The sequence below is a fragment of the Sphaerodactylus townsendi genome, linkage group LG04 (genome assembly GCF_021028975.2).
Source record: "Sphaerodactylus townsendi isolate TG3544 linkage group LG04, MPM_Stown_v2.3, whole genome shotgun sequence".
Lineage (NCBI taxonomy): Eukaryota > Metazoa > Chordata > Lepidosauria > Squamata > Sphaerodactylidae > Sphaerodactylus > Sphaerodactylus townsendi.
In genome coordinates, this window is record NC_059428.1 from 38,672,836 (window position 1) to 39,818,953 (window position 1,146,118).

The 1,146,118-nt window shown below is 42.0% G+C and overlaps 15 protein-coding genes across 28 annotated transcripts; 7 read left to right on the top strand and 8 right to left on the bottom strand.

The window, feature by feature from the left end:
* The first annotated feature begins 10,070 nt into the window (after nucleotides 1–10,070).
* On the top strand, nucleotides 10,071–542,869 carry ZBTB20 (zinc finger and BTB domain containing 20). 2 transcript variants are annotated; one of them, XM_048493332.1, is made up of 10 exons: nucleotides 10,071–10,263; nucleotides 80,459–80,518; nucleotides 130,646–130,767; nucleotides 195,348–195,427; nucleotides 265,802–265,878; nucleotides 465,214–465,344; nucleotides 509,645–509,746; nucleotides 519,501–519,688; nucleotides 535,266–536,858; nucleotides 540,475–542,869. In XM_048493332.1, exons 7-10 carry the CDS (start codon nucleotides 509,682–509,684, stop codon nucleotides 540,891–540,893), a joined length of 2,265 nt encoding a protein of 754 aa, XP_048349289.1. In that variant the 5' UTR covers nucleotides 10,071–10,263; nucleotides 80,459–80,518; nucleotides 130,646–130,767; nucleotides 195,348–195,427; nucleotides 265,802–265,878; nucleotides 465,214–465,344; nucleotides 509,645–509,681; the 3' UTR covers nucleotides 540,894–542,869. The 2 variants fall into 2 exon arrangements, with proteins under 2 accessions (XP_048349289.1, XP_048349290.1); XM_048493333.1 differs by lacking the exons at nucleotides 10,071–10,263; nucleotides 80,459–80,518; nucleotides 130,646–130,767; nucleotides 195,348–195,427; nucleotides 265,802–265,878 and adding an exon at nucleotides 450,440–450,847.
* Nucleotides 542,870–598,093: 55,224 nt separating this feature from the next.
* Nucleotides 598,094–637,335, top strand: DRD3 (dopamine receptor D3). The gene is made up of 7 exons (XM_048492309.1): nucleotides 598,094–598,315; nucleotides 617,680–617,980; nucleotides 627,551–627,663; nucleotides 630,511–630,653; nucleotides 630,925–631,142; nucleotides 632,467–632,701; nucleotides 634,264–637,335. Exons 1-7 carry the CDS (start codon nucleotides 598,281–598,283, stop codon nucleotides 634,458–634,460), a joined length of 1,242 nt encoding a protein of 413 aa, XP_048348266.1. The 5' UTR covers nucleotides 598,094–598,280; the 3' UTR covers nucleotides 634,461–637,335.
* Nucleotides 637,336–657,794: 20,459 nt separating this feature from the next.
* On the bottom strand, nucleotides 657,795–681,684 carry QTRT2 (queuine tRNA-ribosyltransferase accessory subunit 2). Of its 2 annotated transcripts, none has more exons than XM_048495207.1 (9): nucleotides 681,592–681,684; nucleotides 675,381–675,594; nucleotides 672,536–672,591; nucleotides 671,063–671,139; nucleotides 667,100–667,309; nucleotides 664,984–665,183; nucleotides 662,123–662,274; nucleotides 659,902–660,019; nucleotides 657,795–658,848 (listed from the first exon to the last, which is right to left on the bottom strand). In XM_048495207.1, exons 2-9 carry the CDS (start codon nucleotides 675,584–675,586, stop codon nucleotides 658,617–658,619), a joined length of 1,251 nt encoding a protein of 416 aa, XP_048351164.1. In that variant the 5' UTR covers nucleotides 675,587–675,594; nucleotides 681,592–681,684; the 3' UTR covers nucleotides 657,795–658,616. The 2 variants fall into 2 exon arrangements, with proteins under 2 accessions (XP_048351164.1, XP_048351163.1); XM_048495206.1 differs by lacking the exon at nucleotides 681,592–681,684 and adding an exon at nucleotides 681,428–681,574.
* Nucleotides 681,685–681,859: 175 nt separating this feature from the next.
* CCDC191 (coiled-coil domain containing 191) lies at nucleotides 681,860–702,662 on the top strand. Of its 3 annotated transcripts, none has more exons than XM_048493574.1 (17): nucleotides 681,860–682,011; nucleotides 682,879–682,917; nucleotides 683,394–683,535; nucleotides 685,219–685,362; nucleotides 686,173–686,351; nucleotides 687,054–687,277; nucleotides 688,419–688,581; nucleotides 689,228–689,418; nucleotides 691,018–691,258; nucleotides 691,695–692,179; nucleotides 692,833–692,909; nucleotides 696,400–696,482; nucleotides 698,067–698,168; nucleotides 698,797–698,940; nucleotides 699,752–699,904; nucleotides 700,928–701,082; nucleotides 701,807–702,662. In XM_048493574.1, the coding sequence occupies exons 1-17, from the start codon at nucleotides 681,940–681,942 to the stop codon at nucleotides 701,937–701,939; spliced, it is 2,727 nt and encodes a 908-aa protein (XP_048349531.1). In that variant the 5' UTR covers nucleotides 681,860–681,939; the 3' UTR covers nucleotides 701,940–702,662. The 3 variants fall into 3 exon arrangements, with proteins under 3 accessions (XP_048349531.1, XP_048349532.1, XP_048349534.1); XM_048493575.1 differs by having other exon boundaries at nucleotides 683,397–683,535; XM_048493577.1 differs by lacking the exon at nucleotides 698,067–698,168.
* Nucleotides 702,663–710,273: 7,611 nt separating this feature from the next.
* On the bottom strand, nucleotides 710,274–717,279 carry ZDHHC23 (zinc finger DHHC-type palmitoyltransferase 23). The gene is made up of 5 exons (XM_048494503.1): nucleotides 717,142–717,279; nucleotides 716,677–716,858; nucleotides 713,104–713,808; nucleotides 711,625–711,792; nucleotides 710,274–710,821 (listed from the first exon to the last, which is right to left on the bottom strand). The coding sequence occupies exons 2-5, from the start codon at nucleotides 716,817–716,819 to the stop codon at nucleotides 710,554–710,556; spliced, it is 1,284 nt and encodes a 427-aa protein (XP_048350460.1). The 5' UTR covers nucleotides 716,820–716,858; nucleotides 717,142–717,279; the 3' UTR covers nucleotides 710,274–710,553.
* A 4,585-nt stretch (nucleotides 717,280–721,864) lies between these two features.
* GRAMD1C (GRAM domain containing 1C) lies at nucleotides 721,865–780,786 on the bottom strand. 3 transcript variants are annotated; one of them, XM_048495618.1, is made up of 18 exons: nucleotides 780,709–780,786; nucleotides 778,562–778,690; nucleotides 763,645–763,729; nucleotides 758,053–758,156; nucleotides 756,872–756,967; nucleotides 754,665–754,745; nucleotides 743,887–744,005; nucleotides 743,095–743,218; nucleotides 742,163–742,334; nucleotides 738,974–739,117; nucleotides 736,761–736,879; nucleotides 735,614–735,756; nucleotides 734,944–735,047; nucleotides 731,085–731,261; nucleotides 729,086–729,143; nucleotides 725,705–725,815; nucleotides 724,305–724,410; nucleotides 721,865–723,375 (listed from the first exon to the last, which is right to left on the bottom strand). In XM_048495618.1, the coding sequence occupies exons 2-18, from the start codon at nucleotides 778,646–778,648 to the stop codon at nucleotides 723,298–723,300; spliced, it is 1,908 nt and encodes a 635-aa protein (XP_048351575.1). In that variant the 5' UTR covers nucleotides 778,649–778,690; nucleotides 780,709–780,786; the 3' UTR covers nucleotides 721,865–723,297. The 3 variants fall into 3 exon arrangements, with proteins under 3 accessions (XP_048351575.1, XP_048351574.1, XP_048351576.1); XM_048495617.1 differs by lacking the exon at nucleotides 780,709–780,786 and adding an exon at nucleotides 780,170–780,276; XM_048495619.1 differs by lacking the exons at nucleotides 738,974–739,117; nucleotides 780,709–780,786 and adding an exon at nucleotides 780,170–780,276.
* Nucleotides 780,787–791,130: 10,344 nt separating this feature from the next.
* LOC125430438 lies at nucleotides 791,131–803,062 on the top strand. The gene is made up of 4 exons (XM_048492322.1): nucleotides 791,131–791,386; nucleotides 797,094–797,558; nucleotides 801,312–801,452; nucleotides 803,035–803,062. The coding sequence occupies exons 1-4, from the start codon at nucleotides 791,218–791,220 to the stop codon at nucleotides 803,037–803,039; spliced, it is 780 nt and encodes a 259-aa protein (XP_048348279.1). The 5' UTR covers nucleotides 791,131–791,217; the 3' UTR covers nucleotides 803,040–803,062.
* A 132-nt stretch (nucleotides 803,063–803,194) lies between these two features.
* On the bottom strand, nucleotides 803,195–815,254 carry LOC125430439 (phospholipase A2-like). The gene is made up of 4 exons (XM_048492323.1): nucleotides 814,690–815,254; nucleotides 807,311–807,476; nucleotides 806,082–806,188; nucleotides 803,195–805,325 (listed from the first exon to the last, which is right to left on the bottom strand). Exons 1-4 carry the CDS (start codon nucleotides 814,775–814,777, stop codon nucleotides 805,141–805,143), a joined length of 546 nt encoding a protein of 181 aa, XP_048348280.1. The 5' UTR covers nucleotides 814,778–815,254; the 3' UTR covers nucleotides 803,195–805,140.
* A 34,696-nt stretch (nucleotides 815,255–849,950) lies between these two features.
* On the bottom strand, nucleotides 849,951–859,556 carry CLDND1 (claudin domain containing 1). Of its 2 annotated transcripts, none has more exons than XM_048495199.1 (6): nucleotides 859,447–859,556; nucleotides 855,580–855,648; nucleotides 854,247–854,548; nucleotides 851,800–851,904; nucleotides 851,064–851,201; nucleotides 849,951–850,948 (listed from the first exon to the last, which is right to left on the bottom strand). In XM_048495199.1, the coding sequence occupies exons 3-6, from the start codon at nucleotides 854,533–854,535 to the stop codon at nucleotides 850,728–850,730; spliced, it is 753 nt and encodes a 250-aa protein (XP_048351156.1). In that variant the 5' UTR covers nucleotides 854,536–854,548; nucleotides 855,580–855,648; nucleotides 859,447–859,556; the 3' UTR covers nucleotides 849,951–850,727. The 2 variants fall into 2 exon arrangements, with proteins under 2 accessions (XP_048351156.1, XP_048351157.1); XM_048495200.1 differs by having other exon boundaries at nucleotides 859,519–859,555.
* A 2,033-nt stretch (nucleotides 859,557–861,589) lies between these two features.
* Nucleotides 861,590–862,666, top strand: GPR15 (G protein-coupled receptor 15). The gene has a single exon (XM_048495198.1). The coding sequence runs from the start codon at nucleotides 861,590–861,592 to the stop codon at nucleotides 862,664–862,666; it is 1,077 nt and encodes a 358-aa protein (XP_048351155.1).
* A 9,756-nt stretch (nucleotides 862,667–872,422) lies between these two features.
* Nucleotides 872,423–879,913, bottom strand: LOC125431954 (apovitellenin-1-like). The gene is made up of 4 exons (XM_048495202.1): nucleotides 879,903–879,913; nucleotides 877,443–877,552; nucleotides 875,703–875,865; nucleotides 872,423–872,545 (listed from the first exon to the last, which is right to left on the bottom strand). Exons 2-4 carry the CDS (start codon nucleotides 877,501–877,503, stop codon nucleotides 872,440–872,442), a joined length of 330 nt encoding a protein of 109 aa, XP_048351159.1. The 5' UTR covers nucleotides 877,504–877,552; nucleotides 879,903–879,913; the 3' UTR covers nucleotides 872,423–872,439.
* Nucleotides 879,914–886,014: 6,101 nt separating this feature from the next.
* Nucleotides 886,015–907,105, bottom strand: ILDR1 (immunoglobulin like domain containing receptor 1). Its single transcript, XM_048494620.1, has 8 exons — nucleotides 906,762–907,105; nucleotides 898,737–898,907; nucleotides 896,799–896,948; nucleotides 895,973–896,092; nucleotides 894,907–895,053; nucleotides 892,279–892,383; nucleotides 889,436–890,259; nucleotides 886,015–888,527 (listed from the first exon to the last, which is right to left on the bottom strand). The coding sequence occupies exons 1-8, from the start codon at nucleotides 906,838–906,840 to the stop codon at nucleotides 888,486–888,488; spliced, it is 1,638 nt and encodes a 545-aa protein (XP_048350577.1). The 5' UTR covers nucleotides 906,841–907,105; the 3' UTR covers nucleotides 886,015–888,485.
* A 941-nt stretch (nucleotides 907,106–908,046) lies between these two features.
* CFAP44 (cilia and flagella associated protein 44) lies at nucleotides 908,047–970,417 on the top strand. The gene is made up of 35 exons (XM_048492416.1): nucleotides 908,047–908,139; nucleotides 909,685–909,759; nucleotides 910,549–910,620; nucleotides 911,391–911,565; nucleotides 912,466–912,628; nucleotides 913,878–913,980; nucleotides 915,364–915,580; nucleotides 918,723–918,837; nucleotides 919,938–920,102; nucleotides 921,836–921,991; nucleotides 922,575–922,622; nucleotides 923,298–923,397; nucleotides 924,803–924,897; nucleotides 926,532–926,741; nucleotides 927,811–927,921; nucleotides 929,148–929,300; nucleotides 932,781–933,008; nucleotides 935,508–935,653; nucleotides 936,887–937,157; nucleotides 937,932–937,987; nucleotides 939,340–939,502; nucleotides 940,696–940,826; nucleotides 942,897–943,099; nucleotides 943,706–943,898; nucleotides 946,211–946,388; nucleotides 950,270–950,782; nucleotides 952,737–952,940; nucleotides 956,474–956,669; nucleotides 958,417–958,527; nucleotides 960,995–961,125; nucleotides 963,549–963,665; nucleotides 965,686–965,887; nucleotides 966,601–966,761; nucleotides 969,027–969,161; nucleotides 969,991–970,417. Exons 1-35 carry the CDS (start codon nucleotides 908,112–908,114, stop codon nucleotides 970,153–970,155), a joined length of 5,490 nt encoding a protein of 1,829 aa, XP_048348373.1. The 5' UTR covers nucleotides 908,047–908,111; the 3' UTR covers nucleotides 970,156–970,417.
* Nucleotides 970,418–971,795: 1,378 nt separating this feature from the next.
* BOC (BOC cell adhesion associated, oncogene regulated) lies at nucleotides 971,796–1,054,261 on the bottom strand. Of its 7 annotated transcripts, XM_048493924.1 has the most exons (21): nucleotides 1,053,832–1,054,260; nucleotides 1,036,182–1,036,281; nucleotides 1,027,261–1,027,361; nucleotides 1,012,727–1,012,902; nucleotides 1,011,760–1,012,038; nucleotides 996,073–996,219; nucleotides 995,690–995,833; nucleotides 993,464–993,757; nucleotides 990,946–991,218; nucleotides 989,740–990,035; nucleotides 985,978–986,137; nucleotides 985,135–985,290; nucleotides 984,267–984,473; nucleotides 982,531–982,712; nucleotides 980,469–980,574; nucleotides 979,902–980,024; nucleotides 977,995–978,216; nucleotides 976,977–977,203; nucleotides 975,100–975,170; nucleotides 973,394–973,599; nucleotides 971,796–972,474 (listed from the first exon to the last, which is right to left on the bottom strand). In XM_048493924.1, exons 4-21 carry the CDS (start codon nucleotides 1,012,806–1,012,808, stop codon nucleotides 972,293–972,295), a joined length of 3,357 nt encoding a protein of 1,118 aa, XP_048349881.1. In that variant the 5' UTR covers nucleotides 1,012,809–1,012,902; nucleotides 1,027,261–1,027,361; nucleotides 1,036,182–1,036,281; nucleotides 1,053,832–1,054,260; the 3' UTR covers nucleotides 971,796–972,292. The 7 variants fall into 7 exon arrangements, with proteins under 7 accessions (XP_048349881.1, XP_048349883.1, XP_048349879.1 ...); XM_048493926.1 differs by lacking the exon at nucleotides 1,027,261–1,027,361 and having other exon boundaries at nucleotides 975,100–975,167; nucleotides 1,053,832–1,054,261; XM_048493922.1 differs by lacking the exon at nucleotides 1,027,261–1,027,361.
* Nucleotides 1,054,262–1,082,116: 27,855 nt separating this feature from the next.
* On the top strand, nucleotides 1,082,117–1,083,619 carry LOC125430501 (basic proline-rich protein-like; the record flags this gene model as incomplete). The annotated part of the gene is made up of 1 exon (XM_048492435.1): nucleotides 1,082,117–1,083,619. A coding segment is annotated over one exon (1,503 nt), but the record flags the coding sequence as incomplete, so codon positions are not given.
* Between the last annotated feature and the right edge of the window lie 62,499 nt (nucleotides 1,083,620–1,146,118).

The following is a 1,146,118-nucleotide window of genomic DNA, read 5'->3' on the forward strand; positions in this document are numbered from 1 at the left end:
CTGCTTGATTTATGGTGTGATCGCTGGACAACCTGCATTTCGAGATAATGGTGTCAGATTGAATTTCATCCAAACTTCTAAGTTTCACATCTTTGACTTAGGGCTGAATCATTTTCTCCGATCCTGGTAAGTTTAGATCACCAGCAATGACGACGGTGTCAGGAGGATGTTCTTTGCCTGCTTAAAGTATGTATTGATGGAATCGTGACTCAGCTCCTCTACAAGAATGCTTGCCTCTTCTGGCAAGTGGTGGCAAATAAACATTTACTAGTGTGTACTCCTTCAGATTGAGCTGCTAAAATCATAGGGCCTTTTGGGCCAAAGGCGGGCACGAGTGTAGTGCTACTGCATTGATTTCTGCGTTGAGAGAGACTAGGATACAAGTACCTGCTCTGTTGAGACAATATGTCCGATCCATCAGGATTCTTCTAGTGTTCTTAGTAGTGTTCTTTTAGGATGGACATGGTGTTCATTGTTGTGTCCTTAGTGCTGTCCTGCATGGGACTGTGCAGGCACAGGCTGGCCACAGAGAACTGACAAGAAGACTTCCAGAAACTTCAGAACACTTGGGGCATTCTCCCCCTCCAATTGGGAACCAAAAGTGGGCTGGTTTCCTGTCCAAATGGTCATGTGACAAGAGATGGGGACAGTGCTTCTTTACTTCTCTCATCACCAACGTGGAGAGAGGATAGGCTTTAGCTGAACAGATTAGTATTTTATCTCAGTATTTTTCCTCCTCTTCTTCGTTTTAATTGAAATGGCATTCAGAAAGTAGCCCAGGTGCAGGACAATAGTGGCTCAGAGTGATGAGCAGGTGAAATGGGTCTTTTGTATCAGCGAGACCCATGTCTCTGATACTTCCCTGTCCTGCTGCCTTTTTATGCCTAAAACCAGGCATGAAAGGCCACATTGTGGGAAAAGTTTCTCTCTCTCACCCCCACAGGTAAATCTTCGAAGTGAGTTTGCGCAGTTTCAGTCACTTTGGTTCATACAGTTCTTTCTTACTTGACTTTGATGGCCAAATGGGCTACTTTGGAGCCTCCAATTAAGAAGGCCAAAAAGAAGGTGAAAAATATGTGTCAAGCTAGGCTACTATCTCCTCAACACTGAGGTTTGCAACTGACATGTCCAAAATTGGATTCCCTGGTTTGGTCACCAGAGGTCTTCTCTTGATGTTGATTGTGGTCTCCCCAGGATGCTGAGATCTGTTGCCGAAGCATCCCCAACCTGATTCTCTGGTTCGTCTCTTGGAGGCTTCCTTTAACATCAATCACCATCTGTTTCTTGACACTGAGCTTCTACAGTTCCATCTCACACATCTCCTTGATGTCGTCCGTCAAATTCTTCACCAGGTCGGAATCCTTTTGTAGTTGTGGCCAGAGTCCAGGAGTTGCTTGACACTGAAGTTCCCGTTCTCGCTGTTGTTCTTCGTTGTCTCCACTCATGGACTCTGCTGTTCCTACTAATCTGGAGATCCTCCTTCATCCAAAGACTCCTTGACTGATGTTTGGTGAACACTCCTCTCCTTCCTCAGGGGATGATGTCTTAAAGCATAGGTGTCAAACTCGCGGCCCTCCAGATGTTATGGACTACAGTTCCCATCATCCCCTGCCAGCATCATAACATATTGAGGGCTGCGAGTGACACCTGTGTCTTAGAGGTTCTCCTGCCTCCTTCCGTTTGGGGCAAGTCCTCAATGTTGATGCATCATTCCTCCTGTTAGCAGCAGGGTTTCCATTCACATCCTTACCAATCCTCCTATGCATCCTGCTCAAGGATGCATATGCCCCTATGCTTTTATTCATTCATTTATTTACGGTCATCGACCAGAACAGCAATAACAGAAATACACAATTCAGCAATAATGAATCACAAATCAGAGATAGTACATAATACAAAATATATAGTCAGTATTGCTGACTGAGGGGATGTTCGCAAGAACTAAATAATTTATATTAAAAAAATTTCTGTGACTTATGTTTAAAATCCCGTTACACCTAAATTGCGATACAATGGATAAAAATACAAAGATTGGAACAGTGATAAAAATTTAGGTATAAAAGGCCCCTACAGTATGCTTTTATTGGGACATGCCTCCTCCTTGTCGAATCCTTTCGTGTTGTCCTGCTGACAAACCATCTTCGATGTCAAGACGTGAATCTTCGACATTGTCAATTCACTGTGTCTTCATCAGAATTCAGTCATTTTTCTGACTGTGAAGCTGTGACTCTTGATACCCCATGCCTTCTATGGTGGATGATGTCAGCAATACTCCTCCTATCTCTCCGATAGAAAATCTTAAGCTCTTTTCTGAGCAATTGATTTGGATGGGCCAAACAACATGTGACTCTTAGATTTTAGTCTTATAAGTTTGCCTTTCTGGTCTTAATCATTTTTGGGCAGGAGAGTGGGAGAGTTGACAGCTCTCTGGGTTGACTTCCCATTCACCAGGTTCCATCCTGGTAGAGTAGTCCTTCGCCCTAGTCTAGAATCTAGACCTAAATTGTTATCACAGTTCCATAAGTCCCAAGACATTGTGCTGCCTGTATTTGTTCCAAATCCTCAATTCTGGGCGAACAATCACTCCGTATGCTTGATGTCCGGAAGGCACTCCTTTTTTATTTAAGTTGTACAGATTTTTTTAGACAGTACTAAAAAATTATTTGTTTGATTTAAGGGTCCTAAGAAAGACAGAGCTGCTTCTTCTCAAACCATTTCTATCTGTGTAGTTTCTGCCATTAGATTAGCTTATATGAATGGTAAGGTGGATTGTCCACTTCAAATTACAGCTCATTCCAGCACTCAAGCCTCTTCAGCTGGTTTTCTTGCTAGGGTCAACCTCTACAACATCTGTAAAGCAGCAATTTGGTCTGCTCCACTATTACTCAATCTATTGACAGTCAATATTACGCTATTACTCAATATATTAACAGACAATCGTTTCTCCACTATTACTCAATCAATGTGGATTCTAGGAGAGTTGGAGATGCTGGCAGAACAGTTTTAAAGTCATTTTTTCATTGATAAGCCCACATCCATCTTCATGGTAAGTGAGCTTTCTACTCTCCCATTCAGCACTACACTGAAGACATTTGATGAACAACAGTTACAGGTAAATGCAACTTTGATTTCCTGTAACACGAAAGAAGGGCACGTTTGGGAGGCTGATCCCCAAATAACTGCACTAGTTTGACCAGTATTGATTATTCCTTGCAGCTGTGTCTCGAGAACCTAAATAACCGCAGTTGTATTGTTAATAGTGCTAGCAAATCTTGTTTCTACAAACGTATGTGTAGTATTCTCTAAGAGCTTTTTGTATGTGCAGCATTCTTTAAGAGCTTTTTGTGATGTGTAAGAGTATTGTTAGTTAGGAACTGTTTGAATCAGTGGAATTCAAATAGGTTGAAATAAGAATGTACCTTCATATGGAAAATTACTTCCAAAGTACTCTTTAAAATGCACAGTTCATAGATAATTCTTAATATTGATAATTTATATTTCTACTGAAAGTAGAAGCCTTTCGGGAGTAGGGGGGTCTAATACATTGAATTAATAATAATAATAATAATAATAATAATAATAATAATAATAATAATAATAATAATAATGATGATGATGATGATGATGATGATGATGATGATGATGATGATGATGATTATGATGATGATGTTTGGCGGAGTTAACTTGGTTGTATTTTGTGGAGTCTTGTGGCTCTTGTCATTAAGCGGGGACAGGATAGCTGTGTTTAAATATTTGAAGGGATGCAATGTCGAAGAGGGAGCAAGCTTGTTTTCTGCTGGATTCAAGGTACAGGAAAAGAGATTCCACCTAAACATTAGGAAGAACTTCCTGACCGTCAGGGTTGTTCGACAGTGGAATTCGCTTCCTCGGAGAGTGGTAAAGGTTTGGAGGTTTTTAAACAGAGGCTGGATGAACATATGTTGGGAGTGCTTTGATTGTGTGTTCCTGCATTGCAGGGGGTTGGACTTGAAGGCCCTTGGGGTTTATGAGTCTATGCTAGTTATCATTTGACTGCAAAATCACATGATGAACGAACAAATACCAACCAGGCCTATGTTAGTTATGTATTTAAGCAAAATGGGAAAGTATGGGGGCCCTCCTGGTAACCTCAGGCAGGCCATTCAGTAATGTGGGAGCTGCCACCAAGTACCCAGATGAATAGACAGTTTTACCAGATGCGTTCAGCTGTTGCGGTGTGGCATATCATAGCTAGTGAGTTGGTCCTGCAGGGCTATGTAGATGATTTCCATAAGTTTGAATTGAATCTGGTAGCAAGTACTTAGGCCTAGTTTCATCATGTCAGATGGTATCAAGTCACCCAGAAGTTGCTGCTGGGTCTAGGATTGCCAACCTCCAGGTTGAAATTACAGCTGAACTCCAGATAACATAGACCTGTTCCCCTGGAGAAAATGTCTGCTTTGGAGGGTGGACTCTGTGGCATTGAGTCCTGCTGAGCCCTCTTTGCTCCCAATTCCTGCCCTCATCAGACTTCATCACAAAATTTCCAGGAATTTTCCAATCTGGAGCTGGCAGCCCTAGTAAGACCTGACCAACGAGCCCTGTTTCCAAGACTAAAGTTGTCAGGAGGCCTGTTATTATGGGGATTTTGCTATTGCTGCTTTCTGTATGCTGGGGGTGGTGGAATGGGTTAATTGCATTTCTAATTGACTTTTAACTGTCTTCTGAATGATGTTATACTGTACCAGGTGCTGCTCAAGGTCAGTGCCTGGCCATCTCTACTGTTATCTCTTTCACAGTTCCTTTTGGGCACTCTTTCCCAGGAGGGAGGGGGGAGCAAGTTGCTTTAACTACTGGGTTTTGCGCAGGCAAACCTGTTTTGGCATGACCAGAGAAGATCCTCAATACTCAATAAACTGCTGTTCTTATACATGAGTTTGTTTCAGTTTTGGGGATTCTTACAAAAGTAGACCTGGAAAGGGCCCTTCTCTCTGTGTGTGCCTTTTACTCACAGAAACTAAACCCTGATATGCTGTGGTTGGCTAACAACAACCACTGAGGTAATTGGTTGCTTAAAGGTGTAGGTGCTCTTTTTATCATTTTAGCATTTAAAAAAAACCCAATGTATTATTTTGTAGATTTCAGATTTTTCTGCATACCTGGGACAGTTTTCAGGTATGTAGAAAGCTCTGCCTTGTCCATTCACAGCTCCAGTCACTGGATTTAAGTATAAAAAATATTGCCGACTTTATTCTTATTAATATTGCAAGAGGCTGGGTAGGGAATCTTTAATACCAAAGATCAGCTCTTGGAAGGAAATCCACAGAGAGGAATATAATGCAAATTTGACAGTCTTTATTGTAGGGATAAGAGGTTCACAAGCACTTGATTCAATGTAATAAACACACACACACAGAGTTCCTGAGACATAAATAGGTTGGAAAATAGGTTTGGAATAGGAAGGGATGTGGGATAGATGGATAGATAGATAGATAGATAGATAGATAGATAGATAGATAGATAGATAGATAGATAGATAGATAGATAGATAGATAGATAGATAGATAGATAGATTGATTGATTGATTGATTGATTGATTGATTGATTGATTGATTGATAGGCAGTCAGGAGAAGTTAGTTACAGAAGGGAGTATCTGGGTTAAGATAATCAGGAGACGCAATGTCATCAGGGGTTCTCTTGTGGCTGGAAATGAGTATCTGTTCAGCGAGCTATCATGTTGAGGACACATTCTTTTTAGTCTATGGAGCTGAGAGCATGAGAACAGAAAGGAAAAAAAAATCCTGGAAGTTCCTTGTAGGTAGACCTGGCCATTGCCAGAGAATGGGCTCCCCATCTCTGCAACGCCAGCGTCACCCTTTAGGTTGGCACGCAGGTAGGGATACCTGTGAATAAGCACCCCCCCACACACTATGCCAGGGCAGTATGGTAACATCAGGATTCAGTTTTGTCACTCATACAGTTTAATGTATACATGAAAACACTGGCTGATGTCCAGAGATATGGATGTGTGCATAAGGTGCCATCCAGCTAAACTTCCCCTTTTCATCAATGTCAAATAATGCTCTGAAGTTATTTAACCAGTGCCAGGAGGGGATAATGGGTTGGACAAGGATTATTAATTGCAAATCACTCCAAGCAAAATAGAAATGCTATTCTACAGTATTCTTTGGCCCAGAATGGGAGACTTAATGTTGTTTTTTGGCTACAACAGCTCTCTCTCTCTGAAAGAGCAGGTTTACAGCTTGGTGGCTCTTTTTAAAATCTAAACCCATCTTTTTATGCTCGTGTGGCCTCCATTGCGCCATTTGCCAACTATAGAAGGGACACCAGCAACCTTCTTTCCTGGAAAGAAAGTACCTTTCCAGGATACATGAGGGATAGATTACATAATGGTCTTAATGTAAAGTTCCTGAAAACATTCTTAATCTCACTGCATTTGCTCTGTTCTTTAAATGGAATATTTTCTGTTTCAGTATACTGTTTTATATAACTGGGAGAAAACTGTTACTAGCAACAGATTGGTTAAAAATTATGAGAACTGTATGTGAAGCATGTGGAGTTGGAACTGATTCACATGCTAGCCTCTTACTGCAGGAATATGTGGAATCTATCCTACTGCAGCTTGTCTTGCAGAAGGGGGAAGGTGTTTGCTTTTTCCTCAAGGAAATGGAGCTGGAAGTTTGTTTCTTCAGCTGAGGCTGCTACCTTCGTTCCACCCCAAATTTGCTTTGCTCCTTAAGGATTGCACAAAATATTAATTTAAGCTGCCTAGCAGTATTAAACGTGAAAACATAAGCACAGCAGCTCCGTGACTGTGCTTGAGCGATGTCCCAGGTCCATGCCATATCTACATGGTCACAGTAGCTCTCTTCATACTTTTTGCAAAGTACTTTTCACAAATTGCTCTAATGCAATTTTTTACAAATTGCTCCCATCAGCAATTGCTCTAATGCAGCAATTAATTTTAAAGTTGAAATATTTGAAGTGGAATTTAAAATTTGTTGTCCCGTTCTTAAGGCACTTAAGCTACACCAAAATAAGTGGGACGGTTCAGGAAAGCGCTTCAAGAATCAATGTTAACTATTGCCCTTTTCTAACTACTGTTTGCGGTGTAGCTGTGTGCTTCACAGTGGGGGTTCTCCTCAGTTTTCTGTTTGATTACCCTGCTGATTCAATCCGCCATTTTGCCTGCCTGCTGCTGCCTTGCCAGGTTCCTTCCAACTCCCTTTTTGGCACCTTGTTTGTTTCCCATCTTTGATCTAGTGTTTATTTGCTGGTGAAAAAAGGTCCATTACTCCAGAGGTAGATCTACACTGCCACTCTTTTTAAAAAGGCCTTCAGATTGCTGTGCAATGTAAAGGTAAAACTGGTGAAACTATTGCCCGCCCACCATTTCCTTGTTTTCGTTCCCTGATGCCTTTTTTGGTTGGTTTGTTTGCTGATTTTTTCCAGTGTAACTTCACTGGCACAGTCCTTTGCTGCATCAATAAACCCCTATAATTCATATAAAAAATTAAAAAGCCCTCCCTATTGAAGTAAAATTGTAGAATTAAGATGGGGGAAGGCAGGGAGGAGTGAGAAAGTCTGAAGAGAGAGCAGTCTGTGACTACCTCCTCCACAGGCAGGGGAAAAGTTGCATTTTCTCCGCTTTTGGAAAGCACAGGGATTCTCTCACCTGTGATGTTGTGAGTTTGGGAGTGGAGAGAAGGTTTGTACAATTGAGAATATTGCCCCAAAGTAATGTACGCTTGATCTGAATATGCCAAACGTGTTCAAAAGGTCTATGTTATTAGCTATCTGCCAGGTGTTTTCCTGAGCAGTCGATAGACTGGTGGGAGAACATGTATCAGTCCTGTTGTTCACACCAATTCTTTTTACTTAATGAACATTCAGAAGTAAAGCTCTCTGAGGTGCTGCTGCAAATTGAATGGACAGGATAGGATGCAAAGTCTGATGTGTTACGAGGCGTCTTGATGTATTCAAAGTTATGATGTATTCAAAGTTATGATTTCAAAGTTTGGAGGTATTCAAAGTTTGGAGGAATATACTTAAGTGTCTCCTGCAATGAATACTGTAGCCTAGGAAGAACATAGTTAAATCGAGTTTGAGCAATTATGTATCCCACTTGAATTATACATGAAGTATACATACCAATATTGGACATGTATAGATACAATTAAAATTTTTGGTATATGAATGATTTGCAGGTGCCATATCATAAAACTGTAATAATTGCAATAGTTTCCAGGTAAAGCAAAGACTTTCAGTATTAAACAAAATATCTTTAAATTTTTATCTATGCAGTCATCTCATCTCTCCTCTTATTCACTCTTGTGACATCAATTGCAGGAAGTTTGGAAAAGAGAAAAAATGTTGACTGTCTAACCACAATTGATATGAATAGCTAGGCAGCTTCCAAGAGTCAATCTTATCATACTCACCAGTCTGAGAAATTTCCTTATGTGTGTGTAAATGTCTTTTTGAGTAGTCTGCAGAACTTTTTTCAGGTAATGGTACAAGTTCACATGCCTTTATATCTTTAAAAAAGAGGAAGATGCTTATGTTAGTTCCCACTTTCCCTGGGATGCTAACGTGTTTATACCATTACCTATCCGTTTCTATGATTGTGGGTCTCGTACTTCCCAGATGTTAAGAATATTGGGCATATCCATTGTGTTATAAGAGTCTGGTTTTGTCTATAAAAAGTTGCTAGGAAAAGGATAGGATTTTAGAGAAGGAAATCTCACGAGTCTGATTTGTTTGTTTATTTATTTTATTAAATGTATATCCCGTCCTATCCCTGCAAGGCTCAGGATGGGTCACAACATAAAATCAATTATACGTTCATTAAAAGTATTAAAATATAAATATCAGTACAAAATTAAGACTATTAAAGTAATAGAGCAACACGCTCAACACTTCTTTTTTTTTTTTTGGAAAAGTGGAAGGCCAGAATGGCTTACCTTGGGAAGTAACTTAATGGTATGCTTCTGTTGTTGTGATGGATGTGCAGGAGATTTGGTTGTTAGTAATTATTAAGTGTTGGTGATGGTAAGATGGCAACAGTTACAGCAGTGCCATTTGTTTTTGTTTTTCTGCAGAACTTTTTTCAGGTAATGGTACAAGTTTGCATGCCTTTATATCTTTAAAAAAGAGGAAGATGCTTATATTAGTTCAGGGTAGTATGCAAATACAGTGCAACACTTTTTTAGAACTTGCAAATCATTTTTATTTTCTGCCTCCTTCAAATTGAGGATGACCTGAAAATACTCTGAGAACTTTTCATTTAAATAATCATGTCCTGCATGTAATTCAAAAGGCAGTTTATTTCTGTCTGTGTTAATGTATTATGTATTTATATAACATACTGTAGTATACATTGCACCTGTTCAGACATAAGTAGAGGTCACTATTATAGCTGTTGCGGCGATAAGGTTACTGAATATATATATATAAATATGTATTTGAGAGAAAGAAAGGCATGCTGGGCGAATGGCCCTGTGCTAATTTGTTTTCTGGCAACCTCTTCCAGAGCCTTCCTCCTCTGTAAGATCACTTTTCCCTGCTCCACTATTGTCTGGGGGGAAATCTATCTTCAGGAGTTGCTTTCTTTAAAGATCTCCTGGCCGGTTTCTCAGCGGACTTCGTCTAGTCAAAAGAGATATGTTTACACCTTCCCTGCATGTGTTAAAAGCTATCGGGTTACCGAGCGGAGGGGCTGAAGCCTTTCAGTCCTTTATGCTAATATGCACCAAAAAATGTATTTATGGTAATGACTCGGGACTGCCTGGAACAATGCATTCCAACATCCTGTAACATAAATAAGGAAGGTGGGGCCAGCTGACATGAAGCGGTTTGTTTGCAGGCACTGCTGATCTCCTCTCTCTCTATTCTTCCCATTGTACGCTCTCAGCCTGGCAGCGTTGAACCTGTTGCTGCATTAGCCGAGTTGTCTTTTGCTTGATAGGGGAAGGAGGGTTGTCTGCTGTCTGGGAGGAGGGCTTTGTCTGTGTGTGTGTGTGCCTCTCTCTCTCTGTCTCTCACACTCTCGCTTGCTCTTGCTCTCTCTTGCTCTCTCTCTCTCTCGCTCTCCCCCCTTTCCCGTCTCTGTGGTTTGTAAGGTAGGTTGCAGTGTGTGTATATACACAACATCAAGAGCAGGAAAATGGACTCATTAGAGAGGCAGGCAGTCATTACCATTCACACTGCACTTCCAAGGAGACAGCGACTATGAGGAGACAAACTGAGGACTGGGGAGCAAGGTAGGCCAGTCAACTTTTTTAAAAAGAGAGAGAGAGAGAGGGGGAAAAAATCCTGTTTTCTTTTCCCTATAATTAACCCCCTCTCCAACACTTCTCTATTATGTCATCTCCCCTTGCCTCCCCCCCCCCCTTTTTCATTTTAGAGATGTTAAGTTTGCAAGAGCTGTGTGTCAGCTGAAATTCTGGAACATCTCTAGAAGGCCTTCCCTTTTATAAATACATTTGCGCCCTTCTGCTGACTTGAGGCTGGGGTCCTTTCCAGTCATTCACTTCAATCACTTTTTTTTATTTTAAATCAGTGAAGGAAACAAATGTGTTTGTTTTTCCAACACTAATTCCAAGTAAATCAATATCTTTCACTCCTTTAAAAGAATCCTCTCCGTATGTTGGTGGGTCTGTGCTTTTTCCTTTCTGTTTATGCAGTTCCATCTGTCTGTCCATATATCATGTTCTCCTTGTTTACTGCTAAATGTTTTCTCCCCCTTTGGTTAGTATTTGCTAATGAGTTTTAACTGTAATGCCGGTGTCCAGAGCTTACAGTGACTGTTCTTTGTTTGATATCTGTTGCAAGTTTAAAGTCCATATTTACCAGGTATGAAAATATAGCCAAAAAGCAGGCTGCACAGTTCTGAACCGAGGGTTTGTTTGTTTTTGTTTTTATTATATTTTGGGAAAGGATGTTGAATGTGTCCCTGCATATTTATCGGTCCCTCCTGGTTTCTTTGCGAATTATTTTTCTTGCTAGTTTGTTGAAGAAAGATAAAGATTCTATTGTGCTTATTTTAGAGCATTTTATAAGGGCATCTCTTGAGGAATAGGAATTGAAACTTTCCAAGAGGGAGTTAGAATGCCTTGATTTTCCCCCCCCCCCTCTTGTGCTTTGCCCAGTGTTCAGGAAGGGAGATGATACCATTTACAATATACTCAAAATATCTAAGAGAGAATTATGAACCATTCCTTTATTCCTCTCATCAGCCGTATATTATTTCAAGCACCGAAGATTTTTGTTTAATTTTGCACCCGATTGCCATGTACACTGTAGCTCTTTTTATATTCCTTGAAGAGCTTTTTGAACTAGCCCCCCTTCTTTTCTATGGGTCCCAAACCTGACTAAACTGATGCATTTAGTGGGCTTTTTAAACCTGAACTAATGTCAGGCATGTCACAGAATAAAACTTCTTCTGTTAGCTTGTATTAGGCAGAGAGACTGTGAAAGAAAGTAGAAGGCAGTTACATAAAATGTTATGGGAATCAGTGAGTAACTACTATTCTATAGAAAATGGATGCTAATCAGTGAAGATCTTCCAACAATAACAATGCGTTTAAAAACATGATTGCTAAATAACAAAAGGCGGTCCTTATTTTAGATTGTGCTAGGCCTTTTGTTGATAACACAAAGGAGGCCTCAGAGCTGTTTACCTAACCCACCTAGGTCTAAGCAGGAGATACCGACACTCATGTACATTCATAACTTAATCCATTCTTTCAGGACAGTACAAAGTTTTTCAGTTCTATCAGTGTTTCATGCTTTTTTACAAAAGGGGACAAAAATCCTAACTTCCTCCCACCCCCATAAATGAGTCTACTACTGAATGACTGGCCAAGTTAATTTAAACTAGTGTAATAAATGATCCAGCAGACTTGGCACATTTGAGCTGCCTCCCACTCTGCATTGTTACCAACTCCTTACACTTTCATCCTAAAGCATACTAGGAAGAAAGTTCCATTGAAAAGCAGTTTGGTTTGCTCCTGAATCAGTGCTTTACCATTGAAGTTGAAATATAATCTTACGTAATTTCATATAGTAAATTAGCTGTTTTTTCCATTCTCATGTAAAGCAAGATTACTCCTCCCCCACTTACTTGTCAGATGTATTTTTTATAAACATGTAGCAGCTGAGCTCTTGGATCTAACGATTTAAAAATGTGTGTCATTCCCCTCTCATAACTTCCAAATCTTGAAACTTTGATAGAGGTCATGGAGAGCGTGCAAATGTAAAATGTTTTGGAGCAATTCGATGGTCAACTTGGGGAGTTTCAGCAATAGTATTTAGGAGCCATTCACCCCTTGAAAGATGTGTGTATATCTGCAGACAACACAATCTCTTACTAGGTGCTTTTTTTACTGGGTAGAATTTTTGTAGGCCTGATCTTTTATTTAAATAGACGAGTTGTTGAATTGGTGAGCTGGAGTGTACTGTGCCAGGTGTTGTACATCTCTTTTTAAAAGATTAAAATATATTGCCTAATTTTATGAAAGCCCCGAGGCAAGCAGAATGTAACGTTGTAGGAAGCAAAGTTGAACATGAAATAGTTTCTTGTTCCTCGGTCAGAAATGCTGAATTAAAAAAGAAATCATTTGGAATATTTAATTTTCTTTATAATGTTCTTTTTCTTGCAAAACCTCTCTTTTTTAACAGGTAAAAGTTTGATGGTGACTCGTGTTAAGCTATAGAAAATAAACTTAGAGCCCAGAAGGGAATATTTTGGTGTGAGTAGTAATGCAGTGAGTGGCACTGCTTAACCTGGTTGCACCTTGCAGTCTTTTTGAAGCCCTTTTTACCTAGCAGTAGGACATCCTATGGTAGGGTTGGTCTGGTCACAGTACACTTTATTTTAGCATCGGAACAGACAGTTATCTAATACACCCACATGAAGAAGTGTTCCGAAGCAGTTATTTCATGCTTTGCCATGCCCTGTAGCTAAAACAATTTGGACTGGCTGGTGTATGTGTATTCTTCCTTAACTCTCTGACAGCAAATTGCCAGTCTGTTTTTTAAAGGGATGAGCCGTCAGATGCTGTCAACAAACTGTTACTAATCCAAAGATGTTTGGATCAAGATCTTAAACTTGAGTTCTGTAAAGAAAATCCCCCCCCCCCCCAGTTTACTTAACTTGTATAGGATTTATGTAAGATTGGTTGTGGGGGGTCTACTTATTCTGACCAAGTCACTTGTAGCAGTGTTGTAATCTTGGGATAAAATCATTATAAATCTTCTCCTCTCAGTCTTTTAACAAATGAGAGATTTAACAAATGAACAGCTATTTGTAATTTACAAAAATATTTGAGAAGTAACAATCTACAGAGGGGTTTTAAAACTGTGTTTGTGTTCAGCTTTAAGTTTCTTTAAAATAACCATACTATGTGTTTAAATATAGCATTATGTGATTTTTAAAAAACAGATAACATTCTTTTAAAAAAATATAGATAGCATTCTTTATTGAAAAAAGATGAGAAGGTGGTTAGTTTTGTCATTATGTAATTTGATAGGACTTATCTTTGGGAACACGGCAGAGAGAGTTCCCATTATGAAAAATTTGGGGATAACAGCTCATATTTTTTATTCTCAGTTATTTAAGTTTGTTTAAAACATTTAAATAAACAGTGTGAATTTTTTTAAACTAAGAATTTCAGTAGAAACTGTTCTCTTTTAAACAGCAACTCCTCTTTGGACTGAGTTGGCAAGACAAATCCTGCAGCAACAGGCTAGCTGACTGTAAACAAAAGTGAAACTGGTTCATATAAAATGCTTGTCCATCCCCAGTAAACACAAAGTAAATAAATAGCAATAAATTGGGTTTCAATACTCTTTCACCTCTGATAGCCAAAGATTTTAATAGGCAACAATGTTGTTGTAATATGGTGATGAGCCAGATCTTGGGGCTTTTGTGCCACGTTTACTAATTTCATACCGAGGCAAAAGTTTATTTCTTCTCAGTCTTGGGATCAATTCAACTTAATTGCAACATGTTTTGGATATTCCTGCTTCAAGTTTAAAAACAAGCAGCAACATTAGCTCTGTGCAGCGTTCTAGATTGCTGAAGTATAAAAGCTGCCGATTATTCTCCTATGGTAAAAGGGCCTGATCCTTTGGTCCCCAAGTTCTATGGTACTTCAGTCCTGTGAAATAATTAACTGAAGGCTTTATTTCTCCTGGACTCAGACTGAGTGAGAAAAAGCCAAGAATACGGGAAAAGCAGTTTTTAAATCATTTAACTTCTTTAGATACTCAAATTTTACTTGGCGTAGTTAGATGGAATTTTGTAGAAGGGACAAGTATATTTAGGTTCCATCAGTCAGAGGATGAATGATATAAAGCTGGGGGCTTTTGAGAACTCAGGTGAGTAGTAAATTGAAAATATATAATGGGTACAAATTCATGTGGTGTTGAAGTCAGTTGAAGTTCTTATGAATTATATTTTATGTAGCTGCATCACAGGGTGTATGAAATTAATGCAACCATGGCCATCTAACGTTTGTTTGGCTTTGGTTACATGAGCCTAAAGGATATCTCTTCTGTAACTTCGCCCATTCTGTTTTCAGTCTTCTGCCTCTTGCTTATTAGGCAGTTGCCATTTTGGCAATTTCATGGGGAAGAAGCTTTTGTTGCTGTGTCCACTGCTCTTCCTATTCTATAAACACTATGAACGATTAAATTGGCAATCACAATATCAAAATAGGGATCCGATTTAGCAACATTTTACTGCTGCATGTGTGGATGGGAATCCAATGAAATCAGTTCCCACTTGCCCCCTGATTGGTGCCATATTTAGAATTGGGTTATGGTTTTCTAATCTGGGTTTTTATGACGACTACTTTGATTCCCTTTGAATGGTGCAATATGTGCATTTAGTTTAACAGAAAATATAGTGGCTGAATTCTCATGTAGCATTTCATGTTCGTAACTGGGAACTTGTTGCAGACTCCCTCTTTGAATATATCTATCTTTTTCATTGTTGTAAATTAATTCTGCCTCCCGACCTGGCTTGCTGTAATAATTGTTTGTGGCGTTGGGAATAACTTTAGAGGTAACTAGAATTCTCCCCAAATCACAGTTGAAATAATTGCTTCCTCAGTCTGGTTAGCATAATCCTATACTTAAACCCAATGCAGACATGGTTAGCAGAAACCTTAGAAAGGTTGTTGGAATTCGTGTGTGTGAGGGTGGGAGAAAGCCCTTTAGTAGGGTCTAATGAAGCCTGGGAATGCTATAACTAAATTGAGCCAATCTATGAGCCAGTCTATCAGCCAAAGACTTTTAAAAGAATATTGAGATGTCAGTACCCTCTTCCAATCCACAAGCATCATCATGCCATATAACTTTGTTGCAACTTAAGTCATACACAACTCAACAGATCCCAGGCGCCAGGTCACCATGGCACCTAGAAATTTCATTGTAATTCCTAGCATTTTCAGCAATGTTTTTATTATGATGTCTCTAAGCAATCCTCACTAGAAGTTCAAAATTTGTTGTTTCATATCAGAATGTTTTGTTGCGTGACATAAAAATAATGCATGCACATAAAGTTATTGTAATTACTTTTCTATACTTGAACTTTTCACCATTAAGTGGAGGGCATATGAATTCATTTCTTAACTAGTTCCCTTCTGTAGTGGCTCTTATAATCAGTTTTCAATTTAACAGCTTTTTAAAGCAATAATGAAGTGATGAGAAATTGAGCAGAAATTAGGTTACGATTAGATGTTTGTGTTATTTATCATGCTGTATTTATTTATATCCTACAACAATTCTGTCATAGCGTTAATAAAATCAGGAGAAACTGTGAAGCGTTTAGGTTTTGTGATAGCAATAAGTGGAAAATATGTCAATTAAAATACAGAACTCTGAAAGCTGAAATATGGGTCTGGTTCCTACATTTTTTCCCCTGGCTTCTACAGCCCAGTAAAGTTTGTCAGTGTCTGATTGGAGAGTAAGTTGTGTTGAACTTGGTGGGACTTGGTGGAGAGTAAGTTTTGTTGAACTTGGTGGGACTTGGTGGAGGGTAAGTTATGTTGAACTTGGAGGAACATAAAACCAGGTTGTCAAGAAGGAAATGACTTCAGCATGATTTTGTACTTGACCGAAAAGCAAATTTCTACTGATAGGTAATGAATATGATATGATTGAGGAAGACCAGAAAACAGAAGATGATGAATGTAAACAGAAAGTCAATTGGAAAGGCACTTGAGAGGCAACATTTGGAGATGTTGATAACTGGAGAAATAGAAAGATCAGTTTTGTTTCAGTTTAAGATTGTCTTTTCCTGAAGTACACTTGCTAAATAATATTAGTGTGAGATTTGCACACACCCCTTTCCCGATTTGATATACATGAACTAGTTTTGCAAGCACTATTGGAACATAGTTGCCACCTAGAGGGATAGTTAGGAGTAATGGAACGATTATCGGATTCCTTCTCCTCTATCTTGTTCGGCATTTGGTCATTTTGTTCCAGGAAGAGACAGAAAATAGTCTTCCTTAAAATCCTTTTTTCCTTCTCTCTCTCCATTTTTTTGCTGCCAAGTCACGGCTGACTTACGGTGACCCTGTAGGGTTTCCAAGGCAAGAGCCGGTCAGAGGTAGGTTTCCTGTCTCTGAGTAGCAACCCTGGACTTCCTTGGTGGCCTCCCATCTAAATACTAACCAAGGCCTTTTCCACATATGCCATTTATGACATCTTCAGGCTGGAAATAAAATGCTTTCTCCATCAAGTTCTGCATTGTTTTTCATCCCTTTTGGAAACATTTCCATAACACCTTTTTTACGTTCTATCTACACTCTTTTACAGTGTTTTTTCCACTGAAACATTTCCAAGCCAACTTCCCTTACAGTGAGATCATACTGAAACATTGTATTTTTCCCTCCAAAGCCATGGTCTGTGTCCACGCACTTGTGCAGTCACCAAACTTCAGTTTCAGTACTTACTTGGCCAATTTTGTTTTATCTTTCATCACTTAGCTTTGCCCCCTTTTCTTAATTTATTGTTTCTGTTATTTCTCCCCCCACCTCTTTTGGGGTGTCAACAAATCAACAGTGTAAAGTAAAGTCCAGGAGTGACCAGGCTTAGCTTCTGAGATCTGGCAAGATCGGGCTATACAAGTGAGGGTAGATTTTTTCCTTCTAATGTTATATAAAGATTCAGCAAAATCATAATATGTTAGGTGTTTTAAGATTAACTGGGATCATTATGATGACTGTTATTGATTTTTGGGATATATGACCAGAAATATTTGAATCATGGAAAAAACCACCAAGTTTTCTTGCTTAGCTAAACTGCCAGTGTTTTTTTCTGAGAATCCTTGAATAAGAGGTTCATGGAAGTATATGCCAGTGATACTTAACTATGTTTAAGAACTTCTCACGGGGCGAAGGTTTACCAACTGACTTAGCTCAGGATGATTATTTCAGTAACTGGATGAAACTGGTAATAAGAAAAGCTGCCTCAATAGGTCTTTCTTCCTTCTTTTTAGCCCTTTTGGAGTACGACATTGCACTGAAATCTCTAGTGTAGAGATTATGGGATATTGCTACCGCTGATCTCTGGTCTTGTGCCCATACTGTTCGTTCCCCGAGCTGTTTTCATATAAACTATGGGGTCCCTTTCTGTTGTGCTAATTACTTAAAAACACTGACTGTTTTTCATTTTCAATGGCTGTTCACAAAAGCAAATATGTTTTCCAGTGTCCAGAGTCTTTGAAAGATTATTTATTAGAACACTTGTCATTCATGTTCACCCTGATAATAATCTGGGCTGGGTAAGTGGATTTCTCACATTTGATGGCGAAATTTGTGCTAATGGGATTTTTAAACTAGCCATACTTACATAAGTTGCTGCAGAATGAATAACCTTTGCCAAAACGATTGCACATATATACCAATGGTAGTAACACCTATTAGCAGATGACTTGTAGGACTGTATTTGATTTTTTGTAAAAATCAACTACTGATAAAAGAATTGTTATATGTGGGGTATATATATCACCAGTTTCCAATTTTGAATATTATTAGATCAGTATGAAAATAAGTTGCTTTCCTGGTCACAAAACAAGCAGGTATTATACATAGATGAGGAGCAGTCTTAAGGGATTGTTGGCAGCTGGAATATTGAGTAACTGCAACTTCGTAATGTGTTGGCATACTCACACAAGGGTATCACTGATACTTGTTAAAAGTGGTACGACTGAAAAAGTACAGATTTTTTTAAAAAAAGGCGTTGATATGAACTGCCAGAGTTACGAGGAGTGGGAACCTCCCAGGATCTTTTTGTATAGAAATAATAACTTAATATGCTCAAAATTTAGCTAAATTCTTTTATTAATAAAATTAGCAAAAGCATTTAAACAGTCTTCAAAGCTTACAATAACACCCGATTATAAACGTCATAAAACACATCCATTCTTAAAAAAAATTATTCAGCATAATAAAATTTGTTTGTATTAAAATGCCTTCACCATCTGGAGAGTAGGTAGGCCCAAGATGAGGGGAGAGTTCTAGTCTGTTCATTTGCATTTATTCCCCACCCTTTGCCACAATCTCAGGGCAGGTTACAGTAAAAACCATATGACAATAAAATCACAACAGTAAAATTCTACAACTGTAAAACTGCAACAAAACCCCATCCTAAAACCCCAAAAACGATCTAAAATCACCCACTTCACCCACCCTTCCAGCCACAAAAAAGGGAGAGGTGGGGGGGAGTCATCCAAATGCTGAAATGCAAGAGAGTGCCTGGCGAACCTCTGGAGCAGGAGTCTTCAAACTATGGCCCCCCAGATGTTCATGAACTACAATTCCCATCAGCCCTGCCACTTGGCCATGCTGGCAGGGGCAGATGGCAATTGTAGTCCATGAACATCTGGAGGCCCATAGTTTGAAGACCCCTGCTCTGGAAGGAAGGTGTTCCACAGTGTAGAAGCCACTGTAGAGAAGGCCCTCCGGATTGTCCCCATCCCCCTCACCCCTGAAGGGGATGAGACAGCCAGGTGGGCCTCGCCCTCCCATCTCAGCACCCTGGCAGGAATATATGGGCAGATGCTTTCTCTCAGGTATTGACTAAGCTAAAGTGCAGGTCTGTTGATAGTGGTAGAAATCTGAGTCTACATCCCTCTCTGGAAATGATTGGTCTTATGAATTAAAGGAAAAATCGAACCATTGTGACTAACCTGATTTGAACAGTTCTATGGGTTCTGAATAAAATGGTTTGCATAAACCCTGTTCCTTGTTCAGCCCCCTCCTGCTCTTATATATGCCTCTTGCTCCGCTAGCCATGCTTCCCAAGAATGAAGTTTTTTTTCCTGTCACAAGTGTGAGTTCTGCATTGAAGCACAGATGCTCTGCTGTCCCAAACTTTACTTATAGGTTTTTCTCAATCTCTTGACCCTCTAACCTTAATGGATTTCTTTGCATCCTTTGGCCTTTGGGGATAATCCTGCAAGTTGTTGGCATTCCCTCTACTCCCCTGCATCCCACTGAATAGGGTTCAAGTCTTCAATAACATTTTGCTTTCTTCATTTGGAAGATCTGGATTGTGTTTGACTCCTAAAGTCATAAAAGGACATCTTGCCTTTTCCACTTTACTGAATATTTGTTGTTGCAGCCAGACCACGGATAGGAAACCTTTTTGGCTCATTTTCTAAAGTTCCACAGTGTCTACCGATGAAGACACAGCTAAAATGTGTCAAAGGGGAGGCAAGGACTGTAGTCGGCCAGACATAACTAGAGCAAACAGAGCTCAGTGTCATGACCATTGCTACATGGGTTTGCTTTGGTGCCTTGGGTGTAGAATTTGCCCTGTGTGCTGAGCAAAAAGGTCTAGGATTCTGCTGTTTGTCATGTGTGCCGGGAGCTGTGTCCTTCTAAGCTAGGCTTAACAGAAGGATGCTTTGATTTAAATAGTATAGTTTGTTGCTAACATATTATGTCTAGTCGGGCAGTATAATCTTTCTCTTCCCATTTGCAGGTCTGACATCACAGAGATGCCATCTTCTGAGCTAATGATGTATGGAATTCGCCCACCCCTATGGCAGAGTTCCCAAAACAAATGAGCCATTGAGAATGAACCAAACTTCCTGTCTCTTTTGCTTTGGTGTGTCTGCAGGTCACAATTAGAGTTTGGTGTATTTTTGGCCAGCTACTCTTTCTGTCTCAAAGCAGACAATTTGGCATTGGAAGTCCTTAACCTGGCACCTGCACTAACATTAAACTGACAATAAATATTTCTGGAAACCTGATTCAAAAGTCCAGTTGTTGCTGACTCATGGACGAACTGTTTGAAGTCCAAGCAGTTTGTTTTGTAACTTCCAGCATTTCATAAAAACCCTCCCCCTTCCCGCGAATTGCTGCCAAGATTTTAAGGTTTCAAAACGGACTCCAATTGGACAGAAAAAGGTGTGTGTATTTTTTTTTAAAAAGAGAGTGACATTTCCTAAATAAGCCGGTTCTTTCTTCACCATACAGACTTTAAACCGTTTGTCCTGTGAGCCAGTACAGTTTAGGCTGAAATGTTTCACTACTGTAGAAACAGCTCCTCCAGATTGGTTCATTCTCTCTCCCTCTCTCTCTCTCTCTCTCTCTCTCTCTCTCTCTCTCTCCCCCCCCCCCCAATCAATTTCAACTAAACCATTCTTCTTGTTTAATAATGTATACAGGAGAAAAGCTACATGTTCCTCCCTCTGCATAAAGATTTTATTAACATTTTATTTGACCCTTTTCCTTCCATCTGGACATTTTCTTTCTGGATCTGCGTAGTTTAGTTTTATTAGTTGATTTTTCTTTTGGATAGCTTTCCTTGAATGTAAAAAGGGAATATTTGATGCTTGTCTGATACCTTAATCGTTAATGATGTACATACATATAACTTGTTCGTTAACTAAAACTTTTAGCTATTAGGTATGCACAGAGGAGTAAAGTTGTTGCTAATCCCACAGATACGATGGCAGTGTTTGTAAGAAAAGGCTGGACTTGGTTTAAATATAGGATAGTTCACTGCTTTTATGGTATGCAGCTGTGAACACAGAAAAATGTTTGAGGGAAATACAGCAGCCTTTCTCCCACAGACATCTCCTGGCAGGTAAGGAACTTGTAATGGTCTGTGACTGTCCTTGCTAACTGTAGTGTTAATCCAGGCTACCAAGAACAATGTACACCATGCCTTATACAAAGCCTGACCATTGTTTTAATTAATCTGGGTCAGTATCGTCGGACAAGCTGAAGTGCTCTGGAGTTTTAAAGCATTGGGGCAAGATTTTGGAAGCCATGCTGATAACTTTTTCAGCAGGGTTGGTTCTTCTGAATGTTTAACAATTAAGCTTTCGGCATTATTTACCACATTACCTGGAACAGAAATTTCAATACAAAGTCTATAGGTTTTCATCTCTGCTTGAATAGTTTTTGAAATTAGCTTTGATATTTCATACAGTGTTTATAGTAATTAGTTTTTTTTAAAGAAATCTTCTAGTACTCTTGCAAACAGGCAGATTTTCATCTCAGCTTACATATTTTATTTGCATAGTCTTGTAATTAGACAAAGTCTATATAAATTTATTTTAGAGTAGGAATTTTCAACCCCATCCATGGGGGGGGGGGGAATGGTTTAATGGAGCTGGCACAAGTTCATGCTGGCACATTTGCTGACATGGGGTGGGCAACCTGGGAGGCAGGCAGGCATCATGGACCTCAGCAGCACCCAACCCAGAAGGCAAGTTGCGTTGGGAGTTGCGTTGGCATCCAATCAGATGCCAGCTCAGGGGGGGCAAGGTGAGGCGTTTCTGGGGGAGGAGCTGACAATAGTCAGCTCCCATCCAGGCTTTTGCACTGTGGGCACACCGTTTTTCACTTAAGAGGAATGATATTCTTCTCCAATGTATACTGAGGTATTGGTAATATGCAAATATGTTCATTTAACTGAATAATGATCAAGTAAAATCTAGTTTATCTGGATCAAAATCATCTTGATTAAGCCAATGATCAAGTAAAATCTAGTTTACCTTTCATTTTAAAACCTTGATCCTAGTTAGATTCTTTTTGAGCCTTTGGATTTGCAAATTCCATTTTCTCTTCTACCTTATTTGGCTGAGGCCGTTTCTGCACGGCCCAGACGCAGCCCCTTCCACCGGCAGGAGTTCCGTCGGCGTGGGGGCGGGAGCCTGCTCGCACGCAAGCGTGCGAGCAGGCAACGGGGAGGCCGGCAGAAGGCAGGGCGGCTCCGCACGGAGCTGCCTCTGCGCCCTCCCCCTACGCCCCACTTGTTACTGTGTCTTCCTCGACGCTGCCCTCCGACCCCTGGAGGCTCGAGGACAGTGTATGGGCTGGCGCACCGCAGGTGACAAGGAATATACGCGCGGGAGGGATAAAGCTGCGCCGGCGGCGCTGTTCACCGCTACCAAAGAGGGAAGACGATCTCTTCTCAACAAATCCCCAAGTTGTTGTTTGCTGCGGCTTTAATTTCACCCCGGGGAGGGAAGAGGAAAAGAGATCGCTGCATTGCAGCAGCGGCGCGCCAGGTGAACGGGCGGCCTGGGGCTTTTGCTTCCTGTGCTCGCTGCAAACGGGCCGTGCAGATACGGCCTGAGTAAAGGTAAAGGTCAATGGCATTTGAAAACTGAGAGCAGTTATCAATGGAAATCAGCCAGAAAATGGAGTAGGACAGATCATTGGATATGCCATTCTGATGCAACAGGAACAGCTACCAGTTGAAATTGAAGTTGCACTTTTACAGCACCTTTTATCCATCTGTCTCAGAATATTTTTTTGAAATAATAAAGGTTTCAACTCTTTTTTCCATTTCTCTTCTAAATCAAAGGGAAAATTTAGGCACATTGTACAGAAATTATATCCTTACAGGAATTAAAGGATAGATGTTATAGTCCAGAGAATGAGCCATAGAACTTGTTATACATTTTTCCTCTCATGCATGTACATAGTTTAAAAACTTAAAATGCAGTCATTGCCTCTATTATTTGGAAGTAAACTTCATTGACGTCATTAAGATTTACATTCAAATAAGCATGTTTAATATTTCCATCCTGTTCTGCTAGAATGTTCAGTACACTTTGTTTTACGACCATTCTAATTTTCTCCTGGCTATTTTGTTTGTTGTGGGAAAAAAGTGCATTTAGCATAACTTTGAAGTTATTCAGTTGGCTTTTCTGCAGTCATAATGGCCAACTGAACTGTGGATCAGGTTTTGAAACCCAGATGCTAAGAATATTCTACAGAAAGTTTGTCAAAATTGGTGATTGTTTCTCTGTTTTTTAAAAAATAATAAATGGATGGAAAGTCTGACAGTTTTGTAGGGGACCATATTGTGGCTGTACTTGTTCCAGTAAAAGAAAAGCGGCACTGTGCCTTCTCCACGTGCTCAGAGTAATGGATCTTAAAGTGCGGTTCTCCGTTCACTAGGTAGATGTAGCTGTCGTTCATTTCAAAGGGAGTTTCAGAAACGTTAGAGAAAATGAGAACCAAAGGATTTTCCAGACATCGTACTGTGAGGTTTTAAGGCTTGTCTATGTCAAATTATCAGTGGGGAATGAACATATGCAAGTAGTAATAGAGAACAGTGTAGTGGCAAGAGAGGTCTGTCACTTCTGCACTGCAACTCTAGACAGAATGAGACTTGTTCAGGATGCACATTGAAACACTGGATTATTAGACAACCTAATTGCTGATCCAAGGATGGTATACGTGGCGAGGTCATTGCAGAATAAGCACACTGACACCATTCTTGGTACAATAGCTGGCACAATAGCTTGTTTATTACATTCAGGCACAAGGAGGTAAGGCACAGCATAGGGACGGATCCTGGCATCGGGCAGCCCACCCGCCAACCCGATGAAAACCACATCCCCAGCCCAACTGCTGAGTGAAACCAAGCAAGTTCTGGGAGTCCTGTCAGACATTGAGTGGGAATCCCCTTACTACTTGGTAGTTTAGGCCAACCAGCAGGCCCCACCTGGGCATATAGCACTAAGGCCCACCATACCCTCAAAGCTCCTTATCGGATTCCCTCATCGTGGGGAGACAGGTTCAAAGACCCCAAAATGATCTGTTCTAATGCCCAACCCACTAAGCTGTGGCAAATAAAAGCAGAATAACAGTTGCACATAATATACTATCCTATGGCATAGGGAGGGTGCGCAAGTCTAAGGCACAGTTCTGAGGCCAGAGGTCAAGGAAGCTCCCCCTTTTAAGCCTTGTCAGGCTTAAGACTCTGCCTCCTCCTGCTCAAGCAAAGGAAAAACTTAGTGTGCAGGCTGGCTCCAATGGTCCTGTCCTAAGGGGACCCGGCTGCTCCTCTTCTTGCTACCTCCTGGCTGACAACCAACAACCCATCAGGTAAGTTGGGGCCACATTTTTATTTGGTTTTGAATATGAATTTGGCCCTTATGCTATTTGGCTTCTCACTGTGATTGTACTCTTTTCCTCATTTATACTAGTAATAGTGATAAAATTAGGCAAGGTATTGTATATATTTACATTCATAGACTATGAATGTAAGTAGGGGTGGGTAGCGGTGGCCAAGTTTGCAGATGATACCAAATTATGTAGGGTGGTGAGAACCACAAAGGATTGCGAAGAGCTCCAAGCAGACCTTGATAAATTAGGTGAGTGGGCTAGGAAATGGCAAATGCAGTTCAATGTAGCAAAATGTAAAGTGATGCACATAGGGGCAAAAAATCCAAACTTCACATACACACTACAGGGGTCAGTGCTATCAGTCACAGACCAGGAAAGGGATTTGGGCATCTTAGTTGATAGTTGGGAATGTCAACTCAATGCATGGCAGCTGTGAAAAAGGCAAACTCTATGCTGGGGATAATTAGGAAAGGAGTTGATAATAAAACTGCAAGGATTGTCATGCCCTTATATAAAGCAGTGGTGCGACCGCACTTGGACTACTGTGTTCAGTTCTGGTCGCCACATCTCAAAAAGGATATCGAAGAGATAGAAAAAGTGCAGAGAAGGGCAACGAGGATGATTGAAGGATTGGAGCACCTTCCTTATGAGGCGAGGCTGCAGCGTTTGGGACTCTTTAGTTTGGAGAGGAGACGTCTGAGGGGGGATATGATTGAAGTCTATAAAATTATGCATGGGGTAGAAAATGTTGACAGAGAGACATTTTTCTCTCTTTCTCACAATACTAGAACCAGGGGGCATTCATTGAAAATGCTGGGGGGAAGAATTAGGACTAATAAAAGGAAACACTTCTTCACACAACGTGTGATTGGTGTTTGGAATATGCTGCCACAGGAGGTGGTGATGGCCACTAACCTGGATAGCTTTAAAAAGGGCTTGGACAGATTTATGAAGGAGAAGTCGATCTATGGCTACCAATCTTGATCTGCCTTGATCTCAGATTGCAAATGCCTTAGCAGACCAGGTGCTCAAGAGCAGCAGCCGCAGAAGGCCATTGCTTTTACATCCTGCATGTGAGCTCCCAAAGGCACCTGGTGGGCCACTGCGAGTAGCAGAGTGCTGGACTAGATGGACTCTGGTCTGATCCAGCAGGCTAGTTCTTATGTTCTTACCTCCTCTCGAAGGCTAGTGGTAGAATATAGTCCCATGAAGACACAGCTTAAAGCTTTATCCTTTGTCCTGTTTCTACATTTTACTATTCAGTCTTCATACCATTTTTCCAACTTTCACGCTGTTCTACATTTTCCCTGGGATAGATGTCTTCTCCCATGTCAGATTCTTCTCTTTAAAGATGTTTAACTTGCAGCACGCTCAGCAGCAGAAGCCAGACCTGGGACACCTAGGCCCTTTCCGCACATGCAGAATAATGCACTTTCAATCCACTTTCACAATTGTTGGCAAGTGGATTTTCCTACTCTGCACAGTAAAATCTATCTGCAAAGGGCATTGAAAGTGGATTGAAAATTTTTGATTCTGCATGTGCCGAAGGGGCCTTAGAAGTACTGATGGCCCTGGTATCCTGTGAGTCAGTGAATATATATGTAACGTCCTTTGTTTTGTTGTTTTATTTTCAGTTTGGAAAATTTCAGTTTAAGAAGGGTAAGGCAAGGATGCACAACGGTATTTTCCATCTGTTAAGGACATTAAAGTCCTATATTGGTTGGAGCCAGCATACTTGAAGGACAACCTTCTCCCATATGAACCTAACCATCCACACATGTGTTCCTTCCTTAAACAGAAAGTTGTTCGGAATGTCAGGTTGTAACTTTGCTTGTGAACATTTGGGGGGGGGGGGCGGGGTAGATGGCTGGCCTCTTTTCTACATTACCAACTGGTAAGATTTTCATCCTTTACCCGCCTTGTGTGCCTGCAGCTTGTGTTTTTACCCTCCCCGTGTGTGTGCCTGCAGCTTGCGTTTGTGCCAGGTTTCTCTGTCTTTATCAGTTAATCATGGCAGTCATTGGCTGAGTTGCATTATCAAAAAAATTTTTTTTAAGCATACCTCTTTCAGAGTTTAGCGACTTAAACGTGCACTCCTGGAGGAGTCAGGATTTTTTTTAAAAGACACTTTTGCATCAGGAAGCCTTGAGATGCCTTTTTGCGTCTGTTTTTCTGTCCATCTGTCTGCTGGTCTTTATTAAGCTGCGCAGCGAGACAGCAGGTTACTATCTGTGTGTGCGTGAAATTAGCTAATTGGTGTTAGCAGCAATATTTTCCCATGTTTTATAAGCAAAGTGCAGCAAGGTATATAAATGTAGATATGATCCAGACACACACACACACGCACACACGCAAGCCTTTCACTGCTCATGCATAGATGCTCAGAAGTAATTAATGTTAATAAGATTTTAATGTGCTTGTGAGATCATAATGAGGAGAAATGAATGCTCTGATTAGAAAAAGGTAACTGCAAGTGTGTTTTGGATTAGAACAAGATTTCCTTTTTTTTCTTTTTAATAAACTGCAATTTTAGAACTCGTTTGTGATTGCATCAATCGGTTTTTATTTTCAAATTAGAGGTCTGTTTAGCCATTTGAATGATTAGCCAAATAAATGGGTAAACCCTTGATCATAAAGAACCATGCAGATCTGTTCATTTGCAAAGCAGGGCTTGCTTCCATAGGGCTGGGCTCATTTTATTTTTTTTACTCTTTGCCTTTAATGCTGATTCATAAGCTGCTTCCAGGAACAATGCTCATTTTTATAAATGTAGATACAATCTGGGTCCATCACAAGAGCCTGTAATAAGCCGGTGAAACTACTGGGCAAAGTTAGATTCCTTTCCTTCAGTCAAGTGTTCTGCATGTGAAATTTTATTCTTTAATTAGATAACCAAATAGATACCAATTGTTTTCTCACTAATTGGAATATTTCTAAGAGAATTAAGACTGTTTGCAGTAACTGTGTATTGGAAGGTAAAAAAAGTCTTTCATGTCTTTCTGGACTCAGATACTGTCAGTAGACAGAAATCTAGCTAATATCCACCCAAATTCTAGAAGTTCTTTTCCCCAGCCAATCAGATCTGTATACTACCTGCTCAAGACTGCCTTCCAGGGATGTAGGTAAGGGGGGGGGGGTTCTCGGGCTCAAACCCCTCCCATTACATGTCCGGCTTGCTTGAAACAATTCAGGGAATGGACAGCTGGAAAGCCCTCAGTCACAGAGTCCACCCCATAAAAAAATCTATACCTACATCACTCATGCCTTCCATTTTTATGGTAGTTGTTGAAACTTAAATAAGAGTTGCATCATGACAGAAAACAATTTAGTCCCCCCCTCCTCCCCCCAGGATTTCAAATAAAGATATGCTGATGCAACAAAATGCACAGGAGTAAGATGGAGATTAAAACCTAAATTAAAATGTGTTCATTTTTCCTGTATATTGTTGAGGACTCAAAACACAACAGCAGTCACTTTGTGGATGACCATTCATAGACCGTGAGCAATCAGGCTTCTGTCCAGACTTGCTTTTTGAGCATAGTGAACAGTCTTTTTTGGGGAATTGGGTAAGGCTAATACTACCCTATTGATCTTCTGTAACTGTTCAGTGCCTTTTGAAATTATAAATAATTGATTTCAGGTACAAAATCTGTCTGGAGTATGTGACAGCTTGAGCTGAATCCTTCTTGATTAATCATGCTCAAAAGATGGTGCTAGAGGAATGTTCCTGAAGTCTAGAGTGAATATGTTGCGGCTCTCCTACAAAATCTGTCCTTTTACACTGTTTCTTTCCTCCTCCCTCTTAGTTTATCTGCATAAAGTTGTGAATAGAGATTGTCTGCTGGGTTTGCAATGAGATATCATGGATACACCAACAGTATCCAAATATATTTCTTGTTTTCAACTAACAAATACATTGACTGTAGCTCTAAGATGCAGTTGCTGGCCAGAATTGTTAAGTAGATAAGGGTGTCTAAAACAGAAACTTTAAAAAACCATGTTAGATACAATTCTCATCAAGGTATTTATTATTACATTTTTATACCGCCCTCCCCCGGAGGGCTCAGTAGTAGCCTAGGCTCTCATGTTTATAATACATGCCTTCATAGGAGTGAAGATTGGAGCAAACAAATGATAAATGGGAGCCATAGTAAACTTATACCTGTTACATATCATGCCTGTTTCTCTTGTGCTTTGATAAAGGACAAAAAGAATCTACTGTACTCTGTTTCACATAAAGATGTTAGTAGATTGTATATTCTTCCACCACATGCATGCTGGACCTTATTTGTTGTAGTATGCTCCTCCTGGGTCCTAGTTCCTGCCTAGCCCTGCTCCCCCCATCTGTTTAAAGTAAAAATACACTTGGCATAAATGCTCTTGTATCAAAATACCATGTTCAATAATTTACAAAATAATGGTTTTGACAAAGGCAGCGCATAATAATGAATGATAATTCTCATATTGGGTCAGAACTATATCCGAATACAGAAGCATGCAACTTTTTCAACTGCTGCACCTCAACTGTCTGAACTAACATCTTTATGTGGAACAGAGTATATCAAGTGATGAAAGTGTAAACTTGGAGTTTTCATTTGAAAGTGCCCCAAAACATTACAGATACATTATAATCTTTAATGTACATTTGTGCTACAAAAATCACAACAATTTCTGGGTCAGAGATTAACAGGGGGAAATGCTGGTGAATGAGTTGAACCCTTCTCAGTTGAAGGTTGGCATTGTTCACATCCTGGTCACTTAAGGAGACACTGGGTTTGCGATAACAAAAAGTATCATTCATACAATTGACATGTTATGCCACTGGTTTGTCAAGCAAGGCAAAAATAGCAATTTTAAATCATCTTCTCTCGCATCTATTGCTATTGTAACAGGTTGTTGTTGTACCTTGTAAATTGGTTTGTGTCTGTATGGATATCTCCTTAAATGATTTTCATGCAGATATCTGGATTATTCCCTGTGTGTCTTGCTGCATTTTCTGTTTCTGTTTTGGTTGGTGGCACAACAAGGTTTCCAGCAATACTGACTGTTCCTGGCTATCATGAGTCTGAACCCTCTTGCATTGGCATGTTGTCCTGAATTGGCTTGTGATTCTGGCTGAAGGTAACCAGTTTTGCTTCTGTTCTGGTGCAACATTCATTTTGCTCCATCCTCCCCAAAATTTATTTACTCAATCAGGCCTTTTGATGCTGGAATAGACAAATAATTCTCTGGTGCCACCCATAGTCTTTCAATGAGAAGCAAATAAATCTTGGGCTTGATAAAATACATTTGTGTTTGTGTTCATGTCTTACAATCCTTGGAAATTTGAGCAAAAGACACAGTATTCCATCATTTCATGCAGTTTGATGCCGTCCTCCCTTTAACTGGACACAGGTTTATAGGATGCCTGGAAGGTAGGGCAGAAATAAAGTAATGCAAAAACTAATATAGCTGGCTATTGATCTAGAATCTTAAATGGCTAAATGATTCACAGGCATCCTTGTTAATTTCTCTCCCTCCTAGAGATAAACATTTGCTTCGAAGATTCCAAACAAGAGGGCAGTAAAAAAAAATGTTCCCAGAAATCAACAATTTAAATCATGCCAGCACTGAATAAGCTCAGCACTTTTTAATAGGGTAAATTTCCATTGTGCACCATTTGCTGTGAGGAAGCTGTAATCACGTAGCTAGATTTCCAAGTAAATATTCTTAGGATCAGAGTACATCCAAATGATTTGATAAGGCATTTATTCCCATCAATTCTTTTTGGTTATTTTTCATATGCTGGCGGCAGTCTTATGCACACTATAAACTGAATTCAGTAGAATTTAAGCAATTTAACTTCATGCAGAATTAGAGCCTCCCACCATACCTTATCGATCCAGCATGGCGTTTTAAGGAAGATCACAGGTTTAATTTGTTGTCGTCATAAGGAACAGTTCAAGAGATGGTTTCCTTGAAACTATTTTAGTGATGCTGTGAATGAAGGATTATTTCCTGAATGTGAATGCCTGGTCATCTTAAATCGACTCAATAGTCCAGCCATTTTTCTAACAGAAGAGATGATTTTTTAAAGACGCATAATTTGTTTAAATCTACTTTTCAGTACAATTTCTCCTTTTTCAGTCTTCTTGATTAGTGATTATATTTTCTCTTTCATCCCAGTCTTAAAGAGTGTTTTAAAGGCTGAATAAAAGGAACATAAGGATATTTGAAATAACTAGATTTGTTGGCCTAATACAAAGGCACACTCCCCAGATAGTTCAAGGTGTAGATGTTTTTAGGGGATAGGTACTGTGCAGATTTAAAGAAGAAAATTGGCAAACAAGAAGTTTGATTAACTTATTCATGGGAGATCTGAAATACTTTTTATACTGTGGAGTAGTCTTCATGGGGGCAAAGACAGGGTTTCAAGATAGAATAGGGCTCGTTTATTATTTTATTGCAATTTTAATTTTAATACTTTGCTTTTTTTCCTCTTAATAGTTAGAAATTCTGTTAACTCTAAAACTACGTATTTTCCATTATAAAGTATGTTTCAATTGAGTATGTTACCTATCCTGAGTCTTCAAGACTCCTTCCACACATGCACAATAATACACTTTCGGTCCACTTTTACAATGGTTTAAAAGTGGATTTTGCTATTCCTCACAGTAAAATCCAGCTGCAAAGTGCATTGAAAGTGGATAGAAAGTACATTATTCTGCATGTGTGGAAGGGGCCAAGAAAGGTCCGGGGTAAATTATTGGACAAACAGGCTTTAAATAAAAATGGGGAGTTCATCAACATGGCAAATATTATCTGGGTGTATAGATGGAAATACAATAAAAAGTTAATGTTAAGTTAATATTAATGGTATCTGAAGATTGGGGCAAAAGGGACAAAAAGCTGGGCACCCTCTGGGCACCCAATTGGCCATGCTGGCAGGGGCTGATAGGAATTGTAGTCCATGAACATCTGGAGACCCTGCCTTAAAGAAAACCCCAAGAAGACTTGATGCTATCTTGGTGTGCTCTCCCCCCCCCCCCACGGTGTGTATATATGTGTGTATATAGATTTGATAGTATACTATCATGTGTTTTCTACTTGTATGTCAAAGAAATGTATCCTCATCATCTCAAGGTAAAGGGAAGAATGCTGTCTACCAACTGAACATAATGCTTCCTGTATCTGATGATCTGGGCTGTGGCTTTTGATTGCATATGCTTCAATTGTCTTTAAAGTGGTACAAAACCCTATTGTTTTGTTCTGCTGGCACATCGAGGAAAACTGAATTAAACATTCTTTGAGCATTTGGTTTAAGTTGGCATTTCAGTCAATTTCATTGCTGATGTTAACCAGTACAATGCTTCCATCATTCATGGGAAGTGAAAGGTGTGAGAGTCATGAACAAAGAGATGGTTTCACTACCACAGGTTGTCTGGTACATAGTTAAGTGATCTTTGTTTGTGCAGAGTTAGGTTGGCTGTTTCATTTGACAAGTGAGCAACGAGGAATTGTTTGTAGGAAAATACTGATTGTGGCCTGGACTTATCATGTTTGCACTGAGATTGTACAGGAAGTATATCTACCATGTTTAGTTTGTTCTCTGTGTAATGTCTAAGTCTGTGCCCAGATGCCTTCTTTAAGCATGCTTTTCTACATTTGCATTACAGAGACCTAGTTATTCACTTTCTGCTTCAGAAGAATGCTTCTGTTACTAACTAAGGATGTTGGACTGTGTGCATCCGCCAGTCTTTTGAGGAGAATCTTTCCCATTCTTGCTGGCACACCCCCATGGCACGCATGGGCAACTGTAGGCTAAACTCTGCAGAATAAAGAATCTTTTATCCCTTTGTCTGACACATTTCATTTTATGAGTTTGGATAATCCTATTCTGCAGAATCAGGCATTCTTATTTTCAATAAGCAGCCTGTATTCACCGGAGCGAATGTTGTAGGAAGCAATTCATTGTTTTAGGTGTAGTCCTTCTGTCCTCTGTTATTACAGATGTTGTCACCTTGGTGGCTGAACAGTCGAGAAATAAACGGAATAAACAATACAAAAAGAGCCTCCCAGATATGTTGGTCTTGGGTTTCTTTTTTCTTTTTCTTTTGGTTTGTTTCTCTTTATGTTTTACTCTTATCTCCTGAATTTCTTTGAAGAATTAGTCATGTCTGTACTTCTGAACAAGAATAGGATAAGAAGAGTTATTTCAGTTTGAACAAGATGATCATGGTTCTCCGCAGTGTTTGTTCACCTATGAAGGAATACCGTAACTGATTTCCACCCATTTCTCACTGAGACAGAGACTGTTGGATCCTTTGACTCTCACTTTTGCAAATTGAGGAACCATTCTCTAAGGATCCAACCATGTATTTTTACCTAGCTGTGGCCTTTGAGGTAGTTACTCAACTGGACACTTAGAAGTACCTTATATTTGCTGTAGAGCCAGCATGTTGTCAGACTAGGACTGGGAAACCCAGATTCAAATCCCTGCTCATGCCATGGAAACTTACTGGGAGATATTGGGCCAGTCGCACACTCTCAGCCTTGTCTATAGTTAGTAATTGAACGGGAGATGTCTAAAGAATACAAAGGTAGTGACATGAAGCAGGTAGTGGCAATGGCAGACAACCTCCAAACATCTCTTCACTTGAAAACCCTATGGCAGTGGTTCTCACCCTTCTTAATGCCCCAACCCTTTAATACAGTTCCTCATGTTGTGGTGACCCCCAACCAGTGTCTTGGTTCCTAAGACCATCAGAAATATGTGTTTTCTGATGGTCTTAAGCGACCCCTGTGAAAGAGTCGTTCGACCCCCAAAGGGGTCCCGACCCACAGGTTGAGAACCGCTTGACCTATGGGGTTGCCACAGGTCAGCTGTGACTTGATAGCAAAAAAAAGAACTTTAAGGTCTTTTTAAAAACTACTGCCTTGCAGCTCAAACAGGAGATCCAATGTGGTATAATAATTAGAGAGATTCATTATGTGAGAGACCCAGAGAATCCCCCCTCACCATAGAAGGACTGTGAGGTCGGTTAGGCTTAGTATGGGTAACTGTTTCTTATGCTCAGCCTAACCTACCTCACAGGGGTGTTGTGGGAGTAAATATAAATCACTTTGGGTTCTATTGGGGAGAAATACGAAATATAAATGAAGTACATTAATAAACAGAATGAGCAGTGGTAATATACTGTAGGAATTACCGTAGGAAGCTAATTTCTCTATCTTCCACACTATACTTTTCTCCATAGAACTTTATGACAATGTTGAAGCTCCCATAGTAGTTTATAGTGCTTCCGGGGGCAATTTTACTGTGAGATGTATGTAAATGTACTCTGACTAATAATGAAACATAAACAGAAGAATTCGTTGCGGAATCTGACGCTGTGAAGTGACAAACTACCTGTTCAGACCATTATAAGTATTCTTATGCCTTCTGCTGTAATATCCATGTCTGATGCTTTAAGGATCTTGCTGGTAAAATTTACTGAACCTTGATTTCTTTTGTGGCATGAAATTTTTGTTCTGTTTAACAGCATAACAAGAGGACTGCTAGATCAGACTAATAGTTCATCTAGTTTAGCAAAACATGTTTATACAATAGCCAACCACAACCATTTATTCTGGAGGTCCAACAGACAGGGTGTAGAGACTATGACCTTCCCTAATGTTGCCTCCAAGCCCTAGTATTCAGAAATTTGGACCTGTAGTTAGTGAAATGGACAACAGTAACTAAATATTTATTGAATGCTGGTTCAGACTTGTTTCTGCCCATGCAAATTGTTTCTTTATGCATGTACCTTCTCTTTCTGTTTGCAGGGAAGAGGCAGAGGAAGGGAGGCAGTGTGTAAACTCAGGGCTTGTGATTTGGATTTTCATCAGAACCCACTGACAGTTCTTTTGGCTCATATTGCTAGCCTGTGGTGCATGCATAATCCAGTGGTCTTCATTCCACTGTACTATATCAAGTGACTGCACATATTGGTTAGGTGATAAAATTTTAAATTGTAAAACAGTAAATGATATATTGTCGAAAGCTTTTATGGCCGGATTCAACTGAAGATGCCAGCCACAGATGCAGATGAAACGTTAGGAACAAAATCCACCAGACCATGGCCACACAGCCCGGGAAACCCACCAGAACCAGTAAATGATATGTTACCAACAGTATGAATGATGTCCTGAAACAAGCATCAACCCATTAACTTGTCTCTAAGGGCAGAACTCTTCCAACTACCTGTTCCTGTTCCTCAGTACCTAGACATCTCGTACCCCTCCCCTCTAGGTATCCTGCCAACCACACTGCCCCAACCCACTACATCAGGGCAATTTATCACAGTGGAAATAATTTTGTGTACTTTATCTCACTATTTCTCCATACAACTCCAGGTGGCAGACATCATTCTCATTTTAGCCTCAACAGTGCTGTGAGTTATATTAAATTCCTGGCACATAATTTAGTTTTTAAGAAAGCAGTCATGAAAGACTGGGGGATGTTAGGTTGCAACTGATGAAGGACAGAGATTAACTCCCACTCTTTTGTTGCAACTGACATTGCCATTCGCCCAGGTGTGGGGTCTGAGGAATGGGTTGTTATTGTGTAGGGCTAAGGCAAATGGCATAGGGACATTTGAGTGGATCCTTCCCTATTGCCAGTCTCACCTCTGCCACCTCTACCTACATCTACACCATAGGTGTCAAACTCCCAACCCTCCAGATGTTATGGACTGCAGTTCCCATCATTCCCTGCCAGCAATGTGCTGGCAGGGGATGATGGAAACTGTAGTCCATAACATCTGGAAGGCCGGGAGTTTGACACCTGTGACCTACACCATTTAAATCTAAACTGTATAGACAAAATTATAGTTACTCAATTCATATCTGGTTGAAAACAGAGGGTACAGTCAGTCAAGTAGCACTGTGTCATACTTATTTTTGTGTTTTGGTCTGTTTGATAACCACATCACCAAGGAAGGTGCATCACCTAGAAAAATAACCACAGCACCTGTGATGACCTATGCGAATGCTAATGCATGAAGTTTATCATTAATAAGAATGTTTCAACTGTTTTTCTTTAGGCCTTTGATGTGTGCCATGAATAGCGCATTGTGATTAAACTTTGAGACATCTCAAACACTGTGACTTCCTTTAAATTGATGGTGTGGAAAAGAAACTGCAATTCCCATGAAGCTACTCAAGAATGCATATGTACAGATGATATGGATCTATATAGCTTGGCCAAATTGGGGGGTACTGAGTTACATGAATATTTCAGCATGTTAATGCAAAATCTCCATGAATTGAGGATTAAGATGGCAATAGGATTAAGGTACAATGCGGTCTCATCTCTCAAATTAACTGTTCAGAGGACCGACTGATTGTTTTTATTTTGTCAAAGCACTCCTCAAGAAGTTTTAAAACTTTCAGAGAAAAGCTTTTACAGTTTAACATTCCTGTTGGATTTTCTAATCACTGTTTAATGTTCCCTTGAAACTGTGAATGGCAGTGGACAAGTGAGTACTCAAGCTGTGATTACTGGTTAAATAGCAAACTCTATTTTGTCCACTGACAAACAATATATAACCTGAAATCTTCCAGGAAAATTAGAATAGAAGAACATCTTGGAGGGGTAATTGTTAAAGAGGAGGGCAGCTCCACTCTCTCGACCATCAAAATTTGGTTGTAATTGGAAAGAAAAAATGTTGAGGTGGAGTCATACCAGAGAAATTCTCTCGACAGTGCAAACAACCGTGTACTGAGGACCTTCTGAAGAGCTCTTCAACTTCAAAGTTGCCCTTGGAAGGTGAATCATCTTTGGATGGCACAGTAGAAGAAATCAAATCACCTTACCTGAGTCCTCAGAATTTTTGCCAGCTGATGCAGCCCTTCCGAAGCAGAGCTATAGAGTAGGATGAGGATTAAGACTCCACTTGGCCATCGAACTGTGTAAAATCAAACCATTTGACAATCAAGCAGGCTCAGAAGGACAAAACTTTGCCCAACTCTGTGGGAAATCTTAGCTAATCAGAGCTCTCTTATTGGAAAGACTTTTGCAACAGATTCAATTGATTCTAAATAAATTGGGAAATCTAGAGCAGGCATTGCAAATCAAAGATGAGCCAATTCAGAGTGGAGATAGGGAACACGCAATAGGTCTGAATTAGAAATTGCAGCTTCAAACATCCCAAGTAGGTTTTATTATAGTAAATGAACCTTGGAATGACAACAGATGGAATAATAGAGAGCAAGTTAAACTTTCCCTCTCCAAGCTCTTAAGGAAGGAAAGGAACAACATAAATCTGAAAACTTCAGAGCATCTCCCAGAAAAGAGCTATATAAGGAGACTACTATTAAGCATTGATAACCCAATTACTAAGAACATCTGGGAAAGACAATCTTTTCTAAACTGTCTGGAAAAATACTCATTAAGAGTCTTCCATGATTACCAGCGTCACATATTGCTTAGCTAAATACACAATGCAACCAAGAGGAGGATGGCTTGACCCTCAATTGTCCCAATCCATCATAAATTCTCTTGGTCAGGTCCCCATTCGTACAGTCTGCTGAGGATTTAATTAGTTTCTTTGAGGTAACGCATAGTCCAGTTCAGGACTCAAAAGATGATAAACTCTGCCCAGACAACACACACACACACACACACACACACACACACACACACACACACACACACACACACACACACACACACACACACACACACACACACACACACACACACACACACACACAAAACTGATATGACATCTTGCTACAAGACACATTGCCCGGTGGGCCCTTTTGACTACTGCCAGAAATTTCTGAATTCTTATTCAAAATAAAAGATTCTAATGTTTTTAGGCAATTGAAGAACTGCCCCAGCACTATTAATGTCTGACTTCGTAGGTCCCCCAAATAAAAATGGTTCTCCTTCATTGCCATCTTGTCTGAACACAAACTAATATCACGTGACAGGAAACAGCTGTCTTATCAATTCTTATTTCCTTCTTATCAATTCTTATTTCTCACCAATAATTAGAGCAAAGGAGGAACCATCTAATTAGAAGAAACTTACAAATTACGTGGCTTCACTCGGAAATAAGTTTTCTACTGTTAAAATTATACTCCTGGGATATTTTAATGCAAGAATTGAAACAGACAACAATGTCTTGAGAAAAGCATTGGAACTTGACAGTGACACTGAAGTTCTACTACCTTTGACCACCTTAAGACAATCAAAAGATCAGACAGTCAACAATGCGAGCTCCTCATTAATGGATCTCTATGTACTATTTAATTTAATATTACTAAGTGGACAACCTCAGTTCCCCCAGGCTAGTGAATTCACTTACATGTCTTCTAGAGGCAACAATGTAATTTACTCCATTTGTATTTTGTGTGGTCTGTGCAACTTAATTAGAAACTTCTCAGTAGAAGTTCGTATGGAAAGTGATCATATGCCACTCCAGCTTAAATTATCTACTCATATGGCTAATTCATTCCCTCAGACCTTTCACTATACACAAAACTACCTCATGACCTCTAGTAAAATAAAATGGCCATCCTCATTGCAAAAACAAATTTAACTTTTATTAACATCATCACCGCTTCAAAAATTGAAAACTGTCTTCACGTCCACAACACTATGTAAAATAGTAATGCCAACTTATAAGGACTTCATCAGTTCCTTTCAAGCTCTGGCCAAAGCACCTTCATTAATAAAAAATGAGACCTCTACCTCGTTTGACATAAAACTATTCTCTGTAGAGAATTCAAGCAAGCATATCGAAACATGCAGATGAAAGACTGTGAATCTTATTTTAAACTGAAAAAAGAGCACCTAGGACAGAGCAGAAGCAAAAAGATTTTTAAACAACAAACGGATGACCGTTTTCAAAGCATTGAAGTCCTCAGACAGCAGAACCCTCTAGTAAGCAATCCTGACTGTCTTCCACAAGAAAGAAATAACAAATTCACAGGTCACCTCTGCCCAGAAATGGGAGGAGCATTTTATCCAGCTGTTTACCTTTTCAGTTGTCTCAGACATGCAAAAAGAAGCTGCCTCACTAACAACTGTACTTTAGTGGCCTTGGATTGAAGTTGACAAATTGATGTATCTGTTGAGATCTTTGAAAGAAGGGAAGTCACAAGGCCTTGAGGAGATATTTTCAGACTTCTGAACAATGAGATATGGTGGGCTGAACCATTAGCCAACTTCTCTACATTTGTAGGTCAAACAGGCTCACGTCATGGTTGAACACTGTCATAATGCCAATTTACAAAAAAAGGAAATATCAGCCAACCAAATAATTACCATCCAGTAAGTTTGGTCTCTGTAATTGGTGAACTTTATGTCAAACATCTTGCTTCAAGAATACAAATTGGATTCTTTACAAAAACAACCTCAGACCAGACCGGGTAGGATTCTGGCAGGGAGCAACTACAATGGACCATTTTGTTGTTTAGCATTTCTTAGCAAGAAATATACCAGACTGAAAAGGAGAAAACTTTTTGGCCTTTTGGTGACTTAAAAGCTGCTTTTGATTCTGTCTGTCTTGAGCATTTATGGGACAAATTATTAAAACTAGGAATTGACTATTATACCTAATAAAACAACTTCATAATGCTAACACCTGTCAAATAAAATATTCACTTGAGGGTAAATTAACAGCTAAGGTACCAGTAAACAAATACGTTAAGCAGGGATGTATCCTAGCTCCCCATTTGTTTAATTTGTACTTAAATGAACTCTCCTCCACTTTGGATCAAATAGATGGCCATCCTCCAAGATTAGGATCATGTTCAACTTCAATACCGCTCTATGCAGATGACACAGTGATCTTATTGGGAACAAAGATTGGTCTTCAATGCTACCTTCAAGCCTCCTATCAGTATTGTAATTAAAATTGATTAATTTTAAATTTTAACAAAACCAAGGTAGTGTTCACAAAAAGATGACATAAATATAGTTGGAAAATAGGTGGAATTAACAAGTTAAACAATTTAAATAGTTGAGAATAACCTTTAGTTATAACACGAGGTGGGTTGCTCATCGAAACAAGACTGTAAAAGCCTTCAGAGGGCCTCTCGCATTGTTGAAACATTTTTATCACTATAAAGGAAACAAATAAATCCCAGCTGCTCTCAAGATACATAATGCAAAAAAAAAAAAATTCCCCAAAGCACTGGTGAAAAATTTCATTTTCATTTGTATCAAAAGGTCTATTAACATACATGATGAGTGACTCTTTTACATCTTGCTCAAAAGTGATACTACAAAAACTGCTCCACTTAGAAATCAACATTGGAGTGATAGCTGGAACTGACAAAAGATAAAACTGAGATTGATAGAAGAGAGATTAGAAGATCAGGAAAGGCAATTCTTGGAGCCTGCCACTCCTAGAACATACCATAAATATACGGTATGCTATATCTGCCTCTTATAAAACTTTAATGTCGTATTGTACCACTATGAATTCTTTTTCTGCCTACTGAGAGTTTATATTGGCCTGTTTAAATATCTTTCTATCAAATGTAACATATATCAGATATAAACAAGTGCCACCGCAGGAAAGACTTTGCCTATACGTATGTTCCAGACATACTTATCCATAAGTTATCCATTTACAGATTAAGTCACAATCTGTAAATTATCCATTTACGTACAGATTGTAATGAGTTTCAGTACTGAAACAGTACTGTCTCCTAGACATCACCTTTAAAACAAATTGTGCACATTTAAAAGGTGTCAAGATGGCCAAACTCTTGCTGAGTGACAGAAACCAGAGGACAGAAACAGTAACAAACTTCTTAGCTGAAGTTATGAAACAAAATGTTCTTAAACATGAAGAAGCTGCACACATTTTTGCCAGTTCTTCTAGCTTGGAATGAATTACTGAAATGTTCCTATTTAAATGTAAACTTATGAGTTGGGTAATGCTATAAAAGTGTGTTTTATTTTGAAGTTTTATTGCTTATGACATTTTTCTGTTATCGGCCATTAAAGGATCATGACTTGAGTGATGCTAAATATGAAGCATATTTTAAGTTGCAAGTCTCAAAATGTCAAAAAAAAATTATATGAGCAATGGAATATGCAGTAGTTCTAGATGATACAGCTATGGAGCCTGTCCTTAGTGGTTGCAAAGCTTGTGGGGAAACCTTTTGAGCCTGTGGCATCATGTGACCTAGATATGATGTTATAGAAGACATATTGTTAGTTGCAGTCATGAGTAGGTGACATATAAGCCCTTAGGGTTGATCCCCCATTCCTGAAGGTCCATGCAGACAAAGTAGTGCTGAGGCCTAGTTTGGACCATCTGCCTAAAGTGGTCTCACCTTTCCACATGGGTTAGGACGTAGTTCTGCCCACTTTTTTCTCCACACCTGGAATTAGAGGCAGAGAGGGCCCTCCATTCCTTGGATGTTTGTAGGGGTAAACTGCTTTACTTGGAAAGAACCCTACCTTTCAGAAGGGATATAACCTATTTTATTTTATATAACCTTATCAAAGGGCCCAAGAAAGGGCATGGAGCATCCTCACAGTCACTCTTACATTGGGTTTCTCAGATAATTATAAGGGTATATATTCCTTGACACAAGTTGACTGTCTGAGTGACCAGGAGGGGCTGCTAGAATTGGGGTCTGGGATCATTGGGAGCTTGGGAAGAGATGACAAGAGTAACATTTTTGTAAGCCTGCCTTGTCAACTTGCCAATTTCATGCGTGTTAGTTAATGTTCTTGGGACTTGTTGTTTTGTCTGAAATTGTGCCCGATCTGTTTGAGCTCTTGCATTCTACCTAAATAAATCAATCATTTATATATTGTGCTTCTTTGTGGCTTCCATACTATATTCAGGAACCCTTAGTGACCATGCTACTCAGTGATTGACCCTACAGGACTGGCTGTGGGGCTTTGGTTCCCAACTTTGGGTCAGAGCTGGAAACTGGCAACCAAAAAGGGTCACTGACTTAAGGGAACTTCTTCACATCTATCACTGTGTGAATGGGGCAGTGATATAAACTCTCATCAGAAGAACCCTGGCTATACAAATGTCTCTCCTAAATGTTTCTAGGTGGAAAATTTGGAACAGTTCACATCAAGAAATAATAGCATCTCTTACGCCTTAGGTTTCATGGTAACTGTTTTTAATGTAAACTTGAAATATAGCAGCTTACAACTACATATGTAGCTAAGATATAAGTCTTACCAACCTTTGAAAATACCTTTAGCACTTCTTCAGAAATGATACTGTGAACAAAGTTAAATAATCTGAGGTGGTTCTAGGGTTGAACTTGGCAATTGGCATGCGGACTGGGGTTCAGAAAGGAGGGGTGAATGCAATATTACTACATCAGTTGTGGTACATCCTGGAAGTGATGAAAAGTTAGTTCTAGGAATTGGTGCAAACTATATTTTTAATCAGAGCAGTGACAGGCATCAGAGCTTGTCAGCTGGAGACCTGTCAAAGGTAGGTGGCACTCAGGAAAAAAAGTCCAAATCAATCGCTCAAGGATATGCAGCACCTCTTTGTTCCTTACCCATTACAGTAGCTCTTCCTGCTGACTATTTTCTGAGGTTTCTTTTGGGTTGGGCCAGCTATAATTTAATAGTGCTCTCAAGCAGGTCCGTAGCGAGGGGGAACTGCGCCTGGAAGACGCATGTGCCCCGCTCCCCTGCCACGGCCCCGCTCTGGAATGCCCTTGTACATCGCTCAGCCGTCCGCTCCTTTGGCGCTATGCTACTGCTGTCAAGTCAAATTCAAGGCCATGGACCTTCTCCCTCTTGCTGATTATGGGTCTCACTTGAAAGTGAAGAGCTATGTTCTTGTTTAAATGAGATCTTTAAGATGAATTATGGTAAATATCTACACAAACTTGAAAACCCATTTCTTTTATATTATTTCCAGAGAGGGGAATTCTAGTTTGCCCTTCCTTAGGGCCTGTCACATGCCAGAAAATTAGCAATAATCTCAAGTCACATTCTAGGCTGCAAACTTTCTCCCTTCTGCTGTTTACCAGGCTTACTGCCTTTGCAGATGATGATAACGCAGAAACAACTTTGGCAACTACACATGTTTTATGACCTTTTGCTCCCCGGGTATCATCTGTTCGGAGCTATTCCCCCAAACCTCAAACATTTTTTCATTGTAACGTAAAAATTAAAATACGGTGTCTTAAAGGGGAGGTAAGATCGTTACACATTCACAGCTACTTCTGGACCCAGAAGTTATCATTTGATGTTCCAATTGTATTGAAGAACAAGTATGAAATCAAATGCTCTAATTTTTGTAATCCAACACATTCTCTTCCCTAGCTTTCATTTATGTTGTAGAAAAATTGTTTCTGAGAGAACATATTGTGCAAAAGAAAAAATGAAACCTTTTGAGAATATTGAGAACATTACAATATTTCAGAGTTCTTCCTTTATTCATGTTTTGTCTTCACAAAGATCCTGTACAGTAGATAAGGATGAAAGAAAGTTATGGATCCAAATTACTCAGTGGGCTTTGTGGCTGAATGGTGATCAGTCCATGTGTATAAGACATCTATGGAATAAGACATCTATGGAATGTGCCTGTACACAGACCACAGTAGGTGGTTATAAATCTGTACTACTTTCTGAAATGTGGATGGGCTAGGTTATGCCCAAAGGTTAGCTTGTTTAATATATGACATGGTGTGGCTGATCATTGGCAGAGTTATTAAACTGTGGGTGTATTTCATTGTGACTGCATTTCTTATTGGGAGTTCAGATAAAACTATGTTATACTTCTTTTGTGGCGTTATTTATTTATTTCAACTTTTATACCACCCCATCCCCGAAGGGCTCTGGGCGGTGTACAACAGACAGTCACATATAAAGATAAAACGACTAAAACCTTTAAAAGCAGCGATAAAATGAAAACTAATAAGTAAGAATGGCGTCGAGCAGCCCCATTTTTCCAAATCCTCTCTCAAGAGGGAGGAACGGCAAGTCCCAAGATGGCAAGAGGCCCAGATGTAAAGGGCCGGGGGGGGGGGGTGTTATGAAGATACTTTGATAGGTTGGGGTTCTCTTGCTAATATTCTCGCTTTTCTGCCTAAATAAAAAGTTTATAGGACCTAAGCAGGAACAAAAAAGAATTCTCTAGTAAAATTAAAACCATGAGTTTTTAAGTTGGAACAGAAGAAGTCCTGAAGAATAAACAACAACAAAACATGCAGGCTTGCCAGAATAGTAGAAATTTAGTATCGGACACAAGCCAATATCCTGTGTCAGAAAAACCCTCGCTATGTCCTTTTAAGACTATACCAACGGAGTGCAAGTAAAGATCCACATGTTTGAATTCTCTATCCCCCCCCCCCCAAAAAAAATCTCTATTCCCCCCCTGCACATGAATGGCTAGGACATTCCAAAAATAATTAGGCTTGCAGTTCTTCTTGATCTAGGTGAATTTTGTTTTTATTTTTATCTGGAAGGCAAGTCAACCATGCAATTGTGGAAACTCTCAAGGATGTTGTAACATACGAATTTTCTGAACATGCAGGCTTTCTGATCATACAGAAGCATTAGGCTGACCTGTCCTGCGTGGACTGTTTTTTTTTAAACTTTGTTAGGCAAGTAGCCAATTGTATTAGATTTATAATCACTATTTCTGACTTGAAACTCTACATGACTGAGGTACTGTTGGACACCATTTTACCAGAATTGAACCTGATTGAAAATATTGGCACACCATAAAAAATTGTTCCATAGTGAAGGCCTGTGTTTAAATGGTGCTAAACTTTTCAATACTTACTCCAGTTATTTATAAGGCACTTTTTGTTAGCATTGTAACATTTTGTCTGATTGTAACATTATTTTTGATCACTGAAGAAGACTAATGAGCTGAAACTAGTTTGGGTCTAAAAGTGCTGCATAAGACTTCATGTGTTATCATGTTGTGATTTTCATTGCTGTATGTTTGTAAGGCTATTTAGGAAGTCTTTTAATATGATATTTTGATTTTAATTTCAATAAACACATTTTTATTTTTTCTGCATAGCAGTTTCCATTTTAAAAGGCCCAATTTCATCTTAATCTTTTGGTTCTTTTCTTTTTTACACTGTAGCACAGCATCAATTGGCTGATTTTTGTGCTGTCACAAAGTCACAATTCCCTGCCTTTCTGGAGCAGTTTATTTGCTTTTAGTAAATTCGTTATGTTTTTCTTTCCTTTTTTTCCTTGATTAATAAAATGCCAAATGAATATTCAGGTGAACTTTTGTTTTATTAATATTTTTAAAGACAAGACAGCCTGAAGCACAGGGTGGCAAGATAGGCTACTGACAGTGTTCAGTTCTCTGGCTAGTCTGAATCAAATGGATTACTAAGTGCAGGGAAGCAGGGTTTGATTTTGAGATAAAAGAGTAAAAAGCCCTGATTTTAAGGTATCCTTTTACAAAATGGAAATTTTAATTTGCTGATAGGTTCCCAGGACTCTGTTATGTACCATTTATATCCAAGGTATGTAATTAAGAGGTTTCTTGCATATATAGATAGTGTAAAGTTAGATACAGGAAGGAGGGTGAATAAGGAAGTTGAATTGAAGCAGGTGTGTTACATTGTTGAAGTTTGCTTCAGCAACAGCAGAGAAATGAGCATGGTACAGTAAAATAGCTCTGACGGCTGATGCTTACAAATGCAAATCTAGGAAAATAAACCAGCCTTGAGACATGGTGATGCCACTTCGTTGTGAAAAATCCTTATGAGTGGTCTGTGCGGAATCCTTTCCACACTCTCACTTTTAATTCCTTGGTTTAAAAATCTTCTGTCGTCTAAAAAATAGGATATTTTTATTGAAGTGAGTAATGCTGACCAGAGTTCCAGTTTTGTGGGGTATATTTGCTCCATGGTTTAGCTTTGCATCCTGCCTTGATACTTTCTTAAACTGGCAGAGAGACAAGTAATGTGAAAGCTATTTTTTCCAGCGTATCATAGAATTCATCTTAAAAATGCAATAAGTTAAAGTTCTTTCAAAAATGCATGCTTGGTCTTGATGCTTGCAAGAAAGTGCCTTTTTAATGTATTGGAACTTTTATTCCAATCCCATCAGGACAGTTTTGGGACAGGTTTGTTGTAGCTGTGAGACCTTTGGCTCTACATGCCTTCTTCTTCCATTCTTCCACCATCAACCTTGGAATTGGCAGAGTCCATGGCTGGTTGCCACCATTGTGGTTCAAGGTCGGGCCTAGCCCTAGAACATCCTCTCTTACTCCCTGGTGGATCCCTCATCAGTTGGGACATGCCCTGCTGTAAGGCCTAGTACTAGGCATGAAGGATCCAGACAGAGTGAAAGGAAAATATTAATTTGTTATAATGTTTGGTTAATAATTGACTGTTTGGTTAATAATTTTTAATATTTGGTTAATAATAATAATATTTGGTTAATTTTTCATGTTTGGTTAATAATAATATTTGGCTAATTTTTAATGTTTGGTTAATAATAATAATTGACTGTTTGGTTAATAATGTTTGGTTAATAATTGACTGAGCAAGAGAGCAATTATGAAAATGGAGAAATTAACACAGGATATGCTATATCACACAGAGGGAAATTCTCATGGATTGAGGCCATATGGAAAAGAGTTCCCGAATGTGACTGTCTTGCTGGACTCCTAACTAAGGTTGTTTCTGCACGGGGGGATAACAGCACCCCAGGGATGGAAAAAAATAGGTCCCTGGGGCTCTGTTCGCGCAGGGCTGACCTGGCTCCCCCCCAAGTGTTGCAAAGACACCGCTGAGCGAGGTTTTTGAAAAGCGGCGTCTTCTAGCCGGTGCGGTGCGAACCGCACCAGCATGAGGGTGCTGCTTTTCACCCCTCCAGTGCTTGCGAGGGACTTACCTTGCGTTCCTCTGCAGCTCTGGGCAGCTGAAAAGACACGCCCATGCTGCCCTGTGACCCCCAAGGGTTGGAGGTCAGCATGGGCATGTCTTTCCAGTCACCTGGGCAGCAGCGGCATCGGGACTGCCCGCATGGGACCATGTGAACAGTCCTGACGCTCCACCGGCTTCATTAAAGCCGGTGGGAAGCTGCTGCCTCTGGCTGTGCAGAAACAGCCTAAGCTTCGATACCAGATCCCCATTTGATCAGTATGCCCTCTCTTTAGAGTGAGACCAGTTCTGTTTTATTGTAAGTTCACTGCAGCACAACCTCAGTTAGCAAAAAAGCTTTCCTCGTTCAGGGTCTTACATAATTTTCACAAGACTATCCACCCTCAACAGTGATTGGCTTCCGTTTTCCCCTCCATTTTCCACAGTCCTGAGACTTGGAAAGTGCCTGGGAAATGTATGCCTGTAGGAAAATTTGCAGCAAGACCTGAAGTATTTGTGTGAGGGCTGACTTGAGGCTTATAGGCTTCTCTGCACCACAGACTCAGGCCTAGGAAAGGGATCCAGTGTGTAGGAACCGAGATTTATGGCAAGACTTTTAGGTGATGTTTTTTTCTATTTAAATTTGGATTGCTGCTCCCAGACAATGCTTCTGGATCCAATGCTATTTATATTTTCTCAAGATCCAATGCTATTTATATTTTCCAAAAATATGTAAACAACTTGGGATTACCTGGTAACAGGTCTGGAAAAGAATTCTTATCCACTTTAGCTGTCTATATACCCTGTTTCCCCGAAAATAAGACCTATCCCAAAAATAAGCCCTAGCATGATTTTTCGGGATTGTTGGATGTTGCTTGAAATATAAACCCTACTCCAAAAATAAGCCCTAGTTACAGATTCCCCGGCGCAGCTGATCTGGTCACATGGTTTTTTTTTTTTTTGCAAAATCATGGGAAAAAATAAGACATCCCCTGAAAATAAGCCCTAAAGCATCTTTTGGAGCAAAAATTAATATAAGACCCTGTCTTATTTGGGGGGAAACGTGGTAGTGGAGACTGAAACAGGGGTCTTATAACATGTCTTATTTATCTCACAGGGACACCCCATTTCCTTCTTCTTTTGACTTTTTTGTGTTAAAGTAGCCCACTAAAGTGTTAACGATATCTCCACCTCTCTCTTTCCTAGAATATAGGCCACCAGTTTCTGTACAAATATGTCTAATATTGTTGCATCAAAGCTGAGGTTTATTTATGAAGGAATTAATAAAACTGTGCTCCCCTGCTGAATACTTATCATTGGAAAAGGTAATCTACATACAGGTAATATAAAATAATTGGGGAATGAGTTTTGATGGACTATCGCTAGTATTTTGACAGTTTGAGCAGTAGTGCTTGATGTCTTGATAGCTACACCTAAATTGCAACTGTCAACTGAAACTTTTCTTATGTGGTAGATCCTGTTAGACTATTTAGTTTCCCTGTGGTTACTGTGTTTTTATTAAATTGTAATCCAGAATTTTCATTCTGAGAGAATTGTATTTTGTCATACACGAACAGCTACATTGAGTTGCTCAGAAATTTTTTTTAAAATCTTTGTAATTGGATTTGCGTTCTAGTCTATGGTGCACTAATATACTTGAATCACCTGGACAGGATTTAGTTATCTCCCATGTTCCTTACAGCAAGACCCTCCAGTATTATGTGGAGGTTAGGGGAAGATATTGTTGATGCTGGAATGAGGCCCATGCAGCTACCCACCTAGGTTTTAGAGGTTTTAAAAAAAATTTAGAAACATTATCTACGGGGAAGGTATTTGAAATAGAATGTTTTGCTTTCTTACAATATATCTGTATACTTTTTAAATCAAGGGGGCAGGGTGTTTGGCTTTGCTTAGTTACATTTTTCTATCTTATCTTTTCATGTTTCAAGGATTTCATGGTATTGACAATTCCATTAAAGGAATCTGAAGAATGTTCAATTATATACATGCCATGAAACATATTTACTCTTTTCATGCTGTGTCCTGCCAACTTGTTCCTGCTTGCCAAAGTTTACAGAGCTGTTAGAACAAGAAATCCCCCCCCCCCCAAATATTAGAGCATTAAAACAAAACCTTGATTTGATCTGGTAGATTGTTGCTTAATGTATATCATATTTTGTTAATGGTGATATGTATATTAAAATGTTAATGGTGACGCGTATTAAAAAGGTTAAACAGACTAGCATCAATTTAAACAGGAATTCCAGCCGTTTTGAGTATCCCCCCCCCCCCATTATAACAGGTCACACTTTTAACAGATGTCTGAATAACTTTGCTGTTAGTAAGAATTTCTCAGTCCTCTTTGTTACATATTGAAATGACCTATATAGTTAGCAGATGGAGACGAATTTCATTTACCCCAATGCTGGAAGTAAAGCTTTTCTCAGTTGTGAGGTTTTTGTGTTATATTGTAGTCCTTTTTATTAACACTTCTGTTATTTTTGACAGTAAAACTGTTTTCAGCCTATTTTGTGAAAGAAAAGTCTTGAACCTATTCTGTCGGGTTGTAACTTAAGTATAGTCCTGAGAATGTGTATGCATGTGGACACTAATAGACTGTGAGCAGAAGGTAACATGCAGTAATACAGCCTGAGAAAACTCATCTGCTGTCTGAAAAGTCCTCTTATGACTTAAAATTTATACATGTGTCTTTGCATATTTTTTCTGGTTTCTGGTCTGGTGTGAGCGTTTTCTTTCTAGTGCTCTGATGTGGTGGGGCGGGCACAGAATTGGCATTGTGCTATGTGGGTCTTACTTAAACAACTTCCTGACATGGTGTCATTCCAGTTTGTGTTACTATCACTTCTTCCGACTGTCAAAAGGGACCCATTTTTGCTGTGAAGTTCAGCAAAGCCTGGGGCCCTGCTGTGAAATTGCAAAGTATGAAGGAAGATGTAGTTGTAGATTCTGTTTAGTTGCTGCAAAATGACTCCCAGGTGTTCGGTGTACCAGCACAGGTAGAAATTACTGCTTATTACTTTTAATGTAAGTTTGATTGGAATGTAACTAATTACACACATGGTAAAATAACACAGCAACAATGCATAAGCATGGCTATTTAAAAAGCAATACACCACATGTTCATTAATCAAGAGATTATAGAAAAAACACAGTGGTCTTGATTGGAGCGGCCCTAGGGGTGTGTTTGCTACATTTTTTTCACCTGTAAGTAAAGGAGTCCTCCAGAGTGATTCTGAATTCTAGTGCTGACCATTGATGGTCTTTAGTGTCTTAGAGGCATTCACTGTTTCCCGGGATCAAAACCTTTGAGGAAAACAGTGTTTAGTAATATGCTCAATTATATAGTCAACATAATCTTGCTGTTAGAAAATCATGTTTGAAAAGGTTATTACATTTTTTCAGGGTATGGAAAATTATACCTGTTTATAAAAGTGAACCCCTTTGGCCACTGAAGAGACATGGGGGAGCTGTGACGAGGCCAGAGATTTCTCCCTCTCCCTCACAAGGGAAAATAAAGTAGGAAAAATGTGTTGCTGGTGCAGTTTGTTACTTTCCTCCGTCAGTATTCTCTTACTTCCAAGTTGGATTGGAATTTGTATCAGCAGATTATGTAATAGGGGAAAAAATTTAACGCTTAGTGATTCACAACAATTATCTAATTATTTCTTTATTGTAATGTGGACAAATATTCACTAGGGATGATGCTTACATCACCCCCATGTTCTGTATGATTTAACCCAAACTGAATCTTTACCTTCGGCAGAAAAACGGTTGGTTTGCTTTAACTCTTTAGAACTGAACAACTTGTGTTTTTTTTTGTTTTTAGACTCCTAAAGGAAAACAACTTAGTATGATTGTTTTCTCACTTGCACACGTGTGTGCATTATGCGTTGTGCTGTACTATTGAGGGTGTAACTTGGCATATGCTTTCAGGTTTAGGGGTTCTCAGAGAAGAATGTTGGTTGCTGAAGATAAAGCAGTAGCTGGCTTGTTATATCACTGAATAGTTTGCTAGTAGGTCTTAAATCAGTTTTTCTTTTTTATTTACAAGTTTCCATTTGAATAGAATTAACTACTACAGAACCTTCCCAATTGCTCAAATACGTTGTTTAGTAAGTTTAAGTTTGTATAATATGCCCTATTCCAAACATGTGTTGGTTAAATTAATGCCTTGGTTAAAATAATTTGGTTCCCTTCTAAACTGTCCTTGTGGAGTTTATTCTTTTCTTATTCTGTACATTTTTCTTGAGCTAATTGTTTAGACGTTTTTTAAAAAGTGATTAGCAAGGAAAGAGAATTAGGACAATAAGTACATGTTGTGCCTGCAAAAACAGTGTTGGTTAGCATATTATCCCTTGAAATATATATGTGTCTGGCTTTTAGCTGAACAGAAAAATGAAAAGATTGTAATCTATATAGATGTACGAATAAGTCTAACCACCTAGTTTTGTGGCTGTTGTTTTTTCCCTAAAAAGCCCCCTCAAAAAGCTAATGTTTGTGAAAATATTATTAGATGATGGCTGTTTCATCATAGATGAAATGCCCGAAGGACTTATTAATGCTTCAATAGCATGGCCATGAAGACATCAGTGCAGTCCTCTTTAATAGCTTTCTGGCTTGAACCCCAATACATAATGTTCTTGTAATAGTTTATGGGTGACTGCAGTAAATTGGTCGTGAATGTATTCTTTTGTTTTTGTTGTTGTTGTTTGTTTGGCTTTGGCTCTTATCTGATCTCTGGTGTAGAACTTTTTGTCCTAGAATATTTTATTGTAAAGGCAATTGATCTACTTCATGGACGCGTACTTGATAATTTTGTGGTGTTGAATATTTTAATGGCGTTGTAAGATTGTGATCTGTTGTTTTTTTTTCAAAAAAGAAGAGGAGCATCACCAGAACTCTGCAAGAAACCTGAGCAGTTGGTTAGATGTAGTTGAAGCCCACCCACTCATACTAATGTTCTGTAGAGACTGCCAAATAGACACACATTTTCTTTCCCCACTGATTAGCTGTTTCAGTCTGTTCAGACAATGCTTGGGAAATTGTCTGTGTCCATAATTGGGCAGACTTATTTTACATAAGGTCATTTGTACCGTATTGATGTTTTAAATGCCAACACTGCTAAATCGTTTTGTGCTTTGCTTGTACCTTTGCTTAAGAAACTGAATGTTGAATAAAGTGACTTCTGTGAGAAAGGAAAACTTATTATAGATGTGAACTAATTTTTGTCAATGAGCATGGATTTGTTCTTCTGTGAACAGAATAAAGGCCACATTTTTTTCCTCACTAATCACAAAGACAGACTAGATAATAACAGGTGTCTTTCTCTAACTTTAGCATCCATGATTGAAATAAAATACAGTATGAGTCTTGCAACATTAAACACAGGAGAAGGATAGCTCAAAACTTGTGCGGTATAGAAATGAATGCCAATACAATGAATCATTGTCACTTTCCCTAATTATGCAACACCTATTATTTTCTAGTTTGGTGAGCCCACAACTCCGGGAAGAGCTCATATTCGATATATCCTTAATGGCAGTTGCAGGGGAGGGAGATCTGTGAAAAATTGTTGATCCACAAGATGTCCCAGTGTAAGGTGAATTCCGCATGGACCAAAAACAGCAGTGTGAAAACGGTGTGAAAACGGTGTAAAATGGTTTAAAACAGTGTAAAAGGGTTTACACCATTTTCACACCATTGTTTTTGGCCCATGCGGAATCTGCCTAAGTTTCTATAAAATTCCCAGATTTAAGGAGGCTATTTTTAATTTATCTTCTGTTTCCATTTAACAGACCCCCATAATTTCTCAGTATATGTTAAAACCCCATCTTTGTCTGTAGGTAAACTGCTATTGCTGCTTTCCTGTTAGCATGGGATCTTCCCAGATTACTATTAAATAATAATGTACTGTTTACTCTGATGGCAATATTTCTGCACAGCCCTAAAGTGGGATCTTTTCAAGCTTTAAGGTAGAACTTCTTTTCCTCTTAAATGTAGATGCTAGGCATGTGAAATACTGTACTTGAAAAGGTAGCTCTTTACCACTGAGCTATAGTCTCCTGCCAAATAATTATATGGTAAAACTGCATATACTCAAAGGAGTAGGAAACATACATTCATCGCTGGCTCTCCATCCGATTCTCTGTATTCTTTTCTAATACAGTGTCTTGGGAATGATGATTTTAAGAATATCACCCAGCAAGAACTAGGAGATTTGGATGATGGAGGGCAGAAGCTCACCTTTTCTTTATACTGGACATCCTATGCATATTTATTTAATGTGTATTTATGTGTATTTATTTGTATTTATTGTAATGTGTATTTATGTGTATTTATTTAATTCTAAATTAGATGGAATTAAAATGGTGGGGCAACATAGCAACATAATATTGGTTTGAGGTACAGCAGAGTGCAGAATATGAATTGGTGTCCATTCTTCAATGGAGAATTTTAGTAGTCAGCTGTATTTTAGATTGCTTTAGGGTTTACACGAGGAATTAAAGCCATACGAGAACAGCTTCCTAGGACTAAACCCCATTGAATAAAATGGGACTGTTGTGTAGACAGTCTGTTTAGGATTGCTTCCTAAATAGCAGGATGGTAGCTGTTCCTTAATATTGTGAAACAACAATCTCCGAAAGTCATTGTTCAGGAAATAAGAAGATATGCAAATAGTGTCAGACTACTTGCTGTTGAAATCCTGAAGGAAGTACCAATTAAAATGGAGATCTGAAAGGTGGCACAACACACTATAGAAGAATTTTTCACACGAAAATAAAAGACACAAAAACAAAATTAGGTAAAGTTGCTCTCCCTGACTGGCTCAGCAGTGTGGGTAGGCAGGCATTTTATATTCCCACAGTGTTTAATATCTTGGTTTGGATGCAGACTGACATATAGTGAAGTATGCAGAGTAGTAGATTGATTTATGACCCTAACCATGCTGCGAGCAGAGGCATAATAGCTGCAATCAACACAGGCTTAATTTACTGACCAATGTGAATTAAATTTATTTTCATTATTAAAATGCATTAAAAAGATAATGCTAAAAAACACCTTTAAGCCTAGCTCACAGCATAATTTGTTAGAATTTTCATTCACCTTTTGCAAAAGTTTAAGGAAATATATATTGCAGGTATTAGGACACTGCTGCATAAAGAAACCATGGTCTTCGGGTGGGGGAGGGGATTCCCCAATAATAGCAGAAGTCTGGCAACTAGCTGTTGAAGAAGCATCAGTTTTAAAACATATCATTGAAAGAGGAAATGAAAATTCAAGTTCACTCACAGCTGATTTCAACGTGGATAGCAAGTAATTGAAAGAATGTTACCTAGTCTTAATATTGTAGATTTAATAATTAAAAATGGTATTTTGATCATGTACATTCACATACTCCTTTTGGAGTCCCTAATAGGAGACTTGACATATAATGCATAGGTGAAATGCCCCAATAGGCTCATAAATTTGTTTGCTTTTTTATTTAGAATATTTTATTCCTCCTTTTCCCATGAAAGATTGAGGTAATGTACAAGAGATATGCCATGTAAGAATAATTAAAATAACCACATACAGAATTATACCTACCAACCAATACTGAATAAGGGGTGGGGTGGGTATCGTGGTGGCCAAGTTTGCAGATGATACCAAATTATGTAGGGTGGTGAGAACCACAAAAGATTGCGAAGAGCTCCAAGCGGACCTTGATAAATTAGGTGAGTGGGCTAAGAAATGGCAAATGCAGTTCAATGTAGCAAAATGTAAAGTGATGCACATAGGGGCAAAAAATCCAAACTTCACATACACGCTACAGGGGTCAGTGCTATCAGTCACAGACCAGGAAAGTGATTTGGGCATCTTAGTTGATAGTTCCATGGGAATGTCAACTCAATGCATGGCAGCTGTGAAAAAGGCAAACTCTATGCTGGGGATAATTAGGAAAGGAGTTGATAATAAAACTGCAAGGATTGTCATGCCCTTATATAAAGCCGTGGTGCGACCGCACTTGGAGTACTGTGTTCAGTTCTGGTCGCCACATCTCAAAAAGGATATCGAAGAGATAGAAAAAGTGCAGAGAAGGGCAACGAGGATGATTGAAGGATTGGAGCACCTTCCTTATGAGGAGAGGTTGCAGCGTTTGGGACTCTTTAGTTTGGAGAGGAGACAGCTGAGGGGGGATATGATTGAAGTCTATAAAATTATGCATGGGGTAGAAAATGTTGACAGAGAGAAATTTTTCTCTCTTTCTCACAATACTAGAACCAGGGGGCATTCATTGAAAATGCTGGGGGGAAGAATTAGGACTAATAAAAGGAAACACTTCTTCACACAACGTGTGATTGGTGTTTGGAATATGCTGCCACAGGAGGTGGTGATGGCCACTAACCTAGATAGCTTTAAAAGGGGCTTGGACAGATTTATGGAGGAGAAGTCGATTTATGGCTACCAATCTTGATCCTCTTTGATCTGAGATTGCAAATGCCTTAACAGACGAGGTGATCGGGAGCAACAGCCGCAGAAGGCCATTGCTTTCACCTCCTGCATGTGAGCTCCCAAAGGCACCTGGTGGGCCACTGCGAGTAGCAGAGAGCTGGACTAGATGGACTCTGGTCTGATCCAGCTGGCTTGTTCTTATGTTCTCTTATGTTCTTAAGGATTAAAAACCCAACCCTTGGCCCACACTACAACAGTGTGCCAAGCTTCAGTGCTGTTCACCAAATGTTTCATTGAAAAACAGCTTATTCTATTATCCTCCTGCAATCAATTCTAAAGAATTGAATCTGAAAAGGCCCATGACCACGCCGAAAAAGAACAAATATTCTTAGGAGGAAGTACAGAAGTACAGAAAGCCAGGGCTGCTGTAAGGAGTGTAATTGGCATTCAGACTCATATATAGTTTTCAGGTCATTTTTAGTCACGGTGGACCTCGCCAAGGATAATAGGAGTGGGTAACTTTCAACTTATGTTAACACTAGCAGTAAAGCCCATTCTAGAACAATTACACAGACTCTAGAAAACTGTTGGTGGTTCATGGCACCCACTGAAGGAGCCAACCCATCCTTCCTTCCCTCCCCCCTTGGCCCCACATCACTAGCTTCCTCCTTTTCCTCTACTTCCTGGATGCCTGAATTGGCATGCAAGGGTTAATGATACCCATTGAGGGGGGTGACCCCTCCTGCCTTTCCTCCTGCTTTGGCCCCATGTCACCAGCTCCCTCCTCCTGTTCCTGGACATCTCCTCCTCTTTCCAGACGTCTGTAACATCACACAACAGTTAATGGCACAGTTCAGTCACCATCATTTGCGACCCATGGGAAGTGACCAATGCTTGCACTTGTTTTTCCTCAGGCAACTACACAGTGACTAATTATTCAGCAGTGTGGGAGAAGAGCAAATGCACGAGAGAGTGAGTAGCCACCACATTCCTCTGTTTTGTTGGTGTTTTTTACCTAATTTGTGTAAGCCCCACCTCAAGCCTTGCGTGCATACTGATCGGCTGTAAGTGAGTCATGCATGGAGAACATTATTCAGTCTTTACCTAAATGATTTGCCTGCTCTTTTTGAACTGGATGCACATGAACCATCTCTTGGGACTTCTAAAATGCCTATCTTTCTTTTTGCAGACGATGTGGTTCTATTATCACACTCTCAAGTAGGTTTAATGCATCTCCCCAAGCATTGCTAAGATTATTGCAATGACAACAACTTAGTCCTAAATGACATGTAATCTGAGATCAGCGCCATCTGATTATATTATATGTTAAAATTAGTAATTTTGGATTTTAAATGATGGTTTTAAGGTTTTATGTTATTTAACTGTTTATTGTTGGTTTTAAACATGTTGTACACTGCCCAGAGCCCTTTTGGGGGAGGGCGGTCTATATAATTTAAATAATAAATAAATAAATAACTCGAAATCTAAAGTTATACTCTTTTCAAACTCGTGGCACTTCCTTAAATGATGTCTTACCAATCACTATCTGGAGCAAGTGAAGATTTTTAAATACTTAGGCCTTAATTACCATCATAAGGTCAACTGGATACAGCATAGGAATAGAGCGATAGCATTGAGTAAAATCACTAGTGATGCCATCTTTCGCTTTTTTTTTTACAAGGGTACATGGATATATCACGGCAGTTTTAAAGATCTTTAATTCTAAAATCTGTCAACAGCTTTTCTGTAGCATTCCTTTATGGATTCAAGCATGGAACATTGAAATTGAGCAAATTCAATCTAGATTTTTATATAGAACTAGCAGGCCCGGCCACACGTTGCTGTGGCAACTGTCCTTCTCATCACAGTCCGCAACCTGCACAGATGTCCTTACAGGTCCAGTGATCCCCAGCATAGCCTTTTGGGGTGGTCAAATGGAATCCCTCTTTCCCTTTTCAATGCACATCGTTATATGGTGGTGTCTTGTTTTTTTAGTATAAGGTAACCCTTCCCATTCCACAACGGAACTATCCAGAGTATGAATCCCGCTGTCCTTGAAGCCCTCATACCAAGCCCTCAGGCCACAGACAGGCTGCACGAACACTCTAAGGGTGACAGTTAAACAGAGGCAGCTTCATGGCCTGGTGCGCCAGGAAAAAGACGTTTTACCTGGCTCAGGTATGGACTTTCGGTGGTTTGAAGGTCCGATTACCTGCCTGCCACAGGGAGGGACGTCCTTTGAAAATTTGGGGGCGATCCGTCCAGCAGTTTCTGAAGGAGACCATCAGGGACAAACACACGTTTAGATTTTTATATAGAGAGATTTTGGAATCCCTTATTCAGTGCCCAATGGTGTGCCTGGAAGTAGGCCAGCACTTGTTGGAAACCAGGGCCTGGTTCTTACCTTCAGGTTCTGGCTACAAATTTGCTTAAGCTCTCACATTTCTTCATTCAGTGGACTGGTGAGTTCATCTGAATGCTGAATTATAAGACCTGGATCTGCCTCTGGACTCTCTACTTATGCCAACCACCAATGAGACATTCCGTGCAATAAAATTTAGACTTCTTGAACAAGAATCACAGTGACTGATGGTCCAAGCAAATAAATTTTGCTGTCCTATTCATCTGGGCATCCTCCCTCAGGTTACCATGATGGCCCGCTATCTTTATTTACTAATTGCCCCTAAACTGTGACGAGCTGTTACTCTGGCTAGATGTAACGTAATTCCTTCCACCAGAAGATACAGCAGAGAGAATCATCTCACAGGAACTGTAGCACCCTTGGATCGGAGGAAACTGTCCATCACGTCCTTCACCATTGCCCTTTTTATGATTGTGCGAAAAACTTTTTTTTAAAAGCCCCTCTTGACTGGCCTAGTCAGCATTGCATATGCTGCTAAAATCTTGTTTCTGCTAGATAGTTACTCAGTCACAATACTTGAACCTATGGCCAGATTTCTGTGTGTCATCACCGCACATTCTGAATTTTTTTGCCAAACAAAATTTTTAATTTTTTAAATGGCTGTATTCAATTATTTTAATTTTTTATATTTTAGAAACCCATTGTACATTATTTCTTAAAATGCCATTAGATGTTTCATTTCATTTCATATAAGGAAATGAATATTAAGTTGATAACATACAGATAAGACCGGAATCATGGTAAATGAGCCCAAATGCATTTTGGCCCAATGGGTCTTCTTCAGTGATTGCTAATACATAAATGCACGTGTGTAGCTGGAGCAGTTGTTGACATTATAAGCCAAAACATGTTGATTGATTTTCATTTTATTCTGTGTAGCCAAATGCTGACATTAATAGGGTCATGGATCTTGTTCCATGATTTTCATGCTCACACAATAAAAATGTATGCTTGTTATATCTGATTTTGGCAATTCATTTCCTCAAGGTATATATAGTATATATTGTAGTGTATATCAACTAGCAATCTGAAAAAAATATCCTTCCTATAATCTTGTTTATCATGATGGTTGTCTTATTTATGTTCTATCAACTTGAGGATATTAATTTGTATTATTTATTTGAGAACTACACAATTTGGCGATTTCAGTCTAGAGTCTAAATTCACAGCCTTTGTTTTTAATTTGTATTTTAAATGCACTGTACAATAAATTGATTTATCTTGTGTAATTCATTTTCAATATTATTTATTTGATTTTTATATGGCGCCTGGATTCCTTTCCCTCAAAACTTTAAGGGACAGCTGGAGACGTTTTTGTTCATGATGACATTTGATCAGTTCTTTAGCCTACCTGTGTCCATGTCTGGTAGTGCATTATTATAAATGAGAACTTATTTAAGTCTGGTGGACTGTGTATGGGAAAGAAAAGGTCTGCCTTGCAGTGCCTGTGAAAGACAAATATTATCCAGCTTAGACTGTTCATCTCTAAGGTGGTTCAAATTTTGTTCTACTACTACTTCAGACTAACTAGATTCAACACAGTGAATGGATGAGAGTGAGAGCCCCCCCACTGCCCCGGGAATCTCAAGCAGCAAATATTGGCATGCACAAAAGGTGCTGGCAGCAAATATTGGCATGCACAGAAGGTGATTCTTTTTGGCTGCTTGATGAAGAACAAGGATGAAGCAAGGAGGAATTGATCCCAGGAATAATAAAACATTCTTCCATGCTTGAAGGAAATGCTTCTGATTTAGGCTCATATGAACAAGCTAAACCTTCTGGACTGATTCTTTCACTTGAACTGACAATTCATTTATGTTCTCTTAGGGGGTTGCACATTCTTGCTAAACTTGTATCTCTTCTGAGTATGTAACTTCTGTCTTGATCCCAAAAGAAAGTGTTTTGGGGCAAACCTGCTTTCACACTGACTGTTTACTTCCATAAACAAGTTCCATCTGTTACATTAAACATGTTAATATGGGTCTACAAAGTACAATGATATCTAGTGCTCAAAATATCCAAATGAAATGTCAGAGTCCAATTGCATATTCAGAGTTCAAAAGTGGCAGTGTCCTGAATCCACCTCTACTCCTAACAGGCCATTTAATAATCCATGTAAGTATCTTACAGGCATTTTTTAAGTAATTGGCATGTGTGGGGACCAGAAGCAGAGATACAGTTACAGCTTTAAATCCTAGCAAAAGCTTTTTAACCACACTGTCACAACCACATTTCAAATGTTGGTTTCCTCCTATACAGTGGAGTCCTGAGATTTACAGGGGCATAAATCTCAGTGCAAAGATATCTGAGACTGTTGCCTGTAGCTGTTTTAAGTAAGCAGAAAAATGCTCATTGATGAAAGAAGAGATTCTTCTAAATAAGACTTAAGGATTTCAGATTAATACTCGGTTGAGGCTGTGGTAGAAGCTTGAAATAAGAGGCTCTTAACTATCAATAAGACTACCCCCTCAATTGACTTCTCTTGTCCTTGGGGTGAAACCCTGTCCCTTTGTTTACCATGATGCAGGGTGACCTGAAAAGGACAACATTTCTTTGTTACTATTACCACTTTTCATAGGTGTTCCAACGAGATCTGTAGCATGGGCTGGCAGATGCAGCATGTTTTTATTGGTTGCTGTGGCATCAGCTTGTTGACTACCATCCCGACTGTCCTACTCTTTTTGAACCTTTGGATACCTTAGGAACTATGACACAGTGTAATAGGTACAGCCACAAAATGACTGCCACAGCTTACCTTCGGTCATACAATGAAGCTCCTTGTGTTATGGTGACTGCCACCGCCAAGGAAACATTTTTTTTAACAAAAACCACCTGGATCAAGTCTCCAATGACCAGTAGCCACACCTGGCCCTTTCAATTTTCTAAACACACTTGGTGGGCCCCAGGAAAATAGTGCTCCAGGTTTAAAATGCGGGGAACCCCTGGTTTAAGAGATCATGATATCTGCTGACTCTTCAATCTGAGCCTTTGTTGTCTTACAGGCAGGTAATCAGGTGTGGTGCATTTACAAAGCTTGTGCTATAGAATCTTTCAAATACATGCTAATTTGGATGCAAGTTATAAGGTAGCTCAGAAAGAAGGTATGTATGATGTATTGTCTGGTTCTTCAATCCAGATGGGATCTCTGAAGGCCATCACAGTGGCGTAGGAGGTTAAGAGCTTGTGTATCTAATCTGGAGGAACCGGGTTTGATTCCCAGCTCTGCCGCCTGAGCTGTGGAGGCTTATCTGGGGAATTCAGATTAGCCTGTGCACTCCCACACACGCCAGCTGGGTGACCTTGGGCTAGTCACAGCTTCCGAGATGATCTCAGCCCACCACCACCTCACAGGATTATTTGTGTGGGGAAGGGCAGGAGATTGTAAGCCTTTGAGTCTCCTGCAAGAAGGGGATATAAATTCAGACTCCTCCTCCTCCTCCCTCCTCCCTCCTCCTCCTCACCCTCCTCCTCCTCTTCTTCTTCTTCTTCTTCTTCTTCTTCTTCTTCTTCTTCTTCTTCTTCTTCTTCTTCTTCTTCTTCTTCTTCTTCTTCTTCTTCTTCTTCTTCTTCTTCTTCTTCTTCTTCTTCTTCTTCTTCTCCTTCTTCTTCTTCTCCTTCTTCTCCTTCTTCTCCTTCTTCTTTTGTATGGTTATTCTGGTTATTGTAAAGTTATCGTAAAGCACTCTACAAGAGTCTATTCTACACAACAGGGATAATTCTCTTGGTACAAAGTGCCACAGGTTGGTTACTATCAGGAGCTATGTAGAGCATGCATGTTATACCCATTCTGTAGTAAGTCTAGTGGCTGTCCATTAGCTACCACATTAGCTACCAGTTCAAGGTACTGATTATCACATAAAAAGCCTTTTATGGCTTTGGAATGCCGTATTTGTAGGACTTTCTCTCCTTTTGTGTTTTATGCTTCTTTTCCAGTACCATTGCAGGTATGGGGGAAGGGAAGCTCAGAAGCAGATGGACACTCAGCATTCTCAGATCCTTTTGTTTTCGGCATTCTCAGATTCTATGATACTCAACATTCTCAGATTCTTTGTTTTCTTTTCTAGAAACAAGTTGTTAGCCAGTATAACTGTGACAATGGGCATAATAAAGCATGTGTTCTTTAAGACTGGGGGAAGAGGTCAGAGACAGTAGTAGAGTGCCATGCATTTCACATCCATATCACTCAAGATTAATTATGAAATATACATTTTTGTTTTATTTATTCAGACATCAGAATTCTACATTCCTTGATGCAGTTTGGGTTACCTTGACATAGTTTTTTCTTCTTTTTTTAAAATATTCACCTTTGTTTAACAGACACAACCAAGATAGCTAAATAAGGTAATAATGTCTAACATGACGAAAAATGTGTTTTTTTAGTAACATCAGCAACAACATTGGCCTCCAGCCAATAACAAATGAATTTTCACAGAAAATAGAACACGTTTCCTCCCTCCCCATTTCGTAAGTCAAAGCAAATCCAGAAAGTCAGAAAATAACCAGAAATATAGAAATTCAATCTTTACAAATGTGTACGTGCTGACCTACCAGTTATTGAGAGTTTTAGCATAAAATGTGAATTTTAGTTTAGGCGACACAGTGTAATAAGTTTCTACAACCTCCAGTAGTTTTTGGCAGAGCTAGGGAGATTGGGAAGATACTGGTAACCGTCTGAAAACCATCTGGTGGGTGTTTTTCTCTTCTTACAGATACTGTTTCAGCACTAAAGAAAGGGTAGGGAAGAAGGGATGCCTCAGCCTGATATATAGCAAGCCTGATCTGGATTGGGTTTTTGTAGCATTTTCACATCATTTTTAAATGGCAGCAGCATCCCCGTGGCAGACGCGAGATGACCATCATATTTAGATTGGCCCTTAGCCTGAGCACCTTGCAATATGTCTAGAAAGGGAGAAAATAGGGAAGATTGTGGTAGCTTGCTAGAAGCAGCTGAATCGCAACTGAGCTGAATTTGTTTCTGCCCTGCTTTCATGTGCTTAGCAGGGGCATGTATATGACCCAAGCCAAAGCTGTCATTCAGCTCTTAGCATGTCTGTGTTAGGTTGGTAATCAGGACCACCCCAAGATATGTTTGTGTTATTTTACAAATACTTTGTTTATTTAAGTGATAATAATAGTTGTATACTGAATTGTGTTTTGGAATTTTCTGGAGTATCTTTGGGTCCTTTTGGGGAGAAAAGGGGCATAAAAAGTAAATTCTGCATTTTATTTCATTAAATGAGATTTTGCCTATATCACAGGTTGCATGTGCATATGTGGCAGGAATAGCACAATCCAGTTTATGGGACATTCTGCATTACAGGTATGCATAGTGCTTTTTACACTTTTTTAGTTTGTAAAGGGTCATACTTTTTATAGTTGTTCCTTTGAAGGATTAACTGGAGGAAAAGTGGTTTCCCTCATACAGCAGTGAGGACTTTACATCTGCACTGTGGAGACTTTTCTTGCTATATGGAAACGTCTCTGGAGCCCCTGGTGTATAATCCTGAACGCAAAATAAATAGATTTAATAGAGAATCATGTGAGGTGTCTCAAATTGGCCTTCATGCCAGCTTGCTCAACTCCAGTTACTAACAGGCTTGTGACAAGAACATGAAGTTCAAGTTAATGCAGCATGCTCAATGGCTGTTCTGTAATCCTTGACCTGAATGCTTTGAGCGTGTACCTAACCGTTGCTTTTTGCCAACAATTGAGTGGAAGAGAGAGCTTTGCACATGCACTCAGAGTTTGGCACTTCAGCAATAATAGTTTGCTCATGTCTAGAAGGACAAATAGATCCCCTTTAGAAGTGAGAAAATGGCTTATTGTGAGTGAAAGCTGCAGTATACCATTGTGTGTTCTTCAGTGAACTGTTTCCCATGACGTATGTGGCAAGAGTACTAAAATGTATTATCCAGCACTATATTTGTTGAAGTGAAGTTTCAGCAATAGCAAAACCCACTCTAGCTTATAGTGAAAGGGAGTAAGTGCATGAAATATATTCACTAGATTAAATAATTGCTTTAAATTTGTATACAAGTGATTGGCAGAGTCCTTAAAAGCGTACTGTTATGAGATACTCAGTATTCTTAATTTTTATTATGCTATTTATACATATGTTCTTTCCTCCTAACTGCTTGGGTAAGTTGAGTTTTATTTAAATCCCCGTTTCCTTCTAAAATGACATGTATATACAGTCTCATTAAATCTTTCCATTATTTTAAACTTTAAATTAAACTGGGTGATCCTGGCATGTACACATCCACCCACAAAAATCCTTTCAAATCTTAACTGAGACAGAAGTGAATTAAGAAGTGACTCAATTAACGTTTCAGCTGAATCCTGTTGCATATTTATCTGGAAACTAGTGCCACAGATTCCAGTGGGCTTGCTGGCAAATAAGAGGACTTTCAGTTGTAGCCTAAACATTTGACACATGCGCAATCACAATCAAGTAGCTGATTGCTTTACTTTGTTCAGGTTGCTTTACTTTGTTCACATCCCTGCACACCTAGATTAGCCAGAAGCAGGTATCCATTTCATGCAGTTTACATACTGCTTTACAGTAAATCCCCACAGCAATATTTAAGTGAAGTGTTTGATTTTTGATCTGACTTTCATTACAATCTTCATATGCTGACTTAAGTTATAGAAAAATATTATTTAGGTGTAGTTTTGAAGGAACTATGTATCTGGACTGTCTTTTTATTTTTGTTGCTTTATTTTAATTGTGCAAGAATTGCTTTTAAGTCATAAAGATGTTATCACATAGGAGTGGTCTCACAAGAAATACATTTCTACATGAAAATATGGTGAAGAAGTTTGTCTCAATTTTTACTTTTAGTAATCATGTACACTTGCCATGTGATTTGAAATATGTTTTCTTTTTTTCTGAGTTGAATTTTTTATTAAAACTAAAAATATATATAAAGGTCAAACAAACAAAAAAGAAAAAACACAAAAAGTACAAATAATGGGGGGGAAAGGAGAGCTCCCAATTTCATCTGCATCTAAATATAAACACACTTAAAAATTTACTACTTACTCTCTGGTTAACAATTGTAAAATTAATTCTTAATTTTTGGCTAAGTGTAGTATAAGCTTCACATACCAATAAGCTTCACATTTTCCTCAAGCATATTTATTTCTTTGTTCTTCTAGTCCCCAAATCCAGAAATCATCAATTCATTTCTTCCCTGTCTTACGCAAACAGTCTATCAGGGGTTTGAAATTATCCATTAATTTGGATAAGTTAGTTTCTTTAATCAAATAAATAAATTTCGCCATCTTCGCCAACTCCGGCAATTTCACAAGTAATTTTTTCTATAGATGAAGTTTTCCATTTTTGCACATGTAGTATTCTTGCTGCTGATGTCATATATAAAAACAAAATTCCATTTTTTCAAACTATCAGCCCAATCTATATTGGGTTGATGGGCAACAACATGCTCCACCCCCTCCAAAGGCTTTCCCACAGTACGGGAAACCCCCAAAATAAAAACCCCTCTACCTGAAAATCCCCCGTAACGGAAAGCTGAGATATGTCGTGGGAAAAGTGGTGCATCTCTGAGTCTGCGCCCACTGCTGTAAGGGGGCTGACTAAGGTTGGCTTCACCCCAGGAACACTTTCACCACATCCCCACATAGTTTAAAGTAGCCAGGAATTCCTGTATTTCCTCTTTATTTATTCTGTGCTGAATTTCCCCTACTGTATCTTCTGTTCCAATTTTCCCCTGGTTGTTTTCCTTTTGGTAAAAGACTAAAGCAAAGAAGGTGTTGAGTAGTTCTGACTTTTCTCCATCCCCTGGTAGCATTTTGCCATCTTCTCCATGCAGTGACCCTATTTAATAACTGGAGTTTATTCCACCTTGACAAATCTTTTTTAACTTCATTCCTTGTTTTAGCATTATTTGACAACATAATATCACGGTATTTCACCTTTTAAAAATCTTAAAACGTCTTTTAAAGCCAAAGCCACAACGGTGTTTTTCTGATTTGCTAAATAAGCAATTCTTTTGAAAAACAGCAACCGAGCAAACAGCACCGGGTGGACGACGTTGTTTCTCAGCACACCGCTGTTTGTTTAAAAACATACCTCCTCTTCCTGTGCATCTCCATGGAGACGAGAAGACATTTTTTCTAATGGGGTTTTCTTGTAAACAGATTATATTTTGTCTTAATTTTTTCATGTGATAGGAAATATTAATCATACCTTTTTCCACAAAAATATCTCAGGGGATATATGAGTTAATCCACCACATCTTCCTAGACCTTCTTTGTGGTGGAATTCTCCACTGAGGTCTGGTGCCTGCCTTATCTTACTTCCCCCCTTCTGACTCTCTATGACACTTGGCTATCTTCGGGTCCTTGGTTGGACCATTTCAGCCTGCTCTACCTGGTGGATGTAGACAGGACACTGGCAGCTGTACGATCTACCACTTGTCCTTTGGACCTGTGCCCTTCCTGGTTGGTGAAAGCCAGTAGGGAGGAGCTGTGGAGCCACCTGTTGGAAATTATAAATAGTTCCCTTGAGCAAGAGGTTTTCCCGGGTTGGCTTAAAGAGGCAGTGGTCGGCTCGCTCCTGAAAAGACCGCGGTTAGATCCTTTGGATCCTGCCAATTACTGTCCAGTTTCGAATCTGCTATTCTGGGTAAGGCCATTGAGCAAGCAGTGGCGGATCAGCTCCAGAGATTGCTGGATGAAGCAAACACATTGGATCCCTTCCAGTTCAGTTTCTGTGCTGGTCACTGTTGTGGACGAACTCCGGCTATACTTGGATAGAGGTGGCTCGGCGCTGCTGGTGTTGTTAGACCTCACTCCAGTGTTCGATGTGGTAGATCACGACCTTTTGGTCCACTGCCTCACCGATATCGGGGTTCAGAGATCAGCCTTATAGTGGCTGGCCTCGTTCCTCTGAGACTGGGGACAACAGGTGACACTGCGGGGAGAAAACTCCCGGCATCGCCCCATGATTTGTGGGGTGCCAGAGTGGGCGATCCTCTCCCAGATGCTTTTTAATATCTACACGCACTCCCTGGCAAGTCTGGTCCGGAGTTTTAGGCTGCGCTGCCACCAATATACAAATGACACCCAGCTCATGTTCAGGATGGAGGGCAGCCTCAGTCCATGGAGCTCTCCAGCGATGTTTGGAAACCATCGCTGGTTGGTTGAGAGCAAGCTGGCTTGGGGAAGAGAGGGTCTTTTCTAATTAAAGCTCTTTCTGTTCTGATTATGCCATCTTCCTTTTGTGGTTCTTTATGGGAGAGGAATAGTTCTTTTCCCTTGAGAGAGGACAAAAAAAATGTTTCAACCTGTTCCATCTCTTTTTTTGTGGGGGGGTGGGGTGTGTGGATTTACCTTCCTCCTCTGTTAGGAAAAAAAATAGAAAAGGATAACTGGTCCAGTTTGCATGACCTGGAAAAGAAAATTTTAAAATCTTAAAGCATTTTTAATCCTTTTAAAGAATAAAAATGCCCTACTTGACCTATATTGGCATAATTAACACAACATTGTCTTATAACAAGTCTTATCTCTTTAAATCTTTCTTCAACCTGTACCAGATTTCCTCCTACATGGTTTCTCAAAGAAACCACTTCTACAAGCAATGTTTTGCATTCAGGAGAAAACTGATGTAAGGGTGCCTGTACAGAAAAAAGCAATTACAAAGTAAAGAAACTGACTAGTTCTTGAGAACATTTGATTCTGAACAATACTCATTACTGTGCCTCTATTTTCTGCTCCCTACCCTGCCCAATGCTGAAATACAACTTGGACAATGTCAGCATGGGGTTAAGAAAAATCCTGTATTCTTTCTAAAAATGCTTTCTAAAGGAAGTGTTTTGCATTCTTAAAGAAAGCACGTATTTCATGCTCTAAAAGTCTGAGGTTTGTAGTTGAAAAAGATTAAGTAAATAATTCAGGATGCGACGTGTTTACCTGTTAATAATTAAGCAGGTTGGTCGGTGTACTTTTTATAGACTTTAGAATTTTTTTAATTTTATTTTATTTCTTGTAGTGGTTTTTAAGTTAGGAAAGCTTCATTTATAAAGGGAAGTAACAGAATTATAAAGGGGAACATAAAGACTGAACCCCGCTAACTAACAATTGTTTTCTTATGGAAATGTATATATTTTTTCCTTGTTTAGTTTGAACAGAAAGAAGCTGGAATCTCCAATCTTTGGATTAAACTAGTGGAATAAAAGATCTTCCGCATTAATACATTTTACTACATATTAGTTTTTAAAAACGCATGTAAAGAAAATTTCTCTTGATAAGTGCTGTATCCTGAAGAAAATTTTGGAACTTTACAGTTTTTAAACTACAGGGACATGTTCCTATATTTAGTGAAGACTCTTAATATAATTCAAAGCTAAGCAGATCTAGGTCTCCACCAGTATTTGTATAGGAGTCTGATCGAAAATTGATGTATATGCCACATTGGATATATAGAGGAATACAAATGTAGTAAATGTGAAATGCTGTCCAAATGAATGAAATGAAATCTGTTAATAGGTTTAGAGTTGTACATATCCTTTCCAGTATTTAAATACAGGATTAAGAAGGTACTTGGATAAAAGAATATTCTTCTTTTGTCTATTCTTGCTGTACAGAGGTAACCATTGACTGATGTCCTCCCAATGAATGTTAGAGTTTGTGCTTCCCTCGGTGGCAAAGAGGGCAAAACATGCTAAAAGAGTTGTTTGTTTTACATATTCAATTTAATACTTGTTTTTATGTTATATCTGCAAATATAGGGGGTCAACTACATCCTGCTTGGTTTTGCTGTGTAAATTTGTTTTATGGTAACTAGTCATAGATACACTATGAACTAATTTGATATGTGACACCTAATAACTTTCAGCTACAGTTGACATAGGCTAAAGATAAATTAGCAGCATACCAAGTAAAAATATTTGTAGCCCCTTTTTATGAAATCTCTAGCTAAAAAAGGTGGCCTATTTTGCAATACTACTGCAGCACGATGAGTATATTTTATGGAGTGTTTTTACCAAGTAGCGCTTCACAACTTTATGGAATAATAATAGATCAATGACAAAGACTATGGTTAAATTTTGTTATATTTAAATGCTTTTTTGAAGGGGCAAAGAAAAGAGGAAGAAAAAAACTTGTAGGTTCTGATGGTAAATTTTCAAAAAGCACTAGGTAAACAAAGTTTTCTGGCATAGTTTTAAAGAAGAAGCATTAAGAATGGAAACTGATATCTAGGAGGAACATGTCTTCCTTTAAGAGTACCTCACATTCTTTAAAACATTTCACATCCTGAAACAATTGCCTTCTGACTTAATAAGAATTGATTTCCATCCATCACAGTACGTTTTGAGTTAACATATAATTTTTATGCACAAATAAATGCCAAGTCTATAATTATACTTTACTTACTAAATAGTTGTGTTTGTATGGATAGCTTTCAGTTAATACACTTTGAGGGTGGGGTCAGCACATTTGGAGATGTTCCTCCTTCTGATGAGTTTTAAAATTTGCCATGAGAGTTTAATGTAATTGATAGTATCTATTCTGTACAACTTTTTAAGAGAAGGCTATGGTAAGATCATTTCTAAGAAACCATCCTTAGATGGAATTTAAAAGCCTGTATCCAATATATTTGACCCTAAAAAGAGTTCATGAAAAGTGTTTCAAAAAAATTATATGTACTCTTGGATAAGCTTATGTAGATCTTATTCAGTATGGATTCCAGTCTGGTCATGGAGTGGAAAGCACTTTATAGCCCAATCCAGGGAGGGTAAATCCCCATCTGGAGCCAGCGCACCCCTGAACTGGTACTAGTGCCCAATCCACCTGCTCGAGGGGCAAATGCAGAGGGGCAACTTACCTGGGTGGCCAGGTGTCACACTGCTCCACGGCGCCTGACCTGGATGTTTCCTCCATCACTAGGCTTGCTGGAGAAAAATGCTGTGCTGGCATGGCCGGGGAGTGGGTCCAACCTTAATCAGTCTCCAGAGTCCAGTTGGCCCCCGTACACCAGCAGAGCTGGCCTTGGCGATTTCTGCTTTTCCCTATGGGAATTCTTGAAGTTTGCTTGTTAAAAAACATTTTGGGCTTCCCTTTGGAGGGGATGGGGCAGTGCTCGAGTGACACCGTTCTCACCCATCAGTCAGCTGTAGATTGGGTTGTTAGTCTTCTTGATAGATGATCTATGCATGTCAACTGATAAGGAGAGTTTCTGTGGTCTTCCAGGAGTGCCCCGTGGACAATGAACTCCACCCAGACACAGGACTTGCATTCACTAATACTGTTGTTGCTGCAGTGAATGCAAACGCAAATACGAATGTAAATGGACTGAAAACCCCACCTGCAATACGGTACAATGCAGTCAGCCACACTTTGCATAGTAAGTTCCACACACTTACTGATTGGTTCTCCACCCTGGCACATGGACAATATATATCCCACTAAACAGTCCCTTTCTCACTGGACACAGTGTGTAACACACTTCTCTCTGTGATACACCTCTGAAGATGCCAGCCACAGATGCAGGTGAAACGTTAGAAACAAGAACTACCAGACCACGGCCACACAGCCCAGAAAGCCCTCAACAACCAATTGAGTCCAGCCGTGAAAGCCTTCAACAATACATTGAACAATTCAGTTTCTTCATTGCTGATCTTAAAGTTGTATAATTCCCTAGCGTTCATTACTTTTGTGTTCTTGAAGTTGAGCTTTATCAATAGTTGTTTCAGGTCTTCACTGTTTTCTGCCACTAATGTGTCATCAGCATATCGCCAATTGTTAATGTTCCTTTTATCAATTATCATTCCAACTTCATATAAATCTAATCCAGTTTTCCTGATAGTATATTCTGCACACAGATTGGAGAGATAGGGAGATGAAATGCATCATGGTCCGACATCCTTGCCAATTGTAAACCATTCAGTTTCTCCACATTTTATGTTAAAAGTAGTACATGTTGCACATCAAAATAATCAGATGTTGTGGCACATGCATTTCTTTTAAAACGACAAATAGCTTTTTATGAGCCACACACCAGCGAAACGTTTTGCTGTAATCTATGAAATACAATCTGATTTTCCTGGCTCTGGTGGGTTTTCCGGGCTGTGTGGCTGTGGTCTTGTGGATCTTGTTCCTAATGTTTCGCCTGCATCTGTGGCTGGCATCTTCAGAGGTGTATCACAGAGGGAAGTCGGTTACACACTGTGTCCAGAGAGAAGGGAATGTTTGGGGTATATATTGTCCATGTCCCAGGGTGGGGAACCAGTCAGTGAGTGTTTGGGTGGAACTTGTTATGCAAAGATGTGGTTGATAGTATTGTATTGCGGGTGGGGCTTATCAGTCCAGGGAGTGATTCACATTTTCATGCCCAGCAGCAGCAGTATTGGTGAATGCAAATCCTGTGTTTCGGTGGAGTCCATTGTTCATGAACCTGGCATGCCCTTGGGGTTTGCTTTTGGTGTTTTTAAGTACTGGTAGCCGAGGTTTGTTAATTCTCAGAGTCTCTTCTTTCCTGTTGAAGTTGTCTTTGTATTTGTGAATTTCAATGGCACTCCCTGTGCAGTCCTGACAAAGTATTAGCCTTCTAGATTGCTCCAAGGAGATTTCAGTGTTTTCAAATAAAGATGTTAAGAGTCCCAGTTTTGTTTGAGACATGTTCTGCAACTGCAGATTTTTTTCCAGGATGTTTAGAAGCTAACAATTGTCTTTTTGTGCTCCTTAATGTCACTGAAGATCTGAGATGCTTGCATTTTCAGCTGGTTCCTATGTAGACCTTTCCACAGCTGTAGGGTATGCATTAGACTTTTGCAAAAGTGAGGGGGTCTCTCTTGTCCTTTGTGATACACCTCTGAAGATGGCAGCCACAGATGCTGGTGAAATGTTAGGAACAAGATCCACCAGACCATGGCCACACAGCCTGGAAAACCCACCAGAACCAGTTGAATCCAGCTGTGAAAGCCTTCGACAATACAAGCTGATTTTCTTCTGAAATTTTCTTGTATATTCCAGTAACCAACATAAATTTGCAATATGATCTCTAGTTCTTCCTTTTCTACATCCATCTTGAACATCTGATTTTTCATCCGTTTATGGTTATCAGTCTTTGTAAGATTTTGAGCATCATTTTACTTAGGTTACAATTGCTGAAGTAGTCCCCAGTGATGGTTATGCTATAATCTTTGACATCTCTCTGTTTTACAATGGAGTCAGGAACCATACATTGAGGTGTTTTCCATAGATCCTGTTGGCCATTGTTTTGTTTTCCATATTTTTTGGCATATTCTTAAGATTTTGATGGGCTACATTTCTGTGGCTTGGAATAGCTGTGTTGATATCTCACCTACCCTGGTGATTTGTTTCTCTGAGTTGCTCACAGTGCAGCTTTCACTTCACTTTCTAAAAGTGTAGGTTCTTCAAAAGTTTCGTCTTGGAAGGGATCTGTCATCCTTTCATCTCTTCTGTACAATTCTTTGTTCTCATCTGTATAGTGTGCTGTTACCATCTTTTCTTTATTTTGTCCTGTTCAGTTAATGTTTTTCTGTGCAGATCTTTCAGCACACAAAACAGTGTTTTAAATTTCCTTTTGATTTCATGGATCCTCTGAACAGATCTCTTGTTTGTCTTCTTTTGTTATTCTTTTCTAGTTCTTTACACTGGTTTTTATTATTATCGAAAGCTTTCATGGCCAAAATTAACTGGCTGTTGTGGGTTTTCTGGGCTGTGTGACCATGGTTTGGTAGTTTTTACTCCTAATATTTTTTAACCCACATCTATGGCTGACAGTGGAGAGAAACATATGACACTGTGACAAGCCTCTGAAGATGCCAGCCATAGATGTCAGTGAAACGTTAAGAGCAAAAACTACCAGACTACAGCTACCTAGCCGGGAAAACCCACAACAACCAGTTATTATAATAGTTCTCCATGTGTCTATTTGCTCCTCAGTGTAATACAGCATGTAGACTTTTGATTCTATTTCTGTCACCTTTTAACTTTTGTTTCTTGCCTGTCTTTTTAAAGAGTTTCATCAGTCATCCGCTCGGACTTATCATTTATTTTAGCCTCAGGAATAGTCTCTGCAAATTCTTCCTTGATAAGATCCTAATTTTTTTCCTACAGCAGTGGTGGCGAACCTATGGCACTCCAGATGTTAATGGACTACAATTCCCATCAGCCCCTGCCAGCATGGCCAATTGGTCCTACAGGATCGCCCAACTACATTTCTCATTGTCACTGGCATGAATGTTTCACTATCAAATTATATAGGCCATGGGTCCCAGACAGCTTTGAGCTTATGGGCACATTTAGAATGGTATGGTAGGCACAACAACAAAATGGCTGCTGCAGAAGGTACAACCCTACAAAATTATTGCCACAGCTTGACTTCAGTAACACAATGCAGATCTTTGTGCTGTAGTGGAAGCTGCTGCCAAAGCAACATTTTGAAAAAATCAACAAAGCCAGTCAAATCTCCAGTCAATCAGAAGCCTCACTGGGCAAAAGCTTTACCTGGCCCCACCCACTTAAAAAAGAAGACATGCTGGATTATTTGTGTAACTGCATCCATAACATGTTTAAAGTGGAGTACTTTAGGACACAAAGCTTCCTGATGAGGGATGCAAATAGTAAGACACAAAATGTTAGGATTTTTTTTTTTTTGCAGAGGGTAATGAATCCATTGATGCAGCCTCCCTTTTCTGATACTTCATCAGTGGTGATGGATGCTGGTTGGTGAAGAGGCAAATTTATTTCTGTGGTGTAGCTTTTTTAAAAACTTTTGACATATATCTTCACCTCTTGTACATCTTTTCAAAGGTAGTATTTTGTGGAGCATTTCTTGGATAGAAAAATTATTAAACACCATCCTCACAATGATTGCCTGCTGAAAAGTGGTATGTTATGTCTGTGGATTCATCTAGCTGGAGTGAAAGCTACAGACATCTCTGCAAGTCAGTTAGCAACCTATGTTCCAGGTCACTAGAAATGGCTTCAATTTTTCTCGTCACAGTTTCCAGAGAGCTGCAACTTCTGGATTGTAGACATGATTTCACCCTTATTGTGAAAACTTTCAAAAAGCCACTCACCAACGGGGTTCTTCCTTTTCGCACGCAAGTTTTCCAGTATAAAAGATGCAGCAGTGGTGGTTTTGCTTTGTACTTCAGGGTTGAAGTACAGCCACGGTTGCAAGGCCAATTTTGATTCAGTTCAGAGATTTTACGACTCTCAGAACCAAATGGATAGTTCTGTGAAAAGGTGCTATGTCGTGTTTCAAAGTTTCTTTCAGCATTGTGCTTTTTCGGGACTGCAACAGCAGAAGATAAAAGCAGACACTCAGCTTTGTCTTTCATTTCCACAAAACAGAATCTTTCTTCCCAGTCAGATTTTAGCAAGTAGGTCCAGGGTTTTTTTCCCCTAGGTTGCCCACTCACTTTGACAAGTGTGGAAAACAGAAAAATATACCTTTCTTGCACTTTCCCAAAGTAGGAGCCTTCCTACTTTGTGCTGCTGTTCAGAAGGGAAAGAAGACAGCTGACTGGGGAAAGGGCTTTTTTCTCTCTCTCCTTTCAAGCTGCTTAGCGCCGAAGGAACCGCTCAAGCCAGCCAGGCCAGAAGGTGAAAGAAAGAATCCTGTATCATATAGTATGGCGCAGTGGTTAAGAGCAGGTGCATTCTAATCTGGAGGAACCGGGTTTGATTCTCCGCTCTGCCACCTGAGCTGTGGAGGCTTATCTGGAGAATTCAGATTAGCCTATGCACTCCCACACACGCCAGCTGGGTGACCTTGGGCTAGTCACAGCTTTTCGGAGCTCTCTCAGCCCCACCCACCTCACAGGGTGTTTGTTGTGAGGGGTGAAGGGCAAGGAGGTTGTAAGCCCCTTTGAGTCTCCTACAGGAGAGATAGGGGGGTTATAAATCCAAACTCTTCTTTTTTTTCTATTTGGGAGGAAGGAGAAATTTTGGATGTCAACAACTACAGGAGAGACAAAGCCACACACAAAAAAGAGCCAAAAAGGCTGTAGTAGTTCGAAGAAGTTACTTGAGCTAGGTCAACAGGACCGTGGGAAGCTCTTTTTCAATGTGCTAAAACAAACACCCTGCCAAAACCCGTATGGTAAAACAAATAGTGTCACATCTGCCACAGTGTGAAAGAGTGTGGGGGGAGGTATGAATAGGTGTCCATGGGTGTCCTGTGTCAGGAGCTACATGTTGAGGACCCCTAATCTAGAAAGTGTGTGATGTCCTACATGTTGAGAACCCCTAATCTACACAGTGTAACTTTCTTATCAAGCAAACACATCACCCATGCAATCAAAATGCTTGTCACAGCTCTCCCTTTCTATATTCCTAATAACTGGATCACCCAATACCAAAAGCCCACCTCTCCCTGACTTCTTGGTAGGAGAGATCAGTCTGCCATCCTGGAATGGGTTCCCTCCTCCTCAGACTGGCGCCATTTGATTTTAAGACTTACTGCACCTCATCTGATAAGCTGTCACACAGGAGTGGGGCTGTTTAAACATTCAATTTCTTGTGTTATGATTTCAGGCTTACCATGATTCATGCTTGTCACATTCCATGTTCCTATTATTTGCATTGAATAGCTTTGGATTTTCCATTCACATCAACAACTGAATGTTCTTTCAGCTTTAGTTCAGTTGCGTCATTAAGAATTGTGCTACTTGTGGTTGTCCTCAGCTGTGATTGAGTGCAATTCCACCTGCACGTTCCATCTTCCCATACTTTGGTCTTTTCTTCATTTTGGATTGTCTCAGAACACTTGCATACTGGGGAGAACATAAATTAATGAACAGGGTAACATGAGTTATTGTTTTGTAATACCTCCTTCACTTGTTCCTTGAATGCTGTGATTCATTTATTTATTTATATTATAATTATACTTTTTAAATTTTAGATTGAAGGCTGAAAGGCAGTATATAAATGCAATGTCACTTTGATAAGGTTCATTTGTCATTTTCATTTATTTTTTTATAGTTCCTGAAGTTTCAGAAATCCCTGATCATGTGTATCAGTTTGTCTGAAACAGTAGTTCTTGCAACATAAATGAATCAGCTCTACTAAGTGAATACCGGTTGTCCTATTATTTCACATTTTTGAAATCTTGCAGTTTGAGACAAGCCTTAAAATGTCTATATTTTTATTGTGTAAAATATAATACTATTTTATCTTTATAATTTTGTTAGTGAAGAAACTTTTAAGATTATTATAGGTGTCAAACTCGCGGCCCTCCAGATGTTATGGACTGCAGTTCCCATCACCCCCTGCCAGCATGATGGGAACTGTAGTCCATAACATCTGGAGGGCCGCGAGTTTGACACCTGTGCAAATAGTGAAACACTGCTTAAGAAGTACAAACAGAATTATAATGAAATGAGACTTTGCCTACAGTTTTATATACTACCTCTTTCTTCACTGTGTTGGGTACTCAGTTTATTTGTTCTATTCAGGCTTCTTGTATTTCACGGTATGATTTGTGCTAATGGTAGGGGTGGAGAGAAAGCCCAGGTACCGCTGATCACAGCGACATCTCACAGCAGTACTTAAAATGAAAGGCTAAGCTTCTCTCTCTCTCTCTCTCTCTTGGTGAAATTGCCATGCACTGGAAAAACTTTTTATCAGTACTGCAAGCAAAGGTCTTAAATACATACGAAATAATTGTACCATTCAATTTATTTTGGATATATACACACATATGTGTGTGTGCGTGTATGTATATAAGTGTGTGTATATGTGCGGCATAAATATATATATGTATGACATAAATTAGGTTTAAAAATAGGATAGCTTGCTCCATTTGCAAGTTGCTGTGGTTGTGTTCAAGACTTGTGTTTCTTGAATAGTACTAAGCAGCCGTTTGTACTGTAGGCAGAACTGTTTATTCATTTTTAAGTTTTCTATAATATTGTGTCAAACATGGTTCTGATATTATCAGGGGAGCTAATAATATCATTAATCACTGTATAAAAGCAATTCCCTAAGCGGCAATCTGTTGCTGCCTTCCGACGACGAACTCCCCCACCAATCAGCACACAGAACTCAGTCCTGCGCACCCATCAGTGGAATGTCCGTCTCTTGCCTGCCTGTGGCAAACTCACTCTTCCCACCTGCAACAACCTTCCCATGTCCCCCCTGCTCTCCCACTACCCCACAAGCCACCCCGACCTTTGCTGTGTCAATGCAGAACAGCAGCAGAGCATGTGGCCACTGGCACTGATCCAGGCAACCCCCACCCCTCTTCCCCAACCACCAGAAAGATTTGTTCCTGTTTGGCGCAGGGCAAGGGGAAAGGCCGTTGTGGGATAAAAGTCTTCCTTGCCCCCCGCCCTTTTCTAGAGCCCATTTCATTTCCACATGGAATGGGCTTTGCTGCTAGTATTAAAATATTTCAGTAGAGACCATATCATATAAACAGTTATGCAGCTTTGCAGAGTTCAGTTAAGAACCCATTATATATTATATTAATCCATATATATTGTGCCAAATATGATGTGTCTTCTTGTTTACATCTGGTAAGAAAGTCTCAAACTAAGTTCCATATATTGTATTATCTACTCAAATGTCAAAAATATTTTTGGTGTAGACTGTGTGTCAAGAGAGCATCCATCTTGAAGGAATGTTCCAGCCTTACCTAGTTGTTGCCTTTGCAGGTACAGAGTGCCCCCCCCCCCCCCCAATAATCGCCGTTTATCTCAAGGACAAGTTCCCAGACAAGTTTAATTAGTTCATTAATCTCAGCTGAGAATCTCAAGAAACAACCACACTGGGATAGGACTTCAGTATGTAGTTATTAAGTTAGCTTTGTTATTTTATCTGCATCTGTAATTGCTGAAAAATGTATAGTGGCATAGTGGTTAAGAGCAGGTGCACTCTAATCTGGAGAACCAGGTTTAATTTCCTGCTCTGCCACTTCAGCTGTGGAGGCTTATCTGGTGAACCAGATTAGCTTGTGCACTCCAACACATTCCAGCTGGGTGACCTTGGGCTAGTCATATTTCTTCAGAGGTCTCAGCCCCACTCACCTCACAGGGCATTTGTTGTGGGGGGGGGGGAAGGGAAAGGAGATTGTAAGCCACTTTGAGTCTCCTTGCAGGAGAGAAACGGGGGATATAAATCCAAACTCCTCTTCTTCTTAGCTCTATTTTGCTTATAATTAGTGTGAGTTCACTGACCAAGCACAGAAGCACTTGATTGTGATACTGTACAGTGCCTGTCTATACACTAATGGTTATGAAGTCTGGAATTTAGGTGACTTGGTTGTGAACGGCATGTCTGCTGCTAAAAAAAAATGTTAAATGGATGTATGCAAACTCTTGGGTGAGCCTATGGGAAAATTGTAACCTATAATTTCCTCTAGTGATGATAATTGTAACTGCAGAAGGAGAGAAGGTGATTTCAATTAGGAAACCACCTGTGCTTTGATCAAATCTGGAGCTCTCTGCACCTATTTTAAAGTAGATTGTACTCTGACTTTTTTCTTTTCAGATATTTAAAGTGTTCACATCTGTCTGTTTTTATGTACAGAAGGCTGAAAAAGATATGTTAAGCCATCTCAGCTAATCCTCCTGGGGCTTTTTGGTAGCTTTTGGCAGAATCAAGCATGGTATCATTTTGGATTGAATTATGTGACTGTGTGCACATATTTCATTGATATATACTGAGATAGTGAAGTTACGACAAGGTCAACTGTTGAAGAATGCCACTTGTTCTCTTCCCCCCTTCCAATCCAGATGTGGCAAAATACTTTTGAACAAGTATCTGGAGAACTGAATTTGCTAATGAGAGAGAAAAGATACAATGTTTGTTTAGATTGGTAGGAGGGGTTGATGGTTGGAATTGACTTTGACTGAGTTTAACTGATTTAGGTGGGGCCAGACTGTCTCTTATGGATCATAGCTGAATTCAGAGGTGCAGTTCTATTGTCGTAATGGCACTTTCAGGGGTGAGGAAGATTTGCCAAATCCCACATTGTCCCCTGCATGCTGGTTGTGAGGTGTTATCCACTGATCTGCAGTGAGAGAAGGTAGTGAGGAAAGTCCCATTATGAGACCATCTTCTTCATACAGGTATCCCAGTTGAGTTAATGGGAACTACAGTTCAAGCCAGCATGGTGGTGTAGTGGTTAAGAGCAGGTGGCTTGAGGTTTGATTCCCCACTCCTGAGTGAAATGGCAGTGAAATAAAATTGCCACTCTGCCTGAGTGGCAGAGGCTTATCTGGTGAAACAGATGTGTTTCCGCACTCCTACATCCCTGCTGGGTGACCTTGGGCTAGTCAGTTCTCTCGGAACTCTCTCAGCCCCGCCTACCTCATAAGGTGTCTGTTGTGGGGAGAGGAAGGGAAAGGAGTTTGTAGGCCACCTTGAGTCTCCTTACCTTGAGTCTCCTTATAAATCCAAACTCTTCTTCTTCTTCTCTTCCCTAGAAGGCCTGCTGGGTGACCTTCAGAACTCTGTTGCCCATATGGACACAAGCAATGGCAAACCACCTCTGAATGTCTCTTGCGTTGAAAACCTTATGGGGTTGTCATAAGTCATCTGTAACTTGACAGTATGCACACAAATATCAAATACGTAGTTTCTTTGCTACATGCAGATGATTGCTATCTAATCAACCTCTCTTTCCTTAGTAGTCAAATAACAGATTTAACATTTTTTTGAAATTCATGGCTGTACTCCCCAAGTGTACAGCTCAGAATTCTGAACAAGTATATTGAAAATCTTTGGACTCCAATTGTACTATTTTTATTTTAAAAAATGGTAGAAGTATTAGCAGCAAATACTAAATGGTAGCAGCAATAAGGACATCAACTGAATTAAATTTGTTCAGTACAGTAGGGCATTGATAAAGCTGTGACGGTAGTTAAAACTCTTAAAGCTCTTCAGCCTAGAACCAGAGGACTGTGCCTAGGCCCATATGCCTAAGAGAGAGCTAAATATTTAGATTATTTGAACAGCAACCCACATTGCATGGTAAAAAGTTTGGGGAAATAAGACTTTGTGATGTAGGTTCACTGAAGAAAGTGAAACAAAGTTCACTGGGTACATACAAGGATGTGGGCGAATCTAAAGGACCCCTTTTCATCCTGGCTTTTCAGAAATTCTAAGCAGTTCTTCATTTCTGACAGCAAATCCCTTTTATAGAGGTGATGAGACTTACTTAAATTTTCCAACATAAATGGTTTCATTAGGATGATATTGACTTTATCTAGAAATTATGTTCCAAAGTAAGAGCATTTAAAAAAAAACAAAAATAAATGCACCCTTTTACTTTTAGCTGTGTACTTTGAAAATAATTGTACTAACTTAAAAAAAACCTCTAACTTCTTAATATCTCATATGAGATACTCATGACATTTCACTGGCTCATACAAAACCATTTGTAACTTAAAGAAATTCTAAAAGCATTGAAGACCAGTTCTATAGATTTCAAAAATATGCATTTTTTGCTAAATTATTAAAAGTTTTTGTTTATTTATGATATATACCCAATCTCATATTTGTATCTCTAGGCAGCTTTCAACGATTAAAAACTCCAATAAAAACAACAATTAAAACATCATGAATAAAATATAACACTTAAAATTGCAAGAAAATTACATTAAAATTACCCCAACACCCACTCCCTCTACCTCCCCCCAGACCAGAAGCTGTAGAGGGGGTTGCCAGGGAGGCTAACCAAATATCTGGGTGAACAGGAAGATATTTGGGAGGCACCTAAATCCATAAAGGATAGGTGTGTCTGAGGGAAGACTATTCCATAGCCTAGGGACAATCACAGGAAAAGCCCTCCCACATGCCCCTGCTCCTTGGCAGGGGGAGGTACCACCAGGAGCGCGCGCGCGCGCACACACACACACAAACGCACACACACACACACACACACACACACACACACACACACACACACACACACACACACACACACACACACACACGATCTCAGTGCCTAGGCAGGACAGGTAAGGTTTCTCAAACACATCTTTAGATTAAGAAAATGGTCTAATTTCCATTACCATAAGCAATTACTTTTCTTCCTAAAAAAGGAAGAACTATCTCTTTTGCAGAAAATGCATGACAGTTCTACCTGTATGGGTCTATTGATGCTTCCATGGTATAATACCTGAGTCTGTTTTTTTTCTTTTCTAAGATTTGTAGCTGGTAGGATGCTTCATGTCTTCCTGTTTATCACCTGCTCAATGATTATAAATGTGTAGGATTGTATTTTGTCTCATTCAAACAGATGGCTATATGTAGATGTGTATACACAGTAAGGAATCTACTTCCAGCAAAATATTTAGTCATTCAAATATTATGAAAACAAAGATGATGTCTGAGAAGAGCCCTAAACATAAGTATTTTTCTTTACAGCAGCAGAGAAAAGAAGTGTTAGGAGCTGCTTTTAACCCCTTTGGACTTCGACAACAAGAGGTAATGTTTAAATATTAGAAATATTGAAGGGGATAAATATTACAAGTAGGGAACCCTCAAGGACGTGTAGAGGGCATCTCACCCCCCCCCACCCCGTTTCTATTTTCTCTTTCTTGGCAACTTCCATAGCCTCTCCCCTTTTCCTCTCTCCTTTTCATGCATCAGACAGCTTACCTTAATTTGCCCCCCCATCTCCAGTTTTCCCTTGTTCCCTCCCCCTGGCAATCTCTGCCTGGGAAAACTCTGGCCACGTGCAATGCCAAATAAGCCAAGCCAGTCATGTGAGACCTATTGGGGGTACCTTACTTCCCTCTTTGTCCTTCTCTTCATTTTATCTTCAGTCTAGTCCAGTAACATAGGTTAGGCTGAGAGTGTGTGACTGAAGTCACTTAATGAGCTTCTATGCAGAGTGAGGGAATTGAACCTGGGCCTCCCAGATCTACCCAATACGCTACATTAGCTTTTGTTGGTTGCCTGCTGTTGAAAAGAATGAGCCATATAAATTCATGGTAGCAGATTGCCTGGTGGTTGCCCCAATGAATCCTCCTTTAAAGGCCAACACAACTCTGGAAGAGAGTCCTGACCCTTCCACTGCTTTTTACTGACAGAAACGAAGGCTTGAAGGCTGGCAGTACTGTTTTGGTTGCCTAGCAGCAGTCATTGAGGGCATCCATTTCTTAAAACCACAGGGATTCTTCTCATTTTGCGTTTTTTAAACCTTCCCCACAATCTATTTTTCTTAGATTTCAAATATTCTACAAACCTGGGGTGTTTCTCAGGTTTATAAAAAGATCTGGTTTTTTTCCTGTCCATTGCCTTAGTCTCTGAATTTAAATGTCAACAGATGGGGTCACATTGAAAGTTAGGTATATTGATGATGTAGTTGTTATATTGCATTTACATTTTTAAATTATGTGTATGTGTGAAACATTCCAGTATGAAAATGGTGGGTCCAGGGAGCCTAAAACTTCAAGAAGTTTCTAAGAACTTCTATAAAATTCAATTTTAGGAATGAGCATCATTATCTATAAACTGCTAACAATAGCTGTATTGTAGACTGAATTCTTAATATGTATATCAGTATATGACTCAACTAACGTAGGTACTTGGATGCTGATTCTCCAAAGATTTCTCCAAATGAAGTCATCAAAAAAGTTCTGATGCTGTAATTTAAAACACAGTAGTATAGTTGTCTGTATAATGCATATTTCAGCATTAGCCTGGTTAGTGCTGAATCCATTTTATATACCAGAAATATTTACACTGGAAATCTAATGAAAGCTATGATTGGCCAAATATGAAACTGCTAAACTAAATGGCGATCTTGTTTTTTCAATTGATCTCCATTTGTTTTTCTTGAGGGAAAGCCAAATATAACAGGTGTTTATTCTCTTTTCTGTGCTACCTTTAAAGTAGGAAATAATCATTGAATCACAGGGAAAGAAAATAATTTTTAAGCACACATGTCTAAGCTACTCATTTAGTATAGAACTCTTCTTTCTTCAAACAGGGATACTTTAACAAGTATCACGTTGAGCAACTGAAAATAAAGGCAATTGCTCTTACTATTCATTTCCAAAAACATAAATACAAGGTTATAGGCAAAATAATATTGGGTACTAGCAAAATGATGCACAGCCCACTGTGGATTTATGGGAATGAAAGTTGGTGTAATCATAACAATTTCAGACAATCACTTTGTATTTACACCAAATATCTCACTAACCATTTGCTACTGATATATAGTGCCTACCTCTGCCAGTATCTTATAGGTTTACAGTCATCCAAAGTCAAACAACCTGTGAGTGACTTATGGAAAATGTCATAGTTCTACTATTGGTTGCCAGTTGGTATAATAATTGAATGCAGTGGCAACCTATTAGAGCCAGACCAACTATCCATCCATTTCCTTGTCCCCTTTCCTTTACCTTTTACCTGATGTCACCTCAACAATTCCTGTGTTTTATAGTAAAACTTTTAATATTGTATGTTATTTTGATATCTAGGCTCTGTCGATAAGTCTTCTGTCTGGTCTGCAAAGTAGCATGTAGGAATGGCACCTTTGATGAGTCCGTTTGGACTATACTATTGATAAGAGTCTGAACTGCAAACGTTACAAATGGGACTATCACTATGTAGATGTTTGATGTATTTATTTGTTTTTTATGGACAATTGTTTTATTATAATATGGAATGCCAATAAAGGCCTTAATTATTATTATTACACCAAATATCCCCACTTGATAAACTGTAAAGAGAGAAATAAAAGATGGTGGGAATGCAATTTTGGCTGTACCCAGAGGTGGGATCCAACCAGTTCTCACCACTTCTCTAGAAGTGGTTACTAATTTTTTCTGAGTGCCGAGAAGGGGTTACCAATAGGGACTGGAGGTGCGTGTGTGCGGCGGCGCCACTGTTTGAATCCCACCACCATTGAAACCTGTTATTAAAATTTTTGGATCCCACCACTGGCTATACCTATCCTTATTTTTACTCTGTATGGTAGGGAAGGGCACCACTAAAGTATTGGCTAGAACAGTGGTGGTGAACCTATGGCACGGGTGCCAGAGGTGGCACTCAGAGCCCTCTCTGTGGGCACGCGCAAACAGAGTGTCCCCCCACCCAACACATCTAGCTGGCCTGGGCCATTGGGCTCGATTATTAGCATTAAACCTAAGACCCAGTTTGGGGGAAGCAGTGTAGGTAACTCTGTTAAGCGCTGTTAAACCCCACTGATTTTCATGCGAAGAACTAAAGCACGATCCTTTGCCTGGGAGTAAGCTCGGTTGCTGGCAATGGGGCTTGCTTCTGAGTAAACCCTCCTAGGGTCGTGATTCACCCATTGGAATTGTTGCACGGTTGCTTCAAAGCAAAGCCACTGACTACCACTAAGCTTACTCCTGAGTAACGCACGCCTCGGAGCCAATCGTTTTTTCTAAACGAAAACCTCAGTATTCGAGTTAAGTTACCGTGTTGGCACTTTGCGATAAATAAGTGGGTTTTGGGTTGCAATTTGGGCACTCGGTCTCAAAAAGGGCTAGAACATTCTCTGGGCTAGAACATTCTCTGAAACAAAATTATCACACACAGTCTGTTATCAGGATTACATTTAAATCCTGTTTTAAATACGATTTCTAGCGACCAGTACATAGTACATGTCTGGAGTGTTGTTGTTTTTTTAATTTAGTTGCACTGACTATTCTTTGTATTAAGTGTTCTAATTGTTCTAGATTTACCAACAATGCTTTCAAGAACAGTGTGTCAAAATTGTCAACTATCAATTTCTACAGTTGAAGCGATGTGCTTGCCAATTTGGCATCAAGTTGGTTCCAGTTTGTAGATCTATTAACCTGCTTTCACTTTCCCCCCTGTTCTTTCTTTGATTCCTCGTAATTACAGGAGTAGGGCTTTTGTAGTAGGGGCATGAAACAAGAAAATAAGCAAAGAAAGAACACTGCAGGGAATTATAAATTGATGCATAAGACTGAGTGGCAATGCATACTCTGTACCAGGGGAAAGCAGTCATGTGAGTGCCATGGGAAGAAGACCTCTAGTTTTCCAAACTCTTCTAATCAACCCTTCTTCATGGCTTTCAAGATTTTTGTATGCCTGCAGTGATAGAAAATGCAGACTCCTAATTTCCCATGTGTTTTCAGGTTAATTTTTGTATGGCTTACTTTGTATTTAATTTCCTATACAGTTAATTAAAGGAACCTTGATGAGTGCTGTCCGGTAGTCACACCTGAGGCTCCATAGCTTTGGCTTCAAAATGTAGGGTCTTTTTAAAAATCGTCATAGCTAAGTTATGTATTTAATGAGCATTTTTATTTTAAAACCCTCCTCCATACACAAATATGGGTCTTTTCAATTCTGTTTATATTGAGTTTTAAATGTTTAAATTTCTGTAACAATATTTACGATGGCAAACTGGTTGTGTATGATTAGAGAGTGTCGTCTTTAGAGGTCAGATTAAAAAAGCCCTCCTATTAATGAATATGCCTTCATTGAACAGATTGGGTCCTTTCCATGAATGGCAGCAGACCCTGTCTTGGAAGCCAACCTTGAGGGCACCATCCAATCAAAGAAAAAACTTTTAATTTATATGGATTCTTATGGCAGATGTTTAAGTACATTCTTATCAATCCAGTTCAAATAAGTGAGATTTAAAAGTACTTAACTTTAAAAGAATTGTGCCCTGCATTATTGTTGCCATGGTATTATTTTACTTCTTTCTCTTCAACAGGACAGAAAAGTGTAACATTTCTTGGTGTTGAGACTTACTGAAATTACTGTTAACAATTACTGATACTGAAGGAGAAACTTGGGAGAATATCAAAAGAGAACATCAAAAGAGAACTGGGTGAAAATTAACACCTAATCGGGGTAGAGATGAAAGATAGCAGAGAGCAAATAGCTACTTATTTTCCCCATCCTATACAAATGTGCTGGTCACCCACAGAATAATATTTCAGTAAAGAAGTTTTGTTGTCCAGTACTGTTTTGATGTACTGGATAGGCATACCCGACTAAATAGTCATTTTGGCAAAGCAGCTGTTCCCACAATGTGGACCATCATGCAGCTATGCAGAAATCTTCACTCAGAAGAAATGTCTGCAGGGCAGTGCGGTTTTCCTAGGAGTTAGGTAAATTGTTCACTTAGAAGCAGTTGTAATTTTCCCATTACAGTTGAGTAATGGTTTTTGGTGGAAGAAAGTAGGTCATGTAAGGAAGTCAGTGGCATAGTGCCAAGGGGGCAGGGGGTGGGTGATACACGGGGCATGTGCCGATGCGGGGGGCATTCTCGAGGGGGCGGGACAGGGGCACAGGGCGCACATGTGCCCTGGGCGCAGTTCCCCCTTGCTCCGGACCTGGAGGAACTGCAGAGGTAGAATAACAGCAATAGGACTTAACTGCTTGCTAACCCCCTCACCCCCATGGGGGAAGAACCTTTAATAGGGACAGAAAAAAAATCCTTGATCATGTATTTTAGATACATTTAGAGATTTACACTTTTTCAGGGGGATTCAGACCTTGTTAAACCAAGGTAGTTGAATCTGTTTATGTTTGCTTCTTGCTCAGTAATAATAATGTCCAAAAAATCTCCTGTAAGTATGATTAAGTCAAAGTGACTGGAGTTTTGCTCAAACTTCAGTATATATTTCAGGAATAATCATAGGCTGTATCTTCTGTTGATAGATACTGTTACCATCTGTTGAATCAGTGACACCATACGCACATCTATTAGCATCAGTACTTGGTAACTACTATTAAAATAACTGATGCAAATAGAGTAATTCTAGATAGGCTGTGTCAATAATGTTGCTATGTATAGTGAGGACAGTGTGTTATTAGTATGTAAACATCCTGTAAACAGTACATAGGGTAGTCTAAAATGAACTTGGCCACTGCTGAAAATCTTGTTTCTAGTATGACAAAACTTGGAGAGACACTGATCAACCATTTAGTTTTGCTGGGGAAACATCTTTCTGACTTTTATAACTTTTAAAAATAAAAATTGAACTTTCAGTCACTTACAGGGCTGTTTTATGGCAAGAGGCCACCCTTCTGCTCTTGTGACTGAATCAGTGGCTGTTTCCGCACGGGCGGAATACAGTGTCCCAGGGGAGGGGTTTGCAGCGGCGGCCTCGCAACCCCCAAGCAGCACGAAGCCTCTGTTTCCGAACCTTGCTCCCTGAGCGAGGTTTTTCAGAAACAGCGGCTTCCAACCACTGCCGTGCGAACAGCAGCGGCTGGATGATGCCATTTCCCGAATACCTTACGTCCCTCTGACCTTCCGGTGCGTCGCCCAGGCCAGGGGACACGCCCCCCCCCGCCCTGCAACTCCAGAGCTGTCGGAGGGACAATAAGGCGTTCGGGGAACGGCGCAGCCTCTGCCCCTACTGGGACTCTTCGTGGGAACGGTCCCGGGGCGTTCGTCGGCGTCATATAAGCCGACGCACCCCCCCGAGCATGGCTGTGCGGAAACAGCCAGTTCCTTGTGGCTCTTGTGGCTGAATCTGTGCCTATTGCCTTACCTGCCATGAATAGTAGGCTAGTTTATCATTACATTGAAGACATTGGAGATGGGAGAATCTCCTACCCAAGGAATGTGCACAGCTGCTCGCAGGCTGTCATCCTAAAGTGCATCACTATGTGTGTTACTGATATGCATATAGTGGTAAACATTTTCTAGTGTCTGTTCTGGTAACGCTAATAGTGTATGGCCAATTATTTCAGTTCCCACTTTTGATACCCAATGGAAAACTGGCTCTTCATCATCAGGTCTTCAGTGTGGACTCTTATGAATGCTTGGGCACAGGTCATCTGTGAGGATCTGACCAGAAGGCTTCTAGAATTTCAAACACTTGAAGCGCTCTCTAATCTCCTCCAGCACTGAGAATAAACTTGTTGGGAGATGATGTTTTCAAGGTTCTTCTGTGTCCATTCGATTGGGAGAAATGGTCACTGTTGATACAACATTTTGTCAATTGCAAGATTTCTGTCATCCTTTCTTGCCTTCTCACCCTTGCTTTTCTGGGCTGTATGTGTCCTCTTGCACTCATTGGGACATGCCTCCTCTGTATCGAATCTCTTCTTGTCACTTGGGATTGACTGGGATCTTTCAATGTTTAAACATTATTATTGAATTTTGTTTAATATCACAGCTGCCAGTTCTTTATCTGGTTGTTGGCCGTACATTACAATCCGAGCCTCACCCAGACACCTAGGATGTTGTAATACATCGGTGCAGTATTCACCTTGTTTTCTCTGATTTCTTGATTCTTAAAGAGGGGTTTAAATGATACTTTAACTGACTTGTTTAATTGCTGTTTCTTGGAGGATCAATATTATCCAGCATAGACCTTGGTAAACCATCTTAATCTTTCAGGAACATGGTTTTGGTGAATTTGGTATTTTCAGACCTCCTTTATTCCATCTCTTTTATGCAACAGACCAGTTTACCCTAGGTTTCTTTTTCACTTGTATGAAGTTATTTATCATGATTTGGTAATCTTTTCAGCTGTTAACATAAATTACTACTGGAAGATTAGCTAATATGTAATTTATTTTAGATAGAACTATCATCGTGGTCAGAGTCTCATGACCAGTTAATGTCTGAAATGTTTCACTGGCCATCTTCAAGCAGTGGCTGAACAGACACTTGTCAGGGATGCTCTTCTAGGCTGATCCTGTGTTGAGCAGGGGATTGGACTACGTGGCCTGTGTGGCCTCTTCCAACTCTATGATTCCAAAAGAAAGGAAGACAAAACTCAAAGCCTGTGGTATTGTATATTGAAGTCTTATGAAAAAGACCAACAGTCTCCCCAAGCTTATCCCGTGGGATCTATTTCCAGGATTAAATTACGAAAAGGGAATACCCTCCGGTCATGACAAATGTGTCAAAAGAATATTGTGATTAACAGTTTCAAATGTGCTGATAGGTCAGTGAGAATTAATAGGGTTATATTTAGCTTTCCATTTTTCCCAGCATCAGTCATCAACTAGAGCAACCACAGCTATTTTGTTCCTCAGACCTAGAATATACAGGATTCAATGGCTCTTTATTTCTTGTATCCTGTAGTGTACTGGCTGTAATCCAAGCAAAAAGGATACAGTAGCCTCACTGTCTTCAAGCCATTTGATTATCCCTGGCTGCTTGCTATTGAACTCCAGAGGATGCACTGATAGATTCCTTGCAGTTCAAGATCCCTTGCAGCTCCATGTTTACTTGCTGATTGCAGAAGAACACACTATCCAGCCTTGAGTGTGTTTATAAAAATCTATGCTCATGATATGCAGGGACGATATTGTCACAAGGATGTGATGGCAAAGAGGAGTACGTACTAGAGAGTAACCCTGTGGCACATAAGCGACAAGCAGAAGAGTCCACAGAATTATATAAGAAATGGCAGTAGAATTTGCATCTCTTATAAGAGTTAAAGTTAATACATTATTTTTTATGGAGAAAATTTAATATTTTCTCTTCTCCCCAGTCTCCCTTAGAGTATCTTTAACAGCGCGCATAGTTCAGTTGTGCATCCCAGCACCTTCCTGGTGGGCAATTAATTTCTATAGCTTGAACTTGAGAAATGAAGCATGGCAGTGGTGCTTCAAATCTGCGGTGTATAAATTAAATCATGTGCTATATATAATGAGTATCTGTTTGGACAAATCTTGAGCCAAGTATTGGAGAAATGAACTGTCTCCTGAGTGATCAGTGGCATAGAGGAAAGTAGATGGCAGCTATCACTCTGTGTAGTTGCTCCATTGTTTTGGGTGGAAAAACTAGTGATACGATTCAGCAGATCCAAAACTCAGCTGTTATTTTCTCCTGGTTTTGTATTTTGAACTCAGACTCAAGGAAATCATGGTTGTGATCTGTAAATAATGTTTGAATTACTAACAGTATCTGAGGCTAACATACCCAATATTTCATGTGTGTGGTGTTGGTGTTTAGTGACTAAGATATCTGGTATGTTCTTCTTGTGTTTGCCATTCTGCAAATGTTTCTTGATGAAAACTGAAAGGACGTTTTATCTTGATCTACTAATGTTTTTACCGGATGTAAACATATATCAATAATTTTCTGTTTTGTTCACTCATATAAAATTCATTTATAATTGGAGGTGCTAAAATGTAATAATATTCAAAATACAATGACTGTGATTGTATTTCAGAGTTTCAGTTGGGGATGGGGATTCTCATCTAAAGTTTCAAAAGCAAACGACATCTTGCTGCATATCTAGTATCTCAGTGAAAAAGGAATTCAAACATTGTGTCAAGATGACTATTTATTATGGAATGTTCACTGGCTGAACTATAGATTCCTGATCTGTGTTTCATATGTCTGACAAAACGTTGGCTGCATGTGTCACTCACTTCAGATTATAGAGACACGACCATACCATATCACAAATGAACCTAAGAGAACACTTTAGTCCTTCTAAACCTAAACTAAACTAAATTAAAAACCAGACCATATATTTAAAAATTATTTTTGATATGGGTCACAAAAATACTTGTAGAATTAATATGAAGACTCTGGTCAAATACAAGTTTCAAGATAAAAGAAGAGGAAGAAGAAAAAAAGAGTTTGGATATATACCCTGCTGTTCTAGTCCATAAGGCGGCTCAAAGCGGCTTATAAACTCCTTCCCTTCCTCTTTCCACGTATGTTTTAGATATGATTACATCTGCTGTCTTTAATAGTCACTGTTTCTTTTACTTTCTTTAGCAGCTGGAAATATGGAGTATAACTGTTTTTAATAAATGGCTGTACATGGAGAACATTTCTGAGACTAATAACATTTTAACCAAATTCTGATTTCATTATCTATTGTACTTTTTAAAACGCTTTTGAAAAATTCACCCAGCCTTGAAAATGAGTAATAATTTTTGATATCTTAATTTTATCTCTTTGATTGATAAAATAGAATCTGACAGGTCAATACATTGATGAAGCAAAAATTTAAATATTTATTGTTTATAGGAAGTGCTCACAGAAGAAGCAGTTTCATATATATATTTCAAGGAAAAGTACAATACAAAAGGGAAAATGCAAAATATGATTACAGCACTTGTTTTCACAGCATCTAAATCACAAAATGGTTGCTGAGGTCAAGGTTCAGCTGCGACTTGACAGCATTTTACACACACACAAGAAACAAACAATAAAATAATTTGAAATGTCGTCCTCAAATAATGGGAAATGCTTGAATTGTTTTCTGATCTTGGTTTTAATTTGGTCTCCTCTAATCTAAACATAGGAGTTTACCAGTGGGTATTATAATTTGTTACCATTTGCTAGGAGTTCACGTCTGCAGTAGAATTATGCAAAGTACGTGAGAACCAATAACAGTTTGCAAGAGGAATCTCATTTCCACCTCCCCCATTATTTCCTCTTTCCCTTTCCTGGAGGCCCCCATAGACTCCTCCCCTTTCCTCCTCCTTTCTGTCATTAGGGTTACCAGCTCAAGGTTGGGAAATGCCTGGAGAGTTGGGGGTTGGGCCTTGGAAGGCAAGGTTTGGAGAAGAGGTGAGCGACCTCAGCAGGGTATAGTTCCACCCTCCAAAGCAGCCATTTTCTCAAGGGAAATGGATCTGTGTCATCTGTTGATTGGTAGTAATTCAGGGTGATCTCTGGCACCCACCTTGAGGCAAACTCAAGTACCCCTGGAATAAATAGTTTCTTTGGAGGGTAGAGTCTATGGCAGTGGTGGCGAACCTTTGACACTCCAGATGTTATGGACTACAATTCCCATCAGCCCCTGCTAGCATGGCCAATTGACCATGCTGGCAGGGGCTGATGGGAATTGTAGTCCATAACATCTGGAGTGCCAAAGATTCACCACCACGGGTCTATGGCATTCTACCCTACAAGGTCTCTCTGTTCCTCAAACCCCACCCTCAAAAGGCTCCCCCCCAAATCTCCTGATAGTTCCTAATCTGGATTTGGCAACCCTGTCTCTTTTCTACTGAACAGCCAACCTTATTTGCCTCTCTGTCTTAAGCTTCTCTCCCCCTCCCCACAGCAGCTTCTACTTAGGAAACTGATCCAGTTTCATGATGTCAGCTACTGGGCCTGGCTCATTAGCATGGTTGAGAAAACTCAAGGACCTCCCTTTCATCTCTACCCACACCGACACTATTTCCTTTTCCCCTCCCAATAACCACTTCCACATCCTCTTCTCCTTTTTATTCACACAAGAATCCTGTGAGGTAGGTTAGGCTGAAAGTGTGTGACAGGCCCAAAATCACCCAATGAGCTTCAATACAAGATGATGAATTGTACCTGGGTCTTCCAGACCCTACTCTGAAAATCTAACTGTTATATCATACTACTGACATGCAAACAAGTGACTGACATGGAAACAGCCAGGCCTAGTTGAGTCATGCAAGTCAACTAGTATAAAATCACCCAGAAGTTGCGCCCAAGCCTAGGTTTGCCAACCTCCAGGTGGGAGTTGGAGATCTCCCAGCATTTACAACCAAACTCCAGCTGATGGAGAGGTGTCCCTGTGGACAAAAATGACTGCTTTGAAGGGTGGACCTCAGGGCATTTTATTTGCCCTAAGGCGTCTTCTCTTCTCTACTCCAACTCTTCCTTCCTCAGACTCTGCTGCAAAATCTCCAGGAATTTCCTAGCCTGGATCTTAAAATCCTAGCCAGGCCTGGCCCTAATGAGTTCTTCTTCAAAGGCCAAAACAGATCTGGAATGGGCTCTGGCTCCTCATTGTTTTTACTGACAGAATAAGCTTGGTAACTGTGGTTGCCTAGCTACTGCTACTGCGGGAATCCGTTGCTTAGAGCTACATTTTCATTTCTGATCTTTTTTTTTAATCACCAAAATGTATTATGTTAGTTTTTCCACAAATCTAAGGCTCTTTTCAGGTTTTTTAAAAGATCTGTCCTGCCTGTTCATAGTGCCAGTCACCACATTTAAGTATCCAAAAATTTGGCCAGCTTCACTATTAGACTATAAGATTATGGAAATAATACCTTACATACACAGTATTACTTCCAATCAAATACAACACTTCTGTCCAAAGATTTGCAATCTAAGGTGCTCAGTAGTGCTGAGGAAAAAAGCAGGCAATTCATGGAAAGTTGGGGATGTTTGCTCAGGTCTATCAAGGAACTGGGAATCTGCCAAGGCCTTGGGAGGATGAGCTGCTGGGCAAGTGAATAATGACATGCCCTCTGGGTAGTGCTATGCTGCATTGACCCTCCTCAGAATGGTTGGGTTTGCTTGTCCCTATTAGCATGCATACCATCATCTTACATGAAGACCAGATCATCAAAGAGCAAGCAACAGTGACTTACATGCTCACTCCATCAAGTGAATACTGGTGGCTGTTTGGAGTGGCAGGCACTAAGTAGAAGGGGGAAGTAAATGGATGCTGCAGCAGCTCTAGCTGAAGTGACAGCTGGTTTGCCCTGGCAGATGAGTAAGAAACAGTGGTGATTGGGGTAGCAACTACCATTTGAAGAAGTAGAGATTGGATTTATACTCTGCCTTTGTCTCCTGTAAGGAGTCTCAAAGCAACTACCTGGTAGATGGGCTGAGAGAGTGCTGAAAGAACTGTGACAAGCCCAAAGTTATCCAGCAGGCTTCATGGGTAGGAGGGGGGAAACAAATCCAGTTCACTAGATAAGAGTCCACTACTCATGTGGAGGAGTGGGGAATCAAACCCATTTCTCCAGATTACAGTTCACCACCCTTAACCGCTGTACTATGCTCTCTTGCCTGTCCCTTCTGTTTGTGTCATGGCCATTCTTTTGAAAATTAATGCTAAAGCTGGGAACATTCTATCTGTTCCATCAGCGCAGTGCACTAGAACCTGATACTACATCAGTATTCTTTTGATAGGGAGGGGGAGGAATATTACCTGGAAGTATATGATTAAATATTGGTAAATGTAAAATCTGTTTAGGATAGTGCTCAGACAGAGAAGCGGAATAAGAGGCATTGATGTCTGTTGATGGAATTTAATGTACTGAATAGTAGGTGTTATTTTACACAGGAGATTATTTCAGAGAGTATCTATATAGGCTGGAAGGAGAACTTTTTCTTTGTAAAAGCTTCATAGAGGAATGTGCAAGATAAGCGAGTCTCTTCCATACAAGGGTACCATTGTTTATGTGCTGCACTGAGTTTCCTGGCCTCTTAATTGGCTGGGTGCCTCGCTTACTTGCTGCACCTGAAGAAATTTTACAGTACTGCACATGCAGTGCTCTGTGCCACTGTTAAAGTATCAGAACTAGGATGGAAGAGAAACTCATCCACAAGTTGTACTACTAGGCATAGTTTGTAAAGGCAGACAGTAACTCTCACTAAGCATAATTAAACCCAATATTGACTGTAAACTATTACTTACTCTTAACTTCTTCGCGCATAATGTAGGAAAGAGATTAAGCCGGCAGACAGACACGCTAATTACAGTCTCCTTTACATTAAAGGTCTGTATTCATAAATAAAACATACTGTGGGATGAGAGGCTGAGAAATATCTAGATGTAACACAGGGAAGAAAAAGACCAAAGGTTAAAAAAAAAGACTGAAGTGATGCTGGTGGAAGCAAAATGGCACTCTGGCTAATTACCATGAAAAGCGTGATGAATCATGGACATGTATCCTTGACTTCTGACTGACAGAACCTGCTGAGTGCTGTCTCTCCTGTATAGCTGCCTCTCTACCTAATTTAAACCAGCATCGCTATCACTGGGAAAATGGAGCACAAGGAGGGAAGCAAGAGGAGTGCAAAAATATCCTTAAGGTTTTTTTTTAATGTTATACTTCTGCCTTCCAGAAATACATAATAATCAGTATGAAGTAAATCTTTTGGCTTTGTTTTTTTGCGCACTCATGGAGAATAAAGTACTGGTGCTTTATGTAGACTTACACCAAAGTTCTTCTAGTTGGTGGTTTGGGGGGGGGGGTCAGGGTTAGGGTTAGAGACCCCCTTCCCCCTCCCCTCTTTTCCCCAGTCTGTAGTCACTATTGGGATATTTGAGGCCTACTTGGCCTACCTGTTTTCCTCTTAGGGTTGTTCCCTTTGTACTCACTCTGGGTGTCTTTTGCTAAGGTTTGATAGTCTGGAGCTGAAACAAGAAGTAGATTGTATTGACATGTGCAGCCTTTGCAACCCAAATGCCCCATCCAACATCTTTCACTGATTTTTCACAATTTTTAATGCATATATTTTTTTTTTGTGAGTGGGTATCCAGAAGTTACGTGTAATTGTAGTCACCCCATCTCAAACTTGAACAAGTATTTGTTCATCCTTCTTCTCCCAATAGTGTGAAATTTCAGGGGCTTACCCAGGTTTCTTCCCTTTGGAGGAGAAAGGACAGACTTGTGACATTTTTGTAGCATTTGCTTCATTTGTAAATGTGCACAGAGCATTGGGGAAGGCAAAGAGGTACTCCTACAGGGCAATGGATCAACTACTACATCAGATCCCAGGAACAAGTGATCTTGCTTCAGCCAACTCATAACAGTCTCTCTCTCTCTCTCTCTCTCTCTCTCTCTCTCTCTCTCTCTCTCTCTCTCTCTCTGTGTGTGTGTGTGTGTGTGTGTGTGAGAATCATAATCTTAATTTGTTGACATCTACCTCTGTTCCCTTTGTTCTTTAGCCAAGGTGGGGTTCACCTCCCCTAATCACTGGGGGTCTGACAGTAAAACTCATTGAGGGGAAAATATACATTCCCCTAAGAAACACTGCCATCTGTTTTGTCATGGACTGATATTTCTCAATAGAATAGAATAGAATAGAATAGAATCTTTATTGGCCAAGTGTGATTGGACACACAAGGAATTTGTCTCCGGTGCATATGCTCTCAGTGTACATAAAAGAAAAATACATTTGTCAAGAATCATAGGTAGAGCACTTAATGATTGTCATATAGGTCTAGTAAGCAATCAGGAAACAATCAATAGTAATAAAAACATAAAATGTAAAATCATAAAATAAAATAAAATAAAATGTCAGCACAGGCTATAGTCATACAGTCATAAGTGGGAGGAGATGGGTAATAGGAATGATGAAAAAAGTAGTGCAGTAATTATATAATAAGTATATAATAAATAGTTTAACATTATCGAGGGAATTATTTGTTTAACAGAGTGATGGCATTCGGGAAAAAACTGTTCTTATGTCTAGTTGTCTTGGTGTGCAGTGCTCTGTAGCGACGTTTAGAGGGTAAGAGTTGAAACAGTTTATGTCCAGGATGCGAGGGGTCATTAAATATTTTCACAGCCCTTTTTTTGACCCGTGCAGTATACAGGTCCTCAATGGAAGGCAGGTTAGCAGCAATTGTTTTTTCTGCAGTTCTGATTTCTATTCTCTGAAGTCTGTGTCGATCTTGTTGGGTTGCAGAACCAAACCACACAGTTATAGAGGTGCAGAATGACAGACTCAATGATTCCTCTGTAGAACTGTATCAGCAGCTCCTTAGGCAGTTTGAAGCTTCCTGAGTTGCAGAAAGAACATTCTTTGTTGTGCTTTTGATGACATTTTTGATATTAGGTGACCATTTTAGGTCATGAGATATGATGGAGCCTAGAAATTTAAAGGTCTCTACTATTGATACTGTGTTGTCTAGTATTGTGAGAGGAGGTAGGATGGGAGGGTTTCTCCTGAAATCTACCACCATTTCTACAGTTTTAAGTGTGTTCAGTTCTAGATTGTTCCAGTGGCACCACGAGGCTAGTTGTTCAACCTCCCGTCTGTATGCGGTTTCATGGGTTATTGTCTCGAATGAGACCAATCACTGTTGTATCATCTGCAAATTTTAGTATTTTAACAGATGGATCGTTTGAGATGCAGTCATTGGTATACAGAGAGAAGAGAAGTGGTGAAAGTACACAGCCTTGGGGGGCCCCTGTGCTCATTTTACAGGTGTCTGATGTAATTTTTCCTAGCTTCACCTGCTGTTTCCTATCTGTTAGGAAGCTTGTGATCCACTTACAAATATGCTCAGGTACTGCTAGCTGATTTAGTTTGGTTAGAAGAATGTCCGGTCTGATAGTATTGAATGCTGAACTAAAGTCAACAAAGAGGACCCTTGCATAGGTCTTTGGCGATTCAAGATGCTGTAGGATATAGTGCAAAGCCATATTAACAGCATCGTCTGTCGATCTGTTTGCCCGGTATGCAAATTGCAAGGGGTCCAACAGTGGATCCGTGATGGTTTTCAAATGGTACATCACTAGCCTTTCAAAAGTTTTCATAACTACAGATGTTAGAGCAACTGGTCTGTAGTCGTTCAGTTCCTTGATGGAAGGCTTCTTCGGCACTGGGACGATAGTGGAGTGTTTGAAGCAGGAAGGAACATAGCACATCTCTAGTGATTTGTTGAAGATTTGGGTGAAAATGGGGGCCAATTGGACAGCACAGACTTTTAAGCAAGAAGGTGTTATCTTGTCTGGGCCTGGTGCTTTTCCAGGCTTCTGTCTGTGAAATAGATCTTGCACTTCCTTGCACTCCCTCAAGGCATTTGGGTAAGCCTGTACGAGAACCATTCACAAATTCTAAGCTTGTTACACTGTGAAAGATGGTGACTAAATTAACCGAAAGGTTGGAGCCTCTTTCCTAGGGGAACTAAAGACTGAAGAGTTTGGGGCTTTTCAGTGTAGAAAAATGAAAAATGAAGGCTGAATAGTGAACTTCAACTGGATAACCTATTCTACACTTAAACTGATAACCAACCTTAATTCCCTCTTCTGGATTTTCAGTCATTGCATCTTGCTTTCCACAGGTTGTTCTGATTATTATCTTGGTGGTAATTTTTCTGCTCTTGCTGCAGCCTTCTTTGCCTGCTGTTGGTGGCAGGGACGTAGGTAAGGGGTGGGTTCTCGGGTTCAAACCCCTCCCATTACATGTCCGGCTTGCTTGAAACAATGCATGGAATAGAACAGCTGGAAAGCCCTCAGTCACTGAACCCATCCCATTAAAAATCTATACCTATGTCACTGGTTGGTGGACCAGAAGGAACAGTGTAAGGTACCAACAGATAGTCTGCAGAAAGAGCAGGGAATCTTTAAATATCAGCCTCCACTCCTCCACAAACACAGGATCTGTTCCATTGAAGAAGCTGGTGCTGCTGCAATGACGGGAGGGCACCATAAGTTCCATGCGTATATCTTGAATTCATTCCTTAAAGTAATAGCACGAAAATGACATTTCCTGTTTTCAAGCAACAACACATGACTGATTCATGTAGGCCCCTTCTGGACTTTCAATGCACTTTGCAGCTGGAGTTTACTGTGCACAATAACAAAATCCACTTGCTAACAATTGTGAAAGTGGATTGAAAGTGGAATATTCTGCATATGCGGAAGGTGTCATAGAAATCGCGATGCATAAATTTTTTTAGATCCTTCTCATTTGTGGAGGAGTTTAGTCAGTTTTTCTTCTTGAGTTCGTCCTTGAATTTGTGTCTTGAATCTTACTTAAAAGTAAGTCCTTCAGATTTTGAATGTTTAAATCCTAGCTGTAGTTCTGACAATTTCTCCCAGATCTGTATAATCTGCAGATTTGTTTAGAACAGATTTGATTTCTTTCCCAAGACATTTACTAGTATACTGTTACAGCTGAGAGATCCCTGTGGAACACCACATTATGTATCCCACAGAGATTACTAGATAACTATAGAGTTGCAGTTATTTAATAATGGGTTAATTATTGATATTTTGAGTTATTTTTCAGGCAGCTCTATAGTACATAAACTGTGTATAGTGCATCTCCAATGATGCCATCAAAGAAAAGTATACTGTACTCAGTTCCCGTTTTCAACCTAACCAGTGTCTATGTCAAAAGAGAGACATGTCAGGGAAGTTGTACATAGGTCACATTACTTTTCTTTACTTTGTTTCTTGGCTGTTTATACATGTGGCAACAACAGTGTGTATGGAACTGTACTGCCACTATACTAGCACACCAGAAATAAAGCATTCTCAGTTGGTGACTCCTAGCTCTTACTTCGTTAGGAGTTTACTCATTTTGCAAGTTTTTCATTTACCATGAACAAGACAGTTCTTGTTCCCACCGCTCATTCACTGAGCCAAAGTTCAGTTCTATTAGCATGTACAGGGAGGACTAATTATTACCTCTGTTGCTGGACAGGCTCAGAGGTATAGTTGCCTGTTCCTTATGTACTAGACTAGAACATAAAATATACTATTGTTTGGCAATTAGAACTGAAACCACTCTATTTAAATACTACTATTTAAGTATCTCAACCATGCATCTATGACTGGGTTTTATTCTGTGCTAATTTAACAGAGAATATTTAAAGGGGGGGGGGTGGACTTTCCCATGCCATCCACAATCAGAAAACTGGAAGAATCATACTCTTCCTCCCCTTTAAAGCTTTTGATATAACCGGACCAAAAAAATTGGGGGGGGGGGGAATGTTGGTTTGTTCTATTACATTTTGATTTTACCCAAACCCCTGTTGAAGAAGATCAAAGACACATATGAAATGAACAAAAGAACACCAAATAAGAGGTGAGAGCTATTTGACATTATAGAAACTCGTTAGATGTGTTGCATGATTTCCTGCATGGGAGGGATAAGGAATGCTGTCATTCATTATACTGATGCAGACACTGTGTACTTTTTAAAAAAAACACTAATAATTTAACATTCCCCGACAAGAACATCTATCCAAAACAAGAAGCAGTTCAATTACTTTTAAATACCAAGAATCCAGTATAGTTTCTTCTGAGCGTGATAGCAAAATCAAAATATGAATTTCTGTGGTCTCTGTCACATAACAGGTGTATTAGAATTGAGTTTCCTGAGGAGCCTTCTTGTAATTTTCCTGTGGCTCCTGAGGTCTCTCCACCTGAAACCCTGTTATAAGCTCTAAAAACCTTTTACTAGAGGTTACTGTGCAACAGGCCTCATCTGAAGACTTGTCTAATGGCTTTTACTAGAAGTACTTTTTGGTAGATTTCGGCTGGAGAAACAAACAAATTTCTAAATATTAAAAAGAATGGTTGTTTTCCAATAATTCCAATTAAAGTTGTTATTTAGTGTTCTCAGTCTCAAAGGTGCCTACTTCCATGTGGTTTTTCACCCTTCTCATAGGAGATGTGTATGTTTCATGTGTGCTGGGACTGTTTTCAGTATGCTGTGTTACCCTTTGGTTTGGTCATGGTGCTGTTAGTATTCACCAAATGTATTGCCAATTGGTGATTGGCTGGTAAAGCTCTACCACTACATCTCTACAAAGTTTGTACTGTATTTCCCTCTATTATTTTAAGGGAGAGCACGAAAAGGTTATTAGTAGGTCCCTTGGCCCAGGACCTCCAGTCTCACATCCAGCTCATATTAGAGTTACTGTTTATATTGGGATTGGCAGCAAACTATGAAAAATCCAACCTTATCCCATCCCAGTGTGTGCATTTTATTGGTTATATGTTTGACCCCATACAGGGCAAGACTTTCCTTCTCCCTCAGTGAGTCTCTACAATAAAGTCCCTTGTCACCAGGTTTAGGCCAATGGAAGAGCAGACTCTTCCTGATACAACCAAAGTCTGTTTAGGCTTATAGCTTCCACAACAGCTGTGGTTCCCTTTGCATTGCTGCACATGAGACCCTTGTAGAACTGATATCATAGGCGCTATAGACCTCATGCTCAAATACAGATGACACTTTTTACCGAAAGATCCGTAATCAGTACTCTGCATTGGTCGGTCTTGGATGATAATTTATTTAAAGGGTTCCTCTTTGGTGTGCAGTTACCTGCTCATGATTGCTATAGACATCTCTACCCTGGGTTGGGGTGTCTACTGTCTCAATTTCTCTCCTTTTTGGGATATAGACTTATTCTGAATCCAACCTGCATATTAATATGTTAGAATTGAAAGCAGTCTGTTTTGCCCTTACCGTGAGATGAAGTCATTAAAGTGCAGACAGTTAACATCATGGGATAAAAAATCAAGGGAGAACAGCAGAGGCGTAGCTAGGGAAAATGGAGCCCGGTGCAAATTCAGAGTTTCGGGGGCGGCCCTCCATGTTTGTTTGGGTTGTTTGTATTTTTTTGCATTTTTTTTTCAGTTATGACCTGCAGGGGTCAGAGTTTTTAGGCTAGCAGGAACAGCATCTCAGGGTATCTTTAGGAGACTTTCCTGATGATACCATCCAGGTTTGGTAAAGTTTGGTTCAGGGGGTCCAAAGTTATGGACCCTCAAAGGTGTAGCCCCCATATCCTATTAGCTTCCATTGGAAACAATGGAGGATGGGGACACCCCCTTTGGGAGTCCATAACTTTGGAACCAAACTTCACCAAACCTGGGTGGTAGCATCAGGAGAGTCTCCCAAAGATACCCTGAATTTAATGCTGCTGGCCAATTGGCCATGCTGGCAGGGGCTGATGGGATTTGTAGTCCATGCACATCTGGAGAGCCGCAGGTTGCAGACCTTTGTGCTAGCCTACAAACTGCGCCCGCTGCAGGCCCCAAACTGAAAAAACACTAAAAAAATACAAAAACACAAACCTGAATCCCCCCCAGGCACATGCCCAGTGCAACGCGCACCCCCTGGTCCCGTTGTAGCTTCGCCTCTGGACCAGGAAGTTAACAGCTTGTGTATCTAATCTGGAGGAACCGGGTTTGATTCTCCACTCTGCCACCTGAGCTGTGGAGGCTTATCTGGGGAATTCAGATTAGCCTGTACACTCCCACACATGCCAGCTGGGTGACCTTGGGCTAGTCACAGCTTCTCGGAGCTCTCTCAGCCCTACCTACCTCACAGGGTGTTTGTTGTGAGGGGGGAAGGGCAAAGAGATTGTAACCCCCTTTGAGTCTCCTACAGGAGAGAAAGGGGGGGTATAAATAAAAAACTCTTCTATTTCAATGCACAGAGGCCATGGAACTGAGCAGAGCACAATATCCTTGTTTAGGCTATCCATAGTGTTGGTTCCAACAATATAACAGACATGCTCAGCAGGACAGGTTCTCTTCATCACAAGTGGTCTTTGCAAAAAAGGGGATGCCTTTAGATAGACCTTTTCTCCACAAGATGCAATTCAGTGCAAAATCACCTTTGTTTTGCACCAGGGTGGCCCTTCGGACATCAGGTCTTTAAGTGACACCTTTCAGACTCTGTGGGATAAAGCATTTTTTCACCATTTTCCTCCAACATCACTTTTCCTTACAACACTATTGAGGATCAGGGCCAGTGCTCTCACTGCATATTGATTACACCCATTTGGCCTTGGCAAACATGATTTGTCATAGAGGAGGTTTATCCCATTCCCTGTTGATCACAGTTTGTTACATGGGGGTCTGGGTTTTACCACAATGTCTTCAGACTCCAATTAGCTGCCTGGTACCTGAGGCCACCATAGACCTTTCTGATAATGGCGACTGGTGTTATTAAATGCTCATAAACCTTCCATGTAAAAATCTTGTCACCAAATGTGGAGAAAAGTTATGGAATAGAGTTTACAAATGGGTCACTCACCATCCAATTGTCTTCTACCTCTTGGGGTTTTTTGCACTATACTTTTTGGCTTGATCAAGCTTAGTGTTGTCTTTTGTGGAAGTTCTCACTGAGCAGTAGTTTCTGCACCCCCTTAAACTCATGCACGCTTGGTCAGTTTTTTTTACACCATCTATCAAAATAGTTTCTCAAGGGCTTGGGTAACTTTTCCCTGCGACAACCCACTGTGGTCCCTCAATTGGGCATGCGGTCTTAGCCCAACTCATCCTTTATCGTTTTGAACCTTTGCTCACCTGTCTGTATTTCCTACATGTGAAAGCCTGCTTCGTAGTGGTTAGCGAGTTGGTTACACTTTAGCTTAGTTAAGCCATTTATCCACTTGGGGGTGGGGGACAGAAAGGGTTGTCCTAAGACTTAGCATTGATATCATGCCCAAGTTTCATTTATCCCAGACACTTAATTTACCTGTGTTTTTTTCCCAATTCAACTACTGAAGCAGAACCTTATGCATTTTGGGTGGATGCAGAGCTTTATTATATTCCTTACGCAAATCACAACTTTTCTCAAGGATTTGAACCTTTCCACTTGTTAAATTGGTTTACATTGGTTTACAAAAGGGCGGATCAACTTTCTCACAGACTCTGCCATGATGGATTGTGAATCCAATTAAACTGTGTTATCTGCATGCTGGTGTCCCATGTACATTGTCAATCTGGGCACATTCAACCAAGTCACAAGTACCCTCAGTGGCATTTTTCCAAGAAGTCTAATTATAGGCAGCAACGTGGTCCTCCTCGGAGACATTTGTCCATCATTATGCAGTTGATATAAATGCAAGAAAAGATGCTACCGTAGGACAGGTGGTTTTACATGTGTTCTTCTACTAGAGGGCTCCCACCCACCTCCCGGTCAGTATCTGCATGGAATTTGGGCTGTTCAGAACATTGAAGAAGGAAACAGGGTTGCACTTGCTTATAACTATTGTTAATTGAGTATCTTCCATTCAGGCACACATTCCCTCCCTCTTGCCCTGCTGTTAGCCTTTTTCCTTTTTACTCATCTTAGAGATCTCTGGTAGCTCAGAAGGAACTGAGGGAAAATGGCACCTCTCACCTCAGTGCGCTGAATTTGGTGCTAAATGCTACATTGCATGTCTGAGCAGGGAGATGACTTTTCAATCCTTCAAAGCTAGACAGTTCTTTTTCTGCAGCCAGCACATGCATGTGCAATCCCAATGCATGCCTACATAGAAAGTACTCAACAAATGGCAGTTACAGGTAAGCGCAACCCTGCCTTTGACCGAGATGCATTGTTTCAATGAGATTTGTTTCTTTGAGCCCCCCTCCCCTATGTACCTCATAAGCTCCAGTGAAATTTAAGTTCTTGCTGAAAGTCTGCATAAAATGACAAATCCTATTAAATGAGTGTTTGTAGCTGATTTAAACTGCCTCGGGGCTTGGCGCATAGGCAGTGCAACCAAACTAAATTGGTCAGTAAATACACTGAGTTATGTACAGCAGTCACTCCATTATTGTCTATTTCCACAGTTCAGAAAATTTTTAAACTGAATCTGTACTTTATGTAAATAATCCCTACTGCATCAGTGAGACTTCTACAGTGCTGCAGTCTGTATGCTGCTAGTGTCATGTTCGTCAACTTCTTATTTCAACCTTGATTCTCCTCCATGATTTGTAAATTCCGCTTGTGTTAGTTATATCTACTTCAAGGCCACAAAACTGTGCTCTTGGTGCTCTTTTACAGCTGTTTTGGGGAAATGCCACTTCTATTACTGAACTATAAATTCTCAGTGAATTTGCTTTGCCTAAATATTTGCCTGTATGTATACCTCAATACATGTTAGTAAGAAAAAGCAAATTTTGTATTGAGCTCTGTTGGACTTGTATTCAAATAGGTAGCTAATTTTTAACTTGAGGTTTTTCTGTTACAACCCAGGAACAATAGAAGACTTCCTTTATAGTACAGTTAGCTCTTGTAAAATTATATTAACTGGTACATAAGTGAAGTAATGATTTGTAAAGAATTCTTCTTGTATATTAGCAGGGTTACAGAGTTCAACCCTTGATAGAAACTGTTGTAATATATAATGGATACCAGCAGTGAAAGAAATGGCTAATTCTTTTAAATCCCCCTGCCTATGATTTTTGGGTCCTCAGTCCCTACTTTCCCACATCAGGCTGGCAAATTCATAATAGTACAGTGACAACAGAATTCACAGCTGACAGGAATTTTTGATCAAAGCTGTAACCCCAGTAAGTGTTTGGCCCTCAGCTGCCTCACTTGCTTCCCAAATTTGTGTGATTTCTCCTGTCTCTAGGGCTGATTCCACATGGGCCAAAACAGCGGTGTGAAAACGGTGTGAAAACGGTATAAACCCTTTTACACTGTTTTAAACCCTTTTATACCGTTTTCACACTGCTGTTTTTGGCTCGTGTGAAATCAGCCAAGGTCTCTGTGATTTTTTTCTTGATTTATTTTTTCTTCATTTACCTATTACAGCTATGATTGTTCCCCCCACTGTCCAGCTTTTAAAATTATCTTGATCTGCTTACCTGTACTTCTCTGTCTTTCATGTAGCATGTAATTTGTTCATCTCTGGTTACCAACTTTGCTTTAGTTCCTTCCATCTGCTGACTTTTTCCTCAATCTGTTCTTGTTTATCAGTCTATTGCCTCTTCTGCACCTGACCTTCAACTTCTTTCCCCTTCTAGTCTGCCCTTCCATTAATGACTCAGCATCCCTTCCCGGTCCTCAGCCACTGGTGTGAGGTTTTAATCCCAGCCAAATGCATAACTTTCCCTTCCCTCACAGAAATTGGATGATTTTATATGAACTGCTGAATGTTCTGAGCCAGTTTACCATCTTATTCAATCATTGTTAGAAGTGCCAGCCACTAGTATGAAGGGATATAAGGGGTTTTTGTGTGTGTGTGTATAGCTTTCCATTGCGTTGTTTATTAGCAAATGCGCTGGACAAGGCTGAAAGATTCCCAATCCAGTGGTTTTGATTAGAACTAGTATAAAATTTAATCTGAATTTTCTGAAGTATAATTACATTGCATAGTTTCAATACAATAAATAGTTCCTTGGACGCTTGCCTAGCAAAGGCCAGCTTCTGCCAAAATATCAGCTTTGTCCCCAGTGTGGAATTGAAATCATGGCAGGTTAGAATCTACTCATCCTGAAGAACGTTTAAGTCCCAAGTCCTAACAGTGGGTGATTGTACAATCATTGGCGAGATAGAGGGAACAACATTAAGCTTAAATAAACATTGTAGCTAATTTTATAATATTACACATGCACAACCCCAGTAGATAAATCAGAGGCTGGATTAGCATGCAGTACCTGCTTGTACATGAATTCTCCCTGTAGGGTACCTCCTTAAGGTTTCTTGGGGGCATGAGCAGACTGGTTTCCCTTCCCTTTGCACATTAAAGGACACTTCTGTTAATGATTATATATATCTTCTGGAGCCTTTTCAGCCCTCTTCTGGCTGGTTTTAAATGTTCCCTTCACCTTTTGGTAAATTTGCAAAATCATATTTTACGCCTATCTGGGGAGTCTCCTGTCTAGCATCACCTGAGATGCCAACAAGATGTCTGAGGTATGAGCTTTCAAGAGTCAGAGCTCTCTTCATCAGGTACAGTTCAGTCCCCTGAATCGATACACCCCAGCTTTGTCTGTGGGTATTCCTTTTGTGTAGTTTTCATCATCTCCATGGGTATTAGTCAGTTTATTTACAATAGTCAAAACATACTAAATAATAATTAGAAAAGTGTGACAGTAGGTTAATGTTGAAAGCATCCTCCCTAGAAATCTGTATCTCAATTGGGCATATTCTATCCCCCCTACCCCCAGCCATACTTTTATTTTGTATGGGTCTAAGGCCATAGGTGACATTTTATAAATAATAATGATAATAAATCTGAAGATAACATTTTTAAAATGCCAGAAGTTTTGACAGGCAATTTAGTCTTTATCAAACTTTACTATGCGCTGCAGTCATTAATTTGGATTTGTGACTATTCTTTTAGTATTAAGCATTATAATACATTCAAAGATATGGTGACAAGAGGTTGGATGAAACAAAGCATTTTTTTTAAAAAAAATCCTCTATCATATGTTTCATAAAAATGAAGTGGTATTGTCTGTGATTAAGCCACATAGACTCAATCTAGCTTCCATCAATGGAAAATACTCGCATTGACTTCTTGATTTGAAACAGAACAAGAATGCAGTTCTCTCCATACTCTGAAATTCCATAATAATATCACACATTATCCTCACATCACACTTAGAAATATGGTCGGCAGAATAATAATTACTTTTGAAGACAATACATATAATGACTTCAGAGATTTCAGTTATAGCCATAGAGAATACAAATTCTATTAAAAGTACAATAACAACATTGTAGCCCTATTTATCTGTGGTTATCCATATCTTAAAATGAATCATATTATCTGTTCTTTTCAACTATATTAGTTCTATTCAGGATTTTAATACTGTCTCACCCCTGTACTATCTGATTGCTTTAATCAAATAACAAGACTAGTATCCATCATGCATAGTTCATTTTCTTCTTGTCTTTCCTCTTCCAAGCGAGGGGGGGGAGGCGAGTATATTAGTTTTTAAATGGCTTTATCCTCTTGCCATATGTGTATTTATTAACAAAGTCAAGGTCCAAAGAAATGTGCTTTGTTTTTGAAGGGAAAAATGTTGAATTTTGAGGTGGCTCTCCCAGAGCCTCTTGTGATTTCATTCCACAACTTGGTTCCAAGTTGGATGAGCCCCGCACAACCTGTCAACCATGTGCTTCATCTTGGTGCTTCAAGCATTCAAGTAAGATGTCTTGGACTCAGACCATTGAATGCCTTGAAGACAGATAGAGAGAAACAGAGTGTTCTTGAATTGATGTCAATATCTGCAGTGTAATAAGTGAAGGACCAGTCTGATGTAGTCATGGGAGCTTGTGTAGCTGAGCAGATGGGCTCTTCAGGAAAGTTAGAATGCAAGAATCTGGAATAATAAGCTAGTAAAAGGATACAAAAAGAAACAAGTACAATTTTAAGAGGCTGCAAATAGTATATACCTAGGGAGTAGGTATCTGAAAGTGAGCCCTTTTTTTGTTGCTCTAGTTTTATAGTTCATGAGACAATATCTTCACATCAGATTTTAATTGGTATTCTGAATCAAGGGGTTAATTCCCCTGGACCAGTATTAGTTATACCATAATATAAGAGATGGTAGATCTGAATCCTTATAGCAGGAAATGTTTCTTTGGATAACTGAATACATTGCTGCAGTTCTAATAACATAAACAAAAAGTGACAAGAAAACCTTATGAAGGTACAGCAATCACTATTCTGTGAACATGCACATTAAATTACTGTAGGACACTTTAATGATTTATTGTTAGCCACCATCTTTTCTGAATGAAAGAGTTGGATTCAAACCATAATTTTCAGCTAACAAAAGAGACTCCCAGTTTGCATCTCATGCTGTTCCTAAGAGTTCCCTGACCACCAAAAGCAGAATTTTGGGAAGATAAGTTTGCCACAATGGTAGAGGGAGAAGCAGGAACATTCTTTCATGTGACAAAAATACCTTGCATAAGCAGAAAACTTACAGCCCAATCCAGATGTAGGGAGAACTCCACAGTGGCTGGGGACAACACTGTGCCACATCCAATGGCGCACCTAGTGGTACAGCAAGCAGCTGAGGGAAAAGACCCACTGCCGCATGGAAAACCCCACTGAAAAAAGTAACTTATGTCACATGTTTTCATAGAGTAAATTACTGGCCTGTGCCTAAAGCTTTCCCAGGCCAAAAGCCTAGTGGAAGTCAACTACTGTCAACACCACGTCTGGGAATACCCCTTCCCTGCACCCAGCCTACCAGTGGTCTCTTTTACACCAATGCAGTTCTGGGGGTGAAAGCCACTTCAGGGCTGGTCTCTGCAAAGCTCCATGCACCTGCCTACTGCCCTGTTTGCCCTCCCTGCCAGCATAGGTGCCACTTACATAGGTGCCCACACTGCTTCTGCAGCCCATTCCGCTCTGTTCCCCAGTCTGGATTGGGGTGTTAGTCACCATCCCAAGCAAAGTTAGGATAAAAACAAATATATTGGTAGCACTTGCTGCTGTTGAGATTTAGAACAATATTGCTTTGTAGCAGAATGATATCTCGCTCTACTGTAGTATCAATTCAACTGGACTGACTGCAGTGAGAATGAGAATATTTATGGGCGATCTGATATTCTGAACCACAATCCAGCCATCTGCATGTTGGAGAGATCTTTTAATGAAGTATTTTGCTTTGTGTTTCCTGTTTGTGGCATAGCTCATTGAAACAAATGTAGATGCTCCCAAAGTTATTGGCCCAGATTACAAGCAGGGTGGATGACTGATTGCAATCGTGTTTCAGATCTACAGTTTTATTATTTTAGAGTCTTCATAAAAGTACATTTTTAGTTAATCCTAAATTTTAACAAAGTTGCACAGGAATGTTAAATTTAAGTTCTCAGGGTAAAATAACTATGCACAAACTATAGCATTGACTAAAAGGAACATAGTTCCCTTAATGGCTTTATTTAGGAAAGAGTCGGGTCACTTACACGAGCTTTTAGCAATTTTTAAATTGTCATTAGAGTTTATGAAAAAATTGCCCCATTGACTGCATGGGTTACATCAGTGAAAGATTGTTAGTGATAGGCAATTTTTGTGGCAAGTGTTCTGTACATCAAGTATGAGATAACTGCCACTGCACATGGTTTTTCCTTTGCCTATTAAACTTGAGAGTATCGGGATTAGACCAAAAGATTACAATGGTGAATTAGGTTTCAAGGTGGACGTGATTGTTTGCTGTAGCCTGATCACATGGGCTCCTCCTTCAGCTTGTTTTGGTGAGAAATAATTCATATCACCTATGCATGTTGTGGCACGCACATGAAGGAATAATCACCAATAAATTAGGTGGATGATAATGAGATACTGAATCCATACTTCTAAAATACTTTTCACATAATGATGTGATTCATGATTAGTTTCTTAGTATGGAAGACTTTGTATAGTTGTAGCTGAAATAGACCCCAGTTTCACAAATTAGGTGAAATTTTCAAGTGGTATTTGAATTGAATTTAGAAGATACCCCTCAGTCTAAATATCTAAATAATTTTGAAGGAAACCAAAATAATAACAATAAGATGTTCATGAGGATTATGAACATTCTTGAAATGGAACAAGTCCAGGTAACCTGTTTTTTTACGGAGGGCACGACCCCTTCCAAGACAGGGGAGATCATGTCCCTTTCTACTAACCTAGAACACCGCTGTCATGTCAAGATACAGTTTCAGCTTGTCCAGCTTATTTACATATATTCAATCAAGATTTGTTTTTTTTAAAAAAATCCGATTTAAGATGCCTTTAAAAAAGATGTTCCCAAGAAAAAACCTATTCTTATGCTTTCCAACTGGGACCTCAATATCTCTATCAATTACAACTAATCTCTTTATGTTGGTCTTTAATTAAATACAATTGCCGGGGTGGGGGTGGGTGGTCCAAATTACATGCTAGTATTTGGCTTACAAGAATGGTGTTTGAGCCATTCCAAGGGTGAGCTCTTGAACTACATTTGCTGTGATGTAACCTTAAACTTGATCAGGAGTTCTCCCACCTACCACTCCTGGTCTTATTCAACCTTATGTACAATCTGAAGACAAGAGGCACATACAATCTGAATAGCTTTAAGCAGATGGGCTTTCTGGCCTACTGGAGAATAATAAGTTCTTTTGCTTTCTATTTTGATAAGGATCTAAATTCCAAGGTAAATTTGGTATAAATATACAAACAAGCCTTTGTTAAGAATCTGTAGTAGAAAGTACATTGTCTGGATTCCATGTTTCATGTTGTGAAGAGAGCTCAATGAGAGATTTCAATTTCTGTCTCAAAACTGCTATGTCTTCTATAGCCTCATTATATATATTTTATTTAGATATAACCCTTCTTTTGTTGTCAAGCCACATTGTAACCCCATAGGGTTTTCAAGACAAGAGACTTTGGGAAGTGGTTTGCCATTGCCTCACCCTAGAAGTCTGCCATCCAATTACTACCCAGGGTCCGTGCTGAGAGCATGTGATTGGACCAAGCTCACCCAGCAAGCTTGAATACCCTAGGTAGATTTCTCAGTTTAAGTCGGAGTGAGACGAGGGATGTTATGGACAGTGCCAGTTCAAGTAGCCACTGTATCAACGGCCCAATTGGCCATGCGGGCAGGGGCTGATGGGAATTGTAGTCCATAACATCTGGAGTGCCAAAGGTTCGCCACCACGGGTTTGAGTATTCCTTCCTGTAAAATGTTAGATCACTGGTTCACTAGTCTGACATCCTGTTTCACACAGAGACCAACCATTCTAGAGGTCCCCCACGCAAAACATGTTGTCTTTGGGTGCTAGTATTCAGCACTGGTATGGCCATCAGTGATTTTTTGAAGCATCCTGGCTGGTCACCATTAATGGACCTGATTTTAGTGATGTACTTCCTTTTGTCCATCCTGACTCTGAGCCAGTCCTGTCTCCATATATGCATATCACCCTTGTGACTGAGCTGCAACCCCGGGTTGTACAAGCTGTGAAGACACTGCAGAAGCCAATGACTTCTGTGTGGAATCTGTGGGATGGTTATGCAAGATCAGCATCTGAGCTCATCAGAGATTGAAATTAACAAAAGATCATACAGTCAGACAGAAAGAAGTATCTCCAGAGGCTGTGGATATAACTAGTCAGCAGCCTGTGCTCTGCCCTTATCACAAAAAGCAGGTGCTGAAACTCTACTGTGAGACTTGTGACATGTTGACATGTTGGGGATTGCCAATTGCTGAAACACAAAAAGCACAAGCTCTAGTTGGTAGCAGAAGTCTTTCAGAATCACTTGTTAGCTGATGGAGAATGTCAATCCTGACTCTGTTATCCAGGAAGTCATTGGATACCCTTGAATTATGGCAGAAGGTGGGAGGGGAGTTCTCTATCCACTTTCTCTACCCATGTAGAGATGTGCTAAAGCTGAATGAAAAATGAATCCGAAAAAGCTGTCTTGGGTTGATTGGAAAGGGTGGTAACTTAAGGAAGCAGAAGTGTAGCTAGGGAAAATGGAACCCGGTGCAAAATCTGAGTTTTGCCCCCCCCCCCCCCATGGACGGCCTCCCCACGACCAAAGGCCGCCCTCCCCCTCTACGACCAAAGAACAATTTTTTTGCACCATGTCATCTCAAAGTCACAATCACATTATAGAACATGTCCCAACTCACAAATCTGGGCTACCTAGTTGAAAGTGATGCTGTTTGAGGGGGTGGGGAATCCACCCTGAAACAGCATCACTTTTAATGTTGTTTAGACCAAGAGCCCAGATTATTCTTTTAAATCCACCTTAAAGGGAGAATCTGGGCTCTCTAGTTTAAACAGTATTGAAAATGATGCTGTTTCAGGGTAGATTCCCTCCCCCCAACAGCATCACTTTCAATATTGCTTAGATAAGGGAGCCCAGATTCTCCTTTTAAATCCACCTTAAAGGGAAAATCTGGGCTCCCTAGTTTAAACAATATTGAAAATGATGCTTTTTCAGGGTAGATTCCTCCCCCCAAAAAACAGCATCACTTGGGTTGTTGTGTGTTTTTCAGGCTGCGTGACCGTGGTCTGGTAGATCTTGTTGCTAATATTTCACCTGCATCTGTGGCTGGCATCTTCAGAGGTGTATCACAGAGAGAAGTCTGTTATACACTGTATCCAGACTTCTCTTATTACAGACTTCTCTCTGTGATACACCTCTGAAGATGCCAGCCACAGATGCAGGCAAAACGTTAGGAACAAGATCTACCAGACCACGGCCACACCCACAACAACCAGTGGAATCAATCTGTGAAAGCCTTCAACAATACTTTCAATGTTTTTGCATCTAGGGAGCCCAGATTCTCCCTTTAAATCCACTCAGAAGGGACCAGAATCTGGAGACAATTTGAAGGTGCTAGTTAGGGGAGCAATGTTTAAGTTAGAAGTACCAAAATTTCAGGCTACTTTCAGGAAACTATCCTGATGATATCACCCAGATTGAGTGAAGTTTGGTTTAGGGGATCCAAAGTTATGGACCCTCAAAGGGAAGCCCTGTCTACTATTAGCTCCCATTGGAAACAATGGGGGATGGGGAACCCCCTTTGGGGGTCCATAACTTTGGACCCCCTAAACCAAACTTCACCAAACTTGGCTGATATCATCAGGAGTGTCACCTGATGATAACCTGAAATTTTGGTGCCACTAGTCTAAAAAGTGTGCCCTCTGCCAGCTGACAAAGTAAAAACAGTAAAATATTTTTTTAAATACATTTTTGAGTTTTGGTGCCCCCTGCAGGCATGCGCCTGGTGCGACGCGCCCCCTTCCCCTCTCCCTGGTGGCTACGCCACTGTAAGGGAGCCAGAAAAATGCCAAATATTTCTGGCATTTTTTGGCTACTTTGGTCCTGCTGCCATTAAAAAAAATGGGGGTGAACTCCTATCCCCCACTGTCTCCCGGTTTCTCCCCCCACTACCTACTAAACACATCTTCTGAAGTCCACATGTGCTAGTAGCAGGGAGCTGAACATTCATCTCTATGGCTTGAAATTTTTCAGGTACAGGTTTAAAAGACTCCCCCAAATTTCTAAAAGGCTGAAAAAGCGAAGCAAAACACATAGTGGTAGGAGAGTTCAGTGTTTTTTTGGCTTTTTAAAAATGAAATTCTGGGTCTTTTAAACCTGAACTGGAAACCCCCCCCCTCCATAAATAAAATGGTTCACACCCCTAAACCCATACAAATTTTGTAAATCTCTGTTGTGTCTACCCTTAATTTTTTTGTTTTTGGCAGCCCAAATATCTAATGTCGGCTGAATCATCCTTGTCTACATGTTTGTTAAAAGGACTCCAAAAGGTTAGTTAAAAGCCATCCAGGTTCCCCGAGCTTTGTCCCGCTTGTGCTTATTTAACTTTTTTTATATATACTACTTTACCCAGAAAAGGCTTTAAGCTAACTGACCTGTAATTTCCTGAATCTTATCTGATTGCTTTTAAAATATAGTATTATATTTGTTGTTCCCCAGTTCTGTGGTAGGGAGGCAGATTTCAGTAACAAGTTACATATTTGGGTCGGAAGTTCAACAGTTTCACAGTTGACTTTTGTCAGAACCTTTACTATGTGATATCGAGACACAGAAACTCAGTTTTTAATGTGTCCATTAATCCTGGAATGCCTTCTGCTGGGTTGGTAAATTGGTGGCTGCAGACAAGAGGAAAACAGGGGGAAGAGAAAATAAAGAATGGAAATTACTTTTGAAAGTTGAAATTACTTTGTAGTCTCATCTCCGTAGATTTGAAAAAGTCTGTGTTCAGTGGAAACATATTACTGAATCCTAAAAGTATGAGAAGGCATACTGCAGCTATTCAGTTCTGAGGGAAATGCAGTCTAGGTAAGCTCAGAAGTACATATGCTCCTTTAGTGTCACTCACCCCTGCTGCTAAAACATACTGCTGGTATAAATTCTTGCCTCAGATTGTCATTATGTAAGGACAGCATGTCTAAAGGAGAGAGCTTTGGAAAATACAGCTTGTTTTTGCAGAGAAAGAAAAGACATTGGATTTGTGTATGGAAGGGAACAGTCTGCATGTTCTCTTTTTGTAGCGTGCAAAGGCATTTTCTGTTATCATTTACACAGAAGGGATTGTCTCCTCTGAGTAGATGCCTGCTGCAGCTCCTGCACATGACACCTGTAAACAAAGTCTCTTTCTTTTGGAACTCTTGATTTATTCATATGTAAATTTATGTAGATTTAATTGATTTATTAAAACAGCTAGAAGATCTTTAATTTGGTCACAGCCCTAACCCTCTTGCTTAGTTATGGCAGTTCTTTACTATATTCAGGTAAGCAAATGGGTTTACTACAAATGTCCCATTTTAAGAGCAATTGCATTTATATGATTTTTTTGTGCTAGCTGCCTTGGTGTGTGATTCCTGCAGGAATGTAGGTGGAATGTGAGGCCAATCAAGAGTGCTATACAATTTCTGCTTTGAGAGCTGCATGGGAAATGTACGATAAAGTGAAAGACTGTACCTAATCTTCATTTTTGTTGAGTGTAATTAACATAATTTATGTATCCTTTTCAGGGACACGATAGATAATATTGTTTAGATACTGTTACCTCAAATGTGGGAAAAAAGATTTTGCCTTGAAAAATTGTGACACATGCATAGAAATCAGAGGCTTTTAAAAACTGAATGAGTTTGGGTTTTTTGCTTGCCTCATTGTTTTTAGCCCCTCAGTATTTTGTACTGTGATTTTTTTAAAAAAGTCCTGCCTTTGTAAATATGGAGTCCTGAAATCTGCTGGGAACAAAACCTGGGAACCTCAAGAATCCCGCAAACTGAATAAAAGTGTCCACATGTGGCCTGAACCTTTGCCATTATGCGGTAGTGGTTAGAGTGTTGGAGTAGGATTTGGGAGTCCCAGATTTGGAGTAGGATTTGGGAGACCCAGAAGTGCGCTGCTCTGACATGGAGCATACTTGGGCCACTCAGTCCTTCTTATCCTAACCTATTTCACAGGATAAAATGATGTGGGGATGAAAAATGAAGTTACTTTAAATCCCCATTGAAGAGAAATTAAGGGTATAAATATCTTAATCAATAAAAACAATCTGCCCCTCCCATATACAAGAGTTCAGACCTAAACATTCTGCCATCAAAAACAGCATGCGTGTTCATCTAGGAAGACAGTAGCTTCGATGTAGCACTTGGTTATTAATGAGGTCCTGTTTTTAATGAATTATGACTGTTTTCTTAGTAAAAGTGAAAACTTTACACATTTCAGTTCAAGAAGTATTCTGCTAAGCCTCCCACATTTATACCCATCTTCCTGGCAGACTTCCCAAAATATGTTTGGGTTAAGGTATTACACATTACATTTGATGAGGCTTTAGCGTTCCCTCTTGCTCACTTCAATCTTTATTTCTGTTTGCTCTTATAATTTACAGTTAATGAAAGTTCTAAGTTTACCTTTGTTTTTGTTGGCTTCTGTACAAGAGACCTCCAGACCTTACAGTCTTCTATTGAAATGGAAAACAGAATTAGGAAAGGCAAAACCGAACTGAACGGCTCCATTTTTAGGAAGATGTTCATCAGTTTTAATGTAGTTCTTTTGGCGAAACACTACAAGCCTCGTTCTAGGTTTGTTGCATACAGAAAAATTGTTTCTTTTAGCCTATGCATATTATCTAGTAGATCCCATAATTCAAACGCTGTCTCACCCTGGCACCTCAGCTTTTCTGAGTTCTGTGGCACAAATTTTTCCTTCTGGTTCACTTGAGCAATTCAGCTGCTGCAGAACTGATTCATGGGATCCCAACTAGCTTCATAGCTAATCTGGTAGACATAGCACTATTAGCACCATCTATGGAAGAGATCACAGATGCTTCCTTGCATGGGAAATTTTTGCTCTCAGACGTGAACCTGACTTCCTGGAAAGTCTTAGATAAAAATTATGGACCTGCTTCAGACCTTCTTGACTAGGATCACCTAACTCTTGTAGGGTCCAAACGCAAGAGCAACTCCAGAGTTCAAATAAAATAAAAGTCTGCATATCTACTGCCATCCATCAAATATAAATTACAGGCTCCTTCAGGTTCACCTTGTCTCTGGGCTACGTAGGAGAAATGCTGATAGCAGAGCAGGGAAGCCAATTTTGAGTTGCAAAGCTTGATAGAAACTGATGGGTTAAATCCTCTTTCTCTTTTCTGTAGTCCCAAGGAAATTGATCCTGGAGGAGCTTGGTTTGCATTTTATGGATGAAATGTATGACTATCATCTACTGTTCGGATGCTAGGTTTGTTGCCTTATTCAAGTTTGTTGTGCTACCTACTTCTTTCCTTGCTTGGCAAATGCATTGACATGCCTTATTTTTTATTGTACAGAATTTATATCTTCCTTTCTGTTCTCATAAGGGCCACCAAAGTAGTCAATACATTAAAACATACATGGTAAAATCCCGTTTTAATAGGAGACTGCACATCTAGTGGCCAACAAATTAAAACATACAGGATAAAATCCCATTTTAAAACCATTAAAATCAACCCACTGAAACAACACAATTAAAAACAGAGCTAAAGCATGTATAAAGACATAAAACCAGCAATTAAAATAGTGGGGGAGGAAGGAAGGATCACTGAGGGAATGCCAAACAAAACACAACGCACCGGCAGAAGGTGACAACAGGAGGGCACAGATGGATCTCCCTGGAGAGATGTTTGGTACCTAACCAATATCCTTCTAAATCCATCAAAAGATCCATTCTTATTCCTGAATCTACAAAATTTCTTGCTATCAGAAAGGCAAGAGGGGCCTCTGTGTGAATTGTGATTTTTCTTGGCCTACTTATAAGTCTCGAGCAAAAGTGAGAGATTAATGTGTTCTTGAATCATGACATGAAAGTGCATGAGACCTGAATGGGGCAAGAAAGGAAGCATGAACTGCTCTCATTCTCTTGCCATTACTACAGAACATGTGAAATTGTATCAATGAATGAGCACAATGAAAATGCATCCTGCAGTACTAGCATTTACTCTTTTCATATTCATGGAGAAGGCCATTGCTTTGGAGAGAGGATCTAAAAAGTATTCCTTTAGACCTGCAGGGAGGGTTGTGGATCTATATTCTAAACCTTTATGGGCCTTCTTTCGGCTTTTCCTTTTTACCTCGATAGTAGAAACACAGCAAAGTGGTTTCTTTTCTGCTGACTCAAACTTACAAGTCAAGGAGGTGGCCATGATGTTTGAAAAACTGCAAGCTTACTCCTCAGAGTCCAGGAACAAGAACTACGACATGCGTGGTTTTATGGCTTTTGGGCACAACCACCTTGCCTAGGTAAGGGCAGGTATCTGCTGCCTTGTGACTGCCCCTCAAGAGTGATGGACATAAACCTGACAAATGGCAGTTGGCTGGTTCTCCATTCTTCATGTATGATCATAACAGAAAAAGTCAATAAAAATAACAATAATCAAATTCCAGGGATTTGTTGCAGCACTCAGGGACAGTTTGAAATCAGCAGTCTTTTTTTTTTTTGGGGGGGGGGGGAGCAGTTCTATATTTGCCAGCATATTGAGTGAAAAATAAGAAACCTGGAAAAGGGAGGGGGGGAGGCACAATGCAGAATTCTTCTGATGGAAGTCAAGAATTTAATTTATGCATGGCTGTATATTGTTTGTTTTCCAGAACAATCCAGGGAATTTCTCTGATGTATACAGTTATCCAGTCCCTACACTCAGGAAGACTAGAAGCAGGTGTCCCCCGCCCCCCCCCCCCTCCGGCTGCAATTGCTGGATATTCTTTACAGCAAGATATTCTTTACACATCACTGGAGAACTAATACAGCTTTACAGTTTGGTGCCTATGGTTTTGTGGCATCTGTTCAATGCAACAGCTTCAGTAAAGCACCTTTTAAAAGCACATTGTGTGTCTTTACAGTTTGTTATAAATCAGCAGCACTTTCTTTAAAGAGCACAGCATCCAAACACGCTGCTTTCAAGCATTTAAGATGTTAATGGGTTTTGAGGACTGGAACTGATCTTGTATAGCAGCAGCTTTTAATGCCAGGATGAAATGGACTATGTGTAGCAACTTCTGCTGCATTTTCTCTTGCATGAAGATGATCAGAAGTCTCCGTATTGAAAAAAAGTTTTATAAGGAATCAATAGCTTTGGAATTGTTGGAGCTATTAGAGGCTGACGAGGTTTTGTCCCTTAAAGGTACAAGGAAGCCACCCTCCAGCATTCCTTCTGCTTTTTTTTCCAGCGTATTATCTTTCAGCTTCTAGTGTGGCTGGAAATCTCTTTCCTCCTCTGTCTTTTTCATTGTCCCAGTTCACTGAGCATAACAAGCATGAGGAAACATATCACTCCTGCTGCAGGGAAATGGGACATACATTAGAGAAATCAGTACTAAAGGGATATTGGGCCCTAACATTCCTCTTCCTTTCCTTGGCTACATTTTGGGAGCAAATCTGTAAGAAACAACAGGAGCATGTGGTTGGTATAAGGTCTGTTATTTTTCCTTTCTGTATCCATGCACAGATTCTTGAGGGATCCAACCTCCCCCCCCCCCCCCTATGATTCTGATGCCAGTTGTAGTAAAAGAATGTTAGGCTTATTTCCTGTTCTCTTTAAAGAAGATTCTCCCACCACATTTCTTGTTTGAAGTGTAGCAGAAATGCTGGGAAAGAAGTCCAGCAGCTTCCTAATTTACAAATAAATATATATGAATGATCTTTGGTGAGTTATGTGGCAGTCTTTTTGTGACATTTTCCCCGCAGGTGGAAATGGACACTTTGCATTGTCAGGTTGGGGAATTCATACTTATACAACATGTGTATTTAATATACTTCAAATTTGTTTTTTAAAGTCATGATGCCTTTAATTCAGGGACCTTTTTTTGGTGTGTGTGTGTCTAATCTAAAGTGAAGACTCTATGGATGCTTTGCAGCAAGAGATATAAGCACTCTAAGAAACAGGTGTTTTAAATGGAAATGAACTTGACTTGTCGGGGAAGGGTGGGGAAAAACCTGAATAAATGAAATTGAACAAATGAAATGTTATTTCTTCTAGAAATACTAATAACATTTTAAAAGGGTTTGTTTGGAAGCAAAGGATGGAAGATGTGGACAAACCTTGCTTCATTTTATCGACTTTTAGGACCAAACTGAGATATGATATTGGGGGTCTGTGATGGTCCTGGAACTGCTGATTTAGATGCAGGCCTGTTTCAATCATGCATAAAACAGGACACAACAGTCCTGATCTTTAAGATCAATTTTTCCCTCCCTCATTGTTTCCTCAAATGAAACTATGGCTACTATTAGACCTGCTAGGGGAAAGCCAGGCTTCTTCTCTTTTGTCCTTAAACGGTGTCAGCAAACTCATTTGTTTAGACCTGGATCTGCCTCAACTAAGGGAGATATTAAAAGTAAAAGACTTCGGCTAATTCTCCTCTGTTCTTGTAGTTTAACTTCCTCCCTGGTCTAGGATCACGGTAGGAGGGGGGAAAATTGGCTGATAAATATGAGTGGGGCAGGATTGAACACCCTAGTGCCCATGTGCTCTCTTTCTTCTTAAAATGAACTATCCTACCACACTCTTTATAACCTTCTGGGAGTGCAGGATTGATTCATAGAAATGGTTTTTTATTGTTACAAAGAGTGTAAGGCTCAGTTTGCTGATTGATCATGTTCCTTTTCCATTGCAGCACTACCTTTATACCAGCAGCTGTCATGGGAGACTTGCCCCAGCTCTCTGGCATCTGATGAGGATTCTAAACAGGATGGTTGCTAAACGTCGACTTAGAGATTAGAAGCTGGCCCAGTTTAAAGAAAGGATACTGAGCCAATTCATATCCAAACTGTCTGTTCAGTTTACTGCATGCAGTAGTCTGTTCCCCGGTCTTCAATTTATTGCCAGCAAGCTGGGTTTTTTTTCCAAATCTTGACCTGCCTAGCAAAGAAAAGAGGGAATGTTACAGGAATGGAGGGGGGTTTCGGGGGGGGGGGGGGTTTTACAGATGTTTACAGGAATGATTCCATGGTTTTCCAAGCAACCTTTGCAGCAGTACTGGAAGTATTTGTAACAGTCATTGTATTTATCGGTATTCATCAAGATGCTGTTGTACATTACTTCTCTAGACTCAGAAAAGCATTCCAAGAAAGATGCAGAGTGTTAATAATAATTAAAGGAGAAAGAAGTACAATACTGTGGTAGGTATGCTGCAATGGTTGATGTACAAATCAATTCATAGAACTGACAGTCAATCTTCAGGCGTGCAGACAAGCCCTGTTTGAATGTAGCAGGCACATAGGAAGTAATCTTTGTGGCATAGCATGTATTGGACTCTCACCTTTTCATGAGCAATGTTAGTATGCCTGCCCACTTGACTGTTATGCTAGTATAGCACATACAGGAGAAAAGGCCCAGTTTTGAGCAGACATTGGATTTGGGGGGGCATCACATTAGCAAGTTCTTCATTACCTGTCTAGCATCACTTGGAAGCTGAGCCTTAGTGGATGTTGTTCTAACATTATGAGAATGCATAGTTTTGGCAGTTCTCCAGCTTCCTGCACAACTAACCTGGTGCGTCACAGTAATTCAGTTTTGAGTTAAGAGCAGTGTGCGTTGTGTACATCTTACCCTTCAAAATCTCTGCCTTAATGAAGAGCTCCTTTCTCTCTCTCTCTCGCTCTTCGTTTGAAGTTTTAAGGCAGAACTGCTAGTGACCCAGTTTTGCTAACAGTTCTTTAACTAACCCCTGTACTCAATCGTACATTTTTTCCCTCTTCCACCCACTGTCTGTCTAGTCTGGTTTAAAAATTTTATATATGTACTTTTAAAAAATTGATTAGTTGGAGAGCTGCCCGTTCTTCTGTGCCGTATAATAAGGATTTTTAGAAACTGCACACTGAATTCTGTATAGTATAATTAAAACTGACCCAGATTTGGACCTGAGAACACCAGGACTTAGCCAAACTTGCCATGAGCCGAGTTCTGATGGCAGATGGGAACTAATGAGGACACACTAGACTCCAGAATTTCCCAGCTGCTTGGCTCCCTTTTTTTGTACAAACAAGGTTTGGAGTGAAGTCTTGATCCCGAGAGTATGTTCAGCAAATGTGCTGCACCCAGCATTTAGGGAAGCAAGGCAACACTGACAGCCTGTTTCAAAGCATTTTTGAGGCCCAAGTTCCAAAGGGCTTTTCAATATAATCGAACATTAATGCAGGCGCAATGCAGGCTAGTTTCTTCCTTCCTCCCCCCCCCCCCCCCCCCCCCGCGCTCACATCGTAAAACAGCTTCAAGCACGGGTTTGATTTTATGCGTCCCTCTCCTTATTGCCATGCAACAAAGTCATGCCTTAATAAGGTGTGTTAGTATTTGGATGTGTGGGCTCCTTAACCTATACATTTCTTCATCTGGTTCATCGTCCTGGGACTCTTCAGGCAGATGTAATTGAATCAGGCTGAAGCAGCTGTAGCTGGCATGCTGTCTGTCAGATTGTTAGCACCTGCTTAGTTTTTTGGAACTAGCTAGAGCAAAAGTAGTGCCAAAACCAGCAATGGTCTTGGAGCGGATAGAGCACTCCACATCTTATATCCCATTCCCCTTCCAACCCAGCCACGTAATTACTGATGCCTGCGTTAATAACTCGGGTAGCAAGCAGGGATGGTTTATCCAGTTTCTTGTCCAAGGCTCCCTTTAACAAGTGCTCTGCCAGTACTGGCTCTGCTCTTCATAATCAATAAGTGACAGGCTTAATACTGATCAGGTGCACTGGATTGCTCTGTCCTCTTTTGAAAACTGGACAATCCTTGTTGTGTCCAATGTAAAATTACAGGCCCCAAATTTATTTGCTGCTTGAACAATCTTGCTGGCACTTTGTTTATGTGCATGTGTGGGGTTGTACCTGAAATGTGCCGTAGTCCTGTTTTTTTTACAAGATTATAGTTTTTGCTCTAGCTGTGTTCTTCATATGATCAAAGTGTTAATGGGTAAATGTTGAACAGTATATATGAACTTACCTAGCACAGTGCTTGGGAGTCTAAGCTATGAATCCATTAGTTCTTGATCTTTGCTGCCATAAGATCACTTAATGAGCTTTGGGAAGCCAGCCTCAGCTCTCCATCGGCAATATGGCATAACAATACTCATCTAATTTACAGGATTATTGCAAGAATTAAAGACCTATTTTAAATAGCATGAAGCTCTAGGCAACAGCTCCCACTTCCCGAAAAGAGACAGAGGCCCAAAAGGGAGGGAAGCATGTTGATGGGGTGGTGGATGAATTGATAGCTGTTTTTGGCCTGGCCACTCCCCAATTCACGTACATACAAGTCAAAAATTTTCAGTAAAAATTCCTGTCAGGAAACTAATATATAAGCTGCCACCAAAATCTGAGGTAAAAATGGAACTGAAGGCTGATTCCATGTGGGCAAGAACAGCAGCGTGAAAACGGTGTGAAAATGGTGTAAAAGGGTTTTAAATGGTGTGAAAGGGTTTATACTGTTTTCACACCGTTTTCACACCTCTGTTTTTGGCCCATGCAGAATCAGCCTATGAGAGACTTTTGAAAGATAAAACAAAGCTAGATTTTATTTTACAAGCTTTTCCCCCCTCATATTTTTGTTTCAGAGAGGTACTTAAGCATTTCTGGTTTCTTTAGGCAGATATTTCATAGAGGTGACAGAGCAAATGCAGGTTCACTTCAATGGCTGTTTCAGATACAAGAATATAGTTCACTTAAATATGGCTGTTTCACTTTCCAGATTACTTCACATATAGTTTCACCCACGCACAGCTGTCTCTGTTTAGGGTAAACCTTTTCAGCATGGTCCTGAACACTCTCCTAAAACTCCCACCCTTAACTCTAAAGGGAACTCACACTGGTTTGGGACAGATTAAGCTCTGGGGTTTCACTATACCCACTCTTAACTCTGCCAGTTAAAATAACACACCCTCATGGGGTCGATGGCACCAGTATCTAGGTGTGGCCTCCACATGAGACAATAGCCAAGCCCTCCTAAGTGTCACCGTGAGAGAAGCTTCCCTCTTGTTTTCCACCCTCACCAGGCCTACTAGCCTCTAGTGAAAACAAGGCTCTTTCCTCTCAGTCTGAGATCTCTTTGAGGATACTGGCCCCCTAGCCATTCTCCCTCTTTCTCTGACTTTCTCTCCCTTTAGACACAATCTCCCCTGACTGAATCTGAGAACTGACTGAATCTGAGAACTGATATCTTAAACTCCCAAACCTGTCTTTCTAACAGGCTTTTCCTGCTTTTGTATGAGTGAGCACACCCTATCTGTGGCTCCTGGCTACTGCATCTCAGCCAGCCTATCAGGTGCTCTGGTTAACTCTTGGTGCTCCTGCTCTGGCTGAACTGCACTTTTTTAAGACGAACCACATAAAGCCTAATTCGTCACACTCTACATCAGTACAACACAAGAATTACAGACCTGTGTTAAATAGCATGAAGCTCTACATCAGTATGTCAGTCTTTTATATACATTTCTGGGTCCCAAAGAAGTCAGGTTTAATCAGTTAAACTCACTGAGGCTGTAGGGCAAATATTTTGCCCAGAAAATCATGAACATTTGATTGCTATATACTTTAACATATATATTACTGTATCTTATAGTACCTGACCCGGATAGCCCCAGGCTAGCCTGATCCCAGAAGCTAAGCAGGGTTGACCCTGGTTACAACTTGGATGAACAACTTCCAAGGACTGCCAGGGTTGTGATGTGGGGGCAGGCAATGGCAAACCCCCTCCAAATGTCTCTTACCTTAGAATCCCTGTGGGGTCGCCGTAAGTCAGCTGTGACTTGATGATGTGCAAACATACATGTTAAGAATCTTAATTTGAGCTATTCGTTTTCGTACGGACTGTATCCTACTAATCTTCTAATGTTTCTCTGCCACAAGGAGTTTTCCACCAATGCAAAAGGCTCCCTAAGCCAGATGCATTTGTTGCTGTAACTTAAGTAGAATGACAGGATATGATCTAGTATTCCTTTTTTTAAAAGTCCTTGACTGATCTGTTTTGCTTCTTCACAGATATGGATTTTGTTCATCTATGTTAGTTCCAGTTATTCTTTTATTTCTACTTTTGCACAGTTCACAGCACATATTTATTCTTTGTTGGGATTTTTTCTTTTAAATTTATTGTCAGTGCAATTGGACTGTTTTATTAGCTAGGGTTTTCAATAGACTTCAGGCTGTAGGCATTTTCTTGGGGCAGGCTGTTCCTGAGGTTTTATTTTATTATGGAAAGTTTTAATTTGAAATCCTAAGCTACTACAAAGGAAAGATGGGGTGTATATTTTAAATAAATACATAAAAATTATTTTCTAATCCTTCTAGTTCCTGAAATCAACAATAACTGAAAATAAAATGTGCTAAAATGCATTCAACATACAACTGAAAAAGATATGGAATAAGTAATAGAAATAACCACAGCATATGCTGCTTTGTTGTGGAAACGATCCACTTATAATCAGGTTTGGACTTTGCTAGACTTCTTTGTTATTGGAATTCCACAGTTTAGGAGTAACTACAACTTTGGATCAATGTGATTGTCTTTATTTTGCTTTTGTTGCATGAAGCGCAGTGTGAGCCCCGGCATGACATGATAATTAGAGTGCTGGACTAGGATCTGAGCAATCCAGGTTCAAATCCCCATTTTCCCTGGTTAACTTTAGGTCAGTCAGTCCTACATCACAGGTTGTTGTGGGCGTAAAGAATGTTGTAAGTTGAGTCCACTGGTTAGAAAAGAGGGTATAATAACTAACTAAATAAAAATGCCCAGAGGCTACTTGATTGTCTCGCCTGATAGGACCAAACTAGATGTGACGCCACCACCATTTTAAAGCTGAATGAGGATGGTTTAAAAATGCCACAAGGTCCCAATCCAGACTGATCCTGAAGCATGGCAATATCAAGCGCTGTTGTTTCTCCTGCCTTTTCAAGTGCTAAAACAGCTACAGCGTGGTGGTGGTGGTGTATATTTTGGCACTTGAAAAGGTAGCACAAGCGTGAGCACATGGTTCTGCTACAATGTGGACAATTTAAAAATGATCCCAAGTGGCTGAATGTGATTGATCCCAGATTAGGGCTTAAAATAATGGCGGCATCTTCAGGGCTGACTCAGGCACAGCTTTGGGCTCTTAGATTCCAGTGCAGCCTTTTCTGAGATTAGCGAATATAGAGAGTTTTAATATTCACGATCTTTAACATTTAGAAATCCTTATAGGATGGAAAGAAAGTGCATAAATGCCGAAACACTAAAATCAGCACTCGCTTGGAAGTCTATAGGAGGGACAATGCAGCCCCTCATCTTTGATATACAGTGTGCCAAGAGACCTGATTCCGGCAATAGGATATGCTAAGAACCAACTCATGTTCCCTGACTCAGGACGTTTCCCCACTTCAGAATTAAAGTGGAGGCAGACCGGGCTCGTAAGAACCGGGTGTTTTTGAGCGTGGGTTAATGTTCCCCACTGCAGTTTTTCCATTAGGGGAACTCACCTTTCTGCTGCGGTTTTTTAGATGTAGCACTCCCCACGGCCCCACTGTCTGCATAGATCGGCAGGGCGGGTCTCTGCTGCAGAGATCGGCAGGGCAGGTCTCTGCTACGATTGGCTGGAGTCCCGTTTTGGAGGCTGAACCTTTCTTTGTTTTTTTTTATTTCTCCTTCCTGGAATCAATGTTGAACCGTCCCCACATGCACACGTCATCACAAAGCTGCCCAATCCGAGTTCCCTGCTTTTGGTGCTGGCTTTTGATTGGCCAGCACATTGCGGTGCAAAAATTTGCTGAACTTCCTGGTTGTTCACTTGTGGCTTCATGATGACGCTGGGGACAGAAACTGTGGGGATTCATTGTGCTGTGGCCGCTATTTCAAAATCCCGCTGCTTTCAGCCCAAACAGAAAAAAATTGTCCTGGTCAAAAATCAGGCCCCAATTCCTTCATAGATGCTTTTCTTCTTTAAAAAAATAATAAGTCGTCCCTGGCGGGACTAGAACTAGCAACCTTTCACAGTGCATCAACAAGCAGACAGAATGCTGCATTAGCCAGTTAAGCTACAGAAACTAATGGCAGATATGGCTAAATACTCGGCTTTCAGTGAGTGTTCCCTTATATTGCTATGTAATTGACCTACATTGCAGTGTAGGGTCAAATACACGTTGATCTCTGTTCCCCGAAAGAGCAGACACCCCCCTTCGCACACACGCACACCCCACCCTCCCCATGACCGAGGGAAGGGATTTGGGGTGGGCTTGGGGAGGAAGGAGAGCCCCAATAATATTCATCATCATCCAAGGGAAAGGGGAGGGGAGGAGGTGGCAAAGGGGGAGGGGGAGAGAAAGTGCCCGGCAATTTGCCGGAGGAAATTGCCTGTCGCTGAGCCAGGGAGATGGAGCCACGCTCTGACGCCCCTCAGCTTCCAGTGGGACTTTTGTGTGTGAAGCGGGCGGGCGAGGTGCAGGTTTGTATGTGTATGTGTGAAGAGAAAGCTGTGGGGGAGATGGAAACTGTGCAAGAGAGCATGCGCAGGGCTGTGTGTGCACGGCAGAGGGCAAAGGATGCGAGAATCCTGAAAAAAATTGTCCTGGTCAAAAATCAGCCCCCAATTCCTTCATAGACGGTTTTTTTCTTTAAAAAAAATTAGTCGTCCCTGGCAGGACTAGAATTAGCAACCTTTCACAGTGATTCAACAAGCAGACAGAGAGCTGCATTAGCAAGTTAAGCTACAGAAGCTCATGGCAGATACAGCTAAATACTAGGCTTTCAGTGAGTACTCCCATGCATTGCTATGTAAATGACCCTACATTGCAACGTAGGGTCAAATACTCATTGATCTCTGTTCCCAGAAATAAAAAAAGGCTGTGCGCTTGCGCACAGCCCACTGCTTCCTTATTGGGCAAAGGACTACATGTCACTGCCAGGGGTGAGAAACGCAAACGCGGAGGCCCCCCCCCCCCGGGCTTCCCCACTGCCCCGCGCTCTGTGCAGGGTTTTCCAAAAGGCGCTGTTCCATCCAGGAACAGATATGACGCACGCTGAGGGGGTGGGAGAGAGGCGGATTCGTAGCTGCTTCATTGTTGCCGTTGTTGTAGTGGGGAGTGCCGCTGTACCCCGCATTACTTGCCGTGAGTAGCGTGTGTCAAAAGTTGAGTGGGGAAACGACCTCAGTCAGCAACTTTGGAGTAAGGCCTGTATGTCCTGGTACTAGCTGTCAGAAATGGCTGGTTAGCCACTGTCTAAGAAAGGGTGCTGGACTAGATGGACCATTGGTCTGACCAAACAGGGCTCATTTTATGGTTTTATGGATGGTAGTGAATCTCTTATTCTTTGGACTCCTCCCATCCAGTGCTTATATGCATATCCAGGGTGTGTAGTAATGGAGACTGACAGCTGATATCTTTGAAAAATTATATGGGAGTGCAAAACTGCAATAAGAAACTGAGCTGCTGTTTCAGTCAAGTTCATCTTAAACAATTGGCTACCAATCTTGATCCTCTTTGATCTGAGATTGCAAATGCCTTAGCAGACCAGGTGCTCGGGAGCAGCAGCAGCAGAAGGCCATTGCTTTCACATCCTGCATGTGAGCTCCCAAAGGCACCTGTTGGGCCACTGCGAGTAGCCCAGTGCTGGACAGATCATACTCTGGTCTGATCCAGCAGGCTCTTTCTTATGTTCTTAATTTTTGCATAGCAAAACTTGCTATCAGACCTTTTGTTTTGCATAGAGACGGGGCTGATGTTGACCCTTCCTGCTGCTTCCCAGAAGGAGCAGCCCTGCTAGACAATTTAGCTTATTAGGATGATGTTCCCAGGATTCAAGGCTGGCCTGATAACCAAAGAGATGCAGGCTGATGGTGGGTGGAGTAGGACTTTAAATGGCCAGGAGCCTTCACAAGTTATATGAAAATGCAGGATATTCTGTACTCATGCTTAATCAGAAAATGTGTTATATCGAGTTGTTCTCCCAGGGAACCCATTTAGCCTAACAGCTGTCTGAAAAGCAGTGAGTAGCTGAATAATCAGGACAGTGATAGCAGTGCTTTAGCTTTGGATAATGTTACTGGGTTAAGTGTGGTGTTGTCAGATGTTTGATGGGTAAATCTAGTATGTTCAATATAGCGGTGATAAATATTTTTGCAAGAAGCAGGGGACAGTTCTCTTCTCCATCTCTTATATTTATTTGCACGGCCTGACTTTTCCTGATTTGTCATTCCTGCCAATTTGATTTCTCTTGAATAAAGGCAGAACCCTTTAATACACTCATAAATTATAGGGTTATAAATTATGAAGTTATAGATTTCAGTCCCAAACCCTGCCTGCTCCAGGTCTGTTTTTCTTACATGTGAAATGTTGATGAGGAAGTGCTGGCTGCTTGGGTTGCTTTCAATTAGTTATGTTAGTCTAGAAGAAGCTCAACCCTGTGAATGATTTCCTTCTGCTACATGTGGTTGCTAACTGTCCTAGAGTAGTAAATACTGATGGATAGGTTTGCAGATCTGGGGGATCAATTGTCAAGGTCTTTTCATCATCATCTTTCATAAAATGCAGGATTTTTACAGTAGTTTATGCGGGCACTACATATTCTGTGGCTGTTGTTTCGCAGTAATGCTTTCCCAGGGTTTTTGGTTTACACAGAGGCTCTTTCTGCATGATGGAAAGGGCGCCTCTCCACTGGCAGAAATTATGCCGGTGGAGGGGAGGGAGCCATTTGCACAGGAACGTGCAAGCGGCCCCTGCAGGGGCCAACGCAGAAGAGGCGGCTCTGCATGGAGCCGCCTCTTCTGCGTCCCCCCCACTCACCTCATCCTCCAGCGTCAGTCTGGAGCGCTGCAGGGACCCGCCCATGCTGCCCTCTAACCTCCAGGGGTCGGAGGGCAGTGTGGGCGGAGTCTCAACAACCCTTCAAACTGGCTGGCAGGCTGAAATCGGTGGAGAATGAGAAAGCTTGGCGTCTTTTGCGTGATGGTGAACGTTTGGTTGCACCGCCGCCCGATCGCGATGGCGGCGGCTTCCCAAAAACCTCCTTCCCGGGAAGGGAGGTACAGGAAAGCTGGCAGCTTTAAGCCACTTCGAGAGACCTCATAGGATAGGCGCTGCTTTCGCGTTTGCAGCAAGCGGCGCCTCTGCTTCTGGCTGCCCCAGGGGCCGGTGTTTTTCTGTCCCTGGGCCGCTGTTTTTGGCCCCGTGCGGAAAGGGCCAGAGATTCTCTTCCTGCAAAGTGGCAAATCCTGTCTTACAAACTTACTAGAGTTCTTTGAGGGTGTAAACAGGCATGTGGACAGGGGTGAACCGGTGGACATTGTCTACTTGGATTTCCAAAAGGCTTTTGACAAAGTTCCTCACCAGAGACTGTTGAGAAAACTCAGCAATGAAGGAATAAGAGGGGAAGTCCTCCTATGGATTAAAAACTGGTTGAGAAACAGGAAACAAAGAGTGGGTGTAAATGGGAAGTTCTCACAATGGAGAGATGTAAGGGAGTGGAGTGTCCCCAAGGACCAGTGCTCTTTAACCCTGATTCATAAATGACCTGGAAGTAGGGGGTAGGTAGCGTGGTGTGCCAAGCTCTTTGCGAAGATGATACCCAAGAATTATGTAGGGTGGTGAGAACCGCAAAGGAATGCGAAGAGCTCCAAGCGGACCTTGATAAATTAGGTGAGTGGGCGCAGAAATGGCAAATGCAGTTCAATGTAGCAAAATGTAAAGTGATACACATAGGGGCAAAAAATCCAAACTTCACATACATGCTACAGGGGTCAATGCTATCAGTCACAGACCAGGAAAAGGATTTAGGCGTCTTAGTTGATAGTTCCATGGGAATGTGAACTCAATGCATGGCAGCTGTAAAAAAGGCAAACTCTATGCTGGGGATCATTAGGAAAGGAATTGAGAATAAAACTGCAAAGATTGTCATGCCCTTATATAAAGCCGTGTAGATGCTGACCACACTTGGAGTACTGTGTCCAGTTCTGGTCGCCGCATCTCAAAAAGGATATTGAGGAGATAGAAAAAGTGCAGAGAAGGGCAACAAGGATGATTGAGGGACTGGAGCACCTTCCCTAAGAGGAGAGGCTGCAGCGTTTGGGACTCTTTAGTTTGGAGAGGAGACGTCTGAGGGGGGATATGATTGAAGTCTATAAAATTATGCATGGGGTAGAAAATGTTGACAGAGAGACATTTTTCTCTCTCACAATATACTAGAACCAGGGGGCATACATTGAAGATGCTGGGGGGAAGAATTAGAACTAATAAAAGGAAACACTTCTTCACGCAACGTGTGATTGGTGTTTGGAATATGCTGCCACAGGAGGTGGTGATGGCCACTAACCTGGAAAGCTTTAAAAGGGGCTTGGACAGATTTATGGAGGAGAAGTCAATTATGGCTACCAATCTTGATCCTCCTTGATCTGAGATTGCAAATGCCTCAACAGACCAGGTGATCGGGAGCAACAGCCGCAGAAGGCCATTGCTTTCACATCCTGCATGTGAGCTCCCCAAGGCACCTGTTGGGCCACTGCGAGTAGCAGAAAGCTGGACTAGATGGACTTTGGTCTGATCCAGCTGGCTTGTTCTTATGTTCTTATGTTCTTATGTAAAGTGTCCCTAGCTGATCTAATCCACCATTTGGCCTGCCTGCCACTCCCTTGTTGTTTCTGAGCAACCTTCTTTTTTTTTTCTGGACATCTTTGGTCTAGCATTACTTTGCTGGACCATGTCAATTTCACAGTGTTTGACAGAATGCATTGCTTCAATGATAAACCTTAAGCATTAAAAACTTGTCTTCTGATTGTTCTGAAATGGTGGCCCAAAGAGTGGAAGAAACTGCTATGATGTGGGCAGGGAAGGCAGACAAGAACAAGAAAACATGAAGAAAGCTTAATGCATGGAGATCTTCTTTACTTTCCCCGCAAAGGGAGATAAAAAACTGCACTTTAAGAGCTTTCTGAAACGACAGAGATAGCCAAGAATCAAACCTAAAGGGAATGTACGCTCAAAGTGAAAGAGACCACACGTGTGTAAAAGGTATATGTTAGAAGGAAGTTTTCAAAAATACTGTAATAATTGAAGGAATGAGACAAGTTAATTATACATCATGAAACCTTCTCTAAAATTCTGTTTATTTAATTTTTATCCCATCCTTCCGCTGAGGAGCTCAGGGCAGAATACATTGTTCTCCCCTACTCCATTTTACCATCACAAGAACCTTGTGAGGTAGATTAGGCTTAAACTGGCTGACTGGCCTCAGTGAGCTTGATAACAAAGTGGGGTTTTGATCCTTGAATTGGTATTCCATCTTACTATACCACACTGGCTCTCACGGTGCTGTTGCATTCTGGGTTGGTTTGAGTTCTACTTATCAGTGACATCTTTATAATGAAATTATGTGGGGAGTTTAGTAACAATGTTGGTAGTCTCAAACATTTGAAAGTAGAAACTTTGAACAGATCTGAATTAATCTCTTTTCTCTTTTTCTTTCACGCAAATGTTTCATTGATGCACAGCTCTAAGCATATTTCTTCCTCATCTTCTAGGGCACTAGAGAACTTAACAACTCCGCTGTTTCCAGTTTGTACCCTGACAACAGTTCCTCCCTGTTTTTACAAGTAGAGTTCAACTTTTCATCCCATCCTATTGCTTCTCATGGTGCTTCATGGTAAGCTTATGTTTGCTGTATGCATTTCTATAAGGTGAAGTCCTCGTAGGCTTTACCATATTCACAACAATAACATTTCGCATTGAAATCAATATACGTCATGCCCATCCAGAATCGTTCAATCATTCCCCGGTTCTCATGGTAGGAAAAGGGTGGGCGTACTGAATTAGCATTGAAGTTCAGCTTCTGCATAAATTTTTATACGAATGAACTAAAATATGTGACAGAATTAAATCCATCAGATCTAATAAAAGAAATAGAGGAAAGCAAAGAAAGCTTGGCCCTTAAATCCCATTAACCAGGCCAGAGGAAAAATGTGTTAAAAGGGAGCTGCACTGTATCTTTTTGCATTGTCTGCTGGAATAATCTTTTTCACCCTTTAAGTGGAGTGTTTAAAAATCCTGGTATTTCTGAAACAAAAAGAATACACAGCCACTGAGCTAGCTGGTTTTTATACCTTCCTTTTCTGAGTATTGTCCTTCAGTACAATACGGAGCCATTTCTTTGTTCTCAGAAGCAAGCAGTTAAATTGTATGTAAATGTATGCAAATTAGATGCTGTCTAATAAAGAGAGTCATTAGATGGAAAAAATATTTAGTTTGGCAAAAGAAGAGAAAAGAGGAAAAAAGAAAGCAGGTGTATTTTGGAAGAGATAAATGTACGATTGCTAAAAGCCCTCTAACTTTGGATGAGGATTTCTAAAAAAGGCTATTTAATTTCTTATAAGAGATTTATTCCTTTGTTCTTCCATTTGCTGTATATATGCACGTATGTGTATGGAAAATCTTGCACATGCAGTTGTAGTAAATTTGTCATTTTTGTAAAATCTAGTATAAATCTTTGGCATGTTATGTCCTATTTTGTATGTGTATGTGCTTACAGGCATAACAATAAACATGTCAAAATATGTACATATTATGGGCATGCTTTAAACTACAGGTATGAACATAATACCCACTGAGGAAAATCACATACAAGTATTATTATTCATATAAATATTCAGTACTGTGTGCAATTTTGCAACTAGTTATACCCTTATCTTCTCTTACTAGTAGGCTGATGCAGTGTTGCTATTGAAGCTACCCAGAGCCTAGGATTGGGCATACTATTGTTGAAGGCTTTCATGGCCGGATTCAACTGGTTCTGGTGGGTTTTCCAGGCTGTGTGGCCGTGGTCTGGTGGATCTTGTTCTTAACGTTAGGAACAAGATCCACCAGACCACGGCCACACAGCCTGGAAAACCCACCAGAAACAATTGGGCATACTGTTTGCCATTTGGACCTCCATTTGGTGCTGAAATTGGTGACACCCCCCCCCCCCCCGGGCCAAAGTTTCAGCAACCATGAGGGGCTGGTACTTCAGTGGAGAAGTGCAGCCGTTCGTTCTTGGTATGTCAGCCAAAGGCCCACAGTTCTGAGACAAGGACATCCTTACACCTGCTAGGAGCGGTTTCAAATTTCACCTGGCGTTTAGGGAGAGATGCAGCGGCGGTGTCATAATTTATCCTTCCTGCTTTGCCCAGGATGCTGTGATTATAAGGTATGCCTTTCTAAAAATTAAAAAACGGATGTAAGAGGAGAGACGTGTCATGTTTCTAGTTGTAATACTATGAACCTGTGATTAGCATAGAAATTATCTATTTTATAAATCTTTTTTCTTCTGTGGTTCATTGAGATAAAAAGCTAAGGCCCTAAATAGCAACCTAGAACTTTTGTCGGACAGCACTCCTTAGCTGTTTAGATAGGCCCTACAAAAGCAGGACAATTCGGAACACTTGTTGGCTTACTTTGACTTTACATTTCTTTAATATTTTAAAGTAACAGTATTCACACTCTGGATAATTTTACATGTAACCTTTTTTGCTACTTTTAAAATCTCCTCTCTAAGAATCTTTGACTTCATTTTTCTCTGAGGTATTCTAACAAAACTGACCACTGAACTATTAGTTTATAAAATTGATTAAGCTGTTTAACAGAGGCACTTTTTGGTATGAGTGTATGTTGGAGTTATTTTTTAAACAATATTTTCATTTAGTTTTCTGTTAACTGTTAACTTGTTGCCATGGCAGTTCTGCAGCAGTGTACGCATGTAGACATATACGTGTTTAAAATACATGTATATTAAAATAGTGTTTTAAAAATATTTACATATATAGCTAAGGGGTTGGCATAATTCCCAGAATTACTGGAACTACCTTACCCAGGAACATTTGGACTTGAATAATCTCTGTAGCTGCACTTTTTTCTCAAATACAAACAGTTATAAAACTAACGCTTTCTCCCAAGCTTTATTTCTTTTATTATGCTGGTGGAGTCCTTTTGCCCATATTTACTCAAAAGAAAAGCAACCCTAAATGTAAGGTAATCCCCTCTACATGCACAAAGGTTACACACAAAATGTTTTTTTTTATTACTGATCATACTGTAACTTGAGTGCAAATTTAAGACCACTCCCCATTTTTATGGATAGTATTCTTAGTGAAAAAAATCCAGGATTCCTAACAGAGAAACGGTATATTTTGTATACCTTGTGCTCTTAATGCCAAATTACACTGTCCAGAGCACAGGACTTCAGTGTTAATTACTTTAAAGTGCCCTCTTCATAAATAGCTTCCTCTTTAATTGCAAATAGTGTATAAAATTGTTAGATGAGGGGTGCTATGTAATCTGTTTTAATCTCTTCAAAGGTTTATGCTACCTTTTGAATTTTTGGTAGTTGTGGGTTATTTTCTGCCAGTCCAGTTACATTTCTGAACTCTTACAAGTTTGAAGTTTTGCTCAACTTTAAAATGCAGTTTGGAGGGACTATTGAATTTCATGATACTGAAATGGTTTCTTTTGGAATCTTAGAATCCTGATGGTCAAGAATAGTCTGTGGCATTGGCTACTTGTTTTACATGGACATTTTGAACAGGAGCAGGGAATGCAACAATTTCATGCTTCCTTTTAATGCATACTGTTGCAATATATTAATTTTAGTACTTCCTTTAGGTAGAGAGCTATTCAAGGTCTTTACAGGGGGAAATGCAAAAGAGTGCATTCCCACATTGGTTCTGTGACTTATCTGAGTCACGAGTCTGTATTAGTTTGTGTGTAACTATCAGCCCTGAAATTTTCCTTTTTTCTGGGTGATCTCCAAACCACTGAAAATATTTTTTAGTGAGAGAATTCAGAGATGCTTGCCTCCCAAAATAGCTTTAAAGAATAAAATATTACACACTCAACTAATCCCAATACTAGCAAATTGGCGGTCGGACTAGCAGCTTTTGATATTACCTAGTTATTGTTGTTGTTTCTCTTATTTCTTTTTAATTATGCAAAGTGCTAATCAGTTTGATTATGCACAGTGCTAATCAGGTTAATTATGCAAAGTGCTAATCAGTTGTTCTCTAAGCACATGGGGAGTGCAGAGGTGCTGATGGTGAATGGTTCTGCTACATGGGGGTAGTCACGGCAGTTGTTTTCTATTAAGAGAGAAGAGCAAGTAAGATGGCACAGAGAAATTTTACTTCTTAAAATTATAAAAAGAGATTAAGGGAAGTTGTGGAAAAAGATGATGCCTTCTGTTTATAAAGGTATTTTCACCTTAATGATTTGATTTTATTAAACTGACTTGGTTGGAATTGAGTTTACTATTTTTGATTAAGAAACAGAATACAAACATATGTCTAAAGTGTCACAATTTTGCCCAAATACGAATCGTCAAAATCCAAACATGTGGGTGATCATGAAGCCTATTGATTTTGCTAAATTTAAACACGCTTTCGCCCGTTGTGTTGTTGTTTTTTGCGGCCAGTACTCCCGTTTTTCTTACCATTTTGGCAGTTGATATTTCATGGTGAAGAAATGAGTTCTGTGTGTACCAAAAGGTAAAATTATCTCATCCTCTGAGTCAACTAGCTGGCATTCTTTGAGGTTCAGGAAAATCCAGATATTGACAGAAACCAACTGACTTTAAATTCAGAAATCCTGCTAGTAGCATAAATTAAGATGAAGTAGGAAGTTCCTATTTTGAATTTAAAATCTACACCTGGATTTGCTTGTGTACTGTGCTCTGTAGTCATGCTCTAGTAAACATTTGGATTTTAGAACATCTAGTTAAATATTTGGGGTTCTGAAATAGAAGCTTTTGAATGCAGTTATCCTTGGGACAAAGGGTTCTGAGGTACACAGATCTAGAGAAAAAGTCACTTATATTGGCTTCCTTGGAAAACTGCAAGTTGATCAACTGGAATGTTTTTAATAAAGTTTCAAGTAAGCTGAGGAGGTGGGAAGAAATACAGAGACATCCAAACAGAGATAGTGTCTTTAGTTCTGAACCAGTCTGAATGCAGCCATAAACACCCATCTGTAGTTGGATTTGAAGGTAAATTGGAGTTTGAAAGCTTACAGAACCAGGAAGTTTCCAGTTGTTTTATGCATGCAAAGAAAAAGAGCTCAGAATGAATGAGCATAAAAACAAGTATAAAAGCAAGCCAGACTCATACTTCCCGTGAACAAATTTTTGTTCCTTTCATGTATATAGCTGTTCTCAACTAAACTCATAACTCTGTCTTTGGAAGTTATTCTTCAGTCTGAATAACTGATTTGTGTTAAGGAATCTATGTTCACTGAGTGTAAAATGAATTAACCAAACATGTCAGTATGCTGTTGATGCGTGATTGCTGTGATGTGGTGTGATACTAATGATTGTCCCAGGAGACACGGTTCTTGCTTTATCTTCAGTATGTACCCACACTGTCCAGCTCTCATGTAACAAATATTACTTTTTAAAGGTAGAGAACTGTTGTAAAAGTAAACATTTTGCCAGGGTCCTATACTTCCAGTTATCAGTTGGAACTTTGTTTCAGCTGGTTCTGGAGCCTGAAAAATAATGAGTGACTTCTGTAACGTTGAGTGTACAGAGACCTCTTTTCCTAGGTTGTTTCTGTTAACTGGATTTCATAAATACAATTCCTGCCAGGTTTATGTAACATTAAGCACATCAGTGCATAAAAACTGCAAAATCATAGCCATCAAGCTTCAGTATTTGTAATGATATTGATGGCACTTTGTTCAAACTGTTTTGAAAGAGAAGGCGTTAAAGTCTGACATAGGAATAAGGAATTTGTTTCATTATATGAAATATTAAATTGCAATGCTTGCTCTATAAGAAATAGAGAGCCTTACTTTTATTTTTGTTTTGGCATCTACCTAAAGGACAGGAAACAAAATTCACTCCCAGTTTGGAGTTAATTTTCCCATGGTTTTCAGCACTGAATGATCTCTTGATCATACAGGGCAGTTCCTTTCAGAATAGGAACATTCTGACTGGCAATTAACTGAAGATTACTGGTTGACTGAACTGGAGATATGAAGAGCCAAAGACCCTTCCAGGTAAAATCAGACTGGTCCGGAAACGGTAGTCTTGGTTCACTGCTGCCTTTGAACTCCATATTTTGCATGTCAAAAGGTTTAACCTTCCCTTAGATTCGTGTGCCTCTGAGTTCCTTCTAAGTACTACAGATTCCTTATGTCACAAGAAAGAAAACTGAAAAAACTAATTTTGTGTGAAGCCACTAGACTGGTAACATAGCAGCTCTCCCTTAGGGACAAGGACCTAAGTGTACTACCGTGCAACCCTATGAAGAATCTCTTCACTTTTAAGCCCACTGAAATCAATGAGTCTAGACTGAATTAATTCTGTATCGAATTGCGTTGTTGGTTGATCATGAGTACTATAAGGTCAGCAATACTACCTCACTATCTGTGAACCACAGCCATCTCTACCCAGCCTTTGATTTTCCAAATGGGAGGAGGCATTTATAAACCTAACATCCACTTGGAACCAATATCAATTTTTAGCTATACGATGAAATGTCTGTACTTTTAAAAAGCACGAGGAAAACAGCCTTATAGCCCTTTCCTAAATTATTTACTTCAGCTGAATTTGATATGCTGAGGAGTTCTGCCTAGTTGCATCATTAATATATTTAGAACTCCCCAGGTTTTCAAAAAACACAAAGGAAAAATGGGGCTTGAACAACAACTAAATTGGAAATGTAGCTATTTTGAGAGCTGTTTTTGCCTAGGAACCCTAATAACAAATACACCACAAGATTGGCAGCTGGGGAGGAGGAGACCAGGAGCCCCACCTACCATGGAGGGCAGGTGGATTGGTGACTGAACAGAGTGGCAGGGAGGGGTTAGCTGGACAGGTTACTGGGAGAGTAGAACAATTCAGCCAGTGACATTTCCAGGAGTGAGTGATCCCCCAACCCCACCCAGTGCAGTGATTAGGCTGAGAGGGAGCCAGTGCTTCTTTGGTCAGCCCCATGTTCTGTCAGCCTCTTTGCCCATTGCAAATGGATGTTGGGGCAGTTGAGTGAGGACTGGGAAGGGAGCCTGTGGCCCCCTGGAATCCTAACAGCCCGAATACTGCCAGAGTTCCATGTTCACCTCTCCCAGCTGCTCTCTTCTTTCCCTCCTGGAAGCAGCAGGAGAAGTGGAAAAATACAGGCTGAAACCTTACATTGCTCTCACTGGCAACTTCAGACAAACACACATATAATTAAGGAGCAGCAGGGAGGTGAAGAAGGAAGCAGCAATGGGAGGGTTGGGGGAAGCAAGAAAGAAGTAGGATGAAGCAGATGGAGGGTAGGATGGAGAGAATGGGGATGATTATAAGGCACACAATTATGGGTCATCAGAGGCTCCTGCAGTAATGTTTGGTGCATCCCTTGGCACCAATGTTGGCTTAGAGGGGGAAGATTTGGGGGCTGGGTACATGAGTCCTCCCAAGTCTTGCCTTTGTTCCTATCATTGAGGACCACATGCCCACTGTGGCAGTCCCATCAAGCTAGTGGTCAGAGCCACAAGGGTGGCTGAAAAGGGGTAGAGTGGGCTTCCCTTTTTCAACCATCTTTGGGACTGTGGGAGTGCCCCTGCTAGCCTGTTATCAAAGTCCTCCAGTTCCTGGAAAGATGTGGAGAAAGTGACACTGTTGGGGCATTCCAGCAGGCTTCCTTTTGCATCCCTGAGAATTATAGGAGTCCGGTAGGAAATCTTCTCCCCACACATATGCTGTTAAACTACTTTTGCAGCTGCATGAGCTCAACTAATGGGACTGTCCCAGCTGGTGCCATTTTGTTCCTTTATCTGCCTGAGGCCATTGGCTTGCTGTCAGAGAAAGGGAGCATGAGAAATTACTAGATGGGGGGGCGGGTCCCACAAAATTTCCCCATCAAAGATACTGTAAGCTTCCAAATGCTTAAGCGGGTAGATTTTTATCTCCCCCCCCCCCAATTAACTGGTTGCTTGCTTCTCTTGGTGTCTGTTCTCCTTTGGTTTAGTCCACATTGGGCCAATTTTTTAGAAGATGGCTTCTATTTTGTTGGCAACTTTTTCCTGTCATTCATACTTCAATAATGGAAATTGAGAAAATGTGATTGAAACAGTGTACAGTGCTACCAGCACTTTTAAAGTCACTGTGTGGATTGGGTTGTACAAGTGCCATGAGGCTATAATGACTATTTGTTGGAATGCAATGATGTAATATATTTTTTAAAAAAATTACAGCTCAACACTTCATGCATTTTTATTTGTAAAAAAATTTCCCCCACTTAAAAAAAAAATCCTTCCCTCTCTTTGCTACATCTAGAGGCATTGTGCATCCCATCTTTACAGTTCCTGCCAGGACTGCTCACCTAGCGTGAATGTCCATCCTGTGGCAACTGCTCAAACAGAAACACCCTTTTCCTTCACTTTTTCATCAGTGCCTCATTCTTTTGTGAACGGTTTACTTAATGTTACAAATATTATTTTACTGTGCTGATTGTATACACCGCTCCCACTCCCAGGTATCACATCTAACCACATTGTGGTAAAGGTGTTTGATGACAAATCTATTCTACATCTATGAAATATCATACTAAATGTACAGGAGAGAGCCAGGAGCATTACACCAAACCCAAAATGTAGATATGGAATGTTTCAGCTGATAGTGCAGAAGTGCCCTAATAGTAGGTTTTCATGTGAGAATCATCCACACTCTATAATTGAATGTTCTGCTGTGTTGATCTTACAGAAGAACATTTAAAAAGTGTATTTTAAAAACAGGTAATTAGAAAATACCAACCTATAAATAATTTTGTTTCACTGCTCCTATATATCATACATACTTGAAATACATGAAAGAAATATGACGTAACTGAAGCTAATTGAAGGACATAAAATAAGTTTATAATGATTCATAAAACAACTCAACAGCCATTACGTGTAATAGTATCACATGTTAATTCAGAAGCCTAACAGGAGGCCGGTTTGTTAACCCATATAGTTCAGAAAACTAATCATTGCCATACAATATCTTATAATATGGTTAGCGAAAACCCAATGCAATCAAATAGTAAGCGGCCATTATATTAAAGTACTATCTTGGGCTCTGCCTCTGAATGGCAGGATTGTGATGAGGTGTACCAGTGTAGAAATGGGCAATATCCTAAGTTTCCAAAGTCTCGATCATACTGCTGGTGGTGGTAACACTTTAAAAGTCGTTGTGCGTGCAAACAGAAAAAGACAACTTCCTTCACTTATGCCTCCAAAGTTCAGCTCAGCTAATCACTAACCTCCTAAACACTATGTAAGCTTCTGCCAGGACACCTATAGCTCATAAGAAAGAGTGGACTTATATAAAAGGCATTTGGAAATAGGAAGCTGAAAGAAAGAGCACTTTGCACAAATGTGAAATTGCATAAACAGCAAAGGAAGGGAACAAATCTCATGCTATCAGAGCAGAATCTCATGGAGAAAACTCCCACTGAAAGTCAGGTATAGTTTTGATGCAGTCCCTGACAAAAGATGGGTAATTTTTTACAAGCCTCATTGACCTCTGCAGGCAGATCTGCAGCAAGGGGAGAAGCCAGGGTAGACTTGGTTTGCAGCACAACTGCCAGTAATCTAGTGAACTTGCATCACGACCAACAGCTGCACTAACGTGTCACCCAAGCTGCTGTCCTGTGGGATTTCCAACTCATGTGACAAGACAGTTGTTTGACTTCCCAGTTGTGCCCATCATAGGCCTGTGGTGATAGGGACTGCTCTGCTTGTGTTTCTGACGCTTGGAAGTGTGATTCTCAAAGGCCTTGTTTGAACGGAAGTTGGCAAATTTTTTCATCTGCCTCACTTTCAGAACATTATGCCTGATATTAGTCAATAAATGTGTAGATTGTGTCCCTATGGCTTGTTTCATTGAGGTTTGATAGAGATCCATATCATTATGTTCTTATTGTTTGGAATATGCTGCCACAGGAGGTGGTGATGGCCACTAACCTGGATAGCTTTAAAAGGGGCTTGGACAGATTTATGGAGGAGAAGTCGATTTATGGCTACCAATCTTGATCCTCCTTGATCTGAGATTGCAAATGCCTTAACAGACCAGGTGATCGGGAGCAACAGCCGCAGAAGGCCATTGCTTTCACCTCCTGCATGTGAGCTCCCAAAGGCACCTGGTGGGCCACTGCGAGTAGCAGAGAGCTGGACTAGATGGACTCTGGTCTGATCCAGCTGGCTTGTTCTTATGTTCTCCCTCTACCTGATTGCTAATCTCAGCTTGAAATGGGGTAGGGGGTTTCTCTGATGTTCTTGCTGGCAAGCTATAAACCATACGGTCTGCACCATAGAGCCTGCATTACAAGGATGGATGGCATAAATCATAAATAAGCTGCTGTAATAAATAGAAGCAGGTGGCAACAATGAATTCTAGACTGCACCAAGAAGTAACCATTCCACCTCAAATAATTGAGTTCATGGTACTAACCTCATCAGTGGCTTCCAAATCTATCTGGTAACTATCCTGCAAGAGTTAACTGTTGAAGTCACATGACTAGGATCACATAAGACTCTGGAAAGATCTCTCTGCTTCTTCTTCCAGCAAAAGAGGAGAGGCAGACACACTGGCAGTTATAGACTGCACAGTCACTCAGACTAAGCACTTCCTATGTGTAGCTACAAATGAATCTTCACATCCATGTTGATGACTCACAATATGACCATCAATACCTGTGTAGCTATGCAGATGTAAGCCCTGATTTTTTTTTTTAAAAAAAGGAAAACTGAGCCGAATAAAGCGCGTCCTGCCTAGCCATTTGCTCACGAGCAGCTGCAACTCGGGATTTTGAAAAGTCTCACGAATAGCACAATTCTCAAAAAGCCTGGTTTGGGAGGAGGCACATAACACTGGGCAGACTCGTTTTAGGGGTGGGATCTGTGTGAAGTTATCCCCCCAAATGGGTTTTTTACTGTCCTACACCCGTGTTTATTGGCCCGTTGAGAGGGGGCCAGAGAGAAAGAATGAGAGACCTGACTTTCTCTTCTGAGGCCATTTTCCATAACTTTCCTGTGGTTATGTAACTTATGGTTTGACAAAAATGAATAAGAATCTAATTATATTATGAAGATCAGAGAGACAAGAGAATGAATGAAGTCAATAAGGTCTCTTCTAGATTTTTTCATATTGGTTCAGATTTGGTTGGCACATTATGTCTGAATTTTGACCGTACGCATCTACTGTTCTCCTCTAAAGGAGGAGATTCAACCAATTCTGTGAAGTTGTCATAGACCAGGGGTAGGGAACCTGCGGCTCTCCAGATGTTCAGGAACTACAATTCCCATCAGCCCCTGTCAGAATGGCCAATTGGCCATGCTGGTAGGGGCTGATGGGAATTGTAGTTCCTAATTTATCCTAGGCTGCATAAGGAATCTATCATGGGCTGCCACCAATTCATGAGGAAATGAGGAGTACAAAACAATACTTGACTAATTAGTAGATAAATTTTCCTGATAGACAGTCTTTTCTGTGTGGCATTTCAGTAGGACAGGAGGATGCTTCATAATATACCTTGATGAGCTGCTTGTATAAATTAGATATATGGATATGGGTAAGTCATTGTTCTCTTATAAAAGAACTAGTGGTGAAAATGTGTTAATGTACTTTCGTATAATTTTATATCAATTTATGCCTGGGGTTGTTTGCCCTTGCCTTCTCCAGTCATCTACATTTTACCCCCAGCAAGCTGGGTATTCATTTTACCAACCTCAGAAGAGTGGAAGGCTAAGTCACCCTTGAGCTGACTACCTGAAACTGACTTGATATCCAACTTAGGTTGTGAGCAGGGCTTTGACTGCAGTACTGCAGCTTTCCACTCTATGCCATGGGGCTCCTTGTTCTTCAATAGAAGTTGTAAACATTTTGATGACTTGTTGCAAATTTAAATGCTATGAGAAGAAGGAATACTGCAATTGAGAATGGGACTCCTGCACTGAGTTTTCTTCTCCATTTCCAGGAAGTTCAGTACCACGTAGTATAACAATGTCAAGTATTTCTTTGCACCTGCCAGCAGCAATAATGTGAAACAAGAAAATACTCTAGTCAGGACATAGAAAATTTGTAAGAGAGGGTAAGAAGGAACTTAATGCAGGGCTGGCATTTTTGATAGCGTCCCTGTGTTTTTATCTGATTTTATTTAGCCCTCTCATAAATAGTTGGTTTTGACTTCTCTCTCTCTCTCACACACACACATTCAGAATATTTTAGATAGATCCAATCTAGCACTGGGGAACTGCAATGTGATTCTTTAGTGATGCAAGCAAGAATCCTCAACTCCATTAAAGATAGCATAAAGAGAAGAAAGCATCCAAAAACTAGGGCCTAACCATTGGTTAACAAGGTTTAGATTATTTAACAAAAGGTTTGGAAATCTCAAATAAACGTTCCACTTAAATTGCAAAAAAATGAATGCTGTGTTGCTGGGACTGATCTTCGTCTTCATGTCATGACAGACATCTAAAAAAAGAAGAATCTCTAAACACATACCATATCTTATTATGACACACATATTTAGAAGAAGCCCCGCTGGCAAAAAACTAACAGAAAGTGACACTTTGTTTAAAACGTTGTTTTGAATGTCTCTTCTCCTGTTGATCATATGCAACAGGGATAAACAAACACCCAGTGTGTGGTGCAAGTCGACCGAGTATTCCTGTTCCAGCAACTGTTTACATCCTTGGTTGGCTGTGTTGCTGTTTGTTTTCTATAAACATCATACCTGTACATGTTTGTCATATATACATTTTCTGTTGCTGTACAGTTTTGGCTGTATGACTGGGAGGATTTTTTCCCCCTAGATATAAGCAGATGGGTTCTTCCCTCCTCCCCTCCATGTCCATCCGCGAGGTTCTAATGCAGTGAATTAGTCTTTGTACTTCTTGTGAAGCAGAGGGACTGCTTATTCAAGCAGGACATGCTGTGCCCTGCTTAAATTAATGCAGGTGGATACGCAAGAGGAGCCACATAGGATTTGTCGGGTAAGAATGAAGCTAGTTTAGCTTTTTGTCTAATTAAAAAAAAAGTCTATTGGGTCTTAGTTTATTCACTGATGATGGATCTGATACATGCTTCCCCTCAAGGTGAAATGACTAAAATTGTTGCAGTTTCACACTGAAGGACATCCCACTTGGCACATGGTTGGTTTTGATCTCATGTTTTGTTTTGTTTTAAACAGTATCTAATGTTCCTTTCTTACTACTCTAACTTCCCTTTCTTGGCTGAGCTTTTTGTGCAGAATGTCCTCACGATCAGGACTCTGCTTATTAACACTGTTCAGTGGGCCTGTTTAAACACCTCGTAAAACTCTTCACACTGGCATTTTCTAACTGTTCTCACAAGCCTGTATTTCTACCAATCTCTCTTTTCCTTGAGCAGCTTAAATCATTTAATTAGATTGTAAACGTCAAGGAAGGACCCTATTTTATTATTTGTTTGTTTGATTAAATATTTATACTTTCTCAGTAGACTTGAGGCAGCTTACAAATGCAAGCACTTGGTTGCAGGAGAACAATAAAATCAATGCCAGTAGGCCCAGCAACAGACAAGGATAGTCCAAACAGTGTTAAATGTGCCCTATTTTGTTACGTTAAGCTTGCATTGTCTAAAAATAGTCAGTTACCTTGCTAGGCAAGTAGAATTCATGTGTTGGCTGATCATTTTTGTTTAAGGTGAGGGGTAGCTTGATGGTTTTGATAAACACCAAGAAATAGTTTGGCACAGGCTGTTACAGGTTTTTTTGCTTGTTGGTCCCTTTAAAGGCTTGGTTTTGATGTTCCATTATTATTGTTGTTGTTGTTGTTGTTGTTATTGTTATTATTAAGATCCTTGTTAGTACAGTTTAATACTGTGTGTTATTCTGGCCCTGATTCATTACAAGTGTAACTCATTATGAATGAACACATTTCCCCACTCTTTGAACATAAGAAGCTCACCCATTCAGGAAGCAGGAGCAAACACTGCAGCTCCTTCATACAGAGACCCTTTTTTTTCCCCTTTCCCAGGATGCATGTGTAGCTATGGAGACCTTTAGGCACCTGACTATGGAGTGCCCAGGCAAGAAAAGGGAGAAAAAGGTATCTCCCCCTCCTCCGTGATTGGGACTTTGGAATGGTAGGTGGCCAGAGATTCCCCCCTGACAACTGAGAATCTCTTCCCCACAAAAAAAAAACCTAGAATCTCCTCCATCTGAACATGATGGCTTCCATTTGAGTGAATTCTCTAAAGTATCCACTCAAATGGTGGATGGAAGGGGGGGAAATTGGATGCTTCCCACTGCTGTAGTTCAAGAAGGCAAGCAGGAACGTTTGAAACCCAGGTTATAGGGAAAAGATCACTAGTTTAGTGATTTTAACCTGGGTTGGACTCTCTAAAATTTATCTGACCTATTTTGTGGGAGTGTTCTGTGTGAACCTCTGCCCCAAAAATGTTTTTTTAACCTCCTTATCCAATTTTAGATTGGCTGTGCAAAATTTCCCAGAGCTCCAAAGTATGCAGTATGTTTTGTGAAGGGACATGTTGTTTTGGATTATAAATAAATTAAAAATTAAGAGAGCACATCTTCCATCAGTGGGTCTGAAGGTAAAAAATTAAAGAAATATTAAGTACTTGCTCAAATACATCTGATGATTTGTTTAGCGTTAACTCCTTTTTTGTGAACTCATCTCATTAACCTGGTATATCCATGGCTGCCTGCCACAGCCAGTTCTCAGCTGCAGTTTGCATTCTTTTTTTGCTGGGGGGGGGGGGGAGTTTGCCTCGTATATTAATTCCTGTCAAAAGTAGCAGTTTGTTTATTTGTTTACAAAACTTGTATCGTCCTTCCTGCCCTTATCAGGGCACATGCAATAAATGCCAGAAGGTTGAACATGTTCTTGGGTATATCTTATGTTCTCCAGATTATGTCTGGTTACCTTCACATACAGTTTACACGATCAGTTTACAGCAAAAAAATGTTCATAGATTTTTTTTAAACATAAGGAATGGTCTGTGATACTGGTTTCACTTGTCTCTGTAATCAAATAGAGAAACAGCATTGAAATTACTTTGAATTCTCCATAAGATGAAAGAGATTTGGTCCCAGCATGAATTATCAAAAGAGGACTGTTAGAAACAACGAATTGGAATAATTCAGAAAATACCTCAAGGACCAGTCAGAAACCCACAAGAAGATAAGTCCCGCTCATATCTCTGCCTGAGAACATCACCACAAGCTTTTTGTGTAGTCTGGCATTTTACAGTCTTCTCTTGAAAAAGGCTGTTCCCTGTCTGGACATCTTGGTAGACTAAATGTAGAAGAATGTTGTGCTTAATATTCCTAGTAGTGATTGAGGTGAGAAAAAAAATGCCTTGCCTGAATTTTAGATCTATCTTTTTTTTTCCCCAAGCGTGTCACTGTTTATGGTCAAACACAAACAGTTGATACAGCTTTTGAATTTGTTGCTCCCACCTTCTTTCTGCTCAGACAGGAGAACCATAAACATTTTCTTATACAAGATTTTTGTGGGGAAAGTTACCTGTGCCAAAAAGAGACTACTGAATTTGGAGCTGGTAAAGTGCTCAAGAGATGCCTAGGAATATATGGAGATATTGACTTACAAACTGCAAGGTTTTGGGTATGTCTACCAGATAGCTTGTGAGATATTGATAACTTGGCAGCTGCTGCAGAGTACCCCATACTTCTTCTAGAAGTCCCAGGACAAGATTGTGAAAATATCCACTGTAGGTTTTCCACCCCTCTAGGTTTTTCCTCTGTGCTGCTTAGTTTCATTTCTCGTGCACAGACAGCCCAAAAGGGGGTGGGTGGGCAGGGGGATCCACCTCTGGAGCTGGCAAAGCCCTGCACCAGTCCACCATGCCTACTCAAAGGGCAAATGCATCGGCAGTGGGACAACACCCAGGTGGGTAGGTGCTGAGTGGTTCCTAGGTTTGTTCCTAGGTCTGCCAGTGTGGGGGGGGGGGTCAGGGGTGGGCCAAGGAGTGAAATCTATTTTTGATGGCTTCTACTGCTTAACCAGCCCCCTGTTCTGACGAAGCCGTTATCTCCGGGGAATTTTCACCAGCAGTTTCGGGGGTTCCCCCCTATTTTGGAGCTTCCTGCACCATGGGGAAGCCCTTTGGAGAGGGTGGGCCGGCACCAGAGCGGTGGAACCCCCACCCATCTGATTTAGATCGGGCTGTTAGTATCGGGTTAATATTTGTGCTATGTTTCAGTTCTTTCTGGTGGTTCCAGACTTCTAAAATCCTAATCCATTGATTATTAAAAGACCCATTTTATCGATTGTACTGGCTCACTATGTGTAATCTGCTTTGAGTATCTATGTGAAAGGCAGACTATAAATAACATAAATAAAATGAAATAATAAATTAGAGAAAATTGGACATCCAATTTTAAAGCCTCGTGATATGGCAGTCTTACTGAAGCCAAGCAGGTCTGGATTGGGGAAATTATTATTTTTATTTATTGTATTATTTTATTAGATTTTTATTCAGCTCTTTCCAAGTGAGTTGGGCTCAGAGCGGCGGGAATGCCTGGAAGAAGCAGCTTGCGCAAGAGCCTTGTGTAAATTCCCTTGAGTTTCATTGGACAAAGGCGTCATATAAATAAAATGAGTAGGAAATAGGAAAAGTTTACTTTCTCAGGAGAGGCTTTGTATATGCAGAGCCTGTATGATTGATTCTTTTCAGCATATAATCCTGAACTGTCATTTATGTGAGGGCCCTAGGCCCACCACTTTAATTCAGACAAAAGCATTCTCAAGTAACGAAATAATTTGTTTTTTACTGAAATGAACCTGAAGTTATGGTTGTTATTTTAAAATCCCTTGCGAAAGCCCTAAAAGTGAAGACTCTCAAATCACCTCATTCCATTGAAATGTGTCATTTGATATAACCAACCATCTATATCCTTACTTTTTTAAAAACATATTTAAATTTGAGAAGAGTTTGTTATGGTATGATTGACATGATTGCTTCCAAATGCCCTCGCCTTACCTATAGATTCTGTAAAACTCCTTGGTATTTTTTGGAACAGGAAAGTCGATGACTCAAGTGCAGATGGCATAAATCCTGTAGCAAAGGTGACTGAACACAATTTAGAGCACACTATCGTGCCTATCATGATCATGATAGGGGGTGACGGCGACAACACGTTTTTTGTCCACAACCATTGCATCAAGTAGTCATCCAGCAGAACTTTTTTGTGTAGTGAACAGCCTTGTAAGATTAGGCCCAAGGAGACAAGGGCAGTAGCCAGATAATGTCTGCTGTGATGACTTTACAAGACACTTTGAGGGCAAAGTCACTTAGATCTGCAGGGAACTTGGGTGCCACAACTGACAGTGGTCCAGAGGGTTGTCAAGAGAACCATCTGGTCCAAGTTATTTTGGATCTGTTTCAATTAATGAGGTCTGATGATGTGGACAAGTTGTTTGCTGGGGTCTGGCCAGCCATGCCTTTTAGATCCTTGTTCCTCATAAAAGCTAGCCACCTGGATATGACAGAATGGTTATGGCAGAGAGTGAATATTCCTTGAGAGAGGTTGTGGTTCCAGTAGCTCTCAAGGAGGTGGCTGTGCACCCCCTTCTTAAAGGATCTTTTTTTGACACTGAAGATCTAAACACCCATCGCTTGGGAGTGAGGGCACTGCTTTGCAGTGGTTCACTCCTACCTCCAAGGCCAGTACCAGAGCCATGGGAGACTTTTCCACGACACTGTGGGTTCTCACTTGTGGGGTCCCTGATGTCTCGATTTGTTTCCCATGCTTTTTATCATTTACATGAAGCAGCTGGGAGGATGTCAGAATGTTCAAGAATGCAGGAGTTATCAAGTAAATCCACACCTGCCGTGACACTCAGCTCTGTCTCTCCCTACCAGCAGTGGCGTAGTGGTTAAGAGCAGATGCACTCTCATCTGGAGAACCAGGTTTGATTCCCGACTCTTCCACTTGAGCTGTGGAGGCTTTTCTGGGGTACTAGCCTGTGCACTTCAACACATGCCAGCTGGGTAACCTTGGGCTAATCACAGATCTACAGAGCTCTCTCAGCCCAACCCACCTCACAGGGTGTTTATTGTGAAGGGGAAGAGGAAAATGGGTGCCCAGGCCCTTTGAATCTCTAAAAAAAGGAGAGGGATCTCAAATCCAAACTCTTCTTCCTAAATCAGGAGAATTGGTCAACATTCTTGACGGTCACTTTCAGAGGCAATAAACAAGGCTGAATGAGGATCAATTGAAGCTGAAGAGCTGAATCGAACCAGATGGAAGTGCTGTAAATAAATTGGGACTCCGAGGGGTTGTGAAGTGGGAGGAACATCCTGTTTTGATGGGACTGAATTGCCCAGGAAGGGACAGGTGTGAAATCTGGGAGTACTCCTGGACTCTGCCATGACACTTGAAGCTCCCAACTCTAGCTGCTTCACCAGCTCCAACCCTTTCTGGACAAAGAAGATCTGGCTACAGTAATCCAAATTCTGTTAACCTCCAGAATGGACTACTGTAATGCACTTTATGTGGGGCTGCCCTGGAAGACGGTTCAGAAGCTGCAGATGGAGCAGCATGTGACAGCAAGACTATTAACAGATACTGCTGGCCAGATGCACATCACTCCCATCTTAGAAGAGCTGCACAGGCTGCTAATTTGCTACCAAGCTCAGTTCATGGTATTATATCTGATTTTTAAAGCACTAAACTGCTTGGACCCCAAATATCTAAAGCAGGGGTAGGGAACCTGCGGCTCTCCAGATGTTCAAGAACTACAATTCCCATCAGCCCCTACCAGCATGGCCAATTGGCCATGCTGACAGAGGCTGATGGGAATTGTAGTTCCTGAACATCTGGAGAGCCGCAGGTTCCCTACCCCTGATCTAAAGGAATGCCCTCTCCCATATCAGCCTGACTGTGCCCTAAGATCAGCAGAGGAAGGCTTTCTAGTGGTGCCTCCGCCTTCAGTGGTTAAAAAGGTGAAGACCTGTGATAGAGCTTTTTCAGTGGTGGCCTTGAGATTGTGGAACAGTCTCCCTGCAGAGGCTCATCAAGCATTTCCAATATATGCATTTTTTAAAAAAATTGGTAAAGATGTACCTATTTTCCCTGACTTTTGGTTTCCCCCATTGGAAATTTCTGGATTTTAATAGGTTTTTAGGGATTCTAATTGGCTTTTAGAAATTTTAAAGATGCTTTATTATGCACAGTTTATACTTGTTTTTAGGTGATTTTTATGTTTTATATTGTTACTTATCCTGAGACTTGCGTATAGGGCAGCGTAGAAATATAAATAAATAAATGAATAAAGGTGGCTATTGTTGTTGTTGTTACTGCTGCTGTTGTTATAATTATTATTATTACTGTAATTTAATTTATTTATGACTGTGTAAGCCACCTTTCTTCCCAGTCAGGGCTGCCTGCTCTAATATTCTGTTCAGGTCATGAACTTGACAAATACCATATATTCCACACTTTTGATGAGCAAGTACTAATAATTTGACTTTTTTTTCCCACTGGTCCCCCTACCCCTCGTGTTGTCTTACCTCATAATATAATCAGAAAAGTTTTAAACTGAAAAATTTATAGTAGGAAGCTTTACATGAATGTAGTCTCCATTTTAAAACAAAAAGTAGTATAAATTTAATGTGAAATCACAATAGTCCTCTAGTGTAATTAAAGTTATGGGATTTGTGCACTCCAAATGCTATAATCTGTGCTTAATAGTATTTTTCAGACAAGTATTTTGGATACCCCCCAAAAATGCCATTGTGGGCTGCCGTCTATTATTCTACAGACACCACAAAGTGGCAGAAATTGCAATGCACTCTGCTATAATTTGTCTTAAAAATATTCATGACAACAGTGGTTGTCTTTTCTACATTTTAAAGTATGAAAGCTATTACTCTGAGTTTCCTAAGAAAGTCATCAAAACAGAAGCTGAGTTTAGGATCATAGCCCCTTTTGTTACAGACATTCATGTCCATTTAATGACTGGAGGCTATTCCTAAAAATTTTGGCTAAATACATTATAATCCATATTTAGATCACTAGCAGTGCAGTCCTATGCAGAGTCCCACCTTCCACAGGCTTTAGAATGATATAACTCTCCAAAGTCTGCTTTGAGTCAGCTGGCTCCTCCACAGTACAACACTGCCTTACACACTGTCATCCTAAACAGAGAATAGCCCCTCTAATGCCATGCAAGTAGCTTAGAAAGACATAACTTTACTAACAAGGGTTCTATAATCCATTGTACACATCTTTGGGAGTTCATTCTATTAAAAACGAATCTAGTTCCGATTAAATTTGTGAGACCAGCACTGTGGCCTGCACAAGCATTTTTTGTTGGTTTTGGCCCCAAAATTCTTCAACATTTAAAAAACTTTTCTGCACAATTTGCCCCTGAAAAGAAGTAGCTTTGAGTTTTTCTCAGCTTTTCTCTCATTTTTTTGACAAGTATTTTTACTGCAAGGTTTTTTTCTCAAACCAGTTACCTTCACCTAATATGCAGGAATGCTTTGTTCGTTCGTTCGTTCGTTCATTTTTTTGCTTATTGAGGCATACTTACATCCGCATCCAACTTCACCAACTGATTCTTCCCACCCCTCCCACCATGTTCCTCCCCTCCACCTCAGACTTCCTCACTTCTTTTTTTAATGATACTTGCAAGATTAGTGATAGAATGCTGACCAATCCTCCTGCATACAGCAAGGCTCTTCTGATCAGCCTCACCGCAATGAAATTGACCAGAAAGCCATACGATCATGAAACTGACTGGAAGTAGATAGTACACATGGTTTTTCACTATCTCCCATGTGATCTGGTGAGTTTCATGGCTGTATCAATGTAAGGACAGTTTTTAAAAAAAAAAATGGCAATAAAATATATCTAGGTCAAAGGAGCATTAAAGTAGTAGCGATACCCAGCTTTCATTTTTAGTTCCTTTCCTTGCAGAGATATAAGGAAAATGGCACATCTAGAAGGGCTAGAGTCTTACTTCACTTGAATGAAATCACTTATCTTCAAGGTGAGGGGCTGAGGCAGAGAGCCGGAGAATACACTGATTGGTTACATACTATTTAAAATAGTACCAGTTAGCATAGGTTCAGGAGCCATTGTAGTTAGAGTTCTCCTCCCTGATTCTTCCTTATATGTGTTCGCCTTCCCCGTATTCCATTATTAAACTTGACCATTAAAAATAGTGTGTGGGGAGGAGCTTTTTCTGTTAATTGCTACTACTATTGAAAGTATTTTGCTTCAAATTATTTAAAACGGCTTTGGTTAATGCAGGGACAGGAACTATTTTGTTGTGTGTTTTCCAACCCTGCCACATAAGTATTGATCATCTGGTCAGTAGACGGGACTAACCATGTCAACAGTTTGGGTGGAGGAGGAAAAGTCTCTAGATTCCCTGTGACACCACTGGTGATGCCATCGTTGATGCTTAGCACCCTTCCTGTTTATTTGTCCAGGTGTGGAAGAAATATGCTGACTCCGCAGCAGAAGGGATTCAGAGGAAAGGACGTGCACATGGAACAATTTTCCCAAGCTAATTTAAATGCTAGTGGGTTGACTGCCAAGAAAGCCAAGAGTAAGGTTTGCATGCAGAAGAGCCCTGCAAGTAGTGCCTCATTGCTGGCACTTTCACATTGGCCTTACCTGCTAGAATCCTCCCTTTTCCTGAAGCTAGCAAGCCTGATTTGTGAGAACAAACACCATAAATTGGGAAAGCAGCTAGTTGAACATGTTGGCTTGCAGGGAAGCAAAGCAATCCGTGTACTATAAGCACTGCTTTTGTAAAGTAAGTTTCACCACGTTTCACTTAATGATCCAACAAACACTGATCAACTTTTTCACATTGGGCTTTAAATGAGCCATGTAGGCTTTCCAATGTGCAAGTACATCAGATTACATGGAAAAATGCAATTGCAGTGTTGCTGCACTTTAAACTGAGACAGCAGAAACCGCACACATGTTCCTTCCAGCCTTTTGGCCAGTTTGCTTTCCTCTCTTAATGATTAATGATTAGATATACCAAGGCATCTTTCAAATGCTGAGAGGGCATCCATTCCCAGAGAGTTCTTAAAGCAGCAGGGAGCGGGAGCAGGAGCAGGGTAAGTCAACCTGCTGGTTTGTCTTGTAGGCCTCAGTGGGTCCAACAGAAGAACTTTATCAACTCAGCAATGGCCCACGGAACAACGATCACATCGACTTACCTCCTAAGACCATAGATCGGACCCAATCCTGAATGTGTGTTAGCCTTTGCTGTGGTTTTTTTCTATGGGGCTTTTACAGTTTTATAACCATTTACATTTACAATAGAAGTGCACACTGCAAAAAGATTGTTTTGTTTCAATTTTGGGTCTTTTCTGTGGCTTGATTTTTGGTGTGCCAAAATTTCTAGATGGTTGGTTTCATTATTGGGCACAGTTTTTGGGTTCAGGAATTCTGACACCCCAAAATTATGCCTTCAAAGAAACCCGACCCTTTTAAAAATTAATCTCAACTCCAGTGGAAGCGTGAGTAGGGAAAGGAGGGAGGGATAAAAGAAAAGCACATCCCCCTGTCGGCTGTTCTGTGGTGCATTGCCCCTCTAAAGAGCCATTATTTTCTTTGGAAGAACTGACCTCCAAACTCAGGATGCCAGATCTATCCTCATTGAAACTAACAGTTCTTTAAAATGAGCTGTGGAACAGGGCTCCGTTACTTCTAAGGGATATCAATTTCAGTGGTCATAGACCAGGTCTGAGTTTGGCGTGCAGGTGTTCCCAAAGGAAATAGTGGTCCTTTTGACGTTTAAACAGACTATGCAGTATGGAACAACTAACACCCTGGTGCAGTTTGTCTCCCCAGTTTCAAAATACAATCAAAATTCCAGGGGATCAATTATCAGTACTCTTGGAATTTTTGGAGTGTTTAGGATAATTTTGGGTGGGTCATCAAGGTGGCCAGAAAGAGCTGATTTCAAATTTAGTTTTGGTTTGGGTGTAATTAAATATACATTCCTAATTTGCACTCTTGTCCTCCATTTGTTCTATTTCTTCATGGCTCTTTCTCCTTATCCTTGTGTCGTCTTGCTGACCTTTTGCCTGTGTATAGATTTATTTAATGTTTATTTATGTTACTTATAGTCTCCCTTTCTCACTGGGATTCAAGAGGAATTACGTGGAGTGAGTCAATACAGCCAGAAGGATGGGACATTCAATAAACAGTGCAGTAGGATTAGGACTGTAGAAACCTGGAACCAGCCAGAAATCTAAAAACAGAACTGAAGCAAAGTATAAGATGAACATTAAATTATGTGAACTCACCCTCCCTGGCAGTGTTCAAGCAGCAGCTAGAGGATCACTTTTCACGGGTGCTGTAGGATGATCCTGCATTGAGCAGGGGTTGGGCTACATGGCCTGTATGGCCCCTTCCAATTCTATGAACTGATGCCTATATATTTAGTATAAGGGAAGGATTGTCCATAGAATTTAGTATGTCACCTTTTAGAATGTAGGATGAACCTAGTGTGTCTTTGGGAAAGGGAGGGGTGCTGGTGGAAGAAGAAACGACTGCAGCGGCAAGACTGTTCCCATGTTGGCAAGAGGCTTTAAGATTGTGTGCAAGAGAATATGCTGTGCACGAGCAAGTGTCAAGTGAACTGGAATGAAAACAAAGGGATTGGAGATAGACCCGTAATCAATCTAGCCTCCTATCTCAATAAACCAGGGGCATTTTTTCCACAGCAAATTCGGGGCAATCCTCGCAGTGGTGTCACGACAACAAGCCTCTCCCCCTTCCATTAAATCTACATTTGGAAGGTGGATGGTGCTGACTCATAAATTAAATTGGAGCAATGCTACAGTGTATATATATTTCTGTCACTTTGTCTCAAATTAAACATGAACCTTCTCCCCTGACAAGATGATAGAAAGTTAATTGCTCGCCCTGGCTTTAAATTGGAATTTGAATTTGCAAAATGCTAAAGGTTTATGAGATCTAAATCATGAGGAGCTTAAATTACATTCCTGTGATAAAATATTAATAAATCAATTAAAACATAAGCCGAGTATAATATTACTTTTCGTAGGAACCTTGAACACAATAATTCATTAAAATGTGCAGTAGCAATTATTGTATCTTCTTAATATTAGGTTTTAGTAGTTTTTAACGATGGACAAGACAACATCAGAGGATGAGAGGCCATGCCGAGGGTGAACTGGAATTATCCCAGTTTAGAATCTAGCATGTAATTCTTGACTGCAGAGGTTGAACTGATGGGCTATATCCAAACACTTCTCTTTGCATTGCATTTGTAAAGCAGAAGCTTTCCCCGCCACCACCCCATTACAACACAGCCGTCTTTTAGCTGTGGGTGCCTCACAAAATGGGTGAATATTGTTTCCTTTAGGAGATGTCCATTGGCATCAGCAAGAACATTGCCATTGGCTTTGGATCAAGCAGACAGGATCTAGACTTTCTGAAATTGCCCACATCACACTGCAGGGAGAATTACAATGCCCGGGCTGCCAGAAAACCAATTCTACAGCAGATGTCATAGTATTGGTACAGTATCACAAAAATAGTCTCACCAAGGCCATGAAGCACCTTTGGTGAGCATTTTTCCTATTTATGACAGAAAGAAGAATGGATTTAGTGTCTCTCTTTTGTGTACTCTTCTAGCATGCCTTTAGATGGCTGTTTCCTTAACTTTTCTTTCCTGCGGTCATCAAAATTTATTTGGTTCTGCTGTTAATATAAAATTTTGGTTTGGAGCAATCCAATGCTTGCTAAATTTTTATACAGTTTTGTTTTGCGGTGAATATTAATTTCTACACAACCTGTTTTGTCACTGTAAAGAGGTCTTCAAGGCACAGCATGAGGCACAGCTATTACTTGAAGGTGGCGTGGATGCTCAGAATGCGTTTCTTTATGTGTAAACATTATTTTTTAAAAAAATGGTGTTATTCTACATATTTGCACACCTTTGATGCCTGTCAAATTGAAAATGCATGTCAAGTATCAATTAGCTTGTTTGTTACACATGGGTGAGATGTGCCAAAATAACAGTCGGGGAAGCTGAAGGTCCTTCATTTATCCCTATAATGTGTATGTATGGTAAGGTCAGCAATGAAGCAGTAATTCTGTGAGTTTTATTCACAGCTATTTTGCCTGCTGTGCAGAGAGAGAGAGATCAAGAAATATAATGGGAATTTTTTTCATTTTGTGACTAAAAGGCACATGGATTAATCACCAAGGATGCTTGATCAAGCAACCAATGGCCAGATAGTGGATGAGGCGAAGCCCCTCTTCTACTCCAGTTGACATGGTCTTTATTCTGCTTTTTCTCAGAAATTTACTGGCCTCATATGACAGGCGAAGGAAAGCTGATCTTGGCATCTGTGCACTTCTTTGTTAGCTGTTCAAATCAACTGATGGTCCACAGGATGTTGGCCTAGATGGAATGCTTGGTTGATCCAGAAAGGCTTGTCTTACATTCTTAAGATTGGGGCACAGGGAAGAGAAAACATGAAAAAAATTCGTATATTGGCCACAGTTGCATCTCTTAAGTTATTCCATATGAGAACTGTTGAAGTTACCTCATATAGAAAAATGTACAGACTGGAGCAGGACTTCTGAAGAAATTAGTCAAAGGCCTGTAGTAATTTGGGGAGATGGGAATCCTAAGAACACATTAAAATAAAGGAAAAATGTTGCCGCTGAGATTAGAAGAATAACCTGAGGAAAGGTGTTCAGGTTCACTTTGGACTACAGTTCAGCAAGATGTTGAATGGCTGAGCTTAACTTTAAAGAGGCTGACTTTAAAGCAAAGATGTAGGGATGTTTTCTGGCACTGATGGTCAGTATACGTTTGTAGGCTCTGTGTGTGTATAGTTCCCTCAAGTTGCTGTCGACATGGTGACCTTGTAGGGTTTTCAAGGCAAGAGACTTACAGAGGTGGTTTGCTATTGCCTGCCTATCTGTAACGACCCTGCTATTCCTTTGTTGTTTCTCATACAAATACTAATCAGAGCTGACCCTGCTTAGCTTCTGAGATCTGATGAGCTCAACCAAGCCTGGTCCACCCAGGTGAGTAGGCTGTATAAGATCCCATGGCATTTGTACTAAGCCCCTGTTGCTATCTCTGTCAACAACTTGCTCTGAAACCATTAACCCGTATTATTGTTCAGAGTGTTCTCTGTGGTCCTTTATCATCATCAATTTCAGAATGGTGTTTGTGGGGTTTATCACTTTTCCTTCTTCTCCGTTTTTCTAGAATTTCCTCACTATACAAACCAGGAAGTCTTCCTTTCCTTTTCAGCTTTATTGGCCACAGCCCGAAGCCTAACCATACTAATACACCCACACACGCACTAATATTTTTGTGGTTGTATGTAAAGTGCCTCAAGTTGCTACACATAACTCATATGTATACACATTCATAAATACATACACACACATACATACACATATATACATTTACATTCATAATACAAGTATACATACATACATTTTAATCTCCCTTTTCCCTTCTAAGTACATCCTAATTATAAAAGTTTTTAATTTGTAGTTTTTGCTGAATTACTAAAAAAAAGAGACGAAAGCTTTAGTGGCGTTTGTATGCTTATCCCACAGAAGAAAGGAAAAACTTTTATCATTCCTCATAAACTCATCCTTCTCTAACGACGGGGTTATTAATCTCTCTCAATCTTCTCCAAATAAAGGACCTTCAAGGACTAAGTCCGCTACACATGTTCAGATACATTATTAATGGTGGAAAGTGCCATCAAGTCACAGTCGAATCATGGTGACCCCATATTGTTTTCAAGGCAAGAGACATTCTGAGATGGTTTGCCATTGCCTTCTGTGTGGACTGAGATAGTTCTGAGAGAATTCTGAAAGAACTGCAGCTGTCCCAAGGTCACTTACCACAGTCTTCCTGTGGATGAGTGGGGAATCAAACCCTGTTTTTCAGATTAGAGTCCACCACTCTTAACCACTACCCCATGTTGGCTCTTTTATGTATAGAAAAGATGCAAAGCTGCTGTGTAGTTGAAGCCCTGCTGTCTTGTCTTTCCTCTTGTTAGTATCTGGTAATAATAAAATCCCCTAGTTTTTATCTTCACTCTTGTGTTTTAGTGTTCTGAGAGGATTTGTACTTGAGGTAAATTTTAGTGCTACTGATATCTTTATTGGTGTACTATACTTCATTATTTATGTCCTGAAGAGTGGATTAATTTAAAACAGCTCTCATTTAAATAATTGAACATACTGGATTGTCCAAAATGTTTTTCCCGTGGTTTTCTAAGATTAAGGGTCTAGGTGGTATGAGGATGAAACTGTCCTATTGTTTCAGGTTATATATCTGTTCATGCCTTCAATAATCATGCTACAGTGGGTGGATAGTAACTGTCCACACAGCTATAGAAAACTCAAAAGTATTCACCCATACATTACTCTGTTTTCTCCTGAATGTAAAGAGGCATCTTTGCATGGAGGGATTTGTACACATGAAACTGTCTTACATTGTATCTAGCCATTGTCAATGTCAGTATTGTCTGATAAGACTGCAGTGGCTTTCCAGAGTTTCAGGCTAAGGTCTTTCAGATATCTGCTGCTTAATATTTTTTAGCTGGAGTTGATGAAGATTTAACCTGGGACTTCCTGCATGCAAAACGGATGTTCCATCACTGATGAATTTTGAATTTTCACCAGTGAATCAGGTAATTTAACCATTGCTCGACCACAGAGCCATAGCTTCTCCTTTAGCTACTTTAGAAATAGGTAAGAAAAAAAAGAAGAGCTGAGAATAGCCTCCTGATATTACTTAGCTGGACAAGAGGGATCACCATGATAGAGGAAACAGCTTTTTCATTGCCCTCCTGAACTGTTTCTCATCCTGGTTTCACTGGGAAGTACATTTGTTTATTGCCGGCACTTCAGGAAGTTGCCTCTCCTTTTGAACAAGAGCTATTGTAAGAATTTCCCAGTCTGTTGAGGGCACAGAAATTCTTGCAGACTATAGTAAACAGGATTTGGCTTGCATGCTTCCGTAATCAGGCTTACTAGCGCTGAAACAGAGATTGCTCTATTGCGGTTCCAGGCTTCTAGCAATACCAACTGTTAAATAATAAACAGGCCCTGGCTGTTGGCAGCCTCTCTCTTCTCCCCCCCCCCTTGGAAATCCTGACAACATGGAATGCCCATTTTCTGAGTTTACCTGCCTGTATGTATTTGCAACACCAAACTGTCTGTGCGAAGGTAGAAGTGGCACAAAGGCATCAGTCTAAGTCTAATCTGCTTAGTTTATTATTCTCTCAAGACCTCGGGTGATATAGCAAACATGCAGTGCCTTGGCAGCATGAACAATGGCTGTGCTGTCATTGTAGATAATATTACAGACTTTTGCCTAATGCCTGGGATAATTGTTTTTCCTCTCATTTTCCCCCCTTCTACATGTTTGGGAATTTTGTTATGTTTGTTTCTCTTTGTCAGGTTGTGCTTTAATCAGGTCTGGGCTTTTTCTCCCTTCTGTTTTCCCTATGAATTAAAAAAAAAGTAATTTTTAAAGAAGCTTAGCTTCCTTGTTGCCTGTTGGTAGAAATTAGCCTTGCTGTCTTGTTGTATTAGAAAGCTTTATTATGGCTTGATGTGTCATTTCTTCATTGGGGAAACTAATGTAGCATGAATGGGCTGTGAAGGGGGAGAAAAAAGGGGCTGGGGGTAAAACTGTGTTTTTTGCTAGCTCTCCAAGTATCTGGATGCTACAGAGATTGTGTGCTTTTGGTACAAAATAAAGTAACTCAGCCTATGAATATTCTAATTTTTAAACATGTATATTATTTAAAATGTTCAAGAAATTAAAATGCCTTTTAAAGATATCGTTTTATTTATGACTTTAAGGGGTAGATTTCAGTTGAAGTAAAGGATTATGGAGATAGAACAAGTAAATCTATACAACACTGCCAAGTACTGTTGCGTTTATAAGAAATCGTTACTTACACAGAAATTTTCACTGAAATTCCATGGGGATTCTCCCCCACCCTGAAACAGCATTACTTTCAATATTTAATCTGGGGACCTCAGATTCTCCCTTTAAATCCATGCCGAAGGGGGTGGATGTAAAAGGGGAATCTGGGGAAATTTGGAGGGTGCCAGCTGTCAGGCATGCAATTGTTAAGCTAGCAGCACCAAAATTTCAGGGTATCTTTAGAAGACTATCCTGATAATACCACCCAGGTTTGGTGAAGTTTGGTTCAGGGGGTCGAAAGTTATGGACCCTCAAAGGTGTAGCCCCCATCTCCTATTAGCTCCCATTGGAAACAATGGGGGCACCCTCTTTGGGAGTCCATAACTTTGAACTTCCTGAACCAAACCTCACCAAACCTGGGTGGTATCATCAGGAGAGTCTCTCAAAAAATCTCTGAAATGTTGGTGCTGCTAGCCTAAAAACTATACCCCCGCAGACCACAATCTGAAAAAAACACTAAAAAATACCAAAAAACACAAACAAAACTGCAATTTTTGTGCCGCCCACAAAGGTGCGCCCGGTGCAACGCACACCCCCAGTCCCCTGGTAGCTTCGCCTCTGCATTAAAATAATCTATTTTAGAATGGGAAGAACAGAGGTTTACCACTTTTAGAGAATCAATCTAGTATACACCTTATTGTGTCAGAATCCAATACAATAGAAAGCAAGGTTGTAATCTAATCTTTGAGCCAAATATTGTAGCCTTTATGGCTTGAAAAAGCTACATAGTGCAATTATATGATGTAACTGGGGCTTATAGCCCAGGCTATGGGATAAACACTCCTTTCTCCTGTTTGTCTGTCTCTCATGTACACAATCCCTGCTTTGATACCTCAACCCTAATTACAGTTCAAAGAAAAATCTGCATCATCCCTGCTCTGCATTACATCCTTGAGAAGTGGGTGGCCTTTGCAGTGGATATAACAATATAAGTCTCTGTGTTAACCATTATAACCTTGTGAGCTGGCGACCACCATTCACAGAAAGTGTAGATTTGTCTGTGTCTTCTATAGTGTGTTTTCCCTAATGGGATTCTACAACCACGTCTGTTACCGTAGATTAGGAGTCCACAACCTTTTTGCCTGCAAGCACATTTGGAATTCTGACACAGCATGGTGGCCTCAGCAACAAAATGACTGCCACAAAATGGCTGCTGCAGGAGGCGGAGCTAGCTACAAAATTATTGGCACAGCGTAATTTCAGTAACAGAGTGCAGATTCTTCAACTGTGGGGGCATCTGCCACTAAAGCAACATTTACCTGGCCCCACCCACTTTCTAAAAAACACTTGGTGGGCACCACAATATCTGTTGGCAAGTACCATAGTGCCGTGGGCACCACGTTGGAGACCCTTCTGTGGCCTCTCAAAGGAATTAGTAGATGTTCTGTCAATAATAGTATTTTACCTCAAATGCCCAGTTTTTCTTGATAGTCTAACATTTAAACTCAAAGGATTTAATAACTTATTTTCTGCTTTTACTGTTTTCATCTGATTCTATACATTCCCAGATTTCAGAACAATCAAGTTCCAGACTTGTAGTTGGGTTCTCATCTTTTCAACAGCTGTACAATTTAGCTAGCTCACCTTTTTATTTTTATTTTTGTTCTTGCATTGGGATTAATTTGGTGCCAGAAGATAATGCTCAAGAGGTTAGAATAGGACAGCTTCAGGTATTTAAGGAGAGGCAGTGCTCTCAAGAGATTAATGAAGGGCTTTTGTAGCTTCTGTTGCAGAAACGAAAAAAATCTCATTTTATGAGGCTGAAAAGTGAACTGTGGAAACAGAAGACGCCCTCTTCTCTCTATAAACATTTCCTTTCTTAAAATGCATATTTTAATCTAACGGAAAAAGGCTTTTCTAACTGCTGACAAGCTTTTCGATTTGTTTTTGAGAGAGTGGGGAGCCTGTTCAGATGAGTGACATTTGCCTATAACTGTAACTACAATATAGCTTTCCTGACATTAAAAATCTTTTGTACTACTAAACAATTTATTAAAAAAGTACAGATGATATCAGAAGCTAATGTTTCGACCCTGAAGACATTTACTTGGAAGTGAGTCCCATTGATTTTACTAGAATTTTCTCTCAGATGTGCTTAAGATAACATTGCAAAGACCTATCTTGGCAGAGAAAGAAAGCCCTGATTACATTCTTACAACTGTGCTAGGTCAGATCTCGTTCCAGTTGTGCAACATCCTATCCTGATGTAATGCATAGGAATACAGCGTTGTTAGTTTTTGTATGAGTTTATGTTCACAAAGTGGTAGCGTTAACTTTTTTCTTTTTTTTAAATCAGTGGGGAACTGTGCTTCGTTCTTCATGTCAGGAGAAGCAGAATAAAATCCCAACAAATGTATATTTTTTTAAAATCACAGAAGAAGAAAAAAAACAAGAATTAGCATCAAACCCCTCCTTCCATTATCTAATCATAATTGAGTTGCCCATTGTATTTCACATGGAGGCTTCTGGGAGTAATGGTTTAGGGGGTCAAAGTATTTCCCCCCACGCCTCAGTGTGAAATGTAGTTTTACAATGCAAATATTTATATTGCTGCTTTGGTGAGTAAAATATTTGGGAGGGAAAGCATGTCATAAACTAAAATGGTTGAGGAGATAATGGCTAGTGGGGGGAAATAACATAAAATAACATTGCCTTTGAGCTGAGGGAGTTGAGAAACTTTCTAAAGCTTGGTCAAGTGAGTTCAGGGATACACAGCTGATTTCCATACTGGGTACCTGAGATTCCTCAGGCTTGCTCTGGCAACCTTAAGCATCCCTTTTGGGAGTATTTGATGAATCTGTTGAATTTGTCAGCTTTGAGCCAGGACATTCATGGGGATTTAAAGGCACAGTCTGGGGAGGACAGGGTTGATGAGGGGAAGGACATCAGCAGCGTATAATGTTAGCGAATTCACCATCTATAACAGTCATATTCTCTAGGGCAGGGGTAGGGAACCTGCAGCTCTCCAGATGTTCTGGAACTACAATTCCCATCAGCCCCTACCAGCACGGCCAATTGGCCATGCTGATAGAGGCTGATGGGAATTGTAGTTCCTGAACATCTGGAGAGCCGCAGGTTCCCTACCCCTGCTCTAGGGAAATTGATCTTGGTAGTCTGAAGATCAGTTGTGATTCTGGAAGATCTCCAGGCCAGATCTGTGGTTGGCAGTTGCAGTTGGAGTAGCATTTAACATTTGTGTTTTGGGCAATAAGTAATGCCATAGCCTTCATGAACACAGTCTAAGATATGGTGAAGTATTCTCAGTGCTACACACTGTGATCTGTCCAGCTTCTGCTGCTGTTTTCTGGACCAGCTATGTTCTGAACTTTGTGCTAAAGAGGCCATGTGTAAATCGTATTCTTCAATAATTCATTTGTGAAATTTGTATCCTTCTTTTCAGATAACATTTTTCAAGTTGTCATTCACCCATCATAAATTTTACATGACAAATAATTACAAATACAAAACCATAAACTATATGGAGAAACAGAAAGATAGAACCAATAAAAAATGATCAGGAATGTTATATATGTAAAGAAAACAAAGGGCCGACACTTGAATAGTCCACTTCTAGATAGAACATGTGCTTATTGCCAGGATACTGTTGAGACCCTCGAGCATATTATGTTTTCTTGCCCGAGGTACGCGTTACCTAGACTCTCCCTACTTGTCCCGACTCTAGGGAATAAAAAAAATTGTTCAGAGCATACGAAGACTATTCACCTGCTGAATAATAACAGTGGTGGAACAACTGGAAAAATCGCTGAATTTTGATTAGAAGTGCTCAAGTCAAAGTCTTAATGGAAGCTTGATCACCTCTTCCTTACCAACCTTACGTGCTTTGTCTAGTTTTATGTCTTGTTTTAACACCCGCTCTGTCCTGTATTTTGTTTTATTTTTACTGATATGCCTAATAAAGGTCTGTTGAAGTTGAAACAAAGGGATAACTACCGAAAGTTGGCTGAGACATGAAGCTTTTTCCTTTTCTATGGAACTCTTGAAAAATGGGTGCCAGACTGTCAACCAAAGTCAGCTATTTCAGCCGTTTAGGGTTGCAAACGGAGTATACCGTTTCTGACCTTTAAATGGATTGGTTCCTCACGGGAGACCTTTTCAGTTCCACTTCGTCCCTACAGACAAGTGCTTAGACATTGTTACCATGTGTGATCTGAACACCTGTGCCTTATTATGTGTCTGTGTGAATAGACCTAATGTCACCCTAAGGTACCTTAAAGAAAACCTTCCTTCTGCTGCCACCTCACTTTGAAGATCTACTGATTTAGTTTATACCCCTGGTTTAAAATAATGCAACCAGTGTGGGCTACGATCAACCCAAGCAGCAATCAATTAATATTTTACAAAGTGATAAGGCTCCTTGATTAAATTTGGAAAACATTTGTAAGAAATACTGAAACCATGAGACACGTTTATTGAAGAGAATAATTGGCACACTCTAGCAGGCATGATGATACCAGGCATACTATAGCAACAGTATCAAATACTATACTCTGTCTCACAAAAACATCCCTGTGCTGTCGGTAGGTATTAGCATGCTACTTCCGCCATATAAAATATTCCCACTGCACTTAGACCTTTTGTTGGGAAAATATTCCCAGGCCCGGTACCAGCCCTCTACTGGCGTACTTTGGGATTGGAGAAGCGTCATTTGATCCAGGTGCAATTTGCCTGCAGCTTTTCCTCCACACCTGCAGCCTCTGCCACCTTCTCACCTCACCTTCCAACTACCCCCACATTCACTCGTTGCTTTTCCTCCATGTCTACAGATTCTGCGGCCCTCATGCATCACCCCCAATTCCCCCTTACTTACATGCTTTTCCTTCACGCAGGTGGCTTCTGCCACCTGCCTCCCCCAACTCTTCCCTCCCTCACCTGCTGCTTTTCCTCTGAGCCTATGACTTCTGCCATCCACCCGCTCCCTCCCCCCACCAATTCCCGATTGCTCCTTTCTCCGTAACTGGGATTTGAGGGGGATTGGGAGGGCTGGGGGCACTAGGACCCAAGTGGAATGACAGAGAAGGCCCAGGAAGAAGCAGCAGATGACTTCAAAATCACCTGAGAACTTCTGGTGAGACAGAGTATAGAATGATCATGTGAAGGTTCCAGTTTTCTCCTTGTGTATGTTCATGTGCTGTACAATGTCCATCACTCAAGAGGGAAAGGCAAGATTTCAAGAATTAAAGCAAGAGAATAGAGTCAAGGCTTATGGACTTCCTGTTGGTGCACATCCCAGGCAGAGATCCAAATCCACAAGTAGGAGTTCTAGTTTTTGGTCAGATAATAATTTTGAAGTTAAAAGTAATGTATCCAGATTAAATTTTCTGCTAATGGAAGGAGTGTTATAATTTTAACCAGTTTGCTCTGGTTGTGACCAGTTTCCTTGTCCTATTGCAGCTCCCTGATTTTGGCCGGTCCCCAAAGCACAGCATTTCAAGGAGATCAGTAGACTAGTGTGGGGCAGGAAGGCAGGAAGGTTTTGTTTAGTTTATGGAAGAGCTTTCTATAATTTTTTTTTTTAGATTTTCTAACCCAATGTGCTCCATGAGTGAGGAAATGTCTGTAGTTTCACTTATGGGCATGGATGAAAACAGCAAAAGCTCCATATTGCTGGTCAAGAACCTTTTTTGGAGGGAGATACTTGGCCACAGTTATAGGGTTTGGGATTTGAATGAAAACATTTTCCTAAGCATGGAGAAAGGGAATTGGGATCCAGGTGCACTACTCTTGAACTGCCATCTGTGAGAAGCAGGGATTTCACAGTTCCTGGGAACATTTCTGAGTATGGAAAGGTGGTCAGGTCTTGAGGCAGGAAGGAGGCTTGAAAACTGCCCTGGTTACCTTACTGAGCTCCAATTTTTCAGCAAATTCCAACTGGCCACTATTGGATCAATGTGAATGAAGAATCTGTTAACTGAGAATGCTAATGCAGGTATAGATATTTGCTACCAGAGTCGTTTGTGTCTAAATGGACCTTGATTAATTACTGACAGACCTTAATTAATGGCCCGGAGCTATTCATGGGGAGCAGCTTGTTTCTTTCAGGTGGCTTTTCTTTCCATGAGTGTAAGATTGTATGGCACAGCACACGATGCTGCATCTTCTCTGCTCAAGGTAGTTGTTTCAGTGCTTGCATTAGGTGACTCTGCCATTAGGTGACTCTGCCTGCATTAGATGACTCTGCCAGTGCTTGCATTAGGTGACTCTGCCATTGGAGTAGTTATGCTTCGAGGTTACTATTGTGCAATGATTTCCAGCTCTTTTTCCCCCCTTCCAAGAATGCTTGTGGACCAAATGAAACTGGAGAAACAAGAAAGTTGCCCCCAGAGCAGTGGTGGGATTCAGCAGGTTTGCACCACTTTGGCAGAACCGGTTGTTAAAATGGTTGTTACATTATTTGAATCCCACCACTGGAACCGGTTGTTAAATTATTTGAATTCCACCACTGCCCCAGAGCATCTATCAGTGGAAGTATCTCCAAGAATTCTCTAGAAAAATTGTGAACTTTTCAGCAATTCCACCTCTTCCAAAATTGGCTGGCTTGTTTGGAAAAAAACAATAAAAAATAGGGAAAAACAAGCTCCTTCATTCAAAGGCATACTGAAAGATTAGGTTTGAAACTGGCATGATGTTCAGAGCATCTCAACCTAATCCCTATCTCTAAGAAAGGGAACATCCCATCACCAGTTAGCCATTTGAATACTACTTTAGGTTATACTTTATGTCACAAGGAAGGAAAATTTATTGCAGGGATACTATTTTTTTCTGGTTGTGGATATCAGTTTTGTTAACTCTTTGAGCTTTCAACTAATACAATAATCAGCTGTTGTCAGAACTTGATAAATGTGTCCAATTGTTTCCACTGAGTTTGTCAGTGGTAACTAGATTGATCCTGTACGATTTTTTTGAGGTTTTGAGAATTAAACCCTTAATTTTGCAGGATGGTTTTAATACATTGAAATCCACGACACCAGGCCAAATTCAGAATCTGAATGATCATGATCCATGCTCTAGAAAGTGCTATACAAGCTTGCTGGCGTAATTTTATTACAGCTGTAATAATGAAGTTATTTCTGAGTTAAAGAAAGGTCACCAACATTTTGACACTGAATGTCCACTAAAATTTATTCAGTATTGCTAAAAAGATAATGCTCTGAGGGCTGGTGCACAGAGCTAATGTTAAATAGATTTTTCTACCATTTAATCCATGGGAATTTCTGTGGAATCTCAGGGAAGTTATAATTTAATCTGAAAGCAAGTCCACTATCAATGTTTCATTTAATGGTGATTGTTTTGTCTTCAGGCTTTGGTAAACACAGCTGTGAACTTAATTAATCATATTTTTGTGGCATGCTTATGGTTACCAAGTCAGTTCCAAGCATTTCTGAGATGTTCTCAGAACTTTCCCATAATATGTGGATGTGACTTCCCTGAAATACTTTGGAGATTCCTCATACTGGTATCTTTGTCACCTATCCTAAACCAACAAAAATCCATAGCTGATATCATCAACTGAGTTAAAAGAACATTTGGATACATATGTATTATGACACAGTGAGAGCTAAGATACTGAGTTACAACTCTGCCAGCTTCCAAACTCTAACCACCCAATTCCCTCAAAGCATTAACATTCATTTTCTCAGGAACTTGGCTGAGAAGACCAAGGCATTAACATAGAGTGAGATAAGATTAGTGTGAATCCCTCAGAACAGAATGCATGGGTTTACTTAACTAGGAAGTTAGATTGATTGTTAAAAAAAACTCAGAAAAAAATAGAATTTGGGTCAAGGAAATAAACATACCGAAATCTTGGTCCTAGGTATTTGGTTCGTGTTTATTTCTTTATATATTTTGTGGCTGAGGCATAATTAGGTAATTCTAGATTGTACATTAAAGTGTTTTGTGGAGAGTCCCCCTTCCATTACAATATTTGTCTGACCTAAGAGATACCAGTAAAGTTCATAGTCTTCTGGCTCAGGGTACAAGACAAATTTCTCAGTGCTGAATTCCACTCTGTTTCAGATGTTTTTTCTCTCCCCTCCTCTCTTACAATCTCATGTCATGTTTAATACTTACGCGTTTCAGATTTCTCCAATCTTAGTTCTATGACATTGTTTATTAGATGCCTCCTGTACTATTACATTAATTAATCTGTGTTGAGTTTCAGTGAGAAAAGTAGGCTAAAAATAAATACATAAATAAATGGTCAGCTGAGGACTCCAATTGACTCCCAGGAACATATGGCAGATACAGCCCTTTAGATATGTGGGTTATAGGCAGTGAAGGTCTTAAAGATCATAACCAGTTCCTTGAATTGGACGTGGAAACAAGCTGGCAGCTAGTTTAGCTGTTTTGAGAAAGACATGTTCCAATTGTCTGGACCCTGGTAATAGTCACCACATTCACCACATAGTCACCACATTCTGAACCACTTAAAGACTACAAACACTCAAAGCACTTTACTACAGTTCATAACTATTCGAAGGATCACTTTCTCCATAAGCCTATCTGGGGATTAGGGTCTTCATCTGAAGCCTTTCTTAGTGCTCTTATTACTGAAAAAAGGGGTAGTGTCCAAAGTCCTTAGGAACCCTATTAGCCCAGATTGGGCTGATCTCATCAGAGCTCAAAAGCTAAGCAGGGGTAGTTCTCGGATAGGATATCACGAAGGAAAATGGTTTGCTATGTGGAGGAAAGCAATAACTGGTCACCTCTGCTCATATCTTGCCTTGAAACCACCAAAAGGTAGAATTGCATGGTGTCATATTGGTTGGTTGCAACTTGACAGCGCACTTTACTTAAACTTTGAAGCTTTGGAATGTTCTTCTGTTTGTGTAGCACTGTAATTTTTGTCATTCAGGTGCCAGACAAGATCTGGCAGACAAGATCTTTATCTTGCTTACATTTTCATTCTGTACCTGATAATTCTTATTTTTTGATTGATGTTATTCTATCAACGTATGTAATCTGCTTTTGAGATTTAAAAAAACACATGAAATTTGAGGCCTGTTTTGTTCTTTTAATTGCTAACATGTGGCACAAAAGATCAACTACAATTCTGTCTATTTAGAACAAATCAGTGATTTACTCATCGTTCTACCTGTTTCACAATGTGCAGGTACATTTACAGCAACTGTAGCTATGGAAATCTAGGATTTTTGAACCTTCTGCTGAGAGTTCATGAGGTTTCATTAAAAAGGGAAAACTTATCCTAAATCACAGTGGAAATAATCTTCTGCAGGAAATATGTAATATTGGGGATGTGGGATGTATGGTAAGTACAGCAAATACCTGCAGTCCTGCTTCTAACCTTTATGAATTCATCAGCTGCTCTACCTGTCCATAAACTGGAAACAACAATCTGCATCCTCCAGAAAAACCTGGCATTTGAACATATGGAGACAATATGTGTGTAGACTCTGTTCAGAATAACTAATAAATGCATACAACTACAGTATGAGATACTTCTATTTCTGGAAATGTCATGCACTGAAGAATAACATCCAACTAAGAAGCATTAGTACATAGAGGACTGATTCACTCAGTGCAAAATCAGCTTAACCTTTTGCAATAGAAATACCAGTAGTTATGTATTCTTTTCATGAGATTTACTAGGTGTTTTGTACCTGTTGCCTTTTTCAACTTTGAATACCTTTTAAAAAAAACAAAAAAAACCCTCTTCTGAGATTTTGTATATCGCACTTGCATGTTTCTAAGATGCTCTGTCCCCATGAAAGAATCAGTAACTTCTTTCCAGACTGGTTTCCTGCACGTGCAGGGTCAGTTATGAAAGAATCAGTAACTGAAGGAAACAGAAGTGAGGGGAAGAGAGACCTATTTTTGACTAGAGTAATAGTTCTCCAGTTCCCAAGAGTGACAACTCGCAGAATAATTAGAAGGTAATGGCAGTGGTATATGTGGTTTGTTCAAGCTTGATATAATTCACAAATGCTGATCACTGTATGATTTTAAAAAACTTTCTTTTGAAGTGACTCACCAACACAATAAATAATTTGAGAATAGTTACAGCATTCTCGAACCGCATTCAGATAACTTACAGGCAACATCTTTCTCCATCATAATGAGGAGCATGAATGAATACTTCTTGCTTTTGTATGTCTTCAGTATCTCAATATTCAAATGGACAGGCATGAACAAAAACCAGCCTTCTTTCTCTAAACCTACACTTGTAATCAACGGACATATGTCATCTCTCCAAAAACCTGCCCAAGTTGGCTTACAATATCAATACAATTAAAAAAGAAACATAATTAAAAAGTCCGGGTTTGTCATCGAAACGTAGATTGTAAGGACAGACCACAAGCAGTTCAAAACAATGGTTGCTGGACTAAAATCATTTTTAAAAACCAGTCCCTTAATTGAAAGCCTGGGGAAGACACATGTTATGTCCTGACACTTAAAATAAAGCAATGTGGGTGCCTTGCAAGCCTCATGGAGAAGAGTATTCCACAAATGTGGTGCTGCGACTGACAACTCTTCCTCTCTAGTGGCCCCCTGCCTCACCTTAGAAGACAGGGGCACAGAGAGTAGGGTTTGTGAGGCAAATTTTAAAGGCTGGGCTGAACAATAGGTAAGGAGGTGGTCCGTCAAGCTTCAGTTTGCCCAGGTGTCCCATGTTGAACATCAATATTAGTTACAGCATAGGCTTCTATGCATGACAATGGGCATGATCACTCACCAAGTTTCCCCCCCCCCCATTGTAGAGTTCCTTTTGTTCATGTTGAATAGAGCTTCAATTGGCAATTTTAAGGTAACCTATTCATAGGCTCAGTAACACAAAGAAGCACAATTTTAAGGTAACCTGTTCATAGGCTCAGTAACACAAAGAAGCACAATTTTAAGGTAACCTGTTCATAGGCTCAGTAACACAAAGAAGCAGACTGTGGTGAAACCTTGGTAATGTGGACGTGTGTGATTTATATCAGTTTCAGGCAGCTGTATCCTATGAACATAAGAACAAGCCTGCTGGATCAGACCAGAGTCCACCTAGTCCATCACTCTGCTACTTGCAGTGGCCCACCAGGTGCCTTTGGGAGCTCACATGCAGGATGTGAAAGCAATGGCCTTCTGTTGCTCCCCCTGAGCACCTGGTCTGCTAAGGCATTTGCAATCTCAGATCAAGGAGGATCAAGATGGGTAGCCCCAGATTGATTTCTCCTCCATAAATCTATCCAAGTCCCTTTTAAAGCTATAATGTTTAGGGATAGCATTTTTCAAGAATGGACGAACATGACCGGAATCATACATTCTAATATTAATTCCACCACTGTTAGCATGATGCATTCCCTTCTCCTAGGGCAAAGCTATATGCCAGGTATGTGGGGCAGATTAGTATAGCTGTGCCTCAGTTGATATTTATTCTGCCTAATAGTCTCCCCTCCCATCTTATTGTTCCATCAGTGTGTTAAATGAGGAGGCACAACTTAAATGGAAATTTTGTCCAGATATTATAAGTGTGACTCTTTCTCCAGCTCTCCAGAAAGCAGCTAAACTGAACTAGGAATGATGGGGCCTTGGCTCAGCACTACCAGTGGTTGCTGTTGCAGCTTCATCCAACTGGATGTAAAGTACATAGGCATGTTCCACTCACATAGATATATAGGTTCAATCAGATGTTACTGCTTGTTGGAATCAAAATCTCCTCTTTTTGCATGCATTACCATATAGAGGAGGAAGAAAAAATGGGAAGTTTCAAAGAGGATAACTAAGGAAACAGATGCTGCATACCATATACAAACTATATCTGAAACTTTCTGTCTGATAACCAAGTCCTAACAAAGTATATGTAAAGAAACATTCCACACAATAATTTATGATCACTTCTTTCTCACTCTTAGTGATGATTATGCTTAATTATTATCGGTTTATCTCTTGGTACTGTCATAATAACCCTTTTGCCTTAAAAAGTCATTCCAGATTTGACATAGAATTCTTTTCCTCTATGTCTTAAGCTAGAGAGATTCATTAAATCCCCACCCTGTACTTCCTTCCAAAAATGGCAGTGAATAAAATGTGAGAATAATTATGGCTATGCAGTTATAGCATCTCTGAAAGGCAGGGTAATTTTCAGACTCCAGAGGAATTGCTAACAATACCACTAGTGTTTGATAAAAGTATGAGTCGCTGTCAAACCAGAAATTAAAACAAAGAATAAATAAAGAGTTTAATGCCACCCAAGGCCAGTTGAAAAGCAATTACCTGTGTGAACAGCCAAGGAAGATATTTAAATATATTTCACTGCCATCAAATGAAGTATCTTATGTGCTGCTGGAAAATTGGTACTGGGCCTCATGTGTGCAGAAGGCAGAATGTTCCTTCGTGTTCCGTAAAACCAGCAGGACAAAAACTGTAGCAACTAACTGTGAAGGGGCAAGTAAGATCTTCTCTACATAGTAGCACAAATGCCAGATTTATACAAATTATACATATTATACTATTTCTCAGTCAAGTTTATTTGATAGCCTTACTTTAAATAATTCATGGAGAGAACTGATCACTTCATAATGCCACAAACTCACAGCAGGCAAAACTAATTTTACACAATATGAAAACAGATTTTATTTATTTAAGAGTAATATTTAAAAACAACAACTTTTTTGACACCAGCTGCTGGGAAATAAATAGAATATTTTATGACAAAAATCTAAATGTGTTAAAAGCTGTTCTGAGCAGACTGGTAGTTTTCAGTTGATGGATGTCTTTAAAACAAAATTGGCCACTGCTAAAAATTTTAACTCTCATTACCTTTGGGATAATTTTAAAATGGTCTTGATCTAACCAGGAGGAGGAGTTTAAGAGAAATTTGCAGTGTGGTGTCTATGTGGGTGGCAGAAAGACGCATAGGAGGGTATAGAATTTATTTTTCAAATATATTCTCTAATATGTATATTAAAAAAAAACCTTACTAAGCCCACTGTTCCCAAATCAGATCTCAACTATTTAATAGAATAAATCATTATAGAATGCACACTTTCACCACTAAATCCCACAAGTGTCACTGATGTGGTTTTAAAGAGCCTACAAATAATATGTTGAAAAATTATGGCAATACTTGTTTTTTTTTTCCCTAGCTCCCTAAAGCAATAAAGCTGAGAGATGTCCAGAAACTATGCACTTGTTGACAAAGTGAATTGAGACTTCCAGCATGGCACACATATTGCTGCTTTGCTTTACAAGAATTCAGGCATTGGTTCTTGGTTGGCATTTGACCTTGCATTATGATTGTGTCTGAATTCTCACCAAGGACTAAGTTTATAGGCAGAGGAAGAGGCAAATAGAAACACTGTATTGTGAGGTAATGAGAAAGTGGTACATGTCACCAGTAATAGTTTATTTCATTCTGTTGTCGAAGGCTTTCACAGAAGGAATCAGCTGGGTATTGTGGGTTTTCTGGCTGGTAATACACAGCCAGGGGCGTACCGCCCATAGGGACAGGGGGTCAAATGACCCTGGGCGCACTGACAGGACCCCCCAAAATTGTTCCCCACCCACCTCCTCCCTTGAGTCGATCTAGGGGTCATTTAACCCCACCCCTGTCCCCATGGGCGGTACGCAGCACCCGTGAAAGCAGCCTCCAAGTTCCCTCCCCAGACCCTTGGGGGTGAGGCTTGGAGACAGAGGCGGCTCAGATAGGCACCGCAGCAGCAAGCCACCTCCTGGGCTGCCTGCCATGGTGCCCTGCCTACTTGCAGACCAGCTTGGAGGGGCATTGTGGCAGCTGCTGCTATGGTACCCATCTGAGCCGCCCCAAGCCCCGCCCCTGAGTGTGTGGAGTGGGACCAGGGCCCCGGAGCAAGGGTTGTCCCCGGGTGCCATTTCCCCGCAATACGCCTCTGCACACAACCTAGAAAATCCACAACAGCCAGTATTTCATTCACATTTACAAAAGAAATTAATTGACTTGAAAAAACTTGTGGTGACAGAAATTTTAATTTGCATGAAAGAGCCCAAGTCATCAGCAAAAATGTAATCCCATTCTTCTAATTCTATATTTTTCTTGAAGCATACTTAATGGAACCATTTTCTTTCTGTTGTTGGGCCATGTGTACACATACAGTTAAATGTCTGACAATGATTCACTGAAATCTCTGTTTTCCACTTTTGGAAATTTAATCAGCATCAAATACAGCGTCTCTGCTGAAGTCATGCCAAACAGTCGCTTGTGCTACATGGTTCAGTATTCCTATCATTTCTATTGTAAGCAGTTGAGTCTCTAGGCCCGTGGTGGCGAACCTTTGGCACTCCAGATGTTATGGACTACAATTCCCATCACCCCCTGCCAGCATGGCCAATTGGCTAGGCTGGCAGGGGCTGATGGGAATTGTAGTCCATAACATCTGGAGTGCCAAAGGTTTGCCACCACTGCTCTAGGCAGAGTGATCTGTGGAGATAGATAAAGCTTGTCATTTGAAAAATCATATTAATCCACAGTAAACACAAACCATGATTTGCAAATCCTTTTCAAACCAGGGAGTTGCTTTAGCATTCTAATGTTAGGCAGCCCCATTCACAAGTTGGGCACTCTGCCTCTGCCGCCAGGGAAGCTTTTCGGAGGCATGGGAAGGTTGAAAAGCCTTTCCACTGCCGAGAAGCCTTAATGGTCCACACCACAGTAATCCAGCCAAAGAGTTGGCTTAAATGCAGACTGCGACTCCCCGGCACAACACTGGCAAAGGCCTGGACTAATGCTATGCCCGCGGTGGCAGTGCAGAGATGCTGCCTTGGCATCCTGCACCACATTGCACCACTGGGGGAGAGCAGCAGTCACACAACAGTGTTTTCCCCCACCCCATCCTGGGGCAAGTGCCCCAGAGAGGCAAATCCACTGGCACAGCTGCCCTGCTGTACCCATGGATGAATTTGCCCTCCTTTTTGCGTGGGGTTGTTAGTTACTAACTGATTTTCAGCAGCAAGGAACAATGGAGAAACAGTCAAAGAAGTGTGCCAGGACCATGCCACAGTCCAATCTAAGAAGACGGGGATGGATTCATTCCTCTCATGCTCAGAGCCTCACCATACTACTCTTATTGGAAACTGGATTCTCATTCAGGTTTTCCAGTTATCCCCAAAACATTATTTAATAAGTTAGATATGACACTGACACTTTATTCATATGCAGTAGCAAACTATGGCTTGCCACTAGGTGAACATGCCTGGTAGGTCATTGGTATTGTATCCTCCACTCTCCTCATCCATCTTTCATAATTTTTGTTTAAAAATGTTTGTATGGAAGACTAATTAGTTATGTCCAGGTTTATGGCAAACTATGTTTTGCAATGAACATAAAATAAAGGGACATAACTTTATTATAGCCATGTTGGTCTGCAGAACAGCTAGATTTGAGTCTAGTAGCACCATAGAAACTGAAAAGATTTTCAAGGCTTATATTTTTTAGAATCAAAGCTCTCTTTATCAGAATCTCAACTCAAATCTACTAGAAATGGAGAAAGAGAATCTTTTTTCTCTTTCTTTAGAAAAACCCAATTGTCTCTTTGTTTTTCTCATTTTTTTTTCAAATACATTTGAAAATGTATTTTCTCATTTCAAATACATATCTTGCAGATTTCTCTCTCTCACTCACTTTCTCTGTGTATGTGTATGTTATATATATATGCTTGCACTAATTAATGAAAACAGTTTCTACCCAACATTTGGAACATAATCCTCTATGTATGTGATAAGTGCATGGGGATTGTTTCATAACAATACTAATATTCTACAGTCAGTGCATTTCAAGGCCTTGCATGCTTCTTGTTACACTATTTGAATAATGTAATGTAGGCCCTGATCCCTTCTAAGACAGAGTTTCAAAACCGTTCTGTAATCATTGTGAAGAACAGACTTGGTTTGTGGTGGGTTTTGTTTTTTTGGGTTTTGTTTTTTGATAAACCAAAACACAGGAATTAACATTTTTATGAAGGAACGTTTCTATGTAGGCATTTTCACGTACCTCATTTACCATTTGTCGTCTTTGTCTTCAATAAAAGAGTAGCAAAATAAATATATAATGACAACGACGGACATCTTAGCCTCTTCGCAGGCTGTTTTGATTATTAAACAACTATAACCGTTTCCATGTAAATATATCAGACGTTTTTCTAACAGTCCAGGTGGGATGTAAAAAGTCCAGGTGGGATGTAAAAAGCTGGCCAGTTTTGCTTGGCATTAGAAGTGGCTCCAGAAGAAATACAGTCAGTGAGGATCGGAGCTAACAGGAAAAAAGCAGCAATGCATGTGGGGAAAAAAAGTTTCACGGTGTTTTTTTGCATGACTCTCCTTACAGAATTATATACAGTTCTCTGTCTGAATCTCTACAGTAAGTCCCAGTTGTGTCAGTATTTGAAAACTTGACTGATTGGATGATCGTATTTCTTGGAATAAATTAGAATATGCCAGTCGAATTTCACCAGTGTTGGATTATAGTCCATTGTGCTGGAGTTCACATTTTCAAGCAATCCTGTTCAGTGCAGCAGTGGCGTAGGAGGTTAAGAGCTCATGTATCTAATCTGGAGGAACCGGGTTTGATTCCCAGCTCTGCCGCCTGAGCTGTGGAGGCTTATCTGGGGAATTCAGATTAGCCTGTACACTCCCACACATGCCAGCTGGGTGACCTTGGGCTAGTCACAGCTTCTCAGAGCTCTCTCAGCCCCACCTACCTCACAGGGTGTTTGTTGTGAGGGGGGAAGGGCAAGGAGATTGTAAGCCCCTTTGAGTCTCCTGCAGGAGAGAAAGGGGGGATATAAATCCAAACTCTTCTTCTCTTCTTCTTCACGTACCAGTCTTGAGAATTCTTAGTCATTTATCTTTAAAAAGGCAATGCTTCTTGTATCATCATTTTATGCTAACCGGTTTGTTTTAGAAAGTGTAAAAACACTTTCTGAACCTTGCTGAACTAGGAAGATTTTTTTATATCCTTTTGGATCATATAAATAACAGAGTTGATAACTTCCTGCATTTAATTTTTTGCTTCTTCAGCATAACTCAGTCCAGCATTTCTCATTCCTGAAATAATAATTTTCTCCACACACCCCTAATCTTTTTATCCAGCTATTATTAGATTATAAACCGGTGGGCAGGGCTTGTCAGTTTTATCTTTGTTGAATGCTTAGCTTCTTTAGGCATTTAATAAATAATAGTAATGATATTATTTAATGTTGCTGTTATTTTTATATTTAGTTTTTTCTCTCTTGTAAATGTTTGTTCTAATCTTTGTAGCATTTTCAAGTAATCTTGTGTTCGTTAACCGTCTGTAAAACTTAACATTTTCTGAGTGTTGCTTCCCAGGCTTTTGAGAAGAACCTTAAAAAGTGAATGAGTTGTAATTAGAGATGCAATGGAACCACAATTTAAACAGCCACATGTTTCTCAAACATTTGATTGTTTATATCCAGGCTTTTGATGTAAGTATATTATCTAGTTACAGTGGCCTGGAAGTAATTTCTTGCTTGGGCCCCAGACTAGAATTTGCTTTAGCTTCAAGAAATCATGTGCTGAAGTTCCTCCAAGAACGTCTTTAAAGCACAGTACCATAACTATACAGTACATACAGTAACTATAACAACATTCATGTTGCTGGTTCATTCCGCACAGCACAAATAAGACATTCCCAGGACCTTAAAAAAGGCTTCTTGGGAAAGAATTCCACACAGCGTTTTCCCCAAGATGTTCTCAGGATGCCTTATTTAAGCTTCAGACGTCTTTTTTTGAAGACACTACAAAGTGCACCTTTTCCCCTTAAGGTGCCTACAAGACATCCCCTGCCTAGATGTGCAGAATGCAGAACTCAGGAGGGGTTTTATTTTTCCCACCCAACCATTTCACTCTCTGGTCAGTTTCACTGCGCAGAAGACGGTCTGCAAAGGGCAGGTCTACCCAGTGCTTCTCAATGGGAGTCCTCTGAGCGGCTAAGATTCTCTTATGCATTTCTGTGTAGCTATGAAGATAGCTCCTCGAGAAAAAAAGCTATATATTGCCAGAATCAGCAGGACAAACTTAGAGCAAGTATGTATTTTTCGGGCTGAAAAGGCACCCAGGATCGAAGCCTGCAGAGCAAACATCCTGGGTCAACCTTCAGCAAATGGAGGCATAGAGAATCCCTTCAGCAGCACACAAGGCTCAAGCTAAGGGTGAAACTGACCTGAGAGCGAAACAGTCAGGTGGGGAAAAGCCTCTTTCCCCCTCTGATGTCTTTGCTGTCTGTAAGGAGCAGTTATCTCTTTTTAAGATGTCCCCCAGATTTTGGATTTGCAGAGTGGAAGAAGCAGTCGCCTCTTTTTAAGACGCCCAGCAGAAGTCTTTTTTGTGCTGTGTGGAACGGACCGCTGTTTCACTCATTTGTTGGAGATGGTGGCAAAGGATGTAACAGTAGCTGTATATAGGCAGCTGTGCAACTGGTGTCACTGTTCATGAATAGATGCTGAGTCCTTAGTTTAAAAAGCATCGTTAATTCGGTGTTACCTTTTAATTCATTTCTAAAATCTTTCATTCTGGATGAGATGCCCACGTGCAGAATGTAAGAGGCTTACTCTCTTACATAGAAAAAAGGCTGCTAAGCTGCTAAAGAAATCTCAGCAGCTTAATATAAATGTTCAAATAAAAAATTAGTAATTTTAACTGCATAACCTTCAAGTATAATGAACATAATGAATTTTGAAAGCCTAAAGCAGAAGCTTAGAAGAAATGTATTCTTTTCTGAAAGCAGAATGAGTAGGGATTGCTTGTGGGTAGAGGGTAGAATTAGAATAGGAGGATCTGGACATGAGAGAGTGTAAGGATCAATATAATTTTGCACGATGAGTTCCAGCCACAGAAAAAAATTTCTTCACGTTCCTTTGTTTTGTATCACTGACAGCGCTTTTACAAAATAGAGTACCTGTATATACTCATGTATAAGTCGACCCACATATAAGTCGAGACACCTGATTTTACCACAAAAAACTGGGAAAACTTATTGACTCGTGTATAAGTCGAGGGTGGGAAATGCAGCAGCTACTGGTAAATTTCAAAAATAAAAATACCAATAAAATTACATTAATTGAGGCATCAGTAGGTTAAATGTTTTTGAATATTTATTTCAAAGAAAAACAGTAAGTGGAAAAGGGAGTCAACAAGAACAATATGGTCTCAACAATAACTTTAAAAGTACAAAAACCTTAGCACAACCAACAACCAAGCTAAAACACAAATTAAAATCCTTCAAAACTGGATTTGGGGTCAGGGGAGGAATGTTTATGTTAGCAGTACCAAGATTTCAGAGTATCTTTAGGAGACCCTCCTGATGATACCACCCAGGTTTGGTGAAGTTTGGTTCAGGGGGTCCAAAGTTATGGAACCTCGAAATGTAGCCCAATCTACTATTAGCTCCCATTGGAAACAATGGGGGATGGGGCACCCCCTTTGGGGATCCATAACTTTGGACCCCCTAAACCAAACATCACCAAACCTGGATGGTATCAGCAAGAGATTATCCTGATGATACCACGCAGTTTTGGTGAAGTTTGGTTCAAGGGGTCCAAAGTTATGGACCCTCAAAATGTAGTGCCATCTACTATTAGCTCCCATTGGAAACAATGGGGGATGGGGCACCCAAAGTTATGGATCCCCCTGAACCAAACTTTACCAAACTTGGGTGGTATCATCAGAAGAGTCCTTTGAAAAAGCCCCAAAATTTTGGTGTCGCTAACCTAAAAACTGCGCCCCCTGGCGGCCGACAAAGTAAAAACCCTAAAATATTTTTTTAAATACACCTGACTCGTGCATAAGTCGAGGGGGGCTTTTTCAGCACAAAAATGTGCTGAAAAATTCGACTTATATGCGAGTATATACGGTAGTGTTGAACTATAACATTGTCTGGTCAAGATGTGGAGATCTTTCTTGTATCTAAGAGCTATGATGCTTCTTCACACAGAGAGAACACAGGTTGGGTTCAGGTTCCTTATGTCCTGTGTGTGGTGTGTGAATTTGATCATAGCTGTGTCATACATGGAGAAGTGGTTTCAGACTTCTTCCATCCATTCAATTTCCCTGAGTTAAAATGGTCTTTCTAGTAGGCATAATTTGGCATACATGATTGTACGTGTGGGCTTCTCCAACGTACCGTGTAGCATACCCCTGGACCGTTGCTGATTAGGGAAAGGGTGCAGGAGGGAAAGCTGATCACTTTTTATATGTGTGTCACAGTCAGAATCCAAATTGTGGGAGTGTTGCACAGTCTGTTACTCAAGACACAGGATGGCAGCCAGACCAAACTTGTGTATTTTGTAATGTGTGAAGAGTAGTCCAGATGTCTCAGAGAAACAGTATGAGAGGACAAATGAGTTTGTTTCTTCTTCACCATGCTTGTAAGTTTTATCTAAACCTGGAGAATATGTGTATGCATATGTGCTGAAGTTTGTTCTTGTAATGATGGGCCAGAAAGATCTCTCTTTCTCTTCAGAAAATGTGCTTAGTGCTCTCTTTTGGGGGGAAAATCTGCATCTTTGGAATGCGTGAAGCGGCTACAGAAGGGGAGGATTTGCTGGAGGTGGATTCTCCCATCACTGTGGCACTTCATTGGGATGAACTGCACCTGCTTAAATTTTTCCTTATGCATATTTTCAACAACAAAAACAATCCATTACAAATTCTCATTCATATGAAAGACATCAAATATTTTTTGAAGTTGCTTGATACAACTTTTTTGTAGTTATTAAGGATACTAGATATGGATCATTTCTGTTTTTTATCAACAAGGAAGCTGCAAATTATACTAGGATAATTGAGTTTTTAGCTTGTATATATATTTGAAATTTGTGGCTAGAATGTTATTTAAGATCCTTAAATATAATCAGTGACAAAACCCACTGAAGTTATGGAATTGTGGAAGTGGATAGCATGGAAAGAAAACTTTAGAATCTGCACTGTTTAATCTTTTGGGGTTCCAGTTTCCAGATCATATTTACTGATAATCCAGTTTCCAGATTATGTTTACTGATCATGATTTTGCTGCTCATTAGTAACAAACAACAGAATATACTTTTTTAATCAAAAGTTGCCACTGGCTTCAACTTGTCCAACTGGCTTGAGCCCTGCCTATTGATCTGAGATCTCCAGCACTGGAACCTATGCATGAAGCCCCTTCCTGACCTCTCAAACTACTGTGTTACTAACATCAAGCACCTTCCTGTTGATCCTGAATTTTATGTTTCTCTTCTGCATGGTATCTGAGGAGAGAAAACTGAAGATGGGGCAGGTATAGGGGATAGTGAGGACTGAAAAGTTGATTGCTTTAATACTCTAGACCCAGGGTTGGATTTCACTTTGTTTAAATCCGAGAGAGGATACGTGAAACTCCATTCTATACATATTTTGGCCCTAAAACTGTTGGTGTTCTGTTTTGTATTTTTATTCCTTTATTCATTTGTTTTGTCTTGTTCTATATAGCTAATAAAGAGAAGTGCTTTTATCTCAAGTGCTTTTATCTCTGAATTTTTAAGCCTTGTTTTTACTTGAGCAGTTGTAAAACTAACAACTTTAGCTGTATGCAAACTGAAGTCTTTCAAAGAACTAGTAGTATTGTAGCTATCTGTATGTAATCCATACGGTCTCTTTTTCATCTCTGTCCCTTATTTGTCTGTGGTGAATTTGATTTTTGCAGGTTTATGAAAGCTTCAGGAAGTACCAGAGTAGGATGTGGGGTGGGATAGACTCTTAACTTCTAGCAGGATAGCCGACACTACTACAATAACTGTATATACATTTTGGTTTGATGGTTGCTGGCACTTTTTGGATGGTTCTTGCAATAAGTAATATACATTACACTCCTAGAGCTGTTTTGTATCTGTTCTTAAGCTTCTAATTTTTTTGAAGTATATGAAAAAAAATGCATGTCCATTTATGTGCATATGTCACAATGATGACACAATTTCCTACACATTATCTGGAAGCATATACGTTAAACCCCCATGGAATGTTCAAAAGAAGGCAGGCATGCCAGATTTTTTTTGGGAGGGGGGCTGCTTTTGTATTATTTGCACTGGATCAGGGCTGCCTCATTTTGTAAATGTGTAGAAATTCAAGAACATGTGTTTGTTTTCAAAACTTCCTTCAGGAGCCTGCAAGCTGCTTCCAATCTTCTTATTTAAATATCATCTCACTTTCTTTTTTTCTGATTTAGGAATATTTGTATAGATATCAAGATACCAATAAAGGATCACAACTAGTGTCACAATAGCAGTAATAGCAGTTGCTCCTATTCTCATGAATTATCATGTGAACATTGGCTGTCATCTTATTAATTGGCTAAAGTTCCCTCATTTCATATATGTAAGATGATAGTGGTGATGGTAGAAAGTGTCATCAGGTCACTGAAGTTGGCTTGTGGTGTCCTTTGATGCATAGGTAAATAATAACTTGAAGGCCCTCAGATGTTATGGATTAAGCCCCATCATCCCCTGCCAGCATCATGATGGCAGGGGATGATGGGAACTGTAGTCCATAACATCTGGAGGGCCGCGAGTTTGACACCTGTGCATAGAGTTTTCAAGGCAAGTGACGTTGGAGGTGGTTATATTCATTTACTATTCACCACTATCCCAAATTACAAAATGTGGCCTATTTCACCAAATCTGAAATCTGAGTGATAATATCCGGTAATAAAGGAAGAGTATAATCTTATTCATCCATACAGGCTTGCCTGGAGTTCCTCTTTTTCTTCTTCATCAATTCCTGTCAAGAAAAAGAAAGCAACAATAACTTTTATAGAACTCTGTCATGCTGAATGAACTTATGAAAACTGAAAGTAAATGATTAAAAATTGCATTGTTCAAAATTCTTTCCTGTCTAGAAAGGCTGTTGCCTAAAATGATGCATATTTGCAGTAAAACAGGAGTTGTTACAGCTGCATGGAACACTACACTGTGACGAATAATAAGTCCTTTAAAAGCACATCTAAAATACACCTATAGTCAGGAATCCATATTATTAGAAAAAAATAGATTTATATATGATGCTTGGAAAAACAAACAAAAAAAGGTCTCAGAAGTGTTACTTTCCCCTCATATCATCTTGTGAGACTTCTAAAATTCCATAGTTACTTCCCATTATATTCCTATTAACATTTTATGAGAAATTTTTTTGGCATGCATATAACCTTGTTTTGTAGACTGATGGTATGCTTCATACCCACTATGTTCTGGGTATGTTCTCAGATCAGTTTTATTTGAGGGGAGGGGGGATGCTTTTAGCTAGGTCCGAGTAAACTTGCATGCCACCCCTCCCTCCCCTTCCCTTGCATGCCACCCCTCCTCACCCTCCCTCTGCTAGGGAGGGTGGGTCATGTCCAGATGCTGGGCCCCTCCCCCTCCCTTGCATGCCACCCCTCACTCATTCCCCTCACTCCCTCCCTTTGCATGGCACCCCTCCCCCTCCCTCCACTAGGGTGGGTGGGCCATGTCCAGATGCCGGGCCCCCTTCCTTTCCCTCCCCTCCCTTGCATGCCATTCCTCACTCCTTCCCCTCACTCCCTTCCCTTCCTTTTAATGGCACCCCCTCCCTCTGCTAGGGTGGGTGGGCCATGTTCAGATGTCGGGCCCCTCCCCTTCCTTTCCCTTTTGTTGGCCAGTTTGGTAATCTTCCATTAGAGCACCATACCTTAAGAACATAAGAATATAAGAAAGAGCCTGCTGGATCAGACCAGAGTCCATCTAGTCCAGCACTCTGCTACTTGCAGTGGCCCACCAGATGCCTTTGGGAGCTCACATGCAGGATGTGAAAGCAACGGCCTTCTGCTGCTGCTGCTCCCGAGCACCTTCCCCACCAGGACTGATGTTACTATCCCCAACAGTCAGTTGACTTGTTCATTGTAACAGCATTGTTAAAGGTAAATGTGACCAATATGCTGTACGTTGAGTGGGTAAGAGAAGGGAATTAATCTGCAGGAAAAAAGGAAGTATAGCTATCATTGTGATTGCAGTTGTTACTTTTCCTTTGGTGCCTGCACCGTTGAGGGAGGAATAGTAGTTTAAATGCCCTTGCAGATGCCACAATAATCATGCCACCAGTAGGTCCAATCATGAGTCCTACTTTTATTGGCAAAAGCTTCAGTCCTGTTGACAAGCACCTCCCAATTGTTGCTCTCCATCAGGGATGCAAAATAAGAGCGGGGAGAGGGTTTGTTTTAACTCAGGGATAATATTTCATTCAATGTCACATGATAAAGAGATTCAGTCAGTCTATAGAAAGTGGCTGAAATCCAAATCCGTATCGTAATCATGTGTGAAATGGTGAGAAGTGGCTCTCACACCTCAGCTATTTAGTGGTATGTTAGGTACTACGTGAATCCAGTCTGCAAAACTTCCATTAGGTTCGCAGCTGTCAGCCTGCTGGTTCAGTAGCCGAGCAGCTTGTCCAGTGGTTCAGGGAGCTTTTTTTCAAAGTGCTGTCACTTTAAGACAAACATTTTTAGCACATTGCCTTTCTAAAGTATGCTAGTATAAACACTGCACTGGAACATTTCATTAGCATTTGGAGAACAATAAAGAAACAGAGAGTTTAATAGGCTAATATGTTTTAGTGGCCTTAGTTTCTACTTAACACAGTGGGATTTTCTACAGCACACAGAGGTAGGAAACTGTTCTGTATACATTTGCTGTGTGGGACTTCCTCCTTCTGGACGGCATGTGGTTTAGAGCGAAGAAAAATAACTTTTCTCCTGCAGCTCGCCAATGAAAGAAGCATTTCAAAATACAGTATTTTGAGAATGAGATCTAAATTTGTCCCTGGGAGGGTCAGGGGCCAAGTGGCACTGGTGTATTTTGCAAAGAACTATTCCTGTTATCAAAGACAAGAGGTAAGAAAGTTAAGTTCAAAATCTTCCAATGCATGTGATTTAGCCTAGGTGGCCCACTAGGGCAGTCTGTCAATATTTAAATATATAAAGGTCTAAGTCCAGAGCTGTACACTTGTGAATGCCAATCGCTGTGGAGAAGCAGGAGCTGACTTCGTGCTTTTACATGTTTGGTCGAGGCTCTGGGCTGGAAACAGACTTCTGGACTAGACTTCCTGGAAACAGACTTCTGGACTAGATCGACTCTTTGTCTCATCCAGCAGAAATATCAGGAAATATAATGTAGTACATAGTGAGGTAACAAGCAGAAAAAAATGGAACGCAATAAAGTTTCTATGTATTCTGGAATAGGGTGCTGAAATCAGGCAGACATCATGGATTTAGAAAAGGGGTCTGCAACCTGCGGCTCTCCAGATGTTCATGGACTACAAATCCTATTAGCCCCTGCCAGCATGAACATCTGGAGAGCCGCAGGGTGCAGACCCCTGATTTAGAACAAGATTCACCCTTGTTGCTTGGATGTACTTGAATGAGAGTGACACAACGCTCCTTAACATAATATGGGGGAAGTAAGAAACAGAGAGGGATGGAAGTGTTTGGTTAGGACACCATCCATGAACTATCTCCAGTAGATTCCACTTTTAGTATCTTCCAAGAAGCTCTCTTCCTTCGTGTGATTTATTTTCCTATTTGTAAAATGGTGATTTTTCTTTCCAACAAAAGCAATCCATCAGATATATATAAACATGTTTGCACTGCAGAAACTTCATGAAGCACAGGGAGCTTTTCTGCTTTCAAGAAAAATGGATGGAGCTTGTAACTGTACAATCCCAATACAGTACAGTTAATTTAAGTGGGCTTAGAATGGAGTAGCTCTGCACATGGCTGCACTGTTAAACTATCAGTTTTTAAAAGTGTATTCAATAATATTACTTTGCTAGAATCGAAATGTATGGTGTTGCTACCAATCAAAAAACATTTCTAATATATATATATATATATATATATAGTTTAAGAATGTTGTTGTTAAATCATGGAGGTTTTGTAAGTTTTTGAACTGTAGAACCACGACTTCCGTGTCACATTGAATAGTCTCATGCGGGTTATATAAATACTAGATCATGTACTGTTGGGTTATATCTGCATAATGTTCCTAAACATATGTTAAATATGTGGGCCACAGTCCAAGAAAACCAGCATGCCTAACTCGATGTTTTCAGTGAGGCACCACATGGGAAACTCAGGAGTTTCAACAGCAATATTTCATGTGGATTTAAAACTCTCTGTGTTTCTGTCGCCTTCTTAGGCTTAGCAGTTACTCTGTCATCCGTTACGCTAGACTACATAAGTAAAACCCAGGACATCTTTCATTGCTTAGTAAAGCTATAATAAGACTATTAAATTAAGGGTTTGTTGATTGTTTTGTTAATTCCAGAAGAATGTTTTTATTTCATTATTTATGACTTTGGTGGAGGTCCATTCAACTGATTCTTTGTGTTTCCAAGTCATCCTTATGCCACATTATCTAGTTCTTTTGAGATTGTGGGGACTTTCAAAAGCAGTTAGTGGTATGGTTTAGGGATGTCAAACTGTGGCCCTCCAGATGTTCATGAACTACTATTCCCATCAGTCCTTGCCAGCATGGCCAATGCCCATACTGGAAGGGACGGCTGGGAATTGTAGTCCATGAACCTCTGGAGGGCCAGAATTTGACACCTGTGGTAGAGGCTGCTTTCAAGGGAATTCCCCCCCCCCCAATCTTTGGAATATGGGCATTGTATGAACAAACATTAGCAAAATTATCCTAAGTATCTTTAGTAAGAAATTAAGTATTACTTATTATATGCATTACTTAATATTAGCAATGTAAAAATTTACACTAACTATAGGTAAAATCTCCCAAACTCCAGCTATTGAACTAAACGTAGCAGCTCAAGCTGTATTCCTATCCGCTTTAAAATTTTATTTTTTATTATATTTTATTTGGCTTCATCCCGCCTTATCCCCACAAGGCTCAGGACGGATCACAGCACAATTTATAATACAATCATAAAACCGTTAAAATCCAAAAATTACCAATACAACTTTTAAACAATACATTGAAATAATTATTAAACAGATGGTCATAAATAATCCTCTTCCACTGCCTCTTACCCCCTCCCCCCCCCCCACCCCGAGACCAAGAAGATGTTGCTTCACTCCATCCAGCTGGCTAGGTAGAAAAGGCCTGGTGGAACAGCCATGTCTTGTAGGCCCTGTGGAATTGGAACAACTCTCGCAGGGCCCTGAGGTCACTTGGTAGCTTGTTCCACCAGGCTGGAGTCAGGGCCATGAAATCCCTGGCTCTTGTCAAAGGCAGACGAATGTCCCTTGGGACGAGCGGAGGGGCCTTAGAAGGCAATATGGGGAAATGTGGTCTTGAAGATATGTAGGTCCAACACCGCTCAAGGCCTTGAGGGTCAACACCAATACTTTTAAAATGACCCAGAACTCGACTGGCATCCAGTGCAGCTCTTTAAGGACTGTTGTAATATGGTCATGGCTGGCGGCCCAAGTAAGCAGCCTAGCAGCTGCTTTCTGAACAAATTTAAGTTTCTTGATCAGAGACAAAGGTAGTGCACCCACACAGCATGCACCTACACAATATCTTATTTTTCTTGAGTCCAATTCTAAATTTGAACTGTATCCAAACTTCTCCCTCCAAAGTTCTGACCCCCTCCCAAGACAATTTCTTCCTACTCATAAGCTTCTTCCTTTTATTCCAACTTGCCTTATAGTTGTGGGGCAGCTGAAGTAAGAAGCAGTCATTCGAGGCATCTGTGTAAGGTCTGCTTTTCTTCTTCTCTCCTGGGTGTCTAAGCCAGATAAGTGAGAAGATAAGGTGGGTTCAGTGCCAGAAACTGATATTATGGGTGAGCTTTTCATTGCAGCCCGAGTGAAAGATATGAGCCCCTATAAAGAAAATCCCATAACCACAAGCACACCTTCATTGTGCTAAAAAGTATTGGCCATAGCCTTTTATTAAAAACACATTAACAACACATTGACTCAAGGAAACAGAAGCACAAGGCGCAGCATGGAGGGGTCTGATCTGTGTGCTGGGCAGCTTAATTGCTGTCCCCCCGCAACTAAAATTTTCCTCAAGCCCGACTTTGCAGTATGGAAATGCACCACACACTGGAGCAGCAATGGGAAGACCACCTGGGCGGTTGTCACTGCCTGAAGATTCCCTTTTGCTGCTAGGGGCGCAAGCCATGGAGGCCAATGTCTGGGCAACTCCCAGCATTGGCTTGCTCCACCCCAAACCTCTTAAGGAGTTTCCAACAAAAGCGAGTATTTAACCCGCTTACCCACTTATAGATCAGTCCCCCATGCGCAACCCGCAAAGGCTATGACAAAGAAAACAATATAAAAACATGGTATATAAATAAAAAGGGAGAGGAGGGTGGGGAAACGTCTGTGGCTGCTGCGAGAGAGAAGGGGCAGCAGCCAGGCCGAGCCTTTTATAGGCTCCGGCTGGCTCCTCCATGCTGACGTCAGGGGATCCCCTGATGTCAGCACCATGAGCCCACTGCGCGTGCACATAGCGTCTGTCTGGTCTCGCAGGACTGGCGCCCAGCCGCGAGACCAGGAAGGGAAAGATGGGAGGATTGCCGCTCCCCTTTTCCCAGACTGCAATGGCAGCTGCGGTGAATCCCAGCTGCATATCTAACAAGGCTGGATGAGGTGAGATTCAGGGGGTTCTGAAGGTTCTGTTGTTAAAATTTCCTTTTTCACTTTTTTAATACTTAAAATATTTTTATTAAGTATTAATATTTTTAATACTTAAAATAAAAAAGTGATATGAAAAATATAAAAAAAATACTTTTAAACAGTCATTATTTGAATCCCACCACCATCGGCACCTGTTGTTAAAATGTTTGAATCCCACCACTTGCTGGATTGAGTTTCAATACAGGGAAAATGGAGGAATTTGGAATGAACTTTCACCTTTGTTTATTTGACATTCAAAATGAATGTAAAAATAAAGCGATAACTTGCGGGGCGGGGTTGTTGCATGAGTGGTTTTCATTGCATATGGATAGATAAAGGAAACTGTACCATCTTAAAGCCTGGTGTCCTAGATAAGAGCCTAATTCACCTGTGTAATTGGGCTAGCCTTCATTGTAAACCCAACTTGAAAGTCATTCGGGGCTTGGCCTCAGTTTATTGAAAACTCAGGTGGAATTCAAAACTCAGGTGGAATTATGATACTGTTGTTAATGAAAGCCTCTTGAAGGTTTGGAAAATTCCTGGTGATTTCAGAATGGAAGGTAGGGTTTAGGAGAGAAGGAACTTCATTGGGGACAATGTCACACCATCCTCTCTCCAAAGCTGCCATTTAATCCAGGAAAATTTATCTCTGTAGTCTGAAGATAAGTCGTAATTCCAGGAGATCTCCAAACAGAAGGTTGGCAACCCTGCTCTTTTTAGACTCTGTTGCCATCGCTAACTCAACAAAATTTGCAGTACAGAAATGATTTATATCTGTCTACTCATGGAAGTCATGCGCAAGTATGTTAATCCATTCCCAAGGTTCTTGGTTTATTTATGACATAACTTTAAAATAAAAAATAATAAAATAAGTTCCTCACAAATTCGCACTCATTTATAAATATTTTGTTTTGTAATTCTCCATATGCAACATGCGTGTATATCCTGTTTATCATTACTTTTTGCAGTGTGTCATTGCAGAGTTCACAGGAAAACCAAATCAAGAGTTAACACCAAACCTTTCTGTGTGACTTCTTTACTGTCCCCACAAGGGACCCTTTTTGCACTTAGCAGTCTTAGCAGGTTCATTCTTTGGACAAATCAATGTAGAGTTATTGTTGTTGTTGTTGTTTTGCCTATGCTAAGTTTCTTGGCTGTTTCTAGATGCACAATCGTAATGGCAAATAAATTGGGTGATCAAAGGATCCCTCTGGCAACAATTTTAATTATTGTGTTGGGGAGAGTGGGTGCTGTAATAACATACATTTATCTGATTTGTTGATTAAGTTTGTCCAAGTAGGCATGTGCCAAAAGAGGGTCAGAACTGGGCACTTGAATATAAAATGTATTATGTGAACTGACAGTTCATTAGGGTTATTTTTGAGATCGTAACACTTTCCTTTATGAGCAGATCATCAGTTAAGTCTGTATCATCATGTTCTCTTTTGCTTGGCACACGTGCCTTGCTGTTTGCCTAGTGAAAGCTTAAAAAGCAGTTATCCTCATGTTGAATGCAGCTGCTGCTCACAGTGGGATGGGCCCTACTCCTGTCCGCACACTACGTCGAGCAAAGTTTCTTGGAGAAAGGATCACTTAGGTTGGAGAAATGCTCCTTAACCTGGAAGAAGGCTCCTTGGAGGAAGGTTGAAGTCATCCTGGTATCGCTAATGAGTAAATGAACACAAGAGACACTCAGATTGATGAAAACTAGCATTTCAAACAGGGTAGGTTTAAATGATTGAGTTGATTATGAAGTTCTCAGCATCTGTGGTCTGACCCTCCCCCCCCCCCCCCAATTCTTTGTATTTGCCTTCCAGCCTAAATATGAATGACAGGTCATACCTGGTTGTGTATTGTTGGTTTGCTAGCAAACACAAGCAATGTGTGCAACTTTGGAAGCAAGGTGGCATGTGAACTGGCCAGCTATGGTCTAGCAGCCAATTATGGTTTGTGCTGAATGGATTAAAATAAGTAAGGGGGGGGGGGGGGTTGCACAAGTTCATGGTTTTTTTATTAAGTGCCTGACTATGACTGATAATTGCACATGAAACTTCTCATCAGTATATTAGTTTTCTCTGGGTCAATGGCTTGGTTTTGGCAACAGCAGCTCATCAGTTTTCACTAGTGAAAAAAATGAAGTTCTTCTCTTATATGTTTAGTATTAATGATCTATGAACTTTTCTGTGATTTCTAATTAGATATTTTCCTGGGTTTTCACCTAGCACAATTAATTTCCTTCCTGTCGACAATTTGTGTGTACACTATTTTATTATTATCTAGACTGTATTTTTCTGTTCCTTTCCTGTGTTGGGGGCTGTCAAAAGCCTTACTAAAATCCATACAATTTATATTCAGCACATTTCCTTTATCCACCCAGTTTCTGACTTCAGTGCAACCCCGAGCACACCAGAGCATTTATTTATGTCTCGCTGTTAAATCAGAGCAAATGTGAAGGTGCTGCTGCTGTGGTTTTTATGATGGAGTCTGCTTATTAACTGGTATTGTTGTATATATTGGAAGTAAGTTAAGTCCTGGGAGACAATATTGTTCAGTACAAGCAGTGAACTTTTGAAGACCATGACGCTATGGATCTTGAAAATGAAATTGGAGAGCTTTATATGTTGTGGTGATGTGAAAATGTATATGTGTGTGTGTGTGTGTGTGTTTATACATGCACGCACACACACAAACATATATATGAGTATATATATGCAAAACTGGCAAGCTGTATTCAAGAATCTCAGAACGCCAGCCTCAGATCTGCCATAGCAAAGAAATCATATATTTAGCAAAAGAAATTATTTGGGCAAGGCCTCTCAAAAGCTGCATGCTGTCAACTGTTCCTGTTCTTTGGGAACATAAACAGGATCTAGGGACAGCTTGTGCAAGAAAACAGTTGGAATTCAGAATATCATAGTTTTTCTGCAGCCAGCTTAATTATCATCATCACCCTGTGCAGAAGAAGAGTGTCAAGAGGTATTGTGAAGAATGTGCAGTCCTTCTTTAGCAGCAGTCTTAAAATTATTTCCATTCCCAATCTGGGTCTTAAGAACATCAGAATTGTGCTTCGGTGATTGGAACTCTGAAGGACATCTTGCCAAAAATCTTATTGCGAAAGATTTTTTATTATGTTTGTTAATCTGCATGTCTTAATGGCCTCACTTGTGAAAAGTGCCATTGCATGCATGCATGCGTGTGTGTGAGTGTATGTATATATAGCTTGCATTCACTTCTGAAACACTATCTGATAGTAGTAATACTCTGCTTATTTCATTGCTTCTCATACTGTTTATGAATGCTTGCAAAAGAACAATGTATCCGCTTGGGTTTGAAACAAAACCCCTTCAAAAATCACTTCAAAATCAAATGAACCAAGAATGGAATGAGTTCACAGACTGAATTTCCCCCCTTTTCTTCATTTCCCTTGAATCGTCATGTATCACTTGAAAAGTTTTAACAGGATGCAGCAGTTCATCTCAAAGAAAAATTTGCATAACTCACTCCCTTCTCCTCTTATATGAGAACTTCTGCAAATGAAAGAGTAGCTCAGTCAAGAGAGGGATGTATTTTGATTTCCCCTGTCCTACTGCTGCCCTTTATAGCCGCTCCATTTCTTAGGGTCCTTTAACTTTCAACAGCATCTTTTAGGGAGTAAGAAGACTATGGGAGGAAGGGGAAAATATCAATTTTGTAAAGTCATTCTATCTGCATTATGGATTCAACCAATTATTTTTTATTTTATAACTACACTTAGAAACTCTTTCTGCTTTTCATTGGATTCCACAAATTGGTTTTAATTAAAACATTTTGTTAAAATGATTCGATGCTCTCAGTTTATTTTGACTTTCTATGTGGCTGTTTGCATTGTTGCCAGTATAGTTTCCATTGCTTGCTCTTGCTCTTACTTGCACTGGGACCCTAAAAATCAGCTGAACCAAGATGGAAATGTGTTTAATCATATTATTGACATGTCCAGAATTCTGGAAAACATTTGTTACAGCGGGCAGGATCCAAAGGACCACACAACTAGTTCCAAGTGCCCAAGGGAACTCTGAGCTTGTGTTTCGAAACAGCTGCTCTATGTGCCACAAGGTGAAAAGAATCAGCATTTAAAAAGCAATTCACTGTGTGGCACAAGGGTCTGCTATTTAAAGAGAAAAAGTAAAAAACAAAAAAAGCCTACCCAAATCTTTGATTAGCTTTTGGGATTCAATCTCAGCTAAGCAATAAGTAAGGAATGTTCATGAAGCAAATCCTGCTCTGAACATTTAGAATGAAACCAATAGTGAAACTGACAAGACTGTTTCAAAAGTTTATAATTGGCCAGCATAGGATACCTGAGTGGCACTAAAAAAGAAAGCAGAGATTTTTGGTTTCAAGAGTTTCTAATAACTCTGAACAAAATTCTAGAAGTTCCCGAGTGTTTTTTGATAGAACACCATTTTCTGTTTATTTGAAAACTGTGGGCAATTTTCCCAGTCTTCTATAGGAATAATTCTGATTTGCAGTTTGTGATTAAAATATGTGGCAGTGACCAAATAAGAAGGGTTATGTATTACCATGTGATGTTTGCTATTGATAAATTTTAAACATTTGTTGAAAATTTGCTTCTGTGTGATGTTTTTGATGTGATGTTTCAATATGCACTATCAAGAATAAATTTTATTCTTCTGCAGTTGTTGATTACACATACATTTATAGAATTCTATAACTAGGTAGAATGATTATAGATCATGAATTTTATAATTCATTTGGTTGTGTCTTGATTTATCATTTTACATCATTTGTACCTCCACCTTTCTACCCTAATAAGGACCACCAAGGCAGCTATCAAATTAAAAACTTCCATAATAAAATGACATCTTAAATATAACAAAACACATAATGAAATCAAACAAAAACATATTATATATGAATAAGCAAAGCAGATGGTCACAGTGTTTTCCTGAGCTTCTCTACTAGTGCCTTTGGATGTTAAATTATCACTTTTAATTCATAATTGGTAAAGGAATTGAATGAGTGGGCGACTCACTCCTAACCAATCGGTACGCCAGACTCACTTCCAGCTATGGAGTTGAGACCAACATGGAGATTGGTGGCAGTGCCGGGCACAGTGGGCCAGTGGCACATGGCCACCTGCTGCCTTGCTTACCCCGGAACCAATCTCTCAACCTCCAGTCACCCTCTCCCACTTTCAAAGACAAGCCAGGTCTGCAGGCCAGTGGCGAATGCCTGCCTGCTGGCCCACCGAGTCCGCTATTAGCCTCCCCATTCTCTCACTCGCCCTCTCCCACCCTCCAAAGATAAGCCAAGCCAGTGGGGTAGCAACACATGTCTGCTGATTATCCTGTTGATAATCTCCCCATCCTCCCATCCCCCCCCCACTCACACCCCAGAGACAAGCCAGGCAAGTCCAGTTCCTCGCTCGTTCTCACTCCCTCCCCCACTTTGTCTAGGTCCACTGTATTCCTTACCATGCAGCAGACTTTACTCCTAGCATATAACATGTTGTTTGTGGGGGGGGGGGAGACTGCACTGGCTAGGAGGGCAAAAAAAGAACCTTTGGGTATATAAAGTCCCTGCCCGCATTCACCCCCTTCTTGCCCTCTCTAGGCCCACTATATTCCTTACTGTGATAGAAATTTCAGTTGAGACTACAGTTGAGAAATATATGAGTAACAGGATGGGAAATAAGAAACAGTCTGTTGAAATGCTGTGAGTACAATTTTGCAAGAATCATTACACGCATTTGCTTATGTATATGAAAGGTCAATATTGTAAGTGCTGACCTAGTGGTGTTTGACAAACATGTTTACCCCAACTAGCTATTATTTTGCTGATTATGCTCACTTGACATAAATATATATATATAGTTACTTGAGTGACCAATTGGTATGCTGAATGTACTCTTTTAACATTTATAATAAGAATGTGCTGATTTGCAGGAATGGTAGACTGTGAGCCTTCTTGGTCAACTAGGATTGGTCAGGAGGACAGGTCAAAGATGCCTTAAATTGAGGTGTGCTGCGACACAGACCTTCAGAGATTGCGCTCTAGGTGCCATCTCTCCATGACTGCAGACATGCTAAATAAACCTAACTTGCTACTAGCTGCTTTGTGTTGGACTCTGTGATTGGTAAGAGATTCCATAACAGGCTTGTGGCTTTACTGCTAGTATGTAACGTAATATGTGTGTGTAGAGAAAGAGAGAGATTGCATTGGCTGCTGGTATAAGTTGAGCCTCAACTGAAAATCAAGACTGGGGGCAGGGGGCAGAGAGCCTGTGGATATTTAAAGTCAGGATGTAATCCAACTTTAGACCTCATCCTGTATGGCTATTGTAGTCAATGGAACTATGCATGTGACTGCGTGTAACATTTCGGCTTTAAAATTTTGTGTTTGCTTTTTTGTGGTATTGCTCCTACCTGATTTTTATGCACCATCTGAAACCTTATTGAGGAAATTTGTCATTTGGTTCTTAACAGGTATATGCCCCATGCCAGCTCTTCACATGTTCACACAGTCATGTGATCTCATGACCCATTCCCCAGAAATACCAACAGGCCAACCATCATATTCCTGCAAAGCTGTCAGTTTGTGAATGCCTACTGTTGCTCAAATAGAAGGCAACTTTTATTAATAACAAATGAAAGCATAGTTGTGGATCATATTCTTGTTGATAATGATCAAAATCCAGTTAACATGTAGTATATTTTGGAATTTATTTTAGATTTTTAATAATTTTTCCCTTTTTTGTTTATATTTTCATGTATTTGATATGAGTGTGTATATTTAAAGAGTGTGTGTGTATATTTTAACTATCCTCACAATATTTTGTTTTTAAAGAAAATATTTATAGCACAATAACCCCTGGAATTTTAACAGTACTCTGGTTGTATGTATTTTATATATTTAACTTGGTATCCTTCCCTGCGGTACAAACTAAACAGCCTTAAACAGAGGTTACTTTTTCTTTTTCTCTCTTATAGATCTGTTCTGTAATTTTGCATGATAAAAGGTCGTTTTCAACCAGTTCTGAACAAAATTGTAGGTTATCACACCTTACTTACAACAGGTTGAAAGTAAAATGATTCTGTAAAACATATTTTTAAACATTTGGGGATGTGGGAATGACCACCATTACCACTGAGGTCAGTAGGAAATCTATAAAAATTTAAGGTTTCATGCTTGTTGCTTTAGACTGTTTGAAAAAGTCCAGGTCCTTTTTCCTGACAGTTGTCCTAAAGTATTCCTATATTTTATTGCCCATTTTTCCATAATCACTGACATGTAATTTCTTCTGTCTCTTTTAATTGTTCTGCTTGATCCTTTTAGTAAGTTAGATAATTGATAGAAAGGTGCAGAAAGGGTTTTCACCATGCTGCTTGGAATCCTTTAATGCAGGCGTGTATTTTTCTATTCTGAATTGGCTTCTTTATTTCCTTTCTTCATTACAAACTAGACTGGAAAAAGCTTTTCTAACTAAAAAAAAGCTATGCTTGACTGATAATGCATTGCTTTGGATGGTGAAACATTATGAAAGTTTAATTTTTAATTAAATCTGAAATACCAATTATAACTGAAAGAGATTTTAACCTGTTTCTTTTCAGAGTGCCTGAAGTTACATTTTAGATGCTGAAATCACTGCACCTTAAAAACAAAACAAAAGATAGAGCTGCACTGCATTCCTGTAAGTAAAAGCCTTTTTAGTGCCATTTGTCAAATCTTTCTCTAATGCAAAATTGTTAGTATAGTCACTGGACTTGGAAAAAGGTCAGTCTGTCCTTGAATAGGGACTGGAGATCTTTCATATATAAAGCATCATTTCTGTAAACCAAAATAGTGCTTTAACGTGCTTAGGTCAGACATGAAATTATTAAATCTGTCCTGCTGGTGGTTCAGATTTTATTAATTTTATTAGGAATGGCATAGAGCTTGTCTTCATGGGCATACATTTCCTGTCATCAATTCTTACGCTTTATTGCAAGGAAAGGAAATTCCTGATGGCATCAGAAATGGGCTTCTTTCCTCTTTGTGATGTAACCATTGTTCCTTGCTGTAATGAAAATAGAAAAAACAAAGGGCCTCTTGTGTTATCACCACACGACATGGGTGCCTCAAACAATGGAGGCTGCAGAATTCCTTGTGTTATATCGAATATTTTTATGTGCATTGGTGCTCATCTGATTTCTGTGGTGACACGGAACAGTCAAAATGGCATATCTTTTCTGTGTAATTATATAAGAGTTCTAGAACCATATGAAGATACAATAATTTACATCTGTTTGACTGCACTTAATTGGTCAGTGCTGTTCAGGGACGGAGTGAGGGGGGAAAGTGCCCGGTGCACTGGTGCGTCCTCTGCCCTGCCATGCCCCCACCATACCCCTGGAACGCCCTTGCCACACCCCGGTGCGTTGCACCCCTCCGTCCCCTTGGAGCTACGCCTCTGGTGCTGTTATTCTGCCTCTACAGTGTCATCTCACTCAGTGAACTTATTGTGCAATAATGTCCTCTCCTTGTCCTCATTCTAGGAGACATGCCAGTAGTGTGGGTTTATATTCTATACTCTTATAGCTTTAATTCACTTCCATCTCAGCTCCCCCCCCCCCCATGTATTATTTTCCTCCTCATCATAACCTCTCTGATCTGGATGCTTGATCTACCTTTTTCTTTCTGTTTCATTATCCTTGTAGACTTCATTCATTGTGGTCTTACTTTTTAAATTCCTTGTTTAAGCACTGCTAAGTTTCTAACTTCTCTGTCATTGCATGTGGCCTCTCCAGAGATCTCTTGCTTTCACTGCACCTTAACCATTCCAGGACCTCAAGGCCATTTATCATTATCTTATTCTCCCTCTCTCCCTCATGTTTTGCTTAATTCGGAACAGTCTTCCTTTAACACATTCCTTGCTTCTGCATAATTAATATCCTATGCCACAGTTAGAAGACTCACTGACAAAGGTGTGGAAGGTCCAAAAAGGACAGCTGACAACAGTACAGTTGTTAAGGCTACCACTTTCTTTACACACCTGTATCTCCTCTGGATTGACAAGTAGGGCTTAAATCCTAACCATGCTAGGTTATGGAGCAGGCCCTGTTTAACACATTGGGGCTTAATTCTGAATAAACACTGCTGTACACACTCAGTATTGTCTCTACTGACTGCCTTTTTATGGTCTCATGGGAAGAAAGGACTTCCCTGGCACCTGCTGTCTGTGATTCTTTAACTGGCGATGTTGAGTATTAAACCTGGGACCCTTTACATGTGAAACATATGCTGCATGCTACTTAGTAATGACTTCATACCTGAGTAAACAGTCTTAAAGGGGAAAATTACATTCTTAGTGTGACCAGATGTAGCCATGGTGTCTCCAGTTATTGATTCCTGATAACTCAAATTTTGTTTTCTTCCTCAAGATTTCAGCTTTGACTGACCACTAAATTTTCCTTTTCTGTTCTTGCTCATAGATTGTTGAATGTTTTCTAACATGGGACTGGTCACATCCATGCTGTAGTCTTTTCTGTTTTGTTCCAGGACTCAGTTAGCAAATTGGAATGAAAAATATCTTGACAGCCATTTACACACTTACAGAGAACCCTAGTGATGTTGTACATCCAGTGATATTGGCCTGCATGTTTGAAGGTGTATCATAGGGATCAACAGTGATTTCTGAGCCTGGGTTATTGCATCTAAAAATCGCAGGCAACCAAGTTGAGTGCCTGAAGGAATCCATTTTTCCAAATTCAAGTAATTAAATATAAACAGAGTAGTACTTTATGCATGGATCTTTTTACACAGTAGACACTTATGAAACATTACAAACCCAAATCTGTCTGTTTTTAGAACTTAAAGGTCAAAATGTACATCTGGATAATGAAATCCAGAAGACCATGTGTTTTTCCAAATTGCATTTCAAAATGTTATACAAGTTTCTTTTAAACAATAAAGATACTTAGGAGGATAGAGATACAGAATACCAAAGGGCCATAATGGTCCCCTTCAGGATGGAAAGGGAAAATTATACTGTTTTCTGTACAAAAAGTATAACAAGAAAACTCTGCCCATAAAAGCTTCCCATCCCTCAAGAAAGCATTGGTGAAAGACCAGAACGTATAGTACAGGGGAGTGAAACTTCACTTCACATGGTAACAAGCGAACATCAGCCAGTCTAACATCACCCTTTTGGCACAGGCCAATTACCGTGGGATAGCAATGGGATAAAACCCATGTGTTTGGGGGGGGGGGGGACATTGCACAATTCCCACCCCTAATGCGGGTCTGACCCATGTTATCCCTCCCAAATGGGTTTTACCTGAATCGCGGGGCATTTTGGGGCATTTTGAAAAGCCTGCGGGGGAATGGCCCAGGCAGGAGGCGCTCTCCGTGGCTGCACGTTCTGGGTCCCTTCCCACGCTGTTTCTGCATGACCATGCAGTTGCACAAGGCCATCTGGCAAGGCAACATGGCTGTGGAGATCCAGCCTTGCATGCCTGCATGGCCATGCATCAACAGGAAGTGAGTGTTTTTTTAAAAAGTGCCTCTGTGCAAAGGCACGACGACAGCCCGCATTGCCTCCATGGCCTCCAATCGCTGCCTGCATGGAGCCGTGAGAACAGGGCAGGAGGGAGAGTGGGTTCCTTTATCCCGTCTGCAACCTGCTCCCCCTGTGCTGTGCAGAAAGGGCCTCAGTTAACCCTCAGCTGAGGGACCTACCAGGTCCTATTCTTCCAGTAGAGATTCTACTCCTCCCAATCGGTGCATGTTATTTTCTCTTTGAGACATATATATTTGGGGATGTTTGAAAATAATTTAAACTGTATAACCAAATAGCCCCTGTGGCTGCTGGTAGCTTTTTTTTTCCTATCAAGGATTCAATTGTGGATCTCTCACATCAACTAGTAGCTTATTTATAGTTTTGCTTACCATCCACTGCCTAGGTATGACACCACCTGTGGACAAATTGGATAGCCGGCTGTTCATGAAGTGATAACCACAGGTCTTACATCAAAAAGTAGGCACAGTGATATGAAACTTTGATGAAAGAGAAAGAAGAGGTAGCAGTCCTTGTAGTAATTGGGAAGAATAAGGAGATGTTGCAGTTCTTGGAAAGAAAAGGAAGTCATCCCTGAAAGGAATTTAAGGAATTCTGTGACAGTACTGTTCCTTACAAAAACATAATTCCAAGATAGATTGAAACAGTATGGATCAGCACAGAAGTCAAGGAAAGGCCCAAACTGCAGTTCAGGTGCAACATTAGTTAAAGGTCAGCTTAGGCCACCCACTGACCCCACCACACTTGTTAAGGTGCCATCTTGTTAAAACAGAGCAATGCAGTGTAGTTACATATGAATGTACTGTGTCACTTTCAGAGCTGAAGAATAATGCATATGTTTCTTAGCCACAGAATGAGAAAGCTGCTTTGAAGTTTTCCTTTATTTTGAACTGAAATCTATTATGAACAGATGTTAACTTTTTTGTCTTGGCATCTGTGTGATTCCATTACATGGTGGTTCTTGTGTAAGCAGGGAAAAACACTAGTATAAGTTTGGTGTGGGTTTTTTTAACATATAAGTTTTTTGGGGACAAATTTCTTACCACTCATGGGGCGCATCCTCACCTGGGGCAAACCTGTGTAGCTATATAAATGTCTTCATATTATAGTCTAGTGAAGTCTCCTCTTCTTCATCCCCCTAAACATTATTCAGTTGCCAGGATATGCTCAGTAATGATAACTTTGATTTTTGAAGTATTTGAAGGATGGCATATAAGAAAAGAGTATTTCAACCCACCTTGAATATAAACCCTTCATTAGCAGACCACTAGCAAAACTGACATCTGTGCATTATGAAAAGCTACGGCTAATACTGTTTTTGTTATTATCTTGCTCCTGAATTTCAGAGCCCTCTATCTGCATTTGCCTTATAAAATTCAAAGCTTGTGGTTCTTTTCATGTGTGGTATCTTAAGTATGATTTTATATTAATTTGTCATTTTTAAAATATTTTGCTTTAACTTGTATCTTTTTGGAGATGAATTTTGAAATTCAAAGCTTTGGAATTCTACATCTGACTTCAGTCACTACATTTGTCAACCTGTCTGCCTTTTTCTGGGCAAGTTGGTATGCTTAATTTTCTTCCTAGCAATGAGAATATTTAACCAACCCGCATAATTAAGTACTACATAGCTGGTAAAATTAACAGCTGGCAAACTTGAAGAAATTGACATTTAACATTACATTTTAGGGAGATATGTCTTTTATTTAATCTGGGGAACTCTAATCTGGAGAACCGGGGGTTGATTTCCCACTCCTACACAGGAAGCCTGTAGAGTGACCTTGGGCTAGTAGTCACAGTTCTTCAGAATTCTCTCAGCCCCACCTACCTCACAAGGTGTCTGTTGTGTGGGGATAGGAAAGGAACAGTTTTATAAGCTGCTTTGAGACTCATTACAAATGAGAAAAGCAAGGTTTAAATCCAAACTACTTCTTCTCTTCTTCCAGTCTTCAGATTATGAAGAACAAAATACCATTTTGTCTGTTGTGTGTGCAGATGTTGCATGGACAGTCATATTCCGTGGAATTCAAGGGTATTTCAAGCTTGGTAGCATTAGGAGAGGAACTAGCACAAGACAAATAAATAAGGCATAGAGTGCAGGCATCCCAAAGAATATGCTCCTGCTCCATGTCAACCTTCACATTCCTTTCTGTGTGGATGTTAAGTGCTATCAAATCACTTCTGAATCTTTACAGGATTTGCACTCCACCTTTTTGCCTCACGAGGGCCCCCCGGGGTGTGTGTGTGTGTGTGACAGTTTATAATTTACATATCACATTTCAAAGCCAACACAAATGTTATTAAAACAATTAAAAACAAAATTAAAATACAGACAGGAAATAAAAAACGGCAAGTATAATTGGTGAGGAAGAAGAGATTATTGAGAAAATGCCAAACAAAACAAAAAAAGTCTTCACCTGCTGGCAGAAGACAAGAAGGGGACAGACTAATCTCCATGGGGAGAGAGTTCCAAAGCTCCATGAGGAGAGAGATGCATGGTGTACATATTATCATATGCAAAGTTGAAAATGTTCTCTGCTGGGTTAGATTCCCCACTGTGCCGCTTGAGCTGTGGAGGCTTATCTGGGGAATTCAGATTAGCCTGTGCACTCCCACACATGCTAGCTGGGTGACTTTGGGCTAGTCACAGCTTCTCGGAGCTCTCTCAGCCCCACCCACCTCACAGGGTGTTTGTTGTGAGGGGAGAAGGGCAAGGAGATTGTAAGCCCCTTTGAGTCTCCTACAGGAGAGAAAGGGGGGATATAAATCCAAACTCCTCCTCCTCCTCCTCCTCCTCCTCTTCTTCTTCTTCTTCTTCTTCTTCTTCTTCAGTTGTATGACAAATGTAAATTTGCAGTAAGATGTTTCAATTTGTAGGATAGGTACGAAATTTCCTTTAATTTAAAAACATGATTCATTGTCCTTGAGTTTTTCTGTGTAGATGAATGAGAAAATAAATGTCAATAAATGTACTAACTAAATACTTATCGGTTTTCTTTGTGGTTTTTTTTAAGTAAACAGCAAACTTTTTTTCTGTTGCTTCAGGCCAACCTGGCTACCCACCTGAATCCAGCAAACACTTGAGTTGACTTTAATCAACATCTTCTGCTATTTAATTGAATTTAATATAATAATATTCTCTCCTCATGCCAGTATTGAATTTAATATGCTACAATTCAAGTATGGGTGCTAATATCATCATATATTCAAAACTGAAATATAATGTGTGGTGTTTTGTTTGACTTTTGTTTGCTGCTTAAGGAACAGTAATTTTCTTTTGTAAGTCTTTAAAAGCACGTAGTTGCTGAATTTGTATCTATTTAGACTTTCTAATAGTGATATCCTGGTCCAAAAGTGGATAATGAAATTAGTGCCATGAGGACAAAGAAATTCATACACTGCGGACTGCTACAAGAATTAATAATAGTACCAAAAATACCTAATTTTCTAACTCAGTCTTTACATTGGCTATGAAGCAAATGTAGTTTAATAAGGACAGCTATCATTCTGAGCAGTAAGTGTGAAAAGTATGGCAGCAAGCTTCTAGTGAGTGGACTAGTTCCTCTGTTAGCAACTATCCCAGGCCAAGGCCACAAAGGCAGGGCTTGCCTCAGAGCCTCACCTGGCAGAAAGCCAGCCAAGCAGCAGGAACAGCCTTTTCATCCTAGGAGGCAAAGAACAGGGAAAGGGCCAGCAGAGCTTTAAAGGTGGAGTCCTAGGAAGGGCCCGACCAAAGGAGCAAACTCAGAGGTGGGGCCGTAGGTACGAGGGAAGCTATAAAAACCTCAGGGAGCCAGAGGATTAGGAAGGAGAAGGCTAGTTATTGGCTACCTTCTGTAAGGCCAGTCAGCCACAAGCAGCAGCTCAGTGGCGTGCTACCCAGTTTGAGGATATCTAAGACCCAAGGAAGGTTCCTGAGATGACTGGAGCACCGTGGCTGAGGTGACAGGGAGCCCTGGTCACAACAGTACAATGGAAATTTGGGCAAAGTGTCCAAGCAGAAATTCAACAGGTGTATTTTCCCCATATTTAATGAATTTATTTAATAAATTTACGCATGACACATCCATAAAAGTTACTTTGTTTCACTGCTATGGCAGAAATAGTGATGAGTGTCCAAGCAGAAATCTTTCATCCTCAATTGCCAGATTGTTTGTCCCTCTTTGCTAGAGTGTCACCAAGGTTTGGTATGTGTTCATCATTCAACATATTTCATGTCAGAATGATGTAGCCCATAATTCTTATTATGAAAGTTGTTTGTTTCTTGCTGAGGGTCAGCTGCAGGCATTTGAAGATTTTTTTTTTGGCGCAGAGCTCCCATTTATTATATCGTCCCTAGCATAGGGAGAGGATGTAGCAGAGGCATTTTCTCACTCTGTTAAGTCCCACTGGATATATGGTGTGCAAAAGAAGTGTGTTTTCTCTAGTTTTTCTGACTTAGAAATGGGAGGATAGAAAGAACAGAGGTTAGCCAATTCTGTAGGTAATCACCCTATAACACCAAAATAGTTAACACTACAATTACCATTAGCCTCTTGGACTAAGGGGACAGAAGAGAAGCAGTTGCCTAAGGCTTTCTGGCATTCTTCTTCTTTTGCAGGCATGACTTATATGCAAATAGTTGAATAGGACTGACTGCTGAGGGAACAATAAGGATTCCAACTGGGGCATAGTTAACGTGAGCAAGCAGAAGGAAGCTGAGGTGGTGGAATGAACTGTATCACATCAAATGACAGGAGAAATTCCTGATTTGAATGTTTGTTTTCTTTTGAAAATGTTAAATACAGATTGAAATCCAGTACAGTAGGGGGAAGAATATTCTTCCTTCCATGGCTGTGTTGGTTTTCCGTATGCAAGGTGTTCTTAGCACTGGGGAACTTTCCAACATGATCCTCCATTGTCAGTCTAATGCAGTTCGCTTCTATCACCTCAGTATTCTACCAGCTCATTTTGCGAGCTATTTGAACCAAGGCAGTGGTTCTCAACCTTCCTAATGCCACGACCCTTTAATACAGTTCCTCATGTGGTGACCCCCAACCCTAACATTTATCCATTTTACGATGGAGAACACTGATGCAGAGAGTCTTAGGTGACCCCTGTGAAAGCGTCGTTCAACCCACAGGTCACGACCCACAGGTTGAGAACTGCTGAACCAAGGCCTAACCTTTTCTCTTCCCCAACCATATTCTTAATTCTATCAATTTTCCCCTTGGAAATCACACATTCTCATGCTGCAAGGATTTCATTAAGGGTAGCAGCATTATGCCAACATTATTATTTTTTTCTGTTGTAGCATTTTGTTCTACCAGTGCTGTGCGGTTTAGGAGAAATGCTATCTTATACAACTGGATGTAATTCAAAAGGATTATGTTTGAATGTCTTCTAGCATAGCTTGGTAGCATGTTTGCTATAAAAGTCCTTTTGTCATCAGTCCATGGAAGGTAGCAGATATCTTGACCCTTTTACTTTGACCCCACATTCTCAGCTACTTGAGAAACAGTTTCTTAATACATGATGTGACAAATGGTTCTTGAAAACTGATGAGATGTACATATTTTATTGTTTCTAAAGCATAGAGATCACAAGTGTGAAATGAAATATTGCAGGAGGCATAAAAGTGCAGAAATGAAGATGGAATTTGCATTGGCTTCACTTCAGCACAGATGGTACAAAACTTGAAGCTAGTTTTGGGTCCTGAGACCTTGCTCCCTTGGGCTGATAAATAATGGAAGAAATGGTAAAAAAAATTCCGTTGAGACCTAATGATTCATACTCCCTAAAACATGAGCCATGGGATAGCTTCCTGAGTTTCATTGTGTTCTTGTATGCTTTGAGATATTTATTCAATACAGTTGCATTTCTAATCAACAGTTAATCAGTTAATCAAGACTTAATAAAATAAAATGCACTCTAAGTGCAGCATGAGCTTCTTGTTTACAGCATGCTGAAATGCCAGAACCGCTAAACTTTTATAACAGTGTAATGTCCAGAAAGTATCTAAGTCTGAAATGTTTCGACTCAAGATTAGGTCCTGTCTCCTTTATCTTCCTGTCTGAAATCCAGCCTGATACATCTTAACATGATCCTGACTGGTGCCATAATGTCTGGCAAATTTGTCACAAGGGCTGATAATTGGGAATAATAATATTCATGGAGTATATCATATGATATATTCCAAGAGTGTCTGGCCAATAACACTTCCATCCCCGACTGCATTTGTTTACTGGGACACCAATAGCTTTCCAGGTACAAATAGATACCTTTTATTTAGCACTTGAGCCAATAATTTTGCCTACCACTGATCTAAAGGAAGTTGTAGAAATCATTACTCTGAAGGATAATTTGGACAGGCAAATGGCTAGATACTATCCATTCTTTCAGACAGTTTGAAATCAGAACATAGTTGCAAACTGATATTAAACGCCTTGCCTTAGAAGCATAATGATAAAACATTGCAAAATTCTTGAGGTAGTTTCATGAGGTGACAAGCTACCAACTCAACATGAAATGTCTTTTGTAACTCTTGTAAACAAACAAAATTGTCATGCAACAACATAAATCTCCCTTGTGGTTGTTGTATTGCCCATCATAGACTTCAGATGACACACGGGCGCATGCAATGGCTTATTTTTGGAGCAGCAGTTCAGCCAACTAAGTACATGAAATTAGGGGAAGGACGAACAGGTTGCCAGAACATCAGAAAAGTTCATGCTGCCTCAGAATCATTTAAAATGTATGCATGTTTCTGCTTACAGTTTATTTTCCCTAAAAGAAGCTGTAAATGTAATAGAGAAAATATTTCCCTTTTCCTTCTCCTGGCTTATGATCAGTCCCACACAACAGGCCAGGCACTGTGCTGGCCCTCCACTCCCAAGGAGGCAAGAAAGCCTCCCTGCTGCCAGGAAGCACCCATTGAGCTTAATGGACTTAAGCTACTGAAAAAGTGGTGTAAGTCCTAACCCTGGCCACCGGCATTACAGGGGTGACAGCCAGGTGGTCCCCCAGCCACAACCCTGGTCTGTCTCTGCTATGTCAGCAGCAGGGGCATTGGTGCAGCATCCACTCTGGCATAGTATCCAGTTCAAGTGTCCCGGGGAGGGCAAATCCACGACCCCACACCACTCCCAATAGCAGATTCGCTCCCCATTATGATGGAGCCATAAGTATGGAGCCATAAATATAATAAATAAATAAATAAATAAATAAATAAATAAATAAATAAAATAAGTATAAATAGTTATTCCAATATATTTTGAAAGGTGGAGGCAACCTGCTGTACATCAGAAGGTGTAAGCCTGAACACACTCAAACAAAGTCGACTTTTAAGGACAAGGAGCGAACTTTATTGATCTGTGTCGCTACAGGGTGCTGGAACTGAGGGTTCTTGCCCTCAGTTCCAGTATATATGAAGTGCATGGGTGGGCGGTTCTTCATTACGGTGGGAAACCAGAGGATTCGGGGTAATGAAACATAGTCCTGACAGAAGGATGTGATGGGCTTTGATAGGTAAAGGTTTAACCCCCCCCCCAAACACACACACATACATACTTTATTTATTTATTTTTATTTATTATTATTTGGATTTCTATACTGCCCCATTCCCAAGGGGCTCTGGGCGGTGTACAATATAGAATCCCGATACAATCAACAAGGAGCACAGATTTACTACATATAAATAAATTACAAATTGCACTGGCTCAATCAACTTTAAATACAGTTTCTAAAAACCTTTTAAACAGTGATAAAAACCTTTTAAATAGCGATGAAAACAATAAAAGACACCCGATAAAACCCATTTTTAAAATCCTCCCCAGGAGGGAGGGGCAGCGAGTCCCATTAAAACAGGAGGGACTCAGATGTAAAAGGTTACTTGGGTAAAAATATCAGTTGTGTCTATTATTTAAATTGGGGGAAAGCCCATTTGGTGTTGAGGTGATATCAGCGTTGATAGGAGTAGTGAGAAAGATTGCTATTTAATTGGATTTCTTCATGTTTTCTTCAAATATTTTGCTCATGCTTTTGTTGATTCATTTGTATTGTGTTGCCATATCGTATAGCTTTTTATACAATGTGTACATCATTTAAATGAATAATGTAATGCATTATGTATAATGCTGAGTTATGGATGCACAAATAGCAGGAAAAGATACAAAAATTTAAAAAAATCATTGCTTTTATTTGTGTGAGGGAGAATTGAAGCTGGAATGGGGTTTATTGCCTCAAAATAGCAGGGGTGAGAAATTGAAAATCATCTCTAGGGTTGGACAAATTAGTTAAAAGAAAAAGGAAAACAGGTATTGGCTTTTCCTCTAGTTCTGATTGTAAGCTACTCACTTCCTCATTTATTGTGAAGATATGTACACCTGAGGCACTTCTAGCTTTCTTGTGTGAGGTTGAAAGAATCTTTATTCTGACGAATTAAAATTATATTTCAGTCAGTGCTTTTTGCCACATGGTCACTCAAATAGTACCTAAATCAAGTGTCTTTCATAATTACTGGTAGTGGCTAATGCAGCTTTTAGGCTGGGTGTCTTTAAAAATACTTTGGATAGTTAGAAAGAAAGGGGGAAGATTTAAGTACAACTTAAATATTCCTTTTTAAAAAACCACACACATTTGTCAGTAATAAGAAACTTCTCAAAGTCAAATAACTTGGTGAATGCACAATCTAATTTCATTGAGGATTGGTATGATTTACATTGTCCTTGTGCATTTTATTCCTCTAAAAACACTCTACCAATTCAGTCGTCACTGAGGGTTAATAGTGATTGATTTGGGAAATTATTTTTAATCTGGTATGATAATTTCTAAAGATAACCTTTGATAGATTTGCTGTGTTTCATAAAATATGCAGACTAATTATTCTTTGCCAAATTGCAAGATTCACTCGTACAACCTACAGCCATATTTGACCTTTTTGCTGGTGTATTTCTTTCTTGTGTGATTTCTCCGTAGCACAAGCATTTCCTTGCTGATATCAGAACTTGTTTCTATTCAGTCTTATGGACCTTGAATATAAATCTTGCTTCTCCATGGGGTTTTGCTATCCATTAAACTAACAAATTTTAATCCCATATTTTCAGTCATTCTTGATAATCTGACACAGTTGTGACAGCTAATGTGACAGATCCATCCAAATCCTGTGGTGATGGGCCACTTCTCTTCGTTGCTGCTCCACCTCCTCCAGGATGGCTTCTTAGCAGTGTAGGATGGCTAAAAACAAAAAAGCATCCCTTCTGCCAATTAGCCCTCCATTGGACTCTGTGGGCTTATGTCACCCAAAAGGGTGGTGTAAGCTGAAACCCTCAAACGCCAGTGTTCTGATGTGCAAAGGCCAGGAGGAAGCCGACTAAGGTTGGCTTCACTTCCTGGCCCACATCCAGAATACTCCTGGCCACACCAGCACAGCTTTTTGTGCCAGCAGGTCTGGGGATGAGCAGCGCTTCTGGTTGCCTCTCAGCTGGCGCATTTTCCCCTTGTGCCAGATTCAGAGGGGATTCATTTCTCTCTGGATGGGGCTGTAAAACACTTTGTGATATTGAAGTGATGTCATCTGGTTATTCATTCTGTGTTGATTCAGACTGGCCATGGAGAATTGACTAGAAGGCTTCTAGAAACTTCAGAGCACTTGGAATGCTCCCCCACCACATCCAAAGCCAAGAGCAGGCTAATTTCCGGACCAAAAGCTCAAGTGATGGAAGTGAAGAGCACTTGTCCCTCAGTTCTCCACTACTGTGGAGAGCTAACTGTCTTTTCTGGAGAGTTTTCTTTTTGAATAGGAGGAGGAGGAGGAAGAGGAGGAGGAGAAGAAGAAGAGTTTGGATTTATATCCCCCCCTTTCTCTCCTGCAGGAGACTCAAAGGGGCTGACAATCTCCTTTCCCTTCCCCCCTCACAACAAACACCCTGTGAGGTGGGTGGGGCTGAGAGAGCTCCGGAAAGCTGTGACTAGCCCAAGGTCAGCCAGCTGGCGTGTGTGGGAGTTCCCAGGCTAATCTGAATTCCCCAGATAAGCCTCCACAACTCAAGTGGCAGAGCTGGGAATCAAACCCGGTTCCTCTAGATCAGCGTGCACCTGTTTTTAGCCACTACGCCACAGCTGCTACTTAAGATTAATATTGGAGACTGAAGAGCAAGAATAGTATTTAAGGAAACTTGCTAGTGAGATAGATCTGGTAGTAAAAGTGAGGGGGGAGGGAAAGGAAAAAAGAGGAAAAACATTACTTAAAAGTCAGTACAACTGTGCTTTGTTCTTATGAGTGTTTTAATAGAGCAAGTGTAATATAAGGATTGGATGGGCTCATGGGAATGAAACAAAAGGTTTTGTAAAATTAAAGCAAAAATAATTATACCTCGAGGTGCAAATTGAGCACGTTTCTGCCGTTGATGGAAGAGACCCACTCAGTTCATAGAAAAGAGACAAAAATGCAAGTAATACATCTACATATAGCTTTCGTATGGGAACTGGAAGATCTGCCTAAAGACACAATTCAACTTCTAGTAATATTATTCTACCCCTCCTATAGCTGATGAAGTCACTGTGTGTTTAAAGTAAATAGCAAAATTGCTACTGAAATTACCAAACGTTGCAAGATTCAGAAGGAAGTTCCTAAAATATATGCTTTCAGATTCATGTCATGTCGCATTTCAAATTGGTTGATCAAGTCTCTAATTTTGGCGTTAAAAGATCCTCTAAATACAGTAAAATCAACTTACAAATCAGTCTAGAAGTAAGTCCTGATGAGCTGACTTGTACTTATGCCCTGTTAAATTTACATAGGACTGAACCCATAGATTTTCAGGTTAAATCAAAATACACGTTCAAGATAGAAATTCATGAACTGCTGGTTGCCGATTTTGAATGTGAAATCCAATGTAACAGTGATGGATACTTGCTTAGTTAGTGTGCACATTGCATATGTCGATTGCAAGTTATTTATGAAAATAAATATATTAAGATGGACAATGAGACTTTTTGAATTTCAATGAGGCCTGACACACACATCTTCTGTCTACAGAAACAAAGACATTTGCTAAAACATGAATGAATTGTATCTCTACTAAGGAGAGGGGAAAAAGGCATTGAATATTCTTTCCATTGCTGATAAATGTAACCTTTATACCTTAAGACATGTTTTAACCTACCAATGGTATCAATTCACCCAGAGAACTTACATTCAAATAGGAGTCTTTCTTCCTTTCATGTTATGTCACAGAAATTTCCTAAACAAAATGAACCCCACAAAGAAAGGATAACTGAATATAGAGCAATGCAAAGTGCACTTTCTTGCATGAAGAACAGACTGCCGCGTATTCAGCAGGAAGGGTGGAACTGAACAGTGAGAAGGAGTTAGAGATCAGTGCTAATCTGCATATTTTGTTTACATCAATTCACATAATTAATATTACTAGCCTATTTTATGTCCTGTGTTGTACACAAGGTCCATAATTTGGCAGTTCTGGAAGCTTTCCATTTCACCAGCTGAATCTTATAGGTAGCATGGAAGATTAAGCATTTAGGACCACAAAACAAAATGATGAGAGTCTCTCAGAATTAATGAGATAGGCTTTGGGGTAAAGTGATTAATTTGATTAGAAGCACGTGTTTACAGAAGAATTTTTGTCTTCTGGATTTTGATTCAAGTAATTTTTGGTGCAGTTCCCATGTTATCTTTGGGGGGGGGGGGGAGAGACATGAATTGATTTTATTGCAACTTTTTGATGACCTGTGTGTGTGTGTATGTTTTAAGTGCCATTAACTTGCTTCTGATGTCGACTGTATGAATGCCCTCCAAAACACACTATCATTAACAGTCTTGCTCAAGTCTTGCTAACACCTTGCTAACAGTCTTGCTAACACCTGGAAGGTCTGGAAGTTAGGGAATTTCATTCTGACCTGAGCAGATGTGCTCGAAGAATTGTATTGGTGACATCCTTTTGTGAATTAACCCATGGGATTAGTTTTCCTTGTTACCTTTAAGTTTCCCTTTCGCTTGATCTTATCTATCTAGGTATTCTGGAAGATGAAAGGACATGCATGATTTGAAGGAACAGGTGATTTGAAGGAACAGGAGGCTGAGGTTGGTAGGACTGGATAAAGAAAGGCCACAGACAGGTTTAGGATATAACAATAGAGATGTATAAGGGGAAGGCCATGAAACTCTTTGAGGATAAAGAAAAGACGTTTGTACTGGATCTGAGTTTCGACAAGACCTGTATGCAAATATGTGCAGTTTAAGAAGCTAGAAGTGAGACTTAAAAGAAACCTGTGAAGGTAGATGGGTGGCAGTTTGTCCCCTCTCTCCCAGCAGTGCACCAGGACTCCTCCCAACCCCTCCTCCCAACCTTCCTTCCCCTTCAGTGGCATACCAAAGCCTACCCTGCCTCTCAATGGCACACTGAGGCTTCCCCACGCTTTCCCTTTCAAAGGTGTGGTTAGGCTTACCCCACCCTCCCTCTCAATGGCATGCCAAGGTTTCTCCCTCTCTCCCTCCCCCCTTCTCTCTTGGCAGCTCACCCAAAGCAGTCCAAGCAGGCACGGAGCCTTCCCCCCACATCCACCCTCATAGCAGCTTGCTTGGGATTGCTCTGGATGGGTGCACCAAGCCCCCCCCCCCGCCCGAGGTGCCACCACTGCCAGGTCCAGCACAGCTCCCAAACTGCACCACTACCACATTTGTATTTTAGCCATAAGCCTGATGGGACATTTCTGTCTTGCGGGCCCTGAAGAACTATGCTGAGTCCCACAAGCACCTGATCTCGTTGGACAGAAAGTTCCACCAGGCTGGGGTCAAGGCCAAAAAAGCCCTGGCCTTGGTCAAAGATAGCCAGATAAATTAAACCTTCCCGTTTTTTAATATGTCAGATTTCTTCTTCAGACCTAGGTGGTCTCCCAAGTCTTCAAAAACATCTGTTTGGGTAAATGTATCTGCAGATAGGAGGCACACTTGGGAGTTATATATATAGTTGTAGCATGGCCAGAATAATGAGAACAATGTGGTATAGTATGTAGGTTTTTTTGGCCAATTAGAATTGGGCAGTTTATCTAGATGTATCTTTATCATATGTGCTGGCCATTTGGGTGGAGAGTCTCCATGTCAGTCTAGTGGTCATTAGGAAGATTGTTTTTAAAGGCACCTTTAAATAGGTTAAAGTAAGTTCCTTCTAGAATGACTATATTACTAATTAGATATTTTAGAATAAAGATTTATTATTTCTTCCCTACAACCTTTAATATTTTTTCTTTCCTCAGGACCTACTTAAGATTTTTTTAAAAAATCTTATAAGCAAGAGAATTTTGGGCACCCAGAATATGTGAGACTATCTGACTTGGAGGCATTGATATCTTAGGTTTCAGATTCTGCCAGAATCTGGAGGCTGATATCATTCTGAAGCTTTGAGCTCCATTTGGTGTCTTTTACTTCTGTCTTGTTTCTTTCTGTGCAGGGGATGTGAAAACTAGATTTGTCCTTCTTCCACAGCAGGGTTTTGGTTTATTTTGTTTTTCATAGCATTTTATTCCATGGCCCATCTCCAGAGGAGAGCGTATTGCAAAGATGGATTTGAATGTCAAATTTAACAAAATGACTTGTGTATGAGGCACACTTTAATGATATAAATTAATAGCTGATTAATTAAGGGTACAGTGCATTATTATTAGTGGTATTATGTTGGCTAATAATACATTGAAAAGTTATGTTTACTTAGTTAAGGATGAAATACCTAGCCTATTTGTAATCATGTTAGTAACTAAACTCTATTTTATCACTATGCCAGAAAATAATAATAATTGGAAGATTTCTACTTTGAGTTTTACCATACTTTGAAGAAAAACTATTTAAGAAGCATGATAAGAAGCATTCTTCTCCCTCCGCAGTTTTGTAGAATTATGTATTAATGTTGGATAAATATATTGTTACCTTTTCACTCAGGAAAGTATGAAGCCTTAAGGAACCTTCCTTCAGTTTTAGCGGCTCTTCAACTGGAATATGAGGCAGCATTTCAAGAAAAGAGTGATTCCCTTCATACCAGTAGTAAAATTCTGGCCGTTTCCACATGGCCACGCTCAGGGGGGTGTCGGCGTATACGACGCCGACGCACCCACCCGGGACCATTCGCACGAACGCCTTACCTTCCCTCCGACCTTCCGGCATGTCACCCAGGCCAGGGGACACGCCCCCCTGCCCTGTGCGAAAGCTCTGGAGTCGCAGGGCAGGGTGTGTGTGTCCCCAGGCCTGGATGAGGCGCCGGAAAGTCGGAGGGAAGGTAAGGTGTTCTGGAAAGGGGGGGATGGTGCCTTCCAGCTGCTGTTTCTGGAAAACCTCACTCGGGGAGCGAGGTTGGGAAACAGCAGCTTCGCGCCACTGGGGGGAGCAAGGGCGGCGCTGCTGCGATTCAGCAGCGCTCCCCCTGCAAACAGCTCCATAGGGACGGCGTTTTTGCCATCCCTAGAGCGCTATTTTTGGCCCGTGAGGAAAGGGCCTCTGGTTGAGTCTCGATTTCAATTGAATTAGGCTGGAATAATTCTGCTGAGGATTGCACTGTTAACACTGTTAGTTCTTCCAATTGTCTGTGAAGAAATAAGATAAATTAGTAGCCCCATCCACAGCCCTGGAGAGCTTTCTGGTGGCATGGGGAGGCAGAAAATAATAAACTTTCTGCCACAGGAAAGCCCTTCATAGGGCTACATGAACTTACACCTCCCAAGGGGTGGCTTAAGTCGGAGTCCCAGACCCTGATAAAGCTGTGGTGGAAGCCAACTGACTTCAGCTCCTCCCCCAAGAATGCCTTCAGAATGCCCCCACTGAGCCTGAGGCGGCAGCACAGGAGTGCTGGTGCAGGGCCTAGTCTAAATATTCCAGAGGTTCGCCACAGCCATGCACCAATATCTTTGCCCCTCTGCCAGGGTAACTGCCCCAAGGAGGGCAGTTTCACTGGTGCAGCCCTGTACTGCTCTCCCGATATGCTTCACCCACCCACCCCTTTTGGATGGGGCTATAGGTCTTCTGTGTATCAGTAACCTGTGTTGACATAGCTGCCAATAGAACAGAACTTTTTTAAAGGCTCAAAGTTCAAACATATGAAACTTATTGTCCAAAACAATCTGGGGAAAAAAACTGCATAACAGAATGGAACACATAGTCAAGGAAGAGTAATACTGAAACAGAACGTTGCTGTTACATATTTGTTTGTTTTTCAAAGAAACATTTCTCAGTAGTATGTCTAGTGTGCTCATTTAGATTTTCTAAAAGTCAAATTCTACCACTTGGAATTTTATTGAGTTAAAAAAAATTGGCTGCAAAAATTAAACTAAAATGTATGGCTATGAAGAGATGGAACAGCAGTTATTCAACAGTGCATATTTTAGTACAACACATCACTATAATATCGAACAAATATGGTTATAAAATTGTAACAAATACAGATGTGTTACATTTCAGTTTTCATAAATAATATGAAGAACACCATTTTCAATTAAAATGGTCAAGGATTAAAAATTGCTGGTTGAGGAAGTGTGACTAAAATCGAAGCCTTCATTTTTTTTTGCCATGTAGCCTTTTCCCAACAAGATGACCAGATGGAGTACTTTTTAAATCACAGGTGTGCCCCTTTAATTAGCATGTCATGATTTAAGCAGAGGGATGTTGGGTCTTTTTTTCTCATTGGAGTAATATATTCTCTAAGTTCTTAATAACAAAAGAATCCAGGCTTTTCATGCTGTATGATGTTGCTGTCCCTAAAGAGAACAGTGTAGAATAAGCAGATAAATAGTAACAGTACAATTGTGCTACCTACGCTAATGGATATTGATCCATTAACCCTGTCTTAAAATAGGAACCACCACAACATATGGAACAGTCTCCTCTGCACAGCTTTTCCAACATACTGCCTCATTATTGGAAACCATGTGTTGGATTCTGACTATACACAGAAACCATCTGTGGGATATTTTGTAGACATTTTCCATGTGATAAAGTCATATGGATGACAAATAGACCCAGCTTACCCCCTTTCACTGCTTCGTCAAAATTGCTTTCTTGAAGCCTTATTTAAAACTGAGAAATAGATTCCATTGAATGGCCCTAGGATTTGCTCCCAGCCCTAGCCTTTTGGCCCCCAGGACCAAATTCTTGATAATGGATCTAGTCAGATCTACTTGATATCTCTAATTTTCAGCTGTTAAAATTTTAAAAAGTTTATGTCATTAAGACTGCAAACATTGGTAATACTGAAAATCCGAGATAAGAATATGTCATTGTTGGACTAATCTAAAAACCACTGTCCATTGCCTTCAAAAGCCATTCAGTTAGTGGTCTATAATACTACCACTCTGCTCAGCAAAGTTTGAAGCCTTCCTGTAGTTTGAACCTTCTTTCAACTTAAGTGTCTCTTCTGTTAGAGCATAGGTGTCAAACTCGCGGCCCTCCAGATGTTATGGACTACAGTTCCCATCATCCCCTGCCAGCATGATGCTGGCAGGGGATGATGGGGATTGTAGTCCATAACATCTGGAGGGCCGCGAGTTTGACACATGTGTGTTAGAGTAAGAACACTGAGCAAAATGATAGGATACAGATTGAACCGCTATGTTCATAGTTGTTTTAGTTGTTCTTATATACTATTATCAAATGTTAGCCTTCAAACTTTTTAAAGGAATTATTTTTGTGCAGTTTCCATTCTATTTATTTCTTCTTGCGTAAAATTCAAGTTGGTGAGCAGGGGGTTCGCTTCTCTGGAGTCTGACCAGACCAAATCCTGCTCAGCTTTAGCAAGGTTGCTATATTATGTTCCCCTCCAAGTGTGTCCTGAGATTATGTGAACAATAATCAAAGGCATCAGTCCTTTTTTTTAAATGTTAAATACTAAGATGTAGAAAATAGGAAGAGAAAAAAATAAATGGCGTATTGTGCAAAAGAAAAAAAGGAGAGTTAACACAGTGAATTAAAAAGCAAACACTGTACTCAAATTGTAGCAATTTTCTGCATTTCTGCTGTTCTCATAGCATGTGGGTCTCTTGAGTACATAAAATATAAAAGCAGTCTTTGCAGTGATTTGAATTATAGATCCTGAAAGTAAATTTTGTAAGAAATCCATTAAGGGTGCTGAAGGTATTCTTGAATTCTAGTCCATTGAAGTTTTTACAGCAACCTCCTTATTCCATGTCCCAGCTCTCTTTTTGTAGGCAACCAGATTTTTGCCAGATTCAAACTTCTTAGATGTTGTATTGTCAGAGCTATTTAGGTGGATGTGGACTATGCTGTTAAGTCACAGCTAACCTAAGATAACCCCATAGGATTTTCAAGACAACAGGTGCACAGAGGTGGTTTACCATTGGCTTCCTCTGCATAGCCATCCCAGACTTCCCTGGTGGTCCCCCATGCAAGCACAAACTGTAGCTGACCACACTTAGCTTGTGAGATCTGACAAGATCACACTAGAAAGAGCCATCCAGTTCAGGGTGCTTTTAATTACTCGGACATTAAATGGCCTTCTGCTGATTCTAAATACAAACACGATTCAAACTAGAGACTCAGATTAGGAACCAGGAGGGTAGGAGGGGGCAGGCACCATAGGCATGACTTGTGTGGTTCACGTGGGGGCACAGTGAGCCTGCTGCCCCTCCCTCCCAGTGAGGAGTTGGGGCAGCCACCACCTGGCTGCAGCTTGACCCAGTCTGGAAGGCCAAAGCAGTGGAGTGCCCCCAGGCAAGTGGGTGGTCTGCCTCTTCGTGAAGTGGCAAGTTTGATCCTGATGCTGGTCTGCTTCAGAAGATGTGCTGCAGGGCCAGCAAGAAAGCAGGCCTTCCACCCAGGGCGCCCAGCACTGCTCCCAGCACTGCTCCCAGAACTGCCATGCAGGAAGTTGGGCATGCAGATGAGGAAGCAGCCCAGCCAGGCAAGACAAACGTGAGAAGTGGCAAGACCGAGGTGGGACACCTCCAGGCAGCTGCACTGGCAAAACCTCACCTTAATGCCAGCCACTGTGCCTCCTCTTCCTGTGCTTCTCAGCCACCTCCATTCATGCTGCTATATGATGTTGTAAAGAAGCAACAAATGTCCCCCTGTGCAGAGCTCCTACAGAGGTTTGGAAAGTTCACTGAACTAGTGATTGCTAATAGATTCAGAAACTGGGGAGGGATGAATGGTAGGATGATCCAAAAGTTGGGGTGGGAGAGGTAGATTCACAGGTTTGGGGGGAGTTCAATTTGACAACTTGCCCCATCCTTTTCTGTAGATGTCCCCTGTAGAGACTTACCTGTTTCATAGCTCATTTTAGTCACTACACTTATAGGGTCTCTGATCCACGTTTTAATGTATCTATATATATAAAAAGCTAACAGTGACTTTGTTAGTCATGCCCTAACGCTGAAACGGCTGGACGGATCGCCCCCAAATTTTCACATGACGTTCCTCCCTGTTCTGGGCAGGTAATCTGACCTTCAAATCGCCGAAAGTCCATGCCTGAGCCAGGTAAAACGTCTTTTTCCTGGCGCACCAGGCCATGAAGCTGGCTGTGTTTAACTGTCACCCTTAGAATGTCCGTGCAGCATGCCTGAGGGCTTGGTATGAGGGCTTAGAATGTTCGTGCAGATGGGCAGAGATGAGCAGTGAAAACAGAAAAAAGGTAATACTGTTAGGTAATACGAGTGGAAGTGAAACACATACACACTTTGCCGTGTGAGACGTCAGGTAGGGTTCCCCCCCTCACACGCAGGTAACTTTCACCCTCTGTGCCTCACCCACTACTACCACACAATACATATCCAGCTCATCCTCACACACCTCAATCTGCCCTCCCTCACATCCAACCACCACTTACCCACTTCCTCACCCATATTCGCCACAGCTCTCTTTTACTAAAAGCAAGCTGGAGTTTGCCTTTTTCTTCGAAGAAAATCCACAGGGTGGGGGCTTCTTTTGCACATGGCCCTTTAAGAACGCAGAGAGCTGGCCTTGATCTGAGCGCCTCACCACCCTGCCTCTGCTGCCTGACTGGGATAGCCTCATTGCCCTAGTTCTGCCTTACCCAAGCCTGGACTGTGCGTGTCAACCAGCTTCATGGACAGCGGGATTCGCACTCTGGACAGTTCCGTTGTGGAATGGAGAGGGTTACATTATACTAAAAAAACAAGACACCACCATATAACAATGTGAATTGAAAAGGGAAAGAGGGATTCCATTTGACCACCCCAAAAGGCTATGCTGCGGATCATTGGACCTGCATGGACATCTGTGTGGGTTGCGGACTGTGATGAGAAGGACAATTGCCACAGCAATGCGTGGCCGGGCCCCGCTAGTGTCAGAATATATTTAAATGAGATGACAATCACAGCAATGCTGGCAAACACTGTGTTGCACTGACACTTCCAGGCATACAGAAAAAAGGGGGATGATTTTGCATTGCTATCATTCCTAAGTGCTTCAAAGTGTAAGAAACCTGACAAGTGACAGCATTTTTTACTAAAGGAGACTGTGGGAGGTTACCTGAGGACATTGTCTGCTCCACTGTCTGGGTGCTTACAGTATTCAACTAATTATAGATCTAGATGATTTCTAATGGGGACACCTCCTCAGCAAACAAAACAAAAATGTCTTTTGTAGTTTTCTCTTGAGAACCACTTGCAGTGCTCATCCACCAATTTAGATATGTTAATTCAATTTGGCAATATTTATTGCTTTGAAATCTACATACTCCCAGGACCTTAAGTTGTTTTCACTAGGTGGGGCTTCCATATCTCTCAGGGGCTACAAAGAAATAAGTGGGAAGTAAGTTAGTCGTCATAATGAACCAAAACCTCTTAACCTAAGGTCTAAGCAAGCCTTTATTGGCATAAACCAAAACCTCTTAACCTTTTCACCTAGCCTACGTACTTCAGATTTTTTGGAGTTTTAAGTTGTTTTTAAGTTCAGATATTTTTTACTTGGAATTAATATCTGTCTTAATAATTGGGGTACTGTGTGGTTTCCGGGCTGTATGGCCGTGTTCTAGCAGCATTCTCTCTTGACGTTTCGCCTGCATCTGTGGCTGGCATCTTCAGAGGATCTGATAGTAAGAAAGCAAATGGAGTATATATACCTGTTTGAGTGTTCAGGGTGGAGGAAAGAACCATTGTCTGTTAAAAAGTAAAGGGTGCAATTAGCAAGCTAGATTTACATGTGTGTGTGGGATCCACCCATTAGCATGTGTTACTCACATTGTTACTCACAGATGCAGGCGAAACGTCAGAAGAGAATGCTGCTAGAAAACGGCCATACAGCCCGGAAACCACACATCACCCCAGTGATTCCGGCCGTGAAAGCCTTTGACAATGTCTTAATAATTTCAGTGGATTACACTTTATGCTATTTAAGTTGCCTGCCCCACTAATAGTCATAATAGCTAAAGAAAGATTGTTATTCCAGATCACTTAACATCATAAGAGTGATTTAAAAATTGTCTCTGAGCCAGGGAAAGCCTTGAATGGGATTGTGTTTAAAACACTACTGCTTTTTAAGGAGGGATTCTGGGATTTTTTTTAAGTGAACATCTCCAAATTCTGAAAACGAGTTCTCATTTTTTAAATGCAACCTTTAAAAAAAAAAACAGTGGCATGAATCTGTGTTCCAAGTGGTGTGTTGTATCCACTGGCCCCACACTGACTATTCTGTGGTCACATCTGATGTGGTAAAGATTACAGTGAATTTAAAATAATGGTAAATCACAGTAGCCAATCTGTTTTATAAGTAGAAATCCCAATTTAAAACTCATTAACTAGACAACTTTGAAAAGTTAAAAAGTTAAATATCTAATTTGAAGTTTAAAAAAAGAACACAAAAGTGAGCTACTTAAAGCATTTTACAACAAAAATTTACAACTATTATGTAGTCTGTATAAGAAAAATACTTTGATTTAATTTTCAATCTTTGACTTCTTATATTCTAACACTGGACTTCCAAAACAGAAATTCACAGCTGAGCTGGCATAATAAACTGGTGCTTTCCAATTCTGTATGTATTAAACCATCAGCTTTGCTTTTACTTGTGATACAGTTTCATACTTGGTATCCTTAATAATTTCACTAAATAGATGAAGCCTATGGGCGGTGGTGGTGGTGGGGGGCGCGGGGGGTTGAATAAAGAAAACATGCATAGAAATGAGAATAAGTTTCTAAAATATCCCAGAACAGTATAAATAGCTTAAAATTAGATTTATAACCTCAAAACTTTACTAAATGTTCAGTGCAAATAATATGCTGGCCTACTTATATTGATTTCATTTATAGTTAAATTGTTGTTTACAGAGTTTCAGCAATGACTTCCTTCTCATCCAGATGGTCTAGGCCAGGGGTAGGGAACCTGCGGCTCTCCAGATGTTCAGGAACTACAATTCCCATCAGCCCCTACCAGCATGGCTAATTGGCCATGCTGACAGAGGCTGATGGGAATTGCAGTTCCTGAACATCTGGAGAGCCGCAGGTTCCCTACCCCTGGTCTAGGCCAGTGATCCCCAAGGCAGTGCTAATGTTCTTAGTCCCCAAAGTGACTTTTCCCTAAAGCAAAGGCCAACTCTTGGCTGTCCACTATCTCATTGAAGCAGAAGGTGCTGCAGAAGGTCCAAGGAAACATCACCGTTCAGTTTGCCAGCAAAGCCTACTTTGAAATAACTCTCCTCTTCATACGAGGATGCTTTGTCTACTTTGGTAATTGCTGCCATATGATATCGGTTTTGTGATCAGTCACCCTTCCAGGCCAGCCATGTTTGTGGTGGCACCCCCTCCCCTTTCCTCCCCTCCCTTGCATGCCATCCCTCCCTCCCTCTCCTCCCTTGCATGCCACCCCTCCCTCCCCTCCCCCTCCCTCCATTAGGGCATGCCACCCCTCCCTCCCTCTCCTCCCTTGCATGCCACCCCTCCCCTCCCCCTCCCTCCACTAGGGTAGGTGGGCCAGGTCCAGATGCCAGGGCCCCTCCCCTCCTTTGCATGCCTCCTTTCTCAAAATTCAAAAAAAAGGCTGAGCATAGACCCCTGCTCTATGTTTGAGTGGTACCATTTCAGACCAGGAGCAAGATTTATATACTGAAAAACTCTTCCATATAACAGTTCCATGATGATGACAAGCATTCTTTGTTATCCTATCATGACATGGAAAAACTATATACAAATGAAACTAGCATAACAGGTAGAAGGCTCATCTGGAACACTTGTTCCTGGCATCAGGTTTGCTGTGTACAGGGAAATATTTTTATTTGGAGGAGCATTGAGTCATGAGCCCTCACCTACAGTCTGAAGTGATACAGCACGCACCCCATATGTCCCTACACGGCCTCTGCGTTCAGCAGAGGCCAATTTGCTGGTGGTTCCCAGCCCCTCAATGACACGGCTGGCCTCCACCCGGGCCAGGGCTTTTACGGCCCTGGCCCCTGCCTGGTGGAACACTCTTCCTCCAGCTGTCCGGGCCCTGCGGGATCTTGGAGAGTTCCGCAGGGCCTGTAAGACCGAGTTGTTCCACCGGGCTTTTGGGGAGGCCAGCTGTTGAGGGTGAGCGCCCTCTTTGTCTTTCCCTTTTAACATCTTGGGAGCTGTAATTAGATCTACCGCCCCCTCTCTGGGAGGGGTTTTTATTGTTAGTTTTAAATCCTGGACGCCAAGTGGAATGCTGTAGTTTCATGTTTTAAATATGTATATTTATATTGATTATTTATTGTTATTATTGTTTCTGGAATATTATTTTGTTGTTCACCGCCCAGAGCCCTCAGGGGATGGGGCGGTATACAAATGTAATTATAAATAAATAAATAAATAAATAAATGTTTGCTGCCTTAGTACAACTTCTTGGAAATGTGTGAATAGATTGACAGAGTTTAATAGTTTGTCCTTAAGTGATAGAACAACATCTGCCTTAGGGATACTTACTATAGTTCTGCCCTTGTCATGGACAGATCACTACCCTGTGATGTTTCTGCTTAAGATGTCACTCCCCCACTGCAGGGGTAGGGGACCAATTATGATGATCTGCCCCTGGAGGAGGATAGAATCCCAAGGTCTGAGGGATTTTCCTAGTGACTTGGTAGGCAGTCCTGGAGGCCCTAGTCTCTCTTTGGAATGGTGAGATAAGGGGGGGGCATTAACGTAATCATTCCTGAGCACCCTTGCCCCACTGATAGAGCTCTTTGGGCACCATGGTGTCCTGGAGATTTGAGGGCAATGAAGTGTAGGTGGTGGAAATCGTGTGGTGGATCTGACCGAACACAGAGAGCCCATTATCAAGCCTATCAAATGTCAGTGGTGACAGCAAAAAAAGATGTATTTCTATTTCAGGTGGCTAACAGCTTGCTGTCCTCTACCTGGAGGACTGCATCTGGGGTGCCCCCTGGTATCTGCTGTGATGATTTTGCTGCACACTTTCAAAATAAAGTCATACAGATCTGCATGTGATTGGACTCCACCATTGAATAATTTCCTGTGGAGGTGTCCAGAGGACCATTTGGTCTAGTTTTATTGACTCAGTTTCAGTTCTTGAGTTCCATAGATGTGGATTACTACTAGTTCCCTGGACCTTTGGCCACTGAAAAAAAGCTGTTTGGGAGCAGGGGGCTGGCACAGGGGGCTCAGGAGGTGGCCTTTTTTATGGAGAGGGTAGTGCCAGCACTTCTGAAAATGGCAGTGGTCTGTCCCCTTTTGAAGAGACTCTCTTTGGATCCTATGGTATAGGACAATTATCACTCAGCGGCCAATATCCCATTTGGGGTCAAGTTCGTGGAAAGAGTGGTGCAGCTCAACTGCAGGCATAATTGGACAAAACTGATTTTCTGGACCTGTGTCAATCTGGTTTCAGGTGTAATTATGGCATGGAAAATGCCTTGGTTGCTTTAACAGATTATCTTTATTGGGAGCGACATGGGGAAGACTACCTTGTTAATTCTTCTTGATCTTTCAGTGGCTTTTGATACCATACACTATGGTATTTTGCTGTGGGGAATGGGGCTGGGGGGCACTGTGTTATAGTGGTTCTTATACTTTTGAGGTTGGTTCTAGAAGATAGCATCTGGGAATTCAGGCTCGCAGTCCTGGGAACTTCCTTGTGGGGTTCCCAAGGTTTCAGTCCTGTCCCCTATGCTGTTCAATATCTATATTAAGTCGCTGAGTGAGATCATCAGGGGATTTGGAATCAAGTGTCATCAACATGGGGATGACACTCAGCTCTCTCTCCATTACATCAGAGTCAGGAGAGGTGCTGTGTGTGCTAAACTTCTACCTGGAAGCAGTTATGGGCTGAATGCGGAGTAATAAGGTTCTTTGTGTTCTGGCCTCCTGAGTCTGCATGATTTCAGATCACCCATTTTTGGATGGGGTTGTATTGCCCCAGTAGGACTAAGTGCGAGATGTGGGGGTTCTCCTGGATTCATCGCTGTCCTTTGAGCTTCAGGTGACTGCGGTTGCCATGAGAGTTTTCCAGCAGCTCTGTCTGGTTTTCCAGCTCTGCCTGTTTTTGGCCAAAGGGGACCTGGCCAAAATGTTGCACACTTTGGTAATCTCTCAATTGGACTACTGTTATGCTCTGTATGTGGGACTGCCCTTGAAGATGGTCCGGAAGCTGGAGTTGGTGAAGCAAGCGGCAGCTAGGCTGTTAGCCAGTGCATCTGGCCAGACGCACTCATCCCGGTCTTTGAGGAACTGCACTGGCTCCTTATTCGCTCCGGAGCCCAATTCATTGTGTTGATGTTGACATACAAAGTCCTAAACTGCTTGGGGCCTGCCAGTCTGAAGGAGGTCTGTGTCCATACGTACCTGCCAGGGTACTGAGGTCACAGAGGGAGATACCTCCCCCTGCCAAGATATAGGGGACGGGGTCATGCAGGAGAGCTTTCTCTGTGATTGCCCCCAGACTCTCAATAGTCTCCCTTTAGACATTCACAATGTGCCTATCCTGTACGGAATTAGGTGCATGGTGATGACCTTCCTTTTTGCCCAGGCATTTTGCGTACCTCCCTGGAAACTCTGTCTACAGCTGCTGGTCTAGGGTGGTGGTGGGGATGTGAGGGGTTATTTTAGTGTGGCTTTTATTGTTGTTTTAATTGTAATGTTATTGTAATATTTTATTACTGATATTTTTATACTGGTTTTTTAATTGTTTTTAACCTTTGTAAGCCCCCTAAAAATGCTAGAATAAGATGGGGTAAAAATATTATAAATAAATAAATAAATACTATGCTCAGCAAAGGACAAGATGCTACGCCCAGCAAGATGCTACGCTCAGCAAAGGACAAGATGCTACGCTCAGCAAAGGACAAGAGAGACCCTCTCACTTCTGCAGGAGTATATCGCATACCCTGTAGCTGTGGAAAGGTCTACATAGGAACCACAAAACGCAGTATTCAGACCCATATTAAGGAACACGAAAGACACTGTCGGCTTAACCATCCTGAAAAATCTGTGCAGTTGCAGAACATGTGTTAAACAAAACTGGACATAACATTTTATTTGAGAACACTGAAATTTTGGACAATTCAGAAGCCTACTATGTCAGACTGCACAGGGAGGCAATTGAAATTCACAAACACCAGGACAACTTCAATAAGAAAGAAGAGACTTTGAAGATTAGCAGGGCCTGGCTCCCCGTACTTAAAAAATGGACTGATAACCTCACCCGCAATACAATGCACTCAACCACACCTTTGCATAGCAAATTCCACCCAAACAGTTAACGATTGGTTCCCCATTCTGGGACATGGACAATATACCACACTAAACTTTCCCTTCTCACTTTGACATAGTGAGAAACAGACTTTTCTCCGTGATACACCTCTGAAGATGCCAGCCACAGATGCAGGCGAAACGTTAGGAACAAAATCCACCAGACCACCGCCACAGAAGCCCAGAAAACCCTCCAGAACCAGTTAAACAAATACTGTGTACATAAATGAATATTCTACTGTGATTTAGATTTCAAGAGCAAGTTCTGAATTCTAGTATAGCTGTGGTTATAGAAATAGTGGCATGTGATTCAAATTAGTTGAGTGTAGGATGCAAGAGACAGCCAGAGGAGGAGTGCTGGATCCTGCAACTCAGTCCTGAGCTCTAAATCACAGCTCTAGGTTAGGGGTGTAATAACCTTTGAGAGTGTTTGGATGGCAACTAACTTTAATAGTTAATAATTGTATATAAATGCAGCTGAGATGTGTTCATTTCTGCTTTTATGAAACTGACATGGCATGCATATTAGCAGGAAATTAGTTGTGAATTCTCCTGCCCTATGATGTTCTCCATTCATAAAATGATAAGGAAAAAAATGAAGGCTCAAGATAAGATTCTTTACAAGGTAGAAATGAGCTTAAATCTCTAACTTCTTCTGTTAAGTGTAGGATCACATACAAATCTAGACTAATTTTCCATATCATTATTTAGATGTGCTTCTCTGCAAAGATCCAGTTGCTTAGCTACAGCATTAATAAACTATTTTTAATATTTTTAAAGTTTAATTGCAAATAAAACAACATATTTTCTCCCATTATGTAGGCACTCAAATCAGCGGACAACCATAATAGAAACAAGAAAACAAATCGCAATAAAAGCAGTTTCAAACTGAACACCACAGTTTAACATTGATATCAGTACTAACGCAGCCTATTTATAACACAGTCCCAAACATGTTAGAAGTACCAGCTGAAGAAAAAAACAACTTGTGTTCATTAGCCTACAGAATATGCCTTTTGAAATAACCTGTGTTTTGATTAAGCACCAAAAGACTAAAAAAGAAATAGGAAGCATGCCTCTGTTGAGAGGTACTTCTAAGTGTGGACACCACTGTGGAGAAGGCACAGCTCTGATCCTTTACACTTCCGTAAGAAATGGATCATGGAACAGTGCCTCTCCTTCAGGTATGACGGAAGAGAGAAGTCAGTTATGTAGAGTTGCTACTCCAGGGACAGAGCATTATTATTTAAACACTGTTAATGGTTTATGCAGCTCCTTTGGTCCATTCAATAATTAAAGGTTGCTTTTATAAATATATTTCTGAACCCAATGTTGACTGAGAAGGCTAGTACCAGCCTCTGCAGGACTTTTTGGGACATACAGTTTTTACATTCATATGTAAAACTAGTTCCACTCTTCTGGACTTGTGGAGAGCACTTCACTTTTCTCTGTATATCCCTCCTCACTAGGCTTGCCAGCTCTGGATTGGGAAATTCCTGGAGATTTTGGGGGGATGGACCTGAGAAGGGGGATTATTGAGCAAAGGGATTTCAATGGGGTGTAGTGCCATAGAGTCCACCTTCCAAAGTGGCCATTTTCTCCCAATGGACTGATCTCTGTTGCCTGAAGCTTAGTTGTAAAAGCGGGAGATCTCTAGCCACCATCTCGTGGTTGGCAACCCAACTCCTCAGCCTATTCCTTCTCCCCTCCTGTCCTCTCCTCACCTCCTTTCTTCACATGTTCTCTTTCCCTGCTTCTTTCTCTTCTTTCCAATCATGAACCAACATTCCTTTTATCTCACCACATCTCTAGCTGTATTTTTTTTACTTTATTTATTTTCCACCTTTATCCACACTGGGGACCCATAAATCATTTGTTTCATACAACAGCTTCCTTCTGGTTGAGTACTAAAGTCTTCTTATTTGTGTAAAGTGCCATCATGTTGCAGCCAACATTGCAATGTTGACAGGAAAGGGCTGCATATAAACCTAATAAAATAAAATTAAAACCCTGTAGAATTTTCAAGGGCTCATTCCGCACATGCAGAATAATGCACTTTCAAACTGCTTTCAATGCTCTTTGAAGCTGTGCGGAATGGCAAAATCCACTTGCAAACAGTTGTGAAGGTGGTTTGAAAACGCATTATTTTGCGTGTGCAGAAAGGGCCAAGGAGAAAGATAACAGAGGTGGTTGGGACTATTTTCCTCTGCAAAGTAACCTTGGAAGTCCTTGGTGGTCTCCTATCCAAGTACTAACCCACTGTTGCCTCTGCTTAGCCATCCAAGTCTTTTGACAGCTATGTATGTCATTCCAGTTATGTCTGAAAGTCCGTTGCCCCAAACTCTGGAAAGATGATTTAGGTTAGCATGTTTGATTAAGTAAGACCACAACTTTATTAAGAAACTGCAGCATTAAATATCCAAAAAAGCACCATGGTATTATATCTCAGGCAGCTGTTAGGTTGTTCCTCTATATCGGATAATTGCAGATGAAATTGTACTTGGTTAGTGGTTTCCTTCTGCCCTCCAGTTTCTTTTTAACTGGAACTGGATTTCTGTTAAACTTGCATTATGATTCAGTGCCATGGTTAAAGAACTATTTCTGAGATTTTAATGCCTATGTAGGCTGATAATATGCTGCACTATTTTACTGTAAAGGTATAACATCATTCTTATCTAAGAGAAGTATTTTGAATTTTGCTTTCTCTAAATCCAGAAATGCATGTAAATTATTTTGGAGATTTCTTAAGAAATGTTGAGTGTGTAATGAGTCTCTTTTCTTACTCTTGTTATTATTTATAATACATTTAGCAGTTATACACATTTAGAGTGGTCAAGAAAAAAAGACATATTTTTGCGGTGTTCAAAATAAATAAGCAGCAGGCCCATGAAGAGCCATGAAAATTAAAAGTTTGTGGGAACTTTGCTATGCCTCATGGTAAGTCGGACATATTCCATAAAATGGTGATGGCTGGAATTAGTATGAAGTACAGTTTGTTCTGTGGCTTTTGGATCATCTGCAAATGACTTGTAAGAGACACAAGGATACCAAACAAAAGCATAACTGTGATATAATGGAAGTATGAATCACCAATTCGGACACTCCAACTGGAAAAAAACAGGCAAAAGTCTGGAAGAATTTCTAGGGTGGCCTTATAATTTCATTATTGACTTTAAAAGATCTAGATTTCCAATGTGAAAAGCAAAATTCATGATGCTGAGAAGGATCTTGCTGGCTAATTGATATGTGTAATCTAGGTCTTGATTGTAGTGTATATTGGAGGATTGTAGTGTAAATTGCTGGCTTATTCACATGACTGACATAAATGGCAACATTGTAATAAGCGTTGAGAATAGATTTCTGTTCCTATCTTAAGACAGTGGGAAGAAAGGTTTGAAATGACCACAGGTCAGGATGTGGATGAAGGAGGAAGCTGGAACTAAAAAAACTTATATTAGGGATGTGATTTTCAGTTTCATATTCTTGCGTTTTTACTTGTTTTCATTCGTTTTTGTCAGTATAACAGTCCCAAAAGCTAGTTCTTCCAGTTCCTGTTTTCTGTGCAATACATTAAGACTCTTTTTTCCTTCCTTGCACAAAGCATCTCAAGTAATAATTTTTGCATTGCATTTAATTCATTTTATTGGCAGATGACAATTATATACATGGGTATATACACTGATATATAATAGGTGCATTATATACATGGGTATATACACTGATATATAATAGGTGCATAACTACAGTATCTATGGCAATCCATTCCCTTTATGTTTCTGCACCATTGCAAACAAATAGAACTATAGCTTGTAGGTTCCTTTACAAACCAAAGATAAAATATAGAGGGAGGAGATGAGATCTTTCTAAACTACACATAAGAGTAAAATGATTCAGCTGCATAAACTGAAACTCCTGCGTTGCCCTGGGAATTGTTATTTGTCCAACTTCTGGGCCTATAGCACATAACTTGCCACTCACTGTTGCAGAATTGTGTTTGGCAGGGTTATGGGAAGGAGGTTACTTTTTCCACCATACACTTTACTGTATTTTAAAAGTTAAAATGAATTCCTGAACTAATATTTTTCACAAGCTTATCAATGGCAACCTTAGGAAATGTGCAAAGAAGGGACTGTTCATTGAGAAGGAAGCTTGGGAGACAGAATTATTGCACCTCCTTTGAATTAAGAGTCATGTACCACAATATATTGTTTCATCCTCAAAATATGTCCACTGCCTCTTTATTTCCTAGGTTTCATTTCTTCTTTTAAAGTGATTACACACCATAGGATAACATCCTGTCCAGTATGCAAACATTACGCAGTCCAAAGTTCTGCCAAGTAATTTTTCTAGACTTGGAAAGATTAGTTCCTCTCTCAGGGCATGCCAGTGTAATCACTGATATAAAAATCAGTTCGCCTCAAATGGTGAAACATTTAACCTTATGAAGGAAAATAAGCAAAAACGAAAAAGTTCTGAAACAGTCACATGTAGAATGCGTTCCTTTGTTGACCAGGATGAGACACATTGTTTCCAAATAGCACCATATCGAGCACAGACTTGCAGAAGCAGTTTTCAGCAGCCTCTGAGCTATAATGTGTATCTGTAACTGCCATTGAGCAAATGGTGGCTGGAGCATAGTTAATGGTAAGACTCAACATTTCTTATTCTTTCTCTTACTTTCCGTGCACTTTTAGGCACTCTTACTGGGTCTAACACCAGTCTCCAGTTCTAACGATCTGCATATATGTCCCTTATGATTGTTTTATTCACAGCCATTCCCTTTCTATAAGTATTCTGGAATGATGTGGCATTCCTTTGATATTTTCCTGCTCCACACTCATCACCATGGGCACTGATGCATCTTTCCACTAGTGGACATGAGTATCAAGGCACTATGTACTCTTTCATTTATATGTTGGAATTACTTGGGTGCTCTTTGAATGATGTATTGTAGGACAGTGATGGTCCTTTTCATGGACTGAAATTATCCCACAAATCAGAATGGAACAAGTTCTTGCTCTTTCTGTAGATGCCAAACCTTGGGTTGAACCCACAAAATTTTACTCGTAATTGATATATTTTATTAAACACCAGTCCTGCTTGCGTTGTTTGGCAAACTGATGACTTTCTGCACACACAGTTTTTCATAGGGGCTCTGTCCCTTTGCAGGCTAATCCTGAAATCACCGCTTGGCCATAATTTTCTTCTTCATTGACAAGTTTCCAATACATTTTGTTTGACAAAAAATATGGACCTACAAGAGAATTTAATAAGAACACCAGAATTTGGAAACATACAGCATTTGTATTTGAATTAATTTTATTAATAAATTGAAACAACTATTACCCTAACCCTAACCCTAACTACAACTGGTCTCCCAACTACAGTGATCAGTTTCCCCTGGATAAAATGGCAGCTTTGGAGGATGGGTTCTCTGGCATACCCTTCTCCCTCCCCTCTCCAATCCCCATCTTTCACAATCTGCACCACCAAATCTCCAGGAATTTTCCAACCTGTAGTTGGCAATCCCACTAAGGTTCCTGATCTTTACATACTGGAGGGGCCATTAAAGTTGTCACTGATTTATAATAGTACTGGTAATTTAGAAAGAGATTGCATTAAGAGCCTGAGTGGCTGGTTTTCTGGTTGGCAGCCTTGCTGTTTATAATTAAGAGGCATATGGTACCGTTTGTACAGGTGCTGTTTGTAAAAAAAAAAATCAAAGCTGAAGTAGATTTTTGTCTTTTGGTACTGCTTGTTCTACCATTGGGGTGGATTGAGAAGAAAAAAGAACCCTGGAAAATTCCCCCCGTTCCCCTCCCCAAAGGACAGAGAAGGAGCCAGCCTAACTATTCATCTAGATAGTTTCTTTATCATTGTTGTATATTTCATTTATCCTGATTGTCACTGTTATGAACATCTAAAAGTACCCAGTTTGGTGGACAGTGAAGGATATACCTGCTGCTTTAAAAAATCAGCTGTGATTAGAGGGCATTCAAATCTTTATTAATATAGCATGGCTTCTTGCTACTCATTATTTGCAAAAAAACCCAAACAAACTGCTAACCGTTTCGTCCCCCAGCCCTGTGATGGAATCCAGTGCATTACTTTAGGTACATCAACAGACCTGGGAATGCCAAATGGTTTATTTTGCTGCTGTTGCTTGGATCTTTGCTTTTTCTATGAACAGTATACCTGACCCCTCTTCCTGCCATGAAGGCTCCTCGCAGTTTCAAATGCAGCTCACAGCTTAGTGGTTGGGAGACACCTGCACAAATATTATTTGGGTATTTTAATTTAAATAGGAAATTCACAGGTTCTTTCCTAAAAACCCTTTAAGAATGTTCAAATCTGTTGTTCTTTCCCCAAGTTCCTTTCGCCACTTCCTGTGTGTTAGAGGGCAGGAACTTTTCTGAGTGACACCTCAGAATTTTCTGGAAAGAAAAGAGAAGGATCACCGTACTCCTGGCTTCTAAGAAAACATCGCTATGGCAATAAAGATAAGTCAGCAACAATGGGCAAACTACTGCAAATAAGTCCTATGATATTTATTTGGCAGCAATAATACATACAAAAGCAATAGTCCATTCAAGGACGTTCTACAGCATACGTCAGTGAATGCACTCTCCGTTGACTTCAATGCTGCCATCTTGTCCGGTGGAGCTTCTAGAGCACAGAAGCAGATAAAGGCTTTATGTGTATATGTTCTCCAACTAGGGCAGGGGTGTTCAACCTGTGGCTCTCCAAATGTTCATGGACTACAATTCCCACCAGCCCCTGCCAGCACACCCAATTGGCCATGCTGGCAGGGGCTGATGGGATTTGTAGTCCATGAACATCTGGAGAGCCGCAGGTTGCACACCCCTGAACTAGGAGATTCTTGTACTGACTTCCTGGGGAATGTAGCAGCAGAACAAAGAGTCACTCAGAACAACAACAATTCATTCACAAAAATCTAAAACATGCTCCTCGGTAAATGGTCTCATTTTCAACTGCTTATCTTCATCAGTGGAGTTCTGTATGACAGTTACTATTTCAGAAGTCTTGATCCAATCCCAGGATGAAAATAAAATAATATATAATACATAAATTGACTTTCATCCATTTCACCATTGTTTTTGTGTATGTTTTTGTTGCTAAGTATACATTATAGGGATTATTTGCAGTAGTTTGTCCATTGTTGCTGTCTTATGTTTATTGCACTGAATTTTCTGCTTGAACGAACTGACAACCAATTTAATAAAATACTTCATTTTCCCACTTGTCAGTGGTTCCTAACCCTTTTTCACTCACATACCCCTTGGTAACCCATTTCCCTAAAACTGTGCCCCCAGACTACCAAAATGTTTGTAATTAATACAGTTGATGTTATTTCAAATCAAATGCTACCTTGCAGCTTATTTTGAGGCATTTAGTTTTTTGAAATCAGGTTCAACTGAAGTAAAATGCAATATTAAATCTGGAACTGTATTAAAGTACATTGCAAATGAACGTATCACATTTTTACATTTAATGTATTAATAATGGAAAACTTTAATATGTTTTTATATTTATAAAACAACAAATGTTCAGTGCAATCCTTGAGCTTATTTTGAAGCACTTAGTTTTTTTTAAATCAAGTTAAACTGATGTAAGATGCAGTCTTAAATCTGAAACTGCATTCAACTTACTACAGCAGTGGTGGTGAACCTATGGCACGGGTGCCAGAGGTGGCACTTAGAGCCCTCTCTGTGGGCACGCACAAACAGAGTGCCCCCCGCCACACACATCTAGGCTGGCCTGTGCCACTGGGCTCAATTATTAGCATTAAACCTAAGACCTAGGCTCATTCCGCTCATGCAGAATAATGCACTTTCAAACTGCTTTCAGTGCTCTTTAAAGCTGTGCGGAATAGCAAAATTCACTTGCAAAACAGTTGTGAAAGTGGTTTGAAAACATATTATTTTGCGTGTGCGGAAGGGGCCCTAGTTTTGGGGCAGTGTAGATGACCCTGATAAGCCCTGTTAAACCCCACTGATTTTCACACAAAGAACTAAAGCGCAATCCTGGGAGTAAGCTCGGTTGCTGGCAATGGGGCTTGCTTCTGAGTAAACCCTCCTAGGGTCGTGATTCACCCGTTGGAAGAGTTGCACGGTTGCTTCAAAGCAAAGCCACTGACTACCACCAAGCTTACTCCTGAGTAATGCGTGCCTCGGAGCCAACCGTTTTTTCTAAACAAAAACCTCAGTATTCAGGTTAAATTGCCGTGTTGGCACTTTGCGATAAATAAGTGGGTTTGGGGTTGCAATTTGGGCACTCGGTCTCGAAAAGGTTCGCCATCACTGTACTACAGTATTTGTTTTTTATAAAGGTGTACGAAGAGAAAGCCCCCTCCGCCAGCTCCGGATTTGCAAATGGCAGCAGAAACTTAAGTGCCTTGTCAGAAAGGACCCCATACTACCATTTCTATTACTCTATCAAAAATTACGGAGACAAGGGAAAATGGCTTCTGTGACAGAGCTTTGACATACTAGTACTGTTCTCATAAATAAGCAAGTCATAGCATATTTAATTCTCATAGCATTAAAAAAATCTTAAAATAAATTTGTTCTCTGCAGTGATTTCCTGCCATTTACACTGGCCAGTCTTAATTGTTGCTAATTTGCTATGCAAGAGAATAAGTGGGCACAAACCAAACATTGAAAACAGAAATACTAAACCAGTGGAAAACTATTTCAACCTCCCAGAATGCTCAAAAACATACTTTAAACAGACTAGCCCAAACTACTACTGCTAGTTCTCTGGAACGTGAATGGTTTCTCTGATGATGCAAATTTCTGACTCAGGGAATTTCCCTCTCTCATTGTTCCTGTACAGTTTTGTATAGCCAACAAGCCAGCAACATTATGTGTAGAACATTATGGCAGTAGTGAAACCTCTGCTTCCTATTGGCTCAGTTGAGTTGATGTTTTAAAACACTCCTGAACACGCTAAATGCTAATGGAACAGGCTGCCTGGGTCATTTACTGTCTTACTATACCATGACTTGCTCCTCTTCAATGGGAACCCAAAGCAGTATCAATTGTTCTCCTCTTCATTTTATTCACTGTTACAGCACTGTCAGGTGGGTTAGACTGAGGGTGTGTGGCTGGAAGGTCCCCCAGAAAACGTTCATCTGAGTCTAAGGTTTTGAACCCAAACCCTAATCTGATACTCTTAACAACATTTGAGCAGTGAGCAGTCACTTTGTTACTTCACATTGGTTCCAGGGATTAATAGAACTCAGCTTTTCAGCCTATATAGTTTCCCAAGTCAAGATGGATCATAGCCAAAGAAATGACAGTACTAAAAGTGAACTGATGTTATATCCAGATTACATTCAAAAACATGAGTACCTGGGCCCCAACTCTATTTTAAAAAGGAGAGGGAAGAGAGAAACATGGAGAAGGAAAGAGACAAAGGGAGAGGAAGCGGAAAGAGAGAAACAGGGAGAGAGAGAAAGAGATTCTGCCAGCCCCCAGACTCCACCTCACAGTACCTGACAACCTCTCATGCGGCTGGGTGGTGTAGTCAGGTCTTTTCAGGTTATGCCAAAGGAACACACATGCAGCTCATGCATTGCTGAACAGAGATGCCCAATGACAGCACCCAGGGAATCAATCCCTACTCGACAACGTCCCATGTCTCTGAAAGTTTTCTGCCCCTTGCCCCTCTGAAAAGAAAAATTCTGCAAAGCAGACTCCTTCAATATACACGACTGAAGCCATGCCTCACTTTTGCCACTTTCTCTTGGGGGCAGCATCTGATTGATCCCTTGCCCTCCTACGTTTCTCGAGAAGCTGGGGACTGGGAATTTCCTGATGCACTTTAGAGAACTGTGGCAGGGGGCACATGCACTCCCCTCCCCTCCCTTACATAATTTTTGGTGTTCCCCCATACACTGGCAAGTACCCTGGGGAACCAGTATATGTACCCCATGTTGGGAACCACTGGGCTACATTAATAAATAGTGAAAAATGAGAGTAATGAAAGAAGAGAGAAATTAGGTAGAAAATGCCTTATATTTATAAAATCCCAGTGGTAATTATAACATCTTTCAGCTCAGTATTTACTAGAAGTCTCACAGCATTCAGTGGGACTTTCTTCTAAAAAAATATGTAGTTGTACATTCAGTGTAGTTACAGTACACAACTGAAAGTGAAACACAACTCCTCCCTTCTAAGGCCATTGACTTCAGCAAATTGAACCCACTTTGCTAGTCTTTCCCAGAAATGCTTCTTTTAGTAGAAGTCATGTTCACTAGCTGTCAGATTTTGCTTCTTCATCAATCAGGACTCCGCTGCACTTATTTTATATAAAGACTTAACAAAATGACGTCCTATTCTCCAAAACCTTTCTACAAACAAGATGAGAAGATTTTAAAGAGCAAATGCCATTTAGCATGTTAAGAACCCGTTTTGACTCATCTGCTACTTATCTTTTTTTCAAGAGTAAGGAAATTTATTTTCTTCTGTGACAGAAGGATGGCCAAAGTTTCTATAGAATTAAGGATTTTCATGGTATGCAGAAGGTTTCTTTCTGCCAAGGTATGTTACCCAAACTTGTGTATTTCATAATGGAAGAAGAACATTTAGGCCCCTTCCGCACATGCAAAATAATGCATTTTCAAACCACTTTCACAACTGTTTGCAAGTGGAGTTTGCTATTCCGCACAGCTTCAAAGAGCACTGAAAGCAGTTTGAAAGTGCATTATTCTGCATGTGTGGAATGAGCCATAGAGTTGTATGTCAATTCCCTCAAGCAGCAAAAGAGATTTAGTGAAGGGAATTTAATTAAGGGAACCATGCCTCTCTCATGCCTGCCCAAATTATTTCAGAGAGACTAGAAAAGAAAAGAAAATGAAAATTCAGCTGTAATATTGTCATGTCCTAGCTTAGATTCCCCGCTCCCTCAAGTTTAGTCTCAAGAATGTTTTGAGTCGCTAGCAATGGCCTAATATTTGGACCCAAAGTTAGTATCCAAGAATTTTAGAACGTTGCATTGTTTGGGAGGCAGGAAACTTAAACCATTTGTTTAGCTGACAAATATATACCTAACTTAATATCTACCATCTAAACAAATGGTAACAGTGTGAATTGAGGTGCAAACCATTTTACATTCTACAGATGTTCCATTTTGTAGAAGCAAACAAGTGTCTTTTCAGTTGACCAATATTTATTAAATCCATTTAGTGATTACATACCCAGTGCTCCTTTTTCATGCAGTGCATTATATGATGACTATTCTATTCTTTGGATAATGGATACAGTGCAAATTTGCACCATATTCTCTGTGATTTACACAATAAATAATAAATTTTCTGATTTGTTCAGTAAGAATAAAAATACAGTCTTAAGCCAAACTTGATGTAATGTGGGAGAGATGGACAGTGTCTCCTGGGAAACACAAACACACCCACAGACCCACAGATACACATATTTATACATATACACATACACATATCCAGAGGTGGGATCCAACCAGTTCTCACCACTTCTCTTGAAGTGGTTATTAATTTTTTTCTGAGTGCCGAGAAAGGGTTACTAAAGCAACCTCTCTGCCCAATAGGGATTGGAGGTACGTGTGTGTGGCGGCACCACTGTTTGAATCCCACCACCATCGGAACCTGTTATTAAATTTTTTGGATCCCACCACTGCATATATCGCTTCAATGTGCTATGGAGGCTTCTGAACTGCAATGGAGCAATGTCCCATGCCTGGAGGTGGTACTCCAAGAGAAAAGTGCCAATCCCTTTTCCCTTGGTCTTTTAAAAAATCAAAATTATATTCCAGCTGCTTTTTTTCTCTGGGTAAGAAAAGATGTGTGATTTTTTCCCCCCTCATGTATAGAGATACATAGCTTTGGGGAAATGGCCTGTAGGGAACGATTTCCCCTGGGCAGCTGATAAAATTTGCAAGTACAAACAAAGTCTTTTGGGAAATGGTCCCAATATATCTCCTGCATAAGATCTAGTGGCCCTGTAGTCTGTTATAATTGTAATGCTGGGAAAGGCCTATCTTCTAAGAAGCAAATTAAAACTGGAGTACACAGCCTAAATTACATTATAAAACATTCTGGATGTACAGGAATTTGTTTAAGACCCCTTTCTTATGAGCTCTAAACTGCTTTGACTTCAGAAGACAAGCATTTTTTTCAAGATTTTACATACGTTAACAGCAAAACCTATTTTGACTTCTGAGGGAAAATAGATTTTTAAAAACATTTTGCATATCTCAAAAGTTAAAACACACTCCTTCCGTAATTAATGGGCAGCCTCATTCAAAGGAGTCTGGTGGCAAAGGAAGGTGCCGCTACCACTACTGAGGATTTCCAGGTGGCACAAAGAAAACTGTCTACCTGGAAAACCCTCTATAGAGCTCAATGGACCTTATGGGTGGTATAACTCCAAGTCCCTGATTGCAGAATTCTGGCTCCAAAGTCCAGATGGAAGCCAACTAAAGTCAGAACATCCCGATCTCCACCTGCCCCCTGTCCCATGCTGACATCCACTCAAATGCCAGGATAACTCCCTGGCAGCACCCACTTGTGGGTTTCACGGCTGTGGAATGTGGGGCAGCCAGCGCATTTGCTGTCTCCACTGGTGGAGGTGTCCCTTGTGCCAGTGTAGGGGGAAAATATCTCAGTACAAGGGCGTGCTGCACTCGGAAGCTATTTCATACATACCCCCTTTGGATTGGGCCATAAACCTTTATTCAGGTTTCAATAAGGGTGTTGGTGATAGTGGTGGCCTTTAGCTGTGTGAAATCTTATTTTAAAAAAACCATTGGCCTACAGAAGCCAAAGTGGGTTTAAGGAGTCCATATGAAAGAGGCCTTAATCGTTACACTACTGTACATTTCAATAGACTATCCAATAGTTCGGTAGAATTCTCTTTCATGCCTGTAACTGGAGTTATTCTGGGGATTTTTAAAATAATTGGTCACCTAATGATTCACCAGCATAGTGAAAATATCATGAGATTTTACTTCTTGCCTGCTGCTGCTTCATTTTACCTGAAAGAAAACCTAATTTCAGAATTCCATGTATTTGGCATTTACAATACATACTGGAGTTTCATCACTGGAACTTTATTCTTTTGTCCTTATTCTGCTGTTTCTGTATTTGAGATTACTTGAACTGTCTTAGCATAGTTATTTAAATTTAATGACACTGTGGAAAGGTACAGTTATGAAGGCACAGCATTTCTTATCAACATGGACACAAAACATATAAAATAATGTTATATAATATGATTAGAACTGACACACATAAGTTATTGATTTTTTCCTGCTGTTTGCCAAAATGCCTTGTAGGGAATGTTAGCAAGATTTATCAGTATCTTTTCTAGCGCTTTAGTGAACTAAACAAAGATCCTCAGCTAGTGTCAATCGGCAGATTTTCACTGAAGTTAATGGAGCAGTGCCAGTTTATATAAGAAAAAGATCTGAGCCGAGCTCTTTATTATGAATTACTGGGATGGAGTGCACTCTGCACTAGACATTTGTGTGTTGGGAGTTTAAAGTACACTGGAATGCATTAAACATTTTACCTCATTTTCATTGCCTGGCTTCAGAAACTAAAACGTATAGCTTGTGAGTTTCAAGCTACCAATGAGGTTTAGTCTCTTAAAGTTAATGGCAGTCCTTGATGATAACGATCATGTTAGATGACACTGTAGCACTCCTTCTAACAGTAGTGCTTAAGACACCAGGCAAGGCAGAGAGTTGCAGGGGCATTGTAGCAACTGGTCATTTTATTTCTCTCACAGTTTATGTGCAGTGTACGTATATGTGCAGGCGACATAAGTGGATTCATTTTGTGAGCAAAATAGAGTTTGGCACTCTGAGCCTGGCCTGGCAATTTCTGGGTTCCTAAAACCCAGTGAGGAGCAGATTTGAAGGTTGGCTCCAGTTACAGGGAGAATAAAGATACCATGGTGTGGTAAGTCACTTCTAATGAAGTCATAAGGGAACTGTAAGATGATTTAGCCCCTTGAATTTGCTTGTATAATTATGTGGTTTTATTATGCTAGGTATTAATCCTGTGCTTCAGAATATTTTGGAAAGCTAGTGGTAGTTTTTGTGAGATATAGGAAGAATTGTACAGCTCAACAACTTCGTTGTTAAAACAGATGTTCAGAAATAAAAAAATAACTTGCATGTGTGACATTAATACTTAGTTTATCTTGAACAAATTTGTTTACAAATATCTTGAACAAATTTGTTTACAAATATAATGTAATGTAGCTTCTCAGTTAACAGTATTTTATTATGTATCATAAAAGTGTTTGTAATTTATAGAAAATATCAATGACTCAATGGTAAGTACTGAAAGTTATGTCTGCAGTTAAATCCTCGCAGAAATGGGTATAACGGATTACAGTCATGATAAAGGAATCGGTTTTCCTGTTCACATGCATGCCGCAATTGGAGGCAATTGGAGCCCATAGAAACAATCCAGGTTGCTTTTGCAACGCTCCTCTTTTTTTAATCTCTTGCAGCACATGTGTAGCTGCGCAGGCATATAGAAATGAACCCTCATAGTCATGCTGATCATCCCACAATACAGTTGGCTGCACCTGTGTAGCTGCTCATGTGCAACACACAAAATTTAAAAAAGAAAATGGGGCCTTTCTGCAAAGGCAGGGCAGTGGCAAGCAGATTCTCCCTGACTGTGGACAGCGTGGTAGAAGGGAAGGAAGAAAAGTGCCCGGCTGTTAGTGTGGATTTCATGATTTTTGGAAATCCCAGGTTGAGGGAAATAAAACAAGGCAGACTCATTTTGGGGATGGGACCTGTGTGAAGTCCGCCCCCCAATGGTTTGTATTGCGTCCTGCACCTGTTATATTTGCTCTGTGCAGAATCCACTTTTGGCTTTTCCCACACAGAACATTTAAAACGCCTTGCAGGCCTTTTACAATGAACTGTTTTGGCTTTTTTCTCCTGCACAGTGTGAGAACAGTAAGTGTTTCAGGCAAAAACAGTTCTGTTTTCCTGCCTGCTGCCCAACGGTAAAGTTTGTCGGTTTTGTTTTGTTGCGCCTGCCATTTGTGCCACTTGTGATTCTCCATGCTGCCAACCATTTGCAGAGTTCTCCCCAGAGAGTTTTCCCCAGAGTTTCCTCTGCTGGCATCACTGCTGGGCGACATTTCACTGATTTAAGTACATGAATCAACTCAACTTTGCCTGTCGATTTTGGCATCATTTCTGCCTTTTTTAATTGTTGTTGTTTCCAGTGAGGCAGCTTCAAAGTTATGGAGACACGATACAAGAATTGCCACGTATGAAGTCATTTTGAGTCTTTGTAGCTTCGAAGCTTTCTCACTGAAAACAAAAAAAGGGGAGAAAGTGACACGTTGCCGAAATTGACAGGCAAAGCTGAGTTGGTTTGCGTACTTAAATGAACCCTGCTTTGCTTCTGAGATCTGACAAGATCAGGCTAGCCTGGAGCCATCCAGATTCTGGAGCTATACCGCCTAGGCAACCCAAAAACGGCAACTGAGATCTTGTTGCCTCGTGAGATTTTGAAACTTTTAAACTATTTTGTCTTTTATTTAATCCCCTTGGGAGGTAAAATGGTAGAAGCAGTAGTTGAGGCAAAGGAGGGTTGAGTTGCAGGAGCTGTAAAGGAAAAGCCTACAGGGTTGGTGATCTTTACAGGAGAGCCAGGAGGGGATGGAAGGGGAAGACAGTAATTAAACTCTCAAATGCTTGTTAATGCATCCTCATCCTTGTCGATAAACTCTGTTCTTCCCAAAAGTTGGGGCCTCCATTCCCAAATGTTTGCCCTACACTAAAATTGATTGAGTTTGCTGGTTATATCAGCCTGATCTCTTGTGTGGTCTATTTTTATGTATGAATTCGCAAAACATGCTAAAACATGGTAGAGTAATCTGTTGTCAGAATGAACTAGAATGAAAACCACTGAACAGATCTCTCTTCTGCAGCTGTTTTGTCCAAACGTCTCTAATCTAGTCCCATTGTATTTTCACATCATGGTGATCTGAAGAGGCAGTCTTAGGGACAGTCTGTAACATGGAATGCTTACCCACGTCTGTATTATAATAACATGTCTGTATAATAATAACAGCCACAGAAAGCCACTGCTTTCACATCCTGCATGTGAGCTCCCAAAAGCACCTGGTGGGCCACTGCGAGTAGCAGAGAGCTGGACTAGATGGACTCTGATCTGATCCAGCTGGCTTGTTCTTAATAATAATAATAATAATAATAATAATAATAATAATAATAATAATAATAATAATAATAATAATAATAATAATAATATACCTTTAATAGTCATTAAGCGTCTGTTCTCTGATATCATGATATGTGCCTCTGCTACTACTGAAATGTACATGCATTATGATACTGTGTTCTGATGATGCAAAAGGTTATCCACTAATATGCTATAGCTCAAGTGTATGAGTGATTTAAAAAAATGTATTCTTAAAGAAATTGCAGTTTTATTTTTTAAAAACCTTGTATATTACTGTATTGCTTAGCCTGCAGGTTCTGTAATAATCTCTGAAACTGGTAAGCAAAAAGGCAAACGCAATCATGATGTGAGCTCTGCAATCTGTCAGTGTCTCTTACATGTAACGTTTCACAGCTTGGAAGATATTCCTTAATTATACACATGCACATATCCATGGTATAAATTTCGTCTTTTTATATCCTTGTGATTTTGTTGCATTGTTAGCCACCTTGAATCTGAGAAAATAATACTGTATGTGCTTATTTTAAATAAATAAAAATTGGGGGTTTTTTAATGGAAGATTTTTAAGGAAAAAAGTTGTTTTAGACCATTTATGTTGCAGTTTATGTCCAAATATGTCACACCAAGGCTATGTGAAAAAGAAGTGAAACACCTCTTCCTCTGATTTCAAGATTTGTTTAATAGTTTTTTACATTACTTCTGATTTTTATAAACCTGTTATTTTTGTACCCTTATTTTTACACATGATGGTTCTGTTCTCACAAATTTTTCAGTGTTATTTTTTTGTTACTTTGTCATATGAATAATGTATCTTGTATAACATAAATGGTGCATAATATTAAAATTAAATAAAAACAATGTAAACAAAGAAACAAATTGGAATTTCAGGCAGCAAATATGGATGAGGTGAAAAAGGGTCACCATGGCAGCATATGAAAAGAAACAACAAAGGGCATATTCACACATCCCCATTTATATGACTGTAAAAAGTTATATGAGAAAGGCAAAATCTCCAGTTATGCATACACAAATTTACTTTGACTGATTGTTGCTTCTGATCAACAATTTTTTTTCAAGATTTTGAAACTATGGAATCTATTTACTAGAGGTAGTTATGAAATAACTATGCTTGCCAGAAAAGCACTGGGATGTTAAACGCTGTCAAGTTGCTTCCAACCTTTGGCAACCCCATGAATGAATGACTTCCAGAACATTCTGTCATTAACAGTCTTGCTCAGATCTTGCAAGCTGAGATCCCTGCTCAGTCAATCCATCTCTTATTGGTTGTTCTTTTCTTGTCACCTTCTACTTTTCCTAGCATTATTGTTTTTTCCAGTGACTCTTGCCTTCTTATTATGTGACCAAAGTATGATAGCTTCAGTTTAGTCGTTTGAGCTTCTAGCAAGAGCTCAGCCTTGATTTGATCTAGAACTCACTTATCTCTTTGGCAGTCCACAGTATCTATAAAACTCTCCTCTAATGCCACATTTCGATGAATCAACTTTCTTCCTAGCAGCTTTCGTCATTGTTCAAATTTCACACACATGTATAGTAATAGGGAATATGAAGGTATGAATTAATTAGATCTTGGTTGCCAGCAACACATCCTTATACTTACAATCCTTTTCTAGTTTCTCCATGGTTGACCTTGCCAGTTTCAGTCACCTTCTGATTTCTTGGATGCACTGCCCCATTTGGATGGATCCAAGGAATAGAAAATCTTGACAATTTCAGTTTCTTTATTGCCAGTCATGTAAGAAAATGCCATACTTCTTTCAAATAATCATTTATTATCAATAATAATTATCAGTTAATTGATTCATTAATTATCAATCATCTTTTTCTAGTGTTATGGACCCTTAGGACTCACTTTCTTCTCTATCCTAAGAGAAAGTTTGCAGTCAAAAGCAGAGTTTTCTCAACAGTGGCACCCTTAGGGAATTGCCTTCCCTTTGAACCTTGCCTGGCACCTATGTTTCATACTTTTAGGTGCCAAGCCAAAACATTTCTGTTCATTCAGGCTTTAATTTGAAGGGTTTATCTTTTAATGTTGTTTAGTCCAACAGTGGTCTCTTTTATGGTCTATGTTTTTATGGTGGGCTGGGTTTTTAATACTGAATTTTATTTAATATATTTTTTAAAAAAGAAATTGTATACTGCCTGTTATCTCAGCACCTTTGTCGCTGTGCAGACTTCACCCAGCATACTTGTATGTAATTTTGTCATAACAGCTCTTCCCCTCCCATCAGCTACTATTGCACAAACTATTACATGTCTTTTGGCAGAAGTTTTTTACATGAGTATTACACAGATCATTAGTTCTGAGTCTTTAGTAATCTCTGTTTTAAGCATATTATTTTCAATATATGAAATATAAATTTGAATAGTATAATTCACTATAAAATTATGGTTCATTTACTGTTATTTATAATATTTTAATTAAATATAAATTAAATTTATTAAAAATATTTTTAAAATAAAATATTTATTAAATAATAGGAAAAAATAACCCAGAAAACCCACAACATTCTAATATGTGTTTTCTTTTTGGTTAAACTGCCACAAACTGAGTTCATGTGCCTCTGAAGAGGTTAGAAGACAGGTAGACATTCAGATTGGATGTAACTGAAAAGGAATAATTTACACACAAATTGTAAAAAAAAATCACACATTCACCTGTTTCTTCTAACTTGTAGCAACATTTCATACTACTCATTCTTAAAAATGTAGAATTGATAGAGTCCAAAAAAATTCAGATTACTTTCTAAACTACAGTATATTATAGATAGATCCATGGCTTGACCTTTAGTTTATATAGAACCATCCAAGAATCCTGTACCTTTACAGCAGCTGTATTCTCAATTAAGTTACTGAGAATAGAGATGAATAGATGAATAGATCTATGCATTATGAGGAGCAGGAGGATGTGGTGATGGCCACTAACCTGGATAGCTTTAAAAGGGGCTTGGACAGATTTATGGAGGAGAAGTCGATCTATGGCTACCAATCTTGATCCTCCTTCATCTGAGATTTCAAATGCCTTAGCAGACCAGGTGCTCGGGAGCAGCAGCAGCAAAAGGCCATTGCTTTCACATCCTGCATGTGAGCTCCCAAAGGCATCGCAGTGGGCCACTGCGAGTAGCAGAGTGCTGGACTAGATGGACTCTGATCTGATCCAGCGGGCTCTTTCTTATGTTCTTATGGGACATAGAAGTTGAATTTGACACTATGAGGCCTTCAAAAGACATTTTGGTAACATCAACAGCCATTTAAAGACACTGCATGTGTAATTCATTTAAAAATTAAATTCAAGAGTAACATGCTTCAAATACATGTTGATCCAGTGCTATTTTTTTGCAAGCAAGATAGATATGCAACCACCCATCAGCTATTGCTCAACACTTGTTATCGAATTAGGGCTCAATCATTAAATCACAACACTAATCACAATGATAAAGAGCTACTTTTCTATTAATCCTGTCCTAGATTTCCACCAAAAGATAGTGCAGTTTAATTACTTAGTAAAATCTAATGTTTAATCTGCTGGTTTGCTAATTTTGTAATGTAATCAGTAATTGTCTTGAACAAAGCACTAGGAACTGTTTGGCTACAAAAACAAAACAATTTTCAAATGGCTACTAGCCATAGTTTTGTATTTACTGGAACTATGGGTCTGCCTGTCTACAATTGTGTTTCATGACAACAAGAGATATGGGTATTCCTCTTTAAATAACCTCAGGTGGTAAATATGGTGTATCGATCAGTTATGGTTAAAACGGTAGAATGTCTAAGGGTCATGTAGCTGTTTTTAAATTAGTTGGACAGTACCAAACCATGTCCCCTCTACTGCATGTTCATAATCTCTCACTCATACTTCATGTTCTCCTTCTGCAGGATGTATCAAAGCAGGGGATGTCATGTTCATTTCTCCCAAGCAAGTAAAAAGCAGCAAATGATGCATTGTCTCCCTTCTTTCCTTTTATTGGCACAGAGCAGCAGCGGTAGATTCTACTTCAGATGTTCAGTCTCAAGATGAGAAATAAATAGATTGAAAGTTGAAATGAAATTTAAGGCAAAACCCATTAACGCATTAGTTTGTACTTTTATTCCAAGCCATGCAGGTGTGTTCTTCCTCGGGGCCAAAACAAATCTGATGCACGGATTGTGTGTACGGTGCTCCCAAGCAATTTCCCTCCCTCTCCTCCATGTCATTTTCACAGCTCTAAATGGTCCGGTGGTGCTTTCTTTTTCCCTGTTGAGGCAAGCGTGCAAGTGCTGAATACAGGATCTACATGTCTGCCTCAATACAGCAATGAGCGGCTTCCTGGCACCATTTCACATTTGAAAAATGGAACAGGACAAAGGTTTAAACTTCTCTTCCCCCTAATCTGCAATCCCCATCAGTTCTGGTTCTGATATAGCAGCTATTTAAGAAGAAGAAGAACACTTTTGAGCTCTATGGAACTTGCAGCATCACGTCACACAACTATGTTGTGATTGAAGATGGAGAGGAGTGTCTTGCCCTTTTTGGGAAATTGTACCTCATTTTCAGATCAGTTATAGAAGTTAATATTTCAGTAACTTACTTGAAAATACAAAAGCTATATCTGGATCTCTCAAAATTTTAGAATGTTTTTTGGTAAAATCTACCTTGTACAATACTTTCAATGGAATTTGGCATATGTTAATGAGTCCAGGCTGATTATGAACTGTTGACAAGGTTGATTTTTGTATGTGAGGACAGATGCTAGAAGTTTTGAGTGGTAAGAAGTTTTAAAAGCTAGAGCATTTCCATGTTGATGCCCCTTGCAAGAAAAAAGTGCTAGATTCTTAAGGAATTATTATAGGTTACTTACAAAAACACAGGAAGATTACAGGGAGCTGTAAAGGAGCTGTTCTAAAGGGCAGATCATCTGCTACCCTACATCAGATCCCAGAGATACCCTACCCTAAAGGTAATTCAAGCCAACTACATTATTGTCTACTTCTCTGTGTTTCAGCAGAAATCAAACCTGTGTTTTCTTTTTCATGCACGCACCAGATAACTATCCTTCTGCTCGAAGGAGTGGTCATCTCTTCCAGGCTCTAATGAGCACTTGAACAAAATCATTTCCTGATAGTCAGAGCTTATTGAGAAAATGTGTACCATCTTTAAATTACTAGTTTATTTGGCATGTAGTCTGGACTGAGCCACATTGATCAGAGCAAAAGTCCACAATGTTACTATTGCAGTGTTCTCAAACACAGCTCCCAGTGAGGAAAAAAAATACTCTGTAAGACTTGATTTTTGATCACATGACCTGGCACTAACAAACCTTCGCTGGTGAGGCAAAGAAATGGTTTTCTGGTCCTTAACTGGAGGCAGTGGCGGCAGGAGGCAGCCAAAAGCCTGTGCGAGCCCTGAGTGCAGACCAAAACAGAACTTTGAAAAAGGAGCCAGAGTGCCAGAGCCTCTGCCTGCCATTGTAAACTCTGGGAGACACCAGCCAAACTGGGTGGCAGAGCAGCAGCAAACACGGCGTAGCTAGCTAACCTTCCTCCCTTGCCCGCCGAGTGCCCCATCGTCTCCCTGCTGCTCCGGAGCAAGCTGCTCACTTGGGGGTTTGTTTGGTGTGTTCTTTTTTACAAATAGGGACATGGCTGCAGCAACCTGGGCCCAGCTTTGATTTGGGTAGGGGAGGAGTAGCCCCCCGGGGGGTGGGGCTAATGCTTGGGGCAGGGGGAGGGTTGCGAGAGGAGAAAGTGGTGGCAGATGGATTCACAATTCCCCTTATTTCTTTTATGAGATAGAGTTTGTTCAGCTCTCATAGACAACCCATGTTTATTTTCCACTGAGCTATGAACTTGTAGCCTAAGCTAGTTTTCTTAAGTGCTTTTTTTGGGAAGCTAGAGTATGACTGTAAACCTTTTAAATGGCATATGAGATATTAGTGTAATTGTGAGGAGGGGCTGTGGCTTAGTCATAAAGCACCTGCCTGAAAGATTCTACATTCAATCACAGACATTCATTGAAAGATCTGAGGTAGCAGAAATTGAGTAACATCTTTCTGTGCCTGACCCTGCAGAGCTCTTGCTGGTCATAGTTGAGCTATCTAGACCAATGGGCTAATTCAAATAATTCTAATAAAAGAAACCATAAATTTATCTTATGCACAGCAGCAGTACAAGCTGCTTTTTCCAGTTTGTAATATCACTGAATCAGACCTGAAGAGGTCAGTCAGTGAAAACAAGAATGTTAATTCTCTAGGGACTTCAGTCTTTGGCCTCTGTAATAACAGAAAACTGCGGGTGTATGTATTGCCAAGTTGTCAACTGTGATGCAATTGGAATGAGATTACTACTGGACCACTGAAACGTATGAGTCAGTAACAGCTTATGGCTGTCTTTGACTTTCCCAAGATTTAATTGAAAAAAAAATAGAAATCTCTCCAATTTGTAATTCTTTTAACTCAGTCCTGGCATCAGTAATTTGCCTCCATGTAAAGTGCACAACTAACAAAGTCTGGCTGGTATCAGAACAAAATAAGTGTGAACAAGAACTCTGGTTGCTTCCCTTCAGAGACACCACTGTTAAAATCAAGAAGAATTTTTGGCTTTTTAAAATTAGGTCTTTTTAAAAACTGAGACATTTTTGGTTTTTGACAGTTGTTTATAGGTGTATTTAAATAGGTTTTAATATTGACATGATTGTTTTGTTGCACGTTGTTTTGTATACGTTCTTCTAGAAAATTGGCTAATAAAAATGCATTGGAGCACCACTCTCCATTGTCACTATCAGTTTGAAAATAAGGGGTCTTCTGTATTTCTTTCTGTTAACAGTTTCCCTCACAGTATTTCTCTGGCCCCTTCCACACATGCAGAATAATGCACTTTCAATCCACTTTCAATGCCCTCTGCAGCTGGATTTTACTGTACGGAATGGCAAAATCCACTTGCAAACAATTGTGAAAGTGGATTGAAAGTGCATTATTCTGCCTGTGCGGAAGGGTCTCTCTCTCTCTCTCTCTCTCTCTCTCTCTGTGTGTGTGTGTGTGTGTGTGTGTGTGTGTGTGTGTGTGTGTGTGTGTGTGTGTACTGCTGTCAGTTCATTTTCAGTTTACGGCGACCTTATGAGTTAATGTTCTCCAAAATGACCTATTGGTAATAGGCAATAGTTTCTTTTATCCTTCTCATGTTGGGTCTTCTTTTCCTGCTATTTTCAACCTGGCCTACAATTACTGTCTTGTCCAGTACAGATCACGTTCTACAGAGTACTAATAGCAGTGTTACCCGAAGTGTCAGTGAACCAGCATTTTTAAACTTGAATTTTATACTTTGTAAAGGCTGCTATGGGTACACAGATCATTCTTGCTGAAACTTTTCTTTCCCATTTATTTGCATGTTTTTTTTGTTTCCAGAGTAAGTTATGAGTGCAAGCACTGAATTGTGTACAGAAACACCACATAATTTATATTAACATGCTTTTATATGTAGATGGGAAATGTTCTATACAAAAACAAAGATAGGATAAAAAAACCTCTAACATCTTTTGAAAGCCTTGTATGTAGAGTGCAATGCAGCCTTCAAAACCTTGGTAACAGCCAAGAGAGAATGCAAGAGGTAGGTCCATCTGGCTTTGATCAGTTTCATTCTGTCAGTGGCATGCTGCTGGTTTTCCCACTTTCATCCCTTGCCTAATGCCACACAGGTGCCTCCAGATAATAACAAACCCCAGATTTTTTTGTATTTATTGCTAACACTAGATTAGTACTCTGTTCATTCCTAACTGTGTATTGTACAGTGTCATTCCTAATTGTGTATTGTACAGTTTTCATCCAAAGGACATCCAGCGCTGCCACCATTGTTAGTGTTCTTCTAAGGAAAGGCCAGGCTGTCATTTTCTTTAGAAGAGCACATATGTTCACCAAGTTAAGAAACAGGTAACTCGCATAACCCTTTAAATGCACTAACCCAGCCATGCAACATTCAGCTAGTGTCAGTGAGTTGGAGATTTGTTATGCAGGAGAATACAGTAGGCCAGTGTGGAGATTGTAGGTGTTTTGTAACCAATTAGTCTTAAGCTGTTCAGGTGGTCTGGATAATGTAGATGGGCAACCTCTGGCTTCCAATATATTGGCTGGTATGTGTGCAGAATACTTAGGTATTAGGGTAGTTTGTGGAAGGAAGGAAGGAAGGAAGGAAGGAAGGAAGGAAGGAAGGAAGGAAGGAAGGAAGGAAGGAAGGAAGGAAGGAAGGAAGGAAGGAAATGGGTGGCCCAAGGAAACTTACCCTTTCCTTTCATATCTCTGTGTTTGTGTGCATAGACATTTGACAAAGTTGATTCTCATTAACATAAGCTCATACCGCAATAAATGTACTTGTCTTTAAATTACCTCCGGACTCCCGGTTGTCAAGGATCTGGGAAGATTTTTAAAAATCCTAGGCTCTTTCACTGAATGTTTGCACAGGTGTCACAATAATTTGAAACACTCCTCACTATTGCCTGTGTGGAAAAAGAAGACTTTTTTTGGAGGGGGGGGGGGGTTGTGTGTGTGTGTGCTTTAAACTTAAATCCTTTGCTGCCTCCCTCAGTAGCTCTGCAACTGAGACTCATGTAGTCATATTTCCTGTGACAGCAGGAGCTTTGGATGTGTTTGCCTTCGTAATGGCTGCAGAGAAAGATGTAGCACTGGGGAGTATAAAATTGCACTACATGGACATTGAGCTCCACACAGTGCTTCCAGGAGCTGCATCCCAGTAGAGAATTATCACTGGAACATCACTGTTAGAGGATAACAATGTCTTCTTCAACACTTGACATTTGGGCTCCCCACTTCGGGTTTATTTTCTGACAAATACACTGCATTTAAGAAAGGGGTGTAGAATAGAGGGGAACGAGCATTGCTTACAGAGGGCATTGCAGCTGAGAATTATTGTTTCTAAGGCTATTGATTTTTGCAGCAGCTGATATTTCAATCTGGGTGCAGCATGTCTGTGCTTCTGCGCACACTGTCAAGAAGAAATATGATAGTGTCTTAAAAGATTAATAATATCGCTGGTCCTCAGGAGGCCTGTCTTAATTCACTGGCCTGTTCCTTGACATGTACTGTAATTTATCTAGTCTGATTTGAATAGCAAATGGCAATCGGCTGCCATTAGGGAAATAGGCATCATTCTTATTGATCCAGCATGGGCTGGATTTTATTTAAGAGGAACTGCAAAATGTTATTAACTTAGCATGAGAAGCTAAGAACAGCTTCCCTCCAAGTATATGGGATGGAGACAGGGTATAGAATATTAAAACAACAATGAAGGAGATAATAAGATGGAGACATGATTTCCCCCCTCTGTGCAAGCATACACAGGATATTTTGCTTACTGTTATTAGCAAGTAGTTATTCTTCAGCATTTCTTTATAATGAAGTATTGCTTTTAGAAATGCTTCAAGATTGAGGCAGCAAGGAAAAGATGGTACTGTTTTTAGAGGAATGTGCAAAATGCATTCACCTTGCCTTTGGACGTAACTATACATTGCGTTTGACTTCCATCCATGAGTAGTTCAGTTGCCAATTTGCTAAACTTTAGTAAGAGCCAAGTGGGTAAATCACCAAAACATCCTGCTTCGGAATTTCTTATTCATAAATGATATGCCATTGTGGGTAGTGGGAATAGATCTGTGGGGGGTGTCATGCAGATTCGGACTTCTCTTGCAATCTGAGTGATGCTGGCATCCATGAGATCCAAAATGATGTGGGAACAAAACTACATGGGAGATGTGAAATGGACCTCTTGTGGACTGGGGAAGTTTTAATCACAGCAGTGTAACCAACTAAAATGCATAAAATTGTTCCACTTTACATATGACATGTTTCTGTGTCCCTGCTGCTAGGTGTCTTGGCAGCATCCATCCACGTAATCTGTGAGCTGGGTTCAGTTCCTAGGTATGAGGATGCTGCCAGTGGATCACACTACTTAGATTTATGTGATTCTGTCTTTTCTATAGAGAAACCATGGCTGTATTCTAACAGACACAGCGTGTAACAGGCTTCCCTCTGTGATACACCTCTGAAGATGCCAGCCACAGATGCAGGTAAAACGTTAGGAACCAGATCCACCAGACCACGGCCACACAGCCCGGAAAACCCACCAGAACCAGTTGAATCCGGCTGTGAAAGCCTTCGACAATACATTACCCACACAACTCTTCACAAGCCAGCAGTGACACATAATTGGGCATCTTAATTATCAAAGATTTTTGTAATTGTTGAATTTGGACTTGCCAAAGTAGATATTCAAGATATTTTTACTTGCCAAGTATTTTGATTGAAAACTATCTTTGAAATATCTTTTCTGTCTTGCCTTCAGTCTATTTATTTGTAGTTGATAAGTTACCTTTTATAAAAGTTTTATAAATAGTCTTGTTCTCGTAGGAAGAAAATGCAATATCAGTCTGCAGTCTGTGTATATAAAAATTCAGGTTTCAAATGACCCAGAGCTGAAGGTAAATGGCCACCCACATGTAACTCATTGTTCATTTGGTAACAGAGGACCTCCTGAAATTACAACTGATCCCCAAACCATGGAGATAGTTTTCCCTGGAGAGGTATTTGGAAAATAGAATTTGTAGAATCGCATCCCCCACTGAGCTCAAACTCCACCTTTCTTTGGCACCACTTTCAAAACTCCAGGAATTTGCTTGAGTTCGAAACACTACTTTCATCTGTCAAAATAGAATAGATTTCATTCAATTCTAAATTAGAGAGCAAATAAGGTGGATTGGGAGAGCTATAATAAACAAAGGGGAAAAAATGAGATCATACCTCCTCCCCCTTTTTAGGATGTTCCAGGTTCAAATCAGAGCAATGGTCTGGTTGAAGAGGAATATTATCACCTCCTCTGCACAGTTTTGCTCATCTACTCCACAGTGTTATTAGCTTCGAAAATAACAATCCTTGCCTGCACCCCTCGCCCTTACAGGTATAACCACAGTGTAAGAAGATTGGGTTTGTTTGGTAAAACTGTGTAGCAGGAAGGATTAAATTTTTTTAAAAAAAATCTCAGTCCCACTTGCCAGGACTCTGATACAAATGGGTCCCCATTTGGCTGCTAATTCCACTTTTTAAAACTAAGAGAACAGATGTCCCAACATCACATTAATGTATGCAGAGAAGCTTCCGTGCCAGAGCCAGTTCAATTTGATAGAGGAAGTCCTATGGATGCATTGTGGGCAAAGGAACGTGTCCCATTGCAACCATTCACCAGGATTTTGCTGTCAGTGAACTTCAGTCACTGTGTCATTCTATAGAAGTTCCGTGAAGAAGCATATCCCTTGTCTTAGGGACGGTTTCAGGAAGGGGTGCCAGAAGATTGTATTCTTCTGTCTTCATGTGGTACAGAACAGAATGCCACAAAAAGAGCTCTTAGTTGGTGTGTTTCTTTTCTTTTGCTCAGAAAGCTTTGTTGAGTAAGACAATAAAATGCTACCAAAAATGCCCAAGTACAAAGCAATAAAATAGATTGAAAATGACTTTGTTATTTTGAGCGGCAGTAATTGCTATACATTGTGATACTTGCATAATAAATTAGTTAATGTGTAGGAGAATGACACGCGATCCTTTTTATTTGCCTCATGACTTTAGTTTCTGAGTGAATGACTTATTAAGATTAATAAAGAAAAAAAATTGCTTGTGGCTTGCAGTAAGCCAGAATTTAACATACGCACCCTTTATGCACCCTTTCCTAAAGAATGGAAGCATAAACCCCATATAGGTTCCAGTGCTTGGCTGTCTATGATTTTATTTATTTTCTAACAGGGATGCAAGAACAAACAATGTGCTCTAAATTGTTTGTCTGCCTTTTGCCTGCCTGGGCAGGAACGCTATGGCTTTCTTAATTCTCCTGTGTGATTTATCATTCCCAATTCATTGTTTTGCATAACTGTTCAAAATGAAGAAATGTCATTATTTTGCAGTGAAAAAGTTGTCATTTGCATAATGCCTGCCATTAATTATTGTGAGACTAATGCAGCTGTTGATATTTTTAGGGCACAGTGGTACAGCCTGCACCTTGTATAATGTCATTCTGAAAACATTGGTAGTTAATAGGTGCCACAACATTGCTCAAATGCAAGAAAGGAGAAGAAAAAAAAGAAGAGGACATAATAGAATAGGCTGTGATCTTTATTTAGCACCCCTCCCTTCCCCCCGAAATACTGGCTGAGAGACAGTTTTGAAAGGAAATCAAGAGAACAGGAAAGTGCAAAACAGGAAAGAAAAATAAAGATGTAGACGCAGGAATATCTGTATTTTTTTGGTGTATAGGAAAGCATTGGATGTTGTAAGTTTAAAAACCCCATCTGATTAGGTGCTTAAAATAGGAATAGAGACCCACATTCAACTACAGGGTCTTTTGAGTGGTTTTTCTTAACCCCATAGCAACACTGTAGGGAACAATGGGCAACCATTAAGTGGCTGTATTATGCTGTCAGACTAGGGGAGCTTTGTAATAGTTTTTATTTTCTTTCTTTCTTTCTTTCTTTCTTTCTTTCTTTCTTTCTTTCTTTCTTTCTTTCTTTCTTTCTTTCTTTTTCTGAGAATTTGCCCTGCTGCGTCCCTGCCACAAAACTGCCTATAGGGCGGACTAGTACATTTTGTCCAGGTGTAGAGGCAGATGTTTTCTCCAGGAATGTGAAATTTAATTGACTGATTTAAAGTGTGACCCTGATTAACAGGGTAGCCAATCTTAAAAATATATAAATTTTTAATTCAGGTTCTTACAAAAAAGTGCAGGTGGCAAGGGCTACCTTAGAGTTCCCACACAGAGGAACTGCATCTTCTAAGATGGTGCCGACTGTTAAACATGCATGCATCATATAAAAATGGGAAGGGTTTTCACAACAATTGCTTTTCTGCCTGGGCAAATATATGCAGATTTGATCAATTAAATAATTGATTAAAACTGTTCTAATTTTATTTAATCAGGTGACAGCCCTATTTCGTCCCTTAACTTTTTGACACAAAATGTCAGACATATCACTTGCAGCAAAAACAACAAATAGTCTTATATAGCATAAGTGCTTTTATGCCAGTGCCCACTTGGCCAGCTGCACTTCATGATTTTGGAAAAGTGAGCTTTGGTCCACAAAAGCTGAGACCACAATAAATTTTGTTACGCTTCTAATGTACTGTGTTATTTTTGATGCATGTTGCTTATTTTAGATAGGCAGGTGATTGTTTCTTTTCTCTACTATGAGCATTAAAACAATAACATAGGAAATTAAACCACAACCCCAAAATAATCATTGAAAAGTTTGCTTGAATTCTGTAAAGGGCAGGAAGTACAGCTCCAGAGCTGCCAGTCTGTCCTTGGATAACCCAGCAGTCAGCTGAAAACTTGAAAATTTTCTACAGTATATGAACTATCTCAACTATCTGGATGGCTAATTTCAGAAGAAAGTAAGAGGATATAGTTCAAGTTTTAATGTTCTGATCTGCTAAGTTGTATTGCTCTAAACATTGTTGGAAATGAAATTCACAGAAAACTTTACAAAATTAGATTAGATTTGTTCAGAAGCAATAAAAACGCTGGGCAGTTGTGGATGCATACCAGAAATAAAAGTAGAACCCATTATTTGTGCTTAACATAGTTGTCAAGATGGTGTTAACATACCACTTTATGTTATCTCCTATATGGTGAGGAAGAAGTATGCAAAGAATTCAGCAATTAAGACTTGTGAGATTCTGACTTTCAGTGAAGATTGACTTTGTGGGGGTATTTATTTAATGCGCAACATGATGATGAACCCTACCATTTTCTTGTTGTTAGATTGGACCATGAATCCTGTTTTACCAAGCGCAACATATGCTCTGGGAAAAATAAATAGCAGCAATCATTGAAATTCTAATCCAGTGTGTCTCCTGCAGCTATCAGCAATGGAAGGATTTTCTCTAAGTCACAAGCTTTCTGCAGACATTCAGTATGTGTCCACTAAGCATGTGTTAGTGGACATCATAATGTCAGAATACCTTGTGCTGATCAATCCTAAACAGAATGTTACATGCTTGCAGTGATCTTCGCAGGTTCCACATGCACAGAGTTCTCAGTATGGTTGAAAAGTAGGGCTTCTAGTCATACATACAGAACGAAAGCACTTACTGTTGTATTATGTGCTTGTTTGCAAGTTGACGAACACATTAAAAGCAGCAGTGGCGTAGTGGTTAAGAGCAGGTGCACTCTAATCTGGAGAACCAGGTTTGATTCCCCGCTCTGCCACTTGAGCTGTGGAGGCTTATTTGGGGAACTGAATTAGCCTGTGCACTCCAACACACGCCAGGTAGGTGATCTTGGGCTAGTCACAGCTCTATAGAGCTCACTCATTCCCACCCATCTCACAGGGTGTTTGTTGGGGTGGGGGGAAGGGAAAGGAGATTGCAAGCCCCTTAGAGTTTCCTACAGGAGAGGGGGGGTATAAATCCACTCCTCCACCACCACCTTCTCCTCCTCTTCCTCTTCTTCTTCTTCTTCTTCTTCTTCTTCTTCTTCTTCTTCTTCTTCTTCTTCTTCTTCTTCTTCTTCTTCTTCTTCTTCTAAAACATACAAATTGAAATATCTTAAAAGCCATTGAAACCAGCACACAAGTACATCATTAAAACAAGTCCAACCAGAGATAAAATAAGTACAGAAGATAAAAATAAATGCTAGGGTGGGAGGGAGGATTGTTGGAGAATATCAAGTGAAATGAAAAGTCTTCACCCACTGACAAATGACAACAACAAAAGAGGAGAGGCAAATTTCCCTGGGAAAAGAGTGCTAGAGTTTGGTGGTACTACTGAGGCGCTTTCCCAGGTTACTACCTGCGTAGTCTCAAAAGATGAAATTACCCACACTCTTAAATTTACTACAGTAGTTATTAAGGTTCTTAAGGAAAAAGACAGTCCATCAGGTATGATGGTCCTATACTGTATAGGGCTTTAAAGGTCATCACCAGAACTTTGAATTTTGACAGAAACAAATTGGAAGCCACTGTAGATGAGGCGAGATGGGAGTAATGTACTCACTACAATTTACTCCTGTCAATATCCTGGCTGCAGCATTCTGAACCAACTGAAGTTTCCAAACACTTCTCATGTAGAATGAATTGAAGTAATCTAATCTGAATGTAACCACAACACTTTCTACAGTGACCCAGGAAAGGCCAAATCTGGTTAATCAGTCAAAGCTGATAAAATACACTATATCTTACATATTGCTAAACTCTCACAGGAGAAAGGCTTTATTTATCAGTAGCATGAAAAGGTGCAGCGCTAGCCAAATCTAGGCAGTCCAATAGTTAATCTGAAAGTCTGTGGAGGGTATACATTCTGAATGTTCATTGTGTCAGTGTTCCTTCAGCAATGGACCTGAAGTCTATGTTTAAGATGACATTCATGATTTGTTGTCTGATAGAAGCTGAAACTTGTCCTAGCCTGAAATGCCCAAAGATATTCAAAGATCTGTAGATGGATTTGCCTCAACTGCTATGGTTGGAAACAAAGAGATAAATCAATGTAGATGGTCCTGTATTGACATGCAAATAATAAATACACTCTGGGAAACCTTGTATAATTTTTCTTGACCTGCTCATGTAATGAGAACAAGAAGGCAGCATCTATGGAAATGTGGTTCAGATCCTCTTCTGGAATCTGTTAGCATATCCCACCCCATCTCTCTTTCTGGATTCATGTTGGTGAATTAGATTTATGAAAAACCTAAACATGCTTCATGGTTCACTGTACCAAAAGGTTTTCTGTCTTAGTAAGTTTTCTGGATCTAGAGCAAGCAACTTGGTCTGTTTTGTGAAAACTCACAAAGTAATGACTATGTTAATACAGTAAAAACTGGGACTTCACTTAACACCAAAGTCAGGCTTTGAGTCTGATCTTATGTACCTTTATGCACATAATTGCATTCCACAGATTTAATGTGGAACTTTGCAACAGTTGAGATCAGAACTTGTTACATAGGCCCTTTCCACACAGCGGAAAGGGCACCCCTGCACCGGCAGGAATTCTGCTGGTGGAGGGGTGGGGGCCGTTCGCACGGAAGCATGCGAGCGCCCCCTGCAGAGGCCGGTGAGAGTCTGTGGAGAGAGTCTTTTGGAAAACAGCGCATTCCAGGCGGCGCGGTGCGAATGGCACCGCCAGGAACACGCTGTTTTCCCCGTCCCTCTCCCACTCACCTCGTCGCCTTCGTCGCCCTGCTGGCCTCCTAAGACCCGCCCACGCTGCCCTCCGACCTCCAGGGGTCGGAGGACAGCGAGGGAGGGTCTTAGGAGCCAGCAGGGCGACGAGGTGAGTGGGAGGTTTTTGGAGGCGGCCTGACGCCGCCCTGGGGGTGGAGGAGGGGAGCCAGGTCGGCGCTGCTGTGGAATGCAGTAGCGCCGCCTGTGCGAACGGCTCCCTGGGGACGGCGTTTTTGCTGTCCCCAGGGCGCCGTAAATGGCCTGTGCGGAAAGGGCCAAATATTGGATACGCTTTGTGACAGACTTTGTCTCTTTGCTTAGTCCACAAAAGAGGAAATAGCATCCACAAACTTGAGCATACTATCAGTTTCAGAATTTTTGGGTCTGCCCAAGGTGTCATTTAAAGTAGAAAACAAAGTCCCTTTTGGTGGACAAGCCACTGCTAAAACAGAAAGCAGGTTTCATGGATAAATGGAAAAGTAGTTTTGAATACTTACAAGTGACTGACTTTTAACCCCTTATTCAGATGTGCAAATGCTGAACAGCTTCATGCATGTGTGTGTGTATGTGGTACTTTTAAAAGTGTATGTACGTTTTCTTCTCACATATGGACTTGTAATTCCAAACTACCTGTAATTTAGCACAAAGAGAGATCTGATGAAATGCTACTCTTGAGACATTTCTTTACACCTAGGGTTTTCCAGTTGCAAAGGTGTATCTTGATTTGCAGGAGCAAGTTTATTCCTATTCCAGCTATAGCTTTGGGTATGTACATGACTATAATGACCTTAATTACCCAAGCAATGGTATACTTAATCAATTTTCTAATAATCAGTGATGTTTGGAATTACTGTGATGTCCCATTTTTCTTGAGACCTGTCTTTCAAATGATAGGCTTTGCTGCTTGCCCTGTGTTCGATAGAGACCTTGTTATGGGGACTGAATGAGGCCTATTTTGACACTGTGTATGAAACAAATGTATGAACTATCGCTATTCTTATCTAATCTCAGATTCCTGTCCTTGACAAAAAAAATTACTGTACTAACATGGGCAGTATGTGTGCATATTGGTCTGAGTGCTACTATTTTTATTTATTTATTTATTTTATGAGGCTTTTATACCGCCCCATCCCCGAAGGGCTATCAAACCCATATAGAATCTTAAGTCAATATATGTAGCTTCAGAAGCAGCAACAAATCCCCACATTCAGAAAAGATTCAAATGATTATTATTGGGTCTGCAATAGATATTTTTTGCTGATCATTACTTGGTTATTTTCCAACACCTACTTCCTGTCCCTACATACCAATATCAGAGTTGGGTGGGTAGCCATGTCGGTCTGAAGCAGCAGATAAAGGTTTGAGTCCAATGGTGCCTTTTAAGACCAACGAAGTTTTATTTTTGGTTTAAGCTTCTGTGCGCATGCACACAAATTTTCATGTCTAGATGTGAGTAATCGCAACATTTGTGTGTCCATCTTCCCTGTGCACATTTACCATTCTTGAATTAGCACTTCGTGGAAAGTGTCCATTGCTATCTAGTTGGACTTCCCTTTGTTGTTTGCATTTGACAGTAGTTTTCTCTCTTGGTTATCAAAGTGCAGATTCCTCAGTCTGACTACTTTCCTGTCTTACCCCAGCAACAATTTTAAAAGAAAGAAATGTGAGCACCAAGATATTTTTACAGAAAGCCAGATGGATGATCATTTATAGTTTTATAACGGAAAACTCTGGGTAACTCCATGTAGAATGGCCACTTTCACAAAGCCTAACTCATTGTTCTTTTGATGGTGTAACTATAACTGAAATCCCTAGAAGTTTTACGGAACAAGAATTATCTATGTTGCAATAGAAAACTTTACATTAGAATTATACCTAAAGTTGTTATACAGTATTCATAAGACTTTATGCTGCTTCTGAAATTTTGCGTAATACCCCACTGAAGAAGTTTCTGCTTCTGCGGGAAGATGTGCCTGAATCCCAGGATGTGAAAATCTTAAAGCACCACTGGATTCGAGTAGAAAAGTCTCAAGTTTTAGAACTTCTCTCAGAGCATTTTCCAATTGTCTTACAAAGAAAAAGTCTGCATTTATCTATATGATGGTTGTATTCACTGGAGTTTTCAGTAGTGGAGGAAAGCTTGCTATCTACCTACAGTTTAGTGTAGCTCCTCTTTTCTGCATTTCCAGAATTTTAGTCAGATTCTCAGATGATCTAGTCTTGTCAGAGGACAGAATGTATTTGATTAAAAAAATCAGGTTGGTAGGAAAGTAGAATATGCTTCTTTCATGACTTCATGTGGGGTTAAATTTGTGCATAACGTAGCCATATCAAATTGCAGCTGCTCAGTTACAGAATCTTCATTTCTGATGGTTAATATTTCTGCTTTTGGAATCTCAGTGCTCTTTATTCTTGGTATCATTCCATACTATATACAATTGTTCCAATTTAGAATTCATAACTTAATTGAATGAGATCTGTACCCATGGCTATTTGAACTTCTCATGCTACTACTGAGATGGAAAATTTGACTGTCACTTCCTGGATTATCATCATCTCCAATTCAGTCATATTTACATTAAAACTAAATATAGTTCTGAAGACCTCTATGGTATTTTTGTCCGCCAAATGGTACTTTACTAAGAAAAGCAAAGTTTGTGTACAAAAAGAACTAGCTTTTTAAAAATTGAATTGCGTCATCTCTGAAGCCCTGGAAAAAAATATTTGAGCCTCTGTCCTATGTGCACAGCACACAAACAGAAGATGTGAACTTTTACTGTTTTCAGAGCTCTAATTAAAAAAACAGCAGAACTCTTTGGGTGGTTTTCGGCTTGCAACAGTGGACCATGTATTCGCCTGCATGTCTTGCTGGAAGCCATTCAAATAAAAGGATGGTAATAGGACTGAGAGTCATTTGCTTTACTTAAAACTTTTCCCTTACAGTCTTCATCCTCATCTTAGCCTTTTTCTTGTACTATATGTGATACTACAAAGTGCAAAATAGGGAGGTTTTTTTGTATTTTGACAAGTGAGGAAAACCCATTTCTCAAATGTTGTGATATAGTAGATTCCTCTAATTCCAGTTAGTCATAAGAACATAAACTGATTCCCCCCTCCCCACCCCCCACCCCAAAGCTCTCACCAGCATAGTGTTAGTTTCAGAAATCTTGACCAATATAAGAATGTTGATGATTTCAGTGTTATCACAGGAGTGGGGGAATTTTCCTGCTCAAAATGGTGAGGAAACATCTGAAGTAGTCAAAGAACAATCAGATCCTGAAAAGATTTGTAGAATTGAGTGCAAAAACCCGGGAGATGTGCCATTTGGGCATTCCTTTATAGCATTTTGAACTTCATCTGTCGATATTTCTGTTTCAAATAGAAACTTTTTGTTCCGTAATCTGTGGAGTTTTAGTTCCCCCGCAAAAAAAAAAAGGTTAAAACTACAGACTTCTGTTATAAAAGATTCTTGAGGTGCAAAACTTTTTTTTATTGTTGAGGCTGACAAATGTTTCTTTCTTATAATTCATTTCTTGTGTTATAGTTGAGGGTTTAATGGTTGGGGCATTAGTGGGATAGCATATTTTTGAAAGCATACAGTTGGCTTTCTTTCCAAATTAAAAAAAATCATTGGGCACATGAGAGAGCTGCTAGTGCCTAGAGATGTGATAATGTTGCCAAATTGCACATGAATATCTTCAGCTTAAGGTTTTGTTTCTTAGGAAGTACCAATGATCAGTTGTTGTTGAAGAGATTTTAGCATCTTTTCCAGGAGGATCTGCCTGAGAGAGGGCGGCTTGGGGTTTTCATCATCTAGGTAATGGCCTTCCTCTGATATATGCTTTAAATGACCTTGGGGAATAGTATCCTCTTGTCATTTATTTCAAACCTCTGCTGTATATATTCACTGATAAATTAGGAAATAGCTTCTTTTTTTAGCAGTTCAGAGAAGAATCTCCAGATGGATCCCTAACACTGACGTCCTGTGCTCTGTACATAGATAATGTTGGATAGGGCTAAATTGTGGCGTGTAAGGTGACAACAGGTATCATTTTACCTTAGTAGTTAGAAATCTTGATTTCTCCCTGCAGATGAGTTCAATGCTTCTCCTCATCCAGAATTACAAAAAGTATACTTATGTTTACTGAAGCATGCATTTGTTTGCTCTTGACAGAAAAACAGAATTTTTAGATGTGACTTACTGATTAGTGTTTGTTAATGCTTGTTTCATTATATCTTAGTATTGAGCATGTTTATTCAGAGGTAAGTTCTGTTGAGTTCTGTGGGTCTTGTTCTGAAGTATGCAGGCAGAAGATTGCAGCTTGAAATCACTAAGAAATTATTTTTGGGGGGAACAACGATCAGTGAATGACAGGTTCAAAACACCAAGATTCTAGGGGACCTATATTTTCTGGATATCCAAAATAGAGACTGCCACTAAAGTTTGAAAAAGCAAAGAATATTTGTGATTAAAGTAATAACATGCACGTGCTGGAAATTTCCTTAGATTCGTCCTCCCTAGCAAATATTTATTTAGTATTATTTGTATATGGGTTTATATTTGCTTCTTGAGTGCAATATTCACCATCTTTTCTAAAACAGACAAAATTAATGTGTGTTTCTTGTCTTTACATAATGTTTTATGCACAGAGTTTTAAAAGAAGGCAGATAGCTTTAAGTGCATATATTCAGAAAAATACATTTTGGTTGTGGTTTCTTGCATATAATGTTTTGCCATTGCCCATTAATACATTATTGAAAATCATAAATACTGTATCATTTTTGGATGACAATCATATAGTTAATATAGTAATGAAAACAGCATTTCATATTCTCAGTTTAAAGTATGAGTTTTCCAAACAACATGCCCTTCGCTTGCTGTGTAGACTTTATGTAAACCAAAGAAGTGTCATTTAAACATATTTAAATGTGTTTTTAAGTTGTGTCTTCCTTGTAACCCTCTTAGTGGACCCAATCCAAATAAACTTATATGTGGGCTATTGTGATTGAAAGCATTGGCAATTAAGTGAGTTGTGACTTCAAGTTTGCTGGTTTCAAAACAACTAATCAACCTAAAAAATGGAATGGCACAACATTTTTGATAGCAGATGGAATGACTACCAGCCCATCTTATGCATTTTTATTGGGAAGTAAAATTCTCTGACTTAAATGGAACTTATTCCCAAATAAATATGAATAAGATTGCAGTATATATACTTAAGGTAAAATATTACAGGCCTTAAAACTATTTAATGCATTAGGGTTTTAAATAGGTTCTGTCATAAATCAAAAGAAATGATTTTTTTCATGGAGTATATTTTTAATGGTCAGTAACCTCAGCAGTCAGTAGTTCCAAAAGGAAATCTGAAAGAAAAAATGTTTCAAACCAAGTACGTAAAATATGCAATGTGCAAGTTATTACCTGCAATTTATAACAATTATTGTGCACTAATGTAAATACTCTATAATTGAAAAAGACTGTACAAATATATTTTATGCTTCTCTTGACAAACCTTGATATATATATATATTACGTTTATTTTATTGAATTCAGAACCCCAGTCTGACCAACCTAACATCAGGTTCAGAGCGGCTAGCAAAACCTGAACAATGCATCATAACAAAAGAATCAACAAGGTTAAATGAACAACAATAGAACATTAGAAATCCTGCTCCACATGGCGTTTAGTTAATTCTTTAAAACAATTCAGAAGTGCCAGGACGGTATCCCAGCTACAATCAAACTAATACCCTCCTGTCCTGTCCCACTTTATTTTAGACGTATGTCAAATAGGGGAGGGTTGGAGGGGTGCATGAGAGTTGGAAAGCACGAGAGTGGAAAAACGTAATTACTCGTTTCCAATTCATTAGCACTTTTCATGATCTCAGTTCCAGATATTTCCGCATGACAGTAAGGGCTAAAAATCTGCTATTCTGTCTTTGATAAAAATTTTTTGATCCTGGATGGTTTAGTAAAAATATTAAAATAGTGCTTTGTTGAGAACAGGGAGCCTGCAGTATAGGGTCCAGTCATCATTTTACAGAGACAATCCTCATAACTCCTTTGCCCATATTTGTGGTTTGCATTTTCACCTTATGTTTTGCTTGTAATAACGAGGCCACTTGTACAGGTGGAGATGGCACTTCTGAATGCCATAATAAACCTTTGAAAAATGGCACCGCCACTTGCAGCGTGGTTGTGGGAAACATCCTTGAGTGTTGATGCTGCTGTTCTAATGCCACAGTGTGGAAGCAAGAGCACAGGCAGAGAGCCAGCATTTCCAGCATTGTGTGAATGAGACTCATTCATAGTAACCTTACAACATGGCTGTAAAAGAACTAACAGCTGTTGCCGGGCACCAGTGCATAATTGCAACAGAGTGTAAATTTAAGATAAGAACAATTAGCCTGTAGCTCAATAATGAACAACGCTGCCAAATCACACCTTCAGTGATGGCTCATTTACCATCTTATTTATTGCTCAGATAGCTTGGTATAGTTTGGGTGGGTGGGTGTTCATATATATGTGTGTTTGTATTTGTGTATATCTATAAGCATGCATCATACTATTATATAGTTCTATGCAGATTTCTTGTTTTTATTGTGCTCATTTTGGAAGTATGACATGATGTGTATACGTACAAATGGTTAAACTCAGTGGAATGCCTGTTTATGTGTGTGTGTCTGTGTGTGTGTGTGTGTGTGTGTGTGTTTGTAAGGGTGTATACATATATTGTATATGTGTATGAGAAACAGATGCACTGTAGGCAGATGATGCAGATAAATATAGATTCAAATAGAAGCATAAGTGTATAAATATAGACACTATATGGAGTGAAGGCAGGCAGATCAGGACAGTTTCATTATTACTTGAATTCTGTGTAATAAAAGAGTAGCTGACATTAAAATGACTGACTGAATGACACTGTCAGATTGCAGAAGACATAGTGTAAGGTAAGAAAATAACCTTTCTAGCAGTTTGAAGATCAATTAAGCAGGCAGGTTGGCGCCTCTCATTATTTGCTTAACACGTTTTTGCAGGATTTTATTTTGCAGCTGAAGGGTAAAACAAAGTATGAATTCTTATTCTTATTCTATCCTAACGTGACTAAATAAACCCATGACTTGTAACATGGAGTTTAGCTGTCTCAGCTATTTAATGTGATCTGATCTATTTCTTTTATGAACTGTATTGACTTTTCCCTTCTGCTTCAAACCGGACAGGTTTTACTGCTAAATTTTAGATGGCAAACAGTGAAGGAAATTTGAAAATAAGGCTGAAAATTCTTAATTGTTTAAAAAGGAAAAAATTGTTTATATATGTTTCAAAGACTTCATTCAAGTGATCAGTGGTTTGTCTCAATCTTCAAATCTCTTTTAGCCAGAAGAGCTTTTTTCTTTGATAGGCCTCAAATAAAAATGCACTTAGGGTACGTACCTACAACATGACATCAGACTCATTAATATACTTTCCAAACTAATCAGCCTTTGCTATATTGGTAGGTATCATTGCAGAATACCATTTAATTTTACTCTTTATGTTATTTGTTGGTTTGCTTCTTTTTTCCCCCCAGGCTGTGAATATAATGAAAAATTCAGTCTAAATACTGCCATTGTTTTTCCAAATATAAGCAACTTGTTTCTATTGTAAAGTCTCATACATTTAAAAATGGACAGCCCAATCCAGAACCCCAGGAGGCCAGGGACGACACTGCTGCTGTACTGTCCCACCACCTCCAGAGAACTTTCCAGTGGCGTGAGGAGGGAGAAAAAGCAAAAACAAAAAACCCACCACCAGAAAACACTCCTGTGTGCTAAATGACCCCAAAAGGGTGATGTAAGCCCAGGCCCAGGGCTGCAGCATAACTTTCTGCAAACCTGTGCAGGAAGCTGACTAACATTAACTCCATCCCCAGGAACACCCCAACCTGTCCCATCCTCATCAGCATCTGCTTGGATGCCAGCACATCTCTGCACCGGCCTCAACTACTGGGTGTCATGCTTATGGAACTAAGGGGCAGCTGACCACTGGTGTCTTTGCCCTCTCTGCCAACTGGGGTGCAGCTTGTGCTGGTGAAGAGGCAAACTGTGCCAATTCCACAACTCAGTGCCCCATAGATTGGACTGTAAGTGTAAACTGAAAACAAATTCCATTTAACATATTCCATAACAAGTATGGACCTGAATGTGTAACACTTTGCTTCAGCAATGGTTCTTAGGATTGTTTAGACAGTTTCTACCAATATTTTTATACTAATTGGCACATGTGAGACATGAAAGTATAGCTAAAGTAGTGCATTAAATAAGTCGTTCCATTTGAAATACTAGAACCAGGGGGCATTCATTGAAAATGCTGGGGGGAAGAATTAGGACTAATAAAAGGAAACACTTCTTCACGCAATGTGTGATTGGTGTTTGGAATATGCTGCCACAGGAGGTGGTGATGGCCACTAACCTGGATAGCTTTAAAAAGGGCTTGGGCAGATTTATGGAGGAGAAGTCAATCTATGGCTACCAATCTTGATCCTCCTTGATCTCAGATTGCAAATGCCTTAGCAGACCAGGTGCTCAGGAGCAGTAGCAGCAGAAGGCCGTTGCTTTCACATCCTGCATGTGAGCTCCCAAAGGTACCTGGTGGGCCACTGCGAGTAGCAGAATGCTGGACTAGATGGACTCTGGTCTGATCCAGCAGGCTAGTTCTTATGTTCTTATGAAATCTTCTTTTTTGGTTATGAAATTTGCTTTGTATAAATTCTCAAATAATCATCCATTCTAGATTTTCACACATCCCCTGATGCATGCATTTAGTGGTTCCTCATTAATATCATTTCCCCATTAAATTAATGCAGAAGCCATACCTGGTTGGGAAACACTCTCATATCTAGTATAAATCACTAGATCAGTAAGGGTCTTGTTTGTCTGATTTTTTTTTACTGTATATGTAATTTTTTTCCTGATTTTACCATTGATATCATACCATAACATTCTTGGTATGATATCATTGTATATGTGTATAACTCAACCTGAAATTTATTACTGTTTCTTCCGAATTGTCTATTTTAATCCTCTTACAAACTTATTTTGGTCTTTATATTGTTCTGTTTCAGAATATTAATAACAATAATACAGAATAAATTTGATAACAGGAATAGTAAAATTAATATTTATAGCAGGAGCAAACAATATTTATAGCAGGAGCAAACAATATTTATAGCAGGAGCAAACAATATTTATAGCAGGAGTTTTTTCTGTCTCAGGGTTCCCCTCAAGCTTTCAGAGATCTTCCTTCAAATGTTGTTCTAATCATAAACATATTTTTATTGTAATAACGTAATCATGTTATGTGTATGTAATGCTGTAGAATATGGAGCCACACTCTAATCCAGTGTTTGTTTACTGGTAGCTTCCCTTGTGTATGACCTAGTCCAAAATGGCGGCACTTAGGAACTTCAAGTGATTAAAAGAAAGGATACAGCAAAGGTAAGATACAAAACACAGCTGCTCCATCTCTCTTTGCTGTCTCTTTTTAACAATGTATTTCTTCAAATATGGCTTCATCATGTTTTGCCTTTCCCTTCCATTCGCTTCCCTCACCTCACATTATTGTCTGGTATGGTTAGAGTCAGAGTGTCACGCAATGTGATGGTACCAAATCATGTATTGTATGTATTAAACAAGAAAGAAAGCATATACTTGTAATTAAAAGAGTTACTGTTTGTATGCATAAGTCTTTAGTAACCTGAGACCTAACAGAAACAATACTACATATTCATTTCTTTGTTTCCTTTACTGCCTCGTTAATTTTGTCACTACATTACAGGAAATTCCAGAATGCAGGCAACCGTAACTTTTTCCTTTACACATAAACATTATAAAACTGTCTTTGTTTAACAGATCAAAGGCGTTTTTTCCCCATGCAAATACAACATAATGTTTTTTTGGAGCAGTACATGAGGATATTCCCCCCTCCCATTATATACTTTATATACAAACTAAAAGAAAACAAATTATAATATGAAACAAGGCTACCATTGCAACGAGTTATTCAAACAAGCTGTTGCTAACTGGACAAACATCCAACCACTATCTGCAACCTGAAATGGTAGTGTGCAGCAAAATCTTGGCCACTTGTTTATCGTGGTTGTATAGACTCCTCATCTGTCTTTTTACTCCTGAAAGACCTCTGTGAAGAGTTCAGGGAAGGGGTGATGTGAAAATTTGCTTTGTTCCCCTTTTACTTTGCTTAACTTTATTTCATGAAGTTTCTAGTTCTGTTTCCTTTGATGTCAATAGAAAATATCTCTGTTGAGTCAGCAAAAGACAAAAATCCTGGGTACATTTAAAAACCCCACCTTAAATTTTAAATAATTGAAGAGTTTTCTGCTCTGGGGCCTCATAAGTTTTGTCAGTGGGTTAGACCAGGGGTAGGGAACCTGCGGCTCTCCAGATGTTCAGGAACTACAATTCCCATCAGCCTCTGTCAGCATGGCCAATTGGCCATGCTGGTAGGGGCTGATGGGAATTGTAGTTCCTGAACATCTGGAGAGCCGCAGGTTCCCTACCCCTGGGTTAGACAATGGACAGTGAATGAAACAAGACTCTTGCCAGATTTAAATTTGCTCCCTCCCTGACATAGTTAATTTACAACCCCATCCAAGCCTGGAGGTGGTGTGCTGCAGCGCCAATGTGGTACCCACCTCCAAAAGGGCTTTTCAGTGGCGCAGGGAACAGGGAAGAGCCCTGAAACCTGTACTGGCAAAAAGCACCATTGGGGTGAAGTCATACAGTACAGAAAGTGTGGTGTAAGTCCGAGGGCTAGTGTGCTGCGCTAGCAGCCCTCAATCCTGGGAGGGAGCCAACTAAAGTCAGCTTCACCCCCAGGAATGCCCTGGCTCACCCTATCCCAAACTGGCATTTGAATGGGATTCCAGTGCAGCCCTGCCACATTGTGGACTTCCAGGTCCAGCACATCTCCGCCTCTGCTAGGATAAGTGGGAAAACTTGCTGGCATGAAAACCACACCCACAAGCCTTCCTCCCCCCCACACACACACACACTTTGGATGGGACTACGAGTGTTACAAATTTTTAAAGGAAATGGTGTAATTGTGTATTAAATTCAAATTTCAAAAACATTTTAATGTCATAAGAAATATGTATTATATAATGTATTTTTCCCATCCCGTTATAGTCTGATTTAAATTACTGCTTTTATATGTTAAGATTTATCCAAACGCTGCTTGTTAGAATGAGACTTAAATACTTTTTTTCCAGATTTCAAATAACCGTCAGTATCATAATAGGCACTGGGCTAGTGACAGAGGATGTAAACTGGAAATTCATATATATCTTAATCTCTGAGAAAAAGAGTAAAATGGAGTGAAATTCAATTCCAATATGTAATCATTAGCAGTATATTTTATGCTTCACATAACAGAGTGGTTCCAAAGAAAGAAAGCTGTCTAGGTTTTTGAAAATTTCACATGGCTAGAACGTGTACCTGTCAGTAACTATGAAGTTTGCATCAGCCACTGCAAATATCTAAGAATGAGTTAATCTGAAGTAAAACTGTACATTACTGTACTTCATCACCGTTGTTGATTTGTAGCTACTACAATGGTTGTGTATCTTTCATGCACGTATGGGTTTAGTACTCTGTAAAAGGAAAAAATCCAGATTCACAGATCTCCATAAAACTTATGATGGGAGACAGATGGGAGGACAGAATCATCTTGTGGAAGTGGTGCAGGGCTGCATCAGCAGTTTTCCCCTCCCCGGGGCACTTAGCCTGGCAGAAGGGCAAACACGCCGGCAGGGATGTCTGGACACATTGCTGAGCGCCACATCACCATTCTCTTCTGCCACCAACCCCATCAGCATAGTGAGAGCATGTCGGCGGCATACTTGGGGGTAGAGTCGATGTTAGTCGTCTTTTGCCCCAGATTTACAGACATGGCTTAGGGCTTGGACTTTCACTACCCTTTGAGTGACGTACGCCAATTGAGCCCTATGACTGGCTTTCCAGCAGCGGGGAGATTTTTCTGTATTTTCTGTCTCCTGGGCCAACAGAATGCACTCTGGAGAAGGCATTATGATAGTAACACCGTCCCCAACGACTTTAGGTGTGTATTGCGCTGTTAAGTGGAATCAGTTGTATGAATCACAGAAACTAACTTCATTTTAGGCGTCCAAAATTGTTGTTAGAGCCAGTGGTATTTCCATCTGAAGAGAAAAAGATGGAGAGAGGGATGATGGTGAGGTGCGAGATCCTGTTTTTCTCGGCACATTCTGGTCAGCATCCTGTCCAGCTGCTTTCTTTCCAGGGAGTGCTTAACTGAAAAGTGCCATGGTCCAAACCTACCTAGATGAAATAGCTTCTGACTTGCTATTCCTGCTTCCAACAAGAGGCTGCTAGTTGTGATTAGTTGATGGCAGGGAGAAAGTACTGTGCATTTATACCTACAGTTGTCTGCATGTCTTCCAGAGCTAAATCTGACAACTGTTGCTTCTGGAGAAAGGATACATGAGAAGTGGGGGAAATAGAAACTAAGAAAGGAGGGAAGAAAGCAACATGGCGGGTCCTACCATCGCAGCAAATATTGGGGGGGGGAAGGACATTTGCTCCTTAACAACCTAGATTCAAACAAAGTCTTTCTCTCTCTGGTCTTATTTCATACAGACTAAATAGTTCTTAAATAATTATGCTAAATAGAAGTTTTGTAACAGTCTGTAACACTAGTAATATAAATAACTGCCTATTTCTGTTGATTGTCAATATTTAAAAGCAAGCTAGCTGGTTTAAGTAAGACAGGAACTTTTTCAATTATAGTTATGGGTCTTTAATGCCTGACATTAGATTGGATTGGTGAGGCAGGTCAAAGAATTTAAGAATCATATCATTAGTTAATTATTATATAAAAAGAGATCTTGGAACAAGATCTTTCAAAAGAAGGCCAGCCACTAGTATCTGTATTATGCATTTACATCCTTTTCTGCAGAGTGTGGAAAATATTAAAAAATTATTAAACGTTAAGATGTAAAGATCATAGGCTATTGGGGGAAAGTTTTGTGTTGTTTTCCACGATTAAAAACAAAATATACATAATGTATGTGGATTTTTTTAAACAAAATCCATTGTGCAACTGTTGGCTGTCACTTGGCTTTTGTAACTTTGTTTAGCTATAGTTCCAGCATTTTTCCTCCTGACAAGTGCATTCAAATCCAAAAACCATGAAAGAGAAGAGTGCCCACAATACCGCCTTTTAATTCTTAGTCTTTTTTAAAAAGCTTCAGGCCGGAAGACAATGGATCTATTTAAGATCTTTTTTTGGCTGTGGAATTCTCATTGAGTTCTTTTCCTGTCACTGTATTCCCAGGAACATCTGTGTCTTACATAAAGTACATCCTCTTTTCATCTCACTGTTTCTCTCTCCAAAACTGGATGTATGGATGGAAAAAAATACCCTCGTACCCCCTATTAAGTAACTTTCCGCACAACAAATGTAGAACATGGTAAAGTTTTTCCTTCTTTAATAAATTTTATTTTCTGTTAAACTGTTAACGCTTATGAATGTGGGGAAATATTATTTTAAGAAGGTTTATAAAAACAATGCAAAATATTTGACCGTGAATATTTATAATATTTTCATTGCAAAGAATTCGGAGCCAAAAAATGAGGAGAATACCCGGTAATATACAAAAAAAGATTCAAAACGTGTATTTTTTCAAACAATCCCCCCATTTTAAAAAGGGAAGCGTCATTAAGTTTAGCAAGCAGTTAATCCTTTGTTCTGAAACATCTTTAGTTTGCATTCTTTTTAAAATTATGTGTCTTCTGAATGCAAATATTCAGTCAAGTGGATTGTTTCATCATATTTCCGATGTCTTTGCTGTTATATATGGATAGCCATACCTCTGACATATACAAATGGAAGAAATTTTAGAATAAATTAAATGTGTTCATTTGAAGACAATTTTTGAGGTATAATACAGATCACAAGCACTTTTTTTTACTAAGAACTCCCCATAAATATTTACCAGCTCACCTATCATTTATCTGATTTACCTCTTATCTACTCTATTGGCAAAGGGTTAACAAGTTACTGAGACAGAAGAAATTGTTACCTGCCCCAGGCAGGTGACTACCTGAAAAATAGTGAGTATTTTTTGCCATATTCTGCATGAATGATATTCCTAGGAATGTCATTCTGAACACAATAAAATTAGAAATGAGAACTTCTTCCTTGTTTATCGAATATTTTGCAGCAGAGATAACTAATTATCTTGATAATTTGTCTTTTATCACTGGTAATTGCAAAGATAGAATATTTTTCTTGATGCCATTACGAATCTTTTTAATTTTTATTTATTTTTAAATGTTCTTAAATTGTGGTATGGTATTTTGGATTTTTATTTAGTAGTTGAGGTAAATTTATTACTTACATCATGATGTTTTTATTGCATTTTCCAATTTGTAAGCTATTTTGAAATACTGGGGTGCTGTGTGGTTTCCGGGCTGTATGGCTGTGTTCTAGCAGCATTCTGTGGCTGGCATCTGCATCTGTGGCTGGCATCTTCAGAGGACCTGATAGTTGGAAAGGAAAGCAAGTGGAGTATATATTCCTTTCCAACTATCAGATCCTCTGAAGATGCCAGCCACAGATGCAGGTGAAACGTCAGGATAGAATGCTGCTAGAACACTGCCATACAGCCCGGAAACCACACAGCACCCCAGTGATTCCGGCCGTGAAAGCCTTCGACAATATGTATTTTGATATATTTTTAAAGTGGAAAAATCAGTTTTGTTTATTCTAGGATTTGCTATTAGTTTGTGACTTTCTTCAGGAGTTCTGATAAGTAACAGAGACTTGCCAATTTATTCCCTTAGGATAAGACGTGTTTTCGGCTTTTTTTGTACTGTACTATCTATATTTTGTGTTCAACCGCTTACCATAATCTATACTAGAACTTCAGTTACCGCACAGATAGAACTCAGAAGTCATTTATCATGAGATATTAGTTCAGATGAAGGTGCACATTTAAATTTATTTTTTAAATAGACCAAACTTTATAAATAAATAAATCAAACTTTGTTTTAAAGCTCACAAAATCCCATTTAGTTTCTGCTGCATGTAGGGTTACATTCAGAATGGTTAATAATTTTTGACAGGTTAAATCTAGCCAAATTCTGATGGCTAAATGAAGACCAGCTTGAGACGTATATTATTACAGTTCTAAACTGAGTGGCACTGATAGAGAATCAGAACAAGGAGAAAAGTATATGTCGCCTTGGAATCCATTACTGTCCAGTCATTCTAACAAGAGAGCCCCAAATGCTGTCAGTTCATTCAAAGATATTATACAGGTTCTAGAACTTGTTTCTTCACAGCATTCCAGGTCGGCATGGACTGTTTGAGAACAGAGAATGGAAGAAGGCTAGTGTGTATGCTTCATAGAGCTGTGGTATTATATCTTTTATTAGGCTGATTCTAGTTTGTATGTTACAAATATTTGAATCTTATAGACAGCCTTTGATGATATAACTATTTTAAGCAAAAACTTGGTTTATCCAGCATTTGGTTTACAATTTAAGTCCTAAGTGTGCTAAAGTGGTTCAGTCTTACCATAGTTCTAGTTACATATATTTCTGTTAAGTCACAGCTGACTTGAGAACCAGTGTGGTATAGTGATTAACAGCGGTGGACTCCAATCTGATGAACCAGGTTTGATTCCTCATTCTTCCACATGAAGTCTGCTGGGTGACCTTGCGCTTGTAGTTTTCTTAGAACTCTCTCAGCCCCACCTACCTCACAAGGTGTCTGTTATGAGGAGGGGAAGGGAAGATGATTGATTGTAAGCCACTTTGAGACTCCTTAAAAGAAGAGAAAAGTAGGTTTTAAGAACCAACTTTTCTTCTTATGGAGACCCCATGGGGTTTTCAAAACAAGAAATGTTTAGAGGTGATTTGCCTCTGCATTGCAATTTCGGTAATTCTTTGGTGGTCTCCCTTTCAAATACAAGCCAGGGCCAATTCTGGTTAGCTTCCGAGATCTGACAAGATCAGGCCAGCCTGTGGTATTACATATATAGTGCTCTGAACATAAAAAACTACTTAAAGTTTGTGCTGCTGTAGCATGTGCCCGCTCTCACACAGACCCAGCTTTAGATACCATGTTGAGGTATTGCTATAATTTATGCTTTAATTCTTTAGATATGGTATTGCTGTCTATGACAGTTTCCATACAGTGAGTTATTCTGCTGCTGAAAAATCTCTTTTCTACATATCAGAATTAACATATAGATTTCAGACTGCATTTAATATACCACTAGCAATGCCAGTCCCATAGGCAAGATTGCTACTCTGAGATTGCTACTCATAAGTAACTCTCCTTCAATAAAAGTCCTGCTCTCGCTATATACCCTTTTTCTTTTTTCTTAATTAATTATTTCCTGTTCTAAACTGTTTGTCTATCCATCTCTCCGTCTGCAAGTAAATTATTGGATGTGCCACGCCTAACTTTGGATGTACCATTTGATAAAATACATTTGCAGATATTTATTCAGTTTGAAAAACAGTCAAACAATCTTTGCCTTCTTATTTTCAACCTTTTCAATACATTTTCCTATCGCACTTTATGTTTAACTCTGCAGGTCTGGACAGAAACTTATGACATTATAATTGCTTTTATATTTCCAGGCAAAGCGTATTCCCTGAAGGCTTCTATTGATTCTTTCTTCCCCTCCCCAGTGAGCATTCTTGTTGACGTGCCAGCAGTGCACTTGGCAGTTACTGGTAATGTGGGGCCATCCTGCGCTGGGTTCTGTTCCTCTAGAGCAGGGGTCTTCAAACTATGGCCCTCCAGATGTTCATGGACTACAATTCCCATCAGCCCCTGCCAGCATGGGCAAGTGGCAGAGCTGATGGGAATTGTAGTTCATGAACATCTGGGGGGCCATAGTTTGAAGACCCCTGCTCTAGAGGCTTCCAGCCCCTACATGGGTAGGGGAGAGTAATATACCCTTACCTCACAACATTTATTTGGAATCTGTAAAGCCTAACAAAATATTGAAGGACCCTTCCAAACAACCCTTTCTTTTTCATTTTTTGTTTTTAATGTACGTTCTCCTTCCTAATCCTCATTTCATGTATATTCTTTTGTGCATTCAGGGATGTTGTTGTAAAGTTCAAGTGCCAGTGGAGGGAATAGGTCTATTTATCCTTTAATTCATCTTTCTTGAATTTGTGTAAAATATGGCTTGTGAATAATCACATATCATGCTATCTTAGCGTAAGATTAAGAAGGGTAGTTCCTTTGCCAATTGGGTTTTTCTGTGGCCTTTAAATGGATGCTGTGTTAAGACCATCCATAAATAGTTCTTCCTCTTTAAATCACTAAAAATAAACAGAGGTGGGGAGCCTCATCCGATCGCAGTGCCACTACCAAGCCATCCACCGCTTCCCCAAAGGGGCTTCCTAGTAGTGTTAGCAAGGCTTCACCTCCACCAAGAAGTCCCCATTGGCCTTAATGGACTTATGCTGCCCAAAAAGATTGCATAAATCTGATTCCTTGGTCGCCAGCGCAGTGCGCCAAATGGCTAGAACAAAGTCAGCTAACATCAGCTCCTCCCCCCAGCCACACAACTAGCTGCCCCCCACTACCCCGGCAGAGGCACTGAGATGCTGGCACTGCATCTGGTGCTGCATCCCAATGCCGGGGAGGGCAGTGGCCACTGCACAGCAGCAGTTTTGCCCCTTTGTTTGGGTAAGTGCCCCAGAGAAGGCAAATCCATCAGTGTAGCTGCCTCACTGCTCCCATGAGCAAATTCGCCCCCTTTGGATGGGGCTAATAATGTAGTGAGGCATGCCAGTATGGTTGCCATGTATTCCCGTAGAGCAGTGGTTCCCAAACCTTTTGGGGATGCTGCGCCCTTGGCTCCCGGGGCACATCCTTTGTGCCTCCCCACACACATATGAACACACACCTCCTTCTTGGTCTACTGCAAATTCAAAATGACTTTGAACACTGTAAATACACACATACATTTCACAAATCAAACATGACCTAGTTAAAGGAAACCAATTTGCTGATCTGTTTTAGCAGTATGAAAGGGTATGTTTGCATCTCATCTGTTATGTCTTATATAATTTGCATATTCAGCAAAGGCTCATTGGCATGCTGTAAAAAAATTTTTAATTCATTTTTAATTTTAGTTTTATACCTTGCCCATCCCAAAAGGGTTCAGGGCAACAACAACATGTTAAACCTACATTACAGGTTAAAATTATAATTTTAAAAATACTCACCATAACTTCAAAGATAACCCAAAGGCAGGACCTGTCTGCGAAAACCTCACCTTTACTAACATATAGAGCTCTGTGTAGCATGGACTTCTGGAGCACTTGCACTTGTGCTCAGCCTGGCAGGGGTGTGTGGCCTCATGGGGGGAGGGCTGCTGCAGACAGGCCTGGGCACCATTTTGCCCTGGACTCTGGTTCCCCTTCCTCTGCCATGCTTTCCTCTGCCATGGTGGGAAGTGAGGGGGCTGTCAAAGCCTTGTAGAAACCTCGTTCTAGCTGCCATGGCAGGGGGAGTGAGGAGCAGGGTGCAGAGATCCATTGCCCACCTCCATCGGAGACCCTGTGGAGCCTTGGATGGAAGTGGGCAGGGGAAGCTGGCTGCTGCATTTCCCATCTTAGACTTATATTCGAGTCAATAAGTTTTCCCAGTGGCCGTTTCCACATGGGCCAAAAACGGCGGCTTGAGGGCGGTAAAAACGCCGCCCCCAGGCCGCCATTCGCACAGGCGGCGCTGCTGAAACGCAGCAGCGCCGACCTGGCTGCCCTTCCCCTCCCTCAGGGCGGCGTCAGGCCGCCCTAAAAAACAACCCTTTAAAGGGTTGTTTTTGAGGGGACAGCGTCTTCCCGGCGGTGCGGTGCGAACACGCTGTTTCCCCTTCCCTCTCCCACTTCCCTCGTCCCTGTTGTCGTCCTGCTGGCCTCCTAAGCCCCGCCCACGCTGCCCTCCGACCTCCAGGGGTCGGAGGACAGCGAGGGAGGGACTTAGGAGGCCAGCAGGACGACGACAGGGACGAGGTAAGTGGGACAAGGAAGGGGGAAGAGGCGGCTCCGTGGGGGCGCTTAGAGGCCATGCGGAAACGGCCAGTGTTTGGGGGCAAAATTAGGTGCCTCGACTTATATTCAGTTTATACTTAATATACTTAAGTATATAGGGTACTTTCAATTTTGTTAAAAATTGATGTTATTAAAACTGTTAAATAACTAACGTAAGTTGTCATACTGTGTTATTCAGTTTTTGATGTTTTGAATGCTTTAAGATGTTTCTCCAAATTCAAAGGGACTTATTGCCAGTGAGTGCACACAGAATTAACAATCACTCTCTTCGATTATAATAGGTCTGGCTATACGTTTGTTCGCCTTCTGCTGTTCTGCAACATTTCAGTGCATCATTGCATTCTGTTTCACAGAAAACAACAATTGGATTTCTTACCATTTTGATTACCAAGTCCAATGAAATCTAGGAAATTAAATATATTTTCAAATAGAGCTAGATCTTGTTTGGGTCAGAATTTTGCTTCTAGCAACTGTGTTTTTTCTATTAATTGTATCAAATAAGTTTGTTTCCCTTTTGTAGATTGCTTTCTTAGTATATGATATGAAATAATCATGTGACTATATTATCTAATCAGCCTTAACATTTCTTAGTAAAATAAAATAAAAGTCATTTGGGCATTCCGGTTTATCATTAGCTAGGAGAAGGGAAAGTTTAAGGTAAATATTGTCCCCAGTCCAATCACAGTAACAAATTAGAGATTTTCTGATCAATGGGAGTCAGGATTCAAAATTCTGAAAAGTTTGAACAAGGGGCTTCCTCTTAGTATTATTTCCAATTCCTTTGCTCCGAGAACTGGTTTTTTCATTAACCTGTACAACTACAACATTATTAATAAATCTGAACTTTTTCAGAGCAGAGCAAGCCATAATAGTTTCCCTGATGGCGATTTATTTAACTGTCCATAGGGCAAAATGTGGTATATGTTAACATTGGAGTGACCTGCATTTTCTATAACCCCCATATTTTGAGAAAGAGTTTTGCTTTCTTGAGAGGGATAATCTCTTTCTGTCTTGCATCTCATTATATAGGGTCGTCTGTATATGTGTGCTGTCAAGTCGCAGCTGACTTATATAGTGTCCTAGTAATAATCAAAAGCATTATGCCCATGGCAGAGGTTCCCAACCTTTTTGAGCCTGCAGACCCTTGGAAATTCTGATGCAAAGTAGTGGACACAGCTGCAAAATGGCTATTGTAGGAGATGAAACCAACCACAACATTTCAAGGAATGAGGTTATGCATAATTCTAATAGTAAATTTCCTACATCTTTGGGCAGGATCTGTTCTGTTCTGTTTAACAGGATGCCTTTTAAAATGAGCATTTTGTTTTGAATGGAGGTTTTTTTTTTGCTTATGCATAGCTTTCCTTCAGTCACCGTTTTAAAAATCTGCACAGTCAATCAAATCACCAGTGGCCAATAAGAAGTCCTGATGGGCAAAAGCTGAATCTGACCTCACCCCCTTTCTAAAAACACTTGGCAGGCACCAGAAAAAAATGTCAGTGGATCCCATGATGCCCATGGGCAATATTTTGGAGTCATCTGGCCTACAGGAATGGAGTCAAAAAGATTTTCTGTCAAATGTTTCAGATTGTAATTGGGCCCCGGGGTGTGGGGTGGAAGGGCCCATCACATAGTTTTGCTGAAGCTATACTCTGTCTCAGATAACTATGCTAGTACGGTCAGTTGAGATTCAGCGGTGGAGAAAATTGTATGCATTAGAATATAGTCCCAAACAAATATGAGAATTATCATTCATTTTTATGTGCTGCCTTTGTCAAAACTATTGTTTTGTGCATTATTGAACATGGTAATTTGATACAAGAGCATTTATAGTTCATTGAAGAACTATTAGCAATACTTGCTTTTTGCAAACTTGGTAGGCATCCAGGCAGAGCATTCTACAAAATGGTCCAGATTGTTGAATTCTATACAATCCTGCTATCATCTTTTTCTGAGACCACGTATAAGCTATTCTGTCTTTTGTTAGTGCTTGGATGGCAGACCTTCTGTAAGCCAGTGTATGCCATCTTGAGTTCCATGATGGACAAGAGGCCGGATATGCTTGTGTGTGTGCGGGAAGGGGGTGGGGGATAGTTTAGCTTGATGTAAAAACTATGTTCTGTCATTGCAAAATAAAGTTGTGTGCCAGCTTCGTCAATGTCCTGTTCAGTACAGAGCAACTCACGAAGAACTGTTGATTTGCCTGAGCCTCTGAGAAATTTTCTCACAGTTTTGCCTGTGGAGCCTGTCACTAGCAGTCAAATAAGGACAGTTTTACCATTCTCCCCTGCTGCTCTTTTTTTTTTTTGCAGTGCCAGTACATATATTTGTTATTCTTTATAACTCCCTTTGAAGTTGGGAATCCAAGGGAAATCTAAAACCGACCAGATGTTTCTGCTGTGGCAGTCTCAGAAGGCAAGAGGTCCCAGTTAAATGAAACTTGGTGCAGTTACCCATCTGTAGCTGCTAAAATTCTTCCTTTGCCGCGTGTATTTATTATTTATTTATCTGATTTTTGCACTTATCATTCAGAAGAGGTGATACTTCATGTCACTTGCCCAGGAAGAGGGTGATGGGGGAAGAATTATCCAAGTAAACTATGTCAGCAGCTGCTTATGTGGATTTCCCTCATGCGGTTTTCGACAGCACTGCTTGCTTTATACCCACACTGTTTTGTGTTACATTTCTAGCTAGGGAGAATAACTTTTGCACTGTATTTTGTTTGGATATGCTGATTAGTCCAGTTAGGGGGTCAATGCACAGCAACAGCCAAAAAGTGTGAGTACGTGGACGTAACCTAGATAGCCCTGGCTAGCCTAATGTTGTCAGCCATGTTTGCTATCTGGAAAGGAACTCACCAAGGAATTACAGAGGCAGGCAATGGCAAACCACCTCCAAATGTCTCTTGCCTTGAAAATCCATGGGGTAGCCATAGGTCAGGTATGACTTGGTGGCAAAAAAAAAATGCACATATGCCCAAGGTATCATTTAACTGTACACCCAAGGCACACTATATTTTTCTTGAACATCCAACCACATTGCCATGACACAAACTACTGTTGAAAGTCCACTCAATTTCAAAGGGGCCAAGCTGTGCATGTTTTAAAAACATTGTTTTAAACTTACAGGATGTTGCAAATTGTGTAAGATATCGATAAAAAGTCAAAATCCTCCTACTCTCCCCTATCCCCTTAATTTAATATTATGAAACTGCAAATATTGCTGGTCATTTTCCTGTGTTTTCTTGAAACGAAAGATCTTTAGCTCTGCCTGAACAGGAGAAAAAACACACAATAAAAACCTAAAAGCTCCCAAGGGCTATCTACCATGGAAAGCATACATAAAATTTAAGGTTTCCTTTGCTGGATTTATATGAAAAAAATCCAAACCACAGAATTCTGATCCTAAGCCAGACCGCAGTGCTTTTCAGCCATTGGAGAAGTTAGTTCCAGAGATTATTTAATTTAATAAAATCTCTTTGGTTGATAGATGTGTTTTCAGTGCTTTAAAACACCCCACCAATCTTTCTCTCAAATTCAGCTCAGCGACTGGCGTATAAGAAACTTCCCTGTGTTTTCTCTTATAGTTTCCCTGGTAAAAAGTTAGAACTTCTACCCTCAGGTCTTTGGTGTTTTCCATCAGTCTGTCAATACACTGAATAGTGTGCTTGAAACCTGTTTAAGGTTTCTGAGGAATTCAGTATCATGCTTTAGTTGATCTCTTCTGAAAATAATCTGTTGCCTCAGTAGTTTGCTTAATTTGTACTTTTCCCCCCCCCCCCACCCCCCAACTGCTCCTGGATTCACCTGGCAGTCAGCAGGCTGAGATTGGGAAAGACCAGGTCAAGCGTGGGCAAAAATGCAGTTCAGTAAGGCTGTAGAGTAACTTTCTGATGTGCCACTGGCCAGCTGGGTAAATGGCTTTGGAATAGGCTCTAACTCATGGTTACAGCATGAGCAGCTGAGAGAAGAGCCAGGAGCAAAAGGGGTTAACAATGAGAAATAGCCAGGAAAGGTTCCTTCATCACCCTCAACCTACGACATGACTTCCTATCCCACAGTAAATGAGGACTTGCCACTGGGCCTGCAGGACTTGCAGCCCCGGCTTCAAAAGGAGATAGAACACTGTAGTAGGGAGGACTTTCCCCTAGGCTGTGAGGGAGAGAAGCCCTGAGAAGGAAAAGGAAGCAGGTGAAAGCCGTTGCCTTCTCCATTGTGAAACCTAGCTAGTCTTAACAGGGAGACAACAGACAAGGCACCAGGCTTAGTCCCACCTTCACAGTATCTTCCACCATCATGCCTGCCAGTCTTTTGTAGAAGAGAGAAGGGGGGAATCATTCTAAATAATTATATGGAGACTTTGTAAGAAAGCAAAATAGAATCACAGAATAGCATGATTCTATTAGCAGAATAGGATCACAGGATCCAACCTTTTGCATCTAAAATGTACAAACTTTTACAGATATCCTGCCAATGGATATACTTGCTTCCGGAAGCCTCATTGCACATCAATAGGTGACTGTTCATAAACTGAAACACTTTCTTGTGTTTATTCTGGAAAGTTTTAAACTGAAATCGCCTACCTTGTGAAGCTAAAACCCCTACATCTTAACTGAATGGGAGGGGGGAAAAAGGGAAAAAACAAGATGTTGTTACAGGCATTTGTCCTTATCTTTTTAATTTGGTTGGATTATTTCTCGTTTGTCGTAGAGTGTATTATTTTTACTGTTGATGTAGCATGAACCAGTAATCCAGGGTTTAGAACATGGGGGGTTTCAGTAAAGAAAACACTCATTTAGAGAACTTTTATCCCCATTCCGCATGCTGTCAGAAGTTTTTCTTAATTGACATCATCAGAAATTAGTATCCTGCCAAGAGAGAGGTTTTCTTGACCCTCTTACCAGAAAACAACACAAAGTAGGACCTATCCTGAGGTTGAATAATGTAATTGCTTTTAACGTCCTGCCTAAAATCCCTAGACAAATATAGTCTACTTCAAACCTTTCTTGTTGTATAGTAACATTAGATTCAAACATTCAGGGGTCTGAAATATATTGCTGTGTCTTAGAATGTAAAAAATCTCAATGCCCCTTACCATCAAATCAAATGATAAATACAGTGAAAATGAACATTAACATAATCCATAAAATTAGTAGAAGCATTAAAATATTCCTACCCCCTGGGAAAAAAAGACTCAGCTAAGCAGCATACACACAAACACACACACACACACACAAGCTCAAAAGAGATGGGAGAGACTCTGGCTGGGAAACAGACTCAAAATAGCAAGCAAGCATAGACAAGCAGAGTAGTTCTACTGATGGGATATCGTAACAGAAAGGCACTGCCTTTAGTGGCCACCTCTCACCTGAAGGAAGGGTAGAAGAGTATACAAAACAGAGGATTTCTGCTGAAGATTTGAATAGCTCAGCAAGTTCATGTGGAATTAAGCAGACTGAGAGGTATCTTAACTCTAGACCATTTAAAGCTCTAAAAGTGAATTGTGTCTGGAAACTAATTGGAAGCCCATGCAGATCTTTCAGAATTGAAGATGTGTCTTCCACTTAGTCAAACTGCAGAATTCTGAAACAATAAAAGCTTCAAAATAATCTTCAGCAGCTGTTGCATTTAAAGTACTTTGCAATCATTTAATCCGGATATGACCATGTAGGGTAGTAGCTTTTTGGGGGGATAGAAGTAAGTCCTATTCTGCAGCACAGTAATGGTTTATCTGGCCAAGAACAATTTCCTTGGATGGGTGACATGTTTCCACAGTCTTAAGCCTTGCTATGGAGAAATCCCTTTCAGTAGAAATGGACCTTGGAGTTTACACTTGCACAACATACGTTCTAATACAAAACCCGTGACCCATCCCCAAATTTATTTTGGTAGGGAGGAGCAGGGAAATTGAATACAAAATAATATGTTCTATTTGAAAGCACTATATTTATTTGAAAACAAAATTATTTTTTTTAACTTTTCAGAGGCTTTTTAAAGGGGTAGAAGGAAGTTGTACACAAATGTATACATATACAAATTTATGCAAATGCTTAGTGCCCATATAGAAAGAGGAAAAAGATCATGCAGCCTGGTTGCACAAGCTGCAAATGCTAATGGTACATTCTTTCTGTTTTAGCCAGGAAGTGCAGAGGGAGAGAAAGGGCACCTTTCATCAGCTGGGAATGAGGCTGGAAGTTGTCTGTGTGACTGTGTTGTGAGGCATACTTTTGCTCAACCAGAAAGAGTTGCAACAGGAGGGCAGACTCATCATCAGTTACAGAGGGGGCTGGAAGTATAACTGGGTTGCAGGACACACTTTTGCTTGGCCAGAAAGCGTGGAGGAGAAGAAAGGTCTGTCTTTCCATGAGCTAGGAATGGGGCTGGCAGCAGCCTGTGTGACCAAGCTATAGGGGAGGCACTGCTTTCCATTCTGGCTGTGGATTGATAGAGAAGCAATCCTGGAGGCCATGGGTGCTGTAACAACATGTCGCTTGAGAAGATAGAGTTTAGTTTGAGGCAGACACTTCTAGCTGTTTGTCTTGCCTCTTTTTAGGAGGGTGGATTATCTTAAATTCAGAATCATCTGTTTTTATGCATAACCTCTTTCAAGAGGAGATGTCTTATATTCAGGATCATCTTCCTTTTGCATAAATAAGGTACCACACATTTCATCTGGAAGTATTTGACTACTGTTTGCACTTGTGTCATTAGTATTTTATTAGTCTTTACTATTGTATGTTCAAGTAGAGAGTTAAGGCTTTTATTCTTTCCATTAAGAACAAGAATTTCTCAGGTTTTGACGTTTACATTGACCTGTTTTTGTGCATTAAATCTTCAGTAAGCAGAAAATGGTTAAGTTTGTTTCCTACATTCAGAAGTTTCTGGACAGTCAATCAACCAGTGATAGACATGCCATTGCCAGCTACCTGTAGGCATTAGTAATCACCATTTAGCTGTCCAATCATTTTGGTGTGTCTTCCAGATTTGCCCTGCTGGTTTTGAACCTTGGACAACTGAAAATTTGTGCTTTGACCCCTGGATTGTGTTTTGACTACCCTCTTTGCCTCTTACCTCAGTTACCTGCCTGAACCTTCATATGGGGAAGGATGATAATATGGGGTTACAGGAGAAGGGATTTGCAAACTGCATTAGTGTTGTCACAGCCTTTCTTACAACCTGAACTTGATCCTAACAGTAGTCAGTTTCAATTAGCTGCCTCAAGGTTGACTTAGCCTGCCATCCTTCCAAAGTCAGTAAAATAAATACCCAGCTTGCCAGGGGTAATAAATCGAAATTGCTTTACGCGAAGTTTCCCCACCAGGTTTCGTGTGCCTCCACCAGTCACGAACACGGGGCCGGGGGGGGGGGCAGTGTGGCAATGTTCATCCGAGACTCCATCCCCTTTAGGGCCATCCCGGTCCCGGAGATCACCGGCATGGAGTGTGTCGGCCTAGAGTGGTTGGCGACGGAGAGGTTGGCCGTCCTCCTGGTGTACCGGTCGCCTAGCGCACCGGGGGACGGTCTGCTGGTGCTGCTGGAGGTGGTGTCTGACTGGGCATTGAGGTTTCCCAGACTTATTGTCTTGGGGGATTTCAATGTCCATGTCGATGCCGCCTCATGTGCAGTAGCCGCGGACCTGGTGTCATCCATGGCGACGCTGGGCCTCTCCTTGGTAAGTTCTGGCCCCACTCATGAGGCGGGTCACACGTTGGATCTGGTCTTCGGGTCGGGAATTAATATGGTCGTATCCTCTATTGACAGAGTGCCATGGTCCGACCATTATGCCCTGAAGGTTCGGATGGACCTGCCATGCCTCCCCCGTCTAGGCGACGGACTGATTTATGTCCGCCCGCGGAGACTTATGGATCCACTTGGTTTCCTGAATGCTCTGCGGGATCCTGAACCCGCCGGCACCCTCGATGAGCAGGTGGAAGATTGGAATACCCGGCTTTCCGATGCCATTGAGGTTGTTGCCCCCCGGCGTCCTCTGCGTCCCCGTTCACGGCTGGCTCCGTGGTATACCGAGGAGCTACGCCATATGAAACGGGAACTCAGACGACTAGAGCGAGTGTGGAGGAAACTTCGTGACGAAGCTACGCGAACATCCTATAGGACGTTTATGAAGGCCTATGAGATGGCGACGAAAGAGGCGAAGAGAGCCTTCCTCTCCTCTTCTCTCGCATCTGCTAGCTCCCGCCCAGCACAACTGTTTCGTTTAATTCGGACTTTGACCTCATTACCCGCAGGGTCTACAAATTCTCAATTGGCTATTAGCTGTGAGGCATTTATGAGCTTTTTTGCAGATAAAGTCGCGTCGCTCCGCCAGGACCTTCCTACTGTGTTGAATACAATTAGCGAACTAGAGGCTCCCTTGCCATCTTCTGGCCCTTGTTTGGCCCAGTTTTCCCTGCTCTCTGAAGCCAGTGTCGACAGGGTTCTGGCTGCTGTTAGACCTACTACTTGTCCTCTGGATCCGTGCCCCTCCTGGCTTATTAAAGCCTGCCAGGGGGAGCTACGACCCCACCTGTTGAAGATCATCAATGGCTCCCTTGAGCAAGGAGTCTTTCCGGGTGGGTTGAAGGAGGCAGTGGTCCGCCCACTCTTAAAAAGACCATCGTTAGATCCAGGAGATCTGGCCAATTTCCGCCCCGTCTCGAATCTTTCGTTTCTGGGGAAGGTAATTGAAAGAGTGGTGTTGGAGCAGCTTCAGGGCTTCCTGGAGGACGCACAGGCTTTTGATCCCTTCCAGTCCGGCTTCCGTGCTGGGCATGGGATGGAGACTGTTCTCGTCGCCATCACGGACACGCTCCGCATACAACTTGACCAAGGCGGATCGGCGCTGCTGGTACTATTGGATCTTACCGCACCGTTTGATATGGTCGACCACGACCTTTTGGCCCACCGCCTGGCCGCTTCCGGGGTGCGGGGCACTGTCCTTCAGTGGATTGTCTCGTTCCTCCGGGACCGGAGTCAGCAAGTGTGGTGTGGGGACCAAGCCTCCCAGAGGTGCCCGCTTCATTGCGGTGTGCCTCAGGGGGCATTGCTCTCCCCGCTATTGTTTAACATCTATATGCGACCACTTGCTCAGTTGGTGCGGAGCTTTGGGCTGATCTGTCACCAGTATGCTGATGACACTCAGCTCATTCTGCTGATGGAGGGGGGGACAGTTGCTGCCCCTGCAGCTCTACAGCATTGTTTGGAGGCGGTTGCTGGATGGTTGCAACAGAGCAGGTTAAAACTGAATCCATCGAAGACGGAGATCCTTTGGCTGGGCTGCCGGGGGGAGGTGGGGGATTTTCAGCTGCCGGAGTGGGAGGGGGCTTCATTGGCACCAGCCTCCTCCGTCCACAGCCTGGGGGTCCACCTGGATTCGTCTCTTTCAATGGAGACCCAGGTGGCCCATATAACCCGGGTTGCGTTTTTCCATCTTCGACAGGCCCAGTGGTTGGCCCCCTTCCTCTCCCAGGCAGACCTCACCACTGTGATCCATGCAACAGTCACCTCTAGGCTAGACTATTATAACTCGCTCTACGCGGGCCTTCCCTTACGTCTGATCCGGAAGTTGAAACTGGTACAACATGCAGCGGCGCGTGTGCTCACAGGTGGTGCCTTTAGAGAACACATTCAACCTGTGTTGCGTCGCTTGCACTGGCTTCCGGTTGAGTTCCGAATCATTCATAAGGTGTGGGTACTCACCTTTAAGGCCTTACGCAGTCTGGGACCTTCGTACCTTCGGGACCGTCTTACCCCATATGTCCCTCAGCGGCCTCTGCGTTCGGCAGAGGCCAACTTGCTGGTTGTCCCTAGCCCCTCGATGATGCGGTTGGCCTCTACCCGGGCCAGGGCCTTTACAGCCCTGGCCTCTGCCTGGTGGAACACTTTACCACCAGCTATCCGGGCCCTGCGGGATCTTGGAGAGTTCCGCAGGGCCTGTAAGACCGAATTGTTCCACCGGGCGTTTGGAGGGGCCGACCGCTGAAGTGTGCCCTCCCCCCTCCTCCCTTCCTTCTTTACGCTCTGGGCCCTTAATTTCTATGGGGGCCCCCAGCTTTTTGGGTCTGCTTTCAGGGTGGGTGTATTACGTTTTATGATATTTTGTCGGATGCCGCTGTAATTTTATTTAATTCGCTGTTTTAACTGGGATTTTAATGCTATTACTGTTATGATTATGTTGTTCACCGCCCAGAGCCCTTCGGGGGAGGGGCGGTATATAAAATTGATTATAAATAAAATAAATAAATAAATAAATAATATCCTCAGATGATGCAAAATGCAGATTGTGCAAAGAAGCTGATGAAACTGTAGATCATGTCTTCAGCTGCTGCAAAAAGATTGCCCAGACTGAGTACAGAGACACAACTCAGTGGCCAAGATGATCCACTGGAATTTATGCAAGAATTACAACATAAGAACAGCTAAGAACTGGTGGGAACATTGTCCAGAGAAAGTAATGGAAAATTAGAAGGTCAAGATCCTGTGGCACTTTCGAATCCAAACGGACAAAGTGTTGAAACACAATACACCAGACATCACAGTGATTGAGGACAAGAAAGTGAGCATTATCGACATAGTAGTCCCCGGTAACAGCAGGGTCATTGAAAAAGAACACAAGAAGGTCACTAGATACCACGATATGAAAATCGAGCTTCAGCGTCTATGGCACAAACCAGCTGAGGTCGTCCCAGTGGTAATTGGCACACTGGGTGCCATCCCAAAAACACTAGGGCAGCACTTGAAACATCTTCGAATTGACAAAATTAACATCTGTCAATTTCAGAAGGCAGCCCTGCAGGGATCCGCATGAATACTACGCCGATACATTACAACTTCCTAGGCTTCTGGGTGAGGCTTGAATTGTAATGAAAGCCAACAACCAGCTAAAGATCTGGCAGCTGTGAAATCTACAACAACAACAACAACAACAACAACCTGTCAAATTCAGAAGGCAGCTCTGCTGGGATCCGCACGTGTAGTTGACTGGGGAAGGCAATGGCAAACCACGTGTAAGCATAGTCTGCCTAGTAAACATTGTGATGTGATATCACCCCTGGGTCAGAAATGACCTGGTGCTCGCCTAAGGAAGTACCTTTACTTTAGGAGGAAGGAAACAAAAAAAAAATAGTGTTGGAAGGGGGATACAAGAGAAAATGATTCCTTCCCTGTGCCACTTCACCCAGTAGCTGCTACTTTAGAGAAAGGGGGTTTGGGGAGAAAGAGTGACAGAGAAGAGGTACAAGAGAGGGGAAAAAGCAAAGACAGGGGGAATGGGGTGTACCTGCATGCACGTTTCTTTCAGGTCCCCTTTTGTGGAATTAGTCCCTCTGCCAAAAAAAAAAATCAGTTTGCACAGTTGTAATACTATGGTGTAGCATACTAGAAAATGTCAGAAACCACAGAGTAGACAGGCAAATGCAAACTTAAATGTTTGCCTGCTTGACAGCTCAAAATAAATAGGCTGATAAAATGTACAAATTGTCTGTAGTGAATATGCATGTTTGTAAACATGGGATGGAAGGGCCAGAAGAGGAATCTCGAAAATATTCTAGGGTCTGTATAAAGTTGGTTATTTTCACTTTACATAGAAATCACTGAAAACAAATGCATTGCTTATCAACCTTTTGACTAAGATCAGATGTAAAGAAACACAGAAATACAAAATGAGCATATCAAATGCACACTACAAATTACTTTCCATTGCACAAGAAAAGGATCATCTTAAACATATTAAATGTATAGATTTGTAACAATCAACCACATGTCATTCATTGATTTGTCACAAGCATCTAAGTGAATCCATCAACCCTCTAAAAGTCATACTTTAAACAATCAAGGCTCCTGCTGATGTCAAGATTTTTTTTTCTTTAAAGGTTGCTGCCTGTGGGATTGGTTTTTTAAAAAATATTTTACTCTATTGGAGGAAAGTATGATTTCTATAATCTTCACCATCAAATGACTAGTTATTCTTGGTCCACATATCTATTATCTCTTGTTTTAATTGGATCTGAATACCATATATTTGATGAAAGTGAATGTACAAACTATTTCCATTGAAAAGCATTGATTTTGAGGTTATACAAAAATACGTCAGTGATTGTTTCAGTGGTATAATATCAGTGATGGCCCAATCGTACAAGTCCCCACTGAAAGCTGAAGTTACCTGGGCATAAACATCTATGTGTGAATCAATATAAAGATGATATTTAAGATCAAAGAAAAAAAGTTGTTCTCATTTACTTACTTTCTTATTTATTGTCACGAACAAAGATAAATACAGGCTAATATTGTCTGTAAAGAACAGCTGTCAGGAGAAATATGTTCTTTCTGTATATTCGACAGAAGTTCTATTTCTTTTTCTTTCCTCCAATCCTGCTGCCCCATTTAAATCAAAATCTTGCATACCTTTTTCTTACTAGAGAGTTGTTTGATTTAATCCAAAACGTATTCTTGCTTTAAGAGAGAGGCTGTGCCACTTTCATAGATTTCCCACTAGATACTCCACCCTTCCACCACACCTTCATTCCACATTGTTTCCAGTGGTCTCCTGATCCTCAGGATTAGGCTCCTGAGTGATCTGGGAAATGGAAATATCCATTGTAAAGGGAGGTTTCTGGCTTTTAGGACCCATCACATTTTTCCTGAATTGTGGATTGTATTTTACTGCTGTTTCACTGATAGAAAAAAAGAGAGACAATTTTACTCAATTTCCCCGAAGAAGAAGATTTATATTCCCCCTTTCTCTCCTGTAGGAGACTCAAAGGAGCTTACAATCTCCTTTCCTCTCCCCCCTCCCAACAAACACCCTGTGAGGTGGGTGGGGCTGAGAGAGCTCCGAAAAGCTGTGACCAGCCAAGGTCAGCCAGCTGGCGTGTGTGGGAGTGCCCAGGCTAATCTGAATTCCCCAGATAAGCCTCCACAGCTCAGGCGGCAGAGCGGGGAATCAAACCCGGTTTCTCCAGATTAGAATGCAGCTGCTCTTAACCACTGCGCCACTGCTGCTCCTCTCAGCTGCATGATTTCTTGTCTGGAGGTCCCGTATCTCTCAACAGTGCCTTTTTGGAGAGAAATGGCAAGATCTACTTTGCCATTGAAATAGGTTGGAGTGAAGCCAGTATGTTCAGCAAATCTACACATGTAACAATTGAATTTTTTTGCTTCTGGCATACAAGGCATACAAAAAAATTGCTCACAGCATCTTACATTTTTTATTTCTATGTTTGCGTGAGTGTTCATGTTTTATATGCTGGTACTTGTATTGTTTTACTTAGGCAATATATGAAAGACCTATCAGATTTATTATTATAAATCTATTAATTAGTAAGGGGGGGGGTTGTCTTTCATGTTTGAAAGGGAGTGCAGTGTAGTTCAGGTGAATAGCTAAGGAAGACTGTTGTTTCTAAGGTGATAAACTTCTGCTGGATTTATATTGTTTCTGTTTTATGCTAGAAAGCTAGTGACAAACTTTATTACAAGTAACGGAGATCACTCAAAACATAAGAAAGTCGAAGAAGTACATGGCTTAATGGTGGAGCAAATGCTTTGTATACCTGATAATCCCTGTTCAGATCATGGCATCTCCAGTTAAAGAATCTCAGGGCTGGGAAGGGCCCTTCTCCAGAAACCACAAATAGTTCAGCTCAGGAACCACAGTAAGGCTCATTCTGCACATGCAAAATGATGCACTTTCAAACTGCTTTCAGTGCTCTTTGAAGCTGTGCGGAATGGCAAAATCCACTTTCAAACAGCTGTGAAAGTGGTTTAAAATGCATTATTTTGTATGTGCGGAAGGGGCCTATGATTATTAGAACTGAGTTGGAAGCTCAGTTAGTACCTTTATAAGACAACTCTGTTGGTGTACAAGCAGTAAGCCTTTTAGAAACTGGAGATCAGCAAACGTTGCCTTTGCTGCACATATTCATTTCTGTGTCCTGCTGTGGATTCTGGTAAAAGTAATTGAGAAGGCTGTTGTAATTCTTCAGGGTGTATCATACTGAAGACAAAAACAAAGAAGAGAATTTAGAAGACCTGTCCTTCAGCAATAGAGATGTGTACATCTGGATGTGACTACTGTGCAGGAATCTTCGGTGGTATGCACAACACATTTCTCCGTGACCCCACATTCATTCTGCAGACTTATCTAGAATTAGGATGTGTCATTAGAGATCAGAATTAGAATGGGAAATGGTTTAGCTTCTCACCAACATCTCTTTGAACCGTTGAATGTGTGAAGCTGTCTTACACTAATGAAGCTGGCATTAGGCGGGATGAGGGGTGGGGTGATAATCTATGATATCATGATATTACTTTCGAGAGAAACATGCAAGGGGTGTTGGTTCTTTCTATGAATCATATAAAGTATATGGGTTTACCCCAGAGTTTCTGACCATTCATAGAGAGGATAGACATAACTTCCAAGTTTTCCCCAGAAGTGGCATCACCAACAGTGATTTTTTTCCTCCCACCATTTATGAGCAGAGCTCCCATCACCAGAGGGTATATGGCAACCCAGGTGAGACCCATCTGTTGATGTAGCTAGGGTCTGTCTATTTTGATGGGCAGCTGCTTTCTAAGATCTTGGGCAGAAAAAGAATGTTCTCAGCACAGCTACCTGATAACCCTTTCACTGGAGATCCAAAGGACTGAACCTGGCACCTTCTGTATGCACAACCATGCACTCTACCAGTGATCCATGGTTTTTCCTTAGTTATATACTAACAGTGTTTGTCAAAGGCTGTTTCCGCACAGGCGGAATACAGAGACCCAGGGACACTAAAAATGGCGTCCCTGGGGAGGGGTTCACATGGCCGCCACGACCTCACAACCCCTGAGCGGCGCGAAGCTGCTGTTTCTGAATCTCGCTCCCTGGGCGAGGTTTTTCAGAAACAGCGGCTTCCAACCGCTGCCGTACGAACAGCAGCAGCTGGAAGGCGCCATTCCCCCCCCTTTCCCGAATGCCTTACCTTCCCTCTGACCTTCTGGCGCGTCGCCCAGGCCTGGGGACACACAACCACTGCCCTGCGACTCCAGAGCTGTTCTGCAGGGCAGGGGGGTGTGTCCCCTGGCCTGAATGACACGCCAGAAGGTCAGAGGGAAGGGAAGGCGTTCAAGCGACGGTGCAGCCTCCACGTAGGCTGCGCCGTCTTCCCCACCCCTACCAGGACCGTCCTTGCCAACGGTCCCAGGGGGATGCGTCGGCGTCATGTACACTGACGCACCCACCCAATCATGGCCATGCGGAAACGGCCAGAGTTTGAGGAAGCCATTTGTGTCCCTTCTGAAAGAATATGCATATGTGTGAACTCAGGGTTGGTGATCCATGTGCGTTATTTATATGTAGTATAGAGCTATCTGTGTATTTATTTATTAACAGATTCGTTCTTCACCTTCTACACGTTTAACAAACCAGTTTACAAAACAGTGTTAACACCACTATACAAAACATTTAAAATGTACTCTAAAAAATTAAAACACGAGCAACCCAACCTATATTACCACCTCTAAAAAAACCCTCCATCCAGTATACTTTTAAATGCAGGAAGACCAGGCAGATGGAATTCCCTTTTCCCTCTCATGCTGATGGAGTGGCCAGTGAAGTTAGGATGCCGCTCGCTCAGTGGTGCTCCTAGGAGAAAAAAGAGATCCGAACTAGGAAGAACAACACCCAAATTTATCGTAGCCATAAGGTGAGACTACTTCTGAGTTGTTGGAGAGGAACTGATCTCCTCCCAGCCACTTATTGTATTGTAGTGTATTATTCGATTTGTATACCGCCCTCCCCCAAAGGGCTCAGGGCGGTGAACAACAATGGTATAATACCAAACATCATAACATCAAGCAAAAAAAATCAATAAACATAGCGTCAATAAACATAGGACCCCACCTTTTCAATGGGGTGGGTTGGGAAGGACTCTCACTCCTTCCCATGGTGAACAATTGAATAGACCAGGCAAAACCTGCAGAGGTAAACAGACTTCCCGGATGCAAATGGGAAACCCTGTTTCCTCTCACACTGACACGATAAATGAATGGCATAGAGGGGCAGTGCAGATGTATATAATATGAGTTATGTGAATGGTTAAAGCTGCAGCCATGTGCACAAAAAGTGTATTCTCTGCCTCAACGGCATTATATTGATTTATCCTTTAAGCTGAAGAACATATTACTTGTAAAATATTTAAATGTCGATAAAAATCTCAAAATACTGAGCCACTCTTGCATGTGTGTGTTTGTAACCATATATGCTTATTTCTATATTTACTGTTCTTTCTTCTCGGCCCCTTATGTAGTAAAGAATATTAATAACCAAAACAATTATGAATTTTAAAACAGATGCTCAAAATTCTCAAACTAGGCCCCTCCATTGTGATAAGTTACGTCCAGTTCAGTAAGGGAAAATGAGTCCCATCTGTGATTCGGTCTTTAGGACTATGGAAAGGTGCACTATCTTTGTCAGTGAAAAAGAGTATGATAATATTAATTGAAAGAGAAATTACAAGGAGCAATTACTTCCTGCTGTGCCTTTCATACATTGCTGTCAGTTTTTCTACTTTGATAAGAAAAGCTGGGCATGTGGTGCCATTAGCAGGCATTCCCAGTGGTTGGGAGCCTCGTAGATTGGGTGCAGGTCTGTCTTTGAGTAGACACAGCCAGAATTTTTTTTAAAGTAAGAGAGGAAGAAAGAGGAGACATGTTCCAAAAGTAGCACTGTGATTATGTTGCCGAAAAAGATAAGGAATGTTATACCCCTTAAAGAGTGCCACTAGTTACAGAAGAACTTTCATAGGGAAGAATATTCTGTGTCACTTACGAATTTTTCTTTACCAAAATTACACAGGCACAAAGGCACAGGATGTTGCGAAAAGGTGGTGGTGGGATTCACCTGGTTGTTTACAAGCACCATTTTAACAGCCGGTTCTGCCAAAGTGGTGCGAACCTGCTGAATCCCACCACTGCTGTGAAAGGATTGTAAAATAAGCATACCGTACAATACCTTGTATGGTATAGTTGTTAATATACTTGACTAGAACTCTGGTAGAACTTGGCTCAGGGGAATAAGGAATAAGGGCAGGATAAGATAGGCAGGCGGGCAGTGCAATGTATATTCCGGAGAGGGCAAGGAGGTACCATACATCATTCAACCCATTGAGTTTAACAATATTCTATCAATAATTATATTCATCAATAAGTCTAGCCTATTTCACTTGGCCCTTTGCAGATTGTTAAATCTGCATCTATGTAAAATAATTACAGTTGGTAGTGATCTAGCCAATCTCAAACTTGATCAATATGAAAATATACTGGACTGGATCTAATATAAAGTTCAAATGTGTCTTAACTGTTTGTTTGTTTTTAATTCCCCTATTATTACGTCTATAATGCTTGTAATAAAAGTGAAGCCCCAGTGTGGTATAGCGATTAAAATGTCAGACTAGGATCTGGGAATTCCAGGTATGAATCCCTATTCTTAGTATCAGGTCCTTAGTGAAAGTCACAAAATAAATTTAAGCCCTCATCATTGTTTGAAATTTACCAGTTTATACTGGGTGAGGGCAGAAAGCTGAGGTATAAACTTTGCAAACCAACCAACCAACAAATAAATAATCCAAAGGGATGTGTAGTTTAGGAAGAGGCACCTGTGCTGACCGCATTAACACAACCTCCACATTAGGTTCCATGTCAGGTTTTACCATTGCCTTATCCAGCTCTTCCAGCTCTTTGCACCTCATGGAGTCAGCACACTGCTATCTACTTCCTTGCACGTCTCATCACATATTGCTGGAGCTGATGCATTCCTGTCTTCCTCTAGCCCAAGCCTCTTGGACTCTGGCTTAATGCTGGAGAGTATCCACAGTAGAATAAGACCGAGTGTGCAAGAAGAAAAATTAAAAGGTTCATTTTAATGTGGACTGGCTCTGGGTAGAGGAAATAGAGGTATTTTTTTAAATTTGGGAATAGCTTTTAAAAAAATCCATCTGGGTTCTTTTACATAACCTCATAGTTGGGCCCTAATAAATGGTATATCCAAGAAAAACAGGGAATTGGAAAACTATTTTCTAGAATGTTGTGCCTTCTATATGTCGTTCTTTAGCCCTTCATTTCTGTATTTTTTTCTGTATAAGTAAGTTTAATGATTTTGATTTCATTCATACTGTATTTGGACTTTGTGTTATCTATTTAGCAGTTAATGAAATTGAAGCTGAGTCCAGAACACAAGCATGTGTAGAATTACCTTTATGTATCGCCTTCTGAGGTTTTTCTTTCCGTGGTAATGAACAGGCTTTGGAAAAGAAGACAGTTCTCTAGTAGTAGTAAGATTTATTTACGGTCTTTGACCAAAGCATTTACAATACAATTTAAAATAAACCAGCTTAGAACCTTCTTAGCTAATATAAGATAACAATTAAAATAATACTCCTGCATATTTCAGCAGCCAATATGACCAAGACTTATATTGGTGTTTCTCAGTATCTATTTAAAAAGTAACTTCACCCTATTTTTCATTGTTCTTCAAAATTCTTAAATTTACACAAGTAAACACAAAATCTTGCAATTGATGATGTAATATTAGGGTCTGTTCCCTGGAGTAACCTTCTTAATATATATTTATTATTATTACCAGCAAATCTCTTTAATATCGGACCCAACATATCTTTACGAGGCTCTTCCAGCAAAGAACACCTGAAAAACATATGTTCCATCGTATCGATCTATTTTAATGGACAATCACAATTTTTTCAAAGGGAATTTTCCTGTATCTTCCCTCCAAAACCCTAGAGGGTACAGTTCTCTATAAAGGCATGAGTTTGTGATTTTTTCTGGTAATGCGTCTCCAAGTATTCACATGGCTAACATCGATTCATGCCTTACATGCCTTATACAGAATTTCTGTTGGAACAAAACATTCAGTCATGATGTTGTGATTTTTCTCTTGAAGACTATTGTCTACGCTACAATTGTTGGATGGGTAGCAACTGGGCACGGCGCAGCCTCACTACCTCCACAGAGGATTGCAGCACCACACCCAGCACCAAGAGGCAACTTGCCTTAATGGCTTTGAGAAGTTCCTTTGCAGCCCAATGGTCTGTGCCACTCTTTATGGTGGCATAGATGCATGCCAACAAAAGGGGGCATTCCTGGGCTGAAAATAGTTGGGAACCACACCTTTGAGAATGCCCCCATCAATGCCAATGCAGACTCCTGTGCTGGAGGAGTGCTGGTGCCAGGGCTGCCTTGATGCCAGGGTATCACCTAGCTACATGGCTCCCCGGCACTGCATATGTGCCCTTAGATGCCACTTACACCAGTATGAGGTGGCATCTGTACTGGGGTAGGGGTCATGCTGCTTCCAGAGCTCTTTCACCCACATACTCAGACTTGTACCATTAAAATCTTATGTGTGTTTACATCAACGTATTGCCAAAAAGGATGTCTTCTGACCAGTTCATCTAATTACTTTGGCTTTAATATGTTCCTTATCCTTAATGAGCAGAACAAAGCGGCCTGCTGTTATCTCCGGTTTTCAAGACAGCCCTTCAAAGACTTGGCTTTTAATGTTTTATGGTTTCTCCCTCGATGGCTGCAAGGTTCTGAGTAAATCACTAATCAGTTAAATAGTTCATATAATGAACCCCCCCCCAAAATGTAGGTTGTTAATTATTTTTTCAGTACAATGGCAATTTAATGTACCTCACTAGAGCTTCATGGCAATACCTGAAATAGCTTTGGACTTCCTTTAGAACTCTAACAATTATTTTGCTTACCTAGCACTAGGCTTTTGAGGATACTGATGCAGTTCGAAGTCACTAATGGCTAGAACTTTATGTACATCCTGGGGAGGTACTTATGTAGTATTAGTAACACTTGCAGGTAAGGAAACTGGTGCATGGAGAGGACAAGTGACTTTCCAACCTCTTACACTGTATTAGTAGTACTGCTGGGAAATCAAATCTTATTAGGGCGGGTAGGAGAATGAAACAAAATCTGAGATATATGCCTAGTTCTCACAAATAAAATCATAAGCCTCTTTCTCATCTGTACCATTTGAGACAACAATGGTGGGGGGGGTCATATGATGGAATGGTATCCACCCATCCTCCTTTGGGTAGAAAAGTAGTATGTCAGGGGAAAAAACTAGGTTGTAACTCTTCATACCATCATCATTTTTTTCTGTGTGAAGTTTGGGTGAGCATGTAACAACATTCACTTATTATTTATTTGTATTCTTTATAGTCCGCCTTTTTCACTGAGACTCGATGCGTTGCACAACATAAGTCAGTGTGCTCAACAAAATAAGAAGTGAAGGAATGGGATCTTAGAAATCTGAAAACAAACCATATGTATTAGACATGTAAACAATGACAAAAAGTGGAATTACATAGTAGAAAACAGTATAATGAGAACAAGATAATACGTACTGCAGAGATACCTACATTTAAGTTTAATGTAGCCCACAGTCTCATTGCCTTTATTAAACTGCCTTTTTGAATTCTTGCATTAAACTATAACCCTGTTGCCTTTATAATAGTGCTCTCCTGAACAATTCTGTTTTATGTAGCTTGTTGAATAGCAGAAACGTGGGGCTACCTATCCCATCTCAGGCACGCCATTCCACACGGTGGGGGCCACAGCAGAGTATGTAGGTGTTCGGACATCTGTTGATGTTGCCCATTTACAGGGGGAGTCCTCACCAGCAGTATGAAGTGGTGCAGTCCGTAGTTTACCACCACATTTTCTGTTTACAGGAACTGTGTGTGCCCAATCAAAGCATGTGTTTGGCTCATTAATCAGCACGTCTGTGCCGTATTATTTACCTTTCTTTAGCACAAGGGTACGCGGAGCTTTTTTCTTTTCTTTTCGAGTAGCATCCATAATGGCTTTTCTGAAGATATCCCATTGAGTGTTGTCATGCTCAACACGAAAGACAAAGACGTCTGTATTCAGGGCATATCAATGAATCAGGGGCATGGAGCTTTTTCCTTGTTAACAAAGATTTAAAACTGGGGGCTGTTTCACTTGAAAATAAAATAGTGTGCATGGTACTTGTCTGAGGTTTACAGAATTATGAACAGTGCGGAGAAAATTAATGGGGAGAAAACATTCTGTCTCTCTGAACATTTCAGCTGGTTGGCAGGGAGTTCAGAGCAAAGTAAACGTTATGCAACACACAGAAAAGTGATAGAATTCATTGCTATGAGCTCTTGTGATGCCTAATAATATTGTTGTCTTTAGAAAAGAAAGTAGACAGACTGACTGGCATGGGGCCGTGATAGGTAAGACTAGAAACTTCATGTGCCGTGGCAGTGTACTTTGATTACTCAAAAGCATTTGTTGACTAAGACAAATAACAGCATACAAAATAGAAAGTGACTTTCCATCCCATTTTCATGAAGGCAGCAAATAACTAGATGTACACTGGTTCTCTACTTTCCTTATAAGCTTTCATTGGTTTGGGAAATGACACATCAGGTTGATAGATGCGGAGAGGGATGCACAGCTGGGAGCAGGTTTGGATTGGGGAAAACATGTACATTATTTTGGTCAGCCAGGTGTTTGGAAACTTCTCTTAGTGAATAAAACTGGAGACAGGTGATATGTGTGTATGAATGACACATATGGAAATTTTATTTCTTTGGAAGTTGGTCGCACATTCTTGGCAGCTTGTAAGGCTGAACACACTCAAACGAAGTCAGCTCTGTAGAACAGGAATAACTTTATTGATATATGTTGCCCTAGCTACAGGGTGCTGGAACTGAGGGTTCTTGCCCTCAGTTCCAGTATATATGAGGTGTGTTGGTGGGCGGTCCTTAGTTGTGGCGGGAACCAGGGGATTCGGAGAAGTGAAACTTACAAGGGATTACAGGAAATGAAACTCGGTCCTGACACAGCTCAAATATGGCAGTTTGCCTGAGCTCTTCAGGGCTTAGAAGCTAAGGAGGGTCAGCCTAGTCAATACCTGGATGGGAGACCACTGGAGAAGTCTGGGGTTGCTATGAGGAGAGAGGTAATACCCAGCCTCCTCTTTTTATCTCTTGCTTTGAACAACCCATGGTTGAGAGTGCCATGAGTTGGCTGAGACTTGATGGTACATTCTCTCTCACACACATATTCTTGTCTCTAACTGATTGTACGTGCACAGACGATTTTTCAAGTGTATAATGAGAGAGTATCCACAAAGTTATACATGAAATAGCCCTTACTGGCAGTTGCTACGATGCACTATGAGACTATAAAGATCAGGGTTGTACCCCACAACTCCAATTAGCTATTCCAGTGCAAAAGGTTTTTTCTACACTTAGCTGAATTGAGAGGCAGGATACAATCTACTCATCTCTTTTTTTTAAATTAAATAACACCTCAATTAAAAACAGTACGTTAAATCTATGCTATATCAAAAAGCACACCTCAGTGTCCTGCTTGACTGTTCTAAAATGCCTTCATGTACATTAAGGAGCAGCAGTGGCGTAGGAGGTTAAAAGCTCGTGTATCTAATCTGGAGGAACCGGGTTTGATTCCCAGCTCTGCCGCCTGAGCTGTGGAGGCTTATCTGGGAAATTCAGATTAGCCTGTACACTCCCACACACGCCAGCTGGGTGACCTTGGGCTAGTCACAGCTTCTCAGAGCTCTCTCAGCCCCACCTACCTCACAGGGTGTTTGTTGTGAGGGGGGAAGGGCAAGGAGATTGTAAGCCCTTTTGAGTCTCCTGCAGGAGAGAAAGGGGGGATATAAATCCAAACTCCTCCTCCTCTTCCTCTTCTTCTTCCTCTTCTTCCTCTTCTTCTTCTTCTTCTTCTTCTTCTTCTTCCTCTTCTTCCTCTTCTTCTGCAGAAATAACATGAAGCACTGTTACTCCCTTATCACAAACAAAAGTGGAAAATCCAGAACATATATTTTCTTCATCCAGTTGGCATTATGTAATGCCAAGTTTCACCCTTTGGAGATCCCCAAGATAGCTGACAAATATAAAATACAAAACTACACACACAATAACATTTCATTAAAAGACAAAATTAAGTTAAAATACTAAATACAGAAAGCATCAAATGATGCATCAGAACCAGCAGATCTTGACTCTTAAACTTGCTCCAGAAAGCACTTCTTCAACCTCCCAGGAGGAATTCCAGAATAACTTTTGTTCAGATAAACTTGGGTCTCACAGGAAGACCTAGAACACAAGCAGATAGGAATGGGTAAAGATGGTCCTTCATATACTCTGAATCCAAGCTGGGGTGGGAGGTAGCAACAGGCAAACTGAGGAAGGTGAAGAGAGAGACAGAAGAGTGGGGTTAGTGAAGGAGTTGAGAGGGGAAGAGGAAGCAATAAGAGAGCAGGAGAAGGCAGTGGTGGTGGCAGTGGTAGCGACAGTGGCAGCAACATCAGTGGCATCAAAAGGCAGAGTGGGAAGAGAAGGCGATATCATGAAAAGGAAGGAAGCAATATGGAGGGAAATAATTGAAAGCCAACAGGGTGATGGGGTTTTCTACCACTGTGAGTTATTTGTAGGTTCCCTGCTTAAAGTGTCGGCACCTGATGAATTTCTGCAGGGAGGCTTGGAGCCTGCTACCAAAAAAGCCTTCCTGTGTGCCCCCCCCCCCCCACACACACATGCCTGCTCGCTTTTAGCATGAGGAAAGTGGGTATCAGGTGAATCATTCCAATTAACAGTGATATTAGATGCACTATCAACTGTTCTTTCACAAATTCCCATAATGCCCAAGTATCACTCTAATATTTACAGGACAAAATATTTTCTGTTAAAGTAAGAGTCTTCCAGGAAATTGGTTTTAATTAGCTTCCTTTTTGTGTGAATTTGTCCATTTTTAGAGGAGCAGTTCAGTATTTGATGTACAGTTTTTCAATCCTAAGAGAAAACGGAAAATGTCTAAAGGTAAACTACCATCAGCATTTTAATTTTTCTTGAATGTAATATTGGCTTTGTGGCTAATGTGGTGTGGTCTTAATGGATTAGCTCCTAAGAGCTCCAGACAATATGTGGTGTGTTTAGCATATGCAGACAAAGGACGAAGAGATCAATATTTATTCAGTTGCATTGAAATCTGGAGACAAGAAGCAGCCATAGAAGTAGGCCATAGTGCACAAACTATTTCCTCAGCAGTTCTGTGTACTGACTGTAAATGTTATGGCCAGTTTGTGAACTCTTGCTGGATGTGGTGGATATGTCTATAGTCTCGAAAGACTCATGTCAGAAAGAAATTCCACAAAGAAAATTAATTACACATTGCTTTTCAGCAGATGAGTCTATAAGCTGCTACTAAAAATAATCAAGGCTAAATTGTGAATAGCCCGAGAGTAGGTGTTCAGTGAAGAAGAAAGGCCAATAAAGTGTTTCTGCTTTTTCACCCCTTCCTTGGCTTTACTGTCATGCATGATTTCATTTATTTATTTATTTATTTTATACATTTATTAGTTTATTTTCAGCAAGAAAAACAAGGTACTTGCAGAATGAAAGAATGCATTAACATTACTACTTTTTAACAGCCTAGTAGATAAAATGGCTTGTAGGTAGAATAGAATAGAATTGTAGGCTATATAGTCAGGAGGCCCCCATCCTTCATGCTCCTCATGTGTATTGCAGGGAGCCTACTGGAAGCATCAAGTATACACTTGGGGCCATAATCATCAGTTGGCAAACCATGGTAGCTTCTAGTATGGGAGCTTTTAGGGGACAGCATTTTGGTTGCAACCAAATGCACAAAGGGCTGTTTCTGCTTTGTGGTGTGGCAGTACTAGAGACTACAGGTGATCTAATGCCATTGGAAGGTAAGAAAGAGGCAAGAACCAGGATAGACACAGGTGAAGCAGAGATTATTTATTGACCATAAAAGTCTGTCTGGTAAAAAGGGTTTGAAAGGGTACTTATTGGGAGAGAGCATGCTATGGTTGGCTTGTGAAAATTCAGAGGCCATGGCTAAGCATGTTAGAAGTCAACAGCAAAAATGTCTGACAGGTGAACCTACCTTATTATACCACTTCAACAACTCATGAGTTGAGCCTCAGATCAACTTGTCTCACGTTTGATATTCCTTTCCTGACTCAAGTATCATGCTAGGCAGCTTTGCAACTGTTTTTGTTCTGTGTGGTGTGTGTGGTATACAGTGTGGTGTGGCCATCAGTTTTCCCCTGGGGTCAAGATTGAGTCAGATAATTAAAGAGCACAAAGCAGTTTGCACCTGAATTGTAGCAAACGTCATTTAAATGGCCAGCGTTGGATAAATTGCCTGCCTGCTATTGATGTCATCTGTCTTGATCACAAGATTTATTACCTAGAAACATGGACAAGACATGGAATTTGGGGTGGAGAAGGTACCTAAGCAACAATGTAGGGATTGGATTGAAAGTAAACAAACCAATAACTTTAAAACATTTCATTTTATCAATTGAAGTTTCCAACATAGTAGCAGGAGTGTTGGAAGAAAAGAACTCCTTTGATGTCCTAAATATTGTAGAGTTTAGTGGGAGATGGCTGTTCCCAACATATACAAATTGTACGCATTCTGGCCACATGTTAATGAAGTATCATAGTGTGAGCTGAACCAGGGGTTGCTTAGGCTTGCCTAGCCAGGCTCTCTTAAAAGGGCCCAGCGAAGGAGACATGGAGAGCTGTACCCTTTTCCTCCAAAAGAACTCAGGAGATGTGTGAATTAATCCGCCTGGATCTTTTGTGTGGTGGAATGCTCCACTGGATCTTAGTGTCTGCCTTCTTCTCTTCTGACTGTCTTTCATTGTCTTTCAGCATCTAACAATCTTATTTAAGCACCACTTTCGTCAGAATCATTATTCCCTGCACTATTAAACATAGTTCTTCGAAAAATAGCATTTATATTGCCCTGGACATCTATTAGTAAGATGTACCTTTTTCTGTAGTTGTGCCCTCCATTTTCTTTCTTGCAGTGAATAGTGGCACTTAAATAAGATTGTTAGACGCTGAAAGGGGAATCTGCGCTACTTTAAAATGCACAAACACGCTGTTGCAACTTCTGTCGCAGCACACACGACTGAACTTAGTTCTTTTAGTGGAAAAGGGTATAGGTGCAGCAAAGGAGTTCACATTGGCACTCAACAAGATGTAGGCATGGTGAGAATGGTTGGGAGCGCAACCACTGGGAAAGGATATAATCATCTTTGACATTAAGAATCACAGTTTCTCCTACCATATCCAAATTTCTATTGCACCAAATTGCTTGAAACCCACTGTGAAGGGTCCTTGTACAAAATGAAATGCAGAACTAAAGGAAGCTCTGGTCTGGTCTCATTGACTAATATTGAGGTGATTATGGCAGATACAATAAAACTTCTGCTAAATATAAACGAGGGGTTGAAAGCAACATGGGTATGCAGGATAGTGAAACCAGACTATTTCTATGTCTGTGCTTTTCTTTGGCCCTTTCTGCATGGGCCATTTACAGCGGCCCAGGGACAGCAAAAATGCCGTACCTGGGCAGCTGTTCGCACAGGAGGCACTGCTGGATCGCAGCAGCGCCGTCCTGGCCACCTGCCACCTGGGAGCAACGTCAAGCCGCTCCTAATAACCTCGCTTGTTGAGCGAGGTTATTCTAAAACGCCGTCTTCTCATCGGCGTGGTGCGAACCACACCGCTCGGAAGACGGTGCTTTCTCCGTCCCCTCCACTCAACTCATCCTCCAGCGTGCTCTGGAGGCCGTCAGGGACATGCCCACGCTGCCCTCTGACCTGCTGAGTGGGGGGGGGGAACGCAGAAGAGGTGGCTCCGTGCAAAGCCACCTCTTCTGCACCGGCTTCTGCTGGGCCGCTCCCTATGTCTTTTCTAAGGGTTTTGCAGTTTTTGGATCTTCACTGACGGGGGGGTGTATTTATTTAACTTCATTTTAAACCCCATTTTTATCTCCCAAAGACGCTAACATTCTCCATTTTATCCTTTCAATTATCCTGTGGGGCAGGATAGACTGAGTATAACTGGCCTAAAGTCACTAAGCACACTTCCATTGCAAAGTAGAGGTACACATCTGGAACTTCCACATCCCACAGCTTGGATTTTTGGATGGGATAAATCCATTAATCCCAATCCTGACAGCGGGGTGGGGGTTGGTCTTTTTGCCTCTCTACGCTATCGGTAAACCCCAGCCCTGGTCACAGAGAATGTTTCTAAATATTTTTCTAATTCATGAGAAAATCCATGTTTTCTTCTTCTAGTAATTAAACTACTTGTCTCAAGGTACATGTTTAGTGTTGACATATGAAATAATTTGGAATTAAGCATTGACAGTATTTGCTTTGCTATCTCAGATGAGGTAGAATAATGTGTGTGTGTGTGTAGAGGGAGATATTTCTTACATGTGTAACTGGATGCACATAATAAATGTCACTGCAATATTATAACAGGATTATTTTAAGATAACAGTCAACTTGCAGTCCCTGCTTTTTATGTTAAAAGAAATAAGGACACTGGGCAGAAATTGTGTTCAGGCTAATCTTTTTAGCAAAACAGGTTACAGTGAAGTGAGAATCTTCACTGTGTGCTAAGGCTATCCATGAAATAAGGACATCAGACAGAGGATATGTTAAATTCTTTTGTAAACTGGTTCTGATAGCTTTGGATTTTTTCAGTCACTTCTACGAACATGTGATTGCTTGAGCATTACTTCTAAATTATTCACCGCAGGTCTCTTTGCTTTTTGTTCTCCTCCATTTTGTTTGGTAGTGAAGAGATTTATCTTTCAGCATTCCAGCAAAGCCCCCAGATCTAGACAAGTGTGTATACAGTGCAACCTCAGTTTTCATTGCCTTTGGTTTTCATCGGTTTTGGTTTTCATTGATTTTTTCAGTGAAAAATTAGCCTCGGTTTTCATTGATTTGCAGTAAGGTGCAGGGGTTTGTGGAGAAAAATCATCCCGACAAAGCTGTTGCAGGCCATGTCTGCAACTTGTTTAATAACAATGTCTTGCCCCATTTCAGACAAATCTTAAAGAGGCGTCAGAAACAGACCTCTTTGGACAGCTTTCTGGTGTGACATTGGTCCACTGGCTCTGAAGCTGGTCCTCGTGCTATTGTTTGTTACTGTTTTCAGCATTAAACACTATGTTTATTCACCAAAAATATGTTTTTGGTATGTTTTTTGGAGTGCCTAGAATGGATTAATTGGATTTACATTGATTCCTATGGAAAAGTTTGCCTCGGTTTTCATCGGTTTCGGTTTTCATCGATTCTTTTTGGACGGATTACCAATGAAAACTGAGGTTCCACTGTATATGTTGTTGCTCAGTTGACCAGCATTTTGATTCATGGGCAACTCCGTGTCCCCAATTATGCTAACTGACAAAGGTTTTAATGTGCAAACATGAGACTGTGAGAAGAATGTAGGGTTTACCGGATAACATGTTAGAATCCTGTATCAATCCACTCTGCAGGTATATGCTTGCCCCTAGAGGAGGGAGCAGAACAAGGCTCTGATGTTTACTAGAGGAATTTCTGCCCATGTGGGTCTTCCTTCAAAGTATTTTACATTTACTTACTAACTGTGAAAGGAATGAAATAAACAAAATAAAATATCATTGTATTGGGAAACTTAAGGCTTGAAAGAATTTTGATAGGTAGTTTGAGCTTGAATAGTTCCCGCCCATTCCCCTTTTTTAAATATAGAAAACTTCGAAAAATCACATTGTTCTAGCTCAAAATTGTGTTCTGTGATTTGGAATTACATGCTGTATTTTTAAAAAATCCCAACTCAAGAACCCAGTTCTGGTATGTGGGAAACTGCAACAGAACAGATAATGAACAGAAATGGAAACTGACAAACCTATTTTCATTTCCCTAGATGCTTTAAAAATTGCCTAACTACATAAAGTAGTAAATTAGATTTTAAAAATTGTTTCTGCGTAATAACCAAACTGTTATTCATGATACAGGTAAGGAAATTACTTAATAAAAAAACTATGGTTTTAACCTGGCAGTGTCCCTTTTAATTAAGTCATAAGAAGTCCTCAGATGAAAGATATTATAAAAGTGCAGTATGTAACTTCTATTAGTTATAACAGTACTCTAAAGGTCTACCTGAAACCGATTAAACCTAGCAATAGTAGCAGCACCAAAGGCACACACGCATTTGCTTACAGTCTCTCTTTCTTAGTCCTTAGCTTCCTATCACAGTGATGACTTGTGGCACAGCGGCTATTTAGACTTTTTATTTTAGTGGCCACTTTTTTATTGACTACTTTCAAGTCTTTCTAATTCTTTCTCATCCTTTGCCCAGATTTCAAATATAATGAAATACATTTCAAATTCATTTAGGTTTTCAAATTGAACTGATACAATAGTCACATGTCAGCTGCTTTGAGTCCTGTTGGCTAGAAAGGTGGCGTATGAAGGAAGTAAAATAAAATAAATGTAGTTTTACTAGTTATTTTATTCCCTTCTTTGTCCTTTGCAACCTAAGTTTCCTAAGTCAACCTCCAGTGTGGATTCTGATGGTGAAAATGGGGAAGGGGTAATCTTTCTAATTACTAGAAATTTCCGACCTACATGAAAGAATGAGTGACCCTTTCCTACTCTCCCCAAAGCCAAGTAAATCAGGTCTTGCCTATGTATTCCCAACGGGGCAGAAGGAAAGCTACTGTCCGCTGGGGAGAGAAGCAATCACAAGGAAAATGAGGATTACGCTCCAAGGATATATGCCCTTAGTAGGTGTGATGTAGAGCATTGAATTAGGACCAAGGAGGCCCCAGAGCAAATCTTTGCTCAGCCATGGAGCTTAGTGACTGTCTTTGGGCCAGATAGATTCTTTCACTCAGCCTTTCCTGGCCTATATTTTCAAGTTGTCAGGAGAATAAACTGGAGGAAAGAAGAACCATATCCATCATTTTGCACTCATTGGGAAAATGCAGGGTAATAATTTGATAGACACACACAAAGACACTAATATTCTTTGACCACAGATTCTTTAAGTGCAGAAGGGAAGCTGCCCTTTTGCCAACAAAAGAATGATAGGGGTGTGGACTTTTTCCGTGCATTTTCCTGAGGTTTTATATGTATTTAATCCAAATATATAATTTAGAATGATCTGAAGGACAAAAGCTATATTTAGAGTCCATAATCCTGTCCCCCCCCAATCCACTGCAGAAGGCATTAACTTTAACAGCAGCTGCAATAGCACAGTAGTTCCTTACGCTGTGACAGGTGAATGTGGCATGGTTTTGTGCCTCTGTTATCTGTTTTACTACCGATAGAACCTGACAAGATAACGGTGATAATAATAACATCAGCAGAAAAAGTTCTTCAGAAAGTGAACTTTTGGAACAGCTGTATCCTTATCCCTATATTGGGATTTTGAAAACATTTGATTCCTGTCTTAATTTCTAAAATATAAATAAGCCAATGTATAGTAAATGTTTTATTGGAAAACTGCTATTGGTGTCATCAAAATACATTACCTCCTGCTACATTAATTTTATTACAAGTAAAATTAATTAATATATTAATATGTGTCCCTTCAGCTTATTTTATTATGTGGGCCAGCTTGCAGCCCACAGACCAGATACAATATAATCTTATAGTCATTCCTAGCATGGCAAATGCTTTTTCTTGATCTTTTTTCTTGGGGAATAAAATGAGATTGGTTGGTGGGACAGAGTTTAACTCTGTGCTGTCTTCATAATAAAATAAAAAAAAGTTCCATCCTCTAGTTCAGAGATAAACAGGAAGATGCATTTATAAATAATGTGGATCTTCTTTTCCCTCCTCTACCTCCCCCTACCCCCATTAACAGGTCAATCCAGGGAAGACTGAAAGGAGTTGGGGAGGCAGCAGGACCCTATGCTGGTAGACATGCCCGCCCTGGGGCACTTACCCCGGTAGAGGGGCAAATTCGCCATGGGCAGCCACCATAGCTTCCCAGGACTCCCAGTGCCCTTGCGCCCCTGCTCTGACAGCATAGTGGGGGCAATCCAGAGGTGTGGCCTGGTGTGGAGTTGACATTAGTCAGCTTCCACCCCAGAATTGCCTCCATTTATTAATTTGTAGGTAGACTGAGAAGTGGCATCCAAATAAGGGTTGCCTATCAGTATCCATTGTTTCAGTCCTCTGCATCAGCATGTCCAGATTCTTTTGGTTTTGCCCCAATTTTGGTGTTGTAGGTTGGAAGCCCTTGCAAATGTTAGAGTGCTAATATTTGTAAAAAAGGTGGGATAAACTTTGGGCAGCCAGTGTTGGGGCAATCTTCCTTTTACCATACTGGTCTATCTTTCTGGACTAGAACCACAGTCTACACTATGAGGTTGCCAGCTTTAGGCTGAGAAATACCTGGAAATTTTGGAACAGCAGCTTGAGAAGGGCAGGGTTTGGGAAGGGACTTCAGTGGCTTATAATGCCATAGAGTCCCCTTCCAGAGCTTCCACTCTCTCCAGGGGAACTGATCTCTGTGCCTGGAAATCAGTTGTCATCCCAGGAAATTTCCAGCCACCACCTGGAGACTGGCAACCCTACATGAACAAGGTGTGAAATGTGCTTTGCATTACTGCAACTTAGGGCTTTTCCTTCCAAGGGCAACCGACTACATGAATGCTACTATGAAATTTTGTACCAGTTGGAGATGAACTTTACAACAAAAAAGGTCTAACATAATGTGATTATTGTGAATTTCCTGTTGTGCTAGGGGTTGGGCTGCATGACCTTGAGATCCCTGGCATATCCGTGTTTCTATGAACCAGTTTTATGGTTCTATGGACGATTTTAAGACCAAATGGTTGAATATTTTCTCTAGCCCCTAAAAATGATTTACATCTGCAAAATTAAAATATTGGGACAGGGGTGATGCCTGTTGCATATGCAGGGGTTTTTTTGGAAAAAAAATCATGCAGTCTTTCAAAAATTGAACTTTTCATCAAACTCTGGATGTGATGCAGTCCTATGCATGAGTGTAATTATTGGGTTTCAGCTCATAGAGAAGTGATTTTGTTTGAATTTCAAGGCACCAACCTGTTAATGCCTGGTGATGTTATCAGCAGACCCAAAACTCTCAGCAGTTTGCTCATGTTATCACTGCATCTTTTCAATGATTCCTTTGCTCTTAGGCAGGTAACGCTCAAGCAAGCAACCTATGAAAACTGGAGATGTGATAGATGTGATAGATACACAAGTTGGTTTACATGGATATCACCACAGCTACATTCTGATGTTAGGAAATGGTTTCTATTTTGTAGGTATAAGAAGAAGAGGTCGATTTATATCCCCCCTTTCTCTCCTGTAGGAGACTCAAAGGGGCTTACAATCTCCTTGCCCTTCCCCCCTCACAACAAACACCCTGAGAGGTAGGTGGGGCTGAGAGAGCTCTGAGAAGCTGTGACTAGCCCAAGGTCACCCAGCTGGCGTGTGTGGGAGTGCACAGGCTAATCTGAATTCCCCAGATAAGCCTCCACAGCTCAGGCGGCAGAGCGGAGAATCAAACCCGGTTCCTCCAGATCAGAGTACACCTGCTCTTAACTACTACGTAACTGCTGCTTTTCATATGTCTTAGTAAAGAATAGATGATGTTTGCAGGTATGCCAACATTAGTGGGTCCATAGAAATGGAACATGATTTGTCACTGGGATGGCCAGGATTGCACCAATGGCACCAGAGGAACACAAGAGCTGCTTGTTGTTCCTGTAGTGGGGCATAGGTAGTCCTCATATTCCATTGTAAACACTGCTTTGCCGATGCACAAATTGGCTAATACTGAGAAAGGTTTCATCACGCATTGAGAGATGGCACAAACTGGATGAGTGAGCAGCTCACGCTTCTGCCGCTGGGGGGAACTTATACTTCTCTTTGATGGCAAACATGTATATTGCAAATATCTGTGGGTGTTGCACAGCTTGCTGTCGGGAAGATATATAAACACGCCCCTCAGACAAACTACCCAGTGTGAAAACTGAAACTGCAGGCTAGTGGTTCACCCTCCATGTTTTGCTGTTTCTCCAAATGGGCAAAGCAGTCTTGTGCAATGAAGGGATTATTGCTAAACGCTGGTTTTAATCTCATGAAGTACCATCGCGGTTAGTGAAAACTATTCTCAGTTCATAGCCAGCCAGAGGAGGTCAGAATCAGTCCCTGACTCAGGACTTTTAAGATTTAGTCCCAAGATTCTAATCCTTCTGTATTCTTTTTTCAATGTAACCGTAGCCTTTGCCTCAAAGTTCACATAAAAAAGCAAACTAATATGATTTTTCTATAAAATGCCAAAAAAACTAAAAATAAAAGTTATGCTGTGCTCAGCCAGGGTGGGAAATTCCATTGTGGCTTCATGCCCATGGCAGGTAGAGTGGAATTTAATGAAGGAAACTGCTGTGTTTTTGTGTCTTTCTGTATGTTTTTCCTTTAAAACCGAGAGCTGGGCAGGCTTCCCGTTTGACCTGATATGACCCAAACAAATTGCTTCTTATATAAAAACAACTGCAAACTTAGAGAATGTGAAAATGTACACTGTATCCCTTTTCCTCCAACTCTTGGGCGGAAAAAAACTAAAGCCTGAGAAACAGGAGAGCCTTGTCAAGATGTGTTGTGTGTAGCTATCACTCAAGTTTGATAAAGGGGGATTAGAACAACAGGTTTCCTTGTGCCAGAGGGATTCTCTAGAAGTTAGATTTTATTATCCTCGAGTTTGTGTGTGTGTGTGTGTGCATGTTTTTACAAGCGAGGGTTGGATTTTCAGCAGTTTACTATTTTTATGCCTGTTTATTCAGAAAATGGAGGAGCAAATGTGATGCTTAAGGAGGAAAATATTTTGTGCATTATTCCAAAACTAAAAATGACAAAAAGGCACTAAGAAAGAAGGGGGGGGGGAGAGAGAGAGAGAGAGCTCACTGTCTGTGCTTCAGATGTAGATGATTTAGGGTGCGTCCTGTGATATTGTATTCAGATGTGTTGCCTTGGCATACATACTGCCAGATTTATTTAAAAAAGCAAAGCAAAGGGTGCATTGTGTACTCATGAAATGACTTAATAAAACCCTTCCCTTTATGAATTATTTTGATCACAAGTCCTGTTGTTTAAATTTTCTAAAGTGCTGTGCTTTTTATTTTAGAAAAAATGTCCTTCTTAACAGAACTGTCTGTTCTGAAGTTGGCACCTTCCACATAACAGCACACAGATTAAAGGCGGGGGAGTGGAGAGGCTTTAATCAGACCAGAGGGCTAATGTGATGCATACTGAAGCTCAAATCTGGTATGAGAAACAAATGAAATGAATTTCAAGGTCTTGGCAGTACTTGCAGCATATAGATAAATATAAACAGGGGGAGTATGTCTCTTTTCCCACCCACCCAACCATAAACAGTTGATCTTTCATTTCTGTAGAATGTTCACATAAGTGGTGTTTGGGATTACAGCCTGTTTTATTAAAAAGTCATTAGAATAGAAATAGTTTTCAAACTGTGCAAAGGCTGTGGGAAAGAGCTTGGAGCATCTGCATTAATTCACGTATTATGTAGCAAAAAGAATTTCCAAACTATTTGGAACAAATGCACAGATGAAGTGGGGGCTAAGATTCTGACGTCCAATTGGAGCTCTTGGAAAACAGGATGTGTCCCTGAAAATCCTGTCTCTTTACATCCTGGAAAGTGACCGTTCACTCTGTAAGTATCCAGATATCTGGTGTTTTAAATTTCAAGTCCCTTGCTGAGTGGGGTAGTATGTTTATATATCTGGAGACTTCTTTCCAGATGGAGAAGCAATTTTGTAGAATTCAAACCACATTGAATTCACCAAGACCTTTTTGGATGAAATCTTGAGATAAACCTTCAATTCAGGAATGAATCACCCAATGAGAAGAAAGTTGTTGATTAAAATTTAGAAGTACTTGGCTCCTAATTCTTGACTGCTTCCCCTTAAAATAAAACTGGGGTATTCTCTTCTTTCCCATCTTCTTTTCCTTTTATGCTGCAATACCAATGGCAGAACTTCCTTTTTTGCACAAGAACTGTCATCTGCAATTAGATGCTGTCCTTTGGGGAATGTTCCTCTCCTTCTCACTGGTCTTTTCCCTTGTGTCTGAAGTTCCTATAATTTAGAACTTAGCCATTTAATAATACTTCAGCAACAGACTAGATAAATTATTACACTTTATGTAATACCTCATACTCATGCTCTTATTTACCATATAAAAACAAAGAATGAGGCAGTGCTAACACATATATATCTTTTTTTACATTTTGTTTCTCATGTCTTATCCATCTTTAATGTTTGGGGAGGGGTAGGATATAAATCAACAATAACTAATCTGCACTTACTGATGTCATATTTTTATTATTTATTATTAGATTTATATCTCACTCTCTCCACAAGTACGCTCAGAGAGTGGCTAACAGTCATATCAATATAGTCATATATTACAATCTTACAAAACCTAAAACATTTAAAATATCTGTTAAAATGCATTTACAGCATTCCATTAGGATGGGGCCTGGGGCAGAATGAAAGATGCTTGTACTTTTCAACCTATGCATTATGGACAGTTTTTATCAGGAAGGAACTAAAATGATTGTACCAAGTTCGGAGAAGGGTGTTTGTATGTGTGGAGAAACAAGCAGCACTGTCCCTTATAATAAAAAATTCTAAAAACAATTTTCCGCAGAAGCCTCTTATTATTATTCCTAGTAATACCAGTAATAATGATGGGCTTTGGAAGAAAACTATTTTTAAATTAAGAATGAACCTACCCAAAAATGGGATTTTGCCTTCTATTGGTATGCAATAAAACGACTGTGAATAAGTTAAGAGCTTTTGTGGTATCCATGTCTTCTTATATGAATTGATTTAACATTTTACTTGGAGTCTTTAAAATAGGAAAAGGCCCTATATAGAACTATGAAGGAGGGGAAATAGTACATTTAGTGAGAAGGAATTAGGCCCCTTCCGCACATGCAGAATAATGCTCTTTCAAATCATTTTCACAATTGTTTGCAAGTGAATGTTGCCATTCCGCACAGCAAAATTCAGCTGCAAAGTGCACTGAAATGGATTGAAAGGTCATTATTCTGCATGTGCAGTAGGGGCCTTAGAGAACTCAGTCCAGCTGGGAAAGGTCAGCTGATCATTTCTGCCTTCCCTTTCAGGTTCTTTGAAAAGCCCCAGATTTGCCAGGGACATGACCCAAAGGCAGAAATCAGGATACTCTTGTCCTCTGACCTGTTGCCACTGTCATTACATTTCACCTTTTTCCAGATACATTTTCTTAATGTTTTTGTGCTTCCATTGACATGGCGATGTAGTGAATATGTTTGTATACAACTGCTTATGTGTGAGAGAGATTCTACTTCATCCTACTGCTTACAAAAGAAATAGCTGAAGCATAATTTTAAACTGTTTCTTTAAACCATTGAATGTTCCACTGTTTTTGTTGTTCATTGAGTTTTGTTTTAGTAACTGTAATCCCCACTTAGAGTGGACAACGGTGAGTTAACAGGGTATCACATGACAGACATTAATCTTACAAATGAACTGAAAGAGTAAAAGTTACATTTTCTTTTGCTTTTTGTGTTGTGTGTCCTGCCCTGCAGGTCATTTATATTGCATGAATCAAATCCTGAACCACACATCTCCAGGGACCTGGAAATTGACAAAGACTAGTTCTCTTCCATGCAATGTTTAATGGAGGCTTCTTCTCCCCAAGTTCAAAATTTCTGTAAAATGCTGGTCATATATTCATTCCTACTCTGTATAGAGGAAGAAAATAATTATTCTCATTCCTGGTGCAGCTGCATTGCCATTCCAGTCCTCTGGGTGGGCCCAATATTTCCTTACTAGTGTATGAAAATAATTCTAGGCAGTAGAAATAGCTGTTACCTTGTGATACTACCTTTCAGAAGCCAAGTGACTTAACAGAAAGTGATTTTATTGACTGCAGACCAAAAAAAATTGTCTACAGTAAAAGTTTGCCTGTGTTTAGTCATTTGTTTGCTTAAAGGAATCACATTACTTCCCAGTGACTCAGTTCCTCCTTGCAGTCATTGGATAATTTCAGGGGAGAGAAGGCCACAAAAAATTCCTGCAGTATAACAATATCATCCATTGTAAATTTCTGCCAGCTAGGAAGCAATGCATTAGTTCAAATTAGCACATATTTGTCAATTCCCAGAATGTTTCAGATTTTTGAGGGCAGTTCAAATGGAATAGTGATGCTGCTGCTGTGTAGTGTATATAGTGTGGCAGGCATGATGAGAACTTTTATTCAGAGCTTGTGGTGTGTCAACAAAAGCATTACAGGCACTTGAGACTGGGGGCTTGATAATATACTACCTGCTTTTGCTGGACATCAAAAGGCCTGGGAAGCCAGTCAGAGTTGAGGTGAGCACATCCTTGTAGCTTAATTCTTACTTTATTTCTCTCCAGGTGTCTGTCTATCGCTCTATTTTGATCAGATGGTTACAAAAGTGTACAAAGTAGTTGTCAGAAAATCCTTATACCTGAAAACATTTACAGTCCAATACTGTGTGTGTTTACTTAGAAGCAAGTGATACTGAAAGTATAAGTTATTATTTTCCAAAAGTGTGCTTAGGAGTGTGTATCCTGTCATGAGTGTGAAAGTGATTTTGCGTGAAACTAAAATGCTAGACTCACACTACAGTCAAAATCAGCTAACTTTGTTCATCACTTTGTCCATAACTGCTTGGCTTCATTCCATTTCTACGCTAAATGTACCACTAATGCAGTTTCAGCTGCTCTTATGTTGATTGATTTCAAGTACGCAGTCTTTCTGGTTTGTTACCGTATATACTCGCGTATAAGTCGACCCGCATATAAGTCGAGGCACTTAATTTTACCACAAAAAACTGGGAAAACTTATTGACTCGCGTATAAGTCGAGGGTGGGAAATGCAGCAGCTGCTGGTAAATTTCAAAAATAAAAATAGATACCAATAAAATTACATCAATAGAGGCATCAATAGGTTAAATGTTTTTTGAAGATATTTATTTCCAAAGAAAAAAACGATAAACTAGCTCTGGAAAAGAGAGGGTCAACAAGAACAATATAGTCTCCAACAGTAACTTTAAAAGAAGTGCAAAACCTTAGCCAATCAATCAGCAACCAAGCTAAAACACAGGAGTTAAAATCCTTCAAAACTGGATTCCTCATCATCATCTGTATGTCCAAATGTAATCCAACTTAGATTTTAAGAGGGATATTATCAGAAATGGAAAATCTACTATTAGCTTCCATTGTAAACAATGGGGATGGGGACACCCCTTTTGGGGATCAATAACTTTGGGTCCCCTGTTACCCAAGCCTTCCACCAAACCTGGCTGGTATCATAAAGAGAGAATCTCCTGATGAGACCAGCCAGGTTACGATGAGACGGACCCCAGTTCAAGGAGTCCCAAAGGATTATGAACTCTCAAAAGGGTAGCCTCATCTACTAATAGCTCCCCATTGAAAACAATGGGAGATAGAGCACCTCCTTTGGGTGTCCCTTAACCAGACCCCCCCTGAACCAAACATTACCAAACTTGTCTGGTATCATCAGGAGTGTCTTCTAGAAGGTACCCTGAGAGCTGCTGGTGTAAAGCTAGCTACAGGGGTAAGGAGCCTCGAGCTCTCAGATGTTCAGGAACTACAGTTCCCATCAGCCTCTGTCAGCATGGCCAATTGGCCATGCTGGTAGGATGCTGGTAGAAGAGCTGCAATTGGTAATTTATCTGGAGACCTAACATGCTATGAGTCAATAACTAATGCCCTGCTTTGGCCGGCAAAGTAATGCAAGAAACACTGGGGAATTTTTTTTAAATGACCCGCATATAAGTCGAGGGGAGCTTTTTCAGCATTAAAAATGTGCTGAAAAATTCGACTTATACATGAGTATATACGGTACCTTATGTCAATGCCTCCTTCATCTCTGCTTTCCTTTGAAGATACCAGAAGTTCTTACTGCTGAGCTGAGCCCTCTGCACTCGAATGGGGTTTCTGTCCCTGCTGTACTCTGAGCTTTGGTTTGTGTGTCCCTGATAGTTTTATTCTGGGGAATCTACACACCATTTTCTATATAAAACCACCCAAGTGGCTTGAACAAATGTTGCTTTAAACCATAGGTGTCAATTTCGCGGCCCTCCAGATGTTATGGAGTACAATTCCTATCATCCCCTGCCAGCATGACCCGGGGCGAGAGGGATGAGAGTGAGGAACCTTGAAGATCCACATAACATCCTGGAGAACCATGAGTGTTTGACACCTGTGCTTTTAAACTTTGTATGCTTAGGAATCAAAGGGGAGGTGAGAACAAAGTCCCAGCACTTTTCCTCCAGCACTGTTGGCAGCCAGTTCAAACTGCTACTGTATAAGTTGAATAGGCTTCCATTTTGTGTGGTCTGAGCACTTCAGGAAAATGCTGCAGCTTCAACAGGTGTGTGGGGAGAGGATCAGTGAACCTATTTTTTAAATTAAAGTATAGTGCAGTTCCAGAATGGCTTTTGCTGCCCTAAATTGTCTGAACCCGTAGCCAAAAACATTCATGGATTTTGCATTTTCTGTCATACACTTAAATTACCACATTGACTGAGCATACATTGTCTCAAGTTTAAGGAGCTATGGGTATTCACTGATAAATCCTCAGGCCACGATGTCATGTCTATCAATCATGCCCTAGTGTCTTGCATTCTTATAACATCCACTTTTTCATAATTGTTTTCAAGATAAGTTCCAGTGCATGTTGCTGCTCTGATTTGTGTTTCCCTTATCAATATTAAGCCAAAATTCTTCTATTTTTAATGGAAGTGTAGACTATTTCATGGACACTTATATGTACACCGTATCCTATATTTATTACAGCAGACATAATAATTGAAACTAACAGCCAGTGGATGTGCAGTATACATTCTAATTGCTCATATAAATTCAATCTGTTGATCTTATAGTGCAATTCATGTTGACAGAGCAGTTCATAATATTGGAAAGCACTAAAATCCAACCTATCCTAACTGTATGTCTGCTGCAGTAACCACCATCACAAATTGTAGAACGTTGAAGCTCATAAGCTGTGATCATCAGTGCAGTTCTGTATCAGCAACCTTGTGAAAATTAAATGAGGGTGTACTGAAAGTAGAGGTACTATATATGTCAGTCAACAGAACTGAAGTCGCAATGACAAGAGACCAAGTCCTATGAGAAAAGGCTGAAAGACCTGGGAATGTTCAGCCTGGAAAATAGGAGGTTGAGGGGACATGTTTGCTCTTTTTAAGTTGGTCACTTAGAAGAGAGCAGAGAGCTGTTCCTGTTGGCAGCAGTAGATAAGACTCGCAATAATGGGTATAAATTACAGGCAAAAAGATACTGGCTGTACATCTGGCGAAAATATTTACAGAAAGAATAGTTCAGCAGTGAAATTGGTTGCCTAGGGAGGTGTTGAGCTGCCCCTCAGCTGGATGAACACCTGTCAAGGATGCACTAGGCTGATCCTACACTGAGCAAGGTGTTGGACTAAATGGCCAGTATGGCCCCTTCAAACTCTACGATTCTGTGAACAATGATGAGTCTGTGCACACCCTACTATTGAAGGTGGGAGTTTAGACTGCTTGTGTAATTGTTACTATTTGAAACAAGCCCACTACATAATTAAGACCTGATAAAATTGTGTTGGACATACAAATGAACTCCTAGTCAGCAGCCAATGGACATCTTTCATCTGAGTACAGTACAGGTAGGAGTATTTCAATATTTCCGACTGGCAGCAACTTCCTAAGGTCGCAGAGGTCCTGTAATGCATCTAATAACTGATCCTTTTTACTGGAGATGCTCAAGATTGAACCTGGCGCTTTCTGCATGCCAAGAAGATGACCACTCCTCTTCTCCAAGTTAATCAATTCAATCATGTCCATGTGTTCCACCATCATTTTAAACAATCCAGAAGCCAGCACTGAAGAATTACAGAAAAGAACAGAAATAGTTAAGACACATGCATTCTTCATGTTACAAGCAGAAACTAGTTCATGAAGAAGAAACCAGTTAAAAACATATGTTTTCCATGCACTTAAAAGGCATATTTTAATAACTTTGACAATGGAAAGTCTAAAATTAATTTTCCAACGGAAATTTAATTTTCGCAGAACAGAGATCCACAGTAATATTTTTGTTGGTGAAGACATTTCTTTACATTTTAGATATAGAATGAAAGCATTTGTTCTATATAGTGGTTGCTCATGACCTCTTCAAATTTCTCTTGGATTCTGTGTTTTGAAGTCAAGTACGTCTGATCACTCTAATCCACATGGCTTCAGCCCAACAACCACTAGTTTGTTTAAAAGTGGTGTAAGATTCATGTCACTTTTTTGCAAAGCTCATTTTAAAAATTTGTTTGTTGTATATCCTACTCTCTCCCCCACCAAGCGAGGCTCAGAGTAGCTTCCAACATGTTAAAATATACATAGTGCATACAAATAAAAGCAATATGTAATTTAGTATAGATTAATAATGAAACCATATTTAAAATCCAGTATCAGTCTAGCCACTGTAAAAGCAGCTGTGCAACCAATCCAATAGCACAGACCAGAGCAATCTTCAAATAGAAAAACATTCCACCCGCATCATTGAGAAAACAATGATGGGAGAAAAGAAGAACCATAGTTACCCACCAATTTTCTAAGTTTCAAAAGAGGAATGTTGGTCTCTTCCATAAGCCTGGCAGAACACCCCCATTTTTGAACAGCTAACAAATTATAAATTTGCACAAAATCTGGGTTTTCCACATATGCAGGTATTTTGGAGACAGGTCACTGTGTGACATTATTATATTTAATTTAATATATATATATATGGTTCCATTGTCCATCTAGGGTACAAGTATTCTTTAACTAGTAGTACATTGGATCTATGGACTTTTTCTTGCATTTAAATTTTTGTTGCAGATACCATCTTTCTATTAGAAAGCACTTATTACTTTTTTTTGTTTTTCAAGAACCTATATCAACATCTTGACATCCAACTCTTTTTATGTCTTCTGTTCAGTCAAGGTTCCTTAATTAGATTAGGGTATCAGACAATTGTCGGACCATTTCTGCTCAGGACTTCTCTTGTGATCTTGTGCATTCGATCCCAACCAGCAGAGAAATGACAGACTGGGCCTAACAGAAGAGGTAGATTTTTCTCCTGGGGTTCTAGTTGCCTGTTGTTATGTGAACTTCTCCCTGCCGTCAAGTTTCAAATATGCCTTTATTCAATGAGGAGGCAGAATGCTCCTTCTCAGTCAATTGCAATATAAGCAGCTGTGCACCAGCTGCAGATGACTCAGTGCCTCTTCGTGATCCCATTGGCAGTCTGTGACTGTTAAAAAGGAAAGAAGGTTTCTTCCTTCACATCTCCTAGCAGTGGTCACTCAAGAATTGCTGTTGCAATTGTCAAGAGTCAAGGAGGGGTTTTTTTTAATTGTATGACAAAGGTTAGCAAATGTGAGATGTGATAGGAATTCTTAAATACTATGAAACTCTCCACCCTCTTTCTTAGTAAAACAGACAATACCATTCTTCAAATCCTGTATCAATAGTGACATGACAAGCACAATTTGAAAATGGTAAATATCAGAAGCATTTCAATACCATTTGTAAATTGCATGTCCTCTTTATGTATAGTCAGTGTTCTTTAAAACTTTTTTTATATGTTACTGTCCTATCTCACTGAGGCTGAAGGTGGATTACACATTGTAACTCAATGCAATCAATATAGGATTACAACAGTCTGGAACAGGGCATAAAGTATTAAACATGATATGATTAAATAATGTAGAAAATGTATATAAAAACAAAGCAACAAGAGTAGTGTAATATACACAGTTCACAGTGCCGCCCCTTTAAAAAGCCAATTGTCAACATTTTTTGTTACTTTATGGACTTATGACCTTCATAAATATACCCTCTTAAACAATTCTGCTGTACATGGTTTACAGAAAGTTAGAAGCATGGAAGACTCCCTGACCACATAGGAAAGGCCACAACAGAGAATGCATGGGCCACTCCCCACTCACCATAAGCCGTGGGGTCACCTCTTTAAAAGACACGAGGAGGGTGGACGTTCCCCACGTCACCAGCACCCACTGCACAGCTGCCCTTAATTTGCCACTCTCCCACCTCCTTGTTGCGCAGCAAATTAGGTCCTCTGAAAAGAGCAACATTTTCAAAAACCCCGCAGGTGCTGCAGGGGGGTGGGGAACCTCGGCTGTTTACGTGCGGCTGATTTGCTCTGACGCGCAGCTTCCAGCCAATCAGGAAACAGGAACCGCCATTTTGTTTAGGGAGGGTATTCCCGTCAGAAGAGTGCTCGGAGAGTGAGGCGTGTGCACAACAAAGGAGCGTTCAACATTGCTCTTTTTTGCATCTTTTTTTGCTTTCGAGCTCCACTGTTTTGCAGCTTGGCAAAGTGCTGCTACGAGCACAGGGTTGTTGGCGGTGTAAGCGAAACCGATGTTACTTTCATTTTCACTCTGCCCAAAGCTTAAATTTGCAACAGGTAGTGACGTCAGCATGTGCAGACGTCTTAAAACAGTGCTTTCAGCTTATCCAAACGAACTTTTCGGGTCAGCCAATCAAAATGGAGCCCCGCCTTCGGCTGGCTGCAACTCCCACGTGTAAATGATGCACAGCCAATGATGCATGCCAGCCAATCAGAACGCTCGATTGCCTCTTTGACTCTTGATGTGGAACCCCGCGCTATTTCCTGAATGGAAAATGAGTGGGGAACAAATGTCTCCGTTGTCAAAAGCCGCGGAGGCTTTTCTACGAGGGGTCGCTGCGGGGTTGCACTCAGACGAGGTAAGTGGGGAGTGGCCCCATGCAAACATCCAGTTGTTGATCTTGCCCATGTGTGGGGAGTGGTTGTGGCAGGGTCAAGTTTTGTCTTCCAGAAACCTAAACCAATCACTTTCAAATGATGGACTGAAATGTTGAAAAGGAAAAAAAAAGGAGGAATTTGGCAGTTTAACTGCAGGCCAACTGTCAGAGTTGTAAGTTTGTAGGGACTTTAGGTATAGGGTGTGGGTGTTGTTTCTTTCAAAACTTGTAAAAAACAGAAGCCGTTTCTGCGTTATAAAAGTTCGGGTGCAGTTTCTGACAAAAGTGGAAAGTTAAAAGACTTTCTGTTATAAGTCTGAATCAGTCAAAGAAGAAATCTGCTTTTTTATGTTTTGTCAGGCCCCAGCTCTCCACTGATTTTTGTTAGTGTAATACTGAGAAGACTGGAGGAAAGAAAGAATCAACTGAATTACTTCTTTCTTAGTTGAATGTATCAAGCCTACTGTTATTCGAATTAGTCTGGTCTGTTCCTTTTTGGATGGGGAATTAGTGGAGAACAGACCTGCAAGAGGTTTAGTTAATGGGGAGGTCAACTGGGAAAATCTTCCCCTGTGTATACAGAGTTCAAGAAACCAACTGAAAAGCCAGAATTGAAGGAGAAGGGTTACAATTTTTATTGAAGGATTAAACATAATAAAAATACACATGCCAGGTGGCAAACACACAGAGAGACTTTTAGGATCCTGGGAAAATACAGAGATAAGCAATAGCAGGGCTAGATCAGGGTATTGGGAAGGTGATATTTACCATTCCAAAAGTGAAGAGATCCAACGGAGCGGGAGAAGGTGGCCAGCGCTGCTCATGGGCACAAGGAGGACATCCAAGTGCAATTTGCCATTGATCTTTGGGGTCTGTTTATAGGAAAAAATGACTATGGTAAGAGGGGCAATCTTCCTGAAACAAAGCAAAGCTACATTCCCAGGCTATGTGAATGCTATGAGAAATGCTATGGGAAAAGGCTAAATTGGAGTAAGACCTGGGAGCACCCAGCTTTGGATGAAGTTTGTGCTTCATTGATGAAATGAAGACCAGTGGCGTTCCAAATCTGGATGAGCTTGGAATGTTAAAACAAAGACACTTCAGAATGTTGGTGGCTCTCTGATAGTTGGATGGGAGGTTTAAGATTAAATTAACATTTGGAAGGAAGGGTATACATGACCTAACCAGTCTGCTGATGAGATCAAAGTTTGAATGTTAGCAAGTTCTTTGGGAGGTTTGATAGACATTCCTTCTCAGGGCTGTGCTGTTATCCAGATCTGAGTAGCTGAGCCTTTGGGGAAGGCATAATTTGCTGTTGTGCATACTCAAATTGGGAGGGGGAAAGCATACTTCAGGGAAACCCTTTCGGTATTAAAGCCCTAGAATTAAGATTGGCATCCATCTTAGTCTGGGCTGACCATGATGTCAACAAATGACTGGTGGGGCCTCAGAAATGCCACCACCCCCCCCCCATCCACGTACTGAGCCTCAGTTATAAAATTAAAAACTTATTAAAAAGAAGTTTGTAGGGTGTGGAATTCAAGTCAGTCGTTTCTACATATGGAGTGGAGGTGACATCACAGTGGCATGCACAGAAAACCCTGCTTAGATGAGTGGTGCTGTTGTACGGAACATAGGAGAAGAGATGATCTTTTTGATATGAAGGACCAGGCCATTTTAATGTGATGGTACCTTCAATTGAACAAGGTAACTGAAGAAAATCAAGTGGAGTGGCAGCCAGGTGATTGTGATATTTTGGTCCAACTTGCTCCCAATGATAACCATGCTGCAGCATTCTGTACCAACTGGAGTCTTTGCGTTGACTGCAAAGACAGTCCAATATAGAGTGAGCCAGCATAGTGTAGTGGTTAAGATTCTAATTTAGAGAACTGGGTTCAATTCTCCACTCATCCAAAGTTCCACATCCCTCCTGCTGGGTGACTTTGGACACAGTTCTCTCAAAACTCTTTCAGCCCATGCAGAGGCAGGAAATGTCAAACCACCTCTAAATATCTTTTGCCTTGAATACCCTATGGGATTGCCGAAAGTCAGCTGTGACTTGAAGGTACACACACTTCAACTATTAATGTAGTTACATTTGCCTTCAGAAAGGGAAATTTCTCAAAGATGAGGGGGATAGTGCGCAGGAAGCTGAAAGGGAAAATTAAGAGAGTCAAAACTGTCCAAGATGCTTGGAGGTTATTTTAAAACACAGTTATAAAAGCTCAGCTGGAATGTGTTCTGCAGGTTAGGAAAGGCAGCGCCAAGTCCAAAAGAAAGCCACCATGGTTAACAAGGGAGGTTGAGGAAATTATTAGGGAAAAAATATGTCTTTTAGAAAATGGAAGTCCAACTTAACTGATGAAGAATACCAGAGAGAACACAAATGGTGGCAAAGCTGTAAGGGAGGCAAAAAAGGATTATGAGGAACGCATGGCTGCAAACATCAAGACCAGCACAAACAGTTCTTCAAGTACATCAAAAGCAGGAAGCCAGCTAGGGAAGCGGTAGGCCCGTTAGATGATGAAGGAACAAAAGATGTGCTAAAAGATGACAGGGAGATTTCAGAGAAGCTGAATGAATTCTTTGCATCTGTCTTCACCCAAGAGGAGGTGAGGAAAATTCCTGCACCTGAACCAAGCTTCTTAGGAGGTGAATCTGAGGAACTGGCGAAGCTAGTGGTAGACAAGGAAGAAGTTCTGGCAGCCATTGATAAACTAAATGCTACCAAATCCTCTGGCCCAGATTGCATTCACCCAAGAGTTCTTAAAGAGCTCAAGCATGAAACTGCTGCTGTTCTCACTTTAATATGCAACTTATCCCTGAAATCAGGCTCCATCCCTGAAGACTGGAAGATGGCCAATGTCACACCAATCTTTAAGAAAGGGTCTAAGGGGGACCCAGGAAATTACAGGCCAGTCAGTTTGACATCTGTTCCTGGTAAATTAGTAGAATCTATCATTAAAGATAAAATTATTAAACATGTAGAAAAGCAAGACCTGCTGTGGAAGAGTCATCATGGCTTTTGCAGAGGCAAATCCTGTCTTACAAACTTACTAGAGTTCTTTGAGGGTGTAAACAGGAATGTGGATAAGGGGGAACCAGTGGACATTGTCTACTTAGATTTCCAAAAGGCTTTTGACAAAGTTCCTCACCAGAGACTGTTGAGAAAACTCAGCAATCAAGGAATAAGAGGGGAAGTCCTCCTATGGATTAAAAACTGGTTGAGGAATAGGAAACAAAGGGTGGGTATAAATGGGAAGTTCTCACAATGGAGAGATGTAGGGAGTAGTGTCCCCCAAGGATCCATTTTGGGACCAGTGCTCTTTAACCTATTCATAAATGACCTGGAAGTAGGGGTGGGTAGCGTGGTGGCCAAGTTTGCAGATGATACCAAATTATGTAGCGTGGTGAGAACCACAAAGGATTGCGAAGAGCTCCAAGCGGACCTTGATAAATTAGGTGAGTGGGCTAAGAAATGGCAAATGCAGTTCAATGTAGCAAAATGTAAAGTGATGCACATAGGGGCAAAATCCAAATTTCACCATACACACTCACAAGGGTCAATGCTATCCAGTCACAGACCAGGAAGAGGATTTGGGGGGGTCTTAGTTGATAGTTCCATGGGAATGTCAATTCAATGCATGGCAGCTGGGAAAAAGGCAAACTCTATGCTGGGAATAATTAGGAAAGGAGTTGATAATAAAACTGCAAGGATTGTCATGCCCTTATATAAAGCCGTGGAGTGCAAAGTGCGACTCACACTTGGAGTACTGTGTAGTTCAGTTCTGAGTAAAAGCCACATCTCAAAAAAGGATATCGAAGAGATAGAAAAAAAAGTGCAGAAGAAGGAGCAACAAGGATGATTGAAGGATTGGAGCACAACTTCCTTATGAGGGAGAGAAGGCTGCAGCGCTTTAGGGGCTCTTTAGTTTGGAGAGGAGACGTCTGAGGAGGGATACGATTGGAAATCTATAAAATTATGCATGTGGTAGAAAATGTTGACAGAGAAATTTTTCTCTCTTTCTCACAATACTAGAATCAGGGGGCATTCATTGAAAATGCTGGGGGGAAGAATTAGGACTAATAAAAGGAAACACTTCTTCACGCAATGTGTGATTGGTGTTTGGAATATGCTGCCACAGGTGGTGATGGCCACTAACCTGAATAGCTTTAAAAAGGGCTTGGACAGATTTATGGAGGAGAAGTCGATCTATGGCTACCAATCTTGATCCTCCTTGATCTCAGATTGCAAATGCCTTAGCAGACCAGGTGCTGAGGAGCAGCAGCAGCAGCAGAAGACCATTGCTTTCACATCCTGCATGTAAGCTCCCAAAGGCACCTGGTGGGCCACTGCGAGTAGCAGAGTGCTGGACTAGATGGACTCTGGTCTGATCCAGCAGGCTAGTTCTTATGTTCTTATGTTCACTTATATACTACAGCACACATACTAAAACTAAAGACAAAGCAAGGTAGAGCAGCAAGTGTATGCTTCATAAAAACTTTACATCCATCTAAGCAGCAAGCTTCCATTCATTGCTGCAGTGGGGCAGATATTAATTAATACAAGATTAAACTATTTTGCCTATATGGAGCTCCTTTTTTTTACATTCCAGCAGCAACAAAAATGTGCTGAAAGGGATTATAAAAAAGAATAAATCATTGTGTTTTATAAACTATATTATGTGCAAAGAAGAGGAAACTCCCAATGCCTCTCAGCTTGTTTCCACTAGCTTTCGCTTGTTTCCCCCCCGTCCCTAATTTGGTCTCCTGTGCCACCATTTAGGATTTCCTCCTCACTCTTTTTATCTCCTGCTGCTGCTGACTGCCTCCACTAGCGACATATTTTTCATTACTGTTTTTTTCTTAAATATTTTATTTATTTATATATTAAATTTTTAAACCGCCCACCCCCGAAGGGCTCTGTCAACATACGAGCAGTTGACCTTCAGTGCTTTCGTCTATGCCACCTTTTCCCGCTGAATATTTATTTATATACCCTGCTTTTCTCCCTAATGTGGATTTGATGCAGCTTACACTGTCCTCTTCTGTTCCACTTCATCCACACAACCCTGTGAAATAGTTTTTAAGTGACTGGATCAGGATTACCTAGCAACTTTCTAGGGCAGAATGGATCTTCAAGATCATAGTCCAACACACTAAACGCTATTCCATGTTGGCACACTGTGTACTTTTGAATATCCAACAGGTTTTCATAAAAGAGAATAACAGCTTGTAATAGGGCTGTAGATGCTAATCTGTACATAGTTCTGTGGATTATAACCAGCATTTTGAACTTTGATTTATTTGTTAAAAAAAACATGAGTTTCATAAAGTTGCCATAAGGCTAAATTAACATAATAGAAGTAATAATTAACTACACGTTATTGTCATTTACAAGCGAATAGAATAAAAATGTATGTATATCAATAAATGATTAAGTAATAGGTAATAGAACGTTAAAATGATAAAATGTTCAGAAACATTTTTAGGGCTAATACCAGTAAGAAAAAATGTTACAAATAAAAGCATAGGTGATCAAGGTGACTCCCCTGCCAGGTAAGTAGGTGCAGGGGTAGAAAAGCTATACAGAAGTGGGAAGAGATTCAGCAAGAGCCCTGGATGATATGGAAAGCCTTTTCCCTGTCACAAAAAACTGATGCTGTCTGAATAACTCTGGAGAGGAAATGCAAAAGACAAAAGCCATAACAAAAAAACCCCCCCAAAATATGGGGATGGAAGGAGCCAGTAAATTAGTTTAATGATTTGATTAAATGGTTTAATTTCCCAACTTTTGCTTGGATTATCACAAATATTTGAAAAATTGAATTTAGTTCTAGTTGTGCAAAATGGATGAAAGCATTCATAGTGAATGTTGGGAAATAAATAATTACTTGCTGCTTTTGAACTGATGGACGCTGAAATTCTATATGATAATTATTGTAAAAAGATGTGCTGCCAGAAGATTGAAAAGTCCTGTAAATAGGCTAAGGTTGAATGTCACTTAATTTCAGGTATTAGAAACTTTCTGTCAGATTGCTTCAAAGAACTGATTTGGAATCAGACAGGATTTTTTAAAAAGGTAATAAGAGTTTTAAAAAAATGTGTTTAGAGGCATAAGAAAACAAGTGAGTGGTAATGATATAGATGTCCAGGCCATGTAGACTGAGAATCCTAAAAAGAGGTTTGAAATTGTTTTATTTTTAATTCTTTAGATAGCATTCCAATTTTCAAAGCAAATAAAACTCATTTTCTGTAGGTGTGAACTATTTGCTGCAGTCTAAGAGAGAATAATTATCCTATTTTGTGGTACATTGTGATCGTCGCAGTATAGATTGATCACTTGAAATCTGGCAGATGGATGACCTTGTGGTTTTTGTGTGAGGATGTTAGTATTGCTAACCTTCAGGTAGGGACTTGGGTTTTCCCAGAATTACAAAGAAGCTCTAGACTATAGAGATTAGTTCTGGAGAAAATGGTGTCTTCAGCAGGTGGACTGTATGGCATCGCATCCCTGTATGGCATCACATAAGCGACCTCTCTCCCCAGACTCCACCCTCCCTGGATTCTGCCCCGAGATCTTCATGGATTCCCCAGCCCAGACTCAGCAACTCTACAGTATGTGTGTCTTATTGGTCCTCTATGTGTATACTGCAATACTAGGAATAACCGACTGGATCCCAATCATTTATTCAGCTGCAATTACGAGCACTATTGGGCATGTAACTATTGGCTGTCACAGATACAATATGTAACTATTGCCAAATAATACTTGGGGTGGATAATCTTATGGGGGTCAGTGGCATCTTAAAGGCCTTCAGAATGGCCTGGAACTATAAAGCTACATAGGATGCCATTTAAACAGCTGGACCACAAATGACTGTTTCTGCTGCAGCAGATGTAATAGACTTTGAGAATCATGACAGCTGTCTGCGATCCTAATAAGCAGGTTGGTTTGGAACAAAGTGACCTTGACATCATTAAGTGTTAATTTAAACACCTATTATTATTATTATTATTGAGTGTGAAGTTACATTTTTTCCTACATTACTATCAATCATGGCTGCCTAAGGAGTACCAGATGAAAATGGACATGTGAACTTTACACATGACAGTCTGTTCTGTTCTAATTCTACCCACTGACCCACTCCATACGTGTGGGAACAACATCTTTTAGACAACTACAAATCTTCTGCATATCACTATTAGTAGTACTTAAATAATGGTGATTCAAAACACCTTTAAAAAAACAGAGACAGATAATGTCAAACTGGATTCAGATCTTGGCTCTCTAAAGAGAAATCATTTAAATAATGTATATTTTTCAGGGAGTGGGGGTTGCCTGGAGCCTGTTTATTAGTTAATAACCTCCTCCTACCTCCCAGCATTAATCTTGTAAAGAACCTGATTTAATAAATCCAAGAAATTATTAAATAAACTAAGTATTTTATATTACTTGTCCTCTTTGAATCAAAATTGCAATACAACAGAATTACATTTTATAAATAACACCTTTCGTACTAGCACCACAGGGCATGGTACAAAAGAATCTAAATAGAACATGAATGCTGTAATCAAATGCAGACCCCAGGAAGGCAGATTGAAAAGGCTTGTTGCTGGTTAGAGCAACTGAAAGGGTAAGTATAGAGGGACACAGCAGAAAACTTGGTTTCAAATGCAAGGGCACAATAGACTAGAAATTGTTTGGTTGCCTTTTCCAGAATGTGACTGATGTCTCTTGTGTAAATGACTCAGGGCTGATTTTTTTTAACATTGCTAGAATTTGCAGAAGGGATAGCAGAGGCCTGGTAACTCTTGTACTTTGTTTTTCTTCCCTTTTTGTATTTGCCTAGATTTAAATTGGAATCCTGTCCTGCCTATTAGCGTGGATATCAATACTATTTTAGTAAGTCGGTGATGCACTGAGATTTTGTGGGGTTCAGTTTTTGGAGTGAAAGTTGCCATTTTAACAGCATGAAAATATTGGTAGGAATAGAGGCACATTCTTTACATTCAGTCATTTTTTTAACTTTTTCTTTAATTGGCTGTTTTGATGCCATTTTTTATATAAAAAGATTTGTGTGGTCCTAGGAATCATATGGTGAACATAATGACATCCAGATACCACACAGTGAATCAGATTTTGCTTTATGAGGACTTATTTTATCACTGTACTCATCCAGAATTCATCAGTGACCATTAATCCTAGAATTCAGTTGATGATCCTTCCCTGATGGAGCCTATGTTAGGAGACTCTAGTGTTAGAGAATTTATCTGGATGTTTCTGAACCCGATCTTTCAGAAGCATAAGTAAGGACAATAGGGAGGGAAATGATTACTTCAAGGGGTTTTTTTTTGGGGGGTGGGGTGTTTGTTTTTTTGAAGGGGCAAGGTTTCCTCACCTGTTCTTCCTCAATGCAAGCACTGGTGAAAAGGTATGATTAAAGGTAGTAGATGGGACAGGCCTAAATTCCCTTGGGCAAACTCGTTACCAGTCAGTTCTAACTAGCCACCAGTGACTTTGTTGGATTCCTGTGTTGTTGTTTTTTGCTGGAGACACAGGAATTGGTAGCATTGATTAGCATTTAGTTCCACTCGATGAGCAAAGAATCCTTACAGTAATAAAATGTGGCCTGGAATATTAATTAAATCTACAATCTAATAGTTGCATTGTTGCACAGTGAATAAATAGCAAAAGGATAAATTCAAAACGTGGCTGTGACTAGAAAATGTTGTATTCCTTTTTGGAGCTGATTAGGGGCTACTTAATGTGAAATAAGACCTTTATGGATACTGCCTGAAATTGTATTCATGTGGCTGTCCTTGTGACAAACTAACCGTTCATGTGCAACAATTTTCCACATGCACTGGCTGTTACAGCATGCATGTTCATGTAGTACTGTAATCAATAATGGGAATGCTTTGCAGTGATTGGGAAATCACCTCTTGTGTGATGGCAGCTGACCAACACAGCAACATGATGCAGAAATACAGCTCTGGAGTACCGTATATACTCGTGTATAAGTCGACCCGCATATAAGTCGAGGCACCTAATTTTACCACAAAAAGCTGGGAAAATTTATTGACTCGCGTATAAGTCGAGGGTGGGAAATGCAGCAGCTGCTGGTAAATTTCAAAAATAAAAATAGATACCAATAAAATTACATCAATTGAGGCATCAGTAGGCTAAATGTTTTTGAATATTTATTTCAAAGAAAAACAAACTGGCTCTGTAAGTGGAAAAGAGGGTCAACAAGAACAATATGGTCTCAACAATAACTTTATAAGTACAAAAACCTTAGCTCAATCAGCAACCAAGCTAAAATACGAGAGTTAAAATCCTTCAAAACTGGATTTCTCATCATCATCTGTATGTCCAAATGTAACTCAACTTAGATTTTAAGAGGGATATTATCAGAAATGGAAAATCTACTACTAGCTTCCATTGTAAACAATGGGGGATGGGGCACCCTTTTGGGGATCAATAACTTTGGATCCCCTGACCCAAACTTCACCAAACCTGGCTGGTATCATAAAGAGAATCTCCTGATGAGACCAGCCAGGTTCGGTGAAGTTTGGTTTAGAGGGTCCAAAGTTATGGACCCTCAAAAGGGTAGCCTCATCTACTAATAGCTCCCATTGAAAACAATGGGGAATGGGGACACCTCCTTTGGGTGTCCATAACTTTGGATCCCCTGAACCAAACATTACCAAACTTGTCTGGTATAATCAGGAGTGTCTTCTGAGGGTACCCTGAAAATGTGGTGTCGCTAGCATAATAACTGCGCCCCCTGCTGGCCGGCAAAGTAAAAACACAAAAAAAAATTTAATGACCCGTATATAAGTCGAGGGGAGCTTTTTCAGCATTAAAAATGTGCTGAAAAATTCGACTTATACATGAGTATATACGGTAACCACCTCATTGTAAGCAGCAGAGTTAAACAAACAGCTGTGGATTTGTGGTTTTTTAAAAAAAATCTGATTATGAAGAGCGTTTTTTGTTCTGTTCTGAGAAGGGCCGTTAAGTGAAGGACGTCATGTATCAGAACTTGAACAACAGTGCACTTCATATATAGGTCGGTGAACAACAACTGCAAATAACACAACCAATAATCATCACATTAGCAACAAACATAAAAAACATAATATCAATAAACATGAAATAATAAACATAGTATTATAACAAAACATTCTAAATTACAATAAATATAACATTTTAAACCTAGGATAATATAACAGAAGTATCAACATTTCAACATCATAATATCACAAAACAGAGGCATCAATAATCCTAACATAACGTCATAGAAACAGCATCAACATAAGACAAACAATTATCAGTTTCCTATTTAATATGACAGATCTGTTAGGCATCATAAACTTTTAAGAAGAATTGGTTGTGGTGGGTTTTCCAGACTGTGTGGCCGTGGTCTGGTAGATCTTGTTCCTAATGTTTCACCTGCATTTGTGGCTGGCATCTCAGAGGTGTATCACAGAGAAAAGTCTGTTTTACACTGTGTCTAGTGAGAAGGGAAAGTTTAGTGGGGTATATTGTCCATGTCCCAGGGTGGGGAACCAATCAGTAAGTGTTTGGGTGGAACTTGCTATGCAAAGGTGCGGTTGAGTGCATTATATTGTGGGTATACCCCACTAAACTTTCCCTTCTCACTAGACCCAGTGTGAAACAGACTTTTCTCTGTGATACACCTCTGAAGATGCCAGCCAGAGATGCAGGCGAAATGTTAGGAACAAGATCAACCAGACCACGGCCACACAACCCGGAAAACCCACCACAACCAGTTGAATTCAGCCGTGAAAGCCTTCGGCAATCCATTTTAAGAAGAATGTTTTATGCTATTGACCACACAAACATATTAAACTATTAACAGTAGTTTTCAAAAAGATGTGGAGGTCATGAAAAGTACAGTTTCTACCTGGTTACTTACATGTAGCAGAATGGCATGCCTGGAATCTCCATTGTTTCTGACTGTTAATGTATCATAGCTAGTGTATCCTCCTAGCAATCATGTGAGGAAGGAAAATACTTTCCATTTGTAAATGAGGAATTGGAAGACAAAAAACATAAAGCTGTCTCATGAAGCCTGTCTGTCATTTTAAAATATCTGCAATAAACTTATGTTTAAATTGATGGAACTTCCTTCAAAATATGTAGCTTCAGGATATAACCCAGGACACTTATCTCCATGTGGAGGTGCAAGGCAGAACATTTAGCCACAGTCTTCCCAAATGGCAGTCCAGTGTTTTGACAAACAAGAACATTTTTCCTGAGTATAAAAGAGTTGGGATAGATTGATCGAGCATTTATAAAGGATAGCATACATTAAAGTTAAAGGTTGCCTAACTGCAGTCTGAATCGAGAGAATAAAAGGACCCTATATAAATGAACCTTTTTATAATATAGGATTCCTTCTGCGGAATGGACTTGCATACATATATCACATACATTTTTACATTGTCCTCGAAAGGTATCTTGGGGGGTTTATCACAAGAACATAAACTACCTAGCATTAAGCTGTGCAAACAGTGTCAGTGAGGAAAAAAAATATAGGGCCTTCAAAAGCAGCCTGCAGTTTTAAAGGTAGATGAAATATTTAGTGGCACCAGCAGGAGAAAATGAAATATGAGATCTTGCATCCCCAGTTATTTGTATCCTGTTGAAAGACAAGCTGCAAATAACCTTTACCAAATTAAAACTTTGAAGAAAGGTAGAAATAGGAAATGCCAGAAAATGGGAGCAGTAAGATTGCCTTGATTGTTATTGTTTTGTGAATTTAGATCTGTAGAACTCCCAGAAAACCAAGAGTGCAAACCAGCCCCATTTTAAATCTGTATGCCTTCTCAGCATTTTGCACAGGATGCTGACAAGATCAGGTCTTAAGTTCATGTCCCAAGGCATATCTTTCCCCCATTTTTGGATGGATGGATGGATGGATGGATGGATGGATGGATGGATGGATGGATGGATGGATGGATGGATGGATGGATGGATGGATGGATGGATGGATGGATGGATGGATGGATGGATGGATGGATGGATGGATGGATGGATGGATGGATGGATGGATGGATGGATGGATTGTAATATCCAGCCTGATGAAAAATCCTGCTATTTTGGGGTCACTTTTATTGATGCCAGTAAAAAAATAAGCCAGTGTGTTTTAGTGGTTAAGTGTTTTAGTGGTTGGTGAACTGGATTTGTTTTCCTACTGCACATGATGCCTGCTGGGTGACCTTGAGCTAGTCACAGCTCTTCAGAGCTCTCTCTGCCTCATTTACCTCACAAGGTGTCCATTGTAGGGAGAGGGAAGGAAATGAGTTTATAAGATGCTTTGAGACTCCTTATGAGACGGCGGTATAAATCAAAATGATTGTTCTTCTACATAAATTTTATTATTGATTTTGGATTTTCCTTGGACACTCCTACAGTTTTTTCTATTGAGGTAGTTTGTTTATTAACTACCCTTTTGGGGAAGTCCTAAAATTTCTGTAAGGAAAATATTCTTTTCTTTCTTTTCTGTTACATATGCGTCTAGGAACTCCATCTCAAAATCATTCATTTTGAAATGTTCCATTGATTCCTAATTCCAAATGTGGACACTGCTTGTTGAATTTGATTGTTGGATATCATCTCTCTGTATCAGAGCACCAGTTACCTCCAAGCCATGCATTTGTGGAGGAGTTCCCCAGTGTACTTTCTGTAAGCCCAGATGGGCTAGCAAGATTGAACAGTAGGTTGTTATATGAATGCTACAGAAACAACAACTTCTGATTGAGCTTCTTGATTGTCAGCTGCTATAGGTAATTCTGCCAATAACTGAAAATCTACTGAACTTATTTTTAAGATGGCAGTTTTATACTCCTATTAGTTCAACATAATAAGGAAGACAATAATCGTGCTGTGACAACTTGCTTAAATTTTCAACACTTCAAATTATGTGATGTATTTAGGAACAATAGGAAAAAAATGAAATATGTGGGATGCTGGATGCTTATATGGCCATGTGGAGAAAGAAAAGAGTGGAGGTATAGACAATATGTTAATTGAATTACAGATTGTTAGGCATGTAATTTGTGCTCCATTCTTCTAAAGTCTAGTTGACCCAATGATTGCTGCTGTCTCACAACTCAGCCTTCTTCCTTCTGTTTACATAACTGCTATGATAGTAAATAATCAGACTGTCCGTGCATTTAATTTAATGTTGTAGTTTTGTGTATATCATACACAATAGGCCAAATTATACTATATTTGTACCATGTGAATCTTTTATTACAAGCATTGTAGATTTTTAAAAAGCAGTTTATCTTAATGTGAACTTTCACTCCATAGCATCTTTGTTTTCTATCTGAATCTCTTGTTAGTTTGATCAGCTAGCTAGTCTTTTTGAATTTTCTTTCAGTGAAATTAAGATTGACATTTGCTTGTTGTGTATATAAATTGTCTCCAAAAACCACAGCTACATTGTGTAGAGTCCTGCTAAAGTCAGTGGGGCTGATGCTAATTCTAACTCACTCATGTTTCTTTTGATGTGAAATCTGAACTAGATTAGGTCCATAATGTGGTGTTATATAAGGGATGAAGAAGAAAACCTACTGGCTTAATTCTCCAAAGATTTTTGCTGCAAGCAGATTTACAAAGGCTAACAAAACAAATCTAAGAAAGTTTTCCACCTCACCACACTGTGATGTTTCATTCTGAACAAAGTAACTTTGTCCATCCCTAGCAAAAGGTCAAATAGTGTCATCTGTTAATTTCTCTCCATTAACCACTTTGAAGCATGACGATGATAATGACTGTACAGAACGTTATCAGTGGCAGTCTGAGATGGCTCAGTGTCTGAAAACCACCGCACTCAAGGAAAGAAAAGGGAAGTCAGTGTTGAAATCAAGATGGTTGTTTTCTGTACACAGGAGAGTTGGTTGGTGAACTCTGGTTTAGGTACAGGCCTTGCACTGTGTAAGTAAGATAGATCTGGGTATCTTCCCTTGCCCTTCTGAGCCAGTTTTCTCTTTTCCAGAAAACTTGATTTGAAATCCAGTACGTTTGCTTGGTGTGGAGACACAACTGCTGGCAAACGCTTGATGCTACAATATAATGAAGCATATTATTGTTTTGGATTGGCTGAAAATTTAAATTTTAGAATTTAAGTTCTTAATTTGGTCAGACTCCTCAGACTTTACATGTATGGAAAGTGGATTACTTCATTCTGTAGCCTTACCCAATGTAATGTCACCATTAGGGGTTTGGGTGGGCACAGTCATAGTAGTCAGTCGGGACTAGTGGCTTGTTAGCATGCTGGTGATTTTGCAGGTTTAGGCAGCTGCTTTAGAAACTCATGACACATTGACCAAACCCTTGCTAGAGGCAGCAGTTAAATATAAGTGGATAGCATCCTCTTGGCTCTGCCGGTTACTTGGTTCTGTTGCCCCTGAAAGTTGCAGAGGGCATTCTAGGCATCTGCAGAAATGGCAGTTCATACCAGCTATTTCCTTTGTCTTAAAGCTGCTCCAGTAGTGCAGGAAATATCATGCTAGAACCCAATTTTCAGAATTCCCCATTTTAAGCACTTGGTAGCTCTCAGAATTTCTTTGCACTTCCTTCCTTCCTTCCTTCCTTCCTTCCTTCCTTCCTTCCTTCCTTCCTTCCTTCCTTCCTTCCTTCCTTCCTTCCTTCCTTCCTTCCTTCCTTCCTTCCTTCCTTCCTTCCTTCCTTCCTTCCTTCCTTCCTTCCTTCCTTCCCTGGTGTTGTATAAAATGTTCCTTCAGGGGACAATAATGTACATTCCATGGTGGTATAGGATGGAATTTTTTGGTTTCTTTTCTTTCTGGTCATTTATAAGACATTTTCTCTGAGTTGGTGGAAGTTTGCTCCTTAAGATCTTCCTGTGATTTTCCTTCCAACCTCTCTGTTCCCTAATCACTTTGCCTGGGTACTCCCTCTGCATCCCTGAGGCAGGTGTAGCTTCCAAACCTTATCAATGTTAAGAGGCAAAGAGATTCCATCATCATTTGGTACAGGAACCCTTGTGAGCGACAGTGATGATCTAGAAGTTGAAGTGCTGAGGATGCTACTTCTTGGTGCTTCTGAAGCAACTCAGGAAATAAAATTAGTGTCTGCTTATCAAATGGAAGGAGAGTTGGAGAGTTTAGCAGCTTCTATAGACGAAGAAATCTTAATTTAGATTACTTATTACTATTGACAGTCCATCAATACTGTTTAGGTTGACTGTAGCTTGCAGTGGTGGGCTTTCCTGCTGTCACCAGTGGGTGTCGTCCTTGGCAGTAGTTAGCACATTGCTTGTGGGAGACCTGAGAATGCTGCTAGAGGGGGTTGGGTAGAAGAGAAAATGTTAATTCTTCACTTGGATTCTTTGTCTGGCAAGTTTTCATGCCTGTGTTTCTGAGCATTTACATTATGCTCTGAATACCTGATTGACCAGCCAGGCAGAAAAGGAAGTCTCCAGTGAATGCATACTAAAAGAAAATGCTTCCATAAAAGCAGCCTTTGGGAATAGGAAACAGTAGTTTGCTTATAGATCAGAGGTCTTTTTTATTTTAATTTTTTTTTTGCATTGGAAGATTTACAGGGTTTTTTAAAAAAAAACAACCCAACCCTCTCATCCCTCTGATGTTTTCTTCACATGAAATACGAACATTTCATTTATGAAATAAATATGTTTTAAAGGAATATTCTGAATATGCATTCTGGCCCTTGGAATCATTTAAAAAAGTTGAACCGTATGAATCATTGTGTGAATTAAGAGAGCAACTATTGGAAATTACAGATGATTTTGTTTAAATCAGCTTGATTCACAGACCAAGAAATTCTTTTACCAAATATTTATTGTATTGTCGAAGGCTTTCACGGCCGGAATCACTTGGGTGCTGTGTGGTTTCCGGGCTGTATGGCCGTGTTCTAGCAGCATTCTCTCCTGACGTTTCGCCTACATCTGTGGCTGATCCTCTGAAGATGCCAGCCACAGATGCAGGCGAAACGTCAGGAGAGAATGCTGCTAGAACACGGCCATACAGCCCGGAAACCACACAGCACCCAAATATTTATTGTTTTAAAAATTCAAATAACAAATTTAATATATGATCTTGGTAAGAAGAAAAATCAAGCTCTGTTTCAACTGAATCCTTAGGTTATGTTAGAAAGGCAATATAATTTTTAGAAATAAGAGCCAAACTTTGCTAGTTCTTTTTCCAAGGGTTTTTTTTTTAATCCTTCTGACCTTGACATATATATTTTTAAATTATTTTACTCTTGTTTGTGAGAGACCTTTAACAGTTGGAGAAGCAAGTTATAAATGTTTGTAATAACAAGGCTAGAGACAGGAATCCATTGGCAAGAGAAGAGGTGTTGTAATTCAGTGAAAAAAAATACTTGTGCTTGTTCCATCTGTAGCATCTCTGGTTAAGTGGATTGCAGTTAATAAAGCTGAAAAAGGTTCTAGTTGGAGGACTTGAAGAGCGGCTGAGCATCACTACAGATCAGCAGTCTGGTTTTAAATATAAGACAGTGACTTCTATCCTTAAAATGTTTCATAGATGTCATTTCACATCAGAGACATGCCTCCTTGGAAAAGACAGTATCTCGCAATTCAAAAAGCATAGTAATCAACATGACTGGACACAAAGATGATCTGGCGAATGCATATATAAAAGCATTTGGCTATGTAAAAAAATATGTGTATGGGCTGAGTGCAAAATGTTTATAAAACTCTTGATGTGGGTTACATCCTAATTGCCACAAAGGAAATGGTGAAACAATTGTGCATAGTATTCAGTATTTTTTCTTGATGTGAACTTTGAAAAACTGGTATATGAATGCTAATTTTATGGAAATTCCAAGTTGCACAACAAATCAATGTTTTATGAATGATGAGAGAGATTCTGAAAGATTTCAAGGGCCTCTCCTCTGGCATACAGAAGTGCATATATTAGATACTGGAAATGATGAGGTATATAGTTCCTACCAAATTAAACACAAACTTTTTTTTTTATGTGAACTCTTGGGAATCATTGGAAACTTCATAATGATCTGTGCTGCGGTCAATTGGCTAAGGATAACCAGCTGAAACTGAGTCCAGGTGAGAAAGAGGTAATGCTGGTCTGAGACAACGCTATTCTGAGGAAAATGTTGCTGCCTGTTTGCAATATAGTACTAACATTCGCAGATTCTTTGAAAAGCTGGTAGGTAGTGATTCTGCCGAGGGAGGAGCATCAGTCTTGTCGCCAAAAGTGATTTTTATCTCTCATGTTAACTGATTAGGCTCAGCAAATCTGGCCACATTGATCCATGCACTGTCACTTCTGTTCTAAGTTATTGCAGTGTTATATATGGCTGCCTTAGAAGACAACTGGGAAATATCAATTTGTTCCAAAGGCTGCAGCTTGTCTTCTGACTACAACTCGGCATTTTTAGTGTGTAACGACTTGTGCTGGTTACCAGTTTGTTTTCAGGTCCAAATTTAAAGCCTTATTTAAGGCACAGATATGTAAAGGAACATATCTTCCTTCTGGAGACTCTTGACGAGTTCCAGTCATTGGCCTAGCTTCTCCTGTCTGTCCCCCTTCCTTAGTAAGATAGGCCACTCTGTCCCCATGGTTTTGGGAGGGAGGGGGAAATAATTGCACAGTAGCTGCAGAATGGCTGTCAGCAGAGGTTTGAGCTTCACCCTACCTTACGGTCTTCCAGAAGCAGTGTAAATCCATTTGTTTTAGAAGGGTTTTCATTGAAATTAGTTGTTCCTTAAACAATATTGGTTGCTGAGCGAGAACTGGGTTGTTTTACGGCTTTATGGCCTGTATATTATTAGGATGGGCCTTTTTAAGTAAACTACTTTGAGTTGTACTTTTTTGTAGAGGTGTTTTAAATCAGTAATACGTAAAACTTCCATGTTCATTATTATCCGTTAATGAAGACAAATATATTTAAAATGTGTCAGGTTATTTCAAATGTGCCAAGGCTACCATGCCCTCCAGTATTATTTGGATATCAGCTCTCAGGAATACCTCAATTGCTGGAAAGGAAGGGGGAGGGTGCTGCCCCAGCCAACACAGGCCTAAAAGAATTGGAGAAATAGCTGTCTCTTGCTCTGGAAGTTCCAGTGGGTGGGGCTGAAAGATGAGTGCACCTGGCTCTGGGAGCAGCCCAGCAAGTCTATCTGCCCCACTCTCCTGTAGCAGCTAAGGTCTCCCCTCACCATTGGAGGGAAAAGAGCTAACTGGCTGAACAGCTGCTAAGAAGCTGGTAATAGAGTGGCCCAGGACTGACTGGGGACCACTGTGGGTGGCCAGGAATGGGGGAGTCAAGGTCAGCCTCTGCACCGGCCTCATGGTGCCCAGAGGGGCTGGGACATTAGAGGCCAGGTGAGTGAGGTGGCCGGGGGCAGAGCTATGGTGTCCTAGCCATTTAAGGCTGGGCAGGGGCAGGCTCCTGCTCCTATGGATTCATGCTTCACCAGCACTTCCCACCCACCCTCCCTCTTTTTTATGCATATGCATAATATGTGCTTTGATTGTTACTGATTTGCTTGTTTGCCATCTGTTTAATTTTTCACAGTTTGGTTGACTGATCCATTTTGGGAAGGAGGAACCTGCATACTGCCCCCCCCCCCCCAACTAGGATGGCAACAAGGGAAATTTCATTTAGAGGGCCCCTGCAAGGGAAGTTTGATTTAGAGACTCAGATGACTTCCACTATCTTGCTGCTCTTGGTTCCCCTAGCACTGGGGGCCTGGGGGAAGGGTATTGCTGTAGGCAGCAAGGGTGCTGCCCTGTGAATGGAGCCATCACCTGTGCTGCACCTCTGCTTCCTTAGCCAGCAAAATCAATAAACAGGCTATGGCCAATTTGCTTCCACAAAATGGTTGTCATGTGTCTTCCTGTGGGCCCTTGGCCTCTCTCTCCCCTCCTTAGGTGGCAAATGTAGGGACAGAGCTCCTGACTTCAGACAGTGCGGTTTGAAAATTGCATTGGAAATGCAACAAATTGAGGTTCAAGCCACTTCTACACAGGCCTGTCAAGAGTCATCATGATCCCTGGAATAGGTACCCTCTGGCTTCCTGTTCTCATAGTTAAAGAAGAAAAATGGGATAGGCACACATATGATGGTGGGAGGGAAGTCACCAGTCCTTAAAGAAACATAGGAGAGGAAAACATATATAGCAATTCATAATCACTCATTTTGACACGTACCGTAACTAGAAAACATAAGTGCCCTCTTATTACAGAGGGATGCTTGCTATGATTTTAAATTAAGAAAATAGAGATATCATGACAGATTATGGATTCCTAGAGTAGCTTCTAGCTGCTTCTGAAACCCCAAGGTGACAGGCATGCCAAGGGACAGCATAAAATCAAAATGAGGCAGGTGGAATGCCTTGCTTTTGGGACCTTAAGAACTTTGTACCCCATCCCATGACCCGGCTTCTGCCACACATCAAACATAGTTCCTTTCTTCATTGTAAAATATTCTGGTGCATGAAGATTACTGATATTTTATCTGTATCTATATGCAAATGGGCCATTATTGTGGTTTTTTGTTCATTCATCTAAGGATTGCTGCTTCTCTGTGCATGTGTATATAATCAGCTATTCCAGAGACCTAATGTTAGAAATTTTCTATTAGATTTCTTGAAGATCTTTTTCGTCAGAATGGTATTGGAAGCTATAGGCCTCCATTTGTTATTCTGTACTTTGCTAAGTGTTTAAAGTTACAACTTTTAAAGTGTTTCCTGATATGGACACAGTACGGCTCAGAATTGCTGGAGCAATATTTTCAAAATTAATGTAGAATTGCTGGAACAATATTTTCAAAAGTAATGTAGAAGGAAAATGTGCATAACAAGCAAAAATAGTTAAAATTTTACCTAGTGACAGAATTATTTATAAAGTCCCTATATTTGACAGGCTACTTTATATTACATACATTTTATACAGTTAACTTGCCCTATGGTAGGTACTCTATCATGGTCAGCCAGATCTTTGTGGACATGAAATTTATGGAGCAAAATGTGATAACTTCTGCCTTTCTGCACTAATACTTATGTTTCTTTGAGGATTTTTAATTAATATTTTATCAATTGTGTTTCAATCTTCCTTGGGATTTCAAAGTGGTTTACATAACTCCCAAGGTTTCTATGCAGAAACTCATTACATATGCTGAGGTTCATCTGTACTGTTGCATCCAGTCCTCCCAGACTGTTCAAATTAATTTAGGGCAAAATTTAAATATTTTAAGATGATTTGTTTTTCAATAAAGGCATGTGTATGTCTGTGATTTTATTGGAAAATAGTGGTTGAGATCCAGTGGTCCTCTGCTATTCAGTTCCTCCTCCATCAGAAAAAAAAATCTTTCTCCAACAGAAAGATAGCTTCTTTCAATTTTCCTCACTTTACAGATGCCAACAAGTATTCTCCGTGCATGGAAAATGTACAGATGGCACTAAACATGTAACAGTTGGGTTCAGCATTGTCCTAATTTAAGTTTAATTTCCAGTAAAGTAATAGTTTTCATGTTATATAGTCTACATCGTATTATCCACATGATTTTCTGCTTAGAATCTAGTTGGCCACAATCTCATTTCCTCAAAAATGCACAGTTGCTGCTACATGTCCTGCTGAACTTATTTCCCTCTTTTAGCGGGAGCCTTCCATATTGCATCATGAGCTGCTTTTGAAACTTCCCTGACTGTTCAGGAGAGCCTCAAGGGCTTTAATGACCAATGCCATAGATCCTTAAATGCACCCAATAAGGTACCCCCACAGATGTATTGTGTAGTTTTATTTTCTTCTCTGCATGTTCCAAGATTTTCTTTTATGTGTATAAGTTCTTATGCTAGCATTGGTTTCTGTTGCTGGCAAAACAAAGTCAGAGCAAATTACAGAGTGCTTGCATTGCTGAAGGATTGAGGCAGTGGATTGCCCAGTGTTCTTTGGGATACATATATGAGTTCACTAAAATACGGGTATCATGCACACCCTGAGCCATTAAGAAGTGTTATCCAGGGAACAACAAACCTAATCACATAGTAGGGGGAACATTCTGCCTTAGCGAACTGCCATACATACAGCAATTTCTCCTGACCGCGTATATTACATGGTGAAGAAAAGATACCCTGCTGCATATCAGAAGGTTGTAATTTCATTAGGTATTCTATTGACATGGTAAACTGCAAGAGTAGAGCTCAAGTGGCTATTTAAATCATAGGATTTTTATGCTGAAAACACTGCCTGGCAGTAATTGCTCCTCTCCTCAGGCTTGCATGCCTATACGTATGTGCTTAAAGTTTTCATCTCTCGTCTATAAATAATAAATGGCCTTGGTAGCAAGAGTGGTGTGATGTTCCGAAACGTGACAGGCAAATGCCACCAGTACAAGCAGGGTAAAATAGAACATGAGGGGAGAGACACACCCAAAATGTGAGACCACTAGAGCAAATCTTCATGCACAAGTATGTGTCTGAAACTTGGGTAGAAGGAGTTTGGTCTCCAGAAAGGAAATGCATTCCCATTTTTATTAGGAGAACTCTTTCTGTTATAGTCATTTTCTCTGCTTGGGGTCACAGAAGTGCACTCATCCTGGTGAACAGGCATATCTTGTTCAATATGTTGCTAAACTTGTTACCTGAAATCTCAGTAGCAAAAAGGAAAGTAAACAATGACAAGATAAACAGAATTAAAATGGAAATGTATGACTCAAGAGCTCCATCCTGTAAGAAACTGTAATTTCATTTTGATCTGGTCAAAAAGTGTGAGGGGGGACTGCAAAATGTTCAGTCATAGAAACGATGTATAGGATCAAAGTTCAATAAACAAATTAAATCCTGTTACAGGTTAAAAAAACCTTTTCTCAATCTGTGTATGGGCTATAGCTCATTCTTAGTTTGAGCTAGCAGTGAAGGTGTTTGGGTCTCTGAAACCACAGATACAAATATCGGTATTGGCAGATTCTAATGGACAAAATGTGAAAACTTGAACGCTCAGTCGGAGAGGGACATGGGCTGTATGCACTGTGTGGTTTCCTGAATCCTAAATGTGCTCTGAATGAGATTCTCCCTACAACCCCCCCCCCCCCAAAGTGTATGTTTCTGTTGAATCCCAGATGATAGGTTTAATACTATGTGAACTCTGGGGAGGAGGCAGGAAATTGGTAACCCATGAAAATACAGTCTTCTACTGTGATAACTTACTCTTTTCTTGGAGTTTTCTGGTTCTCTTTCAGTATTCTCACATGCTTCATATGCTTCAGAGGGCATAAGAACTGTTTTTGTATATTTTTCTTGTAACTGGATAGTCCACTGATCTTTTTTCTCCATTTTAACATTATTTAGTTTGTAATAATGTTATAGGATAATAAAGTTTTTTTTAAATGAGCAGTGCCTCTGGCTTGCTACAAAGTAAACGAGAAGTTGCTTAATTTTCTTCTCTCTGAAGAGTTGATCATGTAGGTATTATGAATGCTAGTAAGTCAAACAGGAAATAATTACTTAGGCCAAAAACAAACAGGGCAAAGGGAAGCTGCACAGAAAAAGCAGGATCTTTCCTGTTTCCAGAGAGACGTATATTAGGACCTTGCCTTCAGAGGAGCTGATTTTTTAGGGAGGCTTAAGTGTTATGTGGAAATCCTGTTTCAATTCTGCTTGCAGCTGAATGTGGAAAGGAACTATAGAATAGTCCAAAAATGAACCAAGGCACCATCACTCCATCGCCACCCATTTCCTTGGCCTTTGTCCTGGAACATGCACTACAGCAGCAAATACATAAATTAATTCTGCACTGAATTTGTAGTTTCCATACACCTTATTTGTGTGTTGGTAATGCAAGTGGGTCCTGTTTTCTCTGTTTTATGCAAAGCAGTGTGTTGCCCTCTGCACCTCCTTTAAGTTCCTTGGTTGCTTAAGGATTCATGCCTTATACTCATTGCCACTCTGCCAGCGCAGAGTTTCTTAGGCAGAAGACTGGGTTATTTGATTGGTACTTTTCCAACAGTGAGAGATGTGTTCTACTTATACCATGTGGAAAAACGAACGAAATAGCTAAACGTTTAAAAGACAGTTTATAAACACCATATGCACATATACACCGTGCAAAAGAAAACTTTTCACTGAAAATATTGTCGAGACGTTTTTCTACTTACATGGCTGAAAGGTCAAAATGTAGAGCGTGTTTTGAGAGGTAACGATATGGGGCAACAGGTTAAAGCAAAATTGATGGGATCAGCATAACCTGTTCTTAAATGCTAGGTGAGGTTAATTTTAATGTCTCTGTATCTATACAAGCTAAAGAAAAATTACTTTCCTCCAGCCATGTTTCCAGTCTGTACCAATTAGAACTATAAACATACCACTCAGCTACGGGCAGTGATCATAATATTCCATAGTATCAAAGGGGATGTAACTATACAATCAACTTTAAGATATGCTGGATGCCTTACAGCTTGACTAGCAAAATCAATTCCATGAGCACTTTCTTGACTTCTGCTTTTTTTCCTATTATGTCTGAGATGCTGCACATTCCAGGAGAGGGCTGAATTATGTATGCAGAATTAGTCCGTTAGTTAGAAGATTAAATATGTAAACAAGAAGAGGGATATAATAACAACAACAACAACACTATTAACACTAGGTAACTAAGTGTTAGGGTGGCACTTGAAACTAGGGTGGCACTTGAAACATCTTCAAATTGACAAAATCAACATCGGTCAGATTCAGAAGGCAGCCCTGCTGTGATCTGTATGACTACAACACCGATATATTATCTCTTAGGCCTCTGGGTGAGGCTCAAATTGGAATGAAAGGCCAAAAACCAGTTAAAGAACTGGCAGCTGTGATATTAAACAAAATGTAATAAATAAATACATACATAAAGGTTTGTGACAGATTGTTGTGAAATCAATATGGCTTTTAAAGTTGCAGGTAAAACTTTATTGTTAGGAAAGGCAAAATGAAGTTTTGAAGCTTCAAGTGGTGTGACTACTTTGGGGGATGCTACTTTGAAGCAAATATGTTTTTGGCAAGTGAGATACGTACTTCTTATTCAACTATAGAAGACATTCAGAAACTCAGACCTGCCATATGTGCAGAGTTGCTATAAAATAATTTGACAAAAGTACTGTTAGGTCTCAGACCCTTAGGCCAATAAACTGACTTTGAAGTATTGATCAGTAGCGTTTATTGAATAGGCATCAAAGTACCACACAGGTAAAGCCAGTTCTAACAAAGCTGGTATTCACAGTCCCCTTCATCCCCCCTAGAGAGCCCCCTTCTTATTTTCCCAAGAGTTTGTGAAAAACAGCCTTTGGAGCTAAGGCGCCCCAAGGTCGGCGGCAGATTGCAAGAAAAAGTCACCACAAGATAACTAATGCAACATAGTTCCCATGGGACAGGAGGACTGGAGGAAGCCTAGTTGTGTGTGAAGCCATAAAATAAAGATCAAGGAAAGAATACACCAACGGCAGTGGATACATAAAACAGGCTGGTTACATATATCTTTACAGCAGCAGCATTTTGTCATTTTAAGCAGTTGCCTGATTCCGGGAATGTATCTCAGTCACCTAGATAGCATTCCCCTGACAAGTACATTTTTATTATTCTTACTTTTGTTTGGTAATATTGCAGCATCCCCTATCTTCCCCCCTCTGTCTACACAACACAAAAAAACCTTGTCCATTTCTGGCTCTTCAAATATTTAGCTTTCTACATTCAACTGTACATGCTGTATCATCTCGAAATGTCTTCTCCCCCTAATTTTTGTCTGTTGAAAGCCACATGATACCCTATATTTTTCCATATTTAGTCCTCCACAATCATTGCTGTAACTTCATGAGATTAACTGCTGATATCAGGGGCGTAATACCCATTGGGCAAGGTGGGCAGCTGCCCAGGGCATCACCTTGTAAGGGGCATCAAAATGCAGGGTTCGTTTTTGGGTCTTTTTAGTGGTTTTCCATTTTTGGCCTGCAGGGGGCGCAGTTTTTAGGCTAGTGGCACCAAATTTTCAGCGTATCATCAGGATACTGTCCTTCTGCTGCCCCCCAGGTTTGGTGCAGTTTGGTTCAGGGAGGCCAAAGTTATGGATCCTCAAAACTGTAGCCCCCATCTCCTATTAGCTCCCATTGGAAACAGTGGGGGATGGGCACCCCTTTGGGAGTCCATAACTTTGGACTCCTTGAACCAAACCTCACCAAACTTGGGGGGTAGCATAAGGACAGTCTCCTGCTGATATGTCTAAAGATGCACCCCCTGCAGGCACCAATGTCCTGATGCAAAAAAAAATTTGGTCGTGGCGGAGTGGCAGCCCATGGGGGAGGGCATCCAACTCAGGTTTTGCCCAGGGCTCCAGTTTGCCCAGGGCTGCCTCGTTATGCCCCTGGCTGATATTCTTGTGAGACCAAGAAGCACATTCCAACCAAAAGTCCAGGTTCTCCATGTCTTGAAGGTGTCTTGACTAGCCAAGTGGGGATGTTGCAGGCCTGAGTTAAAGACTCTTGTAAAAAATACCTTTCACGGCATGAGAGAATTACAAAAAAATTTAAGCAGGAAAGAGCCAAGGGTTTAGCTGGCCACACACAACCAACAGTACAATACTTATTCCCTTCCAAGTCAAGTGGGAGGGTGTCACTCACCTTAGGATTACATTGCAAAAAATCTGATATTTAGAGCTCCATAGAGGTGCTTGACAACAAAAAATAAAATCATAACCTCAACATTTCATTGAGTTTGATTCTACTGATTCTGCTGAGCCCCTAGGAGAGGGCGGCCTAGAAATTTAATTAATTAATAAAATGAATAAATAAAAAATAAATAAATTCTATGCTGGTGGGCTTTTAGCTCAAACATCCTCCTGTGAAGTGGGCCATTGATATTTCTCCTTCATGTCTGAAAATGCTGAAACTAAGAAGTAATAATGTGGCAAAGCTGATTGCTGAACTAGTATTTGAATTCTCACTTATATCAGCATACCTGATACTTGGCCCACTAAGTAGCAGTGCCAGACTAATCTTAGTAGAGTATCTGAAAAGAAAAAAAAAGCTGAATAAATTACACACGTTTCTCTTTTTGCTACTTCATCATCCCATTTCCTGCAGTAGTCACCCAGGTGTTTCTAGGAATCCCACAAGCAAAGCATGAAAGCAACACTCCCTTTTCCCTCAGCAGTTGGTATTCAGCTTTTGAACGTGGAGATGCTGTTCAATTATCATGGCTCATAGTCATTACTAAAACTGTCCTTCATAGATTGGATCCTGTGCAACTTTTTTTGCTAACAGTGGCCTTTTTTCACCAGGACAGTGGGATTTCTTATGGCATGAAAGGATCTTCCACTACTATAAGGGTCCTTGCGCTAGCCTAGAGAAAAATGCCTCCATTACCAGAAGGTTTTTGCAGGATCTGTTGTCATGAATTTATTTAATCTTCTTTTGAAGCTAGTCATGCCTGTGGCTTCCACCACAATTAGGTAGTTGGGGTACAACTAAATTAATACATTTGAATACAACAGGCAGCCCAGTCTGGGGGGAGGAGGGCGAAGCACAACCTAGAAGCAGTGTGGGTCTATGCTGATGTGTTTGCCCACCCTGCCAGCATAAGTGGCACCTATGCCAGTGAAGAGGGCAAACAGGGTGGTGGGCATCTGCTGCACAGCTCCACAGCACCAGACCAGGAAGAGGCTACCTCCCACAGAGCTGCCCCAGCATAACTGAGGGTGCCAGCACAATTGCAGGGTGGACTGGGAGTGTTTCCGGGGGTGAAGCCAGCTTAGTTGGCTTCCACAGAGCTTTTGACCTGAGAACACTCCTCTCCCCAGCTGCAGAGTCCATTTTGACCCATGGTGCTTAGGCGGCCAAGGTTTTTCATGATTGGTGTGCCTTCCCTTTTCACATTTGCCGTGCCTTCCTGCATTCTGTGATAGTAGTGCAGTACAAACCTGGATAGTAGTGCAGTACAAACCTTTTTGAAGGCAGCCCAGCAGCACAGCAGTGGCATGGTCCCTGGATTGGGCTCTAAAAAAAGCATAATATAGTTGTATACATTTGACAGTATATCCTTTTCCAATAAAACCTAAATAAATATTTGTTACTATATAATCATGAAGGGTGTAACTTTGCTACTCTTCAGTGCCAGCATCATGCTGGCAGGGGATGATGGGAACTGTAGTCCATAACATCTGGAGGGCCGCGAATTTGACACCTATCTAAACAAAATACATCATATATTGAAAATGTACATGTTTCAATGCAGATGAAAGCTATTACTAAATATATATATATATATTAAAAAGTGTGGAGAATAAATAGTTGTGGGTATTTAAACAGAAAACACATATTTAAAGAAGGATGTTATTAAAAATAACCCAAGTTCTGCAACAGCTGGGGCTGGGAGCCAAATTATGTTGCTAAGTCTAAGTTTTTAGATGCAGCTGTCGTTTCATGTGTTCTTTCACAATACAAGTGAGATCCCATTTTCCGTTTTTCCCTCCTCTTTAGCAATGGGCAGCTCTACAAACTTTTGATCCTTCCAGCTCTGTACATTGCCCGACTGAACTCAGTTATTCCAAACATCCTCTTAGGAAATTGACATTTGTGCAGTTTCTCAAAAAGGGGGGGAAAGAATGCATCCCAACTGTTTCCTCTTGCCCTTCTGATTGAAAGAGCAGCAAGTCAGCAGGAGAGGTGCAGCTTTTAACAAGGAGGGGGTGTGTAGAAGCTGATTCCAGCCCATCTACAGGCAAAGCAGAAAAGAAAAAGAGATTGATGTGAAGCAACACTAATCAGAGCTGATTAGGGCGAATGAATGGACTCATTGATGAGGATAGACACAACAAAGAGATTAGGCCGCAGAAGGGAATATCCTGCACTGGGGTGAAGGAAGTGGGTTTTATGACCTAGGTCTCTTTGAAATCCAACTTGTATTATTCTGTTTCTTTTCTTTTTCTTCGCCATGCACATATAATTGGAAGTATCTTGAACGGCAGTATTTCTTGATTTCTACTTTAAACGTAGCACTGTCTGACCTCCCAGTGTTAGGAGACCACAAAAGTCTACCAGTGGAGGCTTTTTTAGCAAGCGTCATGATTCTGGGGGGCGGGGGGGGGCTCCTTTGGCTCTTAGGTTGTATAATGGTTTCATTAATGGGGAGGGGGAAGGGGAGCAGAACCATTAGAGTTACTATAAACTATCCTGCCATTGTCTTGAATGGTGATGTATCATGGCTTCTCCCGGTAAATTTTCTTCTGTAAAATCACAACCTGAGCAACTTCACAATTTTTAGGCAAGCAGATCTGTGTTCCTTTGGTATTTTTCTGTAATGACAGACATCACTGCAGAGGCATTCTGAGATAGTAGGGCAGTACAGATCTGGAAAATGAAGTGTCACATCTGCCTGTAGGCACACTACTGGGCACATTAATAGCATCCCTGAAAAAGCTGGCTTAGTGTTGCACTCACTTGGTTGAATTAAAAAACAACAACGCGGAAGCAGTTAGAGACAAAAAGGAAGGAGATGGAGGCGGAATGATCAGGCAACATAGTACCTGTAGAATATAAATAGTTTTTAAGGGAGAAACATCTCATGTATAGACTTAACTATTTGGAAAACAATCTCCTCTTGGCCACACTTCATGAAATATTAGACACTATGGCAAAACAAGTGACTGCTAACCAGCTGTGATGCACTTCAGGTCCCAGAATTGAGGACTTGTGCAGGGTGCAAGTATACTTTGTAGAGGACATGGTGACCCAAAGTTGTTCAAGATGATACGTTGGCATCACTCTCTACACACAACTGAGGGCTTCAAGACTGTGGTTAACATGGTTCTGCACAATTTTATGCATGTGTATTAGGAAGGAAGTCCCACTAAGTTTAATTGGGCTTACTTCAAGGTAAGAGTGCAGAGGATTTGATCTATTGGACAGCTTGATGTCTGTGTTTGCCATCACCCTGATTTATGGTGTTTAGTGGACAGAGCACAGATCAATTCAAGAGGATACTGTCCTGTGTAAAACGGAACAGACATTTGGATCTTTACCTCTGGGGTGGGAGGTACAGAAGATTAGCTCAAGTGAAAGCAGTTTTAAGTGGATTCCTGAGAGGAGTTCAGTCTGAGTTTGCCATGCCCTATTCACTCTTTTTATGTAGTCAATCCAGTATTTTTCAAGTAATTTCTGTGGCTTGCTGCAAAAGATTTTTTTTTAACTACTGATAATTAATCATTTTTTCATGAGTGTTGTGATAGAAAAGACTGGTTGGAAGAGAATTGCAGTTAATTAGGCTAAAAACAAAGTAATGAAAGGTCAGAGGCAGGAAAAACATGACCTGTACTGAAGGTGATTGATTTTTGAGTAGATCATAGTAGGATCTTGCCCCTGGAGGCAGAGGTGTTGCCAGGTTTTTAAGAGAAATATAGTGCAGACTGAAACCCACATGCTGCTTTAATTCTTAACAAGGGTCTTTTTTTCACTAGTTGTTTACATCTTATCTTGCCACCAAATCCTACTTTTTCCTTTTAATTCTGCATGTTTTTCCTCCGTTTTTTCCCTTAATTTTTTTGTTTTCTCCATTGTTTTCTTGAACACTTTTACTGAATTTTTTGATCAATTTCCAAACCAGCTTCCCTTGAGTTTGCAATCATGTTGAAATAGTTTTTATTTCTCCGCCCCACCAAACACCTGGTCCTTATCCATGCCTCCTTGTAGTTGGCCAACCTCCCCTTCAGCTATTTTCTCCTCTTCCCATTTTTGAAATCATTTTTTAAAAATTCTCTATTGTATTAGCAAAGTACCATAAGGGCACAGACACATGCCAGGTTGATCACTGTGAATGTTTCTAAACAACTCTATTATGCTGCTTAAGTATTGCATCGTGGAGTAGAAATCCAAACTCTTCTTCTCCTGGGTTGCCACATGCCTAATCTCATAAGGTGGGGACTTCCAAAGTGGGGTGACTGTAGTGGTAGTGGCATGATGCTGGCAGGGGATGATGGAAACTGTAGTCCATAACATCTGGAGGGCCGCGAGTTTGACACCTGTGATATAGGGCTTTGAAGATCAAGACTAGCACTGTGAGTTGTGCCTAGAATCAAATTGGGATCCAGTGTTGATGGGCCAAGACTAGAGTGATAGGGTCCCTATGACCCAGTCCAGTCAACACTCTGACTGCAGCATTCTGTACCAGTTGAAATTTCCAAACACTTTTCAAGCACATCTCCACAATGAGTACATTGCAGTATTCTAATTTAGATGTAACTGGTGCATAGACCACAGCGGCCAGATCTTTTTTGCTGGGAAAGATCGCAGCTGACTAACCAGTTGAAGCTTGCAAAAAATACTTCTGGCTATAGCTGCCATACATTTTATCAACAATAGGCCTGAGTCCAAGAGCACCCTCAGACTACAGATTTGATCCTTCAAAGGGAGTACAACCCCATTCAGGGGTGGCAAATCCCTCTAAGGAAGATTAATTACCTCTTCAGCCAGCCGATCCTGGAAGATTTAAGTAACCAGGAAAGGCAAGGGTTCATACAAGTAGGTGGACCTCAAACTTCCAAGGATTCTGTCCACATCTTCAAACTGAAAATGATGACAGAAAAGTGTTGTTTCCGTGCCTCAATCACTGTCACGAGATAGACTTTAAAATTAACATTTGCCCATGTCTTATTGAATTTGTCCCAAGTCTTTCTCTGCTGTCACCGTAGCCATTTCCCTTGTCTTTTCATTGCCCACAGCCCCCCAGTTAACGAAGGAGCTACCTGGGCTCTAACACTTGAGAGAGAGTATCTGGAAGCAATTGTGTCAGTTGCTTGGATCATTTCCTCATTTGAGGCGTCAATCAGAGCATTAAAGCAACACTCCTTGGGCCCCATCTGGTATAGTGAGCTACCCAAAATTAGGGAGAGGTACCCAAAGAGAGGCTGTGAATGATTGAAAAAATTGCTGCCATATTCAGGAAAGCTAAGCTATTGAGTAAAGTAGCAGTAAGGTAATGGGGATGCTAACAGACTTTCAGGAATGTGTATAATCACTTTAACGATGCACTTTGGTATAACATTGGCAAAAGCTGCCATGTAGTTACAGAACTGCAGAATGTAAGCTAGTTTGTGTCCAATGTAACATTTCAGTAAAGTCTAAGATCCCTTCTGTTGGCTCCTAATATTACGTTGAGAGAGAGAGAATGAGAGAGAGAGAGAGATCACAAACTACCTAACAGATAAACTAACCTGAAAATAAAGTCTCTTTCAATCTTACACATTTTGCAATCTGCGGTAGCTGCCAATTGTTACAGTCCCCAAAGGCCACTGAACAAGGTCTCTGTGGCTTCGATGTTTCCATAAGAAAAAGTATTTCAGAATCTTGTTGTTTTTATTACCACTTATTTTGACTTCATACGTGGTAGAAACATTTACAGTACATAGACAGAGAAAACGTCTGTTTCATTCATGCAACAATATAATTGCTGGGTATGAAGTGTTTACAGCTGGCAGAATGTTTAGCTCAACCTGTATCCTCCCACAATGTATATAAGATGCAGTTACTTTTAGTACCAAGGTCAACTGAAATTGTCCTTCACAGATGGATAGATTTCAAGATAGGTTTTAATTTTATTTTGGGCACATATTCTGAACTTTATTAGACCTCTGTTCAGATTCTGGGTCAGCCTGAAGGAAACGGGTCACTCCTAGTGCTTCATGTGACTGTTTCAGAGAGCTGAGAAATGAAGCAGTCATTAGATATCTTGTCTCGCATTCCACTAGGTGTCACCACATTTAGTCAAAGTATAGGAAGAATCACATGATAAGGTGACACTACTGCTTTCCTTCTCTCACAAAGCTCTTTTTAGGAAAACCAGGAAGCTCACATGTAGGTGGGTGAATGCTTGGGAAGTTATCATGGTAATGGTTTACAGACAATGGAAGACTGCAGCCATTTGTACCTACCCATTATTTGAAAATGTGTGATTGTTATATTTGTGTGTGTGTGTGTGCGCGCGCGCCATCAAGTCACAGCCGAATGATAGTTTTCAAGGCAAGAGACTTCAGAGCTGGTTTACTATTGTCCGCTTCTCCATCATGACCTGGTATTCTTTGGAGGTTAGAAGGAAAACAACGTTGCAAACTAAGCTGCTATTGGCTATTTATAAAGAAGAATAACGTGTAAGATTCTCTATAAACCCACAACCATCACCCCTGGTGCTATATGGTTGTGGGTTTATAGAGAATCTTACACGTTATTATTCTTGATAAATAGCCAATAGCAGCTTAATTTGCAATGTTGTTTTCCTTCAAGCCTCTGTGTTTCATATACTTCGTTGCATCCTTGTCTATTCCTTGGAGGTTGCCTGTCCAAACACTAAGAAACACCGACCTTCCTTAGCTTCTGAGCCCTAGCCTGGGCTATCCAGATGAGGGCATGATTGTTATATACAGCAATATATTTGGGGGATTCTTGCATGTTCCTATACTGAAGCATTTTTCATTTAGAAATTGAATAGCATTGGTCTGTAAGTTGGTTCATGTGTTTATATTGTGATAGAATTAAAGGTGTGGAGTTTTGTTTTTGTTTCTTAATTGTTGAAATCTTTGTGTGCTTTATCTTATTTAAACAATGGTTCATTGAAGAATTTTTCAACTAATTCTTTGTTTATATTTATGCTTTATTGTAAAAAAAGTTTGAAACTATCCTACATGTTGAATTGACTGCTAATCAGCAATTTACTTAATTATGTCACATATAGCAATTATAGGAACTTTACTCAGCTGCAGAAGTAAAGTTGAATGCCTGATAGAAAAGGACTCTACCAAGAAGTCTTTCCTTTTAAAATATGAAGGATATTCCCATTAAAGAAGACTTATAGTGTTGTCCTTCCAATCACTGAGACTGTATAGTCAGGTGCTGAATCTATAACTCCTTAACAAAGATCTTGTTGTCAGGTCAAAATGCAGCAAAAAGGATAAGCTGGTCACTGTGGATTCTATGGGAAATGTTGTTTCAAATCGTTCCTGTTCTTTTCTACTAACACACACCCGCACATATCCTCAGTTTCATGAAAATTCATTAATCTGTGACATTTAAAGATTCTGTCTGATAGGTGTCTGGAGCAGAGGCCGGCTGCGTACATCAATAGTTTCTTAGAGTCTGGCACTCTGTCAATATTTGGGGGCCTCAGTAACAGCACTTAAACGCAATGCCTGCTAGCTGTCATGCTCTTAGCATGTCTGTAAGTGTCTGAATGAACAGATATTAGCACGTCAAGTTCTTTTATGACTGGCAACACTTTAGAAACAAAACACTTAGAAGAACGCTTCACCTCACAGCTTTCAGTATCCTCTCTGTATTGGTCTGCTGTTTTTTTTTCCCCCAATGGAAATTTCAACCAAATATCTACCCAGCTGCAAAAAATCTGTTATTAAAAGGATGGGAAAAAATGGTGTCATGCGCCGATTTATTTAATTTTATGGCTGGGCTGTGTTTGAACATAAAACTATATTATATGTTGGGAGAGATTAAAACTGTATTAGATAGCGGGCCAGGTTGTTAAGTTTCCAGGTACTGCCTGAGGATGTGTATGCTGTTGGATTACTTATAGACTTATAGAGAAAGGAAAAAAAGTTTACTCCAGGTCCTCTCCTCAACTGCTTTCTCTCTGAGATGTTCAAAATGTGGACTATTACATTTTGAATTCTGTGGGGTAGGAAAACACTTTGATGAGGCTTGTTAGAATGGGGAAATGGCAGGAACAGGGTGAAATGACATCATTCCCTGTTGGATTTGTGCTCAATATTTCTTCCCTGCAAAGTTGTTTTAAGAAAAGAGGAGGGACTCAAGTGTCAATTAATCCCATGAATTCCCATGATAATAAACCAACATTCAGACATCTCTGGGTAAATGTAACTACAAATAGAATTTTACCAAATAATACAGGCTTTGTGAGGGAAAAAAACTTTTGGGGGAAAGAGGAGGTTCCAATTATACTGTCTTAATGGTACAAGGTGATATTGGTTACGAAATATTATAGGTAAAGCACTGAACACTAAGAATAATAGTAGATCAACAGGTTACATATTCTACTTCAGCTTCAACTTTTTCTTTGAATGTTGTGTTCTTTCATTGTTATCAAACATTTTTATTTCATATTTCCTTTTATAATTCCATGATGATTTTTTTTTGCCCGTGTCAAACAACCCTGATATATCCCTGGAAAGCTTTTTTATGTTTCCTCCCATGTAATGTAAGAAACCTGAGATGTGATATTAGCACAGCATCAGGTAGGCAGCAGAACAACAGACTTGGGAACATTATAGTTACTGGTGCTACTGATGACAGGACAACTGCAACAGGCAATAATAACCTTCAGAAAGAAAGATTGCTGACTACTTTTCTATTATACTTTACCCTTACGATGAGAGGAAAGGTGGGAGTAAATGAACAAAATAATAGCATGAAACAGATGTTCACCATAATTGATATCTACAATTGGGTTGTTTCAAGGGTGGACAGAAAATTTTAATTCAGTTCTGTTGGGTTTTAATTTGATGTTTGCTGTTGCACCCAAGTCCCAAGGCTACCCACTACACAAGTGCCTCATATATATATACATTTATATTCCAAGTTTTCATGAGGTTAGATTTCGACCATTTCCATACAGGTTATTTTCCATATGTTTTGAGAAAGGGGGGCGTGCGTCCTGGCTTCCCCACAGCTTTATGCTGCATTTATGCATTTCCCAGCCTTTCTACAATGTTTCCCAAACCTGATTTGTTGTGTAGTTTTAGGAAAGTTTTAGAATGCAGTGTGCTTTGGAAAGTTCAGATTTTCCCAGCCCCACATACATGGCAGCCATTTTCTCTGCCCTGTCACCATGGCAGCCATTTCCTTCCCCTGCCACCAGGAACTTTGTGTGTGTTTGAATTGACTATTGAATACTGTTATAATATTCTGTGCACAAGGTTCTATGAATTCCCAGCTTTCTTTCTTTTAAAAACCTCTATAACTGGAAAAGTATCTTCACAACTGAAGGGTCTAAAGGATGATTTAAAGAAAAGAAGCAGTGAGTTCCAAGAACATACAGATTATTATAACATTATAATTGTATAATGATATTTAATGGGTGGTTTTAAACATGAACTGAGAAAGCTCTGGTTGTGTGTAGGAAGAATGGTTGGTGCCAAGAGACTGGGGCACTGTGGAGATATCTGCCCCATGGAAGCCCTGTGGCCACAATACTCTGTCTTCAGACAGCAGCAGTAGAAAAACTATATAACAACAACAACAAATACAATACCTTTAATGGCATATAAAAATGGTAAAATACAAATTATGTTAAAACCAATTGACTAAAATTTACACAAAGGTTTCACCCTTGATCCAAGTGCCTTTGTTAAAAACCTGGCAACTGATTCAGTAGTGTGGGGATGATGGTCACTAAGCAAGTATGAAACTATTTCCTTGTCTGATCTCACTGAAAATTTCTTCAAGATGGCCTCGAGAAAAAGCAACCGATAAACTGCCAAATCTTTACAATGAAGGAGCACGTGTTCAGTTGTTTCGGGTAGGCCCAGAAAAACTATATAAGCTGTGTAGAAAACACGTTTTTATGGGAGGGGGGGTTACATTTCAGTTGACTTGTTGGCATTATCATGAATTGTTTCCCATTTTAAGTTGAATAAACTTTGTATGCAGCCCAATGCTAGGCATATCTACTCAGAAGTAAATCCAAATACAGCTATTTTCAATGTGGCTTTTTCCACAGTCAGTAAGAACAGGGCTTGAGCATTAAGTGTTCACGGTTTCCAGCTGGAGGCACAAAAGCACAGAAATGTCTCTTAATGGCGCATTAGTTCACATTTGGAAGTCAGTACACAGATTTTTACTGTTTTTTTATTGCAAAAAAACAACACCACCAAACTCACCCATTGGCTGTTGGTGTAAAAGTTAGGCTTTGCTCATGACAGCTCCTTTTGCAAAATCCTGACGGGCTTGCTATTGAACACAGGACTGGCCCCTTGCTCACTGTGTCCCTTTCCCGTAAAGTACGTCTAAATTGGGCACTAAGGCAGCTCTTTTATGCACATTTTTCTTTTTTGCAAACCTATTGCCCTGGTTACTATCTTGTGCTTTTATAATTTGGTGATCAATTGGGGACTTAATCCAACTCCGAAACAGCCTGTCAATGGAACTATCACAGCATCTCCAATATTGGGAAACTGTATGGCTCACTACTGCAACGATGGTGCGGGAAGGCACGTCGGCAGCAGGAAAGGGGGGAAAAAGGTGTAACCTTTATTCTTTGTCGAAACAGTGTTCTTCTGCCAACTAAAGTGCAGCTTAGCAGGTCCACAGAAGTGTTTCAGGTCCACAGAAGTGTGAAAAAAATTTAAAGCCAGCCAGTAGCATTGGAGATGTTTAAAAACACATGGCCACCTTGGGTTTACGGTTTTTCTTGCTGCAATTTATGTTTCATAGAAAGAGAACCAGCCTAATGATACTGCTGTTGGACTCTGATATGCTAGTTATGAACACTTCTAGCACTTTGCCCATTTCAAAATATTAAACCCGTCGACTGTTGGGGCAATGTTACAATCTGCAGATCTCAACTCCACCTTGCTGTGTTGAATGCTGCCGTCAGCAAGCCCACACTTACACTTAATATCATATTTTTATGCTGATTATCATCTCCTGAGTTCTTAAAACAGTTTCATAAAACCAGCAGGGCTCCCATCTGATAGCAGAACTGCTAAGCTAGTAGCAGACGGCCGCTTTGTTCCAATCCCGTCAACGTTTGTTTCCACTTAAGAGGCATACTTTAGGGTCATATTGGCGACTGAATGGGCAGTGATTTAGCCATGCTGTTCTCATTAGCACTAATGAAGTTTTAATCAAGTTCTTTAAAACAAAGCTTACAATAAAGAAAGAGAAAATATGCTCAAGTCAGAACATAATACTATTATTTATTATTTTTGTGATCGTAGTAGAAATGCTTAAGAAGTATTGTTCTTCTAAATTAAATAGTAGTCTCTTGGTGGGGGAAAGTGCCATCCAGTCGCAGTCAACCAGTCATCTGGAGTGCCATAGGTTTGCCACCACGGCTCTAAGACTTGAAGACATTGGGCTAGCTTGGGTCATTCAGGTCAGGAGTAATCTCTTTTGATAAAGTTGGATCATATTCCTGAACTCTGACTAGCTTGTTTTCAGCCTTCTTAGGCAAAACTTGGTACAGTTACAATTTAGTTTTAGTTTGTCACATAAAATAGTGAGGGAAATCCAAAGTCCCCCAAACTTTCATTCTACAGTAGACAAATGAAACACCTGCATAACCTTCCCACTTATTCAGTTTTGGTATAATTTTTCCTATAATTACTATTAGAACATTTTCACTCAAAGTAAATGTAAATCAAGGGTGGGGGGGAAGAGGAGTAGGAAGGATTCCACTCTCAAAACTACCAAAAAGAAAAGAAATTAAAAATTACGACAGCAGAAATAGACAATGGAATGTCTTGCTCAGAATGATGCAGCCGATTGAGGCATAATGCCTAGCCTATGTCAGGCATATTTTTCTGTAGGTAGTGCCTCTGTTTCGTAGCATTTGCATTGCCTGCGTACAAGTATGTTGTAACAAAAAACAATTAAAAATCTTGTTGCACCTTCAAAGCTAATGCATTTATTGTAGCAGAAACATGTGCACACTTATTTTGTCCGATATTTGACGTGAATGCTGACAGTGAGATTTCTGCACACAAATGTGAAGCCACACCGTAACCCTTAATATGTAATTTCCCTTATTTTTTGCATTACCAACCATAATCACAGCAGAAATAAAACATCCTGCAGACATTTTCAAAAGATCGGTTTTGGCTTTTTCTGTTCCCACAGTACGGAGAGCACAAGCATTGCCAGCAAAAATGGTTCTTTTTTCCCCACCAGCTGGCCAACAAATCTCTGCTCATTTTCAGAGTTGCACCCGCCATTTTGTGGCTGCTGCAGAGATTCCCCTGCCCCCATCATTTGGTGAAGGTTTTCCACCACGGTTTTCTCTGCTTGCAACTCATCTCTGCATGGTTTCCGTGTAAAAAGTAGATGAATAACATTTGTTTTGCCTAGTGATCCCACGCACCTGTTGTTTTTCCTCTTTTTTTGTTTTGAGGGGAATGTCTGCGAAACTACGATGGCATATATATATATATATGCGCATATTGCAGCTTTGTGACGTCACATTGTGATGTCATATTGTGATGTCATAGCTTTGCAGACATTCCCGTCAAAACAAACAAAAAAGGAAAAACAACACGTGTGCGGAATCACTAGGCGAAACAAACTTTATTCATCTACTTTTTACACAGAGGAAACGACCACAGAAACCTTCAGAGAATCTCTGCTACAGCACACAAAATGGCGGCTGTGAACAGAGAAAATGAAAGTGAGAGGGCATGAGAAATAAAGCATTTCCTGCCTGCTTTTGTTTGCTCAGCAGGCAAGAAATGTCTTCAAACCGGGTTGTGAGGAAAAGAGTGCTAGTTTAGTGATTTTTAAAAAACCCGACTTGAGAAAAATAAAACGTTTTGAAGTGTTTTATCCTTGATGTAAAACAAATGTACATTTGACATGAGCAAGGATTTCCTTTCCTCCTGTGTTGTATGAGAATTAAAACCATTGATTAATGCATACAAACTATTCAAAAATTGTTTACAGCAGTATTCTGGTTAAAAAAAAAAAACCTTTCCCACCAGCTGCAGCAATTATTCAGCTCCTTTCCATCTCTTGAGCTTGTTTTTCATGGGTTTTTCCCCCTCTTTTTTCTTTTTTTATTCTACGTCTACCTGTTAGAGGAGCATTAGCTGGAATATTTTCTTCCATGTTGCAAGAGTCCCGGCAAGTTGGTTGGAATGAAACCTTCGTTTCCAGACCATCTGCTTGAAATGTAGCATTGAAAAAGTATTGGATGTCTCTTTTTCTTTTCAAACCAAAAGTGAAAGCCCACAAAGAAGAAGTATGCTAGTTGCCAAACCACCTGTTGATTGAAAACAGAACAGCATTTGGCAACTCACTCCTGAATATATCCATTTGGAAACAGTTGAATAGCTGATACTGGCACACTCTCTCAGTCTCCTAGTGCCCTAAACCTCATGTCCACAGGAAAATTTAATAGATTTGTACTTGAAGAGAAAGATTAGTACAGAATGAGGTTAATTCAGAAGTGAAAAAGTTAACTAGTTATGTTTGAATGCTTCATGTGACATTTGTATGACCCTTATGACATTTGACCCTTATGACATTTGCCATGTCATTTTCTGGGATTCTGCAAGATATCTTGAAATGTGACTGATTTGTATGTAGTACAAAATAAGAACATACTAGTTAAAGTGGTGGGCTCCAGGAGCTTTATAGTACAAGATTAGCAAAAGAATAGGCTCAAATAAAGCTTTACTGTGGCTCTTTCAGCACAAACCTTTTAAAACATTTTGAGGCAGCAAATAAAACATTTCCTCCATGGAATTCTCATTGTTTTTACTCCCTTTGGTTCCCAAAATGTTTTATTTGCATCCACAAAATGTTTTCAGTGAATCCCCTTTAAAAACTATTCTTTATGCTGATTTTTTTTCAAAATGACTTCACTTGCTGTGCAATCTCTTTAAGACATTTTCCACACCTCTCCGCTGTCCCCCAAATTCCTCATTGGTGCCATTTTCTGAACTCACTCTCTGGGCCTTTCCCCACTCTGCACGATCCCCCCTATGCGCGGGGTCATCAAAAGGCCCCGTTTACAAGAGCGCCAGGGATGCCACGTGCTGAGGGGGCGCGACAGCGGCAGCATCGGGGTGGCTGCGCTGCCGTCGCCCCTGTTGTGGGGAGTGACGGGGGACCCCACGCTACTTGAGGAGAGTAGCGCGGGGCTTAAGGTAAGTGGGGAAAGGCCCTTTGTTCCCCCTTGCCTGTTTATTATGTCTTTTGTCTTAAGGTTTTTTTTGTGGTGTATCAAGTATATGAGGCAAAGAGAATTGCAGCACAGGGCTATGAAGCATCGATTCAACATTTCGAGATGATGAGTGCAGACATACATTATGGTAAAGGGGAAGATTGAAAACTTTTTGGTAACATTTTTCGGTGATTTGTATGGAAAGCGCCTCTGTGTTTTGGTAGAAGAGGAAACAGTTGAGTGGGGGAGGGGGCAGGAAGGATAGAAGGATGACAGAAGCATAACATAATGTACATTCAGATTAATATAATGATACATATTTAGGTTATCAATAAGTACTAGCAGTGGTCTGCAACCTGTGACTCTCCAGATGTTCACAGACTACAATTCCCATCAGCCCCTGCCAGCATGGCCAATTGGGCCATGCTGGCAGGGGCTGATGGGAATTGTAGTCCGTGGACATCTGGAGAGCCACAGGTTGCAGATCCCTGCACTAAAGGATTGATTTAAGATGCAGCAGATCAAGACGCAAAAGCATTGGTAGGATTATGTATTTGTATTTCTTGGTTAACTGATGTAATTAGTCTGTTGTATTGTCATAGTCTGTGCCATGGCTGAGGGATGTGATGGACTTGGTTGGTGGCCTGAAATAAAGGTATAAACTTCTTTGCTACATTAAACATGCACACTAGCCAATAGCATTTCAAGCCATTTTCTTCTTCTTTTTGCATTCAATTTGTAATTCATATAAGGCTGTGTGTTGCTTTCAGTTTTGAAATTTCAATATTACTGTGTCCTTGAGAGCAACCAGTATAATTTCCTTCGAGTTGATAAGGCCAGGAAATTTCTCTGTGTGATGATGCTGGCCCCATGGGAAGAGAGGAAGTATTTTGACTGATCTTGTTGATGCTGCTCTGTCTAGAACCTTGTGTTTGTTGCGGCTTTGAAAAGTTTTTGATTTGTTTTCCCCCTGTCTCTGGCCTAATTAATTTTATGAGACTTCCCTATGGACATAATTTATATGACAAATGAATTATAGTAGCAGTCACTGATGTGGTATGAAAATCCTTGTTTATGGTAAACTTAATGTGCTCTTGGATTCTTTTTCTTCCATGAACTCCAATCTACCAGTGATCGTTTCTTTTCTTTCTCTTCCCAAACTCCCCTCCCCCAGAGTAATTGTGATTTTCTAACGGTTTTGTTGTAATAATAAAAATGGGAAATTGGGAATAATTATTCACTGGTTGCTTTCCTTTACCTGAAGGTGTTTTAAATAATTTTATGAATACAAAAAAATCTCCTGCCACATCAAATCCTGTGTCTTCAAACTTCAGTGCTTCAGTGGGCTCCATCACCCAGGCTGGTTAGGTCACACCTTCAGCTATACAGGCAAGGCTATACACATTTTTGCTACTCTCATGGACTGTAAGGGACTAGCTCTTCCAGTTCTAATAGCCCTGCAATTCAAATAGGCCCCTGCTTCTGAGCTCCAGTGCCAGAGATCAATTGAATGACAAACTACTTGGAAAGGGAAACTGCTAGCCTGACCTTTCATGAAGGAAATGAAGAGCAGTTCTTCTTCTGCTCCAATTTCCTTGACTCCTGCAGCAGGGAAAAAGGAGGGGGAGTAAGGAGCTGGATTTTGAGGACTCCCTCTTCTCTAGCTACGAAGATATGTGCTTGAACAGGGAAGAGAAAGAATGGTCTGGAGATGAGGAGTCACATGAAAATTCCACTAGACTGCTTCCTGGGAGCACTGCCAAAGGCTCTTAAAACAAAAAGATTATTGGTACCCACAAGTGCCAATTAAGGGGGGGCGGGGTGGTCCTTCATGGATAAAGCAAGGGGGCTGCAGCATCTGTTCCCAGAGCTTTGTCCATAGAGGAAGGAAGCCCAGAGGATGAAGGCCTCAGAATATGAAGGTGGTGTCAGGACCCTGAAACTAGGCATCCATAATAGGAAAGTGAGGAAGTAGTCCATAGGAACTACAAAAGGGGGCAAATTTCTTCCAGGCTCTTGGGTTGATTATCCCTGCACTCTGCCTTTCTTAAATCTTCATCCTGCTTGTGTCACCTGCCTTCCTCCAGACTCACTGCCATGTGATCACTTTTGTACTTGATGCTGTCTTTCCATTTTAATCATCTAAGCAGGTAAACCAGCCTAGCCTGAAGTTTTTGCAACCTAGATGGTTATTTTAAACTGAGAATATGTTTTGCCAATTCTTATTTAAATACAGGTTTAAATATAGTTTTACAAGAATTAACTCTTGCTTCTTAACTTTTAAAGCTTATGCAATAATTTCATCTCTAGGGGCACCAGCACTTTTCTTGTGTTTAATTTTTTTGTGGCTGTTGATATATTCTATAGCATCTTAGACTTGATCTCCTCTATCCATTACTTTAGTTTTCTTCTAATAACGTTCGACAATTTGAGATTTTGTAAAAGTTCTAAAATAAAATGGATGCATCCAAATTGGGGAGGAGAGACCAATATATTGCAAAGCCACTTGTTTTCATCTGGACTAAGCACGGAAGAGGTTCAGGTGTTTGAGTTTATGGGCGATTTCCCACTTTAAAAAAAATGCTGAGGCAAACCAGTCTCATATGAATCGCAGCTTTTGAGCACGCAGCCGTTCTCCCCACTTCAGCTTGTACCGTAGGAAAGCTTCGCTGTCTGCCGCGGCTGCAGAGAAGCAGCACTCGCCACATCCACGTGTTCGCTGGTGATCAGCAGGGCGGGTCTTTGTTCTGATTGGCTGGAGTGCAGCTCTGGAGGCTGAACTTTCTGGGCTTCCCCATTGCCACATGCGTCATCCAAAAGGCGCTGTTCCGAACAGCGCCAGAAATGACGCGAGTTGTGGGGGCGCGAGAACAGCAGAGTCAGGGCGGCTGCGTTGTCGCTGCCCCTGTAGTGGGGAGGGCCGCTGGACCCCACATTACTTGGGGAAAGTAGCACGCAACAAACGGTAAGTGGGGAAACGGCCAACATGATCAGTGTTTTAACACCTGTCTCTAATTTTAGTTGAACTGCAGTCAGACAATCTCTCACCTTTATAGATATTGCTTTTTGGAAAAATTTTCTCAGTTCCTATTACATCTATTTGTCATTTCATTCTACAGAACCATTGATTCAAACCAAAGGAACTCTTATTATTTAGCAAGACATGTTGGTAAATTTAGTATCATTCTGATAAAGCTATCGTAAAGGCATTCCCTTCTTTCAAATAAAATCTTCATATAACTTTGCAGGCTTTCCTCTCAGGTGCCATTTAAGGTTGATGGTTCTAATATGTACCATAAATACAGGTATTTCTACCACCCTTCCCTACCCAACTTCAGAGACGCAGATGTCCAAAGGTAAAATTGGCATCCTGAATATATTTTTGTTAAGCATGTATTTTTCCTGTTTGGAGAAAAGCTTAAAATATGTGCTATGCCTGGTGAATATCTAGTTGACTGTCTACCAGGGACTTCTGTATTTCAGAAAAATACTCCACATAGCTATCTCTCAGTATTCCATGATTGTTTGTTCCTTGTACCCTGAAATATTATTCATGTTATTGATTGGTCTAGATTTGGCTTTTTCCTAAGATTTGAGAGGATCAGGGTAGTGCACGCTGTCAATTTGAAGGTCAGTAGGCTCCTTTTTGACCCCAAGTTCCAGAAGAATTCAGCATCTAGGTATTGTCAAAGGCTTTCTCAGCCGGAATCAACAGGCTGTTGTGGTTTTTCTGGGCTGTGTAGCTGTAGTCTGGTAGTTTTTGCTCCTAACGTTTCACTCACAATTATGGCTTTCATACTATGGCAGGCCTCTGAAGATGCCAGTCATAGCCCGGGCAAAATTTTAGGAGCAAAAACTATCAGACCACTATCAGCCACCCAGCCTGGAAAACCCACAACAGCCAGTTCAGAATCTATACCAGGGGTCTGCAATCTGCGGCTCCAGAGCCGCATGCGGCTCTTTCAGCCTTATACTGCGGCTCAATGTGGCCTGCAGGTCGGAGGGTAGCGTGGGCGTGTCCCTCCAGCCCTCCAGAGCAATGCTGGAAGGAAAGGTGAGACGAAGGTCCGAACTAGAGGTGGCTCCGTGCGTAAGGGCGCCGCTTTTCACGTCCCCTCCACTCACCTCTCCTTCCAGCGCTTCTCTGGAGGGCTGGAGGGACACGCCCACACTACCCTCCAACCCCAGGAGGTCAAACGGTAATGTGGGTGTGTACCTCCAGAGCAGCCACCACCCCCCCTCTGCTATCCCCGCAGCAGCCATCCCCCCTCTGCCCCACGGAGCAGGCAACTGCCTGCTCCATCGGGCAGAGGGAGTTTCCCTGCCCGGCGTCGCTACCTTCCGCAGCATGAGAGGCGGCAGCGCTGAAGAGGCCGCAGATGCCATCCCCCCTGTGCCCCAGTCAGGCAACTGCAGCGAGAGAGGCGGCGGCACCAGGCAGGCCATGGCCGCCATCCCCCCCCTCTGCCCCACGGAGCAGGCGCCTGCCTGCTCCGTCAGGCAGAAGGGGTTTCCCTGCCCGGCGCTGCTGCCTCCCGCAGCACGAGAGGCAGCGGCACTGGGCAGGCCGCAGACTCCATCCCCCCTGCCTGCTCCATCGGGCAGAGGGGGCTTCTCCGCCCGGTGTTTCCGCCTCCCAGCGCTGGAAGGAAAGGTGAGTGGAGGGGCTGAACCGGAGGCGGCTCCGTAGATCTTCGGGGCTGTGGAAAACAGGTCCAAATGGCTCTTTGGGTGGTAAAGGTTGCTGACCCCTGACCTTTGAAGAAGTTGGTGTGCCAGCAAACAAAGGGGTGCCAAGCAAAATGGGCTGCTGAAATGCATCCTTGCGGCCAGTGCCTCCATACAACTGTGAATGCGTAAAACCCTCTCTGCAATATCTGAAAGTTCCTAATCCTTACACACAGAAAACAAGATCAGCATATGTGATCCTACCTTTCACACCGATTCAGTCAACAGTATTTGAAAAGGGCTCGCATGCCAACTGACGCTAATCAACATTTCTCTGTCTTCTACCTGTTTCTCCTTGGCAGCACTGATTGCCAAAAAATTCTAAATGTTTTGGAAGAATTAGCTGAGGAAGCTGAATGTGAAACAGAACAATAAATATATGAAAGTTTACTTACTTGTAGTTCATTATGCTCATAGGATTTTAGTTTCCCTGGTTGCAAAAGTGGATGCCTTCCCCCCCCCCATCCCCCCCAATACACAGTCAGCATATGCTGCAGTAAAGAAGTAGGCAGTTGTATATCAGTAACCACCAAACTTTTTGGGCTGCAAGAATGAGCACATGCTTAGATAAAGTAATTTTCTGGAACTATCTGAAACTGCCTTAATGAGCAGTGTGCAAAATATTTTAGCCCCGTTCACAAGCCATGAGGATTGCGGAAAACATCCTCACACAAAAAGCAAAATTACAGTGTAGTCCTAAAAAGAACTGCACCTTTCTAAAACTTAGAATGGGCTTAGAAGGGTGTAGCTGACTACATACTTTTGAGACCAAATTTTATCCACTAACAACTTTACAACAGAGCTGTAGTTAGGGTGTTGTGGGTTTTCCGGGTTGTATGGCTATGTTCCAGTAGAATTTTCTCCTGACATTTCGCCTGCATCTGTGGCTGTTATCTTCTGAGGATCCAGTCAAACCTCTGAAGATGCCAGCCCACCAGATGGCATGCAAGCGTCAGGAAGAAAATACTACTGGAACATGCATATACTAATCCGGCAAAAACCCACAACATCCTAAGATTCCCGACCATGAAAGCCAGCTCTCTGACAATACAATACAGAGTTGGTAAAGTTCCTTGTTTGGTGCTCAAAATCCTCTTCAATGAGTACTGGTTAGTCAAAATGCAGATTTTGGGATATGCAGTTACAAACTTTACAATTTGAACTTCTTCCTCAATGCAGGGAAGTTCACTTCAGCTCCATATTTGGCTGCTGACTTCACTTCCCTTGGACTTGAACATGGCCCTGAGAATGGCACTGCTGCTTAGTCATTTCCTCTGTAAAAGGAGGTATTATCACTGTCCTCTCTGTATACTTTTTGAGAGATGTTCAGTGCAATCCAAAAAAAAGTTATTCCAGGCTAAGCTTCTGAAACGAATGGGCTTAGTCTGGAGTAATTTTCCTTAGGATTCCACTGTTAATGAATGTTTGCCAAAAGCTCTTTGAATGAATGTCCCTACATAAGGGCGTAGAATTATTATTATTACTGTTATTAAAAGTATGCCTGAACGTAGACAATGGTGTTTGCACATGTAAGTAATTATGGTGCACTTCAAGGCATTCTGTTTTGTAATGCTTTTCTCTCCATTTCCTGCAAATCAAATTACTGAGGGAGAGATTTGATTTCCGCATCATTTTGAAAATACTTTCTTTTTTGTTTTGTTTTTAATTTCCTTTGTATTAATTTTTTCAAAGTTCATAATGCAAGCAGCCATGACTAAATGCTTGAAACCAAACCAACTCCTTCCACAAGCTTAGCAAAATTAAGATCATCATATGATGATATGCTGTTAACCAGTATAAATCCCACATAATAAACATAGTGGTAATAATATACTTCACTGTGTCGGATTCACTTGTAACAAATGCTTATTCAAGATCTACTAACTTGGTTATTTTTCTTAGAAGGGAGGTGATACAAAAGGTAAAAAAAATGAGCTACTAATTGAAAGTAAACAGTCTTATGGCTCCAGTCTGAGGCCTACCCTGAGAGCAAATAGCAGGACAGTCACAGTTGAAATCTCTTACAACACAAGCAAAGTGAACAGAGTGGTAGCGAAACCTTAGCACAGCAAGGAAATGTGGGTGAAATGGAAGCAAATGTAGAAAAAAACGTAGTTCCCACCGCTACCACCAGTGCTTTGCACTTTGTGGGCATTTCTTTCTGGGCACAATTAAAAGTATTTGTTAGTGTATAAAGCACTGCCTTGACCTGGCTGGCACAGGCTAGCTTGATCTCACGTTTCAGAAGCTAAACAGGGTTGGCATCAGTCGGCCTTGACATGATTTCACCTTACGCACATGAAGCATTAAATGGCCTGGGACCAAGGTTCGTTAAGAACAGCTTCCTGAACTTTCCCTTCCTTGCTCGCTCTAACCCTTGTTTGTGGAATGCCCTCACATTTAGAAACACCAACTGTCTTCTGTTGATATTTTATTAACTAATAACTGTTACCTAATATAGTATTGACTAATTGCGTGAGAATAAACTTGCAGATTTGACAGTTCGGCCTAAAATCTAACATTAAAAATATTCGGATTTGTTTTTCCAAATCACAGGTTGTTTTAAGAGAGTGGAATTACGAGCATCTCATACATAATATTTACAGTTAGCTTGTTTGAGAACCTTAAAGGAATGCTTTCTATTGCTCCTGAGTTATTCCATTTGTTTCTTCTTGTCTAGTTACCGACACCAACAATTAAGTTCTAGAAGTTTATTCAGTTCTGTTGTATTATTATTCTAAGGAAAAGAACTACTCTACCCACACAGATTGGCAGCATAGCCATCTTCCAAAGGTTGATGAGGACTCCAGCCTGGCTTCCTAATCGGTGGAGGCAGGTAAAAGCCAAGTAAAATTCCTCGCTTAAAAGAGGTGGTGGTAAAACAACAATGCTGGCAGAGACAATGGCAGTAAACATAGTCTGCCTAGTTAATGTCATGATATGACCTCACCTCATGGTTCACTCATGACCCTTCACCTGTCAAATAAGCATTACGGTATTTATTTTCTGGTTACAAATGTCAGGTAAATCTTCGTTTTGTTTTTGTCACTTAGCTGGAAATCTGAAGTTTGAGAAAAATAACTTCGATTGTTGTATATACAACCTCGATTGTATATAAAAGAATAACCTTGATTGTTGAACATAATGAGTTCCAAACGTGAGTGGTAATAATAGACAAGACTGTGGTCATGCCCTTCACTCTGCTTAGCTGAGAAGTGAAGAGGTGACATCAGGTTCTCTTAATAAGGAGATGAAGAATGAGACATTCCCCATTTCTCCACTTCTTCTCTCTCCATTTCCAAGTGCATCTGGACCCTCTGAAAGGGATAGTCTGCTTCATCTCAGTATCCTTGGTAGCCAGGTGAAAACCATGTCTGTTTCTCTAGTCCTGGTCTAATATTTTGTTACCAGATAACACAGAAGAAAAGAAACGGATTCCCAGTGGGTGTAAACTAAGGTGAATTATCTATGCATACCTTCCCAATTAATGGGACATATACCCTGAGTTTCATTTCTGCACAGATGATCAGCATACCACAAAAGATTCACAAGAACAACTGTGTTAGCTACAAGTTCTCTCTTTACCTCTTTTCTTAGCAGGACATATTTTTTACTGTGTTTCAGTCAATCTACAGATGTTGCTCAGGTACTTTAAAAAAGGTAGTTTTCAAAACATTTTCTGAATTTAGCCAGGAAGCTTCAGCCTATCAGAGTTTAGGAAGAGTTTTGTATTATTTTATATATATACACACACATTCATATAGATGTTACATAGGGCTGTTTCATATAAAAATAAGTATTTATTAATACAAAAATATTTTTTGTGTACATATTTGCCTAGTGCATATATTGGGAAGCCTGTACCCCACAGCTATTCTTACATTCATTAATACTCTTTTTTGCACAAAATACAAAAAGTAATGGGAGAATCTTCCTTGAATTTCTGATCCAAAAGATTATGGTTCTGGTGCCATAGTGAATCCTGGTATTACTTTCAATTGTATCACTGGGGACAAGACTAAAAGCTGGCATGAAAGTTGAACCTGTGATGTTCTGGCCTAAAGCCAAGTCTTTTGATCGGAGCTGAACTGACACCTGCAGTTTCCCTTCCTAGATCGGGAGAGTAATTTACCTGTCTTTCATGGCCCCATGTGTTTTGTACTACTTCTAGATGCCTCCCAGCTTATTCATATGATAGTTGTTTAAATAGTCTTGGGCTTTAACCTTCCCTTATCTTTCTTGTTTAAGTTGCATACGCTTATTCAGGTTGGATACAGTGCTTCCTATGTTGCCTTATATCATTTGCATGAACATCTGTATTTTTGCTTCCAGGTGGACAGCAACTCAGTACACAGGGATTATTTAAAGAATGATTCGTTTCCTAGTAATATAGTTGAGAACTCCTGGAAGCCAAATGACTAATCATGGCTGAAATGCTTGTGGCAGTAATTTCTGCCACATGTTCTATTATAATGAGCCATTTGGACAACACTGATGTCCTTTGACTTCTGTTGCTCAGTGTTTTGTGGACATATACTTAACCAGCCATTATAAAATTAAGTGACATTAGCTTATAACCATAAATGCTGAAGGATTCAGCCTCCCTCTAATATCTTCACATTTTTATATATTTTCAGTTGGAGTCTACCATTCTTCCGTCTTCCTGCCAGAAAGATACAATCTGATACTAGCTCTTTCCAGCACTGCTTTATGTATTCCAATCTGCATGGAGTTCTTTATAGGAAGCAAAAACAGGCTTTAAAATCAAGTCATGAATTATTTACTTCCAGCCTGGTGCAACGTTCTGGAGAACTCAAAAGCTTGCACATTGTTTTAAGTTATTATAGTTGGTCCAAATAAAAGGCTTTTCCCTGGTATTTTACCCTAGCTTAGCATGGCTACCTGATACCTTTGTTTCATGGTATCAAGATTCCATTTGTGTTTTTATATATAGAATTCATTTTTGCAAGACTTCCTACAATAGTAATAATAGTTGTACAAATTCAGTTTGTACCACATAAGCATATCTTCTACTATTAGTATGGTGAAGGTGCTTATTAAGAGAGCCAGTGTGGGGTAGTGGTCAAGTGTGGTAGACTCTAATCTGGAGAACCGGGTTCAATTCCCCACTCCTCCACAAGAAGCGTGCAGGGTGACCTCTGAACATCTCTTGCCTTGGAAACTCTGTGGGGTTGCCATAAATCAGCTGTGATGGTAATGTACACACACCCATTCTGTGGAATGATGAGAAAATCCATTTTGGGGCAAAGTTTTACTTCTTCCATATGCATGATAGCAACAGTTACAAATGTTGCCTTTCCAAAAGCACAGTAAGTTGATAAATGGATTGAGCTATCTATTAACTGACAGTACAATCCATATTATCATTATTTATTTATTTTTGCTGTCAAGTCACAACCAACTTTGTAACCCTGTAGGATCTTCAGGGCTAGAGACATTCAGTGGCTTGCCATTGCTTGCCTCTGCATAGTGTCTCTGGCATTCCTTGGTTTCTGGTATTCCCAAATACTAACCAGAGCTGACTCAAGATTAGACGAGATCAGGCTAGTCTTGACTATTCAGACCAGGTCTTATTACTAGGCATATGTACAATGCACAGGTTATTGGATGGCTACAGTACTGACCCTGTAAGTGGTCTAACACTTTATTTTCTTCCTTCTTTCTCAGTGCCACTTTTTATACTTTTAATCCAAGCCAGTCTGTTTAAACAAGTATCCCCTGTGCATATCCATCCATAAACAATATTTTTTCCATACCATGAGAGAATACCAGCTCTTAACAAACTTTGAGCATCCAGCTCAGAAGGGAAAATGCTCTCACTTGTTTGTGCAGATATTTCCCACGTTGTGAAAATGTGCACATAAATGATGTATTAAGCACCAGAGGAAAAGAATGAGTACACCCGGTACAGTCATCACACCTTGGAAATTGACATAAAATTTTAAGTCAATATGAATGCAGCACTCCTAAAAGTCTAATAGAATCGATCACACCACAGCCAGGTACATCTGTTCTCGGCACTAACCGTTATCATTAACATAAAACACTTAAAATCACTAAGCTTCAAGTCTGGGGACAGATTATTCCAAGAAGAATCTGCTAAATAGATTTTAGCAGTGCAGCAAGTGGGAACCTTGGCTACATTAGAGTTATACGGTTTTGCATCTCAAAGGCCTGTGAACTGTTTTCAGAGGAACAGTCTGAATGAAGAATAACACTCACACTGTATAGCAATTTCTTTATCACTGTGTAAATGTCGAGTTAAAACCCTTGGAGCTGAACGAATACAGCTCACAAACCAAAAAGAAACCTTTTTTAGAGAGAGGGGATTTGAAGGAAAAACGCATTTCATTAAAAGTTTTCGGATAGCAAAACTGGATGTTTAGATATAAGTCCAAGATCTTAGAAGGCTGCACTTCAGAACTTCTGAATTAATACTGAGACAAAATTATGGTGTTTGTTCTCAGAGCAAAATAGTTAGGAAGGAAAAATGGAGAAATAGGTAGCCTCTTTTCGTTGTGTGATCGAGGCAGACCCGGAGACTGCATTCCAGCACACACCTCTTATGTTACACGGAATAGTGCCAACAATACACTTTAAGACTGGCGTGAAACTGTTTAATACAGGGATAAAGAATAATGTTGTTACTTGCTTACCTTATTTTTAACTGTTTGCATTTATATGTTTGTAATACTAAGACACGGGAAGGGGTTTACCATCAATGCATCAAACTGAGGTATCCAGATATAATTCTGAGGAAAAAATGTAGAAATTAAAATATTTTAATAATCTATGTGTATATTTTAATAAAAGAACAACCATGTTTTATCAGATCACAGTTATTACTTCATAACTGTGATTAAGAGGAATGATTATGAGGTTTTGGTTTGAGATCATGAAGGTAGCAATGACAGAATGAGCATCTTAGAGGTTAATAGGTTTTTGGTGGCCTGAGCGTTTATGCCTCACGGTCTACTCTGGATACAATAAAATTAAAATGACTCAAGTTGATAACATGTTGTTGATAGCCTCTAATAAGTGACCAGCCAATACAGGGTGAAGCTTCCTCCAGATCTGTACTGTTTTAGAGCTGCTGTGTTAAACCTGCTTAACAGCAAGTAAGTCTAATTAAATTCAGCTTGATGTTTGTCTGATTAAACCTACAGGATGAGATTTCAACTGAGAATCTGGAGTCATTCTGTGACTGAGCAAAAAAGAATTGGTGTTCTAACTCTGTATAGAGGAGAATCAGGGTTAGATTTAGCAAGCTATTTTCTCTGCTTTTGTTGAAATGATCTCTGCGATCTAAAAATGTAGAATTGATGGGATAGGATTGTTGCTTTCTTAGTGGAAAGGCTCCTGTTCTAGACTGTTGAATGACTCGAGAACTTTAGGAAGTGGAGTTTTTTTTTCCTGCGCAAGGAGATGAAATTTGATGGAAAGCTTCCTAAGTTTAAACATCCATCTGTTAGGGGATGAAGCTGGTAATCTTGTGAAAAGAGGAGGACTACCACGCTCTACCTCCAACCTGTTTTGCAGGTAAGTTTCTGCTGGGCAAGCTGAGAGTTTACCTTTGATTAGGTTGGCACAAACTGCTTATGTGTACAGACTCTTGCCTTGAAAACCCTACAGGGTTTTCCCATAGTAGCTGACATTAGTACTTTTCTGCCTACGCATTTCCTCTTTTATAGTTTACAGTGTCTTGAGTGACATGGAGCATTTAAACTGGGCCTGTGCATTTTTCTTATCCCCTTCACACATAGGTATAACAACAAAGGTTACCAACATTTTAGTGACCTCGCTCTTCTGTCTGACACACACATTTAGCAAGTGCAATGGCTCCCAGTGCAGAGAAAAAGTGATGCCAAAAGCTTCAGTTGCTTAATCTTGCCATTTCAGGCTACTGTTATAAAAGCTCAGAAATGGGGCCAGTCTAAAAACTTGGCAACCTTAGGTACTTTATTGACTCACCAGCACAGAATTGAGTCTTCTCCCGTCCATCCTTTCATGGTGTGTATGTGTGACAGAGAGAGAAAGAAACTGATCGTCTATTAGCAGATTGGGTCAGGATAAGCCAATCTTATACTTGTTATGATTACAGCAAGCCATAGTATGCCTAGTCCAAGATTTCTGATGATAGAGATAAGAGAAATAAAGTTTTTGCGAGAAAAAAAAATAGCTGATAAAGTTGCCAAGAACAGATATTTTGTAATCTGTACTAAATCTCTGCTGGAAAAACATGAACAGCAATGAAGCTGAGAAGACACTAAAAGAAATTCAGGGCAAAGTGCCAGACGCCCAGACGGAAGCAGAATGTGGACCAAAAAGATTGCGACAATCGGGTAATTATGGTTTATGAATTTCAGCTTTAATCTGTAGTTCAGTGAATCCTGATTAAATATCTGTTAAACACAATTAAAGTTTGTTTTTGTATTTCATCATCTTGATCAGAATAATTAGAGACTGCGTGTTTCATGTCAAAAGTAGCACGAGGAATTTAGTGAATGAACATAGTTTTTAAAAGCCATTTGTAGCACCAGCTGTTGGCATTATTTTATATTTTAGTGTTATCAGCATAAAGATGGGCCTTCTCAGTGCTGCATGCTTTCCAGCAAGACATGCATGGTTCTTACTCATCTGTCAGCCTGTGGTGAAATGTAGTCGAAACGCAGGAACTGTGGGTGGCCACAGAATCATTCTGGCAAAGTTTGTGATAAGACTGCAGTCCTCAGAAGTTACAACAGGACATGCAAATAGTTGTGCGAGAAAGATGATGCAAATGGCTTGCATAGCACCTAGATGTAAGTTTCAGTCAAAGATGCACTGAGATTTTTTTTTTAAGCCCTTCCATATGAAACATAGAGGTGGCTTTTTGGCTAGTAAAAGTCTGCCTTCTTATCACCCCTTAATAGACTGTCTTTGTATCCTTCACAATCACACCATTAATTCTGCTACTGTTTAAAGAAAGACTGCACTCCAAACTGACTTTTTTGGCTGATATATTTAAAATGCACTTTTCTTGAAAACAGTCAGTTTGATACATTTGTACAGAGCTTTGCGATTGCCTACCCCCAGAGCAGCGGTTCTCAACCTGTGGGCTGCGACCCCTTTGGGGGTCGAACGACCCTTTCACAGGGGTCGCCTAAGACCATTGGAAAATGGTCTTTTATATTTGATATATACCAATTTTATGGTTGGGGGTCACCACAACATGAGGAACTGTATTAAAGGGTCGCGGCATTAGGAAGGTTGAGAACCACTGCCCTAGAGCCTATAGTAGCCAACTTCATCCTCTCCTGGTCTCAGATTGGCACTGCAAATGATTGTGTTATAATGCCTCAAATCCTATGCAAGTTTTTTACACCTTTTCTGAGATTTTGCAATCAAAACTGGATAGGATAGTTAGTCCGAGGCCCCGGAAGAGCACCCAAGGCTGCCTGTTTAGCAGCAGATAATTACATTGTTAGGAGCTATTTGCTACTAAAATTACTATCATTAAATACAAACAAACAAACAAAAAACCCTTTCATTTTGTGTTCTGAAGTGAAGTTAGCGCATATGCAGTGTTTTGGAATCATAACTGAAACCACCAAATTCAGTGCACACTCTCATAAGCAGTCAATCTAGACGGAATGTGTTTATTAAAGCTCACACCTACATATTCCTCACAAAAACCCAGTGAGGCCAGTATCACTGGAAATTATTGAACTGTCACATTCATGACTGAAGCCAAATTATATATGATAATGGCAGACCTTGTCTTTTAAATGCAGGTCTGTCCTAGTCAGTGTATAAAGTGTGCATGTTTGTGTTTGTGGAAGACTTGGTTTTAAAAGAAAGGTGATTTTTAAAAATTGATTTTAAAAAAGATTTAAAAAGAAAGATGAGGGATTCTACCTGCTCCCTTCTGTGTCTTTCCTCCCATAGCCTCCCCCCTTTTCAGCTAAACTCCAATCTTCAGATTGGGCCATCTGGACAAAAACTGTTTAGGTTTGGAGGTGTGTACTATGGAGAAGTAAGCTGTTGTGAATGGCCATCTGACTAATATTCTCTTAGGCCGTTTCCGCACGGCCTCCCTGTCGCCTCCACGCCGGCGAGAATTCCGCCGGCGTGGAGGTGAAGGCCGTTCTCATGCGCGCATGCGGGCGGCCGCAGCAGAGGCCGGCAAATGGCAGGCGGCTCTGCATGGAGCCGCCTCTTCTCCCTGGCCCGTCCCACTCACCTTGTCCCCGTCATCACCTGCTGGCCGTCGAAGCCCCGCCCACGCTGCCCTTCGACCTCCAGCGTGGGCAGGGCTTCGACGGCCAGCAGGCGACGACGGGGGACAAGGTGAGTGGGACGGGCCAGGGAGACAGCGTGTTCCCGGTGGCGCGGTTTGCACTGCGCCGCCGGGAAGACGCTTTCCCCCCAACAACAACCCTTTAAAGGGTTGTTGTTTAGGGCGGCCTGACGCCGCCCTGGGGGGGGAAGCGCAGTCAGCCTGTGCGAACGGCGGCCTGGGGGCGGCGTTTTTACCGCCCCCAGGCCATCGTTTTTGGCCCATGCGGAAAGGGCCTTAGTTCCCTAAATGTGTGTCACCAGGTTTATACGTTACTAAGGCAGATTTCCATTTAAAGACATAAATTTGCTACTATCTCATCTAGTGTCAACTAAAGATCTGAACCTTGGACTACCTGTTTTAAATCCATCATTCTGTATACTACTCCAGTTAACCTCCACTTAGCCATCTCGTTGAGCTATAAACTTGGAATGACTACAAGAAATCTTAATCAGCAGCAGCCATCTTTTGCAATATACAAAGGATTTGTGGGCCTGTTGATAGAGAGTGGTGATGAGACTCCCATGTGGCTGATTGACACTCTTCAAGAACTGAGTGCTACAGAACATCTGTTTAGCCCAAAGTCAGATTAAGGTAAACTGCTCTGTGAAGGCACAAATCGTGAGAAGTACCAAAGTAGATAACAAAGTCCTCTACTCAGACCACACACTAGAGAAGAAACCCAAAAGGGATAGAAAAAAGGTGAAGTGGGGTGAGTAGTCAGCAAGCAAGCCAATAGTTCTAGATTGACCTTTCGCGTGAGCCATAGTAATTCTAATTTAGGTTTATTCCAAGGTCAACGGTTGAGAAAGTGTTGAGTACAGCTTTCAGATCAAAGCCTTATTTAAAGATTATATCAAAGGCATATCAAACATGATTATCTTTTTATAAACGACAAGCCCTGCAGATATGGTGCCCCCAACTGAGCAGAGGGAAGAAAGTCTCTGTTTTGATACTATTGTTTCAATCTGTTTAAGTGCGAAATTATATATCCAGAGTCAGCCTATGAGGATGCACATTACATCTGAGACTTTCATAGTAACTAAGATTGTTTACTAAAAATTGTACAAATAGCACAAAGAATCCTGTTTTATTGGAGGGTTATGAGCATATTAGCTTCAGAAAAACAAATTGAAGAGCAGAATTGGTTGGCTAGTACTAGCATAATTCTGATGTTTCCATACAGTAATGACTATTGAAATATTAGAGTTCTATGTGTTACTGGTTTCTATGAAAGTGTGCTTCTAATACTAGATTTCAGAACTCATTTTGCTGGAATTTTCTGACACAATCCAGTCTGTCTGATTACAGATAAGGCTCTGGAGTCTTAACAGATATTCCTAATGTGGCATGCAGCAGATGAATTTAGTATAATTAATGGTTAGAGTATCCCAGTAGGATCTTATGGATCTCAGTTCAAATTCCCACTGCCATTGAAGCTCACTGGGTAACCTTGGAATAGTCATCTGTCTCACCCTAACCTACATTGTAGGACTATTTTGTTAATGGGATAGGGACCCTGTTTGTCACCCTGAGCTCCTTAGAAGAAAGGTGGAGGGAACTGAGAATACAGCACCACGTGTATGTGTGCAAAGTGCCAACTTGTGGCTCCCCAGCAAGGGACTTCCAAGAAACAGAGGTGTCATTTCCTTCCTCTGCTAAGCTCTTCCTTAGAATTCTCCTTTCTGTGTACTGACCCAGCATAGCTTCCTAGATCTAACAAGATCAGGCTATACCATGCTACATTACCTCCTGATACTCCTTATAAATAACTGAACTTTCTTCAAGGGCAAGAATCACATGCATAGATTCCTCTCATGTCATATTCATGTTCAAGATACTTGCTATGGGACTTTCTTACCCTCCAGCTTCCTTTTTGATGCTGGCATCAGTTTTACCCGTGGCCCCTCTCCCTCTAGTGCTCTGGCTCTTCCACCCCAGCCCACCCTCAGATAGCTTTTGAAGGTGGACCAGCCTCAGACTCTGCAAATCCCAACAGTGCTGGGGCTGGGTTTGCAGGCAGGGCAACTCTCAGTGCCAGTGGCTTCTCTCTAAGGGCCTCTGTACCTTCAGCACTGCCTTCACTCCTGTTTGCCTCAAGGGGAAATATTCTTGGCCCATGTGAGCTCTCTTCCACTATGACTGACCTTTTCTGCCATGCTTTTCTTGGGCATGGCTGCCACTGTAGCCTCTGCTTCCTCCTGGGTCTGGGTGGAAGATTCTCCCCTTTGCAAGCTACCTGGTCACTTCCTGCAGCCCCTGAACAACCTGCTGGCTTCCAGGACACTTGTGATACATGTGTGGTGAGTGTAGGGCTTGGGCTGCACGCTCCAGCCAGTACAAAGCATTTTTGTATTCCCACAGAGTTTTAAACTTATGACTCTTTCCCTCCCAAGTATCACATAGCTAATGCCTTCCCTTTCCTTCTCTGCTGTTTCCAGTGGTTGCATGCTTTTAAGGAAAAAATATTTTCACTAAACATCAACCGGTTAAGCTTTTAGCATTCTTCCTCCAACCATTCACTTGGTGAACCAGTTGTTGTCTATTGCCTATTCTGAACTATCCTGAATATAATTTCATTATATAAGATACTTCTGAAGCAGTATGTGGATGTAATTAGCATGGATATAAATGTGGAATTTCTTCTTTTGAAAAGTTATAAGGGTTTTCTTAACAGGCTGAAGCAACGATGTATATGATGAGCAGGAAGTAGAATAACGCCTTATGTACGTGAGAAAGAGATTTGGATTTGTGACGAGAAACAAGTGAGAAAAATAGAGAATACAGACAGTGGTGGCATGTGAAATAGGAGGCAAGCAGATGAGCGCAATCATTCATGGATTTGAAGGTGATGAAAATGGCAAAATGTATGTTGGGGATTGTTAGCAAGGGATTGAAAATAAAATGTCCAATATCATAATTGCTCTTTATAGATCTATTGTGTGCCCCTATCTCACCGTATCTCAAAAAGGACATTCCAGAGCTGGGGAAAGTACATAAGGGGCAACCAAGATGATTAGGGGTTTGAGCATTTTTCCTATCATGAAAGGTTGAAGAGTCTGGGGCCAATTATATACTACTTCTCTGCTGTGCAGTGAGAGAACATTTCCTTCGCAGCAGAGATTTCTGTACAGATAAACTTACACTTATGGTACTTCTGATCCTGGAAGCCTTGCTGTTAGCAAGAATGCAGAAACCCCGATGTTTTGTCTCATGTTGGGATTTTGTTCCTTCTGAGTTGCTCTTCTGTCTTAGCCAAGAATGAAGGTTGCTACTTTTGTGGTTCTTTTAACCCTTTAAAGGTAATATTGGTATTCCACTCCTCGCAGGGATCAATGGCTGGCATTTCTCTAAAAAAAACAAAAAGAATGGTAGCAGCCTACACAGTATTGATATAAGGAATGTAATATCAATATTCCATTCCTCACAGTTATCACTGGCAGGTATTTCCCCCCCGCCCCCAAAAGAGAATGGCAACAACCCATATACTATCGATATATGGAATATTGTTATTACATTTAATGGGATGAAAAAAAACCCCAAACAGCAATATTTATTCTTGCCTTAGATGGAGAAGTGACCCAAAAGTGAGGCAGGCAAACCACATAGTGGGCAGTGGGGTACCTCCTCACATGTAAACAAGGAAACGTGAGGAGACCCCACTGCGAAGGCACTGCGGGGTGAGGAGCGGCATGGGAAGTGCTCCATGCATAATGGGCTTGGGGCTTTTCAGTTTAGAAAAAAACAACTAAGGGGGGGGGGGCGTTATAGAGATTTAGACAAATATGCCACTTTACCCGGGTCTTAGTTTTTCTTTAATGTTGCTGTTTGAAGTCTTTTAAAACTGGAGACGTTTAGGATGGAACCCAAGTTCCCTTGCATATAAAATATGCATTACTACACAACCATGTCCCGCCCCTGAAAATAAATAGAACTAACTTATAATGAGGGGAAGGCTTTTATGCCTTCTTATACCTACCATTTTTTTTCCGATCTGCAAGGGCCAGAATATCACTATTTGCCCTCTTGGGAAAGCTTATTGGTACTGATGCAGATAGCTGTATGTTTCTTCTCTCAAGCAAATATTAACGCCCTGTTCCTGTTTCAGAATCTATACCAACCCTCTAAGAGAGGAGGAATAATTGTGATACTCCCAATACTGGGATTATGGGTTTCCGCAGATACTATGAATTTGTGTTCACATGGCAAAATACACGTGATTCTGCTTGATATATAGTTTGGTTGGAATTTTGTGCATAAAAGTGCAATCCATTTATGGGGATTTTTTTGTTTTTAAGACTGTAAGAGATCAAGTAGTTGTATGTAAAAGTTTGTTGCTGAATTCTCTTAGAAAAAGCATAAATGTTAAAAAAGAGGACGATTTTGACTTCGTTTCAAATTAGTTTCAGTTTCTGACCCCAAAGAATTTTTTCCAACGTGTTTTGAGTTTATTTTAGCATGCGTGTTAGGTTTCCCTTTTTTTTTAAAGTGACGTGGAATTTTCAGAGATATGGTTAAGAATTTTCAGGTGTTCAGCGTGTGCTTTAAGGTCTGTGTACTGAAGTATACAAGAACCACCCCTGTACTTGGTCAGGCCGTTACTCCATATAGCCTAATACCATCTACTCCAACAAGTGGATTTTTTCCATGGTCTCAGTCAAGGGGACTCTCCTAATCCTATCAGCCAAATCTTAATTGCTGGTGACAGAGACTGAACTTGGGAGCATCCGCTTGCATAATATGAGTTCTACATCAGTCCTGTTAGCTAAATAGCCTTATTCTGTCCCCAAAATAAAGTATATATAAATGCATAGTCCTGAACTGGGGTCTGCTTCACAGCAAAGTAATGTGAAGCTAAGCAGGGCTGGTTCCTAGCCTTAATTAGAGGGTGAATATTATTTAGCATTACAAGTTCATGTATCATTTCTCTGTGGTTGTGTGAGGCTCCATTTGGAATGAAAAGAAGGCTTTTTGTAGCTCTTAAGGCTTTATTGATGCTTTTTAGACGCATAGAACCCGGCACTGAATTTCTACTTGGAATAGATTTCTTTGAAACAGACAATCTTTCATTTGACATTTTCTCACTTGGTTACCTTCCTGTAGTCTGTATAGGGTGCATCAGTGTTGCCAATTGTATTTATTCTTTCCAGAATGAACTTTAAATTCATTAGCTGTGTTTATTGTAGTTTCAGATGAGGCTACATTTTCATTCTGACCCCTCTGTCTACAATAGTTTATAATTTCTGAAACAACCTTTTGGGTAAAATTTCTCATGCATGTACTAAGCTCAAAGTGAATATTGTTTTGGAAAATCTAAAAAAAAGAAATCCATTAATCCATTTGTGAGGGCTAGACATTCCAATAAGTGTATGCACATTTGTTTTTGATGACCTACTTTTTCCAATAAAAAGTACACCATTATTCTTTTCCTTCTGCTTAAACTTTGTTTTTTTTAAAAAGATATCAAGGACATTTTCTACTTTAACTGTAAAAGGCTCTAACTCAGTTTTTTGTTTTAATAAAATAGTGCACAAACCACCTTCCTGTATCCCTTTTGGTAAGGAATAAGAAAAAAATGTAGCATGTTTTCAGCACAAGATCCTGTGTGTGAATTTGCAATAGTTTACCTGATGATAGTTTGTTTATTTTAGAAAACACCAGGGCTACCTTTTCATAAAAACGATCCTATCTGAAGTGATTTACAGCAGTAAAACAACTAAAAGTAGTAAAAGTACTAGTACATGGGAAAATGTTTTAAACCAAGGGATAGCATTATTGAGTGGCCTTCCGGAAGAGACATATTTTCATCTGTCATGGGACAGCAAGAGCTCCACAGTCAAAAGGCAGCAGCTGGGAAGCACCTCATAAACCTGTGGTAATGAAGGTTTCTGTGGCAAACTCTTCTCCTCTAGTTTGTTTAAATTATCTATCTGTTTGCCTTTCTCCTGAGCAACTCGGGACACAAGATGGGTGGTAACAAAGTAAAGAATGTATTTTTACTCATTGAAATATTATGAATAACAGATATAAATATATTAAACTCAGGCTCATTCTGCACATGCAGAATAATGCACTTTCAAACTGTTTTCAGTGCTCTTCGAAGCTGTGCGGAATGTCAAAATCCACTTGCAAACAGTTGTGAAAGTGGTTTGAAAACGCATTATTTTGCGTGTGCGGAAGGGGCCTTAATCTAAAATCACTTTATGCCACCCACCCACAGGTGTTCCCCACTCTGCCCTGGCCCAGACTGCTATAAAAGCTGATGCATTCACACAAAGCAAACAGCTTCACCATTCGCTGAAGTGGAGCCTGCATTTCTGCACGCACATCTCATTTCCCAGGTCCATCTGCCTTCTCAGTCAGAGGTCTGGGTGGGTTATTTGGGAGTCATGCTCTTGCAGATACAAGGAATTCTAGGTGAATAAATATTTCCTCAGCTTGTAGTTATTTATTAATTTTTAGTATCTAAAAAAATGTGTGTACTATTTTGAATTGCTGTGAACATGCTTTAAGTGATGGATTTCTTTCACATACACAACTCACAAACTTGATTGGTTCTTTCATTGGCAACAAATACATGTAATTTAGGAGACATCATTTTCATCAGTGCAAAATCGGCGTTGGGCCTATTGTGTAAAGTTTAGCCCCGAATCACCCTGAGCCTCACAACAAAAAACAATAGTTAACATTGCACTGACCTAGCTTTTGGTGTATTTAATTATACATATTGGGCTAAAAGCTCTAAAAGTTGTTAAGTCTTTGGTACTTTTTGCAATTGAAAGATCCCTCCCCCATGATTATTTTCTGCAGTAATCAAAAGGACATTAACATGGACAGGAAATTAATCTAGCACTCTAGAGATTAATATTAATCTGGTAATGTACTGTCCTCGTGATTTTAGGAATCCTTTCTCTTATGGCGCATTATGGCACTGTATTTATCAGCTGTTAAGGAAAAGGTTCCTCATGCTTAAAATATGTCCTCATATATTTTTTTTCTGTCTGGCTTTGCAGAAGAATGATTATTGATTTCTTCCAAGTGATGTTTGCATGTACAATTTTGTATTCAGGTTAACATATTGGAAAGTCTCTCAGTGGTTACAATTTGTGGAAATTAACCATATGCTATATTTTGCTAGAACATGTGCTTTGTTCTTCTACTTCAAATTCTAGTTTCAAAGCTAAGTGTAGACTTGGTGTCATGAGGCTCCCGAGCGACAGTTTACATGAGAATTGTAGCCAAAAGCATTTCTATCCCTGTATAGTTTTGAATAGATTCTTACCATTTATTTGTTTGTTTATATTATTTGAGTCCCATTTTTCTGCTCAGTGGGGATCCAAGATAACTTACAGATAACTTCACACTGGCAAATTACAGAAGATTTAGTTGTGGCATCTAGGGAAGGTGGAGTTTGACAACGGGAGGGACCAAAGTAGATTATAAAGCCACAGAGCAGGGGTCTGCAACCTGTGGCTCTCCAGATGTTCATGGACTACAATTCCCATCAGCCAATTGGCCTTGGTGGCAGGTGCTGATGGGAATTGTAGTCCATGAACATCTGGAGAGCCATAGGTTGCCAACCCCTGCCATAGAGCCTAGCCTCCAAAGTAGCCACTTTATCCAGGCCCATGGATTTCTGCCGCTAGGTTTTGTTGTTCCTTCCTGCCTCCTTCAGCTCACCCAACAGAAGTTTTTCCTGTCCTTCTTGCTACTATTTCCAAAGGATAAGAAAGGCTCTGTGTGTGTGTGTGTTTATGTTAATATGTTAATGTTGCAGGACTAATGTTGGAGTAAAGGACTGATCTATTGAACTATCAAATGCCGGGGGGGAGGGGGGAATGAGCTCTTGGCCACCATTTCTGAAGGTTCAGAGGAACTGTGTGTGTGCGTGCGTGTGTTTTAAACACTGCAGTTCTTCTAACTTTGGAGTAAAGAGCTGAGTTATCACACACCAGGGGGTGGGGATGGGGCAGGGAAAAGGGATCTTGCAGGAAAACAGCAAGGCATGCAGGATTTAAACTTTTGCCCCAGTTGTACTGGCAGGAGGACTGTTGATAAGAAGAAAAGAACCCTTTTAAAATTCAATGATGTAGGCAAAAGGACTCTGCTCCTTTCTATCATCTGTGTGGTTTAGTTTGATCCTACTGGGTGGAACTCTTGGTATCCGTTTCTTGTTCTCTCTGAACTAACCGATGGTTGTAGGATGAAGAAGAGAAGTAGTTTGGATTTATACCCCACCTTTCTCTCCTGTAAGGAGACTCAAGGTGGCTTACAAGCTCCTTTCCCTTCCTCTCCCCACAACAGACATCTTGTGAGGTATGTGGGGCTGAGACAGTTCTTCGAAGAACTGTAACTAGCCCAAGATCACCCAGCAAAAATGTGGAATTGCAGAAAAACATCTGGTTCACCGGATAAACCTCTGCCACTCAGGTGAAAGAGTGGGGTATCAAACCCCAGATTAGAATCCACCTGCTCTTAACCATTACACGACGCTGGTTGTAAGAGGTGCCTTCCTTGCAAATAAAAGCTGCTGTTACGGACCAGCTTTTCTCTACTGAATGGACCTGAGAACTGAGTGAGTACTCTGGCCCAATCTTTTGTGTAAACAGGAAACCACAGGAGAAACCCCCACAATGGAGCAAATAGCCTCAAGGCAAACAGCGAGTGCACAAACAAACACCCAGTGTCAGAATTCAGCAAAGCAGTGTAAAGGATGTTGGACCTAAGCAGTAGAGTAAGGCCATTGCCTTTATGCTTTTGACAAAAAAATCTTGAAGGTTGCTGTTGGAAGTGAGATGCTGGAAATTATGATGTAGTTGCCATTTTATACTTTCCTCTGTGCACAGACAGGAGTTATACAACTAAAAAGCTGTATACAACGAACTATAAAGCTCTCACTAGCTTCAGTCAGATGATACCAAGAGGCTGACTCTTTCCTCCATCCTGTCATGATCACTAAGATCAACAAAATGTGCTGTATTAAAGATGCCATATTTATACTGAAACCAGTTCTCCCCACCCCCACCCCCACCAAAGCTCCCTGCGTTGGAAACTTGCTGAAATTTACTACTGAGTATTTTTCGAAGGGTTGCTGAGATTTAGGTGGCTGGGAAAGAGGGTTAACACACTTGCTATGGCCGTTTCCGCACGGCCCTTTTATGGCGCCCTGGGGAGGGCAAAAACGCTGTTCCCAGAGAGCCATTCGCACAGGTGGCGCTGCCGCAACGCAGCAGCGCCGACCTGGCTTCGCTCCCCCTCCCCCAGGGCGGCATCAGGCCGCCCTAAAAAACAACCCTTTAAAGGGTTGTTTTTGCCCCAACAGCGTGTTCCCGGTGGCGCAGTGCGAACGGCACCGCCGGGAACACGCTGTTTCCCTTCCCTGTCCCACTCACCTTGTCCCCGTCGTCGGCCTGCTGGCCTCCGAAGCCCCTCCCTCACTGCCCCCTGGAGGTCGGAGGGCAGCATGGGCGGGGCTTCGGAGGCCAGCAGGCCGAGTTTTGTTTGCATGACAAAGAAGAGTTTGCTAAAGAAAAAAGTGTTCTGTAATATGAATTGCCAGGGATAATGAAGATGGGACTGAAGAATGTCCACATTAGAGTAGGTTCTGCAGAACCAGGCAGGAGTTCAGATACTAGAAAATGTCATTCTTGTAGCCTTGACATGTGGATACATTACTTTGAAACCATTTATTCATATTTTATACAGGCCACTAAGCATCAGAAGCTATGTCACAGCTTCTGGATATCTTCTGTAAAAAGATTTAGAAGACTAGTTTCCTGGTGATCGTGTGGCTACAATGCAGATATCCATATTCGAAACTTCCTCTGACCAGGGAAAGCAGAGGTTATGAAGTCTATTCTTTCTTGGAGATGTTTTCTCCATGGAAAAGCTAGAATTGGTTTTCTGGAAAAGTTTACGACAGTTTTCCCACCTAATATTGGCCTTTTCTGCATGAGTCATTTACAACGTATCTTGCTGCCAAATGCTACATTTTTTTCTTTGAATTCTGCATGTTTTTTCTTCCATTTGGTTTCAGAAACATTTTCCCTTCATCTTTCCTCCGTTGTTTTCCCAACCACTTTAACTACAATGATTTTTTCAATCTAATGATTTATTTTATCTAATTTATTTTATTTATTATCTAATTTATATCCTTAGAGCCCTGCCCTGCAGGGCTCCAAGCCAACTTCCTTTGAGCATGCAATCATGTTAAAACAGTCTTTATTTCTCTGCCCACCTGGCCCTTATCCCCTTCAACCACCATCTCCTCATCTGTATTCAAAAGGAATTTTATTTTTTCCTCTTTGACATATCGAACTAGCAGTGTAATGTTGGCAGAGAGACAAAGAAGCAGAGTCAATTGGATCAACTTTGTTAATTTCACATAGAACTTGGGATGTTCTCAGGCAGAGATATAAAGAGGCAACATTGATTGAATCAGCTTTGTCAATTTCACATAAAACTTGTGATGTTAATATTCAGGCAGAGATACAAAGCAAGGTCGATTGGATCAGCTTTGTCACTGTCATATCAAACTGGTGATGTAATGTTAGGGCAGATAGCTGTTTTGAAGCATCAGCAATCAGTAAGTGTGACAGTAATACAAAGTCAAAGTCAAATACCTTTATTGGCATGCATATAGCAAAACAAATAAATTTAGAATAAATAGAATAAAAATACATAAATGAGATAAAATATTAAAATAAAGATGAAATGGGGATGTATAAATTTCCAATTACATATAGCCTTGGATCCCATTACCTAATTTAAGTTGGAAATTGTACAGAAATAATTTCATGACTCTGGATCCTATGAGCTATCACATAAAAACTCAGTTACATCATCTTTTACCTGAGGCGTCAGTAATACAATTCTGAGATGCTGGGGTGATAGAATAGAGTACCAGGAGTAATTGCCGAAAGTAATTTGGTACTACTGTAGTAAATTTGGCTAAAAATGTGATACTTTGGGGTTGGCAACATGTTTCTGTTTCTTTAGGTAATTGTATCTGCTCCAGGAATTATGTTGGCTTCTTTTTTGGGGAATTCTCAATAATAGAATTGGAGGCTGAGACATTTTTGAATTGCCACTTCAAAGTGTAACTGTGCAGTAACACTAGAGTGTCTGCGCAAAAGAAAGGGTGTGTGTGACTGTTCTTCTGTGCATGGATGACATTTCACCACTATCAGGAATAATATGTTTTCAGCAGTAGCATGTAGAGTTACTGCAACTGAAGAGACAAGGGGGGGGGGTAAACCCCCAAACATGCCCAAAACAGTGGGGAGAATTGAAGTGTGTGGAATTATTTCATAGGAACGGTTTCCAAAATAAAAGGTCTAAGTACTGGGAAAATCTGTGATAAACTGTGCATGTGGAGAAGGCTGTGGATGAACTGGAGTCATTCATTATCAGAGCTTTCAATTTAGAAACTCACCAGTATTTAAATTATACTAGAAAAAGACATTCTTGTTGAGAATAGTGGTCATGACTTCTTGCCTGTGTACGTCTTTTGGAGTATGCATCCACAGGGTTTGACTTAAAAAATCCATAAACCGGAGTTCTACATTTTTAACTCATTAAATTGTCCTCTACTGTTTGTGAAAGATAAAAAGAGCCTAGGTTTTTGTGTAAGAAGAGGATTGATTGGTGTCATGTACATATTCATTCACTTCTGTTTATGCAAGATAATAAGAGTATTAACATGGAGGTAGAATAATGGTGTTTATAATTCCATCGCCACTGTTTATATAAGATAAAAACAGTGCTTTAAAAAAAAAACAAAATGGTGCGAGAACATTTGCTATTGTGTACATACATTAATTTCTTCTAGTTTTGTTTATAAAGAATGAGGATTAAAAAGTTTAACAAGTCTAAGTGAAGTCAGTGCTGTTTATAGCATGGGTCATGCTGTTTACCTAAGATAAATTAATTTAGCGTATGTAATTTTTGTCTCTTCAGAAAAGGGTATTAGAGTGACAGCCATTAGGGCTGTTTGTACTGTTTTAGCTACTTTAGAATTCTTTTCCTTGTTTGGAAAATGTGCAGGATGTACCATGTTTCCCTGAAAATAAGAAAGGGTCTTATATTAATTTTTGCTCCAAAAGATGCGTTAGGGCTTATTTTCAAGGTATGTCTTATTTTTTTCCAAGATTTTGCACCCCCCATGAGAACAGATCAATTGCGCTGGGGAATCTGTAACTAGGGCTTATTTTTGGAGTAGGGGTTATATTTCAAGCATCCTCCAAAAATCCCAAAAAATCATGCTAGGGCTTATTTTCGGGGTAGGTCTTATTTTTGGGGAAACAGGGTATGTTAAATCATTCTAGAGTGAATATGTTACAGCCTCTTAAGACAGGGGACAACATGGAAATCATTTGCAAGGCAGGAGAGCATACTGTGCCTCAGTTTTCTGAAGAGATAACAGCAAACAAAAAAGATGGTGGTGCTGATGTAGAAAAAAAGGTCTCATGAACAATAAAACTATGTATCATTATTTACGAAGCTGTTTCAATCATTGCTTTCATCCTGTCTGATTGTGTTTGAATCTGGAACACTAAAGACCAGTCCTTGGAATTCAATCATATTGGTCCTTGAACATCTGGACAAGCTTTTGCTTCTGTTCAGCACAATTTTTTGAGCTTGCAGGTCTTTCCTGATTGGCCTCTTTTTTTTTGTCCATTGCCAAAAAATTAACAAATCCCGTTGCTCTGTTTCATTTATCATGCGTAAATACTACTGTTCGTTGAAGAGACCGTAATACGTGGGAGGCAAGGGAATAATGTGAATTGCAAGAGTTTAGTGGAGAAGCTGCCCCTGGGTATGGCAGAGGTCTGAATGATCAGGCAGACAATGACTGTTTCTGCACAAGTCACCTAAAACATTTTAGATCCCCCGGAATAATATGATTTTTGTTCATACTCACCCCCTTAAAATGATGCCTAGCCACCTTTTTCTGTTTTTCCCTGTTTTTTCTCAATGCATTGACAAATTGGTGCTTCTATGCTTCACAGCCTCAAGCTGCAATTCCCTGAGTTTTCTGTAGTTCTCCAAAATGCTCCAGAAACAGGGCAAGGGACTTCTGCAGGCAAGGATTCACCTCACAAAATGATTCCAATGAGGAAGTGCAAGGAAGGCATAGAGTTGTCTAAAAGGAACAGTACTGGCAAATGAAGTCTTTTAAAAAACATTTCATCCTGAGAATCGTTTTGAAAGGGGATTGTTTAAAACATTTTGAGACTTCAAATAAAATGTTTTGGGATAAAAACAATGCAGAACTCCTCAATATCTGGATAGGAAGGAAGCAGTGCATTATTTGTGCATTATTTGCCCCAAGGACTTGTCTCACTGTTTAGAATAAAGTACTTTCACATAACTATCTTAGAAGAATGTAATTAGCATTAGTAAGATACAGTTCAAAAGTAGGTTTAATTTCTGTTCCCAGCATCTGTATCATTCAGTGACTGTAGCTAGACACTGAAGAAAACAGCCCAACCTTTTCTTATCATGTACCAGAGATGACAGACTGCAGAAACCCAATGGCATTTTATAAAACATCTAACAAGTGCTGGGGCATGCCAGCTTCCATTTATCTGGCCAAGAATATATTTCTGTGATTTATCCCATAGAGATTTTCAGCAGAGCCTTACACTTAGCGCCTAAATTAATGATAATTTTTTTTTAGCCATGACAAAAGCCACTCTGCACTTTTATACATTATGTTAAAGTTTTTGTCGTGAACATATTCTGTAAAAGCTTCTTCTGCTTTATCATTCTGACAAGTGAATTCTACTAAATCAACCATGATCATCGTGTTCTTTTTTAAAAAAACTTTTACAATTCCAGAAAACACGGCTGAGTTGTACCACACCAAACAGTCACAAGATTACTTGCTATAAGGTAAGCCATCAGTGTAAATGTCTATAACAGTAAAACGTATTTTCCAGTTATCAACTGTAAACTAATATTTGAAAGTTCTCAGTTATTCATAGAATAGTTTTGCTGATACTTTCTTGGCCTTTTGGCTTGTATATTACAAGTCATGGATGTCGTCCTGTAAAATACATTCAGGGTAACAAAAGCAAAGGGTCTTTCTCTATGCAGGAAGCAGTGTTCGTGAGGTTGCATGCATCCTTTGATGTTTCCAAGTGAAGATGTCTGGCAATAGAAATATTCTGTTTGAAACATACATTTTGATCCATCAGCTCACTCAGCAACTTTCTGGTTAACAAACCAACCATTGCATTTTTTCCAAACATATCATTCCAAAAATGCAATCAGTCTCTTTGACTTAACACACAAATCAATTAATAGTAGTGGAGTTTGCATTTTTGCTAGTAAAAGAGCCTCCAAATGATGGGAACGTGTGCAAAAATGTGCCTAGCCAAGTCTTTCTTCATATGACAAGCAGGTCCTTTTGGATATATTCACTTGCTTCCCCAAATCCTAAATCTTCATTGTTATATTTGCCTGTATCATGCCCAACACTGACTTGACCAGTACTTCCTACAGTTATTTCACAAGCATGTGGGAAACAGGATAATGTGTAGTCTAGCAATTCCCAATCTCCATACATTGATTTCATGGTTGGAATAGAACCTCCCTACATCTATGGCTTTTTGCTGTATGATCAGGATTCTGAATCATAACAGAGAGTGTTTAAACATACTTGTCCACTCTGGTAATCTTCAGAGGTCTGAGGCTAGAGGGGTGGTAACCCAAAGGAGGGCCTTATTGAATGTGGCACCAAAATTTTGGAACTCCCTCCTCATTGAGATTCGTTTGTTTCTCTCTATATTTGTCTTCAACCAATAAGTGAAAACTTTTTTATCTTCTTCCCTCACAAACTCTTCTTAGTCCTCCTCCTTTTTGGGATATTTGTATGTGTTTATATGTGTGTGAGTGTGTAGACGTGAGTGTGTGTTTATATATAATATAAACATATTTAATATCTTAAACAAATTAAACACTTGATCATCTGGATGCAGTCACAAATATGCCAGTTTTAACCAAGTACAGGGCAAGGGTCTTTGCTCACTTTTGAATGATGAACGCTGTGGAGCTAAACCAAATGTCTGCTTTTGAACAGGGAGCCGTATGCCTCTAAATTGTTTTGCTTATTAATTTTACAAAATTTATCTTTAACCAGTTAATGACATTAAAAAGGCAAGTAATCATTCACAAAATCCTACCTGTGAAAATCAAATGTATGTTTTTGTGGGTAAGAATCCAAAACATGTGATTCCACTCTTTGGCTGGGCAGACAAACCCTGAAAAATATTTGGGGAGATTTTCCACATTCCCACCAGCAGGCAACATATAATTTCATATAATTTCATATGCAACATATAATTTCTAATTAATTTTATTGCTTCACAGCTATATTGTTATCACAGTGTAGATTACATTAAGGAAGAGTAGGAAAGGAATGAAAAAGACTGAATGTCATTATGTCGATAAAGAATTTACTTTTCATAGATATTACAGCTTATTGATCAGCAGAATCAAAGACCAAGTTAGTGCCCTTCCCCCTCTCCAGCCCCTGCTTAGTTTATTTCCCTTGTTGAAAACTTTGGAAGCACCGACTGCACACAGACCATTATCTTGGTTGGGTTGTTAAAGTTTTCTTAATGCTGTCTTTCTTTTCGTTGGCACTACAGAAAATATCCTCCCAGCTTCTAATCACTGTAATAACTAACCTCAAGAAGTCATTAATGAGGGCTCACACAATATCCCATAATAAGTCTGCTATGAAGAAATTGGCATAGTTTATCTCCTTGATTCATGTTCTTGTGAAAATAATGGGTTGCACAATAACATCGACATTTTTCTTGTACTGAACAAAACCTTTACGAGTTATGTTGATATTGTACTCTAACAAATATTGGATGGAAACTGCAAAACATTTTAATTTCATCTACAAAATTCATACTTTCTTATAAGTTAGAAACATAAGTTAAAGTCTGGTTGTTTGTAGTTTTGAGAAACTAACACTCATTTGCCAGTCCTCTCATGAAGATAAATTGTTTTATACAGAAGCTGCATAAATTGTCTTATGATGAAATTTACCCTGGGTTCATATGAAGAAGCTTTCTGACTTTGGCATGAAATACATTGTAGAATACTAGCAATAGTTTTTTACCCCCATGGTTTACTGTATATTTCCAGACATTTCAGTGCAGGATCTTTCTGCAGAAAGTGGTTAGCAGAGGCAATGGTTGTGGCCGTGTTCTTACATGGTGTTAATTTTAGTTATCATACTATCCTGGTGGTAAAGATGATGTATAGAGTGCTGCTTTTTTCCAGTATATGGCCCTTTCTGCACTGCGGAAAGGGTGCCCCTGCACCGGCAGGAATTCTGCCGGTGGAGGGGTGGGGGCCGTTCGCACGGGAACGTGCAAGCGGCCCCCGCAGAGGCCAGCACAGCAGAGGCGGCTCCGCATGGAGCCGCCTCTTCCCCGTCCCCCCCCCACTCACCTCGTCGTCCTGCGTCGCCCTGCTGGACTCCTAAGACCCGCCATGCTGCCCTCCAACCTCCAGGGGTCGGAGGACAGCGAGGGAGGGTCTCAGCAGTCCAGTAGAGTGACGCAGGACGACAAGGTGAGGGGGGGGGACGGGGAAAACAGCGTGTTCCCGGCGGTGCCGTTCGCACTGCGCCGGCTGGAACACGCTGTTTTCCAAAAACCTCCCTCCAGGAGGGAGATTTTTGGAGGCGGCCTGACGCCGCTCTGGGGGAGGTGGAGAGGAGCCAGGTCGGCGCTGCTGCGTTTCAGCAGCACCGCCTGTGCGAACGGCTCCCTGGGGACTGTGTTTTTGCTGTCCCCAGGGCGCCATATTTGGCCCGTGCGGAAAGGGCCACTGACACCTTTTCATTCAAACTCTGTAGCAGAAAACAGTTTAGCAAAGTGATTGTGGTGGGTTTTCCAGGCTGTGTGGGCATGGTCTGCTGGATCTTGTTCCTAACGTTTCGCCTGCATCTGAGGATATCATCTTCATAGGTGTATCACAGAGGGAAGTCTGTTACACACTGTGTCCAGTTTAGCAAAGTCTTTTAAGTATCCAGCAGTTGCCTTCTGTGAGAGCGGCACAGCAGAAAAAGTAGCAGAACATCACTGGTTCTCATCTACAGCTCTTCAGATATAACCAGGGCATCATCAAGGATCTATGACCCTCCCTGGAAGAAGACTTTTCCTTCTCATATGCTTTGAATAGTAGGTCTGCAGTTGCTTAAGCCTCCTAAAATCTGAAGTCCAGCAGTAATTGGCCACAGTGTGGATACAGACTCCAGTATTAGTTTTGACTTCAGGGATAACATTATTATAGGACCAAACAATATTAACTGTGCCATCAAAAAAAGGTTCATTTGTGCATCTTCTAACGTAATATAAGCCCATCATCTCTCAACGGTACTCTTCTGCATTTGCTTAAGGCAGACAGGCCAGTTTCTAAACAAGAGGATAAATGGGCACATTTCAGACATGAAAAACGGTAATGCTTGAAGACCAGCAGAGGAACATTTCACTCTTCCAGGATACTTTTGTAGTTGCCATATTCAAACAAAACAAAGATGGCTTCAGCCTCTAAGGATGGCAGCTGCTAGGTGGGACCTGGGGATCCCCCGGAATTACAGCTCATATCTGGACTACAGAGATCTATTTCCCTGGGGGGGGAAACAGATACCCTGATGGGGAGCTCTATGGCATTGTATTATTTTGATAGGCTTCTGTATTTGTTCTCTGCATACACTGAATATACAGAAACTACCCCCTGCAACATCCTTGTCTGGAGTTTCCCCACCTCCCCACTCTCAGTTTTGTTTGAAGAATATTGGCTATAGTGTTTTACCTCCCTATACATTACTTTTTATAGTTATGTCTAGTACCTGGCAGTGGTAGTTTAGATGCTACTGTTTTGAAGTTGCATATGTGTTTTTATTTTATGTGCCCTATTTTTATTGTGTAAAAGATTGTTACTGTATTTTTGTTATGCATTTTGTTGAGGTCTGAAACTTGGTAGGGAGAGGGCAGAATATAAATAAAATATTGTCATTATCATATTGACACAACTTCTGCTCTCGCTTGCCTTGTCCGACAGTGAGGTCTAATCTGGAAGCAACATGCCATTTACTGACAGAAACTAGGCTTGAAGGCTGGCAATATTGTTGTGTTTGCCTAGCAACCTCCACATACCTCACAGAGTGTTCATTTTATAAAGGTGCAGGTGCTGCTTCAATTATGTTGGAGTGGCAAAATGGCAAAAGATGTTGACACATTATGCATACTATGCCATCAGAAATGTCCAGCAGGTGTAGGCGTTTGGCTAAACCAAACAGTACCCCCTCTGAAAAATACCTTAATGGTAATCCCCCCTCCCCCAATGTCCACCTCTTAGGAAGCTTCTATGTTATTTATAGCTGTCTCCAGTCTTTCCAGATGAGGGCAAAATGATTTTAGCAGTGAGAGTCATTATACCTTTTAGTCCTGTTTCCTCACGTCCATATAATAACATGGAGCAAAATGAGCATGAATGTGCTTCATGATGTGTATATTATGATACCATGGTGCGTTAAGATCAAACATTTGTGCTGAAAATATCAAACATTTTGGAAATATAATTTCCTTTTTGCATGATACAAACATTACTACACACTTTACTATTATTACTTCAGCCCATGTCTTTTGTCCCTCAGTACTGTTATAGTGGATGTAATTGAAAAAGGATTCTTATAAGAAAATTATCTGAGCACACTGGATTTACTGGTTCACTCAAGGGAATTTTTACTATCCCAAAGGAGAATATAATTACCAATAAGAACCAATCAACTAATGACTTAATTCATCTTCTAGGGTCATTTTTGCACATTAGTAACCTATTTATATGAATTACTGGACCTTTAAAGTAATTACCTTATTATTAATAATAAATAACAAGCAAAATTTCAATAATTGCTTTTATTAACTATCAGCAAATGCGCTCATTAGTACAATGTGTGCCAAGTTTTCAATATTTAGTGCTTCTATTATTCATATATTCAGTTTGCTTTAAAAGTTCAATACTAAATTTCATTAATTTTAGTGTGTGTTCAAAGATAAATTACGTTTTAAAGTGCTGTCTGAATTAAGGTCTTAAGTTGCTCAAACCATCAGAGTGGTGGATATAATCTAGGGGTATCATCCTCAAGGTGGGCTCTGGAATTTTCCTGGAGGCACAACTGTCTCCAGATGACACACACCAGTTCTCCTGGAGAAAATGGCAGCTTTGGAAGACAGGATCTGTGATAATGACATCTTCTGAGCTCCCTCCTCTTGCCAAAATCCATGCCCCACAGTCTCCACATTTCCAGTGATCTCCCAAGCCTGAGTTGGCAACTGTGTAATAAATTCATATGCTCCCAGATCTTTAACCATCTTAAGACTTGGCCCAGAAGTCTCTTTGGCTCATGCCGCACATGCAGAATAATGCACTTTCAAGCTGCTTTTGGTGCTCTTTGAAGCTGTGCGGAATGGCAAAATCCACTTGCAAACAGTTGGGAAAGTGGTTTGAAAACGCATTATTTTGCATGTGCGGAAGGGGCCTTTAATTCCTATTATTTTAAGAAATGTGGATCTCCTTTTTCAATTTTTCAACGTAATCTCATTTTCTAGACCTATGCATTTGGGCTGGCCTCTGTGATGTGGGATAGGAATGAGTTTTGAATAGTTCTGTAGCATTTTAGGGATTTGTTTTAATATTTACGTTTGTTTTAAGTTTTGCCGTGAAATAAGTGGGTTGATTGATCAGTGGCTTACAGCAACAGCAAAGAGAAAGAAAGAAAGAAAGAAAGAAAGAAAGAAAGAGAGAGAGAGAGAGAGAGAGAGAGAGAGAGAGAGAGAGAGAGAGCTTATTAAAAACTATCAATAGAGAATTACCTGCCAAAGCTATCAGATTTCTTTAGGGAGTTAGCTTGCATGTAGTGCTGTTACAAATTATAATTAACAACACACCATGTCACTGTTGAGTCAAAATATTCTCAGCAGATACAGGTACCTTCCTTCAGTGTAAAGGTAAACTTGATTCTTTGTGCCGGATTCCTCAAACTTTTCTAATTCTCACAGATATTTCAACTTCTCACATGCAGCGGAAACAGTGATGTGATGTTTCTGTGAGAATGCTCTCCAGCTCTTTCTTTGAAGATCCTATTCACAAAGGTTCTTTGCATAGAGACTTTCTCTTGATGGAGGATTCTTTTTTAGACTGCTGGAAATTCCTGGTGGATGTTAATTGGAGTTCAGTTTGAGGATACAAAACTGCTTTTATTGCATCTTCTTTTATTGCATTTTCATTGATTTCAGTGAAAAGTGTGATTTGACTTTTTGCAGAGGGAAAATATCCAAGGAATGTTTCAGCTCAATCACTGAAGGTTATATCATTCAGCCTTACTGATACTGAGAATTCTGTTTTGTGCAGATGTTCTATCTGTATGTGGCACAGTCTATAGATGTAAATATTTCTGCATCCTCCTAAATTTAGGTTCTTGATAACATTAATATTGCATGTATTAAGAAGATTGAGAGACACTCAGGTTCACTTTTGTTTTCTTTTGTTAGAGAGGGAAACTTTAAGATGTGCACATACGTGTGTCAAGATCAAAAATAATTTCTTCTAACTACTGGAGTTCAATTAAAGCAAAACTATTTAGCATGGGGCTATTTTAGCAATTTGAAAACTTCCTTTTATGAAAAGAGAAAACTGGGAAATACCTTGTTTTATAGGAGACTTTTGTTTTCAACATTTTGTTCATCACAAAAAAGCAATATGCATATTCATCGATCTACATGATTTAAAAAAACCACTTAAGCATTTAACATTACGTTAAATTAGAAGGACATCTTCCAAAGCAAAATATTCCTTGCCGTAACAGGGGTTCTACATGATTTTGTTACTTAAAAATGAAATTGAAAAGTCCTGTGTATTGAAGGTGTTATACTGAAAATTACTGGAGAAGTGTGAATTGAGATTGAGCTACTAATAATTTTGTTTGCTAAGGGATGGCCAAATTTATATGGCTGGATTTGTTCAGAAGTAGTGCTGCCAAGAGCTACCATAGGCCCCTGGACTAAGATTCCATCTGCCCCTCCACGTGATCCTGATGCAAACCAAATATCATAACAAAACAAATCACTTTGCTGGCTGTTACCACACGTCTATAATAGTAACAGGAGCTGCATGCCCATCTGTCTGTCCATTCGTGGCAGGTATAATTCATCAGAAAGTAAAACTAGGAATCTCAGTATTGGCCACCACCTTCAGGATTACCTTAGGATTTCCAGGACCAAAAATGAAAGAAATCAGAATATCCTGGCCATGTTAATCTCACTTTGTAACAAATAATGGTTCGCAATACATTTTATTCTGGGAGAGGCTGGAAATCTGATAGCCATCGAAATTTGATTGGATATTGGCAAGGATAATAAGTAACATCAGCTATTGATTATAATGGGCTTAACTCCATCTGGAATCATCATTGCAGGAGTCATTTAAAAGAAAACACCCTTTATATCTTTGCTTGCCCTGATTCTAGCCATTGTAGGTATCTTGTTATGGATGAAAAGAAAACCTTTACAAATAATCAAAGACCTGTCTAAACTTACAAAAAGACAAATCTATGCAAATGAATCCAAGCTTCCTAAAATGTATATTAGGTTATACTTCAATCTCAAGGGAAAAGGAAATGGTGACTCAGATTAAATGCCAGTTCAAATGGTCATTTCAGAATCATGCATTATTATCACTCGTTAGCCTACAAAGGTAACGACTGCATCCACTTAAAAAAATCAATTTCATATTGTTGTAATAATTTCTGGCTGTGTCAGATGTATAATATTCTTTTTCCTTCTTCCTGATCAAAACATATTTGGGCCTTTACTGAATTTCAGTTCAGAAAGATACGATTCTTCTCATTGTTGTTCTCCTCATCCTCTCTACTGCTGACAGGGACGTAGGTATAGATTTTTTATGGGGGGGTTGAGGGTGGGGCCACACCCCCACCCGCCCCTAGGGCATCGCCACGCCTCCCCAAGCCCCGCCCCTGGCCTAGCACTTATAAAAGAAGCTCTCTGAGGTCGGGCATGGCAGACTTCCCTGCCCTGCCCTCCCTTGCCCCCCACCAGCTCGGCTCCCAGCCGCAGTTGGCAATTCCTTCTGCCCTCCCCTCTGAGCAGAGGCATAGAGGGAAAATGGAGCCCGGTGCAAAATCTGAGCCCCCCCCCCCCCGGGCAGCCGGTGTTATGCTGGAATCCACCCCCAAACATCATCACTTTCAATGGTGTTTAAACTAGAGAGCCCAAATTCTCCTTTTAAATCCACCTTAAAGGGAGAATCTGGGGTCCCTAGTTAAACAACATTGAAAGTGATGCTGTTTTGGGGTGGATTATCTCCCACCCTGAAACAGCTTCACTTTCAATGTGGCGTAGTGGTTAAGAGCAGGTGCATTCTAATCTGGAGGAACTGGGTTTGATTCCCTGCTCTGCCACTTGAGCTGTGGAGGCTTATCTGGGGAATTGAGATTAGCCTGTACACTCCCACACACGCCAGCTGGGTGACCTTGGACTAGTCACAACTTTTTGGAGCTCTCTAAGCCCCACCCACCTCACAGGGTGTTTGTTGTGAGGGTGGGAGGGCAAGGAGATTGTAAACTCCTTTGAGTCTCCTACAGGAGAGAAAGGAAGGATATAAATCCAAACTCTTCTTCTTTTTCTAAACTGAGGATCTCAGATTTTCCCTTTAAATCCATGCCGAAGGGGGTGGATTTAAAAGGAGAATCTGGGGAAATTTGGGGGCTGCCTGCTGTCAGGGGTGCAATTGTTAAGCTAGAAGTACCAAACTTTTAGGGTATCTTTAGGAGACTCTCCTAATGATACCACCCAGGTTTGGTGAAGTTTGGTTCAAGGGGTCCAGAGTTATGGACCCTCAAAGATATAGCCCCCATCTTCTATTAGCTCCCATTGGAAACTGGAGGATGGGGGCACCCCCTTTGGGAGTCCATAGCTTTGGACCCCCTGGACCAAACTTCACAAAACCTGGATGGTATCAGTAAGAGACTCTCCTGATGATACCTCCCAGGTTTTGTAAAGTTTGGTTCAGGGTGTCCAAATTTATGGACCCTCAAAGGTGTAGCCCTCATCTTCTATTAGCTCCCATTGAAAACAATGGAGGATGGGGCACTCCCTTTGGGAGTCCATAACTTTGGACCCCCTGAACCAAACCTCACCAAACCCAATTGGCCATGCTGGTAGGGGCTGATGGGAATTGTAGTTCCTGAACATCTGGAGAGCCGCAGGTTCCCTACCCCTGTGCTAGCCCAAACAATGTGCCCCCTGCAGGCCAAAAACAAAAAACCCACTAAAATGTTTTTAAAACCCACAAACGGAGGGGCGGAGCTTCGGACATGAATGGGGAGGTTGAACCCGAGAACCCCCCCCCCTTACCTACGTCCGTCTGCTGAAACTTTCCATTCAGATTTATTCTCCTGTGCCTCTTTGTGGCTGAAATAAAATACCATATCACTTCAGACATATAAGATAGTCTACAGTCTGTTCTAAATCATCTCTCTAACCAGAGGAAAAGATGCTCTGCTCTAGTGGCTTTCAAATCTTTACTTTTAGAGAACATATTCACAGTTGGATCCTTTCCGCACAAGGCAACTATGACATTTCCAGAACGTTTTCAATTCCCACCCCCCTTACTACAAAGTTTATCTGTGCTCACCTTCTCCAAACATTTCATGGCTGCCATGATTCTTTGCTTCGATGCTTTAATAGATGCTTCATAGATTCAACCAAACAACAACCTCCCCTTGCCCCAGATATGATGAAAACAAAGAAACAAGGGGGACTGGAGCACCTTCCCTATGAGGAGAGGCTGCAGCGTTTGGGACTCTTCCCAGCGGTTGGGACTCTTTAGTTTGGAGAGGAGGCGGCTGAGGGGGGATATGATTGAAGTCTACAAAATTATGCAAGGGGTAGAAAATGTTGACATTTTTCTCTCTTTCTCACAATACTAGAACCAGGGGACATTCATTGAAAATGCTGGGGGGAAGAATTAGGACTAATAAAAGGAAACACTTCTTCACGCAACGTGTGATTGGTGTTTGGAATATGCTGCCGCAGGAGGTGGTGATGGCCACTAACCTGGATAGCTTTAAAAGGGGCTTGGACAGATTTATGGAGGAGAAGTTGATTTATAGCTACCAATCTTGATCCTCCTTGATCTGAGATTGCAAATGCCTTAACAGACCAGGTGATCGGGAGCAACAGCCGCAGAAGGCCATTGCGTTCACATCCTACATGTGAGCTCCCAAAGGCACCTGGTGGGCCACTGCGAGTAGCAGAGAGCTGGACTAGATGGACTTTGGTCTGATCCAGCTGGCTTGTTCTTATGTTCTTATGTTCTTAAAGGAGTGAAGTCAGGAACTTGAAAAAATGGTGAAGTTAGGCAACAACCAGAGGTGTGGAAAATGTCAGTGGGAAACATTTCGCACAGCGAAATAATTGTATTGTCGAAGGCTTTCACGGCCGGAATCACTTGGGTGCTGTGTGGTTTCCGGGCTGTATGGCCGTGTTCTAGCAGCATTCTCTCCTGACGTTTCGCCTGCATCTGTGGCTGGCATCTTCAGAGGATCTGAAGGATCATCAGATCCTCTGAAGATGCCAGCCACAGATGCAGGCAAAACGTCAGGAGAGAATGCTGCTAGAACACGGCCATACAGCCCGGAAACCACACAGCACCCAAGCGAAATAATTGTTGAAAAGAGTTTTTTTTTTAAAAAAAAAAGGAGAAAAAGCAGCTTGGAAACGTTTTTGAAGCCAAAGGAGGAAAAACAATGTGGAACTCCATGGAGGAAATGTTTTATTTCCAGCCTGAAAACATTGTTTCCTGTGTGTAAAGGGCCTGATTTATCTTGCCAAAGAAACTTCGTACTCTGCTGTGGGTAGCTGGTACGTTACTGAGGACTGCAGGCAAATACAGAATGAAGAAAGCAGACTCAAGCAGTTACTATGACTAGGAGATATTCTTCATTTACTTTCACCATCAGAATCAATACTGGGCAGAAAAACCCTCCATCAGTGGAAGCTCTGCTCCAGTGTGGATATTGCTCCCCCAGGTGTTGCCAGGTGGGACTCAGGTTGGAAAATACACCTTCTGCAGATACTGCTACTTGTTTGCAGTTCATTCATACATAGGTAAGAAGAGCAGCTATAAAGTTGGATGCCCAGCTTCACCACCACTAAGCATCAACATGATCGGATGTGTCATCCCGACACTTCTCCATGACCCCTTACGAACCCTGCTCTTTTCCTGAGGCTTACAGGGAATGGTGGACAGGGCACCTCAGCACACCCAGTGCTGTATGTCAGTGTCTGTGCAATGCTGATTCAGCCTGAATATTTATTGTTTCTCCTCTCCCCCCACTCCCTGGTTCCTGTCAACGTTCACAACTATTAGTGTCTTCCCTTTTGAAAGGCTGAAGAAAAGTAGGTATCAAGTTCATCAACAGTCTCTCAACATCTGTCACTATGGCTCTCCTTTTAGTATTTCTAGTATTTTTGTTGAATGTAGATGTTGCATTCTTAGCTTTCAGATTTGTCAAACACAGTCAACTAATTTTAGCAACTGGCTTTCCTTCTACTTCCTGTGCTATTCCCTTTCTATTTTCAGAGGCTTCCATGTTGCTCACCTTTGATTTTTTTTTCTGTTTGTTTTCCTCTGTGTTGCTATTTCCAGCTTTTGGCTTTATAGTATATCTTCTTTACAAAACAGTTATGCAAAATTTATTATTTTATTTAGCATCTCTCTGTAGATTTTTGCATCTGTTTGCTATGCCACCCTTGGCCAAGAAATATATTTGCTGGAGATTTTGAATAGGAACTGAAATGTATAGAATTCTAACTCCTACCTTTACAAAACAATGCAAGACACATCACACACAGAAAAAAACACACCCTAAAATGGGCAGAGTGTCTTACAAGGGCACGGGTATCAGAAAATAGACAATCGAACAGTAGGATCATACGTACAGGTCATAGCCTCACTGTGAATATATATACTTTTTTTGTTGCATAGAGAAGAAAAGACAGCAATATCTTAGAAGCCGGTAGAGTTACAATCCTTTTATAAATTAGTATCATAGTACTACTAGTGATCTTCATTGTTCCCATTTTACTACTGAATTGTAGTGTGGAAATTGTGAGTAGTTTAAGGCTAAATACATAGTAGGTAGCTGCAGCGTTCAGTGTACGGGACTATACCAGCTGTTACTAGATTTCACTAATACCTGTGTTCTCTAAATGGAAGAAACTCAGTAAATCCAGCCTCTACTTCAGTACAAAAGCCAAGTTGATATAACAATACTTCTCTTGTTCACTGTGGCGTACTTTTCGAGCTTTTCTAAAACAGGTGTCATTTATTCTAACATATAGATAGGGAACACACTACAGAGAAATTAAAATATTTTGAAATACTTTGACAGGTTTTGAGAAATAAAGTGCTAAGTCAGGAGTTCTATAGCCTGTCATCTTCATGTATGTTAGTGATTGCTTAATTCTGGGCCAGACCTACCATAAGGCAAGAAGGAATTAGCTACCTCCAGAGACTGATCTGGAATGCCACAAAAGGACAGTGAATTCAGACATTTGTATTTCTTTTATAGTACCCACTGTTTGAATTTTTTTTGTCTGGAATGCCAGAGTTGCTTGGGCAGTCCCAGCTTGATTCATTGAGAAAACATTTTGATTTGAAAAACAGTATCCAACGAATATTATAACAATTAAGTATAGCCAGTAACAATAGGTTTGGCAAACCTGCACACAGAAAGTGAGTAACCAACAGGTTACAAATACATTTATCTTGATATCCAAGCCAGCAGCTTGTATGCTAGTGCTAGACCCTTTTGCCACCAAATAGTTGCCCTACAGGAATTACAATTCTTTTGCTCTGCCAGGTGGCTTTTAGGCTGCATTTGATCATTCTCACATCCCCTGTTGATTGCTTTATGGGGAAAATGACTTAAGCTGTTCTGTATTCCAGAAGTTGTGTTCAGTTAACATTCTTTTCTACAAAAATGCTTGGAAAAATAAGTAGCCCTGGCTGATTTCACATGGGCCAAAAACAGCAGTGTGAAAACAGTGTGAAAATTATGTAAAAGGGTTTAAAAGGGTGTAAGAGGGTTTTCACACCGTTTTCACACCATTGTTTTTGGCCCAGAGCCCCCAGGCCACCGCCCAGAGCCCCCAGGGGATGGGGCGGTTTATAAATCGAAACAATAAATAGAATAAATAAATGTGGAATCAGCCTTTGTTAAGTTTAATTGGATCATATTTTTGTCCTCTACAAGCATATTAGTTGTGCATTGTGAACATATGACATAAAAGCAAAGGAAGCCACATGCAAGTCAGGTGATTAATTCTACTCATTGCATGAAGTACTGGAAAGATGTTCAATTTTCATAGATTTTAATTTTTGTACATGTTATACAATAGCAGAGTGTCCCAGAGTTATCTACCATGTTAATGTAATGTAATTAGGTTAAGTGTGTCTCTGGTGGAAACAGTGCTGTATGTTTTTTTTTTTAAGTTACATCGAAGCATTTTAATGGGTCAAATCCTGTTCATTGTTAAAATAAAGCCCACGGTAATATAGAAGTGTGTGAATACAGAGTTTGACCTTTGTGTCTGTTGCATAGTTTTAATATTCAAGCGATGCATCATACTCCCCCCTTCTCCGATTTATAACAAAATGTATTGCTATTTTTTCACTAGAAATACTAAGCTGTACTGCTGGTATAGTTTCTAAATTACAGCATACATTTTCAGTGATATAAAGTAGGAATTTCTCCACAAAAATGTACCTAATGTTGGTTTAAGCTGATATCCTTTTGTGTTTCTTCTTCATCAGAGTTTGCTTCTGTTACTTATAGCAATCACACATTACTTATTTCTGCACAGACCATCTGAAAGGAAAAGCATAACCTTCAATACCATATTTTTAAAAAACTGTAGCAAATTATCTGAACAAGTACTTAGCTTTAATATGACGTGATATACAGTATCTAGCACATTAACTTTCCACAAAAACTTTAATTCATTTAAAGCAAGAAGAGATCACATTTTCAGAACTCATAATTATTCAAATTCTGAACGTTTACAGTGCAATCCACAAGGACTGTGAGCCAAAAAGACTGTGGAGCTGATGTGACATTAGCATCATTGCCAGGTCAGGTAGTGTAAGTTGCACTTCTGTGCTGAGGGGCAATTTTGCCCACTCTGGGAGCCTCACAGCTCCGTGTTGCCCAGGCGCCATTGCAGCTACTATGTCAGTGCTCAAGTACACCAATGCCAATGGGGGCATTTTGGGTGTGGAGCCTACTTTATTCAGCTTCTTGCCTGGGAAGGCCCCTTTTACTGGCACAGACTTATGCCAGCAAAAAGGCAGACATAGCCTATTGTAGGTTTATTTTTCCTTGCCACTCCACCATAAACCTCTATGGAGGCAGCAAGCCTGCGCCATTCCCATTTGCTGCCCAAGTACCCCCACCCCGTGACTTGGGCTGCCAAACAGGTTACTCTCAATGTATTGTCGAAGGCTTTCATGGCCAGAATCACTAGGATGTTGTGGTTTTCTGGGTTGTATGGCTGTGTTCCAGTGTCATTTTCTCCTGACGTTTTGCCTGACGTCTTCAGAGGTTTGGCTGAATCCTCTGAAAATGCCAGTCACAGATGCAGGCAAAACGTCAGGAAAAAATGCTACTGGAACACAGCCATACAACCCGGAAAACCCACAACACCCTAGATTTGTCTCTGTTCAAGTGGTGAATGAGTCTGTGCATAGATCCTGTTTCCCCATTCCCTGCAATCTGTAATGCACCTACAAGACAGTATTTCTTTGCCCTATTCCAATAAAGAATTATTGTCACCAAAATGCATCTCTTAGCATCACAGAATTATAAAATTGGAAGGGGCCAGATAGGCTATCTAGTCCAACCCACTGCTGGTTTGTTAATCCAACTGTAACATTATTTATTGTGCAAGCTGAAAGTTCACTTATTCACAAAGTTCATTAATTTTTCCATTGCTGCATATTTCACTAGTTTATTTTCCCAATTCTCTTGGCTTGGATATTCTTTTGTCTTCCATTTTGTTGCAAGTACTACTCTGGCTGCCGGTATCCAATTTTGAAAAAAAGTTCTTCTGAAATATTTGGAATGTTTTGGCAGTATGCCTAATAACATCGCATTCATTGCAAATTTGATTTTTAATATTTTCTAAATTCTGCATGAACTTCTTTCCAGAATGTTTTAAACTTTTCTACATGTCCATCTCGTTTGATAAAAAGAGCCATTCACCACTTTACATTTCCAGAATTTCTTTTTATAATTCTTGTTCATCTTCTCAATATCCTTTGAAGTGATGCACCACCAATAAAACATCTTGTACCAATTTTCTGTGAATGTTTGACTGGCAGTAAATTTTATACTTTTCATCCATAAAGTTTCCCATTGTTGAAAAGATATTTCTTCCTCAAAGTTTTGCATCCATCTGACCAGACATGTTTTCACTTGTTCTGTTTCTGATTTAGATTAAAGTAATAGTCTGTAAATTCATCCTAATAAATGTTCTTTTTGTTGTGTAATCTTTTCGAATTCTGTCTGGCCTTTTATTACACTTCTTGCTGAATTAATTTCCTTTCTTAGTGTTGAAACTAATTGGAAGTATAGTAATTATACTTGTTTTGCCTCCTCCCCATTTTCTTTTGCCCAGACTTAATTTCACCTTGAATGTCTATCATATCTCTGTATGTTATAAGTCAGTGATTCTCACCTTATTCTTAGTCATAATAAGTCTCTTTAGGTGACATTAGTGGAGATATTGCAGGGCTAATTCTTTTTCACATAATTTCCCAAATTATACAAGCCATCTCTGATTACATGGCTTCTATTATGTACTAAATTTTTGCCCTGGTTGATTTTTTTTTTGTCCATAAGCAGTGGTGTAACCTTACTTGCAAATCTGCTGTTTATAATTTTATTACTGGATTAGAAATCCAGACCACATTCCAAACAAGACCAGCTGCTTGATACTTTAATATCAAGCACTAGTAGTTGTCCTCTCCTAGCCCCATCCAGAGTGTGTGGGTGGGAACAGCGCCATCCCCACGCTCTCTAAAGGGCTTTCCCGAAGCATAGGAAGACTAAAACAACAAAAAGAAAATCCTCCAAGAATCCCCCATAGGGGATAACAGAGTTATGTATGACACTCTCCACTGGCACCCAGGGGCTGGATGGGCAGTGAAAGCTGACTGAGGTGGACTCCATCCCCTGGCATGCCTTTGGAGTGCCCTTGGTCACACCAGTTCAGTTTTTGGTGCCAGCAGGCCTAGGTGTAAGTGGCGACTTCTGTGTTGGGGGCCACGGAGCCACGTGCTGCCCAGCCACCTGGGTAAGTTTCCCCTTTGCAAGCACATTTGCCCCTTGGACCAGTGTGGTGGGCACCCACGCCAGTGCATGGCTGCACAGGCTCCAGATTGGGGTCTACGCCCCCTACTCTGAATTGAGCTGTCTTTTTCTCATCATGTAAAACTTTGAATCTGACTCTTGTTTTTTTTGCCATTCCATGACAACTTGTTTACCTGTTTCTGTCATTCCTTTAGGTTTTTTAAAATTGTATATGAATTGGTAACATTTGAAATTTTTAAAAATTATTTTTGACAATATATTAACTTTTACAGTGGAAATTCTTCCTAGCTATGAAATTTTGGAGCATCTTTGCACATCTTCTTGTATTTTTATCCATGTCATTTTATACTGATTTTTAAATTGTGTTTCATTTTGTCTGGTCAAATTTATTTTCAAATATTTAACTGGATCTAAGGTCACCTCCTAACCTGTAATGTTACTAATATCTTCTTCCTGCTTCGTTAAGAATTGCAAAAAAAATAAATCTTCTTCCTATTATAGTCTGAAGGGGATCCACATTTTTCAATTTTTTTGTAATCATTCTCTTCCTAAAAAGGGGAACAAAAGCAAGTATGTAGAGGTAAGAAACAGGCTGTCTGTGTGTGGAAAATGCAGGCTTGGTAGTTATCAAACTTTTGAATTTGATTTCCAAAATTTGTCTTTAATAGTTTTGTACAGATCACTTTTACAACAAGAAGAAAGCAATAAACATAGATGGCAATGGTATGCATCCATAATTTTTTTCTAGTATGTTCTTTCAACATTTCAAGAATATTTTTGGCACTTGGGTTGCACAAATAGTGCAGTTTGTTGTCATTAATTGTGGTGGTGGAAATATATTGACCACTTCAGATTATGCATTAGATTAGGACCATAAAATGGTAATGTTTACCAACATTTGTAGTCCATATTTTGCTTTATTTACTTTGCTTATAGTCTGCCTTGCTGGATAGGACTCAAGACAGATTATGGGATATAAAAGAATGCAGACATACATCCAATGAACAATGCAACAGAATTAAGAAGTGCAAAATTAGAGAACAACGACCAGCCTATAGAATTCCAGGAACCTCACGGCTCTCAGATGTTCCAGGAATACAATTCCCTATCAGTTTTCACCAGCATGGCCAATTGGCCATGCTGACAGAGGCTGATGGGAATTGTAGTTCCTGAACATCTGGAGAGCCGCAGGTTCCCTACCCCTGGCTAAGGCAAGGTATATTGTCATCCATCCAGAAGGTGAATTAGAATTTAATGCAAGCAAGCGATGCCAGCAATAATCACTGCAGTGGATTACAGTCCTGTTCCATTATAAAGGTACCCTGTTGATAACATGTATATTAGGATAATCCTGGGTCAGTACTCTCAAATGAGCAGACTGTTGTACAATTAAAATTGGTTTTATTAAAGAATTGAAACAGATATATATGTGTGTGTGCGCGCGCACACAAACCACACAAGAATTGACTAAGAGAAAAGTGGTAGTTTCCAGTCTTTAAGGGACTTCCAGGGAGAACAGCACGGAAGTGGAAAATGACCAGCATTTCCAGGAGGAAAGGAAAGAGCCTCCACATAAATAGGGTGAACTCACAGATCCAGAGTACACATACACACTCTGAATGGCGAAAGGATTGATATACTCAAAAATGGGTCCTGAGCTGGTATGAGGTAAGCTGGCAGAAAAACAAGAGACAAAGAATTGATTGCTTTCTGGAGTTTCAATAAAAAGATAGGAGAGACTTGATACTATTCTCTTGAATACTGATTGATGAAATGGGAACAGATAGTGCAGGGCCTTTCCGCACAGCAAATTTAAAGCGGGTTGCATGTGGGATACATGAACCGTCGCCCTGGGCTGTTCACATGGCTGACCATTCCATAAACAGGCAGCACATCAGCCGGGATGCGCACCTTCACATGGATGCACGTCTTTTTTTATTTACCTCCCACTGATGTGCAGCTACGCAGGCAGGGACGCATGAACCCCAGAGCCTTGCTGATGCCTCATGTGCACATGTGACTGCACAGATGGGAACTGGGAGGTAAAAAAAGAGAGGAAAGTTCAGCTACATAACATGCCTCCTGCCTGGCCGTTCACTCAACCGTGACTGTGAGACACATTAAAACAAAAGAATTGCACAAATCGCGATTCTTAAAAAACTTGGCGGGGGGGGGGAGTGGAGCGGATTTGCGTCAGGAGTGGGATCTGTTTAAAGTTCCCCTCCAAACTGGGTTTTGTCGTGCCCTTAATCCATGTTTATTGGCCCTTGCCGAAGGGGCCTAAGTAATGGTCCGCTGAAAGCACTGATTGAATCACCTTAGGGTGACATAGTGGGAGTTAACTGGCCCAATTGTCAAGCCAGGCACACCTAAGGACCTGGGGATAAGTTCCTTTTGCATATTGACAGGTGGGGACTTGTTTGCTGCAAGAGAGCAGGGCTTGATAAAGGTGAATAATTCTTTCTACTAATTATCACTGGTTTTCATGTATCTCTTTGCTGATCTTGCTGATCTGACTCCATGATTTCAATGTTGTAATCCTCCTAGGTGCCTTTGTTTTCCTTTTTAGATTGTCTCTTTCTTTTATCTACTTCCTTATTCTACTGCCCAACCTGGGATACTTGTTGCACAAAGTCAGGAAACTCTGAAACCTCATTTCAGTTTTGAACATCAGTGGTAGCTGAGGTCTCCATAGAATGCAGCATGCTTTACATCTAATGTGACATTTATTTGATGGCGGAAGAAAATTGATTCAAGTCCCACCAGACCTTTGCCATCATGTTTTATGTATTTATCCAGCAGTGGTGGTTCATAATGTCCCTTGACAAATCCTATTATTTCGTCAGCAATAAAGTGGAAGAAAGTGTTAATAATGCTCAGTCGTGAAATGTGCATGTTAACCCTTTATGAGGCGTGCACATGGAAATGGGTCAACATGATTATATCTCTATTTGTGAAGAACTGGATGTTTGAAAAAATTATTCTTATAAATATCTGGAAATCAGTTCTTTTTGAAAAGCTAGATAGAACGTCTTATGCGGATGGCTGATTTTAAGAAAAGAACAATCCTATTTAGTATCAATTTGCTATTCATACCCGTGCTCTGATGTGGCTGCTAAATCAGCCAATGATGACATCTCCTGCCATGTTTTTGAAACATGGAGGCTGTTTTATTGGGACTATTGTATTGGGACTATTATATAGTATTGAATTACTTTTTTTTTTGAGGAGTATTGTGAAATGTCACTAATCTGATTTTTTTTTCTCTTACAGTGTTTATATTTGTTGAAGTTAGATGGAGACTTTCTCTGCTTAGGCTTCATGATGATTTGATTTTTCACTGGAAAAGTTGTTTTTGGGTTGTGAGTGCAAGAATAGTCATGACAAACAAATCTTTGCGCTGTTTCATGCAGTGACAGTCCTGATAAGCTGCTGCTTCAGAGTTGGAGAAAGAGAGGATACCAGAGGTGGGATCCAGCAGGTTCTCACAGGTTCCCGAGAGTAGGTCACTAATTATTTGTGTGTGCCGAGAGGGGGTTACTAATTGGTGATTTTGCCATGTGATTTTTGCCTTAGTTACGCCCCTCCTCTCAGCAGGTAAGCACGCAGGAACTTGAAGCAGTCTAGCAGGAGGTGCACCAGGCACGTCGTGTCAGTCACCTTGCTCGCATGCATTCAAGCTTCCTCAGCCTGCAGGATCGGCACAGTGGCCGCGCCCTTGCCACAGTCTCACCAGGAATGCCTCCTGCTCCCCAGAATGCCTGGCCACGCCTCCATCATGCCCCACCCAGCCCCATTGGCGCTATGCCACAGTTTGAATCCCACCATCATGGGAACCTGTTACTAAAATTTTTGGATCCCACCACTGGAGGATACAATTCCAGTTCACTGGTGATAAGCTATGTTGCTATTCTTCACTTGAAGCTTCATTACCTATCTGTCTTGTGCATTTTATATCATTCTCTTCCACCAAGGAATTCAGAACAGCGTTCTTGGGTCCTCACCCCTGTGAGGTAGGTTGGGCCGAGAGGGAGTACCTGGCCCATGGTCAGCCAGTAAATGTTATACCAGTGTGGGAACTGCATTCTGGCTCTCCCAGGTCTAGTCCAACACTCTATCAATGCCACAGTAGAACTACTGTTGATGCTGGATAAGGAAATTTTTGCCCTGATTCAGCTCTAGTTATGTATGTGGGTGTGAGTAATAAACTGGAGATTTGGCTGTACATTGTGCATCTGCAATGCCTTACGTTTGAGGTGATATGTTGCCTCATTTGTCAAATGCTTAGTTGCAAACAATTTTGTGCCATTTTGTGCAAAGGCCGCCAAAAAGGGAAGCACCTCTTGTCATGGGACAAAATGTTCATGAAACACCCACCAAAGCAAAACATTCCAGAGGCACTTTACAGTAACCCATAGTCTGTATAAAGCACATAGAAACTGCACAAAGACATCTATCCCTTATGATAATCAGTCTCTCTCTGACACACACACACATATTGAACGAAACAATACAAAATCATTTCACAAGCAAGGCATGCCTATGGCAGTTATGAAAGGTAATTTTAATGTTTTCATGGGCTGCAATTCACTTAGGAGTAATGCAATAGGTTTCTATTGTATTTCAATGAGACTGTTCCAGAGTGGCTTATGGATTACATAGTAAAACAAAGCAGTCCTTTCCATGCCCCTTTTTGTATAAATTAATACTGTCCTGTAGTCCAGAAATATAGAGAATGTTGAAATACAAGTCACGTGAGGGAAGCTTAGATGCACATGTATTGTGGTTAGATTTGGCTTTGTATACAAATGCCTAGGAGATATATATGCCAAACCAACCAAGTGTTAGGCATGAATTAATTGAGATCCATCCCAGTAGCCTTGGAATGTTGGTTTCCTTAAAAAGCAAATGCTATCTAGAGTTGATTAACAGAGGCACTTTACCTAAAGCACAGATCATAATAGTGTTGCTATCTTTGGCATTGTTTGAAATAAATGTGCTTCATGTCGGGTACTATATTTTAGTAAGGATGATGAGAAAGTGAAGAGGGTTCACCTTGAAGCAACACGGTGATAATGGCTTTAGTGTGTGACATATGTGAGAAAATATATGTTTAATTTTTAAAAGTTAATAAATGGGACTGGCTGTTGTGGGTTTTCCGGGCTGTGTAGCCATGGTCTAGCTGTTTTTACCTCCAATGTTTCACCTGCTTCTATAACTGGCATCTTCGGCGGTGTCATGATGAAACGTGTTTCTCTCTGTGGCAGCATGTGGAAGAAAAACATGGCATGCCGCTGAAGATGCCAGATGCAGCCACAGATGCAGAAAAACGAAATGAGCAAAAACTGCCCTGCAGTCGCATAACCCAGGAAGTCTACAACAGCCAGTTGATTCCAGCTGAACGTGACATGGATCACTGGGAGCTCATAATTGTTTGTTGGGAAAGTTTTATATTCCCACAGTGAGGATCGCTGTCTGCCAGGTGGGGCTTGGAATGCTTCTGGAACAACATCTGACCTCCAGACTACACAGATCTGTTGGTGGAGAAAATGGCCGCTTCAGAGAGTGTAGATCATAGGTGTCAAACTCACGGCTCTCCAAATGTTATGGACTACAGTTCCCATCATCCCCTGCCAGCATAATGCTGGCAGGGGATGATGGGAACTGTAGTCCATAACATCTGGAGGGCCACAAGTTTGACACCTGTGGTGTAGATTATGCATCTCGTCCAGGCTGAGCTCCCTCCCCTTCCAGTGCTTCACTGTCCTGGCTCCTTGTCCAAATTTCTAGGAATTTCATAAGCCAGTTGTCATCACTACACAATGCATAAACACACACACACACTTCTTGATTTTGAAAGTTAATAAACTGGGGTCTCTACATCAAAATGTGCAGAACAAGATGCTAATATTATGATCCTAGGCAGAGTTACTCCAGCCTAAGTCCAGTGAAATCATTGATCTCACACTGGAGGTGCCAGCATGAGATTGCATATAAGGTTGTACTCATTGGCATGTTTATTTTCCCTTGGCTTCAGTAGGACTTTCACCCTAGGAAGTGTGTTTAGGATTACAACATACATTTTTAGGACTGAATTTATGTTCTCCATAGATAAATTTATGTTCTCCATAGATAAATAGCAGTGCCATGTAATAGCACATTAAGCTACAAAAATATTGACGAAGGCTCAATATGTAGGATTATTGACTATAAAAAACAATGGTGTTTAATTGGATGTAACTGAAAATTGCAACCCCAACCCATATCCAAGAAGTAAATCTAATGGAAACCAAGTAAATTGACTCATTATTATTCTTTGCTCAATGATTTCCAGTTATTTGATGTACTACCATTCTTTGTTCACTCTGCCAAGCACACTGAGTTCAGTGACACAAAGGGCATGTTTGCATGGCAGTTTTTGCTATAGTCCTAAACAGAAAGCCTAGAAAATATTTGGAAACAGTCTTCTGGGAGTGAAGGTAACATTTCTCCACTTTGAAAATGAAAAGCCATTTCTACATAGCAGGTACGGGAGACTGTTGTGGTGCCAGGAACAGAAAGGGATCAATACAATACTAGCATCCATGTGTATGGGACTGCACTCAGAAATACATCCAATGAAAATACCAAAAATACATTTCCAAACTGTAGTCGACCCACGCGGTCAGCGTAAGAACGGTAGACGCAGGACGCCGGAGATAACATCATCTCCTCCACAGGACGCTAGCAAAGCGACCGGAGACAGTCCAGGTGTTCCCTAGCTGCATCTCCTCCGGCCTGTCGGGCGTTCCTGGCACCTTTTATTGTTACTCTATCGGGGCGTGTAGGAGGGAGGGACTGGGGGGAGTTCCGAGAGCGGGAGGCGGCCGGGAGAGATCATCATGTGATGCATGATCTCATCTGGCTACGCGGCGAGAGGAAGGAGGCGTTATCGCCAGTTTGAGCGCCCAATCCTCACCAAGTGCAAGACCATTGTCCTAAGCCCGCTCGATTGAGCCAGACAGTTCGACCAGCCCGTGACTCGGGGGGATGAGGAGTGGGGAGTGCGATGCGACCGGCAAGGCCGCAGGTCCGACATGGCGTCCCAACGTTCTACCACGGGCACTGCTGGCTCGGCAGTGCACTACCACATCTCCTCGCTTTTACATTTTAGAAAACGGGGGGGCCGAAACGCTAAGGGGCGATTTAAAGGGACGCTTGTCTCCTCCGCCCGTTTGGTCAAGGTTGGTCATTGCTGCTTGGTGCAACATTAGAACTGCTAGTTTAGCGGGGTAAGGGAAATGCGAGGGGTTTTCTTTACACACGTTACAGGCACATATATTAGACACGCATTGAACGTAAAACAAGATCCGATAACAAAGGCACACAATTAAACCAATGCAGAGCTGTACAATAGCACTCCACCATCCCTCCCGACAGCCAGCTCCAGAGGGCTGACCACCAATGGGGCAAAACATCATACCTTCAGATTGGGGATACAACTGCTTGCAGCTCCACGCACTTTCATGTGGATCAACTGGGAATTATCAAGAAAGATTAAAACAACACATATGTATGTACATTCTCACAACCTTGTTGATGTAACAACAACAAATAATCAATAGCGGCACACGATTGTCTGGGGTCGCTTGACGAAGTTCTCTGCTGCTCGGAGGCCAGGGCATCCCAGAGCCCGGTGGAGGTAAGAAGTTGATGGACTTCGCAAGAGGCACAGGCCAGCCGGCCAATAAAGGTCTTAGCATTGTAGGAAGCTGTAGTCCGGGGACTCCCACTAGGAAGTTCTGCGCAGGGGAGACGAACTCACGCCCGAGGAGAGGGCGACCGCGTCGCATCCCGACAGGAGGGTCGGTATGCCAGAGAGCGGGTGGCAGCGTTACGTCCGGGCTCCCGAGGTGGAGCCTGGGGTAGGACAATGGTGAGGTACGACTGAGGCAACAAAGAGTTCCGGCAGAGAGTCAGATGAGGATATAATTGAACGTTCTCTCCCCGCAGGTCCAGAACCAGCCCCTTCGGGGAGCAGGATGTTTCCGAACACGGGGAATGTCCCTCCATGTGTGTGCAGTTCCAACTGGCCGAAAGCTGCCAATCTAATGGGCCCGGGTCGGTTCCTTCGTTTGGTCTGCTGCCCGGTGATCGCGAGGCGCCAGGTGCGTTGGATTAGTGGTTAAGCGACCGTCTTGGTGAGACAAGGGAAAGAGCGCCAGCCGGGAGGAGTTTTGGACGAAGCGGGTCCCAGTGAGAGCTCATGAGAGTTACCACCTGATGGATGAGGCATTCATGAGCAGGGGCTCAGCCCAGACTCCCGCTAGGAAGTCTCCGGTGCTTTACAGACGGGGAGCAGGCAGGGAGCTTGGGCAGGCTCCGACTCCTGTAGGTACTGGCCCAGGCAGAAAGATGAAGACGTTGGCGGCAGCGGCAGCAAACTGCTCCCAGATGTTGGTCTGGTGAAAGCTGCCGCCAGGGGGGTGGCCGATCGCCATCGGCAGGAGGGCAGCAAGAGCAGGCAAAAGGATGAGTGGTCGCTGAGTTGGTGGTGATGATACGCCGCAGAGCCGCACACAGAGGTTCTCGAGGTGTCACCGGGGTGGTCTTGCTGGCGCAGTGCAGCCGCTAGAGGCCTGGCTGGCTGGTCGCCTTGACGTCTCCCCAGGTCATCCGGGTCTTTTAAGGCTATTTAGCGACGGCGTTCCCTGTTAGCAGATCGCTGAAGGCGGGATCCTCTAGAGAGACGCGTTCCATCTCCGGGATAGAGGGTTGGTTTCCTCCTGGCGCCATTCCATGGGTTGGCCTATGCGTGGCGTATAATCCGGAGTCCACGAAGGAACCTGTAGCAAGAGGGACTGAAACACACAACCCTTTCCCAGGTTACGGGGGGGGCCGAGGTCCCGCCAAGTTCAGTTCTAGATGCGGATGGCCGAGGAGATTGGGGACTCCGAAGTTAGTGTTAAGATTTAATATGGGAAGGAAGAAGGCTTGTTTTGCAGCCTGTGAAGGTTGCTTTTAATGCAACCCTCCTGGGGGCCGCCTACACTCCTCTTTCTTTAGTTGTTTGACAGGAGGGCAGGAGGTAGGCGGCCCTGGTGGGAATTGGCTTCACAGAAGCGTCATCCAGAATTAGCGTCAAAGGCGAGGTCCGAAAGCCTCGAGGGGAGGGAACAGGCGGTCCTGGGGGGATTGTGGGTATGCATGCTTAATCAGCAACACAAAGGGGGCTTTGGAAGCACCTTTTGGGGGGATGGGTGCATCCGGGGAATGAAGCAATCCGGCAATTAGAGGCAAATTTCTCGCACACACAAAGGAGAAAGGAAAGGGGGGGTTTCTTTGCAAGGGAGTTGCACTTACACGTGACCTTGGTGGCTAATGCAGGCAGCTGGATGGTGCTAAATTTTGTGATCGAAGTGTATCCCGGAGGGTTGTCACCGCCGAGACCCGCTTCCTTGGTAAGAGGCGACCCGACTGAGCGTGGCAAAACACCAACCACCCAAATCATGAGAGGATCTGTGTTTGCAGCAACCTTGGCCTTGTGGGTATTAGGAGGGCATAATGGCGGCAGTTCTCTTTTTAAACTGGGGCCTGTCCCTGACAGTGCTACGGTATCAGAGACGGGCCCAGATTTTTAATCCAGGGAGGGCCAGTCAGCCAATTGGCCCTCCGCCTAACTACTGGTCGAAAAACAGAAGGAAAAGAGGAGGGGAGAGGGAAACAGATTTCCTGTGGAAATTAGAAAATAATTTCGGAGGAGGCAAGATTGGGATCAACGTGCTCGTGACGGCTCTACCCGTCCCAAACCAGAGTCGCTTTTGACCTGACTCATAAGGTCCCTTCCCCAGAAGATTGACATGGATGTCCAAAATGATGGGAAGCGGACTGTGAGCTGTCATTTCGGAGTCCTGGGCTGTTGACCGTGAGCGGGCGGATGCTTCGATCGCGGTTTGTCTCCCCACCCCCCAGATGTGCGGGCAAGCCTACGATTCGGCCACTGGTCGGGCCACTTTCGGCTGCTCTGATAGCCCGGTAACATCAGCGGTGTCCACCAGGCCCTTGAACATCCTTCTATGGCGAGCTCCAGGTATGGTAGGGAGCTCCCGATTAAACGTCTCCACCGCTGCTGACCCGATTGGTGTAGGAAATGCGCCATGTTAGCGCCCGGGGCTGCGTAGCCTTTATTGAATTACGTGGCGGGTAGCGCGCGGTACATGGGGCAAGAAGAGGATCAGCTGAAATGCGCAGCCGGTCTCGCGACAGAGCAACTCCTGTGGGATGTTTGTCCAGACCTGGGAGATGGATGGGTCCTTGGTGTGTGGAATTCGATCACTCCGGGGGCGATGAACAGTCCCTGTTCAGTGGCAGAGGCTCTTTGGCAGCACCAGCCCAATAGTCCCGGTAGGGATGGGCTCGTCGTCACTGGGTTAGGCGTGCGCTAAGAACCCCGCAAATGGGGAAACCTTAAAGCGAGATGGGCTGGGTGCATGCGAGCCGCAGATACGCCACGAGAGGGGTAAGGTGGTTTTGGCAGGGGCCTTGGCGTTTGAGTCTGCTCCTGAAGTACTCTCCTCCTTGGTCCTGGGCTGGGGAGACGCCCGGGCGGGAGTTTCCCGGACGGGCAGACGATGCGTTCTCCAGTGGAAGCCCTTCTGGCAACGTGGGCAAATCGGGTTTTTGGTAGCCTTCTCCTCCTGGGAGACCCTCCTCCATCGGGTTGTAGGCCCCCCGCCCGAGGGCCTGCCTACACTCCCTTCGGAAGTGTCCGGGTCTGCCGCAGTTAAAAGCAGTCATCCTGGGGCTGCCTCCCGCCGGAGGAGAGTGCTGCGGCATGAGGAGGCCAGTTTGGTGGGTTGAGGATCCGGATGTCCTGGCAGCAAGAAGCCTTAAGCATGTCGGCCAGTTCAGGATTTTTGCCTTTGAGACTGCGTGATTGCCCTCCCAGTGGCACTCCGTGGAAGCCGTTCTCTTTGGCGAGGCGCATGAGGAGCCCGCTTTTTTTTTGGGCCTCCCTGCAGCTATCTACCTGCCTCTTGAGCGCTTCCTGGAGCTCTGTTCACAAATTCAGCATAGGGCTCTTGGGGTTTTGCCGGATGGAGGAGAAACTCTGGGTTGGCTGGTCGGGCATTGGGGACTTTGACAAATGCCCTTATAGGCGCACTCAGAAGGCTGCACCGTAAGGGGCGGGCCTCAGAGCGCAGCACAATCTGATCGATTGGGATTGGCAAAAGCATCGGGTCAGCAGTTGAAAGCTGGCTGGCGGTGTAAGCGCCGCCAGAGGTGGCTGCTCTCATTTGAAGCATTGCTGGCGGAACTCACTTTCCCAGACCACACAAATTCGCAGGGCTCAGGAGCATGCGCGCAGGTGGTTTCCAGTCATCTGGAACCATTAGGTGGTTCCTTGCGATGGCTTCCAGCATGCCTCTCACGTAGGGGCTGGTGACTCCTACGTCCCGCATTGCTTTGCATGGAGCTTCGGTAAGGATATATTATAGCTCAGGGGGCGGTACTCGACAACCCGCCGAACTATGCCATCCTCCTCAGTATCTGTGAAGGTGGATGGGGCAACAATGCAAGAATAAGAACTCGGCATCGTCTTCCGTCAGGGTTTCTTTCTTCTGCAGATGCGCGGGCTAATACGTTCTGCGAGGGAAGTTTCGAAACCCGCGCCATTCTACGCGGCGCAGACGGAGGAGTGCAGTGGCTTCGGAAAAGGAAGGCGGAGCAAAGGGGAGGGGCGGCTGAGCCGCTGGAGAGTTTGAAAATGGGTGAAGGAGCGTAGGGGCAGAAGGAGGACGAGGCGTCCACATTTCTATGAAGTGGGGATAGAGAAAATCTCGGGTCGAGAATTGAAGGTGAAAGATCGCGAAGGAGTGGGCTGCCTACAGCAAGGGAGCACGTAGGTCTGCACGGGCTGATGGCAACAAAACATTGTCTCCACGCTGCAGTTAGCAGCGACATCGGCATGCGAGGCTCTGTGCTTGCGAGTGCGCCCGACATGTTTTCCCAGTCCTTAAGATTCCAATGTCCCCCCCTCTGGGTACCATGGACACTGAGCTTCAATCTCCTCAACCAATTTGCGCCAGCTCCCTTCTCTTGCACACGGGGACCCTGCCGCATTTCGTTAATCGCTTTCAGTTAGATCAACGTGCTTGTCATAAGCCCTGCTTTTTTTGCAAGCTCCCCATACTCACCGGGTGTTCACGTCCCGGATCGAGAGAGTGTCCTAGGGTACGCGTGGTTCTCCTGAATGCGCGCCGATCCAGAGGACGAGGCGATACCGAAAGCGGTGAGTCCCTGGATCGCGCCGGTATCCAGCCCGGATCTCTCGGTATCAGCGGCCCTTCCCAGGCGACGTGTGAGCAGGGTGGAGGTTCGAGGATTCCCGGTTTTCGGCACCAGCTTGTAGGCTCCACTCCACGCGGTCAGCGGTAAAGAACCAGACGAGACAGCCGGAGATAACATCTGAGTGGAGATCGCTATGGCTTAGCCCGGGAGACCGAGGTCCGTGTTCCCTAGCGGTCTCCCGCCTGCCGGTTCCTGGCACCTTTATTGTTACTCTATCGGGGGCGTGTAGGAGGGAGGACTGGGGGGAGTTCCGGGAGAGCGGGAGGTCGGGAGATCATCATGTGATGCATGATCTCATCTGGCTACGTCTTGAGAGGGAGCGTGACTGGCTGTCTGAGAGCCTAATCCTCACCTGGGGGCAAGACCATTGTCCCTGCGCCCGGTGATTGAGCCAGACAGTTCACGACCCGTGACTCATGGGGGGATGAGGAGTGGGGGTGCGATGCGACCGGCAAGGCCGCAGGTTCGTTGGCGTCCCAACGTTCTACTACGGCACTGCTGGGTCGGCAGTGCACTACTACATCAAACCCCATGAAACTTTTGTAACGATTCAAAATAGACAAAAGGAAGTATTTCTTCACACCAGCATAGTGTAGTGGTTAAGAGCAGGTGGACTCTAATCTGGAGAACCAAGTCTGATTCCCCCTTCCTTCACACAAGTGGTGGAATCCTATCTGGTGATCCAGTTTTGTTTCCCCACTCCTACATTCCTGCTGGGTGACCTTGGGCAAGTCACAGTTTGTTCAGAACTATCTCTCACATAATGCATAGTAAAATAGTGGGACTCTGTACCACAGAATGTGGTAATGGCTACCAACTTGGAAGGCTTTAAGAGGGAGTGGACATGTTTATGGAGAATATCCATGGCTACTAGTCAAAATGGATACTAATCACGATGCATTCCTGTTATCTCCAATTTCAGATGAACATGCCTATTGGGAACATGCCTATTATATTAGGTGGTGTGGAACACAGACAAAATAGTACTGCTGTAGCCATCTTGTTTGTTGTGTCCTTGAGGCACCTGGTCGGCCACTATGTGAACAGACTGCTAGACTTGATGGCCCTTAGTCTGATCTAGCATGGCTTTTCTGTTCACTTTGAACTGTGGCCCCTTCCGCACACGCAAAATAATGCATTTTCAAACCACTTTCACAACTGTTTGCAAGTGGATTTTGCTATTCCGCACAGCTTCAAAGAGCACTGAAAGTAGTTTGAAAGTGCATTATTCTGCATGTGCGGAATGAGCCCGTGTTAAATCTTGGCTCTTGAGTTTCATATGGTTTGGAGATAAGACTGGTTAAAATCATATGGCATGTAGAAAAGTTGATCCTGCCTCATTGCAAGAGGTTAGTGGGAAAAATCTCATCTAAGTGAGATTTCCAGCCCAAGGTGATCTGCATACTTGGAGAATTCAGAATTCTCAATCGGATCTTGCATTTGCTAGTGGTAGACTGTAGAAACAGATAATGGCTATCATAGAAGTAGATGCTTAAGAACCTATTGTAAAGTCGACACAGTTACAGAAAAAGGAGACCTCTGTTGTCTTTAACTAAAAAGTAAGCCCAGTTACCATTTTCTATTCAGGAATCTAGAGGAGGAACTATATAGTAATGGTGGCTTTCCCATGTGACTGAAATCAACATATGATTGCCTCAGGGTCTACAGTAAGTTTTGAGAAATCTGTGTTGTGGATAAAGATCATTTATTTGAGACCCAGTTTTGCCATTATGAAGCGATAACCTTAACAGTCATGGTTGTTTAGTTTTCAGTTGCATAGTTGTTACTATTTTTGTTAGTGGTGTTCTTGGTGTTCCTCTCAGGAGCTCAGAACAGCTTTTCAGCCTTACACAATCAAGAGAATACTTAGATGCAAAAGAAAATTAATTAAGGTCAGGAAAAAAGTGAAAGCAAGAAAGTCTGAGAGGGAAAAAGCCATATTATTTAAATCAAGAGTAGAACAATTCAAGAGGTAGGTTCAACAAGTGACTGGGAGAATGAGAATTTGAAAAAAAAAAGCCAAAAAGAAGTTAAAGAGGAATCAAAGAGAGGAACGGTTGAGAAGTGGATCAGTTTAAATGAACTGTGTTTATATTAGTCACCAACGGGCATGCAAGAAAGTCCAAGATTATTGATTGCAGCAATGTAAAGTAGAGAGTAAATAAGGAGTAAATAACATGGAATTCAAAAAGGTAAAAGAGTAAGAAGGTGATGGAGAACCCTATTGTGTTCACCCAATCATCCAAGGATTGGTCTGTGGCTAAGTCACCCAAACAACTGCTGGGGGACGGGGGGAGACAATGTTCCACAGGGACTCATAAGCCATCAGTTGTATGGATTGTGCCAGACATTAACCCTTGGACATGTGCCGTCAGCAGCTGGATCCAAGAAAATCCCTGGTTCAACTTGGTTCAACTTAACCTGGACTGGCTGTGGCATTACTTGTATGTGTCCATGGGGGCAGAGAGAATGGGGAAAATAAAAAGCAACCTAAAATGAGAGCGGGTGTCAGTCAGTCTGAAAATGGCAGGTTTTAGTTACAGCAAAATGAATAAAATAATGAGAGAGAAGCTGGGCATAAAGTTGTGAGAGAAATGGGTGGTATGAAAGAGAATGAAAAGAAAAATGAAAGGGACAAAATAGGAAGGAGATCAGAATGAAAAAGGAGTCTAGATTTGCAGGACTATTATCTGCTCGAAAGAAGAGATAAATAAGGCAAAACAATACTCTGAGACAGTGAGACCACTGAAATGAGAAAAGGGGGGAAAACAAAAGGTTATAAACAACAAAAATATTACACACAATGTCTAATGGGTAAATGTAACAGAAATCAAAGAAAACACTAAGAAAGGTAGTCTTGTAAAAGGAGAAGGAGATGAATGAAAAGAGCAAGTTATACATTTTCAGATGCCCTAAAGTCGTCTTCTGACTCACTGAAGAGGTTCCACTTCCCCTTATTGTACCGCTTGCAGATGGTACCAAGAGGGTTTAAAGAACCATCCCTGGTTTTGAGCATTTAATGAATGACTAGTTCTTCCCATCGAGATAAAACTGGTGGAGTAGCTAACCAAGTGGTCAATTTTAAAAAATGTCTTCTACAAGCTACCAACTGTAGTTGTGCGATGAACTTTCCCGTTTTAGAATAGATTGCATATGTTGCTGTTCATTTTTAAGTCTTGAGCGCTAACCCATCAAAAAGTATTATTGACTCTTTTCCTTCTTCAAGCTATCCCTGTAAAAACCAAAAGGACAATTTTCATTCTGCCTCTGTAGAGACACTGATAAGGTAGATGGGGGAGAGATTGCGTTGGGCCGATCACTGGCTGACGTTCAGGAGTGCCACCTATTGTAAGGGGTTAATGTCTTTGTTAACCAGCGGCTTAGAATATCGCCCAGCGTGTTTGCTCCATGTTAGCAAAAAGCTGGCAAGCAAAACCTGTGCCCTGGCTGGTAGATGTCTGTCGTGCTTTTGCAATGCCGAAGCCTGCGTTTCAAGCAGAATCAGAAATATCTACCTGCACATGAGGGCTTTTGAACACATGCGTTTGTAAAACCTTAATGCATGTATCAGTAATGAAAATCTTAATTAAGGAAGCTGAATCATTGTCCGTGAACGCTTTTTCTTTTCCCGTGAAGTCCTTTGTGTATCACAGCTACTACCTGGCCCAGGCAGACAGAGCTCTCCAAGAGCTTGTCTGGCCGATCTTCTCATGATTATTAACAGCTAGCAAATAACAAAGTCTCCCTTTCCTTTTGTCTTGTTGCTGAGGCTGGGAACAACAGAGCACACAATGTTCTGGAGGGTTTGTTTATTTCGGGAGCTTTTAAAAATCTTGCTGCTTTGTTACGGCAGGAGGTTTAAAATAAATCTGTGCTGATCAGAACTAATTTAGGCAGTTCCATGGATGCTGATATTTGGGCAAAGAACAATTCACAGGTAGCATACCTTTACCTTTTAGAAACAATGGATTGGCAATGATTGATCTGGATGTAAGGGGGGGAAAGGGTACTGTTGAGATACGGAGACGTTTTTAACGCATCATCGAAGGCTTTTAAGCCAGAATCAACTGGCTGTTGTGGGTTTTCCAGGCTGCATGGTTTGGTAGTTTTGGCTACTAACATTTTGCTCATATGTATGGCTGGTGTCTGTGTTGCCATGACATGCCTCTGAAGATGCCAGCCATAGATGTAGGCAAAACATTAGGAGCTGAGACTACCAGACCATAACCGTACACCCTGGAAAACCCTCAACATCAAGGAGTAGGGTATCTTAACAGATTAAAAAAACCTAAAATAAAATTAAGGTTTCAGTGGCAAACTACTTCTTCCCCTTTATTGCAAAATGAGGTCTTTTTCTACCCAAAAAATACTGGACAATGTAAGATACAGTGTTGAAGGAGAAAAACTATTATACCTGATATTGTATGATAGACTGTATTTCTTCTGTTCTTCATGTTGTACAAGACACGACATAAGATGCTTTCAACAGCAGTACATAGACCAGGGGTCTGCAACCTGCGGCTCTCCAGATGTTCATGGACTACAATTCCCATCAGCAGTTATCCGATTATGGCCAATTGGCCATGCTGGCAGGGACTGATAGGAATTGTAGTCCATGAACATCTGGAGAGCTGCAGGTTGCAAACCCCTGACATAGACAAAGAACGGAATCTACCTAATTATAGGTAGAATAGTAATGCTGGGATTAGCAGGGACTGAAGAGGAGGGCTTCCTAGTTAACGAATGGAAGTGAAGAAGGAACAGGTTGTGGTGGGTTTTCCAGGCTGCGTGGTCGTGGTTTGGTAGCTCTTATTCCTAAGATCTTGAAGAAGGGACAGTTTCCTAATATCAACCAAGAGCTTCCTGTTAGGGCCTTTGAATCAGGGGTGCAGAGAGGAGGCCCAATGATAATCTCTCCCATGTTGTCAGTAGGTAACACAGGGTATTTAGGTACTTGAAAGCCAGCATGGTGGTTAAAATGTTGGACTAGGACAGGAGAAACCCGAGTTCAGATCCCCACTTGTGCCATGGAAGCTTGCTGCGTGACATTGGGGCAGTCACGTACTCTCAGCCCTGACACTGGGAAGTATTTGCATGGGAGACTTCCAAGGAATACCAGGGCGTGATGTGGAGCTAGGCAATGGCAAATCTCCTCTGAGCATCTCTTGAAAGCATGCCTTGAAAGCCTTATAGGGTTGCTAAAAATCAGCTGTGACGATGGCAAAAAAAAGGTATATCGGAATTTAATGATGACAGATAAATTGAAGAACGTAAATGCTGACTCACAAAATAGGCTTCCTATCTGAACTCCATAAGTCACTGTCTTGAACACCCGAAGTAAAAGTTTCATGCACATATCTTGCTTGTCCAATGTGAGTTTGCCCCATTATCTTTGAACGCCTGCTTTGAGTGACTTCCATTATGGAGGGTTCTAGAGAGACAGGATCCCCAGTGATCTTTGCTAAGTGGCTTGTGGACTTTTCAAAATAGCAAAAGGAGGAGTAGGGTTGTTATGGAGAATGTGACACAGGTGTTCCCTTTCCAGGATTTTCCTTAGGCCTTTCTGAGGATTTTCAGACATTCATAGGGTACAGTGTTTCTCTTTAGAACTCTAAACTTCAGTGATCAAAACCTGTTTTTTTACATGATTAGAAAAGAACAGAAGAACATTTTCACCAAGATGCTGAACATGAGTTAAAACGTAGAAATTTCTTCCCTTGTAGGATCGCCTCATGTTTAAAAGAGGGCCACTGGCAGCTATGCATGAAGCCCTATCTAATTGTCAAAGTATATTCTTGAACCATGGAGATCTGGTTCACTAATATTGCTTGCATTGGTGACAGTGACCTGCTTTAAAAAGTGATGCTCAATTCATGCAACATTACACAGGTCATTTTTTAAAAAAGACGTACCTAGTCTCAAATAATTGGGTTCTCTTCTTTCACCTCTTAAGCTTAAACAAATCAGAAGCTCCATAGTATGAATAGGCCTTGCGTAGGTTTCCTGGTCACTTATAGACTCTTGTAACTTCACAATGCACATAATTCTTTAGGTTATCAGCAAAGTGAGCACTTCTTTACCAAACAGTTTCAGCAAACTTTGTGCTATGATACTGAGATGGCAGTTCCTATATGAAAATGCTAATTTATTTTAATTTTTTTAAAAAAGCTTTCAATGAAGCAAGGCACAGCCACTTCTATTACTTCTCTTTCATGACTATGTATATGTCATACCTGACACTTTAAAACACAGCCGTTTCTTAATTAGCTGGGCATGTTTAAAGAGAAAAGAAGATTATGGAAAACTTAACAGCTGGAAACATCTTCAGAGTTGGATGACTTAAAAACAACTGAATTAATTTTACTGTAAAACTTCCCTCAAAATGACATTTTGGGATTGAAAGAAGGAACTTCTTGCTGGCACCCAGCAACTAGTTTTAATGTTGTCAGTAGCTGCAAATAATTTTGTTTTAATATATGTAAAATAGAAATGATAATGACTCAGTTCCTAAATAAGGTGAGAGACATTCTTGACGGTGATGATGGTGTGATGATATCACACTTTGAGTGTTCATTTCATGTACATCATTTTTGTAATCCTTTCCACGACACTTGCTGTACTGCTTTGTTACAGATATGGAGATTGATGTGGAAGGAGTAGCTCCTTACTAAGATTTTGTACAGGTTTATGGTAGAGGGAAGATTTTTAAAAGATCTTCCTGGCTAAAGGCTCAGTCCCTTGGTCACCAAGTTATGCCAGCTTCCAATTTATCATTCATACACAATATCATTGTGAAATGAATAAAAAGGGTGACTTGCTCAACCAATCTGCTTCTAGCTTGTAAAGTAAAATCTGAGTCCCTTTATTTGTTAAAATAAGGCTTGACTGCAGCTGTTCACACTTGTCAAATCTGAAGAGCCATCAGCTGTATAGGAGGGACTGGGCATTCATTCTGGTTCCTGAATTATCAAAAAGGCGGGTAATACACTTTCATATTGATGGATGGGTATGCAGTATTGCTATTCAGAAATGAAAAACATCTTTTTTTAAAAAAAAAAAAGCTCTGAATCAAATTTGATATAACTGTCAATGAGTCCCACTCATATAAAGCTCCATTTTTATTCCATTATCATATATGCAAGTTGCTTTTACACTGGTCTCAAACTTTAATAATGTGGCAGGGGGTCATAGTTCATTGTCATGTCAATATCAGTTCTACATCACTTCTCATAGTGTTAGTGGATCATGGCACATCCTTGACAGAGGCAGCAAAGCAAAGGCACATTCATTCATTCATTCTCTCTCTCCCTTGTTCTCTCTCTCTCTCTCTCTCTCTCTCATGCTTGAATATATGAGGACAGCTAGAAAAAGTATTGTTTCTTCTGCTAATGTCCAATGATATGTGTCTAATTAAACACTATGGAGGTTGCATGGCTGCCACCAATGCATTTCAGCTTTTCCTCGCTCGCTAGAACTTGATTCCAATGAAGGTGAACAAATGCTAAATGTAATGAAATGATTATATGTTGTTTTTACTAGATGTTGGAGAAGAGAAGTATGGGGAGATATGATTTAGCATCATTTCTATGTAATCTATCTGCCTCAGCTCTAGAAATTATTTCCTGCATGGTGAACCTCTACCTTCTTCTCCATACGGGGTGGAGCGAGGGGAAACTGCGCCCACAACACGTGTGCGCCCCGCGCCCCTGCCACGCCTCCGTCCGCCCCTGCCATGTCCCTGCAGGGGCGCGTGCCTAGTGCATCACCTTCCTGCCCCTTTGGCTCTGCGCCACTGTCTCCATAGGAAATGCCCTGGGCTTTTATAACTATTAAGTGTGAGAATTGTAATCATTATATAAATACTATTGGCTTTGGTTCCTAAGGCAAATGATCTCCCAATGTTATTGCTTTCTTCTTCTAGATCCATTTATATGTTTGCCTCTTGTTGCATTAGAAACCAGCTGTAGTTTGTTTATGTGCACTTGGGCGCCCAATCTCAATGAAGCCATCAATGCATGTCTTCAGGTATTTGGTCAATTAGGCTATTGTGACATCCACCTCATGCTTATGACTACCGTGTATGTCTCCTTGGCCTTCCAAGATGCTTTTTGGGGGTTTTATTGTGAGACACTATTTGCAGTTTGTAGTGTCATACGTCTATCATGTGAATACTTGTTGTGAATATCATATTGTGCAATATGAGCTGAAAGTGGTTGGAGTTAATCTTGCCAAAACTTTAGTTAAGATCAAAAAACCAGGGACACGGGTCTCCCAACCCTAGTGTGTTTTCCATTCCATGTTAAAATAAAATAAATAGTTTTATTTGGGTAGCATTTGTGTTGTCAGGTCATCTGACAGGATAGGATTATTATAATCTATAAATACTGTCTTGACAGGTCTTGACAAAATCCATTTGATCTGATGGACATTTAGAATTTGAACATTTACAGCCCAATCCTACGCAGAGTTACTCCAGTCTAATCCCACTGGCATCAATGGTGTTAGGCTGGAGAAACATTTTCTAGAATTGTCTAGAATTTTGTATATAGTTTCAACAGGAGACATGCAAAAGACTAGTTTAGCTGAAAATATCTGTTGTTATCTTCAGCTGAGAAAGGAGCTTCAGACAGAACCAAAGAAACATTGCCAGCTGAAAATGCAGTAAACATCCCCATTCAGATGGTACAGCTTCTTGTATGGCTTGAAGTAATTGAGTAAAGGCATGGGTGGTAGAATAAAGCCTGTGCAACATTCCCTTTGAGCATTATAGGAAGCTTTCTCACCTGAACGCAGAAATAACTGCACATTAGACTGATTGTACTTCTTTGGTAACATCTGAAGCCACTCTCTGCAAAGTATTTCTAAGGACATGATACTTCTTGTTTTGGAAACTTAAATATGTAAATCTGTGTCATTTTCAAATTGTCAAACAGTGCTGCTCCAAAATTCTGTGCTGCTGTCCTTTTACGCTTTGTCTATGTATGTAATAATTTGCCTACACTTCGATATCTTTTTTAAAAAAAATAATGAAAATGTATATATAGATCTCTTGCATGGAATGGGTATCATGAATCAAACAGATTTCATAACTAGAAGGATCGCGGCAGTTTCAAAGATGTGGGCAAATCGTGCAATTTGTGTGTGTCCTGCTGTCTGGGTCCTGCATTTCAGCACCATACAGTTGAAACTCTTTCAGTAAGTTTAGTGCAAGGCTGTGCTTTTTCCTTTTCTTTGAAGCCAAGTGATCCACTGACCTGATCGGGGTTCCTCTAGAGCCACTAATCACACGAAGGAAAGATTCATAAGGATTTTTTTTTAACAATAACAAAATAGCAGCCCCAGTTGGTTGCTATGAAAATTGGCGAAGGTTTGGCAGATGAGAGAGTATATAAACCTTTCCTTCCATAATTAAAATGTTCCTGCAGTGCTATTATTGACTGGGGATGAAGAGAGAGACAAGTTCAGGCCACTTGCATGCCTGCAAGTTTGGCCAGCCTTCTTAGCTTAGTATTGGATACAGAAGAGGACACTGGCGGTAATGGTGAAGGTGTGAAGCAATAGAGAAACATGAGAGAGAGACAGTGTGTATTTGGGTTGGATCCCATCAAAAACATGTGCTCACACAGCCCTCTAATCCACCTGTTATTGCTTCTAGGAAGTACCCCCTTCCCCCAGAGCAGTGGTTCTCAACCTGGGGGTCAGGACCCCTTTAGGGGTTGAACGACCTTTTCACAGGGGTCGCCTAAGACTCTCTGCATCAGTGTTCTCCATCTGTAAAATGGATAAATGTTAGGGTTGGGGGGTCACCACAACATGAGGAACTGTATTAAACGGTCGTGGCATTAGGAAGGTTGAGAAACACTGCCCCAGAGCAACATTTCAGGGTATATTTTGAGCTATATCAGGACGGGAAAGGAGGAGAAGTTGCATAGTCATACACAGAATTTGTATGGGATCCAACCCTATGTGTTTGATTCTTGTCCTGAAAATGTGCGTCTCTGTTGTTTCCATTGTACCTTTTAGCTCTCTGAGCCTTAATCCTCATTTGCTGTGGTTGACCCTGTTGCTTTGGCACTGAACTACTTTCCACCCTATCATACCCAGCCTGTCTCTCTACAGTTCTTTTTAAATATTAGTTGCTGCCTGTCTGGGCCTTCTCCTTTGCCTGTCATTACTATTTTTGTGTGGCAGCTCTGGCTACATTGTGCCGGAATCTTTTTGCATCCCCATGGAAGTCAGTCATAGAGAAAACAGGACAGATGGCATGGAAATGGAAACAGAGCTATTAGCCCATCTAGCCATCCCTTCTGCCAGTAAAAGAAAGGATGTCATTCATTTTAGTGGCAGCCGAGAGGAAAGAAAATTATTAACCTTTAGCCAAGCTGCAAGTTAGTTTCCATAATATATATGAGTCTTCGACTGCTGATTTCCTCATTTTCCTATCAGATTATTTATATTACATATCTGTTTAAAAAATGGGAAATATTGAAAACTGTTGGCATGTGCTGAAGCCCAGAATTTGCCCTTAATCCTGGGGCTTTTTTGTGACAATGACTAATTGTAAAGACCCACAGTTCTCATTTAATAATATTTGGGCAATATGATCCATAGGCCACCATGACTGGGGATGGATCTGTCATCAGAGGGCTTCCAGGGATCTCAGGGAGAACACGAAGATCTGCAAAATCCCGGCTGCCTGAAAGCCTTCCATAGCCCATGAAAATCCAAGGGCTATGCTGGGGGTGTCCCTGGGTTGAAAGCCAAGTAGAAGCCAAATAACGTCAGCTCCACCCCTGGGAATTCCTCTGGAATTCCCCCAGTCCTGCCAGTGTCTTCCAGGATGCTGATGAAGCTCTGGGGGCCGGGCTCTCTTCCGGAGTGCCTCCCAGTTTGCCCTTCCTACTGGTGTAAATGCCACTTACACCAATGGGGTGGGCAAATGCACTGGTGTGACCCATTCCCCTTCCCCCCAGGATTGGGCTGTAAGCAGGGCCGGAGCGAGGGTAAACTGCGCCCGGGGCTCACATGCGTCCTGCACCCCTGCCGTGCCACGCCCCTGCACTGGCGCATGCCTGGTGCATCCCTCCCCCTTGGTGCTACGTCACTGGCTGTAATTTACATGAAATAGTTGCGACTTGAAATGTTTTGGTTCCTTGCTGATCATCATGAACAAGCTTATCCAAAGTCTATTGGGTACCAGCTCAATTACATCTAAGTTGTGGATAGATGTGCCCAATTACAGCTGATTCCTTTGCCTCCCTAGAAAATGTTTGTTGTGCTCCAACTTCTTGAGACATTGTGGCTTTGTGATGCTGCGTCTTGCCGCCTGACTTGATGCTGCATATTACCCAGCTACCACCCTTCAGGCACTTAAATAGGCTATTCTCAATAATAATTTCACCTTTCCTTGAGCATCTGGGAAAATCATTTTTAGGGAACCTACAGAACTGTGTTTCTTTTGTTACATTTCACAGCAAAGGGGTACAAGTGAAGAGCTCATAACGTTTCATAAATTTCTTTTCAACCGTGGTAATAGTTATTATATGGCACCCCTTTCCACACTATTTTATTGGTTAATTTGTTAATGTTTAAATCTGTTTTTCATTTATATTTCTCATTGACACACACAATGGATCTGAAACTTTAAAGAAAATGAATCAGTCAGGCATGAAAGTTAGCTACCTGAAATGGTGCAACATTTTTCAAATTGCTGAAATTAATGCACAGTGCCCAAATTATTTGCAAGCCTGAACCTGAAACTTCCTGTGTTACCAGTTATGCATTAAGCTATGCATTTATTTCTGAAACTCTAAAAAATAATTTATTTCCTTTGCCTTCTCTGCCATCTTTCTCTTCAAAGGTACCTAAGGCAGCCTGCAAAAAAATTTAAAGTGTATATTTAAAAATCACAATATTTATTAATCAAAAGTATATTCATTCTTGAGACTTTTGAAAAAAAGGTGGGACTTTTTAAAGTAACTGACAGTCCAGTCCACCACTCCTGCACCACCACCTCCAGAAGACTTCCAGGTAACGCAGGGAGGCAGAAGAAGCTGGAGAATCACCAGCTGCCTGAAAGCTGGAAGCTGGTTGGGTGCTGCAGAGTTCAGCAGAACTTTGTGGTGCCTGGCTTCTTCCTTATTTGTCCTGCTGGCCAGCATAAGTGCCACTTAGCCAGCTGGGATAGCAAATGCATCAGCATCGCCCTGCACCGACTCCAGTGGCTGTTTACCCCTGCCCCCCATCTGGATTGGGCTCCCAGTGTAGATTGCAATGTAAATTGGTGCATAGTCTTAAAGAATATTAGGCATGAATATATTCACACTTTTCTGACTGTATAATAAAGCCCATCACTGGGAATAAACGTGTGAATAAACTAAATACACGTTACAGGGGTCAGTGCTATCAGTCACAGACCAGGAAAGGGATTTGAGCATCTTAGTTGATAGTTCCATGGGAATGTCAACTCAATGCGTGGCAGCTGTGAAAAAGGCAAACTCCATGCTGGGGATAATTAGGAAAGGAATTGATAATAAAACTGCAAAGATTGTCATGCCCTTATATAAAGCACTTGGAGTTCTGGTCGCCACATCTCAAAAAGGATATTGAAGAGATAGAAAAAGTGCAGAGAAGGGCAACAAGGATGATTGAGGAACTGGAGCACCTTCCTTATGAGGAGAGGCTGCAGGGTTTGGGACTCTTTAGTTTGGAGAGGAGATGTCTGAGGGGGGATATGATTGAAGTCTATAAAATTATGCATGGGGTAGAAAATGTTGACAGAGAGAAATTTTTCTCTCTTTCTCACAATACTAGAACCAAGGGGCATTCATTGAAAATGCTGGGGGGAAGAATTAGGACTAATAAAAGGAAACACTTCTTCACGCAATGTGTGATTGGTGTTTGGAATATGCTGCCACAGGAGGTGGTGATGGCCACTAACCTGGATAGCTTTAAAAGGGGCTTGGACAGATTTATGGAGGAGAAGTCGATTTATGGCTACCAATCTTGATCCTTTTTTGATCTGAGATTGCAAATGCCTTAACAGTCCAGGTGCTCGGGAGCAACAGCCGCAGAAGGCCATTGCTTTCCCATCCTGCATGTGAGCTCCCAAAGGCACCTGGTGGGCCACTGCGAGTAGCAGAGAGCTGGACTAGGTGGACTCTGGTCTGATCCAGCTGGCTTGTTCTTATGTTCTTAAAGAACTGTACATTTTGTTCTGAATGTGAAGTGTATCAAAGGTTAAATGAACTCAAACTAAAATCTTATTATGCCTTCAATTCTTAGCTCTGATCTGTTTTTCAAAAGAAAGGGATACCTGCCTTTTCAGGTATTTCCAAAAGGAAGGTATACCTGTGTCCTAGTCCCTTGTAGAAACCCTTTCTTGGCTATACTAGTGCAATAATAGAACCCAAGGTAATATGCTGAAACTGAAGATATTTTCCATTCTGAACTGCAACAGGGATAGTTTCTTGCTTCTTCTCCTCTTAAAGTTAATGAACTGAATTGAACAGGGCACCAACAACCACAATGTTAAAGCAACAACATTGTAAATGTGCAGAAGTAGCATCCCCTCGCACCTGGAGGCTCTGTTTGCACCCATTGTCTTGGCATATGTAGAACTTCAGAGAAATCCTGAGGACTCAAAATAACACAGAGACTCAACTATTTGGTGACCTTTGGGGTTGAATATTGCTAGATGTAAAAGATGAAAGTGATTAAACTGAGGAAGTAGATTTGCTATGAAGTTATAAATAAAAGAAGGCAAGAAGAAATACAAGTAGAGCTGGAAATGCAGCTTACAGAAGCAACGACACTGTGCAAAACTTAGGCAAAACAGTAGGGCAAATTAAACATCAAAACACAACATAATTATAAAACTAGGAGATCTCTGCCTTCACTGGGAACTGCAATACTCTCTGCCACGGCCTGAACTGTTAGAGCAACTATGGCCTATGTAAATTTAAAATATACTCTATTTAGCAATTATAAGAATGTAGAGTGAAAGCAAGAAATGAATATTAAATAGACTTTAGAAACCAATACATAGCAGTGAAAATAAATGAAAACAAATCAGTATACTTTAAACCATTTAATTTAATTGTTTAAAGATTATATCCAATAAATGAATTTGGTATGAAAGCAATTTTATGACTTCACTCCCTGCCATCCCAACGACCTTCTGAGGTTATGAAAGGATGTCAAAGTGGAATGTTTTGTTTGTAAGCCAAAAGGGAGAGAACATCTTCTCACCAGTCTCTTCCACCAGCTTTTATTGCATGTCGCGATTCTGTACCTAACTGGAAGCACCGGGAAACAGACTTTGCAAGAAGATGCATGGTGGAGCTTAGGACTGTTCTTTCTCTATTCCCCTCCCCCCACCTTTTGTCTTAATCTGCTTTTTGATTTGTGCCATGTAGGCCATATAATGAAGCATTTTTCCTATTGAGATAAGTGGCAAAGTTTAACAATGTGTTGAAGTTGTCAGTGTTGAAGTTGTCAAGTCTGTGGCCTTCGTCCCCTTCCCCCAGTCTAGGCTGCCTGAATCATGACCACGGGTTCTTCCTTGTGTGTGTGAAAAGCAGTTTGAAGGACTCTTTGGATAAGCTTGGTTAATTTATTCCTAAGGATCTTGGAGAAATGAAGAGCAAATAGTAACTATTTCTGATAGGTTTACGTGGCGTACAATAGCACAAAATCACGCAATTCAGCTTTCAGGCAAGGTCATGCATTTGAAACTTCACGTGAGTGCTTGCAGGAAAGAAACTATTAGTGTATAGGCTGTATTATGTATTAGAATGTGTTTAATTATTAATTTATTGGTACAGCATTTTTAAGATGTGCTGTTAGCTGCCCTGAGCCTGGCCTTGGTCAAGGAGGGTGGGGTATAAAATAAAATAAATATGCAGTTATCTATTTTTTGTGCTGATCTTTGACCTAGGTTTTCCATCTCTGGGTTGGCAAATTCCAGGAGACTTGGGTATAGAATCTGGGGAGGACAGAGTTTGTGAAGGGGACCGACCTCAAGGGGGTAGAATTCCACACACTTCACCCTCCAGAGCAACCATTTTCCCCCCAGGGGAGCTGATCTCTTGTTGTTTGGAGATTAGTTGTAATTCCAGGAAATCTCAAGGTCCAACCTGGAGGATGAAGACCCTACTTTGACCATGATAAATAAATAATTTATTCATATTGATTGTATTCTGTTAGGATTCAAATGCTTAAATATTTAATAACTCCTCACTTGAGTCAAACGACTTTCAGCAGGCTTTCTGGCAGAGTTCAGAAAATGTGTAAAAAAACACAAAATACATTTTTTTTCTGCAAGAAGCATGAACAGTGCTTTCTGTTGACCAACATCTTTGCGTGTTAGTTTAAGAATGTAGTAAAACATATTGAACAGTCGTGTTTTGTGTCATCTTTTCCCAAATATAATGAGCAGGATCTTCGGAAAGTTTTTTGGTTTCTCAACAACAATAGCTTCTCAAAGGATAGCTAGACGAGTCTTTTGTTAGCAAATGGTATTACCCTGAAAATAAATTTTTATTACATGGACAATAAAATCCTAGCTGCTGAGAGAAACTCCAGTTTCATCCTAATTTTGATCAGCTCATGCTGATGAAAGATTAAACTCCAGTTCAGTGTGCCAAGTTCTCCCAGAATTACAAATGGTCTCCTGACGACAGAGATCAGGTCCCCTGGAGAAATGGCATCTTCAGGAGGCTTACACAATGGCATCACATCCTGTCTGAGCTCCTTCCCCTGTCCAGGCATTGCCCCCAAATCTCCAGGAATTTTGCCAGGGCTGGCAACCCTAAATGCCAAGCAGTCAGTTTGGGAAGATGCACATCTTGAACATCTAGAATCATAACTGGCAAAGGGAGGCTCACTATACAGTATAGGTTGTACAGTCGCCTGAGCTGTCAAGAAAAATCACTGCGGTAGTTTGCAAAAGGCATCTTTGTTCCTGTCAAATCATTTCACTCCTGGAAATCCAGATCCGAAAAGGAAGATCCGTAGCTCTTTGCTTTGTGTTCAGTACTGTATTAGTAACACTGTGATATGGCACTTAAAGCTCTTGGGGGCCTGAAGCTAGTATTATATATTCAACCCAAATAGTCTTGAAAATGAGCTGTATAGTAGCCAATGAGCTGGTCTGCAGTGGCCTCAGGAAATCCCCCTGGCTATGCTGGTCCTTTTTATCAACTACATATCTCTGGAAACCTTGTGTCACCTTCCTGACCAGAATTGATCATGCATGATGTCTAAAATGTAGTGTTTTATTATCTTCTTATTTTCAAGCAATTATATCTCACTTTTCTCCGGCTAGAAACATGTCACATGTTTTGCTCTTCCCTTAACTTTAAGTCTTGGAGTAGGATTCTTTTAAAAGTATTATTTCAATCAATGTGCTTGTATGCACATCACTATGTTTGTTAAGGAGGTGGCTGAAATAAATGCAAGGTTAATCGAATCTGGTAATTTCTCTGTGTTTCCTTTCGAACATCAATATTTCCTTGGTATACATATGTGTTATGTATGCATCAGTATTTTTGGTGTTTTTTTAGCCTTTGAAAAATATACTGGTGTTACTGGGATGCTGTGTGGTTTCCGGGCTGCATGGCCGTGTTCTAGCAGCATTCTCTCCTGATGTTTTGCCTGCATCTGTGGCTGGCATCTTCAGAGGATCTGAATCCTCTGAAGATGCCAGCCACAGATGCAGGCGAAACGTCAGGAGAGAATGCTGCTAGAACACTGCCATACAGCCCGGAAACCACACAGCACCCCAGTGATTTCGGCCGTTAAAGCCTTCGACAATACATTATACTGGTGTTACTTTATGTCAGGGGCTGCATATACACGCCCATACACTGCTCCTGTGGTTCATGCAATTAAGAAATTGAAAGGTATTGAAATTCCTGATCAAATAAATTATTTATTCATTCATTCATTCATTCATTCATTCATTCATTCGTTGGAGAAAAACCTCATTAGCAGTGAGCATGATCAGGGAGTCCCAGGCAAGACCCAACGAGGAGATCTTAGCCTCAATTAGTAACCATTAATCAGAGGTCTGGAACTCATGCATCACTAGTTGGACCAAGCTGTGTGAGTCAGAGTGGAAACAGAGGCATACCCAGAATTTGAAAGTGGTGGCCCACTCCCTGGTTTTCAGAAGGTGCTGACCTGCCTCAAGGCAAAGGACTGCACAGGCGACGCAGCATATAGGAAACTTATTCTTGATCTTTGGCAAACCCACCTCTTTTCCTTATGAGAAGAGAACTCTTCACAGTCTGAACTTGAGCTACTTTGTGTATGACTGCTCATTTACACCACTCCTTTGGTATCCATTTGTTGAGCAGCAGTGGCGTAGTGGTTAAGAACAGGTGCATTCTAATCTGGAGGAACCAGGGTTGATTCCCTGCTCTGCCACTTGAGCTGTAAAGGCTTCTCTGGGGAATTCAGATTAGCCTGTGCACTCCCACACACGCCAGCTGGGTGACCTTGGGCTAGTCACAGCTTTTTCGGAGTTCTCTCAGCCCCACCCACCTCACAGGGTGTTTGTTGTGGAGGGGGGAAGGGAAAGGAGATTGTAAGCCCCTTTGAGTCTCCTACAAGAGAGAAGGGGGGGTGATATAAATCCAAATTCCTCCTCCTCCTCCTCCTCCTCCTCCTCTTCTTCTTCTTCTTCTTCTTCTTCTTCTTCTTCTTCTTCTTCTTCTTCTTTGTATATGAAACACAGACACTCTTCCTTGGTATGTTCTATTTGTTAATATTTGTTTATTTGCAACCATGCAGTAGGCCATTTGAATACTCAAAGGCTCATTTCATTTATTCCCAGGAAGAAGTCCCTTGGTTATTGTTTTACATACGTATGGCTGGCGGTAGTCATAATTTTGCAGACACACCTCAAAAGCGAAGTCAGAAGTACCATACAGACATCAACGGCTGCCTGTATTTTCGTAAGGTTGTGCTTCAGCAACTGTGATTTAATCCTTTTTGACATTCATAAGGATTTCCTGAATCACAGTCTGCCATTATAACATCCTGTTTTCAGTTGCTTACAACTTTGTCAAATTTTAACAATTCATTGAATTTCTGCCTTAGGCTGATTTCTTTTATTTGGAAAGTTTCAGCAAACCTGGCTCTGAATTCACAGTGTATAGGGCAATGGTAGAATATTATTTTTCTGCCAATGAAATAAAAACCTTACACCTGATCCTGTGCAGTGCTCTGGAGCAGGAGCATCAAACTTAGTCTTTGGGGAGGGTTCAATAATTCATTCACTTAGAGAATGTGGTTGGGAGTTCTAAAACTTTGTGTTTCTGGTCTGGTGATTTCCTTACTAATAACATGAATTAGAATTTGGCTGTTAGAAGCACCGTTGATGACTCCAGCATCCATGTAATTCTCCCTTTCTGCTTGACCGCCTGTCTCCATTTTCTCCCTGTGTGTGAATGTGTGCACAAGTGAAGGACACAGAGTTTTTGGGTGTAATGATATCTTTCTGGGTAGGGCTTGCTGACTCCCTTCTGGGTAGCATTTGATCCCTGGCATCTTGAGGAAAAGTGAGATGAGTAAATGCTCATAGCGGCTGGTGTCAAAGTAGCCGATGGAACCATTACTTAGAGGGAACTGGATGTCACGCTAGTTTCATACTGTGTCTTTTTTACCACTCCCTTCCCACTCCTGATTCTGAAGTTAACCAGATGTCTCTGCACATTAGTACAGTTTATGAAAACAAGACATTTTCCCATGCTTCCTTATCAACTGAGTAACCTTGATCTTGTAGAGGTAGATCTGTACAGATTCCCATGTATATAATTTGATTAGTAGAATGTCAGTATAATCTATAACACTAACAAAGGTGCATTTCTTGGACTAATTCATAAAAACAAAACATTCTTTTAAAAATAATACCAATGTCATGGATTTACCAGTAGAAATCTGATAAGTAGTGTAGATCTTTAAGGGTTTCTTGTTTTTACGTACTGTTGTAATTTACGTGTGTGGAAGCCGAGGTATCAATGTTTTAAATAAATAAATATTCTCAGAGAGTTTGTAACCACAAGTTTTGCAAAGTATATAGCTAAACAGGCTACATAAAAATCTAATGGTTTGGTACAAAGCAACTGTTAGGGGTGCCTACAAAGACTTCAGCATATTCAGTGGGATTTTTTACTTCTTCTTTTTGAACAGCAAACCTCTGTGTGATATTTCAGATTACTTTTTGAAACTCCTCTCACTTTTAAATAAAATTTGTCATGTTGGCATTGTGGACAGAGAAACAAAGTCTGAAGGCCCCATTAGCAGCTCTTGACTGGAAAGCATGAGCCATGAAAGACACACCTTTATCCTAGGGATGCCAGCCGCCAGGTGGGACTTGGAGATCTTCTGTGATTACACCTCATCTACAGACTACAGAGATTCGTTCACCTGGAGATAATGGATGCTTTGGAAAGTTGACCCTCTGGTATTGTACCCCACTGAGGTCCCCGTCTTCCCCAGGTTCCCTCCCCATATCTTCAGGAGTTTTCCAGATCTGGCAGCCCTACCTCCCTGTTCCCCCACCTGCACCCTAGGACTTCATTTTGTCCATGTGGCTAGCAAAGAGGGGGAGATGACCCAACCAGAGAACGAAGGGAATGCTGAACTTGAAATGACTGCAACTTGAAGTAAAGCTAGGTTGCCCTATTTCAGCATTTGCTTAGGATAAGTTCCATGGGAAGGGAGAGATAACAGCTTGTTTTAACTTTTTCTTTGTGATCTTTTTATTCATGTATTAGTAATTTATTAACTTCCTTATTTTTTTATGTTCTCAGCCTGATTTGGTCTGTTTGGTCTTACTATCTAAAGTATGAGTAATGGGTGAGCACGCCATTTCTGGAACAGAATAGCTCACAATTGTGATGTTACAGCAGGTCACACCCATTCTAGCTTGCAGGAGCAAAGTGGGCTGGTGTGCCTACTGGGCAGAGTATCTAAATGGCAACACAGGTAAACAGTGCTAGACATAAGAACACAAGAACAAGCCTGCTGGATCAGACCAGAGTCCATCTAGTCCAGCATTCTGCTACTCACAGTGGCCCACCAGGTGCCTTTGGGAGCTTACATGCAAGATGTGAAAGCAATGGCCTTCTGCTGCTGCAACTCCATTTAGAAAGAATTAGTCTCAGGGGCCACTGGTGGCAACAAGAGTTACCTAGTTTGTTTTTGGCACCCCAGGGACTGAGGGGAAGGGGCAACATTGGTGACAAAAGATTTAGGATGGCTGCAGGATTTGCCAACCTCCAGGGACCAATCTGAAGGAATAGAGAGGGCTTGCAAGTTTGGTCCTTCACATAGCACATGTGTATGTACACCTTTTGGGGGCACATTCAGAAGAATGCATGTAAGAGGAGGCAAGGCCAAGAGAATTGCCCGTAGTTGCGGCCGGTATGCTTGTGCTACCCTTCTACACAATTGACACTAAACAGTAATATGTAACTTGTACAGGACTCCTGCCAGTTAGAATGTTTCTGCTACAAAACAGATGAGGACTGGGCAGTTTGGTGTAGGAAGTATGATGTGGGAAGAGGGGAACTTAATTCTTTTTTACTTTGTTTTCCTGTTGCAACTTGTATTGATTTAAGTGAATGTGAGCATACCCATCAGCCATTCCAGCCACAACTATGGATAACCTAAAAACACATATGAAAAAATAAAACTGCAAAATTGAACTAAGTATCATCTCACAATTTAGCATTGAGCGTGACATTTTCAGAAAGTAAGCATTTTTACGCCTGTTAGCAATGCAAGATATCAAAGGCTGTTGCAGTCGATGTGTGCAAGAACTGTTAATAGCTCTTAAAATATATTTAAAATCATATAATTAAAAATGCCCATCACTGAAAAATGCCAGTCTAAACCACCCACCCCAAACTAAATCATGGTCATTGGTTTACTACTGCAACAGGCTGATTCCACATGGGCCAAAAACAGCGGTGTGAAAACAGGGTGAAAACAGTATAAACCCTTTCACACCATTTTCACACTGCTGTTTTTGGTTTATGCGGAATCAGCCTCAGTCTTCATTGTTAAACAATATGTCTTATGTCTTGCTGTTATTTCATGTGTATTATTATTATCTTATTATGTGTATGATGCAGTTATATTTTATGCTATGTGCTAATATGTTTTTACTATTAGTTGTTCTGTTAAGAAATGTTAATATTGTTGATATGCTATGTTTAGTAATGTTTGATGATTGATAAGTTGGGACTATGGTTTTGGGGTACTTGTTGCTGTTCATATTTATTTATTGTTCATATTTGCTATTTGATGTTCATATTAATTGGTCTGTTATTCTGTTTTGTTGGTTGTTAGCTGCTCTGAGTCCTATGGGGGAGAGTGGGGTACAAGTCCAAGAAATGAAATGAAATGAAATGTATTAGTATCATAATCAATACTTCAAATTCTCCCACTTTAGGAATCACTTGGGCAATTCCTACCTCTTTGCACACAGAGGCAGGAAATAAAATTCTTCACTTCTTGTCTCTGTGGAAATCAGCGATTTCCAGTTCTGTTCCTGTCTCAGTCAGGAAAGGCAGACCTATGCTTAGACTCCAACCAATTTGACCTGCTCTCATATTTATCTCTAATTCAGCCACTGAGAACTATGAGTGTTGTAAAATTTCTCTTCTGCACTTTCTTCTCAAGTTGCTATCAACAGGGGTTTTTGGTCTTTTTACTATGCCCCTTGAAGGGAACATGGAACATCATTTTAACCCCATCCTTGAACTTCAAGGGGTCAAAGTGGTATAAATGGAGGCCATTCAACACTCCCAATGACAACTTGTCTCTATGGCTGTTTCCGTACGAGCCAAAAAAGCCGGTAAAAGTACGGTAAAAACAGCATTACAGATGGGAAGTTCGTACAACTGTCGCTGCAGAAACTACACTGCAGCGATGCAGCAGCACTCCAGCGGGCCCACAGCGGTTTATTCGAAAGTCGCTCACCGAGTGTGTCTTTTCAACAACAGCACTCCGCAGTCAAAATCATGCGAAGCGCCTGCCAGGAATCGGTGCTTCAGAGCCCTCCCCCCACAATGGCAGCCAACACAGGCCAATCCTGGCGCCAAACGCCCATGACGTCTACTCTGGGAAAAAAGAACGTCATTTGCAAAGCACAGCCGTGCAAAGCACTGGGGTTCAGCCAATGCGCTACCTGTCTATGGAACCCCTGCCCATGTGAATGCTCCGTTGCTGCAGCATTGCCAATAACATCGATGGCACAACTCTGTAATTGGTTGTGCAGAAACGGCCTATGTGTGGTAAAAGAACAGTGACGCTTCAGATACTGCAATTATTTTAAGATGAGATTTCATCAGTCTCACTTAGTCAGATATCTATGTGTCTCACAGCCTATGTCTGTGGTGGTGTGTGTGACAAATCTATTCCTTTAACCTGGGTCAGTCTTTTTAGTCTGCCGTAGTCCATTAGTGTGGGAATTAGTGTGTAAAGGAAAGGAACTGGTTGTTATTGCAGCTCCACAGAGAGGGTATGAATTCTTCAGTGCAGTCAATGAACACTATAAGAATAGACTTGGGAGTCGGATCTTTAAGAATCACCTCTTCTTTCCCAGCTTTAAATAACATGGTGTACAAGATGCCAGGTACAATTCTTGTCATCTCCTACTGAAACATCTCCTACTGGTAACGAACTTTACATTCATGCATCTATGTTCTATGGTCATTTACTCTTCAAGAGATGGTAAAAATTCTGTGGTCTCCTGTCTTGTCCACCTCTTAGAGGTTTCCTATCATTCTTTTTACATTTATGATGCCTTGAAGGTTCAGATCCAAAATCTTCCCCACCTCTTCTCTAAGGGAAGGTTGTCTGTCTTCTCATTAAACTATTCAGTTCAGTATTCTTCTGGGGCAGAAAAGGGTGCTATTTTCAGTGATTTTATGTGTTAAGGAAGGCAGATAAAAAGGTATACTTATAGGTCCAGGTCATTTCATTGTGAGTATTACAGATTTTAAGCTTTTGCTTAGCTACCTCTCTACCCTTCCGGCAGGGAGTGCCTCCGTCATTAGTGCCATTGGTGCGAGCTACCTATGGCAGAAACCCAATGTTCTCTTTCGTTTGGGATTATGCTTTTGCTAATTTATGAAATACATGGCAATAAGGGTAACCCATGAGAGGCTGCTCTGTTGATGATTGGTCGTTAGTCCTTCCAGGGCAATCCTTTTTCCTCTACGAACTGAAAAAAATTCTCAGTCTTTGATGGCTCCTTATTTTATCAAGATTGTTAGCGTGTTTTGCTTTCCCAGCTGCAGTTTCTTCCATCTTTACATGGCTGTATTGACACCATGACAGAATTTGTTGTTGCGTCCTTCGTGAGATTTCTTTCTGAGACAAATCTGATGTGCATTATTCTGGTGGTCTTCAATTTTTCATGGCACTCCTTTTAACTCAGCCTTCGGCAGATAGTGTCATCTCAGATAGTGGGGGGCAGTGGTGGGATTCAAATAATTTAACAACTGGTTGTTTACAAGCACCATTTTAACAACCTGCTGAAACCTGCTGAATCCCACCACTGGTGGGGGGGGGGAATCCTGCTGTGAGCATGTAGTCTCCCAGTGGCTCCTGGTCTTCTGCAAAAACTAGTTTGTCATACTACTACCTTCACCTAGAGTACTTACCTTTGTGTTTTATTTAGTGCAAACGTTCCACATTGTCATGGAACGTGTGGCAAGTATATTTTCCTCAAGTAACAGGACCAGCTCCCAGATACTCTTGATTGGAGACCCAGGCTGTTTGGCCTTGCCACACAGTGGGACATACCATACCATGACCTGTCCTTTGTTGCTCCTTTGTGGCCAGTGACCCTCTGACATCAGGGAATGCTGTTCTAATCCATTGACAAGGCAACCTGTTTTTATGTTGTTGCTTTCCTTTTGCCATTTTGCTGCACAGATTGTTCTGCAAGCTGCATAGCATTCATTTATAGTGCATGCTGACCGTTCTTTCTTTGGCCACATCAGGCCTGCTTCACTGCTTTCATTATTCTGGTGAAGTTATGGTTATTCTCCCTCCCACTGACAACTTCAGTAGCTTTGATCAGCTCATTTCCTGCACTGTAGCAGTAGTCTCAGATTTTTCTGACTGGCAAGTAGCACTCCTTCACTACCACATCTTGCACCTCTAAATGGAAAAGAATATCTTCTGAGGTAATAGCAAGGTTTGAATCCTGCTTCGTGTGTTTTGATTATGTTTTTGGCCACTGGTTGGAACTGAAACTCTTTGAACTTTCCTCTTCCTTATTGGATTTCTAAGGATATTACAAGTGGGGCGTAAACCCTCATTGATATTTTGCACTTCCCTGATGCTTCAGTTATAACTGGGTTTCTTCACATGCAGTACTTCCAACTGAATGAAGACGTTGTTGTCGTGCGCCACTCCCCAGCCTCAGTCATCAAGCTTCAACCTCCATCTTAAAATCAGATGATGACATAAACCAGGGGTCCTCAAACTACAACCGGGGGCCAAATGCGGCCCCCCGAAAATATTTATCCGGCCCGCCGGGTGTTTTTGCCATGCGCATCCACCTTCCTTTCAGGGGCTTCCTCTCAACAAGCGCGCGTGCACTTGCATCCTTGGAGACCTCGTAATCCTATGAATTAATATTCTCCAGAACGCCCTATTGTTAACAGCCTTGCTCAGCTCTTGCAAACTGAAGGTTCTGGCTTCCTTGATTGAGTTAATCCATCTCATGTTGGGGCTCCCTCTTGCTGCTTTCAACTTTTCTTAGCATTAGTGTTAGTTTGCAAGACCTATTAACAATAGGATGTTTGGGAGGACATTGATTCATAGGGTCATCTTGAGCTGGAAGTGATTTGGCAGCTCTGAACACACAGCATTATTGTCTTGCTCTTGCTATAGCTATGCTTTAGGGAAAAACTGACCAGCCTGAGTAAAATCAAAATAACTTTGTGACACTTTAAAGATTAACAGTGGTATCGAGGAGGAGGAGCACAAGGAGGGAGCTAATGATGCAGGGCCAAGAGGTGTGTGTGGAAACATAGGAGGAGTTGCCCCTCTAGATGGGCACCATTAATCCACCAACAGTCTTCTAGAACCTGATGTATTTGTTCGTACAGTGAGCTTTCCTGATAGTAAAAAAAAATAAATTTCTATCTGCTGCTCAGTCAGATAGAACCTAGAAATCACTATATATATTTGTTTGTATCAAATGTGGATAAAGTATGATATAATAGTGCTTAGCAAATCAGACTACGGCTGGGTAGATCTGGGTTAGGGTTTCCAACTGTGTGTAGAAAAATGTCTTTTCCTTTTAACAGAGTTTTAATAGGATGCTGTCTACCTCCACGTCATCATAAGCTTCAATGACGCATTTCCACACATAAGCCTCTATGGGACAAGCCCTTTTTCTAGTTTATGCATGCTGTACTGGTTTAGACATTTTTATCAGGTGTGACCAGCATATTTATTGAAACTATCTAGCAACCCTAGCAACTAAGCCCGGCCTAGTGACTGGCACTGCTGGGTCATAATTTTCCTGGGTGGAGGCTGCTAGGGAGATGGTAGGAGGGAAAGATGAAGATAGGTGAGTGGGAAAGAGAGAAGGAGAATTTAATATGATACAATATAGACACACACAAATAGATACCCTTTATGTGTATAATATATGACTGTATTGTAATAGTAATGCTTCAAAAGTATTTGTATTTTAAAGCTGTTTTGTTAGGCAGCTTTTTCGTTATGATTCTAAATTGTATATATTTGTAACAATATGGTTACAGTTTGTGTGCATAGATTTCTCTCATAAAGACAACCTAAATTCACTGGGAATTACATACGAAGTCTTAACTATGCCTCATCAGCGTTGCCCGTTGCACCTTTTTTATGCATCAGCATATTAGTTGCTTGGGTTCCACAGGTCAGGGTTGAGATGGAAGCAGCCCCAGGTTGCCAAATGTCTTGTCTGGCACTGTTTGTTACAGGTTTTTTTAATACCTGAAACCCAAAACCTGTTTGATCAGAGGTGACATGGCAAAAGAACAGTGTGAGTACACTGTAGCAATTGATGCCTCTCTCAAACCATTTTAGCTCTCTACTGTCCGTTTCCATGCTTAATAAATACTTGTGCAAATTAAACCAGGGTCTCATGTGAAGAATGGGTAATGGTGACAGCAGGGAAAATAAAGGCATGTGTGTTCTTAATATTACTTAATTGGTCCCAGGTACCATGCTGAAAGTAGTTTGAAGGAGGCATCAGCTCCCACTGTATATACATGCTCATTTCATTTGTTCTGCTGTTTCCTTTAATTAAACAGATTTGTGGGTTCACTTCATGGGACTCCAGATATCACCTCCTGGCCTCTGATCAACCCAGCACTTTTGCTTAAGTTATGTATTACACTCTTAATAGTTCTGATGTAGAATGTGCACCCTTTCTTTGCTCCTTTGGGAATGCCAGGCAGCCACTTCAATCCTATTTGTTTTTCTTATTCTGCTTCTCATAAGAATAAGTCTCCGTAGAAACATTTTTCATGCCTGTAGCCAGCCAAAAAGGATTCCTACTTACTTATTGTGATCCTGTCAGGAATTATCCACTGTCCCTGTCCCAAATCACTATAACATAGCCTTCATTGGGAACCTTTATATGGTAAAGTCTGTGAAATATTCTAGGTATAACACTTTGCCTGCTGGTGCAAGATTTTTCCACCTTAACTCCTTAAACAGTCATATGTTATTGATATTCCAAAATGTTTGTTGTTGTTGCAAGGTTCTTATTAATGGCTTATATGTCCTATGGTATTTGTTTAATTATTGTTATTTATTTAGAATAAGCAGCTTATTTATTTAGAATAAGCAGCTTCTAATTAAAAATCAGCCATTAAAAACGAGCCATTAAAATGAGCCAGTAGACATACATTTAAAAAGCTAAGATAAACCCCAAGTTAAAAGCCTGGATGAAAACGTGTTTTAACTGGTGCCTAAAAGAAAGTAAAGGAAGATTCAGGTAAGCCTAGGGCAGTGGTGGTGAACCTTTGGCACTCCAGATGTTATGGACTACAATTCCCACCAGCCCCTTGGCCATGCTGGAAGGGGCTGATGGGAATTGTAGTCCATAACATCTGGAGTGCCAAAGGTTCGCCACCACGGGCCTAGGGAAAGGGCATTGCATAGGTGAGGTGCCACCATAGAAAATGCCCTGTCTCTAGTCACTGGCCTCCTCACCTCTGGAAGTAGAAGCACAAGGAGTAGGGCTTTAGAGGCAGATCTTAACTGGTGGGCTGGATAGTGTGGGAAGAGATGGTTCTTCAGGTACCCTAGTCCCAAGCCATTTAGGGCAATGGTGGGATTCAGCAGGTTCGCACCACTTCAGCAGGACCAATTGTTAAAATGGTGCTTGTAAAAAACCAGTTGTTAAATTTTTTGACTTGCACCACCGGAACTGGTTGTTAAATTATTTGAATCTCCCCACTGATTTAGGGCCTTAAAATTAAGAACCAGCACTTTGAATTGTGCCTGGAAACAGATGGCTAGCAAGTGCTGATCTTTCAGTACAGTGGTGACACTGTCCTTGTAACCAGCTCCTTACAGGATCCTGGCTGCCACCTTTTGGATCAGTTGAAGTTTCTGAACAGTTTTTAAAGGCCATCCCATTGGAGTGCCTTCCAACAATCTAACTTGAGTGTGATCAGACTACGGCTCCCTTCTGCCAAATCATACTGAATTTCACTTAGAATCTAGTGCTATAAAAATGAATTTACATCCATTTTATTTAGATGCACCTTTTAAAAAAGGAATATGGAATATACTGGGGAAAGGGGGTAAGGGAAGAGTAGCTAAATTCTAAGTTTCACCTCCACTTTCAATTGCCATTCATTTTGACCTGTGATTTCTTATTGCCAAATCTGGAGTCCTCCCTAGTTCTGTTTTTGCTATCTGCAAATGATGGTTTGCACTGCATAATATTTATTTATTTATTTATTTATTTATTTATTGTTTAAACTTTTATACAGCCCTATCCCCCACACAAAGTATAACATACAGGTAAACACATTGTTAAAACCCTTAAAACAGCGATAACAATAACAATAAAAGAGGCGTCTGCCAGCCCCAATTTTAAAATTCTACCCAGAAAAAAAAGAGAGGGGGGGGAGGTGGAGAGTCATGTTGGATGGTAAGCCCAGGCATAAACCGGTTAGGGGCCAGCTGGGGGGGCACCATCAGCGGCTGGGTCCTCCGAAGGCCCGGCGGAACAACCTCGCTTTTACAGGCCCTGCGGAACTCGCTAAGGGGTCTCCCAAGCGAGGGGCCCAACAGCCGGAGGAAGGGTGTTCCATCAGGCCGGGGCCAGGTGCCTGCGAAGGCCCTGGCCCGTGGAGGCCAGCCGCGATCATTGAGGGGCCAGGGACTACTAATAAGTTGGCCTCCGCACGGTATGGGGTGATGCGGTCTCGAAGATAAGAGAGTCCCAAGCGGCGTAAGGCCTTGGAAGGTCGTAACACCAATACCTCGAAGCGATGATCCTGAATCTCCACCGGGAGCCAATGCAGCTGGCTTAACACAGGCTGGAATATGGTCGTGAAATGGCGCTGCCTGGTGAGTAAGCCGCTGCATGTTGAACCAGCTTTAGTCTCCGGAGCAAACGCAAGGGAAGGCCCGCGTAGAGCGAGTTACAATAGTCTAACCTGGAGGTGACCGTTGCATGGATCACAGTGGCTAGGTCTGCTCGGGAGAGAAAAGGCGCCAGCCGTCGGGCCTGGCGGAGGTGGAAAAAAGCAACCCGGGTTGTATGGGCCACCTGGGTCTCCATTGAAAGAGACGAATCCAGGTGGACCCCCAGGTTGCGCACGGAGGGGGTCGGTGTTGTATAGAATATCTAATATTGTTGTATAGTGTTGTATAGAATATCTAATATTTCAATAACAACCAGGTATCATCTATACTATTCTCATAAAGGCTGAACGCACAAATCGATTAATTCATGTAATTAGCTAATTTCCGTTAGTTAATTAATGTGTTGACTGCTGATCAAAACCCCAGCACACATTAAACATGCTGCAAGTAACGGAGTCTGAGCACCCCTCAATGCAGTACAAGAAAATGTTTTCATTTTTCTGCCCACACTTTTAAAAACAAGGTTTATTACAGTTCTTGATTGCTCCGGCAATCAGTGTGCTAGGCATGTTGCCTGAAGAACACAAGAGAGTGAAGTAAGCAAGGCCTCACTATTTCCAGGCCTTTCTGGAAATAGGAGTGGTAGTGAGTACTCTCACCCTTTTAAACTGATATTATAATTTTGTTCTTCTTAATGAGTGAATTAATTACTGAGTTAAATTTATGCCCAATACCTTTCTTTCTCCCAGAGAGCTCAGAATGGTCTTGTTACCTTGTGTTGTAGGTTAAGCTGAGAAAGGATTACCTGCTGAAAGCTACCCCATCACTCACTGAGAAAGGGTTTGAAACTGCTTCTTCGTAAGGAAGCCCAGCACGTAGGCCAATGCACCATACTGTGCTTGTGGTTTTAATTTGAACATAACTTTCCATGTGAAGAGAGAGACATGATAAACCCCCTTACCTAAAACAACAACATCAAAATCTGTTGTCCAATACAGTAACTTAAAAGGCATGTTTAAAATAACTTAGCTTTTATACCTCTCACTGGAAAGCATACGGGAGCACATGCGTTCATACTTCTGAAAATATATCTTATTTTGGTGTGTTTTTTTAATTATCACATGTTTACCCAGAAAACCTTTACTTGAGTTGCTGTACAGCAAGTACTTTAGTCTGTAGCCATAAGTCTCATACCTTTTATTTGGATTATTGTTGATCATTTAGCTGATTTATTAATTAACAAGCATACCAAGTCAATACTGCTGCAGTCCACAATCCAGTTGGTTTAAATGGATTAAAACTGAAGTACTGCAGTTTAAACGGGATATAGAAAAGGCTGCATTCACTAATTGCTTAGCCACTATAACATAATTGTTTCATTTATTTACAAAAGGCAATACACTGGTAATCTTAATGTAGGTCATAACCTGAGACACCCCTTTGCTCTTTCCTTGATGATTATGACTGAACAGACAGAGGTGAGCTGTCCAGCAAGCTTGAAGGGTGAAGCTGCTATCCTATGCATGCTTACTTGGAAGTAAGCGTCACTGAACTCAGTAGACTTTCTTCTGAGTAAACATGCAAAAAATCAGAAGAAGAAGAGGTTGGATTTATACTCGCCTTTCTCTTCTGTCTCAAAGCGCATTAGAAACTCCTTCTCTGTCTCTTCCCACAACAGACACTTTGTGAGGTAGGTGGGCTGAGAAAGTTCAGAAGAACTATGACTAGCCCAAGGTTTAACGTGTAATAGTAGGGAAACAAATCCAGTTCACCAGATAAGAATCCGCCAGTCATGTGGAAGAGAGGAAAATCAAACCTAGTTCTGCCGCTCTGAGGCCCCTTCTGCACATGCAGAATAATGCACTTTCAGTCCACTTTCACAATTGTTTGAAAGTGGATCTTGCTATTCTGCACAGTAAAATCCAGCTGCAAACTGCATTGAAAGTGCATTATTCTGCATGTGCGGAAGGGTCCTTAACTGCTACACCACGCTGGCTCTGTATTAAAGTGGTGACAGGTAATGGGAACAGTGGGTGGGAGATACACTGCCTCCAGCAGGAAGCTGGCAGTCAGTTGCTTAGCTGGGTCCATGCCAGCCTCCAGGTGGGGCCAGGAGATTTCTTGGAAATACAGCTCAACTCCAGACTACAAAGATGAATTCCCCAGGATAAAATGGATTCTTTGGAGGGTGGATTCTGTGTCATTGTTCCCTACTGAGGTCCCTGGCCTCTTCCGGCTCTGCTCCCAACTGTTCAGGAATTTCGCAGCCTGGATCTGCAATCCTCGTCCATGCTGGGTATCCTAAATTCTCTTTGCTTTGTAGTGTGGAAATAAAAAAAGTGATGGATATGGAACCATTCTGGTGTCTCTGTGATGGCACCCACACAATGGAATGCCTGTCTACTGAGACCTTTGTGATCACTGTGGATATAGTGCTTTGGTGAACAGCAAACAAATCTCACTTTTCTGACAAGCACTCCCTGCAAGTTCTTTTGGTGATTAATTAGCGAGCTTGTCTTAATGCTGGTTTGTGTATTCTTGTATCTGTGTTTTTTTAAATGTATTGGTTTAAATCAATCAGAGGATTCCCACCGCATCCCAGGATTTCAAGGGACATTTTTTTGGCTGTAGTGGAAAGGGAGAAATGAGAAAGCCATGATTTATAGGTGGAAATAATTCTGTTTGCAGAAGCGCTTCAGTGGATTCGAACCATTGTTTCGTTGTTTCAGCTGTGAGGCGTGTTGGAGTTTTGGATGTTTTGAATACCTTTTGACAGAATTGTACTTTAAAATGAAGATATCATTGGGCAGATATTCACATATAGGATTAGAAATTTAAAGTGAACATGCTATACTTCTAAAGCCATGATCTGGATAACCCATGCTAGTTTGATCTTGTCAGATCTCAGAAGTTAACCACGGTTGAGCCTGGCAAGTATTTGGATGGGAGACCTCCCAGGAATAACAGGGTTGTGATGCAGAGGCAGGCAATGGCAAACCACCTCTGAACATCTTTTGCCTTGAAAACGCCACCATGGGTCACCATAAGTCAGATGTGACTTGACAGCCAAACAAAAAAACCTTCTAAAGTGTAATCTATTTCTTTTTAAAAAATCTTGCTTCCTCAGAGTAGTAGTAATAATAGACCCATATACACTAAACTTTGTTAAGCTGCCCACCCCTTATACCAGGATTATACTGACTCTTGCGTGCTAAATGGACTTCTTGCCAATACAGTCCGGGACAGTCAAAAGTGGCACACTTCAAAATAACTACAGAAATGTAACCCATTTCTCTATTTGAGATACCAATTATGGCAGGTTTTCAGAAGTGACATAAATATCTCACCTACGTGCTATGCAGCACTTCAGTGTGATGTCTATCACTAGGATTAATCCATTTGTACCTCAAATTGTATCCAAGGTCTGAATGAATAAATTACTCTGCACCTGTTTTTTAGTGAGAATTTTTGCCTTTTCTTAAAGAGTTTCTGCAGTGCAATAAATTGCTTATTCATAATACCTGCCAATGCCTTTCTGTCTAAAAGAGTTGTGATAATCTATGTATGATAGATACTTTGATTGCTTTTGGTTTTCTTAGAGGGGTTTTTTTGTTTTATTTTTTGTTTTGCTTTGTATAATGTCAGGTTAGCATCTGATTTTAAAATATCAATACATTTAAATGAATTAGGATTTACAAATGAGTTGCTATTCAAATCGTTTACAACTCATTGTCCTATTAATTGCTATTAACAATTACTTTTCCAGAGGTTTGCAGGGTTCTGCAGAGAAGATGGGAATGGTATAGTTATGTAGGGACTTGTTCCCTAGAGTCAGATTACCACCTTAGAATACTGTGGAATGTCGGTGTGCTTATAATGGAAATCTACTATGTTCTTATCTGTCCTGTACTTATCTCTATTATCAGTGTGGACTAGCAGAACCCGAGCAAAGTCAAAATATCTTATACATCTGGACTGTAGGGACTGGAGGCACTGAACTAGGTAATGTTTTCAATCTCCATAGTTACTGCCCTAGGGAAGTTCCCAGGCAATGTCCACCTGCCTTTCTCTGGAAAAGAAGGTGGCCCTATTATCTGGCATTTGTCTGGCATATGTACATCGGTATATATCTGGCACATGTACATAGAGGTATAGGTCTCACAGTATTAAATCCCACCTGTTCTGCAAAGCGGATTTCTGTAAAGTTCTTGTTTTTCGTAGATAACCTTCTTCCTCATTCCAGACTTCTGTCAGGGATGTGTTTTTTGGGGGGTCGGGGTCTGAAGCTAAACATGTTTACATGTGCAAGTGACGGGCATACATCAGCTTTGTAGGAAATGTCTCATTGTATAATGCACATACTTTTTTTTTGCTTGTTTCTTGCAAGTTTTAACAGTTACCCTTTGAGGATTTCCAGTCTAGTTTATCAGAATCCACCAACAGCCCTTTTTTGTAATATCCGCGTTTCCCTTTTGGTTCAGCCGAGCCCACTGACAGATCATTCAAATTCAATTGTTTTATGTCTAAGCCGAACAGCTAATTAAAGTAGGGATGATTAACCTGACTGGCAGTGTGTCGCTCTCTCTCTCTCTCCCCCTTGCTTTTCTGTGCCTCTCTCACTCCCTCCTGTTCCAATCAGTCTTTTTCTCTTACACACACACACACACACACACACACACAGGCACGCACACTCTGTCTTTTGCTCTACTGTTGTGTGTGTGTGTGTGTTTTTTTCCCTCCTCTCTCCTAAACGTGGTCTGCTTGCTGATGGCAGAATGGCACTCGGAGATTTGTGCATTGTGTCTGGTTTCCTACGGGCAGGCTGACCCAGTGCCTCTAGGGACTTATCAATAGACCACTCAGAAGAGACAGAGACAGGAGAAAGGAGGAGGGGTGGGGGGAGACAGAGAAAGAGAGAATCAATATCAAGAATAGAAGGAGCTCCGAAGCCATTTTTTTTTATTTAAAAAAAAGTGTATCAGGACTTGGGAAGAGGGTGACAAAGAAGGTTTTCCAAAGAGGCAGTGGAGGAGGTTCTCATAAATTTGGAAGGATACAGTTCCCCGTCTTGGGGAAAAGGAGAACTCCTGGCTGATTAGCATTCACACCAGGTATGAGATGTTCGCTACCCCTTATCACCGTGTTCGCAAACCGAAAGGGAAAGGCGCCTTTTTTTTTTCCTTTTCCTTTTTTTTCCCTCTTTTTTTTTTTAAAGGAGATGGATCCGAGCGTGCATTTTGGCGTGTTTGTTGTTGCTTGGAGGGGAGACGGAAGGAGAGCTGTGGGCATTTGGTGTGACGGGAGCAGCAAGAATGGCAGCAGGGCTGAGGGGAGCAGGAGTCTGGAGTGGGTCCTTCTCCTCAGGCACCCCCAGGGGTTACCCAAGTTCATTCCGAGCAGGTGGATTTAGGCGGGGAGTTACTTAACGCTTGACCGCCAGTTTTGAAAAAAAAAAAAGAAAAGAAATCCCGCTTTCTATGTCTTTTAAAGGAAGCGCCGAGGTCTCCCCCCTCTCCCGCGCGCTACCTCTCTCCCTCTCCCCCCCCCCTTTCCTAACCAGACAGCGGGAGGGTTTTTGGCTCCCAGCCAGCCCCAAAGCCTCTAAGTGTTTTGCACTTGTTTCAGGGAGTCGCTGCCCGGGGATTTTTTTTTCCCTCCTCTCCAGCATTTTCACTAGAGAACAAAGAGTTCTTTACAAAGGAAAAAAAGGGGGAGCGCGAGCTTAACGCCTGGGATATGTTTCCCCCCTCTGTTTTTAGGGGCTTTTTTCCCCCTAAAGGAAACAGTGGCAGCACAGCCAAAAAAAAAAAAAAATCAGCCCCAAGATTTGAAAAGAATGCGGCTCCCCTTTCTTCTTCAGAAATAATTTTTTCCCTAATTAACAAGAAAGGACATCAAAATTAGATTGGAGGTGTCCCTTTGGAAAAACACCTTCCAATATTTCGCGGTTGCTTTGCTAACTTTTGCGTGGTAGCATTCCCTGACGCAAAAGTTAGGTTCTTAAGAAGTTTTTTTCCCCCCCTCCTTCTCTTCTTCTTTTTCTGCTTCTCAAGACATGCCACCTGGGGAATGGAGGAGGGAAGGGGAGGAACTAGTGGGGAATACATGAAGAAGCAAGGGGAAATTCTTTCACTTTTTGCTGCCAACTTCGCAAAAAGTTTGTAAAGGTTTGTGAATGGGGGGTCTGAAAAGGATGGAGCTAGTTGTGCGCAGATCCAGGACCAGTTAGCTTGGGCCTTATGTTTGTCATGACATGATAATCCAACTAAGAGGTCTGGTGTGGGCTGAAATTTTTGTGCCTTTCTCTTCTGTAGATAAAGCAATATCTGTAAAGCCTATCTATCATCTGCACCGTGCACCTACAGATCATATTTATATTCTGGATTTGCCCTTTTGTTTATTTGTATTTCATGTATACAGCTATGCTATCTTATGTATTTGAACCTGTGTTCAGCATTGCCTCATACATCATGACTGGTACCACAATAAAAGATGCACAGTTGAATTGTAATTGTATGGTATATAGGAGCAAATATAGGCAGTTCTCCTGTAATGAAATATATCTTAGTATTTAGACTCTAGAAGTTACAGGATCAAAAATGGATATCTTTAATCAGAGTTCCCCTGATTAATTACTATTAAATAGTAATTAGTAAATTACTATTAAATAGTAATTAATTATGACTTTTGTCAAGAACTTAAAATACTACATATGTCAGTTTCCCCCAAAGAGCAGCAGGACAGAGTATGTGTTTGTTATCACTACTGTGTATTTGTGTATAGATGTATATGTGTATGCAAAACATGGAGCTAGATTGAAAGTAATTATACCAATTGTTTTTTGCCACACAGACTAATTATCATTATGAGGTTTTTTAATTCTACCATCTCCTTAAAGAAATGATCCATTGCAGTCACATATGTGCTGCATATATTTATATAACACAGTTTTTGGCAGCTCTACATACTTACTAAATGTTAAACATGTTTATGTTTACTCAAGAGGTACAAAGACAAGTTTGTCCCACAATTAACTGCTGTAATTCGGGACTAACTTAATTGCAGTCACTAGAGTGAAACCAGCTTCAGAACGAAAATGTAAAATGTTATCAAGTCCAAACTTACTGTGAAGGACTCCCTCAGATTTATGAAAAGAGGAATATGCCAATATTCCACTTCCAATATTTTAGCCTCCTGAGAGATCCATTTGATCATTTATTTACATTTTTTAAGTTTCTTTTTTTCTTTTATCCTAAAGGCTTATGAATTTTTGTGATTTTATATTTTGTTGCTATGCTTTCTATTGCCTTTAAAAATTAAAATACAATTAAATGAGTATTTTTTTCATTCTCATAGAAAAAAACAACTTTTCTATACCTTCTGTATCGCCTTTCTTAAGAAATCCTATTCCTTTTTTGTTCTTTAATGTGGTTTGTATCCATTTTGTGCCTGTAATCCCAAAGGTGGCAACAGGAGGGAGGGGTAGTCCATGCCAAAATCTACATAAGTCCCTTCAGTCTCGACTAAGAGGCATCTTCCACGAGCTATCTTTGCATCCAGAAGTACAGTGAAAGATGATAGTTCTTTTTTCTGAGATTCTTCATGGACCTGACCTAAGACTCAGGCATTCAGAGTAGAAGAGAAAAGAGAGAAAAAGAGACGAGGGGGGAAGAAAGGAAAACAAGGAAAGAAAAGCTCTTTGAGCAGGAACACACTGGCTCTTTCTTCCTGCAGGCAATCCGCTCCAGCTTCTGGCGACGTGTCCTGCACTATCAGATATCATATGACTCTTTAGTTGGACTCCCGTTAGCAGAATAGGCCTGTTAGAACTCTGTTTGTTTTTTTTCCTCCCTTTCATTTACTTCTCCCATGTTCCCTCCTGATTTAATGTCTCTGTCTCTGTGTGTATTCTTTTTATTTTCTCTGCTTTTTTGTTCACATGTTTTGCATAAAGACAAAGCTTTAATTAATTCCATACTCTGTTTTAAGTTACCTGCCCAAATTAAATTGCCCTGGAAGTTGTGTGTTATCTTTCTTATCTTCCATTGCTCTTTGTGCATGCCCATTCATATGTCGCTAGATAGATGTAAATAGAGATATATATTCAATTTAATACTGTTTCTTTTTTCCTTTTGGGAGATATGGCAGGTGTGGTGTCACCTTTACAGATGTGTGTAAGAATCTTAGGATTTTGATCGGTATACTATTAAGACGTGTGGTACTGCTTAAACCTTTTCAAACTTATTCATATTAATATTTTTTAGATAGCAAGTTTCGGGATCTGTATGCAGAATTGTACGCACCCATGAACTATACACAAAGTATAGTTCATGGTTTACCTGCTGCAGATTATAGTTGGGAATCAGTAATCAGAGCACTAGCATCTGTTCTGATGATGGACTTCTTTAATTACTTCCACTGACTTATACATGTGATTTGAGGAAACCCATAGCATTTAGCAGCGCTTTCATATTTTAGCTTGCAATCCTATCCTGACTTACTTGGGAATAGGTTGCTTTTCATTTGTTCAGACTTATCTGTGAGTTATAATACACAGGATTGGGCTGTATATCATATGCATTGTAATAATCTAAAACTGTAACCCAGTCTCAGCTTCTTAATACCTGCCTCTTCCATTTTGTACCTGCTTTTTCCATTTTTATTTCTAAGATTACTTTTTACATTAACCCCTCAGACAACGTTGGTAGCATAGTGCTACAAATGACGTTTACGTGTGAGGGAACCCTCTTTCTCCTTTTCTGTGGTTCAAATGCAAACATATCTACATTACATACTGTAAGACAACAGACTGACAATACTTTTACCAGATGCATTCCCTTTCAAAGTGTAAAATTCTGAGGTCTGAATTGGGCAAATTTTAGTTTGAAGTTCTTCTGAATTTGGCTAAGTAAGGGCTTATAAACAAAATAGTCACACTGGGGAGAAGTTCCCAGAATTTATACATAGTGGCTAAGACTTTGAGCTGCTAAGCCCCTATTTCAAACCTTACCTCAAGAGCCACAAACTCAGTAAGGATTTGAGACAAGCCATTTCCCAGCCTCAGGCCTCCACCTGCAGAATGGGCATAATAATAGTACTCCCCTGTCCTGCAGTGTTTTTGTAAATATATGTGAAACATTGTAGTGAATGAAGTTTGTTCTGCAAATGCTGAGCGTTTATTGTCATTGAACTAATTAGACACTGGCTAGAATGTTGCTGTAGTGTCAGTACAGTGTTAAAACTACCTTGATCACGGATTTCTTCTCTTCTATTACTTAGCAGCATGCTTTCTTACAAAAATTACCTTCTCTTGTACTTCTTAACAGATTTTTTTTAAAAAAAATGGTTTCCCTTCTTTCCTCTCTCCTCTGTCCCCCTCCCCTAACGTGAACTCAACTGGAGATACACTCTGGGCACTGAAAATATGTTAGAAGCTACTGAAATTACATTCTAATTTTACATATTTTATAAATATTTCAACTTCTGGTTTCTTCCTGCTTGGAAAATATTTAGTGTGAAATAAGTATTATAAGCATATAACAACGGTGCACACCTCAAATGCATGATGCACCATATTCCTTATTAGTTTGTAAACATACCAAGAGTCTGATTAGTCATCAGTATTTAATAGGTCCAATTACATTGCTGTTTGTATATATATGTTTGGAGAACTTTGGTTACAAAGAAGTCAAGTTTGAAAATTCCCAGACAGTTGGTTTCCTAGGTTCCTGTTTGATTGTGGCATGTAATAAATCTGATGCTGTATTTTGAAAACATTTGGAATTTAAAATATTTTTCTGGCCCTGCAGACAGGTCTCCATCTCACTGACTGGGCAATCAAGGGGCAAAGCTCAGAGCTGTGTCCTCTTTGAAGAAAATCTGTCCCTCTTGATACATTTAGACCAGGGGTAGGGAACCTGCGGCTCTCCAGATGTTCAGGAACTGCAATTCCCATCAGCCTCTGTCAGCATGGCCAATTGGCCATGCTGGTAGGGACTGATGGGAATTGTAGTTCCTGAACATCTGGAGAGCCGCAGGTTCCCTACCCCTGATTTAGACTAAGGGACTGGTCAGAAATCCATGTGCTCAGAACACATATCCCATCATTTTTACACCGAAGGCTTGGCAGAACTTTCCAAATGGTTATGACAACATAGCCTGATTTCAGTGGGCTTAGAAAGGTGCAACTCTGTTCCGGATTGCAGTGCAAATCCTATACAATGGATTGTGACGTTGACTCTCCTCAGCTGACAAATATATCATTGACATTATAACTGAAAGTTTAGCAATTTACGGGGTGGCAAAGGTAACTTGCTTTGAGCAGGGCCCAAGAACATTGCTGGTTTAATTTTAGTGAAGTCCATCCCTTCATCTAGGTAATGTATGCTCCATTTTATTTTTAATTATCAAGTCTAACAGAGCCTGATGATTATTTTGATGGAAGTTTGCCAAGGGAAAAACCAGCTTGTGTAACACGTGTGTCATTGGTGCAACAGAGTGTTACTTAAAGGCCACTAACAGGATAACTACTGAGAGGAGAAGCAGATTTTCCTCTAGTATGATAAGCTGCCCTGCTGCTTTCAGATGCCAAAGATTTCTGGTTTAATTTCTTGTTGAAATGGAGTCCTATTATATAAGAATAGTCTGTCATTTGCCATTTGTTCACTTGGTTGTATTCTAGAGTAGTCTTCTGCTATAGTTTTGCCGCACTTACTTGTTTCCTTCTTTTTCTTTATAAGTGTAACGCCTTTCTTCCTAAGTCTGGTTTTTCTGTAGTAATGATGACTACGATGACGACTAATCATCATCGTTATTTTCAGGGACGGATTTTAAACTGAAATGCGCTCATTCTTGCATCTTTTTTCAGTAATCACTAATATAATAGAAATCAGAGTCAATTAAGCATATGTGTAATTCTTTACTAAATCATATTTTTTTATTTTTAATCTGAGGATTAAATTTAAACTTCTAGGGCACGGTGTTCTCATACTGTAGTTACTGAATTTTCATGGTTGTGTCTTCAGTGTAGTCCCGCATGGGACTGTGTAGACGTAGGCCCACACATGCCTGCACAGAAGGCTCTCAATGCACAGCAGTTACAGGTAAGTGCAACTTTGTTTTTTCATATGATACATAACTACTTTTTGTTAAGACTGGACGTATCCTTCCTAATCAATCCCTTTCTCGCATTAATAACCAGCTTTTATATCTTAACTGTTTTCATACTTCTGACTGCTTGATCTTTAAGGCCATTGAAAACCTATATCTGAATTGTATGGTTTCAGTTTGTGTGGAGCACGGGTGCTTTCTCTTCACTTTTCTTGTAATTAAGGATCTTCATTTGAAGGTTGCATTTAAGATGCATCACATAAGAAGTTGTGCTTACTGCTGTTCTGAATGAGATTGGGAGTGTGAGCTGAATTGGACCCTTCCATTAAGAATTCCCTTGGCATTTCTCAAAGACTTGTTTTATGCTCACACGTTCCTTTAAAGTTCTGACCATATTAAGAGCAGAAAAGAAGCTATTCGTTAATGCAGTCTTTTCATTACCCTAGATAATAAAATTTCTCTGTGACTTGTTAATCTCTGCTATGTCTCCCAGAAAGCCTGTAGATCTAGAGTGAGAAAAATATTGTACTCACTCCTTCCCTACAGAAAATAAGTTCTGTAATTATTTTCCTGGCCAGAGAATCAAGACAGGTCCAACAAAAATTATGCATAGTTAGAAATATGCTGAAGTGTTTGTAGTGGAGAAACTGACTGGCTTTTGGTTACATATACATATATATATATAATGTGTTTTTCTGAGTTTTTAAACTTTAGCATGATCTTACTGTTGCAGAAATTGTGCAGAAATTCCCAGTGCCCCATACAGTTGAAGTTGAAGTAAGCAAAACAGGGCAGATAGTTACAGCCTTCCTTCTGATTCAGATATTTAACATGCTTTCTCTTTGCTATGCATATTTTTTGCTTGGAGGTGTTTGCCTTTAAAAAAACAAAACATTATTACTCATATCTCACTCTTAGCCACAAACTACATTTTACATTAGAATGTAATACAACAAATCCCTGTTTAGCCTTGGGAGACTGTGATTTTGGATGGAGAAGTGGAAAGAGTAAAGGGAACGTTTAACTCTCCCCCAGCTAGCTGCTAACATTTTCAAAATCCCTCTTCCAAACATCTTTCACCCTCCAGGCCATTTAAATACCTATAAAATGTTGGAATTTTGTTATGTGTAATAGTTTGCCCAGCAACCTGTTATCAGCTTATCAGCTTCATACCCACTTAGCTTCACTAAAACTTCAGATTTTGCTTTTATATAAGAGTATAATGACACCTTGGTTAGAAAACTGTGGTTTGGGTAAGAGTAGTTTCAGGTTTACAGATAGTTGGAGACACTTCATCAACTTGGAGGAAGATTTCAAGTAGGGGGTACCACTCTCCAATATTTCTATTTATCACTTGGATAAAGTGGTAGATGGAATCCATATCAGATCTGTAGGTGTGACACAGAAGTGGGTGGCATACCAAAGTCATTTTGAAATTTATTTCTATCAGAAAACCTGACTGGAACTAACAAAATGAAAGTCAGTTGAGAAAAATGCAAAGTCATGCTTTTAGGGAGGCTGTGGAAACTTGGATCCCTTGAGGCAGTTTTGGGTTACATGAGGACTAATAAACTGAATTTTGGGATGGGATTGCATTCCAGTTGAGGGAATAGATCCATAGTTGATGTTTTCGGACCTACTGCTGGATAATGCATAGAGCAAGGGAAACAACCAAGGTGAACTTGAACTCTTAACACAGCAAAGCAAATATGGTATAATAGGCATCACTGAAACCTGGTGCAATGAGTCTGATTGAAATGTAATAACTGAGGGGTATGACCTATTTCAGATAAATAGGCCAACTAGGGAAGGAGGAGGTGTTGCATTATATTTCATGGATGATTACACCTGTGAGCAGGTCCATGGCTTAAATCCTGGAAGTCAGGTTGAGAGCATCTGGGTAAAAATTAAGGAGGAAGGAAACAACAGTGATTTCATTGTAGGTGTCTATTAGGAACCCCCAAACTCAAGAGCTGGATGATGTCTTCCTAGAACAAAAAGGAGAGGAGGAGGAGGAATAATGGTAGATTTCAATTATCCTGATATTTGTTGTAAGTCAAACCCTGCCAAGACTGTAAGGACCAACAAATTACACACTGGTCTTGCAAACAATTTCGTGGTCCGGAAGGTGGAAGAGATGACAAGGGGATTGACTGTTTTAGATCGGCTCCTAACCAACAATGATGACTTTGTTGATGAGATGAAAGTGATAGAATCCATAGGTGGGAGTGACCATGCTCTCCTGGAGTTTTTATACAGTGGAAAGGGGATCCAAGCATAGTCTGATATACATTCTAGACTGTAAGAAAACTGATTTTAGTAAACTTAGGAAACTACTGGACGAGATCCTATGGTTAAAAATACTTGCAGAGTGGGGAGTGCATGATGAATGGGAGTTTCTTAAAAGTGAGATCTTGAAGGCACAATTTCAAAGTTCCAATTAGGAGGAAAAATTGGGAGGTGTCTAAGGAAACCCGGATGGATGTCTAAAGAACTTTCAACTGAGCTAAGGTTTAAAAGGGATATGTACAAGAAATGGAAAAAAGAGGAAATCACCTAAGAGGAATTCAAACAAATAGCCAGCACGTGTAGGGAGAAAGTCACAAAAGCAAAAGTGACAAGGTTAGTAGACAAAGGGAATGCTGTGGATATAGCACACCTTGATTTCAGTAAGGCCTTTAACAAGGTCCCCCATGACATTCTTGCAAGCAAACTAGTAAAATATGGGCTAGAAAATGCTACTGTTAGATTTGTAATTTCTTGACTGACCAAACCCAAAGGGTGCTCACCAATGGCTCATCTTCATCCTGGAGAGAAGTGATTTGTGGGGTTGCCACAGGGCTCTGTCCTGGGCCCAGCGCTATTTAATATTCTATCAATGACTTGGATGATGGAACAGAGGGCATGCTAATCAAATCTGCAGATGACACCCAAACAGGAGGGTTTCACTTGGTTTAATAATGTGTTGTTGTTTTCATTGGTTTTAATAGTTTTAAAATGAGATTTTATTATGAATTTTTTTAATATGTTATCTGCATTGGTGATTGTAAATAAACAAATTAGAAGAAAATGTTTAACTGTCAGTAGATTATAACAATTGAACCAGTCCCATAAAAGAGGTGCTGGGATCTCCATTGGTCAAGGTTTTCAAGAAGTCTGTCATGGTTGGTTTGGTTTGAATTTCCTACACCAAATAAGGTTTTAGGTGGCCTTCGTTGCTCTTTCCATCTTTGTAGTTCTGTGATTAGTAGCTTAAGAATCAGTCTTTCAGCTACCAAAGATCATGGTTCAGTGTCTACAGCATAAAAATATTACATTGAAATTTTTTAAAAGTCTTCTAAAAGGTTTGATGAAACCATGGAATGTTAAGAGCAGTTCAGCATCAATTATTTGGGGTGGGGGTAAGAAAAATGTGGAGAAGGGTAGGGAAATTGGTTTAAATGAAAGTTTTTGGACCCTTAACAGTATATTGAAAGGAAATACTTTAATCGGGGATTTTCAGTCATTTATGCCCACATAATTCCATTCAGGCCACACATTTTTCTGATTCTATAAACTTCATGTGTACAGAATTTAATCCAAGACAACACCTCTTTCCATAATGCTGAAAGCTTTTTATAAATAGATGCAAATGGTATCCTTCAAATATACCATATTGTTTGAGTTCTAGCACATTAATCAGTATGAACTGGAACTTAAATTGAGATCTCGTTGATCAATGACAATTCATTCATTCATCGTCTTTTAACCTGCCCAGGACGACTTACAATAAAAAGTTAAATGATCAAATATATAAATGCATTAAAACCCTGATTAATTAAACTCACTGGCAACAAAACAATAAGGGAACCCAATCAGAAAAGAAGTGAATAGGAAATAGGAATACAGCTATAATTAATAGAGGGGGAGGGGGAAGAGGGAAGGGATACCAGCAAGGTGAAACCCTTTGCTGCCCTCAACTGTATGTGACTACTGCACAATGTAAATTTGTGTTTGCCACCCAAGTGTGCAGTTGATAGGGAGTAGCAATCTGTCCTGATCAGATACATCACATGTTTTCAAACATATGTTCCATATATTTGCATACTATATTTTCTAGTGTGTAGCAAAACTATTCTAAGTGTGTGCCCAAAATATAATACTTGAAATGATAAGAGTATTGTGTGATGCATAGTTTCATTTAGGTAAGAGGGAAAACGCTTTTAAAAATTAATCATAGTAGACCTAGTTTAAATGCAAATTAACGTGCGTGTTTCTGATGTTCAATCTTATTATTCTAAGTCATTTCGGAAGATTCAGTTAGGTGTTTCTTTTTTATTTCATCACCTTATACTACGAGCAGGTATGACTGGACTTACAGATGGAAGATCTATAAGATTTGGTAATGCTTGGACTTCTAATCTCCAACCCATCACAAGGAATGGCAGTGGGCTGGCCTAGAATCTTTGAGCTTGGTGCTGTGTGATGTCTGGTCAATAAAAAACAAGACTGTTACTCCCAGGGAGATTATTTATAGAGGGAATTTCAACCTCGCATGCTTGACTGAGATCTGTGGGGTGGGGGAGATGAAGAGGTTCCACTCAGTCAGCTGACTCCTCTAGGTTACTTGGTCTTCCATCGAGCTCCAATGGGAGGACGAGGGTGGGTGGAGTGGCACTCCTCATCCAAGATTCTTTCTCCTTCCAAAGGATCCCTGCAGCAGGAATCATTGGCATTGAATGTGTTGTTCTAGCATGGGCTGCCAGGGATAGGCTGAGTGTCTGGCTGGTTTATTGTTCATCTTGCCCTCCAGTCGACACTCTGCTGAAGCTTGCAGAGGCAGCAGCTGTGTGGGCATTGCACTTTTCCAGACTGTTAATCTTGGGGGATTTCAATGTCTGTGTGGGTCCTGTATCATCAGGGGCTGCTTCAGACGTCATGGCTGCCATGGCAACCTTGGGATTCTCTCATGCTGTTTTGGCACCATGCTGGATCTGATCTTTTGTGCAGGAGTTGATCTGAGTTCTGAGGTTCTGTGTGAATCAGTGCCATGGTTGGATTATTTCCTTGTGAAGGTCAGTTTGAGTTTTGCCTCGCCTTCCCACAGCATCAGTGATCTTATTTACACTTGTCTGCAAAGACTTATGAATCCAAGTGGTTTCCAGAATGCTCTGTGGGGTTTCTCTGGACCTGCCGCCAGTACTGTAGTCGAGCTGACTGAGGCTTGGAACTTAGGCCTGCAGGAAGCCATCAACTGAATTACTTCTTGATTACCTCTACACCTTCAAACCTCCTTACCTCTCTGGTATACAGAGGACCTGAGAGATGCATGCTTAGTCTGCTAAGAGAGATAGCAGATTCATGACGAAGCAACAAGAACAGTTCATAAAGCCAATTTGTAAGTCTACAAAGTGGTTGTGAAGGCAGCAAGGCGATCTTACTTCTCCACCTGTATTGAAACCACTAGTTTGTATCCATCACTGTTGTTTAGACTAGTTTGGCAATTGACCACTCCTGCAGTGGTTCTTAAAATGGACAACAATTTGGTTATAGCCTGGGACTCTTTTGTGACTTTTTTTGTGGCTAAAGTTTCTTCCCTCTGCTGTAAGGTTTTGGAACCAGTAACAGATTGGAGGCTTTGCCTACCATGATGGGTCTTTTTTTTTCATTTCAGTCTGCTGTCCCAGGCAGATGTTGACAGGGTCTTCACCTACTCCTACTCCTTGAATCTTTGCAGTTCCTGGGTGGTGAAAGCCTACAAGGAGATGGTAGGAGGAGCCCTGAACTTCCTCTCTTGGGACTCTTTCTCTAGTGACCTTAAGGAGTTGGTGGTGATACCTCTTCTGAAAAAAGCATAGTTAGATGAGGGGGATCTAACCAATTAACATCCACTGTGAAACTTTCCATTCCTACAAAATATGGTTAAGCAAGCAATGGCTGAACAGCTTCAAGAATCCTTGGATTAAACATCAGTCCTGGATCTCTTCTATTCTGGTTTCAGGCCAGGGTTTGGCATTTAGAAAGCCCTGGTAGCATTGGTTGATGATCTCCAACTGCACCTTCAACTGGTTTGTGAGAGCTGGTTGAAAGTTAAATTCTCCAAAATGGAGATCATGCGGTTAGGTCAGTCCAGGGCCCAGGGGTAGTTGGCTTTACCTGCACTTGATGGAATCCAGCTGTCTGCGATGAACTCTGTTAGGAACATAGGGATGTGACTTGATTATTTCCATACAGTGGACAATTTGTCCAGGGTGGCTAAGAGAGCATTTTATCACCTATACTAAGCCTGTCAGCTGGCTCCTATCTATCCCACTATGATCTTACCACTGTGATCCAAACAACAGTCCCTTCCAGATTAGAGTACTGTAATTGCATTCTATGTAAGGTTGCCTTTGAAGATGATTGGAAGCTTCAGGTGGTCCAGAATGCAGCTTAAAGATTACTGATTGGGTCTCCCTGGTCTGCATATAGAACATTAATAATTGGACACATGCACTGACTTTTGATCAGCTTCTGGAGCCTCTAAACCCCTAAATGGTCTAAGGACCCTCTAACCAGCCTGATTGCTTCTCCTGATATGCCCCCTGCCTCCTTAGATCATCATAGCAGGGCTTTCTGCAAGTTCCAGGCCTGTGAATTGCCTGCCTGTCAACCACTAAGGCAAGGGCATTTTCAGTGGCTGCCCCCTCTCTTTGTTACCAGCTTCTCAAGGAAATTCGTTCCCTGTGGAATCTTCCAGCATTTTACCAAGCATCCAAGGCTGCTTTGTTTCAAGCAGCTTTTGACTAGGGTAACAAACTGAGGAGCAGGCCAGTGGTTTGAACCCTTCAGATTGGCTTGTCAAGTTGATGTTTTAATTTGTTTTATTATTTTGTACTTACTGTATGTATTCGAATTGTACTTACCTTTATTGTGTTTTAAATGTTGTAAGGTGCCCAAAGTGGGGAGAGGGCATGGACTATACAATACATAAATAAATATATGTATGCATTGCTGCTTCACAGCTGGTTCTTTTTCTGTGAGAAATTCAGAGGCAACCTAGATATGATTTCTGAGACCTGTGGTTTTTAATGGTATAAACAGCAGCTGCTGGGGGTGGGGATATGGATTCAGATTGAGACTGCAACATGGAGATGGACATATTTATTCTATCATCTTGCATTGTTTCCAATCCGAATCACTCTTCTCCCTATGAGATATCTGTATGTTTTTCCTGTGAGGCAAATAACTAGACTGGGTGGCAGGTTGCTACTGGAAAAATGTTGTTGTTTGGAAGGTTAACCCTTTTCTCCTATGCCCATCCTTGTCTGAGGTGGGCCCCACTCCCGTGGCTGCTATTTGCATTATAAAGAATTGCAGAGTTCATGCTGTCTTTCATTTGGCCCACAGATTAATGTTGGTAAAATTGAACCTGGGGCTTGCATGTAGATGATAGGAAAGCATTTTGATTTCTTCAAGATACTAACCTTGATTGAATAATGGTCTAATTCAGGATAAGGCAGCTTTAAATGTACAGTATGCTTGTATTATTCATGTCCGTTTTCTTTTTCATCAAACCAAGTCCTGGATCTCCTAAACAAACACTTGGGTGCCATTTGGGCTGGGTGAGGCCTAGTAAACTGAAGCTTAATTCAACAAAGCAGAAATATTGATGATAGATAGACTGATAGTTGGAGATGCCATGGTTTAAACTTCCAACAGGCCTGAATTTCTCATAAACAAAATCATTTGTGTACTGGGGATACATCTTGGCCCTGCATTGTTGCTTGATTTTCAAGTGGCTGTTTCTCCTCAGATAAAATTTTGACCACAACCAACCACAGTGTAGAAACCTCCAGTGTGGGTTACTTAAATGAACTCTAGGCCTTAGAGACAGCTTAGAAACTACAACTAAACTAATGGAGAATGGAACTAAACTAATGGAAACTGTATCCTATTCACTTGCACTTCTTGCCTGCTTCCTGGCCCACTTGACAGTGTTAATGGTGACCTTTAAAGATCTCCCCATCTCTAGTTCTTCATGCTCTTTAATTTGCCCGCAAGACCTCATTCCATAAATGATACAAAGGCTAGGACTACAAAAACACAGGTCGAGCTATTCGCACTCGCTAAAGAATGTACTCCTGGGGAGGTGCTTCAGGCACTATTGATTTTTCACCACCAGGTAAAAAGCTGACTTTTTAAGAAAGCCTCCCACTCAGGTTGTTTTGTTTTAACTGACTGCATTGTTGTTTTTTTCTATGAACTTTTTACCTGGCTGTTTTATTACAGTTTTAGAGCAGAATTGTTATGATTACATTGCGTTTAGCTTGTTTGTTGTATATTGCTTTGACAGGTGGCAGAATGCAACATACTACTTTAAATAAACGCATACATTGTGTTTTTACAGACAAGCAATCAGCTCTACTTTGCTGAAAGTCCATGCTTGACCAAATCTGTGAAAGATCCAACAAGAAGGCTTCCCAAATCTGGCTACTTGGGCTGTTGTTCTAATTACAAATTCTTGCTGCTTCTTCAAATGTAAGTTCTTACTTATGTTGAGTTTTTTTCCCCCACCATGTTTGTGTAAGAAAAAAATTATACCCCTTTTCATTGCTTTATTAAGGCACAAAGGATTACATTGAAAATACACTTTTAAATATAGATGTTCCATTAACATTTTTCTTGATGCTTTCCTTTTCTTTATATTTTAACCTGCAAGATATGGTTGGTTATGCCTCCTGGTAGAATTACAGAGTAATTTTCCACACACTGAAGATTTTGCCATTTGTCTGCACCTGAACCTTGATACCATTGAGGCCAGTTTCCATTCAGAAAAAAAAACTTCATTAAAAAAATGAGAATTTAGCCTCCAGGATGCAGTATATGAGTTCATGCTTGATAGTTCACTTGAGAGAAAACAAAGCAACCCATTAATTTGAATATCTTAGAGCAGGGGGATCAAACATGCAGCATTGAGGGGTCCCCCCTCTCGCTTGCCAGGCCAGAGTGGGAGCGAGAGATGGTTACCTTAGCTGGCACCTGAACCTGATAAGCCCTCTCATTGGCTAAAGGGTATGTGCACTTCCATGGTACCCCACAATATCATCTGGTTAACTGGGGTTTTTTTTTTGTTTTAAATAACTTTCAGCAGTGTGTTGACAAGTGGTGAGAATTTGGAGATTTGTATGATTACGCCCTGGACAGGAAATAAAAAGTAACCTCTTCAGTGGAAGAGCCTCCAGTCTTTAGCCAAGGTAGCATGGTTGAATAGATGTATTACGTGTGTAAAGTGCCATCAAGTTACAGCCAACCTCTGTCAACTCCAGCCAAGGGGCTTTCAAGGCAAGTGAGAAGCAAAGGTGGTTTGCCGTTGATTTCTTCCGTGTAACCTTCCTTGGTGGTTTGCCATCTTAAGTACCAAGATCTGATGAGATCAGACTATACTATACCATTCTACATCTGAACAGGTGTGTTAGGATAAACATAAGTAGCTCAGCTGGGTGACCTTGGGCTAATCACAGTTCTTCTGAGCTCTCTCAGCCCCACCTACCTCACAGGGTGTTTGTTGTGCGGAGGGAAGGGAAAGGAGTATGTAAGCCGCTTTGAGTCTCCTACAAGAGAGAATGGGGGGATATAAATCCAACTCTTCTTCTTTTTCTTCTTCAGTGTACATACAACTACTACAATGGGACAATTGTTGTGTTGTAAAGCAGCAGGGTATAGACTAGTGATATTTCTATTTGGGATGCAATTTTGGATAGCAAGGCTATGCCAGTTCCAAGTTTCAGAAACACTACAAATGAAATAATTGCTAGAGAGCAAAGTTTTTTTTTTAAAAAAATAGCAAACTATATGCTTTAACATATTTGAATCAGTTCAGAACAGCAAGGACAGTTTATTGATCAGTTTAAGGATATGGTTGGGATGGGGAGTACAGAAAGTAGTAGGAATTTAAGTACGAAGAGGCCTGTCTTTTTATCATGTGAAAAGTGGAGGGGAAAGGAGGGAATATTGTTGCTTAGAATGTGAATGTTTTAATGTTTGACATTCAAAGAATTCAGTAAAAGAGAAGCTGTGTCCTTTAAGGCAATTGTCTTGTTTTTTTCACTTCAAATGATTGCACTTGATACTATTAGCAATAATTTAATAAAGCTTAGGGTATATGAGAGCAGCAGTGTCTTGGGACCAGGAAATTTTTATAGATATCTGATTGAGTGAACTTTGCTGCTACTAGTATTTCTGGATGGTGGCTGAATCATCCTGATGGCATTCAATAGGAACCAGCTGCTGACAATATTAAAATGCAAGCATTTATTTCTCTAGAGAGACAGTAACATCTGCAAAGTTTTCCTGTCTTGATAATCCCACAGAGCATTCTCTACTCGTTTTAACTTTTATTCTCATTTTATACATTTTATGTGGAATATTCCCCCCCTTAGAATCTGCATAGGGAATTGTTATACTTTTGTGTCCCTGAAATTAAAAGTATGTGTTTTAGAAAGAACTTGAGGTTCAAGTCTGTAAGGTAGTTTATTAGTGTAGAAGGAAAAATGGGCTTTTCTTGTTCCTTGGGGCAATTTATGAAGATGGATGGAAGGAAGAGACTGTGTGTAAAAAAATGCTTCTATAGAATCCATGTCAAAGATAGTTGAATGCATTATTTTAAAAAGTTTGCATCAGATTTGTGTGACCCACTGTGTAACCCCCATCATGATCTCTTACTTTCTCCTATTTTGTTTCTCATAGTTTGCCCTCTGTTATCTCACACAATTCTCCTTCTCTCTTTATTCCAGTAGAGGAATTTTTGGCTGTTTTTATACATTTAGCACACAATTTAGGAATGTTTGATACAATGATTCCAATCTAGTTAAAGTTTGGGCGCTGTGTGGTTTCCGGGCTGTATGGCCGTGTTCTAGCAGCATTCTCTTTATTTGTTTGTTTGTTTAGCTTAGACTGCTTGGGTATTAGCCATCTGGATTCTAGGGCTAATGGAAAAATTGGGCCAAATGGGTCTGGATGGCAAACTCCCAAGGATTTTTTAGGGAAGTTCTGTTTCACCAACATTTTGACTTCTTCGAGAGGGTTAGCAAGGATGTGGCTGGTTGATGTGACAGCCAGCATATCTTTGAACTTGTAAAAAAAATTTTTTCACAAGGTAATTCACACAAGATTTCTGAGTAAACTTAGTAGTCATGGAATAAAAGTCACAAGGGGACTTTATTTATTTATAATTTATAATTATTTATTTATAATTTGATTTCTAGGCCACCCTTCCCCGTATGGGCTCAGGGCAGCTTCCAACAATACAAATCAATAAACATTTAAAACCATCAAACACATAACTCATAACATCCTAAATACAGCTTATTAAAGGGATGACATTAGCAACGTACAATACTAATGGGACAATAAAGAAAAAAGAAAAACCTCAAATTAACAACTAAGAAGGAAAGGGAGGAAAGGGGCTTTTCAGTTTAAAGATGGCTAACAAGGACATCATAGAAACATATCAAATTATGTATGGGGTGCAGAAAGTAAACAACTTTACGCTAAAACAGGATTAATGGTTTTAATGGGCAATAGATTCAGGACAGACAAAACAGAGAACTACTTTGGTCAGTGAGTAACTGGAATTCTCTGCCAGTGGAGATAGTGATGGCTACTAGTTAAGGGACTTGGACAGATAAATGGGTCTATCAGTGATTACTGAAAATAGTGACTAAAAGCAGCCTCCATATTTAGAGGCAGCAAGTCTCTAAACATCATTACTAGAAAGCAACATAAAAAGGCCTTGTGTTCTAGGCCTGTATTTGTCTCTTCAGAATATCAGGTTGATTGCTGTATGAGACAAGAAGCTGGACTAAATGATCCCCTAATCCAGTGGTTCTCAACCTGGGGGTCGGGATCGCCTAAGACTCTGCATCAGTGTTCTCCATCTGTAAAATGGATAAATGCTAGGGTTGGGGGTCACCATAACATGAGGAACTGTATTAAAGGGTCGCAGCATTAGGAAGGTTGAGAGCCACTGCCCTAATCCGATTCAGTAGTCCTGATCAGAAAGCTGCCTACAAATATGATCCAAAAGAAATAGACAATGTGATAGCAAGAGTGAAAATTAGTTCAGATTAAGTGCTGGGCAGCTCCATCCAAGTGGTTAGGCAGATGGCCGCAGCACCACCTCCGTGCCACCCTGCTGTTCCCAGAGAGGCTTCCCGCCGGCGCAGGGAGGCTTGCAAAACAAAACAGCCTCCCTGCCACTAGGAAGCCTCTATGGAACTGAATAGACTTGCGCAACCCAAAAGTGTCTCATAAGTTCAAACTTCCTGCCACCTGTGTATCCTGGCATATGGCCAGGAGGAAGCTGACTAATGTCGGCTCCTCCCCAGCCACATCCCAGGCCACTCCTACTGCAGCAGCTGAGGCACTAGGATTGAATGTATACACCACCTGGTGAATGTATGTTTTTTTGAAATGTTGTATTACTGATTACTGAAGAAGGCCACAAAGGCTGAAACACATATAGTTTTGCTGGTCATTTGATATTTTCATCAGTTATGTATAACAACACTTGGGTTGCATATTGGGTGATTTATGTGAAATATATGTAGGGATATGGTCTCCAGAACCCTTGCTTTTAGTTATTGATCTTTGCTTTGTATAATGTGTACACTTATTAAATACTTATTTTTATTTTAAAGTATTGGAGTTAGCTGGACCAATTTTTTTAGGAGGAAAGCTTAGCTTAGTTTATTAATACAGTCATTCACCAGATCTACAGTTAGCTGGACCATTTGATATGGTACCATGTTGTTCTAAAAAATTAATAAGCCTTATGTTATCAGGTCCTGTTATAAGGGTTAGCTTATTTAGATTACTTGGAATAGGCAGTCTGAAAAGAAGCTAATTTTCATATACAAAGGAGTTACATACATAAGTGTTTGTGGTTATTTCAAATACACAATTCTGATGCTTTGTGACTCCAGTGACCAGAATGTTAGAGGAGACAATGTGTGATTCTGATACAACCAGTTGTTCCTATGAGTCTGTCAACTTTTCTAGGACCTCAGTGGAGGTTCTTGCTAACAAATGTATCAGTTTGAGGTTTTTGTTGTGTGTGTGTTTGGGTTTATAGTTGTTTTTTCCTTCTGTAGGATGCCAGTTTGGAGCCAAACTGCTTTGGACATAGTGTGGTAGCTGCTTTGAGCCTGGCTGTTGGTCTGGGAAGAGCAGGAGTATTAAGTTTAATAAAATAATGTTAATAACAAAATGTTGTTATTTTGGCAATTTGCTTTCGCTTGGCTTGCTCTACTGGAGTTGGCTTGCTTAGCCAGTTTCAGCTGCTAGGCTGTTCTGTCATCCTCATTCTACATCCCTTGAGGGATACCTGTCCCACAAGGATGTATCAAGTCTGGTTAAGACCACGCTGCTAAAGCTGTACCATCAGAGAGAACATTGCTGTGAAGAGGATGCCACAAAATCAGATTTTTTGTCAAAGATTAGATTCAGAAAGTTGTCACTTGAGATGCTGATTCTGCAGTGTAAGGTTTGTTCATTTGTTCTTTCTTTCTTTCTTTCTTTCTTTCTTTCTTTCTTTCTTTCTTTCTTTCTTTCTTTCTTTCTTTCTTTCTTTCTTTCTTTCTTTCTTTCTTTCTTTCTTTCTTTCTTTCTTTCTTTCTTTCTTTCTTTCTTTCCTGCAGGAAAACACAATGTTCCCTTTTTCACAAATGGTTTTTGATATCTGTGTCAGGTCACTTAATAAGATTGCCCATAGCTTTGGTGTTAGGTATTGTCAAAATGCTGATGACATCCATCTTAAGCCTCTAGAAGCAACTGTCTGAGATCTGGGCCATTGCCTGTGGCTGTGATGATGTGACTCAGAGCAAGCAAAGTGCGGCTGAATCCAGACAACACAGAGGTATTATCTGTGTATGTATGTTAACTTATTTAGCCAGTTTTATTACATCTCATCTGGCCTAAAACAGCTTACAAAATAAAACATAATCAAAACCAAATGTTATTGTTATTACTTAAAATCCAGCATTTCAAACCCTGCTACAGCATAAAAATATAGACTATTAAACAATTTAAAATAAGTTTCAAACTAAAAATGGTGTTAAAAGACCCTGTAATTAAAAAAATGGTTAATAAATTAATTGGTAAGGCTGATGTTCCAGAGCAGAGGGAGGGAAACCCTGGGTGAGGAAAGTTTATGTTGTACACATTGTACAAATATCTTAGAGCAAATAATCTTGAACCCAGCTTTGCAGTTAAAGAAACACATTAGTATAAGTACCACTGTCTTTCCTGTTATGCTCAGCTGGTCTGGTTTTGCGGATCTATGTTTTTACTTTTAACTTCCTAGACTGTTGTAATGTACTTTGTGCTGAGCTTCCCTAAAAATCTAGGTGGAAACTTTAATTACAACAAAATATAGTGGCTCGTTGTTTGAGTGGAGTACAGAGGCTTGAACATATTACCCTGGTTCTGAATTAGCTTCATCGGTTCTTATCTTAAAAATTGTAAGCAACCTGAGAGCTACATATGAGAAGGACTGTTTCTCCTGCTATGAACCTGCGCCAACTTTTCTCCTCAAGTGTTTATTGCTATTCCAACTTACAAAACTCTATGATTGTCCTCACACAGTTGCAAACCTTTTAGTCAGTGCCCTGAATATCTGGAATGTATGGCCAGAGAAGATCAGAACTCTTTTCCTGTTGGGTTCTAGATGTTGTAAGGTCAGCTTTATTGCATACAGCCCTTTTTAGTGATGTTCTATCTGTTTGCTGTTAGAAGATTGGTTATAATACTTGTTAGCTGCCCCGTGATTAGTTTTTCATTATTTTTAAATTTTTGGCGAATTTTATATTCTGATGCTTACATATGTATAAGCTTTGTTTTGCTCCGTTAAGTGGGAAAGGTTGGGGTTAATTTTTTAAATAAAATAACTCCAGCTTGACCTGAAACTATAGACTTTCAGACACGCAGGGTTGAATCCTATCGGGGTGATTCCACACAGGCCCAATTCAGCCCTTTTTTAAAGCATTACGGGGGAGAAGTTCCCACAGAACTTGTCCCCCAAATTCTTCTAACCCATTATATTTGCTTGAACCTTGGTTAAACAAAAGTCACTAAATTCGCAACTTTTTTTTCAATCTGGGTTTTAGACTCTTCCTGCTTGCCTGTGCAAACTACTGCAAGCAGGAAGTGTTCTATTCCCCCCCCCCTCCCGTCCATCATTCTGGTGGATTCCCAGCTGGTTGCCATTTGACTGGATTCACTAGGCAGCTGCCATGTTGTACCATTAAGTGGGTGGGATTCTTGGTTAGGGGGATTCTCTGGTGGGGGCGGATTCTCAGGTTTGCAGGGAAACATAGCATTTTCCATGTGAACCATGCTGCCTCCTGCCGGGATCCCAGTGATCCCGGCTGGCCCCTGCACCTGCCGTGCAAATGGCAGCACAGGCGTCCCAGGTTCATTTAATCTGCTAGTGTTGCCTGTGCAGAATCAGCCAGGGTTTCATTCCACTTAGTGCCTGATTTCCCTCTTCACAGTAGAACCTGTCTAGCATGGCTTTTGTCCACATTGATCTTAGCATAGCCTTTTTGATGACTATGCTAACTGTGAGGAAAACAGCATACTTGAAACAACACATTGACAAGGAAGAAGTTAAAATACTGCTTTATTGAGATAATTCTTCATATAGTTGTTCTTAACATTTTTTAAAAGGGTTGTGTTTGAAGTGTATTTGGGGGTTAATATCTTCTCATGCTGTTTTTACATTTCTAATACATTGTCAGATCGTTTTCTGAGTTATTTTTTAAATAAGAGTTTCATATATTTTAATTTGGGAAAACTGCTTTTTGAATAACCTGAAAAGGGAAGGCAGTTTCCATGTAACCAGCATAGTTTTGGGAGATACCACTTACTATAGTTCCATTCTTGTTTCTACTATGATCATAAACATCGTACTGCCTTTATGTTACTGTACAACAGCTATAGTGCGTGATATGATGTCAGCCCATCAAGGTTTTGACAGCATCTTAAATACACAAAGATAGAACTGTAAACCTTTCTTTGCAAAGTTTATTGATAGCCTGTCTCAGTCTGTGACAGACTAGGGAATGCTGTTGTGGAACATTTGGTTCTAACTAGCAATGAGTTTAATGTCATTCTTGATTTTTGTTTATTTTTATGAAGAACTATCATCAATTCTGTTGTCAGCCTAAAGAGTTGGAGATTTTGCAAAATTTAAAATTTACAAATGAAATATTATGTCACCAAAGAAACTGATTTATTCATATTATCTGCACACATGCATGGATGGATGGAAAATCTCTCAGAACCCCAGACATTATCTGATGGTCCGTGGTACTTTGAATGAGCTTTGCTAAGAAAAAAAAATTGATGTGTTTGAACAGGATTATTATTCAGATGTGGCCATGCTAGAAAAATTCAGTTGTGAAGCCAAAATATACCTGCAGGTGAGAATGCACATGTGGCTATGTTTGGAGTTACGGGCAAGGAACACATGCTGCCTACCTGAAATTGTGCGAACTTGCTCCCAGGTGGTATAAATGGGAGGAAGGCGGTTGCTTTTCTTTATATTCACTTCAGCCTGTGCTTTGGGACTTCATCTCATGAATTTCAGTGTACCTATCCATTCAAGGAAATTTTCCCAAAATGCTGATGTGGTGTTAAAAGTTCTGAACCCAGAACTAGAAACGATGGATGTTGTTGGTACAGAGAATATCAGGGTATCCCAATGTTTTATCAGCCTAAATAGTCGTTAAATTAGCATCCAGTAATTTCAAGTGAAGTTCCTGCTTTTATTGCCCATTCTGTGTAAATCTGGCATAGAAATAATGTGTGCACAAAGAAGGAGGAAGGAGACCATGAAGAAGAAAAAGATCTTTGTCCTCTTGCAGTCTTAGTTGGAAACATTTTTTTTCTCAGTTGTGTACAGGTTAGACTGTTAATCTAGAGTAAAATTAACCAATACAGATTTCTGTTCCTCACATTTTGCTATGTTCAGTATAATTTTCAATCAACATAAACATTCTGCTATCATCAAACCCACATCTCTTTCATATACTGGCCAAGGTGTGGGTATGCTAAGAGTGAGTGAGTGCAAGCATTATGGATGAAGTCATAGCTCAGAGCGACAATAATAAATCTCATTCTCAAGGAGACGGAGAGAGAAAAGCTGTTAGTGTAGAAAGCGAGCTGCTGTTGAGCCATGACCTGGTTCTCTCATTTCCATCCACCTGTTTGCAAATGAATAAGCGAGCATGATCATTTGATATTTTGTCTGGGGAAAATTTAAATGTAAGTTTTTCTAGCGCTGTCCTACTTGCACCAGGAAAGCAGGGAACCTAAACTTGAAATTATCATTTTATTGTAATTTCTAATAGGCATGTGGTAATTCAACTCATTACTGCATATCATTTCCTGACAGTACATTCTGGCATCATAAACAAGTGGGGGGGGGGGGAGGAGTTATAAAACTGATGGGATATCACAAACATGCATTTTGGAATTGTGGAAATTCATTTGTTATATTTACATTCCACCTTTCATCCAAGGAGGTCAGAGAGGTATTTTAGCTTTACTGGCATTCTTATCATTCTTCCTTTTTGCATCTTCTACCCAATGTCTCCTATTCTTAAACATTTTCAGATCAAATATAGATAAATTTTCAAAGCAAATTAACATGTTCTGTGAAAATTTCTCCTCTTATTTTCAATTTTGATGCATCTATTCACTTACTAATTTGCAGATTTTAGTGAATTGTGATAGATCAACCTCTCAGTCTGTAGTATGAATTAGCAAGATTTGTGGTATCTATCTGGATTTCATGCAGAATATTATCCTAATGGGAATAACATTATCTGAAGCACATTTATTATTTGTGCTGTAAACTAGGGTCGCAAGAGATAATCCAAGGGATTATTTTGTGACGTGACGGTATTATTCTAGTCAGTGTTTTCTCAAATTATGTACTCAAATAAAAGGTCATGCCACTTTTTATAGATCTTCCATCTAGCCATATTCTGTTGCCAGTATCAGAATAAGTTCCCAAGGAAAGAAAATGGGACAACAGAATTGAGTGACATGTGGTAGGCATGTTAGTGAAGTAAACTGCATGCCACACACCTGTTTTTTGGCTATGCCATGCTACAAGTTAGCATTTTGGATGAGCAATTTCCGTTCTGTTGTTTTCTCTCAACACATGGTGTTCAAAACAGTTAAAAGAAAACTGTGTCCATTTGCTCATCCCAGAAGCCTGAAATTTCAGAGGATGCTGCCAGATTAATTTTTATATATGCAGCATTTTTCATAGATACTTGCAGAGAAGTACGGCTTATTTTTTGAAGGTGGGAGTGCAATGGCTGTAAGAGAATAACTGTGAGTTTAACATATCTAACTTACTGAAAATGTACAGGAACAGGTTTTAATCTTATGAAAATGTCATTTCCCTCCAAAACTCCACAATTATTTTCTATTGTGTCTTAAATTATCTGTTTTGAACAATAAAGTTTTATTCCTTTAAATGTATAGAAAACATTACAGCACTGACATTTTCAGTTTCCAGAACTTGCTTGTCACTTGTATACAAATACATCTTTATGTTCAGTATACTGCCCTCTTTAATTTATTCTGTATGAACGAAAGTTCACTTACATTGCAGGCCAGTATGTTTTTGTATTAAGTAATATGTATTAAGACAAATTACTCTTTAATTGTCTTTGGGTGTGCAGAAGTGTTGTTGCTTTTATAGCTGACATTTTCTAGGTGATGAGATAGTTGGAGTAATAATGTTAGATAGTGAAAATTCAAAGTTCTCCTCTAATTTGTACTTCTGTAAGTCCAATGTAATTCTGATGTAGTGAACCAGAGTAAGGCCCATGCCAGAACGAAGATACAGACCTGTTTAATTTAGTGAAGCTTTTTACCTGAAATCAAGATAACAGATACTTTGTTCCACTTTTTTGGCTGGCTTGTAGAGAGCCTATAATTGTCTAATTTCAGAATGGAAGAATTCCCCTCACCAAGTCAACACTAATGTTTACCACCATTAAAAGAGATTTTTAAAAACTCCTCAAGAAATGTACCATCCAAAGTTATTGAGATTGACAGTCTGATTACAGGCCTTTGCTATTGTAATCTAACTTCAATCCATACCTCATAATAGCTAATGCCAGAAGCGTTGATGTAAATGGAGCTGGATTGCATCCTGTCTTTGAATATTTCATCTTGAAAACTGTTCTGTTTACTGAGCCAATAATAACTTCACTTCTGTTTACAAGCAAAGCTCTATCCTTAAAAATGGGATGACAGATGTTATATCTCCTTTAGTCTCACTTATCAGTAGCATTTAGATTATTCACCAGCCAGAAACATCCCCACTTAACACACTGATGGAGCCAAACACAGAAGACTGTTGAGTAAGAAAGTATCTTGCTCAACTTCTTTGGTGCTGTGGTCCCTGGAATAAGCTTTCCATATTTATTAAAGGGATCTATGTGCTATTATTTTCCATCTGTATCAATAAATATTGTGTGGCCACACCTCTGTGCTCCAGAATTTATCCCTTGGCAGCAGCAGTGCTAGCACTATACTTTGTAAGTGGAGGGGAAATGGTTTCAAAAAAAGACCTAGCTGCTAGGCTGCGAGAGCTTGGCAACTGAACCAAAGCTCCTAGGAGCCCCACCATGACCCACTAATAATGGTGACCCACTAATAATGGTGACTCATGAGTGGACAGTCAATAACATCACCAGATAACGAATTAACTAATCAGTATACACCAGTATAAGCATACTTCCCTGATGTCAGCCCTCAGTGTCCAGACAGAGAAACGAAAAGCTTCTCCCTCACTGTAGAATAAACCATACCATGAATAATAGGAACACCTGCAACAAACAGATTATTCAGATACCCTCCTGCAACCATACACCTTTGGCAGGTAGACAAACAGGGAAGGAACCCTGAATACCTTTTCAACAGGTCCAAAATCCACCTTGAGGTTTGGTTTTTCTGTGTTCAGGGAGTTCAGTGCCATCACTTGATCTCATTCATCACAGAAGCCACTGTGACCCATTCCTTCCCATCATACAGGCTCTTTTCCTTATAAGATACCAGCAGTGATCAGGGAGATTGTGTAACCTGAGGACATTTCCCTGAAATAATAAAGTTGTCATGTCTGTTGTTACAACAGGATCATATATCTTTGCAAATTGCACTGACAGATTGGAGAAATATAGGTAGCACTGTCCCAATCATTGCATGATTATGAGAATTGCAATTGTTCTGTTCAAACACCTGTCTGTCAAATTTGCAGGAGCCCAACTAGAAAGTTGGTAACCCCATAATGGAGAAACCGGATATACATTTATCACTGTAGCTTCTGGTTGGATTGCAGTCTCACCGGGTGGTTAGTTTTGTTCTATGAATGGATGCCATCCTGTTACCCAAAGTGGTGGGAGTCTGTCCCTTTCTTTTTGAGTGGGGAATTAGCGAGAGCAGACTCTTGGCTTAGCAAAAGGTCAGGCAAGCTCGGGATCTTTATTGCCTACATATGTTGAAATCAGCTTTTGTAAGACATCTGCAGGAGAGTGAAATAAGTCTAATGGCTGAGCACTTGGATTAAGTATCTAAGCTGGGAGAGCCCAAAAGGGGGAAGGTAATTAATTAAATTACAGCTGTAAAAATGACAATGTAAGTAAGGTGGTCTTTAGAGAGAAATTTGTCAGAGGAAGAAGTGGTCAAATACATTGGCAAGTATTTAATCTTATTAGGTTGGGTAGTCCAGGGCTGGAGATGGGAACGCTTTCCAAGGCAGAGACATCTCCTGAGGATTTTTCACTCTCCCACCCTCCCAGGGCAAGGGCGGGAAGATTCCTTCCCAAACAGTCACATGGGAGCGTGGAGGATCTCTCCCTCCATTCTTCTTTCACCATCGCAAGAGGAGAATGTGTTGAGCTTCTGCTGCGCCCTTTGGTGAGGTAAATTATTTGCTTCACCTCAGTGTTTTGGCTTTTTGCTGTTATTGGCAAAAATGTCTTCTCAGAAGTCGGTATTATTTTTAAAAATCTTCATCCTGCAGAGCCAAAATGGCTAAGACTGACCACCATGCTAAATGCCTATTATGCCTGGGGAAGAAACATATAACCTTCCACTTGCCACCATTGTGCTGAATTGACTCTGAAGGCATGGCCTGTGAGGTTGTCACAGTGGAAAGCAGCCCTTTATGAGCACATCCTAGCCCCTGTGGATGTTGGGGAAGGAGTGGGAAATCTTCCTCTGCAGACTCAGCACTATCTAAAGGGATCAAGTCAGAAGGGGTGGCTAAGGTGGTGTAGGCCTCCTCTGAACCTATTAAGACAAAAGCTAAGAAAAAGAGATCTCCCTCTCCTGAGCATCTTTCAACAGACTTAGTACAGACCAGGTATCATTCATCATCAAAATCACCTGTTTGAAAGTCACCCACAACTAATAGAAGCCACAGTCCTCCTTCTTCCCAGTGCCAGTCCTTGTTGCTGCTGAGGGAGTTGGATGCATCGGCCCATCAAAGCCAATCACCTGGGAGTTCCTCTAGGCATCACTCCAAATCGCCTTTGATTGTTCCATTAGTTGGTTATCATGGCACATATACTTTATATTTTCTGCTAGATTAATGTTATATATTTTCTATTGATAGTAATTAAAAATGCATACAAAACATAATCACAAAAAATTCAATAGAAACGTTTAGTGTCATCTTTGAAACATATTTGGAGGTAGCAAAGTACATTGCAAAACATGGTATATTTGTTTTATCTCTCTCTTTCAAATGTTATCAGTGACCTTAGTAATCCTAAAAAACTGTATAAGGTTGTTTTACATTGCAGTGGGTGGATTATATTTTTTCAAAAGATTGCATCCTCCGTCCATGGAGCTGGATTATTGATTAGTTTTTAACTGATCTGTGAGCCCTGATTATGGATTTAAGGAATTTGCAGTACAATCCTATGCTTGAAGTTTTAAGAAAGGACCTGCAGTACATTTCTAGAAACATCTAGTGTGAAGTAAGCTCCATTGAGTAGACCAGCAGGATTCTGAGTATACCTACTTAGGACATTGTGTTCTTTGACCCCACCTGATAAATACTGAGTTGATGTAGAGAGTTCTTATAGTCGTACCCCTTTATGCTGTTCTGAAACAAGTGAGAATACAGTGGTCACATGTGGTTTTCTAAGTAAGAAAGGAAACACATTTTGAGATTGTTTAAAAATATGTTTGAAATTAGAAGCATATTCTTAATTATGTCTGTTGAACCAATTTTACACCTGCCAAAGGCATTCAAAAGGAGGTACCAGATATGCTTTATAATTTAAAGTCATTTTGTGCATTTGTGACCATTAAAGCAGGTGGTATTTGTGACCACAGTATGTTTCTGCAACAGTGATTCACACAGATAAAATTAAAGACCATCCTGGAGTCCTGGCCTTTTTTGTTGTTGTTTCTTTACAAGCATCTGTACTGTCAATTAGAATTATAAGCAAAAAATAAGACCAGTATCAATTTACACTGTATTTTATTTTGAGACAGATAATATAACTAGATGCATAAAGATGGAATTTGAGTGTATTTCAAATCTGTTTTAGACAGAATCTCTGTTCTTTATGCATTGATACATTGTATAGATTTTGTCACCAAACAAACAAAACATCAATAATACATATAAGTGCTAAATTTAATGATGTCCGATATTAAAGTGCAGAAGCGCAACCCGAGACGGTATACAAAAATGATGTACAAAATACAAGTAACAATGAAACAGGACATGAAGGCATAACATATGTGCATGCCCACCGGCAGGCACAAAAAATCCCCCCCCCCAAAAGGGGCAAATGCAAAAAGACCTGGTACCAACAGTCTCAATACAGGTCCAGTGAAGTGTTCTTACATATGGAAGTTAGTCTCAGATAAGTAAAGTAGTAGGGTGGTCATACATAAGGATGGAAAATTCCAGATGCCCCCCTCCCCCCCACACACACAATTTCACTATGGTCAGCTTTGTCAGCTGGGTAGATATGTACCCAGCTTGCCCATGCAGGGATGTATAAGTCATAAGTGAACAGAGCTTAAGTAAATTACTTTTGTAATTTATAAGAGGACATCTATTCTGTTTAGCCCTTTATTCTTGGGATCTTTTCGTACAAGTTGCACTATCTGTCTGACAAAGCTGCTCATAGCAAAATGGGGGCTGGGGTGATCTGGGATTTCTTTATTTTTAAGAATAAGAAATTTAGATGTAACTTTTTTTAATGTGCAACTTTTAATATGTAAAATAAATGATAGGTTTCATTGATTCCACCTCTGCCTTGCATACTTCAGTTTCCATATAATAGAACTATTGCGGTTATCATATCCAACTTCTTTCTCCTGGATCACCTATTATTTTCAGCTGGAAAAACCAGATGCAGCCATTCAGCATGTGATTGTGAGGAAGACGCATTCCCTTTTCTACGCATTTTTGAAGCGCATTCCCTTTTAGAAGGCGGAATCCCAAATTGTTCTCCACATTCAGCTATCTGTTGAGTGCATTAGATGTTGACAAAAAATGGAAATAATATGCAGATTGGTTGAGGTTAGAATGGTAAACCATACTGCTGAAGCCTACCCTCAGATAAATGTTTATCTTTATTCAGTTTATAGGCTGCCCTTTCCCAAACGAACTCTGAGTAGTGTACTGCATTGATCAGATAATAATGAAATCAGTATAATTCTATAATGAATGGAATAAAATTCCATAATTTAGCTTTCATGACAGTTTAAAGGGAAAGTGTATGGTACTACTGGAAGTCTGCAAGAAGAGATATGTTGGATCACATTAGTAGTAGGCATCCCTCCATATTCTATATGTTCAGTGTGCCAATGTGTTAGACAGAGCTGTCATCAATTAGCTCCAGAATTCAGAAGTCATTTCTGTATGGACACCCTTAGAAAGTATTGTGTCTAAAGTACGAATTTCTTCCTAAATCAATATGGTAACAACAACACTTCTATCATAGGTACTCCAAGAGATCGCTCCTTAATGCAGCATTTTAATGTTTGCAGTTTCTCATCATATATAAGACTAGCAGGGCACCCGTGCTTCGCTACGCATACTTCATCACAGGCTCTCTATGATTTTTGGGGTGACATTCAACATACTTCTTTACAGCCTGTTTGTGAACTTTGGGGTGACATGCAGCATATTTCCTCACAGCCTGTCTGTGGACTGATGGGTTTGGTTTCGCATATTTTGCAGCAGCTTCCTGTAGTTGTCTTTTTCTAATCCAATGTGTTAATGCTCTCTTTCACCTGGTGGGCTCCAAAAGACGTCATTTGGAAGCAGCCGCTGTATTTTCGGGATGCAGAAGTGTTCTGCCATTGGATGCTGATGAGTGAGAAGGCTGTAAAGAGGTTCAGGGTAGGGTTGAAGGGCAGGGAGCTGGACTGTACCTCCACTGCAGCACATTCCTAGGGACTCATCCTGCCACTTCAGAGCACGACACCAAGCACAGGGTGACCGGAGGCCGAGAGCAATAAACTTGTTTCCACAGTAATCAATCTGATGTCCATATGCAAAACCTGACAAATGTTTAGTAGTCCAAGGTGATAGTGTGGTTTGTAATCTGTTTTGATTGTATTTGGCTGTAGCAGTGTTGTTAACGTGAGGGTCGGTGGAGGAGTACTTTTTCACAGCCTGTCTGTTAACTTCGGGGTGACATTCAGCATGCTTTTTTGCAGCCGGTTTGTGAACGTTGGTGTGACATGCAGCATATTTCCTCACCACCTGTCTGTGGACTGATGAGTTTGTTTTCAAATAGGTTCACATGCATTGTGGAAGGCGGTGTTAAAGTGGCGCACTATGGTGAAGGACATGAAGCTGGTGGTGTTTAACTGTTACCCGTAGAATGTTCGTGCAGCATGTCTGTGGACTGAGCGGTTGTTTTGCCCTTAGAATGTTCGTGCAGATGGCCAGAGTCGAGCAGTTAAAACAGTAAATGTGTAATAACTCAAGTAAAACTGAATATTTTGAAAAATCCTTTCTTAGTGAGCACCTAAACCACATAATGAAACGGTGTGCCAAATTTCAACTTTGTAGGTTCAGTGGTTTTTGAGTTCTGTGCATGAATCAGTCAGTGAGTCAGTCAGTGGTATTTCGCGTTTATAGATATAGATGTGCCATCTTTCTAATAATTTTAAATTCTTTGTACTTTTCCTGATTATATATTTGGGACAACTGGTTTGCTACTACTTATTGTCATACATTCAGAATAATATATAGGGTTGTTAAAATAATATGGGTATAAATGTCAACATAGGAGTTTCCAAGCGAGGGAAGGGGGAACAATTTTTATATCATGGTCTGTCATACTTTTTGGAAACTTGCAGTTAATTTCAGAAGTAAATACTTCAGATCTAATTTTGATACAGTTCAGTTTTGACAATATGACATTCTGATAGTGAGGAAGCTAAAGATTTACCCAAACAAGAAATGTAAAGACACTGTCATCATATTGTAACAATCACAAGGAGCCTGTGGGTAACTATGAAAAGAAACAGGAACGCAAGGTGGAAAGTACAGGTTAACTAATTTAGCAAAGTGATGGGAGATTATGGAGCTTTATGGGCTTCATGCACAGGCAGATGCGTCCTTTATTTGATATCATCCAATTCAAAGCCTCTAAGGCCCAATTCATACATGTGTCTCTGAACAGCCATGCTACTGGATACGTTTATGAACTGCCCCTAAGAGGAAGCTTAAACAAGGGGAAATAAACACAAGTGTGATGGGGTACAGTTAAATATGCTTCTGAAGTTTGTTGTTTTCACACCAACATTTTGCTTGTTTAGCTCAGTAGCTGTAGTTAACTTTCACTTATACTTTAGTAGCTGTACTTAACTTTTGATTGCAAAGGTATCAGATGAAATTAAGTCATTAATTTCAATGAGATAGTTTCTACATTTTGCTTAGGTATAAGATTTTTGTACTACAGAATCCTAGAATAGAAGTGGTACACAGTGATGTCCAGATGCATCCCAATGCAATTTGATTACAATTTAATTATTTTGATTATTTTTGAACCTACAAGCTCTCTTTCACCCTGTTATTCTGCATCAGTGATTTAATGAACTGTTGTATGAAACGCTTAGCTGAAGTTCTACTATGCTTTGTAACAATACCTGCCTTTCTTCATGATTGTACTCCCATTTTTGAATTGCCTAGTTGTCATTTGGAGATGCAGAATTAAATATTGTTCTAAATAATGATATTGTGAATGTTTATATAAATATTAAAAATGCGAAAAAAGTTATAACACACAGTTTCAGCTGTGATGAAACTGGATCACATAAGGCAAAAAATAAAAAATTTTCATTATACCTGCTGTTTCATTATACCTGTGTCCCTGATATTCATAGCATTCAGTAGGTAACCACTTAAAGCTATTACTGATGTGAAAATTAAAATTAAAACTAGGACTACATTTTTCTGCATAGAAAAATAAAAATCTGGTTACTGGCCAGTCCGTGATCTGCTTGCCTCTGGCATCACTGTTCACTTTTTGACCATTCTCCATAACTAGATAATTCTGATAGTAAGTCAGAAATGAGAAAATATGGCTGCCTTCTGAGTGCTCCAGCTGCATCCTCTCTGGTTTTGTTGTTGTTCTGTTAGCAATTTAGTCTGTTTGCAGAAACAGGACAGTATGTCACTAAAATATAGCTGTATCGTGCACCAAGTAGTTAGTAGTTCACCAGTTGCACAGTGTCAGGGAGCTTCCTTTTATATATCCGTAGTTTTAATTTATCCTATAACTTTGATACATTGAGGTATGTCTTTATCAAGAAATGGGAGCAATCCTGTCAATATGCATTCTGAAGAAAAGCAAGATGTTCTGGAAAAGCTTTATCTTGGTTTTCTTATTTGTGTGGCTCATATGACAAGTAAATAGATTAATATTTTTTAAATATATAGATTTCCTTCAGACAATGGGTTGCTTGTTTGCTTCATTAAAAAAACTCATTTAAAGCAGATTCTGATGACGGTTCAGATAGGAATTAAGGTCCTTGGGAAAATGTTAATTGCTATATGATCATTTATTATCATCAAAGTCTTTTGAGTAAATCTGTAATAGAACAGGCATTAAATACACAGCATGTGATGGAAAGGCCTGGTTTGTTATTCCTTGCATGACCAAGAGAAATTCTGAAATTTCATTTTGTAAAGCTTGGCACGTATGCAATATGATGTTTGCCAATTTTTATATAACCTAAAACTATAAAGTTGGAACTCTGGTTTATTTATGCCAAATTATAATAATAAAGCTGAACGAATGATTAAAAAGGGAGAACAGCAAGCATAAAAAAATGCTTCTAGCAAATGAATAAGGAATGGTTCATTTTGGATTTCAGGATTTGGTTTCTGAAAAGAAAAATGGTTATTAATAATATTGTCACTCGTGAGGGTTTAGGGGAGAATGGCTGACAGAATTGGGTAGCTAAAGGTAATCTCCTGTGTAAGCACCAGGTCATTCCTGACCCATGAGGTGATATCACTTTATAATGTTTGCTAGATAGACTTTGCTAGATAGTTCCACCCCTCCCTACTCCCCAAGCCCCACCCCCCAGCCTCAGTGCTTATAAAAGCAGGTCTCTGAGGCCGGGACTGCAGACTCTTCTGGCCTGCCCGGAGGGGAGGTCAGAAGAGACTGCAGGCTGTCGACTGGGAGCCCAACCAGCAGGGGGAGTCTGTGCGAGGGAGGGAGGTGGGCACCCTAAACCTTGCCCGTCCATGGTGGCATGGACGGGTCGAGGGCACCGGCAGTGGGGGGTGGAGCCTGGGGGTGTCCCGGAGACAATTTGTCTCTGGGCGCCATTTACCTGCGGTACGCCTCTGCAACCCAATCCAGATGTGGGTGTGATTCCCCTCTGAAGCCAGCGCAGCTCAGTGCTGGTGTGAGTGCCCACCCCACTGGTGTAAGGGGCAAATTCACCAGCAGAGGGGTACTTACTCCAGTGTCTGGGCACCACACTGCTCCATGGTGCCTGATCTGGAAGCTATCATTGTCACTCAGGCCTGCCAACGGAAAATGCTGCACCAGCAGAGGTGGGCTGGGAGTTGGGGATGACCTTAGTTGGCCTCCACTACCCGGCTGGGCCCTGTTCACTAGTGGAGCCATCGGTGGAAATACACCACAATTTTTGTCGTGTAACTCTATTCTTCCTTATGGGGGATTTCCAGGCCCTTCTGGATGAGACTGTCAGTCTTCTTTTTTGGTGACTTTTTACAAAGTTTACAAGGTAGTTATATTCCAAATGGCTTTGGAAGACTGAGAGCTATTGGCTATAAGTTAGACGGGTCTTCTGGAAATGTGGATCTTTTTATATGATGAAAATTTTGTTGATATTATTGTTGTTTATATATTTAGAAATTGGATTGTTCACAGTTGTAGGGCTTGTTTGGGAAGCTGGTTTGAGTGAGGAATAGCAGAATAGAAGTATTAATATTTTAAACACTTCTAATATAAGCTTTGACCATGGCTGAGGTTATTTACTGAGTTCTTCTGATCACAACTAGTTGCAGTTTGTTTCCATTACTACGTTTACCACAGTACAAACACAATCTCTTCAACATAAGCCAAACAACTAACCAACAAAAGGTTATTGGCACTCAACTACCTTATTGAGCCGTCTGAAATCAATGCAGAGGACAGTTGTCTCACCTCTTCTGCAAGACAGAACACAACTGAGAAGGGTATTATGCATACTGATGGTAAACTCGCCATTTTGATGGGCTCATGGCAGTAAAGACCTTAACAGGTCAAAATCAGCAAATAAAACTTAACCCAGAAACCAATAGGTAGCTCACACTGGTGTCATGTTTTCACATATCCACTAATTTGGCTCATGTCCAGCTTAATGATTGCAGAGAACTGATCATTCAGTAAGGTTTTCAAATGTGTTCACAAGAAGAAGGAGGAGGAGGAGGAGTCTCCCTTTCTCTCCTGTAGGAGACTCAAAGGGGCTTACAATCTCCTTGCCCTTCCCCCTTCACAACAAACACCCTGTGAGGTAGGTGGGGCTGACAGAGCTCTGAAAAGCTGTGACTAGCCCAAGGTCACCCAGCTGGCGTGTGTGGGAGTGCATAGACTAATCTGAATTCCCCAGATAAGCCTCCACAGCTCAAGCGGCAGAGCTGGGAATCAAACCCGGTTCCTCCAGATTAGAGTGCACCTGCTGTTAACCGCTACGCCACTGCTGCTCCTTGAACTTACAGCAAAAGGAAGAATTGTCTGTACTAGTACAATTGACTTTGAAAGGTGAGGTTGAGTACAGCGTGGCCACATTCCCTTTAATTCTTAACAGCAGGATATTACAGTAATCCTTAAAATTATAGTGTGGCTCACACCTGAAAACAGGAATTCTACAATCAGCCACCATTTTCCCTCCCATATGCCCTCACATAGGTGCAGTTCATTAAGCTTTCTATTGCATAATCTGCTGTAATTTGTGATTCTCATGGCAGTTTTCTTGTAAAGTAATACTTACATTATATATAAAATGTTTTAAAACCAAGAGCAAAATGCTTATCTTCTCAGCTCTTCAACTTCATTGTGTCCCGTTGACCAAATTCCTCAAAAGTCTTTCCATTTTACAAATCACTGGTTAGGTGCTACCAGCCAGTATTGAAGTTGTTTACAGCTTCGTGCTAAGTAGAAAGTTCAAATCAATTATTGTCCATTAGAGTTAGGTATAACTGATGGAATATCCCCAGAGGAACACTGTAAATGTATCAAGATGTCTTCTCCCATTATAGAAATTGGAAGGTATGGTGAATTACTTACCTACTCTTTTACACTTAATGTCTCTGAAGTGCTGCCAGGCAGAAAAAGCTTATGTTGTCTCGTTGGGATTTATGAGAGGTCAGTGTGGTAATCTGGGTTGTGGAAATCCAAAAAAGCTCCAAATGTCCATCAGTTTTAGCCTTGTTCAAAGATAAGTCAAAGTTCAGAAAGTGGGAAAACAACACTTATGGATTAAAATTTCAAATTGATTAAAAATTCAATGGATTGAAAATTCAGATAATTTAATAAATTGTATCCAACCCCAGTCCCTAACGTTAGAGGATTTTAAAAATATTCCTAAACTTTATAATACATTTGAATACTGAAATATTCACACTACTAAGAAAAATAAGAAGTAATCCATGGCTATAGCAACCCATTGAGCATTCTGGAATAGCCAGTAGACAGGCATTATTTATCAAATCTATATCTAGTGGATTTGTGCAAACATGTACAAGTTGAATAATAACTTGTTTCCCAAGTATCCATTGCTTTGAAATTACCATGTTGTTACCATTACTAATGTTGTTTTAGCAAATTATTTCTTTTTCTTTTAGTTTCTAGGTTAGATTCGGTACTATGTCACTTTGTGTATGTGCTACTCAGGGAAGACTTTATAGGGTGGACACAGGATGCAGAATTTACCACTGAGGTTTCTGTTTTGTTCTTAGTCTTAATCTGTGATTCCTTTTGGTTACATTTTGCCATTGCAGAGATTAACAGTGTTTTTCTGTTTCTTTTAGAAGTGCTGAAGTGTTTTTCTATAATACTTTATTCTTATTTATTAAAAAGCTTCACTACATATCTACACCTGGCTTAGTATATCATCTCCATTATAAGACTTAGTTTTGGATATCAGTTCTTAGTTTTTAGATATCAATGGTACCAAATTTACTAAAAGAAGCAAAATAACTAGAAATTTTAAGTAATGGAGAAAAGGGTGTGTATGGGACAAAGAAAATAAATCATGTAGGCTCACTGAAGCATTGACATATTGGATGCATATATCTCAGAGAACAGCAGATCAGAGGCTTGATACACATATCTTTGAGGACACAGTACTATAAGTATCTGAAAACACAATATTTATTCTTCAAAATGGGAATATCAGTGAGCACCAGAAAATGGTTAATGATCTTCTAGAGGAAATGAGGTACACACAAAACACAAGGATTGCTGATTACTACAGATGTCTGAAAGGTCTGTTCATAGAATGGTTGGTCAAGAAATGTATCACCAAGTGGTAGTTCTGGCACTAGGACCCAGAAAGCGCAAATATTGCATATAGATGGTCCTAAGTCACATTGGTGGTTTGAAGAGTCTGAAATGGAGATACACTTGTGTGTATATCATATACAGTGTTATGAAACCATAAGCCCAACTTAGCATATCAGTCTAACAACATATTAGCATAAGTACTGCTATGATTAGGAACTCTATTTAGGTGGACTTGAAGAATTTGGTGGATGTCAATAACATATTTAAACACTACTTTGTTTTCTCCTGAAAGCCCTTTTTGTTAATTTCTCTGTCCATGGTGCTACCAGATTGCTATTTTCCTTCCCTCCTTTTTCAGCGTCATGGGACATGAGCCTCCAGAAAATGAACAAAATTTTGTATAATAAATTACTTTATTTACAAACCATTTAAGCTTTGGGGTTAGGATGGACTATATAAATTCTTTATTATTGTAGATTTCACAGCTGCCAGATCTTTAGCTGGTTGTTGGCCTTCATTACAATTCGAGCCTCACCCAGAGGCCTAGGAAGTTGTAATGTATCGGCGTAGTATTCGTGCGGATCCCAGCAGGGCTGCCTTCTGAATTTGACAGATGTTAATTTTGTCAATTCGAAAATGTTGTTGTTGTTGTTGTTATATCCCACCCTTCCAAATCATTGTTGGGCTTAGGGTGGTGTACATACATTTCAAATAAATATACAACAATAAAATCATAACATTCATTAAAACTAGCCTTGCCATCTTAATCTAAAGGATGGCAGCACAATCAGATAGTCTTACAGATGGCAAGCCGCACATTAGCACCCTATAAGAGACGAGAAAGAAGAGTTTGGATTTATACCCCATCTTTCTCTCCTGTAAGGAGACTCAAGGTGGCTTACAAACTCCTTCCTAGTGAGGTAGGTGAGGCTGAGAGAGTTCCGAAGAACTGTGACTAGCCCAAGGTCACCCATCAGGAATATAGGAATGTGGAAACACATCTGGTTCTCCAGATTAGAATCCACCTGCTCTTTACCACTACACTACGCTGGCTCCCTATTACATCACATCATCCCCACCTCTGCATAGTCCCTTTAAGAGGAGGGAATAACGCAAGATATAATGTGTGCATTGATGGTAAGTGACTGAGGAGGCCAGCAGATTGTAGTGGACAGACTGTGGGCAAAATGACTAAATGGAAAATATCTGTTTTATACATAGAAAATATACATTCATAACTGCATGTATAATATGTGTGTGTTAAATGCCAACCGTATGAATGAATGACATCCAGTCAGTGTTCCCTGTAGGCCACGTGGACACAGTATTGGTGCCACACAGTTCAGGCAGCCTCCGAAAGAGGGAGCTCCTGCAGGCAGCTCAGTTCCATGCAGAAGTAGGGAACTTCCACACAGTTCCTCCCACGATTAGAAGGACTGTTGCCTCCAATTCATCCTATCACTAACAGTAAGGGCCATTGCTTACTTATTGAGTCAATCTATCTTCAACTTTCCCTAGTGTTATTATCTTTTTCATTAACTACTGTATTCTCATAATTGTGACCAAAGTATGATAGCCTCACTTGAGTCATTATAGGCTCAAGAAAGAGTTCAGACTTGATTCGATCTAGGACCCACTTACTTGTCTTTTGGGTAGTCCATGATATCCGTAAAGCTCTCCTTCAAGACCTCATTTCAAATTAATCAACTGTATTCCTGTTAGTTTTCTTCACTGTCCAACTTTCATGTCCACACATACAATTATGAGACAATTTAAGCCAGTTAGTTTTTTGACTGAAGAAGTTGCCAGCAGCTATTTGTCAGCGAGTTCTAAAGTCATCCTTTAACTCTTAAGTTGAAGGAGTTAAAAAGGAGCACAGACAGGACTTGCTGCTTAACAAATTCAACATTTTCTTCTCCTTGAGGGTGAAGTAGAGGACTTGTGAAATGGGCAGTTCAGGGAGGGTTTAAAGGGAGTGGCTGAGGCAGAGGGGGATTTTCTGGCTGCCAACCCAACTATAGGCCAGAATGTTTGGGGTCTCGCCATTACTGCCAGAAACCAGGACCCTAGAAAAGGCAGTGCCCTCACATAGTACTGTGGAATAGTGTAGTCTAAATTCTCTTGATCTTGGTCATCAGTGACACATCCTTACACTTAAGGATATTTTCTGTCTCTTGCATGGCTGCCCAATCTCAATCTCCTGATTTCTTGTTTGCAGCCTCACTTTTGGTTGAAACTAAGGAAATGGAAAATCTTGAACAACTTCCGTTCCTTCATCATCAACCTGAAAGTTCTGTAATTCCTCTGAGTCAGTAGATATTATTTTTAGTTCCTTTATGTTTAGCTGTACAACAGTGTAACCACAGAAAATGACTGGGGCCTTTCCTGAAGATCTCACCATATAGAGATATTGGTAAAGTAGAAAGCACTCACTTAAAAGTTAAGCTACACATTTGAATTACAAATCAGTACTCAAATAACTCTTAGCTCTGTGGTTACATTGACTGAAATGATTAAAGGTTACATTGAGCTACCAAGATTGCTTATATAAGTCCTGTTTCATTTCTTTAACTCAAAGTGAACTTGTCACCCCACTGAGATTTACCCCAGGATACTGTGCTGGGTACTAGTTAACACTAGCTAGATGTCTTTCTGGAATACAGCTATGAGAGAATTCCAGCAGCACGTTTTAAGCAACGGTGATCCTTGCAATTGCATGGAGCAAGCCTTGATGGAAACGTGAGATAAGGTTTGGATAGTTTCGTGTCTTTATGAAGAGTGTAAAAGCTCTGTTTGTGGAAGGGAAAGCCTGTGTGTTCATAGGCCAAGAATGAAACACCACTATAAATGAACTATTGTGAACATCAGGACAAATTGCTCTGGTTTGCCTCAGATAGATATACTGTACGTGCAGTTTATCATGCGACACTGTCTCTGCATGCAAAATATCTTTCCCATGAGACCTTTCAAAAAGAAAGGGAAAATGCTGTTCTTTGTAAGTACGGTAATTGTGAGCTACTGAGCTATGTAAACTAAGACTTCCCATAAATCCACCAGTGAACTCAAGAGTCTCTTGCTCTTCTATCTGCCTTTTAACTGATAGTTACATGCCGAACTTCTTAAGAGGCTTTATACAATGTGTAGACTCTGCTGGCTAGTGGTGTTCAATGTAAGTACCTCACCTATTTAACTGCCTACTTCGATTAGGCCCCATTCTAAGAGCTGATGCCTTCAGTGCACCGATACTGTCGTGACATCACTAGTCAGTATTCTCCTGACAACACCCACCAATCAAGGAGCAGCATTATGCTCCTCCCCTCTCCCTGTGTGAAATATAGCTGCACATCCAATTGGGACTGGCTAATGCTGCTATAGTCATGTGATGTTGGACCCCAATGCAAAGGCAGCCGAAGTCGAAAACAAAAGAAACACAGCTCTCCTCCACTTGAAGAAGCACTGTGACGTGATCAACAGAGGAGGTACAGGGAAACTTTGGTTTTCCTCCTTCCATTGTCCAGGGGAGGTTTTTTTCTGTTTGTTTTTTGTGGGCATAATATTACATTAGGTAAGGATCATGTCTGGGGCTGTAGGGCTTTAGGAAGCCAATTTCTCTCTCTCTCTCTCTCTCTCTCTCTCTACCTCCCTCTCTCTCCCTACCTCCCTGGACAATGGAAGGAGGAAAACCAAAGTTTCCCTGTACCTCCTCTGTATCCCAAGCCTCAGGACAGTGTAGGACTAAATCTGATGCCAATCACATTTCTCTAAAGCAGTCAGTCACACCCCTATGGCCTCTAATCACAGTCCCCACAATACTATATAAAACCCGTGTGTGTGTGTGTGTGTGTGTGTGTGTGTGTGTGTGTGTGTGTGCGCGTATAGTAGAAAGACAGTGCATAACTTCTAAATAAATAAAGTATGTATAAAACTCAGGGCTGGAAAGAAAGATGATTAATAATTAAGGGCAGGTTAGTTAGATGGAAGCAAGTGTGATTGTAGAGCCCAGTAGGAGGCAGATAATATACTTCCCATATTCATCCTAGACTAGACCTGTGTTTTGGATTTTCAGGTATGTAAGCACATACCAATTAGAAAACCTGTGATTTCTCTTTCCAGTATGACAGCCTGAAAGAAAGGAATGAAGGGAGTCTCTGGGTTAACCACGATCAGCAGTCACACAGAAAATGTCTATCCAATCAAGAAGGGCACAGCAAGTGCAGAGGTCTCACTTTGCTCTGCAAATTGTGGTGTCTCGGTGCTTACAGGCACCGTGCTTTCTGTCAATCAGTCTGTGACAGATAACACTTGGCTCCGCAAATACTTAATTCCCTCCATGCTCGGTATGAACTGAACAGAGTAGAAAATCAGTGTCAAGTAAAGGTGAGAAAGCAGGGCTGGGAGAATTTATCATAGTAAATGAAAAGTTAGATGTAAACATAAACACTGGCCAAATGCTCAGATACTTCAATGATGTGTGACATGGGAGAGCCTGTGATTGACTTAAAGACTGACATAAATAAAATAACATGGTGAAAAATTACAATTAGATAATATGCTTATAAGGAAAACAAATCTGATACCAGGCAACTAGAATGGTATTGAGTTTTAACACAGTAAACATTGTAAACAACAGAAAATGAAAGCCAATAAAGCAACCTGGTTTAGCACAGATAAAGTAAGGGAAGGATACCCAAAAGCCTGTTTTAGCGAGCTGATGTCATCATATTACCAAGGTGTCAACACCTCAGAAACTGAATATTTGGTCCCTCTCCATAAACACATCCTAAGGAATATTCGTATGTCACAATATGATAAGGGATGCTTCTAAAGTCTTCTTTGGTAGGAGCTCCCAAGTAATGTTCTGTTCTTATCCCATTATCAGTGTTACAGAACTCTATGGGTGTTCTTTTCTGTATTCTGTGTTCTTTCCCTGTTTCAGAGAAGGGAGCAATACACTTGATGTATATTTGGATGGATATTAGCAGTCTTGCATTTACTAGCAGTCACTCTTTATTATCTGGCAATCTCAGTTTATTAGAGATCTGCACAAAAAAATCTGGTTTTGGATTTATATTTCATATTTAATTTCTTTATCGTTATACCTATTTGGATTACTTCACTGTACGGGCCCCAGTAGTTGCACACCATGATTCATTATTCTTTACATACTCAAATGACTGAAAATAGAAATGAAGTAGTAAAAATTATATTTCTGTATCCCCCAGAAGTTAGATGCTTGTGTGCCTAGTTTCAAAACAAAGCGAATTAAGTGGTTTACCTAGGAAAAATGCTCACACACCAGCTAATAAAACAAAAATCTGTGCTTTCTTGCTTTTGGGATTGTAAAATGATCTGTGATGTGATAAGGAAGCAGAAGGGCTAAGGAAGATCTGTGCCTGATTCTGACTGACTATGGAATACTGTTCTGCTAAGTGAGAAGGAGGCGGAAAATATCTTTGGACTATGAAAAGCCCTCTAGGTGTGGAAAAGTGCATCAAAGTGCATCAAAAGTGTGTCAAAAGGAGAATTAGGAACAGTTGATACAAAACCAAGGGTAAAATCTATCCAGTTTACTGGAACATTAATTTGACATCCTGTATTTTTAAATAAGTGAGGGTTAGCTATTTCACAGAGCTCTAACTGAAAAACGTAGTTCCCAGTATAACTGACTAGTTTAGACATTTTAGTGATAAATACACTTAAAGGGCTTTTTTTTATTATAAAAAGAAAAAATCTTTTGGTGCTTAAATTCTTCTTTCAGGTTTAGATTACCATAATTTCATTCTCTAATTTATTTCATCCTTCACTTTAAATCATTGATTTATAAGGGCAAAAACTCAATACGTAACTAATTGTACTTTGAAGAGATGGCACAGAAATATCTTAAATAAACAAACAAATAATCTGTGTATCTGAACTGCCAAGCATCTAATTCTCCTTCTTCCATTGATTTGCTTGGTTTCACGTTCTACATGGAATTTTACAAATAAGTGAGTTCTAGATAAATCAAGTCTGAACTGTCCTTTGATTATTTTAGCTTCTTAGGACAGTTCAGACTTGATTTGATCTAGAACTTATTTGTGACATTCCATGTGGAATGTGAACCCAAGCAAATCAATGGAAGAAGGAGGCTATCATATTTTGATCACATAAGAACATAAGAAAGATCCTGCTGGAACAGACCAGAGTCCATTTAGTCCAGCACTCTGCTACTCGCAGTGGCCCACCAGATGCCTTTGGGAGCTCACATGCAGGATGTGAAAGCAATGGCCTTCTGCTGCTGCTGCTCCTGAGCACCTGGTCTGCTAAGGCATTTGCAGTCTCCGATCAAAGAGGATCAAGATTGGTAGCCATAGATCGACTTCTCTTCCATAAATCTGTCCAAGCCCCTTTTAAAGCTATCCAGGTTACTGGCCATCACCACCTCCTGTGGCAGCACATTATGAGAAGACAAGTGTCACTAGAAAAGACAATAGCACTAGGAAAAGTTGAAGGCTGTAGGAAAAGAGGAAGTCCTAATATGAGATGGACTGAGTCTATCAAGAAAGCCACGAGCCTCAGTTTGCAAGACTTGAGCAAGTTTGTGTACTATAGGACTTTTGGAGAACATTGATTCATATGGTCGCCATGAGTCAGAAGAAACTTGATGGCACTTAAGACACATACGTATGACATTTCTCTTTGTTATAATATTTTATTAATTTGCGGGGGGGGGGCTTTCAAGAACAGAAAAACGTATAGAAAAAGAAAACCAGCTACCCCAAAACTACATATATTAGCTCTAATGCATTGGACCTTAATATTACCTTAATATTACAACGCCAATGTTATCCAGAGAGAACATTACATAGTACACACACAACATTTCAAGTGTATCATAGTTCAACACACTTAGCTGCTTTATTCAACTGGCTGCATCTTTTATTGTGATACCAAGAATCAGTGCTGAGACTTTTATAGATAAATGTCCTGAATGTGAGATCCCATCACAAGACAAAATGAAATACTTGTGGAAATAAAAATAATACGTTTCTTGCAATAGTTTATTGCTGTTTGGGTTGACAGTGAGCTGAGCTTGAGATTGCTAGGAGAATGATAACTGAGTACTTACCAGTGGAATGTGCTTCTTACAGCCCAATCCAAAGGGGTGGGCAGATTTGTGGCAGCTGGAAATGGCAGCACCATGTTGCAGCTGCACCACCTCCTCAAGGGTTTCAGGCAGTGTGAGGAAGAAAAAAAAACCTCCCTGGCCAACCTGAAAGCTCCTTTTGCTGCCCAATGGGCTCCCCCCACACTAAATTGACTCCATCCCCAGGGATTCCCCCAGACTGTGCCCACCTATGCCATCAATTTTAGGGTTGGGCTGGGTAATGTATGGTTGTGCCATACCCTGCCGCTGGCATAATCTCTCTGCATAATTTGGCATAATCTCTCTGCATAATCTCTGGCATAATTTGGTGCATTTGCCCTTTACACTGGTGGAGTGGGCACCTCCATCAGCACAACCCCACACCATTTCCAAAGCTCAGTTCAGCCCCCCACCTTTATATTGCACTCTTAGTTTAACAGTCTCTATTTCCTAAACATCTGTAACATCAATTAAGGGTAGATAGAGTGCAAAGTTAGGTCTTCTTCCTTGATGAGATTCTTGTATGGAATATGGGACCTTGATTCTCTAGTTGTTGAAAATGTTTTTCTTGGTACATCAAGACTTGAGGCCCACTCCACACAGGCCAATAACAGCGGTGCAAGCATGGTAAAAACATTGGTTGGGGGGAGAACTTCGCATGGCTTCTGCCCCCAAAACAGGGGGGCACCTTTCTATTTCCCCCAACTGGTGTTTTTAAAACTTGCTAAACTAGTGAGGTTTTTTTTCAAAAACACTGCTTTGCACCCGCTGCTGAGCGAACAGCCCCAGGTGGGAGGCGCTGCTTTTGGGCACGTCCTTTTTAAAAAAAACATTACCTTCTCTTCTGCGCAGCTCCGCAGAAGAGGATGACCGGCCCTCCGATCCCCGAGACGTTGCCAGGGCAGTGGGGGCCTGTCCCCTTGTCCCTGCGGAGCTGCACAGGGAAGAGAAGGATGCGCCTCCATGTGGAGGCGCATCTGTGAGCTGCAGCAGCTCCAGGACCGCCCAGACCAGGGGTAGGGAACCTGCGGCTCTCCAGATGTTCAGGAACTACAATTCCCATCAGCCCCTACCAGCATGGCCAATTGGCCATGCTGACAGAGGCTGATGGGAATTGTAGTTCCTGAACATCTGGAGAGCCGCAGGTTGGCCATGCTGACAGAGGCTGATGGGAATTGTAGTTCCTGAACATCTGGAGAGCCGCAGGTTCCCTACCCCTGGCCCAGACGGAAGCATGCGAACAGCCCTAGGGCTGCCCCAGGATCATATGACCCAGTGTGCACCCGCATTCCTGGCCCATGTGGAAAGGGCCTCAGAGTCCCTTTGATGTTATATATGTTTAACCCATTTTGGCAACTCTACACCCATTTCGGCAGATGGGTGAAGTGGGTCTTGCTCCTTCAAAGAAATGAGAAGATGCAGGAAGTGGCTACATGTGGAAGGGTTTGGTGCTAGTCTCCCTTCAGCCAGCTGAATTGAGAATTATCTGTTCTGTATTTGCACCTGACAAGCTGAGGAAGGAAGCTTATGGATGAGGATTCCAATTTTTACAAATAGTTGTGGAGACGTGTACTTCAAGCCATATTAGAAACGTCAGTCCTTTCAACCAAATGATTGTATGTCATTTTTATTTTTGAACATGGTGTTGTGCTAACGATACTTGATATATTTTATTTTGCGTAGGTTATGTTTCTCTTCAATCGTTTTTATTTAAATCTTCTACATTTGTTGAAATGATGGAGTTTCTAATGAGTTTCAGAACATGGTTTATATCTTGTAGTATTGAATTAAAATAGATAGGGATAAAAATGAAAAATAAAAATGACTGATTTTTTTTTATGTTCATTGTTTTGCAGCAGAATATAAGACTGTCTTAAGTGGAATACTTTCATATTCAAAACAGAAAGATCCCCCCTCTCAGATTACTAACTGAACAACTTTATTCCTGTGACAAGATGTTGTGTAGCTACCCAGTTCTACATCAGACTCAAATCTTTTCTGTACTTTGAAGCATTTTTAACTGAAATCACAGTGTCTGCTGTAAGAAAGACTTCTCATATCTGAAAGAGGGGATTATATATCAGTTAACAAGGGAGTTGCAGCATTTCTTTTTTTATATAAATGTTCTTATCATTCAACAAAGAATCTTATTAATTGAAAATAAAAGGCCGTTTACTGTTTTCCAAGGAGTAGTTGGAATGCTAGTAATCTTTCATGTACCAGGTCTAAAAGAAGTTTGCATGGCCAACATGAGAAATATGTGCAGTGCACTTTGTGTGCTCACAGTATGAATTGGGGTGGGGGGGATATAGAGGCTGGCCTGGTCTATAACATTGATTTGTAACCAACAAAGGGAAATGTCTACTTATAAGACACAAATCAATGTAACCCAGCTGTGAAAGTGCAAACAGAGATTTGAGAAAATTGTTTGATCATTAGTCACCCTTGGTAAAGAAGGGGGCCAAATTCTGATGTAATTTATATGGATATGGTTCCTATTGAAAGTCAGAGATTTACTCAGTTAATCAGTTCAGACACATGCACATACTCTTGGACAGCCTGAATATGGTGGTTGGTGGTGGAGATACCCACTCAGCAACATCAATAGCATTGGTGTCTGGCCGAGGCTTTCCTTGACATTGGCTGTGAGAGAGCTGTGGCAGGGCATTTTTGCTCTTGGAAACAGTGCTCCAATAAGTGACAGGAGTCTTTTGGGCCAAGGGCCAGATTAGGATATGCTTCCGGGGTTTGTGGATAGCCCGAGTTGGGGGGGGGGGTTGTGGCAGAGGCCCCCCTAGGGTTGCCAGTCCAAATTGGGAAATACCAGGATATACTCGGGGTGAAGCTTGAGAAGGACACTTTCATGGGGTCATTTTCTCCAGGTGAATTGGTCTCTGCCACCTGGAGATCAGTTATAATAACAGGAAATCTCCAGCTACGACCTGGAGCTTAACAACCCTAACTTAATAAATAAACTCAACAATAACTTATATACACAGATTATGTGCACACATACCTGGCATTGGATTCATGCACAGCTTTTTTATTTGGAAATTTGAACATTTGGCTTGCTATTGTGTAACTGTTTTTACATGTGATACTAAAATGTATGTATAAGTCATGTGTGAATGTTGTTGCTATAGGATGAAATGTGGAAGAAACGAAGTGTGCATTCTAGGCAAAGTAACTTTGGTATCTGCAGGCTTAAGGCATGACTCTTTTCATGAATCTAAATTTAAAGTACGACTCTAAAACCTCAAATGTGAATTTTTCTAATCTATTTTGCAGCCCAATCCTGTTTGGGAAGGGCTCAGTTTAGTTGTGAAGCCAGCGCGGGGCTGTGCCGACACGTTTGCTCCCTCCATTGCTGCTGGTGGAGCAGGCAAAGGCGCCAGCAGCCAACTGCACCTCAGCTCTGCGGTGGCAAAATCCAGAAGTCAGGGCTGCTGTGGAGCTGTGTTGATATTTGATTGGACACCGACATGGGTGGGGTGGGGTGGGCAGAGTGTCCTCAGGAATGCAGCTGAACATAGCTTCCACGCAGACTTTGCAGGCAGTTACGCTGCAGCCCAGGCTTGGTGGTGCAAGTCCATTTTGCCCTATGGAGGGCTTTCCAACGCCGGGGTTTTTAAAATCATTTTTCTGCCTCCTTGTGCTGCCAGAAAGCCTTCTGGAGGTGGTAGGGGAGCACAGTAGCAGTGCCATCCCTGGCTGCCTTAGGCTGCGAATTGGGCTGTTAGAGGTCTTTATTTATTCTGAATAGGTATTTGTAAAAATATCAGTTCAGTTTATGCCATTTTTTTCTTGTATATGGTAGGAGTGGGACTTGGTTGTATTTTCTTCACACCTGTAGATGGTTATATTCACATAGCTACAATTTGAAAATTGTCGGTGTTAGCAAGTCATACAAACATCCAACAACCTCCACCCATTATTAAAAATGATTTGAAACTTCCTTTGGCCCATCACAAAAAAGCCAAATATACCATTTCCTGAGCAAAATTTGCTTTCAAATTCTAGCCTTTGTTTCCAGGTCTGTGCAACCATTCATACATCTTTGTGTTTTGTCTGTATTATTGGTTTTTATCTTATCTGTTGAATTAATTAGAAGAGGAACCTACCTTTATATCCTGGTTATTTTATATTTAGTTAGAAAAGTTTTGTACTGATCCACCTCAGTTTAGTAATGGCGAGTTTATTCCTCTTCTGCATAAGTTTATGAACCAGTTCAGGCCCACACTTATTAAATAGGGGATTGGCAAAGTCAGCAAAAATAAGTTCCCATATTTCAGATGAATTTCAATCAAATTTTAAACTAGATTTTTTTAAAAAAAAATGTTTATTCTGTGAATGGACAAATCCAACTCACATTTTTCTGCTGTAATGATATACTGCTTTTATTTTCTTCTCTTCATCCATGGTTTTAGATGTCATAATTGAGTGGAGCAGTCCAAAGCACTTGCTCCCAGACTGAGAGAGTACTTTTGTGTCGTGATCAGTGACATGGGTTTTTGAGATATTTGTCTGGGGAATGTTTTTGATTCCAATATAAATAAATAATTACATTATTTTGTTAAATGTTAGCAAAATGTAATAATGTTAACAAATAAAGGCAGCAACAACATTCTTGGACCATGTACATACATTGGGGATTGTGTATGCTTCGTATCCTACATTTAGCCCATTTAACATGATTCATTTGCAGTACAACAACCCTGACAACTATAGATAAACTGACTATTTTGAAATATAGGGAAAATGTAGCATTGGACATTGCTGGTCACAATCTGAAGCTTATTTTCAGATGGAAAATTTGGTTGATTTTTAAGGTGCTGTTGGATTTGAACTTTGTTAAATTAAGCATATCTGGGTCAGGAATATCTGTTATTATATATATTACATACACACAGAGAGAGAGAGTTGTCTGGAGTAAAGGATAATAATGGATAAGAATGAAGCATATTTAGCTGGTTGTTTTGCAGTGTCTTATTACAAGAGACCAAAAACACACCAAAGGAAGTTTTGTATTTTTTCCATTGCTTATTCAGTTCCTCAGTAGAAAGTATTCTCAGGACTAGCTAGTAAAGTGCAGTCAACTGTAAGTTTTGTTTTCTAGATGCTCTGGTATTTCTTGCCAACTTGAAGGCAGTTCAAACAAAATCTTTGTAAAATGTCATTCAGTTTTTAACCCTTTTTCGTGTGACTTCTAACAATATTTAAGGAAATCACAGCCTAAAGCAGAAAGAATGTACTAAGCTAAGACTGATTTAAATATTAGGCTGCGTATGCTAAAGTATAGGGTTGTAGTCAAGTTGGGGTCCTTGTATAATTCATTAGAATGCTGATATGGAAAGAGAGCTCTGGGTAACATTACAATTTTCCAAGCACTCAAATTATAAGATCTTTTTCTTTTTCATGTGATTGGGAGGCTGTATTCATGTTCCTATTTGTGGGAAAATTTTAAAATCCCAGTAACTGGAACAGGGGAAAGGATGCATGCCTGTCTACATAACCTTATTTCTGCTTTTATTGTTTTAGATATAGGGAGCTCCACTGGTACATAGTTTAAAAGGTTATGCAACCACAGAATATTGTTCAACATAAACCCTCCAGCTTTGCAACAAAAGATGTGCATATTTGCATCGAAGAGAAATATTTAGATCAAAACTCCCCTGTTCAAGTGAGACTTGAAGCATCTGTGAAAAGAAATGATGTTATTAGTACTATTGTGACAAAAAGCCAACCAAAATGGCTAGTAACTGTTATTCTTCACATTTACAACGTGATTTTCAGTGCAGTGCCATGTAGAGTTATGCCAGTATATATCAATTGAGTTTGCTTAGCTTAGACTAAAGTAACTCTGCTTGAGTTTGTAGATTATGTCATCAACAACTTTGAACCTTGACCTTCCCCTGTTAGGTTGAATAGCTTTGAACTGTACTGTTTATATTGAAGAGTTGTGAGTTCCTGTAGCCAGGTCTGCTGCTTTATTCCCCATGCTGAATCTAGTTGATGAGTGAGTAAAGCAGGAGAATCTGTACCTATTCATATTAGTAGGAGAACGTCATGGGCCTGACACAACAACCTGTTCTGTAATATACTGCTCACAGTCTCCAATAGCCTATTCATCTGCCTAAAGCCAGAGTTCTCATGCCAGACACTTAAAGGAGAGAAAAAAATCCCTAAAAACATCCCTTCTACATTAGTCTCAGCTGCCTGACAGCAAAGGTTAATACTGCGCTGAGTACAATTCTCAATAGCTTTTGAAATGGTCAGTAATCTCTTAATATACTCACAAGACTGAATACCAATAAATCCCAAGCAAATAAGGCTAATACTTGAATAGCAGCTATTATGATGTGCATACTTTATTGATACTGTGGAGTTTCCCCACACACACTACTAATGTTTAAATAGTCTACCTGCCATAAGAACTCAGAGTTGAAGGGAACAATTTTACTTAGAGAAGACAAGAAGACAACCTTCTTGTCACTCTAAGGTCCTTAGTGTAGAGAAGTGAGAGTAGTTAATAAAAAGTAATCAAAGGGAGACCTTTCGAATAACTTTGTAAAAAATTCATTCAAATTGCATAAAGTTGTTTAAACCTTATCCCTTTCTTGTATCTGTTTTCCCTTTCTACCCAGTTCCAAGCAGTTCATCTTGGCTCTTCCCAAAAAAACTTGTGAAACTACAAAAAAAAGGATTGCCAACTTCCAAGCACAGCTTGGAGATCTCCTGGAATTGAAGTTGTCTCCAGACAACAGGTACTTTCCAGATCACATCCCCTGGAGACAATGGACTATACGGCATTATATCCTGCCGAGCTCCCTCCTCTCTTCAAACCCTGCCCTTATCAGGATCCATCCCTGAACTCCAGGAATTTCCCAGTCCAGAGTTGGCAGTGCTGTTTGTAATGCTGACGATAAGATTGAGCTTTCAATTCAGAGGGAGAAAATAGTTTTCAAACTTCTTGCTGCAAACAGTGAAGCTAAGATGTTGTTGAAGTCACGGCAGCACCAAAACACCAGTAAATTAACCTAGTTTGTGGGGAAACAGACCAGTTGTTCTCTTCTAATGTTTTTGTTGCTTTTGTACTTCCTGAAAAAAATAATGTCCTCCTCTCAGACTCCAGTTGACATCTCTGTGATTTTGAACAGACTTGGAAAAATCACCAATATTTTGACAAGGTTTCTTGGCAATTAAATGTTCATAAAACTCATTTGTCATAACTAGCCAAAGCAATGGATTGGATGTTGTTACACAGCCAATTTCTACTCAGTTTCAGTCTCTGGTGATTTTAGGTAGTGGCAACTGTCTTTCTAGTGACAGCAGCCTGGTTAAAATTAAGTTTTTGCTGCATGAAGAAAAATGCCTCTGCCTTGTGGCCTTCCACCTAAGCCAGTGGTTCTCAACCTGGGGGTCCGAACCCCTTTGGGGGTCGAACGACCCTTTCACAGGGGTCGCCTAAGATTCTCTGCATCAGTCTTCTCCATCTGTAAAATGGATAAATGTTAGGGTTGGGAATCACCACAACATGAGGAACTGTATTAAAGGGTCGCGACATTAGGAAGATTGAGAATCACTGACCTAAGCAGTCCCTTCATGATGAGATGGTTGCACTTGGACTACTGGAATAGAGATTGCAATATTCTGTGTGTTTCTCAGCCAGTGGTGCAGCACAACTGATTTACAGCTCATGAGGAGTTCCAGTAAAAGTTTGTTTTAATAATAATGGCACACGTTTGTTAAGTACTGTCAAGTCACTTCCAACACAGTGATCCTATGAATTAATGACCTCCAAAACAACCTATTGGTAACAGCCTTTCTCAAGTCTTGCAGACTGAGGGCCATGGCTTCCTTGATTGAGTCAATCCATTTCTTGTTGGGACTTCCTCTTTTTCCGGTGTCTTCAACTTTTCCTAGTATTATTGTTTCTTTTTTTAGTGACTCTTGCCTTCTCATAATGTGACTGATGTACAATAAGGAATAAATAACCAGTTATAAGTTATGCCATATTCTGATATAAACTGGCCATGTAGGGGAGTAAACTAGGATTTTTCTATCATCAGCCAGAGTGATGAAGTATGCCAAAATCACAAATGTGAAACGGCTCAAGATCCAATTAATTCCTTCCTCCCTCCCCCAAAGTATTAAGTTAATTCATTGTAACCATTAAGTCTAACTGCCACTTTTCCTTAACATTCGGTGGCAAGTCACTTCAGTGCTTATTGCTGTCTAAGCATCCTAGGTTTACATCCATTTCATCTCTGGATCTAGTACATAGGTGTCAACCTCGTGGCCCTCCAGATGTTATCGACTACAGTTCCATCATCCCCTGCCAGCATGGTGCTAGCAGGGGATGATGGGAACTGTAGTCCATAAAATCTGGAGGGCCACGAGTTTGACAACTGTGATCTAGAAGGACCACTTCTCATTCTCTTGGTCAGCTTTGTCCTTTAATGTAGATTCTTGGATCTAGGTCTTCTCCTTTCTGCTATACTTCAGCATTTGTCTTCATGGACATTCCCCTTTTTATTGTACTACCTGAGCTCATGTGATTATAAAAGATTGTTGATGTAGCTAGGGAAAATATATTAATAAAACAGAAAAGAAAAAATCTAATGAATATTAAGTAGTCAAGCTGAATATAAATGGCTAATTTGATTATCCTGTGTCTATTGTCCCTTCAAGTATCAGTGTTTTTAAAAAGCATGCTTTACTTAACTGATTTTCCCCTGTTATAAAACAGTATCTTGAGAACTCTCCTTGCTTTTTCCGATGACCTCTAGCGATGAATTTTCTGATGTTTGTCATTTGTTCTTATTTTCAATATTTTGGCTTGACCACCTCACCCATACTTATAATTTTCCTATTGACACTGATTCACTCTTAATTGGTGTTGCCAGAAATTTCAGACTTGACAAAACATTACTAGTTTTTCCCTGCTATAATTACAACATGCTTCGTTATAACATGCAGATTCAATAGCTTTTCGGTCTATCAAAGACGTGGAAAGACTATTTGTCACAGGCTGATTCTACATGGGCCAAAAAGAGCAGTGTGAAAACGATGTGAAAACAATGTAAAAGGGTTTAAAACGATGTAAAAGGGTTTATACTGTTTTCACACCATTTTCACACCACTGTTTTTGGCCCATGCAGAATCAGCCACAGAAACTTGGTTCTGTCTGATTCAGTGATAATTTGGCCTGTTGACTCTGTGACCCCAATGCATCTTGGGAAAATTAATTTGCATAATATAGGTGTCATAAACCTCTTAAAGGAAATTTTGTCTGTCCTTATCATCAGTACTTGTAGTCTTGAGCTCTGGAAATGGCAAGGCTGTTAAATACTTTGGGACAATTTCAGTTGTACCTGGAGCTCACAAAGCACAGTTGTCTCAGGCTATTCTTAATGCTCTCAGGGAAATCTGTGTTCTCCATGGCAGAACTATGGCTTTTGCTCAGATTCTGGCAGAACTACACAGGAGTTTTGTGGTTCCCAATTTTAATATCGTAGTGCTGATGGATTGCAAGCATGGTTTTATAAACTGGAATGCCCAGTGTGAAAATCCGTTTCTGTACAGCCCTTCAGAATCAATTGAATGGGTAGAGAAAGGAAAGAGATTTTCAGTAAACACACTCCCCTTATCCTTGCTAGGAAATGAAAGTTTGTTGGATTATGATAGGTATGAAATTTATGTTTCTAATTGTCAAATATCAGCTATATTTGGTTAAGAACTACAGCTTGAACAAAATGAAATTTTATAGGGGGTCAGATGGAAAGGTAACAGAGAACTGGTTACAGATAAGTAAGAGAGAGTATGTGACAAACATTAGAAATACATTGTAAATACATTGTAATACTTTTAGTGTATAATATTCATCATTATTCCAGATTTCAATAGAAGAGTGGCTGGGGGGGGAGAAAATTATTTTTCTTTACTTTTTAAAATGCTTTCAGGAAGCTGGCTGCCTTATAGAAAACTACAGCAGTATCCGGTCTTATTGTAATGGTCCACCTACAAAAATGGAGAAATAAATGTCTGCTTTTCAGAAGTGTGCCATACTCTGTATATGGTAGAGAAATGTTGATTTCTCCTTTCTTGTAAATCAGAAATTCGTGAAAGCTCAACAGTTTTTTCCCAAGTCTATTCAGTGATAATTTCCCAATGATAAATTTAGCGTTCACGGTAACAGGATCCATGTACAATTATCCATTCCACATCACAACTTTCCCCATTACAGTTTTGATATATCACAGGTTTGTATAAGAAATTAAATGGGAATTTGAGGAGAGTTTTGCAGAAGCCACAGATGACACATGAAGTCCAGCAGACATCACAGAAAAAGTTTAGAAATGCATAAATTATATGTATGGTGTTGTATAATGTCAACATATTTTATCTTTTAATACCATAAATATACCCAATTTCTTTTTGAAAGTTAAAAGAAAAATTAAGGGATTAAGGGAGGGCCAAAAAATTTTAGGTTGATCTCTAGATCGGGGGGGGGGGGCAGCACCCCTAACCCTAGCAATGTGGAAGGTATAGCTGTAAGTTGTTTTGATGTATAATACAGAGAGGTTTTGAGAGGGCACAGAATCATCAAATCCACTTCACCACAGGCTCAATGAAGTGTGGGTGGGAGGGGGGCACTATTTCTCCTATGTTGCTCGTACAAACCTATCACACATTTTATATACTTTTTATGCTGATACTTTCCTCAACACTGCTACTATTTTTTCTGTTGCTGTTTTCCATTTACATAATTTTTTGGTTGCTTTTTCCCCATATTACTACAACTTTTTCTATTATATAAACATTTAGTGTCAGAAATATTAATTTAACATTCATATTCATGCCTGTTTCAGAAAAGTTACCATTTTGGAATATGGTATAAAGGAGATCAGATAGGATTCAGTATTGTGAAAGTCTCAGCAGCTAAACCATCTGCTTTTTTTCCTGCACCTTGAAAATAGCACAAGAAGGAACTGCTGTAAAAATTCTGCAGGCAAAATCCAATTTTTTTTTACTTCATTTATACTCTGCATTTCTTCTCACTGGGGACATCAAGCAGTTTACATCACTCTTCTCCATTTTGTCACCACAACAATCTCATGAGGAGGTTAGGCTGGAAGAGTGTGTGTGACTGGCCTGAGGTCACCCATCAAACTTCCATGGAGGCATCATGATTCAAACCTGGGTCTCCCCAATCCTAATTCAGTATTCTAATTACTGTACCACATTGGCTCTCTGCATCTAGTTGTATACATTGTCTTTTGAAGCTTGCATAATCAGGAGTCATTGAAAGACAGCTATGGAATCTAGATGACCTCTCAGAAATACAAAGATGTTCTCTTGAATCACCTTGTCAGGTAAACAAGGTGAGGAATAACTAGCCTAAAAAGCTCTAGAAAGTTTGTCTAAGGGAAGTAGAAGCTGAGGTTGGAGAACAGGGAGATAAATGTGAATCATTGGTGAGGAGCCCATTGGCTGGAGATTTGTTGTAATTTAATTCCAGGAAAGAACATTCTAGAAGAGAGTAAATTTCGACGCTTTTCAGAATGAGCATACTGTGTTGGGTGCAAGCCTGATCTACCTGCTCCTTAGGTACATTGTATGTAATCAGATATGACAAACCATATCAGAGCAGAGGTGTTGATTAATGAGTAGATCAGGAAAGGAGACCAGGAAGTGATGATGGGTCACAATCCAATTTATAAAAGGAAAAAAAGGAGTATCAAACCATCAATATGAAGAGTTCTGTAGGAAGCCCATTAATCAGCACTGTCTTTATAAAATACAAGAATGTTTTGCTGACTTTATTCCATTGAATGCAACACAGTGTATATTCGAAAGTAAACATCTTAAACTACAGCTTGAACAGTGTTTTACTGAAAAGTGAAGAAATTATTATAACCATACATCAATCTATGCAAGTGATTTTATAGTTCATGGACAGGTCACCCTGTTTGTCCATGTACTTTTCATCTTGTACTTGATTTAACATATATGACTGGGTCTCCTGTTTACAATGATCACTATGTAAATATCAATCTAGTTTGGGCATTTGATTCATTGAATTATAGACAATCAATTTTTACCTACCTGTAATAGTCTTTTGAAAAGTTGAGTAGGGTATTTTAAAGTAACTGCCATGGTAAACCATTTTTGTCATCATTGTCATTGTTTTTGTTACTCAAGCCCTTATAGCAGTGGTGTCAAACATGCGACCCTGAGGTTGGATCAGGCCCCATGGCCCTTTCCGCACGGGCCATTTACAGCGATCCAGGGATGGCCGTCCTGGCCGCCCAGGAGCAACGTGAAGCCGCTCCTAATAACCTCGCTCATTGAGCGAGGTTATTCTAAAATGCCGTCTTCCCATCGGCACGGTGTGAACCGCACTACTGGGAAGACGGTGCTTTCTCCGTCCCCTCCACTCACCTCGTCCTCCAGTGTGCTCTGGAGGCCGTCAGGGACCCGCTCACGCTGCCCTCCAGGGGTTGGAGGGCAGTGTTGGCAGGTCCCTGACGGCCACCAGAGCGACGCTGGAGGACGAGGTGAGGGGGGGGGATGCAAAAGAGGCGGCTCAGTGCAAAGTCACCTCTTCTGCGCTGGCTTCTGCGGGGCCGCTCACACGCTTCTGTGCGAATGGCCCCCACCCCTCCACCGGCATAATTTCTGCCGGTGGAGAGGCACCCTTTCCGCTGTGCGGAAAGGGCCCATGAGAGGGCTTATCAGACCCATGAGCCAGTTGAGGTAAACACCTCCCCCCCTCTGTTCCCAATCTGGGCTGGCAATCTCTGTTCCCAATCTGAGCTTGACAGCCAGGGCAGCCATGATACACACACACCCCAGGCCCGACCTGACCAAGTCACATTTATGTCATATGTGGGCCTTGTAACAAATGAGTTCAACACCCTGCCTTATAACATCTTCTGGTGTTCCATTGCAATTATGTGCTTGGTAATACAGCACTATAGAATACAGAACATCAGCATTGCTTTTAAAACTTTAACAATTTCTCATAAAGTAGCCTGCACTATCCTATGCAGTGATAGGTCATTTTTATGGTGGTATCTTCCCACCATTTATTTTAACCCTGTGTACAATCTACAAAGGACCCCTGTGGCACAGAGTGGTAAGCTGCAGTCTCTATTTAAGGGCCAAATGAATATGCTACCTTCGCGTGGCTGTTTAAAATGTCACTGGGCTTGGGTTTTACTAAAGGCTGTATTTTTGGAAAACAGTTGGGGTATGTTAGCTGAATTCCTTCTGTGGTTTTTAATCTGTTTTGGTTGTGCCTGTGTTGGGGTAACAGTTTGATGTAGTAAATTATCTTGATGTGTTTTGGGTTACTGAGTTTTGGGATGTTAATTACCAGTAGGGGATCTAGTGCTAGTTTAAAGGGGTGCCACAGAGAGTGCACTTATCAGTTTTAGCAGTGTCCTCTCCAATTAAGGTAGAGTAGTTCAGTTTGTAGTAGGGGGTTCAGTAGTTTGATCCCAGCAGAAGTCAGGTTTCAGGCAGCTGACTCAAGGTTGACTCTGCTTCTTTCTTAGGTTGGTAAAATTTGTACCCAGCTTGCTGGGGATAGAGTGTAGATGACTAGGGAAGGCCTAGTAAACATGATGTTACATCATGCCATGGGTCAGTAATAATCTAGTGTTTGCACCAGGGATCACCTTTACTTTCCAATCTACATGGCACAGATGGATGCTTTTCACACACCAGTGTCACTAATCCATTTTTCCAAGACAACTTTTGGATGTTGATTGGCCTACTGTAAACATTTTGAAGCTATCTAGGGTCATTGAGATGGTGATCTCGTGGTGTAGTAAGGTATTTCATAAGTAAGCTAGCAGTAAAGCTACAAAAATACAAACTGATACAACAAGCTATAGAAAACTGTTGGTGGGTTTAAAGTGCTCACAAAGAGGAGCAACCCTCCTGTCTGTCCTCCCCCTTTGGCCCCATGTCACCAGCTCACTTTTTCCTCTTTCTGGATACCTTGCATTAGCATGCAACGATGAATGGTGCTCACCAAGGGAACAACCCCTCTTGCCTTTTTTCCCCCCTCAGCCCCATGTTACCAGATATTTCCTGCTTCTCCTCCTGTTGTCAGATACCTGCTCCTTTCCTAGACCCCTCAACAGTTAACGGCGCAGTTGCAGCTGCCAGCTGCCACAACCTCCCCCGGGGAGTGGTTGACACCTGCAGCTGCTCCTCCTCAGACAGCTGTAGATAGTGCAGTGAGTGTAATTATTCAGCATTGGGGAGAAGGGTGAGAGAGGAACTGCCACATTCTACTGCTTTTTTGTGTTATTGTTTACCTGTTCTGTGTAAGCCCCACCCCCAAGCTGGGTATGAGTGGCGATAGACTAGAAGTGAGTCATGCGTGGCAATTGGCTGGAAGTGACTGGTTGCTATCACAGCTAGCTTTTTATATAATAGGGTATATGCATGTCCTGTTTTGATTCTCATCTGTCATCTGTTTGATTGCCCACCCATCTTGTATTAGGCACTCATTTTTGTCTGCAAAGGATTTCACCATATAGAATAATCTCCAGATCATTTATAAACAGCTCCCTCAAATTCCTTTTCTTTCTTTCCAGCACAGGCACAACTTCTCTCCATTCTCTGCCCCAATGAATGTCTGCACTAAATCCAAAGCTTGGAGTGATTTACCTGAAGAGTGATATCATTCAGAAACTACTGTAAGTAAATTATGTCACTTAAGTAAACATATTTTGGCAATAAAATTAAGTCTAACATTGGCAAAGCTAAATATATACTTTCCTCCATTTAGCCGGAAAAAAAAAACAAGCTGAAAATATGTTTAGGAAAAGATTGCAGGAAAACTTCAATTGCATCTTCCAGTTTCGCTGCCTTTTATGGAGCAGTATCATTTCAGGTTGCAATTTAGACAAAAGTTTTAATGATTAAAACAGTCAACCAAGCGCTTGGCATAAATGAAAACAAAGAATCTTATAGTAACAGAAGGACTACAAAAACTACTGATGGTGCAACATGCTTCTTTTTGGTTACTACAACGTCCTTTCCTTTTTCTATGGAATTCAAGATGGCATCCAGAATGCCTCTCTCCATATTTTGTCTTCATAACTGTACTGTGAGGCAGGTAATGCTGAAGGAAAATGACTGGCCCAAGTTTACCCAATGAACTTCATGGCTGAAATGGGAACTAATCCCAGTTCTTTAGACCACACCAGGTCAACACCTTGATATGGCTACATTTCTAGAATTTCATGTATGTTTTGTCACGTTCTGCTTCTTGGAAACTTGACAAAATGACATTTAGTTGTATTGTCATAGGTTTCACAGCCATAGTCGATTGGCTGCTGTCTGATTTCAGGACTGTGTGGCCATGGTCTTATGATTTTAGCTCCTACTGTGACATGCCCCTGAAGATGCCAACCAGAGATGCAGGTGAAATGTTAGGAACTAGAACCACCAGACTATGGCCATACAGCCATATGGTTAATAACAAGTCAAGTACTTCTCAGTAAGGCCAAAGATCCATCTAATCTAGTGATCAGCCTATACAGAAGACTGGGAATTATACAAACAGGATATGGACTAAAGCCTTGTATTCAGAGGTATGTGACCTCTGAAGATGGAGATTCCATTTAGTGATCACTTCTGTTGATAAATCTATCCTCTGTCAGTTTATTTTGAAATACATTTAACATGACCCTGAGTTCCATTAACAATTTATGCATCTTGTGCAGAAGCGGGTTTTTTTGTTTGTTGTTGTCCTGAATCAGAATCACCAAAAAGCCCTCCACTGGGCTCTATCCACGCCCCTGACACCAGCATTCCAGCAGGCAAAGACCATGCTTCCAGAACGCCCCTGTTACACCAGTGGACATGCCGGGGGTGCAGAAGTGCTGAAAGTAATGTTGTTTACTGTGAATCTCAAACTGCTATTTATCCTCTCCCTTCAAATAAGGACTCCACAACAGGTGTAATCCTGGTTCAAATGGTAGAGACAGGCAGTCCCATCCTGACTGGCGGAGGTGTGGGGATGTTGCCACAGCATCTTGCACTACATCCCACCACCAGGGGAGGGAGGCAGCAGCTGCACGGGAATAGTTTCGCCCCTCTATCGGGATAAGTGGCCCAGAGAGGTCTAATCTGCCAGTGCAGCCATCCCATTTTCGTGCAGGTGGGTTCACCCCTCCTTTGAGTGGGGCTTTAAGTAAAGGTTTATTTTTCATTCAAAATAAATTATTATTTGCCATATTCTACCTGTGTACAAGGGGGGAAGGGCAAGGGAATACATAATCCTGGGAATGCTTAGGTCATTCTGATAACAATAAACCATGTTTTTTCATTATACGTTAAGAAGAACAAAGTAGGTGTGTGCATTGCATTTCTATGAGAAATTAGAGTTGGTTATTCTCTTAGTGTGCATAGCAATGTATGGAGAGAAAAATAACCTTGCATGTTCATAATAACGGAGGAGGGAAGTCATATGAATTATGTTTACTGCACACTAAAAACTCAGTTTTTGTATCTAAGTAATTTAAATTGTATCCCAATAAAAGCCAAATTATGTAAGTTACTATTCAGTTTGCATATATTTTCTTGTTTGACATAAGTTAGTCTGATTGTGGTAGTCGTGAAGTTGCATTCTACAGAATCAGCTCAACTTGATCTAGCATTGCCTGCTCTGACTGGCGCCAGTTTTCTGTGGTCTCAGGTTGAGAATTTCCAAATCTTTTTTTGAAATTTCTTTTTTACTGGAGATATTAGGGGACTGAACATAATCCTTGTTCAGGAAAACCAAGTGATCTACCACTGAAGCACAGGCCCTTCCAAGGCAAGAAAGCAGTAAAGAACAACACTTTGGATGAAGTTCTGCTTCCTGACTACTGGAAACCTTCTGAAACATAGCACTTGTCAAAAGAAATGAAAAAAGATGATACAGTCTAGATAGGGAATTATCAAGGTCAAAACAGAACTTTTATTAAAATAATCAACTTGGGTCCCACTGTAAATCTTTGCTACTGGAAGGCATTTCCATCACCAGAAAAGGAATTCCCCCCTCCCCCCCCCCCACCACCACCCCGCAGCTAATAAATAAGAACAGGGGATCCCCAGGAATAACCTAAGAGATAACTCAGAGATCTGCAGAAGGATGAGGAAAACTGGAGAAAATCAATTCCTCCTTGTATTTGCAGAAATTTACTATTTTCCATTGTGTGTTTCTTATAACTTTCATAACACAGTGTCCTGAAATGTCTTTAGTTTTTACTGTAACTCATATGACAAGAAAAGCCACCCTCTGTTGTAAAAATATGGTTCATTTTAATAAAACATAGTTTGCATATTTAAAAAGAATAAAAATAGAAGGCACCCTTTTTAACTGAAAGCTATTGACAGTTTAGGGTGTTTTGCAAGAAGAGCAACAGCAACTGAGGAAAACTCAACAGATTGTTTTAACTAGGAGTGTTTCAAAGAACTAAATATACCGTATACTGCTTAGTTAAGTGATGATTAACAGACATAGGAACATAGAGTCTTCGTGCATATCTATCAATGATTATGAAGTCACTGTAAAGTAGTATAACTGGCATAAGTAGGAACAAAACATCGGCTGGGGGCAGGAGACTGCCTGACGTTTAAGACTGATTTCTCTGTCAAAAGGAGTGTGTAGCAGCTTCAGTGTTACAGTTTCTTCAGTCAAGTCTCAGATTTTTCTAGTTAACAGATACAAACCAATCCAGAATTGACCCTTGGGAATGGGCAGGATGAGCAAGATTTAGGTTTTTTCCTTATGTCTGACCTGTATAAATTATAAGTAGAGTAAAATCATGTTTTTTCCCCAATTTTAAACCATAGCAGCAGATGGACACCTACAAGTTGTTTACCTGAAATAGCATGCCCTAAAGTAGCATTTCTTATTCATATCACACACATACACACCTGCAAAGGAAGGAGATTCCTTAACTTGCCTATGTAATATGTTTCACCGTTGACATACTCTTATTTTCTATTATATGAAGTATACTTTATATATACTGTATACCAATATTTCTAACCAATCCAATTTAGAATAGTGCAGTCAGCCATTACAGAAAGAGTAAACTATCTGTAAAATTACAGATGTGTAAAGAAAAACAAGTACAATAGCTAAGTATGGATAAAACCTGTGATTTTTGTTTCATCCTATGACACCTTCTAAGTCTTTAATCAGCACTGTAGTTCTTTGATTGTTCTCCTTTCAGTATCTTTCTTGAATAGTGTTGTCCTGGATTAACGGTAGCACTGCAAATATTTATTTATTTATTCATTCATTCATTCATTTATTTATATTGTTGAAGGCTTTCATGGCTGGATTCAACTGGTTATGGTGGGTTTTCCGGGCTGTGTGGCCTTGGTCTGGTAGATCTTGTTCCTAACGTTTCACCTGCATCTGTGGCTGGCATCTTCAGAGGTGTATCACAGAGAGAAGTCTACAGAAGCCACAGATGCAGGCGAAACGTTAGGAACAAGTTCTACCAGACCACGGCCACACAGCCCGGAAAACCCACCACAACCTATATTTATTTATACTATGAGCTTATTAGCCACCCTCCCCCAAAGGGCTCAGGGCAGTGAACAACATAATATAACAAAGTAATAATAATAATATTAAAAACCTGTATGATATAAAATATTGAAATTAAACCAGAATAAAACTTAGAATAAAACTCAGCGATAAAAAGCCTCTCTTCCCACCCCTCACCCCCAAGCCCACTGGAGACTGGGACGATGGAATCACACTCACCATGTCTGGCCAAATGCCTGATGGAATAGGTCCGTTTTACAAGCCCTGCGGAAACTCGGGTCTTGCTGGACAAATTATTACTCAAGACTTTGCTCTAAGAACAGGGGGAATTAAAGAAAGTATCAGTGGAAGCTGGTCAATAGATCTTGGGAAGAAGGCTCTGAACGTCATGCGTACAAGGGAAGATGCCATGAAAGGAGCCAAGAGAATAGATTTTGAACTAAGGCAGAACTGAGGCCAAGCGTGCAGAGCAAAGAATCATTATCACAGAAGAGGTGACTCCTCCTAAGCTTCTAGGAGCCTTTTGTGTATTCCAGGAAACAAATCAGACTATGTTAAAGTAGAAAAAGTGAATAATTGTCCCCCTACATCCAGTAGTCATTATCTGGTACTGAAACCAACAAAACTGATTATATTTAACAAAACCCTTTGCTGAGAAGGCTCGTCATATTAACCTTCTGAAATACATGAGACAAGTGTATATTAAAAATGTTGTGATTCTGGAAGTATTTCTGGAGAGAGTATAATGAAAGGAACAGTGTGAGATGAGATCTATGTGGACTAAAGCAATGTCCACTCCAGTTTGCTTTGGCCTCTTTTTGAGGCCACCTCAGACAATTCAATCTTCATAGTCAGGGAAAAAAGTGTCCAACAGTCCAATCCCCGGGGGGTAGGGGGGAGCAATCTGCTGGTGGAAGTGGCACACAGCGTCCCTGACTGTGGGATGTGGGCCAGCGTCCCTGTACTCCCACTGCCAACACAGCAGGGGCAGTCTGGGGGCGTTGCTGGGAAAGGAGCTGACTTTAGTTGGCTCCCTCCCGGCCATTCGGGCCATTGCACCAGCAGGTGGGACGGCTCACTTATGCCACCAAAAAGGTGGCATATGTCTATTTAGCCCTATAGGGGCTTCCAGGCTTTTCAGCATTTTCCCTGCCTCCAAGAAGTCTCTTTGGGGGTGGCAGTGCTGCTGGGCACCTGGCCCCTTGGATGGGGCTGAATAGTTTTCTTCCTGGGACTGGAGCGTTTCAAAATACAGTGGAGGGAAATTTCCCATTTTAAAAACTCTTCTTTACTGTAGAAAACTAGCAGTTGAGGAAAATTATTTTATGTTTGGTTTTTCCTGTTCCTCTGCTTGATGTGGGTTTCTGTGTCTGAGACATTTTCTAAACGGAATAGTAGGCAATATGTGATTGGTTTCCTGCATTTTGAAATAGTGCTATCTCAGAAAAGAAATGTTAAATATTTCTTCTGAGAGATCAGGTCTTAAACACAATTAGGAGCAGACTTATGTAGGACTGCATCCCCATCAAGTTTTGGTTGACCAGGGTTTGGTTTCAAAGTTTGGTTCCTGGTAAAAAATAAACCACTGTAACAATATCAGTTATAACCAGGAAAGATGGTACATCAATTTTAGTCTTTATACAATGCAATTCTAAGAACTCTTTTCTGGACTTGAGCAGGGTTCTGGTTGGACCTGTTTAGTGCCACAAGACTCTTGATTACTTTTATTATTTTTATTTCCTTACTTTTTCCCAAGTAGCTCAAAGAGGCAGTATAACAGTGATTCTTAACCAAATTTCTCTGTAGCTAGGGCTTGACTATGCCATAAAGTTTAGTTCAAGATTTCAAGTATTTACAAAGTTTGGAAGCTGTTACACTGATCCTTGCAGATCAAACTTTATTCTAAAATGTCCTTGTTACATCGTATATCTGATTCTTTGAACACAAAAACAGGTGCTTATTTGACATTTCACTGTTAGGACAGCATTTTCATTTTAAGATAATACATCGAGAATAACACAGATCATAAACTAAAACAAAAACATGATCACATAATGTATTTTTCAATGTTACAGACAGGTTGTATCTCCACTTCAGTATACAGACCTTCTGAAGCTACTTTTTTGAAAACAAAAACCCGAGAAACAAGCAAGGTCACCTGCGACGATTCCCTGTAGAGGTGATGAAGCTAAGACACGATGACCGTAGCTATTTCAGAAAAGCCAATTGGTATATGTTTCCTTTGTTCTGCCAACAAATAAAAATAAATTCTGCCAATTTATTTCACTTGAACTTTCTCTGGCTGAGCAGAAGCTTCATTGGGCTGTATGATTTGAACACTAAGGAAGCTTAGCCGACTGACTTCTGGCATGGTGACCCAGGAGATCATAATGCAACTTCTCTCACTTTATAATGTATCCTGGAGCCGGCTCGGCCTCTTGTCAGTCCTCTGCTGCCCTCTGGAGTATACCCACTATAACTGGCTGCAGCCTGTGTTTTGCAAGAACTTTCACATGCTGTGCTCTCAAACATACCAGGCTTATATAATTCCTTTATATAACCAGATACAATGTTCTCGATTAATAGCAAAGTGGCTTTGCTTTCTATTGTATGATAAGGTGATTTCCTGCATATTTTCCCACTTCTCATTTCTTTAGAGCACAGAATTTCTTTTTCAAGTTCAGGTTTTTGTGGGAGAAAAAACTTTTGGGAAGAACTACTGGAAATAAGACTTTTTTTTTACATAAATAGTTTGGCTGTTTCTCTTTGCACTCCAGATTTTTTGGAGTTTTTTTGCTGAGAACTATCCTAGGTTTCCCTGTATTTGGGCCTTTTGTATTTCTGGTCATAATTCTATGTATTTGCAGTCTTTCCACGGTATTTGCGGTCATAATTCCATGCTTTGAGATAAATCCCATTGCCCTAACCTGGATGGCCCAGGCTAGCCGAGTCTCACCAGATTCATAAGCAGGTTTAGTACTTGGATGGGAGTCAGTGGGATGTATTTTTGAGTAAACATGCATAGAACTGCACTCAATAAAAACAACCAAAAATATAGAGGGTGCTTTAGAACTGTACATACATTTCAAAGATCAGATTGGCAGCCCCTGTCCTATCATTTTTGTCAAAACTTTTTTTTTTGCCTGCATTTTGACATAAATTTATTCTTTAAACTTATAGGCCGCCCTGTAAGTGTAAATGCCTGTCATACAGTGTAATCCTTAGCAGAGTTACATCTGTCAGGGTCCATTAAAGTCAGTAAGTACATCAGAATCATAGTTCCTGATCTGATGGATATAACTATCCACTACTGGAAGAAAACATCCAATTAATCTGGTCAATTTTGACTCAGGCTCATTTACAAAAGTTACCTGACCTGACCTTTACTCTGTTTTTGCTGCCTTGTTTACTCTGCTGTGACAAAAGCTCATCTTGTTTCATTTCATCAATTTGAACACTGGTGTTAGCTGAGTTAGTAACTTTCTTCTTTAAAACTATTTCCAGCCTGTTCTTCTGTACACTTTTTCAGCTTTCCAAACATACCTACTACACAGGAATGTGAGAATAAAATGGAGTAAGAGAGAGAGAGATATGCTTCACTGAGCTCCTTGGGGAAAGTGTATAAAATATAAGAATGATAATAGCAAAGTTAAACCCTTCTAAATCCCCTGAGCAATTGACTTAGAAGGATGTAACAATTAGAATTGCAATGATTAGCATAACTGGTGCCAATCTTGAGCAACAGTTATGGTTGTACAAAGGAAAAGGGCCATTTTGGGCAAAAATGAAAAAGCTGAAAATGCATCATTGTTCGTTTTTTTAAGGATACACAATTTACATTATCTGCACTGATAGACCCTTACAGCCCACTCCTGAGAGGGGTGTTAGATGTGCAGCAGCAAGGCACGGTACAGCCTTACTACCTCACACCCACCAAGAACAGAGGCAGTGCAAGGGGGTGGGTCAAAAGGTCATGATCGACCATGTCAAATGCTGTGGTGAGATCTAAAAGTGCTGGATTGCCTTTCAATGACTAACCACATTTATTTAGGATTGAGAACTGCAGGTGGCAATTGGGGAAATAATGTCCCAGCAACGTTCCCTAGTTTGTGGGGTGCCACATGGAGCAGTTCTCTCCCCAGTGTTGTTTAACATCTATGTGCGATCCCTGGCACAGCTGGTCCCGAGTTTTGGGCTTAGTTGGCATCAATGCGATCAGGCCACCCAGCTTTTTCTGTCAATGGAGGGCCAACCGGCCACTGCCCTTGATGTTTTGGCCCAGTGTCTGGAGGCTGTGTTGGGATGATTAAAGAAGAGCAGGCAGAAGATTAATGCATTGAAGATGGAAATCCTGTGGCTGGACCAAAGAGTCCTGGTCAACGGTTTCCAACTGCCAACATTGGACTGAGTGGCTTTAACACCTGCTTCTTCCATCAGGAGCCTGGATGCATTATGCAAATTACACAACAATATACAACAAGCAACAAGACAATAATAGAAAATAGCAAACCCAATTGTTGTATATAGAAAGGCAAAGCATATATGGTGATGAAATTATCAAAAATTTGTCCAAAAATATGTGATATCTTAGAATGAACTATAAAAAGTCAACTTCACAGGGTTGTTGTACTGCCAATATTAGTATACATAACAACTATGATATCTTTCAATATAGTACCATGGCATCATCATATCAACAAATTGTACATGTCTAAATATTGAATTTCAAAGGCCCTGAGTAGTCTGGGACACTCATTTGTTTGCAACCACATCTGCCCGTATTTCCAACTGAGAGCTCTTCAGTCCTCCAGTAGTAACCTCCTGGTGATCCCTGGTCCCAAGGACATTCCATTAGCCTCAACCAGAGCCAGGGCTTTTTCGACCATGGCTCCAGCCTGGTGAAATTCTCTGTCAGCTGACACCAGGATCCTGCAACACTTTAACCAGTTCCGCAGGACATGCAAGACAGAGATGTTCCGCCGGACTTTCAGTTGAGGCACCCTATACGCCTGATCCATCTTGCTGGCCTCCCAACTCTGCACCCTATTTCCCCCATCCCGATAGTTAAATATTAGACGTATGATGAGATGTCGTGATGAGGGATTTCATGCTCTAATGAGGGTTTTGAATACCGGATCAATTGCCATCTTTACTGTTTTATTGTATTTTATTGTATTTAATGAGTTAATATTTTAATAATAACCTGTGTAAGCCTCCCTGAACCTGACGTTAGCTAGGAAAGAACAGATTATTAAATTAAAATTTAAAAAATACCTATTCATGTGTGAAAGTAGGCTAAATGTTTGTTGTCTACATTGACCTTTACAATGTGGAAGTTTGCCTCAGACCTCTTCATCTCAATGTATATGGCTCTTGTTTAGGGATGCCACCTGGGATCTGGGCATCCCCCGAAATTACATCCCCCGAAATCTCCAGAATACAGAGATCAGTTCCCCTGAAGAAAATGGAAACTTTGGAGGGTGGACCACATGGCGCTGTACCCCAGTGAGGTCCCTGTCCTCCCCATGCCCCACCCCTAAATCTTGAGGAGTTTCTCAACCTGGGTCTGGCAAACCTCCCGCCAGTAGCAACCCGACAACCCTGATTTTTCTATTATCTGCCACACATAATTTGAACTCTTTGAAGCAGGAAAATGGCCCTTCTGAAAGATCATTGAAATGAAAATAGAGCATTCGTGTGTGTGTGTGTTTCGTGTGTTTTAATATAGCCATTGTATCAATGTAAATGCAAAGAACGGCATGTTTCCAAAATACGAGGTATGCGAAGATTCTTCCCTTTGAGACAAAACAAAAGAAAGTTTTCTTTAACAGATTCTAAAAATGCCCTTTCTTGCATATGCAGCCAGCCCCTTCAAAGGTCTCTTTGTTTGTTTTCAGGAAGAAACCCAAGACAGCTGAAAAACAGAAGGTGTCTGAGGAGAATGAGATTACGCAGACGGGTGCATGCAGCGCCAAGTCAGGCCTTCCCTGCCTGAACTTTGAAACCATCCCATCTCTGAGCCCAGCTCTCATACATTCATCACATTCACCAGCAAACCTGCACACACACACAGGGTCACCTGATTGTGAGTACAATAGCCCAGTTGTGGTATAACTGGATGTGTGCTCTGAAGCATGGTTTCCCAATATCATTCCATGCCGTCATCTTTCTTTCAAACCCCCTGTCTTAGGTCTTGAACAATAAAACTGTACAACTTAAATAAGACCCATATGTAGAAACACCTCCCTTTGACTCTTCTCTGCAGCCTCCAAGAAATGAGTAACAAAATAAGTATGATGCGGGTCTGAGTCCTCTAAGAGGAACTGAACCTTTTGCTTTAAGATGGTCAAGAAAGCATGGACCATTTATTAAAATATGGTACTATCCATTCTAGCCACAGTTGGAACACATAAGGGCATTGCAAAAGGATATGTACCAGAGGTGTTCACTGACTGAAGGGGAGGGACACAGTCTGTCTGAAAAAGGGATCTTTAGCAGATGACCCAACAAAACCATTGAAAAAAGGCAATGGAATATTGCTTGCATCAGGTTCTATATAACTTTAAAGTAACCAGAGAGTTCAAATAGGGAGGCAGATTATTCTTAGAAGGCCCAGGGCAAGTGGAAGACATGTCCTCTGAGCTTCAAAACGAGTGTAACTCTTATCTGTAGCATAGGTCAATTGGACAACATGGTTTTTTTTTACATTGATCTACAGAAAAAGAGAAAAGGTCCTTCACCTTCAGATTTTACATTCAAAAAGTTTGAACCAGGGAGCCTTATAAGAGTCCCTGAAGAGTTCAGCTCGCCAAGTTTCCCTCCGGGACCTCAAAGAATAGATGGAACCAGAATTTAAAGGCATGTACCCAAAAATAAGCATCTATTGAGCTAAATCCAAACTCATAACTAAGGCTAATGATGAAATACGCCCTAATTACTTGAAGGAACAAGGATTGCATTCTATTTATAGAGTTGTTTACAGCAGAAATCTACATAGGGTCACCGTACACAACTTGGGAAATCACTGTTGTGTTAAAGACTCTTAATAGCTGGAGGAATATATATCCCATTCGATTAAAAAAACACGATTGCCTAGCCATAGACTTCTGAGTGACCAATTGTTTATGACAACTCCAAGGTTAGGTGGAATGAAATAGGATACCCAGACACCTAAATGAGGAAACCTGAGAAAACTTCTGCCTATTAATTATCCATGTCTTTCTTTTGGTTGAAGAACATGGAGCAAACTTAAGTTTTAGTTTTAGCATCTTTTTTAGATAATTCCTCATGCAAACAATAAGTATGGAACCTTATCAAAGCTCGAAAAAGACAAGCCTGGGTTCGGTAAAGTAAAACGGAGTTATCTACATAAAGTAAAAGAGGGAATTAAATATCCTGTAATTCAGGCGAAGGAAAAGAAGGACCATTTTTAAAAGCTGGCAAATCTGACAAGTATAAATTAGAAGTGATGGTGCTAAAAGGCATCCCTGTCGAACCCTCTGTAAAATGTGAAAAGGTCTAGTTAAATAACCATTTCCATTGTATTGTACTTGGGCTGAAGAATCAGTATAAAGGTTTTTAATAAACTACAACAATCTATCCATTGTGGTCTGTTACAGTTTAATGTATCCCATAGTAAGGTTCTAGATATGGAGTCAAATGTATAGAAAAGATCTTTAAAAGCAGCATATAAAAAATCGATCTTTGAGATGGTATACTTACTAATCAAGTGGGATAACCCATGACAGCGATCAAGTTTGCTATGTCACGAAATTCCTCTTGTTCTGGGCCAATGATCCTGGAGTTGGCTATCCAAGACTGAAGTCCATTGAGACAGAACCCCTCACCTTCCTAACTTTTTAAGGCCGTCTAACCACTTTCTGACCAGGCTTGTTGGATTTCCCACCTTTTCCAGGGACTGAGCTGCTTTAGATGGTAATGAATGTTGAAATAAAACACTATGGCTCAGCCTTATAACTCCCCCAGAAGGTAAAAGGAGCCCTTTATGTTTAGTTGTGGTTTTCTAATGGTGTGAAGGCTGTTTGTGAGGGTATTATGTATATGTACCAGACTGCTAGAACCCTGTGTGAAGTAATTCTTAAGCCAGTAACAACAGAAACAACTAAACTGTACCATCTAAGTAACACCTAAGCTTCTGAAACTGATAAGCCTGTGCCAGTGCCAACTCCAACTTTAACTCTGACTTTTTGACAGACCCCTTCTCAAGACACAAAATAATACTGAGGAAGGTTCAGACAAATACAATTAAAGTTCTCCTCTGAAATCAGGTTTGCTTTCCACAGAGATAGTCAGCAACTGAATCACTCCATGGTATTGGAAGTTGTGTACTTCTCTTGAACTCCAACAGCCCAATCCAGATAGAGAAGGCGAACAAGCACAGGGAGCAGCGGAGGGCTGCACCAATGCATTTACACCATCTGCCAGCGCAAGGGACATCCCCACCAGTGGAGAGTCAAAGGTGCTCTTAATTGGTCGCCCCTCAGCTCCACAGTGGCAAAACCCAGAAGTTGGGGCCGCCGCAGAGCAGCGCTGGGGCCCACTGGGACACTGGCATGGGGCGCAGGCTGGGATATTCCTAGATGTGGAGCCAAAATTCGTCGGTTTCCACCACAGTTCCAGCCCAGGAGTGCTGGCTTCGAGACCTGCAGACTTCTGCCACGCAAAAGTGCGGCACTAGTCTGTGTAGCTTATGGGGCAATCCTGGCAGCTGGAGGGTTTTGTGTTTTCTCTCCCTTCTGCACTGCAGCACTTCCCCCACCCCACCAACTGGATTGCATTGTAAATCTTTGAACTCAATAGACCAGTATCCTCACAAGATAATGGAAGGGATTCTGTCTTGTGGCAAGAGTTGTTTGTTTTTCAGTTTATTCTAAATTTGAAATAACCACGCTCTGATCTTATTTATATATTTATTTATTTTATTAGATTTTATAGATCTTAGCAAGAATGCTCTTAGACAAATGGGCGTAAATATAATTCTCCCTTTGACTAATGATTGAGGGTGTCAAACTTTCCTTCTTCTGAAGTATTTTTAAATTGAAAGTTTACAAGGGAAAAAAAGGGAAAGACCCAGTTCCAAGGACTCAGAAGCCAACCAGACTTTCTGGAGGCCAATAAAAAAATCAGGGCGTTTCAATAAAAATAACGGTATCCTTTTAAACAAAAATTAACAAAAATTGCAAAAGGACACAAATTTAAACAGCCATTGGTACTGAAATCAGTTTAAGTAATATTCCTCCTTTCTTCCCTGTATCCTCTTTAGACAGCAATATTCAAGAAAAATTGTTTTCTTAGGCAAGATTGATTTATAGTTTTCTTTAATGTCCTCTAAGAACAAAATTTTAGTGACTGAGCAGGCACGGAACTAAAACAAAACTACAATCTTTTTCAGCAAAGAGGAAAAATCATTAGTGAATGAGATTATTACATGGGTATTTTGTTACAGTGTCAAACTAATGGAGAATTATGAAAACAACAGAGTCCAGAGAATAATTTGTGCTTTACAAGAACTAATTCCTCCTGTCACCCTTCGGATTGCCAGAAGTCTTGATGTGGTTATAGTATGGGATGTATTCTTGATGGCTCTGTAGCAACATAATGTCATAGTCCTATGGAACAATAGAAAGCTTAATTTCTAAAGATCACGTTACTCTTATAATATCTACAGTGCAAGAACTGCAAAATAGAATTGACATGTGTCATTAAATTAAAATCCTCAAATCTGTAACTGCTAGGGTTGCCATCTAGTCTGATTCCTTTACTAAAGGCTTAATATAAGGAAGTGGGCATTTTTAATGCTGTGGAGGTAGTGTCCCATCAAGCCTCTATTAAAAGCACAGGACATAATCAATTTCCTGAAAGAAAAAGTTTGTGTTTATTGTTATTGCCTTTTCAAATATAACAGGAGGACATTGATCTTGTGTAATACACAAATGAGTCTTTTTAAAAAGCTCTTCAGAACTAATGCCATGTGCATAAGATACAGCAGAAACAGTGTATAACAAGCAGTGCAAATCATTGTGTTTGAGCTACATTTTCTTCTAAATTTGTTGTGATCACAGAAAAGGAGCACCCATTTTTTCTAAAATGCTGCTATAGAGTGCTAGGTTGCCTGTTTTCAGATAAGCAGAAGCAGGAACATCAACAGCCCCATCCAAAGGGGAGTGAATGGCTCTTTTGAGCTGGCACAGGTTCACACCTTTGTGTACCCCACCCTGACAGCACATTTGGCAAATGCACAGCAGGGTCCACGACACCTGAACTGGAGTGGTGGCTGGCATTCTGTCTTGCACTGGTGTTCAATGAGACACCAGTGCAGGGAGGGGATGAACTGGTGAATTTCTGGGACGGAGCTGACGATAATCAACTCCCACCCAGGCTTTTGAGTCTCAGGCACCCTGGACTTATACTACCCATGGAGGACTTTTTGGGTGGGCCAGGGAGATCCATTGTTCTTCTCACCTCACCTGGCCAAAAGTCCTCAGGAGGCAGTGGGAGAATGCAGTAGTGTTGCTGCATCTCACCACCTTGGGCTCTGGAGGGGGCTGCCTGTTTGTGGCGGGGGGGATGGACTTGTCCCTTTATGTACTTCTTTAGTGATCTATACTGTGAATAGTGAGCTATACTGAAGCATGTATTGTTGAAGGCTTTCATGGTCAGAATCACTGGGGTGCTGTGTGGTTTCCGGGCTGTATGGCTGTGTTCTAGCAGCATTCTCTCCTGACGTTTCGCCTGCATCTGTGGCTGGCATCTTCAGAGATGCCAGCCACAGATGCAGGCAACATCGGAAGAATACTAACATTCGGCCATCGAGAGGCTCCTACAACCTACTATACTGAAGCAATTCATCTAACACCCTAAAGGCTAATCCTCAAATTTTGCCCTGAAAAGAGAAGTGTCCACATTCTTCCACTGCTTAGTGTTAAGCCATTAATATAACCCAGTTCTATAAAATTATTACTACAGTTATCATCATGGAGCCACTGGAGTATTTCCATGCATCAGCTTGCTCTGTCTGGTTTGTGGAAGCTGGAATACGATGATCTCTTTGTTATAGGATTTTGTATATGAGTTCCAACAGGGACCTAATTATTATTGCAAATTGAGGTGTGTTTTCAGTAGATGTCATACATCTTTCAAAGAGATTTGAAGTGAAAAATATAAAGTCTAGTCTCACATTTACCATTTTGAAAGATCTAGACCAGATGGGAATATACAGAATACCTGGCACCAGTGTATGGCGTTTGTTCTAATATTTCTCCTTGATAGCCCACAAGAATATGATTATATAAAAGCACTTTCTCAGTGGATATTTTAACTTTTTAAGTACTGAAAATATTAGTAAAGCAATATTTATTAACAATTTGCAAATCATTTTTATACTGGAGGAGACAGTTGAATTGAAATGCTAATATGTACCTACATTCCTATTATAATATGAGACCAGATTGGATAGTCATATTATTATGGAATTAGAAGAAGTCTTACATGCCATCTGCTCCAACCTCCTTCTCAATGCAGGAAGTCCAAAGCTTAGAGTATCCCTAACAGATGGCTGTCCAGACTGTTTGAAAACCTCCAGGCAGGGAGAGTCTACTACCAACCATAGGTAACTTGTTCCATTGTTGAATTACTGTCATTGTTCAGAAGTAATTCCTAATATTCAACTAAAATTTCCCATACTGTAATATGTATTCTTGCACTCTGGAAGAGCAGAGAACAATTATTTTTCCTCTTTAGGTTTTTGAAGGATGTTCCCCTTCAGGTTTTTTCCTGTCCAAGTTGAATATAAACAGTCTTTTCTGTCTTTTATCACAGACTGTTATTTTTTTCTCGTCTGAAGATGTTCCAATTGTCTAGAATTTTCTTAAAGTGTATACACCAGAAATGATGCCAGAGTATTCCAGAGGAGATCGGACTCGCACCGAACAGAGTGGAAATATTAATTTTCATGACTTGGACTATATTTCTATTAGTATTGCCTGAAATAAGTCAAGCCTCTTTTGTTCCATTTTACACTATTGCCTCATTTCAGGGATACAGTGTCTAATTACCCTCTACTAATGGTAAGATGCAAGGTAGTATCCACCATGTTAAATAAAGAAAAAATAATTAACTGCAGCAGCTTTTAGGAAAACTATGTTTGATCCTGTTTTTCAAGTATGAAGAATTTAGAGGCTTTCATAATGTTGAAATTATCAGTGAATTTTCAGAATCAGAGCTGAAGATGTAATTGTGCCAGTCTCTGTCCTGCTCTAGCTGTACTATATATTGTCCCACGCAATGGATAGTAGCAGCACAGGACAAACATTCACTTTTTCCCCTAGAAAGCATCCAATACATACTCATTTGTTTGCTTTTAAAGTTCACACTAAAGAGTTGTGAAATTCTTTTAGGTGAGGGTAGCTTTGAAAAGAGTTATGTGTGTTTTTCCTCTTAAATAGTTTCCCTATAAAAGGGAGGTCCTCTGAACCATGGAATTTTCTCCTGTTCACGCAACGCATTATTGGTGTTTGAATATGCTGCCACAGGAGGTGGTGATGGCCACTAACCTGGATAGCTTTAAAAGGGGCTTAGACTGATTTATGGAGGAGAAGTCAATCTATGGCTACCAATCTTGATCCTCCTTGATCTGAGGTTGCAAATGCCTTAGCAGACCAGATGCTCTGGAGCGGCGGCAGCAGAAGACCATTGCTTTCACATCCTGCATGTGAACTCCCAAAGGCATCTGGTGGGCCACTGCGAGTAGCAGAGTGCTGGACTAGACCAGTGTTTCTCAACCTTCCTAATGCTGCAACCCTTTAATACAGTTCCTCATGTTGTGGTGACCCCCAACCATAAAATTGGTATATATAAAATATAAAAAGAACGTTTTCCGATGGTCTTAGGAACCCCCCAAAAGGGGTCACGACCCCCAGATTGAGAACCACTGGACTAGATGGATTCTGCTCTAATTCAGCAGGCTCTTTCTTATGTCCTTAAGAAATGCATCTGGCTTTATCGGTTTTCAAGAAAAATCATGTGACAACTACAGCTGAGGATTTAAATATTTTAATTGCCTTATATTGACATTTTTGTTATTAACTTATAGCAATATAGTAGCTGCTTTTTCACTTATCCAAACTTGTTCCCCAAACTGTTCTGAGAAATGCTACCCATTATGCCATTCACCCAACACCAATCAATGTTGTGATTCAGGTACTGACATCCAGCACCAAGAGAGTTTGGTCCCCAACCAGTTGCATCAGATTACCCAAAATGTCTGGTGTGGTTATCTCTCTCTGTTCTACGATGTCTCAGAGTGCTGTCAATTTAATTAATCCATACCAATCCAACTTGTCTTGCCAATGTGCTGTTACCTGTGATGGCTCTAATAAGTCCTCTTTCCCTTATATCAAGAAATAGAAACATTCTTAAATTACTATTAATGCTATAGAAAACATTGGCAATCTATAAACAGTGGTGTGTTAAGGTATGAAAGATGTGGATGTATTTAGAATCCCATGCAAAAATTAAAATTGAATGCATAAAGTTTAATTAGAAATAAGTCCATAGAACTAAAACACTAGGATAATATGGAAGTATATGTTTCCATACAGTTCCAAGCATAGTATAGGTACTGACTATATTTTTTTTCTGAAATGAAAATACAAAGTATACCTCTGTCTGGCTCAAAGAACAGCGTTAAAACTATGCCTTTAAAAGAAATAATTAAAAAGTACTGTATCAAATACCAACTACCAACAATGAAGAATTATGCAATATGTGGATAACACATTACAAACAGAAAAGGTATCCCAAAATATACACAAATGACAAAAAGTCTCTGAATAAATGCTATCCCTTCAGTGAAAATGCATAAAATATCACTTTCCAATTGCCAGATGTTCCGCTGGATTCCACTTCAGGAGATGGGCCACATACAAACATCAGTTAGTGGCAGTGTTAACCCAGGTGTGTTCAACACTTTTAACCTTGGTCTTCTTCAGCCACAACAATTCTGTAGAAACCACATTATAATGACAATAAAAATACATAATACATAAAGCAAATTAAATAATCAAACATAATCAAATAATTCATACTTGCATAAACATTCTGTTTTTATTATCCACATTTTGTATTATTCCTCATTGTTGGTAATTGGGTTATTTGATACAGTACTTTTAAATTATTTCTATTAAAGGTATAGTTTTAATGCTGTTCTTTAAGCCAGACAGAGGTATTCTTGTTGCAGTATCCATACTGTTTCTGGCTCATCTGGTATAATGAAAATACAAAGTCCCATCAAAATAGGATTCTAAATTTATCCCAGTTTATGTTAGAGATCTGTATAAATTAGGGTCGGCAACCGTTCCCACCCGAAGAGCCATTTGGACCCGTTTTCCATGGCCTCGAAGATCTACCGAGCCGGAGAGGCGGCCCCTCTACTCACCTTTCCTTCCTGAGCTGGGAGGTGGAGGCACTGGGCAAGGAAACCCCCTCTGCCCCACAGAGCAGGCAGCCACCTGCTCCATTGGGCAGAGGGGGGATGGCAGCTGCAGGGATGGCAGAGGGGGGATGGCGGCTGCTCTGGAAGGACTCCCCCACGCTACCCTCCGACCTTCAGGGGTTGGAGGGCAGCGTGGGCATGACCCTCCAAGACCTTCAGAGCTGTGCTGGAAGGAGAGGTGAGTGGAGGGGACGTGAAAAGCGGCGCCCCCACGCATGGAGCCACATCCGGTTTGGCCCTTCCACTCACCTTTCCTTCCAGCACTGCTCTGGAGGGCTTGGAGGGACACGCCCACGCTGCCCTCTGACCTCCAGGCCACTCGGAGCCGCAGTATAAGGCTGAAAGAGCTGCATGCAGCTCTGGAGTCGCGGGTTGCAGACCCCTGAATAAACAAACAATGCAAGTTACCCACCTTGGATACCTCAGTGAGCTGGAGCTTAATCAAGCTCTGTAAACTAGATGAGAAGAAAGGTAGAAAGTTCAAGGGAAATCTGGTGAGCAAATCAACAGATTGTGTTGTGCCTGGTCAGAGTTCCATTGAAGCTCTTGTGGCACCTAAATGCAGCCACAAACATTGTCATTGTTGCATTATTTATTTATGCCTATGCTTCTTTAGTGGTTGTCATAATGGGCAGAAATTCAACAAGTACAGATGGCCTGACTGGGTGTCACTTGTCTTTGGGGCAGCTCTTTTAACACAGGAGTTGTGCCAGTGGAAAAAAAAAATTAACCCTAGGACTATAATGTTTTCCTGTAAATTAATGCAAACTCTCCAGTAATGATGTATGAGCTTTCTTTTCTTAACAAATGATGCCACCAAGCGGCCATTTTTATGCATACACAAAAGGGAATTTTGGGCATGTCAGTGTTTTTTCTTCAGTGTAGTTAACTCAGCTGTGTTGCTTATAAGCATGCAAAATAAATAATATTTTAGTTTGATACAGGTAGTATTATCAGGGTGAGAGATTAAGGAACTTTATCTTCACAAAAATAATTCTTTTGAAAAAGATTATCGGAAATGCATGTTTGAGTCATAGAGACTGATATGGATTGTTAACGACAATGCAGTACTGAAATCCTTTCTCAGGAAGAAATTAAAATTAAAATCCATTGAAAAGCCATATAAATTAATGTTCTATCATTTTCTGGTTTTTACTTTCTAACTCGTAGCATTTTATTTACAAATGTGTCTGTCTATTCATTCTGTTCCACTAGAAAACGTTGGAGTATGAAGAGTTCTGAATTATCTAGTTGTTATTTAAGAGTTCAGCATTATAATGAGAAACCAAGGAAAATTTAAGGCAAAATATCTAATGTAATATTTTTGTAAAGCGCCTTTAGTTGCCAGTATTTCCTCTGACAGATGTTGTGGTGCCTTATTAGTTATATAAATGTCAACGTTTAGATGGTTAAAGAAAGGGTCGTCCTTTTACATTCAATTAAAATTTTTAGTTATTATTTTCTGACAACTAATAGACCTTTATAGCTAGAAAGAATTACAGGCATGTTTTGCCTTATTCATATTTATGCTACACATCTCAGCAATCAAACAATCTAAGTTTACCTTGGTGGTATTTGTGCCACTAAAAATTATTAGCATTTGTTTTTTTCTGAGTGGATTCAGGCAATCAGGATTTTTTTATTCCAACAAATAAGAATGTTTAGTGGAAAGGCAGGTTGATTGTCTAAAACTGATGTTCTATCATACTATGTACAGTTCTGGTCACATCACCTACTGAAATACTTCCTTTTGCCTGACCTTAATCTACTGATCATCAACTGTGAGTAGGTAATCCTGGATCCTTTAACTAAATTAGAGTGAGGAGAAGTTGTCTCTATCTGCTTTCTCTCAGATTTAGAGTAGATCTTCCCTCATTTTTCACACATTCTACAATTAACTTGTGAGACAAATTGCCAACAGAACAGGAGGATGGTGGCTAGTGTGTAGCCACAGTCCTGTTGGAGAGGTCTTAACACCTGGAATAGGTGATCCTCCCCTAACTCATTTATAAATAAAATATTGTCTCGCATAATAATGTGATTTTCTTTTTTAAAAATTCAATGTTATTTTCCTTCAGGAATCTTTTTTATTGTATTGTTGAAGGCTTTCATGGCCGGAATCACTGGGGTGCTGTGTGGTTTCTGGGCTGTATGGCTGTGTTCTAGCAGCATTCTCTCCTGACGTTTTGCCTGCATCTGTGGCTAGCATCTTCAAAGAATCCTCTGAAGATGCCAGCCACAGATGCAGGCAAAACGTCAGGAGAGAATGCTGCTAGAACACGGCCATTCAGCCTGGAAAACACTCAGCACACCAATCTTTTTTATTATTATTCTCAGCAATCCTGCTTAGAGGGCTTTCGCTCTTTTGACCTACCGACCATTAAGTCTGGCCCTTTGGGGCGGGCCTGTTCTGGTTTGTTGACATTTATTTGAGTCTATCTATTGAGAGAAATCCAACCAATCTTCTGATCTGATTGTAAATACATGCAGGTAATTTACCAGTAAACAATTGTGCAATATTTTTGTATTAATATTTTTGTATTAATATTTCACCAAACATGAATTATATGATAGGGAACCAAGTCTGTACCTATTTACGTGGGATTCTGGAGAAAGTAGAGGAAATATTTCCTAGCGCGGATATTATGCTGTGGGAAATTTTAATGCCAGAATGGGCCAGGATATTAATTGTTACTTCAAAAAGTCACAAACCAATCCAGAAGACTTATGTTTCCTGTCATGGTCTTCCTCGAGCAGCATTTTGAACAAGAGTGGGATTTGTCTTGTGAATCTGACCTTTAGATTTGGCTTGTATCACTTTCATGGCACTATAAATATGACAGTTCTGAAGGATTTTATACTTTCTTAAGTGTTAATGATGCCAGTGTCATTTATTATATTCTGGTCTCTGTGTCTCTTTTATATGGGACTAAGTTTTTTGATATCTGCAATACAGCAGAGAGCGATCATCTGCCTCAGATTATTTTCATTTATTTTATTTAGCTCTAATTTGACTTCTACTACCCTTCCCCTGATGGGCTCAGGATGGTTCACAACAGTACCAACAATAAAAACCATAGCAAATACATTCTGATATATACATCCAAGATGCCTCAAGGAATTCTAAAATATGTGGGAGGGGTAGAGGGGTCAGAGGAAGGCCAGATTTGATATGATGTTGCTGCCCTCCATCATAGACCTAACAGAATCGCTCTGTCTTACAGACCCTGTGGAATTGTGGCAAGGGCTGTTTCCGCACAGCCCAATAATAGTGCCCTAGGGACAGTAAAAACAGCATCCCTGGGGCGCTGTTCGCACAGCAGCCGCTGCTGCATTGCTCATGCCACCCAAGAGTGCAAGGTTTTTCAAAAGCAGCATCTTACACCCGCTGTCATGCAAACAGTAGCGGGTGGAAGGCGGCGTTTTTCTTGCACTGGCCTCAAATGCCTCCTTACCTCCTCCTGGCTTCTGTCGCTCTGTGGAGGCCAGGGGACACGCCTCCTGGCCTCCCTCTTTGCAGTTGTCACCCTGGCCGTGGGGGCATGTCCCCTGGCCTTCACAGATGACAGAAGCCAGGAGGAGGTAAGGAGGCATTTGTGGGGCTGCGCAGCCGTGCAAAGCCTGCTCCACCAGCTGTGCAGCCAGCGGGGCCATTCATGCGAACAGCCCCGGGGCTTGCATCGGCATCAACCACGCCAATGCAGCCCCACTGCTCTGGCTGTGTGGAAACAGCCAAGGTCTCTTGGGGGTGTATCTGGACAGGTAGTCTTGTTACATAATATGGGTTCAAATTTAGCAAAATGTCACCATACATGGAATATCAGGCTGGATAATGAACTTAAAGCTTTTCTCAATTCCCAGAAATTAAGAGCTAAGAAATCAAGTGTATTCACCCAATTTCGAAATTTTTGATACTTCCAAATATCATTTCATTATTGTCTCCTTATTTCATTATGACTAGACAAGTTAACCAGGCATAGAAGAAGGTCCTGGTTTGACCAGCAATGCAGATTTATGAGACAGTCTTTACAAATACTTCAGAATAAGGTTAGCTCAGTTGATTCTGTGTTGTTACTGTCTCAGTTCTACTCTCAATATAAACAGCTCCCAAGGAGGAAAAATTACACATAAAAATTATAAGACGTCCTGGGAATTGATAGCATTGGGCATCCAAGATGGTAACTCTAATTTGCCATTTTTCCATTCTTTATAGCACCCCTCAATGTGAGTCAAACCCTATGACTCCATTTATGAACTGGGATCCAATTACAGCTTCTGAATGCTCCCAGTTAATGGATATTTTATTTTTAGGTAAAGCTCTGGGAAAGATTTAGTTTTCCCAAGATATTTAAGTTAAATGCTCATTTAACTTGGTAACCAAGAAGTAATACCCAATTCTAGTCAGCTTTTTTCCAGAAATTGATCATACTTATAGCGTTTCCCTTAACTGAAAACAAAGCATCACAGTTCCTATTTATAAAAAGGCAAGAGGAATGACTCTGCCAAATATTGTCCTATCAGTCTCCTTGATATTTCTTCTAAATTATATACTTGTCATCTATTATTTAAACTGGAAGACTAAGCAGAGGCACCCAACCTTTTCAACCTTGAACAAGCTGACTTTCAAAAAAGTCCTAGTACTGTTGATCATTGCCTGACATTGATGTTTCTGGTCCAGAAATACACCAAAAATCATGGAAGAGGTCTCTTTAGAAATACACCAAAAATCTGGTCCAGAAATACACCAAAAATTATGGAAGAGGTTGCTTTTGTTGATATCTCCTCTTCTTTTGGTTCCAACGTTCAAACAAGATTATAGAACAATAATGTGATAATACCATCCATTGATTTTCCCTTGAAAAGAAGAATAGTTATTTGGGCCCATCAGTTATTTCTTAACAAAAGTAAGCTGTTATTAGCAAGTGCCCCTTGCAAGAAAGATTACATAATTTTAACAGACTCCCGTATTTACAGGTTTCAAAACCGTCTTGCAACAATCACGAGCTGTCCCACCTGATAGAGTTTTTTTATAATTGACCTTCAAGTAATAAAGACCAGTTCCCATGAAGAAAATGGCTGCTTTGGAGGGTGAACTCTAGCATTGTACCCTGCTGAGATCCCTCCTCCCCCCGAGCACCAAACCCTGTAGGCTCCACCCCAGAAATCTCTAGGTATTTTCCCACCCAGAGTTGATAAGGCTTACATTCTCCCACCTATTGCTAAGGCTTACATTCTTGGTTGATTACCTTATGACTTTCCATACAATGCTTTCTGTACTTCTGTATCTTCTAAATATATGTGTGTGCTGTGATGATATATTCTTACTATTTTTAATTACAACCAAAAATATAAAAAATAGTGATCACATACACATATACCATTCACAGACACTCAAACATGGGGCCCAATCTATATTGTATCTGTTGGTATTAATTATAGTGCCCTAAAGGCCATATTAGTCTTTTATTTCTTTGTTCTCTATTCCTTTCCAAGGTTGTTGTATTCTGAGTCTCTATTTGGCATGTTGAGATGAGAAATAAGCCAGCCCCAATTCTGGCCTTTAGATTCATCCTCCATTGTCTTTTTAGTCAAAAACACCACCTGCTCCCCTCTATTTCTGGCTATATCTGTAACAACCCGTTCCAGTGATTCTTCACTTTCCTTTAAAGTGCAGCATAGAACTGTACACAGGATTCTAGAAGAGCAGTGGAATAGAGTTATTGTTTTTCATGATTTGGACATTTTGCTTCTCAAATTAGCCTTTTTTTACAGGAACAACGCACTACTGACTCAGGTTCAGTTTATTTATTTATTTATTTATTTATTATTTAGATTTTTATACCGCCCAATCCGCGGGGGCTCTGGGCGGTGTACAACATAAAACATAATTAAAACACCAGTTAAAACAATTTAAGGCAGCGATAATAACAAGAGGCGTCCAGCAACCCCACTTTTAAAAACCCTCCCTAGGAGGGAGGAACGGCGAGACCCATTTGTTGGAACAGGGGGGGGGGGCGCCATCAGCGGCTGGTCCCTCCAAAGGCCCGGCGGAACAACTCCGTCTTGCAGGCCCTGCGGAACTCACCAAGGTCCCGCAGGGCCCGGACAGTTGGAGGAAGAGTGTTCCACCAGGCCGGGGCCAGGGCCGTGAAAGCCCTGGCCCGCGTGGAGGCCAGCCGCATCATCGAGGGGCCAGGGACCACCAACAGATTGGCCTCCGCCGAACGGAGAGGCCGCGTAGGGACATATGGGGTGATGCGGTCTTCAGTGATTGACTTCAGTACTGGGATAATTAAACGTTAGGAGCCAAATTAAAACTATGTTTGCTCTGGTACTTTATTCTTTGTATGAGTGCATTCTCTTCTACAAATTTGTGCTCTTAGTTTTTATCTGCTCATATTATTTTGCTTTTTTGGATATCACTTGTTCTGCTGTGATTATTTTTTTTATCTTTTGAAACTCAGTTGTAATCATGTTCTAAGCTACCTCAAGGATTTATATGAAGTGAACAGCTAATAAATATTTCAAATAAATTAATAAGATATAAAGTGGGCCTAAATCCAAAATTTAAATTTGTAACCTGAGGGTAACTGATCATATAAACCATTAAATTATATAGCTACTTTGTCCTAAAATTCTTGTAAAGCTATAAGGCCCTTGGTGTACTGCTGCATTTTAACTGTAATCAGATTGGTATGTTTTACGAAGGGAAACCATTTGAGCATTAAAACCAGTTGATGGGAAGCCATTTGAGTATTAAAATCAGTCGTGATGGCTAGTAAATATGTTGTATGTGACTGTATGTATGCAACGAAATATAATTACTGAAGATCATCATTTATGAATAATAGGGGAAGCATAGACCCATTTCTTACTCTGCTCTTAGACATGCTTAGAAGAAGAGAGTTGTTCCATCAGAATTTTTGAAAAAGCATGGGAAGAATCTTAGACTTTTCCTAATTTGGAAAGGAGATTATTGACATGTCTGAAGAGGAAGGGGAGTAACTAATGAAAGAGGCAATTTGCAACTTAGTTTACATTTTGGCAGATGCCTCCTCACATATTAAAAAGCTGAATGGTAAAATACTTGTAATATGATTGTGACTTGCAGGCTATAAATTAATTGTTCTACTTTTTTTCATTTCTTCAGGTAACATTAGTTGCAAGGGGATGACAGAGCGCATTCACAGCATCAATCTCCACAACTTCAGCAATTCTGTGCTCGAGACCCTCAACGAGCAACGCAACCGTGGCCACTTCTGTGATGTGACGGTCCGCATCCACGGGAGCATGCTGCGTGCCCACCGTTGTGTGCTGGCGGCTGGCAGCCCCTTCTTCCAGGACAAGCTGTTACTAGGCTACAGCGACATTGAAATTCCCTCTGTGGTGTCGGTCCAGTCAGTGCAAAAGCTCATTGATTTCATGTACAGCGGGGTGCTGCGGGTCTCACAGTCGGAGGCTTTGCAGATCCTAACAGCAGCCAGCATCCTGCAGATCAAAACTGTGATTGATGAGTGCACACGGATTGTGTCACAGAATGTGGGAGACATCTATCCAATCATCCAGGATTCTGCCCAGGAGACCCCTCGCGGAACTCCTGAATCAGCCACTTCAGGGCAGAGCAGCGACACAGAATCTGGCTACCTGCAAAGCCACTCACAGCACAGTGTAGACAGAATCTACTCAGCTCTGTATGCCTGTTCTATGCAGAATGGCAGCGGAGAGCATTCATTCTACAGTGGAGCAGTAGTCAGCCACCATGAAACAGCTTTGGGACTCTCCAGAGAGCATCGCATGGAAGACCCAAGTTGGATCACGCGAATCCATGAGCGCTCGCAGCAAATGGAGCGGTATCTATCTACCACTCCAGAAACCACACACTGCCGGAAGCAACCAAGACCAGTTCGGATCCAGACCCTTGTGGGTAATATTCACATCAAGCAAGAGATGGAGGATGATTATGACTACTATGGACAGCAAAGGGTACAAATACTAGAGCGCAACGAATCTGAGGAATGCACTGAGGATACTGATCAAGCAGAAGGCACTGAGAGTGAGCCCAAGGGAGAGAGCTTTGACTCTGGAGTCAGTTCCTCTATTGGCACTGAACCTGATTCTGTTGAGCAACAATTTGTGACTGGTCTAAGCCGAGAAGGTCACCAAGAGACTTCTCATGCAGAAGAAAACGACACTTCGACTGAAGGCACTCAGCTGCAGCACATAGATGCCAACTCATCCTCTCCAGACAGAGGCAATGACATTGAAAGGGACAACGCAGTGATCACCATTAGTAACAGTAGTGAAAAGGGGACCTTGCAAACTTCTGTCACTACAACTGTTGCCCAACCATTGCCAAGTACCCAGCTCTACTTACGCCAGACAGAAACCCTCACCAGCAATCTGAGGATGCCGCTGACCCTGACCAGCAACACCCAAGTCATTGGCACAGCTGGTAATACCTACCTGCCTGCACTCTTTACTACGCAGTCTGCTGGCAGTGGTCCCAAGCCTTTCCTCTTCAGCCTGCCCCAGCCTTTAGGTCAACAGACACAGTTTGTGACAGTGTCCCAGCCTGGCCTGTCAACTTTCACTGCCCAACTGCCAGCCCCGCAGCCCCTGGCTCCTTCTGCAGGCCACAGCACAGCAGGCGGGCAGGGTGAAAAAAAGCCTTATGCGTGTACTCTCTGCAACAAGACTTTCACCGCCAAACAGAATTACGTCAAGCACATGTTTGTACACACAGGTAAGCATGTAGCTCTTCGGCTTGTATATGAGGCTGGGAGGAGAAACTCCACTGACGAGGGCATAATTGATTTCAAGAGGTATTCCTCTATCAACCAAATACAGCCAACACACTGCTTTTGGTAAATATTCAGTGTATTGATTTGTGTGTTGTTGTGTTGTGTATTGATTTGTGTGTTGTGTTGTGTGTTTCACTGAAAGCTCTCTGCAGAATATATCATCTAGTTGTGAAACCTGTCCTATCCATAGAGAGGCTGCAACATCTTTTTCAAAACCTCTAAGAGTTGTGATTTGTTCTACTTCAATAATAATAATAATGGGTGAACATCTCGTGCCCCTCTTTTCCCTGTGATCCTTTTATACAGCTGAAAACTTTCTGCATATTTTCTTTTCTTTCTTTTTTTTAGGTTGCCAAACAAACCATTTTCTTCAGTCTTTAAAGGATTGTCTTCTAAGACCTTTAATAACGTTTTTGAAGTTTGGAAACTAAACTACACACACTCTACAGCTATTGTTACGGGAACTTAATATAATTGAATGATGCTATGAAGGGTTAGTTGGTTGCACCTTGATGGCACTTAATGAAGCTAATGTCTTGGAAATGCTCAACATAAACTAAAATGGCATTAGCAGTCCCATACATACTCAGTCAAATGTCCTACTGAGTCCTCTCAAGAAAGTACAAATAGGATTGCAACTGCACTGTTACCATACTGAGCCACATGCAGTTTGCTGTCCACTATAACCCCAGCCCTTCTTGAAAACACTTCTAGTTAGCTCATTTTATCTATCTTATACATGTATTTAATCCCCCATTTCTCTTTGTAGTTCTTTATTTTTGTTCATAAAGAATGTTGTTGTATTTCCAGCTGTCCAGCTGATGAATTAAAGGCTTTTTAAAATCTAAATGTTTAGATTAGTCTGTAAATTTTTATATGTGTAAAGCTCACTTATGATGTCCTTGGGTTAGTCACAGTTCTTTGGAACTCTCTCAGCCCCACCTACCTCACAAGGTGTCTGTTGCAGGGAGAGGAAGGAAAAGTCAGAAAGGTGTCTCATTGAGTCTCCTTACAGGACAGAAAGGTGGGATATAAATCCACACTCCTCTTCTTCTTCTTAAGATACTGAGCTGGATCTTGGGATCTGTGGGCCCAGGTATCACATATATTCCCCTACCCCAGCAAACTGGGAAAGTTGATCCTTGGGATTCCAAGACCAATATGGATTAAAAGCTGTACAGGTGGAAAGGCAGGAAGATTGACCACTGGAATCAACATTGGGACCAGAATGAACAGCTGGGGAGAGGAGGACAGAAGGAAAATCTGTCATCTTCTTCCACTTATATAATGATAGATTCATTCACTAACAGCATTGATGCTGCAGTCCTATCCAGAATTAATCTAGTCTAATGGTAGTAGTCATAACATCAATAACAACAACAGTAACAATATCACTAAATCATACAATATAACCATAACAGTCTTGTGCTTGTGACTTTTAAGCTAGTAATCTTTCAAATCAGGATGGAGGCTGAATTCATCTACCCAAGGCATGGAAGCCAACTAGTTTCTCCAGCATAGCCGGTGGATGATTGGCCCTTCAGACTGAAGAACTTGGTCATTATTTGTCATTACTTGTTGTTACAATTTAATTGTTGAATTATTTGTTCTAAAGCTTTATAGGTATGAAGCTGTAATTATTGCAGTTGCTATTGACTTACCTTTTAAAAAGCAACATATTTGCTGTTTCTCAGTCTTTTGAGACACAACAATTTCCAGTGATTTCTGTAGTTAGCGGAAATTTAAAGTAGGGATTAACAGTGCCATATGCAGACTTAGATTCTTCTATCTAATTCAATGGAAAGAAAGAATGTCATTCTGTTTAAGATGACACTGTAAATCGTTCAGATTTTTTGTGATGGTCTTTCTAAAAATTTTCTCTGACTCATCCTTTTCCCCTTTATATAGCTGTAAAAATCTTCCTTGTGCCTGACATTTCTCAGAAAAGCTAAAGTCAGGAATATGTGACTTAGTGACTTTGTACTTGAATGTGTAGACTGTCATTTTAAAGATTTGATTGTTAAGGCTACAAAGAGAAGTGTCCTTCCTGTCTTCCAAAGAAGCTTGCCTGCAAATACACTTGAAAAATAAATTCTCAGGAACAAGGACATAATCCACTAGAATAAGATGGAGAGTCATGTATACAGTACCATCAGGTCCCAACTGATGTATAGCAACCCAGTAGGGTCTATCAAGTCAAGAGGCTAACAGAGGTGGTTTGCCATTGCCTTCCTCTGCATAATGACCTTCGTATTCCTTGGTGGTCTCCTATCCAAATGCAAGCCAAGACCAATCCTGCTTAGCTTCTGAGAGCTAACAAAATCCAGCTATCCTGAACCATCCAAGTCAGGCCATGGAGAGTCATAGCAAGGCCAAAGAAATTGGGGCACAATGTGTTGTTCTTCATTAGGCATCATTGGTAATACCTTTATTTCACTTTGGCCAGATGCAATGTGCTTCCTTCCACTTCCAGGGATTGAAGAGGCTCCAAAACACCTCACGGTGAACGTTTTAGCATCTGCACGCTGAAAACTGCAGAAACTGTATCATTGCCCCCTTCATAACAGGGCCAGGACAAAGTTTATCATCTTTATTGATGGGCTTAGAGTGCTGGACAGACCAGCAGAAGATTGTTCATTTGTTAAACGAACCCAGGGATGTTCTAGAGCAAATGGCCAGGTTTTTATACACAGTCATAAACAAATGACCTTAATTTTGCTTTGCACTTTATCTTTTAATTTTGTATTTTATTTTAAATCTTTGTAACTTATGTCATTAAAGATTATCTGTATCTGAATATCTTTGTTTGATGTTAAGGCTTTAGTTTTTTATAGGCCTTGTTACCTTTTATTAACAATTGCCATTGTGGGTTATGTAATATAGATATAATTGCGAGTTGCAGAATAATTTGTTGCCTTATCAAACAGACTTGAACAATGGCCCCTTCCACACATGCAGAATAATGCACTTTCAATCCACTTTCAATGCACTTTGCAGTTGGATTTTACTGTGCGGAATAGCAAAATCCAATTTCAAACAAGTGTAAAAGTGGATTGAAAGGATGTTATTCTGCATGTGCGGAAGGGGCCAATGTTGACATTCATCAAAATTCATTTTTTGGCTGTATAAAATGACTTTTCCAAACAAAACTCATCAGCCCATATATCTTGCCTTTACCCATACTTTCCCATAGTTTCTTTCAGTGTTCTTGAGTGGGAACAATGTTAATTTTTAGTCAGCACAGATAAAAACTTAGTTGCAGACTTTGGTCCTTCCATCTATCTCCAAAGATAGAAGATCACTTCTGTTGGTGAAGGCAAGGTGGGGACAGTTTCCTTTGATTCACTGTTTGCCCCCTCTTTTGTTTATGTGAGTCCCTTGACAGACAGGGAAAGAATGGGGGGGGGGGGCAATAAGGGGAGGAAGGTTCTACTGAATGACCTCCACAGGAAGATCCAGAAAGCCAAAGCTCTGTTAATTACAAGGATTTATTGAGTTGATGTCAATTCTTTTCTTCTTTTGTTCTTCTGTCTCCTTCTCCCTTATGCCTATATGCAGGTGAGAAACCCCACCAATGCAGCATTTGTTGGCGATCCTTCTCTTTAAAGGATTATCTTATCAAACACATGGTGACTCACACTGGTGTCAGAGCTTACCAATGCAGTATCTGTAACAAGCGTTTCACCCAGAAGAGCTCCCTAAATGTGCACATGCGGCTTCACCGTGGGGAGAAATCCTATGAGTGCTACATCTGCAAGAAAAAATTCTCACACAAGACTCTGCTTGAAAGACATGTGGCTCTGCACAGTGCCACCAATGGAACACCCAGCACAACAGGCACAGGTGCGAGGGCTCTCCCTGCTGGAGTGATGGCCTGCACAGAGGGAACCACATATGTCTGCTCTGTCTGCCCAGCTAAGTTTGACCAAATTGAGCATTTTAATGACCACATGAGGATGCATGTTTCAGATGGATAAGTAAAGTTTATTCTCTGTTTTGAACAACATCAAAATCCAACCAGAGAAACAACAGCAAAAAGCTATGGCACTAGAATTTCAGATTTTTTTTTCATTTTTACTTTTTTTGTTTTGTTTTGTTTTGTTTGTTTTGTTTCATTTTTTTTGTACTACATGAAGAACTGTTTTTTGCCTGCTGGTACATTACATTTCTGAAGGCTGGGTGAATAGTAATTATCCCAGCCTTCCTTTGATGGTGGCCTTAAGGCCAGGTAGTACTTCAGGGGATCCACTGGTTGGATCTCTAGCTACTGGCCTCTAAATACAACCCTTCTTTACTACAAAAAAAAAACTTCTAAAAAATCTTTTTTGTTTGTCACTTATGAAGAGCACTACAAAAAACCCCCCCACAAAAGCTGAAGTATATTATGAAACCGACAAGGCCTACTGTCGTAAATACACCGTTTGCAGTGTTTCAGTGGACAGATGCATAATTCTGACCGCTTTGGACTTCACAGTATCCAGTTAAAACTGTGGAATAGAACCTAATGGTTGAGCAACAACCACAGAAAACAGGCCCTTCTGGTTCCACCATTAGTCTTGCTATCATGAAAGGGCTGTGGAGAAGGGCAAGGGAGTTTGGGTTGGATGGTGTGGAGTCCCTGCAGGATGGGGAAGGAGAATCATAGGTTCCTCTTGTGGATTCTGTTCCATTCCACACATTCAGATTCATGGTCCCCAGGCTTCCCCATCCCACCCCACCCCTGCCCCACCCCCAAACCAACACCATCTTTCATCAAAAGCTAGGAACAAGGAGGTAAAAATGAGGTGAGCAAAAGTGGCTTTTTTGTAATTTATTCAGTGTCTTTGCTGAGCCTACGACCTCAGCACAATCAAGGGGACTTTTGCAGATATCAAAGAGAAATATCAAAATGAAAATATTTCAAGAGGGTTTTTTTTCACCTAGTCTTCTAGGTACCAGAAAAGGATAAGCTCCCACAAACTTTGGAGATTGTAAGTAAGAATTAAAAAAAAGCTACATCAATTTTTATTCTTGTGGAGGGAAGAGAAGTAAAAGGTGGGTGGGGAATAATTAAAAAGAATTCTCAAGATTTTTTTTATTCAAAATTTTATAGAGGGACAGAAGTGGTGTTTACCAGATAAAGTACTGATTTTTTAAAAAAAAATATATTTACCACAGTATTTGTGTAAAAAAAAACCAGAAAACAAAGTGTAACCTTGTTAGAGTAATATTTGTTTTTATCTTTTGTTTTGCATACACTGCCACTAATACCTGCTCAATTATATAACTGATATTATATATATAATATGTGTGTGTGTGCATATATATGAACACGTTATATATACATGCACATATATATTTGATTTTAGATACAGACTGTTAAGGTTAGGTATCATACTTCCAAACAGCAAGAGGGAGAAGGAGGTGATCCAGGGGTTTGGTTTCAAAGAAGAGAAAATATTTGTCAGCATCTTTCTGTTATTGTTTTCCTCTGTGTTTTTATTTGAGAATAGCAGCCCAGAAATAGAGTGATATCATATGTGATTTCGTTCACCATATTCTGTCAATGTTCTTGAGTGCCATTGGAAAAGGAGTTTGGATGAGGGCATATGGTGTTCTTGGTCCTTTCATGGAATTTCAAAGTTGATGAAAGAAGATTTTTGATCAGGAGGAGGATTTTTAACCCTATTTATTTGGCTTTTGAGATATGAATTTGATTTTGTTTGTAAATTCTGGGAGTCTCTTGGGGAGGGGGGATTATTTCTATTTAAATGGCCATCTGCAGAAACATGGAGATTCATCTGCTGTATTGTTCTTATAACACCTTATTATTCCATCTACAATCTTCCATAGTTGTGTGAGAAATGCATCCCATTTCTCTGGTTTACACAAATGCCAAAATTGTTCTCTTTCAATTTGCAAAGGGAACTAATATTCCCTCTTTTTTTCATCAGCAAAAACATAAACGCTTAAGGGCCATACCTTGCATTTTCTGCTCATCCAAAGCAGAATAAGGCATGCGTAAGAAACATTTAAGATTTCTTTGACTCTGCTTTGCTATTGGTGAACTTCTCCCCTTTCCTAGAGAAGTTTTGAGAATTTATCACTGAAGACTGACTCTGTCTTAGAGTGTCCACTTTAATTGGATCAATTGTCTAATAATGTATCTAGAAATCATTTGTCCTGTGCCTTCGTACAATAATTTCTAGTCCAGGCAGCAAATCATCTAACAATAGTATGCATAAAAAGAAAAATATATATTATACTCTGATTTAACCAATACTATATTCCTAAGCATGTCTGTGTGGCCGTAGGTTCTGTGGAAATCTGTGGAATCTGCTGCATGTAAAATCTTCAGGAGAGGAGAGCCAGATTTAATCAAGTCTAAGGGTTTCATGAGATACAGCTCCACATCAGGCATATTTATGCTTTATTCGATACTTAAAATCCTGACTATTCCTTATCTTTCAGTATCTGTAATTTAGTTAAAATGAAAGAAATCATTGAGTATAGAACAGGGGTAGGGAACCTGCGGCTCTCCAGTTATTCAGGAACTACAATTCCCATCAGCCCCTACCAGCATGGCCAATTGGCCATGCTGACAGAGGCTGATGGGAATTGTAGTTCCTGAACATCTGGAGAGCCGCAGGTTCCCTACCCCTGGTATAGAACATGCCATTAATGGCTTGGCAATAAATATTGTCTGATTTCTAAGCTTGTTACAGTCTGCATAGGCTGTTTTCAAAACCCTAATACAACATAAGTGAGAACTGCACTTTTTGTAAAGGCTGATTTTATATGGACACCAGCTTTTAAACAAACTATCAGCACATATTAATTGACTTTACTATTCCTCTAAATTATTTTGACAGTGCAGATATTGTCTCACTAACTAGTCAAAAAGTAGAATATCACAATCTTAAACAAATTTAAATAGCATATAGTCATAGTTTCCAACATAATTGCTCCTGTAATTGCAAGCAGGTATACACATGGAACTGTCCTTTTATTGACTGACTGGGGCCTATATTTATAATAGCCACATTCCTCTAGACCTCTGAATTGGAAAAGATGTGTTTAAAACTGTAAATTGCAAGCTGACTACTAAACCCTGGGCAAATAACAGCTGAATCAGAGGGAAGTATATTTGAGTGGGAGGAGAAGGAACTGGACAAAAATATGACAGTGTCTTTTGAAAGGATAGCATTTTAATTGAGTACAGAAATTATGCATGGAAGTGTGAATTTTTTGTTCAGTTTTGAGCAGTATTTTAGTTTATCTACAGACTTATGAATCTGAATTGTACTAACAGTGTAATCCAAAGGGGCAAGGTCAAAACCGCTTAGGAGGCAGTGTGACCCCGGCTGCCAGCATTAATGTCACTTGTGCCTGCATAAGGGGCATTTACACTGGCACAGAGGCACTTATGCTGGGGTTCAGGAGCTGCACAGCAGTGTGATAGTCAGGTGCCTGCTCAGCCACAGCACTCCTATGGCACAAGAGCCTGCACTGGTGCTGAAAGGGTTGTTCATGGGAGCAGAGTTAGCTATACTTGGCTTACTGAGCCCTTTCAGCCCAGGTATGGCACCATTTGCTGGCACAGCTAAATCAGTGGTGCAGCTGCATATGCCACTTTCACAGGGGAAGGGGCAGCATCAATGTCGGATTTCTGGCCGTGGCACAACACAGCTGTTAGGAGACAGCATTTCTGCGCGATGGCTATGCCATCCCCAGCCATGGCGCAACTATTCCCCCCTACCCAAGAATTGCACTGTAAATCAGACAATCAGTTTTGCTCAGTATTGTCTAGTCTGATTGGCGGCAGCTCCCCAGGGTTTCAGGTAGAGAAACCTGTAGGCTGAGATTATTGGAGATGTCAGGGAATGTACTTGGGAAGTTCTGCATGAGAACTGGGTGCTCTGCCACTGAACCACAGCCCCTCCCCTCGCATTTCAATTAATTGTAGATGATTCTTTTTCCATCTGAAGCCTTGGAAAAAACAGAATATCCTAGTAAGAAACTTGGTTCACATGACAAAATAGTGGCATGCAGTCCTGAGTTCTGTGCAAACATTGTGTTCCTGGCATTGTGACCAACTGTACCAGACAGATGTACTACACACGATCTGTGCATGGATTTTCTGTGCATGGATTTTCTGTCTTGGTACCCATGTACTCAAACCCAGTTTAATTGCTGTCTTTTTCCGAAGGTGAAATATACACAAATTGACCCTTTCAGAAGAAACTGCAATAATCCATATCAGGAGTATTGAATGGAGTTCATTGGTCCCATTTGCATGGTCAGACTTAGTAACTGAACAGGGGTTTAGTAGTTAACACATAGTAACTAGAGGAAGATTTGCTATGAAAAACCATCAGTTACTGACTTTAAGTCCTCTTCCCTTCACAAGTATTACTTCTCATACAAAAATCTGGACAATGATATGATCAATACATACTAATAATGTGGTGTTTTATTTGCAAATGGATGGTATCCATCAGGGACTAAAGAGCCACGCCACGTTTTTGCTGCAGCTGAGCTTTTTAACTGTATCAGTTTTTCTCCTCCCTTACATGCCATATCATTTGTTGGTTGATTCCTTCCTGGTTTTTCCCACGTTTTCCCCATGTTTTTCAGAACTGCTTTGCAGTGGACTGAAAAGCACAATGATTTTATTTAAGATCCAGAAATCCCCCAAGTCTGGTCAGTTAAATGCCAGGCCGTTACAAGAGTGGCATAAGCACCCCTATCTTCCACCATGTGCCCAATGAAAAGTACAATGTAGGTGCTTCGTTCAGAGGTTTACATTTGGAGTTCCCCCATTAACTAGATCTATGGCCTTCCTGGTTTGAAGATCATGTGGAATGGTTGATCATAACTCTGTGGAGTGTCTGCTTTGCTTGAGATGTATTGGGGAAGTTAGTGGAACCTCTGCTACTCCTTTACTGCAGGATGATGGCCATGCCTCTAAAAACTTCTCCACCTGTGCTAAACAAGCAAACTCTGTGAGCTTTAACCCAAGAGGCAAACTGTAATATTTATTTCAAACATTCTAGTCTTGTTCTATCCAGAAGCAGGCTATCTAGATGAAAATTTGACATGCTAAAGGGTAGTTTTAGGATCAGAAACAAACTTAATAGCCCTGATCCAAACATCATTTTCTGCCATTGCAAAAGTTCACCAGCAGAAGAGCACTGCTTCCTCTCTTTCCCCCCACCCTGCTGTTTCTGAGGGTGTCCTGTATCCCAATAGTAGCATTTGAGAGGGCTGAACTTTTCTGAATTAGTGAAGCAACTAATAACACATTAATCTTTTAATATTCTTGAACATTCTAGTAGATATGCACCAGTATATTTCATTTCAAAGTACATTTTACTTTGTACCAGTTAAGAACTGAAAACCAAGCCAAGCTGCACTCTTCTTTGCATATAATACAGGTTTTACTATTCTTTTCCCATCAAAGGAGTTAATTCAAACAGTAAAGACTATTATAAAGCTCAGTCCCACAGGTACTTTATATGTTCACTAATTTCATGCTCTTTTGTGTGTGTTACCATATACAGATAAGCAGATCAAGAAACGACTCACACTTCTTTTTGCCACATATAGTTTTATCAAAATCAGAGAGCTGTGCATCTTTCTCATGAGAAGATGCTGTGTTGTCAGATGTGCAACATCGCTTTTCAGACCAGGCTGAAAATGCAGAAGTAGGAGTCAGTAATGCATTTGCTGTTGACCCCACATTATAATGTGCAGCCGAATTTTTATGTAATCCAAACCCACCAGAAGTGGTTCCAGGGAAGAGAATGGTTCTACAATCTGACTGCCATACCTGCTCCACCACTACAGTGACCCAGAAATTTCTTGGCTTACTGAGTGGACTACCAATGAAGAAAGCAAAGGTTCCATTTTTTAATGTGGACCAGATGCACTAAATTAATGCATGGCTTTCTCATGGAATGTCTTTAGAACTATCATTTAATTGAATGTATTCCACCCGAGTCATGTGATTAGTTGTGTTAATTTGGTGTCAATTCAGATTCAGCCCAAAGTAGCTTTTGTTCCATGTTTAAGAGTACTTCCAGTGAATTTTTCAGGAACATGACAAGGCTTTCCCCAGTTACTTTGCAACTTACTGGTTCCTTGCAAGTATGGCAGTGAGAATGATTGCTCCTATAGGGTTTTCTGATAGTGAAAAATGGAGGTTCCCTTTCACCACCAAAAAATGCTGCAGTCTTGTAGGAGGAGATTTGAATGCGACTGAATGAAAAAACTTGCTGGATCCAACCTTATAGTCTTAAGTATGGTCCATCTATCAGAATTCTCAGGAATTACATCTTCACAGTTTCTGAGCCTTCACTGGCACAGCCATAGCAGCTCTACTCATTGTTTCTGTTTCTAGGGCTTTACTTCGCTAAGTACAAACTGAGCCCAAGTTAAATAAGATTGGCAACCCCATCCACGGGGCCAGGTGGCCGGCTGCAGCGCACCACCACTCCCATAGAGGCTTCCCAGTGGTGTGGGGAGGCTGGAAAAGTGAAAAAACCTCCCCACCACCAAGAACCACCACCCCCCCCCACCCCCGTTGAGCTTAGTAGGCTTACACCACCTTTTTAGTCTGCTTCTTCCCAGCCGTTAGTTGGCTGCCTCCCCAGGCCAGCTTCCCTATGCCAGCGGAATCACTCCTCCACTGGGGCAAATGCCCAGGAAGGGCAAATCTGCCAGTGTGGCGCAGCACCACTCCCATGGCAGATCCCTCCGCCTTTGGGTGGGACTCTTAGGCTTGGTTCATAATTAGCTCAGAATTTTTTTAATGGAATGTTTGTAATCCAAAACTTCCTATTTCCAGACAGTTCAAATACTAGCCTGTGGACCACCTGCACTACCAGTACAGCAGACCCTAAAGGCAGGTGAATGCTTCTAGATGGAATTTGGCATTTATAACTCTAATCATTTGCTGAATGTCATTTTTACGGCTTAAAAAAAGACACTGTCATATACAGATGTCGTAAAATTCTGGTCTTTTTTTTACAAAACTACATTTTAGAAAGACTGCTGTTACCCAGAATTATTTCCTTTTTGGTATCAAAATAGTATGTTCTTGAACCTTTCCGAGTAATACTGGTTTCCTAGGAACTTAATCTCATTTTTTAGTATACGAAATTTAAAAAGTGAATTCCTAGCACTTGCTAGCCTAAGAAGGTCTACTCAGAAGTAAGCATTCACCCTTACTGGCCCTCGTTAATCTTTCAGGAGCCTAAACACCATAGTCAAATCAAATATTTATAATACATTTTAAAAGCTGTGTCAATTCCACATAAATCAAAAACACACAGATGCACAAATCTTGGTAACATCCCCTAATATTGTCATTTGAAAAATATCAAAAGAATAAAAGCAGAAAACAAGAGTTGGTTTTGCTTATATCAAAAACAATTTTGCAGTAGGATTATAGACAAGGAATGATACAAACCCGTCCTATTTTGAAAATAGAATGCACTCCTCTTTTGAGAGGCTGACAGTGAAGGTGTTCACTACTTCTTTTCTCTTCCATATCTAACAACATGAGTTTGTATTCACAATTTAAACGTTACCCTGGATGCTCTCGGCTTCCCACTAAGAAACAAACTTTTAAAATGGCCTCTTATTTATCCCTCCTGTTGTCTGATTGCTGCTGCTACATAGCCAGTTAGAGTTTGGGGGTGGGGGGACGGGAAGATCAGATGTACAGAACTGGATTTTTTTTAGAATGGGAGCAGAGCACCGTCAAAAATAATATTTTTTCCACACCTGTCTGCAAATGGGAGTCTTAACCTTAGCTTCTTGAATTTATCATAAAATATTAAATTAAAACCTACTTTGGTACTGTAATAAGATATCCAAGAAAGTGATATGATGAAGTGGAAGTTTCTTTAGGAAGCAATTATGTTGCAGCCTTATGTGGGATTGCTGCCTTAAATCAAACAAAAACACTTTAAAGAGGGAGGAGTGTATTATTTTTTTATACCTGCAAGACTGCATATGGTTTTGAAATACTCATTCAGTTGGATGAGATGATGTATGTTTTACTCTGATTTAAAATTGTGTGGTAGCATGTGGCGTAGGAATGGTCAAGTGAGCTGTGAAAAATCCACTAGTTGGGAAATATTAGTGCTACTGCTAAGGTAGTTATCTAATTCCACTGCCCAGTGCTTCTTGGGTATAAGTTGAATAATCATCAGTAGCATGAAATCTTTGGAATCCACATTAGGCAACTTCTTTCTGTCATGATATTTTCTTGATATTAGCTTTGGAAGTCCCTAAGTTGATCATGAGCTCAATTATTTCACCCAAACATAGGCTTCATGATTTGAGCACAATACAAAATGCCAAATTAGATACGTCGCAGGTCTAAACCGATTGCGTAGAAGGTGGGGTGGAAGATCTGATTTAGACCAAAAGAGGTGCATCAGTCCGGACAGCAGAACCCTCCCAAACCTGCTGCTCACCTCCTGTCAACTTCAAGGGCTTTTCTTCTAACTGAGTACAATTCTGCGCAGTGTGGCTGAGGAGAAAATTGCGTGGAAAAGCTGATTGAAAGGCAGCCAACAGGCTGGTGGAATGTTCTGCTGCCTTCCACTATAGACCCTGATTACTATGAAAGCAGGCTTCTCTGTCTACATGGTTAAAACTGATACATGTTTAGACACACATCCCTGGCACTGCAGCATCTAATTTAATTAATACAATGTGTTTGGAAAGCAAAAAAAAGGTCACTAATTGACTCTTATTCTTTCTGATCTGCGACAATTATTGTGCATTTTGGCACCCAAGCTACTCCATGCTTTTTGCGGTGAAAATACTGTAACAGAATTTCAAGGCTAGCATATTGTGTTATTTTCAGAACCGTCATCCAAAGTCTGCCTTTAGTCCACATAATTGGAATTCAGCTATAGTGGAAGCAGGAAAATGCTATCAGGCTCAGAATTTGGATTTCTGTAAGCTCTCATTGCCATGGTCCAACTGCATCACTGTGCCTACGATCTCATGTAGTAGGATACTTGTACCATGACAGTAATTAGATCTGCGCAGATGACACTTGAACACAGAGGTTGCAGCAAGAAATAGTCCCTGCAAGAGTTGCCGTTGCTGCTGGTCCTGGGCAACTGAGGCAATTTTTTAATTGCTTTCACCTACCATTTAATCAGCATTGGTGGTTTCCACCTAATACAGTGTTGCTTTTGCAGCCTGTTCATAACTGACAAGAGTAAGCATTTTTGTTCAATATGGCATAGCTATCTAATGTCCTGCTGTTTGCTGATAATCAGGTGCAATTTCAGATTCCTGCTTTTAACTACGAAACCTGATCATCTAAGGTCACTTCATTCATGAAAAGTGGCATTTATATCGTACCTTTTTTTGTTTTTGAAACATTTCAAGGATCTGTAATATATAGCATTAAGTACCATACGACACAAACTTTATGAAGAATTGAAACAGGTGTTCATTTTGTTGAAATTGGGCATCCCTTCTCTGTTTGTCTGGTCTGAATTGGCTGGTTCTCACTGAATAAGTTTTTTATTTTATTTTAATGGATGTTACCTATAGATATATAAGGGAGTGCAGCAATTGCAGCTATGATTATGGTGCTAACATCTTATGTTGCAATGAACTTGTGGCCTTGAAACTTTACCATAAAGATCACAGACATGACTAAGCCTATATGTCACTCTACTTACCTTCTTATCCATCTAAGAATGGGATGAACAAAGCACCTTACAGATATCTCTTTTGTTCTGTAAAATGCCTGAAAAGGAAGAGGACATTGTAGTTTTGTTCCTTTAGAAGTCCCCAGGGGGCTGCCTGTGACAAACACAACTGGGTCCTTGGGTCCTCTTTGGCCTTCTTATGAGATTCTTAGGAGCTGCTGAAAGCTATATCAGCTAAGGAAGAAAAAGTTGTCAGTCTCTGTGTGTGTGTATTAGAAGAAGAACCCCTCTTCTCTTCCTCTGTGCCCAGAGCAGTAGCCAATTATCTCTTATCACAAACGGCTATTTGGAATCCAGTCCTCTGCATCTTTGCTTAGAAAATAAGTTCCACTGAGTTGGATACAAAGGTGCCATTCCACCTGCATACCAGAAGTTACTGCAATGGCTTTTTCTCTCTCCCACTGGAAACCCTTAGTTTGCCCTCCACAGTGTTTTTGTCCCTGAAGAATGGGGGGGGGGGGGGGGGGGGGGTTGCAATATGAGTGGAGAGAAAGGAAAATCATTCTTTGCTAGCTTCACTGTGCTAGCAGAAGTTTAGATCTAGCCCAAGGAGTTGAATGGAGCTATGACATGCACTCTCATTTATGAGTAAGTACTATTGAACTTATCTGTAGAGCTACTTTATTATAAACATACACTGGTTTGGGCTTAGTTTTTCTTGGTAATCAACAAAGAGCAATCTGCAGAATGTCTGCCCTCCTCACCATGGGTGATCTTCTCATCACAGCATTCACTTTCCCTTTGTAACCAATAAAGAGTTTTCTTATGTTGGTGCTCCCAAATCTTCAGCATAGAGAAAGGACATTTTTGAACTGGGGGACTTTGGGCCACAGAGCCCAAGGAAATGGCCTAGAACTGGACAGAATTTGGTTTCATGTGTGGCCTTTAAACTGATAGCCAAATCTTTGGCTACAATCCTCCAGTGTTCCATAATGAACTATGGATAAACAGACCAGTGAATCCATCTCTGTTAGACCAGTGCTGTCAAACACTTTGTCTATACTCTGCCCCATCAACAGATTAAAATGTGGCTCTGTGTTCCGAGGGAGTGAAAGTAGTGTTCTTCCGCTGTAGAAAAAAAGTCCTGATATTAAAATGGCCTTGCGGATAAAACCACCTGTATCTCTGGAATCCCTTCGGCTATCACAGCAGTTTTTACTGCATTCTGCTCAGTGGTCCCTGAGGGTTCTCTCCCACTAATCAGTTTTTTTTAAAAAAAATCAGATACCCCCCCCCCTCTGATTTTTCAAAATGGCCACCGCCTGTATTTTGGAATCCCTTGGACTATCACAGCAGTTTTAACTGCATTCTGCTTGGGCTCATCTAGGGATTCTTCTCCACCCATTGGTTTTTCAAAGCTCAAATCTTCCAATTTTGTCATTTTTCCCTGTTCCCCCAGGATGGCTACCCTCTCCTTTCAATACAAAGAAGGTCCAGGAAGTGACTGTGGATTAATTCAACATTGAGGTTCTTTTTTTCTGTGAGACAAAATATAGGAGAATGCTAAGAACTGGTCCGCTGTATATTCATATGTTAAGATCCCAGTTTCACAGAGCTGGATGAAGCATGCCTTTCAGAACCTCCTGTGGCCTTAAAATACTGCCAAGGTTACCTGTAATAGGTGTATTTATATATGAGTATTTGATGACTTTCCTTTACCAAGTTTTGCCTGTTTTAGAGAGTTAGATCAAAGGCAAACAAGGAACTTAAAGCACTGAATTGATAAATATATTTTTCTGTTCTCCCCTTTAGTTCAGATGATGTGAAATTATTAAATTAGGGACTAATGATACCAGCTGATTCAGTCCATTGACTGCTCTTGATCAAGTCCTTCCCTGTTTCATGTAATATATACTGTATAGATACATGCTTGTGCATTTATACCTAATTCTGCATTTTCAGTAGTATGCTCCCCAAACCAGTGTGGCCTTGCCTGCATTTTTCCAAGAAAGAATGTTCTTTATTTAATATAGCAAACCAATATATTATCAAGTTCAGGAAGAATTGGTGGGACGTTCTAGTGATGTCCAACATATTCCCTAGTGTACTGGGCAACTCATTCCCAAAATATATTTTGTTCTTGATTATAAAGTGGATTATCAGAGCGGGTTAGCATACAGCAGCCTATTTTACGAGCATTTACTGGCTTTCTCCACTAGTTCCCTTTGCTTCAGAATTTTGTGACCTAGTGGGTTTTAAACTTACAAAACTGATTAAGCTTCCTTGTGTTGCTGGTATTTCTGCCTCCCCTCCTCTTTTTAACTATAACAATGAATGCAACAAAGTTGTTTATTCATTGGTGGGGGAATTTTTTTTGTTCATAATTGTACATTGCCTTTTCATAATCGAAATGTCAGTGACTGTAAATGTATTTTTCCCCAGAACGTTTTAAATAAAATAAGTTAGTGAGTTAGTGGAAGAGGATATGTTGCTATTTAGCTCTATTTAGTTAAATACATAACACTACAATACAGTATTTGTTAAAAATAAGAACATAATTACACAATATATAAAACTCTGTATCACTATATAACACATCCATACATATACACTACACATACAGTATATTCATTGTGCTTTTGAATTTGCCCGTGACTATAGGGTAACAAAGATTTCCACAGCTATTATTTACCATTCACCTGCAAACGTTATCTTGAGACATTTAATAATTAACTAGGTTGCTTTTTACTTTAGAAGTTTCTGTATTGTCCTTATGCATCTTTACTGTTTTTATTTTTTAAAAAAAATTGTTTAGCAAAGCATAGGAGAGTGAAACAAAAAGCAATGCAGTATTATTATTTTTAAAGCCAAAAGTTATTATTTAGTACATTAATAGTTCAATAAACCAAAACAAATGAAAACATTCATTTTTCCCTGCAGACTGAGACCCAGAATTGATTTGCCCAAGCAAAATGTATGGCAGGCTTCCCTCTTCCATTGTTGATACTGAAAATATATAATGTTTTTTCCTTCTAAGTAAAAATAAAAAGTGATTTTGACAGTATTAGTTTGAACATTGCCCTAATTTTGAACCCAGTTAGTGAAATTCCTTCTGACCAGATTGGAGTCAGAGATACTGCTAATATTGACATATTTTGATAAAATATTTGATCCAATTTGGTGTTCTTTTAAAATAGGAGCCTGCATAAATTAATTTTAAAAGTCTGTTCATTATATTTTTATTATAACGACGCCATCCTAGGCATAATTACACCCGTTAACTTTGATGAACTTAGAAGGGGGAGAATCTGCTAAGGAAGGCACTGTAAGTGCTGCTTTCATTTCCCCATGCAACATTTACAGAAATATTGTTCTAGTCTGAGGTTTAGGGTGATTATTTCACAAAGTTTAATCTTTATCTGCGGAGTAAATAGCTGGAGTGAGTTCAAGAGCCATGGCATCACAGAAAATCGGAGGAAACATTTTGAGTCCCTTTTGACTTTATCCCTCTAGGGCTGTGATCAACAGATGGACTCATACTTCATGACATGAAGGGGTCTTAATATTGTTCCGGGCTGTTTGAATATGAAATGAAGCATTTTTATTTCGGTTAGAATCTATTTGTGATGAACTTTGTTTCTTGTGGTTTTTGTACATCAAGGTAAAGTTTGGTTTAGGAATTGTCACTTGGTCTGTTGCCTATGGTAAGGATCACTCTTTCCATGTTGCTGGTGTAGAGGAGGTTAACCCAGTGCTGTGGGGGGAATGGCTCCCGGAGCAAAATGGTGCCCTGTGTGGCGCCCTCCCACCCCGTTGCAGCTCCGCCTATGGGCTAACCAAACATGCTTCATTTTTCTTTTCATCCTCAAATAATTAATATAGATTTATGTGATTGGACAGAGCATATTCTAAAATTTTTGTAGGCTTGTAACTTGTTTTCAAGACTAGTTTAAGTCCTTTAAAACAATAATATCTACTATATCTAAAGGTTCTGAACATGTAAAAGTATTCGGAGGAATGAATTGATTTGGGATGCTGTCCTACTTGGCATTTCACTCACGTAAACAGCAACTGAGCCCGTGCTACCAGGGCTGAAAGAATTCTGACCACAGCAGTTGCAGAACAATCAGGCAGGATTTGAGAGATCTGAATATTGTCAGGAGTCGATCATGCATGATCTAATTGTGATTTAATTTATAATTTCCGTTGTTTGGTTGATGTCAGGTTCACTAATGTCTGTTTGCATACTTATTCTGTTCCTCACTTCATGGCCTTGAAAAAGTAATCTCATTTCTTAACTCTTTTCACAATTTTTGAATTTGATCAGGTTAGGGAAATTAAAAATCCTTTACTTGCAAAGATACCTTAGCTAATTAAATTAACCAGTTGTTTGCCATATTCTTAAAAGTTATTTCAGCATTGTCCTTCAATCTGATCTTCATGATTGCTCTGCACAGAAACTACCCATGCTGTCTATTGTCATATAATTTGCTCTCATAGAGTGCTTCTTAGATGCTTCGGATGAACTGCATTCCCTGCCCTTCCTTTGACAACCTGGCATCATGATCAGCTAGCTGTTGTAAAGGGATTGTTAACTAATGCTATGTCTCATTGGTCTCACTGCTGCCTTTTATAATGTATATTTTTTCTACAAACCTTTGTCCTAATTTTACATGTATATAGTTTGCTATTGCGTTTTAACATGAGAATAGGTCTTACAAAGCAGATGGTACCAAATCTGTACATATTGTTCACTAGAAACAGATTGATCATTAGGGATTGCATTTTCAGATTACAGTGTGTTCAGGAGGCAGTTGTGTAGAAGAAAGTGAAACTTAACAAAATCACTGGTTGGTGAAAACTACTTTTACATATAAGTCCACCATAGTCAATAGTTAGCAGAAGAATCTTCCTTTTCACAGCTGTTTTTTAGAATCTGTTATTTATGTTTTATTCTCTGAATAAATATATATAACCATAGGTAATTCATTATGAACTAGATAACCATTTAAACCAGTCTTCAGCTTTTATCTTCTACTCATAACAAAATGCAGGTTTTAGGGATTTATTCAGTTCTTGACATAGAAGGTCCTCTTGCATATCATCAAACCTACATGCAGGTAACTGTTGTTCAGCTTAGCATATCCCTCATTATTGATTTCCTTTTCCTCTTCCAATTGATTAATTCAGTTTACTGGGCACAGTGTATATTGCAGGATTACATTCCTACAAAATTTAGGCTTTTATTCAGCAGACCTTCTTATTCTTTTGAAAAAGATTACATGGATTTTGGATGTGGTCCATCCAGTAATAATGTTGACAGAAGTGGAATTAATGCTTTGAATTGTCTCTTCATTCTACTTGTTTGCATTAACTAGGGTTAAATAACTAGTTCATAATCCTCCACCATAGCCTTTATGAGCAGTAGGGGACAAAAGCTCTTATGCACCACCTACCCTTGCATCTGTAATCCATCCACCACAAAATACAACAGACAGATTATCCTAGCAAGATGTACACCTGCGTGATATACCCACTACAGAGAATGCATGCAGCCCTGAGATGAGCCCCATGCCCCATACCATATTGATGTTCAACTGCAAAATATTGTATGAACCGGCTTTAATCAAACAATTCACTGAAATCCCTTCACCAAAATGAGGCACTTCACCAAAGAATAAAAGCAATAAAAGCTAGCCCTGAAAGGGATTTTCATGCTTTGTCATTAGTAAGAAAAGTTTAAAAATTTTCACTGATGTTAAGGTATTCAACCATTTTTGTGACTTTTTGTTGCAATGCTGACAATACTTACTCAGTTCCACTGCATAAAATGGAACTCAAATCTTGTTCAGGGTTGCTCCCTATACCATTATTTTTGTATGTTAAGAAAAGCTCTAAATCTTTTGATAACAGGCTTGTTTTAAAAGAAAGAAAAGTGGTTCTTTTGTTGCATTGAACTTTAGAATATTTTCACTTTTAGCTAGCATACAGTAAATAGAAAATTATTCAGACATCATATCGCCGTGAACACAGGTAGTTTAGCAACATGAAAATTAATCTTGGGTCAGTAGCACAGTCAGGAGCTGCATTTTACTCATTGAATAAAGTTTACTATTGGCCACACCACACTGGAAAGTACTATGGAAGATTTGCTCGATTTCTCACAAAGTAACTTTGCTAGTTTCTCTTTTAATGTAGGCAGCCTTTTTTTCCTAGTAAGCCTTAACATGTTAATCTCCAATTTATTTGTTCGATCAAAGAATCAAAAAAGAAAGACCAAAAACAAAACATGAGTTCTTCGCATAATTGAGATTCTTTGACTCCACATATAGGCTACAGTGATATCATACAATCCTTGAGATAACTAAGAAGAAAAAAGTATGGCCTCATTTCTTCTTTGTGGGTCACCTAAATCCCTCATTCTTTCCGCAAGGTTTTAGTTGTTAAAGTTTTAATTATTAATCTAATGGGACATAATCTAGGCATTCTACGTAGTGGACTTTGCAGCATTTGAAACTGACTTACACAAGACATTCAGAATGTGATGTGGCAACAAAGAAGTCTTAAAACAGGCAAAATAAATAGATCTTAAAAATAATCCTTAAATAACTAAATTATTTTCAGAGTGAACTAAGAATTCATGTTAGTTGGATGTAGCTTATCAGTAACAATGATGGTAATAAGGTGATCCATTTTTATTTCTGTCTGATTGAATAAAAATCTTAATGGAGTATTTCATGCAGGGCATAAAACATTCCAAGGCAGGTACTGCATCAGTGCTTGGATCAATCAGTTCCATAGATTCCATATGAATGGACTCTTGAAGATCTTGGATCTGACAGAAGAACTAAAACCAGGAGTGAGAATCAGTAGAACAGCTGTGCACTAGTAGAAGCACTTTAGCCCTGGACATGGGCTCTTAAACAACTAGCCCTAGCTGAATAAAGAATAGCAAATTTCATTGAAAAGACTGCAACCTAGAACTGCTTATGCATGCTGTTTCGTAATGTCTCAGATACTTCATTCATTTCTGACATCTAATTAAAGGCTTGTCCTTTTTTTCAGTAACAGAATACAGGACAGGTTTGGAGAGACTGGAGAATATGTCCACATCCAATTTTCACAGTTCTCTCTCACATTTCTTTCTTCCTTGTATCTGACATAGAATTATGGAATCATGACGTACTACTTTATGTCTCTTTCCTCCATAAAGAAGGAACACACTGTGTTAAATGTGAGAAGAACCAAAATGGACAGCTTCTGGCTGATTTTAAATAAGCAAAAATGACTTTGAAATCAGCAGCAGTAATCCTTCCCATAATTAGTAAGAGAAAATTAGACAGGAACAAAAAAGAAATCACCCTGTTTTACATCTCTTTGCAAGCATTTACCTGTTTTCTTATTATTCACCAAGGTAGCTTGTTCTGCTTCCATAATTTCCGTGTCTCCCTCTCAAAATTTGATTGTGTGAGTTTTAGAAACTTACTTCCGAAGGCTGTCAAGTGATGGAAACAATCTCCAAAATGTAGTTCCTTTCTGTGTTTTTTGATGTAATACGCTACTAATGATTAACAAAGTGGAAAATCCCTGTAGAATTCTAATTTATTTTAATTTAAGAGAACCAAGAATGAGCACAGGAGATTTAATTATGACCTTTTGGATTCCTGTTTCCCTATAATCCACTCTTCTGGCACAGTCATCCTGCAAAGCACCATTTGGGGGGGGGGGGGCTGAATACGAATGATGCATGTTGGCATTTTTGTTTTGATATCTACTTTTGAGTTGTTTGCACTGTAGGATCTTAGAATGGGCACTGTTTAAAGTTGCGAACAGAAAAGCTATACAATTTGTCATGAATGCCCATTGCAATGGAGCCATCTGACACCTTTAGAACCACTACTGACCTTTGCTTTATCCACTGAGCTCTACCATCCATGTGGCACTCCTGTATAACTCTTGACTTCATATATTTCCCATCTTTAAAACAAAGCAACTTCTTATAAGACACTGCTATAGAACTGAAGTAACATGATGACTAGGGGTTGAGTAGAAATAAAGAGGGAGTTAAAATAGATGCATAACAGTAAGGCTGGATGAGAACTGCGTATCCTGCTTTATTTTTGGATTCTTGTAATGTGGAGCGAGGAGGGATTTCCCTTATTTTTGGATAAGGCTTTTTATTTTTTTGCACTACGACTGCATTGTATTGCACTACTGAAATGTATTCATGGGATCAGAAAGGCTGGGAAGTAGTCTCTTTTGGAAGAAGGAGAAAGGAAAGATAAATAGGAGCAAGCCTCTGCAGCCAATTCAAGTGATTCTCATCTCGCAAGGAAGGAATAAAATTACTCCGTAGCAGTCTGCACTTGCAGACACTGATTGCATTGTTGAATGCCTTCTCTCTACTATCAGTGAAGTAGAAATAGGACATTTCTGGCTATCGTTTAATTGAACAAGATGGAACTGCAGCAGAAACAGAAAAGTGATCCTGCAGAAAATGACTTCTGAATGCTTAATGTATCTATCAAATTGCAAGGTGGAAACACTTATAAGAGCTTTTAATTATGTTGTTAGCATAATGGAGTTGGAAAAAAAACGTAAAGGGTCTAGCCCCCTGCCTAAAAAGCTGAACCATCCAACTATCCACTGTTCACAGATCCTCCTATGCAATGTAGACCACAGCGTGCCACAAACTGAGGCTCATTCTGCACACGCAGAATAATGCACTTTCAAACTGCTTTCAGTGCTCTTTGAAGCTGTGCGGAATAGCAAAATCCGCTTGCAAACAGTTGTGAAAGTGCTTTGAAAACGCATTATTTTGCGTGTGCGGAAGGGGCCTGAGAGAAGGTGCTTACCCAGCAGATACCTTGGGGTTACAAAAAAATAATAATCAAACCCAGCAAAACACTGTAGGGAAAGGGGAATAAATTCAGGACAGTTTGACCCAGCTGAAACGTTCTTTTTGTCCCCTAGCAGAAAGATACACCAGGATGGATACAGATGCCACAATATATATATATCTTTACTTAGAAAGCTATTTTGTGAAATGTGGATTTTGCCACATTTGCACCAAGTAAAAATTCAGGAAAACGAAAGTAGTAAAATTCTCCTTGCCATCTGATAAGATTTTAGGAGACGATGGCTTATCAGAGTTTTTCAAGCATATTGTGGCAAGTTACTGCTTGGTCATCTGCATTCACTGTCAGACTTAAATAAAACTAAGGACCAATCTACACATTCAGGGTTTTTAAGAGTTGGGTTCCGGCAGTTCCCCACAGCCACACAACTGAAGTGAATAGTTTTTTCAAAAAAAATCAAGGTGGCTCCTTCCTTTCCCTCAAGCCATTTTCCCATGCCAAAATCTCATGGGGGTTATTTCTCTGTTTTTGCTGCTCCACAGGCACTGATGGGGAAACAACTCCTCTCCAGAGCTGTTTGGAATAGCAAAATGGCTTGGGTGGGAACACAAAAACCCTTCTTCCGCTGGTCTTCTGAGCTGTTGGAGCTCTCCTTTATTTATTTTTAAAAAACAATTTCTCCACAGCTGCTATGTGGTTGCAGAGAACCTGAGCTGAGTCCAGGGAACCCAGACCCAACTCTTTAAAAACTTGGATGTCTCATCATATAATCCCAAGGTAATTTTCCAGGGTGCCATTCTGATTTCAATAGAGACAACATCTGATGCACCCGAGGAAAGGTGAAACTCAAAGGCAGGGGTGTCCAACTCTGGCACCCCAGATGTTCATGGACTACAATTCCCATCAGTCCCTGCCATGCTTGGACACCTGTTCTTTAAGGTTTTTCCTGGCCAATGACACAACAGGTTAGAAACTTCAAGACAGGTTAGAAACATTAAGTCAGCCATGAAATCGGCCCAACTCTCACTATGTGGTGTCCTTTGCTCCTTTTAATGTGTATTGATTCAGGCTTAAAATTACCAAATTTGCTTACAAATGAGAAGATAACCGATGAAACAACACTGACAAGTGTTGGTGTTAAATTATAAGCATACATTTGAAAAGTGTTGACTGAAGAGGAGAAAGGGAGTGGTCTGGATCTTTACAATATATTTGAAAACATTCATTTAGCAGACAGTCATCAGAGAGGGCTCTGGATCTCTTTTGGAAGAGAGGGGCATAGCCAGGATTTGGTCTATGCGATTCTTCAAGAGGGCTTCACATGATTTATATCATGGAGCTGGAATCAATAACATACAGCTCAGAATTTTTTGCTAAATGTCATTTTTAATGTCATTTATCTTTGCTTTGTGGCTTACTGATGGCAGAGGTGATTTTATTCAGTTTGGTGAGGAAAGTTTTTCGAGCTTCTGGCAAAGATGGGAAAAATGCGACCATTTTTGAGGCAGTAGTCAGATGAGCAACAAAAAACTTCTTCCTACCTGTTCAGAAATCCTTTTGAATAGTAATTAACAAGAGATTATGATGAAGGTGGAGAAGGATGAAGAACATCCAGGCCACCTGCAATCAATAGGCTTGAGTTCAGTTTAAAATTTATTAGCTTCCAGCCAAACTTTAACTTCTCAATGTTAAAATAGAAATAGTCTCTTTTTTAATGATTCTAAATTTTCCTACTACTATCAATTGACTTGGGTAGTCAGGAATGTTTTTGTCTATTACTTCATGTGATGTCATCTGTAATGCCAGCTATTAAATGTAACACAACCACAAACAGCCTAGTTTTAAGTCCATTTTCAGTGTGTTTAGGGTGTTTAAAATAAGGAGAGACGCTGATTTTAACTAGTAATGTAATATTCCATTTCCTGGCCTTCATTTTCCTTTAGAGAAAGATAAGCCTTCCTGTTTTTATCACTCTCCTCTACCTTTACCGCTGTGCTATTTCTACTAGGTGCACATGCAAAGGAATTAAATTTAACAGCTACCTATTAATTGTACATTTTGTTGTCCAGTTAGTTGCCAAATTATTTGGTAGTCGCTTTCCACTCTAAATTCTGAAGTGAGCCCGAGAGTAATAACCTATTTGTGAGGTTTCCTTGCCGTCATTCTGTAAGGTACATGCTGCATGATAGTAGTCAGTGAGTACATGAAGATAAAAATGGCATTTTCCAGATATATGGGACAAGGGAAAGGACTGCACTTCAGATAATGGAGGAGAAGGCATAAAGGAAGTTCCCTAACTAGACTTCCAAGAGAACACTTTTCTGTGAATTGGTCATCCTAAGTTTCATTGAACATATTTAGTTCTGTGTTCTGACAACAGGAAAAATAGCACTTTTAAAATAGAAAGATGGTCCTAGAAACTGCATTATATCTCTTTCCAGATCATTATCTTGTGCTGAATCCTTTGTTCTTCCTTAAAGGAGAGAGCTTGGCTCTCGAATTTGCTCACAGTGTCTAACACAAATGTAGCTTAAGTATAGAACTTGGCAGTCTGTACTTTCTTGATCCTTAAACTATCCAAGATTCAGAATGTATTAAGAAATCTAAAGCTTTTTTTCCCCAGACTCCAAATATACATTTCTTCACTGAATGGCACGTTTTAGTTAAGGTTAGTTGCAGTTTTTGCTGATAGCCGTGGCCATATTGAGTTATGACCAAACTGTCAGAAGAATGGCAAAATCAGAAAGCCAAGCTCCATGCGCTAGGGATGAATACAAATCTACAGCCTTTTTCCAAAGTTGTTTTGCCCTTGAATATGTTTGTCGTTGTTCAAATGAGTAATTGTTCTAGGAGTAGGATAGCATAAAGCTACTGGTAAAAGTTTTCCTTGTTCTGTTTTTTTTTTTTTTTTGTCGATATGTAAGTCTACTGTAGACCAAAACAGATGTTTATTCTAATCACAACAGCAGAAAGGCTAGTGAGTAAAAAGTAAAAATCTAAAACAAGAAGTGAGCAGGAAGCTTTGGAGCTGTGATGAACTTTGTTGAAATAGAAATATCCAAATAGCGTTACCCAATTCTTAACAAATCATACCGTTGTGGGAGGGCTAGATAGCTTTCTTCGCTCATACTCGCTAATAGTCTGTGTATGTAGAGTTGCGTTTTTTGTTTGTTTTTGGCTTTGCATTTGCACATTGTGTTCTCTTTTAAATACCTGATTTTATAGTATTGTACTATTATAAATCTGGGCTTTTCTTTTTGACGGATGTGTGAAATAATCGTTCTGTTTTGGAGCAGAAAAGATGCACTGGAAGTGAAATTTGAAGATATTTAGTTATTTAAAAAGGAAGGAATAGGCTACGCAAGGTCCCTTTATTCCTCATTGTTCAGAGGGAGGGCTTTGCAAAGCATCCAAAGCACGAGAGGCTAGAAGCAAGAACTCCAAAATATATGGGCAGCCTTACTGGGTTTTAGCATACCTAGTTGGAATACCTGCACCTAGAGGTTTCCATGTTAGGCCCCAGAGTATGCTGCAAAAATAAAAACCACAAAGCTTTTTTTAAAAAATCATTTATAGTGTAAAAAGACAGTACGCAAGTCACATGAGGTGTAAAACTAGTTATGAGTGAGTTTTCAATCAACTGCAATTGCCGGTATAATCCCATCCATTTTTAATAATGATAGGGTCAAATGCAGTATTACACAATATCCATTTGGGCTAGGTGTAAAACCTATTGTAGAAATGACTTCCATGTTTTGAGTCCCACTTTTGCTTATTGGGTATCACATATCCTGCTACCAACTGACAATGACTTGATTTTAATTTTGAGATTCTGTCCTTGAAAGAAAATGACTTCCTCATATTAGACTACTGTGATTTCCCCCCACCCACCCCCCAAAGATCCCTGTCCTCTTGCACTTTGAGGGTATATGGAAGTACCCTCTCCAATGTTTAAAATGGCTACAAAGTTTTTAAATGAGTGAAATATTTAAAATGGTGTGTCCTCACCTCTCATCAGCCTGTTCTCCCTGTAGACCAATCAACCCTGAAAGCATTTTTCTTCCTTGTTTCTCTCAGTCAAGTACAGTGGAGTTGATAAACATGTTGAAATACGATATACAAATTGCCTATTTGAAAAGACAGACAGTTTTCCTCCTCACGTGTCTATATCTTGGTCCCACTGGCTCACAAATATCTTTTGTTGAATCATTGAGGGTCAGGGGTTTCGTTTTTACTTTGTTCTCCCAAGACTATGTGGAACAGAGTGGGAAAGTTGGCTGTTTAAAAAAAACTTCACAATCTTAATAGTTGGTTTATATCTTCCATGTTTTATGCAAAAATTAATTCAATAAATATTTGTGCCCTAGGTTGAAGGTTACATGTTTAGGAAAGCAACAAAATGGTTGGAATTTTTTCTACATTTTTTGTGAAGACTCTTTTGGAAAGGAAGGGTACATATTTTTGTTGTGTAATATTTTCTATTTTTGAATGCATTTTCTTGGTACAAGACTGTTTTGTGGATTTTTTTGGTGAAAACATTATTTAAAAAAAGAAAAGAAAGAAAAAATAATTGAAAAGTTTGCCCTTAAGGATATGCTGCAGTCTTGAGTTTTTTTTAAAAAAAATGATGTGTTGAAGTTGGGGGATTGTATTGTTGTTTTCTTTTGTAATTGTTACAAGAAGTTTGTATCCACTGCTGTTTATTTTGTTTCAGATGAGTAAGTAAAGGGATTGTTCTTGTTTTATTTTTTTTAAGTTATTTATGAAATGTCTAAAACACTGGACTGTGAGTTTGTGTACTACCCCTGTGTCTTTATAGAGCTGTTGGTAACCCCATTTCTCATCCTCCTACCTTAAGGCTGATGTATTTAGGTGAATACCATACTGGGTGTACAAGAAACACATTTTTTAAAAATTCATTATTTGGGGCGGGAAATACCAAAGGTCAAATGTGTTTTTTACATCTGCTGTACTCAAACACCCAGATGTATCTCTCCTCCTTGCTAGTATATTATCAAATGAAACAAGAGTTTCGGAAACAAATTGACTATACAACAGCTCTCAAGAGAGTCATGTTTTCTGGTAAAGCCTTCTAACTCACTTTGACCATACAACCCTTCCAAATTCCTGGATGTTTCAACTTCATAATGAAAAGAGTGGAAGTACTTCAGGCGCCAGCCCCTTATCGTCAGTTCTGTCTGTGACTGATGGGGCAAACAGCAACCATTGCTTTCAATATTATTTTTCCTTCAAAGAAGGTGATGAGATAGAGCCTGAAGGTCACCAAAGTGTTTCTTCATACATCTTTTGAGGAAAAGAATAATAACACTTAAGCTTGCTATCCTAAGAATGCTTACCTGTTAAATAACATGGGACTTACTTCTGAGTAAATATGCAGAGGATATCACACACCTGTGCATATTTCTTGTCATCTCATGAATGGGTAAACTGTGTAAAGCATTCCTTTTGGTGAGAGTGGAAGAGAACAGGGAGAAACCAACAGCCATAACATCATAAACTGGAGATATGTAAACTGAGAGATGTTCAAGGACGAGCAAAATCTTTTCTGTTCCTGACACACAACACTGCCAAATCCTGAGCATGTCAATCAAAAAGGAAGCTGAAAAGTGGTCTTCACTCCTCCTTCCCATTCTTCTTCCGCCATTGACTCTTTCAGTCTTTTGCCATTCATCTGTCACTACACATCTTTTGTGGGCATACATTATCCATGACCACTTTTCTACCTTCCAGCCAAACTTCCTTGTTTTCTGAACCCGAATCCAGTCAGGATTTCGTAAACTCACGTGCCTTCTTTTCCTGCTTTAATATACAACTAACCCTTCTTCCCTTTAAGTTATACACAAGAGAAATGAGGTAGTGTTCTACTAGTGTCCGCAAAATAATTGCTGGAAACTGTGGCATTTGATTCCTTCTTCATATTCATGTCTAGGTCTTCCCAGAGAAACATCTTCCCAGATTTCCGTGCTCACAATTCAGCTTACCCAAACTAACATTCAAAGGGCTGGAGGTATTTTTGCTCCCATTTCCACTGTAGCCCAGTGAAAATCTTCTATGTGGCATTCACATATTTTGCAAAAGTATACTACAAAGCAACACCCAGTTTGTGGCCTTATAAGATTTATACCACTAAAACTGGCAGTCCTGTCACTGTCCATTATTTTGTGGTGTCTTCATTCGACTATTTTGGTGCCCTTGTGTTATTCTGAGGTCTAAACTGTAAGCCTAGAGAACAAATATATTTAGACTTCACAATGTTGTGCTTCCCTTGTTTTATCCAGTCCAGTTTAGTCCAGAGCTTTGCTGCCTCTTTGCTTTCCTCACTTGCTTTTCTGCTACTCTTTACTTTTTCAGTCATCTCATGAATGGGTAAAGGAGCCCCTGGGGATCAGAAAATGATTTGGGAGAAGACAAAGTCTCAGTCACTGTGGACCTTTGGAGGTGGAAGAGTATATTAACACCCATGTCAGCGAAGGGCTTAAATGTAATAAACCTGGCATCGCGATGCCCAAATTAGAGTCTGATAAGGGGAAAAGTTAACTTTGGCCTATCAGACAATCTAATGTCATGTTGCTGTTTCTGTGCAATAATTGAAAAACCCACCCATATATTCAGTAATAGTCACTATTGTGTTCCTAAATTATTCTAATGACTAAGAAACCCTGGGTCCCTATTTGACTGTATGTGTGAATGTATGTAGAAACAAAAGATACTGATCTAGAGGTCTTTGGTGCTGATAAGACAAGAAAGTGATTCACTTTTCCAAGACCAACTTTTGACACATGTAAAATATATATATGAATAAACTGTATCACATGCAATATCTTAGTGTAGAGGGGAAGAGAATGTTGAAATTTCTACAGTGCCTTATTCTTAATAGATGCTGGCACACATACATTTCTTGCAGTCACAGGTCCGCCTTTTAAAACACAAACAACTTAAGCAGGACCCCCAATTATGTCAGAGTGGCAAAGATTAAGTTCTGTACATTTCATAACAGTGTGTAAATTCTGAAATTCTGTATGAAGTGTTTCAAATTCACTTTTTAAAGAAATGGAATATTAGAAACAAATCCCTTCCACCTGTTTTGGGTCACCTGTGGTGTTGTGATATTTGTCTGAGACCAACTGCCTCTTTGATCTTACTGTTACCCATTTGCTATTGGCATTGCTAAATCTATATGCGTCAGATATTTTCACTTCTGTGAACTTGCCCAGAAGACAAGTGAATGCCCAGTTTATTTCATGTTGAATGCACTTTAAAAAAAAAAAGTTGGAGTCTGTTTTATATACACAGGGGAAAGATAGTGCACTAACGTCTGAACCCAGTTCACTTTATCTCCAGTTCAAATATACTCTCGTGTGTGTGAAGTGATTACAGACATGTATTCACCCATATATGCACACTAGAAGCCTGAAAGTGTGGATGGAGATTAGCCTCTTTCCATACTTGCAAAAACAGATCTTACAGAAACATAGAAGCAGCAGAGGAATTAATTGTTGGACTCTTGAAACAGATCACAACTACAAACAGCTACTTGCAAGTGACTTTGGTCATTTCTGTATGTAATAACTACAATAGGAGTGGATTGTAACCGAGAAGAAAAAAGGAACGATGCTAAATGAAAGCAACAATGACTGGGCAAAACTATTGCAGTCTAAATGACACAGTTCAGGTTCTGCACCTTTGATTTGTTTGTTTGTTTTTGTCCCATTGGCCCACCCCACCTAAAAGGATGATTTTTAAAAACTGTAACAAAAAGTCCTTGTTTATGGAAGATGTCAGAAATCTCTTAACTTTTGGCCTTGCTCTCAATCACTACGTGCAAAAATCTGTACTTTTCTAAACAAAACATTCTTTTTAATAATAATAAAAAAAACCTTTTTAAAGCACCTTAATGTGGCCTTCCATTCCAGGAGTGGTGGTCACCTTTTTTCCTTTGAGCACCTTATAGATGTGTTATGCTATCTGCTGTCTTTTTGTTACCTGTTGGCTGAATGGCTGGCTGTTAACATATTCAAATGTGTGCAGGAGCAAGGTATGGCTGTGTGCTTTTCCACACACGGGCCACCATATGTGACAGTGCATATCCCCTTGTACACATGCGAACACACACCAGTGATATCTTTCTGTGAGTGGAATTCCATCGATGTTTTCCCATTCTGCAGTTCATCATTTTGAGGGGTTTGATGACAATTCACTAAATATCTTCCAATGCCATGATTCCAATACTTGCTCTGTCTCATACTTTTCTTGTTTCAGAAACGAAATAAAAATTCCTACATGTCTGAGGACTGGATAATTCCATACAATAAGCAAACAACGACCCTCAAAGTCATTAATAACTGAATGGGAAACTTCATTCAAGACTAAATCCTGCAGTCTTTGCACAAATAAAACATTCATTTTTCAAGAGTAAAGGCTTCAGGAAAGGTCCCCTTTGGGCAAAGATGATTCTCCAGAGCAGACTAGTTTCTGCCTTATCTAAAGTGTGTTGTGGTGGCTGTAAGTGTACTTATACATACACACAAACACACCCTTATACAGTAAGACATGGTTTGAGAAAATAAGTAGAGCAGGTCAAAAGTTTTGAGGGAATATTGAGTCCTTTTTTTTCTCTCATTTTACTCTGTAAATGGTATGTCAGTTATAAAGCAAGAAAACTGAAAATTGTTTAAAAAAAAACCTTGCATACGCCTTTTCTATCAAGTGCTTTAAAATATAGAATAACTACACACATCCTGCCAGTTTTTTCTTACAGTGAGAGTATCCTTACCTGCCATTTAATATTAGCCTCGTATTTTTCTCACGTATATTTACCTGTGACGTATTTGTTATTTAAAACAGAAAAAGGAAAAAAAAAGAAAATTAACTGTAGCGCTTCATTATACTATATTATTATTATTGTGACATTTTGGAATACTGTGAAGTTTTATCTCTTGCATATACTTTATACGGAAGTATTACGCCTTAAAGATACGGAAATAAATTTTACAAGGTTTCTGTTTTGTGTGGAAGAGTAATCGATGTTGCTAAGAATGATGTTTGTTATTTTGGGTTTTTCTTTTTTTTTTAATGTTACCAGCACTTTTTTTGTAAGTTTCACTTTCTGAGGTATTGTACAAGTTCACATTGTTTGTGAAGTTTGAATATGAAGGAATAATTAAAAAAAAGAAAGAAAGAAACTGCTGTCTGTTGGTTTATCTTTCTAAGTGAAACAAGGGCCCCTTTCACACATGCAGAATAATCTACTTTCAATCCACTTTTAATGCACTTTGCAGCTGGATTTTACTGTGTGCAAAATCCACTTGCAAACAATTGTGAAAGTGGATTGAAAGTGCATTATTCTGCATGTGCGAAAGGGGCCTCAGTGAAACAGGGAACACAATGTGAAATCTTTCTGGCCTTACTGACTTCACCTTGCTGGCCATTCCACCAGGTGGGAGTTACAAAAGAGAATGGTCAGGAGTAGGCAGCTATTGACCTTTTTGCAGGGTGGCAACTAATGAAGGGGAGATATTTGAGCATTTATTTGATATTAGATGTCTCTCTGGAAATTATTCTAATCAGCATTTGAGGATATAAAAGTACCACAAATTATTATTGAACCATTAGCTAACCACCCATATGTCACATATCAAATTAGATGCACAGACCAACCCTGAGGGTACAGTGGTGCTCAAGCAGTGCCGCTGGTCTGTTCCCCATGGATGTTTTTCAGAGGGAAACCTGTCCTCAAGGCACAGACAACACAGCAAGAATGCCAGAGCGACCCTGTCAACACCCACCAATCAGCCAATTGCATGGAATAGCATGCAGCCTCGGTGAGTGACATGCTGAGGGGCAGCTAATCAATACCCACTGATCCTGCCACTGCCCCTCAGTGCTATTCTCCCCCTCCCCTGAGAGCCAGCAAACTAGGAGGGAAGACTCAGCAACAGAGCAACCACAACAGAGGCACATGGTTCAAGCAGACCCCTCCAGCCCCAAGGGAACAGGCATCTGTGCAGTGGACAGGATGCTCCCCCCTCCATTTCTCGGGCCTGACCAGCTGCTGACATCCAGCCAGCCATGCTCCAAACCACAAAACCCTCTCCTTTAAGTAAAAAAATAGACCACAAAACCCCCAGATAAGGGCCAGGCACAAACACACAGCCAAGACCAAGATCCTAATCACTGGGCCAAGAGGGTAGGTTCAAAAGAGGCATGCCAGAAGGCATTAGCCCTTCTAGTGCAGCCCAATCATCACCATCAGCCACATGGGGTTAAGCAAAGATGATTGCACAGACAGACATAAGAACATAAGAACAAGCCAGCTGGATCAGACCAAAGTCCATCTAGTCCAGCTCTCTGCTACTCGCAGTGGCCCACCAGGTGCCTTTGGGAGCTCACATGTAGGATGTGAAAGCAATGGCCTTCTGCTGCTGCTGCTCCCGATCACCTGGTCTGTTAAGGCATTTGCAATCTCAGATCAAAGAGGATCAAGATTGGTAGCCATAAATCGACTTCTCCTCCATAAATCTGTCCAAGCCCCTTTTAAAGCTATAAAGGTTAGTGGCCATCACCACCTCCTGTGGCAGCATATTCCAAACACCAATCACACGTTGCGTGAAGAAGTGTTTCCTTTTATTAGTCCTAATTCTTCCCCCCAGCATTTTCAATGAATGTCCCCTGGTTCTAGTATTGTGAGAAAGAGAGAAAAATGTCTCTCTGTCAACATTTTCTACCCCATGCATAATTTTGTAGACTTCAATCATATCCCCCCTCAGCCGCCCCTCTCCAAACTAAAGAGTCCCAAACGCTGCAGCCTCTCCTCATAGGGAAGGTGCTCCAGTCCCTCAATCATCCTTGTTGCCCTTCTCTGCACTTTTTCTATCTCCTCAATATCCTTTTTGAGATGCGGCGACCAGAACTGGACACAGTACTCCAAGTGCGGTCGCACCACTGCTTTATAAGGGCATGACAATCTTTGCACTTTTATTATCAATTCCTTTTCTAATGATCCCCAGCATAGAGTTTGCCTTTTTCACAGCTGCCATGCATTGAGTTGACATTCCCATGGAACTATCAACTAAGACGCCTAAATCCCTTTCCTGGTCTGTGACTGATAGCACTGACCCCTGTAGCGATAGTATGTGAAGTTTGGATTTTGCCCCCTATTGCATCCCTATGTGCATCACTTTACATTTTGCTACATTGAACTGCATTTGCCATTTCTGAGCCCACTCACCTAATTGATCAAGCTCCACTTGAAGTCCTCCCTCATCCCCTGCGGTTCTCACCTCCCTACTCAGTATGGTATCATCTGCAAACTTGGCCACCATGCTACCCACCCCTACTTCCAGGTCATTTATGAATAGGTTAAAGAGTACTGGTCCCAAAACGGATCCTTGGGGGACACCACTCCCTACATCTCTCCATTGTGAGAACTTCCCATTTACACCCACTCTTTGTTTCCTGTTTCTCAACCAGTTTTTAATCCATAGGAGGACTTCCCCTCTTATTCCTTCATTGCTGAGTTTTCTCAACGGTCTCTGGTGAGGAACTTTGTCAAAAGCCTTTTGGAAATCCAAGTAGACAATGTCCACTGGTTCACCCCTGTCCACATGCCTGTTTACACCCTCAAAGAACTCTAGTAAGTTTGTAAGACAGGATTTGCCTCTGCAAAAGCCATGCTGACTCTTTCTCAGCAGGTCTTGCTTTTCTACATGTTTTATAATTTTATCTTTAATGATAGATTCTACTAATTTACCAGGAACAGATGTCAAACTGACTGGCCTGTAATTTCCCGGGTCCCCCCTAGATCCTTTCTTAAAGATTGGTGTGACATTGGCCATCTTCCAGTCTTCAGGGATGGAGCCTGATTTCAGGGATAAGTTGCATATTAAAGTGAGAAGATCAGCAATTTCATGCTTGAGCTCTTTAAGAACTCTTGGGTGAATGGCTCTAAGGTACTATGACAGTATGGCCAGGGCTCCTGGTTCAACCCCTCCTCCAGAACAGGTGAGAAATGAGCAGAAGCCTCAGAACTCATGTTTTGCTCCCACAAACTGCAAATGTGGCAACAGGATGGGTCAGCCTATAGATTTGGCACTCTCTGCTTCACCCATGGCAAGAGATCCTTTGCACCCACACAGTAGCCCTGAACCAGCACTGCCAAGATACATGACGTATCAGATGCCAGCAGTGCTGTGGGAGAGAGTATGGGACCCAAGACTGCCCACCATGCTAAGGCAGCAACACACACCCTCAGACCACTCAGGTGCCTGTTCCCCATCAAAGTTGCACACAGCAGCCAGCATATTGTATCTGTGGGAAGGGGGTGAAGACCAATATGTGGGTCAGCTGTTAAGTGCCACTGGACCCATGCTATGTTTCACAGTTGAAAAAAACAGGAAGTCTAACAGCACCAGAAAGACTAACAACAGTCTCTGTTGTATTTTAAACGCATGCCAATAAAAGGTTGATGATGATGATGATGATGATGATGATGATGATGATGATGATGATGATGATGATGATGATGATGACTAACAACAGTAGAGTTTCCACCCTCCTCCATGGGAGTGGAGGATTCCCCGCTCTGAGCCTCCTTCCTTCAATGCCATTCAGCCAGTGGACAGAGGGACACACTAACTGCAAATGAAGGCCAATGTCAACCTCACTTCTGGAAATGATATCATCACATTGTCAATGACCTCAGGGACACTCTGGAATTTGGGCAAAGCTCTAGCCTATGGTCATCTTTGGCAGCATTGCTTCAAATGCTCCCATCATCTGAAGGGCAGGAGGGGGGGCAGCCTGAGAAAGGACCTTCTCAGTTTGGCACCAAAGTTGTGAAATTCTGTTCCCAGGAAGATTTGTCTATTGCCTTCCAGCTATACTCTGTCTCACAGAAAAGATGTTAGTAAATTGTATATTTCTTCATCACAGAACTCAACATTCTGAACCTTCTTTGTCGTCGAATGCTCTGCCTGGGTCCTAGTGCCTGCCTGCCTAATCCAGTTCCCCCCCCCACCATCCATTTGGAAGTTTGATGATAGTCTTTCAACGAACTATAAATGCTCTTGTCTCAACGCACCATGTTCAATAATGCACAAAATAATGGTTTTGACAAAAGCAATGTGTAAAAATGAATGATAATTCTCATATTTGTTCAGGATTATATATTCTAATGCGGAAGCATGCCATTTTCTCAACCACTGCACCTCAACTGACCGTACAAACATCTTTATCTGAGACAGAGTATAGTGTGTGTGTGTATAACATAATTGTGAAGGCAAAACTTTCTGCATTGGCTGCTGTCACTTAGAAACATTTTATGCAAGAATAATTTTTCCATTCTTTTCACTGAAATCAAGATTTGATTCCCAAAGGACTTTTTTTGTTGTTTGTTTTAAATTCTCAGGCTTAAAGGAAAGGCAAGCCCTGATGTCTGTAGTGATTTTTTTAAAAGGACTAATAGAAATAGGCAATTTTAGTAATATTCTACACATCCAATTTGCTTGGCAATTAGAAGATAAGAGTTCCAGTGAAAATAATGCCCAGTATATTTCCCAGGTGATTCCATGAGGAAGGCATGAAAAAGAACTACAAACCTGAAACTCCTGCCTGTAGGTACTTTTCTGGATCCTGAATCAGCTATTTCCAATTGCAGAGCTCCTTCAAGCCCCCAAAGCATGTTAAGGAGTCTCCCCCTACCTGCCGCCACTTGAGATTCATGTATACCCCCCTGTATTTCCCCTTTTTTGGTCATGTATCAGTTTAGGTGGAGAAAAACCGATATACAACAGGGAGGGGTGAGAATTGTTTGCACTTCAAAAGCCCTTGAAACTCTCTGTGGCCAGTGCCTACATAGAGGACCACCCAATGGACAGTGTTAGCAGGTAAGTACAACCTTGTTTTCCTCTTTGCCAGGCGCATGTACAGTCACTCCAGCTACACCACTTGCATGCCTCTGCAGCTTTCTTATCAGTAGCAGCTCTGACAAAAAGGTCAAAGGTCTCCTAGCGCAGAGCCGTTCAGATTCAAGGAGGTATCTCATGAGCAACAGCCTTTTGCCATGAAGGTGGGAGGCAGAGGCCAGGGCAGCAAGAAGAAAACACACAACTGCCCATTCACAGAAGCTTTCTCAATCAAGTCCCCAACAGTTCATGCCAAACAAATCCCCATGTGGCAAACAAGGGCAACAGGTTTGGCAAACAAGGGCAACAGGTTTGGCAAACAAGGGCAACAGGTTTGGAAGGCAGGAGCTGTGTGGCATAGTGGTTAAGTGCTTGCACTGCCACTCACACGGTCAGGAGTTCGAGTCCCCTGTGGATCAGATATCCTGGCAGCTGGTTCCTGGTCAACTCAGCCTTCCATCCATTCCTTGGTCGGCAAATGAGTATCTAGCACAGTGGTGGCGAACCTATGACACGGGTGCCAGAGGTGGCACTCAGAGCCCTCTCTGTGGGGACTCACACATAAAGTTCATCATGTGGGAGGGCGGTGGAAACTCACCCCCCCACACACACACACACCCACACAACATCTAGGCTGGCCTGGGCATGATCCTTTACCTGGGAGTAAGCTCAGTTGCTGGCAATGGGGCTTGCTTCTGAGTCAACCCTCCTAGGATCGTGATTCACCCATTTGAAGCATGGTTGCTTCACTAAGCTTACTCCTGAGCAATGTGTGCCTTGGAGCCAACCAGACATAGCTGGGCATTTGCACCATGAGGCGCAACCAACGATGGGCTAGCCTTGCAGATTGGTTGGTCCATTCCCCAGCAGCCTGCGCTGTGCTTATTACCACCTCCTGTTTCCAGCAACCCTTAAATTCTGTCCATCTTGCCTCCTCCACTGCTTATCAGGTTACATGGCTTATTAGATGTCATCAGTAATCTGGGTATGGGGAGCATCCTATCCCTGTTGCAAACGCACCCACGAGCATTAGATTGGCCCTTCTAGTCACCTCCTTATGGTGAATCCCATTTTGAAGACAACTGAAGTCAGTCAAGAGCAGGGGAGGTGTCTATCCTGTTGGAGGGCTTCCTGCAAAGAGTCCAGACAAACAAAGGGCAGAAATTACTAGCAACTAGTAATAGCAGCTAATAGGAAATGTGCTCCTAAATTCTGCATGTGGTGCTCTTGCCGTTTCCCCAGCTCCCTCTCTCCTGGGGTCCCCAAATGGTGGGACGTACCAGCTAGGGGATATTGTATTGCCTCTGAACGACTCCTTACCCATCCCTTGTAGAGAACCACACAGGAACTGTGTCTTCACTTTCAGTGTTCACAGTGAGCAGCTTTTAATAGTCTCAGATCTGTGTCTCTCTTACTGGGGAGCGTTATACCAGCATGATAGCAGGCTGGCAGAATGAGATCACGCTGCAGCGGCTGTATCTTCAATAGGACATCTTTTTCTGCACTGTATGTATTCAGTGGTGGCAGAAAGTATCGTTAAGTCACAGCCAACATATGGTGACCCTGTAGGGTTTTCAAGGCAAGGGATGTCCAGAGGTGGTTTGCCGTTGCCTTCCTCAGCATAGCAACCCTGTACTTCCTGGGTGGTTTCCATCCAAATGCTACCCAGGGCCAACCCTGTTTACTTTTTGAGAGCTGATAAGATAGAGCCAGCCTGTACCATCCAGATAAGAGTGTACATACTTAGTACGAGCAACTATGAAGGAAAGCAGGAGCTGAGCCAGTGCCCAGCAGATAGTGGAGAGGCAGGATAAGCACTTTTAGCTGGAACAGCCTAAAGCAGAAGACCCTGGATCCCCTTCCAAGACTTACAGGCATGAGGTTCATTGCGCGCACGCACACACACACACACAGGGAGGAAATAGAGTCTGCCACGGGGTGTTAGTGCTGTGAAATGCAGCACTTGCATGAGTTCTGAGAAGGGCAGAATTATCAACAAGCCACCACAGTGTTTGTTTTTGTCCCCTGGCTGTTTCTGCAAAATGCTGTTATGAAGAAAAATGTTCTTTCTGTGGGGTTACTATCATCCAATCTCTCCCATGTGAGTGTCGTGGGACCAGAGAATGATGACTCTATACTGTCTGCCCTTTCATGTGAGGTATACGAGTTATGGTTGAGCTTGATGTAGTGATTGGGAGAGCTCTGACTGGCTGTAGACAGTTGGCATCCTAAGTGGCACAGGGGCTTGGAGTGGGGTGTAGGCTGTGCTAACACTTAAATTGTTCTAGATTTTTCCATTGTTAAAAATTGCAAACAGTAACAACTCTAAGGTGCTGAGGTTATAAGAACCCGGATTCCCTTTTTTCCCCACAGCTGGTGAGGGCTGGAGTAAAGGAAACTATAGCAGAAGGAGAAAGGACATCCAAAATGGTCAAATCTCAACCTGGCATTCCTGCTAATCTATATCCCACATCCTTAGACTGACTATTGCTTAAATAACACTTCGTTTTATGCTATTTAGTTTCACCATAAATCTCTAGGAGCTCCAGTCAGATTACCTGAAATGTGTCCAGCAGTTTCTAGCTTAGTATGTCATTTTCTCTTTCCATTTGTTTGGTACAGTTCTCTGAGTGGCCACTTGATGTCTCAGTGGGACTGTGAAGAAGCAATTGGTACTTGGTTGAAAGTTAAGTGAAAGAACAGCTTATCTTTTAAAAGGTACTCTCAGAGATAGACTGATCGTTACTGCTATGGCAGTATGGTCTGAGTATATCAGAAGATACAAAGGAAGCAAAATGGTGAAGGTTTTATAAACATTAATCAATGTCACATACAAACTGTCCCATATCTCAAACATATTCTTACAGTAGCCTGAAGCTTCTTTACAATGGAAGACCAGTTCCTCAATTTCAAGTACAAGAACTACTGAAGCATCCTAGATCAGACAGGGTACAAGAAAAAATAAGTCTATTTACTCTCTTATAATCCACCTTTCTCATTAAGCCTTAAGGCACAGACGAATCTTTCTTCCTCTCCACGAATCCTTCTTCCTAGAACAGATGGCTGTTCTAATGTGATCACTGGGCAGGCTGATGAACTCAGTTTGGCTCTGTGGAGAGAGATAGGACACATCATAGCCATCGGTCCACTGAACTTTGTGAAGATGCTGATTGGCAACTGGGTCATATTTGGCAAGTAACTTTGAAGTTTCTAGGAAATTTCCACAGTTACCATCTGTGCTCGATCTCCTGAGTGACCACGTACAGGTAAGGTTTGTTTGGTTAGATGCAGCACACCATCAAATATTCTGGTATAAGACTGCATTTCATTTCTCAAATGACCTCTGTTGTGCAAGCTGGGCAGCAGCATCAAAAGTCTCTTGTTTCTGTAACTGCATTTCAAATTCTTTCCACATTGTAAATGCACTGCGGTGATATGAACTGCAGTGATATGAACACTGCGGTGATCTGCTCATGCTCTAGTAATTTGGGCTTTAGCTTTCTCCAAGCATTAAATCCACTTGGCTTTCCACAAGAACTTTTCACTTTGCTAAGAAGGCAGAAGTAAAAAGCAAAGCTTGTTGCAGAAAAGTTGTGTGAGCATGAGGATGCGTGAGACAACTGTTCTCAAGCAGTAACTCAGGGGAGAGGGACTAAGCATGTGGATATCACCGCTTGCAAGGCTGGCTGTGCAGAAGAACATTCCCCCACTGCCTCGTTTCTGAGCAGGTGCATAACTTTGGCTAAGTCTGTCACTGCCAACCAGAGGCGTTCCTTCCATTGAGCAAAGTGGGCAGCTATCCAGGGCACCACCTTGTGGTGGGTGACAAAATTGCAGGTTCGTTTGTGGGGGATTTTGTATTTTCAGTGTTTTTTCTGTTTTTGGCCTGCAGGGGGCGCAGATTTTAGGCCAGCAGCATCAAAATTTCAGGGATTTTTGGGAGACTCTCCTGATGATATGACCTGGGTTTGGTGAGGTTTGGTTTAGGGAGTCCAAAGTTATGGACTCCCAAAGGGCATGCCCCTATCCCTTATTTCTAAAGGGAGCTAATAGGAGATGGGGGCTACACCTTTGAGGGTCCATAACTTTGGACCCCCTGATCCAAACTTCACCAAACCTGGGTGGTATCATCAGTACGGTCTCATGAAGATACTCTGAAAGTTTGGTGCTGCTACCTTAATAATTGCACCCCTGACAACAGGCACGCCCTAAACTTCCCCAGATTCTCCTTTTAAATCCACTCCCTTCCTGCCAATGCTTGTTTTCTTTCTTTCTTTTATTCTCTCAATGCCTAATAAAAGTTATTATCATTATCATTATCATTATCATTATCATTGTTAAATCCACCCCCTTTGGCATGGGTTTAAAGGGAGAATCTGAGGTCCCCAGTTTTTACATTGAAAGGGATGCTGTTTCGGGGTGGGGGAGAATCCACCCCAAAATAGCATCACTTTCAATGTTGTTTAAACTGGGGACCCCAGATTCTCCCTTTAAGGTGGACTTAAAAGGAGAATCTGGGCTCGCTAGTTTAAACACCATTGAAAATTATGCTGTTTGGGGATGGATTCCAGCATCACTTGTTTAAACTAGGGAGCCCAGATTCTCCTTTTAAATCCACCTTAAGGGGAGAATCTGGGGTTCCCAGTTTAAATAACATTGAAAGTGATGCTGTTTACCCCAACTGGGGGGACTGGATACAACACCATAAAATGTTTTCATAGCAGTAATAAAACATTTTGAAAGCATTTTGAAAATGTTTTCGAAAAATTATTTCTGCTGTGTGGCATAGCCCATTGCTGTGTTCAGATTTGTGAGTTGGGGCATGTTCTATAATGTGATGGTGACTTTGAAACGACCTGATGGGAAAAAAATCATTGTTTGGTCATGGTGGGGGAGGGTGGCCACCAGTGGGAGGGGGAATCAAACTCAGGTTTTGCCCAGGGCTCCAGTTTGCCTAGGTATGCCTCTGCTGCCAACCTTGACACACTCCCTTGCAAGTACCACCCAGCATGTGCAAAGTCTACAGCCAATGGGGGCTGCCTTCGGTGGAATCTTCACCAGGCTAAGGGCTCATCAAGACCCCTGTGCTGGTACCAGGACTGACCCCACTTGGCCTCCCTAGCAGCAAGAGAGGTGAGTAACGGCCTCGCACTGGGCTCAGCAAGTGTCGAGGCAGGTGCCCCTAAGAATGTTGCACCCAGGGCAACCACCTCTGTGGCCCCACCAATGCTACACCACTGTGAGCACCATTTCATATCTTAAGTCTTCGGATGGACATCAATCCTTGACACTAGTAGGAACTCACATAATTTGAAAACAGGCAGCAAAAGCTTTTATTAGACTGTAAGATAATTCTTGCATGCTTCCTGTTGATGTTTAAATTAACATTTCATTGAACTTCCTTTACATTTTACATTTTTACATTTACATTAACAGTGTAGGAAATGAACAGAGAGAGTTGGTTACAATATTGGATGCACTTATCCAAATATGCCTCAGGGACTTCTTTTGTCTAGTTCATCCTGTACTCTAAACTGCACAGATTTATTCTAGATCATTAGAAAAGTTAAATCCTAACATTTATTTTTCTTCTTTTCCCTGCCTCTCTCTGACACACATATGTGCGTGCATGTGACTATCTAAGCATGAAAATCTATTTGTGCATGAAAATTAAGAATGAGTAGGCTGAGTAGGAAAGGGGAGGGAATGTGTTCAATGGGAATGTGCCTCTCCCAGGAGAGACGTGTGCTTGCCTCATAATCTGCATTCTGCTGGTTCTGCAACTCAGCTCTAAGACACACTGTCGTCGGGCAAAAGGTTTCTAAGTTTCATACTTCCTGATAGTCTCAAAAAAGTGTGTGTTGCAAACAAGGAAACAACACTTTTTTCATTTACTAGCAGTATGTCCATATCATGCTTATTAGAAAGGAATTATCCTGACCCCCCAAAAAGTATTAGTATGACTAGATGTTTAATAATTGTTAGGAGACAGGCAGCCCAATCCTGGGGGGGGTGGGGGTGAATCCCCCTCTGTGAAAATGCCCTTTTGTGCCAGTGCAGGGGACAGGCAGAGGGGCAATTTACCCAGGCGGCCAGGCGCCACATGGTTCCTCAGCACCGAACCCGGAAGCTGGCTCCATTGCCCAGTCTCATTGGCACAAAATGCTGCGGTGGCATGGCCAGGGGCAGTGTGGGCACGGTCAACTTTAGTCAGCCTCCAGAGCTCAGCCAGCCCCCTCATGTGGTAGAGCCGCTGGCAGAGATACACCACTATTTTTGTGGTGTATCTCTATTCCATGCTATGGAGAATTTACACCTTAAAAAAAACTTTGGAGGGGCTGGGCACCATCCCCACCCACCCAACAGCTCTGGACTGGGCTGTCACATGTAAAAGGATGGAGGTGAAAGTGTTTGTTACAGCTCTGCCAACTCTCTGCTGCTTCCTCTGCACCCAGTTTTGCTTCAGTGCCTTCCTTTTAAAATAGTCACACCTTCCCTTGCACTCTTAGGTATGGGTTCTGAAGGAAATTTGGGGTTTCAGAATTTTCATGATTTTTGCTGAAAGTATTATCCAACACTCCAAAAAGGTACTTAGTTGTTATAATATTCATGTGCTACAAAGCAGTCCAGTTTTTATTAGCTTCCCAGCACCAGGCAATCAGACTGACTTTTTTATACAGTGCATGATAGTTTGTTTGCTGTCCGAGGGCGGACCTATTTTGTGTGAAACCCTTTCCCAATAATGCACACCACTCCATTTGCTGGGGTAATAAATTGGCCATAGCCATTTTATTGAGCAGAAGCATGAGGCTAAGCATGGGTCTGGATCTGGTCATGCAGGTAACGTGCTGAAGCTCCGCAGGGTGGGTGCCCCGTACCCGAGCTTTGCTCTACTGCGGGGGTCTGCCGGGCAGTCACTCCTGGCAAGATGTGTTCCCCCTTTGGCCCTGTTTGTCTAGCTTCCTAGCTCCCTTCCCCTTTCCTTCCAGATGAATACTGATGCGCCAAACTGCCAATGTATCTGGGTTATGACAAAAGAAGCATGCATTAACACATAAGAAAAATTAGGGAGAGGTGGGTGGGCAAAGCATCAGCCGCCAAGCACATGGCCAGGACAAAGGAGGGCGAGCTCATTTAAAGACTTGGCTTCGCCCCTCTTTTCTTCTGGTGACGTTAGCCCTCACCAGGCATGGCTCCCCTTCCCCTTCGCCCTCACTCGGGCAGCATCTTCTGGTTTTGCCTCCCCCCAACCCGAGCAGCAACCGCGGCCCGGGGTAATTCCCAGCCGTCTTTCTTTAGAGACACAGGCAATTGTTAAACTTTTAAAATTAAATTTAAAGTTTGACTTCATTAAAGTTTTGAGTTAGCTAAAGATTGTTTTGAACAGTTAAATGCACTTTGCATTTCTAAACCCAAGGCAATCAAATTGATTTGTTCCACAGACTTCAATTGACTTAGTCAAAACTAACTTCAGCTGGATTTGAGATCTTAAAGAATTTGGATCAACAATGGAACTGAGCGAATAATTTCTAAATGATTTTTAAAAAGAAAATCTATTAAAACTGGATTAAAATAATGCAAGCCTGTTTTATATTTCCCTGTAAATTCTGTGATATAAAAGGAGGGCCCTCTATTCAGCCGAACTACTGAGGGCCAAAACGTATCTCATACAAATCTATTGATGTCCTGTTGTTTTCTTGCAAAAATATGCTGATCTTATCTGGAGGGCGGCATTCATGGAGTTATATTTCTGCCTCCCAATGACATTTCTCCAATTTACATCCATCAGTTCCAAAGCTGCTATTACTTCATTTATACCTCACCTTTCTCCCCAATGGAAAATCAAGGGGGTTTGCATATTTATTCTTTCCTCTGTTTTATCCTCATGAAAACCCTGTGTGGTAGGCTAGGCTGAGAGCACATGACTGGCCCAAAGTCACTCAGCAAGCTTCCATGATGATGTAAGGATTCGAACCTGGTTCTCCCAGTTCCTGTTCCCCAGCACTAACCACTGCACCTTGCTAGCTTTCACTCTATGAACTTAAAAATACAATAGAATATATTCCATCATTATTTTATTTATTAATTGTATTTATAGTTTACCTTTCTCACTGGCCCTTTCCGCACACGCAAAATAATGTGCTTTCAAACCACTTTCACAACTGTATTGTCGAAGGCTTTCACGGCCGGAATCACTTGGGTGCTGTGTGGTTTCCGGGCTGTATGGCCGTGTTCTAGCAGCATTCTCTCCTGACGTTTCGCCTGCATCTGTGGCTGGAATCTTCAGAGGATCTGATGTTGGGAAAGCAAGTGGAGTATATATGAGATCCCCAACATCAGATCCTCTGAAGATGCCAGCCACAGATGCAGGCGAAACATCAGGAGAGAATGCTGCTAGAACACGGCCATACAGCCCGGAAACCACACAGCACCCAAACACTTTCACAACTGTTTGCAAGTGGATTTTGCTATTCTGCAGAGCTTCAAAGAGCACTGAAAGCAATTTGAAAGTGCATTATTCTGCATGTGTGGAATGAGCCACTGAAACCCTAATCCAGGGGTCTGCAACCTGTGGCTCTCCAGATGTTCATAGACTACAATTCCCATCAGCCCCTGCCAGCACGGCCAATTAGGGAAAGGTAGGTGGGCAAATTTATTTATTTATTTGTTAGATTTTTATACTGCCCTATCCCAAAAGGGCTCAGGGCAGTGTACAACACAAACTTCCCCACACAAATAACCAAACCCAAACCCAGAACAGGTGGAGCAAATGGCAATACAAATAAATAATTTACAGATAATAAATACACAACTCCATTTGCTATCAACTAAAAATCGTCATCCGGCAAATCGTCAGCCGGCAAGCACATGGCCGGGACAAAGGAGGACGAGCTCATTTAAAGCCTTGCTTCGCCCCTCCAACTCCCCTGGGGGGGATCGGAGGGCAGCGTGGGCATGTCTTTCCAGCCATCCAGAGCTGCACAGGAAGCAAAGGTAAGTGTCTTCCTCACACCCTGGGCAGCTCTGTGTGGAGCTGCTCCTGCAGGCGGCAGCAGTGTCGGGACTGCCCGCATGAGACCGTGCTAATGGTCCTGATGCTCCACCAGCTTCATTTAAACCGGTGGGAAGCCGCTGCCTCTGGCCGTGCAGAAACGGCCTATGATGCAGGCACAACAGAGAAGTCATGGGTATGGGCAATTGTTGATCTTGCCCATTGGTAGTGTGGCACGTGCGGAGGCCCCTGAACAGATGAGTGAAGCTGTTGTGGAGGACAGGTGATCCTGTAAGAACATAAGAACATAAGAACAAGCCAGCTGGATCAGACCAGAGTCCATCTAGTCCAGCTCTCTGCTACTCGCAGTGGCCCACCAGGTGCCTTTGGGAGTTCACATGTAGGATGTGAAAGAACGGACGTTCTGTGGCTGTTGCTCCAGAGCACCTGGACTGGCGATTGGCAATCTCAGATCAAAGAGGATCAAGATTGGTAGCCATAAATCGACTTCTCCTCCATAAATCTGTCCAAGCCCCTTTTAAAGCTAATAGATATGAGGGTTCGAGGCCATGCAGGACTTTATACATGATGGTATCTTGAATTGAACCCAGTAGCTAATAGGTAGCCACTGGAGCAGGGGTAGGGAACCTGCAGCTCTCCAGATGTTCAGGAACTACAATTCCCATCAGCCTCTGTCAGCATGGCCAATTGGCCATGCTGGTAGGGGCTGATGGGAATTGTAGTTCCTGAACATCTGGAGAGCCGCAGGTTCCCTACCCCTGCACTGGAGTAACTGTGGAGTGCCCAGGTAGCTCCAGATAATAACCAAGCTGCACTATGCTGTACCAACTGTAGTCTCTGGGTTGGCCCATGTAGAATGCATTATAATAATCTAATATCAGTGTCGTCATGGCATAGTTTCAGGTAGCTAGATCAGCTGAGTCAGACTAAGTGGCAATCGTCCATGCTTGACTAAATTGGAAGAAAACTCCCCCCTCCCCCAGCTGTATTAACTTGCTTCTCCAGTAGTAATGTTGGACCCACGAAGAGTTGCCAACTCCACACTGGGAAGTACCTGGAGATTTTGGGGTGGAGTCTAGGAAAAGTGGGATGTGGGGAAGGGAAGTGGCCTCAGCAGGGTATAATGCCACAAAGTCCACACTCAAAAGCAGCCATTTTCTCTGGGGGAACTGATCCCTGTAGTCTGGAGACGTCAGTTGTAATTCCAGGATATTTTCAAACTTCACCTAGAGGTTGGCATCCCTGGATCCACTATGTCCCTTAGGCTCTTAATTGAGTCAGCAAAGATCAAGTGAACTCCATTAAAGGTGGGAAGTACAATGCCCCTCAAGATGGAAGTAATGTCACTTTGTTCTCTCTTAGCCATTTGAGATACTTTGGTCCACGTGGCACTTATCAGATGCCTCCTTCCCAGCTATAACCTTCCTGTGTGATACTCCACCAGATCCTGCATATTATGTGTCACTAGCCACTTCAAACAATGATAAAAGGAGACTGCTACATGCACCATATTCCTGGAACAGAGCTGCACATTAACAATGCAAAATGCTAGTTAAGTCCTTTCTTTTTACACCATTATAGTTGCATGGACATAAATAAATTAGCCCCAGACTGCAGTAGACTTGCACAGTTGTAAGCATGGCCCAGATGGCTCCTGGTTAAACTGCTACTAGGTCTCCTGGGAATGGACAATGCGGGGGAAAAAATTAAAACCTAAGCATTGTGTAAATGGTGCCTAAAATAGAGAATGAAGAGAGAGAACAGTGTTAAACTGTGTCCTGTCCTTGGATGATCTTCAGGAACTGTTCAAAAAGCAACACAGAAAACCTTTCTGCATCTTCATTTTATTTCCTAATACATTCTCATTTGTTTATTACATAGTCTTCACATTACAGGATATTCATATTACAGGATTCTTTTTATCATGCGGCATATGATTATCTCAGGTTAACATAGGAGGTGTTGGCGATAAGTCTTAATACTTGGGTATGTTGTTGCTGGGTTGCTTTGGAAATATTTTACAGAAAAATTATGCAGCAGACAGCATACAATTGCTACATGAAGAACATATAGAGATATAATATTATAAAGAACTTATATACTTCCTAAAAGAGACAGCTTGTCAGACATACATATGTGTCTGTATGGACTTAATCTTTATTAATAGTTTTTTGCAAATAAATTGGTTTAAGAAAAAAGCTATGCATGAACTAAGAAAAATAATATATATGAAAAAGCATTTATTGGATGATTTTCAAGAATGGTCAGTTAAAGAAAAACAATGTGAATCTGTGTTGTTATCTTCTCATAGCTATGTAACAAAGACTGGTCTTTCATATTGTTCTGGATGACTCACGTCAGGCCACATTCAGATGCAGCCCGGGGTCCACCCCGCTAACATTTCAGGTTTGTGTATGCCAGCAATCATGACAAGTTCCCTGTATTCTCAGTTTAGCAGGTGCCTGCTCAGGGCCTCAAAACTGATGTCAAATTTTGAAATAAATAAAGCCTCTGCATAGCCAAAATCAAGGGCTGCTTACTTATATCCAAAGGTAAAGGTGGTAGAGGTTCTCATGAACAAGAGAGTGTCAACACCATATTAGGACTACCTGTCATCTAATCAGACATGGGTGGGTGGAGACAGCTTTCACTTTCTGGTAACAAAAGCTGGGAACCCTTCTTGTGGGGTACATGAAATAGCATAGAATGCTTAAGAGCATCCCCAACTCATCATTTCCCATGGAAAGAAAATGTTTTAACCTTAAAGGTGACTGAGCGGTTAGAGGACTATTGAGTATTTACTTGGATTCCCAGTTGCAGGTCAACACAACCTTGCTTTATGGATAAGTGAAATACTGTTTTTTATACAAACTGTCAAAACGCTCTTCGAAACATGTGGCAGTGCTGGATCCACAAGCTAATTGCACATTGCATGAGCCAGCATTGCATTTCCTTATCAAATTTGCAAGGCTGAATGATCCCATATTCTTGCTCACTGAGCTAGTTAAAACAGAAGCTCTATACCTATTTCCCTGCACTCAGCATTTTAGCTATCTAATCATACCCTTTCATTTCATTCTTCTAATGTAATTTATCCCATGCTCCTAAAACCTCTTTTCATGGGTTTGTGTATTCATACCTTTTAATCAACCTTTAATTTATGAGATATTCTTTCTAGCAATAGGGTGAACAGTAGGATATTGTAGAAGAATGTGGACTGTAAATAGCTCCAATAGCATTTTCTTTCCCATTCTTTGCACCGTACCATGTAATGCGTGTAATTTTGATTCCAGCTGACAAGTAAGGCATTCCATAAGGATGAACAGAGCTTATTGATACCCAGTCCTCATTCTCAGTTTGTCATGGTGAATGCAGAAGACATTATATGGCGGGCTTGTGCAGCTTTTCCTTTGAAAAATATGAAAAGTTTCCACATTTTCCTCACTGTGCCATTATATTGAATATATTTCCATTAGTCAATTGATTTTTTCCACATCCTTTTCAGATATGACTATGCAGTAAAAAAAACTATAAACCAAGAAGTCACATACTTATTTGTTCTAACTCAAATTATGCAAATATTTACTTATAGTCTTTTATCCCGTCCCGATGAAGGATATCCTTTGACTCAAAATTCATGCCCTGAAACTCTTGCTGATCTCTAAGATGGTGCTAGACTTGAATCTAGGGCTGTTTACGCACAGCCAGCGGCAGCGGCATCCTACCAACTTAAATGAAGCCGGTGGGATGTTGGGACTGCTTGCATGGTCCCATGCGGGCAGCCCCGATGCCACCGCTGCCCGCAGGGGCGGCTCCGCCCAGAACCACCCAGGGTGTGTACAAGGGACCTACAGACAAGCCCATGCTGTCCTCCGACCCCCGGGGGTTAGAGGGCAGTGTGGGTGTGTCTTTGCAAGCACCCGGAGCTGAACAGGACTGCAAGGTAAGTCCCTTGCACACACTGGAGGGGCCGAAAGCGGCAGCCTCACGCTGGTGCAGTTTGCACCACACCAGCCCGAAAGTGCCGCTTTGCAAAAACCTCGCTTGTTGAGCAAGGTTTAAAGCGGCGCCTTCGTGTCGCTCTGGGGTGGCCAGGACAGTGCTGCTGCAATGCAGCAGTGCCTCCTGTGCGAACAGCACCCTAGGGATGGCATTTTTTTCATCTGTAGGGTGCTGTTATTTGGCCATATGGAAACGGCCTCGGTTTCTACTGCAGACCAAGATGGCTACCCTCTGCAATTATCCAGTCCTGTGTTTGAAGGCTTGGAGCAAGTAACAACATAGTTTATTAGGATATTCTTGTGTTGGGCTGTGCTGATTTGTAGTGTCTCAGAGTAAGACCTGCAAGCAGGGTTACCAACTCAAGGTTGGGAAAGATATGAGGGTGGAATTTGAGGAATGTGCAATTTGGGGGAAGGATAGAGTTCAGTAGAGATATGATGCCACAGAGTCCACCCTCTGAGTCTGCCATTTTCTTTTCAGGGGAATTGATTTCTGTAGTGTGGAAAATGGTTGTAATTCTCCGGGCAAGCAAATCTGCCTGCAGGTGATGTCTGGCCCATGATAGTTTTTCATCTCACTCTTAAGCTTCATAACAATGTTTCAAGAAGTACAGACAAGGAAAAAAGGAGGGAGTTCTGCACTCTGGTGCCCAGCATAGGCCTCCATCCCCATAAGGTCTAGAAAGTTAGGCTTTATTGGTTTGCTCGTCGTTTATTCCTGCATTATCATATTTATGAAGAGCATGTCATTGTGCACCTCTCTCCGTTTCTGTACTATTTTAGGTTAGTCTGAAAGCTGGTTTGTATTTTGTGAAACATTGTTTAGACCCTTCTTTTCCCTTCATATAAATAAAACATTGGATTTTGAATTCATTAAGTTGAAATATTTATATTCCCGACTTTCTCCCCAGCATCCCAAGACCCAAGATAGGCAACAAGAATGTAAAAACAATATAAAACAATTTGATAAAACAAAAATTGAAACAACATTTTTAAAAAAACCACAAATGTGCTCCAAGCAGTATGTTATTCCCCTTTGTCCAGGCTCAGAAAACCTGCATGGAATAGCTGTTTTGTAGCCTCACTGAAGAGCCAGGGGAGTAGAGGTCATCCAAACCTCTTCCAGGATGTTATTTCAGATGCATGGCACAGGCACAGTAAAGTCCAAGTAAACTCATATAGATAGTAATCTCAAAGACAGCATTATTTCTTGGGATTAAATTGCTGGTGGAATTCTGGCAAATGTTCCAAAATGAGAAAGACTTTAACAAGAAGCTTTAAGAACAACCAGATACTAGAACAGAGTTTTTAAACTCATCACTGGATAATCATCTTTCAGGACTTCCTTGATAGATAAGCATTTGACAGTTTTAAATGTTATTCAGCCAGCCTCTATCCTGCAAGTGAACCAGATGACCTACATTTACTATGATTCTTCCATTTAAAAATGCCTTGTCCCTTGCTGCCCAGCATTTCTTTCCCCTCATCCTTTCCTTTCTTTCTTAATTTGACACCTACATTTGTCTATTTTTATCATTGGGATTTAAATGTTTTAACTTTATGAACTGGATTGCTAATTTGCTTGGTGGGAAAACCTGTTTTACAGTTTGTGTTTCATTGCATTCAAATTACAGTTTCAGAAAGAGACTTAGGAACTGCACTGATTCCCTCAAGTCAAGGGAAGTCAAAAGCACACCCATACTTTTCTCCAATCAGAAACTCAGGGGATAAAATTTTTGTGAGATTCATGCCTTCTCTCACTAGTGTTTCACTATGAGATTCATGCCTTCTCTCCCTAGCAAACTAGTATTTGCAAAGATTTTTATGGAAGCCATGGTAGCCTTAGCTTCATAAAGAAATATGCACATTTGTTGGCTTTCTAGCAATTGACTTTTCCCTAGCTGAGAGTACAGCTGCTTCCTATTAATACAAGAGCGTCATTCTTATGAACTAGCAGTTGGTTTCTTGATTCACAATATATTGGTATCTTTTAATAGGAGCTTTTAACGGACCTCCCCATGCTGTTTATTATCATCATCATATTAAACAAAGACAATTATGTCAAAATCTAGCATGCATTAAAACACAGGCTTGGTTGTATTTTAACACTCAGAAACAGCTTATAGGATGGAGTTCCTTTGTGCTGATTCTCTCCACAGCAATTGAATTGTATTGCATTTAAACATATATGGGGCTTTACAAGACAATAAAGTTGTCACCTGTCATCTTTTCCCCATTTTTCTGGTTTGCTGGCACATTGCTAGATTAGCCCTATTTTTTTCTTTTACTTTTAGGATGGAGGCAATGAAATATTGCATGGGTTTGGTCCAAATGAGACAACCCACATCCTGAAGACCTTTTAATCTAAGAAAAAATTACTATGAGCAACAGTAGAAAGGGGACTGGTATGTAAGAGGATGAGAATCTATCAGAAGAACATGTGCTTAAATAGGACTGCTCTCTGTCCAGCTTTTTTTTTGGCAACACTTTTTAAATGAACCATAATATATAAATACATGAATACGTGAAATATCACAAGTCCCCACTGACCATCTGCCTAGTTGTTATCATTTTGGCACTTCCCCAAAGTCACACTGGTAGAGCTTGGATTTTGAGGAGAAAATGAGCGACATGAAATTGAAGAAGGAGCTTCCTGTGTTAGTTAGCAAATGACTGGGCAGAAAGGAAAAACTAGCAGAAGTCTGCAACCTGCGACTCTCTAGATGTTCATGGACTACAATTCCCATCAGCCCCTGCCAGCATGGCCAATGGGCAGAAAGGAAAAACTAGCAGGAGTCTGCAACCTGCGACTCTCTAGATGTTCATGGACTACAATTCCCATCAGCCCCTGCCAGCATGGCCAATGGGCAGAAAGGAAAAACTAGCAGAAGTCTGTAACCTGCGACTCTCTAGATGTTCATCGACTACAATTCCCATCAGCCCCTGCCAGCATGGCCAATGGGCAGAAAGGAAAAACTAGCAGAAGTCTGTAACCTGCGACTCTCTAGATGTTCATGGGATCATACCCCATCAGCCCCTGCCAGCATGGCCAATGGGCAGAAAGGAAAAACTAGCAGGAGTCTGCAACCTGCGACTCTCTAGATGTTCATGGACTACAATTCCCATCAGCCCCTGCCAGCATGGCCAATGGGCAGAAAGGAAAAACTAGCAGGAGTCTGCAACCTGCGACTCTCTAGATGTTCATGGACTACAATTCCCATCAGCCCCTGCCAGCATGGCTAATGGGCAGAAAGGAAGAACTAGCAGGAGTCCATGTACATCTGGAGAGCCACAGGTTGCAGACCCCTGAACTAGACAGAAATTCTATTCTCCTACACAAACAAGCAAGCAAGAAAGATGCTTTCTCTGAGAAACTGCTATTTTTTGTATAATAAAAATGTGCTTCTGTCTCTTGCTGTTAATAAAATTCTGAACATGCTGTGGAACTAAATTGTAAGATATACGTGGTGACTGAGTCTGCCTTCTGTGATCAAAGCAGGATAAGCATGCCATACTGTTAATCAAGTACCTTGAGACAGATGCTCTTCTAGGTCAAGACTGCTAAATAAGTGGCTACCAGGAGCTACTGGAAACTGGTGAAGAGTTGAGACTCAGCAGCAGAGCATCTGCCATGCTGGCAGGGGCTGATGGGAATTATAGTCCGTAACATCTGGAGTGCCAAAGGTTCGCCACCACTGTACGTAGGTTCTGTCCCTGGCATCTCCAGTTAAAAGCATCAAATAGTAGGTAATGAGAAAGACTTCCACCTGAGACCCTGGGCAGCTGTTTCCATTCAGAGGAAACTATATTGAACTTGACGGCCCAAAGGTCTTACTCGGTATAAAGCAGCTTAGCACATTCATAAATGTCGTAATTGAAAATGAGGTGAAAGAGATGGCAGAAATGAATAGGAAGAGGAATGATTAAGGAAAGCTGAACTATTATTGTTATAAACAAGAAAAGAGGATAGGGTAAAACATGTAAAATAAGTCAAATAAGATATTCAGAAGCCAAGCGTGAGGGCTATCTCAACAATTGATGAATGTTTCAGAAGAACTCAGAAGTCTGCTTGACTCACTTTTGAAGCTTATTACTGCATTGATTTCCCTGTATTTCCTCTGCGGTTGCATCACAAAAAATCAACCAGAAATAAACAGCAGCTATGAAGTCTGAAAGGCAGGTTTCTACTTCCAGCATGGGGAATCAGACTGTTCCTCTGTTACATGATTTCTGTGCTTTCACTTGTCACATACAGGGTCATGACGGAAAAAAGGGAAATGAGCAATTGATTAGGGGACATTCACAGGGACAAGGTTGGGAAAAAGGTTCCCTTTACCAGGGTATTTAATATATTTCTCAGGTGATGTCAAATATAAATCATTGCAAGCACTACAAGGCTACTATAAATCATTCCATGTGCCAAAGGTGTAAAGGCCGTTGTAGTTGAGTCCTACGGAATGCTCACAGTAGAACACAGGGACAACTAAACTGATTCCTAAAAAAGAATCTGAATTGGGAAAGCTTTCCTTAACTAAGCTGGCTAGGGAGTTAAGAAAGTCACATTCTGTTCTTGGCTCTGGCACAGATTTCTGCTTGACCAAGGCATCCCACAGAGTCACCCTCCACCCTCCATCTCTGCTCTTCCATCTGTTAAATAAAGATAATATATTAAGTTAAATAACCCTAGTTCTCCAAAGCCTTTCTCCAGTTCTTCAGTATTATGGACCCACTTTCTGTCACTGATAATCACAGAATTGCAACATTTGTCACAGAACAGCTAATATAATATGCCCTAATATTTACAGCAATATTTAATATAATATGCCATAACATTTACAGCAAGCAGTCCTCATTTACAAGCTTCCAAAATACATCTTCATTTCAGATGCTTATGTGTCTTGTCCCATCAGAATACATAACACTTGGAGAAGCTTTTTGTTGTATTGTTGAAGGCTTTCACGGCGGGATTCAACGGATTCTGGTGGGTTTTCCGGGCTGGGTGGCCGTGGTCTGGTGGATCTTGTTCCTAACGTTTCGCCTGCATCTGTGGCTGGCATCTTCAGAGGTGTATCACAGAGAACCCACCAGAACCAAGCTTTTTGTTGTTTTGTAGAGGATAATATGGACCCGCTAAAATTGCCTTTGCATCATGCTTCTTATACAAAGATTTTCCTGTGCTTCAGTTGCCCAGATCTAGCCTTGATAGCATTCAGAAATGTTTGCTCTGAAAGAAGTTAGCTTGACAATTAAAGTTAAGAATTAAATTATCTGTTCAGATTTTTGTTATTAAAACCATAGGAGATAGACCGACATCTTTGACAGGTGAAGCTCCTATTAATTCATGAAGAATGTGCAATGCTAGCAATTAAGAACTTCCACCATGCTGTTCACCTTTCATATTGTTCTCGAAGGAGCATCTCTGAAGAGAAAATAGCTCTGACTTCTCTCCCTATTTATGACACTAATTTCACTGTATATATTTGTACAGAAAAAAGGGTAGGAAAAAAAAATAAAAATACAACCCATCTCCCTTTTCAGATGCTACTGGTCACTGATGCAATGATAAACTGAATAACCTACTCTTAAAATCCAGGGTAAGGTAGAAATAATATGCAATGAGAGAGTAAGTCAGTTGTGTCATAGAGTGTTGGGCTAGGATCTGTGAGTAAGTTTGCTGGGTGAACTTGGGCCAGTTACATTCCTTCAGCCTAATCTATCTCACAGGGTTGTCATAAGGCTAAAATGGAGAACAGGAGAATAACGTAAGGTGCTTTGAGTCCCATTGGAAAGAAAGATGTGGCATAAACAAAGTAAAGAAATCTTTATTTAAAAGCAAAATATTTCAGAGTTACCCCATAACACTATCACTCAGAAAGATTGTATGTATAACTGGGCCTAAGATTGCACTGTTTGTCACCTAGATGTGTTCATTTGCTTGATATTTAATTTCAAGATTGCTGCCTGGCACTTTCTCTCTGTCTCTTCCTAACCTCCTAATTTTCCCTCAATGCTATGGCTCTTGTTTTCTGACAGGCATATCTGATCATATACACCAGCTTGGTGAAGTGGTTGGCAGATCTGGAGAACAGGGTTCTCCACTCCTCTACATGAAGTCTGCTGGGAGACCTTGGGCTAGTCACAGTTCTCTCAGAACTCTCTAAGCCTCACCTACCTCACAAGATGACTGTGGTGGGGAGGGGAAGGTAATGCAATTGTAAAATGTGAAGAGAAGCAGTCTATAAAAATGGACTTCTTTTTCTAGGCCCTTTCTGAACAAATCTAAACATTTGTAAAACATGTGTAAAACATTTTCAACACCCCCCCCCTCTTTTGTTTGAACTCATCCCCTTGAAACAATTCCTGGCCACCATTACATGATTTTTCCCCTTTTCTTTTTCAGTTCTGTGTTCCATCGATGCTTCAATGCTTCACAGCCTCATACTGCATTCTCCATTCCTCGTATACTTGATGCTTCAAAAATTAGATCCCCAAAAATAAAAGAACAGAGAAATGCTGCAACTGAAGATGTTTTCAAAATGTTTCAGCCAGAGAATTGTTTTAAAAGGGGATTCATTTAAAATATGTTGAGGCTGGAAATAAAGTTTTGGGGTAAAAGCAATGCAGAACTCCATGGAGGAAACATTTTATTTCCTGCCTCAATTTTTTTAAAATGAACTGTGCTGAAAAGCACCTTGCATAACATTATTCTCCTGTTTATGTCTCTCTAGCAGTGCCAGCCTAACTGGAGTTACACCCTTTTAATTCACCGGAGTTAATGGCCATAGGAGGGTGTACCTCTTTTTAGTATGACACTGTAAATCTCAGGCCGTTTCTGCATGGCCACGCTCGGGGGGTGCGTCGGCGTATACCACGCCGACGCACACATACACACCTGGGACCGTTCGCACGAACGGTCCCGGTAGGGGTGGGGAAGACGGTGCAGCCCTCCCTCTGGAGTTGCAGGGCAGGGGGAGGGTGTCCCCAGGCCTGGGCAACACGCCGGAAGGTCGGACGGAAGGTAAGGCATTCGGGAAAGTGGGGGATGGCCCCTTCCAGCCACTGCTGTTCGCACGGCAGCGGTTGGAAGCCGCTGTTTCTGAAATACCTCACCCAGGGAGCGAGGTTTGGAAACAGCAGCTTTGCACTGCTCGGGGTTGCGAGGCTGCTGCAGTTGCAAACCCCTCCCGAGGGATGCTGTTTTTAGCGTCCCTGGGTCGCTATATTCCACCTGTGCAGAAACAGCCTTCGAGCTAAACCACTTTTTAAAAAATACGTAATGCTAGATGGCTTCTACTTCCATTTCAGCTAGTGCAGTTGGCGCTGAACAAAAAGCTCCCCCCTTTTTAAAGAGAATTTTTTTAAAGTCTGTTCCTCTATTTAGTGGCACTGGATTCTCACACAAAAGCTGAATGGCTGGTAGAAAGGTTAGATTTACAGAGATCACATAGCATATAACACCTTTTCTCCCTTTATTACTCCTTTAACAAGTGAGGTCTTCACCATCTTCCTCCTGTCTCCACTAAGAATGTAAGGCGAATTCCGCATGGGCCAAAAACAGTGGTGTGAAAATGGTGTAAACCCTTTTACACTGTTTTAAACCCTTTTACTCTGTTTTCACACCATTTCCACACCGCTGTTTTTGGCCCATGTGGAATCTGCCTAAGAGTCCTGAATGGGCATCATGTAACTTTGGGAATCTGTTCATCTGGCAAGACTGCAGCTGGAAAGCAAATGTTAATAACTGTCATCATTATCATAATAGAAACATGTTATTTCATTAAGAAAGGAAAAAAACACGAGGCAAAATAGTTTCCAACCCCGGAGACATCCTTGCCAAACTGTGGTTCAATTTAATTTTAGCATGGTGATATTTTATCCCAGGGAAGCCGTGCTGTCTTTACTGGGTCCTCCTGGGGTTTTGGGGTTTGTTTGGCAGTGAGAACCGCAGATTCAAATCCCTGCTCACCTTCAAAACACATGCAGTGGCCTTGGACAAGAAAGGCTCTTGGCTTGCATTATCACTTACACAATCTACAGTATACTGGCAAAGCACAAATAAGTGTGGAAGAAGAAGAAGAAGAAGAAGAAGAAGAAGAAGAAGAAGAAGAAGAAGAAGAAGAAGAAGAAGAAGAAGAAGAAGAAGAAGAAGAAGAAGAAGAAGAAGAAGAAGAAGAAGAAGAAGAAGAAGAAGAGGAGGAGGAGGAGGAGGAGGAGGAGGAGGAGGAGTTTGGATTTATATCCCCCCTTTCTCTCCTATAGGAGACTCAAAGGGGCTTACAATCTCCTTGCCCTTCCTCCCTCACAACAAACACCCTGTGAGGTGGGTGGGGCTGAGAGAGCTCCGAGAAGCCTTGACTAGCCCAAAGGTCACCCAGCTGGCGTGTGTGGGAGTGTACAGGCTAATCTGAATTCCCCATTTAAGCCTCCACAGCTCAGGTGGCAGAGTGGAGAATCAAACCCGGTTCCTCCAGATTAGATACACGAGCTCTTAACCTCCTACGCCACTGCAGAGTGAGGTGGGATTACTAAAACAGTCGGACTGGTAGTGGATCTGGGGGGAGGGAAGAGGGGCCAGATTATCCAGGTTATACTTTAAGGCACAGGTGTCAAACTCGTGGCTGTCCAGATGTTATGGACTACAGTTCCCATCATCCCCTGCCAGCATCGGCTGGAAGGGGATGATGGGAACTGTAGTCCATAACATCTGGAGGGCTGCGAGTTCAACACCTATGCTTTAAGGAGTCACAAGGGAGACACAATTGGACCGGTCTCTCCCCCAACCCACTGCCCTCACTGAAAAATCCCTTTTGGTACTCATAGTACCATTAACATTGGGAAAGTCAGTGCTGGGTTCCAGCAGCAATCTGTTGCTTTGCCCCCTCCTTCTGCGTATCCAATGCTGACAGAGCAGCCTGCTGCCATGCCTGGGAGGGCCAGTCAGGGATTGTGCAGCACCCAAACACACTGCCTTGCTCACTTGTTGCCTCACCGCCTCTCTTGCGGGCTGGAGGGAGCGGGGAAGCAGCTGGCCGCCACCACAAACCAGCAGCGACAATCAATTTTAAAGGTACAGTGAGTACCCAAAGGAATGTTTTGGTGGGGGCTGAGGGGAGAGTTTTGCGGGGGAGGGGCAGCTGGGGGATGCCATTTGAGAGCCGACCCCATGTGCCATGTTCAATAGGTGTGCCCCTGAATAGGACTCTGATCCTTCAGACTGCCAGAGTGAGTCATTGTTTTGAATGGTCTCACTAACACACACACTCACATACACACACAAAAGTCTTCCCCTTCTGTGTATGTAGTAAATGAATACATAAGGGGAAAGAGGCACTTACATGGGCAGCCCAATCCAAAGCCCAAGGTGGACAGGGACAGTACCATTATAGCGGCATCCTGCCACCTCCATAGGACCTTATGGTGGCACAGTAAGGGAGAACAACCCCCCCCCATCCTCCAATTTCCAGAAAGCCCAAAAGGGTGGTGCAAGTCAAAGCTCAGGGCCAAGATACAACTGGCTGCAAACCCAGGGTAGAAGCCGACTAACATTGGCTCCACCTCAGGGAATGCCTCGACCCTGCCTGCCTCTGCACTGACCGGGCTGACAGCAACATAGAAGTGCTAGCATGACACTGGATTTTACATCCAAGCATCCTGGGGTGGCCACAGCAGCTGCCTGACAGCATATTTGCCCCTCCACCAGGGTATGTGTCCTGGACAGGGCAAATCTGCCAGCACAGGCCTGCGCCACCTCCAGGTGTTGCTTCACATATATACACACACACGGATTGGGAAATAAGAAGACTTATGTCCTTCTCAGTCTATTGAAGTCAATGGGCATAGATGAGTGTAACTCTGTGTAGGATTGCACTATATACATCTCTCAATAATGTGCTAGTTTACTACGTAGAATATAGTTTTATATGGGAATACATTAGCTTTTGTTTTTTTTGAGGAACAGGCTTCCTTATTGCATTTTGGGAAGGAACTGTATGCCTCCCTCTTCTTAATGATGAAGAATACATCCAACCAGATTTTTAAAAATAAGAGTGAACAACAATATCAGTTTCTCCTTCCAGGTCTCACCCTCAGCAAAGCTATTTCTTCATAATGCAAGGATGAAATATCATGTTATTGGTACTATGGATTAATATTGTATGAATATTGTGAAAATCTAACATGTGGTTGTCTTGCATTTTTATTGTGCAAAAAGATCAGAGATCTACTGAAATGTATTTGCATAAGAGACCAAGTCTTATGTACAATTAGCATTCAACATGATACTGGGAAAGAAATTGTAGTTGCTGAAAAGTTGAAAGCCAAAGACTTTAAACTAACAGTGTGAAGTTAGATTTTTGACAATAGTGTGTCATTGTGATCTGAACTTCAGATGTGTAAAATGTATATGTTTGCTAATACGTTTGCTCAATGTTTCTATCATAAAAATATTTTATCGATTACTCTACATCAGTGTTCTCCAACCTTTTTGATGACATGGTACCCTTGACCTCACTCTTCATATCTCACGGTACCCCTACCATCCTCCCCCACCTTTCCCTCCCAGTTCCCCTGCTTGCCACCCCCCTACCTTCTCCTCCTAGGGTGAAGGGAAGCACAGGGGGGTGGGGGGAAGTGGCTGCTGACCTTGCGGCAGACCCTGCCCCCTGGACCAGCTCCATATCCTTGCTGGTGCTGGTGGGAGACACCACAAAAGTGAGGGGGGCCGGCAGCATTGCCAGGGTACCCCTGGGACATGCTCACAGCACCCCAGGGTACCATGGAATCCTGGTTGGGAATCGCTGCTCTACATGTTAAATTTCCAGTATGGGTATTTGTTAGGCTTTGTGGCTCTATCCAAATTGGGGGGGGGGGTGTCTGAATCTGCCACTGGAGGCAGTGCAGGCCTACACTGGTGGATTTGCCTCCCCGGGGCACTTGCCCTGGCAGAGAAGTGGATCTGCTAGCTGGTGGCCACTGTGACCCACCAAAACTCCAGTGCCTCCATTGTCTATGCCGGCATCACTGGGGCATTCTAGAGCTGTGGCCAGGGGAACATAGCCAACATTAGTTGGCTCCCACCCATGCTTTGGTGCTGAAAACACCAGTACCCAGCTCCAAGACTTATGCCATCTTCTTGGTGGTGCAAGTCCACGGGAGCCCTACGGAGGGCTTTTCAGCAGCAGGGTGTTTTGTTTGCCTTCTTGGCTTCCCACACTATCAGAAACCCCTTTGAAAACAGTGGGGCAGGACAGCTGCAGTGCTGTGCCTGGGCACCTGGTCATTTGGATGGGACTGATGGTAAGTAAGCTCACTTACTTTTAAAGTACCATGGGAAATAAACTGAGTCCTCCATGAAAGAATGAAGGACTTATTCAGCACTGATTAGACTTTAGACCCATCACTAGATTCAAGCCTGAGATTGCTAGCAAGGCTGTGGTCCCAAGAAGTCTGTGAAACCTCATTTTTTGTTCTTTGCTGTAGCTGTTTTTTTCCCTCCCAGGTAAACTTAAGGTTTGATTGTGTATTCTGCATTGCATTCTAGCTAATGGATTTTAAAACTGTCAACACATCGATAAGGGGAATAAGACAAAAGAAAATAGCTGTTCAGCTATCAAAATATCTGAGATACATAGACTAGCAGGGAACACCAGCAGTATGTGAGAGAGGCTGGTAAAGTTAGGAAAGGCAGAGAAACAGACAGAGAGGTGATGATGTAGAACTAGAATACGAGGAGGGAAAAAAGAGACAGAAGAACAGCGGCTTATTTGATCAGCACCAAGGACAGAGGCACCAGGCAGCTGGTCAGCTGTAGCTTATAAAGTGCCTCACCAAGCCATTTGAGAAACCTCTGGATAAAAAATCAGATCCAAGCAACATATCATGTTGTGAAGGAGAGCTTCAAAAGTATGAGCCACCGTCTTCACCTTGAAGGCAAATGCAGGTGATTTGTTGTTCTGCTTCTCACAGAGTTGGTATGTCTTGGAAAGGATAAAGTTTGGGTTCCTCAGGGTATATAGCTTCAGGACTACCTGCATTTAATATGTTCTGAATAAGACTGACAAAGGTAAGTCACTGATTTCCTTTTTTGCATTTTAGTTCTGCCTGAGATTGTCTGCTTTTAATTTATGATCTCTGCAAATCCTATAAAAATAGCCTGTAAGAAAACAAATTATGGGTTTAACACAACACATGAAGATCACAAGCTACCCAACCCTTGTCATCTGGAGGGGAGGGCGGCAGTAAACCAAGGGTCATGTCTTCCTTGATATTTATCCTTTCCTAATCTAGGGAAAACAGGTCTTTTAAATGACTTCTACTTTCTGAAATAGAAAGGGTAACATAAATTGATTCTTTTCACTTCCTAGAGCTGTCAGAGTATCTCAGGTAACGTTGAGGCATTTTTCTGTGAATTCTTAATTTCACTGCAATCCTAATGTACTGTAAAAGGCTGTTCTGTTTGCAACTACTTTCTATATTAAAAGGACAACCATCTAAGCAGAAAGATTACCCCTTGTCCCAATGAAGAAAATCTGTTTGAAATAAGAGAGTTGTGCCTTGGCTTATTTAAAGGCATTTGAAGGAATCTTGTATCTCAGAAATGCACTCATGAGATATTATGGTCACTAGGCACCGTTAGAACAAAATGGACATCTCTGTGTGTATCCATACCTGCCTTTCAAGCAGCATATAGATTTTGGTGCTCATATATTTCTTTTTAATTGTGCTAATATTTCCATTTCTATTTTTTGCCCTTGACATAAGGATGAAACTCTTATCTTTGAAGTGGGGAAAAGAAAGTAGAAAGATAGATAGGTAATTTGAAGATATACAGGCAAGCTGGAGTTGTAAAAAAGGGAGAAATTGGTGAAACACTGAGAATGATGTGATGGGTGAATGTTGGTGGGAAAGAGAATAGAGAAGATAAAACAAAGAGATAGAAGGATCAGTAGCCCCAAATGATTCTGTTAATAGCCTTTTTTGGGACCAATAGCATTGTAGAGTAGTGAGCTTTTAAATTGCACACTTTAGTTGAAGAATTGTTATTAGCATCTCAAAAGCTCCGTGACTTAAGAGTACAATGATCCAACAAAAAGCACATTTGGAATCATTTTAGTTCCTCTTGGCCTACTTCTGTAGCCTGATTTAGGCACTGTTAGCTGGGACAGTGATTGCATCCATTGTCAGTAGTTGTTCATAATGCCAAGTGCAATTACTGTGAAGCACACTAGGCGTACAGCAATTCAATGAATAGAATATCATAATACAGAAATGTTGAGACTTGCAAACATTGAGGATAACTGGAAAGTTGGATGCAGGGACACACTTCAGGTAGAAAGGCAAGCAAACTAAAGTCATTGCACTAAGAATTTAACTTCTGTGGGTTGTTTCATTGTGCTACATCTAACAGCCATTTCAGTGACAGAACAGGTGAAACCCAACATCCCCAAAGACCCGTCACTGAATATTAGGCTGAGGTCATGCTGCTTCATCCTCCAGTTTTTAATTTAAGTATATTGTAAAGAGTATAAATATTTGCAATGTCGAGCAATAACTAACATTTGTGGAATAGCCATTACAATCCAAATATCACAACCTGAATTTCTGTATCTTCTCCAATGTGACATTTTTCATTGGGGTTGGTTCACACATTCAAGAGTGAGTTGTCACCTGGCAAGATACTAAGTGATGTATACGCATGCCTGTCCTTAGAACTTCAGAACTATAAAGACTCGGAAGGTCATGCCTGCCAGTTTATTACAGTGAGCTGGGGTCCTTAATATCAAAGTCATCACCACAGGTTAGAATGTATCATACAAAATAAATAAATAAAACGACCCACACTGCATTGAGAAATTCACTGTAGATAATACGAGTAAGCAGTATGCTGTAAACCACGTCGGTGAAGGACAACGCATTCAGCTGTATTTCTGTATGTTATTTGAAACACTGAGCAATCTGGCATTTGTTGAATGCTATTATTTATAGAAGTAATCCTGGAAGGAACACCCCACCAATCAATACAAACATTTACTCTGAGTTTTATCTTGTAAGAAGGCTAGCAGGGACTTCTCTTCATGGCCACTAGCATTAATGTGCTCTAAGTTGCCATCCCTCTGTTACATGACCAAAGAAGGTGCTGGTATCCAGTTAATCAGGATATTTGCAGGCTCTACGATTTTCAGCTATCAGGAATGTGTGAGTTCATCTCTACAGCGGTGCCCCTGCAAGTCCTGCCCAGGAAAGAGAAGTCTCGGCAGCTTGACACTCATGCTTCAAGTTTTCAGCCCAGGGGACACAATGTGCAAAAGATTTCTATCACTTCTTCCTTCCCACCAAAAAGGAACTAACCACTAGATGTGTGGTGTGTTTTATATCCAGACTCACGACTCCCTTGTTTTCTGTCTTTAGATGTGGAAGGTATGTTTGTGTGACATATTTGGCAAAGAGCCTCAGTGAAGGGATTCTATTTGAAATATATCCCATCCTTAAAAGGGAAGGTATTTTAATGTCTCTAATTATCCCAAGAACAGGAAAAGGACAAGCACCAGCAGGTTAAACCTCTTGCACAGTTTGCAGTTTGTGTGTTTCATTCGTATCCTGGAAGGCTACATGATAAGAAGAAGACTTATTCTTTGGGGTCTGACTTGAATTTATGTAGCAAGACTCCAATCAGAATGACCATAGATGCCTTAATAACTTAAAAAAATACATTGATCCCTTTATGGGCACATAAGGACCTCATTCCTGGGCTTATATTTTGAAACTTCCCAGGAAGAGCCAAATTATAATCTCCATAGTAGCCTTAATAATGGGGACACTAATTCCTTTATGGACAGATTATAAGAAGGATATTCATTTGTTTGCTTGTGTGTTGCAGTTGCCCAGAATTAGACCAATTTCCAACAAAAGGGATGTTAACCCAGTGATGAGGAAGTGGAAGTTCAGGATACATGTATGCCAAGCATCTGCTTCATTTTAGATCTTGTTCTTTATGTATGTTGTATGTTCTCATGGCTATACTGTTAGTGCAAGAGAGAAATCCAAGAATATAAAGCAGTTAAAATTATTGTTGCAGACTAATGGCTATTTACACGTGGGTATGTTGCTCCAAGTTCAGTGTTGTTTATGGTTACTGCAATGTGCCTGACAACCAGGAAGGTTTGGGGGTGAGGATATGGGAGGCATGATGTTGACTAACTACATTGATACATCACCTGTAGGAAAAAACCTGCACATGACATAGTGTAGCTAGGAATTGGCAGAAACTCTGTAATTCTGCCATAGGGTATCCTGCAATTCCTGGACACCCACGTCATAGCTGGGTTTTCCTTGGAAATGACATAGTGATGTAGATGATAATTTTTTTAAAAAAAATATTTCCCATTGTAAGGGTCTGGTCCTCCACTCAGTAATAAGACTCAAGGTAGGTTCAAAAGTTTTATTCTGAACTGTGTAAGCCCATTGGCCAGATAGCCGAAACTAGCTTTTGGCTCTCTGGCCCCCAGTATATACTCAAAGGTTACAGTTTGACTCATCCCAGAATTCCCCCCATCCTTGCATTCCCATAATGTCAGCATTTGAAAAGACAGTGAGAAAGAAACACTGTTTTTGGGACATGCAGGTTAGTCCCTCAGGAAAGACAGATAAAGGGAACCAATAGGCACTATTGCTAGTTACTCGCGAACAATGAGAAAGAGGCCCCAGGGCCTTGGGCGATGGAAATGCATGGGCCAGCTGCAGAGGGCTGTGGACGTGTGAACTGCCAGGCCAAGGATGGCGCAGGCCAGACACCCATCACCACTCAGAGCAGCTAGGGCTGCCAGCAAGCTATTGGCTGGCCAAAAAACCTCTAGAAGACCATTGGAAGCCCTAATGCTATTAGAAAGTGTGTTTAGCATTCTGGTACATTCATGGACGTCTCAGGGTTTTAATAGTTTTTCTCTGATGTTTTCCAAACTGACTTTCCTGTAAAGCTTTCAAGAAAGATCACTGCAAAGCCTGGATTCTTGCTGTCTGGGTGAGCAAGTTTGGAATCTCCCAATCTCACCCACACAGCAGCCATTTTACTTGTCCCTGTACCCAAAGTGGCCATTTTTTCCCACCACCACCAGGTTTTAATTTTTTTAATTAGCAATTGATATTGTTTATTTTTATAATGTACATTAGGCTGTCTGAATTCCAGTTCCAGCTTTCTTTCTTTTCTTTTCTTTTTTTAAATTATGCCTGTAGCCTGTTTTGATGCTGAGATATTAGGGAAAGGCATTTGTTTGCAACAAAAGGGAATAGAAACTTATGTTTTAAAAAAGAATGATGGATGGGAATTCAGATAATCTGATACACAGATTGTTAGATCGTTATAATTATATCCAATTACATTTCTTTAAAAAATCTGAAAAGCCCTGGTGGCATGTAGAAGGGAGAATGGACTGGGGCAGGGAAATTAACTTGTCATACCTCATCACTGAAAATACACAACCCTGCCCCCATGTTGAAAACACCAAGGTTGCTACTAAATTTCATAAATGCTCAGAATTCAGCATCAAATTCAGAATGCTGGTTAAAGTGAACCCAAAACAAAACTGTGGAGTGGTCTTGCTTCCATTTTGAACGGCATAAAGTCATGTTAGACCTGTCATAAGTCTGCAAAAAAAGTACAGCAGCTCAAAAGACCTTGAGGCCCTGGTATCTACCATTTAATATGTGCTACAGCCTAGAAGCCTCTTCATATGCTGTGACCCAAATAGGTAGGACTGGCCATTTCTTGGTGAAGGCAGAGTTTTGTGAAGGAATGAAAAGAGCTCAGTTGAAGACATGCTAATCTGTGCAGACTGTGAGACAAGCATGTGCGATGAAGTACATCAATGAATGCTCCCAAGCATGAATGGGGTTCTTCTGGATAAACACATACAGTAAATACAGTTCAACTTTTTGTTGTCAGACTATAGGTCTATCAAGGTCAGTATTGTCTACATGGCAAGCTGTAGCTGTAGAGGCTCTTTCCTATCCCTTGCTACCTGAGGCTTTTAGCAGGAAGTGCTAATGACTGACTTTCTGCATGCCACTAAGCAACTACCCATCCCTATTATCTATAAGGATACAGGCAGGCCAAGCAGAAAAAGTCCAATCTGTGTTTTTAGACAACATAGTGCAATTTTAATTAGCATTTGCCATGCTCTATTAATTAGCATTTGCCATAGTCTTTGAGCTAGATTAATCTGACAGAAAAACCAGTGGACTCTGAAAAGAACCAGTTCTCACTGACAGTTCTACAGAATTCTCATCCATACTTCTAGAGTAATGGTTCGCAACCTGGGTTATGCATAGCCGCAGAGGTACTCACCACAGTGTTTGGGGGTATGCTAAAAATTGCATAATGAGTTTCCTAATATGGGGTACAGTTTTAGAAAAAATGGTTTGCCAAGGGGTACACAAGTGAAAAAAAAAAGGTTCTCAGGGAAAATTATTACATAGATTTTTCATGAGTGGTTTTACACATCACTGAAAGTATTCAAAGCTTTAGAGAATGACCAGGAATTGATTTGGAGTTAGAGATTTCAAGCACTCTACAGTGTATCTCCGATTGAATCTGAAGAGTTCAGTGGTGCAAAAATTATGCCTTCTTCTTATGAATGCTAATAATCAAGTTGTATTAGATATTCATCTGAGCTTCAGCTCAAATTCTCTCATGAGAAAGCAGCAGATTGTCCATCTGCCCACTAGTTTGGGTCAGTACAGAGTTTGTTACTATGGTATCTTGCCTAGAGTAGACTGTTAAAAATCTGAAGAATAGACTGAACTCCATATTTACTGGTTGTGGTGGGTTTTCAGGGGCTGTGTGGCCATGGTCTGGTAGATCTTGTTCCTAACGTTTCGCCTGCATCTGTGGCTGGCATCTTCAGAGGTGTATCACAGAGGGAAGTCTGTTACACAACATGCCTAGTGAGAAGGGAATGTTTAATATTTACTATTTATAAGCATGATGGTTTTGCTATAGAAATGTAATGACACCATTTTTAATAAAAGCAATAAGACCATGTTATGATGCAATGGTACAAGAAGTTGATTCAATAAAGTATGGCCCTGTTCGCTGCACTACTTGTATTATACATCTTATCTGTTTGCCATGTGTATTTTCTTCCACTCACTGTATTATTATCTAGATAATATCTAGATTATCTAGATAATTAGTCCATTAGCCACTTACAGATCAACGAAGATTTCAGGGCATAAGCTTTCAAGAGTCAAGGCTCTGTTCATTAGATACAGGTAGGAACGGAGATTCCTGAGTTCTTACATGCCAGTTAGAAGATGGGAGAGGTGTTGCCAAAAATGGAGTTAGGATGCAAAAGTATGATGCAAAATGTAATCAGCTTGATTAGAACAGGGGAGAATGATTAAGGGCAGAAAATCAGCATCTGTAGTGAGATAAGAATCCTATGTCTCTTTTCAGCTCTGGGGGGCTCTGAATGAACTCAAATTCAGAAATCACATGTTGTAATATCCCTTTCAAGCATCTAGTTTGTGGATTTCTACTCTTAGGTCAGCAATGGAACATCCTAGAAAATGTAAATGTTCTCCTTCTGGGTTTTTTAACTTTGTGGAGTTTGATGTGAGATTTAGGCCCATTTATCCTGTTGTGTTGGTTTTAAAAGAAATTGCGTGCAGTAATGACAAGATAATTCTTATTTGTTGGAATAGAAATGGCCGCAGTCCGGTTTATTAATAACAATAACTGTAGGAAGCTGGGCGAGCATAAACAGGACACATCCTGGCCACCAGGCAGTGTACTGCTGAACCTGGCCTCAGTCAGCCTCAAGCTGACACCTCCTGGCCCTTCGGGCAGCAAACCACTGAACCCGGCACCGTCCCCCATGGGGATTGGGACAGGAGGTTTCTAGATGCTACTTGGGCGCCTACCCACTTGTGACACCCCCTCTTGCCAGGAGTAGCAAGCTCAAGACAGGACCAAGGCCTGCACCCTCAAGCCCTCCACTATCCCTAGACCTCTTATTGAGGCCCCCGCCGCGGGAAGGTCTGGCATGCAAGCCTGCCTACCCGATTAGGATGTGCCCCTATGCCCCCAAAAACCGCCCAGACTGCAACAAAAGCATAACATTAAATAACATACATAATACTGCCACATCTCTTAGGGAGGGAGGGTGGGTCTGCTTGCTCGCAGCCTCGTGAAGAGGCCGAGCCAAGCTAGGCACTGGCTTATATAGCCTGCCCAGCTCCCTTGCCACATGATGATTCCCTCCGAGGCATAAGGGGAAGGAGAGCAGCCGCTCGATCCTCCCCTGCTGCAACGGCGCCCCGGGTGAGTCCGGGTGCGCTTTTTGGTGTGCCACCTGTTTTGAGGTGCAACTTGTACTCTGGGCAAGGGGCTAGTGTTAGTGTAACCTCAGCTTGTGGGTTCTGTGGGGCAGTACTTGGAAGGAGTTGCAAAGAACCAAATTTAAACAAAACAGTTTACTTTACTTAACAAATAACACTTTTAAAACATTTAACATTTATACTTTGCAGTCCTGTTAAGTTTGCATTTTCAAGTCCTTATTTACAGTCTACTGATATTGCCAAGTCCAATTCTTCTTTGCTGGTGGTTGGTTTTGAAGACTTCTGAGGGAAGCTTGGTGAATGGGCTTCGATGAAGGTTCCCAGAAAACTCACCATTTACATACACAAAAACCTGAAACAATAAATTCTAACATTTACAATATAGCAAAAATAAGCTCCCTTCCCACTAGTTCCCACAACATTGCAGTTACAGCCAACAAGGTTAGGGCTTAATAAAATCAATCAAGGTCCCAGCCTGTGGTAGTCTGCTTCCTCCAACCTCATGTTCTGCAGCATTCTGCTTCATTTCAGACTCCACCCCTTTCTAGGTCATCCCATTCCTGACACAGGGGTTACATTCTCTACTAAAATTCTATGCGTCTGACAGTATTTACAATTAACTCTTGAAATGATTGAACAATGACATATTACAGTAGGAGTGTTGACTCCAATTAACCTCATTGAAAATTCAGAACATAATCAGCTAACTTAGTAGGCTGGGTTTCACAACTCTTTCTTGGTCCTAGGGGTAGGTTACTCATTCCCAGAGATCCCTGTGCTGGTCAAGGACCACATTTGGTAAATCTGACAGCACAACCTTGTCTTTCAGCAATATTTTCTTACAAGAGTTTCCGACTGCAGTAACCTCATTGGAAGGGCTTGGTGTGAATTCCCTTGCCATGGGATTGGGGAGTCTGAAAGAGAGTTAGTGTGGATGCACAATCTTCTCCTACTGAGTTCACATCAGCTAACTTTGTCTCGTCCTACCACTAATAGGACTCTCCTGGACTGTCCAAATCACTCATATCCTCAGAGGAGGAAATAAAACCACATGGTCTCAACATATCCCGGTGCAGAGTTCGAACAACCTTTACCATCTTCTGATTGGACTCTGTAAACAGGAAGGGTTCATCAGGTTGCTCCCGAGCTACTATGCACAACAGGTTCCCATCGGTCAGCTAATTTCTGCATTCCACGGGGGCTTAAGTTCTGAACTAGCACTCTGTCTCCTGTTGAAATAGTTGATTTGATGACTTTCCTATCCCATCTTCGTTTTGTTGGCTTGCTGATGCTTTTGCCACTTTCCTGGTGGCAGATCATATGCATAACGAAGCCTGCGTTTTAAGTCTCTTACATATTCTTGATGAGTTACTTCTGTTTGCTCAATAGAGCTTTATCGAAAACACAAATCAATTGGTAGTAATGGTTGTCTTCCAAACATTAAAAAAAAAAATAAGGAGAGATTCTCCAGTAGTATCATTTTTGGTACAATTATAAGCATGAACTAATGGTTTTATGTACTCTCAATTAGATTTCTTATTTACCTCTAATGTGCCCAACATGTCTAAAGTACGATTGAACCTCTCAACAGGGTTTCCTCTTGAGTGATATGGTGTTGTATGGGACTTAGTTCTACAATTTTACTCAGTTCTGTAACCAGTTCGACTCAAGAAGCTGCTCCTTGATCACTGTGGAATCTTCTAGGAAATCCATAATGGCATATAAAATTTTCCCCAGAAGTTGTAGCTACTGTTCTTGCAGTCTGATCTCGAGAGTGGGGTATGCTTGTGCATATTTGGTAAAAATGATCAGTAACTACTAAAATATTTTAGTGCCATTACATCAGGTTCAAGGATTAAAAATCTATACAGACTAACTAACTCTAAAAGGAGCATATGTTTTTTTATGTTAACTAATTCAGCTGCTCTTTCTACTCTAGCTTTTCTCTTCATGCGGCGTTCACAATTGCAGCACTTCTGTTCTATAGCTTGCCATTTCAGGCCAGAAAGAATCTATCCTAGCCAATTCCAAAGTTCTTTCAATTCCAAAATGACCCATTTCATCATGAATGCCTTCCAGAGCTCTCTTCCGATGAGTGTAAGGATCTAAGTTGCTCTACATCTTCTCTTTTAAGTTTGAACCTTCCGATATAGAACTCATTTGACAGAGAAAAAAGGGTTAGGCCACTCTCTCTCCAAGTACAGTCTAGTTTCATACTCCTCTTTTCTTTCATCCCAGGTGGGTTTTATGCCTTCTCTCCAAAAAGTGTATTATTCTAGCTATATATTTTCCTTCTTTGCAACTTCTTCCAGTCAGGAAACTTCGTCATTTTGATCAGAAGGATTTAATATGACATCCTTCATTTGCAAATTCTTCTGGAATACTGTCCTCAAGAGTGAGTAAGGTCTCAATATAACTGTGGTCCACTTCATTACATCTTGGCACTACTGGATGTTTGGTAGTACTACTATGAACTTGGATAACTGCCTTACAGACTTAGCATCCCATGACTTTAGTGCATTAGGATCATGTTGAATCTTTAGGAGCATTTTAGAATTCTTTCTAGTTGTTTATCTCGGCTTCCTCATCCTCGGTAGGCTCTTCATGTCTCCTAGAAAGTGAGTCAGCATCTATATTAGCTTTCAGATCATCGGAGCTATTTCAAAATTATATAAAGATAATGCTGACACCCACACTCTGCCCTGCAGCATCTAATTTGGCAGAGGTTAGAACATAAGTCAGTGGGTTGTTATCAGTCGTACCTTGAACTCTGATCCATGTACAAAAAAATCATGGAACTTGTCACAAACTGCCCATTTTAATGCCAAAAACTCAATTTGTGCACTGGATAATTGCGTTCTTTCGGCTTAAACCTCTACTGGCATGTCGTTGACACGGAGACAGTTATTTTGCACTTGGTATAGGGCTGCACCTAATCCTGTGAGACTAGCATCCATTATGCAATATATATGGCAACTTCAGTCTGCAAATCCCAATACTGGTGCTGAATGGCTTTAACTTTTTAAAGGTCTCCAGAGGCCTCTTGACTACATCCCATTTGTCTTTGAGAGACTGGTTCCTTTATTTTACTTCCTCTAGAACCCTGCCTGCTAATGAATTTAATGGCTTATGGCGGCTGAATATCTGACACAAACCTCCTATAATATCAAACCCAAGAAATCTTTGAAGTTCACTGAGGTTTGCAGAGCGCCGACCAGTGGTAATGGCATCTGTCTTTTCATGTCTGGCTCTGTCCAGGAAGCTGATATGATGTGACCTAAATATTTCACTGATGATTGAAATAGTTTACATTTAGAAGGGCCAACTTTAATCCATATGTCTGAGAGTCTTTGCAAAACCTTGAGAGGCGTTCTTAGTGCTCTTCTTTAGTTGCAGAGAATATGATCAAATCATCAAAAGGCAATAGTTTCAGTAAGGTTTAAGCCTTGCATCACATTTTCCATCATTACGTTGAAGGTTGAAGGGCATTTGTTAACCCTTGGGGGCATCATCTTGAACACCAATTACCAAATGGGGTGGTAAATGCTGTCTTTTGGAAATCTCTTTGGTCCATTGGCACCTGATAATATCCCTTTTAAAATCTAAGACAGAGAACCACTGTGATCATAAGTAAAGCAAAATTTCTTCTATTCTTGGCAGAGGGTAAGCATCCTTTTCTGTTAAAGTGTTTAGTTTCCTATAGTCCACTACTGCATCCTAAGGCCCCATTTTCTTCCTTACCAATACTATTGAGTGCATATGGACTGTTGGTTCTTCAATTACCTAGTGTAGCCAACTCCACTCAAATGTTGCCGTGAGTCTTCAAAATCTGAAGGCAAAACTTCGCTAGTTCTATACTCTCTCTAAAAGGGCACATCACTTTTAAATAAATTTTGTAGGCAACACACAGAAACTCTCCAAAGGTCTAAATCATGCATTGCAAAGACCCTTGGTGTTTCATGATGCTATCGTTATTGAAATTCTTTCTACTGTTCTGGCTGACTTAATGCTGAAGCTTCAAGATTTAAACTGGGAATTCATTTCCATTTATATTTGTGAGGTCCAAACCTGACAGGGCTGGAAGCTCTTGTCCATTCTACTTCGAAGCTTTAGCAACGCTACTGTATGAGGCTTCAATACAATATCCTTTTGTCAAATTCTTGACACAGACCCTATTCTCATATTTGATACCATAGGTTTTACTATTTGTGGAAAGATGGATAGCCTCCTGGTCCAGCTGCCACTTCTGGGTCTTCTAAAGGACTGTTGTTCCCTGTTTTCTGTGGTGAAGTTTGCAACACACCTGTCACTGTCATGCACTTCCTGCTGGGACATGTCACCCAGGCCTTCACCTACAGCCATACTTCACTTCCTCTTCCCACTTCACCCTTCTTCCTTTGTGTCTCTAAATAATAGCTGCAAGCTAACCAACTTGATATATGGCAAGTCTTTTGGTAGTTGCAAAACTGATCCCATCTGAATCAATATTGGCATAGTCACATCTTAATACATTGAGTACCAATGATGGCTGAAACTTGTTGATTCATGCGTTGGTCTGGGCAAACTAGAGCTAAAATTTCATTTCTCTTCTATGCCTTCAGTATTAATTGGAATGCAATTCTAGAAATATAAATCCCAAATAGGGCACTGTCTGACCTCCTGCTCCTTCTATATCAATAAATCCTAATAGGCTGCAGTTCACGATGAGATAAGTGGGCTTTATAAAGGTCTCTGATGCATGTCACTTGTGAACCTGTATCTATTAAAACAGCAGCATTTCACTCCATCCAAATATCATGCAGTCATAGAATACCAGGTCCTATCAAACCTTGCAATAGTTTCTTTCCACCCATACCTATAGTCTGCCAGCTTTCCAGATGCCCACTGACTTGCTATGCTGTTTTTAGATGGTCCATCTAAACAAGTTTTTTCTTGGTTACCAACTGTATTTAGTGTAATATTTGATGAACCAATTCTGGATTTGGCTGATTGGACACATTCACATGTTTAACATGACCTCTTTTAATCCACAGTTAAAGCACCATATCTTACTGGGGTCTTTAGAGGCTACCATTCTCCTTTCTCTCAGACCCTGGGAGAACTGAGGAGAAACTTTGAATTGCTACAATCCCTTGCTTGATGAAGGGTAGTCTTCAATTTAGCCACCTCCTCCTCTCAGATTGTAAGTATTTAGATTTCCAGTCTATCTCTTTGTTAGTACCCATTCTCTTTTCAGTCTTTTTTCTGTATTTTTATCAAATAGTCCCACAATTTTATTTTGAAGGCTTTCCCTTTTCCCTCTCATCTCTCTTGGCTTCAGTTTCTCTTTCTTTTCCCTGTTTACTAGAGATTTCTTTCTCTAAGGATCTCTACTGCATGAAGGAGAGCAACATATTGACCTTCTTTTTAGTTCACTACTGCACTCTATGTTCCTTTATTTTGAGGGCTGTTAACAATGCTTCATGCCAGCATCCCCTAAAGAATTGTTCCTGAACATAGAACTTAAGCTCTTCTATCAGCAATCCCCCTTCTTCTAATATTTCCATAGCCAGAGCATGCAACCGGTTTAAATATGCTAGAGTAGGGGGGGGTTCATTAATGTTAACTGATATGTCTCTCCTATAAAACTTAGCTTTCAATTCAGAAACTGAGACAATATTGCCATATGCAATTTCCAAAAAATAGCAAAACATTGTTTTGCAGACGCATCCTTTCCTGCTCCCAAAGCTATGGGCAATGCAGGAGGCAGCAAGCTCTCTATAATTTTCCTTCTTTTAATATTTTCAGGAACACTGTCATCTGCAATTAATTCTCTCTTTGCATGAACTCACTCAAACTGAATATTCTATTTTCTGCTGGTTTAGGTAAAATACCAGAATATGTTTTTTTTTAATTGCAACTTCAGGTCTACTGCTGGAAACTTAGATGTACTGGCCTTTTGCAAAACTCTTTCCAGCAGCTGTTGCAATCCAGAGGATGAGTTTGCAAAAGGGAAGAGGTTGCAACTGGAATCCTTCATTCATGTAACTGCCAAACAGTGTTCCTTTTTTTTCTCCCTGTGCACAGGTTTTGCTTCTTCCCAATTAACTGTTGCAAACTCTGCATCAATAGGGATTACATCCCATGTTCCCTTGCAATTTACAGTTTATACATTGGTTGACTATCTTGCAAACAGAATTATGTGTTTCAAATTCACACAGCAACATCTCTTTCCCTCTGCCCTTTATCCTGTGCATTTTAGCAATTGCACCATAATTTTCCACAGTATGTTGAATATCCTCATTAACATCCTCTTTGAACTTATGTCACACTTAACAAGACAGTTTTATGGGGATCAAACCCCAACTTTTGCACACTTCCATTGCAAGCAATTTATATTTGCAATCTCACTTCCCAAGCCCCACGCTGGTTGAAGCCAATTTGTAACCTCAGCTTGTGGGTTTCTGTGGGGCAGTACTTGGAAAGGGAGTTGCAAAGAACCAAATTTCAACAAAACAGTTTACATTTTACTTAACAAATAACACTTTTAAAACATTTAACATTTACACTTTGCAGTCCTGTTAAGTTTGCATTTTCAAGTCCTTATTTACAGTCTACTGATATTGCCAAGTCCAATTCTTCTTTGCTGGTGGTTGGTTTTGAAGACTTCTGAGGCTTGGTGAATGGGCTCAAGATGATGAAGGTTCCCAGAAAACTCTCACCATTTACATACACAAAAACCCTGAAACAATAAATTCTAACATTTACAATATAGCAAAAAAATAAACTCCCTTCCCACTAGTTCCCCACAACATTGCAGTTACCTTAAACAAGGTGTTAAGGGCTTAATAAAATCAATCAAGGTCCCAGCCTGGTAGTCTCGCTTCCTCCAACCTCATGAGTTCTGCAGCATTCTACTTCATTTCAGACTCCACCCCTTTCTGGGTCATCCCATTCTGACACAGGGGTTACATTAGGACGGAACACGGAGATGCAGAATGGTTTCAAATTGGTGAAGATGTCTGACAAGGATGTATTTTATCTCCCTGTATCTTCGATCTGTATGCAGAAGATATCATAAGGAAAGCTGGATTAAATTTATTGAAGATATTGTGAAAATTGGTGGAAGAAGAAGAAGAAGAAGAAGAAGAAGAAGAAGAAGAAGAAGAAGAAGAAGAAGAAGAAGAGTTTTGCATTTATATCCCCCTTTCTCTCCTGCAGGAACTCAAAGGGGCTTACAATCTCCCCCCCTCACAACAAACACCCTGTGAGGTAGGTGGGGCTGAGAGAGCTCCGAGAAGCTGTGACTAGCTCAAGGTCACCCAGCTGGCGTGTGTGGGAGTGCACAGGCTAACCTGAATTCCCCAGATAAGCCTCCACAGCTCAGGCAGCAGAACATTAACAATTTGAGATATGCAGATAACACATCATTACTGGCAGAAAATACTGAAGAGTTGAAACGGCAGCTGGGGAAGGATAAAGCAGAATGTGCCAAAACCAGATTACAGCTAAATATCAAGAAGACAAAAGTAATGACTAATTAGGCTACATTTAATAAAGCATTAATTTGCTCAGCCAATTCAGGAATTGCCCTACTTCTAAACAGTAAAAAAAAGCAGAAATACAGAGATTTCTTCTGCAAGTGATTGCTACATGTACTTAAGAACAACAGTAGAGAACTTGATCTTGTTTTTAATATCCATTTATTTCTATTTTTATCTTTATTGTTATGCCTAGTAAAGGTTATGTGTGCGTGTGTGACTAATGGATTAAGGTTGACAACAGGAGTTGTTTTAATGTTATATATTGAACTGATGTAAACCGTCCTGAGCCCCTTGGGGGAAGGCGATATATAAATCTAAACAATAAATAAAGAAATAAATTAAATAAGGGGTCTGACTTTATTCTAGATTTCCTATTCATTGGCTCCATCATCAAACAAAAGGGAAATTGCAACCAAGACATGATATGGAGATCAAGATTTTGAAGGGTAGCCATGTGAGAGCTAGAAAAGATTCGTAAGTGTAAAGATACATCACTAGTGACCAAGATCAAGATAATTCATGTCATAGATTTCCCCAGTACTATATATGGCTGTGAAAATTGGATAATGTGGAAAGCTGACAAGAACAAAGTAGATTTCTTTGAACAGTGTTGCTGGAGAAGAGTTTTACAGATCCTGTGGACTGCCACACAGGCTAATCAGTGAGTTCATAATATGACTATGGTCATATTATGAGAAGACACTGGAAAGACAATAATACTAGGGGAAGTGAAGGCAGTAGGAAAAGAGGAGGACACAACAAGAGGGGATTGACTCAATCAAGTAAATCATGTCCCTAGTCTGCAGGACCTGGGCAAGGCTCTTAATGATAAGACATTTTGGCTTGATTAATTCATGCAGTCACCATAATTCAGAAGTGATTTGATGGTACTTAACACATAAATTCTTTTGTATTGGGCCTGTGTGTCTGATGTTGAGAGTGGAAGGGCATTGCTCAAACAGTGATATTTTGCTATACATTTTTACTTTGTACTTTTGCGTTTGACTCATTTCTTTGCAACACAACTCTGACTGACTGGGATATAAGGACGTGAGCTTCATTCCTACGTGTGTTTGACAAAGGGAGCTTTGCAGAGGCGTATTGGGGGTATGGTGCCCGGAGAAAACCCCTTCTCTGGGAGCCCCTTTGTACCCCCCCCCCCCCATGCTCAGGGGGCGTGCTTTGGAGGCTGGACCGTTCACTGCCAAACCCTGCCCCCAGCCTCCATGCAGGCCTGCAGGGTCTGGGGAGAGCAAAAGCTGGCCTGCATGGAAGCCAGGGGTGGGTCTCAGGGAGGCAGGGCCACCTGCCACCAAGCCCCACCCAACCTCTGTGCAGGCCAAGCCCCACCTGAGCCTCTGTGCAGGCCAAGCCCCGCCCCTGACCTTCATGCAGGCCAAGCTCCACCCCCCATCCTCCATGCAAGCCGGCAGGGTCTGGGGAGGTAAAAATCCGGCCTGCATAGGGGCCAGGGGCGGGACTTGGTGGCGTGCAACTGGGGTGCACCCCTTTTGGTCATATGGGGGCCCTGAATCTGGCACCCTCCATCTGATCAAAAGGTGTGCACCTGGGGACATGGGTGACCCTATGTCCCTATAGGCCAGTGGTAGCGAACCTTTGGCACTCCAGATGTTATGGACTACAATCCCTATCAGCCCTTGCCAGCATTGTCAATTGGCCATGCTGGTAGGGGCTGATGGGAATTGTAGTCCATAACATCTGGAGTGCCAAAGGTTCGCCACCGCGGCTATAGGCCGTACACCTCTGAAGCTTTGCCTCTTGAAAGCTTAATCTCCCAAAATCTTGCTGGTCTCTAAGATGACACTGGACTCTAACCTAACTCCTGTATTGCACAGCTACCCTCTAAAATGACATTATCATCTACCTCTGTAATTTTACTTTTTGGCATTGTTAACGTATCATGTTAAATACTTGCGCTTTGTTTTCAGTTTTTTGAAATAGTAGTCTTATTACTTCACTTATTACATGTCTTCTGTTAAATCCAGTGACTAAAATGGTGCAATCCACATTGAATCTCAGTGAGAAGTGTGGACTATAAATAATATAAATCAACATAAATGAAATAATGTCCTTAGATTTTATTCTATGTGCATTTCCTGTTAACAAGATACATCAGTTTCTCCACAGTTTAAATAACTGACACCTTTGTATGTTATTCAACAGTGACCATGTTATATGAACTACGAGAACCACTGCTCTAATAAGCTGTTGATTTCCTATGGACAAATATCACTGCTACAGAATGCTTGGATCTGAAAATATGTACCAGGAAACAGACATAGGTCCATTCCTCACAGCACAAAGCAGCACTACATCTGTGGGATGTCTTTAAAAGAGCAGACGACCTCTTTTTACTCTGCACACCCAAAATAAGACATCCAGGGGATGTCTTTAAAAGATATGGCTTCTGATGTGCTTTCCAAACAGCAAAGGTGTCAGAGGAGAAAAGAGACTGTTGCCCACCTGAGTGTTTTGCTATCTGATCAGTTTCACTCTCAACTTGCACCCAACATTTTGTGTGCAGCTGAAGGGATTCTCAATGCCACAGTTTGCTAAAAGTTGCCCCAGAACATGTGCTCTGTAGGCTCTGATCCTGGGTGCCTTTTCAGCCCAAAAAGTACATGGTTGTACTCAGCTGACCCTGCCAATTCCAGCAATATATAGTTTCCCCTTTTAAAAATTTTCAGTGAGCTATCTCCATTGCTATGCACACACAAATACGATAATCTTATTCCCCCGACAGTACAATTAGAGGCTTCTCATACTTTTAGGAATCCCATTGGGACATCAAAGTTTTGGATATCTTGGAATTTCTATTATGACAAATGTAAATAAAATGTAGCAATATAATTATAAAACACTGTGGAAATAGTTAAAAATGGATATGAAAAGATGGGGTAAACAAAACATAGCAGTCGGTAATTCCTAAATTATCATATTTATTCTATGTGTTGCCATGGCATACCCCAGAGAATACTTTAGGACACTGGCAACTGGAAATAGATTTATTTTTAAATCAAAGAAATCAAGAACATCAAAAACTTTACGGTATCACCCTATTGAAGAAGGAGGTTGGGGTATTCTGAATATATTGCTGTAATTAACAATTAAGACATTTAATTCCTTACTTTTAATGTTTGAAAGAAAAGAAATGGCTGAATATAGATGAATTTAATTTGGAGGAAATGGGAGGATATCAGATATTATATAAAATGGAAAGCTTTGAAAAAAATAAAATTCAACTCATTATCAACCTTTCATAATTCAGTTCTGGTATGGAAAAAACGGAGAAGAGTTTTGTATCCAGGAATATCACCTTTGACTCCCAATCTATATTATACAAACTTTCGCTTACTTAAAAATTATGGTCTTTGCTAAAAAGAGCTTGTTTTTGAAAAGGTATTTTTAAGAAATGCAAATGTAATCATAGAAAAAAGGGACCTTACATGGTTTAGAAGTAACATTCCCACAGGATGTAATTCAATACAAACATATCAAAGTTCAACATTTTTTCAAAAAAAGGAGAAAGAGAGGGAGATATTGGAGACCAGATGAATAGACCCTTTATTACAGAGCTAGAGTGTAGTATAGAAATGGAAGAAGGGAAATTAATAACAAAAATATACTTAAGATATTATTGAATCACGAACAAAAGCCCCCTCAAACTATTACAATGAATGAGGAGACAGAATTAAATAAATGAAGTGCCATTCAAGGAATGTACAATGTACAAAAACGTGCATTAAAGGTACTTCAAAAATGGTAGTATACCTGGATTAGGATTTATCATATAATTAAGGTTGGAAATAAAAATTGTTGGCACGGTTGTGGGGAATTGGGTACATGTATACATATGTGGTGGTTTTGCCCTATGATACTAAAGTTTTGAGAATCTGTTTTTGCTGAGATTAGTAAGATTATTAAAAAAAATTGAAACCAACGATTGAGTTATAAATCTTGGATGTAGGGATTTGAACAACTGAATATATTTGTTTTGAATATATATGGAATCTATTGCCAATGATGGAAGTTTTCCACTTTGTTTTTTAAATTGTTTTTACTGTGTAAATATTTACTAGTAGATATTGAGATAATTTATCTATTATGTATTGGATATGTAGATGGAAATTGGTGGAGTATTGTTGTTGTTGCTTTTAATATTTCATTAATTTTATATTGGAGGGTTTTTTGGTGAATTCTTTCTTTTCTTCTGTTATATTGAAAAATCAATTTTTAAAAAATACACAGAAGGCTAAATGTGAGTTCCTTCCAGTGAAGGTAAGAACACTGGCTTATCGAGCAGCACGTATTTGGGTTTTTTTCCCCCACAGCCTATAGAACAATCTGCTTGAACAGTGTTCATGGTAAGATATGCTTTATTCTAGCTGTTCTATGAGAGATTTTGGAAGATCTTTCTGTTTTGCAGTTCTTCCCCTTTCCTGATGGCACCTTTCAACAAAATCAGCAGCTATCTCAATTCAACTGCATCATTCAACCCACATTGGCAAGATAACACCACGGGACCTGGACTTCAACCTTCTCATGCCTACTATGCGCTTTTCTACTGCATCTTGATAGTGATCATTGTCTTTGGCAACAGTTTGGTTTGCCTGGCAGTACTGAAGGAGCGTAGTTTGCAAACCACTACCAACTACCTTGTGGTGAGCCTCGCAGTAGCAGATCTGCTTGTGGCCACTTTGGTGATACCGTGGGCGGTGTACCTTGAGGTGAGTGTAGCTTAAGCTGAACATCCTAGCATGTGTCACTTATGCATTTATGCAGGACCCTAACAAAATATGACAATGTGTTAAGAATTAAATACAATAGAAAACGTGATATCACAACGTCGGTAATGTTTCTCTTTTCTCTCTTTTCACATTGTAAAATGATTGTACAAGACATATTTTTGCAGGTCATGAAATTGGGAGTCAGGTTAATTACAAAATAGTACTCTGGAAGCTAATATCATGATATGAAGACTCAGATGGATATTGGGCTACAGAGAGGTGATGGATTCTGCCCAGGGAATACAACATAGTTACCCACCTATTCCTACCACATATATCTGACTGTATATATAATCAACATGAGGAATTTATTCTTTAGTGCAGGATATTCTTAGTGCATATTCTGGTAGGTTTGTAAGGACAACAATCACAAACGGAAAATGTAACTTATATCTCACAATGAAAATTAATGTGCAGAGCAGTAAGGGTGAGATCATTACACCATCCTCTTGAGTTGGACCTTAGCAGGAAAGAAATATACAATGAGAGAGAGAGAGGCCCTTTCCGCATGGGCCAAAAACGACGGCCTGGGGGCGGTAAAAACGCCACCCCCAGGCCGCCGTTCACACAGGCGGCGCTGCTGCAAAGCAGCAGCGCCGACCTGACTGCGCACCCTCCCCCTAAAGGGGTTGTTGTTGAGGGGAAAGCGTCTTCCAGCTCGGTGCGAACCGCGCCGCTAGGGCTACCTTCTTCCCTTCCTTTCCCATGTACCTCTCGTGTCGCCCGTCCTGCTGGCCTCCTGTCCCTCCCTCGCTGTCCTCCGGCCCTGGAGGTCGAGGGCTTGGCGTGGCCAGGCTGAAAGAGGCCAGCAGGACGGCGACACGAGGAGGTACATGAGAAGAAGAGGCGCTCCATGCCCGGGCAGCCTGCGTCTACCGGCCTCTCCAGAGCCGTCCGCGATGCCTGCATGCGAGCGGCCCCCTCCGCCTCCCTCGGCCGAATTCCTGCGGCGTGGAGAGAGAGAGAGAGAGAGAGAGAGAGAGAGAGAGAGAGAGAGAGAGCTACCTGAGAGCTACCTGGGAGGGTGATACTTGGGAGCTCCTAACTTTAGGATGCTTTGTTACAGTCCAGAGCTCCTTTCCGCTGGGAGAGTTGAGGTCCAGTCCTTAGGAGGGCAGCAGCCCAATAGCAGTACTGGACAGAGAACCCACTAGCATGGCAAGAGCAAAGGATGAGCAGTCAGAAGAAAGATTCATCAGTCCTTGTTTCCTGTGGAGCAAAGGGCTCTTCTTCCATACAAGTGTCCTTGGGAGAAAGGGCTTGCTCACAAATAGGAACAGGGAAATAAGGGGCAGCTGATTGAAGGCTGGGGGCCTTTGGAGACAGGAAAGTACCAGGTACCCCCTGAAACCTCAAAATTTGGCAGCTCTGGACTCAAGGACAGCCAGAAGGAACTGTGTAGGCCTAACCCAGTTTCAACCTTCATGAAGTTGCATGCTGCCAGGGCAAGAACATCAGGAGCTGGTGACGTCCCAAGCTTTATAAAATCTATGCACGTTGGGTCCCTGTTCCTAGTAAATATGTCTAGAATTGCACCTGTAGTTTCTGAACCAGTTAAATTAAATTGCTGTTTCAAATTGTGGGCCACACAATTCTCAAATGTGAATCAAAATGTATACATTAACTCTTTTTTTTTCTATAGATTGGGTAACAGTCAACCGTTTATAGAAATTTCAGCCCTGTTTTGTGCCATCTTCCAAAATGTGAAATAATAACGATGTTATAATTAGAAGAAACTGATGATGTTGATGATTGGCACTACTAATGGTGACACTGATGATGAATTATTCATAGCATATCACAGTAGATCAAAAGTGAAAGATGGAAAATCTTATAGTACAGACCCAGGTGTATTCACATAACGAACCTTGCAGAAAAACAAAGGATAATTTTTAAAGAGTGAAACTTTGTGAGAAGAAAGGATACTGACCATCTAAAACCAGTGATCTTTTGCAGTCTGTAGCACCTTTCGTCTCAGGAATTCAAAGTGCTTTGCAAATATTAAAAACTTCACCAGTCTTTACAACCCCCTTATCAGGTCAGACAAATTATTGCCAAAGTTCTAGTAATAAAATTCACAGCAGGAGGTTTGGTTTTAACTTTGCTGTATGCTCAGACTCAGTAAATGGAGTTAGGAAGTATCTGGCTTGAGGTCTAGAAAGGCCAAAAGAATCATGTACTTCAGTCAGTTTACAATGTAGTTCTAAAAACACTGTTCACTCAATGAACTTCAGTACGATTCTGAATAGATCAGGTTAGGATGGCTCTGCGAGAAATCCCTTCATCTAACACTTCAGCTTAGGGTTCTATCTCCTAACCCCCAGATACTCACTCCCCAGCCCAGTTCTGCACAATACAGCTTTTAGAAATTCAGTTTGATAAAACACTGTTAGCATTTAATGTCTACAGATAAACCTGCCTCAATGCAAACTTGTTGATTCAACTGTTTTTATTGTTACTATTGCTGACTGCTCATTATAAGATGAGTTTTTGATTATTGCTGGAAGATATTGCAAGTCGAAGTGACATATGTATTTAAAAATTATTGTTGTTTTATTAATTTTTGTGTTATGTTCTGTTTTTGTGGTTGTTGTGCTTCATTGCTAGAAAACCAGAATACAACACTAATTTTGTTTTACCTTACATCAATCATTTGCTAAAACTGACTCAATTTTATAACTGCAAGTCACCCTCCGTATGCTGATGCCACAGGAAGGCAGGTAAATATTTAATGAATGAATGAATGAATGAATGAATGAATGAATGAATGAATGAATGAATGAATGAATGAATGGGGGAAATCCAGGTTCCAATGCCCAATCAGTCACAAAGCTCATTAGATGACTTTGGACCTGTCATAATTTCTCAACCTAACTTCTGTGCAGAGTTTTTTGCAAGGATACAATGGAGGAGAGGAGACCATATGCAATTAAAATGTGACAGACTGCATTTGCTGAACTATAGAAGTTTGTCCTGGATAGTAAAAAAACTAAGGTGGTTTCCGCATGGGGAAACAACAGCGCTCCAGGGACAGAAAAAAACGGTCCCTGGGGCACTGTTCGTCCTGGCTCCCCTGAAGTGGCGTGAAGCTGCCGCTTCCGAAACTCGCTCGGGGGCAAGTTTTTTTGGAATACGCCGGTGTTGCTGAGCGAACAGCAGCGGGTGGAAGCCGGCATATTCCTGTGACGCTCCCGAACAGCCGCCTACCTTTTCCCTACCTTTCGACGCTCTGAGGAGGGAAGGGGACACGCCTCCTTGCCTCCGTCGCTTCAGCCTTCGCTTTGGCCAGGGGGCATGCCCCTTCCCTCCTGAGAGCGACAAAAGGTAGGGAAAAGGTAGGCCGCTGTTCGGGGGACTGCATGGCTGTGCGGAGTGTGCTCCACCAGCCGCGCAGCCTGTGGGGCCGTTCGTGCGAACGGCCCCAGGGCTTGCATCAGCAACAATCATGCCGATGCAAGCCCTCAAGCCTGCATGTGCAGAAACTGCCCAATAATATTTACCCTGGAGGTGTGATGTAGACTTTGATCTAGGTTTATTCTCATGGAATGTGATGAAAATGTTCTCACTTGATTGGCAAGAGCTTTTCTCCAGATCCTGAACTTTCCAGTCCATTAGGCAGTTCATTCTTCACTGGAATTCACAATGTAATACGCATGTGTGTATGATTTGGACCTCCACAGATGAATACTTTGAAATAATGATGCCTATAAGCAGGAAATGAATCCTTCACTGTCTATGAAAATATATGTAGCAGTGATATAGGCATTTGATATGCCATTATTGTAACTGATTGAATAAAGGCTGTTCTTCTAAATAAAACACATGGAGCAAACCTACAAAGCTTGGGAGCTTGGAGATAATTGGCTAAGCCAATCTTCATTTCAATTAAAGTTCCAAGGCTGCCAGTCAAATTAATTCCTTTGTTAGATTTGCTATTACAGAAGGAATGAAACAAGGTCACTGGTGTGTATTCTAAAGATGGTCCGCTTCAGATTCAAAATGAAAAGAGCTGATAGGCACTTGGTGTAAGGTAATGTACACATTAGAGCTGATGAAACTGCTAAAAAAACTATGAAGGTCAGGAGGTAATTCACTTTGGTTTTCTCACAGTTTTGATCATATGCATTCCCAGACAGTTGATGATGAATGTTGTTGCCTAAGTAAGTAATTGTGTGTTTCCTGGGTCATGCAGTAAAGAAGTGTTTCCTGGGTCATGCAGTAATTGTGTTTTCCCTGGGTCATTCAGAGCCAGCAGGTGATATTAAGAATGGTCCGAAAATGCAGTGACCATTCATGTTGAATTGCACAGTCTGATTACAACTGGGAGTTTTTACAATGAATGAGATTAGGGGTTATAGAATGTTGTCATTCCTGTCCATAAAATCCAGAAGATGTTTGTAACCAATGATTGACATTGCAGTCCTATGAACAGTTGAAATCAGTGGATTTAGGCTGGAATAACTGCATCGGATTGTACTACACTAAGTCTTTGGTGGATTCCACATGGGCCAAAAACAGTGGTGTGAAAATGACATAAACCCTTTTATACCATTTTAAACCATTTTATACCATTTTCACGCCGTTTTCACCCAGCTGTTTTTGGCCCTTGCAAAATCTGCCTTTGACAGCTTCAGAGTTATTTGGTGTCAGCAGAATTCAGGTTTTCTTGTGAATCCACAAGTGTAGGACTCTAAAATCCAGAGAGCATCCTGATCTTAATCATATTTACTTGGAAGTAAGTAATACTGTTTATTTCTAACACAAAAGACACACCAGACTGGATTAAAACGCAAGCTTTTCTTAAGTCTTCTGGTAACATTTTGCTTCCTCCTCTTCTGTATAGTCTACTTCTATTTCAAAGAAAATGTAGTACAAAGACTACATAGTCTTTTGCAAGAGAAAAAATTTGCAAACATACTTATAATTTTATTTTTTATAAAAATATTAAATATACACATATAGAACAAAATCAACTACACAGCAGAACAAACAATAGTAACATCAATTCAATGAAAAAGATGATACCATTGAGTTATGGTAAAAACAAAAACAAAATACACACAACAAAAGGAGAAGAAAAAAGAGAGGAAATGCTTTCCTCTATGATGGCAGAAATTTTACATATTCATTTCTTTTTAAAAAGAGGAAAAAATAACTGTTGGGGTAACTATGTATTGTCGAAGGCTTTCAAGGCCGGATTAAACTGGTTCTGGTGGGTTTTCCGGGCTGTGCGCCGTGGTCTGGTGGATCTTGTTCTTAACGTTTTGCCTGCATCTCAGCCACAGATGCAGGCAAAACATTAGGAACAAGATCCACCAGACCACAGCCACACAGCCCGGAAAACCTACCAGAACCATTTGGGGTAACTATTTAATACCTTATTCAGACTTTTCATGTAAGGCCGTCAAAACATTAAAGAAAATACTTTAATGAGCTATGTTTTTGAAATTCCATGAAATAAATCATAAAACTTTTATAAAAGTATTCCAAATTGTCTTAAAGGCATTTTATTTCTTCATTCCCTGAATTAATCTAATTTTTCCAGTTTTTTCAGGATTGGGATTACTAGCTACTTTTTAAAAGCCTTTGGTGGGGAAAGGGGGCTTCCCCTCCTTCCTCTATCATGTAGTTATGTAGTTATCCAGATAGTTGACCTGTTGTGTGATCTGTGAGCTGATCCATTTTCTGAATAGCTGTGTACAAGCATTGCCTAATATTTAAGCATGTTCTTATACTGGAAGGCCATTGGTTGCTGTACATAACAATATGCTTTCAGCTACCATTTCAAGTGCAGCTCATGATTTCTTGTCTAAAATGAGGGTAACTGTCTTTGCTTCAGTTCCTTGGACAGGAGCTCACATCTGAAAGATCTGCATTAGATATTTTTGGGATTACAAAACCCAAAAGAGAGAGACTGACAAAACATAACTGATACCCATGAATAATATGCTACAGACACACTCAAAAGAGATACTAACAGAATGCCAATTGTGGTCAGTTACAGCTCACAGCTGAAACCAGTCCAATGGATCATCAGTAGTTTACAGCCTGACCTGGGCTCCATTCTCATAGACCTCAGCTGGTAATCCTTTCCTTGCTTATAAATATCTCCCTACCTTAAAACACTCTCATGCAAAAAAACATGTCACCTAATAACCTAACAGAGTCACGAACCCTGTAACTAGATCCTGCAACAAACCCCAATGCCTATCTATCTCCATAGTGTTGCAAGACTTAATAATATCCATTTGAACATTCTTCAATGTGATACATAGCATCCCATGACAATAGTACATTTTTGCTTTCTACATAGGGCAAACAGTACTATTTCAGTATAAAGGAATACATGAACACAATTTTGATATGAAAGTGGGAATATTCAGAAATCACTAGGAGAACATTTCATTTACCGGTAGTTTCAAATCTCTGTTGCTGGTTTAAAAGCCACTCCCCCCCCCCCCCCGCCCCCCAACAAAAGAATTTGAAATGGTAATTCCAATTTTGAAACTGCTGAATTAGAATTCACTATGTAGTTTGAATGCATCATCTGAGGTTTGAACAATGAGGTTTGAGAAAAACTAGCAAAACTAGAGAAATTGAATTTTCCCCAGTTACTGCTATTGGGATTGGTCCTGATTACATTAGAATTTTACGTAATTACATCATATCCTGTACTTCCTGAATTTTGTAGCCCTTTAATCCTGCAATCTTCAACATTTTTTCTTCATAATTTTATACATCTCTATGAGCCAAGTAGCGGCATCTAGTCCATGCTAGTTCATGCAAGGTCTAGTCCAGAGAAGTTCATGCAACAAGAAAAATCTGTTAAGTTTTTAAGGTGCCCCAAGACTCCTAAGTATTTTGATGCAACGAATGATCACAAATGCTCCTCTGGAAGCAGAATGTAATGTTATTGAAGTCTCCTAGAGGCATACATAAACAGAGACATGCCATTTAGATACAAAAATCACTCTGGGTCTGCCAAATTATTGGGGGGGGGGGTGTTAACTGACATTCTAACAAACATGTTCTAGACTTTCCCCTCTTGTTTTTTGATTTGTTTGTATCCAAATAAGCAAATTGAGTTTTTAAAATATGACATAGCAACAAATCTCTTTCTGTCTAATAACAGACTTGTGCTCTCGCTGTGGAAAAGCTGGTATGAAATAAAACAATAATGAATAATGATGAGCAAATCAAACCCAAGGCTACAGAACCATGAAGGACAACTGAACACATGCTGCCTTTTTCAATCACTCATTCAAATTTTACTCTATTATGTGTATTATTGTCATTGAAAATCACTGACGGGCAGAAAGATCTCCCATTTCTGTAAGCCATTTCCATAGACCTAAAACCAGTGCTTCATGTGGTGCGTCATTGAATCATGGTCCTGTTTTGAATGGGTATTCTATATTTTAAATTGCCTTCAGTTGGGCCTTCTATTGCCTCAGGAACCTTCTTTTGGTCACAGTATGACTTAATGAATGCTTTTTTCCATGAAAACCATTGAAAGGAATTAAATCATTCAGAGCTTGGAAGCCAACTCTGGGATATCATCCGTTTCTTACCACACAGTGCAGACTCTGTGCTTAAGAGGCAGATTAACAGAACTGTGGGAGAGGGAAACTAATGCATTTAGATTGGTGTTAATTTCTTTGAAAAGTTTCTCTGCTTGCAAAAATTGGGACTAGATGGAACCCATTATCAAGGAAACCACATTTTCAGGAACCTAGTATAGGTTGAACAAACCTCCAGTTAACTGAGACGTAGATCATTTGAGAGATTGTGGATTCCCAAGTTGCACTGTGGAAAAGGACTTGTCATGTATATGGGCCCCTGTCCTTGCATACAAGAACAGCTAACAGCCCAATCCAAAGCCTGAGGCAGCTGGGGATGGCACCACTGCTGTTCCGCCACACCACCTCCAGAGGGTTTCAGGCGGCATGGGGATGCAACCAAAAGGGGGAAAAAACCTCCATAGGCTTAATGGAGTTGGGTAGTATAAATCTGAAGCCTGGTCTCAGGGTTTGCCAGCCCTAAAGGCCAGGTGGAAGCTGACTAAAGTCGGCTCCACCCTGTGGTGGGATTCAGCAGATTCGCACCACTTCAGCAGAACCGGTTGTTAAAATGGTGCTTGTAAATGACCAGTTGTTAAATTATTTGAATCCCACCTTCGGAACCGATTGTTAAATTATTTGAATCCCACAACTGGCCCCACCCTTCGAATGTCCCAGCCTGCCCTATCCCCAAGCTGGCATCTGATCAAATGTCAGTGCTGTTTCACAGTGGAGCCCACTTCCCTGTTTCACCACTGTGGAATTGAGGAGTGTCTGGCCACTGGCACCTTTGCCCTCTTGCAGAGGGGGCAAACAAATCCATGCAGCCCGATGCCAACCCCACAGCCCATTTGGACTGGATCCTCCTGGCTCTTTCCCCCCACTACAACTCCTCAGCAACTCAGGAAATAAACCCAAAAAACTCTGTGGTTACTGTTGTCACATCATATTTGGATCCCATCATTTCTATCAAAGGTAAGGGAGTTCCTTGCCTCCCTTCTGCCATTACAGCCCAAAATGAGTCCAGAAATTCAGATCCTGTTGTCCTTGGGGGAGGGGGGTCAGAATGGGGAGACAAATCAGTGAAAATCATTTCTCCCTTCTGGTAGCAAAAAATGTTTCCATAGGACCCAGGACTATGTGTTTCATAGTATGAATTAAGGGTAAACCTGTTTTAATTTAGTACCTGCTGGTGCAATCCTAAGTAGAGGTACATTCTTCCAAAGCCAGTGAAATCAATGGGCATAGAGGGTTTAACTCATTTTAGAAGGGCACAACAAATGGTCTGATTGCCTTCATTATCAAGGGGCTGACTACAGTTATCTAATTTCTGTCCTCTGCTACATCTCAGGCAGCCTTTGAGATGGGCACAAATACCTCTGCTTAGGTTTGTACTGTATGTTTACTTAGGTATTTAGCCATGATCCTCTAGAATCCTTTTCTTTCAGCAACAGTATGTGATGGGACCCAAAGTTCAAGAAATTGGGATGTGTTGGTATAACAGAAATCTAGGCGAGATGGATTTTTCCCCCCTGCTGATCATCCTGAAAACGAGTAAAACTTTTGTTGTACAGTGTACATATTCCTTATTTCTTAGCTACGTGTTTTATCTGATGTAATTCAATTTTCATAGCATTTACTTTGTTGTGATATTGAGGAACAGGTCCCCCCCCCCCAAAAAAAGTTCTCCTATTCACCATTCTCCTTGATAGCCTTCATCAGAAGGAAGGATGGTCCCTATATTTTCCTTTCAATTGTGTGATGCTGGGCAAACTGAGTGCTATGTGACGCAACAGTTTCCTTGTCTGTGACATGGGGAGTAATAACATTTGCCTCTCAGATATTCCATGAGATGTTTGTTAAGTGATGTTCATTACACTATTTCACAATGCTGGGGGAAGCTGCCACTGCAGCATATTTGTATTCAGTTCACTTTGTGATTAATACCCAGGTGACAGGAGGAGTGTGGAATTTCGGCCGCATCTACTGTGACATATTTGTAACCATGGACGTAATGATGTGCACAGCCAGCATTTTAAATCTGTGTGCTATCAGCATTGACAGGTAAGAGCCAAAGAACTATGATAATAAGATAAGATGGATGGTGGGTTTTTTTGATGGGCTCCAACATTGGGAAACATGCCGAATTTGAGTAAGCTAGGCATGGATGTAATAAAGACAGTTTTGTCATATATTTGACAAAATTTAAGAATAGACAATGTTTCAGCTGATATGAATGCTAGACCACTTTCTACAAAAAGCAGGGTCTTTTCTATTTTACCCTAGATCTGCTGGAATACTCATCTACAAAATATCTACCAATATCTATCAATCTCCTTTTGGGTTTTGTGCATGCTCAATTTATTTCTGAGTTTCTTGGGAGTTGATCTACAAGCTGGGCATGGTTCTTCCACTTGTCTGCTCTTCCTGTGCATTTCCTGTGGAGTCAGTTTATTGTCTTTGCACGTGGCTTAAAAAACAAGGGAACTGTCATCATCTACAGGAGTCTGCAACCTGCGGCTCTCCAGATGTTCATGGACTACAAATCCCATCAGCCCCTGCCAGCATGGCCAATGGGATTTGTATTCTGATGGGAATTGTATTGCATGAACATCTGGAGAGCCGCAGGTTGCAGACCCCTACAGCATTATCAGTAGTATCACATCACATCCACCCCCATTATTCTTTGTGTATGCTTATATCAATATATTATCATGGCTGCATTTTTTAAAAGGCACAGTATATTAATATACTGCTCCAATGATAGGTCCAGCAGGACCTCTGAATTTATTGCTTTCATATAAAAAACTAAGTCTGTAACCTCTTTCTTGTGGAGATATGCCCTTTCCTCTGTATCTCCATAATGGAGACCTCTCTTCAGGGCAGGGCAGCAGGATTTGACTCAGGCAACGGTCGAATCATCAGAAAGTGGGTTCAAAGTGCATGAAAAATGCATGCAAGTATGAGGACACTGACAAACATTACACGTGAGGAAAAGACATTTCATAATCAGCTTCCAGGAAAAAGACTGAGCTAAAAGTGTTCTCAAAAGAAATGGGAAAAACCCCAAGGAAAAACAAACAAGCTAAAACTAAAGGTACAAAAATGTATGTGAAGATCAGGAAATAAACTGAAGCAGAGTGCTGCGAGAACTGCCCACGCTCCCACAAATGTATCTTGTAGTGTGATATTGGTTGGATGTTTTTATTTTTTGCTGCCTTTTGAATGTAAATGGGAAAACTGTATTAATTTTTTAAAAATTCAGTAAATATAATGTAATATTGTTCTGACATGTATCACACATCTACTTCCCAACCTGTATCTTTGTAGCAGAATAATCTAGGGAATGATCAAAGGGCATGTGATCGTATTTAAACTTTTGAAGTTAAGCAAATATCAGAAGCAAACTGCTCACTACATAGATACGCGAGTAATATTAATTTTTACAGCATCAAAGACTTCAGTTTTATTGATGGTTAGAAGATCTAAAATAAAAACATTTAAAATCCTCTAGAAAAATAAATCCAGACAATGCAATTCTAAGACAAAAAAATTGAAACCGCGATACAAAAACTATGGATCAAAACCCTAATCTTAAACAGAGTTCCACACTTCAGTGTCCTTAAAAGAGTGTGGATCTGTTTAGGACTGTACTGTAAATCTCTAATAAGTAACAAAATTGCCACCTGGCATTTAAAAAAACCCAAAGTTAATACCAGGTGAATATGTCAGCAAAGACATTTCACAGAATTTGGAGCCATTGCTTTTTTCTTTTTTTAATGAAAAGCCCTCTTGGGAAGCTCTGGTTCTGCAATAGAAGCAGCATCATAGGAAGAAAACGGCATCTCCGCCCCTCCCCCCAATTTTATTTATTTATTTTTATTTATTTCTGGAACTGATACCCTGCCCTATAAGGTGGTCTCAGGGTGGCTTACAAAATTAAAAACAAAAATAGAAACATCATATGAAGCAATAATAAAACACATTTTTCATTTTTATTTCCCTGCTTAAAATCACTCCATTTGTTCCCCCCACCCCGGCTCCAGATGTGTGATTCTGAGCAGGAAAATAGTTGGTTGGGGAAGGGTTCCAGGACTGATTTTATTTTATTAATGATGGGTTAATGTACAATACTTCTTAATGTATTGTAGAAGGCTTTCATGGCTGGATTCAACTTGTTCTGGGCTGTGGGGGAAGTCTGTTACACACTGTGTCACACTGTGTGACATAGTGTGTGTGTGACACAGTGTGTAACAGACTTCCCTCTGTGATACACCTCTGAAGATGCCAGCCATAGATGCAGGCAAAATATTAGGAACAAGATCCACCAGACCATGGCCACACAGCCCGGAAAACCCATCAGAACCGATCCTTCTTAAGTTTACTTGCGCTGAATTAATAATTTACTTCTCAATCTGGTCAGTTCCCACCATGTGGCCTGAGGTCACTTCTCTAGATGTGAACAGCTTCGACATACTATGCTTTTAAGTGGCCACAGCTTGGTGGTTGATCTGCTTCTATCATCCCTAATAGTCACAAACATATACACACAAATACGTATACACAAGCACAGAAAGCATCACTCTCCTACTTTCGTTGTTGATTAGGCTAAACCTTTAATTCACTGCCCATTAGCTGTAAGTAACTATCTGCTTCTCTGTTGTTCTTTTCTGTTCCTTTTTCACTCTTTCCCACCCTGCTTGTATTTCTACCATTGAATCCGGCATTCTCTCCACTGTTATTTCCAACATATTTGTTCTGTTGCACTGTCTTCCATTCTGGACACAACATTCTCGTCCTTTCTTTCTTCCTCTCTCTCTTTCCCACATACACACTCCCTTTTTTTCTTGTACACGTCCTGTAACAACACACTCTCCATCATCCTTCCTTTGGAGTTGGTTTACCTTGCAGATATACTGCAGTGGTTATGCCTGTTCATTATCAGTATAGCACAGGGCCCAGCTCTAGCAGGAGGGTCTCCATAATGATTGCAGTGGTCTGGCTGCTGGCATTTGCTGTATCCTGCCCTCTTCTCTTTGGCTTCAACACCACAGGTAAAGTAACAGCATCTTGAAATACGAGCTTCATAATGAAAGCTGTTGTGATTTGAAAGTCAATAATAAGTACTTTAATGGTTCAGGTTCTTCTTTGCTCAGACAATACTTAACTCTGGAAATCTTGATCATGGTAGCTGAGAAATTGCAGACCCTAAACTTAATTTCAGGAGCTTAGTTTCTATCAGCAAACTTACAGGTTTGTTCTTAATATTGTATATTGAGCAATTTTTGCGGTTTCTGAAGTTGTGGTTTCTTTCTCTCTCTTCAGAAGATCCCAGTGTTTGTTCTATATCCAATCCCAACTTTGTTATCTACTCTTCTGTGGTGTCGGGTCTCTTCTACTTCTTCCCTTCCCATGGGTGGACTCTCTTGCTGTTATATGGTCCCGAATTCCCTGACATCAAGCTGGAGGCGGAAGACGGGCGGAAAGCTCGAGTCCTCACGAGACAAGGCAGCCAGCGAATCAAAGCCTGTTACCCGCAGCAAGTATGGCCATGAACTGACTCTGAGAGAAGCACTTTTCACAGAACTGTGCCCTTCTTTCTACACTGGTTAGACTTCCTTGCCCTACCCCACCGGCTCGTCTACCTCCTTCGCTGGGATAAATGCCCATGGGAGGACAAATGCACCAGTGCAAAGCCATGCCCCTTTCCTAAGCCCTTTCATCCCTTTCATAAGAACATAAGAACTAGCCTGCTGGATCAGACCAGAGTCCATCTAGTCCAGCACTCTGCTACTCACAGTGGTCCACCAGGTGCCTTTGGGAGCTTACATGCAGGATGTGAAAGCAATGGCCTTCTGCGGCTGCTGCTGCTGCTCCTGAACATCTGGTCTGCTAAGGCATTTGCAATCTGAGATCAAAGAGGATCAAGATTGGTAGCCATAGATCGACTTCTCCATAAATCTGTCCAAGCCCTTTTTAAAGCTATCCAGGTTAGTGGCCATCACCACCTCCTGTGGCAGCATATTCCAAACTCCAATCACACGTTGCGTGAAGAAGTGTTTCCTTTTATTAGTCCTTATTCTTGCCCCCAGCATTTTCAATGAATGCCTCCTGGTTCTAGTATTGTGAGAAAGAGATAAAAGATGGGGCTCTGGATGGAGCTGATAATCATTCACAAATCATATAGATCAACCATCAATGGATGTTGTATTTCAATAAAATCCTGCTCTTCAATGGTAATCTACATAGTCCTTAGTGGTACTAATGGCTGCTGATCAGTTTGAATCAGCAATGTCCTTGTGCATGCATAATTTTGGGACAATCCAATGAAAACCTGTTTGACAGGCCTTTGTCGTCACTCAGCATGAACCAAACAGTGATTTGTTCACTTCTGATCACTACCTTCAAATACAGTCAGTTTTGACAGTTGAATCTGTTTGTGACAAAATGTGCAGTTTCCCTTGATAGCAGCATCCCTACACCCCATAAAGTTCATTGGGTGTCCCTGAATATTGACAGCATAAAAAAGACAGAAAAGAATTCTCTCTCTCCATGTTCTCCAGACCGTGCATAATTGTGTCCTGTCCTCATTTAGTCATTTTTTTTCTAAACTAAAACTTCCCCAGCTTTTCTGCCTCTGCTTTTATTGATCGAGCCCATTGACCTAGGTGTTGAAAAGAAAAAGCTTGTCAGAGCCTTTCTTCTATGAGGTTTCATAGATCACAAAATGGGTTCCTGTCCTGATTGTGGCCTCTTGTTTTTCAGCAACATACCGAGCTAAAAGCTTTACACCAGAGTCCTCCAGATGCCCTCTCATGTTGCTTGCAGCTGAAGAGTTCTGGCCAGAAACTGTCTACTGAAAAGAAGCCTCTGACACCCACTGAGCTGCAGCAGTTCTGCAGTTTCTGTCATGAGGTTTCCATCTCCAGTACAGGGAACAGAGAGTCCGTCGACCTAAAGCTGAGGAGAAAAACTTCCTGTTTAGAGGTGCGGAAGCTCGACAATGGCCAAACCGCAACCTCATTAAGATTGCCATCTCAGCAGCATCAGGCAGTTCAGCTCAGAGAGAGAAAGGCCACCCAAATGCTAGCTATAGTTCTGGGTAAGTGGAGACATTTCTTCGCCTTTGAAAGAGCAGTTTGCAAAGCAATGAAGGCTCAAAGGAAATGGTGCATGGGAGATGTGCATTACAGTTTCCTAGTTTGTTTTAATGGCAAGCAGCTGGGACTTTGATTGGATGAGGAGTGGAGCAAGCTAATTAACGTACCTGCTTTCTCACTCAAAAATTATACCCAAATCCAAGCTTCTTTTCCACCCATAGGGAGAAAGAGATGGGTATTGGGTGCTTTCCACTATGGGTTGAAAAATAGCTTTTCAGACCAGAAACAACAGGCATGGAGGTACTAGTGCAGCCATTTCTCCACTCAGCTCCAGCATTTTAAAAAATTAGTTCACTTTATATACATCTTCTGTGTAATATGTTTTGGATACTCAAATTGCAAACTTAAAGTTCAGAAGAATTTTTAAAAAGCTCTTCTGCCTCAAACCAAGGATTTGTGGTAGAGTTTCTGCCACATGTGGGTAAGAGGTGTGTGGGAGTCATTACTGAAAGCAGGCAGGGAAACCAAAAGTATGACTGTTTTAAAGCAATGCATGTCATGAAGCTCCCCACAGCAGGCAGAACGTCTGCTTTCCAACTTCCAGGTTTACCCCAAGGTTGGAACTCAAATCTCTCAATACACCAGCCCTGGAAAAGGGGGCTTTGTATTAATGTAGGTAGCGTGATATTAAATTCTTACAAATTGGTACTCACTAGAGAGCCCAAGACTAGCTCCGAAGGTGCATTTTCTTCAACAAGAGTGCAACACAAGAACAGGAAATACAGACAACAAGCCAAACCAAACCAAACCGAATTAGTCCCCACAGATTACTTAGGAACAGATAACTCAGCTAAAACAGATTTTTTAAAAAATATGTCAGTTTAGTCAATATGCTTGTGTGGTTTCTCAGCACACATGTAGTATCATCACAACCCAACCTTTACTGTGTCAACAAACTGTAAGCAGGTTGAGAAGTGGCCCTAGAAGGACATTTCACATTTGACACTAAAGCCTTTGGAAGTACATTCAATATCCAAATATTTAAAAAATATGTGTGCTGTTTTTAAATAATTCTCTTCCACTTGCATTCCTGCTTTAGGAATATTCACACATGAACATAAATCTACGGTGTTTGTTTTTATCATATCCTTTTCCCAAGCATATGATTCCATTTTATGATCAGAACAACCCTGCGGGTGCCATTCTAAAGCAGAATTTTATTGCCTCCCATAAACTTAGAAGGGTATAACTCTGCTTTGCAGAATGGCACTATCAGTGAGTTTTATGGCAGAGTGGGAATTCAACCTTGGCTTTCCCGAGTTCTAGTCCAACACCCTGTCACACTGGTTCTCACAAATAGCCAAAATAATCTGAAAGGCACTCCCATGATGGCTCTATTGTAATGCAAAACTCTGCACAGTTTTCTTCACTATGTATGTTCAACATGCCAGTTTGGTAGTCTGAGTTAGCACGCTGGTGGATGACTTGGAATATATGGTTTGTGTGAAGTTGAAGCCCTGTTGAGCCAAAGTAATGATGATCTGTCATTCTCCTTTAATCCTAGGGACATTCATCGTTTGCTGGCTGCCATTTTTCTTAACACATATATTGAATACCCACTGCCAAGCCTGTCACATCTCCCCAGAACTGTATGGAGCCACTACATGGCTTGGCTATGTAAACAGCGCCCTCAACCCTATTATCTACACCACCTTCAACAGTGAGTTCCGCAAAGCTTTCCTCAAGATCTTATATTGCTAAAAACTCGAAGAATGGCACAATGTTATCTTCCAAGAGAATGTGACAGCTAAGGTGGTGCTGTGTGCGCATGACTGGACTTTTTGTCAGCCATCAATGAACTAGATGGAGAGAGAAAATTGGACTTTTCTTCACTCCCATTACTGTGGGCTTACTCCAGCAATGCTTCTACAACAATAGTAGTCTTGAGTCTCATCTTAAATATTGATGCTGAAAGGATCCACATGAGTTATTAGCATGTTTAAGAAACCTCCATTATGAGTCATTCCAGACAGTGCCAGGATGCCCCACTGTTGCTTCAGCACGTGGAACTTTAAAGTTCTATAAACTTTTCATCTGAGGGATATGTATATATATATCATATTATGAAGAAGTCTGAAGGGACTCCTTTAGGAATTGTCGGAGATCAGGAAAATCTGGAGCATTTATATCCTGTATTTGAAGTATAGTACATCCCGCTAGCTGCAATTGCAAGACTTCAATCAACTGTGAACTGTGTAACAGAATGTGATTGCACAAAATTGCCAAAACATATCATGCTGATCTGTAGGGCACATGCAAAGAGAATTCTTTGAACTGGATTTCATTCACTGAAATAGCCTCACTTAGATTTTTACTCGCTCTCTGCTGGAAAACTATATGCTGCCAAGTAGATAAAAGCTAAAAGAGCAGTTTTAACAACACTAATGCTCATGATGTACTTCCGTGGTTTAAAACATCACATAGTATTTAGTATTTGCAGCATACACCATACTTGGAAATATATCCAGCCAATTTCAGTGAGTCTTCTAAATAGTGTATTTACATCAGGGTGCTAAGACAAAGATGAAGGTGTTTTATGCTAAGATTATGTGGATCTAATTGAAAAGAAGTTCCCCATAAGTGGTTTGTTCCAATTCTTTTGGAAGTAGTTTTCAAGATTTAAATAGTTGTACTAGAGAGCTGTACAGAGGATGTGATTTGAGTGAAAATAGAAAATGATTCTCCTTTTCCATCTCAGATGTTTTGTAGTATGAAAACCTAGAGGTAATGAGCTGTGTGCCATAAGCAGCAAGTGTTGCTTATTACAGCCCAGAAACCACACAGCACCCCGGTGTTGCTTATCTGTTTCTAACACTAAGCTCTACAATCACTGAACTAACTTGTTATGTCTCCTGAATGCCCGTGGGATTTAAGAACATTCTATTTAATTTCACAAAAGTTACCCATGGACTTTGGCATGTTCTGGTTCTTTCAAATCCCCTCCAGAACTCAGATGCCAGATTCAAAACTGATCTCTTTGGCACCAGAGCAGGTACATCAGTTGGATCTAGACAGGTCATAAGGCAAATAATTGGAGCAGATCAGCCAGGCCGAGGTTGGCAGCTAAAAAGATCAGAGGCTAAGGAAAGACAGAGAACAAAGAAATACGGCCTGTTATACTGACAGTAGGAGTCCCAAGGCTCAGTGGTAAGTAGCAGTACCTCAAGCAAAAGCTCTGCTCACAACCTGAGTTCGATCTTGATGGAAGTCAATTTGAGGTAGCCAGATCAAGGTTGACTCAGCCTTCCGTCCTTCTGAGGTTGGTAAAATGAGTACCCATCTTGCTGGGAGTAGACAGCTGTGGAAGGCAATGGCAAAGCAAGTCGAAAACAAAGTCTGCCTAATAAATGTCATGATGTGATGTCATCCCATGGTCAGTAATGATGCAGTGCTTCTATGGGAGACTACCTTTACCTTTATACTGACTGCACCTTTTCTACCAGCTATGGAATTTTTGCTGGTTGGAATCTTAGACCCAGTTGTCGGCACCAATAGAATTCTGCCCAGTTCTGTACAACTATTTTTAAGGACCCAATCCTAGGGCACTCTCTAATATTTGATTATCTTTTTCTCCGCATAGCAGATAAATTTGCATCAGACAGCAGGTACCTTTAAATTATTCTGAATAAATACCAATGCAATCTCCCCTAACATTAATATAGTTTAACATCTTTTTTCTTTTACAGTTAATTTCATTCTTATAAGCAATCAAATATCCAAATGTATAGAGAAAATCCATTGTTTTATTGGATCAATCAAGTACAGATACATTTTTATTACAGGGAAACTGCTTTCTGGAATCTTTTTATTGGTAAGCTGGGGAAAGGGAACTTTCAATTTCTTTCCACCTTATTTTCAGCTTTCTTGAAGCCAAGGATTAGTCATAAAATATGTTATGTGGCAGCAGTTCTATTGTAAGAATACAGGTGTCTGCTACTGACAGATAAAATGTTTCTGGCTTCCTAATATTCTTTGCTGGAATGGTGACTTGAATAAAATGTTGGCATGTCAGAAAATTCATTAGAGACCCCAAGGATATAACTTAATGACACAATGGGAGAACTATCACCGGATCTCCTTAAAAACTGAAAAATATCATTTGTGTGAACCTTGATTTGAGTCAGGGCCACGGTGTGGAAGGATGGAGGAAGAAGACCATTCCCAGCATTACAATACTATTTATTTAAACTTCTGAATAGTTTCTTCAGAGAAGAACAATGATGATTTTTGCTCCTTTGGGTTAATGGTCCCCTTGAGCTAATGTCAACACGTTCCACAGGCCAGTATCCAGCTTGATGCTTCAGGGGATCTTGCTTAAGTTCTCTGTTGACCCTGAAATCAAAATTGACTGCATCGCTAGCGGACACGTTTATCCACTTGCTGATTGAACCTGCCAGCCGATGGATATCCTTGCCTCTTCTGGGAAGAATCTCTTTTGCTTTTGATATTAACATGAAATGTTCTCCTTGCTTCTTTTCTTAGTGGGTGCTAACAGAGGGCCTTTTGGCAACTATGTGCATGGGAGGGGCCCTACAAAGTGTATGTCAGTAAACATCCAATAAAGGATTACAACCTATTTGTGTTTATGACTTATTATGTAGCATTACTGTGTTTTTCCTCTAAATGTCAGATTCCATAAAAAAGAGTATCTCGTCTACGAATGGTGCTTTGAAGAGGATAAATTGGTAACAGTTTGGGTGGGCGGACGAGCAAGGCACGTTAGAAGGCAGGGTGGAAATGATGGGGAAAGAATGTGGTAGGATTGAAAAAAAATGTTAAGATGCAAAATGTTAGGTGCTTCAAAAATGAGCTCTACTCAGACGTAACAGTAGCTCATCTGTTTAGTCTTCCCCCTGACCACTTTTTAAATAACCAACTGGTGATCCCATTGGTTAGACAGCATGCACAATAGTCAAACTTTCTGCAAAAAGAAGAAATGTTACAAGAGTTTGGAAAGGACTGTAGCAAATACTTGAACTGCCTCACTTTTTAAAGGGAGCATAGCTACACCAAGGGCATACCCCAATGCTGGAAGCCCCCACTGCCTTGTAGCCAACTGTCCCTGCACCAGCTCTGAAGTGCTCTCCTACCTGAGTAGTCATTGCACTCTCACACTGTCTGAGACTCAGACAGAGGAAGGTGACTCATTATAGAGTGATGGAAAACCCCTGCAGCTGTACACCCTTCCCCCCATGCTGACGGAGTGATCCTGGGACCCAGAGTCACTGACATGACCCCTGAGCTGCCTGCTGCAGCTCCTGGGCAGAGAAAGAGATGGAAGTCATGTGAGGGTGAGGTAGAACGGGAGCAGTAGAGACCAGGTGGAATCAGAGAAAGCCTCCGATGCCAAAATGTTGGCTTCAGGCAGCATCAATGGATGAAATGTAATGCTATTATACAGCTTGGATTTCCTTACTGAAGGAAGGACAGCCTCCCAGCCTCAACTAGTATTGACTGTGCTGAAATATAAGCATAACTACCATACCTGTAGATTGGTTCCTGCCTTGCAAAATATTAATGAATTGTTTTTCAAAATCATTTTGATTGCTTATATCGAACCTCAGAATCTGCAGCAGAGGTTGCCACTGAGCATGAGTAAGATTTCATACCCTGCAGCACTTCTTCCCTTTCCACATGTCAGTATGGGGAATTATGTCTTTATGACCCCTTCTGCACATGCAGAATAATGCACTTTCAATCCACTTTCACAATTGTTCGCAAGTGGATTTGGCTATTCCGCACAGTAAAATTCAGCTGTAAAATGCACTGAAAGTGGATTGAAGGTGCATTATTCTGCATGTGCGGAAGGGGCCCATGACTGAGGGCCATCAGAGGTCTTCCTTAACTTCAAAACGAAAGGTTTTGCAAACATAATGCTGTAATAAATGGAACTCAGCAAAGTAAGCTCAGCACAGTACTTTACTATTAAACTCAGGACACTGCTTCAGACCCTGCCCTGAAAATCACTCAGTCACGTTATCAGTCATCTGCATACACACACACACACACACACACAATGAATAATGTAGCATTTGTATTGGTGAAGAAACAATGTAGTTTCTGTTTCAAGTACATAGTGTCCCAGACATAGCATATGCCCAGTTCAGGTTGAATATCCATGGTATTCTAGACTTAGACAATAGTTGCTCTTGCAGTTATCACTACTGTGGACTAAGAATAATTCCTGAATGAAATTAGCACATCCAATGGACACCCTCAGCAGGTAAAACCAATCTCCAGTTCTTTATTATTCCCCCTCAGTGTGCACCATTCACTTATATGGGAGAATTCAAAGCGAGGGGGGGCACTCAAGGTGAACCAGCTGTCTGTTGTGGACTAAAACACTGATGTTTTAAATAGAAGTACATATAATGTCCCAGCATTATTTTCTAGGTCAGATATTTCAGTAGTTTGCCAGAGATGCCCCTAGTATTAAGGGGCAATGTAAGGTTGTCCTTTAACCCCAAACCCAGTTTTATAGAACAAAATGGGTTGCCTTTCCTTCAGAGTTAACAAAATGTGTAAACCTGTTGTGATTGACCTAAAGAAAATAACATATAAAAACTCAATTCCATATAATACTACTTCAAAGCTAGGAGCATGTAGAGGCAGAAAACCTGATTTTGAGGGGTTGATTCCTCACAGAGTCTTTGTGTGTGAGCGACATGCTAGGAGTGGCTGAAATTTAGAACTCAGTCAGAGCTGCTGACAGGAATATGGGTTGGATCTCTTAGAACTAGAGGGCTCAGATTTATTTAGTGGCTGCGTATAGAGCTGTAGTGTTGGCCAGGAAAGAGTATTTAGGAAAAAGGACCCCGATCTATCCAAAAAGGGGAATAAACTTCTATAGAAAGAAGAATTTCTAGTCCAGGTTCTAAAACCTACGGTAAGTTAATTCCTGAACTGTGTGTGTAAAACAGAAGGAGTTGGCTAAATGAGAAAGATGGTGTCAGAGAGGGACCAATCTCTAGCCAGGAGGGGAATTTAAACTTTATGTGGAAGAAGAATTCCCATCCCCAGTTCTGAGGTGGATATACTTCAAAAGCTCTGAAATGATCCTACAGTTTGGGGAAATTTGCAGGGGAAAAGGGAATTGCATGAATGTTCTATTCTTTTTAGATTTTGGGCATCAGAGTTTACACATGAACCTTTGAGTGCAAATTTGAGGTCATTTATGCACTTGTGATCTGCCCAGCAGTGAGTGTACATTCCCTTCAGGTCAGGTTTTTGATTGTTCACACACTTCCTCCCCCCACCCCCACCTCAAACTCATGGTGCCGAAGATCAGAGAAGTCCCGTGGTTTCCAAAAGTGGGCAAAGTGCAACTTTTTCCCAGCCTGTGCTGGAAAAGTAAAGCAGAGCAGCATATGTTTGGCTTCCTCTGGGTTTTCACTCCTCCCTGCCTTCCTCTGCTCACGCAAGAACAATTCTGCACAATCCTTGTCCAGCATTTCTAATAGATTGATGGGGCCCCTTCTTTATTTTGATGTTTTCAACCTAACACTGGAGCAATAGATTCAATGGTGTACTGATGGAAAATGGTGCCCAGGGCAAGTATCAAAACTGCCCCCCATGCCCTCCAAAATCAAACCTTCCCCCCAAATTGCACCCCTACCAAAGCAGCAGGTGAGAGAGTGAGGCAGCAGGTGGCAAAGAGAGGCAGTAGGCAAATGAGCAAGGTAGTGGGTGAGCAAGGTGGTGGGAGAGTGTGGTGGAAAGGGAGGGGTGAGTAGTCAAGTGACTAAGGTAAGCAGTGCCTGACTTGTGAGAACTCCTTGCTCCCCCAAGATATGTGCATGGATAGATTGTTAAAGTCGCTGGGGGGAAGAAAAAATGAAAGAAGAAAGAGGCAGCAAACAACAGAAGCTGGGGCAGGTGAAATGGCAGCTGGGCTCAGAGGAATCCGTAAGTCACCTCCTTGTGTGTAAACTGAGAAATGCACAAAAATCCTGCTGCAGAGTAGCCTTGGGGTAAGCACTGCATGCATCAAGGGCCTGTGTTAAAAAAAGTTTTTTTTTAACAACCAGGAAGTCTACTTTATTTCAAAGATTTTAGAAATCTGTAAAAAAACTGAAATCTTATCAAACAGCTAAGTGCCTTCCAAGCTGTACTAAGAACATTTTAATATGTAAGTCTGCTTCCTTCCTTCTCCCTGCCCTTATACTATTCCCCCTAGGAGTTTAAAAACATTATAATGTTTCATGATTGAGTCTTGGGAAGTTCAGTGTCAGTGAAAATTCGATCACTCAGGGCCTCACAGAAGTGTCCCAAGTTCAGTCCTTTACTATTCTCCTTCAGTGTGCACCATTCACTTATATGGGAGAACTCAATGGTGGTGGGGAGGGGACAGTCAGGATAAATCATTGGTCTTAGGTGATCCCAGTCATAACAGCCCAACATGCTGCATTCTGTACTGATTCTTTTGTGCAGGTCCATTCTGGGTTGTGTCTTTTGGTCATACTGAAGAGGGAGAGAACCCTTCTTTATATATAAAGTGCCATGGTCCTATACATTGAACCTAAGGTGACCAGATCGTCATCTTTTTAAACCGGAACCAGGGTGGGCGTGGGCGTGGGCGGCCACAGGAGCGCACTGCCTTTTGGGGCACTCCCCGGTTTTCTGCCCTGTGACAGGGCGGGAAACGGGAGTGCCCCAGAAGGCAGTGCGGCAGCGCGGGAGGCTGCTGCACTGCCTTCTGGGGCGCTCCCCTGTTTCAAATCGGGACAGTAACAAAAACCCGCGGGACAAATTGGTTTAAGGCGGGACTGTCCCGCCAAAAGCGGGACGTCTGGTCACCTTGATTGAACCTCAGGCTTGTTTTTGCAGTTTAGTTCTGTTGTCAAAATAATGGATTGAAAACTCAATATGACAGAGCAGAATCAGCTTACTGAGAAAAATTCTATTAAAAGCAAAAGGTGTAAGAATGTGAATTGCTACCAAAATTAAAACGATTTATTGCTTATTATGGGCCTATAATCATCTGGTGCTGTATGAAATATATGGAAAAATAAAGCCTGCTTGTAAATTTTTTACGATCTGGAAGAAAGGTAACACAAAATAAACAAAAAAATTGAAAAAAAAGTCAGGCAAAAGAGATAAAGCCAAGGATGCAAGTACATAAAAATCAGGCAGGGAATGCAACCTTGGCCAAATTCATTTTCTATGTTTTTAATAATAAAAGAGAGCAAGAGAGCAGAGTGGAAGCCCACAGGCAACAAAATACCACTAGTAGAGTGCACCCAAAGCAAAAAGATGAAGATGAGCAATCAACAAGAAAATATTAGGCTTAGTAAGCAGTTGAGTAGCTGAAAAATGCAACAGAGCAGAAGAAGTGCAAAGACAAAAAAATTAATAAGTGATCAAGTGTAAATATTTATAAATCAGCAAAAGCCATTCACATTGAATCAGGTACAGAAAAGGAACCCCCACATGAGAAACAAAGGGATTAGAGAAATAAAATGTCTAAAAAGTTGTGCACTTGCTTTCAGATCATTTCAAGTCACAACTCAACTGACCTACAAAGATCTTCAACAGCCTACTTGAACTTCACATTCTAATCAGCGGGTTGCGGCTCAGTGATAGAGCATCTGCTTTGCATTAAGAAGGTTTCAATTTTGATCTCTGGTATCTGCAGTTAAAAAGGACTAGGCAATAGGTGAAATCAGCATGATGCTGGCAGGGAATGATGGAAACTGTAGTCCATAACATCTGGAGGGACGTGAGTTTGACACCTGTGCAAGACCATAGTGGCATCTTCAGATCCTCTGAAGATGCCAGCCACAGATGCAGGCGAAACGTCAGGAGAGAATGCTGCTAGAACACGGCCATACAGCCCGGAAACCACACTCATAGTGGGGTTTACTTTGGAGATGACATACAAAGAACTGAACACCTCAATAAAGACTAATATCATATTTGGAATGAGAAATGCCAGATGTTCAAGCTGAATTCAGAAAAGGAAGAGGCACTAGAGATTGTACTGCAAATTTATATTGGTTCCTGGAGCATATGAAAGAATTTCAGAAGAAAATCAGTTTATAGATTACAACAAAGTTTTAGGCTGTGTGGACACTGAAAAGTAATGTTTTTATTAATAAAAAAGAAATGTTTGCACCACTGCATCGGATTCTTTTCATGTTCAACCTATACTCTGGACAAGAGGCTATTAGGACAGAATATGGAGAAGCAGAATGGTTTTCATTTGGCAAAGGTGCCAGACAAGGATTTATTTTATCTCCCTAACCATTCAGTCTATTTGCAGAACATATAAGGAAAGCTGAATTAAACTTTGATGAAGATGGAGTGAAAAGTGGTGGAAGGAATATTAAGCATTTGAGATATGCAGATGACACCACATTAAATGGCAGAAAATTGTGAAGACTTGACATGACTATTGATGAAGGTTAAAGTAGAAAGTGCCAAAGCAGGATTATGGCTGAACCTCAGAAAGACAAAAGCAATAACTACTGAGGTATTACACAACTTTAAGAAATTGTTCAAGATTTTCCATATCTTGATTCCATCATCAACCAAAAAGGAGACTGCAATCAAGAAACCAGAAGGAGAGTGAGACTGGGAATGGCAGCCATGAAGGAACTGGAAAAGATCCTTAAGTGTGACGACATGTTGCTGTCGACCAAGATAACAATATTTGATCTTTTCATGTTCCCCATTGCTATATATAGGTGTGAAAGTTGGGCAGTGGAGAAAACAGACATTCACTCATTGATTCAGTGTGGTGTTGGAGCAGAGTTTTATGGATACTGTGTATGTGTTTGTGTGTAAAGGGTCATCAACCTCCAAAAGGAGTTTTCAGGATAAGTGAGAAGCACAGGTGGTTTGCCATTGCCTTCCTAGAGTCTTCTTTGGTGTATTCCCTTCCAAGTACTTACCCAAGTACTATGCCACCTTCCCTTCCACAGGTACCATGAACTGTGAAAAAGACAAATGGATTCTAAAACAAATCAAGTCTGAACTATCCCTTGAAGCTGAAATGACCAAACTGAGGCTATTGTACTTTAGTCACATCATGAGATGACAAGACTCATTGGAAAAGACAGTAATGCTAGGAAAAATTGAAGGCAGCAAGAAAAGAGAAAGACCCAACATGAGATGACGCAATCAAGGAAGCCGTGGACGTCATTTTGCAAGACTGCAGCGAGGCTGTTAACAGTAGGATGTTTGGGAGGTCCTTAATTCAAAGGGTCACCATTAGTTGGAAGTGACTTGATGGTACTTAACGCATACACAAATACCTCTCTGAAATCCCTTCCTTCCCTATGTACCACTAGGCTCCATTTCCAAATCTTCAGGAATTTCCCAACGCAGAGTTAGCAATCCCTCCCCCAGTAGAAGGGGGAGAAATGTATAGTTTGTTTCCTGCACGCACATCCCAGAAAGAAATATTCTCTACTCAAGGTTGCTGCTTAGTTCTTGCTGCTTCCTTTTCAAGCCTGCACATTGCATTGATTTTCATTTAGACACAGATAACCACGTTAGAGGTCAAGATTGCAGAAGTTTAAATGACTCCGTGGTGGGGGTGAGGGCAAAAGACACTGCTGAGATCTGTAGGGTTTTTTTAAATACTGCAATGCAGGGCAGAAGAAGCAGCCTCTGTGTTGTGTTCACAAAACGTTGAAGACGTGCAGTTTTAAAAACAAGGGAGCTTCAGGAGGATCTACTTTTTAATGAGCAGCGGCAAGTTATTTATTAATTAAAATGTGAAAAGGCTGCAAGGCGGCTATGAACAATCAATTAAAACTGACAATGCCAATTAAAAAAATACAACCCCCCCCCCAAAGCAAAACACTCCAGTAGAGGAGCAATACATTCACACAGGGAGACTGAAGTCAGTAAGAATAACAACAGCAACCAACCAGCAGCCTATCAAGTCAACAAAGGCTTCGTTTTAAAAGCACTGCTTTTAACTGATTCCTAACCTTTTGTATGCCAACATCAAATCAATTCTATTGTATTCTAGGAAAATATATTCTATAATAGGGGTGGGGGTTTTTTTTTTTAACAATGAATGTCTACTGGTTACACCACTGACCCACAGTTTGATTGCTTTCAGGGTCAGAGCAAGCCTTATTGCCTTATGACAACCAGCTTTATCTCTTGGAAATCCTTGACAGTTGCCGAACCCAGCGCTGACAGCTATCACCATTTTATTTAGTGCACCCGCCTCATCAGATTTCTAAGTACAATTCTCCTCATATCTGTCGGAAGAAGTGAGATATGACTCACAAAGGGTTATATTAAAATAAACTTTTAAAAGTGTCTGGTGCCACCAGATTTTTGTTTTATTTTGCTGCTCAAAAATGCCAAGGGAAGAAAGACATCTTGGTGGGGGAGAGAAGGTTTTGTTGATAGTGACATGTTTGTATGTGTAAATGTGACTCTGTTGCAGAGAAGCTGTGTGATAACATCTCTTCTTAAACATGAGAGCTCAAACCATTGTTTTTAAAATCTTACACATGCATTCGGGGTACATTTCCATCCCAAACCAAATTCCCCACGAGCCAAAAGGGTGAAACTGTCCCTCAGTATTTTTGTTTGTGGGTATCATGGCAGTTTTATTATATCTCCAGAGCACTTAAAAACAATTCCCTGGGCCACTATTTCCTTTATACTGCATAAGGAATGGAAAACCTTGATAATGATTTTTATTACCACTATCACATAAAGTGTGTATGGGGGGCGAGGGGGGGAGTAGTTGCAGATTTACCTGTTGTAAATCTTTCAAGCATCAGTTCCCACGTAAGGGACTGAATATGACCAAAGGATACAGAATTAGGACAAGCCCTCATGGATCTTCCTTACAGACTTGCCTAATTTTATTTTTCCTTTAATGAAGCCTCACAGGTGCTGCAGGAAGAAGGCATGAACTGAGTTAGGGTTCCCCTAACCTACCCTGCAGTTACATGTAACAACAGGGAATGAATGTTCCCAAGTGCTCTGCTGCTTTATGTGGCTTGGGAGCATGGTGCAGGTAGAGACTTCAGCCTTCCCTCCTGTAGCCTTTTCCTGCACTGCAGGAGTTGGGAAAAACAGGGATCCCTCACAGCCATTTCGGTCTTAGAGCACTTGGGAATATTAGTTCCCCAATGATACTCATGACTGCAAGTCAGGTGGGGATTCTCAACCAATCGTATCATGCATAGGATCAAGCGTGTGGACAGTGCCAGGAGGAGCTATGTTTTCAGTTCCATTGCTACACATCTGTTTTGCTCAACCAAGTGGGAACATGGTTTTTCTCTCTAAACCAACATGGACATGGTTGCTCATGAAGGAAAATAAGGCACCAGTGGGAAGCTGGCACTGTGATTTCGCCTACCCCCCGCCCCCAATATATTCAATCTACCTAAAATGAATAAAGAAGATGCTTTTAATTTGCACAGAAATAGGCTCATTCCGCACATGCAGAATAATGCACTTTCAAACTGTTTTCAGTGCTCTTTGAAGCTGTGCGGAACAGCAAAATCCACTTGCAAACAGTTGTGAAAGTGGTTTGAAAACACATTATTTTGCGTGTGCGGAAGGGGCCATAGTTGAATAGCAGTCTTTGGGTTTTTACTGGCAAAGAACTGAGCGTTGGTGTTCTGTCGGGGCAGCACTGACAGCCCACTTGTTTACTCTTGAGCCTCTGTAATATCTACTCAACCTGTACATGCATTATTTATTATAAGTACATTGTAAGGTTCCAGTTCTTTCTGTATAAGAAGTCATTAGCTCCTAACTACGTGTTCAGGAGATGTCAAAATAGCTCCTAACTTTGTAATGAGGAGAAGAAGAAGAGTTTGTATTTATATCCCCCCTTTCTCTCCTGTAGGAGACTCAAAGGGGCTTAAAATCTCCTTTCCCTTCCTCACTTACAACAAAAACCCTGTGAAGTGGGTGGGGCTGAGAGCTCTGAAAAGATGTGACTAGCCCAAGGTCACCCAGCTGGCATGTGTGGGAGTGCACAGGCTAATCTGAATTCCCCAGATAAGCCTCCACAGCTCAAGCGGCAGAGCAGGAAATCAAACCTGGTTCCTCCAGATTAGAATGCACCTGCTCTTAACCACTACACCACTGCTGCTCCTTAGATGGATCAGTCATATGATGCCCAAGTCATTATTGAAAGATCCACCAAACTGAGTCTCAAAGCTGGACAAAAAAAAAATCTATTCCCTTCATTGCTCTCCTAGTTCTCAGAAGACCTGCCTAGAGGTTGGATTAAGGATTGTGAAATGAGTGAGCCACTAGAGGAGGCTCAAGTATCTCTCCAGTGTTGACCTTAGTGTAGAACCTGAGTTGTTTTGGACCCTTCCCAGGTAAAGGATCCAGAAAAACACTGCATAATTTATGAAATCAGTTGTTCCATAATATATGTGAAACTTAGAGCAAAATTGTTGTCTGACTAGTACTGTGGGGCTGACCTTTCTGGCTCCCAGTACTGGGAATTATTGCCAGTTTTAATTAGCTTACTATAATAGCTGTGAGAAAGACTAATTGAACTGTCCAGCAGAGCTGTTTTTAATCCTCTAAGAACAGACTTGCCCTTTCTCTCCATGGCCTTAGCAGCAACTCAGTTTTGTGTTCATCAGCAATGAGATATCTGAGTATAACAAGGAGGTAGATCCAGGAGACCCTGCACATCACAGTGACTGATGTGCGGCAGCATTTCTAGAGAACAACCCTCATTACTTGTAAACGATAATGCATGTTTGCAGGATTAGCCGAATGTTGGCAGCTTATTTCAGAATGCTGTCCTACGTCCCAGCCTCAGAACATCTAATTTGTAACAATACATTTTTAAAAATTTGAAAAAGAATACTTGCTGGTCCATCAGGGTATAACTACCGGTACTTATATAACTACAGGATATAACAGCATTGCTGGTACTGCAGTCCATCATCTTCAGCACTGCTGGCCTCTTCCCAGTCTTGAGATTGGAGCCATAAATATAAACAATGTATTTTCAGCTGGTTGTGGTGGGTTTTCCGGGCTGTGTGGTCGTGGTCTGGTGGATTTTGTTCCTAACATTTCACCTGCATCTGTGGCTGGCATCTTCAGAGGTGTATCACAGAGAAAAGTTTGTTTCACACTGTGTCTAAGTGAGAAGGGAAAGTTTAGTGTGGTACATTGTCCATGTCCCAGGGTGGGGAACTAATCATTAAGTGTTTGGGTGGAACTTGCTTTGCAAAGGTGTGGTTGAGTGCATTGTATTGAGAGTGGGGTTATCAGTCCATTTTTTAGTACTGGGAGCCAGGCTTTGCTAATTTTTAACATCTCTTCTTTCTTATTGAAGTTGTCCTGGTGTTTGTGAATTAAATAAAATAAAATATTATGTCCAGTTTTGGGTTTGCCTTTTCTTCCTTTATAACCTAAAAAGTCTGTCTCCAGCCACACAACAGGACCACCCATGGCTCCAGTCCTGGGGGGAGAGCTTTCACAAAAATTTAGGAGGTTCTTGTCAATTTTGAATTGGGGAGAATACAAGTTACTCTGTATCACAAAGTAAATACCTCAGTGAAGTTAATGATACAACACTAAAATAATAATGGGGGTTGTTGAGTTAGAAAGAGCATCAGTGCATGCCCTCTGCGCAAATACTGATTTTTCAAACCTGTCAGTTGCTAGTTAACAGGAACTGAGCAGCCACATCCGTTAGGCAGTTTTGACAACTGAACCTTAGAAGATTTTAATTAGTCACTTCGCCAGTCCACTTACCAAGAACTCAACTGAGGTCCTGGACACGCCGCAGGGTATGATGCCTCCCACCCCACTTACAGAGTAACAGTTTCTGTCACACATGGAAGCATCTTGAAACAGAATTAAATTCAGAATACTGATTTTAGAGGAAAGGAAGGAATGGGCATAGATATTAGGAAGAAGGGTAGTAAGACAACAACACCTTCAGCCCAGGTACAATTACCTCATCTCACTATCCATCAATGAATGGCAGGATAGGAGGCAGGAAACATTACCTACAATACAAATAATGCCTACTGGAATACTGAAGATGTACACTTGACAGTGTCACAGTAGAACTGTAGAGATCTGCAGCCTACAAACATTCTTTTTAGTCCTATCGGTGGTTCTCAGGTCATATTCACATAGCATGTGAAAACCGAGTAATGGAAGTTGAATAGATTCTATAGTTGTTTAAGGGGGAAAAATATGCATATGTATCATGGGGAAAATGTATCATGTTACCCTTCAAGTTTCTTGAAAAACTATTTTTTTAATACAGCCTGTGCTTCCATTTCTAATACTTCTGCAAGTAAGCTAACAGATCTCCAGACTTTTCTGCACAGCAATTGACTGATTGCATTTGTGTCCCACTTTCTGTAAGGAGCTTGGGGAAACATATATGGGGTTATATTCTTTTATCCTCATGGAAACTGTTAGGCTGAGAAACAGTGACTTATTGAAGGCCATCCAGTAGATTTCTTGTCAACACGATTTCTCACATCTAAACTAATCAGCTTGGCCCTAGGCAACACTGAACACTTCCTTTTCTAATAATGTGAATACTGAGCTGGGTGCCTAAACTAATGGGAGCTGCAGGCTCTTGTCACAAGTATGCTCTATAGTTAATCCAATTTTGCACCCACAGCCCCACAAAACTACTCTTAAGTATTTCTAACTAAAATATTGTTTCACGTTCTTCATTCCCTGAGCAATGGAAAGTTCCATGGAATAGAACCATGGTGTTTTTAGACTAGCGCTAAAGCCTATTTTAAATTAAAATAAAATGGGGCCAAGAAGGGAGGGAGGGCTTTCTCCTCCTCCTTACCTCCAGGAGTGTAGCCCATATTGTTTGGGGTAGGGGAGGTTCCTGGGCTGGGGGAAGGTGGGCAAGAATGGGATAGAATGTCGTGAGTACTGTATATACATTGGCTGCTGGGTTGTCGTCGGACATTCCATCCCTCATAGACAATTATGTATAAGGATGAGAGAGCACTGGAGACTTTGCAGTATTTAATTACAATCACATCTGCAGAAAACACATCTACAGCAAGCAGAGGTGGAGCATGTGTGCACCCTGCGCCCCTGCAGTGGTGCCACCCAACCAGTGTTGGGATTCAAATAATTTAACAACCGGTTCTGGTGGTGAGATTCAAATAATTTAACAACTGGTTGTTTACAAGCACCATTTTAACAACTGGTTCTGCCGAAGTGGTGCGAACCTGCTGAATCCCACCACTGCACCTGTCCCTCCACGCCCTGACCACACCTCTGCCACGACTCCACTTGGGGCGTTGCGCCTTCCCACCCCTTGGGCACTACACCACTGACAGCAAGTAAGCAGCCTAATTACTCTGCATCTGACTCAAAGAAAGCCAAAAATACTTTGCCTCCTGCAATCTTAAAGCATGATTGCTCTCTCTCAGTTCTCTCTCAAATCAAACTACAAAATCAACCCTAAAATGTTTTCCTGCCTCTTTGAGGGCATCATTTGTTGATGGCCTAGAAAAATTCCAGATGTTAAAAAAATAACATCTCAGGGTCTAACTAATGAGAGGTTGAGTCATGGATCTTCTCCCTCCTCCAAATCCTGCCACAAAAGCTACAGTCCCTTTCAGAACTCCAGCGTGAGGCAGCACTTCTCATCTCTTGTCTTGTGGGGGTTTTTTAGGCTGAAAGTATTCACCCTCACCTGCTTGTTTCTTGAATGGGGAAAAGATAAAGGTAGGTTATAGGAGGGTGGTAAATTGGGTGAGATTTTCCTCTGGGAAAAAAGACACAGGATAAAATTTACAAACTTTCCTCCCTCAGTAGGGTTTTATTTGACAGACTGATATCTGCAGTTGCATTTTGTAAAACAAAACAGTTCGCGCACGGGGTGGGTGGGGGGTGGGGGAGGAATGGATGACTGCAGCTTAATTGCCCCTCCGTCCCATCTTTGAAGAAAATAAAGATTTTCTTGTTTCAACTCCCTGGCCCTTGCAGTTATCAAGGTGGCTGAACTTGGTATTCTGCAGACATAAATGTCTGCAAAACAAAGAGGCAAGGAAAGCAGCAGCCGAAGAAGGAAAAGGCTTTTGTGTCGAGATTATAAATGAGACGTGGAAATAAGAAGGCATGGAAAAATAGTAAATGGAGATTAAGGCCCGTGTCAGTTGCACTCCTCCTTGCCCTGACCATTTTAATTAAACATTGCCCATGTAGAACTAATAATATGGTCAATGCCCATGTCTCATCTAACAGTGCACTAAGCAAGCCAAAGCTTTCACCTGCCTTCACCAAAGAGCAGGACATTGGAGCCCAATACCACACTTCATATCTATCCTCAGTGGATGAAAACGTGTCTTGGCATAGAAAACCCTTTTAGATTCCACAAGTAAGAGGGTTGTTGCGTGCTCTCTTTACTGTCCTGCACAATTTACTCCCTCTCCCACATACCTATTTTACTCAGATTCCCCTGTGAAGCAGAAGGTTGTGTTAGAATTGGGCCTCTGGCAACTGCTTTCTGTGGAATTGTTTCCCTTTGAGCACCGACAGTTAATGAGAGTGGGAACATAAAAAACATTTGCAGGTCTGTGTCCAATTGCTTCTGTCTAGCTCTAAAAAAAGGAGACAGTATCCCAGGCAGTCAAGAAGTGATGCCTCCCAGGATTGTGCAATTAAAATGTGTGACACTCTCCTATTGAATTAAGAAAACTCAGTGAGAATAGGCCTGGCTGGATCCAACCAGCTTTTCCACTGGTTAAAAAGGAGAGATGTGAAGATACACTTTTACCACAAAAACAGCTAGGATGGGAAGGATAGGGCAAGTATGTACAAAAACAATGTGAGCTGTAGTAAAGAGGGAAATTGAGTGAGGTAGAGTGAAAAAGCAGACTGGATTTAACCACTGGTTGTGGAAAGTGTTGTCAAATTGCAGCTAACCTATAGCAACCCTCCTGGGTTTTCAAAGCAAGAACCAAACAGAAGTGGTTTGCCATTGCCTGCGTAGCTAGCTTGAACTACTTTGGTACTCTCCCATCCTAACCATGGTCAACCCTGCTTAGCTTCTGCGATCCAGTGAAATCAAACTAGCCTAGGCCATCCAGATCAGGGTGATCCAAACATTACCTTGTTATGAAATAAAAGGGCTATTGGCATAGACTGATGGATGGGGTTCTAGAGATGAGCAAGTAATGCTGGGGGGGGGGAGAGACTAGAATTGCAAAAAAGGAGAGAAATCATTCACAAGGATCCACTCTTAACCAGAGGTGAAGCAAGGGGGGAAAGTGCCCGGTGCACTGGTGTGTCCTCTGCCCCCATCCCGGAACACCCCTGCCACGTCCCCACAGGGGTGCGCACCCAGCGCATCACCCCCCTTCCCCTTGGAGCTACGCCTCTGCTCTTAACCTTCATTTGGACATAATAATCAGTGGGCATTGAGAACCACAATCCAGGACAGTAGCCATTGTTATTGGGTTTATATGCTTTAAGATTCAAAGCCCATTAAAAATTTAAAACCTAGGTGTCAAAACTATTTTAGTGAGAAGAGCCCTGGTGGATGACAGTTGCTGGTGTCCTGTGGATCCTGATGAATAGCATCAATGGTTGACACTTTTTGTGGCCACAATTTGTAGGCTAGATGTTTCACCATTAATATTACTGACAATGTCTAATGACTGTGGGCTGGTTCCTGCAGTAAAAGATAAAGCAAGAAAGAGAGCAAAATAATACTTAGTGATGTAAATGGAAGATTTTAGTTCAAGTAAGACAGAAGTTCTCCACTATAATATCACATAGTAGTACAAATTCAGACTACCAATTGGAAGATCTTTCGGTATCACTAATTCTGTTTATACTGCAAGTAATAAAATAAATATCTATTTCAGAAACAATTCTGAAACAGGTAATCAGATTATTATGAAGGTTCACTTCTGTAAGCACAATCTGAAAAGCCAGTGGAAGTATCAAAATCTACTGAACTCAGAAAAGAACAATTAAAGCACCTCTGCATTGTTTTGAAGTCTGTTTTTCTTCACCTCAGAAAGGATAATAAAGTATTGTCGAAGGCTTTCAGTGTTACTCCCAGGCTATAGTCTTCATTGTTACTCATACTTCTATTCAGATGCCCTCAACTATTGACCTGGTTGCCGCCTTTGTTACTCACAGACAAGGGGCCTTTCCCCACTCTCGTCTTCCCCTCTATGCCGCACGCTGCTCTCAGCGCGCAGCATCCCAGGCGCGCGCCCGGCAGTCCCCACGACCCCGCGCTCTGTGCGGGGCCAGCAAAAGGCGCCGTTATGAAGAGCGCCTGGGATGCTGCGCGCTGAGGGGCGCGACAGCAGCAGCTTCGGGGTGGCTGCGCTGTCGCCGCCCCTCTCAGTGGGGAGTGCCGAGGGACCCCGCGCTACTCTCCTCGAGTAGCGCGGGGCTTAAGGGAAGTGGGGAAAGGCCCAAGGTTTCCCCACCCACCCTGGACACTCCAACAGATATATACTCCACTTGCTTTCCCAACATCAGATCCTCTGAAGATGCCAGCCACAGATGCAGGCGAAACGTCAGGAGAGAATGCTGCTAGAACACGGCCATACAGTCCGGAAACCACACAGCACCCAAGGATAATAAAGCTTTCTGACACTATCTGTTGAAACTTCTGGGGCTCATGGATAAACACTGCAAATTGGTTTCCCAAGGGGCAAACCCTGATAACTACATAACAATTATCCTTGAGGTTCACAGCAGCTCCCATTAGTGCAATACATTACTGGCAGGCTTCCTTTTCTAGCCTTCTCTATTTGTATACATTCTGAGCCAAAACCAACTCTCCTCCTCACCTCCCACCATCTTAAAGGTGTTGCAAAGTGAACGTGAAATGTTAACATATAGTGTCCATCTGTTACTGTTCTACATTTAATTACGTAGTATCAGCAGCATACTAAGGCAATGTGTAGAATATAGAAGTAACATAGTTCCTGCCCAGTAGGGCCTCAGAAACTGGAGGTATTGCATTTACTTCATGTTCTGCCATGGCCATGAATTCAATGCAATTGAGTCAATGGCTGCTGCATAATGAGGCCCAGCAGCCCTGAGGCAGCAAATATAACCATTGTTAATGAGAACTGATTTCCCTTGATCATTCTGGTTCCCAGCCTTGCACTTCTCCCGGATCTATTATTGGGTCCACTGTCAGAGTCAGGTAATGAAGGTGCAATGGGAACATGGAGTATAGCCCATTCAATATTAGTAAAGCATCACAGACCTCAGGAAATCAGTTCCAATCAGAAAGCTCTGTGAAGCCCAAAGAGTCAAATGAAATTTTCCATAAGCACCCAAAAGCCAGGTCATCAGAATATATTCAAGCATGAGTAATGTTCAGCCAGTGAGAGTCTACTGTGTTTCTCCTAAGAAACAGTTAGCAAAACTATATTTATTAAAAGTCAAGTACTGTGTATCAAACTCTCCCAAAGTGCTTGTATTAAAGAGAAATGGAGGTGATTAGCAAAACAACAGCACATGCGACACGGTTAAACAAAAAAGACCATTGAAGTGGTTCTATGGAATTTTATTTTTCTATCCAAAAAGTATCTACAAACCTCCAGGGAAGGATACAGGAAAGAGAAACTGCAACCAACACTAGATTACCAGGCCAGGAGAGGAGCCATTGTTGTTCTGTGCTCAAGTTCTGCCCTTCCCACTGTTGTCATTGTGGTCCTGCGAAGCTCTCTGCCTTGCTGCTGGCCTGCACTGTTGCAACTGCTGCTGTGACTCGTGGTGACGCTGCTTCCATCTCAGGGCCTGGCTCTTGGCTCTCTGACCTGGCCTCAGGAAACCAAGGTACTCTTCATTGAGATGCAGGGTAGGGAAGGTGAGTGGGCCAAATGCCAAGAATAGTGGTAGAGCAGTGAAAATGGGGGGATGTGGGGAGAGTAGAAGTAGAAAGGCGGGGTGGTAGTGCTAAGAATACAGGGTAGGCATAGTAAGGGAAATCGGAAGGAAGGAAAGGTATGGGGAGGTGGAACTGAGGATGTGGGGTAGACAGGCATTGAGGTAATGGTGGGGGAGAAGGGAGAAAGGAAAAGCAGTTCAAATGAAACACCCTTACCTGGTAGTTCCTTGAAGGTCTCCTGCTTGTACTAAATTATTTTCTGAATGCTTGTATTGGCTTTAGTGCATTTCCCAGTCTTTCCTTGAAGCAGTTTGAAATATGCTCTATGATAACCACTGAAGAGTGGAGTTTTAAAAAACACAACAATTTACCCAAGTTTGGCTCACTCAGATCTAAACATGGCTTTCCCATATCCAAATACAATTGTCCATTCATATTCTAAGATCTTGATGCATTTGAAATTATACATATGCTTTTAAAAATTATATGGTAACTGTCTGCCAGTCTTCTGGATATGAGATAAAATACAATTTTTATTTATTTTATTTATTTATATTTTAGATTTCTAGGCCGCCTCTTCCCTGAAGGGGAAGTACCAGCCAAGTTTCAGGCCATGTTTCTAACCACACGCCACGTTTCTACCCATCATGCAAAAGTAAGCCAAAAGAAGTAGGAAAAAGAAGAAACCATAGAGCTCAGGCTTTGTCCAAGGTAAACATTTAACATTTTGAAGGATCTCCAGCAATAGGGCTGGGTAAAACCTCGGCCCGAGACCCCACAGAGCCACTGTAAGCCACAATAGACAGGACCGACTTACACAGTCTAATCGCTTATCCAGCCTTGTCCCAGACAGATGTTGTACATCATAGGAGATTGCCAAACTATAGCAGCAGGGGGACCAGTCTAGCCGGTTCCTGTTCCTTTAACAAGATAAATCAGCCCAGCATGAAGACAATCACCACATGCTAATTAAAGGCACGACTACAGAGGGCAGCTGAAAGGCTGGCCACCTTAGGGCCTTGTCTGCATCAGGACACAGCAGAAGAATGCCTCTGGCACTGGGTTGCAGTGCTCTCATCTCAGGAAGAGCTGGCTTTCTCTGTGCTCAGCAGGTGCCATGCCAAAAAAGAACTACAATTTATGGTGTAAGCACGAGTGCTTATACCAAATCTTTGCAAAAATAAACATAAATAAAGCAAAATGGTGATTAAAAGTAGAACTTGAGCACTGCACCAACCACATTTTAGAAAGACAGGAATATATCACATGATGAAGCCCCAAAGACAGAGAAATTTGCAAGTCATCCCTCCAACTTTCAACTTAAATTCATCAGCTTGTGTAACAGAACAACAAACCTAACCACTCTTCTCAGGATGGAATTTCTAAGCTTATAAAATTTAATGAACTAACTTTATTAATAAGAAACAATTAATGAGGCTGCAAAGTAATGTGTTTTCTTCCCTCAGCTGGGCCACTTAGCCCAAATACTCCATTTATCACACCATTTATTATCATTTCAAAAGTCTGATTCATACTCCATTACAGTGTATATTTTTTTTCTTCAGGTAACCTACTGTGCTTGTTAATGTTCAGAAGAAATATAGGTATCTTCATAGGGCTTATGTATTTCCCTCTCCTAAGGTAAACAAGCCCTGCTCAAAAGTTTCAGTCAACACACATACAATCCATGTCGTGTACTCCCCATTTTTTCTTTATTCTCATATTTAATTCAACACGTACACAGTATACTGGATGATTTAAGCTCCATATTTATCCAGATACTGGTCCCCAGTTTCATTTGTAAAATTAACTTTTGTTGGCTCTTTTTTTTTACAGACATCATGTCCATGCAAAACACACTTGTATTCACTGTAACAAGAACAACAGTTTGGCTTTATACCCTGCTTTTCTTAACTATAAGGAGTCTCAAAGTGGCTTATAAGCTCCTTCCCTTCCTCTCCCTACATCAGGAATTTTATGAGAGTTCAGAGAAAACTGTGACTGGCCCGAGATTACCCAGCAGGCTTCATGTGTAGGAGTGGGAAAACAAACCCGGTTCACCAGATTAGAGCCTGCCACTCATATGGAGGAGTGGGAAATCAAACCCGGTTCTCCAGATTAAGAGTCCACTGCTCTTAACCATTACACCACAAGGCTACATAAGCAGTGCAGTAGGACATTCTGAGGACCAGATGATATATTTACACTTCCAGACGTGGCATCAGTGATAAGTACGGTTGAACTCTTAATGAGGTCCTTTTAACTATAGCGTGAACCTGAGACCTTCTGCCCAAATAGTATGCCACTGAGCTAAGGTCACAAATCCTGTGGACACATATCAATGGTTTAGCAGCCCCATAAACACCACTCTGAGTTCCTAGGAAAACCTACAAGGAAATAAATAAAACAAAAAAACAAAATAAAACAACAAAGCAACAAGAAAGGACTGACCACCTGGGGCTTTGAAAAATCCTCACTTCCTTTTCAAATGAGGAATCAACTCATCCCTGCTAAAATACTTTAATCAAAGTATTATTTCCCTCTTAAATGAACACCCAAGTCGTAAACCGGCTGTTTCATCTGACTCCACAGAAGTTAGCTACTTCTGAAGGAAGGAGGATCGTAAAGCAATCATTCAGAATAGAGACATTAGAAAAATCAATAAGACAATTAAAGGCTATGAACCATGTACCTGTAAGATCTGAGAAAGGAATATGAAACAGCTGATCACATCATTTTTATAGGCCATCATTTTGTAAAACATATTAAAAAGTTTATATAAAGGAAGTCATTGGTGGCAGGATACATCAGAACCTCAGTCCTGATACAAGGTAGCAATGTTATTTCTAAGAGACATCATCATAAACATCATGGGTGGAAAAAGTTGCCATGAGGAGTTAGAAAATGTGGGTGGGGTTGAAAAATACTGGGTAAAGCTGGGACTTAAAAACCTCCCAGAGCAATAGTTGATACCAAATCAGGACCACAGCACGTGCCTCGCTATAAATGGGCCCATTCAAAAAACCTGACCATGCTGGTCACCTAGTTAGCATGGAATATGCAACTCCTTCAAACAGATGACTGATCTTGCCAAAGCTGATTATGGAAACCATGCGTTTGGTGTGTGTGTGCTTGCAGATGTATATGTGCAAATATATGCACAAAGACCACTTGTTCTTTGGATCAATGCAGCTCAATGCCCAGGAAGCAATACAAAAATATGAATGTGTTTTATTTTTTAAAACTTTTAAAAATCTAGTTTGTATAATTCAGAAATCAACTAAAAAAGAACATGCTTGATCAAGTTCAGAAAATGTGAACAGTCATAGCTCTTTTACATATGTATATTTGGACAACCGCAGTCATCCAAGGCAAACATCTTACTGTCCTCACACTATCAGGTAAGAAATTGAAACATCTAAGACTAAGACTGCTCCTTGGATCTTTAAAATCTTGCTAAGCAATCACGTGTCCTATACTGTACATTGTCATGCAAGTCATGATGTGATCACAGTTCTCACTTTGCCAAGAGCATGGAGTGCTGTAAGGCTTGGTCCTATTTGCAAAATAGCCATTATGTCTCAACTACCAGGATATCCAAGAAAAGACAACTGTTACAAAGAGAACTACTTCTTTCTGTATTCTTTACATTCTTCGCAGAAAGTTTAAAATAATAGTCCAAAGCACATTGATATTCCTCTAATGAAGATGAAACCAGAGCCCAAAATGGAAGCTGGCATTTTATATTCTTTTCATCCAGCGTCAACAGTCTCACGATTTATGAAGCTTACCAACAAAATTCATGATGATAAAAGATGGTTAGCTAGTGCAGAATGACTTTAAACATGTCCTCAGCTCTTATCTTTGCCTTCCACATTTCTTCAGTGGAGCGGCTTATGGGGAGAGGGCTCCACCACTCCTAAGCCTCTTAGAGAGCTATGCTCCCAATGACATGACACTGCCTGTAGGCCAAATCTGGAGACTCCTAATCCATGAGTGGTTCTTCTCCATATACACTGTATATGTATTTTGGGGGCTTAAATGGCTTGCCTACAGATGATCTCCTTCAACTTATCCAGCTTGTCTTCTTTCAGGGCATCCTGAACAGAGCGGAAGAAGGCAAAGTAGTGCTGAAAATTATGCATCATGAGCAGGACACTGGCCAGCAACTCACTGGTCATCAGGAGGTGGTGGACATAGGCACGGCTATGGTTCTGACAGCAGTAGCACGAGCATCCACTCACTAGAGGACCAAAATCATCCTGGTACCTAAGAAGAAGTGCATAATAAAACCATAAAAAAACAAAATCACAAAGTCTGCTTTTTGGATACAGTAAACCCAAAGATAAATTATTGTGAGGAGCTTTTTGATTGCCAAGAAATTCGCATCAACAGCAAAAATGACATATTTTGCTGGAACTAAAGAGGAGTGTCAGTTGGCTGTGATAAATGCTGACTAGTAAGACTCTGCCAGTCAACTTATGAAATTACTCTACTGGAACATGCTGGTACCTGGACATTTGTAATGCCACGTTCTGGTCAAATGGCAGTATTTCACATTGAGTGACTATGATCAGATGAACATAAAGCACAGTTCTGATCACCGCTCAGAGCCCTTCGGGGGTAGGGCGATATATAAAACTTAGAAATAAAGAAAGAAAGAAAGAAAGAAAGAAAGAAAGAAAGAAAGAAAGAAAGAAAGAAAGAAAGAAAGAAAGAAAGAAAGAAAGAAAGAAAGAAAGAAAGAAAGACCAACAGGTTTACATCTAAGGGCCCACACTTCATTTTGTTTTTCCTGTGATGACACTCTTGAAAAGGGGAAGAACAGGTGCACTTTCATGGTGAGCAGCAGCAGATCCATTCTTTTCTACATCAAGATACATCTGCTGTCCTCTCCATTCCATAACAGAATCACCATAGTGACAAGGCACTCAGGGGGCTTGTTGGGTCAGAGATTTGGATGTCCCAGAGTGTTCTTTCTGATGGACTGTCAACAATTTTTATTGACCTTTAAAGGGATGCAATATTCCCCAGAACAGCAACTAAAACCTAAGAGCTAGGACATTAGTTCTGCGGGAACTCAGAGGGTAAAAGATTGCTCAAAACAACAACACCATTTAGGAAAATGCCATTTGAATGCCTTCTACCTGCTGGCCAATTCTATCAGATATACCCAGTTGCCGCCTCTTAAAACAGCCATCCTATAAATTTAAGTGGGATGACTCCAGAATAAGTGGACTGAAGACTGTGCCTGAAGCAGCTAGTAAAATAACATGAAGCAGCACCCAGCAGAAGCTGACATTTTGAAACAAACTCCCAAACCTTTTTTCTTTCAAACATATTTCAAACGCAGTCATCCCTTCAGTTCCACTGAGGATTCCAGTTTTTGCTTTTTCGGCCTTGCTTTCTTCCTTGTCTGGGTCCCCATTTTCTTTTAGGACTGCAGTAAAGCAACAGTATTTTATTAATAAGCTGAAATGGAAAAAAAGACTCCTGGGCAGTGCCACTCTATCAAATATTTCAAGGCAAGTCTTGTTAAAGTCACACTGCATTGGCCATTTAAACCAGGGATCCCCCAACATGCCCGTGGGTACCATGATGTCCACCAACACCTTTCCTGGTGCCTGTTAGATGTTTTTCAGAAAGTGGGTGGAGCCAAATTGAGTTTTTATCCAGGAGGGCTTCTGATTAGCTCAGCAGATTTTTGAGAGCTTTGGGATCAGCTGCCACCACAGACAAGGATCGTCACTGAGGGGCTGAAGGCAAGTTCTGTGTATAACCAAGAAAATATTTTAAACCATTATATTTATGGCACAGAGTGGTAAACTGCAGTACTGCAATCAAAGGCTTTCCTCACGACCTGAGTTTGATCCCAATAGAAGTCATTTCAGGTAAGCTCAAGGTTGACTTCTATCATTCCAAGATCAGTAAAATGAGCACCCATTTTGTGGGAGTAAAGTATAGAAAACTGGGGAACACAATGACAAACCACCCTGTAAATATAGGCTGCCTAATAAACATCATGCTGTGACATCACACTATGGGTCACTAATGACCCGGTGATTGTACAGGGAACTATCTTTACCTTTTAATGTACATTTTTAAAAGCAATCTGTTAAACAGAAATGTTGAAGAGTTACTATCACTGTTTATATATGACCTCACTCCCTGACATTCTGTGGTTGGCTCTGCCTCTAGTGGTGACCATTTCATGGTTGGTTCTGCCTCCTGCAGCAGCCAGTGTGCCCACCATCCTGTGTCAAAATTCCAAAGGTACCCTCAGGCTGAAAAAGGTTGTGGACCCCTGGTTCAAATGATAATTCTGAGAAGCATAAATGGGGCACCTAATTGGATGAGAGTTCATACCTTGAATGGCTACACCATCTTAGTTCTACTGTCTTTTGGAGATGTTTTCACAATAAAATCCTTCTGCTTGAAACTACATTTAGTAAACTGTCCAGATACCTAATTAACTGGTTCATTTCTCTTTGACAGAATTCACAAAAGACCCATACCTGATCAACCCACCATATTTCAGCTGACTGTCAGCCTTCTGAATGAATTTCAGAAAGTTTATGGTACCACAGTAGGGGGCGGGGGGGGGGGGAGCAGGCCAGGTATTGTGGTTGAAAGAGGCTGAGATGCCTGCTGAAAGTTTTCAGAAAGATAACATTATCACAAAATCCCCATCCCCATCCCCTGGTAATCTAAAAGCTGGACTAGATTTTTCCCCTAAAAAAAAGGTTGGCTTCTTTTTCCAGCACAAACTGCAGGGAAGCACTGGGAGGGACTCTTCAGTCTGTCTTATGAAAGAGGACAAAAGAGTATGGCTGCTCCCCTTTGCACCTTCAAATCTATATAACTTGTCATGTTGGAAGTGAGGTTTTTGGAAAATGTGATAAAAGATCTGCTTGTCCGGTCTGGGTTATCCAGGCATGAAAAACACCAAGACACAGCTATTAAGAGAGCCATCAGCTGCTTTTTCTGCCTTAATCTTCACACCTGCCATGTACGTGAATGACAGTCATTCAGCTTGGCTGGAAAATGCTTGGATGAAGGAAAAGTACAGTCCTTACATACTAAGGCTCTTTATTTTTATAGTGTATAAAAACACTCACAAAAACATATGAGCAACCTGCTGTGATGCCTTCAGCCTTCTAAGGAGGCCATAGAGAAGGTGAAGTCAATGAGAGAAACAGCCACTCAAGAAACATCTTGAGATGGGGATGAAAAGAAGATTTACAATGATAAAATAATGCACAAAGGTCACATGGAGTCTATGGATACTGTTAGTAAGCAATCCTGATCTTAAAAGCACCAAGCCTCACTTGAAAACGGCATCTTCCCTGTCATAAGCAATGCTTTGCTTATCTCGTGCTATGAGAAATACAGAGAAGGGGACTAGTGTTGACATTCTAAGCAGAGTTTCACCCTCCTAAATCCATTGAAGACAGTGTGCTTATAAGGTGCAATTAAGATGCTGAAATACATTACTAAGTGTTTTTCCTGATTTCTACACAAGCAAGGCTCCTGAGATAAATACCTTCTCCATCAGGATCCAGATGGTAACGGCAGCTGAAAGACAAAGCACAGCCTCGCTCTGTCACCTGGTAAGGGAAACAACTCTCAAAAACATCCACTCCTCTCTCAATTAACTCCAGCACTTCATCTGGCCTGCCAATACCATGGATGAGCCTGCAAAAGATACGGAGAAAAAAGCCACAGTCAGAGGTGATCAGGTTTATGGCAGCCTATTAAATTTGACTCTCTCTCTCTCCATATATCTTTTTGTGAGTGTATTTTAATCTGCACACAGCTCAACAGTTAACTCATAAACACAACAGCAACCAATCCTAAAAATCACATGGCAAGATAACAAAACAAACAACGCCCCACCATACACATATACAAAATAACATATTGAGATGTATAGTGATATACTTGTAAACCTAGGGAGACACACTTTTATCTTTGTTGGAGCCAACTTGTATAAAGGTTTACAGTCCAATGGCAGCATGAGCAAAGAAATGAGTCTGGGGACTCTTTGGACTTGCATGCTTCTTTCCCCTCCCAGGTTGCATTTGAGGAAGGTGGGGTAAAGGCTGGAATGGCAAACCATGATTTTCTGTGTGACTCAGAAATCATGTACAGGACAAAGTATGTTGCTTATTCTGCTTTATTTCCACAACACCTTCAGAGTATGAAGTGGAGTTACAATGACGAGGATGCCTTTTTCTTGGTTTCTAACACACGACCTTTTATTTGAAGTCAGCCTTAAGATGGCACGAGTAGCCTCTAAATCAAACCCCTGAAAATACAAACCACTTGTACAAAGTCCCTTGGTGACTGAACTGAATGAAGGAGTGAAGCTCAAGAGATGGAGGAGGGCAAACTCATTTCATTCTACTTGTGCATACTGAATATTCTCACGCTCTAGCTAGCGTGCATAAAAACTGATGAGAGAAAACAGTACTTGTGACATCTGCTTCTCGGATCTCTTGAAATGGTTGAAAATGGTTGAAAATGGAATGTTTTAATGTTTCAGAAGTTTATTTATATGTATTTTAAACTATCTTGTAAGCTGCCCCGAGCCCAAAAGGAGAGGGGTGGCCTATTAAGTCTAATACTTAAAAGAAATTCGGAGTGGTTGTGGTAAGGATAAGCAATTCACCTATTTTCTTTATTTTTGGGACTTTTCTGTATACATGCTATACCCTTTTCCCCAAACCAAAGAAAAAACCAAACCACAAAAAGATGCATATTTCTCCTTTGCATACCCACTGAGGTCAGATCAGCTCATTTTATCCAAACCACTTTTCCCCCCCAAAAGCAAGTTCCCAACAGCCAGTACTAAGATGTCCCCTTGGGGACTTGACGATGCAGGATGCATTGCCCATCCTTGGGTAAGGAAAACTAAACTCTAACTACCTGAGAAGCAGGTGGCCGGACATGTGCAGGCATCAACCCCAGCTACCTGAGCTGCTGCCATCAAAACCTGCAAAAGGCAGGAGGCATTCAGTCACTCTTCACAAGCTCAGTCAGGCTTTTCACGGAGTGCAGAAGTTTCTGTTCCACAGACTACAGTCCAGCCCAAAGAGGGGAAAGCCTTCTGAAGAGGGCCCAGCCTTTCTCCCAACATAACTGCCCCAAACCCCTTTTTCAAGCTGATACCAGCTGCTTGGTTCAAGCTGGGACAAGTGATTCTCTGAGGCAGGCAAGAATTGTGATGAAGGGCCATGGGACTAGGCTGGTGGGGAACAGCCGTCTTCCCACTTTGACGTCACCAAGCCAAGTCAGCCACCTAGACAATCCAGGTAATGGAGTCACTACAATATGGAGAGCTGCATAAAGTATGGTTGAGTATCATGAAGCAATTAACATGACTGAGAGGCTGCTGCTGAAAAGCACTCCAACTTCTCCCCACATCCTGTTCTACCCCTGCGTTCTGTGAAGTTGTGGGGCTGAAAACATGTATCTCCTGAAGAGAGACTTGGATTTTTTAATATGATGTCAAGGGCCACTGCATTTTTAATTACCTAGACAAGCCCCAAGGGTGATCTTTTACAGCCTGCAGAAATGAGCTAATAGTATTCCGCTGTTGAAAAATGTGGGTATGCAATTTCCAAGCAAAACAGACATGTAAATCTATTAACACCAGGCAAACACAAAACAGTCCCTTTCCGCATTTTTCAAGCATGGCACAAAATTATTGTCAACATACATGGATGCTGCTTGCTTATATCAGCAGACCCTAAAACACCCTGGAAATGCATCCCATTCAATATCCTCAACTCTGAAGTAAGCCAATGTCTAGCTGTATGACTAACTGTAAATTGATTAGGTTATTAGAATCTTTTCTTTTACAGGTGCATTGGAAAACATTATTTAATCTTTTAATATGATTCGCTGAAATCAAGTTTAATTTGGTAAATATTTTTATTAGAATGCCAAAGAATGTCATAACAATCCGTATCCTATTTTGTATTTTTATCCTTTTTCTCTGATAGAGATTTAAAAAACTGAAGAGTACTTTTGTGACATGATTAAGAATCCAAGTCTTTCCCCTCCCCCTTTTTGATATATCTTAATTTGGAAAAGGTCACTTTTTAAAAAGACAGTATGATTTAAATTCTGCTACAAAACATAGAACTATTAAGTTGGACGGCAGAGAAATGAGTGAACTATTTATACTCTCTACTCTGTTGATGCAAGATATTGTACAGCTGAACCCAAAACTGATTGATGTCTCTCGAGTTACAGCTAATGTGTCCAAAACTTTGTTTTCAGAAGCACTTAATACAATGGTCAATAACATATACATGATCAGCTGTGGCAAGAACAGCCTGAAGCGATTATCTACATGGGAAAGGTGGGCTTCTGATCAGATCTGCCTTTTGTTCCAACCTTGGTTTATCATCTGGCAATGCTGCTACAGTAGAGGACAAGAGTTCCAGCTTGGTATCCTTGGCCATGGCATTTCCCTGGAAGCCATCTAGCAGGAAGCCACCCACAGGGCGCTTGGCAGTCTCCTTGGCGGATCGCAGCCTTTCCTCCAACACATCCCCACCTTCAATAACCCCAATCATCACACTCGCTTGCAGTTCCTAGTTTGGGAGGAAGTTATATATTTAAGAAAGATCCATTTTATTTTATATCCCACCTTCGTTCATTAGACTCAAGGTTGTAAGCACACAGATACACCAATCCATTAACAGGATAAAAACAAGCATGCAAGTCTGGATCCAAAATTAGAAACTAATAGAAATTAAAAGCAGAAATAGTAAATATGCCCTTTGGCTCACCTTTATCACTGGCACAAAAGCCTGTTGGAAAATATTTTAAATATTCCCTGACAGTACTCCGGTGCCAGTAATATTTTACAATGATACAGAGAAAGGATAGTCTGTAACACTGGGGTTAAAGCAGTGAGCTGGAAGACAGAAGGAACGTCTTTATCAATGTCCCCCTGTTTTTCCTTCTCTCACAAAGAGTTATACCGGCACTAACCTACCCTTATACATATACACTGGTGATTAGATGAAAGAGTTGCAAACCGTATAGGGTTGTCATAAACCAGCTGTGGCTTAATGGCACTTTCTACCACCATTAAGAGAGGACATGACAGAAGTCTTAAAGTCATGCATCATTTGGAGCAAATGAATAAAGTGAACATTTCCCCCTTGCCCAATAATACAATATCAAGTTTCCCAATCAAACTGATCGGGTGAGAGAATAGAAAGTTCTCCTTCATCCAGCACATAGCTAATGTGTGAAATTTGCAGCCACAAGGTGATAGCAAGTAGCCAAAAAGATCTAGTAATTCTTTGTGTGTGTGTGTGGGGGGGGGGGGGGCTACTACATTATCCTGCTTATCCAACTCTCAACTGGCCCTGTTAGACTTGGGTGTGTGTGTGTGTGTGTGTATAAAATAAATTAATCTGCTAATTTAGTAGAGTGCTCACAGGCTATTCTGAACAACAAAGACCATCGACTTTCTGTGTGTGCCAGGAACAAAACTCCTCAAAGCCTTTTTATCTATTCCAACTAATTACAGGGACTCCGTTTCTGGATAGGATAGAGTAAATACAGTGTCCCAATCTAGTTTTAACTAGGACAAAGGAAGATACAGGACCTGCATCCTGCCCTCTTGGTTGCAAGATGGAAAAGGTGTGTGCAAGTGAAGGTGTGAATAGAAGGAAATTTCCTGAGAACAGCAATCCGCACATCAAAGAGATAGAAGAAGAAGAAGAGTTTGGATTTTTATCCCCCCTTTCTCTCCTGCAGGAGACTCAAGGGGACATACAATCTCCTTGCCCTTCCCCCCTCACAACAAACACCCTGTGAGGTAGGTGGGGCTGAGAGAGCTCTGAGAAGCTGTGACTAGCCCAAGGTCACCCAGCTGGCGTGTGTGGGAGTGCACAGGCTAATCTGAATTCCCCAGATAAGCCTGCACAGCTCAGGCGGCAGAGCGGAGAATCAAACCCGGTTCCTCCAGATTAGATACACGAGCTCTTAACCCCCTACGCCACTGCTGCTCCTAGAGAAAGGGTGCCTACTGTCTTGACCTTTCTACTCAATCTTTGTTGTGAGCTGCTCTGAGCAGGGGTTGTAAGTGTTTTAAATAAGGAGCTATGCATCATTTCTGACACAGAAACTAGTCTCCAAGTGAGTGCGGCACCAATTAGTGTTTCTTAGGAAAAATGACCAAGCTTGTAGTACACAGAACTGTGGGGCTTTGGGACTGCAAGAAATATTTGTGTTGTGGAGCATAATTTAATAAGAAAAATAAAGAAGGCCCAGCTTACTTTCAGTCCTGCTCAATGAACAAGGTATAAGAGTGAACAAGGTGTAAGGGAAATATGCACTTTGTGTAGCTTAGCACAGGGCTTTAGAACCACCCAAACTGTCCTGCCACTCTGTGGTGTGAGGCAAACGCTGCATCATCTGTGTACTAATCAACTTGCCAGGCTCAGCACAAAGCAACCACTGTGATAATGGCCCACACAGATGTAGCTCTTACTGGAAACTCCTCTTTTAGTCGTAAGCACTCATCCAAGAAAACCAGCGATCGATCCACAGACTTCTTGGCCCTCTTCTTGGAGACTTCTGCAGCAATAGTGTCTCCATCTGAGAGACACTGGAACCAGTCTGGCTGCACAGCCCGTTGAATGGCCATGAACTTTGATGGTGTCATTTCCATCCTCCCTCCAGACCCCCATATAGAAACGGTCTGTTGGAGACAAAGGAAGCATAATGAGTTTTAGTGGTCTTGATATAGTCTAGAATCAATCCTGCAATGACTGTAGCAAACGAGGTAATAGACTGTGTCCCTTCCATGTTTAAATATTATTATCTATAAGTGTACCTGCCGGCTTTGAGCCACATTGCTTTCCTAATATAAGCACAGGTGTGATTCCTGACTGAAGCACAGACAAAATCCGCAAGATGCAACTGTCAAAGAATGCCTTCTGATATGAAAATGATCTTTGGCAACAGAGGACGTGTTGGCAGAAATCTGTCTCCACCAGAAATATTCTGTCTCTTCATTTAAAAAAGGAAAAACTGTGGATATCAGGGAAGATATCAGTTGGCGGTAACCGAGAAAGCCATGAAATCATTAGTACTGTTTACCTTCAAGAAGAAAAGTGCTTACAGACACATTCTTGATAAATGATCAGGAGATGATGAATGCTGAGAAATCATTAAAAGATGGTCCAGTGGGAACCATAATAGCACAATAAATATCCATACTAGATGTTACAAAATAACTGCATGAGCTCAATATTGAGTTGTTGTTCTTTCTGACATATAATTTTATCTTCAGCTCTCTCTCCAAAGTGAAAATCCATTCTGGAAGCCTATGGTCAGTTCACATAAGCATTTTATGCAATCACTGCAAAACAGCCACCACTGTTACTATAGAAATGCCTTTCCTATTAGTTCACTTAGCTTCAAACACAGTATTTTTTCAATGAAGATAGCTCCTGCAATCAGCTGATAGTCACAAAATAGTTCCTATGCATGAGAAACTCGTTATCCACAATCTGTTTCAAGTCACCATCACAAAACTAAAATTACCATAATTCACAACAATGATGCAAGAACTAATAAAGAATGGACAAATGTTGCTGTGTCCTAGGGCACCCAGAAGAATGATGGAAAAGCTACAAATTAAAATGTTATATTTAACATAGCAAACTTCTTAGTCCAAAGCACTTATTTTGGGTAGTGATGGACAAGTGTTTCCTCAGGGGCAGAGGATTGACTCTTCCTAACTTGTCCACTAGTGGAAGTCAGATAAGGGGTACTTTCTGACTACACTCCCACGACTATGTCAGGATTTGTGGGACCTGCATGGATAAAAAGCGGTGAGCAATAAGGGCAGCAGTGAGGCAAGAAATTGAATGAAACTAGCCTGCCTCTTCTTATGCCAGTAGAAAATTGTTTCAAACTTTCCTCCCATTACATAACAGCAAATTATATAGAGAGACACATGTATTTGTCCCATAAGGAAATGTGTTCCATTATGGGACAGCAAATCATACTTTTATACTGTACGTTTACTGTCATAAATGCATGTTAGCATGCAGGCGCAAATAGGCACTTGCGTGTTTATAACAGCTATAATGCCTAGCTGATTCTGTGTGGCCCCTCTCCTGCCAAAACTGCAGCCACAGGCATTTTCATCACAACATTACCTCCAGCTTTTCATGCGGACTCTGAGGAAAGGAAGGGAAACCACCAAGAGCCAGTGGGACATTCAGGATTTAAAAAGGTGTGAGGGGGAATACAGTAGCTACTAATGCAGATTCCGCCCCATTCCCAAGCAGACATTGTTCTCCATCATCCTCTCTTTCATCTCTCCCCCCCCCCCCATTTTATTACTAGCAAAATGAAGCCCCACACACCACTGCGAAAGCTTTCGTGCTCCTGGTTTTTTGTGTCACAACCGCCTGTTATTCAAGCACTGTCCTTTGCTAGTGTCACACGCAGACCTGATGTTAAGGCATTCTTCATTAGTGTCACTGATGCAGGTCTGAAATTAAAACTGCTATGATGGCACGCTCCCAAGTCAAGCCCATCTGCAGATAATTAAATGCAGTGACTGTAAGAAGGGCACAGATGTATTGAGAGATTTCAACGCTATTTGCTGATTCTCAGTTTTAAAATTAAGACAGACAATTAACCTAGGTTTCATTATGTCTGATATAGGAATTCACAGTGTCTTGTTCTCCTAGGCAATCGCTCTAACAACTATTACTCATATTAACTTTTCTACATTGACCCTTTTAACCAATGAAAAAGGTGCTCAAACAGGCTATTTTTGCAAATAAGGAGAATAGGGTTTAGGCAAATACAAAGGTCTACATATAAAGTGTAAAATCACAGAATATCAAAGATTATTTGCATTCTCTTATCCCATGTAGTAAAGTGGCATGTGGTAAAACATTTGTTTTCCAAAAAGAAACTCAGCTGACCGTATGTACTCACGTATAAGATGAGTTTTTCAGCCCTGTTTTAAGGCTGAAAAATGCCCCCTTGGCTTATACACTAGTCACTGCTTACCAGCCGGCTCTTCAGGCCTCTGCCGAGGCTGGGGGCGTGGCCCAGGACGACCTCCCTGTGGCTGCACAAGCCACTTGTTGCTGCCCTCCTCGGAGGGTGAAGGGGAACCCTAGCTGGCTGGGCTTCCTCAAACCCCGGGAGGCAGAGGGAGCTCCTTATTTGGGCAGTGACATCAGGGGGAGTCACTGCCCAAATAAGGAGCTCCCTCTGCCTCCCGGCTTCCCACCCTCGACTTATATGCGAGTCAATAAGTTTTCCCAGGTTTTGGTAGTAAAATTAGGTGGCTTAGACACGGGTTGGCTTATACACAAGTATATATGGTATTTCACTTTCTTTCAGTTTAAAACAAGATTCTAATCATTGTTAGAGTAAGAGACAAAAAAAATGTCCTGGAAGATTCTGTAAAAAGACTCTTGAATTCAGAGGCAGAGTTTTAGTGCTGGGATTGGTTAGATGGTTCTCTCCTGTGACCTTCTTTCACAATTCCCTAACTAGTATATACTTCCGGTTGCAACACAACTTCCCACAAAATGATTTTTAAGGCCCTGCAGAGTTTCTGTAAAGCACAGAATGCTAATTTTCTTGGCCTAAAAATGTTTTTTAACTAGTCTTGCCAACACCTTTTGAAGACGAACATTATTCCCCACTCTTGTTGCCACTGATCCCTTAAAGTCCTAGAGGAAAACAGCCTAGCCAGAACCCCAAGAGATTCACAGTGTTTGCCCACCTTTTGAAACCAAAGTGTCAGAAAATGGTCATGCTTACTGTACTGAAGAGGCAAAACCAACTTCCACTTAGCTTGGAAGGTGGTCTTCTGCTTTGAATCAGCTGACCTGGCCATGTGGATACGTGCCATAGGTACCCTGAGGCTGGAGTACTTTAATGCATTCTACATAGGTCTGCCCTTAAAAACATATTGGAAATTCCAGTTGATTACAGCACACCAGCTACTACTGGGCGCTAACTGGAATCTATGTATTACCCTTCACTCTGCAGACACTCCTTAGTTACTGATTAGTTTACCAGGTTGAACTCAAAGGTTGACTATCACCAACAATGCCGCTAATAACACTGCCGCTAATAACAGTGGACCCAGGCACCTGCAGGATTGCTTCTCTTGCTATATTCCAGTGTGACAGCTTTGCTCATTACTGCAAAGTCTTCTGAAGGTGCAAAATGGGCAAAACAGAATTGGTCAGGGAGGCATTCTAACAGGACAGAGCTGTAGCATAATGGATCAGCTCAGGGGATGACTTCTAGTGGGAATAAAATATTTTCTCCTGTTCTTCAGTCCTAGTTTTACTGCACTGTGTTGACTTAGAATATTTTCCATTAAACTCAAACATTCCCATATTTTGTAATTTATCTAAATCTGCCTTCCTAGCGAGAAAGATGGATTATAAATGAAAGTAAATACCTTGTTATTGTTGTAGCCAGGTGGAGAAAAAACAGCTGGGTCGTGAAGGGAACAGTACACTATCGAGTCAGGCATACCTGAGCACACAATGAAAAATGCAACATTTTAACATGCAGGCTTAGAAGGGAGCAGGGGTAATTTTCTGAGACAAATTATTGCAACAGTTAAGCATACACCATTTATCCTTTCTGGATAGAAATCCAATGGCTAATTGGTTCGCTGGTTACTGTAACATTCCAGTGAGCCGCTGTGTCCTCACCCCTTCCAGGAGAGGGAGAGAAATGGCAGCAAAAAAAGCTCTATTTAATAACCTCATATGTAAGATGTAACCTTTAGGTTGATTAATGTTGCTGCTGCTTATACAGCAGAGACTACATGATAGCTGACTCGACTGTCTCTGGCATGAAAACTCTCAGGGCCTCTGATACTCGACAGTTGAGCTCTGGTAATTAAACTACTTCAAAGACCAGAGATTTGAATAATAACACATATCAAAATTGAATAATGAGCTGCAGCACAGAAGAAAGACATGTATGCCATGAAGTGTCAAAAACCGAGTGATAAACCCTTATCTGGAAGCCAGAGAAGGATCCTGAATTGGGGTTCAGTTTAAATGTACTGTTTCTAAATGCTCTCTCGTTCGCAGCAATGAGTAGTTTGCCAAAACAATTTTAAGAGAGAGCCTTTCAAGAAGGAAGAGCTCCCTGCAGTGAGAACATAGTTGTAATCCAGTGAGGTTTTAGCGTCTAACTTATTCAAACACTCCTCACAAAACACTAGCTTTGTTTTCCACCAAATTAGTGATGAACTCCAGGTAGAGTGCAGTAGAGAGTATACATTGCATACAATTGCAGAGTATTTTAAATGTAAAGATTTTTTTTAAAATCCTTAGATTTCTATCTAAAAAAGTCAGTGACTTTATTCCTGCTGCATTTGACTGAAGGTACAATAACAATGCACTGAGAAGGCATAGAGTAATAATCTTCATGATTTTCCAGTCTCATGACGGCAAAATTCATTGCACAGCAGTTTCCACATCCTACCAGCTTAACAATGAGCAGCGGCCATCTTATACAGCACCAGGCTATTCGCACATGTACACAAACTGCCATGAAACATCAAAAACTGGGCTTGCAATGATGTGTAATGAAATCTGGTCCTGAAATTGTTGGCCTCTCTACAGAAATATAAATGAGTTGGAGGCTCCCATGCAACAGAAGTCAAAGCAACCACTATGCGCTATTTGACTGGAGGTGGGTTCTTAACATTACCCTGTGATGCCAATCAAAAGCAATTAGAGCAATAGTATGTTAATGTAGTCGACTTATCAGTGCGCTGTGAAGTCACTATATGCCCTAATATAATAAATTCCAGTCTTTTAAACAGGGTTTCTAAAAACATACAGACCCCTCAGATTTCAACATCTTTCCTTACCTACAAACTTACTTAACCTCCAAAGGCACACAACCTTACCTACAAACTTTGCAATCCCTTCTTTATATTCCTCCATGACCTCCTGAAGCTCTACCCTGTATCCAAACATAGAAATAAAGACATTTACGATTAATTCATCTTTGAAAGAAAGTGTAGCGAGAACATGCCACTCACATTTCTGATACTAGTTGCCTCACAGATAAAATATGATTGACTTAAAATTGCTGCCATGCATCTTTATCATGGAACATAAAGCCATCATGCCTATAGGGTTTCAGATTAAACTGGCAAAAATTAAAATTACAGGAGAAACTAGATCCATTGTCGCAAATCTGCATTGACTTCTGATAGTCAAACAGGAACCAAATGGGTGTCTCTGCACTAATGTACAAAGCATGGGCAATAAACAAGACCAAAGGAGAAAGAGTAGCATTATATATGTCAGGGATGATTATTCCTGATGGCAGGTCCATGACTTTAATCATGGAGGACAGGATGAAAGCATCTAGGTAAAAACTGAGGGGGAGAGAAACAACAGTGATGTCATTGTGGGCATCACAGATCCCAAAGCCAGACTGAAGACTTGGATGATGCTTTCCTGGAACAGATGACCAAACTTTCAGAAAGGAGAAATTTAGTTGTAATGGGAGATTTCAATTATCTTGATATTTCTTGGAAGTCAAACTCAGTCGAAATTATAAAATCCAACAAATTCCTCGCTGGTCTTGCAGACTATTTCATTGCCCATAAGATGGAAGAAGCAACAAGGGCATTAGCTATTTTAGATCTGATCCAAACCAACAGTGATGACCTGGTTAATGGGGTGGAAAAGGTGGGATCCATTTTCTCCTGGAGTTTGTTATTTAGCAGAAGAGGGAAGCCAAGCATAGTCAGACACACATTCTAGACTTTAAGAAAGCTGATTTCAGTAAACTTGGGAAACTACTGATTATGATCCTGTGGTTAAGAATTCTAAAAGAAAAGGGAGAGCATGATGGATGGAAGTTTCTTAATAGTGAGATATTGAAGGTACAATTTCAAACTGTTCCAATGAGGAGGAAAATGGGAGATGTCTAAGGAAACTAGGATGGATGTCTAAAGAAGTTTCAACTGAGGGTCATGTACAAGAAATGGAAAAAGGGAGAAATCACCAAAGAGGAATTCGAACAAATAGCCAGCACGTGTAGGAAGAATATCACAAGAGCTAAATTGCAAAATGAGCTCAGGCTTGCTAGAGAAGTTAAAAATAATTAAAAAGGCTTCCAACTCTTATGATTCTATGAAAACTGCAATTTTTCTTTAAAAGGACTAAATTGTGTGGGTTTTGTCTACTTTAAATAGCCTCATTCTCTCTATCCCAAGACGCACCGAACTGAAAGTGTTTTTGAGGACCCAATCCATACCTTGGTAAGTATGAACAACAAAGAGGCACACAGAATTACTCCCATCAGCCAGTCGCATAGCTACCACGGAGCGGGGTGGGGTTGTGCCGGGCGTACTCCGTTGAGGTCACATGGGGCGGAAAATTGCCCCCACATCCCTCCCCCTAAGGTAAGTGGGGGGGCGGAGCCCGGGCGCCATTTCCCCCACCCCCCTGCCACTGCCATCAGCTACTATATAATTATGGAGTTCTCTTCTGTAATTGCCACCAGACTTTATCATAGTAACAGTAGCATGTATCTCAGTACACAATTCCAAAAATTTTATGATAGTCCTTTGTGCTTTTATGCCCAGACATAAATTTTATTAATCTGTTCTTATTTATTCTACTAGTTTGGCTTGTTTTACTGTTTTTATTGCCCTGATTGGCTTTATCATTTTAGCTGTGAGTGTGTAACTCTGAAAAGGCAGGATACAAATTCCATAAATACTTCAAGAAAAATAACTTTTCACAAGAGGGGGCAGCAATTTCTGCTCGACCCTCAGGAACAAAATTTCAGGGAGGGTATTACTGGGCTTCAGGAAAGCCTTCTCTGTAAAAGCCACAGATGACTTGATGAATGCCAGTATAACAGTTCAACCCAGAGCTGGCTGGCAGGCGGTGGCATTGTTCATTTGCTAATCGGGCCTGTGCTGACTCTTCCTGTGGAGTGGGAAGCTCAAAAAGGTTAAAAAATAAAATCCTATCTGAAACGTCCCTATTGGGGAGAATAGAGATCTACTGCGAAAATCACAGCACATCTCTGCCAGTAGCCCTGCCAGCATACAGAGGCCAAAAGAGCTCTGGGGACTGATAAAGGTTGGCCCCCACCCCTGGGACACTTCTGTAGCTCTGAGCAGCATGTGCATGGCAGTGGGAAGCCGAGCACTGCAGCCGGTTACCAGTAGTTTTGGCCCTCCTCTGGTATAAGTGCCCCAGAGAGGGCAAACCCACCGGTGTAAGACTGCACCGCGTCCAGAGATTCACTTCCCCCTCTGGATTGCGGTGTATAGCTCTTTTATTTCATCAGAATATACACGTGGGGTTTTTGCACCCACAGTTCTAAGAAAGCAAAATAAGGATAGAGGGCTTGTCCTTTTCGTCATCAATTGATATTGTTAGATTACATATATGAAAAGCAAGTTTCTTCTTACAGTTTTAAAATCTAGTTTAAACCCACATTTTAAAAGGGGGATGATAGGGTGGGAGAAATAACATATTACCATATTTTCATCTGGATTTTAAAGTTTTGTTTTGAACGTTCTCTTTTGCATTCTAAACAAAAACAGATTAGTAAACATTAAACTATGCTGAGTAAGAATCATCATAGACAAAGCACTTTTTGACCAACAGGTTTTGCAGCACCCCTGTCAAACACACATAATTACTTGCAGCTTTTTTTGTTTAACTTCAAACAGAAGATAATAATTAATCAGTGCTTTGCTACAAGAAACCTTTACTCACAGAGCTGGAAGTGAAAGCTGTACAGCGATAGGAACATCTTTGACAGTCTCCAGTGTGTCGTGGGTGAGGTGTGGTGCTGATCCCATTTTGGTATAAAGCAGACAACCTGGAATATCCATGCACTGAATCCCTTTCTTGCCAATGTTTGCCAGCCTGCCGAGACGACAGCCACCAACCACTTTGCAGAGATTCAACTTCATCTTCATGAAAACACCTGAAACATCAGTGAACAATTAACGTGGCCATCTTTATTATGAAGAAAATGTAATATCTCTCATCATACATACCATATGGAATGCAAAAGAAGGACGCATTGGGTTCCATCTTGGAGTATTAAGGGATCTAGACAGCAATTGCAGCTACAACAGAAAGTATACACTAAACCGGCTCTGAGAGAGTAGATAGTTGTAGTTAGGTTGTTTCAGTTTACAGAGCTGTGGGAAGTCATCATCAAATTTCTCTTAACTTTTCTGATTTTCTGCTTGTCATCAGGTTAATTAGTTCATGAGGTTGTTAGTTGTAATAGTCTATAAGTTATGTATAGGGATAGTTAATAAGTCATGTAGAGATTGGTGCTTTGTTATTCTGTATGTTATGTATTATATTGTTAGGCTACTGCAAACTGTTATGTAGGTGCTTATTGTAAGTGCTAAAGTATGTGATATGTGATATATGATATGTTATGCAGGTGCTTACAGAAGTTGCTGAATTATATTGTATGCTATGTATTATGCTGCTACGCTATTATGTTGTATGCTATTGAAAAATGTATTATGTGCTATGCGGATTATGTTGTTAGTAATTAACCTGAGATAGGAATATTATTGTTAGTTATATTTAGCTGTTGTTGGATTATTGCCAGGGTCTGGTGCAAATGTTGTATTATTATGCTTGGCCATGTTGTATTGCTGTTGTTGTCATTTACCATGTTGTACACAACCCTGAGCCCTCCGGGGGAGGGCGGTATATAAATTAAATTTCAAATCAAAAAAATCAAAATCATATCTGAAGTTTCAACCTGTCTAATCCAATTTATGTGGATACACTTCCCAAAACAATAGCCATCTTTTGTTGTAATGAAAAGGTCAGAGTTATGATCCACCTGGAAATTCCCCTCAGCAAATGCACAGAAATAAGTAAGAGCTGCAAAAAAGAATGAAGTTCTTTGATCAGTGTTAAATCTTGGAACCTTAAGCCAATAAACGGACTCTGAAGTATTGATTAGGCATCGAAACACCACACTGGTAAAGCCAATTCTAACGAAGCTGGAATTCACAGTCCCCTTTATCCTCTGTAGAGAACCCCCCTCCCAGTTTCCCAAGAGTTTGTGAAAAACAGTCTTTGGAACTAAGGCACTGCAAGGTCAGTGGCAGATGGCAAGAGAAAGCCACCTGGCTTCCTGCCCTACCAGATAATGGATGAAACACAGTTCCCATAAGACAGGAGTGTCAGGGGAAGCCTAATTGTCTACAAGCGGGTGAAGCCATAAAGTAAAGATCAAGGAAAGAATGCACAGATGGCAGTGGATACATATAGTAGGCTGGTTACATATATCTTTCTAGCAACAGCAATTTGTTATTTCAAGCAGTTGCCTGATTCTTGGAATGCATCTCAATTACCTAGATAGCATCCCCCTGACAATCAGTGATATTGATGAGCATTCAAAATGAATTCACATTCATGTGTAAACTGGAGCTGAATTAAAGCCCAATAAAGAGACTCAGAATATTTAAATTGGGGAAATTAATTCCAGATACTAGAATGGAATGATACCGATCTGTATTTTCCCCATTTCCATGCCAAGAGATCGCAGCATCTTTCACATAGCCCACAATATAAAGTTTTATGGATAACTGTATTGTATGGCGGAAATGATTGTTTCTTGCTATCTTAAACCTGCAGCCAGTACAAGACATTGCTCATTCCCAATTTTTCCTGTTTGACATAAAATAAAAGACAGGTTCAGATTTTAATAATCCAAAGTGGAGACCACACACAGGCACTGTAAGCAAACTTTGTGGTCTTCTTACCCTGCAAACTGTCCAAGTCATGCCTTGTATGCTTTCAATATCTGTAACCATTGCTGTATGCTGTCAATATATTATTATTATTATTATTATTATTATTATTATTATTATTATTATTATTATTATTATTATTATTATTATTATCTCCCCTCCTGGGAGGGTCTAATAGGAATTGCGGGCATTGTTTATTGTTTATTGTTTATTATTTGCTGCATTTTAAATCTAATTTAAATTATTTACAGTCTATATGTATCTGAAATTTTATGTTGTTAACCGCCCAGAGCCCTTCGGGGATTGGGCGGTATATAAGACTGATAAATAAATAAATAAAAATAAATAAAAATTATTATTGTAGATTTCACAGCTGCCAGATCTTTAGCCGGTTGTTGGCCTTCATTACAATTCAAGCCTCACCCAGAACTCTAGGAAGTTGTAATGTATCGGCGTAGTATTTGTGCGGATCCCTGCAGGCCTGCCTTCTGAATTTGACAGATGTTAATTGTCGAAGCAGCGGCTTACACGCGAGTAGGACACCTTGAAGAGTGCAATGCAAACAAGAACCGAAAGACACAAAGTCACCGTGCAGTTCTGTTTATTTGCTAACTATCAAAGTGCTCCGCCAGACACAGGTGTTTCCAAGCTCTTTTTTTTTCACTCAGTGGTCTGTGTCTACTATTATACAAAACAGGTGCCAATCCGATGCCCATGCCTTATCAGACGTTGCACACGTTACCCAGTTATGCACACAGCTCTAATATGCACACAGCACTAGCAGGAGGGAGTGTCCACCTGTCAAATGGTTGACCATCTGTACACAAGTTCTGACTTACCCTTCCAAAATCGGTATGACGGGTTCAACATATTTACACTTTATACATTTATTTACAGGCATCACATTCAATTGTTCACACAGAAGCATATACTTTTCTTTAGCAGTAGGCTTGAGAAGTCAGCTACACATTTGACTTAGAATCTGTGCAGCTTAATGAATCCACTTTGTACAGAGTTCACCGTACCTGTTCATATTTCCATAGCCTATGTATTTGGTTCTAGCCTTTAGATTCTCTGTTTCTGCTAGATGAATGGCTGTCTGTGAATCTTCCAACCGCGAGGATTGGTTGGTGTACTGTTTCCCCTAGCTCTGACAACAATACTTTTAACCAGATCAGTTAAGTTGCATGTCTCAGAGATGGCACAGAACTCAGCCTCAGCAGTTGAGAGACTAACTGAGGAGTCTGGCTATGGGACTGCCAGGATACTGGTACACGTGGCATAAGTCACTACAAACCCTGTGCATGACTTTTGGTTCTCACCGTCAGCAAAAGAGCTATCTGTTGTAGCACACATAGAACATTACTCTTCTCTGCTTTGACCAGTAATCTCCTAGTTCCAGCAGTGCCATTCCAGATATCATTATGACCGCGGGTCAGACCTATCCAGTCATGCTGCGTTGGCTTAGCAGCATGGCAAATAATAGCATGCTGGCTTAAAAGCCGGAAGGTCTGGACGCGTCCAGTTCATGATAATGAAGGAGGCTTCCTAATAGAGACCTGTATAGTTCTGGATCACTACACAGTTCTGTATCAGATCCCTTACAAAACTCTACAGTTATTGGTGTTACAGCAGTTCTCCTGCAATTTCAACTCTTTCTTGACTATGACCTCTATTCTCTTCCTCTAGCCCATGAAGAAGCCCAGGTTTGGTACTTGTTTAATCTCTATGCCTAGCTAGCGGGTGATTTCACCTAGGTCTTTAACCTAAAAGGTGTCACTTAGTTCTTTGTAGATGTTGTCTGCCTGTTGGTCCAGACTGAGTACATACACAAATGTCATCCAACATACACCAGTACCAATCTCTCTATGCGATTGAGGCCTTACATATACACAGGCATCAGCAGAAGTGCGGTGAAAATATAACGGTTTAGCGTCCTAGCAGCAATACCAGTTCCTCCCAGATTGAATCAGGCCGTACAGGGAACGCTGCAGCTTATAAACCATGTTTGGGTCATCGCCTTCATAACCAGCAGGGGGTGCCATATAGACGTTTTGCCTTAGCGGAGCATTAAGGTAAGCACATTGAAAATCAAAATGGCGTAACCTCATGTTGCTAAGGACGGTTCGTCTCCTGGTCTGGCTGTGGGGGAATACCCTTTCTCTTCCTCCGGTTTCTCCCCCGAGGTTTGTCAATTCGAAGATGTTTCAAGTGCTGCCCTAGTTTTGGGGATGGCGCCCAGCGTGCCAATTACCACTGGGACAACCTCAGCTGGTTTGTGCCATAGACGCTGAAGCTCAATTTTCAAATCGCGGTATCTAGTGACCTTCTCGTGTTCTTTTTCAATGACTCTGCTGTTACTGGGGACTGCTATGTCGATGATGCTCACTTTCTTGTCCTCGATTACGGTGATGTCTGGTGTATTGTGTTTCAACACTTTGTCCGTTTGGATTCGAAAGTCCCACAGGATCTTGACCTTCCCATTTTCATTACTTTCTCTGGACAATGTTCCCACCAGTTCTTAGCTGTTCTTATGTTGTAATTCTTGCATAAATTCCAGTGGATCATCTTTATTATTGTTGTTGTTGTTGTTGTTGTTAGGATTTGGTATACAGCCCAATTCCCGATGGTTGCTGTTTGAACTGTATTCTCTATATTCGGTCTTGACCTGAGTTTATGACTTCCTTACTGCTTCTAGACAACTAAGCCTCCCCTGACACGTCAGCACCCTGGGAAAGAATAATTATTATCAAATCTCTGGGCTGGCAGCCAGGTGGCTCAATGTAGTTATCTGTTAATGATAGAACAACCTTGGTATTGGGTACAACTGAAAGTAACTATTGCCAGATGTTCTGTTTTGGGAAAATGGGAGGGGAGATTCAGTGGGGATAAAAGAATGCCAATTAGCCAAGTTCTTTAGAACTGGCTTAGAATGTGTGTACTTGTTCTGTGTATCCATAATAAAGGCTACTGAGCAATAATCCAGAATCTGGTTATTGGAACAAGATTCAAGGACCTAACATAAACTAATACTCCCTTCCTACTATTGTAGAGAAGTAACCATCAATAACTATGAATGGGCAGGCACCTTAGTACCTTTTAAAACTCATAGTATATAGTCCCTACAAGGAGCTCAGAGAGTTGTCCATCATGTCTCCCCTCCAATGATTCATCTTCAAAACACCACTGTGAGGTAGGTTAGGCCGATAAAGTGACTAGCTCAAGCTCACCCAGCAAGCTCCCTGGAAAAGTGAGGTTCTGTCCATGGATCTCGCAGATTCTTGTCCAATATTACCCATGACAGCAAACTAGCTCTAAGCAGGAAACACTTCCAGAATTCTACTGTAAGCAACAATGAAGATGATTTTGATTTATTCCCCACCTTTCTCTCCTGTAAAGAGACTTACGGCAGATTATAAACTCCTTTCCCTTCCTCTCCCCACAATAGACACCTTGTAAGGTAGGTGGGGTTGAGAGAGTTCTGAACGAACTGTGACTAGCAGCTCACGGTAACCCAGCAGGAATGTAGGAGGGGGGAAACAAATTCGACCACCAGATAAGTCTTCGCCGCTCACATGGAGGAGTGGGGAATCAAACCCGGTTCTCCAGAACAGAATTCACCTGCTCAACCACTACACCACGCTGGCTGCACAAGTAAAACTTTAGATAAATGAAACACTCATGCAAACGTCACAGATTTGAAAATTTCGTTCCTTTGCGCTATGCACGGAGGTAACTCCTTTTCATCCCTTCCCCTTTCTTAGAGGTGTACTTATAGGCAGAAAAACAAACGGAAATGCTAACAAAATGCTAACGACATCACCTTCCGGCTGGGGACATGGGGACTGAGTTTGTGAATCCAAAATTCTCACTACTTGTACAGCCAAAAAGAGAGGCAACGGACAATCACTGGATTGACCTGGTTATTACAAAAGACGACTGCACGAGAACACGCCCAACTACTGGGAGGCTCAAAAAGAGAACTCAGATTTTTAATAGTGTGTTTATATAACCAACCCTCTCCCTGACCTGCTAGTTATAACAATCGCAGCGACTCATTCTGCGCAAGGGAGCAGGACGGGAGGCAGCCGCGAACGCAGACTCCTTCTTGCCCTACAGCATGACCCCGACCAAAAGAGTCCCGAGGGCTAAAGAACCACAACGCCTTCCCACGTGCAGACACTCAACCGTACCTCAAATCTCCCACGGGAGAACCGGCCTCCTTCCGGCGCAATAACACGCATCCACCTCGTGCCATCTTCACCAATCAGAGCGCTGATCGTCATCACGAAGCGGCGATAGTAAAAAACGGATGCTGACATGCCGTTGTCATGGAGATGTCGTAGGACGCCACTCTCCCGTCGCGGTGCATTATGGGTCTTGTCGTTTCTGTTCCCCTTTTGTTTGCTGAACTGCTTGCGCGGTAGAACTTCACTTCCCATCATTCCCTGTGCGCTCCTATGGCAAGCTCTTGAGTGAGCCGAGGTGAAAGACGGAGGTGAAAGACGGAGGAGAAAGCCCTGGTCTTTTTGGCTTTTTCGATGGCGGTTATGTACCCTCGTCCCGGCCTATATCGTTGGCGGCGTCTCGCTCAGCCTCCTTCAAGAGAGAAGGTAGGAAGAAGGTTCTGCCGCAGGCTGATCGGTGTTCCCACCCTCAGTCTGCGCAGCCATTCAATCACAGCTTAGTATTTGTTTTATTAGTACGCTTTTCATACGCTTTAATCCCGCGCTGCAAGAGCTCACAATGATGTGCATCATTCTGCCCATCTCCAATTTATCCTCACAACAACCTTGTGAGGTAGGTTAGGCTGATTAAGAATGCGTGGCCCAAGATTACCCTGCAAGCTTTCATGTCAGAGTGGGGCTTTAAACGTAGGTTTCCCAGATCATGGACTAATACCCTAACCCCACACTATCAAGATGACTGTGCTAGAGTCGTCACTGATCCAACCCAAGCAACGCCTTTTTGCAAGTCAGTACCTGAGTGGAAAAGCTAATATGGATAATGAATCAGGAGCTGGGAAGACAAGGGTTCAAAGCCGCACTCATCTGTGCAGCTCATTATTTGACTTTGTCACAGTCACCATCGCTCAGTCTAATCTAAATTACTGGGCTAAAAGGGTGATGGGAAATGTCAGTGCTTTGAACTGTTGGAGGAAGGGCTGATAAAAATTCAAAAAAATTATCAACATTTTATCAATTTTTATCAAAAAATTATCAAAAAAATCAAACTGCTGTTCGTCAAAAGAGAACCCAGCAGGAATGGGCTTTTTCAGCTGGTTTAGTTGTGACAATTATGAAACTGCAGCACAAACAATAGTCTTGCCAGCATTTCACTCAGTTTCTATAGCAAAAGGAGGTAGGAGTCTGGACATACAAGGGTTCACAGTCTTGTATGTTTAAAGAGGACCTTTCCTTTTATTTTAATAGCAACATTAAAAGGAATGCTGTATGTTTCACTTGTGGTTTTTTTTCCAGACAAAATTCAACGCTGACAGTGTGGAGCACTGGATTAAGGTAAGAGGAAATTCAGTGGTACGCAGCCTGCTTGTTATCTTTGCAGTAAATCCAATTGAAGTCAGTGTTGTTTATATTCAATCTAAAGGCTGCAAATGTGTGTATTTTTATACATGAGTCACGATCATAATTTCTGAGTAATAATGGGGTGGGTTTTGGCTGTAGTGTACTTCCAGACACACTTCCTTAGAAGTAAATTACATTAAAAATAATCTTGCAGATCTTTCCAATGAATTCAATAAAAACATTCATCCCTGTAGCCTAGTTCTGTCTGCTTTTACTGTCAATGGTTTCCCCCAGCTTCTAGCAAAAGTCTTTCTGAGTCCTGTGCGATATTTTTAGCTAGACTTGTCAGGAATTAAACCTGGCACCTGATGCATTCAAGACAGTACTGCTGACTCAGCTGTAGGACATGGTCTCTACACCCCCCTCCTTTTACTATAGCACCTATTATATTTTTAAAAATTCTTTCCTAGCAGGTGGAACAAGCCTCTGAATTTGCTGTCTCTGAAGCCTTTTCCTTAAAAAAGAAACCTTATTCTCAAAGCCTTCATGGCTTGGTGCTGGATTTGGAGAGAGAAGAGCACTTGCAAGAACATGACGAGGCATATGCAGAAGGTATAGTGTAAATGAAACTCTGTTGTCTCCAGCTACTCAAGAATACCACCTGATCATCTGTCTATATTCATGACTTGTGCTCTAGAGAGTTTTAAGTCCAAACAGAGGAATGATCATAGGATTTTGGATATTCTTTTTTTCATGCAAAAAGCTGACCCCTCTCCCCAGTACTGTACTGTAAATTATTGTTTGAGAATTCTTGCTCCCGGATATGCTGGGGATTGGCTTCCCATGCTGACATCAGCGATGAGTGGTAATGGTGGAAGGGACAATTGCATCAACATAGCAAAGCAGTTCTATAAGTTATGCTGAAGATTGCTGCTGATGAAATAGCTGTCAGAAACATAAACAACAGCAGTAATATAAACAATGTCAACCAAAATATTGTTAAAAGGTTATAAATTACCAGTGAATCATTTGGGTTATATTTTATTTTTATTGATCAATTTTATGGATTTCCTTCGACCTAACATTTGTTTCCTGTATTGTATATGCTTTTTAATCTGTTTTTTATTATTGTTGTACTGTTGTCTATGCCAATAAAGGCTTGCTTCTGTAAGTAGAATCAAGATCAATTTTATATATTTCTACTTCTTTTAGAATCAAGGCTGCTTAATGTAATGTAAAAAATACTTACATTAAATAAGGATAAAAATCATACCAGTTTTACAGTGGATATTCACAACTAGTTTTGACATTTAAAGCTCTTAACTGTTTGAAACCAGTATATCTGTGGGACCGCCTCCCTGGATAAGTCCCCCAGAGAGCTTCTCGCTCTGCCATTAACAACCTGCTAGAGTTCCCTAGTCCAAGAAGTGAATGGCTGTTCTCCACTGAAGCCTGGGCTTTTTAGCCCTTGGCCCCAGCCTGCTGGAATGCTCTGTAGAATGAGACCAGGGCCCAGCCTAAGTTATCCCAATTCCACAGAGCCTGTAAGACAGGGCTGTTCCACCAGGCCCATAGTTGAGGACAGCAACAGAGTTAAGATGTCTAAATGTCTCTTGCTGCCCCCACTTTCCTTCTTTAAAACAAAGGGTGGTGGTGTATTAGCCTATCCTGATTTGTTTTTAGTGCTATCTTTATATGATATTGTGACTTGTATTTTATGATATTTTATAAATTGTATTTTATTTATACTATTAGCTGTTCTGAGCCATTTCAGCAGGAAGAGCAAGATATGTTATATAGCAACAATAATAATAACTCAAAGAAACTTGCTTCAAAATGGCTATGTCTGTTTATACCAAACATTTCTCCCCAAGTGGCTTACATTATTCTCCTCTTCTCCATTTTATTTTCTGCAAGGGGCAGGTTCTTTATATGGGAAGGGAGTGAAAAATGTGGGTAAGATGTACTTCACCATACTTCGATCCTGTCCTATTTCTGTTTACTTTCCAAAGTTTTACAAATATTTTGGAAAGCTTTGAACGCCATTGTCTTCTCTTCTCAAAACTACAATCCTGTGAACCACTTAAGTCTGAGAGAGAAAAGGAAGTCCTGACACATGGTCACCCAGTAAACTTCGGTGGTGGAATCAGGATTCACACCTGGGTTTTCCAAATCCTGGTCACATATCGTAATCACTGGACCACAATGGTACTCTGTGCTGAGGCTTAGTTGACAACTTTTGCTTTCTATTGTTTATGCTCGCAGTAACATTGTTGGCCGTTTTTGTTAAAATAGCTCAAGAGCTGCTGAGCGATTGGATGAATTCAAAACTGAAACTGGAGCTGTCATCTGATCAAGAAGATGTTGAGTATCCAGCTGCTGTTTCTTCTTGTCCTCAGGAGCCCCCTCCTGGCTTTCAGAAGTATGACAAATTTGACGGTAAGGACTTGATTTGATTTCAGACTTACATTTACAAGCTGATTCTGTGCCTGTTTACTCAGAAGTTATTTTCCTTGAATCCAGTAGAACTTACTCTCCAATAAGTGTGTTTATGCTTGCAGCCACAGAGGATAGTAGTTGTTGAGTCCACTTGGTTTCATGCATATGCATTTAAAGTTACAAAGTCAAGGAAGTAATAAAAAGTCTATGGATCTTTGTTGATAAGTTTACTTCTGATACTGAAATTGCTGTGTTTATGACACAGCATTTTGGTCCCTCACTAAGAACACACTTCAACACAAGCTGTAGTAAATGTCAAATTCTGCAAGGCAATTTTATCTTCATTTCATGACACATTTTACAAAAGGAACAGAGTACATTTACCCAGAGTGATTTAGAACATTAGATCAAACAAAAAAGAAATTGGTAAGAATAGAAAAAGAACCTCCTAAATTAAACCTATGATATTATAAATACAAAAAATACAAAAAAATAAACTAGATATTGAATTAGTAGCTTAAGGAACAGATACAAAGAGATATATTGTGGAAAATTTGAATGGCATTGGCATGGTTGGTTGGTTGGTTTACTTTTTGCTATGGTTGGTTGGTTTCCTTTTTTCATCCTCATTTGGGGGTGGGCTTTATGTTTTGCCTTTTTTCACATCTGAACTATGTCTTTTTTTTAAAAAAAAGTTAGTTTACAAGCATGTGGCCTTAGCTACACTGGGTATGGGTGGGTGAGTTAATTTTAATTTGTGACTACATTTTACAGAGGTTTTATTGCTGTAGTTTGTATCATATATTCTAGATTTGTATTGCTATTTGGAACAAGAAATAGAAAATACTACAGTGCAAGACTTTTTGCAGCATCTACTGCAAAGTGAAGTAGTGGACAGTGGGATATTGGAAGGCCTTAGAACTGAAGATTCCAAGGAGAAGAGGAAGTCCAGGGACCCCCGAATTACCATGGAGCTAAGGCATAAACAGGTGGAGTAAAGGAAGCCTGTTTCCCACAAGGAACTCTTCCTTTCTTGCTTGCTTTCAATACACCTATATTAAGGAACATGCTGTGGTAAAATGCAGGTAACAAACTCAACATAGTATTGGGGTTTTTTGGAGAAAGGTTTTGTCTTAAGGGACTAATTTGACTTCCCACTTACAAACTGCAGTTCTGTTGAAGTTTAAAGAGTTGGTGAATTGATGTCTAATGACAGTACTTGCATTAGTTCAGGGTCGTCTTTGTGCGTTTCCACTCACTTTAATTTATGGAAGCCGAGTCAGTTTCCCCTGCACCTGAGATTTCTGTTTTTGTGATATGCGACAGCCCTATCATCCAGGATCTGCTTGAATATTAGCTATGATCGGAATGATCACATGGAGGCATCAGTACATGTCATTGTTTGAATTATCTAAAGAGCACTGACCCTTTAGAGCAATTCAGTCCTAATGTTCTTGCCAGGATTTTACAAATCACAACAGGAGCATATCCATGGAATGCAGTTTCTGCAGCACATTTCTACATGCAATCCTGAGCCTGGGTATTGTCTAGAAATATCTCATGGGCCAAAGAAACTATTTAGGAGTAGAACATGCCTCTGAGGACAGCCACGTTCACTTAATTTTGTTTCTGAGGGACCTCCATTCATGTGCAACCCTAAATCACGACCACTCCTCTTGCTTGTTTTTTAGGTAAAAGAAAATCGCCTGAGGCACCAGAAGGCACTAGAGCTGGCAAAACAAGAGAAGGCCCTGAAAAAAGCTGCTATGTCAGAAGCTCAGAAGCAAGTGCAAGAGGAGAAGAAGAAAAAGCTCCTGAAAGCCAGGAAGGAAGAAGAGGCAATCCAAAAGCAGATGGTAAAACTGCGGAAGGAGATGGTCGAAAAAAGACTCCTCATGCAGCAAGCATGGGAAATGTAAGCTTGATGGAAAGAAAGATAGAAACCAAGTAGATTTTGGCATCATTTTTCCTAGGCACTTTATATTTATAACCCAAGTTCAACATTTTTTTTTCATTTGTGACCTGGATGGAGTGAAGTCTTGTTTCACAATGCTTACTTGTTCTAAAAAGTGCTTTTCCTAGCATGTAGTTATTTATTTAAAATATATCTGTGTTTCTTCCCCACTGATGTTGTCAAGAGTATCAACATCAGTAGGCAGGAATCTACAAAAATTGATAAAATACATAAATACATAGTAAAAATACACCATATGGCAATAAAACCTGAAGCAACTAAAAACTTCAAATATAAGCAACAGTGATACTTCATTAAAATATCAATAACAAGACAAATAGGTAAAGATATATTTGTTACTTAAGAAGCCATCAGCAGAAGCAGTCTCAACAAGTAAGAAAATCAACCAATGAATGCCTCTGAGAACACCTCAGAGTATTACTTCCTTCAGCGAGGGAGTTCTGTAAGCCTGTCTCCTTTGGCCACCTGCTACTGATGGAAGCTCACAGGACAGAACTTCAGGATTTTACACCAGTCAGAAGTTTCTAAAATGTCTTCAAGTTCAGTATCATGTAAAGTGCACTGCAATCATCTAATTGATGAGATTTCCATTGTCTGCTGTTGGTTACTGTGCACCACAAATTAGATCTGAATGTCCTTCTGACATATTGCTTTGAAGCTGTTAACCTGGTATTATTGATCCACATAATCTCAGCGATTTGGCCCTCATCAAGCCTGTTACTGTTTCTAACACTGATGAAGAATGTTTATGGCCTCAGGGATTTGTTGAAAGAGATTTGTTGAAGTATTGATGAGTATCATCTGTGTATCGATGAAATATTATTCCATTTCTAGAGGATATCTCCCAAAAGCTATTGGTACAGTGAGAAAAATGCTAGTGAAAAGGCAGTGGAGGAAGGAAACTGCTAAATTTATATCTTGGCTGTGAGTCCCCAATGCTTCACCATCTTGCTTCTAAAGTTGAGATCGTGTAGTTATTCTGTTTCTTTATGTAAGGATCTGAAACTGGTTGTGTGATGAGATGATGATTGCAAAACTGTTTTTCCCTTACTGTCTTCCTCTCATGGATTTCTTTTTTCAGGGAAAGAAAAAGACACAAATTTAAAAAAATCCAAGGGCCATTAGAAGCTGGCCTGCCTCTTGCCTTGCCTGCCCTGTCAGACGATGAGAAAGAAAGGAGAAGGAAGGAGAAAGAAAGCAGGCTGCAGAAACTGCTGAGCAAACTAGACACTGCAAATCACAAGGTGGCTTCTCATGCTCCCTCAGTGCTTTGAGCCAGATTGTGCTTTTTAACTGGGGGTTTGGGGCAAATTTTGCTAAACCAATAAAACTGCCTGTCAAGATTTGTTAGCATAGTGGAAGGCCACTTGTAGAGACTGCTGAATAGTCTTTAAGAAAAGAAGCAAGGGCCATGAGTGTAACAAGCAGAATTTCCCTGTGTTGGAAGGAGCTGAGTTTTTCCTTGTGGTTCAAAAGCCTATAATCATTCTGGTTGTGCACACGTGGTTCTCTTTCAAGAGCCTCTCAAGGCAGTTTACGGACAAGTATACTGTATGCTTAGAAACTGAGTCCTTCAGTTCTAATTGCTTCTTTCCAGAAGAGCTCTTGTTCTCTCTCTGTCTCCTTCTGAAGGCTGGCTTATCGTCATTTCTTCCTGAGGGGCTTCTAGTCCTTTCAACACAAGAGAAAGAGAGAGAAACACATATGCCAGTTTTGTAACAGTTTGGCTATGTCAGTTCTGTGTGTTTGAACTGGAACAGAAAGTGGAAGAATGCACGATAACAAACCACTTGCTATTGGAAAAGACACATTTGTTTAACTTTAACTGACTTTGGGCCTACTGAACATGAAGAGATATAGTGATTGCTTTTGTAAACTTTCTCCTTGTAGTGCTTGCAAAGATATTTCTCTGCCTGGTATAAGCTTATTCTGGATCTCAGGATCAAGCTGGGGAAAGCCCGAGCCCTCGCAGACTGGAAGTGCCAACTGAAGGCTTTGCGAGCCTGGAGAGATTACACTTGGTCCCAGAAGATGGAGCAGGAGACTCAGATAATGGAGAGTCAGCTGCGGACTCAAAACAGGTAGCAGCATTTAGTGCAGAATTTTCTCCCATGGCAAATGTCCTAGGAATACATTTAGTTCTGTTTTGGGTCCTGTACCATCCTTAGACGTTTTTAGTTCTTGAAATGAAAAGTTAAAGAGACCTCAGTATTTTAAAAAACTCACAGAGATGCATGCCTTTAGAATCATCTGTCCAAATAACAAATAAAATTGTGTCTAAAAATCAGGTAGGTTCCTCCTTTCCTGTAAAACAAATCTACAAAGGATGGTACTATATACTTTTGTAACCTTTGTTGTGTGTATATATTGAAACCCATCAAAATTTCTACTCCCCGTGTTTCCCCGAAAATCAGACAGGGTCTGATATTAATTTTTGCACCAAAAGATGCGTTAGAGCTTATATTCAGGGGATGTCTTATTTTTTCCCCATGATTTTGCACCTCCCCCCCCCGCCCCTGCGACCAGATCAGCTGCGCCGGGTAATCTGTTACTAGGGCTTATATTTCAAGCATCCTCCAAAAATCTTGAAAAATCATGCTAGGGCTTATTTTGGGGGTAAGTCTTATTTTCGGGGAAACAGGGTAGTTGTCCTTATTTCCTCTTGCCTTTGTGCTATAAACATGACCCTGAGCCCACGTGGCCTCATCTTGCTGCTGTGGCCTGTTGCAAGTCATTGTAGAGAAAGGTTGCACAGGCCACATGCTATCCTGGCCGACTGAACTCATAGGGAGTCAGATTATAGCTGCAAGCGGGCACAGACATGAGAGAGGGAGAAAACGGTTTTGCTCTGAGTCCAGATGGTCAAGCCCAAAGCAGGATTGAGAGGAGACAGTCAAGGGCTGAAGTCAAGGGCTGGGTCAGGTCAGGCAATCCGGTCTGAGTTCTGAGAGCAGGTGCGACAAAAAGCTGTCAGGCTTTCAACGACATTGCTCCTGCAACTTCCACTTCCAAGAGCCATCTCTTACACGTCTGTGCTGTGGCTTAGTCTTGATACTGAACTGACTCACAGAATTTCCTGCAATGCCTCTGGGCCTCCCAAGTATGTCTTTTAGAGCGCAGTTCCTGCCAGTCATGGATTCTAAGCTTTCTCACTGGTTCAAGTGAGCTGGGTGGGCTGTTAGTTCTTGCCTCAGCATTCGGACCTCCTGCTCTCAGCTTGTATGTGAGCCAACTTTGTCTCTGTTCTGTGAGGCTCCTGGCTGCTCTTGAGACTCAACCAGCTGGGGCTCTGGTGAGGCGTGTCACTCTGCCAGTACTCCTTGCCCAAGGAAACCTGGCCAGCTGACTCTGGGCCTATGACACATGCTTTAAATTGGCTTCACCAGGCCTAATGTCTCACTTAGGAAATAGGCTTCTATGGCAACAACCTCAAGTTAACAGCAGCTGGGGTTCTTAACCACAATTCCCAACTTGTTATTTTTTTATTTTTAAAAACATCTCTTAATAACCAAGTATTTAACATTTATTTGCTGATCTTTGTCTTAAAGGAGCACCAGTCCAGAGAAATAAAGTGTTCTAATTGTCAAATTCCAAGACAGGTTCCAAAAAGAACCCCCAAAACATCATCACGAGAGCTGATCATTAACACCAATAGTCATTTTTTTACGTTCGCTTTCTAGGAACAACCAGTTGGCAACAGAGTTTAATCGGAAATGCATTTTGCACCATTATTTTGCTGAATGGCAGTGTTGGAGTCGAATGGAAATTGAAAAGAGAGAGCTGCAGTTGAAAAAGGAGGAAACAAAGAGGAAAATGGCAAAATTCCTGGAGGAAGTGGCCCAGGGGAAAAATTCTACCAATCGCTCATGGAATGCTGGAGAGACAGAAGAAGCTCAGGATCAATCTCAGAGACATAGAGAAGTAACTTTTAATTTTCCTGATTTTACTGTCTGTTTTTATTTATTTTTACACAAACATTGATCAGCATTTCAAAGCATAGACCTATCAAAAAAGAAGTTGGCGACTGACCTGGGGTCAGCTCTCTTCTGCCCTCCCCACAAAGTGATGCTTTCTGTCTGTGCTGTCCCTCTGCCAAGAAGGTCTCACTGTGGATGATTTTGTTGGATGAGAAACAGAGCCTTGGTCTCACCACACCCTTCTCAAAGAGGCTCTGACCCCAGCCCTGGTAGGGGAAGGGGGGGATAGAGCTGCAAGATACAGGAATGAAAAGTCCGAGATGTTTAGGGACGGCCTGGGGAGGACAGGGACCTCAGTGGGGCACAGCCCATAGAGTCCACCCTCCAAAGCCTCCATTTTCTTGGTGTTAATAATTAGCATGAGGCTTGTTCTCTTCCAGGTGGCTGAAATACTCCTTTTAGTGAAGAAGCCCACCACCGAAAATATGGAGAGAGTAAATTCCTGTTCTCCTGAGATGGGCCAGAACTGTAATATTCCTCCACCAAAACCCAAATGGGCATGGCAGGTCAACCAGAAGCATGCTGCTTTGAATGCCCGGGACCAGGCCACATTCAACGGCCTAACGAGAAGTTCCACACGGCCTGTCAGTTCTCCAAGTCCCAAAGTGGTGCATAACTGGTTGAGGCCCTTTGAGCACCGCTACGCCTGCCAGAAGCAGCTGATTGAAGACCAGCAACGGCAACTTCAAGAGCAGCAAGAACTGATACTTGAACTTCAGGGAAATCAGAGTCTAAAGAAGACTCAGGAGGAAGTTGGGCAAGCCACAGCTGTGGCCAGGGCACTTGGCAATCCTGCTCCAAAAATGAGAGAAGGAAAACAGTTGAGAGAAAATCAGTCTGATTACAAAACTACCGAAGCTTTAAGGTACAGCGCCAGCAACATAAATAGCCATTTCTCTGGTAGCTGTGTAAGGCCTGGTTGGGACATCAGCCTCAAAGGCGCACCGTAATGTGTTTAACATAGTGTTTGAGACATCAGATGGTGTACTGGGAGTAAACATGCTGAATCAAATGGGCCAGGCTTGATTCTTTTTGCATTGTTTGAATATTTTGATCCAATACATCTTAGATTGCTACTATTATTATACCATAATAATACTATAAGTAGCAGATATGTTACAGAGGTTTTATTTATTTATTGGTCTTATAGACCGCCCTCCCCCAAGGGGCTCAGGAATTGGAGGAATAAACAACACTATATTTATGGCTATTGACACCATTCTTTCCTAGTGAAGTAGGGAACTGTTATTACTGCTGTTCGGGATCTTTTGGAATCTGGTCTATATTTGAAAACAGCTGGAGTGAGCAGTCGGTAATCACTTCTAATTTTTTTGCTGTATTCTAGGTCTCTTTGGCCCCTTCCGCACACGCAAAACAATGCATTTTCAAACCACTTTCACAACTGTTTGCAAGTGGATTTTGCTATTCCGCACAGCTTCAAAGAACACTGAAAGCAGTTTGAAAGTGCATTATTCTGCATGTGCAGAATGAGCCAAAATTTCATTTTCTCTGTTTCAGGGCAGAAAATAACCAACCAGCTGCTAAAAACCGGAAGAATCTGAAGGTGTCATCCTCTGCTCATCCTTTAGTCAAAGGTATATTTTTCACTTGGAGTTCCAAGTATCTGCGTCAAGTTTTAGTCCCGTAAAGCACATTCTAAAATGTTCTTGGAAGACGTTTGAATCCACTCAATTTGGACTTCAACCAATCAGAAAAAGGTTCAAAATGGCATGAATTTACTGAAAAGCCCATTCACATTGTTTTTGTTGCGTAAAACATAGATGTGAGCATGCAGTTCTTTAGAAGCAATCTTATGCATATTTACCTCAGAATAAACCCTATTGATCACAGTGTAATTTATGCATACTCAGGAGATTTCATGGCGAATGGTACAGCTAAAAGGTTTTTGCCCTTATTTTAAAAGGATTTCCTGATGGAAGAAAGAAACAGTAACTGTCAAAGTCTTTAGAATGTTTAATTAGTAGAACTAGATTTCCATTAATGTCTGGAAGGTAAAAAAAGAAGCTTTGAGAACTTTTAATTTTATTTGGACTGTGACAGTTTATTTTAAATTCAATAAACCTTTCCTTCCTTTTTTGAAGATATTGACTTAATAGCATTTTAAGTAGACAGTCTAGGACTACTATTATTGTGATGTCATAGGATGGTCCTACATTCTCTGACTTCCTGCTAACCAATGAGAAAACTCAGACAGATTAGCATTGCGGTTAATAGTAGTTCTGTTGTCTAATGTGTCTGACTTTTTTAACTGGTAAGAAAACTGTTCATCTTAGTTGCCTCAAGATGGTGGTTATGGGGAAGTGAGGTGAGACAAGCTCTTCAAAATGATTCAGGATACCTTGCTTTAATATTTTAAATCTGTGGTCTCAAGTTCGATCTGCAATATCATATTTTCTCAGCGTGAGGAATGCATTTATAATAGACCAAATGGGATTCTAAATCTACTGTGATGGTATCATTTCAGATACGGGCAAAGAGGGAGACTGATTTCAAATACGAGCAAAGAGGGACACTGATGAAAATACTTATTGCCTGTTGTTAACTAGTTGAATGGATCTACCCTGAGGGAGAGCAAATCATGATCTCATCTTTAAGTTTAATACCTGGATCTAGTTTGCTGGTTTTGGGCTCTATATCCAGTTAACATATCATTCAAAATTGATTAATCTGCAGTACACACAGAAATGGGTGCTGATGATGTGGATCATGTTGTCCAAAGTCCAAATCCTAAATGATGGGGCTTCCCCAAAGTCCACATCCTGATGATGTGGATCATGTTGTCCAAAGTCCAAATCGGGTGAGACTGTAACCATCTTTGATGGTTACTCTCTGAATTGTAGGACTGAGCAGTAGTATCCAAGATCTCTCAAAATGTTTGATCGTACCTAGTGTTGACACAAAACACGAAGAATGTCCAGATCGCTTTCAGAACGACAAAAACTAAAATCTAGTATAATGGCAAGAGAACTGGACCAAGGAAACACAGTTTCAGATTCCCAGTCAGGCAAGATCCATTCATATCTCTCATCCTAGCTTACCTCACAAGGTGGTTGTTAGAAAAAGGGGAGGGGAGAATGCCCTTTTAAGTTTCCATTAGGAAAAAATAAGAAATAAATAAAATCAACCTGATGTTTTGTGAAAAAAGATATAGACTGATCCCAGGTAATCTGTTTTGAGTGCAAGTAAGAAAGGCAGATTATAAATAACATAATTAAGAGAGGCACAGTAAAGCCCATCACTATGACATCTTGAAGAAGAAGAGTTTGGATTTATATCCCACCTTTCTCTCCTGTAAGGAGGCTCAAAGGAGCTTACAAACTTCTTTTCCTCCCCTCCCCACAACAGACACCTTATGAGATAGGTAGAACTGAGAGAGTTCCAAAGAACTGTGACTAGCCCAAGGTCACCCAGCAGGAATGTAGGAGTGGGGAAACAAAAAGTGGGGAATAAAACCTGATTCTCCAGATTAAAGTCTACCTGCTCATAACCACTGCACCACGCTGGCTGTCCCTAAGAGAGAGAGATTTGCTCCCTAAGATGAGATGCTTACCTTGATTCGTAATTCATAGCAGTACTAACCACCTTTATTGTAATCCCCGACCTTGGATGGCACATTTACTTTTACCTGCTTCCTGTGAGGATCTCTCTAGAGACTTATTTGTCAAATGCAACTCCTAAAATTCTTTTTAATGTATTTAATATGCTACCTTTTGACCAAAAAAGTTTCCAAGGTGGTTGGCCATAAAACCAATATAAGAGGTTTCCAAACTTTGTCCAGGAGGTTTCTAGGACTAGGAGGTCAGGGGGGAGGAGGTCAGTTTTAGAACAAGGGGGCAACAATCAAAACGACACCCCACACAGGTCCTGGCAGACCTCACCTCACATAATATCGATTATCACAGGAAAGGCACCCTGTCTGGATCTCAGAGCTGGGCAAGTTGATAGAGGTAGATCTTCAGGTATTTTGGTGCAGCCCAGTAAAGGTCTTAGTAGCTTTACTGAACTGTACCAGCAATCTGGCCTGAGCCTGAATTTAAATAATTAGCCAGTTCAGCTGATACAGTAGTGGGATGATGCATTCATTACAGCAAGTATCCTCTTGGTGCATTTTTTACTATACTGGCATTTTTGAACCATCTTCCTGGGCAGCCCCATAAAGAGCATGTTACAATAATATAATCTGGATGTTACCAGTCCTATGGAATTGTGGCCACATTTGTGTCCTCTGGGTTTGCTACCCAAACAGACCTGTTTATCCAGCAATAAAGAGCATCCAGGAACACCCTCAAACTGTGTATTTGTTCCTTTAGGAGGAGCATTACCCCATCCAGAAAACTTTTATTCCTGATTCAGTGTGTGTTCTGTTTTGTCCAGACTACACATCAGTTTATTCACCTTCCTTCAGTCCTTCACTACCTGCAGACACTGATTTAGAACTTCCATTGCCACCACAGAATTAGAGGGAAATAGGGAGGAAGAAAGCACTGCATATTGATAGCTCTGAGCCTGGAATCTCTCTGAATTGCTTCCGTTGAATGTTATGTAACATAGGGAGCAAAACCTCATGGTACCCTATAAGCCAAAGGTGCAAATAGATAATGGAGAATGTTACAATAATGAAAATTTACTTAGATGTGCTGTCATGGTTAATCTAATTTTGGTGCCCGTATACCTTTTGTGTCCCTTCTCCAAAAAGCTGCACCAAAAGCTTTGAAGAAATATGTATAGAGTGGATGCTGTTTGGGATGATGAATGAGAGGAGATTTAATTGTGTCTGCCAGCAACCATTATACACATTCATGACACTAGCAAGCACAGCTGAATCCTACATTCCCACAATTTTGTTTCATGTTTGAGAAAGTATCATCAAGTCCTGGTTATCCAGTTCCCTGCTGTATTCTGCTTGTCGAAGTGGAATATTGAGTTAGACGATCCATCGTTCCAATTCAGATGGCAGGTCTAGCGTTCTTTAAACAGGAAATTTGCAAAGCCATGTTACATATTCTTAGCGTCCAGAAGCATCATTTGCTGTAATTCTTATGCCCCATGTTCCTCATTCTGTAGCTATGGAAGAGAGAGCAATTGAAAGAGCAGAACGGAGGAAGAAATTGGAGGAAGCAAAGAAGAAACATGAAGAGGAAAGACTGGTAAGTAAAACTGAAGGAAGCCTACTACTCTGATGAATGTCTTAAGAATACATGGTTAAAGAAGAGGGAAGGAGAAAGGGCCACACCAACCACAGGAGTTAAATAATAAGAATCCCAATTTGCAAGTATAATTTATTATTAAATGGGAAAAAAGTTGTTTAAGAGCACTATCTCAGATAGGGATAACAAAAATGAGTTGGGGGATTCCTATTATTTCTCTTGCTTAAGGTTTCTTCTATAATAGATAATGTTACACCCTGAAGGACATTAGTGTAGAGTGACACAACATCTATTGTTACCAAAAGGATTTTCCTGTTTAAATTCGGTGTACTCTCCAGCTTATACAAATGGTCAAGGGAAAAGTCAATATATTTGGATCCAAGGTCAAGAATAGAGTTGGAACCAGAGATACCGTAGTAGGTCTGCTTGGAGAAAGAAAAATATTTTTGGTAGAATGTAAAATATTGGGGTTCTAGGGTCAGCATTATCAAGGAAATATCTTTCCTTAGGTATATTGTATCCCATAATATGACCTTCCTCCAATATCGTTATAATGTTACATTGAATTGATGGATCTGGATTGTTTTATATGAGGTATAATATAACGAATTATTAAGTTGCTGAAGGCAACAGCAGTACAAGGTTAAAAGAATGGCTAGCTAAATGCTCTGGAAGGCTTACAAGCAAGGCATGATGGCTCACCGCCCAGAGCCCTCCGGGGACGGGGCGGGATAGAAACCTAAAGCATAAATAAATAAATAAATAAATAAATAAATAAAACGCCTTCATCTCCCGTTGTCCGGTTTTCATAGGTATACTGCCTTGCAAAATGCCGTTTTCATGACTGTTGCTAAAGCTATTCTTTGTGAGCAGTGACCATTATTCAGGCAAAGGGACGCATGAGCCAGTACGATGCTCTGGCATGGAGGAAAATAGTTCTCATGTATCTTTACTTCCTTGAGTGAAGTGTAACTCAAGTGGCCTAGTGTCATGGCCCTCTAATATCTCAACTAAGGCCTTGCCATATTTCATCTGGGTCAGTCCTACAGGGCAGCCCTGAAAATTGTTTTTGTTGACTCCATCTTGTACAAGTCTGTCTCTTTTCTCACTTAGTAATGGTTTCTGCAGCTGGGAGTGGGGTGAGGTTTTGGTCATCTGTTTCTCCAAGGTTCTGACTGAGGAACGTGTGTCTGTGAACCTTCCTGCCCAAAGGTGATGTGGGAATGTTGTGTCTATGGTGGGGGATATAATACTTTGCCTGCTTTAATGTTTTCAGTTCTGACAAAAAAATCTTCAGCTTTTCTATGCTTTTATCAATAAACAAGAATTCTACTTTCAAAGTACCAATTTGTTTATTGGACAAGTCCAGGGTTGTTACACCTGGAGCATTAACAGCAGAGTCCTATGTAGTTACTCCAGCCTAGGTCCACTGAAATCGTAAGATTGCAATTAAGTTTACCAGGCATACATTCCGACACTAATCCCTATTTAAGCCAAGTGTATAGCCTGCAAATTCTGGGCTTCTTTGTCAGAAAATTTAAATATGCTGGGACTGGCCTGCTTAATACTTCAATCCATTTCAAGGCCCAGCTGAAGGCTGAAGAAGAGGAGCGTCAGAGGCAAGAAGCAGCAGAAAAAGAGGCTCAGCTGGAGCAAAGGCGGGAGGAGAAGAGACTACAGAAAATGGTGAACAGAATATTGTGTTTGCTTTGATTACACAGGTTGGGTATTAGTGAATTCTAATCATTCCTGACCTCATGCCCTGGAGAAGTCGATCTGCCCTTAGCGTAGTGAAAACCATTCCTGCCATTTGCATTCTCTTCTTGCAGAGGCCTTTCTATATATTTTTTTCAGAATTACACTAGCAGTCTCCATGTGAAATCATATCCAGATTCCCCCTGTAATGAAATTAGGCAGGTTTAGTATTGCTGAGGTGGATGGTGGGGGTTAATGGGAATAGCCTTACACTGTTAGGAGAAGAAGATATGTGTACAGCCTATGAAGGAAAAGGGGAAACTGACAGACCATTCAAGATCATACAAGTAGGAGAGACTGTTGTGAAGGAACTGGCACTGGCCAATAAAGCTTATGACTCTAGTGCAACCACTGTCCCCATTAGAAAATAGAGAGAGAAATAATGTTTGTTCACCAGCAACTGAAGCTGGAGGTCTGAATGCCAGGAAATCGCTCTTCTCAATGTGACCTGGAGCCACATCATTTAGTGTACCAAGAAAACTATATCTGGAAGTGCACAAAGACTAAGAATGTTTTTGGTCAGGTCATGAGTTGATCTCTTCCACTTCCTAAAATGCAGAAAGAACTGGAAAAGCAAAAAAGGCTGGAGAAGGACCAGCAGCTCTTACTGGAAGCAAAGGAGCATTATGTGAAAGCCCTGCTTAAACACTGGGGGCTGGAGCCCTGGAAAAGGCTGATGGTGCAAACTCAGCAAAATATGATGGTAAGTGCAGAGTAAAAATGAAAGAAACATTGGGTAATCCTCAGTCAGAGAATCATAGAATGAAAGTTCCTGCCCATCAAATCAAGATTTCTCAGAGCAGTGTCTGCTTGTCTGAGTCTGGCAGAATCCCAACCCTTTTCCCTGACTGACTGGTGCATCTTGGATGTTTAGATTATGCAAACACTCCTGGCTTTAGTCTGTTTCTTAGGAGAAATGAAAGAGCAGCCAGAGTTAATTACAAAGGGAGCTGTGGAGAAACAACAGTGTAGAATGCAGCTTCACTTGTAGTTCACGCTCCAATCAATGGGAGGCAATCTGTCACATGATACTATTAAGTGTTATTTAAAAGATTATAGACTTTTCATTTCAGATAAGTTTTTATCTGCAATGTTGCGTCTCTTAATTCCCTTATGCATTGTCATGTTTCTAGTGCTATGTTAGGCTGTGCTTTTAGTATTCTCTGTCTTAAGCTTTGAACAACGGGTTAGAAATTTTAATCAACTTTCTAAATAAGCAATATTTATCTGCATTGACACACTGTCAGGAGCATCTGCGAATCCAAACCTGGCAGCACAATAGTAAGGAAAATGCAGTCCTTTTGTTGCACTACAGTTAGAAAGAAGCCGTGATTAGAATATTTGCTCTGCAAATAAAATTGCAGTAAAATATGAAATTGTGAATGGGAATACCAAAAGCATATGCTGGTGGAGGTAGGAGCTATAGCTGTAAACTTGATAGGGTTGCTGCCGGTGTCTGTGGCTGCTGCCCACAGCTATCGTGTATCTCTCTGACCCTTCTTGATTCCACTCAGGTGGCAGAAAGGCATTACTGCCTTGAATTGCAGAGAAAATGTTTGCTTTCCTGGCTGCAGCATACGCAAGAAACTCTTGCTAGAAAAACAGCTCAGGCTGAGAAGCTCTATGTTTGTCTTCTACTGAAAAGGTGCTTGAGCAGCTGGATAAAGGTAAGCAAGAGAAAACATTGATTTCTGAAGCCGCTTTTCCTCCTAAAACTGGTGACTCTGACAAGGAATTTTAATCTGGGGGTTCGGGAGCACCACTGGGGCAAGCTTCTTTTCCTTACCACTAGGCTAGATGTGTGAAGAGATTGGCTGGCAGAATATCCAACAGCCAATATGTCCATGCTGGGAATATCATGCCACACTTATTCTTGGACTTTGGATATACGGAACCTGGGGTGGGATTAGGAGTTTGTATGGAGGAATGGGTAACTGAAAGCCTGAATTGTAGTCCTTTACATTATTTTGGTACTACCCTATAAGTGGGACTTTGTGCTCCTTTCTTGTGTAGTAACCGGTAGCAGAGCACAAGTACGCAGGTCCCCCAACCTGATTTCCAGGGTGCTTGGATAAGCGTAGAGTCTGGCTGACCTTGCCCCTCCCACACTGAATGAGAAAAAACCCTGAAAGCTGAGACAGTCGGCTTGCCAAACTCTATTCAGTGCAAAAGGAGCAGCAGTGGCGTAGGAGGTTAAGAGCTCGTGTATCTAATCTGGAGGAACCGGGTTTGATTCCCAGCTCTGCCGCCTGAGCTGTGGAGGCTTATCTGGGGAATTCAGATTAGCCTGTGCACTCCCACACACGCCAGCTGGGTGACCTTGGGCTAGTCACAGCTTCTTGGAGCTCTCTCAGCCCCACCTACCTCACAGGGTGTTTGTTGTGAGGGGGGAAGGGCAAGGAGATTGTCAGCCCCTTTGAGTCTCCTGCAGGAGAGAAAGGGGGGATAGAAATCCAAACTCTTCTTCTTCTTCTTCTTATATAAAATAACAAATACACATAGCATCAATCTCCAACAATGTATTACTCTGGCTGTTCTGTTTCAAATGTACTGGTTCTTTGGTTGGCTTTCTTCTGAATTTGGCCTCTTGTCACTGTCGATTTGCACCTCCCCCAACCCCAACCCCCGCCAAAAAACTATGCTGCTGTATGCGTTGGTGAAATTATCTTTTTCTTGGATCTGCTTCCCAGTATAAGGATTATGCATCTGCTTTGGAAGAACGTGCAAACAAGTTCCATGAGACATCTCTGAAGAAGACTGCCCTTGGGACATGGCTGGACACATTTAATAAAGAGAAATATGCATTGTGGGAGAAACAAAAGATTGCAGACCAATACAGCGTCAGGTAATTATATACTTCATATATGGTTTTTGCTCAAGTCTGGGCCCCGGTGGCTGCCTAAGGTCTCCACAGATCTTCACCTGGCACATGCCACCCACCTGGCTTTCCTATCACCTGGAAAGCCAGGTGGGCTTTCCCACTCTCAGTTCAACAGCTGCACCACCTGGCCTTTGTAAGAATTGCCCACTGAGAGGGCCAGGGCTCAGTACCGAGTTCTCCCCTCTGTGTCTGTCTAGCATCTGGTTACCACAGGGACAACTTACTACGTATTGTCAAAGGCTTTCACAGCCGGACACAACTGGTTGTCGTGGGGTTTCCGAGCTAAGCCTCCAGCTGGGGCTGTTTTGTGTTTTCTGGCCCATATGGACATGGACTGTTGGTTTTAGCTCCTAACATTTCACCTGCATCTATGGCTGGCATCTCCAAAGGCATGCCTCAGTAAGATGTGTTAAACCCACAAAAGCCAGTTGATTTTGGCAGTGAAAGCCTTTAACAATACAAAAATGAATTTCTCCTACTGATACGAATGTGAGGCTGTTTCCTGGAGAGTCACAACAGCATTTTTGTTTGATGTTTTGAAAGACCTTGGCCTGGTAAAATCGTTCTGCTATATCTAGCCTGTAGAACTTGGGGTAAAATGGTAGTATCCTGGAAAAGTTTATGTAGCATTTGGACGTCAGTTTTAATTTTGGCCTGTGTTTTTATCTCCCCCTCTACCCAAATACAGGAGAGTAACACTGATTACATTCAGGGCCTGGCAACAGTTCCCAGTGTTGATGAAAGAGGAAAGGGAGAAAGAAGAAAGACTACAACAGTTGAGAAAGAGGGTCACTGAAATTCTTCCAGACTTCCAGACATGACAAAGTGGGTTCCAAGCCCTCGAGACAGCTCAGGTTGGATGAGAACGGCGTTCATGTGCATCACATCTTTCCCTGGTTGAGAACAAATCCATGGAGCTGTTCTAGGAAATGCTAGACCTCTGTACCTCTCCTTGTCTCTATCCACTGCAGCAACATCTTGGATTCTCAGGGGAGAGATCATATTGAACATCCAAGTTACTGTTTTATTGTCCACGTATCTGCAACGGTGGCTTACTTCCTATGCACAAATGTGAACCTGTTGTCACAACCTTTACACACACACAAAGCTGCATCAAGCATCACCTCTGTGATGTTATTTCACAAAGCAGGAGTAAGGGGGTGAATGCGACAGTCCTATAAATGGCCAATCAGAACAGAAGTTGCGCAGTTGGACTTACATCATGGATAGAACTTTCACATGTACTCCCCTCTGTTGTGAGATTTTCCCCATGGGAAGTGGAGCATGCTTTACGCACACATATACATATTTTACATATGCATAAAGTACAAGGAAAACTTATAGCAAGTGAACCGACATAACAGAAGGCTGAGAAAGGTTGTATCCTATTTGTTGTGATAACTGCATTCCTCTGACTATAAGATCAAGAACTTAATTGGCTGAAGCTGCAACTTCACTTCTGGTTGCAGGCCTTTTATTATCATTCTCTTTACTTTGGGCTTGACATGACATAGTTGGATCTCAATAAATTTCCCCTTTACACAGCCAAGCATTTTTCATTGCCTTTGCATTGAAGAAATTCAGGGACTCCAAATATTATTTGAAAAATTCTGACAGCTCCTTTATCATAGTTGTTGGCCATGTAATAAAGTGGGGGATTTCCCTTAAGTATAGACAACAATGTATTATGTCTGGCTGGCTCGGACCCCGATCTTCTGTCAGGCAGAGCCTTCTGCCTTGCAAAGGCTTGTCCACATGGGGAGCCAGAGGCAGTGCAAGACTGCATGAGATCATTGTCTCTCTTCAGAGCTTCTGATGCTCAGAATTCTTTCAAGAATTCCCCTCTCCCCCTATCAAAATGTCATTATGGTGGATCCCCCAGGCAGCCACCATTAGAATGGATTCTCTAACAGGCAGCCATGGTGTTGTGCTGGTAGGTGTGTGGGGATTATTGGGGTGTGTGTGTATTCTTGGGGGCATTCTCATCTGAGCATTTCACATGGAAACACTGCATTTCCTGTGCAAATTATTTTTCGTCCACCACCAGGATCCCAGCTGCCCCCTGTACCCGCCATGCAAACAGGAGCACAGGCAACATGGATTCATGAACCTCGTTTGAGTTGCAGATGCAGAATCAACCTTTACTGTTTCTCTCTTGGCTGTTTCAGGGATCCATGTAATAGCTTTAGGAAACCCTTCATGCAGGTAAAATCATGAGCTCTTAAGAACCTCTCATGTTGGACTCTTTCCATGAAAAATCCTCTAAAATGTTTCCTGAACGTTTTGAACCCCCACCCCCCCTTACAATCACTTGTATGTCTGCACTCACCTCTTTGAAATGATTCCTGGCCACCATTACATAATCCCCCCCCCCTTTTAAAGTACTGTGTTGAATCAATACTTCCCAGCCTCATGCTGCATTCTACACTCCTTGTATACTTGATGCTTCGAAGATTAGCCCCACAAAAATAAAAGAACAGAAACGCTGCAAATAAACAGGCGAGGGAGAACTAAGTGAGCTCAGAAAATAGCACTGAGGAGGAAGTTCAGGGAAGCAGAGAAGCGTGGCAAGCATAGTAAATAGATCGCACAACAGCTGAAGATGTTTTCAAAATGTTTCAGCCAGAGATTCATTTTAAAAGGGGATTCATTTAAAACGTTTTGAGGCTGGAAATAAGAGCATTGGGGGTAAAAACCATGCAGAATTACATGGAGGAAACATTTCCCGCTTCAAAATGTTTTAAACAGTTTGTGTGGTAAGGGCCCTGCTCTTCAGTTTTGTGCAAATGTACAGAGAACCAGTTTTAAGATTTTTTTAAATTGAAATTGTCAGAATGAGGTTTCTTGTCTTCCTTTCACTCATTTTGATGACCTTAGGCTAAGGAATTTGCATGCTGTGCCCAAATAAGGAACTTTCCTTTTATAATAGATATCTAGTTACTAACCGATGTCAAACTGCTGTTGTTTTTACCCTTTTGTTTACTGCTTATCAGTAGACATAGTAACAGTAATTGGCATGAAATAGCTGAACACTAGCCAATGTGCCTCATTGATGGATCATATAACAGGCCTTGAAAAACAAAGGGATTTGCCAGGCGTCCACAAATATATTTTCCAACAGATGCTTGGGTATTCTTGACAGTATCAAAACACATCCTCTGGCCCTCTTCTGGATATGGAAAATCTCTTCTTCTCTTCCCCAATTGTGCATCCTTTTCCCACAACTTCAGAGATATGACTTCCTATCATACATCTTGCTCAATACAGAATGCTACATAGTTACGTAAAAGTCCTTACCTGCTCTCTCAACCATATCAGACCTTTGGTAACGCCTTATAGGACAAACAGCACTTGTCAGCAAAAATGTACATAATAAGCATCTTCCTTAAAAATATGTCCTACAGCCCTTGTGCCTCTCTCAGGCACCTTGAGATCTAGAATAAATAATTGTAACGCCACCAGTCCCCCCTCACAGGCATCAAAATAACCAGATGCGTTTTTCCCCCTCATCCTATTGCTGCAATGTCTGGGGAAGGTGCACCTCACTGAATATCCCCTTTATTCGACTGTTAAAACATCCAAGCACCTCAAAATACTGTGGGATTGGCATATTTATGTTCCTTTGACTTCCAAAACCACCTCTCCACTTATTTTCTGCCATCAACTGCTAACACGCCTGCCCATGCTGCCTTAGGCCCACTTTCTCGTGGATCAACAGAGCCTTCAGTTTTGTGCCTGCATTGCTCTCTCCCCACCCACCAACCCACAGCCTACCCTTTCAGGAAATATTATTTCTTATTTTCTTCCAGCCAATAGAAGACATTTTCCTGCACTTTATCATGTGAGGTTTTTCCACAGCATCCCCTTTCTTCCTATGCTATCCTTTGACATTAAACAGTTTGACATTAAATAAGCCCTATTAAATTTAGACCACAGATATTTGAAATACTGTTCATTAAGACATTAATTGGTGCAGATAACTTTAAAATATACTATCCTTCTGTAATTTTAAACAAATGACTCAAATCTATATCACGGCATTTTTAGAGCTTTATTTAACTTTAGATGGCACTCCTAAAATGCTTTGCTTATAAACAAAAACCACATTGCTTGATAAAACTCACAAATAATGTTTTACAATCAAGTTGTCAGATATCTGGGAGAAGAAAACACATACAATTAAAACTATTTCTGCTATATTCTATGTGGCTCTCTTGTCAAGAAAGCTGAACTATTAAAAAGGCAAATGTACAGTTTGGTAAAATAATTCAAGTCCTATTTTCCAAACCATCAAATCTGGCAGTGGCATAAAGGCTTCTGGAAAAAGATAACGTCACATAATAGGCTAGAGAAAACATTCATGATTGCACCATCCTGCCCTGAAGAGGCAAAATATATTCATGGGAAGATTAAAAAATCACATAGCAAGAGATTAAGACACTAGACAGTGAGACAGTTTGTACTTGGTCTTGTACTTGTACTTAGTCACAACAAATTATTTTAAGACACTGGAAAGCAATCTACTCTGAAAGAAAAAGCACCATTAAAAACATGGAGGGCATCTGAAATGCTGATGGCCCACAAGGAAAAATTGCATTTTACATGTCATTAGAGTGGAAAATCTCAGATCAATCACTTAGAACCTTAGAACACAAATGCATGTCTGGGAAGGGGCGGCAGTTTACTCGCACAGTGAACACAGCTGTGCTCACAGAAGATTCAGGATTGTGTAGCTTTGTCTCTGGTGCTGCACTGAGGACCAAAATCTCACTATACATCTATAAAGAGAACACAGTTTAGAGCAGGTAAAAAAATGTTTCAAAATTATAAACTAGAAACCCAAGAGTGGGGGGGTGGGGGTGTCACATACTGCTGGGTTAATTTACCTGGTTTTGTTCAGTTTTATGCTCTTCTACATATGAGAATATGGGCGTTTTTAATTTTCACCAGAATGACAGATAGGTCTCTGATTTTTTATATGCATGCCCCAAAAGTCAGACCCTCTTCTAGCAAATACATGTGCCAAAACAAAGGCTGAAAATTATACCCTTTACATGAAATATATATATATACACGTATAGCTTGATTTTCTGTAAAAACTACTAGGCAGTGGTACTTATTTGCTGCAGTGAATAAGAGTACTTAAGAAACCTCTAAAAGAACCTATTTGCAGCCACACTGAACTGCCTTTCCAACCTTTTCTTCCCATAATGTGCCTTATCTTAAATCACACATGATGTAATCTATTCAGTGAAAAACAAATAAGTGACTACTGGCCTCAGGTGCATCCGTGGGTGGCACATAATTCCTTCCCACAACAGGCAAAGGATATTTGTCCAGTCTCAGTTCTGCTTAACCTATTTCCTGTTCAAATAGGCTAGTGCCCATCTTAATTTTTCCCCTGCTGTATACTTATTACATTCTGTCAGCTTTATGTATTTACCACAACGTGAAAATATATGATTTTCCATTGGTCACTGAACAACTTGCTTCCTTAAATTCCTTCAAATACCAGATGAAGAAAAAAAATAGGTGGTGAAAGAGAAGCTGGTTGATAATTCTTGGCTCCGAAGCACCAGTTCCTCCACCACTTCCATTACCCCTGAAATACAAACTGCACACACCGCTGTGCTAAAACATTTAAGTCAGTGCAAAATACAGCTTCATTTCAACTTGAAACTTGTGTAATGGTGTGCTTGTACTGCTGTCAAGGCACAGCTCAAGTCCTCAATGGGACAATTTATTCTTTTCTAAAATGAGGAAAATCTCTCTGGGAAACAAAGCTAGTTTAAGTCTCCAGTGTCACTCTCCCCCTTTTCAGACAATGATAAGGCTAATGAGAATGTTATAAAGTATGAACTACAGAACATGTTTACACGTCTAACTGAACATCTCAAGTTTCAAAGAGCAGTTAATTCAGATTGCTAACCCCCTCAGGTTTCTTGTTGTAGACTAATTATTCGGCAGGAAGAAAGGACAGAACATAGCAAAGCTTATACAATAGTTTTCTACAACATAATACCCATCAGCTCCCCAGTTCCACTGCTTTTTAATCCTATACAAATGGCACTTAAATCTGTCTAAATTTTTAACTATACAAATGATTTTGATAATATTTGGCTGTTAAGACAAGACAAGGAGTCTATAATTAAGACCAAAGCCCCAAATAAATAATACAAAAGACAGTTAAAAGTATGAACTACATTCCAGGCAAGTGGCATATATCAATTTTCTGACACACAGTATTTTTTTTCTATAACAAGCCACTATGAAAACATCCAGCTGCTGTTGACTAGTCCAAAGGGAAAGCACTATTTTAGCCCACAGCATAGCTGAGTTCAGCTCCTGTTCGAAGTCCCCAGCATCCAATCGTCTTTAACAGAACTATCAAAGGGAAGGTAGAAAAAACTCAGGCATCCCTCCATCATGCCCGAGTACAGCTCAGCTGAGGATCACAACTCCCTCAAAATAATATTTAAGTATCAGTGAGTGTAAAAGGAGTTTGGATTTATACCCCACCTTTCTCTCTTGTAAGGAGATTAAAGGCACCTTACAAACTCCTTTCTCTTCTCCCCACAGCAGACAACTGGTAAGGAAGGTGGGGCTGAGAGACTTCTGAGAGAACTGTGACTAGCCCAAGGTCCCCCAGGCGGTTTCATGTACAGGAGTGGGGAATCAAACCCAGTTCTCCAGATCAGAATCCACCTGCTTTTAACCACACCATCACACTGGTTCTCCAGTGTAGTGGTTACACTCTTAGACCAGGATGTGGGAAACCCAGGTTCAAATCTCCACTCTACCATGGAATCAATACCATGGAAACTTTCAGCCAGTCACACACACACACAGTCTAACCTACTTTACAGAATTGTTGTGAGGCTAAACGTGGAAGAGAAAGGAATGCTGCAAATTTTCACTTAGGAGAAAAGGCAGAGCATTAAATGAAATAAATAAAATTCCTTTAACTACTTTGGATTGTAATCTGAAAAGCAGAACGTAATATAGATTTCAACTTTCATCTTACAGAGTACATGTTAGTGTGCTGAAGCCTATACACATTTCAACAGAAAGAATGAAGTAGAACTGTAACTTCATTCACCACATGCTGGACTCTCTTTGTTTCAGAATGCTCAGCTTGGGTCCTAGTGCCTACCTAGTTATGTTTGGAAGGCACTAGGATCCAAGTGGAGCATTCTAAAACAAAGCATGTGGTAAATAAAGTTACAATTCTTAGTTCTTCTTGTTGAAAAGGGTATAAACATTGTCTTGAGACATTTTAAGGCTGATTGTAGCATAAACTTTTAGAAACCAGACTCCCATAAATAGGCTCTGGCTCACAAAAGCTTATGTGGCAATAAATGTATTGGATGGGAGAACCCTTTACAGAAATACAAACACTTGTGCTGTAATAATTAAAGTGATTAAAAGTGCCTCATGAGCATTTTTTTTACTCTTATCTGAGCCACCTTGGAATGGGGCAAGGGTATGAATTTATGGAGACAATAATGGGCTGACAAAGAGGTGGACAGAATGTTGGAGTGCCCAGAACTCTATGAGGGAAGAGATGAAATGGTATTACAGAGCCCCATGGCACAGATAGGTATGCTACAGTACTGCAGGCAAAGCTCTACTCACAACCTGGGTTCGACCCTAACGGAAGCTCAAGGTTGACTCAGCCTTCCATTCTTTTGAGGTCAGTAAAATGAGTAGCCAGCTTGCTGGCAGTAAAGTGTAGATGGCTGGAGAAAGCAATGGCTAACTACCCCGTAAACAGTCTGTCTACTTAAGGTGATGTAACGTCATCTAATAAGGTCAGTAATAACCTGGTGCTTGCACAGGGCATTGATTACCTTTAATTTTAATACAAAGCTCCCCTGCTCTATTCTGTCCTCATAAATGGCTAAGAAAAACATCAAAGGCACTTAAAAGACTGCTAACAGATCTTTGCTCTACCGAGAGAAGATGGAGAAAAACCCAGTGAAATAATGCTGGCAGAAGGATGGGAGCGCAGAAAACTTTTTAAAAATATCCCCCCCCCCCACCTTCTTTGAGACATAGAAGATTTACAATAAAACCAAAGATCAATCATTTGCCCTTGTTTCACTATGAAATATTAAGTCACCCTAGTGCCATTCCCCAAACTTTTTGGTCCTCTTGTAAACATCACCTCTTGAGCCCAAGAATCTACCAGCAGCTACTCCTTCACTAGCTGTGTGCACAAAATGTACACATCGATTGCTGGGGTGCACCTAAGGCTCTACCAATTAAGGTACTAATCCAGCACAGGCCTTAGGAGAAAATGAAAAAGGGACATCCTCCTAAAATCAAGAAAAAGCTGTGGCCAAAAATTCCAATGTGGCAGTTACTGTGCACAGGGGTGACACCAATGCTAAACCTGTCACTAGGAGGAAAGTACCTGCAGGATTGGTTGTTGAGGGATTTCCGGAAAATTTGCAACAACCAGCTGAGTCCAACTGTGAAAGCCTTCAACAATACCTGCAGGATCTTCTTCCTCCCTGGAAAATCACGTCTTGGACTTTATGACTGCATTTCCCTTGCATTTCTTTCTAGTCACTGCAGAGACTTTCCTCTACAGACAGCACTTCCGTGTATGGAAGATCAATGTTTTCCAGGAGCCTTCGAGCATGCAGAAATATTATCAGCAGAGGAAGTGAGTGCTGCAGTAGAGAAAAGGTTGAAAGAACTATGAAGGAATGTGGCATAGAATTCAAGCGAAGTCTCTAGCTGCTGTCACCAGCCTTCCGCCTTTTGGTTTTAGAAGCACTGCCTTAAAGTCATCATTGGAACAGAAAAGTATACTCCTCGATAAACCCCAACAATTACAGTTTACTCATTACACAGACAATCCCTACACAGAAGTAAAGTGCCCTGCTGACTGATGATTCACTTATCACTTGGTGACCCACAGGTGAATGTAAGAACATCCACCACAGAAAAGCAGAGGATCAGAGGCTGTATTGGGTGCTGCTAAAGCTTCATCTATGGCAGGGGTAGGAAACCTGCGGCTCTCCAGATGTTCAGGAACTACAATTCCCATCAGCCTCTGTCAGCATGGCCAATTGGCCATGCTGGGAGAGGCTGATGGGAATTGTAGTTCCTGAACATCTGGAGAGCAGCAGGTTCCCTACCCCTGATCTATGGTGTGTGATCTATAATGATTGTTTCATACAACTGGGAGGACTGCAGGCATCAAGTTATGAATACACATAGCAGTGAAGTCACTTTCACACTTGGGTCTTTCCTGCTGATCCTGCAGAATAGTGCCTGTTTTAAGAGCGTTCTGGTTTGCAATATGGCTTAACAGACTGTGCATTCAACTCTCTAGCTCCCAGCAATTGAGAGCTATCTGCCTTTAAATGGCTTAAGACACTGATGATTAAATGAGCTAACTCAAAAGTGACCAATTCAGCCTCTTTATACAATGGCTTCAATGGAGGGCTCTAGAGCAGGAGAACCCAAGGTAAGGAACTGGATCCAGTTGTGCAGGAAGCCCCGATTGTAAAGGCCTGGGTCGACTGCCATCCCGCAGAACAGTCTGCGGCCAGAGTTCTCCCGCAATGCAATCCGAGCTTCCCTCTCCGTTACATTATAGCTGATGTTCAAGAGCTGAATGAGAAGGATGTAGCCCATTCCAGAGGTTACAATGGCACAATACCATACACAGGTGAATGACAGTGCAGAACTAGAAGTAAAGAACAAAAAGCAAAGAAACATTTAAGATGAGCAAAATAACATGAGCAGAGTGACAAACACAGTCCCCTCCCCCTTTCATATTGTTTTAGAACAAATTACAGTCTCCCCTTCCCCCTGGAAACACCCAATTAGAGGACATCTTCAAGATTATTTTCCAAAATCACCATAAGGAATGTCCCTTCCACTTCTCCCCTCCTCTGTGTTCAGAGGGACCAAGTGGTATCCATGTTACAGAGATTCTTGGTTTGGTAATCTTGTTTCTGATTTTACTAAGCTGCAAGCTTCTTGAGGAACACCAGTGGAAAAGGGAGGGGAGAAACCCAAATCAATGAAACAAAACAAGCACAGGGCTATATCAATGCCTAAAGAACTGCTGCTCAACGGCCAGCTTACCTGTTCTACGCAGCTGTTCTGGTGAAAGTGGGAGCTGCCAATCCAGCTTGGCCACATTGCCCTCAGGGGACCAACAGTATACAGATACCAAGACTGACATTTTACATTTAGCTTCCAGGCTTACATTTAGCTTTCCAAGCTGGAAAGAGCCAGTTCCTCTACTTCAGATAGACTCTGGGAGCAGGGACAAGAAAAGACCTGATTTTCGCAGCACAGAAGGCAAGATTCTCCCCAGGGTTTAATCTATGAAATGTGTGCCTACAAACACTTTTAATATTTGTGAACTCCAAGGATGATCCTCAGGAAAAGGCAGCAGAAGGAACCCAGACTAGAACCTTGTCAGAGACACAAGGAGTCAAGCCACCACAGCCTCCATCAGTTACAGAGCATTTCTCTCACCTGTAGTCTGCATAGACCCCAGGGCAGTAGAACAGCGCCTTGATGGTAGCTTTTCCCCTGCAAATGGTGTCCAGAGTCAAAGAAATCCCATATACTGAGGTAAGCAAAAAAAGGAAGAGCACAAGGATAAAGGCCAGGTGGTTCTGTTCTCCAACACAACTGTTAATCCTCCAAGGGGCAAAGGAAAGAAAAACACTTTAAGATAAAGTAGTTCTGGAAACAACCCAAAGCATCAAAGAGTATCTTGCCTCATTCCACTTAAGGATCCTTCACCACCACTGAAAAGAAATAAGCAATGCACACTAATGCCTGTTAGACAGTAAACACACATTCATACAAACTATATTTTCAATACATATTCACATGAAGAGGAACCTGAAGGAACAGCTCTAACACTTGAGGGCAGCTATGGGACTATTAACCCCAAATACCAAGATCCTAGTGGATGGTGTCTAGGCACCAACTGAGTGAATGAGAAATGCTAGAAAACTCTGGTTTGTTGACCAGCAAAGCTGGAGCCAGGGCTGTGCAAATTCTGCTTCCCAGCAAGTTCAAAACACCAAACCTAGTAGGTACTGCCATCAACCAGAGAGCTGGAATTTTCACTGTTCCAAGCATTTACTCCTCACGTGTACAGATACTGATTTAGGAAACAAAGGCTCAGAAATCAGCTTCACTTTTAGGCTATTTTCTGTCCCACTGCAGAAAGCCCTGTTCCTCCATCTAGCTTCTTGGGGGGAAAACATTCCCAAAGCAGAACCTTCATTGCAATATCACTGTGTGCTGCTTGGTAAACTTTAAGTATGCAAATTTGTCCAACTACAGGTTTGAATCTTCCGCCCAAGTAGACTACATCATGCCTGGAATAAGATGGCTAAAATATCAAAAAAATAATTGTTTTTAAAAGATTTATTTTATTTATTTATTAATTATATTTATATACCACCCCATCCCCTGACGGCTCTGGGCGGTGATCTCTCCAGATACAGCTCAGATTCATGTCATTAACTCAACTTCTGGTTTTAGAACAGCAGAACAAAATAGACCTCAACAAATTCTGAAATGCAGGTTAAACCAAAGATTAGATTTGAAGCCCAACCCAAATGGCCAGTGGGCATGCAACTGTCAGTAGTCTAAACAGGTTGTAGTAGCCTATCTCTAGCTCATATGTATTCATGCACTGATCATCTGATTCAGTTCGCCATTTGCTTTTGTAGCGTATTGAGCAAAGGTGATTTCCAATAAACTGCTTAATTTGTATCAGTAACACTATGGGAGCCTGTGCCTTTTTACTGACAAGATGCACGCCCACCAGGGTGATAAGAACTATAGGAAGAGGCCTCCTGCTTAAAAGGACCACATTAACAACCATGTGCCAAAAGATCCTAAATGAAGTAGGAAAATTTCAAGAGGAATCACAGCTCACAGGTAGCACAAGCATCAGAAAGAAACATGACACTGAAACTCCAAAGAACATACCAGACACAGTGGTGGTCCAATCTCTTCACACACCTGCCACATATCCGGCAGTGCCCAGCTCGGGCTGGCCTAACAAGCCGACACTTGGAGCACCAGTCCTCCGTGATCCCACCTGGTTCCTCTTTCAATGGGCGAGAATAGCCCTTGGTGAGACTGTTTGTAGCACTGCCAGATAGAGCTGCTCTGTAATGCCCGTTGGTACTCCCCAGGCCATTCGGGCTCGAGATGTTGTTATTGTTGTTGCCTTGACAAAGTGCATTGTCACTGCTCATTTGGCAGCAAATGTAGCCAGGATCTCTCTTGACTCGAGACAGAGCCACCAGCATGAGGATTAAACCACAGGTGAGAATCAGCACCTGGTTACGCCCCACGTGGCCTTGGGGAACCACTTGCTGGAGGAACACAAAGTACATATAGCCCAGGGAAAAAAGCCCTAGACTCAAGAAGAAGAGAGTCCGACCCTTCTTCCTGTGTGTGAGGTAGTAGTACCACAGCACCAGGACAGGAAGTGACACAACAATGATGAGAGCGAGGAGGAAGTGCAAGGCTGCTATGTGAAGGAAGACGGGAAGCAGAATAACTGGTGGGAGGAGACTGATATCGATCTTCACAGCCCCCCTAGGCCATGGGAAACGGAAGCGGTCCATGAAGGTGTCTGAAATTCTTTCTAAATTTCCAGGAGGCAAGGGTCGGCAAGTCAGCCACCTGTCAGGGAATTTATTTATTTAGAATGTTTTTGTATTTCTCCTTTTTCCCACCTTGGAAAGATCTCAGGTGGGTGACAATACAAAAATAATCATTTATTAAATAATGAGGACATATTATTAAAAGATTATTAAAATGGTGGAAAGGACAGTTTTCAGCTCACATAAAAATGAAAAGGCCAGGCCCAGACATCTGAATGATCATCTACCTCACCCCATCCCTTTATGCCAGAGCCTCTAAGATTCAGCCACTTGAAACACTTTCATATGCTGTTGGAGAGAATTGTGTACTTTTAAAGACATGGAGTGCACAATCTTCTGCAAGGACAGCCAAGCAACAGCCCAAAACTACAATGCCATGGGAAATCTGATTTTAAGAAATCAGAATTTGCCATATTTTTGCCTGAGCTTTCACTTCTTGGGAAAGAAGGCCTCTACCGATACTACAAATGGTTGAAAACAGAATCAGGATAGGGCTTGATAAATCCTGGGTGCTAGGTCACCATGGCACCTAGAAATGTCACTGTGGTGTCAAGTATTTTTCATAGTACCAGAAATTAGAAAATTCATATTTCAGCCTTCAGGATTCTGTGTCTGGCTCCTAAAAATTTGGTCTGGTTTCCAGAGCCAAAGAAAATTTATCAGAACCTATTATAGGAAACCATTCACCACACTTGACAAATGCACAAAAGAATATTAAAGCACACTATGAGTTCATAGTGCCTTTACAATACTCAAGGATGTGTGGTGATTTTGTTGCAAAGCTTCTGACTCTCTTAGATTAGGACTCGACTGCATTTTTATTTATTTTATTCTGAGTCCTACTAGACTCTGTGTGCAATTGCGAAGGAAAATGGCTGGACTTCTTCAAGCCTCCCTTGTTAGGAAGCTGATTGCAATGTTCCTGAAACATTAATAATGCCAGAGCACAGAGGCCAAAATAGCACAGTCCATTTGAAGTGGACCAAAAAAGATTACTCGGGAGGGTGTATAAGAGCTTGGCTATTCACAAAATAGAATGAATAATGTAACATTATCAAAGTGGATATACACTCAACCTAGGCTGCAGCTGGGTGGAACATGAGATGCCTCTGTTCTTTGATGTTACCTCCACTGTAACTGATTTAAAAACTAAAACGTACTGGATTAGATGAAATGGAGTTTGAATGTCTTAATGACAATACTGTATACTATCCACCATTTATCACAATGCTTTGATGAACTTCAATCCCTGAAATCAATATCACATCTGTCTTCAAACTTCATTGCATCTACAGCAATTGGGGACAGTCATGATGCCAGTGCAGGAGAAAGAATTATCAGCAAGAGCAACTCTGACAAAGGATGGTCCCCTTCTGCTATAATACCAGTGCAAGGCGGCAGATTCCCATCCTGGTGGCAGCTACAATATTTACTGTGAACAGACAAGGAATATTTTGTAACCTATACAGCCAAGTCACTCCAGACCTAACATTTATTTATCTTCTAGGAAAAATCACGAATTTAACTACAGTTCAGCAAGCCTTTATTGGCATAGACAACAATAGTAAAGAACTGATTTAAAAAACACATAAATATACAGTACAGGAAATAAATGTTAAGTGAAAGGAAATCTACTGGCATTTAATAATTTCCAGGAGAAAGTCTGCCACTATCATACAGAGAAAAGGATCAGGATTGTCCATCAAATAGTGTAATCTAAAAAAATCGGGGAGATCAAGTAAATGTAAAGGAGTAAGATTCACATACTTGGATTTGATTTTCTAAATCTGGGACAGTGTAATAATTGGTGGGCCAGAGATTCAACTGAGCCAGCATTACACAGGCACAATCTATTTGATTTTTCTTGCTTGTTAAATCTGCCGTGTTACAAGGCGGAAGGCATAACATTAAACCTGGCGAGCAATATGGCTCTCCTTTGAACAGGGTTTATTAAGCAATACAGGTAGTGTGCCAAGTGGCCCTGATGAATTTAACTAGTATTTAAATAGGAGACCTCCGATACCAGGGGTGTGACTGCAGAGGCAGGCAATGGCAAACCAATCTCCAAATGTCTCTTGCCCTTCAGGATCATCATAAGTCAGCTGTGACTTAATGCCCCCCCGCCCCCCGCCCCACCACCAGAAGAAGAACCAGCTTCTCCCTTTATGTATTGTGACAGTCTATGGCCAATTATTTCTTCTTCCCTTTAGGCAAGAACAGCGAATTAAATTTTGGTGGGTAAGCTATGCTAAAACATGAATGGGAAAACACTTGCAGAGTTTCCCAACAATACAAGTACATTTGTTTAGTGGTCATTCACAACCTGGGGTAAGAATACCCCTGGGGTACACATCAAGAGTATTTGGAGCAAAAAGAATGACATAATGATTTTGCTAATATGAGGGTACAATTTTTGGGAAATGGGTTGCCAAAGAGGTACGTGAATGAAAAAAGGTTGGGAAACACTGCTTTAGAGAAAGAAAGAAACACTTGCCTTTAAATCTCAAGCATTCTCCAGTGCAGCGGAAAAATATTTTGGAACCATGAGCACCTGCAGAGCAGGTCAGCCTCCCAAACTAACATTGCAGCGGCCACGTTTTTCCTGGCAAGCTTCCTGGGCATTAAAAAGCCACAAGAGATGCAGCAACTCAGCAAGTGAAGCTTTTCAGCACTCATTAAAGAGATTATGCTGCATTTCTGCCTGCTTTGGGGTCCTTGTAGAAGTATTCTTAAAAGTGGCTGTCCCCAAGAGGAAATTCACTCAAAGATACTCAGGTTGTATTATGGGAAAGGGAACAGATAGTTGGATTGGGGGCTCTGGGTTCCCTGATCACACCCAAGATACACAAAGCAGCAGGAGCAGCAGGAGGCACACACTTCAGTTTACCTTTCACAGCACTCGTCGAGATCCTCACAGTTACAAAGACAGGCCGCCAGGTGGCTCCTCTCCCCCGTCTGATCCAGGTACTCACAGCAACAGAGGGTTTCCTCCATCTCGGCGCCTTTAGGTTTCTTTTTGAGAGGTTTCATCGTGCCTGATCCTCCTCGAGCAACAGCCACACCTTTTCCCTGCAGCCAAAGCAAAATAAGATCTTTGCAGCACAGAATAAACAATAATTTAAAAATCCTGCTGAGAAACTTTTCATTCAAGTCTCCAGCCCAAAGACCACTTTGGAAATCGTTGACTACACGTGCGAAAGGCACACCGGGGACTCGGATCTCCCTTCTGCCTCTGCTATAATCCCAGCCCCACACCAGCGCGGCAGATACATGTCCCGTCCGCTGGCTCACCTGCGCCCCCACCCCCGCCAGGCAGAACACCCTACCTGTAGCCTCTCCCTACCCAACCCACCGGTAGACTCCCGATGACTCTTGTTGCATTGCAGCCAACTGTTCAGGCTGGCACAGAAAATGCACAAACTCTGCAGCCGAGCCCCACGCGCTCTTCCTGTGGCAGCCACCATTGGCTGACTCCCTTCCTCCCAGCAGCTCCACCTTGCCCCGCTCTAAGCCACCCGCCCGCCCTTCTGGCACTCTCCCCTAAACGTCCTCGCGGCGCTTTGAAGCTTCCGGCTTCCAAGGAATGCCGGGCTCGTCCTCTGCTTTGTGACGTCACGGAGCGTTGCCCAATGGCTGCCAGCGGAACGGAGGAGCCGCTGAGGCCCGGTTTATCGCAGGATGTCCCGTAACACGTGTTTCAGGACCGCGCTAGACTGTTTGTTTGGGGTGACGTGCGAGCTGAGGGCGCTTGGGGGCAAAGAGGATTTTTCCGCGGATCGTTCTTCCTGGTTACCTTTGCAAGGGCCGCTGAATGCCTGCGTGACCTTGGATTAAACAACATTTCCTCGTTTCATTTCTTGTATAGGGTGTGGTGTTTACTAAGCGAAGGACAGGCTCTGGCTGATTTTGCGCAACACAAATAAAATGTATTGAGCATAAGTGTAAACTTGGGAGGGGTTGAGGAGTTTGACCTCCCCCACCCTGGGTTTAGTTTGGGGGGTGCAGGCTGAGTTTTCCCTGAGAAAACCAGTGCCAAGCCATATTGACAGAGTTGCACTTGCAATGGCAGCTGAGGCACAGGACTGCCCTACCTTTCTGCTGTATCCATAGGCAAAACCAGCAAAATTTCCACTCTGCAGGAAATAAAACCCTCCAGGTTTGCCATAGCTTCTATTCAGAGGAAACCAGGGAAAGGCATCTGTTTTGGACTGTGTGGCATAGCTGGTTTGTCTGTGGAGGGAAGAACCTGCAGAATGAAGCAATGGTGTCTGGGGTGATCTAGAACAGGGGTAGGGAACCTTTAACACTCATAGAGCCATTTGGACCCGTTTTCCACGGGAAAAGAAAACACTTGGAGCCGCAAATAATTTTTGACATTTAAAATAAAGATAACACTATATATATAGGGTTTTTTTTACCTTTTACTCCGCTCATTCTGAGAAGCGCATTTATGCGCCCGTCCTGCTGCCTGCAAGGCGGGCAAGGATGAAGCCGGCAGCTCGGACTCCCCGGCCGCCAGGAAAGCGCCCGCCCCGCTCCAACGGGGCGGGCAAGAGGGGAAGCCCGCAGTGTGGCCCAGCCGACTGTGGGCAGTTGGTGCGCCCGCCCTGCTGCCTGCAGGGCGGGCAAGGATGGGGCCGGTGGCTTGGCTCGTGGAGCCACAGTGCAAGGGCAGAAGAGCCTCATGCGGCTCTCGAGCCGCAGGCTCCCTACCCCTGATCTAGAAGGAATGCAGCGACAGTGGTTGCATTTTGGAGAGAGATGATTTGTTGATGTGTAGGTTCACAAGAAAAGGGCTGTGTAGCTAACACCTATGAAATTTGGGGAATACTAGATGGCAACAAAAACTGCTCGAGATGTCTCATGGCACAAACAGTGAAAATTACAAAGAATTCTATCAAACTAAACTGTAGAACCCACACAACTTAGCAGAGTACAGTAAGTAAGCCAAATAGTGTAAAACTCTTTGCTAGTACCTAAGAAGTTCCTTTGCAGTTACCTAAGAAGATGCAAAGAAGCCAACTGGCGGGAGAAGAACTCAATTCGAAGCCTGCTCAAATATGAATGTTCTAATCTGGTAGCAAATTATCAGTATGGGAAGGCAGCATTAGCAGATGTGGGATTCTAAAGATGGGGAGCCACCATGAAAAAGGATCCACATGTAGTTGATACCTGCCTCACTTCTGCAGGAGCAGAAAGTGCAGGATGAGGATTATACCTGGTGAGCAGTAGAGAACAGGACAAACCTTGGCCCTTTCTGAAGAGCCTTTCCTATTTGGTCTGTCTGATTTGTATACTCCCCTCTCTCCCAGGCACTCAATGTGACATGTGTACAGGTCTTCTCTTTTTCACTCTCACAACACTGTGAGGTAGGTTAGGCTGAGAAAGAGAGAGTGATTGATTCAAGATCCCCTAATGGGCTTCATGGTTGGGTGGAGTTTCGAATTAAAATCTTTCCAGTTCTGCAGAATTCTTTCAAGGGGTTTGTAAATCCATAGGTGCGCTAAGCATTGTCATTTTGATCTTTTGTCAGATGCATGATCTAATGTTCCTTACTGATATAATGAATCATCTACAGCTTCATTGGGGCATGTTTTGGGGATATTGCAAGGGAGCAGAAAGTTAAATCTTTAGCTCTTTGTGATGTGATTGATCTATTTAATGGAGAACAAAGGAAAATGCATAACTTAATACCAGAATTAGCTAAACTTTTCAGGATATGGCCAGCCTTACTATACCTGTTTCCTCCTGCATCTCAGAAAGGTAATTCTTATGCCTTCGTCGAATAACATTTTTATGGTCAAGCATGAGACAGGCAAGGCTCAATCATGTGGTTCTTCTTCATGGGCATAAGCAGATCTCACAGGAAATTGATCTTAATGTTATAACTAATACGTTCATTCAAAGAACATCAATTATAACAAACATTCAGTATCATTTAAGTACAGGGTATTTTTGAATTGTACCATCTTAACAAGTGAGTTGTACTTAGATAAGGCAATATATATAGGGAAACAGGGAAGGACAGGTGGGATATGGCAGGAGAGGGTGCTTGCGGGAGCAGGAAAAGGGTAATAGGAGGTTAGGAAAAGATTTGATAGCATTGAAATTTTAAAAAAATGTAAATAAAGAAACCATTTGTGTTGGTAATGAAAAGCTAAAGTTGTATTTCATCTATCTAAAGATCATTTGCTGAAGCCAAATGTGTTTTACAAGATGAACCTAAAGAGCAGAAACCATGCACAGGAATGCAATCATTTCCCATAAACTGATTTATGTGGCTTTAATAATTGTTCCAGATGTCTTTGTTTTTAAGGTGGAGTTTTTAAGCAATGTGCTAGGAAAGCAAGATAAATAAAATTCTAGATGGCAAAACTGGGTTTTCTTTGGGGTCATGGCTGTGGGCATTGTTCTGCTTTGTCGCAAAATGTACTTGAACTGAGAAGACATCTATTACTCTGAACTCTGCCCCTCCCAGATCTCCCATGACCCAACCTCCACAGATAGTGGCAATGGAGCCCTCTCCCTGTAATGTGACTGGCTCCTCCTATTGATGTCACAGGGCCTCTGGCCAAGGCCCACCCCCCTGTGAAATTGAAAAGTGTACACCCCTGGCTCTTGATGATGTGTGTGTGTGGGAAGTATTTGGGGGAGGAACTCCACACAGGGACTTTCCCCACTTACCTTAAGCCCCGCGCTACTTGAGGAGAGTAGCGCGGGATCCCCCGGCACTCCCCACAAGAGGGGCGGTGACAGCGCAGCCGCCCCGACGCTTCCGCTGTCGCCCCCCCCCCAGCGCGCGATATTCCTGGCGCTCTTGCAAAGGGCGCCTTTTGATGGGGACGTCCAGGCACGCGGCTTAGGGGGGATAGGGGAGAGTGGGGAAAGGCCCACAGTCCCCCCTTCAAGACATTTTGGAAAAAAAATTGTCCTCAAAGTAGTTTTTCTGAAAACGCTAAATTAGCAATCCTTTATCCCCAAGCTAGTTCAAGACATCTCCTGCTGCTATGTGGAGAGCAGGGAACGTTCTATTTTTTGCCCCAACTTAGCTTTCACTTTTGTTTTCCCCACAGCTCATGCCAAACAATTTCCGGTTACTTCAGGGATCCTCCATGCCATCCACCATTTTGCTGAATGTTGTTCCCCACAGAAGTTTCCTCAAGCTGGCATCACAGCTGCCCACTATTTCAGTGTTAAAAGTTAATTTTGCCTGCCCATTAGGAGCATGTGTCATTCCCCCCCCCCTTTTTTTTGTTGAGGTGTTTTCAAAGCTCTAAAGACGTGATGTGAGAATCCTAGCCAATAACTTGTGATAACTTAAAAACCAAGCAAGCACAGTAACACCAGATTTCCATTTGTTTTCATGAAGAGTTGATGCTAAAAGTTAGCAAATTGTATTTTCTTGCCTGTGAATCTTACTGACCCCTTTGAAAAGTAAACATTTTCCCCAAAGTCTACCTAAATTTGTATCATGATCTGCTTCAGCATTTTCTGATTCGCTTTTCAGAGTTGTATAGGCCTGAATTGAACCTAATACTTTTAAATGATGGATTAAATAAACTGTTGAGTTGATGTCCAAAGCAAAGGTTTCAGTATTCACTTGGAGGCTCAACATTGTGCTATAACACTCCTATATGAATATCACCATGTTGTCAGTGCTGACTGTTATTTATACTTCAAATTAACCTACACCTGTGATAAATAACTGGCATAGATGAACCCAGTGATAGTTTTCTCATATTACAAATTAGTAGCAGAAAAGGAAGCAGCAAGTGACTCATGCTTCCTTTTTCACCTATTTGAAACACCAGATACTCTTTCAGAACGTAAGAAACATAGAACCAGGCCTTTCCTCTTCTTCCAAAAGTCCTTCAATTCAAGGAATTTGTGATTGGAGGATTCAGTTCTTGGTTTAGGTTATTTTATGGGATGGTTAGAGCGTCTCTAATAGTTGCATTATCAGAAATGATTTCACTTTGGCTCTTTAGATGCAATTATAATGTTTTGGTGACACACAACTGTGCAAAGGAGAGTCAGTAGTTGGAATTCAAAATAACTAAGCTTTAACAACTGAGTACTATCATTTGTCAGTTTTATTGGATCCTTTTTCACATACTGACATACAGAGACATTTCTGATGTGTCACAAAGCCTCCCATACATTTATCTCCATATATAAAACGACCAACATGGTGTTCATTTCAAATACAAAAAAAGTCACAAAGGACAACAGAATCCTAACACATCACAGAAAGCGCCTTCATCTATCTCTGACTTGCTTACCTATGTAGGACTTCTGTTCCTATGTTTTATATTCTGTAAAATGCCTGCCTTGACACTAATTACTCCCATACATTTCTGTCTGTACTGTACACCAACAAGTACTTGTTTGGTTTTTAGAAAAAGCCTGAGTAGTTTTGGTCCAGCTGTTAAAGCTATTTTACTGTACTAATTTTACTGTAATGAGAAAGGCACTTTTTGAAATTAAAACCCTAAAATAGAAGTCACAGTTATAGCTTACATCTCAGAGTGTCCATGATTTTACTAGCACCCACATTTGCCAGACAATCCTAAACAGTCTTACAAGTTAATATGCCCAGAAGGCTGTAACTCTCCTATGGATTGCACAATGATTCTGCTCTAGAAACCCTTTAAAAAGGCTTTTGCATTTCTCCAGTAGCTGATTGTAACATGACTCAGTTGTAGCACAAGAACATTCCCATTTCATGCTATTTAAAGCACAGCTGGGCTCTCCATTTGTGCTACAAAAGAAATCAAACCTGATCGGAGAACTGGATTGCAACTCTGTAAAATGTAAAATCTGGATTTTGTGTTTTACAACGGACTTTGTGCAATCAATATGCTGTTGAATAATCTGTTGAATATAATTACTGTTGTCTTTAAAAATAATTGAGGGATTCAGAACATTTGAACATAGCACTATTATACATATGGACACTCCCTGAGAAATCCTGAGAGCTGAAATGATAATGGATAGGGGGATATAGAACTACAATGACTCTTAAGAGATGGAGGGAAAATTACAAAGGAAAAGTAGACACATAAGTAGGTATCTAGAACATATACAGAACCATTTAAACAGCCTGCTTTTGAGAGAAAAAAAATATATAATCTTCAGTTGTTTCACCCCTTATAAAATAATCTATACTGCATCTTTTATGATGTTTAAAGCGTGTGGGGAGGGAGGAATGTGCATATTACACTCCCCTGCCCAAAATTTTCTTTACATTTGCAAGCCACATCATTACCAGACCACAGTTTATTATTCACTCATACCAGTTATTCACAGTTCAGGAAATGGTTCTCAAAAAGATATCAAACGAATCAGGAGAAGTCATAGAATAACAAGATTTTAAAAAAAGAATTTCTTTAGATATCTCTTAGATGTGCAAGTTGAGTCTTGTGCAAAAATTGAAAGGAAATAAAGCTTAGCAGTTTAGTCAACAAAACAATATCTTCAATCTCCTTAATGTTCTATTTCGGTGACATCAACTTTCAGGCTTCCCATTTTTGGTCTTGTTCAGGTGATCAAAGCTGCTTTGAAGCTTAGAAAGGGAATTCTTCAACTGTGAAGACAAAAGTCTCACTTTGATTTTCAAGAGTTTTCTCTATCAATATTATCTTATTGAAGTGTGGGTCCAACTGTGAATACACAAATCCTTGCACTGGGGGCATACAATCAGAAAACAGATAATTCTGAAAATTTGGGAATCCTGCCAGTTTGCAGAGAAATCTGAGAAGTTCAAACAAAAATGCAGGAGGGAAAAAAAGGTGGAGGAGTGGGAAATCAAACCCAGTTCCCCAGATTAGAATCCACCTGCTCTAAACCACTATACCATGCTTTCCATATAAGCTTTACTGAGATGCCAATAATAGGAGGGAGGAAACAGATACCAAATAACAACAATATTATGCTTTGGCACAAACTAACTGGCAGAAAATATTCTGGCAGATCTCATCCTCAATGTCCCATTAGTTTCTAAGATACCTTGTCAAAATATTTCAAGATCCATAATATAAACATTCCATCATCTAGCAAGTATGACTTCAATCTCTACCATTTTTGCATGATTTTTTCAATCAGTGCAAGCTTGAAAACATGAGGAAACTGCATTTAAATACTGAAATAGTATTTTTAGTAAGTTTAGAACTTTAATTCTAATTTCTGGGGTTTTTTGTTCCAGTATGCACTTGCACAGTGTGTTCGTCTCTTTTCTGGCTTGCCTCTTTGCAAAGAGAAGGTGACAAGTGGGACTGCAGAAAAGGCAACAGGGCAAATGATAAACTTTTTCACACCCAATGATGGCATCATCAGTAAGAGCACTGGAGAACATCAGCCACCCTGTTGCTTTCACTGCAAGCTTCCACTGCAAGAACTGGCACCATTTTTTTGTTATTTAAACCAAATGAACACTGCTAATTTCTCCCTCAATTATGCAAGTTTTATTTTCACATGCTCAAAAGCCACAAATGTATAAGGAACAGGTGCACCTACCTGTTCCAGTAATGCTATAGAGTCTCTCAGCACCCCTTTCACATGCTGGGCTTTACCTGTATCATGCTGAGGGTTTTTCCCTCTGGACGCCATATTAAGAGCTAAACTGAGAAGGCAACAGAACAATTGTTAGACCTCAAACTAATGTTAGTTCTCTCAGACTCTCTGTCTATTTTGTCTAACATTTTATTGAGGCTCTGACATTCTCTGTATACACTCTGACACCCTAATTCTCTAGACACTGGTCTTTTGACTCAGAAGCTCTAACACATTCTGCCATGCTCACACAGAGCTTTAACTCTCTCTGAGTAGAGTTTTGACACTCTCAGTCTATTCACTTGGAAATCCTGTCACATTCTGCCAGTCCAGCACAGCCCTCCACATGCACACACTAGAATCAAGCAATCATATTGCTCTCTCATCCCCCTCTCACTCCCCTTTCTCCCTCCAACTCAGGTCTCAGTTTAAACTCACACACATTAAAATCATTACACCCACCATCTGGAAACCTTTGTGTTGCTGTGTGGAACTGACTGACTCGGTGGTAATGGGCAACTACAGGGAATCGTTGCCATGTGGTACAACCCAAAAGGCAACAGAGATCCAGAGGGACCATCACTTTAGTTCAAGAGAATGACTCCGAACAGGAATAAAACCCTACAACAGAGAATTCTTTTCTGTTCAACTGCCATTTCTCAACTTCAAGCTTCAGACGTAGATTTGTTCCATTACAATTGTGGCAAGGACGTGGCTTCTTCCCTTGTTGCTCTGGCAACATTTGAATATGGCAGGCCCCGTGGTACTTCCCAAATAGGCAGATAATGTTGGGATGAAGTAATTACATTAAATTCTTGATCTGATAGCTGTCATATTTCAGGGAAATTAGCAGAGATGGAAGGCAAACTAATGCTACATACATTTTTTTTCTCAGCAAATACTTAGGGTGTAACTACATGATATGCCTGACATATGCTGGGTCACAGTGAGATGTACATCGGGAGAATTAACTTTAAAAAGAGTTTGTTTGCTTGGCACTGTGAGGAAGCATTCTGAGGGGGAAGAGCAGCCATAGTGGCTGACCCAACAACCTCTGTATGGTAATAGCCCTCTGGTAGTAGTTCCTGTTAAATTTTTGGACCGAAGGAACCAGGTATATGCTCACTGCATCAGCAGGAAGGCTTTCCCCACCATGGCATCCAAATGACCTGATGACTGTATCAGGCCCACAGGGACATGGGAGGAGGTAGCCCTGCAATATGCAATGACTGCATGAAGAAAGCCAGAGGCTTTCACTGTTTCAGACATTCCTTCTTAATATTTAAGTCTTCCAAAGCCCAAAGTAAGTTATTCAAACTTTAAGTGGTAAGGCCTAGTCTAGCTGGGAAAGAAATGTTACTCACTTTACAGATCCTTCTTCCTGAAGGTGAACTTGATAAAATGACTGAGCTGCATTTTCAATCTTTGACAGTTTGACAAATAATGTCACATTCAGCATAACCAGTAACAGCAAGCTGAACAGGAGAAAAAGCACAGGTTGTTTCATCGTTTTTTCTCATTCCTTCTATGTAGCCTCAACAGGGCTAGAAATAAAACAAACCCCCCAAAATAAAGGGATTGTTATCTTCCTGAAAATATCAGCAAAATAAACAAAAACTCTTAAGTTGGCAAAAATTATATAAAAGAACCTTTTCTCTTCTTTTAAAAGTGCCTTGCAAAAAGATGTTTTGGTTACACTGACATTAACTATTTAAAACGTTCATATATTCTGCCTTCTCTCCTTGGACTCAAGGAAGGTAGCAATGCAGAAAAAGTGGCAGGAACTGAAAATAAGTACCTATTAAAACCATTTCAAATTAGCGACAAGAATTAAATCTACATGCACACATTTAAAAGTAACTCCACTGATTAGAAACAAACATGCAGATTAAAAACGTAGCCATATGATCCTGGACCATTTATCCTTTACCAAACAGCCTCTGAAAGAAAACAGTCTTGCAAGCCAATGATGGTGGCCTTTGCACCAAGTTTGGTAAGCCACTCCAGAGGACTGGACATACCACTCTGAAAGATTATGACCCAGCTGTTGCTGTATGGGCAGTCCTAAGAGAGGGAACCTCAAAGGAGGCTGTCTAAAGAACATAACTCGTGCATATGGAGAGAGATTAAGTTTGATAGGTATGAAGGTCCAAAATTTAGAGATTAAGCTTTACCTAATACTCAGCATAAGTATGGGTGTACACTTCATGCATCTAATAAAGTGAGTTCTGACTCTGAAAACTTTATGATGGAATAATGTCGTTAACCTTTAAAATGCCACTGGACTTCAGTTTGTTTTAATGTTTTAGCATGAATGAATGGGGCTCATAAAGGGTGTCCCTTCAGGTTTGCATTCTCTAAGCCCAATTCTCTCTCCTGCCCAAATCATTTAAGCCAGTAGCCTTTACCCATGAATCAGGACATCCAGGAAGATCAAAGAGCATGCTCATTTTGGGTCATGAATGTCCACAGCCACATCATTTTTTGCTGCTTTTCAGAAGGGCCTGTTACAGGGACGCAGGTATAGATTTTTTATGGAGGGGGATTCAGAGGTGGGGCCACACCCACACCCACCCCTAGGGCATGGCCATGCCTCCCCAAGCCCCGCCCCTGGCCTAGCGCTTATAAAAGCAGCTCTCCAAGGTCAGGGATAACAGACTTCCCTGCCCTGCCCTGCCCTGCCCTGCCCCTCCCCTCTGGGCAGAGGCACAGAGGGAAAATGGAGCCTGGTGAAAAATCTGAGTTTTGCACTCCCCCCCTGGGCAGCCGCTGTGATGCTGGAATCCACCCCCAAACAGCATCACTTTCAATGGTGTTTAAACTAGAGAGCCCAAATTCTCCTTTTAAATCCACCTTAAAGGAAGAATCTGGGGTCCCCAGTTAAACAACATTAAAAGTGATGCTGTTTTGGGGTGGATTATCTCCCACCCTGAAACAGCATCACTTTCAATGTGGCGTAGTGGTTAAGAGCAGGTGCATTCTAATCTGGAGGAACCAGATTTGATTCCCTGCTCTGCCACTTGAGCTGTGGAGGCTTATCTGGGGAATTCAGATTAGCCTGTGCACTCCCACACACGCCAGCTGGGTGACCTTGGGCTAGTCACAACTTTTCGGAGCTCTCTCAGCCCCACCCACCTCACAGGGTGTTTGTTGTGAGGGGGGAAGGGCAAGGAGATTGTAAGCCCCTTTGAGTCTCCTACAGGAGAGAAAGGGGGGATATAAATCCAAACTCTTCTTCTTCTTCTAAACCGAGGAGCTCAGATTCTCCCTTTAAATCCCTGTGGAAGGGGGTGGATTTAAAAGGAGAATCTGGGGAAATTTGGGGGGTGCCTGCTGTCAGGGGTGCAATGGTTAAGCTAGAAGCACCAAACTTTCAGGGTATCCTTAGGAGTCTCTCCTAATGATACCACCAGGTTTGGTGAAGTTTGGTTCAGGGGGTCCAAAGTTATGGACCCTCAAATGTGTAGCCCAATCTCCTATTAGCTCCCATTGGAAACAATGGGGGAGGGGGGCACCCCCTTTTGGAGTCCATAGCTTTGGACTCCCTGGACCAAACTTCACAAAACCTGGATGGTATCAATAAGAGACTCTCCTATTGGTACATCCCAGGTTTGGTGAAGTTTGGTTCAGGATGTCCAAAGGTATGGACCCTCAAAGATGTAGCCCCCATCTTCTATTAGCTCCCACTGGAAACAATGGAGGATGGGGCACCCCCTTTGGGAGTCCATAACTTTGGACCCCCTGAACCAAACCTCACCAAACCCAGGTAGTATTATCAGAAGAGTCCCCCAAACAATCCCTGAAAGTTTGGTATTGCTAGCCCAAACAATGCGCCCCCTGCAGGCCAAAAACCGAAAAAGCACTAATATGTTTTAAAAACCCACAAACGGGTGGGCAGAGCTTTGGACGTGAATGGGGGGGGGGTTTCAAACCCAAGAACCCCCCCTTACCTACGTGCATGGCCTGTTACATAGAGAGCAAGAATATCATGCTTTCTGACTCTCTTTGCATACATGCCACGAAGTCAGTGAGATAAGGCCACTCACTGGTAGAGAGAACGACTTCATAGCTTTGACCTTTGACTTGATTCTAATTACAGTACCCCTTCCTAGTCCTGGTTTGTGTTTGCATTCTCTAGATCTTTCAGTCTGCTGCCAACTGTGATGGCATCAACACCGGTGAAGTGTAATTCTGGTTCCCCTTCCTCCTATCACATGACATCTTGGTGCTTGTTTGCAGCTCAGTGGGTCCTAGCTCTGATAGTTGAAGACCACTGTTTGCCACAAGGGAAACTTACTTTTCATAGTTTAAAGCGGGGTGTGGGTGGGTGGGTGTGGGGAACATCCGGCCACTGGTTGGAATTGGGTCTCATGAACGTTTTAATTGGCGGGCGGTGGAGAAGGCAGGTTGGCGATACTTTTTCCCAGTGATTGGATAAACGTCAGCAGCAGACCGTGAAGGGGACAGAATAGAGCTGAAACGAATTACTGAGGGGTGGGAGAGGCGTGGCCTTTGGATAATGTTGTATGGTCCACAAATGATGTTATAAATATCCGAACAGCCCTTGGCAGAAAAAAGGTTCCCCACCTTTGGTTTAAAGGATCATGGCTTTTGTATTATTTTGATCATCACTAAGAAAAAATGCTAGTGGCCCCCACGACATTGACACAAATGCTACTGCAGTATATTTTTACCAGCATTCTGTATTAGAAGAAAATAAGATGAAGTATCCAACAAGTACTTACAAGATGCTCATTATCACTATGATAGCAATGGTCTTATTTTTAGCATCCTTTTTGGGTCCTGTTGGGCAAGAGAAGCAAAGTTATGTATTCCTTTTCCACAAATCTGGTTAATCTTGCTTCAATAGACACCTTCTTGAAGAAGAGATGTGTCCTTTTCAAAAGTGGAACTGACCTAGGTCTGAACTGAAAGCTTACTGTACTTACATGCATAGGATTTGCTGGGTGATTTGCACAGCAAGGAACTGTGCAACTACCCTGATTCTTTAAAAGCACTTCGAGTTTTTAAAAAGAGCTAAGCTTACAATGTGCTGTTGATTATTTTTATGCTGAAATTTGCATTAAGTTTGGGATTCCACTATTATGTTTGTCTTTGGATGGATTCTGAAATGTCTTTTATGCCTTCCAATTGCCCATTTGGATCCATCCCAAAGTCCATCCCAAAGTCAATAGACTATATTGTAATAACAGTACTTTCTTCCTTCTTTCCCCCAGCCAGATAGCTGACACATCCTGGCCTAAAACACTTGTGAGCAACATTTCTCATTACAAATTGGGATCAGAGATCCCCAAATAGTGCATGCAAGTCAACTTGTCCTCTCAAACTGAAGAAGTGATGTTGCCCATCACAATAAACACTTAACCTACAAACCTGACCTTTTAAAAAGGTTCCCAAGATGCTGATTTCCTGTTCTGGCTGAGGGGTATACATTCTGGTTGCAGCATGCCCTGAGACACACAAACTCACCTGCAAAGTTGTAACACTGGTGAGTGGGTGATTAAGAAACTCAGAAATAATTTTTTGAAACTACTGAAATAATTATTGGCATAAACCAATACAAGCCAACTGTGATGAAATAAAGGGGGAAAGTTATGCTTTATCATTCAGCACTTACTCGTTTTAGTTGCTCCACTTAGTTCATATCTTTCCTGGTACATTAAACTATGCCATATGTTCTAAAATATTCAGTTGTCTTCTGGAGCAGCAAGTATACAGCCATATGTGATTTCCAATCAATCTGGTGCACTAGCATACTGAAAGGGCACTTGTGCAGCAAGAACTTTGATAGCTCAGAAATTAAGGGAAACATCCATAAATCTAGGAAAGATTGCTAAGGTTATGTCTTTAACTCCAGAATAACAACATTGACTAGTTGATGGACCCAGAAGGGGAACTAGCGTAGCTACATAATTTATAAAATTCATCTAGAGATGTGCACAAGCTATTATAAACGAAAACTTTAAATGCTGTCATGGCCCTCTAATATCTTAGCCAGGGTCTTGCCATATTTTATTTGGGGTTAGTCCTACAGGGCAACCTTGAGAATTGTTTGCATTGTGCCAGTCAGTCTCTTATCTCGCCCCGTAACAGTTCCTGCGGATGGAAGCGGGGGGGGGGAGTTTTGGGCGGGGTTTGTGGGAGTGATGCATCTCCAGTGGGGGATATAATACTTTGCCTGCTTTGATGTATTCAGTTCTGACAATAAAAAGTCATCAGCTTTTCTATTCTTGTAATCAATAAATAAGTATTCTACTTTCAAAGTACCATTTGGTTTATTGCACAAGTTTGCAACTTTTAAAAGATTAAAACTCTGGTCACTCCTGTCTGACCCAGAATCTTCCTCAAAGTTTGAACAGCCTTTTCAGGGCCTACACTGTTGACTATGTAGATGCTCAGTTTAAGCACATTATAACAACTGAATCACAAGCTCATTAAACATATGGGAGATATCCCATATCTTCAACACTGGGACAGGTAAAGGTGAAGAAAAGCTGTGTGCAAGAAGTGCTATGTGACATGTGGATGTCATACACGCATAGCCATCAAGCTTATTAAACATATGGGAGATATCCCAAAACTTCAACAGGAGGACAGGTAAGGGTGAAGAAAAGCTGTGTACAAGAGGTACTATGTGACATGTGGATGTCATACATGCACAGCCATATCCTTGGATTTCATTAACAATTAAAAAAACCAAATACTCCTGTTCGTTGTACACACCTGTATTGGCAAGGGAAGGCAAACCTGCATCCCCAGCAGAATACTGTGAGGAATGTTTAGGAAGGATCTCTCCCATGCTTCGCTGTAAAGTCCACCTCCTCCGTCTCAGTACCCCAAGTTTTGTTGCATCCTCTATCGGTTTGTTTACTGTATATTCTTCCATAAGCAGTTCTGATTCTGCAATACAGAAATACTATTCTTCTTCCTCTATTTTTTCCACTTGATTTTGAAGCAAAGAAATTCAGACAACTGATTACATATGTGTTCTGTCTGTATTTTTCACTGTATTTAAAAGGTTATCTCTGACAGGAGAAACGGTATGTGCTATGCTGGCAAACAAATGTTGCATTTCTGGAAACCATACGAAGCACAAAAACTGTCAACACAATTTTTTAAAAATGAATTAATATCTGATAGAACATTTAAAACTTCACATAGGTATGATTCTAATGTAAAAACAAGCCATGGTTTGTCCTCGAACATTCACTTTCCTCCTTCCTTTCTCTCCTCACAAGCAGCAATCTAATTTAAAAAATATTGTCATGATCTGCCCAGTTCCTGATCTGCTCAGTACCTGATCTTGCCACGTCTCCCAGGAGGGATGCGGGATCCTCTCTCCATAGACTGCTCCCTCCCTCCCTGGGACTACTATCTGTTCTTTGCCTCTTAGTTTCGTTTTCCAGGCAAGGCCAAATCTGCTCTTAGACACCTGCTGACTTTTGCACTTCAAGGCACTGGAGAGTGTGGGTTGTTTTGACCTAAGTGAAGGCCATGCTGTCTCCTCCGAGTGAGAGTGGAGGCATACCATTCTCCCCCTTGGGAACTGGTACTGGTGTTATATCATGTGGAGGGGCATGGAATGGGGTCTGATTGAAGATACTTTGGCACTTAATTTATGGCCATAGAAGTCTAAATGCCTTTTCCTGATGCTGTTTTCAATCAAAGAAGTTGTCTGAATATGGTCTCATCATGGAACAGTCCAGTTATGCTTTTGGAACAGAAAGTAGCAACCTATGGTTTGCTATCCTCTCTGCAAACTAGTATTTCAATTTATGGTTTAATTGTGGTTTGGAAGCCTGGCAACTGCAGTTTCTGCACCGACAACGACACTCTGACACTTGTAATCTGGTTGACACACATCAAATGAGAACAAAAGGTAGGAGCCCAAGGATCCTCTAGGCCTTCTTTGTGTAACTATATACCATGGTTTGCTGTTATGTCTTAAGGATGTCAGACAAAACAATAAGCTGGATAAGAGTCTGATTTTACCCACAATTAACAAAGTTTGATTATACAAAAAGTCATGGTTTAGTGATAAGCCTTTGTATGCAGAAAGGTCCCCATACAATCTCTGGCATCTCCAGTGAAAAGGATCAGTTAATAATCAATGTGAAAGAGCTCTGCCTGAGATCCTGGAGAGCCACTGCCAGCCAGTATAGACAGTACATACCTTGAAATACCAATGCTCTGATTCAACATACAGCAACTTGATGGGATTATGAAAAAGGGAACACAATTCTATCAGAGGCTAAATATGGCTCAATTATGGCCCTGATTTCCAGGCCATCCCTAGCAGATCTGAAGCTAGAGACGAGCCAATTATGTGTGACAAATATACAGCTTAAACTAGAAAGCTGCCCTATGCTAAATCAGATTATTTGTCCATTAAGCTCAACTCAGACTGGCAACAGTTCTCCAGGGTCTCAGGCAGAGATCTTCCATATCACTTATTGCCAGATCTTTTAACGGAAGATGCCAGGGTTGGACCTGGGGCCTCTGTATGCTAAGCAGTGCTCTACCACTGAACCACAGGCCTTCACGCCTTGTTGTTGGGTTTAAACACTCCATTTCTGACATGGGATACAGTAATTATTTTTATCAGAAGGGCAACAGCCATTCCACACCTTGCCTGTACAACAGATACGGAAATGCAGACAGACCCCTATGGATCCCAGAAAGTCGGATGTATGTAAACAATCTACAGCACCAAAGGCCAACAGAACTAAAATCCACATCTCAGGCTTGGTAGAGAAGTCTTTCTGTTCATTAGAAAAATGCTAACATTGTGCCAATCAATTTTGGGCTTTCAGGCTTTGGTGTTGTTCTACATCTGATCTGGCCAAAGCTTGTTCAGTTTGTAGAAACTCTGGCCAGGGATACCAGAAATATTGTTGCCACTGAAGAATGTCAGAGGTCAAAATAGTTCAAGCAAATACAGCAGTTTGGGAGAGAGAGGCAAAGCATGGATGAATCATGAAAAATTTGGTTATGAATGTTAAGAAAATGAAGCATCCCGCCTTCCAGAGGGAAAATCTCACTTGTATTAATATTGAGTCTGAGGTTTAATGATTAAAGCACTCTGAAGTCAGTCAAGCTGGAGAATTAAGAGCTGAGAGACATAAAAGAAGACCGGTAAGAAATTTGGTACTCAGAATTTTAAAGTCAATTATTTCATAAGGCTGTTACAAGTTGTGAGGTTAACTTGATTTCCTAAAATATAACCTGGGATGTCAAAAGTCACACACTATCCCCTCCCTGTGCATTTAAACCTTCTTGCTATGTGGTCATGCTATCCATCGAGACACATGTCTGGTCTACAATAAATACATTTTCTGTCCATCAGTTGAATCTTTATGTTATCAGTCAAGGGACAGCAGGGGATGCTTTGGGGGAGCTGTTGTGCTCTCACTAAAGTTTGTTTTACATAGAGATTGTTTCCTGACAGACTATATTTGGACAGGTTTGGACCAAGTGGACTAAGTTCAAAATCCAGCACTCCAGATGTGTTACTTATGATCTCATATATAGTCTGAATGGTGTTAGGGAGAGGCGACAGGCAACTTCCTAATGTTCTTGGATAAGCATTGGGGTTGTGCAGTAGTTAACAGTGTCAGACTAGTATCTACAATTACAATACAATACAAAACCTTTATTGGTATAACTAGACTAGTATCTGAGAGACACAGATTTGAATTCCCACAAACCCCTTGGAAACTCACTGGGTGACTGTGGACCGGTCACATTCCCTCAGCTTAGCCTATCTCACAGGGTTGTTGTGACAATAAAATGGTAGAAAAGAGAATGACATGAGCTGCTTTGGGTTTCCATTGGGGAGAAAGGTGGGGTATAAATGAATTAAATAAATAAATAAATAAGGTCATTTAGGGGTTTGAATTGCTGGGTATTTTAAGCGGTAAGAGGGAGAACCACAAAGGGTAACATGACCTCTTTCCCATTAATGTAAAAATGACCAGATTAAGAGTTCTTGCCAGGGTCCACATAGAGACCCTCAAATTGGAAAAATTCAGAACTGGTCGTATAGCAAGCTAGGCCAGGATGATATCAGCTTATGATATGGGAGAGGGGAATATCCCAAATGGCAGCAAAGTTCTGCAGGGAGAAGAAGAGGCCTGTGGGGAAATTTAATCCCTCCGGTTGAAAGGAGCAGTAGATAAGATTTTTTTGGGGGGGGGAGAGAGAATTTATCCTCTTGGGTTGAGAAATCTGTAATAAGAATTTGAAATGAAAGACTGAAATTTGTTGCCTGGAAATATTCATTGTTGCAGAGCTGCAATACATGTAGTTAAATAATGTTTTGATTGTGTCTGGTTCCTTTCAAATGGGATTTTGCCTCTTTTACTCTACTGTCAAAAGACCCCTTGCAACCCAAAGTTAGCATGGGTGCTAACTGGTTAAGATCTTCCTGAGAAGTTGCTAAAAAGGCAGGTCACAAATTTGATTAGTTCTATTTAACTGTCTTTAAACTGTTTCAAAAATTCAATGCCGTTCTTAGCATTATTAATAGGAAAATGCCATTGAACACCACTTGGACTTCTGACTATAAAAATCCAACACTTACCAAGCTGTTTAAAATTTTCTTGTATCCCACCCCACGTATTCTTCTCTATTATGCTCTTGACAAGTCCCCATGGTTGCTTTTTATATTTCACATCTGAGGAAATCCTGCAGCGGAAGAAGAATACAGCTAGCAATACAATGGAACACACAGGAGCAGAGGTTTGCTTTTCACTCCATCTGAGAGCTATTTCTCATTCTTTGTAGTTCAAAGAAACCAGCTGCACAAGAAATCAAGAGACATGGTCACTACAGTGACACTTCGAACACACACAGTGAAAATTGAAGGAGGAAATGCACAAAACACTTAGCTTCTGAATAACTCAATGTGGTAAGTGGTACTTTAATTTAAGCCTGTGCACACCCATTCACTTGAAAAGGCCGTTATCCATCTTACTGCCAGCAGTAAGTTCTTAAAGAATTCCAATGAATAGGCAGGTGTAAAAAGCTTTCGCCTTCTGTTTATAGATGCATTCAATCACCAGGGAAAACAGGAAAACAGTTTGTTCAGATCAAGTTCCAAGCAACAATGGAAACAGAAACAGGTGGCATTTTTATGCCACCTTCTTTAACGCTTCCCACAAAGCAATTTGTGCAAAAGAGTCAGTTGGACTGTACTCCTGCCACTTAGCAACTCTGCATGGCCTCTCATATAACAAAATGAAAAGGCTCACCGGAGTCTGCACCTCTCACTGGACATATGGGTAATACAATAAGTATACACAGTGTAGAAGTAATCATGATAGGGCACATCATGCGTGAACACCTCAGCATCTATCCGATACAGATGACCTTTGTGGCTTTGTTTATGCAGGACCTATTTTCAAAAAAGAGATGGCATTTTAAGTATACAGTTTTGGCTCTCTTCAACTATCCATCTTGGGAATAAAGACTGCCTAACAAAGAAGAGATAGCTAAAAAAAGAAAAATCAGAAAAGGCTTAGAAGGATGGACAGAATTCCCCTCCACCCCCCAAGGATACAGGGTAGTGGAAACACAGAAAGTTAAAAAGAAAGGCATGCAGCTAATTCGTTACATAAAATATTAATGTTTTTGTTTCTTGCATAGTAATTTGCAAATCACAACTCAGTAGGATACAGACTAAATAAGAAGTTAATTCCAGCCGCTTCCATCCTAGCCAGCTCATCCAATATGTTATTTTGTAGTATAGAGGTTGGTAACTGGAGGTCAGTTGGGGGGCAGCTTCTATCAACTCCAGTTATCATAATAGAGAGATTACTCTGTGCCTTCCCAATCCCAGCCTGCAACAGTGGACAATAGTGATAGCCAGGGGTCAAGGAAACAGCAGTGGGGGCTCATGGGAGCACCCGAGGAGCAGAGAGACCCAGGAGTGCAGCAGGATGTGGCACAGTACTAGCAGGACAGCTAGCAGATGTGCTGCTCAGGAATCAGCTTCCTGAGACCAGCACCAGCCCGGCACCAGCCTCCCCATTTTCCCCTCCAACCACCCAAAACAACAAGCTGGGTCCAGCGGGGCAGTGGTGTAAAGCTGCCTGCTGTACTGCTGGGTCTGACACCAGCCTCCCCATTCCCCCTTCCAGTCCCCTGGCCACCCTCCCCTAACACACAGAGTGAGCAGCCTTCCAAACTTACAAACAGTGATGTCCTGAGACCAGCACAACTTTGAGGATCATCAATAGGTAGGAAGCAGGCTGGTGAGAGGGGTGGGGGTGGGTAAAGAAGCAGTAAAGTCCATTGCGAAGGGAAATGCTCTTGCCCCCCCCCTTTCTACAGCCTGCATCCCCCGCCCCCGCAATGGGCTTTACTGCTAGTTTAGACATAAGCAAGTAAATTAGGCACCTGCTTTTCTGTTACAGCTGTGGATTTCCCAATCAGTGGACTGTTAAGAATAAGAGTGTATGTCATGGTCCTCAGTTGATTTCCTCCAGCATCTCTGTTCCAAGGAGTTGATACTGTATCTAGGCACAATATACGTCATGATTAATTTCTAGCAATTAAAACAATATTGTCATTAGCCTTAAACACGCTGCAAGTGGTCTGAGAACACCACATTGCCCAGCAAACATAGACGGCTGAGCAACCATCCCCATCCATGTTGGGGTATGTGTGTAAATGTGCCAGGCAGATATCTATCCAAACGTGGTCATTTCCATTAGCCTATGCTTAGCTTCAAGTCAGTAATCCATCAGTACATATCCATCAAAGAGCAAAACTATGCATCCTGACAAACTCTAGTTGCTACTGATTATAATTTCACATATTAGTTTCTCTGCTCCACTAAAGCAGGGGCAAGGAATCACCTGGCATGTATGCCAACTGCAATATACCAGATCATATTGCTTGACACCAAGCAGCCAAGGCACTGGCAAGGCTACTAGGACCAAAAGTGCAGGAGGAGGGAAAAGACATCACCTCCCACAACTGCAGCTAAGTCCAAGGAATAGCCTTAAGATGGTGGCAGTGCTGCTGGAGCTTAATCCAACCATGTCTCCAAATACATAGGAAGAGTTTTATTCCCTGCTTTTTTCTATTGCAAGAAGCCTCAAAGCAGCTTACAAATTCCTTCCCTTTCTCTCACCACAACAGACACCTTGTGAGGCGGGTGAGGCTGCAAGAGCTCACAGAGAAGACTAGCCTAAGGTCTCCCAGCAGGCGTCATGTGGAAGAGTGGGGGATCAAATCCAGATTACAGTCTGCTGTTCTTAACCATTAAACCTTGTCCTCCCTGCACCCCAATTTTATTTGCTGCCATATCATCTTCAAAGGTAGATTTGCTTTTGGGGTACTTAGGCCAGAAAGGTTGCCTAGCCCAGCTCTAAAATGCAGTAACTTCTGTCCTGAAGTCATTACACTATGCACTTTCCCATTCTCATCAGTTGCAGGTGATAATGTGGAGTGGGAAGAAGAGAAACACACAAGATGTTATCAGGATGTGAGTAAATTTTGCTACAAATTACAGAAGGGGCAGAGCGCCAACTTTAGGACTGACATTTTTTACAGTGGCTCAAAATGTACCACAATACATAATTTACTCGTAACATATATATCCCATCTTTTTACTGAAATGATCTTCAAAATGCCAAACAAAAATAGCAGCAAAAATGAACAGAGGCAGCATAATAATGATCAACCATATAATGAAACAGCAATGAGCATTTTAAACAAACACCACATTAAAGAACACATCCTTAAAGAACTCAAACTCGTGATCCAATGGATGGAGAGGCTGGCAAAAGTGCAGCAAAAGTGCCTTCAAACAGGCTAATGTACGGGTGTGGGGGCATCAGAGAAATTATTTGTAAAAGTTCAAGGAGGTACAGGAAATTAAGAGGTTTATACTTTTTCAAGGAGGTACAGGAAATTAAGAGGTTTATACTTTTTCCAGGATTGAAGTCCAGTAGCACCTTAAAAGAACTGTATTTGAGAGCCGCCATGGTTGAGTGGGTAAGAGAAGTGGACTTTAATCTGGAGAACCAGGTTTGATTCCCTACTCCGCCATATGAAGCCTGCTGGGTGACCTTGGGCCAGACACAGTTCTCTCAGAACTCTCTCAGCCCACCTACCTCACAAGGTGTTTGTTGTAGGAAGAGGAAGAGAAGGAGCTTGTAAGCCACTTTGAGACTCCTAACAGGAGAGAAAGGTGGGGTATAACTCCAAGCTTTTCTTCTATTTCCAGGTATAAGCTTTCAAGAGTCAAAAGTCTCTTCATCAAATCTGACTAAGAGAGCTTTGACTGCTAAAAGCTTAAAACCCAAAAATCTTGCTGGTATTTCAGATGCTACTGAACCCCAATCTTGCTTCAACACAATTACCCACTTGAAACTATACTTTTACCAGAAACAGTGATAAGGAAAAGCTCTTCAATCCTAGATAACGAAAATATTTAAGGATTAACTAGCATGGCAAATGTAACCACAAATAAGACTTCCTTAAGTTGGTGCTTTTGATTAATGCTCTAGTTTTGCCTCACATGATATTTAGCAATAAACTGATTTTTCCAAGAGATAGATTAGAAAAGTTCTTTCAGTGCAAATACTAAAAGGAGTATTTACCTGTTATATTTCTAGTCATGAAATACCTCTGCATGAAATGGGAATTGGTGAAAAGCATCTCAAACATTTTATCTGCACCAATACGTAAAACCAGGTTAATAAAGATTTTTCCATGGAGGTCATGGTCTAGGATGGTATCCTCAGCTGGGGTTGGAGGTGAGAAGCAAACAAATGCAGTGAAGAGGTAAAAATACAGAACATGCTAAAAACAGAACCAAATAACAATACATGCTTTTCATGTACACAAATGTAATACTGCACGAGAGAGTTTGTTGTGATTTTTATGTTAAAAGTGAATTTTTTGACATTTGCACTACCGTAAGGTGACCAGATTTTCACCTTTTTAAACCGGGACCCGGGCGCAGTGCGGCAGCCTCCCGCGCACGCAGCCGCAGGAGCGCACTGCCTTTTTGGGCGCTCCCCTGTTTCCCGCCCTGTGACAGGGGGGGAAATGGGAGCGCCCCAGAAGGCAGTGCAGCAGTGCGGCAGCCTTCCAAAAATCGGGAGAGTTAAAAAAACCTGTGGGACGCGGGACAAATTGGTTTAAGGCGGGACTGTCCCACCAAAAGCGGGGCGTCTGGTCACCTTGCACTACCTTATCTCAAGTTTCACATATCTAACACATATCTAACAGTTAGAGAAATTATTATTGTCTTATTTATTGGTCTTGTACACCGCCCTTTCCAAATGGGCTGAGGGCAGCTCACAACATTTCCATAATACATGATAAAATAATTTAAAACATAACCAATATAAATACATTAAAAACAATATACATACATTTAAAAACATGGATGAGGAACGTGATATTTTATCACATTTATTTTATGAATGAACTACTTCTGCCATTTACATGCTACTATCTGCAAAAGCCAGAAAGATCTGAGTAGGAATGCATTGTAGAAATGGTTGGATGGATTTAAGTGAGCCCAATACATAGATGCCACATCACGGCCCTAGCAAATAGGAAAGAGATTGTTCTTTATTCTTATTTATTTCGGAATTTCTAAAATCCTATCTACTCCCTTCAGGGTGAAAATAACTTACATAAAAGGAATCAAATATGAAAATATAAAACAAACATAAAATGAGATTTAAATCCTATGTAACAAATTCAAAGAAACAAAACTGTAGGTGATATATTCCATAGCTTCACAACTAAACCCAAACTAACACTTCACAGACTACCACGGCCACCGATGGTTATATGGGTATACATATCTTCTTTTCTCACATGGACATAATCTCGCTATTATGACAGCTGAAACACTGTGCATAGAATTTCCAAAATGACTCTGTGTCTTCTATACTGTGAGCAGCCAAGTATTACAGTCTCTTAAAATATCAAGGCATTGTAATTACGAGAAAACCTGAACCCGCATGATAAATGATGCAAATCCATTTGGAGCAAAATATCTAGTTCTCCACCTGGTCTGCTGTTTTGATTTCAGCCATTTTAGGTTCATGGCACCCAGAAACGAACATTAACAGGTATGTGAGACAAAGGCCCTTTCCACACGGGCCAATAACAGTGCCCTAGGATGGCAAAAACGCCGTCCCTAGGGATCTGTTCGCATGGGGGGCGCAGCTGCATCGCAGCCGCATCGCCCTCACTCCCCCCCCCAGCAGCGCGAAGCCACTGTTTCCCAACCTCGCTCCCCGAGTGAGGTTTTTGGGAAACAGCGGCTTCCATCCGCTGCTGTGCGAACGGCAGCAGCTGGAAAGCGCCATTTCCCCCCCTTTCCCAAACGCCTTCCCGTGTCCTCCAGCCTCCAGCGCGTCGCACAGGCCAGGGGACATGCTCCCCCTGCCCTGCGACTTCCGAGCTGTCAGCACTTATCGCAAGCAGGGTAGGGCGCTGTCCCCTGACCCTGTCGCGTAGCGCCAGAGGCCGGAGGACACGGCTAAAGAGCGTTTGGGGGGACGGCGCCAGCTCATGCTGGCAAGCAGGCTGCGCCCTCTTCCCCACCGCAACCGGGACCGTTCGTGTGAACAGTCCCAGGGGGGTTGGGTCGGTGTCATGCACGCCGACCCAACCCCCAGCATGGCCGTGCGGAAACGGCCAAAGAAAATGTCTGCAGCCACAGGCCTGCTAGATATGGATAGGATGCCCAGAAACAGAAGCCACTGCTGATAGTGCAGCGGCATCATGTCTTGTAGTTGTTTCTAGTAACCTGCTTGAATACTTTAAGTGGGAGGAATGTGGGACAGATTTCATTACATCAGTTAGGAGTGTCTACTGTCAATATGTACTGATGACTGGTGCCTTCCCAAGAACAGCTAGTGGGCAACACATAACACTAGATCATAATGACTATGTTATTGGTGCGGCTGTGTTAGTTCTTAGTTCTAATGCAATAGTCTCTCTACAGTACTCTGGCCAGTACATAGGGGCACATCAAGGTTACGCTGGAAAAACAATAGCGTGGCTGGAAGTGGCCCAATGTGACTACAGGTATGGCCTGGCCATTTACTACGTGGTTTTCTGGCATAAAGAAAATACAGACCCATGGACTTTACATTAGAGACTGTGGTCTGTACTGCTGTGTATAACTTGCTGGAGGTAGGATCCTGTGTAATTTTTGCACCACTTGCTGTGTGATGTTAATACTTATTGCTGTGCTTCAGTTCTTTCTGGTTGGTTCTAGACTTTTAGCTTCCTAGTCCCATTTTGTTAACTTTACTGACTCACTATGTATAATCTGCCCTGAGTTCCTGTGAGAAAGGCGGACTATAAATAGAGCTGCGAACCTCCAGGTGGTGGCTAGAGATCTCCTGGCTTTACAACTGCTCTCCAGGTGACAGAGATCAGTTCATCTGGAGAAAAAGGCCACTTTGGAAGGTGGACTCTATGGTGGCATCATACCCACTTAAGTCCCTCTTCTTTCCATACCTCTCCCATCTCAGACTCCATGGCTCATTCCGCACATGCAGAATAATACACTTTCAAACTGCTTTCAGTGCTCTATGAAGCTGTGCAGAATGGCAAAATCCACTTGCAAACAGTTGTGAAAGTGGTTTGAAAACGCATTATTTTGCATGTGTGGAAGGGGCCCATCTCTCAAATCTCCAGATATTTCCTAACCTGGACTTGACAAATTTAACTAAAAATAACAAATATTTAATTTCTGGTTATTATAATGTTTTTGAGTTCAGATTTGAAGGGCTACAAACAAACTGACCATTTACCTTCACCCTCACTTTCGGAGGCGCTGATCTTCTCAGGAGGGAAAGTCTCATTTAGATCTGGCAATTGCATTGAGTTTTTGTGCTGTGCTAAATCAACTGGCATCCTTTCCGAAGACAGCAAAGAACTCCTTCTCTCTGGTTTATCGCAGTGAGATTCCTCTGGCTCAGCATCCTAGCCAAAAAATCACAAGCAATGGTTAGAATATATTAAGCACGCTCATGAGGCACCACACCTTTTGCAAGCTGCTCCTGCTGCTGGTGCTCTGAAAGCCCCATCATGATCCACACTGCCACCCTTTTCAGTTTCAATCCAGTACGTTGCAATAAAGAACTGGACCCAAAAAACACAACCACAGGCTTTTGAACAATTTCAGGCCAAGTGTAGCAGATTCCAATAAAAACTGATTGTTATGTTTACAGATGCCATGCACAAAGGATTTCTGCCATGTGATTTTCATTCATTTCTATGGGATCTGCAGTTTCTGCAATCACATCCCATTGAAATTAAATGAATAGCAACAGTATTGCTTTTTCTGCTGCTTCTATTACAGGTTTGCAAATAACATGTTAAAAGTTTCATACTAATGTTTGAACACAGAGCTTATTTAGGAATACTGTCTGTCCAGGACTCTGATTTTGGGAAGAGGCCACGTAGTTCAGTGGTGGAGTGCATGTTCCTCATGCAGACAAAATTCCCTGGGTCAATCCCTGGCATCTTCAAATAGGGATCTCCAGTAGCAGATGCTAAACAGATAATTGTCTTCTCCCCTGAGCCGGATGACATCTTGGGAATGTTTCCCATGCTGTGCTCAGGGAGGCAGGAAATGACTTCAAGCTTCCCGTCGGCATGGGAACGCCCCTTTCTTCAGTACTTTTCCTGCCTCACGAGGAGAAGCATGCGTCTAGAGGGTCCGGCTTTGCTTTGTGCTTACTTCTGGTAGCTGGGTTCCATTAAGAGACTCAGTTTCAAGTATCTGATCTACTGGCTCTTGAACTACACCAAATGCCTTAGACAACTTTTCATCCTTCTCCCCAAATTCATCACAAAGGCTGGATCTATTGAAGACAAAAAAAAATGTTGCACAGTTAATTGACAGTTTGTTACATAAATGCATGGCTTTCATTATAAACTTGATGGCTTTTTCAATCATTTCAATTATTTAGAGCAATCCTGGATGGTTTAGATAAAAAGAAATGCCGCCCCGACATCAAGGGCATACAGGACCATTTTCTAACAACTAACAACTCTTTCAAGGTTCCTCAATGCAAGGAACTCGCTGACAAAAAAGATCACAAGAGTGGCCAGTGGCCACTGAAGGGACTGATTTTCCCTTCATACCTATATACCTGTTCAAGCTCATTCTTCAAGCCACATAATGAACTGTCCTTTGACTGGGCAGGATGGGCATTCTTGCCCTGACATGAACAAGTAGTGGAGAGGAAGGGCAGGAAAAAAAAGTATGTGAAACATTATTTATTTAAAAAAATACTTTCTGGATTTTATAAAACTTGAAACAATTTTCCTTCCTTTCCTTTTCACTCCTCTGAATCTCAGTGGCATACTGCATTCTCAGCCTCCTGGAGCATATTCAGTCAGCATATTCTGAGCATTTCTTTCTTCTAATTTAATAAGTCATGTTTTCATGAATACCTGGGAAATTCCCCAAGGATGCAGAAATCCCAAATGCACCTGTTTAAAGAAGTAATGTACAATACAATCTTACCTAGACCGTCCGTTCTCCTCAGATGATGAGTAAACGTTTTCCATTTCTTCGGTGTTCAAGCCCACCTCAGAGCCATAACTCTGCTGCACAAGCTGCCAGAATTCCTGCTTTGTCAGTCTCTGCAAAAGAGAAAAAAATTAAGTACACTCGGTCAGTAGCCACGGTTCACCTTTTCAAGTCAGACACTATTTAAAGACAAGTCATGCACTAGTATGCTTGAAGGACTCCTAACTGACCATTATGAGAAATGTTTCGTACTTTCCAGATACCGTAATACAAGTTAAAAAATAGAGAGTGAGACATCCAGTGCTTTCATTATAACAAAATGTTTAGTCCTTACATCAACTAACAAATATAAATCCCACATTCTAGGCAAGGTAGCAAATTGAATTATTTGTCATAATATTGTAAATTACAAATGCTTTTCTATACAACTACTAGGTTCTTAGCCCCCACACACTGCAGTTCCTTAAATAAAACCTCCAAGTCATTTTTAATTACTGTGAAAGTTGCAGCTTCTCATCTGAAGCTAACTGTTCAGCTGTCTGATAGCTAGCTGTCTTCAGGTTAAGTAGCTCCTTCATAAAACAGTTGAAGGAGCTCCAATTGAAAAAGGTCAGCAAAAGCAAAGCACTAAGTGCTACAACACCTTCACATTAAACATTTCAGCTCTCATGGTAACTTTGTTTTTTTGCTTGCCACCATTAAAATTGCTTTCTCATATCTTATTTTGAAAAGATGTCTCCCTTGATCCATCTTGCAAAAGAGGTAAAGAACATGCACGGGGTTCACTATATACCTGTGACTAGCATTATCACGGGTTGGTTCCAACCAACTTTTCCACAGGAGAAAAATGGAAGATGGAGTTCCCTTTGACAACCAAAAAGGCTGTGCTGGGTATCATGGGACCTATACATACAAATGTCATGTGGTTGCTAGGCAACCAAAACACTATTGCCAGCCATCAATCCTTGGCTTCAGTTATACCATTTTCAACAAAAATAATTAAGTTGAATTGTAACTTCATCTGCCATGTGCTGGGCTGTCTTTGTTTTAAAATGCTCTGCTTGAGTCCTAGTGCGTACCTAACAGAATTAGGTAGTCACTAGGACCCAAGAGGAGCATTTTAAAACAAAGATGGTCCAGCATGTGGCAGATGAAGTTACAATTCTACTTAGTCCTTTTTTAGCAAAAGGAAGAGAGAGGGCTCTCTCCAGGGCTATTTTGTCCTCCCAGTCCACCTCTGCTACCCTCTTGCCATGCCCTAAAGGAAGGACTCATTGAAGTCAGCTCCAACAACAACTACCAGACAACTTGCTTTCAATCTGTCCATCTCACCCAGGTCTGGAGGTAGCTATCAATTGACTTGATGCCACAGAACGTGCCTGGACCCAGCAACTCACGCGAATGGTTTAGCTGAGCCCAGCAGTGGCCATTACAGAGCTCATCTGAGCAACTTGATACCATATTACTTTTGCACCTGGGCTGGACTTTTCCCAGGGATAGGCTACCAGGGAAGGGAAGGAGGAAAAGTTGAGAGCCAGTGTGGGGTAGTGGTTAGAATGTTAGATTAGGATCTGGGAGTCCAAGGTTCAAATCTCTACTCTGCCATGCAACCTTGGTGAGTATTTTCAGCCAGTCACTTTCTCAGTCTAATCTACCGCACAGGATTGTTGTACAAATAAAACACAGGAGTGGAGAACAATGTAAGCTGCCTCGAATCCCCAACAGAGAGAAACGTGGTGTATAAATGAAGTAAATAAATAATAAATAAAGGTTGAAGACTGGAGCGCAAGCAGAGAAAAGAAAGGTTACCGTAGTTGGTGTGTGGGAAGGAATGAAGAAAGCAAGGGAAAGGTGAAGATCTGTGGGCTGCCAAGAGGAGAGAAAGAGGAAATCATGTGAAGAAGCATATACAGAAGGAAATGAAGTGACTGCAAGTCCTTGCATGTTCCCTACTTATGTTGCTTTATTATGTTACAAAACACAACATTACGATAAGGACCAAAATAAACAAATCTAGGATCTACTATCACATTGCCAGCATATAATTTTTAGCCCTATTGCTTATTTTTTTTCACCCTACTAGGGTTTAATATAGAAGAGGATTGCTATTTTTTTTATTAGGGAAGTGACACAAAGGAACCACCCTTACCTTCTCCAGAATAGTAGCTTTGTTCTGTATCATACCACACTAGAGATGCCAGTGCTCAGGTGGGACCTGGGGATCCCCTGGAATTACAGTTCACCCCAGACTACAGAGATCAGTTCCTCCGAAGCAGGGGTCTGCAACCTGCGGCTCTCTAAATGTTCATGGACTACAAATCCCATCAGTCCCTGCCAGCATGGCCAATTGGCAGGTTGCAGACCCCTGCTCTGGAGAAAATGGATCTTTGGAGGTTGGCTTTTTTTGCATTGTATCCCATTGAGGCGCCATCTTCTAAAATCTAGCAGTTCCCTAACCTGGATCTGACAACCCGATCCCACCTCCCATTCTCCATCAGTAGCCAAGAGGGATCTGGCAACCCTACCCCCCCACACACAGCTGCCTTTTGCAACTAAATTACAGACACAGGTTCTCAATGTTTTATTCAGTTGGGCTCTATATTAGAAGCAGCCCACCAAGTTGAAGATATGATACACAGCCTTCCAGTTGACCTTAGCTCTTTCTTGTGCATACCAGAAGAGTGTGTTACAAACAATCCTCATTTTGTCTCCAAAAGGCAATGTTTGTATCTTGCGTCTTCAGTGGGTGTGATCCAAAAACTAAATATTGGTGGAACATGTGAAACATACTGCAGCTGCTAAATGTGCTTTCCTGGTGTTTGGGATCAGGGATCCATTCAGGGCTTCTACTTGGAGCACTTAGTAATTTGTGTATATTGTAACCAGATGAAATATTTCTTAGCACACTGGCAATTTGAGATGTGTTTGAATAGACCGTTGTTCAACCTCTTATTGTCAGAGACTAATTTTATCTTTGGCCTGCAAGTGATATAGAAACACAATACTATAAATATTCCTTGAGAATATGAAGGGCACTGCAAGGCACCCAGTACCGAACAGAACAGAACTTTATTAGAACTTAAGCAAGGCCTGATCTGGGACCAGCTGTGTCAGAACCAGTCACAGCAAACAACCCAAGTGAAAAGTGACACTAAAGCAAAGGCATTTACCTTAAGAGATGAAGGTAAAAGCACTGTTCTATACGTAACGGAATGTCACCAAATTCACATCTCCCCACAATATGACATAAAGAAACCATGGAAAGTATCTACATAGACAAACCAGAGATAGCTTTACATTGAGCCAATATAATTAAGACGTTAGAGTGTCTGGGAAGTCACTACACTGATTATTACCACACTGGCATAAAGTTTATTGGGTGAACTTGGGCCTGTCACTCTCTCTCAGCCTGATTCACCTCACAAGGTTCTTCCAAGGATAAAGTGTGGACAGGAGAATACGTAGGTCACACTAATCACCTTAGGAAGGGGCAGAAAAGACAATTCCCTCTATATTATTGAGACTTTAGCTGACAACCAATACAGTACTTGTGACCTTGGTGCTCTTGATTATTTGAACGGCTAACTGACAAGCAGAAAAGGGGCAGAGAAATAAAGTTGTAGCTGCTGTACAATTTAAATTGAATCAGGACCAAAGAAACAGAAAGGAGCTGGGGCTGTGAGCTGGCAGAACATTAAGGAACTTCAAGATTAGCAAATCTGCTGCCAGCTGTAGGAGAGTTTCTTTCTTTCAAACCATCTGCTAACACATCTGGAAATAAAACAATATTACATGGCTGCCTCAAGTCTTCAGTGCTCTCTCACGTATAGGAAATTTAATCCTACACCTCCAGATTTTCTACTCAGGAAAGTGGGGAGTGTTCAGCAACATTTTCACAGTCTGACACTTAAAAACCAACTCCGACCAAGTTCATTCACATTTGAAGTACTACTGTTTTTCCCCATCTTTCAACAGCTCACAAATATACACTTTCACCTCCATTCTAATTTAATGACAGTCTCAAAAAATGAGGGCATCCCATCAAGGATGTCTAAATGCACATGTCAACAGATCAAGGAAGTAGACCACATAAGCTTCCAGAGATCTATGCTCTCTCTTTTACTGACCTGTAAAGTTTCTGATAACATTGTGAATAGGTACAAACAAGATGTTAGATATGTTATTAACAATTCTAAACCCACCGAGTCCCTTCACCTGGCCAGTTTTCAAACATGAATAAATTCTACTGATATATGGTTACAGGAAGGCTCAAGCGTGACAGCCGCCTGCTTTTGGGAGGCAGTCTCCTGTTGACTTGGGTCTAACCAAGTGGAAGTTTTATTTTGTTCTTACTTAGTTGATCTAGGCATGCTTTCAGATTAAGAGCCCCTCCCCCCCCCCCGACCTTTAATTTATCAGCATAGCTCACAGGTTTCCAAGTTATTGCCAAAACAGGTGTCTGTCTCAGAAATATCTCAGCAGTAGGGTTTAATTTTTTGCCCTGACCTGGATGGTCCAAGCGCCCAATTTCATAGGATCATGGAAACTAAGCAATATTCAACGCTGCTTTGTATTTGGATGGAAGATCACCAAGGAAGTCCAGGTCACGTCGCAGAAACAGGCAATGGCAAATCACCTCTGAACGTCTCTTGCCTTGAAAACCCCATTAGGGGTCATCCAAAGTCAGCTGCAACTTGACAGCACTTCACAAAAACACACACAAGGGTTAATGCCATTTCCTAAAGGCTTAATGGGATACAGACTGATTAAAAAACCCTTTACTCTTGCCTGCAGGCCTCAGCTCATTCCTTCCAAGTGAGTTACTTCCAGCATGGGTTATACTTGATTGAACTTCAATACTTGAAACTTCTTTTTCCACCACATCTCTTGTTCTTAGTTAATCTCCTGTTCCATTGCTGCTGGCAGCTCCAGAAATGACACTGTCTTCCCATCCTCAGAGGATGGCATAATATTCCAAAGTACAAACCCACCAGGAACTCATCTGCAACATTATGTGAACTGGTGTTGTGATGAGGAAGTAGAGCTAGGATTTCAGAGACTCAGGTTCAAATCACCCCTTTGTCATGGAGGTTTGCTGGGTGACCTTAGGCAATTCACACTCTCTCAGTTTAAAATACAGGATTATTATTGCAACATAACATGGAAGAAGGGAAGATAAGAGGTCCTTTCCACACAAATCACCAAGAACGTTTCCTAAAGTTTTCGATTCTTCCCTTTACCACAATGTTTGTCCACACTCACCTCCTTCAATGTTTCATGACTGCCATGAGAGGGGGGGTTTTGGGAGGAGGGGGGAAGTTATTCACAGAAATGATGCTTCATTGATTCTTTGCTTTGATTCTCTGTAGCTCCATTTAATCAGTAATTTATAGATTGAACCAAAAAACAAAGAAACCCACAAAAATGACAAAAATAAAGACGCGGGGGGGGGAGTGAAGTTGGGGGCGTGAAAAAATGGTGCTGAGGTGAAAGTTGGGCAATGGCACAGAGGCGTGGAAAACAGCAGTGGAAAAGACAAAACGTTACAAATATGACTGCACGCTGAGGGAATTTGGCTTGGAAAAGTTTCTGTCAAAAGCACTGTCATAAAAGGGGTTTTTTTAAATCAAGAAAAAGTTGTTTGGAAACATTTTTGGAACCAAAGGGGGGAAAACAATGTGGAACACCATGGAGGAAACCTTTTATTCCTATCCTGAAAACGTTGTACGTTTCTTGTGTGGAAAGGGTCAGAGTTGCCAATCTCTCAATGGTGCTTGGAGATCTCCCAGAACTTCAGCTGATCTCCAGGAGGCAGAGATCAGTCCCCTATAGAGAACATGTCTGCTTTGGAAGGTGGATGCTGTGGCAATATACTCTGCTGAAGTACCTCTTCTCCCCAAACCCTACCTTACCCAGGCTTCACCTCTAAAATCTCTGGGAATTCCCCAACTCAGAGTTGGCATCCCTAGAGGGACAATGGGTACATCATGCTTTGGGGCCTCATTATTTATCGAATCCCTGATTTCCATCAGGCTATGGTTAGAGAAAGCCATAACACACAGTAGTTTCCCCCACCTGATCTAGATAGCCCAGGCTAGCCCAATCTCATCAGACCTGGAAAGCAGGATTTGCCCTGGCTAGTATTTGGATGGGAGACCATCAAGCAAGCCCAGGGTCATGATGCAAAAGCAGGCAATGGCAAGCCACCTCTGAATATCTCTTGCCTCAAAAACCCAGAGAGGTCATCATAAATTATCTGATAATTGATGGCACTTTCCACTACGTCCAGAGACCTTTTTACAATAATCACATAGCAAAACTACAAAAATAATATTAAACACCCAGTGGTATCATGCAAATTGCTCCTCACCAAGCTAGAGGAGTGCTTTGAATGAATTAATGAACTATAGTAATTCCTTACTTTTCACACAGAAAAAGTAGAATTAAAGAAAGCACATACTACTACTTATAGTGTAAGAGCACAACATTAAATACAAGAAACAGTGTCTGTTCAGGTAGAGAAATATTTCCTCCTAGACTGAAAACTCTAACTGAAATAGTACATTCACATGTTATAATGAAAAGATATCTGCAAATGTTTGCAACAAGACAGGCTTTTTGTGCTAATGCTAGCACACATCCCCCCCCCCCCCACACACACACACACACTTGCACTGTTTACCTCTAATTTTTTGTGGTAGACAGGAACACCAACTTACACCTGTAATTCCAAAATGTAGACAAGTTCTGTGTACCGTTCAGGAATCTGGACATATCCTCACGGCAAAGTCAGCAGTGTGAACTCCAAGACTGAAGAAACACTCCCTTGTTTGAAGCCTTTTAAAATTTTAATCCAGCCTTTCCTGAAATGTTGCTGAATTTTCCTCATGTTTGCATTGTTTACAAGCCAGCTATTTCTAGGCTTTTTCAGAGTAATGCTATTGAAGATCAAAGTCAACTTGCTTGCACAATCAGCTCCAACTTGATAGTGGCAAAGGTCTCCAGAGTTATCGGGTTTTCTTTTTAGTTGCAAGAAAAGCTTTCGCCTCGGAGAGAATTTCCTACCATATGCACTTTCTAAGCTGTTGACAAGTGGGCAGGTCTCTTGTCAGAACTGGAAGTTGTGCTTTACTCCTGCCCAGTTTCTGGGCCCCTCCCACGAAGGCAACAAAGGTAAACTGGATTTACTAACTTTCACAGTTCACGATTACTCATAATCTATCATGTTTATTTGCTTTCCCCTGTATCTGTACATACAAGAAAGCAGAAGTAATTATTAAATTAATGTTGAGAGGAGTGACGAGTTTCGAGGGAAATGTTTTGTTTTTTCAGACAGATTCACTGAAGACTATCTAAATACTATCTCAGGGAAAGAATTTAAAATGTTTATGCTAATGCTATTAGCTCCACTCAAAAGCTGGTTAAGCCACAGACTGTTGCAATGGAAGAACCCAAACAGCATTCCTGCATCTCCAAGCAAAGCTTCCTTATCAGGTTTCTCCTTAACCCTTTCACTAGCAAAGCAGACACACAGGTATTTATAATGTAAGCCTCAAAGGAAGCCTTTGGAAAAGTAAATACCTTGTGTGAAAGTACAATCAGCTCTGACAAGACACCTTTTTGCCCTGCTTGCCTCTCCAACTGAATTCCTTTCTAGAATGAGGATGGTGTTGTTGATAGCAAACATGTTTGTTATGTACATAATTTATTGCATTATATATATCAGTGTTTTTTTACAAAACCCTTTCTGAAATATCACAGACTCTAGAAATAGGTGTAAGTACAAATCCCCCCCCCCCCAAAAAAAAACCCTTATATGTTATTCTACCCATTTTAGAGTATGTGTTTGTTAATAGCAAAAGAAGATCATGAATCCCTGGAGACACATGGCCTTGCATTCAATCATATTTTTAAGGTGTGTAAAGCCCATCCTAACAAAGTGAGTCTTGCTCTCCAGTTGGTGGGTGACATTCCATCCACTCCCTTCCCCGCCTTCCCCCGACCCAGGTGCCAGCCCAGCTAGATTGGGCCTGCCAACACAATCCCTCTCCCCCCACCCACAATTCCCAAAAGATCAGCCTAGCCTCCAAGAATCTTGTTTATATCCACAGACTGTATTAAATTAAAACTAGTTGACAACCTGGTACCACATGACCATGTCAGCCCTAATGTAGAGTCCACGTCATTATGGAAGTCATGGACTGAAACATAATATTTAAGGAATTTATATTTATTTATTTTATTTGACTTATACCCAGCCAAGGCAACATAAAAACAATGAATTAATATAGTTAATATAGTATGAAAATAAAATATACAATTTAAAATCAATTGTCCAGTTTAAATTTCCTAACTTCATGATTTGCCTCATAAAACAATTTTCCTCAGTGGTGAGGATGATCTAGAGAAGACTCATCTTGCTCAAGGTCCAATGAATTCCAGTTCTAACCTGTTCTGCAAAAAACCTCTGTGAAAGAAATATCTGGGCAAAATTTATTTTCACTTCCTTAGACCTCACACAAAGTTGGCACAGCCATATTTTGGTCAAAATCTTGTTAACAACATGCTTACATAGGAGGATCTGTGTGAATGGACATAATGGCCAATTATGCACAACTTGTCTGCTGCATGATGGGGGCAAATGTCTGTCACAGCAAGATTTCTGGACCTATTTCCTCAGGCCCCACTTTCACTTTTTATCCTCTGTGCGGCAAGCGAGAGCACTTATAGCATGAATTTAAATTTGCTTTGCCGTCAGAACAGCCAGATGTGCCAATGAGACCAGCTTTGCCTCGGACCTCTTCCCTCCCCCATGGCCAGCCTCCTAGCTCCACCCTTCCCAGTCCCTCGCACTGCTGTCCACACCTTCCCCCTCCCTGTTCCATGTTGCCAGCTCCTTCCTGCTCCTCTAAGTGCTTATATTGAGATTTCAATATAAGCCAGTCTCTTTCTGGCTCCAGCTAACCTCCCCTCAGTGGTGTAGTGTCAACGGGGGGGGGGGGCACGGCGTTCCGGGCACATGGCATGGCAGGGGCATTCTGGGGTGGGGCAGGGCAGGCAGCACCATGGCAGGGGCACAGGATGCGTGCCCCAGGCGCAGTTTCCCCTCTCTCCGCCCCTGCCTCCCCTGCTTTGCTTCAGCCGCCCCCATGATTGGGAGGGCTTTTAAAAACTTTATTTGAAACTAGCGGTACCTGGCCACGCGTTGCTGTGGATTATTGTGGTGAAATGAGAAAGGAACAGTAGCAGCAAGTCAATTGCAGAGGTCAGCAGTACATGCTCATGGAAACACGCAGCCTAATACTGTGCGATGTCATTGATGTGTGTGAACGCATTCCTTGGGGGGAATGAAAAAGCACCCCTCCCACACATCTAGGCTGGCTAGTCATGATCCTTTACTTGGGAGTAAGTTGGGGTGGTGGCAATGGGTGTCGCTTCTGAGTAAACCCTCTGAGGGGCGCGACTCAGCCATCCAAAGCATGTCATGGTTGCTTTACCGAGCTTACTCCTGAGTAACACATGCCTCGAAGGCAACCTGTTTTTCTGAACTGTAACCTCAGTATTCAGGGAATCTAAGCTGGCTGGGCCCTACCTCCCCTCCCTTGAATGCCATCCCTCACTCTCTCCCCTCCTTCACTTCTCTTCCCTTGCATGCCACCCCTCCCCCTCCCACCCTTCTCTCTCCCTCAGCTAGGATGGGTGGGTCATATCCAGATGCTGGGGCACCCCCTCCCCTCCTTTGTATGCCACCCCTCACTCTCTCCCCTCCCTCCCTTCTCTTCCCTTGCATGCCTCCCTCTCCATCCCTTCCCTCTCCCTTCCTCCAGCTATCTTTTACACTCAATCTTGTTCAATATGGGTGTGAAATGTGGGTGAGGAAGTAGTCAAGTGGTGGTTGGATGTGAGGGAAGGCAGGGGGAGGAGTGTGAGGATGAGCTGGATGTGTATGAGAGTATGTGTGTTGTGTGGTAGTAGTGGGTGAGGTATGTGTTTCACTTTCACTCAAGTTATTACCTATGTACTGTTTTCACTGCTCATATCTGGCCATCTGCACGAACATTCTAAGGGCATAGCAAACCCTCAGTCTACAGACATGCTGCACGAACATTATAAGGGTGACAGTTAAACACAACCAGCTTCATCGCCAGGAAAAAGACGTTTTACCTGGGCCAGGTGTGAAATTTCAGGTACATGAACATCTAAGAACACTCTCGCCTGGCTGACTACAGTGGCTGGGAATTTTCAGAGGAGTTGGGCCAGCAGTTCCTGAGGTGAACAAACTCACTGTTTACTTTTTATATATATATAGACAAGTCATTTTTTTAAAAAAAACAAGTCTCTTGCAGCAGTGAGAACAAAAGAGAGAAAGAGCGAGGCTGTGTGTGTGTGTGTGTGTGTGTGTGTGTGTGTGTGTGTGTGTGTGTGTGTGCGCGCGTGTGCATGTGCGTGTGTAGGGGAAGGGAGAGTGACAGAATATCAGCAGAGTTAAGAGAACCACTGATGGGCGGAGTTAAGAGAAGCAGCAAAAGGAAAAGTTGGTTGAGATTAGCAAGCAGCCACGAGGCTGGCACTGGGCTGCCTCCTTGTGTGTAAACAGAGAAACACAAGGAGAGCACACTTCAGGCCCACCACACAGTCCCAAGGTAAGCATTCCATGAGTAATGGGCCAAAGGTAATGCGACTATTTAACTTTGTAAGGTAGAATGGAATTAAAAAACTCAGATTAAATGATCTAATGTAGATATACCCAACCAGACAAAATCTTACCGTACCTTCTCCAGCAATGCGTTCTGCCATAATCGAAAGAGATTGAGGTAGCTTCTGTCTCTGGCATTGAATGAAGTGAAGAAAAACTGCAGAGCAAAATGGTAATCCACAGACTGTGATGTTACTAAACAGTGAAGTCATACCTCCCTGTTCTAAAGACACCAACCTTCATTAATTAAGCTTCATATACACACACTATCTTCAAAACATAACATTAGAGAGAAAATTCAATAATACCTGAACAACAGAAAGCCACTAGTACAACTTTTGAGAATGATGTAAAGTGCTGGATGCTTCCTTCACAACCAGAGGCAGTGGTACTTTAAGGACCAACTGCCCTATATCAAAGTGAGCAATCAATTCGATCACTTTTGTAGGCTCTTTCTCATGTGCCACCAAAGCGGCCACATTACTTTTTTCACTGTGGTGGTAACTCAGCTACAACACAAAATCTCATAATAGGGCTGCCAATCTCCAGGTGGTCGCTGGAGATCTCCCACTATTACAACTGATCCACAAGTGACCAAGGCCAGCTCACCTGGAGAAAACAGCTGCTTTGGAAGGCGGACTCAGTTGCATTATATCCCATTGAAGTCCTCCCCTCCCCAAATCCTGCCCTTCCCAGACACCACCCCCTGAAATTTCCAGGTATTTCCCAGTCTGGAGGTGGCAACCCTACTTCACATCTATCGAACTTGTGCTAAGCATGTGTCATTTCCAGTGCCAGCCCAAAATGTTTTTATTGTCTCTGGATTTTTGATATTTGTATTATTGTGCTGCTGACTTGAATGCAGAGGTGGAGTGAGGGGAAACTGCGCCCAGGGGGTGCGTGCACCCCTGCTGCAGCATTGCCCGCCCCGCCCTCTTGGCGGCCCGGCCATGTCTCTGCCGCTGCTCTGCTCGGGGTGTCGCACACACACACCCCCGTTGGCGCTATGCCACTGCTTGAATGTATTTTTAAATAGAGATATTCATATAGTTTTTATTTTATCTTGTGGCCTACTCAAGCAGGCCTCTGAAGGGGCAGCATATAAGTGATTTAAATAAACAAATATTATCATTGTTGCTTTTAATCTCTGCTTTTGCTTATTTTTACACTGATTGTTTCTGCTTTTTTGTTCTTGTTGTTGTTTTATTGGTATTCCATTGTTCCTGTAGAGGCTCTCTCAGGAAACCTGGATAAGAGTGCACTCTAAAAATGGTTTAATTTAAAAAAATAAGGTAGGTGGGGCTAAAAATGTTAACTGTCTCATTTACAGTTTTCCAGTCATTGCCAAGCAAGACTCATATTTTCCACATGAAAACACAGCATGCAAACTTCCAAAGTTACATTCCTCACTGCCAGTGAAAACTCCTCTTCACTGAAAACTGTGAGTGACCTGTCTGGCTCTCTGCTGAATAATTGACCATTACAACTCTGTGTGTGTGTGTGTGTGTGTATTACATAGCTGCAATAGTTAGCCTCAAAAATGTCCCTTTCAACCTTTTTTTTAACTAATAAATGTGTATTGCACTATGGCAGTGGTGGCAAACCTTTGGCACACCAGATGTTATGGACTACAATTCCCATCAGCCCCTGCCAGCATGGATACACCAAATTTCAGCTTTCTGTTGAGGAAATGCAACCAAGAATCTCCTGCAACCAAGTCCTATTGTCCATTACTGCAGGTAACAGAGTTGTTAGTATAGACTGAGTTTCCTGCAATTCCTATAGCTTCCTCTTCTCATTTCTGGGTATCTCTAGAAATCACCAGGAAATCTATGGTAAGGACTTGCTGTAAGTAATCAAGGCCTTATTTTTCTTTCTAATTTTTCTCCTGGGATGCTGCCCTATTCCCAACCATACTTTAGAGATATACCGGGGGTTGTTAGCTATATTTGTGTCTACATATTTGTCCAGCACCTCTCAATATCAAAATATACTGTCAGATTCTGGAAAATGCTCAAGCTTTGGCAAAGAAAGGACTTGCTGCTTTTAAAAAAACCCCAAGAACACTTGAATATTTGATCTGTGGGTCAGTCTCAACTATAACATTATAGGGAAGATAACTGCATATTAAATCTAACCACATGCTTCTAACAGAAATGCAACCATTCATATTTGTTATTCTAACTCACATCTAGCATGCTGACTAAGGCAACTCAAATTAGAGCATGGTGTGCTACACAAATTTTAATTAAAAAGTCAACATTAATTTAAACAGCAACGCACCTTCTCTCCTTCAGTGGCAATCTGGATAGCATTTGGGATGAGCCGAGCTGTCTTCTCCTTCGTCATGAAGGTTATATCCTTCAAGGCGATAGAGATCTGAAGTCCAAACACACATACATAACTGAGGCATTCAGAACAAGCAATGTAAACAGAAACTCAGACTTCAAGAGAGAACTTGGAAGCTATAATAACATAGCTCAGATGGACACAATTTCAAACTTTTCTCCTCCAAGGAATTCCCACCTGCATCTACTTGTCTACTGTAGTACTCTTGGGTGCTGCAGAAGATTCTGTAACATCTTCTAGTCCAGTGGCAGTCAACATCTCCAGATAGCCAGTGTAGTTTAGTGGTTAAGAGCAGGTGGACTCTAATCTGGACAACTGGGTTTGATTCCCCACTCCTCCACTTGAGTGGCAGACTCTAATCTACACCTAGTATCCCCCCCGCCCCTAGCTGAACATGGCAGAACTGGGTAATCTGCCTTTTATGGAAATGAGTACACTGTTACTCATGCTGTCATTGAGGAACCCTGCATAACTTTCCTCAGGTTCCGCATTTTAAAAACCACAGGATTGTCACTGTCTACCACTTTCATGATAAGCAACTATTAAAGTGTCATCCTATGACAGGGCAAGTGGCACCTGTTGAACAGAAGTGTCTTCTGCACACACAAAGAAGTGCATGAAGCGGCAATATACTGTACCTAATAAGAAAGGCAATGCCAAAATAAGCAATAGATGATAACAGGCATCACAGAAAGTCTATTCTCCACTACTTCATTTTTAATCAGATGTTTTATTTCACAAAGTTGTTCTTGGAATATGATGTGACCTTATTCAGTCAGGAACTTAAAACTGATTAAGAAGAATGTTCTTCAGATGACAGCATGGGCAAACTTTCCAAAATTAAGATTATAACCAAAACTGGAGTGATCAGTTCAGCATACAATGCTGTACAATTTCCTCTCTGATTCTGTGAGGCAGAGAAAATGTGGAGAATCACCTACTGCATTGATCATGCAACTTTTGAGAAATCTGCACATTAATCTAAGATACCAAACAAAACTTCATTCTCATAATTTATTAATATACCCCATAGGAAAAACTAAAAATATCTCAAGAAACTGTAAATTGTGGTACAGATCTCCAAAATCATTAAACATGCACACACCAAATCTTACCATGGTCTCCCATCGAAATATATTGCTGTAGAAACACAGCCAATTTTCAGAGAGATACAGACGTCCTTGAAGGAGGATATCCTTCTGCAGGGCACAGGCATAATCTGAAGAGAAAAAAAGATACCATGCTTTTATGTTTAAAAAGTCCCAGCTAAGTTTAAGATTATCTGACTAATAAAATGCCATATTTCCAGCAGACCTCCGTTTGTTGTTCAAATGAAGGTGATTTCTTCTACGCACTGTATGTGCAGTCCAATTTCTAACACTACTTTGTAAAAGAACCGGATGTAATTATATTGTGCAGAGGAGAAATAGCATGTGATTCATTCCTAACTAAAACTACATGATTTGAAAACTATGCAGTAGTTGAAAAATGCATTCCTTTGCTGCATGTTGCCCTAAACACTTCCATACAATGGAAGTCTATAGGAACCATAAAAAGAACAGCAAAAATACAATGGAAGTCTATAGGAACCATAAAGACTTATCAAATTCATTCTAACATAAGCTTGGGTGATTCAGACTGCTCTTCTTTGGATGCATACGGAGCACATACCGGTAATCCTTTTAAAGTAGAATGCAGTGGCTGCAGTGGGCATTTCCGCACCATAACGCAGAATGGCAGCAGAGAAAAAATGGTGGGAAATAGAAGAGAATGTTGGCGATGTCCTAATGCTCCACCAACATTTCCCATTTGCCAGAAAGTGATGTTAGCACACTGCCAGGGAATGCCAGAGTCCCCCAATGATGCACTGACAACACTTCCACTTTCAAGTTGGGAAATAACTATAGATTTTGGGGGTGGAGTCTGAGGAAATTGGGGTTTGGGGAAGGGACATATTCAATGGATTATAATGCCATAGAATCCACCTGCAAAAATGGCCATTTTCTCCAGGTGAACTGATCTCTGTCTTCTGAAGATCAGTAGTAATAGTGGAAGATCCCATGCCATCACGTGAAGGCTGGCAGCCATATACATTGGGAAGTGATGTCAACATGTTGCTGGTAAGTCCCCCTGCCCAGCACAGGGGCAGATTTATGTTTTGTTGAAGGGAAGCAAAAGTACAAAATGATGTTCCTCCACACATTATATACATAATTTTTTCCTATGATGTGTGGATATAGAAAGATCCAATCAAAACACTGATAAATCCCTTCCGAGTGGTTGTGGAAGATGAGCAGGAATAAGATAGTGAAGCAGAAGTCCAGGAACACCTTAAGAACATTTATTCCAGGAAGAGCTTTTTTTTAGTCAGAGCTCACTTCTTCAGATGCTATGAAAAGGATATCACATGCCACATTTTATAGCAAAAATTACAGAAAAAGAGGGAGAGAAGGGACTAGTTGGGGGCAGATCTTTCAGGTGTGAAACGGATTTGAGTTGTTACACATAACGGATGACAAGCCAGGCCAGAGGTTCCAGCCTTTCTCTTGGGTCCAGACAAGCAAAATGTTGGACAAACAACAACTAATCTAGGAAGGAGTAGTCAAGTGTTACTTTTTCCCTTCCCTACTGATCTGCCCACTTGCCTCCTTGATCATCCACCTCCTGCTGCCCCACAGGCTGGGGGTGGAATGGTGACTATTGAAGTGTCCTTTCCTTCCCCACCTATCTCCCGTGCTGCTGCCTTTGTCTATCTGGCTGATGCAGTGGCAGCTCTCTAACCCCACTTTCCATTCATGCCAGGCCAATGGAGGAATGCCCTCTGCAGAACTGTAAACAATGTTCCTTGGGAGGAATTTAAGCCCCCCCCCCCCCGAACAATTTTTAAAAAACATTTTATTTTTCTTCAAATATCTCAGTTCTTCCTACATAGCTTTGATCCATTGGGTTAAGTATACTATGTTGAGCCATGCTGAGTATTAGATATACTGATAATAAGTAAGGAAATGTAAGCATTTAAATCAGGATCAGAGGTAATGCTTAGATTTGGGATGAGTTCTAATTCAGCACTTTTGTGTTGTATATTCCCTTTGAGGTTTTTATTTTATTTTATGGTAGAACAATCCGCAGTAGCACAAGAGGCATACTAACACTGACTCGCAAAAGGTCATGCTGGAATAAATGTCTTCAAGGTCCCTATGAAATTCTGTTTTATTTTGTTGCAACGGATTAACATGGCTACCCCCTCTAGGAGAAGGATTACTATATGATACTATATGGTACAACATGTGTATACAGCACAAGGAGAAGACTCAATTCACATCTCTAAAGGGCAGGTCCTCTTGAGCAACAATAGCAGGTGACTCACTAGTGAATGAGTATTCAGTTTATCAGCATACTATTAGCATCTATTAGATGTTTTATAAAAGCAACTGTAGGGGTGGGGAAAGTTAGGCTCCCTCAATAGGGAGAAAAAGCCACAGCAAGACATCATTTGTGTGCACATTTAGTGTCAGTAAGCCAAATACTAATTTCAAGAAATGATGGAAAATATCATATTTGCATAAACTAAAAGTTTCTGGTCAAAAGATAACACACCATGAGGCCAGGCAGTCTAATTGCCCCCAGGAGAATTCAAGCATTACAAGTCGAGCTCAGCCAGTTTCCAAGCCAGATTCCAGCACCACATATCACACCTGTAATTTCAAAATTAGGATTCTAATCCACTGGCTTGGGCACCACCCACTGAAGGAGGTCTTCCATTCTCTGCCAGAACACTGCTGCTCCCTCCTAGGTTGATTCACAGGGCTGGGTCACTTTAACAGAACCAACAAAACCCATCAGCATCTAAAGGATGTTTTATGAGTGTTAAGTTTCATAACTGAAAGCCACATTGGCACCTCATTACAAATCTCTGCTGGCTTGTCATAGGCACAAATGCAGCTCCTTGCTGCACAGTTGTGTGGGGCTCATATGAAAGCTTCCCAGCTTGGGAAATCTTCAAGTCAACTCCCGTTTGCCATGGCATTGAAACACAGAACTGGAGTGGGTTTTAAATCCTGGTCTGCAGGGAGAAAGCAAACTTGAAATACCCTTCCCAGGCAGCACTTCCAGTTCTCCAGGAATTACCCATGCCAAAGCAAAGCATAACTGTTTGAAGACAAATTGTAAAACTGTGGCAGGGAACAATATAATAAGACTTGTAGGTCAAGAGTAGGTAGTTTTTAAATGAATATTTTTTCAATGTCAAGTTATGATTTAATATTCTCCATGACTGGCAGAACTTGCATTAGATGGATTAGCCTATTCTAAATCCAGATATATATCCTTCAAAAATAGGATGGTTGATGTATGCAAATTTTCTCTCAAAGTGTCAATTTGTTTTCCATTACTACATCAGTGCAAACAGCAGCTTGTAATCTATGATAAAATGGTTTGTTAATTACAGATTATACTAATAATCTGATATGGATTGTTTTAAACAGTCAAAAGCTCTCTCCCAAGTTCATGGCATGAAATATTGCTTACATTTCAAGCATCGTTGAAGACGAAGAAGAAGAAGAAGAAGAAGAAGAAGAAGAAGAAGAAGAAGAAGAAGAAGAAGAAGAAGAAGAAGAAGAAGAAGAAGAAGAAGAAGAAGAATTTGGATTTATATCCCTCCTTTCTCTCTTGTAGGAGACTCAAAGGGGCTTACAATCTCCTTGCCCTTCCCCGCTCACAACAAACACCCTGTGAGGTGGGTGGGGCTGAGAGAGCTCCGAAGAACTGTGACTAGCCCAAGGTCACCCAGCTGGCGTGTGTGGGAGTGCACAGGCTAATCTGAATTCCCCAGATAAGCCTCCACAGCTCAAGTGGCAGAGCAGGGAATCAAACCCAGTTCCTCCAGAGATTAGAATGCACCTGCTCTTAACCACTACGCCACATTGAAAGTGATGCTGTTTCAGGGTGAGGGATAATCCACCCCAAAACAGCATCACTTTCAATGTCGTTTAACTGGGGACCCCAGATTCTCCCTTTAAGGTGGATTTAAAAGGAGAATTTTAGCTCTCTAAGGCTTAAAACACCATTGAAAGCTTATGCTGTTTGGGGTGGGATCTCCAGCATCACAAGGCTGCCCTGGGGACTCAGATTTTGCACCAGGCTCCATTTTCCCTCTGTGCCTCTGCCCAGAGGGGAGTCTGCCATCCCCGACCTCGGAGAGCTGCTTTTATAGGCACTAGGCCAGGGGCGGGACTTGGGGAGGCATGGCCATGCCCTAGGGGTAGGTGGGGGTGTGGCCCCCCTGAACCCCCCCCATAAAAAGTCTATACCTAGATCCCTGCCCACCCCCTACAGGGTCTGGGGATGGCAAAAGCCAGCCTGCAGGGAGGAGGGAGGCAGAGCCCCCCGAATGCGGGGGGCGTGGGGGGACCCAGAAAAGGTATTGTCCCTAGGCGCCATCCCCCCCGATACACGTCTGCCTGGCTCACAAGGTATCTGTTGTAAGAGGGGAAGGGAAGGCAATTGTAAGTCGCTTTGAGGCTCCTAAAAAATTGATGCCACATAACAAATTAATGGCAGAGGCAAGAATAGAATCTAGGAGATTCGCAGAATCTTTTAGCAACTGTGCTATACCAGGTTTCACACTGGTCTTTTCTGCACAGCACAAATAAAACATCTTGAGAACATGAAAAGAAACATTTGGGTGAGGAAATTCACACAGCTTTCCCCCCAAGATGTACCCAGGATGTTTTATTTCTGCTCAACCTGACTTATTTTGAACATGCTAAACTAGTAATCTCTTCACCAAGACGGGTTGAAGATGTTCCCTGCTTGCTGTGCAGAAAGCAGGAAATGTCTTATTTTTCCCATCCGAGTTTAAAGCTCTCACTTTCAGTATCTCTGCAGCTTGCGCCTTCCATTTTCTGCAACTCTAGGGATTCTCCATGCTGTCGGCCATTTGCAAAAGTTTCCCATAGAGGATTCCTCTGCTTGCAGCATGTCCGCCCACAATTTCTGTTTAAAAGGTACATGAATAAAGTTAGTTTTCACTTTATTCCTTTTTTTCCCTTTTTTTGTTTTGAGGGAGGTATCTTTGAAGCTAAAAAGACTTGAAATATGTGCATTTTGCCAATTCTCATATTGTGTCTTTGTAGCTTCTAAGACACTTACCTCAAAACAACAACAAAGAGGAAAAATGACACATGTGCCAAAACTGCAGTGAAAACTAACCTATTCAGGTACTTTTTAGATGGAAATGGTGGGGGGATGAGTTTCAAGCAGAGGAAATCTCCATGAGAACCTTCTGCAAATGGCAGGTAGCACGGAGAATCCCAAAGCGGCAGAAAATGACAGATGTGAGCTGCACCCAAAACGGAAGTGAGAACTCTAACAGTGGGGGGGGGGGGGGGGGGGGGAGTAAAAGAACATTTTTGGGGTGCAACACTTGTTTTCCACAATAGGCAGACAAAAAAAGCCAGAACGGTTCTTTTTAAAAAGTCTGTGCGACGTTTTATTTTTGTTGTGCTGAATGGGCCAGTGTGGGAGTTCAAAATTGATAAATAGGCTCTTTGAATCCTGGATTTCACTTTCGGATTCCATTCCTGCTGTACTTTCAGATTTTTCTAAAGCCACAAAATTTAGACATGTAACCTTTAAAAGAAAAAGAAAGTGGCCATTCTGCAGATTCCAGTAGTAGTTGTTAATAGTAGCCCATTGAAGCGCCTTACCTACAACAAGCCTTTCCAAATCTGGCAGGTGTGAGAACTGTCTTTTAAATTCTTCATTCCTGTATTTGTAAGTGGAGCTTGAGACCTGCAAAAATGAAATTATTTAAAGAATAAAGTTTTAGTATTTTTAAGTCACCTAGGACAGTCTTATAAAACAAAACAGCAGAACTGGACAATTTAATCTCACTATACACTTATGATTCAGAGCAGAAGCTTAAACACCGCAAATTTATTATTCAACATTCAAAACTAACATTAAGGGTGTTGCTTAACTTTGTAATAACTAGATGCAAAAGCTCAAGTTTCCAGTATGATTTGCCATGCGAGGGTGGGAACCTCTTGTGTGGAGCCCTCTCCCAATAACCACACCACTCCTTTTGCTGGGGTAAATCAATTGGCCATAGCCATTTTATTAATCAAGCAGAAGCGTGAGGCATAGCAAGGGGTCTTGAGCTGATCGTATCTGCATCATGGCGAAGCTCCCATGGGCGGATGCCCCGTACTGGAGCTTCACCCCGCCGTGGGGCTCTGCTGGGCGGACGCTCCTGGCAAGAGGTATTCCCCATCTGCCCTGATCGGCAGGGCGGTTGCCTCTCGCCACTGTCGGCTACTCCCAAGGGGAAGAGATCCCTAGCTCCCTTCCCCTGGCCCTTCCAGACCAATACCCATGTGCCAAACCGTTCATGGCTATGACAGAGATAACATGCATCACCAATTTTTCTTGCTGATCTTGCAAGCTAACGGAGAGTTCAAGCACTCAACTGTCAGTATACTCTGCTAAAAGTTATTTTAATCTTGGACAATTAATTGAAAAAGTTACAGAAAATTTAAATTAATCACTTTTTAAAAGTTGAGATTTTAAGAACTGAGATTTTAAGAGTCGAGATTGGCCTTCCGTCTTGATGCATCAGATGTGACTCAAATGCACTGTTTGGCAACAAAAATAAAATCTTCACAGACCTAAGCAGAGGTGCTCAGGATGTTCTCTGTTCAAATTAGTCACATGTATATAATGTATGATAACACAGATCTGATGGGAAAGCTTTAGGTGAGTCAGGTCTGAGTTTTGCTTATAGGCATTTTGTGTTCTTCATTTCCTCTGAGAGTCCATAGTAAAAGACTGTTTCCTAAGCACAAGGAATTCTTCCAGTAGTCCACTGACAGACACAAGTGTGTCATTATGACCCTGTCTTCTGTTCAGACCCTTCTAAAAGATGAAGGAGAAAAATGTTGGACAATTTCAGATTAACTATGTAAAATGTTAAGGAGAAAGATGTTGAACAATTTCAGATTAACTATTCAGAGTATGGGCAAGTCAGATTCTTCATGTTCATCCTGACCTGGAAAGACATTTCCAGAGGGATCAGATGTATATATATATATTTAATTTATTTGTAACACATTTCTTTTGTTGAGACAAGGTATAGATAAAGGGGGTTGGACTATGTATTGACGAAGGCTTTCATGGCCGGAATCAGTGGGGTGTTGTGTGGTTTCCGGGCTGTATGGCCGGAAATGCTACTAGAACACGGCCATGCAGCCCGGAAACCACACAACACCCCAGGGCTGGAGTACCTTACCTTTCCTGAAGAGTCTTGGACTTTTTAGATTTTTTTAAAAAAAGATATAACTAAGGTAGGACATGATAATGGTGTATAAAATTATGCAAGGTGCAGAGAGAATTGACAAAGGAATTTTTCCCCTTTCCCCAAAATACTAAGACTCAAAGGCATGCAACGAAGCTGATGGGCAATAAGTTTAGGACAGACAAAAGGAAATACCTCATTACACACTTAGTGATTAAAATGTGTAATTTGCTGCTAGGGGACATAGTGAGGGCTGCAGGCACAGATAGTTTTAAAAGGAGATTAGGTGGATTCATGGAGGATAGGCCTATCGCTGACTACTAGCCATGATGACTGAAGTCCGGTTCAGAGGAGGTCAGCCTCTGAACCCCAGTGCCAGAGGGCAACATCAGGGGAAGGTCTCAGACTTTATGTCCTGTTGTTGGACTTCCAGAGGAACTGGCTGGCAGGATGCTGGACTAAATGGACCACTGGTCTGATCCAACAGGGCCTTCATGTTCTTAAAGACCACATGTCACTTTAAATATGCCAACTTGTAAACTCATACATTTGTGGGGAGGAGTGTACGACTTTGCACCTTTAAAACTCTCATAGCAGACTAGTGAAACCAACTTAAGGTTGGTATATTGGTCAAGAGCAGTGGACTCTAATCTGGAGAACCAGGTTTGACTCCCCACTCTTTCACATAAGTGGCTGACTCTGATTTGATGAACCAGGTTTGTTTTCCCCATTCCTCCACATGATGGCCTTGTGCTAGTCACTGTTCTCCCAGAACTCTCCCAGAACTCTCACAGCCCCACCTCCCCCACAACGTGTCTGTTGTAGTAAGGAGCTGATTGTAAGTCGCTTTGAGACTCCATAAAGGTAGAGAAAAGTGTGGTATAAAACAGAGGTGGGATCCAGCAGGTTCTCACAGGTTCCCGAGAATAGGTTATTAATTATTTGTGTGTGCCGAGAGGGGTTTACTAATTGGTGATTTTGCACACATGGTTTTTGCCTTAGTTACACCCCTCCTCTCAGCAGTAGCGCGCAGAACATGAAGCAGTCTAGCAGGAGGTGCAATCAAGCGCGGCGTGGCAGCCTGTGCCTGCGCGCAAGTACTGCTTCCTGCCCACATCTCCATGAAATGGGTTGCGTCCTTGCCACAACCCTGCCCAGGAATGCCCCGCCCAGGAATGCCTGGCCACGCCCCTGTTGTGCCCCGCCCAGCCCCATTGGCGCTACGCCACAGTTTGAATCCCACCACCATGGGAACCTGTTACTAAAATTTTTGGATCCCACCACTGGTATAAAAGCCAACTGTTTTTCTTCTTCTACATATGATCTCACACCAAATGCAGACTGTCTGAGCCTACAATTTGTATTTTGGGTCAGAACAGCATACATTGTCTAGTGAAGTGTAACTCTCCAGAAATATATTCCATCTCCTACAAAACAACTGCCTGATGAATATATGCAAATTATTTTGACTGTATCTTCTCTTTCTAGAAAACAGTAGAACCATAATAGACTTCAGAGTGGGAAGGTGTTCTTGACTCAGCAAATAACAAGACCTTGTGAAGCCATGCCATTTATATCAAACATTATGGTTATAATTTCTATCAAGCTTTTGGGCAAATATAATATAGTAATTTTTAAAACAAGGGCCATGTATTTGCACATTCCAGGATTTCTGCAAACTGAGTGTGATTTTCCTGCCCTCCTATGGAAGCCTGAAATATCCTCTGAAGTCTTCCCAACCAACCTCATTTACTCCAAGAATAGGATTTGGGGGGACATTTCAATGTGGGGGGCTGGAATCCTGCACTTTCTGAGCACAATCCTTGGTCATGTAAAAACATCTAGCCTGGAGCCAAGCCTGTATTTTGCATGTCGGTGAGGTCTGCTCAAATCCCACACAAGAGCCAAGATACAGGCAACGTCTCTTTCATGCTCACTTATGAAAAGCAACATATACTTTTTGAATACCTCAGCTATTCCCTCAACAGTGAAATTCTTCTTAATGGAAGAACTTAATTCTGTCTAGATCAGTAAAAAATGCTGAATTTCAACAACAGAATAGCAGGGAACTATTACAAAATACTCCAACTGATCATGGAGTTAACTGTATTGGAAGCATTCAGTCTCAATTTCTGGTGACTTACTCCCCACTATAGAGAACTCATGCATCAGTGGTCTGTATATATCCCAATAAATCGTAACAAGAACACTAATCGAACAAATGTATTTAGTATAAGGGTCAGTTATTTAACTAAATCCCTGGAACTATTTCTTCCAGATAAGCAAGTCAAACTTTCTTAGCTTCCTAACCAAAAGGTAGATGAATAGGACATATAAACATAGTAGCAGTCAGGATAGAACTGGTTGTTGTGGGTTTTCCAGGCTGTGTGGCCGTGATCCCGGAAAACCCACCAGAACCAGTTGAATCCAGACGTGAAAGCCTTCGACAATACGCAGTCAGGTTAGAGAATAGTATTTAAATAGTTCTTTCCCCTACTATAACCTGAAGCCGTAACTCAAATATAAACATTTAAGTACTTGTGTATATACTTAGCAATCATTTCACACCTACTTAGGAAGGTGATGCCAAGTTGTGTCTAGAATGAATCAACCTTTGACAACTGCCTAATAGTAGCATTACTACTACTGAATGATCATACTTCCTCTATCATGTATAATCATGTGAATCTTTTCCTCTGGTTGTTTACACAGCTATTTGCATGCAGCTTCGCTATTTCCACTAGAATTACGTATATTTTCATCAGTTACAGAAATCCCACCCCCCCCCCACCCCCGCAAATTGCAAAATTGCTTTCCAAACATTTCTGTACACCTCCTGCTTGGCTTGCTACGAAAGGAACCTTGGATTTGCCAGATTTACTTTTTAGCTGTTTAACCACTCAGCAAACATTTTAATCAGCTTGAAGAGACAAGTACCTTGCTATGGCCAGTTAAACTCTTGGAAATGCTACCTTAATTCCCAAGAGCATTGATCAACAAATTGCAGAGATTCAGAACTGGTAATGCACAACATGGCAGAAATGACACCTGGTAGGTTGGGAATTCAACATTCTAATTCTCGCCCGGGCACCTGCAGAGGTATTCATCAGATGCAGCGGTTTTCATCCATGGCGGAAAATTATGTATTGTTTTCCAGGCATTAAAAAAAAATCTTTACATACATGTATTTATTATTATTATTATTATTATTATTATTATTATTATTATTATTATTATTATTATTATTATTATTATTATTATTATACACATAACAACACAACAGCACAAGTAAAATCTGAATTCATCTCTCGAAACAATATCGAAATCCTTCCCAAGGACCTAGGGATATTAGGAGGTATTTTGGCAAGAGGAATTATTATTATTATTATTATTATTATTATTATTATTATTATTATTATTATTATTATTATTATTATTATTATTATTATTATTATATAAAAAGCTAACAGTGTTTTTGTTGATGATAGTATACCTCAGTAACTGCTGGGCCAATTCCTCTGAAAATTCCCAGACACTACAGTCAGCCAGGCGAGAGTGTTCTTAGATGTTCACAGACCTGAAATTTCACAACACCTGGCTCCATGGTAAAATGCCTTTTTCCCTGGCGCTCCATGGTGAAGTGACCATGGCAGCTGCCTGTGTGTAACTGTCACCCTTAGAATGTTCGTGCTGCTTAGAATGTTCACTCAGATGGCCAGATATAAGCAGTGGAAACAGTACATAGGCAGTAACTCGAGTGGAAGTGAAACAAATACACGCAAATACACATGAGGGATAGGGAAGGGAGGGATAGGGAGGGTGGTGTTGCATGCAATTGAAGAGCGGTAGGGAGGGGAAAGGGACGGGGGAGGAGGCATGCAAGGGAAGGGAAATGAGAGAGGGGGGACAGTGAGGGGTGGAATGCAAGGGGGGGGGGGCAGGGGGGGCCAGCATCTTGATATGACCCACCCACCCTAGCGGAGGGAAAGGGAAGGGAGGGAGCAGGAGGGGTGGGCATGCAAGGGAGAGCAGAATCTGAGGAGGGAAGAGAGTGAGGGGCAAAATGCAAGGGATGGGAGGGAGGGGCCAGGCACCCTAGATTCCCTGAATACTGCAGTTACAGTTAAGAAAACCAGGCACGCATTACTCAGGAGTAAGGTCAGTACAGCAACTGTGACATGCTTTGGATGGCTGAGTCGCTACCAGAGTGGTTTCCTCAGAAGCAACAACCCATTGCCACTCAACCAAAACTTCTTCTACTCCCAGGTAAAGCGATCATGACCAGCCAGCCTAGCTGTGTGGGAGGGCTGCCCTTCCATTCCCCCTCCTGCAGGGAATGCTGGCACATACATCACTGACATCGCACAGTATCAGGCTGCATGTTTGCATGAGCACGTACTGCTAGCCTCTGCAATTGATTTGCTGCTACTGTTCCTTTCCCATTTCACCACGATAAGCCACAGCAAAGCGTGGCCGGGCCCCGCTAGTTATTATTATTTTGATGCAAAAACAGTTATACACAGCAAACAAGATTAATATGCTGGATTTTGTATTACATCACACGTCGTTATTATTATTCAAAAACAGTTATACACAGCAAACAAGATCGATATGCTGGATTTTGTATTACATCACACGTCGGACACTTCCCAAGCATCTAGGACTGTGTGATGTATCGACAAATAATGCGTGCAGAGCCGAGTAGGGTGGCCTTTTGCAGCTATTATTATTATTATTATTATTATTATTATTATTATTATTATTATTATTATTATTATTATTATCACCTTCCAAAGTAGCCATTTTCTCCAGGGAATCTGATCTCTGTCATCTGGGTCTCAGTTGAAATTCCAAGAGCAGGCAAATGGAGGCAACCCTAAGCTCAGGAACTGGCCCAAGAAAACCCAGAGAGTTTCAATGGTAGAGTGGGAATTCACACCTGGGTCTCCCAGGTTCTAGCCCAACACTCTAGCCATTACACCAAATGCTGGCTTTGTCAATGTTGAAAAACATAGGGAATCAATGGATCACAAAGGCCCTTTCTGCACAAATCTTCTGCACAAAAAACATTTGTAAAACATTTTCAGCCTCTCCCCCTTTTGTTTGCACTTACCCCCTTGATACAAGTCCTGGCCACCCTTTTGTAATTTCCACCCTTTTCAGTTCTGTGCTTCAATGCATTCCTTGCATACTCGCTGCTTTGAAACCCCCCCCCCCCCCAATAAAAGAACAAACAGCTAAATGCTGCTAATAAAAAGGCAAGGGGGAACTGCGTGCACTCAAAAGATAGCACCAAGGAAGACGTTCAGGGAAGCAGAGAAATGTGGGGAACATCGTCACTAGATCACACAGCAACTGAAGACAACTTCAAAACACTTCAGCCAGAGAATCGCTTTAAAAGGGGATTCATTTTAAATGTTTTGAGGCTGGAAATAAAATGAGCTCGGATCGGGGAGGCGCAGTATGGAAATGGAAGGAAGGAAGGAAGGAAGGAAGGAAGGAAGGAAGGAAGGAAGGAAGGAAGGAAGGAAGGAAGGAAGGAAGGAAGGAAGGAAGGAAGGAAGGAAGGAAGGAAGGAAGGAAGGAAGGAAGGAAGGAAGGAAGGAAGGAAGGAAGGAAGGAAGGAAGGAAGGAAGGAAGGAAGGAAGGAAGGAAGGAAGGAAGGAAGGAAGGAAGGAAGGAAGGAAGGAAGGAAGGAAGGAAGGAAGGAAGGAAGGAAGGAAGGAAGGAAGGAAGGAAGGAAGATGCAGAACTCCATGGAGGAAACATTTTATTTCCTGTCTCAAAATGTTTTAAATGAATTGTGCAGAAAAGCCCAGTGTGTGTCAGTGGCTCCTCTCTGTAGCCATGTAGCATCTTGAGAAAACTATCAAGAGGTATGTATGTTTCAAAAACAGCCAAAAGCAACCAACAAAAAAACAGGTTGATCTGGTAGGTGAGATGGATAATGGCCAACCAATTTTAAGCTTTGCTATAATGCCTGCAAGGGAAAAAACTAAATATGTCCTCAAGTCGCACCCAGATGACAACAGGTATAATTATTTACCTAGCAGACCCTGCAATTTGTGTACATGATTCTAGGCAGTTTTTAATTCTTCTATACTCTTAGGCTTAGTTTATAGATTTAATAAATGCTTCTCAAACCACACACACACACAATCCCACACCTGTTGAACTACTGTTGTCAAGGAAAAGGTTGGTATGATGCAATCGTTAGAAAATGAAACATGAATCAGAAAGTTCGGTGGATTAACCACGGCACTCTTGCTCTGCCTGGGGTTCCAACCTCCAGGTGGGGCCTGGAGATCTCCTGGAATTACAAGAGATCTCTAGACAACACAGGTTAGTAGCCCTTATTAAAATGGCAGCTCTGCCCCAAGGCTCTACCTCCAAATTTCCAGGATTTCTCCACATGGGGATAATAAAAGAGTTCATGCCAACTTTACAGGACCAGACAACGTTAACAGAAGCGCTCCAATATTTTGAAATCCACATGACTGTTTAGCATTCATATTGAATGAAATTTTCCAGTTGGGATATTTTTGGAAATAATTGTCAATCCCTAACTACTGAAGGATTTTTATCAGTTGTGTGACTTTCTCACCTTCCCCACTCACAATAGGCCAAAATGTGCTTTGAAATGCTGATCCTGCGAGACAAAGGACTCCCAGAAACAGCATGAGGAAGGAATCTAAAGAAGGAAGAATTGCTCACCTCCTCCTGTCTAGTTATAGATATCCTCAATGTCTTCTACATTATAATACATTTAATCTTAGACTCTATGCTCGCTCAATCAGAAAAGATGGAAGAACACAACACACAAGCAGTTGAATCCACACACTTCTTCTTTTTAAAAGATGTAGTAAACCAGAAAAAAGGAATGACCAAATCCTTTGCTTCTCATTAGCTCTCTTTCTGGGAACTCCTTTCAAAGAAGCCCTACAGATATCACTCGCACCTTGATGGAACAGATTACAAAATAGGAACACAGAAGCAACTACAAACTTACAGCAAGGTTTCTCTCCACCGCCCCCCCCCCCAATTGATATTATAGATGGTATCTGTGTGATCCTTGTCAATGCTACAGAGATTCAACGCAATCCAAATTTTATAGATAAGTTCTAAAGTCTGGTTTTACTGATAAGTCTTAGAAAATTTAGTAGATCCTACCTTGACAGGTATAATCTCCTCCACAAGTGAGTTAGCAGAAAAATTCACTGGAAGCATAGTTACATAATAAATATCCCTTTCATGCAGTGTTTAAAGACATGGCCATGTGGGTTTAGGGAAGGGTTTCTGTGATTATATCCAGGCTATTTTGGCTGTCTGACCAGGTGAGAGCTTATGAGCACCTGTGCTTGTCCTCCAAGTTGCGAGCCAACCTTTGCTTTTTATACTACAAAACATGCTGCAGATGACGACATTGCTCACATATTTATGATAATGAATCAAGATGCAAAAAACAGGCCATAGTTACCAGCTAATAACCCTGTCAGATGTTGCTCAAACACCTAAATTAGTGTAGCCTAAGATGACAGTTCACTGCAATTACAGTTGGTTGTAAGGCTTAATGTTTTAGCAAAAGAATGTTAGCACCTGATCTGGCTCATGCTAACTCAAGCTCCTGTATCGCCTTAATTCTGCCACCATGAAATACCTTGTGACCAGACTGCTGTACAAAAGCATGAAAGCAGTCACTCTCCTAAGCTCTCTTCCCTTCCCTTCCCATGTTTAAAAAGACAAGGTAGAGGAAAAGAGCCTTTGCACATTTGTTCTGGCTCAAAATTCTTCCTTGCTAAGCAGCTAGGTACAGGTCCTGTTATAGAATTCTTTGTCACAGGAAGGCAACAGTTTGGAGACAGGGAAATTCCTGGAGATTTGGGTATGGAGCCTAGGAAGGGTGTGGCTTAGCGCAGTGGCGTAGCTGCCACAGGATCATCCAGGGACAAACGCTCCAGGTGTCCCCGTGGGAGTCACGTGGGGGGTTGGAAAAATCACTCCCCACACTTCCGGGAAGGAGAAGGGGCATCGCTGGGCCTTGATGTGATGTGCCCACGTCGCGCCAAGGCCTAGCAATGCCCCTCCCCCTTTCGGGGGTTAGGGTTCATTCCCCCTTGCACTGCCAGGCCCAGCCACCAGATAAGGTGGGTGAGGGAGGGAGTGAGTGAGTGAGGAAGGGAGGGTGGGCCTTTGGCATGGCCAGTGGTGGGATTCAGTCAGTAGCTAAGTGGCTGAATCCCAGCAGGAAGGGCGAGCGAGAGGCCTTTCTGAGCCCCAGAGCGATCCAGGGCTGGGAAAGGTCCATCCCCCTCTCACCTGCAAGGGTGAGGAATGGGCTTGCTCTCCCCTGCAAGGGCAAGCGATGGGCCCTTCCAAGCCCCAGAGCAACCCGGGGTTGGAAAAGGCCCATCGCCACTCTCTCCTGTAAGGGCGAGCGATGGGCTTGTTCTCCCCTGCAAGGGTGAGCAACGGACCTTTCCGAGCCCCGACCATTGCTGTGTTCAGATTTGTGAGTTGCGGCATGTTCTTTAATGTGATGGTGACTCTGAAATGATCTGGTGCAAAAAATTGTTGTTTGGTCGTGGTGGGGGAGGGCGGACGCCTACACGGGGGGGAGGGGCGCACACAACTCTGATTTTGCCCTGGGCTCCATTTTTCCTAGCTATGTTTCTGGCTTAGCAAGGGGATGAGGTGGCCAGCTAGAAACCAGCATGAGACTTACCAGCACGACTAAAGCTCTATGATGAGAATGGCAGCTGCAGAACAGCTCCCACAAAAGGCAGAGCTAGTCACGCAATGGCTGTCACAGCTCACCTTCAGTCCACACTGAAGATCCTTTTGCTGTGGTTTCTGTAGTTGCAGCTGCTGCCAAAGCAACAATCTTCAAGGCCAATCAAATCTCCAATGACCCATTAGAAACCTTGCTGGGCAAAGCGCTAGCTGGCCTGGTCACTTTTGGGGAACATTTGCAGGCACCAGGAGAGATGCCAGTGGGTGCCATAGCACCCACAGACGTTACACTGGGATCCATGCTCTTGTCAGTTAACCTTCAAGTTTGGAATAAATACTAGAGAGCCCCTGCAAATTTGCTGGCATCACTTCTTACTAGCCACGAGCATCCACACGAGAAGTTAGTTATAAAGTTGAAGAAAATAAATCCCTATTTCATACACAGGCAACTGAGGCCACAGGACAAAGATTTTCTATGAACCAGGTCAACTTTTTTTCTGTCTGAAATTCTTCAAATATAATTCAAAGATTTTTTTTAATGAAGCAAGGACTAATCAGGCAACATTTCAAGTTTTCACAGATTCAGATAAGACTGCCAACCCCCAGGTAGGGGTAAGTAACTCTAAAGCACAGGTGTCAAACTTGCGGCCCTCCAGATGTTCATGAACTACAATTCCCATCAGCCCTTCCCAGTATAGCCAATACTCATGTTGGGAGGGACTGATGGGAATTGTAGTTCATGAAAATCTGGAGGGCCGCGAGTTTGACACCCCTGCTCTAAAGGCATGAATAATCTTTACAAAAGCCACAAAAAGGAAAGTTTGACTTATCAGCTAAGCACAAGGCCCACACTTTATTCATTCTATCCAACCAAGATTCATTGCATGTCATGCCACAAGCCTCAACAACCCCGAAAGCACTTACAATCCAGAGCCAGAAATATTTGCTGCTTTTAAATAAGACCAAAAAAAAAAAAAAACTCTGCCAAAAAAACTCCTCAAATAAAACTAGCAAATTCGCAAGCAATTTCTTTTTTATTTTCAGGTTGCAGACTGGCATAAAAACCCTGGGAAATTCAGCAACCAACCAGACTCTTTTCCAACTTAAGCAGCTCAATCATAACAAACAAGCCTCTAGAGGTGTAATTATGACTGTATGGATAACCTTCACGGGTGCATTTGGCCCAACAAGTAGGACTTAATTAATGTTGTGTCTTTACTTTTCTGTACCATTACACAGATTAGCTGAAAACAATGTTCCCTGCAGAGTTTTTTTTTTCCTGGTCTTTGGCCTCAAGGACTTTTTTTTTGGCAAACATACAAGCAGAAAAACCTTTGTTTCCATTCTAAATGTGTTTTTAAGACAGCAAAACCCAAGGACTGTGTTCTCATTTGAAATCCCAGATCCTTCTCACTCCATCCTGTGTCGTTTTTTTCTTTCAGCTGAAAACAATGAGTAATCAGAGTAGATATTCATTATCTTTTCACAAGCTATGGGTATTTGACATCTGAACTTAACAAAACAGTATGGCATTAAGATGTCCTACAGCATTTTTGATCCAGTTTATATTTGCATAGTGTAGCGTTTGTTCTGTTAATGGATTCTCCCTCCCATCCCACTGTTCAGTGTTTTTTAAACTAGTAAAATTAGTAGGATTCTGAAAATGAGAACAACAAAACATTCTTTGGTGTGATGGGGCAGCAAGCATTTTTATTGGCCAGCAATATTGCCTTGAATGAAAACAGGTTCGATTGTTATAAACACTGAAACACAATACTGCTTGTCAAAGTTAATGTGGCCCCTTCTTTGTATGAATAAAGCCCAAGGGAATTGCTCCCATTTCCCTCACCCTTAAAACCACAGCTTGGAACACATCTAGTATAGCAGATGTGTTCTTTTGTGCAGATACAGGTGAGAGTCCTTAGCAGCTCCCTAGGGCAAATTAGTATGATTTCATCTATGTGAGGTACTGGGATCCCAAGGTATTGAGGCTGGCCTGGCAATGCCCAGGAGCATCATTTCGTACGGACGACCCCAGATGTAGGGAGTAAAGCTTTTGCTTCTGGCCATCTCGTTCTTGCTAAAGAAGAGTTGTTTGATGTTAGGACAATAAGCACAGATGCTAAAGTTCTTACCTCTGCAGCTGATTCAATGCATCACTTGAGACTAGTCGTTTAACTTCTGACTCAGATTTCCCATGCCCTGGGTCTGATTAATAATTCAAGAAATGTAATCAAGAATGGCTCCTGTAATGCTCCCAGGCCTACCAAGAGCTTGGTTGATCAGACTCTTGTTATTTAATTGCTTACAAGTAAAATTTTTATAATCCTGAGAGAGCTTGAAGACTTCCACAACTAAAAAAGTAAAGGACTCCTTATTCTTTATTGTTCCATGTGATTCAGTCTGTAGCCGCTGCTATTGAAAGCTTCTGGCCATCTACCTGAATGTGCTACTTATTAAAATATTTTAAATCCCACTTTTTAATCTACAAGGAGCCTTGAAAAGGGCTAAATCAAACTCACAATCAAACCATTAACATTCCAATAAATGAGAATAAAATGAAACCAGGAACATCAGTTTAAAGCCATCAGCATCAAACAACAAAAATTGTGAGGAAAATTAAAAACTTAAATGATGTCTACCCTAATGATCTTTTACTAAAGCTTTTCTCACAGTCACGGCAATTATAAGGTTTCTCCCTAGTACGGAATTTCCAGTGCCATGTTAAATGAGTGCTTTGACTGAAGAACTTCCTACATTCGAAAACGCAGCCCTGGACTTACCCAGGGCTGCCATTGCAGCAGGAGACACTGCGAGTAGCAGAGAGCTGGACTAGATGGACTCTGGTCTGATCCAGCTGGCTTGTTCTTATGTTTTTATGAGATGGGGCAAAGCAAGCCCCAGATCCCGAGCACTGCTCACGAATGGAGAATGTGACAGGGCCCGTTGGCTCCAGATCACATGATGGGGGCCCCCGTCATGTGTGTGAAAGGGGGCGGGCATGCCTACATAAGGCGGCGTGTGGTGTGCTCCGGCCTTGCATAATGGGCTCACATGGCACTTGGTAACTTTCTGTCCCAATTCCCCAAAAGGGATTGGGGACAATGCTGGGTTCAGCTGGCTTGATGCCCGGTGTCTAGGATGTGCCCCTTATACTCACTCAGCTTCCTACGTTGTGTTTAATAAAGAGGGCTGCAGCCCAATTTTATTCCTAAGATAATTGTGTTCATGCTATTGGAGCAAGCGAGACTCCACATATCAGCACGCAAAACAGTCTGTTTGCAGTATGAATTCTTTGATGGGATCTCTCGAAGTTCTATTCAGTTCTCAAAGCTCAGCTTTTCCTGCTAGTTCCATATCATAGCGTATACAGAAGGTAGTTAACAATTTCTTCTGAACTTTTTCTTAAGGTTCTCTTGAAGCACCGTACTAATTTTAACTATTTTCAAAGAAACAGAAGAACCAGTTTATTAAAACTACACTTCTTAGTGAGTCAACAATCCAATTTATATAGGGAATGAGGCATGCTAAGGAACTAGGAACAGTGACATTCCATTAATCTGTCACTTTGGTTGATCTGGGATACAGATATGGGGGAGGTCACCTGTGGAGAATTTCCTGCTCTCTGAAGAGTTACAATAAAATTAGGTTCCTGATGCATAATAGAAGGAGAGTTTCAAAGGGGAAAGTACAGAGGTAGGAAAGAGAAATAAAGACTAAAGGGAAGGAGTTCGCCACTTGTCAGCATGTTCCAATGTACAATAACATTTCTCATTATTAATATTCATCACCTGGAAATAACAGTTTGAAATGCTTACTTAATATGTCATTAACTTCCTGATATGTGGCAAAATTAAAAGGTAATCTCCCATTAAATGCAGAATTCTTAGGACAACTTGAACACCAAAAACAGTTGGCTGTAATGTTTTGGGTGCCTCCAGATCATATCCAACAGCGATCCCTTTATTGCTACTCTACATTCTCAAAGTACTTGACTTCAAGGGCATCCAGTAAAGTTGACAGAAAGTAGATTCTGGACCAAGGAAAGTTATTCTTTTCCGAAGACATAATATACTTGTGGAGTTAATCACAGAATGTGTTGATGATCATGAGCTTCAATGACTTGCATGCCATCCTGAATGCCTCAGAGACAAGATGTGGATGTAAATTTGACCAATGCATAAACAAATATTGTTGCATTCCAGCTATCAAATACTGTCACACATCAACCATCCAAGACTGAAATCATTCAACTTCTGCTAAAGATGCTGAATCCTTAACAGTCAATAACAACACTTGCAAAGTAGGGATTAAAGAAGAAGCTGACAGTCAGATTAAGTTCAGTTCAATTATTTTCAGTCACTACAATTAGGCCTGTGTATGCCTGGAAGTACAGAACTCCAGAATACATCTGGAACATCACCCCAATATCAAATACATCACTGAAGTCACTCGTTCTATATAATTTAGCATACCCACACTAGGTGATTATTACAAGTTCCCTATAAGGGAAGGAGGAAGAATGTCTTACATGTTTGCAGAAAGCAGACATCTTGAAACAAAAAGATATGCGTAAAACCAAGCAAAATGGATGTAATTACCCAAAAGCTCCAATCTGTACTCCAGTTATTTGGAGAGGGGGGTGGTATTTTCTCTATGCATACAGGGAGATTCTCCTCAGAGCCCATCAGTAACTGGCTGACCAGGCCATGATCCACTTCATGAAGTTCCTGTGAACAAAACAAAGCAGCATTTAAAATAAAAAAAGGTAAATACTCAGAATTATGCATTTGGCCCAAGCTAAACCATGTGGTACAAGGAAGGAAGGTTTCCAGTCAGTTTTGTAATGAAGCTATGACATTTAAGAGCTTCCCACATGATTAGTTTGTTGCATAATAAATTCACATCTTGCTTTCATTTGTTCTGTCCAGTCATGCATGTTTCACTTCTTCCGCAAGGATACTGCCATTGGCCAGCACACAACTTGTAAGACTGCGTATCTGGGAAAATGAAGTTCCTCACCTCCATCTCAGAGAGCCTTCCATTACCGCTGCAAATGCTGTCCTAGATCTAGACAAATATCACTCCTGGATTTTACCTACACTGTAATTCGCACTAAACAACACTACCCTCCTCACCCTGGTCATTTATAAGTCCGGGGTGGGGGATATTTTCCCCAGTTTCATAAGATCATCCAATAAGGTTCTCAACTCTGGCCTCGAAAATTCCTGGAGATTTGGAACCAATGCTTGAGGAAGGGGGAAACTTTAGTAAGTATCTGACAAGGGCTCATTCCGCACATGCAGAATAATGCACTTTCAAACTGCTTTCAGTGCTCTTTGAAGCTGTGCGGAATAGCAAAATCCACTTGCAAACTGTTGTGAAAGTGGTTTGAAAACGCATTATTTTGCGTGTGCGGAAGGGGCCATGGGAGACTCCAAAGCTGCCACTTCCTCCAGGGGAACTGACCTCTGAAGCCCAGAGATATAGCTCCACTTTAAAGCTGATAATCTCATCTGTTTATCACTGCAATGCAGGTACCCTCAGCTACTATAGTTTTTTAAATCATGGTAGGTGAATCATAGCTTCAGGGGCAATGGTTCATTCAGTTCGTATACTTCCTCCTGCTTGCATTCAAGAAATAGATCTCTATTATTTTTAATGGACAAGCTGCACTGATAAGCAGACATTACATGTAAATTGTCAGTGAAAGGGAGAAGCAAGCATTATTATGATCAACTCCCAAGGCCAAACTGTAGATGAAACTGTACTAAAAAAATTCTCAGGTAACTTGCTCTCCCACCACTGGAAAAATATTCTCTCTCATATTAGAGGAAAAGTCTGTTAAGATAAAGGTGTGTAAACAGAAACAGGGCTTCTTAAACATGTTCAGCTTATTTTAAACTTTGCTATATTGGTACTTATTCTAACACATTAAACATTATAACACTGCACAGTCTACACATTTACACAGGTACATTAGTATACAAATATCTGGGCTTAACTGTTTCAAGTAGGAAAGGCTTAGTTCCTTAGAATTTTTCTGTGAAAAGACTACAGGGAAAAGGACTGTCTAGAGCTGGGGGGTCTAAAACACAAGGAAAATATATGTCCCAAAGAAAACTATAGAAAGACTAGGCATTCCGTACAGTATACTACTCCTAGAAAAGTTCTCTGATCAAAACATTCTAGGCTGAGTACATTTTTACCGTAGACAGCCATTTGTGAATGCCACTTTTCCAATCTACTGCAACATAACATCTTTCCATCTTTGAATCAGAACAATTGTGCCTAAAAGCCAGCGTGGTGTTGTGCATAAAAGTATCCGGGTAAGATGAGAGCCACAGGTCTGAATCCCCATGCTGTTATAGAAGCTGGCTGGGTAACCACTCTCTCTCAGCCTAGCCTACTTCACAAACCCGTTGTAAGGATAAAATAAAATAAAAGAGCAGAAAATGATATTGTCAAATATCTAAACAAAGAAATGCTACTCTTAAAGGTACAGATCCCAGCCCCCTGGAGTATGGGCAGAAACTAAAGCAACAGGGACACATGCAATATTGCAGCGCAGTAACATAATCTCTCCCCCCCCCCCTCCCCACACACACACACACCGGTGGGGTTTCATCCTCAAAAGCCTTTATTACTTCTTTACCAGCCGCTATGGTAAACAGTCTGCAACACAATATAAACGTACAGGTAGCCCCAGCAGGCGACCGAATAGAAGCAAAGATGCATTGACGCTTACCGCTCTCACAAAGTTCAATGAGCTCCTTGAATACCGTTTTAAAGGCACGGTAGCACCGCGGATAAGGGGGAGGGCTCCATAAGGGGCAGGGGACAAATGCACAAGTCAAGGCTTACCATATGGAGGGAAGAAAATTGCAGCCTGCCAATCCTCCGTTATACGAATTAGCGCTGCAGGGCGGCACAGCCTCCCTTCCCCGTAATTTAAAGGGCCAGCAGCATCGGAGGAACAAAACTCCGCAGGAAGGAAAATAGGTGAGGTGAAGGCGACCTATTCCGAAGCTGACCGCTACTTGCATCGATTTCAGCGCTATAATTGGCTCATGAACCGACCTGGGAAGAACAAGGGATAGCTAACTGCATTGGACAGGGGAAAATGGTGTGTGTTTTTTTAAGGGGAAGAGGATTTGGGGTTTTATTTTAGTTTTACTGAATAGGGGAGAAGAAGAAGACAAGAAGATTCCACTTAACTTCAGCTGACCATTTCCATACATTAAGGGGCAGCACAATTTTGTCTAGGCCAGCTGACAACCCTAGACCCACTCTGAGCTGGAATTTAGATGCAGATTTGACACTATGGTGTTTGGGCACAACAGGGCCTGTGGGTGGCCTGCACACTCCAGAAAGTTTTCCCTTTGAGAGATCTGTGTAGGCTATTCATTTTGTTTTGCTAGTTCTTCCAAAGGCAAGAGGGACCCCTGCCCATTTTGATTAAAAATGTGAAAATAAATAAATATTTATGCTTTCGACTCGATCCAGTTTTCATATGTGCTCTGCATTATAATATTAGCATAGCTGTGTTTTGGGATGCTGGACATCCTGGAAAATGTATTTCAGTTAATACAATAGTCCCATCTGCAGCAAACCCTATATAAGCTTGCCCCTTTCTGCGACAGTCTCTAACAAGTACCTGTCCATTAGCATTATGCAAATAGCTGTCTTCTCTGTCTTGACACGTATGTATTAGATGTTCACTTTTCATATACATGCTTGGTTTCTAAAGATTACAGTCTGTATAGCAGTCTTAGTATAGTGTTGGGAGTTTTGTTTGTTCATTGTAGTTGCACACTGTACCCTTTGTTCTTTGTTTTGTTGTCCTGATTGAAGGCCATGAAAGCTCACCTGTTGACTGGAATCTGACACACACACCCATCCTCTGCCGGTGGCCACTGGGCACCTGGCAACCCTACCCAGAAGGCAACATGGTAACCCCTACAAAGAAGAGTTTTGACTCACGAATGGGTGAGCAGATATAGACAACTGTTGGCAGCCTGCCTGTGCAGCAGCTGGGACACTGAACTTATTAAAGAAAGGTTTAGGAACTAACAAACTGAATAGGAAAGAGATAAGCCTAGCTGCCTTACTAGTCGAAAGAGAGTTCTAGAAGAAAAACCTAAGAATAGTATTCTGCAAACAGACAAGCAAAAGCCCTTTGGTACTCCCCCTATATAGTCCTGTCTAGTTAGAACTTGTTTCTCCCTGCAGGATCTTCTTTTCTTCTTCTTTGAACATGACATTGCTATATTCCAACATAACATCCCTTGGAATGGAGTGGGAAAGGTCCATTTTGGCTAATCTTTTTCTGTTTTAAGTTTTTTTGGTAGTTCTCCATACAACATCAACCTTCACTGTTTGACTATGCTATCTAAAATGAACTCCAAGGGAAGAGAGGTGGTTGGTTGTTAGATCACTGTCTCCTTGTGAGTTCATAACTGCAGTAAGTTGCCCCCATAGAAGCCAGTAGCTTCTGGCACTAGACAGAGCTTTTAAGCAGCATTGTAAACAGAGGACTAGGAGTACTTGCCCTGCTAGCAGGTAATGCTGTAACTGACTGGTGGCAGTAGATATACCAGAGAGAAATGGGAGGAACACCTCCAAGAGTAAGGCAATTTCCGGAGAGTGGTGTGTCAACAGGTAGGGTCTTGGGACCACTGCTGCTGAATGCCTAGATTCCTCACTGGACTGAAATAGAATGGGGCTTGTGAGTGAGTGAGTGAGTGAGTGAGTGAGTGAGTGAGTGAGTGAGTGAGTGAGTGAGTGAGTGAGTGAGTGAGTGAGTGAGTGAGTGAGTGAGTGAGTGAGTGAGTGAGGCTATTTTGCAGCATGCATTATGTGCACAAATGAAAAGGCAAGGTGCATGCACAATAAAAACGTTTTTTATTATAACAGCAATTACAGAATTGCTGTTGTGTTTCAAGTGTAGTACCAGACATTTCAACATAGAGCCAACTACAGAAAAAATATATAAAGATTTTCTTCATATAGAAAGCTCAAAAATACTGAATGATGAAGTCTGGGTTTAGAAAACATCTCAAAAGTTCTGCTGGTCTCAGTAACAGTGGAAGGGTTTACACTATATACGTTTTTGACAAAGTTATCGCAATATGCATTTATTTTGACTAGTTTTCTGATTGTGTAATTTTATTAAAGGTTTTTGAAAAAACTTTGACTGTACTTGCTTTTTTTCTTTTTCCTCTTTTGGAAAAAAAGAGGGCCTTAAATACTTCCCTCCAAATACTGGCCAGGGCTGACCCTGCTCAGCTTCTGTCTTCTGAGGAGATTGAACTAGCCTGTAATTGCTGCAAGTTGTTTTGGATGGATCTCTTAGCATAGGGCAAGGTAAACAGCCTCTTTCACCCCACCCCCCCAAACCATGGGGATTGTTTACTCTCAATTTTGATGTTAAAGGCATTCCCTGCCCCCCTCTTTTCTCCCTCCTTAGCTGCTTTGCAGAAAGGGAAGTATAACTGGCTTTCCCTCTTTTTAGCCTGTTGGTGCCATCAGATCTAAAAGAGCAATAAAGAGTTTCTGTTATGTTGTGGAGATGTCTGGACCAAGTGGAGGGGGCTGCAGAGTGCCGTTCTTTTGGGAATGGGTTCCTACACTTCTCCAGCTGACGGGTACTCTTGTTGGGGAATGAGACTCTGTTACCGCCCAGGAAAATAAACAGAATATTTCCCTGAGTCAAGTTACGTGACTACACTGGCTCCATGCCTGGACGCGGAGACTTGTGTGGCTCAGAAGCCTCCATAAGGCTTGCAAAGGTCATGAATGTGTGATTATGCCAATGCTATATGGTCTCCCTCTTGTTTATGCCCTTCTAGGATGTAATAAAAGCCCCTTTAGAGTTGAATTTATGATTTGCCCGCTGCTTAGGATTTTAGTTTGACTAGGTTCTTCACTTAGTTTAAGGTTATGTTATTGTTAATTTAGGAGAGTCTTGCCTATAAGTATATGTGTATATTCCTTAAGGTTTCCCTAATGTTTAAATTTAGAAATGTTATTTTTGAAATTTGTGTCTGTTAGCAAAAGCAGTAGCCTGTAGAGGCTGATATTAAGGGACAAGGAAGTTGGCTCTGGAATGCAGTTTAGACCAACACCCAGCCGACTCCTTAGCAAAGACAAAGACCCCCTTTGGACTTGCAAATCAAATCAAATCCATTGGAAGACATGCAGGGACCACCATTGAACAGTTTGAACTTTTCTTTGTTGCAAAGATGAGGAGCGGGAGCCTCAGGGCATTACTGAAGGAAACAGCCATTTGATAAAGAAGATAGCTAGGTGCAGTAGCGAGCCCACCTAGATTTCCTGAATGGACCTTATCGGCTTTCCTTTCAGCACCATTGTGAGATCTCGCGGGATGACGTTTGACAGCGGGATTTCGTGATCCCATTCAAAGTTGTAATTGTATCTTGCTTTTGTATTGTTGTTTTCTTATTGGTGTTTGGTGAGGGATTGCCCCCTCACTTTCCCTTTCTACCTGCCCCTTTGCCCCTTTGAAGTTTGGGAATAAACGTCCTTGCACTTGGTTGCAAGAGCACGATTCTCCTTCCCGAGCTGTGACCACCATCTCCAAATAAAATCCTTTTGCTTTGAAGACCATCAGCTTCCTGCGCCTCATTAAGTTGCTGACCTGAAATCACTTATTGTTACCCGAGCCGCAGCGGTAACAACTCCAATCCAGCAGCTTCTGTTAGTTCTGAGATTTCTGCCAGATGTTTGCCCAGTGTCAGAACCAAAGCTTGAATGGCACTGTGTATTTCAAATGTATCTTGTTTGATGCTGGTTGATTGATATGCGCTGATTGATATGTAGAAGAAGAAGAGTTTGGATTTATATCCCCCCTTTCTCTCCTGTAGGAGACTCAAAGGGGCTGACAATCTCCTTTCCCTCCCACCCTTACAACAAACACCCTGTGAGGTGGGTGGGGCTGAGAGAGCTCCGAGAAGCTGTGACTAGCCCAAGGTCACCCAGCTGGCGTGTGTGGGAGTGCACAGGCTAATCTGAATTCCCCAGATAAGCCTCCACAGCTCAAGCGGCAGAGCAGGGAATCAAACCCAGTTCCTCCAGATTAGAATGCACCTGCTGTTAACCACTGCCTTTCCTTTCTTCCCTGTATCTTGATGTTTACTGCTTCACACTAGGAGCGACCCTGAAAAGTCTCTAGCCTTCAGACAACAGGATGTCTGTTGCACCTCGGGGGGAGGCTTAGCAGGTGGCATATCTTTCTCTCCTGCATCCTTGAGGTGCCTATGCCTTCAGAAAACAAAAAAACTTTGCTGGGAAACTGTTAGAGGAGGGAAAGTTGGAGTATAACAACCTAGGAAAACCAGATTCCCCCAGAACTTTCTAAAAGCAGGGGCTTGCTGCCTTCAATAAACACTTCTGATCAATCATCCAGAGTCCATTTATTGGCTAAAGGTCCGAGACCTAACACCCAACTAATATGATTCTCTTATGTTGCAAAATCTATTATTAGTTTGTGCAGAGAAAGGTATAATTGTACATCTTGAATCTTTCTTCAAAGTTAATCATTCACATTCATATCAAATTAGCCTCCTGCTTTACATAAAGACACTTCTAAATGTAGCTGATGCCCCAGAATGAACACTGATTGACTCCAATGTTCCAATTGCCTTACAAAATCAGCTTTAAGGATTTTATTCTTTTTATTTGTCTTGTGCTTTTTCCTGGTTTTATAGTATATGTGTTCATTCTCACTTCCATCTCACTTCGAGCCCATTTGTTAGGACAAGAATATTTTTATATAGAAGCTGAGATTCACAAACCTCTGTCAAAGAGTGTGCTGCCAGGGGCATCACAAGTCACAAGAATTGGCAACTGTGAAATAACTGAAGTGCTAACAATCTTCAGATATAAATCTGGATCCCAAAATGCTAGAACTGTTGCATGAAAAAAAATAATGTAATAAAGCTACAAGGGAATTTATCTATAATAGAATTCTTTCCAGGTTTAAAGACACTCGCTGAGAGCAGTTTCACACATTACATGGCAACAAACTGAATACACATTTGGTTGGAAGCTGCAACCAATTAATAGCGACATCCTAAACAGAGTTGTGGTGGTGAAAAGTGCAGGCAGTTGCTGTCATCTTATTGGGAATCCTCATCAGCTTTTCCAGGCAAGAGGTGAGCAGAAGTGGTTTTCCATTGCTTGCCTCCACATACCTACTCTGGGCTTACTTCTCTGGTAGTCTCCGATCTAAGTAATAACCACGACCAACCCTGCTTGGCTTCTAAATTCACTGTGCTCGCTTGAGTCCTCTAGGTCAGGGCAAACAAAATTATACCCTTTTAAACCTTTAGTGGATTTAGAAGGGTATAACTCTGTTGAGGATGACATTATTAAGTTTTAGTTTAGTTATTAAAAAAACATTTATATCCTGTGTTTCTCATGTTTCAAAGCAGCTTACAATAGTATTAAAAATATTTTAAGTTTAAAAGTGGAAATAAAATAACAGTCCCCAAATCATAGCCAAATTTGATAGGGAAGAGTTGAATTATTGGCATGATTATAGGTGGTTACTGGGTGACGTGGCTTTGATGAACGTTCCCTTGGTACTTTTCTTTATTTTGAGTGTGTGTTGGATCTATTTGTTTGACAGTACAATCCTATCTAAAGTTATTTGAGTTTAAGCCCACTTATTTCAAAGGCTTAGATTGGAGTTAACAGCATAGGACTGCTCTGTCAGACTCCAAAGAGACTTTATCAACAGACCTTCTGCATCCTTAATTCTTGAATAGTTCTCCGAGAATCTTGCTTATGGAGCACTGTGCCACCGTTATCCCAATTTAACTAAGAAGAACATTGTACCGCCATCTAGTGGCTGTTAGTGTTCAAAGCAATCAAGGTTCTGACTTGCAACAACCTGTTCGCATGTGTGCTATTTCTCTCTCCATCCCCTAGGGATGTGTAATATAAATAAGGGTTTGCATAATGTTTCAGGCCTTCCCTATGAAATCTACTTTTGGAAAGCTAGTGCTCAGCCCTTCAGTGTTTGCATTAATAAGAGAAAAATACATCTCAATAATATGCACGGAGGCCCTTCACTTCATTGCTGAATAATATCAGCTCACCCCTAACCATCTTAAGTTGTTGCTCCCAGGAAAACGTGAATACTCTTTAATAATAAAATAAGAATCCCTGGCTCCTTCCACCTGCCCATTACTACACTCCAGTTAAGGTAATGCTGAATTAGTATTTTTTTTAAAGCAGCACACTGCTGTCCTATATACCTTTTCTATAAGAGACATTCCAAAATGAAGATTTTTTTGCAGGTGTAAATCACATGTGATTCCCCCCCCCCCCCCGAAAGACAAAGACAGAGGCTAAAAATGCTCTGGAGCAACTTCTGTTGGTTAAATAGACAAGCTGAAAGCTTAAGTAGGCACTTCAGTGAAAAATCTCAGACTGTTTGTTCATGCTTAGTTACCTTAGTTACCTCATCTTTATATCAGTGATAAGAAAAACTTCCCAGAAATATCTGCAATTATGTATCCAGCCCCTGATCATGGAGGACTGATGTAAATCAAATTGTGTGTCTCTTTGCAAGGTCATACTATAGCTGTAGTGTTGCTGATATGATTAGTTATTTATGCTATTTATAATCCACTTCTCTCACTTGGACTCCAGGTGGATTACACAGATGGAGTCCATACAATAGTTGAGTGGTACATTCAGTAAACAATGTGATAGGAACCAACCAGAAGCCTAAAAATAGGACTGAAACAAAACATAACTATTAACATGACACATTAAATGATGCAAGGTTCCTAGTTTCAGGAAGCTTTGCACAGTAATATAGACCACAGTCCCTAATAATTTTTCTGTGAATCATTTAGTACAGAGCAACTCTATTGCCTGCATAGAAAAATCATCCTGAATAATTAAGTTTTGCATAGTTTGCAGAAAGTGATGTTTATTCCAAGAGAAACTGAAATCCACATTCTGGAAAGAATAAAACAGTATATTTGTAGTTGTCGTCTTTCCTCAAAGATGACACCACAATATGTGTCCAAAGCCATGAAGGGCTTTGTATGTGATAGTTAATACCTGCTAACTGAGGGGCAGCAAATGGAAGGCCTGTGGGGTGGAGCAATATGCTTGCTTCATCTAGCACCCAATGATAGCCAAGCTGTAGCCCTCTGCAGTAACTGGCTTTTCTGAATTGATTTTGAGGAGAAACCAATGTATAATGCAATGTAGTAGTCTAATCTCAATGTTCCAATCCAATCCAAGGCCTTTATTGGCATCTAGGCTGTAAAGTAATGCACAATATACAAAATTTTAAAATATGCAGCAATTTAAAATAAATAAAAGACATCCTACAATACAACATTGCATGGAGTTAAAAAGAAAAGAATTATGGTTATCCAATTGAAAAAAGGACCCAGGTAGAAATTAGCACACTTGCACATTTTTAACTATCAGAAAACTCGGCCCTCTGTCTTAAAATGGGGCTTATATACCTTGCTCGAATTTCATCGTGGAACAGGCAGAGGTGGGATCCAGCAAGTTCTCACAGGTTCCTGAGAGTAGGTTACTAATTATTTGTGTGTGCCGAGAGGGGGTTACTAATTGGTGATTTTGCCACGTGATTTTTGCCTTAGTTACGCCCTCCTCTCAGCAGTAGCGCGCAGAACTTGAAGCAGTCTAGCAGGAGGTGCACCGGTGTGCGTGGCAGCCTGCGCCTGCGTGCATTTGTTTCCTGCCCAAGGACCAGCGCAGCAGCTGCGTCCTTGCCACAGCCCCGCCCAGGAATGCCCCACCCCCAGAATGCCCAGCCACGCCCCCGTCGTGCCCCGCCCAGCACCATTGGCGCTACGCCACAGTTTGAATCCCACCACCATGGGAACCTGTTACTAAAATTTTTGGATCCCACCACTGGGAACAGGCAATAGAAGAAAGTGTGCTGTTCAGTTTCAGGGCAGCCCAGCTTACAGGGGCAGAGTCTTTCTACATTAGCAATATTTTGGAATCTTCCATAGAGGATTGCAGATGGCAAGATGTTCTATCTGGCCAGGGAAAAGGCCCTTCGGTGATTTGGATTTTGAAGAAAGAAAAGATAATCAGCCGTTTGACCAAGAATTGGGATCAACAAGCCGAACAGAAAATAGGTTTTAAAAGTCACAGTCTAAAGATTTTGTGCTTCTGATTCCAAAAATCTAAATTTGATTGCTTTAAAGGTCTCAGTAGCAGAAAACTCATATAATGAATCCACGTGGAGCTATTTTTTCTTTCAGTAGAGGCTAACCAGTTAGAAAGGTTGGATTCATATAATAAAATCCATGGAGCTATTTTTTTCTTTCAGTAGAGGCTAACCAGTTAGAAAGGTTGGATTCAGAAAACATCTGATAAGTGAGGCCAGAGGAATCTAGGTTATAGTGAATTCGAAGCCAATATTTAAATCTTCTAAGCCACACTATAGTTTCCAACCTACTCTGGCCAGTTTTAATGCAAAGAGCTGCATATGGAACACATCTTGTCATGCCTATGATTTATCGCAAGAATTTTGTTTGAACACAATCAAGGGAATGATTAACCGCTGCAATCCATAGTGGGATTCCATATAATAGTTAATCACCTATTTTAGCATTAAAGTCTTTCAAGGCTGCAGGAATACATTGATTTTTTTTATTTATTTTATTTTTATTTTTTCGATTTATTATACCGCCCCATCCCCGTAGGGCTCTGGGCGGTGTACAATACAATGCACGTATACATTTATTACCCCAATTATAGAAAAAACGGGTAACTGTTGTGGAACATGCATTCACAATGGCTATTGCTGATCTAGGATGTGTTATACTGGAACAGAATTCCTAGATATTTAACTTTTTTAACCTGTTCCACTTCCTGACTATTTATTTTCCACTTATCGTGTTTCTGGGTTTTAGTGAAGGCAAGGACCTTAGGTTTCTCATAATTTAGCTCCAGACTATTAACTGAGCAATATTCAGAACAACAGTTCAACAGTCGGTTCAGGCCCAACTGTGTAGAAGATAACAACACTGCGGCATCTGCATGAAGTAGATTAGGTACATGAACTGATCCTAATTTTGGTGAATGCCCATCAAGTTTAGACAGAAAGTCATTTAAAAACAAATTAAACAAGGAAGGGATCAAGATATACCCCTATTTAACTCTCTTGGTGAATATCTTTGAATCAGCCATCCAGTCATAGAGCATTTAATTTGACAACTTGTGGAGGTGTGTAGCTTTTTAATGAGAAACAAAGGTCTCCTATCTATGCTCAAATGCTAATTTCTCCTATAACCAATCTCTTGGGATGGAATCAAATGCAGCTTTCAGATCAAGAAAAACTGTAAATAATTTGGAACTATTTCTAATGGTGTACTTGTTTACTAGATGGGAAAGAACCAGACAGCAATCCAAGATGGATTTTCCCTGGCAAAAGTCTACTTGCTCTGGACCTAGCATCTTATGTTGCGATGTCCAGGAAGTTAATTTTAAAAGTAGATATTTAGCATACTGCTTCCCCTACTTCAGAGAGGAGACTGATTGGCCTAAAGTTAGCTGGGCTCATGTGGTCACCCTTTTTATAAATGGGAACCACTAACACGTTTGTCCAAGCTTCTGATAAAATGCTGGAGTTTTGTTAATCATTGTAAAAAAAAAGTCGCCAACAAAGAGACCCACCAGTCTGGATCTGCTTTCAGGATTTCAGAAATAATTATATCAGGTCCTGGTGCTTTCCCAGTAATATCAATGTTATTGTGGCATGGATCCAGGTGGTTGCATCAGCTGTATCATGGAAAGGGGCCGTCTTTTGGGCTAGGCTGAGCTGAAAGAAAGTTTTTTTAGCAGCTGCCTTAACTTGCTTCTCCAGCAATAACTTTGGGTCCAGTATAATCCCAAGGCTCTGAACTGAGTCAGCAGGGGTCAGCTGAGTTCCATCAAAAGCACAATGTCCTTCAACATCTCTGACTTCCCAACCAGAATTGCCACTGTCTTTTCCAGGTTGAAGCTTGATTTGTTCAGTTTTAGCCAATTTACCTCAGCAGCCAGGCAGATATTCAGGACCTCCTACTTTTACAGCACTTCTGCCGCATCCCTAACACAGATTTTGTAACTTTCCTATGGAAATAGCTGCAGCAAGTCCAAAAGTGGCAGCCCTCTAGGCAGCAGACGGAATGCTGTGAACTCAAAGCGGTGGTAACTTTAGTAAGTGTGACATTTACAGGGCAGAATGCAAAGTCCCGTTCCCTTCGTAGCACAAACATACAAGAGGCACATCTTTTTCTACCCATACATTTGGAGAGAAAAAGCCAGAGAGAATACATCCTTCATTATGAAACAGCAAATGTTGAAATTCTATAGCTGGGCAGTGCCACCTCTTCTAATCTCTGTCTGGTTGGGTAAGTAACTGGGCTAATTGTTTTCCTTAAATTTGAGACTGGCTGTAGGGTTTCATAGATGCTTTTGAGCTCTGCTTGTGATGGATTGCTTTATGTACTCTTACTGAACTGGGAGCAAGCTCTACCGACTGCAGTGGGAATTACTGGGGGGTGGTGGTGGTAATGGTAAACAGGTAAGAAGAATGTTGATTCATTTGAAATGTGGCACTGGAAGAGAGTTTTACAGATACTGTCAACTGCCAAAAGGACTAATAAATAGGCTGTGGATCAAATCAAGCCTGGACTCTCGTAAAATTATTAAACTGCGGTTATCATACATTGGTTACATTATAAGAAGACAGGCTTCACTGGGAAATACAGTGCTGTGAAAAGTTGATTGCAGCGGGGAAAGGGGGAGATCCGGCAAGGGAGGGATCAACTCTATAAAGGAAGCCACAGCCATCGGTTTGAAAGACCTGAGGAAAGCTGTTAATGACAGGACTCTTGGCGGTCATAAATCATAGGGTTGCTGTAACTTGGCAGCAATTAAAAGACACACTAAAACGCATTAGGCTAGGGCTGCTTAGGCTGTATGCTATTGACCTAAGGATTGATTTGCAAAACAAGGCTTGGGGGTATAATGGTTCTGAGGAATATGGGAAGACCAAGTTTACGAACATCAAAATTCTATAGTTTAGAGGTTGTTTAAAGACAGTTCTTAGTTTTTTAGAAACCCTATGGAAGAGAGTGGGCATTAGTGCTGGTTTTATTACTTGACCCACCTGCTGTTCTGCTTATAAACAAGTGGCTATTATCTTGTTATAGCTGCATGTGAACTTGGAATGTGGGTTTTTGAAAAGCAATAAATCTAACCAGACAGATTTGTCCTCAAGTCAGATATTAAGATCTGAGATGGGTTCCTCTTATGGTAGACCAGCTACCTGTTCTAATGACAGAGCTGCTATTAATACCCATCTTTCTGTGCCATCTCATAGTAACTTGGGGAGGCACTAGAACCAAAGCCAAAGTTATGCACAGTCATTTGTCATTGTGTCAAGAATGGGCATGCTATTAGAATACATTGATGCTGTCTGATATTCAACCCTAGAGTGTCCAACTGAAAAGGACAGGGCTCTTGTACACTTATACAGAGCAGGGAAATTCAGCAGATAAAGTTTCTTTGCATGACCAGCTGCACTTGCAGAACTTCCTCTCTATCACAAGCCATACAATACTATTTATTAAGACTAAGCAGAATGACACTAAACAGTGTGCAGCATTTGGAATTTCCAGAACTCTTCATCACAACTATTGCAGTGGTATAAAAATGTGAGGAGTATAGGAGTAAAGAATCAATTCCACCCCTATGAACTTTTCTGAGATTTTCTTGGGGATCCAGGTTGAGTGCCTACAATCTGGGCATGCACAGGGCCCCAACTGTGCTAATTTCATCTCAGCTGTTTTGGCTTTCCCTTCACTCCCCGCCTCTTTGCTTAGATTGTTTATTACCATGGCTTGACCCAGATGATCCCCAATGCTGTCAGATCGTGGGAGCTAAGGAGGGTTGGCCCTGGTCAATATTTGGATGTGGAAACCACCACAGGATAGCAGGGTTGCTATTCCATGGTGGTTTCCCATCCCATTCACCTCTATTAGCCTCTTGTCTTGAAAAATTGGTTATGACTTAATAGCAAAAAACAAAACAAAAAATATATTTTAGAGAGTAATTCTACAGTTATCCTGATTATTTTATAGCTGACTGATTTTAGATATCGAGTCCCACAATTCCATTTTGAAGGCAGCACCTCACTGTGCCCACCAACTGGACTGTGCTGCCCAACTGGAGAGATCCGGGTTCCTTTCCTGGGTGACCTTGGATCAGTCTCCATCTACTCAACTAATCTGTCTCATAGGTCTGTAGTAAAGACAAAATGGGGGGAGCCCAATATATCCTGCCCTGGTTGTATGGTGCAGGCTGCCAGGCTGGCCTCAGGTGCACAGTGGAGAACTTGCAAGGCATACCTCACAGTCCCCTGTATGCCTCTTTTCACAATATTTCGTTTCCCCCTGCTTCCTTCTCTCCTCGTTACCAACCATCCAATTGTTACCTGCCCCCATCTTCAGCTATATTTACTATTTATTTCATTTATACCCTGCCTTCCTCCCCAGTGGAGACCCAAAGCAGCTGATATAGTTCTCCTCAACACCTTTTTATCTTTGTAACAATCCTGTGAGATAGAGTGCTGTCAGTGAGTGAGTGGACTAAGGTCATCCATTCATGACAAAGTGGGGATTCAAACCTAGGTCTCCCAGATCCTAGTCGGATACTTTAACCATTAACTACACTGGTTTACATGCAGTAGTTGCTGTTGAATAGTAGTGAGTTGATGGGTGGTTGTCACTGGGTCTGTTTAAGATGTACAAGTTATGGTACTGAGTTGCCTGTTGGTTGGCTCCAACGAGTCCTTCCTCAAGGACAAGGGAGAAGAGAGCAGGGTGGACTGGGAGGCCAAAATGCCCTGTGAAGGACACTTCCCCCTTCTATCTTTTAGTGACAGAAGCACAGAGTTGAAAGCTGGTATATTGTTGTACTTGTCAAGCAACCTCCAAAGTGACCAATGACAGCATTTGTTTCTTAAAGGTACACATGCTGCTTCTATTGTTTTGGGGTGTTTCAACCTCCCAATATATTCTTTCCCTACAGATTCCAGATTTTGCTGCAAATTAGGGGCTTTTCTTGGGTTTATAGAAACATTTTGCTTCTCCATTCCTAGTTCCATTTTCCACATTTGAGTGATCACAACAGGGGTCATGCTGAGAATTAAATATATTGATCCTGGGAGAACTGACTCGAGGCCACATCTTGAGATTGGTAACCCTAGTCAGTCAAGGCACATGTCAACTAGAGTGACGTATACAATCTGTGTATTTTATTGAAAGAACAAAATCTCTGTAATATCTTTATTCTTCCATATTGTTTATTACTGCCCCTCTTGAATCGCTCCTGTTACTCTCTTCTCAATTCTGCTGACTACCAAAGGTTTTTAAAAGATTATTATAATGATCTTCTTTGGAGCAAAGAGATCCTGTAAGCAAGACATACAACTTGACAAAGGTTACAGTGTTAACATTGATTTGTTAAGCATTTGTGATTTTTTAAAAGCCAGAGCAAATACAACAGAGACTGTTTTTTTCAATGAAGGAGCTACTTGTATACAAATGCTTGCATCATTGCCAAAGTGATTTAGCTTTTCACACCTGTGTTCAGCACTTACTAAAATAGTGTAACAGAAAACTAGGCATTATATAGTGAAGATCAGCAGTTAGGCAAAACCTCTAGAATGACTGCTTGAAAAAATATTCCTATCTAATGGCCTATCTAGGGGTTGGTGGGGGAGCATTTGACCCAGGTGCCATCTGTCTGGGTCACATGGGGGTGCAGTTTAGCTCCCCTCCCCCCGCCTCTCCTGCCAAACTCCCCCTGCCGCCGCCGCCGCCGCCACCACCACCACCACCACAACAAAAGCCTCTCTGGGACATGCTCCTGGCCCCTTCCTCAGCAGAGGGGGAGGCTTTGCTGCTTGCTTTCTTGCCCACCCGCCCACTCTGAATGAAGGCTCAGCGGGGGGTGGCAGCAGGGAGAAGTTTGGCAGGGGAGCACTGCCCCTATTATGTATTTATGTATTTGTTTGTTTGTTTGTTTATTCAACTTCTATACCGCCCACCCCCGGAGGGCTCTGGCGGTGTACAACAACTGATATAATCTAAAATAACAAGAAGAGCACATTCAATAAATACATACAATATAATAAAATTAGGGCTCGAAATCTCACATTAAAACTGTTTAAAACAGCGCACAAAACATTGCGTCCGGCAATCCAAAGGTCCCTCTGAGGAGGGAACGGAAAGGCCCAAGATGTAAAAGGCTGCAGATGATAAAAAGGGAAGAAGGATGCACCATCAGCAGCCAGCTTCTCCAAAGGCCTGATGGAACAGCTCGGTCTTACAAGCCCTGCGGAACTCTCCAAGGTCCCGCAGGGCCCGGACAGTTGGAGGAAAAGCGTTCCACCAGGCAGGGGCCAGGGCTGTAAAGGTCCTGGCCCTAGTGGAGGCCAGCCACATCATTGAAGGGCCAGGGACCACCAGAAGATTGGCCTCCGCTGAACGCAGAGGCCGAACTGGGACATGCGGGGTCAGACGGTCCCGAAGGTACAAGGTCCTTTCTTTGTCCTTTCTTTGCACTACACTTCAGTGAGATATTCCAGTGGGGTGGAGGAAGAGTTGGATGATGCCTTCCTGGAGCAGATGACCAAACATTCACAAAGAAGACAACTAGTAGTAATGGGAGATTTCAATTATCCAGATATTTGCTGGGAGTCAAACTCTGCCCAGACTACCAGCATTCATCCAAAACTGTAGTCCAATTTTCATACAACTCCATTTAAGGCTTCTTTTCACTTGGGATGCAATGTGAATAAATTACGATTGTTCCCACCAACTCAGAGTCTGGGCATGTGTTAATTTAATGTAAAGGACAGGAAGACATAATTACACAAGGAAGCGAACTCCCACAGTCAAGAAGTTTATAACAACTCCACATAGAGTATTTTTCTTACATAGAATTTCCTGATGTCTGGGTTTACCATGAGAAAAAAAATACTCGTGATGTGCTTGAGAAATTATTTCTACCTGTATAAAAACTCTGACATGTTCGAAATATCCTTAATAGAAACATTATTGTGCCAGCAAAAAAACAGATGTAGGTTAGTTTATGAGATGTACTCTTACAACTAATGTGCCAATTCATGCAATTGCTTTTGAAACTTTCATGAATTTTCTTTCCCCAAACAAATTATGTGAATTGGCTACCATGAGCACAAATCATTGACATGCTGAAAATGTATAACAGGATTCACACCAAACTTCTATCTGCCCCCAACTCCTCCATTTTGGCCCCCACTTCTATAATTTTCTTTATAAAAATGTGGAAAATAATCTCCCCTTCATAACATCTGAAGAAGTGAGCTCCCACTGGAATCAATGTGGTTAATCTTGAAGGTCTTCTGGTTCTGGTGGGTTTTCTGGGTTGTGTGGGCGTGGTCTGGTGGATTTTGTTCCTAACGTTTCGCCTGCATCTGTGGCTGGCATCTTCAGAGGTGTATCACAGAGAAAAGTCTGTTTCACTCTGAAGATGCCAGCCACAGATGCAGGCGAAACGTTAGGAACAAAATCCACCAGACCATGGCCACACAGCCTGGAAAACCCACCAGAACCAGTTGAATCCGGCCGTGAAAGCCTTCGACAATACATTGAAGGTCTTCTGTTTTCTGCAACAGACTAGCACAGCTACCCGTCTGGAAATATGCATGCTATTAACTGTTCAGATCTTCTCACAGGGCTCTTAATTGTAAGTTAACACGTGCTTGAGGCTCCTAGCTTGCCAAGCATGTGTTGTCTATACAAACAAACTCCCTGTACAGGCTGAAATGGTCCTCTTTCATTTGTTCCGATGTATTATAATTTTAAAGCTCTTCTTCCTGAAATATTATAAAGTAAACCATCACCCACCCCTTTATTTTCTCTTTTCTCTACTCCACACTGGCTAAATAATTTCCATTTAACCTCTAACAACATTAATTTTCATTACCTCTTATTTCCAACCTGTCCCTGATGAACTGTTACTCTCAATAATTCTAAAGTGCATTCATCTTTCTCATTTCCTTTGCAGCGGTATATGCTGATGTTGGAAGCGCAGCAAAGGAGACTACTGCCACCTCGTCCAATTTGTCTGCCACAGCCCATTCTGGAGTGCTCCACACAGAAACCATCCAAATTAAGGCAGAACATGCATCTGTAACTCAGACCCCAGAAAAAGAGAAGGCCAAAGAGGGAGAGACTGTGGTCTTGGGGTGCCACTTCCGCAGTGCTCAAGGTCCTTCTTTGAACAAGCTGACAGTGAAGTGGTACAAGGAGGATGAAAAAGGGCCGAGGGACCTCATGGAAAACAATGTCACCGTCCTGGCAAACTACTCCAAAGTTTTTATGGCAGGGAATTTATCTGAAGGCAATGCATCTCTAACTATCATAAACGTGACAGCCAGCGATCATGGCATTTATTTCTGCCAGGTGATACTTCCCAGTGGAGAAATACTGACAGGGGATGGCACGAAGCTCAGAATCAGAAGAGCTCTTGGTAAAGTTCTGTGTACTTGTCATTCTTTTGTTAGTTATCCTAGGTCAGTGGTTCTCAACCTGGGGGTCGGGACCCCTTTGAGGGTCGAACGACCCTTTCACTGGGGTCTCCTAAGACTCTCTGCATCAGTGTTCTCCATCTGTAAAATGGATAAATATTAGGGTTAGGGGTCACCACAACATGAGGAACTGTATTAAAGGGTCGCAGCATTAGGAAGGTTGAGAGCCACTGTCCTAGGTAATAAAAACTGGAAAATGGAAGCAGGCTTTTTTTTGGCCTGGAGCTGATTATCAGCTGAGAAATCATGAGACAGGTTAAGGCGCTCACTAGATCAACTGACTGTCTGCCCTAGCAAGTATCTGAGCTACAACCCTTTATCAGTTTTCTACATATGGTTTCCCCCAAAGAATCATGGGAGCTTGTTGAGGGTTTGAGAATTCTCTGCCCTCTGACTAACAGAAGCAGTGACTGAGAAATAGTGTACCTATGTGTACCCTCAGATGTCATCGCACCCTGAGGGGCTTCTTCTAGCACACACCCACATGCAAGCAATCAGTTACCCATTAGCGTAATCAATTATGGGTAACTGATAACATCACTTTCTTGCATATTTCAATCACACAAGCTCTGTACAGTTCAAAATTGTTTTCACAATATAGAAGACACAGAAATGGATGGTAAAGGCATATCTATACCACATACTTTTTAAAAAAACCCTCCAGTTTAATAGCCATTTCCTTTCCATCTGGCAACTCTGAAAACTATAGTTACTCCTCATTTGATGATGCTCGGTGATATAAAAGTTCCATCTGTGATAATCTGCAATGACTCATTTGTCCTCCTGATGTTGTGTTTTAGCAGCAGAGAATGGGGTGTAGAAAAGCCTGAAATAAAAACAATTAGTGTAGGCAGCCATATGGTTTTTAACCCTCTTGCTTCATTTGACAAGCGGTAATAATGAGACACCATTTTCTTAAAAGCTGAAGCGGATGCTGAGCATAAGAGGAAAGCTTTCCAGGATCATTTCTCACAATACCACCAAATGAGTGGCAGAAATCAAAGATAAAAAAACCCTTCTCCTAAATACATCACCTCAACTATTATTGCCCAATATGGTACTCCCATGAAGCTGCCATATACTGAGTTAGACTATTGCTCTATCAACATCTGTCTTGTCTACTTGCTATATGATCCTTTTAACTGGAGATGCCAAGGATTGAAAGTGAGACCTTCTTCATGCAAGGCAAATGTTCTTCATGCAAAGCAGATGTTCTCCCACAGAGCCACAGGACCCTCCATGTTACTGGGTGGAAACTGCAACTAGGGAGGAGCCACTCTGCTCATGAGGGCAGCAAGCCTAATTTGTAAACCCTCCATACTTTTTTTTTTGCCATGTAGAATTTAGATTGTAAATCTATGGACAGTAGCTGTATTACTTCTATGTTATTTGTAGAGTTGCTAACCTCCAGGTGAGGGGAGATCTGAAACAATAATTTATCTCCAGATAAGAACATAAGAACATAAGAACTAGCCTGCTGGATCAGACCAGAGTCCATCTAGTCCAGCTCTCTGCTACTCGCAGTGGCCCACCAGGTGCCTTTGGGAGCTCATGTGCAGGATGTGAAAGCAATGGCCTGCTGCTGCTGCTGCTCCTGAGCACCTGGTCTGCTAAGGCATTTGCAATCTGAGATCAAGGAGGATCTAGATTGGTAGCCATAGATCGACTTCTCCTCCATAAATCTGTCCAAGCCCTTTTAAAAGCTATCCCAGTTAGTGGCCATCACCACCTCCTGTGGCAGCATATTCCAAACACCAATCACATGTTGCATGAAGAAGTGTTTCCCTTTATTAGTCCTAATTCTTCCCCCCAGCATTTTCAATGAATGCCCCCTGGTTCTAGTATTGTGAGAAAGAGAGAAAAATTTCTCTCTGTCAACATTTTCTACCCCATGCATAATTTTATAGACTTCAATCATATCCCCCCCTCAGACATCTCCTCTCCAAACTAAAGAGTCCCAAACTAAAAAGTCCCAGCCTCTCCTCATAAGGAAGGTGCTCCAATCCCTCAATCATCCTCGTTGCCCTTCTCTGCACTTTTTCTATCTCTTTGATATCCTTTTTGAGATGTGACGACCAGAACTGAACACAGTACTCCAAGTGCAGTCGCACCACAGCTTTCTATAAGGGCATGACAATCTTTGCAGTTTTATTCTCAATTCCTTTCCTAATGATGACAGAGATGACAGAGATCAATTCCCTTGGAGAAAATGGCTGCTTTAGAGGTTGATACCATGGCATTATATCCTGTTGTGTTACCTTCCTACCCCAAATCATGTCCTCCCTATACCCCACTCTGAATTCCCAGGAATTTCTATACCTGGAGTTGGCAACCTTAGTGATTTGTATATTCAGGTCTAAGTGAGAGTCAGTGTTTGATGAGGAACTGGGAAACCCAGATTTTGAATTTTTATTCTGTCATGGATGCTTGCTTGGTGAATTTGGGCCAGTCACAATGCCTGTTTTCATCTTAATCTGGTCCAGTTGTAGTTTTCCTATTGTACTTGCAGCCAATCCTGTGCATGCTTATTAAGACACAAGTCCCATTGAATTTCATGTGGCTTACTCCCAGGTAAGCATGCATAGTATTGCAGCCTTATTATTATAATGTGTAGATGGACTTCTTGATTCAGTTCTTCTACCCATGTATCCACATAACTTCAGGGATGTAATGAAAGCCATTGTGGAGATTAGTGTAATGTTGTAACTTTAAACTTGGGCGACATCTGGTGGTGTCTCCTCAGCAAAACTACTCTGTGATTCAGCAAAGCTCTTAAACATTGAGGTGACCTGTTCTCCAATCATACTGGCATAGCGACAGAAGAGGCCTCATCTAAGAGAAACTCTACCCATCCAATGAAAGGTATTGAAGTCATGCCATTTTGAGTGCAGGAAGACCCACTCCTAATAAATCAGTTCAAATTGATTATTTAAAATGAGTATGTGCTCAATCAAATTCCGTTTAGTTTTACTTTTATGCATTATTGAAAAAATACATCATGGCCCAAATGCTTCATTAAAAAAAAATACTAATCTACAAGACTGGCCAACCATAATATATGCATCAGTTTGCCTATTGCCCTCCAGCCTAATAAAGGCTACAGTTGCCAACTTCTGTTAACAAAAGCTGCCCCAAGCCAAAAGGGGAGGCCAGGATATTAAAACAAATAAATAAAATTAAACAACAGTCCTTGCTCCTATGACTTTAACAGCAGCTTGATAAACAGAATGCTTCACCCTGTTATTTTTTTTTTTTTGCAAGTAAGGCACAAGAACAGACTAGGTCAGGCTTTTTCTGAGTCTTTTCAGTTGGCACATTTTTGGTGCTGTAACCACACATAATGGGAGAGTATGCTATCCATAATGGTTACCTTTTTTGTGTCAAGGGAATGTATGTATTTTCCAGCTTCGTTATGCAAAAGCAGAATCCCAGGTTTTTGAGTGCTTGCATTCATGTCTATGAATCTTTAAATTATACATACTGCCCTATTAACTCAAAATGACAAGCGTGCTTCTTTGGAGAATCACAGGAAGCAAATTCTGTTCTTACTCACTGCTGGAGCAACAAATACAAATTACTGAAAAGAGTTTTTGGTCCAATGTTAACTAGAAACCAACACTTCTGCAAAGTGCTTCCATCCTCTTATCACTGTTACACACCTTCTCTTTCTGACTCCACTGTGCATTTTTCCTCAGGACTGTTTGGTATTGAAGAATCCATTGGAACAATAATTGGAGTAGCAGCAGCTGGCATTGGTGGGCTGGTAGTTCTGATCATAGTTTTAACTCCTCAGCTGAGGAAGTGTCTTCCATGCATTAAAGAAACATCCCAACAAGGTATGAAGAAGACAATTAAATTCTCAGTTACTGGCTAAACATGTAGGGATGCAGAGACATGGGTATAGATTTTTTATGGGAGGGGTCGGGGGGCACACCCACACCCACCCCTAGGGCATGCCCACACCTCCCCAAGCCCCACCCCTGGCCTAGCGCTTATAAAAGCAGCTCTCAGTGATGCCTTCCTCAATCTCTATTCACTGTGGTAATTGCCTGTCCCCAAATATAATTACTTGGTACTGCTACTTGCTGAGCACTTTTCGAAATCATCATTATTTAAAACAAATGTATATGTGATAATTATTATAAAGCAGTTACCTAGTATTTTTTACGACATGATTCCATGATATACTTGTACACACCTAACACTGCAATCTCTCACTTTTCTGCAGTACCACTAGAGACTTTCAAAGCAAAAACTGCTGCTGTTAAAAAGCGTTAAGTTTTATCACAGTTTGATTGGGTGTGCATCTACGTGCTTGGTGACTTAGTCAATGACTGTCTGGCAAATCAGTCTTTCTAATAAACAGCCAAATCAGTGGCGAGGGGAGAATGTAGCTGTCATAAGTTCTGGAAGTTCTGTAAATTGGGAACAGTTCTTATGAAGCATGCTGAATGAGCATAAGGAAAATGTTTACCCTTTTTAGACGTTGCATTTTAGTGCCTAATCACAGCATGCTGTATGCACAATCCTTCTGATAGAAACAGTGACAATTTTATGTGAGTGGGGCACTGTCTGCTCTCTGACAGAACTATCTTTTTGAAAAATATTTTTGTTGTATTGGCAAAAATATTACAGAAAGGGCGAAAATTTTGAAAAATGGAAAATAAGTAGACATTACCTGGATCTGACAGAACTAACTTGAAGAGGAACCAATGTCATTCTCTGTCTTTTATTCCACACAGGGCTTGTGAATGAAAAAAAAGTTTGTCTCTTATTTAAATTTATGAATGATTTATTGCTACTGTGCATGTTTTTATCTCATTTTCTCTAAAGTGCTAGTAAGTTAAAAAAAAGATCACACAGTTTTTTTTCTGGTTATAAAAGGCCAATGTAAATTCAGAAAATGAGCCCGTAAACACATGGCTAATGATGGCAATAAATCTCTAGATACTTCCACATATTCCCTTGCAGCAAGGGTTGTGTCATCCTACAGTGGAGCCTTAGAACAAAAGAATCTGAGAGGTTGTTGTGGGTTTTCTGGGCTGTGTGGCCATGGGTTGGTAGATCTTGTTCCAAAGGTTTTGCCTGCATCTGTGGCTGGCATCTTCAGAGGTGTATCACAGAGAGAAGTCTACAGAAGATGCCAGCCACAGATGCTGGCAAAACGTTAGGAACAAGATCAACCAGATCACAGCTACACAACCCAGAAAACCCACAACCACCAGTTGAATCTGGCCATGAACGTCTTTGACAGTCTGAGAGGTGTTTACACAGTAACCCAAGCATTGCCCTGACTCGTGCAATGGCAGCAAAGTTGTATTTATGAAAGTTCAAGTGCAAAATGCATAGTCTAACTATATTATTTTCCACTTTTCCTCGTCATTTGTTTACTTTTTTCTCTCTTTCCTTCCCACACAGCTTAACGTGGGCAGCATGATTACAGAGGGGGAAAAATACCAGATGAGCCAGCAACATTTTTTTGAATGTGAACAAAAACAGTCAATTGTTTGAAAGCTTCCTGTAGTCTATCTGAAGGTACAATAAAATGTTAGTTTTAACACCCTTTTATAAACAGACGTTTTTAAAGAAGTGACATTTATTTATTTATTTTAAAAAATGGTCTTTGTCAACACAGAATAGCTACTCACTCACTGCCACAGACTGTTTTCACATACAATGGTAAAAACTGTATTTGAGCCCTTTGGAATGTTCTTAACAAGGGATGCATTGCAGAGAGAAGCAATCCTATACACGTTCTAACCAGTATAAGTTTACATTCATGTTACAGGCCTGAGAAACACGCATCTGGATCACTATGGATGGGGAGTGCTTTCAGGGGATCAACTGCAGCAGAAAAGTCGCCAACTCTAGAAAGGTTAAACACTTTGCTCCAGGTGACCTACTTCAGCAACTGCACTTTCCCCAACAGAACTGACCTCCACGATTTAATTGCATTCATTTGTACGCAGTGAGCATTTCAGCCGTAAGCTGGTGGATTTGCATCTGTTTTGCGTGGAGCAAGAGAAGCAGAGCAGGGCATGTGGGTTTTGCAAGCGCTGGAATCAAAATTCAGGCAATGAGTAAAACAGCATGTTGCAGGGTTTGTTCCCCTGTGAAGCTATGGATGTACAGCCAGATCTTTGAGAGTCTGTCAGATATATTACAAATTTACATGGATATCTGAGGACAGGCCTCACTTACATGAATGATCTCATACATGAAGATATGAATTGTTTATAGAATTGCTGAGGTGGATTGCGGAAGCATTCTCAGTACAGAAGAACTGATTGTTGATTAGTATATTGAGAAGAAAAAAGTACCATTGAACTTCATGGTATCTTCTCCGGCTCTAAGCTAGTATTCAGACAACAAAAGTGACTCTCTGGTGGTGGTATTTGGGAAAGATACTATTCATTTTGCCCTCTCCTTTTTGCGTCCTGCTCCACATCACTATCATTGAATGGAGACTGCATATTCTCTACTTCTTTTGTTTTTTTTAACAACACTGGTAAGTTTCTCAGAGCAGAGTGTTAACATGAAGTCATGTTTGAGGAGAAGAAAGAAAGAAGACTGTGGAGAAAGAACAAGCAGTTTCCTGCATAGAGACGTGTTCCAGGAACATCTTATGTTTATGAAGAATGTCTTCTCCGGTTATAACAATTTGCTATATAAATAACACAAGAGAAGGACAATATTGTCCCTCAAAACAATATCTCACATAAATAAGGGACTTCTATATGATTCCTATAGTGCTACAAGTATTTGAGAGCAGCCAACTTTTCTCACATGTCCATGCGTGTGCATTTGCTGCAAAATGGAAATGATGATCTGGGACCCGTGACTGTCAGTCATGTGGTCTGGTAGAATAGCAACCTAGCTTTGAGATAGCCTATTTACATATGTGAAAACATCCTCTTGGAGTAAGGAATTCATAACACGCAAAGTATCCACCAAAGCAAGTTAGTTTAGGGGTCTTCAACCTGCGGTTCTCCAGATGTTCGTGGACTACAAATCTCATCAGCCCCTGCCAGCATGGCCAATTGGCCATGCTGACAGGGGCCGATGGGATTTGTAGTCCACGAACATCTGGAGAGCAGCAGGTTGCAGACCCATGGCCGGTCTTGACATAATGCAGTAAGAGCCAACTCATATGACTATGGAGTGTATCTCTGTTCCTTCCCTTTTTCCCCCCAGTATAAACAGAGAACTGTTTCATGATAGCATACTGCAAAGCAAAAGTTACTTTTTCAAAAAGTACACTGAATTATTGTTTGTGTACAAATGATATATGGACAGGAATAAACGTGACCAACCAAGTGCACAATAGTTATGTAAACTGAAAACAGAGGCCACTTCATAAAAGAGATTTTGATACATTTTGAAACACTTCCATAATGTATATAACATGTAATTTTCAAGGTCTGGGACCCCGCTGAAACTCTTCAGAAGACTGTATCTTCAGCTGTTATCTTAAATCGTATATCAATTATTGGAGAGTGCAAAGTCCAAAGACACAGGAAAAAGTTAATTAAAAAAAATCTTTTTACGTCTCTTTCCGTTATCATAATAAGTGCACATGGGATTAGTATGGCCACATAAAAAATTTGGCCAGAGGATATAGCGCCGGTTAAAAGTCGCAGATCGCCAACATTCAGCTGCTTCTCTGTCACACTGGCACACTATTTGTTGACATCTGTCTAGCACTGTATCTGAAAGAGAGAAAGACCGTCTCTGTGAATAAAAGTTGAATGGAAGATCAAGCCAGAATAATTAGAAACCACTTGACAATGTTTGTTTATTCTTGGTGCTTGTTATTGAATAACTCTGCTTTTAGGGGCATGATTGTGCTAGAAGTGGGGTAGAAAGAGAATTTATTTATTTAGTAATTTCAGATTTCTAACATCGGTTTTGCCAGTTCCAGGAGCCACTTCACCCTGCTGCCTGAATTATATGTGGTTGATATGTTGCATTCAGATCAGGATAATGATGTAAAGTCAGAAGGGGCCTATGCCTCCCCTCTTGTGATGTTTTCCCAAACCAAAATAGCCCCGAAGAACCACTCTTTGCTTAGATTCTCCAACAACGCCTGTTGCAGGTTCCTGAGGTTATTTCAGGTAGAGAAAATGGCATGTGGTGGAAGGCTTAAGTCTCCTCTTCCCATGCACCATGGTCTCAATTTAGATTGAGACCATGCATTCCCGGGAATTAAATTCTGAGCATGGAACTCCCAGACCACCAAACACAATAACTACCACAAATGCTTTTTGAAGGCACAGCTTTTTTCACCATTTTAACTAAAATTCATGCTGGGGTGAGCCTCTTGATGCTTGCTGGAAGCGTTCCTTCTGAAATCTATCTCTTTACCACCTCCATCTCTCAAATGGCTCCCCTAAATTTATGCCTCCTGTGATAATGTGAATAATATACATCTGAACTCTACAATGAAATCAAAGTTGGTTCCTTACCACATACCACAGTATTGCGCCTGCAGCTCCATGTGTACCTAGTTGACTTGGGGTTACATCCTTGTTCTTCTGCAAAACCATAGCAGCAGTCATGCCGATGACAACACCTTTGAGCAACAGAGATTGTGTCTGTTAGATTTGCATGCACTTTGAAGGACCCTTCTGGCATATGGTCATCCAAAAGAACAGCTCGTCCTTCCATTCTATACAGAAAATTTTCCAGTACTCTGTCGGATACTTTTCTTAATGCTGTGAAGTTCCATGAAACTTTTAATGTTGTTTCAAGTAATTAGTTGTCTAGAATAATCCATTAAGTAAATTCAGCAACAAGAATATTATGCATACTGATTGCCATCTGTGGTTACTAAAGAATCCATCTTAAGGTTTGTACAGCTATTCATAAAAATGTCAAAATTAAAGCCTTCAACAATACATCAGAATTAATACTTTATTGCTGCTATGTACCCTGCCATATCTTTGTGGTAATGTGTGGATCTGTTCCCAGAAACATTTTTGGAATCCCAGGATCACAGCTCTAGGATTGCTCAAGGGCAATTCTGTTAATTTCTGTCAGGGATATCCCAAAGGGGAATGAGTGGTTATTGCTCATTATCTGAAGATCTTTCCTGTGAGATCCTACAGAGTGCAGGCAGCCAAAGCAGGCATTGGCCTGATTTCTTTTAGATCTTAAGCACCATCAGCAATAAGAAAGATTTGCAAGCCACACACAACACACGCAGATGTATTACTGGCATGAGAAACTGCATGTACTTCTAGGTCTGCACTAAAGGATTAGACAGGTTATAGGAAATTTCCATGCAGACAGAACTCAAATGAACAGCACTGAGAGGACCAGGAAGCCTGACTCTGATGTGTCTGTTGGTGAGGTGAGAGTTATATCACATTTATCCATAGCAAACCTCCAGTGAATTTAAAATTCAGTGAGGACACAGCAGCATAGTTTGTCTCCTACTTCATTCTCAATTTAACAACATGGTAATTTCCTCCAGTATAATAAAGGCCAGGTTGTGTTCTGATGTTATCATATCACTTGCCTCCATTGCTACTTACCACTATATGCATTTGCTGCTGGGCTGTGCAACTAGTAATAGGGTCTCCCAGAGTCACTTTTGTTTGTAGATAAAGTTGCCATCATTTAAAGGGCACTAAACAGAAATTCTACTTCTGGAAAGGCAAGCATGATACTTGGGGAATTTAGTCAGATTTACCAGTCTGATTTATCCTTGGGCCAGCCATGTCCTCCAATGCCACAGTAGCATCCATAACCTAGATATGCCAGTGGAGTTCGTCCAGTGCCACATCTTATAGTTCCCGATAACTCAAGGAGTCCTCTTTTGTGCAAAGAATGAGTTTTCCCTAGAACGCCATTCCAAACTGCAAAGACAAGGGGACATGATTTTTTATTGCACTGGTTAAAACCACTTCAGTTTATTTCTTTACATTATTCCGCTTCCAATTCTGAATGCACAGCCTTTTAGAAATCCAGTACAATTCATAATATTACATGAACTATCTATGTCTGAGGCATCTGATATTTCTCCACCATTTCAAATGCCTCCAAAAACATGCATAGTGCTAGCACAAAAGTACCCAACCTTTGTTGAGCCTACAGGCACGTTTGGAATGTCTGTGGTAGGTACAACCACAACATGGCTGCCACAGCAAGCAGAGCCAATCTCAAAATTTCAGGGAACAAGGTGATACATAACTATAATAGTAACCCTTCAAAATTTCAGGCAGATGTTCTGTTTATCAGGATGTTTTTTAATCTACACAATCAGATATCCAGTGGTCAATCAGAAGTCCTGCTGGGCAAAAGTCCCAGCTGCCCCCACCTGCTTTCCAAAAACACTTGGTAAGCACCAGGAAGGGTATTGGCAGGCACCATGTTGGAAACCCTCAGTGCTAGCAAATATGCAAGAGGCTGGAGTGTGATTTGCCAAGGTGTGATTCAACCAGTCACAATTTTTCAGATCCAGCAAAACCTCAGATTCTTTGAATGCTTTTCTACCTATCTTTCTCTTGCTGTTAGGAAACAGCACAAGTGCATGCACAAAGCTAAACAAACTATAGTTGAGATCCTCAGATTATGAGGGTCCTTTAACTGCCCCCTCCAAAATGCCTCAAATTATAAATTGCCACATTTTTTGTTAATGGTGTTGGGCTTTTAAAACTTAGCATAGATGAAGTCCTTGACAATTTTTAACCAAGTTCCAACTACTATGTTTGTTAGCAGGACATATTATTGGGAGAGAATGCGGAGAAGAATTTGTACTGCAAATGAGCCTTCTAGCCAAGGCAGGTTTTACATCCATGCTGCAGATAACTGCTTTAACCCTCTGAGGTAAAAACCTGCCTTAGAGCTTGGATGGCAGAGGCCTAACAGTTCTGTGGGGCCTTGGTGGAGTAAGTCCAGCAAAATAAGTGAAAAGCCATGGCTTTCGAGGAGTGTCCACTGTGATCCACTGCAAGAAGACCTATATCGGTCTGCATTGAATTATCTGAATTATCATCACAGTCTCTCGTACAATTTTTAGGATTTCCCCTCTTCCCTGGCTAACAAATGCTGGGACTGAGGGAGAGATGCGCTACTATTGGAAAATAAGCAGTGACCTTTCCTCTTATTCTTTAACCCTAAATGGGAATGCTGTAGGCAGTGAGGAAGGAAGGAAGGAAGGAAGGAAGGAAGGAAGGAAGGAAGGAAGGAAGGAAGGAAGGAAGGAAGGAAGGAAGGATTCATTTTTTTTTGCCCTTGTGACTAACATATCCAGATGTAGTTGGGAAGGAGTAGAAGAGGAGTGGGAAGGAGGTAAACTTTTTGCTAAAATAACCTTTAAATATACATCCACCACAATTCACTAATTTTAATGAAGCAGCAGCACAGTACATAATCTCCATGGAAGTGGTTTATATGTCCTAAGAATATATCCTAGAAAGCATGTACACAACAAGACACCAACTTGAAGACACACATGTGTATCATTTCCTATAGATTGGATCCCACAAAGGATCTGCACAGACAAAGGGGCATTCAATCCCTCCCCTTCCCATGACACAAAACCTCCAACTGCCCCCAAACTATTTGGACGGAAACCTTTTCCCCAGGAGCAGTATTTCAGGAGGTATTTGTGGCTGCAGCAGGAAGGCAGGGAAGTCCTGATCTGCAAATGGAAATATCTTCTGTCTGAAGAAATCTAAGGCCACGATTTCATTACTTCTTTCAGCACAGTAGCCAGTGAATAGGATAACAGGACTGATGTTCTGGTGGAGTAAGCGTCTAGGGAATGGAACAAATAACAAAGCTAGACCCACATACTTCAGATTACTGCAGCAGAACTGTATGATATGAGAAATATAAGAAATAAATTCAGCTTCTCCCATGAAATCAGACTGTTCATGGGCAGTCTGAGCCTGGTTTCCATGCCTACAAAAACTTCCTCATGCTTCAAGATGCAGTGATTAAATTAGCCGAGATATTGCACATGACTATGGACAGATCAGGGAACTCTTCAAATATACCTTCCACTGAAATTATAAAATGTATAGCACTTTTTGGAATCTAAAGCCCTTCTAAAGTTTTTCCTTTCATATTGTATTTATTAACAAGTTAGTTGTTCAATAAACAGAACATGTGTAATCAAAACCCCTCTATAGAGCCAATTCATAGGTCTTAAATATTGACACCGCAATGTGACATAGTTACGGCATCCAAGACTTTTAGACAGATTTCAAAAATAGTAGTGACTGTGCATGGTAAACTGGAAGAATTCAGATAATTAACAAACACTATCTTTTAACAATGCCGTTGTTTCAAATGCAAACACAAACTGAAGACCCTGGTTTTACATGGACTTACTGCCATTCTTCAGAACATTCCATGCAGAACAAATATGCATTCCTGAAAACGTAGCAGTGTCTCTCTATAACACAGTCCGCAACCCTAATTTTTAGAATTGAAGACACACAATAGCTCCATTGTTAGGAAAGGCAGACACAAACAATGGCAGCTGTATCTGCATCATAACTGTCAGGTATGTTAGTGTTACAGAGCCAGACAGCCACTGAGGACCTTGATGCAATTAAAGTATGACTCAGATACAGTTAAAAAGTTGCTCAAACGAAACTGGGGTGAGGGGTATGAACAAATGAGTGCCTTCTGTTTTGGGAAGTATAAAGCAAAGTTTTCCACCAGCAGACTGGTACAGAAAGGAGCACATTAATATTCAAAGAAAGCAAAGGTTAGGCACGTCATTAAAAACATACAGAATCTGAGTATGTTCGGTGTTATTGCAAATTGCTGTAAACAGAAATTAGCCTTCTGGTTCATTAAAGATGAATTGATTTATTGTGGCATAAAGATATGCAAAATTAATTGCTGGATGTGACTTCATTATAAAGCTTGCCACTTGACCCAGTTAGGGTTCGGTCACAACTATGGGGTCTTTTTATTTGGTAGATGCTGAATTGGCTTGGTAAGTCTAGTAAAACTGCATTATCACTATTACTGTTGTTGTAAACGGTCATCATTAATGCTTATTTATTTATTTATTATTTGATTTCTAGGCTGCCCTTCCAGCTTCCAACAGAAAATCAAACAAAAACAACAAATACAATCAATAAAATTATCTCTATAAACTCATGGCATCAAGTAAACTCTTAGAGGGTGAACATTATATCAATAAGAAAGAAAAAAGAGCAGGAAACCATAACACAGGACAGGAGAAGTGGAAAGGGAGGGGGGTAGGGAGGCCAACTGGTGCTGTCCCCAACCAAAGGCCCAGTGGAACAACTCTGTCTTATGGAACTTACTTAAATCCCGCAGGACCTGGGTCTCAACTGACAGAGCATTCCACCAGGCTGGGGCCAGAGTGAAGAAGGTCCTTGCACTGGTTGAAGACAGTTGGATATCTTTAGAGCCAGGGACCATCAACAAGTTGTTATTCGCAGAACATAATGCTGTCTGGGGGGGGGGGAGGTATATATGTTGAGGTGGTCCCACAGATATCCAGGCCCCAGACAATTTAGGGCTTTAAAGGTGAAAATTAAAATCTTATCTCTGATTCAGTACTCCGCTGGAAGCCAATACAGCTGATAAGGCAGTGGCACCACTGTGAAGAGCTGTGCAGCTGCATTTTGAGCCAGCTGGAGTTTCCGGATCAGACCCAAGGGTAGACCTGCATAGGCTGAGCTATAATAGTCTAGTCTGGAAGTGACCGTTGCATGGATCGCTGTAGCTAGATAGGGATGAGACAGGTAGGGGGCAAGTAACCTGGCTTGGCGAAGATGAAAAAATGCAACCTTGGTCAACTTAGTGATTTGAGCCTCCATAGTTAGGAAGACATCAAGAGTCACACATAAACTCCTGATGGAGTTGCACAGATGTTAGCTGCACTCCATCAAGAGTTGGAAGGAGCCCTTCATCCCTCACATCCCCTTGGCCCAGCTGACTTTGCTTCAACCATTCCACAATTGCCTCCAGACAGTTGTGGCTTTGAGAAAAGCCCTCTGTAAAGAAAAAACAGAGCTCACTGATCCCTTTCTGGCCCACTCATCTTCTCCACTGCTCCTCTTCTCTGCTGGTTCCAGAGACTATGGAGGAGAAGTCGATCTATGGCTACCAATCTTGATCCTTTTTGATCTCAGATTGCAAATGCCTTAGCAGACCAGATGCTCAGGAGCAGCATCAGCAGCAGAAGGCCATTGCTTTCATATCCTGCATGTGAGCTCCCAAAGGCACCTGGTGGGCCACTGCAAGTAGGAGAGTGCTGGACTAGATGGACTCTGGTCTGACCAAGCAGGGTAGTTCTTATGTTCTTATGTCCAAAATATCAGGAGTGGAAACCAGCCACCCACCCACCAGCAGATACAACTGGGTGTCATCAGTGTACTGGTGACAACCCAGTCCAAACTTTTGGACTAACTGGACAAGGAAGCATATATAGACATTAAATAACATTGGGGAAAGAATGGCCCCTTTGTGACACCGCACACCAGTGGATAGTGTAGTAAGCCCCTCTCCCCCAGCCCAGCCTCTCACATTGCCAGGTCTGTTCCACACTAATTCCCCAAATTAAAAAGGAACAGACCAGACTAATTAGAGCAGTGATGGCGAACCTATGGCACGGGTGCCAGAGGTGGCACTCGGAGCCCTCTCTGTGGGCACGCACACACAGAGTTTGACATGTGGGGGGGGCAGAAAATCTCCCCCCGCATACACACATCTAGGCTGGCCTGGGCCACTGAGCACAGCATGCGCGCACCACGGTGAGCAGGGAGGACACGGCTGGCGGGCCTGGTGCCTGTGCTCCGGGTGGCTGCTACCCGAGGCGGGGTGGGGGGGCGCAGAGGAGGCAGAGCTGCTAGAAAGGCACAGAGTGGAACATGCAGGACTTACTGGAGGCTAGAGCAGGCTGGCCCCTGCTCGAGCGGGTGGGGTGGAGGAAGAGGGAGCCAGTTAGTTTTTTCTAAACTAAAACCTCAGCATACAGGTTAAATTGCCGGGTTGGCACTTTGCGATAAATAACTGGGGTTTGGGTTGCAATTTGGGCACTCGGTCTTAAAAAGGTTCACCATCACTGAATTAGAGTAACAGAAGTGGTGGATCATGCAGGCTGCACCCTGTATTCCTGAATAAAGTGGACACATAGAATTCAGTGGTGCAGACATGGAGAAAAGTCCCCAGAGAAACCAGGTATAACAGTGTTGTTGCAATGATGAGAAGAATGGCGTTTTAAGTCACTTTCGGTTCCCTTTGGGGAGAAAAGTGGGTATAAATTTAAACTCTTATCCACAAAATTTATGTCACAATAAATCTGTTCATCTTTAAAGGTGTCACAATACTTTATTTGATTTTGCAGTAACAGATTAAAGGCGCAAACAGATCTACTGGGAAGTGTCTTGTAATGTTCAATATGGCCTACTTCCAGGAAATTGCCCTCATGATTGCACCCTGATAGCCTATTGCTCCAGCTTTCAAAGCTGTGTCAATTATTGACTTTGTTCACCAGGGCCGGAGCGAGGGAGAACTGCGCCCAGGGCACGCGTACGCTCTGTGCCCTGCCACGCCCCCACCTGCTTCCGCCACGGAACGTCCTGCCATGCCCCTGCACTGGCGCACACCCAGTGCATCGCGTACTTCCCTGCTGCCTTGACACTACGCCGCTGTTGTTCACAGAGTAAGGGAATGCATCTTCCCTGTTACCTAAGATATCCATTTAGTACAAATTTATCCTGACCTTCCTTCAAGGAGCTCCAAGCAACCTAGATGGTTCTCCACTCCTCGTTTTAGCAACACAGTTATGCTGTTTAGTAGGTTAAACTGAAATACTGTGATTAGCTCAGAGTCATCCAGGGAGCTTCACCAAAGGGGGAATTTACATCTAGGTGTCCCAGATCCTAGTCAGACACTCTATACCACACTGTCACTCAGTAGATTAATTTAGCCCATTAGATTATTCCTTATACATTGCATGGTTGAAAACATTGCTACTAAGAAAACCTTGAAATTTTTGAGGATATATGGCTTTTTACACAGGCCTCTGTCTATAACTGGCTACACAGGTTGCTGAATAGGCACATAAAATATTAGGGCATTTCAGATGGGGCATACAGGGTTTGGTGACTTCAGCTTTCCTGGCACTATGGAGTTTTCATTGGCAGAATATAGAAATCTCCGAGCAATTAAACTGTCTTTGTAGCCTTTTCTCAGGATGCAGCTGGGCTGTACATGCTTGGTTTCAGGGGAATCCTGTCAAAGGAGACAGCTATTATGGCATTATAAAAAGAGTTGTCTTCTTTCTCTGCAGTCTGCCCCCTTCTCTCCTGTCCCTTCTGGAGTATGTAAAAATAACTTACTTTAAAGGGGGGGGGGGATTCAAAAGAATATTTCCAGAAAGAAAAAAGGCAATTTATTATTCTTTTCAAAGATCATTCAAATAAGAGAGAGTGACTATGGCTCAAATGTGGAATATGTGCTTTCCGTACAATCTTTGGCTAGTTAAAAAATCTCAGCGGAAAGGGGTGGGAAAGACCCTACTCTGCCTGGAACACTGGGGAGCAATTCTTCCTGCTAAGCAAACAGAACATTCCAAGCTGGATGGACTAAATGGTCTGACTGAGTGTAAAGAAACTTTCCATACAACATGCCAGAGTACCTGATCTAATCCTCCTGAAGCAGCTATAAGTCTTTTACAATAGTCTGACTTTCACTGTAAAGTCCTAGAATGAGTCGTACCTCTCTGAAATAAGAACACTTCACTTGATGAGACTTCACGTCACTTGGGACATTTCAGAACATACAAGCACAGTGGAAGACGCCTCATATGCAGTGTTTACACACTCACACAATGTACAGTCATTATGAAATCCAGTGAAGCCCAGAATTTGTTCTAGGATTTCAAATATGAAAAAGAAAAGTTCAGCGTACTCACCTGTTCAAGTGTGGCTGGCCTTGGTTGGGTATAATAAATGTAAGGTTCAAAAATGAAACCTGTTCATAAAGTGAGGAAGAGAGGACAAAGAACAAAAGTGTAGCGATGTTTTAATCAGGTCCGCGGCAACAACATTTTGAAATCTGATTGGTACTCACCTGTCTGTAAAAAGAGCAGCATCACCAGCCAGGGCTCCATCGGGAGGTCAACTCGGTGTGATGCCCACCCTCTCTCTGGCACACTCATAGCCTGCTCTCTCTGTTCGCCCTGTCGATCTGCTGTCAAACTGAGCCACAGGTGTGGGTGTATATAAACAATCTTCCTAGGCCTGCTATTCCACAGTTTACCCTCGGCGTTAAATATACATCTCTAGGACTAAATATATATCCCTTGGACTAAAGGTAAGATACTTCTTTTGGAGCTGAAACTTACATTCAGAGCCCAAGGAAGTGCTTTAATTCTGTAAAGATGCTTTGCTTTGTTCTGCCAGTGGGGCTCAGAGTGCCTCTGCTTGCATGTCGTCTTTTTGGGAGGGGCTGCTTGAGAGGAATTAGACTGGCACGGTCTCTTGGACAGGTTTAGATAGCAAAGCCACTGAGCTGGAGCTCCTTTCCTAAGCTGTTTTCTTTGAGTCCCCAAATGACCCCTCCAAGCAGTTTCACTTCTGAAGTTTAAGGTCTGCCTGTTCCATTCTAACTTATGTAAACTTGGTCAATTCTGAGCACATAGGCACTCTTTTAAATGGCAAATGGTAAACTCCTTCCTCTAAATCACTGAGATGTTAGAAAATTAAGGTACAGTAATGGCTCAAATTGGTTAGGGGTTCCTCATTTCCTTAAGGACACATTATTAGTATTAACAATTTTGCACAAAATGTTTACTTTAAAAAACGTTTTATCCTATCTTGTAGCTCAAGGAGACTCACAATTCTAAATAAAAACCACACCTAATGCAGTTTAATCCTATTAACCTCATCCCTGAGAAAATATCTGCAGCTCAAATAGCTTAATGTGGATTTAAAAACTAACAAACTTGCACCCTATTCCAGTAAAGGGAGAGCTGCCTGAAGATTGTTGAATTGGGAACTGTACAAAAAAAATCAGATGTGCACCCAGAAACAAACTATCAAATACATACCTTATCCCTACAATGTAAAGTTGTATCAAGAGAACGGATTTGGCACAGAGAATAGATCTAGAGGATTATTCACAATAGTAAACTGGAAACTCCAAGTTCAGTACCATTTGTTGAAGATATGCAGACTTGGCATTTCCTGCTTGTAAGCATCTAGGGACATCTGGTTGGTGCAGCTGAACAGAGATTAGATAGATCCTGGTTGAATTTGCAAGGCACTTTTTATGTTGTTCTTATATCACGTGGTTGGGTGATGCACATCCCAACCTATTTTATGACAATGAAGATATGAATGTGCATATCTGCTTACCATCGTAGGTCACAAGTACATGCTTCTCTTTGAACTGCAGGTTAAAGGCTTTATTTTAGATATTTAAACGTATACGAAATGCAGATGTAAACATTCAGTTTTAAAAGACCACTCTGGCTTTAGTGACATTACACATGCAAGGTTTTTAGTGTCATGTGAAGAGAGTTTGAATGTTATTTTAATATATGAATGTCTGTAGGACAGAGCCTTCTTTATTCATCCGATAAGACATTTTACTCACAACATTGGACTCGTATTCAGAGATGAAAGAATAGATCTTCAATTTTTAAAAGCTTGCTCATTATTGGAGTGGGATTAGGTATTGTAAATATGGAACCAACAATTGGTGGTCTTTCTGGATTAATTGATCCATATTAAATGGCTGCAATTTCACATACACAAAAATTCTTACCAGGCAGGGGTAAGATGATGTCTATTGCAGTGAGAGTTCATGAAATCTACCACAGTGTGGTGGAAAAACCCACAGTCTTTTCCCCTCCTGTTGCTTCAATGAGCTATGATTGTGTGTTAGGGTACAGGGTTAGGAAGTGCCCTGAGATTGTTCCACCCCCGTTCAGTTTAAGTGCCACTGGATTGTATATGTTTTATAGATCAATCAAGAGGCTGAGGTGGCTAGGGATAGCATCGCTGCTGCACCACCTCCAGAGGCCTTCTGGGTGGTCTAGGGAGGCAACGGAATCCAGACCCCCCCCCCCCCGGCCTCCTGAGGTTCATGCTGGGGGCATTTCCAGGCCAAAGCCTGTGGAAGCCAACTAATGTTGGCTCTGCCCCGGGGGACCCATCTAGTCCTAGCCCATCTCCAGGTATGCAGTATCCACCTTCAAGCCAGTGCAGCCCTGCTTGTGGCAGGCTCTTCCGGGTCGGGTGCTGCAGAGCTCCGTCTCTGTATTTGTCCTCCCCGCTTCTGTGTTTGTCCTCGCTGCTGGTACAAGTGCCAGTTATGTTGGCAAGATTGGCAGACATGCTGGTGTGGTGCCAAGTTGGTTTCAGAAGCTGCTTTGCCCTCATAAGAACATAAGAACAAGCCAGCTGGATCAGACCAAAGTCCATCTAGTCCAGCTCTCTGCTACTCGCAGTGGCCCACCAGGTGCCTTTGGGAGCTCACATGTAGGATGTGAATGCAATGGCCTTCTGCGGCTGTTGCTCCCGATCACCTGGTCTGTTAAGGCATTTGCAATCTAAGATCAATGTAAAGGATTCAATGGTGTTGATGGTGAAGTAACCTTGAGTGCATTCCACAGCCCGGGCGATGGGCCAGCTTCATCGGCGGAGACTTTATCTTTGCGCGGGAGATGAGGACTCCGTTCCCATGGGAAGCAGGATGGGGGATGGGGTGAATAGAGTTATAACCTGTGCTTCTGGCGGGAAGTGTCATTCCTGCCACTGCGTGTACTTGAGCTTTCTAAGATGTCTTAATAAATGGACTTTTACTCCCAAAAGCCTTTTATTTCTGCTTCTATGGAATTCCTTACATTGTGGCAGGAAACCTAATACATCTATATTACTAGTGCAGTGGACCTCTGGTGTCTTGACATGGAGAGGTTGAATGTTTCTGCGGAAGGTGCGGTAGCCCCCAAAGAGGGCTCCGACCTTTCCCTTCTGGATCTGGAGGCACCGGCAGGAGAACGGGCCTCGCTGGTGGCTCTTTCTCGTCCTCGTATCAGCACGAGTCTTCCTTTACTCCGTTGGAACGAGGGACGTGACGACGACCATGGGGACTTCCATGAGCCGCTTTGGGGCGCTGTCTATGGATCGAGCGCCTGTGGATCGGATCTCTACCCGTTTTCGTGTGGATTACAAACCTCAGATGCAACCTGTCATGGAGGAGACGGGCCTGACCACCTTTCATGCGGCAACCCAGGAATCCATTGAACGGTTCCTGGACTCATATTTCGGTGATGCTCCCAAAGAACCACCGTGGCACAGCACTGGGGCCCGTCCGAAGGACACTGGGACTAAACCTGGGATTGGGAGGGGTATCCGTACCGCCTTCCAATCGGACCCCCCTGATCCCGGGCCAGCGACCGCACCTGAGGTGCCCCGGGAGCCACCGGTGGCTACGGTGTCTCCGATGTCTCGCTTCCAGACGAAGAAGAGTCCGAAGAAAGCCTGCATTCCCAGCCGGATCTGTTCCCTCTCCCATCGAGAGAGGACTGGGATGAGGAAGTGGGGCGACTGGGCGAGGCCCAAGCGGCATGGAACCGCGGAACGCCAGCTATGGGAGGAGGAACGGGCACAGTTGCAGCAAGAGCGAAAACCTGCAGAGGGACCGGGACCAGCAACGCAAAGAAGTCCAACTTCGAGCTGGACCGTGCCAAAGATGCGCTCCAACGGCAATATGCGCAGAATCTGTCAGTCCATGATAAGGTCCTGGAACACTCCAGACTGGATTTACAGCGGCAACGCGAAAGCGTTCAGGCCTTGCGCGACGCAGAAGTGAGCTTACTGGAAGCTCTTAAACGGGACGAACTGGCTAAATTGGAACGAGAAAAAGCTGCTCTGCATGCGCACCAAGATGCCTTGACCCGCAAGGAGAAGGAGCTCGCTGCGTTGGAGAGGGAGCTAAGGAGGCAGCAGACCAGGAAGCCCCAAGTTGGAGTCTATGCTGTTACTGATCATGCCGGGCGCCAGTGGGGCCACGCATTACCTGGGTCCTGCCACCCAAACGCCAGCGGCAATGCCGCCAGCGCCCCCGATTCCGGCCCCAGACAACAGCTGCCTGCCCAACCTGCTCAACTCAGCGCAACCGCCGCCCCAGCAGGCTGCCAAGAGCCGTGGAACGGGGCTACTATAGGCCCCGATACCAGCCCGTTTTGATGGGACCGCTTCCAAACTTCCTACTTCATTTTGGCAACTCAATGCCCACTTGGAAGACTATGATGATTTATACCCGGTCTGAGCGCGAAAAAATACGGGACATCGGCTCAGTCCTGGATGGGGCAGCAGCCGACTGGTTCGTGACTCTTTTGGATTTGCAAGATGAAGACTCTCGCACGGTGCCCGCATTGCTCCAAGCCTTAAGAGCGCCTTCCAAGATCCAGGCGCCGAGAATGAAGCTATCCGCACCATCAAAACTATCCAGCAAGGCAAACCGCCCGTTTGCAGAATTTGCCCGTGAATTTCGTGCGGCGGCTGCTCGACTTCCTCCTGAGTAGCCCGAACCCATGCCATGCGAATACTTCTCGGCTGCTGTGGACGGCAAGCCGCGTCACCCGGTGCTTCTAATTCGGGTCCCTCGTACTTTTCCCGTTTCGATCCTGTTGGCGTTCCTGTTGCCGCCTCGTTTGGAATACGCTCGTGCCGGAGGCCGCCCACGCCCAAAACCCACCACTGCGCCCACCAAGCCAAGCCCAGCCGCCCCCACCGAAACCACCTCTGAACGCCGTCGCCGACTGGGATTGTGTCTTTACTGCGGAGGGCCAGGTCATCTAGCCGCCAACTGTCCCAAGAAACAAAACCCAACCGCTCCAGCTACACGCCCTCCATCTGCCAAGCCACCACGCAGATCGGGGCCGCCTCCGACGGGCTTGTCTAAAGCGGTCATCGAAGGCGACCCGGAGGAGGGGAAGCAGCTGCTTGCCTTTCTTCAGCCCCCATGGACATGGGCCCGACTCCTGACGCGGTGAGTGAAGGCAGCCCCATTACTGTCCAAGCGTTTCTGGCCAACCCCCGCTAAACACACTCGCATTATAGCCTCGGCCCTTGTGGATTCTGGCTGCTCCCACTGCTTATGCGGCCCCAGGTGGCAGAGGAGCTAGGTCTTGACCGAATTCCCCTGGCTAAGCCCATACCATTCACCCAAATGGACGGCACCCCCCTCGGGAACGAAGGACCGGCCCAGTTCAAAACACAGCCGGTTCTCCTCCGTTGCGCCGACCATTGGGAGAAAATTAGTTTTATTTTGGCGCCAGTGGCCAAACACTCCATAGTTTTGGGCATGCCATGGTTACTGTTACATGAACCAAAGTTCATTTGGAAAGAACGGATCTTAGAATTCACTGACCCTCCCTGCGGTGAACACATGAATTGGGGGGAAAACCCAACTTCTCCTGACACCCCCCCTCCCTGGCTTCTTCAGCGATTGCTCCCGATTCCATTGGCATCCCACCTGCGTATCATGATCTAGCCAGAGTTTTCAGGAGCAAGAATGCGATCAGTTGCCACCCCACAGAGACACTGACTGCAAAATCGTTATATACAACCAGGGCGAACTGCCTCAAAGGTAGAATCTACCGTGATGAGTCCCAATGAGGGAGAAGGAACCGTGCCTTTCCTGGACAAGAACCTCGCTCAGCGGGTTCATACGGCGGGCTACCAAACACACACACGCTGCTCCCGCTTTGTTTGTAAAAGAAAGATGGGTCCTTACGGCTTTGCACAGATTATCGAGGTCTCAATGCGGTCTCCCTGTCCAATAAATATCCTTTGCCTTTGATCAAGGACCTTTTAGATGCACTCGGCAAAGGGCGCATTTTCACTAAATTGGACTTGAGAGAAGCTTACTACAGGGTCAGAATTGCTGAAGGCTATGAACACTTGACTGCGTTTAACACAAAGTTTGGACAGTTTGAATACTTGATAATGCCATTCGGGTTAAGTGGGGCCCCCGGGGCTTTATGGCCCTTATCAACGAAGTTCTCCATGATTTATTGTACAAGGGAGTTGTGGTATACAATTTTAGATGACGTTTTAATTTTACTCACAAACCATAGAAGAGCATGAAACATTGGTTCGGAGGTATTAGCGCTTGCTCTCGACAACTCCCTCTTTGCCAAACTCTCCAAATGCTGTTTTCACCAGACCTCCATTGACTATTTGGGTTACGGATCTCGCCCGAGGGCTTGAAAATGGATCCTGCTAAAATTGACGCAGTCCTCCAATGGCCTGCCCCCACCAACCGCAAAGAACTCCAATCTTTTCTTGGCTTTGCTAATTTCTATCGTGACTTTATACCCCAATTCGCTGAACTGACTCTCCCTCTCACAGACCTCTTACGCACTAAAGGTAAAGATCCAATGTCCGCCAAGCCCGGGGCCCCCCTTTCCTGGTCTGAAGAGTGTCAAACAGCCTTTCAACTCTTAAAGTCGGCTTTTACCACCGAACCTATCCTAAAGCACCCTGACCCAGATCTCCCGTTTGTGGTTCACGTGGATGCCTCGGACAAAGCACTTGGGGCAGCCCTGTTGCAGAAAAATAAAGATGGTAGGCTGGTTCCGTGTGCTTATTTGTCTAAGAAATTCTCTGGTGCTGAACTCAACTGGACTGTAGGGGATAAAGAGACTGCGGCCATCAAAGTAGCACTCTCCACTTGGCGCCACTGGCTGGAGGGGGCTAAACACCCTTTCAGGTTTGGTCGGATCACAAAACTTGGCAGCTCTTTCCACCCCCCCTCAAGATGTCCAGAAACAACTCCGTTGGGCCGATTTCTTTCTCGTTTCTCTTTCACCGTCCATTTTTTCCCTGGGAAAACCAATAAACTGGCTGGCCAGCTCTCCAGCGCCTACCGAGGGGGGTGGAGCTGCCTTACGAGACATTCCACGCACTGTTCTCTCCCCTCCCAGTTGGGGCTGGCTGTCACCCAATCTCAAACGTCCACCTCCTCCTCCACCCCATTCCTAGTCTCGTCTCTCCTTTCCTGCGGGAACTTCGAGGGAGGCCGGGGCTGCCACGAAGCCTCCAGCGGAAGAAAGTGACTCCCAATTGCGCTTTGGAGAATGGAGTTTGGCGGAGGGGGGAATGTTGGTACGTGCCTCCCCCCCTTCGCAAGCAGGTTCTTGAAGCCTGCCACGATGCCCGCTCAGCTGGACATTTTGGCTTTCTGAAAACTCTGCATTTGGCCCGCCGGCAATTCTGGTGGCGCGCAATGCGCAAGGACATTGAGGCATATATTAAGGGCTGCTCGGTTTGTGCAGAAGCCAAAACCATCCCGGGAAAGCCCCATGGGCTGTTGAAACCTCTCCCGGTGGCAACCAGCCCTTGGGAAGTCATCTCCATGGATTTTATTACAGATTTGCCCGAAAGTCATGGCAACACGGTTTTGTGGGTGGTAGTGGACTTATTTTCTAAACAAGCCCATTTTATTCCATGTGCTTCCATCCCCTCTGCTCCTAAGTTGGCGTGGCTGTTCATTCAACATGTTTACCGTCTACATTCCGCCCCCGATAAGGTGGTCTCCGACCGCGGCCCCCAATTCATTTCAAAGTTCTGGAAGGCGTTTTTTGGGGTTATTGGGGGCCGCCCCGGCAGTCGCCGCCCCCTACCACGTTCAAAGTGACGGTGAGACGGTGAGAACGAACAGAACCCTAGAGCAGTATTTACGTTGTTACACCAACTACCCCCAAGACAATTGGTGCGAGCTTATTCCGTTTGCGGAATACGCCTATAACAATGCGGTTCATAGCAGTACAAAGAAAACCCCCTTTGAAATTGTGTCTGGTCGCTCCTTCCCGCCGTTGCCACAACTACCCGCGACAGCTTTGGACCCTCCAGAGTTTCAACAATGGATTTCGTCCCTAGCCGAGGGGTGGAAATCGGTCCAGAGCGCCTTACAACAGGCTAAGGACTCCCAAAAGCTGCAAGCGGATAAACACCGCTTCGGATTTCCCTCTGCGTGTGGGCGCTTGGGGGGAGTTTTGCACCAAACATCTCAGAGGCGTGCATAAATTTTCCCAACTGGGCAAAAGATTCGTCGGACCTTTTCAGATTACTAAAGTGATTAATGATGTCACTGCCCGATTGGATTTGCCTAACTCTCTTAGTAACATTCATCCTGTCTTCCATTCCAGCTTGCTCAAGGAGGCTCCCGCTTCCGATGCCTGGCACGACCAGCCGGAGAGGCCCCACCGACTATTATTGATGGCCACAAGCACTACGAAATTGACGCTATCCTGGACTCTCGCTTTAACCGCAAACGCTTGCAATATTTAGTCTCTTGGGTGGGATATTCCTCTGGGTATAATCAATGGGTTTATTCCGAAAATATTGACGCCCCCACCCTTATTTCTGCTTTCCACCGCGCCTTTCCGCATAAACCTGGGGGGGGGGGGTCTTCTTTAAGGGAGGCAGAGTGTAAAGGATTCAATGGTGTTGATGGTGAAGTAACCTTGAGTGCATTCCACAGCCCGGGCGAGGGGCCAGCTTCATCGGCGGAGACTTTATCTTTGCGCGGGAGATGAGGACTCCGTTCCCATGGGAAGCAGGATGGGGGATGGGGTGAATAGAGTTATAACCTGTGCTTCTGGCGGGAAGTGTCATTCCTGCCACTGCGTGTACTTGAGCTTTCTAAGATGTCTTAATAAATGGACTTTTACTCCCAAAAGCCTTTTATTTCTGCTTCTATGGAATTCCTTACAATCAAAGAGGATCAAGATTGGTAGCCATAAATCGACTTCTCCTCCATAAATCTGTCCAAGCCCCTTTTAAAGCTATCCAGGTTAGTGGCCATCACCACCTCCTGTGGCAGCATATTCCAAACACCAATCACACGTTGCGTGAAGAAGTGTTTCCTTTTATTAGTCTAATTCTTCCCCCCAGCATTTTCAATGAATGCCCCCTGGTTCTAGTATTGTGAGAAAGAGAGAAAAATGTCTCTCTGTCAACATTTCTACCCCATGCATAATTTTGTAGACTTCAATCATATCCCCCCTCAGTAGTCTCCTCTCCAAACTAAAGAGTCCCAAACGCTGCAGCCTCTCCTCATAGGGAAGGTGCTCCAGTCCCTCAATCATCCTTGTTGCCCTTCTCTGCACTTTTTCTATCTCCTCAATATCCTTTTTGAGATGTGGCGACCAGAACTGGACATAGTACTCCAAGTGCGGTCGCACCACTGCTTTATATAAGGGCATGACAATCTTTGCACTTTTATTATCAATTCCTTTTCTAATGATCCCCAGCATAGAGTTTGCCTTTTTCACAGCTGCCATGCATTGAGTTGACATTCCCATGGAACTATCAACTAAGACGCCTAAATCCCTTTCCTGGTCTGTGACTGATAGCACTGACCCCTGTAGCGTGTATGTGAAGTTTGGATTTTTTGCCCCTATGTGCATCACTTTACATTTTGCTACATTGAACTGCATTTGCCATTTCTGAGCCCACTCATCTAATTTATCAAGGTCCGCTTGGAGCTCTTCGCAATCCTTTGTGGTTCTCACCACCCTACCTAATTTGGTATCATCTGCAAACTTGGCCACCACGCTACCCACCCCTACTTCCAGGTCATTTATGAATAGGTTAAAGAGCACTGGTCCCAAAACGGATCCTTGGGGGACACCACTCCCGACATCTCTCCATTGTGAGAACTTCCCATTTACACCCACTCTTTGTTTCCTGTTTCTCAACCAGTTTTTATTCCATAGGAGGACTTCCCCTCTTATTCCTTCATTGCTGAGTTTTCTCAACAGTCTCTGGTGAGGAACTTTGTCAAAAGCCTTTTGGAAATCCAAGTAGACAATGTCCACCGGTTCACCCCTGTCCACATGCCTGTTTACACCCTCAAAGAACTCTAGTAAGTTTGTAAGACAGGATTTGCCTCTGCAAAAGCCATGCTGACTCTTTCTCAGCAGGTCTTGCTTTTCTACATGTTTTATAATTTTATCTTTAATGATAGATTCTACTAATTTACCAGGAACAGATGTCAAACTGACTGGCCTGTAATTTCCCGGGTCCCCCCTAGATCCTTTCTTAAAGATTGGTGTGACATTGGCCATCTTCCAGTCTTCAGGGATGGAGCCTGATTTCAGGGATAAGTTGCATATTAAAGTGAGAAGATCAGCAATTTCATGCTTGAGCTCTTTAAGAACTCTTGGGTGAATGCAATCTGGGCCAGGGGATTTGTGTAAAGGATTCAATGATGTTGATGGTGAAGTAACCTTGAGTGCATTCCACAGCCCGGGCGATGGGCCAGATGCATCGGCGGAGACTTTATCTTTGCGCGGGAGATGAAGCCTCTGTTCCCATGGGAAGCAGGAAGGGGGGATGGGGTGACTGGTATTATAACCTGTGCTTCTGGCGGGAAGTGTCATTCCTGCCACCGGCAATTTGAGCTTTCTAAGATGTCTTAATAAATGGACTTTTACTCCCAAAGCCTTTATTTCTGCGTCTTCATGGAATTCCTTTACATTGTGGCAGGAATCTTGTAATTCATCTATATTCTTGTGCAGTGGACCCTCTGTCTTGGCGATGGAGAGGTTGAATTTTACTTCGCGGAAAAGCGGTAGCTCCCCAAAGAGGGCTCTGACCTTTCCCTTCTGGATCTGGAGGAACCAGCAGGAGAACGGGCCTCACAGGTGGCTCTTTCCCGATCCTCGTGATTTCCAGCAATTTAGTCTTCCCTTTTACCCTCGTTGGAGCGGTGGGCGTGGCGACGACGCATGGGGACTTCCCCATGAGTCGCTTTTGGGGCGCTGTCCATGGATCGAAGCCTGTGGATCTGGATCTCTACCCGCTTTTGTGGATTACAAACCTCAGATGCAACCTGTCATGGAGGAGGCGGGCTTGACCACCTTTCATGCGTCCCAGGGAATCCATTGAACGGCCTCCTGGACCAGATTTTGGTGATGCTCCCAAAGAACCACCGTGGCACAGCACTGGGGCCCGCCCAAAGCACACACGGGACTAAACCTGGGTGGGAGGGTATCCGCATTCGGCTTCCCAATCGGACCCTAATCCCGGCTAGCGATCGCGACCTGAGGTGCTCTCGGGTGCCACTGTGGCTACGGGCGGCTTCTGGTGCCTCCGATGCCTCGCTTCCAGGCGGCCAAGAGTCGAAGAAAGCCTGCCTTCCTTGTGCCGGGATCGCTTCCTCTCCCATCGGAGAGAGACTGGGATGAGGAAGTGGAGACGACTGCGAGATGCCTGCATGGAACCGTGAAGCGCCAGCTATGGGAGGGAGGAGCGGGCACAGTTGCAGCAAGAGCGCTAAAACCTGGGTAGAGGGACCGAACAGCGCAACGAAGAGTTCCAGGGCTCGAAAGCTGGACCGCAAGGCAGCTTCCAACGACAATATTATGCCCAGAATCGGCTCAGTCCATGATAAAGTCCTGGAACAGTCCAGACTGGATTTTACAGCGGCTGCGTTCAGGCTCTGCGCACGCAAAGTGAACTCACTGAAGCCCTTTTAAACGGGACTTAACTGGCTAAGTTAGAGCGGGAAAGCTGCTTTGCATGCGCATCAAGATGCATTGACTCGCAAGAAAGAGGGAGCTGGCTGCGTTGGAGAGGGAACTATAGAGGCAGCAGGCTGTAAAATCCCAAGTTGGGAGTCTATGCTGTTACTGGATCATGCCGGGTGCCAGGGGGGGGCCTGCATCTGGGTCCTGCCACCCAAGCGCCAGCGCTGCACCGCCAGCTCGCATTCAGATAACAGCTGCCTGCCCAACCTGCTCAACCAGCGCAACCACCTCTCCCTAGCAGGTTTAGAGCCGTCGAGCGGGCTAATATTCCCCGATACCAGCCCGTTTGATGGGACCGCCCAAACTTCCCTACTTCATCTTGCAAACTCAATGCCCACTTGAAGACTATGATGATCTATGCACCGTCTGAGCGCTGAAATATGGACATCGCTCAGTCCTGGATGGGGCAGCAGCCTGACTGGTTCGGTGGATCGCTTTGATTTTGCATGGATGAGACTCTCGCAGTGCCGCATTCCTCCGCTTTAAGAGCGCCAGCTTTCAAGATCCAGGCGCCCGAGAATGAAGCTTATTCGCGACCATCAAAACCATCCAGCAAGGCAACCGCTTGCAGAATTTGTCCGCGGAATTTCAGCGGCTGGGCTGCTCGAATTCCTCCTGAGGCCTGAACGCATGAAATGCATACTTCTCGGATGCCACAGCAAAACTACGGAACGGTGTTTTTAATTCGCTCCTCGTGATTCATTGCAGATTGATCCAGTTGGGGTCTGCGAAGTGGCGTCGTTTGAATCACGCCAAGGAGGCCGCCCACTCTAAAACCACTACTGTGTCCACTAAATCAAGCTCCAGTCATTCCTACCGTAAAACCACCTTCTGAGCGGCCGCCGACTTCTGGGTTGTGTCTTTATCATGGAGGGCCAGGTCATCTTAGCGCCAACTGTCCTGGCAAGAAGCAAAACCAACCGCTCAACTCAGCATCCCATCGGCCAAACCACTCACGCAGGTCAAGGGCCGCCTCCACTGGCTTCGTCTTAAAAGCGTGACCGGCGACCCAGAGGAGGGGAAGCAGCTGTTTGCCTTCTTCAGCCACCATGGACACATGGGCCCGACTCCTGACGCGTGAGTGAAGGCTGCAGCCCCATTACTGTTCAAGCATTTCTGGCCAACCCCGCTAAACACACTCGCATTATAGCCTCAGCCCTTGTGGGATTCCGCTGCTCCCACTGCTTAATGCCCCAGGTGGCAGAGGAGCTTAGGTCTAGATCAATTCCCCTGGCTAAGCCCATACCATTCACCCAGATGGACGGCAGCCCCTCAGAAGCGAAGGACCGCCCAGTACAAAAAACACAGCCGTTCTCCTCCGCTATACTGTAATTCAATGGGAGAAAATTAGTTTCATTTTATGCCAGTGGCCAAACACTCCATGTTTTGGGCATGCCTTCATATTGTTACATGAACCAAAATTCATTTGGAAAGAAAGGATCCTAGAATTCACTGACCCTCCCTCGTGGTGAACACATGAATTGGGAAGAAAACTAACGTCTCCTGACACACACCCTCTCTGGCTTCCTCAGTGATTGCTCCCGATTCTATTGACATCCCACCTGCATATCAGGATCTTAGCCAGAGTTTTTCAGGAGCAGGAATCGCGCATCAGTTGCCATCCTCTGCCAGAGACACTGACTGTAAAATTGTCATACAACCAGGGGCACAACTACCAAGGGTAGAATCTACCGCATGAGTCCCAATGAGGAGAAGGGAACTTCGCGGCTCTCTTAGGATAAGAACCTTGTCAAGGGTTCATAATGGGCGGGCTACCAAACACACACACACGCTTGCTCTGCTTTTGTTTGTCAAAAAAGAAAGATGGGTCTTCTGGCTTTGCAATGATTATCGAGGTCTCAATGCGCGTCTCCTGTCCAATAAATATCCTTTGCCTTTGATCAAGGACCTTTTAGATGCACTCGGCAAAGGGCGATTTTTACTAAATTGGACTTGTGAGAGAGCTTATTCACAGAGTCAGAATTGCCAGAAGGATATGAACACCTGACCGCGCTTTTAACACAAAGTTTGGACAATTTGAATATTTAATAAATGCCATTGGTTAAGTGGGGCCCCCCCAGAGCTTTCATGGCCCTTATCAACGAAGTTCTCCATGATTTACTTGCACAAGGAGTGGTTGTATACTTAGATGACGTCTTAATTTACTCGCAAACTATAGAAGAGCATGAAATATTGGTTCGAGAGGTATTAAAGCGCTTTGCTTGACAACTCTCTCTTTGCCAAACTCTCCCAAATGCTGTTTCTATCAGACCTCCATTGACTATTTGCTATCGATCTAGCCGAGGGCTTAACAATGGATCCTGCTAAAATTGAAGCAGTCCTCCAATGGCCTGCCCCACCACAACCGCAAAGAACTCCTAGTCAAGCTTGGTTTTGCTAATTTCTATCGTGATTTTGTTCCCAATTTGCTGAACTGACTCTCCCTCTCACAGACCTCTTAATACGCACTAAGGTAAAGATCCACTGTCCAGCTAAGCCGGGGCCCCTCTTTCTGGTCTGAGTAAATGTCAAACAGCCTTTCAACTTATTAAAATCTCGCTACTTCACTTAATCCTATCCTAAAGCACCCTGACCCGGATCTCCCCTGCTGTGTTCATTGACGCTTCGGACAGCACTTGGGGCAGCCCTGTTGCAGAAAAATAGAAGATGGTAGACTGGTTCCGTGTGCTTATTTGTTCCGTGCACCTTCTGTGCCGAACTCAATCTGGACTGTGGGAGACAAGGGAGATCATGGCCATCAAAGCAGCACTCTCCACTTGGCTTTATTGGCTGGAGGGCTAAGCACCTTTCAAGCTTCTGGTCGGATCATAAAAACCTGGTAGCTCTTTTTCCACCCCCCCCAAGATGTCCATAAAACAACTTCATGGCCGACATTTCTCTTTTCGTTTCTCTTTTACAGTTCATTTTTTCCTGGGAAAACCAACAACTACTGATTTACCGGCCACCAAGGAGGGTGGGGCACGCCCACAGACACTGGCTCAGTTCTTACCTCCCAGCCATTAGCTGTCACCCTCGATCTCAAATCGCCTCCTCCCACCCCTGCTCCTGTAGCCCTGCCTCCTTCCCAAGGGAATTGGAGGAGGCGGGGCTGCATGAGCCTCCCAGCGGCCGCTGGAGACTCCAATCTATGCTTGAGAATGGAGTTTGGCTGGGAGGGGAATGCTGCACTTGCCCTCCGCAAAGCAAGTTCATGAAGCTGCCACGATGCCCGCCTCGGGCTGGACATTTTGGCTTTTGAAAACTCTGCACTTAGCCTCAGCCTGGCGCTTAATGCGCAAGGACATTGGAGGGCATACATTAAAGCGCTGCTTTCGGTTTGTGCAGAAGCCAAAACCATCCCGGGAAAAGCCCGTGGACTACGAACCTCCCCGTAGCTTCCCGCCCTTGAAGTCATCTCCATGATTTCCTATTACAGATTTGCCGAAAGTCATGGCAATAATGTGTTTTGTGGGTGGTGGTAGACTTATTCTAAGCAAGCCCATTTTATTCCATGTGCTTCCATCCCCTCCGGGCTCCTAAGTTAGGTACGGCTTGTTTATTCAACATGTTTACCGTCTCTGGCCTCCCAAGGCACTCCCACCTGCCCTAAATTCCATCCAAAATTCTGCCCCAGTTTTCTGGGGTTGTTAGCCGCCTGCCGCCGCCGCCTCTCTACCACGTTCAAAGTGGCGGCTGGCACTTAGAGAACTTAACAACCCTAGAGCAGTATTTACGACACCAACTACCACCAAGACAATTGGTGCTGTTTTACCCAGCTTTGGCGTGTACTTACAACAATGCGTTCTAGTGGCAAAGAAAACTCCCTTTGAAATTGTGTTCATTCCTTTCCGGCCGTTGCCACAACTACCCGGCAATGCTTTGGACCCCCAGAATTTCAACAATGGATTTCATCCCTTTGTTTAGGATGGAAGTCGTCTGCACGCTTTTACAAGCAAAGGACTCCCAAAACTGCAAAAGGATAAACACCGCCGATTTCCGCGTGTGGGCTCCTTGGGTGTACGATTCACAAAAAAATCTCAGAGACGCAAGTATAAATATTCAAACTTGGCAAGAGATTTGTAGGGACCTTTTCAGGATTAATAAAAGTGATTAATGATGTCACTGCCAGCTTAGATTTGCCTAACTCTCTTAGTAACCATCCATCCTTGTCTTCCATTCCAGCTTACCAAGGAGGCTCCGCCTGATGCCTGCACGAATTCAATGAGAGGCCCCACCAGGGACTATTATTGATGGCCACGTTCACTTAAATTGACGCTTATCCTGGACTCGCTTAATCGCATAACGCCAGTAAATATTTAGTTTCTTGGGTGGGATATTCCTCTTGCACCACGGGTTTATTCCTGGAACATTGAAGCCCCCACCCTTATTGTTGCTTTCCAATCAGCTTTCCGGGTGATAAACTCAGCGGGCCTTTAGGGGAGGCAGAGTGCAAGGATTCAATGATGTTGATGGTAGGCAACTCTTGAGTGACCCACAGCCCGGGAAGGAGGCCAGATGCATCGGCGGAGACTTTATCTTGCGCTGAGATGCAGCTTCCTGTTCCCATGGGAAGCAGGAAGGGATGGGGTGACTGGTATTATAACCTGTGCTTCTGGCGGAAGTGTCATTCCTGCTACTGCGGTAATTTGAGCTTCTAAGATGTCTTAATAAATGGACTTTTACTCCCAAAGCCTTTTATTTCTGCGTCTATGGAATTCCTTACAATTTGGTAACATTTAGTTTATCAATGGCTGCCAGAACTTCTTCCTTGTCTACCACTATCTTCGCTAGTTCCTCGGATTCTCCTCCTAAGAAGCTTGGTTCAGGTGCAGGAATGTTCCTCACCTCCTCTTGGGTGAAGACAGATGCAAAGAATTCATTCAGCTTCTCTGCAATCTCCCTGCCATCTTTTAGCACACCCTTTGTTCCTTTGTCATCTAACGGGCCTACCATTTCTCTTGCTGGCTTCCTGCTTTTGATGTACTTGAAGAACTGTTTGTTGCTGGTCTTGATGTTCATAGCCATGCGTTCCTCATAATCCTTTTTTGCCTCCCTTTCAGCTAACTTGCTTCTCTTTTGCCACCATTTGTGTTCCCTCTCATATTCTTCATCAGCCAAACTGGACTTCCATTTTCTAAAAGACATTTTCTTTTTTCTGATAATTTCCTCAACCTCTCTTGTTAACCATGGTGGCTTTCTTTTGGACTGGGTGCTGCCTTTTCTAACCTGTGGAACACATTCCAGCTGAGCTTTTATTACTGTGTTTTTAAATAACCTCCAAGCATCCTGGATAGTTTTGACTCTCTTGATTTTCCCTTTCAGCTTCCTGCGCACTATCCCCCTCATCTTTGAGAAATTTCCCTTTCTGAAGGCGAGTGTAACTACATTAGTAGTTGCCACTTGTTCGCATGCTGAGATACTGAATCTGACAGCATTGTGGTCGCTGTTCCCTATTGGCTCAACAACATTGACTTCCTGCACCAGGTCCTGGATCCCACATAGAATTAGATCTAGGATCACCTCTCCCCTGGTTGGTTCCACAACCATCTGCTCTAAGCCACAGTCATTTAGCATATCCAGGAATGCTCTCTCCTTACTATGACCTGAACATGCATTTTTCCAGTTTATATGGGGATAGTTAAAATCACCCATTACCACTACATTTTTGTTTTTGTTGGCCTCTCTAATTTCTTTTTCCATCTCAGAATCCTCTTGTGCACTTTGGTCAGGGGGACCATAATATATTCCCAATATTAAACTGTCCTTCACACCTGGTATTGATATCCACAGTGATTCTGTAGGGGAACCAGCTCCCCTTGCATTGTCTATTTTATGTGATACTATGCTCTCTTTGATGTAAAGGGCAACTCCACCCCAATGCGCCCTGTCCTATCCTTCCTATAGAGCCTGTAGCCTGGTATAACAGCATCCCACTGGTTCTCCTCATTCCACCATGTCTCTGTAATGCCCACTATATCAAAGTCCTCCTTCAAAACTCTGTATTCTAGCTCCCCCATTTTAGGTCGAATGCTTCTACTATTAGCATAGAGACACCTGTATACCCTGTCTCTGTCCTTAACCTGGGATTTATGTGCTTTACCCTCAAGTCTTTTGTAGATACTATCCCTTGTCACATGCACATTGCTATGTTCCTCGCTTGTATGTGGTTGATTTAGAAAAACCTCCCTCTCTGTCTGCATCCCCATAGATACTGTATTCCGAACCGAAGTCACCTCAGCTCCTGTCGGCTTTCCCCCAGTGATCAGTTTAAAAGCTGTTCTGCCACCTTTTAATGTTGAGCGCCAGCAGCCTGGTTCCTCTTTGGTTAAGATGAAGCCCGTCCCGTTTGTACAGGCCTACCTTGTCCCAAAAGGTTCCCCAGTTCCTGACAAATCTGAAACCCTCTGCCTTACACCACCTTCTCATCCACGCATTGAGACCCTGTATCTCGGCTTGCCTAGCTCGCCCTGCGCGTGGAACGGGTAGCATTTCTGAGAATGCCACCTTGGAGGTCCTGGACTTCAACCTGTTTCCTAGCAGCCTAAATTTAGCTTCCAGAACCTCCCGGCTACATTTCCCAATGTCGTTGGTGCCAATGTGGACCACAACTGCTGACTCCACCCCAGCACTGTCTAAAAGCCTATCTAGACGAAGCGTGACATCCGCAACCTTCGCACCAGGCAGGCAAGTCACCATGTGGTCATCACGCCTCTCACAAACCCAACTCTCTACATTTCTAATGATCGAATCACTCACTACGAGGAGCCCCCCACCTCCCCGAGGGGTATCCTCAGTGCGAGAGGATATCTGATCACCAGTTAAGGAAGGGATCCCATCTAAGGGAGCATCTTCCCCCACCTCAGACTGGCACCCTCCATCCCCAAGGCCTTCATTCTCCATGACATCTGAAGAGATGTCACCTTGGGAGTGGGACCCGGCTGTTAGGTCCCTGAAAGCCTCGTCTGTCACCCTTTCTGCCTCTTTCAGCTTCTCCAGGTCTGCCACCTTGGCTTCAAGAGAACGCACACATTCCTTGAGTGCCAGGAGCTCATTGCAGCGAGGGCACACCTACGACTTCTGTCCTAGTGGCAGATAATCATACATGTGACACTCAGAGCAAAACACTGGAAAGCCCCCATCCCCCTGCTGGCTTTCTGCCTTCATATCTGATTTGTTTAGATATTTAGATATTAAGCTTTTAGTCACTGCCCCCCTGGAGCTATCTGCACGTACTATCTGTCAAATATGTCCTTATTAATTTTTTTTAAAAAAATTGCGCGCGCCGCTGGTTCCAGAGACTGAATTAAAGCCCCACCTCTCAGGACAAAAGCCCCACCTCTTAGGACAAAGAGGAACAAGAGATGAACTCTGTTAACCCCTGTTAAGCCCCACCTTCCAGATTCAGCAGCCTTACAAGGAGAAAAAGAGATAACCCCTGTTAAAATAACACTGTTTTAAAAGCTGTGGCTTTGAGAAAAGCCCTCCAAAATGAACACCAGCAGGTCACTCTGCTCTTCCTGGCCAAGTCTCTTCTGCTGCTACTCCTCTCTGCTGGTTCCAGAGACTGAATTAAAGCCCCACCTCTCAGGACAAAAGCCCCACCTCTTAGGACAAAGAGGAACAAGAGATGAACTCTGTTAACCCCTGTTAAGCCCCACCTTCCAGATTCAGCAGCCTTACAAGGAGAAAAGAGATAACCCCTGTTAAAATAACACTGTTTTAAAAGCTGTGGCTTTGAGAAAAGCCCTCCAAAATGAACACCAGCAGGTCACTCTGCTCTTCCTGGCCAAGTCTCTTCTGCTGCTACTCCTCCCACCCCTGGATTGAGCTGTCTTATGTATGGTTGATATATTGTATATTGTAAATGTTATTGTTTTATATCATTGTAAGCCCTGCGGCAAGATGAGCAGGATAGAAAATAATAACTAAATAAATAGTTCTTGACTTCTCCCTATGTGAACTTCCTGCAGCTCACATTAGGAACTGACCAACATTCCTCTCCATCCCTATATAATGTTACTTGGTTGGATACTGACAGAAGACATACTTTGACCTAGGTTAATACAGGATTTTCATAAGGCAAATTAATTTTAGATTAACTCAAAATGTACTGTATGTCCCATTTGCTATGAAAACGTGTTAGTCAAGAACTATGTACCTCCACCTTTCCATGGCATGCTTTAAAATGTGGTTTTAAACTGTTTGAAACATTTAATTGAAACACTGGGTTGTCAGCACCAATAGGCTCCGTTACTTAAGATTTTTGGTTACCTTTTTCCTACTTGTTCTAAATGAAGATATTAATGTTTCTGTAAATAAATTCACTCAGAAGCAATATTAGATAAGTAGGAGTGTCACATGCTTTCCTCCCTAGGGAATGTGATAATTCTGAGCCAATCGGGGAATGCCTAGTGGAAGATTTTTGAATGTACAAGTCTCTGAGTTCAGTTGGAACCAGGCTCTCTCAGGGTAGGCCCGTTAGAAAAGGCTCTTTGTGACCTTTCCTGCACATCTTATTTATGCCCTATTGAAAATATTTTGACTCCTGCTCTTTACCACAATGTTAGCCTGCACTCCTCTCCTGGTGGTGCACTGCTTCATTGCTTTGTTTATTTGCTGAAACGCTGCTTTGTTAAAGTGACAAAAACTTTTTTAAAATAAACAAGGAAATGAAGAGGTGAGGGGAAAAGAATTGAAGTAAAGGACAAAAAAAAAAAAAGGCGGGCCAGTGCTCCAAAGGCAAAGTTGAGCAACATCACAGGGGCATGGAAAACAATTCTGGCAATATATAGTTTTCCTTTTTTAAAAAAAATTTGGAGGAGCTATCTTCGAAGATACGCAGACACCATGAGAGAATCTTATCCAGAATCAGCAGGACCAGCTGAGTACAATTATGTACTTTTGAGACTGAAAAGGTGCCCAGGATCAGAGCCACAGCACAGCAAAAATCCTGGGGCAACCATCAGCAAATGACAACAGGGAGAATCCCTTCAGCTGCACACAAAATGTTGGGTGCAACCGTGCAAGCTGAGGGTGAAACTGACCAGAGACCAAAATGGTGGGGTGGGAACAAACCTCTTTTACCATCTGACGCCTTTGAAGAAGAAGAAGAGTTGGATTTATATCCCCCCTTTCTTTCCTGTAGGAGACTCAAAGGGGCTTACAAACTCCTTTCCCTTTCCCCCTCACAACAAACACCCTGTGAGGTGGGTGGAGCTGAGAGAGCTCCGAAGAGCTGTGACTAGCCTAAGGTCACCCAGCTGGGGTGTGTGGGAGTGCACAGGCTAATCTGAATTCCCCAGATAAGCCTCCCCAGTTCAAGCAGCAGAGCTGGGAATCAAACCCGGTTCCTCCAGATTAGAGTACACCTGCTCTTAACCACTCCAGATTAGAGTACACGTGCTCTTAACCACTACTCTTTTGCTGTCTGGAAGTTGCCTCTTTCTAAAAGGTCCCCTGGATGTCTTATTTTGGGTATGAGGAGTGAAAAGAGGTCCCACAGATGTCTTTTTTTGTGCTGTGCAGAACAGCCCATTCTATCCCTCTCAAAAAGATGGTTAAGGAAGAAAAGATTCCATAGTCTTTGAGATAGGGACCTACCTGGTTCACACAAAAAGGGGGTGGAATAACCTCCTTGGTGTGGAATAGGAGCAGAGTAATAATAAGGTTTAGTTAAACTATTTTGGTAACGTTTGGACTAAGGTCATTTGTAGATCATTCGCTTATTCCAATTGTTTCTTAAATAGTTGCCCAAATTATTTTGATTGTCTTAATAAATCCTTTCCTTTTAGCTATATTATGCAGGCTAGTCATCTTACGATCTGAATATTTGAAATAAATTGGCAGTGGGGTAACTAGGCAAACTGGAGCCCTGGGCAAAACCTGAGTTTGAGCCCCCCCCCCCCCGGGCATGTGCCCGGTGCAACACACACACACACCCTGGCTCCCTTGTAGCTATGCCCAGTGGAGTATCTAGGCAGTTTGGTGCCCCCCCCCCATGGGCAGCCACCCTGCCCCACCATGACCAAGCAATGATTTTTAACACCAGGTCGTTTCAAAGTAACCATCACATTATAGAACATCCCCCAACTCACAGATCTTAACACAGCAATAGGCCATGCCACACAGCAGAAATATTTTTTTGAAAACATTTTCAAAATGCTTTCAAAATGTTTTATTACTGCTAGGAAAACATTTTATGGTGTTGTATCCAGTCCCCCCAATTGGGGGAAACAGCATCACTTTCATCAAAGATGAATTAGACTCTGAGATTCCCCTTTAAGGTGGATTTAAAAGGAGAATCTGGGGACCCTAGTTTAAAATGCTTATTTTTCAACCATCCCTGCAACAGCATTACTTTCTAATAGTATTTAAACTAGCATCACTTTTCTAATGTTATTTAAACTGGGACCCCAGATTTCCTCCTTTAAGGTGGATTAAAAGGAGAATCTGGCTCCCTAGTTTAAAATTAAGGATGCTGGAATCCATCTCAAACAGCATCATTTTCACAGATGGGTTCAGGAGCCCAGATTCTCCTTTTAAATCCACCTTAAAGGGAGAATCTGGGGTCCCCAGATTAAACAACATTGCAAGTGATGCTATTTTAGGGTTGATTCTCCCCCACTCTGAAACAGCATCACTTTCAATGTTTAAACCGGGTCCCTCAGATTCTCCCTTTCAATCCATGCCAAAGGGAGGGATTTAAAAGGAAAATCTGGGGAAATTTGGGGGGTGCCTGCTGTCAGGGGTGCAATTGTTAAGCTAGCAGCACCAAACTTTCAGGGTATCTTTAGGAGACTCTCCTAATGATTTCAACCAGGTTTGGTGAAGTTTGATTCTGGGGGTCCAAAGTTATGGACCTTCAAATTGTAGCCCCCATCTTCTATTAGCTCCCATTGGAAACAATGGGTGATGGGGAACCCCCTTTGGAAGTCCATAACTTTGGACTCCCTGAACCAAATCTCACCAATCCTGGGTGATAGCATCAGGAGAGTCTCCCGAAACATCCCTGAAATTTTGGTGCTGCTAGTCTAAAAACTGCACCCCCTGCAGGCCAAAAACGGAAAACCCACTAAAATACAAAAACCCACAAATGAACCTGCATTTTTGGCGCCCACCACAAGGGGGCGCTCTGGGCAAATGCCCACTTTGCCCAGTGTGCATAACTGTAACATGCCTATACCACAATTGGCTGCATTATCAAATAAAGAGAAGTCAAAGGCTTTTCTTTTCTTTCTCAGAAGCTGGCAGGATCTTTCCTGATTCAATAAAAAGAGTCTTGCTGATGACAGCAAAAATAATTAGTGGGTGGGAGTTCTGTGAGATTGCTTCATTGCCCAACCTTACAAGAATAGCAATCACACTTAAAATTGGATGAAGGTCCTCCCCTCTAGTTCACCACAGGGGTATATTATTATTATTATTTGCTTTTGTCAAACCCATATGTTACATATTAATCATCCATCTCCAGTTATAGATTATAAGACTTCTTCAGCCCTGTATGGTGGTGATGGTATAGCTTATTGGCTAGCCGAGTGATTGGTGATCCACGAACTAATGACATGGCTTCAGGCAAGCCGCTGCTTGCCTATAATATTGGCCTACCTTAGCAGGCTGTTATAAAGCTTGCAGCAAGACAATGTATGTGATAAGTAGTACTCTAAACACTGAAACACTATTTAAAAGCCAAGGATTCTTATGAGGACCTTCAAGTACAAACAGAATAACAAAGGTGGCAAACTTTTTCTTACTCCTGCTTGATCCTGAAACGCTCTCCTCATACTAATTGTTATCGGGGGGAAAATCCTAAAGGTTCTAGAAACTCTGAGACAAAAAAATAGCCCTTTTCTCCCTAAGGAAGGGGGAGATAAATATTAGATTGAAACAGAAATATTTATATACACTACACTTCATCGTTGCCTTTTAGTTCAGAATTAAATACACACATCTAACTGAACCTTACCTTTTGGGTTGGAAAGAAACTCATGTCTGAGGGGAAAGAGTTCGCAGTATATGAATACCATGGAATGGAAATCACAGTACATCAAAGATCTGTTTCATAGAGTCCAACATGGTTTCACCCTAGAAGCTAGCAAACAAGAAGACACTGTCTATGACATTCCTGCAGGTTTGGCTCAATACTTGCATTTTTGCTAACACTCAGACACTCAGGTTTTTTTTCCTCATGGAAAAGGGAATGCCAACCTTTGACAAGAAAGTCAATGAGGAGAAAGAAAGTTAACAGAACTAACTGGAGCACACAAGATGAAACAACAAAGCACACGATGAAACAACAAAGGTAAGAAAACAACAACTTAAGAAATGCACACAAGGAGAAAGCAAATTGGGTGAGGAGGGTGCAGTGATATGTATGTTTTAAAAAGCCAAAAACCACAGATGTCAGAAAAGAGACAGAAAGGGGAAAAAAGAAGGGCTTATCAATTTTTAAAAGACAGAACATGTGGCAAAAAGAGAAAGACATAAAGTGAAAAGAGACAAGAAAAGCAGGGAGAGATTGGTGATTGAAAAATCCTGATGGATTGCTGCCCTGATCCCAGCCACCACTACCACCAGGAAGGAGGAGCATGGTGACCATTGGCTTCAACCTGTGAGAAGGAGAATAGACACAGCAGTGCTTAGCTTCATCCTGCCACCCCAGGTGAGGTGTGGTCAGCGAGGAGGAGGAGCGACATGGTGCCACCTCCTTTGTATTCAACCAGCTTTGCAGCCCACCATCAGGTGAAGTGAATGTGGCCATGGGAGAAGGTGCATTGCTTTTGCAGGGCTGTTACAATCTATTAGTCTACTCTTAAAGGAAAGTCACAATGGACCCACTGCTACTTACTGTTCCCTCTTCTTGTAAGAACTGCATAAGGCAGTCTGCCTTGGGGCCACTGGAAGCCTGTGGGTTGTTGCTTAGCAACATCTCTGTGCATTCTTCCTGCCACTGCCCTACAGAACTGTTCATTCTGTACAGTTCATTAATAGAACTGTTCATCTTATCAACATCAAATCAGAAAGGTTATGATGTGTTTAAAGTATTGGATCCTTGCTGAATAATATATGGAAAGTGAATTTTTAACTAAACTTTGGATTTAACAACAGATAACAACCATTCAGAGTACGAGTTGGAGGATCAGGAATGTGCCACAGGATCACACAGTTACTCGTACTCATGTTAAAGTTCCTGCCTTCTCATTATAGTGGGAATGGCAGACTATAAATTACAGTGAGAAAGGTGGACTATTAATATCTTAAGAAACCATTGAACAAATAAAATCTCTCTAACCACAATTTGCCTCTCTGTCAGAATCAGTTCAGCTGTAGCATAAACAGTGAACTGTATCCAAACCATGATTTGAAACCATGGTTTTGATGCAGGTTGGCGAAACTTGATTTAGGGGCAAATATGGTTACTGCTAATTTGTAATAAGCTCAGCTCAAACATTATGACCAACTAAAATGAAAAAAAAAAGAAATCCTCTGTATTTGACAAAGTGAGCTTTAACTCATGAAAGTGTGTGTATGTAAAGTGCTGTCAGGTCACAGCCAATTTATTGCTGGCTTTAACAGAGGCTTCTCAGATAAACTGGAGAGGAAATAAGCGTATTGGTTTCAGAGAGAGTTTGCTTAAGCTTAACGGTTGCTGAATAAATTTGGTTCTTAAAGCTTAGCAGTTGCAGAGAAATATTGGTTTTAAACGTAACGGTTTCAGGCACTTCACTTAAGATGTTACTTCAAAAATATTACTTTGGAGATGTTACTGTGGAGATTTCACACTCCCTCATAAAACAAAGCTTCCAGTCCGCTGTACCTTCCCACAAAAATCAAACACTCAGTCTTCACCCTGTGGGATTCAGGCATACAGCCTTCCTCTCCCACAATCCTAAAACTTGGCTTCTCTGCCACAGGATTTGGGCCTCCCAAAACTGATGTTTCCTGTGTAGGACAGACTTTCAGACTTTAGACTTTAGAGGTTTCCCTCACAAACACAAAACAAAACACCTGAGGGTGGACACTCGCCTCCAAATCTCAGGGTTTTAGATCACTGAATAGCCTCCTCAGCTATTCCTACCACAGCAGTGAGAGATCTGGTCGGATTCTCCTCACTCTGTCACCAAAAAGTACCCGAGGGCACATACACTCAGTCAGAGCCAAAAAGTCCAAAGACTTAAAATAAAGAACCCTTCAGCACTCTCGCTGACAGTTTTTATAGGCTCTGCCTATTTTTCTCTGGCCAATCAGGGCTGGCCAGGGCTTAACTCTTTCAGGGGCGGGTCCACCCTGTAATCTGAATGCAGGATAAGTGCATTTGTCACACTCTTCAAGATCCTAATGGGCTTAAATCTCTGCTACTACCACACCTGCCAGTTTGTGGTGTTATGTTCCTCCGTTTCTCTCCCAAAGACGAGTTCCCCTTTTGTTAATTATGTGGAAAGCAGAGAAAATGGGACTATATCTTGATCCGACTTGGGTCGTTTCTGCACAGTCCAAATATCCAGGGTTGAGCAAGGGAAATATCCCGGTGTGACCCAGAGGTCCACATGGTTCCTGGTCCTAAAGGGCGGTTTGCCCTGCAATATTTCCCTCATCCCAGGATTTTCAAAAATTGCCAATTTGGCAATTATTTTCAAAACTCCCAGGGTGAGCTCGCTACTGTGCAAACACCATGGGAGCAGAACCAGTTTATTTTTCCCACCCAGCTGCCTGGTCTCCCTGCCTGATGTTCATTCAAGCTGCCACTCAAAAACAACAGCCAATCAGAATGTGAGACACCAGACAAACTCGAATACGCTTGCAGTGTAAATACAAAAGACCGGGCTTGGCGAAACAAACTGGAGTATCCCCTCCCAGTCTTCAATCGATTCCTTCACAGAAACGGGCAGCCGCACCAAGGGAGAAACTGGGATAAAACAGACCTGGATTGTAAGAAACCGATTGTAACCAGGTATAATTGTGCCATGCGGAAATGGCCTCGGGTTCCATGAATAAAGCAAAATCCAAACTGACAGTGATCTGAGTTTGATTTTTCCACAATGGATCAGTTCCAGTTTGTTTTGTCTGAGGAAACAAACAAGGTTTTTGTTTGTTTTTTGTTCTCTGACATTTTATTATCAGGAATGTTTTAAATTCCTTGGCTTGTGTGACATGCACTGTGAAATAAGTAGGTTTTTTTTTAAAAAAATAAACATTGATAAAATATGAAGGACACTTTTCATTTATTTAGCTGAAATTTTAAGTGACCGTTTACAAAATGTTTGTGTTACATTTCATGTGACTACTGACAATTGTTTTTGGAAAACAACACATGTCTCTTGGAGCATGAGCCAAAACCTGTCACTTACATTTGGACCATATCAAGTGCAGCTACAAAATGTTCAGGTTACTAACAACATTCAAAAAATATTGTTAGGAGCCAGAATAGTCTAGTGGAGAGTGACTAGGAGTTGGTTCTGAGAAATCTGGATTCAAGGCCTTCATGTGCCAGAAGAGGTCACTGTCTACCAGTGGGTAAATTGTCATCCCTTAAACCTGCATAGGAAGATTGCACTCACTCAGTGGAAATGTAGACCTTTTTAATAGTTTTGATCGGCTGATCCCTATGACATCTCATTGAATGACTTTGAAACTCCTTTCAGCTCTAAACGCCATTTACAGAATGCTGTTTGAGAATACTAAATTGCCCTTGAATTCACAGAATAAGTTTCATGGTTAAAGGGAAGGTAGCTATGTCATGCTGCAATCAGAATAACAGATTATCTGTAACTTATTTTAAAGACTAACACATATATTGAACTAAGGTTTTGTGAGCCAGAGTATTCTTCATGAATCGTGAAAGCCCATGCCACAATAAACTTGTTTTTTAAAAAGTCCTTTCTGCACAACACAAAACATCTTGCAGACGTTTTGAAAAGGACAGTTTGGCTTTTTTTTTTTTGTCCACATAGCACAGACAAATAAAGCGTTGGCAGGGAAAGCTGTTCTTTTCCCGCTCCCCCCAGCCCCCAGCTCTTACTATCAGTTTCTGTGCCGCTCGTGCCCACCATTTTCTGCCAGCCTCAGGAGCCTCCATGCCGCCGACATTTGTAGAATGTTCCCATAGAGTTTCCTCTGCTTGCAGCTAATTCGCACATAATTTCAGTATATACAGTTCATTAATAGAAGTTACTTTTTCCTGGTGATCCTGTGCTCATATGAATTAATTACAATTTCCCTTTCATTTTATCATACATTGTTGATTAAGTACCAGTCTATATCCCAACACTGCACATTATGTTTTACATAATAATACTTGCCCATGCAGAGCAGCCCCTGTCTCAAGCATCTGGCATTAAATTAAAGTGTTGACTTGAGTTTAGGTTCTCACCTCTATAAATAAGGGCTTCTTAACCATCTTTGTGAAACATAGTGTAACCCCCATGCTCAGAATGGGTTGACCCAGTATGTGGGGGGGAGACTCAAAGCAGCAAGAGGCTGCAGCAGACCTCATGTAGTTGGAGGAGACAAGGCTACCATACTCGGACCTTGGTTGTATAAGCCCTTAACACTTAAGGGTTTCTTTTTGTGGTTGTAATGGGTGAGAGTTCTCCTGGAAACCTTCATCATGTTGAATCCTGTTCATCAAGCCCTTGGAGTCTTCAGGAGCCAACCCACTTGCAAAGAAGAATTGGACTTGGCAGTATCAGTAGACTGTAAATATAAGGACTTGAAAATGCAACCTGAACAGGACCTTGAAATGTGATGTTAAATGTTGATGTTTGATGTTATATGTTAAGAAAGTAAACCATTTTGTTTTTTAAAATTTGTTGTTGCAAACTCATTCCAAGATCTGCCCCACAGAACCCACACTTAGAGGTTACAATAGCTCATTACGTCACCCTAATAAGTCCCATCTACTCTAGGCACTATTCTGTTTCATACCTTTTGGCTGCAAATTAACTTGTTCTTCGCCTCCTAGATACATTTTTACAGACTTCTGGCATTCACTGGTGTAGTATCTTCTGAGACGTGGGCAAGGATAAGCTAACTATGCCCTTTTCAACAAAAAGAACTAAGTAGAATTGTAACTGCATCAACCATGTGCCAGACTGTCTGTTTTAGAACGCTCCACTTGGGTCCTATAACCTTCCTAACTAGTCTAGCATGTGGCGGATGAAGTTACAATCCAACTTAGTTCTTTTCGTTGCAAAGGGTATGTCGGATCACCTTTCAATCCTGCTCAGGAACCAGCAAACAGGAGACTATTGAAGCTTCACTAACAGGTCTCTTTTTTTGCTTCCCACTGGGAGAGAAGACTTACAGACAGAGTGGAGACATACACACAGAGCAAGACTTTTGCAAGCCCTCTGCTCATACAAACACCGAGGAGGAAAACTATCTCTTCGTAACAGGGAGATTTCACATAATGTAGAAATAGCAACAGCTTAGAATATTGCTGTTGGCTGCTCCTTGTGTGCTGTGGGACTTTTCTAGAACTAATGGGGAAGGATGAAAAGAATAATTGGAAGAATGTATTTATGCTGCTACTAGGGTTGCCAACCTCCAGGCGGTAGCTGGAAATCTACTGGGATTACACCTGGCAACAGATATCAGTTCACCTGGAGAAAATGGCTGCCGTTGAACTCCTGTTTTTTCCACTTCCTCAGCAATGTTCTTCTGTCTAAACTAGATCACGCTGCACTTTCAGTCTAACAGCATGGGACACATCTACTAAGAATAGTCTAATCTAGAGCAATACATAGGAAGATAATGGTCCAGTTTATTATGTGGACAAGACAGAAGAACATTGCTGAGGAAGTGGGATAAATTAAGTTCTCCACAAAACAGGAGTTCACCTGGGACCTGTCCTATATTCCCATATACAAGAAGGAGTTCCTGAACAGTGTCACAAATGTTGTGGATTTGCAGGACAGTTTATATTACTGTGAAATATTATGTGAGATCAATACTATTCCTATCTATGAGCCTGTTTACTTTCATTTGCTTACTTTGTATTTGTTGGGAATTGTACTTCTATGGCATGATATAAACTCACATGTTTCAACATATGTACATATATGTAGCTCTTCTGCAAAGATGTTTTAGGGATTTTCCCGGTTATTGTGCATGTGAGTCACATTACATGTTATTGTTAATAATAATAAACTTTAAAGGGAAGCCAAATTACTTCTCTCTTCTTATCTCCTTATGCTGTCAGGCACTGGACTAATGTCTACGCTTTTTCAGGGCATGAAGCTATTTTTTTATTACTAACTTCTTTTATAAAGGAAAAGGTAGCCTTCTGTTCCTTCATACCCAACCTTTATCACTGAGACACGAGTCAGATGCCAAAATATGAAGAGCAAGTCAATCAGACAGCAAAGCCCTCCAATAAACAATACAGTAGACTAGCATTATAGAACTGCGAACAATGCAAATGAAAATAAATTGCAGAAAGCATGATATATAATGGGGAATGGTGGTCTGACTGAATTGTCATATTTTGCTTTTCATATTTTGGGATCTGTCTTGAGTCACAGTGAGAAAGGTGGGCTATATAACTGAAGTTTATTATTATTAACAATAACAACTTCATATCATGGCCAAGTTAAAAGGGACTGAGCCATACAGTAATAATTGCAATAGACTAATACTATCTCTTGTATTCTACCATTCTAATCCCTTTGTTAAAAAAACCAATCCTCTTGAACGTTTCTGTTTTGCAAAACAATAGTGTGGGGAACCTCCTGAACACCTCAGGCACACTGTTCCACAAAGTGAAAGCGGCCACAGAGAATGCATGTGAATGAGCAGTTGCCAACCTTGCCCCATTACAGAGTAGCAGCTTCAGGAAGCTTTGCTCAGGTAAGTGAAGCTGGTATGGTAGGAGATGACAGCAGCAGCATAGGTGGTCCTGCAGGTATCTGGGTCCAAGGATATTGAGGGCAGTTTAGGTGGTAACTAGAACCTTAAACTGAATCCAGTAATTGTTTGGTAATGAATGGAGTGACTGCAGAATGAGTGAGACAGGAAGATTTCCTTTGTGTTGGATAATAGCTAGGTTGTGGCATTCTGTACCAAATGGAGTTTCCAAACTGTCTTTAAGGGCAGACCCACATGGCGCAAATTAGGATAGTCTAGCCTCATAGTTGCCATAGCATGGAGTAAAGAATTGGAATAAGCAATTGCTGAATAGATCAGAATGTACTGAACTGAACTGAAACCTTTAATGGCATTCAAATAACAATAATACATACTTTTAAAATATACAAATTTATAAAAGAGCATATAATCAAATAGGGATCTATATCTATATATTAAAAGACCTCGAAAATGTTAGATTAAAAAGATCAATATGTATGCACAGCTGGAATAGTTGGGACCATCCATTCATACAGAGGTCACTAATTTCTTTGCAAGAAAAGGATGAGACAGATAACTTTCGGAAAAGTTCCTATGGAATCATAATGAAATGCCAACTAACTAGACACTACTTCCACCTAGTGGGAAACAGCAAGAAAGACAATGAGCTAGATGCTAGATCCAATTTTCTTTTCCTCTCACACTACCTCTACTCCTTGAGATGAAAATGTTTTAGAGGTGTTTAGAAACCTGAAGAAGAAGTGGGCACCAAATTTCTCATCATATTTCTTTTTTTTTTAAATTGCAAATGTATTTGTCATACTGCTAGGAACAAGCAACAGCTGTGGCCAAATTCTGTCATGCTGGGCTCCCATATACCATCATACACACTAATTTAAGACTATTACATGTTATTAAGTTAACAAAAATATATTTGTCTACACTACCAAATAAATGTAGTTGCATAATGCTTTTTTTTTGCATAAGTGGCTTCAGTTGAAGTATATTACAATTAATTTTAAAAGATGAAAGGACTGTAGCTAAAGCAATTTTTTAAAAATCCAAATATTCCATTGTGGATTAACTATCTTCCCTTTTAGAATCAGAGACTTCTGAAGTGTTTCCCCAAATTTCTGCTGTGGATCTTAAGGAACAAACAAAGCTCAAGAACTTTCTTCTGTGATGGTTTCTGTATCTTCATAGTGTCTCCCCCTATCCACAGAACATACCATAGTGAGAGAAATACACAATTGACTACAATATCTCTAAGACCACTACAGGTGTAAATAACCCTGCTGTCACAAGCCCTTAGAACAGGACTCACAAATATAATTATAGGATCAACCAGGAAAAGCTTCAGGTCTACCATTCAATTATGCTGTTACCCCATCCTTCCTCTGAGAAGTTCAGGGGGGTATTTCTATCAAACAAAAGAGGAAGTGTTGTGCTTAAGAGCTGCTATCTTTTGATCACTTCTGTGCTCTTCATAACAAGTGACAACTTCACAGTTTGGTTTTCCTCGCGGTTTCTAAATATTAAAAGAAAAACAGACAAAAGAACACCCTTTTCCTCCCCATAAGTCATGTTGTCAGCAGCAACAGAATTTGCAAAAGTAAATGCTAAGTTCCCTGTACCTCATAACAATAGCCTCTTATAGTCAATGCACTTCCAGCACAATCCTAAATCCTTTCTCTGAAGGGTTTAGGATGGAAGATTCAGATGTTGTAGGGATGTCATCTGCACAACCTTTTTTGATGGGTAGGTTTTCACAGGGTTGCCCACTATGATCCTCTGGCATATTGCTGTATATTTTACTGTGCTATGTTGTTTGGTTTACTTTCATCTCTTTTTTTTACTTCCAAACAGCACAGGTTTACAGGCTAGTTCCTTTAGAAACCACATCAGTGATAATGCCAGTGTATCCAAAGTACGGGGTTTGTTTGTGCACTCTGACACATTCAAGGGGGCTGAATTTTCCTATCAAGTTTTTTTTTTCTTTCTTAATTATTAATTCCATAAATTAATTATTTTTCATATCTGCCTTTTCTCAAAGACCACTTTGGTAGAAAAATACAATGTATAAAATAAAATCATAAAAATATATGCCTCACAATAAATACAGCAAACAATAAAGTAAACTGCTTTATACTTTAATACCTATTAAAAGTATTAAAAGAATGTTATTTCCATTACAGCCAATTGTTTTATTTTTTTGCTGTATTTGTGATCCGTCTTTCCCACTGAGAGTCAAAGCAAATTAGACAATGTAAATTGATAACAGTCAGTGGTGGATTCAGCAGGTTCGCACCACTTTGGCAGAACTGGTTGTTCAAATGGTGCTTGTAAAAAACCAGTTGTATTTACTGACAGCAAGCCACAACAAGCGGAACCGGTTGTTAAATTATTTGAATCCCACCACTGGACCCGAGTACTCTATAATCCTATATTGTGCCAAAATATGTCACTCCCATTATTCAGTCTGTACCTCTGACAAGCATTTAGGAATTTATATCCCTGTGATTGTGATGAGATCCACACATTGATGGATATTGTGCTGTTATGATCATTTACCTGGTCACAGGTAACAAGAAGATAAATGAATTACAATAACATAATATCCAGGAATGTGTGGATTCAGTCATAGTCTGAGTGACAATGATTTCCTTAAGAATAAATGGTAGCACAATAAATAATGGCTAAGGAAAAAAATAACAGGTGAGTACAAGATGACAGTTAAATGTAATAATAAAATCAAGCATGCACTATTATAATTATCGGAGCATTACACACACACACACAGTAGCAGTATATAGTATAGTACATATATGTAGTACAGTATGTGTGTGTGTGTGTATAGTAGCAGCTCTTTGTGACAGAATAGCCCCAAAAGGTACTGTACTAATTCTGAGCAACAATGTCAGGGTTTGAACACAGCTTACTCTTTTAAATGAAAAAGCAAAGACAGGACATGTAGATATACGGTAACACACTTTTGTCCCCAAATGCAGCTGACATTTAATTATGATTAGCAATGCAATCCTAATGAGAGTTAAACTCTAAGCCCACTGACTTCAACGAATTTCAAATTGTGTAGTGAGAATTGCAGTGTAAAGTCTGTTATCATGACTCATTGGTTCCATTGCTTTCAATGGGACATGGAGGTGGCCCTCTTCTGATATAAGAAGCCGTCTGCTGATGCAAAGAGATGCCAAAGGAGCCTCTCACATCAGCAGAAGGGCTCCTTGCCCTGGAGGAAAGGGGCACTGTGAGTGGAAGGGCTCTGCAAATCCAACCCACAGTCACAGCCAACTTACACTTGGATTGGTGCAATTAGATGTGTTCCACTTCTGCCGCTTGAAAACCATTCTGATACTGAAACAGCAGCCACAATATGCACACACCCTTTTCAGTTGATGGCACTGCAGATCACAGTATTTATAGCAACATTTTGGTTTTCATCCCTCTCCACCCATACCGTTGCCTTCTCGAAAACAAAAACATTATCTGCTAGTGTAGGGCCCCTACCTACACAACACTTTTACCTTGTGTAGCACATGAGACACGTACACATTCATACATGTGTGGTTGCAGAGGTAACCGTAATACTAAACCAGAGGCAAATGTCAATGCCCACTTGTTATCATAAAAATTAACATTAATGTTGTTCGTTATCTTTAGTAAAAACTCACGCTAAATATGCATTTTCCAATAACAAATATTTATAGTTTAGTACAGCACATTGTTTATGTATGTATTTATTTATTGACAGCAAGCCACAACGTACATAGACTGGTGTGGGGGCCCCAGGCAACTGCCCAGTGTGCCCGTGGGTTAAATGGCCCTGGATATTAATTCCATTCTGTCTGCACATTCAGATGAAAATGTGATTCCCCCTCCCCAACGAATGCCATCATAGCTACTCATGGATACCTTTTGGTCATGATCCCCTGCCATCACTCATGTCATGTGAACAATTCCCCCAGCAATTCTTCCATCTTGTATGTTTGAAGGATATTTTTTAAATAATTTTTTTCTGTATCATTTCTGGGCCCTCTGTTTAGACGTTATCTACACAGGATCTGCAATCCTGGAAAGTCTCTCTCTCTACCAACTCATTCTGAACTTTCTGGCTCGCTCTAAGGCTCAAACAACACATTATGATTTCCAAGGGGCTGCCTCGAATTTGAATAAATCACTAATTGGCCATTCTGCTGGGAATCCCTTTCTAAAGTGCACAGAGCCCTGACTGGGTCACAACATTCAGAAAGGGACTTCAGACTTCTTTGCTGTTTTCTTGACATAAAACAAACCTGGTGGGGTGTTATTTGTCTTGTTGCAAGGAAGCGCATATAGCCCACTGGTACATGTTAATCCCTCCAGTAGGAGTAGGAGCAGCAGTGGCGTAGTGGTTAAGATCAGATGCATTCTAATCTGGAGGAACCAGGTTTGATTCCCCGCTCTGCCGCCTGAGCTGTGGAGGCTTATCTGGGGAGCCTGTGCACTCCCACACACGCCAGCTGGGTGACCTTGGGCTAGTCACAGCTTCTCGGAGCTCTCTCAGCCCCACCCACCTCACAGGGTGTTTGTTGTAAGGGCGGAAGGGCTAGGAGATTGTAAGCCCCTTTGGGTCTCCTACAGGAGAGAAAGGAAGGATATAAATCCAAACTCTTCTCTTCTTCAGTAGGGCAAACTGTGACTCCTGGGACCAGTTTGAATTAGGAAAATGTCACTGGGAGGAAGCTAAAGCGCCTTCTCCAGCAGTCCCAATGTGAATGGGGGCTTCATGAACTTGGGATATGAGTCTCCCTCCCAACCGTGTATTTGGAGGTCTGGGATTAAACCCAAGGACAATTCTAAATTTGAATACTCTGATTAAGACTGAAATGAGTCAGAATAAATTGTGCTTTCTCCCTCTCATTAAAGCAAACACATGAAACTCTAGTAAAAGTCATGGTTTATTTTTTAACAAACGTTTTAATCCAGGGGACAAAAGCATAATAATTATACAAAAAATTCAGTCATGTAGTGCACTGCATAAATAAATAAGGGTTTTAAAAGTTGGATTTATATATATATATATATATGTATATACATAGAGTAATCAAATTGGAAATTAAACAATGAAGTGGGTATTCCTTCTATTCGTAGAAAAACAACCCTGACATCAGTTTGCAGGAATTGAGAAGCTGACGGCTGGTTAGTGGCCTTTTTGAAACAAACCAGGATGGTCCAGGTGGTAAGGAATATGGTATACAAGGGAAAATAAAACAATGTTATAAACTATATGGAAATACCACAGTAACTGAATCTATGAAAAAAGCTTAACTGATTCATCTCCTAATGGGTCACAATACATATACTGCCAAAGTTCACATGATCACATTTTCTTTCTCCTTTTCTTATGCTGCTCTCTGAATTTCCTTAGATGTGGGGGAAAAAAACAGTACCTTGAGGTAAGACAGTTCAAAATTATAGGGTTTTTTTTTCAGCTTAAAGGCTTGTTAAAATCCTTCTGACATCTGGCAAGAAAAAGCTATTCCTGGTCATTTGGCCTCCAAAAGTCTTTTAACTTGAACACTTGTAGACCTTTTAATTTCCATTGGCAAGAAACGCACACTCTGTAGAACAGATACCTGACTAATTAAAAGGAAGTTGGCGGGGGGCGGGGGGCGCGCGTGGAGAATCAAACATGGCATGAACAGCAATGAAAAGTATCCTGTTATGCCACTCGGTATGCTTTTAAGAGTGTGAATTCCTTCCTGTTAGTACGTGCAGCCCAGATGAAGAGGGCGGCAGCCATGAACTGCAAAGGGGCGGAGACACAGGCAAGACAGAAGGACCAGCCAAACTGGCCCTGCACACCCTCGGGAGGGGGCAGTTTCTGATGGAGCAGCTCAATCCCAGCAACGTAGCAGCAGACGGAACCCAGTGTGCACAGACCTGGAGAAGAAACAACGTATCAGGAGGTCATGCAGTAGCATTCGATTCTTGGCTCCCCATTAAGACACCCATGTTTCAGTACAAAGCAAAGGGATCAACTGCAAGAAGAACCCACCTGCTAAGAAGTGGAGGACTCCTGTGGCAATAGCAGGGTACAGACTGCGGCAGGCACAAGCACAGAGCCCAATAAGAGCCCCAAAACACATCAGGCCGAGGCTGACAAAGGGCAGGAGGAACTGCAAACGCCATAAGTCTGAAATAGATATTGTAACTTTCTGTAATTGTAGATCCTGTCCGGGACCTTCATTTATTAAAACATTTATACCCCACCTTTCTTCCTGGCTCAAAGCAGCTTACAATACAGAATTAAAAGCATTCAATTAACAATAAAACCAATCTCACCCCCAGACTCCTACAATGTCTGCAACTTACACTCCCTTAAAACCTGTGGAGAGTAAAAGAGCCTTTCAGTGCCCATGGAAAGTTTCCAAGGACAGCACCTCCCTTCCCTCCTCAGGGAAGTGATTTCACAGAAAGCATAAGCCTTGTCGATCCCAGGTCACTACATTCAGTGAGGAAACACCCAGAAGACGGCAAGCTGAAGACCACAATTGGTGTGCAAGGACATACACAGAGTAATGTATTCCCACACTGTATTTTATGCAACTCTTACTATCTCAGTGTGGAAAAGCCAAAGAGGTCATGACAACAGAAAGAGACTTGATTGAAATTCCAAGAAAGGTAGCTTCTCATCTATGCTAAGAATCACAATACAAAAATATTGAACAGATTTGTAAGTTGCCTTCCCAAAACTACTTTTTGCCCACTAAAAGGGAAAAAACCCTACTTACAGGTACGGTTCAGGTCGCTGCCACTGTTGTGATTCCCAGGTTCCTTATATTTTTCCATAAACTGGTCTGAAAGGGAAAAACTGATGCACTTCGTCACTGTCTCACCTTTCAAAAGGAAAAGAAGCAATCTTAATTACGGTTTCACTTGATTATTATTCAATAACAATACAAAGACCTTTATTAGGCATATTTACTATTATTGTCATACTACCTGGAAGGTAGTTTTCTACCTCCTGCTTGACAATAGTCCAAATCCATTTGAGCTTGAATTAATTTATAGGGCAGAGCTGGGCAAGGTAAACATATTTCAGTAATTCAAATATACAATAGTCCCGTTAACAATGTCAACTATGACATAAAATGCTTTACCTGAAAAATGCTTCAAATACAAGAAAGACTCTGTGGCATCTTAAAAAGCAGGCTCTACACATATGGATTCAACAGAGCCCCACTATAAGCAAAAGATACTTCCAGTAATGACAAGGAGGAAGTGTCCTTGGATCACTGCTAACAAGTATGGGAAACTGGCATATAATATTCCAGGGCCTCAAGTTACTACGGAGGTCCAGATTGTTAGGTAAGGTGTCACCAGAAAACAGAAGAGTTTCATCTGTTCTAATCAATTTAATGTGGGTATTCTTCTGAATATGGAATATTCTTCTAAATATATATATTCTGTCTTGCCTCCAGCCTTGTTTTCTTCAACCATCCATCTCCAAGTTTAAAAATCCTTTCCTTCACCATCTCCTCTGCCTGTTTAATAAATCCACAGATTTGTTGAAGTTTTTCTTGCCTCAGTATATTTATTTTAGTGTGCCTAGTGTTGGGAGAGTCTGAGAGGGGAAAAGGAAAATAAAAGTCAACGGGTATTCCCTCACCTTCTGGTGTGTGATAACAGGGCTGAGGGAAAGAGATTTCTGCCTTCATGCTACCATGAAAAGGCGGGAAAAATCTGAGTTAGTGGCTTCCCTGCCTTGGTGTTACAGAAGGCTGAGTGGGGGGGTCTGCACACCCTCTAACTCTATTCTTTGACAGCTGTTCTTAATGCTAGTGCAGCTAGTCTTATAACTGAAGAAATCATTTTCATTAAAAGGCTTGTTAAAATACTTAAGGGGCTAAATAATTTTATAGCCTTCAGAAGAGGCCATGCTTAAAAGATGCAGTTAAGGTTCACTCCAGATTAATGTGCCGTGTAAGGAAAACTAACATCCCAGTCGCAATTATAGGACTCTAATCATATTATGTACTGTAAGTGCATTCCCTTGCTTTTTACCCATAGTTTCAAATGGTCTTTCCACAGGAAAGAGACCCATAGAATGTGTTTTCCAGAATTCTGCAGGACAGTGGAGAGATTAATGTATTAAAAGTGTGATACAGTCTCCTGTGCCTGGGTTTCATTAACTTGTCAGAAAGAGATTTACAAGAGAAAGTTTGTTCAAATTGAGAAAAGTATATTTAGGGACAAAAAGGGAAGTCTGAAAATCTTGTGGTTTTTCCCCTCCCACTATGAAGGATATTTATTGCACTTCCCCACAATATAAAAAAATAACTGCATATGGTAGGACAGGATCTTTATTAGAAAGTATGCTGGCCCAAACTCCATGGTGAAAGGGTGGGACAAAGATATATTTGATCCATTACAGATGAAAATTCCTCCAGAGCTAGAGGTGCAAAACATGCTATGGACACGATCAACCAGTGTAAGAGCTGAAGAAACCCAAATTCTACACCTTTTTCAAAGGTCAAATTTAATACAGGTGTAGAAGCCATTGCAAATGGCTTCCCTCACCCAACTTCACTGCAAGTGGCTTCTACAAATTAGATGGAAAGCTGCCTAAGAGTCCAAAAGTACAATCCTATGCTCACATTTGAACCAGTGGGTTTAGAGTAGACTAAGTAATTCTGTCATGGGATTATATTGCATTTCTTGAGAACTCCTCCAGAACCAGATGTGCAAAACATATTATGGACATATTTGGCCAGCTGTGAGAGCAGAGGAGCCTAGAAAGGAAATCTTTTCTGTTGTCGTTGTTTTAATCGGAGGAAGTTGACTAAATTGACTGCAGCAGGTGGAATAGAGTAGTAAATTCCATTTTCCATATTAAAAAGCTCCATATTTCTCCACATTGCAATCAACAAAAGAGAGGAGGTGTGTAAGGTCCCTCACCCAACTTCATTTTTTATTAAAATCTCTGTGTTCCAGTGGATGAAGAATAATACAGGAAACAAATGCAAAAGAAACCATGTCAGGCATGTCTAACAAAAGTCTATGTTCCTAGTAACTTAACTGATTATGGCCAATAGAGGACAACTGGAATGCTCTTGAAGATCATTGGCTTGCATGTGGATCTTAAACATGCTGAATCAACGTGACACCAAATGGCAGTTTATTTGAAGTACAGCAAGGGTTCACCAGAGAGAAAGTATTTATTTGGGAACACGCTTACCTGGAGAATTGTACCAATAAGAGTTTTCAGTTGTTGTGATGCACCTGCGCCACAGCCCAATGGTGCCATTCCACTGAAAGAGTGCATCCATGTATGTCTTTTCATCTGCATCTTCAGAGATGAATTCTTCCCAGGAGGCCTTGTTAGGTTCACTATTATTTTCTGGAGGTGATGGGTTGCGATACTCATACCAGAAGTCTGTGCCAATTGAGGCTGCCATGTAGATGGTGGAGATAAGGCTGAGCACACAAGCGATTACCAGAGCAGTGGCAAAACGGTTATCCATCATGCTACTTCAGTGACTGTTGACAATGGGAGAGTAAGGGGGAGGACAGAGTCAAAGAATTAACAATAATAGCAGAAGTCTAATGTGGGTTCATGCATTTCCAGTTAGCCTTTAGCCAAACCCTTCCAAAAGGCACACAGCACCTGTGGCGTGTGCAATTCAATGTGCAAGTAACGGAGGAACAGCTCCTACTTTATCATCTGGGCCATTAAAAACAATCCAAGTTGAAAATAAGAGCAGATGGCATTGATGAATATGGAACAGCAATAAACAGCACACAAAGGCAAATACTGTCAATAATGCCCAGTTCTATCATGTCCCTTGGGAGATTTGGAACATGCATGCAGTAAAGCCAGCCAGGATAAACAATATTTTTTTCTGTGCTAACCTCTGGAATGGCTTATAAGCAACAGGTGCAGCAAGCAACTTCACTTGCAAAACTGCTTTTTCCAGCTGGATTTTAACGATGCATTTTAATTGTATATTTGTTTTAACTTGTTGCTTAAGGTGTTTGCCTCCTTGCAGTTTTTGCCTCCTTGAGTTTGCAGGGATAAGGTAAGATGTACATTTTAAAAATAAATACATATATAAAACATGTCATTGTAAGCTGCTAAAATTCTTGGGCTTGTCTATAAAACTTTGTCATACTACCCAAGTCTAAAACTACCCTTTCAAAATGTTACTGTGGACTGAACTAAGCACTATCTATTGAAACATGTAAGATGCAGGTAACAAAAAGTGACACAGCTTAGCATTTACACATTGCTTCAAGGTATTAAAAAATCTTCACATCGCTGATCTCAGCAATCCCTGTAAAAGCCCTCTTTCAGGCGTGTCGGGTGTGTTATCTTCATATTTCAGCGGAGGGTTTGCCTGAAGCCTCCTAAAATGTTTGAAGCTACTGAGAATGGAACCAGTAACATGTGGTTCATGTTCTTAGCCACAGTAGGACACCAGCTCTTTCAGAAGCAGAATGCAGCAAGTAGTGGACAGGCCCACCATAAAAACCAAATATCTTTCCATGTTTCAAGCCACACCCTCCAGTACCTTCTTTCTTTCCAAGAAGATGAGTTTCAAGTGTCACAGCAGTGTTCTTGGTTCTTCATAATCCCTGACCTGTGGAGCAAGCAAACTGCAAGTTAATGCAACACACAGCAGAGCATTAAGCTGACCTAAGAGCAGGAGTGGATTTAATAGAAAGTGAAAAGTCAAATGGAAGCCTGAGCATTGTCTGGAGCCTGTGAAGGCAGTTAAAGGGAGTGCTTGGGAAAGAAGCCTTTGCAAAACAGTGGGTGGTTAAAGAGATGAGCACACGGATAACGAGCGGAGGCAGCCAGAGCTTATCTTAATGCCAAAGGACTGGAAGCTGATGTTACAAACGCGACAAAATATGGATGTAGAAGTCAGCACATTCAAAAAAGACATTACCAAATAACAATCCAATCCTAAACAGTTACAGTGTTCTCAGTCTACAGAGCTCAATGGGCTTAGAAGGGTATAATGCTGTTTAGGATTGTACTTTAACTGTGAAGTCTATGTGCAGTTAGCTGTAAGTTAGGTCTGATTATTTTCAATGGGCTTTGAATGGATTAATTCTCCACAGGATCACACTATAAAATAGTTTGCAATTACCTTTCAACTGTATTTGAAAGACTGGTGGTGGTGAAATAAACTAATATTTGTGTACTACTTGGGGATGCAGCCAGTACCAAAAATAAACAAGTTAACCCTGGTGTAAAGTAAAAGACCAGTGCAGAATGAAACCAAATATACTGGGTTCCTTCAAGACCACAATTTTCACAGCTCTTTAAATAAATGTATAAATAAATAAAACTTAGTCCCTGTCAACCTATATTTTGTTGTATCTTGACTATTCACAAATCAGTATGTTCATTCTATGCAATGTCAATAGTGTTACTCCACAGAAATTACTATAATCTAAAGAACTGTAAACAATGCTCTAATAATGGTTACTTAACAAAGTTTCCACGTTTGGAAATATAAAGAATCCTCTTATGCCGGGATTTGTGTGACAGGTTTTAAGCCAATGAGACAAAATTCTTTCAATCTGCAACAGGTTCAACATTGAAGCATGCTTTTTCAACATCATTCTAATAGGTTTTGTTTTTATCATCAGTGAAATTTATCATCAAGTTCCCAACAGTTTTTGCACCAGAGAATGCTGAGCTATCACGCCAAGTAGTTATGCTGTACATATTTCACAGGAAGTGGCATTGTTGTTAGACAAGAAATAGACATAGCCAAACAAATAGTCAAACAAGCAAGCTGTGCCACATTCTTGGGTAAACATATGTTTATCAGGTGATCTGTTTTGAGAAAAAAAAGTCACTCTTCAAATACAGTGATCAGGGTCAATTCATCCCACTGTGAGGGTGAGCAGAGGATGGATATGTGACAAAGCCATAATAACAGTTGTCACAAATCTTTCCTGGAAGACTGGATAATAGCTTTATTGCAGATGGAAGAAGGCATGCCCTATGGTAAACTAGGTAGTTCCAGGCTGAGATTGCTTCTGGTCACTTTTATGTTCTGATGTTTCAATATATACAAGCACACCTTACTGCCCCAAGACTGGCCCATTATCCAGTAGTCGTTGCCATGATACAGATTATATCTGTAAACTCTGAAAATCTGAAACATGAGACAAGTATGGGGAAACATCTACTTCCATGACTATCTGAGCTTACATTTTGTTAGACCTTGTACCTGAAAATATCATGGGCTTCTCAACCTCCCTCCTCCACCAAAATTCCTTAATATTTCAGCACCACCACACTCAATAGTGCATCTTCAATTATGGTTGGCTGACATTTCAGAGAAAGACTAAATAAAGTCAAAATACTAGGGTGAAACTGGCATACCTTACCTTCTTAATGTCATTAGGCAGTACTGAGGCACCAGTTTAGAGTAGACAGCCAAATTTTATTTATACAAAATTAAGCAAAGCTTTTTTAAAAAAAATACAGCCCAATAAAAATTAAATTGCCGTAGCTCTACGCTTAACTCTAAAAATGAGTCAACAGCCCTCTAGCAAACACTTTGGATGAAAGGTGGCTTTCCTTTTTAAATAAAGAACTGTGGGAAATATCTTTTTGAGGTCAAACATTATACATTTGGCACAGCAGTTCATAAGTCATCACACTTCTTATGAACTTAGACAACTGTTTTTATCTAAAGATGCCCAGCATTAAAATTCTTGAAACTAAAGTTGGATCCACATTTCAAAATGTTGATATTTCTTTCCTATGCAAGCATTCCTATGCACCAAGTGGAGGAACTACATTTTGGGCAGTTTTACAGCAGCATGTATCATTGCAAAGTTCTCACGATACTTCCCTCCACATGATAACATGCAGAAGGACATGATCTTGTTGGGAAAAACAGATAAACGTTACTGTATAACTCAGTCCACAGTATGATTTCAACACAAGTTCGTTTCAAACAAAATCCAAATTTAAGCACAATTACTTGGCAATAAACTTAATTTGCTTTAAAGCAACCTGTCAAGGAAAGCTGCCTAGGCTTTCTATAATTAAAGATTGCTTTCAATGCCCTTCCACACACCAAGACCTCTTTTATAACACAGAGATGATCTGTTCCCACCAAGGTTACTAACATGGCTCTCTACCAAGAAATGAGGAAAAGCTCAGCAGTTTTAACAAGGTATTGCTTCCACAATATTGTCCTCCGGGCACAGCAGCATTAAGGGTGGATTTTAATTAGCTTGAGAGGGTGGCAAGGAGAAGCTGGCGCAAATTAAATGACGCTCATCTTAAACACAATCTATTCCACAATCTTGGTTGCAATCCCCCCCCCCCCCCAATTGAAAAGCCAACATTCCAAATAGAGCAGCCTAATTGCATCTCTTTCAGCTTAAAACAAGCTTAGGTGGAGGATACATAATTCATGAATTTGCACCAGGAAATAATATTCAACCACACAAGCTGAATAAAATTTAGGAGATGCAGGAAAAGAAGAGTACCACTAAGCATTTAATGTGTCAGTAAATATATTCTCATGCTAAAGCCAAGTTTCTGAACCTCTAGTTAACCCAGTTTTACTGGTCAAGTTATGTCATTAAGAAGTACATCTGAGATAAAAAGTTTAGATTTCTGCTCATTTTGATTTCAGGAACACAAAAAAGAGAGGAGGGGAAAACCCTCCAACTGATCTTTTTGTAGCCCATTACTTTTTTGGTAGTTGAATAAAGGGTCAGACCACTGTTTCCTTCCTTTAGAGACTTTTATTAGGATGACCCCATTGTTATAGCCAGCCTTTTATAACCATAGTGGAAACAACAATTCCTTTGATAAAAGCCAACATCTGAGAAAGACTGTGATTGTCGGTAGGGTGGAACAAAAAAATCCATTCACATTCTGAAGTTCACACTGCTTGCTAACCACACCATCCAGGACACCAATGGAAGGGTCTCAAAAAAAGATAGATGACAACAGAAATATGCCTTACGACGCCTGAACCTTTTATACAGTCAAGTGGTCTACCCACACCCTCTTCCCTATTTTCCATTCAACTGAAATCCCTCCCCTTAATCCCCATTAAGCATGTATTGGGTTGATGCCATTATTATTAAATATAAAAATTCGATTTCAAAAACTCGGAAAAGGAATAGGATGCCTCTATTTCGGGGATGGTAGACAAAAAAAGGCAGGGAAACATCTGGGTGCTGTATCAAATTGAGAGACAGAATCTATCAAGCGAGATATGGCACAGTGGAGACTTATTCTATTTATTTGGGGCTCTGCACAAGGGCTGGGGTATTAAATATATAGGTCATGCAGCTTTGGCATCTCTAGGAAGCCCCCTGTCCGCCGCCGTCCTCCCTCTCTCTCCCCCGGGCACTCTCCCAACCCAACCTGGCCCACCTGTACTCACCTCCCATCCTCCTCCTCCTCACATACACCCTACCCTCCCTCCTAAACGCACGGCGCCGTTTTCGCTGCCCACCCGCGACAATCACTCGATGTTGAGAGGTGGAAGATGCTTCCTCGGAGACGCGTATTCGCTAAGTAACCTGGAACTTGTAGTTCGAGCGCCATCGACAGCGGCGGAAGAAAGGCGGCTCCCCTGTGCATCTTGGGAAATGTAGTTCTCTATGTGACGTTAAAGGGGGCGGGATTAGCAGGAGTAGCTGACACGTATCTGCTTCAGAAAGCTGCCTACTACGGTCTATTCTAGGTTTGGGGCTGGCTAATCAGTTTAATGTATAATTTAAAATAGGATGAATTAAAATGACAACCCTAACAAATAAGGCTTTACATTATCATGTAATGAAATAATAAGCCCTTTGATCAATGTTGTTCATTTTTTAAAAGATCTAGACTACTTTGTAATTAATTTCTTTTTAAATATGTCAAATACATGTCAGCTCAGTTGGGTATATGAAAAGGTGAGTACAACATGTGGCCAATGGCTTAAATAAGAACTTTAAAAATTGTTTTCCACTTCCTTGTAACGTTTTTCAAAATGATATCAATAAAAGCATAAATTTATTAACACATTTTGTAATGAGGATGTTCTGCTATGTTAACTTTTGGGGTTCAGGTTCGGAAAAAGTCTCCCCAAGTAATAAGCTGAACAGCAATCAACCAAGAAATCAGAAGGAGATTGAGACTGAGAAGGACAACCATGAAAGAGCTAAAAAAAGATTGAGTGTAAGAATGTGTCGTGGTTTGAGAAGACGAGAGTCGCTGGAAAAAACACTAATGTCATGAAAAGTTGAGGGCAGCAGGAAAAGAGGAAGAAGACCCAACCTAGGAAAGGTTGACTCAATCAAGAAGTCACTGCCCTCAGTTTGCAAGGCTTGAGCAAAGCTGTTAAGCACAGCATGTTTTGGAGGTCATTAGTTCACAGGGTCGCCATAAATTGGAAGTGACTTGATTAAAGAACACACAATTAAACACTCTCCAATGGTGGGATTCAAATGATTTAACAACCTATTTGGGTGGTGGGATTCAAATAATTTAACAACTGGTTGTTTACAAGCACCATTTTAACAACCGGTTCTGCTGAAGTGGCATGAACCTGCTGAAACCCACCACTGACTCTCTCCTGATCTTTTTGTAAAAAGCAAATCAGTGATTATTAGGAGAATTTCTGGATTTTTTGCATGACACAGATACCATAGATGAAAGTTTCAGAAGGTAGCTATTATTAGTCTATTGTTAGAACTATTGCTGATCTATAAAATGCTACTTTACTTGAATCTACAGGGAAATGGACATTGTGGTAGGGTGCAGGTGTCCAGTAGCAAAGCAAATGAAGGATGACAGGAGAAACAGAGTGCTTAAACACTTCCAAGAAAATTCAAAAGCAAGAAGCCGTTAAAAGAACAATAAAAAATAAAAATAAATATTAACGGCTACAGTGAAATTTACTACCATAATTATATATGCAGAGCATGAGTTTCAGTTCTTACTTCAATTAAAGCTGAGAAGGCATAAGACAAAATGGTCTTGTGTTAGACATTTTAAAAACCTGCAAAATGCTTATTTGCAAGATGTGAGGTATGGGGCAAAACAAACATACAAACAAAACAGTTTTCGAACAACATACCAGGCATGTAAACGGTTATTTAAATCATGATAGCCCCTTTACAGAAACTGAATTTACTACTTCCTGTTTTCTACTAACTCGCTGTAACCTCAAATACCTCCCCATTTAATATCTTTCATTTACAAAAACAAAAAAACCCTCATCCCCTTCTCTCAAAATTCAAGGAAACCACCCCTAACCCCAACCTTATTTTATGGTCAAAAGCAACAGAACTATTTTTTTTTAGTTAGGTAAAGCATATTTAGAATAAAACAAACGGATTGGTCAAATCCAATCTGGCCCTCCCATATAAGATATTTACATTACTTATCAGAGGTCCATTGGTTGTTTCTACACTAAAAGAGTTTTCTTGCCCTGTGTAAAGGAATAAAAAAGGGTGCGAAAAGATCAGAACTGCTGCTTGTAACACTGAGAATACATAACAACACAGAAAGCTCCTTCACAGATATCACTTATTTCTGAGATGGAAGGATCAACTGTCAACTATTATGATGATTATTTTAGCACCAAGGCTCCTGACAACTGCCCAGCTGTGCAACTACCTTACAAAGAGATTTTCCTGCCTGTTCTATATGCCAGTGTATTCTTGGTGGGGATAGCTGGCAACACCCTTCTAATGGGAGCCCTGATCTTCAAGCGGCGTATCCAGAGGTTGATTGACATCTTCATTGTCAATTTGGCAGCTTCTGATTTTGTTTTCCTTATCACGTTACCCTTTTGGGTAGACAAGGAGATGTCCTCGGGACTGTGGCGATCAGGCTCGTTCATCTGTAAAGGCAGTTCCTACATCATCTCTGTCAACATGTATTGCAGTATTTTCCTTCTCACTTGTATGAGTGCCGATCGATATCTCGCCATCCTGCATCCACTGGCGGCCAGGAGGATTAGAACAAAGCTCTATACTGTCTCCCTTTGCATCTGCATCTGGATTCTGTCGTGCCTGCTGGGATTGCCTACCCTTCAGTCCAGAGAACTGGGGAATGACGATGGCAACACATACTGTGAGGACAAGAAGGCCACGTTCACTAATCAGATTAGGTCACTGTTGCAGCTAATTTTGGCCTTCTTTTTCCCACTCCTGAGCATCTTGCTGTTTTACTGCTCCATCACCAGGAAACTCTGTATACATTATAAGAAGTCTGGAAAACATAACAAAAAGCTGAAGAAATCCATTAAAGTTATATTCATTGTAGTGGTTGCCTTTGTTCTATCATGGGCCCCTTTCAACGTTTTTAAATTTCTGTCTGTGCTGTCTGACATTCAAGAGCTGAAGCCACCTTTCTGCCTTACCTACAAAGTTGCCTACCTGGGCATGGAACTGAGTGGCCCCCTTGCATTTGCCAATAGCTGCACAAACCCTTTCATCTACTATTTTTTTGATGACTACATCCGTAGGGCCATGTGGCAATGTATGCTTCCGTGCATGAAGGCCAGCAGCCTTGGCTCTAATTCTGGCACTATGGACACACACCTCAGCTACTCCTTGAATGTCCATGGAGAAAATGTGCCTAGGAAGAGACGGCAATCACTGTCGCTCTGAAGAGAGCCATAATTCTGAAGTATCCACATCAAGGCAGTAGGGGGTAAAGGATTGGGGTGGGAGAACACTCGAAAAGAAAGGATTAGAGAGAAGCGTAAGTGAATGATCATATCATAGTATTTTGTCATGTCATTTACCTTTAACTATATAGCTAAATAGAAGATTTTCTTGGAATGTACTCTGTAGTCATTCTAATGATGGATTCCTCAAGGCAGCTTAAAAACGAATAAGAGAAACTTGTACAGGATTGTGGGTGTGCCAGAGAAATTATCACAAACCAAAGAACAACCAAACTGAATCAGATCTTGTCCTTTTAATTCCATGGAGAGCTTGCACTGAAAACTTGTAAATGCTATTGCTGCACAGAGGTTAGTTCAAAATGCATTATTGGTTTGATAAATCCCTCCTCTTTTTCTATTTTTGCTGTAATACTGACTAAAGTTTATGATCCTTGCAAACTCCATTCACTCCTTCCCCTGCTCTGACTTACGTCTGCTATTTTGTGTCCCACATTATGAATGATAAAAAGTATAAATGAATGTTGAAAAATGTTTATATAACTCCTGGAAGGTCTTTTGTAATTAAAAAATGCATAAGAAAATAAAATAAATTCTCTTTGTTTAAGTAATGGTTCCTTGGGGCATTCATTCATTTAATTATCAAATAAAAATTATATAAAATGATTGACTTTAAATTCATAAAAGAAAAAACGATGTACCTTTTTTTTAAAGGATCCATAGAAAGCAAAATCTATTATTTTTGAGTAAATGTTGAGGAATTTGTCAATAGTCGATACTTCTTTTGGTCTTGTACATTAGCTAGTGTCTCATTCTGTGAACAAAAGTAATTTACAAGTTACCATTAATTGTAAATGGTTGGTTGCTGGTAATTTTTGTTTGGCAGAAAAAAAACCCTTACATTTATAACGAGTATGATACTAAACAGTTGATCCCTCACAGGGTCATAATTTGCCTTTTCATTGGCTGCTTGGCTCTGCAAACTTTCAAAAAATGGAACACGACTTAGACATTCCAACAGTACAGTCCTATGCAGAGTTTTTCCAGCCTAAACTCACTGATTAATCTGCATAGGATGAACTGTAAATGATTTTGGAAAATCAGCTTAAAACAAGGGGTGTGTGTGTGAAAGAAACACCTAGGATTTTTAAAAAAAATCTGTGCACTTAGTATGGACTATTAGTGTGCATGCCTAGAACTTAAAATTAATTGAACATGCTAACATGTCTATGAACTTATTCTCCAAGTTTCTGAAAAGAGACTGGATTTGTTCTTAACATACAACCTAAACTCATTTCCATACAGTTTACTTACACTACTAGCTAAGAATGCACACTGTCATTTGAGACAGCATGATTCATTCACTTTAAGAGTTTATGGATTTTCCACATGCTGAATGTGTATTTCAAAATAAAGAAGTCTAGATTTTCATAACTTTAACAATACTAATTGCCCGATGGCTGTTATAGAGATTAACTGCCCTCTGCCCTCTGACCTGGAGAGATCTGCCACCTCATTTCCCCTGCCTCTCAATTGCCAAGAGTGAGCAGTGGTGTGTGTTTGCTATGGACATTGGCACAAACATTGCCTCCTTCTGTACCACTATCAACTGTCAGCAATGAATGGACACCCATTTCTGGTTCCACTAGCCAACTCTGAACTGCAGCACCTACATAGCTATTGGGACATGAGGTTACTTGCTTTTGGTTGTCAGTAATACTCCAGGGCAATGGTCCACCAAGAACTCTCCCTGCAAGTTAAGCAGCCATTCTGCCCTTAGTATGCAACAGTAAGGCAACAGTTGTTTTGTGACTGCTGAAAATGATAAACTTAATTCACACTATCTTTTCTCTGTGTGGTCATGGTCATTTACATAACCATGTCGAGGAACTGAATAATATGTGAACTAATTGTCAGCTCTTCATAGTTTACTTCTTTAGTCAGTGAACTCCTTAAATGCAATAAACATCCTGAACTCGTAAGGGGAAGGATCATGGCTTACTGTGGTGTCCTCTAGATCTCCCAAATAAAGTAGACTCAATTGGGAATGAATTCTCTTTTATTGATACAGAATCAAAAGAAGCAGACATTGGAAAAGGTTCATGGTCCAGTCTGATTTCAGGTAGGAAGTTACAGCAGCCCTTTCCCCCAGGCCTAATTAGCCAGCAACAGTTTCTGGCAAGCAGATACAGCTGTGCACTTCCCCCCACCCCGGACAGAAAACCGCTCTCTTAGAAGATCCCATGGGAAGGTCATTTCGAAGCAAGCATGCCAACCAAAGCAGCAGAGATAGGAAAGCGAAAGTAGGCAGGCTGGGAACAGTCAGTACAACATCACCTGCTCCCACCTGGAGATTCATGGCAAGACTGAACACACAGGTCTTGACACCTATAAATGAAATGAAATAACTATATGAAGAATGCTTAAATAATACAAAAAGGGCTAGTTTTTCAAACTCTCAAACTAGTCCAGTTCGTTTTACACAGAGCAACAACACCCAATCTTGATAGAAGAAATTGTTTAGCAAAATTCCCTTCTTAGTTGGACTATGTCTTTCCCTCAGTGTGTATAATTTACTGTGTAATAAAAACTCAACAAAGGAGTTTTGCACAAACTGTACTCCCATTCATGATGACTTGGAAGTAAGTCTTGTTATTTTCAATAGGCTTTTTCTGCTGAATATGTTTAGGATTCTCGAATGCTTGGCACTCAGAGCTTCTCAGTTTAAATGAACTTTGGTGCCACGTTTCACCAGGTTGGAAATAAAAGTGTATTTATGTTGACTATGAGTCCATATTACATGGCAAGTGCCTTCTTTTAGTCACAGGATGAGGTAGAGGAAAACCAAACTGAGAGCCTGAATGGCATTTTTTGTGTGTGTGCGGTCACAACTGAAACTTGGTCAGCGGTTTGAAATTAAGTCTGCTGACTGGCACTCTAGTAGGCAAAATGATGTGGTATTGCTGATAACTACAAGCAAGAACAAAAGCATAACAGGCCTCTGTTGTGGTCTGTCAAGTTAGGAAAGTCTCTTGCCTGCTTCACTGTGCCAGTGATCTGAGGAATCACTTAGGTTTGAAAATACATAGTCAATTTTGTGCATCTTCAAGCTCAGACTCACTATAATATCTGAACGCATTTCTCCAATGTCACATGAGCAACATCAGTGATTGTGCTTTTCCCCAAAGCGTAGAACTTGGTCCACTAGTGAATATAATTTTAATTAATTAATTCCAAGATTTATACCTCCTTTTCAATTGGGACCCAAAGCGGTTTACAACACAATTCTTCCCATCTCTGTTTTATCCTCACAGCAACCCTAGCAGTTAGATTAGTCTGAGAGAGACTGGCACAAGTTCACCCGGCAAACGTCCGTGGCAGTTTGTGGATTCAACCCTGGGTCTCATGGATCCTAGTCCAGCACACTAACCAGTGCATTACATTGGACAATATGTCAGTTCCCTGCTTTTAGTCAGGAGTACTGGGTCTCCTCTAGCTTTGCAAAGCAGTAAGAAAATCAGGGCCATAATCAAATACATAGCTCAGTACACAATGTAATTCCACTTAGAGTGGACTGAGGAGAATTTCAGGAATGATATCAAACTAGGGAAAGTAAATCCATTAACATGTCCAAAAGGAGACATTGCATATTGCTCAGTGGTGAGGAAAGCAAGCATAGCTCAACTTCTCTGATGGCAAGGGAGATACATGATTTTCTTTTTGCAGATAGAAAGATTTTGCAGATTTTCTTTTTGCAGATAGAAAGGGTTAAAAACAGAGCACATCACAATTCATTACATTGAAGTCCTGGAGGAGCAGTGGCAACCTGAAGCAAGCAGAGCTGTTGGCTTGGTATGAGCTGAGCCTACTATATTTCACATAGTAACAATAAGAACAGCTGCAACTGCTACATACAACTGGAATGTGTTGGAAGAAATCTGCAACAGTGTGAGAAACTTTAGTGAGAAACTGTGGACTCCCCCAACTAGAGTATGTACTGGTCTCAGAGTTTTCTGAGTCAATTGCATCTAAAAAATGAACTATCTTGTAATATGAAGACAGGTGCTGACTAATTTCTTTCTTCTACAGAGAAATACTCGTTGCTTGAAAGGGTTTTTTTTCTCTCTCATGCCAGATCCTTTTTAAATGAAGTCAAGAAGCATTTTACAAATGTCACACGGGGGTGTAATCAAGATTGGTGGAAAAATAGAATCATAGAATCATAAAGTTGGAAGAGACCACAGGGCCATCAAGCCCAACCCCCTGCTATGCAGGAATACACAATCAAAAAATTCCTGGCAGATGGCCATCCAGCCTCTGTTTTAAAACCTCCAAAGGAGGAGACCCCACCATACACTGAGACAGTGTATTCCACTGTTAAACAGCCTTTACTGTCAGGATGTTCTTCCTAATGTTTAGGTGGAATCTGTTCCTGTATTTTGAACCCATTACTCCTTGTCCTAGTCTCTGGAGCAGGAGAAAACAAACTTGTTCCATTTTCAGCATGATATCCCATCAAATATTTAAACACAGGCCCCTTCTGCACAGGCAAAATAATGCGTTTTCAAACCACTTTCACAACTGTTTGCAAGTGGATTTTGCTATTCCGCACAGCTTCAAAGAGCACTGAAAGCAGTTTGAAAGTGCATTATTCTGCATGTGCGGAATGAGCCATAGCTTTTCTGTCACTCCTTAGCCTTCTCTTCTTCAGACTAAACATACCCAGCTACCTAAGTCTCTCCTCAGAGGGCATGGGTTCCAAACCTTTTATCATCTTGATTGCCCTTCTCTGGATGCACTCCAGCTTGTCAGCATCCTTCCTGAATTATGGTGGCCAGAGCTGAAAACACAGTATTCCAAATGAAGACTGGCCAATGAGTAATAGAATGGTACTATTATTTCCCTTGATCCAGACACTATACTTCTATTGATGCAGCCCAGAATTGCATTGGCTTTCATAGCTGCCACATCACACTTCTGACTCATGTTCAGCTTGTGGGCTACTAACAGTGCAATCCTGAACAGAGTTGCCCCAGTCTAAGCCCGCTCATTTCAATGGCTTAGACTGGAGTAACTCTACTCTCTTTAGGACTGAACTGTAAAACTCCCAGATCCTTTTCACGTGTACTGTTGTCAAGCCAATTGTTGTGCATCTTATATTGGTGCATTTAATTTTTTCTGCCAAATGTAGTATCTTACATTTCCCTCTGTTGAAATCAATTTTGTTAGTTTTGACCCAGCTCTCTAATCTGCCCAGGTCATTTTGAAGTCTGATCCTGTCTGACCCTGTCCTCTGCTATAATACCCCGGGTATTAATTATCTCTCTGCAAATTTGATTAGCATGTGCTCTTTTCCATCATGCTCTCTATTCCATCATCCATTTACCCTTAGCCATCCAAATGCACTCAAGAATGGGAGATCTGCATGCATTGTGTGCTAGTGTGCTTGCTTTCAGCACATTACTTTGGAATGAATGACTCCGTCCTATTGAGCAAGGAGCCTTATTTTCAGCAGAAGACTTTTTTCTCAGCAGAAGGGAAATTGTGAATTCAACCTATTATGTGGAAGGAGCGCCCATAAATTTTGGCTTGTTCACTGTTGAATCTGAATGTGACAGGAGCATGCAGATAGCTTTAGGTGGGCAGTTTCAGGTCGGTAGCCATGCTAGTCTGTATTAGAACAACATTTAAGTCCAGTAACGCCTTAAAGAGCAACAAGATTTCCCAGTGTGTAAGCTTTCATGAGTCACACTCATTGCATCAAATACAAATGAGGATTAAGCAATTAAGGGGTGAGGATGAAGAAATGAGAATGAAGAGAGCCTGCGAGTGGTAGTGGTTAAAGTAGGTGAACTCTAATCTGAAGAACCAGTCTTTGATTCTCCACTCTTCCACATGAGTGGTGGACTCTTACCCGGTGAACAAGATTGGTTTCCCCACTCCTACATTCCTGCTGAGTGACCTTGGCCAAGTCACAGTTTGTTCAGAACTCTCTCTGTCCCACCTGCTTCACAAGGTGTCTGTTGAGGAGAGAGGATTTTTGTTGAGGAAAGGATTTTTAAGCCCCTTTGAGTCTCCTTACATGAAAGAAAAGAGAGGTATAAATCCAAACTCTTCTTCATCATCTATCAGCCCTTATATATTGGTCGGAAGGTATGAATGGGTTTAGAAAGAAGGGCCAGCTTGCACTGGGATAAAGCTTAGAGGAATGCATCACACATGCTTCTTGGCGTAGGAAGTTAAGAGCTCATAGGAGGTTAAGAGCTCATGTATCTAATCTGGAGGAACCGGGTTTGATTCCCAGCTCTGCCACTTGAGCTGTGGAGGCTTATCTGGGGAATTCAAATTAGTACACTCCCACACACGCCAGCTGGGTGACCTTGGGCTAGTCACAGCTTCTCGGAGCTCTCTCAGCCCTACCTACCTCACAGGGTGTTTGTTGTGAGGGGGAAAGGGCAAGGAGATTGTAAGCCCCTTTGAGTATCCTGCAGGAGAGAAAGGGGGGATATAAATCCAAACTCCTCCTCTTCCTCTTCCTCCTCTTCTTCCTCTTCTTCTTCAAGGGCTAGATCCAAACTAAATTTTTTAACTGTGAAACAAAGCTTTCCTGCCTCCCCCTTCCCACTGCAGCCCTCTGATCCTCACAGGAAGTTGCTATAAGGGGTCAAAGATGTTGAGGAATGTCATAAGTACATTCTGCAATGGGAAGTGGGAGTCAATGAAAATTCCCAGCTTAGTTTTTGTTTGCGTGGTTACTATTTTTTTACTTTTGTTTTGCGTGGTTACTATTCTTTTACTTTGTTCTGGTCTTCAAGTAATGTTCTTCAGTCACTTTATGTGACTGCATGTGTAACTCCCACCTCCACTAAAGAAAGGAAACAAAGAGGCTACAACATTCACATGTGTCAATATGCCCATAAATCATGCTTGATTTAATAGTCCTCAGTTTGTGGCGGTAGAAAAAACTCACCGCACCCCAAAAGCAAAAACATCTGTTACTTCTCTAGCAGCCAGCATCACAAGTTTGTTTCACACACTTCTCACAGCTTCAGTTGTTTAAATAAGGCAACATCTTCTCACTTACAAAAATAGGTTTGGCTAGTTTCAGTGGAGTGTCCGTTTTCCTGTGTGTTAAGGATCTGATCATATAATCTGCATTGAATCATTTTATAATTCCTCTGAGCAGAATGCAACTGAATGCAAACTAAATGGTCCACTTTTTTTTAACCTAGCCCATTTCCATAAGTGACACATTAACAATATTCATACAGGCATACATAGAGGGGGAGAGGACTTCTAAAGGTGGGGGTGGTGGGAACAAACTGCCACAAACTGGGAAACAAATATTTGTAAGTGCTGATTCAAATTATTATTTTTTAAGTTTGGGGATGGGCAATAGTTTTGAAGGGCTGTCTTTGTAATTTCTTTTATTTCTTCCTTTCTCCCAGTCAAGTTTTCTGACCGCAAAAGATGGTGGGACAGTTACAATTATGCAACAAATTGTGGCTCCATCATCTTTCTCTTTCTGGTGAATTCCACACAGAATAAAAATAAAGTCTTTAAGACATTGTAAAAAGATCCATTTTGGCATTTTGTGTTCCCACAGCACACGCAAAATAATGCGTTTTCAAACCACTTTCACAACTGTTTGCAAGTGGATTTTGCCATTCCGCACAGCTTCAAAGAGCACTGAAAGCAGTTTGAAAGTGCATTATTCTGCATGTGCGGAATGAGCCATGCATTGCCAAAACAGATCTTTTTTCCTGTTGCACCTGCCATTTTGTGTGCTGCTGCAGAGATTCTCCTGCCTCCACTATTTGGTGAAGGTTTTCCATGGAGGTTTCCTCCGCTTGCAATTCATTCACGCACAATGTTGTAGACAGTAGAGAGTTATTGGCTTTTAATGTATTAATTTTGATTTGAGTTAGGTTGTATATTGGTTTTACTTTGTATTGTCGTTGGCTTTATTGTACACCACCCAGAGCCCTTCAAGGGGTGGGTGGTATACTAAATCTAATAAATAATAACAACAATAATAATTTTACTGTAAAAAGTAGATGAATACAGTTTGTTTTGCCTAGCAAACCCAAAGACGTGTCATTTTTCCTTCTTTTGTTGCTTTGAGGGGGATGTCTGCAAACTTAAGGTAACACAGATATGTGCATATTGCAGCACAATCCCAAGTACACATGCAACACTTTGATCATAGCCCACATTAATTCCATTCTGCTAAATGCATTCACTTCATCCAAAAGCATTATTTCATATTTCCAGCATGGCACTTTAAACTAAGCAACCTATCTGCAGTAATAATAGCAGGTGGAAGGTATAAAAGAAGCCCATTCCTTCTGCACTGCTGTTTTCAAGAATGGATTTGTACCAATGGCTTTCTCCTTATTTCAACTTGCAGGGTTCACCTGGAAATGTATATTTAAAGTAGGGTTCATTTGCTGCATAGGAGATGCCACTTTGGATAATGAAACCCCAAGACTGTTCTGATCACACAGCTAACCAAAATAATCGGTTGGAGGATCAATTTTTTTAGGGCAGCAGGGGAAGCCATGTACAATCTGGAGAGGCCCATCCCAGTAGCTTGTGAAGTATTACAAGGGATCCTGGGACTAACAGCCAAGATTCCTTGTAAAGCACAGTAACGCAGTGGGGCTGAGTGGATCACAGCTATGAGGAAGTCTATTCAGTTGACCAGGAAGCAGTGGTCAAAACATAAAAGAATTATATTCGGCCTTAGTTGGAGCTTTTCTCCAACTGAAGTGGCATTTTCAATGGAAGACTTCTTAGGCTAGAGGAAGGCTTAGAATTTTGCTAAGGGGAGTGGTGGTAACATAAAGGTCAGTTCCAGCCAGCCACCTACGCATGGATGTTTCCCCACCTCCTTCAGTGTTCTTCCAAGTCCTTCTCCTCTTCAGAAAATCACTCTTGGGGTTAAAGGATCCAAGCTCCGGAACAGCTATGTAGGTCAGCGGGCTGAAGTGGGGAAGGACATGATGTAGCGGAACCCATTTCCTCAACAGAGCAGTAGTTGGGGAAGAGGAAAGAAGAAAGATTTCACCACATTTCATCCTTTCTCCAGCCTCATCATCCCATCCATGGAGCTAATTCCTCTGCATAGGTTCAATTACTTCTTTCTCAGGGAGTCAGAAGGGGCCAGAGGAACAAAGAAGAATGTGGGAAAACTCAGTATTCTAAGCTTGGAATAATAAAATGCAAAAGAGGTCCCGATATTCCCTCTTCCATAATATTCTGCAGAAACGGTCTGATACTGAACAAAAAATGATGTTCAGTATACTTTTACTAGTACCTCATACCATTTTTCTGCTGCTAAGCGGCACATTTAGGAAAGTAGCTTCATAAAAACATATTTGCAGGAGTGTGTGGAAACTGCTCAATTCTCTGTTGAAGCCTAACGTCTGCTTCATGTATAATTTTTATGTCAAACATTTCTTGCTGTAGGAAAAACCATGCTGTCCTCATCTCTGAAGTTGCAAGCAAAGCATATTTTGTTGTGAATGCACAGTTTGGGCAACAAAAAGAAACACATGCATGGCACATCATGCAAGCCTTTTGTAGGAAAAAAAATACCCATACCTATCACCCTTTTATGGGGAGATTTAACAAATAAGCCATTTGATTAAAATTGAGTTGCTCTCTCCCTCTAGTGGCAAGATCAAGAGGTTCACTGAACTGATTTCAAGAGGAATACACAAAACAGAAGATAATCTGGATCTTAATCTCCTTTTATTGCTGTGCTGGGTCTTTCTGCTGCTGCCAGAAGCCAGACACTTTCTCCGTCATTTTCACCAATGTTTCTTGAATTTGAGCTGTAGCCTTTATCAGGTAGTTCCTGTAGGAGAGAGGCATCTTTGTTAATGTGACAGGAGACAGAATATATTAATTTTCAGGAAGAGACTGTTGTATACATTGATGTTACTAGTTGTTCATAAAGCAGCAGGATATATAAGGCCAAGACCAATGGTGAAGTATATATATAATTTATATCCCCACCCCACCCCGCCACCGGAAGGGCTCAGGTGGCGAACAACAACAGCATAAACATCAAATTATCAATAATCATAGCATCACCAGTAATCATAGCATCACAGCAGCATAATCAGCAAAACATCAAATTACCCTGCATATTCTCTTTTCAGAAAGACAGACATGTATGTGGAAAAACCTAGAGTTAAAAAAATAAGGCCAAGACCAATGGTGAAGTACAATAAATATTATATTTTATTATTTGGCTGAAAATGCCTTATGCATTTCACCAAGAGACATATTCAGGGCAATCTGTTAGTCTTTCAGTGTGTTTTCAACAAGAGTACAAAATTAGTAGCCTGAAACCTAAAGTACCACCAACAGAATTTAAGATTAGGTATGACTGGAGAGACAGAGATCCTTTATACAATTTATTAGACTATTATACAATTTATTAGACTTTATACAATTTATTAGACTATTGCAACTCGCTCTACGCAGGCCTACCCTTGAGGCTGATTCGGAAATTGAAACTGGTCCAGCACGCGGTGGCTCGTTTGCTCACGGGAGGTGCCTCCAGAGATCACATCACGCCCGTGTTGCACCGTTTGCACTGGCTCCCTGTTGAATTCCGAATCGTCTTCAAGGTATTGGTGTTAACCTTTAAGGCCTTACGCGGTCTGGGACCGTCGTACCTTAGGGACCGTCTGGTCCCATATGTCCCACGTCGGTCTCTTCGTTCGGCAGAGGCCAACTTACTGGAGGTCCCCGCCCCCCCCTCTATGATCGCCGGCTGGCCTCCCACTAGGTTGCCAAAGGCTTTTACGGCCCTGGCCCCTGCCTGGTGGAATGCTCTCCCGCCAGCTGTCCGGGCCCTGCGGGACCTCAATGAATTCTGCAGGGCCTGTAAGACCGAGTTATTCCGCCGGGCTTTTGGGGAGGCCAGCTGCTGATAGGTGCCCATTAACAACTGAGATCCGCTGTTCCCCCCTCAGAGTCAGAGGAGTGAAAGGTTGAACGCCATCTGCTTTAAATGTTTATAAGCTTGGAGTGCTGCATTTTAACTTGTATAAATTTTAGTATTTTATCTTATTTATCCACTTGTATGTATTATGTTGTGAACCGCCCTGAGCCCTCTGGGGGAGGGCGGTATAAAAGTGGAACAAATAAATAAATAAATAAAATTTTGGATCCTCTCCATTAGTAAGACCATATTTCTAAATCATTTATTGAGATATTGAGTGTCTATCACAGTTAAATGTATTTATTTATTTATTTATTTATTTATTTATTTATTTATTTATTTATTTATTTAATAGACCGCCCTACCCTCGAAGGGCTCAGGGCGGTTCACAAATGCCTTCAGACAATGAACACTGGCTTTTTTGCTTCATCTTTTTCTGTTCCCTTCCTAACTGTAAATACTATGTGGCTTTCTGTCCACATAGGTCCCACAATCTGCAACTATACCCATTTTAGAGCCCTATCAAGAGGGGAGGCAAATCTGTCTGTAGGAGTGGCATGCACTCACCCCAGCAGATTCACTCTCCCCAGGACACTTATTATGCAGCCATTGCGGCCCTCGCTGGAGCTGGAATGTGATGCCAGATGTGTCACCAGCATCCCAGTGTCCTTGCCACCACTGCCAGTGTAGTGGGGGCATGGCCGAGGGAGGAGCTTAAGTTTGTTGGCTTCCCCTGCCCATTTGCTCCATTGTACCAGTGGCCACTTAAAAGGTAGCATAAGTCCATTTGATTCTGATGAGGGCTTCTTGGCAATGGGGAGGCATTTTTGTTTTTTAAGCCTCCCAGCACCATTGGAAAGCCTCTATGAGAGCAGCATGGTCTGGCCCTTTGGATAGGGCTGCCTGTGGTCAAAAGGCGCCTTCTTTCTTCAGCAGAAAATCAGGCAAGAAGCAGTCTGTCAGCAATTGGCTTCCATTATTGGCTTCCACTGACTACTAGCAGCAGTGGCATAGTGGTTAAGACAGGTGCATTCTAATCTGGAGGAACCGGGTTTGATTCTCTGCTCTGCTGCTTGAACTGTGGAGGCTTATCTGGGGAATTCAGATTAGCCTGGGCACTCCCACACATGCCAGCTGAGTGACTTTGGGCTAGTCACAGCTTCTCAGAACTCTCTCAGCCCCACCTACCTCACAGGGTGTTTGTTGTGAGGGGGGAAGGGCAAGGAGATTGTAAGCCCCTTTGAGTCTCCTAACAGGAGAGAAAGGCGGGGGGGATATAAATCCAGACTCCTCCTCCTCCTCCTCTTCCTCTTCCTCCTCCTATTTTTCTACTACTACTACTACTAAGCAGCATTCACAACATTTATGCTAAGGAAGTAGAACATAGAAGCCCAGCAGATCGTGGCAGGTAAGGATTAGACACCTGTTCTCTCAAAAAATCCCAAGCTTTTTTTGCACAATCAAATCCAGCACAGTGATTTTGCCTTATTACTTTTAGACAAGTATCATGAATACACACATTGCTACTGTGAAGCTCAGCTCAGCTCAAGCTTTTATGTCTGTATGTATTCCCTTTCCTCCCCTCTTGATGGAGCTCTAAAATGGGTATAGTTGCAGATGACCAGGGGGCATTCATTGAAAATGCTGGGGGGAAGAATTAGAACTAATAAAAGGAAACACTTCTTCACGCAACGTGTGATTGGTGTTTGGAATATGCTGCCACAGGAGGTGGTGATGGCCACTAACCTGGATAGCTTTAAAAGGGGCTTGGACAGATTTATGGAGGAGAAGTCAATTTATGGCTACCAATCTTGATCCTCTTTGATCTGAGATTGCAAATGCCTTAACAGTCCAGGTGCTCGGGAGCAACAGCCGCAGAAGGCCATTGCTTTCACATCCTACATGTGAACTCCCAAAGGCACCTGGTGGGCCACTGCGAGTAGCAGAGAGCTGGACTAGATGGACTCTGGTCTGATCCAGCTGGCTTGTTCTTATGTTCTTATGTTCTTATGACCTTTCAAAAGTTCCACAGAGGATAAAACACCTGTTGTCATCATACCTTGTATCAAGAATGAATGGAGTCTGGACAGCTTCTGCCAACAACTCAGCAGTTTTGGGGGACATTTTTTCCACTGCCTTATACACATAAAATGCAATTGCATCAGGCACGATCATCCAGTCACGACGGACATGCCTCTTTGAGATGGCCTTAGCACCAACTTCTGGAAATAATAAAGGAAAAATAAAATAAAACAAATATGAATTATCTTCTACAATCCAATTCACATAAGGATTCAGATATTTCCCAAGTACTCCAATAGCATCCCAGACATACAGTCTTGCTAGGATCTATCAGTTATGGTTGCCAGCACTGCCTCTGCAAATACTGGGAGTTTATGAGTGTGGTGCCTGGGGAGGATGCAATATCACTTCTGTGTGATGCTCTAGGAATTTCTCCTAATCTGCATGGTAAAGACCATAAAGACTTACAGAAATTTCTGGAGCATCACCATAGCGAGGCCATATTTTATTCTGCTCCTTAAATTTTCAAGTTCAGGGCTTTACCTGCTGTGGGTGGGCAAATGGCAAACCTAATCATAATATGGGATTAGAGAATGACTTGCTTTGTGTATCACTAGTAAACTGCGACAATTTAAGGAAGCAGCTTGTGATCAGGTGCATAGATCTGGGTAGTAGACCCTTTACAGGACCAAATTCACTGTGCAGAACTTAGCGAAGCAAAACTAGATTTATGCATAAACAAAGTAAACTAAAAGATTAGGACCACATATTATGTGGTGCCTGTAAATGGAAAAAAAATCTTTAAAATTATCCTATTTTGATCATGCTATAGGGCCATTTATAGCTGACATAGTTTATAGCCTCAACATTTCTTGATTCAGACCTGTGACAAACCTTAGTTCCTAATATGTAAAAAAGAAATTAGTGTCATGTGCTTTATAAAGATGTTGTGGATAAAAGATGTATAACATTTTGCACATTTTCAGAAATTTATTGTTAAATTAGGACTACAAACTTTATCTGACTAATTGGCACAATTAAAACTGTAAATTAAAAATTTGTGCTCAAGTCACTTCCCTTTATCAGGTGACAAGAAGAAGAAAATTATTCTAATACTAAGAATTTGCAATGGCTTCACTAAAGTTCATCATCCAGACAAAACATTTAATGAAAATAAATTTAACATAGTTTTTACATGGGTTTCCTTTGTGTAAGAAACACAAATAATTGAAGATGGTAAACACACATTAAATTAGTATCCGAATTTCTTAGATACCCAAACCCTATAATACTAATAGACCTGGAATAGGCCACTATGTTTCAGAGCAGGGAAAGTTCCTTATTCTCATTTGGACTAACAATAAATATGAAAAATGGACTAACAATGAGTAGTTGCTATAAATTATAAGTTTTCTCATGATAGAAAGAAACTATCTTTGCACCAGGATCCATAAAATGGCTCTCTTGTTAAGGTCCTTTAGTGCATTAAATTTTATTTTATATCTGTTACTATGCTGAAGACTGTTTGATTTAAAAGTCTTCATCATTTGATAGCCTTTACAACCAATCCAACCTCCAGAGTTCATAGAATATGTGCATAGTACTAACACTCCTAGGTCAAACCCAAGAAGTAGTTAGACTCCATGCCTAGTTTATCAGTAACCAGGCACAGCAGTGACAGCAAATTGCACATTCCAGTATTAATGCTGGGCTCTAGTGAGTGTGAACATATGCTTAGCAAGCAAAGTGTATCTGAAATCAGCCTTAAGGCTCTTACCAGTCAATGCACAGCCAAGGAGAAGAATTAGACATACAGCTGCTGCTTTGGATTGAAACATAATTTATAATACAACCTCAATGTACATCAATGGTACAGTTTGTTAAGTCCTGCAAGAAGAAAGCATAAAACTGATGTGTAAACACCATGTTGGCATAGCCTACATCCCATACCTATCTCTAAGGTACTAAATCTGGCAAGTATTATTTTGTTCTTCCTTTTCAACTATTCTTATTTAGTAGATACGAAAACATTTTTTTATTGTGATGGTAACAAAATGGTACCTAGTACTGGGACATATCTCCCAAACAAACCTGCTTGGCTAATATGCTGTTGGGAAAGGGGGAATGCTTTGATGCTGTATTGGATGTCTTTGCTAGATCATACTAAGTTTTGATGTCCTGAAAAACTACATTGAGAATTAGAACCGTAAGATACACAGAATGCTTCCAGACTTTAAATATAATAGATATTCAAGTCATTTTCAAAATTGAGAACCAGTGTGGCATAGCGGAGTGGGACCTGGAGGATCCAGGTTCAAATCTCCACTCTGCCACAGAAACTCACTTTGTGACCTTAGGCCAGTCACACTGTCAGCTGAATCTACTCCTCATGGTTGGTGGGAGGATAAAATGGAGAACTATGTATGCAGTGGTGGGATCCAAAAATTTTAATAACAGGTTCCGATGGTGGTGGGATTCAAACAAAGGCGCCGCCGCACACAAGCACCTCCAGTCCCTATTGGGCAGGAAGGTTGCTTTAGTAACCCCTTCTCGGCACTCAGAAAAAATTAGTAACCACTTCTAGAGAAGTGGTGACAACTGGTTGGATCCCACCTCTGGATGTAAGCTACTATGGGTTTTCACTGGAGCGAATGAAGTAAATAAAGTCTTCAGTGACTTTTCAACTTCTACCAAAAAGGGTGAAGGTATGCAAAATACTAATAGAACAGCATAGCCCAGCTACAAAATAAATGTGACATCAACGCTATATAGATGTTATGATAACATCATGAATTCAAACAGTCACATCATACCAGCCACTGCTTTATGATTTTTTTGTGACTACCCACAATCTTTGTTGGTTTCAACTGATTATACCTACTGTGCCTCTTTGGGCCTGAGGTTACATCTATATGTATAAAAAGCTAACAGTGACTTTGTTAGTCACGCCCTAACGCCGAAATGGCTGGACAGATCGCCCCCAAATTTTCACATGACGTCCCTCCCTGTTGCAGGCAGGTAATCGGACCTTCAAATCGCTGAAAGTCCATACCTGAGCCAGGTAAAATGTCTTTTTCCTGGCGCATCAGGCCATGAAGCTGGCTGTGTTCAACTGTCATCCTTAGAATGTTCGTGCAGTATATCTGTGGCCTGAGGGGTTGGTATGCCCTTGGAATGTTCGCTCAGATGGACAGAGATGAGCAGTGAAAACAGTAAATAGGTAATACTGTTAGGTAATACGAGTGGAAGTGAAACACGTACACACTTTGCCGTGTGAGACGTCCGGTGGGGTTCCCCCCTCACACGCAGGTAACTTTCACTCTCTGTGCCTCACCTACTGCTACCACACAACACACATACTCTCATACACATCCAGCTCATCCTCACACACCTCACTCTGCCCTCTCTCACATCCAACCACCACTTACCCACTTCCTCACCCATATTCGCCATATCTCTCTTTTACTAAAAGTGAGTTGGAGTTTGTCTTTTTCTTCTAAGAAAATCCACGGGGTGGGGGGCGAACCAACACTACGCTTCTTTTGCACATGGCCCTTTCAGAACCCAGGGAGCTGGCCTCGATCTGAGCGCCTCACCACCCTGCCTCTGCTGCCTGACTGGGATAGCCTCCTTGCCCCAGTTCTGCCCTACCCAAGCCAGGACTGTGTGTGTCAACCAGCCTCATGGACAGTGGGATTCGCCCCCTGGACAGTTCCGTTGTGGAATGGAAAGGGTTACCTTATATTAAAAAAAAACAAGACACCACCATATAACAATGTGAATTGAAAAGGGAAAGAGGGATTCCATTTGACCACCCCAAAAGTCTATGCTGCGGGTCATTGGACCTGCATGGACATCTGTGTGGGTTGCAGACTGTGATGAGAAGGACAATTGTCACAGCAATGCGTGGCCAGTTCCCACTAGTTGTACTATATACATCATACACATTTTGAAAGAGAATAAAACTTAAGTGACAAAATATATCCACTAGTGGACACTGTTAAGGCAAACTGGTTCTACTTGACTTTCATTATGTTCTCTTTTGGAAACAGACCCAAAAGACAATCAACAAAGAACTTTGTGGATGATTTTTACAATTTCATCTCTCAAACAGGAATAGACCTTGGAGGATATCTGAGTAAATGAAGCACTCAGCTCTTGAATCAATTTAAAGATGCCCCTTGCTAGCACCTTGTTACTTGATATACCTAATTCAGATGGATATTTTCTCACTTACCTGTCTTGTTGTGGCTGGCGAGGCTTTTGATTCTGAAACATCAGTTATCTCACAGACTAGATATAGAGGCAGCCAAGAAGTCAAAGGTCTGCTTGCTCTACATCTTGTTTCCTAATAGAAGTGTGTCAGCTGATCAGTGAGGGCAAAGAACTGTAGAGCTCCAGATAATACAACCTGATGATCACTGGACACAAATTCATTACCTCTTCATACGCTTTGGCCAGTGTTTGGTACTCATGCTCATTCAATGCATACAGGAATGGAGATTTTAAACCAAGTAAGTGGTGGAAGTGGCAAGACAAAATTTGCTAATTGCACATAACCAATTAATGAATCAATTGAGACCTAGAAACAGAGGCAAATTCTGCACGGACCAAAAACAGCTGTGTGAAAACAGTGTAAAAGGGTCTAAAATGATGTAAAAGGGTTTACACCATTTTCGCACCGTTTTCACACTGCTGTTTTTGGCCCATGCGGAATCCGCCTGAGTTCAGCTCTGCTGTATGTTGGAGGAAGCAGCACATTATTTTCTCCTGTGAGTCACAGCTTTTTATACATATCAGAATTTTCTGCACAGTTCCAGAGGTGTGCTTTTTTTTGTGTGATGTTAATTTAAAAATGGCAGAAAGGGTCTCTCATTTGACAAGAGGGAAACCCCAAATATCATTTAAACTATTAGAATATCCTTCTCCAAGTTATTGAAACTATTACACGTCCTACAGCACAGGTGTCATGATGCCAGGCATCATGCTGGCAGTCCATCACATCTGGAGGGCCACAAGTTTGACACCTATGCCCTAAAGGATTATTCTGAAGTCAAGCCTGTTTAGATTTTTGTTTCCAACAATGGCTCTGGATGTGCCAATAGCCTAAGGGCCATCTCCGTTTATTTGTCCCCAGCATCCCAGCTGCATTCAGAGGTATATTGCTTCTGAACAGTGATTAAAAGATCAGCTCCTGGTTCTTGCAGAATAGAAACTAGACTAGATTTTCTCAGAGACAAAAAGAAAATTTAAAAAATACATAGGTACAAAAATATGGTTGGATGTTCACAATTTTTAATTAGACATCTTTGACAGTCTAGAAATATTTGTTCATATTTCAATATGCATTCTGAAGATTCAATTACATTTCAAAAAACAATATCTAGAGATACTGTGAGGTACGCACAAGGCACTATTGCTGAGATTTAAACAAACATAAAAAGATACTTTTTACGCTCTATGGCACCAATACTGGCAATGCCAACAAATATGAATTTATTTTATTTACAAACGTATACCCTGCCTTTCTGCCCTCATCAGGGCACCAAAGTAGCATTTACCCTGTCTAATAAAAACATTTTAAAAATATTGTGCAACAAAGACAATTTTCAGTCTTCATAGATTTGCATCCATATTTACAAATTAGGGAAATAGTTATTCTTCTATTGGCTCACCACTTGGTTAAAAAAACAGGGGGGGACTTGAATAATGAAACAAACCTGAAAACTAGTTGACACATAAATATATCAGGACTGCAAAAAAAAAAGTGACTGTACTTGCTGAGATATTATATCATTCACATGCCAATTTCAATGCCTTTTCAAGTCAATTCACAAATTCAAAAGATATGTGTATGTACGAACCAGGCCTTGGATCTATTGGAGATTTCTATTCATACAGAGGAATTTCCTAACTTGCTACAGCCCAAAACGTTTCCTGAAATTTCCACTCCAGGAGGGAAAGGTGTCTCCCACCCAGAACGAAAGGGTGAGTAGTGGGAAGGAAATATCAGCAAAAATCACCCCAGTTCACTAAAAGCCATTCCAGATGTTCATCTGGTGTTCTCAATTGTGCTTAATTATCAAGCTACTTTATATCGTTTATTCAGTAGATGCTTATAGAAAGATCACTTGCAAAGATTATGCAACCAGACTACAGACTACTTTGATCAGGATCCAGGCTATCTGAACCAGTCAAATTTAAATATGCCGTAGCTTTGAATATCTCTGTGAAGTTGCGATACTTGGCACCCCCAGGTAAAAAGGTATTGCTGAACTGGCAGCTCTTCCCAAGCTATACCACATAGGTACCTATGAATGACAAGTGTTTATTGCAGAATCACTTTCCAGTTATGGGACCTCAATATTACTCCCTCAACAGACCTCTAGGGACAAGTGCCCTCATATCATTTGGTTACAACACAAAAGTGAACCAGCATGAGTATCGGAGAACCTTAGACCCAACAGCTAGCATCCTCAAGTTCTAGGGTAGTGTAGTGGTTAAGAGCAGGTGGACTCTAATCTGGAAAACTGAATTTGATTCCCTGCTCCTCCACCTGAGCAGCAGAATCTTATTTGGTGAACCAGATTTGTTTCCCTACTTCTACATGCCAGCTGGGTGACCTTGGGTTAGTCACAGTTCTTTATTTATTTATTTATTTATTTATTATATTTGTATACCGCCCTCCCCGAAGGCTCAGGGCGGTTTCCAACAACATAAAAATTTAAAACATCATAAATATAAATATAAATTAGTTAAAATACATAAAATTTTAAACTAGAGATGGCTTCAGCTATTCTATTCCCCCTTTTATGAACCCACGGGAGGCCAGATGTTTACTTATTATTGCGGTTGATATCATCCCAGCTGGCCAAACGCCTGGCGGAACAGGTCCGTTTTACAGGCCCTGCGGAAACTTTGTAAATCCCGCAGGGCCCTGGTCTCACCTGGAAGCCTGTTCCACCAGGTAGGGAGCCAGAGCGTAAAAGCCCTGGCCCTTGTAGAGGCCAACGATCGCCATTGGGGCCAGGGATCACCAGCAGGTCGCCTCCGATGAGCGGAGGGGCCTAGAAGAGGCGATATAGGGAGAGCGGTCCCTTAGGATATGCAGGGCCAAGGCCGTGAATGGCTTTAAAGGTCAAAACCAAGAACTTTAAGCATGACCCGGTACTCGATCGGCAGCCAGTGCAGTTGGTATAGGACCCGGAGTAATCCGGTCCCTTGCTGTTGCTCGGAAGGAGTCTGGCTGCCGCATTCTGTCACGAGGATTTCAGTTTCGGATCATGGCCAAAGGTAAGCCAGCGTGAAGCCGAGTTACAGTAGTCTAATCTAGAGGTGACCGTGGCATGGATCACAGTGGCCAGATCAGAGCGAGGAGAGATCTGAGGGCCAGTTGCATTCTGCCTGCCGAAGATGGTAAAAGCTGCCTGGGCTGTCTGGGTGACCTGGACCACCACTGATAGAGATGGATCCAGAGTCACCCCAAATCTTGGCGGACGAAGTTAATTTTAGCGTCTAAGCCAAGAAGGGTAAGAATGACAAAGGCCACGGACACTCAGCCCAGGCACAGGACCTCCGTCTTAGTGGGATTCAACTTCAGCCGACTTGCACTCAACCAACCAGCCACAGCATCAAGACAACGCTGGAGAGCATCAGGGGCGAGGTTGGGCTGCCCTCCATTGTGAACAAGAGCTGGGTGTCATCAGCATATTGGTGACACCGCGGCCCAAAACCTCGAACTAGACTTCGCCAGAGGTGCATGTAGATATTAAAAGCATCAGGGGAGAGTATGGCTCCTTTGCGGCACCCCACATAATGGGGCGGCGGCTGAGATCTCACCCGATGCCACCTGCTGTCCCCGATCACGGAGGCACGAGGGCAGCCCCTTTAAGGCTGAATCCCGACTGCCGATACCAGCGAGGTGGTGGACCAAAAGGTTATGATCTACCATATCGAACGCTGCGGTGAGATCTAACAACACCAACAGCCGAACGCCTCTGTCCAAGTGTAGTCGGAGGTCCACAACAGTGACCAGCACCGTCCTGGGTCCCCATGGCCAGCGTGGAAGCCAGACTGGAAGGGATCCCATGCGTTTGTGTCATCCAGGGAATCGCTGGAGCTGAGCATACACCGCTTCGCTTCAATTACCTTGCCCAAGAATGGCAAATTAGAAACTGGGCTGATGGTGGCGGATCTCCAGGATCTAAGTGCGGTCTTTTAGGAGCGGGCGGACCACTGCCTCTTTAAGCCGACCAGGGAAAACTCCTTGCTCAAGGGAGCAGTTGACTATATCCAACAGGTGGCTCCGAAGCTCCTCCCTGCTGGCTTTCACCAACCAGGAAGGGCACGGGTCAAAAGGACAAGTGGTAGATCGTACAGCATCCAGGATCCTGTCAACATTCTTTGGAGCTCTCTCAGCCCCACCTACCTTACAAGGTGTCTGTTGTGGGAAGAGGACGGGAAAAGGAGTTTATAAAACCATTTGAATCTCCTTATAGGAGAGAAGAGAGGGGTATAAATTCAAATTCCTCCTCCTCTTCTTCTTCAGTTCAAGGAACATTCCTCCCCTGGAAGAATCACTGAAGTCTGGAGAAAGGCTCCTTAGATTGGAGGAAGGCTTCACACTTTACTTAATGGAATGACAGGATACAGGCCAATTCTGCCAACGGAGCAAAGTATACTGAGTAGTCCAGTGATGAGCTATCCTGACATATATACATGTTCCAAGTCTCCAAATATACTCCCTGAGAAGACTAGTCATTCTCAAGGTCCTTATAAACAGATAAGATACTGGAGTGAACACAGCATATCCACCTCCTGCAGATTGGGGAAACTTCATCTACAATAATAGCTCTCCATGCCAAAAGGGCAACACTTTCCAAAAGTGGCTTGGGGGGAGGGGAGGCAAAAGGGCTCTAGAGAGTGGTGTGGTCTTGCACCATCATGTTTGCCCTCCCTGGGGCTCTTACTCCAGCAGAGGGGGCAGATGCATTGGTGGCTGCCCATACCACACCCCCACCTCTGCAAAACCCAGAAGTCCAGGCTGCAGTGGGGCTTTGCTGACGTCAGCATGGGCAGGGACAAGCCGGGCATTCATGGCCCCTTCCTGGGGTTGAGGGCTGGGAGTGTGGCACCCTGGCCCTTTGACTTACACCACCCTTTTGGTGGTGCAAGTCCTGTAAGCCCTATGAGGCTTCTCGGCAGTAAGTGGGTTTGGGGCCTTTTCTGAGCTTCCCTCATTGCCGGAAAGCCCTCTTGGAGGTGGTGGGGTTGGTGGCTGTTAGAACAGAGATCCAATCAAACAAGAGCAGTTAACTGGCGTGTGCGTGTTCAATACCTAACAGTGTTGCTTATATGCTAAAGTTCTGAAAACATGACAATACAATGCAAACATACCCTTAGAGGAAATTATTCCACTAAGAACACAAAGCAAGTTAGCAGTTGAACTGTTTACCAAATGCAAACTTCCAGGCCCTTGCAAAGTCTGATTCTTTTCATTATGCAAACGTTATTTCTGACAAAAAGTCCCAAATGCCTGTGTTAAAAATTAACACTGTTATTTATTCAGCTATTCAACGCTTCCACAAGCCTATCCACAGACTGAGAGCCAAACCAGGAGTGACGGTGCTCTCGTGTTCATCCCGTGGTTGCTGATGTCATTTTAGAAGCATTTGCAGTTCTTTTAAAAATTGCTTCAAGACTGTGATCCAGATAGGTCATGCGGTGGCCCCCAGGAGCTCCCCCCCCCCTCCATGCCTTTTCAGATGCAGGAACAACCACCATGACTGTTTTGACTTTTGAAAAGGCTGGAAAAAACATGAGTGCCTGGGGCCACTGTTTGCCTGATCCAGATCAAGCCCTCACAGCATTTTTAAAGAACTACAAATGCTTCTCATTTAGCATTGGTACCATGGCATGGACCTGTGACCACCACCTCTTGTAATTTGGCCCTTTTATGTAAATTCACCTTTGGCTGTGATCTGGTCATGCGGCCTGGACAAGCCCTCTATACTCCAAACACTGGTGTCATTAACTGCGTTGCTAAACTAGTAAACTATCTGTTTGTTCAAGGGATACATCTGAAATGGCAAATTAATCACATCTGGTTATAGAAAGAAGACATTTGCGATGCTGTAAGAGAAGAGTTTTGATTTATATCCCCCTTTCTCTCCTGTAAGGAGACTCAAAGGGGCTTACAATCTCCTTTCCCTTCCCCCCTCACGACAAACACCCTGTGAGGCAGGTGGGGCTGAGAGAGCTCCGAAGAACTGTGACTAGCCCAGGGTCACCCAGCCGGCATGTGTTGGAGTGCACAAGCTAATCTGGTCCACCAGATAAGCCTCCACAGTTCAAGTGGCAGAGCGGGGAATCAAACCCAGTTCTTCAGATTAGAGTGCACCTGCTCTTAACCACTTCACCACACTGGCATAACAGAAGTACATAACAGAAACTGGTTTCCAGTGCAGAATTCAACATATAATATCCCATTTACAGGATGCCCAAGAATTTCAGTTCTGATTCCTAAAAAGATCTGATTTCCTGATAGATAGAAAAAACATTAGACAATGCTGTTTAGGAATGTCACGCTGGGGTTCCTGGTGGTTGAAAAGTAAAACTTCACCCTCCAGTGTAAAGCTCCTGCTCATTCTCTCGTAAGATCACATGATGTCAGCTTATCAAGTGGACCTCTTTCACTTCCTTTTCTGCCTCATCCAAATGGTGGGGCACCCAGATGTGGCACTGTGGCCACACCAGTCCACCGTTCCCAAGGGGTTTTCCATCAACATGGGGAGGCTAAAAATGCAAACAAGCCTCATCGCTGCCAGAAAAAAACCCATTGGGCTTAATGAACTTATGCCACCTCTTTGGTGGTGTAAATCCACTGGCACAATGGGAACAATGGCAGCGAGGAAGTCAACTAATGTTGGTTCTTTCCCCAGCCACCCCGCTATGCTGATGGCGGCAGGGGCGCAGGGATACTGGTGTGGCATTCAGCACCATGTCCCACTGCTGGGGGGCATGGCGGCCACATGCAGGCAGTTTCACCCCTCCACGGGGGCAAACACCCCAGGCAGGGCAAATCCACCAGCACAGCCCTTTGTTACTCCCAACTGAGGACCCACCCCTCCTTTGGATGGGGCCGTTTGTCTTCTACAGAACATTCCACAAGTTAACCTAAAAATAAAGTCTGAGAGATGGAAGATGAAACACAAGGTTTACAGTTTGAGTAAGAAATTCACAAAATTACCAACACTATTGCCTTGTTTGAGAAGTGCCTTCTGCTTAGGCAAGGCCACAAAATCTCTGTTTTGAATAAATGTGTTATCACATTACCTGACACAGCAAAACAGTTTCTCAACTATAAATAACCAGTAGTACCTCTTTCCCCTTTTGCTCTTACTCCTGAAATGACTTCCAAGGAAATCATGTTAGTCCACAAGTTACAGATCTAAACAAATCTGTGTGTGTGTGTGGGGGGGGGGGGGGGACGATGACACTACAGTGCTTAGCATAAAGGTTAGCCCCCTTAACTGAGATAAGAAGGCAGCAACAGCAGACACTGGGCTTCCATAAGTTGGGAAATTCCACCCTAAGGTCGGTTTATTACTGCTGGAAATGCAGGCACGCACGGGCCCTCCCATCAAAGATGGGACATGTTAAAATCATGCCTTCCTTTGGAAAATATCCTTCTCTTTTGCAGTAATGACAGTAATTTTCCAAAGTTGTTCCAAGCATTTCCAGTTCTTACTAACTGAAATAACTGAATCCAGATCCGTTTAATTTCTAGTAAACTAAACTAGCTATACTCCTGGACACTTCAGGGTTAATTGATGGAATGAAAGCAGAGATTGCATTCAGAAAAGCATTCGGATTGCTCTGAGAGAGACTACATTCAGTGAAGACAATTCCCCACCTACAGTTAGCAGTGATATCTTAGGTCACTGATGGAAAACAGCTCTGCCAAAAAAATAAACAGTGGCAGACTTGTCTGTTCTCTTACTGTTATAGCAGTTTGCTGAGCTGGGAGCCAAGCCAAAAGTCCTGGGGGTGTGGTATATGTATATAGCAAGCATGTCTCCAGTTCTCTGTGAACTCCTTGTACAGATGCAGAAAAAGTACAGATTCCATTGCGCGAACAGCCATTTAAATTTGAGTGAGTCTCTCTAGGTTGGAGGACAGCTTCAAACCAGAATGGAAAGACAGGGATAGGATCCACCCCAACTATCTGTTATTGGCCTTGATTTAAGATTCTACATGGCTCAAAAGAAAAATTAATGGGAAAAAAAGGCTCAGCAATTACATTATTCCCCCCACCAACTGAGAACAGGCACAAGATAGCTAAATTTAATCCCACATTTACTTTGAGGCATGACAATGTAAATTGACATCCAACAATACATGCCTGTAGAGTTGGAAGTGCTTAGCCTGATCTAGCCAAAGTTATATCAGCTTGGTCCACTGACCAACATTTACATGTCACGTCACTTGATCCTGTCCCTGTGATATGACAGTTCTTAGGAGAAGAGTTTTGCTCAATCGGTCTATCTTGAAAAAGCTGACCCTCTCCTTATCCTTAGGAGGGAAGACAAAACAGATTCTTAGAAGGGAGATCCATTTCAAGGCAAAAGAAGGCCTTCATGAAGGAATCAGGATTTCCAGAACTTTGACGAAATGAAAGCATCCCAAAAGAGGCAGGCTGAAGGCAATGAGGGGGCCCATATCCCTGGATGTTTTCTACTCGATGGTTCACAGCCTCAGGTTCACGTCTTCTGTTCAGAGAAATGAAGCTACCCCTTGGTGCAGCGGTGAAGTAAACAGACTAAATGATAACACTCCTACCACTGCGAGAACTGCCTTTTTCCTAGAGAAGAAAAGGAAAGTGCTATTAAGAAGACAAGGCAGAGAGCGCATTCATAGACCCTGCCCTGAATGTAATTAATACTGTTACTTAACTAAAACTGGCACTGGGTTAACCCAACCATAGCCTGGTCTGAGGTTATTTATACTCTTTCTCCCCAATGGGGATCCAGAGTGGAATACATCATAAAACTGCCCTCCATTTTATCCTCATATCAACACTGTGAGGTGGGGTAGGCTGAGTGCATGGGATTCTCCCATGACCACCCAGCAAACTTACATGGCAGAGTGGGGATTTGAATCCAGAACGCCTAGATCCTAGCCTGACACTGTAACCAATATTTGTGTGAGGGGTGCTATTTACTAACTTCTCACTCCTTGGGCAATCTGTTTCCAGTTTATAAACCCATCTCTGACTGAAGACAGTTAATCAAAAAGACAGATCGCTCACAGTACTGCAAGGTCTGTCAGTTCCCTTTGCAGACAGACACCTATCTCTTAACAAGCACCAAACAGCCTTTTTTGCTCCAAGTCCACAAACTGGGGGAGGGGGTCTTAAAGAAAGTACAGTCATCCTGTACTCTCCTAAAAGCAGTAGCTCAGGGAGCCTTATACAACGGTAGTGGGGTCAATCTGCTTTAATTTAAATTCTACTTGTCCATTCTCTTCTGCTTGCATGCCCGGTTGCTATTCTTGTTTTCAAGTCCTCTGGATGAAAAAGTGTCCTGCAGATAGACTTCTCAAGTTAACTGGGCAGGTAAATGACACACACCCGCACCCACACCTTTACTGGCATAGAAGTCACAAGCTTCCTTTTCCACATTCAATCAGGCTGCAGACTTCAACAGATGTAACAACCCACCAATTCATGCGCTCACAAAAGCTACTCTATTTATCACAAGGCTTATTTACCGATTGTTGTTCTGTGCGGTATTTGGATTTGCCGCTATTGCTTGGAGTGATTTCTACTGAACGATAACTAGGGGGTTTATCTTCTGGCCAGTCTTGAGAACGGTGCGGACGATGTAGTCTGCTATTCTTCTGAAAGCACTCATCGTCTTCAGCTGAGCTCCAGGAATTCCAATGGGATGGTGAAGAATAGCTGCGATGCCGGTTGCCCCTGTGAATAGACTCATTCTCCCTTCTACTGAGGTGTTGATAAGCCCGCCTCCCTGAATGCTGATATCTTTGGTCAGAGTATTGCCGGCCAGAGTATTCCATTCTGGAGTTTGTAGGGTAGGCATCAAGATTGCTCCCACCATGCAACACAGGTGATGCATCTGATCTGGAACTCTGGAACCTATCACAACGGCTCCCATTTCTCCACCTTTCGACTCTATGGTCTTGCTGTCTGTCCCAAGGTTCGGGATCATAGCTGGATTGAGATACTTCATCCAAGGAAAGACGCCTCCATCTCCTCCCTTCTTCCCTTGGGTTGCTTCGAGGTCTAGGATTCTGTATAGACTGTTGTCGATGTGATGAAATGCTAGTTCTCTGTGAAGATGGGATACGTTCAATGATGGGGGGTAAGTGGATGACCCTGCGTTCCACAATCTCTGGGCCCAGAGAAGATAGTATACTGGGGTTCTGACTGCTCCCAACACGTTTAGAAGGGAGCAGGGGCTGGGACAAATTGAGGTTCTTGATCTCTGACTCAAGCAGATCCAAGACCTTGTTGTTCACAGGCATCTGGCCAAGTGGAGGCATCATCAGCTGACTACTCTGCAGAGACACATCTAAAGAACACCGAAAAGAAACATCATCAGATAACAGAAATGTGTGAAAAGGTACAAGATTTCCAACAAAGCAATAAAAAAAATTACTTCATTTATTGATTGCCTTTCTTCAATGAGACTTGAGATACGTTACAAAATATAAAAACAGTTCTGACAAACAAAATAGTCCAGGGAAACCCCACCTGCAATACTATACTATCAACCACACCTTTGCATAGCAAGTTCCACCCAAACACTTACTGATTGGTTCCCCACCCGGGGACATGACAATTTATATCCCACTAAAACAGGGGTAGGGAACCTGCGGCTCTCCAGATGTTCAGGAACTACAATTCCATGCTGACAGGGGCTGATGGGAATTGTAGTTCCTGAACATCTGGAGAGCCGCAGGTTCCCTACCCCTGCACTAAAACATTCCCTTCTCAACTAGACACAGCATGTAACAGACTTCCCTCTGTGATACACCTCTGAAGATGCCAGATTGGTCTGAGCCAGGGAGGGGGTCAGCTGCCAGGCCTGCTGAAGATAGAAAATTGCAGACCTTTCGGTCTGTATGACCTTGGTCTCCAAGGACAGTGAGACATCCAATGTCACTCCCAAACTCCTGACGGAGGGGACTGTTTCCAGATGAACTGCATTGAGAGTGGGAAGCTTGATTCCCTGATCCAGGCCCTTCAACACACCGCTCTGTCTCTACAAGATCCAAAAGTCTGCCCCAAGGCTCTCCTTTCATTTTTGTTCAGGTTGTGGAAATTCCTAGAGAACTCCTAGCATAAGAAGTTATTTAAACCAGCTTTAAATAAATACTTGTCAAACTGGAATTTAAGTACAATTATATCCGGACGGAAAATCAATTACGAATAATTAATTCAAATAATTTTTTTTTAATGCTGGGCTTCTGGAGATGCAGACAAGTTAAGTATGGGCAAGACCAGAAGGCAACAGTTGAATTTTAATTTGGGAATGTTTAACATGATTCTTTCCACCCCAAGACAGTGATTAAACACATTTAACAATTCTAGCTCCATGATCAAAGAGCCCTTGGAGCCCAGTAAGTGGGAGAGGGATGCAATGAATGCAGTTCTTTTGCACTCTCTCACACACACATATATAGAGGCAGAATACCACCATTTGCCTTCAGTTACTTACACATATTGCAGCCATGAGACCCAACAACCTCCTTGCTTTACATATTAGTGATGTTTCAGGGCCAATTTACAATCAGGCCTAGCACACACAGCACAAAGCACATCTGATGAAAACTCCAGTCACAAGAAGATCAAATTTTTACTACTGGTAAAAGTTATGCAAACATTTTGCTTGCATCATGTACTACAGACTGCTTCTGCTGGTTATATAGCAGATAGATGAAGAAGAAGAGTTTTGGATTTATACTCCACCTTTCTCTCCTGTAAGGAGACTCAAGGCAGCTTATAAACTCAAGGCCCTTTTCCTCCCTCTCCCTACAACATACACGTGGTGAGGTAGGTGGAGCTGAGAGAGTTCTAGGAACTATGACTGGCCCAAGGTCATCCAGCAGGCTTCATGTGGAAGAGCTGGGAAACAAATCCAGTTCACCAGATAAGGGTATACCATTCATGTGGAGGAGTGGAGAATGAAACCTGGTTCTTTAAACCACTGTACCACGCTGACTCTCAGATCAGAAGCAATGCAGAATGCTAAAACGCCAGTTCTCTGGATTCTTAGGAGTCCCACTCTGGCTTCTTTAGTTTCACAAGTCTTTGGCAATGGATTTTCAAGCTTACCTGAACAGTCATAAGGGATGGAACATTGTTTTTTTCTGAAGGGATGGCAAGATTCAGACAAACACTGACGTCTGCACCAGTTATCAAATTACTTGCATTCTCCAATACCACTGTGCAGGATATAAACATCACCTCCTGGGATTTAGAATCTTTCCTGCAGCATTATAGAGCCAAATCACAAACTTCTGGCACTGACAGAAGGGCCAACATACTACATCAAAAGGTTGACTTGCATTTGAAACAATGGCCCTACCTCTCTGCAAGAGTGGATTGAGTTGGTATGAAGATGACTGAGAGTGATGCTTCATCAATGGTAAAAACTGCCGAGCCTGCTTCATCAAGTGGTGTCGTTCCAGAACTAGAGGAAGTAAACAGCAATAGATTTCACATTTGCTGGGCATTCAAGTGCTCCCTGTTTGGGATTTTGTGAAGTCATTACTGCAAGTTACTAAGAGCAGATAGTGATGTGTAAATGCCCCTAGCCATGATTTGGGAAATGACTGTGACCTCTGCTTGGGATGCACCTCTGCTTTGTATGCACAGGATCCCAGGTTCAACTCTTGGCATCTCCAGTTAAAAAGGACCAGGCTGTAGGTGCCATCTGCCTGACAGCCTCTGCCTGACATCCTGGGCAGGAATCCTTACTTTCAGCTTCATGATCATCATCCCTAGCCACAATATCCTAGCAGACAAATTAGCGGATATTGGCCATTATAGCCATGGGTCTCAGGCAAGTCTTTACATTCACAGACACAGCTTCATGCTTGTAATGCAATATTAAAAGCTAATTTTGCAGTTGTACTTATTCCAAGTCCTCTCAACATTTCTGCTCTCTGGAAATAATAATAAATAGGAGTGGATGATATATAAATACCCTGTGGGAAATGAGGCAGGTAGGCAGCAGCTACTGAATTCTGAAATTAGAGACTCAAATTCTAAGGGTTTCCTAAGAAAAATGTAAAATGCGCATTTTGGAGGTTGTAGTGGACAGTGGCGTATCTGCCAGGGGATAAGGGGTAAGCCCTGTCCCTGGGCGCAACTAATCTGGTCACGAGGGGGGTGGAAAATTGGCCCCCAACATGACAAGATGTCTTTGGGGTCCCTCGGCCCTGCCCACATCATCTTCAATGTGGGTGGGGCCGATGAAGCCTGAACATGACGTTGTCTTTGGGCTCCCTTGGCCCTGCCCACGTCATGGGAGTGATGACATGGGCAGGGCCAAGGGAGCCCGAAGATGACAAGGCAGTGGAGGTGCCCTGCCCCTGCCCCTAACTCCTGGCCTGCTTCTGACCTTCTCAGACTCTGGGGAGAGCAGGAGGTGGCCTCCAGGGACCTACTCTCTCCCCCTCCCCCCCGTCCACCTGCAGCCCAGCCTCTGCCTTCCCCAGACCCTGGGAGACAGGAGTCACTGCCAGCCTCTGGAGACATGCTTTTAAAAGCATGGAGGGCGGGGGCAGGGCCCTGCTCCCAAGCTCCACCCCCAGTAGGGAGGGGCTCAGGGTGTGGCTCCACTCACATACTCTGCCTCCATTTTTTAAAAGCATGTCTCTGGAGGCTGGCAATGGCTTCTGCTCTCCCCAGGCTCTGGGTAGGGAAGAAACCAGGCTGCAGGGCCCCCCCCCCCCGCAACCCAGCACTGCCCCTCCAAGCCCCGACCCCAGCCACCGTGCTTTTAAAAGCTTGTATCCAGAGGCTGGCAGTAGCTTCTGCTCTTCCCAGGCACTGGGGAGGGCAGAAGCCAGGCGAGGGGGCCCTCAGTAATGGGTTCTCCACCCCCGAGCCCCGCCCCCAGGCACAAGAGGGGGGCACCCGGAGAGCACTTGTATCTGGACACCATTTCCTCCCATACGCCTCTGGTAGTGGGGATGCAGTGAATGATCATAGTCACCCCTACATCCAAATCATTAGCTGCATTAAGATTACTTGGGACTTCAGGCAGAAAAATGCCTCTGAACACAGAGGCAACTCCTACCTCACAACCACACAATGAAAGTCACTTTTTAAACAGGAGGCTGGCAAGAATCTCAAACCCAAGAAAAAGTTCACAACATATGAAACCATATATAATACAAGTTGCCACGCTTGTCACATGAAGAGACCCGTATTTTTAAAAACTCTGATTAATTATTCAGACCTGCACAAATCCAATTTAGAGCTGCACATATCATGTAGAAGTCCATGTTGGGAAACCTCTTGTGAAATTCTCCCTGGAATCTCCAGAAAGGTAGCATCTTTTCTACTCAGGAAAACAAGTGGTTCCCTGTTCTTTAAGGAACCATCATTACAGAAAAGATTCTGATCAATGTATAAACATCTCTTGGGCTCCCCGGCACATGCCCTGCAGTTAGATATCTATGTGGAAATATAGCAGATCCTTTCCCAAGGAGCTTGTAAAATATATTCTATTCCCAATCAATGTGTGTCTCTGTATTCTGTATCCTAACAGCAGGGCTGGAGATGCTATCTTCTCTATTTCAGATGTATATCCAGAGTTTCTCAACATGCTATCCTTAGCATTCAATAGAGTCTGACGAGTTTCTGCTTTAACATATCTGCAGCGTACACAACGTATCGTGAGGAAGCCAGAACTTTTCTACATACTGACAGAGGAATGGTACTTAACAGAAAGGAAAGGAAACAGAGAACAGCAAGAAAAAACACTATTACATGTCGTCCTCATATATCCCAGATCTCTGTGTGTAGGTAGTTGATTAACTGGATGTGTGTGCATTCAAAATGCCTGTGCTCAGCTGAAGCAGAGAAACGTCAAGATAGCTTGTGGGTCATTGAAGTGTGTACAAAAGGAACATAGGGAGAGTACCCTTATTTGGAAGGGGAGGGGGAATCAATGCATGGAGTAGAAAACTTGCTTGTACTTTACCTTCTGCATTGCAACAACAGCAGTCTGGACAGCAGGGACAGCGGATGTAGCAACAGCAGTGCTGAGGACAGCACTGGCACCAGCACACTGCGATCAGTATGAGGAGGAGGAGGCCGCCCAGGACAATCAGCATCACAGTCAGCCAGTCTGATTGCAAGAGGAGAGGGACAATAAGAAAGGCTGCTCTACTTCTGGCTACATATCTGGAGACTAGCTTCCTCCCCACCTCATACCCAAGATGCTTCTTCCTCCAAATTAAATGTGGACCCAAGTCCTCTCTTCAGGTTTACCATAAAAAAGATACCCAAGGGAGAGGAGAAGGGGAAGGAGGCAGTTTGTTCTGGAACAAAACATGTGATTTGTTAACAGGAATTTGCATCCATTTTGAGCCAGGCTGATTTTCCCTTGTCAGGGAAGATACACTTGATGTTCTTGTGGGTGACACGCCCTTCTGATGTTCATCTCTGCAGTCGAAAGGCAGTTGCCTCGAGAGTAAGCTCAAACTTAATGGGAAAACCATTTTTTAAAAAACCTCCATGGTTAAGGAAACCAGGATTTGGCAAACAGGCAATCAGTGAATAGTGGCTTGTTTTGAAAAATCCTGTCTTAGACAGTGTCATCTTATCTCTGCCAGTACCACAGCTGTTATTCCAGCCTTAGGTGATCGTCCTGTTTCCCTCCCCTGCACCTTTTCAAGTGCTGAAACATCTGTGTGGAGTGTGTGTGCTCACTGTTTCAGCAACTGCAAAAGCAAAGAGGGGGAACAAGAGCACCTCAGCTTGCTGTGGTCCAATCAAGATGGAACTCTAGAGTCATTTTTAAATCATTTTAAAATGGCAGCAATAGCCTTGCGGCAGACACAAGACACATCTAGATTGGTCCTATGGCTGCAAATCTTCACCTTATTTATCAGAAAGCGAACCCTACTGAATTAAGTGGAACAGTCTTCTGAGCAAATGTGTTTGTCAGAAGATGACCGCTTGTAAGATCCATTCTTTAATTTCTAGAAAAAAAGAAAAAGAGAAAATGATCCTGACAGGAAAGAAAGCAAAATGGTACCACATACGCAAAACAATGAGCTTCACTTCTTTATCAGGGTCGCCAGTTGTATCTCCTGGAGCCTCAATGGTACAATAATATACTCCGTGGTCCCACCACATCACCTCATTGATCAGAAGATCTGCACCTATGGAGAAGGAATATAGGTATAATGAAAGCAGATGACTGGCTGATATTAGAGTTCTTCTTAGACCACTGCAGAAAGTGTAAAATTGCTAAAAGAGTTGTCTGGAAACACTTGGTGAGTGCTGGAATTATAATCTTCCTTGACTTCCACAAGATACAGGTCTACACAATATGAAACTATTTTCTCTCCCTTAGTTCTGAAAGTAACAGAAACTTCCACTCAGGAATATACATGTCGGGCCAACAAACAGGGAATAGAGGCTAGGGCAGGGGTAGGGAACCTGCGGCTCTCCAGATGTTCAGGAACTACAATTCCCATCAGCCCCTGCCAGCATGGCCAATTGGCCATGCTGATAGGGGCTGATGGGAATTGTAGTTCCTGAACATCTGGAGAGCCGCAGGTTCCCTACCCCTGGGCTAGGGCCTTCCCCTGATGTTATTTCCCAGCACTGGTATTCAGGTGTTTACTACTTCTGGATATGGAAATTCTCTATAGTCATAGCAGGCAGTGATAATGGCATACACCCTTTTACTAGTTGCCTCAACACAGATATATTCCTGCCAGGATGGCATGAACCCTGGACAGTAATGTTAGCCCTGAAAGCAGTGAAGATGTAAATTAGGATGTCCAAGTTTTCCACACAAGATGTTGGGCAGTAATTAAAGCTGTGTACCCTCTTTCCTTTAATATCTTGTTGGTGACTCACGGTTTTGGATTGTGATCTTCCGCTGTCTGTAATCAACACCCAGCACAGGTTCATTTTGTCCTCGTCTCTTAGCTACAACGCGCACTTCCCGTTGGTTGTCATTACAGTCATTGGAAGGATCCTGGCCAATAGCTAGGCCAGCCTGATAAGCTACAAAAACAAGTGAGAAGTGAACACTAATTGATTTATAGTCCTTCCAAGTAGAGTATGCAAAATATTCACATAGAATCAGTTCTTTTTTCAAAGAGCTGAAGAAGATCACACATGTTATGAACAAAACATTAACAATGACAGCTGGGAAAAAATAGGGACGTATGAGTGGACTGGAAATCCTGAAAAAAATAAATAGCTTCCAAGTTCTGTCAGTCTATAAGCCTCTGCATTTTCCTTCAAGAAGGCAAGGACTGACATTGGAACAGGAGTCCAGGAGTACCTTAAATATTAACATTCTGTATTTCAAACTCACTTCATCAGACGCATAAGGGTATAAATGCATCAGGTCTTTTTATATACACAACAGAAAGGATATTTTTAGATAGGCAAAATTTAGAACCTAATGTAGGGCTGAAAGAGATAAATAAATATAAGATGACGTTATAGAGCTACAGGTGAGGTGTTAATTATCCCTATGGTATCTGCTTATCTCTTTTCATTTTCCACTACATTTTACAGTCTGTCTATCTAACTACAGCTGGAAGTTTCCCTCATTTATTATGAGTGAATGGATGATACCTTAGATTGGATCTTTTTTAAGTCAGCCTCTCTTAAATTGATGCCGCACAGGGCAAATATAATGGGTGTAGGACGCTGTATAACCTGTTTTTGTGGAGGAGACTTCGCGCAGGTCTCACATCCCAAACAAGCCTGCTCCATTTTATTTCCTTCAATCTAGGATCTTCGAAAATCACTAAATCAGTGATCCTTTTGAACAATCTCAGGTTCCAGCAGCTCCCGTGTGAACAACCATGCAGGAGGCCCTTTATTTCCCTCCTTTCCACTGCATGATTAATAGTCAAGATGAATCCACCTGCCATTGCAGAAGGCCCCTTTTTCTGTTGCAGGATACATATGCACAGCTACACAGGTGCAGCCAATTGTATTGTGGGACAGTTGGAATGGCTGTGGGGGTTCATTTCTGCCCGCCTGTGTAGCTACGTGTGTGTTGCAGGAAATTTAAAAAAGAGAAGCGTCTCCGTGTGAAGGCGCAAAAGCAACTTGGATTGTTTCTGTGGGCTCTACTTGCTGCCTGCACGGCACGCATGGGAACGGGAAAAAGGAAAACAGATTCCTTTATACTGCCTGCAACCTGTGATACATTTGCTGTGTGGACTTGACCTTTTTAAAGTCCCCCCCCCACTCCCCAAATCATGTTTGATGGATTTAAACATCTCTGCATCTAACAAAGTGAGCTCTGTATCATGAAATAAATTTTGGAATAATTTTGTTTCAGTGCAATTCTAAACAGAATTATATTCTTAGTCCTTTGACTTTAATGGACTCAAACAGGTGTAACTCTTCCTGGGATTGCAGTCTTCAAGGGGTCCTGAACTTTTGTCTTATTTTGCTGATACAGACTAACACAATTACATATCTGGAATTAAGATCTCATACTATGCTGCTTGCAATTTGCCCTACATAACCATATTTTCCTCTGGCCAATTGTCTCCAACCTGGGAATACTAGCATTAGATTGTGAAGAAAGTAAAATGAGGGGGATTCACAAACTGGCCAGCTAAGACAAGGTTGCCAAGGGCCATGCTTTTCCTTCAAATGTCTACACCCACAGGGGCAGAGGACAGTGGCACAAAGAACATGGCTTGAGAGGAAAATATTGTCGATTTGGCAAAAAAGTAAAGAGCTCCCATGCCTGCGGAGCGCTCTTCCTCCTGTGACTCTATGTTCAAGATGCTCCTTAACAGCAGCATTTGTAAAACTCACCAACAGAATAATAATCAAAGATGGGATCCTTGCAGAAGGACTTATAAAGCCAAGTAACTACCACATCCTGCAGCTGCGCAGAGGTGCTGAAATCACACCTGAGAGTCACAGAAGCAAATAAAGTAGTGTAGCGCTCAACGTCTGGCACAGTCACCAAAAGGGAGAAACAGCCTGCAACGAAGAACACAAGAAAACCGTTTTAAATAGACCGTTTTTAAATAAACCGTTTTAAAGTGGCATGAAAATATTTACCAACAGTCTCCAAACCCAGCAAGGAGGATGAACAGACTTTACAGTAGTAAAAGAAGACCTAATTAAATGCAGTTTTCTAAAGAGCTGGCACATCGCTCGGGTTATGAATACTAATTGAACTTGGTAGGCTGTCTAGTAGTCACCTGCTATAGGTTAGTGGAGGTGATGGTGGAGGAAGAAAACCCTCTGTTGTTGATAGTTTCAGAGGGTAACCATGTTGGTATGCACTACAGCAGTTGCACTGGAGACCCTTGCTGGTTTCTAAGATGCTACTAAACTCAAATCTGTCATAAAGCTGTTGGACAATCAGTTTGTCTAACACCTGACAGCTTTCTTATCTCTCTGGACTGACAAGGCTTTGGAAGGCAGAGGTGATGCTGAAGTCAGAAACAAAGCTGCATTTGGTAGATATGAGGAGATTAAAGGATACAGCAGAACTGAGCCAGAGGAAGGGAGAGAATGCACAGAGCAGGCCTTATCCAGGATGTTCTAAAGATTTGAAAAAGTCATAGCCTTATATTCTCTCACACTGAGATAAGGAAATGGTATTGGTCTGTGACGGTAAATAAACAAATACTTGAATACTGAAATAAGAAAGTGTAATAATTTCAGAAAACTGGGCAAGCAGCTTCTGCAGGTTGCTAGGTTTGTAGCCATTCTGCGTTTGGAAAGCATACCTGCTAGAACTAAGACTATTAATATGTAGCCCAGATAGGCCTGCATAATTTGATTTACTCCCAGGCAACTGCCCAGATTCATACATTCAATCCAGGGTGGCACACCAATAAAAAAAACAAGCTCAGGATGAACATAAGATAAGATGAAATGAAGCAGGACCTTACAGGGAAATACAACTTCCTCCTGTATTTGTTTGTTCCTTTTATCCTGTGCTAAGATTTTATATTTTGCCTGCCTAACAGCCATTCCAAAAGCAAAATGATAGCTCTTTTGGCCTGGATCTCATATGAACCGGCTTCTTTTTATAACTCCCACACTTTTTATAACTTTTATAACTCTGTTGTGTATAAAAAAATCTGCCTGACTTATTTATACTCCTGCGCACCAGGTGAAGTTCAGACTTGTGTAAATTTGTGCTGGAATAAATAGTTAATCTTTAAGATGTTGCTAGACAACTGTTTTATTCTGCTGGTATATATTAAAATGGCTAACCAGATGGAATTGAATCAGACAAGAGAATAAGAGTGATTTGGTAAAAAGTGGAGGTTGTGGGCATGAGGTACATTAAATCTGTCTCCAGAACAATGGTAGCTTGATAAATTTAAACAGGTTTAAGTATACATTATATCAGCCACGCTCCTAAGTCTCCTTATCATGGGTAAACAAGATAACACAAAAAGTGTTAACAAAATTGCCACCACCAAACATAGCCACACCACTTGAGATAACATAATATAAACATGTGCTGCACTGAGCAGAAAGAATACTCCACAGATGAACAGGACCTGGTAGGAAGTGCCTTTAATTCTAAACCATTCACAAAGGAATGAATGAGCAGAGATTTAAAGAAAGTGAGCATATTGGTTGTCTCCTCACCTGCCCCTTAAAAACTTCTTTTACTTATAATGCAACAAAACCATAAAGTTCGGAAAAAATAACTGTGTTCTCTCTTGGCAATTTTGCCTCTGTGGATTAAAATTAAATTGTTTTAATTAGTTATTTCTTAGATGGACATACCAAAGAGATGACAGAACGTAAAACAGAGTTGAGCAGATTGCCAATCTTATTCCTTTCCCCCTATGGAAGGGTCAGGGGCGTAGCTGTGTAAAATGGCTCCCAGGGCAAGTCCAAATGCTCACCCTAGTGCCATCCCTGAACTCCCCATGGAGCTTGGGGCAGGGGCACAGTTGAACACTGGCCAGCAGGGTTTGCCCCACACCCAAACTCCACATGGAGTTCAAAGCTCGAAACCTACAGTTTAAAGCTGGCCCCAGTGCGCTGAGCCCAGCATCAAACAGGCCTACCCTGCTGGCAAGATTCAACTGCACCTGTGTCCCAAACTTCACGGGGAGTTTGGGGGCAGGGCGCAACTGTGAGGAGGCCCCCTGGACATGCGTCTGCCATGTGATGCTCCCAAGTGGCGACCAGGCCTCTAGCCCCCCCCCCCCATGCCTCCCTTCACTACACCACAGGAAAGGGTGATGGCTCAGTGGCTCCTGGGAAGGGCGATGGCTCAGTGGCAGTGCATCTGTTTTGCATGCATAAAGCCCCAAGTTCAGTCAACAGCATATCCAGTTAAAAGGCTCAGGAAATTGATGATGTGAAGAACTTCTAAACAAGATGGATAAAAACTAGATTTTTAAAATTTAAATTTTTACATTAAAAAAATTAAAATATTTTTTAAAATAAAATATTTTTGAGGAAAAAAATCTATCTAAAGATTGCTTTCTGTTTAAGATTTTTTACAGTCCAAAGGTTATTCATCATGAAATAAGAATTAGTTTTTAATTATGTAGCATAAGGCTGTATATTCATGCAATGTTTGCAGTTTGGGGGTAAATGATTTCCATTAATCCATTCACAATGTCATACTCTTCCAGAGGTTTCTGTAAAATTATTTAGGACAATTTTTCTGTCTAGAAGATATTATCACAGATGGTTGTTTTGCAGTTCTCAAAAAGGTGAATTTGTGTCAACAGAGATAGCAAGTTCATTCTTCTTCACAGTAAGAATGTTATAAAATAACTACACAAAAAGACCTTAATCCCATTGTTTTTCAGCAAATCTTTGTACACAGAATAACAACTGAACACTAGCCAGCGTTATTTCTTAAGTGCTAAGTTTCAAGCATGCCAATGAATACAAGATTGTTTGGATTGAATTAGGTCTGCACAAGGAGCTAAGGGTGAGGAGGAAGGAACAAGTAAAAATAAAAGTGAAACCTTTTGATCAAACCTTTTGATTGGAATCTTTGTGTGTATAGTCTGAGGTTTATCATATTATTCTCTTCCTGGATGAGAAAATCTATAACAGCAGTAGGCTATAAAATACACCCAGTCTGGGAATATTTTAATGAAGTTCCTCTACCTATATTTAAGGCAGGCATGCATGCAAATTGCAAGCACTGTTACAAACAAAATGCAAGGGTTGGAGGCTGAAATGAAACTGAAGGTAGTTCTCCTTGCAATAATTTCTTAATTATCTGTCTCTATATTTCTAGTAGCATAACCAATCAGTAATTTTTACATTACTATAAAACTACTCTGAAAAGTTATTCTAAAAATGAAACCTTCATCTGATTGTAAATATTAAGATATACCAGTAAGAATGAGTCTTTTTATAGAAAACTATTATTTAAATCTAGTCTGTCTTGCTATTGATTTCAATTGTCCAGTGGGACTCAACTCCCTACCAGGATTTCCCAGTGGGAGCAATGCCGTTCCTGGGCTGCCAGGTAGCATCGCAAAGTGCTCAAACTGTCACATTCAGTCAGTTTTGTTTGTCTTCGTAGCAACTTAGCAAGTTTATAGGAGAAACAGAACTGGTTTTGTTTGTTTTTGTGAAGATAAAGGGAGAGAGCCTTCAGTGGATAATAGTGTCAGTGAAGAAACAGAGAGTTAGAAAGAGTTGGGAGGGGAAGGCAAGATTAACAAAACTGGAGAAATCCATGTAGCAACCAGAAGGCCTTAGTGGTTGGACTGATGAATGTTTTGCTTGCAGCCTGCAACACAAACTCTGTAAGTAATGTAACAAGAGAATTATGCTTTACCTTGTCAGATAGGATGGTAATAATTGCAATACCACTGCGCGCTGGTGGGCCTTGCCTTAGACAAATAAAGTAGTTCCATTTTCATAGGTTGGGAGAGAAAAACTGGCTACCCAAAGATGACAAAAGTTAATCTGCTACCAAACCATCCTTTAAATAAACAGATATTTCCATCGCTGGGCCAAGCAAAGGCCCATGCCCCAATCATTGAAAGTTAAGTTGCTTTTGGTATCCTTGGACCTGCTTTAGAAAATAAAAGAAGATGGGAACATTTCTGTCTTAAGCTATTTTTTCTGTCTCTTGTGATTTGTACAGGGTGATGAGAGATGGGATTTAAAGCTAGTTCCCAACAGGGAAAGTGAGGTGATTCTACTATACTGGACACTACTTCAGTCAAACAAATGCTCCCATATTTTCAGGCCAGGGTATCCAAGAAGCCAGTATTTACTCCAGATTCTAAGATTCATATAGAGATTCATACTATGTATCCAGTTTGGAGGAAATGTAGTTAGATTGTTGGTCTAAGATTGAGCAGACCAGAGTTCAAATCTGCCCTTGCCCATGAAACTCTCTATGTGACTTTAGGTCAGCCACACAGTCTTAATCTAACCCACCTCAAAGGGTAGTTGTGAGAAAAAGAGATAATTTAATTGTCTCAGTGAAGGAGTTCATGACATCTTTACTCTAACCTTACAGTCCTCTTTCATTAATTGAGAGTCAGGTTATTACAAGTGAAAAATATTTTAAAACCATATGATTAATAGTTGATGGCAAATGGTTTTTGAAAATATAAATTTCATATTAAAATAATTTAATATTAATTAGTAAGTATGGGCCTCGGTCAGGTACAGCCCTGTCTCCCCCCTCAGAAATTGAGGAGTCTACACCACTGAGTACAACAGCAATTAATATGATTCTGGTATTCTGAATATTTAGATCAAATAATAAATAATATTAAAATGCATGGGATTTAATAGACTGTAGTTTCTTTTATTAGAAATCTGATTTTACTAGCTATCACATCTCATTTGCAAATTACTGGTTTAGCGATACTATCTTCAGTAATGTACATAATGCTGTCTCCTAATATATACCTATTTCCCCAGTCTATACACCTCAACCCTTCCCTGGTTCAACCTTCTGCATATGCAGTTAGTTAAAAAGGCTCAGGTAGCAGGTGATGTGAAAGGTTCCTGCCAGGGACCCTGGAAAACCACTGTCAAGAGCAGACAACACTGGCCTTGATAGACTGGTCATATAAGGTAGCTTTATAAAAAGAGTAGAACTGTAGTGTATTCTGAGGTTTGCTGCTTGTTTTATCCTGCTCTTACTGCATTGTCTACTCTATGGTATCTCATGATGGATACATTTTAATTTTGCATTAGTTTTCTAACTTTTGTAATCCTGATCCTATTGCATATAAGATTTGGTATCTTATACTGTCTGATTAAATTGCTTTATATTGTGTCACCTGTCTTGAGTCTCTGGGAAGAAAACAAATAAATGAAAAAAATGTTAAAATGCCAAGATCTTAGCCATCAATGAGTTCACTTGAGAGCCAGCATGATATAGTGGTTAAGAGCAGGTGGAGAACCAGGTTTGATTCTCTACTCCTCCACATGAGTGACAGAATCTTATTTGGTGAACCAGATTAGTTTCCACATTCCTGCTGTGTGACCTTGGGCTAGTCACATTTCGTTCAGACTCAGTCAAGGTGTCTGTTGTGGGGAGAGGAAGAGAAAGGAGTTTGTAAGTCCTCTTGAGTCTCCTTACAGGAGAGAAAAACAGGAAGAGTATAAAAAGAACTCTTCTTCCTGCGTCTAAGAACAAGGACTGTTGCCTACAGAAGGGTATTCACAAATGGGTTCCTAAAGAACCAATCCCTTAAGTCATACCACACAAAGTCAAGTCACAGTTGATTCATGGCAACTCCAAAGGTTTTCAAGAGATGTTCAGAGGTGGTTTGCCATTGCCTGCCTCCACATGGGCTGAGAGAACTATGACTGGCTCAAGATTACCTGGCAGACTTCATGTAGAAGAGTGGAAAATCAAACCCAGTTCTCCAGATTGGAGTGTGCCACTCTTAACCACTATACCACATTGGCTCTCTTTACGAACCTCTTTATTGGTACAATTCAGATATAACAGCAATCTATGGTTTCATGCTGTGCAAAAAAAGCTTTGTGTGATCCTTAGGCACAACTTTTCCATTCTCTCACATATAACAATCTAATTCAGGAGTTTTGCTTTTGCAGCAGCAGGTCATAAGTCTAAATTTGTAACTGGGAGGGAAGGCAACATGGTTTAGTTAAATAATCATCAGGTTCCAAAAGCTAAACAGGGTTGGTGCTTGGAAAAGAGGCCATCAAGGTAGACTCTGAAAAAGGCAATGGAAAACCACCTCTGCTTCTCACTTGCCTTGAAAGCCCCTTGCTGGAGTCACCATAAGTCAGCTGTGACTGGATGGCACTACACACAGACTACAGTTTACTATAAATGGATCAAGTGTGACAACAAACAATGCTGTGAAAAGATAATTCTAACTAGAACTCTACTTGCAGCGGAGCAGGGCCAAGCCTGGTTATCCCCAATCTTGTTCACTAAATGGTTTGCTTTAATACCTGAATGACATCATGCTAAATCAGACCACCTGGCTTGGCCTTCTTTATCAACTGGCAGCAGCTCCCCCTATCTCAGGAATTCTGCCAGGGATCTAACTATTTCCTTTAGTATGCAAAGCATGTTCTCTACTCCTGAAAAATCATCCTGCTTTTTGGTGTAAGCTTTAATGTATAACGAGAAACACAGGAAACAGCTATTACAGACAACAGGTAGAATGAGGCACAAGGTACTTTTTAAAATGGTCACATTGCTGCCTTTTTACAGTTCCTAATGCTCAATCACTGTTTGGAGCAATCTGGGCAGACTGTCAATGTTCAAGCAGTGCTTTTTAAAAATAGCACTATACAGAGGGAATGTGCAACCCCCCCCCCCTGTTTACTAATTTGTTGAAGTCCAACACTGACTATATTGATTCAGAAACTATTCCTACTGAAATTATTCCAATTGGATTGATTTCTAACCAAGTATTCTTAAAAAATGCAACACTCTTTAAATGGCTACAGAATTATTGTCTATTTTTTTTTACCAGAGATTAATCTGATAACTCTTTTGAACTTTTATGTTACAGTAAATATTGGAGCTTAAATAATGTATTCAATGAAGTGATCTCTTGCCTCATATAGGCTTAAACTGGAATACAGTACAAAGTTACTTCATCTGCTAAACATTTCAATTGAGTGAAGCAGGGACCTTAGGTAACTTTTTGTAAGCTAGACCAGGGCTATAATCTGGAGAACATTTAATAAGGAAAGTTTGTAAACAGAAATTTCAGCTATGGCAAATTTCCAAAATCAACATAATGTCCAAGCAAAATATCAAAAGCAGGAAGCTTTTCAAGCTCCCATCAGACTGGATTTTCAGAAAAACAAATCCACTTCCCCCCCCCCCCCAAAAAAAAAAGAAAAGAAAAAGAGAGATGAAAAGATATTTAAGGTCGAATATGAAACAATTATTTTAGAAATTTACTAAGGAGTAAACGTTCTTCAACACAGTATGTCGGCAAACTGTATTTGGGTGTCTGAATGAACAATCTCAATGCAAGACAGAATGTGAAGACAGCTGAATAATTATTAAATTTACATTTTAAATCATTTACCAAAAAGCAAGCTACTGAAGTTTCTCACTAGGAAATTTTCTGCAAATAAACCCCACAATAGGAACGTATTTGATTTCTAGGCTGAAATCTCCCCAGCAAATAAATCCTTGATAAACGTGAAAAGATTTCACAATTGCCCCCTACAGATTAAGGGTGGGGGGGAGCCCGGAGGGATCTGAGACGTGCTCAAGTCGGCCTGATGAGGAAGCCACGGCAACAAAGGAGGAACAGGTGAGACAAAAATCAGGTAGGATCACCCACCAGCATCCAGTGAGAGAATAAAAAATAACAGCCAGGGGATTAGGAGGCAGCCACCCCGCTCACAACTCACCTGTGGCAAGCCAGGTGAGGCCGAACAGGAGCACCTGTTGTCCCCACCGCCTGTTCCAGGCCATGGCGCCTCCTCTCATCGCCCGCAGTCTCGGTTGAGAACCTCACCCCGCCCAAGGTTGCTACTGCTCAGGTGAACAGGTGGGGGCTGCTGTCTGCGGCCACTCTCCTGGAGCAGGTAGTTGTCTTTTTCGGGGAATGAGCCCCCTAGACGGTGTTTGCAGCTACTCCCTTTCGGGGCTCCCCCTGGACCTTTTCCAGCACCTGTCGCAGAGGCACTGGGCCATTTCCTCCCCTGGGCACCTGCAAGTACTGCTCGCCAGGTGCAACGCGCACTGGGCCGCCTCCTTCTCCTCCCGGGCAAGTCCCTCCTCTGGCCTCTCCTGCTTAACTTGCTGCCTGTGGCTTTTCCTCCCACCTGAGGGGGCGTTTTTAGTTCGGAAAGGAAAGTTATCGTGGAGTCGACTCGGAGCGCCTTCTGGGCAGTTCAACCGGAGTCCTGAAACTCCTGAACAAAAAGCCCCCCTAACGCTTTACTCCCAAGCAGATTTTCGGACACCAGTTCCCGCTGGAAGCATGTTGCATAATGAAGTATGAAGAAAAATGTCCCGTTTTTTTCAGTGGGGCGTTATTCACCTTCACGTCTACAGAGAAGCTTCAACTGCCTGCTTGTGCACACTGAAGCCTCTGCTCAAAAAGCAGAGCATTTTTCTTCCCCCTTGCTGGCAGTCTTGCGACACATTTTCACTGCAATGAAAACAGGGGAGAGTTTGACGCCGCAAGCTTTGCTCAGCCTCCCATTGCTTTTGCAAAGGTCGCCCGTCCATTGCCTTTCTAGTTCCCCTCCCCTACTCTGAAACTGTTCCCATCCCCACCTTTAGCAATTGCGCAACAGGTTGAGGGCTGCTAATTCCCACTTGGGAGGACTCCAGCAGCCGCAGCTCCTTTGCCCCCCCTTCCTCTTAATTGCATTTGCACGCTGAGAAAACTTGCAGCCACTAAACTTGCTTATTCGACAGCTGTCATGGCTCAGCAACCCAACGAAAAGTGCTACCAAAGCAGGCGAGATTTTCACTGGCTTGGCGGAATCCTCTTTTTGCATGTTGGGCAGGGCAACTAATAACGAGCTCTGAGTTTCTGTGTGTGTTTTTTTTTAAAGCAACCCCACGCCTGAATTGAATTTCCAAGTAAGTATGTGGACACCGAGAGATGATTGCGATCGGATTGACCATGGAACCTTCCTCCAGGACCGGGCATTATAAGTGCTTGCTTACCACGCTTTTGCTTTGTAAACTACACTTCCCAAGAATCTTAGTGCGCCCCGTTGCTTGGCAACCGCCATAAACTGACTATGGAGCCGAAGGAGAGCCAGGTAAAAGGTACGAAGTTTTAAACAGACTTCCTTTTTCTAGCTCGTCCTTTGGGGTTATTGGGAAGAACTGCTTCCAGAGAAACCCTCTTCTACAGCGCTGAAGTTGTCTCTCTTTCTGAAAGATGGAGCCAATTCAGTGCAACTTGCTTGGCTCGCTTGCACTTAAGAGGGAAAACAGTGGTGGGATTCAGCAGGCGGTTCACACCACTTCGGCAGAACCGGTTGTTAAAGTGGTGCTTGTAAACGAACAGTTGTTAAATTATTTAAATCCCACCAACGGAACCGGTTGTTAAATTATTTGAATCTCACCACTGGATCTGTAGTAAAAGCTATTCAGTCGCCCCAGCAGCTCCAGACTGCATATCCTTGCCCCCCTCCCCACAATTTTCTTTTAAATCTTCTTAGCCATCCAGTGGGTCCCACGTCTGATAATGAAGATGACCAACCAGTTATTCAACTAAATAGATGTGTGTGACTGCAGTGATATGTGATGGGCTCGGGTGCATTCTGGTCCTCCAAGACTGTGAAGAAAATAATACAAGTACAGAAGAGTTTGGAGTTTTGTTGAGGTTTATGCCGCATCCTAAAGACAGAACTGATTTACTAGATTACAGACACAGTATTCTAGAGAATAAATAGTACTGGACTTGAGAAGGTTTGCTTTTGGGAGAGTAGGCTGTGAGTGTTGTTGACCCGGGAAGGCAGGTTGCCTTTGCATCGTGCAATGGCTGCAGTGGAATGCAAAGATCCTTTCAGTCGTATGAATGGTCCACCCCTAAGTGTTTTGTACTGTGACTGCTGGAAGTAAATATCAACAGTTTGGCTATATTAGGGGCATTTTGGACGCGTTCTTCCTCATGATAGCGGTAACAAATGAGGTAACCAAACAGATCTGAGTGCTCAAGTACCAAAAATGTACAGAGAAATCATAGTAAAGGTGCACTTGAATATAAACAATGAAATATATTCAACACAACATACTATTTAAAAAGCTTCTCCAGTGCTAAATAGTCAATTAACTTATATACACTATATATAGATCTGACAATATGGTGAGTATTTATCACTGAGCTTTTTTCCAGGTTATGTGAGGTGTTTCTTTTCTCTATCAATAGGGAATGATGCAGAAGCGTAAAGGGTGAAATATAGGGGAGATTAGAACCTGAGATTCTGAAGATATTTAAAATGAAAGAAAAATAGCAGCCATATGAATGAAGAAGATTGAGTAATGTTCTAATCTTCTGTTCCAGTCTCAGCATTAGGTTTTGTGTTTTCAGTACTTTAGGTGTTTTGTGTGTGTACAATTTTGAAACTTTCACACAGAAATGCATAAGAGATCAGTGAAATCTACAGTTTGCCAGAAACTGAATTTAAAAGGGGGATGCATAGTTGTATCATAGTCATCAACACCCTATTTATTTGCGATTAAACTGGTCGATCTACAGTACATACTGCCTAACTCTCTAGCAACAGTTGCATAATTATCTGTGAAATATTTGTGTTGTGTGTTTCATGTTGGTGGATTCAACCATACTTGTGATTCTGTTTGTAGACCAGGATGTGGAACCAGGGCAAGGGGCTTCACATACAGAAAGTCAAAGTGGAGGAGGAAAGAAAGCATCTACAGGTAAGAACTGCTTTCCATTTCATATGGACTATCAGACTTCAGGTAGCATTTACTGTGTAACAATTGGCTAAATACATGTATTTTTCTCAATAGTTTTCCAGGGCTTCAGTTTTCCTGAGAAATTTAAAAGGGCTGATATCTTATATTTCACAGCCATCAACTGGTACTATCTTTAAACATGACAAGAAGCATATATACGTGTAATATAATCTTTCTTTGGATAATTCAATTTGGTTGTACTACAGCTATAATATTAAACATCACTATGAAACCACAGCTATCACTGAGGAGGCTTCAGTCGCTTGCTGCAGTCTTCCATTTGAAACTGTTCTTGGAAACAATAAAGCTACCATAGTTCTCTTCTCAATTGCCCTTCAGTATCTTGATAATCAGTTGCAATTCTTTCTTTCTTTTATGTTTAATTTTGCCAGCATGCTCATCATCTCTGTCCTGATCTAGATTGCTAGAAGGTGCTAGATATATGGTATAATTTGCCACAGATAGTTTGATTTTCCAGAGAGAAAATAATTTTTTCCCCATAGACTATCCCTTTGAAGCTAGAAGTCTCTAAGCTCAGTGTGTATTATTATTATTATTAGCCCACAGGGAGTTGATTGTTTTGTCACTGTGCAGGTCTGTTTAGGTGCAGGTCTGTAGAGAATTCTTTTCTAGGATATCTTATTGGGTTCTATCAGCCATAACTGAAAGTCCTTATTTAAATTAATTTTATTTCAAGGAAGACAAAGAAAACATTTTAGCATCGTTGAGAGGATAATTTTCTTGTTGCAGAAAAGAAATCATCTATTGAGGAAGAAAAGACAGCTGAAGAAGATGAAGAATATGCCAGTTCTGGTAGTGATGGTGAGTGTTGCCAGCGATCTTTCGTCTTGAAACATGCATGTTAGAGTCAACCTCTCCCTTTTTCAACTATTTTGGGCAGCTCTTCTCATGATCTAAACATAAGGATAGAAATAACTTTCTATAATTGGTGGGCTCAGGTTCTAAGTCACAAAGTATTTTGTATTTCCTCTTGAATTTTGTATTTTTTCTTGTATCTCCTCTTTCTTTCAAGTTGTATGATAATCAAAGCTTTGTTTATTTCTGAACAGGCTGATACATGATACAGTTCACTTCCACCACTACTGTTCTCCTTCCCGGTCCCAACTACTTATTTCAGTGAACTGTTCTCACTTCAGAAGTGTATAAACCGAAGACCTATGCAGACTTTTCAGTAGATCAGTCCTTGCCTTTCCTCTCTGCACTTAGTTAAAGCTTCAACAGAATGGTTTAGCTTTTTTCTTTGTATGTTTAATATGTATTGCCAATCCAGAAATGCTTCACAACCCTGTTTTATCTGTCCTCACTCTGAAGTAAGTTTCATAGATTTCAAATGGAGCTTCCTGCCAAGTAAAGGTGAAAAGGATCACAACTTTACTCTCACAATTTTAAATTCCAGAGTTTCATACAGGTACAGACATTTGGTTGGTTGCAGGTTTCCAACATCTGAATAAATTGTTCTATGCAATATTGGCTTGTTGGAGTAACAAAGTCATTACAAACATATTACATGTTTGCCATTATCTTATCTGTCTGATAGCTTCTTTTCTTTATGCTGATATTTCACAATCTAGAAGAAGAAGAGGAAGAGGAGCAAATAGAGACTATAAAACCTCCAGAGCCAGTGAAAAGGCCAGTAAAGGTAGAGAAGAAAATCTCTGAAAGCTTCTTCTATAATGAGGAAGATCTGTACTCCTTCCCGTATGTGACTCCGGATTCTGGGATACCACTTGACATGCTCACTCTCATGTATCCATTTTCTTCCATGGTGTAGGAATTTATGATTTGAATTTCCTTTTTTAACAAACACAGCAAGGAAATATTTAAACCTCATGCCAGTTAGAAAGTATTAAACTCATAGATCAAAGTAGTGGTTTCAGTAAAACTGATTATGTGGTACAGTGAGTAGAATATTAGATTATCATACCTTACAGGTGTTTTGTGATGATAATAAATGGCAACCAGGGTGGTAGGCATGTATTCTGGCTTGATCTCCTCAAAAGAAGTACAAATATGACAAATAAACATATATAAAGCTAGTTCAGAGAAACTTGAAATTGTGTACTGCTTCTGATTTTAATGTTACATTTTAATACATTGATAGTGCTACAAAGGAGTATCATGCAGAGTGTTATGTTTTCATTGGAATTCTGATAGAAGTAAAGGTGTGTGTGCCACAGTCATGATTGCTTAAAGTTGGAATATAGCCAACCTCCACATACTTTTTGAGCGGGACTTTCCTGTTTTGTTCTTTTGTTACTGTCCACTGAGCTTCCCAAAATTTTCTTCTGGGGGGTGATAGTGGTATCAGCAAACTCTTAGGAACAGTGCTGGGGGCTAAATGGAGGTCAGTAGTTAAAAGGGGAGTATTGGTGGAAAACACTGCCCCCTATATCAAAGGCCCTTTCCGCACGAGCCAATAACGACGCCCTGGGGACGGCAAAAACGCCGTCCCCAGGGAGCCGTTCGCACAGGCGGCGCTGCCAAAACGCAGCAGCGCCGACCTGGCTCCCTTCCCCCTCCCCCAGGGCTAAAGTAGTGTAAGATACACATGGGGTCTCTGTCTTTAAACTGATGTCTTTATTATTGTTTGAATGAAATCATTGCAGACGATAGCATCACTTTTGTTCCTTAGTGACAGTTCCTCAGGCATTCTTTTGGTTATGACTGCACTAAACGGGTCAACCTCCAGGTGATGGATAGTTCGACACTTCTTTACATAGCTGGCAACCAAGTAGTTCTTCTGGACTTGAAATCAAAGTTTCAAAAATACCTTCGAAGCTCAAGTGGTGGAGGAATTGGAGTCATCGCGGTAAGACTATTCATTTTATCTTGGAAGATCTTTTGCTTGAGTTCATCTTTAGTAGTAAAATAAGCTGGGCTGTTTGGGTAAGTTCTTATATTTCATTGAGAAATGTTTTGGCCTGTAATTCACAGTGCAGAAGTCTGTTCCCATGTTCAAGACTTTTGTGATGGACATCTTTCTTCCAAGGAATTGTACCAGTCACAGAACCACATGACTGATAGGGGATTTGATTAGAATTCTGCGAATGACATCTGGAGAGTTCTGACTGTTGAGAACTGACATTTGACTGAGAAGTTAACAGACGGAATTTTAAGACAGTGGTGTAATTTGCAATCTGTCTGATGGAGGATTTTCCTCTGGAGTGAAAAGGAACAAATCTGGGTTTTGGATCAGGAAGGATCCATAACCAGTGAATGCCAAGATAAATTACTCTCAGTAGAAAATAAAAGTTTAAACACTTGTACGTGATTCACCTTGATACATTTGGAATTACAGTATATCACTTGAACATAGCCATCTCAATTTCCTCAGTTCTGTTACTCTGTTACAAACCACATTCTTGTCATGAAGCTTTGCAAACCTGATTTTTAAACTCCCCCAAAGAGACAAAAGAGACATTTTAAAGTTGTACTTCAAAAAGCCCCTTGAGTGCCATATATTATTGGCCTTTTATAGAAAATAAAAGATCTCTCATAATTAGTAGCAACAGCGTTGTAACAAATGATAAGTCTCAACAGAGATAGTGAGCAGTAGTGAGTGTGAGAAAAACATGTAAAAATATTAAATCAAGGGGCGTTCCATCATAACTTGTCTTAAATTTCATCTTATATCATAGTGGTGCTTGATTCAGGTTGCCTCTCTGATACTTTTTTCTTTTAAAACAAATAAGGAGCCACTGGATTAACTGATTTGAGCTGTTTTTCTGGAGAAGTGGCATATACATTTTCCAAAAATATAAAGTTGGGGAAAGCTTAGACAATGCTGGAATTGTAGACTAGACTGTGGCTTGGGTCCAGTGGTGGGATTCATCAGGTTCGCACCACTTCGGCAGAATCAGTTGTTAAAATGGTGCTTGTAAACAAACAATTGTTAAATTATTTGAATCCCACCACTGGAACCGGTTGTTAAATTATTTGAATCCCACTACTGCTTGGGTCCACAATTTATTTCACAATGTATCGTTTATTAATCAGTACTTTAGTGGAAAGAGATGCAAAGAGGAAAATTGAGTTAAAAGAGTCTTTGTTTCTACTAGGTACACCCAAATAAAACATACTTTGCTGTAGGAGAAAAGGGATGGAAGCCAAACATGATTATCTATGAGTATCCTTCCTTAAGGCCCTACAGAGTATTAAAAGGTAGGTTATATCGTATGTTGCCTCTCCCAATTTCTCAGCTATACAGCAAAACAGATAATTTCAAAGGATTGTTGAAGGCATTCATCGCCGGATTCAACTGGTTGTGGTGGGTTTTCCGGGCTGTGTGGCCATGTATAACGCAGGGCGCTTAGATGTTCTTGCTTTTCTGCGCTGCCACCAAACTATGCTTTTCGCTGCCACCATAAAAATATAAATTAAAGCCCACAAAAACTGATTTTTTTCAACCGGTCACCACCCTGACTGGGGAACACACAGACACAGACAACTAAAAATGAAGACTGGAACAGTTTTAAAAGTTGAACAAAAACTGAAACTTTATTTGCTGGCTTAATAAGGCTTCTCAGATAAACTGGAGAGGTAATATGCGTAATGGTTAGAGAGAGTTTGCTTAATCTTAACGGTTACTAAATACGTTGGGTTCTTAAAGCTGAGCGGTTACAGAAAAAGTTTTGTTTATAAGCGTAACGGTTTCAGGCACTGTACTTTAGGCTCTATTTCACAAAAAGATGTTTCTGTTGAGGTTTTACCCTCACACCCACAAAATAAACCCCTGAGGGCGGACACACTCCTCCAAACTCAGGGTATTTGATACTGGAATAGCCTCCTCAGCTACTCCTAAACCACAGCAGTGAGAGATCTCTCCGGATTCTCCTCACTCTGTCACTAGAAAGTACCCGGAGGCACATAAGCTCTCACAGAGCCAAAACAGTCCTAAGACTCCACAGAAAAGAACCTTCACAGTAGTGAGAGACCTCTCCGGGTTCTCTGCACTCTGCCTCAAAAAGTACCTGAGGGCATACAACGCTCATACAGAGCCAAAACAGTCCGAAGACTAGAAAGAAAGAACCCTTCAGCACGCAGGCTGACAGTTTATATAACCTTGGCTGGTTTTCCTCTGGCCAATCAGGGCTGGCCAGGGCTTAACTCTTTAGGAGCAGACTCCACCCTGTAACCTGAATGCCGTATAAGGGCATTTGTCACACCATGGTCTGGTAGATCTTGTTCCTAACATTTCGCCAGCATCTGTGGCTGGCATCTTCAGAGGTGTATCACAGAGAGAAGTCAGTTACACACTGTGTCTAGTGAGAAGGGAATGTTTAGTGGGGTATATATTGTCCACTTATTTGATTTGTTCCCAGTGAAATTATAAAATACTTTGAAGGGAAATGCAATGTGAAGTAGTTCAAGTACAGTAGTATCTGTAACTTTGAAGTAGATTTTAGAGGGTTAAGTGTTACAGAGATAATATTAGAAGGAAGACATTTCAATGCATTTTATGTTTGTATGGACTGCATACTAACTGCTTTCTGAATAGCTGGCAAAACAATACTTTTACTTGATTGCTTGTGTATTCTTTTTCAGGTGGAACAGAAGAAGCATATGCATTTGCTGACTTCAATCGTTCTGGCACTATGATAGCCACTGTTGGGAGCAGCCCTGATTATATGTTGACAGTCTGGGACTGGAAACAGGAAAAGATTGTATTGAGATCGAAGGCATTTTCGCAAGATGTTTTTAAAGTCACTTTCTCTCCTGAAAATGAAGAACAACTAACCACATCTGGTTCAGGACACATAAAGTAAGCTAGATAACAATTGAGTTTTGTGTGAAGGGACCAAAATGTCATGAGGATATGTTTGTGTATAATATATACAAATAATAGTAATTATTTGGGGGGTTTGTCTTTGAACAATAGCAGAACTGTATCCCTCATTAAAATGAAATAGAATTTAATTTTACCATCTGTTTGTAAACATTGCTAAGATCATAGTCAGCACATCTGTTTCTCTCCCCCCGCCTTTCACAAATTTATTATGTTATATCCATCTGGATAAAAAGTTCTGGGGAATTTAAAAACTTGCACATTTTTAATGTCATTTGGTTGGTCTTAATAAAAAGTATTATGTGGATTTTGTTCTTGTAGTGGAATCTACAGTTCCTTAGTGCATAAAACATAACAATCAAAGAGGGTGACTAGATGTGTCTAACAGTCAAAGAGGGTAACTAGATGTGCCATGGGAAATCTATTTTTGGTTCTGTAGCATTACATAAGAGCATCCATGCCTCCCCTTAGAACTGGACCATGGAGGATGAGGAGGATCCTAACCCTTTTTCCCTGGCTCTGATATTTCCCTGCTCTAAGTGCATCTCTCCCCCCATTCACTATTTATTCCAGATAGATGCAGGTAGTTTGGAAAGTTTAAATTGGGGAAATGGTGCAGGTCCAAAGGTTAATCTGTTCCGTCCCTTTTCAAATCTCTGTAGCCGGAGTCTTCTGCATCCAGTCTATTCCTTCTTGTGTTAAAAAAAGTAAAGTTTTCCTTTCAGTCGTGTTCGACCCTGGGGTACCACTGCAAGCAGTGATTTCATAGGCAAGCCATTTTTGTGGGGCAGTTTGCCATTGCTTTCCCGGCTATTCTTTACCCCTAGCTGTGTTCTAGGTACTCATTTACTGACCAAGGAATGTGTTAGCCTTGCCCTTGACACCCCAATATATATTATTTCATAATATTTTCCTGTTAAACTACATAGGCAGAAGCCACCTCTCATATTTTTGTGTGTGTAGCAGTGTGTCCACTTAGAAGCAGGCCTCAGGCAAAAGGTTTGTTTAGCAAGATTAAATCAAGAGAATGAGTTACTCTTGCAATCTGGAGGTCTCATCCTGTGTAAGGGCATGCTTGATTACCACACTTTGCAAAGATACTGTTAAAGACAAAGAATATGGAAAGCCACTTTAATATCAGGTACTGCCTTTTCCCTATCTCTTCTGGAAACCAGGTCAGCAACAGATGGTTGCTCCTCTGCATCTCCTCTACCCATTGTTATGACTTTCCTCAACCACTCACCTTATCCCAATCTAAATGTCTCTGTCAAATCTGAATAACCTGGGCAGTGTCTCTACAGAGTTACTGGGAATATTACAAGAAGCTTACTATTTCAAGGATTGTACAGCAGGGGACAAGATAGAACTACTTGTAAGAATGCCTCCAAGATCAGGGGCGTAACTTGGGTGGGGCAAGCCAGGGGTTTTGCACTGGGTGCCACTGCCCATCCCCCCCTGCTGCCCCATTGCCATCACAGCCAAAGATTGCTGCATTAAGCAGCCTGTACTTTTAACTTTGTATCAGGCAAGTGGCTGGGAAGAGACCAGAGGGGAAGACAAGGCTACGGAAGAGTGCCCCTTTCCTGGCCTTGCCCTTGCTCTCCTGGCACAAAGGTAAACATAATTAAACTTAAAGCAAACACTTTTGCCTGTTTATTCTTTGGTGCCGGACACAATTTTGGTGCTTGCCCTGAAGACCATTTTCTTTAGATAAGCCCCTGTTCAAGACTGTCATTTCAAGCAACAGGTAGATCTTCTTTCAAAAAAGCTTCTCTGGGCTAAATTTGAAGTTGTAGAATTTGAGTCCTTATCTGTGAGTAGATATATTACCGTATATACTTGCGTATAAGCCGAGTTTTTCAGCCCTGTTTTAAGGCTGAAAAATGCCCCCTCGGCTTATACACGAATCCTGCTTACCAACCAGCTCCTCAGGCCTCTGCCCTCCTCGGAGGGTGAAGGGGAACCCTGGCTGGCTGGGCTTCCTCAAACCCGGGGAGGCAGAGGGAGCTCCTTATTTGGGCAGTGACTCCCCCTGATGTCATTGCCCAAATAGGGAGCACCCTCCACCTCCCGGCTGGGTTTGAGGAAGCCCAGGCAGCCAGGAGGTGGAGGGAGCTCCTTATTTGGGCAATAACATCAGGGGGAGTCACTGCCCAAATAAGGAGCTCCCTCTGCCTCCCGGCTTCCCACCTTCGGCTTATACGCGAGTCAATACGTTTCCCCAGGTTTTGGTAGTAAAATTAGGTGCCTCGGCTTATACACGAGTTTATACGGTAGTCAGTAGGTGTACAGAGCAGTTCCTTGGGTACATGTGGAAGGCAAAGTTATATGCCAGTGCATATAATGCTTAAACAAATGTTTGTTTTTCCTATATTCTTAGGAAGTGAAGCTACATATAGATTTATACCCAGTACAAATGAATTGCATATATTGGAGTTCTCCTGTTCTAAAAATAGCACACAACACAGGACACAGTTAAGGGCTTTATTAATTTATACAGAACAAGAAAATGTTTTTATTTATTTATTCGATTTTATAGGCCACCTCATCCCCAAAGGGCTCTCGGCGGCTCACAGTGATCTCAAACAACCACATAACAAAACCATCTAAAAACAATAACAAACTAATTAAAATTCAATGCAGCAGATAACTTCATCACAACAGTACAATGCATGATTGGATTAGAGGCACCCGATCTAAAAGGCCAAGAGGGGCTGGCAGTGCTGAGAGATGGAAGCAACAGGCGCTGCCAAAGATGGTAAATGTGGTGGGCGTTATGAGGGGGCAGCCGATCTGCAGCCAGCCCCATCAAAGGCCCGGTGGAACATCTCAGTCTTACAAGCCCTGTGGAACTCGCCAAGGTCCAGCAGGGCCCGGTCAGCTGGAGGAAGAGCATTCCACCAGGCAGGGGCCAGGGCTGTAAAGGCCCTGGCCCACGTAGAGGCCAGCAGAATCGTGGAAGGGCTGGGGACCTCCAGTAGCTCCGCCGTCACAGAACGCAACGGCCTGTTTGGGACATATTGTGCCTATAGTTACCCCAAATTTGTAAGTACATATATAAGTTTGACAGCCTTTAAAAAAATGAAGATTCTGTGACCTTTGATTTTTCTATGATTAGGTTTTGGAAGATGGCACTTACTTTCACTGGTCTGAAACTACAAGGAGCTTTGGGTAGATTTGGGAAAACAGCATTGACTGACATTGAAGGATATGTGGAGCTGCCAGATGGGAAGGTGAGGAATATTTCAGCCTCTTCACATGGGAGCCATTTTAGACAATAAATGAAAGCCCACCATGTCCTATTCAAGTTATTCTGATCCAAAATGACAAGAATTATAAGAGTTCTAAATTGCATTTTTTAACGTTTGGCTTACATCTTGCTCCATATCTGCCAGCGTTGAACCCCCGAGAGAGGAGGAGGACAAGCAGTGGTGAAGCCACCAGGGGACGGGAGGTGCACGACGCACCAGGCGCACCATTTCTAGTCACGTGGGGGGCGGAAAAATCCCCCTCCCCCTTGGCGCCCCCCAGCTGCAGCACCCCACCCCACTTACTTTTAGGAATGGAGCAGGCCATATGCCTGCCTGCATTGCCTGGCCCTGGTGGGAACTACATTTCCCAGGGGCTCCGGCCTTCTTCTCTGGCCTGCTCCTTTCCTAAAAGTAAGTGGGGTGGGGTGCGCAGGGGGGTGCGCCATGGAGGGGCGGGGGGTGCAAAAGCCAGAGTGTGCACCGGGCGCACTCTGATCTAGCTACGCCTCTGAGGACAAGCAAAGGAGGCAGCTTCAGGTTTGGAAGTGTTTGCAATTACACTTATAAAAAACAGTTAGTTTCCGCAATCTGGACAGTTTCATCAAGACTAGGAGGAAGTTAAAATAAGTAACCTCTGAACATGTGCAAGCTGCACCTATTTATTTGGTACATGATTCTCCCTATGAGGCAGGTTAGGCGGAGAGAATGTGACTGCTCTGAGCTATTCCAACAAACTTCATGGCGGGATAGGGATTTCAATCTGGGATTTCACAGAGCCTAGTTTGATGCTTCAACGGCCACTCAACAAAAAGACGAGTACAAAGAGAACTAGAGGTCTCAAAAGTGAATAAAGAGGAGTATTACAACTTGGATCACAGGAAATTCATGAGTCCGTTCATTTCAATTTGGTGGGGTTACTAAATAGATTCAGATCTTACAGACAGTTGCAACATTTTTGTTGAAGAAATATGTATACAGGTTATGTACAGCTGAAGTTGTCACAGAATGTAATATATTCTATCGTATCACTTTTGTTTATGGATGGAGCTAATATGGTATGTTTTGCTTCATTTTTATGAAAGGTCCTTTCAGGGTCTGAATGGGGCAACTTGCTGCTCTGGGAAGGAGGCCTCATAAAAGTGGAACTTTGTCGACCTGGCCATAAAACTTGCCACCAAGGTCCGATTAATCAGTTAGTTCTGGATGAAGGAGAATTGCTCACTGTTGGATCAGATGGATGTATCAGAGTGAGTGTTTTCTTAAAAACAGATATGTTGTGAACTGACATGTTGCTTAGGTCCAGTTCACATGGGGGTTTGCCCTGCTTCAAGCGGCAATTCCCTGTTTCCTTTGAAAAGCCTCCTCCAGAGTCAAGGGAAGTCGTCTATCAGGACTGCGGGGTGGCCATTGTGTCTTTTCCCATGTGTCAGTAGATGTTCACCCGTACAGGGTATGGATAGAACTTGCTGCTGAGCATAAAAGGACTGATAAAGGATTTAAATGTAGTGCCTAGGATAGCCTGATTTTGACAGATCTCAGAAGCTAAGCAGAGCCAGCCCTAGTTAATTTTTGGATGGGAGACCACCCAGGACAACAAAGGTTGTGACATAGAGGCGGGCAATGGCAAACCATCTCTGAACCTCTCTTGCCTTGAAAACCCTACTAGGTCACCATGAGTCAGCTGTGACTGGACAACCCTTTCCACTACCACCACCATTTACTATTCAGTTTTTACTGAAGTATATTTTCATTCCAATCACTGTTTATTACATTTTTATGCTGGTTCATCTATCATTCAACCTGGGATTTTGGTGATGGGCAGGATATAAATGTACAGAAGTAAATACATATAAAATGTGTCCAGAAGATTTGTCATACATGCAGTTATCTTCAGCAGGGATGTAGTACGATGTGCCTTTTCAAACCAGTTCACTGACTGTACTAATACATTCCTGAAATTTCCTACCATTTTTATTTACCCTTCATTTAATGTTCTATTCACTTTCATCCAGAATGCAATGCAGTGTGTTTTTCAAAAAAAGGATCACCGATATCTTCCTGTATTAATAGTTTTTGAACCAAGAACCTGTGGGGTAAAGCACTATAAACAAACAATGTTAGCTATGAGAATAAACAAGATAATCCTAGGAAGATTAGAGAGTATTTCAAGAGCTGTTCCCCGAAACGTTTTAACACTTACTTGTTACGTTTCATTGATATAAAAAAAAACCTAAACTGATTGTATTAGCTTGATTTTACCGTTCAGTCTTCTGAGATAAGGAGAATAGCAAGGAATGCTTTCTGCTTTAAACCTAGTACTTTGAAATTAATTGAGATGCAGGGAAGCTTGTAAAACATAGATCATAAGCTGCCAATTTGAATACTTTTTTTTGCATAGATGAATGACAGTTTCTCTTTCAAATTGGTATTCTCGTCAGCTAAGTGACAACATGATATTCTTTTGAGATATTCTTCCCTCAGGTTATCACAGAAAAGCTGTGTGTGTGTGTGTGTGTGTGTGTGTGTGTGTGTGTATTTTCTAAATTTATTGAGTTGGATCCTAGATTGTCTTTCTGCCAGAGTAACAGTAACATCACTTCTACTGGCAGAGAAGGGGCATTGATTTCCAGTTCCTGCTTTGTCCCCTCCACTCTGTTCTTGCAGTTTCCTTAGTCTTGCAGATTCCTTAGTCCCTCTGTCTTAGTTCTACAGCCCCCCCAGTGCTGTAGGGACTGTGTGAGCTGCAGCAGGAGCTTCACTCTACTGATTTTAGATAACAGCCAGTAGTTTATTTTAAAATCTGTCTCCAAAATGGATTTGGAGCAAATCACAAGGAAATGTTTAAAAGAAAAACCTACAGTAAATCATGTATTGCAGCAGTTCAAAATACATCAAAGAAACAACAGACAATTCAAAATGATCAGAAATGAGAAAAGAGTCCTTTAAAAATGAAGGATCTTTTCTTTCAAATTCTTTAAAGGTATGGGATTTTGAAACAATAGACACTGCTGATGTTGTGGATGATTCTGGGCTGCTAGAGATGGAACACATGAATGAGCTTTTCGTTGGCAAAAATGTCAACTTGAACTGTATGGCGAAAATCCATGAACGCGGAGAACCTACTTGGTACGCTCAGGTAAGAGTTGTTTTGATCCTTTTAAAAACTTGCATAACAAATTATTTGAGGTCATGTTACACGGCCAGAATGATCAGTATCTTGGCCATGATTCTGTAGTAGAACATAAATTGATGATGCCATTGTGGCATATGATAGAAATCAGCTGAGGGGTTTTCTGGATCTTTGCCAATCAGGTCTCGTTATTAGGCCAGACATAGTTCTATTGTACATCCTGCCACTTGCCTTTCCTCAAATGACCACACAGCATAGATTAGAGGAGACTGCGGGTCTGCATTATGAAGTAGAAGTAGAGTTGGGTTTGTCCCAGTTCCTATTGCCAGGAAATCTATTTTAATCAGCAGTATTGGTAAAGTCTGATCTCTAGGTAATAAAGCAGGATTCATTGTAAATTGAATGATGTGGACCTTCTACCCTCCCCCTTCTAGTTCCTTTTAAAAATAAGGCAACAAATTGTCAATGGGACAAGTAACTTAATGATTTCAGTTGTATTCAAGGGCACCTAACTCTCTCTGATTTGGAGGTAGTGTCTTTAGAAGTGTAGATATTTGAAATAACAACTGCTTTTAATTGTCCTCTTTAGGATTCTAATGGAGCCATCTGGAAGCTTGATCTGAGTTTTGCAAATGTTGTAAGCTTTTCTCTTTCTCTGTTCTTTCCGTCATTCTTTAATTTTATACTTGGTTTATATATCATAATTTTATATTTGAAGCTGTAAAATTCTAATGGTATATAACTTTTCAGTGATAAATTCAAAAACTCAACAGCACTTGTGATTTATCTTTTTTATTATTATTATCAAATACCAATGTTTTGACACAGAACAAGTGCACTTATTTTAAATCAGTAGTTCAAATTAATGAAAAATAGAGAAATTAAGATTAACATCATTATTGTATTGTTCATTCAAGCATAATAAAAAAGATTTTTTGCTTACGATGGCTGATTAACTGTCATAATATAAACATAATTTAAGAGGATCACTTCCAGCAAATTTTCGGCTCATATCTTGTCTTTTGCTGTAATCAATATGAGTGTGAGTTTGATAGACAGGCAGACCAAAGAAAGAACCTATTTATTGCTTCTTTAAAGCCAATAGTATTCTAATGCACAATCACTAGATTGGTGTTGTATTAACTTACATTGTCTGTAACAAGTCTTTAAAGGTACCCTTTTAGACTGATGTCCCCTTTTGAATGTGCAACACAAGGACATGGTTTTCAGAGGCCTCTGTTGTCCGGAGGTATTCTTAGCTTTTAAGCTGCTTTTGCAAATAGTCTGAAGAATTCTGTTCATGTTTATGTAGACGCAGGATCCACAATGTCTCTTTACTTTCCATTCTGGAAAGATAGAAGCCATTGCTGTTTCCCCAGTCACGTATCTCATGGCTACCACTTCTCTTGACCGTGAGTACAACTCTTTCCTTTTCTCTCCCCATTATTTTTAAAGACCAAGATTAGATATACTGATGTGTTTGAATTTTTTTTTATGATGCTCACTTGTAGTGGTGTAATTTCATTTTTTCCACAGTCATGTGTGAGTGGGTGTTGACCAACTAATTCATAAATCCTGTGCAGCCTGTTATTTCATAAATGGTTTCATGTCCATTTCTATGCAGTTGGGAGAAAAAATGCTATGTTCTCTGTTCTGTAAAATGCTAAGGAGCAAGTGACCTAACAATTATGTTTATTTCTCTTTTGAAAGATATATAGTACCTTAAAAATTGGCAAGAAAACATTGCTGAATACAGTTTTGATGGTTTTAGGGATCTCATATTAATGGAATCTCATATCAGTATTAATTAACTAATTAATATTTGGATGATGTTTGCATCCTGTCCTTTCTCCAAGAAGCTCTGGCCAGTTCTTCCTTTCTCTCTTCATTTTTACAGTCATCTGAACTGGAAGGTTAGACACAGGAAGGATCTGGCTCAATGCTACCCCATGGAAACGGGGGGAGATTGAATCCAGATCTTTCCAGCTCCAGATTGACACTTTAATCACTATATTTCGTGAGCTTTACATGGTTTAAAAAGATGAAGCATTCATCTTCCCAAGTATCCTGTGAGATCTAATGCTGCATGTGAGAAATCTGAGAGAAAGCATCTTCTGGAAGTTATCAAACGGTTTTGATATGAACTCTGATTTTCCAAGTGCAGCACTACCTCAGTCTCTGGAAGGCATTAGTTACCGAACTGCCACACAGTTTCTCTTAAGAGTTTTAATGACAAAAAGAAATATTTTGGTTACATACAGCAAAAAATATTCATGTAATTGTATTGTCGAAGGCTTTCACGGCCGGAATCACTGGGGTGCTGTGTGGTTTCCGGGCTGTATGGCCGTGTTCTAGCACCATTCTCTCCTGATGTTTCGCCTGCATCTGTGGCTGGCATCTTCAGAGGATCTGATGTAGGAAAGGAAAGCAAGTGGAGTATATATACTGTGAGATCAATAGGTGAGGCCATCTGAATAGAAGTAGCTTGGCATGTGAGTAACATTGACCTTTCTATCTTCATTGTGACTCACATGCTACAGACTTCATTGTTAACTCACATGCCAAGCTACTTCTATTCAGATGACCTCACCTATTGACCTCACAGTATATATACTCCACTTGCTTTCCATTCCTACCATCAGATCCTCTGAAGATGCCAGCCACAGATGCAGGTGAAATGTCAGGAGAGAATGCTGCTAGAACATGGCCATACAGCCCGGAAACCGCACAGCGCCCCATTCATGTAATTTTTGAAAGGGAGGGACAATAATGACCTGCCGCTTTCACCTGCTCACTTGTTAAACTGTCTTAACACAGGTTCTGTGCGTATCTATGATTTTGCTGCTAAAGTGCAGCTGACCGAGATGAAATTTAAACAGGGAGGAACAGTTCTATCCTGGGCACCAAAAGTGGTAAGTGGCATTGGATTACTTGCATCTAGTTGAATCTAAGCATCTATTCCCAGTCCTAATTGCTGCAATGTATAAATGGCTACTTGCTTTTGGTGCATTAAGAGATATAAAAGCTTGTTTTCTATTTTTTTCACTTCTCCTGATCCTCCTTTTTTCATCCTTCTAGGTTTCTTTCCTAGGATTGTAGGTTTTAAAGTATATTTGTTGTTTTAATGTTTGGTTTTTATCCACTTAAAAAAACACACACCTATATTGCTACCTGTCTTGGAATCTGTTTTATTCAGGAAAAAAGGCAGGCATACAAAAGTTTAAAACAAATAAAATCTTTCCCATTTGTCCAAGAGTAATAATATTTGGTAGGGTTGGGACCTTCACCCTTTCTGTTCACGCATAGAGAAGCTTGGGATAATTTCATATTCTCAAAGGGAGAGAAAAGTATACTGTTGTGATTCGCCCTTAGCCAGCCAGCCCTGCAAGGTAGGCCACTTTGGCCCCACTATGTCTACCTTTCTGGAACAAACAAGGCATGAGACTGGCTTCCGTTAATAAGTTCTTTATTTCTGTCAGGCGGTTAAAAGCACTCCTGCAAACTTGAGCCCATGTACCACACCAACATCCTCCCTCTTTCCCTGCCTCCCTGCTGAGAGCTCCCTGCTCCAACCTGCTCCAACCTCCAACTGGCTAGCGAACTGTGTGTCAAGGCCTCCTAGCCTGGGACTGGCACTTCAGCTTTCCTGGTCCTCCTCCTTTATTGCAACCTGACTGGGTTTGTGCCACCCCCACCCCACTCTCTAAGGTTGTGGAGAAGTGCTGATTGCAGCTTGGTTAGGGCTGTGCTACCTCCACTCTTTTCTCTGGAACTGCTGAGGCTTGTTGTTGCTGCTCAGCCCCTCCTGCCATTTCTCTGCAGTTCCTGCCAGCTTCTGGCTTCCTGGGGGGTCCCTGCTCCTTTGGTTAAGTTCAAGGGTGGGTCTTCTGATTGTGGAGTATTGCAGGGTCCCTGGGCATTTGTGACAAGGAGGGCAGTGGAACAGGCTGCTGGGTACGGGAAGGCAGCCCCGTTCCTGGACATCCTCTGCAAAAGAGACATTATTTCTGATCATTCATTATAAGCAAATGTTCAAATTCTTTTTCTTGTGTGACGGAGTTGTGACTGAGTTCATCTGATTTCATGTGATGGAGTTCATCTTCAGAGTTTCAAGCATGGGATTTTGGCAACCTGGCTGGGTTGATCGTATCAGAAGATGGACCTTGGTTTTCTCCGTGCTTTCTTTTTTTATAGTAGGTGGATATACTATGTTAGTATTGAAGAGAAGTAAGAGGAAAGTTATCCAGGATGTTTAATCTTTTGTGGTTTTATGGCATTTGAATAGTCATTTGTTGTGTTAGATAAATACATAAATATTCGTTATTATTTTTTTCCTATTTTGGAAAATGTTGTTTAGCATTTTGTATTTTCTGGACTTTTGTTTGTGTCCTAAAGAGTCAACCATGGTGCTTTGAGTTGTCTGCCTGTGCACTGAATAATTCACAATGTAGATTTTGTATAGATGTATGAGATGATGCATAAATGAGGATTTAAAATAGCTCTACGTCATTCTCTTACACTGATGGAAATTTTTTTTAAATCAAAGGTGAATCCAAAAGGAGGTCTTATTGCTGTAGGTTTTCAAGATGGTGTTGTTCGCATTATTGAACTTTATAATCCCAAAGGACTCCCTGTTGTTGCTGGACGGGACAACGTAGGTGATGCAGCCATGCGTCTGAAACAGGCTTTCAAGCCTCATACTGCTACGGTTACAGCTTTGGCCTATGAGCGTAATGGAGAAATATTTGCCACAGGGGTAGGTTTCAATCTTTAAACGAAAAGGGTTTTTAATGAATTTTTACATGTGGTAGAATGTAATATTTATTCATTCATATTTTAAAATTGACAGCAGTGGCTGAGTGGAAGTGACAGCGGGGCTGGACTTTGAAGTAGAAAGCATGTAGCTTCACATCTTTGGAATCCATTACCCAGTAACACCTCCTCCCCCAATTAAAATTATTAAACCCAGAATCTAAAGTTACTAAAATTCAACTGTACCACTTGAGCTGAGGCCTCTGGGGTCTGGTACACTTGTGATGTAAACCAGTCTAGGTTCTGTAGCCATTCCGGCAAAACTAGTCGATCTCCAAAACCCAAACTGAAATAATTTTGGGATTAGACGTAATGTCTAGATTGATTGGAATTAATCCAAAATGAATATTCACGCAGAAGAAAAATGGAACGTTCCTACCTGGGAAAAAGTCCAGGTTATTCTGGAGATTGCTGGCAGCAACATAACAATGATAAGGTAGGGTTCTCTGTGAAGGCTCACACTCAGATGTTTGAAATGGTCTTTAAGTTGCTGTGGGAATGTTTTGATGGGACCTAGGTTACAAACCTCCAGGTTGGGCTTTCAGTTCTCCTGTAATCACAACTGATCTCTAGACAACATAGATCCGTTTCCCTGGAGGAAATAGTAACTTCAGAGGGTAGATTCAGTGACATCACAACCCTGCTGAGCTTCCTTCACCCCCAGATTCTACCCCCTCCAAGTATTGCTCCCAAATCTCCCAAGCTGGAGTTTGCAGCTCTAATTGGATCAGATGTAATGATCTTGATATTTATGGTTTGGAAGAATGGGAATGTTCCATAATTTTGTATGGTCCTTACTCCATTTGAGCACATGTGTACTTTCTGTTTCCACACAGTTTGTCTGTAAGCAATAGTTGAAAACATGTGGAAAAAACACAGTCATATGAGGTTTGGGCAGGAAGTACCAAACCACAGTTTTTGTTGTGCATAAACCTTATGTCCTGTATGTTGATAGGCTGGAATATTCTTTTGGATTTCATGATTTTTTTAATCATTTTTTCTTTTTTTTTCAGAGTAAAGATAAAACTGTTTTCTTCTTTGCTGTGGATGACCAATATGATCCAATAGGATTCATTACTGTTCCTGGACCTGTGCAAGCACTTCAATGGTCTCCACCATCACATGTGAGGGTTATTTACATGTCTTCCATATGTCCCTGTCTGGCCTCTGTGTTTCATAGAGGCAAATTTGCTGGTGGCCCCTCAATGATGCAACTGGCCTCTACCCGGGCCAGGGCTTTTACAGCTGTGGCCCCTGCCTGGTGGAACACTCTTTCTCCAGCTATCAGGGCCCTGCGGGACCTTAGTGAGTTCTGCAGGGCCTGTCAAACTGAGCTGTTCCACCAGGCCTTTGGTGGGGCTGGCTGCTGATTGTCCGCCCCCGCTAACCCCCACATACCATCAAACTGGCTGTTATGCCGGTCCCCTCTTGGGAGGGGGATCAGGAGTTCTCGGATGCCGCCTACAGATGGGTTTTTTGGATGTTGATTTTGGAATTTTTAATGTATTTTATCTTAATTGCATTATATTGTATATTGGTTTTATTTTATGTTGATTATTGTTTTGGCTTTTATCTGTACACTGCTCAGAGCCTTCCAGGGGTGGGCAGTATACCAAATTTAATAAATAATAATATTTTTCATACTACTATATCTCACTGTTTTTTTGCCATGCAATGTATTACTATGTTGTATGCTAAGCAAGGAGAAATAAGCGCTAAATTTAATGATACATTTAAATTAAATCTATATAATATAAGTAAGATGGAGGAATATTTTAATATTACTAATAAGTGGTAGCCCGTTCAGGCTTGAAGTGCCACCATCATGGGAGAAGGGACTTCTTTCTCCCCCCCCCCCCCCAAGTTGTTTTTTCATGTCAAAACTGCCTTTGGGGTTACTTCCCTGCTTATTCTGCTCCACATGCTTCATGTGAATCAGAAATAACTCCCCCTCCACACTTTTTCAGCAAAGAGAAATAGCTAGGAGTGGGGGCAAGACCCCTTCCTCATTCCACAGCTGCATTCTAAGCCCAAATGATCTTTCTTTTATTTTTCATGCAGCTGTTACAGGGCTGCAAGGAACCCACATTGGATATGGGAAATTGAGGCCCAACTCTTAAAAAATCTGGACATCTAGTTTGGTCCGCAGTCTAGATAGATGATTGCTTCTGATTTCACCTGAATAATTTGGTGCCATCCACAACATTACTGTATCACTGTATTTCTGTATCACTGTATTTCTGATTCTTGATCATGTATGAATAGAACTGATCCCAATACAGATTCTTGGAGGCCTCCACTTATTTTCTTTCATTGTGAGTGATGTTTATTTTAATCTTCTTTTCTGTAGCCAAAAAGCATGCTTCTTGTGTTGTGTGAGAATGGGTTTGCTGTCCAGGTTCATGCTCCAAACCCTGAAGATTATGGTACGGAAAAAACGTATAGAATCAAAGACATTCCCACAGAGTATTTTCATTTCTTCAGCATAAAATCTCAGCTTAAGGTAACAGTTCTCTAATAAATAAGGAAGTTATTAGTCCTTAAGCATTACCATAGTACAAAATGTTGAACTTTTTCAATGTGCAGTGTTGTATGCAAGACTCTAGCCGAACTGTTTATAAAAGGAATAAGGCCTGTCTTATTTATGATTTTGCCCAATCAGTTATAGGTTGATTCTCATAACCAGGTGTAAAAAGTGGAACAGGAAACATGCAATCAGGATGTATAATATAAATATAATAATAGTTCTATACAGAGAATTAATATGGCATGATCTTTCTATATCAGTTTCCCTTGTGCTAATGTGTATGTGCTTTCAGTTATCTTTTGAAATGGATCTGCTTCAAGCTATGAAATCAGAGGTGTATATAGGGTGGGACAGCGGGGGGGGGGTGCCCTGGATGTTACTTGGAGGGTGACCTCTTGCAGCCGCCTGGCCCCCTCCCCACCAAAAACTCTGCTCTGCCCCAGATGGGTCCAGATTTAAACTGTGGACTCTGCCTCTGAAGTCCATGTGGGCTTGAGCTTCAGTGTGCAGCTTAATGCTGGATCTGGCAAGGCGGGCAGGAGAGGGTTTCTCAGTGCTTGCCCTTGGCATTGTTTTTATAGAAACATCCCTGTATGTAATATGGCATGCCTACATAATACTGACTCAATCACGAGGCGATCTCTCAAGTCTTAGGAATTGTATTCGTTGTGGGGAAAATATTCCTAGCACCTTCATAAAAATATAGTGTTCTGGGTTCCTTGTGAAAACTATGACTGTCTCCCAGATTTAAAACTTGTCTGCAGTTATGATGAAAGTGCAAATGTCTCCTTGAAGAGATTCAATACGTATTTTATTGGGTGTCACTATAAACCTTAAATTAGGAATCCAGTAACTAGATGACAGAGCTTGAACGCCTGTAGAAATGTGGCTGTGCAAACATCGCCAAGTATTAGGGTAGACACCATTGGTTGTTTGGTCTTAGCATTAGAATATTTTTGTCCACTATGAACCTGGTGTTGCATGCTTATAACATTTTAAATTGTACAATCATTTATTTAGCAGCTTTTCTATACATACATGATATTATATTGATATCAATGATACATGTTTAAAAGTATACCAAACCCTTCAAAATAACTTTGTAATAATTCTTTTGTTGTTGTTTTTCGTATAAAAATATTCTTCTACCCAATATCAATTTTTCTGTTTCAGAACTTTTGGGCAGTCTTTAAATGTGTGCTAGTCTTTAAATGTGTGCTATCACATTTACATAAATCTATGGTGTAGTTTTATCTAATACCTCAATGAACATCTCCCCCAAGATGCTGGATCTCTTGGCTCATCTTTCTCTGGCTGGGCTTCTGCTTACTGCAATGGGGAAAGAGCCTGGCAGTGCCAGAAACATATTTCCCTCCTGCCACGGCAACTGCCTTTGCCCTTCTTTGCCCTCTTCGCCCGTTCCAATGGAGGCGCCAGTTGCAGGAGCAGCCTGCAGGCTTCTCCCATTGCCAGGGAAAGAGAGCAGCCCAGAAGACCTAGCCAGGTTCAGTGGGGAAAGCCCAAAGGAAGGCTGGCCAAAATAGAGGGAAAAGGGTGCAGCTGGGAAAAGGATGGTAGTTAACAACAATAACGAGCTAAGGAGGCTGAAGTTGATTTCCAGTTTGAGCAATTATCGTCAATATTTCCAGATTGATTCACAAATAAGGAACTCAGAAATGTGAATAAGGAACGGGGGACCAACAAGATCCTAACAAGCTGTAACCTAGCACTGAGCTCTGTAGATTACGAGGAGCAACTTCCACGAAGCCTCCCTCTAAGCCTGAGGAGCCTTCCTCCAACTGAAGTTTATTTTCCTCCAGAGGAAAGTAATTCAGTCATTTATGAAGATCCTTCTCCAGTGGAATCTGTTTTGCTCTAGGTGTGTGTGCTAAGGGTGGTCAAGACAAGTTGCTTCCAACAGTTGGATCATTCTATGAATTAATAAACTCCAAAACATCCTATTCTATTAGCCTTGTTCAGTTCTTGTAAACTGAGGGTTGTGGCTTCCTTGACTGAGTTTATCCATCTCATTTTGGAGATTCCTCTTTTTGAGCAACTTTCAACTTTTCTTAGCATTAGTATTAGTTTGCAAGCCCTGTTAATGATAGGCTGTTTTGGAGAACATTGATTCATAAAGTTACCGTAAGCTGGAAGTGATTTGATAGCACTCAACACACAGCATTGTCTTTTCCAGGGACTCTTTCTATAGCTATGTTTTAGGGAAAAACTGGATCCTCTGAAAATGCCAGCCACAGATGCAGGTGAAACATCAGGAGAGAATGCTGCTAGAACAGGCCATACAGCCCAGAAACCACACAGCACCCCAGTGATTCTGGCCATGAAAGCCTTCGACAATACAAATCAAAATAGCTTTGTGCCACTTTAAATATTAACCAGTGTGGGCATCCAGGAAGAAGAGGAGGATGAGTAGGGAGCCAGTGACACAGGACCAATGGGGGAGGAAATTCAGGAGGGGGTTGCCTCCTCAGTGGGCATTGTTAACCCACCAACAGTTTTCTAGAGACTGTTGTATTTATTCAAACAATGAGCTTTACTGTTTGTCTATAATAAAGGAAGTTTCCAGAAACAGGCATTGAGCGAAAAGCCACCATCTGGCTAAACTCTCATATTTTTTGCATGTTAACTGCTCTGCAGATGTCATCCAACCCAGAACATTCCATGGAGGCAGCCCTGTGATTGGTTGGGAAGGTCAGGAGGTTACGGCCATCCGTCCCTGCTCAAATGAAATTAAAAATTGTGTGGGAGAGCAGGTTCATTTAGCTGCTAGAGATAGGTTAGCAAATTCCTGGTCTAAAAGCTGACATTTTAATAATTTATATGCTTCTGAATAGGAGAGAGGGTAGAGTGATTCAAGGGTTAGTCGAATAGATACAATTTTCTTTTCAATTGTAGAAAACAAGGGAGATAATATAATATTTAATAGTAAACATCTGCTCTGTATTAATTATGAAAGCTGAAAAACCAAGTTCCCCAACAGAATAATTGTAGTCAGCACTAGATAGGCCATGGTTTAAAACACTCTGGGGAAATAATTTACCTTGATACTGAGCAGATAGAGCTTTCTTTGTTATCTGAGTAAGCAATCTGGCTAAGAACTTATATACTTTGAGGAAAGTTATATTTTATTTCTGCTAATAGAGTGCAGTTGATGTTCTGTTTCCCCCCCCCCCCCCAAGAGTTAAACACGAATGAGATTTTGTTTTTTTGGTGCTACTGTGTGAGTTAATAGTCTGGTTTTGCTAATATATTTTTGTTAACATTGATGTGGAATAGAAATGTTAATTATCACTGAAATGCAGGATGTGAGAAATTTTGGACTAATTTTAGAAATATGAATTCATGAACTATAATGGCCCGTGATGAAATATCATTCCTAAAATATTGAGATTTGGTTGTGTGAAAATTAATGTGTCTGTTTTACTGATTTCTGAAAAGATAGAAGAGGAGATTAAATGCAGAGCTAAGAAAAAAGCGGACAAGGAGAAAGCAAAGCAGGAATTTATAAAGAAAGAACTAGAGGCGGGCAAAGAGATGGAAGAAATTGAATTTCCAGAGGAAGTGCCTGAAACAGAGGAACCACTGCCAGAGATCTATATTCCAGAAACTCCTAGTCCCATTTTGTGTGGGTTTTATTCTAAGCCAGGATACTTTTGGCTGTCCTTGGTAAACCTATTTTTAATTATCTTTAAAAGTGTGATCAGATACTGTAACAAACTGATGCTGCCTTTCTTGATGATGTCATACGAGTATGAACTAGAGGTGTAGCACCCACGGGGACATGTGGGGGCACATATCCTGGGCATAAGCCATGGTGGGTGAAAATCGAGGCCTGGCGGTGGCCCCTCCCTTCCTGCCTCCTTTCCTGAGGGGCGGGGCATGAGGCAGGCATATGGTGGGCCAGACGCAGCAGGAGTGTGGTGGTGAAGCCATGCGCGAGGAGGAAAGGTAGTGCGCCAGGCCTCATCTCACTCATGGACAGCCTGGAGAAGGTCGACTTCTGCCACCCAGCTGAGCCCCTCTGGTAACCACCTGCCCGCTTCCACAAGTACTTGGGCATGGTGGGTGAGGGTGTGGAGGCGGCTGAGGGGGCTGAGCTGGGGGGCAGGAGTTAGCCTCCTCTGGGCTGTCCATGAGGGAGAAGTGGAAGACAGTCAGAGGCCTGGCACACTGCCTTTCCTCCTCGCGCACAGCCCCACCCGCCTCCTGGCCTCTACCATGCTCGTTGTGACTGGTCCGCCACCACAAGGACTTGCTGCTCCTGAGGCACCACCGCAACCACGCCAACTGCCTCCTGCTGCTGGGCCTCACCGGTGGAGGGGTAAATGGGGCGTAGGGGGCAGGGCGCAGAGGAATGTTTGGGCAGGTTTTGCTCTGGGTGCCATTTCCCCTCTCTAAGGCTGATTCCGCATGGGCCAAAAACAGCAGTGTGAAAACGGTGTGAAAACAGTATAAACCCTTTTATACCTTTTAAAACCCTTTTACACCATTTTCACACCATTTTCACACTGTTGTTTTTGACCCATGCGGAATCAGCCTAAGCCTCTGGTGTGAACCCAAATGAGATGTTCCAAATTGTTTTTAGCTTACTGTTCTTTTTAAATCGGCCCTGTAAGTATGCCTTAATGTTGGGTTCAAATTATGGAGATGATGACATTGAAAATAATCCTTTTTCACTTGCTCTAGAGTGCTGTTCCCCTTTTGTTCCCCTTTTGTTCCCCTTTTGTTTTCTTTTACTTTCTTTTCTTCTATTTTCCTTTCCTCCATCTCCTCTGCTTTGTCTTTCCCCTCCCTTTAAACATGCCTCCTTTCACCATCCCCTCTTCCTCTCCTATGTTCCCCCTAATAACGTCATGTAAGTCGCTCAAAAACTCTTGTGATAGTCTACCACACTTTTCTGGATTTGCCTCTCTAATCCCCACCCTTCTTGTTCCCTATCTCCCAATGAATCCTGTTTTCTTGGATCCTTCCCATCTCCTCACACTCCTTTTCAAACTTCCTATTTCACAGTCCTCCTTATCCACCTCTACTTCCCTCTAAATTTTCTTTCTACTGTCTATGTTAGTTTTACCTTGCTGTAACTCCTCTCTCATTCTGTTATTCTTCAACTGCCTCAACCCATGCTCCTGCCGGGCTGCCCTTACCTCTGTTCCACTTTCTCTTTCTTTTCAATCTTTCTGACACTCTCTGACTCCCAGGTTCATGTTACTTCCACCCCACATATTCCTTTGACCGGTGCTCTTCATTGCCCATACCTTGTTCCCCCTTCCATCTTTCACATCCCCTTGGATTAACACCCTCTCACTCAATATTTCAATCTTTCTGACACTCTCTGACTCCCAGGTTCATGTTACCTCCACCCCACATATTCCTTTGACAGGTGCTCTTCATTGCCCATACCTTGTTCCCCCTTCCATCTTTCACATCCCCTTGGATTAACACCCTCTCACTCAATATTCTCAATTCTTGTTTGGGGGGCAAATTCACAATGTAGATGAAGCAGCTCAGAAAACAGTGGTGGCGCTGTTCTTTCCAGATTTAAACCTTTCAGCCATTTTTCAGATTTTTTTTCACCATGCTAAGAATCAGTCATCCTAAATGCTATATGGAAGGAATTAAGCGATATTTTTGTAATCTGGTAATATTATCCCTTCCGATATCAATTTTGAATGGCACTCTTTGTGCCAATTTTGAATAACAGATTAAAATTTAAATGAAAAAAAATTCTAGAAGACAAAAAGTAATGATTGGCTGGGTCCCCAAGATCTTTCAAATTGTTTTGCAGAGATCAATAAATGCTTGCCTTCATCTTTTCATTCAGTTGGTGTGTCCCTCTTAAATGCATCTGGAGACAGGAAGTAGTAACTTTCTGTGCAGTCAGAATTTAAGTATGAAAATGACCATCGGTGCCATGCTAAAATCCAGGGACTTTGAATGGTATGGCTGCTATGGATGGAATGAAAAGTGTATTATGTGATGTCTGGTGTCAATGTTTGTTGGAAACGTTCTGTAGAAAAAGGGCTTAGTCTGGATTTTTGAAAACTGTAATGAGTTGAAGAGGAGAAGAAAGAAATGAAAAACAAATAAATAGTGAACCAGACATGGAAACATGGAAACAAAATTACTCCTCTTAATGCCTCTTTGTGGGATCAATCTTTCTTTCAGGGAGGCTATGACTCTGGATATCTGTATCATTGCGCATTTTCTCCAATGCAGCAAGACAAAGAACTGGGTCATCGGCAAGATGAACCCTTTGACTTCATTCCTATGGAAGACACAGAAGAAAACCCTATTCGACGGATCTCTTTTTGGTAATACACCTTTTGCAGCATGGCTGTTGATCTGATGGTAGGGTTTTCTGCAAGGCTGGGTGTTTAGTGTAAGTATGAGATAGCTTCATTGTGTAGGTCAGCATATATTTGCAGGAACTGACACTTGATATTGCCTGGTTGGCATTATTCTCTCCTCCCTTATAAGCAACACTTTGGAGAAATGTTGTGTCAAGTGTTGAGGCCAAAGTACACTAAACTTATTTGAACTGTAAACTTTAGGGCTTTAAAAAAAGTATAACACATTATACCAGTTCTGAATTCTGACCAGATCATAAAATACCCAGCTGTTAAATTTTTCTAAACTTTTAATTGTTTTATTGGGTTAGTAAGCTCCCTTGGAATTATTTGGATTGTGGAATATAATACCTTAATAAGCATAAAAGGTCAGATGATAGATTTCACCCTTTCATACTTGGGACAAAAGGACCCAACCATTTGGATTACTGCATGATTCAAATGAACTTCATCCACTCAAGACTGGTAAGGCTGGCTTCATATTTTGGAGAGCTTTGGAGTAGATCTCCCCTCACCTGCACACCTGATGGGACCTTCCCTTTCCTCAAACATACATGTATGAGGGTGGCTGTTGAAGAGCTGAGATGGCTAGATATCAGTTTCATGGCCTTGTATAATATATGTTTGAGGAGGAGAGGTAGTAATAGCTCTTCATCCTCCTTGCTCCCATCCATTTGACTGCTTGTCTTTTTGAGAAGTTGCTTTTGGTATGAAAGTCAGAAAAGACACAGGGTGACCAGTATTTGAAATGGGACTTAGAATTCAATGGAGTGAAGGAGAGCAAAATTAAGCCAATTTACTTTATAGTAATTCCTGTGTTATTCAGTGGGGCTTACTGCCAGGAAAATATCCTTAGGATTGCAGCCTGAGTGAGTTAAGAGGTACAGTGACAGCATCAGCATTGGCTTTGGTCAGCAGTGAGCCATCTATTGTGGTTGGTTGCAACTGACCAATGATAACAGATGTGTCAAATACAATTACTGGAGAAGATAGCAGTGAGCTCATATACTTGGGGTTTCGATCCTGTGAAGAAATGTAAAAATTATGAGATGTAGAAAATTCATAAAACCTCTCACCTATATTTCCTGTTCAGTTCTTAATCATCAATCTAAGAAGATGTAGAGGTCAATTTCTTTGAGCATTGTGGAGACAGACAGTAATAATCTCCAGCTGTTTTTATTCTGTTTATGTGTACAGCTCCACTGGTTTACTCATGTTCTGTGGAATGGAAGATGGAGCAGTACGTATCTACCCTCTCCATAACAAAGATCTGTCAGTGGACAATATGGTTGGATATTGGTCCTCCAACATGCATGACAATGACTATGGACACATTCAAGGAATCTTCTCAAGTTTTGATGATCGGTTTCTAGTGACCTGTGGTGCAGATGGCAACATCTTTGCTTACAATATGCTTTCTGCTGAAGAAGTTCAGAAAGTGATGAAGGCTAAGGTGCCCTCTCCAAGGGTAAGAATAAGACAGGAAGACATTATTTTAAAGGCCACATTCATATTTAAGAGTCCAGTTGAGAAATATTCAGCTGTGACTCCCAACTTAACCCATATTTCATCTTTGTGATATGTCTGTGCATTCCCACATTGGGACTCTGCCTGCACAGGCCAGCCATGGAGATGCCTAACAAGCATGTATTGGAGTTGAAGGTGGGAATTTTCCTGCCTCATGGTTGCATCTGAGAAAGTGGGAGGCACTCATCCCTCAGTTCTTCTTTTACCTCCATGATTGAAGGATGTACTTGTAAACTTCTGTTGGTTTTTAGTACTGTTTCTGCGATAATTTTTTTGCTTTGGGGAATGGAGTCATCGAAAGGACCAGCTCTCTTCATGAAATGTTCCTCCTGTGAAATGAAAATATTGAAATTGGACAGACATAAGGATTGTCTTCTGTGCATCAGAGAGGCACATGTTTCTGCTGCTTGTAAACATTGTTCCCAACTTTCTACCAAGGCATGGTAGGTTAGGGCATCCCACCTGAAGGCTGCTCTTTAAACGCTTTCCCTGTCCCTTTACCACTAGGGGAAGAAGGGACAAAGAGGATCGGTTCTCTATCAGTGGTCTCCATTTCAGCTGGCAAAGGGTTGGAATAAGGTTCCTTTAAGTCTGTGGATCAGGCTTCCTCAGAGCCTCCATCTAAAAAAGAGAGGAGGCATCACTGGGATAAGTTGGAAGCAGCCCTATGATCACTGATTTTAGCATCAACTGTTTTAATTTTATTCTCCCACAGAAAGATCTTGATAAACAGAAAGCAGCAGATGATATTGAAGAACCTAGTGCTTACAGGTAAGATGGCTGAACATGAGACAAATAGTTTGGATTCTGGATCCTTGGTGGTCAACAGTGATTTCTGCTGGAGGACCTCTTTGAGACTGAGGTACCTCACCTCCCAACCCATTGTAGCTAGTGGCAAGTCTTGTGACTACATATATCATTCAACTCTTACTTTTCACTTTTGGGTTTTCACCTGAATATTAAGGAACCAGATTTACCTCTCCACCTGCTAGATAATGTAGAACAAAGAATTCACTGTATGCAGCAAGGTGAATACTTTCTTCAACGTTTAAGGATATTTGAAATCTTTAAAAATTATGTGGTAGTGCCTGTCACAGTGTTTTTAACTAAATATAAGAACTTTTTTGGTATAACTTTGCCCGTTTAATCATACCTTTCTGTTGCTGCCATGGGAGTTAAACTCCTTTCTGTAACTCCAGATCAGACCTGTTGCCTGCCAGAAACAATGAGCATAAGCCTCTGAACTACAAAGACAGGCATTTATTAGATTATTATTAAACTTAATCAAATGCCAAAGATTTGGAAATGTATCTCTTTCCCCTGGCCATTAACTGGTCTTGTACAAAAACCAAAACTTTTCTTCCACTTCTTAGAGGGGTTCATACCTACTCTGCCATTTCAGAACCCCAGGTATGTTGAATGTTGTAATGTAAGCTTGTTCAGTGAGGGGTTCCCACCTGTGAGCCAGAGGTAGGTCCCTATTTGTAGGCACTGCATTTGACTTTTACTGCATTTGGCTGGGAAATCAACTTTGCTGGGACTAGACCTTCCTTTTTAAATCTTTATTTATGTATTAGATTTTGTAGACCGTCTCATCCCCAAAGGGCTCTAGGCGATTCATTTGTTCGTTCGTTCGTTCATTCTCTCTGTCTCTTCCTGCTCTCTATATGAAATGTTTGGGTTTTTTATTTATTTTTAAAGTGCAGGGTGCTTTCCCCTTCAAGATGTTAGCTCTCATGATCTGAAGATGGTTGACCCTCACTTGGGTCTGCAAGTAAAAAACAAAAGACCTATGTTTTAAAGGGAAGTTAGTTTAAACATTTGTATTTTTTTTAATGGCCAGCCCTTAAATTTTCTCCTTCATTCTTCCTTTGCTCAGGATTTCAAATAAATGTACCAAACAGATCCTTGCTTTACATAACGAATCTACAAAATCAGACATACCCACTTCCCTTGCCCTGAAAGAAACCTAGAGTCTGGTGACTGTTACAAGTTCTGATTCTAACTAGATTAGGGCTGATTCTGAACCATAATTTTTCTCAGATTATAAAACTGGATACAGTTTGGGGCATCATTTCAGTTCCAAAAATGTGATTGTTTTGATTGTTTTCTGACATTTCCAGTATTGAAAATGCCAAGCAAAAAATGGAGCACGATATGATAATTAAGGAAGCCGAAACGAAGAAATATCTGAAGAGACAAGAACTGATAGTTCTGAGGAATGAATTCCAAGATCTGCTCCAGATGAACAAGGATCTGCCAAAGCACATGCAACTGGACAGAGCAGTATGCCTGGGATTTTCTCCTTTTTCTGGGGGGGTTAAGACCTTGGTTTGTCCAGTGTTTTTAAATGGGTACTGTGATGCACACTAGCAGCATCACACCTACATGTTAAAAGGGTCTTTGATTGGATGGGGAAACTACAAAAGCTATGGAAATTTACCTAGGACAGGAAGATGCCCAAATAAGGCACTTCAAAGACTTTGGGGACCGCATGGCAAGGAGGGAAGTTTTCTTGGACAGTAAAGAACAAAGACCAGGTGATTCTACCATGAACTAAGCTAAGAGAAGCACCTCTTGGCAGGAGGTCCAAACAGAACCTAAGAATGTATTCAGCTGAGCTATCTCTGTAACTGCATTAATGTTTTATTTCTTTTATTTTTGTTTTTCAATAAACCTTTGAGAACTCAGCTGGCCTGGAGTCATTGGAGGGGAAAGAACCCTGGGTTGGGGTGAGATAAGCGTGGCTCTCCCAAGCATCATAGGTATATTATTTGGGTTTCTTTCCTAAGAATTCCTAGTAGTTTGCAACCTATATAAAACTCCCAGGAGTTTTTTTATTTTTATGAATTTATTTATTTTTTAAACTTATACACCGCCCTCCCTCGAAGGGCTCAGGACGGTGAACAACAGAGTAAAACAACAAAAGTCTAAAAATACATACAGTAAAAACTAGAATAAAACCATACTCAGAATAAAATACCATAAAAGAAGCAATGCTGTAACAGATGGCAACAAAAAAACCCACCCTCCTCTGTGCCTACAAGGGGCCTAGATAGAATGGGGCTGATAATCTATTTCAACCTATATAAAACTCTCAGTAGTTTGCAACCTATATAAAACAGAAAAAAATGGACTGTAAATGTAAAAATACCAAATGTTAAGCATAAAATGCTCAGAATGTAAGATTAAAGTTCTGTTCTTCATCACTATGTTGACTTCAGCCTTTAAAAGCAACCCCACTGTTTCCGTTAAAGTTCAAGTTTTATTCCTGCTGAAAAATATTATGATGACTGCTGTCTGTCTGTTCCTTTTTCAGGCAGATTGCTTGCTAATAGTTGGGGATGGTGATTGATATCAATAATATTTGTAAACTACCCTGACCTGCCATATTTTAGGAGTCAAGAGTGTAGCTGAAAAGAAAGCTAGAAGTCTTATAAAGAAACAACCAAACTCAAGGTTATGTTTCCAATGTGCAGCAATTTGAAATGGACAGCAGGATTCGGGCAGAAATGAACAGAAGGACAGCACAAAGCATCCGGATGGTGATGAAGGAATTGGCCTGGGAACAGGAAAAACATCGCATTGGGCTACAAAAGCTACAGAATCGGTAGGGACTATATTTTTTGCCTTATGTCCTTCATTCTCTGACGGAGATCGTGCATTGGCTAAATTATTGTTATCAAGGGAATGAAAAAGTTGTTCTTGCCATTGGGAAGCTTTCCACAGGTTGTTTCTGGCATTTCTTTCATTTTCCATTCAACTTAAAAGGCACGTACAAGGCAGAACTATAGTAGTTGTGTTTGCTTGCCATTTGTTAGTTGGGTAAACTGGACAGATTCTTATATGGTACAGGAGTGGATGAGCAGGAAATGCATCCTCTTCCTCCATGGGCTGCTAACTGAATTTCTTTTCAGTAATGCCTACATCACTCCCATCGTCTCATCCTTCCAGCACAACTTGATTGACCAGGTATTTAGTTTTTTTGGAGGTGGGTTGGCAGAGGAAGGAAGGTCCCAAGAAAGGGTTATCCCTAGCCCCATTTTGTTTTTTAAGAGTTGTAATTAATGAATTGCTCTCAGGGTTCCAATATTTGCACTCCCTTGAAGATGTCCTGTATCTCTTCCTTTTGAGGGTGACTATCATAATATTATAAATTATTGTGAGCAGAAAGTCCACATTTTATTTTTTATGGGTATAAATGAACTATTTGTGCCATTGGTCTGAGGTGGCAGCATTATGTAATTTGGCCTATAGTCTTTCTCTTCTTCTTTCTTTTGATACACAGTTGTCATTTTCAGCAGAGGAGTTGAGGAGTGCAATGCCAATATGGAGCTAGGGTGGGTGTCTACTCCACCCTGCACTGGACTCACCTGAGCCATTACCAGACCATTGTCCTTGGGTGAGATGGGCTGCAGCTTCTGTTCCTGGGCTGGATGGCTTCTGGTTCAGCTGGTACCTATTCTTAGCCAGTACTGATTCTGCGATGCTGGCTGATGATGTCACCAGCCTCTCACTTCAGACATCTCTATGAGGAGCTTTGGGCTCAGTTCCTGTGCGCTGCCGTGGCTGGTGCTCATGCTCCTTGTCTCAGTAGCAGCTCTTCTGATGGGTGGGTTCCTGCCTTTGTTCTCTCCCTTGGCAGAGTCTGGGGCTACCATCCCCAAGCAGAAAGGGGTTTGTCCCTGTGAAGAATACAAAGGCAACAACTGTCCAGTTAGTCTATCCTAGATCATACCTATTCCAGGCACCAACACGTTACCCCATTGACTAGTGTGAAGCCATTGTGTCCCAGAGTGGTCCATGGAGTCCATAAGAATCCATGGACTCAATCTGTCTACCTTCTCCTAGATTAATCCTTCTCTAGTGTTCCTTCATAGACAAATATTACCTCCTCCCACAGAGAGTGTTCCTTTTCTCCTCTCTTGTATTTTTCAGGGGATGATAGCGACATGAGACTGCATGTCAGTCCTAGTAGAGAGAGAACAGTTAAGGAGAAGGCTGACAATTTTGCCCCTTGGAGTAGTAGGTGTCAGGAAAGAGGAGGTACCTGCATTTGTAGAGGCATTGCACCCATTTGCCCTAGTGGGCAAGCCTGCCCCAGAACTCAGATAGGAATGGTCAATCTTGGCGAACTTCAGCCAATAAAACTAACCATCAAACTCCATTTTAGACCACAGATTCCCATGACAGGCAATCATTCCTCAGTGTGAGGATAGACTGGACGACAGAGTAATCTCCACAAAATGGCCTCCACAGGTTGGGTGTCTGAGGAGATACTGAAGTGATGAGATTGAACAGTAACAGTGATTAGGACACTTTAGGTAAAGGATATGGTCTGTTAATGAAGAGAGTTTGTTTGACCTTATCACCTAGTAGTAGCCTCAAGAAGAGGGAAGCAACCACTCAGCTGTGATGTAGGACTGTTTGCCATGCAAAACACTATGACCACAGGATGTGAGTAAGGGAGTATGTGTGATGACTATTGAAAGTGCACGAGCAAGGTGATTATTCCTTGCTTTTAGGGGAGAGCCCCATAGAAAAATGAAACAAGTGCACACTGAACCCTTTTCTCTACTTCAGAGTCTTATGCTAGTTTGATTCCCATCCAGACAGTGTGCAAACCTGGATGAGCTATAAAAAGCCCAACTTTTAAGTGGCAGTCTTTTTGTTTCTTTAGCTTCCGGAACAATGTGGAGTATGACAAAATAGTTGTCCGGGCCATGAGAAGCAGCCATCAAATCGTCACATTCAGGCTTCTGTCAATTTCAGAAAACTTGTACAAAGTCAAGAAGCAAACTCAGGTGGTGAGAAGAAGAGCAAGCAAATATGAATGGAAAGGAAAAGAAGCAGACCAAAAGAAAGAAAGCCAGAGAGACCTGAGTAAGTGCCCCTGAAAGGGTTAAACGTGACAGTAGCCATGAAAATTTAGTTTTTGTCTTCTGGGGCTGTACTGATGTACTGGCCAAGTTGTGCATCTCCTGACAGCTGCCCCATGAATTTGTACTGTTGCCACCATAATGATAATCTTTATAGAGAAACATCAGCCCACTTTTACTATGATTGGCTAATATATGCTTATAGGCTCATTTCATAGGAAACCGGACCACTAATCCCCTGACCAGTTTAAGCCAATTAAGATCCAAATCATTATTCTTAACAAGGAGTAAGACTCCCCCTTCCCATTTGATATCGCTGAGAGCAGTTAAGTCAGATTGCTTTGAAATGCAAAGGTACAATCTCAAGCTTTTCATCTTGGCTAGGCAACAGAAGAAGGGTTGTAATATGGAACTTCTCCTGGCTCTTCAAATTGGGTTGCCACACCAGAAAACAAGTTATTGCTTTAAATTTGAGACATGGGCACATGCTGTTGTTTAAATTGCCAGGTTGGTTGATTCAGAGATGGCCATCTTTCTTGATAGCTGTAAATGACAAGAAATCCTTTCGAAAAATGTTAGATACCTACCTTTTCCCCTAATGTTTATGCAGAAGCAGCATTATCACAGACTGCTGCCGTTGCTGAGGAAGAAGCAGACACAGAAAGGCTGAGGAGAAGGTCCCATGCCCATAAAATAACCAGCCGAATTGTTGAAAATCGAATGGAAAAGCTTAGGAAAACTATTGAAAAAGCCGACAAAGCCAAAGCTAAGATTCAGCAGAGGAAGAAGGAGTGGGATGACCTGTGAGTCTTGAATCCGGAAAAAGATCATTTTCTTTTCTGGCTCTATTGTTATTTTTTATTGGCAATATACAAACGGCAGTCATATTTGCGCAGAAAGAAAGGGCACAGCAGGTCACGTGTAACGAGGAGAAAAACCACATACAGCTATTGTTGTGGGTTTGAGTCCCAGCTTTGGATAGAGGTGCTAAGGCTTTTAACCTTGAGACGTATGTTGCACATTCTTTTCAGAGCAAGCCAATCTCTTTTGAACATTCATACAGACACAGTTCCCTGTGTTTCAAAGATAGGTCAGTGAATGGGGCCCAGTGTTTGGTCTAGGGAGTACTTAATCCTATAGCAATGTGAAGTGAGGGATACAATCGTTTAGCTAATGTTTGGACTGTCAATCACTGGCAGTGCCAGGTAAAAGCATTGTGAGTTTCATGGGAAAGAAAGGAGTGTCAACAAATAAATGCATAAATATTTTAAGAGGATAAAATAATAAATGCATACATTTTTAAGTGGGCACCAACGTTTGCAAGCGTTTCCACACTTTTCAGTTCTGAGATTTTACTATATCATAGCCACAAAGTTCTCCCACCCTCAGAAAGAGATTTATTACTCTTAAACACTGTTTATACTTTATATGCTCCTATTAAGCTGCATCAGACAACTAGAGATTTGTTTATCTATGTGCTGTGGTTGGAGAAGAAGTGGTCATAACATGAGGGATTGGGAGGCTGCTGCTTCAGACAGTTCATTTGGGGCACTGTTTAAACTATAGGCACTGCCTACCAGGATGTTGCCCTACACAGGCCTCACTAAATTGTCCCATTTCTTTATATAGGGCTTACATTGGAAAGCTTCCCAACAGGTGGTGCTCTATGGCAGTTTTTCTATCTCTGTGAGAGAGAGAGCATCAGAGAGACACAGAGGTCCATTATGCATGGAATTCTTACCTCAGGGCTCTTTGCTGCCCAATGTAGTCATAATGATGTCTCCTTGTGTTTCTCTGTTGATACACGAGGAGGCACTCCACTGCTACTGTGGACCTCAGCAGCTTTTCTTAATTCTCTTAACTCCCAAGATTGCTGGCTTTGTTAAAGCCCTTTAAATTGCTGTTATATTGATATTGCTGTTATTGCACTTATATCAATATTGTAGCCCCTCTCCAAAAATAATCCCCCAAATGAAAGAGGTAAATCAGTTCCCTGGACCACTCTCTGCTGAAGAAGGGGGCCAAGTTTTAGAACTGATATTCTCTCTCCCCATGTCTACACATAATTCCTGCTGCTGCCAAAGGAGGAGAGAGAGGCTTGTTATTTTGATATCCCTGCATTAGATCTACCCTCACATCCACTCCCTGCCACTCCTGTAGTGCTTTAGGGGAGATTCACACCATCCCTGGAAAAGAAAGGGGGCTGAGTGCACAGAAAATTTGGTGTATGGCAGGACCAAGCACTCCCTGTTATTCTTATATTGAGATCTCAGTAAGAGAATTTGGAGTGCACACATTTTGGCTGAGGCCGTATGGTTAAGCTTCTTTTCTTTGACTTCCACTTGCTGCCTATCTAAAGGTGCTGACAGAAAGAGTAGGAAGCAGGAAGGAGCCGGCAACATGGAAGGGGGTGTGTGAGAGGGAAGGTGTGGATGGCAGTGCAAGGGATTGGGAAAGGTGAAGCTAGGTAAGCTGGCCATGAGCGGATGGAAAATGTCCAGGGCAAAGCTGTACCCACTAGCAAATCTGCCCTGTTCTGGCCATGAAGCAAATTAAAGTTGCGCTTGAAGTGGTGTTGCAGAGACAATGGAAAGTGAAAGCAGGGCTCGAGGAAATATGTCCATAAAAGAAATCTTGCCGTGAGGGCCATTCACCCCTGCAGCATGGCAGGTACCTTTTGCTTAATCTGCCAGCTAGCCAGACAGAGTGAATGATCATTGCCATTTGTATTTTGGTTCCTCAGGCACCAAACATCATGACTTGGCTCCAGTTAAGAGAGCTGGGCAGTTAGAATACTTCCTGCTGCTTTGGAAAAATACACAAGCTACCCTGTTTCCCCGAATATAAGACATCCCCGAAAAATAAGACATAGTAAAGGTTTTGCTGAAGTGCGAAATATAAGACATCCCCCGAAAGTAAGACACAGCAAAGTTTTTGTTTGGAAGCATGCCTGACGAACAGAACACAGAAAAATAAGACATTCCCTGAAAATAAGACATAGCGCATCTTTGGGAGCAAAAATTAATATAAGACACTGTCTTATATTCAGGGAAACAGGGTAAGTGGAATTTATTTCTTGCAACCATAGGCGATATTTTTAATTGATAATTGGCAGGTACAAAAGCAGACCCAGTGATGACTATGAGGATCCCATGGATGTGCAGAATATCAAAGAGGCCCAAGAGAACATGGGGGACTTCAAACTGAAGATGGCTACTAACTACAAAATTCCTGAACACATGAGAATGAATGCTGAGAAGAAAATGAATCAGCTGGCATCTCTAGAAGTGGCTGTAGGTGAAATAACTGTTGTGTATCCTGTGATTTCACTTCCTCACGCCCTTGGTATTTGCAAGCAGAGGGGAGAGAAACTAATATTTATTTGAGCAGATTTGTTGGATCACTAACTTGGAATCAGAAACTTTGTACTCAAAGATAATTTGGTTTAAAACCATAAGAAGAGGTGTGTTGGCTCCATCTGAGTGCAGGATGTTTTCCATGGCTATTAACCAGATGCCTCCAGGAAACCACAAGCAGGGCATGAACGCAAGACCTTTTTCCTGTTGTTGCCCCCGAGCTGCTGATACTTGGAGGCACAGTGCCTTTGCGCCTTGCTGTCTTATATGGCAATGATGCTAAATACTGTCAGGTGTATTGTGAATCAACTATTAATGGGTATATTCTCTATGCATGTGTTCAGTTCTCCCTTCTTTCATTTGATTCTCACAACAACAACCCTGGGAGGTTGGGTAGGCCAACAGTGAGTGACTCTTGGTCTCAGTCTTGGTCTTCCAGATCCTAGTCTAGCACTCTAACCCCTGCATATTCTACTTCATTGGTATAAAGCTTCTGGATCTTGATACAAAACTGAACAATAGTTGTTATTTTGATACGAAAGAATAACTGTCAGATTGTTTTCTTTTTCATTAACCTCTGAGAATGTAAGAAACACATTGCAGTTCTTCTAAACTGAGTGGCGTCTGCTACATTCATACCCTTCCTACCAAATCTTGGTCATGATTTCTCATTATTTTAAACAAGTAGGGGACCTGTAAGGATGTGTGGGTGGGAAATCTCATTGTCCCCATCACCCACCATTTCTTCATTTTCTTTCCTGAAGTCCTAGATAGCCTTTTCTCTTTTACTGTTTCTTTCTCTTTCCTCCCCCACTTTTATGATGTCAGCTTTCTCTTTTTCCCTTCCCTTCTTCTTGGAAAAACTATGGCACTGTTGCATGGGGGAGAATCTGCAAAGACTTGTGGGGGGCAACTCACTTTTTCCTGTATCCCCCCCTCCAACCACTATTCCTTTTTCTCTCGCACTGTCAGTCCCATATTCTCATCTTTCCCTGCTTCTTTTTCTTCTTCTTACCAGCAACCAATCAGCTATAGCCCAGTGGCATAGTGTCCATTGGGTGAGGATGGTGGGGTGTGGCGCCCTGGGCAGAGCAGCGATGGAGGCGTGGCCAGGCCATCAAGGGGGCATAGTGGGGTGTTTTGGGTCGGGGCAGAAGCGGGTGACGCTGTGTCAGGGGTGCAGGGTGCGCGCATGCCCTGGGCCTGGTTTCCCCTTGCTTCGCCTCTCCTTATCATCAGCGGTGATTATTATTTATTTACTTCATGTAAATATTGTTTCATAATACTTCCTCCACAATAAGTACTCAAAGCAGCTTACATCAGTCACATGTCCTCCATTTTATCCTCACAGAAGTCCTGTGAAGTAGGTTAGGCTGAGAGTGTGCGACTGACCCAGGGTCAGTCTATGCTCGATTTCCCACTGTGGTTGATTTCCCACTGTAAATTAGATGTAGATTAATGCAAGTTTGAAAAGTAAATCATCGCGATTTCTTTGACCTCACTTGAGCCACTTTCAATTGAAGGCATCTGGTCCTGTCTCTGATCCCAGAAAATGGAAATTCCCCACTACCGCGGGATTGGATTGCCAGGGCTGTCCTGATTGGCTGTCGTGCCGTGTTGGGGTTGATACTTTCCAACATGTTATCACGTCATGACGTGACAATGAAAAAACGATACTCCTGCCTCCTGATTGGCTATCGTTTTCTCAGGAGCTAATAGGAGATGGGACTACACATTTGAGGGTCCATAACTGTGGCCCCCATGAACTAAACTTCACCAACCCTGGGTGGTAACATCAGAAGGGTCTCCCACTGATACCATCCAGGTTTTGTGAAGTTTGGTCCAGGGGGTCCAAAGCTATGGACTCCCAAAGGGAGTGCCCCATCCCCCCTTGTTTCCAAAGGGAGATAATAGGAAATGGGGGCTACACATTTGAAGGTCCATAACTGTGGCCCCCATGAACCAGACTTCACCAACCCTGGGTGGTATCATCAGAAGGGTCTTCTAAAGATGCTCTGAATTTTTGACACTGCAAGCTGAACAATTGCACCCCTGATGACAGGCACCTCCCCAAGGGGCAGGCCTAGACGTCTTCACTAGAAACATGCTGCAGTGAGAATGTTGGAACCTGGATGAAAAGGTGCCGATTTTTTTAAAAATTGGTTATATCTAAATAGCAATTAGCAATGCTCGGCTGCACAGCAGCAGTGTAGTCTACTCCCTGTCATAGTGCATTGAGGGTGGTTTGCCACCCTGCTTCTGTATGTCTGATAGCATATGCAATACATGGTTCAGAATGGGCCAGCAGCTACAGAGGTGTCTGTCTCTGCAAACTGCACACTGCCACCACAGACTGCTGACAAAAGGGACCGATGCTCTTTGATGGCCACACTGAACCAGATGTTCAGGCAAGTGCTATTTCTTATATGCAATATTTCCCTTTTTCCTTGGCGTGAAGAGTCCAATCTGTCATTCAAGCCATCTCACAAAGGCAAATGCCATCCAACACCTGCTTCCTGATAAATGCTTTCAAGGGCCAGAAATGCAGAAAAGCGCGCAAGAAGCAAGCAAAAATGTGTGTGTGGGGGGAGAAAAGTGTTAATGTTAGTAGAAAGAGCAGGGGAATCCAAGTGCTCCCGTTCTCTTGAGTTCTCGTTTTATCGTTAGACTGGTAAACGTATGACCGAATCAGAGGAACAGGAGGAGCCGAGTGAGACGAAAACGAAACTTAAAGAAAAAAATGCGAGCGCATCGTGCATTGCTCGGCGCATTATGATTGGCTGGGAGCATTCGCGTCACCGCTAAGGCGGGAATCTGAAAACTAGCTCAGTCGCCAGAAATTCCCCACCAATCCAATCCAATCCAGAATGTAAACGTGTCCTGGCAAAAAGTTGCACAAGCAACCAGGTATGGGAGGAATGCGGGGTAAGGGGTGGGGGGAGGAACAGAACCGGAACTGATCTGTGGCCCACGGTTCGGCAGTGGGGAAAACGCAGGGAAACCGCGACATTTCCAGTCACTATTCTGGAACTAATTGAAAGTGGGGAATTGACCTATGAGTACCGTGGCAGAGGGGTTTTGAACTTGGGACTCCCAGATCCTAGTTTGATGTTCTAACTATTATATTACATTGCTTTTTTGTGGTGACTCTGTTGAATAGTGGTGAGCATCTAGGCCCAGAGGAATCATGGAATTTGCATGGTATCAAGTTTTCTGGTATTTGCTGCTGGCCTTGTTGAGTCCTCCTTAAAAAGTCAGAGTTGCCCTGGAAAGGCCCCTACCTCCTCTCCCTGCCTTTCACTGGCAGAAACCAAGGTTGGAAGGCCTGGTCATGTGCAGCTGCCTAGCAATGGCTGTTGAGGGCATTCATTCTTAAAGCTGTAGGGGATGCTTATATTATTTTGTGGGGTTTTAATCCCTGATGTATTTTATTATAGATTTTAGATTTTTCTGCAGACCTGGGACATTTTTCAGGTTTATTAAGGAAATCAATTTAGCAGATATCCAAGTGTAGTCTCTCTCTCTATTAAACTAACATTGCCATCCTAAACAAAATTGCACCCTACGTCTGTTGAACTCAATGGGTTTGGAAAGGTGTAATTCTGCTTAGGATGGCACTCTAAATCTTGGCATGATAGACATTAATAGAACAGAATTTGTAAAAGGCAAAAATAATTCTTTATTTGTGCAGTTTAACTACTCACTTTGCTCCACTGAGTAGACCTGAGTAAGATTCTGAGTCAACCTTCTTAGGACTGCTCTCTAAGTAATACTAAATCTTAGGGCCCAACTGAAGTTGCCTGTTGTTCTTTTTTCAGATCCATGATAGGAAATTGTTCATGAATAAATGGATAATCTCCCTCCGAGACCTCAAGGTGGCTATTATTGAAGAGATCCAGTGCCTGGTTCAAGAACTGAAAACTATACAGTCATCATTGAACCCCTCCAAACATCTCCCTATTCCTCCTGTTCCTCAACTACATCGTGATGAGACTCCAGAAAAAAGATTCCAGTATGATCGTGAAACCCTTTTGAAGTTCAAACAGGAACAAGAAGTCAAGGCTAAGCGCAGAAAATCTGTGGCTTTATCAGAGGGTAGTGTGAGTGGAGGAGGATTTGGAGGTGGGTTTCTTCACTCACCATCAGTGAAGGAGGCAGACGTGATATCACGGTGTGTAAGTGTGAAAGCAATAAAGGCTACTATCGCAGCAGTTGCAGCAATTTCCAAACCTGTTGAGGTTGAACGGGCAGAACCAACAGAGATGGAACTAGAGATTGCAAAGAGAGAGGAGATTCAAAATGTTTATCTTCAGGAGAGGTTAATCAAGAGGGTAAGAGAGTAAAAGGAATTGTCTCATAGCAGACTTTGCATTGTTTGCTACCATATGAAAAAAAATTTCCACCTTCTCATACACTTCAGTATTTCAAAAGCTTCATTCACTTCTGTAAATGAGAAACTCAAGAATTAAAACTAAAAGCTTTTCCTAAATCCATTGAAGAAGAAGGAGAGTTGGATTTATATCCCCCCTTTCTCTCCAATGGGAGATTCAAATGGGCTTACAAACTCCTTTCCCTTCCCCTTTCACAACAAACACCCTGTGAGGTGGGTGGGGCTGAGAGAGCTCAGAAGAACTGTGATTAGCTCAAAGTCACCCAGCTGGCGTGTGTGGGAGTGCACGGGCTAATCTGAATTCCCCAGATAAACTTCCACAGCTCAGGTGGCGGATTGGGGAATCACCTGGTTCCTCCAGATTACAGTACACCTGCTCTTAATCAGTACGCCACTGCTGCTGAAGTCAGTGGTCTTAGAAAAATATAATACTGTTTAGGATTGCCCCATCCTTATTCTGTTTTCGTTACAGGTTTTTAAGTGAATTACGTCAGCATTTAGTTACATTTTCAAATTTTTGTTTTCTCCCTTATTTTTCTCTTCATTATTTGTGAAATTCAGGATGATACTTAGGCTGATTATGCATCAGGTGTCTGTCACACTGCAGGGCTGAATGTCTATTGTGGCAAGATTTCTTGTATGGATGTACTTCCTTGAGCCCCACTTGATCTTTTCATTCTCTCGGCTGCAAGTGATACCACTTCTAATGTGACTTTCATTTGCTTCACCCCCAGAATGAGCAGATTTGCTAGTGAGGACAGTTTTGCCCCAGACATCTTCCCTCCATCCAGGGCTAGCCTACCTAGCTTCATCCTTCCCAATCGCTTGCACTGCCATCCATGCCTTCCCCCTCACTCCCCCTTCCATGTTGCCAGCTACTTCCTGCTTCCTATTCATCCTGCCAGTATCTTTGGGAAGTCAAAGAAAATAAGCACATTTACATGGGCTTAGCCAAAACACAATTCTGAATTCTCATATTGATATCTCAATATAATAATAATAGTGTTTTGTCCTGCCATGCACCCAATGTTCCTAATCACAGCTCCATTTTCCAGGGATGGTTTGAATCCCCACACACACTATAGGGGTGGCAGGGAGTGGATGTGAGGGTAGATCTAATGCGGGAATATCAAAATAACAAGGAATATCGAAATAACCAGCCTCTCTGCTCCCATGGCAGCAGCAGGAGCAGGAAGAGTGTGGGTGGGAGGGAGGGAGGGAGGGAGGGAGAGAAAATATCAGTTCTAGGACATGATCTCTCTTTTTAGCAGAGTGTGGTCCAGGGAACTGCTATACCTTTTTCATTTGGGAGGAATTATTTTTGGAAAGGGGCTACAATATTGATATAGTTACAATAGCAGCAATTTAAAGGACTATAACAAAGGCCGCAATCTTGCAGCTGCGTGCCTTCAAGAATGAGTTGATGAGTAGAGTTAAGAGAATCAGGAAAAACTGCAGAGGTCCAGGAGACTTTAACAAGCAAGCTGCTCAGTAGCAGTGTAGTGTCTCCTCACATGTAAACAGAAATGCAAGGAGATCCCCCCACAACCCCACTGTGCAGCAAAGAGCTCTGTGGTAAGCATTCCATGCATAATGGGCATTAGAGTGAATTTATAATTTACTTTTAATAAATTGTGTACTATGTACATAGTTAGAACTAGTTTTCAGCTACTAGCGACTAATCTGGATGAGCATTTTAGACATCAAGTGAACTTCTTTGCTTTTTAGATACATCTCTGGCAAAAGCCAGACAAATGAAGTAGCTTTACTTTGAGACTCAGAAACGCAGCAGTGCTGTTTGAAATGGGTAATCTAATGGAATTTGGAAATAATATTGTGGAAAATTATTCATTATTTCTTTTTCCTACTATCCTACTGGCTGACTTGCTCTCCAGATTAATGAACTCATGATTACCTTTGATGCCGAACTTCGGCTCCTACGTCACCAGAAACTGAAGCTGGACATACAGATGAAAACAGCTGACCTGCGTCAAATTACTTGGTTTGAAGAGCTGCTTCTTCTCAAGAACTTTGAAAAACACGAAGACACTCTCCAGGAGCGTGTCGACAGCCTCATCAGCGAGGAGGAGGAAATGCAAGTAAGTAGGAAGTACATAGGACTGTGTGTAATGTTTTTTTAAAAATTTCTATTGAAGTTGTCATTTTCCAGTTTATAACAGGTAGACTAGTTGGTACAGAGACAGCCGTCTTTGTTCTTTGCATTTGTTAGTCAATCATAGGTGGTCAAGGAACTAAGATCTGAGTGCACGTGCCTGGTTTTTTCAACAAAGTGAATGGATAAGAGAAAATGAGCCCTTTCCCCTGCTTCCCTCACAAACTTCCTCATTAGCTGTTGCTGCAGACACTTTACTTCCAGATTGTCTTCTATACTGGAAGTGAGCCATGATGGGGCAGAAGGGGTTTCAGACAACGGAGGTATAGTAGGGAAAGATCACCTTGACCTCATTCAAGTGCATATTTTGTTGTAAAAATTAGACCCTTCTGTTCCTCAACAGGGTAGACTTGAATAAAGAAACATTGGCTACCTGTGTAGTTTCTTGATTCTGCTTACCACCTGGGCTCCAAAAGCCACCTAAGGGTTGGAGTTATCAAGAACACACACAGCTGTAGTCCAGAGCAGATATATTGTCTGTCTATTAAGCTATATGTGTAACCTGTCACTACATTGAGCCACTGATGCAGAAGATTGAAGAGTAGCAGATTTTACACCAATTTTTAACAAGGGATTCAGAGGGGAACCAAAAATTACAGGCCAATTAACCTAGGGTCTGTCACAGTCAAATTAGTTGAAAATTTAATTAAAGACAAAATTATTATTATTATTGTTGTTGTTGTTGTTGTTGTTATTGTTATTAATTCAATTTGGTATACCGCCCCATCCTCGAAGGGCTCTGGGCGGTATACAACATCAACATAAAATACAATAACAAGAGGGCGAGTAAATAGCAACTAATAAATAATACCTAACATTAAGAACGCAGCCCCATAAACTCTAAAATTATTAATTTAATTTAAAACAGCGATTGCTACATAAAATTGGCGTCCTGCAAACCCTTACTTTAAAATCCTCCTAATCCTCCTAACAAGGGAAGAGGGGGGCACGGTGGGTCCCAAAGATGTGAAGGGACCCTCACAGGAGAACAGGGGGGGGGCACAATTCAGCGACTGGTCTCTCCAAAGGCCTGGTAGAACACAGGCCCTGCGGAAATCGCCGCGATCCCGCAGGGCCCGGACAGCTGGAGGGAGAGTGTTCCATCAGGCCGGGGCCAGTGCCATAAAGGCCCTGACCCGAGTGGAGGCCAGTCGCACCATCGAGGGGCCAGGGACTTCCAGTAGATTGGCCTCTGCTGAATGCAGAGGCCGAGTAGGAACATATGGGGTAATGCGGTCCCGAGGGTACGAAGGTCCCAGGCCGTGTAAGGCCTTGAAGGTCAACACCCACACCTTGAAGATGCACATAGAAGAATGAAACCGGCTGAGGAGAAATTGGTGTGGCTTCTGCAAAGGGAAGTGTTGCCTCACTAACCCTTTGGAGTATTTTGAGAAAAAAACCCAAGCATGTCTGCAATGGTGTACTTGGACTTTCACAAATACACATTGTGTATTCGGCCTTTCTAAAGTCTTTTGACATGCTACCTCACCAAAGACATGAGTAAGTCTTTGTGAGTAAACCTAGAAATCATGGGATAAGAGGACAGGTTCTTTTATATGTTGAAAATTGGTTATTTAATAGAAATCAAATAGGAATAAATGGACAGTTCTCACGATAAAGGGAAGTAAGCAGTGGGGTCCAACAAGGATCAGTATCAGAGGTTGGTACTGTTTAATTTGTTCAAAAATGATCTGAAACTGGAGTGAGCCATATAGGGGTCAAATTTGCAGAAGACACAAAATAATTTAGAATGGTGAAAACCAAGAATTACTGGCTGAGGCCAGGCTCAGACTGAGCACGGGGAGGCTGTCAGCTCCAGATTGCTGGACTACATGGGTTGGTTGGGCTCTTATGTTTTTCCCCCTTAACTGGACACTTTTAATCCTGTGTTTCCTGTTTTCACATTAAGTGTGGTAAGGTTATGCTGTTGTTTCTTCCTCTCTTTGGTTAGGACCTAGTTGGATGGATAGATGGATGAATGGAACCTAGTGTTGTGCCCTGGGACCCATGTTTCCTATCTCATGTCATCTGAGAAAGTTTCCCACTTTCCTTAAAGAATACTATAAACAAACGTACCTCTGATGCTGTGGAGGTGGCATGTGCCATCTCCTCATTGCAATCCATTTAGGATTGGTGAGGTCACTTTTTCACGCTGGAAGTTATTGCCTTTGGATGCACACAATTCTATATGGCTGGTTCAATAACCTTAACTTTCCTTTACAGATAGCAACTGAAGCAATTTCATAGTAACATGCATGGTAGATTCCCAATTGAATTACTGTGCTATGAACATGGTTAGCATTACTGACCATTGATACTGGAATTTTGCATTTGCATGGCCAATTGGCCATGCTGGCAGGGGATGATGGGAATTGTAGTTCATGAACATCTGGAGTGCTGCAGGTTGCAGACCCCTGGCCTAGCAGGTACTCTTAGTTTAAAAATGGCTCTCTTCTGCTTTCAGTTGCACTTTAACAACATTAATTCATGCATGTAAAATGGAACACAAGCACATTAAATGGAACACAAGTCTAGAAGCACATTGCAGTGTAAACCTATGCAGAGTTTGTCCAGTCTAGGACCAGCATGGTGTAGTGTTTAAGGCAGGGGTCTTCAAACTATGGCCCCCCAGATGTTCATGAACTACAATTCCCATCAGCGCTGCCACTTGGCCATGCTGGCAGGGGCTGATGGGAATTGTAGTCCATGGACATCTGGAGGGCCATAGTTTGAAGACCCCTGGTTTAAGGTGTCAGACTAAACCTGGAAAAACCAGGTTTTAATCCCCTACTCATGTGATGGAACCTTGCTAGATGACTTCGGGCGAGTCACACACTCTCAACCCTGAAATTGACTAGTATTTGGATGGGAGACCTCCAAGGAATACCAGGGTGACTCAGAGACAGACAATGGCAGACCACCTCTCAAGTCTCTTGCCTTGAAAGCCCTACAGGATCATCTTAAATCAGCAAAAGAAAGAACAAACCACAGAAATCATTGACTTAGATTGAATAATTGCACAGGACTGTTAAAGACTAACCAACTTGATTAATCTAGTTTTTAAGGTGCTGCTGGATTTATCTTAGACTATTTTTTGGTACCAAAGTAATATGGCTACCTCTCTGGAATCACTGCCATATGAATAGTGCAAGATAGGGTTAAACTTCTTGTGACAATAGAGCTTCCTTAAGAGCTGCTGGTGGTAATTCTGTAGAAGAAAACGAACTGAATCTTACCAGGTTTTCTGCTGATGCAGGGAGAATGCCCCCCTCCCCTTTCTTTTTTGACTAACTCTAAAGGTTATGCTGGGGTTGTGGCCCAAAAGCTCTGTGGGATGTCGGTTGCAGTGAGGAGGGCAGTTTGGGCCCAAGATGCTTCTTCCCCCACCCCCCTGCACCAACAGTGGAGTGAGGAGGATCTCACTCAAATATTCTAACAACCCTTTATTTTTTCTCCCAGCTCAAATTGAATAGCTACTTTGAACAAATAGAGGATAAGAAATTGGAGATTGCAAAGCTCCAGGAGCGAGAGAAGGCCCTCTATGCCACTTTCCAAGCATCCTTGGGAGAAAACAACAAATTTGCTGGGTTCCTCATGAAGGTCCTCAAAAAGAAAATTAAGCGTGTTAAGAAGAAAGAAAGGGAAGGGGACGAAGGTTTGAAGTATTTTGTTATACATATTAGTTACTACTGTTTCCAGCATCAGGGTGGGAAAATCTTGCTCATTGGGGGAAGGCAAGGTGTGGGCAGGGGAGGGACCTCATTAGAGTATAATGACACGGAATCCACCCTCCAGAACTGCCATTTCCTCCAGGAGCTCTGGTGTCTGGAGAACAGGTGTCATTCTGGGAGGTTCCCTTGCCTCACCTGGAAGTTGGCAACCAGTTGCTTGTTGTTATGTTGGTGGGGAATTAACAGTGTACATTCCAAGTAGCCACCTCAGTTAGAAGTATCAAAATGTTACAAGGGAGAAAGAACATCAGTAGCATTTTTTTTTGGATAGTGGTTTGTAAAGCAGTTAAAGTCAGCAACAGAAAAGCGTTGCTATTAATTAGAGGACCAATTAGCTAAATTACCTTCACCAGTTAGGGTTGCCAGGTCCTTTTGTCCACCAGTGGGGAGTAGGAGTGCCAGATCTGGAGGGCGGGGGGAACTCCTAGAGGTTGAGGGAATGGGGCCTGGGGAGGACAGGGACCTCAGTGGATACCATGTCATAGAACCCACCCTATAAAAGCAGCAGTGGTGTAGTGGTTAATAGCAGGTATACTGTAATCTGGAGGAACCAGGGTTTGATTCCCCGCTCTGCCACCTGAGCTGTGGAGGCTTATCTGGGGAATTCAGATTAGCCTGTACACTCCAACACACACCAGCTGGGTGACCTTGGGCTAGTCACAGTTCCTCTGTGCTCTGTCAGCCCCACCTACCTCACAGGGTGTTTGTTGTGAGGGGGAAAGGGAAAGGAGTTTGTAAGTCCTTTTGAGTCTCCTATAGGAGAGAAAGGGGGGATATAAATCCAACTCTTCTTCTTCTTCTTCTTCTTCTTTTTCTTCTTCTTCTTCTTCTTCTTTTTCTTCTTTTTCTTCTTCTTCTTCTTCTACTACTACTACTACTACATTATTCATTTTATTCAGGGGAGCTGATCTCTGTAACCTGGAGATAAGCTGTAATACACAACTCCCCTAGTGTCTGGTCTTCCTATCCCCAATGGAGGCACTTATTGTGAAATCTCAGCTTTCTTCTCATACCACTATTACATCCATACAGATGTGCTCCTTGCAGAAGTTAGACTCAGTTTAAAACAAGTTACAGCTGCCCCTGTGAAGTGTTTGTTCTTATCAACTCAGTGGAGTGCCCCTTGTCTTCTGCTGAAAGGTCAGGAGCTGGAGGTCAGGACAGACTTTCTGAGGGAACTCGCTTATGTGGTTTAAATGATAGTCACTGGAAGACAAGTGGCCTGTTTGGAATGAAATGCATGTTAGCTTTCTGACACACCAACTTGTTCTCAGACTTACTCTGTAGCCACAATTACAGGAAATTCATTAAAAAAAAACCTGAAACCCCACTAGATTGCCACATTTCACAGAAGATTATTTTTCTGAGTCTTTACTCAGTGGAGAAAGTCTTAACCTTAACCTCTAATCTGGTGTCCAACTGGACTGGTGTCCCATGACTTTCAGTGAGGCTCAGTAGGACGCCGTGTGGAGCTTGCATCAGGCTCAGGTATTGGCTCCTTCTTGTCTATAAAACTGCTGTTCTAACTGACAATTCTTTATAAATAGCTTCATTGCATTTTGAATATTGCTCTTGTACTGATGCTCACTATGGATGGCATTCACTCTATTGCCTGTGTTATGTGGATGCCATCCATTCTGAGTACTTGGTAATGGTGCTTTGTCATCCTAGATGAAGAAGAAGAAAGTGAAGAAGAGAGTGATGAGGAATCCTCTTTTGAGAGTGATGAAGAGGAGTCAGGCTCTGAGGATGAAGTCTTTGACGACACCGTGTGTCCCAAAAGTAAGTCCTGATGACCTCTAGTTTTGAATTGCAGAGGCCAGCTATGTCTGGTAACTGGAAATTAGAAATGTCATAAGTTGCAAGACTTGTGTGGGCCTGCTTGCGTGCTGAACAAGCAACCTGTACCTGGCAATGCTGTCACTGGTGTTTCCTTCTCCCATGCCCATCTGCCAAACCACTTGGCTCACCCACTTGCCAACTCTCAGGGACAGGGCACTAGCAGTTCCTGCCTCCCGGCTACATTGCCACCACAGCTTATTTGGTGGTTTGAGGGGGGCAGTGGCATTGGCTCCCATTCCTCCCCCTGGCCCCAGTCCATTCTTCATATCGCCTCCCCTACTTATCAGTGATTTTATGGTAGCAGCAGCTCCTGGTCTTTCAACAAGTGTTCTGCCACATTGGTTCCTGCTCCCACCCCCACTTTCCTGTCTGCCACAGCTTTGCAGTAGGGGTTATCTGTCCCAGCAGCAAGGGCTTTCTACGTGGCCATTCTCTAGTGGTGGAGATGAAGCACAATTCCACCTCCTTCTTCCCTCTCCTTTTGCTGTAGCGGCAAGCTGAAACTCTTTTTCTCTTACTACCTACATCTTCAAGATGGAGGAATGTGTGTTATGATAGCAGTAAGTCCTGTGTTCCTGGTTGGGGAGAAGTTACTTCCCCCCACCATGTGACAAGGAGGGAGATGGGCAGAAAGGCAAGCAAATCTGGAAAAAGGAGTGGGGAAAGAATGTTCACTGTTTCCAGTGCTGAAATTGCCCTTTTCTGCCTCTTCCAAATCCTGAGCAAAGTTCTAGAGTCTCTCTGGCCTGCCTTGCTTCTGCCTTACCCTGCTTGCTTGCAGCTGTGTGACTCAAGCAGCTGTGGCTGTCCCTCCTGCCACATCTGCTGCACACAGTGCCGAGGGTGCCCAGCCAGCAGAGGCACATTGTGTGCACAAGTGCAGGTGATGCTCCTCCGTTTAGGGGGAATTAAACTCCCCCATCCATTTTTCAAAAGGTTTCAGATTTTTCTGCAAGCCTGGGGGATCTTCCAAGTTTGTTGAAAAAGCTTATGTTTAGGTAAATGACCCCAATTTTCAGATTTAGGAGTCTGCAGGTTGAGGTACATATCACTGTTAGATAAGAGAATTGGCAATATGCATCTAACGTGCCATTCCTTCCTAAGTGTGTTAGCAAATAGAAGGAACTGGCACATTAGTGTCAACTGGAACTGGCGCTGAGTGTTACCAGTGGAACTGACACTGAGTGTTTCACAGAAAGAACAGGCAATTTTCCAGAATCCTGTTTTCTTTATTAACCTAATGTAATAGAGTCACTAAAGTTGTGAGTTAATGGTGCACTAGAACAAAGCTATGTGTGACACAAAGCTTTGGTGTCCCCCCCCCCCCCCAAATAAAAGTCCCCGGGAAGAATTTCCCTTTCCTGCAACACCGTCATTTTGGAGAGTGTTACATAAAACAAATATTTCTGAGAAATCTTTGGACTGTCAAATTTTGACTTAGCCCTTTGCTGCCATCTAGTGACTTCAGGCAATAATTTCTTGTTACTAGATTTTTACTTTGATTACTCAGGATATTCTTGTTGATATCTACTCATTTGCATGTACAGGACAAGGAATTTTTTGTCGTCGTTCATGATTAAGATGATTCAGTGAACCACAAAAGAAAAGCTGGATCACTAGGAAGTCCCCTGTTATGACCTCATTCACATGAGAATGCTGCATGCATTAGAGCTGAGAATGAGCCCATTCACATAAAATTTTATTTAACTATTGTGATATTAGCGAAGGAATTCATGCAATCAGGGAGATTTTATCTAAGATCACCACACCAAATGATTCATTAGTACAGCTTACTCTCCTCCTTCTCTATAAGGAATCTTCCCTTGGCAGGTGGGTGTCTTTGGCTGTCTTGTCACATGGGGTTAAGGTCAGGAGCATGCAGTTCATCTGTGTGGTCTCTGTGCAGCCCCACTTTTGCGACTGCCAAGGTGCAGGCCAGATGCAGAACATTATCTTGCAAGTTTAAAAGAATCTGGCTAGGAGTGCTCCCCCTCCCTCAGGAACTGAGCATGAGCGATTTTCCTGCTCGAAGGTCCCATGATTGAGGGGAAGGCACACTCAGTTCATCAGTTCTCTGTCTGCCACTGCATGAAGAGAATGAGTTTTGTGAGCTTTGCGTTTTTTCTCCCCTCACTGAGGTAAAATATCTGAGGAAATTTTTTTTTCTTGGTCTACTGGATTCGTTTCGTGGCCACTTTGAGGTGAGGAAGCAGTTTTCCTCCAGGCCAGATTGGTCCTGGTGTTTTTTTTGTCATCACCTGGGCATTGAGCCAGGGTCACTGGGATGTGTGTGTGGGGGGGGGAGGTAGTTGAGAATTTCCTGCATTGCGCAGGGCATTGGACCAAGATGACTCTGGAAATCCCTTCCAACTCTGTTTCTATGATTCTGTGAACCTTTCCTTTGCAGATTGCGACGAAGCACTTTTTGAAAACACACTGCAGCTCCGAGAGAAACGGCTGGACTTAGAAGAGGCCTTAGTTGAAGAGAAGAAAGTTATTGAGAATGTCAAGAAAGATTACGAAGCACTGGCCAAGAAGGTATTGTGCTGGATCCAACTATCTTCCAGGTAGCTTTCCTCCAACTTGTGGCTCTTCTTTCAATGGAGCCACTTAGATTGGAAGGTTTCAAACCTGAGCCAAAAGGAAAGGTGGGGTATAAATATTTGAATTGAGAAATTAAAGTTAAAAACTTTGCCCAGTGGAGTGGTGGGATAAGGGTAGGATTCTGTGGCTTCTCCCATTCCTAGCAGTGGCAGCATGTTTCTGATTGCCTTGGAAGTGCTGGTGTACTGGAGTGTGTGTTTGAACTGCTCTGTTCATTCACAAAGGCACTACAGAACTGTGGTAATCCCAAATTCCATTTTCATTTTACATCATGTTTAACAGTGCAATCCTAAACAGAGTTGCTTCCTTTCCCTTTCACTGACTTCAGAGGATTTAGAAGTGTAACTCAGTTTTGAATTGCGCTCTAGTCCTTTTATTCAGTACCCCTTGATAAAAATAATCTGAACCAACAATCCATGGAGCTTGGAATACAGCTAAGATGGAACTAGTTCTAATAATTTCATGTGTTGGGTTGTCTGAATGTATGAATGTGCACCAGGTGTGTCTGTCTGGTGTATTTATACGTGCACACATGGCAATAATTTTATCTTAAGTGGCATCACATTCTGATCGCAGTATCTGGTTTCACTGTGGAGTTGATGTTCAGTGATGTACCATTAGTACAAAGTGGGTGCATATTCTGCTCATGGAATTGTGCTGAACATTCATGAGTGAAGAAGGGACTTGAGGGGACTCCTGAATTTTTTGTTCAGCCTAGGAAGAGTGATATCATCACACAGCCAGCTCTGATTGTCTCTGCGTATGATGGCTGTTCTTAGGCAAATCAAGACTGGAAATCAAAAATTTTGCTCTAAAGTAGCAGCCGACTGAGGCTCCAAAGAAGCTCATTCTAGAGTGTTTCTGCTGCAGTCTGGTACGAGATAGGGAAGCCCATCTGAGGAGAGAGCACATAGCCTTGTCTGTGCTGTGCAAACACTTGTCTGAAAAATAATAAAAGGGAGAGGGTTTGAGCCAAAGATTTTTGTTCCAGTAAAAGTACAGCCTTCTTTCAGTGCAAGGAGGTGTTCATTGGTCTGCGGTACAGTTCAACCTTCTGTGAAGTCAGCACGCAACTGGTTCTTCTCCTTGACCTTACCACACTCATCCCATACTTGATATGCCATGATTAAAAAAAAATTGCGGAAGGGTACTAAAGGCACCATGTGCTGTAGCTGAGAAGGTAACTTGATTGATTCATCCCAGATATCCAGGGCTGAACTGCAACACAAGTAGATTCAGTCTAGAGAGCTTCCATATGACAACATGCTTATTCTGAACATCACCTGTGGAGCTCTTGGGCCTTTCTCCTTTGAACCAGAGCAACAAAAACACTCCTTTTGCTCTGGCTCAAAGGGGAAGCTGCAGGGTGACACCCAGCCTGGGAAGGGGGTGGAGCTACACTCTGCCTTCAGAATGGTGGAGCTAGGATCTGTCTCCCGCAAACCCTTTAGTGAACTTTTCTTCTTCTCAACTGTACCATAGTGCAGATTTGCGTCATGATTTGATGGTGAAGAAGGAAAGCATGGGTTGCCCAGTGTGTATGTGTGGACTCTTGTCCATGCGAATGTCCTGACACAGTGGACCACAAAGGGAGGGGCAGGGAACGTAGTGGGGGGTTCAGAGAAAGGATGTGCAGACCCCATCCCGTCATACCTCCACCCTGATTGCTGCTGTTTTCTATGGCTGAGACCCCCCCAGTGTGAAAGCGGCTTGTTCTTCTTCATGGTGTAAAGGATTCAATGGTGTTGATGTTCAGGGCAGCCGCCTGGCCTTGACTGAATTCCATAACCCGGGCGATGGGCCAGAATCTGCGGCGGAGACTCTGGCGGAGACCTTATCTCTGCGAGAGAGATGAGAACTCCGTTCCCATGGGAATCCGGGAGGGGGGATGGGATGGACAGAGTTATAACCTGTGCTTCTGGCGGGAGACTTTATTCCTGCCACGTCGTGTACGTGAGCTTTCTAGGATGTCTGAATAAACGGTCTTTTACACCAAAAAGCCTTTTATTTCTGCTTCTATGGAATTCCTTACACATGGTCTTGTGGATCACACATATGGAATCTCAAGCATGTCTGAGCCCAGTCTCAGAACCCATAAAAGCTATAAAACTTTGAGCACGAGCCTCTCCACCCACAACGGCTGCTCATTGCACATGCCTAGTGTGGGCAGAGGATCATTGTGGAGGACCTTATAAATTAGGCTTCATGGAAAGTAATCTGAGGTTATTTATAGTAGATTTGTGCAGGCTGAATGTGTAATCAAGCATGCCTTGTAATGGACAGATTGGACCTCCTAACTTGTCCTTCTCTGATTTTGTCCTAATTTGTAATGTCTGTTTCTGTTTGTAATGAAACAGGTGAAAGTAGTAGCAGCCCAGCTGGATGCAGCGGAGGGAGAACTGGAGGCATATCAGCGGGAGAAACAGCAGAGACTTAACGAATTGCATGTTGTGGTGCCTTTGAAGCTGCATCAGGTGACGATGAGTCAAGCACGGTAACTGTGTGAATTGGGAACCCTTGGGGTTCCAAAGAATTCCAAACAATGAAATAGGGTTTATTTTTTCCTATCAGGGCAATATCCTGACGGGTCGATTCCCCACTCACCAGTTGATGTGGGCTACTCGCGGCAAGTAACCCGGGGTCCCGCAGCACTCCCCACTACCCCAGCGGCGACAACGCAGCCATGCTGATTCTGCCGCTCTCCCACCCCCTCAGCGCGTGTCATTTAGAATCCTGGTCGGAAGAGCACCTTTTCGGAAACCCCACACCTAGCGCGGAGTAGTGGGGAAGTCCGGGGGGGTGACTCTGGGTTTGGATTTCCCGCCGCTGAGTGACATGATTCTCTTGTCCAATCAGGCTACGGCGGGGTGTGCATGATGCGCACGCAGCCTATTTTTTTTACATTGTGGTGGTGCCTCCATGTTTGCTTCGTGCAAAGTGTGCCCACTGGGCAGGGTGGGCGCATTTGGCTTGCTGGCCTTAGTTAGGCGCTTGCAAAAAAGACGTGGAGACGTTGACTCATTTTTTTTTAAATAAAAAAATTCCCGCCCCAGCACAACGCAGCAGCCAATCAGGGCAGCCCCTGAGCAGATTGCATGTTTGTGGGGAGTCCTGCTGTAACGAAAGCCACTTATATATAAGTTCTGCTTTCTGCGCTGCCACCAATAATATATTTTCCTCTATATAGCCCACTCAATACTGATTTTCCACAAGGTCACCACCCTGACTGGGGAACACAGACACACAGACAAATAAAAGACTGGAGAGGTTTTTATAATGAACAAAACTGAAACGTTTATTTGCTGGCTTTCACAAAGGCTTCTCAGGTAAACTGGAGAGGTTTTACGCTTGTTGGTTTCAGAATCAGTTTGTCTTAAGATGTTACTTCAGATTCATATGCACACCGACACACGCAGGTGTCTCTTAAGGGAAGATTTAGCTTTGAACTAATAAATTCTCTTACGCACACAGACACTATTCCTCACTGCTCCAATACCCACTGATCACACCCAAGCACACAGTCCAAGCCCAGGAGATTCTGGCACACTTGGCCTCCCTCTCTCCCACTAGTCCTAATATGGCTTCACTGCCTCTGGACTGGCTTCTCCCAGACTGGTGATTCTGGTGATACACCCAGGGGCAAGGCAGACTAGATAGGTCTGGACAGTTTTAAAACCGCCAAGCTCCTGAAGGGCACTTCAATCTGCACCCAGTCAGGGCCTCCTCTCTCTGTCAAGCATACACCGCTTAGACAGGGACTGGACTTCTGTCAGCCAACTCTGCTGAGACAGAATCCTCTTCTTCCAGAGCTGACAGACTCCTCTCTGCCAGACTCTGCTCTCTCTCTCTCTCTCTCTCTGACCGACTCCTATCAGCACTCCACTCTCCTCCCAGTGCTGTAAGCCCACTGGCTCCCCCTAGCTCTTGCCAAACGTTACTGGACCTTTTTCAGCCAATCAGGTCGGTTCTCTCCTTGTGGAGCCTTTTTTTCTTTTTCTGGCTGTTGCTAAGGCCTTCTCCCTTTGGCCTGCTGTACACCAGCCCTTCAGGGTGGGGCAAGTTCGTTACACCTGCGCAGCTGCTGCACGGCTGCTGGTTTATTGAACCAAGGGGCCAGAAGCTGCGGTGGGGACCATGAAACCGCGCTCAAAAGGTCCCACAGCACACCAAACCGGTGCGTATCTCCTTTCTTTTTTGAAGTGGGGAATTGACCTTCGATTCCTTTTCTCTTAATGTTGATACCTAGATTGGCTGGAAGGTGATTAATGTTAATTCCATTCCCTTTATTAAGATCTGGCTAAAAATATTTCTGGCAGAATTGGTTGTTACTCCAGGCTTACTGTGGAGGCTTTGAGGCAGTTCATGCAGGGCCAGGTGCCCCTTGGAGGCATACCTGACAATTACCTGGTATTTCTCTGATACGATACAAAACAGTCTGCTTGGTTGACTAACATTTGATTGACTGACCTATATGTCTGTGGTTACTTCTGCCAGGTGGAATACATGGTAAATGGAGAAATACCTACTGACTTCTCCCAAGCTTTAGTGTTTACCAATGAGTCTTTAGTAAACTTGCAGCGGAGGATCACAACCCTGCAACTGGAGAAGATTGAACAGAGGGATCTCTATAAGCAGGCCCGGGAGCAGCATAAGCATCTCATTCGAGACAGGAGGGAGATGATGCTCAGAATAGAGAGTGAGTTACTTCCTCACATACCATGTGATTGCTTTGTGGAACTTGCTACCTCCAGGGCATGGGACGGCAACTCAGAAGGTTTTCAAAGGAGACTACCCTGAAGGGAAAGTCCATCTCCAGCCCAGCCATGATGGCTGACTGCAGCTCAGTGTTCAACCTCGTTCCAACCTTCTTTTTTTACATAATGTGCTAGGAATCTTCCTTTCACCACATCACTGAAGACGTACTCTGGTTGTCAGTTTAAATTTGGGTTCCACTCAAAGTGACTATTAAAATGGCCTGTCTGATAGAATTTTCAGAGGATGTTCTGGCTTGGATGAACCCATTTTTTAAAGTAAAATGGGTGGCTACCGGAGACAGGGTTTTCTCTGTGGTGGTGGACCCAGGCAGAGGCGGAGTGCTCACGGGGACATGTGGGGTCACATGTTCCCGGGCGCATGTCAGCTGGTCATGTGGGGGGAATTTTCTGATTGGCCAGTAGCAGAAGGAACCAAGTAGCCCAGATCCACCTTTTTGCTTCCTAGCAGCCTAATCTACACTGATTCCCACTGGTCAGCTTGCACAGTGTGTTCAGAGCTGAGGGTTGCAGTGTACAGGGCCACCAATAGGATCAGGCTGTTGGACATACAAAGGGGGTGTTGTTGCTTTTATTGATCTGCACCAGAAAGAATAAAATATGCAGTTTCTTTAAATGCAAAGCTTTATTTTGTTAGGGCTGGAAGAGAACTGCAATCAGCTGATGATGATGAAATTTGGCCGGATAGTGGACTTGGAAGCCCTGCAGACACTTTCTGTAAACGCAAATCTAGAAGAACTCAAGATGAAAATGATGGAAAAAGAGCAGCTGCATGCTGCAGAACTCAAACAAATGGATGTAAGACTCAGTGCTATATCATGTCATGATGCAGTCAGTTGACTGACTGAGCTATAGGAGTAGTATGCCAATAATGTGTGGGGAACATCTGGAGGCAAGGCTTGATAAAAGGAGGCTCTCCACTGTGAAAACTGCCCAGCAAGAGCAGAGTTCACAATCTGGCTAGGAAGAAATTCCCAGTGTGGTAACTAGGGGAGGATTTTGAGCAGTGAGATGTCCCGGCCAAGGATCTCATACATGAAACATGTTTATTTTTGCAGTAAAAGTAATGCTCTCTGGTGCTGCCAAAATGCTTCTGTGTTTAGTACAGGGCAGAGTCTTGAAGCTGCTGTGCTCTAAAAAGGCTCTTTTTATATACATGCAATACATATGCAGCTGAGCTTTTAAAATCCTCCTCTCCCATTCATCAGCCCAGGAGAGCAAGGAAGTACGGGGAAGTATTCTTGTTCGCTATCGCAAAACTATGAAATTCCCTTTTTCAGAAAAAAAAAATCCTTGCCAAGTTATATTATAATACCCATCACAAGAGTCATCTTTCAACAGCTGGATGAACCTGCTATAGGAAGATTCAGTTGTGGGCATAATATTTACTACTGTATACTTTCCATTGAGAAGATGGAGTAAAGATCCTCTGCAGTGGTGGGATTCAAATAATTTAACAACTCGTTGTTTACAAGAACCATTTTAACAACCAGTTCTGCCGAAGTGATGCGAACCTGCTGAATCCCACCACTGAGCCTCTGGGTAAAAAGCCTATGAATGGGCAGAGCCACTTTCCCCACAGCTAATCAGTTTGGAATTGTTAAATTAATTTTTGTGGGTTCTTCGGGAAGGAGAAAATTCATCTGTCCTCCAGGCCTCCCAGACAGGTTGTATTTCAAGGCAGTGACTGGGGCTCATGGGCCAAAGCAGTTGCTGTAGCTTCCACTCCATGAATGGAGCCTTTCTAATGGCAGGGCTTGGTTTTGGCAAAGCTGCATTCAAGGATTTAGACAATAACATGTATGCATGAAGAATCTGGGCACTTGGGCAATCATCTTCCATGCTTTTCTTCTTCCCTGCAATCATGGCATCTATATAGAAAAGTTCATGCTCAGGCTATCAGTCCCTGTATTGCTTCAATTGTATTTTAAACTATGCTTTGTTTACTTTGTTGCCAATAAGAGTGATATTATTCTCTTTGCCTGATGATAAAAAATCTGACTGTTTTTGCCTCTAAGAATCCTTCCTATCTGTGTGGCATCTTCAGCTGAAAGCATATTCCCAATCACACACACTCCCTGGTCCGCTTTTATGGAGTATACTAATAATTGCTGCTGTTTATAAGAATTTTAGACTATGAGTTCCCATTCCCTTTTTGTCCACTACCTTTTGTGTACCCATTTGAGACTGTAATCTTCCAGTTATTCATAATTTGGGCGTCTTAGTTGATAGTTCCATGGGAATGTCAACTCAATGCATAGCAGCTGTGAAAAAGGCAAACTCTATGCTGGGGATCATTAGGAAAGGAGTTGATAATAAAACTGCAAGGATTGTCATGCCCTTATATAAAGCAGTGGTGCGACCGCACTTGGAGTACTGTGTTCAGTTCTGGTCGCCACATCTCAAAAAGGATATCGAAGAGATAGAAAAAGTGCAGAGAAGGGCAACGAGGATGATTGAAGGATTGGAGCACCTTCCTTATGAGGAGAGGCTGCAGCGTTTGGGACTCTTTAGTTTGGAGAGGAGACGTCTGCTGGCCTTAGTTTGATTGATATGATTGAAGTCTATAAAATTATGCATGGGGTAGAAAATGTTGACAGAGAGAAATTTTTCTCTCTTTCTCACAATACTAGAACCAGGGGGCATTCATTGAAAATGCTGGGGGGAAGAATTAGGACTAATAAAAGGAAACACTTCTTCACGCAACGTGTGATTGGTGTTTGGAATATGCTGCCACAGGAGGTGATGATGGCCACTAACCTGGATAGCTTTAAAAAGGGCTTGGACAGATTTATGGAGGAGAAGTCAATCTATGGCTACCAATCTTGATCCTCCTTGATCTCAGATTGCAAATGCCTTAGCAGACCAGGTGCTCAGGAGCAGCAGCAGCAGCAGAAGGCCATTGCTTTCACATCCTGCATGTGAGCTCCCAAAGGCACCTGGTGGGCCACTGCGAGTAGCAGAATGCTGGACTAGATGGACTCTGGTCTGATCCAGCAGGCTAGTTCTTATGTTCTTATGTTCTTAATTGTGTCACTCCAAAATGTGTCTCCTCTGTTGCAGGATGGCATCTATGACTTGCGTCAACAACTGATGCTGGTGACCAAAGAAAATACTAACAAGCTGCTGCAGCTGAACACATTTTGCATGGAAAAGATGAAAATTGAAACTAAGTTGGATGCGCTGCAAAATGACTTGGTAAAATTTGACTTCTATTGCTTGTACACGGCCAGTAAGTGAAAAGACACTGGCCTGTGCCCTATGACAACAAGAGGAGGAGGGGGCTGAAATGGCAAGGCCAGGGATCATGGGACAAATGTGGACCAAAGCCATTAGGGGCAATAGCTCCAGTGAGGAGGAAGAGATCAAGCAGAAAAGCTGATGAGATCCAACCCAGTCTCTTCTAGGACTCCATTTGGGGGCTACAATGGCTTGCTAACCCACCAATTCCTCTGCTGTAGTGGATATTCCCAAGTTCTTGAAGTACCTGGTGCACATTATTTCCTTGGCTCATTCTCTGTCCAGTCTTGCATTTTATTCACCATGCTTTATCAAACAGAATTCCTTTGAACAGGGGTCAGAGGGACGCCTAACACCATAAATTGTAGTTTTTTACCATATTCAGATAGCACAAAACCCCAACCTCAGGTTGTCTGGTAAAACTTTCCTTGTTCTTCCTTTACATGTAACACCAAAATTGCAAACCAGGGAGTCTGCAATAAATTGACTCATTCCTTGTTTTTTAATGGCCCTGCATGCAGGGCGAGAAGGGACAGAATATGAATGTTCAAGGACCTTGGTTTACAACTTGTGACAGAAAAAGGAGTGTTTGCTTGATGTCTGAATGCAGGCTTTGTGTAGTGACCAAGCCATTAGACAGCAATTTCCTTCTTGCCCAGGAATGAAAGGGGTGATGTCTCTGGGTGGTAGATGATTTGAGGATGTTCTGTGCCCGAAAAAAAGGTAGTGAAGTTGCACTAATGCCTGTTGTGTGATTAAAAGGCATTTCTGGCTTTTGTCTCTGAAGGGAGCAGAATTCCAAGGGCCCCGCAAAGCAGATATTGAAGAGAAAGAGAAGCTGCTCGCCTTGGTTCAGCTTCAGGCCCAAGAAGCTGAAGTTCTGAAAGAAGAAATCACCCTCCTAAGCAGAAAGGACGGCCGTATCTTTCCACCATCACACTCTGTGGTTTGACTGAATTAAAATGGTGCTCTCTCGTAATATGTAAATCAATTACATTGGAAAAGGTAGTTCTTGAGATTCCCTGCTTCGAGATTCTTACTACCTTGAATAATCCCAAAGCAGTATATCAGTACATAGTTGCATCTGGATGATGTGCCCTGAGCTTTATAATGACTCGGTGTGCTTTGAGCAATGCAACTTTCTCCAGCAAAGTACACGCACACCCTAAACTTTTGTTTCTCATACGGTTAATAAAGCCATTTCCAAGAAAAGTTGCTAGCGACCCTATCTTATCTATTTACAGTAGCATTGAACAGGTTGTGACTCTGCTGAACAGGACTTCATATTAGATGCATCCACGGGGTGTTTCACTGGCACAATGATATCGCAGTACAGATGCGAAACTTGTTCTCACAGGTTAGCTACTTTGTCAACAGAGATGCAAATGCATATCCACACCACCATACTCAGTAGCACAAACTATTTAAGTACTAATAGCATTTTGAACTGACATAAATATTCATAAATAAATGGACCTTCTCCAGAATTATACCAGTGAACATGAACAAGTCTTTCCATTCTGTATCTAGCACTTGGAACCTGAAATTGTACTGTAGATAAATATTTATAAACAGATTGGTCAGATTTTACGCTCAGTGTTTCTGATGTCTTCATCCAGTCCTACAGTTGCTTATCCGGTAACTTCTCCCCTCAAATGGTATCCCAACTACACCAAGTGGGTTAACAGTCTTCCACAACCAATCCTAACAGAAGAAGAGAAGAGTTTGGATTTATATCCCCCCTTTCTCTCCTGCAGGAGACTCAAAGGGGCTTACAATCTCCTTGCCCTTCCCCCCTCACAACAAACACCCTGTGAGGTAGGTGGGGCTGAGAGCTCCGAGAAGCTGTGACTAGCCCAAGGTCACCCAGCTGGCATGTGTGGGAGTGTACAGGCTAATCTGAATTCCCCAGATAAGCCTCCACAGCTCAGGCGGCAGAGCGGGGAATCAAACCTGGTTCCTCCAGATTAGATACACGAGCTCTTAACCTCCTATGCCACTGCTGCTAATCAGTCTTGTACTAAAAAAAAGAGGTACTGTATTTGCATATTTGCAACTTCATGCTTTGTCAAATTTGATGGATTAAATTCTTAGGACATTTTGGTTTCTGTCACTGATTTCAAAGGGTGGCTGGGTATGGCTGTGGAGAAAGCACACGGTGAAGATTTTTAGTGAATTGTAAGCAAAACTTTGATGACTCATAATTTGTCTTTTGGCTCCAACCTCTAGTGGTTGGAAGGAAGCTAGCAGTCCCATAAGTGAAACCAAAAGCGAACACATTTTTTCAGGCTTGAAGGCTCAATCGTTTTGTTCAGGTGCTGTCATCAAGTCCATTCTAAAGCTTTGGATAAAGATCTGTTATTTTAGTAAGATAAAAGGATTACATCAACATGAAGAAATGTGGCGGTACCACACTGCAGTTGTTTTAAATAAAACTGATTCACCTTCCACTTGAATTTCTGTGTGAACTTCACTTCTTACTGACTTCTGGATGGCCACTGTACAGGGGGAAACAGGTTTTCTTCCCCGTTAAAATACTGATATCTGCTGTTACCAAAATAATAAATGGGTTAATCACAAAGGGATCCACTATAAGGGAAGAAGCAGTCTTTATTTAGTAGATGAAGCATGACATTTGTTTTATTACAGGCACACAGGCACAGAATCTGTGCTGTGTATATTGCTTGTTAATGCAGATAAGTACTGTATCTACTTTAAATCTTTCATTTGGCATTCTGTAGTGCAATTCTGACCCTTTTGTGAGGTCTCATTGTTTTAGAGACGTTTTGCAGCTGGAGAACGTGGCCATCGGCCTTGTGCTTCTTCTGTTGCTGCGAGACAGCTCTGGCGCCTTCTCTGAAGTAGAGCAGAAAGCTGTCTTTTCCCGCCAGAAATCTGACAGAGGCACATGTTGCTCCTGGCTGTTTTGTTCCTCCTTGTGCATGATGCCATTTCTCTCCATTCAAATTATAGAAGGCACATCATACACACCTATTTACAAGTGCATAAATATATAAATAGAGATGTAATACAAAAATAAATAGCTATTTTCCTCTGTCAAGAATAATAGTCTTTGTACAGCAGTTTTCCTAAGTGGTGCTATTCAGAGTCTCCAAGGGAACATGCTGCGGCAGGCTGTTCAGGTGGTTTTCTGAGCTCTGTTCTGCACACGTGTCCACTGCATTTAGAGGGCAAACTTGTCTTCTATCCAGGCTAAAATTTGACCTCTCAATGTCTTCAACTGGTACTAGACCAAGGCAGCAGGTGGAATCTAAAAATACAAAAAACAAAACAAAAAAGACAATCAAAATCAGAGGGCATCTTTCTTCAAAAAGATGATGCCAAGGAAATTCACTCTAAAGGAAAGCACCAGAGCTTGAATCCTCCTTATATAAAGCTTCCTACATTATCCAGGCAGAAATCAGTATTCTCAGAAAATGGCTGACATTTTTATTATAGAGATGTAGATACATGCCAGTTTTTAGCTGGCAGCTAAGCAATGTCTATGCTGGAGGGATGAATATGTTCTAACTGCTGATTTAATTATATCTAAAATGGAGTGCTGTGTGGTTTCTGGGCTGTATGGCCGTGTTCTAGCAACATTCTCTCCTGACGTTTCGCCTGCATCTGTGGCTGGCATCTTCAGAGGACCTGATGTAGGAAAGGAAAGCAAGTGAAATTTATATACTGTGAGGTCAATAGGTGAGGTCATCTGAATAGAAGTAGCTTGGCATGTGAGTAACAATGAAGTCTGTAGCATGTGAGTCACAATGAAGATAGCAAGGCCTCACCTATTGACCTCACAGTATATATACTCCACTTGCTTTCCTTTCCTACATCAGATTCTCTGAAGATGCCAGCCACAGATGCAGGCGAAATGTCAGGAGAGAATGCTGCTAGAACTCGGCCATGCAGCCTGGAAACCACACAACACTCCAGTGATTCCGGTCGTGAAAGCCTTCGACAATATATCTAAAATGCAGCACTATTATTGTGTAGGGGAATCAGAACTTAAATAGCTAGACATTCCCATGCCTGTCAGTTGACTTTGCTTTGCTGTGCTGCTCGGCATCACACCAAAGTCTTTCCCCTTCTGCCATTCATTAATCTTAGGTAGCATCTTTAAATAGCGACAGCCTTTTTTTCTATGTGTATATCAAGCTGCAGGACTATCTACCCAGCCTACTAACCTGTATGAAACACAGGATCTTTCATGTCTTCCATCGCAGGGCTGCCCACCTGGCTTTGTGGTACTGAGTGACATGGGCCAAGGAGCTCTTCATGAGGCTGGTGGTGGGGGTGATGGCAGCTGTCATGTGGCTCAAGGAGCTGATGTGTAGAACTATCGGGAAGCTCGTAGAGGAAAGAACTGTGTTCTTGCCCAGGACTAGGGAATCTGGATGGAAGAGGAAGAGAAGGCTCTCGTCAACCAAATTCACGTCTTGTGATCAAAGTTCACAGGCACAAGGTGACTGAACAAACTGGTAAAAGAAACTTGGCAGTGTTTCAATAAGATTGCACTCATGAACCAAAATATGAATTGATTTGTTGAGGAATTGTGTCCCAGGCCTTTCCACTAAATAAAGAATGCCCACAATAGTTTACAAGGAATGAAAAAAATTACTTGCTATAAAAATAAAAGATAAGAAGAAGATTTTGGATTTATATCCCCCCTTTCTCTCCTGTAGGAGACTCAAAGGGGCTTACAATCTCCTTTCCCTTCCCCCCTCACAACAAACACCCTGTGAGGTAGGTGGGGCTGAGAGAGCTCCGAGAAGCTGTGACTAGCCCAAGGTCACCCAGCTGGCATGTGTGGGAGTGTACAGGCTAATCTGAATTCCCCCTGCAGGATGGGAGCCTCCACAGTTCAGAAGCTGGCAGAGCAGGGAATCAAACCCCAAGTTCCCTCCAGGATTAGATACACTGAAGCTCTTAACCTCCTACGCCACTGCTGGAATTGCTAGCATCAAAGTCTTTGTAATTTCATCCTGGTTCCTCCAGATTAGAATGCACCTGCTCTTAACCACTACACCACTGCTGTTTTCTTTTAGAAAGGCAAAACAAAGGCAGACAATTAGAAAGGCAAAACAAAGTATCAAGTACCAAGTACAATAGAGCGACATTAAAACAGTGAACTTGAAGCATCAGAGCACATTTCAGCAGCTACCTCAGCTTTAAATACCCTGGGAGACCCCCAAGGAATACCAGGATGGCAACATGGAGGCAGGAAATAGCAAACCATCTCTGAACACCTTTTACCTTTAAAAAACCCCAGCAGGGTCACCATAAGTCAGATGTGACTTGATGAAAGAACAAAATAAGAAGTAGAAACTTTTTAACCAACTACTTGAAAGTGAGAAGGTGGAATGAATGGGCACATGTGGATGGAGGCAGCTCTTTAAGGATGCCTGTCCTTCAAAACCCATTTAGGGTTTAAAAATCATCACAACTGTATGAATTGACCCCAGAAATTGGCACTCAGGGAATCTGATACAATATGAAAGCTTTTAATCGGTCTCCGTTATCACTCTTGTTACTGAATTCCGAATCAAATGGCATTTCCAACCCTTTTCCGAGGTGGCGTCAAATAAAACAGATGGACTACAGTAGTTACTTTGGTTTAAAGGAAAGTAATGTATTCTGCCATTAGCAGAGTTTACAGATTATATCTTTAAAAAAATACATGCCTATACATTTTAATTTGTGGAAAAGCCAGCTTTCAGGAAACAACCTGTGAAATTAAATATGAAATTAAATTTTCCTGCATGCCTAAGAACTCCTATATTCCTAGTTTATTTCTGTATGCCACAAATGCTGATAGTAGAGCTCTTTCCCACCACATTCTGTGGTATTGTATGCTGTCACTGTATATTCAACCTCACAGCTAAAGACATACCTTTGATGCTCAACTGGAATATTTCCATTTTGGAGCACTCTCCCTTGGAGATATGAATTGGTCTCATTCTGCTGAGAATGGAAAATACATGTTAGAAAAGCAAAAATTCAGAATACAATTGAGAAGTCTTCCTTACAAAGCCTATATATACAGGTTCAGTTTTAGAAATTCAGAACCACGAGTGTTTCTTGCATTACAAAAACTGAGTTCCTTTGGAGGAATTGGCAGAGGATATCAGGCCACTAACTCTTTTTGGGCTCTATGTGCAGATTATTGCTGAGTTCTAAGCTTCTATCATCTTGAGATTCTTACAGAACACTAGCGGGGCCCGGCCACACATTGCTGTGGCTTATTGTGGTGAAATGGGAAAGGAACAGTAGCAGCAAATCAATTGCAGAGGCCAGCAGTACATGCTCATGGAAACACGCAGGCTGATACTGTGCGATGTCATTGATGTGTGTGATCGCATCCTCCCTCACTTCTCTTGCATGGCACCCCTCCCCCTACCTCCCTCCCCTTTCCCTTTGCTAGAGTGGGTGAGTCATATCCAGATGCTGTTCCCCCTCCCTCCCCCTTCCTTGCATACCACCCCTCACTCTCTCCCCTCCCTCACTTCTGTTCCCTTGCATGCCTCCCCTTTCGTCCCTTGCCTCCCCCACCCTCTCTTTCCTTGCATGCCACCTCTCCCCCTCCCTCCCTCCCATCTCCCTCAGCTAGTGTGGGTGGATCATATCCAGATGCTGGGCCTGCTTTCTCCCCTCCCTTGCATGCCACCCCTCACTCTCTGTCCCCTCCCTCACTTCTCTTCCCTTGCATGCCTCCCCCTCCATCCCTTCCCTCTCCCTACGCTGAATGTGTATGAGAGTATGTGTGTTGTGTGGTAGTAGTGGGTGAGGCACAGAGAGTGAACGGTACCTGCATGTGAGGGGGGGGAATCCCACCTGACGTCTCACACGGCAACGCGAGTATGTGTTTCATGTCCACTCGAGTTACTGCCTATGTACTATTTTCACTGCTCATGTCTGGCCATCTGAGCAAACATTCTAAGGGCACAAACATTCTAAGGGTGATAGTTACACACAGGCAGCTTCATGGCCTGGTGCGCCAGGAAAAAGATGTTTTACCTTGCTCAGGTGTGTTGTCTGACAGCGCGAAGTACGCAAGAACACAGTTGGGGGAATGAGTTAGTGTCTGAAATTTTCAGTGCGTTTGGGCCAGCAGGTATGGGGTTATTCTCGAAGCAACAAATGCATGGTTCCATTTTTATACTTATAGGTAAGAACATAAGAAAGGTCCTGCTGGATCAGACCAGAGTCCATCTAGTCCAGCACTCTCCTACTCGCAGTGGCCCACCTGGTGCCTTTGGGAGCTCACATTTGGGAGCAGGATGTGAAAGCAATGGCCTTCTGTTGCTGCTGCTCCTGAGTACCTGGTCTGCTAAGGCATTTGCAATCTCAGATTAAGGAGGATCAAGATTGGTAGCCATAGATCGACTATAGAAATATTCTCTAACATTATACACTGCTAAGAGTGAAATGCTTTAAAAGAATTTTCATGAATGGACTGTTTGTGTTGGATCCTTGCACACTATCTTAGTGCTTGAATGGGCTTTTAGTCACTCATTCAGAATCTGCAGAACAAACATATACTTGTTCAAACATCTAAAAAAAGTTTTAAAAATTTCCTGACAATTCCATTTTAGAATGGGATGAAGTTGGTGACAGCATGCTGTCCTTTCACTTTTGCTTTACAAGGCAAAATCAATGATACAGAAACACCAGATGGAATTCTAACATGGTTTTGCTTAGCTGTCAATTATCAGAGAAGATATGAGAAATATGATCTGCAACATCATGTGTTTTGCCTGAATAAAGTACCTGATAAACTTCATCTGGGCTATAATCTTGTAGTTTCGCAGTTGGATACCCTATTGTAGCTGGAGTAAAATGGCTATTAGCACCCTGGTGTACTGGAAGATGCACACCATTGGCATAACGCAACCCATTAGCTCGAGGAGTGGCGACCCCTTGCAGTGGAACCATGGTGTACTGGCAAGATGATACCAGCAGCCCTGCTCCAGGGAAGCCCAGATCTATGGTTTGCTCTGAAATGACAAATAAAAGAATATACATTTTCAATCAAGGCGTAGGCCCAACACTGTGTGTATATCAAGTGTGGTCAAGTCACAGCTGACTTAGGGCAACCCAGCAGGATTTTCAAGGCAAAAGGAAACCAGAGGTAGTTTGCCATGGCCTGCTTGTGTGTCACAACTTTTGTATTCCTGGGTGGCCTCCCATCCAAATACCTGCTAGGACCAACCCTGCTTAGTTTCTGGGATCTGACGTGATCAGGCTAACCTGGCCAACCAGGTTAGGGCAGGCCCAACATTAGTTGCAAGTTCAACTAGAAACACTGGACAGATTTACCAAGGAGGGAGAAGAAAGATGAAGGAAAAGTACTAGAGTGCAGAGAGGCCAGAGTATTTGGAGGCTTAATTAGCAGAGGCGTAGCAAGGGGGGAAAGTGCCCGGTGCACCAGTGTGTGCTCCACCCCTGCCCCAGAACACTCCCACCACACACCCATAGGGGCCCCCGGTGCATTGTGCACCTCCCCTCTTCTCCCTTGGAACTACGCCTCTGTTAATTAGTTAAGGCTATTTTAGGCCACAGAGCTGATTGAGACATAAATTCAAAAGTCAGACCTGATCATATGTACATGGTAACGTTGAGGCAGGATGAGTTCTACATGCAGCTTTTTGAGAATGACACTACAAGCAGGTACACCATAAGCTTTAGTCAGAACACACAATTCTCCTTATTATAGTCCCACAACTTTCTGTTCTGTTCACACACAACAGATTTCTCCAAGAAGTTTTACAGAACTGACTCCACTTACTCTGCTTGGACCAAGCCCTCCAAAGGCAACATGGGATGAAAGCCACAATAATGAGCACAATGGAGCCCAACACCACTCCAACGATCAAGTAGGGCAAATCACTGGAGCGAGCTACCATAGCCCCCGCTCCTAGGATATTATGACCACTGTTGGATGGTGGATGCTGTTGAGGGGATATTGTAGATGGTGGAAGGCGACCAGGTAGTCCAAAAGATTTACGAGCTTTAGGAAGAAAGGGAAAAAAGTATTAATATATTACTTATGTTTCTCTGCACACCTCTGTGCAATCCCTCTAGCTCACTCTATTTTTCACTTAATGTTTCACCTGTCTTTAGCCCATTTCAGATTTTCTCAAGCGATAGTGTGAACAGGCATGACAGGAAAATTGAGATGGCAGCAGAACTCTCAGCCCTCAATCTACATGCCTCCATTGTATGTATGCATAACATGTATGCATTGTATGTATGCATAACAATCGCAGCCCAATTTTTCAAGGTTCCTAGTCCAACTGAGTGTTCTGCACACAAAAATGGCAGCATCCATGAATGTGAAACATAGATCTAATGAATGTGAACACAGTTCAGATATGGGGTGAGGATTTCTTGTTCTCTATGTTCTCTGTATTCTGCAATCAGATTCAGATTAGTGGCATCTCTAGTAAATTTGACTTCCCAGTTGTCTCACATACCTTATGCACCCATATGTTAAAATATGTCCCTTTTATAACACCCAAGCAAAATAACTAATAGTTTATTACTTACACTTTTTTCCCCCGTTTCTTAGTTTTACAAGGAGAACCAAATGATTACTACCTGCTGGAGGGTTTGCAATTGAGCCACAGATGGATTCATTTATTTCATAGCTGTGTCTCTCTGATTTTTAGCTCTGAGTTTCATTCTTCCACTCAATTATAGGGATCAGTGTGATGTGTGCAGAAGATGGGTAGAATCAGGAACAGGCAACTGTTAATGAAATCCATATGCACCATCTTTGGACTCCCATGTTGAGTAGCGTAAGCGAAGTCAAATCTTTCCTCATCTATAAATATTAGTTAAGCAGACCTGCCTCTGCTACAATCTGAGAACTGGATGCAGAATTCAGTCAGTGTAATATTTGCTCCAAGCTACAGAACAAAGCACATTAATATTCCCTTGACAAAATTAACTTATTGTATAATACCTCTACTAAGTAAATCACTTACTTAGTATCACAGCTACTGGTTACAGTTTCTCTTTGAACTAGGTTGCAATGCCAATTGGACTATGCTGTATGCAGAGCCAGGAAAGGCCTTGGGGTGGTGGTGGTGGTGATGGTGTGTGTGTGTGTGTGTGTGTGTGTGTGTGTGTGTGTGTGTGTGTGTGTGTGTGTGTGTTATAAAGCTTCAAGTGACACTAGGTGTTACAACATCTGGTAGGCAAGAGATGGCTTTCAAGAAGGGCATACAAAGAATCGTAGACTCATAGAGTTGGAAGAGACCCCAAGGGTCATCAAATCCAACCCCTACAATGCAGGAACACACAATCAAAGCACTCCTGACAGATGACCATCCAGCCTCTGTCAGGAGCGCTTTGATTGTATGATTGAACACATTTCAATCATCAGGACTCTTATCCTTGTTCAGTACGCACCAGTGGTTCCCAAGCTTGCAGCTCTCCAAGACCTCACTTTGAGATAAGGGCCCAGCCTGCATCTGGACATGGCCCACCCACCCTAGCGGAGGGAGGGGAGGGAGGGGGAGGGGTGGCAGGGAAGGGGAGGGAGGGAGTGGGGGTGGCATGCAAGAGAGGAAAGGGAGGGGTTTAATCTAGTTTCATTATCCATGGGCACATTTCTAGGCCTCTCTTGAATCTCTTCTAAAACCAGTTTGAATAACAGTGCAGTCAGTGGGGGTGATGCCCTGTGGCTACCTTTGGTCTCACAGATCATCACGTTGCTGAATTCGCTCTCTCCACCCTCATTGAAACACTGCATTTTTATGTCATATGAAGTCTCTGGCTGTAGATGGCTGATGTAATGCCAATACCGGTCACCTGAGTAAGAAGCAACATATATTAGTGCCATCACTTTCTTATATCACATAGATATATAATGCAATCCCTATGCAATTACTCCAATCTGTCCATCAAGGTCAGTGGGCTTAGACTCTGCACAGATAGTATATTTTCTACCAAACAAAAAAAGATCTTTCTTGAACAGGGGCACAGAAATGTTGGCAAGAGGTGTTCTACCATTATCTTGTGACACTTTATTGAAAAAGTTTTGCAGGGCAATCCTGAAGAGGATTGTACTCAGTGGAACTTAATCCCAGAAAAGTGTTCTTAGAACTACTAGCTTTAGTTGCAACTAGCCAGATGTAGCTGAATCTCGGCATCATCCAACAAACCAGCGCATTCCATATAAACTCTTTTTAGTAGGTGGCTAGTAGACATTTAATGGCAATTAACAGGAGGAGCCAACTAACTGATAGCTCTTACCTTCGACCACGTCCTTCTTGTAATCACTATCATTATCACTGTCTGTTGGTCGATAGTAGATGTAAAAACCATGGATTGGGGTATTGTTATTGCTGGATGGGGTATACTGTAGGGATGAGTAGAAAGCAGAGATTAACAGAAGCATGGGTGCTCATCAAAGCAGCTCTTCTATGGAGCTGCTGCAGGAAATTGTTCCTCAGATAATATTTTTAATATTTTTTACTGGGTGACAATCAAAGAGAGAAGATCCTGAGGACCACTTCAACCCATCTGTCAACAATCTAACCCTGAGGAGAGCAACAGGAACATATCCCTCACTAAACTGAACATCAAGGATGAAATGTCTTGGCCACTCACTGAGTGTACACAAACTGGATTCTCTTCTCATCAAATGAATCAGAACATAGCATTTGCATTTTCCCCACAGCCATTTACTTTCAGTCCTTACCCATAATTTTGGGTAGTGGTGGGGGGACAAACTTGAAAAATCTAAAGTCATTATGACACCACAATGGAAAATACGGGGAGAAAGAGATGCACTAACGGCAGAATTTCTTCACACAACAAGAAATGAAATTGCGGAATTTATTGCCAGTGGACGTAGTGGTGGCCACTAGCATACATGACTGTAAAAGGGGGGAGTAACGGATTAATGGAGGAGAGGTCTATCAGTGACTACCAGCAGTGGCGATTAAAGGGAATCTCTGCATCCAAATGCAGTAGACTTCTGGATGCTAGAAGGCATCTTGGCTGCCATGCTCTGTTTTTTGACCCTTGAGGGCAACTGGCTTGTGATGGTGTGATTGTACTAGATCAGGGGTTTGCAACCTGTGGCTCTCCAGATGTTCATGGACTACAATTGGCCATGGTGGCAGGGGCTAATGGGAATTGTAGTCCATGAACATCTGGAGAGCCGCAGGTTGAAGACCCCTGTACTAGATGGACCATTGGTCTGATCTAGCAAGACATTTCTTACATTTGGCTAAAGCAGGAATTCTCAACACTGTGAATAAGACTCCAATCACAAGGCAAGTCCTGCATCTTGCTGCCCTTCCCTCCATCTTCAGACTGTGACTTGAGTTATAACATATGTAAACAGACAGTCAGTGGGTCGTAGTGGTTAAGAGCAGTGGGCTCTAATCCAAATAAGTGGGTTTGTTTCCCCACTCCTCCACATGAAGCCTGCAAGGTGACCTTGGGCCAATCACCGTTCTCTCTGAACTCTCTCAGCCCACACAGAGGCAAGCAGTGCCAAACCACTTCTGAACATCTCTGGCCTTGAAAATTCCACAGGGTTGCTGTAAGCCAGCTGTGACCTGACAGCACTTTCCACAACCAAAGAGAGATACATTTCTCTTGATAGTGTCTTCATGGACAGGCAGTAGCTCCCAAGTGTTCCCAGTGTGGTTACTTGAGATCAATTAAAAAGTGAGGCCATTTATTTTATACAAGAACACAAAGCAAATGCCTTTTGACTAGGTTGTGTTGCCCTGGGCAATGCTCTCTGCCCAACTGGTCTCTATCCTCTTGCACTATTAATCCCTTCTTCCTGCCACCTTAAAAAGAGCCCCTTTCTCAATAGTGTAGGACTTCTAATCTTTTCAGCATTTTAAATCACATCAGCATGTCTATTTTAAAGTCCTTTTAGCACTCTTTGGAAAAATATTGCCATAATACTGGTGCAGAGTGCTGTCTGCACAGGTCTCTCTCCTTCTGTTCTACCTGCATCCTTCCTACCACACTTTCTGGGCTATTCAGAAGCCTCCTTCCTGTTTTTGTGACACCTGGTTTCATCTCACCCTTTCTCAAAGGTGTTAGTTCTCCCTTCCAGTTTTATGTCTGCAGTATTTCCAGGCTAAGAGTGTGTGACTGGCCCAAGATCATCCAGTGAGCTTTCACCACAGCCATGTGGAAACATTGTGATCTCGAAAGACCTTGGTCAGACCGTGCGCAAACATTCAGGTACGATCTTTTAACAAATAGTGCAGTTTCTACTGAGCTCAGTCGGCTGCAGCAAGCCGCTCCCATTCGTTGTATGCCAAGCCTAGTCCCTTCTACTTACCACCCATTTCAGCATAATGGTGGTTTCGTTGATGGCATCGGTGAAGGTGATATAGGGGCCTGCAACGGGGCGCTCGTATGCGCGGTTGCTGTAACCTGACACCACATATGGTTTAGATGCAGCGCTGGGTTCGCTCTCGCCAAGTATGTTCAATGCTCGTACCCGGAATTTGTAGGACGTGCCTAGAGCGTGGAAGGAGAAAACAATGGATGTGAACAGGGGAGTGATATCTGACCTTGGTAAGACTGCTGTAAATCTCTTCCTGCAAACTGAGCCGTTCCATGTTAACAGGTGGCAAGGGGCCATATTGCAAGGCAGCTGTTTCTTGCCTAGCGATCGAAGCAGCAAAAGCCTTTCAGTTTTGTTCTCCCCACCAAACCTATGACTGTTGTGCTGTCTGAATCGTTATGGTCATCGCTTTATTCCTGAAACAGGTAATACTGAATGGCAGTTATTGTTTCACAAAATGTGCCAAACAGAATTGTCTTGTGGAAGGAACAAAGCTGCGGTGGTTCAGCTCAGGAGGTGACTTTTATCAGAGATTACACCTTTCCTACACTAATTGTCTTATATGATCTGATCTCTTTCCTGGTTCTACACTTTCAGGCCAACTGCACTTTGTCTTACTAGGAATCTTTGCTGTCAGTTTCAAGTGTCATCATATTTTGTAGGCCACTTGACTGAAAAGTTTATTACACTTGCAATCTACCTTGGGTCCCAATGAGAAAGGTGGACAATAAAGGAAAGCACTAAGCCAGTGGTGGCGAACCTATGGTACGGGTGCCAGAGGTGGCACTCAGAGTCCTCTCTGTGGGCATGCGCAAAGATTGCCCCCCCACACAAACATCTAGGCTGGCCTGGGCCACTGGGCTCAATTATTAACATTAAACCTAAGACCTAGTTTTGGGGAAGCAGTGTAGGTAACCCTGTTAAGTGCTGTTAAACCCCACTGATTTTCATGCAAAGAACCAAAGCACGATCCTTTACCTGGGAATAAGCTTGTTTGCTGGCAATGGGGCTTGCTTCTGAGTAAACCCTCCTAGGGTCGTGATTGACCCGTTCGAAGAGTTGCATGATTGCTTCAAAGCAAAACCAACGACTACCACCAAGCTTACTCCCCAGTAACTCATGCCTCGGAGCCAACTGTTTTTTCTGAACGAAAACCTCAATATTCAGGTTAAATTGCCGTGTTGGCACTTTGCGATAAATAAATGGGTTTTGGGTTGCAATTTGGACACTCGGTCTCAAAAATGTTCGCTATCACTGCACTAAACAGTTAGACCCTCCTAAACACATTGACTTTGTTAGATTTAAGGCCCAGTCCGCGGGGAGGGGAGGGGGAGAATAATGTTGTGGAGGGGTGGCAGTCTCACACTAGTGGATTTGCCCTCCCTGGGGCACCTACCCCAGCAAAGGAGCAAACATGCCAGCAGCTGGCTGCAGCACCCCTCTGGAATGCCCGGACACCACTGCCTGTCCCATCAGCACCGGAGGTTGTGATGACCTTAGTTGGCTGCCACCCAAGGTTTAGTGCCAGAAGCACCCCAGCCCTCGAACTTATGCCACCCTTTTGAGTGGCATATGTCCATGGAGCCCTATGGAGGTCTTTCTGGTGGCAGGGTTTTTGTTTGCCTGTTTTCTTCTCCCTCCCCGCACTGCTGGAAAGCCCTCTGGAGGCAGTGGCGACAATTTATCCAAGGGCCACAACAAGCCTGTGTGCAAAGAAGGGTTCCTACCTTTCTCCAGTCCTGTAATTTCCACAGAGAGACGAGAAGGAGGGATGTTGCTTGTTGCCAGCACCCAGTCCCCGAGTTTTTTCAGTTTCCTGTATTCCACTCGGAATGACTGAATGGGGAAACCTCCATTCCCTCGGGGAATCCAGGTAACATAGACAGATGTTTCAGACGCCATCGAAATGGTGGGGCGATCAGGAGCTTCTGGAGCTATAAGTAACAGAAGAGTCAAACTACTGGATCCAGCCTAACATTTCTATTCATCGTTGGCAAGGAGAAATAAAAGGGATTTTACCTGCCTATAATAAAGAACTTGTTTAAAAACATAAGACTTTGCTCGTTAATCCCTTTTATCACCAAAGCAACATCACTGTCAAAGCAGCTGAAAGGAGACATTTTTCAAGATTACAAGCATGGTAAGTGGTGATAATGGTCTTGAAAAGTCCATCCTGATCCAGGTGGAATCTGAAGAGGGTATGTATAACGGGGTACCTCAGATGAATATAAATTGAAATATGAGTATTTTGTGGGGGCACCAGGTACCACAGATTTTTTTAAACTTGTAAATTCTAAAAACAAAAGTTTTATTTTTATAGTACAGTACAATGTCAGCATTTTTTAAAAAATAAGAAGAGCTCAGTAAAGATACAAGGTCTCTTATTCCACTGTATCAGGTGACACATTGTTTGGCAGGTGCTCGCTGCCAGAAAAGAAAAATCATCCATACTTTGAAGAGAAGCATGGCCTAATAAAGGACTAACAGAGCTAAACAAGCCATCCTGCCATCTCTTCAATTTAGCTTTTTCTTTTCCTCATTCATGTTCCAATTTAAGCTTTTCCAAATCCCTGCTGTCCCCAAACCATTTGGCACCTGCACCCGAAGTTCCCTTCTGCCTAAAATCTGGCATGGCCTTACGGGACAGGCGAGTGTTGTCTGATGGGTTGCTGCTTCGAGTGCTTGTGCCTGGGTCGTCTTTCTGAATCTGCTGCTCTTTACTGGCAATAATATCTGGTTTTGGACGCCGTCCTAAACAAAACAAACACAGTTAGCAAAGATACGGTAAGGTAAAATGAGGTTTGAAGGCTATTTGATACCTACATTTCAAGGAATTCTATAGGACTTTGGGTGATAATGAAGTGGTTCTCTGGGGTGCTACGTTTGTAAGCAGACTTTCTAATGTTCACCTATTTGTTTCCATGTCAAGAAGGAGAAATGTGTCTTGTACTTTTAATGCTTCAAATGTGGTGTTCTCTGTCTATCACATATTTTTATCCTGTTCTTTCAACCCAGGGAGCTTGTGGCATGGTTCCTTGACAGTTCAGTTTTATCCACACAAAGAACTCTGTGAGATAGGTTAAGCTGAGAAACAGGGAGTGCCTGACCCAAAGTCACCCAGTGAGACTGTAAAAGCCTTCCTAATCCGACACGCTAACTACTACACAACACTGGCTCTCCAGTAAAAATTCTAATAATAATAACAGTTCCATCCAAATGATATCTTTTATCTTATAATGATATCTATACAGAAGAAACCTTATCTGTCAGACAACTACTGCTAGGCAGAAATGTAGCTTTGTCTGATGAACATTTATAGTGGGGAAAAACAAGGAAAGAAAATGTTGAAGTATTACCCCTCTCTGTAACCAACACATAGCCTTTTTCTCTCTCACAAGGAGATAAACTGTCTCTTTAATTAAAGATCTTGATCTTTACCAGTTCTGAAGGTCACCATGGCTGTCTGGCCTTCTCCAGCACAGTTGTAAGCAGCCATCTCTACCTCATATAAGCTTCCTGGATCAAGTTTTATTAGAGTAAGACGGTGTTGACTGGCAGGGACATTTCTAACTGTCCAGTTGTCTGATGAATTCATGACCTGTTGAAGAGCAAGACACCATCAATGAATTTCAGGTAGACCTATTCATGAGGGGTAACAAAACACAAGCTTTGGCTAAAGCAAATCTGAAATGTTAAAAGCTCACTTCTCATTACTTTTAAACTACTTTACACCATTCTTTTATTGAATTGCTATCACTTAAAGGATGCTGTTCAGCACAAAAGTCTATTAACAGAACACTAGAGTTGAAAAACAAAACAAAAATGTTGGTCATGAGTCCTACCCCTACCTCCCCCATCAAATTTCACTGGCAAATTGGCATGACAGTACTACCTGGATAAGATTTTTAAGGTATTCTCCAAGTGAGACGAGAATATGGTAGCACAGTTGAGCATACCAGTTCAGAAATACCACCATATTTCCACACAGTAATATGACTTTCTCAATAATGGAGGGGCAACATTTTGAAGGACACTTCCTCATACACTCCTTTGTAGCTCTTAGACACGTCTGTGTACCTCCCTCAGATCAGCACCTCACAAAATATAACAGCGCTGAAGCCACCTACCCTAAAAGACTACAATGTGGTTTTTTTTTATTCCAGAGACCAGCGAGCTACCCAAAATCAGTTCTGGTACATGGGTATGTGGGTTTTAAAAATATTTTTGGGCAAACATCTAGTTGTGTGCGACTGGCCATTCAACAACTAGTCATCGAAATGGAGATTCACATCCCTAATGGCTTGAAAACTCATGTTTCAGTTGTGTTACACATAAAGATCCATCAATCTCCCACAAAGGAAGGGCCTTTCATATCTCAAACAATGTGTGATTCTAATGGCTTCTCCAGCGGAAAATAAGCATTCCAATAAGGTCCTGTTGCGCAAGAGCTATGATGACAACAGGAACACCTCAACTGATCATCCGTCAATATCTGAAGTCAATAGATTAAGATTTCACTTTCTGTTTTTGTTACAAGACTTGAGGATTCAGTAGAGGAGTGTTACAGACAATGAGACAGAAACAACCATGCAGGAGTACTGCTCATTACAGTAAACTGTTGTAGTAAATTCAGTTCTATATACAGTTCAGATACAAAAATATATCTGTTTTGAAAATCCTTTCAGTTTCAGAAGAATAATAACTTTAAAAGGCCCCCAAATAAAATTATTATTTATTTTTAGGAAAAAAATGTATACCATCTCTCCAAAGAACCTGCCCAAGGCACCTTACAAAATAGAACAGAACACGAACATAAAATATTAAAAGTTATTAATTACATTCCAGCATTAAAAGCCTAAACAGACCATCAAAACACTGAGCAGTTTAAAATAAAACCAACAGGGCAGTGAATCCATTTGGCTCCCTCTCTGCCCCTTCTTTGTGGGGCAAGACCCTTTTCCAGGGCTTTACTCTTCCCCCCACCCTAGTCTGCACCCCCTGCATGTGGGATGGCTGGGGCACCTTGTCTGGGACCTGTACAATTGGACCCCGTGCTCTAATCCTCTTGAGATCTATGGGGTCTTTAGTGGGCAAATAGCACTAGATCCCCAGCAACTTTGGTGCTGTTGGCTGAAAAAACAGTCACTCAATCACCCCCTCTCCACTTTGTAAAAAGTTCCCCACAGTAATAGAATGCTAGAAAAAAAGAAAACCCTAAAATGGTATTGAAGACCCAGACTGTATTGAATACTAGTATCTACCGTATATACTGGCGTATAAGCCGAGTTTTTCAGCCCTGTTTTAAGGCTGAAAAATGCCCCCTCGGCTTATACACGAGTCACCGCTTACCAGCCAGCTCTTCAGGCCTCTGCCGAGGCTGGGGGCATGGCCCGGGACGACCTCCCTGTGGCTGCACAAGCTGCTTGTTGCTGCCCTCCTCAGAGCGTGAAGGGGAACCCCGAGGCACCCCAGCTGGCTGGGCTTCCACAAACCCAGCCGGCAGGCAGAGGGAGCTCCTTATTTGGGCAGTGACTCCCCCTGATGTCACTGCCCAAATAAGGAGCTCCCTCTTCCTCCCAGCTGGGTTTGAGAAATCCCAACCAGCCAGCAGGCAGAGGGAGCTCCTTATTTGGGTAGTGACATCAGGGGGAGTCACTGCCCAACTAAGGAACTCCCTCTGCCTCCCAGCTTCCCACCCTCGGCTTATACGTGAGTCAATAAGTTTTCCCAGGTTTTGGTAGTAAAATTAGGTAACTCAGCTTATGCACGGGTCGGCTTATACACGAGTATATACGGTATATCTTTCTTGAAATCTGAACATACAATATACCATATTTTTTCGAGTGTTCAGTCTTAGTTCCTATGCCCCTAACCAAACCTAGTGCAACTATTTCCTTTCCACCATTTCCTTTCCAAGCCATGGTTATTTAAACACAGGCTATAGTCCTAAAATCTATGCAGTGAACACATTTATATGGGTCTAAGAGGAAGTGAAGTCAAGTAAGCCTTTATTGGCATAAGAGGAAGCTGATATAATGTAAGTCCATATTTATTCTGGAGAAACTTTTGTACATACGTTTAATGAGTTTTTGGGGTAATCTTTAATGACAAGACTGCACAGCAGTGTGAGTTATTTAACTAGCAAAGATGGCATTGGAGCACCCTATAAATAGTGATGTATAGCTACATCCCTAGTGAAAAAAATGCTACAACATATGTATTCTTGTTTTCCCAGTCCCAGTCTTGTTTTCTACAACATATGTATTCTTGTTCTGACACAGTCACAGTTTTGCAAAATGGTTCTCCATTATACAAAGGCCATTTTGACTATCTGGTTGGTTATCAGTTTGCACAAGTGTCAGTAATGTAAAGGTTAATAGGAACATACCCTGTCTGTAAATACCTTTAAGACATAAGAAAGAGTCTCCAGCTGAGAATTTGTTCTGTGCTGGAAACCTGTTAGTGTGAAGTGCAATGACCCGTGGTGACTTCTCCTGACCCAAGAACTTTCCAGGTGAAACTCTGGAGAAAAGCAACAACCTAACCTCACAACCAAAAAGGACCACTTCCAAGCTTGTATGTCAGGATTTCACATTCATATGGAATCAACCTTTGATTTGGAACTGCGTTCTGATCAAAAAGTTCAGTCTCCTGGAGACAATAACTAGGAAGTCTCTTAATAATGCCTATTCTACTTAAGGATCAGGGAGAGTTTCACAATTAAGAATGCCACAGTAATTAGAACCACAATATTGCCGCCCTAAACACAGTTACACCCTTCCTAGCTCATTTACTTCAATGGACTTTAAAAGGTGCAGTGTTGCTTAGGATGGCCATGTAGAAGAACGAGAAGAACACAAATGAAACAGCTAAGTAAAATCGATCATAACCACAGTATAGTACACATTTTGGGTCAGCCACTATTGCCCACTGTCACTTCCTCCTGCAAGTCTGCAATCTTTCCCTCCTGCTGATTCTCCAATCTAGCATTCACTAAAGCAATCACTTCCTCATACTAGTTCCCACCCAGTGAACAGCATTAAATGTCTCACTCATCCAAAGGTTGCTCCGGAACCTACACTGACAGTGAGAAGCACAAGCCATTCAGAGCTTTTTCACACAGAAAACAACTCATCAAGCAATAAGGTATACGGATGACACACAGGCAAGGGGAAAAGAACAGAACGAGGAAATGCTAACCTTGCGATGTTTAACAAGATAGTAGAGGACCGGGGTTTTGCCATCATGTCGTGGTTTCCACAAAAGATCATAAGAATCTGTTTTAGTTGTCCGAGGAGAGCTTAGAATGACAGGGGCCTCAGCTGGAGACACAAGACCTTTGGTAGTACACTGGACAGAAACGGCTGGTGTGGTAGGCCTGGGCCTCAGGATAGCTTTATCTTTCAGAACTTTTTCACTGCTGCTAAATCTGTTAGGCAACACGGCAGGCTGAGTTAAGTCTCCACCAGTATTCCACTGTGGCTTCAGTGTTGGTGCTGGAAGAAAGTAACGTGCAGATCATGTTTAACACTTGTGCAAATGTAGAAAATACTAAAAAAGCTTAATTTCTCAAAATTGACACCAAGTCACAACCAACAAGCAGGAAATGTGAAATAGACACTTTATAACTGATTCTCAGCCTCAATGTATCCAATTCTCAACAAGATAGATGATTCTACAAACCGGAAAAAGCCCCATGTTTGCAGAAAAATCTAAAAAGATACATGGGGGAAGGGATCAAGAACCCCAAATTACAAAAGGAGCACTTGTAGCTTTAACAAACAAATATCCTCAGTGTCTGTTTCTAGGCAACCACAACAGTATTGTTAGACTTCAAGCCTTGCTTTCTGTAAGTAAAAGAGTTCTTTTGGCTCTTTGTGGCCAAGTCTGTCAGTAACCACTGAGGAGAACTCTTTGTGGCGAAGTCTGTCAGTGACCACTGGGTGATTTACTACCACCCAACCAGAATGTCTCAACCAGATGAAGTACTGTTTGTACTGCAAAGATGTACAACATAAATTATACTGTAGCTGGAAAATCTGTATTTCTCCAGAATTTGAGATATTCTGATAAGAGATAATATTGCAAAGATCAAGGAGAAAATGTCAAAAAAGGAGACAAAATGGAGTAAAAGGAATAGGGATTTTGAAGAGACAGTCACAGACAAATGCACATCAACTTTTCCCACTTTCCACTTCATGCCCATTTCAAAGCCCACTAAACTTTCTAGAATTTTAGCAGGAAAGTTAAATGCCCACAGCAACTTAAATTCTACAAATTTGCTATGGTAAGATTCTTCTAAACCAGAATTCAGCTTCTGTGCTTCATGACATGGTAATAATGTGGGGAGCATACACTTCCATGTGCATTCCCCTACAAACCCTCTTAACTTCAATAGAGACTTACCAGGGGGAGCAATTCTCAGCTGCACCATTGCTTGTGCACTTCCAACTTCATTCTCTGCCATGCACTGATATATCCCTTCATCCTCAGGCCCCACACTGGCGACACGGAGGACTCTGCGAGATAGCTGCATTCGATGACTGGAGAAGAGAGGAACTGCATTACGAAGCCACACAACTGATGGCTGGGGGTTCCCTCGTACCTTGCAGGTGAATTTTGCACTCTGACCCCATGTGATGATTTGCTGTGACAGTTCCATGCTAACCTCTGGTGGTTCTGAAAACAGAACAGATTTCAAATTATCTGGAGAAAGACATAAGATGAATCTGTGCTTCTGAAACTGGCAATTAAGTATTTGCTACTGTCATAAACACATGTTACGAAGAGGAGACCTACTATCCAGAACTATATTCCATTGGATCAGCCATTTTGCCTGCAGCTCAAATGTCTCATAGCTATTGGACAATTTGTCACATAATTCATATACTTCAAACACTACCCTTGAAAGATAGCAACTTGCATACCTTTACCCTGCCCTTTTATTTTTTCCTCTAAAAATATAGAAGTCATGAACTGTCACTTTGTCTTTTTGCTTAATTGTTACACTTGCCCCAGTATTTGTAGAGCCTTAAAACATTTTCTGGATTACGAAAAAGACTTGCCTCTCTTATTTTTCTCTTTGTGTGTGTGTGTGCGTGCGCGCACGCGCACCCCAGACATGTAACTTGAATTCCAATTAAGAACTGATGCCTGCTCTTCACAGTGTATTCAGTCTAGCTTATTGCATGTTTAGTTTGTTAATACACTTTTTTGGTTTATTTTGAGAATGTCTGTGTGTGCTTCTCAATAAACAATTCTGTTTTACTGGTACTGGAGGGTTTTCCGGGCTGTGTGGCCGTGCTCTGGTGGATTTTGTTCCTAACATTTTGCCTGCATCTGTGGCTGGCATCTTCAGAGGTGTATCACAGAGAAAAGTCTGTTTCTCACTGTGTCTAAGTGAGAAGGGAAAGTTTAGTGGGGTATACTGTCCATGTCCCAGTGTGGGGAACCAATCATTAAGTGTTTGGGTGGAACTTGCTATGCAAAGGTGTGGTTGTATTGCAGGTGAGGTTATCAGTCCATTTTTAAAGTACTGGGATTCTGTTTTAATCTTCTCGTGCTTACTTGGAACTGAATGCTTTTGGCTGTGTCTTTACCTAAACCACTTGTGCAGTTTTCCTAATGTTGCCCTATATAATTCACTAAAATAAAAATAGAACTGATGAATCCCCAACTAATGGGCATGCAGGAGAGTCCTCCAGCTTGGGCTGGCGGTAGCCAAGCCCTCCTCCCAGGAGCTAGCAGACCCAGCCAGGGTAGGGCAGCAAGCTGCCCTCCCGTTCAACCTGGCAGCAGCCCAGCCCTCCCCTACAGGAGTAAGCATGGGGCAGTGGTGGCAGCAAGGCACTGTCCTACTTGGCCCGGCAGCAGCCCAGTCCTCCCCCTCAGGAGCAAGCAGAGCCCAGGGGCAGCAAGCTGCCTGGCAGCAGCCCAAGCTCTCAACTGCAAGGACAGGCAGAAGCAGCATCAAGGTGCTGAAGTAAGCAAGCACAGGTTGAAGGAAGCACAGAAAGAAACAGGCCACCGTGTCACTCCCCATCCCATGTGTCAAACTGCCCCAGTTGCACTGAGGCAAAGCAAAAAAAAAAGGGGGGGGGGGCAAGGAGCGCAGAAAAGCTGGGGAAAGACACCTAAGGGGCCCCGGGGCAAAGTCTGAGAAGAGTAAACAGAGACCCTTTTTGCCCGGATTCACTATCTTGTTTAAGGTGTTCTGTGGTCTGTGTGAAGGAGCACCCTGTACTCAATGTATTGTCGAAGTCATTCACAGTGTGTAACAGACTTCCCTCTGTGATACACCTCTGAAGATGCCAGCCACAGATGCAGACGAAATGTTAGAAACAAGATCCACCAGACCACGGCCACACAGCCCGGAAAAACCACCAGAACCCTGTACTCAGTTTGGACAACTGCCCGGTTCTTTCTCTTATTAGAAGGGGGCTGGAAAAGATGTGGGTTGAAGAGATAGGCAAGAGGTTGAGGGCACCCTTTCCCTTTGCCCCTCCCCAGAGGGAGCAATTTTTTGAGGGGGGGAATTTCAGTACTTGCCCCAGGCACCATTTTCTACAGGTACGTCACTGGGAAGAAGTAGCTGATGACAGGCTATGCCAGTGAACCAGATGAGAAGACTTTGGGGATGGGTTTGATTTGCAAGCCTTCCATTGCCAATCTCTTGTCTAGTGGTTCTTTGCAACTGGGAAAAATCTTAAATTGTGCCTATTTAATGATACCAGGGAGCAAATATAAGGGTGAAGAATGGCAGGTAGTTAGGCCCATCGGTGAAATTTCAGTCAGCCATGTAATACTCATGAGCATTTAAAACCACTCTAGAACTGTTCTAAAACATGGGGGATTACACAGAGCAGTCTCTGAATTACAGTCGTAGCTACTTTACTGAGAGAAAGGAAACGGATCTTGTACTCACCAAACACTTGAACATTGTAGAGAATGAATGCAGCTCTGCCCTCACCCACTCCATTATCAGCCATACAGCTGTAGGTCCCTGAGTCTTCCTCACTGATCAAATCGATCAGAAGATTGCTGAGAAGGAATCGAGTCTTGTTGTAGCCAGAGACACTGGAGCCATCCTTAGCCCAAGTGACACGTGGAGGAGGAATGCCACTAGCCACACATTCCAAGATGAGGGTTTGACCTTTGGTGACAATGATAGTCTGGGTCTCTGGGGGATAAATTATGCGAGCTGCCTCAGCTGTTGAGCCTAGAACAAAGGGAAAGGTCAATGGAAGAACAGTAAGATTTTTCTCAAGGTCAAGAAAACGTACTATACGAGCAGAGAGTTCACTGTTGCCAAATCGCTGCAAAATGGTATATCACAGCAGCAGGTTAGATCCAGCAATTCATTAACAGTAGAGACTAGTTGATACATTTTTTCAACATTTTCTTCACCAGATCCCTGGGCTCACAGGACAGCCATGGATAAAAAACCACACAGGGCTTGCAAAGTCAGGAACCAATTCTTGCTGGGGGTTAAAATGGATTGCAGAGCGGGGTGGGGGGTGGGGAACGCAGTGAAAGTGTGCACTACTTCTACAGACATATTTCTGTCCAATTCATGGGGGCAGGGTTTGACTACTCTACCACCAACAGTTTTAGGACAGTAAGTAATATATACCTTTTAAAAAATTGCTGAAAGTAATGGAAACTGCTTCTCACAGTAAAACATAAAGCGTGGAACTGCGGTATGTAGAAAGCCAAGGGGGAGGCTGGGACCAGCTAAGCCTGGCAGGGCAGTGTCCCAGTTGCCCCTGCCCAGGACCAAATTTGAGGTACTAAAGGTGCCTTTCCAGCAGTGGACAACCAGAGGAATATCTAGGGCATGGTACATGCTCTGGGTATCACTCTTCAAGGGACACCAGCCCACACCCCACAGCCTTTGATAATGATTGTGCCTGGCCCCTGAACTCCACGTGGAGTTCAGGGCAGGCAAGACCTTTTGAATGCTGTGTGGGATTCCAAGTGGGATTCAGAAGTGCGCCTGTTTGATACTGGATTCAGCTTGGCAGGGTCCAGCTTTAAACTGAAGGGTTTAAAGCTTACCAAGCCAGTCTAAGTCTAGCATCAAACTGAGCACTCAGTCTGACAAACTCCAGCTTTATACTGATGGCTCCTCCCCACAAGCTCCACCTCCACCTTGCACCCTGAAGCTTAAAGTTTGACAGCCAAGCCCAGTGTGGAACAGGGGCCCTCTGCCCCTGCATTCCATGTGGAGTTTGGGGGCAGAGCAAACTGCAGTGCTTTGCCCTGGATGCCATTTTCAACAGATACTCCTGTGGGTAACTTGTGGATATTTGCTTACAACCGGTGTAACTGGGTAGGCAAATATATGAAAAACTACACAAAAAGATGAGCAGGTGAGTGGATGAGCTCCATTCCAGTTCAGTAGCACCTTAAACACCAACAAGGTTTTCCCAGGTTGTTAAGTTTCCTTCACCAGAGCTTTGACTCTCAAAAGCTTATATCCTAGATCAGGGGTAGGGAACCTGCGGCTCTCCAGATGTTCAGGAACTACAATTCCCATCAGCCCCTACCAGCATGGCCAATTGGCCATGCTGACAGAGGCTGATGGGAATTGTAGTTCCTGAACATCTGGAGAGCCGCAGGTTCCCTACCCCTGTCCTAGATACTTTTGTTGGTCTCTAAGGTGCTACTGGACTTGAATCTAGTTGTTCTACTGCAGCCCAACACTACTACCACTCTGAAATAGGTGAGTGGAGGCACATCTGGAGAGATTTTTTTAAAATTCTCAGAAGGCCCCTTCTGGCTTCTTCCCTGTCTGGGAAGGTATTTGCCTTCTTTCTGAATGCCCAGTCATAAGAAATGAAGATGCATCTAGTTCAGACATCTTTTGAAATACCTTGATACAATTCTCAAAACCATAAAAAGGACCAAACAAGAGAGGTGCTATCAGCTGAATGGACAACTTAAGAATGATAGTTTTCGAATGAATTATTTTGCACCACGGACTAATATACAGCATATACATCAAAACACGCTTTCAGACATGAACAATACACCTAAAATCTCATTGTCCGCTTACAAGGGATGATTTTGCTGACACCTGTAAAATGGGAACACCACCTTAAGACAGCTTTGAGCCAAGGGTCCTAAATATCCAGAAGGGGTGACTTACGTCTCACTCGCAATCTCTCACTAGATTCAGATGTTTTCACTTCCTCGGTGACAGGGTTATAAGCTGCACATTTGTAAGTTCCCTCATCCTCCTGACTGGCATTGACAATTTGAAGATTCCCAGATGGCATGATCAGGTAGTTATCTGTTAAGGAAAATCAGGAGGACAGTGAGAACTTTACAACATCCAGAGGCAGGGAACATGTATTGTGCACTATTGCAGGCACAAAATGAACACTATATTTTATAGCAGCAGCAGAAGAGGAGGAGGAGGAGGAAGAGGAAGAGGAAGAAGAAGAAGAGGTTTCAACTATAGCAAAAGAGAAGAAAGAAGACAATGGGTGATAAGAAGAATGGAATGACAAGGAAGTAAAAAAACCTCACCTCTGGAGACCTCTAGCCATTCTTGTTTCACACTGTAGCGAACCTGTGCCTTGGGATGGCTTTCAGGAAGATCACATGCAATCACAGCTGTATTACCCTCATCAACTTCTATCACATGCTGGCCATCGTATTTGAAGTCTTTGAGATCTGTAAAGAGGATATTGAGAGGATCTTGTTCAGAGAACAGCTGATCTACCCATGGGGGGGGGGAGTCAATTCAGTAGCCAATAGACATGAGCAACTTCAAAGGAACCCCCACAGCAGTAGGGTTCCAGGTTGCTTATTTGTCATGGAAATGAGGATGATTGCAGCTTTGTCATTAGGCAACCTCACAAACCCTTTAAAAACCTCAAGAATCACAGTGCCTGCAGCTGTTTGTTGACTCTCTGATGTCATGACTATGCTTCCTAATCTGCATGGGCACTATAGAGCAGAGAGGGAAACAGAACCGGTATATCAGCCTTATGCAAGAAATCCCCCTGAGTTCTGTGGAACTTATTTCCAAACCAATATCTGTAGGATTGAAGCAACAGTAGATGCAAGTTGATTTCTGTGTTAAAAACTTCTATTACGGTTAATGCTAATGAATTAAAGGACAAAATTAAAGAAAAACGGACATGTGGGATTCCCAGCTCCATCTTCAGTTAGCGTTGCACAGTTTTGTGATCACTTGCATGACAGAATCAGTGGGAGACAGTGAGGCAGAACTCTGCACCCAACTAATTTTTAATTTATTTCCCCATGCAGATGTGAAAGCCTGACGGGAAGGAAAATGGCCTTGGGCTGCTTTTTCATAGTAGACACAAGAGCCCCTAGGGCAGTGATGGCGAACCTTTTTGAGACCGAGTGCCCAAATTGCAATCCAAAACCCACTTATTTATTGCAAAGTACCAACATGGCAATATAACCTGAATACTGAGGTTTTAGTTTAGAAAAAATGGTTGGCTCTGAGGCGTGCGTTACTCGGGAGTAAGCTTGGTGGAAGTCGGTGGCTTTGCTTTGAAGCAACCGTGCAACTCTTCCAATGGGTAAATCACGACCCTAGGAGGGTTTACTCAGAAGCAAGGCCCATTACCAGCAACTGAGCTTACTCCCAGGTAAAGGATCATGCTTTAGTTGTTCACATGAAAATCAGTGGGGTTTACCAGCACCTAACAGGGTAACCTACACTGCTTCCCCAAATCTAGCTCTTAGGTTTAATGCTAATAATTGAGCCCAGTGGCCCAGGCCAGCCTAGATGTGTAGGGGGGGGGGTTGACTTTATTTGCACGTGCCCACAGAGAGGGCTCTGAGTGCCACCTCTGGCACCTGTGCCATAGGTTCGCCACCACTGCCCTAGGGCCTAGGCAGCCTTCACATTTGCCTGCCAATCTTCCACCTGCATATGCAGCCTCCCGCTTCCCAGCCCTTGCATTCCTGTTACCTCAGCAATCTGTGGCCGGGGTTACATGCTGGTCAAGGTAACACCTAAGTGTGCCAAAGCTTTATTACTTTCAACAACAGCTGCTTCCAGATGAGCTAAGGATTGCCACTTTTACATCAAGAACCATTTTACTGTCATTTGAAGGCATGGTCCTGTTTTTACTTTGCAACATGTATGTATACAACCACTGGACAAAAATCACCAACTTCAAGAAAAAAATGACATCTCATCTCGCCAAGCTGGTAAATTATTTTCATGCAATTTGATTTTGGGACGAAGGACCACTCCATCCTAAGTGTAGACAGTGCTGATTTCTTGCAATGGTTCCACAGAATTCTCATTTATAATAACCAAGTAACTCCAAAATAGCTCATTGTGATAATCTGCGAAATAAGCTTCTCTTCTGACCACAAAGAATCCCAGCATTTAGGTCTCAACACTTTTTAAAAAGTTGCATTTGATATCTTTTTTTTACAATAGTACAACCACCAGTTTTAAATGTAAGCTTCATGCTATATATCATTAGCCTGAACTGAGGTGTTCACAGGGAATGTAATTATTATATTCTTACTTACTAATTTGTGGGGGCAGTTAATGACAACAGTCCCAAATGTCCATAATTTGAATTGCCAATCCTGATCCTAATGATAATTGGACTTACTTTCAAGAAATCATTTGCAGACTTGATCTCTGAGAGGGATAACCATAGCCAAGTCAGACTACATCTGGATATTTAATATTGTTCTGGGAAAATCAAAGATAACTGAATGGCCCTTACTTGTGCATTGTAGAACATCAAAACTATTATGCTCAAGGGCTTCAGCAAAACACTGTATATGACTACAATTCAATACGACGGGCCAATGCCAGTTAATGGAGTTCTATGTGATTTGAAGACTACAGCCGTTAACTATTTTCTTCGTTCACTTTTTTCTACATAGAAAATGCTCTTCATGGATCTTCTTTGTTGTTCTCAGCAGTGAATTGTTCATTAATATTTTCAGACAAGGAGCTTTCTTGCAAAGCTGTTAGCTCGAATTGCCGTCTTAGCCAGAAGTACTATAAAGGTTTGACCTTGGAGTACATCTGGAGGCCCCCCCCCTGCACTCACCCCAACAGGGCCCCCACAAATGCAGCTGTGCACCTCCAGTCCCGTGTGCACAACCTTTATTCATCTTCATTTAAAAAAATAAACACATTCTAATGACAGCGCTTGCCCTAATGTTTCTATATGAAGACAATATTGTGAAACATGTAGTAGAAAAAATTACAGAACTGCAAACAGCTCTGCATATAAAAATTATGCTAGAAGCAAGGACAAAATCTGTTTCTTAATGAGTGGCTAGACCGCGATTTCTTTGTCTGCTAAACTAGCTTCCTCTTCTAGTCCCCAAGCTCACACTGTGTTTTTAGGAGCTAACCAGCCAACAGAGAGGTCCTTTAAAAGTGAGAATGAGTATACCAGATTCAGAGGGGATGGCTCAAGTTTCACAAAAGAAGGTATTTGATGTGACACCTGCCGTTACTTGCCTTTCTGCCAGTACATTTGAGAAATCCATTAGGAGAGAATATTTGCACAAGGTCTCACCACAACTAGTAAAAAAAAACCCCTCTGTCTTCCTCCCTTTCCTCTTCTCACCGGCTGTCTCCGTTACTCCATCTGACTTAACCATCTATGCAAGATTTTTTTTAAAAAAATCAGATGGATTAATAAAAACTTCTCACGATGTTCTTTCATGAAAGCCTTCTCCTTTACCATCACCTGTTTGGTCATGTCCATTCTCCTTCCCTAGTGAAACGTTCAGGGTCTAAGAGACAGGATGTCATCTTTATTCATGCTTCAGCATATTGAGTCCAAGGACCAGGATGATTTACATACCATTAACTTCTGCTGAAGAGATGATTTATGAAGGTGGATCAGGATCCACATTAGTGGTTCTCAGCTGTTTTGAGGGAAGGTCACTTGTTTGTTTGTAGAGACCCAGGGAAAGCAATGAGGTTTGAAAGGGCGCCATTTCTAGATTAGGATTTTAAAAACTAACTGTGGATCACAGAACTGCACCTGTGAGCCTGCTAGATCAAATAATAGGTTAACAACTATTTAATGAGTCACTGACCTTTTTTAACACAAGTTATTTACAACTTGGCTTGCCAACAAACGTTGCAATTTTTTTTCTTTGAATTGTACAGGGTTTTTTTTTTCTCCATTTGGTTTGGGAAACATTTTCTCTTCATTTTCCCTTTGCTGTTTTCCTACGCACTTTTACGGTGATGGTTTTCTCAGTCTGTTTCCAAGCCAGCTTCCCTTGAGCATGCGATAATGTTGAAATGGTTTTTATTTCTCTGTCCCACCAAACACTTGACCCTTATCCTGTGTAGTTAGTTACCCAACCTCCACTTCAGCCATTTTCTCCTCCCCCTCATCTTCAGCTTTTACAAGGGATTTTTAAAAAAATTATCTTTATCATATCAAATGAGCAATGCAATGTTAGGGCATAGACACAAACCAGGTCAATTGCATCAGATTTGTTAATTTCATTTGAATTGGCAAGGTTACATTAAGGTGAAGATACACCTTATCCACAGTTGGGGTGTGTGAGTGAAATTGACAAGTGAAGTTGCTTTTGCAAGAGGAAACTGACAAGAGATTGCTGCAGTAATGGTTGCGTGCTAAGGAGCTCTAATTTGGCAGACAAAATGTGTTTTAGGGAAGAACTGGACTATGTGTTTCTATTACTTCAGGTAATGGCACCTGCTCCAGTAGGGGGGTTTTTTTTTTGCTTCCATTTTGTATGAGTAGTTCTCAAAGGTAAAAATAGAGGCCAAGACGTTTTTTGAATTGCTGCTTTAATGTAATTATGCAGTAACTGCGCAAAAGGAAAAAGGGGGAGGGTTGTTCTTCAGTGTCATGGATGACATCCCACAATCATTAGGAATAACATGTTTTTAGCACTAGCATGTGAAATAAATGTAACTGAAGAAACAAGGGGGAAAACAATGGAGGAAACGGAGGATTCCGCATGGAATGATTTCACAGAAAATGTTTCCAAGACAAAACGTTTGACCACTGGAAAAATCTGTAGTAAGCTGTGCTTGTGGAAAGGGCCAGTAACTCTCCAATCCTCATTCATTAATAATATACTTTTGCTACTATATTATCACTGCACATTTGTGTAGTTCCAAAAAGGTATTATTCAGTCAGATTCATCTCATTATAAGCTGTTATGTTTTAGCATTCTGCAACTTCATTATCCTTCAAGCAATGTGATACCAAGAACTTGTGCAGCATTATTATGCTTTTTCAAGAGTCATTTTGAATTAAAACCAATTAGAAATACAAAAGGTCTTTAAACTGTGAAGTAAATTTCTAGGACTCTGTGATGACTATACCCATCTAAAGCAGTGCCAAACATCTAGGCATTAATTCATTCCTTATATTTATTTCTAACCTTTCCTCCAAAGGGGTTAAAGTGGTATGTACAAACACAGTTATTCTTTTTTTCTTTCCTCACACCAACATTGTAAAGCAAATGAGGTGAGAGATTAAGGTTGTTTGCCCAAGATTAGAGTTGTTTGCTTTTCTGCTTAGAGGTCCTTATTTTATTTCTTTTTTCTTGTTTGAAGGATCGCTCCTTTGTTTGGTTGCTCTGACCCAAGATTACTTCACGAGCTTCATGGCCTGAGCAGGCATTAAAACATAGTTCTTTCCAAAACAAGTCATATGGGCATTTCTGCAAAATGCTGACAAGACAGTCCATGGACAACTCCCATGCCTCAGTAAATCAGTGGTTCTCAAACTGTGTGCGAGGGAGGGGGGTACTCCCTTTAATTGGACATGTAGAAGAAGAAGAGTTTGGATTTAAACCCCACCTTTCTCTCCTGTAAGGACACTCAAGGTGGCTTACAAGCTCCTTTCTGTTCCTCTCCCTACAACAGACACCTTGTGAGGTAGGTGGCACTGAGTTCTGAAGAACTGTGACTAGCCCAAGGTCACCCAACAGGAATGTAGGAGTGCGGAACCATACTTGCTTCACCAGATATGCCTCTGCCACTCAGGTGGAGGAGTGAGGAATCAAACCCGGATCTCCAGATTAGAATCCACCTGCTCTTAACCACTACACCACGCTTTAGAGAGGTCCCATGAGGGATAGGATCCTGAAGCAGATGATATCTTCTTTCCTCACCGTAACAGTGTACCTTCACTGATTCACAATAGATTTGTGGGAGTAACAGCATCCTGAGCTACCCCATCAGTCAAAGTGTTTCAGAAGAATTCACAGAAAACTGCTGTTCTGTTGCAACTAAAATGTGGTTCAATGAAGATGCCAGAGATATCCTCTCCTACTGCCATTACACAGAAATGTGATAAATTGTATGCCCACAATAGTATGCAAGGCAGTAAGAGGGGTGAGGAGTTTGGGACAGTGGCATAAAAGCTCAGTGAGCATCTATACATTTATGAAATCTCTAGCTGTAGCTCAATTGAAGGGCCCCTAAATACAGAAGATGTCGAGCAGGACGAGCTAAGTAAGCTGGAGAAATACTACAGGGAACTGAACTTCTTCACTCAAAAGAACATTCAGAGTTTCTCTATGACCCACTGCCATACAGGGCTGCCAGCCAGGTCCACACTCTTAAGAAATATTCTTCACATTTGATAACTTTCTACCGTGGAACTTTCAATCAAGTGTAGATTCTCTCCTTATTGCAACACTGTAAATCTAAATGAACTGCACACATAAACACATGACAAAGATTTAGTTCAGCAGTTCTTAATTTGGATCTCCATTCCCGGTCTGTACAGTAACACAATGTACATGCTATAGAGAAGATCCTTCCTCAAAGCAAGCAGCTGCAGAAGGTGCACTTAAAAAAAAGAAGAAGCAGCAGCCAGAGAGCCTGCTTGCACATTCTGGAAGCAAAACATTTCCAGACTACTTTTATATGACCCATGGCAGTGTGAAAAGGCACGGTATCCACAGTTGGACTTTATCAGCTCAAATGCTCAAGCACTTGGGACAGCAGAGACCAGAACAGCCTGTGAATTCAAAACCATGGCCAAATCTCCATTGGCAAACTAGCAGAGTGGAAAAAATCTGTTTTCAGTCTCTGGGATTTAGACCAGCTCTCCCAACAGCAAAAAAGACAGCTCTGGCTCCAAGGTTTTCCCACCCACACTCATGGAAAAGTGACATGAAATTTCTCAAACGGGCTAATTAAAGCAAGGCTGCTTCAAAAAACATTTCTTAAAATAAAAAACAGCTCCCTTGGCAGCACGGCAAAAAGCCTCCTCCAATGCAAAATGTATTAGCTGTCAGGAGAGTATTTCAGTTCAAATGACTGGGATTCAAGGAGAGGGGAGAGGCGAACGACGGCATAAAAATGATTTGCAGGAAACATGTTTAAATGTTTCAGGAATGTCTTGGCATCATGTAGCTGAAATTAATAAAAACAAAATGCAGGTATACTTCAGAAAGGTAATTAATCCTTTTCAGACAAGGTAAAGGGAGGGAGCCATGTTTCCACAGGGTATTGCAGCTACAGGGAGGTTAATTACTTCACTCTCAGGAAATGTACAGCACATTCCATTACTCTTGCTGTAGAAATCTGTATCTTTACCCCCACCCCCGCTCCCCTCCCCAATTCCCTTTTCCATGGGAGAAAATAGCAAGTGACACAGAAAATAAGGCAGGAGGGGAAAGAGAACTAGAACTGAAAGAGCTTTGGCTGTTCGCATCACATATTTCTCTGATCAACAAAATATAAACTAGAATCAGGAAAAATTAATGTGCATCTTGGTGGTCTGAATTCATCACAACCATATTTGGATCCCTGAGCCAAAGCAAAGGCTCCAGAACTGGCAGAGATGTGTGTGCACCAAAGCCGATCCAGAGATTGTTTAAAAAAAGATAGAAAAAAAAGAAGAAACAGCAGCTGAGCCAGTGAGCAAAAAGAAAAAAAAGGCAGCCCCAACACTTCTGCAATCCAAACCACTGGGGGCAAATTTCTTTGCAGATGGAAAACAACAGAGTCTTCTTTTGTTAAAAGACCTGCTTGTAAAAGAAAGAGGCAACCCAAACAGAAAGTTTGTTTCACAAAGGGTAAGAATGGACACAGCTTCTGGGACTTAGTCATAACTCCGCTACCCCTCTGCTCAGTTAGGTCACAAATTTCCCTCAAAACGCTTCACCAGTAAAACGAAGATAATTTTTCGAGTTCACAGGAAAAAACTCGGCTCCCTTACTGATAATGAAAGCAAACGGCTATAGAGAGCTGTCATCAAAAGAGAGGCAGCACAAATAACACTGTAACATTAGTAAATTAATACATTAAAATGAACTGTGGCTTGCCAGAAGTCACCAAAGAATTCCCAGTTTGTGTTTTTAAGAGACGGGTACTCTCTTTCCTCAGCAGCATGAGGTGATGAGATGATGAAAAATTAAGCTATTCGAGTATTTGAAAACTACCTACATACTCTGAATCTACTATTCCAGTTCTGCTTATGCATGCTCTTAATGCTGAGAGGACACATATACAGCAATTCTTACATTACAGTATATCAAGCCTGTCAACACAGCAGTGATGTGGGAGAGTGCACCTTTCTCTTGAAAAAGTAACATGCTGCTTCACATATTCAGGATTATAAAAATATTTATACTGTGCCTTCAATGCAAATCTCCAAGGCAGTAATGCATGAAGTGCTTCTTTCAACACAGGTACACTATATGTAGGAAGCTCGAGCCAACTGCGACTTCCTTCAGCACATATACATGGTGCGAAAAGTATGCATTAGCAGCACACATTATACTGCTGGTAATTTGCAACCTTGTCTTCTCCATTTCATAAGGGACTCAGACCTTTGGATGGAAAGCATGATAAGAAGAAAGAAACACAATAGAAACTCTCCAGACATTCCATATGACCATCAAACCACTAGCAACAAACGGTCACTGTGGGAAGAAGAAGAAGAAGAAGAAGAAGAAGAAGAAGAAGAAGAAGAAGAAGAAGAAGAAGAAGAAGAAGAAGAAGAAGAAGAAGAAGAAGAAGAAGAAGAAGAAGAAGAAGAAGAAGAAGAAGAAGAAGAAGAAGAAGAAGAAGAAGAAGAAGAAGAAGAAGAAGAAGAGTTGGTTTTATATCCACCCCTTTCTCTCCTATAAGGAGATTCAAAGGGGCTAACAAACTCCTTTCCCTTCCCCCCTCACAACAAACACCCTGTGAGGTATGTGGGCCTGAGAGAACTGAGAAGAACTGTGACTAGCCCATGGTCACCCAGCCGGCGTATGTGGGGCTGCACAGGCTAATCTGAATTCCCCAGATAAGCCTCCACAATTCAGGCAGCAGAGCGTGAAATCAAACCCGGTTCCTCCAGATTAGAGTACACCTGCTCTTAACCACCACACCACTGCTGTTCCTGGAAGGTGGAACTTCCAGGGCCAGGAAACAAACCAAAAAAACAAGAGTCAGTGCAAAGCAGGACATAAGACACTCCCCAATAATCCTAATTTAAAGCTACAAAAGTGCTGAATGGTAGAGCCCATTGACTGGTTTCCAGTAGCAGATGTACTTCATGGGGGATGGCAGCAAATCTTTTCAGTATGAAACAGCTACAAGACCCAGTTTGGAAGGCTTCTAGACACTGGCTTAGATCCAGTGATGCATAAGCAGAAACACAAATGGACTTAGCCCAGTTCCACATGCAACACTATGTACAAAATCCAGTACAGGGGTTCCCAGTGAAGTATCTATGGGCACCATGGAACCTGCCGACACCTTTTCTGGTGCCTGCGAAGTGTTTTTAGGAAGGAGGAATAGCCTGGCAGGGCTTTTGGTGAGCAAGGCTTCTGACTGACTACTGATAATTTGCTGCACTCACCATGCTGTGACAGAATTCCAATGGTGCGCACAGGCTCAAAAAGACTGGGGACTCCTGCGCTAGCCCTTTCCTCCGTATATATCACAGTGCCCAGAAATTGGTCACACAATTATCTTCCTCAAGTGGAAACACAAGCGGGATACAGTCAAGTTTGACTTAGTGCAACTGGCTACCATGGTCTTTCTCTTGGGTTCCACTTACACAGAAGCTCTAGTGCCAGTGGATATTTTGCTCTGGATCCAACCTACCACTGGAAGTACTAACAGTACTGTGCACTAGGAAGCGTCAAAAAAAGAGGAAGTACTTCCTGTTTCAGGTCTTTAATGCTACCAATGCGGTATCTGTATTGCCATGCTATTCTTGCTTGTCTATGTGAGCTAATGATCAATTAGCTCTGAGATTGGCATCCTGAGCTTGTGGACAGCCAAAGGTCTGACGCTCTTATTGAAATTTCAAATCTTACACCAATATAGTCTGGAAAGACTTATAGTTACCTGATGCATCACACCCATTCTTCTTCTGTTCTAGCAATGTGCCAGCAAGTGACTCAAATACGTCCGAGATGCAAATATTGTTTTCTCTTTTTCTGTTGCACACATACAGTGCATGCTAAACAGACATCACATCATACACTGTACTGACCTGTTTTATATTTATTTAGTAAATTTCCTAGATAGCCTTTTGCCCACACCTGGTCCCCAAGGTGATTGGTTCACAATGCAATTTAAAACCAAATGACATAAATCTCACATCTGTTACCACGATAAACCCAGGAATACTGATATGTTTTCATATCAGCAGTGGTGTAGTGGCTAAGAGCAGGTGCACTCTGATCTGGAGGAACCGGGTTTGATTCCCAGCTCTGCCGCCTGAGTTGTGGAGGCTTATCTGGGAAATTCAGATTAGCTTGTGCACTCCCACACACGCCAGCTGGGTGACCTTGGGCTAGTCACAGTTCTTATGAGCTCACTCAGCCCCACCTATCTCACAGAGTGTTTGTTGTGAGGGGGGAAGGGCAAGAAGCCCCCTTGAGTCTTCTATAGGAGAGAAAGTGGGGATATAAATCCACACTCTTCTTCTCTTCTTCTTTCTCTCTTTCACTTTCATCCTATCCTGGAAGTTCTTAGAGAATGAAAATGGCTTTTCAACATGGCTGTATCAAGGGACTTATCAGATTAGAGGCCCTGACAGATGCAAAATGAAGAATGGGGGTGGAAGTGAGGGTTGTTGTTGTTCTTGAGAAGACAGCTGCAAATTCCCAGAGGTTCCCAAAAATGTCTCTGAACAGGGGTCATTGCCCACTGACACTTTGCAAAAGGCTCAGCACTAGGTGCTTAGCTTCAACTAAGATTTGCTCTGCTGAGTTAACATTCAGGGACAAAATATATAAGCAAAACACTTTTCAGTACAGGTTTGATAAAATTTTAGACTTTTAGACTTTTAGACTCAAGGCCAGGTGGTTTCTAAAGCTGCCTTTCTGTCCTCTGAGTTAACATACGAAGTCACTAGTTCCCCTAATGTCAATTAGAGCTGTTCCCTTCAGAGTCACACTGCTTTGCTTCTGCTAAAGTTGGCCTGCTTCAAATACATTAGCAAATATGCCACTCAAACATTTTCCTGAACTGCCCATATTTGTTTCCAGGGAGTGCTTAACTTGCTAAGATTTCAGGCAATCTTGAGAGGTGACAGGTTAATAAGAAATAAAGAGAAGAAATATACTAGCAGCTATTCTATCACGGGTACTCCAGTGTAAGCCGATTAGGTTCAATGGAGTTAGACTGGAATAATTGGTATAGGATTGCACTGTAAATGTGGTTGTTGCAGTCTAATTAGCTGCATGGACACAGCTCTGAAAATACCATGCAGCCCTGAAAGAATCATTCTCCCACAATTATTTCAACTAATGATTTTACTTTTTAAATTATTTTGAGCACATTTTATGCGCTTTCATTGCAGTTTTTGGTCAAAGGCTGAAGAATATTGAGCTTCACCACTGGGTATAAAGAAACAGACAAACAAGGGCTACAGATGATGAAAAAGAACTAGGACTTGTGCTGAGAGAGAGAAGAAAATCATACATTGAGGGGACTATCAGAAGTCAGTCACAAGCCTTTATTGGCATAAAATAAACATACAAAATCAGCATACAAAATTTGCCCATTATTGCTCACAATTATAGACACTGGTACTAAAATACTAAATACTAAAATATATACATAGTCCTTCTGTAACTATAGGACATTCCTTCAGCTAAGTTAACTCACTTAAACGTCATCGGATACTGACAGAAGCTAGCAAAATTACTGCTGGCTATATGTGGTCATAATACATAGACATTGGTTGGTATTCATCTTATTCTTCACGCCTATTATTGTACAGCAGAAATTTTGCTACATTCTCACACACCGTATCCATGTTGTTCAAAAGCATAGGTATCTTGGCGAGCATCAGTACAGATTGTTATACAGAAATGGGATAAGTGCAGATTGTGACATTCTGATTTGCAAACCTTACACAATGAAAGAGGGTATGATCGAGTGTCTCCTACCTGACCCATATTGCATGGACATAAAATTTCTGTTTATCACTGTTGATATCTCACATAGAGCAGCATGAAATAGATTGAATCAGCCAGTGTTAAAGCTCTTCTTAATTTAGGGTTGGTGATCCACTGTAAATAATTGGCCATGTGTCCTTGTTCAATTGGAATAAACAGAGGGTCAGGGGAACACGTTTTCCTCAAGTAGCTGTTATCATATCCCGATATTCTTGTTCTAATAGCTTAGTTTTCAAGCAGCTATATGTTTCTGATAGGGAAAGAGGGACTAACCTTAATGAAAAAAGCCAAGAGTGTTGATTTTTTCCTCAACTAGTTTCAGCCACCTAGAATTTGCATAGTCGGAAAGCATGAGGTAACAAACTGAGTGATCCTGCAAATAGTGGATACGTACAGCATCTGACAGTTCTCAGCCAGGCCATCGTGGCATATGATATTTGCCCGAAGTTCTAAAAACATAGGCTGCATATGAAGCACAATTTGGTAAGCCCATAATTTTGTGGAAGAAACGGGACTGGGCTGTGTTTATATTTTTTTGTTTATAGCTCATCCAAATAGGTGCTCCTTATAGAGGAGCTGAGAGTTTGATTTAAAGCATTGAACACCTTCAATGGATGGTATATACCGGTGGCCCACAGTGAAAAAGAAATGCTGAATTGCTAGGGCAATTGTTGTTGGGGCTTTCGCAGCGAAAGCATCGGCAAACGCCCAATTAAGGTTGCTAGTAAGAGTTATGCCCAAATATTTGAACTGGTTAACTTGTTCATGAAGTCTATATTACGTCCGCGGTTCAGGGTCTTCTAGCGAAGACCATTATTTTGGTTTTTTCATAGTTAATTACCAGTTCGTTCCTCTTACAATATTCAGCACAGCAATTTAAGAGACGAGTGAGACCAACTTTAGTGTGGGAAAGAAGAACGGTGTCGTCAGCATACAGTAACGCGGGCACGTGTTTAGTGCTTAGTTTGGGAACATGCCGACTATCAGAAGAAGAGCAGGAAGTAGCCAGGTTACCCCCCTCCCCCCCCCTCATGCCTAGACCCAGCTCTGGGTTGAAGACCTTCCTTCTTTCTTCTTCCCAGTTGCCACTGAGAATGCAATCAAAGGAACCAAGGAAGCAACCCTCCTCACAGCCTAACTTCACCTCAGCTGGGAATCCTCTCAGCAGGGAAAACTTTGCATCAATTTTAATTGTCATTTGTAATTTTGATTCCTGTGAGCTGCTTTGGAAGCCCCTTTTAATTGCTGAAAAGCAAGACAGAAGTCTACAAAATAAATCCATAAACTTCCTGCTAGACTGTCTTTCAAACTCCTTCGTTATCTAAAAGTTTTCTTCCAGAACCACCCGGGAAAGAAACATGATTTCTTCACAACAGAAAATTCAGCACCAGTTCACATATCACATGTTCCTTCATGCGGATAACATAAAGTTCAAGAAGAAACTGTGTATACCTGTGTACTCCAATGCATGGGAAGAGTGCTTATGTAGCCATGAAAGCTGGTGTATGAATCAGCTACCAAAAATGTGCAATACCTGCTTTAAGAAGGGCACCTCTCCTCTCCTCCCTCTCTTCTTCCAACAGCTATATAACAATAGCCAATTTATCCCCACCTGTAAAGGGGGGGGGAGCGCAACTACAGGAATTAACTGCTAGTCTCAACTAGTTCTCTAAAGCAGCCTGAGAAGGGATCAGCTCAAGCGTGCCCATCAGCACTCTGCACGAAAGGCAAGTCCCAAGTCCCAAGGCTAAAGTTCATCTGCCAACATGTCAAAAATATTGGCGAGGATAATCCCTTGCAGACAAAGTGCTTCTAGGTAACAGGAAGGGAGAGATGTCCACGTGCCTGTCAAGGTTTCTCATGAAAGCAGATAATCCAAGCAATATTAGCATTACTTCATTTCGGCATTTTGGTAGTTTAACAGGGCAATTTGGGATGGGGGGACTGAAAAGTTGTAGAGCTGCATCGACATGTTTGCACACCCCACCAGCACAAGGGGCACCCCTGCTGGCAGAAAGGGCTAAGGCGCCAGCAGCTGGCCAACACTTAGCTCTGTTGCAGCAAAACCAGGAGGTTGGGGGTACTGCAGAGCAGCCATGGCGTCCAATTGGATGTCAGCACAGGGTTGAGGTGGGGCAGGCCATTCTGGGGGGTGGAGCTAATGGGAGCTGGCTTCCACCCCAGATTTGGAGGCAGTTATGCTGCAGCCCAGGGCTTGGCATAAATCCATTTAATCCCACGGAGGGCTTTCCAGAGGCAGAGGAGAGGGGTTAAGTTTTTCTGCCTCCCCATGCTGTCAGAAAGCCCTCTGTAGGTGGTGGGGCAGTGCGACAGGGTGCTGTTCCCCGGCCACCTCGGGTTTGGGCTGCCCATTCACTTCTGAATGTGAATGCTGTATCTAACATCACAATACCCTTTCTCAGCGAAAAATCTAAATGCGATCAGTAGTACTTCGGCAGAAGAGAAAGAGTATCATGCTTCCACATTAGAAAATAGTCCCTTGGTGGAGGGAGCTTGGGAGGGCTGGTGCCAGGCCTGGCTTGGCTGCTGCTGCTCCATTGGGCCTGGCTTGGTGTTTGGGGCAGGGGGAGCGTCGGAGGAGAGGAAATGGTGATGGATGAATTCACAATTCTAATTATATCTTTTGGTGAGAAAACGTATAGCTATAATTACTGTCTTCTTTAATTAAACTTGTGAATAAAATGTCCCCAGCAACAAAGCCAAGCTGTGTCCGTGAATGGCTCCATAGATATTCAAGAAATGTATTGCTTTCTTCGTAGTGGAAGTGTGTCTCCCCTTGCTCGCTGTGACACTGGGCTGCAGGGGAACGGCATACACCAGGTGAGCTAAACAATGACAGCTTTGTTTAAATATGTTTTTAAAAATTGAGAGAATGCTAAAGAGGCCCCAAAGCAGGAACAACTGTGCGAAGAGGTAAAGCAAGCGCTGCTTTCTTGTTTTCTGTTAAATGCAAACCATGCCTTGAGTAATCCCATCCACCTTTTCACTCCCCTCCTCTGTGAATCCACAAGCAAAACACAGCCCTCATTCTGCTCTGGAATGCACTCTGCGAAATTTAATCTAAGTGCAGAGCTCAGTCCAAATCCCCCAAAGGCTGCAACCCAATGGCAGACCCCTCCCACAGAGGCTTGGAGCTACTGCTCCATTCCACCGTGCTTCTCCTTTTCTAACCCAGCCCAAGCTAAACATTTCACTTCTGATTAATATCTTGATGACAAGCCAATAACTCTTGGCTTGGAAACAAAACCAGCCTCTGTTTTGAACAAATGCATCACCTTCATTTTTTAAAGGCATATCTCCTTTCTCTATTCTCCCCACACCCTTTTGGTGCCCTGAAGAGGGAACCCTCCTGTTTCTAGCTGAGACTGGTTACAAGGCAGTTCTGGCCAATGACTAATACAGATAATAGCATTTGCCTCTTGGGCCTGCTCTATCAGAAATGCTTCCCATTAATGCTTCCCAGTATCCCAATTTGAATACACCTTTTAATCAGCAAGAGATACAGACTTATTTGGAAGTCCCACTGCGAAATCAGATTTGCTTCATCGCCAAAGAACGTGTTGTTCTGAAAAAGAATATGCGCCTAGGGGTCAAACTGCTATGCAGCTCTAGTTCAATACACGTTGTGACATCCAGTCTCAGATCAGAGTTTAAAACAGGGACACCTCTTACAAGCAGAAATGCTGAGCACTAGCTCATCTGCCTGACACTGGAGATACGCCACATGAACTGGAGATACGCCACATGCATGTGACCAATGAACAAAGGAACCTAAAGGCTTGCAGTTTCATGGAAGGAAGCAAAGAGACTCACTCGCTAACGTCACCACGGCTGGAACGCTGACAACAACACCTTCAGGCATGTGGGCTATGCACTGGTATCGGCCCACTGTGTGGTTGTTCAAGGCAGTGATGGTGAGGAGTCTCTGATCAATGTGGATCCCCAGAACTTCATCTGATGCCAGCAGTTCTTTTCCATTCAGTCTCCAGGAAACACTTACTCTCAGAGGTTCAACCACACATCCCAGGCTGACCAAGCCACCATACTTTTGGACAACAGAAGCAGGTTGGACAGAGACCTGAAGAGATTCACCTGCACAGGACAACAGCCAAAGAATATTCATGAAAACTGGCTTATGAAGAAGAGGTATTTACTCAAACTGTATTCAACCCTCTAAGGCGGATTTCCCATGGGCCAAAAACAGCACTGTGAAAACAGTGTAAACCCTTTTACACCGTTTAAAACCATTTTACACCATTTTCACACCGTTTTGGCCCATGCAGAATCCACTGAATCCAACTACCCGCATTCTAAGCTCCTTCAGTTTTTCATATAAAACTGTTCCAGGCAGAATTATAGAAAAGCGACACTAGCTGGTGTGGCTATTGTAAGTCCTCTTACTGTCATTAGGTGGCTGGCTGCTTAGTAGCTAGAGGATTGGAATTGATCCTATTCAAATGCTAGGTCATCCAGGAATACATATAGATACTTAACCTGAAGGAGAACATTTGAATCAGATGGATTTGCCATTCTGTTGCTCACCCAGAGGCAATTGTTACTCCAGGCAAATGAAATACAATTTCCAAACAGGTCAGGGTTATTAATGACCAGTAAGCCAAGAAACTGAAAATGATTGTTGAAAACTATGTTACAGAAGATGGCTCATAGGAAGGCAACATCGGATAGTGATAGCACCAATCTCGTTAAAAAGTGGAAATAAAGTCCATTCCCTGAAAAAAGCATTAGCTGTATCAGAATAAAATGGTAAAAGGACACTCACCTAGTTTTACAACGCAGCTAGCAAATGCAAAGAGGAAACAAGCAGTAGCAATCAACTGTTTTTTTCCTGGTATCATTGTCATCCCATGCAGAGAAGTCCGGGACAAAATAAATCAAGTGGGTTCCCATAAGCTGCCCCAGAGGATGTAAAGTCAGGAATTTGTCTTCTTTGGCTCCCTGGTTTACAGAGACAGAGAAAAGAGGAGAAAAACATAGATTAATCAACAAGCAAGAGGATAATGTTTCCAAGGCGTATTTCTACAGCCTAGTAAGTAGTCTCTGCAAGCAGACTGTCACAGTACAAGGCGAATATGGAGAGTTTGTGTCATGTGCAGCAATAAAGTCCTTAATCTTATTTATTTATTGAATTTTTAGCCTGTTCTCCCCTGTTACAACTGGTTCAGAGCTGTTTACAACCTTCAATGCCAATAAAACACTATAATAATCATGGCACCCTAAGGTAAGAACCAGCAAAGGATGGGATAACCAAAAAATTAAGATGTTAATACTAGATCAACTTTAATAAGAAAGAACAAATTAATAAGGGGAGGGGACAGGGGAAGGAAAGGGAGGCCAGTTAAGATAGATCAGTGGTGGCGAACCTTTGGCACTCCAGATGTTATAGACTACAATTCCCATCAACCCCTGCCAGAATGGCCAATTGGCCATGCTGGCAGGGGCTGATGGGAATTGTAGTCTATAACATCTGGAGTGCCAAAGGTTCGTCACCACGGAGATAGATAATACCACCGCTGCCCTCAACTGTAGGCCTGGCAGAACAACTCCATCCTGCAGGTCCTAGATAGAGTGCTTCACTAGGCCAGGGCCAGAGCTGAAAAGGCTGTGGGTCCACTTGAGGACAGCTGTACAATCTTTGGGCTAGGTACCACCAATAAGTTGTTATTTGCAGTGTGTAATGCTCTTTGAGGGGTCCTTGTCAAATTGTTCCATTTTCTGTAAGCTTTCCAGCTGCACTACCTACTGATGCAAACAAGCAAATAAGGAAGCCAGAAGTCCCTTGTGAGGGAATGACCATACACGTTCTGTTGATCTAATTCTTGGCTAGTAGCTAAGCAGCTGGAGTTGAAGACATTAGCAATTGAAATCTTATGGTCTTATTGCCAGGTCTGTTTACAAGATAAAATAGTAACCACGGCTGCAGCACAGTACAAGTTTCCCAGTGTAACGTCAGCATATTTCCTAATGACATCAGTACACAATACCATGGAAGAGCCACAAGTGATGGTACTTTTCCAATACCTGTCCCCATAAGATTTCAAGAGGGTCAAGATATCAACATGACCGCAACTATTGGCATCAAGTTGCCGTATGACTGAAGTGATGAATGCTAGCATCATTCTTGCGCATCTACTTGGAATCGGTAGTTATCGCTTCTTGGAGCAGCAAAGCAATTCAAGCAGAAGTCTCTAGTCTGTCACCAACCAAACTGCATTCACAGAACCACTCATGGGAAAACATAGGGATTAGCCAAACATTATAGTCACACTGTAGGGATCATTTTCACTCGTCCATTCTCCATAATCTGTCGTTTCTTTTCATTTGCAGAAAAGGTGACACGTGAACCTGGCCTACACACAACTCCCGTACATCAATTGTAACCAATACAACTGAAATATTCCAGCAAACAACACACCACACTACTCTAAGGATGTTTTCAGGAAATAAAATATGAACACGTCCAATCAAGTTCAATTTAACTAGTTTGTTTTGCCAAGTTGTTACAACTTTTGGCTGTAATTACAAAAAAAAATATTTTTGGTTTAATCACAGAGACAAATGGAAAGATTTCCTTAGCCCTTGGGCTCTTTTTCATTAAAAAAAAATACTAGTAAGAAGGCAATAAAGAGGGAAAACAATTTTGGAAAGAAATTACTCTGAAATTAAACAGAGACAGAAAAGAACGATATAAACACACTAGATACTAATTAGACAGTGCTCAGATAGTATAACAAGGAAAAATATTTTACGACAGTTATTCCTTCCACATCGTGACTTTCCCCATTGTAGTTTGGATATGTTGCCAGGTTGGCATAAAAAACTACATGGGAATTTCTGGTGAGTTTTGAAATAGACACAGACAACACATGAAGGCTAGCGGAAAAAGTTTAGAAACTCAGGAATGCATAACATACATGTATAGTATTGTGTAATATCAACATACTGTATCTTTTCATACCATAAATGCACATAATGGTACAAAGGGAAGGCCAAATTTTTTTCATGGTTTTCCAGATTGTGGGGGGTGCCGTGCCCCTAACCCCAGATCCTCGCTTCCAAAAACAACATTCCAGATAAAATGCAAAACCTGTCTAGAGGTTGTAATATCCAGCATCTACACCCATATTATTTTCTCTTTTTAATAATAACTTCAAAGAGTACTTTAGAATTTGTGACCATGATTAAACTTTTTTAACATGCAAGTTTAGCACCTGCAAAAGAGGAACAGATTGTAAAAATAATGACAACAACATGAGTTCCAACTTAATATCCAAGAAATAATACATAACTAAATACACACACTGTTAAAAGCCAACTGGCTATGAATTTCCCATTTCATTATCAGTAAAGATCATCTTAAAATGTTGTTCCAATCATCCAAGACTTTTAACAGTCTCAAATAGGATGCATCTTTTTTTAATGGCAAGCAACTATCTTCTACTTTTCTCTGGACCTCTTCCAACTTCAAGCTGGCATCCTGTGAGCAGCACACAGTCATGATGGAAAAGATTATTAACATATTTTTTTCCAGAGCCAAGCTCATAAGCAGGACCAGGCAGGAATGTAAGATCCTGCTGGATAACCAGTTCCAGCGTCATATTTCATTTTGTGTGAACTTGCACGATCACTCCAAAAAGTGTTCCCGAGAGCATTGTATATGCAGCTTTAAAATAGACACTTAATTTATCACCAGTACAGGGCTGCAGGCCTTTTGTACCACCTATCACAGGGGCAACAGCAGCTTTTAGACTGCTTACCGGGAAGCACACGCATACACAACAGCAACAATGTTTTTATAAATACTTTCTTCTCAGGTTAAAACATAAATTTTCTCTCAGTTGACTGAGGCATTGAAGTCATTTTTCAGCAAATCAAAGGGCTACCCAGATTAGTCAAGAGACATTATGAGGTGAATCAGATGCACAAGGTGTAAAAATTAACAGCACAGACTCTTGTTCCCCCATTCAATAGGTGGTTCAAGTAGGTGGGGATGGGAAGGGGGGAAGCTGTGAATATTGTGGGCAGCAAGATGAAGGAAGAGGGCGAGGAAAGTGGAAAGAGCCCCACTGGCAGCAAGAGAGGTGCTGGCTGATTAGAGTCTGAAGTTTTTATGGAGGAAATGCTGCCTGCAGCTTCAAGCCCCCCGCTGCTTAAATAAGGGCCAGCCGGACAATTTTTGTTACTACCACACCATCTGAAATTTACGAGGGGGGTCTTAAATGAAAAACAGCCCTCATTTCAGCTGCTGGGCATGAATATATCCTTTACTGCACTGAGAAAAAAGGATGAAGGAAGCTGCGAGCAGGAGAAGGTGTTTCGGAAAGAAGAGATGAAAAGAGAACTCAGGGAGGAAAAATGGTCAAAGCCTATAAGGTGGCTTCCTGTCTGAGAAAAGCTGTAATTCTTCCTGGTCTACACAAGTTACAGAATAAGGAAGAAGTCTTCTGCAGTGGTCGAGAGGAAGTAGCATTTCAGACTGGGTGGAAGACCTTATTGCAGTTGTTTCCCCTAAGTAAAGTATCTCTTCAAGTAGCAACTAGTGTCAGATGTGGATATAGATTCTGTATCCAATACTGGTTGCTAATTGACTATTATTAGCAATAATAGATTAAAAGAGCCAGTGTTGTGTAATGGTTAAGGTGTTGGATTAGGACCTAGGAGCATAGTGTTGAAGTGTACTGAGAATAAGTTCAAACCACCCCCCCCCCCATCATGAAAGCTTGCTGGGTGACCTTGGACCAGTCACACACTCTCAGCCCTGACCCTGGATAGTCTTTGGATGCGAGGCCTCTAAAGCATACCAGGGTCAGGATGCAAGAGGTAGGCAATAGCGAGCCATTTGGGAAGTCTCTTGCCTTGAAAATTCTAGGGTCGCCATAAGTCAACTGTGACTTGATGGCAAAATTTTTAAAAAGGATCGTAGTCTAGGAAATTCTTCATTAAATTTTGTATGTCTGCTTCTAAGTCTGCAGGAACAGCAAAATTGCAACTACGACCGTCCTTGAAAACTTTTGTGCATTCAGCACTGAATTTTTAAAGCTAAGTTTAGAAACAGGAAGGGCTTGCAAATACATATGATAAATGAGCATGAATGTGTGCGTGTCCATGCAGTAGAAGTGTTGCAAGGGCCAAAGTCTGTAGGATGCCCTCCCCAGGCCCTGAGCTGTTCAAGCATGAATCACATTTATTGACATAGCACAGAATTGCCCATAGTTTGGTGCCATCCCAATACATGAGATTTGCATTGAAACTTCTCAGTGTAGTCAGCCTATTCCTTAACCAACCAGTGTTGCAAAGAAGAGAAAGTGCTGTGGAAACAGCAGAGGCAGCAGGAGCAGATGGGCCTGGAAAAAGGCCACAAAGAAGTCAAGGAAGATCTGGTACCAAACAAGAACTGGGCTAACCTACATTTTGGAGAGTGAGAGATAAAAGAGGCCAAGACAGAGCAGGGAAGGGGCAGAGATATTGTGACATCATTTCTCCTACCAAGGATAGGACTGAGGCATGCCAATGGGGAGTTCTAATTTCTATCATCAACAGAGCTCTCCTGCTTGGGCACTCCTTTCATACAACAAAGTCTGGCCAACTTTGGGTGAGTGGAAGTGTGAAATAGTTTAGCCTAGGATGCAAAACTGTTCTCAGTAAAACTGTATTTAATTTAAAGGATCTTTCCCTGCTAGATACAAGCCCTAAGGACCTAGAGCCCTTTCCTGGATTCTGATCAGCCCTGAGGTTGAGGAGCCACTGGTGCACTTTTGTGAAAAACACTAACATAACAAAGTAGACAAGACTAGAACACAGGAGCAGAGCGAGGGGGGACTGTGCCCTGGGTCCCTGCTGTGGCGGTGGCCAATCCAGAATGCCTCCAGAACGCCCCCTCTACAGCCTGGCCACTCCCCCGCGGCGGCGGCACCTGGAGTGTTGTGCCCCCCCGTCCCATTGGTGCTACACCACTGCTAGAACATCTTCAAAGAGCTAGTTATTGACCTTCCGGAAGTTTTCTTTTCTTTCTTTGTTAATATTGGGAAATATTCAGAAATTGTATTCCCCACTTCCATTGTCATGGTTTATTCCAGAACTTCAAAATTGTACCTCTTCATTCTACTGTCTGATTAAGCCTTCTGGGTTCTCCAGTCTGGTCAGTGCCAAACCAGACATGATGCTGGGAGTTCCATGAGTAGAGTTTATTCCTTTGAATAGCTGGTGTGCCGAGATCCAATTCAGATTGGAAACATTGGTCCATTATGAATGGAGTTTTTTTCTTGGGGCTCTTTGCTCCACAGGGGGGTCTTAGTGGGGTCTTCTTGTGTTTCTCTGTTTATATGCAAGGAGGTACCCCATTGCCTCCTGTGTGGCTTGGCTGCACCCACTTCTGGATGGCTCCTGGTAGTCACAAGATTGCTGGCTTTGTTGAAGCCCTTTAAATTTTTATATCATATATAGCCATTATATCAATGTTGCTGTGTTTTCAAAAGGAGCCATGAACAATAGAAGCAAATCCAGCTGTCGTCTGAGGGAAGTGGCATACTCACCTTGCTGGAGTGCTAGTGGGCTACTTGACACCCCAATGTGATCCTTCTCTTCACTCTCTTCAGTGGGGAAACTGGCTGCCAGGCATACTCTCCTGGTGCTCTTCCCTCACTGCCGCCGCCGCCGCCTCCTCCTCCTCCTCCTCCTCCTCCTCCTCCTCCTCCCCCCCTTTCTCCCTGCCTCTCCCTGACAGTTCAGTATTTGTCCCTTCCTCACAGGGCAGAAAGCGAGGAGTGGGGGAGACCAGAAGGCATGGAAACCCCAAACCGAGGGAAAACATCAGGGGGTCCCTGCTCTCAGTAACTGTGGGGCTTTGGGGATCTGCGGCGCCATAACATGGGGCACATCTGCAAGGAAATCTCTGTCCCAAAGGAAACCCTCCCACGTTGTGGGACAGAGCAGCAGTGGGTAATCAGCCAATTGTGTGAGGGATTGGAGGGGTGGCTAAAGCTGTCCTCTGTGCCGTTTTCCTGACCTGAAGGAGCTCTGCGGGCTGTTAGTTGGCTCACTGGAAAAATATACAGGTATGGATATACTCACAGCTGCTGTCACTTTAGAAGACAATCAAAGTTTAAAACAAAGTTTAAAACATGCCTACTACTTTTGTCCCAGAACAACTTGCTATTTTTGCCTTCCAGAAAAGTAGCAGGCTTTGTAAAGTTTCCAAAGCAACTGACCCATTTGGTGCAGCAGCACAAAAGGAGCATAGAATTAAAGTGTACTGAGAATAAGTCTAAGTTTTAATCAAACCGTCAAACAACAAAAGTATGCTTAACTTTGTTGTCATTAGGTTATATTAGGTTATATAGGTCATTAGGGTATCATTTTAAGAAGTTTAAAGCATATTCCACATTTATCCTACAGCTAAGTTCTCTCTCCCGCAGCAATGTGCTGCTGGGAATCTCCTGAAAACTTCAACAAGACTGATCACCATGCAAATTTGAGATTCAACTGAAACCTCTCCCCAAATAATAGTTAAATTCCACACAAGCCATTTACACTGTTCCCATCCCGCAAACATTATCTACCAGTATCGGAATTCTAACAGTGCTTTCAGGAAGGTATGCCCATAATTGCTCATGAACTATCAGACTTGTTTTCACTCTTTTGAGTAAAAATGCTAGAAGAAAGATGTAGCAAAATTGCAGGCTAAGAGTGTAAAGCCATCCATTTGTCTTCTCTACATCTGTGACATTTACAAGGAAGTTTTAGGCAGCAGGCCCTTTCACAAGGTCAGCCTCATGTATTCCACTTACTGGAAGATGATAAAAGAAAAAAGCACAAATGTAAAAACTGTGACAAACATGATTTAAACACTTCGTGTAATCTTATATCCCATAATCTGAAATGTTTGGGACTTGCTTATTTGAAACTATATCACCTCTTATTATTTTACTTTGGTGTTTGTAGTTTTCTCAGAGTGATATAAACATCTACTTTTGCACTAAAAGCCCCTGATCTATGTTCATAAATATTCACGGGCCTTTTCCACACAAGCCATTTACACTGTTCCTAGCCCGCAAATGTAATGTTTCCTCCATGGAGTTCTGCACCCTAACCCTAACCCCCCACCCCTTTCTGGTTGTGGAAATGTTTCCAGCCACCTTTTTCGCCAGTGTTTCTGAAACACTTTTACAGCAATGTTTCTTGTGTGATCGTACTGAAATGTCCTTTTCCACCAAAAGCCAGGGGCCGTTTTCCATGCCCCTTATGCAGCCACTAAACCTCCCCTTTGGTGCTTGCGCCACCATTTTTTTGGTACTCAACTTCACTCCTCTCCCCTTATCCTCATAATTCTCCCCATTTTTGTGTGTTTCCTTCTCTCTGCCCCATTTTATGGATCATCAAATCAGCAAAGCTATGTAATGCCACAGTAGTGCATGGAAAAAGTGAAAAAAAATTTCCAGTGGACAGAAAACAATTTTTTGAAGAGGGGAATTCAGACAAACTTGAGGTAAACAATGGGATCAAAACACTTTTGAACTTGAGTAAGGAATGTGTACAAACAAGGCCAAAATAAAATGTTTTCATAAAAACCATGTAAGACAGGGGTCTTCAATGCCCCTCCAGATGTTCATGGACTACAATTCCCATCAGCCCCTGCCAGCATGGCTAAGTGGCAGGGCTGATGGGAATTGTAGTTCATGAACATCGGGGGGGCCATAGTTTGAAGACCCCTGATGTAAGAGATTGATGTAGAGATAATTAAATAATTAAAATTAATAACAGGCTAGTTTCAAGTCAATTAAGATGACAATGTATTATTTATCCGCTAAATTTCTAACCCATCAATACTTCTAAACCAATTGATTTAGGATTGCATTGTTAGCCTCACAGCAACCCTTTAAGGTAGGCTATGCTGAGAAACAATGACTTGCAAAATTTCAAAGTTTGGAGCTGATTAGAAATCTGGGACCCCAACAATACATCATAATGGATTGGAAAAATCATTAAAAGCTATGAAATTGGAAACATTTAAGTATGTCTACCTTGTTTTCTGTGGAATCTCCTATATATTCCTTTAACATTCCAAGTCTTAAAAGAGAATTTCAGTCTTTGTCTTGCTAATAGAGACAGAACATTTATTCTTAAAATCAACCACTATCTTTAATGAGTATTCTTAGATCAGTTAATGAAGGTAAATTTTGATTGGTGAAGATGAGAGTTAAAGTATATAACTATGCTTGGATACTTAGTGAGGTAGCTGGAAGTCCAACACATATATTTTGTTTATGTGTATGTTTGTGTATTTTGTGTATATTTGCATATGTGTTTTTTCTATTCTTTTCATTTAGGATTACTATTATGGGGAGAGGGGGACTAAATCAGGATTTTTTTTCTTTATCTTTCTATGTATGTGTGGTTCAGATGTGTAAAATAATTAAAAATGCTTATGGGGAAAATTATAGTTTTATTTTCTAAGCTATTTCTGTCCTGGTAAATTTCTAACAGCAAATAATTTTTTTAATTCAGTTCTTTAGTGTCTCAACTTTAGTGTCTCAACAGGTCACTGTATATTAAAGATCTGGTGATAAACAAACGTATCTGAGTTGATCGATTAATTGGCTAAAAGGCAGATTAAGCAACTAAAAATTCTCTAATACTACTTTGGGGTTCACTGAAAAACTGCACATAAACAAATCCGTAACAGTTTTTGCTAATATTATTAGATTATCAAATTTTTTTAGGACATTTCTGTTCTGCAGAGAGAAATAACACATGGGAATTCTGGGATAATGCATACGACATCCCATGATGTAATCTTTCCTAGTATATTCTTATCACCAGTATAAAGATTGCATAAATTATGATACATTAATTCTTTTGCAAACCAGAAACCAATCATATACATAAAGGCTGTCCAGTCACAATTTTGTTTATAGTGGCCTTCATCTAGTACATTTGCGAGTAACATCCTAAGAAGAGATACACATTTCTTATGGAAATCAATGTATTTAGAAGAGTTTAGGGGGGCATTGTTAACGTACCTAGTCTAAATTCATTTGATACACTTTGAGATACTTTGAAATCAAAAGTCATGTTAGTATGTTTTTGCTGCGCTTCATGTCTATTACTTTATTATGACTTCCCATCAAAAGGGCAGACAGGATCACACTAAAAGGGAATATTCAGGTTACTCCTCACACACTCTGCCTCCCACACACTCTGGAAACAGCCTCAGCCCTGTAAAGCATAAGATCTTGCTAAAGTGGGAAGGAAGAAAAAAAAAACCACTTCCTTTCTTCTATATATTGTTCCCCCCCACACAACCCCACACACTTAATTTTCACTCCTCTCCCCCCTTCAATTCTGTATAAATTCAATTTGACAACCCTGCTAATTGGATAAACGTCGCTCCCTATGCTCCTTTAAAGCAGTTCTCTTTTCTTTTCTTGTTTTTGGAGGGCGATTGTGGCTGTTCTTTAACATGAATTCCATCTGCTTTATTTCTCTTCTCTCTATTCAATATCCTTCCTGAATATTTATGAAGTGTTTGCCACCACCCCCCTCCAACCTTCTCCCTTTCCTATCCCCTTTTACACCACCTCACCTCCCTCTTTCCCTCCTTTAGCCACCCAATCCCACTCGCTCCCATGTTCCTTCTTCCTTCCCAGTCTGACTCGGTTATTCCCCTTCTCCTATCTCTCACTGCCCTGGACAATAACCTTCCAAATGCATCCCCCACCCCGCTTTAGATAAACACAAGCAGTGTCAAGTGTGAGGAGAAGGGGGGAGGGAGTTCAACTGCCAGTCAAGCCTCAGGTCTTCAATGAGGCCTGGAGGCCCACCCTAATCTGCTGCATGCTTTCCATATGGGAGCTGTGTTGCCCTGGGAAACGCTAACAGGCAGAACGGAGCTTAATAGAGTCCATATTCATTGTAATGCAGTGAGATGGCTTGAGGGACTATTGCCCCTTGGGTCTGTTTTCATTCTTCTGTTCCCTCTCTTTCTTTTTTCCCCTCCCTTTTCTCTTTCTTTCCTCTTTTCAAAAGACAAGGTCCCTGGAGAGCTCTAATCTGGAGAGGCTGGGGCTCAGAGAAGGGACAGAATTCGGTGCTGGGGGGGACAGAAATATGGCTGGGAAGTGGAGTGGACAGTAAAGGAGCATCTAATAAACATGCTGCGGGCCACCTGTCAAGATATCCAGAATGCCAACTTTCTGTGTAAATACCTGTTTGCATTGAGGGGCATCTGTTTCACCATAAGAATCTTTTGTAAGAGTTTGGGATATTACAGAGTTCAGAAAAGCCCTTGGGAGATTATCATTTTACTGACATTGGAAGGATGGAAGGGTGAGTCAACCCTGAGCCATCTACCTGAAACTGACTTCCACTGGGACTGAACTCATGTCATGAGCAGAGCTTTGACTGAAGTACTGCAAACAACCACTCTGTGCAATGGGGCTCCTATGCCTATTGCATAAATCAGACCAAATTACTATAGGTCAGTCAGGCCAATCAGTGTGTATACTGGTCATTGATCCATTCACATACCCGTTAGAATCAAATCCAAGTTGATTTTAAAATGATCCTGGCAATCAGTGAGGTAGATTCATTCTCATGCCTTACGTGTCTGCCAAGGCTTTCTTTACTTTAACAAACCAAATTATTTCCTTCGTTGGGGACCTCAATGCTCTTGAGCCTGTGGACACTTTTGCTTCCGCATTGTCAATTGCTGCGACCTGAGATCGAAACTAGAGGTCCCGACCCGGAAGTCCTCCTCGCTTTTATGGGTGGCGTGGGACTCGTGTCTACATCGACTCACCTCCCTGCGCGCCATTGAATTTCTCGACTCTGCTGGGGAGTTGAGTGGAAGCTGGCGGACTGGGGATGCACTTCGAGGCGAAGCCTGACGGAGTCACGGAATCTCCGTCACTCGACTCTGCCATGCCAGCCAATCACAACTTCGTGTTCGCCCAGCGTATGCGCAGAAGGGGAGACTGCGTGGCTGACGCTGAAAAGCAGGCTGTGTGGGCATGCGCAGAACGTGGGACACAGCAGCCGTGGGGCAGCTTCGGGGAAGTGGTCCCGCCCTCTGAGCTTTCGGCTCCGGAATTACGTTCGTTTCGGCTTTGGGCAATGTCGCGGCGGAGAGCAGGGATGGATTTCGAGTCAAGGAGACTCCGGTCACGAGTCAAACCCTGAGAATCGGCTTCGATGTGTCCGGAAGGGCTCTATGAGATATGAGTGGTACCACAAAATGATTGGTGTGGGGTGTCACTATCACAAAATTGAGGAAGACTGCAAGGAGGGTTTCCTCCTATAAGGAAGGCAGTTGCTTCAAAATGGGTTCTCCATGGCATATATTCCTTGCACGTGTGACGGGATCGCCGTCCTCCACCCCGTCTAAAATGCAAATCTGAAATCCTTGCGTGTGCAAGAGAATCGCCACAAGAGAATCTCTCTCCATTTTTTTCACTGCAAGGGGGGGAAGGCGCTGCTTTTCAGTGCCTGTCCATTGGTGGGGCAGGCCAGAGCAGTGAGGCGGGAAAACTGGCCCTGCTTCTGCTACAAAGGAGTTTTGCACGGCGGTGGAAGCCTCCAGAGCAACAAAGGGGCATTTCAAAAGGACCTCAACGTTTGCAGTTCAGGAAATTCGCCATTGCCGAAGGACGGCTTCGAGGCAGAAACATGGCAACCATGCTGCAGCACGGGGCTGGGCAAAACTCCCAATTGCATCAGGGCATTCCTCATGCCAACAGAGGGCCAATTTCAGCTTGCAAAATCAGTCTTTCTCAAAGAAGCAAATGAAACTTGTCAGTGATGTCAAAAGTGTCCAGAGATGCCAAGCTGGTGCTACCCTACACTACTGTCATCTCTTCATTCACTTGGATCACTCCTTGATCATGGTCTCCAAGCTCCAAGAAGATAGGAACAAACCACGAAAAAAGTTAGAGGGGTGTCCCACAAATGATGATCCCATGAGAGCTAAGGAGCTCAAGCAATTAGCAGTTGGCCAAGAGGGATAACTGGAAGACTTGGGAAATGTGCACAAACCCCCTGTTCTAGTATGCTTCTTTATATTGAGTACTTTGATTGGCACAGGTCTTTAATACCAACTACTATCTGAGTCTTTGGTGGAAATACCAGGGATTAATCTTTTGCAAGCAGAGCATGTATTGCAGTGCTGAGCTACAGCTCCTCCCCAAGATCATACATGAATGGTGGGTATGCATTAATGTGTATGCAGATATCCTAGTTCTAAGAGATTTGAAAGTGTTTTAATAAATTTACGGAATTGTCTGATGGATTATGAAATTGTTATGATGTACTGATGTATTGTTAGCTGCTCTGAGCCTGGCTTTGTGTTGGGATAGGGCAGGATTTTAAATTTAATAAAATAAAAATAATAAATAAATAAGGTAGGGAAAGGAGAGAACTTATAGATGATCGCCAATTCTTACTTGATTGGTTTAATCTTCTGAGGATTTTATGTTTGAACAGCAAAAGCATTTGGCTTAGCATCAACGCGCGTACATACGCAACTCTCTGAATTATGAACTGTAACGTTAGCTAATAGGTAACTATATAAATGCAACAAAGGAAATGAAGATCGTTACTGCACTGCAATTAGATCCTGGTTTTTATTTTGAACAATACTCATTTCTTCTTCATTAAATTATAATTGTTGGATGAATCATTGCAGATTTTACTTCCAGCTATCTTAGGTTTCATAAGCACATTAATCATTGGCTACATCAAAACCTTTAAAACTGCAGTGAACATTAGGATTATTATTATTATTTGATTTTTATCCTGCCCTTTCTGAACTAGAGTTGACATTTCTGTGCAGGAAAATGCTATGAGATTTTTGGGGTGGTGTTTTGGAAGGATGGAGCTTCAGAAGAATATAACCAATTATAGATAATGCTCTAGAATTCCGAGAGCAACATGGATGATGTGACATCACTTTCAGGTGGAGCAATAATAGACATCACTTTACCAGAAAGTTTTGGGAGAAATCCCTAGAGCATCACAATCTACCCCCCCCCCCGCCATTTTTCTTATTCCTCAAATTATCAAGGGCAGGGGACTGAGGGCAGGGCCACAATATTGCCTGTTGCCACTGGCCAAATGATAAGTCTAGTAAAGTAACAGCCAGCATGGTGTCGTGGTTAGAGTATTACATTAGGATCTAGGAGACTCAGGTTCAAATTCCTATGTCATGAAAGTTTGCTTGTTGACCTTGGGCCAGTCAAACATTCAGCCTAGCTTATCTTACAGGGTTGTTGTAATGACAAAATGGCGGGAAGGTGAATCCTGTAAGCCTTTTTGAGTCCCCACAGGAGAAAAAAGCTGGCATATAAAATGAAATAAAATAAGTACATATTGCACTGTGTTTCCCCGAAAATAAGCTCTATCATGATTTTTCAGCCTTTTTGAAGGAGGCCAAAAATAAGCCCTACCAGTAGTTACAGATCAGGATGGTGTGATCCAGCAGGGTGCTCCCTGTCAATGAGGATGCAGCTTGCATCACACGTGACAGGGACGCAAGGGGCTGCCGAGAGCCCGCCTTCATGAATTGTGAAGGTACCGTATTTTCCCTAAAATAAGCCCTACACCAAAAATAAGCCCTGAATTCCCAGTCCAGCACTGTCATCGCAACTGTAAATTTTTAACATAGTTTCAGTAGGTCTTCAGTAGAACAGCTGGATTCAAATCCAGTAGCACCTTCGAGACCACAAGATTTTCAGGGTATAAGCTTTTCAGAGTCAAAGCTCCCTTTGTCAGATACCTGGACCTCTGACTCTCAAAAGCTTATATTCCAAAAATCTTGTTGGTCACTAAAGTGCTACTGGACTTGAATCAGATTTTTAATATGCTTTTCATGGAACTGTGAAGCATCATGATGCTAGGTTTCTAAAGCAAAGTGACTTTATACCACTTTTCAACTATGTTTCCATGACTTTTGGAATAACTTTATTGCATTCATCTTAATTTACTCTTTCAAGTTCCTATAACCTCAGGCTAGCTGGGTTAAGTACTGAAGTTAAGCACTCTCAAAACACATGTTAAAAATATATTTCGTTTAAGTTCTTCTTAATGAAGTCTCTGTGTTTTAATTGTTCCAGATATTCTACTTCCATAAATTCACTTTCGGATATAACTGGGGAAAATCTGTTGTTTACATACACAAAAGCAAGGGACAGAAAAGGCAGGGAAAATCAAATTAACTGAGATGGTGGTTCTCAAATCATGCCAATACCAAAGATGGAATTAATTTTAATGCTAGATTGTATGTGGGAAAGGATCAAAATCACTTGCCTTCCATGAACCAATTTATAGAAATAGTGTATCATCAAGAGACAGTGGATCTTCAGCATTAGGCCCTGGGGAAGAGGTATCGGTCCCCTGTGCCATGGCACCTGGTTAGAGGAAAAAGCATTAGGTATTTCAGATCTGCCCAGAAGCTGCATCTTGGGCTGATTTTTCACTTTCAAAATGCCCCGTGTCATATCCGGGAGTGTACTTGCTGCGGGGCTTCTCACCCTGCTTGCAGTTCCCCACGGCTGCCCAGCTCTGTTTCCTGCATTTGGATTGGCTAAATCTCGCCTCATTCCCCCCACTCACTCAGTACTTTTTTAAAAAAAACACAAGAGTGCAGGCAGGTGCCGAGAATAGGTGCTCCCCTTCCCCCAGTCTAAAATCCCCACTGGTGCCTCAAGGTCGAGAGAATCACCAGCTTCCCCCTCAAACTCCTTACATGTATGAGAGAATCGCCCTCCCCCCTTCAAATGCATTGCGTGTGTTGGCGGGGGGGGGGGAGTCTCTTGTTTTGGTGGTGTGGGCCAGAGCAGCGAGGCAGGAAAAATGACCCCGGTGCTGCTGCCGTGGATTTCTTCATGGTAGAGAAGTCCCCGGAACAACATGGGGGCATTCAAAAAGAACCTCCATTTTGGTGGTTCTGGAAAGCCATGGAGCAAAGCCAATGCTCCGGGGCAGCGCCAGGGCAACAAGCATGGCAGATACGCTGCAGCAACAGGGGCAGTGAAGAACTCCCCACTGTACCGGGGCATTTCCCGTGCTAACAGAGGAGTGATTTTGTCATGAAACACGGGCCTGGGAATGAGGAAGAATATATAAGTCGAAAAGTTCAATGACCCACAACCTCTTTCTTCCCTAAGTAACTTTATGAATTATGTCATCTTCCAGTCTGAGCAACATGAGGTGGCAGCCCATTGGAAACTATCCAGATAAGTTAAGGCCCAATCCACTCCTCAGCGGGCCTAAATCAATGACTAATCAGAAACCTCTGCACTGTATATTCCAAATAAGTTAATTTGTAGTTCAGCAATATATATAACTTCGAACAACTTGATTCTAGGAGAAAAGGCAGAAAAGCCATCTGTGATCTTAACCTTTAATTCCTGATACTGTTTATCACAAAAGTCAGGAAACCAAACCTAAACATAAGGGGACTGAGTAGCTGTTCTAGCTAAGAAAGCCTTCAGGATAGGCAGAAACTGTTTCGTCCCTCTGAAATACTGAAATCTTGTCTACCAAGGAGTATTGGATATAACAGTCAATTTAACATTTTCAACTTCCTATGAATAGGAAAAAAGATTCCTAGATATTATGGTGAAATTATGGCCATAATTCCAAATCAGACAATAGCACCAAAATAAAGTAGAAATCCCATAGTACTTTAGGGATTAAGAAGGTTTATTCCAGCACAAGTTTTTGGTGAGATGTAGAGCTCACTTCATCAGATGCATGAATGTTTATCTATTATACAGAAGTATTTATACTCCAAGTTACAGATATCTGAACAATATGGGGAGTGGGACTTCCTTTATAACATCTTCCCCCCCCCCCCCCCCACACACACACATACACACCATTCTACTTTGAATATAATACTTCTGCTTTGCGGATGAATATTCATGCATCTGACAAATTGAGATCTGACAAAGGCTTGTAAGTCTTACAAAATAAATTTTGTAAGTCTTTTAAGATGCTCTTATATTCCATTCTACGTGAGGTTGAAGACCTGAAAGTACTTCTCCTCTCCGGACTCTGCAGCCCAGCAAAAGAAGCAGGTCCAGCTGAAACGTCTGCTTGCACACAGTTTACATTATCTCTTTCCCCCAGTCCCTCCCTCTCACTTTCCCCTCACTCCAAAAGTTCTCTCAAACAGCCTTTAAGCTTTAAACAAGTTTGTAGAGGTGAAGTCTGCTGCTCCTGTTATCCCTCCAGCTCCTGCACTCCCACCCACAGTAAAAGCCCAACAGAGCTAGCAAGAGCAACACGTGCACAGAAAACAAATATATGGAGGACAGCCAGCAACGAAGCTGGATTTGGCACGCTCTGTTTACAAACAGAACTAAGTAATAGATAGAAAGAGAGCAGGGAGGAGGGTTGGAATTATATATCAGTTGGAAAAACACATATGCATAAATACAGAGAATAATGCTTTAAGTTCCCATGAACTCAGATTCCCTGCCCTGTTTCCAAGTAATTCTGGTCTTTGGGTTGTCGCCCACAACTTTTATTCAAAAACATAATTCTCTATTATTTAGAACGAGGTCAAAATGAAGTATTCTCAGATGGCTGGAAGTTAATAGATATGTATGAAAACAGTACACACACCCATCTGCATCCATACCTCTACGTAACAGCAACTTATAAACAGAACAATGCTCATTTCAAATGTGAAGGGTCCACATCAGTTTCAATGTCTCAGACTGTACTCCCTTTGAACTCCCAACACTCCCCTCCCAAGTATTTTGCAAGGTTCAGGATAGAAATATAGTGGAGTGGCTCAGTTCCATGTGGTTTCCACCCCAAACCATAATTCTGACCAATCTTCCTCAAAAGATTTTCAGCTGTGTTTGGGGATAGCTGCAAAACCAGATGAGTTCTAACTAATGTTGGGCTTCATGCAACCTGTTCTTCTCTGTCACAGAATCTACTGAGCCAAATTTTGGGAGACATTTTAAGTGCATGAAAGGCATTTTTATAGTTACAAAACTCCATGGAATAAAACAGTGGAAAAAATGCCAAGCAGCTGTTTGAAATATTATTAATTATTTTTGCCCATCAAGTCACAGCTGACTATGGTGACTCCGTAGGGTTTTCAAGGCAAGAGACATTTGGAGATGGTTTGCCATTACCTACATATGCATCCCAACCCCGGCATTTCTTGGAGGTCTCCAAACACTAGCCAGGGTCAAGGCTGAGAGTGTTTGACTGGCCCAAGATCACTCAGAAGCTTCCAATGCACAAGTGGAGATTTCAACCTTGAATTCCCAGGTCCTAGTCTAACATCTTAACCACTACACCATGCTGGCTCTCAAATTAAAACATATGATATGATATTATCTATTAATTTACTGGAGTAAACTAAGCCTTGCACTGTATTGTCGAAGGCTTTCACAGCCAGATTCAACTAGTTGTTATGGGTTTTCCAGGCTGTGTGGCCATGGTCTGGTAGATCTTGTTCCTAACGTTTCGCCTGCATCTGTGCCAGGCACAGATGAAGGCGAAATGGAACAAGGCGAAAAGGAACAAGATCTACCAGATCATGGCCACACAGCCCAGAAAACCCACAACAACCAGTAATCCTTGCACTATTTTGCAGTCCCAAGAGTTTAGTGCTGACTTAACAGTATCACCCAAATAAGATACAAGATAATAAGATTAAAAAAACTGAAACCTTTCCGATTAAGGCATTTCTGGTATTTTTCACTATGGAGTAAAGTATCTTTTTTGAAAAGACAACCTTGGCTCCATATTTTGGCCTATAAATGAGTGAAACTAATGCCACAAAAATCAGCTGTAACCATTCCATTAAATCCTACAATACAACAGCAACTCTAGGGTTGATTCCCCACTGGCCGGTTTGACCTAGGTTCAACCTAGGTTTGACTTAGGTATTCCCCACAGCCGCTGAGTTCAACACGGTTCCGTCCCCTGTCAAATTTCGACTCCATCAGGGAGGTACAATTTTTTTCAGCGAACCTAGGTCGAACTCAGGTCGAAGTCGGTAAAGTGGGGAATCATCGAGGAACTGTTCCCTCCGGTCAGCCAATCACAGTTCAGTGTTTTGGGCATGCTCAGAACAAAAGACTTGCGGTGGGGAAAAGAGCGCCCTTTTTAAAAAAATCCTTCTTGTATATGAAGCGATGGCCATACATATAAACAGCACATGTTTACACGCTGCTTTTAGCTACACAGGGCACTGATTTGTGGCTATGTTGACGTTATGTAAAAAAAAACGGACGCACGTTCATGTTCCCATGGTAACACGACAGCCAATCGGGAACAAAGAGCAGAAGAGGCGCTGAGGTGATCCCGCCCTCTGAGCTCAGCTCTGGTGGAATGAACTCGACTGCTGTGGGGAGTAACATTGGAGTCGACCTAGGTCAGTTCCTTTTCAGGGAACCGGGTCGAATATAGTCGACTCTACAGTGGGGAATCAACCAAGACTTTTCAGGGGGCTAATGAAGGGTTAGTAAAGACCATTACTGGGAAACCAAGAATTTTGTTATACACAGTAGAAACATAATTTATAGAATAAAAGCAAATAAAATTTCTGTCCCGTCTATCAGAGCATAATATATTATGACTGACAGCTGGGACAGTGAAAAAAATAGTGAGAAGTATCTGAAGGGAATGCCTGTTATTCCTTGCCAGTGGCATAGCACCAAGGGGGCAGAGGGCGCGCGATGCACTGGGAACACGCTGCCAGATCTTCAGTGGGGATAGGCCTTCATACGCATTGGGTTCTTCCTAAGTGTGGCGATCCCCCTCCCCCTCCTGCGGTTGAGGCTGACAAGCCGTCCCACCATCCCTTTCCGAGGTGCTGGTCTCCTCGTCTCGAGCCCCGGTCTTTGGGGGTCTTCAGGCCCTTCTCCTACCCCCAACTGGGGTCTTTCGCCCCTCCCCAAGGGGCTGCTGTCGTCCGGGCTGGACGACCACGCTCGCGCCCCAGAGAGGCGGCAGCAGTCCCCAAGCGTTGCCTGCGCTCCGCTGCGCTGCCCTCCTTCACCTCTTCCCCGTTCTCCCTCTCTTCTCCCTCTTTCTCTCCCTTCTCCGTCTTGGTCTCTCCCTTCTCTCCCTCTTCTGTCCCCTCCTCTTTCCACTCCTTCCCCGACTCTCCTTCCCCTCCGTCCAGGCACTCCCTTGCAGCCCCTCCGACTCTCATGCACACCCGTCCCTCTCCGGGCTCCCGCAACACCCTCCCTCGCCCCGTCACGGCCAGCCCCTTTCTCCTGGCCGCCTCCCCCTTATATCCTTTCCTCCCGGCTTCTGGGGCGGTCCCAGCTTCGCGGCCGTGCCCGGCTGCCGCAACGCACCGCAGCTGCGCCGGCGGCCTGACGAGCCGCAGCTGCGCCACCTCGGCTTCGCCCGGCCGCTTTGGCTACCTGCCGGGGCTTCCCAGCCGGGGCGGGCCACCACCGGGCTCAGCTGCCGACTCGCGGCAAGCCCCGCCCCCCGGCCGGCCGAGTCCGGGGCGCGTCGCCGCAGCGACCCCCGGACACTAAGAACCTAGGATGTTGTAATATATTGGCATAGTATATGTGCAGGTCAAAGCAATCTGGCCTTTTGTAATTGATAGATGGAGATTTTATCAAAATGTACATGGTTCACATGCTATCCAAGTGTTTTTGGTATGGCACTCATACTCAGTGTACTGATAATCACTGGATCAAAACTGTTGGTTTCTACCAGAGTCCCTCAGCTTCCATTCCTACATCATGATGATGGTGATGATTATCAGTCATTATTATTTATTTCGTATATTTTTATCCTGCCCTTCTTTTAAAGAGATCAGGTAAACCTACATCATTCTCCCTACCTCCCTCTTATTTTCACATCAAGCCTCTTAAATACAATCAGAGAGAAAATGAATGACTCAAGTTTCACAGCAGACAGAGATTTGAACTTGGATTTCCCAGTCTTTGCCTAACACTGTTACAGCACAATGTGCATATAAAATTTGTAGATGCTAAAGGGTGCAATGGATGAACTTCAAGGCCTTCGGAACTTTACCAAGTGAAGTTTGTAAAACACATAACTTTACGACATTTACTCTTTTCTTTTAACTGACAAATCTGCAGGATTCGGAGTGTCTGAACTTTGAGGTTTTGCTATCACCAAAGAGATGAAGGAAGGATCAGTATACCAATTACAATGGAAAGACAGCAATTTACAGCATGCAAGAAATATTGCGGTTAAGAGAAAGAGCAACTGTGCCAAATAGTGCGGTGAGAAAGTTGGTATAGACAACAAACAGCAGGATAATTTTACAGGGCTATATCAGATAAAACTGCTCAAAATCACAGACTCCAAAGTAAATGTTTGTCAAACAAACACAAAGACTTAGTTTAAAAATCTAAGCACCAGGCCTAAACACACTGCATGATTATTTTCTGTTGATTTCGGTGGAATATGCTGTGTGAATAAATGGGATTTAGGATTGAGGGCTTGGCATGTACTGCGTCAGCAGAGAATCTAATCCAGCTGGATCAGCAGAACTGCCAGAGATACATAAACTGTAATGAAGAGAAGCTGTGAACCACTTATAAAGAGAGAAAATGAACCCACAGGCAGCTTTGCCTGATCCCTGGTCAGTGCCATTAACCTATTACTGTTCCAGGTTGGGAGGACAGTACATGAGAAAGGTACTTAAATCCCTCTCCCCTCGTGTCACAACCATGATCAGAATTGGGCTTCCATGCAACTGACGTTTGAAAAGGAAACTCTTAAATACCTGATCTGGTTCAGGAGGATTTGAACGTGGGTGTGCCCAGACTTGGTCAGATGCTCTGATACACCACACTGGCTCTCTTAATGAAGCCTATCGTTGAACTGTTTCCATTTAAAACATACTTATATGAAGATCCACCAGTTTTGTTTACCTAAGAATGCTGGGTGGTCAAAAGCACATCAAGACTCCAGACAAGAGAGAGCGCCCCCTTCAGTATTTGTCCCCCAAATGACTATCCTTTCTGCCATTCAGTCCCTCTTCCTCCCCCCACAAAACAACTGGAGCAAATTTAACAAACCCTTGTGATGACTTACAGAAGATAACTCAAAGCCAGCTGTTTTGATTATTCAGTTGCTGGAAAGCAGCAGTTTTTCTATTTTAATAATCTTTTCCCCTCTTTTTCTTTCCTTTTCCCTTATCCTCCCATCTAGTTGCTTCAATTAAAACAGCAACTTGGCAGTGAAGAGCACACGGTCTTGTCAATCCCATTAATGTCACGGTATGAGAATCTCTGCCTAAACAATACTCAGATTAATCTTCATATATTACAGTTCTGTGAAGAAAGGCATAACATTTTCTCTTCTGTATGAATGGGAATGTTTCGTGGTTTTGCAAAGAGTCAACTGACTTGAGGAAGGTCGTGTAGGTGGTAAAGGAAGGTTCAGAGCCGAGAGACCATCTCTAACTGGACATTTAAAACTGGCAAATATCACAATTCTGTTTTCCAGTGAGAGATACAGATTACTTCTCTGTCAAGTGAGATAACTTGCTGACAAAAATCCTTATTCTCAGCTCGAGTAAAGGCAATGACATGTCAAAACACATACTGCAGTTCCCAATAAATAATAGAAAGCAAAGGTTAAGGCAGCACCTGTTATACAATCCTTGAAGTGCTATCAAGAGGTTTGCTGCGTTGGTGAAAGGCTGTGGGTGACAAAGGAGTTAACTCCAGGGTAACTTCAAAACTTCTGCTTCCTTCTCCAAGGAAAACACATTTTTGGCACTGTGCCCCATCTGGGGAGGGTCATCCTTCTCCTTTTCCCTCACCCGCCTTCTCCCTTCAGAACAAATGAATCTCATTGCCCAACACGCTCCACAACTAGTTTCATCTTGGTCCAAACTCATCATCTGTTTTAACTTTTGCCAACAAGAAACTTTAAAAAGGAAAAGAGCTTGAATGGGGAAGAAGGAGAAGAAACTCAAGGAGGGGGGAGAGGTTACTCTGTATGCTGATTACCCCACAGAACTAAGTTTGCTCAGAGGATCTTGCACTGTCTTGAAGCCAGGATCAAACAAGCCATAAGAGACCAGCCATTACCCTTATGATTCTTCCTTTCAGTTCCACTATAACTGTAACAGAGCAGCTTGCAATACCCAGCCCACCACTACCCTGTTCATTTTCCTTCTCTAAATTTGCATCCCACTTCCAGCCACTGTCATCCAAGAGCAGAGAAAAACTGGCACGCATCCTCCCCCACACCCAAAAACTATGAACACAGACAACTGTCTCCGAGGATCATTCCTGTGGCCAAAAACAAGAGGGTTGAGTTTCCCACAAACCCAGGATGAATCAGGAGACATCAGAAGAAGCCAAGACTCTGTGCGTACTCTTCCTCTCCTCTGCAACCAGCTCAATTAGAGGCACTGCTCAGGCAAAGCATGTTGCTTGCAGGCAAAGCTAACTTGAGCCTACTTTGTTATATTCCTTCCTTGTCACAATCAGTCTGTTGGATTCTTTTGGAATTTGCAGTGTGTAATTATGGATTCTCCTCTCCCGAACTATTTAATGCTTTGGACTTCAAATGTGAAGATTCACCTAATGTGAGAGACATCCACAAGACCACCCCCACCCGCACTATCTTTGGATGCAAGAAAGAAAGACAGGAAGAAATAAATGCAATAGAGTAGAGGAAAATTAATGAGCAAGTTGGAAAATTAAAAGTGTGTTCCATGATATGAGTTACAGATGGATCCTGAGCCTGACCTTTCTCCCTCAGTCCACAAACCTATCTCTCCTTTCTGTCTTTACCCGGCCTCTGAAGGGAGTGTTATACTCTACTTTGAGTGTGTTTTGCACAGGGGCAGGTGGCATTATCTGAGTTAAGTCCAGATCCTATGGTACACATCTGGGCCACATTCAGGAAATTTCTGCATTGTGGTGTAGCGGTGACCATGCAGGACAAAATGATTGCCAGATGCCCTGCTCATAATCATACTACAGAAGACTTTTAAGTTATTTTAGGAGTAACACAGACAATAAACAAATTGTAATTCTTTGCCTTTGGGATAATGTTTCCCTCTTTGTCATCAGCTAAAACTGTAAGATTTAGAAATCAGATGACTGCAAGACCTCAGATAATGTGTTAGGAAAGAACTTATTTTGCCTAGTGATGTGCGGCCAATTGGAAAAGACAATACTAAACTAAGACCAATGGTTTCACTCAATGTATGTTCAAAGTTAGGATTTGCTTACCTCAGATATGAAGATACCCCTTTCCTTGGTCACAAATATTTATAACAATGGATCAAAAACATGTCCAACCAGGCTGGTTGATCTGATATATTAGGTGGACCTAGGATCAGAGAAATTGCAAAAGACAGTCAAGAAGAGAATCTTTTTCTAGTCTATAATGATCATGGAACATTTATAATGATCCTAGAAATTATTAGCCTTTCAGAAGCATTTCATATTTTATCTAACAGTCTATAAAAGTTACATGGAGAAAGGAGCTGAGAATCTCTGCATTGGAAAAGAGATGCTTGTAAGGTGATATGATTGCCACTTTCCAGTACCAAAACGGATCCCATGTGAAGCATGAGGTGGATATGTTTTCAGCCATGTTGGATAACAGGACTTGGACTAATAGATACAAACTACAGCAAAGGACGTTTCATCTAAATTTGAGGAACAGCTTCCTGGCAGAGATGTGTGATCAACACTGGAACTGTCTCCCTCTAGAGGTGATGGATTCTTCATTATTGGAGGTTTTTTCAGTATCAATTGGATGCTTACTTGCATTGGGAGGCTTGAACTAGATGGCCCTGGTGATCCTTTTCAACTCTAAGATTAAATAAATTCCCCACTTGTGCCGTGGAAGCTGGGCCAGTCACACTTTCTCAGCCTAACCTACCAACAGGATTGTATTGAGGATAGAATGCAGGAGAGGAGAAAGATATATGCCACTTTGGGTTCCTATTGTAGAGGAAGGCAGGGTACAAATGGATTAAATAAAACTCACTAGAGCCATTTCCGCAAGGGAAATATCCCAGTTTGGCCAAGAAGTTCACACAGTTTCCAATCCTAAAGTGGGTTTGTCTCATGATATTTCCCTCATCCCGGGTTTTTCAAAAACCGCTAATTTTTCCCACCCTGCCACCTGATTTCCCTGCCTGATTCCACTGAATCATGTCAGTTTCATTCCTGCTGAGTTGCAGCCCATCCTTTCCAAAACATTCCCCAAGCAAGTTTCTGCCTTTTGACAGCTCTTCCAGGAGCCGGAAAGTGAGTCCATGCGGGAAAGCATAAGCGCTCACCCAGTTCCAGCACACTCTCACAAAGAGCTACTCACTAGCCCAGCTGTAGCCAGACCAGTCCTACAGCTCCAGCTCATGTTCCCAACAGGATCCTGGGAGGGGAGGGGAGGCGGGGGTTGGGAAGCGCCTGCATGGCAGGATGCTCTCATTCCGTGATCACCCCAAAGACCAGTCAAATGTTATTTGGTATATCGGGGGATGGGGGGGATTTCTCATGCTGTGGTCTCCTGCACACCTTTAAATGTGGATGGGACAAAGTGCTCTGCCCAGTATTGGTCAAAGGTTTTTACTTTGTATAGCACAACATGCTTCCCGTGTTGCTCGCTGCACTACCGTTTTTCCAAAGCTAGGGAAAAAAGGGGCGGGGGGGTATCCTGCTTGGTTTTTCTGTGGTTGCTGTAGATCCATCAATCAGAAGCACTGCCTTTGGGATGGGGGGGGGGGGGGGAGCCAATCAGAATGCAGTACACCGGAGGGAGGGGTGATAAGGCATGCGTGCTGCATCTATGTTGTAAAAACAAAAAAAGCTGGGCTTGTGCGAAATTGGGAGTATTTTCTTCCAGTCTTAACTCGATTCCTTCACAGAAACAGGTGCCCATGCAAAGGGATAAACCGGGATAAAATAGATCTGGATTTTTAAATACCAAATATAACCTAGTATAATTATGCTGTGTAGAAACTACCTACATAATGGGTCAAATTCATTTGGAATTACAGAGTCGGAAGGCCCCTATAGGCCATCAAGATAAAATCCCGCCCCTCCAGCTCAAAGCAAGAAATCTAAAACTACAGTATCCATTACATGTGGCTGATCAGTCTTTCTTGAAGATCTCCACTGAGAAAGAAAACTTTCTACAGGTAACAGATTCCACAGTCAAACTGCTAGTTAGAAAGTTTCTGTGGGTGGTCATCTGGGCATTCTCACTGTCAGGCTTTGTACCTGTGCAGAACAATGATCTAGAGTCTTTTATAGGTAGCTTTTAGGTGATAAACCTTGTTCATTCAGAAATATGGTCATCCTTCATATGCTCCAAAGGGAGAAGTCATGCCTTTATCACTTAGTCTCCTTTTGTCTGCTGCATCAGTATTATTCAGAGCTTTTTTTCTCCCATGTTGTTAAAACAAAAGTCTGTCTTCACTATAGTTTTCTCTTAGAGTTAGTTACAGTGTATATAGTTGTAAATTTCATAATGGACACTCTGTACCTATGACAGCTCTGAGTACTACTCAGAACATCAGCGACAGGTAAGCAACCTGCTATGTGTATTTTTTTTTACGATTTACAAAATTTATATCCTGCCTTTCTGATCTCACAAGGCCACGGTGGCAGCTAACAATTTAAAATGTGTATGGTAAAAACACATTTTAAAACCATTAAATCAATCCCACAACACACATCATTAAAACAATTAAAAACAAAGTTAAATCACCTAAAAGCAGCAATTAAAACATTGGTTAGGAAAGAGGGATCATTGAGGGAATGCCAAACAAAAAGTTTTCACCCGCTGGCAGAAGATAGCAACAGAAGGGGACAGACAAATCTTCCTAGAGAGCGAGTTGCAGAGCTTTGGTGCCATGACCGAGAAGGCCCTCTCCCGGGTTGCCACTTGCCTCATCTTAGAAGGCACGGGCAACCAAAGGTGAGGACAAGTTCATAAGGAGGCAGGCAGGCCTTCAGGTATCTTAGTCTCAAGGGTTTTGAAAGTCAAGATCAACACCTTTCTCCTTACTTTCTCCTGAAATATATCCCCTGGTAACTTAAACCAATCAAACTTATTTTTCCCCACTGAATCAACACAAAAACAAATATTTACACTGTCAAATTCTGCTTCACAATACAAGCCTGGGTGTGTATTAAACCGACCATGCAACAAGAATTCATACCAACAACAATCTTTTTGTTCAGGCCAATGCGTTTCATTTTGGAGACAGCTGGTCAGAGACAAATTTTTGTGTGAACCATTCATAGCACTTGGCAGAAAACACAAGAAACCATACAGATGTAAAATAATTAATCGTAACTCATAAGTCTTCTATTCATTGGCATGTGGGAGGGAATTATTATTGCATAATTTTGGAAGAGCACCCTTACTCTTACTACAGACTGTGGATGAAGACACTATATTTATTTAATCTAGGATTTGGATTTTTCACACATAATTTTGTTCAAATATGTCAAAAACATTTTCTTTGGCATTTGCACTGAAAACATACTAATGGGTTTGACGTCATGGCTTATGCTTACACCCTCCCACCTTCAAATCTTGGCATCCAACAACCTCTGTGAAGATAGGGCCAATTTTGATTTTAGGGGTATGAACAGGCCTTCATAAAGAAGGGTTTGAGGAAAGACATTGGGAGAGAGAAGCAGCAAGAGTCAGTTAGTTAGGGAGATATTTAGTACATGAAGTTACAATGATCTCTCTGTACCTCTATCAACTAAAGGCATAAAGTTGTTGCAGGGTTACTCTAGGCTGCCAGATGACCACACTCAGAGCTGATCCAAACATTCATGCTCACCTGAAGTGTTTCTTCAGTTTTTAACAAAGGAATTGCAAATTTAAATAACACCCACATCAAATTGCAACCTCTCTGACAGAATATTTAAAACTAGCTATCTCAGTGAGGTACTAAATCCTTTTTTAAGTCTGAGTAGCAATTTGCAGGTGGATATAGTAACTCCCTGTGCGAAAGCTGGGGATGGGGTTATACTCCTGTGAGAAGACTGGATTAACTCAGACAGTAGATTTTGCATCATCTGTTTTCAAACTTCACTACAATGCCAACATGTTGCCATCAGACAGTACAAAGTCACTTCATGGTAAAAGTTTGAAACACACTGGCTTCTAAGTGGCAATCAACAGATGCATCTCAGGACAAAAGCGGCTGTACTAAACCAAATTTGAATGATCGTATTATATTCTGTTAAATACTTACTTCGCCTGTTTCCCCTTTCAGTTCTTATGCCTAGAATTGTCCCCAGAATATTTATGTGGTATCTGTCTTTTTACTAAATACCTCCTCAATACTTAGCTTTTTGGTGAAGCCTTTGTAATAAAGACAAAGTAATAAAACAGTAATAAAATTTATGTAAATCTAACTTTATTTACTTCCGTTCATTCTCTATGGATGTTACTTCTCTCCTTCCTATTATTTTATTATCCCTAGCCCCCTACCTCCCGCCACCACTAAAAAAATAAATTGATAATAGCAGTGTCAACATTTGTTGGATAACTACATCAAGTGCAAACCCCTTAAGGTAAATTGCTGCCCTTACACAAAACAGGATTTACTGCAGTGTTTATTTACTCTGACAGATTATATAATTGATCTCTGCTGCTAAATCCCACACTGATTACATTACCAGCTTTCACTGATGTAAGTGTATAGTCATACTACTTAACATTTATATAGTGCTTTAGAGTATTCAAAACGCTTCACACATGCCATCTCTATATAATGAGGATTAGTTAACAGTTCTTTTTGTTGCTCATCTATTTTTCACCACACATTTACCTTTGTGCCAGTAAATGTTTAATTTTGGATAATCTGAAATTCTTGTTATACCCTCACAGGGCTAAACTTTTAGGGCTAAACCTTTTTGTGGCATGAAAGGACCACTACGTACAGATGAGTCTCCTCATATTGCATCTATTCATCCATGCTGCCACCACTCAATATCCATGGGTGTAGATAAATGGCTATAGCATACATGTATACAAATATACACATATACGCTTTGTTACATATATATGCTTTGTGTATGTAACTGGGATCCTGTATCATTCCAATACCAAGGCCTCATTCCCCCCCCACCCCCATTCCAACAGGTTTCTCAGACAACGTGAAAGTGGTTCCTGGCTGATGCAAGCCTAGCCCATCCCAGGGAAGCCACTTCCACCCAGCTTGCAAAAGGGACAAGGCCCAGCAAACCTGTGGGTCTGGTTAGTGCCTTTTCCCTCCCTTACTCCTTTGCAGGAATGGGGGCATTTTCTAGGGTCATTTTTCCTCCTAATCCACACCCCTGCAAGTAGGATGACTGGAGGCTCCTTGAACAGTGTCAGTAGACTTAGACTCCTTGATCCAGTTTGCTGGAAACTTGAGGAAGACGTCTTCAGTAGACACATAGCACTAGCTCCTGCAATTCTGGCTTTAAAAGAACCTCTCTAGCCTCCCTCCCACAACAGTTCCTCACAGGGAATAATGGAACCCAAATAATTCTGGAATCCCAGAAAACAAACAAACCCTGAAATGGTGCTGGGGGACCCAAATACCATCAAATACCAGTATTTATGCCTCTCAAAATCTGAAAGATCCTTTTCCCCCAAGTATATAGATCTTGGAAACTAAGCAGGGTTGGCCCTGGTTATTACTTGGGTGGGAAGCCCCCAAGGAAGCCTGGGATTGTTATGCAGAAGCAGGCTATGAAAATCATCTCTGAACATCTCTAGCCTTGAATACACTACAGGATCTTGCCTTGGGAACATCTCCTGCCTTGAAAACACTACAGGTGGCACTTTCCATAACCAAATCCTTAGCAGGCACAGTCCCACTGCCTTTTAAGCATTCAGAGGATTCCCACATTGAATGACAGAGCATGGCAGGCTGCTTCTTAGGCTTCCTTGAATAACAAGAGTGCTTTTTCCGATGACTTGCATATTGATGTAAAATATTGTTCTACATCATGTGATGTGCCTTGAGTCTCAGCAAAAAAAGGTAAGCTATAATAAAGTAAATAAACAGACAAAGGCCTTAGAAGCTCTCCTGTATACACAGAATTTGACACACAATCTTTTGGGGAACAATTCAAGATTATTTTTTGTTGAGGTAAGTATTTTATGGCAGTTTGGTTTTAAAATGTGGTTACTTTTTAGTTTTTCTAATATTTTGTGTTAACATTTGGTGTAAGTATGCTACCAGCGGTGACATCTGAAGTTATTAATCTAAAAAGAACATATAAAATAGATTTTATTTTAAGAAGCCTATGTTTAATTGACCTTATTTATTTACTCATTCATTCATTCATTCATTCATTCATTCATTCATTCATTCATTCATTCATCTTTTACCCTGCCCTTTCCTGAAATGTCAGGCTCAGGGTAGCCTCCAATGAACATTCCTAAAGTTGACCTAAAAATACCATTAAACCTCCAGTATTATAAAAGTGCTTTGACACAATAGGGAATCAGTCAAGAAAGGAGGGGCAGGCCAATTAAAACTCTTATAGGAAAGGAAAAGAACAATAATGTAACAACAGATAATAGGGTGAGGAAAGGGGGAGCGGGAAAGGGAGGCCAGCAGGATGGAAATCTACACTGTCCTCAAGCATAGGCCTGGCGGTATATCTCAGTCTTCCAGGTCCTGAGGAATTTTACCAAGTCCTGCAGACTCCAGGTCTTACTTGAGAGTTCCACCAAGCTAGTGCCAGAGATGAAAATAGTCGAGGACAGCCAGATGCTTTTTGGGCCAGGAACCACCAGTAAGTTGTCTCCTGATGAGGGAAGAATTAGAAGCAGTCCTGAACTAGATTTTAGACCATTAAAGGATTTAAAGGCCAACAACAGAACTTTTAACCTGCTTTGGTACTCTACCCGGAACCAATGCAGCTGGCGGAGCACTGGTTGAATGTGTGCCCACCACCAAGTCCCCATAAGGACTCGTGCTGCTATATTCAGGATCAGTGGACTTTTCCACACAGCACAATTATAGCATCTTGTGGTTTGGCTCATTTGCACAGACAATGCTTATATATATAAGCAATATAAAGAGAGAGAGAGAGAGATACTCTCTCTCTCTCTCTCTCTCTCTCTCTGTAGTTTGCTGATGGAAATGGCGGACAGCAACATTATCAGAGGAGAAAACATGCTTGGGGAACTTCACAAAATAGCAGGTGAGCAGAGAATCTACCTAAAATGGGAGACATCAATACAAATATTTGTAGCAGAGTGGAAGGCCAGGGAACGGCCAAATTCAGGCAGGGGAAATTGTGAGGAAGAAATAAAACGTTTCCTGCCTGCTTTGTTCACACAAGGCAAGTGTCTCACCCATCCACCTTCAGTCAGTATCTGTCTCAATGAGTTCACCATGGCCTCCAGAAAACTGGCCAATTAATTTGGGTGGGTATCCAGTTGGCCACCCATCAACAGGTATAGCTGGGTGTCATCAGCCTATTGATGGCAACACAGCCCCAAACTTCAGACTAGTTGGGCAAGGAAGTGCACATAGATGTTAAAATAACGTTGGGGAGATGACTGCCTCATGAGGGACTCCATACACTAAAAAGTGTCAGAATAACACTACCCCCTGTCCTCAAACTGAAAGAAATGAGACTAGTCACCACAACGTTGTCACACACATATCAACACTGGCAAGATGGTGGGCCAGAAGATCATAGTCAGACATGTCAAACACTGCTGCACATCAAACAATAACTACAACACTGACCTGCCTTAATTCAGCTGTCTACAGAGATCATCCATGAGGACCACCAGTGCCATCGCCATGTCATGGCCAGGCTGGAAGCTGGACTGATATCAGTCCAAAATCAATTATTCTTCCAAGAAAACTTGGAACTGTTCTGCTCCACTCTGTTACCTCACCCAGGAATGAAAGATCTGACACTGGGCAGTAACTGGATGCATCAGTAGTGTTGCCCAGCTTAACAGGTTATGAACGTATTTCTAAGGAATCTCCACCAGCTGCTAAGAGTGTAACAGCACACAAATATCTTTAAAATAGCGATGGGGAAAATAACTTGGCTTGGCAATGCTTTGGGGAAATGGCTCACTTAGCAATGCGAGAGGCAGACTGGGAGGGGATCTTTTAGACTATGTATATGGGGAAATATAGCATGGAGCGTTCCGCAGAGTAACACAAGGAGTCCAAATCAAGTTTAAAATGTTTATATAAATTCGGTTTCAAACACACATACAGGAAGATATGGAGGCACATACACGCAAGTTCCTAGAGATATAAAAAGGTGAGAAAAATAGGTTTGGATGATAGAAAGGGAATTGGGAGGCAGCAGGGTGATACGTTACCTAATGGTTCCAATGCAGCAGATGAAGTAGAAGGCAGGGACTCTAAGCACAGAGATCCCGTAGAAGGACAATATCGTGTCTCACACCAACTTGACCAAGGGAGGTTCAGGTTAGAAATGAGCAATGAGCTTAAGGTGAGCAGGGCTTTTATAGGGTGGATCACTAGTTTGGCGGGAAAAGAGACCCTTTGCATTAGGTTTCGTTTCTTACAGCTGTGCTGGGTTGCGGGGGGCTGAGCTAATCAGCAGCTCTATCTATTGTCCTAAACCCAGGGGTTGGCAGCCAATGGTTTCCTTGATTACATTAGCAACATCTTGAGTAGGTGGTCGGAAGAGCAAGTCTCTGGCTATTGTAATTTAGCTGAGGCAGCAAAATTAAATCAGGGATGGGAGCACATAGGAGCTTTTAGGAACAGTTGAAGGGAAGGAAGGGTGCAGCATCTCAATTCAAGGGATAGTTCACATTTACAATTCTACAGACTGTAGCTCTGGCTTGGGTGTGGACATCAAGGAGCAAATGAGTAGATTTATTTTCTACTGACTATTTGCTATTCCTTAGGCTTGCTATTAGCCCATTTTATCCTGCGCCACACCATATATATTTGTTAGCCTTAATATAACTCGGAAATATATCTCACATATACCTTGTATTCATAAATATCCCGGCTTAGATGCATGATCTGAGATGTGGGGCAGAAGGGGTACATAACAGTAGGGTCCAAAGATGTGGTGAGTTACAAATATGCCAGACTTACAGAGGAAATCTGAGGTTGAATGTAAGGGGCTGAATCCAGCAATCCACCAGTAAAAGACACCAATAGTTGCAAATTTTCCATACTTTTCTCTTCCCCCAGAAGTCTCTTTGAACCAATAATGACCTCCAAAACATTATATTGTTAACAGCCCTGCTCAGGTCTTGCAAACTGAGGCCCATGCCTTACTTGAGTAAGTCAATCCATCTCATGTTGGGACTTCCTTTCTTCTACTGCATTGCACTTTTCCTAGCATTATTGTCTTTTCCAGAGACTCTTGTCTTTTCATGAGAGATGAGGCAACACTGCATGCTGCCTGTAGCTTGTTGGAGAAAAAACGGCAAAAAGGGCAGGTAGAGAGGCACAAAGAAGTACATCAATAAGGGACTTGGAGATGAGGAAAAGTCCTGCACATTGAAAGCTTTATAGTTCAAAAACTGAACTATGTCAGATGTCAACACAGAAACCACAGTAGTGTTGTTGTTGTAAGGATAAAACAGAAGAGGGGAAATTGATTGAGTCCCCACTGGGAAGAAAAGCAGGGCATAAATATCTAAAATAAATAACAAATAAACTATCCTGGGCCACTCTTACTTGTTTAATATGAATAGGCATTTTCTATTAAACCTACTGAGGAATTTGATATGCAAAAGATAGGGGAAATAGATGGATTTTCACATAGCTCAAAATAAGATGAATTTGACACTCTAAAAAAACGGAGTTTGCATTCAGACATCTCACTTTTTTAAAAAAGGAAATGTACAAGCATTCAACACATGAACAGCTCAATATGTGATTGAAAAAACTCATTTATCCAAGAACTGGTCCTGATTTAATTTATAAAGGGAACATACATTGGGTCCTTCGTACAAAAAGATGCATGCATGCCCAGGCAGGATGTAACCTGGGAACACCAACCAAGTTTCTAAACCTAGATTAAACCCAAGTTTAGGATTCCAGATAATGAAAATGAGAAAGGGATCTGGTTAACCCGCATACCTACATCCATGCATCATGAGTAACTGAAGCTAGTTTTCCATATGAGAAGGGAAAGGGGTACAGAAAGAAGTATGACAAGCAAAAACTTAGCAACAATTCAAGTTCTTACAGTTTTTTATTACCTGCAGTTAATTGAGATTTCTACAGTTAACAACTTACAGTGCAATCCTAAACAAAGTTGCATCCTTCTAAACTCATGGAATACAATGAATTTTGAAGGGTGTAACCATGCTTAGAGTCTCTTAAAACTTTATGTCCAGCATTCAACATGTTTCTAGCTGAATAATAAGCTTTTTATTATGCAACAATGACAACATTACTGCAGTAAAAGCTATCAATGTTTGTGCCATAGGTTTTTGGAAACAGAAGCAGTAGTGTAGCAGATATAGTCTTCATTTGTTTCAATTTATTAAATGTTTGCAGTGCTTCACAGTCAAAGCTCTTCAACTGATTTTCAATAAAATTAAACATTAAGAAACAACAATGTGCATATTCACTGACACAAACTTGTGATATCAGTGCATCATGCCATGCTGAGCAAAAACAGAGGCCAGTACAGTCCAAGCATCACGCGTATCAAAATCAACTAGACAGCTTAGTTATAAACAAATGTCATACTTCTCAAGGCATCTGTGAGACCAGCAGTGCAATCCTATGTAGAATTGCTCCAATCCACACCCACTGAAATCCTAGGCAGAGGAACTCTTTATGGTTCTTCTTTTATAAATGATGGCACTGTTACCATACCACCCTGGCATAGTGGATGGGGTGGGGTGGGGTGTAGGGGTGAGCCCGCGAACCCAGCAGAACCGCAGAAAGAGCGCATGGAATGCCTGTGCCAGCTGCGGCCTTCTGGGCGCACACGCTCCCCCTTCCCCCAGACCCCCGTGAGTCACAGGTCATGAGATGCCTGACTCACGGTCACCAGATGTCCCAGACAAAGGGACAAAGGGGCTCTTGCCTCCAGGTGTGGATTAGACGCAGACACGAATGCTTCCTCCCGCATGTAGGCAACCCCATGATGTCATGTATCATATGATATTCTCCCGCTCTCCCGCCTCCGTTTCCGCCCACATTGCTGCCCCTATTGTAAACCCTAATAAAAGGTGCCAGGGCCGAGCACACGGCAGAGTTGCCAGATCCAAGGATCACTCTTCCTGCCGCTGGCTCTCTCCACCGGATGATATCACCGCGTCTCGCCTCTTCCTTGCGACCCTGTGGGCATGACTTCAGTGGGGGAGTGCTTATTCACAGGTATCCCTGCCCTAGTGCCAGCCTAAAGGGTAATGCTGGAATTGCAGAGATGAGGAGCCCATTCTCTGGCAATAGCCAGGTCAAGAAAAGAAACTTCCAGGAAATAGCCAAGAAAAGAAACTTCCAGGAATTGTTTTCCTGTTCTCATGAGCTCAGCTTGCTTGCCATATCAGCACATTTTCAGCTCCACAGCCAAGGAAAAATATGACCCCAACACGATACAGTAGCCCTGCTGAATGGATACTCATTTCCAGTCACAAGAAGACTACTGATGTCATTGCCTCCCCTGATTATCCTAACCCAGATTCTCCCTTCTGTAACTAACTTCTTCTGACCACCTTACAATGCTCTCTATTGTTTCTCGAAAATCCATCCAGACACCTCCCAGAAGTTGTCCTAACATCCCCAAAAGGTTGCCCTGACACCCCCAGAGGTAGTTCTTTACCCTATAAATATCCTACCCTCCAAAGGGCCAATCACCCAGTGATACCTTTCCAACTTTATCACTGTGCCCAATACGTTGCCCCCTGGAACCAAATCCTGGCCATTTGGCTCTGAACCCTGGATCATCTTCACGTCATGATCAGGTCATATTACCCATATATCTGACACCCCTCTCCATTCCAAATCTACTTTCCAATCTATCTATATCTTAAAAACTCTGTGTGTGCATGTTTTCTGCATTGAACCAAGTGATTATAAACTCCTTATCCCTACAACAAAAATTGTCAGATTTGCATTATATCCTTCTCTGTGGATTTTCTTCCAAGACCTGATCTTTGCATACACTGGCATTAAAGATTTCTTACCCAGCCTTTCGCAACATTAATAAGCAGTCTGCCTATAAGCTAATATTCCCCACTATATTGAGAGACTACGTCTCCATTTTGAGTAACAGCACAGGCTGCCTCAGAGAGCTGTGGGTTGTTTGTCAAGTGTTTTTATTTGGGGGAGGTCCTCATACAACCCTTGCCATTTGAAGGCTAGCACAACTTCATTCTTTCAACCATTGGGGTAAGCAAAGCAAAATACAAACACCACCGGAGCAGCAGTGGCGTAGTTGTTAAGAGCAGGTGCATTCTAATCTGGAGGAACCGGGTTTGATTCTCCGATCTGCCGCTTGAGCTGTGGAGGCTTATCTGGGGAATTCAGGTTAGCCTGTACACTTCAACACATGCCAGCTGGGTGACCTTGGGCTAGTCACAGCTTTTCCAAACTCTCTCAGCCCCACCCACCTCACAGGGTGTTTGTTGTGAGGGGGGAAGGGAAAGGAGATTGTAAGCCCCTTTGAGTCTCCTACAGGAGAGAAAGGGGGGGTATAAATCCAAACTACTACTACTACTACTCCTCTTCTTGTGTCAGACTAGGTTCTGACAAACCCATATCTGAATCGCTATTCTGCCATGGAAATTCACAGGGGGACCTTGGACAAGTCACGCACTCTCAGCCTAACCTTAACTCACTGGGTTGTTGTGAGAATAAAAGGAATGAGAAGAGAACAATGCAAGTGACTTTGGGTCCCCGTTGCAGAGAATGACCGGGAATAAACAGAGTAAACAAGTGTGTTTGTATCTGACCGTTTCTCTAAAGAACACAAAATGGTGTCCATGGCAGCCAGCCCATTTATGTTCACAGCAACTCTATGATGTAGATTAGGCTGAGTGTGTCTTGCCCAGAATCAACTACTGAATTTTCATAGCTGAGCATATTTGCACTCAGGCCTCCAGTATTTAAATTTAACACTCATCCCTTCAACTTTCTCACATTGTCTCTCAGTTCCAAAGAATACACATATGTATTATTCACTGTCCACTCACCTCTCTGTGCACATATTACTCAGTGAAATATACAAAAACAGTGACCAAGAAAAGATCAGAACCCTGGGTATTTTTAAAGAGACAAAGAACAAATGACAAATGTCTTTGGCCTTTACCACCCACGCCGTTTGTACATGATCTGTTCTTGGCTGTAAAATACTATCTTCCAAGAAAATCATGAACCTGAATTTGTCTTTCGGGTTTCTCCTACTACACACACACTAAGCTCTGGACTACCAGGGGCATCTTTATGGCAACTGATGCATGGGGAAGAACCTGGCTGACTCTGCCTTAGGGGAACGAGCTGATCACCCTAATCTTTATGTCCCTTCAAGGTTCAGAAACAAAACAACATTTTTGAAGAATCTAAGACCTTATGTGTGCATAAAACCTTTTAAACTGTTTTACCATATGCCATTCTATACATATTTGTAATTTACAAAGCCCTTCAAACAATCAATCTAAAGGACCTTTCCCATTAACCACCACCCAAGGAAGAGGATTCCTCCATTTACACTGTCTTTCTCCCCAATGGGGTCTCAAAGTGGTTGACATTGTTCACCTCCATTTTATCCATACAACAATCCTGGGAATATGACAGGCCCAAGATCACCCAGCACAGTAGGGATTCGAATTTGCATCTCCCATATCCTAGCTTAACACTTTTATTGCTATACCAAGCTGTCTATCTGATGATCTGTATCACCAAATTTATTTTGTGATGGTTCTGCTGTCCCCTCTACTTTGCCTGCTCTGTCTTTCTTCTTGTCACTGGCTGGTCTGCTCTGATGTCACAACTGATGTGTTTTGCACAAAGCCAAAGCTGTAAGGCCTGGTTACTGTCACTGACTCAGCTGTGACATCACACAAGGTCATATATAACTCCAGGCAACAGGGAATATTTTATTTTAAATTCTAAAACCCACTGACTGCTTTAGGCTAAACTGAACAGTACAGGACAATATTTACAGTAATTAGTTTCCAACTAACTTTTTGCTGGTGTAGATCAATTAAGTGGCCTCACAGATTGTGACAAGAAACACAAAAACATCCTTTACGGCTACAGTAGGATTAGAGTGTATTGCCCTCTTGGTAGGCCAGTTTTTAAACCCATTCTTATGCATGTAAGACTCAAATATTTCTGCTCAGTGATACTTTGCAAATTGAAGGTTGCCATGGTACTGGGACCTAAGGGTTCAATCTTCTGCACACTTATTAGGGAAGAAGTCTCACTAGCTAGCAGGCCATTAACCTGCACAGGAATTTCACCACAGGTTTTCCAAGTCCGCATTCAGCTACTCTAATGCATACCAGAGGAGGCTGTGTTCAGTAACGTTTCAAAGTTTGGTTTGCTTTGGTTTTGTTACTTCTCCTAAGAATTAAATAGGAGTGTAAATCAGAAAAAGATAGTTAAGGTAGCCAATCAGAACTCTGATAAGCATATAAACTGAATGCCTAGGGTGCCCAACTCTGTTGGGAAATCCTTGAAGATTTGGGGGTGGGGTTTGGAGAGGGGAGGAGTCTCAGGATAGTGCCCTAGAGTCCACCCTCCAAAGCAGCAATTGTTTCCAGGGCACTTGACCTCTATCATCTGGAGATCAGTTGAAATTTCAGGAGATCTCCTGCTCCCAGTGGCAGGATGGCAACTCTGTGAATGCCCTCCCCCCAAAAGGAATCAGTATAATGGACCAATAATGAAACATTTCAGAAGTTCACATACTGGATTCCATTACTGACAATGAGAGTTCCAAATCTGTGTGATGCTGATTTGTCATGACTCCCAGGAGCATCAGCAATCAGTGGCACAGTTCTTACCACCTCCAGGAGTCAGCAGAAAGAGGCCCAATGCAAGATGCTTCTGCAATCTGGGCCTCTATTTCAGCACTCGTTCCAGTGTTTTAACTCTGGATGTAGCTATTAAAAAGCTGTTCTAATGACCTTTAGCTACTCAGTCACGAACCACAAGGCAGCCATCAAACTATGAAGGTAAAGAGTATTTTAAGTACATGGGCTATGCTTGTTTCCTTTGCCAGCCTATATAAGGAAAGTGTTTTTGTTACTTCTCCTAAGAATTAAATAGGAGTGTAAATCAGAAAACTTGACTCATCCTTTCAACCCAGCTGCTTTTTTTCTGTCTTTCAATCCTATTCCTGCTCTAGCAAGACAAGCTATTGTTTAACAAGTTTTCTCAAGCATGATTGTGTAGTTTTTATTCATTACTGCAAAATTGTGATGACTACTACTAAAGGGTTGCTTGCCTTCATGAATTACAGAAATGTTTAGGCAAGTCTGTATTCAGAAAAGGATCACAGAAAGAGTCTATTTTAGCAAGGAATAGACTCTTAAGTCTACACTCAAGAACCTACATCTTGACCATCTCGCCCATTCAGCTGTCTGCAACTTCTAGTGAATAGTAGCAGAATGTATATTTGCAATGGCAAACTGCAAACAGCTCTTAAAGGGAGGCTTGAAAAGAGTGGTTACTTCATGGGGAATGCAAGAAAAGACAAAAATTATAAGCAAACCCATCTGTTGAAAGCACTTCAGGTGGTTCCCTCCCAGCAGACCATCTCACCTAGCAATATTCCTGAATTTTACTCAACAAGCCTGCTTACTTTCACTGAAAATAACATACTCAAATCCTTGATTCTGTGATTCTTGTTTTTTCAGGCCATCAGTGATTTTCACATTGATTTTCCAAAGATGAGTTTTCAGTGCAAACACAGAAAGCGAAAAACCCAAAGCATAAGAGATAATACTGTAATATAGGCAAGTGCAATGCAGAATTGACCTTCTAATCCCATTGGATTCAGTGGGCTTAGCAGAGTCTTGTTTTGGATTGCATAGTAAAACAATAGGCAGGTGCCATACTGGGAACACAGACAGACTACGCAGTAGATTGCTATATGTGAAGATTTCATATTCACTGTGGCAGGTAACAGACCAGGTAAATTCTCACCAGAGTAGAATTACAAATCTACTGAATTGCTGTAAGAATCTGTTAAAAACAGCCACCTGTAATTTAGACTGTTCTTTTAGGAGAATGGCAATGTACAGGTAAATAGCCATCTTTTAAAGTTTTCACCGAAAAAGTTATCAGTGAGCATGAAAAGCAAAAGAGAAAAAATGAACTTCATTTACAGTGAAGTCCTATACAGGGCTATACTCTTCTAAATCCATGGAAGCCAATGGGCATAAAAGCATATGACTCTGCTTAAGATGAAATGGTTAATATAAAAAAAATTCACTTCTGTAAATGTATTAGCATATTGTTATTTTCTAAGGAAAAAAAGCAAGATAATATCATTCCTATTTTCCCAATAGTTATAGAGTTTTACATAATTCTCTGTTGAACTGTAAGACTATATTGTTAAAAACTGTGTGTGGGGGTGGGAGGTGTCAGATGAAGAAATGCTAAAAGATGTTACTTTCTGTAAAGTTTGTCACTGCAGAATTAACAGAAAAGGCACAATGATCTAAAACAGGATCAGCAAAACTGTTTTTGTTCAGTGTCATCAATTTTACTATTTACATGTGAGTGTGTCTGTATGGCCAATTAGATCTCTTGAAGTACTTCTCATGAACGCCAGGGTCTATGATCCAGCTAAAGTTAAGCACCTTTTAGTCCTATTGACATCAATGAAAGAAAGCAGGTGCTGAAATCTCACACTCTTGAAATCCCTAGAATTTAAAAGGGCTTAACTTCCAGAGGACTGTGCCTTAGATTTATTTTCCTGCTTTAGGTATCAGGAAAAAAATTGGCCCACTTTAGCAACCAAGTGCTAAGCACACTTAAAAAAATGACTTCAGATACTACTGCAAACAAGTTGTACCTTCCAATCGGTGTGAAAAGCATTGATGTCAAAGGACCAAGTTATAAGCTGTCCAAAATTCTACTTTAGCAGAGGGAGAACAATCATCTCCGATTTCAGTTTTGCTCTAAGATAGCCACAAAAAGGATAACCAACTTCACAAGAAAATGCAACCGCACTTTTTTCTACTCTGTGCAAATTCATCCATGCGTTGTCTGCCTAGCCTAGACGCAGCCCTTTTACAAAGTCCAAACCCAAGATGCTGTTGCTTTTAGATGCTTCTCCCCCGTCTCCCGTCCGGTCTTTGCAAACCCTTCAAAACTTTGAAATCAGTCCATATGTTCTTGCTTACACGCATTTCCTAGACTGCCTCCCTGTTTCACTTAGATTTTAAAAAAGTTAAATTGTTGTGCAGTCTTTGGAGGGAATCTCAGCAAGAGCGACAGCAAAGTTGCAAGCAAGGCAAACGCAAGGCCCTCCATTGAGCTCAAGATGCTGCCGAAAAAGCAAAAGTTCCCCAAAACCCACCTGCCCACTGAAACCCAAACCGCACGAAAACAGAAATTATGGAAGGGAATCGGTGGGGGGTTCTGTCGGTTCCGAAGAAACTCTCCACCCCGCCTTCTCTGCACAGCATCCCACAAAACATCCCCACCGTGACCTCCCCAAACGTCCAACACAAGAAAATCCAGGCAGAGAAACTTACGAAACTAGGAAACTAACTTAATTCTCAATTTAAAAAAAGAAAAGAAAACAGCTCAAGAAAACAGCGCAGAGATTGCTAGTGCTCTTTCGCTCACCCCAGATCTCTGAGGATGCTAGTGCAGGGAGACGCACAGCGAAGTTACAAACAGCAACAAAGAGACCAAACCCCAAGACTGGGGCTTCAGGCCGGCCAGATCTGTAAGGCACTCACCGAAATGAGGCTGGGGGGAAGGATCCGGATGGCACAGAAAGAGAGGCTGTCGGACTTGGTAGCTGCGGCTTGCTTGCTTTTTTTTCTTTTTCCTAGGAAAAGCTTGCAGCTTTGCCACAAAGTTCAGCGGAAGAGGAAGAAGAAACGGCAGGGAGAGGAGAGAGGGGCAGCAGGCTCGAGGCAGCCACAGCCTCCATATGGAAGAAGGTTTTTTGGATGACTGCACTCTCCAACAATCCCCTTCTTTTTGCCAGTCCCGGCTCCGGAGCCTCCCATTCCTTCCCCCTCCCCTTTTGGAGGAGGAGTGGAAAAGGAGGAGCCGCCGCGGGCCAGGAGGGGAAGGCGACTCCCCCGGAGGCGGCCGCGCCAACAGTCCCTTTTCTCCCCCAAAACAACCCGGGAGCGGGAGACGGAGTCGCCCGCTTGCACCTGACGCCCCAAAGGGAGGCCTGGCCTTGCAAAGGGGCGCCTGCAAAGCTCAGCTCCTTCGGGTGTCCCCCCACCCCGCCCGGCCAGGAGCGGAAGCTGGGAAAGTTGGGCTGAAAAGTTTGGCAGGGAAGGAAGGAGGGTCTCTCCGCCTCCCCTCGCTTGTGCGGTTCTTCTCAGTGAAAGCTCCTGACCCCTATTCATCATCGCTCAGGCGGGCGTGGGGGGGAGGGGGGGGAGTTTGGGGTCCGCTTTTCCTAGTGGAAGCTCATTTTTAAAAACACACACCACACTGGTCACAGCAGGATATTTCGGGAAGAAAGTGGGGAGGTAGATCGCCTGGAACAATCTGTCTTGCGGATGAAAAACGCCTGCTCTGGACATGTCTCGATGCTTAAACAGATGCATTCTCCCCCTTTTTTGTCACAGTCCGATGCGATGCATGGACACTGGGAAATAAATCCTATTGAATTCAATGGGAGTTGCTCCTGTTCAAATGCTGCAGGATTATAGCCCTGATGGATCTCCTATTCCCTCTCTTGTGATACAAGGGCACTTCCAAAGTGTGCACCTAGTGTTTGGTTCGGAAGAGATAAAAGAAGAATTCTGAAAGGGCAAGGCTATCCTGCGAGCACAACATTGAAGAGTCTTCATAATTTTGAGAGCCACGTGGGTTATGCCATAGTGTAAACCGGAAAAGCAAGGGGCTGACATGCCAGCAAGAAGCACACCGCCCATTATCTTTGTCCTCTCTTCTCCAGCTGTGCCAAATATATGCTTTAAAAAGTACAATAATGTTACCAGATCCATAGTACAGAATGAGAATTCAAAATTATTAAGGGGGCCTTTCAACCCCATCCCAAGACACTGACACACGTAGCGCACCCCCAGTGGCGTCCATCACTATGCCAGGATAGTGGTTACACCAGTGGAAAACCGTTGGCCCTCTGGATACATCTATCTTTGAAACATGCTGCCGTACCTGGAAGGTTCACCAGCCCAGTAGTTAGCAGTCATTCTTCAACCCAGGGCTTGCAATGGGGCTGCAAATCACTTGGGACTTTTTAGCTTAAGAAAAGAAACAAGAGAAAAGGGAACATGATAGGAGATTTATAAAATTATTTGTGATGCGACAAACGTGGACTAGAATTTTTCTCTCTCTCCCGGGTGATATTAGAACTTGCAGGCATTCAGCACCTATGCCAAGGGAAAGGAGCTGGCAGAGTGGAGAAAAGGGACAGTCCATGGGGGACTCACCAGTTAAGACCTCTGTGCCATGATGAGCCGCCATGGGGGCCAGGACCACAGCTCACATGATAGAATTGGGTCCAGTAAGGCCACTTCAGGCAGGATGCTGCTGTCCATTGAGCCTGTCCAAGTGCTACAACAGGCTCAGCAGCCATCCCCCAGATGTCATGGCAATGACAGAACATCTAGGGCCCCCTTGACTGGTAGTGGGTGCAGGAGGCATTGGAGCAGTGTCACCTGACCATGCCTCAGCCCAGGCATTTAGGTTGAGCTGGAGGAGAGTAGCTTGGGGAATCCCGCACCCTATGTATGCAGAAAGCAGCCCATCAGTGGCCCTAGCCAACCAGCAACCACTCCCCCAAGGGTCATCTCTGTATCTTACTACATGTTTGTGTCTCCTCTGAAATGGGTAGTGTGGGCAGGGATGTCTCTTGAGTTTGGAAGGTCCACAGACTGGAAGAGGAGGCTGTGCAGCCAACTGTTGGAGGGGCCACCCAGATGGAGTATGAGGACTTTGCCAGAGTGTCCAGCCACAAGGACCTGACATGGGTACAACAGCCCATATGATCAGATCAGGGCCTTCAAGCTTATGCATACTCCAGTGGAGCATTCTTTGGTAGTGTTCTTTCCAAGCTCAGAGAAAGTTGAGCCCAAAGATTTGAAAGGCTGCACTGAAATGGGCCACTGTGTCCCTTCTAGCCCTGTTGCTGGATACAGTGGCTCCCATCCCTGGGCACAACATCTTCTCTTTGGGGTGGCCTGATGTAGATTTGTAACTTCATTTGTCTTCTGTTGGTTAAACTAATCCCAGGATCAACTCAATGGAATCACTACCATTGGTTATGGTATGTTTAGCTAACATGCATTCACAGCAAAGATCATGACATACCTACTAAAGTCTGCTATATTCCCATCTGATACCACTATCAACTTATAAACTAGGTAGAGAGCATAAAAGAAGAGAGCTAGACTACATTGACAATATTGTTGATCAGAGCTTGATAGCCACTTTCTATGCCTCAAAAGAGCTCAATTTTCTGGCCACCACAGCTGCTGTGAAAGCTTACTGGCAAGACTTCTCTTCTCTTCTATAGCCCTTTGACTGAGACTCAAAGCTGCCATACTGTTTTGTGTCTTGAGTTGCCAGGCTGGCAACCAGCAGAAGACCAGGACAGGGGAAGAGACATAGATTGGCAGCCATCAGTAATGGCATGACATCACTTCCATGAAAACCTGGAAGAAATAGCACACCACTCAAGGAATCATGGAAATGCTATGATTTTGCCTTAGAGTTTCCAGCAATTCCTAGAGATGTGCCACACTACCAGCATATTTTTCCTTTCTCTCACTGGTATAGTTGAAGATATGGTTGAAAGATTTCAGGTGGAAAATGCTGGGAAAAACCATTTTATGCCAAAAATCCTAGACAGCATCCAGTCAAATAGACTACACCAAGTCAGATGACTCTACAGTATAAGGTAGCTTTATACATTCATGTCATGTGGCCATGGCTGTGCAGGAGATGGGGAGGGGCTTAGCAAATACATTAGGTAACACAAGATGAACATATGAAACCCTCAAATCCTCACCAAACACAAATAATAACCCATGTTTTTTGGTATGGCAGCAATGAGAACGAATAATAGTTCATTCTCATTATAGTTACATTCTAGTTACATTCCAGAGATAAATCTAACCAACACAAATGATCCATTATCTCGACTTTGGTGAAGAGAGAGCTTATCTTGGAAGACCTAGAATGTTTCTGTTCGATGTTGTTCCTTATTTTCCACATATGGGATTACCATATTCTATCCATTTAATGTTCAAAATACATCCTTGTTCCTTGTATGTCTTGTGATTTTAATTTATACTGTGCTCATGCAAATAGAAAGGGGTTGGTTGATCAAATCTATAACAAAGGCTTCCTTTCCCAACAGTGTTAACATCTTTTTAACATCAGTGACTGATTAACAAAAACAGAGTTTTAAGATTTTTCAACTCACTGCTCAAAAATGGATGGCTTCTCTTGACTGTCGCCTTTACTTCAAAACTTCTCAACCCCGGGGCTGCTCAAACTCCAGCTGTTTGATATTGTTCTGCTGAAGGTGGGAAGGGGGATTTATAGGCATATTCCAGATGAAAGAGAAGATTCAAAAGGAACTGAATAGTGGTGCTTCAATAAGATCCTCAGTGGGTAACCAGCTCCATTAAATTTGCTCATTCACAGTGCAATCCCATGCAATGTTGTACCCTTCTAAGCCCGCTGATTTGAATGGATTTAGAAATGTGTAACCCCATTTAGGATAACATTGTCAGTGTGTTATGCAAGTGAGCTTGTTCATAGCGAATTGATTCATCTACTGAAACTATCTAAATTCAGAACGAGCCAATAAACACGAAATGAAATTTCAGGCCATGTAGGAAATAAGACACCATGGCTACAACCAGGACCCCAGGTCCAAATTATGTTCTGACAATATTTAGATTCTGATCTGAACTTTGAGGTTGGTCTTTACAGCTATTGCAGCTCATTGAATCAAAGCCATTCAACTTGTATAAGTTCAAAGAGGAAACACACAATTTAGATCGATCTCACTTTGTCATAGAATTCTACGCCAGTGGTTTTGGTATGTTTATCTATCTTAGAGCCCAGATCTTAACAGGCAAATTTCTCAATGGTTTTATTTTTAAATGATGTGTGTAAAACAAAAATCAGATTTAGGCTAGTAATAACCAATTAAAAACTGGATTTAGGAGGAGAAATGGATAGAAAATGACTGAAAGGCACCAAGTTTCTAATGAAGGTTTGAGAATATTCTCCATTGCCTAGAGTTGGAAAATGGGTATCGCTAATGTGTTATAGCTGCTGATGAGAAGATGAATGAGATTTTGATTACTTCATTTCCAAGGTGAGCTAAACCTGAATGAAGCAGCCGGTATGATCAGAAGTCACTGCAATGAGAGGCAGGACTCACATTCTAAAGCGAAATGATTAGGAAGCCCTTGGCTGAAAGTCTTTACCAACTAGTTTCACCTGGTTTAATTTTGTTTTAAGGCTACTAGTTGGTTCCATAATCAATCAGAAATGAGATAGCTTCTCTCTGGAATTAAACAAACAAATAAAACAGTGTTTGGGCAGTAAGATTAGAAGAGTGCTTTAGGAATGAGATCCAAGAATTAGACTTCTTTTGACATAAAACCAAGAGAAAATGATACAAGAAATTAGAGACAGTTAACAGAAAGAAAACAGATCACTGAAGCAGCCTGAGAAAATTAAAGGTTTTGTAAAAGTGTCTTCTTGGGGTCGTTCATGTCCAAAATTTCCATTGATATAATGGATTACAGTGAATTTTGCTGCTTTGGTATAAATACCAAGCAAAATATGCAGTGAAATAAAGAACTTTTATCTGTCTTTTTATCTGTGCTTTTATTTGTGCTTTAAATATATTTAGTTGTAATCTTATATTTAGTTGTAACACCACTGCTGTAATAATTTGCCTACTGTTTTAGAATATAATTAATTCATTATTAGTAATATATGGTTAACTATTGTTTCAAAATACATTTATTTATTATCCAGCTCTTGCTCTTGCATGGGGCTCCCAGTCGTATCCAGACTACAAAGCAGACCTGTGACTGATTAGCTGCAGCTAATACTGTTGCGCCTGGACCCAAATGGCTCAGGCCAGCCTGATCTTGTCAGATTCAGAAGCTAAGCAAGGTTGGTCCTGGTTAGTACTTGGATAGGAGATCACTAGAAATACCAGGGTTGTTATGCAGAGGAAGGCAATGGAAAACCACCTCTGTTAGGCTTTTGCCTTGAAAACCCAGGGTTGCCATAAGTTGGCTGTGCCTTGACTGCACTTTACACACAAACAATACTGACATATCAGGTTGTCCTGGGCTATTAACTGGTTCCATCATCATGATTGCAAATATCTTGGCCACAAGAGAAATCAACAGTAGCATAAGCCAATCAAACTAGGGCCCTGTATACCAGCATTTCAATGGGACCAGTACAGTTGCAAATCTCCAGGTGGTGGCCAGAAAACTCCTGGATTACAACTGATCTCCAGAGGGCAGAGATCAATTCATCTGGAGAAAATTATCTTTTTGGAAGGTGGATTCCATGGATTATACACCACTGAAGCCCCTCTCCTCCCCAATTCCTGCCCTCCTCAGGCTCCACCCCCAAAACCTCCAGGTCTGGCAACTGTAGTTATTCCACGGATATTGTGCACAAGCCCAAATTCCAAATTTGATGCTACCATTTCTAATATTCCAGTATAACAAAGGTTGAAAAGGGCAAGTTGGCTTATATTTAATCTCCTGAAACTAGATGTATATGAAGTCAGTTGGAGAGTGCCTCAAGGCTACTGGGTTGCAATGCTAACTACACTTTCCTGGGAGCAAGCCCCATTACAAAAAATAGGACTTACTACTGCATAGACCTGCTGTGGTTGCTCCCTATAACTACAAGAGGCCATTCTGGAACACTACTTGTTCTTGGGTTAGAAAGCCTTCATATGCTCAGGGACCAAGAATAGAATAGAACCTTCCTGCTCTAGAAACATCACTGGTTCACATTATTGTTGCATTGACTTCATTGATACCTTGCTTTTCTCCCCTATATGGGTCCAATGAAGACATCATTTTCCTCTTCTCTATTTTGTCTTTTTAACAACCTTATCTGATAGGTTGAACATGTATGACTGGCCCAAGGTCACCCAGCAACCTTCCTTAGTAAAGATTAGAACCCATCTCCTACATCTTAGTCCAGTATTCTAACTACTATACCACTCTGGGTCTCAGTATTCATCCAGGAAGTGGTTGTTGTGAGATTCATCCCAGGAATTATATCTTTTATGTTAAAACAGTGAATTTATATACCAAAGATAGGCTTGGTGAGTAATGCCTTGTAAATCTCAGAAGCCAGACATGATTCCAGAGAAATCAATGTACTACATAGGCTTTTTCCTGTGACAGGAATAAATTCTGAAAATTGTCACAGATATATTTGCATAAATTACATGGGAGGTCTCCAACTCCAGTAGGTCTCTTATGCTGGTAGGTTTCCCATCATGACCATTTACCAGATAACTTTTCCCCCCATTATAACATGAAGGTGCTCATTAATCATCTGAATTACTTTGTCATAAGAATAAGCTGTCATTTTCCATGCTGATGTGACCATTCCTGATCTGGGCAGTGTTAGCCCTGCCTTCATACCCTGCTCTATTGAAATATGGATCTCATATTATTTTTCTGTACAACTATATTGGTAAAAGACAATTCTCATATTTGTGTGTGTAGGTAGCAGAGTGTCCATCCTAAAAGCAGGTTTAAGGCAAAAGGTCTGTTTGCAAGATTAAATCAGTGAATGAGTTACTCCAGTCAATAGGAGCTGGAAGCCTCATGGACCATGGACACATCTTGATTACCACACCCCGCTAAGCTGTTCTGATACAATGAATCCTGGAAAACTCCCTGATACTGGAAGTTATATTTAATTTACCTTTGAGAAACCATTTCCTCAACAATTGTCCCTTCCCTGCATTTCCTCTACCTTTAGATACGATCTCCCTAACAATCAATCCCTTCCTGATTCATTCAAAGCCTCAGCCAAATTTGAATACCTGAGCAGAAACTCCAAGGAGTTACTCTGCATAAAGCCATTCAGAGCTCCCTTGATGTAATCAAGAAACAATTGGCTCTATTATCCCGGGACTTAGAAAAGCAATAGATGAGCTACTAATTAGTCCAACCCAGCAATCCCAGCATGGAAACCCAAAAATCCAGGAATAGAAACTTATTTAAAAATCCAGGAATAGAAACGTACTTGCTCCCGCCCCAAACTATGCGAAGGGGTATAAAAATACAGTGCACCCAAAGTTCCACGTTCTCAGTGCTGGCTCCAGCTGCTGCTGGCTCAAGTTCTCAGTGCTGGCTTTACAAGCTGGCTCTCCAAGCTCTCCATGCTCTCAATGCTGGCTCTAGCTGCTGCTGGCCCCCACTCTCCATGCTGGCATAGGAATCCCTGCCTTCTTCCAGAACTTCTCTGCAGAATTTAGGTAACGTATAAGTCCCCTGCTCCCCCTCCCAACCTATCATCCCAACTTATCTTTTTCCTCCCTGCTTATATCACTTAGGAACCATGTGTATGCTTCTCCATGTCTTACTGTATGATTGTTTGCAACTAAAATTTATATAAAAATATTTAAAACTACAATTTGGTCTCTTTTGCATTCTCTGTAGAATGTTTCAAAAGCCAATTCTGGTAAAGCTGTCTAAAAGATCCCACCTAGCCTGCCTCTCGCATTGCCAAACTGAGTTATTTCCCCATTGCTACTTTAAAAATATATTCATACTGTTAAGTTAGGTAACAGCAGTGGCAAATTTATTTATAGCATTTACATGCTGCTTTTCTCTCCAGAGTGGCTCACATAAAATACCAATCTGCAATTATGTACTGAAACAACAACCAAAACAAATAGATCATAGATGGTCCAGTCCAATGATGCTGTCTAACCCAGGCTGCAACCCAGGCTAATCCCAGGCTGTAAGTCGAGAGTTCATAGGCTTGTACATGTGGACATTCCCTGGCTTTGAGTACCTGCAAGGCGAGGAAGACAGACTTAGACCAAACAGAACTCATTTGGTGCTAGTTTGAAGCAAGGTCTTCCTCTCTCCCATTTGTGCTTGTGGCATGTGATTCAGACAACCTGAGAACTATAAGTATTACATAGTCTGCATAGGAAAAAAAATGCAGCTCCCTTCACTTAGAATGGGTCTAGGATTGACACATTTTTGTAGACTTTGTACAGACCCTCCCTTTCTGTTACATAAAATAAATGAAATTATTACAATACCTGGACTTCATTTCCTTCCTTTAACATTGGAAATCCAAATTCCATTTTCAAGCTGTAAAGTTGCAACTCACCTCCATTTTCCCTCTTCAAACCTGTTTGGGGCCTGAATGTGCCTCACAGTCAGATTAAACCAGAATCGAGCACATTGTGTGTGAATGATGACAGATTTGGTAAAGTGGGTAGTTCTGATGAAAGACCATCTTGATGACTTCTGTCAGGGACTCTGAGAAACGATGTGGAAAAGACTCCACTAGTCTGTGTACTGGCCATGGGGTTTAAGGCTGTGGCAGCCACCTCAAAGAGCGTGTCAAAAAATCATGGTGCTATTAAATCTCTTCAGTTTACCTCAAAGAGGAAAAAAACCTTTCTTGCAAAAACACCTGCCTCGTTCTTTCTCTGTAATCCACACATTCCAGGGACTACATGGTGACCTGGAAAATCGGCAGGTCAAACCAAATCCTTTTACCTCCAGGCAACCACACTGCCTTCAGCAGAATTGCTCCACATTGCAAATTGACATGATAGCTAGGGAGGAGTGTTGCTGAGCATCTTAACTGATTAAACAGGCCTTTGGCACAGGAGATGAAAAAGATCTTGCCACTCTCTTAATTCATTCTCCTTTACTTTGACTTTTTCTTGGGGTTTTTGTTTTTCTACATTAAATGTTCTAGATTTTAACTGGAAGCTGTTTCACAGCCAGAGAATCTTACTGACTGGAGCTAGATGTGAGTCCAGTAGAACCTTACAAAACAACAAGTTTTGTGTGGGTATAAGCTTTCAAGAGTCAAAATCTTTTATCTGCTGGAGGGAGATTTAACTCTCAAAAGCTTATATCCTGAAAATATCATTGGTCTCTAAGGTGCTAATAGATTTGAATTTAGCTTTTCTATATGCTATACTCTGAAACTTAGACCCTTTTTTCACGGCGAAATTGCACCTGGGTGGACACAGGATCTCACTTACCGGGTCAATTTTGCCCTGGTCTGTGATTCTTCATGGTTTCTGCCCCTTCTGCCCCTATGCTGCTCCAGCTGTTTCTTCATGGGCACAGGGCTTTTTTCATTTGCCCCGGACAACCTCTGTTTCTCGCATTCTGACTGGCTGCTGGTTGTGTCACTCAAATGGCATCATTCTCCCCCATTCCCCCATTCACTTTCATGGAGGAAGAAACTGTGGATTTAAAAAGCGAAAGAAGGGGAAGGGGGAATGAAGAGCAGTCTGCCTTTCCCAGGTAGGATGGGAAGAAAGTGTATGAGCGCAGGGGGGGGGGGGGATGGCTGCAGTGAAAGACTCCATTTAGGAGGAGGGAGCCACAATTCCTTTCACACTCACCTCTTCTCCTCTCCAACTCCCGGCCCATAAATCTCCCCCCACTATCCTTCAGCAGATGGATTTTTGCCACAGTGGCTCAGCAGAGGGTGTTCCCCTCCCTCCTCTTTGGGCTGCACACAAGCCTCTGCTTAATGTGATCAAAGCACCAATCCCCCATCTTTGCCATTTGTACTTCTGGCTCACACTTTCGGCGCAGAAAGCATTGGATGGGCCAGAACAGCGAGGCGAGAAAAATACAAAAGTTCTCCCCTGGATCTGCTCCTGTGGTTTTTCTTTACCCATACAGTGTCTGGGCCAGGGGTAGGGAACCTGCGGCTCTCCAGATGTTCAGGAACTACAATTCCCATCAGCCCCTACCAGCATGGCCAATTGGCCATGCTGGTAGGGGCTGTTGGGAATTGTAGTTCCTGAACATCTGGAGAGCCGCAGGTTCCCTACCCCTGGTCTGGGCATTCATCCTGTATCATGACATCGTCACTCTGTGACTATCAGGGGTGTACCACCTATGGAGAAATGGGGTAACCTATGTCCCCAAGCGCACATAGACCTGGGCGCCGGCACCAGCTCTGAGCGGTAGACCTGGACACTGCCAGCAACTCAGAGCGGTAGACCTGAATGCCGGCATTGGCTCTGAGCAGTAGACCTGGACACCGGCACAAACTCCAGGCAGTAGACCTGGACACTGGCATGAGCTCCAGGCAGTAGACCTGGACACTGGCATGAGCTCCAGGCAGTAGACCTGGATGCCGGCGCGGGCTCCAGATGGTAGACTTGGGCAGTAGACCTGGGTGCCTGTGGATGCATGTGTGTGGAAAATTCAGATTTTGTCTCCGGGCTCCATTTTTCCTAGATATGCCTCTGGTGACTATTCCTTTTAAAAGTCATTTTCAGCCAACGGTATGGGGTGAGAAAATAAATATGCATTGTTTTAGACTGCACTGTGACAATGGATGATCTTCGGCAGGAACAGTTCCCTTTGTAGTGGTGTGATCTTACATCCATGTTTACCAACTGCTAAAGACATCAGAACTCCAGTCCCAACCTACACTAAAGAAGGGTTATGACTTAGAAAGGGTTGTGGTCAAGCCCTTGCTTTGCTTGTAGAAGGCCACACCATTAATCCCTGGCATCAGGTTCAATAAACAAAACACCGTTAGTTACCTGAGATCCCAGATAACCACTGACAATTACACTTGACACTACTGAGCTGGAAACCAGCAGACTGGGTTAGAGATCAATTATTTGACTCTGTATATGTTTTTATACATGTACACTATAGGTGGGACCAGATGAAAGATCTGGCAACTCAACCACTGCGCTAATGGAATCGGAAACTCAAAACTGAATAAAAGTTTTCCTTCACATGGACACAGTAATCTGCCTTATCCTGAACCAGACTGTTCACTTTCCAAGGTCAGTATTATCATTGGCTCTCCGAGCTTCAGGTCAAGGTCTTTCATATTAGCTACTATCTGATTCCTTTAAATAGGGACCAAAACCAGGAACTATTTGCATGCAAAACAGATGTTGTACCACTGAGCTATGGCCCCTCTTTTCTTCATGCTTTAAAAGAAACAATTGTTAAGTCAAAAGGTGGTATGCTCAATATTATTTATTTACTTATTTATTATTCTAAGTATTTAAACTGTGCCTTTCTTTTTTGGGTCAAGGCAGCTCACAAATCCAGAATAAAAAAAATACACAGTATGTTTATATGTTTTGAACTGTACAAAATACAATAACTCCCATTCTATCCAAAATGCTCTCTGGCTATGCCACAGTAAAAATCCTGGGAATTAAAATGACCTTTAGAATCATAGAATCATAGAGTTGGAAGAGACCTCAAGGGCCATCATCCAACCCGCTGCAATGAGGGAAAGCCCACACCTTTAAGCACCTCCTGTGGTGTAGGAGGTTAAGATTCTCCGCTCTGCCGCCTGAGCTGTGGAGGCATCTCTGGGGAATTCAGATTCGCCTTTGCACGCCCACACATGCCAGCTGGGTGACCTTGGGCTAGTCACAGCTTCTCGGAGCTCTCTCAGCCCCACCCACCTCACAGGGTATTTGTTGTAAGGGGGGAAGGGCAAAGAGATTGTAAGCCCCTTTGAGTCTCCTACAGGAGAGAAAGGGGGGATATAAATCCAAACTCTTCTTCTTCTTCTAAAACTTTCTAGAGATAGTGCCACCCTCATCTCTTCAGGGAGCCCATTCCATAGGCTGTGACTAAAAAAGGACGGATGCTGGTCAATGTAAGATGGGCTACCTTAAATAGGGGAACAGCCAGGAGTAGTAACTGAGGACCATAAGTAATGGATGTGTGATCCATAAGCCATTTACTGGTATTCATGTGCTTAGAAAGACTTTATTTAACTCAGATTATTATGTACTAAATAAAAGAATGCTGACTTCTCTGTCAGTCATTCTTCCAAACAAAGAGCGATTGTGATACAAATGAGATGTTCTTGTGCTTGGATTGCTATTCCATTTTATTGTAGGAATCTGAGAATCTGAGCAGTTTAGTAACATTTGCACCAGATAAATGCCTTCATTTCCTGCCCCTTCACCATGGTCAGTCCTTCTCAGAAAGACTGTTAAGTGCAATCCTGTCCTCTTAGGAGAGCCAGAATTTTACCTATTGGGAACTTTTTTAGGGGTATGGACCTATGAGTCTTCAGCCTCCTGGGCAGTAAAGAGTTAACATTCAAATAATTTTGAACTGCTTGGGGGCAGAACATTAAAAAGAACATTGAAAGGAGTAATGTGTTCGTGAATATACCACCCAGCAGGTCCATCTCTAAAACACCTTTCAAATTTTCATTTCAAAGCATTTTGAAGCATCACGTTTTTTCAAAACTTTAACAAATATTTCTTTCCTGGAGCTAATTCTGAGAAACTTCTGATATTCTGCTTACATTTTCTTTTGCTTCATTTCATTGCAATGCTTTAAGTTCTTACCAACATGGACCACCCAAAACAAATGCTTTTCCTTCCTAATGTTCAGCAGCACCCTATTTCAGCTTTGATTCTGCTTCACAACCAGGAATATTATTGATGTGTTTGGATCTGGATTGCAACGAATATAATATAAAATACAGGGAGATTAAAACCCTATCTCCTAAACCTCTTTGCTGATACATACAAACCCAGCTACTAACTGAAAATTGCATTCTGATACCTCATTTCCTTTTGGCTTTGAATACAGAGTCTGTCATGCAAAGGAACACAAAGACATCTCACATTCTCAGGCCCATTATGTGTGGAACGCTACCTCGAGACTCTTCTCTGAGCAGTGGGCTTGCAGTGGGCTCTCCTCGTGTTTCTCTGTTTACATGTGAGGAGGCACTCCCTCCTGGGTGCACGGTTTTTCTGCAGAGAACTCTCCAGCCTGGTTCTCTTAATTCTGCCCACCAACTTATTCTTAAAGGCACAGCTGTCATTACACTCAGTAATCAAGACTGCTGGCTTAGTCTTTAAGTGGCACATTTGTCTATATTACTGTTCTAGAAATACCCCCCCCCCCCAAAAAAAGCAAGGCAATACCATGGGCCATACAGCACTAAAGAGGCTTGTAATTTCTAAGCACTGTCATATGTTGCTATCTTGATATATCAATAGAATGCAGAGGTTGATGTGTTTTGGCTAAGCTTATGTGAGTAAGCTGCTTTTCCATCAGATCAGATCAGAATATCTTTATTGGCATTTGTACAAAATAAATCCAGTAAACACATAAAAAATAATAGTTTATATCTTCCATAAGTGACATTTGATGGGAAGACATTTAAACATGCCAGCATGAATGCCCAGAGAGTCCAGGGAAGCTAAGTAAGATACTGGTCTCTTATATAGGTACGAAAGACCAAAAAAAGTGGGGTGCACAAGTTTTTTGCTTAGGTCTTGCAAAAATTTGCCTCTCATGGTCTTCTAATCTTTCAACATTAGTCTCAAGATAGACTTTTCTTCTAGACCAACCAGGAAATTTATGTCCAAACCTAACTGAAGAAGTTTCTTTAGAACAAATTTATGCCAACTGGAGATTAATGTGCCACTTAGCATGTAGAGGCTTGGAGCTTGAGAGTGAAAGTGAGTCCTTAACCAATAATGGAACGCAGAAACCCAAGCCTTCATCTCTAATCTCTGTTGGCCCAGTTTCAGTATTTGTTATGCTGTCAGGTACACCAAACAACTGTTGAAGTAGGTGAGATTGAAAATTTTCCATTTTGGAATTAAAGGCCTTAATTAAAATTGGAATACCATAAAATATCTTAGGAATCATCTTAGCCAGATATATTTTAAGTGCAGCTGGGATGGACTGATTATCTTTGTGATGATAAAATTGATTCAGGCAAGCGAGGGGTGCTTTGGATGTTTGGATAATTTTAACATGGTAAGGAACCCAGAAGCTGGTAAAGCTGAAGGTTATTCCTAGGATTTAAATTCCTTCACCTGTTCTGGCAGAGCCCCATCAACTCAAGGAATATTTGTGCCAGGCTTTGGCAAAAAACATGATTCTAGTTTTTTCCACTATTTATGGTTAACTGTTTCTTTAAACAGTATTGGTAGAAAGCATCAATATAACATTGAAGTCCCTTTCTTGTTCTAGGTAGAATTGCTGTTTTGTCAGCATAGAGTAAGGGTGTAGTGGAGTATGTACCAAGTCTTCGAGGATGAGCATCCTCTGAATTTAGTGATGTTGGAAGATCCTATAGAAACAGGCTGAATAAGTGAGGGGCAAAAGTGCACCCTTGTTTGACTCCTGTAGAATTTGGAATTTTGGTTGTTAAATTGCCATTTTGGGAATATTTGATTTAAATAGTGTTGGCAGTATGTAATCTGATAAGTAAATGTAACAACCTTTGATCAGTTCCTAGATCATAAGATTTTTTTCCATAAAAGGACATGCTCAGTAGAGTCGAAAGCTTCCCTTAGATCAAAAAAGGCCACAAATAGTTTAGTATATTTCTCACATTAAAAAGACAGGACTGAACAATGATCCAAGGTATTTGCTCCTTGCTTAAATACAATCTGCTCAGGCCCTAGTATGTTATTTCCAGCTATACAGTTGTTAAGTCTATTGGCAAGGTGCTTAGCATACAACTTGCCGACGACTGATAACAAGCTAATACCGCAGTAATTACTTGAATGATCAGTTTTACCCTTTTTATAAATTGGATTTATAATGGTGTTTAACCAAGATGTAGGAAGGTTCCCTGTTTGGTCTATGTGTGCGCCAAAAGTTCTGCCCACCAATTCTTATAATGGATAAAAAAAATCAGGTGGAATGCCATCAGGACCTGGTGACTCTTTAGACTTTAATAATCTTAGCAGCTGTAATATCTCATCTATCTCAACTCTAGGCCAATGAGGAAGATTATCTAATGAAAATCTAACTTTAAATGGTTTTGTAGGATAGGGAACTCCAAAGAGCTGGATGAAATAATTTTCCCATGTGGAGGTCACACCCTGAAAGGACTGGTTACCATGGAAGGCATTTGCAATTATCTTCCAAAAGTAACTCAGATTAGAAGATTTCAAAGACCTAATTAAAGACTTTCCTCAAATCCTGATACTCTTTTTTAACCTTATATACTCTCCATAAACATTTGTCGAGTTTGATCTTCTTGTTTGATCAAATGAGGTATGCAAAGTTGCCTTGAGTGTTCTACAGTCTTTATCAAACCATGCAGTATTACATCTTTTGAAGTCAAAATTGGGTTTGCTGGACGTTGGAAGGAATCAATCAAAGTTTCATAGTTATGTATGATATTTGTAGGTGTTCTCTTGATTAGATTTAAAGTCAGTTGTTGAAGTCGCGAAGGGTTCAATAGATGGCAATTGTTTTCTAGCACTAAGAAAGTCCAATTAATTTTCCTATATAGATTGAAGTTTCTCATGAAAGCTGAGAGTGTGCGTGAGAATTTATCATTTGGTTTTCCACTCACAACCGAAGTTTAAGTGAAAGAGGCAAGTGGTCGCCAGCACCATGGAAGGGGTGTGAAGAGGAAGGCATGGATGGCAGTGGGAAGGAGTGGGAAGGCTGGCTGTGGGCGGAGGGAAGATGTCCAGGGCAAAGCTGTGCTCACTGGCAGCAAAGCAAACTTAATGCTAGAAGTGGTCACACTGTGGAGAGAATGAAAAGTGAAAGCAGGGCTTGAAGAAACATGTCCATACAAGAAATCTCACTGCAACAGACATTTGCCTTTACCACACAGCAAACACATTGTGCATAATCAGCCTCACTTTAAGAAGATGGCTGCAATAAGGGAGGTGGTGACAACTGAATACAAGATAGTTCATTCACAATGAGCTTTTAGAACAATTAATCATATTGAAATGGCTTAAATACCAGTGAACAAGGGATTGCACCTTTCCAAGGTCAAAAAGCATGAAGAGAGTCTTGGACTACCAAAAATGATATGCTGGAGATTAAGGGACAGTCATGGACAAAAACCACATGGGATGGTTGCTGTAATAAGTATAGGGGATGGATGAAATTCAGTGACAAATCTGGATGGATTCAGCCCAACTAGTTAAATGTTTGACTGTGTTGATTGCAAGTTGTGCAATTTAAATCAGCAGATGATTGAGTGAAGCTTTGAAGGCTGTAGAAAAGCTGAGGTATATGTTTCTTCAGTCATTGAGTTCCAATTCAGTTTAGCATACAGCTGTTTTAAATTATTCTTTCCTCCTTGTTTATTTATTCATATTTTTATTTATTTTATATCCCACCTTTCCCACAGCTCAAGGTGGCTTATACATTCATTTTTTAATAAACAAAATTAAATAAAATCCCACACAACCCCTCCCCCAATATAATGCTTTCAGTTTACATCCCATTAAAAGCCTTTGCAAGTCAATTTTTCTACAGCACTTGCTAGATATTTAGAGACAGTTCTCCCCTCACCTTTTGCACCCAGATGTGCAAAGGTTCCATCTGGTGAATAACCACAGGACACGTCTTGGAATTAAAATGGGCTGCAGCCCTTTTATTGAGGTAGAAGTTGGGCAAGCAAGAGGAGCTCATCCGAGCAGCCGGTCAGCACCCGTGGTTGACCCTGGCACCAAACCCAATCCATATTAGGGGGGGACAGAGAAGTACTGAGCCACCTGGGCGCCCACCCATTGTGACCCCCTTCCTGCTGGGATGTTGGGCATGATTGCAGAGGCCTCCACGGCATGCACCATGAGCCCGCCCCACCCCAAGCCCCTTATGGAGGCCCCCAATCATGGGGAGATCCGGCGCGCAAGCTCGGCCTCCCCATAAGGATGTGCTCCTCTGCCCAAACCTCCAAGGCTGTGACAAATTAAGCAGCAAACTCTGCCCAAATAGGAAGGGAGGGTGGGTCAGTTTGCTCCAGGCGTCAAAGAAGGCGTGCTACCTAATATAGAGAGAGCGTGCTCCAACCCTTGAACTCGCATGCATCACGCGATCAGGCCAGGTGTGGCTCAGCCACCCAGCCGACCCAGGGCATGCATGCTCACTGCTCTGGAGCTCACCATGTGCTCTGCCCTCTGTCGCAATTACAGCCTAGGTGATTCTAGTGCCATTATTTGGTGGAACCCATTCCATAGGGTCAGAGCTACAATGGAAAAGGCATAGGTTCTAATTCATGACAAGTGGTAGACCAGGTCCATTATTAAAGAATGAAAGAATACTTCTTTACTCAACAAAAGATTACAGTGTGGACTTTGGAGAATAGGTTTCTCAGCGGTTACTAGCTATGGTGTCTCAAAGGAACCTCCACAATCAAAGGTGGTAAAACTCTGAATAGCAGTGCCAAGAGCCAACATCAAAGGAAGGCCTGGGCCTCTATGCCCCTCAGAGAATAAGGAAGGCCATGGCATGAGAGAGGATGCTGGACTAGATGGGCCACTGGTCTAATCCAGTAGGGCTCTTATGTTCTTAATATCACTGCACTATAAAAACCAACTGAGTCTATTTTTATAACCATCTTCAGTGGGGAAACCAGCTGCTGCCTGAACTGATAGTGAGTTGCTTGTACCACAAACTAGGGCTTTTAGGTATCCTGCTATAGCTACAGTAAATAAATTAAACTATAGTGGGAGACTTCCAAATGGCAATCCCCCTCCCTTGATACATGCCACTGTTCAGTAAACTAGTGTGTGTCAGGGAGGTGGGGGAATGTAGAAAAAAATCACCAGTGCTTTGATAATATGACATACTTTCTGGGACAAATCTGAAAGTGACATCACACAGTTCAGGATTCATTGGAGTTTCTGCTGAATCCTAGAGTGGCATGACATCACTTCCAGGTTAGCTCCAGAAATGACACCACAGTGACAATACAACAGTGATTTCCCCCCCTTCATTTCCCCCCTACTGGCCTACTGAGCAGCAGCAGGGATTAAAGAATTGCTGGTGGGCTAGCAAAGAAACTTACATTGTTCTTCAGTCCTCCATTTTTTTAACCTCACAAAGATCAAGCGGGGAAGTTGAGGCCGTGATAGAGTGATTGGCCCAAGATGACCCAGCAAGCTTAACTAGCTCCTGTAAATGGTCAGAAAACCCTGATAATAGTGGAGTGATACAATCCACAGTGTGGGAACACTTCGACATGCATTGTTAGCCTTCACAAAACCATCTCAGTCACAGCTGACAGCCATCAAGAGCAGAGGCTACTATCATGCCAAACTGGTCTTGAAAACAGGATCTTGGAATGTATGTTTTGCTGTAATATACAAAAGCATGTCACTGATGATGAGATCCATAAATTCCAGATGGCCCCTGGAATTCATCCACAACTTATTTATTTCATCCTGTTGAATATCTTGTTTTGAAGTTCTGAATGGTTAGCTGCAAAATACCACAGTCTTATGGAGTCGCATGTAGGAATGCATATTTATCAAACTAAGGATAGATATCTGTAACATTCTAAGGACAAATTCATCCACAACACAGCTTTGCAATCTGTATTATAATAATAGTTATCAGCAAGTTGAATTGTGGATTGGAAACTTGATTACCATGGCAAGGAAAGATGTCAGCTCACAATCTAGTCCTACCCTTCATATATCAGACTGTCTGTCCACCTGCGGTTTCTTTTGTAGCACATTTTAGTGACACAAACTGTGTTTTTATGTTTATTCTTAACCTTATAAAATAGTTTCACAAGCAGTTGCAAAACAATTGCAGAAGTGGGGCGCTGTGTGGTTTCTGGGCTGTATGGCCATGTTCTAGCAGCACTCTCACGGCCATACAGCCCGGAAACCACACAGCACCCCAGTGATTCCGGCCATGAAAGCCTTCGACAATAAATTGCAGAAGTATTTCAGAGATAGGTAGTTTTGTGATAGAACAAGTGCCAGTCAATAGACATCAACCACAGTTAACGCTTTTCCCAATTCAAATTGAACTGTGATGAAAAAAACATATTAACTATTTATTGATTTGGAGAGCAAGAGCAACACTATCAAAACTACCTTCACCATTTTTAAAGTGTTATCTCTTAGTTAAACAGAGACACCATATTTCAATTTTTTTCCTGCCATCAAGCCACATCTGACTTATATGGACCCCCTAGTGCGATTTTCAAGGCAAGAGCCATTCAGCGCTGGGTAGCTTTTTGCCTGCCTCTGCATCACAACCCTGGTATCCCTTGGAAGTCTCCCATCCAAATATTTCAGGGTTGACCCTGCATAGTTTCTGAGATCTGATGAGATCAGGCTAGCTTGGGCTATCTACTTCAGGCCTATTTTAGGCTACATGTGAGATTATTCCTCAATAGTACCTGTATCTCTGATTTCTATTAGGTATAGAAAACCCCACAACAAATACACTTAAAATGCATTGCTGCCTGGCAACCAATCTTTGAATCTTGTCTTGACTGAAGGTTCTTTCTCTTCATGCTCTGAAACAGCCATCTTGCTAGCCGCTTCCATTTATTTACATGACCTGCCAGAAACATACCTTGTCACAGAGCCAACCCTGGGAAAAGATTCTGATCTTCAGCGACATCAGAATGTAGAAACTTTACCTGCACGAGAGGCTTCATTCTTAACAGAAAAATATCTTTGCTTGAAACATCAGAGAGTAAAGGGCAAAAAATGTGAAGCAACTTGCTATTCAAGTCCCTCCAGACCTATACCACCAACACAGGCAGGCCCACAGACATGTTTCCTGTGTAGCTTGGAGCTGAAACTGATATTAACAGCAAAGTCCTGACTTGGCACAGTTCACAGGTCTGGATGGCACACAAATTTGCCTCCTTCTAAAGCCAACTGAGATTGGATTCGCTTTGTGCCACCCACTGCCAATATTTTTCTTATTGCAATATATCATGCTGAGAGACTCTGGAGCAAAATTAGCTGCGAACTTCCAAACATTAAGGCACACACCAGAGTGCAGAATCTAGTTTTGTTCTTGGCAGTTGGACCTTTCTTTATTAATATGGAGCCACTCTTATGCTTCTAAACAGTCCCACACAACCACATTTCTAGTTATATCTAAGCCTTAAAGAAGATGACTTGTTTTATAAGTGCAGTCATCAAGTGTGAATTTTTCTTATATATCCCCTCCTTGGTGCCATTACCATCATTACACTTGTCTTGCTGGAGTCATGAATGTTGAACATTGTAAGTCTTGCCTTTCAGCCTCTTTTCTGGCTCTTGACTTCATTTTTCATCTGATTTAAGAACGTTTCAAGTTTTAGTACTTTGGGTTTGGTCATTATTGGAGATCTCTCCATAACTTTGTAAATTAAAACAGCATGCTACCCACCCAAATACATTTTAACTTTTCAAGCATTGGATATAATTGAAAATAGGCTTCAGCGTGAATTGTAAATATATGGTGGTATCCTACTATGGGCTAGAGAAAGTTTCTTTGGCTCCCTTTAACCCAAGGAACCTTCCTTCAACTTAAGTGGCTCTTTCATTGGAGAAAAGTTTTGGCTAGAGAAAGGCTTCAAATTTTGCTTAATGTAAGGGTAAGATTCAGGCCATTGTGAGATCCATGCTGTGTTAGGGTGTATGGCACTTTCAGGTGAACAACTGCATCATAAGAATATTGAACATAAAGAAGGGCCCTGTTGGATCAGACCATGGGTCTATCTAGTTCAGCAAATTGTTTTACATAGTGGTCAGCTAGTTCTCCAGATGTTGCCTCCTAGCACCGATGTTTAAAGGTTTGCTGCATCTGCATACAAAGGTTCGCTTTTCTCACCATGGCTGGTGAGCAGCAGTGGCGTAGGAGGTTAAGAGCTCATGTATCTAATCTGGAGGAACCGGGTTTGATTCCCAGCTCTGCCGCCTGAGCTGTGGAGGCTTATCTGGGGAATTCAGATTAGCCTGTACACTCCCACACATGCCAGCTGGGTGACCTTGGGCTAGTCACAGCTTCTCGGAGCTCTCTCAGCCCCACCCACCTCACAGGGTGTTTGTTGTGAGGGGGGGAAGGGCAAGGAGATTGTAAGCCCCTTTGAGTCTCCTGCAGGAGAGAAAGGGGGGATATAAATCCAAACTCTTCTTCTTCTTCTTCTAGTCATTGATGGACCTACTCTGCATTAATCAAATCCCTTTTTAAAGCCATCAATGCAGTTTTGCATTTATTACTATCATTTTAAATGTATCTAAGTACCCATGAGGGCTAGGAGTTATGGCTGGCATTTGTCTTTTCTCTCTCTTTCTCACAAACACATATATTCACATACACACGTTCCTGATTAGCTATATCCTCCAGCAGTAGCAGAAGGATTAAGCACCTCCCACCCAAGATAGGGGCCATCTTAGAGAGTGTGGTGCCACCCTAGCATAACTGTCCTAGAAAATGGATATGCCTGGTACTATCTTGTAGTGCAATCCTAAAGACACTTTCCTGTGAACAATCTCTGTTGAGTAGGCTTGAGTAAGAGTCTGAGTAGGCCCTCTTGGTATGGCCTTCTTGGATTTTTCCTTGTTGATAAGATGATGATAAGGATGATGAGGATGATAAAATTAGAGGTGCATTACAGAGTTATTTTATACCCTGAAGTCCACTGAATCAATGGTCTTACAAACCCTGTTGAAGTTTGCACCATAAGGTTCATTTTTAAATTAAACTTGTTAAAATATATTGCTGCAAAATGTTCCCCATTGTTGATGATTGGGCCAATCATTAAAGTGAAAAAACACACCTGGGATTTCTGAAAAGGAGAAGAAAAAGAGCCTGTGTGGGGTGCATAAGAACATCGTTTAGGACCGTACATTTCCATCTCTGACTTCTTACAGTAATGCTCTTCTCTGTGTCTGTTGGCGGCTAAAATACAGTGCTTTAAAATATGATGGAAATAAGCTAGTATGTATTCAGTTTGGCATCTCCAGTTATTCTCTTTGCTCTCCCCTTGCCTCTAATCCAAGCCTAATGCCTTCCAGATGAGGTGCTAGCAGCTGCTAATTGTGTTTGGATCCATCCCGGTTTGTGCCTCAGTCAGTGCGGCACCTCACTAATGGATCTGAGCGTTGGCAGCGGTCCTGGGACTAGTGTCAAAGCAAACAGATGAGAGGCAAAGAAGAGAGGGAGGAGGAGAAAGTTCGAGAAAGAAAACTATCGCTGCCAGAATCGGAATCTTGATAAGGTTTGTGGCTCTCCCAGCTGAAATTGCATGTGCAGGATTTCAGACAGCACAACTTCATTCCTTTCTCCAGGCAGAAACCTGACACCTGCCCTGGCTGGCCCTCCACAGTTCTTTCCAGTCCCTTGGCAGGGAGTTGCATTGCTCTGAGGGAGGCTCATGTTCTAAGGCTGACAGCCATGCTGAGCTATAACACACCTGGGCTTTATGAATACTGGTCCCATGCAGGGCCTCTGCTGGCTTGAACTACTGGAGATAATTTTCTTGGATGTCAGCTTTAAGAAGAGGCCTTTTTTGAGGGGAGGAAGAAAGCTGCAAACCTGGGCCTAGACTACTTTTTGTTTTTATCAATTGCTTGCATTCATCACTCTATGTCGCAAACACTACAGCCAAAGGTAAATCAAGCTGACCCAAGTCCGGGTTTAAATTCTTGTAAGGAAGAAAAAAAACAGCAACGGGAGTCAGGAAAGCAATAGACACAAGGGAAGGATGGAAGGTTTGCTAAGAGAGAAGAGAGAATGTGTGATGGGGAGCGGGACTGACCTGTATTCACACTTGCAAACCAGGTATGCAATGGAAAAATAGCATATTTCCCAGTCCTTTTTGAACCAGAAAGAAATAGTAGTTCTTTCCCCCTGAATTTAAGATGGAGTTATCTGATATTTGCATACAGTCAGCAAGAAAAACACTTTCTCCTAAGTCGATTCTGCACAGAAAATGTATAACGGGTTGCAGACGTTAAAAAGGAACCCAATTGGAGCCCATGGAAACAATATGGGTCGCTGTCATGCCTTCTCTCGGAGACGCTTCTCTCTTTTTAAAAAATTCCCTGCAACACATGTTCAGGCATACAGAAAGGAACCCCTGCAGCCAGGCAGAACAACCCACAATCTGATCGGCTGTACCTGTATAGCCGTGCATGTGCAACATGCAAAATGAAGAAAAAGAAAAAGGGGCTTCCTTGCTACAGCAGGGCAATGACAGGCAGATTCTCCCTGACTGTGGAAGGTGCGGTGGAAGGGAGGGAAATAAAGCATCTCCCACCTGGCCATTCACATGGGCCATTCAGGATTTTGCAAAAGGATTGCTGGTTTAGTGATTTTCGAAAATCCCGGGTTGAGTGAAATAAAACAGGGCAGGCTCGTTTTGGGGATGGGACCTGTGCAAAGCCCCCCCCCCCGGGTTTGTATTGCATCCTACACCTGTTATATTTGCCCTTTGCGGAGTTCACCATAACTTTTTTGCAAAGGTGTCATCAAACTTTTAAGGCTACCTTCCTTTTGGGTGACTAGTGAACACATTGCCAATAAGGCAATCTTTTTAACACACTAGCTGTAGAAGTCATCCCCGCAGGGTCGTCGCTAAGGAATAGGCGAGACGCGGAGGAGGTTTCATCTGGTGGAGAGCGTCAGCAACAGGAAGCGCGGGATTTCGTGATCCTGACAACTCTTCCGTGTGCTGGTCTCTGCAGCACGGCTTTTATTATGATTCTATCGGGCGTGTAGAAGGGAGGCGAACGGAGGGAGTTCCGGGAGAGCGGGGAGAGGTTGGGGAGATCATCATGTGATGCATGAGTCTCACACAATGCCACGTCTTGAGGAGAGGAGCCGTAAGCCGTCTGAAAGTTTCCTAATCCTCACCTGGGGCAAGACCATTGTCCCTCATACCCGGTGACTGAGCCAGACAGTTCATGAAATCCATTGATGACTCATAGGGGGATGAGGAGTGCCAGGGAGTGCTTGGTGCGACCAGAAGGCAGTAGGAGCTGCAGGTGTTCCAGCGGCCTTTCGACCACGGTGCTGCTGCCAGTCATGCGGTGCATTACTACATCTCCTCCTTTTTTACGATTTTGCAGAAGGCTGAGGCCGAAATGCTGAGGATGCGATTTAGAGGGACGCTTTGTCCCCTCCGCTGTTTGGTCGAGTTGGCAGAGCACAACATGCAACATTAGAACTTGGTTAGCGGGGCAGGGGAAAGTCGAGGGGCTACTTACTACGTTACAGGCAATATTAGATACACATTGAACAAAACAAGACCCGGTGATGAGGCATACAATCAAACCAATGCAGAAGAGCTGCAATGCGATAGCACTCAACCATCCTCCCGGCAATAGCCAATCCCAGAAGGGCTGACCACCAATGGAGACTAATACATCGTGAAATTTCAGATTGGATACAACTTCTTGCAACTCGCGCTTTTCATATGAATCAACTGGGAATTATCAGAGAGATTAAAGCAACACATGTATGTACATTCTCACAACCCTGTTGATGCAATAACAACAAATAATCAATGGCGGTACGATTATCCTAAAATCGCTAAACGTGAAGTTCCTGCTGCTTTCGGAGGCCAGGGCATCCAGAGCAATGGAAGTGGAGTTGATGGACTTCGGGGGCACAGGCCAGCCGGCCAATAGTCTTGGTGTTACAGGAAACAAGTCCGGGGACTCCCACAAGGGAAGTTGTGAGGGAAACACACTCCGCCTTGGCTAGAACGCCGCGGCGTCGCTCCGGCAAGGAAATTCACCGGAAAAGGCGGAGCTGGCGGCTGTGCTTGGGCTTCGGGGGGTGAAGCCTGAGGCAGAGCGATGGTGAGGCGGTAGCAGAAGAGTTCCAGCGAACCTTACGAAGTGATACGCTTGGCAACAACAAATAACATAACTACTAAAAGTAAGGCATGCAATAACTTCAGCAATAGTTGGTTTACAGTAAGCAATAAGAAACATGGCTAAAGCGATACATAGGCTGGATGATGTATGCGGAAGGAAGGCAACCCTTGGATTTTGCATAATTGTCCAATGCATGGCTCTTGCTGTTTGACTACCAAAGCTACAGAGCTGATGGCGTTAGAGTCCATAGATTTCTCAAAGGCGTAGGGAGAGCTACTGATAGTCTTTAGCATTGCAGGTTCAGTGATTCTCACGAGCAAGGTTGTGAGAGAAAGGCGTGTTCCAACAATATTCAAGCTGACTGAAAACAGCGGAAAGTTCCAAGGGTTAATCTATCAGGAATGTTCCTGGCTGCAATTCCAAGTTTCAGCCAGAGGCTGACAGAGAGGGAGGAGAGAATGGCGACTGTGGATGAGGGGCAGCGACACACAGTATCAAACTCTGAGCCATAGCTGGCCCAGGCTGCCGTTCCCCCCCGGGGGGGGCGCGAGGGTTGCGATCTCCGTGGAAGAATGGGTGTACTGGTTCCAGAGAGGTCCCTCCCATCTTGACCCAGGCTGGGGTGTCCGGTCTCTCTCTCAGCAGAAGAGGCGGGTCCGGATCCTCCAGGGAGGCCCCGCTCCATCTCGGGGATGGGGCTGGCCTGGCCTGGCGAGCTGGACTCCTGTATGGAAGAGAAAAGACAAGCAACGCTTTTCCCCCAGGGGTTTTGCGTGCTGGCTGAGTTAGTCCTTATAGATGACGATGGAAAGCCCGAGCCCTGAGTGGGGGGGGGGCGGGCAATTTTTTGATAGATAGAGAATAGAGAAGAGTACTTTGGATATGGTCTGCTGGATGAGACCTTGATTGGGTCGATAGGGGGGGGGGAACTACTCCCCTTTCTTTCGTTTGTTTTGGCCAAGTTTTCCTTAGGTGCAGTTGGCCCATTTCGACAACGATCACCTGCAACATTCAAGGCGTTAGGAGACACAAGGCAGAGAATTGCCCGAAGGCTTAGGAGAAGGGGGAGAGGTCCTGCACTTGAGTCCGGGTGTTTGTTTGTAAAACAATCCCATTCACCGTCTAAGGTGTGGGTTTTTTGCAAAGCAACTTAAACAATTCACAATTATAGTCATATCGTAATATAGCAATCCATAGGAAAGATTTAGAGAAAGATGCAAAGAAAACAGTTCCTGGGCTTGAGTTTTGATCAAACGAGCAACTGGAAACCTTTTTCAAATCCTAGGTCTGGAGGTGGTGAGGCGGCCCATTTGAGAGAATGCAAGGAGCTTCCCGAGGTGGAGCCTAGAGGCAGAGACGATGAGTGAGGTGACAGCAGAGAGTTCCAGCAGGCGGATGCAACAACAACAAATAACATAACTACTAAAATTAAAGCATGCAATAACTTGCATGATCAGCTGGAACACAGTACTCAATAATTTCCTTTGGAGGTCGGCTCCAAAGGGCATCATGTAGATGGAAACAATAAGCATAGCTAAACAATACAAAGGCTAGGTGATGAAGAGGAAAAAGGGGGGCAGCCCATTGAAACATAATTGTCCAATGCACGGCTCTTGCTGTTTGTACCAGAGCCTTTAGAAGCTGATGGTGGTAGAGGTCCATGGATTTCTCAAGAGCATTAGAGAGCTACTGATAGTCATTGCAAGTTCAGTGACTCTCCACGAGCAAGGCTGCGAGAGAAGGCATGTTCCGATAACAATCAGGTGGCTGGAAACAGCCCGGAGGGATTCCAAAGGTTAACCTATCAGGAATGTTCCTGGCTGCAACTTGAAACTCCAGCCAGGGGCTGACAGAGAGGGAGAGAGAATGGCTGACTGTAGATGAGGAACAGCGACACACAGCATCAACACCTCTGAGTCATAGCTGGCCCAGGCAGAAGGACGAAGCGTTGGCCCGGCAGTGGTGCTCCCAGATGTTGGTTTGGTCAAAGCTCATCAGGGGGTGGCCGGCTACCACCTGACGGGAGGAGGCAACAGAGCAGGCAGAGAATGGTGACTGCCGAGTTGGCGGTGATGATCGCAAAGATGGCAGCACAGAGACCCTCGGGTGTCTCGGGACCAGCCTTGCTGGCGCCCAGCAGCTCTCGAGCTTGGCTGGTGGTTGCCTTGACATCCCCACAGGTCATCCGGGTCTTTGGACCCGTCCGGGCGTCGGCGTCGGCGTCTCCCGTTAAGGGCTTGTGGTAGGCGGGATCCTCCAGAGAGATCTGTTCCATCTCCGGGATAGGGGTTGGTTTTCCTCCTGGCGCCATTCCATGAGCTGGCCAGTCGCGGCGAGTCCCGGAATCCACAGGAGACCTGTAGGAAGAAGGACTAAAACACACCCCCTTCCGGAGGTTGCCTGGGAGGGGGCCGAGGTCCCGCCAGGCTCGGTTCTAGAGCCGGATGGCCCGGAGGTCAAGATCGAGTTTTTGTTTGAGAGTTAGAGTTTAATATAAGAAGGCTTATTTTGCAGCCTGCGTGAAGGTTACTTTTAATGCAATCTACTGGGAGGCGCTTCTACTCCTCTTTCTTTAAATTGTTTTGACAGGAAGGGCAGAGGGTAAAGAAGCGATCCTGATGGAAACTGGCTTCAAGGCGTCATCAGGAGTGCGCGTCAAAGCGAGGGTCCGAGCCTCTCAGGAGGAGAGGGCTAGCCGGACCCTGAGGGAATTTAATGGGTGTACATGCTTAATTTGCAACACAAAAGAGAACTTGGATGCGCTTTTGGGTGATGGATGCATCAGGGGAGACAAAGCAATTAGAAGCGATTAGAGGTAAATTTCACACACAAAGGGGGAGGGGGTCTTTCTTTGCAGGGAAAATGTGCCTGCGTGACCTTGGTGGTTAACGCCGAGAGGCTGGAATGGTGCTGAATTTATGTCCAATTATCTTGGGGAGGAGCCAGTCAGCCAATTGGCCCTCATGCCTTGCTGGTTGAAAAATAGAAGGAAGGGAAGGAGGGAGGGGGAACGAGCTCCTGGGTGGATTTTGGGGAGTGAATTCAGGAGACAATACAAAGGGTATGCATGAAAGAAAGAAAAAGGGGGGGGGAAAGGTTTTGGAACTTTACGCTTCCCCTCCTATGAGGAGACCTTGGGCGGTTTGAACTTCGCTTCCTACCTTCTGTGCGGAGGCTGTGGAGGTAGGAGTGGCTGAGAGAGCCCCCAGGCCACCCCCCCCCCCCCCCACCCCCCCCCCCCCCCACCCCCCCCCCCCCCCACCCCCCCCCCCCCCCACCCCCCCCCCCCCCCACCCCCCCCCCCCCCCACCCCCCCCCCCCCCCACCCCCCCCCCCCCCCACCCCCCCCCCCCCCCACCCCCCCCCCCCCCCACCCCCCCCCCCCCCCACCCCCCCCCCCCCCCACCCCCCCCCCCCCCCACCCCCCCCCCCCCCCACCCCCCCCCCCCCCCACCCCCCCCCCCCCCCACCCCCCCCCCCCCCCACCCCCCCCCCCCCCCACCCCCCCCCCCCCCCACCCCCCCCCCCCCCCACCCCCCCCCCCCCCCACCCCCCCCCCCCCCCACCCCCCCCCCCCCCCACCCCCCCCCCCCCCCACCCCCCCCCCCCCCCACCCCCCCCCCCCCCCACCCCCCCCCCCCCCCACCCCCCCCCCCCCCCACCCCCCCCCCCCCCCACCCCCCCCCCCCCCCACCCCCCCCCCCCCCCACCCCCCCCCCCCCCCACCCCCCCCCCCCCCCACCCCCCCCCCCCCCCACCCCCCCCCCCCCCCACCCCCCCCCCCCCCCACCCCCCCCCCCCCCCACCCCCCCCCCCCCCCACCCCCCCCCCCCCCCACCCCCCCCCCCCCCCACCCCCCCCCCCCCCCACCCCCCCCCCCCCCCACCCCCCCCCCCCCCCACCCCCCCCCCCCCCCACCCCCCCCCCCCCCCACCCCCCCCCCCCCCCACCCCCCCCCCCCCCCACCCCCCCCCCCCCCCACCCCCCCCCCCCCCCACCCCCCCCCCCCCCCACCCCCCCCCCCCCCCACCCCCCCCCCCCCCCACCCCCCCCCCCCCCCACCCCCCCCCCCCCCCACCCCCCCCCCCCCCCACCCCCCCCCCCCCCCACCCCCCCCCCCCCCCACCCCCCCCCCCCCCCACCCCCCCCCCCCCCCACCCCCCCCCCCCCCCACCCCCCCCCCCCCCCACCCCCCCCCCCCCCCACCCCCCCCCCCCCCCACCCCCCCCCCCCCCCACCCCCCCCCCCCCCCACCCCCCCCCCCCCCCACCCCCCCCCCCCCCCACCCCCCCCCCCCCCCACCCCCCCCCCCCCCCACCCCCCCCCCCCCCCACCCCCCCCCCCCCCCACCCCCCCCCCCCCCCACCCCCCCCCCCCCCCACCCCCCCCCCCCCCCACCCCCCCCCCCCCCCACCCCCCCCCCCCCCCACCCCCCCCCCCCCCCACCCCCCCCCCCCCCCACCCCCCCCCCCCCCCACCCCCCCCCCCCCCCACCCCCCCCCCCCCCCACCCCCCCCCCCCCCCACCCCCCCCCCCCCCCACCCCCCCCCCCCCCCACCCCCCCCCCCCCCCACCCCCCCCCCCCCCCACCCCCCCCCCCCCCCACCCCCCCCCCCCCCCACCCCCCCCCCCCCCCACCCCCCCCCCCCCCCACCCCCCCCCCCCCCCACCCCCCCCCCCCCCCACCCCCCCCCCCCCCCACCCCCCCCCCCCCCCACCCCCCCCCCCCCCCACCCCCCCCCCCCCCCACCCCCCCCCCCCCCCACCCCCCCCCCCCCCCACCCCCCCCCCCCCCCACCCCCCCCCCCCCCCACCCCCCCCCCCCCCCACCCCCCCCCCCCCCCACCCCCCCCCCCCCCCACCCCCCCCCCCCCCCACCCCCCCCCCCCCCCACCCCCCCCCCCCCCCACCCCCCCCCCCCCCCACCCCCCCCCCCCCCCACCCCCCCCCCCCCCCACCCCCCCCCCCCCCCACCCCCCCCCCCCCCCACCCCCCCCCCCCCCCACCCCCCCCCCCCCCCACCCCCCCCCCCCCCCACCCCCCCCCCCCCCCACCCCCCCCCCCCCCCACCCCCCCCCCCCCCCACCCCCCCCCCCCCCCACCCCCCCCCCCCCCCACCCCCCCCCCCCCCCACCCCCCCCCCCCCCCACCCCCCCCCCCCCCCACCCCCCCCCCCCCCCACCCCCCCCCCCCCCCACCCCCCCCCCCCCCCACCCCCCCCCCCCCCCACCCCCCCCCCCCCCCACCCCCCCCCCCCCCCACCCCCCCCCCCCCCCACCCCCCCCCCCCCCCACCCCCCCCCCCCCCCACCCCCCCCCCCCCCCACCCCCCCCCCCCCCCACCCCCCCCCCCCCCCACCCCCCCCCCCCCCCACCCCCCCCCCCCCCCACCCCCCCCCCCCCCCACCCCCCCCCCCCCCCACCCCCCCCCCCCCCCACCCCCCCCCCCCCCCACCCCCCCCCCCCCCCACCCCCCCCCCCCCCCACCCCCCCCCCCCCCCACCCCCCCCCCCCCCCACCCCCCCCCCCCCCCACCCCCCCCCCCCCCCACCCCCCCCCCCCCCCACCCCCCCCCCCCCCCACCCCCCCCCCCCCCCACCCCCCCCCCCCCCCACCCCCCCCCCCCCCCACCCCCCCCCCCCCCCACCCCCCCCCCCCCCCACCCCCCCCCCCCCCCACCCCCCCCCCCCCCCACCCCCCCCCCCCCCCACCCCCCCCCCCCCCCACCCCCCCCCCCCCCCACCCCCCCCCCCCCCCACCCCCCCCCCCCCCCACCCCCCCCCCCCCCCACCCCCCCCCCCCCCCACCCCCCCCCCCCCCCACCCCCCCCCCCCCCCACCCCCCCCCCCCCCCACCCCCCCCCCCCCCCACCCCCCCCCCCCCCCACCCCCCCCCCCCCCCACCCCCCCCCCCCCCCACCCCCCCCCCCCCCCACCCCCCCCCCCCCCCACCCCCCCCCCCCCCCACCCCCCCCCCCCCCCACCCCCCCCCCCCCCCACCCCCCCCCCCCCCCACCCCCCCCCCCCCCCACCCCCCCCCCCCCCCACCCCCCCCCCCCCCCACCCCCCCCCCCCCCCACCCCCCCCCCCCCCCACCCCCCCCCCCCCCCACCCCCCCCCCCCCCCACCCCCCCCCCCCCCCACCCCCCCCCCCCCCCACCCCCCCCCCCCCCCACCCCCCCCCCCCCCCACCCCCCCCCCCCCCCACCCCCCCCCCCCCCCACCCCCCCCCCCCCCCACCCCCCCCCCCCCCCACCCCCCCCCCCCCCCACCCCCCCCCCCCCCCACCCCCCCCCCCCCCCACCCCCCCCCCCCCCCACCCCCCCCCCCCCCCACCCCCCCCCCCCCCCACCCCCCCCCCCCCCCACCCCCCCCCCCCCCCACCCCCCCCCCCCCCCACCCCCCCCCCCCCCCACCCCCCCCCCCCCCCACCCCCCCCCCCCCCCACCCCCCCCCCCCCCCACCCCCCCCCCCCCCCACCCCCCCCCCCCCCCACCCCCCCCCCCCCCCACCCCCCCCCCCCCCCACCCCCCCCCCCCCCCACCCCCCCCCCCCCCCACCCCCCCCCCCCCCCACCCCCCCCCCCCCCCACCCCCCCCCCCCCCCACCCCCCCCCCCCCCCACCCCCCCCCCCCCCCACCCCCCCCCCCCCCCACCCCCCCCCCCCCCCACCCCCCCCCCCCCCCACCCCCCCCCCCCCCCACCCCCCCCCCCCCCCACCCCCCCCCCCCCCCACCCCCCCCCCCCCCCACCCCCCCCCCCCCCCACCCCCCCCCCCCCCCACCCCCCCCCCCCCCCACCCCCCCCCCCCCCCACCCCCCCCCCCCCCCACCCCCCCCCCCCCCCACCCCCCCCCCCCCCCACCCCCCCCCCCCCCCACCCCCCCCCCCCCCCACCCCCCCCCCCCCCCACCCCCCCCCCCCCCCACCCCCCCCCCCCCCCACCCCCCCCCCCCCCCACCCCCCCCCCCCCCCACCCCCCCCCCCCCCCACCCCCCCCCCCCCCCACCCCCCCCCCCCCCCACCCCCCCCCCCCCCCACCCCCCCCCCCCCCCACCCCCCCCCCCCCCCACCCCCCCCCCCCCCCACCCCCCCCCCCCCCCACCCCCCCCCCCCCCCACCCCCCCCCCCCCCCACCCCCCCCCCCCCCCACCCCCCCCCCCCCCCACCCCCCCCCCCCCCCACCCCCCCCCCCCCCCACCCCCCCCCCCCCCCACCCCCCCCCCCCCCCACCCCCCCCCCCCCCCACCCCCCCCCCCCCCCACCCCCCCCCCCCCCCACCCCCCCCCCCCCCCACCCCCCCCCCCCCCCACCCCCCCCCCCCCCCACCCCCCCCCCCCCCCACCCCCCCCCCCCCCCACCCCCCCCCCCCCCCACCCCCCCCCCCCCCCACCCCCCCCCCCCCCCACCCCCCCCCCCCCCCACCCCCCCCCCCCCCCACCCCCCCCCCCCCCCACCCCCCCCCCCCCCCACCCCCCCCCCCCCCCACCCCCCCCCCCCCCCACCCCCCCCCCCCCCCACCCCCCCCCCCCCCCACCCCCCCCCCCCCCCACCCCCCCCCCCCCCCACCCCCCCCCCCCCCCACCCCCCCCCCCCCCCACCCCCCCCCCCCCCCACCCCCCCCCCCCCCCACCCCCCCCCCCCCCCACCCCCCCCCCCCCCCACCCCCCCCCCCCCCCACCCCCCCCCCCCCCCACCCCCCCCCCCCCCCACCCCCCCCCCCCCCCACCCCCCCCCCCCCCCACCCCCCCCCCCCCCCACCCCCCCCCCCCCCCACCCCCCCCCCCCCCCACCCCCCCCCCCCCCCACCCCCCCCCCCCCCCACCCCCCCCCCCCCCCACCCCCCCCCCCCCCCACCCCCCCCCCCCCCCACCCCCCCCCCCCCCCACCCCCCCCCCCCCCCACCCCCCCCCCCCCCCACCCCCCCCCCCCCCCACCCCCCCCCCCCCCCACCCCCCCCCCCCCCCACCCCCCCCCCCCCCCACCCCCCCCCCCCCCCACCCCCCCCCCCCCCCACCCCCCCCCCCCCCCACCCCCCCCCCCCCCCACCCCCCCCCCCCCCCACCCCCCCCCCCCCCCACCCCCCCCCCCCCCCACCCCCCCCCCCCCCCACCCCCCCCCCCCCCCACCCCCCCCCCCCCCCACCCCCCCCCCCCCCCACCCCCCCCCCCCCCCACCCCCCCCCCCCCCCACCCCCCCCCCCCCCCACCCCCCCCCCCCCCCACCCCCCCCCCCCCCCACCCCCCCCCCCCCCCACCCCCCCCCCCCCCCACCCCCCCCCCCCCCCACCCCCCCCCCCCCCCACCCCCCCCCCCCCCCACCCCCCCCCCCCCCCACCCCCCCCCCCCCCCACCCCCCCCCCCCCCCACCCCCCCCCCCCCCCACCCCCCCCCCCCCCCACCCCCCCCCCCCCCCACCCCCCCCCCCCCCCACCCCCCCCCCCCCCCACCCCCCCCCCCCCCCACCCCCCCCCCCCCCCACCCCCCCCCCCCCCCACCCCCCCCCCCCCCCACCCCCCCCCCCCCCCACCCCCCCCCCCCCCCACCCCCCCCCCCCCCCACCCCCCCCCCCCCCCACCCCCCCCCCCCCCCACCCCCCCCCCCCCCCACCCCCCCCCCCCCCCACCCCCCCCCCCCCCCACCCCCCCCCCCCCCCACCCCCCCCCCCCCCCACCCCCCCCCCCCCCCACCCCCCCCCCCCCCCACCCCCCCCCCCCCCCACCCCCCCCCCCCCCCACCCCCCCCCCCCCCCACCCCCCCCCCCCCCCACCCCCCCCCCCCCCCACCCCCCCCCCCCCCCACCCCCCCCCCCCCCCACCCCCCCCCCCCCCCACCCCCCCCCCCCCCCACCCCCCCCCCCCCCCACCCCCCCCCCCCCCCACCCCCCCCCCCCCCCACCCCCCCCCCCCCCCACCCCCCCCCCCCCCCACCCCCCCCCCCCCCCACCCCCCCCCCCCCCCACCCCCCCCCCCCCCCACCCCCCCCCCCCCCCACCCCCCCCCCCCCCCACCCCCCCCCCCCCCCACCCCCCCCCCCCCCCACCCCCCCCCCCCCCCACCCCCCCCCCCCCCCACCCCCCCCCCCCCCCACCCCCCCCCCCCCCCACCCCCCCCCCCCCCCACCCCCCCCCCCCCCCACCCCCCCCCCCCCCCACCCCCCCCCCCCCCCACCCCCCCCCCCCCCCACCCCCCCCCCCCCCCACCCCCCCCCCCCCCCACCCCCCCCCCCCCCCACCCCCCCCCCCCCCCACCCCCCCCCCCCCCCACCCCCCCCCCCCCCCACCCCCCCCCCCCCCCACCCCCCCCCCCCCCCACCCCCCCCCCCCCCCACCCCCCCCCCCCCCCACCCCCCCCCCCCCCCACCCCCCCCCCCCCCCACCCCCCCCCCCCCCCACCCCCCCCCCCCCCCACCCCCCCCCCCCCCCACCCCCCCCCCCCCCCACCCCCCCCCCCCCCCACCCCCCCCCCCCCCCACCCCCCCCCCCCCCCACCCCCCCCCCCCCCCACCCCCCCCCCCCCCCACCCCCCCCCCCCCCCACCCCCCCCCCCCCCCACCCCCCCCCCCCCCCACCCCCCCCCCCCCCCACCCCCCCCCCCCCCCACCCCCCCCCCCCCCCACCCCCCCCCCCCCCCACCCCCCCCCCCCCCCACCCCCCCCCCCCCCCACCCCCCCCCCCCCCCACCCCCCCCCCCCCCCACCCCCCCCCCCCCCCACCCCCCCCCCCCCCCACCCCCCCCCCCCCCCACCCCCCCCCCCCCCCACCCCCCCCCCCCCCCACCCCCCCCCCCCCCCACCCCCCCCCCCCCCCACCCCCCCCCCCCCCCACCCCCCCCCCCCCCCACCCCCCCCCCCCCCCACCCCCCCCCCCCCCCACCCCCCCCCCCCCCCACCCCCCCCCCCCCCCACCCCCCCCCCCCCCCACCCCCCCCCCCCCCCACCCCCCCCCCCCCCCACCCCCCCCCCCCCCCACCCCCCCCCCCCCCCACCCCCCCCCCCCCCCACCCCCCCCCCCCCCCACCCCCCCCCCCCCCCACCCCCCCCCCCCCCCACCCCCCCCCCCCCCCACCCCCCCCCCCCCCCACCCCCCCCCCCCCCCACCCCCCCCCCCCCCCACCCCCCCCCCCCCCCACCCCCCCCCCCCCCCACCCCCCCCCCCCCCCACCCCCCCCCCCCCCCACCCCCCCCCCCCCCCACCCCCCCCCCCCCCCACCCCCCCCCCCCCCCACCCCCCCCCCCCCCCACCCCCCCCCCCCCCCACCCCCCCCCCCCCCCACCCCCCCCCCCCCCCACCCCCCCCCCCCCCCACCCCCCCCCCCCCCCACCCCCCCCCCCCCCCACCCCCCCCCCCCCCCACCCCCCCCCCCCCCCACCCCCCCCCCCCCCCACCCCCCCCCCCCCCCACCCCCCCCCCCCCCCACCCCCCCCCCCCCCCACCCCCCCCCCCCCCCACCCCCCCCCCCCCCCACCCCCCCCCCCCCCCACCCCCCCCCCCCCCCACCCCCCCCCCCCCCCACCCCCCCCCCCCCCCACCCCCCCCCCCCCCCACCCCCCCCCCCCCCCACCCCCCCCCCCCCCCACCCCCCCCCCCCCCCACCCCCCCCCCCCCCCACCCCCCCCCCCCCCCACCCCCCCCCCCCCCCACCCCCCCCCCCCCCCACCCCCCCCCCCCCCCACCCCCCCCCCCCCCCACCCCCCCCCCCCCCCACCCCCCCCCCCCCCCACCCCCCCCCCCCCCCACCCCCCCCCCCCCCCACCCCCCCCCCCCCCCACCCCCCCCCCCCCCCACCCCCCCCCCCCCCCACCCCCCCCCCCCCCCACCCCCCCCCCCCCCCACCCCCCCCCCCCCCCACCCCCCCCCCCCCCCACCCCCCCCCCCCCCCACCCCCCCCCCCCCCCACCCCCCCCCCCCCCCACCCCCCCCCCCCCCCACCCCCCCCCCCCCCCACCCCCCCCCCCCCCCACCCCCCCCCCCCCCCACCCCCCCCCCCCCCCACCCCCCCCCCCCCCCACCCCCCCCCCCCCCCACCCCCCCCCCCCCCCACCCCCCCCCCCCCCCACCCCCCCCCCCCCCCACCCCCCCCCCCCCCCACCCCCCCCCCCCCCCACCCCCCCCCCCCCCCACCCCCCCCCCCCCCCACCCCCCCCCCCCCCCACCCCCCCCCCCCCCCACCCCCCCCCCCCCCCACCCCCCCCCCCCCCCACCCCCCCCCCCCCCCACCCCCCCCCCCCCCCACCCCCCCCCCCCCCCACCCCCCCCCCCCCCCACCCCCCCCCCCCCCCACCCCCCCCCCCCCCCACCCCCCCCCCCCCCCACCCCCCCCCCCCCCCACCCCCCCCCCCCCCCACCCCCCCCCCCCCCCACCCCCCCCCCCCCCCACCCCCCCCCCCCCCCACCCCCCCCCCCCCCCACCCCCCCCCCCCCCCACCCCCCCCCCCCCCCACCCCCCCCCCCCCCCACCCCCCCCCCCCCCCACCCCCCCCCCCCCCCACCCCCCCCCCCCCCCACCCCCCCCCCCCCCCACCCCCCCCCCCCCCCACCCCCCCCCCCCCCCACCCCCCCCCCCCCCCACCCCCCCCCCCCCCCACCCCCCCCCCCCCCCACCCCCCCCCCCCCCCACCCCCCCCCCCCCCCACCCCCCCCCCCCCCCACCCCCCCCCCCCCCCACCCCCCCCCCCCCCCACCCCCCCCCCCCCCCACCCCCCCCCCCCCCCACCCCCCCCCCCCCCCACCCCCCCCCCCCCCCACCCCCCCCCCCCCCCACCCCCCCCCCCCCCCACCCCCCCCCCCCCCCACCCCCCCCCCCCCCCACCCCCCCCCCCCCCCACCCCCCCCCCCCCCCACCCCCCCCCCCCCCCACCCCCCCCCCCCCCCACCCCCCCCCCCCCCCACCCCCCCCCCCCCCCACCCCCCCCCCCCCCCACCCCCCCCCCCCCCCACCCCCCCCCCCCCCCACCCCCCCCCCCCCCCACCCCCCCCCCCCCCCACCCCCCCCCCCCCCCACCCCCCCCCCCCCCCACCCCCCCCCCCCCCCACCCCCCCCCCCCCCCACCCCCCCCCCCCCCCACCCCCCCCCCCCCCCACCCCCCCCCCCCCCCACCCCCCCCCCCCCCCACCCCCCCCCCCCCCCACCCCCCCCCCCCCCCACCCCCCCCCCCCCCCACCCCCCCCCCCCCCCACCCCCCCCCCCCCCCACCCCCCCCCCCCCCCACCCCCCCCCCCCCCCACCCCCCCCCCCCCCCACCCCCCCCCCCCCCCACCCCCCCCCCCCCCCACCCCCCCCCCCCCCCACCCCCCCCCCCCCCCACCCCCCCCCCCCCCCACCCCCCCCCCCCCCCACCCCCCCCCCCCCCCACCCCCCCCCCCCCCCACCCCCCCCCCCCCCCACCCCCCCCCCCCCCCACCCCCCCCCCCCCCCACCCCCCCCCCCCCCCACCCCCCCCCCCCCCCACCCCCCCCCCCCCCCACCCCCCCCCCCCCCCACCCCCCCCCCCCCCCACCCCCCCCCCCCCCCACCCCCCCCCCCCCCCACCCCCCCCCCCCCCCACCCCCCCCCCCCCCCACCCCCCCCCCCCCCCACCCCCCCCCCCCCCCACCCCCCCCCCCCCCCACCCCCCCCCCCCCCCACCCCCCCCCCCCCCCACCCCCCCCCCCCCCCACCCCCCCCCCCCCCCACCCCCCCCCCCCCCCACCCCCCCCCCCCCCCACCCCCCCCCCCCCCCACCCCCCCCCCCCCCCACCCCCCCCCCCCCCCACCCCCCCCCCCCCCCACCCCCCCCCCCCCCCACCCCCCCCCCCCCCCACCCCCCCCCCCCCCCACCCCCCCCCCCCCCCACCCCCCCCCCCCCCCACCCCCCCCCCCCCCCACCCCCCCCCCCCCCCACCCCCCCCCCCCCCCACCCCCCCCCCCCCCCACCCCCCCCCCCCCCCACCCCCCCCCCCCCCCACCCCCCCCCCCCCCCACCCCCCCCCCCCCCCACCCCCCCCCCCCCCCACCCCCCCCCCCCCCCACCCCCACCCCCCCCCACCCCCCCCCCCCCCCACCCCCCCCCCCCCCCGCCCCCCCCCCCCCTCACCCCACCCCCCCCCCTTCCCCCCCCCCGTCCCCGCTTCCCCCCCCCCCCCCCCCCCCCCCCCCCCCCCTCCCCCCCCTCGCCCACCTCCCCCCCCCCCCCCCCCCCCCCCCCCCCCCCCCCCCCCCCCCCCCCTCTTTTTCCCCCCCCCCCCCCCGCTGCCGCCTCGCCATCTTCCTGCCCCAGGCTCCACCCCGGAAGCCCCCGCGCCGCCGTGGTTCCCCCTTCCCTTCGACCCCCCTTTTTGCCGGGGCGACGCGGCGTAGCTCTAACCAGAAGCGGAGCATAATTTCCCTCGCGAAGCCCCTTGTGGGAATCCCCGGACTTATTTCCTGTAACACCAAGACTATCGGCCCGTTCTGGCGTACAATTGCCCACTTCGCGAAGTCCACCAAATTCTACCTCAACCGCGCCCGTTCTCTGGTCTCCGAGCAGCGAAAGGAGCTTCGCCATAGCGACCTTAGATAATCGTGCCGCCATTGATTTGTTTGTCATTTATTTGATTCATATGAAAGTGCATGAGTTGCCAGATACTGTACTACTGTTCAATTCTGCATTTGGTTTGATTGTATGCTTTATTATTGGAGTTGCCCTTGCTTCGATGCATATCTACTTTTGCCTGCTTAGCATTATTTTAAAGCCGCGCGGCTTTCCACTAAAACCGTAGCCAAGTTCTAATGTTGCACAAAGCAGCTCGGCCAGCTTGGCCAGTAGGCGGAGGATTGAGCGTCCCTTCGAATCGCTTCGCTGGTGCGGCCTCCCTTCTAAAGGTAAAAAAAAGAGGAGATGTAGGGATGAGCTGCTGACCCAGCAGCACCAATGAAAGTAGAGCGGCTGGAACACTGGCTGACTCCTCACAGTGCTAATTACTTGCCTTTCCCCACCCCTCACCCCCCGATGAGTCGCGGGTCCGCGGAGCTGCCTGGCTCACAACCACGGGGTATCCCCAGACAAAGGGACAATGGTGCCGCCACCCCAGGTGAGGATTAGGCCCAGGCAGCTGATGCTCACCTCTCTCGCGCGTAGCAGGCAGGTGAGATCATGCATCACATTATTGAGTCCTCGGTCTCCCCAGCTCTCCGGCTCTCCCGGTTTTACGTCGCCGATCCGCCCTTCTGCGCTTCCCGCTATAATCGCAATAAAAGGTGCCAGGAACCAGCCTGCACGCGGCAGAGTCGCTAAAAGCAGGGTGCGTTGCCGGCAGCTCCCGCTGCTGGCACTCTCCACCAGATGAAACCTCCGCGTCTCGCCTCTTCCTTAGCGATGACCCTGCGGGGATGACTACAACATGCTATCATGATTGGAAAAAAATGCAAATTTAAAGACAGCCTAGCAGAAGACCTATAGATCATCACTGTGGGGATTAGGAGGGAGGCTTATAAAATTTAATTTCATTGACTTAAAACAGACAAGCAAATGGAGTCTTATTAAAAATGTCAGTAAAGTACATGTAATTACCTGTAACAGTGCCTAAAATAAAACAAAGGTCACAGAATTAATGGTACATTGCCATTCTTGCTTAACCCTAGCAACTTACTCTGCTTAAGTCACAGCTAGATCCCATTGGTATAATCCTACGTCTCTGCTAACTGTGAAGCCATTACACCAATGATTCTGTAAGCCCCAGTTCAAGAGACAAACTTTGCTTAGACGGGGCCAATAGAAACTCGTCAAAACTCTTGGCTGAAAAAATAGTTCTTTCATCAACTTCGCAGTTATTGGCAGAGCTCGTAGGGAGTTTCCACCAACTATGATTCATTTACTGAATGAAATCTGATCTTGGCCAGTGAGGAATGGGAGAAGTCAAGGCAGACAGAGACACCACAGATTTTCATTTCAGACAGAGGTCAGGGAACAGAGAAGCAGCCAGGGCTATGCAGAAGGGCAAAAGGGGGTGATTTTTAGAACAGAGGGGTCCTAAATGACCAATGATTAAGCCACTGGGTTTATAAAGAAAAGATTAAACTAGCCATAGCCTTCACATGTTCTTCTCTTTTGGTGTATAACTGGATGTTCAGGGTCTCTTAAGCATTTTGAAGAGCCATACTTTTCTACTTAAGCATCTTTTTCCTTCCAGTACTTTGACTTATTTTTGGATGTCTGAACATTTTGAATAAATACACCACCCAGGTGTTGGTTGCAGCACAGAAAACATTGGGTTTGAAAATGTGTTATGTTTTTCCAGGAACAAAGAGCCAAGCATATTCTCTTATGTTGCACAGTGGTGAGGGAAATGCATAGCAAATTGGCAAGAAACACAGTATGAAGGTTCGTGTCTGCTTTTGGACTGCCCAAACTGCTTGAGTGGAATTAAATCTTTGTACGCTTTTAACGCAACTTTTTTTTTTGCTCTGAACTAAGTAAAGTTTAAAATTAAATGTTTCAGCATAGGAGGCAGTGGTGGTACTCACTCCAAAACTGCTACATTTACTTCCATTTCCTGGTTCGAGGCCTGAGCCTCAGGAAGGCTTACAGCTTACTAGGGGTGGAGCGAAGGAGAATTGCATCCGGGGCACGTGTGCGCCCTGCGCCCCTGCCACATCCCAGTCCACCCCTGCCATACCCCCATCATGCCCTCTCAGGAGCATGTGCCCAGTGCATTGTGCACCCCCGCCCCCTTGGTACTACACCACTGCAGCTTACCCATTCCTCTGGTAGTGGTTGTTTCAAGTGGAAACCACCTGCTGACCATAAGCCACATCAGACAAGGGCCTTTTTCGCTCTCCTGAAACTTGGAACAGGCGTCCCATTGGGGAACAGACCTCAGAGGAGCCACAGGTTGCATGTCAAAGAGCCACATGTGGATTCTGAGCCACTACATGAATATCGCTGCTGCAGAGGCATAGCAACGGGGGAAAGTGCCCGGTGCACTGGTGCATCCTCCGCCCCTGCCCCGCCCCTGAACACCCCCAGAACGTCCCTGCCATGTCCCGGAACGCCCTCACCATGCCCCTACAGGGGCGTGTGCCCGGTGCATCGCGCCTCCTCACCCCCTTGGAACTACGGCTCTGCGCTGCTGTAATGTAGTTGTTAGTGATCATGACAGAATCACATAAACATGACAGAACCCAAAATATCAGATTCCTTTTGACCATGGCTATCCTGTGCAACATGTTTTGACTCTCAAGGAACATACTGTGGAGCTGTGAAGAGGAATGCAGCAGAGGTAAAAAAAAAAAGCAGGGATAAATTGAGAATAGGTGGGAGGAGGAGAACCAGAGCAAATATGGTATTTAAAGAAATGCAGGCCAAACTTTGAGCTCTGACATTTAGATGACACTTGAAGTACTGTTCAGAGGAAGAGTACAATACTAGGCAGGTAGCACATTAATGCATCCTTTGTCTTCCCTGGTGCGTATAGTCCAGGGCTAGAGATGGGAATTCTCTCCAGGGCAAAGTCTCTTTGTGTAGACTTAATCCTGTCAGGAAGGGTGTGAGAGAACATTATGCAAGTTGCTTTGGAGGGACACAAGTCCAGCAAAGTTCTTTTTCCTTGTAGGTACACTGAGCCAATGCCCAAAACAGGCTGTCCTATTTCAATACTGCTGGACACCCCAAGGTTGGCTGAGGTTGTAGAGATGGCACTGTATTAAAAACAGGGTCCCTTGGTCCACCATAGATCAGTCTGGCAACAGGCTGGTACCTCTTCTTACAAGACCCCCTGAGTTTGGTGAAGATTGGGTCAGGGGGTCCAATTTTATGGGCCCCCAAATTTTCCTCAATTGTTTTCAATAGAGGGGGTCCATAAAATTGACTCCCTGACACAATCTTCACCAAACTTGTCAGGAGGGTCACCTGAAGCTATGCTGCAAATTTGGCTATCCCTCAAAAAAACCACCCCTCAGAAATTGCAAAAAATTCCATTAGGATTTAATTAAACCTGAAAATTTTCAGATATTCAAAAAAAGCCAGAAAAAATATATCAGCGTGTGAATTCAGGAGCAGGCTTGTGGGCCTCTGGAAAATCTGCATTTGCACATTTGAAGATTGCATCTAGTTGCCATGTTTCTTACAGACCAGTGATCTAACTAGCCTATCATCCTATCACACAGTGGCCTCTGGAGGTCCAGTAACAGGGCATAGAGGCTGAGGACTTTCCCTGATGTTTCCTCCTAGAGGTTGACTGCTTCTGAATGTGGAGGTTCCCTTTAGTCACCATAAATCAGCCTCATCCCCTTTCAAATCTGTCTGTGCCTGTTATAAAGGAACCCATGTTCCTTTTCTTCGTTCACATGTGTGCTGTGCAGGTAGCGATTGGAGCCCATGGAAACAATCCAGATTGCTTTTACGCCTTTGCATGGAAACGCTTCTTTAAAAAATTTTTTCCCATAACACATGTGTAGCTGCACAGGCATACAAAAATGAATCCCCGCAGCCAGCTGATCGTCCCACAATATGATTGGCTGCACCTCTGTAGCTGCACATGTGCAACATGCAAAAAATTTTTTTAACAAGGAACCTTCCGTGCAATGGCAGGGCAATAATGAACATGTTGCTGTAGATCGGTCATACTCTCGTTGCCATGAGGAGAAAAACGTGGCTGATGGACTTTGACCCCTTAGAGAATCCCACAGAGAATCTGCGCACAACTTGCTGGGTGACCTGCACAGAATGGCAGGTGGATGGATTCTCCCTGATGGGGGACAGTGCAGAACTTACAGTGAATGGGCGGAAGGGAGGGAAATAAAGCGCCTCCTGCCTGGCCTGGAGCAGCTCCAACCTGGGGTTTTGCAAAAGAATTGCTGGTTTAATGATTTTCAAAAATCCCAGGTTAAGGGAAATGAAACAGGACAAACTTCTTTTAAGGACAGGACCTGTGCAAAGTCCCCTCCCCAAAAGAAACAGTTTGTATCGCTCCCTACACCTGTTATACTTGCACTGTGTGCAGTCCACCTTAGTTACTGATTGAGTGTAAAACTGTTTCTTTTTTTTTCTGTACGAAATGCATTGCCCATCAACTTCATTGGGTGGTGTGAGTTCTAATATTTTTGGAGAGGGAAAAATGTTCTATTTACTTTGTTCACAGTATGCATAATATTATAAATGTTTATTATGGCCTCCCTCAGCCAACTTTTCTAGACTGAAAAATCTCAGGTTATTTAGCTTCCCCTTATAGGAAAGGTAACCATTTTGGTTCCCTCCCCCCGTTTTTTACTGTTTTCAGTTCTGCATCATTTTTGAAGTATGGTAACCACATCATATATATTTGTACAGAATTATTATAATATTGGCTTTTTTTATTTTTAGCCTTTTACCAAGTAATCCCCAGAATGGATTTCTATGTTATGGGATATGTGAATGAAGAAGGCATGGATGCCCAGTAGCTTTGAACTGGTTTTAGGTGAAAAGTAAAGTCTTGATTTACATTAAAGGTTTAGTTGCATTAAACTGCATTAAACTAGTTGCATTGAACTGGTAAAGTCTTGATTTACATTAAAGGTTTAGTTGCATTAAAGGTTTAGTTGTAATTGAAATTGTAATTTGTTGTGTTTAAATTCTTTTCCATTTCAAGAGTGGAGATGGAAATAACTGGACTTCATGGAGTGAGTGTGTTGTGAGCTGAATGGAGTTTGTCTTCTCCATATCAGCTGTAGCCTTTCCGCTTTCACAAATGGGCACTCAGTTATGTTTGAGGATTCTGAACTAAGGAACATCTGCACCAAAACCTCCTTCATATAATTTATTTCACCTCTGAGAGATCTCTCCTCTTCCTCCTCCTCTTCATGGCTGAGCCCTTGAGATTTGGCTGAGATGCTTGTTGATTATTCCAAGTTCCTTGAAAGTAAGCCCCTTTGATTTATTGCACCCTAGTTTCCGTAACAAACGTCTTGTGGAAAAATCATCTGCTCTTGTGGGTGGTGACATTCTTTTCTCCTCTCCTCCTAATTTGTAACCTTCCTTCAGCATCAGTTATTACCTGACTGGTAGGAATAGTGTTTCAAAATGTATTTCTAGCAAGGCCACCAGTGATTCAATAGCCACATGCAGAAATTTTGAGCATGAAGGTTTGTTCAGCAGGCCAGCACAGTTGGGTGAATGGAAATAAAAAAATAAATTAAGAGTTACCTTTTAAAATATTTAAATTATGGAAAAGACACAGAGTATCTTGGGGAGGAAAAGCATCATCAGTACCACAAGGAGGAAACATTCAAAAGTTCTAAAGGGACCTGCTGATGAGGACCAACTTTGACTTTCAGCATTGGCTTCTGTGTTTCATAATTCACATTCTAGAAGTCTGTGAATAAATTAATGCCCGGCCCAGTGGCGTAGCGTCCAGGGAGCTGGGGGTGTCTTGCACCAGGTGCACGCTGGTGTGGGGGTGATCTGGAGGCGTTCTGGGGCATGGTGGGGGCAGGCATGGGTGTGGCAGGGGCACAGGGCACACATGTGCCCCAGGCGCAGTTCCCCCTCACTATGGCTCTGGCATTGTCTGATCCAAAAGAAAACTGCAACCCTTTTCTCAGTTTGTTTCAAAGTTCATGAAGCCAGTGTGGCTCAGTGGTTAAGAGTGGTGGACTCTAATCTGGAGAACTGGTTTTAGTCCCACTCATCCACATGAAGCCTGATGGGTGACCTTGGGTAACCTTAGTCATAGTTCTCTCAGAACTGTCTCTCAGCCTCAACTACCTCATCGGGTGTCTGGTGGTGGTGGGAGGCGATTGTAAACCACTTTGAGACTCCTTAAAAATTGAGAAAAGCAGGATATAAAAACCAACCCTTCTTCTTCTCCTTCTCCTTCTCCATCTCCATCTTCTCCTCTTCCTCTTCAGCCTACAGAGATAGGTTTCCCTGGAGAAAATAGCTGCTTTGAAAGGTGGACTTTATAGGATTTTACCACATTGAGATTATTCCCCTAGCCAAACCCCATCCCAGGTTCCATACCCGTATCTTCAGAAATTTCACAATCTGTACTTAGCAACCTCTCTCTCTCTCTCTCTCTCTCTCTCTCTCTCTCTCTCTCTCTCTCTCTCTCATAGTTTGTCACAAATCTAGGAGAAAAGTGAATACCAGTTGCTGAGCTGTAAGTAACTGGGAACTGTATAACTCAGTAACTTCTCATACTGGACAAATTCAAGTAGAGCAAAATTTTAACACACACACACCCCACACCCACACACTGGAACTGAAAACAGCATGAAGTCAAGTATGGGGAAATGCAAAAGTGAACTATGCAGCAGATATGTTTTGGTTCAATTTCCTTGTAGGACTGTAAATTATGATGGAAACCATACATGAGCAGCATAGTAGTGCTCTGGAGGTGTATAAAAGAACGCAGCATAGAGAACTTATGTGAGGCCAGTTAAGGGGAGGACAATTCCTTTGTAAGTACAAATTCAACATGTTGAGTTTGATTTCGTTACACTTTTTTTGGCAACGAAAATGTAACTAAGCTGGATTTCTCCCCTCCACCCAGTTGTCAGTCTACTCCTGCATACAATTTTTTAAGACCCTGTTTATCAGCAAATTTAAACTACCTATGGAAACTGAGCAGAAATGGAAAACCTCAAATACATATACATACCAACACACACAAATACACACATGACAGCTTTTCACTTCTCATGTTCATTTTTGTCAGCAGTAAAACTTTGACATCAGGTTCCCTAAATAGAGTTGCCAGTTCTGAGTTGGGAAATTCCTGGAGATTTTGAGAATGGAGTCTAAGGAGGGTAGGGCTTGAGGAGGGGAAGGATATCAGAGGTCGATTCCCCACAGGGAAATTCTATCTAGATCCAACCAAGTTTGTAAAGAAACTGCACCTTTTCATCAGGGTTCCAACCTCTGCACCACAGCATGTGTTCAGTGAAGACATGTAGGCCTATCTTGGATCCCAGAAATGTAGCAATCCCCACTACCACACGATCTCCTTTGCGGGTCTCTCCTGATTGGCTGGCGTGCCATGTTGGGAGAGGACCTTTTGGGGGTGGGAAATTTTTCCCTGATATTTGCAACCTGAGGTTCGCTCGTTTGCAAGGATGAATGTTTAAGCATTTAGGCACTTAAGCGGGTTTTCGCTTGTTTGGAAGGGTGAACGGTCAATCGTTTAAGTGGTTTTTCATTATGCTAACATCTCTTGCCGAGACCAACAGCAAAAACGAAACCCGGAAGAGGCTGCTTGCGCATCGCTCAGTGTCCACTGAGAGCTGATTGGTTGCTAGACTTGTGTCACGCTCCACCATGGGAATTTTAAACACAGATTGGATCCCTGTTACTTCCCTTGAATTGAAAGCGAAAGCATGCTAAGATCAAAAGCGTGCTAAGAAAAAAAGTTATACTTTCAAGCAGGTTCTGTCAGGATGTGGGATAAGGGGGAGAATGAGCGCCAGAAACGGGATGAATCCCTATTCGTCGCTCAAGCAGTGGGGAGTTCTTGCTGAAACTTTGATATTTTGCGTGAGTATCACGCGATTAATTGACCGTGGGGAATCGACCAGAGAGTTCACCCTCCCAAGCAGCCACTTTCTCCATGGGAACTGATCATCTGGAGACCACCTGAGGATCTGCAGCCTCCACCAGGAGATCTCCAGCCACCAGCTGGAGGTTGGTCATCTTACTGATCAACTAAAAACCCTGTTGTGTATTTAAAAACAGATAGATCTTACAGTTAGATACACATGAGGAGAAAGTATAGTGGTTAAAGTATCAGACTAGGATTTGGGAGACCCAAGGTTGAAACCCCATTCTGCCATGGAAGCTTCCTTGGTAGGGATGGCAGGTATCCCATTCTCTCACAGACATCTGTTGTTGCTTGCTACAATTCTGAGTGGCTGGGGAAGAAAAACATTGAAGTTCTTCTGTAACCATGATGTCCTTTCCAGGGAAAAATCTGGATGTGAAATTAAGTAGCTTTAGGCACTTCCAGAAATCTATGGTTTTACTATAGAGTTTCTAAGAACTCTTAAAGCCACTCAAGATCACTTCTGGGTTTCCCTGGAGATTGTGTCATGGTACACATGATCTTGTACCCCTGCCCCATGTCCTCATCACCCAAGCTCCCACTGGTTGCCAAGCAGAGCCTGACATCCCTATTCCTGGGTGACCTTGAGCTAGGGACAACTCTCCATCTAACCTACTACTGAAGAAAGGGGGGGGTGGGATGTTGTAGACCAGTTTGGATTCCCACTGTGGAGAAAAGAGGGATATAAATGATAGGATTCTGGGGATACAGATTGGCTGTTATTTTCATGTTTTAACTAATGTAAATGTGTGACAATGTTTTAAAATAAAGAACATGACATTATAGACAAGGAAGAAAACAATCATAGTAATCCTAACAATAACCTCAAATTCCTAACCTTATTTGTTTTGTGTTGGTCTTACTATTTTCCCATTTCCAATGTACCTGCTCACCCCCACCCCACCCTGTTTACTTTTTATTTAGTTCACTTCTTAATTCTTTTCAAGCTTGGGTTTCCAAACTTCACTTTCTCTTTTTTTTCCCTTTGACCAAGACTTTGATGTTAATTGTCTGCCATGCTGGAGCACTCCTTAGCTGATTAAGTCTAAGAGTTTTCCCTGGTTTTGTTGACCTTTGAAAGGGGGCCTCTCCAGTGCTCAGTGGAGTGCAGTATCATTGCTCCTCCTTTATCTCCCCCCCCCCCATTTGACTTGATGGATTAATCCCACTGTATAAAGAAGAGCGGAATGAGAGGGGAAAATGAATCAGCAGGAACTGGGGGTGGGGGGTGAGAAGGAGAGAGAGCGAGAGAGAGGGAAGGAAGGAAGCAAGGGTATCCAGCTAATGCTTGACTGGCCTTGCTTAAAATAACACCATGCATTTAGGCAGGTCAGGTATACAAAGTCTATAACTGTGGCCCACCACTTCTGTCATGGGACTTTATTTGTAAGATCTTGCATGGGATTTTTACGAAACATGGAAAGTCAGTATGTTCTTCCAGCCCCTTCCCTCTCATCCTAATATTTTCAGATTGATTCGGGACACACGCCTTCCTTTCTTCTCTCCTCCCCACTGTTTTGTTCCATACCATAATACATTTTGTCCATGGTATATTTTTCAATTGGTTATTATTATACTATAGTCTTAGCACAAAAGCATTTTTTCTATAGTTTAGCATGTATTATATTGCATAAGAGAGATATAAAAGATTGAATACTCATTCTGGATTGTGTCAGCTCTTTGTGATGCTCTTATTGCTAAATTATTCTCCCATGTGGAAAGTTCAGTTCCAAGTTAGATCACAAATGGCAGAAATGGTGCTTCTTTCTTTAGCTTCCACTGCAGAGCTCTGCACTTTAGAAATCCACCACTAGAGGATAGATTTTGGGCCAGGGATTACCAGCATGATGTCTGCAGAGTGTAAAGTTCTCGGGGATGGGGGGTATATCGGGAGAGGCAGTTTCGTAGCTTTGAGAGTCCCACACCATTTAGGGTTTGAACCTGATCCTGATATCAGCCTGGAGCCAATGCACAGGACGCATATATACCTTCCACTTAGTCCCGGATCTCTGTTACGGCATTTTGTACCACTTGTAACATCTGGAGCAACTTCGGGCAGTGCTGCATAAAGTGAGTTACAGTAGTCTAATCTGGAGGTGACCGTTGGATGGATCACTGTGGCTAGATCAGTCTGAGACAGATAGGGCATAAATTGCTGGGCACAGTGAACATGGAAGAATACCATCTTAACTATATTCGTGACCTGGATCTCCAAAGAAAGAGAGACATCCAAAGTCACACCCAGCTCTTGACAGATGAAGATAGTTATTAGTTAGACCCATCAAGAGCCTGTAGTAGATTGGCCTGACCTGTTCCTTTCTAGCTGAGCCACAGGACCTTTGACTTTGATGCATTTAATTTCAGGTGGCTCTGCTTTAACCACCTTAGCCAGGGTATCTGGAATAAAACTCGGCTGACCATCCATAAGTAGGAAAAGGCATCAGCATACTGATGTCATCCAGCCTGAAACTCCAGACAAGCTGTTGGGGACAGAATTACCCTCTAAGGTACACCATACATTAGGGGCCAGGGTTGAGGTTCCCTGATGATATCCTCTGTCCCTGACTTTGGAGAAATGAGATCAGCCATTGCAAGGCATTCTGGGTTGCATACCCAGAAATGTCAGCACAAGGTTTCTTTTTAGCTCAAATCTCTTTGAGTATTGGGAAATTTGTTGGGTATCACTGATGCCATGATATCACTTATGTAACTGGAGGTGACATTACATCATGCATTGCCAGGTTCCATTGGTCTCTGTTCTCCAATGCTTCCAGAAGTTGTCAGTCAAGGGCTGACTGTACCCTAAGACTGTATCAGATGGTTTCTTAGGATCTCTCATGATTTGCATCTAGGATTGTCAACTTCAGCATTGGCAATTCTTTAGGATTCGGGGGATGATGATTGGGTAGGGTGGATTTTGGGGTGAGGTGGGAGCTCAGGAGGAATGTGATATCATAGCCTGTCTTCAAAGCTGCCATTTATTTCAGGGAAACTGCTCTCTTTAATCTAAAAATTAGTTGTGATTGTGGGAAAACTCTGGCTTCCATCAGGAGGTTGGCAAACTTACTTGCACCCATTTCCTGTTTTGGATTTGTTTCTCAGAACCAGGAGTAAGAAATGAGCAGACTAGTGCTTTGAGTAGACTTCCCCTCCCTCCCCTCTCCAATAGTCAGTGACAATCTCTTTCTGGCGTTAGAGCAATGCCTGCTGTTGCTGGCACTACAAGGCTTTCTTCTTGGTCCAATTAGTCGAATTTGCCAGATGTTTCAGGGCCAACTGGCTCTCTTAAGCAAGGGGAGACAGACTCCTTCAGAGTGCATTGGCAGACATTGTGTTTCCAAACACTGGAAGAAAGAAGGGAAATTCTGGCTGTGCAGATATACAAATGCTGCCACCACAATGGATAGTCGCCAAGCAAATATAAAAATAACATTTTTATCCTTAGACACAGATGGTGCACAAGGGATAGTAAGGGGAAATGGTGGAAGTGAAGAAACAAAACACAAAGGTCATCAAGTAATCTGGGAGGTTTAAAAATGCTACTATTTTCTCAAAGGACTCTAATATCTTTGCTTAGTGCTATGTTTATTTTCATAAACCAGTTCTAACCAGTAAATCTAGAAACAGGCAACAATAACTTTTTTTTAAAAGTCAGAAGATTACATTCCTAGGCTACCTGTCTGTTCCTGTTTGCCTATGACTGTGCTTGTGTGAGAGAGAGACTGCATATGGATTGTTTTGTGCTTTCATGTTCTCCCAAAATGGCAGCAGTCCATGGCAAATTCTTTACTTGCCCTGCTCTCCATTTAGGATAAGTGAGCGACTGGTCTAAATCTTAGATAACGTTTTGATCTAGATTCTGGTGGTTGCGGTAAGTAGAACCACAGCCAACCCAGGCAGTAGTTCTTCTAAAGCAACATCAGTTCTAAATCCGTATTGAACCACTTTTAAAAGATAATACACTTTATTAAAGATTTACAGTGATCCAACAGCACAACCTCCAGCATAGATGTAAACATGACTCAGCCACTTCACTCCAAAGTGACAACACAGAACCTGATTAAGCTCTAATATTTGTAACAGCACCACCTACCGTCTTGGAGGTATTGCTTGTATAACTATTGGAGAGCCTTGTCAATTGGCTCTCCAAACTGGAGTCCCTGCTGGACATGTTTTAGTGTCAGCGGCCTGAGGAAGCAGCTGTTTATGACACATTCCAAAAGTCTACCAAAGTTCCGACAATTGTACGCTACAACTTTGTTGTGCAGGCAATGAAAAAAGGAACCAGGTTGCATAACAGAGTGTCAGGGTAGTGGATCAAAGGCGCTTCAAAATACCGGGAATAGCCCTTGAGCAGGTAATTTTTACCTTGCGGCAGTGCCAGTATTGTTCAGCTAAATAAAGTTGGTACTCCTGCAAAAATTGTGCTGTATGAAGCATGAACCAGTCCAAGCTAGAGAAAAATTATCTCCCATTCCTCATCATCTATGGATGAAATATTATATTAAAATATCCCGTTCCCTTTTGAAACTATTTTGATGAACTGCTTCTATGGTATAACCCGGAACATTTATTTCAGAAATGTTCTTCTCTGATGGGTATAAAGTATGTTCTATCTGAATCTTAAGCGTAGTAGAAATAACACTTACCCGGTGAACTCTCTGGGAAGAAGGGAGGGACTGTGGCTCAGTGGTAGAGTATCTGGTTGGCATGCAAAAAGTCCCAGGTGCAGTCCCTGGAATCTCCAGTAAAAAGTATCAGAGGCCCCTTCCGCATGTGTAGAATTACTGCATACTTTTCAAACCTGGTTTCAGCTGCACTTTCAAGCTGGGACTTACTGTGTTGAGGTGCAGCAAAAACCACTTGCAAAACAATTATGACAGCGACGAAAGTGCATTATTCTGCACGTGCGGAAGGGGCCAGATAGTGGGAAACAGGGAGGACTTATGCCCGAGTCCTTGGAGAGCTGCTGCCAGTGGACAATATTAACCATGATAAACCAGGGGACCGAATCAGTATAAGGCATCTTCCTGAGTTCAGGTATTCTTCTTTCTTTCCTTTTTGTATCCGAGATCCCAGCTTCTGATATCGTTATCACTGAAGGTAATTGCATCCACACGCACTGAAGGAAATCTGCTCCATAATTTCATTCGTTTGCAGATAACAAATCTTAGGATGTTACAGCTGCATTTTATTTCAGTCAAAATCAAACTGTAGAATGAGCATTTGTTCTAAGGAAAAGCTATTGCTAGAATTTATGTATAAGTAGGGACACTTGGTTTTCTATGTGCAGTGAGGAAGAAAATAAGAAGCATTCCCTACCGGAATTGCACTAGTGATCCATTCTCCAGACCGGCATCATGTTTTCGGGCTAAATCCGCCATGTTTACAGCATATGAACGGTCATGCTTATCATTGTGTAGAGTAGGTGTTTCTTGGTCAACAGGCAGAGAGTAAAGAAAAGAGGCTTAAAAGTACTTCAACATGAAGAACAACTAAAATAACTCCTAGCAATCTCTTGTGGAATAGGATTCCCTTTCCGTTCCCAGTCTCCCACTGTAGTTCTCTGAACTCCCCTGCTCAAATTCTGCCCCTGAGGGTCAAGGACCCTTGTAGACAGGATAAGAAGGATAAATATGCAAAAACAGTTCCACCAATGGCAGATTCCTTAGTCTAGTAAGTGCTGATGGAACAGCATCTATAATCCAGTGCTACATTTTTATTTAAAGTGAAACTTTTTCCCACAAGCACAGGCATTACAAAAAACCATGCTAAAAATATTCCACCAACCAGCTTTTCTACCATAATCTAAAACTTCAAATCCTCTTGCTTTGGTTTCACCTGGAACATCATGCTCCAAAGAAAATAACTGTCTGTTAAAAATTTGGTTAACCCGGCAGACTTGCTTCTCCCAAAATCTGTCTTCCAGTTCCAGAGCAGGTGGTTTTAAGCAGCAAAAAGACAGAATATCCTACATTCTGCAACTATTGCATTTCCTTTCTTGAGGAGATTGGAATGACACCACATTTGAAAGTGTCATGTTTGCTCGGAGAGGTCCAGAAAGCTTCAGTTCTAACTTAGAGCAAAGAAATGAAACCACTTGACTCTAAAAAGACTCCGAGCAAATAATTTCCCTGTTGTTTGAGCAATTGTCCTTGGTGCGTATTGGGGTTGCAGAACACACGGAGGGGCAAGAATGTGTGTGGAAAGGGTCTAATTAACCGGTGAAAGTTTCCCTCTAGCCCAGCTTCCCAGGTTTCTTGTCACTTGCTTCCTTTCCAGGGTGCACATCACAAAGCTGTCTCTTCCTTCTCTGCCAAAGCTGTAAAATAACAGGTTTTCTGTTATTGCTGAGCTGTGGAGGTCTGGAGCCCTGTGAAGCGAACAGGGCAGCCTAATTAGGCCCATCCTTAATGAGCACTCCCGAGTCGGTGGGCTATTTAAAAAGAAAATGTGTGTGGGGGGTGAGGCAGAAACCCTGGCTCAATATGTTGAAAACAGATATTAGAACAGTTGTGTCCCTTACCCCCTCAAACTTTTTCTGTCCTCCTCACAAACCTACCACAGTTTTGGATCCGAGTCAGGACTGCCAGAAGTACGTTTCAGAACAAAAAGCCATTGGGGAACACTGGAGTCTGTTTTATGGATCTATTGTAGAGCTTTGGAATAATGGTTATTAAGGAACATCTGGTATCCCAGAGCCAAGTTTTGTTTTTCAAATATTCCATGTATTTAATATTTTTTTCACACTGTGGTGAAATGAGATTTTTGAGTTTGTATTGACATCACTGTGCAAAAATGCACTTGTATGTGTTTGTGATAAATCTTTGTCTCTGCGACCATTGCTTGGAGCATATGTGCATTCATGTGTGCATAGCAGAACATTTCTATGCTAGGCAGGCAACTCTATTAAAATCACTAACTTAATAGGGACAAGTAAAGTAACCACCAGACCATAAAAAGTGGGTTTCTCTTGTGCCTTTATCGGTGCGCTGATTTGCAGAAATCAGCTAATAAAGCTCTTCATGGGAGAGAAATAAATGTTATTGATCAATATTGGGAGCCAATGTGGTATAGCAGTTAAGAGCAGCAAACTGTAATCTGAAGAATGGGGTTTTTCCCCAGTTCCTCCACATGAGCAATGGTAAAAAATCTGGAGAACCAGGTTTGATTCCCCACCACTCCTCTTGCAGCCTGCTGGGTGACCTTGGGCTAGTCACAGTTCTCTCTGAACTCTCGCAGCCCCATCTACCTTCCAAGGTGCTAGTGTGGGAAGGGGGAGGTGATTGAAGGCCACTTTAAGACTCCTTTCAGTCGAGAAATACAAAGTGCAAAAACCAACTCTTCTATGTTCATTAATATTTTTCAGCTGTAGACCACTGACAACTTTATTATAAGAAAAAGGCATCAGTTTAAAAGGACTACGTAAGAATCAATTGAAATAACAATCACATTAGTTGGTCTCCAGTTTATGGAATGACAGTATCCTTTAGCAATTTATTTCTTATTTTCATACCTAGAAATGTTATTACTTCAAAGAATCTGAAGATCCAGGTATTATTCAAGGCATAGCTAAAGGAGCCAGCTGAAAAGACAGCAACCCTATGTGTAGGGCAGTAGATAGTTTGTAGAAGGACTTCTCACCAACTCTGATTTTGTAAGTTTTGTTTTTCTTTTGTCCTCTGATGGTGAGGGGAGCTGGGAAGCTACACTCTTCTGTGGTAACCTCTTAAGAGGTTTGAGGTGGAGCAAGCCATGAGGCAGGATGCCCAGGTTGGGTCTATTGAGGCTTGTACTCCTTAGCAGTATAATGGTTCTTCAGTAGAAGGCCTTCTGCCCCGCTGAGTTCCACTATTGCTGCACTGAGCAAAATGGATATCCAGCACAGGGCCTTCTGCCTGGCTGAGTTCTACAGTTGCTGTGCAAGGTTAACAGGCTTCTCCAACAGGCGGGTTGGAGGAAGGTTTCACTGAGGGACAGCACTCGGGCTGCCCAGTGTGCTGATCGGATCCCCATGTTGCGCCTCACACTTCTTTTCATCCTTTGTCAATAAAACAGTTTGGCTATGGCCAAAAAATTTTACCCCACAGACAAGAGTGTGCATCATTATTGTGGTTTTGGGGACTCCGAGAAGTACCAATCCTGCCCTCGGGTGGCAATTGCTTTTCCTAAGTTTTGGGGATATATCCACAGCTGTGCACAATAAAAGTGCAAACTAAGCCAAGTGCAGTAGCATGAGATGACTGCTATGATATGCCAGGAGACAATTCCTTCTAATGCTCTGGTTGGTAGTAATCCTTCCTGCCAACTGGGACTGCTTTTGTTTAGTTCCCAAGCTATGCAGTAACTGCTTCAACTGTTTGGGGAAGAAGGTTTGAATTGGTGTTACAGCTTTGTTCACTGAAGAGGCATCCTCAACGTGGTGTACAATAAAAGCATTAAAGCAAAATGAAAAACACACATTAATACATGAAAACAGAACACATAAAACTTAGTACACAAATGGAAGAAGGGCCCATGAAAATTAGTGAGGGAATGTCAGACAAAACAAAAAAGTCTTCTCTCTCTGGTGGAAGAAATGTCCTGGGATATGCTTTGAATTTTGCTATCAGCTACTTGAGCCCTTGTTTCAAGTCATGAGTCTTTAGCTCATTTTCTCATTGGTATCAGACAGAGAGATACAGTTTCCACTGTTCTGTTTCATCTGCGAGAAGATGAAATCTTTGCATGAGATGGGTTTTTTGGGGGAAAGTCCCTGAAGCCAATCCCTGCTATTCTGACAGACTTAGGGTGGGGAGAGTTAAGAAGGAAGCATCTATACATACATAACTTGAGTGATGAACCTGCTGTTGATTTGCATTCACTCTTTTTGATCAGGTGTACTATCTTCCTCAGATAATCAGGCTCAGAAGCAGCTGATTCTCATTGATTCCAGGAGAATGCTAATAGGAAATTCAATATTTTTATTTCCACACACAAATCTTCTTTTTTGAAATATAGTCAGTAACTGTTATGCTCTTGGTTCTTTGGATCCAACTCACAAGTTCAGGTTCTAATTTGTGTGGGGGTCATAATGCTGGTGATATCTAGCTCTAAACTATGGTTAACTCCAAAAAGGGGCCTTTCCCCACTTCTCCTGCTGCCGCCGTCGCTGCGCACTGCTCTGAGCCCGCGGAATCCCTGGCGTGCATCTGGGTGTCCCCACAACCCCGCACAGAGCGCGGGGTCATCCAAAGGCACCGTTTTTGCCAGCGCCAGGGATGCCGCACGCTAAGGGGGCGCAAGAGCAGCAGCGTTGGGGCGGCTGCGCTGTTGCTGCCCCTGACGTGGGGAGTGCAGTGGGACCCCGCGCTACTTGCGGAGAGCAGCGCGGGGCTTAAGGTAAGTGGGGAAAGGGCCAAGAAGAGAGATGAAGGGGATTGCTTGTTTCTGAGGGCGGTTGTTGATCTGTAAAGCATGGTCATAGCCATAATGATTTTAGTGTGGCAAACTGAAAGATGAATTCAGTGGGCTTAGAAGTGTGTAATCGTGTTTAGGATTGCAGTGTAAGTAAACCAGTCATAATTCTCTCCAGGATTTCTGTCTAGCTGGTAATAAATCAATTTTGTATGTTTTGTGAAAATGGATGTTGCCTCTTGAGGTTTTTGTTTGAGGCAATTGGAAAATTTAAATGTGCACGATTGACTGAAATAAATGAAGTTTAGGCACAGGACAGTCCATGCCTTTGGTTAGGAGGCTAATAAAAGTTTGCACAGCTTGTGAAGAAGGATTGTACAGAAAATTAAACTTCTGCAGTGCCTCATGTCACCTGCCAACTCTTTCCCCAAACTCTTGATTGTCTCTTCCTTTCCAGGGCGCTTCTCATGCCCATAAAGTTTTTGCAAGTTCCTGTTCTACTGAGCAGGTTTGTCCATTACAACTAGAGGCGTGGAGGGAAAGCATTAAATCAAATGTTTGGGAAATCTGTTTTAATTAGTGTGGGAAGGCTGCCTCAGACCAAGAATAAATACATGTACTGTACCTTCTAAAAGTGACTACTTCTGCACAGGGATGTATTTGCACGTACTTTTGCAAACACAATGAGGAAGTGTGCTTGAATAGAACATTTATACATCAAAACTCTCTACATGGGTGGTTCATGTCATTTAATATATACCTAACAAGTTAAAGACTGCATTGGCTGAGCTGTTTTCTTTGCTGCTAACCTTCCAACTGCTCTGCAGCTTTCTATCCACTGTTAACAGAGGATCAGTCCATTTAATGTTAACAAAAATGGAGTTTTTCCAGTATTCTAAAGTGTACTTGCAATTCTGCACTTCCCTGATTGTGACCAGAATCCTGGGGGGAGGGATCATTCTTGCCTATCAATACCAATCTTATGCTGCTATTATCTTTGAAGAAAGGATAGGGGACAGAGACCAACAGTTGGAAAAATGGGGTATAAAAATTCTGAATGTTTGAATAAATAGTAGCAATGCAGTGGCTGGCACCTTTGACAGATGAAAATATGAAAATAGGGTAGGATAAAGGACAGGAAGAAGACAGTAGGAATAAATGGACAATTCTCTCAGTGAAGGGAGGTGAGAAGTAAGGGTCCCACAAAGATTGATACTGGAGTTGGTGCTATTTAGTTTGTTCTCAACTGTTTTGGAATTGGTGAGGAGGGGAAGGCAAGCAGTGTAGCATCAAGTTTGCAAGTTACAGGATGGTGGAAACCAAGGCTGACTATAAAGAATTCCAGAAGGCTCTCTCAGGAATGGGTAAATGGAAAACAACGTGGCAAATGAAGTTCAGGGTAACTAAGTGTAATTCTATGAAAATTGGAGATGGGCAGACCCATCCATGAGCCAGATGCCCAGTCATGGCGCATGGCTATGCCTGGCCATCCCCCCAAAGAGGCTTCCTGGTAGCTTGGGGAGGCCCAAAAGCCTTTCCCCCCTTACCGAGAAGACCCAGGGCCCCCACTTCACTTGGCATAAGTGTGGACTTCAGCCCACCGATGTACCATTGGCAAAGGCCAGGAGGAAACTGGCTAATGTTGGCCCTGCCCCACACCCACTACACTGGCAGCTGGGGTGTTGTGGTGGCCTCATGCCGGTAAGAAAACCGCTTCACCAAATTAAGTGCCCTGGAAGGGCAAATCTGCTGGCTGGTGCACTGCTCCCTGAAGAGGATTCACTCTCGTCCCTTGCGGATAAGGCTCTCAGTGTGTGACACTGGTGGAAGAAATCCATGCTGAGGATTATTAGGAATGAAATTGAAAATAAAACTGCCATTGGAGGCTCATATTTTTCTTATTTACCTCCCACTGATGTTACCGCTAGAGAAATGAAAATTAGGTTTTTCTAAGAATAACCCCCTTGCACCTTAATACACCCCATGGAGCCAGAAAAGTAAAAGGGTATGTGTGTCAGTGACAAAACCCACTCAGTGGACACAAACGTTGCTCAAACAATCCTTTTCTTTATTTTGTTTCAACATATATGTAGGCATTCTTTATTATGTTGTAGATTCTTTGATGTTACATTAATCTTGGCTTGATTTTAATACCTAGTGTTTGAAACCATCTTTGGAAAATTGTTGTTTTTAAGTTACACACACACACACACACACACACACACACACACACACACACACACAGACAGACATACTAGTAGCTTATAACAATTGGTATTAAAACTCAAGTCAATCCTGGAATGTAGCAGAAGCCAACACCCAGGAAAATCCCATCAGCAAAAGACAAAGGCCCTTTGGATTTACAAACTAAACCTGACGACGGCAATCCCAGAGGTTCCAGCTGTTGAAGAACATTCCTGCACCACCATTGGACCATTTGAACTTCCCTTTGTTTTAGGACTGAGAGGCGGGAGCCTCAGGGCAGGACAATGTACAACACCCTCTGATAACAAGACTCTTGGGTGTGTTATCAGTCACCCGAGTTTTATGAATGGGACGCTCTCTGCTCCTTGCTTCCTCAATGTCACGAAAGGACGTCTAATCGTGAGACTTCACAGCTCCATTCATGAATTCAAAACTGTATCTTTCCTTTAATGTGTTGATGTTTGCTATTGTTGTAGGGTAAGGGACCTGCCTCCTTACCTGCCTCCTCTCCTGCCCTTACCCCCTCCCCTGGATTGTGTGTATAAAATGATCTGTGCTTGGTTTCACAGCATGGTTCTTTGCTGAGCTGTTTCAAGACATCACTTGCCAATAAAGAATCCACCAGTTTTCAAGGATTCTCCGGTCTCCTGCGCCTTTCCTCTTTGCTTTGCTGCCATGAGCTGAAATCACTTGAAATCACCCCTAAAATCACTTAAGTTACCGGGGAGCGGTAACACTGATGCATAGCTATGCAGGTATGGACTAATAAACCCCCACAGCAATGCTGATGTCTCACGATACCATGATACAACCATTTGCACCTGCATGGCTATGCAGACGTAAGTGGGAAATGTTTAAAAAAGGAAATCGCAGCCGAATAAAGTGCCTCCTGCCCGGCTATTTGCTCGCAGGTGGCTGCAACCTGGAATTTTTCAAAAGACTTGTGAATAGTGCAATTCTCAAAAACCTGGTTTGGGGAAAATAACACAGGGCAGACTCGCTTTAGGGGCAGGATCCATGCGAAGTTTCCCCCCAAAACAGTTTTTTTTAACCATCCTTAACCCTTGTTTATTGGCCCATGCACAACAGGCCTGAGAGAGATTGAGAGTGATTGGCCCAAGGTGATCCAACAAGTTTCATGGCATGATTCATGAGACCCCAGGTTTCCCAGATATGCTACATTCTACATTCTAATGTCCAATATGCTACAGTTCAATATGATACATTCTACATTCATTAATGTTTCTTTTGACCATAATGGCTAGTTTTAAAAAGCATGATTTTTAAAAGCATGGCTGATTTTAAAAAGCATGCAGCAGTATGTGTGTGGATTTTGAAAGTGTGCAGATTTTATTATACCTTTAGGGAGAACCTATTCTGTCTTTTTCACATTATACTCTTGATCATTCCCCTCCTCTGGCCTCTGCTCAGTTTCCAGCCTTTCTGGAAATAAACGGCTCCATGCAATAATACTGGCTGCCTTCCAATAGTGCATAAGCTCTGGGCCCCTGGCATGAACTCAGATTTGAGTTTCATAGGGCACTGAAATCATGGGTATCAAGGCTGTAAAAACATTAGTGTCTCAAGGAAAGAGAGCTGTAAATTCTTCAGAAGTCCCATTGGGGTGTTACAGCCTTCATTCTTTTCCCAGGGTCCTGTGAAAGGGTCTCTGCAATAAATTTGGGGGCTTGCTTATGTCAGCAATAATAGCTCCTAAAGCCATAGCTTTTTGGTCCCGCAAATGCTACCTAAGGCCAAGAATCTACAGTCTGGTTCTTGAACATGTTTTAGATTTTTTTTTAAATGAAATTTATGAGGCTTTTCCATTTGAAAAGGCTTTCTAATAATCTACAACAACAGAAATGGCTAATTCTACAACTTTCCATATCTTGAAGGCAAGAAAGCCAGCCATTCTCTCTGAGGCCGTTTCCGCATGGCCCCCCAGGCGCCCCCACGCCGGCAAGAATTCTGCCGGCGTGGGGGCGGAGGCTGTTCGCACGCAAGCATCCGTGCGGCCTCAGGAGAGGCCGGCCGACGACAGGTGGCTCCGCATGGAGCTGCCTCTGCCCCCTTCCCTTTCCCACTCACCTTGTCCCCGTTGTCGGCCTGCTAGCCTCCAAAGCCCCGCCCACCCTGCCCTCCGACCTCCAGGGGTCGGAGGACAGTGAGGGAGGGGCTTCGGAGGCCAGCAGGCCGACGACGGGGACAAGGGAAGTGGGAAAGGGAAGGGAAACAGTGTGTTCCCGGCGGTGCTGTTCGCACCGTGCTGCCGGGAAGACGCTGTTCCCTCAAAAACAACCCTTTAAAGGGTTGGTTTTTTGGGCGGCCTGACGCCGCCCCGAGGGAGGGGAAGGGCAGCCAGGTCGGCGCTGCTGCGTTTCAGCAGCACCGCCTGTGCGAACGGCGGCCTGGGGGGGGCGTTTTTACCGCCCCCAGGCCGCCGTTTTTGGCCCATGCGGAAACGGCCTGAGAGACATCCTGCATATTTTCAGAGCTTGAAAAAAATTAATATGAGAAAAGAGTGAGGAAGAAATGCCAAAAATGACGAAGGTTTTCAAAAGCACTTCTATCTATTCTTTCTGTGAAAACCATTGGTACAAATCTCCAAGGCTGTATATTTTCAAGACTGTCACCACTTTCTACTCAATACCACAAGAGAAAATAAGACAACAGAAATCACTGTGTGTGTAGGAATCTGAGAGTATGTCTACATTGGGACTTTGCACCAAGTGAGTGAAGCAGATTTAAACTTTAGTTGACCTACTGCATTTATACTTCACATTTCAAACACTTAATACAGCTTCCCTGGGAATTGCTGTTTGCAGTGTTCAGCTGTGAAAGTTGCTATGTCCTAAAGATGGAAAGATACCTCTGCTAAAATTTAACCTCTCGATCAAAAAAATGTGCAAATAGCATCTGAGTTAGACTGGTAACCATCACAGAGGCACCGTGCAGGTAGAGGTAGCCAGTCTTTGTGACTTCTCTGTGTCTGTTCTGCCTAGAACAGCAACAAAAAATCATGTGCTAGGAGGAGTTAATTTTTTGTTTTGTCTGATTGGGGGATTCTCAGCCACACAACATTATTTTTCCAGTTTTGCCCAGGTCTTAATTTGAAACAGAATTTAGCTCCAGAAACTCACAACACTTATAGCACAATAGCTGATGTGTATTAACCAATGTTGGGATTTTGCAAGTATCTGCCACAACTCAATTTATAACCGAGTGTGTGACTAACATAACTTAGTTATAAAAGGGTTAACTGTTTGCAGACAGACAGACAGACAGACAGACAGACAGACAGACAGACAGACAGACAGACAGACAGACAGACAGACAGACAGACAACCTTTAATGGCGTATGTGTTTGCATATAAACAAGTTGCTGAAGTCACTGCTTATGACCTGATCTGTTGAATAGCTATTGATCAGTCAGATAGCCATTGCTTACATGTTAGTGAGTACGTGCATCTGAAGTTATAAAGTTAACTCTGTTTCATTGTTTGAGCAGACAGGACACCAGCACCACCACAACCATAAGCATGAGACAGCAGATAGGTACCAAGATATAACATAACTAACAGTAATGTAGATGTGTAACAGGAAAGAAAGGATTTCTTATTTTATCTCCATGTAACTCTCCCTTTATAATTAGTAAACTAATTTATTAAAAAGCAGCAGAGAATCTGTCTCTTCTGTTCTACTACTACTACTACTACACACACACACACACCAACCACCACCACCACCACCACCACCATCAAGCATTGTATGTAGATGCACTCTCACTGCGACAACCTTTATACTATCTGCCTTAACATCAACCCCTGGGTTAGATCTCTGGCACATTCTTCAAGAACTCTAGAACAGAATCAGCATCGCAGCTGATTTTCTCCGCATACTTCTGGAACACCATTCCTGAGGTAGAAAGTACCAAGCCTGCCCAATGTGAAGACAGAGTGCTATCAGGAAGGCCGAATGTATGGGCCAAAGAGGTATGTTAATTTTTTCCAACTAGTTACTGCAGTTCAGACTCCAGGCATATACAGACACTAACAGGGAATAGTGTTTATCTCAATGCTATAAAAATCATCACCTGCTAATTTCTCCCTTCTATTACCTATTTTTAGAAAGCAGGAAAGTTTCCCCCACTTCACATTTGGCAGTTCTGGCAAGATGTTGCTTATCTCTGGAGTACAGAAGTTTTGTGATGATTTCAGGTATCACAGCCTCAATTAAGATGGTAACAAAATCACTGTCTTGCTCCTTGAAATATCTGGTGTTTCCTGGAAAACCATTGGATCCTTAATATCTAGATATCTTAAGCAAATGTCAATCCGGAAGAGGGGGCATGATGAACTGGGCCTTTAGTGGATTCCCACATCTTTCCTTTCAAGGGAAATATTATGCTCTCTCCAGAGTGAATTTAACACATGGGGAACAAATTAATAATGATGATTCTGATCCAGCAAGGCTCTTATGCTCATGTACCCGCTTGTATTATTAAAGCCAGCAGCTGCTTTCCTTGGAAAAAGTCCCTTCTGATCCCCAACTTTTCCTTTTATCATATTTTCTACTCTTTCTTTTCCTTGCTGAGTTGTTTGACTATCTGCCTTCTGGCAGTGGAAGTCTCTGTCCATTCCCTTCATTCTACAGTTGTCAACTGCATGATTTCTTCCTAGCTGGACATTTAAGGGAAAGGCTACTGGCTGAACCTGGCCATTAATGTTGCCCTGTCCACATTTCCCAAAGTGCCACCTGTCAAATGGGGTTAATCTGCTTTGGATCTATTGACACAACCAATTTTAATCAACAGGAGATTTCTTCTCCTTTCCAAGTGCATACTGTTTATGAGTAGTGCCAGCAATGCTCAGGGTATTATTCATTGGATACAATGGAAAACAAAACTCCAAGGCTTCAACCGTGCACGGAAACTACTGTTGCTCAAGCTACTGCTGACAAAATTCAGGACTTGAGAACAGAGACCAGTGGCAGGTTTGGCCTATATTCATTTAACTGGTGGACTAAAAACAGAGCAAGCCCAAACGCTAATGACTGTTGAAGGTCAAGCTTGACATTCACTAATAGGGCTGTGTTGTGGAGTGTATGTTTGGAAGACTAAGATGTTCAGACAGAAAGCACTGATGTGCATTTGCAGGCTGGAGAGTTGGGGGAGAGCCCTGCACAGCACCTGCCTCTCTCTGGCTTCATCTAAAACAGCCAACTTTTTGCACATGTCAGCTAGAAATACAAAGCATGGGAGCTGCTGGACTCTTGTTCTCTCTTCTGTTTCAAGAAAAATGATCTCTCTGGATTGTCAACAAGGGTATGCCTCTGACTGACACTTGACATATTCCAGACTGCTTTCTCAGATGCACGCATAGAATGCTTTCCTCGCATTCTAAGGGATTTTCTATATGATCAATCAAAGAATGACTCTGCCACGAATTTGGATGCATTTAGTGCTTCTACAAGTTTCTTTTCATTAAGCATTATGAGACAGTTTTGTTAAGTGACATAACTGGACAAAGTATCTTTGCTTTTGTTTATATAAGAGCCCAGTCTACTTGCAACCCGGATGTGTAAGTTTCTTTATTTCTTTTTATTAAAAGATTTATATTCAGTCTTACATACTCCAACCTTCAATACAATAAGCAACAATAATTAAATTAAAACAGAATATATAAAGAATAAACCTTCACTGATTAAAATGACAAAGGGTTATATCTATATTAAAAAAATCGAGTCTTGGTTTTTATCATATTTTAAATTATATAAAGCCATTTTTATCTATCATTATTCAAGTAATATAACTGTTAAGATTAGTCTTCTTTTAAAGGTCAGAATGGATGAAATATCAGCTACTCATTAATTATATTAACTAGAGGTCAGAAAGTTGCCCTTCTTACTTCTAAAAAACATCTGCAGATGATAATATTAGATGTAGTAATTTAGTTGCCTTTCTTCACCAAAACATCAACCCTTTCCACACAGACACTTTAAAATGTTTTGTGGCAGGAAACCAAATGTTTCCTCCAAGGAGTCCTGCATTGCCTTTCCCCCAAAATGTTTTATTTGCAGCCTCAATGCATCTTCTTTTCTAGAGATTCTTTTGGCTTATATTTTTCTCCATTAACACTCAAGCCTTTTATTCTTTGAACTCTTGTAATCTTTGTTGCCAGAACTTCCAGTCCAAGAACAAAGAACAATGGAGATATTGGACAGCCTTGAAATGTTTCTTTTTCGATTTGTAATTCTTCTGTAAGAACATCATTTATTAATCCTTGCATGTTTGTATAAATGCTTTGTATCCAATTAAAAAAAATTGAGTCACAGTTTAAGCTTTCCAGCATCTTTAATATATGATTCTAGTGGCTTCACTTTGCAGAGGGCCTTGCTGCTTGTGTTATGATGTCATGAATTCTCTAGCATTCACTCAAAACTTAACGGTTTTAGGTTTTATCATTTAGGTGGAATGCTACAGTATTGCCCAACCTGAGGGCATCACTTTCCGATTACACTGGAAGTAATGATGTTGCCATGACATTGTTGCCCCTCCCCAAGATGAACAATGGTGGGATGAACCAGCAAGTTGCAGGAGGTTTCCTGCCAAACATCTGCCAACCCTCCAGTAGCCCAAACTGAACATTACCAGGGCATGAGTAACACTGTGTAAGCCAACTATGACTGAACAGAGAAGCATTTGCCCAATATTACTTTCTGACCTCGAGGAAGTATCCCAGCCTCCATAATACAGTGCCCCCTATACCTAACCCAGAAAGTTGTTCTACAGCAATATAATGGATGACAGTTTAAAAAGTTAGAGGGAGGTCTTGGAGATCCCTGTCACTGATTAATTCATTTATGAGAGTAACCAAGCAGTTCCAAAACTTGAAATCAGATTGGAAAGGATCCAGATGATCTGTATCATCCTAGAATCTTCAGTTGTGCTGACAGCAATTGGGCAAATACGTTGCCCAAACATGGAGTGTTTGAGGACTGTCAGTAATTATTAAGGTCTCTTGCATCAAGTAATAGATTAATTAGGAGGTTATTCTTGTTTGTTTATTTGTTTAGATATTTATACCCTGCTTTTCTCACCAATGGGAAGCCATAACAGCTTATAATGTCCTTCTCCCCTCCTCTGTTTTATCTTTTCAACAACAGTTCTGTGAAGGAAGTGAGGCTGAGAGTAAGCTTCCATGGCAGAGTGGAGATTTGAAACTCAATCTCACTTATCCTTATCTAACATTCTGACTTTTCAAGACTGTGGTGCTCTCATTGTCCCTCAGTGAGGCATTAACTGCCTTGAATGCCCAACCAGTCTACTGGCAGCTTTCAAAAACTAGGAAGGATGAGGATTCAGTGCATAGCTTCTTCTTCTCTATCTGAATTAACAGCAACACCTCTTTGGAGTGCTAAGTGCTAGCACAGTCTTTAGACTGTGGTAAAATAACCTGTTTCTCTCTTGTCTATTTAGTCAAGTTGAATATGCCAACAAGTTGAACACACCAATGAGAGAGCCAGCATGGTGCAGTGGTTAAGAACAGGTGCACTCTAATCTGGAGAACTGGGTTTAATTCCCTACTCTGGCGCTTGAGCTGTGGAGGCTTATCTGGTGAACCAGATTAGCATGTGCACTCCAACACATGCCAGCTGGGTGACCTTGGGCTAGTCACAGTTCTTCAGAGCTCCCTCAGCCCCACCCACCTCACAGGTTGTTTGTTTTGGGGGGGGCGGGGAGGAAAGGAGATTGTAAGCCCCTTTGAGTCTCCTTACAGGAGAGAAATGGGGAGAATATAAATTCAAACTCTTTTCCTCCTCCTTCTATCCTTCAAAATAGATGGAACACAATAGTGGGACTCATATGGAACTGTAAACTGGAGCTACTCATGCAAGCATTTGCCCACATAATTCCTGCTTCATAAGAAGATTTGCCATGCTGTAGGGTAGGGTATGAGTTGTTGGCTTGCACTGTGTGCATAACTGGCATGCCTGAGCTCTGTGAGAACTAGCCCATGCATGCTACTTTTTAAAAATAGAGGTAGCAATCCAGGCAAGATATATGCTGCACCATAGGAAACTGGGAGTATTCCCCATACATACTCATACTCTCCAAAACATAGGCACATAATTCTATTTAGTGTCTCAGTGTTTGATTGGAATGCTTTCTATTTCCCCAGCAATATTACCTTTCTCTTCCTTCAATAGGCCACAATGTCTTGTTGTGTCTTGGCATGTTACTCATTTCCATGTGTGAACTCAGGGTGCCAGGTGCGGATGACATTCCAAACCAAACCCCTGTGTTTTATGGCATCTTTTTACTTGCATCCAGCTCCATCATGGGAACACACAGAAAAATAACTCAATGAGAAGACAAGTAAATCTGGCATGTGAGTCACGTGAAAACACACCATACAGTCTCTCTGTTAAGAGATTCAGGAATAGAGACTGGACATTTTAAAAAGTCATATCTCCACAGAGGTTGATTGCTGTCGACTTGGAGTCTGATCACAAACGCTCCCCCCCGCCCCCCCAAGCATTACTTGTCAATGACTTATGGCCACTCCTGACCTTGGGTTGACTTTGAAACAGTGGCCCAGATGCCAGAGTACCAATAGAAAGCAGCTCTTTAATGACATGAGACCAGCTCAAACCCTCAGCACTGGGTTTCGTCATTTCTATTTGTTTTCTTCCTTGAGAAGCTCAGGGCCTTTAAAGCTCACTCTTGAAAGCAATGCATTTCTAATCACATAAAAGTGTCTATGAGCTGAAGAGGCAGTGGGCGCTTTAATCTTTGCATATCCCTTTCTTGCTTCAAGCATCCCCCCCTCCCTTCTTGCTCGCATACACAAAACTTACGTCCCTCCATCTTCTATACCACAGTATAATACAGAGAGCGGGGAAAGGAGCCGAGGAAGGCTGCCCACCCGCCCCCATGCTGAGTTGGAGTAGACTTTGTGAGAAAACTCCTCTCCATCTGCAGCCCAGCCCGGTGGGAGTCAATTAATTCTGAATAACCTAAACCGACAGAGGTATTTGCATTCACAACCTGACTGATGACCGTATAAAATTGATTTATGAATTGAAGTGCTTCCCCACCCCTTATCCCCGATTCAGGCCATAATTGATTATATGTGCTGCAGCGAAATTAAAGAAAAGGGGGAAAAAATTAAAGAAAAGAAAAAAGAGAGGCCCCACAGGCCCCACTATATTCTCAAGGTTTTCTGGGATTAGCTGTTCTATTCATCACTTATCGTTTTTTTTTTTAATTTAAAAAGATGATTCTTGTCCCGAGTCCAACCTTAACTTCATTAGTCACCTCACATTTTAAGGTGCTGGTCAGCACAAACAAAAAAGACAGATTTCGACAGACTGCCAAGGGAGAATGTAATTTCACTTGCCCATGTAAAGGGAACATTTTAAAATACTGTGCCTTTATAATGAGTCATATGTATATGTACGCTTGCTTAAGAAATGACCTCCCTCCCATACCACAGATCCATCACATAATATATAATGTTAGGTGCTGCACGTGTATGACATAGTCCCTATGCAGAAAGCTTGCATTGCAGTCAGGCTGTATATTTACATAGTATTTACAAGACTTCACATCTAATAAACTCACACAACCTTACACATTATTATTTTTTTTTAAGTATGCACCCGTTGGGTCTAGGTGGAGTGGATCGAAAAGCATGGCCCAATGGGGGCCCATACCTAGCAGGGTCAGTCTCAGGTTTTGCTCACAATCTGTGTCCCCACATACTGTTTTCCTTTTCTTACTATTTAATGGGGACGTTCCAAAGCAGTGCCGACCAATGACAGATGAAGTGGCAAAACTGTTTGTAGTTCTATATGAACAATATAGCTTTGTTTTTTGATTGATTTTATAGACTGCCTTTTCCCACACAAGCTCAGGGAGTATTACACCATTGACTAACAATAATAAAACCAATAAAATCACTCTGTTGTATCCTAGCATCATAATTTCTACTAAGGGGTAACAATTATAATTTGGACTATATCCCTTAAAAACCAACATTCATGCTAATGTTACATAAAGGGTATGGAAAGGGAAAGGAAAGGGAGTGGGAGAAGTGGAAAAGGGGGAGAAGGGCTCCCCAAAAGATGAATGCCATTGTTGTTCTCAACATAAACCTGATAGAACAGCTCCATCTTACAGGTCCTGTGAAATTGTATCAGGTCTCGCAGAGCCAAGGTCTTGTTTGACAGAACATTTCACCAAGCTGGGGCCAGGGCCAATAAGGCCCTGGTCCTGGCCGAGGACAGCCAGACAACTTTCAGGTCAGGGACCAATAAGTTGCTATTTGCCGAGCATAACTCTCTTTGGGAACATATTGGGAGGGACAGGCCCGCAGATACAAGGGACCCAGACACTTTAGGACTTTGAAGGTTAGTGCCAGAACCTGGAACCTGATTTGGTACTCCATCTGGAACCAATGCAGCTGATGGAGCACTGGATGGATATATGCTCACCATGGGGTCCATGTAAGGATGTGGACTGCTGCATTCTCCACTATCTGGAGTTTCTGAAATAGCCTCGAGGGCAACTCTGCAACAAGGAAGTTGCAGTAGTCTAGCTTAGAGGTGACTGTTACATGCAGAGGCTTAGCAAGGGGGAAAGCGCCCGGTGCACTGGTGCATCCTCCGCCCCTGCCAAGCCAATGTCTGCCCCCGTCCTGCCCTGGAACGCCCCTTCCTGGAACACCCCTGCCATGCCCCTGGCATGCCCTTGCCATGCCCCCACAGGGGCGCGCGCCCAGTGCGTCGCACACACCCCTTTCCCCTTGGAGCTACGCCTCTGGTTACATGGATCACTGAGGCTAAGTCACATTGGGACAGACAGGGTGCAGCCATTCAAAGGCAGAAACCAGGGTAAAATAGATTCAGTATTGTAAGATACCAATTGTAACCCGGTATAATTGTGCCATTCGGAAACGGCCTAACTGCTGCAGGCTGCTCACTAATTCCTGGATAGACAGACCCAGCTTTTTCTGTTGTGGCACCTCATCCATTAAATCTGCTTTTTGCACTTGTTCATTCAACTGTTATAGTCCAAGGGATGACATATTTGTTTACCCACGTTTCCTTCTTGATTTGTTTGTATAGCTTACGTCCTGCCTTTCTTTCCATTGGAGACTCAGAACATCTTATATGGTTCTTCTCTCCTCTGTTTTATCTTCTTCTCAATCTGTGAGGTAAGTTAGGCTGAGGGTGTGCAACTGGCCTAATGTCACCTAGGAGTTTCCACAGCAGTCAGTATACAAGCCTGGGTCTCCAATATCCTGCCAACACTCTAACCACTACACCATGCTACCACTAGCGGCTAGATGCTGCTGCCCATTGGTTTATATTTATTATTCAATGCATCAGTGATTTTGCTCAGTGTTTACAGACGTCATTGGATATTTATTTTTGTTTGCTTGATTGCTTGTAAGCTGCCTGGAGAACTGAGTTATAAGATGGCATGGCAAAATAAACAAATATCCTGCAGAGAGGGCTGCCAACTTACAGGGGGTGGCTGGAGATCTCCTACTATTACAACTGATTTCTAGGTGAAGGTGGAGTCTATCACATTATATTCCACTGAGGTCCCCTCTGTCCCCAAATCCCACCATCCACAGACCCTACCTCCAAAAATCTCTAGGCATTTTCCAGTCCAGAGCTGGCAACCCTACCTGTAGACAGTCTGACATGGGCAGTTTCAGCTACCTGTTCTACTGTAGGTACAAACTAAGCTGCAAGTTGTGTGGCCTTACCTATTTTAAAAGGCACATTGGAAGTCAGCTGCAGCATTAAATGAGTGATCTTTCCCAACTCCACCAACCTACTGCAGATTCCCTACTTGCCCCTCATGATGTTCGTGGGAAATCTCCTGTTCTGCAGAATAAACGTTTTGGGGAGATGTGAGCTACACTTCTCAGCAGAAAATTTAGTCTGGATCGAATCCATGGTTTAAATATTGTTTAGCTATAGGGTTGCCAGCTTGTTGCCCTCAAGGGGCAGAACTCTGGAATACAGTGTTGAGGATGTTGTGGTTTAATTTCCAGACAAAACCCCAGAAATGACATCACATCCACCCTTGGATGCTCCAGGAATTCCACAAACCTCTATGGCTAAGAATTGAATAAATCTCTACAGTAAAAACATTGTTGTGATGACACTTCTGAAGTTTCACAAGGAAATAGGGTTGCTAAACTCCAGGTGGTGGCTGGAGATTTCATGGGAGTACAACTGATCTCCAAGTAATAGGGATCAACTCACCTGGCTGGACTCTATGGCATTATACCCATTGAAGTTCTTCCCTTCCCTAATCCCACCTTCTGCAGCCTTCACATCCAAATTCTCCATGTGTTTCCCAACTCAGATCTGGCAACCGTACCTGGAAATGATGTCATGGCATTTGGCCATGGAATTTCCCCCCTACATTTCCTCATCATCTACATTGGGTATGATTTCAAAGGACTGCCTACTACTTTCTGGCAACTGACAACGCTACTTAGCAGTAGCAACACCGTAATGAATGGGGGAAGTTTTGGCAAAATCATACAGGGGGTAACCATATTCTAGGGAAAATAGACTCCTGTCCCTTCACTCATCTCTGCATTTTCTGACTTCTCCCTTAAAGATATAGGACCCCGATCTTCATTTTATCTGCCCTCCATAACTAAACCTCGTCAAGCAAGAGTATTGCAAGGTGAGGTTCTTTGCTGGTAGAGGGACTGTGGATCAGTAACAGAGCATGTGCTTTGAGTGCAGAAGGCCCCAGGTTCATTTCCCAGCATCTCCAGTTTAAAAGGTAATAGGTCTGTTTCTAGTCAGAGTAAGTAGTACTGATAGGCAGCCCCATCCACCCTGGAGGCGGTGGGCTGTGGTACCGATGCAGTATTCCCCTGCTGCTCCCGAAAGGCTTCCCAATGGTGTGAAGAGGCCTGAAAATTATAAAAGCCTCCCCACCACTAAGAAGCCTCTATGGGTCACAGTGGACTTACGCCAGCCAAAATGGAGGCTTAAGTCCTGACTGTGATCCATTGGCATAACACCAGCAAAGGCCAGGAGGGAGCCATCAAATGTCAGCTCCTCCCTTGGCCATGTTCCAGCCTGCTCCCACTATGGCCCCTTCCCCACATGCAGAATAATGCACTTTCAATCCACTTTCACAACCATTTGAAAGTGGATTTTCTATCCACCCAGTAAAATCCAGCTGCAAAGTGCATTGAAAGTGGATTGAAAGTGCATTATTCTGCATGTGCAAAAGGGGCCTATGCTGGCAGGGGCCCTGGGATGATGATGCAGTGTTCAGTGCTGTGTTCCAGCACAAGGGGGTTGGGGTGGCCGCACAGCAAAGGAATCGCCCCTCTGCCAGGGTAAGTGTCCCAGAAAGGCAAATCCGCTGCAGCAGCCACGTGCCACAGACAGACACCCCCCCTCACACTGAAATGGGGCTTTAGTAACTTGATTAAGTAGCAAACTCCACATCTTTTATGTGTTTTTCACCCACTCATCTAACTTTATGATGAAAACCTGAAACAGACTAGGTACCTATGGAGCTCCAATGTTCCATTATATATTTCAGTTGTTACTTATAAATAATTATTTTGCATCCATAGAAAGATCCCATATGTTTGTGTGTTCTCTTATCTGACATGCAATCCCTTACAATGTGGGAATATCTTCTGGCAAGTAGTGGCATAATGCTACTCCTATATATGCTACTATTTGATATTTATTGGTTAGATAGATCTCAGGTTCTTTGCTGACAGCCTTTATTTAATTTTTAAAGATTTTGCTAATTATGATTATTTAGCTTTTTAACTTTTAAATGTTTATTATAAGTAACATCATGAATTAATTTTGATTAAGAGTGCCGGGTTATAAATACCTAAAGTGAATATTTTTAAAAGTGCCACTTCACTGGGTAAATTTCCCTGAGGCTCCTCTGTGATAGCTTGTGGAGATAATGGCTCTTGTTTATGGGAACCAAACTCTCTGTCTCTGTCAAGTAGGATAGTGATAGAAAGCTTTGTGTGAGAATCATAGTAGAGAGAGCCATACTGCTACTTAGCTCATGAAAGGTTTGGGTGTTTTATTTTAGCTAATTATCTCAGAAAATTTTATTCTTAATGTGAAGTGGCTCCTGTATTTGTTGACTTTGAAATAAAAATAATTCTTCAGGATTTAAAAAGGTGCTTTTCAGTGGTGGAAAAATAGTTGCTATAACAGTGAGGGAAATCTTTGCACCTTCCTCAATTCAAGCCCCCCCCCCCTCACTCCCCCACCCAAATCTAAGGATTTTTTCACAAAACGTCTAAAGAAAAAGGCCTTCACCTGGAGGGGATTTTCAACCAGTGAGGTCTGCTGTTAGAAAATGAGACTCAACAGGAGTGTCCACAGAATATCCTATATTATAGATGGTTCTAAATTGGAGGGGTGGGGGGAGAGAGAAGAATACCACCTAGAGATTCTTTCTTCAGATTTCACTAACTTTAAATGGAAATCCCATCTGTTTCTTCCTTAGGGCGTCATAGTCCCACACTGAGACATTATGGACGACAGACAAGAAGTGTGTATCATGTATTGTTTCTTAATTTTAGAGAGATAAATTTTCCCAGAAATCATTTGCCTCTTAGTTGCCTCACCCGCATCTCTGTAACAAAACTTCACACAAAAAAGAAAGAGTTTAAAAGACATTCTTTATTTTCCCCACAGCTGCCCTCTGAGCCCCCTCCCTCCTCCTTGCTCCAGTGCATGCTGGGTAATGCCATGTATTCTTAGACTCCCAATGGCCCCCATTACTGTCAATTAGTTACGGAATGCTACTGGGATTCATGCCTGACAGCTCCAGCAAAGCAGGAGAAATGGGCTCAGTAGGGAGCAAGAGGCCTGCCTTTTTTCTTCCCCAAGAAATACCTTTCTCAGCAAGGCTTTTTAACAGCCACCCCTACCCCCCATCTACACACTACACATGTGTGTGTGTGCATATTGTGTTCAATTGTGAGAACTCTCAGTACAGGAGACTCCATAAAAGTTGACCTACTGAATAACAAATACTTTAAAGATTTGAGTTTTCTTTCAGGGGCTCCCCTTCGAAGGAGGCTCTGGTTACAAACACCTTATACAAAACTACCTGGGTGTATAGCATTTCTCTCCTTTTGTTTCCATGTCCCCTTTCCAGAAGAGAAGGAAAAAAAATGATCTGTATTGTTTGGGCAACGGAGAGAAAATCTTTCCAGTAGCAGCTTGCAGCAAAACCTGTTGCTGAAGATATGCAACTCTTTAGTACTGGTGCCTTTCCTAATGGAATGCAATTGAAAAACTGCACTGAAAGTACAATTGTGCTCCTGTAATTCTACTGCGAGCATTTGTGGCAAACTAGTGACTTAGTTTCTTTTGAATATGATCTGCCTCCCTACTTTTAGTCTTATTCTAAAATTATATCTAACACACACACACACACAAACCCCTTCTGGTTGCATGACTTTCTATTTCACCTGTATTTTGGAAGGATTTTGCCGACACAGTCTCCACATCCTCTGTTGGAGGGAATTCACAGAACTTTGCAAGCTAAGGTCAAAGTCTGCCCTCCTTCCCCAAGGAGCTCTCAGGGAGCACTCAGGTGTTATTTTGGTCAAAGAATACTCTCCAAGTACATGATTTTGGCACTCTGTAACTCTGTAACTGCATCATGTGTTATCTTTGGTTATAGGGAAGGACTGTACTGCAAATATACACTGGTTTAATTCCTAGTAAATTGGGGTGTGGGTTAAGAGTCCCAGGCCTTTCCCACAAGTGTTGTTTACAACTTATCTTCCTGCCAAATACTTTTTTTCTTTAATTCCATACTTTTTGTCTCCATTTGGTTCTGAAAATGTTTTCCCTTCAATTTTCCCATATTGTTTTCCTGAGCATTTTCATTGCGATGATTTTTCAGCCTGTTTCTGAACCAGCTTCCCTGCAATCATGTTGAAACAGCCTTTATTTCTCCGCCCCATCAAACACCTGGCCCTTATCCACACCCTTGTGTATCCAGTCATCCAACCCATCAACCACTTTCAAAAAGGATTTTTTTAAAAATCTGCTTCTCATATTGCATTAGTGACGTAACCTAATGGCAGAGTCACAAGTCAATTTGATTGTATCAGCTTTGTCAATTTCATCTTGAATTAGCAATGTTACATTAAGGTAAAGATACAATGTCAGCCCCATCCAGCAGGCCAAGTGCCCAATTGTATTGCCATGGCCATGCAGGCCTTCCACTGTCAAAAAGGCCTCCCAACAGCATGGGGAAGCTCAAAATGCAAAAAAAAAAAAAGTGCCTCCCCGCTGGGAAGCCTCCATTGGGTTTAATGAACTTATGCCATCAGAAAGTCCAGCCACCGGTGCAACTGGGCAACAGTTGGGTGGGCAGTGACAGGGGTTTAAGGGCACTGGCACAGTGTTCAGCACTGTATCCTACCACCAGGGAGAGCTGTGGCAGCCACACACAAGTGGATTCACCCCTCTTAGGCATAGCCTTGCACTGCTCCAAAAGTGGATTCACTCCCTCCTTTGAATGAGGCCATGTGTCCAAAGTTAGCAGCAAGTGAAATTGACAAGAAAAGTTGCTTTTGTGGGTAGAAATTGACCAGGGACTGCTGCAGTAATAACTGTGTATTACTTCAGTTCTAATTGGGATGAAAAAATGTAGTTCTTTGGTGTTGGGGGGAGCGGTATATATTTCTGTTCCTTCACGTGAAGGCACCTGCTCCAGTAGTTTGTTTGGCTTTAATTTTGTGCAAAAATCCTTATCCTGCCCCATTATCCAAGCCCCTTCAGCTGTCTCCTCCTCCTCCTCACGCCATTTGCTTACTTGCATTCAGCCTCACTGTATTCAGCCAGCTTACCTTTTCTTTGCCATAGACTTTCCTTTATATGCTGTTTTTTGCCCTTCCTGTAGCAACTGAGGGGCAGAGCAGAGAAATTGTGCAGTTTCCAAATGCTGGCAAAATGCAGCCTTTTCTGTACTTCATTTTTCCCCATGGAGCAAAAAAGCTAAATAGGAAGTATTAATTCTTTATATCCATGTATTGTTGCTCCCTCCTGCCTTCCCCAGCTCACCCAACAGCAGTTTTTCCCACTCTTTTGGCCACTATTTCTGAATGATCAGAAGGGCTTTTTTGCATGTGTGTGTTTAAAAAAAACACATTTATTGTGTATGTATGTATAGAAGACTCTGCTCCTCCCCTATTATCTGTGTGATTTAGTTTGGTCCTAGCGGGTGGAACTCTTGGTTTCAGTTTCTAGTTCTTGCGGCTAATGCTGATGGTTGTAAGAAGTGCCTTCTTGCAAATAAACAGTGGTCCAACTTGTCTCTGCTGATTAGACCTGAGAACTGTATGAGTACTCTAGCCCAATCCTCTGTGTAAACAGGAAACCCTATTACAAAGCAAACGGTGTTGAGCCAAGCAGCACCTGCACAAAGCCCAGAGGACCTTCCAAAAGGATATTTTTTCTTTTTATGTTTTTCTTTTTGTCAGATTGAACTAGTGATAAAACATTTACACAGAGATACAAACTAGCACGGTTGATTGGATCAGTTTTGTCAATTTCACATAGAATTTGTGGTTTTAATATTCAGGCAAAGACACAAACTAGTGTGGTCAATTGGATCAGCTTTGTTTTATCAAACTACTGGTGAAACATTAGGGCAGAGAGCAGTGCTGAAGCTGGGGGTGACTGAAAAGAGTACTAAGAGTAATTGCTGTATGTATTTGGGGATTGCTGCAATAATGTAGTGTGATACTACAGTTCAAATTTGGCCAGAAAATGTGTGGGGTTGCGGGGGAGGGCTATGTATTTTTGTTCCTTCAGGTAATGGTGCCTGCCCCAAAAGAGGAGCTTTTGTTGGGGGGGGGGGCTTCCATTCTGGGTGGATAGTTTTCAATAAAAGAAATGGGGGCTGAGACATTTTTGCACTGCCACTTCAAAATGCAATTGCACAGTAACATTAGAGCCAGTGGTGAGATCCAAAAATTTTAATAACAGGTTCCGATGATGGTGGGATTCAAACAGTGGTGCCGCCGCACACACGCACCTCCAGTCCCTATTGGGCAGGAAGGTTGCTTTAGTAACCCCTTCTCGGCACTCAGAAAAAATTAGTAACCACTTCTAGAGAAGTGGTGAGAACTGGTTGGATCCCACCTCTGATTACAGCGCTCGCACAAAAGAAAAAGAGAGAGGGAGGGCTGCTCTTCTGTATCACAGATGACATCCCACAAGCATCAGAAATAATACATCTTCAGCAGTAGCATGTAGACTAAATACAACTGAAAACACATGGGGGGGCGGGGAGAAACCCCAACGACAGGGGGAATTGAAGTGTGCTTGCAGAAAAAGCCTCAGTCAGTTAACCCTCAGAACATTCTCAGAAGCAGGCCTTTTTCTCTTCTGGCTTGGGTGACACCATGACCACAGCAAAGCTGTATTATACTTTTCTTCAGGATGAAAACCCCCAAAGGAGGCAAACCTCCTACTTTTTTTTTGTACTTTTGCAGAAGGGATTTCAACAGTACAAACAACTTTTCAATGCCCACCAGACAATCTGTACCTGTTAAACTTCCTCATTTGTGCAGCTGTAGAAAACTTGTTCCACATTTTGAAGGACCTCAGGCAAAATGCCACCAAGCCATAACTTCATCCACATATTCTGCCTTGCAGACAGTAATTCCACCTACACGTTACCAAGTTCTCCTATTTGTTGGGGAACAGCATGAGGACTTTGTATCAGACATATGATGGGGAATTTTTTGCCTCTCAGATGCACACTGGCTCATTTCTATTTGTGACCACAGCACATAGGAAGACGTGGTTTTGGCCTCATGTTACTTACAAGGCTACAAGCACATTTCATAACAAAGCCAACAAACAATGGTTCATGAGGAGTGCATGGATGTGAAAAGAACATAGAGGGCTCTGACTGAGCCACACATCTCAGCAGGAAGGCAAGCAGAGTCCTAGAACAGCCCTCCCTGACCTGCCCTTGACTCTGCCCCTCAATGGGAGGTGGGAAGGAGCAGGTTCACTGTAGGCTGCCAGTTGGAGCTGGGGTGTTGCCTGGGGCTATTGCTTGCCATGGCAGAACCTGACACCTTGGGTGGGAGGGTGGGGCACTGACATGACTGGTTTTGGCACCAATTCTCCTCTGGTACCTTAGGCCATTGCTTAGGAGTATCTAGTAGGTGGCCTAGACCTGGTCTGAGAAGCACAGTTTTTAATGTTAGAAATAATTTTAATGCTGTGATTTTTGCTGCCTTGGGAACCCTGTATTGGATGGATAGTCAGCATAGAAATGTCTTAAATAAAATTAAAATATGAGAGCTGACTGCAAGAATTTCTTGCAAGATTAGTTGAGTTGATGGGCAGATATTGAAGGAACATATAGGCTCCAAAGTAGTTATTCTCAGCTCACAAATTTCAAACAGATCCCCCCCCCCCTGCAGGGCCAGTTTACTATGTACCTTTTGTAAAAGAAGCCATGGACCCCAGTTTGCAAAACCTGAGCAAGGCTTTCAACTATAGGACGTTCTGGAGGATATTGATTCACAGGGTTGCCATGAGTTGAAAGTGACTTGACAGCACTTAACACTCATACATTCTTCCCTTGCACCCAGTACATTTTCCAGTAATCCCTATTATCTAGTACACCCCTGCCATAACCTGTGTCTGCATTTTGTAGGGGTAGTGTCTTTAAAAAATTCTTAGTTTACACAGCAGCACTAGAGTTGCCATTCTTCCTCCCTTCAGTTGCTTGAACTACATGAAAAACCCCCACAGAAGAACTGATTTCCCAGTTTCTTATCTAATCTGGCATGAAATGAACCTTCAGTATGCAGCCTGCCATGAGACATGTTGCAGCTAGTGATATTCATTTTGGATAGCATGATAGAACACGAAGCCTCATCCGTAGTTCTTTATCTGGAAGGAATTAGATTGTTTTCCAGAGCACATCAGCAGCTGACAGAACTGGCACAGCCCTTAAAAGAACTGCTGAGTTGTTTTAACGCTAATCGAAGTAAAGGACTTGGAGGAGCACAACTACTAAAATATATTTCTCGAATCACACTGTTCATCGTTAGAACTAACTCAATTGTGTTTAGTTGTGTGCCCAACATAATTTGCACACTCATTGAATTATAACAAAATAGTCAAAATGGTTTATATAAACTTGTTTGGGAAAAAGTGTGAGTTTCCCAGACTCAGTAGTTAATAGTACAATCCTAAAAAGAGCTGTACCCTTCTAATTGAAATCAGTAGCCTTAGAATGGTGTAATTCTGTTTAGGATTGTATCCTTAGATGAGTAGTGGGTAGATGTCAGAGGATGCTTATCTATCATTTAACAGCTGTATTTATATAACTTTTGCAAGTATTTTCAGTATGGAGGAATTGCCATTTACCAGCATTCACACCATCCACTGAAGTTTCTGTGATATGCTTATTTGCCCCAGGATATTTATTTATTTAGAACATTTTTAATCTCCCATTCGCCAGAATTTGACTCAAGGTGGGTAATAAAAACCATCTACAAATAAAATTCATCTACAATTAAAATACACAAAGATGTAGCTGTCATAGATGTAGCTGACATTCAAAACAATTAGATGGTGGGCAACGTTAAAATTCCTCCTGAAAAAGCCTGTCCTACCCAGCTTACAGCAATGTAGAAACGTACCTGTAGCCATTAGGCATTTATTATAGAATAGGACAGACACTGAAAAAACTCTACATTGAGCAGCGACCAATCAAGAAACCTTTGAAGAGGATATCATGTCTTTTGATGCTGGTACTTTCTGGTCAACTTCATTATCAATGGAGGCCCAGGTGGCCCAGGTTACCCGGGTTGCATTTTTTCATCTTCGCCAGGCACGGCGGCTGGCTCCCTATCTCTCCCAGTCCAACCTGGCCACTGTGATCCATGCGACGGTCACCTCGAGGTTGGATTACTGTAACTCGCTCTACGCAGGCCTTCCCTTGAGACTGATCCGGAAGCTGAAGCTGGTCCAGAATGCGGCAGCCCGGCTGTTGACAGGTGGTGATTATCTAGATCATATCACCCCTGTGCTGCGCTGCCTGCACTGGCTCCCAGTGGAGTTCTGGATCGTTTTCAAGGTGTTGGTATTGACCTTTAAGGCCTTGCGCGGCATGGGGCCCTCATACCTACGGGACCGCATCACCCCTTATGTCCCACATAGGCCGCTGCGGTCAACTGCGACAGAACTGCTGGTGATCCCTGGCCCTGCGACGATGCGGCTGGCCTCAACCCGGGCCAGAGCCTTTACGGCCCTGGCCCCTGCCTGGTGGAATGCTCTACCTCCAGCTGTCCAGGCCCTGCAGGACCTTGGTGAATTCTGCAGGGCCTGTAAGACGGAGCCATTCCACCGGGCTTTTGGAGGGGCTGGCCGCGGTTCTATTGTCCCCCACTGAAACTGGAACTAAGCTGCCTTTTCCATCCTGGAAGGGCCCTAATTCCATCCTGGGCCCTGCCTCTCCTCCCTTCTCCTTTGGCCTTTAGACTGGTACAAGCCTGTGTATGTGTTTTTACACAACCTTGTTGTTTAATCTGTATTTATTGTTTTAATTGCTGCTGAATTTTAATGAGTTAGATTTTATGTTATATTGATTTACTGTTCTGGAAACAGTCATGTTGTGAGCCGCCTCGAGCCCTTCGGGGATGAGGCGGCCTATAAATTTAATAAATAAATAAATAAACTTACACAGGGTTTCCAACAGAGGGTTAAAAAATGGCAAGTTTATTCAATGAGATTTATTGGGAAACAGACGGACATTATTATTGGGTAAGATCAGGTGCTATGGATCTACTCCTGTAATAGTTTCACTCCTGGGGTGTCTGAAGCTCTTGAGTCAGCAGCAGAAGGCTCCTTGTTTCAGCAAAACACACACCACAGCCCGGAAACCACACAACACCCCACACCACCATTGACAGAACTGATCAGCGGAATCCAATCCATTCCTTTCTTCTAATTACTATCACATGCAAAGCCCTTCATGGCCTTGGTGGCTCATATACCTGCAAATAGGCAGAAATGGCAACTGCCCTGTACATGTGTCTTCTCTGTTGGGGCTCCTACTTATGGAATAGGCTGACTGACAAAATTAGAAGGGTCCAACTCTCCTGGCTTTCTGCAAATTATGCAAAGCTGTACAGGAGGGCAGTATGTGATGAAATGGTTCAGAAAGTGGCACTGGTAAGGGTAGGAACTGGGGGATTACACTGCTGTGATCCACCTGTGCTTTAAGTATGCTCCTACCACATAATTTCTGTTTAATGTATCATGTTTAGATGCTTATGCTTTATTGTAAGGTTTGTTTCAACTTGGTTTCAAATTTCTGGGTGATTTCAAGTTCCTTCAACCCAATCCCTGTCACACTTTTTACTGGAAGCCCCATCTTATTGATTGTATTTGACTTATACTACGTAATCTTGCCTAAGTCAGTGAGAAAAATTGACTAGAAATAATGTAGGGAGAGAAGAAAATGGGTGAAATGGTGGTTTGGTGACAATTTGGGGGCACAGATAAGGGCTTGGAGTTTGGAGGGACGGAGACCCAAAAAAAGCCATTTGTAGATTTTTTTTTTTTACTTGTGCAGTGAAAAACAGCTCTGAAACAGATTGGGAAAGCGATGGCCATTAAGGGCTCAGGAAAACCACAGACAAAAATACTATCAGAAAACATTTTCAGAACCAAACAGGGTGAAATGCGTGCAGAAAAAAAAAGATGGATTTGGTGGCAAGATGTATTGTAAATGACTCATGCTGAAAAGCACACTTGGATTGGGGGGAGGGGATACTTGTAGCATAATTCCCAAACTGTTGAAGAAAACGTAACAGGAATGTCAAGGCATGATCAGGCAAAATTGCCACTTTAATTAATCTCCTTTTCACAAGAACAGAAGCCAACCACTTCTTCCCTCAGCTCCACGATAACCCTCTTCCCAATACCAGAGTTTCCTTAAAAAGGAGAAAATGAGAGACTTTTATTGTTGTTTATAAATATATTGCCAGTGGGGTCAAGGGGGCCTTGCTGTCCCTGCCTTTGGGATTGGGATGGAGAACTAATTGCCTGGGACTGCTGACTGCAAACACAGCCGGCAAATTGTAGGAGAGTAAGAGAAGGGTATAGAAGATATTATTTAGCGTGAAATGTTCCCACAGAAGCAATGCCAATTTGCCAGTGCTATTAGCACAGGACACAGTGTGAAATGCGCAGGCAACCAATTGTGGAGGTTTTTTTTCTCTCAAGGCAAGAGTGTAACTAACATGTGTGTCCCTATCATACATTAGGCTTTGTTTCTGGGTGTGGACTATGGCCCAAAACAGGAGGGGAGGAAAGGAGGGGGGGTGCAGAGAGGATGAATTTAATCTGCTCAAGAGAAAGTCTTCCTTCTCTTTTAAGCTCCCAATAACATCAAGTTCCTTGGGACGGACTTTCAATGTCCCTCCATCTGCTTGAATGGGTTCTGAGGTGATAAATTAAAGTGGAGTGCAGATATAGATGCCACAAGTTTGATGTCTATTATGGGGAAAATTCCTTTGTATCTATTGTCCTTCATTTTGAAAAGTAATTGTTAGACACTCCCAGAACTGGTTTTCATTGCACAGTACGAGGTGGGGATAGTAACTGGTGTTCATCATTTCTCATTCAAGCTTTCCTCACATTAGCTAACATTTTTCAAATGATATGGGAGTTGTGCTTAGCCTTAACCAAAGCTCACTGCCTGACCTTTATTAACTGAAACAGTTTGAACTTGTGACAGTTCTCTCTCCTCTTGATACAGAAATTCATTGTTATGTTAGCTTCAGGAATAAAATCTTCACCAGATTAGAGAAACTATATAACCACAGGCTTTGAACAACCAACACAACCCTTAGAAAGAAGATCCAAAAGAGATCCATGTTCTTAAAAACCAAAGGACAACAAAAACTTTAGACCCCTGATGGATCAGGCCACTAGTCTATCTCGTCCAGCATTCTGCTCCCCATAGTGGTATCAAGAAATATAGTCAGCTGCTGTAATGGAAGAATATAGGGCTGGCCTGGCCATAGTATATCCTCATGCAGGAGATCAGCATCCTACCTCATACAAAAGACACTGAAAGATCAGCAGTAGACAACCCTTCACAAGGCAGCTGGAGATGAGGGAAGACTGATGTGAAAAAGTGATTGGGGGGAGCTTTAGAGTGGATGTGAGCCAATAATCCTGACAACGTGGAAGTGTTAATGATGACCAAAGCCCTGACCAAGGATTTAAGGAGTGTGGCTGTGGATAGGGTTGTGCACCCCTTGGTGTAACAAGTCATGAGCTAGACCAGTGGTGGCGAACCTTTGGCACTCCAGATGTTATGGACTACAATTCCCATCAGCCCCCGCCAGCATGGCCAATTGGCCATACAATTGGCCATACTGGCAGGGGCTGATGGGAATTGTAGTCCATAACATCTGGAGTGCCAAAGGTTCGCCACCACGGAGCTAGACTATGCTGCAGAATCCAGGGCTACTGCTAGATATGCAGGTGGTAGCTATGGTCAGGAATGCCTTTAACCAGGGTTAACTTGTTAGTTATTTGTGGCCCTTCTTGAGTAGAAAAGATCTGGCCACTGTGGTGCATGCACTCTAACATTGCCAGGTCCCCCTTGGTTGGCAACTGGGAAGGGGGGGGTGTACAGTGCCAGCTCCAAGTTGGAGATCTCCTGGAAATTTGGAGGTGGACCTGGGGTGGACAGCAACCTTAGTGGGGTACAATGACATAGGGTTCACACACACACACCATCCATTTTCTCCAGAAGTCTAGGCCTGCCTGCACTAGCACAATTCAATGTGCTGGTATTGATCTGGAGATGCCACTGGACTCAGGACTAGACCCTCCATGACAGCTGTGGGAGACACAGCTCCCAGGGGCCCCAGCCCCACCAACAGAGAGCTCAGTAACATCCTCAGTGATAACACACAGCTCTTACCTGATACTACAACTTCAGGTGTAGGAGGAAGAACCAGCTGGGACCCAACAGTGGAACTGCCAAAAGAGGACAACACCCTCCATAGCCACAGTAGAAACCAGGATAAGGGCAGAGAGGCCTGCAGAAGGATAGGTCAGGGTGGAAGACATGCTGGGGCCAGAGTGGCCAGCACCAGGGCAGGTAAGCCCAGCAGCCTACCCCAGCCAAGATCCTGGTGCAGCGGTAGCCAAAAGGGTAGAAGGGAGAACAACTGGGGAAGAGAAGCCACCCAGCAGCCCAGTAAGAGGAACAGGAGAGGAGCAAAACACTGCTGTCCTTCAGAGAGAAGCTGGGTATGCCCAGGGAAAAGACAAGGCTAGAGTTGCCAACTCCCACTGGGGAAATACTTGGAGATTTTAAGGGTGGAGTCTGGGTTGGTGTGGAATCTGCAAAGGAGAGGGAACTCAGCAGGATATAATGCCATACAGTCCACCCACATAAACTGCCATTTTCTCCAAGGTAACTCATCTGTGTTGTCTGGAGATTAGTTATAATTCTGGGAGATCTCCAGTTCCCACCTGGAGATTGGCAACCATAGGCAGGGCTATTTCAACCTTTAGAGGCAGGTTCCTGGGAAAGGCCAAGGAGGACAGGAGGGCATAGCTTGGTTGTGGCAAGATCTGTGATCCTGGGGAAAGAAAAATGAATAGGTAGTTCAACTCCTTCTCTTCCCCATTCTCAGACCTGGGGAGACCAATTGGAGATATCTAGCAAGATGGCAAGATGGAGACTCTCAGCAAGCCATCAGAGCCGGAGAGGGAGGAGCCTCACAGCCTATATGGTTTGGGACCTGCATTCCTCAAGGACAACCTACTCTCATACAAAACTAGTGAATCATCAAGGTAATCTTCTGAGGCTCTACTTTGGGTGCCTGCACCTTCTGAGATTAGGCAAGAGGCAACCCTAGTCTAAAAGGGACTTCTCAGACACAGGACCAAATTCTGGATTTTTCTCTCTAGGAGCATTCATCTGTCCCTTTTGGTCATTGTTTTCTGCCAGCTGATGAAGACTTTTTTGTTGCTTCTTCTGACTTTCCCTCCACAATCCCTGCTTTCTGTCTTATGTTTTGATTGCTACTTTAGGTGAATTTAATGTCTATTTTCATTTTGGTTTTAGCTGTTTTTACAATATTTTTATAATACTCTGGTTGGCACAAAGGCAGCATACAAATTATGTAAATAAAAATAAAGTAAAAGAACAAAATAAGGAACAAAAAGATCTGTGTCCAGGACATCATGAACAATTTTTTAAATCTCTCATCATAACTTTGCTTCCCCTGAACCAAACATCACCAAATTTGGGTGGTATCATCAGGACAGTCTCTAGATGATGCCCTGAAATTATGGTGCTGCTAGCCTTAAAATTGCGCCTCTTGCAGGCCGGAACATGAAAAAAACACTTAAAAATGTAAGAACACACGAACGACCCTGAAATGTTGGCGCCCCCACGTGACCAAATGGGGGGCGCCCGGGGACATAGGGTACCCCCTGTCCCTAGGCAGAAACGCCACTGCTCTCATGTCCTTCCTTATCCTAAACCTCATGCTTTAGCCTTTCTTCACTGGATAGGCACTCAAACCCCTGAACCATTCTGGCTGCAAGTTTCTATACCTTTTCTATTGATATGACATCCTTTCTGAAATGAATCAAACAGAACTCTGCACAACATTTCAAATACACACCCACACAAAGGCATTACAATAGTGTTTTAGTTTTCAGATATTTTTTTCCTAATAATTCCTAACTTGGCATTTGCCTCCTTGTCCACACCTTGTTTACTACTACAGTACACTGAATCCAAGTTTCCACTGAATCCAAGTTTCCATCAAGGCCCCACAATGTATGTCTGGGTTTTGCTCCCAGTCCAGACTCCATCCATGTGTAAGTTAACTTATTTTCAAGAGGACTTGTTTAGAATTGCTTCCTAAACCTTCTAGTGATGTCTTTCAGATTTCTCACAGCTTAGGGAAATGCAAAGGTGTAATGCTGTTCTCCACCCTCTACAGTAACACCCCACAGTCTTGTAAACATAATTTGTGGGAAACCAATTAATTGAGTTTTTGGAATGTTGTATTGTCTCCAAAAACAGAGCCCAAGGCACCTTACTCTATGTATGCCCCTGCATAAAAACCTAAAATCACAAAGCGGATGAAAGAAAATCTAGACCTCTCCCCCGTCCCCCTCTATATAAAAATATTTTTATGCCATATATAAATGAATATTCTAAAGTTAAGACTTCCAGATATCTGTAGTGCAATGTGCCAGTCACCATCAGCTGTGTCTATGATTGCTTGTCCTCTTCTGTAGTCCTCTACTGACTGTAGACATAATGGAAAATAAATACACCAATTTTCATTTAAGGGCTGTTTTAGGAGAGACTGAGATCACACCACCTTATTGCTACACGGGGTAGAATTATTGTATGAGCAAAGACAGGCCTGGAGTCTGTGAGTTATCTGGAATGGGAGGGACATTGTGTCCCAGTATATGACAGGAGGAAGGGGAGGAGGAATGTGTGGTGGCAATGGAGGTGAAATAATTCTGCCACCCTTAAGTTCAATTCCATTTGATCACACTGAATCCAGATAAATTCAGACCAAAGAAAACACTTGTTGACTGAGCTGTTCTCCCAGTTCTTTCCAAGATTGAGGAGGTTGTTAAAAATCTCCCTCTCTCTTTTTTTATTGCAGGAGGGGGAAAGGGATGGGGGGGGGGAGATTGCATACTTAAAGTTAAAATAAAAAAGCTCCCTTCTATTGACTCCTGAATGGCAGAGATAAAGAGAACCACATGGGAATCATTGTTTGAAACGAGAGCTCCACAGCCTGGCCTCCCCTTTCCCATTATTGTACAACTTGCCTCCCCTTCTCCCCCCCCCAACAGTGCTCACTCTTCCTCCCCACCCTCTGGATCTTGCCAGCCCCCATTTTCCCCTTGTACGTCCCAGAATTCCTTTTTCCAAAGTTACACAGCCGCAGGCCCCTCAATTTAGCTTGAAACTTCCATTCAGAGTCACTGGATTGGGTAAAATCCCTTATTCACCTCCCCCTCCAATTTGCCCTCATCAGCTGAGCTTCAGTTCGGATCCCACAAAACAAAACACAACAAAAAAACCCAGCCGTATAATTGATGGATCATGTAGAAGGGCTCCCTCTCTCCCTCCCTCTCTCCCAGTGGCTCCTGCTGTTGCTGCTTCTATTTTCAGTCACTTCTCTCCCATCCTCTATTCCCCCCACCCCATTGCTTTTCAGTTAACAAGTGTGCACTCTAAACGTGATGCTACCCTTTGCCGTTTATTATTCTACATCAGTCTTAAGGTTTCAATAACATGCCATCCATTTCCTTTTTTTTTTTTTACACCTGGCTACTTTCCATGAGCCAAGGAGAAATTCTAATGTCTACAACTTCAGGAAAACAGAGACTAATGCAAAGAAGTGGGGTAGAGGGTAAAGGGAAGACTTCCTGAGGTAATGGCAGAGATAAGAAGGGAAATTCAGGGGGTGGAACAAGAGACAAGAGAACAAGGGGCCAGCTTAGTTAATGGGTTGCATCAAAATTAAAGCAGAGTTTGCTGTTTCTTTGAGGTGCCACACATTAAGGGATTCTGTGGTAAACCAAATAAACTAATAAATATGTTCTAGTTTCGCCCCAGCAGAATTTGATTTTGTCATAAAAATTAAGTAACTAACACCCATTCTTTTATGCGACCTGTACTTACAATTACTTTAGACTTTTCATGAAATGCTGGCATGAGGCTTTGCTGCCCAGAGTTCTCTACATTAGGGTTTGTTATCATGATGTATGAACATGACTGACAGCTATATAAGCATGAGATGTATCTGATATTATTTTACAGTTTCAACCATTTGCAGTTTTCCACCAGCTCAGTATTTCACAGAGCTCCGAAAAAGTCAGCTCTTTTTAAACTTCTGAATCATGGCATCATCCTACAGTGGTTTATTTCTTTACTAAAAGCATTTTTAAGCCTGAACTTTCTCCAAAGGAACTGAGACCCATGACAAGTAACAGACGAGAAACTACAAAATCACAGAGGGTTTTGAACAGCCAACACAACCCTTAGAAAGAAGACCAAAAAGAGATCCTCGTTCCTGAAAAGCAACAGACTACAACAATTTTAGATCCCTGATGGATCAGACCACTGGTCAACCTAGTCCAGCATTCTGTTTCACATAGTGGCTTCGTAAAGTACAGTCAGCTGTTACGAGAGAAGCATATAGGTCAGGATAGGCCAAAGTATCTCCTCATTCAGAACATCAGCATCCTATGCAAGAGACACTGGAAGATCAGCAGCAGACGACCCTTCACAAGGCTGCAGCTAGAAATGAAGGGGACTAATGTGCAGACACCACTGAAGCACAGACTGTGGAACATTGTGTCTCATTATACCTGCTAAAAAGCCATTCAAGGGTGCTACTAAGACCCTGGGAGGTGCCAATATCACCCTGAGTCAGGTCACCTTCTTTGTAGTTAGCTCTTGAGGCAACAAATGCTGACTTTCCTTACCAAGTTAGAAGAGAACATTTCTGTAGCAGAAGTCTGGTGCAGAGGTTGCAAGAGCAGTTAGTGGAGTGGTTGAAACGTGTGTGTGTGTGTGTGTGTGTGTGTGTGTGTGTGTGAGAGAGAGAGAGAGAGAGAGAGAGAGAGAGAGATATGCTGACCATAATGCAGTGATGGCGAACCTTTTAGAGACCGTGTGCCAGGGGCAGAGCAAGTGGAACCTGCACCCGGAGCACGCGTGCGCCCTGTGCCCCTGCCACCGCCCTGCCCTGGAATGCCCCGAAACACCCCGCCACGCCCCCAGAACACCCTCACTATGCCCCTGCAGGGGAATGAGCCCAGTGCATTGCACACCCCTCGTCCCCTTGGTGCTATGCCACTGCTGAGTTCCCAAACTGGGGCAACGGCGCACATGGCCACCAAGAGGGCTCTGAGTGCCACCTCTGGCACATGTGGCATAGGTTCACCACCACTGCCATAATGCATGACTCCATGATGAAAGAAAAAATGGCACTTCAATCTGCTTCCCTCAGCAACAGGTAGAGAGGGTATGTAAAGTACAAAGGAGGCAGGGAAGAAGGAGAACTGGCTAGCATCCCCAGTATTAGCAAGAAATCTGCTGCCACTACTTGATCTGTGTTAAAGCATAGCAGGTTATGGGGGCACCTGCCATTGAAACAGTGCTTGAGAACACAGCCAACCAACACAGCCACCCAACCAACCAAGCTGAATAGCACTGGGATCATAGCTTAGGAATATCTTGCTGAACATGAAAATTCTTTCCAAGAATTCATGACCAACCCACAATTATTGTTCCCCTTCAATACTCCACAACAAACATTGTCTGCTACACTCGCTTTTTGTGAACAAGAATTCACAAGTTTTGAAAGATTCCATTGGTTCTGCAGTCTTTTGTAAAACATTGTACAATATTAACATATCTCTGCAGTCATTCATGTTTCCAACATCTACTCGAGCGTTTAGGTCACATTGCTTCCCATGATCTAGTGATCTCGATTGGCATTTGATTATAACTACACACTCTTCTTGTCCTGGTCAACATGACTCTCCTGTTGACCAACTCAATTGCTTGTTGACAAGCTCCAAAGTGTCTCATCGCATCTTAGAGTGAAATAAACCACGAGATTCTAGATTTTTTTTAGCAGCAGAACTTTCCAACAAGGATCAAAGGCCTCCAAGAATCTTTGTTCATACATGAAAATCTGGGGAAATTAAGAAAGTTTTATTTGAAGGCATGAAAGGTCATTAAAGGCAAATCCGCTAGAAGCTCCAAAAAGCAATTTTTCCTCCTGTTTTTCTGCTGACATTGCAAATTCAAATGTAATAAACATCTGTCTGCTTGGCTGTCTATACTGACAAAGTTTCCATGTCCCAAAATAGGGTCTTAAAATAGGCTAGAACATCAGATATCAAATTTTAGCAGCTGAGAGATCTCATTTAATTTTTTTTATAATTTTGCACACAGTTCTAGAATTTTTCCCTCCATTACATTTGTTACTTGCCAGATGCCCCTTTTCAAAGAAAGTCATGTGTGCCCTATGGAGGTCTCCATCTTCTTGTGTCCTCAGAACAACACCATGATCGATTCCCCACAGGGAAATTCTATCTAGATTAAACCACAAACAGCACCATTTAATCGGGGTTTCAACCTTCCCACCGCAGCATGTATTCAGCGAAGACATGTAGGCCTGTCTCTGATTCCAGAAATGTAGCAGTCCCCAATACCATGCAATGTCCTTTGCGGGTCTCTCCTGATTGACTGGCGTGCTGTGTTGGGGCGGGACCTTTTGGGGGCAGGAACCTGAGGTTCGCTCATTTGCAAGGATAAACGTTTAGGCGCTTAGACATTGAAGTGGGTTTTTGCTTGTTTGGAAGGATGGACGGTTACTCATGTATGCTAACCGAAACCCGGAGGAGGCTGTGCACGCAGCCGAGAGAGGATTGGTTGCTAGACTTGTGTCACTCTCCATGGTGGGAATTTTAAGCACGGATTGGACCCCCCTCCCTTCCTCCCCATGAAGCTAGATCGAAAGCCTGCAAGGAGAAAAGTTGTACATGCAAGCAGGTTCTGCCAGGATGCGGGATAAGGGGGAGATGAATCCCTGTTCATCACTCAAGTAGTGGGGAGCTCTTCCTGAAACCTGGTTATTTTGCATGAGTATCACGTGATTAATTGACCATGGGGAATTGACCCATGAGAACTGTGTCAGCTGTACTGTAAAATGGATCTTAAGTTTGTGTTGCCTGTAGAGCAGCAGCATGTCTCAGGAGGTAGATTGTTCCACAGGGTCACAACTCAAAAGGCCTTTACTAGAGGTCTAACCAATCTCTACCTTTGATCATAAAAGAAACCAGAAATGTACCAGAAATGGCAAGAATCTTCTTTATTGGTTAAAAATGTCTATCCAGAGGGGGCTGAGCAGGTGTGGGAAGGTGCCTGGAAAAAATATTCCAGAGTTGCTGACAGAAATGCATAAAGACTAGCATTAGGATTGCCAACTCTGGCCTGAAAAATTCCTGGAGATTTGAGATAGGAGCCTTGTGAAGAGGGGAATTTGAAGGGGGATTTCTCCTAAAATGTCTAGTATACTTCTTCTGAAACTGCCATTTTCTATGTAGTCTGGAGATCAGTTGGAATTCTGGAAGAACTCCAGGCCCTGCTTGGAGGTTTACAACCCTAACTAGCATCATCCAGAATCTGAACCTCCAGTATTCAGTTGAAAACCACATTGTTTATGGAAGTAGAGTATCTCTGTGGTAGAATCTTCTTTATTAGAAAATAGTAAAAAAAAATCTCAATTTTATACCTCAATAAGGAGGTTTTTTACCTCACTTTTCTTTACATTAAGGAGTCTCAAAGTGGCTTACATTCCCTTCTTCTCCCCTCATAGGCACTTTGTGAGGTAGGTAGGCTCAGAGAGTTCTGAGTGAGCTATAACCCTGGTCACCACTCCGGACATTTTCTGGAGGTGTTTAGGAAGCTACGTAACCAGTGGTGGGATTCAGCAGGTTCGCACCACTTCGGCAGAACCAGTTGTTAAAATGGTGCTTGTAAACAACCAGTTGTTAAATTATTTGAATCCCACCACTGCACGTAACTGTGGGTGTTGGTAACTGTTTGCACGCCCACTCTTTGAGAAAAGAGGAATCCAGTTCCACCTCTACATTTGAAGTGGAGAGTCCTTTTCAATATTTCTATACAACTGAAGAGATCCCCTTTTTATGTTAGCTGGGTGGGCATGAAGGGCCTTACGTCCTTACAAAGGATTCATGGAGTGCGTAGACTGGAGACCCACATGGATCCCCCAATCCCACTTTGAGAAAAGCTTCTGCAGAGGAAGGCTGCTTTTTTTTATCCCTCCAAATTTGGTACTTGTGGCCAAAACAAGACAATATATTTTTGCATAAGTCAAGGCTAGTATCTCCATTGCAGGGCTGCGTGTGTACTGAATGCAGCTTTCTAAGGTGGCAAATACGGGTCTACTCGTCTTGGGAAAACAGCAGTGGGAGAAGCTAAACATCCTTATTCCTCTGCACTCTGGCCCTGATCCAGATTGTGCCTTGGGGTGCTTTAGAGAAGAATTTCCCTCAGAGCTTTCACTTAGGTCAGCCTGACAGAGGGATAATAACTCCGGACCAAGAGAGATGAGCATACATATGTGTTGCAGTGTTCTCATTTCATTGTGGAAACTTTTTCATCTTCAGCCAGATACTTTCTGGATGGAGATTTCATTTTCCCATTCCCCTTCCTCCCCCACAATAATCTAAACACAGTTCTGAAAATGATTTTATAAATAGAATTTAATAGGCTTTTTGACATTGCAGGAGACAAGGAAAAAATGAGAGAATAAGCCCCATCCTTTTATCCAGCTCAATTCTTCATTAACTGGAGTTTTTTTTAAAAAAAAACCCCGAAGAAAATATTATTGTAAAATGTGATTTATTTTCTGGTTGCTTGAGGATGCCAGTTTATAAACTGAAGGCCTTCTTAGGTATCCTCATCTATACAAACACACATACTCTTACAGCCGTAGATGCAGACTCATTCCTTTGTTTTTGATATTGCTGCAGGTACAGTGCCAAAAAATGCCCCCAAAACCAAGAGAGATGATAATCCCAGAGTGCTCCCCCCTTCCTAAGAGCCAAGTACTTAGGACCAAAAATCAGGTTGCCAAATCTTAGGACCAAAAATCAGGTTGCCAAATCTGGGTCGGGACTGGGGAGGCCAGGATATGTGACACTGGCATTAATTATCTCTAGTGACAATAAGATAGAAGAGAATTGTGCAGACATTTCTCTCGTCATACAGTGTGTCCACCCCATCATGGTTGGCTTAGGGAGGGCTTTTTTTGATTCCGCACAAAACGCATTGGCTCACTTCAAAGTTCCCTCCTTGGTAGAGTTAGTTCTATTCTCTTTGAGACAAGGTGCTTTCAGTCCATTTTTGGTATTTTGCTTTTTCTGTTTCCATTCTCCTTGCATGTAGTTTCAATTTACTT

Excerpts from the sequence above, each read along its gene's own strand:
- ZBTB20 (XM_048493332.1), top strand. The coding sequence starts at position 509,682 with ATGTCTGCACTAAATCCAAAGCTTGGAGTGATTTACCTGAAGAGTGAT. Across the intron at positions 519,689-535,265 it reads ACACACAGGGTCACCTGATT|GTAACATTAGTTGCAAGGGG; the intron begins GTGAGTACAATA and ends TCATTTCTTCAG. Across the intron at positions 536,859-540,474 it reads GCACATGTTTGTACACACAG|GTGAGAAACCCCACCAATGC; the intron begins GTAAGCATGTAG and ends GCCTATATGCAG.
- DRD3 (XM_048492309.1), top strand. The coding sequence starts at position 598,281 with ATGAGCCACCGTCTTCACCTTGAAGGCAAATGCAG. Across the intron at positions 617,981-627,550 it reads CGTGGGCGGTGTACCTTGAG|GTGACAGGAGGAGTGTGGAA; the intron begins GTGAGTGTAGCT and ends ATTAATACCCAG. Across the intron at positions 632,702-634,263 it reads AATGCTAGCTATAGTTCTGG|GGACATTCATCGTTTGCTGG; the intron begins GTAAGTGGAGAC and ends CTTTAATCCTAG.
- QTRT2 (XM_048495207.1), bottom strand. The coding sequence starts at position 675,586 with ATGAAGATGAAGTTGAATCTCTGCAAAGTGGTTGGTGGCTGTCGTCTC. Across the intron at positions 665,184-667,099 it reads GACTAAAAGAGGAGTTTCCA|GAACTGCAAGCGAGTGTGAT; the intron begins GTAAGAGCTACA and ends CTCCCAAACTAG. Across the intron at positions 662,275-664,983 it reads TTGCCAGATGATAAACCAAG|GCTCATCCATGGTATTGGCA; the intron begins GTTGGAACAAAA and ends TATCTTTTGCAG.
- CCDC191 (XM_048493574.1), top strand. The coding sequence starts at position 681,940 with ATGGCGGTTATGTACCCTCGTCCCGGCCTATATCGTTGGCGGCGTCTC. Across the intron at positions 691,259-691,694 it reads AATCTCAGAGACATAGAGAA|GTGGCTGAAATACTCCTTTT; the intron begins GTAACTTTTAAT and ends GTTCTCTTCCAG. Across the intron at positions 701,083-701,806 it reads GCAGACCAATACAGCGTCAG|GAGAGTAACACTGATTACAT; the intron begins GTAATTATATAC and ends ACCCAAATACAG.
- ZDHHC23 (XM_048494503.1), bottom strand. The coding sequence starts at position 716,819 with ATGAAACCTCTCAAAAAGAAACCTAAAGGCGCCGAGATGGAGGAAACC. Across the intron at positions 711,793-713,103 it reads TTGGACCACCACTGTGTCTG|GATTAACAGTTGTGTTGGAG; the intron begins GTATGTTCTTTG and ends TGCCCCTTGGAG. Across the intron at positions 710,822-711,624 it reads GGGGTCTATGCAGACTACAG|TTCTGCACTGTCATTCACCT; the intron begins GTGAGAGAAATG and ends CTTTACTTCTAG.
- GRAMD1C (XM_048495617.1), bottom strand. The coding sequence starts at position 780,229 with ATGGAAAGATGTTATGTTGCAGTAGATTGGAAAAGTGGCATTCACAAA. Across the intron at positions 778,691-780,169 it reads TTCACAAATGGCTGTCTACG|GAACTTCATGAAGTGGATCA; the intron begins GTAAAAATGTAC and ends TTTTGTTCACAG. Across the intron at positions 725,816-729,085 it reads ATAGTGATAATGAGCATCTT|CTTGCTGTTACTGGTTATGC; the intron begins GTAAGTACTTGT and ends TCTCCTGTTCAG.
- LOC125430438 (XM_048492322.1), top strand. The coding sequence starts at position 791,218 with ATGCAAAGTCCCGTTCCCTTCGTAGCACAAACATACAAGAGGCACATC. Across the intron at positions 791,387-797,093 it reads TCTAATCTCTGTCTGGTTGG|CGGTATATGCTGATGTTGGA; the intron begins GTAAGTAACTGG and ends TTTCCTTTGCAG. Across the intron at positions 797,559-801,311 it reads CAGAATCAGAAGAGCTCTTG|GACTGTTTGGTATTGAAGAA; the intron begins GTAAAGTTCTGT and ends ATTTTTCCTCAG.
- LOC125430439 (XM_048492323.1), bottom strand. The coding sequence starts at position 814,777 with ATGAGTGTGCCAGAGAGAGGGTGGGCATCACACCGAGTTGACCTCCCG. Across the intron at positions 807,477-814,689 it reads GCTGCTCTTTTTACAGACAG|TTTGGAATGGCGTTCTAGGG; the intron begins GTGAGTACCAAT and ends TTGTCTTTGCAG. Across the intron at positions 806,189-807,310 it reads CCCAAGGATAAATCAGACTG|GTGTTGTCATCGGCATGACT; the intron begins GTAAATCTGACT and ends TGTTGCTCAAAG.
- CLDND1 (XM_048495199.1), bottom strand. The coding sequence starts at position 854,535 with ATGATGGATAACCGTTTTGCCACTGCTCTGGTAATCGCTTGTGTGCTC. Across the intron at positions 851,202-851,799 it reads CAGCGACCTGAACCGTACCT|ACTTATGGCGTTTGCAGTTC; the intron begins GTAAGTAGGGTT and ends TATCTATTTCAG. Across the intron at positions 850,949-851,063 it reads AGTCCTCCACTTCTTAGCAG|GTCTGTGCACACTGGGTTCC; the intron begins GTGGGTTCTTCT and ends TTTCTTCTCCAG.
- GPR15 (XM_048495198.1), top strand. The coding sequence starts at position 861,590 with ATGGAAGGATCAACTGTCAACTATTATGATGATTATTTTAGCACCAAG.
- LOC125431954 (XM_048495202.1), bottom strand. The coding sequence starts at position 877,503 with ATGTTTCAATCCAAAGCAGCAGCTGTATGTCTAATTCTTCTCCTTGGC. Across the intron at positions 875,866-877,442 it reads CCTTGGCTGTGCATTGACTG|AAGTTGGTGCTAAGGCCATC; the intron begins GTAAGAGCCTTA and ends TATTATTTCCAG. Across the intron at positions 872,546-875,702 it reads CCATTCATTCTTGATACAAG|GAACTACCTGATAAAGGCTA; the intron begins GTATGATGACAA and ends TCTCTCCTACAG.
- ILDR1 (XM_048494620.1), bottom strand. The coding sequence starts at position 906,840 with ATGAGAGGAGGCGCCATGGCCTGGAACAGGCGGTGGGGACAACAGGTG. Across the intron at positions 896,949-898,736 it reads CTTTGATTATTATTCTGTTG|CTTATCAGGCTGGCCTAGCT; the intron begins GTGAGTTTTACA and ends TTGTTTTTGTAG. Across the intron at positions 888,528-889,435 it reads ACCGCACAGAACAACAATCG|GAAAAAGGCAGTTCTCGCAG; the intron begins GTAAATAAGCCT and ends TTTCTTCTCTAG.
- CFAP44 (XM_048492416.1), top strand. The coding sequence starts at position 908,112 with ATGGAGCCGAAGGAGAGCCAGGTAAAAG. Across the intron at positions 929,301-932,780 it reads GCATAAAATCTCAGCTTAAG|ATAGAAGAGGAGATTAAATG; the intron begins GTAACAGTTCTC and ends ATTTCTGAAAAG. Across the intron at positions 950,783-952,736 it reads AGGAGAGGTTAATCAAGAGG|ATTAATGAACTCATGATTAC; the intron begins GTAAGAGAGTAA and ends CTTGCTCTCCAG.
- BOC (XM_048493923.1), bottom strand. The coding sequence starts at position 1,012,808 with ATGACAATGATACCAGGAAAAAAACAGTTGATTGCTACTGCTTGTTTC. Across the intron at positions 982,713-984,266 it reads AATTACAGGACTGGAGAAAG|GCACGTCCTACAAATTCCGG; the intron begins GTAGGAACCCTT and ends TCCACGCTCTAG. Across the intron at positions 975,171-976,976 it reads GCCCAGATGAAGTTTATCAG|CAGAATGAGACCAATTCATA; the intron begins GTACTTTATTCA and ends TTCCATTCTCAG.